This window comes from Pan troglodytes, chromosome 7 (genome assembly GCF_028858775.2).
Source record: "Pan troglodytes isolate AG18354 chromosome 7, NHGRI_mPanTro3-v2.0_pri, whole genome shotgun sequence".
NCBI lineage: Eukaryota > Metazoa > Chordata > Mammalia > Primates > Hominidae > Pan > Pan troglodytes.
Genome location: NC_072405.2, coordinates 149,843,792 through 150,936,188, shown reverse-complemented (window position 1 = coordinate 150,936,188; position 1,092,397 = coordinate 149,843,792). Strand labels below are relative to the sequence as shown.

The window sequence follows — 1,092,397 nt, the reverse complement described above, 5'->3', positions numbered from 1 at the left end:
AGTGTTCACAATCTCATCATTTTTCTCCTATTTTTTATTCTACATTATTAAAGAGTAGGTAGAGAAAAGGGCACATAAATGTAGAGCTTACTGAACTTTTCCCAAAGGAGTGTCCTCTTGTAACTACACCCAGGATCAGAGAATAGTAACATCACCCCAGAGGTCCTGGGGCTCCCTCCCGCACTGCTCCCCAAGAAGGGCAATCCCCACCCTGCTTTTAATCAACTTGAGTAGGATTTAACTTGCATACAATAAGAGCCATTGAATAAACAGCTCAATTTTTTTCAAATGTGTACGTCCAGTTAGTGACCAGTGTGAGGAAGATGAGAAAGAGCCAGCACTTGGGAAGTGCCTTCATACCTCTGGAGGGCAGGTCCCTGTTTCTCCTTTGTAACCTCTAGTCTGGTCTCCATCGCTAGAAATGGCTTCTTACACTTCAGATTGCTTCTAGAACTACACCATATATACTCTCATTTCTGGCTGCTTTCACCAGGAGTGATGTTTTTGAATATCCATGTTGTGTGTATCTGAAGTTCATTCCTTTTTATTTCTGATAATACTCCATGGTAAGAATATATTGCTGCATATTTCCCTGTTCACCTGTTGATGAATGGGACATTGGGTGGTTTTCAGTTTCTATTAGAAATAAAACTGGGGACGGTGTTTCCATTCCTCCTGGGCAAGTGAACTCTGCAGGAAAGTTCTGGAACATCTGGTAAGTGTATGTTTACCTTTATTAAAAACTGCCAAACTGGTTTCCAGTGACGTTATACCATTTTCATGGATGGACATTCCAGTTGCTCCACATTGTCACCAATGCTTGTAGTGTCAGTCGTTTTTATCCTCCATACCTAATGAGGTTGAGCGTTTTGTTTTGTTTTGTTTTTTCTATACTTAGCCACTTATATATGTTTTTGTGAAGCATCTGCTCAGATATTTTGCATTTTTAAGAAAACTGTTGATCATGTTGTTGTGGAGTAATGGGTGTTCTTATACACTGGATATCAGTCTTTGGTCAGATACTTGTTTTCTAGGTATTTTCTCTCATCCTGGGGCTTGACTATTCATTTTCTTAACTGTACCTCCCTGTATTTTTATCTGAAAAATTGGCAGAGGGGTTGTTATGATTGGGATTTCATTGAGTTTATAGATTGGTTTGGGGAGTATAGATATCTTAGAAATTGAGTCTTAAGAAACATGAACTTCTTTTTTAAAAAGAAGATCTTGGCCAGGTGCAGTGGCTCACACTTACAATCCCAGCACTTTGGGAGGTCAAGGCAGGCAGATCACCTGAGGTCAGGTCAGGAGTTCGAGACCAGCCTGGCCAACATAGTGAAACCCCATCTCTACTAAAAATACAAAAATTAGCCAGGTGTGGTGGCACATGCCTATAGTCCCAGCTACTCAGGAGACTGAGGCAGGAGAATCACTTGAACTCAGGAGGTGGGAGGTTGCAATGAGCCGAGATCAGGCCACTGCACTCCAGCCTGGGTGACAGAGCGAGACTCCATCTCAAAAATAATAATAAGAAGAAGGAGATTTTTAGCCAGGTGTGGTGGTGTGCGGCTGTAGTCCCAGCTACTCTGGAAGCTGAAGTGGGAGGATCACTTGAGCCCAGGAGGTTGAGACTCCAGTGAGCTGTGATCACGACTGCACTCCAGCCTGAGTGACAGAGTGAGACGCTGTCTCTTTTAAAAAAATTTTAAAATACTGCTTGTTTTGGCAGCACATATACTAAAATTGGAACGATACAGAGAAGATTAGCTTTTAAAAACTTTTTAAAGGCTGGGCGTGGTGGCTTATGCCTGTAATGTCAGCACTTTGGGAGGCCGAGGCAGGCGGATCACCTGAGGTCAGGAGTTTGAGACCAGCCTGGCCAACATAGTGAAACCCTCTCTCTACTAAAAATATAAAAATTAGCTGGGCGTGGTGGACCTCCGCCTCCCGGGTTCAAGTGATTCTCCTGCTTCAGCCTCCTGAGTAGCTGGGATTACAATCATCCGCCACCACGCCCAGCTAAATTTTGTAATTTTAGTAGAGGTGGGGTTGGCCAGGCTGGTCTCGAACTCCTGACCTCAAATGATCTGCCTGCCTCTACCTCCCGAAGTGCTGGGATTACAGGCATGAGCCACCACGCCCGGTCTCAGTCAACTGTCTTAATGCAAAGGGATCCTTAAAACCTTTTGAAGACACTACCAGTTTACATTTTTTTGATAACTCGTGACCAGAAACTTCAAGATCATTAAGGTTACAGTTTCCCTTTTTTTAATTTAAAAATTTTATAGAGAAGATGGTTTCTGCTTGAAATATGAACACTTTTTGAAATATGAGTGCTTTTATTCATAATGTAATTACAACATTTATATATACACGTTTAATACTAGAGTACACTACCTTTAAACCAAAGGATTTTAAAATGTAAGACCAGGCACAGTGGCTCACGCCTGTAATCCCAGCACTTTGGGAGGCCGTGGCAGGTGGATCACCAGAGGTCAGGAGTTCGAGACCAGCCTGGCCAACCTGGTGAAACCCCATCTCTACTAAAAATACAAAATTAGCCAGGTGTGGTGGCACATGCCTGTAATCCCAACTACTAGTTGGGGCTGAGGCAGGAGAATTGCTTTACCCTGGCGGCAGAGGTTGCAGTGAGCTGAGATCGGGCCACTGCACTCCAGCCTGGGCAACAGAGCAAGACTCCATCTCAAAAAAAATAAAATGTGAATACTTTCTCTCCCCTTTTTAAAAACAATTGGAAATCACCTTATTCAAAGGGAGCTCATTAAAAGATTGAGTCCCCAGCAACTGATTTTTTGAACCCCCCTTACTTGCCAGCCCAGGTCACTGAGTATAATTTACAACTTGGCTCTCTATCAGGGTACTGGAAGTTTCTGTTCTTCCATCCTGGAGTGTTCTTAAAAGCCAGCACTTATAACATTTTAGTAAGAGTTTTGACTTGTGTTCAAAGTCTTTGAGACCCATAATTTCACATTTCTAGCTGTCACTAGAAACGAGTCAAGAAGCTCAACTGAATCCGAAAGGCTTTACAGGCTCAGGTGCCAGTTTCCTCTGGAGGTCGGCCAACCCCACTTATCATGTGCATCTTTCTGTGCCACTGCTGGAATGCAGTCAGCTTGCACAACGGTAAGGATCTGTTGGCAAGGGTTATAGATTCTACATGTTTATTTAAATGCTGCTTTGAGTTATAAGGGGTCATCTTTAAGTTAAGGACATCTTTAACAATAACTTTTGCCCCTGCCTGTGAGATTACACGCTACAGCTACTGTGCACCGAGAATTCAGTACTAGTTCAGGTCAGGCACGCGGCTGCACGTGTAATCCCAGCACCTTTGGAGGCCGAGGCGGGCAAATCACCTGAGATCAGGAGCTCAAGAACAGCCTGGCCAACAGGGTGAAACCCCGTCTCTACTAAAAACACAAAAATTAGCCGGGCAGGGTGGCAGGTGCCTGTAATCCCAGCTACTCGGGAGACTGAAGCAGGAGAATCGCTTGAACCCGAGAGGTGGAGGTTGCAGTGAGAAAAGATCATGCCACTGCACTCCAGCCTGGGCAACAGAGCGAGACTCCATCTCAAAAAAAAAAAAAGTAGCCAGGTGTGGTGGTGTGTGCCTGTGGTCCCACTATGTGGGAGGCTGAAGTGGGAGGATCACTTGAACCCTAGGGGTGGAGGCTTCAGTGAGCCGTGAGTGTGCCATTGCACTTCAGCCTGGGTGACAGAGCGAGACCCTGTCTCAAAACAACAACCACGGTTTATTATATACAGGGGTCATACAGTACAGCTAACTATGCACTGCAGATTGTACACCAGCTAACCGCACCAGAGATTGAGTATTACAGATTATTATATACTAGGGTTATACATTGCAACTGACTAGGTACCATGGGTTGCACACTACAAAGTGTAGGAGTCAGAGGGTGGAGACCATTCTAGCCTATTAAGGTCAAAGTTCCAGAACAAAATGAGAAGCTGTAGGTAATGCCTGAGGCCTGGAAGGAAGTGTGGATTTGGCCATAGTAGGAGTGGAGATGGGCTGAGGTTGAGATGAGAAGAGCCGGGGAGGTTGTGGGAAGACCCATGCTTGGTGTTTTTGTGGTCCACTGAAGTATAAAGGACGCTGTCAGCAGCAGCCTCTAGTTCAACTCACACCACCTGAGTGGTACGATGCTTATCCCTGGTTCACAGGTGAAGAAACAGTTACACAGTAATCTGACAGCCACGTAGTGAGTAGGTAGCTGCCAGAACTGGGTTGGAAGCTGGGTCGGCCTCATGTTTAGGACTGTAACATAACCACTAGGCCAAATGCCTCTCCCAGATTCTCCCCAGGGATGAAGACCCCACATATTACATTTTGATACGATCTGATACCTGACAATATCAGAATTGCCATATTTGGTTGGGTTTCCCATCCACACAACCCAGTAAAATCAAAGCTCAATGCCAAAGTAAAAAGGCACTGGTGATGTGCCCCAGAGGTCTTTCGTCCAGGTCTAACCTTTTGCAGATGAGTGGACATGCTGGAATGACGAGCCCAGAGGGCTCTGATCTCCACCTAAAGTGACACATCCTTTGTCCTTTAGTTGTCCCTCATGTTCTCTCTCAATGACAACAGCTAATACTGAGTTCACGTGTGCCAGGCACTGTCCTCTAACAGTGACCCGCTAAGGCAGGAGGGTTTAATCTCTTCACTTGGAAACGGGGGTTTGGGAGTTTAAATTCTTAGGTCACCTTGGCGCTGGAACCCAGCCCCCAGGTGTCCTGGCTTTCAGGCTTTGACCAGGTTCAGCAATGACCAGGTGTAGCAATAAGGAGGGCTGTGTGCGTTGTTTAAAACTTTTGAATCATGCCTGGCTTTAATTTGTTATCTTTCTGCAAACAAACAGGCCGGGCATGGTGGCTGACACCTGTAATTCCAGCTACTCGAGAGGCTGAGGCAGGAGGATCACTTCAGGCCAGGAGTTTGAGACCAGCCTGGACAACATAGCGAGACCTTGTTCCTACTAAAAACTAAAAAATTGGCTGGGCGCCGTGGCTCACGCCTGTAATCCCAGCACTTTGGGAGGCCGGGGCAGGCGGATCACAAGGTCAGGAGTTCGAGACCAGCCTGGTCAATATGGTGAAACCCCGTCTCTACTAAAAATACAAAAATTAGCCGAGTGTGGTGGTGCGCGCCTGTAGTCCCAGCTACTTGGGAGGCTGAAGCAGGGAAATCACTTGAACCCAGGAGGCAGAGGTTGCAGTGAGCCAAGATCGTGCCACTGCACTCCAGTGTGGTGGACAGAACAAGACTCCATCTGAAAAAAAAAAAAAAAACCTAAAAAATTAAGTGGGCATGGGGGTACATGTCTGTAGTCCCAGCTACTCAGGAGGCTAAGGCAAGAGGATTGCTTGAGCCCAGGAGTTCAAGTTTACAGTGAGCTATGATCACCCACTGCACTCCAGCCTGGGTGACAGAACAAGATCCTCTCTCTTTAAAAATAATAATTTTTGAAATGTAACTGGAGTGTTGTCTCGGACTATCATATTTTTCAAGATCTACTGGATAAAACCCAGATAAAACTTCTGTCCAATATCATACTGGGTGGGTATTGATTAATGAAGTAATTAAAACTGATTTTATTAAATCACTTTAATATGCTGTATTAAAATGCTGTAACTTTGGTCAATCCTCATCTTATTTCATCTTATCAAGTGCTTCATATTTTCCACTCCTAACAGCAAAAAGTAAAAATGATATGTGAACGTCCAGAGTGATTGTGTGTATGTATATATATGTGTGTGTGTGTGTGTTTATATATATATACATACACACAAATATATATACACGTTTTCTTTAAAAAAAAAAAAAAAGTGAGGCCCTCCTTTGCAGAGTGATTGTTTTTTAAGCAGTGTGTGACTTTCTGTTTCTTTACATTAATAAGAAAATCTGGTCATGATATGTAACAACATGGATGGAGTTACTTCTGATTTTTATATTTGATTCTCATTTAATAAATCCCCAAAGCCAAAAAAAATCATTATACGTGCTCACATACATTTACCAAATGAATGTCATGCTTTCTATCATACTCCTCGCTTCGTAACTTACTACTCTAAGCACACATTATATTGTATATTATAAATTATGTTAAAGTGGATACAGTATGATTTATTTTCTTGCTCTTGTAACATGGTAAAATAGATATATTAATTATATCTTATCATTTTAATCTTTACTTGACTGCATTTAGTAATCTACCTTACAAATATATTCTTTATTTCTCAGCGGCTTCTATAATAATCCTGGAAATGTGTATTAGCACGTTTATTTGAATTGAAAAATGAAGTCACCTGACAGAGAGTCTATTTGGCTTTCTTGTTTGACAAGGGGGACGGGCTCTGCAAATCAGATATCAGATGCCATATTTTTCCATAAATTGAATAAGCTAAATCTACAGTTATAACTTTGACAAAAATGTATTAATATTTAAAGAGTAATATAACTTTTATTTAAAAAACATTTTATTGCAGCCGGGCGTGGTGACTCAACCCTGTAATCACAGCACTTTGGGAGGCCGAGGCGGGCAGATCACCTGAGTTCAGGAGTTCAAGACCAGCCTGGCCAACATGGTGAAATCCCGTCTCTACCAAAAATACGAAAGTTAGCCGGGTGTGGTGGCGGGTGCCTGTAGTCCCAGCTACTCCAAAGGCTGAGGCAGGAGAATCGCTTGAACCCGGGAGGTGGAGGCTGCAATGAGCAGAGATTGCGCCACTGCACTCCAGCCTGGAGTGAGACTCTGTCTCAAAAAAAAAAAAAAAAAAATTTTTGACCAGGTGCAGTGGCTTACACCTGTAATCCCAGCACTTTGGGAGGCCGAGGCAGGTGGATCACGAGGTTAGGGGTTCAAGACCAGCCTAGCCAAGATGATGAAACCTCGTCTCTACTAAAAATACAGAAATTAGCCAGGTGCGCGGTGGCAGGCGCCTGTAATCCCAGCTACTCGAGAGGCTGAGGCAACAGAATTGCTTGAACCGGGGTGGGGGTGGAAGTTGCAGTGAGCCGAGATCGTACCACTGCACTCCAGCCTGGGCAACAGAGTGAGACTCTGTGTCAAAAAATACATATATTTATTGGCAAAGATATAAGTGAATTAACTCCGACAGAGTGAGACTCCTCAAAAAAAAAAATTATTGGCAAAGATGTAAATGATACAACAGTATTTTTATGTTCCTCACACCTTACTGAACATACTAGGTTAAACTTGATCCTTTTAAATTAATATTAGATATCAGCCTCAGAAAATTCTTTTTGTTTTCATTGAGGTAAATGTACATACAGTGAAATGCACAGTTTAATGAATTTTAACAAATGCATACACCTGTGTAACCATCACTCAAATTGAGATATAGAACATACTCATGGGGAGTTCCCAGCCTATAGGCAAACACTGTTCTGATTTCCAACAACATAGATTAGTTTTTGTCTGTTCTTGAATTCATATCAATTGAGCATACAGTGTGTGCTTTTTTGTGTCTAGCTTCTTTCACTTAACACAATGTTTTTGGGATGCATCCATGTGGTGTGTTTGTTGTTTTCTTTGTTTTGTTTTGTTTGAGATGGAGTCTCACTCTGTAGCCCAGGCTGGAGTGCAGTGGCATGATCTCAGCTCACTGCAACCTCTGCCTCTTGGGTTCAAGTGATTCTCCTGCCTCAGTCTCCCCAGTAGCTGGGATTACAGGCGCCTGCCACTGCACCTGGCTATTTTTGGTAGTTTTAGTAGAGACAGGGTTTCACCATGTTGGCCAGGCTGGTCTTGAACTCCTGACCTTGTGATCCACTCGCCTCGGCCTCCCAAAGTGCTGGGATTACAGGCATGAGCACCGCACCTGGCCTGTAATTTTTTTTTTAATTGCTGAATAGTATTCTATTGGGTACATAGACTACAGTTCGTTTACCATTCTCCTATTGATAGATATCTGATTGTTTCCAGTTCGGGGCTTAATGAATAAAGTGGCTATAAACATTTGCATACAAGTCTTTTTGGGTAGGTATGTTTTTATTTCTTTTCTCTCTTTTTTTTTTTTTTTTTTTTTCTGAGACAGGGTCTCACCCTGTCACCCAGGCTGGAGTGCAGTGGCACGATCCGAGCTCACTGCAGCCAGGCATCCTCTTGTCTCAGCCCCCTAAAATGTTGGGATTACAGGCATGACCCACTACAACTGGCCAACTGTTTGCTTTTATGAAGGTCTGTTCAAATCTTGTGGCTATTTTTTAAAATTATTTAATTTATTGAGACAGGGTCTCATTCTGTCACCCAGGCTGGAGTGCAGTGGTTCAATCATGGCTCACTGCCAGCTCCACTTCCTGGGCTCAGGTGATCCTCCCACCTCAGCCTCCCCAGTAACTGGGACTGCAGGCATGCACCACCACATCCGGCTCATTTTTGTATTTTTTGTAGAGATGCAGTTTTGCCATGTCACCCAGGCTATTACTCATTTTTTAAAAATTATTTTATGTATTTATTTATTTATTTTACAGCGAGTCTCACTGTGTTGTCCAGGCTGGTCTTGAACTGCTGAGCTCAAACAATCCTCTTACTTCAGCCTCCCAAGTAGCTGGGATTATAGGCGTGAGCCACTCCATGTGGCCTTTTGCTGGTTTTTAAAAATCAAGTTTTTTACTTTATTATTGATTTGTAGTCATTCTTTATATATTCTGGATATAAGTCCTTTGTCAGCTGTATGTATTGCAAATATTCTCTCTCAGTCCATGGCTTGTCTTTTTATTTTCTTAACAGTATCTTTTGATGAGCAATAGTTCTTAATTTGAATGAAGTTCTAATTAATACTTTTTAAAATACTTAGTGCTTTTTGCATCTTCTCTAAGACATCTTTGCCTGCCCCAAGGTTGCATGATATTTACCATATTTTCCTCTAAAAGCTATATAGCATTAATTTTTAAGGTTGTTTGTTTGTTCGTTTGTTTTTGAGACAAGGTGCCACTCTGTCACCTAGGTTGGAGCACAGTGGTGCAATCTCAGCTCACTGCAGCTTCGACCCCTCAAGCTCAAGCGATCCTCCTACCTCAGCCTCCCGAGCTTGAGCGATCCTCCCTCAGCCTCCTGAGCTCGAGCGATCCTCCTACCTCAGCCTCCCGAGCTCGGGCGATCCTCCTACCTCAGCCTCCCAAGTAACTAGGACTTTCTTTTCCCTTTTTTTTTTTTCTTCTTGAGACAGGGTCTCACTCTGTCACCCAGGCTAGAGTGCAGTAGCATAATCAGAGCTCACTGCAGCCATGAACTACTAGGATCTAGGTGTATGCCACCAAGCCCGTCTAATTTTTATATTTTTTATAGAGATGAGGTTTTGCCACGTTGCCAGGCTGGTCTTGAACTTCTGGGCTCAAGCAATCCTCCTGCCTGGGCCTCCCAAAGTGCTGGGATTACAGGCATAAGCCACTACGCCCCGCCATATTAGTTTTATATTTAGGTCTATGATTTATTTTGAATTAGTGTGAAGGATGTGAGGTAGATGTTGAAGTTCACTATTTTCCATATGGAAATCCAATTATTCCAGCACCATTTGTTGAAAAAAATCTTTCTCCATTGTCTTGCCTTGGTACCTTGGTCAAAAACCTATTGGCCATTTATGTGTGGATTTATTTCTAGACTTGCTATTCTGTTCCACTGTTCTCATCTGTTCTTATGTCTATACCACATTGTCTTGATTACTGCAGCTTTATAATGACTCCTGAAACCAAGTGTAGTCAGTCTTGAAAGTGGCTATTGCAAATCATCCAATTTTGTTCTTTTTCTCCAAGATACTTATTTTTGGCTCTTTAACTCACTTGCAGTTATATTTACATTTTGGCATCAATTTGTCAACTTCCACGTTTTAAAAGGCCCCTTGGGATTTTGACTCAGCTTCTGCTGTGTAACAACACATGTTCCCCTCACTCCACCTCTGTGCATTAGCCGCTGCAGCTGCGTGTGGCCGGGAGGCTCTGCCTCCAGATGGACCTGGCTTCACACGCCCTCAGCGACCAGGCTGAGGAAGATGCAAGGAGGAAGGTTTCTCTAGGCCACCTGGCTGAGACCAACCTGGCAACCAGACGGGGCAACTGCATGTAAGCCTCTGAGGGCGGGACTGCTGACATCCTGTCGACCGTTGACAGTCACACGGTTGAGCTCAGCGCCACTGGGGTAAGAAATCAACTGTAAAGGGCAAGGGAGCGATGACTTTTGGATGGTAATCACACCTTTCTGTAGACACCCAGACTCAATTAGGGTCACAAACGATCCTTTTTTTTTTTTTTTTTTGAGACAGAGTCTCGCTCTGTTGCCCAGGCTGGAGTGCAGTGGCGCGATCTTGGCTCACTGCAAGCTCTGCCTCCTGGGTTCACACCATTCTCCTGCCTCAGCCTCCCAAGTAGCTGGGACTGCAGGCACCTGCCACCACACCCGGCTAATTTTTTGTATTTTCAGTACAGACGGGGTTTTACTGTGTTAGCCAGGCTTGTCTCGAACTCCTGACCTCAACTGATCCGCCCGCCTCAGCCTCCAAAGTGTTGGGATTACAGGCGTGAGCCACCGCGCCCGGCCACAAAAGAACCTTTTGAAAGCCAGGTGACTTCAGTTGTACCTTCCATCACCCTGAGGCAGGATGGCTGAGTCGCCAGCTGTGGGTTCTCACCCAGGACTGTCGGTAGGAGAGCAGCATGCGAGTTCTGGAGGATATCCTGGGAGGGGTCAGAGCATTGAGTCACTGTAACAGAATTTCCTTCCATTCTCACCCACGCTTCCTGGGACCGCAGCTGTAAGCACTGACATTCACAAACATGGGGAACAGGAAAAGAATTGTTGAAGAGCCCTGACTCCAGCAATGGGTCATCCGGTTCTTCCTGAGTTTGGGAATTAGAAAAAGAAAGGTCCACTATTTTCCTTAAGAGATTATTTCCAACAAAAATGTATGACTAATGAGTGACACTTTCATGACTAATAATTATTATTCAAACTTTGTAATATATTTGTGTTTGATTAGTTGTGTTCTGACAGTTGTAATGATAAGTAAGCCCAGAAGAATGTTTTCTAACACTTGGTCTCACAGGAAATAAAAATTTCAGATTTCAATTTATATATACTTTTTGTTGTAGACAAGTATATAGCATAATAAATACGATTTTCAAACATAAAAATATTTCCTTAGGATAAAAATATGTGGAAGAATTAAAATGGAAAATGGGTCCTGTCAGGAAAAGAGTAATGTGAAATATTAAAGAAGAGGTGGCTCAGGCACAGTCAGCCCTCCATGCCCTCAGAGTCAACCAACTGTGGATGGAAAATGTAGTCAGGCCTATGATGGTTATCTCTGTACTGAAGGTGTACAGACATTTTTCTTGTCATTATTCTCTAAACAATACAGTATGATTATTTACTACATGGCATTTTACATTGTGTTAGGTATTAGGAAGTAATCTAGGCCAGGTGCAGTGGCTCACACCTGTAATCCCAGCACTTTGGGAGGCTGAGGTGGGTGGATCATGAGGTCAAGAGATTGAGACCATCCTGGCCAACGTGGTGAAACTCCATCTCTACTAAAAATACAAAGATTAGCCGGGCACGGTGGCGCGCGCCTGTAGTCCCAGCTACTCGGGAGGCTGAGGCAGGAGAATCGATTGAACCCGGGAGGCAGAGGTTGCAGTGAGCCGAGATCGCACCACTGCACTCCAGCCTGGCAATACAGCAGGATTCCATCTCAAAAAAAAAAAAAAAGTAATCTAGAGATGATTTAAAGCATATGGGAGGATGTCCGTAGGCTCTATGCAAATACCGCACCATTTTACATCAGGGACTTGAGCTGTGCATTTTAGTATCCACTGGGGGTCCTGGAACCAATCCCCCACAAATATAGAGGGACAACTACACTGTTTTGAATGGATTATATAAGATATCAAATCGATATGGTATTTTTCTGTTCCATCTGGTTACATTTTTTTAAGTGAGATGACAGTTTTATTTTTAAGTGTCAATATTTACAATGTTCCAGAAGTTGTGTTCTTTGTAACTATTTAAGCTTACATAATATTTTAGGTGTCAACTTAATGTGTAAGGGGGGTAAAAAAAACATTTAAAATGACATTTGGGGGTATGTAAACAAAACTGTTTGAAGACTGCCCATGCCGAGTGCATTCATTGTATGGTGGAGTCAGAAGAAACCCAGAGATCAGCTACAGGCTCCCTGGTGTCATCGTGCCACTGTACCTGTTGGGACCAAGCTGCTGGGTTTCCAGCTTGGCTGTGGGATCCCTCTGCCTCAGTTTCTCATCATAGGATGAGGGTATGTGCTCTGAGGCTTGAATGAGTAAATACTCATGCAGTGCCTAGAACAGGTACTTGGGCCAAGGAAGCGCACTGTGCCATTGTCTGCCTTTTGATGGAAATGCATCTCTTAGGAGGCAGTGCAGGATCCCATGGGCTCTTAGGTAATCTTCCCATGGACCCACGCCGAGTTCTGCTTCTTCAGGAAACACAGAACAAGACTCTTCCCTTCTCTATATGTGAGCTCAATAAGAGTATATTAGTCCACTGTGGGCTGCTGTAACAAAATACCATAGACTGGGCAGCTTACAACCAACAGAAATGTATTTCTCATAGTTCTGGAGTCTGCAAAGTCCAAGATCAAGGCACCAGCAGATTCAGTGTCTGCTGAGGGCCTCCTTCCTGGTCCACAGATGACAGCTTCTCCCTGTATCCTCATATGGTAGAAGGGGCAAGGCAGTTCTCTGAGACCTCTTTTTTTATTTTTATTCTTTTTAGAAATGGAGTCTTGTACTGTCACCCAGGCTGGAGTGCAGTGGCGTGATATAGCTTATTATAACCTTGAACTCCTGGGCTCAAGAGATCCTCCTACCTCAGCATCCCAAGTAGTTGGAACCACAGGTGCGCCCACTGCAATGGGCTTTTTTTTTTTTTCCCCAAGACAGAGTCTCACTCTGTCACCCAGGCTGGAGTGCAATGGGGGCAATCTTGGCTCACTGCAACCTCTGCCTCCTGGGTTCAAGCGATTCTCCTGCCTCAACCTCCCAAGTAGCTGGGATTACAAGCCTGCACCACCACACTGGGCTAATTTTTGTATTTTTAGTAGAGACAGGGTTTCACCACGTTGGCCAGGCTGGTCTCAAACTCCTGACCTCAGGTGATCCACCTGCCTCGGCCTCCCAAAGTGTTGGGATTACAGGCATGAGTCACCGGCTAATTTTTTTTTCAAGACAAAGAGACTTGGCCATGCATGGTGGCTCATGCCTGTAATCTCAGCACTTGGGAGACCGAGGCAGGTGGATCACTGGAAGCCAGGAGTTTGAGACCAACCTAGGCAACATGGCAAAAACCCATCTCTACTAAAAATACAAAAATTAGCCAGGTGTGGTGGTGCACTCAGCTACTCAGGAGGCTGAGACATGAGACTTGCTTGAACCCAGGAGGCAGAGGCTGCAGTGAGCTGAGATCACACCACTGCACTCCAGTCTGGGTAACAGGGGGACTCTGTCTAAAAAAAAAAAAAAAAAAGAGGGAGTCTCGCATTGTTGCCCATGCTGGTTTCAAACTCCTATTCTCAAGCAATTCTCCCACGTTGGCCTCTTGAGTAGCTGGGATTACAGGTGCCAGCCACTGCACCAGGCAAACAAGGCCTCTTTTATTTTATGTGTTTATATTTCTTTTTTGAGAAAGGGTCTTGCTCTGTCACCCAGGCTGGGGTGCAATGGCATGATTTCAGCTCACTGCAACTTCCGTCTCCTAGGCTCAAGCGATTCTCCCACCTCAGCCTCCCAAGTAGCTGGGAGTATAGTTGTGTGCCACCATGCCTGGCTAATTTTTGTATTTTTTGTAGAGATGGAGTCTTGCCATGTTGGCCAGGCTGGCCTCAAACTCCTGAGCTCAAGTGATCCACTAACAGGGCTTCTTTTGTAAGGGTGTTAATCCCAATTGAGAGGGTTCCATCCTCATGAAATAAGCACCTCCTAAGGGCCTCACCTAATACCATCACCTTTCATGTTAAGATTTCAACATATGCATTCTGTGGGGGGAAACACACACTTAGATGATGGCAAAAAGTTTGAAACAGTGACTTCTCCCACCCACTGCCTGAAATTGTCCTGTTATGTGATTAGACTGTATCTCCATGCTTCTCAATTCTGATGGCCCTCTTCCATGTGCGATGCCGCAGGGAAATGCAGGCTCTTGAAACAGAGGAACTTAGGAGAGTGTTGGGATGTTATGTACAGAGTATCTACTAAGGAACCAGGCCCTCATCAGGAACGGGACATATGTGCTCTCATTGTTGGTCACAATCAGCCATGTTCCCAATAAGGAGGCCACACCAATCTCAGTGGGCTCACAGGGTATCCAGGACTGGGTTCCAGAGCTGCACACTCCACCTGCTGCCTCTTCAGAGAAGCGGGGCATCTACCTTCCTTAGGCTAGTGTTGGCGGAACACAAACACAAAGCACAATGTCAGTGCCGTGCCGCTTCCTGTCTCCCCAGCGTCCCAATCCGTGAGCATGCCGTCTCCCTCCATTGTGAAATTCTCAGTCATGTTTCACAGATTTCTGTGCAGAGGTTTTGTACATCTTTATTTTCATTTGTTCTTCTGTTTTCAACTTTTCTTTTTTCCTTTCTTTTTTTCAGTTTTTTTGAGACGGTCTCTGTTGACCAGGCTGACGTACAGTGGTGTGATCACAGTTCACTGCTGCCTTGACTGCCCAGGCCCAAGCCATCCTCTTGCCTCAGCCTCCCAATTAGCTGAGACTATAGGTATGTGCCACTGTGCCCAGCCTCATTCTATTTAAATTTTATTTTTAGGCCAGGCCTGATGGCTCATGCCTGTAAGCCCGGCACTTTGGAAGGCCGAGGTGGGTGGATCATCTGAGGCCAGCCTGACCATCATGGCAAAACCCCATCTCTACTAAAAATACAAAAATTAGCCAGGCGTGGTTGTGCACGCCTGCAGTCCCAGCTACTTGGGAGGCTGAGGCACAAGAATTGCTCAAACCCGGGAGGCGGAGGTTGCAGTGAGCCAAGATCATGCCACTGCACTCCAGCCCGGGTGACAGAGTGAGACTCTGTCTCAAAAATAAATAAATTTTTATTTTTAATTGTCATTAGTATATAGAATTATGGTTAATTTTAAAATATTGGTCTTACAGCCAAAATCTTTGCTAAACAATGTATCAGTATATTATTTCAAAGAAACATGACACTAGGTAAGAATGATAGTATAAAGGAGTCATTGTGGAAAACTAAAAATTGACACTTGTTTACATCATTATATGCTTGGCTTCTTTGACAATTTTTACTTAATGTTTCTCCTCATATGAAAGATAGGTTGCTGTTGTGTGTGTGTGTGTGTGTGTGTGTGTGTGTTTGAGACAGCGTCTTGCTCTATCACCCAGACTAGAGCGCAGTGGTACAATCACAGCTCACTGCAGCCTCAGCCTCCCTGAGGGCTTAGGTGATCTCCTACCTTAGCCTCCTGAGTAGCTGGGACTACAAGCACACAACCATGTCCCACTAATTTTTGTATTTTTTGTAGAGATAGGGTCCCACTCTGTTGCCCACACTGATCTCAAACTGTGGCTCAAGACACCTGCCCACCTCAGCCTCCCAAAGTGCTGGGATTACAGGTGTAAGCCACCATCCTTAGTGAAAGATAGCTTTTATTTATCTCTTTTAACTCCAGAAAATGCTACAAGTTGGATACACCACATCCACACAAATCTCCCAAGGACTTTGGAGAAGATGCATTGGGATGAATTTGTAACTCTTGACCTTAAACAATTTGTGGCAGCATCTCTCATGTGCCCTGGGTGGTCTTCACATCATGCTTAGAAACACCAGCTGGGCCAGGCGCGGTGGCTCACGCCTGTAATCCCAGCACTTTGGGAGGCCGAGGCGGGCGGATCACAAGGTCAGGAGTTCGAGACCAGTCTGGCCAATATGGTGAAACCCCATCTCTACTACAAATACAAAAAATTAGCTGGGCATGGTGGCGCATGCCAGTACTCCTAGCTACTCAGGAGGCTGAGGTAGGAGAATCGCTTGAACCCGGGAGGTGGAGGTTGCAGTGAGCTGGGATTGCACCACTGGCACTCTAGCCTGTGCAACAGAGCGAGACTCCATCTCAAAAAAAAAAAAAAAAAGAAAGAAAGAAACACCAGCTGTCCTCAGGCTGGGGCAAAGGAAGGCAAGGGCACCCACACCTCATAGGTGAGACACCATCCTTTGAAGAGGAACTAGATTCAGAGTTAAATTTAGGGGGCTGTAAGTAAGTGTGCCAGACTAAAAACCAGAGATCAATGCCTGCCTGAAAAAAATACAGTTTGAAAAGAAAAAAAATAATAAAACAAAAAAAAAAAATGCAGTTTGGCTGTGCATGGTGGCGTGATTACAGGCGTGAGCCTGAAATCCCAGCACTTCGGGAGGCCAAGGCAGGCAGATCACTTGAGGTCAGGAGCTCAAGACAAGCCTGGCCAACATGATGAAACCCCATCTCTACTAAAAATACAAAAACTTAGCCGGGTGTGGTGGCATGTGCCTGTAATCCCAGCTGCTGGGGAGGCTGAGGCAGGAGAATCACTTGAACCCAGGAGGTGAAGGCTGCAGTGAGCCAAGATGGCACCACTGCTCTCCAGCCTAGGAGACAGAGCAAGGCACTGTCTTAAAAAAAAAAAAAAAAAAAAAAGGCAATTTGAGAGGAAACAGAGGGCCAAAATGAAGTACCTCTTGTCTAGAGATGGTTACCTGAAGAAGCAGAAGGTGTGGCCTGTATTCAGACACGCTCACCAGTCAAGGGAACACCACATCCAGGCCCCTCCACCCCATCCTGCAAAGGGGGCCCAGCTGGCAGACCCAGTGGAGGATGGCACTGGCAGATTTTAAAGAGGTTATCATGGCCTGTTTTTGTTTTGTTTCTGAAACAGGGTCTCACTCTGTCACCCAGGCTGGAACGCAGTGGCACAGTTATAGCTCACTGCAGCCTCGACCTCCTGGGCTCAAGCAATCCTCCCACCTCAGTCTCCTGAGTAGCTGGGACTACAGATATGTGCCACCATGTTCAGCTAATTTTTTATTTTTATTTTGTAGCGATGGGGTCCCCAGGCTGGTCTGGAACTCGTGGCCTCAAGCAATCCTCTCACCTTGACCTCCCAAAGCACTGAGACTTTGGGCACAAACCACTGCATATGGCCTGCTTAGTTTTTTTTTTTTTTTTTAGACGGAGTTTCGCTCTGTCCCCCAGGTTGGAGTGCAGTGGCACAATCTCGGCTCACTGCGACCTCCGCCTCCCGGGTTCAAGCGATTCTCCTGCCTCAGCCTCCCGAGTAGCTGGGACTACAGGCGCATGCCACCACAACCAGCTAATTTTTTGTATTTTTAGTAGAGACAGGGTTTCACCGTGTTAGCCAGGATGGTCTCTATCTCCTGACCTCGTGATCCACCTGCCTTGGCCTCCCAAAGTGCTAGGATTACAGGCGTGAGCCACCTGCTTAGTTTTTAATTAAAAAACAAAATAAAACAAAACAAAACAAAACAAAAAACCAGTCTGGGCATAGTGTCTCACACCTGTAGTCCCAGCACTTTGGGGGCTGAGGCTGGTGGATCACTTTAGCCCAGGAATTTGAAACCAGCCTGGACAATATGGTGAAACATCATCTCTACAAAGATTAGCCTGGTGGGATACTCTTGTAGTCCTAGTAACTTGGGAGGCTGAGGTAGGAGGATTATTTGAGTCCAGGAGGTCCAGGAGGCTGCAGTGAGCTATGATTGCACCACTGCACTCCAGCATGGGCAATAGAGTGAGACCCTGTCTAGAAAAATACAAAAACAAAAAAAATAAGGTCAGGTGTAGTGGCTCATGCCTGCAATCCCAGCACTTTGAGGGGGCCAAGGTGGGAGGATCACTTGGGCCAAGCAGTTCAAGACCAACCTGAGCAATACAGCGAGACCTGTCTCTACAAAAGATTTTGAAAATTAGCCAGGCATGGTGGCATGCGCCTGTGGTCCCAGCTACTCAGGAGGCTGAGGTGGGAGGATCACTTGAGCCTGGGAAGTCAAGGCTGCAATGAGCTGTGTTTTCGCCACTACACTTTCACTTTGGTGATCCTGTCTCAAAGTATATTACTCAAAGAATCATAGACTATTAGAGCTGGAAGGGATCATAGAAGACCTCTACCTCCGTGTTTCCTAAATTATGCTCCACGGAACCTTGAGGTACCTCGTGAAAAAAGGGTTCTGTGGCTAACTGGGTTTGGGACAGGTTGCATACTGCCTCATGCCCTCCTTCCTCTTTGTGGAAGCATGATTCTTCTCACCTTGCTACAGGCTCTGAGAAGGCCTGCAGACAATAAACTTATTTATCATTGTTTGATCCAGTGCTTCCCAATTTACTTGACTTCCCAAAGCTGCTTTAATCATGTGCAGAACATGTTTTAGGAACAAATGATTTATTCCATTGCCTGCATTTTAGTCTTGAAGAAACAAAGTGCCCCCAAAGCCGAGGGCTTTGTCAGCCCTGTGGCCTCAGGAGCTTTCTCTGTACTTCCCCTCACCCCTTCTTTCTCTCTCATGGGGAGCTGCTGCTTTAGACTGAGTGCACCCAGTGTGCAGAGCTGCAGGCCAGGCTGCTGCAAATGTCCCTGGCTGTGATTAGAGCCCACGGTCTTATCAAAGCATCAGGATCCTAAAACACAGAGGAAGGAATTGTATCAGGGAGAAGCACTGGGTCCAGAAGACCCAGAGTCGGCTGAGTCACCATCCGGGTGTGGGACGTGGGTCTGGGGGACAGAGCAGTAAGGGCTGGAGACATGTCACAGCAAGCACCGAGAGGCACAGTCAGATGAGTTAAGCAGGTTCACTAATGGCAAGAGAGGTAGCAGGCAGAGGGGACTGCAGTTCTCAGCTCCGTTGGGTGGTGGATCTGTTAGCCATGCTGAGTAAAGGACACCAGAAGAAAAGCAGGTTGGGAGGAGGGTAGGGATGGGGCTGCAGGAAGCGGGCTGAATTCCTGAACACAGGTGTGGAGGGTGGAGACCTGGAGAGAATGGGCTTATCTAGGAAAAGAGCAGAGGGAACCCCGTGCCCCAGAGGGCGAACCCAGTGACTGCATGGGCCCTGGGGATGGAGATGGGGCAGGCAGCAATGGCACCCCTCCGCCAGCAGAGGGCCACGGTGTCCGCCATCCAAAGAGAAGTGACACAATGAAGCCCTCAGAGACTATCTTGCCTTCTGGAACGAAATCCTTGCAACAAAGTTCCCCAACACAGCGCTCAAAGGAGCTGAAGGCGGGCTGAGGGCAGCCAGTGATGACAGAGCCTTCTGGGCCTTTGCTGAGGCGTGCGGTCGCTGACAGCAGGGCAGTTGGGCCTCAGGGATTTCGGGCCGAAACGAGTTTTGTGGATATGTGAAGGAGACAGGGGCAGAGAGAGAGGGTGGGCATCTGCGAACTGGGAAGATTGATGAGGTTGCATGGTTCATAAATAGGAAAGTGGTAACATTCGTGATTATTAAAAAATTTCCGTGAAATACTACAGCAAAGGTACAGAAAAGCATATAAAGTAAAAGTGCAGTTTAAGGGATGGCTGCCAAATGAAGGGCACCATGGCAGGAAGGAACAGGCCTGGCACCCCCAAATCCCCCAGGGGCCCTGCTGTGGTCACAGCCCTCTCACCCCCAGCTGTATCCACCATTCTGACACTTAGAGTAAGCACCTTCTTGCCCTTCTGTCAATTATTTACTACTTAATGATGCTTCCCTAAAGAATGCAGTTTAATTTTGCCTGTTTTGGAATTTTTGTGAGTGGCTAGATTCCATCCTGTGAATATGAGCACACTGTTTCTCCATCCTGCTCTCCGTGGGTATTCAGTGCCATGCAGTCCAAGCGGTGATGAAGAATGCCATGCACACTCCTACGCAGGTTTCCTGGTGCTCATAACTACACATTTCAGGAGCACGTTTTGTATCAGCAACTTGGTGAAGACTGATGTCCTTTTGAGTTTTCGGAGGAAGTGCTGGTTCTCCTGCCCTTCTTCAGGGCTGTCCTCCGAGACTGCAGAGAACTAGTGACCACCCTGCTGGCTGCGGAGCTCCTGTCAGTCAGAACTCCTGTTTATTCTTCGCCCGGAACAGGGCCTTGCACCCATATGCAGACAGCCGATGCCACGGGGTGAAGGAATGCTCCGGGAAATCTGGGAAAAGGCGACCAGGCACTTTAGATTGTGGGTCACCCTCTGCCTTCTAATCCTCCATCACTTAGGGGAGAAAGGAGGTAGCCACAGGCTGGCTTTTCCAGGAAAGCCTCCGAAAAACAGACGGACCCGGAGGGACCGGACAGAAACGCTCGGAGGTGCACGACGGTCCGAGCAGGCCCCTGACTGCTGGAATGGGCGTGTCCGCTGATCTGATCCCTGATACCAGCTACAATTTACTAAAAACTTCTTAGACTTTCTAAGTGCTTTAAACGGATTATCTGGGTTCTGGGGCCGCGCCGGGAGGTGGCGGTGTGGTCCTGCGCGAGCGGCCGGCCGCGTTCAAGTTCAAGCTCCGGGCTGGGAGGGAGCTTCCCGACCTCCGCGTTTCTGTAGTAACTTAAAGAGCCAGGCTGGGGGCTGAGGGGCTGAGGGTGGGAGGGTTCTGCGCCCCCCACTGGGGGGCGGCGGGGAAAGCGAGGGCGCGTGGCCTCCCCCCCCGGCTCCGGCGGCACAGCCGGGGGGCCCGGCTCCTCCCCGTCGGGAAGACGCCGCTTCTCTGGGTGGCAGTGAAGGGTCCCCGGGGCCGCGCCCGCCCCCGCGCCACACGGGCCGCGCCGCCCTCGGCCCTCGTCCCCGCTCCCGCCCGCGGTTCCCACCGCCCGGCGAGGTCTCCAGGCCCCTCCCCGGGTCCCCGCCCCAGGCCCCGCCAGACCCGGCGCCGCCGCCGCCGCCGCCGCCGCCGCCGCGGACCCCGCCCGCGCGCCCAGCCCCGCTCCCCCCGCGAGCGCGCTCCCGCCGCCGGCCTCGCCTCCCCTCCCCCTCCCTCCTCCTTCCTCCCCCGCCCCTCCCGCTCCCGCTCCCGCTCCCGCCGCCGCCTCCGCCCGCCGCCCCGGCCGCGTCGGGTAAACCTGTTTGGCGAGGCGGCCGCGCCGGGGCGGATCGTGCGGCCGGCGGCTCCCTCGCGGCTCACGGCGTCGGGGCCCGTGGCGCGCGCGCGGCCGCCCCTCGGCCCCGGAGCCCCTCGGCGGCGCCACCATGTACTCGGGAGCCGGCCCCGGTGAGTCCTCGCGCTCGGGGCGCCCGCCCGGCCGTTCGCGCGCTCCTGCCCGTGGTTGGCGGGCCCGGCGCGGGCGGCAGGGGCCGGGGATCGGGGGGCCGCGGGGTCGGGGCGGCGGGGGCCGGGGGCGGGAGAGCCGGGGCCGCGCTTGGGGGCTCGAGGAGCGGCGGCGGCGGGGCCGAGCCGGCCGTTTTCTCGGCCCCGCGTTGGACGCGCAGCCCCGGCCTCCTCGGCCCCCGCGAGTCGTCGGGGCGCCCCGCGCGGCCTGGGCCCCTCCCGCGCCTCGGGCCCGCGTCCCAGCGCCCTCGCATCCCCCGCCCGGGGCCCGCGGGCTGGGGCCGGGGCCGAGGCGGCCGCCGCGTGTAGGCCCGAGGCCCGGAGCGCCCCGCTTGGCCCGGCCTCGCTGCCCGGGCGGGGATGGGGGCGCCGCAGCCCGGCCCGGCCTGACCCTAAGCGCCTGAGCGGGTGGAGGCCGGGTCGGGGCGCCGGGCTCGGGGCGCGCACGGGCGGGAGGGGAGGGGGCTGCGCCGGTCCCGACCCCAGCCGCGGTGAGTCTGTGGCGCGCTCCGTTGTGGTCCTTCTTGTTGCCAGCACTTCTTCGGCCCCTTTTCCCAAGGAAAGTCTGGAAATGCTGAATTTTGGCCAATTCCTGTAGTTAGGACTGTCGCCTGGAAAGGGGAGGACGCGGCTCCCCGGAACCCTCAAACTGCGTGCGCGGCTCGTTCTCATTCCAGACACGCCGGCCTCCCCATTCAAGTGCTAATTCCTTTTACAATTTCCTAGGAGAGGTGAGGCGAGGTGGATTCCTGTAGCACCCCTTGTTGCTAGTCGGCCTTTCTCTGGAAAAGTTCTAAAAAACTTAAAGCAGTAGCGCATTGTTTTTCTTTTTAAATGCGGAGTAGAAGGCGGTTTCCTTGGTGGGCCAAAGAAAACGGTCAGGTGTTCTCCTGCTTTTGGCGTGCTCCCACCAGGCACGTGGCTCCTGGCTCTCTCGGCCGGCCTGGCCGCTGGGACGGGGCACCGCCTGCTCCCCTTTGTCCGCTGGGCCCCAGCCGGGCCGCAGGCGGCGCAGGCCCCGCCGGGCTCGGGGCTTCTGTTTACCCGGCCGGGCGAGGAGGCTCGCATTCCCGATGCTGCCCTCGTTGCTGCAGACCGGCCCCAAATTGTGGGGTCCGGAAGGCCCCCTGGCCCACCTGGGTCCGTTGATGGTGGCCCCCACTGCTGGAGCTGTTGGCTCTGTGCCTTGCGAATGTCGCGTCTTTTTTCTGATGTCATTTAAAAAGCTTCAACAAGGCGGAGTCTGACCAACTTTTCAACCCCTGAGGGCCATCAGCAGTTTGAAGAATGATTTTCCCCCTCCACCTGGGAGGGGCCACAGTCCTGGAGCAGATGCTGGCCTCTAGAGGCCCTGGGTGGCCAGGCCCCCTCTTGGGAAAGGACCGGGCATCCCCTTGTGAGTTGGGACCTTCCAGCTCCTTTTTGTAGAGGAACCCAGCTTATGGGACTGACAGCACTACATGTTTTCAGGTTATCAGTTTTAAAAGTTGGAGGCCCAGAAAAAGTGAAGAGGCTTTAAGGAAGGTCAAGCTTTCTGTGTTGTGTTTTGCGTGTTACTTAATTCACTGCACTTGCTGAGGTTGGTGGTGTTTGTGAAGACAGACAGCCGAGGCTCACAGAGGTTGAGAACTTCACCGAGGTCACACAGCAGTGAGTGAGTATCAGGACAATCGGTCCGACTTCCGAGCTGGTTCTCTGGGTGCCTTCCTCAGGGCAGTCCCTTTCAAGCCCTATAACCCAGACCCACAGTAAGAAGTCTCTGTTAGGGCTGGACTGGACCAGCACCTGCCCGCATACTTGTCATTGACAGCGGGGCTTCAGGAAGCAACCCCAGCTCACCGCTGTGCTGTGTGCGCTGCCCCCGGATTTTGTCTTGTCGATTTCGTTTTTCAGCGTACCTTGGCCCTCATGATCCACAGGCTCGTTTCTGTCACTCGCTGCTTTTTGGAGATTGTTACCTTGGTGTGGGCCTGGTAGGGAGCGGACCCTCTGGAACAGGACAGTGGTTGAAAGAATAAATGTGTCTGCAGGATAATTCATAGCTAATGGCAGGACGGGAACGAACCCAAGTTTCAGGTTGTACAAACGTGCTGTAATTATAAGTCTGTGGTGCAGTTCCATTTTATGCTACACATTAAGGCTTTTAATTTTGTGTAAAAGGAATTTTTGGAATAGTCTTCATTGAGACTCTTTTTAATCTTATACTTTCTAATTTAGAATTACAAGACATTCAATTTGAATTATAGAAAAATTACATTGGGAGGCCAAGGCGGGCGGATCACGAGGTCAAGAGATCGAGACCATCCTGGCCAACATCATGAAACCCCGTCTCTACTAAAAATACAAAAATTAGCTGGGCGTGGTGGTGCACGCCTGTAGTCCCAGCTACTCGGGAGGCTGAGGCAGGAGAATCGCTTCAACCCTTGAGGCAGAGGTTGCAGTGAGCCAAGATTGCGCCACTGCACTCCAGCCTGGGGACAGAGTGAGACTTGGAGACTCCATCTCAAGAAAAAAAAAAAGAGAGAGAAAAATTACAAATAGTTTTGCTACTTCCAATTGTAACACCCTTATTCGGCAACTTACTAATTTAAAAAACAGTTCACAATAGCTCTACATTATACCAATCACAAACAAATGCTGTTACATATGTGAATGCTATTTAGAATCTGAAGTTAGAAATGTTACTATTTTTGCGTTTTTTGAACTGAGTTAGTTGTTTAAGATGGGTGGATTCTCCAATGACCTTGAACCTTCACTGATGAACAAATTAGTTTTTTGGTTTTTTAACCATTTAAAGGTCTTGATCTGTGTCTAGTGATTGCCTGCCCCCAGGATATTGTCTCTTATGGTTTTGCTACACTTTCAAGCTCCCGTGTGTTACACCCCTCGCAGATTTGCCACAAAGTAACCTCTGTGACATCTAAGACTTGACAGTTGTCTAAATAGGATTGTGACTTTGAGAAGAGCTGACCTTCACTGTGGTTTATAGAGCCGTTTAACTCCTCCTGCCCCCTCTCCCCCTTCCCTCAGTGGTCCCCATGAAGGTGTGGCCACTTCTCCCAATACTGGTGCCCATCTGCCATGGCAGGATATCACCCTCTACCCGTGGGGCAGTTGACATGGCCGAGGCCATCGCGGCATGGCTGGGTATTTGTGCAGAGTCCCCCTTGGGTCTTTGATAAACCTTGGGGAATAATTTAAGTAAGTGCATAGGAAAAAAAGATGTAAACGCTTCCAAACTCCTAAACCCTGTGCAATTTGAAGAAGCAGAATTATTTTTTAACTTCTAGTTTCCATGTCAAAAGTTTCCACAATGCCAGTTGGACTTATTCTCTGTGAGTTGTACAGTGAATGCTCTCCTGTAATGGTCCAGTCTCATAAAATGTGGTTTAGTTTCATGAATCGTTACTGTGAATCTTCAAAACATAACATTTGAGTTTTAAAAATAGTTAATATTGTGAAATAATTGAAAAGACACAAAAGTAGAGTGACTCATTTAATACCCCTCCATTTATCCATTAGGAAGCTTTAGCAGTCATCAGGGTTCTCCACATTTGCTTCAAATATGCCCCTTTTCTTTGTGGACATTTTCCAAAGTGAATTGCAGACCTGTCATTTTACCTCGATATTTAAATACGCGTGTCTAAAGCAATGGAGACGTTTTGAACATACCCCAGTGCCGTTATGACAGTTAACAATCTGTGATCAATTTCCCTCATATTCTCAGAAGTGTGTTTCCAGTTGGGTGCTTTGGATCCTGAATTTTAACCAAAGTTCACACACACATTTGGGTCTCTGCCTTCCGCCTCTAAAGCTAGCCCACCCTCTCTCTTCTCCCTGCATTTGACTTGTTATATTTACGTCTTTTTTTTTTTTCTTTTTTTTTTTTTTTGAGACGGAGTCTTGCTCTGTCACCCAGGCTGAAGTGCAGTGGTACCATCTTGGCTCACTGCAAGCTCCTCCTCCTCCCGGGTTCAAGCGATTCTCCTGCCTCAGCCTCCTGAGGAGCTGGGACTAAGCCACCATGTCCGGCTAATTTTTGTATTTTTGGTAGAGATGGGGTTTCACCATGTTGGCCAAGCTGGTCTCAAACTCCCAACCTCAGGTGATCTACCTGCCTCGGCCTCCCAAAGTGCTGGGATTATAGGCGTGAGCCACCACGCCCGGCCTACGTCTTTTAAAATCTCTTTTCTTCAGAGCATTCGTGCCTCCCCTCCCCCTCCGTTTTTTCTTTAATGGTTTTAGAAAGAGCCCCATTGCTCAAAATCTTTGTTTTTTGGTCTCCGTTTTGTTGAGGGGGGCTGTTTGGAGACCCAGTTGCTCATGGTTTTAATTCTGACACATTTAAGTGGTGTTTTGTTTTGTTTGTTTCTGAGTGTTGGGTTTGTTCTCTGTTGCCCAAGCTGGAGTGCAGTTACACAGTCATGGCTCACTGCGGCCTCAAACTCCTGGGCACAAGCCGCCCTCCCACCTCAGCCTCCCTAGTAGCTGAGACTACAGACACGTGCCCCCATGCCCAGCGAAGGTGTTTTACTTTTTTAGAGATGGAGTCCTGACATGTTGCCCAGGCTGTTACGCAGAGTGTTGGGGCAGGTCCCTTTGCATCTTGAGTTTTCAGTTGCAGCAGAATCCTTTTTGTGGTCCTCTTTCAGCAGAAGCGACACTGTATGGCCTATGGCAAATACGGAAGATAACTGAGGCTCTTGTGCAGTTTCTCTCTTACAGTTATTTCAAATGAGAGGGATTCTTTTCTCCCCAGTGTTGGGTTGGGAATGGCTCCCTCCTTCACATACCTCTGCCCTTATCGTTTGTGGCCAGCTCTGTGCTGCCTGTGGTTGCTTTCTCCTCCTCACTGGGGATCTGCTGGCCCATGCCACACATTGAGAGCCCAAGCCTGCTGCTGCGGTCAGGGACCTGCACTTGTTCGCTGTAGCCACTATTCTAATTTTTTCCTCCAAAAGTTTAGGAACTTGAAACCACTCTTTGTTCTTGGTCCTTTACACGTTGTGACCAAATCGCCAGGCCCTCCCAGTTTCTGTCTCCATAGAGCTGCACCCAGGGTGAGGAGACACTTAGCATTTGTGCTGGGAGCTTCCTCCAGGGCAGTGGGCACCTGTAAGCTTTCCCTGGTACGAAAGGCAGACACGAGAACTGTCCGTGCAAAGCAGGGTGGACGGGCGGCCTCTCAGATTCAATGCGTTTTTAAAATCTGGGGCTTGTGTGTAGCTTAAAGATGAACAGGCTGGAACATTTTAAACTTGGTTCACCCCTGATGGTGCTGCACTTCCTGAAATCCTCAGAAAATCTGATGGGCGTGAGTGTGGTGTCATTGAGGTTGCCACTAGTTCTTTCCAAAGGGTGCTGACGCGTGTCCCCGTTGTGAGCTGGGAGAAGCAGGGTGTGGGAGGTGGGCCAGGCCTCCCTGGGTCTGCCAGGAACCGGGCTGTGTGGGTTGGATCAGGAACTGGAAGCCCCACCTCTCTCCTCTCCTCTCCTCTCCCCTCCGCTCCCCTCCCCTCCCCTCCCCTCCCCTCCCCTCCGCTCCCCTCCGCTCCCCTCTGCTCCCCTCCCCTCCGCTCCCCTCCCCTCCTCTTCCCCCCTCTCCCCTCCCCTCCTCTTCCCCCCCCTCCCCTCCCCTCCCCTCTCCTCTTTTCTGTTTTTGACAGGGTCTCACTCTCATGGCCCAGGCTGGAGTGCAGTGGCACAGTCATGGCTCACTGCAGCCTCAACCTCCCCGGGCTCAGGAGATCCACCTCAGCCCTTTTGGGCAGCCTCCCAGGTAGACTGCAGCTGTGGACCACCGTGCCTAGCTAAGTTTGTGGAGAGACGGGGTTTCCCTGTGTTGCCCGGGCTGGTCTGGAGCTCCTGGATTCAAGTGACCCACCTGCCGCAGCCTCCCAAAGTGCTGGGGTTACAAGTGTGAGCCACTGCGCCCGGCCCCCTCCTTTTTCATCTTCTCACGGTCATCGAGATGGACAGACAGGAGTCTGGTCAGAACTGCAGCCCCGTCCGCATCTCCTCGTGTGGTCTCAGTTTTCTCGCCTGTGAAGTGGGGACTTTGGCCTGGATGACTAGCATCCTCTCCAACCTTACTTCCCCCATACAGTGACTTTTCTGCCTTCCCACCTGGCCCCGGGCACGGGCGCCTGCGCTGAAGGGAAGCAGCACATTCCCCACGAATCCTTAGTCTTCATACAGTGACCCAGGACAGAAGAGAAGCTGCTGGAGGCCTGCAGTGACAGCCGGAGCCGAGGTCACATTGGCTGGCAGAGCCCGGCGCCTACTGTTTCGTGCAGTGTTTCTCTTCCTGTTTGATCTGTCAAAAAAGTCCGTGGCCCCCAGAGTCACGCGTTTATTATTAGTTTTTAGAATTTTTAAAAATTTATTTATTTATTTATTTATTTATTTATTTTGAGACAGAGTCTCTCTCTGTTGCCCAGTCTGGAGGGCAGTGGCGCAATCTCGACCCACTGCAACCTCCGCCTCCCAGGTTCAAGTGATTCTTGTGCCTCAGCCTCCTGAGTAGCTGGGACTACTGGCATGTGCCACCATATACCCAAATTTTTTTTTGTATTTTTAGTAGACATGGGATTTTGCCATGTTGCCCAGACTGGTCTCGAACTCCTGAGCTCAGGTGATCCACGTGGCTCAGCCCCCCAAAGTGCTAGGATTACAGGTGTGAGCCACCGCGCCCGGCCTATTATTATTATTGTTGTTGTTGCTATTATTATTTTGAGGTGGGGTCTCACTCTGTTGCCCAGGCTAGAGTGCAGTGGCACAGTCATGGCTCACTGCAGTCCTGACTTCACGGGTTCAAACCTCCCACCTCCACCTCCCAAGAAGCTGGGACTATTTTTTGTAGAGATGGAGGTCTCCCTATGTTGCCCAGGCTGGTCTCACTCCTGGCCTCAAGTAATCCTCCTGCCTTGGCCTCCCAAGGTGCTGGGATTACAGGTGTGAGCCACCACACCCAGCACGGAGTTGAGCATTTCTCAGAAGCATCTGTGCTGCTTAACACTGCAGAATATTATGCAGATGCACAGGGAATAAAAAATATCTGCAGGTACACACACGCACACAGGTATGTAACACACACACACGCGCACACACACGTGCCTGCAGCTCCACATGCCTGGCTCCCTGGTGGGGCTGCCGTCCTCCTCATTCCTGGGGCCTCACACACCTGGGTGTTCGTTCCCTGGGGAAGCAAAAGTGGCTCAGGAGGCAGCGCATCTGGCAGCCCCAGGAAGGCAGTGGGTCAGGGCAGGCTGGGCCGAGCTCTGGGGTGGGGCCACAGCTGGCGCTCAGTCAGTGGGCGCTGCGGCCGGGGGAGCAGGAATCACAGAATTACCTGAAAGCTTCTTCCGGTCTCTGCCCTGAAGACCTAGGAAGCTGATTTCACAGATGTCCCAGGTGATTGCCCATTAGGCCGGGTTTGGGACCCCCTGGTTTTGGGATAAGGGTGGGGAGAGGAGGTAGAAGCCCTCGAGCAGTTCCAGGGAGCATCCTCCTGGGAGTGGAATTGAGGGAGGGAGGAGCCCATGCCAGAAACCTGGAGGACAGCCCCGAGACAGTGGGGGCAGCAGCCCTGGGGGATGCATCTGTGGGAGATTGCGTGTTGGGTGTCCCACAGCGGACTTTGTGGTGGTCTCCTTTACTGATGAAGCATGGAGCTCTGACAAGTGACTGCCATGCTTGTGTGGGGTGCCGCCTGTGGTTCCATGTTGCTGTGAACACAGCTAATCCACTACCAGACGGAAGGGGACTTCTGAAGGTGATTACCGGGGCTTCAGTAAATGCAATGCAAATCGGCCAATACCTGTTTTTAAGGACCTATATCCCAAAACAAACACAACTGCAGCAAGGCTTGGAAACAGCCAGACTCAGGAGCCCAGGTGGCCCCTAACCCGAATCTCTTACTGTAATTGACTCCATCTTGGGAAGATCCTACTGGGGCAGTAACTCAGGGCAATGTTGTCGTTTTCCACGTCATTTCTGAGTGTTTCAGCTCTGTTTTGTCCTTAGAGAGTTAGTGTACTCTGCTGCCAGAAGGCAGCCACTAGAAACTTTCATCTTGCAGCTGCACATAAAAAGATCAAAAACTGAAGTTCATAGGTCATAACCATTTGAGATGTTTGTCAGGTTTGCCTTATTGAGTAAAATAATACAACTGTTGTGAGTTTGTCTTTCCAACATCATGTTGACTTGTTGGAGGAGTTTGCATCAGCACTCTTGTTCCGACGGTCGGAGGACTCGAGGGTGCTTTGCCCTGTTTCTTTTTGGCTTTGATAGTGAAAGGATCCTCCCGTGGGACCCACGTTCCCAAGCTTCTCCGGTGTCTTGCTCTAAGTGAGCTTATGCAGGGCAGGAAGGTGGCGGGCACTGGATATAAATGGGGAGTTCTTTAGCCCCTGCTTTGGGGTGGGTGTCTGAGTCCCAGTTATGATTGATGGGATGATCAGTGTCCTGTATGTGTGGTGCCTGGTGTGCTCAGAGACCTGGACACCATTCTGGTCTGAGCACAGCCCCATGCTCGGGTGCAGGCTGAGGAGTGGGAATGAGAAGCCCAGGGAGGCCCTGAGGGATGGCGACCTCCCTGCCCCTCAAGCTGGCAAGCCGGGGCATCATTTGTTTTATGTTTTTTTGCAGGGACAAAGGAATTAATAGAGTAACACGGGTAAAAAATGCAGAGAAAGCAAAGGAAGATGCCAAGAGTGATGAGAGGGGTGACTTGGAACAAATCTGTGTGTGGAGGTGTCTGAGCTCTTGGGAGTGGCTGGGGGCTCATGTGACGTTGCAGGATGCCTGCCTCAGCATAACACCACCCTGAGCGCAGGCTCAGGTCAGGCCCACCTCACTGGAATACTGGCCACGTGATGGGCGTCTCACCTCACCTCTCTGAACCTCAGTCTCCTCTTCGTACAGAGTGAAAACCTCGTCCTCATGGTGGTGGTGCTTTGATCAGAGGAGATGATGCGGGCGACCTGCAGTTGTGTCCCACATGCGGGGCCCTCGGAAGGTCCCTCTGATGGTGGCTGTTACTCCCGCTGTGATGGGGGCGTTACTCTGCCTGGCAGTAGGGCGGGCGTTCCTCCTCCCTTTGATCCTCTTTGTTGACCTCTGGGTCTTTACTTTGCAAGCAGGGAGGGATAAGACAACATTTAAAAAGGCTTATCTCTGATAAATAACACTCATCTGTCTGGTGTCCACAGCGGCCTTGAGAGGCTCGGGCCAGGGACACAGAAGATGGCCTGTGTCGCTCAGAGCTCACCTCCATACAGACCCAGGTGCGCCGGACCCCGACAGCTCTTGGGGACCTTCCTTGCCCGCTCGTAGACAGGAGCGACGCCGAAAGGGCGCCAGCTGTGCCCCCCAGGCCATGAACCCAGCTGAAGCCGGTGGAACTAGAAGGCCACGTGCTGCCCATGGCTTTGCCGTGGTGGCTCGAGTGGCCCTATTGGTGACTGGGGCAGGGGGGCCTTGCTGGGCGCACCTTGGTCCCTGTGCGTGTTGCTGCTTCGTGAAGTATGCAGTTTGCCAGATGCTAAAGCGCGTGCCTCACTGTAAGAACGGTCACATTAGGTGTGGATGGATTCTCAGTGCTGAGATGCTCACTCATCACACCTTAACTTCGCTGTTGGCCCTGGAAGCTTTTTGGGGGGTGGTCCCTGTTCTGTGCAGCTCCCCTGAGGAGTGCAGAGCATTCTCCTGGAATGTTCTGAAACATTTGAGGGTGACCCTGTGGACATAGCCTGGCCATTCCAGGACTGGCAGGTGAACACAGGATCTGGTCGGGGATGCGCGTGGTAGAGTCGGCGGGAACTCTGGTTGGACTCCCTCTGGGAAGCTTTGCGAAGGATGTGCCATTGGAAGGAGCCAGGCCGGGGGTGAGGCCCGTTCATGGTGTGTGATTGAGGAGAGGGCTTGGGGGCAGCATCAAAACAGGACTCACCAGTGAGCCAGGTGTAAAGCACCCCCTGGATACGAGGGATGAAAGAAAGACCATGGTTGAGCAGGGTCCGGGGCTGGGGCTGGGGAGGGGCGGGTTGCCTGGTGGTCGGCACAGGCCCACCAAGAAAGAGTAGGACTGGACAGGGGTCAGTGGCTCACGCCTGGAATCCCAGCACTTCGGGAGGCCAAGGCGGGCGGATCACCTGAGGTCAGGAGTTTGAGGCCAGCCTGGCTAACGTGGTGAAAACCCGTCTCTACTAAAAATACAAAAATTAGCCGGGCATGGTGGCAGGCGCCTGTAATCCCAGCTACTCGGGAGGTGGAGGTTGGAGTGAGCTGAGATTGTGCCACTGCACTCCAGCAAAGGAGGGATGCAGCCAGGGCCCAGGTGCAGGCTGAGGGCAGGGAGATCAATACCAGGGACGTGCAGCAGGGACTGAGCAGAGGAGGGACGCCAGCTGACTTAGTCTTTAAAAGGATCCCTGTGGCCACTGTGTTAGAAACAGACCAAGAGGGTGGGGTGGAAGCAGGGAGGCCTTCCTGGAGGAGGCTGCTGGGATGGTCCCAGTGGAGGGCATGCTCCGGAGCAAGGGGGCCGTTGGAAGGAGCGGGTTGGGGGTGTGTGCCCTGCACTATCCCCCGCCTCCAGCATGGTCTGTCTGTGGTTGATGCTGCTTCTCTTTGAGCCTCGTCCCGTTTCCCGTTTCTCATTGCAGATCCCAGTGGCATCGTCTTGTTGACAGATGTTTCAGAAGATGTCACCACATGACATGGGTGTGTGTCTGTCTTCCTCTGTGCTCCTTATATGCCCCGCATAGTGTCCGGCATCCGAAGTCCAACCCTTCCTCCCAGCCGGGGAGCACACGGTGCCAGAGTTGCCCGTTGCTCACTGGTGTGGATGTTCACAGTTGGTGGCCTCGGAATGCGAGGATCAGAGCCTCCTCCTGAGCCCCCAGCCCTGCTGTTAGTTGGGGACACTGGCTGCTCAGTGCTGCCGTCTCCCGCAGCTGCATCTCCTGGGTGTAGCCCGGCATGCCCTCTGTTCCGAGTGTCTTTCTTGCAGATTGGTGGCCGGAGCTGGAGGGGTGTTTGGATGCAGGCTCTCCAAGTTTGGGTTTGTTCTGCCATTGTCCATCCCTGTCCAGGGTGAGGTGGTCACTGCCACGCACGCCAGCTCTGTGCCCTGAGGTGCGTGCAGTGTGGACATTCTTGCTCCACTTCTACAAATGGGGACTCGCCCTGCTTGGCTGTTTGGGGTGTGCTTGAAGGCAGGGGGCAAGGCTGGCCCAGGTGGGCTGCCTCCCAGAGTGAGGCAGGGCTCCAGAGGGGGCAGAGCCGGGTGACCCAGTCGAGACCTGCTGGGTGGGGGCTCTTCGGAGCTGGCCTGAGGACAGTGGGTGCCACCCATGCAAGCCAGTGTGAGTGTCTGTTATGGACAAGCTTGGTTCCAGAAACCCAGGAGGGGACGGTCCATCGCGCTCGCCCTGCACCTTCCTGGCTCCCCGTGCATCTCGCCCTATGGTGGGCTCTCCTGTCCTCCTGTCCCATCACCCACTGTGACCTCCTTGCCCCGGGATCATCTTGGTTCCCTTGTGTGTCTGCAGTGTTCGCCATGTGTCTTCTTTAACTCACTAAAGGCTTACTGCCTTTAGTCATTTCTTTGTTTAAGAGTTAAATCTGCATGTTGAAACTCGCTTACCCTTTTGAAAAGTTCTGCAGCCATCCCGCCCTGGGGCCTCTTTTTCTTGTGGTTTGTGGCTCGGTGGCAAGTGGCCTCCCAGGGCTGTGTTTGGGATGGGAGGTGGCATCTGTGGCCTGGCAGGGGTGATGATGGTGGCCATTATGGAGGGAGGGGCCATGGGGCTGCATCCGTAGCACTGATGGAAACAGGTAACAGGTGTGCACGGGAGGGAAGCATGGCCACATCAGGGGGCACGCAGCAAGACGGCACCCTCCGCTCCCACCAGCCCTGCCCTTCTGGGTGTTGCTAGGTCCAGGTGTGACCCGTGTCCAGCCGGGGGCCTGACTGCTGACTGGCTGCTGGAGGCTGACTGCCTCCCTGTGTGCCCTCAGGAGACAGGCCAAGGCTGGAGTGCCGGGGGACGTGTGGCAGTGACATCGGACGAACCATTGTAAGATGAACAATTCAGTGGCGTGTAGCGCATTCACAATGTGGTGCAGCCATCATCGCTGTCTACTTCCAAACCGTTTCATTCCCCCAAGAGGAGACCCCGTGTGCATTATTCCCCCAAGAGGAGACCCCGTGTGCATTAAGTAGTCACCCCCATTCGCTCCCACCCAGCCCCTGGGAACTACCCATCTGCGTTCCGTCTCGCTGGATTGACCTGTTCTGAGTATGTTCTATAGATGAAGCCACACAGCCAGTGAACTCTTGTGTCTCCTTCTTTCACTCGGCGTGTCTTCACGGTTCACACGGCAGCATCAGTGTTTCAGTTCTTTTTGTCATCAAGTATCCGAGTGTAGATATGTCCCAGTTCATCTATGATTTGGCTTGTTTCCACCTTTTGACTATTGTAAATAGTGCTGCTGTGAGCATTTGTGTACAAGTTTTCATGTGGACGTGCGTGTTCATTTCTCATGGGCTAGGTGAGATGGTCACTCTGTGTTTAACTTTTTGAGGGCCCGCTTAGCTGTTGTGCAGTGGCTGCACCGTTTCCATTCCCGCCAGCGGTTCACGAAGGGTTCAGTTTCTCCGCGCCCTCATCAACACTTGTTACTATCCTCTGAACCTTTTAGAAAGTGAACCATACTAAACCATTTCTAGCAGATTAGTTGCCAGGGTGGAAAAAAATGTTAGATTGAAGATGTTTTGCCCAGATCACCTAATAGATATTAGATGTGTTCATTTCTTCATGCCAGAGTGTACAGCGTATTTGGAACCTGGATGACTAAATGAACGTAATAAAGGTGAACATCATTGAACAAGGCCGAAAAGGGAGTCCGGTACCCAGACTCCATCCTGGATGCCTCATATGTCAAAGAAGCTTGTTCTTTGAGTCAGTGTTGAGTGACAGCTATGTGCTGGGGTCATGCCCGCGACTGGGGACAATGGTGAATGGACACAGTCTTGGCTTCTGCCCTGCGAGCTCACAGTCTGAGTCATGAACACAGATGTGAGTCTTTGAGCAGTCACTCACAAATCCACGGAGAATGGCAGGTGTCTCCAGCGCAAGCAAGTGCTTGGTCCAGTAGGAGGGGCAGAAAAGTGGCCTGGAGCATGGGGTGTCGGGGACTGCTGCGGCCAGAGGCTGCCAGGGAATGGCCATCATCATCCAGCCCAAGGAGGGGCAAGTGTGGGAGACAGGCAGGCCCACCGGCTGCAGGGTGGAAAACGGTTGGCAGGTGGCTTGGAGATCATCAGAAATGGCACCTGTGAGGGCAACTGTGGGTGGAGAGATGGAGCAAATGTGGCGTGAGGGAGAAGCTGCTGCCCAGAGAACTTCTACTCCTTTGGCATGGATGGGCACAATTCAGGAGGCAGGGAGATCGCTTGAACCCAGGGGTCCAGGCTGCAGTGAGCTATGATCATGCCATAGCACTCCAGCCTGGATGATGGAGCGGGACCCTGTCTCTTTTTTAAAAAGAAAAGGAGACCAGATTTATGTTGAATTTGCAAACTTTGAGAAAAATTTTTTTTTTCTTTTTCTTGGGGACAGGGTCTTACTCTGACACCCAGGCTGGCTTGCAGTGGCACAATCTCAGCTCAGTGCAGCCTCTGCCTCCCTTGCTCAAACGATCCTCCTGCCTCAGCCTCCCACAGATGCATGCCACCATGCCTGGCTAATTTTTTTGTATTTTTTGTAGAGACAGGGTCTCGCCATGTTAGTCTGGGCTGGTCTCAAACTCCTAAGCTCAAAGTGATTTGCCTGCCTCAGCCTCCTAAAGTGCTGGGATTACAGGCATGAGCCACTGTGCCCGGCCGAGAAGAAGTTTTAAAGGGCTTTTTATTGTGGAAAAATTCAAATGTACATAAAAGTGGAGGAGAAGATATAAGGAACACTCGTGGCCATCACTCATCCTGTCCTCCTCTCCTGCTCCACACCCTCCATAGTTTGAGTCATATCATTTCATTCATAAATATTCTCTTACCATTTTACTTGACAATGATTTTAGGCTTACAGAAAAGTGGCCAGAGTAGTGCAGGGCTCCTATAGTTGGCTTCCCCTGTTGCCATCATCTCGTCTGATCGTAGGGCAGGTTAGCATTGCTACAGGCCTCTTACCCGGCCTACAGCTCTTAGGCACATCTGTCCATTTGACTAATGGCCATTTTCTGGATAGTCCATGCTCACTTCTGGAGCCCCCTCCCACCCAGGCTCTCACATGGCCAGTGCTGTTGCCTGAAGGCCCCTCTTCCTCCTGACGTGGGACCCCTTCAGGTAGCCCCGCATCTTTTCAGCGTGCCCCTTCACATTCTGACTGTTCCTCTTCTGGAACCTGCAAGATGCTCTGGGATCCTTGTATTTTTCCTGCACCAGCCCGTTTCGTCCCTGAGCTTCTGTTATTTTATTGGAGGATGGTGCTAGAAACACAGGTCTGGATGCAGGCAGGAGACACACGCGTCCACACTAGCATGCGTGTGTACACACATCTACGTGTGCTTATCCCCCGCGTTCATGTTAAAAACCATGGGATCATACCGGTGTTTCAGATTCACATCCACCCCAGCAGGGTTTCTCGCCTCCCCCATTGCTTATAACCTTAGCAGGTGTTGAGAACCCTGGCGCTCACTGTCCACAGTGAGTTTGCTTATTTGTTGAAACCTAGCGTGCCTGCAGAGTGTGGAGAGTTGCCGGCCCGCACCCCTGCGAGACACAGACTTTCTGACCGGAGCCCTCGTGTGTGGCTCTTCTTGTCCTTGGCGTTACAGTGCAGTTGGATCGCTGCTTTCCAGAGTTGCCTGGGGGTAGGTCCCTCCTCTTCTGTGCTCTGCCGCGCAGTGAGCGGCCTTCGCCTCAGGCCTCCCGCGGCTTCCTTAAGCCTCTGGCCTGCCTGGTCCCTGGCGCCAGGTCTGTTTTCCCTGCTCCCTTCTCTCTGACCCTGCTTTGGTCTGAGCTGTGCCTCTGGGCCCCAGCATTGCTGGGCCGCGTTGTCGTTTTATTTCTCTTGTGTCGTTGCATCTAGTGTAAGACATTCAGTGGATCGTTGTGGATGGTCATTAGTGGTCCAGAGTGGAAAGTGAGGTCGTTGGTGGTGGTGTACTTACAGCGCCTGTTAGGGAGCTGTTCCTGGTGTTGCCCGTGAATATTAGACTTGCTCCCGAGCCTGCGCCACAGCCCATCCCTAGCGACTTGGCGACAGTGGCTGCCAGGTGCGGGTGGCTGTGTCTTGTATACACTGTGTGGGCAGCCCGGGGCCAGGAGCCTCCTCCTTCCATGGCAGCCTCTGTCTGCATCACAGAGATAAGGCCGCGGCTGCCACCAGGATAAGGAGCCAGCAGCTGCTCTCGGAGGAGCCGCCCTGACCCCTCCCCGTCATGCCGCCGTGGGGTTTCCATGCAGAATTTTCCTTGGGCAGAGTTGCTTTTTGATTCTAGTTTTTTAAAAAACTGTTCTTTCCATCATGATAAAAAGAAAGACATGCTCATTTCAAATAGTTTAGGAGATGTGGAAGTAAAAAGAAAAAAAACCACCTGTAATATTACTCACAAGAAATATGTTTTCTTTTCTTTTCTTTTTTTTTGAGACAAGGTCTCACTCACCCAGGCGGGAGTGCAGTGACACAATCATGGCTCACTGCAGCCTTGGCCTCAGGAGATCCTCCCACCTCAGCCTCCCGGGTAGCTGGGACTGCAGGTGCACCCCGCCACCCTGGCTGATTTTTTGTGTTTTTTGTAGAGACGGGTTTTCACCATGTTGCCCAGGCTCACACATTTCTGTACATGGGTGGACAGTTGGGATCAGCCACATTTATGATTTTCTGTCTTTCCTTTTCACTTAATGTCTTGAGCAGTTCTGAGTGCTGTTAATTTGGAGGAGGTATATTTGTATATTTACAATAGTTCTGGGTTTTTTAAGGTCTTGCTTTGTCACCCAGGCTGGAGTGCAGTGGCACAATCACAGCTAACTGCAGCCTCAACTTCCTGAATTCAAGTGTTTCTCCTGCCTTGGCCTCCCAAAGTGCTGAGATTATACGTGTCAGCCATTACTCTTGGCCAACTTTTTTTTTTTTTTTTTTTTCCTGAGACGGAGTCTTGCTCTGTTGCCTAGGCTAGAGTGCAGTGGCACGATCTCAGCTCACTGCAACCTCTGCCACCTGGGTTCAAGCGATTCTCCTGCCTTAGCCTCCCAAGTAGCTGGGATTACAGGCGCCCACCACTGTGCCAGGCTAATTTTTTATTTTTAGTAGAGACGGGGTTTCACCGTGTTGGCCAGGCTGGTCTCGAACTCCTGACCTTGTGATCTGCCCGTCTCGGCCTCCCAAAGTGCTGGGATTCCAGGCGTGAGCCACCATGCCTGGCCCAACTTTTTTTTTTGTAGACGGTCTCACTCTGTTGCCCAGGCTGGAGTGCAGTGGTGCAATCACGGCTCACAGCAGCCTCAACCTCCCAGGCTCGAGCAATCCTGCCACCTCTTGAGTAGCTGGGACTACAGGTGTGTGCCACCACACCTGGCTTTTTTATTTTTTAGTAGAGACAGGGTCTCACTATGTTGTCCAGGCTGCTCTCAAACGCCTGGGCTCAAGCAGTCCTGCCACCTCAGCTTCCTAAAGTGCTGGGATCACAGGCCTGAGCCACCATGCCCAGCATCCAACAATTTTTAAAGTAAAAGGATGATGGCAGCACACAGATCAGAGGGTGGGCTCCTGTGGGACAGGGTCACGCCCACGGGTGGCTGTGCTGAGTTCTTGATTATCCTCCATCTACCAGCTGCGTGACCGACATTGGTGTCATCAAAACTCTTCATTTGGGCATAAGAGTGGTGTTTCTCGGCCAGGCGCAGTGGCTCACGTCTGTAATCCCAGCACTTTGGGAGGCTGAGGCAGGTGGATCACTTGAGGTCAGGAGTTCAAGACCAGCCTGGCCAACATGGTGAAACCCCGTCTCTACTAAAAATACAAAAAAAATAGCTGGGCATGGTGGCAGTTGCCTGTAGTCCCAGCTACTCAGGAGGCTGAGGCAAGAGGGTCACTTAAACCCTGGAGGTGGAGGTTGAAGTGAGCTGAGATCTGCACCCCAGCCTGGGCGACAGAGCGAGACTCCATCTCGAAAAAAAAAAGAGTGGTGCTTCTCTCACAGGGTCACTGAGATTGAACAGGTCAATGCGCGCGAGAGCCTGGTGTACAGCAAGTGCTCGCGTTAGCTGCTAGTTGTGTTGTTGTTGTTTCTCTTACATATATGCTTAGAACACCCTCTTTTTCAGAGTGCTTCCTTACAGGGTCTGACAAGGTGTGTGGGGATGAGGGGGGTCCACTCTCTCACTGCCAGAGGCTGGACCTGCTCCTGCTGCGTCTCCGCATCCAGCATCGTTGCTTGCAGAGAGCAGAGCTGCAGGAAGCATTTGGTGGAGGGTGCGCGGGGATGGAGAGCGGGGCCAGGGATGGACAGGCTGCCTGGTGAAAACACGCAGGGCTCCGCTGGACGCAGTCAGTGCTGACGTGTGTCTCTTTCCTGAGGGCCACTTACAGATGTTCCTTGTAAATCCACCTGTGCTCAGCCCCTGCTGGGTGGAGGCTGTACCCCAAGGCCGAGTGAGGTGGGGGCAGTGAGCTCTCTCCCCCTGAGGCTCTCCTGTTCTGTGAGCCTGGTATTGGGCAGTTCTAGGGGCTCTGGCACCGAGGCCCTGGACTCCCACCCAGGCCCTGCCCACTGCTGCTGCCCCTGTGTCAGCTCCTCCTCTGTAAAATGGTGATAATAATAGTGACTGCCATCATTGTTAATTCTTATAAATAATACCCATGTGCTAATATGAAATTATGTATCATAACCATCAGAATATGACCATAATGCATTGTATTTTATTATAATTTAGTTATTATGAGCAATTGTTGATTATAATTCATTGCAATTATTATCAATAAGTGATTGTGTTAATTACATAATAGTTACTAGAGTTAATAATTGTTGTCGTTGTCATAATTAGTAACGGGATTACACTGTGGGAGTGAAGTGAATTAATGCATGGCAAATCTTCCTTGTGCATAGGAAGCCGTTGGTGCCTGCGGCTCGCTGTTGCGATAATGGCTGTGTAAGTGGGTGGCGGGGCTGTCATCAGTCCTTTGAGGAGTGAGCCTCTCCTGTAGGAATCTCAAAATGATGCTTCAGTAAGTTTGTGCTGGTGCTGCCTGGATAAAGCAGGGTACAGATGGGATGGCAGTTGGGGTTCCCTGAGGAGTCTCGTCTGGCACAGACTATGGGGTGTGGGAGCCTCATGGGCTTGGTTACAAGGGTTCTTGTACAAGAATGTGGAAGACTCAGCGCAAACCTTGTTCTGAGGAAGGCACATGCTCTGAGGGTGAGCCTGTTGGCTTAGGGCTCGCTGATGACAGGGTACGCGTTGATTCAGATGAATGATATCAGAAAGCGTGTTTCTTACAAAATGCCCTCGGAATGGGAACAGATATCTTTTGTTCTTTTAAGTGACTTTGCAGGTATTTGGTCCCATTGTTTGCTTGGATATTGTCAAAGTTTGTTTTCTAAACAAAGCCCCAGAGAGACAGAGCAAACACATGAGTGCTCCAACTCAATAGTGTGTTTAATTCAGAACAGACCGTGGGCAGGATCTGTGGCGAAGCCGCGTGGACAGCTGCCACAGGCATGAGCAAGCAAGAGGTTGGTCTGGTTCCGAAAAGCAAAACCACCTTGAGCGTGGTAAAAGTTTCATTTAACTGTGGCTGCCCCCTAAACATCGGCTGTAGTGGACAGAAGCCACCATTTCCTACCTGATGTCAGCCACTTCTATTCTGTCCCTAAAGTGTCAGCTCCTGGCCAGGCAGTGGGGCAGGCCCCACTTCATGCTGGTTCTGTGGCTTTGAACTCATGAGCCTGCCACCCTTCAGAGGGCTCTGAGCGGGCTGTGTGCCGGGCGAGAACACTGCCTGGGCCGGGGCCACTGTGGCATGAGAAGGGCCGCCTGGGGGCCCGGGGCCTAGAGCAGGTGGGCAAGGAGTGGGTGCTGACTATGTCTGCTCTGGGCCTTCGGCGCTGAGTCTTACAGGCCTGGCCGGGGGGCTGTCTCCATTATTTCACTCCATTTTTGTTTATTTTATTTTGGTTTGCTTGTTTATAATATTTTATTTTGAGACAGGATCTTACTCTGTTGCCTGGGCTGGAGTGGAGTGGCACGATCTCGGCTCACTGCAGCCTTGACTTCCTGGGCACAAGGGATCCTCCCACCTCGGCCTCCCAAAGTGCCGGGATTACAGACATGAGTCACTGCGCCAGCCTGCTTTTGTTTATTTCAAAAGTGGAACGTTTTAAATGCTGTGTTTGGCAAATCAGGACTCATAAAACAGTTAGTGGAATTGTGCTGTGGATAATGAATATGTGAATGGTGGTGTTGGCAGGGAGTGGTCCCAGGCTTGGGTGTGATGAAAAGATGTTACCAAGAGTCACACAGATGAAGTCTGAGGCTCCAGTAGTGACTTGAGTGGTTAGAGTGAGTTCTCATGACTTCAGTAACAGCAGCAGCAGCAGTTACCGAGGGCACGGCGAGTGCTGAGTGCCAGGTGCTTGCAAAGGGCTTTAGGCGGTCATGACTCTGTGGGTCCTGCCATCCTCCCGTTTTGGAATTGAGGAGACTGGGGCACAGAGGGGTTCAGGTCACGCAGCAGTAAGTACTGGATCCTGGATTCAGACCTGGTGGTGCCTCCAGGTTCTAGAACCTTGACTCGTGTGGCTCATGGTCTGGTTGTTGGACCCCAGGCCCGGGAGGACGCCTTAGTAGAGTGTGGGCTGCATTGTCACTGCAACAGGTTGCTGAAGACATGAGGAGAGTAGCTGGCATTCCTTTGCCATAATTATGCAAACGTGCAGGACTTTAGGGGACCTCTCTGAAGTAGAGCAAACTTCATTAGGGAATCAAAGGAAAAGATTGGCTCAGAATTTAGTGGGTTTGGATTTCCCAGTGTTTTCATTAAAGAATTGGTTGAATGTGTTTTTCTTAGGACACTGTTTTGAATAAATGAATATTGACTTGAGTCCTGTCTTTGCTTTTGTTTTGTTTTGAGACGGAGTCTCACTCTGTCTCCTAGGCTGGAGTGCGGTGGCACGATCTCAGCTCACTGCAACCTCTGCCTCCCGGGTTCAAGCAATTCTCCTGCCTCAGCCTCCTGACTAGCTGGGACTGCGGGCGCTCGACACCACACCCGGATAATTTTTATATTTTTAGTAGAGACGGGGTTTTGCTGTTGGCCAGGCTGGTCTCAAACTCCTGACCTCAGGTGATCTGACTGCCTCGGCCTCCGAAAGTGCTGGTATTACAGGCGTGAGCTACTATGCCCGGCCCCTTCGCTTTTGTTTTTACACACCATGAGTTTCAGAGTCTGTTTCTGTGTGGTTCCCTCTGTTGCACCCTATGAGGCTGACTCTGCAGGGTACAGAGCACTGAGGGGATTTCCAGCCCCCCACCCCTGGGGCTGACACTTGGGGCATTTTCTGAAGCTACTCCTACGGCTTCCTGATGTCTGAGGTCATTTCCACGTGCTTCTATGGAGCATGATGACAACTGGGTAGGAAGGTGAAAGACCTTTGTAAGCTCCTCTCTGTCTCCCTACGGGGACCCCTCTCTTTTACATCACGATAGAACAGGCTGCTCTTAGGGCAGGGGCCTGGGAACGCAGTTGAAGGGGGATGTTTCACAGCTGTTTGGGGTGCCCTGCGGCCCTCTGCTTCTGTTGGTCACCTTGGCGTGGACATTGATCTTCGCCCTTTAGGCCCTGGCGCTGCAGCCATCAGTTCATTGAAGTCTGGTCCGGTCAGGTGCCCAGATTTTGCTGGGCTTGTGTGCAGTGCCGGGTTAGACCTGGGGATAGGAGAACATTCGACTTCAGGGCAGGTTTCTTTGTGTGCTTTTTTTTTTGAGATGGAGTTTTGCTCTTGTCCCCCAGGCTGGAGTGCAGTGGCGAGATCTCGGCTCACTGCGACCTCTACCTCCCGGTTTCAAGCAGTTCTCCTGCCTCTGCCTCCCGAGTAGCTGGGACTACTACAAGCACACACCACGCCCAGTTAATTTTTGTATTTTTAGTAGAGACGGGGTTTCACCATGTTGGCCAGGATGGTCTTGAACTCCTGACCTGAGAGATGATCCGCCCGCCTTGGCCTCCCAAAGTGCTGGAATTACAGGCGTGAGCCACCGTGTCTGGCCTTTTTTTTTTTTTTTTTTTTTTTGAGACAGGGTCTTGCTCTGTTGCCCAGGCTGGAGTGCAGTGGGGATGATCATGGTTCACTGCAGTTTCAACCTCCTGCGCTCAAGCGATCTCACTTCAGCCTCCCGAGTAGCTGGGATCACAGGCATGCACCACTACATCCGGCTACTTTAAAAATTTTTGTTGTGGAGACGAGGTCTCTCTATGTTGCCCAGGCTGGTCTCAAGCCCCAGGGGTCAAGTGACCCTCCTGCCTCCGCTTCCCTAAGTGCTGGGATTATAGGTGTGAGCTACCATGCCTGGCCAGCTGTTCTTTATAGTGTGATAGAAACCAGACCCGAATTTCTGCAGTGGTCTTGTGGATAGAGTTCCATTTGTCGCTGATTCTGCCAGTATTACCGTTATTCCTGAAGAAACCTCAGGCAGGGCTGCTGTGTTTTTAAGAAAATACTCTAGATGACAATCCACTCCTGGAAAGGGACATTCAGACGGCAGCTCTTCAGCTGTTTTTGGTCGGGACCTCTTTACATTCTTAAGTTATTGAGAACCCCGAAGACCATTTGTTTATGTGGGTTATATCTGTTGTATTACAAATTAAAACAGGAGTTTAAAAAACATTTGATACAACAAAATGTCATTATATTAAATATGTATTCATATAAATGTTTTTATGAAAGATAATTTCTTCTAAAACAAAATATAATGAGAAGAGTGGCGTAGTTTTACATTTTTCCTAAATCTCCTTAAGGTCTGCCTTAATAGAAAGCATCAGCTGGCTTCTGCATTCTGTTGACAGGGATATGTTGGGTTTTTTTTGTTTTTTGTTGCTGTTGTTTTTTGAGACGGAGTCTTGCTCTGTCGCCCAGGCTGGAGTGCAGTGGCGCTATCTCGGCTCACTGCAAGCTCCGCCTCCCGGGTTCACGCCATTCTCCTGCCTCAGCCTCCCGAGTAGCTGGGACTACGGGCGTCTGCCACCACACCTGGCTAATTATTTTGTATTTTTAGTAGAGACGGGGTTTCACCGTGTTAGCCGGGATGGTCTCGATCTCCTGACCTCGTGATCCGCCCACCTCGGCCTCCCAAAGTGCTGGGATTAAAGACGCGAGCCACCGTGCCTGGCCAGGGATGTGTTGTTTTGGTTGAAGTATTAAAAAAAAATCTGGCCTCATGCAGCTATGTAGCTGGAAGGGAGGGTTATTGTCGTAGCCTTTTCAGATAATTATGGGTATTTGTTGCTACTACACCAAAACTCGAAAAACAGTAGTTTCATTTTGTTTTTTTTGAGACCGAGTTTTTTGGCTCTTGTTGCCCAGGCTGGAGTGCAGTGGCGCAATCTCGGCTCACTGCAACCTCCGCCTCCTGGGTTCAAGTGATTCTCCTGCCTCAACCTCCGAGTAGCTAGGATTACAGCCACCACACCCGGCTAATTTTATATTTATAGCAGAGATGGGGTTTCACCATGTTGGCCAAGCTGGTCTCAAACTCCTCGTGTGATCCACCCACCTCAGCCTCCCAGAGTGCTGAGATTACAGGCGTGAGCCACCACATCCAGCCAGAAAAAGCAATAGTTTCTTGAAAGTCAGGTGCAGTGTAGAATCTGCAGCTGTAGAACTGCAGCCCGAATGGATCCTGTCTTCCATGTGTTTTGTCCATCATGCACCAGGCATTTGGAACACACTAGCTCACGGAGTTACACGGGCCTTCCAGCAGTGACACATTTAATCGCACAGATCATCAAAACATCCCATTCACGAACACTGCTGAACTAACCAGAAGTCTTTTTTTTTTTTTTTTTTTTGAGACAGAGTCTCGCTCTTGGCCAGGCCGGAGTGCAGTGGCACAATCTCAGCTCACTGCAACCTCCGCCTCTCAGGTTCAAGCGATTCTCCTGCCTCAGCCTCCTGAGTAGCTGGGACGACAGGCGCCCGCCACCGCTCCCGGCTAATTTTTTGTATTTTTAGTAGAGACGGGGTTTCACCGTGTTAGCCAGGATGGTCTCGATCTCCTGACCTCGTGATCGCCCGCCTCGGCCTCCCAAAGTGCTGGGATTACAGGCGTGAGCCACCGCGCCCGGCCGAACTCACCAGAAGTCTTTTAAGTATTTGGAAGCTTGAAGCTCATGGTGGTGAATATGTTTTCCACGATTATAATTTTTATGTTAAAGCTTGAATTTTACGATTGCAGCAGACACCGTCAGCCATTTTCTTTGAAGTGCAGGTCACTAGGTCTGCTTGGAGAAGACATCTGCCCAGCACCCTACTCGAGGTCACAGCTCGAAAGGCCACACTCAAGTGCCTCTCCTTGGGGTAGCCTCACACTTAGGGGTATGTGGGTATGTGCACCCCCCACTTCCTCATACAGAACATTCAAAAGGCTTAAGAGACCAGGCACGGCCAGGCACAGTGGCTCACGCCTGTAATCCCAGCACTTTGGGAGGCCGAGGCGGGCGGATCACCTGAGGTCAGGAGTTCGAGACCAGCCTGGCCAACATGGTGAAACCCCGTCTCTACTAAAAATACAAAAATTAGCCCGGTGTGGTGGTGGGCGCCTGTAATCCCAGCTGCTTGGGAGGCTGAGGGAGGAGAATCGCTTCAACCTGGGAGGCAGAGGTTGCAGTGAATTGAGATCGTGCCACTGTACTCCAGCCTGGGCAACAGAGCGAGTCTCCATATCAAGAAAAAAAAAAAAAGGCTTAAGAGTCAATGTGGAATAAACTTGATGCTTTTTGCTGCTTTCTGCAGGAGTTTTAAGGTAGGCTGGTTTCGTCCCCGTGCTGTGCACGTGCTGTGGTGGTGAGTCCAGCGTCTGAGGGTGCTGCCTGCCATCGCCGCCTTGCACTGTGCAGATGCACCTGCAGTTTCACCGGAGCCACCGGAGCAAATGTCAGCACAGGGAAAACACGAGCCGCTCTGGCCCTGAAGCTCCCCGGACCACACTTAGAGAACCGCTAAGTCAGAAGACTCCTAACTCCTGTTCTGTTTAACTCTCGAATGATCTGCACGCGCACGTGTCTACTTAATCCCAGAGTGTTTCGGAGAGATGTTCCACTTTAATTAAATTGTATCATGATTTACACACATGTTTGAATAAAACCACCCAAGAAGACCATCTGATTTGGAATCTAAAATCTCATCTGCATGGAGTGGCCGCCTGGCTGAGTCTGTGAGAGATTTGGGGGGCTGTGTGTTTTTTTCAAAGTCTTTGGATGGACTGTTGCTTTGAGCATATGGGGGGGGTTGGCCATGGGCAGGACAGGGGCTCCCAACCCCTCTGGTGCAGAGACAGTGGGGCCCAGGGGCCTGTCGCCTTCAGGAACCAGCCTAGGCTGGGCCCGTGTTCTCTTTTGGGCTGTGGGTATGGGAGCCGGGCTCCCTGCTCATGGTGAAAATAGGCCGCTTTCAGGAGTGCTGTCTTCGGAGGGTTGGAATTCTCTTTGTGCTTTTTGTGGAGAAGTTTTTAAGTTATTCCCTTATTAAGAAAGCCTCTGGCCAGGCACGGTGGCCCATGCCTGTAATCCCAGCACTTTGGGAGGCTGAGGTGGGTGGATCACCTGAGGTCAGGAGTTCAATACCAGCCTGGTCAACATGGTGAAACCCCATCTCCACTGAAAATACAAACAATTAGCTGGGCATGGTGGTGGGCACCTGTAATCCCAGCTACTCGGGAGGCTGAGGCAGAAGTGCTTGAGCCCGGGAAGCAGAGGTTGCAGTGAGCCAAGATTGCGTTCCTCCCTTTCCTGATCTCTTGTCTTTGCCGTCTGTCTTTGGTTTTTGGTTTTGGGGGTGTTTTTGTTTCTTGAGACAGGATCTCGCTCTGTCACCCAGGCTGGAGTGCAGTGGCTGATCATAGCCCACTGCAGCCTCAACATCCCTGGCTCAAGCAATCCTCCTACCTCAGCCTCTCAAGTAGCTGGGATTACGGGTGTGCACCACCATACCTGGCTTTTTTTTTTTTTTTTTTTTGAGTCAAGGTCTTGCTGTATTTCCCAGGCTGGTTTTGAATTCCCAGGCTCAAACCATCGTCCTGCCTTGGGCTCCCACCGTGCTGGGATTATAGGTGTGAGCCCCCATGCCTGGTCGCTGTAGTCTTTTTCCGTGCTGGGATTACAGGTGTGAGCCCCCGTGCCTGGCCGTTGTAGTCTGTCTTTTGTCTTTTTCTGGGCAGTCATTCAGTTGTTTGTACAGTTGATGTCTTGAGCACCTGCTCTGTGCTGGGCCCTCTTCTAGATGCTGAAGAGAAAGCAGCAACCAAACCAGACCATTCCTGTCCTCAGGGAGCTTATGATCGAGGCGATGGGATGGGCAGACAGACTCAGGAGGAAGTGCAGGGTGTGTGCAGTTGGGGTGTTAGGGAGGCCTCATTGAGATGGCAGATTCCAGAGGGAGTGAGGCCGCAGCTGTAGCAGAGGAAGAATTGATGACGAGGCCAGTGCGGGAGCAGTGCACGGGGTGATGGGCGGGCCGCCGTGCCGACCTGCTGTGGCCACACTCCTACTTGCAGAGTCTCAAGGTTGCCAGCTGTTTAGACCATACAGGCTGACCCCCAAGCGTGGGCTGGAGCCCCTGTGATCTCCCCAGGCCACCCGGCAGGCCACTGCCCGCCCACCGCGCTGCCGGGTGTGATGCCCATCCTGGGTTCCCCGTTTCTGCTCATGGAAATTCCTTCTTTCCAAGATTGGCTCAAAACGGGTTTCTTATGGAACTTTGCCAAATAGCTGAGGATCCCGCAGTCCTCTCTGCAGCCGCTCAGCACTTGGCTCACGCTGGCTTTTCCTTTCCCTTCTGGTGATGTACACAAGCCCGTGGCCCCCAGGGAAGGGCTGGGAGGCCCTGAGGCGGCATCCTGCTCCCCCGCTGAGGCCCCTGGCACAGCTGAGCCTCCAAGAGATGCTTACCAGATCTGCAGACATTTTTCGGGGTCCCATGGGTGTTAGGCCTGGGGAGGCAGTGACCCACTGATGGAACTGAGGCAGTGGGTGGGGAGGGCCTGTGGCCTATGTGGGAGGAGCAGGACCTCACCATGGGCCCCTACACAGTTGCAGATTCTTGCAAGGGGTACCCCGTCACCCCGCGGGGCTGATTCAGGTATCCAGACATTACCAGGATGCTGTTCGGTGACCCTTGCTGCCCTGGAGCAGCTGAAAAGTAATAGGTCTCGCAGGGACACCCCTCACTGCTTTCGTCTGATGCAGGACGTTTAAGGGGTGCTGGATCAGTGGCCCCAAACTGCAGGTGCTCGGCCTGCGCAGCGGAGGTTGGGGAATGGCACTTCCCCGTGGATTGTCCTGGCTGGTGCCTGCCCGGGTGGCACTGGGCGCAGTCCCAGGTGGCACGCGGTGCCGCCAGCCATGACCTTCCCTCAGCCTGGACCTGCTCCGTCCACGGTGTCTGCTCAGGTCCCCGCCCCGGTCCCTGCTTGCTTGACGCCTGCCTGCTGGCTGCGGGCAGCTCAGGGCCCTGAATAGCGCTGGGAGGGGGCACGGGGCTGGCGAAGCAGAGGAGCTGCAGACCTGTCTGTTGGGGTCTCCACGGACAATTGTGGAGAAAACAGTAGAGGGTGACGTGGCTGATGTCCTTGGGACTGTGGTGATTTGCACAGAGAAGGAGACCAGGGAAAGTGGCCACTGCGCTGCCAGAGCTCTGCAGATTTGCTGCCTGCCCTGGGGATGTGACAGGAGACCGGAGCGTGCTGGAGGGGAGAGAGGGCAGAATGGCAGCGTAAAAAGTGCCAAGTGTAACATCCACCTCTGACAGGTTATCTCTGCCTGTCTCATGCTAATGTCTGAAAACAACAGCTTTGCTTTCTCCAGACAGAGCTCACAAGCCCAGATCATCACTCTGTGTTTAGGAGTGGCGGTTAAAGATCTAAAGAACCTGTTGTTGCTGAGAATTCACTCATTCAATGTGTTCTTCACCAAAGGCCACAGGGGAAGGTATCAGTTCCTCCAGGGGGAGCATAAAGGAGCTCAGTGCTGAGCAGATTCATTGATTATTGATTAGATCTTCCATATGTTTGTAAAATATGCAGAACAAAACGGACCGGTTTAAAGTACATAACTCAACTGCGTTAAGTCCATCATGATGTTGGGCGCGCATCACTCCATCTAGGTCCAGACGTTTCCATCGCCTGGAACAGAAGCCCTGTGCTCCATGAGCAGCTGCTTCCTATGGCCCCCTCCCACCCCCTGGCAGCCACCACTCTGTGCTCCATCTCCACAGAATGGCCTGTTCTGGATGTTCCATGTTCCTGAGGTTATACATGCGGACTTTTGTGTCTGGCTTCTTTCGCCTAACAATGCTCTAAAGGTTCATCCATGTCATAGCAGGTGCCAGTGCCCCATTCCTTTTCATGGGTGTGTAATATTCCACTGTCTTGATAGAACACATTTTTATCCATTCGTCAGTGACATTTGTTTTTTTCCATACATGTGTGTATATATATATATATACATAATTTTTCTTTAAGAGGTGGGGGTGAGACAGGGTCTCACTAGGTTGCCCAGCTGGAGTGCAGAAGCTATTCACAGGTACAGTCATAGCACACTACAGCCTCAAATTCTTGGATTCAGGCAGTCCTCCTGCCTCAGCCTCCTGAGTAGCTGGGACTTCATGTGGACACCATTGCAACTGGCTCATTTTTAAATTATAGAATTTTTTTTTTTTTTAATGGAGTTTCACTCTTGTTGCCCAAGTTGGAGTGCAATGACATGATCTCGGGTCACTGCAACCTCCGCCTCCTGGCTTCAAGCGATTCTCCTGCCTCAGCCTCCTGAGTAGCTGCGGTTACAGGCATGCATCACCACGCCCGGCTAATTTCGTATTTTTAGTAGAGACGGGGTTTCTCCATGTTGGTCAGGCTGGTCTCCAACTCCCGACCTCAGGTGATCCACCCACCTCGGCCTCCCAAAGTGCTGAGATTACAGGCGTGAGCCACCGTGCCTGGCCTTAAATTATAGAATTTATTATTATTATTATTATTTTGAGACAGTCTTGCTCTGTCACCCAGGCTGGAGTACAGTGGTGTGATCTCGGCTCACCACAACCTCTGTCTCCCAGGTTCAAGCAATTCTCCTGTCTCAGCCTCCCAAGGAGCTAGGAATACAGGCACACGCCACCACGCCTGGCTAATTTTTGTATTTTTAGTAGAGACGGGGTTTTGCCATGTTGGTCAGGCTGGTCTCCAACTCCTGACCTCGGGTGATCTGCCCACCTCGGCCTCCCAAAGTGTTGGGATTACGGGCGTGAGCCACCGCGCCCAGCCAATTATAGAATTTTTAATTTGCTACGCTTCCAAGCCTTGCCAAGATGATAACTTTGTGTGTAACTTTGTCAGAATGTATAGGCTTAGTTTGGCTGTTCTTTTCACATTGTGCTGAAGGCATCAACTTTTGGAGAATGTTTAGTGAGTCCTTAATGCTGTGGAGAGGTTCTTGGAAACTGCGTTTTTAAGCAAAACAAAGTACATCAGGTTCTTGAATAATGTTGTTTTGTTATGATGTTGATTAGGAAAAAAATGGATTTGTTAAACATCATGTCACTTAAACTTGCTGTTTCCAAGATCTGCCAACAGTGTTAAGTGAACTGCGTGCTCCTCGCTTGCTCTCGCAGTAGGTGGGGGCTCCATGCTCCTGCCTGCAAGTTCTTCCTGCGCTGGAAATGGGTGGAGGCATCTCCCTGGGTCCCCTCCTTAGGCATCAGAACCTACTTGGTTTCTTCAGGCAAATTAAAATGTCATCGATGCTCTGGAAGGATATACTTCAGTGGTATTTCTTGGCATATTTAATTATGGAAAAAATCTTACCTTACTTATAGTAGACCTTTCTAAGTTGCAGATATTTTACTGTGAGCATGATTGATTTATAATTACGAAAAAGCAACTTAGTCTGCATAATTTGTTGATAGCACTGGTCATGTTGAGTATATATGGAGCCTCGAAGGCATGGAATATTGAGCAGAGTGCAGAAAATAAAGCGGTTTTTGACACCGTGCTTCATTTTTCAGGTACTAACTGACTTGTCCATTTGCTAAGCTTCATCCCACCGGGCAGTTTTCCTGCACAGCAGCTGTTACAGTCCCATTCTCACCTGGCCCCTGGGCCGGTTCGGAAGCTTCTGAGCAGGTTTGTAGCTTTCTCCTCCCTTCCTGCAGAGTGCCTTTAATTTAGTTTCACCAGCCACTTGTCATCATTCCTTTTCTTGTCCAAGTTTATAGTCAAGAGCTATGGCTGGGAACTAGAGCTACCCCTGGACCAGCGGGTGGGGTCTTCATCAGCTGGGTCCCAGCATGGCTTCTGACCTACTGCTGGGCACCCCTGCGAGAGCTGCAGACCCTCCCCTAGAAGACAGCAATGGTGGCCTTGCGCAGCCTCAGACACACCTGACCTGGTATCCCCGTGCGTCCTCCCTACCCCAGAGCCCTGCACCCCCATCTGTCTTCAGCCCAGGCTGGGTTATCCCGTTTCACTTTGGTCATTCCTTCATTTGGTGATATATTTTTTTAAGCTTTAGAAAATACTTTTAAGGGCGGGTGCATTGGCTCACACCTGTAATCGCAGCACGTTGGGAGGCTGACGCAGGCAGATTGCTTAAGCTCAGGAGTTCAAGTCCAGCCTGGGCAACATGGTGAAACCCCGTGTCTACCAAAAATACAAAAAAATTAGCCGGGCGTGGTGGTGCACACCTGTGCTCCTAGCTACTCAGGAGGCTGAGGTGGGAAGATTGCTTGAGCCCGGGAGGCGGAAGTTGCAGGCAGCCGAGATTGTACACTGCATTCCAGCTTCAGTAAGAGAGCAAGACCCCACCTCAAAAAGAAGAAAAAAAACTTGCATTTTTTTTCAAATATGTATGAAAGGAAAGAAAGTCTAACGTATCCGCCATAGCCAGTCTTATTTCCTTACCTGAATATTTTGAAGCAAATCCCACATAGTGCACATTTATGCAGAGATACTTAAGTGTACATCTCTGAAAGATGAGGAATCTTTTAAAAAACTGAATCACAGTTCCATGACCCATGATAAATGGCCATTCCTTGATGGCACCAAATACAGTCATGGGTTTTCCCAGTTGTCTCGAAAATGCCTTTTTTTTTTTGAGATGGAGTCTCGCTCTGTTGCCCAGGCTGGAGTGCAGTGGCGCGATCTCGGCTCACTGCAAGCTCCGCCTCCCAGGTTCACTCCCTTCTCCTGCCTCAGCCCCCGTGTAGCTGGGACTACAGGCACCTGCCACCACGCCCGGCTAACTTTTTTGTATTTTTAGTAGAGACGGGGTTTCACCGTGTTGGCCAGTATGGTCTCGATCTCCTGACCTCATGATACACCCATCTCGGCCTCACAAAGTGCTGGGTTGACAGGCATGAGCCACCGCACCCGGCCTAATTTTTGTATTTTTAGTAGAGAAGAGGTTTCACTGTGTTGGCCAGTATGGTCTCGATCTCCTGACCTCATGATCCACCCATCTCTGCCTCCCAAAGTGCTGGGATTACAGGCGTGAGCCACCGCGCCCAGCCAAAAATGCCTTTTTATTGTTGTTCTGTTTGAATCGGTATTTGTACACATAATTGGCCGTTAATTTCAACATACCTAAGCATTTTCGCTTATGTAATTTTCAAGTTCTTGAACATGAACTCCCAGCTGGATGAAAGGTGCCACTGAGCAGAGACCAGTGTGGTGCTTCTAACTTTCCGACAGTACACAGCACGCTGCACTCATTCCGATGAGTTTGAGAATATATCTGCTCCATCGCGTCGTTTCCCTGGTGCGCCTCAAGGTCTTGTGGCCTACAGCAGCATTTCATACTGTGTCTGAGCCTCCGGGGCTGCTGGGGCTGCATGACCCAGAGGGACATCTGGTCAGAGGCCAACTTAGCCTCTCGGCCACCTTGGCTAGGGCCTTTCATGGGCCTGGATGATGGGACCACTCCATGCAGCTCCTTCACCCTGAGGGAGGGGCAGCTCATCCCCGGGAGGCAGAAGTCCCAGCAGAGGGCACAGCAGAAGCAGCTGGCACCTTTGCAAGCCCTGAGGGATGCGGAACAGTCATGCCTGTGCCATTTGCCAGGCAAGGCACATGGCTGATGTGGAATCTGTGGAAGAGGCCGCACAGTTGCAGGGTGGAGGGTGAGGACACAAGGAGGCCCCCAGCCCAGTCCGCCACAGCAGCGTGGGGCTGGAGCAAGCCCCTCTTGAGGGAGTCTGTTAAATCCGGCCCCAATGGAGCTCAGACACAGCTGCAGCGTGGATGAGCCTCAAGGACAGCATGCCACATGAGGGGGGCCAGGCACAGAGGGCCACGTGCACGGCTCCACCTCTGGAAATGTCTAGAACAGGCAGAGCCATTGAGACAGAATGCAGGTGCGTGTGCCAAGGCCTGGGCTTTGGAGGAAATGGGGTGTGACGGCTTAGTGGGCACGTGGCTTCTTTTAGGGGTGACGAAGGTGCCCAGGAATTGGGTGGTTGTGTTGGTTACACAACAGTATGGATGTGCGAAAGGCCACCTCAGTGTACACTGGAAAATAGCTACGGTGGTAAATTTATCTGAATTTTAACAAGAAGAAAACAACCTGGCCCTGGATCCCTCCTCGCTTGCACACTTATCATCCCAGCTCCGCAAACACAGCCCGGTGTGGAGCTTGAAGGCACCACGCACTCCGCTTTGAGGTGTGTGTTTTTGGCTGACAGACTTCCCGATGAGATCTGGGGTTCCATCGTCTGCTGAGCCGGGTCCACAGGGCCAGATTAGACCCCATCTTTAATCTCCGCCACGCCACCGTGGGGGCCTGAGTCAACCCGCACCATCCGAGGCTCCCACCAATTCTGGGCTGGTCTCTGAAGTTGGGGCCAGCAGCAGGCCTGCCTTTCAGATAGCAAATAATAGAAAGAAATCCATAATTATGTCATATAAAAGATGTGGCCAAAACACTGCACGTGGCACGGCCTGTGATCCAAAATGCGTGCAGCCATCGTCGTTAACTTTTCTTCAGTCCTCTGAGGAAGTAGAATACCATTTCGATTTGTTTTAAACTGTGAGCTCGTCTCTCTTCAGGAAGGAAATTGATCAAAGAAGCAAACACTCCTGGATATTTTGTCTGCTTGATTTTCAGCAATTTACTCCTAATTAATTATTCTGACTAGGAAAAAAATGGTACCTCTCCGGGATGCCAGTGTTTAGAATTGACATTTCAAATAGCTGGTTGGACAAATTGGAGAAATTTTCTGATTTCTGTCATTTGTTAAATTTGCTTTTAAGTATCCCTCAGGGAGCTGTATTCATTCCAAGTGCGGGGAATTAAAGTTGAATCTCCATGCAATTGAATTAGCCTGAGCCACAGGGATGGGCTGCAGAAGCCTGCTGAAGCTTACAGGGAGATTTTACTTAAAGCTAAAGCTTATTTCACGGAGTCTGTTCTGACGGTTTTCTAACGCCACCGTGATGTACAGTTTACTGTTTCACATGTGCTCTGTTTTATTAACATTGGAACAGTACTTCTTTTCACAATGTACGGTGATTGTAATTTAAGATAAATGTAGGAGTATTCTTATACCTAAGGAAATGCTGAGTCGAAATGCTGGATTTCTAAATATATCACTGGGGAGAGGACAGTTTTTTCCCTTTATAATGACAGTGTTGCCAACATGACCTTATAGCTATGTAGGCTGGGGATATTTTGATATGCAGTAGGAAAATGTCACAGAAGAGATAACATCAATAGAGGCTAAATTTTCCCTTCATGATATTTATTTTTAACATCTATTCTACTCTGTTAAAAAATAAGGACCCTCATGTGTTCATGTGGAAAACATAGTGACTAGGGAGGGAGGGATGTGTTCATTGTGATGGATGAAGTTCTTAAAACAAATACATGCAAACGCAGTGGTTCTTGGAGGAATCCAAGCCCTGTAGAAGCTTATTTTTCCTTCGTGTAAATTTCCAGGGCTGTGTGGGCTTAGCTGCTCTGCTCCATGCAGCTATTCAGGGATTCAGGCTGCAGGGCATCTTCAACCCAAAGGGGAAAGACCGTGCAGGAGGAGGCTGTGAGGTTTCTGTGTGCTGGCCCGCCGCTGACCTGCCTATCACGTAAACCCACCAAAGCAGGGTGCCTTAACCTAGGGGTAGAAAATATTTGGGGGGAAAACAATAAAAAATATTCTAAAATTTTAAAGTACAGTATAATAACTATTTACATAGTGTTTACTTTGTTTTAGGTATTATAAGTAATCTAGAGCTGATACAAGGTAGATAGGAGGATGTGTTCAGGTTCTAGGCAAACACCAAGAGATGACTCTAGCTGGCAGACACATGCTCTGTTGCTCCAGAAAAAGAAGCAACCAGGCTGGGGCAGACGGCCCAGACTGCCATGGTTGGGGAGCGAAGGGAAAATCAGAACCTACCTGGAGACCATTCACCATATGGTTCACATCCATCAGCCTAGCACTTGCCAGGCATGATTCTAAGCCCTGGGGTAGACCAGGGGGCAGAAACAGAGACATTTCTCTTTGGGGTGTGCCTAGTGCAGGGAGTACTGGAGATGTAGTGTGCCAGGCGGCAAGCGCTGTTGAGGTGAGCACAGCAGCGGGGGGGGTGCTGGGGCTGCTGGGGGCATGCACCGTTTTTAACAAGCCAGTCAGCAGTCTCTAAGGAGGTGACATTGAACAAAGACCTGAAGGAGGTGAGTGGGTGAGCAAACCGCAGGGATTTGAGGAAAGAGTAGACAGGAAGTGCAAAGGCCCTGGGGCAGGAGCGCATTGGGTGCCTTGTGGCCGGACAGCCTCGGAACCCGTGGGAACCTGGCTGTCTCCAGGTGCAGATGAGATGCCACTGGGGAACTTGAGAGTGGAGGGATGACCCAGTCGCCCTTCCTGGTATCTCTGGCTGCTGTGTGGACACAGGGGGCCCTGGTAGGCACTGTGAAGTGATCCAGCTGGGAGAAGATGATGGCTGTGGCCTGCACACAAATGGTGGAGGTGAAGTGGACAGATTTAGACACAATTCGAATTCGGGGTTTTTTTTTGAGGCGGAGCCTCACTCTGTCGCCCAGGCTGGTGTGCAGTGGTGTGATCTCGGCTCACTGCAACCTCCACCTCCCCGTCAATCCTACGGGGTCTTGGTGACCCACTCACAGGGGTTTGAAGGAGGCAGAGCAGAGAGAGGGGACATAGGACGGACGTGGCGCCAGCAGACATGGAGGCCTCATTCCAGAAAGATGTAATTCTCCTCCGAATGGGAAAACAGAGCGTGTTTTGGATTTTTTTTTTTTTTTTTTTGACACGTAGTTTCGCTCTCGTTGCCCAGGCTGGAGTGCAGTGGTGCAATCTCGGCTCACTGCAACCACTGCCTCCCAGGTTCAAGCAATTCTCCTGCCTCAGCCTCCCAAGTAGCTGGGATTACAGGCATGCGCCACCACGCCCGGCTAATTTTGTATTTGTAGTAGAGATGGTGTTTCTCCATGTTGGTCAGGCTGGTCTCGAACTCCCGACCTCAGGTGATCTGCCCGCCTCGGCTTCCCAAAATGCTGGGATTACAGGCGTGAGCCACCGCGCCCGGCCTGTTTTGGATCTGTAGACCCCATGACGCTGACTCCTCCATGTGCTGCAGGAGTCTGAACAGAGGCCACAGTTAACACAAGGCTGGGAAGCAGAGGCCTCGCCAAGTGCAGGAGTAATTAAAGGACACATCTTTCGAGTAGACTTCATACATGTCCCACTTTTGTGCCTTACAGCTTTTGTTGTTTGTAAATGACATCTTTGTAAAAAATAACTTTTCTAATCGTTGCTCACACATAGGAATGCGTTGTGGTTCAGCAAGCTGGCTGGATTCTTTCTGGCTCTAACAGTGTGCCTGCCAAGGCGTCTCATCTTCACAGAGGCTGTCACGTCGTCTGCATGTGTCTTTGTGTCCATTTGCCTTTTAAATCATGAGAGGGCAGGGCACAGTGGCTCATGCCTGTAATCCCAGCACTTTGGGAGGCTGAGAGATCCAGATCACTTGAGGTCAGGATTTCAAGATCAGCTTGGCCAACACGGTGAAACCCCATCTCTGCGAAAAATACAAAAGTCAGCCAGGTGTGATGGTGGGTGCCTGTAATCCCAGCTATTCTGGAGGCCGAGGCAGGAGGATCGCTTGAACCCGGAAGGCAGAGGTTGCAATGAGCCGAGATTGCGCCACTGTACTCTAGCCTGGGAGACAGACTGAGAACCTTGTCTCGGGGAAAAACAAACAAACAAATCATGAGAGGGTCTTGATTTCCAGACAGGTGAAGAGATGTAGGTCATATAAGGGTTGTCTGCACACCAGGCACCTCATTTAGAGAGATGGCTTTGAGCACCCCGGGTGAGTGTGTGAAATTTCTCACTTAGGTGATGGCCTGGACCCCATAGGTAGTGTAAATTCAAAACGCAAACCTGGGAGTGTCGGACCTGGAGCTGCAGGTTTTAGGGGGTTGGGGGCATTCACAGGCCCTCCTGCTTTTCTTCTTTCAGCTCTGACTGCTCTTGGGCAGGCTTCGTCTTCATCATCACAAAAGACGTTGAACCCTTGGAATCCAACAGACTTTGTTTCAGATTCCAGCACGCGTTTTTCTGCTGTGGCCTGAGTGGTTACTTTGGCTTCCCCCGTCTCATGTATGAAACGAGCGGGTGATAATCCCGGTCACGGGATTTTGCGTTCTGGTTAAGAAACCGCAGCGACGCCACCACAGAACGGACGCTCAGCGCACATCTCTTTTAGATGCTGGCCTGTCAGTGGGATGGCAGAAACTATTCAGATGTGGTGACGATTCTGCTTTGGGGACTGCTTCCCAAGCGGGTGCATCCTGCCGGATTTTAACACTGCTGGGCATTGTGAGTGGTGGCAAGATGAGGAGGCCAACCCTGTAGTCACTGGGCTCCAGGTCTGCCTGTGAGCTGCGGAGGGCAGGGTAGAGTGGCCTCAGCGTGAGCAGCAGGATGGGAGCCTCAAGGAGGGAGAGCTGGGTTTGGAGAAAGTGGCCTCTGTTGTCGCGTTTCTGTCATTGAGCAGATTGAGCAAAAGCAGAGGCAGGAAAACGCATGGGGAGGCTGGTGGTGCGAGCCCACGGTAGCCCTGAGTCCTGCAAGGAGGTGTCTGGGTTTGGGCCCTGAAAACTTTGGAGAAGAGGTGGGTCGGCTGTGCAGTTGTCTTGTGCCATTTAAGGTAATTCTGCCCTGTTGGGGCAGGTGTAGCTCCAGTTTTCAGAGGAGGAAACGGGGTTGGGGAGTGGCAGGCAGAGGAAGCAGCAGGCCAGAGTCCCAGAGCAGATGGAGAGCAGCCAGCACGCGCTTCCTCCTGGTGGGGCTCAGACAGGGCTCGGCACCCGGGCTGTCGGGCAAGCTGGAGGAAGAGCTGCGGCTCCGGGGTGCGGTGCTGCCGCGCAGAGTGGACCCGCGATCCTACGGCACCGTGGGCTTGTACGCACAGGGAAATGGAGGCACTCCCAGAGGAGCTGAGTGTCAGGCCTGGCACAGGTTGGAGAAGAGCTAGGCATTCTCCTGGTAAAACCGTAGGAAAGATGGCTGCGAAGCAGGAGAGATGCAAACTCTCTCTGGGTAGAAATGTCAGCAGCATTTGGTTTTCCTCAAGTAACGGAACGCAAACGTCTGCTTCCTGTTGAGTCCTGCTGCCTTTGCCGAAGAGAATTCTTTTTGGTGCTGTGGCTTCAGAACACCTGGATAAAGCCCTGGAAGTTGTTCTCCAGCACGGAACACGCCGTCTCGGGGTTCAGACATCTTCCCATACGGGTCGTGGACGCTCTTGTGGGTGTCTGTTTCCTGACCCCGAGGTCGGCAGTGGCTGAGCTGCTGTGTGGGACCCCAGTCCCTCTTGCTGTCCTGCCTCATCTCCTCCTTTCTCACCCTCCTGGGTTAGATCTTGTACAATAGTAAGCTCAGTGTTCGACCTGGCACCTAGAAAGGAGAGCTGTGAGCCCTACAGCCCAGCACGGGGCCCCGCCAAGCATCCGCTGGCACTGGCACTGGCATCTCCTGTGAGGCCCCTGGCGGGCAGGGTCATCTCTTGGTCCTCCCAGGTGGCAGATGACGCAACAGCCCGGTGATGAGTGGAACAGGCGTGTGCGTTTCAGCAGATGAGCAGGAGATGTTGATGGATTTTGCTGCCTCGCTGATAAAAATAGACATTTATTCTTTTCAAGACAGGCAGAAAGGCTAAGATGTGTTATAACCCTGTGGGACGGAACTCAGATGGCAGTTTTTCATTTTTGATGTCTTTTTTTTTTTTTTTCTTGATTCCTTTTCTCTTAAAATTAGTCCTCAGAAGCTAATCCTGTAGATCAGGCTGAAGCTGACAGGAGTGAGGCTGAAGCTGACAGGAGTGAGCCTGAGATTTCTGAATGCTCATTTATTTCTCCTTCCATCCTCAAGATTCAGGCTTGAAGCCAGGAGGCCATCCCCCAGGAAAGGGCCCCTCACTCAGGCAGGGAGGCCGGGGGGGGGGGGGGGCCCGCCCAGCCCCCATCGGTGTCCGTGGCTGCTGCCAGAAACGGAGTCAGAGAAAGTAATGTCAGCCAGACTTCAACTCCAGCTGGGTGTGAGCACCTTATGCCACCACTGCCCACGCCGCCCTGCATCCGTGCTGCGCTGCGTTGGCACTGGAGAGGCTGGGAGGCTCTGGGAATTGGAATCCCTGGCTGTGCTTGCCGGAAAGGGTGTATGTAAATGAGGCGGTTTTCCTGCCACCTCTGCAGATGATTCAGCCCAGCAAGTGTGAAGAGGGAGGGAACGTCCCTGCCAGAGCTGGGACACAGTGCAGGGGCGTGGTTATAAATGAACGAAACAGCTCTTCTGCTGAGTTTTTTTTTCTTCTATACGGTTCCTCTGTGAGTTCCCTTTAACCATGACGTAAAACCCATTTTGTGGCTTTAGTCTTCTATTTCAAACAACATGTTCACCAGCAACGGTGCAGAACAGTGGGACGCACTCTGGGGCCAGGGTGCCTGTCTGCACCTTGGCTGGCTGGCACCCTCAGGCAGGTCCCCCTGGGCTGGTGGGCACCAGGGGAGTTCTCCCGGACAGGGTTGTGTCTCGCAGGATGAGACAGCGGTCACGACGACACAGCAGCCATGCGATGACGTGGGCCCGTCCCCCACCCCGGCCACTTGCCTCTCCCCTGCTGCTCCACCGACTCCTCCCAGCCTGCAGGTGACCGGGACGTGCTGCCTCACCTGTAGATACCACTTTGTTCATCTGTGAGACTACGCTGGGAAAATGGGCTCACTGCAGATCTTGCATTGGGTACTTTTTAAATCTCTCTGGGCATCTGTTAAATGGCATAATGACTATCTGTGCTTACATCTTAAGCTTCTATTTTGCTTTTTTGTTTGTTTGAGATGGAGTTTTGCTCTTGTTGCCCAGGCTGGAGTGCAATGGTGCCATCTCAGCTCACTGCAACCTCCGCCTCCAGGGTTCAGGTGATTATCCCATCTCAGCCTCCCGAGTAGCTGGAATTACAGGCATGCGCCACCGCGCCCAGCTAATTTTGTATTTTTAGTAGAGACAGGGTTTCACCATGTTGGTCAGGCTGGTCTCGAACTCGTGACCTCAGATGGTCTGCCCGCCTTGGCCTCCCAAAATGCTGAGATTACAGGGCATGAGCCACCACACCCAGCCAGCTTCTGTTTTCTTTAACTTAGGGATATATCAGAGAAAAATAGAATGATGTATCCAATACTCATCCTTCTCCCAGAGTTTGTTCATTTTAAAAAAATAATTTAGTTTTAAATAACAAATATAATAAACCTACTTAAAAAATACAGAAGCACAGGCCATGTGCAGTGGCTCACGCTGTAATCCCAACACTTTGGGAGGCCGAGGCAGGAGGATCGCTTGAACCCAAGAGTTTGAGACCAGCCTGGACAACACAGGCGGGCTCCATCTCTATAATATGTGTGTATGTGTGTGTGTATATATATATTATATATATTATATAATATATATATATTATATAATATATATAATATATATTATATAATATATAATATATATTATATAATATATTATATATTATATAATATATATAATTATATAATATATATTATATATAATTATATATAATTATATATAATTATATATAATATATATTATATAATATATATATTATTATATATATAATAATATATAATTATATATATATAAATAATATATATATTATATAATATATAATATATAATATATATATTATATATTATATATAAAATTATTATATAATTTATATACATAATATATATTATATAATACATAATATATATAATTATTATATAATATATAATTATAATATAAATAATTATAATATATACAATTATAATATAATATAATTGTATATAATATAAATAATTATAATATATACAATTATATATAATATAATTGTATATACAATTATATATAATATATAACATTTATATATTATATAATATAATATTTAACATTTATATATTATATAATATAATATTTATATATAATTATGTATATTTTATATGTCAGGCTATATATATAATATATATAGCCTGGCATATAAATAATATATATATAATATATATATATTATATATATAGCCTGGCATGGTGGCACACGCCTGTAGTCGCAGCTATTTGGGAGGCTGGGACAGGAGGATCACTTGAGCCCTATGATCGCACCACTGCACTTCAGCTTCGGCAACAGAGTGAGATTCTGTCTCATGAGATAAAATAATAAATAAAATAAGATATAAAACGAATAAATAGAAGCATAGAGAAGAGTGGAAAGACTATAGCTTGACCACTCAGGAATAATCACGATAAATATTTTGTTTTATAATTCTTCCTTAAGTTTTCCCTTTCATACCCCAAATGTGTATGTGTGCATAATATAGGACAGATGGGATTGCATCAAACACCATTCTGAAGCTTTTTCCCACTTACCAGCACATGGAGCTCTTGCCGTGTGATCGATGGAGAAGCAGTGTCACTGAACTGTCCTCACAGTTCATTTAACCCATTTTCTCCTGATGGACCTTTCAGTCCTTCTCAGTCTTTTCGTGTGTAGACGCCTGGGTATTTCCTTAGGACAAATGCCTAGGTGTTGAGTTACCAGATCAAAAGGCTTGTAATTTTAAAAGCCTTCTGAAACAAGCTTGAAATCTCCCCACATGGATGGGAGTGGCCATTTTTTCTCATGCACTATCCAGTCATATCCCTCACCATTTCCTGTTGGAGTTTTTGATTTCATTAATTTATATAAACTCTGTATATGTACGTTTATACCTTTAGGTTTGTGTATTTATGATGTCATAAAAATTTCCCAGTTTGTCATGCAATTAGAGAAATACACACACACACACACACACACACACACACACACAGTTTTTTTTCTTTCCGTCGAGATGGGGTCTCACTGTGTCAGCCAAGCTGGAGGGCAGTGGTGTGATCTCGGATCACTGCAGCCTTGACCTCCCCAGGCTCAAGTGATCCTCCCATCTCAGCACCCCCGAGTAGCTGGGACTACAGATGCATGCCACCATGACTGGCTAATTTTCTATTTATTTTTATTTTTTATTTTTTTTTGTACAGATGGGATTTCGCCATGTTTCCCAGGCTAGTCTCGAACTTGTGGCCTCAAGTGATCCACCTGCCCCGGCCTCCCAAAGTGCTGAGATTACAGGTGTGAGACACCACACCCAGCCAAAAATCATCTTTTGCAACCTCTTTTTGGTTCTAAGAAAGAGGGCCGGGCATGGTGGCTCATGCCTGTAATCCCAGAAAGAGCATTCCCACCCCAAAACTATAAAAGGTTATTAAATTTTAAAATATTTCTGTGGATATTTTTGTTCCATTTAAAAATACTATCTATTTACAGTTTCTATTTGAAATTTATTTTGTAATAGGATGTGAGAGGGAGCTCACCTTATTTTTTTCCTTCAAATATTCAGAAAATTGTTCCGACTGAGTTATTTCTCTCCTGTCCCCTTAACTGGCAAGCCCCCTCCAGCCAACCCGAGTGCTGCCAGTGGCTTGCCTGCCCATTCAGGGAGATGGTGATGGTTTTCCTCCCTGCCCTCTTCTGAAGACGAGCGCCCTGAGAGCAGGAGTAGGAGGTGCTCAGGCAGTGTAGGGTGAGTGGCATCGTGCGTTGAGGTAGAGTTTAGGAAACCCTTAGTGCAGGGCTTGGCACCGGCAGACCTCACTGGTGGGCAGGTATTCTGTGCTCGTAGATGGAACTGAGTGAACCTGGTGAGGATGGATTGTCATGCATTTTGTTCCTCCAGCTCCTTTTGTTTGATTTAAGCATAGTTGTTTTCGATTCAAGGCAGCGTGGCCTGGTGGCAAGGCTTGTGTGCTCTGGTAGCCGTGAGTGCTGTGTGTGAATCCCAGCTCTACCTGTCGGGTGTCCTTGCAGACACCTCGGACCACGTCTGTAGGATGGGGATCCCGCCTGCCTTGCCCGTGGTAAGGATTAAAGGAGCTGATTTGCCTGAAGGTGTCTGCATTGTACCTGATGCAATGGTGGTGGCCGTTGCTTCTTCAATTATGGGAACTTATGTTAAAAAGGGAAGTAAACATTTTATGTAAATATTGAGAAATGTACTAGGGATCTAGGATTAATCCGTTACCGTAAAAGGGCACAAAGTTTTTTTTTTTTGTTTTGTTTTTTTTTTAACTTTCCTAGCTGCTTAGCACAGATACGAGGCATGAGGGTGGCAGATCAGTGTATGTCGGCTGGGCACAGTGGCTCACGCCTGTAATCCCAGCACTTTGGGAGGCCGAGGCGGGTGGATCACCTGAGGTCAGGAGTTTGAGACCAGCCTGGCCAACATGGTGAAACCCCGTCCCTACTAAAAATACAAACATTAGCTGGGTATGGTGATGCACGCCTGTAATCCCAGCTACTCGGGAAGCTGAGGTGGGAGAATCACTTGAACCCAGGAGGCAGAGGTTGCAGTGAGCCGAGATCGCACCACCGCACTCCAGCCTGGGCGGCAGCGAGACTCCATCTCAAAAAAAAGTTTTTGTCTATTTTTATTGATACGTAATAGGTGTATATATTTTCAGGGAACATACATGTGATAGGTCAGATTCTTGTATGTTTTGGGTGAAAAAAGGATTCAGTTTGAAGAACAAGACTCTTTCTGAAGTACAAGAGATGTCACATGGACCCACATCAGGGCGGTCAGCTGATTTGATGGCTGATGTTGGTGGAGGGGCAAACTGGAAATCACAGTCCTAGCCCTGTGGTCTGCTGCCCAGGTGCCCTGGCTGTCACCTCACCCCATGGAGCTCCTGGCTCCTCAGCTGTGCAATGAAGACAAGTCCAAGAGCGAGGACATGAGAAGAGACAAGAATGTGCTGGAAGTCTTGTACTGGAGTAATGTTGATGCTGGAGAAATGCTGGCTTCTTAGTTGAAACAGGCTGGGTGCCGTGGCTCACGCCTGGAATCTCAGCACTTTGGGAGGCCAAGGCAGGAGGATCACTTGAGGCCAGGAGTTTGAGACCAGCTTGGGTGACATAGCAAGACCCCTGTCTCTACTAAAAAGGATAAAATATAAAATAAACAAACAGTAAAGACTATTTGTAAAAGGTAGAGTAATAGCCTTCCTATGGATGCCTTATGGTTTTGTCCTAAAAACACTTGGGATTGAGTCCTAAACCCATAAGGCATTTTTACTAAGAGTTGGTGTAACAACAAGATATTCTTTTATTCATCTGTGTATTCATTCAGTCAACAGTTGCACAAAAACAGACACAGTCCTTGCTATATTGCAATGCCTACATTCTAGTGGGAGAGGCAGATACAGAGTCGGAATCACAAAAGAAATCTAGAGTTGAAACCAGAAAAGGCTGCAGAGAAGAGTCAGAGAAATGTACGCGTAAGGCATTCTTCATGTCTCCACTGAGAGGTGTCAGGCTTCGAGCAGCCCTGGACCAGCATGCGGGTCTGTCTTGGTAGGGCCGGTGGTTGAGATGCTGTGGTCTCATCAGTTGCCTCGATTGGGGAATGTTTCTGTAGGAGATAACTTATATTTTACCAGTATTCCTTTAATTCCTCTTTGTCTTTATTATAGTATTTTTTTTTTTTTTTTGAGACAGAGTTTTGCTCTTGTTGCTCAGGCAGGAGTACAAGGGTGTGATCTCAGTTCACTGCAACCTCCACCTCCCAGGTTCAAGTGATTCTCCTGCCTCAGCCTCCCAAGTAGCTGGAACTACAGGTGCCTGCCACCATGCCTGGCTAATTTTTGTATTTTTAGTAGAGACGAGGTTTCACCATGTTGGTCAGGCTGGCCTTGAACTCCTGACCTCAGGTGATCCACCTGCCTCAGCCTCCCAAAGTGCTGAGATTACAGGCTTGAGCCACTGTGCCTGGCCTTATTACAATATTTCTAATATTGTTCAGTAAAGACAGATGGTGGATCAAAGAGGATGTTTTTGACTTGTGAGGAAAAATGTATTCATAATTTATGGGGAAAAGTTTTCTTCGTAAAGATCACAGGGGTGGCTTTCAGGACCATTTCTCAAAGAGATAATGGTGGTTGCAGTTTCAGGTTGAACCACAAACATTTATTTTAAAAAACCCCAACAGGAAATTCCGTGTTGATGGTTAGTCATCTGCGGGAGCTTAGGTGTTTGTTTATAGTCAGTCCTAGACTGTACGGGTGTGTCATGCTCTTCCTGTGCACGCTGTATTGCTCACTAAAATAAGGTTAACATATTTTCAGGCTATTACTCATTAAACCAAAAGAGGGGAGCAAGTGGTTTAGGGGTGATCATCAGTCTGATCTGGAGGCGCAGGCTGCCTGCATCGGCCTCAGCAGCAGCATTCCAGTCTTCCCTGGGGGGGGGGGGTTCTCCCTGCTCTCCTTGCCCAGCACCTTCTACAGCCCCTGCCTTTGGGGTGACTGCTCCCCTGCTCACGTTGCCTCCCATGGCCCATTCTTTTGGTGTTGCCAAGAACCAGGCTGAGACAGGTTGGAAATGCTCCAATAATTTCTACTCAGGGAGAACAGAAACGAAAGCCTTCCAGGAACCGCGCCTGCAGAACACAGAAGTGCTCAACAGAAGTGCGAAGATGCTGCTGAGGACAGCTCCGCTGCCCCCGCTGTGAGGACTGCCCCCACCCGGGGCTGCACCCAGAGCTTCCTTCCCTCCTTCATTCCGACCCAGCCTTCCCATGGGCCCAAGGGAGTGAAGGCAAAAGCTCCTTCTCAGGGTGCGGATGCAGCCAGGGAGCAGTGGTGGATGGCTACATCCTGTGTCCCCATGCCCACAGGAGGAGGGTAGGGGCCGTTTCCTAAGCTGGGACCCATGAGGTCCTGAGGCTGCAGCAGGATCTGTCCCCAGGGCAAAGGGGGCCTAGGGCTCTGGTCATGGCCCGCGTTCCCCGGAACGTCTTCTCTGAGCCTGTGCACCCACTCCCTGTTGCCACATTGAGACCCCCTTGGTGGCATCAGCTGGCTCCTGAGACGATGCCCCTGGTTCCGAGGAGCACTGATGCAGTGGCTCCTGCTCAGGGCTGGAGGGTGCACTCTTCCTTCCTGATGCAGAGCTCTGGCTAGAGGCAGGAGCAGCCTCCCCTGTGGAGGTGGGTGACCGGTGGCCAGCAAGGTGGGTTCTGTTGACTCCCTTCCACCGTGGGGCATGTTTGTGCCTCCGCTTCCTCGGCGTCCATTTTCGGACAGGTTTTGTGGCCAGAAACCTGGGACCCCCATCTGTGCCTCTGCTTCCTTGGTATCCGTATTTGGATGGGTTCTGTGGCCAGGGACCTGGGACCCCCATCTGTGCCTCCGCTTCCTCGGCGTCCGTGTTTGGGCAGGTTCTGTGGCCAGGGACCTGGGACCCCCAAAGTGCGAGGGTTCCTTTTCCTCCCCGTCTTGTCACATTTGACTTTTGGTGTGTCCTCACAGATCTGGGGGGCTCCAGAGCCCCTGTCGAGGTCAGTTTGCCCCAGTTTGGGAGTCAGACCGGGGGGAGGGGGTAGAACGCATCAGCTGGGGACCCAGCTCCAGCCATCCCTGCACAGCTGTGACGCCTGGGCCAGACACGTCTCTGTGAATGTGGGCTGGGTGAGGCTTTGACTTTGGCTCACCGTGGGCTCATTGGTGGCCCGGGCCTGGCATGGGAGACAGCATACAGTTGTCTGCACTCCGGCTGACAGGAGCAGATGTTCCGTCTGCATTCCCAGCACACATTCTGAGACCGTCTCTGTCCATTTCACCAAAAAAGCTGCCATGACTGTGTTTAGCGTCAACTTGGGTGGCCATAAGGGAGGCTTGCTTGTGTAGACAACAGGTGAGTTGTCACCCTCGTGTCCTGATTTTAGCAGGAGAGTACAGCTTGATAGCATCTACTCTCTGGTCTGTACTCACTGAGCCATCACTCCGTCCTGTTCTGCGGCTCGTGCTGACGGCACGGATCTCGGTGGCTGCTGTGCCATTGCCTGACCAGGGCATCCTGTCCTGGCATCACAGAGACCATGTCTGCAGCTGGCTTGGCCCAGGGTATGGCACAGAAGTGTTTAGCAGCCCTGAGCTATCCTTCTCACTTTCTTTGGCCTGCACATTTTCTGGCTGATGCCCAGTGTAATGAATGCAGAGTTCTAGGAGGACCATCGGGAAGCATGGCTTTGAATAATGACTCACTTTGGAGCTCTGGAAACAGCTTTGCGTGTCATTTGGGTGGCAGATGTTTAACCGTTTACATCCCCTGATTCATGGGTGCTGAGCACTGGGCCGGCTTCCTAGGAGACAGCCATGGGCCCCTGTGCCAGCCTCACAGCGAGGCTGCCACCCAAGCTCAGGTGGCAGCTGCGCAGCCTATGGGTGCTGACCCGGGCCTGTGGTTCACTCGCCGGTAGCCAAAGCGGCTTCACGGAAGAGCTGGGCTATTCATTTATTTAATGACTCTGAATTTCTGCAGCTGCTCTCCCCACCTCAGGGTACACGTCTGCGGGGAATCCTGGCAGGCCTGCACTTTATTCTTCATGCACCAACTTTCCCCCATCCCTGTCCCTTACTTAGATGGCCCTCAGGGCAGGTGGCACAGAGTCTGCTCCACATCCCTCCCTGAAAAGTCGGGGAGGAGCCAACTCCGAAAGGAGTTTCTTCAGGGGACCACCTGCTCCTGCAGGAGGCTCGCCTGCAGCCCACCTCTGCTGACGTCCGCTGTGTATACTGAAATTTTTGTTCCCCGTGACCCAGTTGCTCACACAGGAAGCCGATTACTCATTCACTATTTTTCCCTTTCACTGTGTGAGATGCGGCTCTAAAAATGGAATCTTAAACAAATGTGCTGAGTGATGCCGATTCAGTGAACACGGCACGGCTGTGTACATGACGCTGCGCTGGGTTCCGGGCCTTGCCCTCCGAACTCGCTCTCTAAGGAATGGGTATGGCCTTAAGTGCAGAGGGCCCGCCAGCCCTGGGCCCCCGGGAGCCATCACCCCTCCCAGGAGCAGCTGAGGTCCCTTCCAACCACAGGTACACCTTACTTTATTGCCCTGCACAAAGAATGTATCCTTTTTTCCTTCCTTCCTTCCCTCCCTCCCTCCTTTCCTCCTTCCTTCCCTTCCTCCTTTCCTCCCTCCCTCCCTCCCTCCCTCTCTCCCTCCCTGCCTCACTCCCTTCTTTACTCCCTCCCTCCTTCCCTCACAAATGGAATGTTTGTAGTAGGCTGAGGAACTCTTTTGGCGCCATTCTTCCAGTAACATGTGCTCACTTAGTGTCTCTGTCAGCATTTTTTAAGCAATAAAATATTTTTAAATTAAGATATGTACATTATTTACACACAATGCTATTACACACTTGGTAGACTACAGTATAGTGCAAACAACTTTTATATGCACTGGGACACCAAAGCATTGGTGTGACCTGCTTTATTGTGGCAATCTGGAGCCGAGCCTGCAGTGTGACTGAGGTGTGCTGTGCTAGAATCCTGGGATTCCTGAATGAAAGGATTTGCCTTTCTGTTCCCAAAGGTTTCAACCTTCAATGCAGAGACAAGACTAACACTTATGGAAGCAACTGGAAGCCCATTTAAAATAAGACTGGTTAGTTGCCGGGTAGGACATGTGGCAGGGCATGCCACCTGTGGCCTGGGGAGGAGGTGCCCGTGGGGTGTCTGGAGAGAGCGTCCACGGAGAGGTGGAACCTCGATTACTCCTTGGAGCATCCTTGGAGGATGGAGGAGATGGGGGAGGATGGCTGCTTCCAGTGGGCCTGGAAGTAGTGGGGAGGTGAGGTCGAGTCTTGGATGCAGGCCAGGGATTTGGGACTCGGCTGTTGGACAGGCAGTGGGAGCCAGGACCTGCTCCGTGAATGCCAGTGTGGTGGCATCTTCTTGGTGAAGGCATCCCAGATGTCTCCTCCTTGTGGGCTTTCGTTTCTTTAACAGAGAGCACATGGAGAGTGCATCCCTAGGTGGTGTTAGAATTCCCTTTTGGAACCATCCGTGTCAAATGTGACAAGTGCGTATGTGGCCCATCCGTGTCTTGTGGCCTCTTGTACATGTGGTCCACACCTTGGTGCATTATTCACCTGTCGGGGCCAGGGGCTCACAGCCCAGGGTGGGCATCCAGTGCCCTTCTTGTCATCCCCATCTTCCTCGTGCATGGGGGTTGTGTCTGCACACTTCTGCTCTGTCTGCTCTTGCACGCTTTGGCTTTGATCCTCCAGCTTGTATCTGCAGCTTACATGTGGGACTCCCTGTGAGTGATCAGAGTAGATTTCAGGCACCCCAAGGTCTCAGGCCTGCAGAGGCGTCCTTGGCAGTGGAGTTGCCTTCCTGAAGGTATGGGAAGGTGGACCTTCCCTGGCCCCTCTGCCTGGAAAACTTTTACATCTTTAACTTGTAATTTTATATTCCACGTGCCTTCACGTGAAGTATCAGTATTTTCATTATTGAAAGCTAGAAGCAAGAAAGAACTATCTTAGGAAATTGCATATTTTATGGATTACCGCTGTGTTTTCCCATTGCCTTTATTCACAGGGGTTAGTACCAGGCTGCGTGCAGGTTTCCCGCCTCCCATGCCAGGTGTTGCAGAGCAGGTAGTCTCGGGGAAGCCTTCTTAGGAGAAATAGGGTCAGCCTGAGCCCTGGGCCCGAGCTGCATCTGTGCCTGGACTCTGCTTGGGGGCCCGGTGGAGGGGCCTGGTTTGGAGCCGGCCCGGCAGCTTTGCTTCACCTGCAAGTAGCTCGTGTTCCAGCCCAAAACCTTCTTGCAGCCAGCGGTGTGCCCCTTTGTGGTATGGTTGTGAGGCTCAGTTAAGTAACTGCATGAGCACCTTGTAAGCTGGGAGTCACCGAAGGACAGTGACTCTCCTCCCCGAGAGGAGCGTGCCCGACCCTGAAATCGAGATTGGCCACAGGGCCGGATTCCCGGGCTCTGTCCTAGACGTTTCCTGGGAGCCGTCTCACTGGGTGGTTGGAGCCACCTGAGAACAGGGCCACGTGTTGGCAAGCGCTTTGTTCTACTCCGGTGTGGCGTAGAGAGAAGCTCAGTCGGTCCTCAAGGGAGTGGCTGTCTCCACTGAACCCACCTGGACTGTGATGTCCACTCCCTGTCACGGTCAGGGTCCTTGCTGGGAAGGATCTTGGTGAGCTGCTCAGCTTATGAAAAGTCATCAGATGTCATCCTGTGGATGACTGACACCTGGAAACTGTCCCTGGTGGCAGCATGGGCGCTGCTTGAGGACTCAGTTTGTTTGTTTGTTTTATTTATTTATTTAGAGATGGAGTCTCGCTCTGTCACCCAGGCTGGAGTGCAGTGGCATGATCTCGGCTCACTGCAACCTCCGCATTCAAGCGGTTCTCCTGCCTCAGCCTCCTGAGTAGCTGGGACTACAGGCACGTGCCACCACATCCAGATAATTTTTGTATTTTTAGTAGAGATAGGGTTTCACCATGTTGGCCAGGCTGGTCTCAAACTCCTGACCTCAGGTAATCTACCCGCCTCAGCCTCCCCAAGTGCTGGGATTATAGGTGTGAGCCACTGCACCCAACCTGACTTTATTTTTGTAGCCTTGGCCCAGGGCATGGTGCCCAGCCCACAGGGGCACCCACTGAGTGCCATTGAAGGGTGGAGTGTCGTGGAAGTCTGTAGATGTGTCATCTATGAAGTCATGGCGACTTGGTGGAAGGCCATGCTGCCATGACCATTTCCAAATGGTGTAACTCAGTGAGTTTAATAACCTTGAAAGCCTGTTAGTTTTCTCATAGGAAACAAACAAACAAAAAAACAAATAATTCAAGGAGTCTCTGAGTTTTTCTAGGTCAGAAATACAGTAAGAACAGCTCATATTATTTTTAGTAGAGTTCTTTTTCTTTCCAGTGAATGTCAATAGGGATTGAAGTACATGTGATTTTTTTTAAATGGAGAAGGGTTGTCTTTTTTTTAAACAGACATTTGAGTGAAAATTGAAAGCGTTCTATTATTGAAAAATGTTTATTTTTGTAAATCTACATTTTGAACTTTACTAATATGGAGCCACTGAAAACTTGAGTTGGGATGAAGTTTCTGCCGCTTATGCATAGTAAAAAGCGCTTCCTGAGTAAACGAGCGGTTTAAGCAGCAGCAAGGGAGGGGCACCGCCTTGACACTTTTGGGCTCTTTGCCTTGTCTCCCGTGCTAGTAATTCATGCTGCCTCATCTCTCCAGTGTCTGAGACAGGAAGAAAGAACAGGAATGGACATAGCAAGTTTGATCACCAATGAGTTGTTATGATACATTTTAAGTACATTATTGGCTTGACGTTGAGACGCCTCCTCTGTGGAATGCAATATTGGCCTGGACGTGAATGGAAACAGCAGAGGGGGGCATATAGTGGCTTGGGGCCGCGGGATGGGAAGGGCCGCAGAGCAAGCCTGCTCCCCCGTTAATGGGTGTTCTCTCTGCCATTCCAGCACTTGCACCTCCTGCGCCGCCGCCCCCCATCCAAGGATATGCCTTCAAGCCTCCACCTAGACCCGACTTTGGGACCTCCGGGAGAACAATCAAATTACAGGCCAATTTCTTCGAAATGGACATCCCCAAAATTGACATCTATCATTATGAATTGGATATCAAGCCAGAGAAGTGCCCGAGGAGAGTTAACAGGTATTACGTTTCATCCTTCATGACCTGTGTAAGTGGTCTGCGCGGACAGACACGGCATTTAAACTAATCAACTCTGAAATTCTCAGCAGATCCATCTGGGTTTTTTCCAGAACGTTTCAGCTGCATTTGCTTTTCAAAAACAGTTTTTCAGAGTCAAACCTACGGATTGAAAAAAATATATATATAAATATATACCAAGTTTTTGTATCGAGACACAGTTTCAGGATAGTGAAATACATACATCGTAAATGCACAACTGGAAGAATTTCGACAAATGTATATACTGATCACCCTAGAAAGTTGCCTCATACCCTCTTCCGGTTACCCCCAGCCCCTAAAGTCACGGCATTCTGATGTGTGTCACATAGATTAGTTTCCAGGTCTGTATAGTGACACACCCTCAATCCCGACTGCTTTTACTCAGCAGAATTTATGAGACCCACCTGCGCCATTGTGTGTATTTGTAGCTTATTTTTATTGCTAAAGAATACTCTATTGCCTATTTCGTAGTCTGTTTTTCATCTTCCTTTTAAACACATGGGCAGTCTAGGCTGTGGCCATTATGAATAAGACTGCTGTGAACGTCCTTGTTGAAGTTCTTTTTGTGGAGGTGTTTTCGTCTCTCTTAAATAAATACCTAGGAGTAGAATTGCTGGGCCGAAGGGCAGCTGTGCGTTTAGCTGCATGTGAACCTGCCAAATAAATGGTGTTCCCATGCTCCCATCACGTTTTCCTCCCGTCAGCTCCGCTGAGTGTTTCCGAGGCCACCCACCCCCACCAGCACGCGGTGTGGTCAGGCGTGTTTTTTTGTGTGTTTCGGTGGGTGAGTAGTGGTTTCTCATTGTGGTTAATTTTCATTTCTCTGGTACCTGATGAGCTGAGCATCTTTCCATGTGTTTATATATTATTTTCATCGATTAAGCGATATATTATTTCCAGCAAAGTGTAGAAGTATTTTGCCTGTTTTGTTTTGTTTTTTTTTTACTGAGTTTCTTGTCTTTTTGTTATTGATCCGTGAGAGTTTTTAGTATATTCTAGATGTACATTGCATTTGTAAGCATCCTCCGGAGCGACAGAACCAATAGGATAGAGATACAGTCATGTACCGCATGACAACGTTTGGCCAGTGACAGACACATATACCACCGTGGTCCCAAAAGATTGTAAGGGAGCTGAAATCATAGCCCACGTAACGTAGTAGAGCAATGCGCTACCCTTTCTGAGTTTAGATTTTTTTATTTTTTCTTTTGAGATGGAGTCTTGCTCTGTCACCCTGGAGTCCAGTGGCATGAACTCAGTTCACTGTAGTCTCCACCTCCTGGGTTCAAGTGATTCTCCTGCCTCATCCTCCCGAGTAGCTGGGATTACAGGCACCTGCCACCACACCTGGCTAATTTTTTGTATTTTTAGTAGAGACAGGATTTCACCATATTGGCCAGGCTACTCTTGAACTCCTGACCTCAAGTGATCTGCCTGCTTCAGCCTCTCAGAGTGCTGGGATTACAGGCATGAGCCACTGGGCCCGACCTAGGTATATGTAGATGTACACATCCTTACCATGGTGTTACAATTGCCTGCCATGTTCAGCAGTCGTGTGCTGTACAGGTTTGCCGCCTAGGTGTGTGGTAGACTCTACCTCCTGGGTATATGTAAATATACTCTATGATGTTCACACTGCAATGAAATCGCCTGAGTGAATTTCTCAGGCCATATCCCCATGGTTAAGCCACGCATGACTGTACATATATCTGTAGATATGAGAGGGGATTTATTAGGGGAATTGGCTCACATGATTGTAGAGGCTAAGATGTCCCACAGCAGGCCATTTACAAGCTGGAGACCCTGGAGTGTCAGTAGCGGGGCTCAGGCCAAGTCTGAAAGCCTTATAATCAGGGAAGCCAAAGACCTGGAACCCACAGGGCTGCTGCTATAAGTCCTAGAGCCCAAAGGCCAAGGGAGCCTGAAGTTCTGATGTCCGAGGCAGGAGGAAGACAGTGCCCCAGCCCCAGGAGGGAGAGAAGAAATCACTCTTTCTCTCCTTTTTTTTCTGTCTGTGCCCCCAGCTGATTGGATGGCACTACCCACACTGGAGGCAGATCCCCACCTGGTCCCTGACTAACACGCAGTCTCCTCTGGAAGCAGCCACACAGACATGCCCAGAAGTCAAGCTTTACCAGTTCTCTGGATTATTCTTTAATCTAGACACATTGGCACCTAAAAATCACCATCATACAAGTCTATACTGGGAATATTTTCTCCTAGTCCAAAGTTTGTCATCTCACCTTCCTGATGGTGTCTTTCTTTTAATGAGTAGAACTTTTTAGTTTTGTTGAAGTCCAATTTATAAATTTTTAAAAATAGCTGTTACATAGTGTATTCTCTCTAGGAAATTTTTGCCTACCTAGGGATCATAAAGATATTCTCCTGTTTTTATTTTAGAATTATAGTTTTTGCTTGCATATTTAGTCCACGATCCATCTTGAATTAATTTTTATGTATGGTGTGAGGTAAGGGTCTGTTGAAAATACTTTTCTTTCCCCACTGATTTACCTGTTGACCTTTGAAAAAAATAATTTGATTGTACAGGTTGAGTATCCCTTACTGAAAATGCTTAGGACTAGAAGTGTTTCAAGTTTTCATTTATTTATTTATTTATTTGAATTTTGGAATATTTCCGTTATGCTTACCAGTTGAACATTGCAGATCTGAAAACCTGACACCCAAAATGCTCCAATGAGCATTTCCTTTGAGCATCATGTTGGTGCTCATAAAGTTTCAGATTTTGGAGCATTTTGGATTTGGGGTTTTCAGATTAGGGGTGCTCAACCTGTATATGTGTGTGGATCAATTTCTGGATTCTCTTCTGTGTTGTCTTTAGGCCAGGAACTCTTGGTCATTTTAACTATAGTTAAGTGGTAAGGCTTGAAATCCGATTAAATAATTCCTCCAAATTTGTTGTTCTTCACAATTGTTTTAGCTATTCTAGATCTATTGCTTTTCCAAGTATATAGAATAATAAATATAAACAACTTATCAATTTCTGCTAGAAAGCCCCTTTGAATTTTTTATTGTGGTCACTATGAATCTAAAGTATGCTATGTTCTTGGATGCTATTATAAATGGTTGTGTAAATTTTTCTTTTCCTGGAATGGTGGGGAGTGACTGCTGTTGAGTATAGTGTTGATTTTTGGGGTGGTAAAAATGTTCTAAGCCATGGTGATGGTTGCAGAACTCTGAATATGCTAAGAGAGAGAATGTCTGGGGACTTAGTTCTCATATCTGTAAAACTAAAGAGTTGGATTCACTCAACATGTCCAGAGTATGTTGAGAGTTCTATGAGGTTCTTTAAATATGCACTTACTAAAACCATGTATTTCTGAACAAAAACTATGTGCACCACTGGGTTAAGCAGCTTTCTTTACTAAAGGTCTTCCTAGATCTTTTAGTATATCTCACTGCTGTGTGGCTCTCCATCAGTGGGACTGCTGGTTTGTTTTTGCGTTTCCCTGGGATAGAACCCTGTGTGAATCTGTGATTTAGGGGGTACTCCTAGAACCAGAATGAGAGCATAAAGCAGTATACACATTTCCTTTTTTTTTTAGAGATAGGATCTTGCTCTGTTGCCCAGGCTGGAGTGCAGTGGCATGATCTGGGCTCACTGCAACCTTCACCTCCTGGGTTCAAGCGATTCTCGTGCCTCAGCTACCCGTCCGGAGTAGCTGGGATTGCAGGCATGCGCCACCACACCCGGCTAATTTTGCATTTTTAGTAGAGACTGGGTTTCACCATGTTGCTCAGGCTGGTCTCAAACTCCTGGCGTCTTGTGATCTGCCTGCCTTGGCCTCTCAAAGTGCTAGGATTACAGGCGTGAGCCTGTTTAGTAGAGACAGGGTTTCACCATGTTGCCCAGGCTGGTCTCAAACTCCTGGCCTCAAGCAGTCTGCTCACCTTGGCCTCCCAAAGTGCTGGGATTACGGGTGTGAGCCACTGTGCCTGGCCCACATTTTCTGGGCTGTTGACTGGTGCGGTAGCAGGGGGGCCCTTAGGCCATCGACCACAGTACACAAGCAGCTTTCTTTTACGAAACTAGGCATGGCCAAGGCTTCGTTATCTGACACCAGAAAGAAGCTGAGGGTGATGAGAACGTGATGTCTTTCCAGGACTGTGCTACTACACTCCTGTGGTTTCGCCTGCCAGGCTCAGGTCACGCAGTTGGTAAGCAGCAAATGCAGGGCAAGAGCTGCATGCACGGGGCCAAGGCCAACCTGCTAGGCTATGAGCAAGCTTGAGAGTGGCTGCCTAGACGTAGGAACCTTTAGGCCCTATCTCAAAATTATAATCAATCAAAACAGCATAGGAAAATGTCAGAAGTAAAATGTTTGTGCTCACAAGACCTGTGTGGGAGCCCTGGCCTACCTCCTGCCTCCTCCCATGACCCACGTTCCTGAGACCCCCCGCTCACACATCAGTTGCAATGCCCTGGGGGTGCAGTGGTGGCTGAGGCAGACACGGCTCCTGTCCCCAGTGGGGAGGTGGATGGTGCTCATGGTCAGCGCCGCTGGAGGGGAGCTCCGAGTGGAAAGGGAGATGAAGGTGGGGCCCTGAGCCCGTCATGAGTCTGGGCTCCTCCGTCGTGCTGCTCAGCATCTCCTTCCCGTTTCTCTTACCACACTGCAGCCTCTGTGAGAGCAAGGATGGCGTCTTAGTCGTGAGTTCCCAAAACCTTGTGCAATGCCCCGGGTAGATGTTTAATGAGTCCAACACAGAGGCTTTATCCAAGGCCATGAGAAAAATGCCCTTGCACCTCAGTCACCTCTGTGACATTCTGACAACTACACAGTGAAGCAGCCTCAGTGCCCTCAGGCCCTGCAGTATAGTCCACCCCTTTCCCGGGGCTGCCGGGGTGGGGTTTGGTGCAAGCAAGACCCCTCCTCCCAGGAGCGTCCCGTACAGCTGTGGGCACCAAGGTGGCTGCACAACACAGCCAGTCTTGAGCCAGCCCCGAGAAAGAATGGGGGCAAGGCCCGCACGACCTAAGCCTTGCTGAAGTCACGTGGGCCTTGCCCCCATGCTCTGTGCCAAGAAGCACGGGTGGGCTGCGAGGAGGAGGTGGGCTGTGAGGAGGAGGTGGGCTCCTCTCCCTTCCCCTGCCCCTCTTCCTCCTTGTTCGTCTTGAGCTCCGTCAAGTGGCCCCAGAAGAACCAGCAGATGCGATGGCCCTGTGCCTGTGGAGCAGGGGGCCAGGCAGCGTGGCTGTGTCACACTCAGCCTTGCGCCTGGAGCTCTGTGACTCTGGGCATGAGCCACTCACGGGAATGCAGGTGGACCCTGCCTCTTTACAAGACAGTCTGGTGCGGGTATTGCGGGTATTAAAGCAGAAACATCGTGTACCCTCTGACCCACCCGTTCTCCTTCTCAGTCTCTATATCTCAAGGAGATGTATAGGATGACTACTCTGAAAAAAAAAAGAACAACAAAAGACACCATCTAAGTATCAGTAGGAAGTGGTGGGTTAGAGGAGTGCGCTGGGGCATGCAGTGTGGTGCTTAGCAGGAGTGGAGTGGGGCTCCCAGGCTGACCTCCAAGCTCAGAAACACAGGCAACTAAGTAGCAAGTGGTTAGGTGGTAACACTAAAGCACATGATTACTGCGTCTGTAGTTCTAGACCTAGTGGCGACATTGTATACAGTTAGGAGGAAAGATCCCAAAGACACAGAGTAGGAAAATGGGCGCCTCAGAAGTGTGGGTTTGATACTATGTGTATAAAAATAATAAAACAATGTATTTCTGGATAGCTGTGTGTTTATGTGAAAGCATAGGTTTGAAAAGGATAAGGTTACTTCTTAGAATGGGGATTGAAATGAGTGGGTACTGTAGACAGACTTTTAGCTTTTTGGTTTTTTTTTTCTTTTTGAAACAGTGTCTCCCTCTGTTACCCAGGCTGGAGTGCAGTGACGCAGTGATGGCTCACTGCAACCTCAACCTCCTGAGGTCAAGCAATCCTTCCACCTCAGCCTCCCAAGTAGCTGGGACCACAGGCGCGCACCACCACACTCCACTAATTTTTAAATACGTTGTAGAGACGGGGTCTCTCTGTGTTGCCCAGGCTGGGACTTTTAGCTTTATCGTTATGTGAAACTTTCGGTGAGAATGTATTAAGGCAAAAGCTGTGTAATTAGAAATTAATGAAAGGATGACATTTGTAAAAGAGGGAACCTCTCAGAATTATGACAAAAGGGCAAACAGGCAAACGGGGCAGACACTTGCTTCTCTGCATTAGCAACACGCTCCGGCTTCTGCGAGGCGGCCCCGGCCATGTGTGGGGTGCTGCTTGGCGCTGCCCTTTCCCTGGGTGGTGACTGAAGAGGGAGCTGTCCCCGCTAAGAACTTGGCAGAATGAGCACTAACAGCTTGGCCGTGGTTCTCCTTTTCCTTCATTTCAACATGGGTCACTCTCTTAGAGGCTGGGGGCCCACTGGTGGACGGAATGCATGCAAATGAACTCCTGGGCTGTCATCTTTTTTGGGAGGTCAAGGGCAAGCCTGAGACCTGGGTGGCCAGCAGAGCTGGCTCTCCAGAAGCAGGGACACTTGCTCACTTTCCAGTGCCTGCGCTGGATCGAAACGAAGAACCAGATTCAGGGACTCCTGGAGCAGGGTCCCCAGGTGGCTCCATGGGCTGGCTGGGAAGTTAGTGCCTCACAGGTACAGTTTCACTTTGGGGAAGTGAAAATCATTTGTGGACAGAGGGTGGTGATGGTCGCACAACAGCATGGACACACTCAATGCCGCTGAACTGAACACTTAGTTGAAATGGTCAATTTTATGTTATCTGTATTTTATCACAGTTTTACAAAGAAAGAAAATTAACTGCCAAATACGTGGTCATGTGTGTTTGAGGAGGGAAGGGACCCCCCATGTTAGAATTAGGCAGCAAGGTGCCATCCTGCTGCCACAGCCACGAGGTCCACTTTCTCTGCTTTACACAAGATCGGCCCCTCCTCACCCTCAGCAGTGGGCCCCGAGGCACGGGGGCTGCGAGCAGGTGGCCAGGGATGCTCTCTCTGGGCGGCGGAGGCCTGAGTGGTGGCCAGGATTGTCTGCCGGCCGACTCCACGGGTGTGCATTGTCGCCCCTCAGGGCACTGCCTCACTGACATGACCGGACAGCCTCCTTCTCTTGAGAGATCCGCCCAGCCCAAGCCGCACGCCGTGCTGGGTGTGCAGGATGAGCTGGACCTGACCCCGCCTCCACGGGCCTGCAGGACCGTCAGTGAGCGGAGTGATCATGCCGAGTGCTGGATGGTGCTCGGAACAGTGAGTGTTCATCCAGAGGAGTGTCTCCAGTAGTGGGGCTCGGTTGTATTTCCTTGAATCCTGGGTGTGTGTGGTTGCCTGCCATAAGTCATTGAGAATTGTGTCCTGCCCTCTGTCTCCTGCCACCCCCATCCCTGGGCCTGTTTCTGGGCTCTGGACTCTGGGCTCTGTCCCGAGCTCTCTGCCTGCCCCAGCGCCATGGCCTCCCTCCAGGTGCTCCTCCTCAAGAATACCTGCCAGCCTTTGTCCTCAGATTTCCACTTCTATTTTAGGATGAGTTTGTTAAATCCTATCAAATAAAAATACATCCCTCTCTGGATTTTTACTGAAATTACCTTTATGTAGGCCTATGATCTTTAAAAAAGGTATACACTCCTGTAAGAACCACCACAATCAATAGGACATGCTAACAACCCCAAAGCACCTGCCCCATTGCAGTTAAGTGTGTTGTCCCTTGCCCCAAGGCAAACACAGACCTGCATTCTGTCAGTGTAGATTGTTTTTGCCTGTCAAAGAGTTTCCTATATGTGGAATCATTATCATTGTATACCTGTTCCTCCTGGTGGCTGGCTTCGTTCCCCAGGCATGTTTCCTTTTTTTTTTTTTTTTTTTTTTTTTGAGATGGAGTCTTGCTCTGTCGCCCAGGCTGGAGTGCAGTGATGTGATCTCGGCTCACTGCAAGCTCCGCCTCCCGGGTTCACGCCATTCTCGTGCCTCAGCCTCCCGAGTAGCTGGGACTACAGGTGCCCGCCACCACATCCAGCTAATTTTTTGTATTTTTAAGTAGAGACAGGGTTTCATTGTGTTAGTCAGGATGGTCTCGATCTCCTGATCTTGTGATCCACCTGCTTCGGCCTCCCAAAGTGTTGGGATTACAGGTGTGAGCCACCGCACCTGGCCCGCCAAGCGTGTTTCTAAGACACCCGTCGTGTTGCGTGTAGCGGTGGATTCAAGTATTGCATTGTGCGGGTGTGGCATCATGGGTTTGTCCACTCATCGGCTGATGGACATTGATTTGAATTGTTTCCAGTTTGGAGCTGTTATACACATTTGTATGCAAATGTTTGCGTGGATGTGTGTTTTCATTTTTCTTGTGTCAGAAGTTGCTAGACAGAGTGGTAAATAGACACTGAAACCACACTTTTTCCCCAAAGCAGTTGCATCAGCCTCGTAGAAGAGAGCATTTCCCTCCGCCTTCACCAGCTCTTGGTATTGTTACCCTTTCTGATTTTAGCCTTTCTACTGGATGTCTGTGGCTTCATTTCCATTTCCCTAAAGCCGAGTGATGAACACCCTTTGATGTGCTTACCCGCCATTTGTGTATCCTCTTCTGCCATGTGTCTGGTCAAATATTTTGCTCATTTAAGTTGGATTATCTTCTTACTGAGTTGTAAGAATTTTCCTAAATACATTATGCATACACGTTCTTTGTTAGATGCGTGTCTGTGTGATTATGGAATATTTCCTCCCAGTTGATTGCTCATCTCTTTGTTTTTGTTTGTTTGTTTTTGAGATAGAGTCTCACTCTGTCATGCCCAGGCTGGAGTGCAGTGGCACAATCTCGGCTTACTGCAACCTCCGCCTCCTGGGTTCAAACGATTCTCCCGCCTCAGTCTCCCAAGTTGCTGGGATTACAGGTACCCACCACTACACCCAGCTAATTTTTTGTATTTTTAGTAGAGACGGGGTTTCACCATATTGGCCAGGCTGGTCTCAAACTCCTGATCCCAAGTGATCCACCTGCCTCCCAAAGTGCTGAGATTATAGGCGTGAGCCACCGCGCCTGGCCTTGTCTTTTCGTTTTTATAATGGTGCCTCTCTCTCTCTTTTTTTTTAAGAGATGGGTGAAAGTTTTTAATTTTAATGGAGCCTAGTTTATGAATTTTTCCTTTAGGGACATTTCTTAGAAATTTTTGTCTATCCCAAGGTTTAGGAACGTTTTTATGTTATGTTTTCTTCTAGGCATTTCTCAGTTATAGCTTTTAGGTTTATAACCTGTTTCATGTTAATTAATTTTATAATGTTAAATACAACCTTTTGTTTCTGGTATCGACTGAACTTTGACATGATGATTTATTTTTGAACATGTTGGTAGATTCAGCTTGTTAATGTCTTGTTCCTGCTTCTGTTTGTAAGTGATCGGCCCATGATTTCTTATACTCTTCCTGTCTGGTTTCAACCTAAAGGTTTTGCTAGCCTCATGAAATGAGTCAGGGTGTGTGCCGTCTTACTCTGTTGAGGTCAGGTTTGAATTAGGCCAGAATGATTTGTTCTTTGAATGTGAGTAGAACCCACCTTCCCCTCCAATGGAGCCATCTGCACCTCAAGTTGATTGTGCAGTCCTGGCCAGGGAGATGAGGGCCTCCGAAGGTTGGGGACCCTTTGTAATGTTTGGAGAGTGCAGAGGAATGAGCTGTCCTCTTGCGAGAGCTGCAGGGCATCCCTTGTCTTGGGCAGCCCAGAGCAGGTCAGGGAGGTGCCAGGTGAGATTGTGCCCTGGCTGCCAGGGAGGTGCCAGGTGAGATTGTGCCCTGGCTGCCAGGGAGGTGCCAGGGGAGATTGTGCCGTGGCTGCCAGGTAGGCATGGCAGGGATGGATGCCGGGGCCATGCTGACGGCCTTCGGGGCTGTTCCCTGCCCAGGCTGGATCTCCCAGCACTGTCAGAGGCGGGTGCAGCTTGGTGGAGCCCTCAAAGATGTCACTGAGAGGCTCTGGGCATCTGCCACGGGCACTCCCCAGACCGCAGGTGTTGAGGGCAGGTTAGCTGGATCCCTGAGACCCTCTTCCTGTGGCTGTTGGAGGTGGACCAAGCAAAGCCATTCTGAATAAGGAAAGCCCTCCAGGCCAGCTTGCCTCGACTTTTGGGAAAGGAATGGAAGGAGCTGGCAGGTTCTTGCTTCCTGAGAGATGACTGAGGCTCTGCCCAAGAGAAAGACCATTCTAGCCACGCTCCAATCCCACCTCCCTTCAGAAGTCTGTCAGTGACTCCCCCGCCCCCACCTTACCCTGCTGGTGGACTCCTCTCTCGCTCTTTACCACATCCCCTGAGCTGGCATTTCCTGGTAAAAAATCAAGATGTTAAGCACCCCATGGGCCTCTGCATTTCCCTCACATGGGCCTTTGTGGGCAGGCAGGGACCCCAGCTCTTCATATTTGCACTTTATCAGGCATAGTGTGCGAGGGCAGGCATTTAGTGAGTTGGGTCAAAATGCCTCAGAACCCCCCTGAGCTGGGCACAGTGACTCATGCCGGTACTCCCAGCACTTTAGGAGGCAAAGGCAGGAGGATTGCCTGAGCCCAGGAGTTCGAGACCAGCCTGAGCAACATAAGGGAGGCCCCATCTCTACAAAAAAATTTGAAAATTAACTGGGCATAGTGGCCTGGGCGTGTAGTTCCGGCTGCTTGGGAGGCTGGGATGGGAGGATTGCTTCTGCCTGGGAGGTCAAGGCTGCAGTGAGCAGTAATCATGCCAGTGTACTCCAGTGATAGAGCGAGACTCTGTCTCTAATAAAATAAAATAAAACAAGCACCTGAAATGCCAGGAGAGTACCATGCCAAGCTGGTACCTCTTTGGAACAGAGCTGAAGGCCAGCAGGAGGTTTGCAGAGTGTGTTTCTGGAGGCCTCTCTGTCACGGTGGGGGTTGGGGGGTGGAGGGTGGGGGTGGTGGATCTCTGCTCATGGAGCCCTGCAGAGCAGCTCCCTCGCATCTAGCAGCCTTCTGCCATTGGAATGCCTGAGCCCCCAACACCAAAACCCCAGTCTCTCCCAGCAGCAAGCATCCGTCTCATACCATGGCTCTGCAAGTGGGCTGAGGTTTGGCTGGGCCCCTGGGTCAGGCTGGACTGGAGGGGCAGCAGCACCCAGGACTCATTCTTCTGGCAATCAGAGGAGCACAGAAGGCCAAGCCAGTCTCACAAACCCCTTGACTGGGGCTACAGAGCAAATCCTAGTGGCCACAGCAAGGCCCACAGCCGAGCTGAGCCACACCTGTCAGTCTGTGTGCACAGTGGGTAGCTGTGCAGAGGCATGGGCGCCTGACCCTACCTCCATGGAACACAAATGTCACAAGCTCTGTTCTTCTCGTCAGTGCCTTCACAGAGCTCCGGAGGTTCTGGAAGTGTCTGTCATCTGCTGTATGTGGCATATAAAGTGCCCAGCGTGTATCAGGTTCTCCCGTGTTGCACTAAAATGCACGAGCACAAACCCACTCATGGGTCTAGTTTGCTTCTTTATAGAAGTTGGAAGTCATGTTGCCCAAAGGAGCCACAGGTCTTGCAAAATTGCTTTAAAAATAGCATCAGAGGGCTGGGTGCGGTGGCTCACGCCTGTAATTCCAGCATTTGGGAGGCCAAGGCGGGTGGATCACTTGAGGTTGGGAGTTTGAGACCAGCCCGGCCAACATGATGAAACCTTCTATCTACTAAAAAAAAAAAAATACAAAAATTAGCCAAGTGTGGTGGCCGGCACCTGTAATCCCAGCTACTTGGGAGGCTGAGGCAGGAGAATCACTTGAACCCAGGAGGCGTAGATTGCAGTGAGCCAAGATCGTGCCACTGCACTCCAGCCCGGGCAACAAGAGCGAAACTCCGTCTCAAAAAAAAAAAAAAAAAAAAAATTAGCCGGTCGTGGTGGCATTAATCCCAGCTACTTGTGAGGTTAAGGGAGGAGAATTGCTTGAACCCAGGAGGCAGAGGTTGCAGTGAGCTGAGATCACGCCATTGCACTCCAGCCTGGGCCACAAGAGCAAGACTCCATCTCAAAAAAAAAAAAAAAAATAGCGTCAGAAAAATGTCCTTGTATGCCATTTTCTCCATTTTATTGACATTTTGCCCGACTTTTGTCTTTGTTTCAGGGAAATCGTGGAACACATGGTCCAGCACTTTAAAACACAGATCTTTGGGGATCGGAAGCCCGTGTTTGACGGCAGGAAGAATCTATACACAGCCATGCCCCTTCCGATTGGGAGGGACAAGGTAAGCTCCCCGGGGTGCCCTTGGTGGAGTAACATACGGTGAAGTAAAGCTCACACATGTTGTAAAGTCCGTCATGCCTGTTCTCATACACGAAACTATTTCACTGAGGAGGAGAGAGCGGTTCGCTGCCACATGCTTCGTCCTGAGATCCATAAAAACTACCTTCTGTGTGTTGTGGCTTTCAGTGATGGGGGTTTAGCTTGTCTAGGTCCAGACACGGATATCGAGAACTTGCTGAAACCACCAAACTTTAAGTACAAAGTACACATGCTAAACACAAGCCACAAACCACCGCCAGACAAGAGCTTAGAGTAAGCACCAGTATTATAAAGACCTACAGAGGCCAAGGCAGGAAGATGGCTTGAGCTGAGGAGTTCAAGGCTGAAGTGAGCTATCTCAGTGCGCCACGAATTCCATCCTGGGTGACAGAATGAGACTCCATCTCCACAAGAAGACCTATGGAAAATTACGTTCCTATAGGGGTATGTGAGAGAGAGACATGGCAGTGAGGCCCAGTTAACATTCTGCTCTAGCCAGTGACTCATCTGAAATTAGAACGATGGTGATGAGTCAACCCGGAGGGAGCGGGTGTATTAAAATGTCACCTTCTTTTATTACCTTTAGCCTTATCATGGCTTTATTTAAAAAGTAATAAAATTTCTGCCCAGAAGTTGTCACTTCTTGAGAATATCTTTCAACAAATGTGCTGCTGCAGAGTGATACGGGTGTTATTCGTAAGTAGAAGAAGAGCAGAAACCAGGCTCAGAAATAATCTTTACAGGCCGGGCGCGGTGGCTCACGCCTGTAACCCCAGCACTTTGGGAGGCCGAGGTGGGCGGATCACAAGATCAGGAGTTCGAGACCAGCCTGGCCAGTATGGTGAAACCCCGTCTCTACTAAAAATATAAAAATTAGCTAGGCGCCTGTAATCCCACCTACTTGGGAAGCTAAGGCAGGAAAATCGCTTGAACCTGGGAGGCGAAGGTTATGGTGAGCTGAGATCGTGCCACTGCACTCCAACCTGGGCAACAGAGTGAGACTCAGTCTCAAAAAAATAAAAAATAAAAAATAATCTTTACACATACTTTAAGAAGCAAACACATCAGAAACCAGGAGTTTAACAACCATGAGAATGAAAGGCTGATTCCCTCTGGGAACAACATACACAGTTTGCTTTTTAAACCCTGAGTTCCTGAGAAAGAAGCCAGCTCCGTATGCAAAGGGTCTCAAGTTGCTGTCAGGGATGTCTGTTTTAGTGGGAGAGCAAGTGGCCTACAAGCAGCTCTCTCTACAGACATTCAGTCTTCTTCCTTTTGCTTTTGAGACAGGGTCTGGCTCTGTCGCCCAGGCTGGAAAGCAATGGTGCAATCACGCTTGCTGTAGCCTTCAATTTCCAGGCTCAAGCGATCCTCCCACGTCAGCCTCCAGAGTGGCTGGTTTTTCATTTTGATGATAATCTTGAAATGAATAAGCTCCTTTCAGCCTTTCTGGATGGTCAGCAGAGCCCAGCAATCTCAGTGCCCAGTGATGCTCCTTCACCTTATCATGCTCTGACAAGGGGAGAACGTGCTGTGACTGAGCAGAGACCGAGTTACGATATAGAGCTCTGCATAAAGCGATCTCATGGTTCTAAGAGGGGCAGTGGTCTGTGCGTTGTCACTGCCAGCCCAGGGTGATAGACGGTGGTTTTCCCAAGAGGAGCAAGTCCTAGACCAAATGCACATCAGTCAAGCACGATCACCCCTTGCAAACTAGCGTGCTGTGGAGCTGAAATGTAGTCATTTTAAAGTTCTGTGCTTAATTTGCATTTGTTTTTACTTATAGTTTTATAAGAAAGAAAAGCATAAGGAGTTTGTGCACAGTTTTGTCTGTACATGTTTATATTTACACACAAGGCGGGCATCAGGGTAGTTTTTCTGAAAAGGGGCTGAGGGCGTCTATATGGTATTTGATATTTAAATTTGAGACCTGTCATTGTGGAAATTAACTGTGCACACACTCTGGGGTAAAACTAGATATGGGTGTGAGGCCTGGCTCCACCCATCCTGTGGTGGGACCTGGGGCATCTCAACTGGCCAAGCCTCAACTGCCTCACCTGTAAAACGGAGAGATGGCAATAAAAACTACTTCCCAGGGGCTTTGTGAGACTTCAGTGAGCATGTACATCCCTGTCCGGTGCCTGTGCCCCACAGTCCTGGGTGGTGCATCTCCCACCAGCCCTCGCCGGTGCCCGTGCTGCTGGCCCCATGCCACATGTTCAGTAGCGAGGGTTTAAAATTCTTTGTTTAAGGCTAGGTGCAGTGGCTCATGCCTGTAATCCCAGCAATTTGGGAGGCCGAGGCAGGCGGATCACTTGAGGCCAGGAGTACGAGACCAGCCTGGCCAACATGACTAAATCCCGTCTGTACTAAAAATACAAAAAAAAATAGCCAAGCATAGTGGCACACGCCTATAGTCACAGCTACTTGGGAGGCTGAAGCATGAGAATCACTCGAACCCGGGAGACGGAGGTTGCAGTGAGCCAAGATCACACCATTGCACTCCAGCCTTGGGCAACAAGAGCAAAACTCCATCTCAAAAACAAAGGAAAAAAGAAAAGCTCATGTCCCAGAGAGCATAGAGAACCTACTCAAAGCCACTGTGTTCGGTTAGCATGGGGGTACCCTGGCTGCAGACCACGCTCCTCGCACTGGTTTGGGGGTTCTGTAGGATCTCTGCAGGGTGCAGAAATTAACCTTCTGTGTGAGAGCCTGCGTAAGGCGGTGTCCCATGTCCATCTTCTCACATCGTGTCCCAGTGTCGTCTTTGGGTTTTGTCTTTTTTCTGTGAAGTACTTTTTCGTGCCTCACTTGTGGTAAGAGCGGAATCGTTCTGGTGCTCCATTACCCTGGAGGCTCGTGGGGACTCTGGCAGCTCTGGTCCAGGCCTCTGCACAGGGGGCCCGTGTCATATCGCCCTTACACACGAAGCTCCTAAATCTCCTACTGCAATGTTAGCCTGCCTGCCTTCATCCCAGCCCCTGTGTGGAAAGAGAGACGAGTTCTCCCAGGCCCGGGAGACGCTGGGACCACCCAGCCTCACTCTTTCACCTCCCAGAACTGGAGGTGGAGACAGGAAACTATACAAGTTGATCAGCATTTTGGGTTGAACTCCTGGGTTCTTCTTTGAAGGCATGATTTGTGTCGTCTGTTCTTCTTGGCTCTGGGTCCAGCTCCATGCCTCCCCTTGTCGGGTCCCGTGGAAGGTCTGCAGCTCCCTGGAGCTTCTCTGCTCAGTTGAATAGAAAATTTAGGAAGGTGGCCAGAAGGAGCACTGTTTAGGAACATATGGAGACAACTATAAACTCCCTAAATAACAAAAGACAAGTGGCTTTGGCCTGGAAGGGATTTGGGTGGTGGAAGATGAACCTGAGAATTTATTCCCACATCTCACTGAATGATCAAATTGAACGTCTGGGTTGACGCGGTCTAGGAGTGGTGGTGGACAGCACCGGTGTCTCCTTCCCAGGAGGAAGTTAGGGCAGACCCACAGCTCAGAACAATAGCAGACCCTGCCTGGAAGCAGTGTACCTTGGGAGAAGACAGCCACGCACGGAGTTCACTGTTGAAGGACATGGTAGTTCGGCACTCCTGCCTGTCCGCCTCTCTGTGCAGCTCAGCCATGCCATGGCCACAGGAGTGCCGGGCTGTTGCCTGCTGACCTGGGATGGGGGTGTCTGGCAGCAAGGGAGGCCAAGGGCTCCCAAGGCAGTGAAGCTTCTGCACCTGAAGGCTTGGGGAGAGAAGGCGGAGGGGGCAAGGAGAGGCCTAGGAAGCCATGGGGGGCTCCGCTTGGGCAGTGTGCGGCAGGGAGCCTGCCCAGCCTGGGCCTGGCACAAGCATCTTTGGGGCTGACCTGCAACCTCTCAGGGCCAAGGTTCCCCTCGAATGAGCCAGGTGCTTTGACCCAAGCCCACCCCAATACAAGCTGGTCAGGAGGTGGTGCTGAGCCCTAACCGAGCAGCCACTCCCTGTACCTGCTCTGTCATCTGCCAGGTGACTTTGAATTCCCACTACACTTTGCAGACATGATGGGTGGGACTGGTTTTGGTGCTGAGGTCTTTTGGGGGTCAGTGATCTGCCTTTCGAGAGCTGCTGCCCTACAGAGTCACAGGATGCCTTTAGACCTCAGCACCTGGCACATTTCAACAAGACATGAACTGCACGGCCCCTTCTGGGAGGGGCATGTGGCACGCAGCCTGGCAGCTGTCTCTCGGCCTGGGCTCGGCAGGCATAGCGGGTGTGGTCGCTCTTCCTGCCGCCCCAGGGAGGCCCCGTCTAGGTCAGGATCCTCGTGGCCAGCCAGACATGCCACGCCTGCCACGCTCGCTCCCTCCTCAGCAGCAGTGGACAGGGAGGCCGTGGGCTCAGCCAGGGCCATAGCCAAGCTGAGTGCAGGAACAGCCTTTTGAAAGGCAGCTGCGCCTCTGTGCCTTTTCCCTGGCTTCATACACAGTTTCTTTGTGCTCTGTCTTTTTTTTTTTTTTTTCCCCAGACATGGTCTCACTCTGTCACCCAGGCTAGAGTGCAGTAGCACAATGTCAGCTCACTGTAACCTCCACCTCCCAGGCTCAAGTGAGCCTCCCACCTCAGCCTCCTGAGTAGCTGGGACTACAGGCATGTGCCACCATGCCCGGCTAATTTTCTTTTCTTTTTTTTTTTTTTATTTTTGTATTTTTAGTAGAGACGGGGTTTTACCATGTTGGTCAGGCTGGTCTCGAACTCCTGACCTTGTGATCCACCTGCCTCGGCCTCCCAAAGTGCTGAGATTACAGGTATGAGCCACTGTGCCCCGCCACTAATTTTCTTTTTGTAGGGACAGAGTTTTGCCACATTGCCCGGGCTGGTCTGCAACTCCTGAGCTCAAGCGATCCAGCCCGCCTCGGTCTCCCACGGTACTGGGATTACAGGCGTGAGCCCCAGGCTGGCCTCTTTGCATTCTTTACAGTGCTGTTTTCCCTTTGTTGCTGAGTTGTGTGACGACCCCAAAGAGGAATCACCCCATGACAGTCCTACTTCTCTCACCCTGAGGATTTCCGGACAGGGAGGCCAGCCTGCGGGTTTGGCTTGTTTGGGGAGATTGGATGTCACAGGTGCCTCGCCGTGCTCCAGGCCTTGGATCGAGTCCTGGGCTGACATTTTCTATTATCCATGTTCAGAAAATGGCAGTTGGGCCACTCCCAGATTGTAGCGCTGCAACACAATTGGCACCAGTGCCCTGTGAGGTGGGTGGGGCCACCTGCTTGTCCCCTTGTGTGCAGGAAGCCAACGGAGCCACCTGCCCGAGGTCAGAACACGGGAGGCAGCAGGGCTGGGAGTGACCTTCAGATGTCATGTCATTGGGACCGAGCGCTTTGGGCTGTTGAGAGGCGGCAGTGTCTCGGGTGTGGACCACCTGCTGCTGGCGGCCCAGACGCACACGGCGCCTGTCCCTTGGAGAGCCATGTGCCTCCTGCCCTCGTGGCGTGATGGCCGTCGTAAAATCTCCATGCAGCCCTAAGCTGCCACACACGAGCACCAGCCAGCCACTGTGGACGTGGGATGGGCAGATAGTTACAGAGCCCGGGGTGACTCTGCTGTCCTTTCTCTGCGGGCCAAGCGGAGGCTGGACTGCAATACATTTACAAATTAGAATGTATTTTGCTGTGGGAAAATAGACCCCTTGGAATTGCCCCTCGGTGTTGACTACAGAGGTTTTTGAAAGGTGGCATTGACGGGCATCCGATCCGTGCCAGGGCACAGCACTGTAGGCTGGATGCCGAGTGCTGTTGCTGCAGATGTACTCGGGCCTAAAGTACCTCCTGGCTGGGGCGTGTGTGAGCTGGAAATGCACGCGCTCTCCCACTCCCAAGCTCACTCCACTTGCACGCCATGACCTGGACGTGCTGTTTCTGGACGAGGGGAATGGCACTCCCTTCTCAGCGACCAGCTACTCCTGTTGGGACCCAGTAGCAGCCAGTCCGTACTGGAATTGTCCCCCCATGCCCAGCCAAGCCACTGGTCCTGGGCCCATAGAGACTCTGTCTCCCTTTCTGGAGTCAGACAGTTTGACAGGGGCACTCGCCCCTCTGCTTCCTGCCACCTGGCCCGGGGCGCCTCAGTCAGCCCCTCCAGATCTGTTTCTTTAACTGAGAGCGGGACACCTTCCCCCCTCCCAAAAAAAAAAAAAAAGAAAGTAAAGGGGGGAACCAGTGAGTGCAGGAATGCCTGCCATGTTGCCAGTGTTATGCCAAATGTGCATTTTCAGTTACTGTTACTTGTGTGTGACTTATTTAGAATTTTATTATGAAGTAGCACTAATGAAAAAGAAATATATGTACAGTTGGCCTTTGAACAACAAAAAGGTTAATGGTGCTATATTAGCCAATTTTCATGCTGTTGATAAAGACTGGGCAATTTACAAAAGAAAAAGTTTAATTGGACATACAGTTCCATGTGGCTAGGGAAGCATCGCAGTCATGGTGGAGGACAAAAGGCACTTCTTACATGGCGGCAGCAAGAGAGAATGAGGAAGAAGCAAAAGCAGAAACCACTGATAAACCAATTTGATCACTGTCACAAGAATAGCACGTGAAAGACCAGCCCCCATGATTCAGTCACCTTCCTGGATTCCTACCACAACATGTGGGAATTCTAGGAGATACAATTCAAGTGAGATTTGGGTGGGGACATAGCCAAACATATCAGGCGCTGATTCCCCATGCAGTCAAAAATTCATTCATAAGCTTTTTTTTTTTTTGAAACAATTTCTCTGTTGCCCAGGCTGGAGAGCAATGGCACAATCACAGCTCACTATAGCCTTGACTTCCCTGGGCTCAAGCGATCCTCCTATCTCAGCCTCCTGAATAACTGGGAGCACAGAGATGGGGTCTCCCTATATTGCCTAGGCTGGTCTCCAACTCTGGACTCAAACCATCCTCCCACCTCAGCCACCCAAAGAGCTGGGATTATAGGCGTGAACCACTGCACCTAGCTATGTATGACTTTTGACTCCCCCAAAACTTAAACTACTACTAATAGTCTGTTGTTGACCAGAAGCCTTACCAGTAACATAAACTGTAAATTAACACATATTTTATAGGTTACATGTATTATATAGTTTATTCTTCTTCTTCTTCTTTTTTTTTTTTTTTTTTTTTGAGACAGAGCCTCACTCTGATCCCCAGGGCTGGAGTGCAGTGGTGCTGTCTCGGCTCACTGCAACCTTCACCTCCCGGGTTCAAATGATTCTCCTGCCTCAGCCTCCCAGGTAGCTGGGATTAAGGCGCCCACCACCACACCCGACTAATTTTTGTAATTTTTTGTTTTTTGGTTTTTGGTTTTTGGTTTTTTTTTTTTTTTTTTGAGACAGAGTCTTGCTCTGTCGCCCAGGCTGGAGTGCAGTGGCGCGATCTCGGCTCACTGCAACCTCTGCCTCCTGGGTTCATGCCATTCTCCTGCCTCAACCTCCCGAGTAGCTGGGACTACAGGCGCCCGCCACCACGCCCAGCTAATTTTTTGTATTTTTAGTAGAGACAGGATTTCACCATGTTAGCCAGGATGGTCTCGATCTCCTGACCTCGTGATTCCCCCACCTCAGCCTCCCAAAGTGCTGGGATTACAGGTGTGAGCCACCGTGCCTGGCTTTTGTTTTGTTTTGTTGAGTTTTTTTGAGATAACATTTCACTCTTGTCGCCCAAGCTGGAGTATGGTGCGATCTCGGCTCACTGCATCTCCGCCTCCCAGGTTTAAGCGATTCTCCTGCCCCAGCCTCCCAAGTAGCTGGGATTATAGGCACGTGCCACCATACCCAGCTAGTTTTTTTGTATTTTTAGTAGAGACGAGGTTTCACTCTGGGCCGGGGTGGTCTCGAACTCCTGACCTCGTGATCCACCCGCCTTGGCCTCCCAAAGTGCTGGGATTACAGGTGTGAGCCACCGCGTCCAGCTGGTCTTGTTCCTTTTTATGGCTGCATATTATTCCACAGTGTATGATATTGTTACAGCTAGTTTTTGTATTTTTAGTAGAGATGGGGTTTTGCCACATTGGCCAGGCTGGTCTTGAACTCCTGACCTTAGGTGATCCATCTGCCTCAGCCTCCCAAAGTGCTGGGATTACAGGCACGAGCCACTGTGCCTGGCCCTATATAGTTTATTCTTATATGCTTAAGCTGGAGGAAAGTTATTTAAGAAATCATAAGGTAAAGAAAATATGTCTACTTTTCATTAAGTGGAAGTGGATTATTATAAAGGATCCCCTCTGTCTTCATGCTGAGGAGAGAAAGGAGGAGCTTGGTCTTGCTGTCTCAGGGGTAACAGAGGCTGAAGGAAATCCATATATAACTCCACTTGCGTAGTTCCAACCCATGTTGTGCAAGGACCAGCTATGTACATTTATTTAAAGAGTGGTATTAAACCACATCCTGTACCCCCAACCCAGGCCCAGCTGTTCCCTCCTCCCACCCTGAAATCCCCCATGGGCGAAGCCTTGATTGCGTCCCCCCACCGCCACCCCCTCCGCTGTCCTGATGAGTTGAGTGAAGCTGGCCCTTCCCTCTGTTGGTTTCCTCAGCTGTGCTGCATCCCCTGTGCGTATGGCTCTGATGTCTGGAAGGAATCGTGCTGCGGCGCCCTTCTGTGGCTTGCTGCTTTTCTTGCTATTCGATGTTTGAAGTCTATCCGGCTGGAAGGATTCGATCCTTTTCCCCTGCCCTCATCTTTTGCAGATGGTCCTCGGGGCGCGGCCAGTTTGGGGCCATCGGGCACAACAGTGCTCTGAGGGCTCGTGGGCATCTGCCAGAGCCAGCCCAGGCCCAGGTGGAAAGGGTGTGTACCTGGGACCCAGGTGTGCAGGTGACGCCCGCAGAGTCTGGTCGTAGCTCCGTGAGGTTCAAACAAGGTGTGGCAAGAGGCCAGGCCCTGGGCGACAAGGATGAGCAGATGGGAGCTGGGCATGGGCATGGCGGGCAGTGGGTGAGCGAGCAAATGTGCCTGGTGCCACCAAACAACACTGGACCTGGGCATGCTGGCACACTGGGGTTTGTGGTCCTGAATCAGGGAGGGCACCTCAGGTGCACAGAGCAGAGGCAGCAGGCCCTGGGCAGGCTAGGAGAGGCCGGTGCTGAAGACCTGGGACCCTGGCATCACACATGGAGTGGGAAGGCCTTCCGGGTCCAGATCCCGTCTCTGCCCTTTCATGGCTTTGTGGCCTTGGGTTATTTTTTTAAGTCTGGGTTTCTGTGGTTTCATGGATAAAAAGTGGTGAGTCGGCCAGGCACAGTGGCTCACGCTTGTACTCCTAGCACTTTGAGAGGCCAAGGTGGGAGGATCCTTTGAGCCCAGGAGTTCAAGACCAGCACAGGTAACATGGTGAAACTCCATCTCTACCAAATTAAAAATTAAAAAATTAGCCGAGTTTGGTGGCGTGTGCCTGTAGTTCCAGCTACTTGGAAGGCCAAGGTGAGAGGATCCCTTGAGCCTAAGAGGTCAAGGTCGAAGTGAGCCAATACTGCACCACTGCACTCCGGCCTGGGCCACAGTGAGACCCTGTCTCAACAAAAGTGGTGAATGAATTTTCCCTTGCTGGGGTCACTGGGCATATGAGGATAACATATATACCATCCGTAACCTGTCACATCGGTGTTCCTCAGACACTGGGAAGCATGATTAGCAAATAGCAAAGTTGCTTCACGCGTCACCTGAGTGGGCTCGTGTGTGTCCACATATTTGGAGGTATGAGGGCCAGATCGCGATTCAACTGTGGGTTCTGAGTAGCGGAGTGGGGTTTGCAGGTGACGGCAGCATGATCTGGCGTTAGGTGCAACCCATAGGTGAGGGACGGGGCGATTCAGAGACTGGGAGGAGAGAGATAGTGAGTTCATTGTTTGGGGGTGAAATGAGGATACGTTTTCGACCACTGTGAGTACACCAGCCACTGCCACATGTGGCTCTGTACATTTAAATTCATCAAAAGTAAGTGAATAAAGTTTAAAATTCAGTTCCTTGGTCATATTTCAAGTGCTCCATAGCCACATGTGGCTAGTGGTTGGCTAGAGGCCTGGGCAGGGACTTCCTCACCCAGGAGTGTCTGGAAGCCAACCACTGCCAGGCTGCGTCCTCCCTGGGGCTTCGCAGGAGGGAGTAACCTTGTGTGCCTTGGATCCTCGCAGGTGGAGCTGGAGGTCACGCTGCCAGGAGAAGGCAAGGATCGCATCTTCAAGGTGTCCATCAAGTGGGTGTCCTGCGTGAGCTTGCAGGCGTTACACGATGCACTTTCAGGGCGGCTGCCCAGCGTCCCTTTTGAGACGATCCAGGCCCTGGACGTGGTCATGAGGCACTTGCCATCCATGAGGTGAGGGCGCCACACGGGACCAAGGGCGGGGGACTCCCCTGCAGCTCCGAGGGCCCCCCGCAGGGTCTGAAATCTGTCTGAGGAACGGCTCATTCTTGGATCCAGGGTGGGAATGGTCACGCGGGTTTTCTGTGATGAAGATAATACAAATGGTGCTAAGGTGGAAACAGTGTTAATATAAACATAAGTCACCAGCATTTTCGGCCTGGCCCGGAACGTTGGCCTCCCAATAGGCACCAATAGTGTGCACGTTGGTGCCTTCGTGTTCTGCGCAGCCCTCTGCACCCAGCACTTTTCTGCTCATCTCTTGCCCTTGGGACTCGTGATAGGAGAGTAATGCTGTGTTCCCAGTTTCGTGCTGCATGCATGTCTGCAACTCTAGGGACCGTCACCGCTGCTTTTTGTGACTGTTGGGGACATCCTTTTTCTCAGGATTACTCTTTTACCACAAATGGCCACACTTGCAATTGCTGGGAGAGGGTGTAGGGGAGCAGTTGAAGGGCTCACAAGCTGCCCAGTTGCTGGGCAGAGGGTTGCACTAATTTCCTGAGTGGCCCGCTGTTGCAGGAGCAAGGCCAGCTCAGCGCGTCAGCCCTCAGCACACCTGCCCTCACACTGGTGCCCGGGAACAAGTTGAGTTTTCAAGTTTCATCTCTTTCGAACCAAAGCCGAAACCAAAACAAACCCCACAGTGACAAACCCCAGGACTGACCAAAGCTTTAAGATTCCAGGAGAGAGTTGGGGCTTCCCTCATAGAAGAGAAGGTGCTTTGAGGCCATGTGTAAGATTTTTAGAAGGGACCATGGTGTTCTCAGTCTTCAGGCATGGGAGGAGGTGACCAAATACAGGACAGGCTGTCACTCCCGGCAGGAACACACCTTCCCCCACGTGTAATCTGTCTCTGCTTTGAACTATCGGTGGAGGAAGGCCGTAGGTACGTGGAGAAACACTCTAGGAGGATGGTTGCCAAAATGGCATCTACCTTTTTAATAGAGTTGCAGAAATGACTGTGATTCTTTTCCGAATTCCTTTGGATTACTTACATTAATTTTATAATCAGGGAGGAAACTGCTGTTTTCATTCTGGGAAAAGAAGAGCAGTAGAGGCGGGATTATTAGCACGTCTCAGGTGGAAAGTGAAAGGGCCGTGTAGGTGATTGGATCAGCGCAGCCCACAAGTAGGGAGCATCGAGGCTCACAGCGTGTTTTCCCTTCAGAATCATTAGTGACGGCGCCTCCCGGGCCACCAGACCCCACGGTGCCCGTGCAGCAGGTGAGGCTGCTGTGCTGGAGAATGTGTCTGCTTCAGTCGAGTAGCTCCAGCCGGGTCAGCACAGCATCCCTAGCAGGCCCGGAAGAGGTTGTGAAGCCCTCACGCTGGCCCTTCCACCTCCTACGGGGGAGCCCACAGCGGGCAGCTCCGGGGCCTCGGAGCCTACCTGGGGAGCCCACGGCTAAAGGAGCCGGCAGATGCTGAGTCATGCGTGGACAGCCACTGGCCAGAAGCAACACGTCTCCCCACGGCTGGGGCTGGGCCTGGCTGGGGCTGGCACTTGGCAGGTGCCCACTTCTATCTGCGCTTGGGGACACAGGCCCCAAGAGGTGAAGAGTAGACAGTGAGGACAGTAAGGCGAGGCAAAGCCAGGACAGGGAGTCTGGACCAGAAACACGCCAGGTCCTGGGGGTTTGTGATCCACCTGTGCGGTGTCTTTAAACATCTTTCACCATCCCCCAGTGAGGCCACGGGTCCCCCAGCCTGCTGCTGTCACAGTGTCCCACACAGCAGGCCATGCACACAGGCTGGAGTGCCGTGTGGTAAACGTGGATTTAAAAGGAGGGGAAACGGAACTCTGATGAGGGTGTGGTGGGCGCAGGTGAAGCCCACCCAGAGGCAGCTGTTCCTTCTGGAAGACACATCTGACGGGAGGCGGGGTGGGGTCTCTTGGTTCCAGGTACACCCCCGTGGGCCGCTCCTTCTTCACCGCGTCCGAAGGCTGCTCTAACCCTCTTGGCGGGGGCCGAGAAGTGTGGTTTGGCTTCCATCAGTCCGTCCGGCCTTCTCTCTGGAAAATGATGCTGAATATTGATGGTAAGCAGCGCCCTGGGGTCTTCACTGCAGGGCAGGGTTGGGCATGGGCTGGGGGGTCAGGACCCCGGTCGGGGGGTGGCATGTGGCCAGCTCCACGCGTGGCCTCTGTCAGAGCCAGCGCCGCTGCGTGACACCTGGCTGGTCTCACCTGCAGTGTTGGGTGGGTTACGGCAGTGGCTCTCAGGCCAGCGTGAAGCCACGAGATGGTCGCACCCTCAGAGGCTGTGGTCAGGGGCTGAGGCGGGCCTGAGGATCCGGGGCTTCCTTGCTGCTGGCCTCCTGTAGGCCTGGGTTTGACTGTAGCCTGGGTGTGGCCTGTCCCTCTCTTGGGAGGCTTAGTCGCTGCTCTGTGCAGGACATCCGCTGCCCTCTCTGTGAAAAAGACGAGAGTGAAGGCCAGTGAAAAGGATCTGTCTTCTCATTTGGGAGCTGATTATTATGAAAAGCTCTAGAAAGCAATGAGAATTTGATCTTGCTCAGTTATACATTTATTGAAAAAGAACTACATAAAAGGAAATGGTGAATTTCAGAAATATCTACACCAGACGGTAACCAGAAAATCCTACAACGCTGGCTTCATTCTCGGAGGGTGACTTTAGTCTTTAACTAATCAGCCAGCTCCTTTCTGTCACCCTGACCAGAGGGAGGGCCAGCAGCTAGGGCCTGGGCTTGTCACTGCTGGCCTGCCCGTGTCTGGGCCTGAGGCTAGCCTCAGTAGGGAGTGAGAACCCCGGCCGGGTGTCCCCACCATGGCTGGCCTGGCCTGTGAGGCCCCTCCAGGACTATGGGCCTGTCCAGCAGCCCCACGGTCACGCTTAGGGCTTTGCCTCTTTTCTCGCCTACAGTGTCGGCAACAGCGTTTTACAAGGCACAGCCAGTAATCGAGTTTGTTTGTGAAGTTTTGGATTTTAAAAGTATTGAAGAACAACAAAAACCTCTGACAGATTCCCAAAGGGTAAAGTTTACCAAAGAAATTAAAGGTAATGAACTGTCCCAGCACACCTGGCTGAGGGCTGGGAGGCCCCTTCCCGTCCGCCTCCGGGACGGCATTTTGCAGTTCTGGTTCTTGTGCGCATTTGGGGAGGTGGGGGTGGCAGAATGTAGCCATCAGATGAGGTAGCATGGAGATGAGTTAGATCCATTTCCCAGAGCGGGAGTGGGGGTTTCCTGAATAAATACAACCCCATGGGGTGAGGATGAGGTTGGGGAGTCAGTCATGTCTGAGTCATGATCTCAGGACTAGAAGCAGCAGCGTGGCTGTGATCAGCATTTCCTAACGCTGGAACCTAGGATGCGTTTTCTTTTGTCTTCATTTAATCCTTACACAGCCCGGCAGGTGTCTGTACCCGGTCAGCCTGCTTTCTACTCCAAGAAACTCAGACTGGGGGGGTCTAGGACTTACCCGGGGTCCTTCTGCCCATCAGCAACAGAATGGGGGGCCCACCCCTGGCTCCACAAGCCCTGCCCGCTGAACCCGTCCTTTTGGAAGGCCATTTGCAGGGCCATCCACCGTACCCTGTGTTATCACGATGACCCATGGGGGGCGCAGAACAGCACGAGGGTGGACACCCCATGCTCTAAGCTGAGCCTCCCCTCCACCACGTGGTACTCTTGTAGGTGAGACGGACCCGGCTGGGGTGGCCTGGGGGTGACCTGTGGGTCACCCTCCCTAGGGGAGCCCTGCAGCCCCCCATAACTTGGGTCCCCAGCCACATTCCTATGAAAACTGATTCTCGCAAGTGGCGCTTGCACTCAGGTCGGGACAGCCCGGACGCCGATGCCTGTGTTCTGTGTCCCCAGGTTTAAAGGTGGAGATAACGCACTGTGGGCAGATGAAGAGGAAGTACCGCGTCTGCAATGTGACCCGGCGGCCCGCCAGTCACCAAACGTAACACGCCCTTCCTTTCAGACTCTCTTGGCTGGGGCCCCCACTGTCACTCCGACGGGCACACTCTGGAGCCATGATTCTGTGCCCATTCTCCAGAAAGGACCGTTTCATGCTGTTTTTCAATCCCAAAATTGTCCCTTACATGGCTCAGTAGATTCCAGACTTCACCTAAGAAAATAAACTCAGTCATGAAATTCCCCCTGGGTGCTAGAAGGGCCGGCCCAGGCTCTCTCTCCCTCTTCCTTCCTGAGCCTCACAGAGGAGAGAAGGGTCTTTTGCGTTCATTGTCCCATCCTTAGTGCTGGAGGTGGCGGGTCTGTGGCCCTGACCCACGCCCCCTTCCCTGGGCCAGTCCGTGTGTCCCGTCATTACGGCAAGAGCACGGTTTGGTACACAGGCCGGAGTGGGGGTGAGAGTGCACCGCTGTCCTGGGTTGTACTGGTGTTCCTTTGCGGGAGGAGGTGATAGATTTGGCCCCTGTGCCCCAGTTAATGTCTCCCAGGCCAGTAGGGTTCGTTTATTTCATGGATCATTCCATGGAAAGTGCCAGGCCTGTTGCCAGGCACTGGAGGTACCAAGATGCCCGTGGCTGAGGGAGCAGAAGGATGAGAGGGCCTGTGGCCTGGCAGAGGCTGCAGATGGCCCGGCAGTCTGGATTGGGGGAAGGGGTCCGTGCAGCGGAAACTGAGCCATGTGGCCCTTTGCCCTGCACTAGCAGCCCCCGTGCCCTCATCCCCACACAGAGGCCAACCCTTCCTGTGCCTGTGGGCCTCCCCCTCACTCACCCATACTGCACCCAGGCGTCTCCTGCCGTCACCATGCGGAGGCCCTGGCTGCCGGAACCGGCCTGGCCTGCTTTCCTCGTCCTGTCCTGGGGGCTTCAGGCCTTCTGGGCACCGGGAGTGCGCGGCATGTAAAAGGCTTCCAGGGTCACCACGGTCTGCTGGAAGACGCGCAGGCCTTTCTGGTTGTGCCCATTCGTCCTGACTCCTTTACACACACTGTGACATTGTGGATAATTTATGAGTAATGATGCATGTAGGTATTTTTTGTTTCCCAACTCCAGAAACAAAATGAGAATTTAGGGGCTCAGAAACATTCCAGATAACCCAAAGCACATGACATGGTTTTCACTCCCGGAAGTGCTCTGAATGTTTGCTCCTCACACGTCACCCTAAAAAGCAAACGCAAATGAAAAGCAGCGCAGGGGAAGGGGCTCCGGGATGACCTTGGCCTGAACAGCCCCTTTGCTCCTCAGATTCCCGCTGCAGCAAGAGAGCGGGCAGACGGTGGAGTGCACGGTGGCCCAGTACTTCAAGGACAGGCACAAGTTGGTTCTGCGCTACCCCCACCTCCCATGTTTACAAGTCGGACAGGAGCAGAAACACACCTACCTTCCCCTGGAGGCAAGTCACCTCTTCCTGTGTGTCTCTGGGGGCTTGGGAGGGCGGCGTCCCAGGCTGGGGCATGCAGCTTCGAGAAACCGCCGAGGCCCCAGTCAGGTACAAATGGCACTGCCTCTGCTGCTGCAGGAACGCGGGTGGGTTAATGGGCTTTGTTACACCTCGGTTTTGCCTTCAGTAAAATGGGGTCCGCAGCTCTCTTGTGGGATTGGCGTGAACCTTGCCTGAGGTTGTGTGTCACGTGTCCAGCAGGCCCCGCAGCGGGAGGCAGGTGCTCCGTCACTGCACCGTTGCGTCATTCACTCTCCTCTAACATCACGACTCTTTGAAAAATCCTCGTCTTGGGAAAGGATCAAATTCCGACCCTGAGCCATGTGCTGTAACTCTTCCCTTGGTGTTTAGATTCTGGCACTTTCCTGTCATTCAGGTAGGGCTGGGCGGCTCCAGCACCTTGTCCCACAGGTGGACGTCTTTCGCACCTGCAGCTGCTTTCACGCCCGCAGCCACCGAAGACTGGAGAGAGCCCAGAAGTGCCGGTGTCAGGACACAGCCCCGCTCACCTGGTGGGCTGGGCACAGAGGCCATGGGGTCTCTGTGTTCGCGTGACATGGGGTTTACTTAGCAGGCATTTCTGTTGTGAAGCGGAAGGCCGTGGAGCAGCCCCCACAGCAGACACCTGCACAGCACTTCATAGCCCAGGGATGAGGCAGAGACGGTCCCAGGCAGAGCCAGGCCACCAGCCCCTGAGCCCCCTGCCCGCTCCCCTGGTCACTCCAGTGCAGCACTGACAGTGCAGCACTGACGGCCTGTCTCTACATCCTCTTCACAGGTCTGTAACATTGTGGCAGGACAAAGATGTATTAAAAAATTAACGGACAATCAGACCTCAACCATGATCAGAGCGACTGCTAGGTCGGCGCCCGATCGGCAAGAAGAGATTAGCAAATTGGTGAGCGTCAGTCCCGGGCAGGGCTGCCCTGTGGAGTCCAGTCCGGTTTCCCTGGCACAGAAACCTCTGATGCTTGGAACGGAGGCAGCTGCTAGAGAGATGGGAGGCCTCTACCCACTCCGTGCGTTTTCTTGTTTCCCTTTGCCAGATGCGAAGTGCAAGTTTCAACACAGATCCATACGTCCGTGAATTTGGAATCATGGTCAAAGATGAGATGACAGACGTGACTGGGCGGGTGCTGCAGCCGCCCTCCATCCTCTATGGGGGCAGGGTACGTGCGGGGCGGCGGGGAACGTGTGGCTGCGGGGCGTGTCTCTGCCCCGCGACCCCTCTCAGGTTCTGAGCCATCGCCCGCGGTGTAGACTGTGTTCCATGCAGGAGAATCCTTTCTACTCCCGGCTGAGCCTGTAAAAGATGTGAGATTTCATAAAGGAATGGCTTTCCTTGGTCCTTTTTAAAGTTTTTCAGAATTATCCTTAATGTTTTCAGAAGATAATTTTTATTATCCCATGAAAGTTTAGAGAGCACCATTCTGTGTGTGACAGACACTCACCGAGGGTCGAATTATTTCCCAGAAGGCTGTACTGCTTTTCTATTCTTTAACTTTTGCTTTGGGGATGTTTGGTAACAGTTTTTTGTCCTTGCTAATTTAACTTCTGGTTTTGTTTGTTTTGAGGCAGGGTCTTGCTCTGTCACCCGAGCTAGAAGGCAGTGGCATGACCTGACCGTAGGCCACTGCAGCCTCTAACTCCCGGGCTCAAACAGATCTCTCACCTCAGCCTCCCAAGTAGCTGGGAATACAGGCGTGAGCCACTGTGTCCAGCCCTTAACTTCTCCTTTTTATCAGTGTGTAACCAAAGGTGTCCTGAGCACTGAGCCCTCCAGGGTCTCCCCTCATTTCCTCCTGGGCTCGCTCGCATACCACGGTTGCAAGCATACCATGTCTGATGGGAGGGCCCAGAGGTGACCATGCTGGAAGGGACACCAGGGCTCTGCAGGGTCTTAGTGTCAGAGGTCACTGACTTTCTTAAGCACCTGGCATCTGTGTAAGGGTCTGCCTAACCTTTCACACCCTAGTTTCTACCTAATGGAATTTTATTCTCATCCTCAAGACCTGTAGCGAGGTTTTGGTTTGTTTTTTGTTTGTTTGTTTGTTTTTCCTGTCTTACTTTAAAATATGGGTTCTGGGCTGGGCGCAGTGAGTGGTTCACATCTGTAATCCCAGCACTTTGGGAGGCTGAGGCGGGTGGATCGCTTGAGGTCAGGAGTTTGAGACCAGAAACCCTGTCTCTACTAAAAATACAAAAATTAGCCTGAAGTGGTGGTGCACACCTGTAGTCCCGGCTACTCAGGAGGATGAGGCAGGAGAATCCCTTGAACCCGGGGGGTGGAGGTTGCAGTGAGCTGAGATCACACCACTGCACTCCAGCCTGGGCGAAAGAGCAAGACTTGTCTCAAAAAATAAAAAATACTTAAAAAAAACAGTTCTGTTTTTTAAATGTTTCAGAATTCAGAAGATACAAAAGAATTAAAGGAAAAAGTATCTTTTTTCCCAGTTCTCAGTTGCCCTCTCAAGAAGCAATTGGTGTTCTTTCTCCTTTGTAAAATCACCCAGGGATGATTCACCCCTTTTTGTGAAAATAATAGCATCACCTATATTTCTGTGCCTCGCTGTTTTCTAGCTAATATTTCCTTAGAGCTCACTGAGAGGCTGCTGGCCGTACTGTGTTGCTGTTCATGCGTGTCTTGTCCTCTAGCACTGCTGCGTGGCACCCCATCACGTGGGGGGTCTGTGTCCCTGGTGGTGGGCATGGCCACTGCTTGTCTCTCTGAAGAGAGTCTGAGCAAGGCCCTTCAGCCCCTCCTTGGCTCGCTTGTCCCCCGAGGCCCCAGATGCTGTATAAACACAGCCCAAGCCCAGGAGGAAGAGCCTGTGATCCCCCTTCATGAGTCGGGGAGGAGACGCCCCGGGAGGGCAAACGGGGTGCCTGGCCCCTGTGCGGGGATGGGGCTTTTGAACCCAGCACCGCTTCACAGCCCTGCTGGCTTCTGTTCCCTCGGGCTTCAGCTGTTAGCAAGGGCAGTGGTTGTCTGAAAAACAGAAGAGCTTGTGTAAGCCGACCTTGCAAAAATCTCAGAGTGTAGGGATTAAGAGAGTTTGTAGGCTGGGCGCCGCGGCTCATGCCTGTAATCCCAGCACTTCGGGAGGCCAAGGCAGGAGGATCACCTGAGGTCAGGAGTTCGAGACCAGCCTCCGGTCAACATGGTGAAACCCTGTCTCTACTAAAAAATACAAAAATTAGCTGGGCGTGGTGGCATGCGCCTGTAATCCCAGCTACTCGGGAGACTGAGGCAGGAGAACCACTTGAACCTGGGAGGCAGAGGTTGCAGTGAGCCGAGATTGTGCCACTTTACTCCAGCCTGGGCAACAGAGTGAGACACTGTCTCAAAAAAAAAGGCCAGGCGTGGTGGCTCACACTTGTAATCCCAGCACTTTGGGAGGCTGAGGCAGGCGGATCACCTAAGGTCAGGAATTCGAGACCAGCCTGACCAACATGGAGAAATCCCGTCTCTACTAAAAATACAAAATTAGCTGGGTGTGGTGGCCTATGCCTGTAATCCCAGCTACTCGGGAGGCTGAGTCAGGAGAATCGCTTGAACCCGGGAGGCAGAGGTTGCGGTGAGCCAAGATCGTGCCATTGCACTCCAGCCTGGGCAACAAGAGCGAAACTCTGTCTCAAAAAAAAAAAAAACAAAAAAAACTTGTAACTTGTTTGAGGCAGAGTGTTTCTCTGTTGCCCTGGCTCCAGTGCAGTGACGCGGTCATAGCTCACTACAGCCCTGACCTTCCGGGCTCAAGCGTTCCTCCCACCTCAGCCTCTCGAATTGCTGGGACCACAGCCACACCACCACACCCAGCTAGGTTTTTAATGTTTTGTAGAGACGAGGTCTCACTATGTTACCCAGGCTCATCTTGAACTCCTGGGCTCAAGCAGTCCTCCCACCTCAGCTGGGATTACAGGTGTAAGCCACCGCACCTGACTGAGCGTGTAATGCTTCTGTTAATACATGAATACATTTTTCCAGATCTCTAAAACATTATAATGTGAGGAAACATTCCTGTCCCCTACTCTACCTACCCCTGGTCCATTGTTAGTGCAAAAAAACAAAATATCCCTCAGAAAGCAATGTGTACAGCAGGAGTTCTCGACCAGGGATGATTTTGCCCCCCAGGGGACATCTGGCAGTGTCCGGAGACATTTTTTATTGTCACAACTTGGGGGTGAGTGGGATAGCCTACAGGGCACAGGACAGCCCCGTAACAAAGAATCACTGAGCTTCAGATGTCAGTTGTGCTGAGGTTGAGAAGCACCTGTATAGTAAGAGCATGTGTGTGTGTGCGCATGTGCGCGTGTGCGTGCATGCGTGTGCATGCATGCGTGTGTTCATGTGCATGTGAGTGCATGCGTGTGTGTGTGTGCGCACTCCCTGTCTGGAGCCCCAGGCTGTCTGTGAGACTCTTGCACACAGGGAGGCTGGTGGGAACAGGCAGTAGTTATAAAAATATAGGAAACAAAGCATTTATTTCTATCACGTGTCTGATTTCTACAGCAGGCTTGTATTTTGTACGAAAGATGCTTCCTGCTAAAAAAACAAAAACCTCTCCAGAGTAAATGACGGCAGCCCAGGCACAGCCGCATCCTTTAGCAATGCCCCCAGGCCTAGGAGTGCCTGTCCCTCCCACATGGGACACTTCCTGGCCCACCCTTCCCTTGAGAATCACTTGAAGCCAGTTCAGAGATTCCTTAGGTGACAGTGCTCCGGGCTGGCTGAGAGCTGGCTGAGAGCTGACAGCGTATTTGCACAGCCCGCCTTTCTCTTCTCAAGTGGAAGTAGCTCCCGTTTCCGACACAGCTGCAGGCAGTGGCATGCTGAGTGGAAAAAGCTATGGGCTCAGTCCCAGCTCTGATCTCCCCTTCCCACATCATTGATGCTAGAGGAGGGGAAATGAGGGAAAGCTCTGTATAGAACAGGAGGCCTTCCTGTAGCATGGCAAGGCCTGTAGCATGGCAAGGCACTTCTCTTCCTCCAGGCTGCTCATGAGGTTGGATGGAGCTTTGGGCCTCCCTCCTCCTGGCTTAGCTCCCATCTGTCTGTTCATTACTTACCCATCCATCCTCCATCTAACTCCATCCATCCATCCATTCATCCATCTCTCCATCTCTCCATCCACCTACCTACCTTATCCACTCATCAGCCATCCACCCACCCACCTTATCCACCCATCAACCATTTACCCATTCACCTTATGCACCCATCAGCCATCCACCCACCCACTTTATCCACCCATCAACCATCCACCCACCCATCTTATCCACCGATCATCAACTGACCACCCACCTACCTTAGCCACCGATCAACCATCCACTCACCCATCAACCATCCACCCACCCATCAACCATCCACCCACCCATCAACCATCCACCCACCCATCTTCCACCAGCCCATCCATCTACTGATCCTGCCAGTTGTCTGCATCACTAGGCAGGTCAGAGACAGGAGACAACACAAAAGTTCTTTCCCTGAGAAGCAATTGTTGGTCAGGGGGACCAACAGTGAGAGTGACAAAGTCTAAGGTTGAAGGAATATGTTTTCCATTTTTTTCTCACCCTGAACCTTTTGCCATTTGCAGAATAAAGCTATTGCGACCCCTGTCCAGGGCGTCTGGGACATGCGGAACAAGCAGTTCCACACGGGCATCGAGATCAAGGTGTGGGCCATCGCGTGCTTCGCCCCCCAGCGCCAGTGCACGGAAGTCCATCTGAAGTAAGCCCGCCACAGGCAGAGGCTCCGGCCTGGGGGTGCTGCCCGATGGGCAGCTCGAGTGACCACTTGCAGGGCTGACTCTGGTTGGGGTGGGGGTGAGGGCGCTGGTATGGGTTTTGATGTCAGGGTTCATCAGCCTTTCCCTGTCACGTACCATTGGCCGGGCCAGGGCAAGACACGCTGGCCCCATCGGTGCCCCTCTCACTCCTGGGACCCACCCTCGCAGTGAGCATGGAGAAGTAACGCAGACCGTAGACAAAACCAAACAGGATCTGAAGGAAATTTATAAGTAGGGGCAAAAGAGAGAATTGGATTCAATGAACTACAGTTATTTTAAAAAATAATAATTTGGCTCCATATTTGTGTAAATTAGAAGGAGAGAATGAAGACAGAATCAGGAAGAGATGGGTCGGGCACAGTGGCTCATGCCTGGAATCCCCAGCACTTTGGGAGGCTGAGGCAGAAGGATCACTTGAGGTCAGGAGTTTGAGACCAGCCCATCTCTACGAAAAATAGAAAAATTAGCCAAGCGTGGTGGTGCACCTGTAGTCCCAGCTACTCAGGGCACTGAGGCTGGAGAATCGCTTGAACCCAGGAGGTGGAGGTTGCAGTGAGCCGAGATCACACCATTGCACTCCACCCTGGGTGAAAAAGCAAGACCCCATCTCAAGAAAAAAAACAGGAAGAGATGGTGAAATAGAGAGGTGGAGAGGCTGGGAGTGTTACCTTCCTTCCCAGACAAGAGGAGTGATTAAGAGGAGAGAAGTTTTGGTTCAGGTCTCTGCCACCTGCCCAGGTGAGCACCGGGCCCTCTAGGAGGCCCAAGTGCTGTGGAAGGGCCTGCCCTCACCCAGGATGCTCGCCTCGGCCAGCACAGCCGTGCCAGGTACGGGCCCAGCGGGACCGTGTTGGGAGCACACAGCAGGGTGGCTCGTGCCTTTGTGCCACACTTCAAAGGGAACATAAAGTCTTTGCTTCCCCGCTCTGTGGGGGCAGCAGGGGAGAACTCCAGCCTGTGAGGTGTAGCCGGTCCCTTAACAGTTCCAGCAAGGGCTGACTGCGAACGGGCATGGCCCTCAGAGCTGACGTCTTGCTGGCGAGTGGCCATCTGTCCTTCTGAGGCCACCTTGTGTCCACACTGCTGGCAGAGGAGGTGGAAGCCTAGAGAGGGGGTTTGGGAAGCAAGCTGAAGTAGGTTAGTTCTGAACACGGGGTCGCCTCCTGCCCCTTCTTTTGTCCTTGGCCCCTTCCTTCACTTTGGCCTGGAGCTGAAGATATGGGTGGACACGCACGTGTTTCTTGACCTGATCTAATGTACAGGAAATTGGACACTGGCTGGGTTGGAGTGCCGTGTCCTCGCCCTTATTGTAGAAGGTGACATGATTCTTAGTCTTCGGCTTAAAATAGAAGCCGCTGCCCTGCCTCCCACCCCGCCCCAGCTTCACAAGGCTGGCCGTTGCCAGCTGCTGCCACTCCTCAGGCTGCAGGCTGTTGTTTTCTCTCGTGATGATGTCATACAGTCCGAGTTATGCCCATCAGAACTACTGGGGGAAAAGATCCAAAAGGACAGTGAGCTGAAAACCTCCCTCACTCTGACAGTGCCTGGCCTGCGCGTGGGGAGAGCGCTGGCCTCCTTCACAGGAGCTCCAGGCGCTGCTCAGCAGCTTTACGGGGACAGCATCGCATCACCGCCCTGGGGCCGCCACAGCCGCGAGGCAGCGTGAGCGCGGTTTAAAGGCTGCTGTGTTACGGTGGCAAGTTAGCCGCATGTGACTTTTGAGTGCACTTACATGTATGTTTAGCACACTTAACCTTTCTCATGAGTTAGTATGTGTTAGGAGATGTAGCTCTGAATTCTGGCCTCATCCAGCACTTTAAGAACAATTTTGACCTCAATGAAAGTGCTTTGGGCTTTGTAAAAATGACGCCCTTGTGTTAGAGCCTCTGGTCAGCCTGAGTTCTCTGCCATTCCCAGTGCCCGGTAGTGAACGGAGCCTTCTCCTGCAGGTCCTTCACAGAGCAGCTCAGAAAGATCTCGAGAGACGCCGGCATGCCCATCCAGGGCCAGCCGTGCTTCTGCAAATACGCGCAGGGGGCGGACAGCGTGGAGCCCATGTTCCGGCACCTGAAGAACACGTATGCGGGCCTGCAGCTGGTGGTGGTCATCCTGCCCGGCAAGACGCCCGTGTACGGTAGGTGTGGGCGCTCCCGCTGGCTGTGGGGAGCCGTCGTGGTCTCCGTGGGTGTTTGTTCCTGCCTAAGCCCCTCTGTGTTTCTGCTGCACTGAGAAAGGTGCTCCTTTCGGGCCTTTCAGGAGGCTGAGGAAGAAGAGGTGGCTTCTCATCACTGCCACTTCTGATCACTGTGTTCAGGGCCTGCCTCCCCGTCGTCCTGTATGATGCCGTGGTCCTGGGCAGTCAGCACCCTTAGGTGGCACAGGCCTTGGCACATGGGTGGGCACCCCGCCCATCATACAGCATGCGTGTTGGCTGGATGGGGGAGCGTTTGTTTAACGCACAGAGCGTTGCACCAGGGTCACCTCCTGCCCGGGACTCAGCCTATGTGTAACCACTCTGTGCCCACCTCAGAATTTTGTGGAGTTTCGCCAAAGTCCATGCCAGGGGGTCACCCACAGGGCCCCATGCCGAGCCACAGACAGATTATTGACATGTAAAAACCACACTTCTCTCAGTTCAACATCCCAAAAAAAGAAGGGAAGAAAAAGCTGTCGGTGTTGACATCCTGCTAACACTGTCCCAGGGTCACCATTTCCCCAGACATGCCCAGGGAGCAGCTGACCAGTTGCTTCATGAAAGAGACCAGGAATAGCGGGGGGGTGGGTCCGTGGAGCTCTTTGATGTCAGGTCTACATCTGCCAAGGATTTGGAGGGTGCCAGTGTTTTTATTTTTAACCACCCAAGCATTTGCTTACAGCCAGGGCGCCGTGGTGTGAGTGACCCTCCTTTTTTTCTTTTCCTTTTTTTTTAGACAAGGGCTGGCTCTGTCTCCTAGCCTGGAGTGCAGTGGTGTGATTTTGGCTCACTGCAATCTCTGCCTCCTGAGTTCAAGCAATTCTCCTGCCTCAGCCTCCCGAGTAGCTGGGATTACAGGCACACACTGCCATGCCCGGCTAATTTTTATATTATTAGTAGAGACAGGGTTTTGCCATGTTGGCCAGGCTGGTCTTGAACTCCTGACCTCAGCTGATCCACCCGCCATGGCTTCCCAGAGTCCTGGGATTACAGGTGTGAGCCACCGCGCCCGGCCAGTGTAAGTGGCCTTCCTAAGCAGGGAGCCAAGTCCTTTCTTTTAGTTGGGCTCTTTCTCTCCTGCCCTGGGGCCCTAGGTGAGGCATTTAAATTGTTTTGTTGATAAATTGGAGGGATGAGATAGACTCACTCAACTTCCCTTCCTGAGGGAGGGGAAGCCTAGCCTGGGCAAGGCGGGCACAGCCGTGCTGGAGTCTGGACTCCAAGGAGCTTGGCATCCCCCTCGGGACCGGGGACCCTCTTCTATCACCGACCTCGGACAGAGGGGGACACGCAAAGCTCAGCACAGCTGCCATGGCTGCACTTGCCAGATGGGGGCAAGAGGGCTGGTGGCAGCTGCTGCTCTCGGGGCCAGCTGAGGAAGGGGCACCAGCAGAGCTGTGTGTGCCTCTCATGTCCCTTAGCCGAGGTCAAGCGTGTGGGAGACACGGTGCTGGGGATGGCCACGCAGTGCGTGCAGATGAAGAACGTGCAGAGGACCACGCCGCAGACCCTGTCCAACCTCTGCCTGAAGATCAACGTCAAGCTGGGAGGCGTGAACAACATCCTGCTGCCCCAGGGCAGGTGAGGCCCGGCCCCTTTACCTCCGCCTGCGGACCAGGGCACAGTGGGACGCCTGGCAGGGTGGGGTGCGGTATGCAGGGGGCAGGGGGGCAGGGTCCCCTCACCTGGGCCCAGCACCGTCCTGGCCACAGCAGAGCAAAGATGTCAGACATAGATCTGGCTGCTCACGCTCTGCTGGGGATCAGGGGCGTCTGCAGGAGTTTGAGCACTGTGGCCGGGTTTCCAGACAGAGAAATTTGTGCCTCGAATACCAGTGGGCAAGGCAGAGCAGGGCATGCCTTGGATGGCCAGGAGATGGAGATGGGCTTCCCTGGCTCAGCAGCAGCAGCTACCATGTGGACCAGGGCCCTCCACCATGCTTCCCACGCCAGGCTGGTCATGGATGCTGCGTCATGCTGGGACTTTAGACTGAAAAGCTCCGCATGGGAGCACACTGTTGGCAGCTCCCGGGCCAGGACAGGATATGTGGCCAAGCGCTGGCCACCTGCCGGTCTCAGAGGCCCAGGGCTGACCACTGGGGACGGGGGTTGGGGATGATGGAGCTGCACCCTCCTCTGGCACCTCCTGACTGGCTGAGCATCCAGGTATTCCAGGGCAGGGCCAGGGTTTGCTTCTTCCCCTCCTCCAAAGCCACCAACCTGTGATGTAGGCAAGAAAGACCTCTCTACACGATGACAGGCATCTTTGCCAACCCTGGCAGTTGTCTTAACATTTGGACGACAACAACAGAGAATACGTAGAATCAGATTATTTGTGCGTTTGGGCAGGAGGGAACTGGAGGCCATAGGCAGCCCCTGTGGCGTGGATCTGTTGGAGCTCCCAGTCACAGTGGAGCTCAGCTGATAAAGCCATCCTAAGCCAGGCAGTGTGCTAAATCTGCATCACTGGCACGCCGTCACAGAGTTAAGAATCCTAAATCGAACTGCCTTAAGGCAGTGACCCTCTGTATTTGGAAAGTGGGCGGTGGTGAGCCCCTGCTGTGTGCACAGGCCTGTGCTTGGCCACCACAGTGTCCTCACACCTGAGCAGCTCTTGAACCCCAGCGGGGCTCGTTCCCGAGTGTCCTACTCAGCAGGACTGATTGGGGCCAGGAATTTCCACCCCTAGCAAGTGGACGGACACGGTGCCGATGCTGCCACACGGGGGGCCAGGTTTTGAGAGCTACCGAGTTACATGCACCGAGAAACAGTCCGTTGAATTCATCAGGGAGCGGGGTGATAACATGGGAAGAACCTGGATTCCGAGTCGAACGGCCGTGAGCGTGGGCGCGGGCTCTGCGGTGGAACGGGTTCGTGGGAATGAGCAAAGACCAATCCAGAGCTGGCTGGGAACTGAAAGTGCTGTTCCTCGGTCAACAGGTTCTGTATTTATTGAGTACCTACTGTGTGCAGGGAGTTTGGGCCATAAGTGGGCAGCACCGGGCCGGAAGTCCTGGTGGAGGCACCCAGGTCATGAGCCCATCGTACAGGCGGCAGGTGCACAGCAGAGCCGTGGGAGGACCGTGAGAGCAGACAAGAGACAGGCCCGCCCACGTGCAGCCTGGGGAATGCTGGGGAACGAAGGCTCCCTCTGGTGAGCTGGGGTGAGCTGGGGCCGTTGGAGCGCCCGACAGTGTGGCCACCTCTGGCTCCGTGAAGCCGAGAGGGGCTGGTGGCCTCGGCCAGGCCAGGGCAGGGGCACAGAGTGGAAGCACCTAGACTTTGAGATGTTTTGAAGATAGAGCCCTGGGACTTGCTGGCAGGTGGGATTGGGCTGTGTGTGAAGGAAAAATCAAGGCCCTTGGCCTGGGCTGCAGGAGAGACCCCGTCGTCATTAGACGGGGAGGCTGTTCGGAGGGTGAGCACTGGGCGTGGATGAACTGGCCCCCACAGCCTCTGCAGGTCATTTGAGTGCAGCTGATGAGTGGACGGTGGGAGCCAGGAGGCTGGCGTCAGGGGAGACAGGATCCAGGAATCCTTAGCAGACAGGTGGTATTCCAAGCCCTGAGCCCTAGAGAAGGCTGGAGTTCAAGGCCTGGAAAGGGAGGAACCAGCAGCGGAGATGGGAGAGGCTGGGGCAGGGAGGCCGGCCGCAGGGCCCTAGGCACCAGGGGAAGTGTGTCCTGCAGCGGGCCAGACGCAGCGAGGCCTGAGGCTCGGCTGTGGGTCTGGGTGATGCAGAGCTCATCGATGACCTTGGGAAGAGGAGCCCTGTTGCTGTGGCCGTGAGAAGTCTGACTAGAAGGGGCCTGGGAGCCAGCGCAAGCAGTGATGGGTTCGGCTGAGTCGGAGCTCTGCCGCAAGGCAGGCGATGGGAGTGAGAGGATGTGGGCGGAGAGTGAGTCACAGGCATGCGGGGAAATGGATGCGGGGAGAGGGCAGCAGAGGCGAGGGCCTCATATACCTGGTTTCCAACAGGCAGGGCTGGCAGAACGGCCACTTCTGATGCTTCCTGATGTTGCCTGCAGCAGCCGAGCAAGGCTGGGTGGGGTGTGGGGCGGTGCACTCTCAACCCCGGAGGAAGGTGCTGTCACCACCTCCGCCTTTCCCCGGAGAGCCCGAGGCCCACATGCCTGTCCCTGCCGCTGTGCGTGCTGCCTCCCAGGGAAGTCACCACTGGGATACACTCAGGGTCTGAAAGTTCTCCATGGGGTGGTTTTGCTGCCAGGGGACGCGTGGTCATGTCTGGAGACATGTTGGGGTGTCAGGCTTGATGGAGTGCTACTGGCATCCAGTGAGTGGAGGCCTCTTAGCGTCTGCCCATGCTGGGGACAGCCCCCTACCCCAACAAAGAGCGAGCTGGCCCCAGGCATTGGTGGTGCTAAGGGTGGCGGTGAGAAACCCTGGCGTGGGTGAGGCTGCAGAGGGAGTAGAGGGTAGAAGGGTGAGCCCTCCTGGGCCTGAGCCCCAGCCTCAACAGCTGTCAGCCCCTGGCCCATCTGGTCTGGAGTACACTCCACTCAAGCCCCCCAACCCCTGGCTATTCTGAAGCAGATTTCAGACCTTGTGTCATTTAATCTGCAAGGTTTTTAGTATTCCGGTTAAAAGATAAGGATTCTTTTCAAAAGCATTACCATGATACACTGACCACCTCCAAAAGGTGATGGTGGCACCTACTAGCGTCAGAGGTCCAGGCGTGTCTCACCGTGGCCCCTGACGCCACTCCTCTCCGCAGGCCGCCGGTGTTCCAGCAGCCCGTCATCTTTCTGGGAGCGGACGTCACTCACCCCCCCGCCGGGGATGGGAAGAAGCCCTCCATTGCCGCCGTGAGTGTCAGCGCTTCCCCATGGGTCTTCCATTGACAACATGCAGGACGCTGTCGAAGTCCCACTGTCACAGCGTGGCCAGGGGTCCTTCCTGAAAGGCATGGGGTCTCACTAAGCTGCGGTAGGGACGGCCGCGGTCGTGTGGGAGAGAGGTGTCTGGAGGGGACACTAGAATGACACAAAATAAGTTCTAAGAAGCAGTCAGAGGTGGGGCATAGGGGCTCATGCCTATCCAGCCCTTTGGGAGGTCTGAAGGGCAAGGAGGCCCTCTTGCACATGGCCTGACTGGCGGGTGGTAGCCTAGGGTGTGATGACGCCTGTGCCCCCACAGCATGAAAACTCTGGCCTTGGACACAGCCCCGAACCCCAGACAGGCCCGTGCTGCTTCTGTTTTCTTGTTTCTCTTGCACAATGAGCTTAATGTTTCAGAACTTTCTTGGGTGTAAAATGAGGAAACAAATGTTGACCTCATGGGAGAATGAGGAAATGATGTCGTTAAGCCCCTGGCACGGTGCCTGGCACATAGTAGATGCTCAGAAAATGCTTACATTCCAGCCTGGGCAACATGGCGAACGCCCATCTCTACAAAAATAGCTGGGGGTGGTGGCGTGCGCCTGTAGTTCCTGCTACCTAGGAGGCTGAGGTGGGAGGATTGCCAGAGGACAGGAGGTCGAGGCTGCAGTGAGAAGAGATTGCGCCGCTGCACTCCAGCCTGGCCAACAAAGTGAGATTTTCTCTCAAAAAAGAAAAAGAAAATGCTACCATTATTATTTCATTAGTTGGGAGAGAATATGGAGCAAGAGAATCTATCTGGGACGCAAGGAAGCCATTCGAGCTGCCCCAGGTGGAAGAAAAGCAACATGATATGTGCTCTGGTGTTATTCAGGGCACACTTCCTTTAAGGAAATTCACATGCATCAACTAATTCTTGCCACTTGGCCCGATAATCACAACCCCACCACTCCCACGCATATACCGCTGCTCACTTTGCTGAGTCGTTTTTTTGTTGTTGTTGTTGTTTTGTGGGGTTTTTTTGTTTCTATTTTTTTTTTTTTTTTTTTTTTTTTTTGTGAGACAGAGTAACTGTCGCCCGGGCTGGATTGCAATGGTGCGATCTCAGCTCACTGCAACCTTTGCCTCCCGGGTTCAAGCAATTCTCCCACCTCAGCCTCCCGAGTAGCTGGGATTACAGGCACCTGTCATCATGGCTGGCTAAATTTTGTATTTTATAGAGATGGGGTTTCAGCGTGTTGGCCAGGCTGGTCTTGAACTTCTGACCTCAGGTGATCCACCCGCTTCAACCTCCCAAAGTGCTGGGATGACAGGCGTGAGCCACTGCACCTGGCCATGCTGAGCCATTTTCAGCCCTTTCCTCTGATGGGGAAGCACCGCATGGCTGTCACCGAGCCACAGCTGGGCACCAGTGTGCCCAGGAGGGAGCCAGGGCACAGAGGGGAGCCCCCGAGGGTCCTGCAGCTGGGGAAAGCCCGCAGCACCGCGGGCTGGCGCCCTCCCCTGTCCCCACCTCACCTGGTCCCCATTAGCTTTGTTTTTTTCTGTACAAATGTTATGAAGCATTCAACTATATCTTGGGCTTTTGGAGGCTTAGGCTGGTTTTTTGTTTTTTTTTTCAAGTTTTCAGGAACAGAGAAATCTGTGTGTTTATCCCCTATCCCCACAATTCTCAATCAATAGGAACAGATTTCTGTTTATGTTAATGTATTTCTGTTTATACCAACTGGAAACACTACAGAGTTTATTTATTTTTCTCTTGGTTTAAGAGAAAAATTATAGCCCAAGGCAGGACAAAGGACGTGGAATAATGGGAGAATTAACTGGGAAAGAACTTGTTCTGTAAGGATTTACGAAGAAGGAGGCAGATTGCCAAGAAGCAGTTCCTATTTTTCGGTGACATGAGAGGTTTTATTTCCATCAGTGTTTTTTCAAAATTTAAGGACCTCGCCTTCCCCAGCCAGAGGGTGGAGCGGCACGTGGGGATCTACCCGGTTCCCTCCATGGGCTGGGCCACCTCATCCCTCACGCTCCCTTGGCCCCCGAGAGAGAACCGCAGAGCCGTGCTAGGCTCTCTCTGTCTGCTCTCTTTGTGGCTGGCACCTTCTGGTGGCTGCTTGCATGGCTGGTGTGCCTTCGGGGATGCTCTCTGTTGATGTGCTTGTAGTTTCTTTGGAAGAAATAGGGACACCCCCACCCATTGCCTTCTTTGGACTGATTAATTCAGCCACATCTGATCCCAAGCAGAGGATAGTTCTAATCTGTTTTTCTGTTTTTGTTTTTGTTTTTGAGATAGAGTCTCACTCTGTTGCCCAGGCTGGAGTCCGTGGTGTGATCTCGGCTTACTGTAACCTCCGCCTCCTGGGTTCAAGCAGTTTTCCTGCCTCAGCCTCCCGAGTAGCTGGGATTACAGGCACGCACCACCACACCTAGTTCATTTTTATATTTTTAGTAGAGACAGGGTTTTACCATGTTTGAGGCCAGGCTGGTCTCAGACTCCTGACCTCAGGTGATCCGCCCATCTCGGCCTCCAAAGGGCTGGGATTACAGGTGTGAGCCACTGCACCCGGCCTGTTTTGTTTTGTTTTGTTTAAACTATGTAACTTGGCAAACTTTTGTACTTCAGTACATATTTACGAACACTATTGCCAGACACCAAAAGCCTAAAGGCTGAGTTCACACCCAGCCAGCCATTGTCACTTGACAGTGACATGAGTTCCAGGGTGGGGACACTTCTCATCCCCATCTTCCCGAGAGTCCAGGCACATGCCCAGGAAAGGAAAGTTTTGGGAACCCCTGACCACACTCACTGCCTGTTCCTGCAGGTGGTGGGCAGCATGGACGCCCACCCCAATCGCTACTGCGCCACCGTGCGCGTGCAGCAGCACCGGCAGGAGATCATACAAGACCTGGCCGCCATGGTCCGCGAGCTCCTCATCCAGTTCTACAAGTCCACGCGCTTCAAGCCCACCCGCATCATCTTCTACCGCGACGGCGTCTCTGAAGGCCAGTTCCAGCAGGTGGGCGCCTCTTGGAACCTTCCCTCCCCTTCTCCGGGGTCTGTAATTCACCTGTTTGTGCAGCAGAACCATGCTCGATGAATGGCAAGAATGATGTGGCTCTCATTCGGCCCCAAGGCTGATCTGGTCACAGCATGGAAGGGGGTCCAGGGGAGGAGATGGGACACGGGGCTGTCGAGACCCTAACACATGACACTGAGGCAGGACAGAGGGAGGGGAGGAGGGGCGGGTATGGGCCTGGGGACCAAGAGATGAGGGAGAGACGCTTGAGTTCCGCTGACTCGCAGAGCAGAGCTCCATCTGGGGGCTTCCCGAGGGCCTGGCTTTGCCTTGCAGGCTGTGGAGAGCTGTCGGGTGTCCCTGCGAGGCGGGGAGCTCATTGCATCTGGGGACGCCTGTCTGCAGTGTGAGAGGTGTGGAGGCAGGGCCAGAAGGATGGATAGGTGGCAGCTCTGTTGAAGGTAGGGTCGCCAGGACTTGACCACTGTCTGGATGTAGAGAGAGGGACGGCCACAATGGGTCACTGCTGAGTCTGGACAGGCAGGGAAGCCATCACAGAGGGGTGAGGGGAGTTTCGTTGCTGTCTTTGGTTGAGAGCACACGCAGCACCCCCAGATCAAGGTGACCTGTGGGCAGGAATGAGTCCATCTTGGCCTGGAACCTGGGCGATGGGTGCCCTGAATGTTTCTCCCGTTGGCTAGAGCCGATTCCTCCCCACCCCTCGCCATGCCACACGGTCGCTTCCTTGGGAGGTGTTAGCAAGAAAAGCAGAAGAAAGCCGCCCCAGGCCTGTTGGGGGAGGAGCCCCACCCAGTGGGGTGGGAAGACATCCTCGGTGGCTGCCCCAGGAGCTTAGGAACTCCCCCGCCTTGATCAGGAGGCGGGATGGCTCGCAGCCCAGCCTCCCGCATTTGCCTTCCCAGTCCAGAGCGGAAGCAGAGCTCGTTACCGAGACCCCTGGCCTCCTGGGAGGACAGAATGGATACACCTTGACCGGCCGGCACTTCTGGCTGGAGCCTGCCTGAGCTGCTTTGTTTTTTGTGTGTTTTTTTTTGGTTGTTTTTTTGTTTGTTTTTTTTGAGAAAGACTCTCGCTGTCTCCAGTCTGGAGTGCAGTGGCAGGATCTCGGCTCACTGCAACCTCCACCTCCCGGGTTCAAGCAGTTCTCCTGCCTCTGCCTCCGGAGTAGCTGGGATTACGACAGGCGCCCACCACCACGCCCAGTTAATTTTCGTATTTTTAGTAGAGACGGGGTTTCACCATGTTGGCCGGGATGATCTCGATCTCTTGATCTTGTGATCCACCCAACTTGGCCTCCCAAAGTCCTGGGATTACAGGCATGAGCCACTGCGCCCAGCCCAAAGCCTGCCCTGAGCTTCTGCAGGAGCTTGGCCTCTGCATGTGCCTTCTCAGCGCAGAGCCCAGCCTGCATCCCTGGCGTTGGCTGCGCCCCTTGCACACACAGAACCTCCTGGGCCCTCCAGGGGAAGTGTTCTTCCCATTCCTGAGTGCCAAGCCCCCGCTTCCTGCATCCAGTCCTCCCTGCAGAGAGGATGGTTTCTGCCCCCCTGTGTTTTCACCTCCCCGTGAACACACTCATTGTCTCTCAGAATCACCACGGCTGGGTGTTCTCAACCCAGAACCCGCACGTGGGACCGTTGCTCACATGCACTACCATCTTTAAGCACAACCTCCTCCCTCCTGTACCCCTAGGTTCTCCACCATGAGTTGCTGGCCATCCGTGAGGCCTGTATCAAGCTAGAAAAAGACTACCAGCCCGGGATCACCTTCATCGTGGTGCAGAAGAGGCACCACACCCGGCTCTTCTGCACTGACAAGAACGAGCGGGTGAGTTTCTGCATGACTCCAGGCAGGGGGCACGGTTCTCCCCTCAGCCCCACACCCCGAGCACACTCACAGAGAACCTGCTGGCCACAGTGCCGCTGTCCCAGGCTCTAGGGTGACTCTGTCCTCCAAGGGGCTTCTTGGGGACCCAGGTTTAGGCACTAGAGAAGGCTGTCCTTGATTTGGTGAAGCTTTTTTGTTGTTGTTTTGGAGGGTTTTGTTTTAAGATGGGGTCTGGCTCTGTCACCCAGGCTAGAGTGCAGTGGTGCGATCATAGCTTACTGCAGCCTCTATCTCCTGGGCTCAAGTGATCTTCCCACGTCAGCCTCCCTGGTAGCTAGGACTAAGGCATGCACCACCACACCTGGCTAATTTTTTTTTTATTTTTTGTAGAGACAGGGTCTCACTATTTTGTCCAAGCTCGTCTCAAACTCCTGGGCTTAAGCCATCCTCTTGCCTTGGCCTGCCAAAGTGCTGGCATTACAGGTGTGAACCACTGCGCCCCACCAAAAAGTCTTAATTTATAAATCCCATAGGCCTAGGCTAGGTCTAGGCACAAGAAGTCACTTACCTAATAGATCACCAAAAGAGGTGGCTCTGAAAAAGTCCCAGTTAGAAACCACAGCACGGAGCTGTGCAGTCGTAAGAATTGGCAGAGTGGTGCAAACTCGGACCCTCCCGGCAGGTCCCTGTGGCAGGGCTGGAAGGTGGTGCTGAGGAGGGGAGGAGAGGTGGCGGCATTGAAGCGCCACGGTTCATCTCACAGGTGTTCCGGAAGGGGAATGAGGAGGAGCAAGAGTTGTGGGTAGAAGAGCTGAGAATTCTCCACAGCTGACGAAAGGCAGGAGACCCAGGTTAAAAGTGTTTTCCGTATTCCTAGTAGGATAAGTAAAAAGAAACTCACACCTGTCCGCATTGTCCTACCTGTATAACATCAAGGTAGCTGCCTAAGGAAAGAGACCTGCCCAGAAAGGAGGCCTTGGACTGAACCAGGAGACCTTGACCTGGTCAAGGGAGGACCGGAAGGCAGAGGGTTATCATCTACTTGGCACCCAGGAAAGAATACTTCAGAGTGTTAGACTCCCTACAGGCACGCCTGTGCAAGGACACAGGGAAGGTTTACTGTGCAAATGGAAGGCGAAACAGAAGTTAAGCATCACAGTGAGGAAAAAGGATATTTTATCACAGTAAAAGGAATCATTCACCAGGCCAGGCACGGTGGCTCACGCCTGTAATCCTGGCACTTTGGGAGGCCGAGGCAGGTGGGTCACCTGAGGTCAGGAGACTGAGACCAGCCTGGCCAACATGGCGAAACCCCGTCTCTACTAAAAATACATAAAATTACCCAGGCGTGGTGGCGGGCGCCTGTAGTCCCAGGTACTCGGGAGGCTGAGGCAAGAGAATTGCTTAAACCTGGGAGGCAGAGGTTGCAGTGAGCCGACATTGTGCTACTGCACTCCAGCCTGGGGGGCAGAGTGAGACTGTCTCAAAAAAGAAAAAAAAATACCCAAAAATAAATAAATAAGTGGAATGATTCACCAAAAAGATACAGCAACTAATGAGCTTGAATGTACCTAACACCAAATTATGTAAAGAAAAAAAAAGTAAAGCAAAAACTAACAGCATTTTAAGGAGAAATTGATGAACACGCCATCAAAGGTGGATATTTTTACACAGCTCTTATTATACTGTTTCCAGACAAAAATGAAAAACTAAGGAAAAAAAATTGGGGCCAGGCGTGGTGACTCACGCCTGTAATCCCACCACTTTGGGAGGCCAAGGTAGGTGGATCGTATTAGTCCAAGAGTTCAAGACCAGCCTGAGCAACAAAGTGAAACCCCATCTCTAAAAGAAATTTAAAAATTAGCTGTGTATGGTGGCATACGCCTATGGTCCCAGCTACTTAGGAGGCTGAGGCAGGAGACTTACTTGAGCTCAGGAGGCTGAGGCTGCAATGAGCTGTGATTGTACCACTGCACTCCGTCCTGTCTTAAAAAAAAAAAAAAGAAAAGAAACCCTGAAAATTGGAAGAGTGAAATGAACAAGCCAAGCCAGGTCTAATAGCTAGATAGAATCTTCCCTACAAATAGCTGAGTTCACACGGAAGGGTTATAAAAGTTCTACCAGGACAAAGGAAGTCTCGGGAGCTTTCCAAACTTCAGTCTCAAGCCATATTTTTTAAATCATTATACAATTAAATTTTAAATCAACAGTAGAAACGAAGTGGAAGAATGTTTTCAACTTTCAATTCACTGCTGAGTAGCTCATGCATTAAACATGTAACAAGAATAGAAATCACAAAGTACTCAGAAGCTAACACAATCGAGAATGTCCTGTCAAGCCTTATGCAATGCAGCTGAAACAGTGCCGTCTGTAGATTCAGATGAATTTGTTGTACAACAAGAAAGAGGGCCATAAAAGAAGCCTAAAGACATAGGAAGGATGGGAATAAGAGACCTCAGTCCCCAGGAGTCAAGGGAAGGCTGAGGCACTCATGGCCTTGGGTGTCTTCCCCTGTCCCCCTTCCTCCCCGCTGCAGCCCCCAGATCTCTGTTGCCAGGAGGCAGGAGGGCTCTGAAGTCAGCTTGCTCCTGGTGACACCTACACGCCACTTCTCCATCCTAGAATGGAAAATAATGAGGTAGAAACTGAAGAAGAAATAAAGCAGATGAACAAAATCCAAACCTACTTTGAAAAGAGATATTAGGGCCAGATGCGCTGGCTCATGCCTGTAATCCCAGCACTTTGGGAGGCCGAGGCAGGCAGATCATGAGGTCAGGAGTTCAAGACCAGCCTGACCAACATAGCGAAACCCCGTCTCTACTAAAAATACAAAAATTAGCCGGCCGTGGTGGCACATGCCTGTAGTCCCAGCCACTCGGGAGGCCGAGGCAGGAGAATCGCTTGAACCTGGGAGGCAGAGGTTGCAGTGAGCCGAGACTGCGCCATTGTGCTCCAGCCTGGGTGACAAAGCAAGACTCCATCTCAAAAAAAAAAAAAAATTGCAAAGAAGGGAACACACTGGAGATTCTTTTTTGTATGTATATTTAAAATGTGTACAACTAGAAAACATTAATCAGGGACCTTGCTAAATGCTGGAGCAGGGCTTGTGGGGTGGGGATTTGCTGCTGGGGTGGCCATGCCTGATCTTGGCTGACTTTTTGGCCCATGCTTATGACCTTGTAATCAAACCATTGAATGGTTATATGTACCTCCCCTGGCCTCTGGGACAGTCTCTGATGGAGCCGCCCTGCTCTCTCAGGTGCTGGGAGCAAGCCACCGGCAAAGCACAGGCACTCCTGACAGTGTTCAGAGCCTCCCAGCGCCTCTGCCTGGAGCGCTGGTGTGCTTGTGCTTGGATGATGGCCCGTCCGCAGCCAGTCACCTGGTTTAGCTTTAGATGGGTACGGTGGTGACAGTTTCCATCTTGACCTCAAATCAAAATAGCACCAACAGTAGTGAGGGACTCTTAAGGCATCAGAGGCATGTTCTGCGGTGAAAAGACTGCATTTAACTCATGGGCCTTCATGAGAGTTGGCGGAAAATAACCCCAGCCCACATGGAACATTAATTCATTTAACCTGGTGGTCAGCAGTTGTTAAATTTTATGTAACACTATCCTACCGAGGACCTGTATTAGCCAATTTAAAAACTTCAAAATAGGGCACCCTGGCCAGCGGGCGGCGCAGCTGCCTGGCCCGCCTGCTTGGCTCTGCCGGTCCCTGGCCGTGTCTAACGAGATGCCTGTGTTGCCGAAGGTTGGGAAAAGTGGAAACATTCCAGCAGGCACGACTGTGGACACGAAAATCACCCACCCCACCGAGTTCGACTTCTACCTGTGTAGTCACGCTGGCATCCAGGTAAGGCCGGGAGTCCCCTTTGGACAGAGTCTTGGCCGTCTGCCGTGTCATCCCCACATTCAGCAAACACTTGCACTCTGGCTGGCACGTGGGATGTGGTGTGAGGGGCCCACACAGGCAGTACCAGGGAACCGGGGAGCCCAGGCTGTGCCAGGCGCTGGGGTGGGGAGAGGGGCCTGGGGGGGCGGGTCAGCATGGGCCTCCCAGAAAAAGGAAGTCCCATTTGGTAGGGCTGAGGAGCAGGGAGCACCAAGGGCCTTGGGGAGCCAGTGGTGTGGTGTGGCTGGAGCTTGGTGAGGTCTGAGCAGGATTGAGGCGCTGGGGCTGCCATGGGGTGGAAGCTGGAAGGCCACTGGGCAGCTGCTGCAGGGGCCACATGGGGCAGACTTGGCGTCGATTCACGAGCACTTGGCGCAGTCAGCCTTGCCGTCCCCTCGCGCAATCACTGGCCAGGGCCAGGCTCCAGCCAAGGACTGGGTGCTCAGAGAAGGTAGCCATGGTGTTGGTTACCACCTTGAGGCTCTCCTGGGTTCCTTCATGAGGGGACCCCCATCTGGCCCAAGGTGATTCTTGGGAGCACTGACAGGAGCAGGAGCACCACGTCCGTGGTAGGAGCTGCCCCTCCCCAGCTCTGCAGAGCCTCGCCCGGGGGACAGGAGGAACTTTAGTTACGTGCTGTCCCTGCCTGCAGAGAGCTTGATCAGAGGGGCTTTTGGTTTTTCAAAGTATAAGTAAGGACTTGAATATCCCTTCCTAAAGGATTTGAACCCTAGAGTTTGAGGATTTGCTGTGAACTTTGTACATACCTTTAATATTCCATTGGAAATATTTTAAAATGTCACGTTGTTCACATGCCTGACAGAGAAGGAATGGGGGCTAGGGAACCGTGGCCTGTGGGCCGGGTCCAGCCTGCAGCCCAGGAGCTGAGAGTGGGTTTTGCTGTTCGAAGGGTTGTTGAGAAGCAGGCGATGGAGTGCGTGCAGGGTTTGTGGCACTTCCTGGTGCAAAGTGCCTGTCCCAGTGTTGGCTTGCTTTGCCAGGGCTGGTGAGATGGGCCTGGGGCCGTGCCCTGCCTGCGTGTGCCCTCTGTTCAGTCTTCCCTCCTGGTGGGGGAGCCTCACCCACCAGGGCCTCCTGGGCATGTTTCCTGGGCAAACTCTTCTCCCTGAACTTTCTACCCAAAATCTTTCTAACGGGGGACGCTTCTCTGGTGAGCTGTTTATGGCCCAAGGCTGCCACTGCTGCTGTGTCCTTAGCAGGCCCATGGAGACAGATGCCCTCACTCCCCTGGGCCCCTGTGACAGCCACCAGTCACACGCCAGGAAAGGGGTGCCGGAGCGTGTGCGGTGGAGCATCAGGGACGAACGTTCCGCTGCCCACCAGCACCAGGGGCCTCGGCACAGGGCTAGACACAGAGCAGGTGGCAGGGACTGTGCTGGACAGGTTGTTGTCGGAAGGGCCTGGGAGGCTGGCAGGTGGAGCAGGCGGTGAGGCGGGCAGGCAGGCAGAGGTGGCAGAGAGGCCTGCAGTCAGCAGCTGGTGCTGCTTTCATTTCAAAGGCTCTCCAACCGCAGGAGGTGTGTAAAATGGTACTCACGTTCACACTCTCACTTCTACAATGTTACTGCTAATGTGTAATTTTTTGTTTTTTTTTTTTTTAGACGGAGTCTCACTCTGTCGCCCAGGCTGGAGTGCAGTGGCGTGTACTCTGCTCACTGCAGCCTCTGCCTCCCGGGTTCCAGCGATTCTCATGCCTCAGCCTCCTGGGTAGCTGGGATTACAGGCGCACGCAACCACACATGGCTAATTTTTGTATTTTTAGTAGAGATGGGGTTTTGCCATGTTGGCCAGGCTGGTCTCGAACTCCTGACCTCAGGTGTTCTGCCCGCCTCGGCCTCCCAAAATGCTGGGATTACAGGCATGATCCACTGCACCTGGCCTAATGTGTAACTTTTATTAGAGGTCTTTTTCTTGCCATTATAAATCAATTATATAAAATGTAAGATACATAAATGGCACTGTCCTTGTTACGTCCACTTTCAATATTGCTTTATATCTTTTTTTTTTTTTTTTTTTGGAGACGGAGTCTCACTCTGTCCCCTAGGCTGGAGTGCAGTGGCACAATCTCGGCTCACTGCAAGCTCTGCCTCCCAGGTTCATGCCATTCTTTGGCCTCAGCCTCCCGAGCAGCTGGGACTACAGATGCCCGCCACCATGCCTGGCTAATTTTTTGTATTTTTAGTAGAGACGGGGTTTCATCCTGTTAGCCAGGATGGTCTTGATCTTCTGACCTCGTGATCTGCCCACCTTGGCCTCCCAAAGTGCTGGGATTACAGGCGTGAGCCACCGGGCCCAGCCTGCTTTATATCTTTGCTATGGTTTTTCTGTGTGTAAATAAATGTATACAGTTTTACAAATATGGGGCCATTTACTATATGTAGTTATGATGCTTTTTTTTTTTTCTTTTTTTTTTTTGAGACAGAGGAGTCTCTCTCTGTTGCCCAGGCTGGAGTGCAGTGGCGTGATCTCGGCTCACCGCAACCTCTACCTCCCGGGTTCAAGCGATTCTCCTGCCTCAGTCTCCCAAGTAGCTGGGACTACAGGCGCATGCCACAATTGTCTAGCTAATTTTTTTGTATTTTTAGTAGAGACGGGGTTTCACTATGTTGGCCAGGCTGGACTCGAACTCCTGACCGCGTGATCTGCCCGCCTTGGCCTCCCAAAGTGCTGGGATTACAGGCGTGAGCCTCCGCGTCCAGACTATGATGCATTTTTAATAATACAAATATAAATCTTCTCCACAGTATCCTTTTAAAGATTTTATGCGAGTCCAACTGTCTAATCTTCTGATCTGCTTTTAGGGGACAAGCAGGCCTTCGCACTATCACGTCCTCTGGGACGACAATCGTTTCTCCTCTGATGAGCTGCAGATCCTAACCTACCAGCTGTGTCACACCTACGTGCGCTGCACACGCTCCGTGTCCATCCCAGCGCCAGCATACTACGCTCACCTGGTGGCCTTCCGGGCCAGGTACCACCTGGTGGATAAGGAACATGACAGGTGAGTGGCATGCCTGGCTGGAGGTCACAGCAGGGGTGGTTTTTGCCACGGGTATTGGCAGCTGCTTTTCTGGAAGGGGAAGGGGCAGGGCCCCAGCGGCTGGAGCCGGCACCCCAGAAGGCCTGTTAATGGCACGGCCGTCAGCGTGGGACTCTTCCCTCTCCCAGGTTCCTGCCATGCCATCCCGACTTAGTGATCGACGCACCGCCTCATCGTGCATTAAGGCTGCACATTCTCATTCTCTCTCTCTCTCATCCCTGCAGTGCTGAAGGAAGCCATACCTCTGGGCAGAGTAACGGGCGAGACCACCAAGCACTGGCCAAGGCGGTCCAGGTTCACCAAGACACTCTGCGCACCATGTACTTTGCTTGACATGTTTTAGTGTTTAGCGATTGTGTACCGAGTGGGATTCACGAGACCAGCTACACTCAGACCAACAGATGGCCAGCCCTTCCGTGACAGCCAGCATCGAACATGAGACGTCATTGATTTTATTAGATTCTCCGTTTTCCAGAATGCCTTCCGTCCCAGATTTCAAACTTGGATTTTGAACTGCAGACCTGTATGAGAACCCAATGTCATAGGAAATATGGTTTGCTAAAATCTATAAGCTGCTTATTAAAACAGAGTCCCGTGTGTCCTAAAAATCTCCTAAAACCAGTCTATGAACTCAGGGCTTTAAAACATTTTTAATTTATTTGGTCATTCAATTTACTTGTTTTTAATACATGATTCTCTATGAAATTGATGGGCTCAAACTAGCTGTGAATCTTCTGAGAGTGAAAGCAACACAAAACACAAGTGTGGTTTTAAAGCCTTGAACATTCTGATGTTGTCACTAAAGTTGATTTCCAGGCGATGCTCGTGTGCCCCTGGCGTGGCTCACCCAAGTTCCTCGACTGAGGGCCGGTGGCCATGCAGAGGCGTCCGCAGGTGCCGTGTTCTGCCAGCACCGCCCTTCACCCGGCCTGAACTAAGGAGCAGTGGCAGAAGGTGGGCCCCGTGTGTTTACAGCATTTCCAGGTCCAGAGAGGTTGGCAGACAAGTGCCATTTTAATAAAAAATGTATTTAAAAAAAGAAAAAAGACAATATACTGACAGTCTAATCATCAGATTTGTCCTATAGGACTGTGACATTTATTTTCCAAAGTTTTTAAAGAATACGGGTCTGTGGTGATAAATACAGTACAATCCTTTTTCACTGTTATGTCTTTAATGTAAGAGAAAAATATATATATCTGGTTTGCAGTATTAATGTGATAGATAGATGCTGTTTTTTCATTTTATTGACTATGGGGTGCTTCTGTGATCTGTTTGGCATATCAAGAGTGTTTTGGAGCCTGGAGATGGGACCGCCTCTCAGTTCTTAGTGCTTAAGGACAGGAATATGCAATTGACTTAATGTGACAGCAACCCGCTTCCCCCCGTGGAGACTGTGCAGCGTGTACCCATGGGAGGGACGGATGTGCCCTCCGCGCCGCTCGCCACCCTCCCTGCCGCCTCATCCCCGTGTGTCACTCACTCAGCTGATGAAGCACAAGTGGAAATTATTTATTCTTGCATTGCTGGGAAACATTGATGTGTGGGGACTCACTCCTCTCCGTGTGCGCTTTTGTCAGATGACTTCCATAGATCTATGCACTGAGATTCGTAGAAAGCTGTCGGTGGTGGCTCTGCTGGGCGTGAGGCCGTCGGTCACAGCGAAGGAGCTTGCCTGGCCCTGGGAGGCCCAAGGATAGCAGGGCCAGCAGAGGGCATGGGCCGTTCTTCTGGGGTTTGCATTTGGGGCCCCAGACTTGGGTTTGCCAATCTAGAAACTGTTGCACTAAGAGTGACACCACGGACGATTTTGAAGGCTAACAACAGACAACTCTGTGCTGAGTGGGCTTTTTGTCTCTGTACACAGTTTTAGTAGGACTCAAATCCATGTTCCGTGTAGAGGCGTCAGGAAGGAGGCGAGCCTCCCCTAGTGCTGCTGTGCGCTCCGTAGGTCCCCTCTTCCTGCTGCTGTTCCCTCCCCGGCCCTGCGCGACACTTACCTCGGCACTGTGGTGGGGTGGGGTGCCAAAGGAGCTGCCTCCTGCTGAGCGGCACCCCCCCCCACCTTTGTGCTCAGCTGCTTTGGAGGCAGCAGGAGGGGCAGCAAGCCGCAGGTGGGGGGTCTCCCGATACCTCGCCTGGATATTGGCGGCAATGACAAAGGGATGACTATTATTTGTGAAGATGTGTACTCAGAGTGGTGTGTGTGTGTGTGTGTGTGTGCACGCGTGTGTCCCTGTGTGTGTGTGAGTGTCTTATTAATGGCATTAGTCTCTTCTGGCTGTATTTTTTTTTTTATCTTTTTAAATGACAGAAGCTCCCACTCTAAGAAATGGCAGTTCCTTTTGTTTTATTGGCAAGTGGCACTTTCTCCTGTTTTCAGAAGGATACAGACATGCTCGTAGCTTAAATTAATGGATGCATTCAAGCTAAGGAGGGAATCTTGTGACTAATAACTTTTCAAATCTGAAATTAGATGAGTTTCCAGCCATTTTTACAATCATCTGGAACCATGTGTCTCAAAGGTGTGTTTCTTCCACCTGCGTCAGGCTGTCTGGGGGGTGGCGGTTCTTGTTTAACATGCAGATTTGTGGGCCTGCTGCCACCTCCTGCGTGCGGTACTTCAGGGCTGGCCCGGGCATCTGTGTCTAAGCGATGGCCTGCAGCCCTGGGCTCCCTGGGGTCTGAGGACCCAGCTCTGGTGGCACCCAGCAGGGAGGAGGTGCTTCCTGAGCGGATGCCTGAGACAGACTGGGCTGGCAGAAAAGTTGGACTACAATATTTTTTTTTTAAATCATTTTGAAGGAAAACTTTCATTTTTAGTGGGCCAGAGTACTTCGAAAAGGGTACTTTTTTATAGCCCTATGCTTGTTTTATAAAACTTTTAATACTAAAAACATGAATAGACCAAACATCTCCAGCTGGGTCAGCTGCACACCTTTGTACATGTCTGATGATTCGAGTTTAAATGGCTGTAGTTACAATTTCTCAGGTAAACAATTGTTTTCTCAAATTTTTACCAATCCCTGCATTATTAGGATAAATTTTGAGACAGTGTAAAAACCTCAAAGTACAGTAGGGTAAGTCCCAGCCCTGTTCACGTGAAAGCCAGAGGTGGCCCTTCCCCGGCATCTGATCGTCTGATCATGTGGGTGCCTGGGGCCTCGCCACCCTTCCCTGTCCACTGCTGCCCCCCGGGGCCTGTCAAGATTTGAGGGGTGCCCACTCGCTGGCTTTGTCCCCATCCCACTGTTAAGTAAGGTGTGCCTTGCTTTAAGCAAACTGAATGTGAAAATTATGTTGTAGAAGTCTGGGTTTGTTTAAAAGAAAAACTGGGATTTTATCTCATCTCTTTAAAAGAGGTCTCCCAATTCGATTTCTGTACTGGGACTCTTCCTGGTATGTTTTTACATGTTCACTTTTTAAAAGCATTGATGTACTCCCATCCTTTTACCACTACCCTATCACATTTGACAAGTTCTTGCTGTAATGACGACGCAATTAACGAACACCGGGGGAGCGGTGGAAAGCTGCCCTCGTGTGTGAGCCCTTCGGTGACGCAAAGCCACCGTCCTGTTGTTTTGTGTGTCCTAAGCTCAGATTTTCCTGGTTTGGATAAATTTTGTAAAACTGGGCGTAGCTGTACTTTTCGAAAGGGATCGTTTTCCTTAAGTTTTGGTTTTCTCTGGTTCAAGCAGTCTTGACATGCAGCCTTTTGATTGCACATCAGGGTCTCCCTTTTCTTTTCCAGATGATGTTGCTTTTCGGTGGTGGTCTCACACTCCTTTGAATGAATGTTTGCACTCTAGAACCACAAACGATGCGTGACCATTGTACAGCTTGCCCAAGAGGGAACTGTTGGAAGCAGGCAGTGACCTCCACGCTGTTTGTTTGAGACTGACCTAAACTGCTATCACTAATGTTTACCCCCGTGACGGAGTGCCCATTAGAACAGATCATGTCAGTTCAGTTCCTGTAGTGGGGTTAGTAGGTGGGGGGTTTTATTGTTGTTGTTATTTGTTACTTTTATTGCTGTTAAATGCAAATATTGCTATTTATTTTTTCCTTTCTGCTCTGGTTTGGTTTGGCCGACACAGATATTCCAGTGCATGTGGTACCTAATGGATATGATAGAAATTATTTCCCCAACTTTTATAAATTACCTAATGTTTACCTTCAAGTTTGCTGGATGATTTATTTTTGAAAGCCACAAATGTGATTTTTCTGGATGAATTGTTTTTCTTATATATGCAGCAATGTGATTTTACATTGATCTGCGGGGTGGTTTAAACTTTATTTTTACAAGGCAGTTTTTCAGTCAAATTATATATTTGATACAATATGCTAAGATAGACCGGCCACATGTCAGGCAGCCGGGACACCGGAGTGTCCCCAGGAGGCCTTTGGGGCTGGGGTGGCCCGTGGCTTGTTCCCTGCGTCTCTGGGAACTGGATGAGTCCTTCGGCGGGACTGTGACCCGCTGGACAGTTAAAAGGATTTTTCATGGGCATTTTCCTACACATAAGGCAGTTCCATTAGGAGGAGCTTTAGAAGTCGACATAATCCAGACAGTGGACAATCCCAGTGGCCCAGACAAGCCATACGACATTTTCCTGTGACCTCTCTCTCACCCATCTCTCACGCTCATGAGAAAAGGAATGTACAATAAATAGAAACAGAAACTTCCTCAGTGCTCATGCGCCTCACTTGCAGAACGTGAGTATTTCATTTATGTTTGAAGCCCTTCCCCAAAGTGACCGAGGAGTTGCACTCTAGCTGCCGTGCCAGCAGTCTCGTCTGCTGTGACGCTTCTCGGTGCGGATGCAGTGCACCTGTGACTTTGTCATGGGGGTGCCCCTGTTACACACACACACGCTGACTCTTTTTTATGAGGAAAATCTTCGACTCAAAATAATTGCACTGATTTTTTGACAACTTCTTTTTACGATGTCCCACTTCGCATCTGCTGTACTTGTTTGAGATGATTGTAAATAGATTTGTGGTAGGAGAAGTGACATGAATGCAACACGTGGCTCTGTTGTGGAGACACTGCCTCGTATTCAGTATTATGTGTTAGAGTTGTGTGGACTTAACTCTGTTCCGCCCTTTAGCTTCGTGTCTGTTGACCATTTATGAAGGACAAGTTCGCCTCATTTTCTTTTTCTTCTGAAGGGAAGTTCTAGATCGGTTACTAGGAGAACATGGTCTCTTGGTGCCTGATGATTTAGTCCTAAGCAGACTCGTTGCAGTCTTGTGAACACTGTTGTGGTCTGTTTGATTCCTCGTCGCTTACCGTGGCTCTCCAAAGCATGGTCTTTGAGTTCCACCCAGCCTGGGACAGTCCGGACGGGAGGCATCTGCTCCGCCTGCTACTAGGACGCAAGGGCCTCCTTGCATCTCTGTGGTCAGAGTCATCTTAAAGCCATGAGGTTACTGTCGTGTCAAAGCTGTCATTTGTGCCCGTTATTTTGCTGGAGTAGCAGCGTGTGCTGTAGCCCCCGTGTGTCACTCTGTGGTCAGGCTACCCTGTGTCACACCCAGCAAGAAGTTTTTCAGCCCCAGACCAGTGTGTGTGTGTGTCCGAGTCACACCAGTGCCATTACGGTGCCCTCGCTTATGCTTCTTTCAGTATGTTTTGCCATGTTATTGTCTAAAGTGAATGTATTGGCTTAGCCAAATCACTACAGAAGGTGGTTCCTAAATACCTTTTAGTTTAAAAAAAAAATGCAGATAAAGGCTACCTCTGAATTCTCAATAGATTCATCATGTTTGCTCTTAAGTGTAGCTGTCCACACTGAAAACAGCCAATATGTTGCCTGAATAAACTGAATTGTGAACATCTATCTATCTGTTCAGTTCTGGCTTGAAAATGTGTGTGCCATACTGTGACCCACGGGCAGCCCCTCCTCCTCTACTGTGTCAGGTGGACCAGGGTCACCTCTGTTCTGCGCAGCTTTGAGATTCTAGGATTCTACGGCCGGCACGAATGGCATGGGAGGGTTCTCTGCACGGGACGGCATAACGGCATGCCGTCCTTCAGACTGGCAGGAGCCTGCGCAGGTGTGGCAAAATCTTGAAACAGCCTGTGTCCTGCCTGGCTTTTCACTTTCCTATTTAATATAAGAAAGCACTTTTTTTTCTGCTTTACCTACAAATGGGTTGAAAATGGCCTCCTCTGTCCTCTCCTCTCTTTTATACACTCTGTAAAATCACAAAGGTGCTTCAACACCGACTGTCGTGCAAATAATACATTTTAAATAGTTGCATGGTTTCAAAGACAATGCAGACGTAATTGGCCTTTGACTCTGGGACCTCGGGTTACTCTCACTCCCTACTGCAAAACAAACTAAGGGTTGAAAGCAAAGCATTCTGTTCAAATCCAGGGCCCTTTGTTTGAAAAGAACACAGGGCCCACAGCTGGTGTTTTGAAGTAGAAGTTCCCACTAGTGGCGCAGTGGACCGTCTGATGCTGACTTGCAGGAAGTCGGTCCTGGGAGGCTCTGAACACCCCTCCCTGTGATTAACCACTTTGCTGTCAGAAATGTCATTTTCCCCTACACTGTGCTGTGGGCCCGGGGCCTCCTTCGCTTCTTTCTTTGGGTTCCATATGTTCCCCGATCTTGAGGTTAGCGCTCTCCCCAATTTCTCCATGAGTTTACTTCTGAGTTGACAGGCGATGATCTGACAGTTGGAGGTGTCTGGGTGTTTGGAGGTGGCCCCGTTCTCATGTTGGCTGCTCATCAGACATTGAGTTTGGCCCCGGCGGTTCTACTGCGTCACTACCTGGAAGCAATTGCCTTTAACACTCTGCTGTTTGGGGTTTCGATGCTTTTTATGCTGCGTTGCGTGCTTTCATTCCGGAAGAGCTAAGTGTCCTTTGCAGTCTCTCTGAGAATGTTTTGTAATTCTGCCGCCACGCTGTTCTGTGCGGACAGACCTCAAGAGGCTTGGGCCCCCGTGGGTGTCCCACTGCCTGCCGGCCCAGGGTACAGGCTGCTTGGGTCCGCTGGGCTGGCCTTGGGCTGTCAGAATCTGGTCCAGGGTGTTTCGAGGGGACACTGCACAGCCGCTCGCCCCTCGACTCAGTCTTGGGAGCTGCAGCAGGCAGATCCACCGCAAGCTTCCTGCACGCGCATCTCCGGAATGCTGCGCTGGGCCCTCCCACCATCTTCGCGTTTGTGAGAATTTACTCAGAAGTGAGAGAACTGAAGATTCCTGGTGCTTTTGTTAACACGTTTCTATCTTATTGGTTGGTGTGGAAATGTTAGATGTGTTGTTAGGTTTTTAAATGCGTGGGTGGTATGACTAAAGGGTTAAGTCCTCACCTCAGCCCCCAGCCCCCTTTTGGGGGGTAGGAAGAGGCTGAGTTATCTCCTATTTAAAACCTCCTTGGATTTAAGTAGTTCAGAGTTAAAGCTAAAACACCAAATATTAACTCTTTCCCCCAAGTGTCTCCAGGAACTGGACGTTGGGGCCATTCTTATTCAGTTCTTTCTGTAGCTCCAAGGTCCTTAAAATGAGTGAGTTGATCCCAAGAACACCCCACAGCACCAACCAGCAGGGCACAGTGCAAGCGACTTCATAGATCGGGGTGCTCGTGTAGGGGTCCGGGGCTCCTTTGAACTCTGGGAGTTGTGTGCACAGTCTTGGGTGGGAGACGGCAGGTCCCTCTGTCCCAAGAAGCTGGTGGTGCCAAGGCCTTCCTCTGTCTCCATCGGTGCCAGCCTGATCACGTTCTGGAAGACCCAGTCTCAGACTCTGTGCCTTTAAAGTCCGGTCCTCAGTGTCCTTTCAGAATCATGTTGGGGCTGCGTTTCTCTGGGGAACTAAGCCTGTGCCATTCCACGAGGCAGGCGTGGACCTCCAGCCTTGGAAGCTTTCTTTCCGCTCCTCAGCCCCTGACTTGTAAACTGTGATGCCATGCAGTCTGGAGCCGCGGGGGACGCACTCGGTCTCATTGCGGAAAACACTTGGTTCCAGTCGTGTGGTTTCTCCCATACCCTGACCAAGTCCACCTCTGCCAGGATTGCAGGAGATTGGTGCAAGACCCATCTCTTATGCATTGACCATGACCATCAGCAAAGCCTGGTGGTCTTGTTCTCATAGTCACTCGAGAAGAATATTTATTGTAATGGAAGTAGATTTTTTAAAAAAGGAATTGGAATCATGTCTTTGTAGAATGTGTGTGTGTGAAGTCCTCAGCTGTAAGGTGCTATTCAGTCCTGTGACCCTTATTTTGGAATGGTCTTCATTACTGTTGCTCTGTTTTGTGACTTCCTGGGAAACCGCTTACTTTGGTGTGGTGTCACCTTGAGCTGTGCACATAGGACACCAGTTTTGACTTACCTAACAGGCAGTTTTTATCTCTAGCTTTTTCAAGTCAGGTATTGAGCAGTTTCTTGGCCAATGGCCTGAGAAACCACCTTTCCCCGTCAAGGGGTGATTTTATTGGTTTTAAGTGGGGAAGTAATCCCATGTACTTATTTCTTAAATACCTAGGAAGTTCTTCTTGGTGGCTCCTCTTGGCCCTCCCCTCTTTCTCCCCCAACCCACCATCCTGAAAGGCAAGGAATGGCCTCTCCCTCCACAGAGGCAACGGCTGCAGAGGGAGCACTGTGGCGGCAATCCCAGTTCCTCTTCAAAGCCAAACAGACAACGCGCGACTCAAATCCTACAGTATGGAGGGTGGCGTTGCGTTGAAATTCCAGGCCTGAGTTTGATAGTGGATTTTAATGTAGTTGTTAAAGGTATGAATTCATGTTTTATAACTGTAGAGGCAAGCAAGTTTTTATTTTTTAAAAAGTTTTGAGAGAATATAAGTTTCTGTGCAGCAAAGTGGCTAATTACTCATTAAATACAGGAAAAGAATGTAGTATCTAAATCCAGCTTTTTCTTACCTCTGGTACACTTCAGATTACTTACCTAATACATATTGAGGGGTTTTAACCCTTAGTTTTATCAATTTTTCTAGTTTTATTTTATTTTTATAAAATAATTGAAAAAGAACCAAAAATGAATTCAGACGTTCCATAGATGGATTTTTGCCCCTTCTTAATTTTCTCCCACAATGAAAACATTTTAGAAGACATTTTGAATCAAAATGTATTATGACCATTGAAAGTTCTCTATTTTCTAAGAAGCTGAGCAGCTCCAAGGGCCTCGTTTCAGGTGGTACTCTATGTATTGTCTGTGGGCTTGTTTCTACCTGTACAGTGGAACCATGTGACCATGTCTTGTGCTTGCAATATAGAAACCATGCAGTGCTGTTTTGTGAATTGGCAGTTTCTGTATAAACTCTTATTTATATACATTGGCCTCTCTGTATGATTTTCCATTTGCTACATGAATTGTAAAATTAATTATAAAATTATAGTACCTGCTAAATACAATTCTGAGGCTTCATGTCATTGTCTTTAGTTGAATACCATGCTGTGTGTCTTGAAGATGTCCACGCTTGCATGATGCTAGGTGGCAATGCCACTTTAAATTAAGCCTTAATCAGGTGTTAAATTTGTGAGTTTCAGAGTATGCAAAAATATTAGGCAGAGTGAGTGTAAACTGTTCAGATCAAGATGCTGTATCATAATTCAAGTTTTTTTTCTGGAGTTAAAGGGAAGCATTCAGTGATACACCTCTCTCTCTCTCTCTCTCCCTCCCCCCCCCTCCCCCTCCCTGTCTCTGTCTCTGTCTCTCTTTCTCTTTCTCTCTCTTGTCTAGCTTGGCTATGGCCATAGCTTGATGAAAATGGACCATTGTGCATTTCTGTGACAGTCAAAAAGACCTGTTCTAAAAGTCTTGCGACTTTTTCAGGGTTTTTTTTTTTTTTTTCACGTTTCTTTTTTTTTTTCCCCCTCCAGTCTGAGATTTCTGTGTGGCTGATGGAGAGTGTAATTTGGGCGTAGGTCTTATTTGCAAACCTGCTCATGTTCTAAGCTTTCTTCAGGTAGTACCACCTGTCATCGCTTCTGCATATGATTTAAATGGATTTTTGTTTTTATAAAAGTATCATAAATTTAGAGATAAAATGGAGGGGACCCAGCTTTCTTTACAATGTGGATCTACCTCAGTTAAACAGTTGGGTGCTATTACTAAGTCTGTCAAATTAAATTGGAAAAAGTAACCAAACAGTGAGATACAACTCCACATGAAACTTGAAATTGTAATTTCCGTTTATTTAATGATATTTTTATTTATTTGTGCCTTTTATGTTGAACCCCAATGCATTGAAAAAATTCAGTATGAAACAGTACATATTTTATTTATATTACAGGTGGGGAGAAAAGTCCAATTGGTCATGGAATTTGATAGACTTTTCCCCAGCCAACTGCTACAGTGTATTATAATCCCGACTGCCCCCCTGTGAAAAGAAAAAAAAAAAGTCCAAGAGCAAATTTAACATTTTACAAACAATAAAGTCCAAACTCCTCTATGCACATATTTATAGCTTATCACTTCATTTTCTGTGCCAGTGAAGGGGTGGCCAGAAAAAAAAATCCCAAGTACCCTCATCATTGCTTTTCTAGCCATTCATGCCCCCTCTTCCTCTGGCACATTTTCTAAGAGTTTATTTCATAAGCAGCAAACGGACTGTTGTCGATTTCATCTCTCCTGACCTACCTGGTGGAGGTGCTAATGGCCATGGACAGAAAGGGGCGAGCCAGAGCTCGTGGCTTTGTGGAGGCAGAGGCCTGCATTCAGCAGCGGCCCTGTGTGCCTGTAAGTTAGGAAGGTAAGAAAATGAGATAGGTTGATGACTTACCATGCTTTTATATTTGGCAGTTTACAATTCTAGACTTTTCCTACTATGGCGATCTTTTTTTACTTAATTCTTTGGAGGTAACAATATTTTGGAGTCTTAAGAATTTGATTTTATACCGATAAGAAATAAAAATTAGGGATCTTTCCTGTAGTATATAGTTTTACTATTTTAAAGAGATCTCTGAATTTTACAAGAGAACCAACATTCCTTAATGGCAGAACTTTGAAAGTTGATTTGGGAGGCTTTTTGCTGCAGGATCTCAAAAATAAAAAGAGAGAGAGATGATTCTACTTAAATGTTTTTAATTTTCTAACTTCCATCAGGTTGATACTTAAGCTCTATTTTGTAAAGAGTAAATCATCCTTTAGTATGCTGCATAAGATGATCAGCATTCTTGCACTTTCTCAGTAATAAGACGTGCCGGGCAATTGGCTCCCCAGGACGCATTGTGTTTTTAACCTAACGAGAGGACTTTGGGGCAGGTGATTAAATTTATATAGGTACCTCAAGAAAAAGAACCTGAATATGCTGCATTTTCTTTCTTTAGCTTTTACATGTAGCATTTTGTTTTGCTTTTGTTATTTTTGTTTAGATATATGCTTTTTGGACCCCAATAGACTGTTGAAAGAAATTTAAAAATTACTCTTGTAGGGATATAGTATCCTTTAAAAATAAAAAAAAATTTTTTTAAATTGCTGCAATATCTGGCTCGAAGGTTGCCCTATATTAGAATAATACTTTAGCCAAATACACCTGAGGAGGCAGACACTGTGTTTATAAGCAGACAATAATGTTCTGAATCCTTCCTGTTCATGCTGCTTTCTTAATTCATTTCTCCATGTCATCAAGAGGTTGGATAACTTATTTCTAAGCTCAAGGTTAAAAATCATGTCACCTTTTTTTTTTTTCCCCCAACACAGACCTCAGAAAAATTGCGATTGAGGAAGTAGCATGATCCTAAATGTGTTGCTGAAATCAGGCAGCCCGAGCCTCTGGTCTCTCCAGAGAGCCCGTCTTCACATTTCTCTATTCCTCAGCACTCACCCGAAACTGAACAGATGGGGAGTGGTCTTGATTGTCAAGATAAAACTGGTGAAGAAAGCTAAATGCTGAGAAACTGAGCATCTATTGTCGTGTTTAAGCTTAGCTGGGTCCTTTCTAGTTTGTTTTTACAGCTTACTAGGTGAAGTAGTTTGCACTATTTTTGCAATAAATTCATGGAAAACCTAACAGTTACTTGTTTTGTTTCTTACTGTGTGTATATAAACTAATACTAAAAGTTTGGCATAGTGTTTTTTCACCTCCTTACATAACCCCTAACATGCACAGAATGCTGTAAATCTGATAAAATATGATGTGAATGATATTTTATAAAGTTATTTTGTATGGTGTCAATTTTGTTTTGCCTCATAGTATGTCAGCAAAAAATTAAATAAAAGTCCTCCTATTTACAGCTGCCTCTTCCAAAAATCTTCAATTCCTCACCTACTTCTTTAGGCACTTCCTTCTGCACAGGTTATGATTCCAGCTCCCGAGGCAGAAGCGTGCCTTCAGGGATGGAAGTCCAGAGCCCTGTTCCACAAACAGAGGGCTGTTCCTTGAAGAATGTACTTGGCAGAGCTGGGCATTACCCGAGGATTTGGGTTTGGGGGATGAGAACCACAGGCATGAGTTGGACTAGTGGGAGCAGCCGTGGTGTGTCGGATAGTTGGCTGTTTCTGCTCCTGCAGCATGAGAAAGGATCAAGAAGCCATTCAGCTAAGCCCGTCACGAGCAAGGTCCTGAGTTCCGTGTTGAGTGTGGGAACCTGAGCTGGCACCGTCCTGGTTCGTGGCCTGGACAGCCACTTTGCTACTCTATCCTGGCTAGGTTTACCATTGGCGCTACTCTCAAATCCCTGGTGGCCTCACCCTGACTGGGCTGTTTTTGACTTCTGCTGTCTATACTGAGAAGATGACGTGCTGGGAAAGGAAAAGGGGGCTTTTCCTTTTTTTTTTTCTTTTTTGAGATGGAGTCTCACTTTGTCACCCAGGCTGGAGTACAGTGGTGCAATCTCAGCTCACTGCAACCTCTGCCTCCTGGGTTCAAGCGATTCTCCCACCTAAGCCTCCCGAGTAGCTGGGACTATGGGCCTGCACCATCACCATGCCCGGCTAACTTTTGTATTTTAGTAGAGACAGGGTTTCGTCATGTTGGCCAGGCTGATCTTGAACTCCTGACCTCAGGTGATCTGCGCCCCCCCCCCCCCCCCTCGGCCTCCCAAAGTGCTGGGATGACAGGCGTGAGCCACCGTGCCCAGCCAGGCTTTTCCTTTTCTTAAGAAAGCCCCCAAATGGCAGCAAATCCCTAGGCTGTACATCACTGCTGAGGCAGGCCAGGATTTTGTCCTTATTTCAGGTTTCCAAATTTTAAGAACAATGTTACAGAAAAATGTGAAAATTCAGATAAAGAGCTATCTCTAGTCACGACACATAGGTAATTAACCTTAACATTCTGATCTATCTTGTTCTGCAGTCTTGTTTTTTTAAACAAAAATCAAGATTTACTTTTTTCTTAATGTATCTAGAACCCTTTACTACTTCTTAGTATACAAAGCACCTCTGTGCCCACTGGCCCTGGGACATGCTAGTCAAAACCGGAAGAATACACAGAAATTCATCTACAGCAATATACTCACTTGATATGGCCTTTGTTATATTCTCGCTATTTCACCATCATTTACTGAATGGCCAGAAGCAGTAATGATTTAACACTTGCAAGCGAGAGCAAAAGATTCATCTTCATAAAATCATTTTGATGATAATCTGACAGCAGTATGCAAGGTGGAAAGAGGAAAGGCTGTAGGCACTGTGAGGAAACCACTTAGGAAGCTACTGTAACAACCTGGCACCCGGTTCAAGGAGGAACTGAAAGGGTGAGTGTTCCCTGAATGATCGGATCTCAGACACTTATGGTGCCTTAAGAATGCTTCAGGCTGGGCGCAGTGATTCATGCCTGTAATCCCAGCACTTTCAGAGGCCGAGGTGGGTGGATCACTTGAGGTCAGGAGTTCAAGACCAGCCTGGCCAGCAAGGTAAAACCCCATCTCTACTAAGAATACAAAAATTAGCCGGGCATGGTGGCACACACCTGTAATCCCAGCTACTCGAGAGGCTGAGGCAGGAGAATCACTTGAACCTGGGAGGTGGAGGTTGCAGTGAGCCAAGATCGTGCCATTGCACTCCAGCCTGGGTGACAGAGCAAGACTCAGTCTAGAAAAAAAAAAAAAAAAGAGAATGAAAAGTGACTGGAGAAAATGTTTGCAAATCTCCTATCATCAGGCAAATAACTTATATTAAGAATATATAAATCTCTCAAAACTCAACAAAAACTGACATGAATTTTTGTAGGGGCTGCAGAGCCACTGGAACTCACTACTGGTGGGACTGCAAAATGGCACAGCCACTTTGGAAAACAGTTTGGCAGTTTCTTCTTATAAACGTCTGTATTGCATTCCACTCATAAGCATATACCCAAGTAAAATGAAATCCTGTGTTCACACAAAACCTGTACACAGGCCATGCACAGTGGCTCACACCTGTAATCCCAGCGCTTTGGGAGGCTGAGGTGGGCGGGTCACTTGATTGAGCTCAGGAGTTCGAAACCAGCCTGGCCAACATGGCAAAAACCCATCTCTACTAAAAATACAAAAATTTGCCAGGTGTGGTGGTGGGCGCCTGTAATCCTAGCTACTCAGGAGGCTGAGGCAGGAGGATGGCTTGAACCTAGATAGGAGAGGTTGCAGTGAGCCAAGATTGCGCCACTGCACACCGCCCTGGGCAGCAGAGTTTGCAAGACTCCATCTCAAAAAACACAAACAAACAAAAACCCTGTACACAAATACTTATAGGGCTTTATTAATTATAGTCATCAAGGCCAGGTGTGGTGGCTTATGCCTATAATCCCATCACTGGGAGGCCGAGGTAGGCGGATCATTTGATGTCGGGAGTTCGAGACCAGCCTAGCCAACATGGTGAAACCCCATCTCTACTAAAAGTACAAAAAAATGAGCCAAGTGTGGTGACGCCGTGCCCGTAATCCCAGCTACTCAGGAGGCTGAGACCCAAGAATCGCTTGAACCCAGGAGGCGGAAGTTGCAGTAAGCCATGATCATGCCACTGCACTCCAGCCTGGGTGACAGAGTGAGACCCTGTCAAAAAAAAAAAAAAAAAAATTACAATCATCAAAACTAGAAACAATCTAAATGGGTAATTATCCATATACCTGGAAAATGCATAAACAGATACATCCATACAATGGAATCCTACTCAGCAATATAAAGGAATGGACTGCTGATACCTGTGACAACACGGATGAATCTCAAATGCATTCTGCTAAACACAACAACTGCAGACTCAAATGCTACATACTGAATGATTCCATTTATATGACATTCTGGAAAAGACAGGCCAGCAAACTGGTCTGTAAGCCAAATCAAGTCATTTTTTAATGGCACATAAGCTAACAAGTATTTACATTATTAAATGGTTGGAGAAAACAGTATTTCATGACACATGAAAATTACACAAAACTCAAGTTTCAGTTTGCAGAAATAAAGCTCTATTGAAACACAGCCACCTGCATTCCTTCATCTAGTAATTACCTGGCTGCTTTCGTGCTACAACAGCTGAGTTCAGCAGCAGCAACAGAGACTATAAAAGCCCACAAAGCTTCAACTATTTACTGCATGGCCCTTTCCAGAAAAAAATTTGATGACACCTGCTATAGGGACAGAGAATAGCTTGACGGTTGCCACGGTAAAAGGTGGGGAAGGAGCTGACCACAGGGAATTTACTGGAGGGTGATACAGCTGTTAATTGTGGTGGTGGTAGTGACTTGACTGCATTTGCCAAAACTCAGAACTGTACACCAAAAAGTAGATTTTAAAATATTTTATTTTAAAATAAATGTTAATGAACAAGAGGGACAGAAAACACCAGTGGTTGCTAGGGGGCAGGAGAAGAGACTAAGTACAGGGAACAGAGGGGAATGTCCTGGGTGGCAGAACTGTCCTATCGATTGGTTACAAAACTATGCATTTGTCAAAATTCACAGACTAGACACTAAAAAGGGTGATTTTACTGAATGTAAATTATAAACTTTTTTATTTTTAAAAAAGAGATAATGAAGGCCAGGCATGGTGGCTCACGCCTGTAATCCCGGCACTTTGGGAGGCTGAGGCAGGTGGATCACTTGAGGTTAGGAGTTTGAGACAAGCCTGGCCAACATGGTGAACCCCGTCTCTATTAAAAATACAAAAATAGATTGGGCATGGTGGCACACGCCTGTAATCCCAGCTACTCGGGAGGATGAGGCAGGAGAATCACTTGAACCTGGGAGGCGGAGGTTGCAGTGAGCTGAGACAGCGCCACCGCAATCCAGCCTGGGCAACTGAGTGAGAATCTGTCTTTAAAAATAATAATAATAATAATGAAATGAGAGGAGCCAAACATTTACCCTAGGTGGAAAAAAAAAATTGGGCTTATGATAGGTTTTCTCTTATAGACAGTAAAAAGAAGTGCCAGGAATTTAAAGCAAAGAACAGTAAGATGAGAGAGATCTTCAATATACAAAATGTTTCAAAATTCTTTTTTTAGTACAACATGCTTATACAAGAGGTAAGACTTATTTTTGTATTTGATTTGATAATTTGACTTGGAATTTTTCTGTGGAAATAAAAGTGTTAGAATGCTTATTTTTAAATTTCTCAAAGTTTGCAGGCAGTAAGCAAGGCCTTAAAGCCATAGAGGGCTCTAAAACTAGTTCCATAAAGCATTTTACTGTAAAAATATGTACAGATCTTTAATAGAAAAGTATATTTCTTTACAGTAGAAAAATATCTGAACAGTCAACTTTTCTTAAGACAAAAATTCAAATGTAACATACTACCTAAACTATAAATTTAGCTAAAACTGAATCGAGCTGTTTATAAGAACTGATTCCAAAATATACATATATGCATTTACATAACCGATATGTAGAAGCTCTTCAAAATCGACTGTAAATTGAAAAGTTAAAATTGGCCTTGCCTCTGCAGTTTGGAGCTGCAATGGCTGCCAGTATCGGCTGTTTTCTTGGTGCCTGAGCTGCAGGGTGGGCCTGTCAAGGAGGGGCTGCTGTCTGGGTCGCTTTCCCTCCGGCTGTCTGTGGCGTAGGTACATGAGGTGCTCAATCTCGGCCTGGAAAGAATACCTCGAAAGAATACCACGCACTGGAAGTCTGTGAAGAAGTGAAGACGCTAAAAGCGGGCAGTGCTGTGTTTACTTAGAGACAGTGGAGAGGGTCCAGGGCTGTCCTCGCCAGGCTGGTTTTTAAAGCACTTTTTCGGTTTAGGAGTCAGCTTCATCATGGTCACTTTCATTATCATTGTCATTCTCATCTTCTTCCCTCTTTTCCTCTTTAAGCATTTTCAGGTATTTACTAGCTAAAATCTTCTTTGGTAATATATCTTAAAAACATAAAGCGTACATCAGCAATTGGTTATGGTAGACTATGAACACAGCAATGCACATTTCAAAATGTACTAGTTCCTGCTTTGACCTCTATAAGAGGTTCCAAAACAAGATGAAATTCAGGCTGCATTTCTGGGTAAAATATCAAAGAAACTAGCATTGTCTCCCAACGAACGCTATAGGCCTCTTTCCAGTCCAGTGAGTACAAACCATGGTGTCTCTATGAGCTGCTTTTATGAGCAACCCTGCCCGACTACCTGAGATAGCCTAGGCTAGCCCCAGGGTAGACTTAAGCTCTAACTACAGCCATGTAGACCCACCCTGAGTTTTCCCTTCAGTGGCAGGAAGGGTCCCTGTAGAGAGTAAAGGACTGCCCAGCATACGCGGCCAACCCACATCTTGTGAATGTTGTTGGCTTCACTATTGTTCTAGGTGGACCACATGACAAACACATTCAAACAGAGAAGACTAAAAGTATCTTCCTGTGACAGCTCATAGTACTTTGCGGCTTGGAAAAAGTAGCAAAAAGTCTAATTTTCCGTGAGAGCAGAAGGGAGGCAAGGGGTGGGGAAAGAGCTATTGATTACTAATCATTTTTTAACCAGAATGTTTCAAAGACTAAGTACCTGCAAGAAACTGAAAAGTTTCTGATTGCTGTGCAGTGTTTGCTAAATCACTGTAAGTCAGTACTTTCTTTTCCTTTCCACTGCCGTGTCTGTAGGAATAGGTGGCTAGGCATTGAACAAAGAGCTCCTAGAACAAAATGAAAAATGCAAATGAAAGGTGTGCTTTGAAAATGTACCACAGAGCTTAATTTTTAAAATTACATTGTTGATTCCTTAATTAGGCTTAAAAGTATATTAAGACCAAGATTCTCTTGGTTTCTCAAATTAAATTACAGGAAATCACTGGGGATGCCAGGCGTGGTGGCTCACGCTGGTAATACTAACACTTTGGGAGGCTGAGGCAGGCGGCTCACTTGAGGTCAGGAGTTTGAGACCAGACTGGCCAACATAGTGAAACCCCATCTCTATTAAAAATACAAAAATTAGCTGGGCATGGTGGCGGGTGCCTGTAATCCCAGCCAGCGGGAGGCTGAGGCAGGAGAATCGCTTGAACCTGGGAGGTGGAGGTTGGAGGTTGCAGCACTATGGCCTGGGTGATCAAGCAAGACTCCGTCTCAAAAAAAAAAAAAAAGAAAAAAGAAAAAGAAATCACTGGGGAAAAGAAAAACATGAGGTCAGAAAGAAAGCAAAGCCAGTATCAAAACTGGCGGAGAAGCAGGCATTTTCCAGAGGCTTATTTTAGATGTCTAACTTACGAAAAAGATGAATCGTAACTGTTTAATGACCAACCTCTAGAGTAAAAGAAAGAAGCGGCCGGGAGCTGTGGCTCAGGCCTGTAATCCCAGCACTTTGGGAGGCCAAGGACGGCGGACCAAGGATGGTCAGGAGATCGAGACCATCCTGGCTAACACGGTGAAACCCCGTCTCTACTAAAAATAAAATAAAAAAAAACAAAATTAGCCGGGCGTGGTGGCGGCTGTAGTCCCAGCTACTCGGGAGGCTGAGGCAGGAGAATGGCGTAAGCCCGGGAGGCGGAGCTTGCAGTGAGCCGAGATCGCGCCACTGCACTCCAGCCTGGGCGACAGAGCGAGACTCCGTCTCAAAAAAAAAAAAAAAAGAAAAAGAAAAAAATAGAAAGTAGCAAAAAGCCATTCAAAAATTCTATTTGGCTCAGGAATACCTTTTTAGTCTTCTATTTGCATACACTGTTTCTAAGGTGGTTCACCTACAACTATAGTGACCACAGCTTACATTCTGCCAAAACTTTTCTATTCTAGGAACTGACATACAACCCTCAGACCTAATGAAACAACCGGAACTGATCTTCTCCCTCCTGCACCCCAGTTCTTATAGCAGGGCCAAGTCTTCATTTTTACAGAGGCTGAACTGAGCCTCTTTCTCAAGGTTTTGACTTCAATGCATCTAGTTCAGTTAATAAGGGATGAGAAAGACGGGCGTGATGGTTCACGCCTGTAATCCCAGCACTTTGGGAGGCTGAGGCAGACGGATCACCTGAGGTCAGGAGTTCAAGACCAACTTGGGCAACATGGTGAAACCCTGTCTCTACCAAAAAATACAAAAATTAGCCGAGTGTGATGGCAGGCACCTGTAATCCCAGCTACTCAGGAGGCTGAGGCAGGAGAATCATCTGAACCCGCGAGGCAGAGGATGCAGTGAGCAAGACAGTGCCACCGCACTCCAGCCTGGGAAACTCCATCTCAAAAAATAAAATAACGGGTCAGAAGTGCCTGCATAAATCCTCATTCCTTAATACCAATAGAATGAAATTGTATAGGAAAATAGAAATGTCCCCAGATGAAATGCTGAATATGCAATTATTTCCCTGGGCTCTAGGAAAACATGGCTCTGACATAAAGCGGGCAAGAAACCTGTAATTTCCCACTTCCCTTAGTTCTAGTCCAACACTGCAGGGACATCATATACTTAACTACAAGTAGGGACTGGAAAATAGAATCCAAGACAAGCTAAAGCATTTAACTGTGTAGCTGAAACATGGCCCAGTGTCAGAACAGGAAAACATCTGGCCTAACACTATCGAGATGCAATTTTTTTTAAAAAAGACTAAATTATTTTGCAGCCAGGAGGATGCTAAACAGGCTGTAAAACTTAAGTTCCCCGGACTTCCTTAAATTCTGGTTGGGGTATGTGCTGCCTCTTAGACGAGGGGCCCCAGGTGTGGCGGGCGGGAGGGCTCGAAAGCCTCGGATCGCTGGAGCTGGCACCGCACCCGCGGGAAAAGAGCCTCGAGTCGCGGGTGAAGCGCCCGGCTGCCCCTCCCACGGGACACTGGAGGAGTTAGGGCCCTCAAAGCACGAAGCAGTCCAGTGACAAGAAAAAGGCAGGCCGGGAGTAGGGAGTCGCGGGTGAAAGAGCCCCCAAAGAACCCAAATGAGAAGAGCGCCACTAGGCGCCGACGCCCACGGGTAGGGCCGGAAACTGAGCGCCGCACGCGAGGGAGGACGTGAGCGCACAGGTGGGAGGGACGAAAGGCGCGCAGAGGAACGCGGGAGCTTACGGGTTTGCCGAATGGAAGCGCGAGAGAAACGGCGGGAGGACAGTGGGGTGGGCGGGGCGAAGGTGCGCATGGAAGGAAGGGGCGGGCGGAGCGAAAGAAGGCGACAAAGGGCGGGAGAGGCGCGCGGTAGGCGAGGCGAAGAAACTGGAGAACATGAGGCAGCGGCGAGGGGTGGGCGGGGCGAAGACGCGCGAGAAAGTGTGGGGGCGCGCGGGCACCGAAGCGCGCGCCGGCGTGGGACGCGGACAGCGGGGCGCGCACGAGCCCGGCAAGAGCAGCCGATGGCGCGCGGGCCTAAGGGGACTGGGCAGTGCCCAGAGCCCGGCGGGGCGGGGCGCGAGGGGTAAGGGCGGCCCACACCCCCGCCCTGCCCCCTCACCGTGGCCTTGGCCGTGAGCACCAACGCCTCCTGGTTGATGCTGGACACCTCGGGGGAGCTCTTCATGATGACCCGGATGCGGGATAGAGGCAGGGAGATGAGCCGCTGCTCCCCGCCCTTGTCTTTACCCACGACCACGTCCGCCATCTTCCCGCCCCTCGCGCGGGTGCCCGCAGCCGGCGGGCCCGACCGCGAAGTGGCTGCCCTGCCCGGCCAGCTGGTGGGTACGGGGAGCCGCGCCCGCTGCCCCGTGGGAGTTGTAGTGTGGGGAGGCGCGGCCGCGAGGCCGGGAGCGGCCCGTCCGGGAAACTACGAGCTCCGTGAGGCCTCGCGCCCCCAATCTGCGCATGCGCCGGCGCTCGGACACCGCCCCCGAGTGCGAGGCCCGGCGCGGAACCGGGAGCCGAGAGCCTGGCGGGGGCGGGGCGCACCGCGCCGCTCCCGGGAGTCTCCGGGCTGCGGTCGCGGAATACGACTTTGATCCGCGGGTGAGGGCTCTGTGAATGGGCAAGCAAAGCCCTCTGACTCCGGGCCTCGTGGCTGGGTGCTGTGTGTTAAGCGCCTGCGCTGTACTAGGACCGGGCGTGCCGCCGTGGGCAAAAAGTGACGCTTTCTTGAAGCACAAAGTCCAGGGGGGACGACCAAGCGGACAGCGGATGCGTCCTGCGCCGGTAGCCAGGCGACCGGTGGAAGAGCAGAGTCCAGCGCGGGCGATGCGGCGGGGCCAGGCTTGCTGCGCCGCGGGGTGATTGGGAGAAGCGCCTTCCTGCGGGGTGGAGGACGGAGAGCTGCCCTGAGGAGGTCCCGGAGTCTGGTGGCAACGGCCTCTTCGGGACTGCTCCGAGAGACGGTGTGCAGAGCCTGGCGTGCTCGCCGAGGTCTGACAGGCAGCCCGGGGCTAGGTCCTGTTGGATTTTTTTTTCTAAGGAAAATGGGAAGTGGTGGTAGGGTTTGAGCAGTGGAGTCCCGGGCAGTTTTAAAAGGATCCCTGCAGCTGCCGGCTGGGAGGGCGTGGGTGCGCGTAAGGCCGGAATCACAGAGACCAGGTAGAAGATGATTACGAGAACCCAGGAACGTGGCCCTCAGGAGGCCGGCAGTACCAAGGGGACAGCAGCTGGGAGGAGAGAGGCAGGAGATGGTCAGGGGCCAGACCAGGGAAGGCCGTGGAGACCTTAGAATTCGCTCTGAATGAGTGGGGAGGCCCTTGGAAGAGTAAGGGGTCCAACTTAACTTTTTTTTTTTTTTTTTTTTGACACAGAGTGTCGCTCTGTCGCCAGGCTGGAGTGCAGTGCGATCTCGGCTCACTGCAACCTCCAACACCCCGATTCAAGCAATTCTCCTGCCTCAGCCTCCTGAGTAGCTGGGATTACAGGCACGCGCCACCCAGCTAATTTTTTGTATTTTTAGTAGAGACGGGTTTTCACCATGTTGGCCAGGATGGTCTCGATCTCCTGACCTCGTGATCCGCCCGCCTCGGCCTCACAGAGTGCTGGGATTACAGGCGTAAGCCACCGCTCCTGGCCACCAACTTAACTTCTGCCAGGATCATGGGAAGTGGTAGGGTTTGGGGTCTGATTTCAAGAGGGAGCTGCTGTGGAGTATCAGCACAGCTTACTGAGATATCAGAAAGGCCTTGGTAAAGAGCCCTTTACTGAGACAGGGAGCACATTTTGGCAGAGGTTTGAATTGGAGCGTGTTAAGTGTAGTGTCTTCTTCACCACTGTGACGTGAGGTCCTGGCGCAAATAATTGAGCACAGAAATACATGTCAGGCATTGCTAGGCACAAGGGTACAGCCAGTGAGCAGGGCTGCCATGGTCCTTGCCCTCTTAGAGCTGACCTTCAGGTCTGAGGGAGACTGAAAAATAAGTAAGAATACCTCCAGCCGGGCGCTGTGGCTCACGCCTGTAATCCCAGCACTTTGGGAGGCCGAGGTGGGTGGATCACCTGAGGTCAAGAGTTCGAGACCAGCCCAACCAATATAGTCAAACCCCATCTCTACTGAAATTACTAAAATTAGCTGGGCGTGGTGGTGGGCACCTGTAATGCCAGCTACTCGGGAGGCTGAGGCAGGAGAATTGCTGGAACCCAGGAGGCAGAGGTTACAGTGATCCGGGATCGCGCCACTGCACTCCAGCAGCCTGGGCGACAGAGGGAGACTCCATCTCAAAAAAGAAAAAAAAACAATACACCTCCAATGCTGAAAGCTACGAAGGAAACAAAACCATGTGCGAGTGATAGGGCAGCCCTTCTGGGAAGTGACATTTGTGCCCAGATCTGAAGAAAGAAAAGGAGCCACTCATACAGAAAGACTGAGACAAGATGAGCTTTCGGGACAAGTCAGGCTCTAGGGAGAACACCTGACGAGGAAAGTGCCTGGGCAGTTTGAGGAACTGAAAAGCCAGTGTGTCTGGAGCTTAGTGAGGGAGGCAGAGAGCTGGGAGGTGTGGTTACCAAGGTAGGTGGGACCGGCTCTGGCCCTGGGTAAAAAGTTTGACTTTCATTCCAAGAGTCATGGAAAATAATGAATTTTGAACTCGAGGTGGTGCATGCCTGTAATCCCAGCACTTTGGGAGGCTGAAGCGGGCAGATCGCTTGAGCCCAGGAGTTTGAGATTAGCCCGGGCAGCATAACAGGGCAGCATCTCTACAAAAATTTTATTTTTGGCCGGGCGCGGTGGCTCACACCTGTAATCCCAGCACTTTGGGAGGCCGAGGGGGGGGCAGATCACCAGAGGTCAGGAGTTCGAGACCAGCCTGACCAACATGGCGAAACCCCGTCTCTACTAAAAATACAAAAAATTAGCCGGGCATGGTGGCACGCGCCTGTAATCCCAGCTACTTAGGAGGCTGAGGCAGGAGAATCGCTTTAACCCGGGAGGCAGAGGTTGCAGTGAGCCAAGATCACGCCACTTGCACTCCAGCCTGGGCAACAAGAGAGAAACTCCGTCTCAAAAACAAACAAATCCAGACCAGCCTGGCTAACATGGCAAAACCCCCTCTCTACTAAAAATAGAAAAATTAGCTGGACATGGTGGTAAGCACCTGTAATCTCAGCTGCATTGGAGGCTGAGGCAGGAGAATCACTTGAACTCAGAAGGTGGAGGTTGCAGTGAGCACAGATCACACCACTGCACTCCAGCCTGGGCAACAGAGCAAGACTCTCAAAAAAAAAAAAAAAAAGTTTTGAAGGGAGCAGATCCACTTTAAAAGCACACACTGGTTCTTGAGTGATGACCAAATGGCACTGTGCCTTATGCAGAGCCGACTCCTGGCGGTTTGCACAGGCTGGAGGTGGAGCTGCAGACTCCCTCTCCCTCTCGGCCTTGCCTCTGTAAATGGGAAAGCCGTTGACATTCACAAAAGAGGGGCAGGGAACTGCTACACAAGAGCAGCTACACAAGAGGGTCCTTTGGTCCACACAGGAAACAAGCCATAGTGATGACATATTTTGAAGCCGTTAGATGTTTTGTTTCCCTAGCTGGCTGTTATTTTTGTATGGCTTGTCTTTCTCTTTTGAGTATGTGTGAGAACAGGATGGGTTAACATGAGGGAAGAGCACAGAAGAGGAAGGAAGGGAGGAAGGAAGGAAGGGAGGGAGGGAAAGGAGAGAGAATAGGGATGAGAAGCTCAGCTTGTAGAATTGGCAGGTGATGTTTGCAGTCATTAATCATTTGAGAAGTAGAGAGAGAAGCCAAGCAGGAAATCTTCAGACTGGAAAAGAAGTGCTCACCATTAAAAAAAAAAAAAAAAAAAAAAAAAATCCAGTGTGGTTCACAGCTGTAATCCCAACACTTGGAGGCTGAGGCAGGAGAAATACGTGAAGCCAGGAGTTTGAGACCAGCCTGGGCGATATAACAAGCCCCACATCTCTACAAAGAGAAAAAAAATGTAAAAAAAAAGAAGCTTTAAACCTAAGACGGCAGAATTCAAGACTGTTGTCCTTGAGAACTTCCTGGCTCTGGAAAAAGCTCAGTGAGTTAGTCTCATCCTGTCGTTAGCTCTGTTTTTTAGGGGCTCACTTTGTCTTCACGACAGTACCTTGCACCATTCTCATGGGTATCCCAGGGTGGTGCAAGGCAGTTTTCTGCACTTCCCAGAATGCCCTGTCAGCTGGCTTCTGGGTAGGTTGTGCAAATTGGAGGCCCCTGTGAAAGATCGCTATGGGGTGGGAGGAAGAAGCTTCGTTTATCTGCCTGCTGGCTGCAGGGTAGAGGACTGCAGTGGGGTTATAGGGATCACCACCTGCACATGTGGAGCTTTGAGCGGCTTCACTCTAAGTTTCTGCTCAACAGTGGCAGCCCTGGAGTCCTTCGGGGGCGAGTGTGGGCTCCTGGGCTCCAGGCCAGGGGCAGTCCCAGCTTCCTGATCTCGAGGTAGCATCTCCTCCCTTTTGCTCCATAGCACCTCGCCCTTCTCAGTGACGTGCCTCCTTCTCAGTCATGCGCCTCCAGCTCTAACAATGTCCTTGAAAACAAGACCATGCGCGGTGGCTCACGCCTGTAATCCCAACACTTTGGGAGTCTGAGGCAGGCGGATCACTTGAGGTCAGGAGTTTGAGACCAGCCTGGCCAACATGTAATCCCAGCTACTCCCTCCACTTGATTTGTGTTCCTTGAAGAAATTTGCATAATCCCTGTATCCGGTTGGCAGATAGCAGAGATGTAGCCTCAGTCTTTCCTTTAAAAATTTTGCTTTAGGCAGGGCGCGGTGGCTCACACCTATAATCCCAGCACGTTGGGAGGCCAAGGTGGGCAGATCACGAGAGCAGGAATTTGAGATCGGCCTAGCCAATATGGTGAAACCCCGTCTCTACTAAAAATATAAAAATTAGCTGGGCGTGGTGGCACAAGCCTGTAATCCCAGCTATTTGGGAGGCTGAGGCAGGAGAATCGCTTGAATCCAGGAGGCAGAGGTTGAGATGAGCCGAGATCACGCTATTGCACTCCAGCCTGGGCAACAGAGGGATACTCCATCTCAAAAAAAATTTTTTGCTTTAGGGCCAATCGTGGTGACTCACGCTTGTAATTCCGGCACTTTGGGAGGCCGAGGCAGGTGGATAATTTGAGGTCAGGGGTTCGAGAGCAGACTGCCCATGATGGTGAAATCCCATCTCTACTAAAAATACAAAAAAAGCCAGGTATGGTGGCATACGCCTGTAATCCCAGCTACTCGGGAGGCTGAGGCAGGAGAATCACTTGAACCCGGGAGGTTTAGGTGGCAGTGAGCCAAGATTGCACCACTGCACTCCAGCCTGGGTGACAGAGCGAGACTCCATCTCAAAAAAAAAAAAAAAAGGGCCGGACGCGGTGGCTCACGCCTTTAATCCCAGCACTTTGGAAGGCCGAGGCGGGTGGATCACCTGAGGTCAGGAGTTCGAGACCAGCCTGGCCAACATGGTGAAACCCCGTCTCTACTAAAAACATAAAAAAATTAGCCGGGCATGGTAGTGGGCGCCTGTAATGCCAGCTACTGAGGATGCTGAGGCAGGAGAATTGCTTGAACCCAGGAGACAGAGGTTGCAGTGACCTGAGATTGTGCCACTACACTCCAGCCTGGGCAACAAAGCAAGACTCTGTCTTAAACAAACAAAAAGCCCAGTGTGGTGGTGTATAGCTACTTTGTGGTCCTAGCTACTTTGAAGGCTGAGGTGGGAGGATTGCTTGAGTACAACATGTAGAGGCTGCAGTGAGCTGTGATTGTGCCACTGCACCCCAGTGTGGGTGACAGAGCAAGACCCTGTCTCAAAATAATAAAATTAACATTCATTAACAATAATGTTCATATATATGTTAATGTATATGTTAATCGTAATGTTTATATTATATTTTACCATGATAAAAACATTTTAAAATCATATATCAACTCTTGCCGTTCTCCTGTTGAAAACTCTCCATTGACTTCCCACTCCATCATCTTGTGGGATGGGCCCACCATGCTGGACCACAAGGCTCTGCACAATGCACCTCCCACCAGCCTCTCCCCTTGGCCCAGATTGCTTCCTCCTACCCCTTTCTCTAGCTGCCAGGCCCCCCAACCCCCGCATGGAGCCCTTCAGCAGCTCTGTGAGCTCCCTGCCTGTTGGCAGCCATCACAGCAACGGGCTCTGGTGTGCCCCTTGTTATCCCTGTATTCAGGCCATTATCTGTAATGACAGCCTGGCATAATTTTATTTTCACAATTTGTATAATTATATTCTATTGAGCTAAATGATCATTATAATCATTATTAAATATTTATTAAGCACTTCTAGCTGTGCAAACATAATAAGATGTGGCCTCAGCTCTTAAAATCTTTCTTCCTAATTCCAACCCAAATTCATTTCAACTTAACCAATCTTCCGTCTTGGAGAAGGAGGGAACTTCGGCGTTTTGTCTGGGTTTCCATGCCCGATCTTATAGGAGCTTCTTAGCAATGCTGTGGAGCAGATGCTATTGACTTCAGTTTACAGATAAGGAAACAGTCAGACCGAGGAAGCTAGTATTAATAAGCAGCGGAGATTAAGATTTGCCTGTGGGTCTTTTTTACACAAAGCCCCTCCCACTCCTGTCATGCACTGTTAGCCAAGTTTACTAGAATAGGCAACTTCCTGTTTAAAAAATCCTGTTTACATTTTAGGTGCCAAACACTGTGCTCATCCAGTGGGGGAAACATATGCTCAAAAAGATCACTCTGAGACCAGGCATGGTGGCTCATGCCTGTAATCCCAAGCCTTTGGGAGGATGAGGTCTGAGGACTGCTTGAGGCCAGGAGTTTGAGATGAGCCTGGGCAACGTAGTGAGGCCCCTTCTGTACAAAAAATTTAAAAACTAGCCAGGCCTGGTGGCATGTGACTACAGGCTGCAGTAAGCTATGATCGTGCCACTGCACTCCAGCCTGGGTGACAGAATGAGACCCTGTCTCTAAAAACAAAACAAAACTCAAGCAGTATCCTAAGTCAGGGTCCAAGCAGTAATGGAAATGGGTGAAGCTGACAGGCGAGTGATAGAGAATGGAGGGGTCTGTAGCAAACGTGACGACTCTGGCTTACCTAAGAGGGCAGCCAATTTTGCCATGAGGCAATGTGGGATCAGTGAGTGCTGTTCCAGTCTTCAATTTCGGTTTATAAGTAAAATCGCCAATATTTTATATGTTGGCAACTTTGGCATTCCTTTCCTTAAACCTCACTGCCACCCCGCACCCCAATTCATTTCAGTAGGGATCAGATAGCCAACATCCTTATAAAATCAAAAGTATACAGGCCGGGTGCAGTGGCTCACACCTATAATCCCAGCACTTTGGGAGGCCGAGGCAGGCGGATCACGAGGTCAGGAGATCGAGACCATCCTGGCTAACATGGTGAAACCCCGTCTCTACTAAAAATACAAAAAAAAATTAGCCGGGCGTGGTGGCAGGCGCCTGTAGTCTTAGCTACTTGGGAGGCTGAGGCAGGAGAATGTTGTGAACCCGGGAGGCGGAGCTTGCAGTGAGCTGAGATCACACCACTGCACTCCAGCCTGGGTGACAGAGCGAGACTCCATATCCCAAAAAAAAAAAAAAAGGATACAAATCTTAATTGGCATAAACCAGTCCTAGTAATATCATGCCCTTTGGCCAGTCGTTGGTCACAGGGTGAGCTAATGACCCAACTCTGACAAATTAAATGTAAGAGAAATACTACTAAAAAGATATTTTCGGCCAGGCGTGGGGGCTCACACCTGTAATCCCAGTACTTTGGGAGGCCGAGGCGGGCAGATCACTTGAAGTCAGGAGTTTGAGACCAGCCTGGCCAACATGGTAAAACCCCATTTCTACTAAAAATACAAAAATTAGCCGGGCGTGCTGGTGGGTACCTGTAATCTCAGCTACTCGGGAGGCTGAGGCACAAGAGTCACTTGAACCCAGGAGGCACAGGTTGCAGTGAACCAAGATCATGCCATGGCACTCCAGCCTGGGTGATACAGTGAGACTCAGTCTCAAAAAAAAAAAAAAAAAAGAGTATCTTTTCTTCAGTAAAAAGACAAAGCTGTTTGGGTGCAGTGGCTCACACCTGTAAGGAGAATTGCTTGAACCCGGGAGGTAGAGGTTGTAGTGAGCTGAGATCATACCACTGCACTCCAGCCTGGGCGACAGAGCAAGACACTGTCTCAAAAAAAAAAAAAAAGACAAAGCCTTGAGGGCTGAGGAAGAAATGTGGAAACTGCCCTTTCCCTTTGTTCTTGTCTAATGCAGTCACAAAGTCTGGAGCAGTAGCAGCCATTTTTCAACCATGAGGCAGTAAGCATGAAGCCTAAAACCAGCATGCCAAGAAGGACAAAGCAGAAAGACTGAAATCTCTAAGGCCCTTGCAGACACCCTTACTGCATCAGTTCCAGATTTGGCTCCCACAGCTCCAGATGTGGCCATGGCCACTGTATACGTAAGCTTGATGGAATAAGCACTAATGTGGCACCTTAGAGCTGCTGGAAAAGAGACCAATGGACATGTACGAATGGGGGATCCTGCCACTTGCCGAGTAAAGGCCTCCTGTGTAGAAGGTGTCCTTTGATAAGCATTCACATGGAATACAAATCTCCATTCATCTCTCCCCAATCCAGAAGGTTCATCCACACCCCCTCTCCAGACCTTCTTGTCTTTCTGTCTCCAAACATGTTCTTTCCAAGTTTCTGAACCTTCAAAGTGTTAGTGACTGTCCGTGAACTGGAGTAGACCCAACCCTTCTGGCTTTCTTGCTTGCTTTTTTTTTTTTTTTTTTTTTTTTGAGATGGAGTTTTGTTCTTGTTGCTCAGGCTGGAGTGCAATGGCGCGATCTCGGCTCACCACAACCTCCGCCTCCCGAGTTCAAGCAATTCTCCTGCCTCAGCCTCCTGAATAGCTGGGATCACAGGCGTGCGCCACCACGCCCAGCTAATTTTGTATTTTTAGTAGAGACGGGGTTTCTCCTTGTTGGTCAGGCGGGTCTCAAACTCCTGACCTCAGGTGATCCACCTGCCTCGGCCTCCCAAAGTGCTGGGATTACAGGTGTGAGCCACCGCACCTAGCCCACTTCCCTGTTGATTCTGTCTCTCTGGAAGAACCCTCACTAATAAACTTTACTTGACCTTCAAAATAATAATGCTCAAAAGACACCCTCATTTGGGGTGCCAGAGTCTGGCATTTGTTCTCTACCAGTGCCTGGTAGCAAATCTGAAGCTGTGTAATGCTTAAATGGAGAATAGTCATTTTCAGAGAAGGGTATATCTTTGCTCTAAACCCCTTGGAGTCTGTGCTGTGACTTTTTTTTTTTTTTTTTTGAGGCAGAGTCTTGCTCTTGTTGCCCAGGCTGGAGTGCAATGGCGTGATCTCGGCTCACTGCAACCTCCGCCTCTTGGGTTCAAGTGGTTCTCCTGCCCCAGCCTCCTGAGTAGCTGGGATTATAGGCACCCACCACCACACGCAGCTAATTTTTTGTATTTTTTAGTAAAGACTTTAAAGACATTTCAATTTCACCATGCTGGCCAGGCTGGTCTTCAACTCCTGACCTTAGGTGATCCACCGCACCTTGGCCTCCCAAAGTGCTGGGATTACAGGAGTGAGCCACTGCACCCAGCCTCTGCTGTGACTCTTATACTGGTCCCTGCCAGAACTTACAGGAGCATGACCTGTCACGGACAACCTGAGCACCACTGGATCTGCAGGGTTATCTGTCAAATGGGTCGGAGCAGCATACTCATATTGGTCGCTATTATCTCTAAAAGTCAAGGAAAGCCAGCAGTGCAGGACACTCAAATCCAGACGTCATTCCACTAGCTAAGCTAAGCAAACAGTTGGAGCTATCCCAGCTGTCGAAGCTAACACGCTGCATTTAGACTCTCTTGCAAGTCAGCTGTGTTGGTAACTAGAGGCTCTGGACTGACACATTAGAATCCACTCCCATACATTCCCCAGGTTTCGGCTGGTAAAAATTGATTGATATCCCACAATTCCTTCAGCATGTGAACTTCTCCCAAATCAGGTGTTTTGTTTTGTTTTGTTTTGTTTCGTTTTGTTTTGTTTTGTTTGGAGACAGAGTCTCACTCAGTAGCCCAGGCTGGAGTACAGTGACATGATCTCAGCTCACTGCAAACTCTGCCTCCCAGGTTCAAGTGATTCTTATGCCTCAGCCTCCCGAGTAGCTGGGATTACAGGCATGTGCCACCACGCCCAGCTAATTTTTATAATTTTAGTAGAGACGGGTTTTGCCATGTTGGCCAGGCTGGTCTTGACATCCTGGCCTCAAAAGATCCACCCACCTCGGTCTCCCCAACTTCTGGGATTACAGGCGTGAGCCACCACGCGTGGCCTATAGTAAGTTTTGAAATCAGGAAGTGTGATTCCTCCAGCTTTGTTCTTTTTCAAGATAGTTTTGGCTATTTGGGGTCCCTTGAATTTTAGGATGGATTTTTCTATTTCTGTAGAAAACACTGTTGGCCGATATATTATTTTAACTTAGGGTGTAGTAAGCACAGAAGCAGGAGACCACGTAGGAGGCAGTTCAGGGAGAAATTGATAGTGCTTCTGAATGGAGAGGTGGCATTGGATGAAGAGAAGCCTGGACAATTTGGGAAGTGTTTGGATGGTGAAATCAATAGGATTTAGTGATGGATTGGATGGGTTAGGAGTGAAAAAAGGAATCAAGAATGACTCCTCATGCTGGCTGTGGTGGCTCACGCCTGTAATCTCAGCACTGTGGGAGGCTGAAGCAGGCGGATCATCAGAGGCCAGGAGTTCGAGACCAGCCTGGTCAACATGGTGAAACGCCTTCTCTACTAAAAAAATATATATATATATATATATACACACACACACACACACTAGCGGGGCGTGGTGGCATGCGCCTGTAATCCCAGCTTCTGGGGAGGCTGAGGCAGGAGAATCACTCGAACCCAGGAGGTAGAGGTTACAGCGAGCTGAGATCGCACCATTGCACTTCAGCCTGGGTGACAAGAGCAAAACTCCATCTCAAAACCAAAAAAAGAATGACGCCTTAGTTTGGGGTTAGAGCAAATGGTGCTGCCTATTTCTGGGATGGGGAAGACAAGAAGGAATAGAGTTGGGGACAGAGGTATCAAGAGTTATTTGAGGGCACAGAAGTCCAAGATGGCTATAAGACAGTCAGGTGGGAAGGTCAGTGGAGGCTCAGGGGGGACATGCAGGCTGGGATAGAAATGTGAGCATCCCCAGATAGGTGGCCTGTAGGGCCATGAGCCTGGTAGGGTGACTGAGCGAGGAGAATAGCCAGAGAAGGGGAGGTCCAAGGACCCAGACCCACCTGGTTATTTCACATTTGGGGCCAGACTGGCTTTGTTTACCATTGATCTGAGCATGAAAATCAAGTGAAAATCAAAAGGAAGCCAGGAGCCACGCCTCCTCCGTGACTGCGGATCCTGGGCCGATGTTTCGCTGCTGCAGTGAGACCCCTGACTTTGTGTGGGCAGTGGGACCAACTGGGCATGTGCAGTGATCAGTTGCTAAATATTGGCACTCTCATTAGCCTTGGGATCTGGAAACCTCCATCCACCAGACACAGCCCATTTCCAGCTCACCCGCTCTCCACGCTAGGACTCTGAACACCCTTTCTTCATGCCTCTTCTCCTTCCTAACTGCCTGCCTGCTCCAGCAGGCCTCAGGCCACTTCTTTTTTGTGTGCCACCACACCCAGTGGTGTATTTAAAATAACAAAAGCTGGAGGAACATGGTGGCACCTACCTATAATCCCAACACTTTGGGAGTCTGAGGCAGGAGGATCACTTAAGCCCAGAAGTTCAAGACCAGCTTGGGAAACATGTTGAGACCTCAACTCTAAAAAGTTTTAAAAATTAGCCAGATGTGGCCAGCATCATCCTGATACCAAAGCCGGGCAGAGACACAACCAAACAAGAGAACTTTAGACCAATATCCTTGATGAACATTGATGCAAAAATCCTCAATAAAATACTGGCAAACCGAATCCAGCAGCACATCAAAAGCTTATCCACTATGATCAAGTGGGCTTCATCCCTGGGATGCAAGGCTGGTTCAACATTCGCAAATCAATAAATGTAATCCAGAATATAAACAGAACCAAAGACAAAAATCACATGATTATCTCAATAGATGCAGAAAAGGCCTTTGACAAAATTCAACAACCCTTCATGCTAAAAACTCTCAATAAATTAGGTATTGATGGGACGTATCTCAAAATAATAAGAGCTATCTATGACAAACCCACAGCCAATATCATACTGAATGGGCAAAAACTGGAAGCATTCCCTTTGAAAACTGGCACAAGACAGGGATGCCCTCTCTCACCACTCCTATTCAACATAGTGTTGGAAGTTCTGGCCAGGGCAATTAGGCAGGAGAAGGAAATAAAGGGTATTCAATTAGGAAAAGAGGAAGCCAAATTGTCCCTGTTTGCAGAAGACTTGATTGTATATCTAGAAAACCCCATCTTCTCAGCCCAAAATCTCCTCAAGCTGATAAGCAACTTCAGCAGTCTCAGGATACAAAATCAATGTACAAAAATCACAAGCATTCTTATACACCAATAACAAACAGAGAGCCAAATCATGAGTGAACTCCCATTCACAATTGCTTCAAAGAGAATAAAATACCTAGGAATCCAACTTACAAGGGACGTGAAGGACCTCTTCAAGGAGAGCTACAAACCACTGCTCAATGAAATAAAAGAGGATACAAACAAATGGAAGAACATTCCATGCTCATGGGTAGGAAGAATCAATATCGTGAAAATGGCCATACTGCCCAAGGTAATTTATAGATTCAATGCCATCCCCATCAAGCTACCAATGACTTTCTTCACAGAATTGGAGAAAACTACTTTAAAGTTCATATGGAACCAAAAAAGAGCCTGCATCGCCAAGTCAGTCCTAAGCCAAAAGAACAAAGCTGGAGGCATCATGCTACCTGACTTCAAACTATCCTGCAAGGCTACAGTAACCAAAACAGCATGGTACTGGTACCAAAACAGAGATACAGATCAATGGAACAGAACAGAGCCCTCAGAAATAATGCCACATATCTACAACTATCTGATCTTTGACAAACCTGAGAAAAACAAGCAATGCGGAAAGGACTCCCTATTTAATAAATGATGCTGGGAAAACTGGCTAGCCGTATGTAGAAAGCTGAAACTGGATCCCTTCCTTACACCTTATACAAAAATCAATTCAAGATGGATTAAAGACTTAAACGTTAGACCTAAAACCATAAAAACCCTAGAAGAAAACCTAGGCATTACCATTCAGGACATAGGCATGGGCAAGGACTTCATGACTAAAACACCAAAAGCAATGGCAACAAAAGCCAAAATTGACAAATGGGATCTAATTAAACTAAAGAGCTTCTGCACAGCAAAAGAAACTACCATCAGAGTGAACAGGCAACCTACAAAATGGGAGAAAATTTTCGCAATCTACTCATCTGACAAAGGGCTAATATCCAGAATCTACAATGAACTCAAACAAATTTACAAGAAAAAAACAAACAACCCCATCAAAAAGTGGGCAAAGGATATGAACAGACACTTCTCAAAAGAAGACATTTATGCAGCCAAAAACCACATGAAAAAATGCTCATCATCACTGGCCATCAGAGAAATGCAAATCAAAACCACAATGAGATACCATCTCACACCAGTTAGAATGGCGATCATTAAAAAGTCAGGAAACAACAGGTGCTGGAGAGGATGTGGAGAATAGGAACACTTTTACACTGTTGGTGGGACTGTAAACTAGTTCAACCATTGTGGAAGTCAGTGTGGCAATTCCTCAGGGATCTAGAACTAGAAATATCATTTGACCCAGCCATCCCATTACTGGGTATATACCCAAAGGACTATAAATCATGCTGCTATAAAGACACATGCACACATATGTTTATTGTGGCACTATTCACAATAGCAAAGACTTGGAACCAACCCAAATGTCCAACAATGATAGACTGGATTAAGAAAATGTGGCACATATACACCATGGAATACTATGCAGCCATAAAAAAGGATGAGTTCATGTCCTTTGTAGGGACATGGATGAAATTAGAAATCATCATTCTCAGTAAACTATCGCAAGAACAAAAAACCAAACACCGCATATTCTCACTCATAGGTGGGAATTGAACAATGAGAACACCTGGACACAGGAAGGGGAACATCACACTCTGGGGACTGTTGTGGAGTGGGGGGAGGGGGGAGGGATAGCATTAGGAGATATACCTAATGCTAAATGACAAGTTAATGGGTGCAGCACACCAGCATGGCACATGTATACATATGTAACTAACCAGCACATTGTGCACATGTACCCTAAAACTTAAAGTATAATAAAAAACAAACAAACAAACAAAAAAAAACACTGAAAAAAAAATTAGCCAGATATGGTGCTGGGCACCTATAATCCCAACTACTTGGGAGGCTAAGGTGGGAGGATCACTTGAGCCAGGAGTCTGAGGCTGCAGTGAGCTGTGATTGCACCCCTGAACTCTAGCCTGGGTGACAGAGCAAGACCCTGTCTCTAAAAAACAAACAAACAAAACAAAACAAAACAAAAAGGCTGGTCGCAGTGGCTCACACCTGTAATCTCAGCACTTTGGGAGGCCGAGGCAGGTGGATCACCTGAGGTCAGGAGTTCGAGACCAGCCTGGCCAACATGGTGAAACCCTGTCTCTTAAAAATACAAAAATTAGCCAGGCGTGGTGGCAGGCGCCTGTAATCCCAGCTATTCGGGAGGCTGAGGCAGGAGAATCACTTGAACCTGGGAGATGGATATTGCAGTGAGCTGAGATGGCGCCATTGCACTCCAGCCTGGGCAACAAGAATGAGACTCTGTCTCAAAAAAAAATAGAATGGGCACCCACAGTGGCCAGCACTGGGCCAGGAGCCAGGATGTACACTCTACAAGACTCATGATGTAGTGGTACCCCATGTTAGAGAGTGAGGTGTGGCCCCAACTGCTGCCCTCACACACTGCTGGTGGCAATGCTATATGTTCCAAACACTTTGGAAAATAGGTTACAGTTCTTAAAAAGCTAAACATCCTCTTACCATGGGAGCCAGCTTACTCCCATAAATTACTTTATTTACATAAAGTAAATAACTTTACTTCTGTTATTTACCCAAAGAAACAAACAGGTATGTCCACACAAGATTGTCCCTGAATGTTCATTTCAGCTTTATTCATAATAACTATGGGTGGAAACAACTCAAACACCCATGAGCAGAGAGACTGTTCACAAACCATGGCACATCCCTGCATGGAACACCAACAGCGGGAGAAGCAACGGGTACACACAGTCGCCTGGATGACTCAGAAGCACTGTGCCGAGGCAAGCCAGACAGAAGCGCACTTCCTGCAGGACCGCGTTACATGAAATTCTAGATCAGGCTGAGCACGTTCACAGTGACAGGAAACAGACCCCCGGTTGCCTGCCAGGGTGGGGATGGGGCTGACTGCCAAGGGGCAGGGTGGAAATGTCTCTATTTTGATTGTGAAAGTGGTTATAAGGGTGTATACACTTGTCAAAACTCATTACATTGTACACTTAAAAGGGATGCCTTTTACTCTATGAAATTATGTCATGATGAAGTTGATTTAAAAGAAAAGGCCCTGTTGGCCGGGCGCGGTGGCTCACGCCTGTAATCCCAGCACTTTGGGAGGCTGAGGCGGGTGGATCATGAGGTCAGGAGATCGAGACCATCCTGGCTAACACGGTGAAACCCCATCTCTACTAAAAATACAAAAAATTAGCCGGGTGTGGTGGCGGGCCCCTATAGTCCCAGCTACTCGAGAGGCTGAGGCAGGAGAATTGCCTGAACCTGGGAGGCAGAGGTTGCAGTGAGCCAAGATCGCGCCATTGCACTCCAGCCTGGGCAAAGAGGGCAAAACTCCGTCTCAAAGAAAAAAAAAAAGAAAGAAAGAAAAGGAAAAATTAGCTGGGCGTAGTGGCGTGTGTCTGCAGTTCCAGCTACTTGGGAGGCTGAGGCAGGAGGATCGCTTGAGTCCAGGAGTTCCAGGCTGCAGTGAGCTATGATTGCTTCACTGCACTCCAGTTTGGGTGACAAAGTGAAACCCCATCTATAAAACAACAACAACAAAACAACAAAAATAAGGACCCGATGCAGGAGCCCCAAGAAGCCAGCCTGCTGAGGGGAGGGGTGGGAAAGGCGGGGAGGGGAGTTTCATGACTGAGATGGGGTCTGACCCGGGACAGATCGTTACGCTCGTCGCTAGCATCATGATCATCACTACAGTCCTCTTCTTATCACCAAAGCTACACCTCTCCAGTATAGAAAAAGAAAAGCAGATAGGCAAAAAGAAGGAAAAGAGTCTGGGCACAGTGGCTTACGCCTGTAATCCCAGCACTTTGGGAGGCCGAGGGAGGCAGATCACTTAAAGTCAGGAGTTCGAGACCAGCCTGGGCATCAAGGCAAAACCACCTCTCTACTAAAATAACAAAAATTAGCTGGGTGTGGTGGCACATGCCTGTAATCCCAGCTACTCAGGAGGCTGAGGCAGGAGAATCACTTGAACCTGGGAGGCAGAGGTTGCAGTGAGCCGAGATCGCACCGCTGTACTCCAGCCTGAGCGACAGAGCAAGACTCCGTCTCAAAAAAAAAAAAAGAAAAAGAAAAAGAAAGAAAAACCTCATGCTTCCACCCACAATCCTGCCTCACTCAGATTTCTGGTGTGTGCCCCTCCAGACCTTTCCTATTGATTTAGGCCTTGAAGGACAAGGAGGAGCTCACCAGAGACGGAAGGTGCTTGGGCCTGAGGAGCAGCCTGGAGGAAGGTGAGCAGCGGAGTGAGCTCCATGCAGAGGATCCTGCTAGGAATCCCGCTCCTCCATGCCATGTGAGTTCCCCAGGGCCAGGGAGAGAAGGCCAGGCCACAATCCCAGCTGCAGTTAGGGTGCAGAGTGACTGGGAGAAGGGAGAGGGGGAAGGGTTCCAGGATTCGGGCTTTGATGTAGGAAGGTGCCACTGTCCCCCTGGAGTCATGCCCTTGGGCTTACTTGCTCTTGACTTGCAAACCACAAAACAATTTTTTTTTTGAGATGGAGTCTCCCTGTATTGCCCAGGCTGGAGTGCAGTGGTGCGATCTCGGCTCACTGCAGCCTCCACCTCTTGGGTTCAAGAGATCATCCTGCCTCAGCCTCCCGAGTAGCTGGGACTACAGGCACGCACCACCACACCCGGCTAGTTTTTGTATTTTTTAGTAGAGTTGGGGTTTCACCATATTGGCCAGGCTGGTCTCAAATTCCTGACCTGGTGGTCTGCCCACCTCAGACTCCCAAAGTGCTGGGATTACAGGGATGAGCCACTGCACCCGGCATCAAACCACAAAACTCTTAATCCTATCCAGCAGTGAGTAGGCTTAGACATCTTTCAGGAATCAGCCCTCACCCCTGGCACTCATGTGTCTTCCACATGGCCAGGTTCCTCTCCAGGCAGTGCCTGCTAAATGTCTCCTGGTGTCTCCGACACCCCTATTGTCCTTCCCTCTGCTGGTCGCCATCACAGTAAAAACCTGTGTTTCTAATCAGTGCCTTGGCGCTTTCTTGGCCAGCTGGAAACCAAGAGCAGCAGCAACCTGAGGGGCCTGGAGGCAAGAACCTGGTTTGGGTCCCACTCTGCCGCTGACCTGTCAAGAGACCTGGGGGACAGCTGCCTCTTGGCACCCCGGGTTCTCCTCCACTGTGGTACTGTCAAGGAGAACTAAAGGCTGTGGCATGCTTTCACTTGGCAAAGACACTTCACGCACTGATCAACCTCCCACCCCAGCACTGGGGGACTGAACTCAGCCCAGCTGGGGGGCATGTGCAAAGCCCTCCCCCTCAGACCCAGTAACCCACTCAGGTGTGGATACCTTTCAACACAGGCCCCTCGGCGACTCTTCAGGGCCTTCATCCAGCCCTGCCTTCCAACAGGCCCCCGCCCCCCAAACCCCTCCCCACTACCCGAAGGCTTTTTGTTGCAGTTGCTGATTTGGCTGCTCAGTTTCATTCTTTCCATCTGGGGTTTTGGAAGAACAGGTTATCCGGTGGTGCTTGTTAGAGCACAGTAAGGCAGATTTGTTCAGGCCCCTTGTGATAGGTGCAGGGACCACTGCAACCACGAATTGCAGCTGGGGAGAGAGTGGGCTCAACTCCGAATACAGCACGGGCAAGTGAGGATTTACATACAGCCAAGGAGCAGGGTGGGGAACAGCAGATGCAAAATTACTAAGAGAAAGCATTGGGAGTAAGGGGATGCGGGCTAAACCAGCCTAGCAGGATGCTTGCTGAAGACAGGCCAGGGTGCTTAGACACCACCTGCGGGGCAGAGAGAATAAGTAACCTAATTGGATATCGAGGGTGGGGTAAACTGACTTAGAAGAGTTCTTTGCTAAAACTCAGCCAGGCGCAGTGGCTCATGCCTGTAATTCCAACACTTTGGGAGGCTGAGGCAAATGGATCACTTGAGGTGAGGAGTTTGAGACCAGCCTGGCCAACATGGTGAAACCCCATTGCTACTAAAGATACAAAAATAAGCCGGGCGTGGTGGCAGGCACCTGAAATCCCAGCTAGTTGGGGTGGCTGAGGCAGGAGAATCTCTTGAACCAGGGAGGCGGAGGTTGCAGTGAGCTGAGATCGCGCCACCGCACTCCAGCCTGGGCGACAGAGTGAGACCGTCTCAAAAAAAGAGGAGTTCTTTGCTAAAATTGGATTTTACAAGGAAGTACCCAGATGGGCCTTGGAGAAGTTTCTGAAGTTGACTAAAGATTGGCCAAGCAAAGAATCTTTGTCCATTTTCCTGGTCTGGTGGCATTAGGCAGTTGCTTTAGCTCTCTGGGCTCCTCCTTCCCCAGCCATAAAAGAAGAACAGAACCCACCTGCAGGGCAGAGTGAGAACGGAGCCAGCCAGCGTGAAGAGGGACTCTCCAGAGCTTGGCGCAGAGCTCACAGCAGGTGAATGTCTGTCCATCCATCCATTCATTAATTTTGCCCATGTATGAACAGCTGTGTGTCTGAAGTTTGCCAGGAAAGTCACTTTAAACCAGCATAATTACTAACAGATTTCCCTTTCACTCTCAGAAATGTTCTGGCTTGAATGACAAATGGTATTGTTACCCTATTGCCAATGAATCACCTCAATCCTTTCTTTCTTTTTTTTTTTTTTCAGACAGGGTCTCGCTCTGTTACCCAGGCTGCACGGGCGTGATCTCGGCTCACTATTACCTCCACCTCCTGGGTTCAAGCAATTCTCATGCTTCAGCCTCTCAAGTAGCTGGGATTACAGGCATGCGCGACCATGCCTGGCTAATTTTTGTATTTTTAGTAGATACAGGGTTTCACCATGTTGGCCAGGCTGGTCTCGAACTCCTGACCTCAAGCGATCCGCCTGCCTGGCCCTCCCGAAGTGCTGGGATTACAGGCATGAGCCACCGTGCCCGGCCCCCTTTCTCACTTTGGAAGGAACTATTTATGTAAGTGCTTGTTTTATGTCACTTTACAGATTGGCAACCTGAAGGCGGGAGTGAGTCAGCATCCCTCAGTAACAGAGTGAGTGGGAGCGGGGAAGGAGCCATGCAGATTCCAGACGCACCTCAGGTCCTGGTCGGTGTGCTTAGAATTCATCCCAGTTATGTTTACATGTCGTTCATTCATTCACTCATTTTTACTTTGATTTTTTTCCTCTGTTTTCATACACCATTTCTGGCACCATATTTTTATTTTTAATTGAGACAGGGTCTTGCTCTATTGCTCAGCCTGGAGGGCAGTGGTGCAGTCTCAACTCACTGCAGCCTTGACCTCCTGGGCTCAAGCAATCCTCCCACCTCAGCCTTCTGAATAGCTGGGACTACTGGTGCATGCCACCATGCCCAACTAATTTTTTTGTTTTTTTAAAGATAGGGTCTCATGGCCGGGCGCGGTGGGTCACGCCTGCAATCCCAGCACTTTGGGAGGCTGATGTTGGCAGATCACAAGGTCACAAGATCGAGATCATCCTGGCTAACACGGTGAAACCCTGTCTCTACTAAAAATACAAAAAAATTAGCCGGGCGTGGTAGCAGGCACCTGTAGTCCCAGCTACTTGGAAGGCAGAGGCGGGAGAATGGCGTGAACCCGGGAGGCGGAGCTTGCAGTGAGCCGAGGTTGCACCACTGTACTCCAACCTGGGCGACAGAGCAAGACTCCATCTCAAAAAAAAAAAAAAAAAAAAAAGATAGAGGTGACAGTGTGCTGGCAGTCCTCACAGCCCTCGGTCGCTCTCGGCGCCTCCTCTGCCTGGGATCCCACTTTGGCAGCACCTGAGGAGCCCTTCAGCCCACCGCTGCACTGTGGGAGCCCCTTTCTGGGCTGGCCAAGGCCGGAGCCCACTCCCTCAGCTTGCAGGGAGGTGTGGAGGGAGAGGCGCGAGCGGGAACCGGGGCTGTGTGCGGCGCTTGCGGGCCAGCTGGAGTTCCGGGTGGGCGTGGGCTTGGCGGGCCCAGCACTCGGAGCAGCCGGCCGGCCCTGCTGGCCCCGGGCAATGAGGGACTTAGCACCCGGGCCAGCGGCTGCGGAGGGTGTACTGGGTCCCCCAGCAGTGCCAGCCCACCGGCGCTGCGCTCGATTTCTCGCCGGGCCTTAGCTGCCTTCCCGCGGGGCAGGGCTCGGGACTGCAGCCCGCCATGCCTGAGCCTTCCCCGGCCTCCGTGGGTTCCTGTGCAGCCCGAGCCTCCCCGACGAGCACCGCCCCCTGCTCCACGGCGCCCAGTCCCATCGACCGCCCAAGGGCTGAGGATGTGGGCGCAGGGCGCAGGACTGGCAGGCAGCTCCGCCTGCAGCCCCGGTGTGGGATCCACTGGGTGAAGCCAACTGGGCTCCTGAGTCTGGTGGGGACGTGGAGAGTCTTTATGTCTAGCTCAGGGTTTGTGAGTGCACCAATCGACACTCTGTATCTAGCTGCTCTGGTGGGGCCTTGGAGAACCTTTGTGTTGATACTCTGTATCTAACTAATCTGATGGAGATGTGGGGAACCTTTGTATCTAGCTCAGGGATTGTAAACGCACCAATCAGCACCCTGTCAAAACAGACCCCTCGGCTCTACCAATCAGCAGGATGTGGGTGGGGCCAGATAAGAGAATAAAAGCAGGCTGCCTCAGCCAGCAGTGGCAACCCGCTCTGGTCCTCTTCTACACTGTGGAGGCTTTGTTTTTTTTTTTGTTTGCAATAAATCTTGCTACTGCTTACTCTTTGGGTCCACAGTGCTTTTATGAGCTATAACACTCACCGCAAAGATCTGCAGCTTCACTCCTGAAGCTAGTGAGACCACGAGCCCACCGGGAGGAACGAACAACTCCAGATGCGCTGCCTTAAGAGCTGTAACACTCACAGCAAAGGTCTGCAGCTTCACTCCTGAGCCAGCGAGACCACGAACCCACCAGAAGGAAGAAACTCTGAACACATCCGAACATCATAAGGAACAAACTCCAGATGCGCCACCTTAAGAGCTGTAACAGTCACCACGAGGGTCCACAGCTTCATTCTTGAAGTCAGTGAGACCAAGAACCCACCAACTCTGGACACAATAGGGTCTCACTATGTTGCCCAGGCTGGTCTCGAATTTGTGGGTTCAAGTGATCCTCCCACCTTGGCCTCCCAAAGTGCTGGGACTGCAGATGTAAGCCATGGCACCAAGCCTTAAGTTTACATTTATTAAATGACAAGATGTTTAGCCCTTTAGTGGATCCTTCCTTTTTTTTTTTTTTTTTTTTGCAAGAAGTCTTTTGAGCATTATTATTTTGAAGGTCAAGTAAGGTGTATTAGTGAGGTTCTTCCACAGAGACAGAATCAACAGGGAAGTGGGCTGGGTGCGGTGGCTCACACCTATAATCCCAGCACTTTGGGAGGCCGAGGCGGGTGGATCACTTGAGGTCAGGAGTTCGAGACCAGCCTGGCCAACATGGTAAAATCCTGTCTCTACTAAAAATACAAAAAATTAGCCAGGTATGGTAGCAGTCGCCTGTAATCCCACCTACTCGGGAAGCGGAGGCAGGAGAATCACTTTAACCTGGGAGGTGGAGGTTGCCGTGAGCCGAGACCATGCCCCTGAACTCCCACCTGGGTAACAAGGGCAAAACTCCGTCTCAAAAAAAAAACAAAAACAAAAACAAAAAATCTGGGTGCGGTGGCTCACGCCTATAATCCCAACACTTTGGGATGCCGAGGTGGGCGAAATCACCTGAGGTCGGGAGTTCGAGACCAGCCTGACCAACATGGAGAAACCCTGTCTCTACTAAAAATGCAAAATTAGCCAGGCATGGTGGCACATGCCTGTAATCCCAGCTACTCGGGAGACTGAGGCAGGAGAATCGCTTGAACCCAGGAGGTAGATGTCGCAGTGAGCTTAGATCGTGTCATTGCACTCCAGCCGGGGCAATAAGAGCGAAACTCCATATCAAAAAAACAAAACAAAAACAAAAACCACACAATGGGGAATTGGTTCTTATGATCACAGAGGCGAAGTCTCATGATAAACCGCCTGCAAGCTGGAGAAATGGAGAAGCTGGGAGCCTGGCTCAGTGCAGGTCTGGCAGCCTCAGAACCAGGGAAGCTGACGGTACAGGCCCCAGTCTGAGGCTAAAGGCCTGAGAGCCCCCAGGAGGCCACTGGTGCAACAGAGTCCACATCTAGAGTCTGAAAACCAGAGAACCTGTCTGAGGACAGCAGGAGAAAAGGTGTCCTGGCCGGGCACGGTGGCTCATTTCTGTAATCCCAGCACTTTGGGAGGCCGAGGCGGGGGGATCACAAGGTCAAGAGATCAAGACCAGCCTGGCCAACATGGCAAAACCCTGTCTACTAAAAATACAAAAATTAGCTGGGCGTGGTGGTGCATGCCTGTAGTCCCAGCTACTCAGGAGGCTGAGGCAGGAGAATCGCTTGAACCCGGGAGGCGGAGGTTTCAGTGAGCCGAGATCATGCCAGTGCACTCCAGCCTGGCAACAGAGTGAGACTCCATCTCAAAAAAAAAGAAAAAGAAAAAGAAAAAGAAAAGGTGTCCTGCTCCAGAAGGGAGGGAGAGCAGAGAGGGCCAGTGCCCCCACTTTCACCTGTTCATCCCAACTGGGCCCCCAACCAGTTAGACCTTCATTAAGAATGGGCCTCCCTCCCGCAGGCCACTGACTTACCCACTAATCTTCCTTGGAAACATCCTCACAGACACTCAGAAATAATGCTCCACCAACTAGCGGCCATCCCTCCATCCAGTCAAGTTGACACCTGAAACTAACCATCGTCCAAGTCTCTTGGGACTTCTTCTTTGCCTTGATTTCAAGCAACAAGCAACAGTTCAAATAACTACAACTAACAAAGTGAGCACATTCAGGAAAAGCTAGTCAAAAGAGAAGGGCTGGGCACGATGGCTCATACCTGTAATCCCAGCACTTTGGAAGGCGGAGGCAGGTGGATCACTTGAGGCCAAGACCAGCCTGGCAAACGTGGCAAAACCTTGTCTCTACTAAAAATACAAAAATTAGCCGGGCATGGTGGCGTGTGTCGGTAATCCCAGCTACTCAGGAGGTTGAGGTGGGAGGATTGCTTGAACCCTAGGTAGAGGTTGCGGTGAGCCGAGATGGTGCCACTGCACTCCAGCCTGGGCAATAGAGCGAGGCTCTGTCTCAAACAAACAAACAAACAAAAAGCAGAGAAGTAGGCCTAGCACAGTGGCTCATGCCTGTAATCCCAGCGCTTTGGGAGGCCGAGGAGGGTGGATCACTTGAGGTCAGGAGTTCGAGACCAGCCTAACCAACATGGTGAAACTCTGTCTCTACTAAAAATACAAAAATCAGCCGGTCACAGTTGTGCATGCCTGTAATCCCAGCTACTCGGGAGGCTGAGGCAGGAGAATTGCTTGAACCTTGGAGGCAGAGGTTGCAGAGACCCAAGATCACGCCACTGCACTCCAGCCTGGGCATCAGAGAGAGACTGTCTCAAAAACAAACAAATGAAAACAAAAGAAGAGAAGGCGCTGTCACTCCCTCATAAGTGGGGAAGGGCCATCTCAGTGTGTCTGAGGCCTCTGTCATCAGGTTTCTCCCTCTTCCCGCGTGGCCTGGAAGAAGCTTCAGTCCCAGTGCTGGGAGCTTGCAACACTGTGACAGTGCCCCTACTTTGGCCTGGAATCACGTCAGCTCAATGTGGCCACCCCGGTGGGAGACCCCGCTGATAAGAAGCTCTTTGGCTGTTTTTGATGTGCTTAATTAATAATGTGGGTGAGAAGACAATGCAATGATTTCTTAATGTTTGTGGCATATAGGGCAGGGCTCTTATTCATACCCTGCTTGGGCTGTGCAAGTTGTACTGACTTACTGGAAAGATATAGGCTGGGTGCGGTGGCTCACGTCTGTAATCCCAGCACAATATAGGCTAGGTGCAGTGGCTCACGCCTGTAATCCCAGCACTTTAGGAAGCCGAGGCAGGCGGATCACCTGAGGTCAGGAGGAGTTCGAGACCAGCCTGACCAACACGAAGAAACCCCATCTCTACTAAAAATAGAAAAAAATTAGCCGGGTGTGGTGGCAGGTGCCTGTAATCCCAGCTACTCAGGAGGCTGAGGCAGGAGAATCACTTGAACCCGGGAGGCGGAGGCTGCGGTAAGCCAAGATTGAGCCATTGCACTCCAGCCTGGGCAACAAGAGCGAAACTCTGTCTAAAAAAAAAAAAAGATATTTGACAGTATGTAGCTAAGGCATTAAAAGTGGGCTTAGCCCTTGATTCAGGAAGTCTGCCTCTGGGCCTGTCTCTGAGGAAATAATCAGAAGTTTGCAAAAAGCAATATACACAAGGATAGTCATAGCAGTGTTAATAGTCTGATTGGAATCAAACACTTTATATAAAGGCTTTTTTTTTTTGGAGACAGAGTCTCGCCCTGTCACCCAGGCTGGAGTGCAGTGAGTGCACGATCTCAGCTTACCACAACCTCCACCTCCCGGGTTCAAGCCATTCTCCTGCCTCAGCCTCCCGAGTAGCTGGGATTACAGGCGCCTGCCACCATGCCTAGCTAATATTTTGTATTTTTAGTAGAGACAGGGTTTCACCGTGTTGGCCAAGCTGGTCTGGAACTCCTGACCTCAGGTGATTTGCCTGCCTCGGCCTCCCAAAGTGCTGGGATTACAGGCGTGAGCCACCACACCCAGCCCATAAAGGCTTTATTTTTTATTTTATTTTATTTTATTTTATTTTATTTTTGATATGGAGTCTCCCTCTGTTGTCCAGGCTGGAGTGCGGTGGCATGATCTCAGCTCACTACAAGCTCTGCCTCCCGGGTTCATGCCATTCTCCTGGCTCAGCCTCCAGAGTAGCTGGGATTACAGGCACCCGCCACCATGCCCTGCTAATTTTTTTTTTTTTTGTAGTTTTAGTAGAGACGGGGTTTCACCGTGTTAGCCAGGATGGTCTTGATCTCCTGACCTCATGGTCCGCCCGCCTTGGCCTTCCAAAGTGCTGGGATTGCAGGCGTGAGCCACCGCACCTGGCCCATAAAGGCTTTTAAAATGATGTTTGTAGATAACTTTGAACAGCATGAAAAACACTTTAAGTAAATGTAAAAGAACCTTCTTGGTTCTTAGCATGACAGAGGCGAAGTCCCACGATAAGGATCTGCAAGCTGGAGAGATGGAGAAGCTAGGAGCCTGGCAACCCATCTTATGGGATGCAGTTATATACATACCATGATTATAACCATTTTAACTGGAAATGTGGGCTAGAAAATGTCTGAAAAGATTTTTGGGACAATTCTGTGTGGGTCTCAAGTTTCTTTCTTTTCTTTTCTTTTTATTTCCATAGGTTTTTGGGGAATAGGTTACATGAGTTAGTTACATGAGTAAGTTCTTTAGTGGTGATTTGTGAGATTTGGTGCCCCATCACCTGAGCAGTATATACTGAACCCAATTTGTAGTCTTCTTTCTCTTACCCGCTTTCCACCCTTTCCCCCCGTGTCCCCAAAGTCCATTGTATTCTTCTTGAACCTTTGCATCTTCATAGCTTAGCTCCCACTTATGAGTGAGAACATATGATGTTTGGTTTTCTATTCCTGAGTTACTTCACTTAGAATAATAGTCTCCAGTTCCATCCAGCTTGTTGCGTATGCCACTAATTCATTCCTTTTTATGGCTGAGTAGTATTCTATCATATATATATACCACAGTTTTTTTATCCACTCATTGACTGATGGACATTTGGGCTGGTTCCACATTTTTGCAATTGTGAATTGTGCTGCTATAAACATATGTGCCAGTATCTTTTTCGAATAATGACTTCTTTTCCTCTGGGTAGATACCCAGTAGTGAGATTGCTGGATCAAATGGTAGTTCTGCTTTTAGTTCTTTAAGTAAGCTCCACACTGTTTTCCATAGTGGTTGTACTAGTTTACATTCCCACCAGCAGTGTAGAAGTGTTCCCTTTTCACCACATCCATGCCAACATCTCTAATTTTTTTATTTTTTGATAATGGCCATTCTTGCAGGAAGAAGGTGGTACTGCATTTTGTTGTGTTGTGTTTTGTTTTTTTGAGACAGAGTTTTGCTCTCATTGCCCAGGCTGGAGTGCAATGGTGCATTCTCAGCTTACTGCAACCTCCACCTCCCAGGTTCAAGTGGTTCTCCTCCGTCAGCCTCCCAAGTACCTGGGACTACAGGTGTGCACCACCACACCTAGCTAATTATTTATATTTTTAGTAGAGATGAGTTTTCACCATGTTGACCAGGCTGGTCTCGAACTCCTGACCTCAGTTTATCAGCCAGCCTCGGCCTCCCAAAGTGCTGGGATTACAGGCATGAGCCACCGCACCTGACCTGGTTCTATATGAATTTTAGGATTCTTTTTTCTAGTTCTGTGAAGAATGGTGATGGTATTTTGATGGGAATTGCATTGAATTTGTAGATTGCTTTTGCCAGTCTGGTCATTTTCACAATATTGAGTCTACCCATCCATAAGCATGGGATATGTTTCCATTTGTTTGTGTTGTCTATGATTTCTTTCAGCAGTGTTTTGTAGTTTTCCTTGTAGAAGTCTTTCACATTCTTTGTTAGGTATATTCCTAAGTTGGTTTTTTTTTTTATTTTTTTGTTTTTTTTGTTTTTTGCAGCTATTGTAAAAGGGGTTGAGTTCTTGATTTTCCATGGGGATGATGTGGAAGTGATCCAGGTGCATGCCACACACTCAGTAGGTTTGCATCATAGCTGAGGAATCCCAAGCTAAGGAAGCCCTGAACTTTTATAATGGGCTGCAAGCAAACCTGCTGTGTGAGTCCGTTTCACACATTGCTATAAAGAACTACCTGAGGCTGGGCACGGTGGCTCATGCCTGTAATCCCAGCACTTTGGGAGGCCAAGGTGGGTGGATCACGAGGTCAGGAGTTCAAGATCAGCCTGGCCAAGATGGTGAAACTCCATCTCTACTAAAAATACAAAAAAATTAGCTGGGCGTGGTTTCGGATGCATGTAATTCCAGCTACTAGGGAGGCTGAGGCAGCGAATTGCTTGAACCTGGGAGGTGGAGGTTGCAGTGAGCTGAGATTGCGCCACTGCACTCCAGCCTGGGTGACAGAGTGAAACTCTGTCTCAAAAAAAAAAAAAAAAAAAAAAAAGAACTACCTGAGACTGGGTAATTTATAAAGAAAGGAGGTTTAATTGACTCACAGTTTCACAGGCTGTACAGGAAGCATGGCTGGGAGGCCTCAGGAAACTTACCACCATATGTTTCAGGTGGGGCTGACCCCCTCCGACACCAGTAGCTGACTAGTCAGAACAGTCCAGCCTACTGCTTATAGCGATTTTTTTTTTTTTTTAGTAAAGACAGGATTTCACCATGTTGGCCAGGCTGGTCTTGAACTCCTGACCTCAAGTGATCTGCCTGCCTTGGCCTCCCAAAGTGTTGGGATTATAAGTGTCAACCGCTGCATCCAGCCTCTCTTCCATCTTTAAGGATCTTTGTGATTACATTGGCTTCACCCAAATAATCTAGAACAAATGAGCAATCTCCTATTTGAACATCAGTTTAGTAGCAACCCTAATTTAATCTGCAGCCTTAATTCTCTTTACCACATAACCTAATATGTTCACAGGTTCCTGAGGTTAGGGCATGGGGAGGAACCCCACAGGTATCTCGGCAACCACATGCACTCCTGAAGCAGCAGGGGCTGCAGCCTCCACGAGTCTGGGTCCAGGTGAATTTACACTCTTCTTTTTTCACTCCTGAAATAAATCTGCTTTAGTCAATAGCTTCAATATAGATTCAGGAGAGAACACTCAAAAAGGGATTGGACCCCTATCTTCAGCCTCCTTAAACAAAACAATTATCAGCCAAGAATTTTGTATCCAGCAAAACTAAGTTTCATAAATGAAGGAAAGATAGTGTTTTTCAGACAACTTATAGGCAGAAGAACACTGGGCTCTGACTTAGCTATGAATTTTCCATGGAAATACAGTTGTCCCTCAGGATTGGTTCCAGGACCCCCAGCAGAAACCAAAATCTACAATGCTCAAATCCCTGATATAACATGATTATATTTGCATATAACCTCCTGTATATGTTAAATCGTCTCTAGGTTACTCATAACGCTTAACACAATGTAAATGCTATGTAAATAGTTGTTCAAGTATGGTTGGGCAAGGTGGCTCATGCCTGTAATCCCAACACTTTGGGAGTCTGAAGCTAGTGGATTGCTTGAGCCCAGGAGTTCAAGACAGCCTGGGCAACAGGGCAAAACCCCATCTCTACAAATAAATACAAAAATTAGCCAGGCATGGTGGCGCATGCCTGTGAGTCTCAGCTACTTAAGAGGCTGAGGTGGGGGATTAATTGAGCCCAGGGGTGGAGGCTACGGTGAGCGGTGATCGTGTCACTGCCCTCCAGCCTGGGCAACAGAAGGAGACCCTGCCTCAAAAAGAAAAAAAAAAAGTTGTTATACTGTATTGTTTGGGGAATAATAACAAGATTTAGAAGTCAGGACTGGGTGTGGTGGCTCATGCTTGTAATCCCAGCACTTGGGGAGGCTGAGACAGTTTTATCACTTGAGGTCAGGAATTCGACACCAGCCTGGCCAACATGGTGAAATCCCATCTCTACTAAAAATACAAAAAATTAGCTGGGCGTGGTGGTGCAAGATTGTGTGCCCAGCTACTCGGGAGGCTGAAGCAGGAGAGCTGCTTGAACCTAAGAGGCAGAGGTTGCAGTGAGCCAAGATGGTGCCATTGCACTCCAGCCTGGATGACAGAGTGAGACTTCATCTCAAAAAATAAAAAATAAAAAACAAAGTCAGTACATGTTCAGTACAGATGCAGTCATCCATTTTCACTCTGAATATTTGCAATCCACACTTGGTCGAATCCATGGACGAGGAATCTACAGATGTGGAGGGATGAACCATACACTTTTTCAGTGTTCTCTGCCTTCTAGCTTGTAGGGTTTCTGCTGAGAAATCTGCTGTGAATCTGATAGGTTTTCCCTTATAGGTTACCTGGTTTGTTTGTTTGTTTGTTTGTTTGAGACGGAGTCTCACTCTGTCGCCCAGGCCGGAGTGCAATGGTGCCATCTCGGCTCACTGCAAGCTCCGCCTCCCAGGTTCACGCCATTCTCCTGCCTCAGCCTCCTAAGTAGCTGGGACTACAGGCGCCCACAACCACGCCCAGCTAATTTTTTTGTATTTTTAGTAGAGACGGGGTTTCACCAGCCAGCATGGTCTCGATCTCCTGACCTCGTGATCTGCCCACCTCGGCCTCCCAAGGCCGTGCTGGGATTACAGGCGTGAGCCACTGCGCCCGGCCAGGTTACCTGGTGCTTTTGCCTCACAGCTCTTAAGATTCTTCCCGCCATCCTGACTTTAGATAACCTGACAACAATGTGCCTAAGTGATGATGTTTTTTCGATGAATCTCCCAGGTGTTCTTTGAGCATCTTGTATTTGTTTTTGTTGCTGCTGTTTGAGAAGAAGTCTCGCTCTGTCGCCCAGACTAGAGTGCAGTGGCGCAATCTCGGCTCTCTGCAGCCTCCCAGGTTCAAGCGATTCTCATGTCTCAGCCTCCTGAGTAGCTGGGATTATAGGCGCCTGCCACCATGCCTGGCTGATTTTTGTATTTTTAATAGAGACAGGGTTTCACCATGTTGGCCGGGCTGGTCTCAAACTCCTGACTTCAGGTGATCCACCTGCCTCAGCCTCCCAAAGTGTTGAGATTACAGGCATGAGCCACTTTGCCTGGCCTGAAATCCACCTTGAGCACGTCGCTTGCTACCTCGGAGCGCAATCCCCCTTAGGTGTCAGTGGAGTTCTTGGCCCACAGCAAGGCGGGGATGTGCGGAGGAACTGGGTACAAACCAGGCCAGGCTCCCTAGACAATAGCCCCAGCTTGGCCACTGAGTCTGTTCCTCTCCCAGGCTGGGGTCAGCCCGTCTGACTTGGGCGAAGGTCTACACATCTCTGCTTCCTCGCTGTCATCTCCCAGATAACCGCCCGTGAAGAAGTCTGTGCCCTCGGCCCTAAGCTGTGAACCTGCTGCCTTCCATGGCAAAAGGGACTGTGGAGGTGTGAGTCAGTTCATGACCTTGACTGGGGAGGTGATCCTGGGTTACTTAGGTGGCCCAGCGGAATGGCATGAACCCCAGAAGAGGAGGACAAAGGCAGAAGAGCCCGTCTGAGAGAAGTGACGGCAGAGGAGGAGGCAGGGAGGTGCCGTGTGCTCATCAGCCATCATCGGCTTTGCAAGCTGGTAGGGGGCTGCCCCTAGACGCTGAGAATGGTCCCCACTGACCCCAGCAAGGTGACAGCACCTCAGTCCCACACTGCAAGGATCTGCATTCTGCAGACAATACAAATGAGCACAGAAAAGGGATACTCCACTGGCCCCCATTACGGAACTGCAGGGTTATACATTGTGCCGTTGTCAGCCTCTAACTTTGTAGAAGTTTGTGATGGCAGCAAAGAAAACAAATGGACTCTGCGAACTCCCTTTCCCTGGGGAGGAGGGGCTGGTCCTCATCCGGTCCTGGGGTGGCCCCGGGCCCCGCTCTCCTGAATGGATGTGCAAGGCCATTTCTCTGTGGTCTCTGTCTGGAACGTGGGCGCAGACAGGAGCTTGGGAAGTCCAAGCTTACTTGGCTTTGTGCCCAAACCAAGCTCTGGATATGAGTGCACTTGTTTAAAAAAAAAAAAAAAGGCAGGCACTGACCCACTTTTTCCTGACTGCTCTGGCTCAGACACTTCCCTCTAAAAGGACATTTATTTCAAGAACACGCTGTTCCCAGGGCTGACATCCCCCACCTCCACTGGAAGCAGAAGCACTAACAAGAGACTGCAAGATCTGGCGTCCAGTATCTGATAATGGAGCAAATGTTCCGCTGAAAGCTGGGCCTGATGGCTGCATCCGCCTGGCGCTGGAGGGGCTGGGAGTTTGGCCTGAACAAACTCAGTTGCTTAAAACAACATAAATTTATTTATTTTTTAAATTTTATCTTTTTAAGTCCCAGGCTACATGCGCAGGATGTGCAGGTTTGTTGCATAGGTCAATGTGTGTCACGGTAGTTTGCTGCACCTATCAACCCATCATCTAGGTTTAAGCACAGCATGCCTTAGCTGTTTTTTCTAATGTTCTGCCCCCACCCCCCACCAGGACCCCAGTGTGTGTGGTTCTCCTCCCTGAGTCCACGTGTTCTTGTTGTTCAGCTCCCACTTATAAGTGAGAACATGCAGTGTTTAGTTTTCTGTTCCTGTGTTAGTCTGCTGAGGATAATGGCTTCTAGCTCCATCCATGTCCCTGAAAAGACATGATCTTGTTCCTTTTTCTTTTTTTTGAGACAGTTTCCCTCTTGTTGCCCAGGCTGGAGTGCAATGGCCCGATCTCAGCTCACTGCCTCCCGGGTTCAAGCGATTCTCCTGCCTCAGTCTCCTGTGTAGCTGGGATAACAGGCATGCACCACCACACCCGGCTAATTTTGTATTTTTAGTAGAGGTGGGGTTTCACCGTGTTAATCGGGCTGGTCCCGAACTCCTGATCTCAGGTGATCCACCCACCTCTGCCTCCTGAAGTGCTGGGATTATAGGCATGAGCCACCACGCTTGGCCTCTTATTCCTTTTTATGGCTGCATATTATTCCGCAGGGTATGATATGGTTTGACTCTGTGTCCCCACCCAAACCTTATCTAGAATTGTACTCCCATAATTCCCACATGTTGTAGGAGGGACCCGGTGGGAGAGAATTTGAATCATGGGCGTGGTTTCCCCCATATTGTTCTTATGATAGTTGATAAGTCTCACGAGATCTGATGGTTTTATCAGGGGTTTCCGCTTTTGCATCTTCCTCATCTTCTCTTGCCACCACTATGTAAGAAGTGCCTTTCACCTCCTGCCATGATTCTGAGGCCTCCCCAGCCATGTGGAACTGTAACTCCAATTAAACCTCTTTTTCTTCCCAGTCTCGGGTATGTCTTTATTAGCAGCGTGAAAACCCACTAGTACAGTAAATTGGTACCAGCAGAGTGGGGCGTTGCTGAAAAGATACCCGAAAATGTAGAAGCAACTTTGGAACTGGGTGACAGGCAGAGGTTAGAACAGTCTGGAGGGCAAAGAAGAAGACAGGAAAATGTGGGAAAAGTTTGGAACTTCCTAGAGACTTGTTGAATGGCTTTGCCCAAAATGCTGATAGCAATGTGGACAATAAGGTCCAGGCTGAGGTGATCTAAGATGGAGATGAGAAACTTGGGAACTAGAGCAAAGGTGACTCTTGTTATGTTTTAGCCAAGAGACTGGCAGCATTTTGCCCCTGCCCTAGGGATTTGCGGAACTTTGAACTTGACAGGGATGATTTAGGGTGTCTGGTGGAAGAAATTTCTAAGCAGCAAAGCATTCAAAATGTGACTTGGGTGCTGTTAAAAAGCATTCAGGTTTTTTTGTTGTTGTTGTTGTTTTTTTTAGTGGAGTCTTGCTCTGTTGCCCAGGCTGGAGTGCAGTGGTGCGACCTTGGCTCACTGCAACCTCTGCCTTCTGGGTTCAAGCAATTCTCCTCCCTCAGCCTCCAGAGTAGCTGGGACTACAGATGTGCGACACCACACCCGGCTAATTTTTGTATTTTTAGTAGAGATGTGGTTTCACCATGTTAGCCAGGCTGATCTGGAACTCCTGACCTCAGGCAATCCACCCACCTCAGCCTCCCAAAGTGCTGAGATTACAGGTGTGGGCCACCATGCCCAGCCTAAAAGCATTCAGTTTGAAAAGGGAAACAGTACCAAAGTTTGAAAAATTTGCAGCCTGACAATGCAATAGAAAAGAAAATCCCATTTTCTGAGGAGAAATTCAAGCCGGCTATAGTAATTTGCATAAGTAACAAGGAGCCAAATGTTAATGCCCAAGACAATGGGGAAAATGTCTCCAGGGCATGTCAGAGGACTTCACTGCAGCTCCTCCATCACAGGCCCAGAGGCCTAGGAGGAAAAAGTGGTTTCATGGGCTGGGCTCAGGGTCCCCGAGTTGTGTGCAGCCTAGGGATTTGGTGCCCTTCATCCCAGCTACTCTGGCTGTGGCTGAAAGGGGCCAACATAGAGCTTGGGCCGTGGCTTCCGAGGGTGCAAGCCCCAATCCTTGGCAGCTTCCATGTGGTGTTGAGCCTGCAGGTGTCCAGAAGTCAAGAATTGAGCTTTGGGAACCTCCACCTAGATTTCAGAAGATGTATGGAAATGCCTGGATGCCCAGGCAGAAGTTTGCTGCAGGGGTGGGACTCTCATGGAGAGCCTCTGCTAGGGTAGTGCAGAAGGGAAACGTGGGGTCAGAGCCCCCACACAGAGTTCCTACTGGGGCACTACCTAGTGGAGCTGTGAGAAGAGGGCGCCTGTCGTCCAGACGCCAGAATGGTAGATCCACTGACAGCTTGCACCATGTGCCTGGAAAAGGCACAGACACTGAACGCCAGCCAGGGAAAGCAGCCAGGAGGGAGGCTGTACCCTGCAAAGCCACAAGGGCACAGCTGCCCAAGACCATGGGAACCCACCTCTTGCATCAGCATGACCTGGATGTGAGATCTGGAGTCAAAGGAGATCATTTTGGAGTTTTAAGATTTGACTGCCCTGCTGGATTTCGGACTTCCATGGGCCCTGTAACCCCTTTGCTTTGACCAATTTCTCCCATTTGGAATAGCTGTATTTTCCCAATAACCTGTGCCCCTATTGTATCTAGGAAGTAACTAGCTTGCTTTTGATTTTACAGGTTCATAGGCAGAAGGGACTTGCCTTGTCTCAGATGAGACTTTGGACTGTGGACTTTTGAGTTAATGCTGTGGACTTTTGAGTTAATGCTGAAATGAGTTAAGACTTTGGGGGACTGTTGGGAAGGCATGTTTGGTTTTGAAATGTGAGGACATGAGATTTGGATGGGCCAGAGGTGTAATGATATGGTTTGACTCTGTCCCCACCCAAATCTCATCTCGAATTGTACTCCCATAATTCCAACATGTTGTGGGAGGAAGCCAGTGGGAGATAATTTGAATCATGGGGGCAGTTCCCCCATACTGTTCTTGTGGTAGTGAGTAAGTCTTATGAGATCTGATGGTTTTATCAGGGGTTTCTGCTTTTGTATCTTCCTCATTTTTCCCCTGCCACCGCCATGTAAGAAGTTCTTTCACCTCCTGCCATGATTCTGAGGACTCCTCAGTCATGTGGAACTGTAAGTCCAAATAAACCTCTTTTTCTTCCCAGTCTCAGGCATGTCTTTATCAGCAGCATGAAAATGGACTAATACAGTGTATATGGACCACATTTTCTTCATCCAGTCTATCACTGATGGGCATTTGGGTCGGTTCCATGTCTTTGCTATTGTGAATAGTGCTGCAATGAACACATGCATGCAAGTATCTTTATAATAGAATTTATATTCCTTTGGGTATATACCCAGTAATGGGATTGCTGGGTCAAATGGTATTTCTGGTTCTAAATCTTTGAGGAATTGCAATGCTGTCTTCCACAATTGTTGAACTAGTTTACATTCTCAACAACAATGTAAAAGCGTTCCTGCTTCTCTGCAACCTCATCAGCATCTGTTGTTCTCGACTTTTTAATAATAGCCATTCTGACTGGCATGAGATGGTGTCTCATTGTGGTTTTTATTTGCATTTCTCTATGATCAGTGATGTTGAGCTTGTTTTTGGAACAAACTAGAGAACTCAGAAATATAACCACATATCTACAACCATCTGATCTTTGACAAACCTGACAAAAATAAGCAATGGGGAATGGATTTCCTATTTAATAAATGGTGCTGGGAGAACTGGCTAGCCATATGCAGAAAATTGAAACTGGACCCCTTCCTTACATCTTATACAAAAATTAACTCGAGATGGATTAAAGACTTAAATGTAAAACCCAAAACTATAAAAACCTTAGAAGAAAATCTAGGCAATACCATTCCAGACATACGCACAGGCAAAGATTTTATAATGAAATCACCAAAAACAATTGCAACAAAAGCAAAAATTTGGCCGGGTACAGTGGCTCATGCCTGTAATCCCAGCACTTTGGGAGGCTGAGGTGGGTGGATCACGAGGTCAGGAGTTCGAGACCAGCCTGGCCAACATGGTGAAGCCCCATCTCTACTAAAAATACAAAAATTAGCCAGGCGTGGTGGCACACGCCTGTAATCCTAGCTACTCAGGAGGCTGAGGCAGAAGAATTGCTTGAACCTGGGAGGCAGAGATTGCAGTGAGCTGAGATCACACCACTGCACTCCAGCCTGGGGGACACAGCAAGACTCCATCAAAAAAAAAAAAGAAAAAAAAAGCAAAACTTGACAAATGAGATCTAATTAAACTAAAGAGCTTCTGCACAGCAAAAGAAACTATCATCAGAGTGAACAGACAACCTACAGAATGGAAGAAAATTTTTGCAATCTATCCATCTGGCAAAGGTCTTATATCCAGAATCTACGAGGAACTTAAGCAAATTGACAAGAAAAAAACCAAACAACCCCATTAAAAAGTGGGCAAAGGACATGAACAGACACTTAAAGATATACATGTGGCCAGCAGAAGTTTATTATCTTAACTTTCTGGAGGTCAAAGTCCTGAGATCAGAATGTCACCAGGGCTGCCTTCCTGGTGGATGCTGCAGAGGAGACGCCAGCTTCCTGCTCTTTCCAGCTTCCAGAGGGGCCTGCGTTCATTGCCTCCAGCCCCCTCCTCCATCTTATGTTATTTTAATTTAACTTTCTGAGATGGAGTCTTACTTTGTTGCCCAGGCTGGATTGCAGTGGCACACTCCCAGCTCACTGCAGCCTCTGCCTCCCAGGTTCGAGTGATTCTCCTGCGTCAGCCTCCCGAGTAGCTGGGATAACATGCATGCACCACCATATCCGGTTAATTTTTTTTTTTTTTTTTTTTTTTTTTTTTGTAGAGACGGGTTTCACCATGTTCGCCAGGCTGGTCTTGAACTCCTGACCTCAAGTGATCCACCCGCCTCAGCCCCTCAAAGCGCTGGGATTTCAGGTGTCAGCCACCGCCTCCTCCATCTTAAAGCCAGCAGCATAGCATCCTCAGAGCTCCTTCTCTGACCCCGGCTTCTGTCATCTCATCCCCTTCTCTGACTCTTCTCTCCTGCCTCCGTTTTCAAAGGACCTTTGTGATTACATTGGGCCCATGAGGATCCTCCAGGGTCATCTCTCATTGCAGCATCCCGAACTGAATCTCATCTGGATGGATGACAAAGTACTTGTCCATGATCAAGGCGTTGGCAGGGCTGGTTTCTCCTGAGGCCTCACTCCTTGGCATGTAGACAGTCACCTTCTTCCTGTGTCTTCACATGGTTTTGGTCTTGCCACTGTGTATGCCTGTATCCTAATATTTTTTTCTTTTTCAGAGACAGGGTCTTGCTCTGTCACCCAGGCTGGAGTGCATTGGCATGATCATAGCTCAATGCAGCCCTAAGCTCCGGGCTCAAGTGACCCTCCCACCTCAATCTCCCACATAGCTGGGATTATAGGCATGTGCCACCACACTTGGCTAATTATTTTTATTTTTATAGAGACAGCATCTCTGTATGTTGCCCAGGCTGATCTCAAGCAATCCATTCACCTCAGCCTCCCAAAGGGCTGGGATTACAGGTGTGAGCCCTAGTCTGCTCCTCTCCTAATGACACCAGGCATATTTGCCTAGTGCCCACCCTAACAACCCCATCTTAATTAATCACCACTTTAAAGGCCGTATCTCCAAACACAATAACATTCAGAGGGACTGGGGGTTAGGGCTTCAGCGTATGAATTTAGAGAGGACAGAATTCCGTTTATAACACATGGATGAGTCCTGTGAACACCCTTTGTTTTATTGTTTCCCTGAAAAGGCTGCAGGGCTCCCCGCAGTGGGGACTGTGTCCACCTGACTCACTGTTGGGTACCCAGCTGGGACCCAGGGCCTGATACGACTTTCCCAGGGACCGAGTGGACAAGCTAACCCCTGCACTCATCCTTTTTAGGAAATGGGAACTCTCTTTATCAGAATGGGCCTGCCCTGGCTGTGCTGATCTCTTGGGGAAGCTGACTGAGATGGATGCATTTCCAGGGGAACCAAGAAGGAGACCTATGGGGTCAGGTATCTGATTTTTTGCACCTTGGATGAGTTTTGTCTGTTCTGGTACTTTGCGTAAACAGACCCACACGGCATGAACTCCACGGTTTGCAGCTTTCTTTGCTCAGCTTCCCTTGGGGAGAGTCATTCATGCCATTGCGCATATCAGTGGTTTATGTTTATTGCTTAGTAGTATTGTTCTGAGGATAAATGCAATGTATATAGGAATATACAACAGTTTATCAGTCTTCCCATTGACAGACAACTTGAGTTATGTCCAATTTTTGGCAATTTTATTTATTTTTTAATTAATTATTTATTTATTTTGTTTATTTATTTATTTATTTTTGAGAAGGAGTCTTGCTGTGTCACCCAGGCCGGAGTGCAATGGTGCGATCTCAGCTCACTGCAACCTCTGTTTCCTGGGTTCAAGCCATTCTCCTGCCTCAGCCTCCCAGAGTGCTGGGACTACAGGCAGTTGCCACCACACCTGGCTAATTTTTTTTTTTTTTTTTTTTTTGAGACAGAGTGTCACTCTGTCGCCCAGGCTGGAGTGCAGTGGTGTGATCTTGGCTCACTGCAAGCTCCACCTCCTGGGTTCATGCCATTCTCCTGCCTCAGCCTCCCAAGTAGCTGGGACTACAGGCACCTGCCACCACGCCTGGCTAGTTTTCTGTATTTTTTAGTAGAGATGGGGTTTCACCCTGTTAGCCAGGATGGTCTCGATCTCCTGACCTCGTGATCCGCCTGCCTCGGCCTCCCAAAGTGCTGGGATTACAGGCCTGAGCCACCGCGCCTGGCAGCAATTTTAAATAAAGCTGCTGTCATCATTCTTGGACAAGTATTTTGGTGAACATATGTTTGTTTTGATTTATTTTGGATAAATACCTAGACACTGAATGGCTGGGGCAAAAAGTAAGCATATGTTTAATTTTATAAAAAATCGCCAGACCTTGTTCCAAAGTACTTGTACATCTTACATTCCCACCAGCAATGCATGAGAATTCCAGTGTCTCCCTAACACTTGGTGTCATGAGTCTTTTAATTTTAGCTTTTTTTTTTTTTTTTTTTTTTTGATAGGGTCTCACTCTGTTACCCAGGCTGGAGGAGTACAGTCACACAATCATAGCTCACTTGCAGCCTCGACCTCCCAAGCCAGAGAGCCTCCTACCTCAGCCTCCTGAGTAGCTGGAACTATGGGCATGCTTTATCACACCTGGCTAATTTGTTGATTTTTTGTAGAGACGGGGTCTCACCACACTGCTCAGGCTGGTCTGAAACTCCTGGGCTCAAGTGATTCTCCCGTCTTGGCCTCCTAGAGTGCTGGGATTACAGGTGTAAGCCACCCTGCCAGGCCTAATTTCAGCCATTCTGATCCATGTGTGCACATCTCAGCGGTGAGCCCAGTAGCTCATACACAACTTTTTGGGTTACCTCTCCCTAGCTCCTTTCTGTCCATTCTCTGTCTCCTCAACTGGGTGACACTGGTGGCCTTTGTTTGAGTTCCCGCCCTCTGTACCATGGATCAGATATAGACTCCAGGCAGAAAGCCCAGTGAGCACAAAGCTCCTCTTGTTTATTTCTCATTTGTTTGTTTCTCAGGGAACAGTCCTGAGCTGCCTGTTGTCGAGTCTGAAAACAGTTCCCTTTTCTGCCCCCTACCCCTGGTTTTCTATTTGTTTACGGTGAAAACATGTCTAGATGCTACAATCCCCTCTATATTTGTTTTTCACTTTTTAAAAATTGGCTTTGGCCAGGCGCGGTGGCTCACGCCTGTAATCCCAGCACTTTGGGAGGCCAAGGTGGGCGGATCACCTGAGGTCAGGAGTTTGAGACCAGCCTGGCCAACATGGGGAAACCCCGTCTCTACTAAAAATACAAAAATACAAAAATATTAGCCAGGCATGGTGGCATGTGCCTGCAATCCCAGCTACTTGGGAGGCTGAGGCAGAAGAGTCGCTTGAACCCAGGAGGCAGAGGCTGCAGTGAGCCGAGATTGTGCCACTGCATTCCAGCCTGGGCGACAGAGCAAGATTCTTTTTTTTTTTTTTTTGAGACGGAGTCTCGCTCTGTCGCCCAGGCTGGAGTGCAGTGGCGCGATCTCGGCTCACTGCAAGCTCCACCTCCCAGGTTCACGCCATTCTCCTGCCTCAGCCTCCCGAGTAGCTGGGACTACAGGCGCCTGCCACCACACCCGGCTAATTTTTTGTAGTTTTAGTAGAGACGGGGTTTCACCATGTTAGCCAGGATGGTCTCAATCTCCTGACCTCGTGATTCGCCTGCCTCGGCCTCCCAAAGTGTTGGGAATACAGGCGTGAGCCACCACGCCCAGCGCAAGATTCTGTCTCAAAAAAAAAAAAAGTTTGAGAGCAAGTGAAAAAAAAAAGGTTTGAGAGCAAGTAAATGAGGATGGGAGGGAAGCAAAAGAGAAGAGCTCAGCAGTGTAGAAAGAGTGACATCCAGAAAACAAGTAGTTTAGCAAGGCTGAACCATGGTATGAGGTTGGGAACTGCAGCCAGTGAGGATGGACTGGTAGGCAGGAAGCGCTTTGTTTTGAACAGGTTTATTGAGATAGAAGACACCTGTTAGAAAATTCACCCATTTAGAGTATGATTCATTGGCTTTTAGTACGTTCAGAGTGTTGCATCCCACCATCAGGAAGCCTTATAAGGTCCTATTGAGGTTTGCCTTCCTGGGGCCCCTGAACTGGCTTATGGGGATATGTGGGTGCATAAAGACTGATGGCAAAGCTGGAGCAGGGTGGGTCCAGGCAGAAAAGAAGAAAGGCAGTACTCATTGTCCCAAGCTAGGCAGAGCTGGAGCAGGTTTCCTGTGGATTGTGAGGGATGGGGAGGAGGCCCCCCAAGTCCACTCCCCACCACAGGCCACAACTCCTATGTATTTTTTTTTGAGACAGAGTCTCGCTCTGTTGCTCAGGCTGGAGTGTAGTGGCATGATCTCAACTCACTGCAGCCTCTGCCTCCTGAGTTCAAGCAATTCCCCTGCCTCAGCCTCCCGAGTAGCTGGGGTTACAGTTGCCCGCCACCATGCTTGGCTAATTTTTGTGTTTAGTAGAGACAGGGTTTCACCATGTTGGCTAGGCTGGTCTTGAACTCCTGACCTAAGGTGATCCACCCGCCTCGGCCTCCCAAAGAGCTGGGATTACAGGCATGGGCCACCGCACCAGGTCAGGACTGTGTCTTAATAGTCAAAGCAAAGGGGACCATAAAGCACCAGGAATGTGGGGCTGGACCGACTGAGGCTCTCAGAAGCTTCTCATTTGCCAGGCACCCCAGAGCTTCCTTGGGGAGTGCTCTGAGAGGAACACTTCCAAAGAGGATCTCAGCTTTCTTAGTTGAGAGTGGTACTTTTTGAAGTGGGAGGGAGAAGGCCTGCAGCTTATTGACAGGAATGGGAAACAATGCCTCAGCCGGGCACGGTGGCTCACGCCTGTAATCCCAGCACTTTGGGAGGCCAAGGTGGGTGGATCATCTGAGGTCAGGAGTTCGAGATCAGCCTGGGTAACATAGTAAAACCCTGTCTCTACTAAAAATACAAAAAATTAGCCTGATGTGGTGGCAGGTGCCTATAATCCCAGCTACTTGGGAGGCCAAGGCAGGAGGATCACTTGAACCCGGGAGGCAGAGGTTGCAGTGAGCCAAGATAGCGCCATTGCACTCCAGCCTAGGCAACAAGAGCGAAACTCCATCTCAAAAAAACAACACAAAACAAAAAACCTCAGAGATCAGCGGAGGCAGAATTGAACCAGGCAACTTGTGTGGAACGAATTCTCGTAGCTGCCGGATGGTGATGTGGATGAAAGGAGGATGAGAGGCACCGGTCTGTGTGCACAGGCTGTGCTTCCCTCTCCCAGCCCGTGGGGAGTAGCTGCTTTCCAGACCCGGCTGTGCTTTGGAAAACACACATCTCAAGGCCACGCCCCCAGTGTTCTCATTCAGTAGTTCTGAGTCAGGCCAGGAAAATCATGGGGTATTTTTAACGGCTTGGACTTTCTCTGGAATCCTCTTTTTAATAATTTCTGAAATGACTTCAAACTTAAGTCGCAAGTACAGTACAAATAACTCATTTTCTTGAATTGGTTTAGAGTAAGTAGCTGAGGGATACCCCAGCGCCCCTGGAGAGCTGACTGTGTCTTTTCCACAAACAAGGATATTCTGCATAACCACAACACAGCCCTCAAGGTCAGGACAGTAACGTCCATACGTGGCTGCCACAGGATCCTCAGGCTCTATTCAAGTTTCACCAGTTGTTCCAATTATATATAATATAAACATATAATATAAGGCAGCCACTTATATTTGTTCTATTAGCATATCTATGTTATATATATATATATATATTTTTTTTTTTTTTGAGACAGAGTCTCACTCACTCTGTTGCCCAGGCTGAAGTGCAGTGGTGAAATCTCAGCTCACTGCAACCTCTGCCTCCCAGGTTCAAGTGATTCTCCTGCCTCAGTCTCCCAAGTAGCTGGGATTATAGGCACCTGCCACAATGCCCGGCTAATTTTTTTTTTTTTTTTGTATTTTTAGTACAGATGGGGTTTTGCCATGTTGGCCAGGCTGGTCTTGAACTCCTGACCTAAGGTGATCCACCTGCCTCTGCCTCCCAAAGTTCTAGGATTACAGGCAAGAACCACCACACCTGGCCACAATAGTATATTTTTGTAGCAAAATGATCCAGTTCAGAATCACGCATAATACTTAGTTGTCACGTCTCTTTAGTCTTCTTTAACCTGGAAAGGTTTCTCAGGCTTTCCTTGATTTTCATGACCTCAATGCTTTTGAAGGTCACAGGCTAGTGGTTGTGCAGAATGTCCCCATTTTGGTTTGTCTGTGGTTTCATCAAGATTAGACGCAGGGCATGCGTCCTTGGCGGGAACACCACAGGCATGTTGCTGGGCTCTCCTAGTTCCATCCTGTCAGGATATTTCCAGCCACTTATATTTGTCCTATTCGCACTGATGTTCAGTTTGATCTGAATCCTCTTTACCTGGTTCACAAAAAGAAGGAAAGGGGCTGGGCATGGTGACTCCTGCCTATGATCCCAGTACTTTGGGAGGCTGAGGCCAGAGGATTGCTTGAGCCCAGGAGTTTGAGACTAGCCTGGGCAACATGGCAAAACCCTGTCTCTACCAAACAAAAATTAGCCATGCCACGTGATGGCATGTGCTTGTAGTCCCAGCTACTTGATGTGATGAGGTTGGAGGATTGCCTGAACTTGGGAGTTGAGGCTGCAGTGAGCTGAGATTGCACCACTGCACTCTGGGTGACAGATCAAGACTCTATCTCAAAAAAAAAAAAAAAAAAAAAAGAAGAAGAAGAAATTGCAAAGGTATGGGTAATTGTGATTTTAAAAACTCCCAAACCCTCCATTTGATTTGTGTTCTTTGAAAAAATTTGCATAATCCCTGTAGCCTCAGTCTTTCCTTTAAAACTTTTGCTTTAACTCTGTTGTATTTAGGACATACAAAAGGTATAAAGAGGCCAGGCATAGTGACTTACGCCTGTAATCCCAACACTTTGGGAAGCAGGGGCGGGTGGATCACCTGAGGTCAGGAGTTCGAGACCAGCCTGACCAACATGGTGAAAATCCATCTCTACTAAAAAACAAAATACAAAAATTAGCCGGGTGTGGTGGCAGGTGCCTGTAATCCCAGCTACTCGGGAGACTGAGGCAGGAGAATCCGTTGAACCATGGGGTCAGGGGTTGCAGTGAGCCGAGATCGTACAAAAACCAAAAGGTATAAAACCACGCATCAAAACCAAAAGGTATAAAGAATAAGGCAACTTGAATTATAATACAATAACTTGATATGTAATATACAACATATATTTCCAGTTGGATTACTAGATATTGTCTGTAACATATAAAATATATAATACAATATGATGTAATATATAATAACTTGAATTCTTAAGTAACCCAGTTCGAGAATAAGCCACTGCCAATTTAGTTAAATCTCGCTTGTGCCTACTCTCGATTTGCCCAGAACTCACTGACCTAAGCTCCACTGACAAAGTGACAGAAAAAATCCTGGGTTTCAGAAGCAATTTGAGGCAATTAGATGCAAATTCAGCCCAGATGAGGACGTTTGTTTTTCTAGTGTGGCTACCTAGCTTGTTCCGGCACCTGGTGGTCACACATGGAACTGCAGCTTCTCATACGTGATCCTTTTCGAATTTTTTTCCTTTCGAATCCTTTCTTTCTTTTCTTGAACTTTATTTTGTAATGTAAAATCTGATTTGCTTAAGTTGGATTTATCATAATTTTCTTTTAAAAGCTTTCTGGTTCTAACAGTGACTGCCCTGCATCGGTGAAAACACTTGGTTAAGCATTAACTGCTCAATTATCACAATTAATCTTTTGATATAATTTTTTGGTGTGTATGTGTGTGTGTGTACATAATTTTCCATTATTAATTCAAAAATGAATTGCTAATATATACTAGGTACTGAGGCAGATGCTGGTACAAAGTAAGAATAATCAGGATGGCTAATTAAAGTAATGCTTCTAATTATACCCCATGAAACAAGAAACTTCATTTATCTACAAAGGAAGGAAACCTGTCAGTAAATACTATTTATTGATCAGCTATTATGTATCAGGTAACATGTTCCTTCCCAGAATATGTCACAGAGCACGTGCACTGTTTGAAATGTATTAAATGGTAAATGACAGTCATTAGTAGGCTGCTTTTGATGATCATTCTTGAGGCGTCTTTGGATGTTAAATTCATTGATGAAAGTTTAATGAAGAACAGTCTACTTTGTTATCTCAAAGTATCATACAAATTACTTATTAATTACAGAGAAAAAAATAGGAACTTTACAGTGGAGAAGCTTGGCACCCTTCACCTTAACCAAGCAACCAATGTTACCATTACAAACAATGGGACAAAACCACATCATTTGCCTCCTGATATAATGCACCAAGGATGCCATCACTTCTGAGGTATTTTTGCAAAACATACATAACCTGAATCTAATCATGAGAAAGCATCATACAAACTCAAATTGAGGAACATTCTACAAAGTAGCTGGCCTGTATTCTTCCAACATATTAGAGTTGCTAACCTAAAAAAGACATCAGAGAAAGATGTCTCCTAATATAATTAATTTATTCAGGAGCAGGCAAAAAGGATGGTGCACCTGGCTATATGGCTATGGCAAGCCACAGGTGCACCTGAATAGGGCAGGGGTAAGTGGGAGCTCTTATTGGCCAAAAGTAGAAGTTCACATAAGCTGTCTGGAAACAGGTTTCTTTGGTTCTGGAGGCTCAAAGCTGGAGCGGCATCAATTTATTTTTGGAGATGCCGCTACTAGGCAAGTGTTCTTTGGAGAACATCTTATTTGAATTGCTGTCGTCCTAAAGAATGCCTAGTGCTAAGCCTGGTCACAGAAATAACAGGGTGGCGCATGCCTGGAGTCCCAGCTACTCTAGAGGCTGAGGCAGGAGGACCGATTGAGCCCAGGAATTTGAGTCCGGTCTGGGCAGCACAGCAAGATCCCTGTCTCTAAATAAATAAATGTGTGCACATGTGCAAAACGTAGGTGGAGAAACGCATGAGACTTGTGACGTACATAGGAATTTCTTGTGTGGTTATTATAGAAAGTCCTTGAGACAGTTCTTATCTCAAACATCAGCCGTCCTTTGTGCATTCCTGGCTTGGTGTGCTTGGGTCTGAGTAGAGTTGTCTCATCCTGGTAGCTGCAAGTTTCACAAAGACATGAAAGAGGAAGAAAGACTGAGACCCTGTTCTAGATAAAAGGATACTAAAAAAAGATTTGACAACTAATTGAAACAGTATGATTCTGGACAGAGGGGAAATAGCTATAAAGGACATAATTGGCACAGAGAGAGAGAGGAAGAATGTGAAAATGAGGCAAAAATGTAAAAATTGGTGATTATGGATAAAGGATATAATCACGATTTTTACAATGCGTATCAATTTTCTGTGAATTTAAAAGTATACATATAAAGTACATATATAGTAATACATATAAATATAAACACCCCAAAAAGTGTTCCCGAAAGTAATAAGCTCTTTGAGAAGAAATAATTGATCTCTTTAAAAATGATTTATGTTTCATTATAAAATCAATGTATGTATGCTTAAAGAAAAAAATGAGACAATATAGAAAAGTAAAAAGAAAACTCATCAGTCTCTGACACATGTCACAGCCCACAGCTACCTGGGAAGGCTGAAGAGTGCAATTTCAGCAGAATGTGAGGGGAGGAGCAGGATTGTACTAGGTGGAGAATATTCTAGACTGAAGGAACACCACAGAAAAGACAAGAAAACGTGGAAGGGCGTGGCTTGAGGAAAAAGGCCGGGAAACTGGGGGTTGAAGAATGAACAGGTGAGATGGGTAAGGACTTCCAGAGAAGAATGACTACTGGGCTGGGGGGGGGGGGTGACATCTGGGCCAGTCACAATTCTCCTCACGTGTCGCCTTCCACAATGCCAGGCACGCGCCTGGGGTTGAATACATATTTCTGGGCTGAATAACCGAATGTACAAAAGGCAGGCCCTAAATTTCCTCTCCGCCCCTTAGCGTGCCCCGCAGCGACATCGTCACAAGCGCGCGGCTTTTGGTCCCCGCCCTGGGCCTCAGGGCCTCGGGGCCGCGCGCGGGGCGTGGTCAGCCGGAGCTGTGACGCACCCGGGACGCAAGCCGAGGGCTCGGTTTCCACGGCAACAGGCGCTGGGCCCCTGTTTTTCCGCTCGCGCTCGTGCGTCACTTCCGGTCGCTCCCCTCTTTTTTTCAGCCTTGTGTAGGATAGGTTCCGATTGGGACCAACGTCGGGGTGGGAGTGGTACTGGGGAAGGGCTGTCCAAAATGAATCTTCGGTTCTGCGAGAAGAGCCGGGTGTCAGGCAGGTGGAGCTTGGCTTCCGTCCCCTAAGCCAATCGCTTTCCAATCCGTCCCCTAGGCGCTGCGGGAAATTGATGCCTCAGCTACCGGCGCTGGAGCATGCGCACTGCTGCCGGAGGCGCCTCTGGGAAATCCAGTGCTCCGGGATTTCCACGCAGCCGGAGGGAATCCAGAGGGGCGAGTGATGGGCGTGGCATCAGGGGGCAGGGCGTACGAGTCACAGTGTTGATTGGCCGGTGAGAGGCCCGGGCGTGGAGCGGCAGCGGACCCCTGTGGCGGGCTCTGGCGTTTCATTCATTCGTTCATTCATTGAATGAACTGATTCACTCCATGTTTACTGAGTGTACGCTGTGTCAGAGCTTGTGTAGGCGCTGGGGATTCAGAGCCGAGTCGGACACAGCCCCTGTCCTTAAGGAGCCCACGCTTCGACTGAAACCGCGGCGTCCCTGCCTTTCTTCCTTTGCACCTTATCTCCTCTCTTCTCTCAAGGCTGGTGTCCTTGCAGAAGGCGGCGACGCTCAGCCCATCTTACCTCAGGGACCCTCTCCGAGGCTTCCACACTTCTGAAAGCAGCTGTTGAACACGGAAAGGCCTGGCGTGGAATCCTGGCTAGCGCTCAATCACTGAGCCCCTTCACCCACTTTACATTCACCTCTGAAAGCATGATGCAGGCGTCCCCAACTTAGGGTGGCTCGACTTAGGGGATTTTTCAACTTTGCGATGGGCTTATCGGGAAGCAACCCATCATAAATCGAGGAGCATCTGTATAGCATCTTGCAGAGGGCAGTGAGGTTTAAAATGAGCTTTGGTGCTTATCTTGAGGTTGAGTCCGAGTTTCTTCCTTACACGATTATTGTGAGGATATGAGATATTTATGCCAAGCACATTGCACATTGCCTGCCAGATAAGACTTTCATAAATGGGGCCGGGCACGGTGGCTCACGCCTGTAATCCCAGCACTTTGGGAGGCCGAGACGGGCGGATCACTTGGGCTCAGGAGTTCCAGACTAGCCTGGGCAACGTAGGGAAACCCTGCCTCTACAAAAAAATTTACAAAAATTAGCCGGGCATGATGGGAGGCTGAAGTGGGACGTTGGCTTGAGCCCAGGAGGAAGAGGATCCACAGTGAGCCAAGATCGCACCACTGCGCTTCAGCCTGGGCCACAGAGCAAGACCCTGTCTCAAAAAAAAAAAGATAAAAAAAAGTTTTGTAAATGGTAGTTACCATCGTGTTATTTTGAAGGAAGAGTTATGAAGGTCTAACCAAGTAGCTGGTTCTTAGTTGTGCTAAATAAGTATAGTTATTTTTTCCCTCCATAGCCTGTGAGCTAGAAAGCCCAGGTGAGATATGACACTATGGAGTCCTATAACACGGGAAGGAGAAGAAACTCTTTATGGTACTGGTGGGGGATCAAAACCCTTGAGAGGTGCTGGCTTTTGCGCAAAGTGGAGTGATTGTATCACCCAAGCGGAACACCGTTAGCCAGGACAGCAATCATAAGCTGGAATTGTACCAGGAAAGTAAAGCTATATGGTCACCTTACCCTGAGGCTGTACAAGTAGCATGTGACAGAATTTGTCCATTCTGTCTCAAATTGCCTTCTCACACTTTCTTTAATCCTAATGATAGCCCTATGAAATGATTATCCTTATATAATAACTGAAAATATGGAAGGCAAGTAATTAGGGAGTGATGGAGCAGGGACTCTGTCCTAAACTTTTTTTTTTTTTTTTTTTTTTTTTTGAGATAGGGTCTCACACTGTTGCCCAGGCTGGAGTCTAGCCTGCACTTTTTTTTTTTTTTTTTGAGACGGAGTCTTGCTCTTGTTGCCCAGGCTGGAGTGCAGTGGCACGATCTCTGCTCACTGTAGCCTCTGCCTCCCAGGTTCAAGCGATTCTCCTGCCTCAGCCTCCCGAGTAGCTGGGATTACAGGCGCCCACCACCACGCCCGGCTAATTTTTGTATTATTATTATTATTTTTAGTAGAGACGGGGTTTTGCCATGTTGGCCAGGGTGGTGTCAAACTCCTGACCTCGTGATCCGCCCGCCTCGGCCTCCCAAAGTGCTGGGATTACAGGTATGAGCCACCGTACCTGTCCCAGCCTGTATTATTAACTCACAGCTGTGATAATTGTCAACCTCAGCAAGCCTTGTGGGGCATTAGTCTCATATATAGATTATATATATATTATATGTGTGTGTGTGTGTATGTGTGTGTGTATATATATTTAGACAGAGTCTCACTCTTTGCTCTGTCTCCCAGGCTGGAGTGCAGTGGCACGATCGAGCTGACTACAGCCTTGACTTTCTGAGCTCAAGCAATCCTCTCACCTCAGCATCCCAAGTAGCTGGGACTACAGGTGTGCACAATCGAGCCGGCTATTTTTTAAATTTTGTGTAGAGATGGGGTCTAGCTATGTTGCTTGGGCTCATCTCGAGCTCCTGGGATCAAACAATCCTCCCTCCTTGGCCTCTCAAAATGCTGGGATTACAGACATGAGATACCGAGGCCAGCTTGGTCCTATTTCTTGAGACCCCTTGACTGGATGTTTCAGGGAAGCATATTCTGGCTGAGTTTACTGGATAATTTTCTTGTAGAGCTTGTTATGAACTGAATGTTCATGTTCTTCCCGAATTCATATGTTTAAATTTATTCCCCAATATGATCATATATGGATGTGGGGCCTTTGGGAGGTAATTAGGTCATAAGGGCAGAACCCCCATGAATGGGATTAGTGCGCTTCTAAGAAGAGACCAGGCTGGACACGGTGGCTCACGCCTATAATCCCAGCACTTTGGGAGGCTGAGGCAGGTGGATCACCTGAGGTCGGGAGTTCGAGACCAGCCTGGCCAACATGGTGAAACTGTGCCTCTACTTAAAATACAAAATTAGGCCGGGTGCGGTGGCTCACGCCTGTAATCCCAGCACTTCGGGAGGCTGAGGCAGGCGAATCACCTGAGGTTGGGAGTTTGAGACCAGCCTGACCAACATGGAGAAACCCTGTCTCTACTAAAAAATACAAAAAATTAGCTGGGTGTGGAGGTGCATGCCTGTAATCCCAAGTACTCAGGAGGCTGAGGCAGGAGAATCGCTTGAACCCAGGAGGTGGAGGTTGTGGTGAGCTGAGATTGCGCTACTGCACTCCAGCCTGGGCAACAAGAGTGAGACTCTATCTTAAAAAGAAAAAAAAAGAGACCAGACAGCTAGTTTGCTCTCTGTCTGTCATGTGAAAATACAAGAAGCCAGCCATCTGCCATTCAGAAGATGACCTTCATCACACCCTACCCATGCTGGCGCCCTGATCTCAGTGTTGTTCTAGTAATTTCTTATATCTGCCCAAACCAACTAAGACAAATAGCCATATCATCAAAGTATTCTGCCTGTTAGGACTTTTGTAGAGGGGAGAGAGTGTGAGTATGAGGTTGGACCTGGTTATTTTAGAAATTCCTTCCAACCTTAGATGTCTGTAAATTCCTTGAGGGCAGGTTTTGTATGTTTGAATTCTCACCCTTCAGAGGAGATGCTTAGGAAATGTTAAAGATGCTAAAGGAGCACAGCTCCAGGACCTAGACAGTACGGGGACTGCTTTGGATGTTCTCATTTGATCATTGTGGGCTGGGCTGTGGCAGGCTCTTACACTCTCAGCCTCCGTTTTCTCATTGGTAAAAATGCAGAGTAATAATACCAGCACTTTGGGAGGCCGAGGTGGGAGGATCATGAGGTCAGGAGTTCGAGACCAGCCTGACCAACATGGTGAAACCCCGTCTCTACTAAAAATACAAAAATTAGCCGAGTGTGGTGGCGCGTGCCTGTAATCTCAGCTACTCAGGAGGCTGAGGCAGGAGAATCGCATGAACCCGGGAGGTGGAGGTTGCAGTGAGCTGAGATCGTGCCACTATACTCCAGCCTGGGTGACAGAGTGAGACTCTGTCTCAAAAAAGTAAATAAATAAATTTAAAAAAAAGCAGAATAATAGTCCCCGCTCTCCTTCCCCCACAGATTTGCTGAGACAGCAACATAAATTGATTGAAGTGTGTACATTGCAAATAAGCAATGTTTCCTTTTGCCAGCTTTCAATCTTGCTTTCCAAGTTGCTTGCCTTATCCACTTACAGACAGAATAAGAAAAGACCTATGCAAAAAGTACAGTCTGTGGGGTCTGACAGCCCTGGATTTGAATCCCTAAATAGCACCAGCCACTTGTGTGACCCCAGCCAAGTAGGGTATCCTTTCTGGACTTCAGCACTAAAAATAGCTCCCTTGCTTGGATCTTATGAGGTAAGCTTGGAGCCTAGTTTCTGCACTCAGACCTCCATTAGCAGTGGCCTTTTAAATGTATCTTTTCTGTATTCTCTGTTAAGCCCATATGCTCTTTTGTTTATTTATTCATTTAAAAAAATTAAAAAAAAAACACTTTTTTTTTGAGACAGGGTCTTGCTGTCTCTCCCAGGCTAGAGTGATCATGGTTTACTGCAGCCTCGACCTGGCTGGACTCAAGCGATCCTCTTGCCTCAGTCTCCTGAGTAGCTGTGACTACAGGTTTGTGCCATCCTGCCCAGCTAATTTTGGTATTTTTTCCAAGAGACAGAGTTTCCCTGTGTTGCCCAGGCTGGTCTTAAACTCCTGGGCTCAAGCAATCCGTCTGCTTCGGCCTCCCAAAGTGCTGGGATTACAGCTGTGAGCCACTGCACGGCCTCCATGCGGTCGTAACACCATGAGGTAGCCACGTTGGGCAGCTTGTGCGTTGTCAGGGAGACACTCTTCCTCAGCCCCTGGGCACCTCTGTTGAAAACTTCCTGGCTGTCTGGCAGGCTGGAAATCAGCTCTATTTGTTTTGCCCTGAAGATATGTTTTATTTATAACTCATTCTGACTCTGTAGAAAATAATTCAATAAAAACTCAATTGGTTTTCCACTAGCCGTGAGCAGGGATGAGGGATAGTATCTTATTTTATAACACATGTGATAATAAAACAGCCCTGGTCACATAGCCCAGAGCGGGTAAGTGCCTGCTGGCTGAAAGGAAAAACGCTGGCTCAGACCATTTCTCCCTTGCTGCTGTATGTGCTGAGAAAACCACTCCTGTCCTCTTTACTTTTCCGTTTTAGGATTTTTTTTTTTTTTTTTTTTTGAGATGGGCTCTCTCTGTCACCCAGGCTGGAGTGCAGTGGTGTGATCTCGGTTTACTGCAGCCCCCGCCTCCTGGGTTCAAGAGATTCTCCTGCCTCAGACTGCCTAGTAGCTGGGATTACAGGCATGTACCACCACGCTCAACTAATTTTTGTATTTTTAGTGGAGACTGGAGTTTCACCATGTTGCCCAGGATGATCTTGAACTCCTGACCTCAGGTGATCCACCCGCCTTGGCTTCCCGAAGTGCTGAGATTACAGGTGTGAGCCACCACACCCAGCCCTTTTTAGTGTTTTTTTTTTTTTTTTTTTTTTTTTTTGAGATAGAGTTTTGCAGTTGTTGCGCAGGCTTGAGTGCAATCGCATGATCTCGGCTCACTGAAACCTCTGTCTTCCAGGTTCAAGCGATTCTCCTGCCTCAGCCTGCTGAGTAGCTGGGATTACAGGCGCGCGCCACTACATCTGGCTAATTTTGTATTTTTAGTAGAGACGGGGTTTCACCATGTTGGCCAGGCTGGTCTTGAACTCCTAACCTCAAGTGATCCACCCGCCTCAGTCTCCCAAAGTGTTGGGATTACAGGTGTGAGCCATTTCTCCTGGCCAGGATTTTTTAATTGAAAAAGAAATACATGTACATGTTAAAAGATTCAAACAGAACATTAAACATACATAACGGAGAGCGGCTCTCTGTTTTCAATTTTCCCTGCGGATGCCACTGTTAATTCATGTGCTGGGCATCTTAAGTCTGTAAGCCTCCCCCATCTCCTGCTTTATTTTATTTTATTTTTGAACCCAGAGGGGTTTAAATCCTTAAATGGCTTCTGCCCGCACTTAGCAAGCTTGGCGCCTTGGCACTGAACTAACGACAGCTGTCCTAGCCCCTGTCGCCACTTTGGAACCTTTTATGTGGATGGATTGTTGGGGCCCTCAAAGTCGGGAGTGCCATGGTGCCAGCTGGGGATCAAGACCGCGCGCCACACAGGGGGAAGCCGGCCCAGGCTGGGGCTCGAACCTCACGTGCCTCCCGGGCCCTGCGATCCTGGAGGCGCTCCCAGGCCGCGCGCGCCACGGTCACCCACCCACGTGGGGGGCACGACCGTGGGGGTCACGGGGGGTACCGTGAGGGTCACAGGGGGTGCCGCAGGGATCCACAGTGGGCTTCCGCGGAGCCTCCACCCCTGAGCTTCACAGAGGAAGTGAAATTTGAGCTGCGCGCCCTGAAGGACTGGTAAGCGGCGGGGACAGAACTGGGCCTCCTTCCAGCTGCGCCGCCCCAGGTGCAGAAGCTTTCCTCCTAGTCTCCGCTCTCTTGCTCCGGTCCCTCCCTCCCTCCTCGCTCCATCTCCCTCCATCTCCCTCCTTCCCTCCTCCTCTTCCTCCCTCCTTTCTCCCCTCCTTTTTCTCTCCCTCCTCCTCCCTCTCCCTGTCCCGTCCCTCCCTGTCTCCGCTTCTCTCCCTCGCTCCTCCTCCCTCCTTTCACCCCTCCTTTTTCTCTCCCTCCTCCACCCTCTCCCTGTCCCCCGCTTCTCTCTCTCGCTGCCCCTCCCTCCTTCTTTCACCCCTCCTCCTCCCACTCTCCTCCTCCTCCCTCCCCCGTCCCCTCCCTCCCTGTCCCCGCTTCTCTCCCTCGCTCCTCCTTCCTCCTTTCTCCCTCGCTCCTACCCTCTTGCTTCCCTCGCGTCTCTTGCAAAACCCGGGACGGATCGGGGGCCCAGGCCTGGCCTCCGCGCACGCGCAGGAGCAGCGCCGGCTCGGCCGCCAGTCGGAAGCGCCAGCCCAGAGCCTGGGAAGTGGCCGCAGAGGCTACTCGGCCCCGCTGCCCGCCAGGTCGTGGGCTCCCGCTCCGGGCCCGGGGCCACCGGCTGTGTAAGTGCAAAGCGGGGGGGCTCCCGGTCAGGCAATTCGGACCGGCTGCGGGGAGGGCTGCGCGGCTGGCCGTGGAGTCGGCGCGTCCCGCGGAGGGGCTCGCCCGGCCCTCACCTGTCCGGGCGGCGCCCGCCACACCTGTCCGGGTCCGCTGCCCGGCCGGGGTTCAGCGTGCACCTGCTCGAGGCGCCCTTGCTCCTGTTGGCGCTCTGCTTACATCTGTCCAAGGCCGTGTCCACACCCGCTGAAGACTCGGCGGACACCTGTCCGGGACCCGGCCCACACCTGCTGCCCGGGCCGGCTCTGCTCTCCCGAGCCCGCGGCGGGGGTCCCCTTCCCCTCTGCGCCTCCCAGCTGTCTCCGCCTGGCTTCCCCTCCCGGGCCGTCCGCGGCGCTGGAGCCCCCCGCCCCTGGGCCTGGCTAAGCCCCCTGCAGCCCGCGGGGTCTGGGACGCGCGGCTGGGGCCTGGGGCCCAGCACAGCCCACGCCCCCGGCGCTTTCCCCGCCCTGAGATCCCGGACTTCTCCCCTAGCCCTTTCCCTCCTGTCTCCTGGATTCAAAGTGCCTGCGATCTAGCTGGGCGGCATCAGGCGGTGCTCTCTGGGATAAGCGCGCTGTCAACTCCAACTTATCCCAGGGAACCCTGGGGAGAGGAAGTCAGGCTACTGGCCTGTGGTCTTCTCCCTGTCAGCCCACCCCAATCCCCTCCACCCCTACGGACCTTCCCAACGTGAATGTCTGTTAACCGAAAGTTTTCCCGTGTTAGGATGCGTTGTCTGTCTTCGAATGTTTTTATAGAGAGAGGAATTAAAACGCTGGAAGCAAGGCCCAGTTGAAAGGTATGGGGGAGTGACTTCCCTTCCATCCCCCACGGCCCCAGTTTAAACTGGTGACTGTCCCGTGTTTCTAAGGTAGTCATAGCTACCTATGACATCTTTGTTAACCTGAAACAAAGCACCGGGTGAATGATATTGGAGGCCCAGGAACATTGCCGTCCTAAAGATCTGGCTAGGTTTTGTTGTGTGTGTTTGTTCGTTTTTTTAATTGTGTGGAAGACTAGTAGTGTAGAGGGAAAAACAGTTGTCCGGAAACATGTAAACAATAAATGTTTCAGAAATCTAGTGTGTCAAAAATAACAGCTTCATTGAGCCTCGATTACCTGCCATAAAATCCACTGCTTTAAATTGTACAATTCAGTGATTTTTTTTTTTTTTTTTTTTTTTGAGACAGAGTCTCGCACTGTCACCTGGGCTGGAGTGCGATGGCACGATCTTGGCTCACTGCACCCTCCGCCTCCTGGGTTCAAGCGATTCTCCTGCCTCAGCCTCCCGAGTAGCTGGTATTACAGGTGCCTGCCACCATGCCCGGCTAAATTTTTTTTGTATTTTTAGTAGAGACGGGGTTTCACTATGTTGGCCAGGCTGCTCTCGAACTCCTGACCTCGTGATCCACCCGCCTTGGCCTCCCAAAGTACTGGGATTACAGGCGTGAGCCACCGTGCCCGGCCAATTCAGTGATTTTTAGTATATTCACACTTGTGTTACCATTGTCATTCCAGAACATTTTCATCACCCCAGAAAGAAACTCCATACCCATTAGCAGTCACTCTTCATTCCCCCCTCCCACAGCCCCTGGCGGCCACCAGTTTACTTTCGATATATATAGATTTGCATATTCAGGGCATTTCCTATTAATGGAATCATACAACATGTGGCCTTTTGTATTTAGCTTCTTTCACTCAGCACAGTGCTCTAAAGTTATTCATGTTGTGGCTTACATCAGCACTTTGTTCCTTTCTGTGGCTGAATAATATTCCATTGTATAGATTTAACATTTTGTGTATCAGGCAGTTGATGGACATTTGTGTTGTTTTCACTCCTTAGCTATTAAGAATAATGCTGTGCCTGGCCAGGCATGGTGGCTCACGCCTGTAATCCCAGCACTTTGGGAGGCCGAGGCGGGCAGATCACGAGGTCAAGAGATCGAGACCATCCCGGCCAACATGGTGAAACCCCCTCTCTACTAAAAATACAAAAATTAGCCGGGCGTGGTGGTGGGCGCCTGTAGTCCCAGCTACTCGGGAGGCTGAGGCAGGAGAATGGCGTGAACCTGGGAGGCGGAGCTTGCAGTGAGCCGAGATCGCGCCACTGCTTTCCAGCCTGGCGACAGAGTGAGACTCCATCTCAAAACAACAAACAAAAAACAAGAATAATGTTGTGCCTGTAATCCCAGCACTTTGGGAGGCTGAGGCAGGTGGATCACCTGAGATCATGAGTTTGAGACCAGCCTGGACAACACGGCGAAACCCTATCTCCACGGAAAATACAAAAATTAGCCGAGCATGGTGGCTCACGCCTGTAGTCCCAGCTACCTGGGAGGCCGAGGCATGAGAATCGCTTGAACCTGGGAGGCAGAGGTTGAGGTGAGCTGAAATCCTGCCACTGTACTCCAGCCAGGGTGACAGAGCAAAACTCTGTCTAAAAAAAGAGGAATAGTACTGCTATGTACATTCCTGTACACATTTCTGGTGTGGACACGTTTTCAGATCTCTTGGATTGCTGGTTTTATAGCAGCTCTATGGAGGAACTACCAAGTTGAAGATACATATTTTTGCTGTTTTAATACCTGTATTAGCTTAGTCTCAGATACCAGAACTGGCTCAGTAGCAGGTTTTTTTTTTTTTTTTTAAAGAGTCTTACTTTGTCACCCAGGCTGGAGTGCAGTGGTGTGATCTCAGTTCACTGTAACCTCCTCCTCCCTGGGTTCAAGCGATTCCCGTGCCTCAGCCTCCCAAGTAGCTGGAATTATAGGTGCATGCCACCAAGCCTGGCTAATTTTTGTATTTTTAGTAGAGAAAGGGTTTTGCCATGTTGGCCAGGCTGGTCTCGAACTCCTGACCTCAGGCGATCCACTCGACTTGGCCTCCCAAAGTGCTGAGATCACAGGTGTGAGGTCAGGTTGTTAGGTTGTTTTTTTTTTTTTTTTTTTGAGAGGGAGTCTTACTCTTATCGCCCAGGCTGGAGTGCAGTGGCGTGATATCAGCTCACTGCAACCCCCACCTCCTGGGTTCAAGCGATTCTCCTGCCTCAGCCTCCTGAGTAGCTGGGATCACAGGCATGCGCCACCACGCCTGGCTAATTTTTTGTATTTTTATTAGAGACCGGGTTTCTCCATGTTGGTCAGGCTGGTCTCCCAACTCCTGACCTCAAGTGATCTGCCTGCCTCCGCCTCCCAAAGTGCTGGGATTACAGGTGTGAGCCACCACACCCGGCTGATTATGCTGCTTTTTAGATGAGACGATAGTTTTTATTTTTAAATTATTTATTTATTTTTTTGAGATGGAGTCTCGCTCTGTTACCCAGGCTGGAGTGCAGTGTTGTGATCTTGGCTCACTGCCTCCTCCACCTCCTGAGTTCAAGCAATTCTCCTGCCTCAGCCTCTGGAGTAGCTGGGACTGCGGGTGTGTGCTACCACTCCTGGCTAATTTTTGTATTTTTAATAGAGATGGAGTTTTGTCATGTTGACCAGGCTGGTCTCTAACTGCTGACCTCAAGTGATCCTCCCGCCTCTCTCCCAAAGTGTTGGGATTACAGGTGTGAGCCACCGTGTCTGGCCGAGATGATACTTCTAAAATAAGACCCTTTCTTACCTGCGGTGGGCCGCGCTCTCCTCCTCTGTAGAATGAAGGCTTCGGTGTTTCTCAGCTTCTGTTAAACCCGTGCCTACTTTTGAGAAACATGAGCACTCCAGTCTCCCCCGCTCAGTATTTTGATATGTCCTCCGAGGGGTTTTATGCCTCTTTGTTGGAAGGTGATGTGATTTTGGTTCTTTCCAAGGTGGTTTTTGTGTGCAGAAAAGACTCTTTAGGGAATCGTTGTGGGGAAAGGGCAGGAGAGAGTGGGGCGTCGTCCTTGAGAGTGTGAGCACTGGAGTCAGGGACTTGGGTTGAGTCACACACATGTAATATACTTGTGAACCGTTTAGATCCTGGGCAGAAGCAAGACATGTTGGGAGGCTAGGGTTTCCTTTTTTTAAAATTTAATTTTGTCCATACTTCTCTATCCATGTGTATTTTTGAAGTCCGTAGAGGTGGGGTTGCGATGTATAGTCCATCGTGGGCTCTGCATATTCAGAATGGGATACGCAGTCCTCCTCCTCTCCGTGCAGGTGAGAAGCTTGCCATTAGAATTTCACAGAGGTCTTATAGCAATGTCACTTTAATCTTAGTGTCACCTGGGAGGGTTTTACTGCCACGATCTCTGCAGTCAGGCTTTGGTGACCTGAAGGTTATGCAGTTCTGGGCTTCCTATTTAAGAAAAAGAAAACAAAATTAAAAATGCAAAATTAGATAGAGGGCCATGGAAGGGGCCTGAAGCTGAACCCCATTAGCTCATGGTACAGCTGCCTCTGGCCATGGGGACCATGGCCAAATCCCCTCAGGAAGTGTGAGCCCGCTGATGGGGACAGTGGAGGTGTGTATCGAGGCATCTTTTTCTTATTTGATACAGAGAGCTCGTTTAATCTCCCTAACCTTTAAAAAAATTAGACTTTTTATTTGAGACTATAGTAGTTGTAGCTCCATGTGCATTTGTCAGAAATAATACCGAGGGATCCTGTATACCTTTTGCCCAGTTTCCCCCCGTGGTGCCATGTTACAAAACCACAGTATGTTATCACAACCAGAATGTTGACTTGCTGACACCTTGAGGTATGTGTTACTATCCTCATTCTTATTCACGATGAAACTAGGGTGCAGGGAAGCACACAGGTTTGCTCCAGGTCACCCAGATCGTGCGTGTAGAGCTGGGTGTTGAATATCGGCCCTGACTTCCAGGCAGTGGGATTTCCATCATGACCGTCTGTGGGCTGGGGGCAGCATTCATTGGATTGTTCATTTGTGTGTTTGTTCACTAATCCCTTCAACAAACATGTATTGAGGATCTCCTATGAGCCAGATTCTTTCACGTGGGTCATCTAATTTAATTTTTCCCCAGCTCTGGGGAATCAGGTAATAACGTTTTCTTTTTATATCTGACAAAATTGGCTCAGAGAGGTTATGGCAACTCTCCCGTTTATAAAGGAACGGTGGTGTATTTGTGTAATCTCTCCTTTTATGTTAGGCACAATGCTAGGCCCTTTACATTTGCAACCTCCTCAGTCTAGATACAGTTTTATAAGGCAAGTTCTTTTTCTTTTAATTCTTTTTTTTTTTTTTTTTTTTTTCGAGATGCAGTCTGGCTCTGTCGCCCAGGCTGGAGTGCAGTGGCGCCATCTGGGCTCACTGCAAGCTCTGCCTCCCTGGTTCATGCCATTTTCCTGCCTCAGCCTCCCAAGTAGCTGGGACTACAGGTGCCCGCCACCACGCCGGGCTAATTTTTTGTATTTTTAGTAAAGATGGGGTTTCACCATGTTAGCCAGGATGATCTCGATCTTCTGACCTTGTGATCCGCCTGCCTCGGCTTCCCAAAGTGCTGGGATTACAGGTGTGAGCCACCGCGCCCCGCCTCTTTTTTTTTTCTTTTTTGAGACGGAGTCTCTGTCACCCAGGCTGGAGTGCAGTGGCGCAGTCTTGGCTCACTGCAGCTTCCACCTCCCGGGTTCCAGCGATTTTCCTGCCTCAGCCTCCTGGGTAACTGGGATTACAGGCACGTGCCACCACACCCGGCTAATTTTTGTATTTTTAGTATAGGTGGGGTTTCACCATGTTGGCCAGGCTGGTCTCGAATTCCTGACCTCAAGTGATCCGCCAGCCTCGGCCTTCCAAAGTGTTAGGATTACAGGTGTGAGCCACCATGCCCGGCCAAGACAAGTTCTTTTATCACCCCTATTTTGTAGCTGAGGAGTTCCAGGGAGCCCGGAATTCAAATCCAGATGTGATTGCACGGTGGATTTTTCTTAATATCCTGTTGAGGGGATGGGGGAGCAATTACACACGTGTTTATTCATTCACTCAACAGACATTTTTGAGCACTGACTCTTACTACTCCTGGTTAGGTGGTGAGAATAGAAAGATAAGAAACAGCCCCATTTCTGTAGAAGCTCCATGCTGAGGCCAAGGGACTGAAGGTCAACAGTTACAGCATTATGATCAGAGCTGCGACAGCCACGTGTAGAGCCCTAAGACCTGTTGATGCCACGGCTTTCCTTGGGGCTTCCCCTGCCTCTGGGTAGTGAAGGTCACAGTCACTGCCTCCCAGGGTGGGCTCTCAGCACTCAGGACTCTGCGTCTCACAGCCTCATTTCTTCTCTCTGAACAGGGACTTCAAAATGAGCGTCCCTGACTACATGCAGTGTGCTGAGGACCACCAGACGCTGCTCGTGGTGGTCCAGCCTGTGGGCATCGTCTCCGAGGAGAACTTCTTCAGGATCTATAAGAGGATTTGCTCTGTGAGTCAGATCAGCGTGCGGGACTCCCAGCGAGTCCTCTACATCCGCTACAGGCACCACTACCCACCCGAGAACAACGAGTGGGGCGACTTCCAGACCCACCGCAAAGTCGTGGGCCTCATCACCATCACAGACTGCTTCTCGGCCAAGGACTGGCCACAGACCTTCGAGAAGTTCCACGTGCAGAAGGAGATCTACGGCTCCACACTGTATGACTCCCGGCTCTTTGTCTTCGGGCTGCAGGGGGAGATCGTGGAGCAGCCGCGCACCGACGTGGCCTTCTACCCCAACTACGAGGACTGCCAGACGGTGGAGAAGAGAATCGAGGACTTCATCGAGTCACTGTTCATCGTGCTGGAGTCCAAGCGCCTGGACAGAGCCACAGACAAGTCTGGGGATAAGATCCCCCTTCTTTGTGTCCCGTTTGAGAAAAAGGACTTTGTAGGACTGGACACAGACAGCAGGTAAGTTTACCTAGAGACCCAGGCCCCTTGGCCTCCCTACATCAGAAAGGGAAAGCACAGGGCAGAATTTCATTGCAGCAAGGAGTAGAAAGGTGTTGTCCATTGGTTTTTAAAACTAATGACTTTCTGTCAGAATCTGTTTGAGTGCTGCTAAAAAAACCAACCAAACAAAAACCAGTGACTTTTAAAGACAGAGACAGCCTTTGGTTGGGGGAGTCCTTTAGAGTTGTCTTGTACACTCCCCTCTTTTTAGTGGGGCTCCCCTCGTGGGACTCCTGGAGCTCTGTCCCATACAGCAGCCACAGCCAGTTGTGGCTTTTGGGCACTAGACACGAGGCTAGTTTTAGTTGAGATGGGCTGTGAATAAAACCCACGCCAGATTTTGAGACTTACTTCTGAAAAAATAAACTTTCTTGCTAATTTTTTTTTTTGAGACAGAGTCTTACTCTGTCTCTCCGGCTGGAGTGCAGTGGCGTGATCTTGGCTCAGTGCAACCTGCACCTCCCGGGTTCAAGTGATTCTCATGCCTCAGCCTCCCAAGTAGCTGGGACTACAGGCAGGTGCCACCATGCCTGGCTAAGTTTTGTATCTTTAATAGAGATAGGATCTTGCCACGTTGGCCAGGCTGGTCTTGAACTCCTGGCCTCGAGTGATCTGCCTGCCTTGGCCTCCCAAAGTGCTGGGATTACAGGTGTGAGCCTCCGTGCCTGGCCAACTTTCTTGCTAATATGTTTTATACAGATTACATGTTGAAATGATAGTATTTTACATATCTTAGGTTAAATAAACTATATTTTAAAAATCAGTATCAACTGTTTCATTCTTACTTTTAAAAATGTGGCAACTAGAAACTGAAATGTACTTACGTGGCTTGCGTTTTATTTCTGTTGGACAGCACTGTGCTAGAGCACAGTTTGAACACTTTTATTCAGTCTCGTCCCTTTGGTTCACAGATGAGAGGGTGAATCTGGAGAGGTAAGGGCTAGGTCCTAGCTGAGCTAGAAGTAAAGCCCACGTCTCCGGATTGCCGGGCTGTGCACCCTGCGTATGTGGCTACTTTTTCCCTCCTGATGGCCACAGTGTCGAATTCCTCACTTACAGAGCAGCCAAGCATGGATATCAGGATGCCAGAAATACCACCTGGGAGCTCGTAAACAGCTACCTTATACAAATGAAAAGTATGTCTATTCCCTCTGTGTACAAGGAGTGTTGGATAGAGCAGGAAAAGATCAGCTTCCCATCTTGCCTGTTATTAAGTCAAAAACTTTATTTCAAATCAGAATTGCAGATGAGCTCTTCCTTGCCACTTCCTTCCACTCTCTGCTCGCTGCTGTGTCTTGCCATGGTGGCTGTTCTGCAGAGCTGGATGAGATGCAAGCCTAGGCAGCAGCTGTTTGCCAAGAGGGCGTCCCCATTTGCCAGGGAAAGTGATGTGTCACTGTGTCAGTCACTGGCCTCCTGGCTTGGACAGGGCTCTCCCTCCTCCTGTATAGGATTGGCTGATGAGCCACAGGTGAGGATTCAGTGATGTAAGGTGCATGCCACCATAGTGCCTGCTGCAAAGTAGGTGCTCAGTACGTTTCTGAAATTTATCTAAGGTCACACGGTGTCGTTCTGGTTGTTGGTAAGTATGAGGAGAGATGATCACAGAATTGAGACACAGTAGTCTTAAGTCCAGCCCTCAGAGTTGGAAGCATAGAATAGCCTCAGTCGTACCTGCCTGTGGTGCTTTGCAGGGTCTGGAAGGAAGGAATTTTCATTTCTTCACCCAAATGTGCATATTTGGCTTAAGGAAAGGAAAAGGCATGCTGTAGACCTGCTCTGTGTTTAATCCTCACGGCAGCCCTGTGATCTACACGGGGTTGCTGTGCTGGCTGATGTGGGGCTGAGGCAGCAAGGTTCAGAGACCCGGGCAGCCACCAAGCAGCAGAGCTGATATAAGCACCAGGTCTGTCTCTGAGGCCCGGGGCCTTTCTACCTCACCTCGTTGCCTTCTGCTGCGCCTCCTGTGCCTCTTGAATAGCGCACACTGCTGTCCAGCCAGCAGGCACTGTGGGAGTCATCCCTGATAAGGTGTTGCTGTATGGTGTGCACAGCTTGGCGGCCACCTGCGAGGTCGGCAGGGAGTGGCCTGCCCCTGCTTTACAGAGAAGGGGTGAGGGATTGAAGCTCACAGGCAGCATGGGTCAGGAATCCTGCTCTGACCCCTTGACTCATGCCTTCCTCCTTTGCCACATGGGCATCAGTGACATTTTTCAGTCATCTGCTTCTTGGCTGTGAGGTTGCAGATCCACCTTCAAATGCCAGGTCTTTTTTGCCTTTTGAAATCTGAGCTCACAACTCTGCAGGAGGAGCGGGAGTGTGCTGTGACGCAGTGCATCACGCATAGTGGATAATGACTGACAAGTGTTTGTTAGAGCCTTCATATGCCAGGCATGGCTCCAGGCACTGAAAATACAGTGGCACATAAAGCTGCTTGCTCACTGTAGTGGGACAGCCGCAATTAGACATCAGTTAGCATTTGAACTTCAGTGAGATAATGACACCAGTGAACTCGAATCAAATACATCCTTCTCTCATAATGGGTAAGCTGTTGTTGCTTTTGTTTCTCCATGGTTCTCTAATTTTTTTTTTTTTTTTTTTGAGATGGTGTCTTGCTCTGTCGCCCAGGCTGGAGTGTGGTGGTGCAGTCTCGGCTCACTGCAACCTCCGCCTCCTGGGCTCAAGCGATTCTTTGTGCCTCAGCCTCCTGAGTAGCTGGGATTACAGGCGTGCGCCACCACACTCAGCTAATTTTTGTATTTTTAGTAGAGACAGGGTTTCACCATGTTGGCCAGGCTGGTCTCGAACTCCTGACCTCAAGTGATCCACCTGCCTCGGCCTCCCAAAGTGCTGGGATTACAGGTGTGAGCCACAGTGCCTGGCCGGTTCTCTAATTTTTGAAGGAATGCTTTGGTGCAGGAACAAAGCCTTGTCTCCCCTGCAACTCTTGGTAGGAGTGAGGAAGTGTCCAACCTGAAATGGGATGGTATTTTGTAGCTCAACAGGAAATGTCCAGATGTAAGGCCAGTTTTGGTTTGACACATTGACCATACTGATAGGCCTCCTGACAGGTCATTCTACCTTCGGGACCTGGAGTTCCCCGGTACACGAGGTGTAGGTGTAATTTACTTACCAGCTCACATGTGCCCCTCATGAAAACCCATGGCCCATTCTTGTCCATGTAGTGTTGTAGTTATCAAAATTATTTCTGTTCTTATATGTTTCTAATTTTTGCTTGTTCCTCTTTCTTTTCTTTTTCTTTTTCTTTTTTTCTGTCATACTGCCCTTTGAGTGTGTTATTGGGTCTGAAAAGGTAGGCTGTAAACATGTTGCATTAAAAATAGCTAGATTTCCCTATGTGCTGCCTTCTCATAGCCTTCACTGCTTTAAAAAACAAACACTGCTGTCTAAATCTATATGTTAACTGGATAGTCTTTTCATTTTTTTAAAATATGTTTTTTAATTTTAGCTTTTTTTTAGCACGTAACCCATTGGCGTTTGGTGTTTGCTAAAATATTTGCTCTGGGGGATCTTGTTCAGTCTGTAGCATTTAGTGACACACCAGCCTTTATTCTTTGGTTTGTTTGTTTTGAGGAAGTGAATTGCTAATTGATTTAGGCGGCTTTAGGGGGTTTTCCTGGGATAGCTTAACTGCAAAAGTCCCAGGCTGCAGCGCCATGCTTGATCCTGGGCTTCTGAGCGAACGTTTCTGGCCTGTGATTCCCGGCTGTGGCTGTGGGCCGTGCATGAAGGCAAGGAATGCTGGCGCTGGAGTGTGCTGGCGGCCAGGGGAGCTGCGGGAGGGTGCGGCTGTCTTTTCTTTTGCTTCTGCCTTGAGCATGCCATTTCCCATTTCCTTCACCTCAGCGACTTTCCACCATAAAGGAGACACAGGCCATTCTAAAACCCACACCAGGCTGGGCGCGGTGGTTCACATCTGTAATCCCAGCACTTTGGAAGGCCGAGGTGGGTGGATCAGCTGAGGTCAACATGGTGAAACCCTGTCTGTACCAAAAATAAAAAAGTTAGCCGGGTGTGGTGGCATGTGCCTGCAGTCCCAGCTTACTTGAGAGGCTGAGGCAAGAGAATTACTTGAATCTGGGAGGCAGAAGTTGCAGTGAGCCGAGCTCATGCCATTGCACTCTAGCCTGGGCGACAAGAGCGAAACTCCATCTCAAAATAAAAAACAAAAAAACCCACACCAGTCTTTTGCGCCCCTTATGAGGGCTCAAGGGCAATTTGTTTAAGTGTCAGGGAAATACGGCCTTCTAGTTCACTTGGATCTTGCAGACACAAGGCCCTGTATAAGTGACCACTTTCCTTTTTGTTTCTGCCAATGAGCATTCAGAACCAGAGAGGCAGTTCACCCTTAGCTATTGTACAGGCTCTTACCTGCTCTAGACTTTCCATTTAACCTCATGTAGGTAAGACATAGAAATAACTGTGTCTGCTTTTTTTTTTTTTTTTTTTTTGAGACAGAGTCTTACTCTCTCGCCCAGGCTGGAGTGCAGTGGCGCGATCTTGGCTCACTGCAAACTCCGTCTCCTGGGTTGAAGCAATTCTCCTGCTTCAGCCTCTCAAGTAGCTGGGATTACAGGCACGTGCCACCACACCAGGCTAGTTTTTTGTATTTTTAGTACAGACAGGGTTTCACTGTGTTGGCCAGGCTGGCCTCGAACTCCTGACCTCAAGTGATCCACCTGCCTTGGCCTCCCAAAGTGCTGGGATTATAGGCATGAGCCACTGCACCAAGCCAGTGTCTGCATTTGTTGACGCTAATGTCCCTCACTGGTGGCACATCATTTGTTTGCATTACTGATCTAGAGTCTCCAACACCAAGGGTAGCCCTGCAGGACACTCTTTGGCTGGCCTAGTCCCCTGTGGTTTCATCCCCCTCAGGGAAAGGTTCTCGCTCTGTGACCTGCTGCCACCACCTCACTGCCCAGGGGCCTTGTTTCTTCCTCAGTGCTCTGGTCCAAGTACCAACACTTTCTTTCTTCGTTTGCTTTGTCCCAGTTGAGACAGGCTGGGCTTTCTGAAAGATTTCATCACATTCTAGGGTGGCGGAACAGAAGAGACATGAATGTATTAAGTACAGGAAGTCGTAGCTGTCCAGCTTGGAAAATGCAGAGCAGGGATCCAGTGGTGGCTGGTTTAACCCTGGGCTGTGGGCCTTTTCTGCCACCACTGGCTCCCAGGATCCATGGGGACAGCCTGGCCCAGGCTCCCTCCTCCCCTGCTCTCCTGGCAGCCGAGTCTCGGAGTTCACAACCCAAGTGCTCTCCTGGACCGCAGGCCCTTCAGAGTTCAGACCACAGGAGAGTCTTGAGTCCTTGTCTTGGGCTGTCCTCTCCACCTCCTGTGTGAGAGACAAGCGCCTTTCCTAAGTGACCTGTGCCAGGAGAGACCTCCCTCATTAGCAGGTGCCCTCCAGAGGTGACTCAGCACACATTTATGGGAAGCTTGCCATGTGCTGTGCTAGGTGCTGGGGCATGAAGCTGTGATATACTTTAGAGACAGAGATGGGGAAAAGATGATGGACAGAAAGGAGAAATCTGTCTGAGAGTGTGACTCGAACAGAGTAGCCGGTGGGCTGTTTCTTACCATGGGGGAAACTGGGAGGCCATGGGGGAAGTGTTTTTGAGATGCCTGTTGGGCATTCAAACGGAGAGATTAAAGAGGCAATTGGATGTGAGTCCGGAGCTCAGGGGCAGGAGGTGGACTAGAGAGACACATGGTTGTTTGCAGTATGTAGCCTGTGTTGAAAACCCTGAATGTGGATGAGCTGAGCGAGGGAGAATGCAGATGGAGGCAGGAGGAAGGCCCCGGGCTGACCCCTGGGTGCTTGCCGTGACCAGGAGACTGGAGGACAGCCCAGATCCTGTTTTTTTTTTTTTTTCCCCGAGATTGGAGTTTCACTCTTGTTGCCCGTGCTGGAATGCAGTGGTACCATCTCAGCTCACTGCAACCTCCGCCTCCCCGGTTCAAGTGATTCTCCAGCCTTGCCTCCTAAGTAGCTAGGATTACAGGCATCTGCAACCATGCCCCACTAATTTTGTATTTTTAGTAGAGATGGGGGTCTCACCATGTTGGTAAGGCTGGTCTGGAACGCCTGACCTCAGGTGATCCTCCTGCCTCAGTCTCCCAAAGTGTTGAGATTACAGGCGTGAGCCACTGCTCCTGACTGGGGTTTTCTATATTATTCCACGGAGTTAGGGGTTTTAGGTGCAGCTGCCACTTCTTCTAAAGGTGCTGGGGGTGGGGCTGCTACTAAAGAAATCCGAAGGGAATGATGTGGCCAGATTTGCCCTTCACCTCCTCCGTCCTGGCAGCAGGATGGAGTCCCAGCTGAACAGACTGTCTTTCCCATGGACCCAGAAGGGCAGATCAGGAAGGACATCTTGAGGAGAAAGGTGCTGGGGAATTGGGGGAGGGACTGTTGGATAGTTCTGGAATAGCTCTTTTTAACAAAAGATAAAAAACACAAAACAAAACCCTCTTATGAACATTGCTAGTTACTATTGAGGAAGCAGTTCTTTTTTTTTTTTTTTTTTTTTTTTGAGACAGAGTCTCACTCTGTTGCCCAGGCTGGAGGGCAGTGGCACGTTCTCTGCTCACTGCAACCTCTGCGTCCCAGGTTCAAGCAATTCTTTTGCCTCAGCCTCCTGAGTAGCTGGGACTACAGGTGTGTGCCACTATGCCTGGCTAATCTTTTTTTTTTTTTTTTTTGAGACGGAGTCTAGCTCTGTCGCCCAGGCTGGAGTGCAGTGGCGTGATCTTGGCTCACTGCAAGCTCCGCCTCCCCGGTTCAGGCCATTCTCCTGCCTCAGTCTCCCGAGTAGCTGGGACTACAGGCGCCCGCAACGACGCCCGGCTAATTTTTTTTGTATTTTTAGTAGAGACGGGGTTTCACCGTGTGAGTCAGGATGGTCTCGATCTCCTGACCTCCTGATCCGCCTGCCTCGGCCTCCCAAAGTGCTGAGATTACAGGCGTGAGCCACCGTGCCCAGCCTAATTTTTATATTTTGTTTAATAGAGATGGGGTTTCGCCATGTTGCCCAGGCTGGTCTTGAACTCCTGAGCTGAGACAATCCACCTGCCTTGGCCTCCCAAAGTGCTAGGATTACAGGAGTGAGCTACTATGCCCGGCTGGAGGCAGTTCTTTTTTAACACTTTTAAGTGTAAGGCACTATGCTGAGTGGATATGAGGACAAGTAAGACAGCCTATCATCAGAGGCTTAAACCTGACTATGGGTAATACAAGTTTAAAAGGGGAGAAGGGGGAAACGAATGTGACTATACATCAGATACTAGTTAGTCACCCACCCACCTACTTTATTTATGTTGCACTGATGCCACCTGAGGCAGATTGTGACAGGCCCAATTTGCTGGGAGGAAGCACTCTCAGAGGGGTTAAATAATGAGTCCAGCGTCACCCAGCTAGTAATGACGCAGCAGGATTCAAACTCAGGTTCTTCAGACTTTAAATAAATGCATGTTCTCTCTACTAATTACGTTACCTTCCTCTTATACTTGGAAGACTAAAGTAAATCAGTTTCGGAGCCTTTCAGAAAAATTGTCAAAAGAACTTCTCTTGCTTAAGTGTTGCAGATTTATTTCACAAAGCTTAGACTTCCTTGATAGTTAGGTAGCGTCAAAGTGTTTTACATCCCAGGGAGATAGGTTTTTCATTTTGCTTTTACATTGACACGGTTGCAAATAATGCATATATGCAAAACAAAATGTAGACGCTTCTGAACTTTTAATGAAAACTTTTCAGTTCTCTCTCTTTTTTTTTGTTTTTGAGATGGGGTCTGGCTCTGTTGCTCAGGCCAGAGTGCAGTGGCGTGATCTCGGCTCATTGCAACCTCTGCCTCCTGGGCTCAAGTGATCCTCCCACCTCAGCCTCCCGATTAGCTGGGACTACAGGCGTGCACCACCACATCTGGTTAAATTTTTTGTATGTTTTTGTAAAGATGGGGTTTAACCATGTTGCCCAGGCTAGTCTCGAATTCCTGAGCTCAAGCAATCTGCCTGGAATTACAGGCATGCTGTATAATCCATGCAGGGATTACAGGTGTGAGCCACGTGGCTGGCTTCTTGCTCTTTCTTTGTATAGAGTGATGTTTTAATATTCAAACTTTAACATAAAAAAGTTCAGATGGAAGAAATCAACACTAACAATTTGTTTTCAGTTTTTCATTAGGCAAGATACAGTATCAGCTAATGGTCCATAAAGCATCTGAAACTGAGTATAAAACGTTGCATTTCTTTTTTTTTCTTTTCTTTTTTTTTTTTTTTTTTAACTTTCTGTTTAGAGCTCTCTTGCATTTTTTTTTTTTTTTTTTTTTTTTTTTGAGACACTGTCTCATTTGCCCAGGCTGGAGTACAGTGGCGCGACCTTGGTTCACTGCAACCTCCGCCTCCCAGGCTCAAGCCATTCTTGTGCGTCCAGCCTCTGAGTAGCTGGGATTACAGGTGTGCGCCACCGCACTCAGCTAATTTTATTTTATTTTATTTTATTTTTACCATGGAATCTCGCTCTTGTTGCCCAGGCTGGAGTGCAGTGGCGCGATCTCGGCTCACTGCTACCTCCGCCTCCCAGATTCAAGCAGTTCTCCTGCCTCAGGCTCCTGAGTAGCTGGGATTACAGGAGCCCGCCACCACGCCTGGCTAATTTTGTGTTTTTAGTAGAGATGGGGTTTCACCATGTTGGCCAGGCTGGTCTCAAACTCCTGACCTCAGGTGATCCGCCCGCCTCGGCCTCCCAGAATGCTGGGATTACAGGCGTGAGCCACCATGCCCTGTCTAATTTTAGTATTTTTAGTAGAGACAGGGTTTTGCTATGTTGGACAGGCTGTTCTCGAACTCCTGGCTTCAAATGATGTGCCTGCCTCGGCTTCCCAAAGTGCTGAGATTTCAGGTGTGAGCCACTGTGCCCAGCTGCTCTGGCATCTTAAGTTTGTCTGCTTTGGTGCTTCAGCTCTACCACGTGGGCACCTTTTAGTATACTTATTGTATTTACATCAGGCACGTAGTCAAAAGGCTCCCCACCCCAAAACATTGTAGTGCAAAATTATGGGCTGTAGCCATTATTTAAGTATACAAATACTTCTTTTTTTTTTTTTGAGATGGAGTCTTGCTCTGTTGCCCACGCTGGAGTGCAGTGGCGCGATCTTGGCTCACTGCAAGCTCTGCCTTCTGGGTTCACACCATTCTCCTGCCTCAACCTCCTGATTAGCTGGGACTACAGGCGCCCACCACCACGCCCGGCTAATTTTTTGTATTTTTTAGTAGAGACGGGGTTTCACCATGTTAGCCAGGATGGTCTCGATCTCCTGACTTCGTGATCCGCCCGCCTTGGCCTCCCAAAGTGCTGGGATTACAGGCGTGAGCCACCGCTCCTGGCTTTTTTTTTTTTTTTGAGATGGAGTCTCGCTCCGTTGCCAGGCCAGAGTGCAGTGGTGCCATCTCAGCTCACTGCAACCTCTGCCTTCCGGGTTCAAGCGATTCTCCTGCCTCAGCCTCCTGAGTAGCTGGGACTACAGGCACATGCCACCATGCCCAGCTAATTCTTGTATTTTTAGTAGAGATGGGGTTTCACCATGTTGGCCAGGATGGTCTCTATCTCTTAATTTCGTGATCCGCCTGCCTCGGCCTCCCATAGTGCTGGGATTACAGGCATGAGCCACCTCGCCAGGCCCAAAGACTTCTTAAACTGTGTAATACCATCCCCGACCCTGCAAAAGAGATTCTCTCTATCCAGGTTCCCTTGGATTTTAGTTGCAAACTGTTGTTGAGCAGCTTTAGCTTTTCTTTGGATTTGAATGTAGAAATTTCTTTGCAGATAAATTGTTTTTTGGACTAGAATACCAAGCTCTTGTTTTCCATAAGCCATATAAATAGTACCAAAATCAGGAAAATATTAAGCATTTTATTCTTTTTTTTTTTTTTTGACAGAGTCTCGCTCTGTCGACCAGGCTGGAGTTCAGTGGCGCAATCTTAGCTCACTGCAAGCTCCGCCTCCCAGGTTCACACCATTCTCCTGCCTCAGCCTCCCGAGTAGCTGGGACTACGGCGCCTGCCACCACGCCCGGCTAATTTTTTGTATTTTCAGTAGACACGGGGTTTTGCCGTGTTAGCCAGGATGGTCTCAATCTCCTGACCTTGTGATCCGCCCGCCTCGGCCTCCCAAAGTGCTGGGATTACAGGTGTAAGCCACCGCGCCTGGCCTCATTTTGTTTTTATACAATTTAAAATATTTGTATGGTTTTATTGTATTATGACTTTCATATGAAAAACTATAAGAGTATTTATATGACTTTTTGTAAAAGTCCTATGTTTTCAAAACAAATTGTTTATCATAATGTTTGCACTTTTAAAAACAAGTTATGTATTTAGAAGATGCTACTAGAAAAATATTTTTTGAAATTTTGTAGCTTATATTTTGCTACAGCAGGTGTACACTTTTGTGAAGTTCATGTGAAGATGTAATAATTTACTCCTTTCTTTTTTTAAGGGACAGGATCTTGGTCTGTTGCCCAGATTAGAGAGCAGTGGCAAAAATCATGGCTTACTGCAGTCTCGAATTCCAGGGCTCAGGTGATCTTCCTGCCTCTGCCTCCTGAGTAGCTGGGACTACAGGTGGGAGCCACCATGCCAAGCTAATTAAAAAAAATTTTTTTGTAGGCTGGGCACAGTGGCTGACTCCTATAAATCTAGCACTGTGGGAGGCTAAGGCAGGTGGATTGCTTGGGCCCAGGAGTTCCAGACCAGCCTGGGCAACATGGCGAGACCCTGTCTCTACAAAAAATATAAATATTAGCTGAGCAAGGGGTTGTGTGCCTGTAGTCCCAGTTACTTGGGAGGCTGAGGTGGGAGGATCACCTGAGCCTTTGTAGAGACATGGTCTTGCTCTGTTGCCCAGCTGTCTCGAAGTCCTAGCCTTAAGTGATCCTCCTGCCTCGGCCTCCCAAAGTGGTGGTATTACAGGTATGAGCCACCATGCCTGGCCTAATTTACTTCTTTAGGATGCTTTAAATCAAATCTTTTCTAATTGGTTAGGAGTAAAGTTTTGTTGTTGCTTTAAAGTCTAATTTAAAATATATTAAACTAATATACAGTAGTATTTGTAAACTTATTCATGTATTAAGAGTTGACAGTTATGTTACTGGTGGAGGAAAATGTCCATTTGGATACTGAGTTTTTTTTTTCCCATTTGGAACAGGATAACATACCAAGGAAGTGAGCAAAACACTGTCTACCTTTGAGAGTAAGAGCTGGCTGGGCAAAGAACTGTAATCCCAGCTCTTTGGGAGGCTGAGGCAAGAGGATCACTTGAGCCCAGGAGTTCAAGACCAGCTTGAGCAACATAAGGAGACCCTGTCTCTACAAAAAATAAAAAACAATTAGCCAGGTGTTGTGGTGCACACCTGTGGTCCCAGTTACTGGGGAGGCTGAGGTGGGAGGATCTCTTGAGCCCAGGACTTGGAGGTTGCAGTGAGCTGTGATTGTGCCACTGGGCTCCAGCCTGGGCAGCAGAATAAGACCTTGTCTCCAAAAAAAAGGTAACAATGTTCTAGAAACACATCAAGGACACTTAACCCAAAGTGCAGAGGTTGGAGTCAGGGAAGGCTTCCTTGAGAACCTGGTCATTGAGATGAGCCTAAAAGAGAGTGGAAGTTGTGAGGCAGATAGAGCCTGAGGTTGGGGGACTTCAGCGTTGCAGCAAGGTTGCCTGTGGAGTGCAAAGCCACAGTGGTAGGAGGGGAGGCCAGAGCCGTGGGAGGGGCTAGCTATGGACTGCATGCCTCTCCCTGCGACTGAATTGAGCATCCTGTGAAAGGTTTGCAGTGGGGGAGGGACACAGACTGATTTGTGCTTTGGGAAGGACACTCTGGCCGTGTGTGTATAGAAGCAATGAAGGGGAAGGGAGTGCAGAGTGAGGAGTCAGAGACTAGGCGGAGGCTGCTGAGGTGACTGCTGTTGGGATGGGAAGAGCAGCTTAGATGCTTTCTTTTCTTTTCTTTTTTTTTTTTTTTTGAGAGTCTCACCCTGTCCCCCAGGCTGGAGTGCAGTGGCGTGATCTCGGCTCACTGCAACCTCCGCCTCCCGGGTTCAAGTGATTCTCCTGCCTCAGCCTCCTGAGTAGTTGGGACTACAGGCGCATGCCACCACGCCCGGCTAATTTTTTGTATTTTTAGTAGAGATGGGGTTTCATCGTGTTAGCCAGGATGGTCTCGATCTCCTGACCTTGTGATCCGCCTGCCTCGGCCTCCCAAAGTGCTGGGATTACAGGCGTGAGCCACTGCACCCTGCCAGATGCTGTATTTTCTTATGGGGAGGGTTTGTTAGCAGGGGCCATCCTGACACTGCCTTGTGGCCAGGAAGGAGACAAATGAAGGCTGGCGTTTCTTTTTCTTTCTGCGTCTGCCTTACGTTGTGATCGTTGTTTAAAACTTATTCAGAATGGAAACACTAAATTCCAGAGTAACAAAGAGTTTGTTGAACTCGTTAGAGTTAGACATGATAGGATTTAACATTGTATTGAGATGTGTCAATAACATTCATTTACTTAGAAACGTCACATCTTCTGGATTTCCAGAGGAGTTTTATTCTTGATAAGTTTGCTTTCTTGATGAGGGAAAGTTTAATCCAGCTGCAGTTTTTCTTTTAAAAAAAAAATAATCTATCATAAGAAATATAACATTTAAAGGTTAGAAGTATTTAAAAATGATAAAAGGAATACTTTGGTACAGTTTCTTTGGTTTCTGAGTTGATTAGGGACTCAGAAGCCTTTGCATTATTTACTGGTATATCCTTGCCAATATTTAAAGAGCTGTTAGTGAGCACCCCAGGCCCTGCTCTCTGGAAGCTTTCCTAAAGCTTGCCCTGAAATAGTGAGGATGAACGTCTTGTTTGCTAAAGCCAAATGGTTGGCTAATAAGACTCAGCATAGCTCTCTTTATAAAATAATAAGAGGTTTGATGTTAAGAAGTGGAAGATAATTGATTTTTTAAAAAAGCTGAAACATAAACTTCCTTATGCTAATGTTACAACTGGAAAATCTAAAAAGAAAAATCCAACTGTAACATTGCCTACGTGAAAGACATGGTAGAAGTCCTTACGTACCGATCACCTTTAAACAAATTGCTTGGCAGTACATTTTTGAAATCAAGACCACTCCAGCTCACATAACTGGCAATGATTATTGCTGACTTAAAATTATAGAGCCTACAGTTGCCTTCTTAGCATTTTCAGTAGTGAGAGAATTGAATAGTGCTTAGTCAGAGTGCTTTCTAGGTGGGAGTTGTATTGTAATAAAGATACATTTTCATGTATTTTCTAGACATTACAAGAAGCGGTGCCAAGGCCGCATGCGGAAGCATGTGGGGGACCTGTGCCTGCAGGCAGGGATGCTGCAGGACTCCCTGGTACATTACCACATGTCGGTGGAGCTGCTGCGTTCTGTGAATGACTTTCTGTGGCTTGGAGGTAAGATGAGCTGATGAAGATGATCTGATATGTAATTGTTTCAACTGTTATTTAAAATGAGAGGCTGGGTGTGGTGGCTCACGCCTGTAATCCCAGCACTTTGGGAGGCTACGGCAGGCCAAATATGAGGTTAAGAGATGGAGACCATCCTGGCCAACATGGTGAAACCACGTCTCTACTAAAAATACAAAAATTAGCTGGGCGTGGTGGCACGTGCCTATAGTCCCAGCTACTCGGGAGGCGGAGGCAGCAGAATTTCTTGAACCAGGAGGCAGAAGTTGCAGTGAGCAGAGGTTGCGCAACTGCACTCCAGCCTGGCAACAGAGCGAGACTCCATCTCAAAAAAAAAACAAAATAAAATAAAAAAAGAAATGAGAAGAAATGGCAGAAGAAAGTCCCCAAAAAGAAGGGATGAGGGAGGAAAAGCAGCCAGCCTGTGCTGGTTGCCACGAGCAGTGGCCTGGGATGCTTCCCTGCTGTGTCTGCTGCCCTCCTCCCACCCTGCCGTGCATCCTCTGAAGGAGGCCCTGCCCACGCTTTCCCTTTTCCTCTGTTCTTAGTATACCTTGCCCTCTGCTTTGGATGCCGTTCCCCATGATCTTCACCTCTTAGACTCCTCCCTCAAAACCTCCTCCATGTGTCACATGATGAATGGATAAACGAAATGTGGTATGGGCATACAGCGGAATATTATTCAGCCATGAAAAGGAGTGAAATTGTGATACCACTGCAGCACGGATGAACCTTGACAACTTTGTGCTAAGTGAGAGAAGCTAGGCATGAAAAAGGCCGCAGATTGTATGATTATATATGAAGTGGCTAGAATAGGCAAATCTATAGAAGCAGAAAGTAGACAACTGGTTCTAGGGGCTGGGAGGAGGGGGAATGGGAAGTGACAGTTAACGGGCATAAGGTTTCTTTCTGGGGTGATGAAAATGTTCCAGAGTCAGTCAGTGGTGATGGTTGCACAGTTGTGATTATACTAAAAACTGCTGACTTGCACACTTTAAGTGGGTGAATTATATGGTGTGTGAACTCTATGTCAATCTTAAAAATTAAAAGAAAGGCAAGGAGAAATCCTACTTCAAAGCACAGCCATCTCTGATCCCCCGCAGCAGTCGGCAGAGCGGGTGCTCTGCCTGAGATGTTGCTGACACTTTGTGCTGGAATCGGATGTCTGTTTGTGGTCTTCCCTTTGGGGACTGCGCCTCCTGGAGGTGGTCCTGGGAGGATGGACTGGCTGCTTCCATTGCCTGACATGTTGCAGTTGCTCCCTAAATGCTTGTTAAATGAACAATGTGTGGGTAAGGACTAAAACAGGGTTCTTTCGTTGAGGTTGACAGTTTAGCAAGGACACCTGTCAGCCACTTATGATAATACAAGTCGGAATGAAGTAATGAGGTGAGTTCTGTAACAGAAGTTTAACGAGGTGCTGTAGAACATTTTAAATATAACAAATTCTTTCGTTCTTGGGGACGGAGTCTCGCTCTGTTGCCCAGGCTGGAGTGCAGTGGCATGATCTTGGCTCACTGCAATCTCCGCCTCCTGGGTTCAAGCGATTCTCCTGCCTCAGCCTTCCTAGTAGCTGGGACTTACAGGCATGCACTACCACACCCGGCTAAATTTTCTATTTTTAGTAGAGACGGGGTTTTGCGATGTTGGCCGGGCTGCTCTTGAACTCGACCTCAGCTGATATGCCTGCCTTGGCCTCCCGGAGTGCTGGGATTACAGGCATAAGCCACTGTGCCCAGCCAAATATAAGAAATACTTCAAATGGCCAGGCACGGTGGCTCATGCCTGTAATCCCAACACTTCTACAAAAAATAAAAAAACCTTACTTCACCTCACTTCTACAAAACAAAATTAAAAAACATTAACTGGGTGGAGACCAGCCTGAGCAACATAGGGAGACCTCACTTCTACCAAAAAAAAAAAAAAGTAAAATAAAATAAAATTAAAAAACATTAGCTGGGCTTGGTGGTTTGTGCCTGTAGTCCCAGCTACTTGTGAGGGTGAGGCAGGAGGATCGCTTGGGTTCAGGAGGTCAAGGCTGCAGTGAGCCATGATCGCACCACTGCACTCCATCCTGAGCAAGAGTGAGACTTTGTCTCTTAAGAAAAAACCAAAATAAAACTTAAAATGGACTTAAATTTAGTTTTTTAAAGAGGCTAGGGAAATAGAAGTGGGGAAAGAAAGGGAGTAAGAATTAGGGATGGAAAAGAAAAGAGAATCAGATAAAGGATTATGCAGGCTGAGAAAGACATAGTTTTACTTGGTTTTCTTGAAAGAACGTTGTCTCCCTAAGTATCCTATTGTATCAGTTAGAGAATCTGTGCATCTCCCAGTGGGCTCTGAGACTAGGGCATGTGCAGCAGGTGCTTCTCCAGAAAGACTGGTACTGCCCATATGCCTTCCCCATGCGGCGCTGGACTGGATGAGGAGGGCTCCTAAAGGGCACACAGAGAAGGACGGTGCTGTGTGCCGTGGGCCTCTTCCATGCTCAGCCTCTCAGAAGTGGACAGTGGAGTTGTCCACAAGCTACTTAGGCCTGACATCACAGCAGACTGAATGTAGAAGCCGATAGAAGATCCAGCTGACTTGTATTAACTCTGATATTAAAGAAATGTGTGAACATGTCAAATAATGCCATTCCTCCAGTATTTTATTTTTGTTTTGGAAAACAATTATTTTTCATAAAACTGTTAACACATGACAAGCTTATTATTTTATTTTTTATTTTTATTTTTTTGAGTCAGAGTCTCGCTCTGTCACCCAGGCTGGAGTGCAATGGCGTGATTTCAGCTCACTGAAACTTCCATTTCCCAGGTTCAAGTGATTCTCTTGCCTCAGCCTCCCAAGTAGCTGGGGCTACAGGTGTGTGTTATCATGCCTGGCCAATTTTTGTATTTTTAGTAGAGTCAGGGTTTCACCATGTTGGCCAGGCTGGTCTTGAACTCCTGACCTCAAGTGATCCACCCACCTTGGCTTCCCAAAGTGCTGGGATTACTGGCATGAGCCACTGCATCTGGCCTATTTTAAGAGGAATTAATACATAAATACTTAAATCCTTTTCTCAGTTTTATTTTCCAATATGGTAAATATCTACAGGTGTAACCCACATCACAAAAAAAGCTCTTTGTGATCCTAAGTCATTTTTAAGAGCATCAAGGAGTTTTTAGACCAAAAGTTTAAGGACCACTGAATTAATGGATAAAGATGATAGAGATGAATACTGCAGCACACCTTCTAAGGCATGTGGCATAGCTGGAGATTATTAGGTTGTTATGTCATGAGAGAAGAACGGACTGTGTAGCGAGTTAATATGGCTGTTTTTGAGGAAGAGGGAGGTCTACAGCCTCAAAAGGAGCAGATGCCTATGGGGTGCGTGGTCTGGAAAGGCATTCTGGTCTTGCTTTGGTGCTATTACTGTGAAATATTTTCAATCCAGGGCACTTTCTGTTATACATCTCGGTAGCTCCAGAACCTGGCGCAGTCTGCCACACAGTTTGTGCAGGAATGCCGGCCACGTGAATGGATGAACGCAGAGGCTGGCCTGTTTTACGTGTGCAGTCAGCCCTGCAGGGAAACCTTGAGTGTGGTGAGAGTGTTCTGTGTTGCCTGCCTGGACATGGGCATGGGAAAGGCAGGTGGCAAGTTCCCATTTTGCAAAAAACTAGTGATCTTTAGGTTTGATCTTTGTTTTGGAAGAAAAATTGGCATTTCCAAATAATCCACCTGTTTAAATCATTCTTAGTTACTGCAGTTTGAGCTAATGAAGGGTCACTGACTTGACTAAGGATGCTGGTTTTTGTTTTTTGTTTTCTTAATGCCCAGCTGCCCTGGAAGGATTGTGTTCAGCTTCTGTCATCTATCACTATCCTGGTGGAACTGGTGGGAAGAGTGGAGCTCGGAGGTTCCAGGGCAGCACCCTTCCTGCTGAAGCAGCCAACAGACACCGGCCAGGTGAGCTCTGCCCTTTTTCCGGCCTCTGCTCACTTGCAGTCTTTAAATAAAGCAGACTCATTTGTTACTTTTTCCTTTGAGTTAGGACTAATATTTAAATAAACTGTAAAATCTATTGAGTCAGTAATTTTTTTTCTTTTTTTTGAGACAGAGTCTTGCACTGTTGCCCGGGCTGGAGTGTAGTGGCGCAATCTCGGCTCACCGCAGCCTCCACCTCCCAGGTTCAAGCAATTCTCCTCCCTCAGCCTCCTGACTAGTTGGGATTACAGGTGCCCGCCACCACACATGGCTAATTTTTTGTATCTTTAATAGAGGCGGGGTTTCACTATGTTGGCCAGGCTGGTCTCGAATGCTTGACCTCGTGATCCACCCGCCTTGGCCTCCCAAAGTGCTGGGATTACAGGCGTAAGCCACCGTGCCCTGCCCAGAAATCTTGTATGAGACATTTTGTTCTGATTTTATTGAATACTTTCAATCTTACGGAATACCACTAATGGGTTAGAATGATTGGTTGATTTCTGGAATACTTGTGTAAAATTTCCTGGTAGAACACACTTGAGGTTCTGTGTCTAAGTCTTTTTTATAATTTTATGTATTAGGAGAAGCTAGTCCCAGAGGTCAATTTTAATAAGCTGATTCAGGGCCTGGGAGCAGTTTCTTATTTTATTGGCTGATGACATTCTCTCAATGAGTTGTTTGATTTGCTTATGCTTGGTAGAACCAATGAAGAGTGAGAAAACTTCTTGGGTGGAGCAGACCCACGAATGCTGAATGAACATGAACGTTTTGGTCCTTGATGAATGAACCTGCCTTTAATGGCTCAGGATTTAGTCATCATGTTGCATAGGTCACAAAGAAGGAAGCAACAAAATAATGAAAGCAGGGATTTATTGAAAACAAAAGTACACTCCACAGTGTGGGAGTGGGCCAAGCAGCGGGCTCAAGGGCACGGATATAGAATCTTCTTGGGTCTAAATACCCACTAGAAGTTTCCCATTGGCCACTTCATGCTCACCTCTTGTAAATGAAGTGGTAGCCTGCAGTTAGTCTGATTGGTTGCGGAAAGCAGCCACTCAGAGGCTGAAGTTAACAAAGGTCACACTCCTTGCAAACATCTGATTGGTTGCAAAAAGGAACCAATCTGAGGCTAAGGTGAAATTACAAAGTTATGCTTCTATGCAAATGAAAAGTAGACAAAGTTATACTTCTCTGCAAACTAAGACTCCACCCGCAATCAGTCTGATTGGTTCCGGACAGCCAGTTTCCCATCTGCCATGCAGAAAAGGTCAAAGGGAGCAGCCTCTGGTCCTTTTGTTACTTAGTCATGGAAAGTTAGGGTTTTCCTTTCAATTTAGTTGTAGGAAGTCTGTGTGAAACAACCTTAGGTTCTTTGCCTCTAGATCCTATTCTTCTGCCTCAGGCTTATCTTTTTTGTGATTGAGACAATTTTGATTTTTTTCCTGTATCTGTAATAGATGAGAAAAGTAAAAACGTTGATTTGACATCAGTCACTTTTCCTTTATAGATTGACTACAAGGGGACATTGTTGAATAGATTATGTGTGTTTTTGTTTTTGTTGTTGTTGTTGTTGTTGTTGTTTTTTTTGAGACAGAGTCTCGCTCTGTCACCTGGGCTGGAGTGCAGTGGCTCAATCTCGGCTCACTGCAACTTCTACTTCTTGGGTTTTAGTGGTTCTCCTGCCTCAGCCTCCCGAGTAGCTGGGATTACAGGTGCCCGTCACCACACCTGGCTAATTTTTGTAAATTTCAGTAGAGATGCGGTTTCACCATGTTGGCCAGGCTGGTCTTGAACTCCAGACCATAAATGATCTGCCCGCCTCGGCCTCCCAAAGTGTTGGGATTACAGGTGTGAGCCACCGCTCCTGGCCTGTGTGTTGTTTTTTGAGACAGAGTCTTGCTCTGTTGCCCAGGCTGAAGTGCAGCAGCATGATCTCGGCTCACTATAACCTCTGCCTCCCGGGCTCAAGTGATTCTTGTGTCTCAGCCTCCTGAGTAACAGGATTACAAGTGTGTGCTACCATGCCCAGCTAATTTTTGTAGAGACGAGGTTTCGCCATGTTGGCCAGGCTAGTCTCCAACTCCTGACTGAAATGATCCACCCGCTTCAGCCTCCCAAAGTGCTGGGATTACAGGTGTGAGCCACTGTGCTTGGCCGATTATGCTGTTTTAATATGTAAATAAATGTGTTTGTATTTCAACAAAATTGTATGATTAATAGTTGGCAGTCCTTTGGGAAGTAATTTTTTGTAAGACACTTAGGCTATTTACTGACTGAAATATAGAGACATTACTTTTTTTTTTTCTTGATACAGAGTCTTGCTCTGTTGCCCAGGCTGGAGTGCAGTGGCGCAATCTCGGCTCACTGCAACCTCCGCCTCCCGGGTTCACGCCATTCTCCTGCCTCAGCCTCCCGAGTAGCTGGGACTACAGGCGCCCGCCACCACTCCTGGCTAATTTTTTGTATTTTTAGTAGAGACAGGATTTCACCGTGTTAACCAGGATGGTATCGATCTCCTGACTTCATGATCCGCCCGCCTCGGCCTCCCAAAGTGCTGGGATTACAGGCGTGAGCCACTGTGCCCGGCCAGACGTGACTTTTATGATTATAGGGTTGGTATAGATTAAGGTAGCTTTTGGTATAGTGCAAAATCCAAGGACTAGGAGAAAGCTCTGCCACTGATTGCTAGAAGAACAAATTCTCTGGGTCTCAACCTCACTACCTGTAGAATGAAGAGAGTGGGCCAGATGCTCGAGTTTTCTTCCTGTTCTAAGATTAGTTTCTATGAGCCTGTGTCTTCTGTTTATATTTAGGGGTGTTAAAGTTTTCGGATTAAATACTGAATACTGTTCCCTTCCTTGAAGCAGATTTCAGTATGTGCTAGCTACACTTTTAGTTATGGTCTCTGAGCATCGTATTTTAAAAAGCCCTGTTGATCATTTCTTATTATGCCAACAATTAAATTTGTTACCTTTTTTTTTTCAGCAACCTGGAAAGACCTTTCTGGCCATAGGTGGCGCTGTTGTACACATATATTTTTAATGTCCTAATTTCCCTGTTGGTGAAAGAAGACTTAGACAAGGCTTCCTTCATTTGAATTTTGCTGTTGTTGTTGTTTAATGCTTTAGAATAGCACTATGCCCATTATATTTGGATACCTGGAAAAGTATTCTAGTTATTTTTATTATGTCATTTCAGCATGAAAATTTCAGATATGCAATGTGGACAGTGGTGAAATTGGACTTTTCTTCCAATGTCAGAAGCCAGTCAGCCATGATTTATAAAAGAGATAGAAACCGTCTGGAGCACCTTAAAGCTGAAAAGAATCTGGAACTCCCTGAGTATTGCACCCAGTTTTGCATGTTTGCTAGTGGGTGGTGGTGTGGTGTCATGGAAAAGCCTCGTTCAGCTGGCTTGTGTCTGAACGCAGGTCCTGCAGTTCTTTCTCAGGTGCCCCCCACCTCCTCGCTCTGCATCTGTGAGCAGGGGCTCCTAATTTCTGCTTTGTAGAATTGTGAGAATTAGAGAGAATGTGTGCAAAATGTTTAGCATGGCGGTCATCTCATAAAATATCTCACGACCATTAGCTATTATTTTATATGAAGTCATCATTTTATAGTGTTTGGAAATTACTAAGGCATTGAAATAGGAAAAATGTTTTCGTGAAGAGAGACTCAGGAAATGAAGGAAATATTTGAGGTGGGTCAGTAGTTTTTATTTTTATTTTTTTTTTGTGAGACAGAGTCTCACTCTGTCGCCGAGGCTGGAGTGCAGTAGCTCACTGCAACCTCTGTCTCCTGGGTTCAAGCAATTCTCCTGCCTCAGCCTCCCGAGTAGCTGGGATTACAGGCACCCACCACTACGCCTGGCTAGTTTTTATATTTTTAGTAGAGACGGGGTTTCACCATGTTGGCCAGGCTGGTCTTGAACTCCTGACCTCAGGTGATCCGCCTGCCTTGGCCTCCCAAAGTGCTGGGATTACAGGCGTGAGCCACTGCGCCCGGCGAGGAGGGTCAGTAGTTCTTATACCCATAATTTAGCTGCAGGTTTAGAGACATGGCCGTTATGTAGCCATCTTGACCCTACCCAAGCCACAGAATTATTTGTGGATTAGTATATGTTGGGGCTTAAAGGGGCCCAATAAAAACACCCCTGTTTTCTTCAACAACCAATTGAGAGACGAGACAAGAGTAAGGTAGAGAATAAAAATGCCGCCCTTATTAGTGATGAAACCACATTCTCTGCCGGGCATGGTGGCTCACACCTGTAATCCTAGCACTTTGGGAGGCCACAGTGGGTGGATCGCTTGAGCCCAGGAATTTAAGACCAGCCTGGGCAACATGGCAAAATCCTATCTCTACAAAAAATACAAAAAATTAGCCTGGGATGTTGGCACGTGCCTGTAGTCCCAGCTACTCAAGAGGCTGAGTTGGGAGGATTGCTTGAGCCCAGGAGGCAGAGGTTGCAGTGAGCTGAGATTCTGCCCACTGCACTCCAGCCTGGGCTACAGGGTGAGACCTTGTCTTAAAAAACAAAAAACAACCCCCACATTTTCCATGAACTTGAGGGATGCAGAAAAATGGGCATCCTACTACTGTGTGTCCAAGATCTGGTGGCTCTGGGCCACAGCAGACCTTCCTACGAGGGGCCCTCTCCCTGTCAGCCATAGGCATGGCGGAGCAGAACATCCCGTGTGCTTCCTGAGCGCAGCAACCAAGGGTGAAAGAAGGGGTTCACATGCCCAGCTTGTCTCCCAAACTCATCTTACACTTCACTCCACTTGGGTGGGGGAGGAAGGGGAGTGGGCAAGAGGTCAGTGGTGCTTAGGACAAAGCCTTTATTATGGAAACCAGAGGAGTGAAGAGCAAGTGCCATCTTCCCCCTCAGTTTAAATAGGTCATGGGGTGACAGTTCTTTCTTTGTAACACAGAAATAAGGATATCCTTTGCTATTTAGACTAGTAAGGAAATACAAAGGATGATTAGAAGGGAGATTTGTAAAATCACTGTAACAGATAACATTTTTTTTTTTTTTGGGATGGAGTCTCACTCTGTCATCCAGGCTGGAGTGCAATGTCGTGATCTCGGCTCACTGCAACCTCTGCCTCCCAGGTTTGAGTGATTCTCCTGCCTTAGCCTCCCAAGTAGCTGGGATTACAGGCGCCTGCCACCTCGCCCAGCTAATTTTTGTATGTTTAGTGGAGACGCGGTTTCGCTATGTTGGCCAAGCTGGTCTCGAACTCCTGACATCAGGTGATCTGCCCACCTCGGCCTCCCAAAGTGCTGGAATTACAGGCGTGAGCCACCACACCCGGCTGATAACATCTGTTGAACATTTAAAATGTGCTACACACATTTTATTTATTTTTATTTTTATTTTTTTGAGATAGAGTCTCACTCTGTTTCCAGGCTGGAGTGCAATGGCACAATCTTGGCTCACTGCAACTGCTGCCTCCCGGGTTCAAGAAATTCTCGTGCCTCAGCCTCCCGAGTAGCTGGGATTACAGGTGTGCACCACCATGACCAGCTAATTTTCGTATTTTTAGTAGAGATGTGGGTTCACCATGTTGGCCAGGCTGGTCTCAAACTCCTGACCTCAAGCGATCCACCCACCTCAGCCTCTACACACATTCTACATAAACCAATTTAACCCTTTAATCTTCACAACAACCAGCTAAGGTAGGTTGGATTATTATCCCAGTTTTACAGATGTGGAAACTGAGGCATAGACAGGTTGAGGAACTTGACCAAGGTTATGGAGCTAGTAAGTGGCAGAGCTGGGATTTAAATCCTGGCAGTTGGCCAGGTGCAGTGGCTCACACCTGTAATCCCAGCACTGGGAGGCCAAGGTGGGCAGATCATGAGGTCAGGAGTTCAAGACCAGCCTGGCCAATATGGTGAAACCCCGTGTCTACTGAAAATATAACAACAACAACAACAACAACAACAAACAATTAGCCGGATGTGGTGGTGCGCACCTGTAGTCCCAGCCACTTGGGAGGCTGAGGCAGAAGAATCACTTGAACCTGGGAAGCGGAGGTTGCAGTGAGCTGAGATTGTGCCACTGCACTCCAGCCTGGGCGACAGAGTGACACTCTGTCTCAAAAAAAAAAAAAAAAACCAAAAAACAGAAAAACAAAAAACAAAACAAAAAACCCCTGGCAGTCGGGCTGAGCTTCAGTAGATTGGCTTCCGGGGTTTAGAGGTATCAGCATATCTACAGTTCCATGTGTACATCTATACATCAGTCAGGGGGTTGGCCAGTGTGGAAAGGGTGGGACAGAGAGAGTTATGCAGCGCTGGCATTTGTGTCTTGGCCACTGTCCACAGAGAGTGCACTGCGGTTTGCATTAATCACTTGTGTAGACAGCAGGTTTCTCCCTGTAACAGAACTTTAGTCCATCAAATTCATCTAGCAAACTCCTGTTCAGAGAAAGTGGAGTTTTCTAGATGAACTTGATTTGTATTTCAACAAAATACAACTACTGAATTCTGTTTCAGGGAAGGGAGTGGTATTCAGTTCCCCATCTGAACACTTTAATACCCCTAAATATAAACAAAAGATGAGGCTCACAGAGGCTTACCTTAGAACAGGAACAAACTGAAGCATCGGCCCACTCTCTTCATTTTACAGGCAGGGGTGATGGTGTGAGGCTTTGTTATTCAGGTATCAGGATCCTGCTGTAGAGGTGACAACCACTAGGAAAGGGCCTAGAAACCAGCATTTGGTGTGTGAGGGCATCCTCTGTAATGGTCCCAAATGAGACGTATGGACCTGATTTCTACTTATCTCCTGCCTGTGATTTGGCCTTTGAAGAGAAAATGTGCTGATCGTTGAACCCTGATATTTTGGTCTGATTGATAATTTTGTGTCTCCCGTTACATTAATAGTTAAACCTCCAGTTTTCCTACACTGGTCACTTACAAGTTTGGTTAATGTGAAATCAGTCCACTAGAGGCTGATGATACTAATAGTCAAATGATTGATGATTGTGATAATAACTCTGGGGCATCAAAAGTTTAACTCATATCCCCTACCTAAAGGACATGGCATAGTATAATATATTTGGCCAGGTTCTTCACAGAACAAAACGTTTGTAGGGTTATCTGGAAATCCAGACTTCCTCAAGGTCTGTGCAGCTGAACGTCTGCTCAGTGCAGACCTTGGACCTGGTGTCGTGGCGTGTGTGGCGGTGGGGCTTCCCGTGGCTCCTCTGGGCTTCAGTCTCCCCATAGGCAGGGAGGGTTAACATCTGTTTATTTTGTAGGGTTGCTCTGAAGGTCATACACGATATTTGTTAAGCATCATGCTTGGCAGAAAGGTGTTATTCAATGGAAAACACCTGTTTTTTATTTTAATGGTGGCGTCAAGATTGCAGTGATTTTTAGTCTGCATTTACAAACAGAGATGGCTGTACACAAAATAGCTCTTAAATAGCACCGTAATCATGGGGCCTCTTCTCTGTGTAGACAATTGAATACATGTGCTATTTCCGTAAGATTATTGGGACATACCTTTTTGAATCTTCTTAACATGTTTAAAAATGAAAATAGCTAATGATAAACATGACTCTTGGAACCAGTACCCCTTGAGGTGTGTTTTGCCATGATGGGAAATTGCATTCTATAGAGAAGTTGAATTGGATCACACAGATGTTTGGGTAGTTTAGCAGACCACCAAGGCTTTCAGAAGTTTCTTCATAATAGTGAAGTTAGTAGTTGTGTATTTTAAGCTAACTACAAAGCTACCTTCTAAAAGTTGGAAATCTTTGACTTGATGAAGTGTCCAGTTATTCTGTGTGTGTGTGCGTGTGAGAGAGAGAGAGATATATATAGAGAGATGTATTTTAGGGGGCTTGTGAAAAGTTCCACAGAGCCACTGGCACCTTTTCTCCCCCATTCTAGGCTGCTGACATACATTTGCACAAATAATAATCCTTTGTCACTTGGCTTATTTGTGGAAATAAGGAATTGTCATACTTGTTTAAGAAGAGCTGGCAGGCCGGGCATGGTGGGTCATGCCTGTAATCCCAGCAGTTTGAGACCAGCCTGGCTAACATGGTGAAACCCGTCTCTACTAAAAATACAAAAAAAAAAAAAAAAAAAATTAGCCGGTCGTGGTGGCGCACGCCTGTAGTCCCAGCTGCTTGGGAGGCTGAGGCAGGAGAATTGCTGGAACCTGGGAGGCAGAGGATGAAGTGAGCTGAGATCACGCCACTGCACTCCAGCCTGGGCAACAGAGCAAGACTCTGTCTCAGAAAAAAAAAAAAAAAAAAAAAGAACTGGGAGCATGAACATAGAAAGTGGGAAGGCAGAGAGGTGAGGAGGCACTTAACAATTTGTTTCGGGTATGAGTAATAGTAGCTTTTCTTTTCTGTTTTCCTGTCTGAAGCAAAAAGGCACCAAACTTGTAACATACTGTTCCTCAGAATTGCTTTTCTGATCAGATACAAGTCAGATTTTTCTCTAGGCTATGTGAATTATGAAATGTGTTTTAGTAGTTATTTTTAAAAGTAGTTTTGTTTTCCAAATAAAATACCATAATCTGTTCTTTCTTCCAGGGGCACAGGAAGTTCTCATTGATCCAGGTACATGATCTATGTGTTTAGTTTCTTTTGGTTATTTTTTTAAGTGCTTGTTTCATGGTGATGTGAATGAATGGTTAAAATTTCTGGATGATGATCTTTGGAACATTCTGATTTAAGTAACTTTAAATCAGAACTGTTAAAAGCTTGATGATTGATTGGTGGGTCCTTGCTTGATGGGCACCCCGTTGCTTTATGTTGTCTGTTGAGGAGGCTTCTTCCTCTAGCATGGCTAAGTGAATGATTTGAGAATTGTGCCTTTAATTCTTTGAATGCATTGAGCATGTTTGTCCTGTTAATTTTGAATTCATTTGTAATCACGACTTTGCTCTGATTTGTGGCTTGTGCTCCCTTCCACGTGAGTTAATTCTCTACTGCATTTCGTCTGTGTGTTCTTAACAGGGAAAGAGATCTCGTAGTTTTTACAAAGGCAGGTTTTTCTTCCCCTTGTAATATCTTCTGTAATTAATACAGCAAAAACCTCTTTTATTACAGTGCTTAATTATTTCATGATGAGCTCTATTATTTTCTGACTTAATGAGAAACAATGACAGGGTAAATAATACAAAATGAAAACAGTCTAGAATTGAAATCAGATGGCTGTGCTTACACAGGCTTTGTGACTAACACATTCGCTTTCATCTCCTCGTGCATCTTGGCTCTGAAATGAAGGTGCCCCAGGTTTGCAGGCGTTGGTTTTAACATTTGCGTTCACTCCTTTCTCTAGGCCATGGCTAAGTTTCCTGATGGGGCTTGTGGAATGTGTAGAGAAAGGACAACAAATGCTTAGTTTTGGTTTCAGGAGACCTGAGTTGCTGATGAGAAGGCATCTGGGGGACAGTCAGGCGGGCAGACTTTATGCCACTGAAGAGCTGAAAGCCCCGCCAACACTAATGACAAATGAAATGGATGTTGAATGTACTGGTATTTCACCAGTATGAGTTGCTGAGCCCCAGTTTGGCTGGTTATGCCTGCTATAAAATACTGAATTGCAGTGTGTCAATCACATTAGTTGTAGGAGAATTAGATGTGTACACCATATAGAAGTAGCTTAGAGCTATAAGAAAAATCAGGCGTTTGTTGAGATAAGGCATTTTAAAAAGATTTCCGACGCTTTTCAAGATAAGGTTGTGTAGAGGTGAAATTGAGTTTAGAGTGTTGGGAGGAAAAGTGAGGAGATTCTGTGGGGCTTTGTTATTCAAGGGTGCATCAAGGTTCTGCTGTAGAGGTGAAAACTGCCAGGAAGGACCCAGAAACCAGTGTTTGGTATGTGAGGGCATCCTCTGTAATGGTCCCAAATGAGAAACGTGTGGACCTGACTTCTCTTTACCAATGGGAGAGCGAGTAAAGAGAATGGATGCCGTCCTGGCCCCACATTCTGGTTCCTGCCTTCGAGGCCACCCCAGTTCCTGCTAATGCCTTGTGGCCTCTGCTCGTGGGGACCTTTGTATCAGGACTGACTCGCTACTGAAATCATATCTTTCAAGCGTTGGTCCTTTCTAAACCCTTGCAAATGTGTTAGCAGTGACAGTGCTGGTAGGGAATCTTCCTAGCTCCTAGGAGCAATGCAATTTGATTCTTCACAGCCTCTCTATCTGAATAGCTAACACTCTCTCAGGGGTTGTAAAATTATTCAGCTCCCGGAAAACCCATTCATGTGAAGCTATCACAAAATTACATCACTTTCATTTGATTTTTGAGTTTTAAATGGACATAATGTTTGAAGCAAGCTGTTTACAAATTTTTTTCCTACCCGCTTTCCCCACCACCGTTTCCAAAACCGGAAGAAGAGTTTCACGGTTTTCGGGGGCTCCTCCGTCTCTCATCCTAAGAACTAAGTTTCCCCTCCCAGCATTTCTAGCAGCTTGGCCTTTGTGTTCTTTATCTGCATTTTTAAAGTGGAATGATTCTTAAAACTCTTTTTTCTTGTGTTTTTTTTTCTTTCATTTCTTTCCTTTTTTTTTTTTTTTGGAGACAGGTTCTCACTCTGCCGCCAAGGCTGGAGTGCAGTGGCTATTCACAGGTGCGATCCTAGCTCACTGCGCCCTTGAACTCCAGGCAATTCTGCCACCTCAGCCTCTGGAGTAGCTGGGACTACAGGTGTGTGCCACCATGCCCAGCTAATTTTTTAATTTTTTCATAGAGATGGAGTCTCTCTATGTTGACCCGGCTGGTCCTGGCCTCAAGCAATCCTCTCACCTTTGCCTCCCAAAGTGATTACAAACATGAGCCACTGTGCCTGGCATCTTTTTTTTTTTAAATTTAATTTCTAAACATTTCGTGTACATTCAGCAACTACTTTACGTAAAATGATCTTTTGGATAATTTTAGTTGACTCATAATTGCTTTTTCCGTTTTCATGTGGAGGAGAGTTTCTTCTTCCTGTAATAAAAATGAGCAGTTTGCACTTATTATGTGAGAGACACTGTTCTAAGGTGCTTTTTTTAAAACAAACAAACAAACAAACAAACTAGTTTTAATGCAGTTTACCTATTTAAAGGGTAAAATCCAGTCATTTTTAGTATATTTACAAAGTTGTGCAACCCTCACCACAATCAGTTTTAGGACATTCTCATAACCCCAGCAGGAAGCCATGTACCTGTTAGCAGTCACTCTCCTTTGCCTATGTCCTTCCCTTACCCCCAAGCAACTAGTAAGCTATTTTCTTTCTCTATTATTTGCCTGTTCTGGACATCTCATATAAATGGCATCATACATATAATGGTATGTGGTTTTTGTGACTGGCCTCTTTCACTTACTGTATGTTTCAAGCTTTATCCATATAGCACGTGTCAGTATGCATTTCTTTTTCTTCTTGCAGAATAATATTCCATTCTATGTATATATATGTGTGTATATGTATATATGTGTATATATGTATATATGTGTATATGTATATATGTATATGTGTATATATGTGTGTATGTATATGTGTTATATATGTATGTATATGTGTATGTATATGTGTATATATATGTGTATATGTGTGTGTGTGTGTGTGTGTGTGTGTGTATATATATGCCACATTTTGTTTTTCCATATTCCATCAGTTGATGGACATTTGTATCATTTGTACCTTTTGGCTATTATGAATAATGATGTTATAAGCATTTGTGTGGACATATGTTTGTTTGATTTATTTATTTATTTGTTTTTTGAGATGGAGTTTCATTCTTGTTGCCCAGGCTGGAGTGCAATGGTGCGGTCTTGGCTCACTGCAACCTCCGCCTCCTGGGTTCAAGCGATTCTCCTGCTTCAGCCTCCCAAATAGCTGGGATTACAGGTGCCCACCACCATGCCTGGCTAATTTTTTTTTGTATTTTTAGTAGAGAAGGGGTTTCACCATGTTGGCCAGGCTGGTCCTGAACTCCTGACCTCAGGTGATCCCGCCTCAGCCTCCCAAAGTGCTAGTATTATAGGTGTGAGCCACTGTGCCTGGCCCATATGTTTTAAATTCTATTATGTGTATGTCTAGGAGGGGGAGTTGCTGGGTCATGTGGTAACTCAACGTTTAACTTTTTCAGAAACTGCCAGATTGTTTTCCAAAGTGGCTGTACCACTTTACATTACTACTAGCAATGAATGCAAGTTCTGATTTCTCTGCATCCTTGTCAATACTTGTTACCTTTTTGATTGTGGCCATCCTGGTGGATGTGACCTGGTTTCTCATTGAAGTTTTGGTTTGCATGTCCCTCGTAGCTAATGATGTGCATCTCTTCATGTGATTATTGTCATCTCTATATTTTCTTTGAAAAAATATCTATTTAGATAGTTACCAATTTTTAAATTGGGTTGTCTTTTTGTCTTTTTATTGTTGAGTTGTAACAGTTTTTTTTTTTTTTTTTTTTTTTGAGACGGAATCTTGCTTTGTCGCCCAGGCTGGAGTGCAGTGGTGTGATCTCGGCTCACTGCAACCTCTGCCACCCGGGTTCAAGCGATTCTCTTGCCTCAGCCTCCTGAGCAGCTGGGATTATAGACACATGCCACCATGCCTGGCTAATTTTTGTATTTTTAGTAGAGATGAGGTTTCACCATTTTGACCAGGCTGGTCTCAAACTCCTGACCTCAGGTGATCCGCCCACCTGGGCCTCCCAAAGTGCTGGGATTACAGGTGTGAGCCACTGCACCCGGCTAGTAACGGTTTTTTATATATTCTGTATATGAGTCCTTTGATATATGATTCGCAAAATTTTTCTTTCATTCTGTGTGTTATCTTTTCATTTTCTTGATACGGTGTCCTTTGAAGCCAATACAAGTTTTAAATTTGGATGAAATCCAGTTCATGTTTTCTTTGTTCCTGTGCTTTTGATGTCATATCTACGACTTAAGGTGCTCTGTATAAACTTTACACCTAAAGCAATTTAATCTTCACGATTCTAGGAGACAGGTACTGTTGTTATCCCTAGTCTATAAATGGGGAAACTGAGATGCAGGAAGGTTTTCTGACTCGCTGAGGGTCATAGCTAGTAAGCGGTGATGTGGGCATTCAAACTCATGAGTTTGCACCCAGGATTTATCCTCTTAACCACCATACTCTATTGCTTTCTTTAGGGAATCATTTACTGAAAACTCTTTGCTTATTTGATTTCTTGCCCATTTTTTTTTTTGTCATGAGGGACCTTATCTCTTCATTCACCTCGCAGAGTTCGGCGTAGGTTTATTTTTGGTCGAATGTAGGCAGAATCATTGCTATCAGTTAATTTCTGCATTACTTACTCTGCAGTGGTGATCACTGCTAGTTGAGCTAACAAAGTCATTTAAGGCTTTTCTGGTCATCACACTAATAAAGGTAGTGTCATGACTACAGAAAGTTCAAAAACAGTATTTGATTAATTCCATTTCGTTAACTAAAGGAAGAAAATCCCCAGTGTTGACACAGATTGTAAGCCTTTCCGGAATACGGTCGTTGTCTTCCTTTTTTTCCTGTTGTTCCCTCGCACAGTGCCTGGCATAGTGCCTCACTGTCCAGTGGATTAGCTAGAGTATGGCGGTCTTCAGTCACTGTGTACAATGACAGAATTTTCACAACAGTATCTGTTGTTTGTTTCACAAGGTAAAAATCATATAGAAATATCTCTCAGATGTATAGAAAAAGCCCGGAATTTTGTAAAGACTTCCAGAAAACAAAAACATACAAAGGTATTTTCACTGCTTTTAGATGTCTTAGACGTATTATGGTTACACAACAGAGTAAATTCGTTAACTAGATTTGACAAGTCATGTAATATTGATTACCTGTCATAATTTAAAATATTCTGGCTCCATTAAAGTAATTAGTGCCCATGAGTAAGCAAAAATAAGCTAACATTTATATGCAGCATGGGGGTAGACTTTATATATATGTGTGTTCATGCATGTATTTCCGTCTTTCAGAGGATTTGGCAGCTTTTCAACAATATTCTAACTTTAGAATTCTATTTAAAAAATCATCACTGTGGCTAGTGCACTTTGGGCTGAGTTTATCCTGTCTTATGCACAGAATTCCACTGTCTCCTAGGGAAGGGTTTCCTTCCATTATATTGAGTTAATATCTGAATTACAGGAGCTGTGATTTCTTGAACTCCTGGCCTTAAGTGAGCCTCTTGCCTCAACCTCCCAAAACGCTAGGAATTTAGGCGTGATCCACATTACCTGGCTGGGGCTGTAATTTCTAGGCCTTTTCCTCTCCATGTGTTTAAAGTTGACTATCAAATGTGATTTTCCCTTTGTTTGTTGGGTTTTCATTGGTCAACTAGAACTTTTGAAAATGAATTTGTTTTTATATGTTATACAAATTCCCCTAGGAACTTGATGGGTTTTTGCTTTTAAGTTTTCAATTTATGAAAAACTTAAATATACTCTTATTTATAAGTTATTTTTCACTAGATATTTGTTTATCTCTTTATACATTTTTTTTAAGCAGTAGGTGTCCATGTTTAAAAAATAACTTATACATGTAACAAACCTGCACATGTACCCCTTGAACATAAAATAAAAGTTGGAAAGAAAAAAAATGTAAAAACAAAATCATGTTTTTTCTTATTGTAAAAGTCATCTTCATTATAGAGAATTTAGAAAATAAAGGTAAAGAAAATAAATAAATTTAAAAATTACCCATACCTCCCCCACCCCAGGTAGGTTGTAGTACATTTTGAAATTGGGAAGTGTAAGTCTTCTGAATTTGTTCTTTTCTTCTCAAGATAGTTTTGGTTATTCGGGATCCTTTGAATTTCCGTATGAATTTTAGGATCAGATGGTTGTTTTCTACAAATAATCCAGCTGGGATTTTGATAGAGATTTGATAGAGATTCTCCAAACTGTTGATCAGTTTGGAGAATATTGCCATTTTAAGAAGATTATATCTTGTAATCCATGGACAGGGATGTCTTTTCAACATTTACCTTCTTTAATTTTTTTTTAGCCAATGTTTTGAGTTTTCAGAACATCATTTTATACTTTTTTTGGGGGTTAAATTTTTTGGGTTAAATAAAAAGTATTTTATTCTTTTTCATGCTGTTGTAAACGGGATTGTTTTCTTAATTTCATTGTCACATGGTTCATTGCAAGTATATGGAAACACAATTTTTTGTGTATTGGTTTTATATCCTTCAAATTTGTGGAACTCATTTCTTAGCTCTAAAAGTTTTTTAGTGGATTTTTTAGGATTTTCTAGAGGCAGGATCATGTCATCTGAAAAGAGACAGAGTTTTTCATCCTTTCTCTTTTTTTTTTTTGAGACAGAGTCTCACTCTGTCCCCCGGGCTGGAGTGCAGTGGCGCGATCTCGGCTCACTGCAAGCTCCGCCTCCCGGGTTCACGCCATTCTCCTACCTCAGCCTCCCGAGTAGCTGGGACTATAGGCGCTCGCCACCACGCCCGGCTAATTTTTTTGTATTTTTAGTAGAGACGGGGTTTCACCGTGTTAGCCAGGATGGTTTTGATCTCCTGACCTCGTGATCTCCCCGCCTCGGCCTCCCAAAGTGCTGGGATTACAAGCGTGAGCCACCGCGCCCGGCCTCTTCCTTTCTAATTTGGATGACTTGTCTTATCCTTGATTGTAGGGGGAGTCTTTTATCATGAAGCATGATGGTAGCTGTGGGTTTTTCACAGATGCCCTTTATCAGGTTGAGAACATTCCCTTCTATGCCTCGTTTTTTGTTTTTTGTTTTTTTTTTTTTGAGACGGAGTCTCGCTCTGTCGCCCAGGCTGGAGTGCAGTGGCGCGATCTCAGCTCACTGTTACCTCCGCCTTCTGGGTTCATGCCATTCTCCTGCCTCAGCCTCCCGAGTAGCTGGGACTACAGGTGTCCGCCACCACGCGCGGCTAATTTTTTTGTATTTTCAGTAGAGACGGGGTTTCACCGTATTAGCCAGGATGGTCTCAATCTCCTGACCTCGTGATCCACCCGCCTTGGCCTCCCAAAGTGCTGGGATTACAGGCGCGAGCCACCGCGCCCGGCCAATTTTTTTGTATTTTTAGTAGAGACGGGGTTTCACCGTGTTAGCCAGGATGATCTCGATCTCCTGACCTTGTGATCCACCCGCCTTCTCCTCCCAAAGTGTTGGGATTACAGGCGTGAGCCACCGCGCCTGGTTAGCCTAGTTTGTTGAGTGTCATCACGAAAGGGTGTTGAATTTATCAAATGCTTTCTTTGTGTCTGTTGAGATGATCATGTGGTTTTGTCCTTTATTCTACTAATTTTCAGACATTAAACTAACCTTAGATTCCTGAGCTGAATCCCACTTGATCATGTTGTATAAACCTTTTTATATCATGCTGGATTCAGTGTGCTAGTATTTTATTGAGGATATTTGCATCTGTCTGTCTGTCTGTCTATCTATCTATCTATCTATCTATCTATTTTTTTGAGATGGAGTCTCGCTTTGTCGCCCAGGCTGGAGTGCAGTTGCATGATCTTGGCTCACTGCAACCTCTGCCTCCCAGGTTCAAGCGATTCTACTGCCTCAGCCTCCCGAGTAGCTGGGACTACAGGCATGTGCCACTGCTCCCAGCTAATTTTTGTATTTTTAGTAGAGACAGGGTTTTATCATGTTGGCTAGGCTGCTCTTGAACTCCTGACCTCAGTCAGTCCACCTGCCTTGGCCTCCCAAAGTGCTGGGATTGCAGGCGTGAGCCACTGCGCCCGGCCTTGCGTCTATATTCATAAGAAATGTGGATCTGTAGTTTTCTTTTGATGTCTGTTTCTGGTTTTGGTATTAGGGCAACATTAGCCTCATATAATGAATTGGTTAACGTTCCTTCCTCTTATGTTTTCTGGAAGAGTTTATGAAGATTGGTGTTAATTTGTCCTTAAATATTTGGTAGAATTCACCATTGAAGACAGCTGTACCTGGCCTTTCTTTATTTTTATTTTTTATTATACTTTAAGTTTTGGGATACACGTGCAGAATGTGCAGGTTTGTTATATAGGTATACACGTGCCATGGTGGTTTGCTGCACCCATCAACCTGTCATCTACATTAAGCATTTCTCCTAATGCTGTCCTTCCCCTAGCCCCCCATTCCCTGACAGGCCCTGGTGTGTGATGTTCCCCTCCCTGTGTCCATGTGTTATCATTGTTCAGCTCCCACTTATGAGTGAGAACATGTGGTGTTTCATTTTCTGTTCCTGTGTTAGTTTGCTGAGAATGATGGTTTCCAGCTTCATCTACGTCCCTACAAAGGACATGAACTCATCCTTTTTTATGGCTGCATAGTATTCCATGGTGTATATGTGCCACATTTTCTTTATTCAGTCTATCATTGATGGGCATTTGGGTTGGTTCCAAGTCTTTGCTATTGTGAACAGTGCTGCAATAAACATACATGTGCATGTGTCTTTATAGTAGAGTGATTTATAATCCTTTGGGTATATACCCAGTAATGGGATTGCTGGGTCAAATGATATTTCTGGTTCTAGATCCTTGAGGAATCGCTACACTGTCTTCCACAATAGTTGAACTAATTTACACTCCCACCAACAGTATAAAGGCATTCCTATTTCTCCACATCCTCTCCAGCATCTGTTGTTTCCTGACTTTTTAATGATCGCCATTCTAACTGGCCTGAGATGGTATCTCATTGTGGTTTTGATTTGCATTTCTCTAATGACCAGTGATGATGAGCTTTTTTCGTACGTTTGTTGGCCGCATAAATGTCTTCTCTTGAGAAGTGTCTGTTCATATCCTTCGCCTTTGCTTACTTTTTGATGGGGTTGTTTTTTTCTTGTAAATTTGTTTAAGTTCTTTATAGATTCTGGATATTAGCCCTTTGTCAGATAGATAGATTGCAAAAATTTTCTCCCATTCTGTAGGTTGCCTGTTGACTCTGAAGATAGTTTCTTTTCCTGTGTAGAAGCTCTTTAGTTTAATTAGATCCCATTTCTCAATTTTGGCTTTTGTTGCCACTGCTGTTTTAGTTATGAAGTCTTTGCCCATGCCTGTGTCCTGAATGGTATTGTCTAGGTTTTCTTCTAAGATTTTTATGATTTTAGGTCCTACATTTAAGTCTTTAATCCATCTTGAGTTAATTTTTGTATAAGATTTAAGGAAGGGGTCCAGTTTCAGTTTTCTGCATATGGCTAGCCAGTTTTCCCAACACCATTTATTAAATAGGGAATCTTTTCCTCATTGCTTGTTTTTGTCAGGTTTGTCAAAAATCAGACGGTTGTAGATGTGTGGCATTATTTCTGAGGCCTCTGTTCTGTTCCATTGGTCTATATATCTGTTTTGGTACCAGTACCATGCTGTTTTGGTTACTGTAGCCTTGTAGTATAGTTTGAAGTCAGGTAGAGTGATGCCTCCAGCTTTGTTCTTTTTGTTTAGGATTGTCTTGGCTATTTGGGCTCTTTTTTGGTTCCATATGAAATTTAAAGTAGTTTTTTAAAATTTTGTGAAGAAAGTTAATGGTAGCTTGATGGGGATAGCATTGAATCTATAAATTACTTGGGGCAGTATGACCATTTTCATGATATTGATTCTTCCTATCCATGAGCATGGGATGTTTTTCCATTTGTTTGTGTCCTCTCTTATTTCGTTGAGCAGTGGTTTATAGTTCTCCTTGAAGAGGTCCTTCACATCCCTTGTAAGTTGTATTCCTAGGTATTTTATTCTCTTTGAAGCAATTGTGAATGGGAGTTCACTCATGATTTGGCTCTCTGTCTATTATTGTGTGCCTGGCTTTTCTTTCTGGGAGATTTTTTGATTATTGATTCAATCACTTTACTTGTTATGGGTCTATTTAGATTTTCTAGATCTTCTTGAGTTGGGTTTAGTAGTTTGTGTCTTTCTGGGAATTTGCCCAACTCATCTAAATTAGATAATTCATTGGTGTATAATTGTTCATAATATTGTCTTACAATTTATTTCTGTAAGGTTGGTAGTAATGTCTATTCTTTCAGCTCTGATTTTAGTAACTTGATTCTTCTCTCTTCTTAGCTAGTTCATAATTTTGTGGTTGTTTTAAGAATGAACTTTTGGTTTTTGTTGACTTTTCTCTATTGTTTTTCAATTCCCCCTTTCATTTATTTCTGCTCTAATCTTTATTTCCTTCCTTCTGTTTGCTTTGAATTTAATTTTCTCTTCTTTTTCTAGTTTCTTAGGTTGTTGACATGAGCTCTTTCTTCTGGTTTAAGAGACAGGGTCTTGCTCTGTCGCCCAGGGTAGAGTGCAATGGTACAGTCGTAGTTCACTATAGTCGTCTCCTGTGCTCAAGTGATCCTTCAGCCTTGGCCTCTGAGTAGCTAGGACTTCAGGTATGCACCATGCCTGCCTACTTTTTAAATTTTTGTAGAGATGGGGTCTCTCTATGTTACCAAGCCCGGTCTTGTGGCCTCAAGTGATCTTCTCACCTCTGCTTCCCAAACTTCTGGGATTATAGATGTGAGCCACTGCACCTGACCTGTTTTTAAAAAATGTAAGTATTTATAGCTACAAATTGCCCTCTATGCACTGCTTTTGTGGCATATCATTTTTAGTATATTATGGCTTTGTTTTCAGCTCAAAGTATTCTTTTTCTTTTTTTGTGTGTGACAGAGACTCACTCTGTCACCCAGGCTGGAGTGCAGTGGCATGATCTCGGCTCACTTGCAACCTCCACCTCCTGGGTTCAAGCTATTCTCCTGCCTCAGCTTCCCGAGTAACTGGGATTACAGGCGTGCACCACCACACCCGGCTAATTTTTTGTATTTTTAGTAGAGATGGGGTTTCACCATGTTGGCCTAGGTCATCTTGAACTCGTGACCGCAAGTGATCTGGCCACCTTGGCCTCCTAAAGTGCTGGGATTATAGGTGTGAGCCACTGTACCTGGCCAGTTTTCAGCTCAAGGTATTTTTTTTCCAATTATTTTTATTTTTATTTTCTTCTTCTTATTTTTAGACAAGGTTCTACTCTGTTGCCTAGGCTGGAGTGCAGTGGCGATTACAGCTCACTGCAGCCTAGAATTCCTGGGCTCAAGAGATCCTCCTGCTTCCGCCTCCCAAGTAGCTGAGACTATAGGCACATGACATCATACCCAGCTAATCAAAGTATTTTCTAATTTCTAGGCCAGGCATGGTGGCTCATGCCTGTAATCCCAGTACTTTGGGAGGCTGAGGCAGGCAGATCATTTGAGGTCAGGAGTTCAAGACCAGCCTGGCCAACATGGTGAAACCCCATCTCTACTAAAAATACAAAAATTAGTTGGGCATGTTGGCACGTCTGTAATCCCAGCTACTGGGGAGGCTGAGGCAGGAGAATTGCTTGAACCTGGGAGGCAGAGGTTGCAATGAGCCAAGATCGCACCACTGCACTCCAGACTGGGGGACAGAGAGAGAACCTGTCTCAAATTAAAAAAAAAAAGTGTTTTCTAATTTGTCTTGTGATTTCTTCTTTGACCCATTGGTTATTTAGCTGTGTGCTATTTAATTTCCAAGTATTTGTGAATTCCCCAAATTTCATTCTGTTGTTGATATCTAAAATAGTTCTGTTATAAAAAAAGAATTCTGTTGTGGTTGGAGAACACATTTAAATGATTTCAGTTATTTATTTGTTTATTTATTTATTTATTTTGAGACAGGGTCTCTCTCTGTCACCCAGGCTGGAGTGCAGTGGCATGATCATGGCTCATTGCAGCCTCAACCTCTCAGGCTCAAGCAATCCTCCCATCTCAGCCTCTAAAGTAGCTGGGACTACAGGGCCATGACACCATGCCTGGTTAAGTTTTAGATTTTTTGTAGAGTTAGGATCTCACTATGTTGCCCATGCTGGTCTCGAACTCCTAGGCTCAAGTGATCTTCCTGCCTTAGCCTCCCAAAGTGCTGGGATTTTTGGTGTAAGTCACTGCTCCTGCCCTTCTTTTTATTTTTATTTTTTAAAAATTTCTACTGTAGAATATTTTTTGGTCATGCTTCCTTTATCTTCTTTCAGCTTGCTTAAAAACCACAACTTCTTCATATTTCTTCTTGGGTCAATTTCCCTTTAATTATTTTGATAATGTATCTCCAGTCTTATTCCAGAATTTTTATGTTCCTGGGGAAGAAAAGGAATCAGACCTTCCTTCAAGACTTGGTTCCTTAGTGGGTATATACCCAAAGGACTATAAATCATGCTGCTATAAAGACACATGCACATGTATATTTATTGCGGCACTATTCACAATAGCAAAGACTTGGAACCAACCCAAATGTCCAACAATGATAGACTGGATTAAGAAAATGTGGCACATATACACCATGGAATACTATGCAGCCTTAAAAAATGATGAGTTCATGTCCTTTGTAGGGACATGGATGAAATTGGAAATCATCATTCTCAGTAAACTATCTCAAGAACAAAAAACCAAACACCGCATATTCTCACTCATAGGTGGGAATTGAACAATGAGAACACATGGACACAGGAAGGGGAACATCACACTCTGAGGACTGTTGTGGGGTGGGGGGAGGGGGGAGGGATAGCATTAGGAGATATACCTAATGCTAAATGACGAGTTAATGGGTGCAGTACACCAGCATGGCACATGTATACATATGTAACTAACCTGCACATTGTGCACGTGTACCCTAAAAGTTAAAGTATAAAAAAAAAAAAAAAAGACTTGGTTCTTCAGTAGGTGTCTGGCAGCTGTCAGTAAAGCCAAAGGCTGGCCTGACGCTTATGTTCCTTTCATCATGGTGTCCAGATGATGACTATTTATTTATTTATTATTATTTTTTTTGAGACAGTCTCGCTTTTGTTGCCCAGGCTGGAGTGCAATGTGTGATCTCAGCTCACTGCAACCTCTGCTTCCCTGGTTCAAGCGATTCTCCTGCCTCAGCCTCCTGAGTAGCTGGGATTACAGGCATGTGCCACCACACCCAGCTAATTTTTGTATTGTTAGTAGAGATGGGGTTTCACCATGTTGGCCAGGCTGGTCTTGAACTCCTGACCTCAGGTGATCTACCTCCTCGGCCTCCCAAAGTGCTGGGATTACAGACGTGAGCCACCATGCCCGACCCGGGTGGCGACTTTTTAATTATTGCACACACTGCTGTGGCAGTGGATTCCCCGTGCCCAGCTCATCACCTGGCACTTAGCGAGTGTTATGAGTGTGTAAGTGATAAAGTGACTCATTCTGCTCATGGCCTATGTCCTTTCCTTTCCTTTTTCCTTTCCTTTCCCAGACACAAAGACCAATGGATCATGGCCTATGATCTTAATTTATAATTTATCTTCCCCATTTTCATTTCATTTATATTCCCAGTTGTATATGTTTTAGCGCTTTTGTCTTTATGAAATGCATCCTGTTTTTAATATAATAGAATTGTTTTGTAGCTTAATGAGTTTACCGTAATTCTAATTTTTTTAAATTGTTGATTTTGAAATAATTTAAAACTTATAAATCTTATAAAAGAGTGGTAAAGATAATTCTGATGTACTCGTCACCCGTATTTCCCAGTTGTTATCATTTGCTTTATTATTTGATCTCTGTGCATATACAAAGTTTTTTTTGAGCGATTTGACAGTGAGTTGCAGACCTGAGGCCCTGTCCTGAATACCTCGGTGTGCATTTCCTAAGGACAAGGTCATTCACATAAACAGTACAGTGATTAAAATCAGAGAATTTAACATTGATGCATTCAGTACCTTTATCTACCCCCCAGACCTTATTTGCATTCCACCAGCTGTTCCAATACAGCAGTTCTATTTCCTGATGTGGGATCCAGTCCAGGATCACACACAGCATTTAGTGTCTATGGCACTTAGTATCGTCTCAGCCTATCTTCGTTTTTCATGATAATTGATATTTCTGAAGATTGCAGGCCATTTATTTTGTGGAATGTTCTCACTTTGTGTTTGCCTGAAGTTGCTTTATGATTATGAGGTTTTGCATTTTGGCAGGGCAGAGGGAGGGGTCAAGTAAGTGATCCATCATGCATTAAATCAGAGGGACATGAGGTTCATTTGTCCCATTACTGGTGAGGCTAACTTTGATAATTGGTTAAAGTGGAGTCTGATGGAGTTTTCCACTGTAAAGTTACTATTTTTCTCGATGTAAATAATAAGTAATTTGTGGGAAATAGTTTGAGACTGTATACATCCTGTTTGTCATCACACTTTCACCCACTGGTTCTGGCTGATTCAGTGAAGAGTTTCACCTGAGTCAGTTATTACTGTGCTGGCTGCCAAATGGCGATTTTCTTGCTTCATCATTCCTTATGTGTTTATTCGCATTTTACTATAAGGAGGAGCTTTTTTTTTCTTTTCTCCTTCTTTCTTTCCATCCATCCACTTATTGTTATGGACTTATGGATCATTATTTTTTTAGTAGGTTCTAATCCATTGCTATTATTCTTTATTTTGTAGCTCATTGGCTAGATTTGGCCAATGGAAGCTCTTCAAGCTGATTCTTAAAACCTTTTGACATGTTCCTCAATCAGTTATTGAACATATGTTTACTTTCAGGCTCAAGATATTTTAGGTTCAGGCCGGGCGCGGTGGCTCATACCTGTAATCCCAGCACTTTGGGAAGCTGAGGCAGGCAGATCACCTGAGGTCAGGAGTTCAAGACCAGCCTGGCCAACATGGCAAAACCCCGTCTCTACTAAAAATACAAAAATTAGCTGAGCGTGGTGGTGGGTGCCTGTAATCCCACCCACTTGTCAGGCTGAGGCAGGAGAATCGCTTGAACCTGGGAGGCGGAGGTTGCAGTGAGCCAAGATTTCGCCACTGCACTCCAGCCTGGGCGACAAGAATGAGACTCCATCTCAAAAACATAGAAAGATATTTTAGGTTCATTTTGTACTTTCCCTGTTCCAGCTCTGGAACCGGACATTTTTCTAAGGAGCTTTAGTTTCTTTTGTTGGAAAGTGGTATTTAGAAACCAAGGTCTGGTCACTAAGCATGCTCATTGCTACTAAGGTTCGTTGATTCTAGGCCCTTTGAGAAGTTCTACTGTTATGTCAAGTTCATACTAACTAACTAACAAAACCCCTACCTAGAGTTAGAGTTCAAGGATTGGTTGTGGTTCTTTTGGTCATGATACTTGGTCATGATACCAAGGATAAATACACAGGGTGCTGCAGTCAGAGGTTACTTGGATTTGTCCTTTAATGCTTCCTGTCAGTGTGATTATGTTATTTGAAATGTAATTATTTCTGTTTATATATCATTAATGAGTTTCCCCATCTTTGCTGATTTTTTAAATCTTTTTTCCTTTTTTTATTTTTACAGTTCTTTGAGTTGCTGTTTTATATTTCTAAATCTATATAATTTTTTTTTTTTTTGAGACAGTCTCGCTCTGTCGCCCAGGCTAGAATGCAGTGGTACAGTCTTGGCTCACTGCAAGCTCTGCCTTCTGGGTTCACGCCATTCTCCTGCCTCAGCCTCCCGAGTAGCTGGGACTACAGGTGCCCGCCACCACGCCGGGCTAATTTTTTGTATTTTTAGTAGAGATGGAGTTTCACCATGTTAGCCAGGATGGTTTTGATCTCCTGACCTTGCGGTCCGCCCACCTCGGCCTTCCGAAGTGCTGGGATTACAGGCGTGAGCCACTGCGCCCGGCCTTTTTTTTGTTGTTGTTTTATTTTTGAGATAGAGTCTCGCTCTGTTGCCCAGGCTGGAGTGCAGTGGCATGATCTTGGCTCACTGCAATCTCCGCTTCCCGGGTTGAAGCAATTCTTGTGCCTCAGCCTCCTGAGTAGTTGGGACTACAGGCGCATGCCACCATGTCTGGCTAAGTTTTGTATTTTTAATAGAGCTGGGGTTTTACCATGTTGGCCAGGCTGGTCTTGAACTCCTGACCTCAGGCGATCTGTCTGCCGCAGCCTCCTAAAGGGCAGGGCTTACAGGCATGAGCCATTGCGCCTGGTCAAATCTATATAAAATGTTAATATGATTCCAAAAATCAAAACTATATAAAAAGGGTTACCCAGAGAAGTGCCACTTCCTCTCCTATTTTTTTTTTTTTTTTTTTGGAGACAAGGTCTCATGCTCTCGCCCAGGCTGGAGTGCAGTGGCATGATCACAGCTCCAGCCTTGGTCTTCTGGGCTCAAGCAGTCCTCCTGCCTCAGCCTCCCAAGTAGCTGGAAATCACAGGCGCGCGCCACCATGCCTGGCTAATTTTCATGTGTTTTTTTGTGGAGATGGGATTTTGCCACGTTGCTCAGGCTAGTCTTGAACTCCTGGGCTCAACCCAGGAGCCTTCCTTGGCCTCCCAAAGTGCTGGGGTTATAGGTGTGAGCCACCGCGCCCAGCGCCTCTCCTATTCTTTCCACTTCGTTTCCCTACCCTTATATCATTTGTTCCTGGCCTTTTCTTCTTCTTCTTATTTTTTAAATAAACACATTGATGTTCTTAATTCTTTTTCTTGTGCAAAAGGTAAGATATTACATATATTCTTTTGTACTTGGTGTTTTTTATTCTGTTTTGGTTGCTAATGTATCCTGGAGATCAGTCCATATCAGCTTATGGAGATCTTTCTCATCCACTTTCACAGCTGCGTGGCACACTAAGTGTGCAGGTACCGGGTTTTATTTCACCACTCTTCTGCATGTGGATGTTTGATTGTTTCCAGTGTTTGGGAGTTACAGATAATATATCAGCAAATCACATTGCATAGGTATGTTTCTGTACTGTTGAAGGTGTGTCTTCAGTGTAAATTCCTAGAAGTGGAATTACTGGGTCAAAAAGTAAACATAAATGTAGTGTTACTAGATCCTGCCAAAGTCTTCTTCATAAAGGCTGCATCATTCGCACTCACAGTAGCAGTGCATGCGAGTGTTTTCTCCATATATACACCAACACTGTGTGTTGTCAGGCTTTTAACATTTTTGCCAACTAGATACGTGACAAATGGCATCTCTTACCATTAATGAAGTTGAATATCTTAAAATGCTTAAGGGTCATTTTTATGTTTTTCTTTTATGAATTATCTGCCCAAATCTTTTGGCCATTTTTTTTTTTTCTGTTGGATTTTTAGTTGTGTTTTTCTTTTTCAACTTTTGTGACCTTGATGTATGTGGAATTAGCCGTTTGTGATATATGTTGCATATATTTTTAAATCAGATTATCATTTATGTTTTGCTGTGTTTATAGTAATTTTGCTGCGTTTTTATGTGGTTGAATATATTAGTCTTTTATCGCATTTAGGTTTGTGTGATAGAGAGCCTTTTCCTTTGTCCAGGTTTTAGAGGAATTTACCCGTGTTTTTTGAACTATGGTTTTCTGTTTTACATTCAGATCTCAGATCCATTTGGAGTTTAGTCTTGTGTCTCCTGTGAGGTGTGGGTTTGATTTTTTTTTTTTTTTTTCCAAATGGCCACTCAGGTGTCCCAGACCATTATTAAAAAGTCCATCTTGGCCCTGGTGATTCCAGGCACTGTGTCCTGGTGCTGGAGGACTCGATCCCACACTGTGGCTTATGGATGCCTTGTCTTCCTGCCATTCCTCTACAAAATAAAGCCCACAGTGCCCACGTAGCAGGGTTTTTGTTTTGTAGTTGGACAGCAGATGTTAGTGACCCAGGCTGGTGCTAGCCTGTTAGTCATTGCTAAAATTATTGCCACACTGGTTCTTGGTGTATCTAAGCCCTTTTTGTTCTTCTCTCTAGGAGAGAAAGGCAAACCTTTCTCAAGCGGCATCCATCTCTGCTGTCTTCTTTCTTTTTTTTGCTTTATCTTATGTGTATGTCTGGGTTTCCAGTTTTGTGCCTTGTATACAGTCTTGTGTGGTAGCAGCTCAGTACCTATCTCTTTAGTGAATGATGAAAGCATTGTTGGGCTGATACTTGAGAACCTTTGTGGTGGTGCCCTTTTCAACCTTCCCCCCTCCCCGTGACTTCTCATCCATGCTCTTTCTTTGTCTCTCCTCCCATCTGGGTCTTAGCCTCCTGTGGCATTGATTTTCCTGCCTGTAATCTACAGGCTATGGGTCTTGATGGCTCTGGTCGACTAGTTCATGATGACATCTCATACGGGCTGTCACAACTTTACAGATGTCGAGAAAGATCAAATCTATGGCTTACTAGTGTTTCTAGAACTTATTAGTCTTTTGTTGAATGAAATTAAATTGGTCTGACCCACTAAGCTCTCTTGGGAGCGATGCTCTTGTTATTTTCCTATGGTTTATATTTTTCTTGGTTGCTCCACATAGAAGTTTTTCCTCTAGCCTTGATGTTGAAATTAAGTTTATCAGCTAGACGCAGTGGCTCACACCTGTAATTCTAGCACTTTGGGAGGTCGAGTTGGACAGATCACTTGAGGTCAGGAGTTCAAGACCAGCTTGGCTAACATGGTGAAACCCCATCTCTACTAAAAATACAAAAATTATTGGGGCTTGCTGGTGGGTGCCTGTCATCCCAGCTACTTGGGAGGCTGAGGCAGGAGAATCACTTGATTGTAGCGAGGAGGGGGATTGTAGCGAGCTGAGATCGTGCCACTGCACTCCAGTACCACTGCACTCCAGCCTGGGTGACAGAGAGAGAGACTCTGTTTCAAAGAAAAAAGAAATTAAGTTGATCAAATTAGCCCTCATGACTGGAGATGCCCTTTCTTTAAAAGGTGGAGGGAGCACTTGTTCCTTCTCCGTTGGGGGGATTTCCCTCTTACGCTTTGATCATTTACTCCCAGAGAAGAGATGAGATACCATATGAAGAATGAAAAACCCACCTCATTCTGACCCCCCCCCCCCCACCATTTCTCCAAGGGAAAAAAAGAGAGTAAAACTCAACAATGTGAAGATAATTCATTATAGCTAATGAAATAAATCAAGACTCCTTGTCACTTACTATATATTAACTTATGCTAGAAACAAATGTATTATAAGCATGAAAAGCACACAAAGCACCACACTTCTGTCGTTAAGAACATAGGCCCAAGATGGCCTCCTACTTGGGGTCACCAGCTCTGTAATTGTGAGAACTAGTAAGGAGATTTAACCTCTGTAGGATCTTGTCTCCTCCCCTGCAGAGATGGGGTACACTAAGAATACTCTCATAGAGTTGCTGTAGATGATGACACGTGTGGATGTTCCTGACGTAGGTCCTGCTTCCACTGAGTGTGAAAAAATGTCGCTTTTGCCCCTATGGCATTATAACAACTGTGTGAATGCTCACTGCTCGAAGGGGTGCCTGGTACCTGGGGGATGGAGTTCTCAATTCTCTACCCACAGTTTATGTCACCGGGTCTTGCTGATTTGGATCTATTCTTTAAAAAGTGCATATTTGAGATATATTTTTCCAAGCATGCCCTTTTCTATTATCATTTATAGTTCTTCCCTCTTGTCTCTTGCTGTGATTTTCACAAAATCAGCAGGAAACAAAGTCCTAAACCACCTGCCTCTCCACAGTTCTGTTACAGTTCTTTCTTCCCTCACCAGAAGAGGATTTTGCACATGAAATGCTTCGCTCCCCTTTTCTTAGAGTTCTCCTTCCATTTGTCCATCCATCTCTCCACTTACCTGTTTATTCTTCTGTCTTGTTCCAAAAAACCTTTTGAGGCAGCTTACAGAATTAGAGAACAAACAATAAGCAGATGAAAAAACTGGACCAAGATTAGAAAACAAGGGTAAGAAGTGAGCTGCACAGGGGATGAGGGCAGTGTGAGATGCACGTCTTTGGCCTTGTGAGATTATACAGATGGGTGGCAAGCTCATCCCTGAGCCTCCCAGCAGCGCAAGGGAAACAGGATTTGTGGGAGATGCTCACTCTCTGTAAGCTAAACAAGTGGTTTCATAGAAGCCCAGCTTTCCCTGCTATTGAGATTTAGGAGAATATTTTTTGAGTGTTCTGTGAAGTCAATGAATATTTTATCTTTATTTTTTTTCTGCCAGAGTTCTCTGTTTAGTTGGTTATATTCTTTAAATGGAAGTTGCTCCAAAATGCTTGTCCATGTGGGTTTGGTGGCTGGGGAATCAAATGCTTCTGCTTATTGATAGGAGTTGGTCAGAAATAGAAAAAGGCATAGAAAGCATACTATCATTTATAATTTTTTTTTTAAATGCCGTGTGGTTCAGAAAATGCTTTTGCGTAGTTGACCTCCTTTGAGGATGCGGGGTGGTTTCTTGCTAACATGAAGAGCTTCAAGCTATGAGAGAATGTGTGCTGACTTCACCATTGCCTTCAAGACAATTGAGCTAGTTACTGTAAATATGTTACTTTTATGTAATGCATTTCATGTTCTTCAATAAAAAATTTCAAAAGGGAGGAAAACTTATTTTGAGTTAACTAACATTTAATACAATGCTTTGATAGCAAGGCTATTATAGGAAGCATATAAGCTGTGAAGACTAAACACTTACATTATTTAAATTTCAGTAGGGCATATTTAAGTTTTGTCTTATTCATGCTCCTCTTTAACAAATAAATAATACAGAAAAAGCAAAAGATTATTTCTTTTCTTCCTCTTGGTTTGCAGGTGCCCTCACCACCAATGGCATCAACCCTGACACCAGTACTGAGATCGGACGTGCTAAGAACTGCCTTAGCCCTGAAGACATAATTGACAAGTATAAAGAGGCGATTTCCTATTACAGCAAGGTGATTTTATGGCTTTGTGATTTTTTTACACAGTTGTGTTGTTTTAATCAGAAGTTTCCATTTTACATTGTGTAATGCTGCAGTGTCTCTTAATTATTTATTTCTGTAAGTATTCATGTCTTGCTCTCTAATGCATAGTACTATATGCCTAAAATGTTTTCTTTTTCTGATTCAAAACAGTGTAGGTTTAGTATAATAAATTTGGAAAAGGGAGAAAAAAGGCTCTCATGGCCCGCGTACTCACAGATAATGATTGTTAATATTTTATATCTATTTTCTGGTTCTTTTATCAAAGTATATTATTTATATTTTAAGAAATGGAGCATACTTATGTACTGTGTGGTGACCCATTTTAGTCTGTGTTTTCTATGCTGTTGAAATCTTCCATGGCATAATTTTCAGTGACCTGTAGAGCATTCCATCTTATGGAGGCACCCTTCTTTTTAGTTTGGATTGAAAACAATTTCGCATTCCAAATGTACTTACTAAAATACTGGAAAAGAAAAGTTGTGCGGAAGAGTGGCATCAAGTGAAAAAATGAAAGTCCTCTACCTCCTCTACTCTTATTAACAACTTGGTTTATTATCAACAACTTGGTCCATAGCCTCCATGACCTTTGTGCCTATGAGACACACACACACACACACACACGCACACATGCTCACACACACGTGCACACATGCACGTACACACGCATGCTCACACGCACACACATGCACGTACACACGCATGCTCACACCCGCACACAATGCACATACGCATGCTCAGACCCGCACACAATGCACGTACACACGCATGCTCACACACATGCACACACACATGTTCACACACACATGCACGTACAAGCATGCTCACACACGCACACACATGCACGTACACACTTGCTCACGTGTGCACACATGCACGTACACACATGCTCACACGTGCGCACACATGCACGTACACACACATGCTCACATACACACGCACATCTTATTTATGAAAATGGGATCATAGTATGTTATTCTGCACTTGCTTTACCCACTCAGCAGTATCTCATAGACCACAGGTGTACTCTCGCCTCCGGACCTGCTTGCTTCTTTCAGAGCATGTGGAAAGGTTTTCTAAAATCCTGCTTGCTTCTTTCAGAGAGTGTGGAAAGGTTTTCCAAAATGTGGATGTAGTCATGTATTCATCAAGACATTTTGTGAGACATGCTCATAAACAGCACCTAGAACAAGATGAAATGCCTGCTCTTACAGATTTCACAGCTTGCCTTAATTTGCTTAATTATTCTCTCGTGGATGGATACTTAGGCTTTCTCACTTTTTCACCGTGAATTAGAAAAAATGCTTTACTGAACATTTTTGCCCCTATATTCTTGTGTTCTTGTATCCTTATTCCTTTAGATTCAATTTTTCTAGAAATTTATCCTGGATATGATATTAACATTTATCATAGGTTATGTTCAAGTTACTCTCCAAATTCCTCCTCTGATGGAGAGTGAAAAGATGTAGAATTATTTATTTCACCAATCCTGTTACTGATTATTATTTATTTCTGTTTTTTCTTCCCCCTATTGTAAACAGTTCTCTGATAAATGCCCGTATGCATACATCTTTTTGGATTGATTTTTTTTAAGGGAACAATTCCTAGAAGTTGACTTGAGTTAAAGAGTATATGTTTTTTTTGGCATGGTACAGTGGCTCATGCCCGCCAGTAATTCCAGCACTTTGGGAGGCTGATATAGGCAGATTGCCTGAGCTCAGGAGTTTGAGACCACCCCGGGCAACATGGTGAAACCCTGTCTCTACTAAAATACAAAAAATTAGCCAGATGTGGTGGTGTGCACCTGTAGTCCCAGCTACTCGGGAGGCTGAGGCTCAAGAATCACTTGAGCCCTGGAGGCGGAAGTTGCAGGGAGCCGAGATCACACCACTGCACTCCAGCTTAGGCTACAGAGTGAGACTCCGTCTCAAAAAAAAAAAAAAAAAGTATACTTTTCTTAAAGTGTTATATATTCCTGTATTGTCCTCCAAAAAGGTTATTAAGAATTTACTCCTCCATAAACAAACACTAGCTATTATTTTTGAAAAATATTTGCCAATACAGCTGAGTGCATTGGCTCATGCCTGTAATCCCAGCACTTTGGGAAGCTTAGGTGGGCGGGTCACTTGAGGCCAGGAGTTTGGCATTATGCTTAGAAATATCTTTTTTTTTTTTTTGGAGACAGAGTCTTGCTCTGTTGCCCAGGCTCGAGTGTAGTAGCATGATCTGGGCTCACTGCAACCTCCGCCTCATGGATTCAAGCGATTCTCCTGTCTCAGCCTCCTGAGTAGCGGGACTACAGGTGCGAGCCACCATGCCCGGCTAATTTTTTATATTTTTAGTAGACACAGAGCTTCACCATGTTGGCCAGGCTGGTCTCGAACTCCTGACCTCAAGTGATCTGCTCACCTTGGCCTCCCAAAGTTCTGGGATTACAGGCGTTGGCCACTGCACCTGGCCTGCTTAGAAATACTTTCTTAATGATAGAATAAAACTCTTTTCCTTAGTTTTTAAATCTCTAAAATGAGGATGATAACAGTACCCATCATCTCATAGAGCTGTAGTTAAGATAAGCTGAGATAATCTATGCAAACATATATTTGTATTCACCGTTATTAGCATTTAAAATATTTTTATAATTATCTAATTATCTGTAATTTATTTTGTGTGTATTATGACATAAGAATACAATTTATTTTTTCCAGGTCATTACCTCATTGTCGCACCACAATGTATTGAATTCATATTTTTTTCTTTTTGATTTGAATTCTTAGCTGTACTAAATACTTTCACATATTAACTTTTCATTCCTTTCTATGAATCTTTCTTTTTTTCAGCACCATATTTTATCTATTTTAGTAGTTTACTTGATATCTAAGAGTGTTTCTTTCTTTCTTTCTTTTTTTTTTTTGAGACAGGGTTTTGTTCTGTTGCCCAGGCTGGAGTGCAGTGGCGTGATCACGGTTCATTGCAGCCTTTATCTCCCAGGTTCAGGTGATCCCCCCACCTCTGGCTTCCTGTGTGCTGGGACTACAGGTGTGCAACACCATGCCCAGCTATTTTTTTTGTATTTTTTGTAGAGTTGGGGTTTTACCATGTTGCCCAGGCTTGTCTTGAACTTCTGGCTCAAGCAGTCTGCCTGCTTCGGGCCTCCCAAAGTGCTGGGGTTACAGGCGTGAGCCACTGCACCCACCCATTTTTTTCTTTTTGAGACAGGGTCTTGCTCTGTTGCCCAGTCTGGAGTGCAGTAGCATGATCACAGCTCACTGTAACCTCAAAATCCTTGACTCAACCAATCCTCCCACCCTCATCCTCCTACCTCACTTGGCCTCACTCAGATGACCAAGTAGCTGTAACTACAGGTACACGCCACCACGCCTGGCTAATTTTTTATTTTTTATTTGTAATGATGGGGTCTGTCCATGTTGCCCAGGCTTGTCTGGAACTCCTGGCCTCAAGCAATCCTCCCACCATGGCCTCCTGAGACGCTGCGATTACAGGCCTAAGCCACTACACATAACCTCCCAGAATAAAACATATTGAAAGCCCCATCAAAACTCCAGTCTGTTTTTTTTTAACTTGAACAAATTATTTTAGAATTTTTGAGGAATAATATATTAATCATACTGGCCATGAAAATTTGGATGGTAGGAAAGAATTAACAAAAAAAAAGTGGTTGAGTGCAATGGCTCATGCCTGTAATTCCAGCACTTTGGGAGGCTGAGGTGGGAGGATCACTTGAGCTCAGGAGTTCCAGACCAGCCTGGGCAACATGGCAAAACCCCGCCTCTACAAAATATACAAAAAAATTAGCCGGGTGTGGTGGTGCACACCTGCTTTCTCAGCTACCAGTGAGGCTGAAGTGGGAGGATCACCTGAGCCTGGGAGATTGAGGCTGCAATGAGCTGTGATCAAGCAACTGCACTCCAGCCTGGGCAACAGAGCAAGACTCTGTCTCAAAAAAAAATTTTTTTTTCATGATTTCATTTTAAATCTCTTTGTAATATACGTTAAAATATGTAAATTTAACCAAAAATATGTGGGAAAAATTTGTGATGACTTTTATTCTCACGTCAATAGAAACTGTTTTAAGAGTTTTGAAGGAAAAATGGCATTTCCATAGAATCAAGTCCCTGTGTTAGTTTTTTCTTGTGTCATGAAACAGTATATACAATTGATAGATTTCTGACTTCATTGTTGGTATTTAAGCAGGTATAAGTAGCTCCTTTTTCTGATCGTCTGTGATAACATATTTAATATAACACAGATTACATGTACATTATGTGTGTGGAAAAGGGGAGAAATGAAGCCTATCCTTTCTGGCATAGTAATTATAAAACTGCTTGTCCCACCTTATACATGATTTTAGTGAGAAAGATAACCAGTTGCGCCTTTGCTTCTTCGTGGTTGGTAAATAGACTGCATGTTCATTAGCAGTGATGCCACACCAGGCCGCTAGTGGGTCTTAGCAAAGGCTTGTCGATTATATGCATTGGTTTTCACATGTCCTAATGCCCCAGCAAAAGAATATTAGTGTGTTTTTCCTCCCAACCTCTGTTTCTCTTCAGGTACTAGTATACGTGGACAACCTCTATAAACCCTTTCTTTAATTTTAAATTATGCAACATCAATTGAAAATCAGTCCAGTTGGGATAACTAGGAAAAAAAATAAAAATAAGGTTTGGAGTAGAAAACAAAAATGCAGAATGCCTAGCATGGAGGATTTTGCAGTGGAGGCTTGGGAGGGAGAAGGGCATCGGAGGGAAGGAAGGAGATCCATCCATCTGAACTCTTCTTTTGTGGAAGAGTTCTGGAACCTGAATCCTTTCTCCTTTCCCTGCTCCCGGGTCTGGAGCCACATGGTGTGTAAGAGGGGCTGGGGGTGGCTCTCCTGGCTTGAAGCTAGGAGAACTGGGGATGAAGCTTAAGAGATACTCCCCAGTTTATTGCGTAGTTGAATGAAATTCCACGAAGCCTTTTCTGTTCCAAACGCCCTCATTTGTTCTTCATCTCAGGAACCATAATAGGAACTGAGAAGTAGGAACAAGCAACTCGGAGACAAAGTCAGAAAGCATTGAGCACACAGGGAGCCGGATTTTTTGCAACTAAGTAAAATGAATTTACAACAACTGCATTACAGCTGCAGGTGTGAGAGTTTCTAAAAATGTTTTAGAGTACTACAGGGGATGATAAGCAGAAATGAATAGCAAAGCATCCATTGATAATATTTTGAAATTTTGCAAAATAGCAAGCTACTGTGGTCATATTATTTTAATGAATGCATACACATTTATGTGGCATTCATAGACTCACTCAGCCACACCAATCGCTTTTGCTTCCATAAAGGATAGACTTTCTCACAAACAAATTCTCTGGCTTTGGTGGGGAGGTGTATTAGTCCATTTTCATGCTGCTGATAAAGACGTACCGGAGACTGGCAATTTACAAAAGAAAGAGGTTTAATTGGACTTACAGTTCCGTGTGGCTGGGGAAGCCTCACAATCATGGTGGAAGGCAAGGAGGAGTAAGTCCCGTCTTACATGGATGGCAGCAGGCGAAGAGAATGAGGAGAGGACTCCAAAGCGGAAGCTCCTGATAAAAACACAGATCTCATGAGACTTATTCACTACCACAAGAACAGTATGGGGGAAACCACCTCCACAATTCAATGATCTCCCACTGGATCCCTCCCACAACATGTGGGAATTGTGGGAGTACAATTTAAGATGAGATTTGGGTGGGGACACAGAGTCAGATTATTATCATTCCACCCCTGGCCCCTCCAAATCTCATGTCCTCACATTTCAAAACCAATCATGCCTTCCCAGCAGTTCCCCAAAGTTTTAACTCATTTCAGCAGTGACTCAGAAGTCCACACTTCAAAGTCTCATCTGAGACAAGGCAAGTCCCTTCTGCCTATGAGCCTATAAAATCAAAAGCAGGCTGCTTATTTCCTAGATACAATGGGGGTATACACATTGGGTAAATACAACCATTCCAAATGGGAGAAATTGGCAAAAGGGGTTACAGGGCCCATGCAAGTCCGAAACCCAGAGGGGCAGTCAAATCTTAAAGCTCTAAAATGATCTCCTTTGATTCCATGTCTCATATCCAGGTCATGCTGATGCAAGAGGTGGGTTCCCATGGTCTTGGGCAACCCTGCCCCTGTGGCTTTGCAGGGTACAGCCCCTGTCCCGGCTGCTTTCATGGGCTGGCATTGAGTGTCTGTGGTTTTTCTAAGTGCACAGTGCAAGCTGTCAGTGGATCTGCCATTCTGGGGTCTGCAGGATGGTGGCTTTCTTCTCACAGCTCCACTAGGCAGTGCCCCAGTAGGGACTCTATGTGGGGGCTCCAACCCCATATTTCCCTTTTGCACTGCCCTAGCAGAGGTTCTCCATGAGAGCCCCACTCCTGAAGCAAACTTCTGCCTGGGCATCCAGCTGTTTCCATACATCTCCTGAAATCTAGGCGGAAACTTCCCAAACTTCAGTTATTGACTTCCGTGCACCCACACGCTCAACACCACATGGAAGCTGCCAAGGCTTGGGGCTTGCACCCTCTGAAGCCATGGCCCGAGCTGTATGTTGGCTCCTTTCAGCCTTGGCTGGAGTGGCTGGGACACAGGCACCAAGTCGCTAGGCTGTACACAGCATGGTGACCCTGGGCCCGGCCCACGAAACCACTTTTTCCTCCTAGGCCTCCAGGCCTGTGATGGGAGGGACTGCTGTGAAGACCTCTGACATTTTCCCCATTGTCTTGGGGATTAACATTTGGCTGCTTCTTATGCAAATTACCACAGTCGGCTTGAATTTCTCCTAAGAAAATCTGATTTTCTTTCCTATCTCATTGTCAGGCTGCAAATTTTTCAAACTTTTATGCTGTTTCCCTTTTAAAACTGAATGCTTTTAACAGCACCCAAGGTACCTCTTGAATGCTTTGCTGCTTAGAAATTTCTTCTGCCAGATATCCTAAATCATCTCTCTCAAGTTCAGAGTTCCACAAATCTCCAGGGCAGGGGCAAAATGCCACCAGTTTCTTTGCTAAAACGTAACAAGAATCACCTTTGCTCCAGTTCCCAACAAGAACTGAGATCTCCATCCGAGACCACCTCAGCCCTCTTTCGTTGTCCATATCATTGTTCATTTCATTGTCCATATCATTATCAGCATTTTGGTCAAAGCCATTCAACAAGTCTCTAGGAAGTTCCAAACTTTCCTACATTTTCCTGTCTTCTTCTGAGCCCTCCAAACTGTTCCAACCTCTGTCTGTTACCCAGTTCCAAAGTCGCTTCCACATTTTCAGGTATTTTTTCAGCAACACTCCACTCTGGGTACGAATTTACTGTATTAGTCTGTTTTCATGCTGCTGATAAAGACATACCTGAGACTGGGCAATTTACAAAAGAAAGAGGTTTAACTGGACTTACAGTTCTATGTGGCTGGGGAAGCCTCACAATCATGGCAGAAGGCAAGGAGGAGCAAGTCAGGTCTTACATGGATGACAGCAGGCAAAGAGAGAATGAGGAAATGCAAAAGCAGAAACCCCTGATAAAACCATCAGATCTCATGAGACTTATTCACTATCATGAGAACAATATGCGGGAAACCACCCCCATGATTCAATTATCTCCCACCAGGTCCCTCCTACAACATGTGGGAATTATGGGAGTACAATTCAAGATGAGATTTGGGTGAGGACACAGAGCCAAACCATATCAGGAGGGGTATCTGGAGCCCTGTGATGGGGAAAGTGCTGTTGTAGTTATTGAGTCCCAGTAGCACAGCCTTTAGAATGTGACAGAAACATCTGAACTCTTTTTTGACTGAGGCATTTCCTTTACACCCTGCAGTATAAGAATGCGGGAGTGATTGAGTTGGAAGCGTGCATCAAGGCTGTACGTGTCCTTGCAATTCAGAAACGGAGCATGGAAGCATCAGAATTTCTTCAGAATGCAGTTTACATTAACCTTCGACAGGTGAGTGTATGTCTACCTGTAAGTGGAAGAGTTCATCCAGTTCTTATGGAATTGATTCACTATGAATTCAGCTTATTTCGTTTTGCTGAGGTTCAGCATGCCATGATAAAAACTGTTGAATCTTAACTTGATTTCTAATTAACGTGGTTATTTGTATATTTTACTTCTTTCATTGTGGTATTTAACTTTCAAAATTCAGAACTTGCTGTCCTTTGCATTTTTTTTTGTTTGTTTGTTTTTTTGGAGAAGTAACTGTGTTTTACCAGCTTGGCAACCTTCAACAAGCTTCACGCCTCTTGTCTTGATATTGTCACTCATGAAGTACTTGCCATTTGTAACCCTGTTTGGGGTGTTGGGTTTATAAAACATGCAGTTTGTGAAGGCACTTATATAGCTCCTTTGACACAGTGGTAACCCAGCAAATAATACTTAAATCTGAATCTAAATGGATTTTTAATAAAACAATCATCAAAACCTTTAGTTGTGGATTGATAATGCTAAATCCTAAAATTGATAGTCTTAGAAGGATTTTAGATATTTAGTTAGTTTAACTTGGATCTTTATAGATAGGGAAACTGAGACCAAGTTAAACAATTTGCTTAAGGACACCAGATGAGTATGAGAACGTAGGTCACTGTAATTCAGCAGATACTTAGTGAGGAGGGCGTTGTGCTAAGGGTGGGGGAAAGAGAGCTGAGGCAGGTGGGTCCTGTCCTCATCCATCTGACAGTTTTGTGGGAAAGGCAGACATTGAGCAGCGGGTAAGTGGAAAAAAATTGGAGGTACAGGTACCAAGGGAGCAAGTGGCAAAAGGATTTAACTTAGTTTAATGGAGGTGGAGGGTGTGGGGGCCAGGGACAGTCTCTAAGTCAGTGAGATTGGAACTGGGCCTTGAAGGATGAATAGGAGATAGCCAGAGGTAAAGAGGAGATGGGAGAAGGTCATTCAGGAAGAAGATGGCTCAGCATGAGTGATGCCCAGAAACAGAACACATCACTGGGAGAGACCAAATAAAGTCAGAGATGGCGGTGGGGGTGGAAAGATGGGGAGATGGAGAGGGAGGGGAGGAGAGGGAGGGAGGGAGAGGAAGAGAGATGGGTAGGGAGGACAGAGTCTGAGCGGGAGGGCTTTCTCGGCCAGGTGAAGCATTTGGGGCTGCTTCTAAGAGTGGCGGGTTTTAAAAGCAAGGTCTTGGCCAGGCGCAGTGGCTCACGCCTGTAATCCCAGCACTTTGGGAGGCTGAGGCAGGCGGATCACGAGGTCAGGAGATCGAGACCATCCTGGATAACATGGTGAAACCCCATCTCTACTGAAAATACAAAAAATTAGCCAGGCGTGGTGGCGGGTGCTTGTAGTCCCAGCTACTCAGGAGGCTGAGGCAGGAGAATGGCGTGAACCTGGGAGGCAGAGCTTGCAGTGAGCCAAGATCACACCACTGCACTCCTGTCTGGGTGACAGAGTGAGACTCTGTCTCAAAAAAAAAAAAAAAAGGCAAGGTCTTAACATCAGGGACTGATGTGACCAGATTTGTATGGAGTGGAGGGAGAGGGAGGGAGGGGACCCATTGCAGAGGCCCTTGGGGAGCCCAGGCGAGCAGTGCTGACAGCTTCCCCAAAGGACTGGGGCTGTTGGCGGGAAGGCCAGCCCGCTGGAAACGTGCTTGGGAGTCTACGTGGAAAGGGTCGGCGGCCGGCTGTGGGTCGGGTGGAATGGAGTGTTGCTCTGTTAGGTGCCCGATGGTCAGGCTGGGCTCCGAGGAGGGCAAGCTGCAAGGCAGTGGTGGAGGGAAAGAGGAGAGGTTCAGCTTCTCACATAACGAGAGAGGTGTGGGTCTGGGGGCTCAGGCGAGAGACAGGGCAGGGGGTGGAGGAGAGAGGAGACTTTCAAATCAGTTTCTCTTTTGAACACACAAAGAAGTATGACTAATAATAAGACACTCATGCTTATCATCCAGATTTAATATGTTGGAATGTTGCCACATTGACTACAGAGATTCTTAATTTTTTCAGTTGAAAGCAGATAACCTAAGTAGAAACAAAATAACAGTTCACCACCATCTCAGAGTTGGTCCATATTTTGGTACTTTATAATGTTTATAGCCATAGTCTATAAAAAGAGAGGCGTTTTAGCATGAGAGTTGAGCACACAGACTGGATACAGACTGCTGGGGTTGGCATTCCAGCTTCACTTGCCTTGGCGAGATATTTAACCTCTGTGTGCCTCAGTTCCCTCTTCTGTAAAGTGTATTTACTGCCCCTTGGACCCGTCATCTTGGCTAATTTCCTAGATTAGACGTTGGTAGGGAGGCCGATAAGTCAAAGTGGCAAGTGTCAGTGTCACACCAAAGGGAGCGACCAGAACAGAGTAAAGCCCATAAACCGAGTAAAAACAAACAACAACACAGTCCCTCAAAGCTGTAGGCCACGTAGTGTGAGGGAAACAGCACCACCACTGGTGCAGTGGGTCATCAGAAGAGCGTTAGGAAGAGGTCCATATCTTGCAGTTTATGTTGAAGTTTCTGGTAAAGATGGGCAGAAGCGGGAACCTGACACTTCAAAGTGGAAACTTCAGTTACCTGGGCGCCCAAGGGGAGGTGTTCTCCCCAGTGATGCCGGGCAAATGAACCAACAGCTGGATCATACTTCTCATTTGACATGCTTTTTGGGGGACCTACGTGGGGTTCAGCACTGCGCCGGGCCACAGATTTGCAGGGCCAATGAGGATGTGGTCCCTGCCCCGGAGCCTGATGCTCTAAGTGCTGAGGGTGGAGGGCTTCCCGGAGGAGGTGCTCTCTGAGGAGAGTGAAAAGTACTCAGCAGAGTGGTGCTGAGGAGCCTCTGAGCAGAGAGACTGGGTGTAAACATGTGGCTGAGTGTGAGCTCTGAGCACAGAAGTCACTTGGGGGTCATAGCAGTTTTGTTTGTGAGGGACAGTGTGGGGAAGAGAGGCCCCAACGCAGGCTGAGGTCAGTTCCTGTCACAGGTCTTGCATAAAAGTCATCAGGTGGGCAAGAGAGAATCCCTGAAGGAATCTAAGCTGGGAGTCGCAGTGGAGTCGCGCTGTCAGATGGGCTCGGGTTCACAGCCCTGTGTTGCCACCTGTTCGCTGCGTAACCTTGAGCACAATCACTCGGTGTCTCTGCCTCTTAATAGTATGGTCTGTAAAATGACAGGATAACAAGTTCATGTGGTCACTGGAAGGACTGGCCTTGACACCTCCTGTCCAGTACTGTCTTGATGCCTGCTCCATAAAGTGACTCTGAGATGGGCAAGTGTTATGATCAGATTGGAGGGTGTAAAGAGACATCTTTTGTGACAGTGGAGGGTGGACTGTGCTTTTAAACGGACCCTCCGAAAGCCTGAAGCAGTGGAATTGCAGACAATTTGGTTGGGAGCCGGGGGCAGGGCTTTGAGACTGGCTTGCCGTTAACAACTGGAGTTGCCTTTGCAAGTTAATGCTGCTAAATTGGGCATGCAGGGAATCTGTTTTCACTGGTGGGTATAGAAACACACATTTCATAAAATAAAATGTTTTCACTTAAAATGTGAGGACATTTTGTTCTTTGGAGCAGCCTGTCCTTTTGCTGTTTGCGCTTTCTTCCTGTGGACCACTAGAGGTCAGCAAAGACACGGCAAAAGGGGAACAGCGCTCTCCCATGCTGGGCGGGCGGGGACAGTGCAGATGTGGTTCCGTGGCCCTGTGAGTTTTCCCCAGCACGACGCTTGGCTTGAGTTGACTCATCTCCATGTTTGTTTGCCAGATGAGCAGGCAGCAAGATAATGAGTTCTGGTGGGATTTTATAAGAACAATAAAGAAGAGGGGTCTGTAGTTTTTCTGAAATAGAACAAGCTTTTGGTTCTTGATCAAGTATGTTCCATTGTAGAATTGATGAGTTGTATCTATTCCTGAAAATGACTTTGGCTAATATGGAAATTTTGAAAGGAACTGAGATATGATTATTGCAGGTTCCTTCTGCTTTAAGAATCCCTGTGCAAATACAAAAACTGATAAATAATACATCTGGATTTAGTGGTATTGGAAAGGGTTTTTTCGTTTTACGGAATTCACTGCTGAGTTCCTTCTCTTTGTGTGCAGGGATATGGATTGACCTGTCTTTTCTTTAGTTGTTTAGGTGAATGGTTTATGATAATTATCTATCTAAGATAATTCACAAATGGCAGCAAATACCTCATTTAATAACTGTCTACCTATACATTTATGGGTTGGACATGTGGATTTTTACAAGCAAATAGTGAAGTAGAGATGAGGTGGAAGAAGCATGGACTTTGGCCCCCCAGATTTAGGTTGAAGTTGCCATTTCCTCACTGTGCGACCTGGAATAGTTATGTAACCTCATTAGCCTGTTTCCAAGTCTATAAAATGGGAATGATAGCTGGGTGTGGTGGGGGGCACCTGTAATACCAGCTACTTGGGAGGCTGAGGGAGGAGAATCGCTTGAACCCAGGAGGTGGAGGTTGCAGTGCGCCGAGATGGCGCCTGGGTGACAAGAGCAAAACTCCATCTAAAAAAATAAAATAAAATAAAATAAAATAAAATGGGAATGATAATATTCACTTCTTTCTAGAGTTGCTGTAAGTTGTGAATGATAGAATAATGCATATAAAGTGCTAAGCACTGTGCTTGGCTTTTAGAAAGCATTCAGCAAACATGTCTGCCTCACGGCTCACTGGTTGTATCAAAGGGATGCAGGCAGCTCCTGTTTGTTGAGGACCCATTAACAGACAGTTTACAGGCTTGTGAATTTGGTTATTTTCTTTAATCCTTATAATTCTGTGTTTCCAGTACGGATATTCTTGTTTGTAGAGGAGGAACCTCAGGCTAAGGAAAGGTTGTACAACTTGTCCAAAGCCAGACCATAATTTCCGAGGCGAAGGGCCTCTGGGAGGCGTGCTGGTTCTCTCTTTCCTGCCCTCCCTCACGTGTTCCACACCAAAGGCCAGGCACTCGGCGCTGTGTCCGTCGTCTGCTAGCCTTGAGCGTTCAGCGGGCAGCAAAACAGACGTGGTCTCACGCTGACTGAGCTTCAGGTCTACAGGGGGAAATGGTACTGAGCAGATAAACATAAACATAGATAATTGTGAATTTGATCCAAGGAAAAGAACATGTTCTGCCTTGTAGACCTGGGGAATTTTCTAGTCAGGCCTGCTCTAGCAGTATTAATCCTGTAAAATAAGCTCTGTTGGCACACAAAAAAGATGAAAAGGCAGAGCCTCTCCGTTATCGGATAAGCTGAAACTCATTGATAATATGAGTGATTAAGCAGCCAGCTTGTTGCATGCATTTAGCTAGATGCTTTTCAGATATTGGCCATAATCATCACAACAACTTTGCAAAGTAGTTTATTACGCTCCATTTTAAGGATGAGAAATTGAGGAGAGGAGTTTGCCGTGTCTCCAGGATTGTCTTGTAGATACTACCATTGGTATTTAAACCATTTGGGTTCTAAAATCCAAGCTCTATGTACCACATCAGGTAGTTTCCCTCAAACTACCCAAATGATTGAAATTCACTTTCTTAATTCTTTTTTTTTTTTTTGAGACGGAGTTTCACTCTTGTAGCCCAGGTTGGAGTGCAGTGGCGCGATCTCAGCTCACTGCAACTTCTGCCTCTTGGGTTCAAGCAATTCTCCTGCCTCACCCTCCCGAGTAGCTGGGATTACAGGTGCCCGCACCACACCCGGCTAATTTTTGTATTTTTGGTAGAGATGGGGTTTCACCATGTTGGCCAGGCTGGTCTCAAACTCCTGACCTCAGGTGATCCACCTGCCTTGGCCTCCCAAAGTGCTGGGATTACAGGCGTGAGCCACCATGCCCTGCTCACTTTCTTAATTCTTTTTTTTTTTGAGACAGAGTTTCGCTGTTGTTGCCCAGGCTGGAGTGCAATGGCACGATCTTGGCTCACCACAACCTCTGCCTCCTGGGTTCAAGCGATTCTCCTGCCTCAGCCTCCCGAGTAGCTGGGATTACAGGCATGTGCCACCACACCCGGCTAATTTTGTATTTTTAGTGGAGACAGAGTTTCTCCATGTTGGTCAGGCTGGTCTCGAACTCCCGACCTTAGGTGATCCACCTGCCTTGGCCTCCCAAAGTGCTGGGATTACAGGCGTGAGCCACCGCACCCGGCTCACTTTCTTAACTCTTAATTAGTCAAAAATGGCAAGTGACAGTAAGAGAAGGTGGTAGTAAGGAATTGTTTGAAAAACTAGAAAATAATCTGACTTTACCAGATTAGAGAACATACTCTAGGATCAGCTCTCATTGAATCCAACACCCTTTGCCTCCCACAAACCAAATATTCAGGAATGATTCCGAGCCATTTGAAAACATTTTGGCTTATGATACTGCTGACTAAGACCTGCCACCTCTTTGTTCCTGGTTAATTTTCTCTTCAGAACCATTCAAATTTTATGCAGGCTACTCTGTTCAGATGTAAGAATAGCCTCTTTAAAATTTTTGATGCAGTTCCTTAATGAAGCTGTTGCTAAGGAAACCCAGGAAAAGCCTGCTAGATATGCACATAATAATTGCAACCTCAAACTTTATGTCAATTTAAGCTGAAAATCAGAGGCACGGGGAGATTTGGGAAAGGCTTTTTAAGATAGAAGGGGGAAAGTAGTAGGAATGCAGCTTAGCTATGGCTGAAACAGTTCAGTCCAGCCAGCAGGGTGCGTGGCTTTCAGAGATTGTTTGTGAGGATTTCATAGTTCTCACAAAGAAACTGTTGGATGGGGAAGGAGGAAAGTAAGTTCCTTATTAGAGATGTAAAGGGAGAGAGAGGGAACTGAGACATTTCTGCATGAACAAGAGTCTGGTATATTGCACCTTGTCTTTAGGAGAGAGTAAGAGGCATATAAGGAAATCTCTCTTGAGTGAGCAGTCAAAGCTGCAGAGATATGAGCAAGCCAGGTGGGCCTCTGATGCCCCGCTGGGCTGTGGATGGCAGCTGCCTGCAAAGCGGTGGGAATCTTTGACCCAGTCCTTAGGCTGGAGTTTCAGATCTCCATTTGAAGCCCAATAAAGTGAGGAAAGAGGGAGAGGACTAAAATAAAGGAAAAGCCAGAGCCTGGAGAATGAGCCCCATATCTGTGCTGTGGGTTGTTCTGTTTAACCCAGGAAGGCATTGAGAATGATGCTCCACGATGAGAATGATGCTCCACGATGAGAATGGTGCTTCACAGCTTCCTGCCTGAGGACATGCCTGCAGTTGGTGCAGATACTTATTTTGTGGGCGTTGATATTTATCTCTTTTTATTTATTTATTTATTTATTTATTTATTTAGAGACAGGGTCTCACTTTCTTCCCTAGACTGGAGTGCAGTGGCCGGATCTCCTCTCACTGCAACCTCTGCCTCCCAGGCTTAAGCGATTCTCCTGCCTCAACCTCACAAGTAGCTGGGGTTACTGGCACCCGCCACTACTGCCCGGCTAATTTTTGTATTTTTAGTACAGATGGGGTTTCATCATGTTGGCCAGGCTGGTCTTGAACTCCTGACTTCAAATGATCCACCTGCCTCGGCCTCCCAAAGTGCTGGGATTACAGGCATGAGCCACCACGCCTGGCCTTCATCTTTATCGTTTTGCTTTAGCTGTTAGGAGCCTTAGAGCTGAGTCTCTAGCTTACCCTTAATAATTACATCTACTTCATGGCAGACATTTTTGTGATTTAACCTTCCCCTGGTTTCCTTTAACTAGAATTCTCATTTTCTCTTTACACTGATTTTTATCTTTTTTTTTTTTTTGGTTATTGTTGTTAAATTGTATGTGTTTAAAAAATTGATTTTAGATCCTTTTTTAGAATGAGGCAGAATGTAAATAAATGCATAAACAGAGCATATTACAGACACTTATTGCTTTTAGAAATTCTAAGCTCTTTACCTTAGGGGTTACCTTAGAGCTGAGCTGAATATTAAAGTGATACATTTTTAATAGGAAAGTTTGGTAATGCATGCAGATTCTAGACTGGGGACTATATCTTATTCATTTTTTTAGCCACTGTGCTAAGCACAATACTTGTCATAGACCAGGCACTTTTTAATGTTTGTTGGATGCATGAAGTGGAGTCAGCTATGACTCATGTTCCATCCTGTGGCGCTCGCCAGCATCAGCACCACTCGCCGGAGTGGCCGTGACAGCAGTGACCATTGGTGGGTGTGCACACCTGTGTCTGCATTTAATCCATAACCCCCCCCATGAGGGATTGCTTTCATTGTTTTATATTTGTAATATATAATATACTTTATTTTTACCTGGAAAGACTTCACACCTTCAGAAAAGCTGCAGGAGTAGTTCAATGAACACTTATATGCCCTTCACCTAAAAGGACAGTGCCAGGCACGGTGGCTCACGCCTGTAGTCCCAGCACTTTGGGAGGCTGAGGCAGGCAGATCACCTGAGGTCGGGAGTTTGAGACCAGCCTGACCAACATGTAGAAACCCCGTCTCTACTAAAAATACAAAATTAACCAGGCATAGTAGCGCATGCCTGTAATCCCAGCTACTTGGGAGGCTGAGGCAGGAGAATCGCTTGAACCTGGGAGGCGGAGGTTGCAGTGAGCTGAGATTGCGCCATTGCACTCCAGCCTGGGTGACAAGAGCAAAACTCCATCAAAAAAAAAAAAAAAAAGACAGTGTTTGTCCTTCTGTGTCTAGATTACTCACTTAGCGTCATGTTTTCATGGTTCATCCATGTTGTAGCACGAATCAGTCCTTCATTCCTTTTTTTTTTTTTTTTTGATGGAGTCTCACTCTGCTGTTCAGGATGGAGTGTGCAATGGCGCCATCTCTGCTCACTGCAACCTCCGCCTCCCAGGTTCAAGCAATTCTTCCACCTCAGCCTCCCAAGTAGCTGGGATTACAGGCATGCACCACCACGCCCAACTAATTTTTGTATTTTTTTTTGAGACGGAGTCTTGCTCTGTCACCCAGGTTGAGTGCAATGGTGTGATCTCAGCTCACCACAGCCTCTGCCTCCTGGGTTCAAGCGATTCTTCTGCCTCAGCCTCCTGAGTAGCTGGGATTACAGGCATGTGCCACCACGCCCGGCTAATTTTGTATTTTTAGTAGAGATGGGGTTTCTCCATGTTGGTCAGGCTGGTCTCAAACTCCCAACTTCAGGTGATCCGCCCGCCTTGGCCTCCCAAAGTGCTGGGATTACAGGTGTGAGCCACCGCACTCGGCCCCCTTCATTCCTTCTTTTGTTTTTTTTTTTTACTGTAAGTTCTAGGGTACATGTGCACAACGTGCAGGTTTGTTACGTATGTATACATGTGCCATGTTGGTGTGCTGCACCCATTAACTTGTCATTTACATTAGGTATGTCTCCTAATGCTATCCCTCCCACCTCCCCCCTCCCCCCACCCCACAACAGGCCCCGGTGTGTGATGTTCCCCTTCCTGTGTCCAAGTGTTCTCATTGTTCAATTCCCACCTATGAGTGAGAACATGCGGTGTTTGTTTTTTTGTCCTTGCGATAGTTTGCTGAGAATGATGGTTTCCAGCTTCATCCATGTCCCTGCAAAGGACATGAACTCATCCTTTTTTATGGCTGCATAGTATTCCATGGTGTACATGTGCCACATTTTCTTAATCCAGTCTATCATTGTTGGACATTTGGGTTGGTTCTGAGTCTCTGCTGTTGTGAATAGTGCCGCAATAAACATACGTGTGCATTTGTCTTTATAGCAGCATGACTTATAATCCTTTCGGTATATACCCAGTAGTGGTATGGCTGGGTCAAATGGTATTTCTAGTTCTAGATCCCTGAGGAATCACCACACTGTCTTCCACAATGGTTGAACTAGTTTACAGTCCCACCAACAGTGTAAAAGTGTTCCTATTCTCCACGTCCTCTCCAGCACCTGTTGTTTCCTGACTTTTTAATGATCACCATTCTGAATGGTGTGAGATGGTATCTCATTGTGGTTTTGATTTGCATTTCTCTGATGGCCAGTGATGATGAGCATTTTTTCATGTGTCTGTTGGCTGCATAAATGTCTTCTTTTGAGAAGTGTCTGTTCATATCCTTCGCCCACTTGTTGATGGGGTTGTTTGTTTTTTTCTTGTAAATTTGTTTGAGTTCATTGTAGATTCTGGATATTAGCCCTTTGTCAGATGAGTAGATTGCAAAAATTTTCTCCCATTCTGTAGGTTGCCTGTTCACTCTGATGGTAGTTTCTTTTGCTGTGTAGAAGCTCTTCAGTTTAATTAGATCCCATTTGTCAATTTTGGCTTTTGTTGCCATTGCTTTTGGTATTTTAGACATGAAGTCCTTGCCCATGCCTATGTCCTGAATGGTATTGCCTAGGTTTTCTTCTAGGGTTTTTATGGTTTTAACTTAACATTAAAGTTTAGTTAAAGACTTAGCTTAAAGTTTAGTTAAAAACATTAAAGACTTAACATTTAAGTCTTTAATCCATCTTGAATTAATTTTTGTATAAGGTGTAAGGAAAGGATCCAGTTTCAGCTTTCTAAATATGGCTGGCCAGTTTTCCCAGCACCATTTGTTAAGTAGGGAATCCTTTCCCCATTTCTCGTTTTTGTCAGGTTTGTAAAAAATCAGATGGTTGTAGATGTGTGGTATTATTTCTGAGGGCTCTGTTCTGTTCCATTGGTCTATATCTCTGTTTTGGTACCAGTACCATGCTGTTTTGGTTACTGTAGCCTTGTAGTATAGTTTGAAGTCAGGTAGCGTGATGCCTCCAGCTTTGTTCTTTTGGCTTACAACTGACTTGGCAATGCAGGCTCTTTTTTGGTTCCATATGAACTTTAGAGTAGTTTTTTCCAATTCTGCGAAGAAAGTCATTGGTAGCTTGATGGGGATGGCATTGAATCTATAAATTACCTTGGGCAGTGTGGCCATTTTCATGATATTGATTCTTCCTATCTGTGAACATGGAATGTTCTTCCATTTGTTTGTATCCTCTTTTATTTCATTGAGCAGTGGTTTGTAGTTCTTCTTGAAGAGGTCCTTCACATCCCTTGTAAGTTGGATTCCTAGGTATTTTATTCTCTTTGAAGCAATTGTGAATGGGAGTTCACTCATGATTTGGCTCTCTGTTTGTCTGTTATTGGTGTATAGGAATGCTTGTGATTTTTGCACATTGATTTTGTATCCCGAGACTTTGCTGAAGTTGCTTTTCAGCTTAAGGAGATTTTGGGCTGAGACAATGGGGTTTTCTAGATACACAATCATGTCATCTGCAAACAGGGACAATTTGACTTCCTCTTTTCCTAATTAAATACCCTTTATTTCTTTCTCCTGCCTGTTTGCCCTGGCCAGAACTTCCAACTATGTTGAATAGGAGTGGTGAGAGAAGGCATCCCTGTCTTGTGCCAGTTTTCAAAGGGAATGCTTCCAGTTTTTGCCCATTCAGTATGATGTTGGCTGTGGGTTTGTCATAAATAGCTCTTATTATTTTGAGATACGTCCCATCAATACCTAATTTATTGAGAGTTCTTAGCATGAAGGGCTGTTGAATTTTGTCAAAGGCCTTTTCTGCATCTATTGAGATAATCAGGTAGTTTTTGTCTTTGGTTCTGTTTATATGCTGGATTACATTTATTGATTTGCATATATTGAACCAGCCTTGCATCCCAGGGATGAAGCCCACTTGATCATGGTGGATAAGCTTTTTGATGTGCTGCTGGATTCGGTTTGCCAGTATTTTATTGAGGATTTTTGCATTGATGTTCATCAGGGATATTGGTCTAAAATTCTCTTTTTTTGTTGTGTCTCTGCCAGGCTATGGTATCAGGATGATGCTGGCCTCATAAAATGAGTTAGGGAGGATTCCCTCTTTTTCTATTGATTGGAATAGTTTCAGAAGGAATGGTACCAGCTCCTCCTTATACCTCTGGTAGAATTCGGCTGTGAATCCGTCTGGTCCTGGACTTTTTTTGGTTGGTAAGCTATTAATTATTGCTTCAATTTCAGCTCCTGTTATTGGTCTTTTCAGAGATTCAACTTTTTACTGGTTTAGTCTTGGGAGGGTGTATGTGTCCAGGAATTTATCCATTTCTTCTAGATTTTCTAGTTTATTTGCGTAGAGGTGTTTATAGTATTCTCTGATGGTAGTTTGTATTTCTGTGGGATTGGTGGTGATATCCCCTTTGTCATTTTTTATTTCGTCTATTTGATTCTTCTCTCTTTTCTTCTTATTAGTCTTGCTAGTGGTCTATCAACTTTGTTGATCTTTTCAAAAAACCAGCTCCTGGATTCATTGATTTTTTGAAGGGTTTTTTGTGTCTCTATCTCCTTCAGTTCTGCTCTGATCTTAGTTATTTCTTGCTTTCTGCTAGCTTTTGAATGTGTTTGCTCTTGCTTCTCTAGTTCTTTTAATTACGATGTTAGGGTGTCAATTTTAGATCTTTCCTGCTTTCTCTTGTGGACATTTAGTGCTATAAATTTCCCTCTACACACTGCTTTGAATGTGTCCCAGAGATTCTGGTATGTTGTGTCTTTCTTCTCATTGGTTTCAAAGAACACCTTTATTTCCGCCTTCATTTCGTTATGTACCCAGTAGTCATTCAGGAGCAGGTTGTTCAGTTTCCATGTAGTTGAGTGGTTTTGAGTGAGTTTCTTAATCCTGAGTTCTAGTTTGATTGCACTGTGGTCTGAGAGACAGTTTGTTATAATTTCTGTTATTTTACCTTTGCTGAGGAGTGCTTTATTTCCAACTATGTGGTCAATTTTGGAATAAGTGCGATGTGGTGCTGAGAAGAATGTATATTCTGTTGATTTGGGGTGGAGAGTTCTGTAGATGTCTATTAGGTCTGCTTGGTGCAGAGCTGAGTTCAATTCCTGGTTATCCTTGTTAACTTTCTGTCTCGTTGATCTGTCTGATGTTGACAGTGGGGTGTTAAAGTCTCCCATTATTACTGTGTGGGAGTCTAAGTCTCTTTGTAGGTCTCTAAAGACTTGCTTTATGAATCTGGATGCTCCTGTATTGGGTGCATGTATATTTAGGATAGTTAGCTCTTCTTGTTGAATTGATACCTTTACCATTATGCCATTATGTAATGGCCTTCTTTGTCTGTTTTGATCTTTGTTGGTTTAAAGTCTGTTTTATCAGAGACTAGGATTGCAACCCCTGCCTTTTTTTGTTTTCCGTTTCCTTGGTAGATCCTCCTCCATCCCTTTATTTTGAGCCTATGTGTGTCTCTGCATGTGAGATGGGTTTCCTGAATACAGCACACTGATGGGTCTTGACTCTTTATCCAATTTGCCAGTCTGTGTCTTTTAATTGGAGCATTTAGCCCATTTACATTTAAGGTTAATATTGTTATGTGGAATTTGATACTGTCATTATGATGTTAGCTGGTTATTTTGCTCGTTAGTTCATGCAGTTTCTTCCTAGTCTCGATGGTCTTTACAATTTGGCATGTTTTTGCAGTGGCTGTTACTGGTTGTTCCTTTCCATGTTTAGTGCTTCCTTCAGGAGCTCTTGTAGGGCAGGCCTGGTGGTGACAAAATCTCAGCATTTGCTTGTCTGTAAAGGATTTTATTTCTCCTTCACTTATGAAGCTTAGTTTGGCTGGATATGAAATTCTGGGTTGAAACTTCTTTTCTTTAAGAATGTTGAATATTGGCCCCTACTCTCTTCTGGCTTGTAGAGTTTCTGCCAAGAGATCCACTGTTAGTCTGATGGGCTTCCCTTTGTGGGTAACCCGACCTTTCTCTCTGGCTGCCCTTAACATTTTTTCCTTCATTTCAACTTTGGTGAATCTGACAATTATGTGTCTTGGAGTTGCTCTTCTCGAGGATTATCTTTGTGGTGTTCTCTGTATTTCGTGAATTTGAATGTTGGCCTGCCTTGCTAGGTTGGGGAAGTTCTCGTGGATAATATCCTGCAGAGTGTTTTCCAACTTGGTTCCATTCTCCCCGTCACTTTCAGGTACACCAATCAGACGTTGATTTGGTCTGTTCACATAGTCCCGTATTTCTTGGAGGCTTTGTTCATTTCTTTTTATTCTTTTTTCTCTAAACTTCTCTTCTCCCTTCATTTCATTCATTTGATCTTCAATCACTGATACCCTTTCTTCCAGTTGATCGAATCGGCTACTGAAGCATGTGCATTCGTCACGTAGTTCTCGTGCCATCGTTTTCAGCTCCATTAGGTCATTTAAGGACTTTTCTACACTGGTTATTCTAGTTAGCCATTTGTCTAATCTTTTTTCAAGGTTTTTAAGTTCTTTGCAATGGGTTCGAACTTCCTCCTTTAGCTTGGAGAAGTTTGGTCGTCTGAAGCCTTCTTCTCTCAACTCATCAAAGTCATTCTCTGTCTAGCTTTGCTCCGTTGCTGGTGAGGAGCTGTGTTCCTTTGGAGGAGGAGAGGTGCTCCGATTTTTAGAATTTTCAGTTTTTCTGCTCTGTTTTTTCCCCATCTTTGTGGTTTTTTCTACCTTTGGTCTTTGATGATGGTGATGTACAGATGGGGTTTTGATGTGGATGTCCTTTCTGTTTGTTAGTTTTCCTTCTAACAGTCAGGACCCTCAGCTGCAGGTCTGTTGGAGTTTGCTGGAGGTCCACTCTAGACCCTGTTTGCCTGGGTATCAGCAGCGGAGGCTGCAGAACAGCTAATATTGCTGAACAGCAAATGTTGCTGCCTGATTGTTCCTCTGGAAGTTTCATCTTAGAGGGCTACCCGGCCATGTGAGGTGTCAGTCTGTTCCTACTGGGGAGTGCCTCCCCCCAAGTTAGGCTACTTGGGGGTCAGGGACCCAGTTGAGGAGGTAGTCTGTCCATTCTCAGATCTCAAACTCCGTGCTGGGAGAACCACTACTCTCTTCAAAGCTGTCAGACAGGGACATTTAAGTCTGCAGAGGTTTCTGCTGCCTTTTGTTTGGCTATGCCCTGTCCCCAGAGGTGGAGTCTACAGAGGCAGGCAGGCCTCCTTGAGCTGTGTTGGGCTCCACCCAGTTCGAGCTTCCCGGCCACTTTGTTTACCTACTGAAGCCTCAGCAATGGTGGGTGCCCCGCCCCCCCAGCCTCACTGCCACCTTGCAGTTTGATCTCAGACTGCTGTGCTAGCAATGAGCGAGGCTCCGTGGGCGTGGGACCCTCCCAGCCATGCGCGGGATATAATCTCCTGGTGTGCCGTTTGCTAAGACCATTGGAAAAGCACAGTATTAGGGTGGGAGTGACCCGATTTTCCAGGTGTCATCTGTCACAGCTTGGCTTGGCTAGGAAAGGGAATTCCCTGACGCTTTGCGCTTCCTGGGTGAGGCGATGCCTCGCCCTGCTTCGGCCCATGCTCGATGCACTGCACCCACTGTCCTGCACCCACTGTCCAGCAAGCCCCAGTGAAATGAACCCGGTACCTCAGTTGGAAATGCAGAAATCACTCATCTTCTGTGTCGCTCACGCTGGGAGCTGTAGACTGGAGCTGTTCCTATTCGGCCATCTTGGAACCGTCACTTCATTCCTTCTTATGGCCACTTAGTATCCGCTGTATGGAGATACCATGTTTTATTTATCCATGCATTGGTTGATGGACTTTAGGTTGTTTCCACCCTTTGGGTATTAAGGATAATGCTGCAATGAACACTCATGTACATGTATTTTGTGGGAACAAAGTTTTGTGGGAATGTACAAGTGTTTGTGGGAACACATATTTTCAGTTCTCTTGGGTATATACTTAGCAGTGAAATTGTTGGGTTTAACTTTTTGAGGAACTGTGAAACTTTTCCAAAGCAGCTGCGCCATTTTACATTTCTACCAGCAATGTCTGAAGGTTCCAGTTTCTCTATATCCTCATTAACACTTGTTATTGTCCATCTTTTGATGAGAGCCATTCTAGTGGGTGTGAAGTGATGTTTCATTTTGGTTTTGATTAACATTTCCCTCATGGCTGATGCTGTTGAGCATTTTTCCCATGTGCTTTTTTTTTTTTTTTTTTTTTTTTGAGACAGAGTCTCACTCTGTTGTCCAGGCTGGAGTGCAGTGGCACAATCTTGACTCACTGCAGCCTCCGCCTCCTGGGTTCAAGTGATTCTCCTGCCTCAGCCTCCTGAGTAGCTGGGACTACAGGCGCATGCCACCACACCCAGCTAATTTTTTTGCACTTTTAATAGAGATGGGGTTTCACCATGTTGGCCAAGATGGACTCGATCTCCTGACCTCATGATCCGCCCACCTTGGCCTCCCAAAGTGCTGGAATTACAGGCGCGAGCCACTGCGCCTGGCCCTCTTTGTCAAGTTTTAAATTGGGGTTTACTTTCTTTTTGTTATTTAGCTGTAAGAGTTTATTATATATTCTGGATACTAGTCCCTTACCAGATCCATGCTTTGCAGAATTTCTCTCCCATTTTGTTATTGTCATTTCACTTTCTTTCTTTTTCTTTTATTCTTCTTTTTTTTTTTTTTTTTTTGAGATGGAGTTTGGCTCTGTTGCCCAAGCTTGAGTGCAGTGGCAGAGTCTCAGCTCACTGCAACCTCCGCCTCCCGGGTTCAAGCAATTCTCCTGCCTCAGCCTCCCAAGTAGCTGGGATTACAGGCATACACCACCACACATGGCTAATTTTTGTATTTTTAGTAAAGACAGGGTTTCATAATGTTGGCCAGGCTGGTCTTGAACTCCTCTCCTCAAGTGATCCACCTGCCTTGGCCTCCCAGATTGCTAAGGTTACAGGCATGAACCACCATGCCCGGCCCATTTCACTTTCTTGATAGTGTCCTTGGCAGCACAAAAGTTTTTAATTTTGGTGAAGTCTAATTTATTTATTTTTTCTTCACGTGTTTTTGGTGTTATATATTTAAAAGATTGCTAACCCAAGGTCATTAAGATTTCTTGTTTTCTTTTAGGAACTTTATAGGGTTAGTTTTTGCATTTAAGTCTGTGACCCATTTTGAGTTAATTTTTGTTCATCATGTGAGTTAGGAGGTCCAATTTATTCTTTTTTTTTTTTTTTGAGACAGAGTCTCTCTTTGTCACCCAGGCTGGAGTACAGTGGCACGATCTTGGCTCACTGTAGCCCCCGCCTCCCGGGTTCAAGTGATTCTCCTGCCTCAGTCTCCTGAGTAGTTGGGATTACAGGCGCCTGCCACAAGGCCTGGCTAATTTTTTCTATGTTTAGTAGAGACAGGGTTTCACTGTGTTGGCCAGGCTGGTCTTGAACTCCTGACCTCAGGCGATCCACCCACCCCGGCCTCCCAAAGCGCTGGGATTACAGGCGTGAGCCGCCATGCCAGGGCTAACTTTATTTGTTTGCATATGAATATCCAGTTGTCCAAGCAGCATTTGTTGTAAAGACAATTATTTCCCCATTGGCACTCTTGTGGAAAATTAGTTGATCGTAATTTTTTTTCTATTCCATTGATCTTATGTGGTACTTATGCCAGTACCACACTATCTTGGTTATTATAGCTTTGTAGTAAGTTTTGAAGCTGGGAAGTGTGTCTCCTCCAGCTTCGTTCTTTTTGAAGATGGTTCTGGCTATTCTGGGTTCCTTGTACTTCTATGTGAATTTTGGCATAAGCTTGTCAATTTCTCCAAATAAGTCAGCTGGGATTTTGATAGGGATCGCACTGAGTCTGTAGATCCATTGGAGGTGTTTTACCATCTTAGCAATATTGTCTTCCAATCCATGAACACGAGATACCTACAATAAAGAACCAGTAAATCTTCCTTTTTTCCAGGAAGGAGACAAATTTAGTTGGCAGGCAAAACTTAGAATTTAATTTTTTGTTTTAATTGATTATTTTTTATCTTGGCCGTTTCCTAATAAGAAAGGCGTCTTACATTACTGTCATATTTAGATAAGGTGTTGTAGGAATCGGTAATTTCATCCGTAGGATAGGGGTTTTATTAAGCGTATAGATTGTCCTCTCATTTTTTGGCTTCATCCCTTTCTTAATTTTATATGTCCCTTCAAGGCTTCAGTCTAGTTGCTGGCTTAATTTTTTTCTTTTTATGCAAATTTAATTGCAATAAATAATTCTTTTATAAGGCAAACAATATATGGGGACAAATGATTTATCCTAGCATTTCTTCCCTGCATGTTTGCTTCACCTTAAATGTGTCATGTATAATGTGAAGATTGGGGCTGATATTAATTCTCTTAGGGAAGGTGTGATGTGAGCCAGATGGCAGAATAGGACCTTTCGGCACTTGCCCACCTGAAGAAACACCAACCTGACAACCATCCACACACACACCTTCACAAGAGCCAGGAAACCAGGCAGGAGACCACAGCTACACCCACGGTCGCACATAAATAAGAAAAGGTGCATGGAAGAGGATGGGAAGGACAGCCTTGCACCAGCCTCCTCCGGCCCCAGGCAGCACAGCATGGAGGGAGATGACCTCCACTAGGGAAAGGAGAGCAACGTGAGTGCCAGGCCTGCCTCGGACACCAGCACCAGGCTGCCCTGGTAAAAACCAGCACCGGGCAGGCCCTGTGGCCCCAGATACCAGGCTGGGCCATGGACTGAGCAATGTTTTTTAATGAAAAAAAAAAAAAAAAAGTCTGTTAATAGTTAAAAAGAAAGAAAAGAAAAATTTCAAATAATACTTAAGTTTGGAAAATACTTAGTGATTTTTGTTCTGACAATATAGTGGTCCAAAAACTCTCAGCACAAGTTCCTTAAAATTCTGATTAAGAGATAAAAATCCCCCCATCCCCATCCCCAACGTCTTTCAAAATGCAAAGCTCATTGTTAAGAAAGGAAAAGGAAATCCTTTTCCCAAAAGCAGGAATTCTGAAAGTCAGTAGGCCTTGGAAGCCAGAGAATGCCCTGCCTAGCTGTGGTAACAGTTTTCAGTGCTCACATAGGAGGGATAGAAAATAAACCTTAGACCTGCCCAGACTTGGGAGTTGGATGGCAGACCCATGTGTAAAGCCAAGATCCCCTAAACAACACGTTTAGCAAAAGAATGAAATAGAAAATACCTCAGTCCTTAAAGTAAGAAAATAAGGAAACTTGATCTTGTTGGAAGGTGTATTAGTCAGGGTTCTCTAGAGGGACAGAACTGATAGGATATATACATATATAAAGGGGAGTTTATTAAGTATTAACTCACATGATTACAAGGTTCCACAATAGGCCGTCTGCAAGCTGAGGAGCAAGGAGAGCCAGTCCGAGTCTCAAAAATGAAGAACTAGTGGGGGAAGCATCTAGCACGGGAGAAAGATGTAGGCTGGGGGGCTAGGCCAGCCTCGTCGTTTCATATTTTCTGCCTGCTTGTATTCTTAGCTGTGCTGGCAGCAGATGAAGGGTGGGTCTGCCTCTCCCAGCCCACCGAGTCAAATGTTCATCTCCTTCGGCAGCACCCTCCCAGACACACCCAGGATCAATACTTTGCATCCTTCAATCCCATCAAGTTGACGCTTAGTATTAAGCATTACAGAAGGAAACAAAACCAATCCAAAGAGGGTTTAGTTTAAAGTTGTCCTGGTATAAGAGTGACCACAAACTCCTGGCAGAAAAACATAAGTCCTTCTGGAGTGAGAAGCTACGTTCTGAATGAATCAGTGAACAGAAAACATGAAAAAGGTTCACGGAAGCTCTGGATTGAGATGTTAGACCCCCAATACACTGCCTTTGCCTCTCTCCCAAGGTCTCATTTAAGTATCCCAAAGTATTTTTCTTTTTTTTGAGACAGAGTCTTGCTCTGTCACTCATGCTGGAGTGCAGTGGCGTGATCGTGGCTCACCGCAACCTCTGCCCCCCGGGTTCAAGCGATTCACCTGCCTCAGCTTCCCAAGTAGCTGGGATTACAGGTGTGCACCACCGTGTCCATCTAATTTTTGTATTTTCAGTAGAGACGGGGTTTCACTGTGTTGGCTGGGCTGGCCCAAAGTATTTTTAAAGGAAAGAAACTATAATGCCAATCGTATCTGTTGCCAGCACGATATGCTAGGAATTCAGAGGGGAATGCAAATGGTCTCCTATTGTGGAGAGCTCATTTCTGTTTGAGGAGACAGATCTGCAGTGTTTTGTGAGTGTAGTGCACTCACATTAGTCTCGGCTATTTCGGACAGGCAGGAGAGGAGTTTAGGAAAGGCATTAGTCTATTTCGGACAGGCAGGAGAGGAGTTTAGGAAAGGAGTGATGGGGGGTGGGGGACGTTTTAGCTGTGTATGGTCTTGTTTAATTGGCTTTTAATTTCAGGCTGCATGAGTTGTCATTGGAGGGACTAGATTTTATGGAGAACAGACTTAAAGAAGCTCAGAACTTGGCTGGGTGCAGTGGCTCACGCCTGTAATCCCAGCACTTTGGGAGGCTGAGGCGGATCACCTGAGGTCAGGAGTTTGAGAGCAGCTTGGCCAACATGACGAAACCCTGTCTCTACTAAAAATACAAAAAGTAGCCGGGTGTGGTGTCAGGCACCTGTAATCACAGCTCCTGAGGAGGCTGAGGCGGGAGAATTGTTTGAACCTGGGAGGCAGAGGTTGCAGTAAGCCGAGATTACGCCACTGCGCTCCAGCCTGGGCCACAAGGGTGAAATTCTGTCTCAAAAAAAGAGAGAAAAAAAAAAAAAGAAACTGAGAACTCTGGTATGGAAAGATGAATGTGGAGAAAAGCTGTAGTCAGAGTTCAAATCATCTTTAAAGTACACATGAACTCGCTTGCTCACTAAACCCAAAGATGGTAAAATAGGCAGTGTTTCTTGAAGCCAAAGGAGTGTGTTTTTCAGGTTATCCAAGAATGAATCAAAGGCTGGAACTGAGGTGATCAGGGGTCAAGCGCGGACTTTGCTTGGCCATCTCTTTTGGATGGTGCACTCAACAAGGGCACTGACTGTTTACAAAGTGTCCTTCCTCTAGCACGTGGTGGGTACACCTGGTAGTCTAGGAACCTTCCAGGTATCTGTCCAAGGCATAGGGCACAGCATCCCTGTTTCAGCCATCTCTCCATCCATCTTCTTCCCAACACTGTGATTTTTTTTTTTTTTTTGAGATGGAGCCTCGCTCTTGTTGTGCTGGAGTGCAGTGGCGCGATCTCGGTTCACTGCTAACTTCCACCTCCCAGGTTCAAGTGATTCTCCTGCCTCAGCCTCCTGAGTAGCTGGGACTATAGGCACCCACCATCACGCCTGGCTAATTTTTATATTTTTAGTTGAGATGGGGTTTCACTATGTTGGCCAGGCTGGTCTCGAACTCCTGACCTCAGGTAATCTGCCTGCCTTAGCCTCCCAAAGTGCTGAGATTATCGGCATGAGCCACATTGCCTGGCCTCAACACTGTGATTCTTTTTTTTTTGAGATGGAGTCTTGCTCTGTGCCCAGGCTAGAGTGCAATGGCGCAATCCCGGCTCACTGCAAGTTCCGTCTCCCAAGTTCACGCCATTCTCCTGCCTCAGCCTCCCAAGTAGCTGGGACTACAGGTGCCTGCCACCATGCCTGGCTAATTTTTTGTATTTTTAGTAGAGACGGGGTTTCACTGTGTTGGCCAGGATGATCTTGATCTCCTGACCTTGTGATCTGCCCGCCTCGTCCTCCCAAAGTGCTAGGATTACAGGCGTGAGCCACCGTGCCTGGCCTCCAACACTGTGATTCTTTATGGACCTATCTCCTCTACTACTTCATGAAGTTTTGAGGGACCGGGTCTTATTGAAGTTTTTGTTTTGTTTTGCTTTGTTTTCATTCTTACTTTTGAATGATTAAAACTGAAAATGGATCCAATTACTTTAGACAGATGCTTTATAAAGGAAAATCCTTGGTGCATGCCTCATACCCCTACTCCGGGATATAAGAAAGTAGGTTATGTTTTTTCCAAACTTTTTTGATAGACATATATGGAAAGTTTGTATAATTTTGAAGATGTATTTTCTCTCCATGTAATTATGGCTGGAAATAGCCGGCGAGAGAAGCAGAGTGTGTTTTCAAACCTGGGAATGTGTGGGGCCTGCTGTTTCCCATCCGGCATTCTCCCATGGTCATCACTTAGTTGAGTGCGGCCACCAGGCTGCCCCTACACATCTGTCACTGACTTGTTCTTCTGATCACTGCAAGTGCCCACGTTTGAGAAGGCTGATGAGGGTTAAGGCATTTTCTAGAGCATCAGTGGCTGATTAACTTGGGGTTAGAACCTGTGGTGTCAAAGGCATTAACTAACAGTGATATTTCTGTTTCTTGAACACTCACTGAGAGTTTTAGGCTTATGCTCAGTGTTTGCATTATTTCATTGAGTCTTTTTGACAATCGTAATTAGATTTGATGATCCCTGTTTCTTAGGGATATGCAGATGTGGCCCTGGAACTCAGGACTTTACAGCTCCAGGCTGTATTCCTCCCTCTCCATCCTGCCAGAGACAAGTCCTGTGTCTGGAGTTTCCCTCTGATCTTGTCACTTTATTTCTTATTAACAGAATAAAGCAGGTCTAAACTTACTTTCTACTTGGAAATGGAGTGGTGAATTAATATTTGGATCCCTCAGAGTCTGCCTTGTGAATAAAGCTCCTTGTCTTGAGTAGTCTTGGAGCCACTTTCGTTGGAACCTCACATAAACATCTGGGCCCTGAACTTGGACTTCGTGACTGTGCAGCCTATTGAAAGATTACAACAAAGATGTGCTGATTAATATGCCCTAAAAGAGCAGCAGGTTGGAAATGAATTTGGGGATTTCATCTCATTTCAAGATTTCCTGAGGATCTTGGCCTAGCTTTGTCAGGGACCATTTTGTACTCCCCGGCTCCTTGTGCCATAGGTGCCTGTGTCGACCAAACATGGCTTTGTCCTGAGGCTCTCTGGGCTCACGGCTTCTCAGTCAATTGTCTGCCTAGTGCCCAACAGCAGTTGCGCTGGAGCTTTTCCCATTAAGGAACCGTTTTAGGGCTTTGAAGTGATGTCAATTCCATTTGCAATATAGTATTTATCATTTGATTTCTTATTACACTGAAATGATAAGAGGAATGAAGTAATATTATTACTGATCCTAGTATTACTTACAACCTTTCATCTTAGATAGGTCCCATGAAAGAATCAATGGGAGTTCTAACGCATTGGTGGCCAAGGCATGTGACCTTCCCCGGCTGTCACCTTTATTTTAGATGGTGGCCTCTTTACGGGCACTGGCTAAGATCAGTATTTGTCTTCTCTGCCCCAACATCTTTGATCATGTTTGGCACATAGTGGGTGCAGCTGAAGGTCTGGGCATTTCCAGATTTGTGATGAAGGCGTTAAGTACCCCCACCTCTTCTTTTTCTTTTTTTCTTTTCTTTTTTTTGACATGGAGTTTCACTCTTGTTGCCCAGGCTGGAGTGTAATGGCACAATCTTGGCTCACTGCAACCTCCGCCTCCTGGGTTCAAGCAATTCTTCTGCTTCAGCCTCTCAAGTAGCTGGGATTACAGGTATGCACCACCACGCCTGGCTAATTTTGTATTTTTTAGTAGAGACGGGGTTTCTCCATGTTGGTCAGGCTGGTCTCGAACTCCCAACCTCAGGTGATCTGCCTGCCTCGGCCTCCCAAAGTGCTGGGATTACAGGTGTGCGCCACTGTGCCCGGCCAACCCCTGCCTCCTCTTTACAGTCCTCTTCCACCCCGTCCCTGGCTGCTGTCCTCCAGCACTGGGGCTTCTGTTCGCTGCTGTACTGCACACTCCTGGAAAGGGACAGGCCATGTCCTACTCAAATTTGAATATTCACGGACCATAGACCTAGACAACAACTTCTAGATGAAAACATAGGATATCTTTGTGACCTCGGGCAAAGATTTTTCTCAGATGAGGACATAGAAGGCACTAACCATAGAAGAAAAAGCTGATAGATTGAGCTACATCACAGAGAAATGCTTTTGCTTATGAACACTCCCTTAGGGAAATAAATCGGCAACAGACCGGGAAGAAATATTTGCAAAACACATATAACTAAGGACTTGCATTCAGAATATATACAGAACTCCTACGACTCAGTAATAAAACAAACGATCTAATTTTAAAAACTGTCAGAAGATTTGAACAAGCACTTCACAAAGGAAGATATACCAGTGGCCAGTGATCATATGAAAAAGGTTCAACATCATTAGTTTTCAGGGAAATGGAAGTTAAAGCCACCACGTCTAAAATAAAAAAGACTGATATCCTCATATGCTGGTGAGCAGGTGATATCCTCATATGCTGGTGAGCAGGTGATATCCTCATATGCTGGTGAGCAGGTGGAGCAACAGGGATTCTCACACTCGTCGGCGTCGGCATGACCTTTCACTGTAGGAAAAGTGGGGCTGGCAGAGATCCGATGTGTACATAAATAGTGTGGGAGACACAGAGAAAGGAAATTATGGAGTCCAGCATGGTTAGGAGAATTTAGGGAAAGAAGCAGTAGCTTCCCGCTGAAGGGCATGAGGACCAGCTTCTTGGAGAGGGTGGCATTGGAACTGAGTGTCCAAAGGGAGAGCCAGATGTGGCTGTGGAGGGAGCGCAGGAGCAGAGAGCCTGTGTGCCCCAGCGGCGTCACCTAGTACAGCCTGCCTCATACGCTTCCACCCATGATTCTATGTCAAAGAGTATTTCATTGGACTTAGAGCAGCTATTTTGTTTATTTTTTCATTGATTTATTGTCATCCTCCCCACTGATTCTAAGCCAGGGGACTAGCCTGTCATTAGCATGGAGGCCCCCAGGGGTAGGAGTCTTAGCCTGTTTTGCTCACTGCTGTATCCTCTGCCACAAGAGTGGCTGGCACCAGAGTAGGGGTTCAGTAAATATGTGTTGACAGAATGAGAAAACAAGTGAGTTAAAGTTGTTCAGTCTGGTGAGGTCATAGGTAGGCAGTGGGGCCTCGAATTTCCAGAGCAGGTTGGGGCTGAGGAGGGCCTGGTGTGCCCGTGAAGGCATTTGGGCTCCATCTTACAGTCCTGAAGGGGTCTAGTGTTTTCAAGATGGGGATTGTCTTAGCCCGGTGAGGCTGCTGTCACAAAATGCCACAGACTGGGTGGCTGATAAACAATAGAAATGTATTGTGCACAGTTCTAGAGGCTAGAAGTCCATGATCCAGGTGCCAGCATGTTTGGTGTCTGGGGAGGGCCCACTTGCTTGCTCATAGACCGCCGTCTTTTCTCTGTGTTCTCACATGGTGGAACAGGTGAGCTAGCTCTTTAGGGTCTCTTCTTATATGGGCACTAATTCCATTTGTGAGTGCTTCACCCCCTGACCCAATCACTTTTTAAAGTCCCCACCTCCTAATTCCATCACCTTGGGGGCTAGGCTTTCAACATGTGAATTTTGGGGAGGCACAAACATTCAAACCGTGGCTGGGGTGATGGGCTCTGAGCCATGTCTCAGGAACCTAAGTCTGGCAGGGGTGTGTGGACAGGTGAAGGAAGGTCGAGAGGTGGTAGGAAGACAATGCCGATTCCTCTTCCAGATAAGGGCTGACGAGGGCCCCAGCAGTGAGCGCAGAGGAGAGGGGATGGAGGGAGGGTTTGGAGGCCCAAGTTGGAAGGGCGTTCAAGCTAAGGCTCTGTACTCACAGAAACATCAGGGAAACATTCATCGTCCAGGGCAGAGGAGGGAGAAGTGCTTCCTTAAGCAGTGCTCCTGGAGCAGCAGAGTGGGCTCTGCCTTCCTTCTTCTCTGAAGGCCGCTGTGCAGTGGGCAGGGCCCAGGCCCAGAGTCAGGTCTTGTCCCTGATACTTCTTGGCTGTGTGATTTTGCACAGGTGATTAATGTGTCCCTGAGCTGTTAAGGTCCTTATTTGCCAGCTCACAGGATGCTTGTATTGAGTAAATCAGGTACGTTAAGTCTGCTGCCATACAGTAGGTGCTGAAGAAACAGAAGTTGTTGGCTGGGTGTGGTGGCTCACACCTGTAATCCCAGCACTTTGGGAGACTGAGGCAAGCAGATCACCTGAGGTCAGGAGTTCGAGACCAGCCTGGTTAACATGGTGAAATCCCGTCTCTACTGAAAGTACAAAAATTAGCCAGCATGGGGGTGGGTGCTTGTAATCTCAGCTACACAGGAGGATGAGGCAGGAGAATCTCTTGAACCCGGGAGGTGGAGGTTGCAGTGAGCCAAGATCGTACCACTGCACTCCAGCCTGAGTGACAGAGTGAGACTCTGTCTCAAAAAAAAAAGAAAAGAAACAGAAGTTATGATTGCTACACTACAGGGTTGTTGGGAGGATTCAGTTGGGTCTTGGATGAAAGAAAACTTTTTGTAAACCCTGAAGTCTTAAGTCTGATATCAGTGGTATTGTTAATAATTCATTACCCAGTTACATGATTCTGTGTCTTCTTGTGTTTTAAGAATTTTTGTGTTTGATGAGAGACCTTGATAAAATCCTGTTGTGTAGATGAACTCTTGTTCCTTTTCTTTTCTTTTGTAAAGGAACTTAAAGTAGAGGTCTCAGATTTGTAGCAAGTACCTTTGTAGCAGAGAATCTGGGCTTTATCAGCAGGAGGATGGGCTGCACCTGCAGCCGTGGCTGGGGAAGGTCTGAAGCCACCTGGGGCCTGCGCCCTGCGCTGCTCACCAGGCTTTCCCTCTCCTTGATTCTCCTCAGGTCTTTGTTTTATGAAGAGACATTTTTAATGTGTGCTTCTTTTTTCACCTATACGTTTCTTTCAAAAGCTTTTTACTTTCTCTCTGTGCTTCAGCTTTCTGAGGAAGAGAAAATTCAGCGCTACAGCATCCTCTCCGAGCTCTATGAGCTGATCGGCTTCCATCGCAAGTCTGCGTTCTTCAAGCGCGTGGCCGCCATGCAGTGCGTGGCCCCGAGCATCGCGGAGCCTGGGTGGAGGGCCTGCTACAAACTCCTCCTGGAAACGCTCCCCGGCTACAGTCTGTCGCTGGATCCCAAAGATTTCAGCAGAGGTACTGGAGTCCCCTTGCTGGCGCTAAGGTGTTGCTTTCTATCGGATGGTCACATGCTGTTTCAGCCCCTGCCCTGAGTGGCAGACATCGTGGTTGGTGCTGGTGGCTCCAGAATGACTAGATCCCTGCCCTGGAGTTGGGTGCCTGCTATAATCCGATTATAGGAAAAAGTACTGGTGCTTTGCCTTGGGGCTCGGATTCTTGAATCTTTATCAGTGGAAGTCAGAAATTGCCTTTGAGTTCATTGGCATGGTGTGTCATCATCAATCAAACACTGGAAATACCTAATGAATTTTACTCATGAGATTTAGTTAGGTTAGCACAAATCAATGAACCCAGAATAAATATCCTTGGGTATATGTGTATACCTGAGCTATGCATTCAGCAGTAAATTCTTATTGTGAAATATTAATGCAGGGTAATATGTATTAAAAATAAAGCTATCAATCTAATAACAAATATGTACAAGGATAATGCCCAGTATTAGACAAAGGCTGATTAGAAGGAGAAAAAACATTTTTGGGGGCCAGGCACGGTGGCTCACTCCTGTAATCCCCAGCACTTTGGGAGACCAGGGTGGGCGGATCACTTGAGGTCAGGAGTTCATGACCAGCCTGCCCAACATGGTGAAACACTGTCTCTACCAAAAAACAAAAATTAGCTGGGCATGGTGGTGTGCGCTTGTAGTCCCAGCTACTCAGGAGGCTGAGGCAAGAGAATTACTTGAACCTGGGAGGTGGAGGTTGCAGTGAGCTGGGATCGTGCTACTGCACTCCAGCCTGGGCGACAGAGAAAGACCTTATCTAAAAAAAACCCCAAAAAACAAACAAAAAAAAAACCATTTTTGAGGGGTTACTTTTAGATAGGAAACATACAACACTTTTTCTTCAGTTCAAGCCTAGAGCTAGTGAAGGTATAGGCTTCTAGACAGGAAAGAACTGTGATGTCATGTAGGTTAATTTCCCACCAGGGCAAAAATGGGTTCTTCGGCATCCTTTTTATTTTTATTTTTTTTCCTGAGACAGAGTTTCACTCTTGTTGCCCAGGCTGGAGTGCAATGGCATGATCTTGGCTCACTGCAGCCTCCAACTCCTGGGTTCAAGTGATTCTCCTGCCTCAGCCTCCTGAGAAGCTGAGATTACAGGCACGTGCCACCACGCCCAGCTAATTTTTGTATTTTTAGTAGAGATAGGGTTTCACCATGTTGGCCAGGCTGGTCTCAAACTCCTGACCTCAGGTGATCCGCCCACTTTGGCCTCCCAAAGTGCTGGGATTACAGGCATGAGCCACCATGCCCGGCCTCTTCAGTATCTTTTTTATGTGGTCATGTCCATCCATTTCACTGGCCTCTGCTGACTGGAGGTGCTCATGGCTTTATGATGAATCCAAAAGTTCTGCTTTTGGATAATTCTGATAGTTAGGGCTCTCCCCAACGTTGAATTAAACATTATGTTTCTCCTTACTTTCACCTGCTAGAATATCTGAAGACATCTACTGGACTTTTTTGTACATTGATTCAACAGGTAGTTCATTATACTCCTGCCCCCATGCCATGCAGTGTGTTGGGTGAGTGATGCGATGGCAAAGGAGACAGTTTCTGCCCTCCACAGTGGAAATAAACAGGTGCCTCTCACATGTGACAGCTTCCTGGTGTTTGCACAGAGCTCTCAGGTCCTTCCAGAGCCTGCTTCTTACGTGTCTGTGGTTGCTGTGACAGTCACTCCTAAGTCACACTCCCCAGACTTCTTACTGTTCAACCATCTTCCAAGGCAACACTTACATTTGATAGAACCTCAAATCCGATTCTCAGGATGCATTCTGGTTAGCTTCGAGCAGGGGTCAGCAAATGTTCTCTGTAAAGGGCCAGATAGTAAATATTTTAGGCTTTATGGGCCACACGGTCTGTGCGGAAATGACTGGACCCTGCTGTTGTGGTGTGAAAGCAGCCATGGACAGCACATACACCATGAAACTGTGTTTACATTAGTACATGGTGGCCAGATTTGGCATGGCAGCTATACTTTGCGAAATCCCTGGCTGAGAACACTGTGATATTTGAAATCATTTATTTATTTTTATTTTTTAGAGATGAGGTCTCGCTGTGTTGCCCAGGCTGGCCTCAAACTCTTGGGCTGAAGCGATCCTCCTGCCTCATTTAAAAGGAGGGCACTGGGTTTGGAAGAGAAAATGCAGACTGAGTGAGTAATATAGCAGGAGGAGAGTCAGGCAGGCAGTGAAGGGGAGTGAAGGGAGGCTGGGATGGAGTGTACGCAGCACTTTAGCCTCTTATTTCTCTTTAGGGAAGAGAACTAGACCTGGGGGGTGCTTTTGCAGTCTGGGGAGGGCACTTCTGCTCTGGACTGCTGTGGTCTGGCCAGAAGCTATGCCAGGAAGAGCTAAGGCCCTGCGTGAAGCAGATGTGTTCAGGGTTGAAAATCCCCCAAGTCCCATCAAGTTCCTCATATAAATCCCCAGTTTTTATGGGTTTTTGTCTTTAGAGCCTAAGATATCCTGCCTCTCTGGAGCCACAGGGGCAGGCGGAGCGCTGATGACCACTCTGGGCAAGTGATAAAAGCCTGTCATGCTGTCCACTCAGGTGAGATGGCTGAGATCTGGCAGGGAGTTTGGCACTTTGTGTGTTCACCCTCAACATGTGAATGGTGTCCAGCACAAAGCAAGAACCAAGACGTCCCTGCAGAATAGAAGGCCTGCTGGAGAGGGTCCTGAACTCTGCTCTTGACCTCTTGCACTCAGTATCATCACCAACGGCTAAGACAAAAGCAAGGGATAAAATCCAGGTTCAAAATGAACTCCACTAACAGTATGAGTTCAATCATCAGCACAGCCAGCACAGACAGATGTCAAGTCCCATGTTTAAAGAAACCCCCAAAACCATGATGGGGTGCAGAATAGAGGAGACCTGGAGAGGTCATACACAAAGATGGATAAGGTGTGCTCTGAGATGAGGTTTATGATAGTTTTTCTTCACCTGCCCTTCCTTTCTCTAATTTCTTTTTCCTTGGTGTTCCCCGGAGGGATAGGATGGAACCTGTCTCCCCACCCCTTATTTCATGATTGGCACCTTTAGATGGACCATGAGGATGTGTGAATTGAGGCTGATGACCCACTTACCTCCTGCCCTTGCAGACGCACAGACTTCCCCACTGTTAACACCCTATACCAGGGTGGTACATTTGTTGCAATTGATGAACCTATGTTGACACATCATCATCACCCAAAGTTCGTAGTTTACATTAGGGTTCACTCTTGGTGGTGTACATTCTGTGGGTTTTGACAAATGTGTAGTGATGAGTATCCACCATTATGATATCACACAGAGAAGTTTCCCTGCCGTGAAAATCCTTTGTGCTCTGTCTCCACATCCCTCCCTCCCTATTTATTACCTTCTGGCAACCACTGACCCTTTTACTGTCTCCATAGTTTTGCCTTTCCCAGAGTGTCATATAGTTGGAATCATACAATATGTAGCCTTTTCAAATTGGCTTCTTTCTCTTAGTAATATACATTTAAGTTTCCTTCATATCTTTTCTCAGCTTGATAGCTCATTACTTTATAGTGCTGAATAATATTCTACTATCAGAATATGTCACAGTTATTTATACATTCACCTAATGAATCTTGGTTGACAACTTGGTTGCTTGCAAGTTTTGGCAATTGTAAAGCAGCCATAAACATTCATGTGCAAGTTTTTGTGTGTATATAAGTTTTCAGCTCATTTGAGTAAATATCAAGGGGCATGGTTCCTGGATGATATGGTAAAAATATGTTTACTTTTGTAAGAACCCGCCAAACTGTCTTCCACAGTGGCTGAACCATTTTGCATCCCCTTCAGCAATGAATGAGAGTTCCTGCTGCTCCACATCCTTGCCAGCATTTGGGGTTGTCAGTGTTAGATTTTGGCCATTCTAATAGGTGTGTAGTGGTATCTCGTTGCTTTACTTTGCAATTTCCTGATGACATATGATGTTGAGCATTTTTCTTATGCTTATTTGCCATCTGGATACCTTCTTTGGTGAAATGTCTGTTCAGATCTTTTGCCCCCTTTTTAATTGGGTTGTTTGTTTCGTTGCTGTTGACTTTAAGAGTTTTTTCTATGATTTGGATGACAGTCCTTTATCAGTTGTGTCTTTTGCAAATATTTCTTCCCAGTCTGTGTCTTGTTTTCTCATTCTCTTGATATGTCTTTTGCAGAGCAGAAGTTTTAAATTTTAACGAAGTCTAGCTTATCAATTCTTTCTTTGATGGGTTATACCTTGGGTGTTTTATCTAAAGATATAACATTAGTATACCTAAGGTCACCTAGATTTTCTCTTGTGTTAACTTCTGGGAGGTTTGTATTTTCTCATCCTGCATTTGGGTTTATGATCTGTTTTGAGTTAATTTTTGTGAAGAGTGTGAGGTCTGTGTCTAGAGTTATTTTTTTGCTTGTGGATGTCCAGTTATTTCAGCACCATTTATTGAAAAGACTGTCTCTGCTCCATTGATTGCTTTTGCTGCTTTGTCAAAGACCAGTTGACTATACTTATGAGATTCTATTTCTGGGCTGTCTCTTTTGCTCCATTAACCTATTTGTTCTTTCACCAGTACCACACTATCTTGAGTACTATAGTTTTATAGTAAGCCTCGAGATTAGGGATATTTTTATTTATTAAAAAATTTTATAATAGAATGATTTATATTTCTTTAAATCATTCTATTATAAAGACACATGGACAGGTGTGTTCATTGCAGGATTATTCACAATGGCAAAGATATGGAATCAACCTCAATGCCCATCAGTGATAGACTGGATAAAGAAAATGTGCTACATATACACTGTGGAATATTATGCAGCCATAAAAAATGAGGTCATGTTCTTTGCAGGGATATGGATGGAGCTGGAGGTGATTATTCATACCAAACTACTGCAGGAACAGAAAACCAAATACCACATGTTCTCACTTATAAGTGGGAGCTAAATTATGAGAACACATGGCCACATAGAGGGGAATAACATACACTGGGGCCTTTTGGAGGGTGGAGGGTAGAAGGAGGGAGAGGATCAGGAAAAATAACTAATGGGTACTAGGCTTAATACCTGGGTCACAAACTAATCTGTACAATAAACCCCTATGACACATGTTTACCAGTGTAACCTTCACTTGTAGCCCTGAACTTAAAATAAAAGTTGAAATAAATTGTCCTTATTAGATGTTACAAAAAATTGATTGTTCACAAAAGGTGATTGTTCCCATATTCTTCGCTGTTTCTTGGTATTTTAGGTGACATACCTGGAGCAGCTGCTGTGCTGGGCAGGGTCGCCGTGCAGTTGCAGCCTGTGCGGGGTGCTGGGCCCTGCTTGCCAGCCATCTGCGGCTCAGAGCTGGGTGCATTCAGATGAAGGGGCGCTGTTGTCTCCTGTAGGGACCTTCTGGGCATGCCTTGCTAAGCCTGGTGCCTGCAGGCTGTGTTTGCCTACGGGGCATCTCTTTCTAATCCACGCCAAGGCTAGCTGTGGCCTCATGGTAAATGGTTTCACATGCGTAACCTCATTTCTTACAGCCTGGTGAGTGGAAACCACGCGTTCCACGTGCCATGTGAGGGACCAGGGCAGGCAGGGCACAGTGTTACTCCTGAGGTTGCACAGCTGGTGAGAGCACAGGACGCCATTACTGACCAGCTGTGGGATGCTGGCCGTGTCCCTGAGTCCTGTGTGCCCACTTTCTCATCTGTAAGTGGGCCACTAGTTTACACTCGTTTACTGGTAGAGGTTGTAAGGATTGAATTGGTTAGTCCTTGTGAGGTGCTTTGGACAGTGCTCAGCAAATGTTAGTGGCTGTTTGTCAAATGAGATCTTTGGTCAGGTCTAGTATGCTTCCCATAGCATCCCCTGAGGCCAGCGTGAATGGGGTTTGCAAGGCCTGTCCCTCCCTGGCTCCCCCAGAAACAGTGTGTGTTGCTAGGGCAGGCCCTCCCTGGCCTTTGGTTGCATACAGATGAGGGCCAGGGAGGGGCCTGCCTTAGCCACACAGTTAATTTTGGACAAAATAACTGGACAAGCCCTAAAACTTGTAGGATTTACATTTTAAAAGGCTAAGAGTGGCCAGGTATGGTGGCCCATGCCTGTAATCCCAGCACTTTGGGAGGTCAAGATGGGTGGATCACTTGAGGTCAGGAGTTCGAGACCAGCCTGGCCAACACGACGAAACCCCGTCTGTACTAAAAAAATACAAATTAGCCAGGTGTAGTGGCGCATGCCTGTAATCCTAGCTACTCAGGAGGTGGAGGCAGGAGAATCACTTGAACCTGGGAGGTGGAAGGGTTGCAGTGAGCCGAGAATGCACCACTGCACTCGAGCCTGGGTGACAGAGCGAGACTCCGTCTCGGAAAAAAAAAATGCTAAGAGTTACTGGTGGAGGAGGAGAGATTAGACCTCAGAGTCTTAGCAGGGGAGAGTTGGGTGTCTAAGCTCATTTAGGCTGGATTCTGGAGAAATTTAATTGGGAAGGAGTAGTGTTTAGGAAGAAGAAAGTTTTTAAAGCAATCACACTATTGCTTTGTAGAGTGATGAGAAAGTGTATTTTAATAGATTTCTATGTGCACTTGTGAATGGAATCCCCATTTGCTGTGCTTTTGAGAGACTTCAGGCAAGATTTAAATTGCTTTTCGGTTCCTTTTTTTTTTTTTTTTTGCATCCTTTGAATATAACTCCAGGCTGGCTTCAGGGTAAAAGCAAGCTCCTGGGCTCTATGCAAGTTATCTTAGGAGTGGTCTTCATTTTCTTTTTTTCCTGTCCCGGGGCCAGTTATCTGTAACATTTAAGACTTCATCAGTCTGAGGTCTTCTGATGCCTCTTGCCTCCTTCGGGGACACTCTTCCCTGTCCTTCCTGCCTCACTCCCAGTCATCCTCAGGTCACAGCTGGATGCCATTTCTTCGGAGAGGTCCTCAGTGGTCCTTTCAGCCTTAAGTGGAACTGTTTTATTTTTCTCTTTCATCGAATGCCGTTGTCTCTTTTCCTTGAATTCTGTTGTTCTTCCTTATAACACTTCCCATGATTTGTAAATACATTTGAAAAATGTTTGGGGCCGGGTGCAGTGGCTGACGCCTGTAATCCCAGCACTTTGGGAGGCTGAGGCAGGTGGGTCACCTGAGGTCAGGAGTTCGAGACCAGCCTGGCCAATATGGTGAAACCCCGTCTCTACTAAAAATTCAAAAATTAGCCAGGCATGGTGGTACGTGCCTGTAATCCCAGCTACTCGGGAGGCTGAGGCAGGAGAATTGCTTGAACCTGGGAGGCAGAAGTTGCAGTGAGCCACGATCGTGGCATTGCACTCCAGCCTGGGCAGCAAGAGTGAAACTCCGTTTCAAAAAAAAAAAAAGACGCTTGTGTCAGGAGGAGACATTTTCCATTATTTTGTGAAAGAGGCTAGAGAAAGAAGGTGACTGGCTGAGATTAAAAATGATAAATGTCAGCTGGCTGTATGTTTAACAAAACACAAAAGTCACTTTAAACCCCATCTCCACTGTGGCTCTGGACTGCTTTAAACATCTCCCAGAGAATTTAATGGAAATCTACTAACACCCTGTACCTGTAAATAAAAGGCAAATTGTCTGTATTCTCAGGTCCCAAAATGTATTCTTTTTCTTGAAATGAACATTTGCACTAGCTGGTTATAGACGGTCGAGGAAGGAACACTGATGTGTGCTGTGTGTATTTGCCGGCTTAAGGGGCCGCTTAGTATCATTTAAATCTTATTTGTGTTGCTGTATATGAAGATTTTTGATCATGCCTTTTGCTCAAGCCTTTTCCTGGACGAGGGATTAAATTTTGCCCAGGAACTCTTATGAAAGAAAGAGACTGCTAAGGCAGATGGATTTGCTAAAAGGCAATAGTTCATATATAAAATAAACCTCCAAATTGGTGAAATTTTTGATTACAAGAGTATTGAAAATTTTATCACTGGGTCATATGCTGCAAATCTGCCTTCAGAAAAATAATTCACATTTTATAGGGAGAGCACTTTGAGCCACATAGAAATTATGACTTGTACACTATTTACTGTTAAGAAAATGTATACTCGGTCTTACTCATAATCGCCCGTGGTAGGAACTGGATCATTATCTATTTTTAAAAGAATCAGCAAAGTGATATTTGCCCAATTCTTATGTGAGAAAACCTTCTGGATATGGTAGTGTTGAGATTAGTTAAATTGGGTCTTTCTGAATTCATGGCTAGGTTAGTCATGACATTGATTTCAGCTTCATAATCTTTAAAAAAATCTCTTCTTCATTTTGGCATTTGGTCTTGGCTTCTTTTGACAATGTGGAATATTGCAGGGACTCGTCTTTCTGTCCTTTCCTGCAGTTGTATGAGAAGTACTACCATTTTATATTCCAAAAGATGTCGGGAAGATAAACTACTAAGATATAAAGTAGTGTTTTTTTATTTTTATTTTTTTTAAGTGTGTGTATGGTCAGCTCCAAGGATTTCAATGAGAAGTTATGGAGAAATACTTTAAATATATACAAATTAGAGAGGATAGAATAGAATATTGTGTCCATTGCCCAGATTAAGTCATTATCAAAATTTGACCACATTGGCTTTATTTTTACTTTATTGGTTTTTTTGTTGAAGTATTTAAAGCAGATCCTAGAAACCACATCACTGTACTCCTTCATAGCTGTATGCACGTCCGCACCATGGGAGGGTTTCCTTTCACCAGCCTTGCGTCTTGATCCACGTGCGTGCTAAGTACCAACTTTGTTATCAGGCACCCTGCCAGGCATTAAGGACACTTGAATGGATAAGACACAAACCTGCCTCCCAAGGAAATTAAGGATTGATGAGAGAAACAAAGACATGAGATTACAGATGCCTTATGGTACCTGCCAGATAACTCCTGTGGGCTGAAATTTGTGCAAAATACAGCGGAAATACAGAAGAGGGACTGGTCAGCTGTGCAGGGCAGAGTGCTGAGGGAAGAGCTCAGGAAGGGCTGTGAGCGGTGGAACCCTTGGAGCAACGTCTTCAAATATCAGTGGGCAAACAGAGAAAGGTTAGGATAGAAGGAAGGGCCCCTGCTATTTGCGTTAGGGAGGAGGCATCCCTTCTTGTTCTGTTTGCTCGCCAGTAGCCTCAGCCGAGCGCCCAGTCTCACGTCAGGCCCTGTCCTGGGGATGCAATAGTAAGTAACGCACAGTCTTCAGGTACAGGAAGTCATACCTGAATGGGGGATTTTGACACACAAGCAGGTAATTTTACTTAATAAATAATCTCAATAGGGATTTAAAAAAATGGAGGACTCATTCTTAGTGAAACAGTGGAACAGGTTGGATCATTAATCATGTCACAGCTAGAGTCAAAGGTTGACCTGTGTGTTAACCACATTATATTCATTGAATAATAATATTAATAGCAACTAGCATTTATTGAGAACTTATGATAAATAAACTGCTGAAGTGCTTTAAATGGGTTATTGCACTGAAGCCTCATAACTTTAACTTGTACTCCGACTACTGTCTCCGTTTTACAGTTTGGCGTGGCCCCCTTCTCATCGAGGGTTCACCCCAGATGTCACCTCCTTGCCCACCTGCCCTGGCTGACGCAGCATCTCTCAGCCCCATCAGCCCTCACTATTACTGTTTGCGTTCGTCCCAGCATCCACCAGCATGCTGTTTCCCAGGGCTGAGGCCTGACTCTTCCCACAAGAGTGTCAATGGCACGAGAACCTGCCCTGCACAGTATTGTGTTCTCAGTAAATACTTGTTAACCAACCGACTGTCGTGAGCTATTACGGACTTTCAGTGCGTGGCAGTTTTGTCAGAGTTTGAATGTGCATTTATGCGTTTTTTCATGGTCTAAGTTTTGGATCAGCTGGAGCAGTGATTAGCCAGTCTGTGTGGTTGGTTATCAGAGCCATTGGCAGGGTGTGTGTGTTAACACAGATTGGCTGGGAGCAGTGGCTCATACCTGTAATCCCAGCACTTTGGGAGGCCAAGGTGGGAGGATCGTTCTAGGTCAGGAGTTCAAGACCAGCCTGGGCAACATGGGGAGACCCTGTCTCTACTGGAAAAAAAAAATTAGTTGGGCATGGCGGTGTGTACCTGTAGTCCCAGCTATGCAGGAGGCTGAAATGGGAGGATTGATTGCTTGAGCCCTGGAGGTCCAGACTGCAGTAAGCTGTGATTGCACCACCACACTCCAGCCTGGATGACAGAGAAAAACCTCATCTCTTAAAAAAAGAGATACTTTTCAACTGTCTGTGCATCCAGATTTCTCCGTCTTTAATTCAAAGATGCTAAACTGTTTTGGAGTGAGCAGCTGTAGAATTTAACTTTTTTTTTTCTAATTTAGCTATCTACTTTTCTTCATTTTTCTTATATTTTAGAGAAATATTATATTTTTGATTTAATGTTGTTGGTTGTTGATAGTGAAGGCCCTTCAAATATGAGTATTTTCTTGGAAAAAAAGTATGTCTCTAGCTCAGATATATGAAATCCATCTTTTGTTCTAAGCTTATTATTTCGAAGCAGGCTATTTTTGAAATCAAATCATGTCTTTGCAGAGAGAGAAGCTATAGTGTAATGCCTGTTTTTGCTGTATGAAAACCATGCCAACTTTAAAGTACTTTTCCAGGGTCATTAAAAGCAGAGGAAATATTTTTTGTTGCTCTTGGAGTTTGGTGGTTGAGGCATCTGTCTTCAAATTGCCAAGTTTTACAACTTAGATTAACCGTATTTCCTGTACCCTCTCCAAGCACTTTTGTGATGTTTTGTAACTTCCATCGCAGGCACGCACAGAGGCTGGGCTGCGGTCCAGATGCGTTTGCTCCATGAATTGGTCTACGCCTCCCGAAGGATGGGGAACCCTGCCCTCTCTGTCAGACACCTGTCCTTCCTTCTACAGACCATGCTGGACTTCTTGTCGGATCAGGGTGAGTGAGCTCAAACCACAATGTTTTTTTCAAGGAACTGTGAATGAGAGCACTTTAGATGCTGGTTCATGTAAACCCTGGGCTTGGGTTTCAGTGGGTGGAAGATGCTGCCCAGCTCTTCGTCGGTGACAAGGTCCCTGCCCCATGCCTTGGCTCCCTCCTTCCACACTCACTTCTCTGGGACACCTGTGCCACCTCCTCCTGCCTTCACGCCATCTCCTCCTGCTCCTCGGCCGCCACACTCCATGGCTTTTCCCTCCGCCTCTCAGGCTTCTTTTCAGCCTCCTGTGTTGCCTCCCATTTCCTTAGCCTGCCTTTTTAAAAATATAAATGTCAAAGCATAACATTTACATAGAGGAGTGCACGACTCATAGGAATGTGGCTTAGTAAATTCTCACCAAGTGGCCACCGCTGTAATCAACACCCAGATCAGAGACGGGCATGAACAGAACCCAGGGCCCCTCGTGCCCCTTCGAGTCACTGGGTAACTCCATCCCCCCTTCCAGAACCAAAGATGAGGTTTGCATGTGTTGGCTCTCATGGGGCCACGCGGTGTCTCTGCCCCTGTTTCAAGGTTGTCTTTCTCCCGGGCTCCTTTATTGGCCTTCATCTTCTCTTCTTACACTGCTCCTGGGTGCTATCTGCTTTTTGAGTTTTAGTCATGACCTGTTTCCCTACGCGCCTGGGGCTCAGCTGCCCCAAACCTGCCTTCCTCCTTGTACCCCTGGCCCTGGCCCAGTGTGTGGTGCCAGCTGGGTTCTTGGGGAAGTGCTGTCTGCTGGGGAGACTGATGTGTGCAGAGTGTATTGGGACGTACTCGTGGGATCAGCCCCGTAGAAGGGAAGAGATGGAGGCGAGACTGGACAGTGGGAGAAGCTGGGCCTCAGTGCTATATGGACACAAGCCTCAGCCGCACGGGGAGCCCTGCACTGCCGTGGCCTGCAGACGTGTCCCATGTTGTTCTGAGGGGGCCAGGCCTTTCTCCTCCCTCACTGACCAGCAGTTGAATGCAGTCTACCCTGGGTGATGTGGTTCTCTTCAGCAAGGAGACAAGGCTTCTGCTGACCCAGCAGGGCCTGTGCAGCTGGGAAGCTGTCGGAGAGATCTCTGGCGATGGGAGGGCCGGGGCTTCCTGTCCCCGTGCCAGGCCCTGGGTGCTCACTGCTCCCAGGAAAGGGTAGGGTCTTGATGAAGGGCTCTTGCCCGTCAAGGACAACTTCTGAGGAGGCAGCACTCTCCCCTGGGGAACGGGCCTCTCCTCCCTGCAGGCCGTCTGGGCGACTCATTACTGCCCCCTGCAGTGCTGTGCCGTCACTGCTGCTGTCCAGGCGGCGACCCCACTCCCTCAGTCTCATGTCCTGGCACCTCCCAAATTTCGTGCTTCTCTGTTTTCACATTTCTAAAAGCAGCACATCTCTCTCTCCAGCCCTCCACCCACTGCTTTCCCCTGGCTGTTCTCTGTCTTTGAGCAGGCTCTGGCTCCAGGGTAACGTGGGGTGTGCATCTCTGAGGGTGGTTGTGAGGTTTAAATGCACTAATTCTGGCCGGATGTGGTAGCTCATTCCTGTAATCCGATCTCTTTGGGAGGCCCAGGCAGGCGGATCACCTGAGGTCAGGAGATCAAGACCAGCCTGGCCAACATGGTGAAACCCTGTGTCTACTAAAAATACAAAAAATTAGCCAGGCATGGTGGCAGGCCCCTGTAATCCCAGCTACTAAGGAGGCTGAGGCAGGAGAATAACTTGAACCCAGGAGTGGCGCTTGCAGAGAGCCAATGTTGCGCCATTGCACTCCAGCCTGGGCGATAAGAGTGAAATTCTGTCTCAAAAAAAGAAAGAAAGAAACCTAGTATACATTAAGCAGTCCTCATAAAGCCCATCTTCTCACTGCACCTGTTGAAACACTAGCATTCTTTAAAGGAAACATTGATTTCCCTACAGTGATTTCCACGGCCATCTCTAAGAGAAAGGAATTCTCCTTTCGTGAACCCCTGTGGTTCTTTGTTGCCAAGGTTCTGAAGGCACACACCACTTATTGTGGCCGTTGGCATCCTCGTGTGGAGTAGCTGTTGTTTTCTGTTGAGGACTTCTGGTGACCCAAGTGAATCTCTGCTCTGACCGGGGCCCCTGCGACAGCCGTGCAGCTCCTTTTCTGCGTGTATTGGGTCGCTGTTGCTTTTGGGGCTGCATTTGAACTGTGCTTTTCTGGATTGTACCTGCAGAGTGAGCAGGTGGCCAGCAGGGCCACCGTGGAAGCTGGCTCCATGGCCCATTTGCACTCCGGCGTTTCGGTGACGGGAGGGAGCAGCAGGCCGAGGCAGAGCTCCCAGAGCCACCCGTGTCTCCTGCTGGGGTGACTGTGGCTCAGTGGCGGCTTGGGCAGTGGTCTGGTGTTACCTGCTCGAGTGAATGTTTGCTCTCCCCAGCCCCTGGGAGTGCTGCCCACCTCCCCTACTCCCCTGGAATTTCTTGAGCCTCCCCGTGATCCAGCAAATCTAAAGAGGTAGTGCCTGGACTCTGTGTAGGGGCTTAGAATCTCGGGTGCCATCCCTGACCCATGGCATGTCCCTCTGCCTCTGTAGCCAGGACTCTGTTCTCTCCTGGTGGCAGTGTCCCCACATACCTCACCTCAGTAAGCACAGTCCCCACGGTTGGTGAGTTGTGGTGACACGGCCCTGAGCCCTTCGCCTGAGCCGTCAGTGTCACTCCTTTGCCTGCTGTGTCTGCTGCATCTTGAACTTCTTCAGCACACACCTTCCTTCCCACAGCAGGGCTGGTGCACCTCCCCTGTCCCCATACCCTGACCCTTCACCATGTGACTCCTCTTGGGCCTGGCCTCCTCTTGAAAGCCTTCACAAGTCCCTAGCTAGACCAGGGACTCTGGGCCTCTGCTCTCTTCCTTCCTGCACTTATCGGTCATCAGTTGCGTATTTAGTTGGTCCATGCTTGTCTCCCTCCATGGGAGAAAACCTCATTCTGCCTGCTGTCTACCTGGAGCTGGACCTGGCAAAGGCTAGATGCCGAGTGCATGGCTGCTGAGGTGTGAGTGATGTTGTCACAGCCCTTGCCTTCATCGTGATTGCTTATGGGAAAGTTGATTCTGACTTGGGTCCTCAGACATTTTTCAAAAGCACATTCTTGGCCGGGCATGGTGGCTCACTCCTGTAATCCCAGCACTTTGGGAGGGTGAGACGGGCGGATCACCTGAGGTCAGGAGTTCGACACTAGCCTGGACAACATAGTGAAACCCCATCTCTACTAAAAATACAAAGATTAACCGGGCGAGGTGGTGCACGCCTGTAATCCCAGCTACTTGGGAGGCTGAGGCAGGAGAATTGCTTGAACCCGGGAGGTGGAGGTTGCAGTGAGCCGAGATCACGCCACTGCACCCCAGCCTGGGTGAGACTCCAGCTCAAAAAAAAAAAAAAAAAGCAGCACATTCTTTTTACAAGGAACACATATGTGTTTGTACACTGTATGTGTGTGTATACGTATGCTGCATCGTGTTTTTCTGTTGGAGTTTGTATTTCTCAAGGGCATGGGCCATATCTTCCCCTTTGGGTACCCTGCGGTTTCCATGGGACATGGTGAGATGACTGAGCGTGTATGCAGGATCAATAATTGGAGTGACCCATTCCACTCTTCTGTGTCAGGCTGATGAGCCGACTGTCTCCACTCCAGACATGTGAGGCCTTGTCTTATTTTGATGACGGCACTGAGAAGTAGATTGTGTTTCCCAGCCCCACGTGCTCGGAGGTTGACGTTTACACATGTGTCCAAGAAATGGCCGCCGGGAAGAACAGAGAGTGGATGGGCACATAGGGCTGTCTGTTAATTGCTCTGTTGCTGTGTTTCTTTTTTTATTAATAGCATTCATGTATTGTTGATGAGCATCCCCGTGCCTGGGAGTGGTGGTGGGTGTGTGCCTGCCTATCTCCCCTGCCCTTCCTGTCCAGAACTCAGTGTCAGCGTTTTTCTCCAGGTGGCAAAGAAAACCTCTACAGGAAAATACAGCGAGGGTTCTCGTTGATGCTTTAACCTCTGCCTTCCCCACCGTTTTTTCTTATCCTGTTTATATTTTTAAGCTTTGTTCACTTCTAAGCCTATCATGTGATAGTTGTACCTTTTCCTCATGTGATCTTTCAAAAAGGGTGATCTGTATGCTATATTTTTGAGTAATTAGACATTTTATAACAGGTCACATTGGAGGCTCTTTTAATATATGTGTGTAAAATATGTAAATGTGAACTCTTATTGAAACGACATGTTTAACCACAGCCTGTGGTCTTCACCAGCCCTAAGTGAGGACGGAGGCTTCAAGTTGGATGTGGCTCGCCCATTAGACTGCTTGTCTCCCTCACGTGGTCACGACTGCCCATTGCTTTTATGGCCAGAGCCCTTAGTTAATTCCCCCCCAGTGCTGTGATCTCTCTTCGGTGTATCTTCTCCACGCTGGAATCCTGAGGATAGTTTCTTTTTTTTTCTTTTTCTCTTTTTAAGATCTACCAGAAATACTGGAGGAGAATATATGTTTAAAATCTGAGTTTGAATTAGTCATGGTAGGAAGTTTTGATCCATGGTATTTGTAGAGTGAGTTAGGAGAGATTCATCATCTCAGTTTGGATGACTGACAAAGCTGCAACCAGACTCAGCTCGATTTCAGATCAGGCGGTTGATGGGAAAAGAGAGGAGGAGCTGTGATCATGATGTACTTCTAAGGTCTGCTTTCTTTTGGTGGATTGTTAGTTCCCAGTGAGAAAACAGAGAACGAAATCACTATGCTTCCATATGGGCTGTGTTTCCATTAGATATAAATTGCGTTTGATTTTTGATGAAAAGGCAGCATAACCCTCTAGAGGTGTCAGGTGCCCCTTGTCCTGGGAAGGGGACGCACACTGTGATTGATGGGGTCCAAGCTGTATGTTTTTAGGTGACAGGAAAATTTGTTTATCCATGAAACGCTGATAGTGTCTTATGGTTATTTAAAGTCATATTAATTAGTGATTTAAAGACACTTAGTTTAAAAGGAGAAGAACTTGGGACACTTGATACTGTTGAACAAATAACAGTCTCTTGAAAGACCTTTATATAATGATATTTGGTTAATTGGAGTCGTCTGAGAAAAGGACAAAAGTCAGGAGGTCTGAGAGGTTCTTTCCACTCACCTCAGCCTCTAATTACTGTAACCTCCGATCAATAATTACATTCTCCCCAGCCTCCATTTTCTCATTTGGACAGCTGGGTTGTGCAGGGCTAGGTGGTGGTTCGTTATTTTTAATGATGGATACTATAATTTATTGGATGGTCTTTTTTTCTGAAGAGCTCATGGTGCTATTCACAGACTTGATAACTAACATTTCTAAATTTTGCTGCATTGAAATAAAATATGGAATAGAAGAGCAGCCAGCAATGGAAAAACGTGACCCCAGGGTTGAAGAGGGTCTTTCTAGCTTTCTTGTCCTTTGTGAAGCTGGACTGGTGATGTGCAGTTGAAGACAGCATCATCTGGGGCCTTCTGCTCCATGTGTACCCTCCAGTATTTGCAAAAGATTGAACCTACAAGATACGTTATTAGGGCAAGTATTTACATGGAAAGGCTCTGAGTTCTCCAAGACTTTGGTCATTTTTTACAAGATGATGTACTACCCTGATGATTTGTGGAATCTTCTTAGGAACCGTGACTGTGTTGCTTTTCTGATCATGGGTACAGGGCCATCTTTGTTGAGGCTTCCCATGTGTGTGGGCACAGAGCTTCCGTGGCATTCCAGCAGTAGATTAATGGAGCTGTCATCCTCTGAAGCCTCATGGGTTGTGCATGCAAACCTGGTCCTGTGAACTGCACGGGAGTCTCTTAAAAGGGCAGAGGGATTCCTTCCTTTGTGAAAGGTTTAGAATGGCACATATTTGTAATTTCCAGACTCATCTTTTCCCACTCTCACATTCACTGTGTATTTGGCCGTACTAAATTGTTGACAGTTCTCCAAATACAACAGCATTGCTATTCTGCTGCCTTTGTACATGCCGTTTCCATTACTGTCACATTGTCCAGGAACTCATCCCTGCCATGACTGCAGTGCCCGCTCTGGGAGCTCCCCGTGCCCTGCGCCTGCCGCTGTCAGAGCTTCCAGCATGCTGGGCTGTGGAGGTGTTGGTCTGTTTCCCCACCCAGCAAGCCTCTAAGCTCCTCAAAGACACCAACTGTCATGCATATCTGGAGCAGCACCTGGTACCTTACAGGTCCTTAAATGCCGGCTGAATGAATGATGTCTTCTGTCTCTTTAAACCCACCTTCTGCTATGCTACCAAATGGATATTTCTTCTAATTGGCAATTTTAAAGATCCTGCTGTGGCCTTTGATCAGGCTTTTGAGCAGGGTTTGGCAAACCGTGGCCTATGGACCAGGTCTGGCCCGCGGCCTGATGTTCATCCTTGCACTGGCCGTTTCAGGATGAATTTACAGTTACTGACACCAATTCCTGTGGAAAATAAAAAAGACTCGTGGCTTTCACATCACATAGCTAAAAAAGGGAGCACGGGGAAAAACTAGTTAGGTAAACTGTTTCAGGGACTGAGATCAAAAGCCTCAGGTGAGCGAGTAAGGTTCAACCATATGTAGGCTCTGCTACTGTGAGTGAAGTGCGGTTATCAATACTTACGAAAAGAAGGGGAAAAATGCATACTATAAATATGTCATATTAATGCTACTGTGAAAAGACTGAGGAGTGACGAAAGGGGGGGGTCCCATGAGATGGGAGGGGGCCAGTGAATGAACCTGTGTTAAGGATGTGCCTTATTTCACAGCATTTCTGCTGTTGGAATGACTTTACCAGGTTAGGATGGCAGGGAGTGTGATGTTCTCATGCTAGAGTATAGATGGTTTGCGTTGCACATGATTTCCTGGGCTTGGTCTTGTTGGGATCTGAAGGCTTTTGGTTTACCTCTTCTACTCTGGTCCAGTGTCTTTCTGGAGGCCTCTGGGTAGATGGTGTTTTCTCGAAAACCCTATCTGTGTCTTGGGTTTTGCGTCTACCTTGTGGGATTGTTTTAAGGATTGGAGATGACACACCTGAAGTGCCTAACAATGTCTGCTGCCAAGAAGTGCTTAGTAAATATCATAAGATGGCACTGTTTTCCTTCTGGGGGACCTGGATGCCAGCTCCTTGGTCAGACATTAGTGGTTCTTTTGCTCAAGGTTACCTTAAGAAGACTCGGAGAGAGAAATAGGGAACAGCAGAATCACCCCAAAGGGCTGTCAGATGTGGATGTGATTCTTTTCCAAGATGTGCTGCTGTTATAATTTGTCTTATAATATTGTAATTAACTATAGCACTGCTCTGACTGGCCTGGGGAAGGGGTGAGTGGGAGGTGGAAACAGAGGAAGAGGAGCAAGGGGAAGGAAAGGATGGTGCCGCCCAGAGGTGTTCTTCAGGCAGGGAACGGCGGCCAGTGTAACCGGGGATTCAGTGCATGCTGTTTCCCCCACGTTTAATGTTCAGCCCAGTCCTAAGTTGTTGGGAAGGTGGCCTCTCCACCTCGCCCTTGAAAGTGTGGATCAAGATTAGGCTGCCAGTTCCTCGTTGAGCGGAAGTAGCGCAGAATCCCAGGTCTCATAGTATCCAACACGAATCTGACTTGCTGGTAGACCTTGAGGTTGTTTAAGCATCTTAAACTTCCGAAACAACCGTCGCTATGCAGTGCCTCTCTCCCCATAGCTGCTGTCATGCTTTGCCTATAAGAAACCAAAATTCTTACTAAAATAAAAGAAGTTTTTGAGCGCTAACTCATATGCCCTACAATTTATCCATCTAAAGTATTCGAGAATGCTCACAGGGTTGTGCAGCCACACCACAAGTGAACTACTCATCCCTGCTGTGGCGTGGATGATCCTTTAAAATGTAATGCCAAGTGAAGGAAGCCAGGCTCTGAATTCCACACGCATGTTTTATGATCTCAATTATTTGAAATGACCAAAATAGACTATAGGGGCAGAATGGATTCGTCTTTCTTAGGACTGGGGGAATGGGGGACTTTGTGGGGGTGATGGCTAAAGGGTATGGGGTTGAGGCGGTGAAGATATTCCAATAGTACATGGTGGTGGTTGTTGCACAACTGTGTGATATCCTCAAAACCATTGAATTGCACCTTTTAATGGGCCAACTGCTATGTGAATTATATCTCAACAAAGCTGTTACAAAAGTTTTTAAGAGTCTCTAACAGACCTCTCTGTCTCATTGGCTAGAACCGGATCATGTGGTCATGCCAGCCCACTGTAAGCGTGATGGGAAGCACAGTCATCCCTGAGTATTGGCAGGGGCCATTGGCTCCAGACTCTCTCTTGGATACCAAAACCTAGGGATACTCAAGTCCCTGATATAAAATGGCATAGTATTTGCATATAACTTATACACATCCTCCCATATAGTTTGTTTATTTATTTATTTTTATTTTTAGCAGAGATGAGGTCTCGCCTTGTTGCTCAGGCTGGTCTTGTCCTCTTGGGCTGAAGCAGTCCTCCTGCCTCAGCCTCCCGAAGTGTTGGAATTACAGGCATGAGCCACCACACCCAGCCTCCTATATGGTTTAAGCCATCTCTAGATTACTTGTAACACTTCATACAATGTAAATGCTACCTACATAAGCCATTATTCTACTGCATTGTTTAGGGAAGGAAAAAAAAAAGCTACACACGTTCAGCACAGATGCAATTTTTCCCCCCAAATATTTTCAATCCTCGGTTGGTTGAATCCATGGGCTCAGTGCTACAGCTAGGAAGGGCCGAATGGATTTGGCCGTCTTTGTCTCTAGGGGCAGGCAGCGTGGGGGGCTGGAGGGGTGCGGGGAGAATGGCAGCACAGTCAGCGACTAGCGTGGGCCTGTGTCTCTCATCCGTTGTCGCTTCTCCTTCCTCATCCTTTACCTGACTACCCACGCGGTTGTTCCGGCCCAGCCCTGGAATCACCTTTTCTGCCATCCTCTCCCCTCTGCACCTTGGATCCGTTGAGAGGCCCAGCCAGCCTGCTTCTGCTTTCTCACCCTGACTGCCTTCGTTCTATTTAATTCGTCATCATCTCCTCTGGAGCCTCCTGCCCCTCTCCCTTGCTCCACTCCAGCCTCCCATTGCTTCATTCTCCGGACACCCCTCACAGTTACTGTTTAAATTGCAAATCAGATCCTGTTTTGTTGCTCCTGTAATAAAACCCAGGACTCAGTGTGGCCTGCAGGTTCTGTCCCCGGCCCTGCCCTCTCTCCCACCTTGTCCCTTACTTTCTCGTCTGCTGCCGGTTCCAGTTCCTTTGGCTTCCTTAATTAATGCTTACGTGCCAAGACTTTTCCACCCCAGAGCCCCACATGCCTGTTCCTGGGCGATCTTGAATGGTGCACTTCTCCATGAGGTCTCACCTCCAGTGCCGTCTTCTCCAGGAGACCACCGTGACCCCCGGCTCTTCTGCATCATACCTGCCGCTTTGCGTTTCCCAGTCTTAACGTGAGAGGCTAGCAGACCCCATCTGCCTTGTCCTGGGACGGCCTGGAACACAGTAGGTGTGAAGAAATACCGTTAAATGGATGGACAGCCTCCCTTTGATATTTACCTGCACACCGCTTTGCCACTGTCCCTGTCACATTGCGATGGCTGTTTAGGAGAAGCCTAAATGTCACTTCCCCATCTGGTTTGCTAATGGGACTTGCCTGGGGTGGCCACTGGTGATTGCACCTTGCAGGTCACTCATCTTGTCATGGGCTGCTTGTCTCTATCAAAGTCACCTTGATGGAGGGTGGAAGTGGCAGCAGACGTCGCGGAATACAGGAGACCAAAAATAATCACTGCAATTATTTTGAAAGAAAGCAAAGTTTGTTGCTTCAGAAAATGTTATTTTCAGAGCAGAATTCAGCATCTCTGCTTCTAAACCTTAGTGGGCATGTTTGCTGGAAAGGCGCGTCTTCCTAACCAAGGCTGCCGCAGATCCCACTGTTCCCTCAAAAGGTGCTCCTTGACTTTGTGGCAGAGGGAACCAGTTATGTTAGATGATTGTGAAGACGTTTTTAGAAAAGGGAGTTAAGGGAAGGATTACTTAATCAGAGCAAGGCTTGGTTACTTACTTAGAGGATGTAAATCATCTGCTGACCGTGTAGCTGAGTGAGAGAGGCATTGCTGGGCAGAGGTGGCTTCTGCAGCCTGACACCCTGTGCTGCCGTTGCCGGGCTACCTGGACGTGGTGGCAGCCCGTTACCCTCATCAGGTCTTCTTCACCTTCCCCAATTCCCGCCCCTATTCTTGGTGCAGTGCCATGCTTTAAGGGGCACTGCTGTAAGGGGGCGGATGTTGACTTCGCCAGGCCTGGTGTCTCATTGGAATGTTGCGGAAGGGCCGCAAAGCCCATGGCACAAGCGCTCATGCCCTCCTGCCCACTCCGTGTTCCCCGCTCCCTCCTGCCGCCTCCCTTTCTCCCACCCCACTGGCTTCCCTGTGTGCAAACATGCCGTAATTACCACGATGTGCAGCTCAGCTCAGCCCAGCCAAGCCAAGCAACCTTCCGCTCTGAAGCGGAACCTCTGCCAGGGTCGTCTGCCTTCCCTCGCGCACCCTCTTCAGCCCCGCTGTGTGCCCTTCCCTCGCGCGCCCCCTTCGGCCCCGCTGTGTGCCCTTCCCTCGCGCGCCCGCTTCGGCCCCGCTGTGTGCCCTTCCCTCGCGCACCCTCTTCAGCCCCGCTGTGTGCCCTTCCCTTGCGCGTCCCCTTTGGCCCTCCTGTGTGCCCTTCCCTCGCGCGCCCTCTTCGGCCCCCTTGTGTGCCCTCTCCTTGCGTGCCTCCTTCGGCCCCCTGGTGTGCCCTTCCTTCGTGCGCCCCCATCGGCCCCCCTGTGTGCCCTTCCCTCGTGCGCCGTCTTCAGCCCCCCTGCTTGCCCTTCCCTCGCACGCCCCCCTTCAGCCCCCTCTGCCGGACGTCCCTCTCCTCTCCCTTGCCAAGGTCACCAGTTTCCAAAGCAGGAGTCATTTCCTGTCCTCTTTTTCTGTCTGTCAACAGTGTCCTCTCAGTGCAGTGCTTCCTCTACACGGTGCTTTCTTCCTTTTCCCAGCTCATCCTGGAACTTCCCCACTTCTGATTCCCGTGTGCTGGGCACTTGCGTCAGGGCTTGGTTCTGCCTCCGCTTGTCTCTTTGCTCCCAGTGTCTGGTGATTCCCCTCGGCCTCATGCCTTTAGATGCCATTTAAAATGTACACTTCAGCTTTTTGGCATGTTCACAGATACGTGCACCTATCACCACAGTCAGTTTTAGAACATTTTTATCACCTCCAAAGGAAGCCCCACACCCTACAGCTAGCTAGAGGCACACGTTGGCAGTCACCTATAGCTGAATGCATTAATAATACATGCTTTTTTTTGTTCCCTTTCTTGCTTGCTTTTCAGGTTGTTTTTGGTACTGTTGATAACACTGTGGTGAACATCTTTAGGTCTTTGGCTTTTTTTTTAGCAAGAGAGAGTTTTCATCAGGAGGGGGCTTCCTGGGTCAGCCTTTTTGAGCGTTGTGATTGCTGTTGAGACACTGCTGGATGCAGCCAGCAGCAGGGCTGCTAATTCAGTGTGTGCAGAACGCTGCCTTACTCTTCTCATTTGCGTTTTCTTGGTGACTTGCAAGGGTGGATTTTTTCTGCAGGTTTGTTTGTTGTATCTCTTTTATGTGAAGTTCTTTTCCAGTCTTCTGATTGCTTCCTCCCTCCTGCTCGTTTGACTATCACTGAAACTTAGTTGGGGTTTGATGGGGCAGATGGTGTCCTGCCATCGTGCTTTGTGATGTGAATGAAGTGGTCTGCCCACAGTCAGCCAGTTATCCAGTCAGCTGTGAGTGGCAGAACAGCAGGACCCCTGGCGTCCCAGCGCCTCGGAAAGGGGGAAACACTTGCCATGGCACCTTTGACTGACATTTTTGTTCAGTTGTCATGTGAGTGAATGCCCTTCTTAGAGCTGCTGGAGTTGCCCATGGCAAATTCTTCTTAGCCCAGTGCTCCTGGTCCCTGGTGGTGGGGTGATGATATATGTTTATGTTTCTTTGAAGGAAAAGACACCCATCAAACATTGAACCTGGAACAATTTCAAAACAGCCTTTGACCAGAGGACTTATGGAAAAGGAAGAAGTACCACCTGGAAAATTATGAGACAGCTATAAAAATCACTGTATTCATCACAGTTCTAGAGGCATACATGTACACCATTAAAGAGAAATTATTCTGACACTTGTTAAAATGGTAAGGAGAATTTTATTTAAGACTACTACAGTAGGAGTCAACTCTATTGCAACAGAGGAGAGATTGAACTCAGCTCTGAATACCACAAGGCCAAGTGGGGCTTTATAGCCAATGAGCAGAGTGAGGGGGTCAGTGGATGGAAAATTACTAAGAGGAGAGACGTTAAGTGTAGGGGATTCTTGCTAAACTTGCCTAACAGGGAGGCCCAGGGTGACTTCCCGGGATTCTTGTTGAAACTGGGCTAGGCAGGCTGAGGACAGGGCTGAAGGATGAGGCCTCGTTGGAAAGAGGACTCACAGGAGCTTGTCTGAGGTTTGGTCAAGGAGAGAGTCTTTGTCAGTGCACACGTCTATACATATGCACACATAGATAGGATTTCTTATAGGGGATCGGGCTACGTGCTGTGGGAGCTGGCTACCCAGGCCTGTGAAACATCGTTTCGGTGTCTGCTGCTGGATCCCGAAGGCCTGAGGCAGGCAGGTGGCTGGGAAGGGAAGGCGGATGTGAAGGGAGGGAAGCAAGGACAAGCTAGGAACTGTGGGGCTGAGCTGGACCCCATGGGGATGGCCTGGAGCCCATGTCAGCTTCTCACCACCTCCCAGCCTCCTGCTCTAATGGTGGGGGCTCCTGGAGGAGAGGCTGGTGCCCTTTGCGGCCGTGCTAAACATGCGTGCCTGGCCCAGAGCTGGAGGAGCAGAGGAGCTATGGGTGGGATGCTGACCAGTCCACCAGTGTGGGTGTGTGTCCTGCCCTGGGCCCCGGAACCGATGCTACCCCGTGCCTCTGCCTCAGACATCACTCCATGTGCTGACTCAGCTTCGCAGTGAGGGGCTGGGAAGTGTCATTCCAACTCAGCCGAGTGGACACAGTGGTGACGATTTTAATTTCTGGTGTGAATCTCAAGTCCACTTTTAGGAAGCAGGAGATAAATCCCCATCAAGAAAAATCATTCATTTTCTTTGCATCTCTCTCTAGCATATTTGATATTTGATTGAAATTTTAACACCTGAAACAACTTTTTGTTTTGCTTTCTCTTTGGCAAGTCCATCCTTACAGGTTTAGTTAGATGGGTTAGACAGGGATACTAATAATTCTCCTCCTCCCTCTTCCCATCTTGGATAGAAAAATATGGATCTGATATTATGTGAGGCTTTCTGAATGAGAGTGAATTGGACAGTGAAAAGCATAAGAAAAAATAAAGTAACTAACTCCTTTAAAAATCTTGGTTTTTGCATGTAAAATTGTGGTGTTCGAGCTGAGCATTTAATTTTAGTAGACCCTCAGGACTCCAAAGGATGTGTTTTACGGGTTCTAGGAGTACTGTTCGGATAATAAGGGACAAGGAGGAGCTGGAAAAGCTGCACAGGAGCAGCCGCTCCCTTTGCATCCTTTCTGCAGGTATTTGTGGATCATCTCGCGTAAGTTGGGTACTGTGCGTAATCCCAGCAGTGTGAGGGGCACGCAGTTCCTTTGGGGATGACCCGGAGAAACTGGCCGGGGAGATGGAGCAACTGGGAGAAGCCGAGGTTGGCTGCTGCTTCCCACACCCTCACCCTCCCCAGCCGATGCACTCCAGGCAGTTTCACGTGTTTCAGCTTCCTTAGGTCGAAGGCTCGGTTTCTATTTGGTGCCATCCTACCTTGCATGTCTGAGTATGGATTTGGAGGTGGCAGAGCTGGCTTTGAACACTAGGATGTGTTTGTTTCCTTAACTCTTCCAGTCCCGTAAGCCCCTTTGGGTTGTCCCCTTGCATCTGCCCCAACCCCAGGGCTGTGTCCAGCCTTCCCTGGGTCTTCAGCTGCTGTCTCTCGGTCTCCCCGGATGTCCACGGTGGCCACATCTCTGTGCCTCTCCATTCTGTCAGTGGCCCAGGCCCCAGGTGGTCCATCTCCAGGAGTCTCCACCCCAGCCCCGTTTCCCATCCCTTCCTGCTCCCATGACCCCTTCCGTGGTGACTGCAGGAACCTGAGGTCTGTTGGTAGCTGACTCCTGCATTTCCTCCTCCTCTTCCTCCCTGAGTGTTCCCTTAACCTTCTCATATGGAGTGAGTGGCTCTTCAGCAGGGAAGTTTGGAAATGTGTGGGAGTGTTTCTGGCATAACTGTGACCGGGGCCTGTCGCCAGCATTTAGTCGGAAGGGACAGGGAAGTGAAATGCAAGTGTAGCCCAGTGCCGGGCAATACATTTCTGTCCCACTCACAATGCCATCCTAGCAATCCGAGGAGATGAGAACCAGCCCTTTTTTTGGCCTGCCTGCCCTGCTGTTCTCTCAAATGCGTGCTGGTTTTTCTCCTCTGCCCCCAGGACCTCAGGGCCCAGAGATGGGACGGGCATCATTTTCCGTTGCTACTTCCAAACAGTCCTCCTCAGAACACTCCAGCTCTTTGGGAGGGTGTACCATTAGGATTGATGGCTCCTGCCTTTCCTTGTGTTGTGGTCATTGCCAGGTGCACTGGCTACTTCTCCTCACTCAGTACCTGGCCTGCTCTGTCCTCAGCACCTCCACCCCGTCTCTGTTCCTGGTGGCTTCACCACCCACACAGAGGACCTCCTCAACCCTGCCTGCTCTCCCACTTCTGCATGTTCTGCTGGGTGATCTCACCTGGCCCTGGGGCTTCAGGGATGGTCTTTGCATTCATGGTGCCTGTACTTCTTCCTGCTGCGGCGCCGCAGGCCTGACTGTCGACCTGCCCACCCTGCCTTCGCTTCCCTCTCAGCACAGGGCGCAGGGTGCCCCTGCCCGCCCCACTGCTTGGGCAGAAACCTTGACGCTGTCGTGGCTTCCCCGCCGTCAGGCCCCACGTCTAGTACATCAGGAAGTCCTGGAGGCTTCACTGCCTCAGCACATCCCAGATGTGACCACGGCTTCACGCCCTAGCACCTTTCTGCTTAAACCTCCCTGGTGGCTCCCAGGACACGTATCAGGAAGTGGAGGGAAAGCCGGGTTATTTTTGGAAGCCTCCCAGGTCCACCTGATGTTTCTCCTCAGTTCTTGCTCACCTCTCTCCAGTCTTCTGCACATTCACTCAGCACCAGCCAGGCTTGTCTTGTTTCTGTGTCTCTGAGAAAACAAACTTGATTTCTGGCTCTTGTCCGGGACCTTGCACTTGTTTTTTTCTGCGTGAACAGCTTCCCCCTGGGTCTTGGCATGGCTGCCATTTCTGTGCACCTCAGTTCTGAGCCAAACGCCCACCCTTCTCTGCCTGGCGCTACCATCAGTCTCCCTCCTTGCTAGATGGAGGCTCCTTGAGGGCAGGCGTGCCACCGTCCTGCGCAGTCTCTGTGGCTTGGAGCACTGTGTGACAGGGGCTCAGCAAATGTCTGTTGACTCCCTGTGCAGCAGGGGAAAGTCATGTAACTTCTCCCCACCTCATTTTCCCCATTTGGAAAAGGGGCACAAGAAGGACCCACCTCCTGGGGTGCATCTTTACTGGTTGCTTTAACAAAATACTGCAGACTAGGTGGCTTATAAATAAGAGACATTTACCTCTTACAGCTCGGGGGGCTGGAAGTTCAAGACCAGGGTGCCAGCAGATTTGTGTCCTGTGAGGGCCACTTCCTGGCTCAGAGACATGCTGGAAGGGGCGAGGGAGCTCTCTGGGGTCTCCTTTACAAGGGAACCCCTCCTATCACGAGAACTCTACTCACATGCCCTGATCGCCCCCACAAAGGCCCTGTCTCTTAATCCCATCACCTTGGGAGTTAGGGTATAACGTGAATTTGGGGGGACACAGACGTTCAGACCATAACAGGGTGTGTGTGAGGATTAAAGCTGGTTCCATTTCCACCGTTCCCTCCACTCTGTCTCGGCTTGGGAAGCTCAGACAGCTGTTAGTTCCTCTCTCCCTCTGCCCTCCACACTCAGCTGGGTGTGGATTTGGTTATTTTGTGCAAGTAAGACTTAGTTCTCAGGGACAATGCTTTTATTTTTAAAGAAAATCTTCAGAATTTACAATGCCAGTTCCAGGGCCCCATTCCTATCAAGTCAGAATCCCTGGTCCAGGACCCAGGAATCTGTGCTTTGCAGGGACCCCGGGGAGGCCAGGACAGGAGGTGTGTGCCAGGTCTGAGACACAGGCTTTGACAAGTGGAAATTACTAGTGGGGTATTTTTAACTAAGGGCTTCTGTGGGTCTTTGTCTGTTTCTGAAAACCAGCCTCCCTTCTTTCCCCTCCTCACTTATCGTTTGACTGGTTAGGAAGTGAAATGTGCAGAGTCACCTTTGCTGCCTTGTCACCCCTAGAGGAATTCTGCGTCCTTTCGCAGCCCTGCCTCTGTGGGTGGCAGTATTTCCCAAGTCAGATTCACGACGTGGCCCAGTGAGATTTCTCATGGCTTCTAAACTTATATGTTTGAAAAGTAATGCAAAACACTGTATCACCTTTGGTTAAAGATTTAGTGAAACACTTTTATTGAAAAGAAAAATGCCAAGGCTGATATGCATGCCATGGGCTTCAGCCCAGCAGTCATCCTTGGAGAGTGAGGGTTGAGGCCGCAGCCCAGCACTGCCGGGCTCAGGACCACACAGGGCCAGAGCCACCCCTCCATTTCCTACCCCATGCTGGCTTTTCACTTATGAGGAGTTTTCAATTGTGATGTGCTTTTCTGGTCATCTTTTATCATCTTGGATATTTTAATATATGTCCTTTATATTTTTTGAATTTCAGTAAATTCTAAAATAGTATTAAAACAATAATGTGTTATTTTTGCTGGATTTTGGAATTTTGCTAGAATTTGGCCATAGTGATCGCAAGCTTCCCATTGTATAGATTAACAGACTAAAATATACGGGGTTCGGGTTGAAAGCCCTACGTGTCGTATGTTGATGTCCTATATTGTATTTTGTTCCCATTGTGAAGTATCTGCAGACTTCACATTTGAGTTTTTGTCCCTTAGCTTCATATAGCAGAGCATAAAGAGCTAAAATACGAACTCTGGCCAAAAATGAATGACATGATTTTTTGTATTGCCAAGGATATATGTATATATATTTCCTATTTTTCATTCCTGACATGCGTTTTTCCCCCTTGCATTTTTTTCTCCAGATGGCTTATGTGGTTTCTTTGGACCTTCGATTTGCTATATTTCATTTTTCACTGGGCTGGGGAGAAGGTATGCATCTGCATTGCTGTGTTACAAGGAATCCCAGTGGGAGTTTGTCAGTAAAGGGGTATAATTTGTTTCCATTGCAATTTATGCAATCCCTTTTGTTTGTTCAGAACTAGAGAGAAGGGATTGAATAAAACCCCAGCAGAAATGAAGGGAAGCTTTTGATGTACTTTTAGTTGTATGTTGAAGAGATAAATATCATGTAGTACAACATAATAAGTACCTGCTAATAAAATGCCTGCTTGGTAGAGAAACCACACATGTAAAATAGTGAGGTGAAGAAAAACTATCAGTACTTCAAAATCCCAAATATATTAGTGGATATACTAGTTATAGGAAAATACTAATTTGCCAGGTTTTAGGTGAACCAAAATAGAACATCCCAGGGTGGTATCGAAAGGGACCTTCTGCAACGTCACGAAGGATCTTGTCTCTGTGGGACAATGTGGCTCCAGGTGGTGTCCTCTCCCCAGCAGTGCAGTGCAGTCCTGCTTTCCGTTTGCCCGCCCACCATCTGCTGCACAGAGTGCCAAGACACCATTACTCAGCCTGGACTCTGCCACTTCTGGTCCGGAATATGGCAACTCATCCTGAGGGACCTCCTGTCTTCCAGATCCGCCCTTTCTTTCCTGTCCTCCACCCCTATGATAAAGTGATCTTTCTAAAGCAGGTGTTTATCTGCAGCAATCTTCTGCTGAAATAGTGTCAGAGGCCGAAGGCCCCGCACATTGTGCACTGCTCTTTCAGTCTGGCCCAGGCCGTCTCCTTAGCTTGGGAGAGAGACTTAGCTGCTGTGCCCAGAGCAGAGGCTCTACACACACGTACTGTGAGTTTCTTCTGGCTTTTCACTACCCAGAATGGAGCACTAGCCCCCCTTCCCGTGCTCCGTGCTTCCCTCCAGCCCCTTTCCTTGACACCTTTTGGTAGAAGAAAATTTTTTTCTTCCCAAAGTTTTTTTTTTCCCCATGCGTGTATAACAATGCTTATCACATTTGTGAACATGAGTTCTCTGAAAAGGACTTTAGAGGGGAGACTTTATTCTGGGGAATAGTTTACAAACTGAGGAGAACAGCCTTTGATGCAAACTGAAGCTATCCATTCCACAGAACAAAAGAAAGGTTTGTCTTTTACAGAGAAAGTTCCCGCCCAGGTTCCCACTCAGGTTCACTTATGTACTTGAAGGTTTCAGACTTGCTGAGTTCTGATTGGTTGTTGCAGGTCACAGTCTATTGATGGCATGAATGGGAACAGGCAGCTATGTAGGCCCCTAAGTTAAGCAGACACGTGGGTTTTCCAGGAACTCAAGGTCTGTGTGTGACCTCTAGTCAGCAGATGGCTGCTTGAGTCTAACTTGAATCTAGGTCCTGTTAGCCACTCAGGATGGATTCATCCTGTGGAGCTGGCTTTTTCAGGGCCTACACATTAATTTTTATATTTCATATATATTAATTTTTAGTTTTCATGTCTGTGGACTGAGGTGTGAGGTGGGACAGCTGGAATGTAGTCTTTTTGTGTTTTTAATCCCAGCCTAATCATAGAGGCTCAATAAATGCTTAATAAGCCCAGTTGCCTTTTTTTCCTCTGCTATTGTTTCCTCCTCAGTAACATGAGGATGAATACCTATCTTCCTGTGCTGTCATAAGGATTAGAAACAGTGTATATAAAGAACCTGTTCTCAACCTGTTCTCAATTGAGAACCTGTGCTCAATATATAGTAATTGTTGTTGGTTACGTGGATTTGTTCGTGACTTCCAAAGAGTGTTTCAGCATATGCTGCTCTTAAAGAGTCTCACAGTTTTCTATTTTGATGATGTATGCATATCATTCATGGGTATTTGAGTGGCCTTGGGGAAGATGCTGACTGCCCCTGGGCCTGGGCTACTGCATGTGTAGGAAGGGGACGATGATGCTTTAATTCAGCAGAGGACAGTAGGGGCTGTGATCTTTAAAGTCAGGCAGAGCTGGGTTTGTATCCTGGCTCATGTACTTTATCAAATGTGACCTTTGACAATTTACTGACTTTACCAAGCCTGTTTTTCAACTGCAAAAATAAGAAGATTGTGCCTAGTTAGGTGGAGGATTTATCAGAAAGAATGTGTCAGCTGCCTGGCATTGTGCCTGCCACAGTGGGATTTCAACAGTGCTGGTGTGTTTGCTTACTTCACCCACTAGGCAGGTGGGCAGTTTCGCGGGTGAGGCTGTACAGTTCTTTCTAACTTAGAGACCTACATATTTTTACTTAGGTCTCTAAGTTAGAAAGAAAAGTTTCTATCTCTCTGGTGAAATGTTAGGCTTTCAGTGGGTATTATTGAAAGTTTTAGCAACAGAGTAAGGAGCTAAAGTTACCAAAAGATTGTTTCTCTGCAGGTGATTGTTACCCAAAGATTGTTTCTCAGCCAGGTGGGAACAGATGGGGGAGCCTTTATTTTTGACTGTGTCTGACTCTGACTCTAATCTTTAACTGACCAATTTAGTTTAAAAAATGTTTATCTTGGCTGGGTGCAGTGGCTCACGCCTGTAAATCCCAGTACTTTGGGAGGCTGAGGTGGGTGGATCACCTGAGGTCAGGAGTTCGAGACCAGCGTGGCCAACATGGTGAAACTCCCTATCTCTATGAAATACAAAAAATTAGCTGCGTGTGGTGGTGCACGCCTGTAATTCCAGCTGCTTGGGAGGCTGAGGCAGGAGAATCACTTGAACTTGGGAGGCTGAGGCAGGAGAATCACTTGAACCTAGGAGGTGGAGGTTGTAGTGAGCTGAGATTGCACCACTGCACTCTAGCCTTGGCAACAAGAGCAAAACTCAGTCTCAAAAAAAAAAGTTTATCTCAGTGGTATGTTGCAGGTACTTAATGCTAAGTGTGACTTCAGTGATGAAAATGTAGGCATCTCTGTATCAGGACCATGTGAGAATAAGATAAGCAGAATTTCTGATGATTGAATTGAAGCCATAGTGAAGTGGTAGGGTTTCATATGCAGTATTGGATCTGGAAACTGGAACGAACTGGAAAAGAGCATGCAGGCTGGATGCACAAGGACTATGGGTCTTCCTCAGGGTTCGGCCTCGTTTGTTTGTTTGGACAAAGGACCAGATGAGGAGTTGGGAGGTGAGACTTTATCCTTAGCCTTTCCACGTGTGAACTTCTCTTCTCCCTGGCCCTCAGTTTTCTCCTTTATAAAAAGTGTAGGAATCGGATTAAATAAGCACTCATATATGTTCATTCACTTGTCAAAGAGCTCTGTATTAGATACTGAATCTCAGATTTGATTGATAATTTCAAGCCGATTAGTATTTTCTCTCACTTCAATGTGAAGTGACAGAGAATAATTATTATATACTGTAAAAATTAATCTTGCCATATGTTTCACATACTGCAAATTTGTTATTCTGGCCCCAAAGGCCAGAGGTCTGAAATGCAGATGTTGGCGGTGCTGGTTTGAACCCTTTCTCTTTGGCCTGTAGGTGGCTGTAAGGCCAGAGATCTGAAATGCAGGTGTTGGCGGTGCTGGTTTGCTTTGAGGCCTTCTCTTTGGCCTGTAGGTGGCCATCTGGTGGTGTTGGTTTTCTTTGAGCCGTTTCCCGTTGGCCTGTAGGTGGCCGTCTTCTTGACAGGTCTCCACATGGTCTTTCCTCTGTGCGTGTGTCCTAATCCCCTCTCGTTATAAGGACGCCAGTCATATTAGATTAGGGTTCACCCCAGCAAAACTCATTTTACCTCCATTATCTCTTTGAAGAACCTGTCTCCACACACGGTCACATTCTGAGGTGCAGGGGGTTAGGACTTCAATATATGAATTTTGCGGGGAGGGGACACGATTCAACCTGTACCATGCACCATGGTCTCGTCTGTCCTGTCCCATCCTAAGGGACGCTGGTCGCTATCCACTCAATTGATTTTTATGACCTGCAAAGGAGGCCACAGTGACTGACAGTACATTATATGCTTGTGTTGCTCTTTTGGAAGTGGTCATGGAGCGGACACATTTGAAATGTCAGCTGAAGACCTCCCCTGTGCCTCCTTTGCCTGCTGGTCCATATTTGTGGGCTTTGCTTATACGTATGGCGCGGGGACAGAATACAGTTATTTGGCCCATGCAGCCACCCAGTCTTGCTGGTGTCCACTTCGGTGATCTGAGAGAGAAAAATGAGACTTTTCTGGCTGTCATTTAAAAAAAGACATTGAGTTTAATTCAAATTAATAATTTTTTTTAGCAACTTCTAAGTGGCAGGGATCTGTTTTAGGGGAAGAAATGGCATATTCCTTGGTATAAAATAAAATACGGAGGCCCTCTTTAGAACGTTCAGGATTTATCTCCTCCCGGACTGACTGTCAGACAACCCCGTTTTGCAGGGGAGAAGACTCTCTGCTCAGTCCGCTGGGGTCCAGCCTGTTCTGGAAGGCCCCTCCAGAACACCTGCACCAGGCAACAGGGTGCCCGGCCCGTGGTGCTGGCTTGGCTGTTTGTGCACTGCCCTGAGGGCCTGAGGGTTCATCTCGCAGCCCTCTCAGTTATTATTAACTGCCCTCCTAAGCCTTGTCTCCACCTCCCTCTGTTCCCACAGCCACTCTCACAGCACCGCTGATCACGTGCCCATCTGGCACCTAGGCAGCCCATTTTGGTGGGGGAGGCAGCAGGTTCAGGGCAGGTGGATCCGGTACCCGCACCCACGTGCTGCATGGCAGAGCCGGAGGGAGGCGCATCTGGATGAGTCGCAGTCCGTTTGTTCTCTCTCTTGCCGGTGACCTTGTTCTCTATCTCTGCTTTCTGGATTGACAAGTCCTGATCCTCTCTCTCTGTGGCTCATATGTCACAGTCCTGGCCTGCTCAAGCTTGATTAATTAATTTTCTCACTCACCCAGCGAGTATTTATCTTCTTAGAATGTTCTTCCTGTTTTATCTTTCCTCAAATGCAGCACCTTCTGGATGTAGAGGAACAGTGAGCAGCCTTTGCTTGCAGTCGGTTTCTGGGTCCTGTGAGAGTGTGTGACAGGAGTTGTCACACACCTCTTGTGTGCTGGGCCTGGTGTAACATGTGCCTTCATGTGCGTGAACTCCTCGGATCATCATGGTTAGAGGGATCATTGCAGGCTGAGATTACGAGGAGGAGGCAGTAAGGCATGGTGGGCTTCCGCGGCTGCGTGTGCGAGCTGGGATTACAGTTCCGGGCGCCTGGCTCTGGAGCACATGCCTGACCACACATCCTGGGTCACCTGCAGCCAGCTAAGGACACTTACTCAGTGGATGTTGGATCTCAGTGTCCGACACTGACAAGGGGCTGCACCCACTAAAGACTGTACCAGCCAGCATCAGACACCAGTCAAGGGTGTTGCTGTTTTCTAAGTTTTGGAAGCTTACAGCTTTTGGAGTCATCCTTAAATTGTCTTACTTACCCCATATCCTGTTAATCGCCTGGAAGACTCATTCTAATGCTTGAGTTTATCACATGTGGAATTCGTCTTCTCCCTTCCATCGTCACGGCCCTGGTTAGACTTTCAACACTGATGACTTCCATTAGTTTGTTTCTGTACCAAGGAGGTTATCTATCAACTTAGATACAGTTGTCATTTGTTTGAAAGACAAGGATTGGATGAGATAGAAAATGTCAGAATGTAATTTATTCAGCTACCCCTTCATTTTGTTGCTTGCTCATTATTTTGCTACTCAGCCCAAAGAAAATGTGTTAACAGTTTGCCATCCATCAGTGTCAGAGTAGACAGGGACTTGGTCTGGATGAGGGTGTGCGTTACTGGGGCCTTGATCTTAGTGAGATGGACCTCGCCTCATTTTACTGTGTTTCTTGGGGCTGGGGAAGGGCAGGAAATGAAAGAAGTGGTGCATTTTCTACATATTTCCAGTGGCCCTCAGTTTTGGTGTTGCCTTTCTTTGCCTCCCTGTTCACATCAGCTGTCTCTCATTTGCCGCAGAGCAGAGCGTGGTGCAGACAGAGGCAAGCCAGGGTTGGGAATCTCGGCTGGCTTGCAGCCACAGACTATACACAGTAGGAATATCTGTTGAACAAAATGTTTTGTTGTTGTAACTGTGATCATTATGTCATAAATAAACAAGGGGCTTTTACTGTAATTGTTAAGTCCCGTGACCTCAGGGACGTGACACACAAGTATGCTTCATCATGGGGGAGAAAACTGAGCAGATGGAAAAGAAATTTTGGTTTCAAAAATTATGAAGTTAGTTATACATCAAAAGTAATAATTTGAGTTGTGAAAAAAAAAAGGTTCTTAAAAATAAGGAATTACACAATGAGTCATTGAGATTATAAAGTTAAAAAATATTGTTGGCCAGGTGCGGTGGCTTGCACCTGTAATCCCAGCACTTTGTGGGGCCAAGGCGGGCCTACCACTTGAGGTCAGGAGTTTGAGACCAGCCTGGTCAACATGGCGAAATCCCTGGATCTACTGAAAATACAAAAACTGGCCAGACATGGTGGCGGGAGCCTGTAATCCCAGCTACTCGGGAGGCTAAAGCGGGAGAATCGCTTGAACCCAGGAGGTGGAGGTTTCGGTGAGCTGGGATCACGCCACTGCACTCCAGCCTGGGTGACAAAGCGAGACCCTGTCTCAAAAAAAAAAAAAAAAAAAAAAATTGTGAAGACTTATGATGGGACTTAAGAGTGAAGCTCTTGATATATTCAAAATATAACAAAAATTTGCTCATGATTTCACATGGTTATATTTCCACTCCTGACCTCTGAACTTCAGTTTCCAAATGAAGGCTGGATTTGTCTCCTGAATGTCTCATAGGATCCTGCAGTTACCATATCCTCAGCTGAATTCATTCTCTTTTCCTTCTATGTTTCCCGTTTGAGTTAAGGGTGTTGGCATTTTCTTAGTGTTGGAAGCTTAAAACTTTGTCAGTCATCCCCAAGTTGTCGTACTTATCCCGTATCCTATTAATTGCCTGGAATGCCCATTCTAATGCCTGAATTTCTGTCATGTGGGGATTTCCCCTCTCCCCATCGTGGTCATGACTGTGGTTCAGACTCTCAACACCTATACTTGGAATAGTGCAGTAGACTCTTGACATCATGGTCCTGTTCCCTGGCTTTGCTCCTTCCAGCCTGTGCGTCACATTGCGGCCGGAGTTACCTCCTTAGAATGCAAGCTAAATCACATTCTCTTCCTTAAGAATCTGCAGTGTCTACCCTTTGTCTATCTAGTAAAGTCTCAACTCTTTCTCAAGGACATTCACGATTTGATTCAAACCATCTTTCTCAAGGACATTCACGATTTGAGTCAAACCATCTTTCTAGGCTCATTGCATACTTTTTCTATCCATGTAACCTATACTTCAGATACACTGAACATTTTTTGCTTTTTAAGTGTATCACATGGTTTTTCATGCTGCTTCTATTGTAGCATGCTCTGTTCTTGTACTTTCCCTGTTTCCTGTTATTAAGAAATTAATTTATTCCTCTGCACCTCCTTATTATCTTGCTTAGTTCTCAATTCAGCATCATTTTATTATACCTTCAGAATAATTTACCTATCCGATTCCCTCACTAGATTACAGACTCCTTGGGGACAGGGATCATGTCTGTTCACCTTTTATCTTTTATCATTTTGGGCAATGCTTTTACCTAGAAAGTAGTCAATACATGTGGAACTTATTTATTTATTTATTTATTTAGTGACAGAGTCTCGCTCTGTCGCCCAAGCTGTGGTACAATGGCACGATCTCGGCTCACTGCAACCTCCACCTCCCGGGTTCAAGCGATTCTCCTGCCTCAGCCTCCCGAGTAGCTGGGATTACAGGCATGTGCCGCCACGCCTGGCTAATTTTTGTATTTTTAGTAGAGATGGGGTTTCACCACGTTGGCTAGGCTAGTGTCGAACTCCTGACCTCAAGTGATCCTCCTGCCTTGGCCTCCCAAAGTGCTGGGATTATAGGCGTGAGCCACCTTGCCGAGCCATGGAACTGATTTAATTTCACATTGCCTTTCTCAAATTATTTCCTAAAATGTATCAATTGAGACTCCACTAGGCAGACAAAGGAATTACGAGATTTTGCTGTTGTGCTTGAAGATGTGGGACTCCAGTTGAGCGATTTAAGATAGGCTTCTTCCTTATAGAGGGTGGATATTCAAGATTTGTTTGTCAAATGAATATGAAGTGAAATATGAAATAGTTTTAGAATAAAGGGAGATGGCTGAGCATATTACACATGAGAGATTGTGGTGGAGAAGTAGAAGGCACACTGAACTGAATGGGGGTGAGATCTTTCTAAGCTTCAATTTCTCTCATCTGTAATCAATGGCACTTTTTTGGTAAGGTTTTGGGAATCATTTAGTAAGGCATATGTAAAGTGCTTGGACTAGTGCTTGGCATGTAGTAAGACCTCATTAAATCCCAGTTATCAACACTGGGAAGGGCTATAAATTCCCTTACTTTAAACTTCCACCTTTGTGGAAATGAAGGAACTTCAAAGTTTTCTTATGCCATTGACATTTTATGATACTATGTTCTTCACTCATGGGGCATTTATAAACAAACCCTGATTTTTCGTTGTAAAACCTTTTTGAAAATTCAATTTTGAGCATTTAAAATATAGTTTTTATGGCCAGGCGTGGTGGCTTACGCCTGTAATCCCAGCACTTTGGGAAGCTGAGGCGGGTGGATCACCTGAGGTCAGGAGTTTGAGACCAGCCTGGCCAACGTTGCAAAATCCCGTCTTTACTAAAAGTATAAAAATTAGCTGGGCATGGTGGTGGGTGCCTGTAATCCCAGCTACTCAGGAGGCTGAGGCAGGAGAAGCTTGAATCTGGGAGGCGGAGGTTGCAATGAGCTGAGATCGCACCATTGCACTCCAGCCTGGGCGACAAGAGTGAGACTCCGTCTCAACAACAACAACAACAACAACAAACCAAACAAAAACCTATGTATCTATGTCTATATCTACATCTATATCTATATCTAGCTATCTACATATATAGTTTTTATTATACAAGTAATATATGCTTCCTTTAGAAATCTTGGAAAACATAAACAGGAAAAAATTATGCATAATCCTATATAGGCAAGCCCTGTTAACATTTTAGTGTATTTCTTTTGTATTGTTTTCTGTTATTTTAAAAATTGGGTTAATTGCTTTCTTTCTTTTCATTCTTTTCTTTTTCTCTTTTTTTTTTTTTGAGACAAAGTCTCGCTTTTTAGCCCAGGCTTGGGTGAAGTGGTATGATCTCGGCTCACTGCAACCTCTGCCTCCCGGGTTCAAGTGATTCTCTTGCCTCAGTCTCTGGAGTAGCTGGGACTACTGGCATGTGCCACTGTGTCCGGCTAATTTTCGTATTTTTAGTAGAGTTGGGGGTTTCACGATGTTGACCAGGCTGGTCTTGAACTCGTGATCCTCCCACCTGGCCTCCCAAAGTTCTGGGATTACAGGTTTGAGCCACTGTGCCCAGGCGGGTTAATTCCTTACATCGAATTTATTTTGTAAATATAATTCTGTATCCTGATTTTCCATGTGACATAACATTTTCCATATTGTTGCAGTCTTTATAAATGTCATTTTTAATGTTTGCATAAATTTGCATTATGCTGCTGTACCATAGTTTATCTAACCATTACTTCATAGTTAGATGTGCAGATTCTAATAATTTATTATCTTTATTTTTTTAAAACTTTAAAATTTTTTATTGTAGTATTTTTAATTGATACAGTAATTGTATATGTTTATGTGGTACTGTGTAATGTTTTGATACACGTATATCATGTGTAATGATCAATTCAGGGTACTTTGCAAATCTATCTTCAAACATTTATCATTTCTTTGTGTTGGGAACATTTAGAATCCTCTCTTCTAGCCAATTGAAAATACACAAAAAATTGTTGTTACTTTTAGTCACCCTACAGTGCTATAGGACACTTGAATTTATTCTTCCTGTCTAGCTGTAATTTTGTCTCTGTTGACCAACCTCTCCCTATCCTTCCTTCCCCCAACCCTTCCCAGCCTCTACTCTCTCCTTATGAGATCAACTTGTTTAGCTTCCATATATGAGAGAGAACATGTGATATTTGCCTTTCTGTGCCTGGCTTATTTTACTTAACATAATGCCCTTTAGGACATTAGGTTCAACCATGTCGTAGTGAATCACAGAATTTCATTCTTTTTTATGGCTGAATCACATTCCACTGTGTATATATAGCACATTTTCCTTATCTAGTCCTCTATTGATGGACACTTGGGTTGATTCCATATCTTGGCTACTGTGACTTAGTGCTGCGGTAGACATGGGAGTGCAGGTATCTCTTTGACATCCTGATTTCTTTTCCTTTGGAAATCCCAGCAGTGGGATTGCTGGATCATGTGATAGTTCTATTTTTAGTTCTTTGAGGAACCTTCAAACTGTTTTCCATCATAACAGTACTAATTTACATTCCTATCAACAGCACCTAAGAGTTCCCCTTTCTCTGCACCCTCCTGTATTTGTTATCCTTTGTCTTTTTGATCACAGCCATTCTTGCTGGGGTGAGATGATCTCTCACTGTGGTTTTGATTTGCATTTCCCTGATGATTAGTGATGAGCATTGTTTCATATACCTGTTAGCCATTTTGTATGTCTTCTTTCGAGAAATGTCTATTCACGTCTTTTGCCTACTTTTTCATGGGGTGGTGATGATGATGATGATGATGATGATGATGATGATGATTTTTTGCTGTTGAGTTGAGTTCCTTTATATTCTGGACATTGGTCCCTTGTTGGATGAATAGTTTGCAAATATTTTCTCTCATTCTGCAGATTGTTGTTCACTGTGATGTTTCCTTTGCTGTGCAGAGGTTTTTTAGTTTGATATAATCTCATTTATCTATTTCTGTTTTTATTGGCCTGTGCTTTTGAGTCCTTATCCATAAAATCTTTGCTTAGACCAATGACCTGAAGTGTTTTCCCTATGTTTTTCTTCTATTAGATTTGTAGTTTTGGTTTTTACATTGAAGTCTTCAATCCCTTTTCAGTCAATTTTTGTATATAGTGGCACATAGAGGTCTAGTTTCATTCTTCTGCATACTTATATCCAGTTTTCCCAGCACCATTTATTGAAGAGATTGTCTTTTTCCCAGTGGATGTTCTTGACAACTTTGATGAAAATTATTTGGCTGTGAAAACATGGGTTTATATCTGGGTTCTTTTTTTTTTTTTAATTGGTCTACAAGTCTGTTTTTATGCCAGTACCATGATGTTTTGCTTACTATAGCTTTGTAATATATTTTGAAGTCAGGTAATGTGATGCCTCCTGCTTTGTTATTTTTTGCTCAGGATTGCCTTAGCTATTTGAGGATTTTTAAGGTTCCATATGAATTTTAGGATTTGTTTTTCTATTTCTGTCAAAAACATCACTGGTATTTTGATAGGGATTAGTTCTAGGATATCTGTGTTTTCTTTGCATTTTTTCATTTTGGGGCAGTCTGGGTGGGCAGCATGACAAAATGAAAAAAGCAGAAAGTTTGAACTTAAAGCTTTGAGTTTGAATATAATCTAGCAATTTATTACATGAATAGCCCCAAGAAAGTAATTTGAATTTGTAGATTGCTCTGGGTAGTACAGGTCTTTCTTCTTAATATAATTTCTTCTTCTGGGCATTATGTTAAGATCTCTAGAGATGTTAAAAATTTTTCTAGGCAGTGCTTGAAATAGATGTTTTTATAGTGACCTGATGGTTTAACACAATTACCTTTCATTTTGGTAGAACATGTTTATAAACCTGAAAGGAACAAGGAAAAATATTCAGTCTTTTGGTGCACTTGAATGATTGTTCATCAGGGCCTCCAGCTGGTCACTCTGAAAATTAAGTGACTAGCAAATATGAAAAATTATTGACGGGAGGCAGTTAATGTGGCTCACTGCAAATTTATCTAAGTTAATCCACACTCTGTTAAGGAAATGCCTTGTTTTCTTGTTACATGACAGATCTTCTTCCATGTCTCCTGGTTTGTCATATCATTAATATTTATAGTGGTGGCATGTGACTTTTTCAGCCTTTCTAGGTAGACCATTATGCTACCTGGATGTATATGCAGAATGAAGAAAAGCTGAGTTGATTTCTCTTGCTCTGTAAGATGCTTAACTTGCTGGACATGTTGGAGTGGCGGTTTCAGGATATCAGTCACATTTTGGGGCAATCTCAGTGGCAAAGTGACAAACTGAAGAAAGCAAAAAGCGTGAACATATAGCATTGAGGTGTTTTGTTTTGTTTTGAGACTGAGTTTCGCTCTTGTTGCCCAGGCTGGAGTGCAATGGCGCAATCTCGGCTCCCTGCAACGTCTGCCTCCCAGGTTCAAGTGATTCTCCTGCCTCAGCCTCCTGAATTAGCTGGAATTACAGGTGCCCACCACGACCTGGGTAATTTTTGTATTTTTTAGTAGAGACGGGGTTTCACCACGTTGGCCAGGCTGGTCTCAAACTCCTGACCTCAGGTGATCTGCCCGCCTTGGCCTCCCAAAGTGTGATTACAGGTGTGAGCCACCATGCCTGGCCGGTATTGAGTTTGAATATAATTTAGCTTCTTATTACCTTAATAACCCCAGGAAAGTAACATGACCTTTCCAAGTCTTAGATTCCCAAATGGGCACAAAAATGCCGAGGAGGTTGCTTAATATGGTAGAAAGAGCAATAGATTCAAGAAGCCTGGGGTTAAAATCTCAGCCTCACTTACTAGCAGTGTGGCCTTTGAAAAGATTTATAATATCTCTGATTTTCACTTTTCTCTTCCCTACAGTGGGGCTAATGATAATATTTGACTCACTGGATAAATGTAAATATTAAGTAAGGCAATGCAGGTGAGCCTGTAATGCAGCACTTGACTTCCAGACCGCTGTCTGTGTGCGCTTGAAATGCCATGTGCTCCCTAGGAGACGAGCCATCGCTTTGTCTGCTCCTGTCCCATTTTTAATTTGTTGCTGTTGGGTTCCTGCATGGATGAAAGTTTTTTTGAAGGTCACAAATGACCACTTAACTCTCACGTATGGTGATCCCAACAGATGTTTCTCTCATATCCACCCCCATTTCTTTTCTTTCCAGAAGATCTCACCTTTTGGCCTCTTGAGTCTCATCTCGAACCTCTAGCATTCTTTCCAGATGTGTTTCTCACTGCCCCTCACCTCTGTGTTCCCCAGGATGTCATCCTTGGGCCCTCTGTTTTTCTTTGTCACCTTCACATTCTACCTGGGAGTGTTACCTCTGCTGATGTTCATGGTGCTCAGGGGTCCGCTTGAGCCCAGTATACTTTCCTAGTTACCCTAGTCTGGGTCTCTCCACCCTCCGGTGCTTTAGACTCAACCTGCTGGAGCTGCTGTCTTCCGACGAGCTTGCCCTGCCCTTCCTCTGACCTTGGGCTTCTGTCTCGGCCAGTGGCTCTCCTCCACCCGGTCCCCAAAGCCGTCACCCTCAGTGCCAGTCTTGTCTCTACCTCCTTCAGTTTCTGTGTCCAATCGAGCATCAAATCCTTTCACCCTAATTCATAAATTATAACTATGCTAATTAGACTGTGGCCTCCTTGGTCATAGCTAAGCATCTCTAAAGCTCCAGGACCTTTTTTTAAAATTAAAAAAAAAAATTATTTCCATAGGTTGTTGCGGAACAGGTGGTATTTAGTTACCTGAGTAAGTTCTTTAGTGGTGATTTCTGAGACCTGAGCAGTATACACTGACCCCAGTTTGTAGCCTTTCATCCTTCACCTGCTCCCACCCTTTCCACCCGAGTCCCCAAAGTCCATTGTATCATTCTTGTGCCTTTGCATCCTCATAGCTTAGCTCCCACTTAGGAGTGAGAACATATGATGTTTGATTTTACATTCTTGAGTTACCTCACTTGGAATGATAGTTTCCAGTCTCATCCAGGTTGCTGCAAATGCCATTAATTCTTTCCTTTTTATGTAAAGCTCCTGGACCTTATACCACATCTGACACATACCATGCCTCAACGATTGATCATGTACATATTTTGTTAGATTTCTACCTAAGTATTTTCCTTTTTTTGAGCTTGTAAGTGATACTGTTTTATTTTAAATTATTGTTATTAATTAATTAATTAATTAATTTTGTTTTTGAGACGGACTTTCGCTCTTTCGCCCAGGCTGGAGTGAAGTGGCATGATCTCGGCTTACTGCAACCTCTGCTCCCTGGCTTCAAGCGATTCTTCTGTCTGAGCCTCTTGAGTAGTTGGAATTATAGGCACCCACCACAATGCCCAGCTAATTTTTGTATTTTTAGTAGAGATGGGGTTTCACCATGTTGGCCAGGCTGGTCTCAAACTCTTGACCTCAGGTGATGCACCTGCCTTAGCCTCCCATAGTGCTGGGATTACAGGCGTGAGCCACCGTGCCCGGCCAATTTTAAATTATTTTTACATTGATTTTGAAAACTGTGGTAAGATATACACAACACAAAATGTACCATTTTAACTGTTTTAAGCGTAAAATTCAGTGGTATTGAGTACATACATTCACAGTGTGATGCAACCATCACCGCCCTCCATTTCTAGAACTTTTTCGTCACTCCAAACAGAATCTCCGTACGCATTACACAATAATTCTCATTCTCACTCCTCTGATCCTCCTGGCAACCATCATTCTACTTTTCCTCTTGATGAATTTGCCTATTTTAGGTACCTCATATAAGTGGAGTCATACAGTATTTGTTCTTTTGTGTCTGACTTATTTCAATTAGCATGTTTTAAGGTTTTTCTGTATTATGCATTTATCAAAATTTCATTCCTTTTTAGGGCTGAACAATATTCCATTGTAGGGATAGACTACATTTTGTTTATCTGTTCATCAGTCAATGGACATTTGGCTTGTTTCTACCTTTTGGCCATTGTGAATGCTGCTGCTATGCACATTGTTCTGCAAGTACCTGTTTAAGTATCTATTTTCAATGGTTTTTGGTATATACGTAGTGGGAGTGGAATTGCTGGATCATATGGTAATTCTATGCTTAACTTTTTGAGGAACTGCCAAACTGTTTGGCACAGCAGATGTACTATTTTACATTCCTTCCAGCAGTGCATGAGGGTCAGATGATTCTTGTCTTGTCGTGTCTTGTCTTGTCTTTTTTTTTAGATGTCTTGTCGCCCAGGCTGGAGTGCAGTGGCGTGATCTCAGCTCACTGCAACCTCCGCCTCCCAGGTTCAAGCAATTCTCCTGTCTCAGTCTCCCGAGTAGCTGGGACAACAGGCTCACACCACCATGCCCTGCCAATTTTTGTATTTTTAGTAGAGACGGGGTTTCACCATATTGGAACTCCTGACCTCAGGTGATCCGCTCACCTCGGCCTCCCAGAGTGCTGGGATTACAGGCATGAGCCACCACGCCCAGCCTGGATGATTGTTTTTTGCATCACTGTGTCATGTTTCTTTTTTGTGACCAAAAGAGAAAATAAGTAATATACATTTTATTTTATTTTTTTTGAGACAGGGTCTCGCTCTGTCACCAAGGCTGGAGTTCAGTGGCACAATCAGGACTCACTGCAGCCTTGACCTCCTGGGCTCAAGTGATCCTCCCACCTCAGCCCTCAGAGTAGCTAGGACTACAGGCACATGCCATTACACCCAGCTAATTTATTTTTTTTTTGAATTTTATTAGAGACAAAGTCTCGTGTTGCCCAGACTGGTTTTGAACTCCTGAGCTCAAGTGATCCTTCTGCCTTGGCTTCCCAAAGTGCAGGGATTACAGGCGTGAGCCATCACACCTGGCCATAATGTACATCTTAAAGTCATCATTGATGATGTTTGTCTGAGTGAAGGGGGAAAATAAGTTGTTGAGACATTAGTATGTCAGGAATCACTGGTCATGGTTGCAGAGCATTGTAGGTGGTGGCAGGCAAAGCGGGTCCTTTGATCATGGTGGGGGGATGTAAAGCATTTCTAGATCACTGCTACTTATGAGGCACATAGGCTACCTGTGCACTATGTGGCCTGCCTCTGCATCACCAAATCCAAATATGACAGAGCGGAGCACAAGGCAGAGTCACCAGGGAAGGTTCCCCAAAAAGTAATGACTGCACAGGTCTTTAGGTGCCTTCCCTGCAGTAACCCCCAACTTCTTCTTCTTTTTTTTTTTTTTTTAGTAGAGATGGGGTTTCACTGTGTTAGCCAGGATGGTCTCGATCTCCTGATCTCATGATCCGCCTGCCTCGGCCTCCCAAAGTGCTGGGATTACAGGCATGAGCCACCGCGCCTGGCCAGTAACCCCCGACTTCTTAGAAACTACCTGGATTTCCATTTGTATATCAGATTTCCATTTGTATATTTCCATTTGTGTATCCATTTGTATATCAGCTGCTTTAATAAAGATATACAAATTGCAGTTTTTAAAAGGCTTCGGTGTACTCTTATTGTATAGTGCTTTGGGGGTGCCAGCTGAGAACTCATGGTATTTTTTGGGGGGGGTCTCTCTTCCTCAGTGGATCCTGAATGCTGCTGTTTATCTCTTTAGTTCTGTGAGACTGCTGAAGACTCCATGCTACTTTTACTGTCTAAGTTTATTCTTTTAGTTATTTGTCAGGTTTTGGTGTCAGGGTTATGCTGGCTTCATAACACAAGTTGGGAAGTATTCGCTCCTTTGTTTTCTGAAAGAGTTTGTATGAGATTGATATTATTTCTTCTTTAAATGTTTGATAGAACTTACGAGTGAAGCCATCTGGGATGGAAATTTTTGTGGGAGTTTGGATTACAGATTCAACTTTAATAAATACAGGACTATTAAGATTGTCAATTTTTTCTTGTGTCATTTTACCCCCAAGGAGTTTGTCTATTTCACCACATTTGTCAAATGTATTGGCATATGGTTGTTTATACTGTTCCCTTATTATCCTCTTAATGAGTGTAGGATCTGCCTCCTTTTTATTCCTGATATAGATGATCTGTGTTTCTCTCCTAGGGGTTTATCATTTGTTTTCAAAGAACCATTGACTTTGTTGATTTTCTTTATTGTTTCCTGTTTCCTATTTCATTAATTATTTTCTTTCAACTTTATATTTAATTTTATGTCTTTTCCTAGCTTCTACAGTGCAGACTTAGATATTGGTTTGGGACCTTTGTTTTTTTCTAATATGAACATTTAAGGCTATAAATTTCCCTCTAAGCACTGCTTCAGGTACATCTCACAAATATTGACCTGTTGTATTTTTATTACCATTCAGTTGGAAATATTTTTAACATTTCACTTTTGTTTTTATTTTTGACGTGTGTATGTATTGCTTACTTTTCAGGTATTTGTAGCCGTTGTGGAAATGGTATTGTTATTGATTTCTGTTTTAATACTGTAATGGTCAGAACATATTCTGTGTGATTTCAGTCTTTTAAAATGTATTGAGATGTGTTTTATGGTGTGGCATTTGGTCTGTCTTGGTGGATTTTCCGTGAGTACTTGAAAGGAACTTATATTCTGCAGTTGAGGGGTATAGTGTTGTATAAATGTCAGTTGAAGAAGTTATTTAATAGTTTGTTTAAATCTTCCTTATCATTGTTGTCTATTCTTTTACTTAAAAAGTTTTTAAATTTCACTTATTTATTTTTGAGACAGGGTGTCTCTCTGTTGCTCAGGCTGGAGTGCAGTGGCACGATCGTGGCTTACTGCAGTCTCTGCTTCCTGGGCTCAAGTGATTTTCCAGCCTCGGCCTCCTGAGTAGTTGGGCCCATGGGCACGTACTACCATGCCCGCCTAATTTTCTTATTTTTTGTAGAAACAGGGCTCACCATATTGCCCAGGCTGGTCTCGAACTTCTGGGCTGAAGCAATCCTCCTGCCTTGGCCTCCCAAAGTGCCGGGATTACAAATGTGAGCCACGATGCTTGGCCTCTTTTATTTATTTTAACAAAGGGTTGTTAAAGCCTCCAACTTTAAAAAAATCATGAATCTTTCTGTTCTTTAGTTCTATCAGGTTTTACTTCATGTATTGTAAAGCTCTGTTATTAAGTACATACAAATTTAGCATTGTATCTCCTTGATGAATTGCCTTTTTCATTATGAAATGTGTCCATTCATCCCTTTGCTTACACGGAAATCCCCTTTGTCTGATATTAATGTTGCCACATCAGGTTTATTATGCTTATTACTTGTGTTCGTGTGGTATATCTTTCCCCCCCATCCTTTTATTTTCAGTCTGTGTCTTCATATTTAAAGGTTGTTTCCTGAAAATCAAACATTGTATGTTCTCACTTGTAAGTGGGATCTAAGCTATAAGGATGCAAGGCAAAAGAGTGATACAACGGACTTTGGGGACTCCGGGGAAATGATGGGAGGGGGGTGAGGGATAAAATACTACAAATTGGGTACAGTGTATATTGCTAGGGTAATGGGTGCACCAACATCTCAGAAATTACCACTAAAGAACTGATTTATGTAACCAAACACCACCTGTTCCCCGAAAACCTATGCAAATAAAAAATATATTTTTAAAAAAAAAGTTTGTTTCCTGAGAGTATAAAGTATATATAGTTGGATCTTGGGTTTTTTATCGAGTTTTGTGTGGATGGGTTCAAGTCTACCATCTTGTATTTGTTTTCTGTTTGTCATATCTGTTTTTTTCCTCTTCTTTTTTCTCCTTTTATGCCTTTATTTGGGAGAATAAAATATATTTTGTTCTGTGGAAAAACACACTCAAAGTGTTTTTTCTGTTCTCTCAGCACGACAACCAACACAGAAAATTTCTGTGACCTCTGGTTACCAAAATGTGTGTAAGGATTTCTTCCCCTTAATAACCAGTCAGTCAGTTTTCCAACAGATACCAGCTGGGTGTCCTCTAATTCACTTCTGATACCGTCTATCTGAAGATAGTGTTGGATCCCACAGATTGAGAGTCCAGTCCCATGAGACGGTTCCCCGCCACCCTTTCAGATACCCTTAGAGGTCCCCAGGTTATGACCTCTGTTTCTGATTGACTGTCTGTGAATCAGAGATTCCACCGCCTCCTCCTTGGGTTCGAGTAATTTGCTAGAACAACTCTCAAAACTGAAGGAAACACTTATGTTTACTGGTTTATTGTAAAGGATATTACAAAGGATACAGATGAAGAGATGCCCAGGGCGAGGTGTGGGGGAACGGGCTCAGAGCTGTCATGCCTCTCCAGGTGTACCACCCTCCAGGAGCCCCTAGCTGTTATTTGCAAGCTCTCCAAACCCTGTCTTTCTGGGTTTTTATGGAGGCTTCATGACATAGCCATGACTCATTAGACCACTGGCTGCTGATCAACTGAACTTTCAGTCTCTCTCCCGTCCCCCGTTGTGGGGCTCTAATCATGCCTTGGTCTTTCTGGTGACCAGCCTTATCCTGAAGTTGCCTGGGGACTGCCAGCCTTCGGTCAACTCAGTGCACAAACATACATCACTTTGGAGATTCTAAGAATTTAAGGAGTTGTATGCCAGGCAATGTAGTCAGAGGCCAAGTAGATATTTTATGATATCATGCTTGTATTCTACTTTGTCTTTTCTGTTGGCTTTTTTGTTTTTTGAGACAGGATCTCACTCTGTTTCCCAGGCTGGAGTACAGTGGCCCGTAATCATAGCTCACTGCAGCCTTGAACTCCTGGGCTCAAGCAACCCTTCCACCTCAGCCTCCTGAATAGTTGGGAATACAGATGCACACCACCATGCCTGGTTAATTTTTACATTTTTTTTTTTTGTAGAGATGGGGGTCTTGCTACTTTGCCCAGGTTGGCCTTGAACTCCTGGCCTGAAGCAATCCTCCTGCCTCAGCCTCCAGAAGTGCTGGGAACACAGGTGTGAGCCACCGCATCCAGCTTCTGTTGGCTTTTTAAGCTATATCTCTATTTAAAAAGTGCTTGCTCTGGAGATTATAATATGCATTTTTAACATAACCCCCTTCAAATATTGTACTATTTCCTCTTCTGGACTTGTATTAAAAAGTGTAAAGTAAATATTTACCCTCCTCAAAAGGCTTGCCACCAGGGGGGTGGGGCATTGCCAATCTGATCTGCAGTTGAGCTGGGTGTAGCCTTGGTCCTAGCTCTCCTTGGGGTCATTTCATCTTTAGCTTCAGGTGTTTGGTCAGGATTTGACCTTCTGTTGGCTTGGGGTCTGAGCACAGAAAAGACTGGAGTTTGGTTTGCAGCCAGTCACCAGCTTTCCATCTTTGTGCTTTGAGCCTGGATGCTGGATCTGTGGGTTTGGGGGAGTTTTCTCTGATCTCCAGCCCTATCTCTGGCTTTCTGCATTTTGGGAGCTCTCTCTCGGTCCTGCCCCCAGCCTTCCACAGGGTACTGCCTTGCACTCAGTGAAGGGTCCTGATGCCTTGGAGGGGTTTCTTCAAGCTTTGCTGCTTGGCCCTAACCTTTGGCAGCCATGGTCTTGGAGGAGGAATCTCGGTTGTTCTCTTGTCTACCAAGCTCAGCAAGCCTCTGCTTTGTGCTTGGAGAAAGCATAGTGCCCCTCAGGGCATCTGCCAGCTCTCTGCCCTGCCTGGATTTCTGTGGCAGCTGCCAGGCATCTAGGGGAGGTCCTGAGTGCCTGGGACTGTCCTCCTAGCTGTCCTGCCTGCCCTTAGCCTCAGTGTACTGCACTTTGCCCTCTGCAAAAGCCTGCAGGAGGCGTTGGAGAATGGTAGATTTGCCCATGGGAGTCTACTCTGTTGCGCCCACCTACATGAAGGCAGTGAAAGTGTCTTCCAAGTTCAGCCCTTTTCTCCTTCCCCCGTTCTCTGCCCAATTCTCCCTTCTCTTGCTCCTCTGCCAGGGACAAAGCAGCTGTTGGGCCCTGTCTCCTAGGAAGAGCTTGCTGCTTCCTGGAATTTAGCTCATGCCTGTTCCTTTGCATCCTCAGCTCTCTGATGGGTTTTTCAAGAAGCCCCTTTTACAGCTTATGCATCTCATTCTCATTATTAGTGCGCAAAGGCCATCTGGTGCCACTTTGTAGAGTTGAACAGCAACTCTGCTTTTGAGGCAGTCTTGGATGGACCTGGCAGCCTTCTGTCCTGCGGAGCTGAATGGGAACAAGCGAGGGGGGAGCTCATGCTGAGCTCCGGGTTCACTCTCACTACTCCTGGCTCCTCCTGGCACCTGGCTCCTCAGGGTCTGCCTCACTTGGTGGCTCCAGCCCCAGCCATGGCTCTCCTGGCCCCATGAGACTGCCTGGAGCGCTCTGCCGGCTTCTCTGCCCCAGGCAGTGGTTCTCTCCCTGTTGAGAATCTGCACCACTCCCGGGGTGAAGTGGTGCCGCAGGCAACTGTGCTCCTCTCAGCGAGCTTCCCTTCTGTCTGGAATCTTGCAAGTCCTCCATGTCTTGGCCACTCTCCAGTGCCCCCTCCTCTTTTTGACACTTTATCTGGCTCTTTAAGTTACTGCTGGGAGTGCTGTTCTGCTAGAAGCTGCTCTAGAAGTGGAAGTTGCCGCAGGTGTACTCGTAATGGGCACTTAATGGGATAGTAACCTTTTCATGACAGTGGGATGCTATTGGATGTACAAGGTTAGTGTAGAAAGATCGTGAGATGTAGGGTTTGTAGAGGGCCTGACTTTGAGATCCAGCTTCACAGATGACTGGTTTTCTGACTTTGGGCTAATCACTTCCTCTCCCTGGGCCTCAAGTATGCCAGTAATAAAATGGGGATAACAATGACACTGTATTTGTTAATGGAGAATAATACTCTTCACAAACCCTCAAGCCTCTTTTGTAAGAAGGGAGTTTGGCTAGGTAAATGTGGAGAGGCAGAGTGACTTATCTGATTGCTGTTGGTCCTGATAACCGGGTGCTGGATTTGACTTGGCTGGGCCCTGCTTGGTCTTGGGAGCTCGTTGGTCACAGAGCCTGAGTTCCCGTCTGCAGCTCTGTGCTGGACGTTTGGCGTGGCCTCCCCTGAGTGGGGCTAGGGGGTGACCAATTCAGCGCAGCCTGTGTCTGGGAAGGAAGCTGTGTCTGCCCAGTTCTTGGTGTTAGTGAGGAATTTCAGTTTCTAAAAAACCTTAGGTCATGTCCTTCAACATAGCCTGTGTTGGTACAAATAAAGATGTGTCAGCTCCATCTTTTCCTTTTGTTTTGTTTTCCACTTATGTAGACACCAGGGGACAAAGCCCTGCTTAGTGGGAGCCTCCAAAGAGACCTCAGCACTGTTATGTTGAAAGATCAATATCATTATTCCTAAGAAAACCATTCAAATACTAACTGTGGTATTATTTCTATAAGTGAAAGTACCAGAATCGATTGTGAAAATGTAACTTCAGATATTTGATCAAACCACACCTGTACTTTTTCCTCCGTATTTTCTTTTTCCTTCTTCCTTAGGTTTTTCCTCCTGGATTTAGAAAAAAAAGATGTACTTCTTTCCCCTCTTTCTATTCTCTACCTGTTTAGAGTACCATAACTGACTGAATGCAAGCCTGGTTGTCTCCGATTATTACTTAGCAGAGACAAGAATAACTGTGAAATCGTGATGCACTGGTTTTCAAGCCAGTGTCCATTTAAATGGCCGTAAATCATTTCTGATCCAAAGTTTTGGTGATCATATTTTCTGCTTCTGTAAGAACAATATAGTTAAGTAATAACTAGGCTTTCATTAAAAATGTTCTGTTTGGGCCAGGCGTAGTTGCTCACTCATGTAATCCCAGCACTTTGGGAGGCTGAGGTGGGTGGATCACTTGAGTCCCAGAATTCAAGACCAGCCTGAGCAACATGGCAAAAACCCATCTTTACAGAAAATATGAAAAATTAGCTGGGTGTTGTGGTGTGCACCTGTAGTCCCAGCTATCTGGTAGGCTGAGGTGGGAGGATCGCTTGAGCCTGGGAGGTGGAGGTTGCAGATTGTGCCACTGTACTCCAGCCTAGGCGACAGAGCGAGACCCTGTCTCAAAAAAAACAAAAAGTTGGCCGGGCATGGTGGCTCAAGCCTGTAATCCCAGCACTTTGGGAGGCTGAGGTGGGTGGATCAGGAGGTGAGGAGATCGAGGTCATCCTGGCTAACACGGTGAAACCCCGTCTCTACTAAAAATACAAAAAAAATTAGCCAGGCCTGGTGGCGGGTGCCTGTAGTCCCAGCTACTTGGGAGGCTGAGGCAGGAGAATGGTGTGAACCCGGGAGGCGGAGCTTGCAGTGAGCCGAGATCGCGCCACTGCACTCCAGCCTGGGCGACAGAGCAAGACTCCATCTAAAAAAAAAAAAAAAAAAAGTTCAAAATAACTTTCAAGGGCATTAGGTGCTCTAATTTGACTAAAATCATTGTTGGATAATCTGATCAAAAATGGAATAAGATGGATTGATTTTTAGTGACATAAGTTGAGGAATCATCACCTCCCACTAACCAAATCATATGCTGTGAACATGTTAAATTTTTCACAAGCTTCTCTCCAGCTTGGCATGTGGAACAGATAGCAGCAGCCACCACGGCCTTGTGTTCTTTTATTCCTCTTATGGTAACACTGGGTATATGTGGTCAGGCTTAATATTTTCGAACAGGAAGACTCAGTCAACTCTTGATCTGAATCCTAATTCTGTTCCTCTGTATGACCATGAGAAAATAATTTCAGTTCTCCAAGCCCATTAAACTTTATTGCTGTGTCCATCAACAGATGAATGCATAAAGAAAATGTGGTATGTACACACAATGGAATACTATACACCTGTAAAAAGGGAAGAAATTCTGTTATTTGTGACAACATGGATGGAACTGGAGAGCATTAGGCTAAGTGAAATAAGCCAAACACAGAAAGACGAATACCATATGTTCTCACTTATATGTGGGATTCAAAACAATTGAACTCATAGAAGTAGAGAGTAGAATGGCGGTTAGCAGAGGCTGGGAGGTAGGTAGAATGGGGAGATGATGGTCAAAAGGTAGAAAGCCTCAGTTAGACAGGAGGAGTAAGTTGACTTTTTTTGAGATCTGTTGCACAGCATGGTGAATATGGCTAAGAGTTGAGTGCTGTACATTTCAATATTACTAAAGGAACAAATTTCAAATGTTCTTATCACAAAAAGATGTTAAATATTTCAGGTAATGGACATGTTAGCTTGATTTAATCATTTCACATTGTATTAAAAATCATAACACTTTGTATCCTATAAATACATGCAATGATAATTTGTCAAAATATAATAAAAATTATTGCTATGAAACATTTTCAAACATAAAGGTAAAAAGAATTGTAAAATGAATCCTCATATATCCATCACCTGGATTCAGTGGTTATCAAGACTTTTACACATTTACTTCATCTCTTGCTTTTTAAATTTGCTGAATTATTTTAAAGAAAATCTCAGAGACATATCATTTCAGACCTTCATACTTTAGTATGCATTACTAAAAAATGAGCATTTTCTTATATAACTACAATATTATACTTAAAACATTAATAATTATTTTTTGGTGACATTTGATACCAATCCATAATCAAATGTCCAGGGTTGTTCCTGAGTTCATCTTCATGAACTTTAAAAGGGGGATCATAATGCCTTTCCCCACTTCTTTGGCAGGTATTTTGTAAGAGGGTATTATATGCCTATTTTGGATAAAAAATAATGAAGTTTGTTATTAATATATACCAGAATCCCTTGCCTTAAAGATTTTATAGTCTAAAGAACATAGTACAATATTCGGCACATCGTAAGTGCTCAGTAAATGTAATTGTGGGTAGGGACATGACTTTCTTCCTTTTAAGGAGCTTATAGTCCAAATCTTTTGTTTTTCGTTGTTAAACTTAAAAAAAAAATTAAAGCAGAAATCACTTATAATCTTACCACTGTGAAAACTTTGTAAGTTGTCCTGTCCTTTGTAAAGCCCTTCAGAGACAATGGGAATCCAGTAGCAAAGAGCACTTCTAGCCTCTGGGTTTTAGTCTCTAAACACTTCTTTCCACTAAAGGGAATGAGCGCTCCTTGGAGAAGTGATTTAATTCTAGGCCTGGGGCTGGATATGAACCAGAAACAAAGGGATCAAAGAATAATGGGACCTTATCCAAAGGACACAGGAACCAACCAGAAGGGACTCCCACTGGCCAAAGATGGTGCCTACATCAAAAAAGAAGAAAGCTTTCAAATAAACAATCTAACACTGCATCTTAAGGAATTAGAAAAACAAGAACAGACTCAACCAAGGTTAGTAGAAAGAAGGAAATAATAAAGATCAGAGTGGAAATAAATGAAATAGAGATTAGAAAAACCATACAAAAGATTAATGAAATGAAGAGCTGGTGTTTTGAAAAGCTTAACAAACCTTTAGCTAGATTATGAAAAAAAGAATAAATGTCAAATCAATAAAATCAGAGATCAAAAAGGAGAAATTTACAACTGATAACACAGAAACATAAAAGATCACAAGAGACTATTATGAACAATTATATGCCAACAAACTCAGTGACCTAGAAGACATGGATAACTGCATGGACACATACAATCTGCCAAGAATGAATCATGAAGAAATAGAAAATCTGAATGACCAAAAACGAATAAGAAAATTGAATCAGTAATAAGAAGTCTCCCATCAAAGAAAAGCCCGGGACCTGAGGGCTTCACTGCTGAAACATTTAACAAAGAACTAGTACCAATTTTTCTCAAACTACTTCCAAACTCATTCTGTGAAGCCAGCATTACTTTGGTATACTAAAACCAGAGAAAGACACACCATCGACAAAAGAAAACTAATCTCAAAAGACAGATATCCCTGATGAAGATTAGATGCAAAAATCTTCCACAAAATACTAGCAAACAAAATTCAACAGCACATTTGAAAGATCTTCCACCATGATCAAGTGGAATTCATCCCAGGGATGCGAACATGGTTGAACATAGATGTGACATATCACATTAACGGAATGAAGAACCAAAACCATATTATCATTTCTATAGATGCAGAAAAAGCATTTGACAAAATTCAGCATCCCTTCATGATAAAAACTCTCAACAAATTAGGTATTAAGGATACTCAACAAATAGTTTCCAAATTCTGGAAGAGTCAGGTAGAATGAAACAAATATGTTCTAAATTTTGTTCATAGGAGTACACTCAATCATTAAAAGCTGTTAATAGCTCAAAAGAAAATTTCCTTGACTCTGAAAAAACAAAACAAAGGACCAGCAACGTTTTAAGCAAAAAATCAAAAAGATTACTTCAGTCTTGTATTAGTTCGGTCTGTAGTTAATTCCCATTCTGCTTGATATTCCTGAACATTTCAGTTCTCCATGAGTCCTGAAAGTTTTTCTTCTATTCTGATGTCACAATCTCCAAAGTTATCAGAAACTTGTATTCAACAGCTCCTGGTAGAGTTTTATAGCTGATTATAAAACCACCTTCTAAAGACCAAAACAGACAACAATTGTCTGTGGATGACAAAAGGTTTTAGGGCAGCCATAGTCAAAGATACAATCCATAAGGAAATTTGTTACCTCTGTGGCACACAATAATTTAACATAACAATTATAATTATTACTGATAATGTACACTAAGTCATATCAGAATTATAGGAGTTTCCCATGATTTTGGAACACATACCAATAACATATTTGTGTAAATATAGCCTAAAGAAAACTAAACACCATTTCATATTTGACAGTGTTTCCTGTGTAATTTTTATACCAAATAAGACAAATTATGTCACTTTTGGACTTTAGGGAACCTAGTATCTTAAAGGATTAATTGGTTCAGAAAAAGATATAATTTATAATTTGATTTTGGAAAGGTCAAAGGTTTAAAACACTTATATCACAGATCATTGTAAAATAAGTCATTCATTTGACCAAAGTAATAACTCAAGGATTTTTTTAAAAAGGTGAAAACCTTCGTTCTTTGAGAAAGAAGCCTTAATTTTCCAAACAATATTACCTAATAAAATAGCATGAAACCAATTAAATTTGTTTTTCAAAATTTTATAAACTATAAAATTTTAATCTTGAACAGAAGATATAACTTTCATAAGCTTTTTATAATCTTTATAATCTTTACTAAGGAGTTGGTTAATGCTCCAAGAAAACCTTGTTAATCTGACACAAGGGCTCATATGCTGGTCTTGCATCAGTGTGTCTTTGACAATAATGATTAATTTATAGAGAAACTGAACTTATTTTATCTCTCAAAATCAGCCCTTATAATCTCACGTGCCCACCAAAAAAAAAAAAAAAAAACAAAAAACAGACATACAAATGGCCAAAAGATGTATGAAAAAATGCTCAACATCACTAATCATCAGGGAAATGCAAATCAAAACCGCTATGAGAGATCACCTTTCTCCAGTTGGAATACCTATTATCAAAAAGTCAAAAGATGAAATGTTGGTGAGGAGGTGAAGAAAAGGGGTCCTTTACACACTATTGGTGGGAATGTAAATTAGTATGGCCATTATGTTAAACAGTATGGAGGTTCCTCAAAAAACTTAAAAATAGAACCACTGTATGATCTTCCATTGCGCTACTGAGCATATATCCAAAGGAAATGAAGTCAGTGTCGAAGGGGTGACTACATGCCTGCATTTATTGCAGCACTGTTCAAATAGCCAAGATACGGAATCAACCTAAGTGCCATTCAGCAGATGAATGGATAAAGAAAATGTGATATAGATACACAGTGGGATACCATTCAGCCATAAAAAAGAATTAAATCCTGTCATTTGCAACAACACAGATGGACCTGGAGGGCATATGTTAAGTGAAAAAAGCCAGGCACAGAAAGACAAATCCCTCATGGTCTTCCTCAGGTGTGAAATTTTTAAACGTTTGTCTCATGGAATTAGCAGAATAGAGGTTAGAAGAGGCTGGGGATGGTTGGGAGAAGGGAGATGGGGAGAGGATGGACAGTGGATACAATGCTCTAGTTAGGAGAAGTAAGTTCTGGTATTCTAATGCACGGTTGGGTGACTATAGTTCACAAAAAGGTATATTTCAAAAGATCTAGAAGAGAGGAATTTGAATGCTCTTATCACAAAGAACCGATAAATGTTTGATGCAGTGGATATGCTGATTACCCTGATTTGATTGTTATACAATAAATGCATTAAAACATCATACTGTACCCCAGAAATATGTACAATTATTATGTATCCATTAGAAATAAAAAAGGATGTGATAACAATCAATGGAAACATCAAAGAGATAAAAATCCATCAGTATATAATGATACTAAACAATAAACAAAACGCATTGGTCATTACTGGAGTTTCACAGGGCAATAGTTTTCCACTGAGTAAATAAAGGGAAAGACTCAACCGTTTATTAATGTCTGTGTTGTCTGCGTTCCAGGATAACCAAATGATTGATGAGGAAAAAATCCTTCCTTATAAACAAATTCTAGCTTCTAAGTGCAGAGGAATTAGAGAATTAGAAAATCACCAGTTTGTAATTCCTGATGAAATAATAGATCTGGCAACAATTTATAGCCGACACTTGAATCCTTTAGGAGAAGGTGGATGGGGCCTTTGCACTGGATGGGCCATGCTGACAATTGGGCGTAAGCGTGTGACTCTAGAAACCCCACTGAAATGGCGATGGGGTCGTATGGCAGTAGGGGAAAGCCAAGAAGCAACCCCCATTCCCTGTCCCCAGCAGGAGCACCACATGGCAGTAGGCGCTGCTGAAAATCATTTACAATTGATTACATATCCGCAGATCGCCTCTGCCCCTGCAGCTGGCGACGGTCCCTTTTCCACCCCAGCAGAAGATTAGCATTTGACTCCCTTCAGGGAGTCAGCAGGCACAGCGGAGAGGTGTGCCCTGCTACGCTCAAGGGGAATAAGTGAATATTGAGGTACCCCCAACCTGGCCTTCCACAAAGCTCTGAGAGTGCTCCCAGCCGGGCTGTATCCCTACATAGGACATTCCTCCACAGCATAGTGACCAGACCTAAAGCACAAACACGGGGCTTCTCTAATGAAATGGCACAGCCAGACCACACTGCGGTGAAGCAGCCTCCCCTGTGCTACTCAGTGTGTACGTTATTTTCTGTCTAGAAATGCCATTCGGAGCTTAGCCGAGTGATACACTGTGGTGCCTTTCCTTTCTTGGATAACGGTGCAAGTGGCATGAGGCACCACAAATAGATCCCTTTCCTTCTTCATTTCAGCAGCATTTACCGAGAGTGTGTATGGGGTGGTAGAATTCAACTGAATAGGATACCTCAACCATAAGTGCTCTGCCTAACATTAGGCAAATTAGATAATATACATGATATCAGCTGGAGCCCTTTGGGAGATTTTTATAGATTGAGAATGATTTGGTTATTTAAAGGCTTTTTTCATGTTTCAGATTAACATTGTTGTGTTGCGTTCAAAAGTAATTCTGGTCACTTTTCTGCTCTGCTCTCTGGCTTCCTAAGAATGAAGGAGGCTGGATGTGATGGCTCATGCCTGTAATCCCAGTACTTTGGAAGGCCAAGGCGGGGGGATCACTTGAGCCCAGGAGTTGGAGACTAGCCTGGGCAATGTAGTGAGACCTCATCTCTACCCAAAATTAAAAAATCAGCCAAGCATGGTGACACATGCCTGTAGTCTCAGCTACTTAGAAGGCTGAGATGGGAGGATTGCTTGAACCTGGGAGGCGGAGGTTGCAGTGAGCTGAGATTGTACCTCTGCACTCCAGCCTGGGAGACAGAGTGAGATCCTGTTTCAAAAAAAAAAAAAAAAGAAGAAGAAGAAGAAGAAGAATGCGTAGGCACAGAAAATTCCTATGGTAGCAGTTTAACAATTAATACATGTGCCTGAGCTCTATGAAGCCCTTGCCTTGATATTTATTATTTATGGTCACCAGCCTCAGTGGAGCACTTGGCTTCACTATGCAGCTACTTACCTGCTCTTTGTCCACTCCAGTGCAGCTATATGATAATGATGATAATGGTTATTATCATTTCAGTTTATTCAGTGCACCATATCTGCCAGTCACTGTTTTTTTAATGTATTATCGCATTTATCCTTAGTAATTCCTGATATAGGCACTCCTCTTACTGCAGGCAAACAAGATGCAGAAAGGTTGAAGGACTTCCCCTAAGGTGGTAGCACAGTAGATAGGGAAAGACCAAGGCATCTCCTGGAGTCGGATCTAACTTCGCTGTTCTAGGTGTCATCCCTGGCGATCGTGTCCCTCTGCTGCTCTTCTCTTCAAGTCCTCTGTCTTCCCCATCAGCAGTCACTTTGGTATTTCACAGAGAAGCTAGATGCTGCAAGGAGGGACTTCCTTATTCACACCCCTCCCATAATCTCATCCTTTCCTTAATTCTTTAAAACACTCTAGGGAGAAAACCACAGGCCTTAGGCCAAGTAAGGTCTTTGACAAGCTGCTTAATTTCCCTTGGTCTCAGGTTTTTCATCTGCAAAGTGGGGACAGGAGTGCCTGCCTTCCTGAGCCAGCCTGAGTCCTAGAGCGCAGCAGGTGCTCCTGAGCTCTGTCGTGCTGTGGGTGAGAAGGGGTCTGTGTCCGTGGCCTGTCTAGAGTGTGCCGTGGACAGGAAGCGGACATGATTATCACCTGTGTCCTCTTTTCCTCCCTCCTTGTGAAAGGGATGGGGGCGGGATGGTGAACAAGTCTTTTCTCACAAAGCTCTATATTTGCATCAAAAATGTTGATTTGTAATTATTTGCCTAAGTGTCTGTCACACAGATAAATTACAAACTCCTGAGGGACAGACAGGTCCTGGCATTTTGCTTGGTAATTACCTAGTAATTGCCGAAAAAGTATGGTTAAGTTATAAAATATACTGATTCTCTAGTCCTGCCTACAGACTTTCTTGAAATTTGATAAGGGTTTATTTTCTTGGAAAATGGAAGTCTCCTGGAGGATACTAACTTAGTTTCCCTTTTATCCACAGGCCTTTAAGAGGAGCAGTGCCGGTGATTTTCACATAAGTGGAATATGGCTTCTGCTTTGTTCTGGTCTCTTTTGCTCACTGCCCCTTCATTTCTGTCAGAAGATTGGACTCATTGGACTGTCATGAAATGCCCCAAGTAAAATGAAAGCCAGCCACTTTGACTTTTGCCTAATACATCTTTATTTTGTTTTCATCTTCTCTTCAGAAAAGAAAGATGTGGCCCAAAGCCTAGAGAACTATACGTCCAAGTGTCCTGGGACCATGGAGCCCATCGCCCTCCCTGGCGGCCTCACCCTGCCACCGGTGCCCTTCACCAAGCTTCCCATCGTCAGGTGAGACGGGCGCTGCAGAGCCGGAAAGGCGGCTGCCCTCTGGGACACCGTCCTCTAGTCTGATTGTGAATAGAGATCTTTAGAAGAGCTCCCATTTTTGTTGGCTGTGTATCAGGTTCATTATCTCATTAAACTTGAAAGCAGCCCTATGACATGGAAGTAAGTATTTTAGAGATGAGAGAGTCAGGGCCAGCGACATTCCGTAACTGCTGCAGTTCTGTGCCCACTAAATGGCGGAGTCACGTCTGCACCCAGCCTTGCTTCGTTCCAAAGCCTGCCTTGCGACCACTACACCGTGGTGGAAACCAGTCTGATCGCATCGTCTTCTCCTTGGAAGTTTTCAGTCATTTCCCTTTCCGCAGGCCATGCACCCCAGCCACACGGGAACAGGGCAGCTCCTCACCCACACAAGCGCTTGCCAGCTCCCACCTTTGCTCTGCACCGCCTCTGCCTGGCAGGCTCTCTCCTCTCCCGGCTTCATTCTGTCTGTGCTCCCTTGTTCCTTCATGCTCATCCTCAGCCCCATTTCCAGGACACCTTTCCTGAGAGGCGAGCTCCCTGAGTTTCCATGGCACCCATTGCTCACCGCTCTCCCAGGATTTGCTGCCATGTGCCGTCCTTTCTGTGTGACTGTCACTCCTAAGAGTGTGAGATTTTAGAGTGGAGACCTTTTGGCACATGCAAAGTGGGTCCTTGCAAAAGGTTTTTGTTTTTTCTTCACCACTCAAGGCTTAGGACCTGCAAAAGGTTTATGAACTAATCTTGTGAGGTGATTTCTGAATTTCTGAAATATTTGTTTGAAGACCGGAAAGAAACAGTTGAATTTGACATTTTGCTGTCGAGTGGAAGTGCTGTCGCCTTAGGATTCAGTGTGATGAAGATGCTAAGTATCTTTAAAACGCTCTTGGCTTGGCTATTGTTCCCCAGCTTCACTCGGTCTTGCCATGCACTCGCTTTGACTCACAGGCCTGCTGCATTCCATGAATGAGTCACTCAACCTCCTGGGTATCAGTTTGCTTATATCCCCACTATGCCCCCAAAATTAAGAAGAAAACTGATAGCATTAAGCTATTATGAGAATTCAATGAAGTAACATGTAAAAGCATGTGTATGATGCTTAAGAAATGTTAGTTTTCTTTCTCCCTGCATTCTTTGAAGGCAAGTATAGTACTGCCAAATGAAATGGTTTCTTTTTGCCAAAGAGTTGTGTGCTCCCGAGAAGTAGGGGCAGAAAGGGTTGCTGTGCATTGCAGCCCCTGGCAGGCCACACTGGAATTTTAAGGTGTTCTGAAGAGCACTGCTGAGATTGTTCATCGGGCAGAGCTGCAAGAGGCAGCATCCAAAAGGCGTGGCTGTGGCCTGAGAAGGTGCTGTGGCTGCTCCTCAGAATGTCCAGAGGGACTTGCAACACCGCTGTTTGGAGGGCCCAGGAAGGGTGTGGCTGCTCTGCAGTGCCCAGTGCTTGCTCAGCACTCAGGCAGGCTGTGGAGCAAAGGGGCCTTTGAGGCTTTTCTATGACTAAGACTTAGAGCTGAACACATTTGACTTGGGATTAAGGGCATGATTCATTTTTTAAAGATTAAGGTCTAGAAAAGCCTTTCTTAATAATTTTATATTTACATCATGACTTGAATCATTTTTAAATTTAGAAAACCTTGCCTAGTAGAATGTTATGAAGCTTATAGAACATTCTGGGTGTTTGGTGCTGTGTGTAGATATCCAGGAGCTGAGGCTTCTTGTCCCTGAAGCTGGGGATGATTGGTCCTTGCAGGTCATTGGAACCAAGGAAGAAGCATGCTTGTTCTCCTCACAGCCTGCCAGGCAGCCCTGGAGTTAAGCGAGAGGCCCTGGGTTCACTCTCACTTGTGTGTGGCCGTGGTAGAGAAGCAGTCTCTTTACACTTCGTTTTCTTCATCTTTAAGCCGGGCTTAAAAATTGCCCCACGCAGGGTGGTTTGTTTTGTTTCAGCTGAGCGGAGGCACACGAAAGCGCAGAGCAGCATGCCTAGCGCCTAGGAAGCACTCAGTACATCTTAGTTTTCTTCTTGGAGACATTTTTTCACCTGTGTTTTCAAACAGCACATTGAAAAGTACTGTAACATTCACATTTGAGTCCCTCGGCTGTTGAAACATTAGAAAAGGCAGATTGGGTGAAAGTGTAACAGTCTACCGTTTGGGCAGGCGCTGTTTTCCGAACCTTCTGTGCGCGTCCCTTTCCCGGGCAGTGTGTCTCTTTCTCTGTTAGGGTCCTGAGGCTCCTGTGGCAGAGCTCCCTGCGAACAGTTAGCTGAGTCTTGCCTAGCATCCTGGTGCCATTGTTCTTGCCCCGTGTGGTCATGGACTGTTTCTTTTTCTTTCTTTTTTTTTTTTTGAGTTGTAATCTCACTCTGTTGCCCAGGCTGGAGTGTAGTGGCATGATGTTGGCTTACTGCAACCTCCACCTCCCGGGTTCAAGTGATTCTTCTGCCTCAGCCTCCTGAGTAGCTGGGACTACAGGCGCATGGCACCATGACCGGCTAATATTTGTATTTTTAGTAGAGACGGGGTTTCACCATATTGGCCAGGCTGGTCTCGAACTCCTGACCTCGTGATCCGCCCGCCTCAGCCTCCCTAAGTGTTGGGATTACAGGCGTGAGCCACTATGCCCGGCCATGGGCTGTTTTCAAAAATCTAATTTTATGTATGACCCACCATCTGCATAAACATATTCGTGATGGTTTTCTGAAGACTTTAGCTAGAGAAGTAACCCCTAAGTGTCCTGGTGACTCCTTCCTCACGTGGATCGTACCTGGTCTCATTGAAAATTGGGAAGAAGAACTGCCTGAGATTCAGTGTGGTAAACCCACGGAACCTCAGTACGACTGGTCAAATGAAAGGGAAAGTCTTTGGAACATTTGGAGAGCCGGAGTATCTCGTAGCCTACACTGCTCCCCACCGCTTAGAGAACAGACTCTAATGTACTTGCTTTGCATGGCTTGCAGGGCCTCTGTGGCCTGCCCTGTCTCCAGCTTTGACTGTGAGCGCCCTATTTCCTTGGTCCTACGCTCCTGCTTTCCCTTGTGGGAATACTTAGAGTGGGCCAAATGTGTGCCTGGTTTTGTTCCTTCGTTTAGGCTTTATCTCTGGCTTGGAATGCCTGTGCTTCCCTGCTCTGCCTGATGACACTTAGTCATCGTTCACGATTTTAGTTCAAGGATTATGTCCTCTATAAAGCCTTTTCCAGAGCCACCCAGGTAGAAATGACTATACTTTCTTTGTAAGTTAGGAATTATTTCAGCTGTAAAGAACAGAAGACCTAATAGTAGATAGTCAATAGGAAGTTATTTTTCTAGTTTATTAAGAAGCCGGAAACAGGTGGCCTCTCTGTAACTCTGTCTTTACCTCATGATTACCAGATGGCTGCTGCAGCTCCAGATAACACATCTACATCCAAGGCAGAAAGAAGGGAGACAGGGCAGGTCTAGAGATGTCTATCTTTTGCTTAATAGGGAAGCAAAAATGTTCTTGACAGATTCGAGTAGGCTTCTGCCCCAGTCTCATTAACAGGAAGTGTGTCTCATGGCCATCTCTAATTGCAAGACAGGCTAAGAAAATAAATATTTAGCTTTCCTAGAATCTGTGATATAGGTGGGGAATGGAGAATGGGGTCAGAAATTCGTGCTTGGTCAGCCAGCCAACAGTGTATGCCATATCTTTCTTCTGTAGCGCTTATGGAACTTGACTGGACATCTTTGTTGACATTTTGGGTCCTTCTCTCTTCTTTGTCTTTGTAGCCCCCAGGTGACCTTGTGTGTTGAATGAGTAAATAGTTGGATCCCTTAGAATATTTTGTAATAGCAGCTGATAGAAACCAGACTAACTTAGGCAAAAATAATTTATGGCACATATACCTGGAAAGTTCAGGGAGGAATTCAGGTAGGGCTGGAGTCAGGGCTCAAACAACCTCATCAGAACTTGGCTTCTTTCCCTCTGAGCTCTGTCCGCTGCAGTGTTGGCTTTAGTTGCAGGCCCCAGGTGCTATCAGAGTGGCTCATCACCTCCGGGCCTCACATCCTCTCGCTACTGTGTCCAGGAAAAGAGAGCAGGTGACTTTTAGTAACACCTGTAAAGGAACACTGCTTTCTTTCAGGGGGACAATGTCCTTTTGCTTTTCACTGCCCCTCATGGAGTTATGTACTCAGATCGGACCGAGTCCCTGCAAACCACATGGCTGCAAGGAGACTGTGTGTAGTTCCCCTAAAGCAAAACCTACGAATAGCTGGGCACAGGAGAAGAGGCAAGTGGGTGTTGGGAGGCAACAGACAAGGACACGATAGCAAATGACACCCAAGGCCCGCTCATCCCACCACCCTGCTCCAGATCAAAAGTCCTGGTTTCGGTTTGTGACCTGTAATGCTTATGAGTCAAGATAATGCATTGATGAATATCTGCCCTTCCCAAGTCAGAAAGCATACCTTGGAAAAGTGCAACCTTGAAGCAAGTGCACGCTTTATGAACTGCATGTTCTCTTCCTTGGACTTGTGGCACTTTCTGATGCAGAGGGCTGGTTATATGCTTCTCTTCTTACTAATAAATAGGCTCATGTTTTATATGAGACTAATTTTCACCCATAGATAAAAATGTGCACGCTTTAATGTGCTGTCCAGATTCGCTTTTCATGCCTTTCTCCTAAGTTTTTGCCATTTGAAAGTAGGGAGAATTAGGACAGATGTGATGTCCTTGCTCCATAATTCTTCTTCTTTTTTTTTTTTTTTTTTGAGACAGAGTCTTGCTGTGATGCTGAGGCTGGAGTGCAGTGGCGCAGTCTAGGCTCACTGCAACCTCCGCCTCCCAGGTTCAAGCAATTCTACTGCCTCAGCCTCCCGAGTAGCTGGGACTACAGGTGCGTGCCAGCATGCCTGGCTAATTTTTGTATTTTTAGTAGAGACAGGGTTTCACTGTGTTCGCCAGGCTGGTCTCAAACCCCTGACCTCATGATCCACCCGCCTTGGCCTCCCAAAGTGCTGGGATTACAGGTATGAGCCACCACGCCTGGCCTCCATAATTCTTTAGCCTCCAGCACTTTTCTTTTTCTTGTCAAAGCAAGATCTTTTTTCCCCCAAGATATGCCATGGGCTATACTTCTAGAAAAGACTGTGTGCCACTTCCTTCTCTAAGACTGTCATGATGATGTATGAGGGATACTGATGTGTACGCATCTCTGTAGGTTTCAGAAAGGAAGGATAGTAACTAAAATGCATTGACATATTTATGCCAAGCACCAATAAACCCCCTTCATGTAAAATTGGAAAAGCCACTGGCTTTTGTTCAGTAGTCTGGTATTCCTATCCTGCATTCTGCAGTTAGCCGTGTGACTTTGAACAAATGATTTAACTTCCTCTTCTTGAACTGAGGTTGATGAGACATACCTCCCATGCATGGATCAAATGAAATGTTTGGGAAATTGTTTTATAAGCAGAAAAGCTCTTTGCAGACATGAGTTCTTATAGAGGTTTCAGGGAATTTTGCCTCTAATTAGATGTCACCTTACCATTCCCTGTCAGTTTTTACTTTTGTTTGTACATGTTAAATTAAATCAAATGAATTAGTTCCATCACTCCCTTAAGAAATGCATATATGTAGCTATTTAGTTATTTTTAAAAATTCCTGGGTCTGGCACGGTGGCTCACGCCTGTAATGTGAACACTTTGGGAGGCCGAGGCAGGGGGATTGCCTGAGCTCAGGAGTTCGAGACCAGCCTGGCCAACAGAGCGGAACCCCATCTCTTCCAAAAATACAAAAAATTAGTCGGATGTGGTAGCGCATGCCTGGAGTCCCAGCTACTTGGGCAGCCGAGGCACCAGAATTGTTTGAACCCAGGAGGTGGAGGTTGCAGTGAGCGGAGATCGCACCACTGCACTCCAACCTGGGTGACAGTGCGATACTCCCTCTCTCTCTCTCAAAAAAAAGAACAAGTTAAGGTAACCAGAGTGAGGGGAAAATAACAGTGGGATAGAAAACTAAAGCGACAAGTTCTGTTAGTACCTGGAATTCATAATGTCCTACGTAATGGCTGGAGATGGGAGAGAGCGTGATTCTGAGGTAACTGACAAGAAGGAAGCGTGATTGACTACAAGAGCCCCCCCCCCCAAGAACAGGCATGTATCAGTCACACTGGGGAAATGCATCTCTTCCCAGCAGTGAGCTGGGAAACCTCTTTAGTGGATTCTCTCGAAGAGAACATTCTGATGTTTTCAGTAGCACGCTCAGCAACATCCCTATGAAGATCTAGGCAGGTGTCTAATGTTGTTTTGCTGTTAGCATTCGGTAACGCACACTGAGGGCATGGGACCAGAGCACCAGGGGATGAAGGTGGCTCTCCCAGAGGACAGGGTGGTGTGGCCTGCTGTTGACTGACTTGCGTTAGCCCCCTGCTGCCAGCATCTAGGATAACGGGTGGGCTGCTGTGCATCACACACTCTTTCATGAATGCCATTGAGCTTTTGGCAGGAGTTGGGCAACAGAGAATCCAGAGTTATGTTCTCAGGCATCAAGAAGAGCTGGTAGGTGTCTGCCGATGCTGACTGAGGGGAGCGGGCTCGTGTTGTTAATGCTCTCAGCACCCGGTCCGTGGCAGGCCTGCAGTGAATCTGTGTGCAGTAGTTAAATGTCCACATCACATGTAGGGTTGTCCCCCTCTTCCTAAATCCTTGCTCCTCATCTCCACCTGAAGGAAGGCCTGGGCAGTAGCTATGGATTAGGCCAAGGTGCTTCCTTAGGAAACAAATCCGGGACTGTCTTCATATATCAACCAAACACTTCAACGTCCTATGCCCGGAAACATGGATTTTACCAGTTTAATTAAAAAAAAAATTGGGGCTGGGCACGGTGGTTCACACCTGTAATACTGGCACTTTGGGAGGCAGAGGTGGGCAGATCACTGGAGGTCAGGAGTTCGAGACCGGCCTGGCGAAACTCTGTCTCTACTAAAAATACAAAAATTAGCCGGGCGTGGTGGCAGGTGCCTGTAGTCCCAGCTACTTGGGAGGCTGAGGCAAGAGAATCACTGGAACCCAGAAGGTGGAGGTTGCAGTGAGCCAAGATCATGCCACTGCATTCCAGCCTGGGCGACAAGAGCGAGACTCTGTCTCAAAAAAAAAAAAAAAAAAAATTAAGTCAGGCATTGCAGGTCAGCCCCTATGACATAAGAAGAGCTCAGTAATATGTACACTTGAAGACTAAAGCTCCTGTTAGTGTTACAGGGTAAGCTGGTTGAAAAATGTCTACATTGGTGAGTAAATTATCAGACCTGCTGTATAGAATCGTTAAACATAAACGAATTTACTGCTGGGTTTGGCTCATAATTATGACTTTGGTTTTAGAATAGATGATCAGAGCCATTTTCTTTTCCCTTGAGGCCTTTCTTAGTATTTGACAATAAAACTATTTTAGCAATATACAGGAAAATACTTACTTGTTCTCTGTAGCATGGGAGCATGAACTAGGCTCACCCAAAGGTGGTTTCAAGTAATTACAATGCAAGTAATGAAAAAGGAGCCAAAATACATCCCTATTTTAATTGTATTCCAAAATTCAATTAATAAAATATTTGTTGAGTGCCTAAGACGTGCTTTTGGCCCAAGGCTAATTGCGAAGAGATGGTAGTGGCCAAGCGTGATCTCATCTGCCAGGAGGCAGCCAAGCCCACATCCTGTTGCTGTTGACCAGAGTTAAAGCAGAGGATGGTTCTGATAGAACTATAAGTGATCTTTTTTCCTTATTTATGGAATTCTCTGCAAAAATGATACAGTGTGTACACAGTAGCCAACAGTAGACTACCAGGCCCCTAGTAAGCGTGTAGATTATTAACACACTGTAAGTCCTGGATTATTATTAAGGAAGTGGAATAGAGTTTCAGTGCCATTTCCAGTTAACCAGTGAGTCTTTAATTTGGGAGCAGTGATGGGGAGTGAGATTCATTGAATATTTTTTTTTAAGAGCTAACATTGAGCTCCTTCAACCTGGAGAAGAGCTTAAGAGTTAATGAAGGCGTTTACATGAACAAAGACCCAAATCCTCTAGTGAGAGTGAGCTTCGAGTTGCTTTGATACGTTTAAAACTTAAACTTTTAAGTTAATTCTACCGTTTGAGGAAGGATTCTAGGCATTTATTCAGAGAGGTGTTTAGAGGCCCAAATTCAGGGTCGTGCTTCGGACTCCCAGACACCAATCAGGATGCAGCCTCCATGACTGTGTTCATGCCACTGTCCAGGATTTTCTCCCATACATGGTCTAGCGGCCAAGCCATAACCTTCCTTAAGAATTTCTTAAACCAGAGCTGTTTGGAGCTGATAAGAAATGTATAGTGGCATTCAGGATGGGAGCGGCTGGCCCCACCTTGCTACTACAGCTGGCGTGGTCGCCCTTTCCAGCTCTCTCAGTTGCTCCGGACTCGGAGCAAGCAGCTTCCACGCTGTCATACACACGAGGCACTTGAGGCCAGTCGTAGTCCCCACCCATCTCTTCTTGGATATGTTTCCCTGTGAATAAGATTGATGAATTAAATACCAAGAAACAAAAGGTGAGTGGTTGTTGACTGTCATTCCTCTCGACCGGTTCGTCTGGCGTCGCTTTCCTGATCAGCGCTCTGCGGTGCTCTGCACGGCCCCGACGGCTGCTGTTCCTGAGGGAAGTCAGGTTTTTACGGTGTCAGCAGTTTCCAGATGGAATCTGTCAAAATCATCCTTGTCTTGGACACTTTATCCCTGGACTTCTGCTTTACTGTTGGCAGCTTCATAGGCCAAGTACAATTTTTATTAGTTCTGCAGCTACAGAGAGATAAGGCCCTGGTGCCCCTGTCCTCAGCAGGCTCACAGCTGAGTGGAAACAGATACAAAATGAAATGGTTGTGATCCGCTATGGTAAAGGCATAATGAAGGGCACACACAGAGCGAAGGGAGCTGGGGAGCACATGCTGGGTGTGCCCTTGGTCTGGAGGGCGTGGGGTTAGCACCATCTCCTGCTGTGAGTCACTGAGGGTGGTGGGTGAGAACCACGCACGTGGCAGGCTCCCCGGGGCTGGGATGTGGGTCTGTGGCGGGGATTGTCTGCTGAGTGCTGTAGGCGTGCTTTGCACAGGGCAGGCTGGAATGAGGCATCTGAGGTCCCTCCTCACTGAGAGAGGTGGTGATTTTGTGGATTCTGTAAGGCAGTTGTTATTATGCAGTATAGGTTAGGGTGCACTGTGGCAGAAAAATTAACCCTGAAATCTTCGTGATTTACTGTAACAACAGTTTCTACCTCCCTCACACAAGTTTGGTGTGGGTTGGGCGGCTCTCCAGGGCAGCTGAGCTCTGGGAGGTTGCTGAGTGCTCCAGGCTGCGTTTGTCTGGTGCTCCACCTTCTCAATGTCCAGCCTCCAGGATCACCATGGCCGTGCAGCCGAAGGAGAGAGCTGGGGGCTGGCCCGTCACTCTAAAGTGTGTGTCTCACAGAGGCCTCGGTGGCTCCCACTCACAACCTACTGGCCAGAGCTCCTCAGGTGGCCTCACCTTCCTGCGGAGGCCGGGAGGCGGGGGGTGGGGAGCACAGAGATTTATCACGATCAGTGTCACTATCAGTCTTCCTGTTTTCCCACCTCTACTCCTTGTCCTTTCTGTCTGACGTCCAGGAGTGTTCCAGATCTTAACCACCATCTTGCCAAACTGGTCACAAGGGTGACAGCACCTTCTAGTACTGTGGTTTAAGAGCATAGTGTCACCTGTTGTTATTGCTTTCCAGCCATCGGATTTGGGACAGTATACTTAGTCCCTCTTGCGTGAGTTTCCTTATTGATGACATGGAGACAATAGTAATAGTACCCAAACTAAGGAGGTGTTTGTGATGTTTAAGTGAGAGAATGCATATGCAGTGGTTAGCACAGTGCCTGCTCATACTCAGGCTCCATGGATTGGTAAATTTATCTTAATGCTAGCTGGATAAATTCGAGCATGAGTGTAGACTGGCAGACATCCACAGCTGGGATGCTGTGGGAAGCGATGACAGATACAGATGCTGCTGCATGCGAGTAGAGCAGAGGGTGCTGTTGACCTTCTCATGGGTGCCATCTCTTCCCATGGGTCAGGGTCTGGCTGCCACTTGCTGTGGGCAGGTCCCTCGGGAAAGGGAGAGGCAGAGAGAGAAGAGCCATCCTGGGTCAGGCAGTGGGCCCTGTGCCAGGAGTCTTTAGCTGGATCCTCCCCATGGGTCCACGGGGAAGGTGGTGGCCCCACCTGCACTTTATACACAAGGAACCTACGTCTTAGAGATGGCAAGGCACGTGCCCAAAGGCACACAGCTGGTAAGTGTGAAGCGAGATTTCAAGCTGGCCTTTCTGACTCCAGACCATCCTTGGGCCCAGTTCAGGAGTACCCAGAGGGAAGTGGCTGCTCCCCCAGTTCCAGGGAGTGATTTCCCCTGTCTGGGAGAATCTTGAGTTACTGTTGCAACACTTCCTTGCTGTGTCCTGTTGCCTCGGAGTGCTTTTCCTCCCTCCATTTATCTTCCTTCTGACTGATTTACTGTTTTTCTGATACATCATGTTTGGTTGTGTTTATCCTGAAACCACGCTAACCAGACAGTTGAAGTATTTGTGTTCTGTTTGAAACAACAGGCATGTGAAACTATTGAACCTTCCTGCTAGCCTCCGGCCACACAAAATGAAAAGCTTGCTGGGTCAGAACGTGTCAACCAAAAGTCCTTTCATCTATTCACCAATTATCGCACACAACCGTGGAGAAGAGCGGAACAAGAAAATAGGTAGGATGTTGATCCTGGCTTTCCCACCGTGCTCTGCCACCTGATTTCCAATGCCTTTTCTAGATTTTTAGAACAGCATTTTGAGCCAGTTCATGCATGTGCGTGTGTGTGCGTGCGTGGATGTGTGCATACATGCATATGTGTGTATATGTGTGTGCATGTGTGCATGCATGCATATGTGTGTATGTGTGCATGCATGCATATGTGCGTGTATGTGTGTATGCATGCGTGCATGCATGCATATGTGTGTTTACCTGTGTGCATGTGTGGATGTGTGCACACATGTGCGCGTGTGTGTGCGTGTGTGCAGTCTGTCATGGAAGTTTATTTGATTTGCTGCTTTTGGCAGGCAATTGCCCATAGATCTGATTTTAAAAAATTTATTTCATATAAGGTAATTTTGTGAAAGTTCTGGAAACCAGAAAGACTTTTGTTAACTGAGACTTATGTGAACTACAGAAGAGTGATAATTGGAGATGTAGACTGATTTTCCAAGGGCTGAAGTGACTTCTGAATCATCAAAGAAAGATTCAGGGTTGGATTGTGTTCAGGATTGAGTGGGAGATGAGGTAATTGTGTTATGTTCTTTTGTGAACACAGGTGATCAGGATAGTCAGTCCTGGGTTAAGCTGTGTTGTGGGAGAGACTGGGAGTGGACAATCTCTCCTGAGCTTTCCTGTGTCTGAGCTCTCATCCCTCCTGCACCAGGGCTCAGCAAGCACCACCGGCCCTGTCCCTTGGTGTCCTTCCCGAAGCCCGGCTGTGGTGCCAAGCTCCCCATCCCTTGCTGCCACAAAGACATGCCCGAGGCCCCTTGCAGGAGATTGTGACTGCCAGCCACTGGGGACCACTGCCGGTCGAGCCCACATGTCCTGTGACAGAACCTTGAGGGCCTGGAGGCTGGCCGCTGCTTGGCGACTGCCGGGGCCTCTGAGGAGTGTGAGTGGGAGGCCTGCGCAACCGCGGCGCTCTGTGTTTGATATCCAGTGCTTTCTTCTCCTTCTGTTTCTTTATTTCTGCTCTTAATTCCTGTACCTCCAATTTAGGAAGAAGGCATTCCGGCTCCTTTTTCCACCATGCTTTTCTTTCCAGGACAGAGGCTTCCTGTTGCACTCGCAAGCTCACCCACAACCCGAGTTACGGACTGCAGGCGCTCCCTGACCCCGCCCTGCCCACACCCCTCCCACTCTGTCGGGCTTTTCATGCCACCTCCTGCCACCATCACTCTGGTTTAGCCACAGGGACTCCTTTCTGGTCGTGGAAAGAAACAGGCTTGTTCCAGGCCCAGGGCTTTGGGGCTCGCTCTTTCCTTTGCCAGGAACTCGTCCCCTGCCCCTCTATCATTGGCTCTCTTGTTGTCACATCCTTTTGGTCTCTGTTCAAATGCCCCCTCCCTCAGAGGGGTGTTCTCTGATCCCAGTGCCTTGCAGGCCACTCCTCCCACCATCTCTAGCGGTGCTGTCTGGGATTCTCTTCCCAGCTTCTCTCCAGCTCAGACCCACACTGGCCCATTGATGCTTTGTCCCGCAATATCACCTGAAGCCCAGAATTCTGTCAGGCTGTGTGCAGCTGCTGTCTCCCCAGCACCTGGACCAGTGACAAAAGAATGAATGAATGGATGGGGTACATATTATGAATCCCATTTTATAGATTTTGTAGACGGGGAAACTGATTCACGACGTTTAAGTGTCATGTCCAAGAACTCACAGGAGAACCTAGATCTCACTGTACATTTCATGTTCCTGGCAGGGCATGGTGGAATTCAAGGCAGAAGGGACAATAAGAGCACTACGTGTAGCACATCATCTTTTTTTTTTTCTTTGAGACAGGGTCTAGCTCTGTCACCCAGGCTGAAGTGCGGTGGTGTAATTAGGACTCACTGCTGCCTCAACCTCCTGGGCTCAGTTGATCCTCCTGCCTCAGCCTCCCAAGTAGGTGGGACCACAGGTGCACACTACCACACCCACTGATTTTTGTATTTTTTGTGGAGACGGGGTTTTGCCATGTTGCCCAGGCTGGTCTCGAATTCTTGGGGTCAAGTGAATCCCCTGCCTCGGCCTCCTAGAGAGCTGGGGTTACAGGTGGGGACCTCTGCGTCCAGCCAGCACATTGTCTTGATGAACATTTCTCATATATTACTAGCTCTAGGATTTCTTAGCTTCTGTAAGGGTCTCTTAATAAACTTCATTAACAATTTGTAAATTATCTGAATGCCTTAAAAAATAAAGTGCTTCAGAGGAAATAAAGTTGTTTACTGAGATAAAGGGCATAACTAGGGTAGGAGTACTCAAAGAACCTTACGCTTTTAAAAATGGTAATCATTTCTTTTATTCTAATTGTGCTTTATAAGAGGCTATCATATGTTACCTTATTTAGTTCTTCCAGTATTTTTGGGAGATTTCATTTTTATCTCCCTTTTACAGATGAGGAAACAAACTTAGAGAAATGACTTTTAGAAGTAACTAAAAGTTACTCAGTTAGTGACAAGCTTGATTTCACATCACAGACCACGTGTCCTGTTCCCATTAGTACCCTATGGTTTCCTCTCACGTGCACAGCAGGTGTGGGACAGACCTATTACCTGGACCTCACAGTCCTCACCCTCGGCTGGTTTTTCTGTTTAGTTCATGCAGGCAAGACACAAACGTGAGAAGTTGACTATCAAGACTAAATGTGAATAAACGCTCTCTAAAACTGTACATCTGTCAGCAGGGGTACCTGGTTACTTACACGTTGAACTCGAATGAACAATAAACACTGGGCTAACTGGGAGTGGGGTGTGGGGTGGGGGCCCCGCAGACCCTGGGGAAGCCCTCTGGAGGCTCAGACACAGCCTCCATCTGAGGAGCCGTGTGGGCTTTGTAAGGAGTGGCTCCAGCTGTTCTAGCTGTTCACTGTTAGAATGAGAAGAAAATAAAAAGACATGGGGTCATGCCCTTGAAAAACTGCAGTCAATACTGTATTTTGGAAAATTTCTGAAAATGTGAGCACTAACTATATAATCTACTCTAGAATTTGTGTGTATCTGTATGTGTGTATGTGTGTGTATGCGTGTGTATATGTGTATGCATCTGTATGTGTGTGTATGCATGTGTATATTGTGTGTATGCGTGTGTGTGTGTGTATGTGTCTGTGTCTATGCATGTGTGTGTATGAGTGTGTGTATGCGTGTGTGTGTGTGTATGCGTTTTTAAAATGCCATTTTTAGTCTGTTGATTCTGAAAGACACCCCAACCTTGTCTCTCCTGCCACTGCTTCTCTGATCTGGAGAACATGAGGTGACAGGAAGTGTAGGTGCTGGGTAGACGTGGTGGATGAACAGGCAGGGCCTGATGGCAGCCCCAGATGTGCTCCAGCGTGTGTTGCGGTAAGCAGGAGAGAGCTGTACAAATCCTGTCCTCACTGTGTTTTGGGGACGTCGTTTCCTGGCCTCCTGTGGGAACTCCACCTTTCCTCTCTGGAGGGCGTCTTCCGAGCTCCGTGGGGATGGGCAGGCCACCCTCAGGGCTCCTCTGTCTCCCCTGGCCCCGGACTTGCTGTCCTACGAGTGCTCAGGCTCTTCCCCCTGGGACCTTCTAGAGTCTCTGGCTGCTCTTTTGTGTTCTCATTGGGGTTGGTGATGAACTATCTCCCCTACAGAACTTTTGAGGAAAGCTTCAGTCCTTTCGTTGAGAAAAACTTCTAGAGGTGATTTAGGAGACTGGAGGTGTGAGACTCCTCTTCTCAGGATGGGCCATGTGATTTGTGGGGCCCAGTGCAAAATGCAAACAGAGGGCCTTTGTTCAAACATCACTAGGAATTCGAAGACAGCAACAGCAGAGCGTGAACCCAGATGCCAGGGCGCAGGGCCCTGTGCCACTGATAGCATGGATTGTAGGCCCTGCCTCTCTGCTTTTCCTTTTCAATCTTAAGAAATCGTTGGCCGAGTGTGGTGGCCCACGCCTGTAATCCCAGCACTTTGGGAGGCTGAGGCTGGTGGATTGCTTGAGCCCAGGAGTTCGAGACCAGCCTGGCCAACATGGCAAAACTCCATCTCTACACAAAATACAAAAAATTAGCCAGGCCTGGTGGCGGGCACCTGTGGTCCCAGCTAGTTGGGAGGCTGAGGTGGGAGAATCACCTGAGCCTGGGAGGTCGAGGCTATAGTGAGCCAAGATTGTACCACTGCACTCCAGCCTGGGTGACAGAGCAAGACCCTACCTCAAAAAACAAATAAAAAGACATTGTCGAAGATTCCTTGTATGAAAATTACAGTCTGTATTTGTTGAAGAGGGCTTAAGCAAACATTATCCAGTGATTCTCAAAACTATTTGATGCTGATGCTGCCGGCATTATTATATTCCCTATTTGCAGATAAGAAAATTAAGACTGAACGAAATTTAAGTACCTGCCCCAGGTCAGATAGCTTATCAGTGACATTCCCCGGGCTCCATGCCAGGTTGCAGGACTCGATGCCCAGGGCCTTTTTTCTTTATAATATGGCTTCTCACCATAGTAAGAAGTACCTGCTCATCTGGGCTGAGGACAAATTCATTGGATGATGTAAGATTTTTTTCTGAGATACAACGCAAGTTTCAGCCAAAATGCACATTATTTGTTTGGTAGGAAAATGCAATTTATATCCCATAGCTTCTAATATCTTTTTGGCAGCGTACTGATCAGTGAGTGCTTGTGCAGAAGCTTGACAGATCACATAACTTTAACCTCAATTTCCAGTCTCTCTAAATGAACCTCGGTGTATAATTGGGGGAGATATCATCACAGCAGGTGGCATAGGGTTTTAGAGATGAAGAAACTCTTGAGGGTAGTGTTTGAGACCATTTTCCACTTTAACTTGGGATAGTTCACGAGTCTTTGTGTGTTGGCTGGTGTGGCCATCATCTGAGCTACATCCATGCAAAGATGACTGCAACACTGGCCTCAGCTTGACTGTGTTGGGTTGAAGGCCTTCTGTCATTTGTGATAGGTCTTTGTGGTGCTGCCAGGCTTAGTGCCAAGGTCGACTGCTGCCCCAGAGGCAGCGTGGTGGCCTGGAGAGGCTGTGGCTGTCAGGTGGACTTGAGCTGTACCCTGGCCCTGCAGCTCCCCACTGTGTGACCGTGGACAGCTGATTGCACCTCTGTGGTCTGCAGTCATGCTATCTGCAGAATGGGGACATTAGAAGCTGACACGGAGGGTGGTTTTGAGGATCAAGGGAGATAATGTTTCTAAAGTCCCTGGCAGCCATTCAGTAACATTTTTGGTAGCAGTTATATGCCCTGTGCTATGTGCTGGGGATGCATTGATAAATCAGGAGTCTTTCCCGCCACGTGGGTCCATACAGTTTAGCAGAAAGAGACGAACTTGTCAATAAACGCCACTGCCCGGTGCCGTGGGTCCACAGATGACAGCATGCACAGTGTGTCCCGCAACAGGGAGGACAGGGCCTGAGATGAGGGGGTTTCAGAGAGGCTAATTCTTGTGCCTTCCCACTACTTCTAGGACAAAATAGTGAGGAAGGGCCACCACCGTGTGCTTTGACATGCTGAGGATGGAAAGGGGTATCTCCTTCTTTCAGCAAAAATCACTTTTCAGGCCGGGTGTGGTGGCTCACGCCTGTAATTCTAGTACTCTGGGAGGCCAAGGTGAGGGGGATTAGTTGAGGTCAGGAGTTCGAGACTAGCCTGGCCAACATGGTGAATCCCTGTCTCTACTAAAAATACAAACAAAATTAGCCGGGCATGGTGGCGCACACCTGTAGTCCCAGCTACTTGGGAGGCTGAGGCAGGAGACTCGTTTGAACCCGGGAGGTGGAAGTTGCAGTGAGCCGAGATCACACCACTGCACTCCAACCTGGGTACAGAGTGATACTCCATCTCAAAAAAAGAAAAAAAAAAAAGAAGAATAAATTTTTATGTAATCAACAGTTTATTTTAGATTTACCCTTTAGTAGACATGGACCATCTAAGTGTACATTATTTTTTCAGTACTCTAGAAAATGATTTTTCAAATGGCTTATTATTATCATCATCATCATCATGACCATGATAGGGCAAGCCATTTCTTAATTACCAGGCGTTAGCCACTTGTTTAAAGAGAGTGACCTTCTTCATCTGTGGTGAGGAGTGGTCTGGGATGCTGACCATCAGTGGCCCCGGGCAGGCTGGGTGAGGCGGGGTCAGGTGGGCTGGGAGCATGTTGTGCTCTGGCCACTGACTTGTGTAAATGAGGAGGTCGGGTGAGCCCCCTCCCATTGAAGGTCCTCAGAAGCTGGTGGGCCTGGGAGGTGGGGGGCATGGAAGCTGGGATGAGGGAAGGACAAGACCTGAGTTTCCGGGGTCCTGAGGGGTGAAGCAGTAGGGTGAAAAGAGTGTAGGTTTTGGAGACAGACTGGAGTTCGAATCTCAGTTTTCTTGCTTCTCAGGACCATAGGACAGGCAGGCGGGCCAGCCTGTCAGGGGGGTTCTCCTTTTTTGTAGAACGGGCATAACATTTGTGCTGCTGACACAGACTGTGGCCATTCACTGCATTGTCCAGAGGCTCAGATGAGTACATGGTGGTGCAGGCATTAGGGGAGCTGTTAGCTCACCTGGTGGGCACTGTATTAATTAATTAATTAATTAATTTTAAATTTTATTATTATTATACTTTAAGTTTTAGGGTACATGTGCACAATGTGCAGGTTAGTTACATATGTATACATGTGCCATGCTGGTGTGCTGCACCCATTAACTTGTCATTTAGCATTAGGTATATCTCCTAATGCTATCCCTCCCCCCTCCCCCCACCCCACAACAGTCCCCAGAGTGTGATGTTCCCCTTCCTGTGTCCATGTGTTCTCATTGTTCAATTCCCACCTGTGAGTGAGAATATGCGGTGTTTGGTTTTTTGTTCTTGCGATAGTTTACTGAGAATGATGATTTCCAATTTCATCCGTGTCCCTACAAAGGACATGAGCTCATCCTTTTTTATGGCCGCATAGTATTCCATGGTGTATATGTGCCACATTTTCTTAATCCAGTCTATCATTGTTGGACATTTGGGTTGGTTCCAAGTCTTTGCTATTGTGAATAGTGCCGCAATAAACATACGTGTGCATGTGTCTTTATAGCAGCATGATTTATAGTCCTTTGGGTATATACCCAGTAATGGGATGGCTGGGTCAAATGGTATTTCTAGTTCTAGATCCCTGAGGAATCGCCACACTGACTTCCACAATGGTTGAACTAGTTTACAGTCCCACCAACAGTGTAAAAGTGTTCCTATTTCTCCACATCCTCTCCAGCACCTGTTGTTTCCTGACTTTTTAATGATCGCCATTCTAACTGGTGTGAGATGGTATCTCATTGTGGTTTTGATTTGCATTTCTCTGATAGCCAGTGATAGTGAGCATTTTTTCGTGTGTTTTTTGGCTGCATAAATGTCTTCTTTTGAGAAGTGTCTGTTCATTCCTTCACCCACTTTTCGATGGGGTTGTTTGTCTTTTTCTAGTAAATTTGTTTGAGTTCATTGTAGATTCTGGATATTAGCCCTTTGTCAGATGAGTAGGTTGCAAACATTTTCTCCCATTCTGTAGGTTGCCTGTTCACTCTGATGGTAGTTTCTTTTGCTGTGCAGAAGCTCTTTAGTTTAATTAGATCCCATTTGTCAATTTTGGCTTTTGTTGCCATTGCTTTTGGTGTTTCAGACATGAAGTCCTTGCCCATGCCTATGTCCTGAATGGTATTGCCTAGGTTTTCTTCTAGGGTTTTTATGGTTTTAGGTCTAATGTTTAAGTCTTTAATCCATCTTGAATTAATTTTTGTATAAGGTGTAAGGAAGGGATCCAGTTTCAGCTTTCTACATATGGCTAGCCAGTTTTCCCAGCACCATTTATTAAATAGGGAATTTATGCCATGTCAACATGCCAGCTCTGGGTCAGATGTCATAGGTGTGGTGGAGTCAGTCCTCATCTCTGTGCAGGTTGCAGAGTGTGTGGGAAAAGCTGTGTCTTGAGAACATGCTTATGAAAGCTCTGAAAGTTGAATAATTCTGGTCAACAGACTTTCTTATCTGCTAGAGAAAAAGCCCTCCACTGCCCTGTTAGCCACCCGTGTCTGCTCGGGGTGCCTCTGAGTTCAGAGGCCAGAATCCAGCAGCTCCTCTCGCTTGCTGTGTGGTTCCTGGGCCAATTTATTACCGTTTGGACCTTGAGTGTTTGCCTTGCAGTGACGGGGGTTATCATACCTATCTCAGGAGATCCTTATGCAGAGTAATGAGATAACCTGTGTGGAAGTGCCTCACACCTAACACATGCCTGCCACATGTTGATTGATTCTGAAATTCCTTCTGGTTTTCCTAAGAGAGGATTGTAAAGGGAGGAGGGGGTGATGGAAATTGGGACAGATGCTGAATTAGCTTTCTGTTGCTTTGTAACAAATGACCACAGACTCAGTGGCTTCAAACAACACAAATCTGCTTCCTCATGATCTGTGTGGGCTTCAGCTGGGTCCTCTGCTCAGGGATTCACAGGACTGAAATCCAAGTGGCATCTGGGGCTGTGTCCTCATCTGGAGGCTCAACTAAGGGAAGGGCCTGCTTTCACGACTCCTCAGGCCATTCTTCATTCATTTCCTGTGATCCCCGTTCTCTTGCCAGCTGTCTGCCGGTGCTGCTCTCAGCTCCCAGAGGCTGCTCTTAGGCCCTTGCCACCTGGTCCCCTCCACAGGCCCTCTAGGCAAGGATATGGTCTCCTGTGCGGTCTCACCTGATTAGAACAAGCCCATTCAGGACAACCTTCCTTTTGATTAACTCAGAGTCAACGGATTGGGGTCCTCAATCACATCTGCAAAAACTTTCCACCTTTGTTTTACAATATAGCCTAATCATCATATTCACACTGAAGGTGGGGATTACATACTGCATGCACACCAGGTTGTGCACACCAAGGCTGGGGGTTTTGGACGTCATCAGAATTCTGCCCCTGCACAGGTACTGAACTGCAGTTGACCTGGGAGTGGGTGGGGAGGAGAAGCCTCCCCTCTCACAATCTTAGGGGAATAGGGCAAATCACACTCCGTGTTACTCACAAGTGACCCCAGTGCCGTCTTCCTGTGTTGCCAGCTTCTGGGCCCCATGAAGCGCAGTGTGCCTTATGGCTCTGTACCAAGAACAGTGCCATCTGGACTGATGCCAGCATGAATGCAGCCCGCCGAAGGCAGCGACAAGCGCCATTCATGTGGCATCAAAGTGCCAGTAACAGCTGCCTTGCTTTGTTTCAGAGAAAGCTGGTGGAAAAAGCAGCTTTGAATCACCCATCTCAAGATGATCATAGAGCCTGCTGCCTCACTGAGAATGTGAATTGCCAGAGGAATAATTGGAAACCATGTAGAAAGTGAAAAAATGCCAACTAATACATGGATTCATTTATGTGTGTGTATTTTCTAGATTTCCAGTGGGTTCAAGGAGATGTGTGTGAAGTTCAGCTGATGGTGTATAACCCAATGCCGTTTGAACTTCGAGTTGAAAACATGGTATGTATCACCAATCATTTGACCTTTTTGGGCTAACATACAAACTTCTCATTAAAGTAGGTTTTACTTAATGTCTGAGGCACACATCTTACGATATGTGTCTGTTTTTATGTTTGTTTTGCCAAAGCATATAAGCTTATTGTAAATGAAGACCATGTTTTGTTATTCCTGTGTCTTTAGGCTTGGTTTTCAATAAATATTTGAACCTACAAAGAAACCTCTGATTTGAACATATGCCGAGCTTAGTTGATTGGGTATAAGATGTGAAATAATAATTTCGAAGCTTACGTGAGATGTGTTGAGGTTGCAAAGTCCACATTCTGCCTGCTACTCAACGGTATCAGCATTATTTTATTGCTGCAAGATGATAAGATGATCAAGGCCCCGGGGAAGAACAAGCTGTGGAATGGGAGGATAAATGACCACACCACCACCGCAAGCTTTCTCTTGTTTTGAAATCCTGATGTCCCATTTCTGTGCTTTGTGTAGGGTGTGAAAAATTCAGTTTGTAATCTCTTCTATTGGAAATGCTTACCCAATTCTCTAGTCAGGGGGAAGGAGATTTGTACTGGCCCTCTAAGCTGATTCTGTGTTTTCAGAGCAGGCCCTCCCCATGCCAATGTAGGTTCCATCCCTCAAGTCTTCTCTGCATTGCTGTGTGGTGCTGCTGTGTAACTTTTCAGCAGCACGCAAAGGAGGGTGCTGCGAGAATGGACGTTGTCTTTTAGAGTTTTATGACTGGTGTTCAGGGTAAGAGGCGGGCCCTTCATGCAGGTATCTCGCTGAGTGCTCTTGCCATGTGTCGGGCCCCAGGCAAGGCCCTGAGGGGACAGAGATGATCAGGCCCTGGTCCCTGCTGTGACTGTGACCAAGGCTCTGTTGGGGTGCATGAGGTGTTGCAGGCCTGATGTGGAGGGGAGTCTGCCTGACCCTGGAGAGTCAGGGAAGGGTTCCTGGGACAGATGTGACAGCCTGGCTGTGAGTACAGGCTGAGTTGCAGTTTGCCAGGTGGACACGTGGTGGCTGTTGAAATGCTGTTTAGGCCTCTAGCACGTGGCATAGTTTCCCGAAATCTGTCTGAGCTCCTGGAAGCTCAGCTGGATGTTCAGCTTGTAGTCTCGAGGTGCGCTCGGGAGGAGCGCTTCTCCTCCTGTTGGGTGAGGACTGACCTGCAGTAGGATTTGGCTCTGGCCTTTCCTGTGGCTTTCTGTCTCAGCCTTAGTAGGGAGAAGCAGTTTAGAGAATTTTCCCCAAAGTGGTTAAAGTATCAAATGCCTGCTGCTCTTTCTTACACATTTTTTTTTTTGGTCTTAAAATGTAGCTTTCATTTTTATCTGGTTTAAAAACAATATGTGCTTATTATAACAAATGAGGAAGAGCAGGGAACAAAATAAAAAGCACCACATGGAGATAGCCCACAAATCATGGGCAAAGTTTTAAAAACTAAATTAGGAAGTATTTTAAACCTATGAAATGTTACAGGGAATAGTACACACTCGCATCTCCACCATTCACATTTAAAAAATGTTCACAGTTGGCCATATTGCTTTAGCTATTTTCAAAAGAAATAAATGCCAATATATTTGCCTAGAGACAATTGGCTCCTCGGCTTCCACCCTTGCCTGCTGCATCTGTTCCACACATAGATCATTTCACACCTTGGCTCCAAGTCCGGGCACTAAGTGTACTCACTGCCGAGAGAGTGGCTTTGCTTCTGGGTGCTTCCTGTAGACAGAGTTGGGAAAAGTCTGTGTGCATATACACATACATGAGAACACACACACATATATATATATCTAAACCCATATGCCTACATATATGTACACATGTGTATACCCCTGTGTCTGCACCATAGACATGCATGTAGGATCTGCCCTGTTCACGGGGACCCTCGCTTTCCAGCACTTCTCCAGAGGGTGCTTGCCTTCCTCCATCTGTGTGTGTCCTTTCTTCCCGCGTGAGAACTCGGGCTCCCAACATCAGCACATCTACTTAGATGCTCAGTCCTGTCATATCTGAGATAGTTGCAGGGTAGCTTTGACCATACTGCTGCAGAAAACCAACCCGCTAAAAAGAATCCAGGATTTCCCCCTTCGCCCAGGGCTTCTTTATCTCAGCAGTGTTCTGTAACTGTTATGAAACCTTGCCTGTCATTTGTTAGGTTTATTCTAATGTAGTTGATGGTTTTGATCGCTTGTTAATGATATTTTACCCAATTGCTTATTGCTAAACTATAGAAATAACGCGTTTTTTTTCTGACTCTGTCACTTTGCTAAATGTACTCGAAAGTTCAAGTTTCATTGTAGATTCCATAGCGTTTTCTGACCCTGGTTTTGTTTTCTGTGAGTAATTGCCTGTATGACTTTTCTTCCTTTTTCTTGCTTTAGTGCCCTGAGTAGGACCTCTGTTACAATGCTGAGAAGTCCTGAGGGCCGACATACCTGTACTGCTTCCAATCACGGGCCACCGTCTTGAGGCCAGGGAATCTGCCTGTTTTGTTCACTAGCAAGCTTAGTGCCTGTACTAGCAAGCTTAGTACATACTGAAATAAGTTGATAACTCACACATGTGTGGCAGGGATATTAACTGGTGGTATATTTCCACACTTGATTGATTGATTGATTGAGATAGGGTCTCACTCTGTCCCCCACACTGGAGTGCAGTGGTGTGATCATTGCAGCCTCAGCCTCCTGGGCTCGGGTGATCATCCCACCTCAGTCTCCCAAGTAGTTGGGACCACAGGTGCATGCCACCTTCCCTGGCTAATTAAAATTTTTTTTTGTAGAGATGGGGTCTTACTGTGTTGCCCAGGTTGGTCTTGGTCTCCTGGGCTCAAGTGTTCTTTCCACCTTGGCCTCCCAAAGTGTTGGGATTACAGGTGTGAGCCACCATGCCCAGCCATGTTTTTATTTATTTTTGTTTATAAATAAAATATTTTCTCTTTGTGTTCACATTCCCATTTGGTAAAATGATAAATATCAGACAGCAAACAGGGCTGAAATCAAGTGGATCCGTGGTTTATCGCCTGAGCACCTGCAGTGCTTACCATGTTTAGGTGGTTTTGCGTTACACTGTACACTGTCTCCGAAGTTCTCTGTGGGTTTCTGTGAAGACTGTTGGTGATTTTATTCCAGCAGTTCTGGATGTGCCATAGCCAATGTCTTAAGGTGCATTTGGAACTGAGCACGCACAGTAGGTTTGCTCCGGGCTTACGATGCTGCGTCGCTTGGTTTAGGGGCTGCTCACCAGCGGAGTGGAGTTCGAGTCTCTCCCTGCGGCGCTTTCTCTTCCGGCTGAATCTGGTCTGTACCCAGTGACGCTCGTCGGGGTCCCGCAGACGACTGGAACAATTGCTGTGAACGGTAAGGAGAGTCCCTTCATGCTTCCTGCTCAGGAGGGTCTGCTGAACCCTTGCATGGCCTCCATGAGGTCCAGAGCCGATCGCCCGTCATGCCAGTCCTAACCAGTTAGAAGATAATGAAGACCTTGTCTCTTTGGGAAGCATGAGAAAAACCTGTTCGTGGGGTGCGGGATGTGTGGTGGTGGGAGGGGTCCTTCCTGTGCTCTGACCCCACTGCCCATGCCCCTCCTCCCTCTGCTTCGTCTCCTTTCTGCCGTCTTCCTCCAGTGAGCCTGCCTTCCTCCTGCTCCTTGCTGGAACTCCTCAGAGGGTGTCTATACACGCTGAATCTCCCCTCTGCAGAGGGCCTTTAACCCTCTACATCCTGGACTCAGCCCTTTTCACTTCCCCAAAACTTCTGTCACAAGCAGTATTTTTTGGGCTAAATCCAGGGCCTACTTTTCAGTTTTGTTTCTAAATTCGCTCCTCAGTGCCCTTTGAGTCCCTGGCTGACCCTCCACTAGGCATGCCCTCTCCTCTGGCTGCTGCGAGCCTGCCCTCTGGATACTTTACCGCCTCTCTGCTCTAGCTGCTGTGACCCTGCCCCTCCGGATGTTTTACTGCCTCTCTGGCCCTTCTGTTTGGGTCTCTCTTGTCTTCTGCAGCCCACTCCTCAGTCAGGCCTTCCTCACACCCCACTTCTTTCCTTCCCCACCCCTCGCCCTGTGTTCCCTGGCCCTGTTAACTCTTCCTCTTCCACAGGCTACCTTAGGTGATCCCACCAATGCCCTGGCCTTGCTGTCTTCCAGTTCCTCCAATGTGCAGATGATTTCCAGGGCTGGACTTCTTCCCAGCCTGCACCTCCAGCCCTTCCCAGCTGGCCCCTGGGTGCCTCGCATATAATACATGCAGATCAGAACTCCCTACCTCGCCTCCCCAAAACTGCCCCTGCCCCCGTCAAGCCTCCGTCTCAGTGCGGGCATTCCCATCAGCCATTTGCCCTAACGGGTTCTTGGGGGTCATCCTGACCCTCGCTGTCTGTCACAGCACCCCCACCTCCCTCCCTCAGTGCTTCCTGAGAACTGCTGCTTCTCTCCACCTCCACTGCCCCTTCCGGTCTTGCAGATCATAACTCTTCTAGGGTTTGTCACGAAAGCATTGGGACTGGTGTTTTTGCCCTGGTCTTGCTTGCTAACAGACCCACCTCCCATCTGTGGCCTGGCGATCTTCCTAGTGTGAATATGCTCCTGACATCTCTCAACTGGGAGCCTCACAGCTGTCGCCAGGCCCTTGTTATCAAGGCCCAGTCCTTAAGTGTTGCTCTGGAGCCCAGTGTGGTCCGGCTCCTGCTGGCCTCCGCAACCTCCTCTCTGCCTCTCCCCTCCTACTTCAGTCTCCGAAGACTCTTTAGTTCTGGCAGCTTTCCAGGCTTTCCGAGGCTTTGCCTGTGTCCCATCGAGTGCTTATCACCCTGGCCGGCTCCTGGGCTTCCCTCAGTCCTCAGCACAGGCTTTCCTTCCTCCGGGAGCCTTCCTCGGCATGGGCTCGCTGGCCTAGGCCCCTGTGCGGTGGTCTCCTTCCTGACTCTGTGCGATAGATTCCTTGCTGGCCTCGTGTGTCTCGCTCAGCTGCAGCTCCGTGCCTAGTGTGGAGCCTGGCACACAGTAGGTCTTCAGTGTGTGTTTGTTGGCTGGAAGAGCAAACATTTGCTGGAAGGGTGCTCCCTACGGGTGAGTGAGGCAGGTGTAATCGTAGGTGAGGGTGTGCTGCCCCAAGTGGGAATATGGAGTGGAGTGGCCGTGGGAGCGAATGACTCTGGGCATGGACCCAGCAGGGAGAGTGGGTGGGTCAGTGACCCTGAGGCTTGAAGGCTAACTAGGAACTATTCAAATGAATGGGGGTGGGCTGTGGGGGGAGTCCACAGGGGGCAGAAAGAGGGTTCCAGGCAGAACAACGTGGTGGTAAGAGAGAACATGGTACATTTGGGGGACCTGGGGGTGGTCAGAGTGGGTGGTCCAGGCCAGGGTGGCAGGGATGAGACAGGCTGGAAGGGAGGCAGAGGGCCGACCTGGGTTCTTACACACGGTGCCAAAGGATGCTGGCTTTCTCCGGAGGGCATTGGGGCTACTGCGTTATTTGAAGAGAGATGTGGTCAGGTGGGCAGTTCAGAGCCATCCCTCAGGATCCAGGATCCCTGTTGAGATGGGAAGGACTGGAGGCAGGGACAGCAGTGATCAAGCTTCAGCGATGACCCAGGGAGAAAGGGACAGAGGTAGGACCATAGCCGTGGCCTGGCAGTGGAGCATAGGAGATAGGAATGGATGAGAGAGGAGTAACGAGGAGTGAAGTGCTTGATTCAGAATAGCACATAACCATAACTAGTATGTTCACAGTTGAGGAGTCAGAGCCTTAGTCACGCAGTTCTTAGTGGTTTATCCTGGGTCCAGACTAGTGAGTGTTCATTTTTGGCCCACTTTGGGAACGAAGTCAAAAGGACTGACCTTGTATTATCAGACATTGTAATGTGCTATTTGTCCTCAGACTTTTGGGTTTATATGGCAGTTATTTTAAGCAACAGGTAAGAAAAGGAAAATGACTGATTTAAATTAAGAATCGCAAAATAATGGCTGCTTAGCAGACGAAACCATGTCATACCAGGTTTTATAGAAAGGACATTAGTGCAAGATGTGGTTTTGGGGAGGAGAATGTTTGCCAGTTAAAGACGTCTTTGAAGAGGTATACTTTAGAGGAAGCGTGGCTGCTCTGAATGGGAGTTGTGTTGATAGGGCAGCTTTAAGCTGGCAGGAGGTGAGCACGGGGCTGATTGAGGCTGTGTAAGGTCCCTGATTTGCCCACGAGGGAGTGCCTGCCTCTCCTTTTGGTATGGAATAGTTTCATATGAATGCAGAAAAGTTGTCACCCTAGGCATCTAGCCATGGGGTATTGTTTAATTTTGTTACAGAGTGAATGTTGTTTATAATAATTATCTCGTGAAATTTCAAAAGCCATTTTAAAGCTTTGCTTAAACAATTTCAAGTGATTATCTAACCAGTGGACTTTTTTTTTAACATGGGAAATTTGCTAATCTTAAATTATGGTGCTTATACACATACAGCACATCTGCCATATCAGCAGCAGCTACAATAACAATTGGCTCGTGTGTGAACTTTCATCTCTCAACAGAAGGCTTTGAAGCATTTTTCACATACTCATTAAGTCACATTATGTCCTGGGAAAGAATATTAACATTCTCGTTTTAGAGATGGATAAATCTGAAAAGCAAATGAGTAAAGGGATGAGATACTGATTATTAAGTAGATATTTATAGTTTACAAGGACCTTCACATATATAGTCTTTCTTTTGGGCCCAGCCAGCCTTGTGAAACAGGAATGCAGATGCTGTTATCCTCCCCATCACGTACGAGGACAGTGAGGGTGGTGGGGTTGAGGGCGGGAGTGTGGGTGAGCGCCGGCGGGCCCCGGGCAGCTTCGGAACTCAGGTCTTCTGAAGAGGAGCCCCGTACTCTTTGCACTGCTTCAGCCGTGGGCGTGAGACCCAAAGCCTTGCCAGTGGAGTGAAGATGTTCATTTTCTATTCCAGGTTACCATACCACGGTCTTCGGTGTGTTCAGTGACTGTTTGCTGGATAACCTGCCAGGAATAAAAACCAGTGGCTCCACAGTCGAAGTCATTCCCGCGTTGCCAAGACTGCAGATCAGCACCTCTCTGCCCAGGTAGTGTGCACGAGGGTCACAGAGCAGAGTGGCTCTGAGGCATCATTTTTGGTCCTACATTTTTTTTTTTAATGGCACAAAGAGCCTGTAATTCTTCTGACCAGAATATAGGTGAAGGATTTCTGTAAGATAAGCAACATCAATACGCTTTGCTTCAAACGAATTAGAACAAAGTTGAAATCTTTCTTACCGTGATCAGAACAGAATGTGAAATTAGCCTATGGAATCATAATTCTTTTGAAAAACAAAATTAGGGAATTTAGGAATTCCCTTAAAAACATAGGGAATTTTGGCCTGGCGCGGTGGCTCACACGTGTAATCCCAGCACTTTGAAGGCTGAGGCAGGCGGATCACAAGGTCAGGATATTGAGACCATCCTGGCTAACACGGTGAAACCCCATCTCTACTAAAAATAAAAAAAAAAATTAGCCAGGCGTGGTGGCGGGTGCCTATAGTCACAGCTACTCAGGAGACTGAGGCAGGAGAATGGTGTGAACTCAGGAGGCGGGGCTTGCAGTGAGCCGAGATCGCGCCACTGCACTCCAGCCTGGGCGACAGAGCGAGACTCTGTCTCAAAAAAAAAAAAAAGGGAATTTTAATTAAACTTTTATATTATATTATATTTTAATTAATTAATTAATTTTTTGAGACAAGGTCCCACTCTGTCGCCCAGGCTGGAGTGCAGTATTGCAATCTCGACTCACTGCAACCTCCACCTCCCAGGTTCAAGCGATCCTCCCACCTCAGCCTCCTAAGTAGCTGGGACTACAGGTTTGTACCACTACACCTGGCTAATTTTTGTATTTTTTGTAGAGATGGGGTTTCGCCATGTTGCCCAGGCTGGTCTCGAACTCCTGGGTTCAAACAATCCACCCATCTTGGCCTCCCAAAGTGCTGGGATCACAGGTGTGAGCCACCGTGCTCGGCCAACTCTTATCTTCTAAGAAATAGTTTTGATCTTGTTTATTTGTTTTTTAGCATTACAGGAAAACATAAAAAAGAAAGAAAAAGAAATCTCAGGAGTTCCAGAAGCAATTACTATAAATGATTTGTTGTGATATTTCCTTCCAGTGTTTTATCCATCCTATTTAAAAATATGTATTTGAATAGTTGAGATTACACGACATCATATATAGTATTATAGATTACTTTTTGCATAACCACGTAACGTAAGCTTTTCTTCATGCCTTTACAAATTCTTGAGAAAATTCAATTTTAATTGCTTCAACAAAGCGCATCATAAAGATATCTCAAAATTGCATACCCATTAATTTCCTTGCTATTGGAATTTGGGATGGTCTCAATTTTTTTTTTTTTTTTTTTGACAGAGTCTTGCTCTGTTGCCCAGGCTGGAGTGCCGTGGCACAATCTTTTTTTTTTTTTTTTTGAGGTGGAGTCTGGCTCTGTCGCCCAGGCTGGAGTGCAGTGGCGCAATCTCGGCTCACTGCAACCTTCACCTCCCAGGTTCAAGCAATTATCCTGCCTCAGCCTCCCGAGTAGCTGGGATTACAGGTACCCGCCACCACGCCCAGCTAATTTTTGTGTTTTTAGTAGAGATGGGGTTTTGCCACATTGGCCAGGCTGGTCTCAAACTCCTGACCTCAAGTGATCTGCCCACCTTGGCCTCCCAAAGTGCTGGGATTACAGGCACAAGCTACCACATCCAGCCTGTTCTTAATTTTTGCACTTACGAATAACACTTTTAATGGATATCCTTTTGGCCATTTTTATAAAATGTGTCTTGGGATTTTCTGAAATGTTTTTAAAGCCCATTCATGTGTTCAATAGACCCTTTCATTTGCCAGTTGCTGTGCTGGGTGATGGGGCTGTAGCACTGATCATGACAGTCTTGGTCTCTGTCCTCACGGGAAGTTCTGTCAAGTGGAGAAATTGACAAGTTGCCAAATAATCACAGTGCACTGTCGTCAGGACTGCGATGTGGGAGGTCCCACGTGCTGGGGGAGGTCACGGACTCAGGGAAGAGTTCTTCCAGGAGGCGACAACAGGCTTGATGGGGGGGAGGAGGAATTGGCCGGGTGCAAGGGCAGGCAGGGCGGTCTTCGACAGAGGAAGGAGAGGTGGAGACACTGACGTATAATCGGGGAATAAAATGAAACACAGACAACATTTACTCAAAAGGGATCGTAGACCTGAGTTTAAAAGCTGAAAATATATAACTTTTAGAAGAAAATAAAAGAAAATTATCATGACCTTGAATTGGGCAGAGTTCTTTGATGTGACACCAAAAGCAGGATCCCTGGAATAAAACGTTGACAGATTGGACTTCATCAAAATTAAAAGCTTTTACGCTTCCAAAGACACCATTAAAAGAATGAAAGTTACAGACTGGAAGAAAATATTTGCATATTAAATATCTGATAAAGAGCTTATATTCACATTAAGAACTCTTAAAACTTAATAAAAATAAGGCAAACAACCTAATTTAAAAAATGGACAAGAGATTTGAGTACCTATTTCACCACAAGATATACAAATAGCTCGTAAGCAACCTGGAAGGATGGTTGACATCATTAGTCTCTGAACTGGCACCATGTGAGGCTCCAGTTCACACCCGCTCACAGGGCTCAACGATAGCAGGGCTGCAAGGTTTCGGAGAAGCTGGACGCCTCGTGCAAGGCCGATGGGGATGCTGATGGGACATCTCTTTTGAAAACACATTGGCAGTTTCTTCAGAAGTTACACATAAGTTTACCATATGACCCAACAACTCCACTCCTAGGTACCTGCTCAAGACAACGGAACACATATGTTGACACAGAAACCTGTGTGCGAGTGTTCATAGCAGCATCGTTCACAGTCAGAAAACTGGAAAGGGCCCAGATGGCCGTCAGCTGGTGAATGGGTCAGCAGAATGTGGTGTGTCCCTGTAGTGGAACACCACTCCGCAATGAAGGGACGAAGGGACATGTGCCCCAGTGCAGACCAGCCTCAGAGGCGAGCTGCTGAGTGCAAGAAGCCAGATGTGAGAGGCGCAGAGCGTGAGTCCTCTGATGTGAAACATCCAGAAAGCAGGTCTCTAGCGGCAGGACATAGCTCAGTGGCTGCCTGAGGCTGCCAGTGGTGTGGGGACTAAATTGATTGGAAGTGCTCCTGCGGCATCTCTTTGGGGTGCTGCAAGTGTTTTAAAACTGGGTATCAGGCTGGACACGGTGGCTCATGCCTGTAAACCTAGCATTTTGGGAGGCGGAGGCGGGCGGATCACCTTAGGTCAGGAGTTGGAGACCAGCCTGACCAACATGGTGAAACCCCGTCTCTACTAAAAAAAAAATACAAAAATTAGCTGGGCATGGTGGCAGGAGCCTGTAATCCCAGCTGCTTGGAAGGCTGAGGCAGGAGAATCGCTTGAACCTGGGAGGTAGAGGTTGCAGTGAGCCGAGATCGCGCCATTACACTCCAGCCTGGGGGACAAAGAGCGAGACTTTGTCTCAAAATAAAAACAAAACAAAACAAAACAAAAAAACGCTGGGTATCAGTGATTTGTAAATTTACCAAAAATGATTGCATTGCATACTTAAGCTAGGTGGATTTTATACCTGCACATGCTATTTAGAAAGATGAATTTTGGCAAGGCTTCAGTGTTGGATGGACACATGATTTCCGCTGAGCCTGCCACCAGGACTTCCCGGGCCTGGACGCTTCCAAGCACATTAGCTTGAACAGCCAGACGCTCAGACTCCCAGCTCTGGCTTTGGCTGCTGAAATTCTGCCACTGCTGTCCGTAGAACGGTGGCACCCAGTGGGCGCTAGGCTAGGAAGGACACTCGCTTCAGCTACAGTTTCACGGCACGCGCTCACAGGCCCGTACAGGGCACCAGCCGCCCAACAAAAGCTGGAGGTGAGCACTGAGAGAGCTCGTAAAGGAGATTGTGGCTCCGTCTCCAGCTTAGCGAGCCCCAGCCGGCGCTCCAGCAAAAGGGCGGGGGGTGGCTTAAGGCGAAGAAACGCTAAGGGCAGATTACCAAAAAGGAAAAGTAACTTGAGAAGAGGTACTTTAACTTTGTCATTTGTCCTGCTAATAAGGTGTCCCCGAAGGTCCCTGCCAGCTGTAAAAGGCAGTGAAGAAAGCAGGTCCTCTAGCTGCTTCTCTTTGCCCACCCCACATTTTTCTCCTGTGTTTAGAATCATTTCCAAAGATAATGCCTCTGATCCCCCATTTTTATTGTCCTGCGGATGCACTGTGACGGGGGTGCATGCATGCTCTGGTACCTGCTACCTCTCAACAAGATGTGCTGCTGTGGGCGGCCACCACGGCACCGAGCCTGGGCCCTGGGCAGGAATGTGGATCCCAGCATGGTCCTGATGAGGACCAGGGGCTGGAGGAGGAGGGTCCAGTGGAACCGATTTGGAGTTAAAATGTTTGCTTTTTATTTCTTATTTTAAAAAATTGTATATAATGTATATATTTTTCTAAGGTGACTTCCTGAAATAAAATGTGACTATTCTTTGAGTTTTGATTGTTATTAGTCTAATATGAACATTCCAGTGACTGATTCATTAAATTTACTCACAAACATTTATCGACACCTACCATGTGCTTTAGGCCCTGTGCTATAGGACTAGCAATTAATAAAAAATGCAATGAATAAAAAATGCCCTCAACCTAGGCCGCTGCCCTTGTATGAGCTCTCAGTCTGGAAGGAGGTACTCAGACTAACTAGAGTCAAATTTGCTAACTGGCCCTGTAATATAAAAACAAAGTAGAGGTTGACCCTGTCTTTGGGGTTCGGGAAGGCTTCCCAGAAGATGTGGTATTCAACTGGGCCTTACAAGATCCACAACAATTGGTCAGATAATCAAGCATGGAAGAAAATGCAAAGAAGAGGGAACAACAAGTCAACCAACCCAATAAATACAGATCATGGCGCAGGAGAATTCAGCGCTGTGATGAAAACACAGTGGGTCAGACGAGATGAGATGAGATGTCCAGAAGAGGCAGGCCTTCAGAGACAGAAGGCAGGTCACTTTGCCAAGCAGCGTCAGATGGCCAGGCCTGCTTTGCAGGGAACTTCTCAGGAAAGGCCTCTGCGGAGGAGACGCGCAGAGGAGCAGAGCTGGTAGGCAGCCAGTGGGACGCGGCAGAGAGCATTCCAGGATGGGAGTCGCGGGTGCCCAGATGGAGCCTGGCGGGAGTGGTGCCTTGAGCACTGACAGTGATGAGAGCAGAGGTCAGGAGCAGGTGGCCTGATGGCATCTCCTGTGGAATTGCGTTGTCCTGCCTTCTCCGTGGCCAGGCAGCCATGCAGAGATGCACTGCACAGGGTGAGGCTCAGCAGGAGGCAGCTGTGAAGTGTGCAGGAGGCAGCTGTGAAGTGTGCAGCAGGCCACTCTGTTCCAGGCCCATCTTGACTACTGCTAGCGTGCTTTTCTGTGTCGCACAGTGGTTCCAGTTTGAGATGCTTATTAATTTGTTCAATACATACTTAGTGAGTACCTGCTATGTGCCAGTTGCCTGGCTGGGTAGGAGCTGATAATGCAAGATAAAAATATTGTCACGGCCGGGTGCGGTGGCTCACTCCTGTAATCCTAGCACTTTGGGAGGCCAAGGCAGGCGGATCACCTGAGGTCAGGAGTTCGAGACCAGCCTGGCCAACATGGCCAAATCCCATCTCTACTAAAAATACAAAAAAATTAGCTGGGCATGGTGGCATGAGCCTGTAATCCCAGCTACTCGGGAGGCTGAGGCAGGAGAATCGCTTGAACACGGGAGGCGGAGGTTGCAGTGAGTGGAGATTGTGCCACTGCGCTCCAGCCTGAGCGACAGAGCGAGACTATCTCAAAAAAAAAAAAAAAAAAAAAAATTGTCCCTGTCTTGAAAAAACTTTTGGTCCGGTGCAGGGGTGGGGAGGGCAGAGCTACAGGAAGGGCAGCTGAGCCCACAGAGTGCTCGGGGGACACAGGCGTGCCAAGCTTCAGGCACCAGTGACTCCCCTTGCACTTCCTGTGCTGCTCAGACCCAGGGGCTGCCTCACCCAACACAGACCTCATATGAGGGGCCATCTCCTTAAACAAGAGAGTCTCGTCACCATAGACCTTACTCCTACCTCCCACAGTTTGCCCATAGTCCCACATTGGAGTTTCTCTCTGCCAAGAAGCTCCCGGTCCCCATCTCCTCCTAGGAGACTGGACCTGACCCTTGCCCAGCCTCTGCAGCCCCTCCCTGGGGGCCTGACCTTGGCTGGAGTGGGGTCCCTGCTGCCATCTCTTTAGTGCCATGGCCTGTTCAGGACTCAGCTCCTTTTCAGTGCCAGCCCGAGTCCCACCCAAACTCCACTGCTCACGACAACTGGGATGCTGCAGCTGGGACCGTCAGGGCCTGTGTTAGGCCCAGGCCCCGTGACTGCCAGGTCAAGCGTTGTTTTGTTTTGTTTCAAAATCCTGTTGTTTGAGACATAAATAGTGAATCTTGGCAATGTTTTATGTTTTTCCGATACCTTCTCTGCAAATCCACATTGACTATAAACTTTTGCTTGAGAAAGGCTGCCTGCTAAAAGATGGGAAAAAGCCCTTTATGGTAAGGACACGAGTCCAATTTTCCTTCCTTGACAGAGGAAGTTTATTTCTTGACTCATGAACGTTAAAGATATTTAAATTCCAAGGAGCTCACCTTGATTTATTATGCAGTTGTTTCACCAAAATTTGGTTTGGATGCAGAAGCTCCTCTATCAGAGTCTGTATCTGGAAGCCCCCAGGAAACACGTGCCCGGCACCATGAGCTTGGCTTGTGTTAAGCAGCATGTCTTCCCTTGGGTGGCAGAGGTCTGAGTCTGGAACATTCTTTTCTGTCCTTTGGACCAATAGTGTGTGACACCAAGTGCTCCCATGGCGTGGGAAGCAGATCCGACTCCGATCCTGTGTGCTGTGACCGGGAGCAGGGCCAGGAGGAGCTGGGCATTGGAAAGACTTCTGGAGAGTGTCTGGAGTGGGGTGATCCACAGTCCGCTTAGTTGACTTCATGAGCCGTTTCTGGATGCACTAAGCACACGATGTTGGCTCAAGTATGCTGGACTAATTGTGGCTCTCTGTGGAAATCCTTCAGGGACAGGAAGAAGGTAGTGGGGTACGCAGGAAACCTTCAGGCCCCAGGAGAACATGTTGGCCTCCCCGCTCTGGCCACCTCCTCTGTCTGCTCCTTTGTCCTGTGGCCAAACTTCTCCAGGGAGCCGTGTGTGTTTAACCTCACCTGTCACATGCCTCTATTTGTCATCCGCTGGCATTTGTCCCCATTGTGCTACCAGATATATTTTCTCTGTGATCACCAGTGACCTCCTTCCCAACCCACTGTTTGCAGCCTGTGGATTGGGAAGGATGCAACCAGGACAGTTAGTTTTGTGGATTCAGTTAAAGTCAATAGAAGTCAGGTGAGGGCTCACAGGCTGAGAGCTTGAGTGCAGGAGCCTCGGGGACGCCCTGGCTTCTGTGTTGCACGTTCATCTGGCTTGGCTGCCTTGGCCTATCCCGTAGTCCAGGGCCTCACCTGACTGGTGTGAGGATGGAGCCCCACAGATACTGCCTGACCCCAGGGCCTGGCCCAGCTGCCCTCATGTGACGCCAGGTGTTGGTGGGCATTCCTTACAGTTTGTACCTGTAGGAAGGGGTCTGTGGGACAGCTTCTCTTTCCTCTTTGGCCTCAGCTCTATGTTAGCAGCTGGAATGGTTGGTATACATTTTCCTCTTAAATCTATGGAGTTTCCCAAGGTACTTCTAAGCATGACATTTTTTAGATTTTGAGAGAACAGCGGCCTCATGGTTTATTTGAATGAATTCATCATGTAATTTTTATACCCCATAACTTAGTAATTAAGTATTTTTATGCTTCACATATGCATGAGAAATGAAGGCTGAGTGAGGGTGTTCACGTTTATGACACACGAAGACCTGGACGTGTCTGCATGAGGAAAGCATGAGGCATGTGGCAGCTCACTTTCCATTCCTGATAGCTGGGTACTGAACTCCATGTATGAAGCCAAGATTTCCTAGCCCCTGTTTCTGAAATGCACGAGTATGGTGATTCTTCTTTGGGAAGTGAGTAATTTTCAAATGGCCTTGGCTTCTTCCTTCTTTCTTTTTTAAATTTCTTCTTCTTATTTTAGATCTGCACATTCATTGCAACCTTCTTCTGGTGATGAAATATCTACTAATGTATCTGTCCAGCTTTACAATGGAGAAAGTCAGCAACTAATCATTAAATTGGAAAATATTGGAATGGAACCATTGGAGAAACTGGAGGTCACCTCGAAAGTTCTCACCACTAAAGGTAGGTATTGTAAGCAGCTTTGATCCTGGGAATGTTTGTATTGTTTACTTGTAGAAGAGATACTTTAAATACTCAGTTTTCAGAGTATCTAAAAACTTCTTTGTGGATTCAGTTGAAGTCAGTAGAAGTCAGGCGAGAGCTTACAGGCTGAGAGCTTGAGTGCAGGAGCCTTGGGGAGGCTTGGTGCCATCATGACAGTGGGAAACCAGTTCTTCATGAAAGACACACAGCAGAAGACAGTGGGACCGAGCACACACCTCTATATCCCCAGTGCCCTTTCCCAGACCTCAACATCCATCAGCTACTCAGCAGAACTATTTCTTCAATGAATGGGAGAGAAGCATTAGCAGGCCTGGAAAGAGTCTGTTTGGGATCCAACCCATCATGCATCCAGCTCGCGTAGTACGGGGTCAGGGGACCTGTGTTGAAATTTGGACTTCACCATTTACTAGCTATTTGTCCTTGGGGAACTGTTACTCCTGTGCCTCGATTTCCTCTTGGATAAATGGGGGGGTAGTATTTAGCACATACATTACAAGAGTGAACTAGGGAGGTCGTGTTTGGCAGGACACCTGGTGTGTCAGAGGCTGGTGAGTGCATTGATCAAAGGGGGAATGTATTGTATAGGAAGAGGGAAAAGTATCAAGAGTAATATGTGGAAATAAAACCGGGTAATTTAATACAGTTAGAGAAATTGTAGGCTAGTGAGACCAGACAGAGAATGAAAAAGGGAAAACAAGTTAGCAGGACTTTGGGGTGTTTTATGTGCTTTTGACCTATGGGTGAGATGAACCAGGCATACAAGGGGAGTTTGACTGGTTCTGGTTAAGTTTCCAGTAGATGATGTACTAATCACATGTTACTTCCTGGCAGAGGGCTCCCTCCCCATGCTAATGACATTATAATGCGACCAACCAAGTTTCTTAGAGGTAGAGCCAGAGACCCTCTGGTTAGTTCCAGCTTGAGGGAAGGTCCAGGGCTGAGCTTGGGAGAATTTGCAGGCAAAGAATTATGTCATGAGAGAATGAGTTTGGAGTGTGTAAGAAAGGGTTAATTTGGGCTTGTACCGCTCTGGAGAATTTCAGGGTATCTTGTATTCCCGTATTTCTTCCACTGATTTTGATAGAAATCTGTGTCTGTAGGAAGTAAAGCACGAAGCTTTGCGTCCGCATTGCTAACCCCTTCTCCCGGTCCGTGTCTGCCCTGGAAGGAGCCTTGCCCTGGGGAGCGACCCAGGCTTGTCCTCTAGTGATTTGTGTGCATGGTCACGGGGCTGGAGCCGTGGGGCAGCCCACCTTGTGTTCTTGCTCAGGAGGGCCGGGTGTGCCCAGAGCAGGGAGTGGGCATGGAGCAGGAAGTCTCCTGTAGCTTGTCAGTGCACATTCATTTTATATTTTCTTGTCTTGAATCCTTCCCTTTTCTGTGGGTTTTTTTTTTCCTTTTTCCTTTCAGTGCTAGTCACACAACATGGAATAAGAAGTGTATTTTTTATTGAGTGAGGCCGTAAGTGGCAAATTGTTATATGCTAAATAGTTATTAAAAATGCAAGTCTGATGTGTTCGTCTTGCTCCCTTGTCCCTGAGGAGTGGTTCTTGCATTCATCTTAGGCTTCGCTTCAGCCCCAAGGAGATCACAGGGAGGTGTCCCATCCCCTGGGGAGCCGGGGCCCAGTACAGAACCTGCTGGCAGTTGTTAATTTGGCATGGTTTCTGCATAAAGATGGCAGAAGAGTAGCATTTTTATTCTACTCTTTCTCTTGAAATCTCCCCCGAACAACAAAGTATGAAGAAACAGTGAAAATAAAACCATTCCCTGTGAAACAAGGAAATCATTTCAACCCCCCCGTAACAAAGCATCGGCCACAGGTGTCGTGGAAACTGGGTTAGAGGGAGGGCGAGAGCGGAAGTGGGACCCTGGGAGGACTAAGGAAAAGCTGTTCCCCGAGTAGGCAACACAGCACCCAAAAGTACCCCAACAATGAAAGCCAGGCAGAGGGGCCTGGGCAGATGCCTGGAGCAGCAGGAATGCCGAGGGGTTACCTTTTCTGTGCCAGGCCTTTGGCCAAGAAAGGGGAGGCCTGGGGTGGGAGGGGAAGGAGGCATTGGAGCTCACTGATCACACAACCTGTGTGTGAAAGGCTTCACTGCAAGCCTCACCTGCATTTTCAATAATAAAAACACAGGCGGCCTGTCTCTAGGATAAGGGAACTAGTGGCATAGCAGCCCAAGCCGAGCTGGATCACAGCTGTCGGTGGCCAGGTCCCTCCTTGTGTCACTCCGGGGCCAGGCAGGAGACAGGCCACACCAGAACAGAAAGAATCGCTATGAACAATGGCTGACAGGTGCAGAGTGTTTGAGAGGCAAAGATAATGTAAAGCAACAGGAGGTGCGAGGAGGGAGGCAGCTCCTGCCCTGGGCTGGCACAGCCTGTGAAGAGGTTGGACGAGTGTGGCCCAGAAGTTGAGAGGAAGTACCCAGGAGCGGCAACTGAGACCTCAGAGGAGTGGCCCGGCTCCGGTGCTGGCGTCTCAGCTTGGGGCACCCAGACCTCTGGGGAGGGCACTGTCTGGCCCTACTGTTCTGTAAAATAACACTGAGAATGGTACCTACATCTCATTGATTTAACTGAGAATTAAATGAGATAATATGTGTGAAGCACTTGAGACAGTGCTTGGCATATAAGCACTCAGATTTGTTCTCACACAAGTTACTACTTGCTGTGGTTTAGGTGTGTGTCCTCTCCACCTCTCATGTTGAAATATCATCCCCAGTGTTGGAGGGGGGTCTGGTGGGGGGTTTTGGGTCATGGGGGTGGATCCCTGATGAATGGCTGGGTGCTCGTCTCATGGGAGTGAATGAGTTCTCACTCTGTTAGTTCTCATTAGTGCTGGTTGTTCGAAAGAGCCTGGTGCCTCCTCCCCTCTCCCCTCACTGTGTGACTGCCTGCTCCCGCTTTGCCCTCCTCTGCCATGAATGGAAGCTTCCTCAGGCCCTCACCAGAAGCAGAGGCCAGCTCCGTGCTTGTACAGGATGTGGAACTGTGGGCCCAAATAAAACCTCTTCTCCCTGTAAATTAGCCAGCCTCAGGTATTCCTTTATAGCAATGCAAAGTGAATTAATACACTGCTACTCTTGCCACTACTGCCACCACAACCACCGGCATCACCGCTGCCACCACCACCATCACCATCACTACCACTGCCATCACCAGCACCACCATCACCATCATCATCATCGCCACCATCACCATCATCACGATCACCATCATCACCACCACCCTCACTACCACTACACCACAACCACCACTCTCTCCACTGTGACCACCAAAACCACCATCACCACTATAACAACCACAACCACCACTGTCACAACTGCCACCACCACTGTCACCACCACAAACACCACCCCAACCCCCACCACCACCACTACCACTATCAACACAACCACCACCCTCACCACTGCCACCATCACCACCATAACCACTGCCATCACTGCTACCACCATCACCATCACCATCGCCACCATCACCATCATCATTGCCACCACTGTAATCACTATCACCATTGCCACCACCACAATCACCTCATCATCAACACAACCACCGCCATCATCACCATCACTACCATAACCACCACAACCACCACCATTACCACTGCCACCATCACCCCTGTCACCACCATCACTAACACCACCACCACCACCATTACTGCCATCCTCACAAGCACCATCACCATCACTGCTGCTACCACTACCACCACCACCACTGCCACTATTGCTATTGCCACAGACACCACCATTTTGTAGAGTTGTCATGAGGATTGAAGTTTTGTGCATCAGATGTCTAGCCACTTCTCTGCCTAAGGCTACCACTGTTTGACTTCTGATGGCATAGATTCATTTCACCTGCCTTTACTTGGTGTTTGCAGTCATGTTATTCATTCTTGAGAGTGGTAAGAGTGAGGTATATACTGGTGTAGCATTCGGGTTTCAATTTGCTTTTCCCCAATGATTGGTGAAGTTGAGCACTTTTCCAATGTTCTGGCCACTCGTATATCCTCTTTTGTATGAGGACTTTGCCCTTTTTTCCCCCATTGGTTGTCTTCTCTGTCTCGATCTCTGTTTCTCCCTCCCCTTCCCCATCTCTCCTGACTTGGAGGACTTCTTTATGTATACCCTTGGTGTGAGCTCTTTCTTGGACGCGTGGCGTGACCATCCTCTCCCATACTAATGATTTGTTTGCCTTTACCTCTTAGTGGTGGCTTTGGATGAACAGAAGTTCTTAACTTTAATGTGGTTCATTCAATGATTTTTTCTTTTAAAAATGTTGTTCATTTGTGTCTTATTTTAAAAACTTTGTATACTCTTAGTCTTTGAGAAATTTAATGATACTACCTTAATTTCATGCTTTCCTACCCACCCTCCTTTTGGGACCAATTTGGGTGAGGTAGAAGGTGCTTCTCTGGCATAAAAGCCTTCATCTGGTACTCTGAACTTAATTAATTGGTTATAGAGTTTGGTTGATACTTGAACAAGCAAGCTAATATTGAATAACAGAAAATTACAGTCTATGTGGCAAACTTTTCTCACATCTCCTGTAATTTAACTTGCCCTCCCAGCTTAGCAACTGGAAAACATTTTTTCCTTACCTCAAATAAACTCAGTGGTAATCGTGTGCCCATTATTCATTACAAAATCCCCCTTTCTTTCTGAAGCAAAAGTCTTCACCTGCTTCTGTCTTCAGAAATCCATGAGTGGCTGCTGTCGCCCTGGCCCCCGCGGCCCTGTGTGGCCCCTGTGGCCCCCGTGGCCCTGTGTGGCCGAGCCTCTGCCCCATGCTTGGCTTCATCTGTGGCCACCTCTCCTCCTCAGCTGGAGTCGCATTGCTGTCAGGAGCTAATTTTGGCTTCCTGGATGCTCCTGCCATCTGCCATAGACACACCCTTTCCTCCCCGGGCACGCCATGCTGACTTCTCCCACCCCTCCTGCCTCCTCAGCTCCGGAGCATTTATCCTCTGGGCTCTGGCTTGGCTGCCCTTTCTGGAAAGCCTGCCTAAGCCTGGGCTCCTGGGTCTCCTTTGCTGCCTCGGGCTGCTCTGACTTAGTGCCACAGGAGGTCTTGCCACTGTGTATGGTGATGGCTTCTTTATTGGTCTCTTTCTCTAATCGGGGTATGGTCTCTCCAAGGCAGTGACTGGGTTTTCTCTTCTATTTCCAGGGCCTGGCACATAGCAGGTGCTCAGTACCGAGTAACTGGTGATGGAAAGACATTTGGTGGCATGGCCCTATCAGCCTCATTTCGAGAATGAGGCTGATGAGAGCATGCCTGTCCCTCCTGTTGTCTGAGTGGAGGACGTAGACAAGCGTGTGGGCACCACTGTGCGACTCTGAATGTGTGGCATGGCTCTGCCTTACATGCTCCCCTCTCCACGCCTGCTCTGTGCAGGTCACTGCCTCTGCTGCTCTGCCTTAGACACTGCCCCCTTCCCAGAGAGGCCTTCCTCTGCTTCTTGGTCATCTGAGGTCTCATCTCAAGGTCCAGCTTCTGTCCCACCTTTCTAGGCTACCTTAGCCTTTGGTGTTTCTCTTTTTTTTTTTGAGATGGAGTCTCGCTCTGTTGCCCAGGCTGGAGTGCAGTGGCACGGTCTTGGCTTGCTGCAACCTCCGCCTCCCAGGTTCAAGAGATTCTCCTGCCTCAGCCTCCTGAGTAACTGGGATTACAGGTGCCTGCCACCATGTCTGGCCAATTTTTTGTATTTTTAGTAGAGATGTACTTTCACCAAGTTGGCCAGGCTGGTCTTGAACTCCTGACCTCAAGTGATCCGTCCACCTTGGCCTTCCAAAGTGCTGGGATTACAGGCATGAGCGACCGTCCCCGACCATCCTTGGTGTTCCTTATGCCTCTGACTTCATCTGGAACTTATTCTGTATCAACCATCATTTCCATCCTCAAACTTTTATTATAAGAATACTGAACCATGCAGAAGAGTTGAAAGAATTTTATAGCAAACACTTACATACAAACCATCTAGGTTCTGTAATGAACATTTTGTTATATTTGTTTTATTACATATCTATCCAGCCTCCTATCCATCCTTTAATCCATCTTATTTATTTATTTATTTATTTATTTATTTATTTATTTTATTTTATTTTTTGAGACAGAGTCTTGCTCTGTCGCCCAGGCTGGAGTGCAGTGGTGCGATCTTGGCTCACTGCAAGCTCCGCCTCCCGGGTTGACGCCATTCTCCTGCCTCAGCCTCCCGAGTAGCTGGGACTCCAGGCACCCGCCACCACGCCCAGCTAATTTTTTGTATTTTTAGTAGAGACAGGGTTTCACCGTGTTAGCCAGGATGGTCTTGATCTCCTGACCTCGTGATCTGCCCGCCTTGGCCTCCCAAAGTGCTGGGATTACAGGCATGAGCCGCCGCACCTGGCCAAATCCATCTTATTTTTTTTTAATGCAGTTTAAAGTAAGTTGCAGTTTTCAGTATATTTTACCCCTAAATGCTGTAGCACGTGTACCATTAACTAGAGTTCACTTTTTTTTGGTAAAATACATGTACAGTGACGTGTGCAAATCTCGTGTACCATTTAGTGAGGTTTAGAAATACATGGATCTGTCTAACGCAAACTCTTATCAGGATATAGAACATTTCCGCCACCTCAGAAAATTCCCACATGTTCCTTCCCAGCCAATCCCTGCCCCAGCCCCGGGGCAAGCCACTCTTTCCATTTACCTGGTCGGCCTAGTGAGCACTTCCTAGTGATGATGTAGAAGGTGGTGAGCACTGTGGCAGCGGGACAGAATTCCAAGGGAGATGCTTTTGGCGGTGGTTCATGCCGAGACCGTCAACATGGTCGTCTTCTCTCCCCAGCCCTCAAGCGTAGTCGCCCGTCATGCCTTGCCTACGCCTCGTCTGTCTTTGTTATTGTGTGGTTTTCTGTGGTTCTCTCCAGTCGGGTCCCCAGTCAGTCTGAGGATGCGCAGGGCACATAGGGCCACCCTGGCTTTATGCACAGGGAAAGTGAAAGCAGAAGAGGTGGGTGGCCAGCCTCAGGTCACAGGTCAGCTGCACGAGGAGCTGGCACAAAAACAAAGGCCTCCTCCTTCCCAGCTCTTGTGACTTTACCTGTAATTATGATAAATGTAAATAGACAGCATGGCAGAGCCATTTTCAAAACAACAGGGTTACACGTGAAAAATGAAAGCTATCATTCTTTTTTAATTCTTGTTCCAAGCTGCGGTACATTTACATGTGGAATTACATTAATGAAAACAAACCATCTGTTTCCAAAATGCACAAAGGCAGTAATTCCTGTCACTTTAGTCCTACAGCACCAAAAGCTGCCAGCATGAATGAACAGAGGGCCTGCTCAGAGGACATGGGAGTATGAGCAGAAGCCTCTGGTCGTGGGGAGGGTGAGGGAGGCGGAGCAGAGACAGTATAGGACTCGGTTATGGATGTTAACTATAGGAGACAGTATAGGACTTGGTTGTGGATGTTAACTATAGGAGACAGTATAGGACTCGGTTGTGGATGTTAACTATAGGAGACAGCATAGGACTCGGTTGTGGATGTTAACTATAGGAGACAGCATAGGACTCGGTTGTGGATGTTAACTATAGGAGACAGCATAGGACTCGGTTGTGGATGTTAACTATAGGAGACAGCATAGGACTCGGTTGTGGATGTTAACTATAGGAGACAGCATAGGACTTGGTTGTGGATGTTAACTATAGGAGACAGTATAGGACTTGGTTGTGGATGTTAACTATAGGAGACAGTATAGGACTTGGTTGTGGATGTTAACTATAGGAGACAGCATAGGACTTGGTTGTGGATGTTAACTATAGGAGACAGCATAGGACTTGGTTGTGGATTGATTTTTATTTTTGAGTTATCTTTATTCTGAGCCCATTGAGCTTAGCTTCTTTAACTGTCTCTAAAATGTCTGCTGTATAAAATTTTGCCACACGAGATGAAAAACCCCCTTCTTTGGGTTCCCATATGATTCTCTTTGTACTTCAATAGAGTTATTTTATATCTCAGTACTACGAATAGCTTTTACTCAGCTGGGTGTGGTGGCTCACGCCTGTAATTCCAGCACTTTGGGAGGCCGAGGCAGGTGGATCACAAGGCCAGGAGTTCAAGACCAGCCTGGCCAATATGGTGAAACCCCATCTCTGCTAAAAAATACAAAAATTGGCTGTGCTTGGTGGTGGGCACCTGTAATCCCAGCTACTTGAGAGGCTGAGGCAGGAGAATCGCTTGAACCCAGGAGGCAGAGGTTGCTGTGAGCCGAGATCGTGCCATTGCACTGCAGCCTGGGTGACAGAGTGAGACTCCATCTCAAACAACAACAACAACAACAACAACAACAACGAAAAACCCCAAAAGAATAGCTTTTACTCTTAGCGCTCTCCACATACCAGGTGAGTGGTACTTCATGGAGTTTTTTCTGATGAAATAATCACACCAAGTGTAAGAGGTCTTTTTGGGTGGGCGGTGGTGGTCGTCTGTTTATTTCACTGCTGCATCCTTAGCAGCTAAGAACTAAGAGCAATGCTTGCCGCATAGTAAGTGCTTACGTAGTATTGACACTCTTACCCGCTGCATAGGGTTGTGGTGAGCGTGAAATGTTAACGCAGGATGGGGAAAACTCTTGGGACAACGTCGAGCTTGTTTGCTTTACAGATAGCATGGTGTGTGCATCATTTCTGCAGACCACGTTTGTATGCCGGTGCCTGGTGCCTGCAGGAGCCTGCCTGTGGACCCTACAAATTGTCCTTCCCCTTTTCCTTTTCCTTCCATCCCTGACACCTGGGAGGCACCAAGAGTCCCATGAGGGGTCCCCTCTAGTCTCTGCACACATCTTCACTCCCTCAGAATAAACCGCTTTTTCTGCAGACATCAATCTTCAGATAAAGAAGTTTCTTGCTTTGTTTTCTCCTCTCATCTTCTTTGCTTTCCTGACTTATTTTAATTCTTACTATTACAGACTCGCTTTAAAATCCCCTGCATTTTAAGTTTATGGTAAGGATCCATGATATTAAGGGTCAGACAGATCTTTGTGGGCCTCTCAGGGGTCTAGACTGTCGTTGGGGCTTTTATGGGGTGAGTGTGTCCCTGTGTTCACAAATTCCTAACACAGAGATGAGTGGGGTTTTTTTTTGTTGTTGTTGAGACGGAGTCTTGCTCTGTTGCCCAGGCTGGAGTGCAGTGGCGCGATCTCGGCTCACTGCAAGCTCCGCCTCCCGGGTTCACGCTATTCTCCTGCCTCAGCCTCCCGAGTAGCTGGGACTACAGGCACCCACCACCATGCCCGGCTAATTTTTTTGTATTTTTTAGTAGAGATGGGTTTTCACCATGTTAGCCAGGATGGTCTCTGTCTCCTGACCTCGTAATCCACCCACCTCGGCCTCCCAAAGTGCTGGGATTACAGGCATGAGCCACTGCACCCAGCCACAGAGATGAGTGTTTATAACCCACCCCATTTATGGACAAGGAGGGTCTAGCGATGTCATGTAATTCTTCTAATTTGAATTCATGTGTAAGCAAGTTTTTTTTTTTTTTTTTTTTTTGTTAGACAGAGTCTCACTCTGTCGCCCAGGCTGGAGTGCAGTGGTACAACCTCGGCTCACTCCAACCTCCACCTCCCAGGTTTAAGCGATTCTCCTGCCTTAGCGTTCCGAGTAGCTGGGACTCCAGGTATGAGCCACCACACCCGGCTAATTTTTTTCTTTTGTATTTTTAGTAGAGGCAGAGTTTCACCATGTTGGCCAGGCTGGTCTTGAACTCCTAAGCCCAAGTACTCTGTCCGCCTCAGCCTCCCAAAGTCCTGTATTACAGGCGTGACCCACCATGCCTGGCCACTTGTAAGCAAGTTTTTATGTGTAGATTGTGAAAGAGGTGAACTCTTGCTTTAGCTTAGTCATAGATTTCATTGTAATAAAGCTCAAATTAAGAAACATTGACTATATTAGCTTTTCCAGAAATGTTCAAAGATATGTGTATGTGAGTGTGATACAAATAGAAACATATACATACCTGTATACATAAATGCACATACACACCGCTTAATTTCTTCATTCTTCTGTTTAATATTTTAACAAAAAATGATGGCTCCGTATTGTTATAATTAAAAATTCATAAATGTTTTGAGGCGAGATTCTCTTTATTGCTTTTCTCATGAATGTTGTACCACAGCATCCCTGGAGTTAGGAGGTAATATTAATGGCTTCTTACATGTCTCAAGTTCACAGTGGCAGTAATTCCTCTGTTATTATCGACATAAAGTAACCAATTTCACCTGATAGCCCTTACCTAAATGCTAGCATTTAAATAATGACTATTATTTCTGAAATGAAATTTCATAGGGGAAAGAAATTGGTGACAGATGTTCCACTGTTAATCGATGGCTCTCTTGTTATTCCTGCAGCATATTACTGTGTAGGATTCTGCAGAGCCCCTTCAGACACCCAGTTCTGTGCCACAGGAAGGATGGGGAAAACAGGCCCACTTTTGAGGTGCAAACACATATTAAATCCGACGACCAAGCTATTCAGCTTTCCATAGTGCTGTGGCTATAGAAAAATCATCTCTGCACTGTGAATTTCCTCTCTTATTTCTTAGCTATAAATACCTTGGTTGTTTGGCATCAGAGGGGAATAAGCTGTTCCCATGTGTGTGGATTTGCTTGTTATTTGAATACGTCACTCTTAAGCTACAGAACTTAATACACAAATAAGCAGTGTGGTTAGACATCTTCTGAGCATACCTTATGCTTGGAAATAGTAGCATTCTGAAGGTGGGACTTTGAACATTCTTCAGTTACTGGCCTGGGCATGGCCTGGGGTGGCAGCGTCGAATCTCTTCTTGCACTCTGCTGCTTCTGCGTATGTGGAATAGGCCGGCCTGTTGCCCTCCTGGTTTCTGTGTGGTTTTCCTCTCCCTTTCGTGGGTGTTGCTGTTGCTCGTTGCCTCTGTTGCTGCGGGTTGTCCAGCACAGTCTCTGTTCAGCTGGCGTGACGACAAGAACACGGGTTTTGGCGTCTCGTATTATTTAGCTTTGCGACTTGTCTTGAGCAAGTTGACTGAGTGCTGGAGGCTTGGTGTTCTCGTCTGGATACTTACCAGGATCCAGTCCCTCTCTCACGTGGTCATCCCAGAACACACGTTCCTGTCTCTGGAGGACCTAACACAGTGCTTAGCACAGGGTGGGTGGGGTAGGAGTAGCTGTTTAGTTGCAGTCCCAAGACTGATGGTTTGGCTTCCTTGGTCTGCCAGGGCCTGGAAAACGAGAACATCCAAATTGTTAAGGCTGACTTGAAATAAGCAAATGCATGCCCCGCTTGAGGAAGTCAGGTGCCTTTGTCTACATTTCCTGGCTTCATCTCTCTCCCTCCCCCCTCCCCCTCCTCTCTCTCTCTTTCTCTCTCTCTCTTCTTTCCCCCGCCCCCCTTTTTTTCTAGGATGATTCAGAAACTGTCTTAGCTTTCCCCTTGTTCTCAGACTTTCTGGGATGGTGAAATGTAACAATTCCCCGGGTGAATAAAGGTATACTTTCATTAAAACCATAGCAAATCCAAACCAGAAGCCATTTAGTAGAGTCAGCATAAGGCCTGCTCATAACACATGGAAGGAAGCCGGGAAAGCAAGAGTGTGAGAAGCACCTTGGGAGGCCATGGGGAGCACCCGGGAAAGGCAAGAGTGCGAGAAGCACCTTGGGAGGCCACAGGCGGTGCTGACGGGGAGGAGACGATTGGCTCCTGCTGACAAAGGGAAACCTGTTACTCGTGCAATTCTCAGGACCCGAGGGGTTGGGTAATGAGCTGGCTGAAGTGCCATATGAGAGCTACCCACCCTGCTGGGCTTTCTAACTTTCTGGTCTGGTCTGTTTCCGAGGTGCTTTTATTAGGCTATTTTTACATAATTCTTTTCTTAAAAATAATCACGGCAAGGCAGGGCAAAATTTTAGAAATCAGTCTCGGAGAAAAGTGGCTTCTACTTCTTGGTATTGTCATAGAGTGGAGTGTCTTGGGGAGCGGGGGAAAGGATTCAGTTCCTCCGATCTCTGCTTCAGTTTTCACACCAAGTCCCACTTGCATATCTGGGCGTGGACAGAGGTAGAGATGGAGCTGAGGAAAGCTGCGGCAGCCGGCTCCGGGTAGCCAGGCCAGCAGACTAGTCGGAAGCCCCTAGGTCAGGCCTCCCTCAATTTTCAAGTTACTTATGATGGTCAACGTTATAATATTTAGGATCAGATGGACTTTTGTTAGAGTCCTGGCTTTGCCACCTACTGGCTGGGTGACCTGGACCAAGTTACTTGTGTCTGTGACCATTGTCCCCTCGTAGTGGAGCTGGCACTCCATAGCTCTTCTGGTTGTTATACTACATGCAAGGCACTTAATACAGTACCTGGCATTAGTTAGGGCTTGGTAAATCCTAGTTCCTCCTGTAAGGTACTGTTATCTTTGATGCTGCTGCCATTGTCATCTTATAAAAATGTCAACTCATTTGTCACCTTTCTAAAACATGTTGAAATTATTTTTCTATCCCTAGTTTCTTAGCCCAGCATTCAGGGAAATCCATCCCATGGCTGGCTGCCCGCCTTTTTCCTTCCCTTTCTTTCTTGCACATTTCCCCAGTACCCACTGTGCTTCAGGTATTGTGCCTTGGGGAGCAGGACCACAGTCATCCCTGTCCTCCTGGAGCTCTGAGAGTAATGGGAGGCTCAATGGTAAACAGGTGCAAGGTGTCCCGTGAAAGCAGTGGGCAGGGCGGGGGCAGCAGAGGGATGGTCCTCTCTGCTCTTTTTTGGAGTGGTTGCTCCCTCTGGTGCTCACCTGTCTGTCTTCATGGCTGCCAGCTGCTCTTGCCTTTGCTGGACTCCTCAGCAGCCCATACTGAGCACTTCCTACATGGTGGCCATCGTATCGGGCACTGGGGACACCGGGGTGAGTGCTACCGAGGGCTCTGCCCTGGGGAGTGCAGAATGTTCTGCCACAGCCCTTGTGCTGCAGCTGTCTTTGAACACACTTTTATGTATTTGGAACTTTGCTCACTCCCAGATGTCCTCTGTGCATCCCCAAGTCTGTCCCTCATTCGCAGTTCCGTCCACTGCCACCTCCTGAAAGCTTTCCCGAGCCCTTCAAGTAGAATTAATTATGCCACTTCTACCGTCCATTGCCTTGCTTATATTCTGTTACAATAACACTTACCTCACTTGGCTTTGTATTATTCAACAATCAAACATTTACATCACATTGACATGCCAGTCACCATGCAGGCACATGAATAATGCACGAACCCTGTCCTGAGGAGCTCACGGCTCAGTGTAGGAGGCAGACATGTGCACTGAATTGAACTGAATTCCAACTGCACATCCTGTATTATTTCTACTGCATGTTGACTAACCACAGTGAATGGATTTACTGGTGTGTCTCCTAGAAAGACATTGAAATTCCTGAATGACTAAAAGTCATTCAACTTGCTGCCGCCCCCCCCCGCCCAGATACACGATTGCAGCGGCTTTCTGGTACGGTTCAGCGTTGTACACATTTCTAGGGTCACGCTGGAGAAGTTTACAAAATAAGCTGATCTTAAGACAAAGTGAAATGCCTTTTAATCAGTTCTGTGAGACCTGTCATGTTCAACGCCTCGGGAGCACGGATGGGAAATAAAGAACTCAGGGAGGGCTGAGGGGATGAAGATGTCTGGCCTGCCACTTGGGAGCTCCTGAAAATCAAACTCCCAGTTAGTTGTTTGGGGTCTTTGGTATGTCAGGTCTCTGTAAAAAAAAATGAGGAGAAAAGCGCACTTCTTAAAATAGAACTACAGCATGATTTCACAGGCTTTCAGGATTAAGCCAGTGAACTTATTAAGGGGTGGGTTGTAGAGCAGAGTGTTGAATCCTGGCGATACCCACTTCTGCATGGCCTGAGTAGCTTCCCTAAAATGGGTGTGATAGCAGGACCTATTCAGAGAATCAGTGTGTGGATTTAATGAGACAATAGACGTACAGGTCTTAGTACCTGTTTTACGGGAGTACTCCATGGAGCTTAGATGGCTGGTGATGGTGATTTAAGTAACAGTAACTAGCATGGTAAATGTTTGTCTCCTCCCCCTTCTCTTCCTTCCAGGTTGTGTTGGGCAGGTGGTATTTCTTTAGTTTCATGTCTCCATTACAAGCCACTCCTCCTGATCTGGGTGTCTGACGCATCCTGCAGCCATGACTATGGGGAAGTCTGGTGGGCGGGCATTCACAGTCCATTTTGACAGGGTTCGTCTCTCAGTTGAAGCACGTTTAAGAAAAGAAAAGCCATCCCAACAGGCAAGAATAGTGCTATAATTATAGTTTTTGAATTTAGTTGTACACTCCTGATATGCTAGACTGAGAGCTGAAAGAATGAGATATTTTATAGAGGTCTGGGACCCTAGCAGGTTCACCTTTTACTTCCAGCTACTAGGACAGCAAGTCTTATTTCAGTTATATGCTACCCTGGCTTGGGCAATTAATTCAGCAAGCAGTTGTTGAACCTGTTCTGTGTGTAATGGTATTGTAAACTTTACAGAAATTTTCAGAGAGAGAGAAGCCGCATCTCTCATCTGGTCCCAGCTTTCAGGGGCTTCTCCTGTAGCCCCGATACCATTTCTTCCTACAATCAGAGACAACCTCCCCAGAGGGCAGGGGCTACGTCTTCTTTATCTCTGTCCCCAGAACCTAGCATAGCGCCTGCCATGAGGATATTTTAAGGCTGTGCAGTAAGTGTCCATTGAATGAATGAAATGGGCAGCAATAGAATGTGAAAACCAAGTCTCATCACAGTGCTGCAGAGCAGACAGAGGACTTTCATGCACATGACCTAGGCGGGTCGTCTGTGCCAGGTGCTGCAGAAAGCCCTTATGCTGTCTCATTCTGTCTCCACGTCACCTCTCACATGCTCTCCATGTACTGACAGGGCGTCTTGGGATGACAGAGGACATGTGACTGCCCATGTTCAAAGAGCTGGTGAGATGGCAGTATTAGGACCCAGATTCACGTGTGTCTGACCCCAGAGCTCATGTGCTTGGCCATCATATTTTCTTTTCTGCCATATCTTTTTAAAGTACTCTCTCCCTTCACCTTCGTGAGCCTCTCCTTGTGTGTGCTTTCTGCCTGGTGATGATGCTGGTTGGGTTCATGGGTTCAGATAAGGGGTGAGAGGCAGATTGGTCTTTGCCAGTGCTGGATCTGACTCTTGGTTCTGTTACTTATTAGCTGTTGGACTTTGGGTGAGTTGCTTAAACTCTCTGACTTTTAGTTGCCTCTTTAATACACATGTGGACAATGTAGCTGTAATGTGAAGTCAGAAGATAGGACTTAATAGATGGTTGTTTCAGTTATTGTCTCATGTTCTCCTTCCTGCTTCCTCCAGAGTGGCCCTTCCATGCTATGTTAGCACAGGTAGTAGAAAGGAGAGGTAGAACTTACCTAATTAGTTTGGACTAGTGGTTTTCATTAGCCTGGGCAAATTTTTTCTAGGCATTTGATCACCTTCCAATTTGCATGGCTGCGACAGAGTTCATCCACCACCTCAGAGAAGTTTATTCAGCTGGCAGAGTTGAGTCTGGGGACTTCAACAGTGATACACATGCCCCATTTGATTCTTGTCCTTCTCACCAGTCCCTGGCCCTCTTGTAGGACACCATAGAAAGCATCACCATTGGCTCAGAACGCACTTCACTTTCGAGCCACGGGCCTTAGCAAGGTCAGTCTTGCACGTGGATTTGCAGGCCAGATCCGTGGGGCTTCTCTCTATACTAAATTGGAGGGTGGTGGTAGGGTGGTGAGCTTCGACTCGAGTGAAATGTTAGCATGGTTTTATATCCATGCATGTGTGTGTATAGGTGTGAGCGTGTATATGTTTGTTTATAAAAGCGTAATGTATACTTATTGTCAAAAATTCAAAAAAATATAAAATAATTTGAAAATACCCATGATCTCATGACTCAAGGACAACCAATAAGAGCAGATAGGCAGGTCTTCGTTTTCTTTTTCGATGTCAGTGTTTTCATGTAGTTGGAATTAATCGTATATTCACTGTGGTATTCCGCTTTTTTCACATAGCTCTTTTCCATCTGTTCTAAGCGTGATGTCTGGGCACACGTGTGTGTTCTGCCTCATGCACTGTTGAGTGCCTGCTGGTGGCCAGGCCCTGTGAGGCATTGCATGGGAAGGGGCGCTGATGGCAGCTAACCCTAACGTGCACTCACTGAATGCCAGGGACAGGGTTAGACACTCTGCAGGAATCACTTCGTCCACACAGCTCTGATAAAGGGTTGTGAAGATTGTCCGGTTAGGAGAAGGAAACTGGGGCTTGAGGAGTGGGAGGAATAACTAGCATTGGTTGAGTACTTATTCTAAGCTGGGCACTATTGTAAGCATTTGACTTCCGTCAACTTGTTGATTCTGCATGACGACCCATTTTATAGATGAGTAAACTAAGATACACAGAACTTTGGTAACTTACCGAAGGATAGCCGGCCGGAGCCAGGATCTGAACCCAGGGCCTTTTGTCCTGAAGCTGGGGTTTGTAACTAGCACACACCCTGCCTCCCAAGGTGGTGAGGTTCAAAGGCAAGGTCTGGTCCCTGCCTTCCGTTTTTGACCGTTTGGTGGAAGAATGAGCTGCTTGGTACCTGGATGGTGTTCCGCTAGAGGCGTGTGTGTTGGAGCCCAGAGCAGTGATGTGGGATGGGAAGGCATCACAGGAAAGGAGCCTCCAAGTTGGCTTGTGAAGGACGCATAGAGTTTCTGTATTTGGGAAAGTGAGCGGGGCCTTCCTGGCAGAGGGAGTGGTGTGTGCAGGCGGGTAACTAGGGCACAGGGGTGAAGGGCGGGGAAGGAGAGCAGCCGTGAGAGGGGATTCCTGGGTGCCCATCCCACGATGTTGCTGTTATGTGCCATTGCAGCCGGAGATGAGCCTGAGAGCCCTCTGCTGCTTCCTCCGCGGGTTGGGCTGAGCTGCCACAGGGCAGGACCCAAAGGGGCGGCTGGTTCTTGGGGCCCGTGTTTCAGAAATGGTCTGACAGGACACTTGGGAGGGGAGGCTCTTACAGGGCCTCAGTATCTCAGCTGTATCGGCGGTTCACGGGGAGGTTGGCCAGGACCCCTGCAGCCCTGGGATAGGCCGTTTAAAGAAGTTGGCACACACTTCCAATGTTCTTGAGGCCTTGGGCCCTGGCCCCCAGCAAGCAGGCCCCATTGGTTTTCTGCACTGGTTTCATGTGGCCTGGCCTCTCTTATCCCATTCTATCCTGAATTGATTGACTGGATCGAAAAAGAAAGACAAAATGCCATTTATGAATCTACTGGGTGCATATTTATATAATGTTAAGTTCCTGGGTCATCAGGAGGATCTTGGTGCTGTAAATGGTTTGGAAGGGAAAGTGATAGCTTCCATTTTGGGGTCAGGTGCTGGCAAAACCCCTAGAGAATGTATCTAGCAGGCGGTTTGAATTTCTGGACTGCAGTTTAGGTGAGAGATCAGGAAAATTTGTAAAATTTAATTGTGTTTCCAGACTAGGTTAGTGCCATGTGCTCCAAGAACAAAAGAATTATCAGCAAACATCTAAAATCTTTATGTTCTATAGATTATTATAGAGGAAGAAGATGGCAACAGCCGTGTGTGTGAGGAGTTTTGAGTGAAATGTCAAATCCATTACTTGTGCCAGGGAGCGTGTGAACGCGGAGAACAAGTCCAGAATTAGTCGCACAGGGTCACCCTCCCTCTTTTGAACCTGCCCAAGCCCTCCTGCTCCCTCAGGCCATGTCTGAATGGCGGTCTCTCCGGGGAGTTTCTCTGGCCCTCCAGACTTGTCTGTCGTGTGCTGTCCTGTACCCAAGACAGACTGACCTGGTCATGACACACTTTGTTGTCTTGTGTCTAGTTTCCTGCCTAATTTCTGTCTCCTCTGTCAGACCATGAGCGCTGGGAGAGCGGTCACTGGCCTGTTTGCCCACTGATGTGTTTTTTTGTGCTCGCTACAGAGCTTGACACACAGGAGACACTCAATAAATATTTATCTGAAGAATGACTACTTACTTTGCCAAAGGACAGTGATGCAGTTCTCCTCACATGCACATCCCAGTGAGAGCTACAGACAGAAAGATCAGCTCACACAGTTGGGTGCAGAGTGCTGGAGCCTGTCCTGGAGGTACGTGCAGGTGTTTGCAGGCATGGCGGGAGGGCTTCCAGCCTAAGAACAAGGGCTGGGATGGTTGCATATCTGAGTAGATACCCTGGACCTGGGTATTAAAAAGCTCTAGAAAATCCAGCCAGGCAGAGAAGGTAGGGGAAGACATTTCCAGTAGTGGGCACACAATGGGGCAGAGTTCTGGACTTAAGAAAGCATTCGGCATATTCAGGGACCCCCCCATGCTAGGAGTCTATTGGAGGTGTCACCAGATGTCAACATCTGACAGGACGTGTGCTTCTTTCCTCCCTCCCCTGTGCGCTCGCATGGCACGGGGTCCTTTTTCCCACTCCTGGGCCCCTGTTTGGGGAGGCTTCTTTACAAACCAAGGTGGGTCTAAAGTAGTGTCGTCAGGATGGCACCTCCGAGTGCCATTGGAGGAGAAGTAGAAGGAAGGTGGACAGGTTGGCTCAGCGCAGAAGAGGCCCAGGCCGGTGCCAGCACTGCTGCGTGGAGAAGAGGCAGCAACTGCGTTCTGAGCTGCCAGAGGACTGAGGCACGGTGAATGGGTGTGAGGGCCAGGGTTCACTTCTTGACTCTGGGACATCCTAGCTTTGTACCCTTAGGAAAGCTGCTTGATCTCTCTGAACTCTAGTTTGCTCATTCATATGATGTGGATAATGCTGGCATATGGAGATTTTGGGAGGAGCTCAGGGTATGCTGTAAGCTAACTACTCTGCACTATGGCTGAGACTCATGCCTCCTCTGGCCTTAGCATATGAACTTCAGACAGTGCCTGGCACAGAGGGAGAGCTCAGACACCTGAACACTTATTGGGACTGTTCCGTAATGGAAGGAGCAGGAAGTAGTAGACATGGAAGGCTACGAGCCCCCATCATTGGTGGTGTTCTTGCCAAACCTGAATAATTATAAGAGCAAACACTTAACTGAGACTCACTGGGCACCGTGCCCTGTCCTAAGTACTCTATATGTTTTAAACCCACTAACCCTCACAGCAGCCCTAGAAAGTAGGTACAGGTATTTCTCCCCGCTTTACTTGTAAAAGAAGGGGAAGCTGAGACCCCAGGAAAGTAACACAGCCAATGGCAAGCTAGGAAGGTGGGGATCTGGGGTTTGAACCCAGGCCTGTAGTTTCAGTTGTGTTTAACCACAGATGCTGCAGCTGCCCACAGACGTGTCAGCACCTACAGAAGAGCACAGTGGAAAGGAACTCCAGCGTCTTGTGGGAGGGTAGATTCTCAGAATACACATAGAATGGCAACCAAGCGGAAGCAGATGGGCCTGCCCGGGGGTCCTGCGTGGAGGAGGTCACATCGAGTAGGCAGAGAACTGGCATGGCTTGAGAGAGCAGGTGGGAAGGAAGAAAGTCAGTTACCTTCCTTACTAATGAGCCAAGATGTCGTCAGAGCCCTTCTGAAGGAGTGGGAAGAAAGCTGCGACCCAATTGATGATGTGATTTTGTGTCAGACTCTCCTTTTCCTCCCGCTTTCTCACCTGTAAGATGGCTTTGAAGTTCTTTTCCTGTTTGGAGACAGATCTTTGTTCTTTCTCTGACTGAGTGACTTACCGTCTAATGGATAAATCATATATGTGAGTATCCACACATTCCCCTGAGCAGCCAAGGGCCAAATGTTGTGTGTTGAAGCGGGTTTCCAGACAGAGAATTCAGTACCCTGTTGTCATCATGAAATACCAAAGCGACCAGCGTTTTGTACCCTTTGCCCCCAAAGCTTGACTGAAGTGTTTAGATTTTTATCCTGTAATTAGAGTGGCTATAATTGGATATGATTCACTTTCTTTGACTTTAGGTGATTCTTGTTGACCCATTCCATCTCCCACTTTGAGTTTTGGATAATACTTTCCTCCAATTCTCCATTTCCCTTTCACTAAATTCCTATAAGAATCTCATCCAACAGCCACAGCTTCTTCCGTTTTGGGGACGGAGTCTCGCTTTGTTGCCCAGGCTGGAGCGTAGTGGCGTGACCTTGACTCACTGCAACCTCCACCTCCCTGGGTCAAGTGACTCTCATGCCTTGGGCTCCTGAATAGCCAGGACTACAGGTGTGCGCCACCATGCCCAGCTAATTTTTGTATTTTTAGTAGAGACAGGGTTTCACCCTGCTGCCCAGGCTGGCCTCGAACGCCTGGCCTCAGGTGATCTGCCCGCCTCGGCCTCCCAAAGTGCTGGGATTACAGGTGTGAGCCACCGCGCCCGGCCTACAGCTTCTCGAAACCATCTGAACGTAAGGATTCATTCCTCAGACTGTCGTTAAAGTTGACTTTCCAGGAACCAGCCTGCTCAACAATTCCATCATCCTTTTCCCAGCCGTCTGTCTTTTCCCAGATCATTCTAAAATACTGTGATAGTATCAGTTTGCAAAGCATCTGAACACCATCTAAGGTGGTGGACTGGGTGATGCTGAAGGGCAGCTAATATTTATCAAACATCTATAATATGCCAAGACTTCCACTGACAGCTGAATGACCTGTTACGTATGCTAACCTCCTTCCATGATTTCACTGGTTGTTGGGAGGATTAAGTGAGGTAACACGTGGAGTGTCTGGCACATTTGAGGTGTTCTGTGAATGACTAAGTAAATAAATGAATGTGATGTGGTTTCTAAACACTTTTCAAGGACGCTGTCCCCTGGATCTGTCTCTCTGTGTTAGTATCCTTCTTTAAGGAAACATGGAGACGTAAACGCCATCTGTCAGACCTGCTCCAGAGGGAGCTTGGCCAGTTCTGCAGGACCGTGCCATGGTGGAGCACACCTCCGGCCAGGAATATGTCTGCTTATTTTGCAGCTCGGTTTGTCCTCGTGTCCTGGAGTTAGCACACCACGTATTTTGCAGCTCGGTTTGTCCTCGTGTCCTGGAGTTAGCACACCACGTATTTTGCAGCTCGGTTTGTCCTCGTGTCCTGGAGTTAGCACACCACGTATTTTGCAGCTCGGTTTGTCCTCGTGTCCTGGAGTTAGCACACCACGTATTTTGCAGCTCGGTTTGTCCTCGTGTCCTGGAGTTAGCACACCACGTATTTTGCAGCTCGGTTTGTCCTCGTGTCCTGGAGTTAGCACACCACGTATTTTGCAGCTCGGTTTGTCCTCGTGTCCTGGAGTTAGCACACCACGTATTTTGCAGCTCGGTTTGTCCTCGTGTCCTGGAGTTAGCACACCACGTATTTTGCAGCTCGGTTTGTCCTCGTGTCCTGGAGTTAGCACACCACGTATTTTGCAGCTCGGTTTGTCCTCGTGTCCTGGAGTTAGTTAGCACACCACGTATTTTGCAGCTCGGTTTGTCCTCGTGTCCTGGAGTTAGCACACCACGTATTTTGCAGCTCGGTTTGCCCTCGTGTCCTGGAGTTAGCACACCACGTATTTTGCAGCTCGGTTTGTCCTCGTGTCCTGGAGTTAGCACACCACGTATTTTGCAGCTCGGTTTGCCCTCGTGTCCTGGAGTTAGCACACCACGTATTTTGCAGCTCGGTTTGTCCTCGTGTCCTGGAGTTAGCACACCACGTATTTTGCAGCTCGGTTTGTCCTCGTGTCCTGGAGTTAGCACACCACGTATTTTGCAGCTCGGTTTGTCCTCGTGTTCTGGAGTTAGCACACCACGTATTTTGCAGCTCGGTTTGTCCTCGTGTCCTGGAGTTAGCACACCACGTATTTTGCAGCTCGGTTTGTCCTCGTGTTCTGGAGTTAGCACACCACGTATCTTGCAGCTCGGTTTGTCCTCGTGTCCTGGAGTTAGCACACCACGTATTTTGCAGCTCGGTTTGTCCTCGTGTCCTGGAGTTAGCACACCACGTATTTTGCAGCTCGGTTTGTCCTCGTGTCCTGGAGTTAGCACACCACGTATTTTGCAGCTCGGTTTGTCCTCGTGTCCTGGAGTTAGCACACCACGTATTTTGCAGCTCGGTTTGTCCTCGTGTCCTGGAGTTAGCACACCACGTATTTTGCAGCTCGGTTTGTCCTCGTGTCCTGGAGTTAGCACACCACGTATTTTGCAGCTCGGTTTGTCCTCGTGTCCTGGAGTTAGCACACCACGTATTTTGCAGCTCGGTTTGTCCTCGTGTCCTGGAGTTAGCACACCACGTATTTTGCAGCTCGGTTTGTCCTCGTGTCCTGGAGTTAGTTAGCACACCACGTATTTTGCAGCTCGGTTTGTCCTCGTGTCCTGGAGTTAGCACACCACGTATTTTGCAGCTCGGTTTGCCCTCGTGTCCTGGAGTTAGCACACCACGTATTTTGCAGCTCGGTTTGTCCTCGTGTCCTGGAGTTAGCACACCACGTATTTTGCAGCTCGGTTTGCCCTCGTGTCCTGGAGTTAGCACACCACGTATTTTGCAGCTCGGTTTGTCCTCGTGTCCTGGAGTTAGCACACCACGTATTTTGCAGCTCGGTTTGTCCTCGTGTCCTGGAGTTAGCACACCACGTATTTTGCAGCTCGGTTTGTCCTCGTGTTCTGGAGTTAGCACACCACGTATTTTGCAGCTCGGTTTGTCCTCGTGTCCTGGAGTTAGCACACCACGTATTTTGCAGCTCGGTTTGTCCTCGTGTTCTGGAGTTAGCACACCACGTATCTTGCAGCTCGGTTTGTCCTCGTGTCCTGGAGTTAGCACACCACGTATTTTGCAGCTCGGTTTGTCCTCGTGTCCTGGAGTTAGCACACCACGTATTTTGCAGCTCGGTTTGTCCTCGTGTCCTGGAGTTAGCACACCACGTATTTTGCAGCTCGGTTTGTCCTCGTGTCCTGGAGTTAGCACACCACGTATTTTGCAGCTCGGTTTGTCCTCGTGTCCTGGAGTTAGCACACCACGTATTTTGCAGCTCGGTTTGTCCTCGTGTCCTGGAGTTAGCACACCACGTATTTTGCAGCTCGGTTTGTCCTCGTGTCCTGGAGTTAGCACACCACGTATTTTGCAGCTCGGTTTGTCCTCGTGTCCTGGAGTTAGCACACCACGTATTTTGCAGCTCGGTTTGCCCTCGTGTCCTGGAGTTAGCACACCACGTATTTTGCAGCTCGGTTTGTCCTCGTGTCCTGGAGTTAGCACACCACGTATTTTGCAGCTCGGTTTGTCCTCGTGTCCTGGAGTTAGCACACCACGTATTTTGCAGCTCGGTTTGTCCTCGTGTTCTGGAGTTAGCACACCACGTATTTTGCAGCTCGGTTTGTCCTCGTGTCCTGGAGTTAGCACACCACGTATTTTGCAGCTCGGTTTGTCCTCGTGTTCTGGAGTTAGCACACCACGTATCTTGCAGCTCGGTTTGTCCTCGTGTCCTGGAGTTAGCACACCACGTATTTTGCAGCTCGGTTTGTCCTCGTGTCCTGGAGTTAGCACACCACGTATTTTGCAGCTCGGTTTGTCCTCGTGTCCTGGAGTTAGCACACCACGTATTTTGCAGCTCGGTTTGTCCTCGTGTCCTGGAGTTAGCACACCACGTATTTTGCAGCTCGGTTTGTCCTCGTGTCCTGGAGTTAGCACACCACGTATTTTGCAGCTCGGTTTGTCCTCGTGTCCTGGAGTTAGCACACCACGTATTTTGCAGCTCGGTTTGTCCTCGTGTCCTGGAGTTAGCACACCACGTATTTTGCAGCTCGGTTTGTCCTCGTGTCCTGGAGTTAGCACACCACGTATTTTGCAGCTCGGTTTGTCCTCGTGTCCTGGAGTTAGTTAGCACACCACGTATTTTGCAGCTCGGTTTGTCCTCGTGTCCTGGAGTTAGTTAGCACACCACGTATTTTGCAGCTCGGTTTGCCCTCGTGTCCTGGAGTTAGCACACCACGTATTTTGCAGCTCGGTTTGTCCTCGTGTCCTGGAGTTAGCACACCACGTATTTTGCAGCTCGGTTTGCCCTCGTGTCCTGGAGTTAGCACACCACGTATTTTGCAGCTCGGTTTGTCCTCGTGTCCTGGAGTTAGCACACCACGTATTTTGCAGCTCGGTTTGTCCTCGTGTCCTGGAGTTAGCACACCACGTATTTTGCAGCTCGGTTTGTCCTCGTGTTCTGGAGTTAGCACACCACGTATTTTGCAGCTCGGTTTGTCCTCGTGTCCTGGAGTTAGCACACCACGTATTTTGCAGCTCGGTTTGTCCTCGTGTTCTGGAGTTAGCACACCACGTATCTTGCAGCTCGGTTTGTCCTCGTGTCCTGGAGTTAGCACACCACGTATTTTGCAGCTCGGTTTGTCCTCGTGTCCTGGAGTTAGCACACCACGTATTTTGCAGCTCGGTTTGTCCTCGTGTCCTGGAGTTAGCACACCACGTATTTTGCAGCTCGGTTTGTCCTCGTGTCCTGGAGTTAGCACACCACGTATTTTGCAGCTCGGTTTGTCCTCGTGTCCTGGAGTTAGCACACCACGTATTTTGCAGCTCGGTTTGTCCTCGTGTCCTGGAGTTAGCACACCACGTATTTTGCAGCTCGGTTTGTCCTCGTGTCCTGGAGTTAGCACACCACGTATTTTGCAGCTCGGTTTGTCCTCGTGTCCTGGAGTTAGCACACCACGTATTTTGCAGCTCGGTTTGTCCTCGTGTCCTGGAGTTAGCACACCACGTATTTTGCAGCTCGGTTTGTCCTCGTGTCCTGGAGTTAGCACACCACGTATTTTGCAGCTCGGTTTGTCCTCGTGTCCTGGAGTTAGCACACCACGTATTTTGCAGCTCGGTTTGTCCTCGTGTCCTGGAGTTAGCACACCACGTATTTTGCAGCTCGGTTTGTCCTCGTGTCCTGGAGTTAGCACACCACGTATTTTGCAGCTCGGTTTGTCCTCGTGTCCTGGAGTTAGCACACCACGTATTTTGCAGCTCGGTTTGTCCTCGTGTCCTGGAGTTAGCACACCACGTATTTTGCAGCTCGGTTTGTCCTCGTGTCCTGGAGTTAGCACACCACGTATTTTGCAGCTCGGTTTGTCCTCGTGTCCTGGAGTTAGCACACCACGTATTTTGCAGCTCGGTTTGTCCTCGTGTTCTGGAGTTAGCACACCACGTATTTTGCAGCTCGGTTTGTCCTCGTGTCCTGGAGTTAGCACACCACGTATTTTGCAGCTCGGTTTGTCCTCGTGTCCTGGAGTTAGCACACCACGTATTTTGCAGCTCGGTTTGTCCTCGTGTCCTGGAGTTAGCACACCACGTATTTTGCAGCTCGGTTTGTCCTCGTGTCCTGGAGTTAGCACACCACGTATTTTGCAGCTCGGTTTGTCCTCGTGTCCTGGAGTTAGTTAGCACACCACGTATTTTGCAGCTCGGTTTGTCCTCGTGTCCTGGAGTTAGTTAGCACACCACGTATTTTGCAGCTCGGTTTGCCCTCGTGTCCTGGAGTTAGCACACCACGTATTTTGCAGCTCGGTTTGTCCTCGTGTCCTGGAGTTAGCACACCACGTATTTTGCAGCTCGGTTTGCCCTCGTGTCCTGGAGTTAGCACACCACGTATTTTGCAGCTCGGTTTGTCCTCGTGTCCTGGAGTTAGCACACCACGTATTTTGCAGCTCGGTTTGTCCTCGTGTCCTGGAGTTAGCACACCACGTATTTTGCAGCTCGGTTTGTCCTCGTGTTCTGGAGTTAGCACACCACGTATTTTGCAGCTCGGTTTGTCCTCGTGTCCTGGAGTTAGCACACCACGTATTTTGCAGCTCGGTTTGTCCTCGTGTTCTGGAGTTAGCACACCACGTATTTTGCAGCTCGGTTTGTCCTCGTGTCCTGGAGTTAGCACACCACGTATTTTGCAGCTCGGTTTGTCCTCGTGTCCTGGAGTTAGCACACCACGTATTTTGCAGCTCGGTTTGTCCTCGTGTCCTGGAGTTAGCACACCACGTATTTTGCAGCTCGGTTTGTCCTCGTGTCCTGGAGTTAGCACACCACGTATTTTGCAGCTCGGTTTGTCCTCGTGTCCTGGAGTTAGCACACCACGTATTTTGCAGCTCGGTTTGTCCTCGTGTCCTGGAGTTAGCACACCACGTATTTTGCAGCTCGGTTTGTCCTCGTGTCCTGGAGTTAGCACACCACGTATTTTGCAGCTCGGTTTGTCCTCGTGTCCTGGAGTTAGCACACCACGTATTTTGCAGCTCGGTTTGTCCTCGTGTCCTGGAGTTAGCACACCACGTATTTTGCAGCTCGGTTTGTCCTCGTGTCCTGGAGTTAGCACACCACGTATTTTGCAGCTCGGTTTGTCCTCGTGTCCTGGAGTTAGCACACCACGTATTTTGCAGCTCGGTTTGTCCTCGTGTCCTGGAGTTAGCACACCACGTATTTTGCAGCTCGGTTTGTCCTCGTGTCCTGGAGTTAGCACACCACGTATTTTGCAGCTCGGTTTGTCCTCGTGTCCTGGAGTTAGCACACCACGTATTTTGCAGCTCGGTTTGTCCTCGTGTCCTGGAGTTAGCACACCACGTATTTTGCAGCTCGGTTTGTCCTCGTGTCCTGGAGTTAGCACACCACGTATTTTGCAGCTCGGTTTGTCCTCGTGTCCTGGAGTTAGCACACCACGTATTTTGCAGCTCGGTTTGTCCTCGTGTCCTGGAGTTAGCACACCACGTATTTTGCAGCTCGGTTTGTCCTCGTGTCCTGGAGTTAGCACACCACGTATTTTGCAGCTCGGTTTGTCCTCGTGTCCTGGAGTTAGCACACCACGTATTTTGCAGCTCGGTTTGTCCTCGTGTCCTGGAGTTAGCACACCACGTATTTTGCAGCTCGGTTTGTCCTCGTGTCCTGGAGTTAGCACACCACGTATTTTGCAGCTCGGTTTGTCCTCGTGTCCTGGAGTTAGCACACCACGTATTTTGCAGCTCGGTTTGTCCTCGTGTCCTGGAGTTAGCACACCACGTATTTTGCAGCTCGGTTTGTCCTCGTGTCCTGGAGTTAGCACACCACGTATTTTGCAGCTCGGTTTGTCCTCGTGTCCTGGAGTTAGCACACCACGTATTTTGCAGCTCGGTTTGTCCTCGTGTCCTGGAGTTAGCACACCACGTATTTTGCAGCTCGGTTTGTCCTCGTGTTCTGGAGTTAGCACACCACGTATTTTGCAGCTCGGTTTGTCCTCGTGTTCTGGAGTTAGCACACCACGTATCTTGCAGCTCGGTTTGTCCTCGTGTTCTGGAGTTAGCACACCACGTATCTTGCAGCTCGGTTTGTCCTCGTGTTCTGGAGTTAGCACACCACGTATTTTGCAGCTCGGTTTGTCCTCGTGTCCTGGAGTTAGCACACCACGTATTTTGCAGCTCGGTTTGTCCTCGTGTTCTGGAGTTAGCACACCACGTATTTTGCAGCTCGGTTTGTCCTCGTGTTCTGGAGTTAGCACACCACGTATCTTGCAGCTCGGTTTGTCCTCGTGTTCTGGAGTTAGCACACCACGTATCTTGCAGCTCGGTTTGTCCTCGTGTTCTGGAGTTAGCACACCACGTATCTTGCAGCTCGGTTTGTCCTCGTGTCCTGGAGTTAGCACACCACGTATTTTGCAGCTCGGTTTGTCCTCGTGTCCTGGAGTTAGCGCACCACGTATTTTGCAGCTCGGTTTGTCCTCGTGTCCTGGAGTTAGCACACCACGTATCTTTTTTCTTCCATGGGGATTTTGGTCAAGCTCTCCGTCTTCCCCTGAGCTCCTGTGAGGTTCACTTCTGGGTCCTCCGACCAGGACTTTACATTTGAACTTCACCATGAAATGTCTTCATGCAGGAAGTGAATGTGACTTTGGAATCATTTGGATCTAGGATTCTAGACCGATTCCATAGTTTGTGACCATGGATAAGTTACTTCATCTCTCTAAAACCGTCTCCTTATTCAGACCGAAGACGTTCAGCATAAAAAACTGGTTCCCAGAAAGGGGATAGTGGGAAAACAGCAAGTCGCTCCTGCCTCCTAGGCTGGAGGGGCACCAGGAGGAGGACCTTTGCAGAGCCTGGAAGCTGGGCCCTTCCTGGGAGGAGGAGGGCCCCGTGCTCATGGCTTCCTGTCCCCTGTGTTGGTCAGGAGGGTTTCTTGTTCTACCATGTGGGGACAGCCAGACACCTAGCATGCGACACAGGGCATGTGCACCTGACAGCAGTTCATTGGTCACAGACACTCACAGCTGGGGAAGGAGGATGCCATGCCACGTAGGGCCATGTGGAGCTGCACTCAGGAACAGAGAGAGCAGCTGCCCAGGGGCTGGGGGAGGCGGGCTTTGGGGTATGGAGAGGGAGGGCTGCCCCCGGCTCCCCAGGGAGGATGTGACTGGCTTATTTCAGTCCCTTCCAGGCTGGCAGGGAACTGACACCCACTGCCCAGGATACACAGGGCTGCACCTGCTTTCCACGCCTGGAAACCTGCCTGGCTGAGGGACCCTGTATCTGCAGGAGCAGAGTCAGGAGGGGACTTGTGGTGAGGCCGTTTGGGGCCCTCCCAGTTTTGCCGGATGTCAAGGCAGCATGTCATACTGTGCCTGGGTTTTAGGAACTGGAGCCTTGGAGAGACGCAGCTACTTCAGTGGGCACCAGCAGTGGCCTCCCCATGTCCCCTTCCTGTCCCCCTTCCTCCTGTGTTGCCTGAGGTTCTTACAGTGCTGTGGTCTTCTTGGTGCTTTTACAGATAGTACTTTATTGAATCTGTAAAATAACCCTGTGGTGCAGTAATTGTTATCCCCATTTTACACACGAAGAAACCTTGACTCCAAGGGATCATTATTCTCCATGGCACTCGAGTTAGTCAGTGTCAAAAAGGCACCAAAGTCAAGGCCATGTGACTCTAACATTCAAGACTTTTTATTAAAGACCATGGTGTATTTGCCAGAAAGCAAGGGAAACACCTGTCCCCGGAGGCCCTTCCCAAGGTGCCGTCCTTAATTCTTTGATTTGATTTTTTTTTTTTTTTTGAGATGGAGTCTTGCTCTGTTGCCCAGGCTGGAGTGCAGTGGCATGATCTTGGCTCATTGCAACCTCTGCCTGCCGGGTTCAAGCGATTCTCCTGCCTCAGCCTCCCGAGTAGCTGGGATTACAGAGGCGCGCTGCCACACTGGCTAAATTTTGTACTTTTTTGTAGAGATGGGGTTTCACCATGTTGTCCAGGCTGGACTGGAACTCCTGACCTCAAGTGATTCACCCTGCCTCAGCCTTTCAAAGTGCTGGGATTATAAGTGTGAGCCACAGCGTCCCGCTTGGGTTTTGATTTTTTATTCTCTTTTTGTGAAGAGGTGTCTCATATTAAATATACACTTTCCCTACTACACTTGGATCTGTTTCTCTTTAAGGTGATATAATACAGAAAATATTCATTGTGGAGAAATTTAGTTTAACTCTGATTTAGTTTATAAGAGCAAAACAGCATTTATTTGGTCAATGAGAAGGAGTTGCTCACTAAGGCGTCAAGATGGCTTGGCTTGAGCTCGGTGCCTCTAGAGATGAGCCGTTCTTCCTCCTCCCTGTGCCTCCTTCATAAACAGGGGTGATTGCCTTGCAACACTTCTTGGTTCTGGAATGTTCTTGTCACTTTGATCTTACACATTTTAAAAGCTCTTCTTTTTCCTTGGCTTTTGAGAATGCCTCAGAATTTTCTAGGGGATTGGTAAGTCCCATACTGCCTCAGTTACAGCATCCTCATCACTGTCATTGTTATTATTATAGAAAAATTGTACGGCGACTTCTTGAGCTGGAAGCTGGAGGAAACCCTTGCCCAGTTCCCTTTGCAGCCTGGGAAGGTGGCCACGTTCACAATCAACATCAAAGTGAAGCTGGATTTCTCCTGCCAGGAGAATCTCCTGCAGGATCTCAGTGATGGTAAGCGCTTTCCTAATTTTAATTAGCACGTCAGGGTCCTAGATACTGTGTAGCAACCCCCATCCCTTGATGCCTGCTGTTTGCTGTTTGTAACTCACTTGTCATTCATTAACTCAAGCTGCCTGAGACATCTCCTGGGCACTTTGTTAACAGAGTGTGTTACTGTATGTGTCTGAAAGTAATAAAAGTACTTTTTATCTAAATGATTTAATTCTCACTCTTTATTATTTTGTACTCATTTACCAGCAGGTCATTCTAAATTAGTGGAATGTAGGAATTACTGCGTTTTTTCAAGTATAACTGCTGTGATTCTTTAGACATCTAATTAGCCGTGATGATAAAGTTTTCCTTCAAAGTCTGATGATATCTATAAGGAGGTGGAGTGTGGAAGAAATGGAAATTTATATTTGTTGTAACATTAGGACTGATTAGAGATAAGATTTCATAGATTGGCTGGGTGTGATGGCTCACACCTATAATCTCAGCACTTTGGGAGGCCAGGGCGGGCGGATCACCTGAGGCCAGGAGTTTCAGACCAGCCTGGACAACATGGTGAAATCCTGTCTCTGTTAAAAATACAAAAATTCGTCGGGCATGGTGGCGCATGCCTGTAATCCCAGCTACTCAGGAGGCTGAGGGCAGGAGAATCGCTTGAACCTGGGAGGCGGAGGTTGCAGTGAGTCGAGATCACGCCACTGCACTCCAGCCTGGGCAACACAGTGAGACTCCATCTCAAAAAAAAAAAAAAAAAGATTTCATAAATTAATTATGCCAAATTATGAAGCATTCATTTGGAGGCAGTGTGGAGTCTTTCAGTCAACTCAGGCTCCCCTAACAAAATACCACAGACAGAACAGCTTAAACAACCAAGATTTATTTCCTCATAGCTCTGGAGACTGGGAGTCTGAGATCAGACTGTCAGCCGTGGTGATTTTCTGGTGAGGGAGGGCCCTCTTCCTGGCTTGCAGATGGCCACCTTTGTGCTGCGTCCCCACGTGGAGGAGAGAGGGAGCTCTGGTGTCCACCCCTTCTTACAAGGGCACTCATCTCATAGAGGGGGCTCCATCTCCATTGCCTCATCTAACCCTAATTACCTCCCAAAGGCCCCACCTCCTAAAGCTGTCCCACTGGGGGACAGGCCTTCAGTAGATGCAGCTGGGGAAGGGGGACGCAGCTCAGTCCCTAACAGACACCCTCCATGGAGTTTGCTGTCTGCACCCTCTGCAGTTCAAATAGTCAGCATGAGCTTCTTGTATAGTGCTGGTATTTGGTAAAATATTCTTTTTATATTATTAACAAATGTAGAAAAACAGATTTAGGGTTGGATACATTAGAAAATGAAAAAAGTCGAGAGGATTTAAAATTATACCAAGACTTAAAAATGTCTGATGACACGGATTTTTTTGGTTGGTTTGTAAACGGCTTTATCCCGCTGAACTGCGTTTTTTCTTTTTAATCAGTAGACAAAGGGTTACATAGGTTCTGACTTCTTTTTCCCAAGAAGGGGGTTTGGCAGAAGAAATGGTGCCCAGCACCTGCCCCTGGAACACTTGGGACTGGATATTACCCCAGGGCTATGTCTTGGCACGTGGACTCCAGGCTAGCAGTGAGGGAATGGTGACCGTGGTTTCTCCCATGGCCTGCCAGGGTCGTCTTATTCCTGAGGAACAGTGTGGAAGGCTTCCAAGTGGAAGGCTTGGCTTTTTGTGCTTGGTTGTTTGAATTTGCATGTTCAGTGCAGACCTATTTTGTCCTGTTATGACTGTCCTTCTGCCTTTTGTTATAGAGGGGACTAGGGCAGTCTCTCTGCCCTTCTAAGGTCAGAGAGAAAAATTGAGCAAAATTGCAATTTGGGACTTGTAGTCTGGGAATACCTTCTTCTATCTTTTAAAACAAAACCAAATCAGACCTCGAATTATGGTCACCAGGTGGTTTGTAAATGTGAGGCTGGCCTGATTGCTGGTCATGGCACGTAGTGGTTACTCATGAGATGCCCCCTTTATTAATAACAGTTAATAGAAGCTCTGGCTGCTTGTTTACATAGTATGTGGCAGAAAGAGACAGCGAATCTCTAAGGTAAGTTTTACCTTAGAAAAACCAGGAAACCAGGTCAAGTTTTATGGAGGAAAAGGTAGGCACGAAGAACCACCCAGAGCTTGGTCCATGGAGGCTGCCTTGTTACGTGCAGTTCAGTGTGAGGAAGCACGAGACCATCACGGCGCCCTTATGTGACGTGGCTGTGAACTCAGTGGCAGAGGCTCATTTGTGGCCTCTGGGAACTGGGAGACGACCCCCTGTAGCTCACAGTCTAACAGTCTCAGAGACATCTAACGGGGGACCACGTGTGGATCCAATTTGATTCTCAGGCATGGACTCGCATTAATTATGGTTACTGAAGTTAAATGACGCTTAAAAAATTCACAGCCACCTGGATAGCTGTTGCACAAACCGGGATCCTGGATTCAGTGTGGGCCATAGATAGCTGGAAGATAATGTTTATTGAGCATTGTCACATGTTGTGTATAAAGACTGGGCTAGCCACTTTTTTTCTGGCATTATTTCTATTTAATCTTTGTAAAAACTCTATAAAGTAAATGTTGTAATTCCCATTTTATAAACGCAAGTGGGAAGAATGTTCTAGATTAAAGGAGATTGAAGAGCTATAACAATCAAATGCCGTGCATGATCCTTAATTGTATCCTGGATTTAAAAAAGAAGACTTTGTTTTGGGACAATTGAAGAAATTGAATACTATAAGATAATATTATTGTATCAATGACAAATATATCGAGTATGATAATGAAATTGAAATTGTAGCAGAAAATTCTTGTTCTTAGGAAATAAATGCAGAAGCATTTAAGAGTGAAAGATCAGGCCAGGCACGGTGGCTCACGCCTGTAATCCAGCACTTTGGGAGGCCGAGGTGGGCGGATCATGAGGTCAGGAGATTGAGACCATCCTGGCTAACATGGTGAAACCCCGTCTCTACTAAAAATACAAAAACAAAAATTAGCCGGGCGTGGTGGCGGGCGCCTGTAGTCCCAGCTACTCAGGAGGCTGAGGTGGGAGAATGGCGTGAACCCAGGAGGCGGAGCTTGCAGTGAGCCGAGATCGCGCCACTGCACTCCAGCCTGGGTGACAGAGCGAGACTCCATCTCAAAAAAAAAAAAAAAAAAAAGAGTGAAAGATGATTTGCCTGCACTTACTTTAATAGGGTGAAGGAAAAAAAATACAGTGTGAATGTGAATCTAGAGAGAAATAAAGTAAAAATGTCAAATTATTAAAAAGAAGTGTCTTTAACTATTTACAATACCAAATATGTGGAATCGACCTAAGTGGCCATCAATAGTGAATTGGATAAAGAAAATGTGGTACATATACACCCTGGAAGACTATGCAGCCATACAACAGAATGAAATCATGGCCTTTGCAGCAACATGGATGCATCTGGAAGCCATTATCCTAAACCAATGAATGCAGGAATAGAAAGGCAAATACAGCATATTCTCACATATAAGTGGGAGGTATGCATTGAGTCCTCACAGACATAAAGGTGGCAACAACAGACACGGGGGCTACTCGAGAAGGCAGGGAGTGAGGGGGGCAGGGAGGGAAAAACCAGTTGTTGGGTACCACGCTCACTGTCCGGATGACAGAATCATTCATTTCCCAAACCTCAGCATCACACAGTATACTCATGTAACAAACCTGAACATGTACCCCCAAATCTAAAATAAAAGTTGAAATTATAAAAAAAAGTTGGCTTTAGATAAAGAGATATAGATCTTCATTTCTTGTAACTTTTCTGTAGGTTCGATATTTTTCAAAATAGTAACAAGAAAAAGATTTTGTAGAGCACTGTTTTGATGTATTATTTTGATTTCTAAGTGAATTTTAGAAATTGTTTCTAAATGAAACATCAGAAAGCAAATTATTTACCTTATCTTCAAATTCTTGGCAGATATCTATCTTCTTCATATAACTAGCCTAGGGTAAGAGAAGTCAACTTTTCACCCACAAAATAGTATATTCTTTTCCTATGATCCTTATAATACTTGAAATCTCTGATTTCTTGGAATTTTATGTTTAAAATTAGAAGTCCTGGAAGATGGTGGCAAACTGTCTTAGGTTTTGAATATATGAACTATTCAGTCAAACAGACTGAACAACTAGAATAGAAAAACCAAATACCCACAGGCAAAAATATATAGCAAAACCAGTTACCAGAGTATCCCCACGGACCCCAAAATATAAGTAGATGTGGACGAACCACTAATAACAACACGGTTTCACCGTCTGCACAAGAGGAAGCCGGAAACACACACACCCAGGAATCCCCACACAGCCAGCAGGTACTCATTGGGCAGCTCAGTGGGCCAAGTTGAGAACAGCAGCTGAAATGTGGAGGAGTTTGTATGTTCCAGTAGCAGATGAGTGCAAATAATTCCTCTAGAACAAAGCCTCACCTGTGGAGAAGCTGCTAGGAACAGAGGTGAGATAGCAGAAGCAAGGAAAGAGAAGATCTGGCTGAAACTAGGGGAGGAGAACAGAGTTAAGTGGTCTAGAAAGTAATTTCTTATATTCTTGAGTACCACCCCAAAACACAGAATACAGTGTGTAGATTTACTAGAGTTAGAAGAGCTATCCTGAATCATTTCTCCTAAACATTCGTGAAAACTAGTTTCATGTAAAGATGGTCAACAGAAAAGGATCATGGCCAAACTCTATGCCGAGTGATTCTAGTGAAAACATAAGCAGCGAGATAACATAGAAGAACATGCTCAAGAGCTGATAAAAATTACAAAAACCCATAATGAGCTAAAAGACATGAAGAAGAAGTACAAAAGAATAACATAAATCTGAATGAGAAAAACTCAGAAATGAGATGGATATAACTCAGGAAAGAATTTGAAATAGAAGAAATTTTTTTTTCCAGCATTGTAGTTTCTAGTGAGTTATATATACCTGCCAGATACATTAAGGGAAGCAGAAGATGAAAAGAGAGAAGAAAAAAGAATCGAGAGAAAGATGATTAAAGAGAAAGTGACACACTTAGAAGCTAGGCAAAGAAGATCTAACGTACATGCATGCATGCATACATATATACATACATATATCTGCTATGAGACACCAGAGAAGGAAATGGAAACAATGGAACCACAACGTGTTAAAAACTATAATTCACAGAAAACTTTCTGGAATTAAAAAAAAAAAAGCCCTTGAAACTATTGCATGAATGGGCACACTGTATACATGAGAATCTTGACTTAGAATGACCGAGACATATTCTAGTTACATTACTGGACTTAAAGTCTTTTGGGCTTTTAGACCCAGATAGCAAGTGATTTATGAAATAAAGAAAATCAGATTATCATTGGACTTTTTGACAGCAGCAGTATTCCAGAAGCCAATAGAATAGCATGTATCTAGACTATGTCTAGCTACTCATGTAATGAAAATTTAAGCCAGAGATTTGTAGGCGCAGCCACACTAACTTTTAGGTATACAGGGCTTAGACAAATTGTTGTCAACATGCAAGACTGGAAGAATTAAATTCTCATGATTTCTTGAGGATTCTATTAGGGAAGCACAGCCAAAATAACTAGAGAGACGTTGTCATAAGGACTTGTGGTGAACATTAAACATATCGTTGCTTGTATAGCTAAGACCAAATGAGCATTCAAAGGGAGAAGATAGTATGTCATGGTAATCTGCTCTTACAGTATCCATCACAATAATTTAAAACATGGGGGGAGCATGGGAAGTCATATGCAAAAGTAATTTTTTTTTTTTGAGACAAAGTCTGGCTCTATCGCCCAGGCTAGAGCGCAGTGGCACGATCTCAGCTCACTGCCACCTCCTCTTCCCGGGTTCAAGTGATTCTCCTGCCTCAGCCTCCCAAGTAGCTGGGACTACATGTGTACGCCACCACACCTGGGTAATTTTTGTATTTTTAGGAGAGACGGGGTTTCACCACGTTGGCCAGGCTGGTCTCAAACTCCTGACCTCAGGTGATCCACCCGCCTCGGCCTCCCAAAGTGCTGGGATTACAAGTGTGAGCCACCATGCCCGGCCCCAAAAGTAATTTTTAAACTGTTCTCTGTAATTGTTTTGGTAGAGATAGTGTTAGTACTCATATTCTGAAACTAGGTATCAGTGTAGGGTAAAGTAAATGATTAATTCTGTGATAATCTCATTCTATCATCTGAATGTAGTTTTGAACTAGGATTCTCATATGGAAGACAGGAAGTAACTGATGTCAGATATGAAGCTAAGTAAAAACCTTGTAGTTTAGAATTTGAATAAAAAATAGCAAGAAATCATGAACTATTTGAAAAGCTATCAATCTCCTAGCCTTGTACAGTGTCCGAGTCTAGAAACGGACCAGTCCAGCAGCAGTGAGCATTCCTAATGCCCACCTCCTGGTCTTGAAACACACTTTCTCACTCAGAGAAAAATAACCAGTTCTAGATGTGGAGCAGGAAACAGAGCAGGAAGGTGATCTTGGACCATCTTGTCAAACTTGCAGCAAAGGAGCGATTAGAGAGCATTGAGGTTGTGTTGAAGGGCTCCGCCTGAAGAAGTGACCACTGGCAATTTGAGCATCAGTAAAGATGCGAACTGTGTTTCAGTCCATGAGTTCTCAATGCTACTTGAGAGAATTGTTCACCCTTGGAAAATGATGGGGAAGCGATTTATCATTTTGAAAATGGTAAGCAATGAGTATTTATTCTGCCTTTTCATGTAGACTGCGCGATTGGACGATCTAATAACAGTTGATGAGGGGAGTCTCTCTTTATAGAAGTATTTGGGCTAACAATGGAGATAAGTAGGATAGAGTTCGAATATCATCATTTTGCCATCCCTAATAGATTAATGAGTCAAGACAGTAAGCATCCACATAACAAAATAAGAGACAACCACACATTATGTTCCTCCTGCTGGGAGAACACAGCACCTTCTGTGAATTAGCAGTGTCCCAGAATCACACCTGAGGCTGATCAGCACTGTGGCTCTAACTGCTAATTTACAGGACTTCAGAAGGCAGAAAAACTTGTTAAACTACACCACGGGGACACAGTTGGCAGTCCAGACTCCAGGAAACCCTGCAGTCCATGAATTGGTTCTCTCAACAAGTAAATTATCAGGGGGAAAAAGGGATGAAGTTCTGGAGATAGATGATGGTGATGATTGTACAACAGTGTGAATGTGCTTAATGCTGCTGACCCCGTACATTTAAAAATGGTTAAAGTGGCAAACTTTAAATTATGTGTATTTTACAGACACACACACACACACACACACACACACACCACAAAACAAAGAGATGAAAAGGCTATCTGTAGTTTAAGAGAGAGTTAAATGACACATTTAAAAATAGGCACAGCTAAACTGTAGTTTCATTGCTGCATGCTTACGTGGTAAAATGGCAAAGAGAAGCAAGGCAGTGACTAGCACAAAGTCTGGGTGGTGGGCCCTGTGGGCGAGGGAGGACGCCAGCATTGGGATGGGCAAACCGAGGGCTTCTCGGGGGCTGGTAAAATTCTGCTTCTGGACCTGTGTGGTGTTTTCTAGGGTGTTTGCTTCATAATAATTCATTAAGTGATACCTTTATTTTTGGTGGTTTTGTCAATCAGTGTTGTATTTCACAATAAAGTGTTTTTTAAAAGAAGAGGCCAGGCGTGGTGGCTCATGCCTGTAATCCCAGCACTTTGGGAGGCTGAGGCAGGTGAATCATGGGGTCAGGAGATCGAGACCATCCTGGCCAACATGGTGAAACCCCGTCTCTACTAAAAATAGAAAAATTAGCTTGGTGTGGTGGCATGCACCTTAATCCCAGGTACTCGGGAGGCTGAGGCAGGATAATCGCTTGAACCCGGAAAGCAGAGAGTGCAGTGAGCCGATATCGCACCACTGCTCTCCAGCCTGGTGTCAGAGCAAAACTCTTGTCTCCAAAAAAAAAAAAAAAAAAAAAAAAGGAATTGGAAACACCTTAGTAATAATACTTTTGCGTAACAGACAGCTTTGTCATCTGATGAGATTGAAAAATTATTTTATCCAAGAAGGTTTTCATGAAGGAATTATCCAGAAGATCGAGCCAGGCTGCTGCACGTGCCCTCTTTGTCTGAGGGACATGTTTGAGCACAGGGAGCTGTCGGGAAGATTGATAAATTAGTGTTTTGATTTTATTGGAATTGATGCGTCACATGAAAACTGCCTTTGGGTTGCCGTTTCTTGACGGTGGGATGAAAGCATCACCTGCTTTGGTTTCCTTTTCAATTAATTAATTATTTAATTTGGTTTTCTTTCTCTGTGTACTTTTTGGCTTTTGGTTTTGTAAGAGAAATGTCAACTTTCCCTGCTGACAGTTTCTGTTAGACATGATAATTAACTGTGGCATTTTAGTTTCAGTATGGGAAATAGTGATCCCTAGTATCACAGAATGAGACGAGACGGTAGATGTCAGCTCATCAATTTGGTTGACAGAACAGGAACCTGAGTCCCAGGAAGGTGGAATGATTTGTCCAAGGCCTCACACAGCAGCACCAGGGGCCCTGCCTGCTGCGGAGCTTGTCCTGCTGTTACCCACTCCTTCCTTCCCTTTGGGCAGCGGTCCCCAACCTTTTTGGCACCAAGGACCAGTTTTGTGGAAGACAGTTTTTCTGCGGACCATGGTGGCAAGGGGATGGTTTTGGGTTGAAACTCTTCCACCTCAGATCATCAGGCATTAGATTCTCATAAGGAGCGTGCAACCTAGATCCTTGGTGTGCACAGGTCACAGTAGAGTTTGCACTCCTGTGAGAACCTGAGGCCGCTGCTGAGCTGACGGGAGGCAGAGCTCAGGCTGCAAAGCTCGCTAGGCTGCCACCCACCTCCTGCTGTGTGGCTCAGTTCCTAACAGGCCACAGACCAGGCCACCAGGGGTTGCGGGCCCCTGCCTTAGGGAACAAACAGAACAGTATTTCTAGGTCCATCTTTGTGGTACCTATAAACTTCTGGTTTGCTGGGAAGTGAATGTCACAATTCTGGTGGACAAGTGGAGACTTGCTTTTTTAAAAAATGGGGATATGATAGCAGTTCATGTAAGGAATCTTCCTGTCTTTGTCGGAGAGGAGGGTAATAGAGAGTGGGCGGCAAACCTGGTCCTTTAAGTCATCTGCTGCTTTTGTATCTTGAGAAGGGACAGGTTGACTTTGGTGAATAGTGCCCATTTTATCTCATGAATTTGAACACCATGGGGAAAATATGCTTATCTGTATCATAGGGCTCTCCCACTAAACATTCATTCATCAAAACACAGGGGCAAGTGTGTGCCTAGTTTCAGCTGTTGTCAACATGCCACTTTTTTTAAGGCTTTTCCCCACTCTTGTATCCCTTCCTCTCAGCACATGGTCTCTTTTCAAAGATCCACAGAGGCCATCAGGCAGAAACCTTCTCTGCTTCCCCTCTTTCCTCTGGGATACCCTTGTTTTTCCCATCTGTTGCGTTGTGGAGGAAGATGGGCTCCTCCTCTCATCAGAGGTGAATCGTCTGACTTGTGTTCCGGATCAGGTATCCTTTCTCTTTGGTCTTTTGAACTTGCCCTTGTTTTTCTAGGTCACGGCCCATGGACCACCTGCATCAAAGTGTCTTTGCTAAAACGCAGATTCCTCGGCCCACCCAGCTCTTCGACATCCCTTTCTGTGGGCGCTGGGCTGCGATCTGTGTTTCTGACCCATTCTCTGGGGGGTTCTGCGCACTAAGCTTTGAGCAGTTTTGTACCAGTCCCTCAGCCGCTATGCCCAAATCCTCTTCTAAACCATGGGTTTCTCTCTGGCTACTCCTTACTCTTTCCCCTTCACTTTTTCATCCTTCTTGTACTTTTCTGCCATTGAAATCAGGCTTTTAACCTCCCTCCCCCTCCGCGGTTGCCACTTACTCATCCTCGGGAGACGCCAGTGACTGGCCAGTCCTCCTGTAGGTGGGGAGCTTCCCTCCCCTGGCCCGTGCCGTGCCACACTGACTGTTCCCGACTCTGCTTCACTGCTGCATCCCCAGCTATGGATGTTCCTAACAGTTTTGTCCTTAATACTTACCATACACTATATTTTTCCTAAATGATTTCACAGGCTCTAACATGATGGTAATGACTCTGAAACGTCTATTTCCGGTCTTGAATTCCATGTCAATGTTTTTAGCTGGCTTCCTGACTTTTTCACCTGGCAGCCCTGAAAACACCTCCAGTTCAGCTTGTTCAAACTCTGATGGATTGTCATTCTCTCCAGACGGGCTCACCTTTCTGTGTTTCCTTTGGTGGCAAAAGCCATCATCATCTGCTGGGAAGTGCCGGCAAGAGTCCTGGGGCTGTTGCAGATGGTTCTCTCACCGCTGGAGTTCCATCCGTTCTTCCCCAAGGCTCATCTGTTCTTTCTCTTAAATATCCCTCCATCTTCTCTCCCTCTTTGCCTTGGTACACATGCCAAACACGTTTTATCTGAGCCTTCACGGGAGCCTAGTTAACTCTTTCGCTGTCACTAGCCTGGCCCTCTTGAATCCATCTTCTGGTGTGTCTTACAGTTTTCTCAAAAACAAATGTGCTCCTCACTTTGGTGTCTAAGTCTCTATGTAATCTGGTCCCAGTCTCTCTCTCTCTCTCTCTCTCTCTCTGCCTCTTCGTGTTGCTGGGCCCTTGCATGCCGTACCCTGGCCTTTGTGAAATGCCCTTCGTCTGTGCTCTTCCCTCCACCTGGAATGTCCGTCTCTCTTTTTCTGCCAACCCACTCGGCACCTCCCTCCTGCAAGCCCTTGAGTGTCCCCTCCCTCCATGTCCTGTGGCGGCAGAGCTCGAGCTCATCCTTCCCTGAGTCTCCCACGTAGCTGCCCTGTGCTCTCTCCTTTCCCAGTACGCAGTGGGGCCTGGTCAGAGCAGCTTCTTGGCATACGTTAAGCAAGTGAGGGACGGAAGGCACGCTGCGAAGGCTGCCGAGTGTTCCACACCCTGAGTTCAGAGACGGGAGAGCTGTCTGGCTGTGACGATCTGGTGTTGCTTTCTGAACTCTGAATGAAGGGTCTTTTAAAATCTTTTTAATTTTAATTTTATTTTTTTGAGATGGAGTCTCGGACTGTTGCCAGGCTGGAGTGCAGTAGCGCGATCTCAGCTCACTGCAACCTCTGCCTCCTGGGCTTAAGCGATTCTCCTGTCTCAGCCTTCCGAGTAGCTGGGACTACAGGCGCACACCACCATGCCCAGCTAATTTTTGTATTTTTAGTAGAGACAGGGTTTCACCATGTTGGCCAGGATAGTCTTGATCCCTTGACCTGTGATTCACCCACCTCAGCCTCCCAAAGTGCTGGGATTACAGGCGTGTGCCACCGCGCCTGGCCCAATTTTTATTTTTGAGATGGAGTCTCACTCTGTCTCCCAGGCTGGAGTGCAGTGGTGTGATCTCAGCTCACTACAACTTCCTGGGTTCAAGTGATCTCCTGGGTTCAAGTGATTCTCCTCCCTAGTAGCTGGGATTACAGGGACACACCACCATGCCCAACTAATTTTTGTATTTTTAGTAGAGACAGGGTTTCATCATGTTGGACAGGCTGGTCTCAAACTCCTGACCTCAGGTGATCTGCCTGCCTCAGCCTCCTAAAGTGCTGGAATTACAGGTGTGAGCCACCACACCCGGCCTGAATGGTCTTTGAACAGGTCCTGACTAAAGATGAGCTGGATACCACCAGCAGGGATGCAGGTGACAGGGTGGCCCTGAATAAAGGCCGGTCTGGACAGCTTAGATGACCCAGGAGCAGGAGGGGATCCCCGTGGGAATGGCAGGCCCAGGTAGGCTGTGGAAGGCCTGAAGTTCCAGAAGTAATTTGGACTTCATTGAAAGATACTGGAGAGCCGCTGACAACTTTTTAAAAGAAGGCTGGTATGATGGGAAACTCTGTTTTAAGAAGGTGAGTGGGGCTGGGTGCAGTGGCTCACACCTGTAATCCCAGTGATTTGAGAGGCAGAGGTGGGAGGATCACTTGAGTCCGGGAGTTGGAGGCCAGTCAGTGCAACAAGACCCCATCTCTACAAAAAATTAAGCAAAATGAGCTGGGCTTGGGAGGCTGAGGTGGGAGGATTGCTTGAGCCCAGGAGTTCCAGGCTGTAGTGAGCTGTGTTTGTGCCACTGCACGCCAACCTGGGCGACAGAGTGAGACCCTGACTCAAAAAATAAAAGAAGGTAAGTTGGCTAGATTTGGGAGTGTCATCTGAGATTCACCTACCTGTGTATGGCAGGCGTTAAGTGTAAACACCCGAAGTTGAGGCAGGAAGGTCTTAACCAGGAGTGTGCCAGGTGAGCTGGAGAGCAAGAGGTGATGTGGACATGCAGTGGTAGGGGAGATCCCGTAGCTTGGGGGGGTCAGAATTCTCCCCAGTCCTCCCCTCGGAGCCCCTGCGCACTGTCACCATTGGACGCTGCTGGGTTTGCATTACACAATTTAGTAGCAGGTCAAGTAGTTTCGTGAGCTCCCATTAGAATCTCTTCTGTCCCCCTAGAAAAATGCAGTTCTTTTTGCCTGAAATGCCTCATGTTTATCAGGCGAAAGACAAACTGCCTGTGGGAAGTTGGAATCAGTTCAGTTCTTTGTGCAGAACTGGAGACTAGGGTGAAAAAAAACATGTCTATTTGGCATTTCATTATATTTTGCTTCTTCACAATTTAATGATAACGGATGCTTCCACTTATCATTGTGGTCAGGAATTAATTTTATTCGAGAGCCATCGCTCTTGAACGCATTATATTCACTTTCATAACTTGCCCCTTCCCCCCTTATTGTACTCTGAAATTGGGACAGTTATTCAGTGTCTTTGTCCTCATCTGCTACTGCTCTTGAAAATAAATACTAATTTTTGGAATTCGTAGTCTTATTTTTTAAAGAACAGTGACTCATCCTGAATTACCCAGAATTCAAAGACAAAGGTGATTGGAATCTTAATGCCATAATATTTCTTTTTCTCTCTGCAATTTCTATTCGCCTGAGTTTTTCCCACAAACGTGTTACTAAGAAGAAGGCCAGGGATTTCATGGAAACTTGGGTTCTTTCCTGAGGCCAGAGAGCCCAGGGGCTGGCGAGAGCAGAGGGCCTGGCGGAGTGCGTGGTGTGTTGGTGTAGGTGTCCAGGCGCCTCCCACGCATCCCCTCCACGGCCGTGAGGAGGTGGATGCGGCCTCCGTGCCAGTGAGTCCCGAGCAAAGGGAAGCACACCTGCGCTTTGGTCCTTCTCACTCCACCACCCTCATCTCGCGGGCAGGGCCGGGAGTCTTACTTGTTTTTTGTTCCTAGCTCCTGGTGGCTGCATCCTCCCCCAATACTCTTGCTTTTCTTCCTGCCTCAGAAGCAGCTCTCTGTCCCATTCAGTTGGAGATTCTTCCTTTTCCTCTTTACCTGGAAACACTGGAACTCCCGAGGGCCCCATCTGAGGCCCTCTTACACTTTGTTCCTAGGCTCGGTCTCTGCAGACGTCCTCGTGCTCATGCGGCTCAGCGCCCCTCCACCCCCAGCTGCCCGCCTGCCTGTGGGCTCCTGATTTGAGGGGGCCGAGGGAGGCGCGTCTGGGTGGAGGCTGGCGTGGGGCTTCCCTCCGTGCCCTCACACTGCTGCCGTCTTCGTTGTTCTTCCCTCTGCTTTGACTCCGTGAAACAGAAAGGGAGGCTGGCCTGGTGCCCCCAAGCCAGCTGCTCCAAGGAGCAGCTTTCTCCGGGGCCTGCTCCCTCTTCCCAGTGAGCTCCTGGTGGGAAGCCCCTGTGTCTGCAGCGCCCGGGCCCCTCCACTCTTGCCAGCCCACCCTAGCCTGGGGCAGTTCCTGAAGGTTCCAGCTGAAGCTTTTTGTTGCCTTGCCTGGTGTTTGCTGGAGCCCCGGCGTCAGCACGGGGGTCGCGCTTCCCGTGCAGGGGCCTCTCTCTGCATTCCAGGCTAGCTGTTTTCCCCGTGGCCCCAGCTCTCTGATCAGGCAGGGAAAGTTAATTTTCAGTATATCCAACTCTTTTACCTCGTCACAAGAGGGGCGCGTTGTTGTTTCCAGCTCTCTACATCTTCGAGCTGAAATCAATTCACATCTTACAGTTAATTCAGATCTGCAATTATTTTCGGATTATGTTGGCCATTTGTCATATTATGCGCTACTTTTGTTTTGTGTTCGGTGGGTTATCCGCCTTTGTTCTGAAGGAAAAAGGTTAATGACGCGTCGGCCAGCCTGCCCAGTGTTATATTTAGCCCGTGCCATCTCCCCGGAGTCTGACTCATAGGCAGTAATTTCACAGCGTGGCGGCGCAGCCGAGGGAAAGGTCAGCCTGCTCCTGCTTCCCTGGAGCTCTCAGGAGCACCTTCCTGCTGCTGGGTCTCCTTTGGACACTGAAAGTTTTCCAACACCCGTAAGCTGAATATGCCCCAGACATCTGTCTAATAACCTGTAAGTGCACGTCTCCCTAGCCACTGTTAGCCTGTAGGTGGGGAGGTTGACTCACTTCTTTGATTTAAATTTGGGTTGGAAAATAACTTCCTAAACTAGCAGGATAGAATGAAAATCCAGGTGTTTGTCATTCATCAGCAACAGGTGATCCCCATTGCAGGCAGCCGGAGCCGACGTCTCCTGGACCACTGAGCTGGCTGTTCTCATTACTGCCCTTTCCGCCCAGGCTGGCGGTGACTCACCGTGAGACAAGTCAGCTAGGTGTTCAGGGCAGGGATTTCAGAGTATTTTTGTCCAAAGAGGAAAGGGATGATTTCTACGGATCACTACCAGTTGGTTTACTGTTAGCTCATCGTGTTGATCACACCAAGTCTTGCCAATTTGGTTTTCTAAGTATTTTCACGCCTTCTCCTCGTGTCCGCGTCACTGCTCTGATTCAGGCCCTTGTCATTTCTCATCTTTGCCATTTTAGTAGTTTTTGGATTGGGCTCCCGGCTGCTAATTTTGTCCCCTTTTCCACTATCTTCCACATTGTCACCGCAGTCATGTTTCTAAGGCAGAATCTCACTGTGCCCCTCTTCTGTTGGGTGACTTCTGGTGGCATCCCGTCACCCTCAGGACAATCTTTCCTGGGGCCTGCCCGCTCTGCTCTTGCTGCTGCCTCGCTGTCCCCCTCCTCCCTCCTGTGGTTTATATTCCGGGAATTCTGAGTTAGTTGCACCGTGCTCTCATATTTACTGCAAGAATAGACCAGTGGTTCTCCAGCTTTTCTGCACTCTGGAATCACCTGGGGGTCTTTAAAAAACACTGCCTGGCTCCTAGTCCTAAATTTGGAGATTTAACTGGACTTACAGTTTTTCAAAGCACCCCAAAAGATTCTAATGTGCAGCAAAGTTTGGGAACCATTGGTATAGACTGTCTTCCTTCTGCTTGTTTTCTTGAAAAACTCTTACTCATTCTCTGAATCTCAAGGCAGTTGTTCCAAATTCTGGGTTTCTCCAGGCAGACCTAGTTGCTGCTTATTCTCTGTTCCCTGCGATGATGAGTTTTGAGGTCTGATGGGGCAAGTCTCCCTACTAGATGATTGTTCAGGAGCTTTTTGGATGTTCTTTGTCTGATGATCTTCCACATCAATTTTATTTTATTTATTTTTTATATTTTTTTGAGATGAAGTCTCACTGTTTCACCTAGGCCAGAGTGCAGTGGCATGATCTTGGCTCACTGCAACCTCCACCTCCCAGGCTCAAGTGATTCTCCTGCCTCAGCCTCCTCAGTAGCTGGGACTACATGCGTGTGTCACCACGCTCAGCTAATTTTTTTATTTTTAATAGAGGCGGGGTTTCACCATGTTGGCCAGGCTGGTCTCAAACTCCTGACCTCCGGTGATCCGCCCTCCCTGGCCTCCCAATTTCTGGGATTACAGGCATGAGCCACCACGCCCAGCCCACATCAATTTCAGAATCAGTTTGTCAAGTTCCTCAAAGCAGTATGTTAGAATATTGACTGGGACTGCATCAAATCTATAGATTAATTTGGGGGAGAAGTGACGTGTTTATGGTGGTTAGTCTTCCTATCTATGAATATTGTATGTCTCTTCATTTATTTTTCATTTTAAATGTCTTTCAAATATATTGCCTCACATTCTCTATAAAGGTCCCACAGATTTTACTAGATTTATTCCCTGATAGTTTTTGTTAAGTGGTGTTTGAAGTCTTTTTTTATGGAAGTGTAACTTACATACAGTAATGAACACAAATGTTAAGTTTATAGCTTGATGAATTTTTATGTTCATATGAATCTATGTAAACACCCAGCTCATGATATAAATAATTTTCAGCACCCTCCAGTTCTCTTGAGTCCTGTGGCAGTCAATAGCTGCCCACAAAGATAATTGTCAATTATGACTTCTATCATCATAGATTAGTTTTGTTTTTACTTAAATTCCGTGTAGAAGAAATAAGTGACTGGGCACTCTGGCTCACGCCTGCAATCCCAGCACTTTGGGAAGCTGGGGTGGGTGGATCACTTGAAGCCAGAAGTTCGAGACCAGCCTGGCCAACATGGTGAATCCCCATCTCTGCTAAAAATATAAAAATTAGCTGGGCATGGTGGCACACGCTTGTAATCCCAGCTACTTGGGAGGCTGAGGCAGGAGAATCGCTTGAGCCTGGGAGGCGGAGGTTGCAGTGAGCGAAGATCACACCACAGCACTCCAGCCTGGGTGACAAAGTGAGACTCTGTCTCAAAAAAAAAAAAAAAAAAAGGAAATACAGTGTCCTTTCTTTTGTTTTCTTTTTTCCTTTGGCCTAAAGTGACACAACTGTATACTCTTAATGTCTCCCTGTTAGAAGTCTGAAATCAGTGTCTCTTGTTTTTTTCCTCTTCCTCCACATGATATCTGAGATGCATGCATATTGTGTGTTGCATTTGTTCTTTTTTATGGCTGGATGGTATTGCGTGAAAATACTACAGTTTATTCATTATACTTGTGATGAACATGTGGGTGGTTTTTACTTTTGGGCTGTTATGAATGATGCTGCTATAGACATTCTTGTGCATGTATTTGGTAGACATAAGCTCAGGTTTATGTTGGCTTTAATAGATCCATAGCCAAACAGATTTTCAAAGTGGTTCTTGGGATTTCTGTACATCCCAGCGCTATGTATGAACTCTCTCTTGCTCCAGCTCCTCGCCACCCATTGGTATTGTCAGTGTTTTAAATTACAGCTGTTCTGGTCTACATGTGGTATTGTCTCACTGTGGTATTAACTTGCTTTTCCCAAGTAGCCAGTGATGTTGCACATCTGTTATATACTTATTATTTGGATATATACTTTTGTGAAGTGTCTATTAAAATATTTTCTTCATTTTTTTATTGGGTTATTTACCTTCCAACTGATTTATAGTAGTACTCAACATATTTTGGATATTAGTCCATTGTCAGCTATGAGTATTGCACACCTTTTAGATTCTGTGGCTAGGCTTTTTACTTTCCTTATGTTGTCTTTTAATGAAGAGAATTTATCAATTTTTTAAATTAGATTTCTTAACTAAAAATTATAAATTTTCAGCCAGGCATGGTGGCTCACGCCTGTAATCCCAGCACTTTGGAAGGCCAAGGCAGGCGGATCACCTGAGGTCAGGAGTTAGAGACCGGCCCGACCAACATGGTGAAACCCTGTCTCTACTAAAAATACAAAAAACTAGCTGGGCATGGTGGCAGGCGCTTGTAATCCCAGCCTACTTGGGAGGCTGAGGCAGGAGAATTGCTTGAACTGGGGAGGTGGAGGTTGCAGTGAGCCAAGATTGTGCCATTGCACTCCCTCCTGGGCAACAAGAGTGAAACTCCAACGCAGAAAAAAAAAAATTGTAAATTTTCTTAGATTTCTTAATTGTATTATAATTATTTTCCTCTTGGTTAGCACTAATTTTTGTTTAGGAAATCTTTACTTACATCAAGGTCATGGAAATATTATGTTTTCTTCTAGAGAATGTATTGTTTTAGTTTTTGCATTTAGGCCTATGAACCATCTTGAATTAACTTGTGTGTGTAGTATTGTGTGGCACATATTAAGTACTCACAAGTATTTGTTGAATAGAGAGCAGGAATTATAGAAGATTTGGAATTATGTCATACGGTCTGAAATTATGGAAGTAACTAATTCTTAATGTTCTCTTCTAATCAGGTAACAGGACTTACACAATTTCCTTCTTTCTGGGTTTTTATAAAGTGGGGCACGGTTTAGCAAAGAAAGCAGTCGTAGTTCTTTTATTTCTCTGTCTTCCTCACAAATACTTATTGCATATCTGTTTTATTCCATGCACTCTGCTACTCTTGGGAGTGTCTAGATTAAAATAAGACACAGTCTCTGCCCTCTAGGAGCTCAGCGTCCAGGGTGGCACCATCCACAGAACTTTCTGTACTGGAGGGAATGGCCTGTGCAGTACTGTCCACCATGGCAGCCACCAGCCACATGTGGCCTTGGTCACTTGAGACATGGATGGTGTATCTAAAGCAGCAGTCCCCAGGCTTTTTGGCACCAGGGTTGGGTTTCATGGAAGACAGTGGTTTCTGGATGAAGTTGTTCGACCTCAGATCATCAGGCGTTAGATTCTCATGAAGAGCGTGCAACCTAGATGCCTCGCGTGTGTATTTCACAGTGGGGTTTGTGATCCTATGAGAATCTAATGCCTCTGCTGATCTGGCCCTCCGCTCACCTCCTGCTGCATGGCCCAGTTCCTACAGGCCACGGACCGGGGGTTGGGGACCCCTGATCTCAATGACTTATTATTAATTGTATTTAATTTTAATTACTTTAAATTTAAGTACCCACATTTCTCTAGTGGCTACTGTATTAGCATAAGTCTAGTGAGAGGGATAAGCAATTTCACAAATAAATGAAAAATTATAACTGCTAAATGCTAGGTACAGAATATGTGATGCTGTGAGTATATAATCAGGGTTCGACTTAATTTAAAGGGCTGGGAAGGCTTTCTCTGGGAATAATTACTGAGGTAAGATTTACAGAAGGGGCAGGACTTAAATAGGTGAAAAGGGTAGGGTAGGAAAATGTTTTTTTTTTTTTTTTTTTTTTTTAATGCGTGTGTAAAAACTCTGTGGCAGAAAAGAGCAAAGCCAGTTCCAGGGACTGAACATTTGTGTGTGTGGTAGGGGAGAGAGAGGGTGAGTTTATGTATGTGTGTGTGTGTGTGTGTGTGTGTGTGTGTGTGGTGGGGAGAGAGGGAGGGAGGGAGAGAGAGAGAGAGAGAGAGGAAGTGTGTGTGTGAGAGAGAGAGGAAGGGAGGGAGGGGAGAAAGAAGCCTTTATAAAGTTAGTCCTTGAGGCTGGGCACGGTGTCTCACACCTGTAATCCCAGTACTTTGAGAGGCTGAGGCGGGTGGATCACGAGGTCAGGAGTTCAAGAGCAGCCTGGCCAAGATGGTGAAACCCCATCTCTACTAAAAACACAAAAAATTAGCTGAGCGTGGTGGCAGAGGCCTGTGATCCCAGCTACTCGGGAGGCTGAGGCAGGAGAATCGCTTGAACTCGGAGGGCAGAGGTTGCAGTGAGCTGAGATCGCGCCACTGCCCTCCAGCCTGGGTGACAGAGTGAGACTCCGTCTCAAAAAAAAAAAAAGTCCTTAAGAAACTTAGGCCATAGGAGTTAAAACTAATTTGTGCAGAAGAAACATTTTGAGGGATGATGGGGTGAGCCTTTACTTTGGAGACTTTTAAAAATCAATGCTCTACCTTGAAACTGTCAGCTCTGTGATTTCTTTGATTCGGCTGACTGTTTAATGAAGAGATAATGGCTTTGCCTGTCTTTTAGGGATGCGCAGTGCTTTGGTACAACTGTGAAGAACACACGAAACACTCAGATTATACTTTGAATTTCTAGTTTCTAAAAGGAGAACAAGCACATGTCACGCTTTGGCTTGGGAAACCACCATTCTTCCTTTATTATCCTATGAAATAGGCCTTCTACTTTAATCTCAAACTGACAGTGTTCTGGTTTTGTTTCCCTGATTTTTATCCTAAAATAACGTATGTTAATTGAGCTATTTCTGTGGCTTTCTTTGGAGAATTGATGTTCATTTATTTGTGTTTCTCTTCAAGTAGAAATGGAGTAACACATATAAACAAGATACAAAAGACACAAAACCTGGGGTGGAGGCATAAGAGGATTGGAACCTCCGTGCTGTTGAGATCGTCACTGTTGATGCGCAGTGACGTTGAATGTCTTTCCTCAGGTCAGAGGGGCCGGGACTTCCACTCCATGTCTAGTGCTCCTTTCAGCAAATTGCCTCTGGGCAAGTGAAGAGAACACCTTTAGGACTTGAACCCAGACCTGCATGTCTCTTAATCCTTTGGGACTTCATCCAGTGACTCTGCTCCGGGCTAGGGTAATAGAGAAAAGGACAAAAGCAGTTGTGAGGAAGCCAGGTTCCCCCAGTTCCTCCTCCCTCCACTTGCTCCCCAAGATCTTGGCCAAGAAGTTACCTGCCTTCTGCTTGGCCAGTTCTAGTGACAAGGAACTCATTACTCTTTAAAGCAATCCATTCTGACATTCTTATACTACAGAGAAGTGATTTATGGCCAGGCGCAGTGGCTCACACCAGTAATCCCAGCACTTTGGGAGGCCAAGGTGGGAGGATCGTTTGAGCCTAGGAGTTTGAGCTTGAGCCTAGGAGTTTGAGACCAGCCTGGGCAACATAGCAAGACCCATCTCTATTTTAAGATGTTTTTTTTAAAAAAACAGGCTGGGCACGGTGGCTCACGCCTGTAATCCCAGCACTTTAGGAGGCCAAGACAGGTGGATCACCTGAGGTCAGGAGTTCGAGACCAGCCTGGTCAATGTGTCAAAACCCTGTCTCTACTAACTGCTAAATGCTAGGTACAGAATATGTGATGTTGTGAGTATATAATCAGGGTTTGACTTAATTTAAAGGGCTGGGAAGACTTTTCTGTGGGAATAATTACTGAGGTAAGATTTACAGAAGGGGCAGGACTTAAATAGGTGAAAAGGGTAGGGTAGGAAAATGTTGTTTTATGTGCGTGTAAAAACCCTGTGGCAGAAAAGAGCAAAGTCAGTTCCAGGGACTTAACATTTGTGTGTGTGGTGGAGGAGAGAGAGGGGCCTCTACTAAAAATACAAAAAAAAAAAAAAAAAAAAAAAGAAAAATTAGCTGTGTGTGGTGGTGCCACACCTGTAATCTCAGCTACTTGGGAGGCTGAGGCAGGAGAATTGCTTGAACCCAGGAGGCGGAGATTGCAGTAAGCCGAGATTGCACCACTGTAATCCAGCCTGGGCGACAGAGCAAGACTCCATCTCAAAAAAAAAAAAAAAAAAAAAAAAAAAAAAAAGAGGAAAGGCAGTGATTTACTAGCAGTTTTTAAAAATAATCTTTGGATTTGAAAGCCTAGCAACAAACTGCTTTTCTCTCTTTTTGCTGGAAGATGGTCATTTACTTATTCATTCATGAAGTCATTAATTCACAAAGTCATTCATTCATGTCCTTATTAGGTGCTTTTCAGTGCAGGCATACAGTTCTTGGCTGCCACATGACACAACTTCAGGGAGTGTCCGTGCATCACTGTCCCTGGAAATGCTGGCCTCGGAGGCGTGTCCTGGGCTTCCCATGTGCCGGGCAGCACCTGAGGCTGCGAGGCATTTCTTATCACAGAGGAACTAGGAAATGACATTAGCTCATTCATTCACCCAGCAAATATCTTTCTCCATAGCTACTATGTGCTAGGCACTGTGGCAAACTATTTGGATACAGACTTTAAATGCAGGCTCTCTGCCCCCAGCACTCTATGGTCTAGTAAAGATGTCAGTGCAGGTCACTGTTGTAAGCGCCCAGATCCAAGTCTGACTTCCTGTGTCAGTCAGAGGGACCCCCTAAAAGGGGCCCTAAAAGCCCCAGCCACAGTTTCCACTTCTCTTGATGATTTCCGCAGAAGAGGGCCTACCCTCCAGGACCGATCCCCAGTGCTCACAAATGCCTTCCTTACCTGTGGCTGAGTCCTCACCTGCTTCAGTTTCATCCACTTTTTTTTCTTTTTTTTTTGAGATGGAGTTTTGCTCTTGTTGCCCAGGCTGGAGTGCACAGTGGCGCGATCTCAGCTCACTGCAACCTCCACCTCTCAGGTTCAAGCAATTCTCCTGCCTCAGCCTCCCGAGTAGCTGGGATTACAGGCGTGTGTCAACCATGCCTGGCTAATTTTTTTTTTTTTGAGATGGAGTCTCACTCTGTCGTCCAGGCTGGAGTGCAGTGGCCCGATCTAGGCTCACTGCAAGCTCTGCCTCCCGGGTTCACATCATTCTCCTGCCTCAGCCTCCTGAGTGGCTGGGACTACAGGCGCCTGCCACCACGCCCAGCTAATTTTTTTTGTATTTTTAGTAGAGACAGGGTTTCACCATGTTGGTCAGGCTGGTCTTGAACTCCTGACCTCAGGCAATCCACCTGCCTTGGCCTCCCAAAGTGCTGGAATTACAGGCATGAGCCACCGTGCCCAGCCCTACTTCTTTTTTTCTTAACCATCTTTAGAAGGGAAGAAAATGCAATAATATCCTTCTGCTAACAGGACTGTCCAGTGCTTTAAAAGTGCTTTGTAGTTGGTTTTCTGTGTGGCCAGTGTCTTTGTCCAGCAAAGGAGATCATTCTTACCAGCAGGTGCCACATGCAGTCTTGGTTGGACGTTGGCTCTTGGAGCATGTTATATGCTTGTGCCTGTTGTGAGATGGCCTTGCTGCTGTGTGAATGTTTACATTTCCCCTGGCAGGTGACAGTCTGGACTCCCTGTGAAATGACTGGGAGGAAGTGTCTGTCTGTGTGCACTGCCATGTGGAGTTATCTGGGACCCTAGAAGGAAATCTCACTCTCAGATTTTAGGGCTGCAACTTTAAAGGACCTTTTCTGCCTATGTGATGTTGCTTTGTATGTTTTAGAGGCCAAGGGAATATTTGGTACATTGAAAACATATGGAGGCCAGGTGTGGTGGCTCACACCTGTAACCCTAGCACTTTGGGAGGCCAAGGCTGGTGGATCACTTGAGGCCAGGAGTTTGAGACCAGTGTGGCCAACATGGTAAAACCCCATTTCTACTAAAAATGCAAAAATTAGCTGGGTGTGGTGGCGTGCGCCTGTAATCTCAGCCACTTGGGAGGCCAAGGCATGAACCTGGGAAGCAGTGGTTGCAGTGAGCCGAGATCGCGCCGCTACACTCCAGCCTCAGCGACAGAGTAAGACTCTGTCTCAAAAAAGAAAAAGGAGGCCGGGCGCGGTGGCTCACACGTATAATTCCAGCACTTTGGGTGGCCGAGGTGGGTGGATCACGAGGTCGGTCAGGAGTTCGAGACCAGCCTGGCCAAGATGGAGAAACCCCATCTCTACTAAAAATACAAAAAAAAAAATTAGCCAGGCTTGGTGGCAGGTGCCCATAATCCTAGCTACTCGGGAGGTTGAGGCAGAGAATTGCTTGAACCCGGGAGGTGGAGATTGCAGTGAGCCGAGATCACACCACTGCACTCCAGCCTGGGCGACAGAGAGATTGTGTCTCAAAAAAAAAAAAAAAAAAAAAAGAAAAAAGAAAAAGAAAACACACGGAATTGACTAAAGCACAATGCTCGATGTATCTGCTTGCCTACCGCTTTCTGTGTTTCCCATTCTTTTCTACACCTTTGACCTTCCTTCTGAAATTATTTTCTATGTACCTGAAGTATAATATTTAGAAGTCCCTAGTGAGAACGTGTTGGTGGTAGGTTCTCTTAGTTTTTAGCCAAAAAATGTGTTTGTCACCGTCATTCTTAAAAAAAAGTTCTGCATATACCTAAGTCTCATGTAGCAGATGAATTTTCTTTCATATTTTGAAGGTGAATTCTTATGACTTCCCTTGCTGCTGGGAGGTTAGCTTCTGGTCTAATCGTTGTTCATTTGGATATAATCTCTCTTTTCTCTTTATCTTCCCCCCTACCCTCAAAGTGTGTTGTACTGTAACACAGTTGTACTACCCTTTTAGTTTTTAAAAAATATTTGTTGTGATAGAATTCACGTGAGGCACAATTCAGTCACTTTGAGTGTATCCACAGGGCTGTGCAATCGTCACCACAGTCTAAGTTTAGAACAAGCTGGGAACCAGCCAGAACATTTCACGTGTTCAGCTGGTAGTTACAGCCTCCTGTACATGGAGGCTTCTGATGTCAGTGAGGGCAGAGGACTTTACGTCTGGTCCCACTGCAGGGAGCATCCAACAGAAGGAAGACCAGTCTCAAAGTGAGGCTGCCCATGGGGAGTGTGGACTGTTGCCATTTGAATAGTATGTGAAGGCCACTATTCCTGTATGATTATTTTTTCTTTCCTAAGCATATTCCAAAGTTTCTGAATGAACGAGCATGCCGCTTTCTTTATGGAAATTAAGGATGAGTATTGGCTAATTTCTTAGCCAACTGCTTCTACTGCTTTGGTTTTCTTGAGGATATTTTATGATAACCAGATGGGCTTTTTTGGCACCTGTAGATTTTATGACTAAATGAGAAAGCATCTTTAAAATATATTCTACCTGGAACAGCATACCCTGACAAACTCCCACTGAGCGATTGTTGCCTCCTATTGCCTTTGTTAATGTATTTTATTCTAGTTTATTTTTGGTGCCTCTCACAAGAGAGTAAAATGTATTCAACCTTATGCATTAGTGTCTCTTTTGAAAGTGTACCAAAATGGACACATCCCTGCGTTGATCCCACCACTGGAGATAGATGCTAAGCCCCTGCAAGGGTCCTTGTGATCGGTTTAGTGGAACGCATGGTGTACGGTTTTGACCCAGTGATGTGCTACAGAACAACCTTGGCTGGTGAGCTTTTCTGGAAACTCAGTGTGGGGACTGAAGTGTATTCCTTGGGTCAGTTTTGCTGGGTAGTGACCAATCCAGTTGTCATGAGGCCTAGTTCTGGCTGTGCTTCTGATGAGCTGTGTGATATTGAGCAAGGTACTTACCTTCTCAGAGCCTCAGCTTCTTCATCTGTAGAATTGGTAAGAGAATGCCTGACTTTGCAGGGTGTGAAGAGTTGGATGGTGTGCACTGAGCGCCTGGTGCCAGGCCACGGACATGGCCCTTGGCCCTCACCCCTTCCTAGAAGAGCTGTTTTTATTGTGACTCTGCTTTTTCTTTCCCCTGCACAAATCCTGCTTTCAGCTGTCATTTTCCCCAATTGTCATCATGGTTGGGATATGGCTGAATTCTAGAGAGAAGTATTATTTTAGCATACAAAATTGTCTTTCTGAATTTCCCACAGAGTTGCTCTTAATAGAAAAGTTGAGCACTATAAATGGGAAGTATGAAATTCTCTCTGAAAGCTCAGTTTTATTCATGATGATCTACCAGACTCATACCATTCTTAAATACCCTCTGTCCTGATAAATCCACTAAACTCTTTAGTCCTCCTACTAGGCCGCCTTCATCTGTTTGTAACTTTTTTTGTCCTGTCTTCCTATTAATTGTCATCCCAATCTGTTCTCTGTTCTATTTGTGATAGCCTGTGTTGGCAGAAAAATTGGCTAAGTGATTGAACATAATTTTCTCCCCTCCACCCCACCCCAGCTGGAGAGAGATCCTTCCCAGGCGCGCCCAGTGATTTGCTTCCCTGCTCACGACATCTTATTCCATCTCATCTCTCGCCATCCCTCTGCAGCTGCCCCCTTCTCTCCAGCTCTGTTCCTGTATGGGCGAAGGGCTCAGCTTCAGTTTTCCGAAGGCTGGCTTCTGCCTCCTACCTGTCCCCATTTGTAATTTATATGCTTCTTGTGTTTTGTATCTTTAGTTGGATTTGAGAACAGACTTCTGTAGTCTATAAAGAATCCATGGAGTGGCTTTCTTAGTATTTTTCTGAGCTTGAAGATGACAGGTTTTGGGGGTTTCTTGGAGATTTTGAGGTCTGTGTCCAAAAAGGAGGCAAATTTCAGATGGAATTTTAAGACTTTTTTCTTTTTTTTTTTGCAAAGTGCTCATATCCCACAGCCTCCTAGTTCCAAAACATTGCTGATTTGTGTTTTTCCGAAGTACTTTTACATCAAATCTCATTGAGTTTTTTAGTTGGTTCCTGTTTTAGAGCCAAGAAAACTAAGGTTCGTAGAGTTGTGTGTTGCCCAGGGTATCTTAATGTGTTGTGGAAGGAAGGTTGCAGGCAGGCCCCATACCTGGATCTTTTTCTTTTTTTTTTTCCTTTTTCTTTTTCTTTTTTTTTTGAGACAGAGTCTCTCCCTGTCACCCAGGCTGGAGTGCAGTGGTGTGATCTCAGCTTACTGCAACCTCTGCCTCTCAGGTTCAACCAGTTCTCCTGTCTTAGCCTCCCCAGTAGCTGGGACTATAGGCGTGCACCACCACGCCCAGCTGTTTTTGGTATTTTTAGTAGAGATGGGGTTTCACCATGTTGCCCAGGCTGGTCTTAAACTCCTGACCTGAAGTGATCCGCCCACCTCAGCCTCCTAAAGTATTGAGATTACAGGCGTGAGCCACCACGCTGGCCCATAGCTGGATCTTTATAACGTGATTCAGAGGAAGACAAACCGGAGTCTTTTCTTCCTAGAATTTGTAAATCAAATCTCAAAGGAGGGCTTTTCATGTCCCTTCTTGTACCTTCTGTTTGTTCTCTGGATACACACTGTTGATGGGATGTTTTCATCTCTGGCCATGGCAGGATCAAGGCCAACCTTGATCCCACCAGAACCACATGGGATGAAGAAGGAGCTGCTCCCCAGAGAAACGAGAAATGCTGGGCAGACAAAAGCCAGGTGTTCACTCTACTTTCCTCTACAGGCCAAAACTTCTGACCATTTCCAGAAATGAAGAATTTACCATTTTTATAAGTGTAAAATAGGATTGGTATTTCCAAGGCAAAAACAAACAAACAAAAAGAATCTGGGTCCTTCAGGAGATAAAAACGTTGGTGTAATTTGCGAAGGATGGGAGCCTTCCCTCGGGAGGAGCTGGCCAAGCTGTATTACGGGCCCTGTGTATATGTCAGAGAGAGGGGTGGAGATACAGAGAGACACACAGACACACACAGAGATGAGATGGCAAAAATACTCCTTTGGGCACCCGGCCTTCACTCAACAGAGGACGACTTATTGGGTGAAGTCACATGGAGTGGTCTTTCATACCATGCTTGCTTAGAGGTCCGCTTGACCTGGTTCCTGGGGTAAGATGCTAAAAAAATGTGGAGTTGACGTTTTGCAAATGGCTCTGTTCATAACACTAGTACCCTTCACAGCAGGCATCACGGTGTCGTGGAGAGGTTTTATAAATTGTGTCCGTGGTGCTGAGAGAAATGAGAAAAAAGAGAGAAAATAAACTCATTCAACCTTAACAGCTTTTGATTGAGTCTTTACAAATAAGTCTTCGCACATATCTACCTGATGAAATTTCAGATAACCAGGAGTTGGTTGTTGAATGTGACTTTGGGATGATGGAATTTTTATTGAGCGTGTGTGTGTAAACTGTGTGCATGTCAACTAAATACTGGATTTGACCCTGTAATTTATTCATTCATTTAGTTACTATTTACTGAGGGCTTACAATTTGTTAGAGCCTGCATCAGCTACTATGAGGGGCATAATGGTGAATCTGACAAGAATTCAGTCTTCAAGGAGTTTGTAGTCATGAAGGAATGTAAGACGTGCATAATTTGCTGCAGTAGGAATAAGAACAGCTCTTTTTACTGAATGCTTGCCCCGTACCAGGCGTTGTGATAAATCCTTCCTATGCAATAATTCGTTTATTCTTCTGTATAACCTCACAGTATATGTGTTCTAATTATTCCCATTTAGGGGATGATGGATTTAAAGCTTGTAGAAGGTTATTTGACTTGATGAAGTTCATTCAGCCAGGTAGAAGGGGAGCCGCACCTCAGCCCCGACCCCTCTGATCTCCTACCGGGCTCTCTGCCTGTATACAGGTCAGCAGGAGGTAGGCACGGGTCTCAGGACAGAGAAGATGCTGGAACTCTGAGGAAGACGTACTTGCTTTCCATTAGGACAGCTAGGGGAGGCATTATGGAAGAGGTAGCATTTGAACTGAGACCAAAAATTGGGGCATATTAGGATATCAGATTGTCAGAGGGAAGAGAATTACCAATGCATAAAGGTAAAAAAAAATGGGGGTAGAACAAGGAGTGACAAGGAATAAATTCTGGTAGAAAAATGGCCTACCAGTTGCAGGGACTGACATGGTTCAAAGCTGGGCCTTAGGCCCAGTGAGGGCTGCTTTATTTACAGTCTACCCTTTGCTTTGTGGCCCTACCTGAAGCTTCCCAGATTTGCTATCCACTCTCCATGGGGAACACTGAACACCACTGTTTTTCACATCGAGTCCTTTGAGTATGTCAAAGGTTCTGCTCAGATTCTGCTCAGATTCTCTTGGTGAACTCTTCTGAAATCTGCAGGCACCTCTAGGGGATGTTTGTCAGGCTCATGTCTCTGTCTTTCCCCCTCTGCTAGACAGTAGCCCTGTAGTTCTTGTTAGCTCTCTGATGCTTGCATGGATTTTAAGACTACTTTGTCCATGTTTTCTAGCTGTTCTCAGTGGCTGAGCTGGTCTGAGTTGTCTAGCTTGTTATGAGGAGTAGAATCTTCTGAAGTTCATTTCATGCCTATTCAGCCTGAGCTGCTTGTGGGACATCAGGTGGACCTTTGCTGCCCACATGCAGTGCTTGAAGAGGGGCCAGTTGGGCACCTCCATTTTCTTCTAAGTGCAGTGAGGACCCTGCTCTTAAGTGCTTGATCACAGTCTTCATACGTGTCTTCCATAGGCACCACCAACAGAAACAGATCAGTTTGTCATTTTTCTTTTTGTAGATGCACAATGTCTGGTTCCTTCATGTGCTATTTTGGGCATAAGGTGTCATGGACTTTTCAAGTAGACTATTTTTTAATGTAAGATAATTTAGCTTTTGAAGATTTGAAGCCTCTAAGTAGAAAATTGCTTAATTCTTCTTTACCCAGTTGAATATTGTTTGTCATCCTGAAAATTGAACTACTTAAGGGGACATACCTTAGCAAATGATGCTTAAGAGAAGTGTTTTTGTTTTTTTTTTAAATTATGAACTATTTCTATTATGCTTGGTTAATTGCATATTTTTGCAAAGAGATATTAGGCATAGGGCCATGGGCCTAAGTTATTGCGAATTTGGAAATATACATTTTGTGTCAATTAAAAGTAAATACTCTTCATCTTATCACAAGAAGCTTTAGTTTCTTAATAAGAAGTTACTTAGATGGGTTCGTTTGAGATATGCAGCCATTGAAATTTTCTTTCCCAACAACTGTGTTAAAGCGAAAAGGATCCTAGGCTTAGAATCAAAAGCACCGAGTGTGAGTTTCAGACTTGCCACCCGTCTACCCATCCATCCATCCAATCAAGTTTACTAAACATCCATTCATGTGTGGTACGATGCCTAGGATCAATGACTGCCAGTATGACTGCGAGCAGGTTGTTTATTGCTGTTCTTTAAAATGGGGACAAGTTTCATTATCCTCAGCCAACTAACGCAGGAGCAGAAAACCAAACACCGCATGTTCTGTCTTACAAGTGGAAGCTGAACAATGAGAACACATGGACACAGGGAGGGGAACAACACACGCTGGGGCCTGTTGTGGGGTGGAGTGAGGGGAGGGAGAGCATTAGGAAAAATAGCTAATGCATGCTGGGTTTAATACCTGGGTGATGGGTTGATAGGTGCAGCACACCACCATGGCACACGTTTACCTATGGAATAAACCTGCACATCCTGCACATGTACTCTGGAACTTAAAAAGAAAGAATAAATAAAACGAGGGCAAGTTTAGAAACCATAAAGTGTCATGCCGATGTGAGTCCACATCTTACCAACCTCACTTTCTACCATTTGCCCTTTTGTCTCTGCTGTTCCATGTATCTTAAGTCAAAATCAGTATGAACGTGATTTCTTGCACAAGTTGCCTCTGGTGGTTTGTTCTCTTGGCCTGGTTTACACTGGAAGTCTGTGATACTCGCCATACTCATAGGTAGACTTCTCCCGCATGCCAGCTGGGTTCTGTTAGGGAGCTGCAGCTACTTGAAGATAACTCCTCAGGAGGCAGTATCTTTACGTTCTTGAGAATATATAAAACTGCAGTCAAATATCTCATTCATTCCGCCAGGTCTTCTCTTCTGTTAAATGGTGTATCATGCAGAGGCCTTGGAGACCAGTGCAGACTTTGACATTTCCTCCTGAGTGCTAGGGGCAGGGTGTGAGCCCCCTTTCCTCAGGAGACTCTGCGAGCTGTGTGGGGAGTTGACTTAGGGAAAGGAGTGAAGGCAACGGGGGAGAAGAGCCAGGAGGAAAACTACAGTGAGTCTGAGTTGGTGCGAACCACGAAAGCCATCCCTGGACATACTCTCAGAGCTAGCAGGATTTCCTTTTGGGATGGACGTGCGACATGAGATGCAGAGAGGACTTAAAGATGATTCGTGGGTTAGACCCGTCAATCGATAGATACTGTTAACAAGTAAGAAAAAAAACCAGATGGCAGAGTGTGGCTCCTCGGAGGTTTAAGTAGGGTCTTGTGGCAGAGAGTGGTGGCTGCTTGAAGCTGGGTGAGGAGGTAGCACTTAGACTAAGGTCAAGCGGCAAGAGAGAGCTGGCTGCACGAAGGGAGGGGAACTCATTCCAGCCTGAGGAGCGGCTCAGCAGAGGCCCAGGAGAGAGATGGGCCCTGCGTGGTCCAAACGCAGAGGGAAGGCTGGGGCCTCGGTCATCACATCCAGGTGGTCAGGAGCTGTCCTTTTTAAGGACTGATGCACTCTCAGCTTTTACTCATAGTAGACGTGAATATGTGCTTATGGAGGACACATCAGGCAGCTGTAACTGATACAAGATAGAATAGTCAGGACAGAAACTGGCATGCTCCTTACAGTCACAGTTTTTGAACAAAATCCCCTACATAAACAAAAACAAAAACAAAACCAGCCTGGGCAACTTGGTGAAACCCCACCTCTACCAAAAATACAAAAATTAGCCAGGTGTGGTGGCGCATGCCTTTAGTCCCAGGTACTAGGGAGGCTGAGGTGGGAGGATCACCAGAGCCCAGGAGGCAAAGGTTGCAGTGAGCAGAGATTGCACCACTGCACTCCAGCTTGTGCGACAGAGCGAGACCCATCCCAAACAACAACAACAGCAAACCCCAAAACCAAGCTGACGTGTTACTTATGATTTTTGTTCTTATTTTGTAGATGGAATCAGTGTGAGTGGCTTTCCCCTGTCCAGTCCTTTTCGGCAGGTCGTTCGGCCCCGAGTGGAGGGCAAACCTGTGAACCCACCCGAGAGCAACAAAGCAGGCGACTACAGCCACGTGAAGGTGAGTGGGTATGGCAGACGGCATCTGCCACGTGCCTTTCGGGCTTCTGCAAAGCCGTTTCTGAAGCACAGCTCTGAGTCCTTTTCAGAAAGGAAAGGCTATGTGTATTTGAAAGCTGGATTCTTGGTATTCTTTGTTCTTGGACAATGTTTTGGAAAGCCGTCACAGTGAAGCTTGAGTGCATTGTTTGGTGTTGCAAACTCTTATGTCCTTGGAACACGGAGATTCCGTGGGCTGAATCCAGGCGTGCGGTGATTAAAGCAGACTCTCTCCTGCCATTTCTCTATTCATTTGAAAAGTTTATTTATTGCATACCTCAGTTCGGATGTTTACCCTGTACATTTTTCTTAATCTTTTGGCAACCCTTCCCAATTGTTGGTTTGGAAGCACCAAGGAAGCCAAGACAGATATGCCGGTAGCAAGTGGATGTCAGTGCAAAGCTACGTGCCGCGGGCTTGTGGGCCAGCATGAGCAGAGGTGGCTGCTGGCTCCGTGGAGAGGCCTACACAAGTGCTCCGGGGTTTTGAGTCTTCAGCACATGGGAAGCTCTGGCTGTTTGAGCTGGCCCAGGGACAGCGTGTAGAGCAGGAGGACTGCAGGGCCTAAGAGCTGTGACTGGGCTGCAGGCGGCAATGTCACTTTCAGGCACGCTTGTGTTCAGGACCAGCCTTTGGGATGCTGTTTACAGTCCTCATGCCAAATTTAAGAGGGCAGGGACTGGTTAGGAACATCAGAATCGCTTGGCCAAGATGCTTGTGAGTCAGTGATACAATGGACTTTGAGACATTGGAGCTGCTCAAGAGGAGGGGTGCTATCTGATGAGGTCATGGCAAGAAGGAATAGGCCAGTTCTGGTTGATGGAGGTCATGTCAGTGGATTGAACTTGGAAGGAGCTAGTTTTAGGGGAAGAGTCCTCTCCCCTTTTGGGCTCTGCAGTAAAGAAGGGGGTTGTTGGTAGCGGGGAGTGCCCCATTCCTGGAGAGCTTCTGTTTGCACGGCAGCTTGGTTACTGTGTTGCTGGGCTCTTGGGTTAGCTAGGGGACTGGTGTGGGAGAAGCTTCGCAGCAGAGGCAGCAAAGGCCCCAGTGTGCAACCGCACGGCACATGCACAGAGCTACCAAGTACAGGAGGGTGCTGTCTGGTGGGCTTGAGGCAGACTTTCTTTGCATGTCTCACAATTTTTTGTGGAAAGCTGGATCTTTTAGGTAATGGATCGTAGCAAGTTGGAGGCTGAGCCCCGCCGCCCTCCCCTGGCGCTGTGTGTTGCTGTTCTTCTTGTGTGTCCATCAGTTTTGCAACTTGCCTTGACTTACCTTCGTGGAGTCTGTTTTCCTCAGTGTGTGACGTCTCTGCTTTGTTGATGATTTTCTCCTTCCTGTTTTTACTGCTCGCCTGGATTCCCAGGGCGTGCCCCAGGTGCCCTGGAGCTTTGTGGGCAGCCAGTGTCTGATTAGAGGTTGTGCTGAAATGCTTCAGTTCAGCAGGCCTTCCACCATTCCCCGATGGATCTGCACGTGCCTTGGGGATTGCTGTCAAACTGCAGGGCTGTTTCTTTCGTCTGAATTCACAAGGCCTCACATTGGGCCAGGGTCAGTGGCTCATGGGGGCCCTCTCTGGTTTGTCCTGAACGTGTGAGGGCTTGTGCATGTGCACAGCTGCCCAGGTTTCCAGCGTTGTGGGACCAACAGGCTTGTTTGCCCCGTGTATAGTAGCAGACCCATGACATGGAGACAGCAGGGTTTGCAGCGAAGCAATAGTTTAATGACAGCAGGAAGCCACACGAGGAGGTGGGAGGAGACCCTTAAACCCATCTCCCTGAGGAATTCTGGGCTGTGGGTTAGAAGGGGGTCGTGGAAGGTAAGGACCTGAAAAGCTGGGGTCATTGGTTGTGGTGAGGGGGATGAAACATCAGGATGTGGAAACTGCATTCTTTGATGAATTAACTCTCCGTGAGGTCCCTCAGACACCTGGCATAAGTGGGGTCCTTCAGGCCAGCAGATGTCAGTAGTTACACTGGTATGCAGGACCGGAAAGAATATCTCAAAGGGAAAACGTAATGTTTTGTAATGTTCAAGTGGCTGTCGACGGAGCTGTTAGGGGAACTAGGGTCTTGGAGCAAGGTCTGTGTGATTCTGGGGCAATTCAGGCGCCGGCAACGCTGAGGAAGCAGGTCGGGCAGGCTGCCCTCGTGATGGACGCCGAGTGTGCTTCAGGCTTTTTTATTTTTCCTTCTCCCCTTCCTTTCTTCCCTGATTTATTGTATAAAGTTTATAGAAACGGTTTCACTGGGGTAACTGGGGGCTTACCAAGGCCTTCTGTGCTCTTTCATTTACTGGCTCTTCCTGTTGAATTTCTGGCGGGTCTGCTGTTTTATCATTTCCCCAACTAGTTTTGTGACTTTAGGCCAGCTGCAGTGTTACCTTCCCTGACTGTTTCCTCCTAAAATCCAGGTTTTTTTTCTTTTAATTTGAGATGGGAGTCTCGTTCTGTCACCTAGGCTGGAGTGCAGTGGTGCGATCTCAGCTCACTGAAGTCTCTGCCTCCTGGGTTCAAGCGATTTTCCTGCCTCAGCCTCCAGAGTAGCTGGAATTACAGGCGTGCGCCACCACACCCGGCTAATTTTTATATTTTTAGCAGAGACGGGGTTTCACCATGTTGACCAGGCTGGTCTCGAACTCTTGACCTCAAGTGATCCACCCACCTCTGCCTCCCAAAGTGCTGGGATTACAGATGTGAGCCACCACACCTGGCCTCCCACTGTTATTTTTGACAACACCCCTGGACATGTGTTTTCCACCCTCTGATCCAAATAAAGTCAGCCTCTTCCAGCAGGTAGCAGAGCAGCAGACAGTCTTCTGCCTGTCTCTCCTGGCCAGGTCGAACTTGTGTGCCAAGGAGTTGGGAGTAGCAGGGGCGGTGGAACCAGTCCCTGTCTAAAATGCCACAGTCTCCCTTGCTCTTACCAAGATTAACGAGATTGTCATGAATAAATGCTTCTCAATTTGTTGTATGCCTTTGGTCAGTTTGAACATCTTTAAATGGTTGTTCTTGATGACTTTGTCCATTTGCATCTTTGCTTTTTGGGCAGAGGTTTAGCCAAGCTTCCCACTAAGCAATTCTGGAAATCCCACCCCTCAGACCTATTTACCTTCTGGTTATTCTTTCAGAGCTGGGGATAGAATGAAAAATGCTGATTTGGAAAGATGTTCCTTTGGGCCTACTAACATCTTAGGTGTTTATTCCTAAATGCTGGTGGAGTAGTGGAGAGGTTTGAGTGTCGTGGTGGCGTCGTGCAGCTCTGCTGGCCGTTTGCTGTGAGACCAGCTGCGATTTTCTGTATAGATTATTGGCATGCTTTTATCTGAGCACTTGAACTCCTTCTAGACTTTCGCCATGACTTTTTTTTTTTTTTGGAGACAGAGTATTGCTCTGTTGCCCAGGCTGGAGTGCAGTGGCGTGATCTCGGCTCACTGCAACCTCCACCTCCTGGGTTCAAGTGATTCTTGTGCCTCAGCCTCTGCAGTAGCTGGGATTACAGGCGTGCACCACCATGCCCAGCTAATTTTTGTGTTTTTAGTAGAGATGGGGTTTCACCATTGTTGACCAGGCTGGTCTCAAACTTCCGACCTCAAGTGACCTGCCTGCCTTGGCCTCCCAAAGTGCTGGGATTACTGGCATGAGCCACCGTGCCTGGCTCGCCATGGCATTGAATATACTAGCTTGCTCACTAGTGTGGGCCCTTTCGCGATCTCTGTTCCTTGTTACGGTAGGGATTCACTGGCACAGGCAGGCCCCGGGAATTTTGGGGAGCAGGTGTTTACATGTGTCTGTAAACTGTTTTGACACAGCTGTAGGGGGTATATTTATTTGTATTATGCTGTAAGTCCAGATGTGGGGTTATAGAATCTTTCGTGGGAAAGGAGCCTGACTAGTGTCCCCTTCTGGTGCTACTCCTCATGCTTAGATCCTGCCAGAGGCCGTCCACTGCCACCGGCACCCTCTCATTGCGCAGCCTGTTCTCATCCTCAGACTCTAGTCCCTCACAGAGTTTACTTTCAACCCTGTGCTGCTTCGTGTCTTCCTCCCACCTTCCTTGTGCCATTCCAGACCTCCTCCCGAGTAGGACCTCCTCAAGGCTACAGAGGACGTCCTTGTTTTGCCGTCGCTGTATCACTCCATCCATTTTGCAGTGCACCAGATGTGGTGCTCTCCCTTAAGCCCCTAGCAGCGCTGACTGCACAGGCTGGGTTCAGGCTTCCTTCTGACCCTCCCTCACTCTGCCTCTTTGCTGAATTAAAGCACAACGTATATTGTGCTCCAGTTGTGAGTCAGTTACGGTGCCCCGGGGTTGGGACACTATGATGGATTTCAGGGGCCTCCTTTTTAGGAGCCCTCGAGTTGGGGGCTGTCATACAAGCCAGTAACTCAGCCTTGTCCACTGAGGACCGTGTTAAGCAGCGTGCCGTGTGATGGGGAAACAAGGGTGCATCATGGCTGTCTTGACTTCATGGAACTCCTGGGCTGGTGGCTAAGATACAAGTAAATAAAACAAGAAAAAGTGGTTAGAATACAGGTGATCCTCGTGGCTGTGGCTGCACGGAGGAAGTCGAGGAAGGCCTGTGAGAGGAAGTTGCACTCAAGTGGAGTATTGAAGGAAGAAGAAGCTGGGGCGAGCTAGCAGGCCAGGGTGGAGAGGGCATTCCCGAACCTGCGGCTGGCAGGTGCAGAGGCCCCTGAAGTCTGTGTGTGTATGGCATGCTGCTGCAGGCCTGCCGTCCTGAGCACGGGAGCACGGAGAGGGCTGAGAGGAGACAGGCCAGGCTGCCAAGGGTTTCAGAGGCACGCGGAGTTCGTTGGTTCCTTCCTTTGCTTTGTGATCCACTCATACTTCTTTTGGGGGGCATCTCTCACATTTGAGATACTCTGTTAGACAAGAAGAGGATTTTTTCTGTGTCTCACAGGATAGGCTCTTACAGTTTAGGGTAACATTTCAAAATCTAGGAGATGCTCTTCACACTTGGTTGGGTCTTGGTGCCTGTGGCATGGATTTTGTTTTCTTCAATTGAGTGTTGCAAGGGTGAATGTGCTGTTTTTCTTTGGAATCATTATAAATGTATATAGATAGAGATGAATGTTCGTACATGTATTTAAATGTAATGATTAAAATATCATTACCGTTTACTGAGGAACTCTTGCGTATCAGGCACTTGCATCGAAATTCTCCTTTTGGATTCCCTTGAGAGTTGTTTGAGTAGGTGCTATTATCCTCTAAGGAGAAAACGGAGGCTCTTTGAGGTGATGTCACACTCTCCAAGTTACCCACTTTGGTCTCTGTCAGTTACACTGTGACACCTTCTTCTTTCACTACAGCTTTTCTGAATTTTACCTGTAGACAGAGTCCCAACGCCTCTGTATCCTGCACTCAAGGCCTTTGATGCCTTCCCCTTGGACCATCATTTCATCGGTTCTCTGTCTCATTGCTGCCTTGTGACCCCCGTCTGCCCTTGGAGGCCAGCCACTTTCCTCGAGTGGCCTGGGCACCCTCCTCCACAGCTTTAGCGTGGGAACTGAGAGGAAGAGAACTGACGTTTATGGATTGGGATCTGCCGGGCAGGGACTGTTCGGGTGCTTGACATTCCCAGGTTTCCTCAATCCTTGTAAATATCCTATGAGGTGAGTGGGGAAGCGGAAGTTTAGGGAAGACTTGCCCAAGTTCGCCACGTCTATGGGTGGTGGAGTCAGGGCATGAATCTTTGTCTTTTCCTTTTTTTTTTTTTCGGAGATGGAGTTTTGCTCTGTCGCTCAGGCTGGAGAGCAGTGGCGTGATCTTGGCTCACTGCAACTTCTGCCTCCCGGGTTCAAGCAATTCTCCTGCCTCAGCCTCCCAAGTAGCTGGGACTACAGGTGTCCGCCACCAGGACCAGCTAATTTTTTTTTTGTATTTTAGTAGAGATGGGGTTTCACTGTGTTGCCTGGGCTGGTCCCGAACTCCGGAGCTCAGGCAATCCACCTGCCTCAGCCTCCCAAAGTGCTGGGATTACAGGCGTGAGCCACCGTGCCTGGCGCCTGCCCTCTGTGTCTCTTCTAATAATCTTCATCCTGTGGTCCCACCCTTAAGGAGGACAGGATCTGATGGGAAAGGTCCGTGAAGGGCCTTCCAGGTAAAGGTGCTGTGCCACCCACGGAAGGAGCGTGGGTGCGTCCTGGGTAAGAGGGAGCAGTTGGGTTTGCCTGAGATCCATCAGTAGTGAATATGGTGGATTTCAAACCTGTGCAATCATGCGGCATTTTCTGGTTGTCGAGGTTTGTCTTCTGCGGGACGGCTGAGCCTCTCTGGGGACCGGAGCGGGAGCTGTGCAAGTGAAGTGGCTGACAGTGCTGTCTGTGGGGACATCTATTGCTGTAGGGGCATCTGGCACCATGAGCTTGTTACAGAGCCCTTCTCCCCGAAGCAGGAATGATGTGATTTAATTGGAATCGTGCTAAACCTATAAAACTATCACCGAGGAATGGTGTAGTCATGGAAACAAGTAATTCAGTGAAAGCTGCTCCTAGGGAGCACCCCGAGAAGTGGGAAAGATAACATGTGTTTCTCAGGTTTTCCAGAAAGATGCCTTCCTCCATTTAGCTAGAGTGACTGTGTCTGTCCACGTTCATGACTGTCTTTCCTGCATGCCTCAGGAGGAATCTTCTAGGGTTGAAAATAGGGACTGTGTGAACTGGATGCATCTTAGAAACAATATTTATGCAAGCCAGCAAGACAGTCCAGCTTTTCTGACTCTCAGCATCCCCCTCTGTAAAATTGAACGACAATGCTTCCTTCATAGGATTGTTGGGAGGCTTAAATGATAAAAGAGCCTGGCAGGGGAAAGAAAGAAGGTTGGACCAAGGCAGGAAATAATTCATTGGGACTTCATTCTTGTATGTAAGGAGGAAAATGAGATTTGGTCAGTGAGTCCAGGTCAGTCACAGTCCTGCTGGTTGTTAACAACAAGAGCAGCTCTGGACTAGGCAGGGGTGTAAGGGCCTCTGGAACAGGTAGATGTCGGGTCCCCTGAGTAGCTGGGAGTCTGGTCTTTGCCCAGATCAGCTGTGGGCCTTTGGCCAGGTACTTAGTGCTGCCTAGCCTGGCTTCCCCCAACTGCAAAGCCAGGCTGGTGTCTACCCTCTGAGTTGGATATGACGTGCCTAAAACATGTCATCGTAACCAGAACATGGCAGGGGCTCCATTGAGAGCCCTTCTGAGAAGGGCCCAAACTTGGTGCCCACATCACGGACTGGGGCTGCAGAAATGCCCGGCAACAGGAGGCTTTTCCCTGAGTTGGACTGTGTGCCGTGTGGCACTAGAGGTACCCATGGCTTTGCCTGTTGAAGGCATCCAACTTATGCACAGCCTTCAGAGCTGCATAGAGATGTGGGAGCCAGCTGAGACCTGGAGGATAAAGCATTCCAAGTGGCTGGAACGACTGTGAACAGTCAGGGAGCGGACACCAGCATGCACGGCTGCAGCCATTTATTGTGGTGTGCTCTCTGGCTCTGAATAGATTCCACTTCCCTCCATGTGCAGTACTGCTCTGTAAACACTCCACACCTGCTTATAGCTTGCTGGAAAGCAGTTTTGAAATCCTAACGAAACTAGTTTGCCAGGAGGCGGGGCCAGGCCTCCCTTAAGCTCTGTGCACGGTTGGCTTTGGGGAGCCTGTTGGTTCCTGCTCCCCCTTGTCAACATCTTATCTCTTAAAATTTGAGCAGGTAGGTGTAATAGCTGTAGCTTCATTCATGGGCAGCTCCTATGGGAGCCAGGGGTTGTGCTTCACTTTAAGAAATTAGAAAAAAAAAAATGTAGATTAAACCCAAAGTCAGTAGAAAAGGAAATAATAAAGATCAGAGTGGAAAACAATGAAATAGGAAACAGAAACCCAACATAGACAAAGCAACCAAAAGCTTATTTTTGGAGAACAGTTAATGAAATTCATCAGCTTCCAGCCAGATTGATCAGAGAGAAGACACAAATTAACAGTATTAGAAATGAGAGAGTTGGCATAACACAGATTTTATAGATATTAAAATGATATGAATATATTATAAAAAGTTTATGCTAATAAATGTGAAAACTGAGATGATGTGACAAATTCCTTAGAAGACACAAAATACCAATGCTTACACACAGATATAGACAACCACAATAGACATAGCCACTTAGGAAACAGAATGTTTTGTTAAAACCTTCCCATATAAGATCATGAGGGCTCAGAAAGAAAATTGAAATGGAAAATATAATAAAATAAAAAAGTCAACAAAAAAGAAGATTAGAAAGTAAAAAAACAAAAAAACAAAAAAACTTTTTTTTTTTTTGAGACAGAGTCTTGCTCTGTCACCAGGCTAGAGTGGTGCAGTGGCGCGATCTTGGCTCACTGCTACCTCTGCCTCCTGGGTTCAAGCGATTCTCCTGTCTCAGCCTCCCAAGTAGCTGGGACTACAGGTGTGCGCCACCATGCCCAGCTAATTTTTATATTTTTTGTAGAGACGGGGTTTCACCATGTTGGCCAGGATGGTCTCGATCTCTTGACCTCATGATCTGCCTGCCTCGGCCTCCCAAAGTGCTGGGATTACAGGTGTGAGCCACCATGCCCAGCCAAAAAAAACTTTTTAAAAAGACAAAAGAAAAAAAACGCCTTCCCATCGAGAAAATTTTGGGGCCAGATGGCTTACTTATGCATCTTACCAAACACTTAAGGGAGAAATAATATGAAATCTATGTAGACTCTTCCTTCAGGAAACCTAAAAATGAAGGAATACTTCTTAAGTCATTCTGTGAGGTCGACATTTCTCTGATACCAAAACCAGGCAAAGAGATTATGGGGGAAAAAATCCCCAAAGAGTAAAACCCAAAGCACTACAGACCAATATCCCTCCTGAACACAGATGCAAAAATTTTAAGCAAAAATTGAGCATCTACTATTTAACCCTATGTAAAATATTGACGGATTGGGGTTTATCTGGGGAATGCAAGGTTAGCTTAACATGAGAAAACCTGCAAATGTAATTCTGCATATTGGCAAACTGAAAATGGAAAACTATGTATGCCATCTCAAGAGACAGAAAAAGCGTTTGATAAAAACCCAGCATCTATTTAGAATGAAAACTCTCAGCAAATCAGAAACAGGATGGAGCTTCCTCTGCCTGTTGAAATGCATCTACCAGCCCTGGGCAGCTACCCCTGTCCTTCACCATGAGAGGTGGCCTGCGCTTGCCTGAGGCCAGCCATCCGCATCTGCTTACCTGGCTGGACGAGGCGTGTCTTCTTGCATTGCTGGTCCTGAGCGCAGGCTCTTTGCTTGGCTGGGCCTTCTTGCTCACTTCCTTTCATTCATGGCATGCTCCTCTGTCCTCCTGGGTGAGCTCTGAGGTCACCTGGTCTGCTGAGCCTTCCTCCGCAAGTGGCACACCCAGAGTCAGGCCCTTCTTCCTGTGTCCTCGTCTGCTGTCCGTTCCCACCTGGATGGTAGCACCTCCCACACTGTTACTGTTGTCCTTTGCTTATATTGCTGAGCTCCCCATCACTGTAAGCGCCTCTTGGCCATGGGCTTGTGAAGCATGCCTTCTGTACACATTTCTTGACCCGGATATTCCAGACAGTGAGGCCAGACAGCCCCTCTCCATGGGGTTGCCTGAAGATTCTCTTCATTAGTGAGGCAAAGCAAGGCAGTAAACTATGTTTTATCTCATTCGATCAGAATAAAGCTTAACTTTGGGTTTTTTGGGATTCTAACAACATTCAGGTACGTCATGTAAAATACGTTACTTTAGCTTTTAAAATAAAGAATTGTGGGATGTTTATGAAGTTTCTATATACTTTTATATTTTTTTCTTAAGAGACAGAGTTGTGCTCTGTTGCTCAGGCTAGAATGCAGTGGTGTGATCAGAGCACACTGGAGCCTTGACCTCCTGGGCTCAAGTGATTCTCCTGCCTCAGCGGCTCAAGTAGCTGGGACTACAGGTGCGTGCTACCACACCTGGCTAAGTTTTGTATTTTTTGCAGAGACAGGATTTCAACATGTTGCCCAGGCTGGTCTCGAACACCTGGGCTCAAGTAATTCACCTGCCTCGGTCTACCAAAGTGCTGGAATTACAGGCATATGCCACCATGCCTGGCCTTCCAGCTAATTTTTAAAAAATATTTTTTTTTTATTTTTAATTTGTTGTAGAGATGTGGTCTGGCTTTGTTGACCAGGTTGGTCTTGAACTCCTGGCCTCAAGTGAACCTCCTGCCTTGGTCTCCCAAAGCACTAGGGCTGCAGGTGTGAGCCACCACACCCAGCTAACTTTTACATTTTAATAATTACAGTTGCAAATGGACCAAAAGAATCTGTAAAGACAACTTAGGAGCAAATGTATTCAAGTTTTTTTTTAAAAAAAAACCCTAGGATATACAACAAATAGCATTGCTTCTTAATCAAGCTGTGTTACAAATTAAAAATGGTTTCCACGAGCCCTTCGGGGCCTGGGGGGCAGCAGAATGGATGTTCCCATCAGCGGTGAGGAAAACACGTATTATGCCAGTTATTCCTTGAACACTTACAGCAGCCTGATTTGTGTGAGGAGCATGGCCACAGGCTTGCATAAGACATGCTTCTGCCCTTGAAAATCTTGCAGTAGAGCCGGGGGAGAGAACATCCACAGAAGCAATGGTGCCCAGCGCTGCTCTTGCCGTAGAGGTGTGCAGTTGGGACTGTGGCCTTCCTTGGGGACAGGCAGTGCCTTCATCATCTGTTTGTTCCCAAGACAGCCATGTAATCATCGGTTTGCTGGGTGGGAAAGGGGGTGGGCGTACAGGGAATCCAGGAGAGAAAGGGCTTAGGCAAGGGAGGGAGATGAAGCTAGCGGGGGTGTGGGGGGACATGGAAGAGAGAAGGCTTCCCGGAGAACCGGCTGGGATTCTTCAGGCAGACGGGGGGATGGGGAAGTCCAGAGAGAGTGGAGGAACCCCGCACTTCCCTCCAGCAGCAGCAGCCGCCACAGTGTCCTGTCCAGCATTTTCCGATGCTCACTTGGTGCTGGGCCCTGCCCCTGGAGTTTCCTCTGCATTGACGGTGCGCGTTCACCACAGACCTGTGAGGCGGGGGTCACTCCCAGCTTTCCTGTTTTCTAGATGAAGACAGCGGCGTGGCCCTGCTGGGTGCCTTGCCCTGAATCCCCTCAGTAGTTCAGCGGCAGAGGCAGGCTCGGCACCGGGCCGGCCGATGGCAGAATTCGCGGTTCCGGCCCCTCTACTAGGCTGGCACGCCCAGGCATGGCAGGCAGCCGAACAGGCCGAGGCCAGAAGAAGAGCGAGACAGAGGCTCGGGATGTGACGCCGAGGAGATTTAGCACGGTGACAGTGTTTACAGATTACTTCCCTCATGACCGCAACTTCCCATCATTCAAGTGGAAATGACTGAACAGCTTAGAAAGATTAAGTTAGCCCAAGGTCAAGCAGTTACTAAGTAGAAGTTAAAATTCAAATCAGGATAGGTCTGAATCCAAAGTTCACGCTATTTCCATGATATCCTGCTGCCCCTTTACGTATAATTTCTAAGTTTCCCAACTTATCATGGGATACAAAACATTCTGTCTCAATTCAAACCATATTTATAGAGCAGTGGAGTATAAACCCTTTAGCCTATCTGACCCTCAGTTTCCAATCTGTGAAATGCAGATAATAATACTTTCTCCGGGGCTATTGTAAGGAGTTAAGTTTCTGCTATTAGCCTTGGTAGATAAGAAAAGCTTACAAAATAGCAAATCCAATTCAGTTCCAAATTATTTCTAATCTGTCCCAGTAATAGTTACAGAGACAGGGAATTTCTTTCCACAAAGTTTAAGCATAAAAGCTTCAAACGAATCCTTTAATCTGCTCAACAATTTCAAAACTTAATAAGAAATGTAGAAGTAGGAGATGCAGAGAGAGTCTGCTGCATGTGGAATTCTAACACAGATGTTAAGGACAGAGAAGGGGGACGGCCTGTTCCTTGAGTTCCTGTGACACCTTAGAACCTTTGCCTTGCATGATGATCACTGTCTCCAGGAACCCCTGTGACATTTCATGTAATCCATTCCTTCAGCAAACATCCAGTGAGCACCTAGAGCATGCCCAGTTCTGAATGCTGGGGGCGTAACAGTGAACAAGGCGAAGTTCCTGAGCTGACATCCAGCAGAAGAGACAAGCAGCAAACAAATACCACGTGGACAAACAAGGAAAGACACGGGAGTGACTCCTGCTCGTTGTTTTAGGCGGATCGTCTGCAGAGGCCTCACCACAGAGATGCCACGGAAGAGGCAGAGTGTGTCCACGGGGCCCGTTCAGGGCCTATGTCAGTGATGGTTTGCTGTGCTGAGCAACAAACACTGTCTGAACAACATCAACACCAACTGCCAGCGTTTTAAATGATGGTCTCCCCTTGGTATACACGGGGGATTGGTTCCAGGATCTTCCATACACCCAAATCCACACATACTCTAGTCCTGCAGTTGGCCCTGCAGAACCCCTGAATATGAAAAGTTGGCCCTGCAAATATGTGGGTTTCACATCCCACCAATACTGTGTTTTTGTTCCACCTTTGGTTGAAAAAAAAATCTGCTTCTAAACAGACCTGCTCAATTCAGATCCATGTTGTTCAAGGGCCGATGGCATGTATGTGTGGTTTCCCCGGTAGACTTTGTGTCCGTGAATCAGAGTGGGATACCACAGGAACCTCTGCATTTCCAGTGCCTGCTACAGGGGCTGACATGGAGCAGGCTGTCATTAAACGTTGGATGAGGGAACAGGAAAGCAAATGAAATGACCTCTAAAGAATTGCTCTGCTCTTCCAGTGTGTCTTCCTGTTGATCATAGGCTGCTACATCTGATCATGCCAGCAACTTAAGGCAGTGGCACCTGCATTAACCAGAATCAGCATCACCTGGAAGGCTGGTTATGCCACAGCTTGCTGGACCCCATTTGCAGAGGGCCTGGGAGTTTGCATGTAGAATAAGTCCCCAGGTGCTGCCGCTACTTCTGGTATGGAGACCACAGTTTGAGGACCACCACCTTAAGAGATGAAATATTTTTCAATTTGTTTTGACATTTTTTGTTGTCTTTAGGACTGGACCACAAGCATCCTTACGAACACTTCCGGTGTGTCTCATAGAAATGGTACATGGTAAGCTCTCTCAAAGTAGCTTAGTTTGGGGTGCCTCAGCGACTAACTGATAATACCTGAATTCCTGAGAAGGAATTTTAATAAACATTTGAGATTAATTTTTTTTTTTTTTTTGAGACAGAGTTTCATTTTTGTCGCCCAGGCTGGAGTGCAACGGTGCGATCTCGGCACACTGCAACCTCTGCCTTCTGGGTTCAAGCGATTCTCCTGCCTCCGCCTCCCAAGTAGTTGGGACTACATGCGTGTGCACCACACTCAGCTAATTTTGTATTTTTAGTAGAGACGGGGTTTCTCCATGTTGGCCAGGATGGTCTCAAACTCCTGACCTCACGTGATCCTCCCGCCTTGGCCTCCCAAAGTGCTGGGATTAAGACATGAGCCACTGCGCCCAGCCTGAGATTAAATTTTAACATAAACATCCAAATAATCTAGGCATTGACATGCTTATTTGGAGGAAGCCTAGAAACACCTGTCTAGCAAATGTATAAAGCTGCTAGCCCCGCTTCAGTATTCTCCCAGGTTATGATTCATGGCAGCAAAACACCAGGATTCTCAGAAACCCTGAAATCTTTGCAAGACGCTGTCACCGAGAAGCACCAGGTAGTTCATCCGCAGGGTCCGCAGGGACTCCGGGGAATCTTTGCAGTGCTAGGTGGGACTCACGAACTATTCTCTTAAAACCAGCCGCCACCAGTGCGTTCAGCATGATCCATGTGAAGACAGTAGGAAAAAAACCAGACAGTGGAAGGAGATGTGTGCTTTTATTGCATTTCTTGCTAAACAGGAAAATTGTGTTAGATTTGCTATTGAGAATGACTGACAGAAAGCAAATATGTTTGCTTTGGGTAAGGACATTTAGGTGACATTATTAGTTTCTAAAAAATCCAAAGCAGTTTAAATAGAGACAACGTCAAACAAAAAGAATTCTATCCCCCACCCCTAGAAATATCTCCACTACTGAAACAGGCAGAATGAAGGAGGGAAAACCTTATATTTATTTGGCTTCAAACAGATCTGTAATGAACCTCAGCTTTTTACCCGCTTTGTTAGAGTGGACGGGTTACTTCAGGCCATCTTTGAAATGGAGACCATCCTTAGTATGTCAACAGGAGTTCTTATGGTGAAGGAGGTTGCACAGAACCCAACTGCAGGGAATGCTCCGCTTCCTGAGAGCTGAAGAGACGCACGGCTCCTGCCTGCCTTCTCCAGGTGCAGTCTCATCATCACTGGGCGGAGTTGTTGGCACTGTCCTTGTCTGTCACCCCACTAGACTTCAAGCTCCGTGAAGGCAGAAGTGCTTTCCTTTCATCTTTCCCCATGCGTAGCAGACTGTCTGGCACATGACGGGTGCTCGACAGATGCTTGTTCCCACTAAAAGGGTCACAGACGGCTTGGGAAGGAGGCAGGCAAAAAGGCGCAGGGAGTGGTGGAAAGGCATTCTAAGCCAAAGGACCAGCCTCAGCAAAAACAAGGAGAAACGGGCTTTTAAAATATATATATATGTATGTATATGTATGTGTGTGTGTATGTATGTGTGTATTTGGGGCAATATTGTTGAAGTAGGGCCATAAAAGATGAGGTCAGAGCATGTAAGGTGAGACCACAAGTGAAGAATCCTGAATGCCACTTTAAAGATCCAGACTCCTTAATGCAGACTGTGGAGCCACCTTAAGACCGTAAGGGAGTAATAACACTGTGACTCACCCCTAGCCAGAATTTATTAGTTTTGTAAATCAAAACTTGAATATCCTAGATTTTTTTCCTTGTTCTGCCAAGGAAGACAGGATACAGAGAATTTTCTGACATTCATTTCAAGGCATAAGATATCCTATGATAAAGAAAATTATTGCTGTATAAATAATAGCCCCTCAGGAAAATTGTAAGACAAGAAAGAAAAGCAAGAAAGCAAACGTAAGACTGCAAGCAGAAAAAGAATTAGATGTTGTTTAGTCTTTGGCTGACTTTAAAAGCAGTTCTGTAACATAAAAGATAATTGTTTTATCTTTCTGAACCTTATAGTCCTAGTTTACTGATAATTTTTTTTAAAAAATTAGGAAAGGATACTGAATTTTCCCGAATGCTTATTATGTATCTTTTGAGATGATCATATTTTTTCTTTCTTTCTTTGTTAATGTGGTGACTTAGATGGATTGGTTTTAGAATGTTAAACCAACCTTGCATTCTGGGGATAAACCTTACCTGGTCATGATGTAACATCCTTTTCAGCCTCAAAACAAATGACACACTTAGGAATAAATCTGACAAAATGTGTGAAGGATCGGTTCAATGAGTCATAGGGAAGATGGTGAGGGTTGGAAATAAGACTGAGGATGAGGGGCTGGGCCAGAGTGGCCACTTGTCAGAGACTTCTCCTAGGTAATGTCAGTAATACTGTGTGGGAATCAGCATCTGGAGAGTGAGGTGAAAGGACAAGAATGGTTGCATGGTTGGGCAGATGGTGACTCTGGTAGCTGAGATGGAGACTGTAGGAGGGGTGGTGAGCGGGAGCCCACATTCGAATTAGGTTGCCCAGGCCTGCCTGAACTAGCTGTCTGGATGGCAGCTGAGCTACATTTAAGAGGGCTCCTGGGTGGGGATTCCTCCTGCTCATCTGTATTCTCATTAATCCATTTGAGTTGTTCTCTTTGATTTTTAAAATAGTTCATGTAGTGCATTCATGATTTAAAATTTCTTATTTTCAAGTAGGCCGTGAAGTGGCAGTCTTCTGAGAATTTCTGTTTATTTAAGTTAAAGTTCTTAATCTTAACGATTTCCTCTGGATCAGAGCACTTGAACATTAATTCTGTGTTAATGAGATTTACATAGCACTCTCTTTGTAAATGATGCTTTTAGTGATGAATGTTTCCAATCTTTCTACATATTGTAGTTTGGGTTCTTGTTCTTACAAAGCAAAAAATAAATGAACACATTTACTGTAGACTTCAGGAAATGGTTTCCTGTATTATGCAGTATAAACTTCTGATAACTTTTGCTTTGTCAAATGACTTATCCATGCTTTTGGTAATCTTTGTATCTTCTGAATACCAGTGATATCTTATTTAACTCCTGGTGACACTAAGAATTTTCTAGGCAGCATAAGTTATATATTAGAATCATTGTAAAGGAGATGTCAATATTGCTACTTAATGTGATCACATTGTATCTACTTTGAGTATTCCTACACATACTTTCTTCCTTCTTTTTCTTTCCTTTTCTCTGTTTTTAAACTGACATCTCCGTAGATGATTTTTAAATTTCTTGAGCAAGCTCCTCCAGCGTAACCTTCTGGCATCTGGCCTACATCCTCAGCATTTTGATGAAATTCCGTTCACTGGAATTGTCTGTTAAGATTTCCTCTCAATAAAATCCAGTGATCTTTTTCTCACTGACCTTGTTCATCATTTCTATTAGTCTGTTTTCATTCCTGTAAAGGAACACCTGAGACTGGGTAATTTATAAAGAAAAGAGGTTTAACTGGCTCATGGTTCTGCAGGCTGCAAGGAAGCCTGGTGCCAGCATCTGCTTCTGGTGAGGACCTCAGAGGCTTCCAATCATGATAGAAGGCAAAGGGCGAGCTGGTGTGTCACAGGGAAAGAGCAGGAGCAAGTGAGTGATGGCAGGCCTTTTATTTTTATTTTTTTATTATACTTTAAGTTCTAGGGTACATGTGCACAATGTGCAGGTTTGTTACATATGTATACATGTGCCATGTTGGTGGGCTGCACCCGTTAACTTGTCATTTACATTAGGTATATCTCCTAATGCTATCCCTCCCCCCTCCCCCCACCCAACGACAGGCCCCGGTGTGTGATGTTCCCCATCCTATGTCCAAGTGTTCTCATTGTTCAATTCCCACCTATGAGTGAGAACATGCAGTGTTTGGTTTTCTGTCCTTGCGATAGTTTGTTCAGAATGATGGTTTCCAGCTTCATCCATGTCCCTACAAAGGACATGAACTCATCCTTTTTTATGGCTGCATAGTATTCCATGGTGTATATGTGCCACATTTTCTTAATCCAGTCTATCATTGATGGACGTTTGGGTTGGTTCCAAGTCTTTGCTATTGTGAATAGGATGGCAGGCTCTTTTAAACGACCAGCTCTTACTTGGACTCACAGAGTGAGAACTCACTCATTACTGTGGGGAGGGCACCAAACCATGAAGGATCCATTCCCGTGACCCAAACACCTTCCACCAGAACCACCTCCAACGTTGGAGGTCACATCTCACCCTGAGATTTGGAGGAGACCAAACATCCAAACCATTATCATCGTCCATCTTTTCACCAAGTTTGACAGCACTGGCCACTGTAATCTCCTTTATGTACCTTGTCCTCCTGCAGTTTGTGTGTGTGGAGGGCTTTCGGGTTTTCTTGATGTTCTTAGTCTTTGGAGCTTAATACCTTGGCCTCATATGTGATCCTTCCACCACTCCTGGTACCCAGCCAGTGGGGAAGTCCTGCAGACTCTTCCTTAGAAAGGACTCTTAGATGATTATGATGTTCCATGGCCACACACAGCCACTGCCTTGGCTGAGTCCTTCTCACTTCCAGCAGAATTCCTTTGATCTCTTCCAGCCGGTCTCTTCTGTCTCTTCTGCGGAATTTACCTTGTGCTTGTCTGTTAGCTCAACCTTCCCGCAAGCACCGATTTTCACATCTTACTTCCTGCTAGGAAACTTGCCATTCATCAGGTGAAGTTCCGAAGTCCTCACTTGCATTATGAATGACAAGCCCTCACACAGGTGGAAGCATTCAGCACTGTCACTGTCCTGGCCTCACTGAGCAACACTGTGAGCCTGTTAGGACACAGGGACTTTTCAGACAAACAACAAATCGTTTATCATTACAGAAGCACTTTCAGCAAAGACTAGTGCAGGAATACCGTTGAGACAAACAGAAATGAAAGGAGAGAAATTTCACATTCCTCCTGCCCAGAGATCACCACCATGAAGCCAGAGTGTATATCACTCAGGATCATTTAATGAACTGCGTATATGAATACCTGCGGGTGTGTTTTCCCCGTAATTCAAAATTAGATGACTATAAATACTATTTTGTGTCTTGCTTTGTTCAATTAGTGCTATTCCATTTTCTGTTTCAGTAATTTTTTATTGCTTCTACTCTGCAGATGATTTTAAAATTTCTCCCATTTGATCCCCAGATTTTATTATAACAAGGTAGTCCAAACCAGTATACAATACAGGACCACTCATTGCATTGCATTTTGCTTTTAAGTTTGTTTTCAGCTAGCACCACTTTTTTCTTTTGGACGCTTGTTGAAGAGACCAGATCAGTTGTCCTGTAGAATGTCTTACCTTTTGGATTTGTCTAGTTGTTTTATTGGATCTGTTTCTCCATCCCCTGATTTCCCTTAAAGTAGAATTTGTATGCAAAGTCTTGATGAATTCACACGAAACATTTTTGCCTAGAATACTTCATAGGTGAAGTTGGTACTTCAGGTTGCATTACCTTAGAAATAGATGCCCAGTATCTGGCTGTCCCACCACTAGTGAGGTTAAGATTGACCTCTGGATAGGGCAATGAGAGCCTGAGCCCATTGTTTTTCTCCTTGCAACCAGAGAATATTCTGAGGGTCAATACTTTGGCAGTAGTACAAATATGTCAGTCATGCATCTAATGTTTTAAAATCAATGGATAATCTTTGCCTGATTTAATAATGTCATTCAAGTTCTATGAAAGGATTTTCTCTATTATTTTTTCTACTTTTATAAAGTGGCCTTTTATTGTAAATTTTAGAACTTTTAGCTCAACCACTGGGGCTATTTAATTACCCAGGAATATAGTGCCTGGGTAAAAACAGAAACAAGATGCTACTTTTTTTCCCCCTTTACTTTCTAATTTCAAAGTAAGGGATTGTTTAAGAGCTTCTGCAGAAGTTGAGAAGTTGGGTTTTATTTCCCTTTTCTGTTTTTGAGTATCATGGTGGACGCATGGATTTCCGTTGATTCACTTACAGTCATTATTCTGTTTGTTCACTTGTCATAATTTGGCCGAAGAGAGCTTTCTTAAGTTGGCTCTCATGCCATTTTGACATGACTTACTAATCTTTGAAAGCCTCATTGCTTTTTTTTTTTTTTTAATTACAGAAGATGAGCTTTTATCTCACCAAATAACCGTAATGTGTTGATATCTCCATTTGGAATGAGGAAACTGAGGCTTAGAGCAGATACTTTGTAAACTAATGTGGCTAATAAATGGCATTGTTGTGGTGCAAACTCAGGTGTGCCTGACTCCAAAGTCTTTCCCACGATGCTGGAACCTTCCACATTTTTTCCTTAGAGCCCTTCCCAACCTGCCATAGCTCTGATGGTATGTCAGAGCTGAGCCTGACATACCAGGGCCAGCTGAGCCTTCTCGCTCCCTCTCGCCTGACACGGCACTGCTGCTGTGTGCTGTGCCAAGCTCGGTCATCATCCTGTCCCCCAGCCTCTCCCAGTCCCTGGCTGCTCCCCTTTTCCCATTCTTCCCTTCATAAGTTCTAGGATGATAATATTGACTTAGTGTTTGAGTGGGAGTTAGATGTATTATATAAAAATGTCCCCAGCATCAAAATGACTCAGAGTATGACTGTATTTTTAAATTAAATATCAAGACCTATCATCTGACAAAACATATGAATGACAATGAGATATAATATTTGAAATTAGATCCGTTCTGGGGAATCAAAGATATTTTGTAACAGTATACACAGTAGGCATTGGTAAGTAAATGAGAACTCTATGAGCTGTTTTCTGGAAAAGTTTAAAATAAAATTTGTCAAATATCAAATGATTGTTAAAAAAAAATCAGTGGAGGCAGTATCCTTGGAAAAATCCAGAAACAGTTTTGTTTGTTTGTTGTTTTTTACATCAAGGCAGATCAGCAGGTGAACAGTGTTTGGGAAATATAGGACGGGAGACCTTCTCTCAAGAAACTACCTAAACAACTGTAATTAATTCCATTGTGAAAATTGCATTCTGGTTTCCAATATCTATACCTCAGCTTAGAGGAAGCCAACTGGCTGGACCCGCAGGTTTCTGTTTTCTCTTTCGGAATATTTTGCTTTAGGATGCCTTAGACAGGCACGTGCTTCCCAGCCGGCCACAGTCCCGCCTCTGCCTGGCTGTCCACTTGCCTCTGTCACACTCTTCTTACCCCTCTGGACTCTGAAAGGCTTGGGTCTGTGAGCCCTGCGTCCAGCGTTAGAATAGCACGGTGGTGACATGCCACTGGAACACGGAAGAATATTACATCTATTTTCATCTCATCCTTTTGAAAAGTACCTTTTTATTTCAGAATGGTTTTAGATTTACAGAAAAGCTGCAAAGATGGAACAGAGAGTTCCCATGTATCCCTCATATCAGTTTTCTCCATTGTCAGTGTTATACATTACTAGGGTACATTTGCCACACAATAAGAAACCAAAGTGGGTGCGTCACTGTGAGTTAAACTCTATCCTTGATTCAGATTTTACTCATGTATCCGCTCCTGTCCTTTTCTGTCCTGGGTCCCATTCAGGACGCTCGATGACATCTATCCTCCGGGTCTTCTTAGTGTCTTCCGGTTTATGATGGCTTGTCTCTCCTTGTTTTTCGTGACGTTGAGAGTACTGAGGAGTGCTGGTCAGATATTTTGTAGATTGCGCCTCATTTTGGGTTTCTCTGATATTTTCCTTATAGTGAGAAGGAGTCGACGTGCCCTTCTTATGACGCCGCCGCAGGGGTGCCCACCTGACTTGGTGATGTTGACCTTGATCGCCTGGCCGGGGTCGTGTTTGCCAGGTTTCTCCATTGGAAAGTGACTCTTTTTGGTCCCCTTTCTATATTCTCTTCCTGGGAAGCAAATCACTAAGTGGAGCCCACACTCTAGGGCTGGAGGCAGGGGCTGGGAGGATGGGAACTGAGCTCCCCCTTCTGGTGGGGGTGCATCTACAGACATTATTTGGAATTCTTTACGAAGGTTTTGTCCCGGTTGGCCTTGCTTCTAGGCCCGTTCAGTGGATAGCGCTAGGAAACCTATGCATCTACACATCTCTGTAATTATTTCTGTATTTATCCATCTGGTTAAACATGAGTGTAACTAAGCCCAGTCCCACAGGGCTCATTCTAGCTTTCCTGTCTTGTTTATCTGTAACTTCCCTCCCCGGCCGTGAGAAACTAGGTCCCACCAGCTACTCTTCGTTGACTTATTTGACTCCAGTGTGCATGTAAAGCACTTTCAGAGCTGCTCCTCTGCACCCTGTGAGAAGCAGCTTTACCAACTAGAGTACACAGTTTCTGTGGCATTCCTTTTTTAAAAAAAATTTTATTTAAAAATTATTTTTAATTTTTGTGGTTATGTAGTATGCAGTTCCTTTTATCTTTAGCCCTATGGTTTTCAGTCAAAACATTGTCTTCCAAAGTTACCATTTCATCTGTTTTAATACTTAATTTTTGCATTCTTTTAAAAATGTACTAATATATACTTTAAATAAATGTGCCTATTGGGGATGTATTCTCAAAAGTGTTTTTTTAAGCTCATAAGAGTCTGCAATAAAAAAATGGAAGATCTGTGGATATAGATTGTGGTGCGGGTGATGCAAAAATATTTACTTTTGACTTTGGGATGCTTAGTGATTTATTGAGTTGAGCAGATATTTATTGAGAAAGCAGCATGATGCAGTGGAAGGAAGAAAGGCTCTGGGGGCGTAGATGGCCCTAGGTTCACATTCCAGCTTGATCACCTACTAACTGTGTGACATCAGACAGGTTACTTAACTTGTCTGCATAATTATTTCCTCCAGTGACGTTGGTTAATACGCATTTCACAGGATCCCTGTGAGGTCGGAAGGTCTAGACCTGGATTTGTGTCTTTACATGTATCCAGATACCAGGGATAGTCCACACTCTCGCTACTCACAGTGTGGTTTACCAGCTAAGAACATCAGCACTCCCCAGGAGACCTGTCGGAAATACAGACCCTTAGGCCCCTCCCAGACCTCCTGAGTTTGGAATCACATTCCACAGACCCCCAGGTGACTCAAATGCATGTTCACGTGCAAGAAGCCCTGCTTTGTACTGTGCTTTGAGAAGCTGTGAGCCACACAGCTCCCCAGCTCCACTCATTCTTCTCTCTCTCTGAATTCTCCTAGGGGTCCAGGCCTCACTGCACTGCTGCTCCCCCCAGGAGTCCCGCACTCCCCGCTTGCCCTGGGCCGGGTGTTGCCGCGTTCAGCCCGCTGTGCTGGCATCATCTGTCTCCCTCTTTCCGTCTCACCGTGGTGACCTTCATTGCAAGCACTGTATCTGGCATGTTGAATGTGCTAATAAATATTTGCTGAAGAACGTCCTTGGTGCTATGCCAACTTCTCAGACTACCAGAGGAGAGACATGGTTCCTGCCATTCAGGAAATCTCAGCCCAGAGAGGAGGCAGACTTAGAGAGGAGGCAGACTTGGAGTGGACAGTGACACCATAGGATTGTAACCACCCAAGGGGTTCACTTTGCCTGCTGCCTAGACAGAGCAGATTCATTAAGACAGGGGAATTGCAATAGAGAAAGAGTAATTCACGCAGAGCCAACTGTGCAGGAGACCGGTTTTATTACTACTCAAATCAGTCTCCCTGAGCATTCGGGGAGCAGAGTTTTTAAGGATAACTTGGTGGAAGCCAGTGAGCCGGGAGTGCTGATTGGTCAGGGCTGAAATCACAGGGAGTCAAAGCTGTCTTCTTGTGCTGAGTTGGTTCCTAGGTGGGGGCCGCAAGATCAGACAAGCCAGTTTATCGATCTGGGTGGTACCAGCTGATCCATCAAGTACAGGGTTTGCAAAATATCTCAAGCACTGATCTTAGGAGCAGTTCAGGGAGGGTCAGAATCTTGTAGCCTCCATCTGCGTGACTCCTAAACCATAATTTTTAATCTTGTGGCTGATGTTACTACTACAAAGGCAGTCTAGTCCCCAGGCAAGGAGGAGGTCTGCTTTGGGAAAGGGCTGTTTACCGTCTTTGTTTAAACTATAAAGTTTCTCCCAAAGTTAGTTCAGCCTATGCCCAGGAATGAACAAGGACAGCTTGGAGGTTAGAAGCAAGATGGAGTCAGTTAAGTTAGAGCTCTTTTACTGCCTCAGTCATCATTTTGCAAAGGCAGTTTCAGGGTCACCCTGTGGATGCTGTGAATGCTCTGAGGAGGAAGCAGAGACAGTTTCCCTAGAATGGGTGTTGCTTAAGCTGAGCCTTGGAGACTAGATGGCCAGTGCACCAAGCTTCCTTCTCATCTTGCTGCACAAGATGTGCTGGGGAAAACTAGCATTCTCTCGTTTCTTGAACATTATTGTGTTAGCAGGGGACAGTTCATCTGAGCTGCCCTGGGAGTGTCAAGGAAAGGCTCTTTCTGAGCCCCAAAGACCACCTGCCCTGCCCTTGTCTTTAGCCCGTGCTGGCTCCCCCGTGACAAATCTCGCTTTGTTTTCTTTTGTTCTGTTCTCTTTTGTTTTATATTCTGTGCTTTTGAAGAGATATGGCTGTTTTAAAAAGCAACAGGGAGCTCATTAAATGAAATATCCCTAAGGGTTGGATTGTGGCCCAAATGTCAATACGTATCTGGTAAGGAAAGAGGAAATTAAAACCCACATCATTGTATTTCATCTAGATAGTCCTTGATACCGAGGCAGATGCATCTCAATAGCAGGGCTGCATACCATCAAACAGCAAAACAAAACCAAACAAAAAACAAAAACACCCCGGGGTTTGAATTCAGCCTTTATTTCCTCAGCCCCTTTTCCTTGAGAAAGTCACCGTGCTGCTCTGGGCCTCACGGCTCTCATCTGCAAAGTGAGGAGGAGGCACCTGCCCTGCCCTCTTTACAGGCTTTTTAAGGGGCTCCAAGTGAAGAAAGGATTTGTGTGTTTTAAGACTGCAGTGCTCTTATGTTAACATCGGCTCATGTTAGGATTCTCAATTCCAAAGCTCATTCCCGCTTTATTTGCAAAATATTATCCTACATTTGTCTCAAGGTCTTCTCTTTCTTCTCTCTCCTTTTCTCTATCTTCTCTTCCTCGCCCACTTTATTCTCCTCCTCTTTTCTTCCTAGTGTCCTGATCCAGTCCCCTCACTTGTTATCAATCCCACAGTTTTCTGTGGAGAAGTGATGAAGCATGCATTCATCTATGATGCACTCACCTATGCATGTAGTTTACATTTACTGAGTGTTACTCTGTTCCTGGCAATTGCTATGCGCTGTGGATATAAAAGATAAAATGATATTTTCTCAAAAGGAGTTCACACGTGGATCGTTGTGTGTGTTTTCGTGTCACAGGTATGATCTGTATAGTGGATCGTTGAGTGTTTTAGTATCACAGGTGTGGTCTGTACGTGAATTGTTCAGTGTGTTTTAGTGTCACAGGTGCGAGCTGTACAGTGGATTGCTGAGTGTTTTAGTGTCACAGGTGTGATCTGTACAGTGGATAGTTGAATGTGTTTTAATGTCACAGGTGTGAGCTGTATAGTGGATCGTTGAGTGTGTTTTAGTGTCACAGGTGCAAGCTGTGTAGTGGATCGTTGTGTGTTTGTGTCACACGTGTGATCTGTACAGTGGATTGTTGAGTGTGTTTTAGTGTCACAGGTGTGATCTGTACAGTGGATTGTTGAGTGTTTTAGTGTCACAGGTGTGATCTGTATGGTGGATCATTGAGTGTGTTTTAGTGTCACAGGTGTGATCTGTATGGTGGATCGTTGTGTTTTAGTGTCACAGGTGTGATCTGTATGGTGGATCGTTGAGTGTGTTTTAGTGTCACAGGTGTGAGCTGTATGGTGGATCATTGAGTGTGTTTTAGTGTCACAGGTGTGATCTGTATGGTGGATCATTGAGTGTTTTAGTATCACAGGTGTGGTCTGTATGTGAATTGTTCAATGTGTTTTAGTGTCACAGGTGCGAGCTGTACAGTGGATTGCTGAGTGTTTTAGTGTCACAGGTGTGATCTGTACAGTGGATAGTTGAGTGTGTTTTAATGTCACAGGTGTGATCTGTATGGTGGATCGTTGAGTGTGCTTTAGTGTCACAGGTGTGATCTGTATGGTGGATCGAGTGTGTTTTAGTGTCACAGGTGTGATCTGTATGGTGGATCGTTGAGTGTGTTTTAGTGTCACAGGTGTGATCTGTATGGTGGATCGTTGAGTGTGTTTTAGTGTCACAGGTGCGAGCTGTACAGTGGATTGCTGAGTGTTTTAGTGTCACAGGTGTGATCTGTACAGTGGATAGTTGAGTGTGTTTTAATGTCACAGGTGTGATCTGTATGGTGGATCGTTGAGTGTGTTTTAGTGTCACAGGTGTGATCTGTATGGTGGATCGAGTGTGTTTTAGTGTCACAGGTGTGATCTGTATGGTGGATCGTTGAGTGTGTTTTAGTGTCACAGGTGTGATCTGTATGGTGGATCATTGAGTGTTTTAGTATCACAGGTGTGGTCTGTATGTGAATTGTTCAATGTGTTTTAGTGTCACAGGTGCGAGCTGTACAGTGGATTGCTGAGTGTTTTAGTGTCACAGGTGTGATCTGTACAGTGGATAGTTGAATGTGTTTTAATGTCACAGGTGGTAGCTGTATAGTGGATCATTGAGTGTGTTTTAGTGTCACAGGTGCAAGCTGTGTAGTGGATCGTTGTGTGTTTGTGTCACGTGTGATCTGTACAGTGGATTGTTGAGTGTTTTAGTGTCACAGGTGTGATCTGTACGGTGGATAGTTGAGTGTGTTTTAGTGTCACAGGTGTGATCTGTATGGTGGATCGTTGAGTGTGTTTTAGTGTCACAGGTGTGATCTGTATGGTGGATCGTTGAGTGTGTTTTAGTGTCACAGGTGTGATCTGTATGGTGGATCGTTGAGTGTGTTTTAGTGTCACAGGTGTGATCTGTATGGTGGATCGTTGAGTGTGTTTTAGTGTCACAGGTGTGATCTGTATGGTGGATCGTTGAGTGTGTTTTAGTGTCACAGGTGTGAGCTGTATGGTGGATCATTGAGTGTGTTTTAGTGTCACAGGTGTGAGCGGTATGGTGGATCGTTTTTAGTGTCACAGATGCGAGCTGTACCGTGGATTGTTGAGTGTTTTTTAGTGTCACAGATGCAATCCGTACGATGGATCATTGAGTGTTTTAGTATCACAGGTGTGATCTGTACAGTGGATCATTGAGTGTGTTTTAGTGTCACAGGTGTGATCTGTACGATGGATCGTTGAGTGTGTTTTGGTGTCACAGGTGTGATCTGTATGATGGATCGTTGTGTGTTTTAGTGTCACAGGTGTGATCTGTATGGTGGATCGTTGAGTGTGTTTTAGTGTCACAGGTGTGATCTGTATGGTGGATCATTGAGTGTGTTTTAGTGTCACAGGTGTGAGTTGTATGGTGGATCGTTGAGTGTGTTTTAGTGTCACAGGTGTGAGCTGTATGGTGGATCGTTGAGTGTGTTTTAGTGTCACAGGTGTGAGCTGTATGGTGGATCATTGAGTGTGTTTTAGTGTCACAGGTGTGATCTGTATGGTGGATCGTTGAGTGTGTTTCAGTGTCACAGGTGTGATCTGTATGGTGGATGGTTGAGTGTGTTTTAGTTTCACAGGTATGATCTGTTCAGTGGATCCTTGACTGTGTTTTAGTGTCACAGGTGTGATCTGTACAGTGGATCGTTGAGTGTGTTTTAGTTTCACAGGTATGATCTGTACGGTGGATCCTTGAGTGTGTTTTAGTGTCACAGGCGTGATCTGTACAGTGGATCATTGAGTGTCTTTTAGTGTCACAGGTGTGATCTGTACAGTAGAACCTTGAGTGTGTTTTAGTGTCACAGGTGTGATCTGTACGATGGAACATTGAGTGTGTTTTAGTGTCACAGGTGTGATCTGTATGGTGGATCGTTGAGTGTGTTTTAGTGTCACAGGTGTGATCTGTATGGTGGATGGTTGAGTGTGTTTTAGTTTCACAGGTATGATCTGTTCAGTGGATCCTTGACTGTGTTTTAGTGTCACAGGTGTGATCTGTACAGTGGATCGTTGAGTGTGTTTTAGTTTCACAGGTATGATCTGTACGGTGGATCCTTGAGTGTGTTTTAGTGTCACAGGCGTGATCTGTACAGTGGATCATTGAGTGTCTTTTAGTGTCACAGGTGTGATCTGTACAGTAGAACCTTGAGTGTGTTTTAGTGTCACAGGTGTGATCTGTACGATGGAACATTGAGTGTGTTTTAGTGTCACAGGTGTGATCTGTACAGTGGATTGTTGAGTGTGTTTTAGTGTCACACGTGTGATCTGTACAGTGGATTGTTGAGTGTTTTAGTGTCACAGGTGTGATCTGTACGGTGGATAGTTGAGTGTGTTTTAGTGTCACAGGTGTGATCTGTATGGTGGATCGTTGAGTGTGTTTTAGTGTCACAGGTGTGATCTGTATGGTGGATCGTTGAGTGTGTTTTAGTGTCACAGGTGTGATCTGTATGGTGGATCGTTGAGTGTGTTTTAGTGTCACAGGTGTGATCTGTATGGTGGATCATTGAGTGTGTTTTAGTGTCACAGGTGTGAGCTGTATGGTGGATCGTTGAGTGTGTTTTAGTGTCACAGGTGTGAGCTGTATGGTGGATCATTGAGTGTGTTTTAGTGTCACAGGTGTGAGCTGTATGGTGGATCATTGAGTGTGTTTTAGTGTCACAGGTGTGAGCGGTATGGTGGATCGTTGTTTTAGTGTCACAGATGCGAGCTGTACCGTGGATTGTTGAGTGTTTTTTAGTGTCACAGATGCAATCTGTACGATGGATCATTGAGTGTTTTAGTATCACAGGTGTGATCTGTACAGTGGATCATTGAGTGTGTTTTAGTGTCACAGGTGTGATCTGTACGATGGATCGTTGAGTGTGTTTTGGTGTCACAGGTGTGATCTGTATGATGGATCGTTGTGTGTTTTAGTGTCACAGGTGTGATCTGTATGGTGGATCGTTGAGTGTGTTTTAGTGTCACAGGTGTGATCTGTATGGTGGATCGTTGAGTGTGTTTTAGTGTCACAGGTGTGATCTGTATGGTGGATCGTTGAGTGTGTTTTAGTGTCACAGGTGTGATCTGTATGGTGGATCGTTGAGTGTGTTTTAGTGTCACAGGTGTGATCTGTATGGTGGATCATTGAGTGTTTTAGTATCACAGGTGTGGTCTGTATGTGAATTGTTCAGTGTGTTTTAGTGTCACAGGTGCGAGCTGTACAGTGGATTGCTGAGTGTTTTAGTGTCACAGGTGTGATCTGTACAGTGGATAGTTGAATGTGTTTTAATGTCACAGGTGGTAGCTGTATAGTGGATCGTTGAGTGTGTTTTAGTGTCACAGGTGCAAGCTGTGTAGTGGATCGTTGTGTGTTTGTGTCACGTGTGATCTGTACAGTGGATTGTTGAGTGTGTTTTAGTGTCACACGTGTGATCTGTACAGTGGATTGTTGAGTGTTTTAGTGTCACAGGTGTGATCTGTACGGTGGATAGTTGAGTGTGTTTTAGTGTCACAGGTGTGATCTGTATGGTGGATCGTTGAGTGTGTTTTAGTGTCACAGGTGTGATCTGTATGGTGGATCGTTGAGTGTGTTTTAGTGTCACAGGTGTGATCTGTATGGTGGATCGTTGAGTGTGTTTTAGTGTCACAGGTGTGATCTGTATGGTGGATCATTGAGTGTGTTTTAGTGTCACAGGTGTGAGCTGTATGGTGGATCGTTGAGTGTGTTTTAGTGTCACAGGTGTGAGCTGTATGGTGGATCATTGAGTGTGTTTTAGTGTCACAGGTGTGAGCGGTATGGTGGATCGTTGTTTTAGTGTCACAGATGCGAGCTGTACCGTGGATTGTTGAGTGTTTTTTAGTGTCACAGATGCAATCTGTACGATGGATCATTGAGTGTTTTAGTATCACAGGTGTGATCTGTACAGTGGATCATTGAGTGTGTTTTAGTGTCACAGGTGTGATCTGTACGATGGATCGTTGAGTGTGTTTTGGTGTCACAGGTGTGATCTGTATGATGGATCGTTGTGTGTTTTAGTGTCACAGGTGTGATCTGTATGGTGGATCGTTGAGTGTGTTTTAGTGTCACAGGTGTGATCTGTATGGTGGATCGTTGAGTGTGTTTTAGTGTCACAGGTGTGAGCTGTATGGTGGATCGTTGAGTGTGTTTTAGTGTCACAGGTGTGATCTGTATGGTGGATCGTTGAGTGTGTTTTAGTGTCACAGGTGTGATCTGTATGGTGGATCGTTGAGTGTGTTTTAGTGTCACAGGTGTGATCTGTATGGTGGATGGTTGAGTGTGTTTTAGTTTCACAGGTATGATCTGTTCAGTGGATCCTTGACTGTGTTTTAGTGTCACAGGTGTGATCTGTACAGTGGATCGTTGAGTGTGTTTTAGTTTCACAGGTATGATCTGTACGGTGGATCCTTGAGTGTGTTTTAGTGTCACAGGCGTGATCTGTACAGTGGATCATTGAGTGTCTTTTAGTGTCACAGGTGTGATCTGTACAGTAGAACCTTGAGTGTGTTTTAGTGTCACAGGTGTGATCTGTACGATGGAACATTGAGTGTGTTTTAGTGTCACAGGTGTGATCTGTACAGTGGATCGTTGAGTGTGTTTTAGTGTCACAGGTGTGAGCTGTATAGTGGATCATTGACTGTGTTTTAGTGTCACAGGTGCGATCTGTATGGTGGGTCTTTGAGTGTGTTTTAGTGGTCAGAGGTGTGAGCTGTACGATGGGTTGTTGAGTGTGTTTTAGTGTCACAGGTGTGATCTGTGCAGAATACATGGTCAGGGGTGTGTAAGTGTAGGCATGCAAATGCTCATAGGGATTTTAAAGCTTCAAAGACAGTTGATACCAGAACTGGGTATTGAAAGATGAGTAGGTATTGAGGTTCCTTTGGGACCTTCCAGTCAGCGAGTGCCCTAGGTACAGGCACAGAATGTGCCTAGTGTATTTCAGGAGCCTCAGTTACAGTTGGCCTCTGTGTCCATGGGTTCAACAGCTGTGGGTTCCACAGCTGTGGATTCAACCGACCTTGGATTGAAAGTATTCAAGCAAAAAAACTGCATCTGTACTGAACATGTACAGACATTTTTCCTATCATTTGTTCCTAAATAATACAATATAACTATTTACATAGCATTTACATTTTATTAGGTATAATAAATCTAGAGAGTAAGTTATACAGAAGGATGTACATGGGTTATATACAGATGTGCTATTTTATATCAGGGACTTGAGCAGTTTTGGTATCCAAGAGAGATCATACTGAGGGAGGGGGATGACTGTGGGTGGGGTGTGAAGGGGTGCGGGCTGGGGAGAGACTGGATAGGAGGAGTTAGGAAGGCAGAGAAAGGAGGACAGTGAATGTAGAGGCGGAAAAGATAGACAGGGGCCTTTGCCATACTAAGGAGTTTAGATTTTAAATGGGTGGTCATGGGGGTTTTAAGCAGTAGAATGTCTGGATGGAATTAATTTTCAGAGAGTTCAACCCTGGGAGCCCTAGGGTTACAATGATGGGTTAAAACCGGGATTAGAATTTGTGGCTCCAAGGAAGCACTGGAGCTGGGACTGGACCCTGTGTTTTCTGAATCTGCTTTTTGGACTTTTCCCAGAATGTTGCCTTGTGCAAAATGACAAAATGTGTTAGCTTCTACATACTGGGAGCCTTCTTTGCGTTGGGCACTGTGCTGAGTGCTTTGCATGCATTGCTAGTCGTTCTCAGACCAGCCCTGAAAGATAGGTATTACAGTCTTCATTTGCAGCGATAGTTTGTCCACAATCGCACAGCTTGGAGGTGGCCTTGGTCACCTGACCTCAAAGTGCATGCTCTTCCCATTAGCACGGCGGGCCTCCTGTGGACTGGTTTCAGCCTTTCCAGTGGACTTTCTAGCAGTAGGCACAATTACCAACCAAGCTTTTTTTTTTTTTTTTCTGAAAGTACAAAGATCCCTTCTGCCCTTATGGAACTTTGTGGGAGAGTGTCATTTCTTTCCTTCTGGCTCAAATCTGAACTTCTTAAACTTGCCAGTGATATAAAAAATGGACAGTTTGTGCTAGTATATGTTTTCAGCTCAACTTTGAAGATTTATATCCAAGACTTACATTCAGCTGACTCAGGTAAGAAGCTAGGCTTTGCAATGCCTACAACATGAAGCTTCTCCCTATTCTGAAGGCAGGTCACTCTGTTTGGGTGAAATTCGTGTTCATGATTTTAAAGCTTAGATCTGCAAGAATCTAGGCCTTAGTTCTAAGTGTGTAATTTAAATGTATTCCCGTGGGGAAATAGCCAATATCTCCAGTAGAAAAGCACTTCAGAACACATTTTCACATTTTAGATTGATGAGCCAGGGATTTGAAAGATTATTTAGAAAATTTCCTCCAAGCAGCTCTGGAATGAAGGTATATGTGGCAGAGGTGTTTGAAACCTGTCTTTCCCCAGTGAAATACTTGTTTTACTTCTGCAAGATTTAAACAGCCATTCAGCTGGGCATGGTGGCTCACACCTGTAATCCCAGCACTTTAGGAGGCCGAGGCGGGCGGATCACTTGAAGTCAGGAGACCAGCCTGACCAACATGGTGAAACCCTGTCTCCACTCAAAATACAAAAATTAGCTGAGTGTGATGGTGGATGCCTGTAATCCCAACTACTCAGGAGGCTGAGGCAGGAGAATCATTTGTACCTGGGAGGTGGAGGTTGCAGTGAGCCGAGATTGTGCCACTGCACTCTAGCCTAGGCCACAGAGGGAGACTCCATCTCAAAAAATAAATAACTAAATAAACAGCCATTCCTTGGGTGTTTGGGGAAAATATCCAATAAATAGTGGCTAGTAGTTTTTATATGATTAGTTGGAATAGTTAATAGTTACCCATGTGACAAGCAGTTCATTCAATGCATCTCATGTTATGTCTGGTTCTTAAACCTCGTCGGAGCAGGTTTTGCAGTTATTGAAGCGAGGCTCTGCATAATGGGGCTGCCCTGACTGCACAGCTGGTGCGAGGGCTGTGGGCGGGCAGCTTGCTCCTCCCCTGCACCATGCTGCCTGTTTTTACTGCTAGAAAACACGCCCCAGGCACTGTGCCAGGAGGTTTCTGCAGATCACCTTGCTCTGTGGACGATTGGGCCTGTTGACTGCAGAAGTCAGCCAGTGACTTCTTCTAACAGAGTCCTTTTGCCTACGTTGAGGTGATCATGCCATGGAATATGGCACCCATCACTCTAGCATGGCTGTGGGGAAACCATTTTCAGTTAAATAAGTGAAATACACGTGTGCCACTCTTGTGACCTTGCTTTAACTTTCCGAAACTCTTTCTTAGGCTTGACAATTTACTCAGCCTGCTTGGCCTTCATTGTCTGGATCTGGATTTGCAAATTATAGATGTTCAAGGAACCTGTGTTGAAGCCTGGGGTTGATTAGAAATGAACACAGCTGATTTAGAGTCTTTTGCTTAACCAAAGCTTCAAGATGTTAACATTTATAAACAAGAGAAGGGATACCATATTTTTTCAAATTTTTGCTATATGCCAGGTACCATCCACAATCTTTTCAAATCCTCATTTTAGTCCTGAGTGATGCTTCTCACCCTTTGGTGGTGGCTAGGCCCAGAGAAGTAAGTAAGTGATGTGTTAGTGTCATGTTGGAAAGGATAGGGGAGGAGATTTAAACTCAGGGTTACAGACTCTCAGACCTGTGCTCCTTCCACTGTGCTGTGGGGTATTAGCCAGTGACCTCTGCCTTTTCGTGGACAGCATAGTATTTATTGGGGGAAATTTGGGGCTGGACAAGCATTTGGGCTTTCTGTTAGGTTGTTCTTGCATTGTGATAAAGAAATACCTGAGACTGGGTAGTTTGTAAAGAAAAGAGGTTTAATTGCCTCATGGTTCTGCACAGGCTGTACAGGAAGCATGGTGCCAGCATCTGCTTGGCTTCTGGTGGGGCCTCAGGAAGCTTACAATCATGGCAAAAGGTGAAGCCAGAGCCGATGTGTCACATGGTGAGAGTGGGAGCAAGAGAGAGATTGGGAGGTGCCACACACTTTGAAACAACTAGATCTCACGTGAACTCACTTGTCACCAAAGGGATGGCGCCGAGTCATTCAGGAGGGATTGGTCCCTCATGATCCAGACACCTCCCACTAGGACCTACCTCCAATACCGGGGATTACATGTCAACATGAGATTTGGTGGGGACGTAAATCCAAACCATATGAAGCTTTAAAGTCAGACCTGACTTCACCACTATTAGTATCCCCCACTGGCAAATTACTGAGTTTCTGTGAGCCTCAGTTTATTTGAAAAATAAGAATAATATGGATCTCAGCCAGCTCTTGTGAGCATGGATGAGATGCATATGAGAGCATCTGGCACATTGTCGGCCCTCAATAAGAGTTAGCTTTGAGTTTGTTTCCTGTCTGTCTTAGTGATCAAAGCCTGAGCGAATGCACTTGTGCCTTGGTGGGGGCAGATGCTGAGCATTGTAGAGGCTATTGTAACCCCCACCCTCTCCTAATCTGGCCTCTCCGAGAGACTGCCCGTTCTTCTCATTTGAGAACAGGGATTAACAGCAGACGTGACTTTGGTCCTGGACACTGAACTTGAGAATCCGATTGTTGGAGAAGCCCTCAACCATGCAGCATCTGTTTGGTGGCAGCAAAAACACGCTGCAGTCCTCCAAAGGTTTGCTTTACCCTCTATTCGTCTCTGTTCTTATATATTTGACCTTCTTTCTTTGAAAGGCTGGGCAATGAAACTTGGCACGTTCTTGAATTTGCTAAGGGTTTAAAAAAAGAAATCTACTTCTCAAATAGCAACTTTCTAGAGTGAGGAAGGAGGGAAAGCCATGGCGGAGAAGAAGCTAGCAGTTTGTTCTTCAGCACAGCTTTTTGCCTCTTTCTCTTTGCAGCCTCCTTTTGTGTAACACAGTGACCACCTTTTCTCAAGTAAGATCTGGTTCCTCCAGGCTCTGCTTCTGGGTATACCTGGGCAGTTGGGCCCAGTCTCTCTGAACCAATTAATTCCTGCTTGTAATTCCACTGCTCTTCATCCCTTAATAGGGATTAGTCGTTGTTTTGTTGTTGTTGCTGCTTTCTTGAGATGGAGTCTGGCTCTGTCGCCCAAGTTGGAGTACAGTGGCACAATCTTGGCTCACTGCAACCTCCGGCTCCTGAGTTCAAGCACTTCTCCTGCCTCAGCCTCCCGAGTAGCTGGGATTACAGTCGCCTGCCATGACGCCTGGCTAATTTTTTTGTATTTTTAGTAGAGACAGGGTTTTACCATGTTGGTCAGGCTGGCCTCGAACTCCTGACCTCAAGTGATCCTCCAGCCTCAGCCTCCCAAAGTGCTGGGATTACAGACGTGAGCTACCACGCCTGGCCGGATTAGTGGTGGTTGTTATTATAGCTGTTTTCAATAGAGTTTTAGTAACTTGTTCACTTCTGGTTTCTGACCAGAGCTCCTGGTATAGGACAGTGGTCAACAGGCGCTTGTTAGCTTTGATTTCTCTGTTTTCTCAGTTCGGTTGATCACATCTTTATGAGTATTTGTGCTTCAAAACTTACCAAGAATGTGGCGATGCCTAAGATAGATGAGAGAGCTATGGAGGCCGTGCGTCTGCCCTGCAGAACCTGGCTGTTATTCCCGGACTGGCATATGTGGCTGCTGCTGAGGAGGAGGAGTTTAGTTTGTGTGCATGAGGTGTGGAGAGGAGGGGAAGATAAGACCATAGAGAGAGCTGAAAACCAGATGGCTTGTGCTAAGAGCTGCAAATGCGAAGCACAAGGTTTGGGAGATTGTTTTTATTTGTGCTTATTTTTTTCCTATTACAAAGTAATGAATGGTCCTTGTAAAAAAAAAAAAATCTGGAAACTTGAGAAAACTCGAAAGGAGAAGGGCAAAACATTCCCCAAAATCTCACTACCCAGAAATGGGTGCTACTCTCATTATGGCCTATTTCCTTCCAGTTTTTCTCCACGCATCTCTTTATGTAGCTGAAATCAGACCTTAGGAGCCGTCTAGGCCTCTATTTTACTAAAATTATGTTATAAGCATTTTCTTATCCTATGCAAGCTTATTTTTAAGTTACTGCTTGGTAGAACTGTAACGTGATTTATAAAATGCCTCCCCTCTTGTTCGAGGCTTGGGTCGCTAGTTTTTCCCAGTGATAACACTTTGGCAAGAGGAGCTGGTCTTCTGAAATAGTGAGCTGGCAGAACTTCTAAGGCAAGGAGTTGTGTATCTGATCTTACTTTTAGGGCGGTCACTTCTGTGGCCATGTGGAAACGAACCTGGCAGGAGGAATTCCTGGAGACAGCAGGGAAACTGTTCCTTGGTTCCAGCATTCTTTCAGCAAATATATGCCAGGCATGTGTTAGGCCACTTAGGAAGCTGTTGAAAGAGCACAGGCAGAGAAATGATTCAATTTTGCAGAAGGCAGTTTTAGTGAAGGTGGAAAGGAGGGAATTGATGTGAGAAGGATTTGGTTGAAAAACAATATTTGTGTATGATATGGGTTCCATACACAGAAGCATTTGTAGTGTTATTTGGGCCATGTTGTGGATGGCAAAGCCATCCCCTGGGTTAGAAACAACGGGAGGAGGGCTGGTTTCAGAGGGTATTTGGGAAGTTACAGGGCTGCCTGTTGGCCATTCAGGTGGATGTGTGCTACTAACGAAGTCAATTTCAGCTGGAATTCTGGAGGGAGGTCCAGCCTGGTGGTATCAATTCGGGACCATCAGCTGTGGATAGTGGTCAAATTGTGTGTGGTTCCTTGGAATGAATCAAGAGAGAAGAGGAGCAAAGGTAGATCCCTGGGGAACATCAGTGTTGAAGGGGGCAGTCAGGAAAGTGAAGAGAGACTTGAAGGAGGAAGAGGTCAAGGACATTTCAGGTCTGGGTGCCAGCAAGTGTGAGGCAGAGGCTGGTAAAGGGGAATGCCATGTTTAAAGGCAGGGATAGGCCAGTGTGGTCGGGAGAGCTGTGCCATCAAGGTCAGAGTTGGAGGGGTTTGGAGTTTTGCAGGGAGCAGGGATTCAGTAGAGATAAAGATATAAGCTGTGCATAGAAACAAGCTTGTAGCAGAATAGAGAGTTCCAACTTCCCAACAGCTGTGCTGAGAAGTAATGTGTTTTGGAGTTCAGAGGAGGGAGATGTTACTTAATCCGAGGGCCCATTAGGGCAGCAGTCAGAGGATCAGGAGACATGCATTCATTCACGGGTTTTTATTCATGCTGTCATATATTTATTCAATTCTGTGTTTGTGCGTTGATTTTATTATCTGTATGTTTTGTGTATCTACTTGTGGATACCAGGGATTGTTTAAAATTTAAATCCCTGAAGGCAGTGACACTGTCACTCATTCTTGCTGGGGAAATCTCCCCCACCCTCAACCTGCTGAAGAATATTCTATTCCTGCTCACACATTTAGCTTCTCCTTCTCCCATGATCTCTGGGAGGCCAGGATGGGGAGCACTATTTTCTTGGCTGCTCCTGGATATTTTGTGGGGAGTAAACTGGAAAAATGAGAAGAGCCAGATGAGCCCAGAGGATGTACAGGTGTGGGAGGAGCCCAGTTCCTCTCCCGACCACACTGACCCATCACTGCTTTTAAGAACCTGTGGGATTTGGGAGGCCAAGGCAGGCAGATCACTTGAGCCCAGAAGTTGAGACCAGCCTGGGCAACATGGTGAAACCTCATCTCTACAAAAAATACAAAAATTAGCCAGACATGATGGTGTGTGCCTGTGGTCCTAGCTACTAGGGAGGCAGAGGTGGGAGGATCACTTGAGCCCAGGAGGTGTGAGCTGTGATCGAGCCACTGTACTCCAGCCTGGGTGACAGAGCGAGACCCTGTCTTAAAGAAAAAAAACCACCAACAGGGAAAGGCCAGGACGACGAGGAGAAGTTGGTATCTTTTTGTTAGCTCCAGAGTTTGTGCTGGTGAAAGAAGGTTAGGATGTAGAAAAGGGATTTAGAGACATACAGTGGCTGCTCTTCAGTATTCTTCAAGGGTCCAAGTGAAGAACTGGAATTTTTTCAATGACATGCGACAGTTGACCTGTGTTTCAGGAAGTATAGCCTTGAGCTGAGTCTCAGCCATGTGGGACCCTCGGAAGCAGCTACAGCTTCTTAGTATAGGTCGAGCATCCCAACTCCGAAAACCCCAAATTTTGGAGCATTTCAGATTTTCCGAGTTGGGATGCTCAGCCAGTACGTATATTGCAAATACAGTTGTCCCTTGGTCTAGGTGGGGCACCGGCTCCAAGGCCCCTGCGTATACTCAAGTACTCTAGTTGGCCTTGCAGAACCTGTGTATATGACAAGTCAGCCCTCTGTTTATGTGAGTTTTGCATCCCACAAATACTGTATTTTCCACCCACGTCTGGCTGAGAAAACCCGCATATGAGTGGACCTGCCCAGGTCAAACCTATGTAGTTCGAGGGGTGACTGTATTCAGAAATCTGAAGAAATCCCAAATCTTTTTAAAACACTTACGGTCCCAAGCACTTGGGAAAAGGGATACGCAATCTGTAGAGTACCGTGTAGAGATGAGTATCGAGTGGGTGTGGTTGACCTGATGCTCACTCCCACTGGAATAAAAATAACAGCATTTATCTCTGTTGTGTTTTTTAACTAGCTTTCATCCATAGATTTATTGATTTGCTTGATTAAAAAAAAAGGGAAAGATTTTGCAATGTTGGGTTTAATTTTTAGTGTTAAAAATAATTAAGAAGACCTGATGATTCTGCACCTGAGGGCAAGTGTTTCACCAGCTGTACATTCCCACTCACACTGTCAAGATCCCAGCATTTTAGGATTCCTGTTTTTCTACTTGCTTCAATTAATTAAGAGTAATGAAGAGACGCAGAAACCTCGTATTTGGTGAAGTATACAGTGAAGAAGAAAAGGATACTTATAAATTGTATTGCTTATATTACAAATATAATATTAAATATAAGTAGCCATTTAATAACTTTTTTTTTTTGAGACAGACTCTCGCTCTGTCGCCTAGGCTGGAGTGCAGTGGCAACCTCTGCCTCCCGGGTTCAAGCAATTCTACTGCCTCAGCTACCCAAGTACCTGGGATTACAGGTGCCCGCCACCATGCCCAGCTAATTTTTTTGTATTTTTAGTAGAGATGGGGCTTCACCATGTTGGCCAGGCTGGTCTCAAACTCCTGACCTCAGGTAATCCACCTGCCTTGGCCTCCCAAAGTGCTGGGATTACAGGCATAAGCCACCATGCCCAGCCTAATAACTTTTAAAACAAGACAGAAGTAGTTCTATTGAGCAAGGAACAGTGATAAAAATGTATAGAAATTGTACAGTGACTATTTTGTAGCTATAGAAATTCTTTAATGGGGTTCTTTAAATTTGCTTTGTAAATTGGTCAGATTAAGTTTGAGAAAATGTTTTACTTTGAAGTTTGTGTAGTAATTTATAATTTTCACAGGGCTTTATTATCTTTTGCATTATTTGAGCTTCATAACAGACTTGTGACAATAGCTTTTGGGTAACAATACCCCAGCGTCACAGACAAGGAGCCTGAGGCATGGAAGGGTCTTCCTTGGCAGCCACCCCTTCTCCTTGACTTTTTTGTTGGCTAATTCCTACCCTCAGTGTCTGGGGCAGGCTTTGAGGGCCTCCCGGACTCCACAACAGCATCCTAACTGCACCCTGAGCCTGTAGTTCCTCTCTGCTATAAAGCTACTTAAGCACTTCCTAAAATATATATTTGTTTGCATCAGTTCTCACCTAAAACCCTTCCCCATCTCCCCATCAGCTGCGAAATAATGCCGGGTTCCCGAGCATGGCGCCCGCGACACTGCACCACGTGGCACTGCACCACACAGTCCCCGCCCCTCGCTGGTGGAGGCTTCCCCTGGTCCTGATGTGGGAATGCGGCTGAGCCCTGGGCAATGACATGTACAGGGTGGGCAGCATGACCAGAACTCCGTCTTCTCCGTCTGGTGGGACATGGCAGGAGTGGTGGCCTACCTTGTGCTCGCAGGATCAGACCACACCCTGGGGTAGGCAGAACAGCAAGGTGGACTCGGTCCTCAGCCCCCTAGAGCTGCCCTGTTAGGCCTGAATTGCCTGGGCGTGGCAGTTAAGGGAGAGAGAAACGCACTTCCACAGCCCTTAAGGCACTGGCATTTTGCTGATGGCGTAGCACCTGGATCTATGTCCTGACCAGGCCACCTGTCCAGCCTCCTCTGTGCAAGTGGGCCTGTCCAGCATTCCCTGCCGTGCCGAGTTCTCTGACTCCACGTGCGTCTGTCCCGCTGGACTCAGAGCCCCGGGAGGGCAGGGGTGCGTCCTGTCCTTATGTGTGCTGTGTGAGGAGTGCCTGTCACCAGTGTGCCTGTTGGATGCTTCCCATGTCTTCTACCGTACTCAGCGTACATGGTGGTCTCTGGCTATGAAAAATGATCAATTCTATAGCTGAATTGATGACTGAACCTGAGAACATAGTGGGATTATAGGTATTAGCCTGCCATTATTGGCAAGCTATCTCATGGAAAGAGTGCTCTCCTATCTAGAACTGGTATCATGAACTTAAGCATCAAAAATTATTTTATTTTTATTTATTGCTTCTTTGCAAATCTAAAATGTTGTGTTAGCAGTCAGGAGAGAGGGTGCTCTGGGGAGGGATGGGCTCGGTGACAGAGCAGACAGGAGAGGGTGGTGGGCGCAGGCATGTTCTTTTTCCAGCTGGGTGCTGGATTTAGATGTGTGCTTTGTAATAATTCATGGACCTTGTTCATATTTTGTGTGATTTTCTGTATGTGTGTTTTACTTCATTATAAAAATGGTATTTAGGATGCCTGTAATGCCAGCACTTTGGCAGGCCAAGGCAGGTGGATAACTGAGGTCAGGAGGTCGAGGCCAGCCTGGCCAACATGGTAAAACCCTGTATCTACTAAAAATAAAACAAAACAAAACAAAAATTAGTCAGGCATGGTGGCTTACTCCTGTAATCCTAGCTATTCGGGAGGCTGAGGCAGGAGAATTGCTTGAACCTGGGAGGTGGAGGTTGCAGTGAGCCGAGATTGTGGCACTGCACTCCAGCCTGGGCAACAGAGTGAGATTCTGTCTCAAAAAGAGAAAAAAATAATAAAGGTATTTAAGAGATAGCTAATTTTAATGATTCTAAAATATAAAGATGGTTTAAAAAATGAGCATTACTTCTACCAAATAGACAAGCAGTGTCAACTTTTGGTGAACTTTCTTCCAATTCTTTGTTTTTCCTTGTGTGTTGCTTTTCAAAGAACAGTATAACACTTTTAAAATGGAAAAAGAGCCACCTGCCATATCTTCGGTAAATTAGACTAGTGTAGACTTAAAAAGAGGAATTATCTGAGATGTCACTGGGCCTCACGGATATGTCTGCCCTGTTTCTGTGCAGGTTCACTGCTGTCCTGCTTTCTTGCCAGCTGTGGCCCTGCCCCCACTCTCAGCCCACGACTGCTGACATTGGCAGTCAGTTCTCCAGGCCTGGTCACAGGGTAGAGAAGGCCAGTGCTCAGACCAATGGATCTTCTCCCCTCCCTCCTCCCTCCTCCCTCCTCCCTCCTCCCTCCTCCCTCCTCCCTCTCCTCTCCTCTCCTCTTCTTCTTCTTCTTTTTTTTTTTTTTTTGACAAAGTCTCATTCTGTCACTCAGGCTGGTGTGCAGTGAGTTGATCTTGGCTCACTGCAAACTCCCCATCCTGGGTTCAAGCGATTCTCCTGCTTCAGTCTCCTGAGTAGCTGGGACTACAGGTGTGCACCACCATGCCCAGCTAATTTTTGTATTTTTAGTAGAGATGTTTCACCATTTGGCCAGGCTGATCTCGAACCCCTGACCTCAGGTGATCTGCCCACCTTGGCCTCCCAAAGTGCTGGGATTATGGGATTACAAGCATGAGCCACCGTGCCCAGCCAGGTCTCCATTTCTAATTGGCAGAAGCTCAGGACTGTTTACTGGCTAATGTTTTCTCAGACCCTTTCAATTCAGATGTGAACTCTCAGAGCTGCTGTGTGGAATACGTAATCGAGGTGGAATTCTGCACTTGGTAGTTTTTAATAGCATTCATCTCTTTCCTGAGTGGATTCCTTTGATTGTATCATTGGACTTGATGGTCTCTCCTCTTTCCTCCACCGTGTATTCAGTAAACTGTGTCAGGAGCTGGGGTTGTAGAGCTCAGAAGGACACGTTTTGTTCCAGTTTATCTGTACACAGGTCTTCCACCAACCATCCCCATCCCCAGCTACACTGTGAACACCTCCAAGCAGGGATTATTTTTTATTCCCTTCCAGTGCCCAACACAGTGCCTGGTACCTAGTACCTAGTAGACTCAGCAAATGTTTCTTGGATTAAAGAATGGGTGAAATCATCATTGTGTCCCTGAAGGAGATTATGGCTCAGTGGTAGAGAAAGCTAGAACTGGAGGAAAAATATGACAAATTCAAGCTTATCTTTTTTTTTTCCCAATAATGCAGAGTTTTCTGTGAGAATTAAGGGAGGTGATGTATATGGAGGCTTCTAGTTTATTTTGGAAGGTAATAGGAAGCTGATTATAGTGATACAGACAAACTGCTCTGGGAGGGAGAGAGTGCTGGCTCCCGTGCATTGGAAAGGCTGCACTGGGAAGCTGGTGGTTGAGCCACAATTTGGGGGATGCATAGACGGGCAGAGAAGGGGGAATGGCATGATGCAAGTTGTGGTGTGTGTGATGATGTGTTCAGCTGAGGGTAATAGGTCAAGCCCAGGTCAAGAGGGTCCTGATTGCCAAGAGGCTGTATTTTTAGAATTTCTTAAAGTAAGCTCATAGGATTTAACAGTCAAATGGCACAAGGATTTGTTCTGCCAGCTCCTAATATTCTTTATTGGAGAATGAAATGGAAAGACTCTGAGCAAGAGGTTGAGAGGACACTTGGCAAAATGACACTTTGCAGTGTGCTTCGATCAGTGAGCTTAGATCAGCGTGCACTAAATTGCCTTAAAATAGTATGAAGTTAGGGCTGTGCAGTTTCAGAATTAGCAGACACTAATGTATCAGTAGTGAAGCTGTTTTCTGTCTATCGAATAACAGCTTTGGGAAGTGGCCATTCTCAAACATATTTGTGAAATCGAATTTAGAGTAGTGGGCAGTTACTTTTGGAAGCTAACATTCCCAAGCCGTATTTTTTTTTTTTTTAGTTGAAATATGTAGAAAACAGTTGAGTAGACCAAGGTCTTAGGGAAAGGCAGGCTTCGGAAACATTTGCCTGCTTCAACCCAGAGACTATAAAGAATTTTTGGATAAATGCATGCACTGGAAAGCAAGATTTCCGGGTACCTGAAGCAAAGAGGAAATTCAAAATCTGAGTGATTAACAGAAACTAAAGCCAAAGTGCCTCCTTGTGATAAACTTTACCAACCAGCACTAGGCTTGTATGCTGATGTGAAGAAGGGAGTTCAGGCTGCAGCTCCCTGGTACTGAGTCATGAAGGGCTTCCCTCAGATTGGACCAGGAAAGTCTGGTCCCCAGACTGGGGAGAGGCAGGGAAGCATGCCATGGCCTAGCACCTGAGGATGCACAGATTTACCATAGGAAACCTGCAGGGAGCAGCCAAGCCAGGTAGAAAACTGCTCCATAGAGATACTTCTCTGGCCACAGACACATGGACTTCCCATAAGAAGTAATTTCTGTGGAGCACGAGTGTACAGCCACAGACAACAAACTACACAAGGAGGCAGACCACCATGAGGGGGAATCTACAGGGGCAGCAGATGGGAGAATTTATACTTCAGGAAAGACACTTTTAAAGAACCCTGTTTGAAATGGTCAGAATGGCATTAGAAGAAATAAAACCACAAGTATGAGACAAAAGCAAGTTAATTTGAAAAAGAACCTCATGGAGATTCTAAAATAAAAAATATATAGTGACGGCTGGGTGCAGTGGCTCACACCTGTAATTCTAGCACTTTGGGAGGCCGAGGTGGGTGGATCACTTGAGGCCAGGAGTTTGAGACCAGCCTGGCCAACATGGTGAAACCCCATCTCTACTAAAAATACAAAAAAACAAAACAAAACAACAAAACTTAACTGGACATCTTGTTAGGTATCTGTAATCCCACTTACTTGGGAGGATCAGGCAGGGGAATCATTTGGACCCTGGAGGTGGAAGTTGTAGTGAGCTGAGATCACACCACTGCAGTCCATCCTGGGTGACAGAGCAAGATTCTGTCTCCCCACGCCCCCCACCTCTCAAAATAGATATATGGTGGTTGAAGTAAACAAAAACTTAAAACACAGAGTTGATGAGTTAAAGAAGAGACTAGTTGCAATTGAAGACAGAGTAATTCGGAAGATAGAGCTTAGGGAACTTCACAAAATGGGTTACAGTGAGACAGGTAGAAAATGTGAAAGAATAGTTGAGAGCATAGAGTAAGAGTCTAGTTGGAGATCCAGGAATAGAAAGCAGAAAAAATCCTGGAGAGAAAAATATTCAAAGAGATGGCAACTGAGAATTAGCCTGAGAAATGCATGCATGAGGTCTTAAATTGAACAAGTACATCAAGTTTTGAATTTTCAAGTTTAATGAGAATGATAAATCCTCAGATCCAAGAAGCTGAACAAACCCCAGTCAGGATGGACACACACACACAGTCACATAAGTTAATCAAATTACTGAAAACTAGTTGTATCGAGAAAAATCTTTAGCCAGAGGAAAAGCCACAAATTACATGGGAACAAAACTGATGATAATTGTAGACCTCTTGTTGGAAAAAATGCTCCTGGAAGACAGTGGAATTTGATCTTTCACTTGGTAAAAAAAAAAAAAAAATAGCTGTTAACTTGGAATTCTATATCCAGCAAAAATATCCGTTAAAAAAAAATACAGATAAAGACAAAAGCTGAGAGAATTCCTCTCCAGAAGACTTACTCTGCTAGAGTGCTTAAAGGAGGTTCTAAGGCAGAAAAAACAATGCCTCAGATCTTGAAATGTATTAGAAATGGTAGAAATATAGGTAAATATAAGAATAAATAGAAATTTATTTTTGAATTTTTACGTTTCCTTGAAGGAATATTGATCACATTTTAAGCAAAAACCTCCATATACTATTATGTCTTTAAAACATATATAAAGGAAAAAATATGACAAACATAGGATGGAAGGGAGAAATGGAAATATATGGTGGTAAATTCTTACATTATATGTAAGGTTATATGATATTATTTGAAAATAGATTGTGATGAGTTTAAGATGCACATTGAAATGACAGAAGAAACACAAAACAAAAGAATACAAAGTGTTATAGCTGATAAATCTATAATAAAATAGAATCCTAAAAAATTCAATTATAAAATAAGGCAGGAAAAGAAGAGAAAAGGAACAAAAAAGAGACGGGAGAAATAGCAAGGTGGTAGAAGTAAGCTCAACAACATCTATAACCACATTAAGTGTAAATGACCTAAGAGCTTCAATATAGTGGTAGAGACTATCATACTGGCCAAAAAAAAAAAAAAAAAAAAAAAAAAATCAAGATATAACTATAAATTGTTTATAGGAAATTCATTTAAATATAAAAACATAGATTAAGTAGAAATGGATTGGAGAAGATATATTAGGCAAACACTTGTCATAAGAAAGCAGGAACAACTTTACTAATATAAGACAAAGTTGACCAGTAGTATTATCAGGAATAAAGAGGGACGTTTTGTAATGATGAAAGGGTAAATTCTTCAAGAACATGTGACATTTCAAAATGTGTACACCCAATAACAGAGCTTCAACATGCATGAAGCAAATAGCTGACAAAATTGAAATGAGAAGTGGACAAATCCATAATTATAGTTGGAGATATCACCACTCTTGGTAATTGATAGATCAAATAGAAAGAATGTCAGTGAAGATATAGAAGACTTTGACACTCACAACCAATTTGATCTAGTTCACATTTCTAGATTGCTTAACAACAACAAATATACACATTATTTTCAAATACACATTGAACATTTGGTAAGATAGACCATATTTGGGGTGATAAATCAAGTCTCAATAAATTTTAAAATATTTAAATCACATACAGAGTATACTATGTGACCACAACAGAATTAAATTAAAACTCAGTAACATTAAGATACATTGGTAAGCCCCAAATATTTGAAAATTAAGCAACACATTTCTAAATAACCCGTGGGCTCCAAGAAGAAATCACAGGGTAATTTGAAAACATTGTGAATTGGCTAAAAATAAAAACACAGCATTTCATAATTTCTGGATGCAACTAAAGCATTGCCTCAATGGAAATTTGTAGCCATAGATGCTTACACTGGGGAAGGAGACTTGTTTCAATTCATGAGCTATGTTCTGTCTCAAAAGAAGAAATTAAAGCGAAAGTAACTAGAAAGGAGAAGAAAATAAAGACCAGAAATTAATCAATTTTACAACAATGGAGAAAACCCAGTGAAACCAAGAGCTTGTTCTCTGAAGAGATCAATAAAATGCATGCACGTCTAGCCAGACTTGCCAAGATAAGAAGACATAACATATCAATATCAGGAATGAAAAAGGAGACATCAGTCTTTCCTATAGACATTAGAAGGATAATAATTGTAATGGAAAACTTCATGTGAGTGAATTTGATAAGTTAGATGACATAGAAAAATATTTTGAAAGATGCACATCACGAATATTTATTGAAGATGAAACAGAATGCCTAAATAGCCCTTTCTTTAATAAGAGTCAGTTGATTATTCAAAAATATTTCCCCAAATAAAATATTAGTCACAGAATTTCACTGGTAAATTTTATCACATTATAATAAAGAGGAAATACAATTTTTATAAAAATTTCAGAAAGTAGAGGAGGGAACATTTCCCAATTTGTATTATCAGGCTAGCTTTATCCTGACACCAACATCAGAGACACTATAAGAAGATTACAGAACGATGTCCATCATGAGCATGTATGCAAAACCCTTGAAAAATTAGCAAATGGAATCCAATGATATGTTTATTAAAAGAAGAAAAAGAATGCAGCATTCTATGAAATGGGTGGTTAATTGTGATCTAGTGAGATTTATTCTGAGAATGCAAGGCTGGTTAAGTATTCAAATTTCAATCAGTATCATTCACTATATTAATAGAATGAAGGAGAATAAAAACCATGATCATAGCAATAGATGTATAATGAGCCTCTGACAAAATGCATCACACATTTATGATACAAAACACTTAGGAGACTGGAAATAGAAGCCCACTTGCTAACAGGCCTCTGTGCTCAACATTATACTTAATGGTGAATGCTTTCCTCCTAAGGTCGGTAAGAAGACAAGGACGTTCATATTCATTACTTCTATTTAATATTGTGCTGAATAGTCTAGTTAGTGCCATAAGGAACAAAAAATGTGCCCAGATTGGAAAGGAAGAAATAAAACTCGTTATTCACAGAAAACATTACTATGCATATAGAAAATACTAAGGAATTTACAAAAAGTAGAGTAATTTAGCAAGGTAATAGGATACATGATTAATATACAAAGGTCAAACCTATTTCTATATATTATCAATGGACATTTGGAAAATAAAGTTAAGAATACCATATCATTTATAAAAACAAAAATTATATACTTGGGGATAAATTTAAGAAAAGATGTGCAAGAATTGTACATTGAAAATTACAAGAAAATATACATTTTCTCAAGACAATTATAAGAGATTGTCTATTCCCAAGACAATTATAAAAGATTGTCTTGAGAAAATGATCCAAATAAATAGAAAGACACTGAAAGATATACATGGCTATGAGTAGTAATACCTCATATTAAAAATGACAGTTCTTCCCAAATTGATCTTTAGATTCAATGCAGGTGTAATCGAAATTCCAGCAGGCTTGTTTTTTTTTCTTAGAAATTGATTGCTTTATTCTAAAGTTTGTATGACGTATGTAGGAACTAAAATATCCCAGACAACAAAGCTACAGTAATTAACACAGTGTGATATTGGCATAAGGATAAACATAGATTAATGGAAACAAAATAGGAAGTCCCCATTAATAGTAATAGACCCATCCATAAATAGTCAATTGATTTTGGACTAATGTGCCAAGGTAATTCAAAGGGGGAAGGATTGGCTTTTTCAACAGGTGATGCTGGAACAACTAATTATTTATATGCCAAAAATTAACTCTGACCCTTAACCCCACATGTACATACAAATTAGATCAAAATGGATCATAGACTTAAATATAAGAGATATAAAGCAGTAAAGTTTCTAGAAGAAAACCCTCAAGAAAATCTTCTCAGTCTTGAGATGGGTAGAGATTTCTTGGGACAAAAAGTATAGAACACAAAGGACAAAATGATAAATTAGACGTCATCAAAATTAAAAACTTCTCTTCAAAAGCCACTTTTAAAGCAATAAAAAAGCAAGCTCAGCCTTGGAGTAAGTATTTGCAAAACATGTATCTGTTAAAAAGACTTGTATCCAGAATAGACATAAAGCTCTTACAACCAATAGTAAGACAAATAACTAGATTTTAAAAATAGGCAAATGATTTGAATAGCTAATTCACCAAAGAAGATACGTGCGTGGCAAATAACATGAAAAGATGCTCAGCATCACTTGTCAGTAAGGAAATGCAAACTAAAACCATGAGGAGATTTCATTATGCGATCCATTTGAATGACTAAAAAGAGTGATTATTGCAAGCATTGGTGAGGCTACAGAGTAACTGGAACTCCCGTATATTATGAATGAGAATGTAAAATAGTGTGACTACTTTGGGGAAATGTTTAGCTATTTATTGTTAAACATATACTTATGTGATGACCCAGCAATTCCTCTTCTCCCCTATGAACCTTAGGAAAATGAAAACACGGATTCACTCAAAGACATGACCGATGCCCATAGCAGCTTTATTCATAATAGCCCCAAACTGGAAACAAAATGTCCAGGAACAGATGAATGGATAAACAAACTTTAACATACCCATGCAGTGGAATACCACGTGGCAGTGGAGAGAAACGAGCTACCGGGATGCCCAACACACAGATGAATCTCAGAAACGTTACTGTCTGTTGAAGCAAGACACGAAAGAATGCAGACTGTGCGATTCTGTTCATAAGGAATTCTGGAATGTGCAAAGTGAAACTGTCATAACAGGAGGCAGGTCACTCGTTGCTGGAGGCTTTGGGGTGGGACGTTAGATGGCCAGAGAGGAGGCAGGAAGGCACTTTTAGGGGTGATGGGAATACTCTACGTGTTAGTTGTGCAAGTGGATACACCAATACATTAATTTATTAGGGGTGGTTTTGCATACACTTGGAGTGGCAACATTTTGTTCATATTAATTATTTCTCAATAAAATAAAACAACTTTCATAGTTCAAGAGAGATCGTCTTTGACTGTCTTTCCTTACCTCTCAGCCTGTCGATGTGTTCAGTGGCACTGTATTTTCCTTTGTCACATCACTTAGCACACACTGAGTTGCGACGGCTTCCTTCCCTGTCTCTTCCATCAGACTCTCAGTTTCTTAAGAACAAGGAATGTCTTTTACGTGTCTGTCCTCAGGGCATAGCCCGATGTCTGGCATGCACATTCATTGCTGAATAAGTGTATGTTCAGTAGGATGGCTTCAATTTATTGATTGCCTACTATGTGAGATAGTTGTAGATGTTTTGCATTTATTATTTCTGATCCTTAGTAAATGTTTGCTACACAAATAAAGAATCCTCACTGCATTCCAGAAGTCATGGTACACGGTTGCACACTGTTGTGGAGTGTATAGCATTGGAGCACAGCACACAGAGAGGCTGGATGGTTTAAATATTCTGTTCAATGGCAGTGTCAGGATTAAACCCATGGATGTCGTCAGATTTTGTTGTTTTACATCTAAATCTTCAGCTATTGTCTGCACATACTTAAGACTCAGTTACTTTTCTGTTTTTAGAATTGGTCTTGTCAGCAAGTAGAGTTTACTCTGGAGATGTGAGCCTTTCATTTTCTAATCTCTTTGGCGTTCATTTCTTTTGTTTGAGGCTGTGATTCAGAGTAGGAAACATGCTCGAACCAACTCTTTTTCAGAACCTGGCCGGCATCTCAGGTGAGCAGCATTGCTGCTTGCTTAATTGCATAATAAAGGAACTCTGTGGTAGAAGCCTGGAAACTGCTGTGGCGTCTCTCATGCCAATGTCTGCTTGTTCCCTTTCCCTCAAAGAAATAATACATCTCTTGCTGACACTCAGCGTAATGGAGGTTCATAATTCAAAAACCAATTATTTGGGGCAACTATTGGATGAATTTTCTTTGGCATCCTTTTGTTGGCTGATTTTCCTGTTAGCTGTGTGTACTGTTTTCTAAAGAAACATGGTAAGTGGTTGTCTGTTGGAAATTGAATTGTAATTGAATAGATTCTGAGATTTGACGACTGAAACCAGGCAACACCATGTACTCCCCATTTTTCTTGTCTGTTAAATTCTAAAGAGATTTTTAAGTATCTTTGACTTTCGGTTACAGTAAAAAAAAAAAAAAAAAAAAAAAATCCCCAGGTGCATTGAAAAACAGTTTGGTAGTTCCACAAAAAACATAGTTATCATATGAGCCCACATTTCCACCCTGGGTCTATACTCAAGAGAACTGAAAACATGTTCGCAAAAACTTGAACACAATGTTCATAGCAGTATTATTTATGATAGTCAAACGGTGGAAACAACCGAAATGCCTGTCAGCTGGTGAATGGATAAACTGTTGTAGATTAATGCAATAGAATTATTATTTCAGCCCAGAAAAGGAGTGACGTACTGATCCATGCTTTGACATGATGCACCTTGAAAACATCGTTAAGCGGAAGAAGCCAGACACAAAAGGCCACACGTCATATGACGCCATTTATAGGAAGTGTCCAGAATAGGCAATTCCATGGAGACAGAAGGCAGATTGATGGTTGCCAGGGGCTTGGGGGAAAGCAGGAGGGGGAATCGGGAGTGACTGCTAATGGGTACATGATTTCTTTTTGGGATGATGGAAATACTCCGAAATTAGATAGTGATGATGATTGCACAATTCTGTGAATACACTAAAGGTCACTGAGTTGTATACCGTTTCCAAAGGGTGAATTTTATGGCGTGTGAATTATACCTCAATTTATTTTTTTAACTTTTAAGTTTGGGGGTACATGTACAGGATGTGCAGGTTTGTTACACAGGTAAACATGTGTCATGGGGGTTGGTTGTGCAGATTATTTCATCAGCCAGGTATTAAGCCCAGTGCCCATTAGTCATATTTCCTGCTTCTCTCCCTCCTCCCACCCTCCATCCTCCGAGAGGCCTCAGTGTGTTGTTTCCCTCTATGTGTCCATATATTCTCATTATTTAGCTCCCACTTATAAGTGAGAATATGTGTAAATCTCAATTTAAAAAAAATCCTCAAAGCTAAACATTTTTCCTTCTTCTCCACTTTTCTTCTTGCCCTTTACCCCCCAAACTCATGTCTTCTGAATAGTGATTATAATGGCTACCATGGCTCAGGCTCCTGCCGTGTGTCATCTGCCATGCCAGGCACTTGGTATTTGCCATTTTATTAATTATTACAATAACCCCATTTTACAGATGCTGACATCATCAGAGGCTCAGAGAAGCTGAGCTACTTACCCAGTTTCACGTACTAGTGAGCAGGTGGAGCCAAGACTGAAGCACGTTCTAGTCTGACTACTGGACATATTTTGCTGTCTCTGATATTTCTGTACCACATTGATGAAATCTTCCTGATAAATATTTCCAATGCATGGATAGCTAAGTTTATGCCGTAGTCTATAGACATATCTTAGACTGGGGTGAGCAGATGCTTGCATGGGGCAAGCGAGTCCCCTACTGGCGGTATGTGGGGACCAGAAGATCTGTACCCTGACCGAAGGCAATTCAATCACCAAGTTTCATATGACACGGAGTGGGCTAAACAGAAGATTTTTTTTTTTTTGAGAAGAAGTCTTGCTCTGTCGCCCAGGCTGGAGTGCAGTGGCGCGATCTCGGCTCACTGCACGCTCCACGTCCTGGGTTCACGCCATTCTCCTGCCTCAGCCTCCCGAGTAGCTGGAACTACAGGCACCCGCCACCAAGCCTGGCTAATTTCTTGTATTTTCAGTAGAGACGGGGTTTCACCTTGTTAGCCAGGATGGTCTCGATCTCCTGACCTCGTGATCCTCCTGCCTTGGCCTCCCAAAGTGTTGGGATTACAGGCGTGAGCCACCGCACCCGGCCACAGAAGATGTCTTTAATCCAAGGGTTCTACTTTGTGATTCCACTGCTGCATCTGTTCCATCTTGGTTCTCTCCTTCCTGGTAATTCTTGTAGTAGTCTTGTAGACTATTAATTGAAAGCTGTTATCAGTTAATGGGTTGTGCATACGTCAGTATAAAACCTAGTACAAATGCAGACCCTATGGAACAGTAGTAGCATTATCTCTGCTTATCTTCTCAGTGTCTGTCTCCATAGCTACTGTCTCATGCTTAGGGCCCCATGATCTCAGGCTTTGACCACAGGTATTGTGCAGCTTTTTAACCAGCCACCGGCTTCAGTATCTTCCCTCCAGTTCATTCTACACTGGACAGCCAACAAGTGTAGTGGCTCAGAGACAGTGTCTGCAGTCATGTAATTGGACGTGAGCACTTGGTAGCTGTTGACCATGTTCAAAGGAATCTCACCTAATCACAGTTTTCTCGCCTATAAATTTGGGAATGATAGTACTTTTCTTGTAGGTTGGTTAGGAGAATTATTTTTAATAATAGTAATAGGTAATGTTATTGCTGCTTCCTGTGTGCTGGAAACTTTCTAAACTCAAAGCATTTAGCATAGTGTGCGGCATTTCTGAGTGTCAGGAAGTGTCAGCTGCTGCTGCTGCTGCTGCTGCGATTGTAGCTCTCATAAAACTCAAGTAGGCTGTTCCTTTCTTAAGTCTCCTCCATTGTAAACTCCAGAGGTAGTTTAACCCCCTGTCCACTGTCAGAGGTAGTTTAACCCCCCTGCATTGTCCAGAGGTAGTTTAACCCCCCCTCCATTGCCCAGAGGTAGTTTAACCCCCCTCCATTGTCCAGAGGTAGTTTAACCCCCTGTCCACTGTCAGAGGTAGTTTAACCCCCCTCCATTGTCCAGAGGTAGTTTAACCCCCCTCCGTTGTCCAGAGGTAGTTTAACCCCCTGTCCACTGTCAGAGGTAGTTTAACTCCCCCTCCATTGTCCAGAGGTAGTTTAAACCTCCTCTGTTGTCCAGAACTAGTTGAAACTGACATCATGGTCCTTTTTCAATCCGATACCATCCTGGCTTTTAATTGTATCTCTTCCCATCTCTGGGGAGTCCTCCCTGTGTGCTCAGAGTGCTCTGTTTCACGTTGCTGTGCTCCACAGGTGCTCATGCTTTCTGGTCCAGTACAATGCCACAGCCTCTGCCTGCCCTTCCTCCTGAATAAAGAGACAGTTCTTCCTTTGTGTGGCCACAGCAGTTGGCACATACTTGAGTGGGAGCAATTACTGCACTGAATTTCTATTATGTATTTGCTTAGCCTTCAGATACGAACTCAGCCTTTCTCCGAGCCTGGCTCAGAGTACATGCGGCACCCATAGCAGTTGTCATTTTCTGTTGCTTTTCTGCCCTCCTCATGCCGCCAGATACTCCTGAAGACAGAGCCCTTATGTTCCGAACGGTTGACCCCTAGCACCCCGGGTGATTCCTGCACAGTGCCTTGGTTGGTGCGGCCATACTCCTACCCCAGAGTCCTGCTTTGAATGCACTAAAAAGTATAAATATTAGCATGGCACTGGAGTAGAGAATGGGGGCATCTCAGGAATATGGACTTGGAGTTCTCCCAATTTTTTCCTCCTATGGGTCCACGGGGTCCCTTTGTCCCCCTCAGATGCACTGCCAGGCAGTGCAGGTGCTGGGGGCTCGAGAGTGGAAGAAGCTGCATGGCAGAGGACCTCAGCTCTTGGTGCGCTTTGACTCGACAGGTACTTTTATCCCTTGCTGTTTGTGATTCTTGCTATAAATAAGTCTTGTAAGATCTAACAGGACATAGCTGTAAGCATAGAGAATCACAAAGACCCTCAATGACTTAGAGGGTATGTTTTACAGGTATGTTCTTCCTGAGAACTTAGTCTTCAGCAGTGGCCTAGATGATGTTCCATTTTATACATACAGTAAAATTTTAATATTTTCAATGGATGGGTGAATAAATAAAATTGCAGCATTTATTTAGTAATTGTTTCTTCTTTTAAAAGAGTATTTTTCTTTACCTATATATGCTGTCACCAATCTGTTTCTGTCTATAGTGAGATAGGTATTTTTTTGGTCTCTGTAATGTTTATGCATAAGAATATTAAGATTGAAGAGGATATTTTGGTTGTCTAGCCAGAGATCCAGAAATGCCCAACCCCAGCTCTAAGTGGTATATTCAGAAGAAGTCATCTATCAGCTCATTTAATGGGAAAGTGCAGATGGAGGTTTGTTTTCAGTTTCAGACATCATCTCTCAACTCTCTAACCTGTTTCTCGCAACTTGACATCATTCTTAGGCTCCAGGTGCCAGGAATGTGGCTGGCCAGGTGTCAGGCTGGTGTTTTCCAGGTGGGATGATGAGAAAATAGTGTGCACTTCTCTGTCTTCATTGAAAAACCTCCGACCCACCTCTTCACGACCCAGTCACCTGCCCGAGGTTCTTGGAGGCTGGGGCTGGCTAGGCCTGAGTCTGAGATCTGCCTGTGAGGCTGCAGGCCTGGCCATTCTCACCCCAGCACAGGAGTAGCACTGGAGCTGAGTAGTTCTCTAGAGGGAAATGGGGGTATTGTGACCAGAAGAGGAGTGAGCTCATGTTGGGCTATAAAACAACCACGTCGTCCTTGCTTTCCTTCAAAGAGTGCTCCTGAGACTGCTTTTCTAAGGCTCTTTCTGATCCTCATCAGTTTCCAGTGAGCCTTCTTCATGCCTCCTTGAGTCTCTGTAGCTCATTCTGTTACAGACCAGAGTGGGATGTCTATATGTCACCCTAATTGGGTTTCAAGTTCCTGAGAGGTAAAGACTATTTTTCTACCTTTCTCCCACAACCCTTGGCATGTGTCAGATTCTCAACAAGTGTTTCAGAGAGGCCACAGGCAAAGAGGATGTGGAATTTGGGATCAGACACACCTGGCTTCCTGTTGGGGCTATTTTGCTTATTGGCTGAGCAGCCTTTGGAAGATCATTTTCCTTCTGTGAACTTAGTTTCTTAATCTAGAGAACAGACATGATACTGTCTCCTTTGGTAGAGTGCTTTCATGATTATGGAGGGTGCCTAGCATAGCATCCAACAGAAATTAGAGATCATGGCTCTCACATGTTTGACATAGAGGACACGGTCATACAGCAACTCCAGCTGTCCTCACCCCACTGCCACTTCCAGAAATCACAGATTATGAGCATCCTGATAGGCCTTCTGTTTGTTAAAACAGCAATAAAAGAATATTTATATAATAATTTTATTGCTTCCAATAAAATGCTTTTAAAAAGTCATGTAAAAGACTCATATATAGCAGGGCACAGTGGCTCACGCCTGTAGTCCCAGCACCTTTGGAGGCCAAGGTAGGTGGAATTCTTGAGTCCAGGAGTTTGAGGTCACCCTAGGCAACATGGTGAAACCCCGTCTCTACAGAAAATGCAGAAACTAGCTGAGCATGGCGGTGCACACCTGTAGTCCCAGCTATTCAGGAGGCTGAGGTGGGAGGATCAGTTGAGCCCGGGAGGTTGAGGGTACAGCTTCAACCGAAAAGGAAACCCTATACCCATCTAGCAGCCGATCCTCCTCCTCCCGACCCTGGCTCTGAAAACCACCAATCTGCATTCTGTCTCTATGGATTTTCCTATTCTGAATGTTTCCTATAAACGGAATCATATACACTTTCACTTCCCTTCTCTCACTTAGCCTGTTCTCAAGGCTCATGGATGCCGTGCTGAGCATCAGTGCTTCCTTCCTTCTTGTGGCTGGACAATATGTCATTGTACTGCCCTTCCACATCCGCATTCTGTTTGTCCAATCATCTATCAATGGCCACCTGGGCTGTTTCCACCTTCGGGTTACTGTGAACATGTGTGTGCATGTATTTGCTTGGATGCCTGTTTTCCATCCTCTTGGGTCTGTACCTCTCCGTGGAATTGCTGGATCCTAGGCTGACTCTCTGTTGAACCGTTTGAGGAGCTGTATTCGACAGCAGCTGAAGCATTTTCCATTTCCGCCAGTCATGCGCGAGGGTTCTGAATTCTCCACACCCTTACCAACACTTGTTAACTCCCAGCTGTGTTATTGTAGCCATCCTAGTGGATGTGAAGTGGTGCTTCACTGTGGTTTTGATTTGCACTCAATAACTATTTTTTATTTCAAATATTATCTATGTTCACTGTAAAAAACTAACAGCAATTTTATTTTTATTTACTTAAAAATAAATGAATTTTTCCCAGCTTCCTCAGAGATGTACAGGCTCCTCTGGGCTCATATTTCCCCCGTGCTTACCTCATGCATGTAGCTTCATCTGCCTGTCCTTACAGGGTACCGCGAGCCCCTCGAAAACAGTTTGTGTCAGAATCTCCAGCATCCAGTCACTCATTCAACAGGCATTTATTAAAAGCCTACTATGTCAAAATAGGAGCAGAGAGCAGTAAACAAACTCTGGTGCATCTCCCCATAGAACTTACCCTCTAGTGAAGGAGACACAATAACTATTCAATGCATAAAAGATCTGTGGGTTGTGGAGAAAAATCATTTTGGGGAGGGAAAGCATGAAGCTGGAGAGAGTGAAATGCACCCCACATCTGGATGGCCTGGCCTCAGGCCTGTTCCCCTGGACACTGGTCACTCAGGCAGCACCACCTCTCCTGGCCCTCAATCCGTCTGTCCTTGCCTTCGAGGGAGGACCAGACATGACGGCAAGAAATTCTAAAGGAAAACAGACTTCACTCTGAGGACAGCGAGGAATCATCAAAGAGCCCTCCTAACTCGTGCTAGCAGCAATTACTCAGCGTCCATGAGCCTTGAGAACAGGCTAAGTGAGAGAAGGGAAGTGAAAGTATATATGATTCCGTTTATAGGAAACATTCAGAACAGGAAAATCCATAGAGACAGAATGCAGATTGGTGGTTTTCAGGTCCTGGGTGGGGAGAAGGGGGATCAGCTGCTAAATGGTTATAGGGTTTCCTTTTGGGTTAAAAACATGTTTTAGAACTGGATAGAGGTGGTTGCATAACATTGTGAATGCACTGAAGGCTGCCGAACCATTCGTCACTGGAGAATGGTTAATCTTACATTATGCCAATGTCACCTTCGATATGTTATTGACAAATTTTAAAAATCATCCTGATCACTTTGAAATGATCAAAGTACGTGATGACAAAATGATAAAGTTGCCACACTAATAAGATACCTAGATACCTTTAACTACCTCATTGTCAGTGCATCTCGTTATTGAGCAAGTGACCTGATAGAGGAGAAAGCTGGGGTTTGGGGAGGGGGAGATGATGGCTTGGCGTCTTTTTTAGTCTCGTCCATGTATCTGACTTACAGCCATAAGCCACATTTCATACAGTTGCTGCATAGATTTCTGCAAAACTTTAACTTCTCCTTTTATCCATAATGCATATTTTCTGGGTGCCGGAGTTACTGTTGCTCTTTGAGCAGGTTCATTCAGAGCACAACCCTCCTGTGAGAGGGATGCTTTCCCTTCAGTTAATCATCGAGAAAATGGAGATGTTCCCATTTAATTACTGTCGTTTCTTTGTAGAAGTACTGGGTCAGCTTTCGTGTGGCCTTTTGCTTTAGAAATGAAAGAAAGAGAAATACATATTCATGCCTATGAAATAGCGGGAGCTTAAAACTCATCATCAGCCCCATCTTCCTACTTGAGCTTTCCTCTTACATTTCCAATTTTCTTTGAGATATTCCCATTCACATGCCTTCATGTTCCTATAACTACCACATGTCTAAAGGTGAAGCTGTCTTTTTGCCAGTCAGACATCGGCTTGAGAGTCATTCCAGCTGCTGCCAGCTGTATGGCCTCAGTCAGCCCTCAGAACCTCCGTTTCCACCCTTGTCAGGTGAGCATGGTGATGGCTTTCCGAGGACTGTTGTGAGGATTCAGAGGGGTGCTGTGGTGTGCAAAGTACCTCATGTGCTTTTGGCGTGTGGTGTGTGTGCAGAGGTGTTTTTTCCCCTTCCTATCTCAGTCCTTAAACCACTTCACCCCTATTTTTGAAATCCTCTTATAAAAATCTGTGGCACAACCATTAATCCTTTACCTAATTGTCAGTGTCCTGCTTATGTACCAAGAGCCTTAGCTCTTTGTTTATTCCTGTGCTCTGTGTCACATGGATATTGACATGAATCCTGTATACTCTGATCTCAAACTGATTGTTAACAAGTTTTTTTTTTTTTTTTTTTTGAAAGCTATGAACAGTCACTTGGATTCTTCTGTGTCCTGTGTGACCTGGTACCATTGTGAAAATACAGGCAGCTGCCAGTGAATACTCCTGTCTGATTGATTCAGCTACCTTTTTTGGTCTTCAGTACTATAATGGCGAGATCATGCGTTTTGCATTCAAACAAGCTAAGTAGCAGTGATGCTCACTGGCAGGTGGAGGACAAGTTGCTTTCCCTCCCCGACTGTTGAGTGGAGGCAGCACCAGTTCTTGGCTCAGCTGGGAGGGAGTGGGGCAACATGTCAGGCCTAGGCCCAGTGCAGGGCTTCAGATGTGGGAACTGCCATTCTTTCATTGGATGAGGAGGCTGTATACACATTTGAAGAAAAAGACAGATAGGCAAGTTGGCTAAGCTCTAGGTGCAGGTGTCTAGAAACCAGCATTCCCATTCCGCAGAGCTGCCTGCTTGCTTTCTTGCTGCGTGTGGCCTTCCAGACCCCAGCTCAGTATCTGAAATTCCTCATGCTGGAAGAGTGGAGGATCTTCTCACACATGTTGCCAGACCCTGGGATGTCTGGGGAAAATATTTCCCTAGAAACACTACTCATGATACTCATGCCTTCCCTCCCTTCTTTAACCATATTCTGTCGGACCGCTTGCACACGCTCCTGTGTGTGTTCACAATCCTGACTCCCTGTGGGAGCTTGAGCTCCCTGGAGGTGAGGACCATGTGTCCACTCCGGTCCCGACCCTGGGTGTGACTGAGAGCATGGCCTTCCAGGAGGAACGACTTTTCAATCATTGTTGCATTTGGCACCCTAGAGGGTTAGGGCTGGAGGGAGATCGCGTTTTCTGGCTTCTCTTCTTTCCAGTTGAGTTTTGTTGCTCTAAGCTCACATCTGGATATTGGTGTGATGGCACTCACTGCTGATGCCCAGCCAGGCTGCTGGGAAGGGAACCATGGGACCTGATGGGCATGCGTTATTGCACAGGGGTTGATTTTGGGGAGCTTTCGGTCATGCCTTTTGGGCATCATGATGAGTGTTATCACACTGAGGTTGCTATTCCAGCTGGACTCCACACCACCTGGTCCTAGGTGCACATATGCAGAGTGTGCTGCGGTGCATGCAGGCGGGGCTCCTGGAGGAGTTATGGACAGCATGGACAGTCAGGGCACCCTGGCTGATCCAGACATCGAGGGAGGCAGGATCATGGCGCTTAGCAGAGGCAGCAGCGTGAGCAGAGAAAAGTGCAGACGTAGGAAGCAGTTGGGTCTCACTGGGTCATATCAGGGGTGGGTACAGTGAGGGGTGAGGGATGATTCTGGGGAGGTAGGCAGAGGCACCAGGATAGAGTGGCTGATAGCCTGGGCTCCGGGCAGGTTGCTTTGGTTTGAACTGTGGCTCTGCTCCTGCCTTGCAGATAATCTCAGGTAAGATACTTGAGCTCTATGGACTTCAGCTTCCTCATCTGTCAAACGAAGATAATGGTAGTTCTTCCCTTCCCTTCCCTCCTTCCCTCCTTCCCCGCTTCCCCCCCTCCCCTTTCCTTCCCTTCCCTCCTTGCCCCCTTCCCCTCCCTCCTTCCCCCTTCCCTTCCCTTTCTTTCATTTCTTTTTCTTTTGACAGACACTCATTCTGTCACCCAGGCTGGCATGCAGTGGCGCCATCTCAGCTCACTGCAACCTCCATCTCCCAGGTTCAAGTGATTCTCCTGCCTCAACCTCCCGAGTAGCTGGGCCTACAGGCATGCACCACCATGCCTGGCTAATTTTTTTGTATTTTTATTATTTTATTTTGTTTTTATTTTTATTTCTTTTGAGACAGAATCTCACTCTGTCATCCAGGCTGGAGTATAGTGGTGCGATCTTGGCTCACTGCAACCTCTGCCTCCCGGGTTCAAGCGATTCTCTTGCCTCAGCCTTCCCAGTAGCTGGGATTACAGACACACGCCACCACCCCTGGCTAATTTTTATATTTAGTAGAGACGGGGTTTCACTCAGGTGAACTGTCCGCCTCGGCCTCCCAGAGTGCTGGGATTACAAGTGTGACCCAGTGCGCCCAGCCTAGTACTCATTTTATAAAGGGAGTGTTGGCATTGAATCTGTTTATCCATTAAAACATTTGGCACATTTCCTAGTACATAGTAAGTACTTACACATAAGGCATTACCTTATTACGAGCAAGGCCAGGTATTGTGGCCCCATCATCCCAGCAGCTGCTCATGCTAGACTAGAGAGAGGCAGGGGCTGCTGCTGGTGGGGGCTGAGAGATGATGCGGGCTTGAGCCAGGAGTTAGGTATGGGCAGGAGAGGCTGTATACGGGGGACATTCAGGTGATAAAATGGGCACACATCAGGGATTGGCAGGACGTGGCGGGGTGGATTTTGGTTCCTGACTTGTGTGGCTGTGGATGGAGGGAAGAGTGGCAGGCCCATGCGGAGTTCCACCTGGACTCGCTGAGGCTGTGGGCCTGTGCTGCACGGAGGCCCAGGAGACCATGCCTAGCTGTCCAGCCGAGTCTGAGCTAGAGACAGAGACATGGCTGTTAGTACCAGGCAGGGGAGAAGACAGCCACAGAATGGCAGCAGCCACTCAAGGCATGATCCTGTGGGAGAGGAAATTGGGCCATTGCTGAATTCTGCATCCCAGCGTCTGAGGGATGGGAAAATGCAGAGCTGTTCACAGAAGAGCCTGAAGAAGGAAGAAGGATGGGTGGCAGAAACCAAGGCATTGTCCAGAAAAGATATACACGATTAATAGCAGGGAGACCCAGCAGGAGAAATGTGAAAAATAGCCCCTGAATTTGGCAATGTGGATTTGTTGACGACTTAGGAAATTTTTAGGGGAAGTTTCTATAGAGTTTATGGGCAGAAGCCAAATTATGTACTGAGGAGCCACTGGGGTACAGTGAGCAGCAGATGCAGTCTCTCTTTTGTGAAGTTTGGTTGTAAGCATTGGGAGAGAATGAGTCGAAAGATGAGGTGTGGCTCTCGTGCATCTCCGTGTCCCCACTGCCTGGAGCCGCCCTGGCTTGTGGGGGTGGTCGCTGTGTTTGCTGAGTACATGTGGGTGCTGGGTGACTTCTCCCCATTTGTCTGCCACATATTTTAATAAAAGATACACAGCATAGAGATTTTACTCCTTCTAAACTTTTTGTATCTTCACGAACGAGTTAAATTAGCAATTCTTTTATTAGGTGAGATATTTTTAGTTTCTCTAAAAATTTCTCCTCCTTTCCATTTGTTAATTAATGCTAAACCTTCTTTTTAAAATATAGTTTGTAAGTCAGTTCTCTTTTTACAACTCTCTTCTTGCTCCTGGAGTTAATAGGCTTTTGCACTGCCCTTATCCATGTTTGGAGACCTGAATGAATAATTATATTCTGAGTCCCCTCCCCTCCCCCTTATCTCCCTTGAAAGGCAATTTATTGAAACAAAGGCTACAATAACTATTGGGAAATCTGGATGTATTCTGAAGGTATAGTCAGGCTGAACTGATTTCTGGACTCAGACGTTTCCCTAGATGCTGGCTGCCACGTGAGATGCGCCGCACAGCGTTCCCCTGTCTGGTCCATCTGCCCGCCACCCTCTCCGTTTCCCACCAAAGTCATTCATTCAGCGCTTCGTTCAGTTATTCATTATTTCATTCGGCACTGAGATAGCAGCAGACTTGGAATTGATTCTCTTTGGTGGAAAATGGCAATACCATCCAGAAAACTTGACACAGAATCTCTGCTCCATGTCCAGCAGCTACTGTTGTTTTCTGCTGAATGCTGACTAGGCCCAGGACTGCAGGCTAGGTTATGGGCATTGGGAGAGACTAGTCCCTCACTTTAAGGCACTCACAGCCCAAGTTAGAAACTCGAGGAATTTGGCTTTGAAAGTCACCGTGAGGCAGACCAAGCTGCTGTGCTTCTGGAGCTGAGGGTTGATGGCCCTGGAGTGGGGGCTGTGGAGTGGGTAGCAGCTCTGCACAGGGCTGGCGGGACTGGTGGTTGGCAAGCCCTCTGCGTGCATAGCTGCCACCTTCTTGGAGGAACTGGGCAGTTCTCCAGAGCTGAAAGAGTGTGGACTATGTTTTTAAAAAATTATTTTAAAAAATTTTGGTAGAATACAAATAATGTAAAATTTACCATTGTAATAATTTCTTTTTTTTTGAGACAGGGTCTCGCTCTGTTGCCCAGACTGGAATATGGTGGTGCAATTATAGCTAACTACAGTCTTGAACTCCTGGGCTCAAGCAATCCTCCCACCTCAGTCTCCCAAGTAGCTAGGACTACAAGTGTGTGCCACCATGCCTGGCTAATTAAAAAAATACTTTCTTGTAGATATGAGGTCTTAGCCTATTGCCCAGGCTGGTCTCAAACTCCTGGCCTGAAGCAATTCTTGTGCCTCAGACTCCCAAAGTGCTGGGAACACAGCATGAGCCACTGTGCCGGCCCCTGTAACCATTTTTAAGTGAGGAGTTCAGCGGCAAGAAGTGCATTCACATTGCTGTGCAACCATGACCACCATCCACCTCACAGAGCTTCATGCTTTTGAGTCTGCCCTCTTCCCCTCAACTGAATTATTTTGCAGCGTGGACAGGCGATATAGTTTGTTGATCTTTCATTCATTTATTTAATATTTACTGAGCACCTATTACGTATTAAGCACTGGACTTAGTTCTGGAAATACAGATCAAATAAGATAGGTACTGTCCTTAAGGCACTCAGTGTAATCAGCAGATCAATAAAGGAAGCAGTACTGGCCTAGGTTAAAGTATGTAGAAAAGCCTTCCACGGAAGCAGCATGTGGAGAAGCAGGGGGCTGACACCACGTGCTGGTTTGGGGCAAACACGAGCAGTTCGGTAGGGCTGGAGCCTAGGCATGAGGCTGAGTGTGAGTTCAGGGAGTGGCAGGAGGGGAGGGAAGAAGCAGGGTGGCAGGCTGTGGCTGTCCCCTGTATCACTCATTCTTGAAAGAGAAACCTCAGTATTTCACTCATTCTCAGTTTCGCCTGGATTCTCTCGGTACAGCTCAGTATAATTTACAGAAATAGAGTGGTAAGCCGGAAACTCAAGGCAGACAGATAGCGTCACAGCGCAGGACTAGTGTCCTAACCGGTCTGCCGGGGCTGCTGCGGGCAGCTGTGTCCACAGAGGCACCTTCAGGGAAAGACAGCTCAGGGCTCCTCTCTGCCGGACACTCGGGCTTGGCTGCGGGAGGCTGCCCGTCTGCCTGCAACCAGGCCTCTTTGTGCGTGTCTCTGCACCATGCCGCTGCTCTGGGCATCCTGGTGGCCTGCTCTGCATCTGTAGCGCCCTGCCCCCTCGCCCTTTCTGCCTTTCTCTCCTTCCCTCCCATTCTCCCCTTTTGAGGCCTCTCATTGCCCAAATCTAGTTGCTGAGCCATTGCCGTGCCTCTCTTGTGGCCCTGTGATATGCTGGAATGAACAGTTGTGCAGATCGAGCATCCCTAACTTGAAATCCAAAATGCTGCCAAATCTGAAACTTTTTGAGCACTTGCATGACGCCACAAGTGGAAAATTCCACGCCTGACTTCATGTGATGGGTCACAGTCAAAATGCAGTCAAGACTTTGTTTCAGACACCAGATTATCAAAAGTATCATATACAGTTACCTTCAGGCTATGTGGATAAGGTGTATATGAAACATAAATGAATTTCATGTTTAGACTTGGGTCCCATCCCAAAGATAGCTCATTATGTATATGCAGATATTCCAAAATGCGGAAAAAAAAATTGGAGATGTTTCTGGTCCTGAGCATTTCAGTTAGGGGATACCTGACCTGTATCTGAAGTGGAAGACCAGGGAGTGAATCTTGACTCGGCTGCACGCTAGCTGCGTCATCCGGGGCCAGCGACTTCATCTCTTTGAGCTGCAGCTTCTACCTCTGTAAAATTGGGATGAGAGTTACCTCGAGTGTTGTGTGTGTGCGAGGTACCTGGAACACAGTAAGCACCCAGCAAATACCTGCAGGTGATGTGTTCTCCTCCCCTACTGAAGGGTGGGGGGAGATGGGCATTCTTGCTTTAGATGGAAACACTGAGTCCCAGCAAACTCTAGGGTCTGTCAGTTCTTAGCCATGAGACGTTTTAGCAAGTCACTGACTCCTCCAAGCCTCAACTTCCTCATCTGTAAAACGGATAAAAATAGCCACTTCTGATGAAGTCAGGCAGTTAATTTAAGCACTGGAAACATTCTACGATGCATAGCGAGTGCTTAGGAATCTCGCTCTTGTTTCAGAACTCATGATAATCTGGTTCACTGGTATCTACTCCCTTTCATTGACTATTAAATAGGGCAGAAACTTTTTTTTTTTTTTCAGGAATCTTCAAGCTTCCTTTTTATTTTATTTATTTTTATTATACTTTAAGTTCTAGGGTACAAGTGCCCAACGTGCAGGTTTCTTACATAGGTATACATGTGCCATGTTGGTGTGCTGCACCCATCAACTTATCATTTGCATTAGGCATTTCTCCTAATGCTATCCCTCCCCCAGCCCCCCACTCCCCCACCCCCCGACAGGCCCTGGTGTGTGATGTTCCCCTTCCTGTGTCCATGTGTTCTCATTGTTCAATTCCCACCTATGAGTGAGAACATGCAGTGTTTGGTTTTCTTTCCTTGTGATAGTTTGCTGAGAATGATGGTTTCCAGCTTCATCCATGTCCCTACAAAGGACATGAACTCATCATTTATATGGCTGCATAGTATTCCATGGTGTATATGTGCCACGTTTTCTTTATCTAGTCTATTATTGATGGACATTTGGGTTGGTTCCAAGTCTTTGCTATTGTGAATAGTGCCGCAATAAACATACGTGTGCATGTGTCTTTATAGTAGCACGATTTATAATCCTTTGGGTATATACCCAGTAATGGGATCACTGGGTCAAATGGTATTTCTAGTTCTAGATCCTTGAGGAATCGCCACACTGTCTTCACCAATGGTTGAACTAATTTACGCTCCCACCAACAGTGTAAAAGCGTTCCTATTTCTCCACATCCTCTCCAGCTTCTGTTGTTTCCTGACTTTTTAATGATCGCCATTCTAACTGGTGTGAGATGGTATCTCATTGTGGTTTTGATTTGCATTTCTCTAATGAGCAGTGATTATGAGCGTTTTTTCATGTGTCTGTTGGCTGCATAAATGTCTTTTGAGAAATGTCTGTTTATATCATTTGCCCACTTTTGGATGGGGTTGTTTTTTTCTTGTAAATTTGTTTAAGTTCGTTGTAGATTCTGAATATTAGCCTAAATAGGGCAGGAACTTCTAAAACAGGGGCCGCAGACTATTTTCCCTGGCGGCGTGAGGAAGAGGAACGTGGTCGATGCGGTGGCAGGCGATGTGGAACATTGCAGTTCATCTGTTTGGCCACACAGGGCTGCCCTTTCTCATGAAACAGTGCTTTGCACCACTATGGGCACCTTACACAAGGCCTGTTTCAGAAATAGGATTAAGAATTTGATTTGGGTTTTTTTTGCTCCTCTTTTACATGTAATGCTCGATTTTCTTTGGATTTGCAGAGAGACTTGACTTCCTTCCTTACTTTAGCTAAATTATTTGGATGAGATTCAGAAGACATTCTGGCATTATCTATGAAATATTGCTTTATTTAAAATGCAGTACTCTCTTTCTTCCTTGCCTAATGTGCTGTATTTGTGGACATGATTTGGAGGTAGGTAGGTGGCAGACCTTTGCAGAGGAGACATCGGCAGATGTCTAAGGAGTTGGAGAGCAGTGGGATACAGGGGAAATTGCATGGGCGGTGGTCAGTAATTCAACAATTACCTTCTGAGGGCCTGCTCTGTGCAAGGCACTATTCTCAGTGTGTGGGATAAATCCATGACTGGAAGAAAGAAAGATTCCTGATTCCGTAGAGCCTGCATTCTGGTAGGGGTGATAGTAAATGTGGTAATAGATTTAGGCATTTTAAATCTAAATTTTCTGAAGTGGAATTTTAGGTATTAGGTATTAAGAACAAAAGAAAAAGGCAGAGGAAGAGACTTGCAGGCTTGGCGGCAGCGGGCGGGGGAGGTTACTGTGTTGTGGGCAGCAGGACTTAGGCACCCAGCCTGGCTCTCCACTTCCCGGGTCCGTCCCTGGCAGGGAACTTCCACCAAGGGCAGAGACTCTGTCTTACACATGCTGCAACTTCAGTGCCTACACTTCAGCGTCTGGATGTTCATAGGTGTTCTTCCAGTAGCTGATGGATGATGGATGAATACATACATGCATCTAGGGGAAGTCACTTGACATTCTTGAGCTCTCATTTGTTAAGTTGTAAAATCGTGTCAAATAAGTTCTTGTTTCCAACCTTAGGGGAAGAGATGATATGAATCCAGGGTAGTGTTTGGCATATAGTAGATGCTCAAGACAATGTTACTTCCATTCTGGGGACAGCCTGCCCACTGTCCACAGCAGGCGAGTCTGGGTGGCTCCGGAGCACAGATGCTGCTCAGCTTGCGGGACTAGAATGGGAAGGTTGTAGTGATTTATCAAATATCGTTTACTTTAGAAGTAACATACTTTTAAAATAAACATTTAAATTTATTGAACATATATGTGGTTCTTATTGCTGCTGTAAGAGATACTATAAACTCAGTGGCTTAAAACAACACAAATTTGTTATCTTGCAGTTTTGGAGGCCAGAGGCCTCAGTAGGTGAAACGCCTTCACTCCCAGCACTCTTGGGGAGAGTCTGTCTCCCTGCCCTCCTGGCTTCTGCAGGCTGCCTGCATCTCTTGGCTTGTGGCTCCTTCCTCTGTCTCCAGAGCTTGCAGTGTTGCACATTCAGTTTCCTCTGACATTCCTGCTTCCTTCTTTCCCTAATAAGGACCCTTGTGATTATATTGAGATCCTACTAGGATAAGCCAGGATAATCCCCTCATCTCAGAATCTTCATCTTAACCACATCTGCAGTCCCTTCTGTATGTAAGGTCACATTTCACAGGTTCTTGGGATTGGGATGTGGATATATTTGAGGGGGGGCTGTTACTTGGTCTACTATCATATACAAACCTTTTGACTAACGATTTCATGTCGAAGAAAAAAATGGATGAATGCACCAAGATGTATATATTAGGTTATCTGTTATAGCATTATTTATAATACCAGGGTTATCAGAAGCAACATAAATGTCCAACAACAGGGAATGAAATTATGACATATGACCGTTAAAAATAAAGGTCTAGAAAGACTATTAACATGGAAAAATACCTATGACTTAAGAAATAAAAGGCAAGTTATAAAACAGTGTGAATGATATGATCCCGTTCTTATAAAAATACGCATTTATATATATATGCATAGAAAAATGTCTAGAAGAATATACACCAAGATGTTAACAAGGGTTATTTCTGTGTTTTGGGATTATAGGCAATTTTTCTTCTTTTTGCTTTTCACTGTTTCCTAATGTTTTGACAGTGAAAATGCATTAGTCTTAGGAAAAGAACCCCCTCCCTTTTTTTTTTTTAAAGAAAGATTACTGAATTTAGTGAAAAAGAAAATGTATGATCGAACACAGAATTGGTATCTGAGAGTTTCACTCATTGAAAATGAGTTGGATTTTTATTTTAATTGCATTCTTAGCCCCAGATTGGACGACAGTCCCCTTGCTTAGCATCTCTCACCGTGTTACATGGAATCTCATTGTTCTGCTACTGAATCTTCCCAGACCCCTGCACTCATTTCGTCATTTGTTGAGGGTGGATTGGTTCCTCCCTCCCTTCTCCTCCCTCCCCTCCACCTGGTCCACAGAAAGAAGAGAAGGAAGGCTTTTGAATGGAAAAGGGAGGCTTTTGAATGGAAAAGGGAGGCTTTTGAATGGAAAGGGAGGCTTTTGAATGGAAAAGGGAGGCTTTTGAATGGAAAGGGAGGCTTTTGAATGGAAAAGGGAGGCTTTTGAATGGAAAAGGGAGGCTGTTGAATGGGAAAGGGAGGCTTTTGAATGGAAAAGGGAGGCTTTTGAATGGAAAGGGAGGCTTTTGAATGGAAAAGGGAGGCTTTTGAATGGAAAAGGGAGGCTGTTGAATGGGAAAGGGAGGCTTTTGAATGAAAAGGGAGGCTTTTGAATGGAAAGGGAGGCTGTTGAATGGGAAAGGGAGGCTTTTGAATGGAAAGGGAGGCTTTTGAATGGAAAAGGGAGGCTGTTGAATGGAAAAGGGAGGCTTTTGAATGGAAAAGGGAGGCATTTGAATGGAAAGGGAGGCTGTTGAATGGAAGAGGGAGGCTGTTGAATGGAAAAGGGAGGCTGTTGAATGGAAGAGGGAGGCTTTTGAATGGAAAGGGAGGCTTTTGAATGGAAAAGGGAGGCTTTTGAATGGAAAGGGAGGCTGTTGAATGGGAAAGGGAGGCTTTTGAATGGAAAGGGAGGCTTTTGAATGGAAAAGGGAGGCTGTTGAATGGAAGAGGGAGGCTGTTGAATGGAAGAGGGAGGCTTTCGAATGGAAAAGGGAGGCTTTTGAATGGAAAAGGGAGGCTGTTGAATGGAAAGGGAGGCTTTTGAATGGAAAAGGAGGCTTTCGAATAGAAAAGGGAGGCTTTTGAATGGAAAAGGGAGGCTTTTCCCATGTTTCCTGCAGCACAATAGCTTTCTGCTCATTTTATTTGGGCCTCTGCTTTTTTGAAGCTCTCCCCTTCTTGCATTAAATTTTTGTCATTCTGTCTGCTTTCACACCTTTTTATTTTAGCATCTTCTCTGCAATATCTCCATTCCACGGCTCCTCTGACAGCCCTCATATTGTATCAGTGGCGGTACTCTTTTCTTCATGGTTGTAACTTAGAAACAGATGATTTTTCTTCATCTCTCTGAGCCTGAGGCTGCATCTTCTGTTTCTGCAGAGGTCACGGAGGAAGCAGGGCTGGAGCTCCACTGCTTCAGCAGTTCCATTCGAATATTACAGAACTCCGAGGCTCCCGCTGCAGAGACAGGCTATTGCCAGATTTCTTTCAGGAATCATGTGGTCTTTTTCTTGTATGATAGAAGAAGGAAAATAAATGTGTAATTGAAAAATAATTTGTTAGTATTTCTACTTGCAGTGATAATAACCCAAGTTTCACAGAGTACTTTTGTATCCATTTTTCATTTGAGCCTCGCAGGATCCCTGTGTGGGAGCATTATCATTATTTTCACTTTTCAGAGCAGAAACTGAGGCTTTAAGATGTTAAATGATTGCACTGAAGTTACATAACTAGTGAATGTCCAGGTTGCATTGAATGCTCCCGTCACCTTGCTCCCAGGTTGGTGCTGCCAGATGTCTGTGTGTTTATCATTTTCTTCAGGGGATCATAGGCTACACGAAGCAGGTGGTGGCGGGAGGTGTTGAGCATGCGGATGGTAGCCTGGTGTTGTGGTGGTTCTCTTCTGATTCACCCAGCTGTCTGCATTGAACGTTACCCCTTCATTTAGCAAGGAGTGAGCTGAGGCTCAGAGAGGTCAAGAAGACTGTCCTCAATTCTACAGCTAACATGACTGGAGGGAGCTCGGGCCCCCCAGTTCCAAACCTCACCACTCCCTTCCCCTCCATGTGTTCTCTGTGGGCCATAAGCAAGTGTATTGACTGTTATGCCTCCCCAAGCAAGGTATGCCCTTGATCGTCAGTAGTGGCTCTCAGATAAGTTATTTTAAAGGTTTGCAAGTGTCTTTGAAAAAGAGAGATGATATCTTTGTTTTGTTAGAACATAACCCCTTTCCCATGAGGCATTGCCAATCCATTTGGCAAGTGTTGCAAAAATCAAATTATACATTCAATTGGTTTACCTATCCTGCTTTTTTGGACATTGATTGACAGCCAGGGGGTCCCATGTCAATAGACCCAAAGAAATGTATCTTTTTTGGCTGAAGGGTTACGTATTAAAACAAACGAGATTGTCCTTTTAATTTATTAAAGAGATTTCTTAGAGCCCGAGGGTTGGAGGCAGCCTGCGTGATCGCCTGCGTGATCATCTGCGAGCTCCCCTCTGTTGTAACATGGATCTTCTCTGCATCTCTTTCCCTTGTTCCCGGCTTTCATGTAACAGGTGTTCAGCAAACACTCTTGAACATCAGGAATCTAGCTGAAGCTGTAGCAAAGGCAGGGCTGTGTGGTGGCTGTGGCATCCTGCTTGGTAACAGCCAGTGGTGGGAGCACAGGCTTTTTCCCGTAACTACCACCCGCAGCTTCCACTCATGGGTCCTGGTCCCTGCCTTTGGAGCCTCACCAAGTCGGCCTTAGCAGCTCCTAATCCTGAGGCAAGGGAGTCTGGAGTACGTCTCTCCTAAGCCTCTCTGTCTTTGAGTCAAATGGCCCCGGTGGAGAAACCCATTGTGATCTCCTCACCCCTTTTATGGTATTTACCAATGAAACCTTTTGTCGTTTTAACTTGTAGCCCCCAGAATCCACCCATCCCTTGAATATGCCTTCCAGTCATGAGATATTTATTGAGCCTCGGCTGAGTGCCAGGGATGGCCACGAAGAAGCCTGTCCAGGTGAAACTCACAGTCCAGTAGGAGAAGATACATCAACAGAGGATTCTAACAGGATGCCCTACATGGTATGCTAGGATACTGACAAGGCACAGTGGAGCCCGCAGGAGGGAACTGGCCATTCCTACTTGAGAGTTACAGTGATAAAGATTTTGCTTAACAAATACTTTATTGAGTGCCTTCTCTGTGCCAGCCATGTGCTGGACAATAGGGACATGATGACATGGTGCCTTCTTCCATGGGTTTATAGTCTGTAGACATAGTAATTTAATTCAAATGAGGATGTTACTTCAAACTGAGATAAAAGCTGTGAAGAAAAGGGATGTGATTTCATAGGCAGGCCTAGACAAGGGTGTAAGACCAGGTTTTTCTGGGGAGATGAAGTGCAAGCTGAGATCAGAAGGATGAGTAATCGTTAGTGAGTTGAAAGGAGGAGAGGGAGAATGCTCAAAGCAGAGGTGGCAGAGGGCTAGGAGGTGGGAGCAGTGGTGGGGGAAGAATTGAACACACAGTTTTAGAGGCCACAGTGGGGTTGGGTATTATTGATTATCAGAGCAACGGGAGCCTTTTCAGGACTGCGCTTGAGGAGGAGCAAGACAATGAGATTTGCACCCCAGCTGCTGGATGGGGAGGCCAGTGTGGAGGCAGAGGGGGTCAGTGAAGAGACTGTTGTACAAGATGAGGGAAAACTTGGTGATAGCTTGGAATAAAGTGGATGTGGAGCCAGAGAGAAATGGGTGGATTTCAGAGACACTTGGGAAGAAGAAAAGGACATGGAGAGAGGTGATGAAATCAGTAATGGCTCACAGATTTCTGGCCTGGGCGTTGGATGGGGAGTGGAATCGTGCTTGAGCTAGGGCACGTGGGAAAGGAAAGGTGTTCTCTTTTCATTGGCAGAGGTAGGGTAGAGGCGATCATGAGTTTAGTCCTAGATTTGGTGAGTTTAGGGTGCCTTTAAAACATCCAAGCAAAGTCGACAGCTGTATAAACAAATCTAGAGCTCAAAGGTGATGTTTGAGCTGACTCTTGAGAAAATGATTGGGTGGTTTCCAGGTAAATAGTAGGGAAGGGTGTTCAAGGCACTCTGAGGCAGATGGTGTCACATAAGCAAACGTAGAAGGCTTGAATGAGCTCTGGGTGCCAGTTAGAGCATGGGGTATGTTACAAAAGATGCGAATGGAGAGAGGTGGGCTCAGGGCAGATCCTGGAGAATCTTTGATACCCTCTGAAGAAATTTGGACTTGATCCTGAAATGTATCTGCGGCTATTGAAAGGTTTTTAGCAATTGAATGTTATAATCAAATTTGCACTTTAGAAAAATCACTATGCTGGTCAAGTGAAGGATTGATTTGATGAGTCATTCATGTATTCATTCATTCATTCAACAATGCCATATGTTATATACTATATGCAGGTGCTGTGTTAAATGCTGTGAAACAAAGGTCAATAAGGCAGAGACAATGCCTTTAACGAATTGATTGTCTATGGAGAAAGACAGAGCCATAAACATAACATTAGAATATAGTATGGTAATTGTAATGATACACATGTGCACAGAGTGTTGATAGCATAGGAGAAAGGAAGCTTACCTACATTGCATTTAGGGAAGTTTTCTAAGATGAAATCATGCAATTTAAAAAGAATGATAGGGGCAAATGAATGGTCATAGCAATTGCATTCCAAGCAGAAGGGACAGAAAGAACAAATCATGGAGGGAAGAAGTAGCAGCTTATGTTAGGAAATCTTAATCAATTTGTTGCCAGAAGTCAAAGGGCAAAGCAAAACTGGTGAGAAATGAGAAGGGGCCTGTGCTTGGACAGTGTCCTGTAGTCTGAGGAAAAAGCTGTGACATCATGAGCTTTGCATTTTAGGAAGATCACATTAGGAGCTGTGGGGAGAATGGATTTGCAGGCAAGAGACTGAGGGTATCCTTTCATGATACAAATCAGCAGGAAACAGAACCAAAGTCTCATTAGAAATAAAGGTGAAATTCCTTAAATGGATAAAGGATAACTTTGAAAAACCCTCAGCTAACATCACACTTAATGGTAAAAAACAAAGGGTTCCCTCTAAAATTAGGAATAAGATAGGAATGTCCACTCCTGCCACTTAGATTCAACATTGTGCAAAAAGGTAATAATTGTGTTAGAAAATGAAATAAACAGCATCCAGGTTGGAAAGGAGGAAGTCAAATCACCTCAAAAATAGCAAAATAATTAGGAATAAACGTAACAAAAAGAATTGCAAGACTTGTAAACTGACCACCATAAAAACATCACTGAAAGAAGTTAAACAAGACCTGTTAATGTAAAGACATACCATGCTCATGGATCGGAAGACTTAATATTATTAAGATGGCAACATGACCGGGCGCAGTGGCTCATGCCTGTAATCCCAGCACTTTGGGAGGCCGAGGCGGGTGGATCACGAGGTCAGGAGATTGAGACCATCCTGGCTAATGTGGTGAAACCCCATCTCTACTAAAAAAAAAAAAAAAAAAATACAAAAAATTAGCCAGGCGTGGTGGCAGGCGCCTGTAGTCCCATCTACTTGGGAGGCTGAGGCAGGAGAATGGCGTGAACCTGGGAGGCGGAGCTTGCAGTGAGCCGAGATTGCACCACTGCACTCCAGCCTGGGTGATAGAGCGAGACTCCATCTCAAAAAAAAAAAAAAAAAAAAAAAAAAAAAAAAAAAAAAAAAAAAAGATGGCAATATTACCCAAACTGATTTACAGGTTCAACGCATTCTCTATCAAAAGCTCATTTTTTGGTAGAAATTGACAAGCTAATCCTAAGAGTCACTTTTTTTTTTTTTTTTAAAGCTTAAGTTCCTGGGAGAATGGCTTCATGCACATAGTTAACTTAATGAATAGTCAACATGTATTAGACACTATGCTGTCCGAGGCTTTTTTCTAATCCTTTTATGTGTGTTAACTACTCTTTATAGGGAGGCTATCAGTCCACATAACTAGGCGAGGAAATGGGAAATAACCAGCCCAAGGTCATAGAGCTGGGAAACAAGGAGAGCAGAATTGCAGCCATTCCGGCTCCCCAGTGCATGGTCTTAGCCTCCATGGAATATGGCTCTTTTCCCAGGGCAAAAGTGAATGCCAGAGCAGTGTGGGGTGTGTCAAGGCTGAGGTGCTGAGCAGGCAGTTGACGTCACATCTAGAAGCAGGAGAGAGAACTAGGGTTGTGGTAAAGATTTGAGTGTCATTGGCATGAAGACAGATATTGCTGTCATTGTGGGGTGGAGATCACTAGAATGTCAGGTGAGGAGAGCAGTTAGCTGATGACGGACCTTCTGGGTCACAGGAACTGAAAGAGTATTATGGGTTGAATGACATTCCCACCGCATTCCTGTGTTGAACTCTTAACCCTCAGCACCTCAGAATGTGATCTTACATGGAGAGTCTTTACAGAAGTCATCCAGGTAAAATGAGGTTACTAGGGTGGGCCCTAGTCCAATGTGCCTGGTGTCCTCATAGAAAGGGGACATTTGGAGGCAGGCTCATGTACAGGGAGGGCACGTGGGAGCCTGAAGATGCCGTCTGCAAGCCAAGGAGAGAAGCCTCTGAGGAGCCAATCCTGCCGATGTCTTGATCTGAGCCTTCTGGTCCCCAAAGCTACAAGGCAAGGAATCTGTGTTGCTTCCACTGCTGGGTTTGCAGCCTTTATCACAGCAGCCCTCCCAGTCCAATACAGAGCGGGAGGAAGGATGTCCCATAGGGAAGCTCAGCAGGGTCAGAGTCACCACGGGACGGAACCCCAGGCCTGCTGTGAGTCTGAGCCCGGAGGCCTGAGATTACAGCTGCTGCCTAGGGGCAGCTTTGATGCTGATGCCACCTGAGGGTGTGCCCCCCACCAGCGCTGAGTTGTGCTCCTGGCCCCCCTTGAGGAGAAGTAGGGGTGTCACATACCTTCCCTCGTTCTTTATCCCCTCTCCTGCTGTCAATCTCCACTTCCCCATTTCTGTTCCGGTGCAGCTGATTTTTTTGAACCTAAATGTGGGAGCTAGACGAGTCTCTGTTAGCTAAATGTCATCTTGCTGGTTTTGGTTCTGTGTATCAGCCAGTAGAAGTCGTTTATAATTTCAGCTCTGCTGTCTTTCAGGATAGCGTTCCCTACAGACCTGTGGTGTCCACAGCATTGAAACAAACATACTTCTTTTGTCCTTATTTGAAGTCACTGAGGAAAAACAAACAAAAACAAGCTGCAAGGCACGGTGACAGAGGGGTGGCCGAGCCTGGAGGCTGCGTTGAGGGTCTTCCTCCTCTTGCCTCTGGGTCCCAGGACCCTTGAAGCTGTGCTCATCCGATTTCTTCCTAGGTTCATCTTCTCCCCAGGCCCGTGGGATGTGGGTGCTGCCCAGGGTCTGGTTGTCACCCATGTGATCTTTACACCTTCCTTTCCCTGCGTGGATGATCTCATCTCCTCTCTGGTTCCAGCTCCTGCCTGCTACTATCAGTGCCCCTTTGGATGAATCCTTTAGTCTATTTAGTATCCATCCCAACCAACTCTTGGGCTTCAGTTTCCTCATCTACAAAATGAGGATAATAATATGTACACATGAGGTTCAATGATTAAATGAGATAATTTTTTTTTTTTTTGAGACAGTGTTTTGCTCTTGTTGCTCAGGCTGGAGTGCAGTGGCATGATCTCGGCTCACTGCAGCCTCTACCTCCTGGGTTCAAGCGATTCTTCTGCCTCAGCCTCCTGAGTAGCTGGGATTACAGGTGCCTGCCACCAAACCTGGCTAATATTTTGTATTTTTAGTAGAGACAGGGTTTTGCCATGTTGGCCTGGCTGGTCTCGAGCTCCTGGCCTCAGGTAATCTGCCTGCCTCAGCCTTCCAAAGTGGTGGGATTACAGGTGTGAGCAACCGCATCTGGCCTAAATAAGATACTAGTAGAGAACTTGGCCACAGTGCCTGGTACATGCTAAGCCCTTAAGACCTGATCACCATCATTATAACCACTGCCACTGTCATCATGTGACACACATCTCTCATCAGAGATGGACTGCCTCTATGTCCTTGCTATTGGATGGAGGCTACAAATGTTTGAGCTCTGTTCTGGCTGAGTAGGTCTCCTGGTTCCTCCTCTTACCAAGTCTTGAATCTTATGGGATTTAAATAGTGTTTTACATAACACCTACACATACGTACATGCATGTATGTATGCATGATATACAGAGAGCCACCTCACGTAGGCTCCACTGGGCTTGCACTCGTACTTCATGTGCTGCGTCAAGGCGAGCAGACCTTTCAAGGATATGAGAAGGGGATTAGTAAATATTTGCCTGGAACCGTGGACGATGACTCACGTACATTCGAGTCAGACAGCAGCCCCATGTGGTAGAGATTTTATCCCCATTTCACAAATGAGGAATTGAAGCCGTCACTAATCCCAGGGAATAATATTCTTTTTTTTTTTTTTTGAGACGGAGTCTTGCTCTGTCACTTAGGCTGGAGTGCAATGGCATGATCTGTCTCAGCTCACCACTACCTCTGCCTCCTGGGCTCAAGCGATTCTCCTGCCTCAGCCTCCTGAGTAGCTGAGATTACAGGCAGGTGCCACCACACCCGGCTAATTTCTGTATTTTTAGTAGAGACAGGGTTTCACTGTGTTGGCCAGGCTAGTCTTGAACTCCCGAGCTCAAGTGATCCACCCACCTTGGCCTCCCAAAGTGCTGGGATTACAGCTGTGAGCCACCACGCCTGGCCCCAGGGAATAATATTCTCATTCCTATTTGAGAGCTCAAGGATCCTGCATTTGTTTTTGAACTTCCTGGTCCATTGGAAGTGGCTTGTCTTCTAGGCCCGTGCTGACCATGCTGCTGTTGGGACTCATTAGTCCTTGTCTGCAGGTAGACCAGAGCAATGGAACGAGATCAGAGGGTGACATCTCAGATGCCTGCAGGGGCACGCGGATGCTTGTCCTGCCACCTGGAAAGCGTTTTCTTATGTATTAGCGCCACAGGACAAACTGGTTTAGCCCAGCAAAGCACACACTGAAATGTAAAAGCCTTGTGCTCTTTTTTGTTTTAAAGACAGTGAACATAAGAAGAAACCCACCCCCGAATGCATTAGCTTCTTCAGGAAGCATCATCAATAGAACATGGCTATAAATAATGGCTGCAAATTAACAATTTGCAATCCCAATAAAGTATGAACAGATCACAACAACAAGTAGAAAAACCAAACCCAAGAATGAGAATAACTCTATCCAAGTTGTTCATTATATCATTCTTGTTGTGCTGAAAACTATGAGCTTACTAGTCCCCAAAATGTTTTTTATGCCTTCTGTTTTAAGGTAGGATATGAGTCGCTAAATGAATTGCTTGGCATTGTCTCTCATCTGGAGCAAGGTAGCTGGAAGGCATACCAGAAAGGAAAGCTTTTTGGGGGGAACCTCATAGGGTCAGGGTGAGTGGGGACATGAAGCTTTCACTGAGATGTGTTGGGACCGTGGGATGTTGGCATGTAGCCAGAGGGGTTCTTGGTGCCCTGAGCTTCAATGTGGACTATTTATGGCCTTGTGGCACATTAAAATGACTCTGGACCGTGAGGATGAGATGATAAATGGACAGCCCTGAAGTTTCTTTGCATATAGTGAGTCCATGAAGGACACTGGGAATTTTCTTTTCTCTGACAATGGAAAACTTGGCATGGAAAAGAGTTTAGTGTAACTGAGCTAACTAAGCCGAGTCTAGAATGTGGGTGTGAAAGTCAGGTGAAATGTGGTTTACTCCCGTGAATGAATGATGAATGGAAATTAGCTCTGAAAATGTGGAATAACGACCGAGAGCATCATTTTTTATTAAAATGATCTGGGTGTTTACATACAAAATGTTCAGGATACATCTGACTCCCTCTGGCTGTCTGAGGGCTGTCCCTCCTCCCTGCACACTTCCCTAGCCCTGGGCCTCATGTCCTACTCGGTGGGGGCTGCCCGTGTGCGTGACAAGGGAGCACGGAGCACAGGCTCCAGGAGGCTAGGGTGTGTCTGCTTCACTGCTGTGCCCCCGGGGCCAGAGCCAGCGCCTGGCACACAGTGGGATCTCAGGAAGTGTTTCTCGAGCAGCAGAATAAGTGCATGGCTGCCTTCCCCCACCACTGAGTTCCAGGGAGAAGCCCGGCACCTCCGTGTGCCTGGCACGAGGTGGCAACGCCTTAGACCTGCCGGGTCTGGGCACAGGCTCCATGTGCTTGTCCTGAGCCGCCGCCGTGTTGCTTTGCTGAGGTCTCTACTTCGGCTCCGGTGTCATCTGTAAATTAACTCTCTGCGGCTTATTTTGAGAATCAAGTAAAATAATCCATATGAAAATGCTTTTAAAACCGTGAAGTGTTATTAATTGAACACAGATTAAGCTGTGTCTGTCTGTCTACCACTGTCTATCACTGTCATTATGCTCATTGAAGCCAGAGTGATGTTCACTGAAACGTAACTGTAATCATGTTGCTAAGTTCTGATTTAGGCTTTGATTTCTCATCTTCTTGCGCTGAAGTTATCCATGTATAATAAATATTATGGCTACTTATGAGAAAGGCATTGAAACAGGACTTCTTGTCTGACACGGCCAGCTCACCTTTCCAGTGCCGGCCACCGCACCTGAGTCTTCATGCCGGGAACAAGGCCTCACCTGCGGAATTGAGACGTTTGTGAGTTGTGAAGTTCTGCCTGTGTGCTAGGAGCGTTTGTGCTGCCCTCACTCAACAAAGGAATTCACTTAAATCTATCTGAGAGATTCATGGCATTAGGGTTGACCCAGAGGAGTGATCCAGACATCGAAAGAGGTTCTTGCCAATGGCAGCACTTAGGCTTTCCTGGATTCCCTGCATTGGTTCACGCTAACGTGTGCGTTCTAAGAAGGCAGAAATAGTCTAAGAAAACCAGGAAAAGGCAGGAACAACAAAGTGGGTATTTGGCTGTTCAGTGTTGTAGGGTAGAGTAAAATATGAAACTGGAAAATGAGAGGAGGCAATAATGTAGAAAGAAAAGAAGATACTGCTACTTTTAGTGGCAAAAACTGCAATTACTTTTGCACCAAGCCAATAGTTTGAATAGAAATGTTGACAGAAGGAAATGAATCTTTATTGAGTGCGTGGGTAACAGGTACTTTCACATACTTTTTCACATTTAGTTATTAAAATCATATTGGAAAATAAGTGCTCTTTTCCTGTTTTTTTTTTTTTTTTTGGTTAGAAAACTGAGGCTTATAGATATTAAGTAACTTGCCCAAGGTTATAGAGTTTATAAAATGACAGAGCAAGTAGTTTCACAGCCTGGCCCATGGGACGCTGTAAGAAGCTTATGAGTTACATTCATTATGAAATATTAGAGGCATAGGAAGATGAGAGACTCAGGCAAGAGCCATCTCATTAAGGTGGAGGTCACAGTTTTAAAGGAAAATTTAAAATTCAAATTAATTACAAAATGTCATAGTTAAGAAAAGTCTTTTAAAGCAGATGTGGTTTCCAAGGTTCATGCTGTTTTTTTTAAAAAATGGAGACACATAAAGTGGCTGAAATAGAAGTTGAATTAGAAAAAATGTATATATGCACACAATCACATGCATATACCACCCTCCCCACACCCAGCACGCATGGTTCCCACTGACAAATTCTCCTCAAGGTTGAGTGTGGGATTTAGTTCCTGGCCAAATGCGACTTGGAACCTGTTCTGAGTGGGCAGATAGGTGTCTGCTGTGGCCACTGGCATCCATGCTGGGGTGGTCTCCACAGCTGCCTCCTGCATGTGCAGTGGCATGTAATGCATTTCTGAACCAGGCAGAGAAGATATTTAGGAAGTCCAGCATGTAGAAGAATTGAGTATCTGGTGAAGAATTTGTTAGATATAGCCTCATAAATTCCTTAGATATATAACATTTCCAAATTCTTTGTCCTTGAAAAAAGTTGATTTTGAAAATTTGACTAGTTTATTGAACATATATCAGTTTGTTAATTGGATTGAATCACTATTATATTCCAGGTATTTTACTAGGACCTTTAATATACACTGTCCCATGTAAGGTAATAAGTACTGAGTTTAGGTGAAAGTATGAAAACAGGAGAGATGTTGAGGATGGAATTATTGAAAAGGAATTGGCCTTGAATTCTAACCAAGATAGCTAAGTAAGGTCAGGCTTTGATTTGTCCTTGCCAGCAAAAAGACTTAGGCAGTAACAGAAAACATGTGAAGGAAGAAAATAAAAAATACCTCTGAGTTAAAAAGTGAGGTAAACGTTTCATGAAATGGAAATAAAATCCAGTATGAAACAGCTAGGTTCTTGGTCCAAAAAGTTCACCAGTGACTAGGATTTTAGCATACTAAAACAAAAACAAAAACAAAAACCCCCAAAAAACAACTAAGGGAAATATTAGCAAATTGAAATCTGCCCGAGATAAAATAAACTATGTCAGAAACAAGTAGAGTTTATCTCAGAGATGCAAAGATGGTTCTACAGCAGAACATTTCCCAGTGTTACATATATACTAGCAGATTGGTTGAGGAAAAAATAATTTAAATTGTTACAGAATAATTCAGTAAAGTTCACCATTTATTTATAATAACAGCTCTTTTAAAACAGACTGCAAGAGAGCATTATTGGCTTAATAAAGGATGTCTGTCAAAAATCTCTAGGAAACATACTTAATGTTGAAACTCTAGGCACATTGCTTTCAAAGTCTTGAACAAGACAAGGACGTCTGCCATCACTGCTTCTGCTTGGAATTTCTCAGTTCTAGCTACTGCAATAGGGAAAAAGAGGTATATTAATTAGAATGGAAGAAACAATACTGTCCTTATTTGTAGATGAGAGGATTGTCTGTATGGAAAATTCAAGACAATCTATGGATAAACTGTTAGAGAAAGAGGCTGGGTGCGGTGGCTTATGCCTGTAATCCCAGCACTTTGGGAGGCTGAGGTGGGCAGATCACCTGAGGTCAGGAGTTTGAGACCAGCCTGATCAACATGGTGAAACCCCGTCTCTACTAAAAATACAAGTTAGCTGGGTGTGGTGGCAGGTGCCTGTAATCCCAGCTACTCAGGAGGCTGAGGCAGGAGAATCGCTTGAACCTGAGAGATGGAGGTTGCAGTGAGCTGAGATTGCACTGCTGCACTCCAGCCTGGGCAAAAGAGTGAGACTCCATCTAAATGAATGAATGAATGAATGAATGAAAAGAAAAATAGTCTCATTCATTAGCCAACAGTACCCTGAGGTACCTTGAAAAGAACCTCATGACGTGTACAAGACTTTATGAAGAATATTACGAAACAATAAACATACAAAATGTAAATGTAGACCTGATGAAATAGCAAAATATACCATATTCATGGATTAGAAGACTCAATATTTTGAAGATGTCAACTTACTCTCTATTTATGAATTGCACATAACTCCTGGCAAAATTCCAACAGGAATTTAAAAATCAACTTGAGAAGTAAATGTTAGAATTCATATACTAGAAGAAGGAGCCAAGAATAGCCAAGATAAACCGAAGGATGTGGCCAAGTTAAGGGGTCTTGGCCTATTAGATATTAAGGCTTATAAAGCAATAGTAATTAAAATAGTCTTATACAGATTATTTATTTGACAAATAGACAAATGAAAGAGAATAGAAAGCCCCGAATCAGATTTATAGGTATAGAGAAGTTTGATATGCACTATGTCAGTAATTCTAGGAAGCATCTTTGTTTTATTCTTGAAGTACAGATTCATTTTACAATCTCTGGAGTTTTATAATTGTTGTCAGCCAGATGGCAGACCATACATAGTTTTATGAAAACCTTCTGATAAGAATTTTAGAATTGATGGAATATGGAATGGCATGGGGGCATTATAAATCAGTGGAAGAAAATCAGAACTTTTCATAAAAGATGCTGGGACATTTGGTTATGCATATGAAAAAATTTGAAATGCCACTAACAAAATCAGCACCCGGTAGGATAAATACACAGGTATGAATGACAAACATGTTTAAAATTTTAGAAGATAATGTAGGAGCCTGTCTTAAAGACCATGGGGTAGGAAAGAGTTTCTTAAGCTTGGCAGATAAAGCACAAACCAGGAAGGAAAAGATTGATCAGTTTGATTCTATTAAATGTTTACAAACTTCTAAGAAGGACATTATGAGCAAAATTTACATGCAAGTTACATGTGTTACGCATTTTTCTGTATATATGAAATATCCCAAACGAAGAAAAGTTAGAGAATTTCCAAAAGGGGAGGAGACGTGACTGACATATAGCCATCAGAGGACTGGTATGTAGACTATAAGAGTGAGTCCCACTGATAGATCAGTGAAGGGGAGTCAGGGAAGTGGGCAGTGCAGCTGAAGCCTGAATGAGCAGGGCACAGATCATGCTGCCAGGGCCCCTGGCATGACCATGCCCAGACTTCTGCCCAGCTGTGCTTTGATTGATGGATGCCTGTACACCACCTGGAGATGAACTATTTTTGATAATGTTCTTACAAATACTAATCAGGGAAACGCATGCTAACCAGCATACTGTCTCAGCTCCCTTTATTCTCTGTCCTGTTCCTTTCTATATTTGTGTCCCAGAGCTCACTGTGGAGCTCCAGCCACTCATTCACTCACTCCACTAACAGCTGCTTTTATCCTGGGTGCTGTGCTACTTGGATATGTAGTTTGGGTGATATGGTCCCTGCTTTCCAGAGGGTTTTAATGTATCTGAGTAGAAGAGTGAGTGAGAAGAGGAAGAAAACTCACAAGTTGGACACTACCGGGTGCGAGGCATTTTTCTTTTACTCTCTGATTTATTCCTTATAGCAGCTCTCTACATTTGGCATTTCATTATGCCTCTTTACAAATGAAGAAATGAAGGTTTGGAGAGGCTAATTTATTTAGGCCAGTAAACTAATAAAGTGGCTAAGCTGAAATTAAAGCCTGCAACTGTCTAGCTTCAAGCACCCTGATCCTATGTGGAAAATAACCCATCTTTTATGAGAAATGTGGATAAGATGTCCCTGGAGTGTAAAAGTGGGGGAAATAGGAGAAGACTGCATGGAAGAAGTGGGCTGTCAACCTGGCAGGGCTGTGAGGGTGGGAATCAGCCACCTCCTTGCTGGGAGCAGCTATTCAGTCCAGCCTGTTGTCTGCATGTGAGGCCACTGCAGGAGCAGCCTTCCCAGTGAGCAGGGCACATGGAGCCTGCCAGGGCCACACTGCCATGTGGACACCGGGGCTGCTGCGGTGCCGTCCCACACCAGCCTACTGTTGCATCTGGACCAGCACATGGCTGCCCTTTCTGTTTTGGGGGTGCTTTTTGGAATCTGGCAATGAAAGAGGAAGGTCATCAGATGTCACATTGTCTATTGTGTGCCTCTAATGTTCAATTCTTGGCACTTGGAGAAAAAAGAAAATGAAAAATCTTTCTGTGCGTGTGCGAATGTGTGCACGAGATGCCGTGTGTCTGAGGACATGTCTTCAAATGCAAGCGTGGGGAGCTATTTTTAGGCACCTTTCCTCCCAACAGTGCTGTTTAAAGATTCAGCTCAGGCTGCTAATAGGTATATTTATAACCATTCTGTCGACTGCCCCAGCATGAATGCTGCTGCAGATGATGCTATTCTTGGAGGCAGTTGCCATGGTTACCATTAACCCTTTTGCCTTGGAAGAGTCTATCAGCCCTGTGCTTTGTTCCCCCAGGGTGCTCAGCAGCATTTGAATGCATAAATGTACTCTGAAACGGAAACCAAAATGGAGTGCATCTTATGTTTCAACAGTGAATAAACTGGACAAATGAGTGGGCAGCACTACTAATTAATATTGGTCAAGGTTCCCCCTGCCCTTAACATATATAACAGTAAAGGTAGCTAGGTAGCCACCGCCGCCCGCCGGGGTGCTGAAGTCATCTTTTGATTTTGAATATGGACTAACCAGTCCCTTAAGATCTGTTGTTCCTGCTTCACTGCATATGATTTCTCTCATTTAGCAACTTATTGATTTTAAAAATCAAAGTATCTCTTTATGAATATTCATTTGTTAACTAGAGCACCACTACAACAAGCTGTGAAACTGGCATCCCTTAGGGCATGGTGCAGTCCTGATTTATCTAGAAGGACTCATGGGTCAGTGGGTTCAAAACAAACAGAACAGAGACATACAGTCATCCCCTCTTATCCTTGGGGGTGTGTGTTCCAAGACCCCCAGCAGATGCCTGAAACTGTGGATAGTACTGAACCTTATGTGTACTGGGTTTTAAAAAAATCTGATAACCAAGGCAGCTCCTAAGTGACTGATGGGTCGAGAGTGTCTACAGTGTGGATGTGCCAGGTAAGGGCGGATGCTGGTCCCAGGAGGGAGAGAGAGAGCAGGGCGGTGAGAGATTCATCATGCTACTCAGAAGGCACTCAATCCAAAACTTACAAATTGTTTATTTCCGCTATTCTCCACTTAATATTTTTGAACCACGGTTGACCACGGGCAGCTGAAACCATGGGAAGTGAACAGGGGAAAAGGGAGGACAACTATAGTCTAATAAGTAGACTTATGAATTCCCCATGCTTCTAATGAACTCTCCCATGAGGAATGCCATGTTAGAAATGTGGTTGGTTCTCCTACCCACAAGTTGCTTATAGTTAAACAAGTATGTTAGCATGAAGAACAAAATTATTATTATAAAAAGACAGTGGAAGTGCTCTGTAGAAATGTCTAAAAGCTGCCATTTGGACAACTCCTCGGGATTAACTATGATTAGTATAGCGAGGGAAAGTAGTAGAGAAATGACTGGCTGAGGGGAAAACTGACCGTGCAGCCCATTGGGGTGGTGATTGTAGCAGAAATAAATCTCTGGAGGGATCTAGTGGAAGTTGAGGCTGGAAAGATAACATGGCGCTTGACCACTGAAGGCCAAGAGCACCTTACTGAGGAATGACTACTTACTGAGGAGTCACTGCAGGTTTCGGAGGGAAGAACTGACTTGGTCCAACTTTTGCTTTACGAAGATAGCTATGTGGGTAATGTGGCAAGATCTGGGAGGCAGAAAGGCAGTGGGACATGAGGGATTTATGGGTGGAATTCGGAAGTGCATACAATTGTTCTCTCTAAATCACTGTATGGGAGGATGCTTTGTTGAATTGTTTCATTGGCTGATTGATGTATAGAAGAGACACTTCGATGCTCTTGTTCAATGCCAGATAACACCAAGCATACTGGGGAAAGCAAGGTATTAAATATCCAGGCCAAAACAAAAACAAAAAAACCCACCGAAAAACCCACCACCACACAACACCAGTAGGAAAACAGAAGTTTCTTGCTCTTTAGAACTTCTCACTTAATCGGAGGACATGCATCTCTGGAATGAATAGCCTATCTGAACAGGTTAAATGTAATTTATAAACATGCGAGGGAGTGGTTTAAGGAAGCCAAAGGGCTGCCACTGGGAGCTGGGATGTCTGAATTCTAAGACAAAGGAGAGAGCAGCTCCTGATTCAATGAGTGGTTCATCAAAGACTATGGGATGAGTAAGGGCTACTTCCAAGAAGCCCTTGTCTGGTTCCCTGCCCCTGCGTGTGCTCACCCCTGCACTTGCCCTCATGGGGCACACAGCTGTTTGCCACTCACTGCACACAAGCACCCCCTTGTGGTCCTGCCTTCACTGGGTGTGGTCATTGTTATTCATAATGAACATATTCCACTCCCTCAGCAAATGGTAGCTGTTTGTTTAAAAATGAACTTTTTATTGAATTAAAGCATAAAGTCAGAAAAACGCACACATCATAAGGTGACATACAGCATAACGAAATACTGACTACCCTGGCAAAACTGCGGGCTTTTGAACGCTGTTAGATAACCACCTCTCAGAATGAGAAATGCGACATCAGCAGCTCTCGGAGGGCCTCCTGCGGTGCCCCTGCCCATTCACTGTCCGTTCCTCCCCAGGGTAGCAGCTGTCCCAAAACTGATACCATAGGTTATTTTGCCTGTTTTGAACTTCACATAAATGGCTTTGTACGATGAGTACTTTTTTTTTGTATCTGGCTTTTCCTCAATGTTGTGTTTTTGTATGTGGCAGTAGTTTACACATTTTTCACTGGCCTACCGTATTCCACTGTATAATACACCGCAGTGGATTCATTCTGCTGTTGATGGGCCTTTGGGTTATTTCCCATTTGGCGCTGTTATATAAGGATGCTGGATGGATGTTTTCGTCTGTGTCTTTTTGTTGCATGTATTCACATAGTTCTGTTGGGTATAACCCCTGTGTGAAATGCTGGATCGGAAGTTCTGTGTCTCTCTTTATGAGAGCATTCCTATGAGCACCGTGTAGTCAAGGTGAAAGGGATACAAGGCGGGAGGAGGACCTAACTCTCCCAGGGAGGGTTTTGAGGAGGGTTTCACAAAATCTGAGCAGGCCGTAAAGTAGGGATAGGAATGTGCCAGGCCAGGGATGGGACAGGCTCCCGGCAGTGGGAACAGGAGTGGCAGGAACCCACCATTCCCTGACTTGCTGTCCCCCTCAGCCTTCTGTGCCCATTGGACTCTTGACTTCAAGGATCCCTTACCTGTGCCATCCTTCACTTCTAAATCCTTAGTTGGCTGTTCTTTCTAGAATGGGTGTGATGTGGGCTTCTGTGCCTAAACCTCAGAGCTTCCAGGTATCGTGCGTGGCCTACTCCCAATTCGCTGAGCATTAGGATGTCATTGAGTCTCTGACTCTGACCGAGCACAGCCGGTTTTCTGTGATGGTTCAGCCCTCTGCACCCTCAGACTGCACACCTGGGTCACTGCCCCAGGCTGCAGACATTGGCCACTCCCTAGATCAGGGTTGACCATGCTGCCGTGTATCTGACACCAATCCCCCCATTTTGTTTATCTTTTTAAGAGAAAAAATACCGGCACCAACTTGTTTGTTTGCTTACCACTTGTTTCCCTCTTCTGAAGGCTGAGCACAGCAGATGCATTCCTGCCATTGTGTATCTCTGCTGGTTTATACTGCGAGTGGACAAGGCAGAATGCGCTTACTGTTCTGAGCTGCTGTCCCCATACAGGGAAGCATCAACCCAGAGACAGAAGCTGGTCTCACCTTCTGGGATCAGTCAGGCCAGAACTGAAAATTACCATAAATTCCAGCAAGCACATAGAGGGACCGGGGGATGCAGTGAGAGCACATCACACTGAGAGAGAACAGAACTGGCAAAGACACTACTTTAGAAAGGGCCTTTAGGACGTGGGGCATCCTTTTTACCTCTCCCGAGCCCCTTCTTAACAAACCTGGAGCCCAGAGAGAGATTGTGTGTTAAACATACACACAGTGCCTAACACATAGTTTAGTACACTCCAGGATTAGTTGCTATTTTATTTTTACATTTATTTATTTATTTATTTATTTATTTATTTATGAGATTGGGGTCTCACTCTGTCGCCCAGGCTGGAGTGCAGTGGTGCAATCTTGGCTCACTGCAACCTCCGCCTCCCAGATTCAAGTGATTCTTCTGCTTTAGCCTCCTGAGTAGCTGAGATTATAGGTGTTTGCCCACCGTGCCTGGCTAATTTTTGTATTTTTAGCAGAGATGGGGTTTCACCATGTTGGTCAGGCTGATCTCAAACTCCTGACCTTAAGTGATTCACCCATCTCTGCCTCCCCAAGTGTTGGGATTACAGGCGTGAGCCAGTGCACCCGGTCAGCTGCTATTTTAACTATTGCTTTAATAAGATGACAGTAATATTGGCATGTATTATGCCAATATCTCATGGAGATTTGCTAATAACACATGATATGCTTATGTGCACAAATTTCAGAATCAAACATACCTGGATTTGGTTTTACTTATTGAAAAATTATAATCGTATATGTTTATGGTTTACAAAGTAAACATACATGGATTTAAATGCTGACCACGTTACTTGGACAAAATTCATGATATCCCCAAACCTCAGTGTTTCATATATAAGATAGAGCTGTGAATATCTACTACGTAGGATTGTAAACGAAATACTGAAGCATGAATCAGATGCATCTCAGATTTTAAAGACAATGTAAACCATTGGTGGAACGTCTAGTTAAAATGTAAAACCTGATTCAGCAGGTGTGGGGTGGGGCTGGTGTGGGAGATCCTGCCGCAGTGGCTTGACCCCGACCGTCACAGTGAGTGGGCAGCGTGGGGTTAGGCCGCCCAGGGCCGGTCTGCGGTAGGCACCCAGGACGTGCTCGCCACCATGTTATCTGCCGTGGAAAGCTCACTACCCGCTCCAGAGTGATCTGGACTTTGGACAGCACTTTGGACACTCATCTCTATGATGAGTGATCTTGGACAGTCATCTCTATGATGAGATCCAGCACTTACTAATTACGCAGACCTCCTTGAGTGCCAGGTGTGGGGCCAAGGTGGTCACTGGAGCATGTGGTCTCTGCTTTGGAGTCGCTGGCAGCCCAGTGAGGAGCACTGACTCCCAGGAAGACTTGAGTGAGGGGATGCGGTGAGCCCTCCTGGCATACTGCATGGCTTTGTCTATTTGCCAATTGTGGCCCTGTTTCAAGTTAAAATTGTCAGGCCATGGTGGGTGTGCATTGCCCAAGCCCTGTGGGTGCTGGCCCTTCCTTTCCCCTCTCCTCGCTTTTTCATGAGAGGCTTTTGCCCTCTCCTGCTCCACCGTGCTTTGGGTATCTTGTCATTTCTGTCCTGTCCAGTCCTGCAGCTTAGTTGGACATTTTTATCCCTCCTCCTTCAACCTTGGGTTTACATTCTCTTAATTAGGTGGGAAGTCTGCAAAGCACATGCTTCCTGCTTTGGAATCAGGCCTTCCTCAGCACCCTTGGTCAGCTCATGTTTCTGGTCCTGTCCCTCTGACTTGGGCACCCTGTCCGCTCGGGCTGTACCCAGGGTGTGGCACAGCCTGGATCTCCCACTGTCCCATCAGCCTAGGCAGCTTTTGCCTCCCTGGTTCAAGTGATTCTCCTGCGTCAGCCTCCCCTGTTGCTGGGATTACAGGCGCTCACGATCACGCCCAGCTACTTTTTGTATTTTTAGTAGAGATAAGGTTTCACCATATTGGCCAGGCTGGTCTTGAACTCCTGACCTCAGGTGATCCACCAGCCTCGGCCTCCCAAAGTGCTGGGATTACAGGTGTGAGCCACCGCGCCCAGCCAGACTGCCCTAGGTTTTAAGTTCCTGGAGGAGAAGATTAGAGTTTGTGACTCATTTCTGTACTTCTAGTGTCACACTGTTCCTTGCCCATGGGTAGGTACCGAGAAGTAAATGCATGTATGTGCTCAGTAAGGCCCCATGAAGATGGCACTCAGACAACAGGCTCTGAGCGGGGAGTTTGTCCTGCTTGTGCCTGCCAGGCAGCCGGGCCTCGTGCCCCTGTCCTCCTGTGTGGGCTCCTGCTGCTTCAGGGAGGTCACACCCGGATCCCCTGATGGTCACGTGGTTTTGTGTGGCTTTGCTTTTTCCAGTGGAACCTGAAATATCCATACCAGGTCCTTCCCACAGCCCTCTCCTCTGCCCACTGGTCCCTAAGCCACCACTGCCCTTGTCTATTTTTTTTTTAAGCCTTTGCAGGGCGTGGGGAATGTACCTACCTCCCTCTCCAAATCACTGGAAACATAGCAGATGTGAAAATGGAGAGAGAAATCCATTTCCTTTTTTTCTCCCCATGCCCCACTGTGATGTGGTAATTTGTAATTTCATCTTTTCCTGATTGGAGTTTAGTAATTTGTCACTTTTGTTTTATCATCATGATGCATCTTTCTAAAACACAGAGCTGACTCTGTTACGCTTTTCTGTATAGAAGGAAAGCCAGGCTCCCACCACCTTAGCAGCAACCCCTGAACCAACCCCTGCTTCTTCACTCAGAGCACAGCGACTACCACCTGTTTTTGTTCTCTCTTTTAAAAAATTGTATTGCGACATTTGTATGTAATTTCAACCATTTTCACATGTGCAAGCCAGTGGCATTAACTGCATTCACCATGTTATGCAACTCTTGCCACCATTTCCAAAAGTTTTCCATCACCCCAAATAGAAGCTCTGTATCCACGAAGCAATAATTCCTCGTTCTTCCATACTCCTAGCACCTGGTAACCTCTAATCTACTTTCTGTCTCTATGGATTTGCCTATTCTAGATGATTCAGTATGTGGAATTATACAGTATTTGTCCTTTTGTGCCTGGCTTATTTCACCTGGTATAATGTTGTTAAAGTTCATTCATGTTGTGGCATATGTCAAAATTTCCTTCCCTTTATGGCTGAATAATATTCCATTGTGTATATATAGCACATTTTGTTTATCCGTTTATGCTTGGTTTGCTTTTGCCTTTTGGCTATCGTGACTAATGCTGCTATGAGTATTGGGATAAATTATATGTTTGAATCCCTGAGGTATACATCTGGGAGTGGAATTTCTATGACTTACGAGGATTCTATGCTTAGTTTTTGGAGGAACTACCAAAAGTTTCCACATTGGTTGCACCATTTTCACTCCCACCAGCAATGCACAAGGGTTTCAATTTCTCGACATCCCCCCAGCACTTGTTATTTTCTGTTTCTCTAATTACTGCCATGCTACTAGGTGGGAAGTGTTATCTCATCATGCTTTTGATTTGCATTTCCTTGATGACTAGTAATGTTCAGTATTTTTTCATGTGCTTATTGGCCATTTTTATATCTTCTTTGAAGAAAAATCTATCTAAGGCCTTTGCCCATTTTTAATGTGGGTTATTTTTTTGTCATTGAGTTGTGGGAGTTCTTTAGACATTCTGAATATTAAACCCTTATCAGATACATGATTTGCAAATATTTTCTCCCGTTCTGTAGACTATCTTTTTATTTTCTTGATAATATCCTTTGATTCACCAAAGTTTGAAATTTTGATCAAGTCCAATATATCTGTTTTGTTTCTTCATTTGCTTGTGTTATTGACAAGTCTAGGTCATGAAGATTTATTTGTTTTTCTTCTGAAAGTTTTATGGTTTTACCCCTTACATTTAGGAAACTGATACTGTTTGAGTTAATTTATATATATGGGGTGAGGTAGGGGTCAACTTCATTCCTTTGCATGTGGAACTCCAGTTGTACCAGTAATATTTGGTGAAGAGACTATTATTTCCTCATTGCATAAACTTGACACCTTTGTTGAAAATCGATTGGCTGGCCAAGCGTGGTGGCTCACACCTGTAATCCCAGCACTTTGGGAGGCTGAGATGGGTGGATCACAAGGTCAGGAGTTCGAGACCAGCCTGGCTGACATGGTGAAACCCCATCTCTACTAAAAACACAAAAATTAGCTGGGCATGGTGACAAGCGCCTGTAATCCCACTACTCGGGAGGCTGAGGCAGGAGAATCGCTTGAACTCAGGAGGCGGAGGTTGCAGTGAGTCAAGATCACACCACAGCATTCTAGCCTGGGTGACAGAGCAAGACTCTGCCCCGGAAAAGAAAAAAAAAAAAGAAGACAATCAATTGGCTATAGAAGTATGAGTTTATTTCTTGACTCTCAATCTTATTCTCTTGGTCTGTGTGTCTATTATTATGTCAGAACCACAATGTTTGTATTACCGTGGCTTTGAAGATACTTTTGAAATCAGGACATGTGAGTCCTGTAACTTTGTTCTTTTTTTCAATATTGTTTTTGCTATTTGGGGTCCTTTTGCAATTCTGTGAGAAATTGAGGGTCATTTTTTCCATTTCTGAAAAAATAAGCTGTTGGAATTTTGAAAGGGATTGAGTTGAATCTTTGTTTTGGGTAGTATTGGCATCTTAACAATAATAAATCTAGTATCCATGAACGTGGGATGTCTGCCATTTATTTAGGTCATCCTTTTTTTTTTCAAGCAATGTTTTGTAATTTGTAGTGTACAAGTCTTTTACCTCTTTGGTTAAATTTATTCCTAGGTATTATTCCATATACTATTTTAAATGGAATTGCTTTCTAAATTTTCTTTTCAGATTATTCATTGCTGGTGTGTAGAAATACAACAGATTTTTGTGTGCTGAATTTGTATCTTGCAACATACCTGAATTTATTAGCTCTAGTAGCTTTCTTGTGTGTTCTTTGAGATTTTCTAATGTAGGCTCATGTCACCTGTGAATACAGAGAGTTTTACTTCTTCCTTTCTAATTTGGATGCCTTTTATTTCTTTTTGTTGTTTAATTGCTCTGAGGAAGACTCTGATTCGGGATTGAATAGCAGTGGGGAAAGCAGGCATGCTGTCCTGTTCCTGATCTTAGGGGAAGCTTTCAGTCTTTCTCTGTTGAGTATGATGTTAGCTGTGGGTTTTTCATAGATACCCTTTATCATGTTGAGGAGTTCCCTTCTGTTTCTGTTTTGCTGGTTGGATTTTTATGTTTTATCATGAAAGGATGTTGAATTTTGTCAATATTTGTCCTGCATCAGGAGAGATGATCATGTGGATCTTTTCCATTATATTAATATGGTACATCACATTGATTTTTTAAAAATGTTGAACTATCCTTACATTCTAGGAATAAATCCCCCTTGGTCATGGTACATAGTCCTTTTAGTTTACTGTTCAGTTTGGCTTCCTAGTATTTTATTGAGGGTTTTGCATCGGTATCCATCAGGAATATTGGTAGCTTTCCTCTTTTCTTGTGATGTCTTTGGCTTGATCTTGTTTCAGGGTGATGCTGCTGGCCTTACAGAATGTGTTTAGAAGCATTCCTTCCTCTTATATTTTTTGAGAGTTTAACAAGGTTTGGTTTTAATTCTTTAAATGTTGGGTCAGATTTTCTAGTGAAGCCATCTAGTCCTTGACTTCCTGGTAGGGAGGTTTCAGATGACCCATCCCACTTGTAGTTCCTTGGGTGCCCATGCCCTCTCTTGTGTGCTGCCAAGCCTTAGCACTTGCTGCTGTGTCCACCATCAAGGATTTCTCCCCTTTCCTGTTTCCTCCTCCTCCTTCTCCTCCTCCGACTTGGCCTCCTCTTGGAAGGTTATTCTGAGCCTCCCACTTGCACCTTTCCCAGGCATTCTGCATGACCCTGTCCTCATCAGCGTCTTGTCATTGTCTTGTGTCCTATCTCTCTTGCCCACTAGACCGAGGTCTCCAGGGCTAAGGTCTTTTCGGTTCACTTGGTGAGTGCTTGTTGGAGGGATTAGGAGGCCCCGCCGTCTGCGTGGGGACTGCTGTTTGTTCTGTGTTTGTGTCAAGCTCTGCGTTGGTGGGCTTGATGGAGTGAAGCTGCAGTGGTGAAAGTAAAGCCCTAATCTCATTTCTCAGTGACTCACAGTGGAAACAGGGAAGATGATGGCAATCTACTGAGGCTGAGGTTTGGGTGATAATAAAATAATATGAGAGAAAATCATGCTGTTTTACAAACGCCTCTGGCAAATAAAAAGACCCATGGGTGTCAAGATTAGAAATGAAGTCTTACGTGGTTTCGGCCCCTTTTTAATGGCCTTTTCCTCTTCTGAGTATAAACACTTCTTACAAAGGGAAAGTCCAAGGAGCACGTTGTTTTGGAGGCACCAACTTCTGCAGCCTTTGGACGGAGGACTGTGCTGTGCTGGACCCTGGGTGCAGAGATGAGAAAGTCCCCATCAGTCACTACCCCTATTTAGTTTCCAGGCAACAGGGTCTTGATTGGGGATGGCTGTCTTGGCATAGCATGGAAGGTGACAGCAGAGGTGTGACCAGGGAGGATCCGGAGAGCAGGGACTACGTGGCCTTCAGGGCAAGCTGGAATTCTGTGGCTGAAGGGGTGAGAGATGTCCTCACTGGGGGGCCGACTGTGAAAGTTCATGCTGCATCCAGTAAGGTGCAGGGACAGCGGTCCCCTCGGTCCCCTGGGAAGAGGGCTGACTCCAAACCCTTGTAGGATGTGAGGCTGGAGCCAAATGTAAGCTTTAGGCCAGATTAGGAAGAGCTTTGGTGGACTTTTTGCTAAACCTTGAAGTCGGTGAGATGTTACTGAATGTGTGTGAGTGAGGAGTTGTCTGGGAGCCCTGGATTGTCTGGATGGAGAGGACCACCAGGCGACTCGCCCTCAAGCCTTTGTTCCCTCAAGGTTCTTTGTGAAAGAACAGGTCTTGGGTTTGAACCCTGAGGGGAGAAAAAGTCAGTGCTTCATTTTTCGGTGGCAGGGTTGTCTAGGACGGGGCCGTCTAGGAGAAGCGGTGTGCAGTTTCCACCACAGAGCCGCACCCCTTGGCAGCCAGGAGGCCTGGCGCATCACTGAGCCTCTGAGCCTGGCATTCTCTGGATGTAGTTAGCGGTTCGTGCTCATCTCTTTTCTTCCTCAGGGGGCTGTTGCAGGGGCCAGATGAACTATGTCTATGAGAAAGCCTTATAAGCAGCTAACACTGGACAGATGGTGATCGTGTTAAAATTCAAAGCACTTTTTAGCAGATACTCTCAATACAGTTGTGTAGTATAGTTTAGTGTAATGTTTCTGCAGGGAAATGTGGCAGTCCTTTATGTATCAAGAACCTTGAAGAAGTCTGTACCCTATTACCCAGTGATTCCACTTTTACTGATATACCCTAAAGAACAAAACCTGACGTGCATACTGATGTGTATTGCAGTGTTCTTTATCACAAAGGAGAAATTGGAAACAATCTAAATTTGAAATAATAGAGGATTGGTTAATTGAATTATTGAACACCTTTACAATGGAATAAAATGTAGCCACTGAGAAAGTTTTAAAAGTACCCTTTTAAAATATCTTTACAGTATAATTTCAGCTTATTAAAAATCTATTCATAGCAAAAGCATTGGAAGTCTGCGCATGGAATTAATGACAGTTACCTCAGTGATGAGAATAATAGATTATTTTAATTTTCTGTCCTATTTCCTAAATGTTTTACACTGAACATTTATTGTGCTTGGCAATTTTTCTGTGTGATTTTTAAAAATTTTGACGCAATCCCATACTTACAGAAGATTGAAGCATAGTACAAAGAACCCCCTCAGTCCGCTGAGCTGTTAACCCGATGCCCTGTCACCCCCAAGCACTTTCCTGTGTGTTTCCAAACAACACACAGCATTCTCTGTACCCCACAGCATAACCATCAAAATAAGGAGATGGCCATCTGGTCCTCAGACCCTGTTCACATTTGCCAGCTGTCCCAGGAGTGGCTTCTAGATGAAAGGGTCCCACTTAGAATCATCTGATTCTTTTAGCCTCAGTCTGTGATCTGGAGCATTCCTCAGGCTTTCTTTAATGTTCATGACCTTGATATTTTTCAAGATTATAATTCAGTTATTTCGGAGGATGCCCCTCAAGTTGGCTTTGATGCTACCTCATGACAAGAGTCAGGTTCTGTAACTTGGACAGGAATACTACAGAATGATGCCATGTTCCCATCGTACCTATCAGGTGGTTCATCCCAGTTCTGACAGTGTCACAATGATCACTTGAGTAAGGTGGTGTCTGCCCGGCCTCTCCACTGTGAAGTTACTCTGAAATTTGGAAGCATTTCTACGAAGGTGCTGTAAAGTGATGTAAAGATCCTGTTCTTTATCAGCCTTCCGGTCTGTGCATCCCTTTCTTCACAGCACTATGAATTCACAGTCTCATTCTGTTTAATGGTGATGATCCACTCCAGTTCTTTATTTTGATACCCAGATTGCCTCAGACTTGACCAGTGGGCGCCCCTCAAGCTGCCTGTGTCCTTCTGACACGTAGGCATCACTCTTTGAGTTCTTCCTTGCTTTCTGGCGTGAGATGCTCCAGGCTAATGTTGTCCTTTCCCTGCTCCAGCCCTGCAATCAGTCATCTCTCCAGGGGCCCTGATTCCTCCGAAGCCACAGTTGGGGCCTGAAGTGTGCATGTAGCTGATTCGGATGCCACTGCTTTCAGGCCCTCTCAGTGAATAGGTCATGTATGTATGTGCGTGTGCATGCGTACACATGCATTTACATTTCTATTCGTCTATCCATCTCTATACATCGCAAAACATGAGTTCTCAGAGATCCCTCCAATTCCGATCCGGTATCACTGGCTTTATTTTAATTTTCTCTCTCTGTGTTTGTAACTCCCTTTTCTCTTGGGGAGAAAGCTGGCTCTCACCATAACTTCCTTTTCTCTCGGGGAGAAAGCTGGCTCTCACCATCCTTCCATTGCTGACTTAGGTGTTCAGTCCTCCTGTGTGTACCCAGTCTCCCATCGCCTCTACTGCCCCCTGCCCCCTGTGTGGACATCCCGCCCGCGCAGCTCGGGTTCCACCCCCCGTGCCGGCTCACTCCGTGTGTAGACACCCTTTAGATCCCTCCTTGGCTCCGATGCCCTGGGCCAGCTCGCCCCTCCCTGGGATCGCTTCTTCTCCCTACTTGGGCTCTTCACACGGCCTGTTTGGGCTCCACCTCTAGGACCCCGTACCCTGCTCAGGCCCTGAGGTCTCACACACGGATGTCCACTTCATCCTCTTGGGGCTTCGACTCTCCCCTGGGTGTCCTCCTCAGTGGGTGCCGCCTCACCTTGCAAGGGGCCAGACACACCCGAGCCAGCCTCCCCTCCTCACGGATACCTGCCTGCCCTGCCTCACCCAGGAACCTCAGGCCTGCCTTGTTCAGAAAGGAGATGGACACCAATCTGTTGTTAAAGAAACAGATTTAAGTAGGGAATTAGCATATGCTTTAGAGGTGACTGGACGCTTAGAAAGAAGGACTTTGCTTCTGCTAACTGAAAATCCCCATGAAAATCAACCTCATTGGCAGAGCAGCAGATCTGTAGGAGAGGAGTCTTCTTTATATATATATATGTATTTTTTTTTTTTATTATAGTTTAAGTTCTAGGGTACATGTGCACAACGTGCAGGTTTGTTAAATATGTGAGAGGAGTCTTAATGGGGAGCTTGAATGACTGTGAAGTTGTCTGCTTTCGAAAGGAAGCAGCTTTAAGATCTCCCATGTGCAGGCCTTTTCCTAGGACTGACCCATCGCCAGGAGGGTGTAACTGAGGCAGAATGGCTAGGTGGAAAGAGCAGTGGTTTTGCAGCTGGACAGAGCTGGCTCCCCGTCTCGGCTCCGCCATTTACTGGCGAAATCATGCCGACCCCTTGGGAGCCCCAGTTTTCTCTTGAAAAGTGTAGCACTGATAATCCCCACCCCACGGGATCATTTTGAGGATCTGCCGTACAAGGAGCACAGTGGGTATTCAATTAGTGCCAGTTTCCTGCCTTCACTTCTCTCAAAGAGAATGAATTTGCCTCACCCAGACTTTTCTGGAAAAATTGGACACAGTTTATACCCTAGCCTTTGTCCCCACCCTTGGCCTTTAGCCGCTCATTAACCTCAGACCGTTAGTCACTGCTTCTTGCATGCAGTCTCCATTCTGGCTGGGCACAGGGTGACCCACTGTGGTCTCTCTGTGAGCACCAGCCATCTCCCGTGGATAGCTTGCTTACGCCGGAGCTGGAGCTGGTTTCCATGAAAACTTGTGTGTGTGTGTTTGTGTATTTTTCTTTTTTTCTTTGCTCCAAAGTAAATGAAACCACACTTGGGCTGTCTCACCACCGAGCATAATTGTGATTGAACTGTTCTATGGTGATCTGAATTAGGCTGCAACTAAAGAGCCACAGGAAAGTAAGATAAACATTTGTTGCCTTTGGTATTGATAAAAACAAATTAACACAATTGTAAATTCTAACTTTTGTATATGCCATTGTCTGTGCTGTCTTTGTTTTTGGCTGAAAAGCCAATTTAGCTCTTCACCATGAATCATTTTAGTAAGGCAACTAGATGCTATCTCTGTTGGTTTATAGCTCACCCTGCAAAAGCCACCACACTGCTTACACTTTCTTAATACAGGTGAATTTATGCTTTAGAATTTATGACTTCAGGTTAATCTAGTAAACTCACTTTAGCTCTTATATTCTTGGGGACTCATTTTTGGCAAGAAAGAAGCTGGTAGAGCAACACAAATTTGTAAACTGAGATTTTTAGTGTCATGGTTTTAGTCTCATGCTAGTTTCTGTATGGGAGCAATGCTTTTGGATATGGTAGCTATTTCCTGTGATGGGAATGCCTTTGCAATCAAGAACGTATCTCCTTTAATGTTTGTTGATAAAATGAAATTATTTCTGGAATATGTATTTTTATTATCAATGAAATCTGTGGTTTATAAAAAACCCTGCATCCTTAACATGATTCTAAATCAAGGAGGCCAAGAGATACTTGTTTCTTTAGCTCCTTGGATATTTCCTGAGGGCCTGCTCCATGCCAGGTACCAACCTTACTGCTGGGATAGGGTCATGGATGAAGCATGGCCACTGTCCTCAAGATGCTTAGCATCTGATTGAAGAGAGCTGTATGATAATGCGTTTTATAGGGTGTGATGTATGATTAAAATCACCAAAAAATAAATTTAATTCTGTTTCTTCCTACTTTAACATAGTTGGTCGTGTATGTTCATGATTCTGTTCATTCATCCATTCATTTGTTCAGTCAATGGATAAATATGTCCTGAGCCCCTGTCCATCACGCAGGTAGGCTTGGTGCATGCCTCACAGAGCTTCTATCCAGATCCTTGTTTGTTCCAAACCTGCATGTTTGAGAGAAACAACGATTAGACATCTCCTTTGAGCCAAGTGCCACGCTAAATGCCTTTTTGCACTTGACCATCTTAATTTCCAGAGCCCATTGACAGGAGGGTTTCTCTCTCTTGGTTTGAAAGTGAAGAAGCGGTGTCTCCAGATACATATGTTAGAGATGCCCAGACATGGCTGCTGGAGAAAGGTAGACTCCAGTTCCAGACCCAGCTCTTCTCTGCCTCGTCTAGCACCCAGCCCCATCTGGGAAAGGACCGGGTGAGGATGAGAACTCATGGCTGTCAGTGGTGTGCCATGAAGCTGCAAACGCACAATTAGTGATGTGTTCAGTGTCGTCCACATAGTGAGGGTCACAGCGCCCGTGAGTCCACTCCCTGCCCCCACACCTGCCACGCTAGGCCCACCCTGCAGGATTTCAAGGCTTCCCTTCCACATCTCTGCCTTTGTGGGGCCTGGAGATGAGATTTGGTAAAGTTAGCCAGACTGAACTACTTCTCGCTACTTATGCTCTGGCTAAATACACTGTCCTAATTAAATGTTTCTCTTTCATTTAAAATTCCACAGTGCTGTAATTCAAATTAGAAAGCTGCTGTTGTGACAGATGATGTCATTTAATTTCAGGATCATTGTGCTGCTTGTATTCAACTGCAGACGAAATTGGACCCTATCTCAGAGCTTTTATCGCTATAAAATATGATGTTCTTACGAGTGTCTGATGAACTTCTCGTGACGGGGTGTTCGAATTCCCTTCCACCGATGTTCCTTGAGAGAACTCCTTGACATGGGACTGGGGGGCTGATTCGTTAACGTCTTTGTTTGGAACCTGGTGCCTGAGAGTCTGGTTCTGAAATGGGCCTGTCGGTTTTCCTCTGTCTAGTGTCTCACGGTTAAGATGCTCCAGATGGGGCCCACCGTGTCTCCTCTTCCAGGCTGGTCCTCTCCCTCCCTGGCCATCTCAGTGGATACCCCGCAATGGAGAGCCAGGAGAAGAGCTAAGAGCAGCTTTGCCCCTCATCTGGTTTCCTCCGAGTCTGCTTGACAATCTCTTTCAAATCAACTTTACTAAGGAAGAAGTTACATACCGCAAAATGCCCTCATTTGAATTGTGTAAAGAATGAGATTTGACGGTCTTGGTGCAGTGGCTCATGCCTGTAATCCCAGCACTTTGGGAGGCCGAGGCTGGCGGATCGCAAAGTCAAGAGATCAAGACTATCCTGGCTAACACGGTGAAATTAACACCACTTCTTCACTTTCAAACCAAGAGAGAGAAACCCTCCTGTCAATGGGCTCTGGAAATTAAAGATGGTCAAGTGCAAAAAGGCATTTAGCGTGGCACTTGGCTCAAAGGAGATGTCTAATCGTTGTTTCTCTCAAACGTGCAGGTTTGGAACAAACAAGGATCTGGACATGAACCCGTCTCACTAAAGTACAAAAAAATTAGCTGGGTGTGGTGGCACGCACCTGTAATCCCAGCTACTCGGGAGGCTGAGGCAGGAGAATGGCATGAACCCGGGAGGTGGAGCTTGTGGTGAGCCGAGATCGCACCACTGCACTCCAGCCTGGGTGACAGAGCGAGGCTCCATCTCAAAAAAAAAAAAAAAAAAAAAAAAGAATGAGATTCGATAAATGAACATGCCTAAGACCTAGAATGTTCCCGTCACCCACAGGTCCCCTGCACACCTTCCCCTTGCTGCCATTCCCGGACAGACACTGCCATGCTTTCTGAAATGACAGATGACGCGCTTTCCAGAGTTCCATGCCAATTAGCAATGACCTCATAAACCTGAGTTGACCCCGTGGTCTGCGTGCCCCTGCTCTGTGTCAGTGACTAGGTTCTTGTCGATGCTTCCTGGGTCACCGCAGCCGTCTGCTGAGCAGCACTCCTTTCGGTGCCTCCCCTGTTTCCAGAGTGATCTTTCCCAGAAACAACCCAGCTTGGTGGTTCCCTCCGAGTGCCCCTGGGCCAGTTACCTTTGAGGCCCTTAGGGAGGCCGTGTCCTGCCCCCGAGCTCTGGGTGGGCCTCTGCCTGCTGACCTCGGCTGCTGCATCACCATCGGCCCAGCTCCTGCTACTGTCCCTTGCCTCACTTCCCCTCGCAGCCCCGTGAGGAGGTGGGCAGGGGATGTTGCCATGTCTCTTTGAAGAATGTGAAGAGCAGTGTCCGGGTTTTATCTGAGGCCACCTGGTTGGGGGACAGTGACACCCTGCAATTTTTATCAAGAACTTGCCTTCAGGGTATGGGGCTTTCTTTCCAGAAATGGCAACATTGAAACCCAAAGGTCTTCTTTTTAAGCTCTACAAAATATGAAACTACGTATTAATATTTCCTAGAGCCAAATAAGACTCTTTTCTCCCATTGATCACCCCTACTATGGCAGATTCTCTGATTACTACCAGGTATATGCTGCCCTCCCTGTGGGAGATTATACCCCCACCTCACTGCCTTCAGACTTTGAGAGTGATTTTGATCCTCCCCTCGGAGGGTCCTCCCCTATGAGGGTCCTCCCCCGTGAGGGTCTTCCCGTGAGGGGCTGTGCTTCCCTGCCTGCGTGGTGTCAGGCTTGGGTTTGTGATTTGCTTTGGCCCCTGTGAATGGCCGGGGCACATGGTAGATGCAGTAATGCCCCCCGCCCAAAGATGTCCACGTCCCGATGCTCAGACCTTGTGTGTCAGACCTTGTGTACATGTGACCTGACGTAGCCAAAGGGACTTTGCTGATGTGATGAAGTTAAGGACCTTGAGAAGGGGAGGCGATCCTGGATCATCCAGATGGGCCCAGTGTCATCACCAGGGTCCTTCCAAGAGGGAGGCAGGGCTGGGCAGAGAGAGGAGTAGGGGCTGTGACTATGGAAGCCAGAGGCTGGGGCAATGCAGCAAGGGGCCACAGCCAGGGAGAGCGGGCAGCCTCCAGAAACTGGAAAGGGCTCAGGCAGAGCCCCCCCTGCACCCTACCCCAGGAACGCAGCCCTGGAGACATGCTGCTGTGCAGGCTTCTGACCTCTAGAACTGGGATATTATCAGTTTGTGTTGTTTTAAGCCACTAAATGTGTGATCATTTGTCATAACAGCAATAGGAACCTAATACAGGGGCACATGTAAACTGCTGAGCAGAAGTTTAAATAACCAACTGGGGGCTGTGGCCATCTTTCTTTTGCCTCCAGCATAAGGTGAGCAAAGTCCTGGTGGGGACACGTGCTGCTTCAGCCAGGGTCCAGAGTGAGACAGACATGGACCAGAGCCTGTCCAGTGAAGAAATGAACGTTGGTTGTAAGCCACTGAGATTTGGAGGCTGCTTGTTACCACAGCATAACCTAGCCTCTCCTGATGGACCCATTTCACCTGCACTCCTCACAAAGAACTCAAGACTTCCATTCATTCAGCAGATACTTTGCAGTGTCCTTTGATGGCCAGGCACTGTTTGGCCCCTAGTATACTATCAGTAATAAACAGACACCGATTGTTCTTACTCTTGTGGAGCTTATAGTTTTCCTGGGAAGACAGAAAATAAATAAGCAGCAGATGACTATGCAACTATAATTTTTGATGAGTGATGTGTGAGAAATACATGGGGCATGATGGAATAAATAAGGTGCAGTGGGGTGAGAAGAACCCAGCTGTGCAGTTGGGGTGGGGCTCGTGGCTGGAGAGGAAGCAGTATGTCAGCACCCCAGATGCCCACGGCAGAGTCGGTGTGGCCGGGCTGTGAGGGCAGGGCAGGGAGAGCAGATGTGACCAGTCCAGAGCTGGCAAGTCTGGGCTCTGCAAGGCCATGGACGTGCAGGGGTTGGAGGTCTGCATTTGAGCAAGAGGCAGCAGGTGCCAGGGAAGGGTTTTTCAGCAGGAAAGTGAAATGTGCAATTTCACTTAAAAACAGATCCACTTGGGAGAATGTGTGCAAGAGGCAAGCGTGGCAGTGGGAGGTCCGGCTGGAGCACTTGTGAGCTTGGGTGAGAGTGGGGCGTCATGGCGGATGTGACTGTGGGAAGGGCTCTGAAGAGGGGTCCGGGACAGTGACCAGCAACGAGGTGGATGGTGTGGCCGGTTACTGAGATGGGGAAGCCTGGAAGAGGATCAGATTTAAAGGGGTAAGTAAGAAATGTGGTTGCAGAGGCAGTAGTTTGAGGTATCTGTGTGACATCCAAACAGAGATGTCAGATTGGCAGCTGTGTGGGTGCATCTTGCTCAACACATTAAATAAAAATAAAAATGTATAGGACCCAGTAACACTTTTTGATGTTCACATCCAGCAAACATTAAGTCTATGCAAACTGCGAATAACCTCATACTCGAGATGGCTGTGGATCCCATGTTTCTGACCCCAGCCTCACAAAATCATTGGGGCCCTTCAAGATGGGCTCAGGTGCCCCTTCTCGAGAGAGGCTTCCTGAGCCTCATGGCTGAGTCACCTGCCTCCCGTCTGTGCTGTGCACTTGCCTTGCAGCATGGATCCCCTCCTCAGACACCTGAGGCAGCTTTGTTCCTCTCTGCCACTCCCTACTCATTACCCAGTCTTTGAGGTACAGAAGAGGCATTGAGTTCTTCTTTGTGTTGGACCTAGATATACACTTAAAAAAATTTAATTCTCACAGAAACATCAGGATGTAGGCATTATTTCTCTTAGAAAGGGAAAACTAAGGCTTAGAAAGCTTTTGTCTCTTAACCCAAGTCACAGAGGTAATAAATAGCAGATATAGGCACTGAATTGGGTCTAAGACTTTTGTTCACTCCTACTATATGCAATAGTTATTTATCGATAACAACTTGTCACAAATGTAGTGGCCTAGAACAACATATATTAATTAGCACACAGTTTCTATGGGTCAGGAGTCCAGGCATGGCTTAGCTGGGTCCTCTGCTTAGAGTCTGACAAGGCTGAAGTCAAGGTGTTGGCCAGAGCTGCAGTCTCATCTGAGGCCCAACTGGGGATGGATCTGTTTCTAAGCTCCCTTCGGTTGTTGGTGGAATTCAGTTATTTGTAGTCACAGGAGTGAGAGCTTTGGTTTCTAGCTGGCTGTTGGCTGAAGAATGCACCTCAGCATCTAGAGGCCACCTGCAGATCCTTGACTCATTGAAGTTTCCCAGCATGACTGTTTGCATCCTCAAAGACAGTGTAGGAGGGAGAGAGGGAGGGAGAAAGGGAGAGAGAGAGAGAGAAAGAAAGAGATGGACTCCAGCAACATGAGCCTACAGTCTCATGTAATGTAATCATAGATGAGTAATCACATAGGTCCTACCACCTCTGCTTTAAGCAAGTCACAGGACCCACCCACACCCTCAAGGGGAGAGGATCACACAGTAGTATGAACACCAGAGGGTAGGGATCATGGGACCCCTTTAAGAGCCTGCCCTACAGACACACGACTCTGCTGTATTTATCACTTTCACCCCTACTGGAAGGAGCACAGAGCTCTCCAGAGGAGCCCTTTAATAAGTGATGGTGAAGTGGAAGCCACTGATTTTTCATCAAAGGGCCTATAGTTGAGTTTACAATAGGATAGACACGCAATTTTGCCTTTGGTAATGACTTCACAGTGTGCCTATAATTATAACATTGGCAGGAAAATCTAGGTCATCTCTCTGAATCCACTCTGTCCTCTCTGGGGCTTCTGTTGCTGCTGCCGCCTGGGCCCTGCCACAGGCCTGCACCACTTCTCCCCTGGGTCACTGCAGCACTTTCTGCCCTGGCCTTCCTGCCTCTTCCTTACTGCCAGAGTATCTTAAGTGACAGTCTGACTGTGATTTCCCCATGGCTCTGAAATAAAACTCAGACTCCTTAGATAAACCAAGTTCTCCATCGTCTTTTCCTTTCTTGCTTCTCCAACCCTGACCCTTAACACTGTCCCTCTTGCATCTCAAGGTCCAACAACACCCAGGCCCATGGATGTTCTGATCACTCTGTTCTGTCTCAGGCCTTTGCACCCATTGTGTTCTCTCCCTAAAAATCTCCTTTCATCCCCTTCCTCACTTAAATTTCCCACATAAATATGGCTTAGTGAATTCCTACTTTTCTTTCCGGGTTGCTCCTCAGTGGAGGCATCCCTGATATCCTGAGGGAAACTTGATAGAGAGCTCTTAGAGAACCCAACATCTTGCCTAGTGATTGGGTTTTGTTCCTTGACCCTTAAAAAATTTCACCTCTGTATTCTCGGAAACTTCCACAGTATTTGTTGATGGCATGTACCCCTCACATCTTGATTGAAAGGGTGGATGGATGGTTGAATGGATGATGTTGGATGGATGGCTGTTGAATGGATGGATGGATGAATGAATGAATGTATGGATGTTGGATGAATGGATGGATGAATGTTGGATGGATGGATGGATGGATGATGGATGGATGGATGGATGTTGGATGGATGAATGGATGGATGGATGTTGGATGGATGGATGAATGAATGGATGGATGTTGGATGGATGAATGGATGGATGGATGTTGGATGGATGGATGATGGATGGATGGATGGATGGACGGTTGTTGGATGGATGTTGGATGGATGGATGGATGGATGTTGGATGGATGGGTGGATGGATGAATGGATGGATGGATGGATGTTGGATGTTGGACGGACGGATGGATGGATGTTGGATGATGGATGGATGGATGAATGGATGGATGGATGTTGGATGGATAGATGGATGTTGGATAGATGGATGGATGGTTGTTGGATGGATAGATAGATGGAGGCTAGATGGATGAGAGTATTGCAGAAAAGCTGTATGGAAGTGAAAATCTTAAAAACAAAATCTATTTAAAATTCCTTCCTGGGAGAAGCACTCTATATTGTATTAATTAACTCAGCTTGCTAATCAGGGAAATGCTAACGATCTCTCCTTCCAGTTGCTGAGGAGAGGTGCTGGAAGAGCACCCGCCTCATTCATCATTTCAGCTTGGTGCTGGCTCTGTTTATTTTTCTGGTAAATAAGGAAAAGAAATTACACCATACTTTGAGCTGAAGGTATTTTCTGTTGGAGTTCAAAGCTGCCTTAATTTCTATCTTGTGGATGCATGGTATACGTTATCTAACTCAAGGCTGGGGCTGTGTCACCTCTTATCTGTCACAGTGCCTAGACCAGTGCTGAACACATACATGCCAAACACCCAGGGGTTCACCTTAAGAAATAAATCCTAAAGGATGTGCTATGTCAGTTTATCTTCATTCACTTTCTCAACATCTACTGACCACCCATTATGTGAAACTGTGGCATCCTGGAATCTGAATGGGACTTGGAAGCAAGGAATTCAGTCTTGCCAAGGGTACTGAGATGTGTATAGAAGGAAGTAGGTTAGAGGGAGATGGAGGGAAATACTTTGAGAAGCCCACAAACAGTTCTACAGGAGCCCAGGTGAGAGGAAGGGGGGTTCCTTTCTGGTTTAGAGGAACTTTGAAGGTTTTCATAGAGAAGGTGACATTTGAGAGACCCCATGGTATGAGGTAGAATAATTTGGAGTTAAAGACCTGGTTAAATTCCCTGGTTTATTTCTCAGCTGAGCCACTCTGAAAATATTACGTGACCTCTTCTTACCTCAGTTTTTAACCCCAAAGATGGGAATGTTACTATGTACTCAAGTGTGTATATGTGACGGTCTAATTACTTTATAGGTTATGGAAATGCCTTAAGGGATTACATTCATCTTCATTAGGTTGTGGAAGCCCTTAGAGGGTGGCTGGGAGTCGTACATGAAGAAGAAAGCACTTTACAGCCAGAAACTCGCGGGGTGAGTTTCTCCAAAACTCACGGGGTGAGGCGTGGAGTGAGGATGCCCCTGGTCAGTGGTGCTGGCGGCGTGGTGGGGACTTGCAGGAAAGGGGGTTGGGAGGAACTGTTTGAGGGGCCATCCTGGAAGGACTTCTGTTTTGCCTTATCATGCATTACATTTTTGTTTAGCCAATTCATCATCCTGATCACAGTTTTCTTAGGCTATGGCTAAAATTAGCCTGAGTTTCCTGAACTCATTCCAGATGACAGCCCCGTGTGCTTGCTGGCTGCAGGATGCCACGCCTGGCGTGGTTTGGCTGGCTGCCTTTTTGTCCTCGCCTCCTGCTGTGCACTCCGGCTTTCTGCTCCTCTTTTCTCCTTGCCTTATCTTGCTGTGACACTGTTGTGCCTACCTGGGTCTCCTGGAGATGCTTACATTTCAGATGGCCTTGGCCTGACATTAGACTGCATTTGGAAGGGGCCTGTTTAAATGAAGACCCTTGACGGTAGTTAACAAAATCACCTTCACGCTGTCTTAAGCCAAAGAGGGACTGTCCTAGGAGAAGCTTGGTGTCTCACAGGAAGCCAGGACACACTGCAGGGCCAGGCCGCAGGTGGGACCCGGGCTGGAGAGTCCTCAGAACCAGCCTGCCAGGCTTTCTGCACCAGTGTGTACTGTCGCTCAAGTGCTGTCACTTGCTCTGTGGCTTCTTGTCCTACCTTTGTCTTTTTCTACTCACTGGCTCCTCTGCTGCTTCAAACCCATGCCCCTCACCCATAGCTGTCTCAGCCCCCAGTTCACATCATGACAGGTGAAACCTACAGCCCTGATAGGATTCTCTCAGCATCAACTCCAGACCCGCAGGTGGAAGCATCTTCTTGGCTCAGCTTCTATTACGTGTCCTTCTCTGCTCCTGCCACCTGGGGCCAGTGGGCCCTGAGCCCCTTAGTGACAGACATGGCTATCAGAGGCCTTTCCTGTGCACAGACGACAGTTCCCAAAGAAGGAGACCATTGTGGGCTAGAAAGAGACTTCACAGGGTGTCCACTAAGATACTCAGACGTTACAGAATCCTTTGACTACTAACGGAATCTCTGGAGCCTCTTGAAGGCCATAACAGTTGAAATGGTAGACGTTCATTCATTAAGCATTTGCTAATCACCTGTAATGGCAGGCGCTACCTACATTCTGGAGGTAAAGTGTGTGTTGCAGTAGTTGCTTTGTTCTAGCTGGACTTAGTTGAACTTCCTGTCCGGTTCCCATTCCAGGCGGCTGGTCTGTTCTGTGGGTGCTGTAGGCACTGGGGTCTCGCTCCTCGGTATCAAAGCGCCACCCACGTGCATCTCATGGAGCTTTGCCTGGAGCAAATCTTGGTTTCTGATTTAAATGGGATTAATAGTGACCATCTCATAGAGTTTATGAGGTGTAAATGAGAAAATATATTTGTATGGACTTTGTAAGCTCTAAATTAGTTACACAGTTATGATTTCAAATTCCTAGTGGTTGCAGGTAAACGGTATAGTTCAGTCATGAGAGGTAAATTACAAATGCACTGTTGGTCTTTGAAGCTCTTTAGCTTGAGAGAAATCTATTTTTTATTTTCCAGACAATGTGCATTTGATGTTGTATCTTGTAACTGTAGTGATGAATCAGAATTTATTTTCCAAATTCTCTTTAAGAGAAAAAAACATCAAGCTTACTTTTGCTGCTTAGTGAGTTCTGTTACGCAGCATGTTAGAGGCTCACTCACTTCCTATGTTTATTTTTTTCACTGCTCAGCACTAAATAAAAGCTGCCATCATATGCCTTGCTATGGTTTGAATGTTTGTCCTCTCCAAAACTCACGTTGAGATTTAATTGCCAATATAATAATGTTAAGAGATGGGACCTTTAAGGGGTGATTAGGGCATGAGGGCTCCGCTCTTGTGAGTGGGCATAATGCTTCCATAAAAGAGCTTTGGGGAGTGGGCTCTCTTGGCCCTTCTGTCTTACTGTCATGTGAGGAACCAGCGTGTCCTTCTCCAGAGGATGTAGTATGCAAGGTACTATCTTGCAAGCAGAGAAACCAGGCTCTCATCACCTGCTAAAGCCTTGATCTTGGACTTCCCAGCCTCCAGAACTGTGAGCCAGTTGCTCCTTATAAATTACCTTATTGCTGTTTCCTTATAAATTACCCAGTCTTAGGTATTCTATTACAGCAGCACAAAATAGACTAAGACATGACTACTGTGTAGTGAGCACTTTGCATGTATCATCTCATTTTTATCCTTACACCAGTCTACAAAGAACATATTATCTCCACTTTACAGATGGAGAAACTGAGTCTTAGTGTGTCAAAATGATGTGCACAGTTAAGTCAGTAAGACTCTCAGACTCCAGAGACCCCTCTCTTCCCACAGTACCCCACTGGCTCAAGGGTCAGAATGGGGTGGTGTTAGAACTTCAGGTGAGAGGACATCTCCTCCTCCTGTTTGTGTGGATCCAGCCTGTGGCCGGATGCTCTGGCTGTATCTGGGTGGTTGGTGTGGGAGAGCCTGAACTCCGCCTACTCACTGAACTCCGCCTACTCACTGAACTCCGCCTACTCACTGAACTCCGCCTACTCAGCCCCCACATCGCTGCTGCCCCACCTGTAGGGAACCTCTACGGTACCTTTGGACTGAGAAACCATAGATCTCTTCTCTCTAGCTTGTGCGCTGCTGCCAGAAGTGTGTACCCCAGACGTGGGCAGCGCCTGGGGTTACTTCTACTCAAAACCACAGCAAGCATTTATTGTCTTTAAAACACAATAGCATCATGAATCAATTTTAGTGCTAGAGAGATATATGTGACTCTTTAAAATGGTCCCCTAAAATTTGTAAATTACAGGCATCAGCATCAATAAAATAACGGCAATGCCAAACAAATGACTCATCATCTTCCCTCAGGTTCTGTACAAGTCTTACCTTCTCTCAAAGGAAGAAAATGAGTGCTTAGTTGGCTGCTTAACTGGATTCCTCTGAAATTTCACAAGGAGAGAACACGTCACATGTAGAATTGGTGCCTCTAGGGGAGTGATAATCGTTACTTTTAGGTATGAATTTCCTGCCTCCGAAAGTTGACCATGGATTCTTTTAACAGGTGCAAAATAAACCCTGTCCAGCTTCCAGATAGCTGCCAGCGTGATCTTTCTATAATGCTGGTACGATCACATCTCACCCTACTTTAAACCTTTTCATTATTCCTCATTGCGTTAAGAATAAAAAATTTACCCCCTTCGCCCATCAGACAGACACACACCCTGCCCCTGCCTCTCCCCTGACCCCTCATATCCTGCGTGCAGTTCCTGGGCTCACTGTTCTTTGTCACACCTCTTTGCCAGGTGCCTGCTGTCCCCTCTGCTGGGAACAGCCTTCCTCACCTTTTATGCTCGTGAGCTCCTTCTGATCTGTGCTCAGGCACTGCCTTCTATGCAGTCTTTCCTTCCCCCAGTAATAATCATAATCCGCACCTGTTGTGCACCAGGTGGTCTTGTAGGTGTTCACGAGCACTGTCACATTCGCTCATCACACCGTCCCTTGGAGGGTGACTATTACTGGCCCTTGGAAGGAGAACAAGGGCCCCGGGCACAGCATCCTCAGTGACCCGTAGCCCGTAAGTGTGGAACAAGCCTTTAAGCCCAAATCTGGTTCCAAAGGCTGTATGCTCTCCCCTTCGCCAGGCTGCTTGTCCCAGGTGATTATCCAGCCCCTGCTCTGTGCATTCACTCTACAGCTGGGCCTTACTGCATCTGCCGGTTCCACATCCTTAGATTCAGGCAACCATAGATTGAAAATATTTGGAGAAAAAAAATAATACAACCAAAAAAATAGAGTATAATGGCCAGGTGCGGTGGCTCATGCCTGTAATCCCAGCACTTTGGGAGGCCAAGGCTGGTGGATCATGAGGTCAGGAGTTCAAGACCAGCCTGGTCAAGACGGTGAAACCCCGTCTCTACTAAAAATACAAAAAAATTCGCCAGGTGTGGTGTCAGGAACCTGTAATCCCAGCTCCTCTGGAGGCTGAGGCAGAGAGTTGCTTGAACCTGGGAGGCAGAGGTTGCAGTGAGCCTAGATCACGCCACTGCACTCCAGCCTGGGCGACAGAGCAACACTCCATCTAAAAAAAAAAAAAAAAAAAAAAACCATTATAACAACTGTTTACAAAGCACTTACATTGTATTAGGTTGTAAGTAACCTAGACCTGATTTAAATTACACGGGAGGATGTGGGTAAGTAGACATGCAAATACTGTGCCATTTTATACCAGAATTCGAGAATCAAGGATTTCGGTGTCTGTGGGGTTCCTGGAGCCAATTCCCCATGGCTGCACTTTTTATTGCTTCAATTAGCACACTCTGTTGTCATTTATTACCTGCAGTTTTACTTTGCTTACATTGTGGGCTTCCTTCAGTCAGGAAGTGTCCTGCTTTATTCTTCTCTCTCCTTCCATGGTCTAGCACAGACCCAGCTCTCAGGAGGTAGTCAGACTCCTGATTGAACTTAATTGAATGTATTATTCCGTGGATATTGCATCTTTTTCATTGAGTCCTATGTTATTACTCACATATTCCGGATCATCGACAGTTCCCTCCCTCCTCTTGTCTCTTGGCTCCTTTCACTTCCTTCCTCTCACAGAAACTTTCTCTGTTTCCGAGGAGGCTTTGCGGTTCTCCCTCCTGCTCCCATATGCTTCCTCCTCACGTGCCACATATTTGCTCTCCTAATCACAGGCGCTTCACCTCTTTCCTCCTTCTTTGTCTTTAAGTCTTGGATGTAAGGACCCAGGGCCTAAAAGCAATTATCAAATGATTGCATCGGTGACGGATGGTCCTATTATGATACCTTCCTGTGCTGGGATTAAAGATTTTACCATCAGGTGCCAAGGATGGCTACATTAATGTCATCTTTCTGATCAAGCTTAATTCAAATTTTTGTCGAAGAGAACAGTCAAATTAATGACATTATGATATCAGATTTCTACTTTGGACTACATGGGCCTAAAGTACCATGTGTCTTTTGCAACGTCAGCAGTTGCTGTTAGGAATATTTTCTTTTGTGAGGTTTTTTTTTTTTTTTTTTTTCCTTCAGTCCTTTTCGTCCTTATGAACCCATCGCTAGGCACATAGAGACATTCATTGTTGGCTGACTCACTGGATATATGGCCTGGGGGTGGTGTTCCATTTACTCCTCAAATGTAAGGAGAGCCTTCTGACCTGGAGGTGTTAGTTTAGGTGAGGGGATTGGAAACAGGAATAACAGTCCCCGCTTGGAAGCAGAGTGAGTTTTGTGAGGAACTCAGACCAGCTACCAGCTATGCTACTGGAGGTGCATACTGGGTGCTGTTGAAGTATGCAAGAGGCCACGTCACTCAAAGGAAGGGCTTAGGGAGGGATTATGGAAGCAGTCAATTCTGATCAGAGACTTCGAGGCAGCTCTTACGTAAACGAGCCAGAAGTTCCGCAGATGAGCAGGCCTGACTTTCCGATCGAGTGGGAAGCGTGGGTGCCGCTGCACAGGCTTTGATTGTGTCAGGGACTCTAACGTGGACATGTAGAGGGTCTTTTGAGTTGAGGGCCAATTAAAGGTTGGGAGGTGAAAACTATATGTGCACCAGTCATCAAGTTGGCAGTGGAGAATTCGGTGGATCAGTTCTACTCACATGGGCTTGCGGAGACTCCCTGGACTTGAACTTATCCCCCAAAACTTGAGGAACCTGCCTCTTTGTGACTTGGGGCGTAGGAAGTGGAAGTTGCTTCCTACGGACAGGCAGAGCCCAGGTTCACAGTGGAGGGTCCCCGCTGAGTCTGCCTGGCGTCTCCTCCCTGACTTCTCCACGCCCAGGACTCCCTCTGAGCAGTGAGTGGCCAGGCAGGTGCCTGCTCCTGCAACCCTGAAGCCGGGAAAGGGTGGTCTCTCTCCCCATCCTTGACATAGAAATCACCACCCAACATTTTTGCTGTTTTAAAACAGTTCATCCTGCCATGGTAAGTGATGGCAAACATCTGTGTCATTTCATTCTCAAAGGCCCACCTTCTGTGTGCTGCCTGCTTCTGGACACTTTCCTGATGGTCCTGCTGGAAATACCGTCCCTGCCGCTATGAGTTTGAGAGCAGGCTTCAGCCTCCCCATGATGCAGCACATGCTGCCTGGGATGGCGCTGCTTGTGTCATTCTCCCTGAAATGAAGCACCCTCTGTCCAGGGGACTATGTTCTATTTGTCGAAACTTCACAGGACATAAGTCACTGCTGGGCCTGTGCTCTTTACTTTCTTCACCAATCTCTCTGCTCCCCACATAATACTAGACATATTTCCAACCCCTGAAATTCCCAACTGCTCTCTCATATATAAGTAAGCAAAGGAAAAATTATGTGGAAGAATTTTTTTTTTTGATGTCAAGAAAAGAGGAATTTAGGCTGGCTGCAGTGGCTCATGCCTGTAGTCCCAGCTACTCAGGAGGCTGAGGCAGGAGAATCCCTTGAACCAGGAGGCAGAGGTTGCAGTGAGCTGAGTTTGCGCCACTGCACTTCAGACTGGGTGACAGAGCGAGACTCCATTTCAAAAAAAAAAAAAAGGAAATTAAAAAATAGTGATATGTCTAGGATATAGCATGATGCAAACCCAAACCAGACAGACCTGAGTTTGAATTGCAGCTCATGATCTGCAAGGCCACCTATTAAAAGTGGGGCCTCTAAGCAGAATGTCTCCACCTGTGAATGTGGTCATTCTATCTGACAGGATGTTATGAGACTAGGAGATAATGACGAACCCACCGGCTCTGACCTGCAGTTTCTTCTGTAAAGATGGGGACAGTTCATAGATCTCTTGAGAGGATGAAAAATCATGCATCTCCAGTGTCCAGCCCAGTGCCTGACATGAAATGGAGGCTTACTGGTCGGGAGCTCTGACATTATCTGGAATTCTCCATTACTCTCCTCACACCTGTCCCACCATCGTCTGGAATTCTCCATTACTCTCCTCGCACCTGTCCCACCATCGTCTGGAATTCTCCATTACTCTCCTTGCACCTGTCCCACCATCGTCTGGAATCCTCCATTCCTCTCCTCGCACCTGTCCCACCATCGTCTGGAATTCTTCATTACTCTCCTCGCACCTGTCCCACCATCGTCTGGAATTCTTCATTCCTCTCCTCGCACCTGTCCCACCATCGTCTGGAATTCTCCATTACTCTCCTCGCACCTGTCCCACCATCGTCTGGAATTCTCCATTCCTCTCCTCGCACCTGTCCCACCATCGTCTGGAATTCTCCATTACTCTCCTCACACCTGTCCCACCATCGTCTGGAATTCTCCATTACTCTCCTCGCACCTGTCCCACCGTCGTCTGGAATTCTCCATTACTCTCCTCGTGCCCGAGGCAAGGCGAGCCAAAGCTTCCCGTTGACATGTCAATATTATTATTCCTCCTCTGTTTATGAAAGTGGCCAAGTTGATGAAGGAGAAGGGCTACCCAAAGATGTTCTTTTCTGGAGAAAGCTGTGAATATTTTATGAAACATACCACCAAGTCCTGCCATGGCGCCTGCGCCTGAGCCTCCTGCAGGAGTCACCTTATTAAAATGTCCCCGTTGATGGAGTGTGCTGGCGCATACAGGGAGAGCTTGCTTCTTTTCAGAATCACTCAAAAGCCATAAATATTTTAAGGAGTTTTATCTGCCCACTGTTTTCTGTATGTTAATCTATCACACCGATCACTTTTTCAGGACAAAGTATCTTGCCTTGTTCTTAACAGCGAGTCGCAAATCCTGCTGTCAGTGTCTTTCTTTTCTGCTTTACCTCCATTTTGAAGGAAAGTTCTATGTTGTCCTCATACACACATTGGGACTCTTTTAATGAATGAATGACTCTCATCCCTGAGAAATGTGAGCACATGCACTCAGGTTTGTATCTTAGGGAGACCTGCTCTGGGCGTCTTGCTCTGCTCACGGGCATCAGTGCAGCTGTCGCTGAGTGCCCACCTCGTTCCAGGTGCTGTTAGGGAAGGGGCTGGGAGTGGGGGATGTACGTTGTTCTCTGTGCTCCTGCTTCCCCCCACCATGTTCCAGAGGCAGCAACAGTAAGTGACCAAGGAGCACAGCATGGGGTTAGGGTGCTCATGGAGCTGGCGGCCAAGGTGTTGAGGCCAGCCTGGGCAGAGGCAGGTGGAGAAGAGTCTGGATGGGTGTCTTGAAGGTAATGACCTCTGAGTTTGCCTGGTAGGAGGAGCTGACCTCACCTGAGCCTCAGGGAATCTGGTCAGCATGTGCCAGGTTTAAGGCCCAAACTGAGGAGTAACTGAAAAAGAAAGGGGCTTTTAATGGATGTGTCAGTCAGGGTCCCCACAGGAAACAGGCAGCACACTCAGAGGGGTAACTGGTGACAGTTGAATAAAGGGGACTTTCCAAGGACCTGGGTGGTGAAGGGAAACCCAGGAGGCATGGGAAGCAGCCTGGGGCTATCAGCAGCTGGGGACTTTGGACCCTCCAGGTAGAAGGACAAGAGGAAGCAGTTACCCAAACAAGTGGGGAGCTGCTGCAGGGGCTGCAGGGGGGAGCTACTGCAGGGGGAGCTTTGGGGGAGCTGCTGCAGGGGGTGCAGGGGGGAGCTGCTGCAGGGGGAGTATGGGGGGAGCTGCTACAGGGGGTGCGGGGGGAGCTGCTACAGGGGTTGCAGGGGGAGCTGCTGCAAGGGGGAGCTGCTACAGGGGGAGCTGCTACCGGGGGTGCAGGGGGAGCTGCTTCAAGGGGAGCTACTGTAGGGGGAGCATAGGGGGAGCTGCTACAGGGGGTTCAGGGGGGAGCTGCTGCAGGAGGTGCAGGGGGAGCATGGGGGGAGCTGCTACAGGGGGAGCTGCTGTAGGGGGAGGTACCGCGGGGGATGCAGGGGGTGCAGCGGGGAGCTGCTGCAGGAGGGAGCTGCTGTAGGGGGAGCTGCTGCAGGGGGTTCCGGGGGGAGCTGCTACAGGGGGAGCTGCTGTAGGGGGAGCTACCACAGGGGGTGCATGGGGGAGCTGCTGCCAGAGGGCAGCTGGGCTCTTTGGGAAGAGCAGAGCAGAGCCTGGCAGTCTAGGGTCAGGGGAGCAACCACTGCGGCCCTACTCTCCACTGTCTCATCTGGGGCCTCCCGTGGGCTGAGCCCGGCCAGAAGCTCAGGGGCATGCGGAGCCTGTTGATGCTGTCACCTGAGTCTGCCTCTTGGAACACAGCAGAGGGTATAAGCAGATCAGGAGGAGCATACAGAGCATGTTCAGCATGAAGGATTTAAGTGTAATTAATTTTTACAAGACTTCAAAGCCCAGTCTCCCCAGCCTCTGTTGACCTTCCTCAGTGTTCATCAGACCAGGAAACAGGCAGGCTGGCCTGCGTGGCCCAGGGTAAAACACTGGGCTGTGTCTGCCTTCTGTTTTGATGCTTTCAGGTGGGAGAGGTTATTGGTTGGCAAATGAGGAAAGGAATTTTTTGAGAGGTTCAATAACTTACCCCATATTCCCCAGTTTTTGACAGGGTGGAATGGGAAGGCACCATCGACCCTTAGCTGCTTCTCACTGTACCCCCAACCCCTGAGTACAGTAAGGTGCAGTAGATTACACTCATATCTATTTTTTTCTTATTTAATCCTTAACCCTGAGGGGTAAATTGTATAGTATTTTTTTCAAGGTCATGCAGCTAGTAAATGGCAGGCCTGGAATTTAGACCCAGATATGTTCGTTTCACTGTACCACATGGTCTGTTTTCTTTTCGTATTTTTGAGTGGCAACATATTTTGCTAGGACTTGACCCTCCTAGATGATAATCATCCATTTTGACCAATGGTGACCTTGCATTTAATGACCTCCTGCTGGTTATTACCAGAGTGCCCTATGCCCCAGTTTGTCTGAGACAGGCCCTGTTCATACTGCCCTGGAGTAATTATTATTAGTGCCCCCTCCCCATCTCAGAATGTCCTGGAATCACTTGGGTTGTCCTGGTGCTCAGCAGGTAGGGGGGCCTCCATTTGTCTCTGTGCTCGGCCCACGGATGGCGAGAGGCTTGTGTCGACCTCGCCTTCCCTTTGCTTGTGAGGCATCACTTTCATTATATAATTTTTATAAAATCCAAACATGTACCTAGAGGCATTTTGGAATCACATTTGTTTCAGAATTGGAAAGGAAAAGTAAAGTATTTTGGGTAGTTATAAATTACCTCTGTTTTGGTTTTTGGAAACTCCATTTATATTGCACTGTTTTTCAGTAAGTAAAAAGGCTTCTCGAAATAAGGAAAAGAAAAAATATCTCCCCTCTGGATAGTGGTTTTCAATCTATTCTTAGTCATAGGATGTTGCTTCAAGTGAAACCTTCACAGATCCCCCAAATACATAACAGATAAATGTCACGCTGCTCTGACTGAAGCCAAATATTAACTGCACGGGTCATGAGGAACATCTGGCCAGTTAATTCCCTGCATACTTGCTGAGGGCCTTCTGCATACCACGTGTGCTTCTAGGCACTGGGACACAACAGAGAACAAACCCAACAAAAAACACCATCAGAAAGATGCTCTTCTAAGGTCGGGGAGTCTGACAACCACCCTTCAAACAGGCTTCATCCTTTCAACTTATCTTCCTGGTCATACACACCTGGGAGGCCTGTGAGGGTAGGCGTAGATGTCGGGGCCAGGTGCGCCCTAGGCAAGGGGGGCGAGCGGGAGCTTTGTGCTACCAAAATGCTGTAAAGTCAAACAGACACTTGGCTTTAAACGCCTTCTCTGTGTCAGGGACTGTGCTGGGAATTGTGCAGAGCTTCCGTGTGACTAGGTTAGGGATGAAAGACCAAACTAGCTCATCAGAATTGAGCAAGTGTTGCCCATCCACTCTGAGAGGCTGCCAGGGATCTAAGATACGTGATGAAGGGCTGTGCCCCTAGTGGCTGTGGGTGCAGGGCTGGGCATCTGCAGTTTGGCTTCTGATTCTGGTTTTCCAAATAACTAAGAGACTTGTTTGATAATTATATAGTTGGCTATTTACCTTCTCTAGGACTCAGTCTCCTTACTTGGAAACAGAGGACTGTACTGGGAAATTCTTAACTCCCCACCCCCACCCCTTCTCCATTCATCCTCCACAGATTATGAATCAGTGAATTGTGAGTTCGGATATCACCCAGAGGATAACCTGTCTATGTATAAACACACGTATCCTCATATCTACATGCATATATGTGTGCGTGTCTGTCTGTCTCATCCCCCTACACCCCACCCCCACTACACACATTTTGAAAACCAGGAGCCTCATACTTGCTCTTCCTAGCCTAAATTATGGGCAAGATGGAAACTGCCAGACTTTAAATGTTTCACTCCTCTCTGCCCTGCACAGATTGAGTCTCTGTGCTGCCTCCGTGACCCCCCAATCAGAGTGTGCCATGCATTCCTTCCCATCTCCCTTACAATACCATACCCTTGGCCAGTCTTGCCTCAGCTCTTCTCATGGCTGTCTTGTGGCCTGGCTACAAGGAAATGATTTCCATGCTCTCGCCTGTAAGCCTTGGCCATGCTTACCTACTGCCTGAGGCACCATTCCTCTTCTCCCTTGCACTGGCTTTCTCCTCCTCCATTCTCAGGTGTCACTTCTGAGAGGCATTGCTGGAACTGAGGGCCACTCCCACGGTACCATTTGCCTCCAATTCTGGACGGCTTGGCTACATGCCCCTTTCATAGCATCCTTCGGTTCTCTTACAATGACAGTTCTCCAGTTACTTAGTTTTATCTTTGTTGCAGTTGTCTTGAGGGTGGGGACTGTTCCATTTTACTTGATGTTCTGGTCTTAGCATAAAGCACCATGCCTGGTGCACTGGAGGAGCTGAACTGAATACTTAGTAAGCGAATAAACAAAGGAATGACCATAAAAAGCCTTCCATTTCTACCTTCCTGTGGATCTGAGATTTCATAATTACTAAGACCTTGTACAGACAGTAAGTGCTCTGAGACTTCAGAGGAGGGGATTTGAATTGAACCAGGACTTGAAAGCAGAGTAGAAGGGAGGAGAAGAAGGATATGCTCCTGGTGGTGGTTTCAATGCCTGTGGTATGGTGGTCCTTGCTGTATTTTTGGCCAAGGACTTCTTTGAATCTCCAATTTAAAGCCATGGATCATTCCCTCAAAAGAAAGGACACACGCTAATCTCCTCTCTATGTCTGGAGATTCTTAGACTTCTGGCGCTCATGGAGCTCAGGATCCGAACTCCTATTTTGAACAGAGGCACCACTGAAATGTAAACGTTTGCAAATGTTTATTAAGACTGTATTATGTGCCAGGCACTTTGCTAATTGCCAGGGATGTAAAGATCAGTACTACTCAAGGAGAAAAACAGGAAAGGGACCTGTGTTTCTGAGTATCTCTGTGGAGCTTGGCACTGTTCAAGCCCTTTATATAGGCTATCTTGCTTCGTTCTTATAACAATACGTTTGAGGTCGGCATTATCCTCTTTTTTCATGGGAAGAATTTGAGTCTCAGAGGTGAAATGGCCTTTTCAAGGTCACACAGCTGGTCAGTAAAAGACTTGCAGTCCGTTTCTCTTGCTCCAAAGCTTGTGTTTCCCTGTCCTACCTCACTGCCCCCCCACTCCCCCATGACCAAGAACACAGCTGGTGTTCACAGTCTGCCCCTTCCATGTGTAGTTGCTTTGAATGACCATCCCAGCAGCCCCATAGGCCGTGACATCCACTCACCCTGCGGGCATCTTGGCAAGGCCTGGCTTGACCTGCATTCCTCAGTGACCGATGTTGTGTGAACTTGCCTAGGAACTGGCAGTCCCCTCTCAGGCATCTTGTCTAGTTTTGGGATAACTGACAGTTGGGAAATTCTTTTTGATCTTCAGTCGAAATCAGTTACCTAGGTACCTGTCAGCAACTTTTCTGGCTTTTCTGTGAACGACTGTCTGACACAAAAATGCGAACCTGGTGTTGATTCTTTGGGACCCGGGGCCTCCGCTCTGATGGCACGATCTGATGGCTGTTGTTCAGGTGCTGAATGAGGAAGCAGGCGGAGAGGCTTTCGTCCTGGCAACACTGACCTTGCCTTTGTTCTGAAGGTTGAGCTGAGCCCTGGGTGATTCATCATCCCGCACTTTGTCATTGGTGTTGCTTTTTGATCTGAGCACCAGGCTTTTTTTTTTTTTTTTAATTCATCATTACAAAATCCACATTTGACTTGGTGATTTAGCTCTTTGGATAGGCTTGGACCTTTGATTGCTCGTTCTCGTCCTTTCTGCTTTTAAGGAAAGATGAGAGACAGACCCTTCTGCCACACGAGGTCTCCTATGAAGGAGTGGCCAGCCTGGTAGTGCTGCCCGCTGGCCCTCTGTCACTGAGGACAGACCCTCTGGTGGTCTGAGATTCAGACTGCATGCAGTCTCTCTCCTTCCTGGAGCCTCCCCCCACAGGGTGAGTTGGGTAATGAAGATGCGATTAAAGACAAAAAGAACGTGTCCCAGAGGAGACATAAAGAGGGCAGGGAGAAGGAGCTGAGGAAAGGCTTCACAGAGGAGGTACTGCTAGATCTAGGAGGAGACGAGGTGTTTACCAGGTGGGTAAGAGAAGCGTAGATGGAGCTCATTCCAGAAAGGTCCACAGGGTGCTCAAAGGGAGGGAAGCGTGAAAAGATAGGGCACGTCAGGAGGGTTTATACACATGGCGCTCTGCTTTCTCTCCTAAGCAGGTGTCTTTATGAAGTATAGTTATTTTTTTCTCTCTTGACAATAAGGAGGCCCAGTAGTTCCAGGAAGAAAGGCACTGTACTGTGGCCAGGAAGGAACCATCCGACCAGCCCAGGGAATCAAACTGGATAACCAGGGGGAGACAGATTCAACAGTGTTAGCCGAAGTCTCAAGAGAAGTGCTGACTGTTCAGAATAAATTACCAACTCATCCATCAATTTGCCATATATTTATAGACCATTTATTATGCGTCAACCACTATTTGAGCACAGTTGCCATTTCCCTTGAGATTGAGGCCTCTGGGTGAGGCCACTAATGACAGTGATACGCTGCTAATCACAGTAAGAAACAGGAACCGAGGACTTCATGAGCTGGGGTTGGAAAGGGGAGACCTGGGGGAGGGTAGAAGAGGATGGACCAGGTCTGTGTATCTGCATAACCTTCAGTCCTGGGGGCAGGTGGCTGGAGCCGGCCAAGTGGTGGCTGAGTACGTTTGGGCTGTCCCAGGAGCCACACAGTCAGGGCTGCTGCTGAGTGGGACCCTGCCACGATGCAGCATGGATGACAGGCCCAGGGGGCAAGTGGAGGCAGAGTCAACTCAGGGAGCTCCATGTCGTTAAATGTCGCCATTAACACTGTTTCTAAAAGGGTTAGAAAGAGGAAGTGAGGCTTCAGTTCGAGGCAACTCTGGGAAATGTCCTAATCACAAGAAGGATGTTTAAGAAGTGCCTTGTCGGTGTGAACCGTTCTTCTGTTAGCTGGGTAACTACAGCTGGTCTGGGCCTGGTGCCTGGGCTGGGGGAATGGCACCCCCAGGAGGGTGTGTGTCGTAGCTTTTTACAGCACCTGTGTGTGACGCAGCATTCCTGCCGCCTGCGTTGTCATCTCCCTGCCTCAGAGCTGCTGCATTTCAGACTGTGGCTGAAAACATCGGGAGAAACTTGGCCTCTTTCATCTGTTTCCCTAGCTAGTTCACAGCTCCCCATACTACTTGCCATCATACTACTTGCATATTATTTGTCTAAGATCATGAGTGCCCACTTAGATATCCAACTATCGCACGGGCCTGTGAGTATCTCGGAGATCGCAGGGTCTCAGTCATCTTTATTCCTGATGATATTCCATGTTGCCTCATATTTCTCCCTCCCGAGAACATCTTTCTTCATTGATCTTCCTAGAAAATGCCTCGTTCTTCAAGACCCATTGCAGAGTGGGGAGCCCTCCTGGTTCCGTTCAGGCTGTTGCAGAGGTCTTTCATCTGGCTCCATAGCTCTATGCTTATAGCCGACAGCCCTGGCATACAGTGTAGCACATGTATTCTACTGTCATTCTTTGTTTACAGATCTGCCCTCCCAGGAGACAGTTCCATCCCTGCATCTCCAGCCTGGCATATGGTACAATGCTTGGTACCCAGGATAAGTGCTAAGTAACTGCTGAGTGAATGAATAAACATAGGAAGCAAAGGGATGATCCAGCGTCTGGATTTAGAGGTGCATGCCAATAAATTATTCAGATATCTTCATTGATATGCTCAAAAACACGTATTTCTGTTGCTCAGGAATCAGCTGTTGGTATACACTGTCTCTCTCTCCCAGGTGGGAGGGTGGAGTGATGGAAAGAACACAGGAGTTGGGCTGCCCAGGTTCAAGACCTGATCCTGTTTCTTCTTAGCTGGGTAACTCTTGGCAAGTCACATTTTGTCTTAGAACCTCTTAGTACCTTCATCTGTAAAAAGAATAGTAGTGTGTTTCTCAGAGCGTCATTGTGAAGACCAGCTGAGATAGCATCATGGCTAAGGAGAGTGCTTTGTAGTCATGACGGTATCATTAGTAATATGGTATCAACTATTCTTCATTGCTACTTATTAGATTCTAGGCACTATTCTAAGATTTCACATCAGGACTTTTCAACAGCAGCACTGTGACATTTTTTCTAGATAATTCTTTGTTGTTGGAGGGGGCTACAGGATATAGGATGTTTAGCAGCATCCCTGAGTTCAACCCACTGGAGGCCAGTAGGGTCCCTTCCTGCCCCAATCACTTGTACCAACCAGGATGTCAACCAGATATTGCCAAAGCTCCCCTGTGGGTGGGGTTGGGGACAGAATTGCCCCTGATGAGAGGCGCTGCCTCACTTGAGTTCTGTCATTTAATCTTCACAATTCTCCGAGGTGGGTCCTATTACTAGTCCTGGTTTACAGATGAGGAAACTGAGGCACAGGGAGGTAAATATTTGCCCCGATAATGCTACACTAAAAATGCTTCTGAAAAAGGGAAGCTCGTAAACAATTGTCATCGAGGGTCTGGAAGAGAGCGCTGATGTAATTAAGGAGGGTGTCTCAGGCTGAGTATGAGGAAACCCTACTGCTAACCCTCTGTTGTTACCTCCCATCCCTCGGTCCTCTCGTCTGTGCTGTGGGAGTGGGGAGCGGCAGGTCTTTCATGCTCCTTCTGCTAGTGGAATTCCTGCTTTCTAGCATCCCTTCATTTCATCACTGGGTGCTTGTTTGGTCAGGATTATGCCTCATCTTCGTAAGTCAGACATGATCCTGGCTCTTCAGACACTCAGCTTTGCAACTCCCTCAAAATGGGAGCCACAGGCATGTGGGGGGTTGAGCTTTATCCTGCCCGGCCCCTCGCTCAGTGGGGGTGAACAGAGTGAGAGGCAGGACTTGAAAGTATTTGCCCAGAATCATACAGCAAGATAGCATCATGTGCAAGAGGCAGCCATGTGTACTCCGAGTCCACACTGCCATTCTTGTTGGCCTTTGCAGGCCGGCCTCCTGAAAAACTTGTCTCTGCTCACTTCTTCAGTCTCTTCTCATTCTGTCTTCCCTTCAACCTACTCTAATCCGAAGATAGAGACAGAAGTAAGCAGTGAACTAGGCAGGACCAAACCAAACCAAGAGTTGTGTGTTGACCAGCCAATGAGGAAGTTATGTGTGGGAGAGAACATGGTAAACTATGTCTTCTTCTCCCCCATGTCTATGTCTGTGTGTGTGCGTGCATGCATGTGTGTGCGTGCATGCATGCGTGTGTGTGTGTATGTGGTGGGGGGAGGCTGGTATTTTATTTATTGGACAAATATTTATTGTCTAGCACTATGTGCCAAATACCAACTTAAGACATCTATAAGAATTTCAATTTCTCTGAGACCCAGGCTAAGATTTTCCATTAAATTCACATGAGTCTATTACATCTCTTTCTTTCATTTCCACCTGGGTAGTCAGGAAAACACATTAGACACATTTTTAAAAATTAAAGTTAACACAGAGTGTTACAAACTTTGAGAGAAGCAATAATTTTGAGTTGCACTAGTAATCACAGCAACAACCCCAAATACCACATTTATTGTCTCTTACAAAGCATCATAAGTTACATTAATCACTGGTTTTAACTACATTCTGTTACAGTTTGGATTCTAGTAACTAGGCAAATACAAACCAATAAAACAGCATATAAAACCACATGGAACAAAAAGCACACTACTCTCCAATATGCATTTTCTGGAGCCAATCTGATATTTAACTGGGATAAGACATTCTAAATAGCAACTGAAATATTGATATACTCAGAATATCATGAAATAAATATTTTTCCCAACTATGAAGACATTCCTTTCCTCATGCAAAATTTACCAAAAAGAAAAAAAAAAAAAGGAAAAAACAAACAAAAAATAAACAAAAAACCAGGCTGGGCATGGTGGCTCACACCTGTAATCCCAGCACTTTGGGAGGCCAAGGTGGGTGGATCACCCGAGGTCAGGAGTTCGAGACCAGCCTGGCCAACATGGTGAAACCTTATTTCTACTAAAAATACAAAAATTTGCTGGATGTGGTGGTGCATGCCTGTAATCCCAGCTACTTGGGTGGCTGAGGCAGGAGAATCGCTTGAACCCAGGAGGCGGAGGTTGCACTGAGCCGAGATTGCACCATTGCACTCCAGCCTGGGTGACAAGACCAAAACTACGTCTCAAAAAAAAAAAAAAAAAAAAAAAGAAAACCCTACAAAACCAACCCAAGTTCATAGTAACCAGAATTTTCAAATATTTCTCTGTGATCAGCACCTAAAAATGTATTTTAAAATGCTTATTTTAATGGCCAGGCACAGTGGCTCAGGCCTGTAATTCTAGCACTTTGGGAGGCAGAGGCGGGTGGATCACCTGAGGTCAAGAGTTCAAGACCAGCCTGGCCAACATAGTGAAATCCCATTTCTAGTAAAAATACAAAAATTAGGCATCGTAGTGTGGACCTGTAGTTTCAGCTACTTGGGAGGCTGAGGCAGGAGAATCGCTTGAATCTGGGAGGCAGAGGTTGGAGTTACCCAAGATGGCACCATTGCACTCCAGCCTGGGTGACAGAGCGAGACTCCGTCTCAAAGAAAAATATATGCTCATTTTGATTTGGAATAAAGCTGCCTGGCCAAAAGATGGCCTGTGGCTAGAAGAGGAAGGACAAATAAGAAAACATAAATGGTTCAAATAGCACTCTATGTACAAAAACATGAAAAGGTGAAAATTTCTTAATTTCAACTTTTTGTTAGAAATTAGTACGTCACATATAGTCCTCCAGGGAGCGCTCTGAGGCTGTTACTAGTCCTTTAGTTAATAAAGCGAGAAGGCCCTGTAACTTAGCCTATAGGATTTTAGCGCTGACGCCTCCGAACCCATCCAGGCTTTCGCCTCGGAAAGGCACGGAAGAGGCCCCATGTTAATACCCGCAGTCTAGGACACGGAGTCATCCTCAGGGCCCTGTCACCCGTGAGTGAGATTACAGTCACAAACACAGGCTTCACAGCTCGCAGACGCACGGCCACCCCCGTCTCCAGCGCCCTCCCCTTCCAGAGCGCGTGAGCCTGAATGCAGAGTCCGCTTCGGATCCGGTGCGAGCACAGCCCTGCCAACAAGGAGGCCCCAATGGTGCCCAGGAAGGGAGGGGCTGAGGGCGGGGCCGAACGTACGACCAGGGGTGTTTACGCTGCAGTCTGCGCCAGAGCCGCAGCGGTACGTGGAAGACCTGGGCGGGCAGGCGTCCTTACTATGCGGATCATGTTGCGGCTGAAGTCGCGAACCGAGACGTAGCTGGGTGTCCCGACCCTGCATACAGCAGTAGAAGACCTGGGTGACCGTCAGTACCCTGTGAATTGAGGCACTCCTGAAGCCATGCGCTGAGACCTGGCTGGGTGTCGCTACCCTGCTGACGGCTGCGGAGGACCTTGGTGGGCATCAGTACCCTGCGGATTGTAGGGATGCTGAAGCTGCGCACTGAGACCTAGCTGCGTATCTCCCCTGCGGAAGGCTGCGGAGGACCTGGGTGGGCGTCAATACCCTGAGGATTGCCGCACTCCTTCCGCAGTCCCTTGCTCTAGGCTGCGGAGGACCCGGGTGGGCGTCAATACCCTGAAGATTGCGGCACTCCTTCCGCAGTCCCTTGCTCTAGGCTGCGGATGACCCGGGTGGGCGTCAATACTCTGCGGATCGCGGGGATGCTGAAGCTGCGCGCTGAGACCTAGCTGGGTTTCTCCCCTGCGGAAGGCTGCGGAGGACCTGGGTGAGCGTCAGTACCCTGAGGATTGTGGCACTCCCGCAGCTGCGCAGAGACCTAGCTGGGTGTCCTCCCCTGGAGAAGGCTGCGGAGGACCAGCGTGGGCATCAGTACCCTGCGCGTCACGGGGATGCTGAAGCCGCGCACTGAGACCTAGCTGGGTGTTCCTACCCTGTGGAAGGCTGCGGAGACCCGGGCGGGTGTCAGTACCCTGTGGATTGCGGCACTCCTGCAGCTGTGCAGAGACCTAGCTGGGTGTCTCCCTTGCAGAAGGCTGTGGGGGACCCGGGCGGGGGTCAGTACCCTGTAGACTGCGGCACTCCTGCAGCTGCGCACTGAGACCTAGCTGAGTGTCTTCCCTGCAGACGGCTGCGGAGGATCTGGGCGAACGTCATTACTTTGTGGATCCCAGGATACTGAAGCAGCTCACTGAGACCTAGCTGTGCGTCGTCCCCTGTGGAAGGCTGTGGAGAACCCGGGTGGGCTTCAGTACCCTGAGGATTGCGGCACTCCTGCAGCTGCTCGCTGAGACCTGTCTCCCCTGCGGAAGGCTGCGGAGAACTCTGGAGGGCGTCAGTAGCCTGCGGATTGCGGCACTACTGCAGTTGCGCAGAGACCTCGCTGGGTGTCTCCCTTGCAGAACGCTGCGGAAGATTCAGGAGAGCGTCAGTACCCTGCGGACTGCGGCACTCTTGCAGCTGCGCAGAGACCTAGCTGGGTGTCTCCCCTGCGGAAAGCTGCGCAGGATCACGAAGGGCGTCAATACCCTGCGGACTGCGGCACTCCTGCAGCTGCGCACTGAGACCTAGCTGAGTGTCTTACCCTGTGGTGGTGATGGAGAACCCCGGTGGGCGTCTTTACCCTGTGAATGGCCTAGCGCTGCTAAAGCCCCGCACTGAGACGTAGCTGGGTGTTCTCCCCTGTGCACGGCTGTGGAGGATCTGGGCGGACGTTGTTACTTTGTGGATCGCGGGAATGCTGTAGCTGCGCACTGAGACCTACCTGGGTGTCCTCCCCTGTGCACGGCTGCGGAGGATCTGGGCGGGCGTCATTACTTTGTGGATCGCGGGATTGCTGCAGCTGCGCACTTAGATCTAGCTGGTGTCTTCCCCTGCGGACAGCTGCGGAGGACCTGGGTGGGCGTCATTACTTTGTGCATAGCAGGAATGCCGCAGCTGCGCACTGAGACCTAGCTGGTGTCGTCCTCTGCGGACGGCTGCAGAGGATGAGAGGAGGGAGGAGGCGTCGTTACTTTGTGCATCGCGGGGATGCTGAAGCCATGCACTGAGACCTAACTGGGTGTCCCCACCCAGTGGACGGCTGCGGAGAACCCGGGCGGGCGTCATTATACTGCGGGGGCGGGCGTCATTATACTGTGGAAGGTGGTGCTGCGGTAACTGTCCAGAGACCTAGCCGGGTGTTCCTGCCCTGCGGATGGCAGCGGAGAACCCTGGGGGGCGTTTTTAGCCTGCGGATCGCCTGGTGCTGCTGAAGCCGCGCTTGAAGACCTAGCTGAGTGTCCGCCCCTGCGGAAGCCTGCGGAGGACCTGGGCGGACTCTTTACCCTGTGGATTGCGCCGCTGATGAAGCGGCGCACGGAGACCTAGCTGGGTGTCTTCCCCTGTGGTAGGCTGCGGAGGATCTGGGTGGCTCTGGAGATCGCAGGAATGCTGAAGCCTCGCGCTGAGATCTAGGCTGAGTGTTCTCCGCTGTGGATGGCTGCGGAGGACCCGGGCGAGCTCTTTACCCCACTGATCTCAGCGCTGCTGAATCCCCTGCACTGAGACCTAGCTGAGCGTTCCCTACCCTGCAGATAGCTGTGGAGGACCCCGGCAGGCGTCCTTACCCTGCGGATTGCCTGGTGCTGCTGAAGCCGGCACTGAGAGCTACCTGGGTGACACTACCCTGCGGTTAGCTGCGGAGGACCTGGTGAGCGTCTTTGCTGTGCGGACTGCGGCAAGGGTGCGACTGCGTATGTTGGTGGGCGTCCTTATCCTTCAGACGGCGGCAATTCTGCAGCTGCTCATTGAGGACATGAGCTGGCATCTTTCCCGGTAGGACTGCGGCACGTCTGTAGCCACGCACTAAGGACCTGGGTAGGCGTCATGACCCTGGGAGCAGCGGCACAGCTGCGACTGCGTATGGAGGACCCAGGCAGGCTCCTCACTCTGCCGACTGCAGCGCGCCTGTGGTTGTGCACCAAGGACCCACCCAGACAGGCGTTCTTACCCTGTGGACAGCGGCACAGCTGGGGCTGTGCACCCCAGGATCCAGCTGGGCATTCTTATCCTGCCGACTGTGGCACGTCTGTGGCCAGGAGTTTTTATCGTGTGGACAGCAGCACAGCTGCGGCTGCACACTATGGACCCAGACGGGCGTTCTTGCCTTGTAGACTGTGGCAGGGCGGTGGCGGGGCACCCACGATGCAGGCGAGTGTATTGCCCTGCGACTGGCAACACAGGCTGCGCAGCCAGGACTCAGGCGGGAGTCCTTACTCTGGGGGAGTCCTTACCCTACGGACTGTGGTACAACTGTGGCTGGCACAAGAACCCAGGTGGGCGTCCTTACCCTGCAGACAGTGGCAGGGCTGCACATGGCGGACTCGGGTGAGCCGTCTCATCCTGTGGACCGTGTTACTGTTGCGGCTGTGCACTCAGGACCTGGTGGGGGTGGGGTGTGTGTGTTCCTCTTCTGCTGACTGTGACTCCGTGCCAGCTGCACGGAGGACCAGGGCAGGTGTCTTTGCTTTGTCAACGACAGCACTGCTGCAGCAGTGCACGAGAACCAGACCTGGAGCCGGGTAGAGGAGGTCCCTCCCCTTCTGACTGCAACACAGCTCCACCTGCAACCTGAGACCTGGGTGAGCATCTTTTCCCTGCCCCGTGCCATTGTTCTGGCCATACACCAGCGACCTGGACAGGTTTTCACATCTCTATGCTGGATGGGCTGGCCCAGCCGGTTGTGCACTGTGAGGTGCTGCAGGAGGAGCTGCGAGGACACATTGTTCTTGACTTCTCAGCATAGGAATGTCTCACGTCCAGTCCACGTCCCTGTCCTAGTCCTCCTCTCTGCTCCTTCCACGCTTCCTCACGGTGGTCTCCTGCGCGCTCGTGGCTGTCAGTATCAGACGAGGGCAGCTTCTGCATTTTCTCAATTCCAACCACTCCTCTCCACTTACCTACCCAGTATCTCTACTGGGTGTCTTCCAGTCATCCTGCACTCAACGCGACCGACAGTTTACTTCCAACCGGCTTGACAATTTCCCTGACTTTGTTGATGGCAACTTTATCCTTCCAGTTGCTTAAGCCAGATACGTTGGAGTCATTCTTTACCATTCTGTTCAACTTCATACCTATTCCTCAAGAATTCTGGTTTCTCTATCTGTAAAATGTATTTGGAAGCAGCTACTTCTTACCTTCTTTTCACGGATTCAGGTCACCATTCACACTCACTTGGATTATTGCAATAATTTCCTAACTGGGTTCCATGTTTCCAGCTTTTCTGTCTGCAGTCTGTTTTGTTTTCAACATGTGGCCAGAGGGATCCTGTTAACATCTAAGTGAAATATATCATTTCTCTGCAGTGGCTCCTTAGCTGCTCAGAGTAAAATCTAATGTTTTTACAATGGCCTGAAAGGCTCTCCATAACCTTATCCCCTCCCACTTACCTCCCTGTCTCCTCTCCTCCCTCCGGCACTCAGCCCCTGTGTATTTTAGCTATTGAAGGAATATGTGGGCACACTGCTAATTTATTGTCTTTGTGGAGGCTTGGTTTGTGCATTCCTTATTTCAAACACTTATGGGTGGACTCTGGTAATGAGCAGTCATATTTATGAGTCCCCCTCCAAGTGAGGAGATGTACTAGGTGGAATGTGCGCCCTCCCTCACGTGGTATACTCTTGATACAGAGCCAAGCAGGTAGTACCGTTGGTCCTGCTTTGTAGGTGAGGGAAAGCAGACCCAAAATGAAGGAAGTTGTCCAGGGTTACATGCTGGGAAGTGGTGGAGGTAGAATTCAAACCCGGAGCGCAGGTGTTGTCTGCACCTCAGAGAGGCACCGCTCTTCCTGAAATGCTCCTCCCTGGTTATCTATGAGGCTGAAGTCCTCACCTCTTTCAGGTCTTTGCTGAATTAGAACCTTCTCCATAAGGCAAGGCTGATGCTGAGCACCCCACTTAAAATTTTCCTCTCTCCCAAGACCTTCTTCTCAGTCCCTCTACTTGGCTCATTTCAGGTGTCTAGCACGTCACGCCCTTTAATAAATTTTGCAGGTATTTCTCCATGAGTGTAAGAAAGTGGTTTTCTTTGGTGGGGGTTGATTTTTCATGGCACATAAAGGGCAGCAGGGTTTCTTTGGGTCCTGTCTGGAGGCCTGAAGGTCACGCTGGGCTTCTGGGGAGCGGGTCCCCTTCCTGCAGCCTCCCTCTCCACTTGCGTGTTTCTCACTCCTCTCTCTCCCTGGGAAGTGTTGCTTGATAAAGATGCAGCTTTTAATTAATGTAACTGTTCAAGATTACAGCCGGTCATCAGCTTTCTAACCAGTGCCTCACAGCTCTGCTGGAAGAGCCTTGCTCCGGTGATGGTTGATTTGCCATTCTCTGTCCCAGCCCAGAGAAGCTCCCCTCACTGTCAACGTGCCATCTGTCAGGTGCATGTTATAAAGCTGTCATCATGATCAGCTCATTCATACACCAGCTTTAGCTTTGAGGAACTGCCGGCCATGGCGTTGAAGACCTGCTGAAGCCTCCAGCCAGACATCTGATGTTCAGGTCTCAGGGGGTCCTTGCTGCTTGTGTAGCCTGACAGGTGTGGCCACGGCAGGCACACCATGGTTTGGAGTTTGGAAAGAAGAGACCCTGTGTTATTGTAGAGTGACCACTGGATTGGGCTTCTGGAAATCCAATTCTAATCAGACTTGGGTTATGCATTTACTATTTCAATAAAACATTTATGGATGGACTCTGGTAATCAACAGCCATATTTTTGAATACCCACTGCAGGTGAGGAAATAAATGTACTAGGTGCGATATACATCCTCATGTGCTGTGCTCTTGATACAAAGCCAGTTGGGTAGGACTATTGGTCCTGTTTTGTAGATGAGGGAACTTAGACCCAGAAAATGAAGGAAGCTGCCCAGAGTTACATGCTGGGAAATGGTGGAACTGGGATTCGGACCCAGAGTGCAGGCTTGCCTCTGTTGCGGCATAGACGTCTTGCTTGCCAGGGCACCGTGCCCGGTGCTAGGTCGGATATGAATGCTTACAGGACGAGGCCCTCTTCTTGAGGACTTCCCTCTCCTTCCCTCCCCTCTACTCCGCTGCCTCTCCGAGTAGCTCTCAGGTCACTGGTAGGTACCAGTTGTGTTGGGTTACATGGTGGATACACGATGGAGTGCTGTGGCTAACAGGGTGGCCAAAGGCAAGACGTTTCCCCTTTCTGACCTTTCCTTTGGCAGCCTCTGGGTGGTGGTGGGCAGGAGGTGTGAGGGAGACGTTGAGTTTGAGGTATGGAATGACCGTGCGTGGCTCTCGGAGCCAGCCCGACCTGCGCCTGCCTACGCTGCCACACCCACAGGCTGTCTACATGTTACTGGAAACCCAAGCATGAGTTTCTTCTGCAAAATGGAAGATGACCACCCTTTTGTACTCCTGGGATGAGGCATGCTGTGGGTGCACCTCCCTGCAGGCAGCTGCTGCTCAGTGAGCGGTGCCCGTTGCTATTTGGAAGTGACCACCATGTCTCCTCCAGCCAAAGAATTTGGCAATTCTAAGTTCAGAGTGGTGGGTGTTGGTGAGAGAGTCAGTCCACAGGGTGAGGTGCGATGAGTGGGCAGAATGTGCCTGGTAGTCAGAGTGGAGATGGTCTAGGTGTGCTCTCATGACCTCCTCAGCTCTTCAAGGGAAGGGAAGCCACCTGGGGAGGGTCAGTATGGAACCCTTCCTGGACTGGCTGGTATGTCCTGGAGGGAACTTCGTTAGACTTCATAATCGATGCAGTGTGGACTCCATGGGGAGTTTTGGAAAGAAAGCAACAGTAATGAGGATGACTAAGGGTGAAAGAAATTAGGTGCGTGGCCATGGTTGGGACTCTAAGTCTAGCCCTGCCAGTCATTGTCAGGTGACCTCAAGCAGGCACCTTTGTCTCTGGAGGGCTCAGCTTTCATCTCTGCCCAATGAGGGGTCAGGTTTGGCCTCTAAATTCTATCCAGCTTTAAACACTTTAGTTTACTGTCTGAAGCCTTTTTTTTTTTTTTTTTTTAAGACGAAGTCGCGCTCTCTCGCCCAGGCTGGAGTGCAGTGGCACGATCTCGGCTCACTGCACCCTCCGCCTCTTGAGTTCAAGCAATTCTACTGCCTCAGCCTCCTGAGTAGCTGGGATTACAGGCACACGCCATCATGCCTGGCTAATTTTTTATATTTTTGGTAGAGATGGGGTTCACCATGTTGGCCAGGCTGGTCTTGAACTCTTGACTTCAAGTGATCTGCCTGCCTTGGCCTCCCAGAATGCTGGGATTACAGGTGTGAGCCACCGCAACTGGCCTGAAGCCTTGTTTCTAATAGTTGTTGGACTTTAAGGGCTTGTTCTTCAGGTCACCATCTGCTGGGAATCATCCACTATTCCCAAGACTAGGCAAGGAACACCAGTAGAACTCCAGCCTCACAGGGACCCCGTAGCAACTTCCTGCACAGGATGCACCTCCAGGGAATGCAGAGAACATGAATCTCTGTCAAGAAGTATTGGTAGCTACTAGAACAAAAGCCACAGGGAAAGGTCCTTATCCCAGATTTTGGAGGTCTTCCAATGGCAAGGATTTTTGAGTGTTTGGGGATGGTTTATGTGTAGGCTGACAAGAGGAAGATGAGCAGGGGGACATTCTGGAAAGCTTTTTTTTTTTTCATTCAGATACTTGCATTAGGCCATGTGCTAAGTACTTTATATATGCTGCCTAATTTGATTTCATAATAATCTTGAAGTAAATGGATTATCCCCCTTTAACAAATCAGGAAAATAAAGCCTAGAGGGTGTAAGCCCTCATAACTCCTAAGTGACTGAGCCTAGAATCAAGTTCTTTCTGAATCTGAGTTCCATTCTTTTAACCCTTATGCTGTATGTTTAAAACAAATACAAAAATATGGAAAATACAGAAATGTCTTAAAAAGTCACCATCATTTCCAGCACCCAGAGATGATCACGTAGTGAGATGTTTTCTCTCCATCATCCGTTTGTCACCAGAGGTAGGCAGTAGTAACTTTTGGTCTTATTGGGGTGGGATATGGGGAAAGAGAAGTGCTTGGGGGGCCAGTCAGTCCGTGGTTTGATTCCTGGACTCATTAGCTGTGTGCTCTTGGATAAGTTACTCAGTCTCTCTGATTCCTTTTCTCACTTGGAAAACAAAATGATAGATATTTTAGATGCTCTATGCACTGCGGCCACGCGTGGTGGCTCATGCCTGTAGTCCCAGCACTTTGGGAGGCTGAGGCAGGTGAATCTCTTAAGGTCAGGAGTTCAAGACCAGCCTGGCCAACATGGTGAAACCCATCTCTACTAAAACTACAAAAATTAGCCTCACGTGGCATCGGGCGCCTGTAATCTCAGCTATTTGGGAGGCTGAGGCAGGAGAATTGCTTGAACATGGGAGGTGGAGGTTGCAGTGAGCCGAGGTTGCACCCTTGTAGTCTAGCCTGGGTAACAGCAAAACTCCGTCTCAAAAAAAAAAATTGAAAAATTAAAGTAAAAAAAAATGTTGAAGAATAGATTAAATAATGTCTTTTATTAGTAGAGTACATAACTAATGGTGGCTTCCATCAATATTTTGGTAAAAAAGGTTTGTTTTTTTTTTTGGAGTGCTTGGAAATTGGCTAAGTGGAGCTGGCCGGCAGGAGGAGGGAGGAGTTTCTAGACTGAGGAGACAGCAGAGGTCTGGGCTGGGGGTGGTCAGGGTTCTGCGGCTGAATCGAAGGGTCGCTGTGGGGCTGGCGGGAGATGGGTCTGCAGAGGTGGAATGGGCGCCACTGTAGAAGGTCTTGAAAGCACGCTGGGGTTGGCCTCTGTCCCCAGGCAGTAGGGAGTCACCGACAGTTGAGAGGAGACTGCTGGGTAGAGCAGTCCTGGGTTGAGGACAGTTTTTAATTCTCTGTTATTTTTGTAACTTCATCGCAGCAGGCGGGACAGCAGATCAGAACCCTTTGAAGCCAACTTCAGAGGCCCCTCTTGCCCCTGCCGCAGCTGACTTCCTGCTGTCTTTCATCTCTGCTGTTATCTAGATCACTGCAGTTAATTATTTCTCCAAATATTAGCTCCATCCTTGACTTTATAATGAGGTTTTCCATCATCTTCCAAAGAGAACCCCTGGTTTCCACAGGAAATACCCTTGGTAGTAACATTGCGGTGCCTAGGAAGTAGAGACATTTTCAAAGTGTCCTTCCTTGAAGCAAGCTCAGCTGGAAACTTGGGAGGAGTTCTTGGGACTCTGAAAGCCCTGGCTGCCCTTTCCCAGAGCATGAAACGGAGACCCCTCCTATTAACTCAGCCTCGCCCATCCATCTTCCCGCCAGTCTTTCTTGCACATTTATTCAGCATTTAGTGTGAGCCAGGTCTGGTATTAGGCCCTAGGGTTATGAAGCCTGCTGAGGCCATCATGGTATGTTGGACCCTTGACAGGAAGGCAGATATCTCAGGGGGTGCAGGATGAGGGGGCAGGAGATGGAGAGCCTGCAGCGACATGCATGGGGCCAGGCTGCCACCTCCGAGTCGTGGGGCTTCAGATGAGCTATTGCGTCTCACTGTGCCTCTGCTTTCATTAAGAAGGGATGTGATCTCTTACCCAGGGTTTTGCCTTTTATGACTTGTTCTTATATAATTATGGTTTGTTGTCTCTCTCTCTGCAGTCTTCTGTCAGTCCTTGAGGTTGATCCTCAGCCTTTTGGACTGTGACTTTTAATTTTTGTAGCACTGGGAGCGCTCGAGTCTCTGGGAGCAGGGTCACACCAGTCCGGCTTCTGGAGCTAAGACGTATCACCCAGAAGCCAGCCCATTAATATGGCCTAGAAATGGTCTGTCCATCACATCAGCCTGTTGGCCTCCGCTGTCCATGAGCAGCTGCATGGGAAGCCAGGCTGCAAGGCAAGGCTGCTCCATGAGCTCAAGATCGGAGCCGGGCATTAATGAGATGCCCAGCTCTTTACCCTCCTTATCCTGGGATGGGCTCATGTACTTTGTTCTGAAAGCAGGGATGGGTACACTTGGTGGGGGATGGCGATTTTCAGGGTTAGCCATGAAGTGTGCTAAGGGCCTGGCCCGGACCTCTACACAGCTGGCGTGGCCAGGAAATCTGGAATTATGGATTAGCTCCAACCCCCTGGTCTCCCGGGTGACCTGGAAATGAGTCACCTGGTTCTTGGTAATACGCCAGTGGAGCTAAGATAATAGGTTATTTTTTAAGAGTATAAGCTGTTTAATGTCAGGTGAAGAAATGAAACTTGCCCTCCACTTAGGGTTCACTCTGAACCTGGGGCATCGTAAGAGCTGAGTTCTCTCAGCCCTGGGTCTGAGCAGGTGTGGCGTGCGGTAGGAGGGCTTCTGTGGGAGCTGCTCACGGGGCGGGAGGCAGTGTCTGGTGCCAGGTGAACAGTGTGTTTCCGTGTGTATATATTGGTGTGAATATTTCCATATTATGGGCAGAACCTGAATTCATACAGACACATTCAAATGACTTCAAACCGGGTCAACCTACATATGTTATAATAGCCAGAGGAGACCAACATAGTCACAGTTGTATTTGAATTTGCATAGACATTGCCTGCCCTTATTTTTGTTGTTGTTGTGTTGTTGTTGTTTTTGAGACAGAGTCTCGCTCTGTCGCCAGGCTGGAGTGCGGTGGTGTGAACTCGGCTCACTGCATCCTCCACCTCCCGTGTTCAAGCGATTTTCCTGCCTCAGCCTCCCGAGCAGCTGGGACTACAGGCGTGCACCGCCACACCCAGCTACTTTTTTTATATTTTTAGTAGAGACAGGGTTTTACCGTATTGCCCAGGATGGTCTTGATCTCCTCACCTCGTGATATGCCCGCCTTGGCCTCCCAAAGTGTTGGGATTACAGGTGTGAGCCACCACACCTAGCTGCCTGCCCTTATGTTTTTAAGCAAACACTCAGAAGGTCTACCAGCCTACTCATCTATCAAGTGCGGGACCTCTCCTGTGTGCCAGACCCTCTGCTTGGCTCTGGGAATCTGTGATAAAGAACGCGAGGTTCTCATCTTTATGGAGCTCAGTGTCTCTTGGGGAGACAGGCAGGAAGGCAGCTTAGGCAGCTCCATGGCCCTCTGCCTGCTATTCCAAAATCCGAAAAGCTCCCCAAAGAAAGGCTTTTCTTTTCATGAAGACGGTATCCAAGCCCATTAGTGGTGAAACCTGGCATAAATTTGTATGGGGCCATTTAAAGTCTTCCCTTATTTCACGTAGTAGGACTATCTATTGATTTGACTGCAGACTTAATGCATCTGGTTACAGGGGGCTGCCTGGTCCATGGTGTATATACCCTATGGTCTTTCTAAAACCCGAGCAAGTCTTAGTTCTGAAAAACACCTGGCCTCAAGGGCTTTAGATGAGTGTATTTCTGACCTCTGAAAGATAGAGACATTCGTGCGGATAGAAGAGGATGAGGTGCTGCCTCTGGGGAACACTTGGGGGGGAAGAGGCTTTTGAAGTGGGCTGCCCAGTGGGAGAGAAGAAAAAGGCCATCAGTGCATTGAGGGGCTTCGAGGAGAAACTTGTACAGCCCACAGTGGGAGCTTGGTTTGCTAAATCATGAGGTGGAGCTATTGTTTTTATTTCTGTGTTTGTTGTTTAAGTGCAGTTTGCTTAAATATGATTTTCATTTTTACAAATACAAGCACAGCAGAAGGGTCTAGAGAAAAAGCCTTCCCAAACCTTACTACCCAGAAATCGACGTTATTAATGTCAGAGAAACCTTCAAACAGACCCGTCCTCTGCATTTACGTGTGCTGAGAAAGACTGGCAGGAAGGAGAAGTTATTTCCCCTAAAAGTGGATCGTACTCTACTTGCTCTTTTAAATAAAACTATTAATTTAATTTTACGTTAGCATATCAGAGAAAAAAATAAATCGAAGTGAAGTTTATGGAATTGCTGAGCTTCTGATATGTTTATTCATGACGAGAGATATGATTCCCTATCAGGTCTCTTTAAGATGAAGAAAAAAGATTGTGAAAAACCTGAGGAAGTAGCGTAGTTGTATTGTTCAACTGTATATGTCACATTTTCAAATTACTGATGAGTTTCTTGTTAGGAAAAATAAGGGAATGTATGCACTTAGACTTTTTACCATCTCCCACCCCACCTTCAAGTACTGGCCATTTCTTCTTTGTTAAGGGTTATAGCATTAATATTCAGCTCTCAAGTCATAATTTCAAAAGGTCCCAGTCCTCGTTGTGTATTTAAGCGGAGATGAGGCTTGCCACTTCTATGCTACAACTTTTCCATTCCCAAGTTTGTTCTTGTTTATCTCTAGGTTGGTGGGCTCTTATCACTAAGATGGTTTTAAGGATGGATACCTCTTTGGTGATAGATTTTCACATTTCTTGCATAACTATCAGTTAACAAATACTGAGCACCTACTATCTGTCAAATGGGTTTTGGGACACTGGAAATACAATTGTGAACAAGACATTTAGAGTCCTGCCATCACGGAGCTTATATTCTAATGAGGAGAGGGTAAAGTATGAATGTGAACAAATAAATCAAATACCTTCTGAGAGTGACAGTTCCAGGAAGAAATATGAGTATATGGTCCAGAAGGACTAGGGAGGCTTGTATAGCCAGAGTGACCAAGGAGCATCTCTTGAGGAGGTAGCATTTGTCCTGAGGTCTGAACCATAAGAAAGAGATAGCCGTCTAAAGAGCTAGGGGCTCTGGTAAGCCACATCTTCCAAGCAGAAATCACAGCTGGTGCAGAGGCCCAGAGATGGTACCACGTGGTAATGGAGGAGCTGGGAGCTGATGCCTGCTCTCCAGGACCTTGTCAGTGATGGTGGGTTTTTCTGGGGCTGGCGGCGACAAGCCGCAGGAGAGAGCCAGGGAATAGTGCGGTTGCTCGTCATGCATGAGAATGGTCACTGTGACTGCTGGTTGGAGATGGATTGCAGGGTGGAGAGGGAAACGTGGACGAGTAGAGGCAGGGGAGACGAGGTGGGGAGCCAGTGGCGTTGTCCAGACAAGCGATGACAGTGGCTTGGATGAGGGCGGCAGCAGAGGAGGTTGGCGACAGTGGTCAGACCTTAGATGCACTGAAGAATAAGCAAGGGTGCCTTTTAAGGTTTTGGCCTGAGCAACTGGACGGTGGTTGTTTTATTTACTGAGATGGAGGAAGCTCGGTGGGGATTAGAATGTGGGGAAAACACAACCATATTCTTCAGGCGAGTCATGTGTGAGCACCGTTCGGCTCTCCAGCGGGGCTGTGCGGGAGCCTGTTGGTGCTCCATCTGTGCTCCAGGGAGAGGTCTGGGCTGGAGGGAAAAGTGTGACAGTCAGCAGCTTAGAGGCAGCGTTTAAAATCCTGGGCCTGGATGACATTCCTGAGGGGGTTGCAGAGATAGAGTGCTGTGCTTTCGAGGCACCCCGACATCTGCAGGGTGATGGGGCCGGGGGGAGAGCACAGGAGACAGAGGAGGAAGAGCCAGGGACTGGGAAGAAAAGCAGGCAGCTCAAAAGCTGGAAACATGGGGCGTGGCTTAGGAGCAAATGACAGCTGCTGAGAATGTCAGGAAGACAAGGCCAGGATGTTGACCACTGGCTTTGAGATTGGAAAGAGTCATTTCAGAGGAGTAGGAGGATGGCAGGCTGACGGTGGCAAGAAGCGGAGCCAGCCCGAGCAGGCAGTGCTTGCAGGAGCTCTGCTGTAGAGAAGAGGGAAACAGGATGGTGGCTGGAGGGAGGTGTGGGATGAAGAGAGGGATTTTTTTTTCTTTTTTTGAGACAGTCTCAGTCTGTTGCCCAGGCTAGAGTACAGTGGCGTGATCTTGGCTCACTGCAACTGCTGCCACCTGGGTTCAAGCAATTCTCCTTCAGCCTCCCGAGTAGTTGGGATTACAGGCGCCTGCCACTGCACCCGGCTAATTTTTGTATTTTTAAAAAAGTAGAGATGGGGTTTCGCCATCTTGGTCAGGCTGGTCTTGAACTCCTGACCTTGTGATCCACCCAGGATCCCAAGCCTCGGCCTCCCAAAGTGCTGGGATTACAGGCATGAGCCACCACGCCCGGCCGAGAGAGGGATGTTTTGAAGGTGGTGTTGGCAGTGTGTGATTGTGTGCACTGACAAGGATTGAACAGTGGAAGAGACAGGTGGAGCAGGACGGGATGGGGTGCCTGGGACCAATCCCCCAGAGGCAGCAGGAGCTGGGCACCAGGGCACAGGTGGAGCTGTGGCCCTTGAGAGCCATGGGGAGGCTGCTGCCCTCATCACAGAGGAAAGGGGCTATGTGGGGCTGCAGTGCAAAATTGTTGGTGGAGAGACGTGTCATTTCAACTGACTGCCTCACCTGCTCCCCTTCCATTTCTACCCCGCTTCTTCTGTCTCTTCTTGCCTCTCCCTGCTCTTCTCATCGTCTTCCCCTGTCCTTCTTCCTCTCCCACCATCTCCTCTCTCCCCTCCTCCTTCATCCTCCATACTCTGGGATCCTCTTGTACTTTCTTTATGGTAGCACATTTCAAAACCTGTGTCTTTCACCCACACCATACCCGCGCTCCAGCACACGATCCAAGCCCTGGTTAGGCTGTGCTTCTGGTTTAGTCTTCAGGAGGGTGGGAAGGATCTGGCAACCTGCTAGGTTGCCTTCTGCTTCAGGTGGGGAAAGTCATAGTTAGAAAATGGAGAAGTCTTCTTAGAGTTGTGTGTGCAAGTCTGAACGGCTTCATTTTTATTTCCTTCTGCCAGCCTACCCTTAGAAAAAACCACAGTGATTCCTAAGGGGGTGTGGGGTGGGGGGGAAGCTATAGGCTTAGGGGAGAGTTCTGCCAGCACTTTGAAGAAGAAATGTTTATTTTTAACAATGAATCAGAGAAATGAGAGGCAATGCGTTGACAGAGATAGGCTGTGGCTCCCCATGTGGAACGCGCCAGATCGGGACACGATTACCCACAGCAGAGGCTGTCATCTGCTTTTGTAGGGGCAGGGTGGCGTGGACCTCAGCAGGCTGCTGCAGTCCATGACTTGCCCCTTTCTTCTCTAAGTGAGTAGGCAGAGCAGAAGGGGGATGCTCACTCTGAAATAGCAGAATTGGTCACCTGGTGGGATTGAAAGTCCTGGGCTCCCTCCAGCACGTCGGCTTCAGTGAACCCAGTCCTCAGAGCTTAGGCCGGGCTGCCTGACGGGGCTTCCCTGGCATTTCCATTCGAGAGAGTTTTTGGTGGTTCTCATTTCACAACAGAAAGAGCTTCTGCATGGAAAAGAAAGGATGGTTTATATTTAAAGAGAGAGATTTTATCAGGATGGTAAAGATACAAGAGGTTGAAATTTCTGTTTTTCAGTCTAGACCAGTGGTTTCCAAGCCTTTTTTTTTTTTTTTTTTTAAACAGTAAGATTCTTTCTGCAAACATACTTTGCAGCGGGAACCCAAAGTGTAAAATAAGGGCAAGTGGTGTAGTCCTGCTGGACGTGGGCGTGTGGGCTCGTGGAGCCTTCATCACGTAGTCCCCGTCACTCCTGTAACTACAGCAGGAGAGACTGTGGAGCGTCGGGGAACTCTCTTTTTCAAAGAGTCATGGGGCATGAGGTTTGCAAAAGGTGTGTGCAGTGAAACATGGAGCTCTGCAGAGTGTGCTCTCCCTGCACCCCCATCTCCACTCTCCATGAATCTGTACCTGGATTGGCTATAGATCACACAGATGTAAAGCTTTCAGAGTCAAGCGTTGCGAGCACAGGCCTCAGAGTCCAGCCTAACTCTCATCCCAGGCCTCTCCTCTTGGGCAAGTTACCATACTCCACTGGATATCAGTTTCCTGTCTGTAACAGGAGCCTAATGATACACTTACTCCAAGGATAGAAGATACCAGGCAAGAGCTTAGCCCTGTGGCTGGCACTTACCCATGCTTGGTAAAGGTCTCCAAGGGAGGAAAAAGCTTATCCTACCCTTTGAGGTTTCAGGCCCCAGAGCCAGGGCTTTCTGACAGATGCATCACCTGGCTGAGGGGCCGAGGACCATGCCAGATCTTTCAGGATGCTGCTCACCACTGGGAGCCTTGGACAGTCCTGGGCCTGCCCGTCAGTCAGCAGCCTTGTCCTCGGCAGTTCTTGGGCAGAAGAACTCAGAAGGCGACATTAGCACTGGGGAAGTGATACATTCTGATTTCCATGCTGGCCTTTTAGAAAGGTAGGCTTGGGTCAGATCATGAAGGCCCTTGAGTGTCATGTGGTGAGCCTGGATATCATCCTATAGGCTACTATCGAAGGCTTTTAACCAGAGAAGGGACACGCTCAGCCTGTTTACCATGGATGAGGCCATTATATATGGATTAAAACAGCTGGGTTCCCATCTGAGGCAGAAAGGAAGTGAAAGTGAGGAGACTAATAATATTTTTATTACCCTATCTATTTAGGATTTTTAAGCGGACAGTTTTAGATTTATAGAGATTTATTTTCATTATAGCAGTATAACATGTTTACTATAGAAGATGCTAAAATTGTAAGAATGTTGGAGGAAAAAAATTAACCATGGTTCCACTGCCCAGCCTCAATCATTGTATGTTGTTATTCCCTTTTCTATGCATAATTATAATAATAATAGCTACCATTTTCTGAGTGCCTACTCCATGATACATACTATTCTAAGCTTTTTATTAAAACAGTCACTTGGATGATGGTGCCTGTGAACAGCCACTGCACTCTAGTCCGAGCAACACAGCAAGATCCTGAATCTTAAACAAACAAACAAAAAACCCAAGCCTGGGCCAGTTGCGGCGCTCATGCCTGTAATCCCAGCACTTTGGGAGGCTGAGACGGGCGGATCACGAGGTCAGGAGTTCAAAAGCAGCCTGGTCAACATGGTGAAACCCCATCTCTACTAAAAATACAAAAATTAGCTGGACGTGGTGGCCCATGCCTGTAATCCCAGCTACTTGGGAGGCTGAGGTGGGAGAATCACTTGAACCCAGGAGGCAAACGTTGCAGTGTGCTGAGATCACGCCACTGCACTCCAGCCTGGGTGACAGAGCGAGACTCCATCTCAAAAAAAAACAAACAAAAACAAAACAACAAAAAAACACCAAACCCTTCTGTGGGTATTCTTTTCTCCAGTTTACACAAATAGAAATGGAAGGGCAGCGAGGTTAGGTGGTTTGGCCAAGACCTCCCAGCTTGTGAACGGTGGAGCTGAGATTTCCGCGTTCACCTTTCTCTCTGTGGTTCTCGCTCTTCCCTGGGTACTGCGTTGCGTGTGCGTTTCTGCGCTCTACCTTATTCGCTCAGCGCTAATACAGAAGCATTTTCCCATTCCACTCAATGTTCGTCAGTTTAATTGTAAAGACTGTCAGTGATGTTATCAGAATACTCTAAATATTTTTCCCAATGTTAGACCTTGAGATACTGCCCCATTTATTTGTAATTTTATTAAACACTGTTTGATATCTCCGTGGAAAGGTTTTCCTGGTCATATTATTAGGATAGATTCTCTGAAGTGGAATTACTGAGTCCAAAGATGTGAATTTTTTTTTTTGAGATGGAGTCTCACTCTGTCACCCAGGCTGGAGTGCAGTGGCACGATCTCAGCTCACTGCAACCTCTGCCTTCCAGGTTCAAGCGATTCTCCTGCTTCAGCCTCCCGAGTAGCTGGGATTACAGGCACATGCCACCATGCCCAGCTAATTTTTTTATTTTTAGTAGAGAGGGGGTTTTACCATGTTGGCCAGGATGGTTTCGATCTCTTGACCTTGTGATCCACCTGCCTTGGCCACCCAAAGTGCTGGGATTACAGGCGTGAGCCACCGCCCCTGGCCAATGTGAACATTTTTAAGTCCTTTGTTACCTGCTGTCAAATTGCTTCCCAGAAAAGCAGTCCCAAGTCAACGTGACCAGCTGAGTTTGAGGATGCTCCTTGTCTGAAATACGTAGAATTGTGACCTCCAGCCACACAATCTTGAACTAAATCAGACCATTTTGATGTATTTTGTTTAACAAAAGGAGAAAAGAATGTGTTTAACAATCTTTTGCAAAAGCTGTATTTCTAGCAGAAAAATTAATGTGAACATCAGGCTGGAAAAATATGAAGTTAATAACAGTTTGTCAAAGGCTAGGCTATTCAAAGCAGTATTTTCAAATTCAGTCATTTATATTCCTTTATTCCTTTACTCCTTAACCCCTTTTCTTTTGTGTATCTGTCACCACCTAATGTTAATTAGGTTGTTAAAATGCATTAACATATCAAGACATGGTGGCACTTTCGCCTCTCACCTGTCTTTGTTATTTGGGAAATGCAGATGCCCTTTCTGCTGATGCTTCTGGGGCATTATTTCTCACTGGGGCAAGCTGGGATGGAGTTATATTTGTGTCGAGGAAAAAAAATGATTCCCCACTTTATTCAGCACATTTTTCATCCTTAGAAAACACATTGCTGTCTAATGTTATATTTCAGGTTCTTCCTTCCTTTAAATTCTTAGGGAAAAAAAAAAATCACTGCTGGGCCCAGGTCAGAAAAACATGTAGCTTTTATGTGGCTGTTGGGTCTGATAACAGAAACATGTGGCTTTCATATGGGCTGGAGAGAAACTCACATTTCAGATAAGGAAGAAATGGGTCAAAACATTTTAAAGCTGCTGCTTTCCCTGACAACATCCTTTGCTTGTTAAGCACGCTTCAATTTGATTTGGTTCCCAGGCTTGCTTTGAAGACATGCTGTGTGCTAGAGAAGGCTGGGCCTGAGGAGTTGGAGGTGAGTAAGAGTGTGCGTGGTCCCCTGGGAGAGGCAGAGATGGTACCAACATCTAGAAACTGCAGTGAGTGCTAGTTAAGTCATATTCACGGAGTTCCTCCTGTAGGCCGGGCCTTGGGCGCAATGCTGAGGACAGAGATATGGACTGAGGGGCACATGGACTGGTGGGTGGAAGGCAGCCTTGTCTTGAGAGAATAGCAGATTGAAACACTTGGGTGACCATCTTTTTCCGGTCCCCGCCCCAAAAGAACGTGCGACTTGACGTGGTTTTCCCTCATTTGTAAGTGTTTTTATGCGAAATGCCTTACACAGGAATCAAATGTGCATTTCTAAATGTACTGATTGGCCGGGCGCAGTGGCTCACGCCTGTAATCCCAGCACTTTGGGAGGCCGAGGTGGGCGGATCACCTGAGGTCGGGAGTTCGAGACCACCCTGGTCAATATGGTGAAACCCCATCTCTACTAAAAATACAAAAATTAGCCGGGTGTGGTGGTGGGTACCTGTAATTCTAGCTACTTAGGAGGCTGAGGTACGAGAATTGCCTGAACCTGGGAGGCGGAGGTCGTAGTGAGCTGCGACTGTGCCACTGCACTCCAGCCTGGGCAACAGAGTGAGACTCTGTCTCAAAAAAAAAAAAAAAAAAATTGCATTCATTTTATTCTTCACCTTGACTATGTGGAGCAAAATACTGAGAATAAAGAGAAGACATTGGAGCCATCTTCTGTGGAGAGGCGCCAGAGCTGGGATTCCAGGCTGATGGGTGCTGAATAGCCTGAGATGTGGTAGTGGACTGTGAGGAGCAGAGGTCCAGGCAGAGTGTGCTGCTGAGGAAGGAGGGCAGGCTTCTCAGCTGCAGACGCACTGGGGATAGATGGCATAGGATGGTTAATCTTGGCCTTGCTTCTCTGAGAAAACTTTGGTCCACCTCCAGAGCCAGGGTGGGTGCCTCCCTGCAGGAAGGGGCTTTCCTGGTTGGTGGCACAGGAGGAGTCCAGGCTTTGTACCGTGGACACCATGGGCTATGGCAACACCTTCCTCACCATCCTTCCATGAGGACCTCAGGAGAGAGTGGACATGAAGCCCTTTGTGCTCTGAAGCATTCAACAGAAGCTTTCTGGTTCTGTGCCTATTTCTTTGGCACTTGAGCGTGTTTGCAGGGTCATTACACACTTGATGAAGGCTCTGGCCCATAGCACTAGAATTCATGTTTTTAGGGTTTGTGAGCGTGACAGGTGCTATGGTTTGGATGTGGTTTGTTTCCACCAAAACTCTTGCTTGAAGTTTAACTGCCAGCATGGCAGTGTTGGGAGGTGGGGCCTAGCGGGAGGTGATTGGGTCATGGGGGCTGAACCCTCTGGAATAGATTGGTGCTGTCTCCTGAGAGAGTTCTCGCTGTCATGGGGCTGGATCAGTCAACATGAGAGTGGGTTGTTATAAAGCAAGACTCACTCCTTATGCACATCTCTTTGCATATGCCCTCTGGTGTTTCTTCTTGTCTGCTATATCTTGACGCAGCCCATGGCCCTCACCAGAAGCCGAACAGATGCCAGTGCCATGCTTGTGGACATTCCAGCTACCAGAATCATAGCAAAATAAACCTCTTTTCTTTACGCATTACCCACACTCAGGTATTCTGTTGCAGCAACACCAAATGGACTAAGACAAGAATGAGTGTGGCATGGTGTTTTGTACTGTTAGCTGTTGTGCATCACAAGTGAAGGAAAGTTTACTCATGTGGTTCTCAATTTCCACAGTGCTGAGCGTTAAGTTATAGGGAGAACTATTACAGACCCACACATGATATGGAATGTTCGTCACTGACCATGTATGTGCCTTCTATGACCTTGTATGTACTTGATTCCCCTGGATCATTCAACATCTCTTCTTGGGAATCTTGGCCTTTTGATGAAACAGGGTTAATTCCAAGGTGTCATTTCTTAAAGCAAACTTTGAGCTGAAATAACATCTGACCAGGGGAAAGTGATGCCATCGCCTTCTTCTTCCCCTCCTCCTCCTCCTCCTCCTCCTTCTTCTTCATTATTATTATTATTATCATTATTATTATTATTTTGAGACAGAATTGTGCTCTCTCGCCCAGGCTGGAGTGCAGTGGTGCAATCTCGGCTCACTGCAACCTCCACTTCCCAGGTTCAAGCGATTCTCCTGGCTCAGCCTCCTGAGTAGCTGGGATTACAGGCATCTACCACCACGCTTGGCCAATTTTTGTATTTTTAGTAGAGATGGAGTTTTGCCATGTTGGGCAGGCTGGTCTCAAACTCCTGACCTCAAGCAATCCACCCTCTTGGCCTCCCAAAGTGCTGGGATTGCAGGCATGAGCCACCATGCCTGGCCTGCCTTTTTATTATTATGCACAATTAGATGTTTTTGTTGCCAGTGTGCCACTGTAGTTATAAAATGGGGAGAACAACAGTCCAGGTCCTTGGGTGTAGGGAGAGCACTTGTAATAAATATCAACAAACTTCACTGCCCTTCTGCAGGTGCCTCTTTTCTTCTGGAGCCGCTGCTTGTGGCCTCTCTGGTCCTGGAGGCACTTTCCAGGGGGTGTTATCTTACTTCTCTGGGGCCTCATCAAGTTAAGGAACTTGCCAAATTCAAACACCTGTTAAAGGAGCAGAACCAAGAGTGAACTAAGTGTCACCCATTCAAAGTCTGAACTCTTCTCAGATTCTTTGTTGCTTCTGGCCATCTGTATTAGTCTGTTCTCACTCTGCTAATAAAGACATACCCGAGACTGAGTAATTTATAAAGGAAAGAGGTTTAATGGACTCACAGTTCCACATTGCTGGGGAGACTTCATAATCATGGCAGAAGGTGAATGAGGAACAAAGTCACGTCTTACATGGCAGCAGGCAAGAGAGCATGTGCAGGGGAACAGTCCTTTATAAAACCATCAGATGTCGTGAGACTTATTCACCATCACGAAAACAGCATTGGAAATACCCACCCCTATGATTCAGTTACCTCCCACTGGGTCCCTCCCATGACATAATTCCCATGGGAATTATGGGAGCTACAATTCAAGATAAGATTTGGGTGGGGACACAGCCAAACCATATCACTGGAAAGCTGTACAGTTGCTGGAGAGATGATAGGATCCATCCAGCTTTAGGAATGTCAGAGTTGAAAAGCCTTGAGCCATTGCTGGGTAGGCCCCCTGTTGACTGGTGGTGACTGGGGGCAGGGAGGGGAGGTGGCTGACCTGGTGTTAGAGTGCAGACCTCTGAGTTTGGGACTGTGGCTCCTGTGTACCTGCATGTGACATCCTCTCAGTTCCTGCGTGGGCTCCTCAGAAGATGACACATTCTCAACCCTGAGCTGCCTCTTCTTAAAGTGGGTGCAGCTCCTCCATCAGACCCCTCTTTGTCCTTGTGATTCATGTTTTTGCCCATACTGCCTTCAGTTCCTAGAATAATTTCCTTTCCTCACCTAGGAAGCTCTTTTCCATCCACTCATCCCTGCCCCATCCCACCTCTGGCCTTCTGTCCCATATCTGGAAGCCCTCCCCCGTGTTCAGCCATGTACCTCACTAAGCCTCCATCCAGTGCAGTTGCCACTCCACCCTCCCTGCCTGAGGCCAAGATTTTGGTGGGATCAAAGAGTGCTGAAAAGCCTGGGCTTGAACTTGAGTCCAGCCACTCCTGCGTGACTTACCTTCTCTCAGCATAACAGCAGTGTCTTCCCGTGGCACTGCTATAAAACCACAAGCACTTTTGCAGTTTTCTCCTTGCCTTTTGTTAAAATGAAATGTTCTCTAAAAAGTTCTTCCAAAATTCTATACAACTTTGTATTCTTGCAATTTGAACGCAGAGAAAAGCATGAAGAGATGGTTTGGAACAGGTTCTTTCTTGTCTGGAAGCTGATTCCGGGACAGTTTTTCTTTCTTTCACAGTAATTTCCAGTTAAATGGAGATGAACTGCATGCTTTGAAGACAGTTTGCCTTGCAGTGTTTCTACTAGTGTAACTGGTTTTTCACACTTTGTATCTAATTATTTTATCTCCATGACAAATGCAGGATAAAGTTCTCCATTTTCTGAGGAAAGTCATGTTTTTCCATAAGAAACACCACGATTGTCCATGCTGGGCTTTTCTATCTGGGGCCACGCAGCCTTTTCCATCTCCTCTCCCAGGTTTCTCTTGTTCTAGCCCTTCGGTCCTCCAGCTTTCCTGCCTTTCTGTTTTCTACACAATCATTCTTCCTCCTGCATTGCTTTCTCCCCATCTCAACATTTCTGGTCCCATCCCTGGGGCCTGGCCCAGCTGCCGCCTTGTTCAGGAAGCAACTCCTGATGTCCACAGTGGGAAGGGTCCTCTCCCTGTTCTGTGTCCTTGCCTTGTCCATCACATCACATCGACCTGCCACTTGGCCTTGGAGTCCCCCCTGGCCAGCATCTGCCCTGCTCAAATGCATGCAAGCAGAAGATATCGGAAGGCACCTTCTCTGGGCTGCCTCAGCCCTGGGGCTCAGGCTGGGATCTCTGGGGTCAGCTCTTAAGAGAGTAGGCATCTGGTCACACCTGCCTTGGTACCTAACTCTCTGAGATGACAGAAAAGAAAGCTGGAAAGTCATTAGATTATCTTTTTATTTTTTATTCTTTTCCACTAAGCTACATGTTCCCTAAGAGCAAGGATTATGTTCATTCACCCATTTATTCATTTACTCAACCATTATTTATTATCTTCTGTTGAACAAGTGAACCATGATCCCTGTCCTCATGAAGCTTTCAGTCTAATGGGAAGATATTTGTTCAATACACAAACAAATATGTATTATATTTATATTTTGTGGTTATATTTTCTTCCTTTTTTTTTCTTTTGAGATAGGATCTGCTCTGTCACTCAGGCTGGAGCACAGTGGCACAATCTAGGCTCACTGTATCCTTTACCTCCTGGGTTTAAGCGATCCTCCTGCCTCAGCCTCCCGAGTGGCTGGGACTACAGGTGTGTGCTACCATGCCCAGCTAATATTTAAATTTTTTGTAGAGACAGAGTCTTGCTATGTTTCCCAGGCTGGTCTTAAACTCCTGTGCTTAAGCCATCCTTCTGCCTCAGCCTTCCCAAGTGCTGGGATTACAGATGTGAACTATTGTACCCAGCTGATTTTGTGGTTATGTTTTCTATACATTATATAAATGTTATTTACATTTTATGTTTATGTCAGATGTAATTACATCTATGTCAACGACAAATTTTAACTGGTGCATGATAGTTGCTTGCATGGATGAACTCATAGCAGCTTGGATGTGGTCTTGGTGAGGGCTGTGTGACACTAGGCGCCGATGCCAAGGCCAGCCTTGGGGTGCCATGGCTGATCTTCGTGATCATATTCAGACCTCACAGTGAGTGGCCTAGGAATCGGGTGTTGTCATCTCTGAGTTTCAGATGGGCACCCAGAGGGGATGGGCCCCATGGCCTGAGGGACACAGCGTGGAATGCGGATGGACACACACGTTGGCTCGGGAGGCCTGGCGCTCTCCTCTGCACTCTTCCTTTGACCTCACTTTCTTTGATGTTTGATCCTGGCTAGATCCTGGCTTTTTCAGAAAGAACAGTGTCTGTGGACTTTTTACTTTGTGAAGCAAGGATGCACGAGTTGTAAAGCAAGGATGCAGCTCTTACGGTGGTGTCACTGGAGAGTGTCACCGAAGGCCCACTGACGAGCAAGGGCCACACACACAGCAGCCAGGGGAGGGCAGCTCTTTTCGAGGCTCTCCGGGGCGCCATTTTGGCAGTGATGTCATCAAGTGGACATTTATAGGCCATGCTGTGTTCCACACATGCAAATCAGAAACTCTCTTCCTTATGTAGACTCGTCACAGTGATGCTATGTATATATACAGTGCTTAAGAGTGGTTGGACAGCTTGCGTCTCTCCATCTCCCCACCTGTAAAATGGGGATCGTGATAGCACCTCCTCTCAGGACTGGCCTGAGGTTTACAAGAATCATGTGCAAAGCCTGCAGGAAAGCAAGGGCTTCCTGTTAGCTGTTATTATTAGCACTGCTCTTCTCGTTATCGTTGCATTAGAAGTGGGCTATCATAAGAGATTTCACTCCAATGTTTAGTTGCTTCAAATCAGTAACTGCAAAAGGCAGCTAAGCAGAAGTGAGTCAGAATGCCCCGTGTCCAGCTTCAGAAGGATATTTTCCTTACGGCTGTTGCAGCTGAAGGTGAAAATGTGTGCAGCCCTAGAAATATCACAGACATTGGCTCTACATCAGTGAGGGGCATCCGAATACTTGGCAGCCTCTTCTTTTCTCCTATGGAAAAGTGGTTATAGGAAAGAAGGGGGATGATGCTGTGCCGTGCTCACTTCACTGATGTGCATATAATGTACACGCTTAACAAATGTTGGAGCTGATGGTGGTGGTGGCAGTGATGACACTGGCTAGCTACTTATATGGCGGCAGCGAAGGCAGTTCCATGGGGCTGAAACCCTCCTAATGGAGGAGGAATAAGTGCCTTTGCATCCCACATGGTGGCGGTAAGCAGGCTGGAGGAGGAGAGGGATGTGGGGACTTGGTCCATATTGACAGAGTTGAGGTCTGACATTCGTGCTGACTGCTGACTGTGGGCTGATCTTCTCTGTCTTCACTCCGTGATGACCACACAGAGCTGCTACTAAGTTGGCCCCAACTAGTCAAGAGTTATTAAAATAATCTTTATAATGAGTAACAATAAAAACATAGTTTCTCTGTGAATAGTTTTATGTACATTATAGCATTTAACCTCCACAACCGTCTAGTGTGGTAGGTGTCGGTAACTCCATTTTATAAGACGCAGGGCCTAGGAGGCAAAGAAGGGTGCTGTTTTTCTGGAGTCACCTGCTCTGGGGCCGAGCCCTGTCTGCAGGGCTCTGATGGTCACCTTCTTGATGGGCACACACTGCCTCCTTTTATTACAGAGGAGAGTGGGTCAGACGCAGGAGGTCTAGGCTTTAGATCTCTTCTAACATGAAGGCTGACATTGGGTAAGTGATGTTTCTTTTCTGGGTTCCAGTCCCCTCATCTAAAAAAATTGGGTAGCAATTTTCCTGAGGTGCTTACAGGGATCAGCATCTGAATGCAGGTCATACCACTGGCGATCAACAGCACCAGAGGCCCAGCTACTTTCTGTGGTCCCGTAGTCCCTGCCCTCTGACCCCTTCCTGTCTGTGCCCGACGTTCTCTCTTCCTGAAGGACCTCCAGAGCTCTCCACTGAGCGGCCCTTCTTTCAAGAGGCCTGCATTGCCCACAATCAGATTGTGACTCCACCGAGCTGAGGTCTTTCACAGCTTGATCTTGCTTGTCTTCTCCTAAGGAATTGGCCCCCTCAGGGCGGGGACTGTCTTTCCTCTGAGTTTTTCAAGTGCCCAGAACAAAGTCTGGCTGACAACGAGAGCCCAGTAAGTGTTTGTTAAGTGCAGCGACATCAGCCAAGAACCCGATGTATCCTTCCCACCCTGCCATCTTCTGTGCATCTCCTTCCTTCCCCTACGGAGGGACCCTGGTGGACGGGAAGCAGATGTTGATGAAGTGGCCTCCCTTTTGGAGATGAGGAAGAGGGACGGGGAAAAGCTGGAAGGAGATGCACTTGCCCTGAAGCCCAAAGTAGTGGCTTTTCTGAGCATTTCTTCCGTAGGGTGACAGTGAAGCGTGGCTGTGACCACTGGAGTTCTGATTGCTGGGTAGTTTGGGGGATGCTGTGTCCCAGGGCCCGCCCACTCCAGTGTCCCTGGGCTGGAGGGGTGTAGGAGGAGGAGGAGTCTTGTCAGGAAAGCAACCCTGCCTGCCTCCTGTCCTCTGGACCTCTGTGAGGTCTGCTTACCTGCCCTGCACTACTCATTCCGTTGCTGTCTGACCCACGATGGCTTTGGAATTTTGTCTGTGATCGGGAGCATTTCCTGTCTGTGACGGTAAAGACCTGCATTGGGCAGTGGCAGGAGGGATGAAAGGCAACACGGGGGTCCTTGGCTGGTTCTCCACGTCTCATTTTCTTCTCCTGGACAATGGACTTGCCTCACAGGATTGCTGGGAGGATTTAATGAGGTCACAGGTGTGAACATGCAAGGCAGACGTATATCAGGGATGCAGTAGGTGATTAAATTTAACTCATTTACTAGGGAAAATTTTAAACGTATAGAAAGTAAACAGAAGAATGTGAGGAACCATCCACACATCCATTAACAGCTTCAGTAATCATCAACGTTGAGCCATTCCCATCTTTATCATCCCTACCCAGCTCACCATCCCATACTGAGTGATGGTGTTGAGAATGATGATGATAATGAGCTTCAGTTACTTTATTTCAAGGTAAAGCTACACACATTTAAACACACACATCTTAACTCTACAGTTTGGATGGATGGATACATTCTATTAACCCTTCTCCCTCGTAGAACATTTCTATCTCCCCAGAAAGTTCTCTTGTATCCCATCTAGGTTAATCCCCATACGCTAATTAGAGGTGTCCTCGGTTCTGATGTTTTTGCCTTTGCCTAGTTTAGAGTGTCACATAATAGGCACCTCAGCATAAGTGCTCTTCTGTCCTGCTTCTTTGCTCAGTACAATGTTCATGAGATTATCCCAGTTGTATCAGTAGTTCATTTCTTTTTATTGCTCAATTAGTAATCCATTGCATGGACACACTGTAATTTGTTTACTCTCCTATTGATAGACATTTGTTTTCAGTTTTTGACTATTATGAATAAAGCTGTTATGAACATTTTTCAAGTAATTTTGTTGACATAATTTTTCTTTCTTGGAAATATTGATAAATTGGAAATACTAGTAGTTATTAAGGGGTAGAATTGTGAGGTCATATACTAAGCGTGGGTTTAACTATAAGAAACTATCAAAACAGTTTTATAAAATCGTTGCTCCATTTTACATTCCCCCGGCAGTGTAAGAGCTCCGGTGCAGTGCGCCTTCACCATGGTACAGTGGGATCACATTCTAAAACTGTAGTCATTCTGGTGATTATCTTTTCATTGATTATAATTTATGGTTCCCTAATTCTAAGGACATTGAACACTTCTTCATGTGATTATTGGCCATTCATATATTTTCCTTTCTGAAGTGTCTGTTCAAGCCTTTTGTTCATTTAATGGGTTGTTTGTATTTTTATAGACTCGTAGGAGTTCTTGAATATTCTGGATCTAAATAATTTGTCAGATATACAGTGAAGTGAAGATGTATCTAGTGAAGATATATATATACATATGCACATATATTTATGTACATATAGTGACACTATGTTATGTATACACACATATAGTGAAGATATATATATATATATGCATTGAATATATAGATATAATACATTCTCCTAGTGCATATCTGTGGCTTGCCTCTTCACCACCACCACGCCTCCTCCTCCTCCTCCTCTTCCTCCCCTTCCTCCTCTTCCTCCTCCTCCTCCTCCTTTTTTTTTTTTCCGTCTCGCTCTGTCGCCCAGACTGGGGTGCAGTGGCGCAGTCTCGGCTCACTGCAAGCTCTGCCTCCTGTGTTGAAGCGATTCGCCTGCCTCAGCCTCCTACAGGCACATGCCACCACACCTGGCTAATTTTTTGTATTTTTAGTAGAGACAGGGTTTCACCGTGTTAGCCAGGATGGTCTTGAACTCCTGACTTGTGAGCTGCCCGCCTTAGCCTCCCAAAGTGCTAGGATTACAGGCGTGAGCCACTGTGCCCGGCTGCCTCTTCATTTGTTAAAAATTCAGATCTATTGAAATATAATTTACGTGCACTGAAGTTCACTCTTGTTGGTGTACAATTCTGTGAGGTTTGACAAAGTTATCTGTGAAACCACACCAACAAAATAAAGATACAGAATAATTTCTTCACCTTAAAAAAATGTCCCCTCATACTCCCTTGTAGGCAACCCTGGCCCCTACTCCAAACTCTTGACAGCTGCTGCTCTGTTTTATGCCTTATAGTTTTGTTAGGTGCTTTTTCTGCATCAGTTGAGATGATCGTGTGATTTTAATCATTGATTTTGTGAATGTGGCAGAGCACACTGATTGACTCCAGTGCTAACTGGTCCTTGTTTTCCCGGGATCAACCCCGCTGGGCTATGGTGTTGTCTTTTCTCTACTGCTTGTCATACGCAGTGTGTGTGTTTCAAAATCTCTTAGCTACTTTTGTCTTAACAATTTGCTCAGAGCTTTTGTGCGTTTTACCTCATTTTCTCCTCAGAATCGTTCTATGAGCCAGAGCGTGGTATCTGCTTGTCCAGAGAGGCCCATTGAGAGAAAGGAGCCACTGCTTATAGAACCCCTGCATTATTGCATGTGTCATCAACTTAACCCCCGGAGACCCTGTGGGGCAGGCGTTACCGTCCCCATCTACACGGGCAGACTGAGGGTTCCAGAGGCAGGCACCGGGCCTCTGGCAGGACTGTGCAACTCCAGGGAAGGCCCCTTTGTCCAGCACATCAGGGCCTCCCAAGACATTGTGCCTTCCTCCAGTATCACAGGGCTGCTTTCTAAGAGGGAGACTACACGCTTGAGCCCGTGTTTCCTCACTCTTCCAGGGAAAGTGCCTGTTCTTTTCTGCCAGTCTGCTTGCCCACAGAAGAAGCCTGGTTGGGGCTTAAAGGACAAAGTAGATCTGGTGCCTTTTAGGGCCAGGGACTGAGCAGCATGACCGCTGGAGTGAGAGCGAGACTGGGAGTGTTGAGGGCTGGTCCACAGAGGTTCCTGGACTCCAGCAGTCCCTTCTTGCAGCTCAGTCCATCAGGCACAACCACAAGCTGTAGGTAAGGCCATGGGTTTCAAGATAAGCCAGACATGAGTTTGAATCAGCTGTTATCACTTAGCCTTGGCTTCAGCTCAGGCAGGTTTCATGATCTGAGCCTCCATTTCTTCATCTGGAAATTGGAGAAAAAATACTATTTACCTGTGAGGATTAGGTGAGATAATATGGGGCACCAAAGCTCAACATGCTAGAACGATTGTATGCACTAACCCTTGGTGGTCCTGCTCCCATTGCTTCTGGCCGTGTGCTGCCAAGGCCTGGGCCCCCCGTCCCTCTGCTTCACAACAGTGCCTGAGCTGTAGGTAAGAGATGTGGAGGGCCTGGCAGCCAGGGCTGTAGGTAAGAGATGTGGAGGGGCTGGCACCCACAGCTGCCTGGCAATGCTTGTTTGCCTGTCTCCAGCCCTCCTGGAAGTGTTTCCTGGGCCTGCTGATGGCTTTGATCATGTGTGGCTCTATGGAGAGTCTGTGCGTGTGGCTTTAGGGGACAGCCCTGCTGGTGTGAAATGCTGGTGAGCAGCCTGATCTTTCTGAGCCAGTTTTTGGCGTGTTTTGAGAACCTGCCACGCTCTTCTGTCACTATGGTCAATTTCGAAACGAGGCCCTACTCTTCCTCCCCTCAAGGAGCTCCTTGTCTAATTATGGAGCAAGAACAGTCTGGTTTTTCTCATCATTTTTCCTCACGGAATTACTAATTAAGTGTCGATTATTGAAAGAAAAATCACATAGCTTTGAGCCATCATTATGTAGGTAGGTATGTATATATTATATATATGCGTATGTATTATGGATATATGCATGGGTTTTTTTACTTTAATTCCAGTGCTGACAAAGTTTATGGAGACTGACATATGAATATGTTTCTGTTGCCAATGTAAGTTGGTACAATGTCTTAAGAAGGCTGCATGTTAACACATATCATCTGTGCTGTGACATTTCTATATGTTGCCTCTACCTTAAAGTAATTCAAAAGTAGAAAAAAAGGTATGCGTGAAGATGCCCTTCCAAGTGTATTTGTATTAGCAAATACGAGAACAACTTCAGTGCCCCTCGTGCTGGTGAATTTTAGTTGTCACCTTGACTGGATTGAGGAATACCTGGAGAACTGGTAACGCGTTGCCGCTGGGTGTGTCCCTGAGGGGACTGGCGTGTGAGTTGGGGGACTGTGTGGTGAAGATCCACCGTCAGTGTGGGTGGCACCATCCATTAGCCGGGGGCCTGGGTGGAACAAAAAGGCAGAGGAGAGGAGAATTGTCTTTCCCTCCTGGAGCTGGAACACTTTTCTCTTCCTGCACTTGGACATCAGAACTTTGGGCTCCCTGGCCTTTGGACTCTAGGACTGACAGCAGCAGCCCCGAGGGTTCTCGGCCTGTGGCTTTGGACCAAGGGCTACAGCACTGGCCTCACTGGCTTTGAGGCTTTCAGACCTGCAGCTCCTCTGGTTCTCCGGCTTGCAGGCGGCTTGGTGTGGGACTTCTCGGCCTCTGTGATCTAGGGATTCAGTTCTCCTAATACATCCCCTCTCATGTCTCATGTGCACACACACTGTGTCTGATTGGTCCTCTAGAGAACCCTGCCTGATACACCCATCAGCAGAAAACATTTCTGGTGGCTTATGGTTTATTTAAGTGATGCTGTATTGTGGGGTCATATGGGGTATATTAATGTGATTTGCAGGCCACAATCAAAGTTATCTAAGTTTATGCAGATTATACTCATTTATAAGTTGTGTGCAAGTAAACAGGGCCCAGAGGGACCGCCCTCAGTGAAGCAACACTGAGGCCTTTTCAGACCTCTGTGCTGAACACTTACTTCTTGGTGCCTGACCCATGCCCACCAAATTCCACCCCCGCCGTTTAAGGTGGATCACATTCTTACTGTTTAGAGGAATAGACTGAGGCCTTAAGTTGCTGATTTGCCCAGGTGGGGTGGGCAGGGAAGGTTGACAGTGGGCTTTGAGCCAACCTTCGGATTGTGGGCCCTGAGGTTTCTGCGCCACTGCTACACTCAGTGGTGAGAGAATAGCAACATTCGATTGAACATGTTTTCTTCTTCAGCAGATACTGAATTCTGCTGTTATGCTTGCATTCTTTAATGGTTCCTTGAGCACAGCGGCTTCAGGAGGGGATCGGGACAGCTCCCTTTGATAAGCGTAACTGTGCTCTGAGCCCTGGGCATGGCCTGCTCATTTTGCTTGTGCTGGGAACTGGACTCAGGCACAGCCAGTTGGCTTGTGCATTTCAGAAAGTGAGTTTGTCGGCATCATTTAAAAATCTTTTCCTTCTTGTGTTTTTTATCCCCTATATATTGTGGCTGCAAGGGAAATTCAAAGGTGAATTATTCAATATAGTTACACAGATTAAATAATCAAACTTGCATTGACACAGAAAGGTTCATGCATAATTCAGGTAGTTAATACTCACTGATTTAATTTATTAGGCAAAGCTATATCGTTGTGCCAGATGAAGAGCTGTTCTGAATGCAGATTGAACAAGCGTCCAGAGTAGTGCTGTTTGTGATAAACTAATTAGGCTTTGATTGTGGCCTGCAAAATACAAATGGATGAATTAAGCTATTTCGATTGAAGAATTTCATAAGGCAGGTGATCATCCATTCTTGTTTAACCAGCGGCCTGATTTCATGACAAGCGTGGCTGAGTTTGAATTGTTCATTTGGAAGAGCAATATTAATGATGGGAATGTTTTTGAAAGTGAAACTTATTTAATTCATAATTGTTTAAAATTCCTGAGTGAAGGTCCCCTCCAAATGTAAGAGTTCGTGTCACTTGTGCAGCCTGCCCAAGCATCTTTGCCCTGATGCGAGGTGACTGTGACTTCTCTCAGTTCCCTGCAAGTCTAATTGGTCTTCTGGTTGCATTTGGCATCCGTGTCTTCAAGGCTGCTCATGGCCAGCAGAAAACAGAGCTGCTTCCCTTGCCTGGAAAGCCTTCTGTATTCTCTTCATTCCTTCAGAAGCCACCATTTCTTTCTTAAATGCCTCAGTGTCACACCTCCATGAAGCCTTCCACTTCCCCAGGCGGCTCTGCTCTATTACTGGGTGGCACGCATAGCACTGGGGCTGTGAGGGTGAATCCGTCATAATCCTTGCTTGTAAGGAGCTCAGACACAGGAGACTGACAGTTCCCACACGAGGTCTCCACCCACCCGCATACACACACTATAGGTAAGTGCAAAGTTCAGAAGCAATACAGGCAACCAAAAAATGGACACATAAATCAGCTTGTTTTACTTGCCTAATGAGAAAACATGCCTGCTCAGACACTGCAGGTGTGGGGCTGGGTATGGGCCAGGTGCTTCCACTGGTGACATGATGCGTGCCTCAGTTCTTCTTTCCACAGTCCTGTAGAGCACTGAAGTTGGCAGCCAAGCTTCTCTGGACTTCTTTCCTTCCTTTGCAACATCTTTTTCTCACAAGTCTTGCCTTTTCTCTGCATGAGCTCTGATTGGTCTAGGTGAATAACACATATAGAGAAAGAAAATAAGACTCTTGTATTTGATACTCACCCCCTTTAATGTGCTTATATTGTCCCTTTATTTGCCCTGTGACCTTGATCAAGTCACTCTCTTCTCTGGATTTTCATCTGCAAAATGAAGAAATTGAGGAAGATGCCCCCAAGTTCGCTTTCAGTTCTTTTCTTTGCTTAGATGCAACCAGGGACCAAGCTCTGTCCTCACGTAAGTGGACATGGACAGTAGTTCTCATGGGATTGAGGGAAATCAGAACAGGTGGTCTATTGCCAAGAACCCAATTTGATCATTTAAAAACTTAGAAGGTTGGTGGGGCGCGGTGGCTCAGGCCTGTAATCCCAGCACTTTGGGAGGCCGAGGCAGACAGATCACAAGGTCAGGAGATCGAGACCATCCTGGCTAACATGGTGAAACCCCGTCTCTAGTAAAAATACAAAAAATTAGCTGGGTTTGGTGGCACATGCCTGTAGTCCCAGCTACTTGGGAGGCTGAGGCAGGAGAATCGCTTGAACCCGGGAGGCGGAGGTTGCAGTGAGCCAAGACTGCGCCATTGCACTCCAGCCTGGGAGACAGAGCGAGAATCTGTCTCAAAACAAAACAAAAGAAACCTTAGAAGATTGAATTAGAAAGAAATGGGTCTTTCATAAGCCACGGCTTCTTCTCTGAATGACTGCTTACATTCTGTTGAACAGATATGTGACAAAAATGTTTCAAGCAGAGGAAATACGTTTACCCTATTCAAGACTCCTGTCACTTGTCCTTACAGATGTTTTCCCTAAGCTTACAGCTGGAACCTGGAGAGGGTGCCTGTCAGTAGATGGCTTGGCTTCACATGCAGGAGCCTTTCTTCCTCTGACAGCTCCCCTGCAAGTGCTGCAGGGAAAAGACTGCAGCTTCCCTTCATCAGGCATGCTTTGTGCCCCTTGGCACTGCTCCCTGAGATGAGGGTGCCCATCCTTTGGTGCCAGGTATCTTTGATCTCTGTCTCCTTTTCAGATTTCTTTTTAAACACAATAGTTTTCCATTATATATTGGATTTATATAGGCTTTGCACAGAGTAGGTGTTAAGTACATCCCTGCTAGTTGAGAATTGCATGCTGCATGTAATTACTCACTGATTAATGTCTTTACATTGACGTATTTACAAATTGTAGTCTAGAGTAAACCTAATAAAAACTTCTGGTATTCATTTTCTCAGACAGACATTTCATTTTGCCTGTATTCTGAATCTCACAGGTCTTGCCCCAGCTCATATCAACTTAGTTCAGTTCAATTCACTGCACTTCAAGAGATATTCATTGTGTGGACCGTGGGGGAGCGACATTAAACACAGCACAATCGCCATTCTTAAGGAGCTCACAGCCATCTGATGACCATTGGCATCTTCAATGTGTCCCTTCACATAGGCTCAGGTCTCCTGGGGCTTACAAAGTGCTTCTGTGAACTCTCCACCCCACTTACTGCTCCCATGTCTCCCTCCTGTTCATCAGTGGCGGATTTCATCCACAAGAGTCACATGTCAGTCGGTTGTCACATGTCAGTCAGTTGTCACATGTCAGTCGGTTGTCACATCTTCAGACTCCACTTCTAATTCTAATTCTACTGCTATTTCTACCATATCTGCAGTTACTTCCTCTGCCAAAGTCTTGAGCCCCTGAAAGTCATCCATGAGGTCTGGATTCAACTTCTTCCACACACCTTTTCATGCTGCTATTTTGACCTCCTTTCAGGAATCATGAATGTTCTTACTGGCATGGTGAATCTTTTACAGAAGGTTTTCAATGTACTTTGCCCAGATCCATTGGAGGAATCACTATCTATGGCAGCTGTAGCCTTATGGAATGCATTTTTTAAAGAATACATGTACATGTAAAGATACATTGGCAAATGTCAATGTTTGCAAAATTCCCAGGACTCTTTGATCCATGGGCTGCAGATTGGATACTGTGATAGCAGGCTTGAAAACAACATTCACCTTCTTGTACATCTCCATCAGCTGTCTTACGTGACGTGGTGCATTGTCAATAAGCAATAATATTTGAAAGGAATATTTTTTTCTAAGCAGTAGGTTTCAACAGATGGCTTAAAATATTCAGGAAACCATGCTATAAACAGATGCGCTGTCATCCAGGCTTTGTTATTCCACTTAAAAGCACAGGCTGAGTAGATTTAGCATCATTCTTAGGGGTCCTCGAATTTTCAGAATGGGAAATGAATGTTGGCTTTAAATTCAAGTCACCAGCTGCATTAGCCCCTAACAAGACAGTCAGCCTGTTCTTTCAAGCTTTGAAGCCAGGCGTTGACTTCTGCCCTCCAGCTATGAAAGTCCTAGATGGCATCTTCTTCTAGTAGAAGGCTGTTTTACCTACACTGCAAATCTGTTGTTTAGTGTAGCCATCTTCCTCAATGATCTTTGCTAGGTCTAATGGATGTCTTGCTCCAGCCTCTTCATCAGCACTTGCCACTTCACATTGCGCTTTTATGTTATGGAGATGACTTCTTTCCTTCAACCTCATGAACCAACCTCTGCTAGCTTCAGACTTTTCTTTTGCAGCTTCTTCATCTCTCTCATGTTTCATAGAATTAAAGAGAGTTAGGGCATTGCTCTGGATTAGATTTTGGCTTAAGGGATTATTGTGGCAAGGTAAATAACCGTGGTAAGGAGCATCAATACAAGTTGTATTAAGCATATGGATATAATGTCTTCCTTGGTTATAGGGGATGATATCTTACTGCCAAGATCACCAACCTTATCCTTTGGGCGAAGTCTGTGCTCATTAGGAAGGGGAGATGACAGTTGTGTGAATGTAACAGGATCATTTCTTCTCACTGTAGAGAAGAGGTACTGCACTTGTAGTTCCCATGGACAAACATTGTTTCAGGAGACTTGGATGGGTAGAGGCCTTTACAATCCTGCAGTGAATGGGGGGAGTCTTTTGTATACTAGCAGCACATCCAGGCCATAATACTGTATCCTTTTTCTTTAATCTGGTGTCCAAACCAGTCACAGAGAAATACCTCCTAGAGATCCTATTGCCAGGAATTAGTAATGTTGCTGAGATAACACTGGCTAATGTTTGTGCAATTCCCAGGACAAGGATATGAAGTTTTCTTTTCTTCACAGCTTCCTGCCGCTGCACTTAGCCCTCCAGCATTTAAGCCTCTGGAATATGCATGTCAATTTCTCTTTGCTTTGTTACCTCTCTAATTCTGTGAGGACCCTGTGCGCCTGCAGGGGAAATTCACAAGTATAATATCTTTCCTGCTTTCCAGGAGCTCTGGGTCTGGCATGCAACGTGTGCTATCAGGTAGAGATAAAGACTGCCATCCTAGCTTTTGGTTTCCTAAGAGCCTTTATATTTCATCCGTTTTAAAATGCCTCCTTGTCGCTCCTGTGCTTTTCTGTTTCCGCTTCCTTTTTACCCTTAGAGTGGCAACCTCCAACTCATGTTGCACAGGACTCTAGGTATACATCAATGAATGTCACGTTGTAAAACCAGAAAAGGTAAAAGAAAGCTGACCATTTCACATAACCCATTATTGTATGAACACAATGCTATTTCTCATATTTTCCAGGAAAAGGTCATGTGGGTTAGTGTACAATTGGCATAGAAATTTGTTATTCCTGCCAAATGTAACAGTCGAGTTGGGAAAATTAATTATGTGACTATGTCATTGTAGACAGGTATGCTGTTCTGATGCATTGAGTCACAAAACCACACTAGATAAATGGCTACACAGAGAAAAAGGAATTCACCCTTCACTTCATGGAAGAACTGCCATTTTAGGACGGCCTGCAGCAGAGAGTCAAATTTTTGCTGGCAGGAAAGAGGAGACACAGTGTCAACAGAGAGGCAGAGCAGGGGCCAGCATGTTTCGGGAGGCAGGGCCACCCGTGTGCCTTGCATTTAGGGGTGTGATAGGAAGCGGGCAAATTGTGAACCCGAAAGGGTGACAAGAGAGCAGGCAACATGGGCCACTGAGGAGACACAGGGAGAAATCTGATGCATACCCCTCCCGCAAGTCCCGTTCTTAAGGAAACACAGAGCAATTCCTCAAAAGCAGAAATATTTCTAGTTGGTATTAGTTCAGCATCCTGCCGAAATAATTCTTTTATGGAAAAAAGTATGCACTAAATCTTATAGTGTGACTAGTACTCAGGCACTATTTTTACTGATTATCAAAATCTAAGTTTTCTTTATTGCCGTTCACTGTTCTGTTCCCTGATCCATTCAACAAACATTTCTCCTGGGCCTCTTATGGTATAGGCTTGGATAAGGCACAGTCTGATGTGTTTAGAGCTCTGGAATGCCACATGCTAACAGGGACATACACTAAATCAACTAGGAGCTCTAAGAACAAGTTGGCCGTAGGATTATTTCTGAAAGTGAGTACCGTGTTACCTGGCTCGTGAAAGGTACGCGAGAATTGACTGCGTGGTGACGTGAGGTGAGAGCACAGGAAGCGGAAGGCCATGTGAGCCAAAGAGGAGTAACTGAAAACCAAAACGTGTTGGTGATATGCTTAGGCTTTGTGCTCCCACCCGAATCTCACTGTAAATTATAATCTCCATAAGCCCCATGTATCAAGGGAGAGACCAGGTGGAGGTCACTGAATCACAGTGGCCGCTTCCCCCACACCGTTCTCATGATAGTGGGTGGGTTCTCATAGGATCTGATGGGTTTGTAAGTGTTCAGGTGTTCAGTAGTTCCTCCTGCATTCACTTCTCCTTCCTGCCGCCTTCTGAAGAAGGTCTCTTGCTTCCCCTTTACCTTCTGCCACGATTGTAAGTTTCCTGAGGCTTCCCCAGGCATGCTAAACTCTCAATTAAACCTCTTTCCTTTATAAATTACCCAGTCTTGGAAAGTTCTTTCTAGCAGCGTGAGAACAGACTCATACAGTTGGCTACTGAGAAGTAGTGTGTGATAGTCGGGGTGCTGGGTGGCTCTGGGGCCAAATTAGGGGGATGGAATGAAGACCCTCCATTCCTTCCTCAGAAGCTTTCTGAGTGCCACCATGTGCCAGGTGCCACTGTGCGTGCTGGTAATGACGCAGTGAATAAGGTCAGGTTTGTGCTCCCCATAGGAGCTCATCTTCTAGTAGGAGAGCAGACAAGCAAGTGGACAGGAAAGCAGGAATGTGGCTGGTGGCAGGTGCTGTGAAGGCTGGAAACAGGAAAGTGATAGTGCTGAGCAGGGCTTACGGGAAGTGAGGAGGGTCTCTGAGGGCACTGTCAAAGGTGACCCTTGAGGAGTAAGAGGGACCCAGAGGCCAGTGGAAGAGGCAGCGAGAAGCAGCAGCTGGAGTAAAGGCCCTGGGGCTGCGGAGGACACAGCCAGGACATAAGGAATGGGCGAGAGAAATAGAAGGTGAAGCTGGAAAAGCAGGCAGGAGCCAGGTTACACACGTCCTGCTGAAATGTCATGCTCAGTAGCGTGGGTTTATTCCGTGTCTGAGATTATGCTGAGGTCTGATCATGCCCAGTAGGATGGAATACCAAGCATCAGAGATCTTAGAGGAGGGGAATGACAGGCACAGCCCCTTGCAGAGAGCCCGCTGTGTACAGGGAAGGTGGAGGCCCATCCTGGTTTTAGGCAGGTCCATCCCAGGCCCCATCCTGTCCTGCCCTGCAGACCTGTGCTCCACTCAGGCTCCCAGGTGGTCAGGCGGGTCCTGGAAGGTGTTGCCTTTTTCCTCAGGTCAGAAGGGTGAACTGCAGGGAGGCCCCTGGCTGTGCGTGTATTGTGTTTGAGTGTGCGCACACCTGCGAGGGAATGGGGTGTGACTGGGCTGTTAGCTTTGCTTGATTTGCAGTTGTAAATGTGGAGATGCGTGGGAGGTGGCCCTGTTTGTACTCTCACCCTGCTCCCTGGAGTGTTGGAGTGGGCCTGGTCTCCAAGCCCATGGTGGGAGGACTGGCCTGGAGAAGGTGTTCCGCCAGCGCATATTGATTTCAAGGCTCTGTTAATGACAGGATCAGAGGTCTCCAAAGCCCTTCCCAACGTGGGCCCTGACTGCTGCTCTGTTCTCAGCCTCTCCCCCTTCCGTCCAGGCTTCTGGCCTGTTCAGTTTTATATTTTTGTTGCTTTGTGATTAGAGCAAGTGCCCAGTGCTTCCACTTCATTCGCCTGTCTACACCTCCTTTTCCTTCAGAGCCCAGCTCAGACAGCCTGTCTTTTGGGGTAGCCTCCTAGACTGCTGGGGCTGGACAGGGCGCCTCTCCTTTGTTCAAGGCTCTGTGGCATGCTGCCAAGCCTGTCAGAGCGGCCATGGCTCTGTACTCACTGTGCCGTGGCCTGTGATTGCTTCTCTGCTTCCTGCTTGACTGTGGGCTCCTTGAGGACAGAGAACCAGACTTGTGTATCCATCCCCAGCTCCGAGACAGCATCTGGCACATACTAGATATTTACGAAATGCTCTTGATTAGAAGAATCAAAATTAAAATGTGGCCTCAAGAGCTGCAAGAGAGGACACAACAGGCTGCCGGGCAGCCTTGGGAATGGCAGTCTTCCCGTGAACACCTTGCCCCTTTCATGGTGCTAAGAGAATATTTATAAATTAAGGGCTTCCACCAACTCCAGTGTGAAACCAAATGTTGGCCTTAACTGTTTCTGAAATCTTCCAGTGGCTCCCCAGTGCCTACAGATCTGTTTCTCAATTCTGGCTTCTCATTAGATTTGAATGATCTGATGATATTAAAAAAAATGCGCAGGCCCCATGTCAGACTGCCTGAATCATCATCGGAGGTGGGGATAGTTTACAGTCTCTCCAGACTGTGACAGTGTGACTGGGAAATGCTGACCTGTAATGTTAGATCCCTCATTCTTAAAGCCTTGTTTTCACAAATTGGCTGAATATTGGAATCAATTGGAGAGCCTAAGAATTCAGCCCATCTGGACATGGCCTTCGCCCTAAGATCTCTAAGAGCACACTGGGTCTGCCATGATGGGGCAACTGGTGCCAGGCCTGCCCTCCTGCTGCAAACCACTAAAAATTATGGGGGAGATGAATTAAATAAGGGTCGTCAGATAACAGACAAAAATCCTTCCCCCTAATCCTTCCTCCCCCCAGAAATAAACCAAAACCCACCCAGCACAGCACTGTGGTCTCTGAGGGCAGAGAAGCCAATTCGGTAGTGCCCGTGGGCAGGGATGGGTAGGGATGGGTAGGAACAGGTAGGGATGGGTAGGGTTGGGTAGGGATGGGTAGGGCTGGGTTGGGACGGGTAAGGATGGGTAGGGATGGGGAATGGCAAAGAATGGCAGCTTTGCTCAGTGGCGGGGGTGGAGGGCAGAGTGCAGGAGGCCAAGGGGCTGAAATTTGGGGCAGAACATTAGAGAAAAAGGAACTCAGCAAAGAGAGAGCTCCAGAGTCTTCTGGGGGTCACCACGAGGCCATTGCTGAATCCTAAGCTGAACACATGGAGAGTGAAACTCCTGCAGGCAGGCAGAGAACTCCAGGCAGGTGTGCACTGAAGAATCCCAGAGCCTCACAGCCAGGGGAGGGACCTCGTGGGACACCCGAGGCCTTCTGGATGAGAGACCACAGAAGAGCCCCCTACTTAGCAGTGGGGCCGGCCTGGCCCCAGAGTGAAGGCTACTCTAGATGTGCCTTAAGAGGACTGGAAAACAGGCATCAGAAAGAACAAGCTGCTCCACAGGTAACGCAACTGCCAATCAAAAGGAGACCTGACACTCTTTAAAGGATGACAGCGACATTCAGACGTTCGTCAGCTGAAAACTCATAGTGCCCTACAAAACTAGCGGGAAGATAGGAACCATAACTGGGAGGAAAGCCTGTCACTGGAAGCAGACTCAGAAATGATAAGGATGATGGTGTTAGCGTACACAGACTTTGAGATGATTGTTAGAATTATGCTTAAGAATTTAAAGGAAATCATAAATATAATGAGGAAAGGAGTGGAAGGAAAAGGACAACATCAAACATTTAGAGCTGAAAATGCAGCTCTTGTATCAAGAATATGTGAATAAATTTTGTTACTCAATAACACGAAAACAACACAATTAGAAGTGTGCAAAAATGTGAACAAACACTTCATAAAGGAAATAGATGGCCAATGAGCATGGGAGAAGATGCTCAATATCACAGATTTTCAGGGAAATTCAAGTCAAAACCACGATTAGACACTCCTACACACACATTGCCCAGAAGACCAGTGGCGTATGATAGGTGGAACGCACCTGTACTGCTGGTGACAGTGTACAATGGTGTGGCTATTTTGTTGAACTATTCATCAGTTTCTTTTAAAGTTAAACATATACCTCCTGTACAATGAAGCAAACTCACTTCTAGGTACTTACCCAAGGGAAATGAAAATGCATGCCTGTACAAGACTTGTACTTTGATGTTCATTGCAACGTTATTCAGAATAGCTCCAAACTGGAAATAACTCCTGCAGCCAACTATATATAAATCAATAGTTGTAGTATTGTGGAATGCTACTGACAACAAGGAACAAGCTGCTGCTCCACTTAAGAACGTGGATGAATTTCAACAAAGCATGCTGGGTGAAAGATGCCAGACACAGAAAGTATACACTGTTATGATTCCATTTATATGAATTCTAGATAGATAGATCTAGAGAGAAAGCAGATCTCTGTTGTCCTGGAGGGGTGAGAGGGCTTTGGATTGGTTGTAAAGGGGCAGGAGGAAGGTTTAGGGGGTGATGGAGTGGCTTTATCTTTTCTCTATGTGGATTATACAAGTATACATTTGTCATAATACGTTGAACTTGACAGTTAAATATGTATGTTTTATTGTATGGAAATCATACTTCATTACGATGGATTTAAAAACAGCAGCAGCAACAACGCAGAACCAGCCTCCCAGGAGTTTCTAGTATGCAACGGAGTCTGAGAACCACTGCCGCAAAGGCCCTCCTGACTCTCCTGACTCTCCTGACTCTCCCGACTCGGCTCCCAGCTCTTTCTCCATCATGGCTGTTTACACTCTGGCCAGAGCCCATGTGGAGTTGCATGCGGCTCCCTGCACAAGGCATCCTTTGTTTGTTTTCTTTTCAGATCTGTCCATTTGCCTAAATGTCTGTCTTCCACATTCTCTTTCGTCCCCACAGGCCTTCTTGGCAACCCTGGTTCTCCTGGCTGTTCTTAGTTCCTCCTTCCACTGTCTGTCTTGCAGGTTTCCGTCAGGATGCTCCCTGCCCAGCTTGTCTTTGTCTATGAGGTTCCTTCTCCTGTATTGCAAGAACTTTGTAGGCCCAGGCCCTGTGTTTCCATCTCTGTTTTCCTGGTGCACAGCTAGCCCAGGCCCAGAGGTCTCTAGTGAGCAAAAGAGGCTGAAGGGATGAATAGTGAATGAATGAATGAATAGTTGAGGACAGTTCATAGAGTCATGGGGCTGGAAGAGGTGAGGGCTGTGTTCTCATGCAGAGAAAGACCAATCAGTGGAGGAAATTTCGCCAGTGGGTTTAAATGATCACTGAACCCCGTGGACATTTACAGGGAGGGCATTTTGGAACTAGTTGTCAAAGTGACACCGTAGTGTCTATAACCTCCTCCCCCACCCACCCCTAAGCACATCATATATTAAAGATTCTGAGAAGTGACTGGAGAAAAGGAAATTAATGTTCCACCATTGCTGACTGATTTCAATCTCAGCTCATTTCAAGGGCTGACCCAGGAATTTTCTAAAACCAAACAGGACAGTGTCCCAGAAGTCCCGAGTAGACGTGCCCCATGAGCTGTCACATTCGCGAGCACTTCTGTATGCAATGCGCTTAGAAAAACAAAAGCTCAGCTGGAATGCCAGCCGTTGCTGGGTGGATGCTGCCCCCAGCGTGGTGCAGGTGGTCGGGGACTGGCAGGACCACCTCCACTAGAGCTCTGGTGTGCTGAGCTCATCCTGGATCAGACGCTGGGCCACCTACTGCATGTATGAGTTTGCTCTCATTTTTTTTCCATTGTGGGAAGAACATGTAACCTTGAGATGGCTTTTAACAAATTTTTTTGAGTGCAATACAATATTGCTAACCACAGGCACAATGTCTTATGGCAGATCTCTAAACTTACTCACCTTGTGTAACTGAAAACTTGATACCTATGGAACACAACTGTCCGTTTCCCCTCTCCCAGTCCCCAGAAACCACCATGTGACTTCCTGCATCTATGAGTTTGACTACATCCCTTAACTAAGCAGAATCGTGCGGTGTTTGTCCTTCTGTGACTGCTTTATTTCCTTCAGCATAATGTCCTCAAGCCTCATCCATGTTGTAGCATGTGGCAGGGTTTCTTCTTTTGAAAGATTGAATAACATTTCATTGTATTTATCGACCACATTTTGCTTATCCATTCATCTGTCCGTGAACACTGAGGTTGTTTCTACCTCTTGGATATTGTGAATAATACTGCAGTAAATGTGGAAGTGTACATATCTCTCTGAGATCCTGATTTCAATTCTTTTGGATAAATACCCATAAACAGAATTGCTGGATCATTTAGTAGTTCTATTTCTGATTTTTTGAGGAAACTTCATACTGTTTTCCATAGCAGCTGTACCTTTTTCCATTCCCACCAACAGTGTCCAAGGACTCCAATTTCTCCACATCCTCACTAATACTTGTCATTTTGATTTTGATAATAGTCATCCTAACAGTTGCGAGGTAATGTATCATCATGTTTTTGATTTGCATTTCCCTAATTACTTACGAGGCTGAGCATCTTTTCATATGTTTGTTGGCATTTCTATGTCTTCTTTGGAGAAATGTTTCTATTTAAATCTTTTGCCCATTTTTAATTGTGTTATTTATTAATCATTTATTATTTATTATTTAGTTAACTACAGTAGTTAGTTGTAGGAGTTCTTTATACGTTTTGGATATTAATCCCTTATCAGATAAATGGTTCGCAAATATTTTCTCCCATTTTGTAGGTTGCCTTTTCACTCTGTTGGTTGTTTCATTTTCTGTATAGAAGCGTTTTAGTTTGGTATAGTTCATTTTGTCTGGTTTTGCTTTTGTTGCCTGTGTTTTTGGTGTCATATCCAAGAAATCATTGCAGAGACCAAGTCATGAAGCATTTCCCTTATGTTTTCTTCTTGGAGTTTTAACATTTTAGATATTAAATTTAAATCTTTAATTCATTTTGAGTTTCTTTTTGTGTATGGTATAAGATAAAGATTCAATTTTATTCTTCTGCTTGTGGGTGTTCAGCTTTCCCTGCACCATTTGTTAAAGTGATTATCTGTCCCCCATTGTGTATTCTTGGCACCTTTATTGAAGATCAGTTGACTTTATATGCATAAGTTTATTTCTGAGCCCTTTATTCCATTGATCTCATATGTCTGTCAGTCAGTACCATGCTAGGTTTTTGTTGTTACTTGTTTTTTGTTTTTTTTTAGAGACAGGATCTTACTCCATTGCCTAGGCTAGACTGCAGTGGTGGAATCATAGCTCACTGCAGCCTCAAACTCCTGAACTTAAGCCATTCTTCCTCCTCAGCCTCCTGAGTAGCTAGGACTACAGGTGCACACCACTACACCTGGCAATTTTTTTTTTCTTTCTGTAGAGATGGGGCCTCTCTGTGTTGCCCATGCTGGTCTCAAACTCCTGGGCTCAAGTGATCCTTCTGCCTCAGACTCCCAAAGTGCTGGGATTCCAGGCATGAGTCACTGTGCCTGGCTACCATGCTGTTTTAATTACTATAGCTTTGCAATACATTTTGTAATCAGAAAGTGGATGCCTCCAGCTTTATTTTTGTTTTTCAAGATGGTTTTGGCTATTCTGGGTTCATAATGGTTCCATATGAATTTTAAGGTTTTTCTGTAATTTTGTTAAAAAAAAGCCATTGTTTAGATGGAGAGTACATCTGTGGATTGCTTTGAGTAGTATAGCTATTTTAACAATATTAATTTTTTCAATCTATGAATACGAGATGTCCTTGTATTCATTTGTATCTTTAATTTTGTTCATCGATATTTTGTAGTTTTCAATGTACAAGTCTTTCACCTCCTTGGTTAAGTTTATTCCTTAGTATTTTTGATGTTATTATGTTATTATAAGTGAATTTGTTTCCTTAATTTCTTTTTCTGATAGTTCATTGTTAGTGTTTAGAAGTGTAACTAATTTTTGTATGTCGTATCCTGTAACTTTGCTGATATTTGTTTAGCAGTTCTAATAGCTTGTAGAGTAATGTTTTCTGGATATAAGATCATGTCATCTGCAGAAATAATTTTACATCTCTTCTGATTTGGATGCCTTTTATTTGTTTGCTTTTCCTCCTAATTGTTCTGGTTGGGACTTCCACTACTGTGTTGAATAGAAGTGGCAAGAGTGGTCATCCTTGCTTCATTCCTGATATTAGAGGAAAAGCCTTCAGTTTTTTTTTTTCTTACCATGGAGTGTGATATTAGCTGTGGGCTTTTCAGATATGGTTTGTATTTTATCGAGGTAATTTCTTCCCATTCCTGGCTTATTGAGAGTTTTTGTTATGAAAGGGTGTTGAATTTTCTCATAGGCTTTTGCTGCATCAGTGTAGGTGATCCTGTGATTTTGCCCTTTATTTTGTTAATGTGGTAGAGCCACATTGATTGATTTCCTGTGCTGACCCTTCCTTGCATCCAGAGATAAATCTCACTTAGTTAATGTGTTGTTGAATTTGATTTTCTATATTTTATTGGTGATTTTTGCATCTATGTTAATCAGGGTTATTAGCCTGTAGTTTTTTATAAGGTTCTTGTCTAGCTTTGGGATTAGGATAATGCTGGCCTCCTAAGATTTGTTTGGAAGTGTTCCCTCCTCTTCAGCTTTTTGGAAGAGTTGAGAAGGATTGGAATTAATTCTTTAAATGTTTGACAGAATTCACCAGTGAAGCCATCTGGTCCTGGAATTTCCTTTGCTGGGAAATTTTTGATTACTAATTCAGTCATCTTACTAGTTGTGATTCTGTTGAGGTTTTCTATGTCTTCGTGATTCAGTCTTGGTAGGTTTTGTGTTTTTTTTTTTTTTTACGATGTAGCCATTTCTCATAGGTTATTCAATTTGTTGTTGTGTAATGGTTCATAGTCATCTTCTAATGATTTTTCAAATTTCTGTGGCGTTGATTGTAATGTCTCCTCTTTCATTTCTGATTTTATTTATTTGAGTCATCTTTTCTTCTTCATTTTTTAGTCCCACTAAAGGCTTGTCAATTTTAGCTTTTCTAAAAATTTAGTTGTTTTTTAAAATCATTTTTGTATTCTCTATTTCATTTATTTTTGCTCTAATCTATTATTGTCTTCCTTGTGCTGATGCTGGGCATAGTTTGTTTTTTTTCTCATTCCTCAAGGTATAGAGATAGGTTGTGGATTTGAAGTTTTCTTTTTTATTACAGGTGTTTATTGCCACAGACTTCTCTCTTAGTACTGCTTTCCTGCATCCCATAGGTTTTGGTATGTTGTTTTTTTGTTTTTGTTTGTCTGAAGATATTTTTGAAATTTCCTTTTTGATTTCTTTTGAAACAAAATTTTAGATTCAGGAGATACATGTGCAGGTTTGTCACACGGATGTATTGCATGATGTTGGGGTTTGGGCTTCTGTGGAACCCATAACCCAAATAGTCAACATAGTACCCAACAGGTAGATTTTCAGACCTTCCCTTGACCTCCCCACTTTTGGAGTCCTCAATGTCTCTTGTTTCCATCTTTATGTCTGTGTGTAGCCATTATTTAGCTTCCACTTTTAAGTGAAAACATAGAGTATTTGATTTTCTGTTTCTGTGTTAATTCACTTAGCATAGTGGCCTCCAGCTACATCCATGTTGTAGCAAAGGGCATGATTTTGTTCTTTGCTATGGCTGCATAGTATTCCATGGTATATATGGACCACATTTTCTTTATGCAGTCCACTGTTGATGGGCATCTAGGTTGATTTCGTAACTTTGCTATTGTGAATAGTGCTGCAATAAGCATATGAGTACAAGTGTCTTTGATAGACAAAATAAACATGAAGGCAAACACTGCCATAAGACAAAGAACGCCATTGTATAATGATAAAATGGTTGATTCAACAGGAAGATGTAACGGTTATCAGTATGTACGCACCCAACATCACAGCACCTAAATGTAAAGCAAACACTGACTAAAGGGAGAAAAAGACAGCAACACAGTAACAGGAGAAGACTTCAATACCCCACTTTCAAGAATGGATAACATCCAGACAGAAAATGAGGAAGGAAATCAGTTGACTTGAACAACACTATAGACCAAATGTTCCTAACAGATCTACACAGAACATCCCACCCAACAGTGGCAGATTATACATTTTTCTCAAGTGCAGACAGAACATTTTCCAGGAGAGATCACACATTGGGTCACAAAGTAAGTCTTACCAAATTTAAAAAGACTGAAATTGTACCAAGTATCTTCTCCAACCCAGTAGAATAAAGCTAAAAATCAGTTGTACAAGGAAAACTGGAAAATTCACAAATGTGTGCCAATTAGGCAGCACACTCCTGGACAACCATTGGGTCAGCCTCATCCTGGTGCTGGTAGCTTTGGTCACAGTGGTCAGGTGGTGTCTGCCAGGCTGCTCCACTAAAAAGTTTTCCTCTGTGTTTAATGAATGTCTGTGGGAGGAGCTTTGAGACTAAGTAAATGTTCTGTCTCATCGTCCTTTCTCTCACGAATCCTGTGATGATTCTTACCTTCAATGATTATGTGTTTGCCAAATGGTGACGTTTCTATTTCCATAATTCCTCCTACATTCATTTGTGGGAATTCTGTGGGAAAGAGATGTCTCTTTTTCCTCCCCTTTACTTAGTAGTGTCAGTTGGGGGTCATGGGTATTTGTTTTATTTAGTGGATTTGAATCCACTCCTATCATTTTTTATTTATTTTGAGACAGGGTCTCGCTTTGTCACTCAGGCTGGAGTGCAGTGGTTCAACCACGGCTCACTGCAGTCTTGACCTCCAGAGCTCAAGAGATTCTCCTTTCCCAGCCTCTCTGGTAGCTGGGACCACAGGTGTATGCCACCATGCCTGACTAAATTTTTTTTTTTTTTGAGATGGAGTCTTGCTGTGTCACTCAGGCTGGAGTGCAGTGGCGCGATCTTGGCTCACTGCAACCTCTGCTTCCCGGGTTCAAGCGATTCTCCTGCCTCAGCCTCCTGAGTAGCTGGGATTACAGATGTGCGCCGCCACACCCGGCTAATTTTTATATTTCTACTAGAGACAGGGTTTCACCATGTTGGCCAGGCTGGTCTCAAACTCCTGACCTGAAGTGATCTGCCCACCTTGGCCTCCCAAAGTGCTGGGATTACAGGCATGAGCCACCACACCCAGCCCTGACTAAGTTTTTAAATAATTTTTTGTAGAGATGGGTTCTTGCCATATTGCCCAGGCTGGTCTCAAATTCTTGGACTCATGTGATCCTCCCACCTCAGCCTCTCAAAGTGCTGGGATTATAGGCATGAGCCCTCATGCCCGGCCATTACTATCATTATTTATTTTGTGGCTGAAATTATTCCAGACTTACTTTTAAAGAGAAGGTTTCCTTGCATTTGCATCCAATTAAGAGAAAGGACTGCAGTTTCTGTGTTGTTGTTGTTGTTGTTGTTGTTTTTGGAGAATACTATGTGATGAGATACCACCTCTGGATGTTCTTTATTTGCTGTGGTAATTTTGAATTAGCATTATAAACCCTGGAATGCAGAAGGCCGCACCCCTCTTTGCCATGCCTTGTGCTTTGCCTGCTCTGCCTTCCTCCTCTGGTGGTCACCTGGCCGGCCCCTGACGCTCCATCTTTCTTAACTACTGGTGCTGGAGAGAAGCTGCAAGTGGGGGAGAACATTTTCTTCTCTGCAGTCTTCCTCTTCCCTTTCATGGGTCCATTACCCTGCATACAATGGAAAGAAATACAGTGGATGCATTTGGATTGGAAACACAGTTAAACTCCTGCTGTGATCTTACAGGAGAGTGAAAAATACTGAATCACTACTAATGAGTCTAGATGTCTGCTCTTCTCATTAGTCCTCTCCACATATTCTTACCCACAGGGATCCAGGACTACAAATACTCCCTTTGTCCTACGTGGGGGAGCAGCCGTCCTTACGATGCATCCTTAAATAATTATCAATGTCCTTTATAGACCATTTCCTATAAATCTCTAGAGAACAAATTTTTCCATTTCCTAAGAATGTGCTTTGTATTTGCTATTTGCTTTATGTTCTCAAAGGCAAAAAAAAAAAAAAAAAAAAAAAAGAATGATCAATGTTTTCCTGTGTGGGTGCCATGGGGTGGGAGGAGGAAGCCTGTTTCTTGCAGGTGTATGCAGCACCCTTGCCTCCTCATCTTCTGTGTCAGGAAAGGGAGAGGGACCCCTCAGATGCTTGCTGCAAGCAATTGAGAAACCTGTGGCCATTAAGGCTTCTGAATCCAGGGTTGAGGGTTCAGATACACCCATGTGAAAAATGACCCACCAACGGTGCAGGGCTTACAGGAACCCCCGGGGTTCAGATCCCAGTGTGGAGCTGCTCTGTCCCTCCTGGCAGGTCCCACAGTGCTCACTGAGGTCACGGTGCTCATGGCGGAGGTCTCATTGGCCCTGTGGCCCTGACTTTAAAGGCTCCACCGCCCCTTCAGGTCTTCTAATGGGCATGAGGGAGGGAGGAGTGTGCAGGAATGAAGGCACTTCTCTCTTGCTAACATCTGGTGGTCTCTGATGACTCATTCCTTTAAGGATGCTATCTGTAGTGGGAGCTCATCGTTCTTGTTAATTCCTTGTACGGAATGGCCACAAACCCTCTCTGTACGAGATTGTGTCTTAATGGCAGTTGAAGGTCTAAAATAGCCATCAAGGACTGTTTTGGTGACTTCCGTTCCTTCAGCGTGGAAGACAATGTCCAGAAGAACCTGAGAGCGCCAAGATGCCCAGCTGAGAAAGAAGGCCATGTGCAGGTGCCCTTCCCCCTGTGCAGGGCTGTGTGGCCCCCCAGTGTGTGTGCCCTGGAAGCTGGATGCCATTGTTTCCCTCCTGGGGTTGTCGGTGGGTTGTTCCCATCTGGTGTTTCCAGGTGGGACCCCAGGGTGGTGACTCATTACTTCCCCCCTTCTTCCCTCCCCAGCCCCCATCTCTCCATCTCCCATCTCTCTTCCTCCATAGACATTTCATGAGCATTTCCTGTGCCCCGGGTGGAGGTGCTGGGGATGAGGAAGGGTGTCCTGAGTCCCGTGTGCCCCCATCAGGGGACCGTGAGACCCAGAGAGTCATGGAGGCTGGTGCATGCAGTATCAGAGGGAATTCTGTTTATGGGGTGGAGGCACTGAGGGAGGACCTGGGGTGGGAGTTGGGGTTGGGCATCTCACCTGGTAGAGGCACAACATGATACTTCTCTGAGCCTCAGTCCCCTGATTTGCAAAGTGGGAAATTGTTGTGAGAACCACATGAGATGGTGTGTGCACATCGCTCAGCATGTAGGTTTTCCACAAACGTTAATTCTGCATTCTCCAGTTGGAGAGTAGCTAATGCGCATATTTCATGCCAGACTCCCCACAGCTGAAGTGTTAAAGGGAAGTTCAAATGAATCCTCTGCCAAGGACTTCTTCATTGGCTTTGATGACTCATGAAGCACTGGAGGCTTTACGCCTGAGCTGCCCGGTGTGAAAACCAAAGGCCTCCATTGCCGAATCCTCTCACTAGCTCATGGCTGAGCTCAGATCCGGTGGCCCCACTATCAACATGGGTCCCCAGGTGTCCCTTGTACACTCAGTGGCTTAGCCCTGTTGCCCCCACGCTGTACTCATGCCCCTGGTGTTACACACCCCAGTGGCCTGCCTGACAGTCACCGCTCAAACCTGCATGTGTCATATGGCGTGTAGGCAACAGTTACACACTGTCTGCTCAATGGCTATCGGATTTGGGGACTGAGTTGTGGTGGAATTGAGGGAGCCTTTCCCACTTGATCTTGGACAAGTTTTCTGATCCCTGCAGTGAGGAATAAAGCTCGCACCTCACAGAATGATCTTGAGGACTCAGCGGGAGACCTTCCACAAAACCTCACACAGTGCCTGCCCTGTGGGACACAGACGCTCAGGAAGGCTGCTCAGAGATCCGCTTTCATTTCCAGCCTCAAGGAAATCCCAGGGTTTGGTGTTTGGACAGGGGGTCCCTGTGACCTTCCCCTTTCAGCTGTATATGAGTTTCAGAGACCGACGAGCAAATGGGAGGGATACATAACCTTCTATTCACTTCCTTGGTTGCCAGGGAAATAATTTGGTGGTCTCGGAGGGAGGCCCTGTAGGATTTATCTTCATGCTTCATGAGAGGTGGGCAGAACACATCACTGAGGGCCGGCTCTTCCCGCAGTGTCCACAGTGTGCCTTCCGCAGGTCCCTAGTGAAGGAACAGGAGCCCGGGTACAATAGCAGGAACCTTGGAGCTCTCCCCTTCCTCTGGCAAAGAGTAAGCCTGGGTTGCAGCTTATTGATTTTCCACTTCGGCCCGGAAGGGAGCATTTATCTTTTTAAGTCAGATGGCATGACTCTCCTTGCCAAAAGTTTTAGGAGCCTCATGCCATAGGACCAACTCTGGGCCCACAGGCCCCAGCATGGGTTTTTGTTCTGGCCCTGCCCTCAGTTGGTCCTGTGAACGTGGGGGTTTACTTTACCTGTATGAGTTTCTGTTTCCATATCTATATAGCAAGAGAGTCCCCTAGCTATGAGATGAAAGGGATGGGGCCAGTTCTGTCATCGCGGGGAATCAGATGTTGCTGTGGGCCTCTGGTGTGCTGTGTGCCTTGGGTTTGCTCTGTAACCACCCCCGCAGGCCCGCCTTCCTTCCGCCTCAGCTTCTCATGTGTTTCCCTTTTGGTAAACATTTCTGGAATTTCTGCTGTGTTCCGAGCGCCGAGGGTATAAAGATTAATGACACCTGATTCCTGCCTTCGACTAGAGGGGTGGTACTGACGAACTGGTTGGAGCTGGGAGTAGGGGAGCAGGGGATGGGTGACAGGAAGCAAGTAAGAGCGGCCCTGGGCCTGCTGTTCATGCGGGAGAGGGGGTCCTGGGCTCACGGGTGCCCTCCCTTCACGCTGGACCCCGCACCTCCACTAGCTTTGTGACTTTGGGTGAGTCACTTCAGCTCCCTAAACCTCAGTCTCCCACTCTGGGAAGAGCATTGAGACTTGAGAGTTAGAATTTGTGTTTGGGGCTTCAGATAGATGAAAACCCTGTCCCTCCGCACCCAAGCTACAGCTCCTGGCCTTTCTGAGCCTTGCTCTGCTTGTCTGTTCCATGGAGCTCTTGGTCTCCACTTCATGGATGGCTGCAAGGATTACATGAGCCTAAACACGCTCTGATGTTCCTGGCCTGGCACCTGGCATAGGGCTATTGTCCAGAAATGTTGCCCTCACCCCGACTTTCCTACTCTTCCTCCCAAGAGGTGGGCCCTTAAAGAGTTAGTATTTGTTTCTTCCAGAGCTTCCAGTAAGATTGTCTTTATGCCATCTGAATGTTACCCTGTACAAGGTGGAGTCATTGTCATCATTGTCATTATCCTGTTTACGACAATTGATTGGACACATTGCATATGCCAGGCACTGTCCTCACAGCAGCCTTGTGAAGCCACAGTGGTTGGCTGCCTCATCTTCTAGACAAGGAGATAGGCATGCTCAGGGACCCACAGCTGTTAGTGCAGAGCTGGCATGGACAAGCCAATTGTGTCCATCTCCAAAGATGGCATTTCCAGGAGGGGACTTTAGAGAGTCTGCCTATCAGAGGGGCTTCTGGCCAGCCCAGCTTCTGCTGGGCCATTTGTGAAGATGCAGCTGGCCCAGCCAATGCTGCACATGCGTCCTTGTTTGAGCTCTGGCTGGGGCCTGTGGCTATGGCTGGACCCTGCCTTGCTGGCAGCATGTGGCCTGGCCCCTGGTGGCCCTTTGTCTCCTGACCTCGCCCTCCACTTCTGCCCCGACCTCTGCTGGGTCATGGAAAGTGGTGTGTGCACTGGAGTCTGGTTGGAGTCTGATCTGGCTTTCTGCTAAGGGTGGTGGTAGAGCCAGCCAGCCCGGGCTCACGTCCCATGTCTGCTGTAAAGAATGCTCCAGCACACCGGAACTCGGGGCTGGCACCCAGCCCCTCAGCACCAACTGGGTGTTGTTGTTGCTGTTGTTCTCCATGTTGTCCTTCAGCAGAGACTGTGGCTGTGTCTGCTCTCACACAGCCTGCAGAGAAGCAGGCAGAGCTGAGCAGCGGCCGCCGGGCCCAGCCAGCCCACTCTTGTCCCCTTCGTCATGCGTGATGGGTTTTCTTCCCTATATCCCGAGGCAGTCACTCATTTTCTTCTCCATTCTCTCAGCCTCTCCTCTGGCCCCCGGGGACCCGCCTTTCACCCTGTGGGCTGCCATGCCTGGCTCTCCGGTGCCAGCGGGGCCTCCGCAGAGAACGACTTCCATACCCTTCGCATTCGGGCTCTTAGTGCAACCCGGGCTATTCTTAGCATACCGAAATGCGAGCTGTCCCCCGTGCACTGCAGGTGGATTGACTGAGCTTCTGCATGCGTGTTTCTGAAAGGGGCCTCCGCTGAGGATCATGTGTTGTGTGCGTGCGCGTGTGTGATGTGGAAGGAGGCACAGCCCGGGCGGGTGACCATCCACCCTGGAGTCTGAGGAGCTGTATTTAGCTCCTCCAACATGCCTGCTGTGAGGCTGTGCCGGGAGAGGCTGGCGGGGCCCAGGCAGGGTTGGGCTAGAATCTCTGGGGAGCTGCAGGCCTCCCTTCCAGGACACGGCACAGACAGCTGGTCACAGAAGAGCTCCCACAGGAAGGAACAAGAGCAGTTTATTGTGGGTGCCACAGGAACCTTTCTAGGCTTTTTCTGTACACGTTTCTATTTCTCAGAACAGGCCTACAGAATAAGGAATATCTGTCCCATTTTACAGATGAAGAAAAGTTGAGTTCCAGAGAGTGAAATAATGTGCCCAGGTTGGTTGCTTGTGGAGCTAAGATATGAACCCAGATCTTAGTTTACATCTTAGGATGAAGGGCCAATTACTAACATTTATAATTTAGGGCAATTATAAAATATGGGGCAATTCTAATTTAGAAAAGGGGTATGGGGCATTGAAGAATAAATTCTGGGTCCTTTTCTTCATGCTGTAGTATTTAGAAAGTGCAAGATGACTGCACTTCCTTGGATGTAGCAGGGCTCATGTCCACCAAAGCACAAAGCCTGTAAGATGGGCATCCAAGAATGCTCTGGGAACCATTTTCTGGAGGAGAAACATCGCAGAAGTCTTCCTAGGCTGTGGACAGCAGGGGCTCCTTTTGGAACCTCCCGCCTTCTAGCCAGCATGACAGAAGCTGCTGGAGACAGGGAGGAAGGCTCGAGGAAAGGGAGGGAGTCGGCGGCTGTGGGGAGTCTGGGGCGAAGGCCCCTTGGCCTGCCCGCCCTGTCCATCCAGCTCTCTTTCCTGCTATAAAGCCTGAGCTGTAGCCACACTGGGCTCCTTGCCTTTCCTTGCCAAGAAGGCATTGTTGCTCTCTCTCACAGAGGAGAGAACAGGTTTCATAGCCGTCGGCGAAGACCCGGGACAACACACGGAGCATCCAACTTCCTGGGAAGAGCTCTATTGCACCGTGGACCGTGCCAAGCACCACCGGAGAGCGGCAAGACCACTCAGCACAGTGCTAGTGCAAGGTGGGGGACGCCAGTCTCCTCGGGCAAGGCCCCTCAGCTCTTACCCAGGTGTTCCTCAGGGAGAAGGGTGGCTTGCTGTGTCACAGGAGTCCCATCCTCCCATCTAGATCCAGTCCCACATTAAAAAAAGAGTCTCCAGATTCCTTTTTCTTCTGGTTAAAATCCCACCATTCTTTTGAGAGGACAGCTGATTTATGGAAAGCCAGTGCTGCTAGAATATTAACTAACTTCAAACTGTAGTCTTGGTGATAACTGCTTTTCGTTTTTCTTAGTTACATAAAATGGTATTGACTCAGAACTACCATTTGGTGAAAGGATGAATAAGGGAATGTAATTGTTCTGGGACTCTGCTGCCTCGAGGCTGAGCTGGGCGTGTCCTCCTTGGACACTGTGGGTTTCATCTCCCCGGAAGACCTGAGCAGCCACCGTCATCTTCCTTAGGATGTATAGTGTTCTCCAAGCAGAAGCAAAGGACCTGACTTGGTTTTTTTTTTTTTTTTTTCTGCCGAGATGGAGTCTCGCTCTGTCTCCCAGGCTGGAGTGCAGTGGCGCGATCTCAGGTCGCCACAACCTCCGCCTCCCAGATTCAAGTGATTCTCCTGCCTCAGCTTCCCGAGTAGCTGGGACTACAGGCGCGTGCCACCACACCCAGCGAATTATTGTATTTTTAGTAGAGATGGGGTTTACACCATGTCGGCCAGGATGGTCTCTAACTCCTGACCTCAGGTGATCCACCCGCCTCGGCCTCCCAAAGTGCTGGGATTACAGGCATGAGCCACCGCACCTGGCCGGACTTGGGTTTGTTAAACCCAAGATCCTTGTGCTCATTTAATGCTCACAGCCTGCAGCAGGCAGGTGTGCCACCATCCTCGCTTCGTGTACGCAAGGAAGCTGAAGCGCAGAGGGTCAGGTTGTTTGCCCAGGTCTCAGAGCCGGTGGAATAGCAACACTGGACTGGTGTCTGACTTTGGGCCTTCAGACTCCTCACCTCCTTCTCCTTTTCCTCTCCATCTCTGCTGGAGATGGGGTAACCACAGGCAAGGACTCAGGAAGTCAAATGCCTTGGTGGTGACTTGGCTCTGGTTTTGGAGGTAAAGTTCTAAGCCTTCATTCTGCATCTTATTTTGTTTTCAATCTTGGCGATTCCTTGTAATAACTTATTGACTCTTCACCAATCCTAGTTTACCTTTGGCTTAATTTTTCCAGCTGACGTAGACTATATTACTCCGTGTAAGTTATATCAGTTAGCTATTCTTAGTCTTTAGAGTGAATGCATCTTAGGTGAGGGTAATTAGAAATGCGTATTTAGCACACAAGGGAAAATTTTCTCTTTTGCAGCTGTGCATTAGGAAAAATAAAGAGCATCTGCGGGACTATAAGGTTTCCATTTATAATAGGGACTTATTCTCCCCGAGGCGAGAAGCTGTAATCTTCTGAAAGCCCTGCGTATCAGTGCCGAAGGTGTTGCTTTCGTCATTTATGTATTCCGTCCGTAGCATTTACCCACCTCCTCCACTGGGCAGCTTGCCAGGCTCTGTGCTGTGTCCTGGGGGCACTGTCATGCCCTGGAGAAATGCTCATGGGTGGGGCCTGATAAACAGGTTATAATGCCAATTTTTACAGTGGTGTCATGGCTGTCTGTTAGCACGGTCTTCAAAGTTGGGCAGGTATGGAACCAAATTCTGCCACTGAAGCTGTGGGATTTGTTGGGCAAGTTGCACATCCAAGCCACGGTTTCTTTACTGGCCCATGAGTGGTTGTAGGGGAACAGTGGCCAGAGGTGATTGATGTCTTGGGATTGAGTGCCTAAGTAGGATGTCATATCCTAGCCCACTGTGCTTTTTTTTTTTTTTTGGTCGTCGTTGTTCTGTTGCTTCTGGACCAGCACAGTGTCTGGCACAGGGGGACACCCAGCGAATGTTTGTCCAGTAGTCGAGGAGTGTGGCTTTTTGTTGGACTGCTGTGAAGCAGAGGAAAGAGGGGATGGCACTGGGGTCAGCCTTGGCTTGACCGTCTACCTTGGCACGTCTTCAGGGCGACTACCAAGGTTTGAAGGCGCCTGGCTGACACCCTGCTGGCACAATGATCTGAGTTTAGAACAACTGCCAGGTACGGCAGGAATGGGGCGGTCTGCTTACCTGCAGGCTGTGGCTGGAGTCTGACCTGGCTGTAGGCAGGCCTCATGGTAGAATTCCTTGTACCCAGGCAGTCATGAGCAGGCCACACCCATGGGGCAGGCTGGCAGGGCCACTGGAGGGGAGAGGGAAGGACTGGGGCCCACGTCACCATGCTTTCCCCATCTCACTAATTAGGGAACTTGCCTGTATCGCCCCATTTCCATTGCAGTGGTTCTTAAAGTGTGGTCCCTGGACCAGCAGCTTCAGGAACCTGGGCTCTTCTTAGAAATGCACATTCTTGGGTCCCTCTCTAACCTGTAAATCAGAAACACTGGTGTTGGCCCAGCAATCTAGGTGTTCAAGCAAGCTCCCCTGGTGACCCTGCTGCAGGCTGGAGGGCAGAGCTGCTCCTTCAGATGTGCTGTGAATGGATCTCAAGGGTTATGACACTGACCCATCAGGCCTCAGGATGGTCGTCTGGGGTTCGGGGTAGCCAGGGTGAAGGGACTATGCTGGGGAAGTCCTTCCCATGGAAGCAGGAAGAACGGAGAACAAGGTTTATCACTGAAGGTGAGGTCTGGGACATGTTACTTCATGCTCTTTAAGCCTCATTTTCCTCACCTGGAGAATGGGAATAATGGGCTTTTTTTCTGTAGGATGACTTTGAGGCTTTAGCCACAAGATGATTAAACAAAACTGAATTTAGTGTACAAGAGGTGTTTGTTAAGAGGTAGCTTCTTTTCTTTACCCTCTTTTCCAATTGGCCTATGTAAGATATTCTGGAAACTATAAAAAGTGGAAGAGCTTATAGACTAGAAGAAGAAATTCTAGATGCTGGATTCAGCCTTTCTTACTGCACATAGAAGCCAACAGAGGGTTTAGAACAGTGTTCCTCACCAAGTCCTAGCTCCTTAACTTTCATCAGGCAGGGAGAGTGGGGGACAGCTGATGTCCATGGAAGAGACGGGACCGGTGGGCCCTGGCTCTTGTTCTGCCAGTTGAGCTGAAAAACAGTTTGGTAGGGAAGTTATTACATTGGTTCCCGTGTGAAGACAAAGGGACTGAGTCCCTCAGATGGGAGCCGTTCACCTAGGGCTGCCCAGCGCGAAGGAGCCCGGAGGCACAACTGCTGGCTCAGCAGACAGAAAGTTTCTGTTTTCTGTGTAAATAAGGAGGTTTGCTGGCATGAGAAAGAAGCAAAGGCCACAGACTAGAAGAGTCGTTGAATAACTGCGAAGATCAGCAGAAGGAAATTGACTCAGGAGCAGCCCGGTGCTGGGAAGGCAGAGATGTGTTAGGTGGGGGCTCTGCCACCTTTGCTTTGCTCTGGCATCAGCAGAGGGCGTGGGCCCAGGCGGTCCCGGACACTCCACAGGGCCGTGGAGAGCAAGCGTAGGTGAAGGAGGTCAGCTAGGCTCCCTAAAGACCAGGTGTCCTGGGGTAAACTCTGGGACCTTGGCCAAGTCCCAGTTATCTCAGCTGAAAAAGTGGGGAACTAATATCCATGCCTTGGTCTTTCTCAGGAAGATCAGGAATCTTCTATAAAAAGCAGCTGGAACCATCCTTGGAGCATGCCTGTGTTCCGCAAGGTGGCTGCCTCCTTTACACATTTTGAATGATTGTTTTAAAGTCAAAGACTCTAGAAGACTTGATTTGTTAGTATTTTCCCCAACGTTTTATTTTGAAATATCTCGAACATGAAGTTGAAAAAATTGTATACTGATCATCTATACCCATTTTCTTTTTTCTCTACTTTCTCTCTCTGTATATGTTTGTACACACACACACACACACACACACACACACACACTTTTTTGGGCTAAGTTGCAGACTTTATATTATTTCTCTCCTTAAATAATTTTTACATGCCTCCTAAGAAAGATACTTTCCTAAATAACCATTGTCACACCCATGACCTTCGACATTAGTACAATAGTGTTATGTCATAAACGTTCCATATTCAAACTGTCCCAATTGTCCCGAATATTGATTTGTTGTGCTTCTTTCACTGATAAGAAGCTATAATAGATTTTTTTTTTTTGAGACAATCTTGCTCTGTTGCCCAGGCTGGAGTACAGTGGTGCGATCTCAGCTCACTGCAACCTCCACCCCTGGGTTCAAGCAATTCTCCTGCCTCAGCCTCCCGAATAGCTGGGATTATAGGTACATGCCACCACACCCAGCTAATTTTTGTATTTTTAGTAGAGATGAGGTTTTACCATGTTGGCCAGGCTGGTCTTGAACTCCTGACCTCAAGTGATCTGCCCGCCTTGGCCTCCCAAAATGCTGGGATTACAGGTATGAGCCACTGCGCTTGGCCCAGAAGCTGGAATTAGATTAGACTTAGATGCCATGTTGAGGCCCAGGATGGTGTGACCGCCATGAGGGCGAGCAAGTCACGAGCGTTCTCCCCATCCCCTGCAGAAGGGGTTGGGTGGTGAGCAGGGCTAGGGTGGAACACAGGCCTTGGCCTTCAGTTCAGGGCCATGGTCTGTTGGCTGTTGGACCTTGGGCTTCCCAGTTGAAAAACAAAGTTACTGACTTGATTCTTAGCCTCTGTTTAATTCTCACTTTCTGTGGAAAAAAATCATTTAATCTTTGATGTTGGGAGGGAGTACTTGCAAAGTCTCTTAGTTTACCTTGCTGTGCAGGTGTACGCTGTTTGAACACCTGTACTGATAGCTCATTGTTTCACAGGGCTCTAATCATTTGGACACTTTACTATATATGTGTATATTTTTTCCCTGCCAGGTACAGTATGTTGATGGTATTGTTTATACATGATTCTCCTGATCTCCCTTCTTCATGGGTCCAGGGATGGAAACTTTCAGAGAGAGGAGATTCAGAGTGTCTTGCGGGTAGGGCTGGGTCAGGGAGCTCTAGTAGCTGAGGGCTTGTTTTCCTCTTCTGCTATTGCAAGAGATGTTGGGCCTGGTCATTCTTGGAGGTCACAGGGACCATGAGGTCCACCATTCATACCTGGATATTACCTTGACAAAGTAGTTGTCGAAGGTAAATGCCAGCGCCAGCATCAAATGTTTCCACCTTTCCGTGGACACCTCTGTTGAATGTTTCCACCTTTCTGTGGACACCTCTGTTGAACGTTTCCACCTTTCCGTGGTCATCTCTTGACTGTTTCCCCCTTTTCATGGACATCTTGATTGCAGTTGACTTGGGCCTCCCCGTGGCTCAGGACACCTTCCAAGGAGTCCTTTAGTTACTGCATCACCACCTTCTTGAGGTCATGATAATTGGCTTCCTCTAGACACTAGGTCATATCCCTGAATGATGTGTGTTGGGATGGTGACATAGAAAGCTTGCCAGTGTGCGGCCGAGTGTGGTGGCTCACGCCTGTAATCCCAGCACTCTGGGAGGCCGAGATGGGCAGATCACGAGGTCAGGAGATCAAGACCATCCTGGCTAACACGGTGAAACCCTGTCTCTACTGAAAATACAAAAAAATTAGCGGGCGCCTGTAGTCCCAGCTACTCGGGAGGCTGAGCCAGGAGAATGGCGTGAACCTGGGAGGTGGAGCTTGCAGTGAGCCGAGATCGCGCCACTGCACTCCAGCCTGGGCGACTGAGTGAGACTCCGTCTAAAATAGGAGGACTGAGTGTGCTCCTATTAAGCTCAGAGATGACCTTGCCACTTGACCACTGACCTTGGCAGTGTCCATGGATGTTGGATTATGTTGTGAGCAAGGCCATCACACTTCACTTTGTTAGAGGGGCAGGCTCCTGGGACGTAGTGTTGGTGTGCGCTGTGGTCATGAGTACCTCCACTAGGCCATGATTGTTGTGGATAGTCTTGGCTGGGGGGCTTGGGTGGTATGTAGTTAGTGGTGGGCTGGGCACTGCTGACAGTCTCGAGGGAGTTTTCACGCTTCTCATGATATACATGTGTCTATCAGCAGTGGTTCCCTTCAGGTGAGTCTCAAATTTCTTAAGGGAGTTGTAGACTCCTCCACATAGTCAGTATTAGAATTGCTCCATTTGATCTTGATGGGGTCTTGCTCCTGGGAGAGGGATATGGGTTTTCCCTTGATCACAAACCTCCTGTGTGCAGCCCTGGTCATCCCTTTAGAGCTGTGGACTCATACTAGAACATGCTCACCATGTAATTGTTCAGTGAAGAGATCAATGAAAAGGGCAATGGAGAGATCATGACTGGCCACTGACAAGTTGTCCAGGGTTGAAAGTAGCCCTGGTGATCAGGTGCCTCATACAGCCCAAGCCACATACTCTGACCGGCACCATCAGTTCTTAGGGATATCGCTAGCACCATAGCAGGAAGGCAGCTACCTAGTGAGCAGAGTGGGCTGGAGAGCTTCCAGCTGCACCTTCCACAGACATTCATACATCAAGTTTTTTATCAAAACACTGAAGTGAAAATCGAAGAAGAAAAAGTCAAGTGTACTCCATGGCTTAATGACTAGAACACAGGTTTTGAATTTAAATACAGCTGGCATTTAAACTATTTATTTGTTGTGCACGTTAAATCATTCAGTGTTTAAGTTTTCTTACCTATAAAAAGTGGGTAATAATTATATGTTTTTTAAAATCACACAATCCAGGGAGGCGCTGAGTATACTGGAAAATCCTCCCACTGTTTATCTGGTATATTTACAGCTCCCAAACGTAAACCTGGCTCCTAACTCCAATCTCACTAACAAGAAAGTGTCCTCTGTGAATCAAGCCTTTCTTATTCTTGTAGCTCTCTTGGGTGAAGCCATAATTGCATCTCTACCATTTGAGTAAATGAACTTCACGTTTATAGTCCTGGTTAATAGGGCACGTGGCCCCATGCCTATCAGAGAGGCCGTGGACAGTAAAAGTGGATTCGATGGTGCTTCCAGACTCTGAGGCTAGAATGCTATTAGCACCGCAATGAAGGTGCAGTAGCGTAGGGCTAATGATATCAAAGATGGACTCGTTACCACAGATTTAACACCGGATGGGATCTTATAGATCACTGCACATTGACCTGAGGCTTTGACCGTGCAGGTTTGTGCCCCTTCTCGCTCCGCTCCTTCCCCGGCTCTGTGCTGAGCTCCCTGTGAGTTCCAGGTACCAGGGTGTGAGGATGAAATGCTGGGTGTTCTGTCTCCGGGGACACACAGTCTAGCAGAGATACAGAGCCATCTGAAGCTGTGACTTGCGTCCTATGGAGGCTCCGAGGAGGGCCTCTGATTGCGCCCTGCAGACGGGAACCATCTAAGCACGTGGATTAGACAGACTCGGCAGATATTGGCACATCTGGTTTCCTATCAAGGCCTCTGTGCTCAGCTGCCTGTCTCCCTTCGTGGGGTTTTTGCTTTGACCTTACCCTGGCCGCCGTCATGCCTGACACTGGGTGTTGTTGCATCAGGAGAGGCCGCCTCCCTCTGGATCAGTTACTGTGTGCTCTGCTTCCGTCTCACTACTTGATCGCCATCTAGACAGCAGTGTGCGTGGAGCCAGGGCCACTCGTCCATCCACACACACCTTGTGTCAATGCGTTGTTCGCTGCAGGTATTTTCCAGATGTGCTGTTGGTGACCTGTGATGCACAGGACATAGCCTATTTGTTCCCCACAATACTGTCATCTCCACCCTCTAGAGTGAGGGGCCTGGTCCTTCTCATCATCCTGACTTGAAGGCCAGCTTGGGATGCAGCCTCAGGGGTGTCAGGCCACGTTGCAGGTGCTGGAGGCCCGTGTGGCCCTGCCCGTGGAGCACGGGTGAGCAGAGGTGAACAAGGGGATGCGGGAACCAGCACCTGTGGAATCCTTGCCCTGGGCCAGGCACTGCGGCGAATCAGCTTCTCATTCAATTCTCACAGCGGTCCTGTGCCATCCTTTTTATTCTCCGCTCCTCACATGATGAAAATACACTTTGGCGGGATGGAGACATGGAGGAGATGTCTGATGACACAGAGGCCAGAGAGGTTGTGTCTAAGCTGAGGGCAGGGAGTACCAGAGGGAGTTTCTTAGTCTTCTGGAATAAGGACTAGGAATGTCCTAGTTGGAGAGAGTGGGTAAGGACATTCATTTCAGGCACACAGGTGTGAAACAATAAGCTTTCAGCAACTTTCCTACCATGCAGCACGAGGGAAGCTCTGGGGTGTGTATGTGTGTGTGTGTGTGTGTTGGAGGTGTGTGTTGGGTATGTGTGTATCTGTGTGTGTGTTGGAGGTGTGTGTTGGGTATGTGTGTATCTGTGTGTGTGTTGGAGGTGTGTGTTGGGTATGTGTGTATCTGTGTGTGTTGGGTGTGCGTGTGGTGTGCATGTCTGTGTGTGTTTTGGGTGTGTGTGTTGGGTGTGTGTGTGTGGGGTGTGTATTGGGTGTGTGGTGTATGTGTGTCTGTGTACGAGTGTGGGATGTGTGTGTATTGGGTATGTGTGTATATGTGTATGGCGTGCATTTTGTCTGTGTGTATGTGCATGTGTAGTGTGTCTGTATATGTGTGTGGCATTTGTGTGTGTGTGTGTATGTGTGTGTGTGTGGTATGTGTTTGACCTGAGACAGGAGGAGCAGTAGGGGTCCGATGTGGAAGGGCTGGGAGCAGCTATGCTGAGGTCTGAACTGTAGCTGGGCAATTGGGGCCAGTGATGGTTTATCTGAAGAACAGATGTGGAAATTTGTTTCTTTATTCTTGGCTCTACTTATGAATTCATTTGTTCCAAGTATCTTATCTTCCTTTCTCACTGTTGAATACTGATTTAGTAATAATAATATTAGCTGGTACTTATAGCACTCTTTCCAAACGCCAGGCACTGTTCTCGGTGTTTTGTAAGACTAGCTGGTTTTGTCTTCCTGATAACCCAGATGTGAAAGCTGCTGCCTGAAGAGATCAGATCACTCGCTCAGGGGCCTGGGCAGGAAATGACAATGGGGTCTGAGCCCGGGCAGCCTGCTTTCAGAGTGGGTGCTATTAACTATTTTATTCTTTGCTGCTTAAGATGCATTTTGTAAAAATTTGAAATACATCACATGACAAGTGTTTATTAGCAAGAGGGCTGAAAGACTGTATGATAAAATAATGTGATGGTCACACACCAGGGCCTGTCGGGGGTGGGGGGCTAGGGGAGGGATAGCATTAGGAGAAATACCTAATGTGGGTGACAGGTTAATGGGTGCAGCAAACTACCATGGCATGTGTATACCTATGTAACAAAACTGCACGTTCTGCACATGTGCCCCAGAACTTAAAGTACAATTTAAAAAAATAAAAAAATAACAATAATGTGATCGTGATGATTTTCCGTAAACACACACGCGGCATCTTAGCTTCCAAGGAACCCCAGGCATCAGGTGAGGGTCGCTCCGCTGGCTCCTGCTCTCTCTCTGGACAGATGGGCTCCCTGCTCTGAGTTCTGCAGCGTCTCCCTGTGAGCCACGTCTCTTCAGCCCGACTTCTCCCCACTCAGGACTCATGTGTCACACTGTCATTACTTGGATGTCCTTCGGAATCTCAAACTTACTGTGTCCTAAATCAAAGTCATGGATCTTCGCACCACACCCTGTCCTCTTGCTCCTCCGCCTCTCTCCCCCACTTCAGTAACTGGTAGTGCATTCTTCTCGTTTTTTTCGGTCAAGAATCTAATCTTGAAGAGATCCGTGGCTTCCCTTTTCCCTTCCCACTCAGCGTACCGTCGGTCAGCTCTGATGTCTTCAATGGCAGCACGTGTGCGGAGCCTGACCATCAGTGTTCACTCCATGCCACCCCCTGAACACGTCCCCATCAGTCTTCACCTGGCAGTGACTTCATCCGCTAGCTTGGCACCTCCTCTTTAGCCTTGTCCCCAGTCTGTCTTCCACGTTGCAGCCAGAGTGTTCTTTTTTTTTTTTTTTTAAAGAAGTCGTTCAGGTCATGCCTTTAGCTAAAAAGTCTTCGAAGGCTTCCCAGCCCGTTGGGAGCACAGGCATGGGTCCTCTCTGAGCCTGGTGTGCCTGTGTGGTCTGGCTGCGGCTGCCTCTGCTCTCTCTGCAGCCCCGCCACATGGACCCTCGTAGCCAGTGTTTGTCCAGTGACGGGTGAGTTGGGCATTCAATTCCCCTGTGTAGCCCAGTCATGTGGAAAGGGCCACTGGAGATTAATTGGTCCAAATCCATATTTCACAGATGGGAAAGCTGATGCCAAGAAAGGACAAGTGACTTTCTTGAGTCTACACCTAGGCTTGATGGGGGAGCTGTGGCCAGACGCCAGGTTTCTCCTGCAGGGGTTCTCAGTTTACCACCTTGCCTGGTGTTGGCTGTGGGCTCACGTGGAGCAAGGCATCGAAAGACACTTCTTCAGGCCGATTCCTGGTGAAGTCACAGTGCCCTGTCCTTTATCAGTGGCCTTCAGTGTGGTTAGGGCCTGGTGATTGTGGCTTTTGGGGTCAGATGCACCTGAGCTCTGTGATTTACTAGCTACGGGAACTGGAGCAACGTACCTCACCTTGCCGAGCGACAGTTGCTATTCAAGGCCTTCCTGTCGGATAGGATGGGGAAGTCCTGAGAGAGACCCAGTGTGCGCAACTCCCAGCATTGTGTCTGGCAGGGGCCGGCCACCTAACACACACTGGTTGTGAGGATTGCTTCTTGCTGACCTGCTAGCAGTTTCTAGCCCTCTGCAGGTACTTAGTTTGGCATCTTTGCTGGGGGTCCCCATCAATTTCCTGCATGCGTAACACCTTAGTGTCTCCTCTTGAGTTGATTTCAGTCATACACCTTTGGAAGGATATAGCATTCCTTTCTATAAGCCGGAAGTCTGATGAAGTGCTGGTTCTCAAGTACATTTCTCTAATATTGAAGATCAGCAGTATTTAAAAGGCCACATCCTATGGCCAGAGAGTGTTTCTCATAACTAAATGAGTGCAAATGGAAAATGTCCTAATTGCTTATGGCTTATAACAGTGAATTAATGTAAGGACAATTCTGCTGATCCTAACAAATCTCTGCTGCCTAATTTCATGCTGATTGTATTTCAGTTTTACTAAATTAATTAAAATCATCCCTTCCACAGTTTACCCTCCTCCAGCTGTGTATACAGAAGGAGAAAAACTGTGAGCATCTTGAATGCAGCATTTAGCACCAAGTCCAGGGCAGCCTCATGGCGCGGAATCTGTGAAACTGGTCTTCCTTCGGGAACCCAGGCCTGCTTCTTCAGGGCAGTGCCAGCTTTCTGCTCACAGTCTCCTTCTTTGTCTCCTTAGCCTTTCTCTGGGAGACAGCATAGGGCTGCTGGAAGAGCAGGACCTTCGGACTCAGACCTGGCTTTGAGCTTTGTGGCAAGGCTATTTATTTCCCTAAGCTTTCAATAGTGGTGAGCTGTTGAGGTAGTAATACCTGTGCTGCATTGTGGTAGGACTTAAAGTTTCTGAAGTGCTGCTCACAGTGCCTGGAGCACAGTATGAGCCTACTGAATGTCAGCTTTCTCCTTTCTCTGAGATTTGTTGTGAAGACGCTGTCATTCAGTTAAACGGAATGCATGTGGGGCACCTGCTCTTCAAGGCACTAGGTATGGAGCATGGTCCCTGCCCGCAGTGAGCTTTTATTCTGTTGAAGGATCCAAGCACTTGTGCTGCAGCGTGGTAAGTCAGAGGCAGGGAACGTGCTCCGTGCTGTTTATTGAGGAGGTGCAGCCAGCCTGGGCTTTGCAGGATCACAGAGACTCCCTAGGTGATGTGAGTTGTCCACAGAAACCCAATAACCAAGGAAGAATTTGTCAGTGGGAAGAGGGTAGGGTGGAGAGGTGAGGGAAATCTTTGTAAAGCCAGGTTATGAAGTATGGAAAAAGTGTTTATTAATAAGATTATCCATCCATCCGTTTAATGGACATTGATACATGGTTAATGTATAAATCATCTTCAGATGTAATTCTACTTAGCAAGCATTTATTGAATAGTTGCTTTGTGCCAAGTCTTGTGTTGGGTACAAACACACACTTGAGAAAATTAACAAAGCCAAAAATTAATTCTTTCAAAATATTAATAAAGTTGATAATTCCCTAGCAGGTGTATCAAAAAGAGAAACACTATTACCATCTGGAATGAAAGAGGAACATACTATAGATCTTACAGACGTGAAAAGGTTAATAAGAGAACATAATGGGCAGGGCACAGTGGCTCACGCCTATAATCCCAGCACTTTGGGAAGCCGAGGCAGGTGGATCACTTGAGGTCGGGAGTTCAAGACCAGCCTGACCAACGTGGTGAAACCCCGTCTCTACTAGAAACACAAAAATTAACAAGGTATGGTGGCACACCTCTGTAATCCCAGCTACTCAAGAGGCTGAGGCAGGAGAATCACTTGAACCAGGGAGGTGGAGGTTGCAGTGAGCTGAGATCACGCCCCTGCACTCCAGCCTGGGCGACAGAGCGAGACTCTGTCTCAAAAAAAAAAAAAAAAATTATGAAGAGTTGCATTTCAATGCATTTGACAACTTGGATGAAATGGACAAATTTTGTATTCTAACTTTTTGGAGATTTCCCTGGATGGAATTTTATCTTAAAGGATATGAATTTTTTTTTCCTTTGATGTTTAGTGCTTTTTGTGTCTTCTCCGAGATCTCTTTTCCTATCCCAAGACTACAAAGGTATTCCATGTCTTCTTCCAGACGTTCTAGGTGTTATATGTTTAGATGTATGACCCACCTCAAAATAATGTATGGTCAACGCCGAGATTTGTTTCTACACATTTGTCCAGTTGTTCCACCATCGTTTGTAGAAAAGGTAAATTTTATCATTGAATTGCATTAGCTTTTGGTAACAAATCAATTACCTGTGTCAGTGTGGGTTTACTTTTGGAATCTTTATTCTCATCCATTGATTTACTAGTCCTGGCCAGTGCAGTAGTCCAAGAAAGAAAATGTAAAAGACATAGATTTTGGAAATGAAGAAGCAAAACTGTCTTTGTCTGCAGACATGATTTCGTACAAGGGGTAATCTCCTTAGTGTAGAAAACCTCCCAGGAATTTGGACAAAAAAGACAGGTCAATTAAAAAAATAGGGAAATGATATGAATGTGTAATTCATGAAAAAGGCATGAAAATGTGCCAAGCATATGGAAAGATGTTCCACTTTTTTAATAATGAGAGAAATGTAAAATGAAACTACATTGAGATTCTTCATCTGTCAGACTGTCAAAAAGCCAAAAGTTGAACAATATACCCTATTTTCAAGGCTTTGAGAAAAGAAGTGCTCTCTCAAGCATGGCTGTTAACATGTGAAATGATTCGACTTTCAGTTGAACATTTGGGTAGTATCCATTAAAATGACAAGATTTGTGTTTTGACCCAGAAATCTCCCTTGAAAAATATATCTTTCAGAAATATCTTCATATATGGAAAGCAACTTATGTATGTGGTTATTTATTATAACATTGTTCATAATAACAATATTGAAAACAACTATGAATCCAATTTTTAGGGTACTGTTTAAGTAAGCTGTAGCATATCTGTACCATGGAATGGCACACATGTCTACAAATAACCTGCAAAGGATATTCTATAAAGGATGCTCTGTCTGTACTAAGTAAAAATTTTCAGGATCTATTAAGTGAAAGTTAACAAACAATAAGGCATACAAAGGTGGACAGCATGTGTAATTTATGTATTTATTGCAAGGTGGTGCTGGCTGGAGGAGGGTGGGGGGGGAGGAAAAGTTTACATTTGTATTTTCTTGTTTCTGTGTAAATAAATGTATGTAAATAAATGTGGATACATTAAGGAAAACTAATAAGGTGGTTACAGGGGATGGGAGAGGACAGTGGTCTGGACGTGGTGACAGAGGTGGGAGCAAGCCATCTCAGCACTGACCATTTTATATCACTTACATTTTAAATGATTGAATACACTTCTTATCGACAAAGTATGTAACTCCAGGTGTGATGGGTGCTGGAGCAGAGTGTCCATGTGGTATGTGTTAGAGAGTGGCAGAGTTTCTTTGGAGACGCTGGAAAGACTTCTCAGAGAAGGTGAAATTTGGCTGGAGCGTAAGTGCAGGTAGGACGTGGCGGCCCTCTGTGCTGCTGTGGTCTATGGCATTGGGCTCATCGCCCAGGGAGTTAGGTTGGGGGTCCCAGGTTCTGTCTGGCCTCGACTCTCTGACTTGATGCTCTCCTTAGTATCCTAAACCAGACTTTCAACTTGGTCTTCTAACAGTCCCCAGACATACCCCCTCCTTTGGACCTTGTGTCCTAACTCTTCTCAGCCACCACGGGACTCCTGGGCCTCTTGGCTGGAAGCTGTTTTGATGGCTGCTGTTGTTCAAACCCATCCCTGCACTGCTGTGGATGGATCACTTAATTTGTAGTTACTTGGCATCTTGAAGGCATCATTAACACTGAAGAAAAACTTTGGTTGAAAGTGCTAATTAACTGGAAAGTAATGGTATGGCTTTCATTTGTGAGTTTCATTGACCTTAAGTAAACCGTTGTGCTGGTCTCTTGGGGAATGAGCCCCAGCCTTTGGTCTTGAATGTTTGACTTATTAAGTGGATCACATCACAGCTATTAATTTTATGTCATATTATAGAAACAGAGCAGAAGGAAATCTGTGGTGACAGGTTCAATTGAGGTCTTTAAATATTAGAGATCTACTTCATATACATTTAAGTTGGCTGGCATACATATGAGGGTGATTGTTTTTCTCTGACAATAGTGTTAGTTATATTAGAAGTTGTGGAACATTAGGAAAATAAAGAATAACTGTTCATATAAGAGCTGGTCAAAACCTCAGGCTACATCTGGCATGACCCTCAGGTTTTAAGGTGAGGAGACTGAGAACTGGACAAGTGATGTGACTTCTCCCAGGTCACATGAAGCTTTAATTATGGTGAATCATAACCTCACTGCTGTTTCTTCTGATGCAGAACCCGGGATTCTTAAGTCTCCATCTGAAGCCTCTTCGAGGGCCTCACATTCGCTCTTAGACATGGCTGGTCCCACATCAACATGGCCCACATTGTGACTTAGATTCTTTAATAATGTTTACGAGTGATTGTATGTCTATTAATGGTCAGGATCAATTTCAAAAATCAACTTTACTGAGTGTAATTTGCATTCTATAAAACGCAGCCTCATTAACCATACAGTTTGATGAATTGTGACAAATATATACTCCATGTAACCACCACCACCACCATAAAGATATAGAATATTTTTATCACCTTCCATAGTTTCTCTGACCCCTTTGCAGCTAACCCTCTCCTGCCTCTAACTCCAGGCAACTGCCGATCTCCTTGCTACCAAAGGCTGAACTTTTCTAGTATCTCATATACATACAAGCAATGGTATGCACTCTTGTGTGTCTGGCTTCTTTCTTTCAGAATAAGGTGTTTTGGATTCTTCCATGTTGTGTATGTATCAGTAATTTGCTCCATTCTTTAGCTGAGTAGTATTTTGTTTTATGAATTTACTACAATTTGTTTATTTGGTCACCTACCTCTTGTTGGACATGGAGGTTGTTTCCAGTTTGGTATTATTATGAATAAAGTCTCCGTGGACATTTACATCCATGTTTTTGTGTAGATATGTGTTTTTATTTTTCTTGGTAGGAGTTGCTTTGCTGAGTAATATGTTAATTGTAGGTTTAAGTGTAGGAGGATTTACCTAGCTATTTTTCAAAAGGATTTTACTATTTTATAGTGCCACCAGCAATTTCTGAGAGTTCCAGTAGATTTCTTAGGATGTTTTTGGTACATGATTATGTTGTCTGCAAACAAAGATAGTTTTACCTCTTCCTTTCCAACATGTATGCCCTTTGTTTCTGGACTTATTGAACTCGCTAGGATCTCAAGTACAATGCTTATAAAAATTATTACAGCTACATCTTAATCTGGATTTTAGATGCAAAACATTCCATTGCTTATCATCAAGTATGGTTTTGACTATAGGTTTTTCATGAGTGCATTTCATAGAATGAGGATGTTCCTTTCTATGCCTAGTTTGCTGAGAGTTTTTAAAAAACTATAAATGGGTTTTGAATTTTGTCAACTATTATTTCTGAAGCTATTGATCATTCAGCTTTTCTTTTTGTTGCCTGTCAATAGCTTATTAATATGGTGAATGACTTTGATTTTTGAAGATTAAACCAGCCTTGCATTATTGATGGCCGTGATGTATTACCCATTTTATATTTTACTGAACTTGATTCATTAGTACTTTAAAAATATTTTTTACATTTAAATTCATGAGGGATATAGGCCTCCTGAATAGTTTTCTTAGAAGTTTTCTATCTGATTTTGATATTTGAGTAATATTGGTCTCATAAAAAGATTGGGAAAGTTTTCTCCTTTTTTCTAATTGCTAAAAATGTTTATTATATAAAATTGATATTCTTTCTAATTTACATGTTTGTTAGAATTCAGCTGAGAGACCATCTAAGCTTGGGGTTTCTTTTGGGAGTATATATATATATATTTTTAATTTTATTATTATTATACTTAAAGTTTTAGGGTACATGTGCACAATGTATGTCCAACAACAATAGACTGGATTAAGAAAATGTGGGAGTACATTCTTATTTGCTTGTTTGTTTGTTTGTTTTCAGAGACAGAGTCTTGCTCTGTCGCCCAGGCTGGAGTAAAGTGGCATGATCTTGGCTCACTGCAACCTCCACCTCCCGGGTTCAAATGATTCTCATGCCTCAGCCTCCTGAGTAGCTGTGATTACAGGCCTGCACCACTAAGCTCAGCTAATTTGTGTACTTTTAGTAGAGTTGAGCTTTCGCCATGTTGGCCAGGCTATCTGAAAGTCTGGGGCTCAAGTGATCTGCCTCTGCTCAGCCTCCCACACTGCTGGGACTACAGGCATGAGCCACAATGCCTGGCCATCTTTTGGGAGTATATTCTTGATTTGTCTTCAATTGGCATGAGGCTTTTCAGATTTTCTGTTTCTCCTTGATTCCTTTTGGTAATGTGTGACCATTTTATCTAAGTTGTTGAATCTTTTGACACAAAATTATTGATACTCTTCCCTGATTGTCCTTTTAATGGTTGTAGGATCTGTACCGATAATCATTCTCATTCCTGATGTTGGCAATTTGTTTTTCTCTTCTCTTTTTCCTTGATCAACTTAGAGGATTGTCACATTTATTGATATTTTCAAGAAGTAGGTTTTAGTATAGTTGTTTTTTTCTATTATTTATCCATTTTCAATTGATAATTGTCTAATCCTGTCTTCCTTACTGGTTTGTTGTTCCTTCCTCTGCAACTCCTACCCACCTGGCATATGTAGTCCTTTCTCCTCCTGTATTCTCATATATTCTAATACACTTATCCATGACACAACGTGTCACAATTTACTCAGAGGCATCAAGGCTTGTTTCTTTTACCAGACTCGAGTGCCCCAAGGGTGGCACTGTGCCTTCTTCCTCTCAAGTGCCATAGTCCCTGGGACATAGTAGACAGGGTTAGTGAGTGAATGATTGCATGGGTGAATGAATGCTATTCTAAACAGTTTGCCTGAATGGCAAGAGAGTGGGCTGTGCAGGCATGTTGCTCTGCATTCAGTTCCTGCCTGTGCTGCTTCCTGGGTGCTCTGAGCCTCATTGATGAAAGCAGCACTTCCCTTGTGGGGCTCTCGTGACTGTTGCAGTTGGGTGCGTAAGTCACTCAGTGCAGCACTTGGCATGGAGTAGGTGCTCTTTAATAAAAGGCACCTACTGACAGGCCTTTCATGTTAGCTGGAATAATAAGTTGTGTGCCTAGAAAATAAACATTTTGGTTGTAGTCCCTCGTTTATGATTTCTGTAATAGTCTTCTGTCAAAGTAAGGATTGAAAAATGCTCTCAGATGGGAACATCTTATGAAGTCTCTTGGATTGAGGAAAAGGGCTTGGACATCCTGTGTCTTTCCACTTCCCAGCTCCCCTTATGTTCTTATTATTAATAAGACCATATATATAATATATAAGACCTTATATATAATATTCTAATTTTAAAAGACTGAGGAGGTCTTTTTTTGTTATTTCTGGTTTTTGTTTTTATCTCAAAGAGGTAAGGCATTGACACTGAACTTCAGAAAACCTTTTGATGTGGTTAGATTCTGTGTCCCCACCCAAATCTCATCTTGAATTGTAATCCCCATAATCCCCACATGTCGAGGGAAGGACATGGTGGGAGGTGATTGGATCATGGGGGCGGTGTCCCCCATGCTGTTCTCATGATAGTGAGTTCTCATGAGATCTGATGGTTTTATAAGTGTTTGACTGTTCCTCCTTCACACACACACTCACTTTCTCTGCCGCCATGTAAGATATGCTTCTTCCCCTTCTGCCATGATTCTGCATTTCCTGAGGCCTACCCAGCTGTGTGGAACTGTGAGTCAATTAAACCTCTTTTCTTTATAAATTACCCAGTCTCGGGCAGTTCTTTATAGTAGTGTGAGAATGGAGTAATACAACTTTTCTGTGCTTGATTTTGTTAAATTAGATATTTCCCCTCATAATTATATCTTTTTTGTGGTTTTCTACAGAGTAAAGTAATAGTAAATTCCCAGAAAGTAGAAACACAGACTATTTCTTCTTGGTGATGTGGTACTTTGACAGTTGTCTGTGTACTTTTTGTTCATTCCCCAGGTGATTTCTTTTACATCACTCTCTGTAGGTGACTTTTAAGTTTACCTTAAAAAAACAAACAAAAAGCCAGTGTGACATTTGTTGTTACTTCACAGATTTTGGCTTTTCACAGCCATTACTGAGAGTTTGTTTATTTCCATGACCACTGTGCCTGCATTTTGAGAAAGATGCTGTGTATATGTTAGGTGGTTGGTTGGCTTCATTTATTTATTATTTAATTTATTCATACATTGCCTCACTCAGCATTTATTGAGCTTTCTGAGGTCAGGGACTACATCTTCTTCATCTTGTACTGAGCACAGAGCCCTGCACTCAGAAGATACCCAGGAAGTGTTTGAAAAGATGAATGAAAAAATAGATCAAACAGATGAAAGTCAGTTGAACTCTGAAAGTTTTGACAGAAAGACTTATTGAGTGTGTGTGTGTCGAGTCTCACCTTCTGCTTATGACAAGGGCAAAGTAAGAGGTCTAAGACGTGTTCACAAGAAATCAGCAGCCCTTTGGAGATGACAGGGCGGTGCTTGGGAGTAAAGGGAATGAAAAAAGGATTTGGGATTTTGGTGAGGCCAAAATATGATCCTTGAATATTAAAAAAAATCTGTATTTTATTGAGCCATTTGTAAGTAAGAGGAAGGCATGGCTTTATTTGGGCTGTCGAGTAGTAATATTTACATAGGTGGAGAGAATCAGGGAAGGTATTTCTCTGGCAGTACAAATATTGAAGGGAACCTGTCAATATGTAGTCATGAAATATACCTATAGGAGTGGTGAGAGGGGATTTGGAATAGTGAGCTTTTAAAATGAGACTGAAGGACTCAAATAGAAATTTCTCCAAAGAAGATACATAAATGGACCATAAGCACATAAAAAGATGCTCAACATGACTAGTCACCAGGGAAATGCAAATCAAAACCACAGTGAGATATTCCTTTGTGTCCCTTAGGATGGCCATTATCACAAAAACAGAACATAGCAAATGTGTGGTAAGGATGTGGGAAAACAGGAACCCTGTGCACTACTGGTGGGAATGTAAAATGGCACAGCCACTGTGCGAAACAATATGGTGGCTTCTCAAAAAATTACATAGAGAATACCCATACGATTCAGAAATTCCACTTCCGGGCATATACCCCAAAGAACTGAAAGCAGGGTCTCGGCATTGTCCAACCATAGCAGCACTGTTCACACAAGCCAAGGGGTAGGAGCAACCCAAGTGCCCGCTGACAGATGAATGGATGAGTAAGACACAGTACATACATGTAATGGAATATTGGTCTTTAAAAAGAGGAAATTCTGACCCCTGATTCAACACGGTTGATTCTCGAGGACATGATGCTGAGTGAAATCTGCCAGTCACAAAAGGACAAGTACTGTAGGATTCCACTCATGCAAGCTGCCTAGAGTGTCAAATTCAGGAATACAAAAAGTGGCATGGTGGGTGCCAGGGCCTAGAGGAAGGGAGACTGGGAAGTCCATGTTTAATGGGTTCAGAGGGTCAGTTTGGGAAGATGGAGTAGTTCTGGGGATGGAAATGGATGATGGAGATGGTTGATAGACAGAATGAGTGTGCTTAACACCACTGAACTGTGTACTTAGAATTGTTAAAATGGTAACTTTTAAGTTATGCATACTTTGCCACATTACAAGAATATAAAACACAACTAGAAGAAACGGGACTAAAACTCATTTCCTCCGATTCTAAGCCATGTTGCCTCAGGGTGTCAGATGGGTAGGTTGCAGGGGAGAAAGGAATTTATTTAATGAGCGACTTCTTGTTCTGTCACTATATTTCCTCATCAAATCTGCACGGATCTAGTGAGATACATATTAATTATTGTCCCTATGTAACAGTTGAGAAGCTTTGATTTCCTTTTTTTCTTTTTCTTTTTTTCTTTTTTTTTTTTTGCATTTTGCTTATGCTTTTGGTGTCATATCCATGAAACCTTTGCTTAATCCAAGGTCATGAAGATTTGTTCCTATGTTTTCCTCTGGGTTTTATCTGCAAATCTTTGATGTAAAGGTCCACATAGTATTTTAAGCTTTGCCAGCCACATATGGTCTCTGTTGCGTATTCTTCTCTGGTTTTGCTTTGTTTTGTTTTGTTTTACAAGCTGTAAACAAATGTAAAAACTGTTCTTAGCTCTCAGGCCACACAAAAACAGGCGGTGGTCAGATTTGGTCCGTGGGCTGGATCTGCTGTGTCCGCTGCTTCAGGAGGGTCCTGGGGAAGGCAGGGTCCTTCAGTCCGGAGGGGAACCTGGTTGAACTTCTTGTTGCTATGGTTACTCTGGGTGCCCCCAGGCTCCACATTCCCCTGATGTTGCCCTGTACTCAGGGTTGCGGAGAAGCTGTAATGTTCCCCTTCCGTCCCCAGCCATCCTGAGTGCAGCGCCACCCCCATGGGTGGGGTCTCCCCATACCTCTGTTCTTCGCCTCTCACTGGGTACCGCTGGGCCCCAGCAGGAGCACATGGGTACTCCCCGCTGTGCAGCACCCTGCCCCTCCTGGAATGCCTTGGTTGCCCTGGGAAGTCATCTCTTGGATGGGTTCCAGGAAGCATCCTGAGTGTGGAGTTTGTCGGCTTTTACTCACTGTCAGCCCAAGTGACCCTACCTTCTGGATAGAAACACCCCCGCCCCCGCCTGTCACCTCATCTGATGTTGAAATGATGCTCATAGAAATGTGTTTTTCTCTCTAAAATGCCGTGTTTAGGCCGGCGCAGTGGCTCACGCCTGTCATCCCACACGCCTGTCATCCCAGCACCGTGGTGGCTCACACCTGTAATCCCAGCACTGCGGTGGCTCACGCCTGTAATCCCAGCACTGCGGTGGCTTACGCCTGTCATCCCACACGCCTGTCATCCCACACGCCTGTCATCCCACACGCCTGTCATCCCAGCACCGTGGTGGCTCACGCCTGTAATCCCAGCACTGCGGTGGCTCATGCCTGTAATCCCAGCACTGCGGTGGCTTACGCCTTTCATCCCACACGCCTGTAATCCCACACGTCTGTCATCCCACACGCCTGTCATCCCACACACCTGTCATCCCAGCACCTTGGGAGGCCGAGGCGGGTGGATCACCCGAGGTCAGGAGTTCAAGAACAGCCTGGCCAACATGGTGAAATCCCATATCTACTAAAATACAGAAATTAGCCAGGCGTGGTGGTGTGCACCTGTAATCTCAGCTACTTGGGAGGCTGAGGCAGGAGGATTGCTTGGACCTGGGAGGCAGTGGTTGCAGTGAGCTGAGTTTGTGCCACTGCCTCCAGCCTGGGCGACAGAGATGGAGTAAGACTACATCTCCAAAAAAAAAAAAGAAGCCATATTTAACCACAGAGTAAGTTTTGGAAGCCCTTTCCGTTTGCATGTACAGGCTGAGAATTGTGTAGACTCTGGGGCATCACAGGAAAGATGGTGCCCACCGGGGGTGTAAGATGGTGCCCGCTGGGGGTGTGAGTCGGTCCCCACCAGGGGTGTGAGTCGGTGCCCGCCGGGGGTGTGAGTCGGCCAATGCTGATGACTTGACTAGTTGGGATTATCTTCAGACTCTTCCTAAGTGAAGCCGCTTGCCTCCTGGTGGATCAAACTAGAGAGTTACTAATGTGTGTGTGTGTATTTTTTTTTTTTTTTTAATATCTTTTAGACCCTGGAAGCTATCCTGAATTTCAAATACTCTGGAGGCCCGGGCCACACTGAAGGATATTACAGGAATCTCTCCCTGGGGCTGCATGTAGAAGTTGAGCCATCTGTATTTTTCACCCGAGTCAGCACCCTCCCAGCAACCAGGTAAATGTCTTCCTGCCGCACAGCCGTCTTGTTCTAGAGTCTCAACAGCGCTATGTTTGGAATCCTGACCTCATTGTGTTTTTGTCATGCATCCCGTCAGATCCGTGCCATGGGGCCAAGTTGCTGAGCATCTCTGGGATGTAGGTTTCTCTTTAGGAAACCAGGTGTTACATGAGAACTGCCTCTCAGGTGGTCGTAAGTGAATGGGCTTTACATATCACGCCGTGCTGTAATCATAACGCTGATGATTGCAGCATTCCTACGTGTGGTTCTCACTGTGCACACACATTTCCCGCCCAGCCTGGCCTGGCTGCATTCTGGCTTGCCTCTCCTGTTAGCGGGGGCTCAGTGGATAGCACATGTCTTAGGGACTCCTGGACAAGTCAAGTCCAGCATCTCTTCTGCATCATTCCTGGCATCCCCATAAGATGGGCACTTTGTGGAGCTCCCAGCCATCTTGGCATCAGGTCATTTCTGCCCAGGAGGCCCTTCGCATACAAAGGCTTTCTCTCCTGCCTGCTTTCCAGACCTAATCTTCCTTCAGGGAGAAAGAAATTGGACAGTTTGTACACTTGAAACCCAGAGGTGGCAAGAGATACTCAGGGTATTCTTTTCTGAGGTGGGAGAATGATATTTCTCATCCAGAACTTTCCCCTCTGGTGACGTTGGAGTAGTGGAATCTAGAAGCTGGAGGTGAATGAAGCTCCTGCCAGCTGGGGACCCTCTGTGACTCCCATTCCTCCGTAGTGCCAGCAGCCTTCGGGAAGCAGGTGCTCTTCACCTCCGAGCTCGTCCTGGTGTTCGTGTCCGGCTAGGTCTTGCCTATCTGAGTAGGGTGGGCTGGATGGGTATTATTTAAATGTTCACCTGTCTATCCTCGAAGGGGGCGGTGGGGGGATCCCGTGCAGCCCCTCCTCCTCCAGTGGGCCCTGTGTGCTGCAGCGTGAGACAGCATGTTGTTGTCCATGTTAATGTTGGCATAAAATCCCTTGAAAATGATACAGCTCTAAATAATAAGTGTGGTTTTAGTTTATAGGAAAGACTTGTTTTTCTTCCCAGCCATTGGAGAATGCCTTCAGCAAGAATTAATGGTTTAGCTGGGCCTTTTAGCATCACATTTCATCATCTGACACCTTTTCAGTCCTCAGAGTAAGAGCCTTTCCTGCCAAGACTCGCCTTTGTTTTGAATTTGTATAAAGCATTAAAGCACTTGCCCCTGGGGAAGGCTTGGCCAGGATGGCTGCGGATGTTAGAGTATTTCAGGCCCTTTCTGAGCATTACATTTGCTCCATCATGAACCTGTTGTGTGTTTCTCTCTCATCCCCTCATCTCCTGCTGCCGTTGCCCACATAAATAATTCTTGGAAGCGGCACAGGTTGTCACTGAGTTCGTCTTTTTTTTTCCCCTATTGATATCTGGTTTTCACGTCATGACCCCTGCAGTTCTAAATGACAGTTGAAGATGAGAAAAATGCCGCTATGTGGTTTGCTGCACACAGAGGTTTGGAAGCGTGGGTGGTCAGCTGAAGCGCTATGTGGATCCTGCCCCCAAGCCTGTGGCCCTTGCTCCCTTTTCTTTTGGTTTCCGTGGTTCTTTTCCCTGCTCTTGGGATTGAGATTTGATGTCTTCTAATTCTCCTTTTCTGTTATTCCTGTCTAAGTGGTCCCCAAGCCCTGTGGATTGGGCTTCTGAGATGTCTCCCAATGTCTCTGCAATCCACTGCACGCCTTTGTCACTGTAGAGAGAGTTGCCCCATTGGTCTCTCTGCTGACAGCCTTGTTTCCCGTTGTCATCCTTTAAGTACACATGTGCCCGTGCCATTGCTCTGGCACATACTTTCCCAGTGCTGATGAGATAAAGTCCAGAGTCCCCACTATGACATCCATGGTGCTGAAGGATCTGGCCCAGATCTTCCCCTTCAGTCCCTATGCCCCAGTCCCATACTTCGTGTAAAGGGCGCTTTGCTCCTCGCCATTGCTGGGATATGTGCAGGTGGCTTACACTAGTGAGCTTCTGCGCACACCTTTTTCTAACACTGTTCTCTCTCTTGAATGAAGATGCTTTATTCAACCTTTTGGAAAATACCTGTTTGACCTTGACCCATGTTACCATTTTTGTAAAATTTTTCTGAGTGTGACTTGGCAGAGTGGATTGGCCTTTCTGTGGGTCCCTTAACATTACATGTACTTCTGATAATGCACTTATCAGAGTGTATTGGAAATAGTTTCATTTGTTCCATAAGCCGACACTTCCAAAGTTTCAGGTGCTATATAAAGAGATCCCTGGTTTAAGAGACAAATGGAGCACAATTCCTGTTTTTTACTACCCTGATATAAGCTCATCCATCAGAAATAAAAGCAAATGGAAACCGGAAGCTATATAAAGGAGTGATGAACCTAATAAATAGTAAATAAGTGAATAAATAGAAAAGATTTGCTTCCTTCACTTTTAAAATTTCTTTGAAAGATTAATTGACTACTTAAAGAAATAAGAACATTTAATTCTGTAGTGTATAGCACATATACAAATAAAATATGTAACAAAAGTGGCACAAAGAATGGGTGGGAAAATAGAAATTCTTGTGTTATATGCAAATTGTTATAATATTTTCTGAAGTTAAGATGTGATCAGCTAAAGATACATGCAAACTCTGGAGCAATCCACTTAAGGAATGGATGATAAGCCAGAAGAGATAAAATGGAATATTTAAAAATACTTAACCCCAAAAAAGGGGAAGAGGTATCAAGAAAGAAGGAGAAAAGAACAAGGAACGTACAGTCAAATGGGAAACAGATGACAATGTGGAGGACTCAAATCTACTGTATCCAGAGTTACACTAAATGTAAATAGATTTAATAGTACCTTTAAAAATGGAGATTGTCAAACTGTATAAGAAAGTAAGATGCCAACTACCTTTTCTATAAGAAATTGACATTAACTATGCATAATGTAAAAACAAAAAGATGAAGGAAAAGACATAAAGACATATGTAAACAAAAATAATTAGTTGGTTTGGGTATCTTAATATCAAACGGTTAGACTTTCAAGAGAAAAAGAGGACAATTTTTAATGACAGCAAAATCAAGTCATCAAAAGTACATAATGATCAAATGAAACTGTTTACAAATATAACTTCAAAATAAAACTGACATACTGAAGGGAGAAATTGATAACCCCACCATTGTAGTTGAAAACGTCAACATTTATCTCTCAGTATTTGGTAAAATAAGTAGACAAAAAAATTAGTAACCATATAGAAAACTTGGACAATTCTTTTAATCAGCTCCACCTACTTTGTATGTGTATATGTGTATTTTTTTTTTGAGATAGAATCTCACTCCGTTGTCCAGGTGGGAATGCACTGGCACCATCATAGCTCACTGTAACCTCAAACTCCTGGGCTCAAGTGATTGTCCTGCCTTGCCTCCCAAGTAGCTAAAACTACAGGTGCAGAGGACCGCAACTGGTTTATTTTTTAAACTTTTGGTAGAGATGGGAGTCTCACTATCTTGCCCAGGCTGGTCTCAAACCCCTGGCTTCAAGCAATCCTCCTGCTTCAACCTCCCAAAGTGCCTAGTTGTTATTTATAATACAGTAAATGTTTGTATTAGAAACGGTGAATGGCTTAAAATCAGTAATATTGCTTCTTTATTAGATAAGGAATAGCAAAATGTACCTAGAGTAAGCAGAAGAAATAATAAAGAGTGGATATCAGTGCTATAGAGTATGAACAAATAAATTCATAAAGTTGGTAAAACCAACAGTTGGTCCTCTGAAAATATTAACAATAAAATTAATAAATTGTAACTAGGGTGGTCAGAAAAAAATGTGGAAACACAAATAACTAATAATGAGAATGAAAGAGGTGGCATTACTACTAATTCCACAGACATTAAAAGGATAATAAGATAATATTATTAAAAATCATAAAACATACAAAACATTAAAAAAATTAGCCGGGTGTGATGAGACATCCCTATACTCCTAGCTACTCAGGAGGCTGAGGCAGGAAGATACCTTGAGTGAGCTACGATCTTGCCACTGCACTCCAGCCTGGGTGGCAGAGAAGGTGCCTGTCTCTTAAAAAAAAGAAAAATGATGGCCAGGCGTGGTGGCTCACACCTATAATTCTAGCCCTTTGGGAGGCCAAGGCAGGCGGATCACCTGAGGTTAGGAGTTTGAAACCAGCTTGACTAACATGGCGAAACCTCGTCTCTACTAAACATAGAAAAATTAGCTGGGCACGTGGTGCATGCCTGTAATTCCAGCCACTTGGAAGGCTGAGGCATGAGAATCGCTTGAACCCATGAGGCAGAGATTGCAGTGAGCCAAGATTGCACCACTGCACTCCAGCCTAGGTGACACAGCGAGATTCTGTCTCAAAAAAAAAAAAACACACACACAAATTACTAAAATTGACACAGGAAAAAGAAACAGAAAAAATAAATAGTCACACATCAGTTAAAGATTTTGAATTCTTAATTAAAAACTTCTCACAAAGCAAACTGTAGGCCCAGATGGCTCCACTCTGAAATATATGAAGCTTTTTAAAGGAAGAAATAATATCACCTTTACAAAAACTTTTTCAGAAAATAAGGAGGAAATGCTTCCCAACTTCCATTTTATGATACCAACATCACCTTGATGCCAAACCCAGTCAGAGACATTATGAGAAAAGAAAACTGTAGACCAATAACCTCATGTATATACATGTGAAATATGAAAACAAAAAATCAAATCAACTTCAGTGATATATGAAAGGGACAAAACAGCATGAACAATTCAGGTTTTACTCAGAAGTATGAGGTTGTTTTACCATTGAAAAATCAGTCATTAGAATTCATCACGTTAGCAGAATAAAGGAGAAAAATCATATGATTATATCAGTTGATAAAGAAACATTATTTGACAAAAGTCAATGCTTAATTATGCCAGAAACACTCAGTACACTAGGATTAGAAGAGAACTTCCTCAGTCTGACAAAGGCCATCTACAAAAAACCCCACAGTTAATGTTATACTTAGAGGTGAAAGTCTGATGACTTTTTCTCTAAGAATAAGAACAAGGCACGTTTCCACCGTATTCATTATTTTTCTGGCAGTCCTAATCAGAGCAATAAGGGAAGAAAATAAATAAGGGTATTAAAATAGGAAATGAAATAAAATTATTATTATTCACATGTCTGTCTTTGTATGGTACATATGATTATGTACATAAATATTGTAAGAAATCTGCCACACCAAAGAAATTAGTAGAAATAATAAGTCAATTTAGCAAGATTGCAGGGTGCCACTCAATATTTAAAAATCACTTATGTGGCCAGGCATAGTGGCTCACACCTGTAATCCCAGCACTTTGGGAGGCTGAGGTGGGTGGATCACAAGGTCAGGAGATCGAGACCATCCTGGCTAACATGGTGAAACCCCATCTCTACTAAAAATACAAAAACAAAATTAGCCGGGCGTGGTGGTGGGCGCCTGTAGTCCCAGCTACTTGGGAGGCTGAGGCGGGAGAATGGCGTGAACCTGGGAGGCGGAGCTTGCCGTGAGCCAAGATCACACCACTGCACTCCAGCCTGGGCAACAGAGTGAGACTCCGTCTCAAAAAAAAAAAAAAAAAAAAAAAAAATCACTTATGTTTCTATATACCAGCAACTAACAATTTGAAAATGAAATGTAAAAAATAATGTATGCAGTAGAATCAAAATAATAAAACACTTAGGAAAACATTTCTACAAATCTTATCCCTACCTAGAAAATGACAAAACATTATAAAGAGAAATGAAAGAAGACTTAAATAATTAGAGAGGTGGCCGGGCACGGTGGTTCATGCCTATAATCCCAGCACTTCGAGAGGCCAAGGCAGGTGGATCACAAGGTCAGGAGTTCAAGACCAGCCTGGCCAGTATGGTGAAACCCACTCTCTACTAAAAATACAAAAATTAACTGGGTGTGGTGGTGGGTGCCTGTAGTCCCAGCTACTTGGGAGGCTGAGGCAGGAGAATCACCTGAACCCAGGAGGTGGAAGTTGTAGTCAGCCGAGATTATACCACTGCACTCCAGCCTGGGCAACAGAGCGAGACTCTGTATCAAAAAAAAAAAAGTATACCATGCTTAGTGATTGGAAGAATTAGTTTTTCTTAAGATAGTGGTTTTCCCCGAACTGATTGTAAGTTGAATGCAATTCAGTCAAAATCCTAGAAGGATTTTTGTTTAGTGGAATTATAAAATTATTTTGAAATTGAACAGACCTAGAAGAGACAAATAACTTGACAAAAAAGAACAAAGTTGGAGGACTTACACTGTATGATTTTAAGACAATGTAAGGCTATAGTAATCAAGAGAGTATGTTATTGGTGTAAAGACAGACAAAGAGATCAATGGACCATAATAGATAGTCCAGAAATAGTTCCAATTGTATCTCATCAGTTGATTTTTAACAAGATGCAAAACTAATTTCATGGGGAAAGAAAAGTCTTTTTAATAAAAGATGCTGGAACAACTGGACGTCTGTGTGGGGGAATAAAAACAACCCTTCACCCATACATCACATCTGCCCAAGAATTCACTGGAGATGAATTTTTGGCCTAAAAGTAAAACCTTTAACTGCAAGCCTTCTCAAAGAAAATGTAGCACAGTATCTTCTTGATTTAGGGGCAAATATTTTCTTAGATGGGGCCGGAAACTGCTAACCATAAAACTAAGACTTGATAGGACGAATTTCATCAAAATTAAAAACTTCAGCTTATTAAAAGGCAAATTACATTCTAAGATTAAAAAAATTATAACATATTTATGTAACAAACATCTTGTATCTTATTGATGAAGTTGTACAATTCTAAAAAGGTGATAAATAGAAAATTTGAACAGATATTTCTCAAATGACCTGTTATCTCCGAAAAGTGTTCAACATTATTAATCATTAGAGAAATGCAAATTAAAACCCCAATTAGATACTACTATATACCCACTAGAATGGCTAAAATTAAAAAACAGAACACCAAATGTTAGGGAGAATGTGAAACAGCCAGAATTCACATAAACTGCTTCTGGGAGTATAAACTGGTGTAGCCACTTTAGAAAATCAGTCAGGCAGTTCCTCATGAATTAAAACATATTCCTCCCCAGTGATCCAGCAATTTCATTCCTAGATATTTTCTCAAGAGAAATATAAGTCCACATCCACAAAAAGACTCCTGCAAGTATTTTTGTAACAGCTTTATTCCTAATAACTCCAAACTGGAAACAACCCCAAATGCCCATCAACAGGTAAATGAATAAACAATGTGGGGTGCTGCCACACAATGGAATACTCCTCAGAAATAAAAACTGCTGGTACATGCGACAAAATGGGGTCAGCACAAAGTTATGATGCTGGTCAAAGGAATCGAGTCATAAAAGAAACATACTGTGTGACTCCATGTGTACACCTTTCTAGAACAGGAAAACCTGTTTTATGATGAAAGAAATCTAACCAGTGGTTGACTCTGGGTTAAGGTAACGTGGGGCAGGAATTGACTGGGAAGGGATTTGGGTTAGCAACTGTCTGGTTTGCCTGGGATTTTCTAGATTTTAGCTCTGAAATTCCCTCCCCGTAGCAAAGTCCTCAGTACAAACCAGGACAGTTGGTCACCCTAAAGGGAAGAGAAAATATCTTTCTGACTTGATGAAATGTTGCATATATTGATAGGGGTGTGGGTTATAGGGTTGTAGACAAATAATCAGACTAGTATACACTTCAGATTTGTGTATTTCATTGTATGTAAATTTTAACCTTGATTTACCATTTCATGTACGAAAATATATATACGTTGGAGAGAGCACCTAATTTTTACTGGGGAGATCTGGAAAGGCATCACAAAAAAATGAAACATTGTACTAATTCTCGAAGAAAGAAGGATTTCACCACCCACGGTGGGAGGAACAGGAGCAGTGTTAATGTTGGGTTTCTGGTTCTTCCACTAGATTTTGAGCTCTGTGGAACATGGAGCCAGGTGGTCATCCTCTGCCTCCCAGGACCCAGCGCCTTGCCCCACGGTGGGCAGCCGGTGAAGGCTTAGGAATGACAGGATGTAAAATACCAAGACTCTATTCATTCAGGTGTTTCTTTTGTATAAAAGGGATGACCCCGTTTATATATATATTTAAATTCTATTTTTCTTTTCTTTTGCTCGGGCTGGAGTGCAGTGGCACGACCTCAGCTCGCTGCAGCCTCTGCCTCCCAGGTTCAAGTGATTCTCCTGCCTCAGCCTCCCGAGTAGCTGGGACTACAGGCATGAGCCACCGTGCCTGGCTAATTTTTTTTTTTTTTTTTCATTTTTAGAAGAGACAGGGTTTCACCAAGTTGCCCAGGCTGGACTCTTAACTCCTGACCTCAAGTGATCCACCCACCTCGGCCTCCCAAAGTGCTAAATTCTATTTTTCTTAATAGGGACCTGTGTAAATTGCAAGGCCTGGAATACAACAGAATTAGTATGCATTTTCGGCTCTTGGCCTTTGCAGTTTATTGAAGTTACGTGATGCATGGTGTATTGTGAATTCATTACTTTTCATTTTGCTCACAGGTGAAGATTTGTACTCTGGCATCACACCATGTTAGAGTTATATGCATCCCCAGAGATGGCCCATTTCAACACATTTGCATCACAAACGAGGCCCGGAGAGTTTTCTGATTTGCTCAGGTTCACACAGCTTGCAGGTGACAGGGCTGGCATCTAGATGTCCTGGCTTCCAGGCCACTGCAGCATGGACAATGAAGATGGCCACATACATGTCAGTGCGAGCCTGCACAGAGATTCAGACTAATTTTGGTGCAAATAGAAGCCAAATATATGTCAAAGGACTACTTTACTGCTGGCATAACATGAATCATATACTCTATTGTGAAACCAAAATACAAATGGATGTGAGTTATTTACTCCTGGGGTAGTCTGTTTGTCTGCTCCTCTCACTGATACTGATAATTTCTGCAGTTTTTCTTATTGGTATTTTTTAAAATGATGGTTTTCTGTATGAGAGCATGGGAAGGAAGAGCAGTCCTATTTATTCACGGCCTGCTAGACTCCAGGGCATGCCCTGGGTGTTGCGTCGGGCATCCCATGCACACTCCCGAGAACCCTCTGACATTGGCATTCCTATCTGGGGGTGTTACATTCCTCACCTTGTCCTGTGCATTCGTGAGTGGAAGGGAGGCAATCTGAACTGTGGCCTTGGGGACACCCAGACCAAAGCTTGCTGCCACACTTGCTCTAACCTGGGAGCCTGGAGTCCTGGGCTCTGGTGTCTATTCTGCCGCTGAACAGACCCTTTGTAGGAGCCGTATCTTTGGAGGAGTGTGTTTCTCTGCCGCAGCTTGGTCTCTGCACTCCCTAGGGGGAGAGTGAGCCTCTTAGCTCTGCTCACCTCACCAGGGCGATAAGAGAATCCATTTAAATAACAGAGGGGGCAGTTTTTTCTAAATGCCACAGCACAATATAGATGGGTAGAATTCTCATTATTATTATTATTATTATTTTTACTGTTCTCCCACCAGGGAGTACATCGGTCTCAGTTGACTTTTATTTAAAAGATCAAATTACCTTTGAGATTTGCTTTTTACACAGAGCTGCCTGGTAACCTTGTTAGGGACGAGATGGAAATGGATTAGGCTGGACCATCCCTGTCTGAGTGCCAAGCCTCCCTCTCTCCTGAGGAGCAATTTCTTTCTAGCCTGTTACAGTAAACGATCCACTCTTAGACATTTCTACTCTGATCTATGTGGAAAATACACTCCTCTGAGCAGGGCGTGGGGTGTAATCGTTACGACATTATTGATAGACACCCTGCCACCGAGGCCTTCGTCACTTTCCCTGTGTCGTGGGGACAGCTCACCCCTGGAAGGGGCACTATGGAGTTTTATTGTGGTAGATCTTTTTCCAGTTGCTATGTTTACTTAGTAGATTGGTTTTAAATTTAACAAGAATTTAGAATTGCAGTGCGCACCAGGAGTGAGAGCCCCATGCGCCTGTATCTGATTTCCAGTGTTGATTCTCCTGCTCATTGGCGCTGTGGTTTTGAGCGAGCCATTCACATTTCTCTCAGCATCATTTTTCCTTCATCTTGAAAAGGAGATAACACTGACTGTGCAGGGTTGTAAAACTGTGTGTTATAAAGTGTCTGAAAAATTATAAACAGTGCCTGACACAAGGCAGATAATTGAAAATTGGTGGTTGTCATTTTCCTTGTGTGTATGCACTTCTGTTGTGTGTCAGGTTCTAGGGACAAAGGGATGAGCCAGTCTCGTAAACACAGGCGGCTTTGCAGCAGCTGGCTCCAGCACTCCCGAAGGACATCACTGACCTCAGCGGATCCTGAAGCCTTTGTTGGCCTCCCTTTCACCTATGGTCAGCTCTCTGAAGGCAGCCACTCTGTGACTCTTTTTTTGGGCAGCAGCAGGTGAAGTAAGTAGTCAGTGGTCAACCGAATTTTTGAAGAAATGCTGCAGTGTGAAAGACCTGTGGCAGGAGCTTTGGCGAGAGAACAACTAGATTTGCGTTGACCAGCCGGAGGACCTACAGTGGGATTTGAGTTGTTTGTTTAGATGACTGGGGAGTACAGTTTCCTTCCCTTAGGGTCAGGAGTGGCTTGACAGGAAGTGCAGTGCTGGAGAAGGGAGAAGTTTGGAGCCCTAGTACAGACAGGTTCCTGGAGGAGTGCACGGAGAGGCGGGGTCACGGTCCGAGTGGAACCCAGCTGCTGCGACTGTGATGGGCTTGATGGGCTTGAACTCCATCTGGCCCTTACCTGCCGAGCAGGTACCCAAGAGCAGCGTCATCTTTTCACAAAAGCATTAATTATCCGTTACACTTAGGGTCCCATTGACCAGGCTGTTAGCATCCTTCCAGCCTCTGTGTGGCCCGGTCAGCCCTGTGCATGTAGGTGTTGAGGCGCTGTCGTCTCAGTGTGTATAAAGGAACTGGATCTGGATGATTATTGAGTACACGCTAAGGGCCAGGTGCCTTGCTACACACCCTGCTCTCCCTGTAACCCCTTTGCTTCCTTAGGAAGCATTTTCCAGGTGTTGCCACTTTTCAGAACTTACAGTGACCCTCTGCAAAGTGAGGTAGTCCCTCAATCCCCTTCAGAGGCTCATGGGAGACTTCAGCGCCTGTCCTTGTACGTTTGACATGCTAGGGAGGGTGGGCTAGAGAACGTGTTGCCCCGTGTTGCAGGTGAGGGACTCAGGCAGAGTGAGAAGAAAGAACGAGCTTGGTGTTGTTCGTGGCTGCATCGGGACCCTAGTCACTGGGGGGCCTCGGCCTGACCAGCAGGATGCAGGAGGGCCGAGAGGTGGAGGACCTGGGTTTTGGAGGCTGACTGCCTCATGTTGGAATCCCAGCTCTGCCATGTTGGGCGAGTTACAGAATCTTTATAAAGCGGGCCTCCTTATTGGGCTGTAGGGAGGATTCCAGTAAGAAACTGTGTGCCTGATGCGTGGCAAGCCTGCAGCGCATGGGGTCCACGCCCTTCTTCCCTCTCATTCTCAGTCTTTACAGGTATGTTACAGGCAGTGTCTTTTCTGTGTCTCCCCTTTTAAGTAAGTCTCTCAGATGACTGGCACGTAGTAGGGACATAGCAAATAACTGTGGCAGGGTACCTTGATTTTGTGGAGGTAAGAAAGGATTTGAAATTAGAGGGGATGGAACTCTACTTCCTGCCTTGCACAGGTCTCTCAGATGCTCTGAGCCCCGCATTGCCTTATCTATAAATAGTAGGATGATTATATAAAATAATACGTTTTTTCCCCCCACTTCTTCCTTCTAAAAGCTAGTCATTCAAACTTGTTATACAAAATGTATGCCTGGCCAGGCGCGGTGGCTCACGCCTGCAATCCCAGCACTTTGGGAGGCCAAGGCGGGCAGATCATGAGGTCAAGAGATCAAGATCATCCTGGTCAACATAGTGAAACCCCATCTCTACTAAAAATACAAAAATTGGCTGGCGCAGTGGCTCATGCCTGTAATCCTAGCACTTTGGGAGGCTGAGGCAGGAGGATCACCTGAGGTCAGGAGTTTGAGACCAGCCTGGCCAACATGGTGAAACCCTGTCTCTACAAAAAATACAAAAATTAGCTGGGTGAGATGGCAGGCACCTGTAATCCCAGCTACTCAGGAGGCTGAGGCAGGAGAATCACTTGAACCCGGGAGGCGGAGGTTGCAGTGAGCTGAGATCGTGCCATTGCACTCCAGCCTGGGCTACAGAGCAAGACTCTGTCTAAAAAAAAAAAAAAAAAAAAAAAAAAAATTAGCTGGGTGTGGTGGCATGCACCTGTAGTCCCAGCTACTTGGGAGGCTGAGGTAGGAGAATCGCTTGAATCCGGGAGGCGGAGGTTGCAGTGAGCCGAGATTGTACCACTGCACTCCAGCCTGGTGACAGAGTGAGACTCCGTCTCAAAAAAAAAAAAAGTATGCCTTCTGGAAGCACGTTAAGTAGAGATGAGTATCTGTTGCAATATCATCTCACATAGACACCATTATTAAAAATTTGACACAAATGTTTCCAAATTTTTTAATTCATCTAAATATATATAATATTGTTACTATTATTTTTATTTTTAAATTTTTCGAGACTGACCCTTGCTCTGTTGCCCAGGCTGGAGTGCAGTGGCACAATCTTGGCTCACTGCAACCTCTGCCTCCTGGGTTCAAGTGATTCTCCTGCCTCAGTCTCCCATGTAGCTGGGATTACAGGCGCCTGCCTCACCACGCCCAGCTAATTTTTGTATTTTTAGTAGAGATGGGGTTTCACCTTGTTGGCCAGGCCGGTCTTGAACTCCTGACCTCAGAGGACCCTCCCTCCTCGGCCTCCCAAAGTGCCAGTATTACAGGCTTGAGCCACCATGCCCTGCCTGTTACCATTATTTTTAAAATAGAAGTAAAATTTTAATCTTTTGCAAATTAAAAAAATATGATACATGTTGATCATCTTTCTACATCAGTACATCTAGGTCTCCTCATTTGTTTACAGATTGTGTGCCCTTCTGTCCGATAGATACCCCATAATGTGTTAAATGCTTCTCTGTTGAGTGAGGTTTGTTTTCTATGTTCTACTGTTTCAAGCAGTTTTGCATTGGACATTCTTATATATAAACTTTGTGCATATGTGGGTGGTTTTTGTAATATAAATTCTAAAAATTTAGTTTTAATATGGAATCTTCCTCCATAATTTACCCTCCTGAGCATGTGAGACTGTTCGTTTCTCCCTATCATAGACATCATTGAATATCTCATTCTTTTCATGGTTTGCAGTTTGATGGATGTGAAATATCTCACTGTGTATAATTTTAATTTCCTTAGTTTTGAGTAAGGTAAACCATCTTTATGTTTACTGAACATTTGCATTTCTTCTGTGTATTCTCTTATATGTAATCTTGGCCTCTTCAAAAATTTGTATTAATCTTTTTCTATTGATCTTCAGGAAGTTTTGTGTGCCGTATATTTTAACCTTATCTGAATTTGCTATTTGTATTTTACTACAAATTATTTTGGTCACCTTTTGCGAACATTTTTAGTAAAATTATTTTGTTCTTACTGGCTTCATTCGGGCTTCATTAAAAAAAACTTATCCTACTTAAGATTAGACATATGTTCTCCTTGATTTCCTGCTAATATATTTATAATTTTACATTGAGATTATTCATCCATCTTTCATATGTTTTTTGTAGATGGTGTGATATTGGGAACTAATTTTTTAAATTGCAAAAATCTAAGATTTTACAAAATCTAAAATTGAAAGTATTCCACAAATTTAGTTGTTATAACTGTTAAAAATTAAATTTCGATTTGTTATTCATGGTATAAATAAATAATGAAATAAGACTTACAAAAAGTCATAAGTAATTTCTAGATTTTGGTCTGTCATTTTAAATTGTTCATCAAAAATTCTTGGTATAGAGTACAGTGAAGTTTGCATCAATGGACCTGGTTCCCCGCAGCCTCACCAGCATAGCGTTCATCTTCCCTCCCTCTCTCCCTCCTTGGAACTAATACTCCTTGCACCCTATTTTCTGCGAAGCACTGTCCTAGGCACTGAAGACAGCAATGAGTAAAGTTGAGTTCATGCTCTCAAAGAGCTTATATTTGAATGGAGAAGGATAGGCGAGAAGCATAAATATAGCAGGTTGTGTAGACAGCAAACATCAGCGTAGCAGGGGGGAAGTGCTGTGAAAAGCTGGAGAGCTGCTTTCGGAGAATGTGCTGTTGTGCCACGGGTGGGAGTGGATGTCAGTCCTGCCGCAGTAACTCTGGGACAGGAGAGGTCAAGGTGGAAAGAATGGTCAGGTTCTGGATATCCTCAGAACAAACATTAAATAGGCTAAGCCTTGCTATTTCACAGGAGGTGTGGTGGCTCCAAGGCCTTTGTCCTGAGAATCTGTGGAAATGGGGGCGTCGTGTATGAGAAGGGGAAGATGGTAGGGGGACAGGTTGTACAAATCTGTTGCTAAATTAATAAGTACAAAGTATAAATAAATGTAAAATATTTTTTGCTATTTTTTATTTAGATCATTTAAATCATATACATGATTGGTTTTCCTGATCCTTGCTGACTGTACTTTTTAAAGTGAGCGTAGTAAGCTGGGCCAGTGCTCATTTGTCCTGTGATGTCTTGACAATATCAGTCTGCTGTTATAACAAGAGCACCATATTTGAACCACAGAAGTGATATTAAATGTTGGTTGACCTAGTGTAGAAATGGGGGAGTCTATGGATGTTCTTCTGAAGTATCAAGGACTTAAGACTTTCCTTTTTTTTCATGATAAGTACATTTCTACAGGGCAAAAATGGTCCAATTCCATTATGCTTCTAAACCCTGGAAGGAGCTACAGGACTGTAGACCTCTTTTTCCCTCTTCCCCTCCTTAGATGACTAAAAATAGAAACAGTTTTTAGATTCTCTTGGTTTGATTCAGACCCATGTCATTTTTCCAGTTTATTTTGAAACAATGATAGATTCACAAGAAATTGCAAAAGAAATAGATGTATGGGGAAATTCTATGCACCCTATACCCAGCCTTTCCTACTTGGATATAAACTCTTCAGGTCTGTGGCTGGGATATTTAGAAAATAATATTGAAAGGAATTATCTTAAATGCCACATTAAGACTCCTTTGTGATATTTTAAAAGTCTGATCAACTTTCCAATTTTTTAAAAAAACCGTTCTGTATCTATAATGAGGCATCGGATGTAGACAAGATCTGGGAGGCCGGGAGGTGGCAGGTGGTCACAACAGCCGCAGGTGAGGGCGGAGTTCACTCTCGACCCTCGTGCCCTGTGCCCTGTGCCTGCCGTTTGTCCAGTGCATGCGCAGCATCAAGCCAGGCTGAGTCTGCCAAGCAAGCTGTCGCCCCGCTTCCTCTTTGACGGCGCTTTTATCCTCTGGACGCTGCCATCAGGGGCTGCTTTACCTCTCAGAAATCCTCAGAAAGAATATTCCAGGGCAAGTAAGGGGCTCACCCTCTTCGTTGTGGAAGTTGCAGAGAAAACAGCCCAGGCAGCGAATCCTTCGTGGTGGTTGATGAGAGGGATAGGGCTGTGCTTTGAGAAGCTCCCCAAGGAAGACCGAAGAAGAGATGCTGCGAGATCTGCACTGAGACCTGCTTTTGTGAGAAAAGGAGGCTGGAGAACAAACTGGAACCAGTGTCACAGGCTCCACACAGCACCCTGCCCTGAAATTGCCATCACAGTCAATTCATAGACCCTCTTGTTGGAAGGGAACTTAACAATTCAATGTATCTGCTTCATCCCATCCCTTACCTATTGCTTGTGTGCCCTGAGATGATGAACACACATTTTGTTGCCATTCCTATTATTAATATATTATAGCTCTGTGCAGGGCAGGAGCTGGCACCCAGCCTTCACATGGCAGGAGCAGGTTGACATTCTATGTGGACTGACACCGACTCCATAACTAGTGCTCCCGAGTTCCATGTGTCATCCGCTTGTTATCCAAGCAACTGCACTGTCTCCTAGCGAATGATCTCACAGTATTCTGTGTCTGCTCCCCGGTCTGTTCAAGACAGGACCCATTTTATGTTTTACTGATGCATATTACTATTAAAAGCAAGAATTTTACGTGATCTATATTTTATTTTAGATTGGTATATTACTAAATTATATGTTAAAGTTCATTTTAAAATAATAACAGATTTAAAGATTTTGTATTGATAAGCACTGTATACTTTTAAATATATTGCAAAGCCTGATTTATAAACATCAATTAAAAACAAGTATACCGTGCTTGGTTTGGGGATTGAATGTATTTTGAAAGGTAGATTGTGCAACATCATCAATTAGTCAGAGTTTCTTTTCAAACTTATGTTTGGAATTCTTGCATTTTGCATTTTTAAAGTTCTCTTCGTTTCTTTGTTTAATCATTGTAGAGTTTAATTTCCAAATGGTGATGCATGAAACATGATTTCAGGTTGTTATTTGCAAGTACTTTTCTACAAATAATTTCTTGTGAATTTGGATTGTCTTAATTCCCAGAAAACAAAAAGCAAAATTGGACATAATCATCATTATATGTTATATTTTAAACGTTGTACTTTGAGGCCTTACAAATGTCTTGATGTGCTGCAAATGGATTTTGATTAGATGAAAGCAACTCAGAGACCTGGTTACCGTCACCCGGAGGCACAATTGCAGAGTTACTGTTATTGCCCCTGATTACGTGCGTTCTTCATGGCTCTCCTCTTTAACCAGTGATCCCTCGTGGGCACAAATTAGACAGTGTAACAAAGTTTCAACTGTTTGTTCAACAACTATGGCACTGCGTGTGGGTCAGTTGAGAGATGAAGCATTGCTGTGTGCGCCGTGAGTGTGTTTGGTGGATCTCTTCCTCCAATTCCTGGGCGCCCCTGCTTCCTGTACACTCAGGATCTCAAATGGCCTTCTTCTTTTTAAACAGCTTTATTGAAATATAATGTACATGTCACATAAGTCGCCCACTTAAACTGTATAATTCAACGTTTTAGTATATTCGGAGTTGTTTAGCCGTCACAACAATCTGATTTTAGAACTTTTCATCCTCCCAGAAGAAACCCTGTACCCGTCGCTGCCATTCTCTATTCCCCTACTTCCCTCCCTCACCCTAGGCAACCACTAGTCTACCACTAATCTACTTTCTGTCTCTCTAGATTTGCTTACTCTAGATATTTCATATAAATGGAAACAACATGTGACTAACCTCTTTCACTTGGTGTGTTGTTTTCAAGATTCAGCCACAATTATGTATGTTATTTCTTTTTATTGCTGAATAATTTTCTGTTGAATGGATATAATTTTGTTCATTCATTAGTTGACGGACATTTGGGTTGATTGCACTTTTCTGCTATTGTGAATAATGCTATTATGAACATTCATGTTTAATTTTCTGTGTGGATGCATGTTTTCATTTCTCTTGGGTACAAACCTAGGAGTGGAATTGCTGGATCATATGGTAACTCTATGTTTAAATAGTTTAAGGAGCTGCTGGATTGTTTTCCAAAGTGGTTGCACCATTTTACATTCCCATAGAATATGAGTATCTGATTTCTGCTCATTCTTGCCAATATTTGTTATTGTATCTATCTTTTTGATTCCACCCATTCCAAATTGTTTCTCTTAAGGGAACATTTAAAAAATTATATTTTTAAAGTTTATTAATTAAAAAATTAGAAACAGTTATCCTTACTGTCTTCCATAACATAAAGCTTCAGAGACCCTTCACAAAGACTGGGTTGCTTTTCAGTTGTTGATGGGGAAATGCCACCACGTTCCCATCTGCCACTAAACCTGTTCTTTTTACTTGAATAGCCATGTGTTGACTCAGGATTGTCACCTTTGTCCCCTAGGACAAGCCTCCTAATTTATTTCTTGAATAGTTGTGACAACTTTTCACAGCCATTTTGCCTTCAATTTCTTCCTTCAATTATTTCTGTCAGTAGATTCCAAAGTATTCTAAAAGACATACATGACATTTTCCTTCCTCCTCCTCCTCCTCCTCCTCCTCCTTTTTTTTTTTAGACAGGGTCTTACCGTCACCCAGACTGGAGTACAATGGTGTGATCATGGCTCACTGCAGCCTCAACCTCCTGGGCTGAAGAGATTCTCCTGCCTCAGCCTCCCAAGTAGCTGGAACAACAGGCGTGCACCACCATGGCTGGCTAAGACCTTTCCCCCTATTTTCTTAATGTCTTTTAGTGAGTCCCATCATCTGTAGGTCAAGTTCCAGTTCTAGAGCTTGGTACCCAAGACTTCCCATAATCTGACCCAGCCCTTCTCCCTTGTCTTCCCAAAACCCACGTTTCCTCACTCCTGTGAGGAAGGTCCTGGAAGTTCCCCCCAATAAGCAGTGCTGATTGAGCTTGAGACCTTTGCAAACAGTGTTCGCAGTGACCAGAGAGCCCTCTCCCTAGTAGACCTGCTCGTTTACCCCCAAAACTTCACCAGGCTGCCGCTTAGAATTATACTCAGTGCCTTTGTGAGTGCAGAAGTCACTTCCTTTCGGAACCTTTCCTGACTGGTGCCCACGCTGCTGTGCTTCATGTGCTGGTGCTGTGTGCTGCGTTCCTTCCCCATAGAGATTTCAGCACCTTCCTACTCTGCAGGTTCAGCTTGCACAGTGAAGCCCAAACCCAGAGAAGTCAGAGTCCCTGGTGTCACTGCTAGAGGTTTTAACTCATTGAGTCTTATCTAGAGCCGAGGGTTTGGTTTTTGGTGGTTGGTGTGCTATGTTTCAGAAACCCTGATCTGGTAGATAGGTAGTCATTCATAGTCCTCTGTGAGATCAGGAAGCTCCATAGCAGTGTGGCAGAGGTAAGCGTGAGGTTACATCAGCAGAAAACCCTCTGATTCTTTGTTCTTTGTTTTCTCTGGACTTCAGATGGAATTAGGTTCCCTGGCTTTCTTAAAATGTGAAAAAGCTCTCCAGTCTCATATTGACTACCCATTCTGGAAAGAAGACTGATTAAGAAGATAGGCGGGCTTACAGACTTTTAAAAGACCACATGAATTTGACCAAAGGTGTGGGTGGCCATCACTACCTGTTTTAGTTTTATGCTAATTCACTTTAGTACACTCCTGGGAATGAGCAAACATTGGTGTCTAGACCCTGGGAGGCCTTGGGGATATCTACCAGACTTGGGGAAAAGAGAGTCTCACTTGATTTCTAGTCATGGCACCATGGTTTTTAGACATGCTGGACCTTGGCGGGTACTCATTTTTAGCTGAGTCAATATTGAGTCATTGGCTGGTAGGTTTTGCAGCTCCACTGACAGCAACCAAGCTAATAATAGCCCCACCCCCCATGTTTATAGTGGTATTCTTCTTGTGATTTTACAAAGCACTTTCACTTACTTTTTTTCACTGGAGCCTCCTAATAATTCCATAATGTAAGCGTTGTTATCCCCATTGGAGGACTGGGGAAACTGACAGTCAGAGAAATTAAATGACTTGCTTATGATGTTATAGCCATTAAGCAACAAGACCAGTATTGGAGTAAACTTAATGCACTGTGGTCCTTCAGACTCATCGTGATGTTTGTTTTTTTAATTGCATTGATTTAAATGTTTTTTAAATTAACATAGAGTAAAATGAACTTTTTTGGTGCACGATTTTTTGAGTTCTAACTTTAATGAGCCACACAGATAGCTTGGTGTATCCATCACAGTCAGGATAAAGAACAGTTCCATTACCCCCAACACTTCACACACTGCCACTTAGAATCATGCTCTGCATCCCCCGCCTCTTGTGGCAACACTGATCTATTCTCCATCTCTGTAGTCTGGTTTTTCCAGAATGTCTTATAAATGGAATAATACTGTGTGTTCCTTTCTTGGAGTGGCTTCTTTCATTCTGCATTCTGTGATCTGTCTGTGTCACTGAGTCTGTCAACAGTTTGTTCCTTTTTATTTCTGAGTTGCTTTCTGTTGTACAGGTATGTCACAGCCTGTGGATCCATTCACTGTTTAAAGGACATTTAGGCTGTTACCAGCTTTTTGTGATTAGAATAGAGCTGCTGTAAATACTCATGTAGAGTGATTCTTGTGAATTTAAGTTTTCAATTCTCTAGTTTAATACCTAAGACTGGGATTGCTGGATTATATGATGTATTCTTCACTATTCAACTTTGTAAGAAACTGCCAAGCTGTTTTCCAGAGTGGTAGTACCGTTTTCCATCTCTACTAGCAGTGGATAAGTGCTCTGTTTCCTCATCAGCATGTGGTATTGTCAGTTTTCAAAAGATTTTCTACCCATTTTAATAGGCATATAGTGGTATCTTCCTGTGGTTTTAATTTGCACTTTTTTTTTTTTTTTGTGACAGGGTCTCACTCTGTCACCCAGGCTGGAGTACAGTGGTGCGATCTCATCTTACTGCCACCTGTGCCTCCCAGGTTCAAGCGATTCTCCTGCCTTAGCCTCCTGAGTAGCTGGGACTACAGGCGCACGGCACCACATGCAGTTAATTTTTTGTATTTTTAGCAGAGACGAGGTTTTGGTTTTTGTTGTTCACAAACATGTTCACCATGTTGGCCAGGCTGGTCTCAAACTCCTGACCTCAGGTGATCCACCTGCCTCAGCCTCCCAAAGTGCTGGGATTATAGGCATGAGCCACCGCACCCGGCCTAATTTGTGCTTTCTTAGTGATGAATGACATTGATCCTTTCTTCATGTGCTTATTTGTTGTCTTTCTGGCTTTTTGGTAAAGTACCTTTTTAAGTCTTTTTGCCCAATGTTTTATTAGGTTATTTGTTTTCTTGATGTTGAGTTTCAAAAGTTTTTAAAATATATTATAGATACAAGTCCTTTATCCGGTATGTAATTTGTAAATGTTTTCTTGAATTCCATAACTTTCTCATTCATTTAACAGTGTCTTTCACAGAGAGATATTTTTAATTTTAATAAATCTAATTTTCCTTTTTTGGATCCTACTTTTGGTTGTGCTTTTTTTCTTTTATGTTTTCTTGTAAAATTGTACAGTTTTGTTTTGCATTTACCTGTGTGTTTTGAGTAACTTTTGTATGAATTGTGATGTTTAAATTTCTTTTCCTTTTTTTTTTTTTTTTTGATAAGTGGAATCCAGTTGTCCCAACACTATTTGTTGAACGGATTATCTCTTCTCCGTTGAATTCTCTTCTTAGTCAAAAATAAAATGACTGTATCTGTGTGTAATTCTATTTCTGGACACTTTATTCTGCTCCAGAGAACTATGTGGATATTCTTTCACCAGTACAACGCTGTCCTGATTAGTGTACCTTGTAATAAGTCCTTACTGCTATATTAGTGTACCCTAGAATAAGTCTTTACTACTATGTTAGTGTACCCTACAGTAAATCTTTTACTACTAAAATTGAGTAGAATCCTCTAAAACTCTGAGTCCTCAGAGTTTTTCTTTTATTTTTAATTGTTCTGTCTATTGTTTCTTTGTATTTCCATAGAAATCTTCAAATAAGATTGTCTACATCTACAGTGTCATTCTAGGATTTTGATTGGAATTTTGTTAAATCTATGAATTAACTTGGGAAAAATTGATAAGTATATTGCACCTTCCAATCTCAGCACTGCATATACTTCTGTTTATGTAGGTCTTTGATTTTATTCATCAGCATTCTGTACTTTTTAGCATCCATATTTTTTGAAGATTAAGGGGTTTTTTTCTATTGATAGTTGGTTGAGTGCTTTTTTTTAAAATCATGAATGAAATTTGAGTTTTGTCAGATGCTTTTTTTGGTATCAAAAAATTTGTTGAGTATTATTGGCATGAAGGGTATTTGCGGTCGTTTTTTCTTCCGTCTTTGTCTTGTTTTGGTATTAGATAATGCTGGCCTCATAAAATGTTCTGAGAAGTGTTTCTTCTACTATTTTGTATAGAATTATTTCTTTTTGAAATGCTTGGTAGAATGCATAAGCAAACCATCTGGGCATAGAGATTTCTTTTTCAGAATGATTTTTAAAACAATACGTTTAATTTATTTAATAGATTTAGGACTTTTCAGGCTACCTATTTAAGTTTTCATTTCTCTAGGATAAATACCTAGGACTGGGATTACTGGATTATATAATGTGTTTTTCACTATTCAACTTTGTAAGAAACTGCCAAGCTGTTTTCCAGAGTGGTAGTACCATTTTCCATCACTACTAGCAGTGGATAAGTGCTTTCTTGGATGGATTTTTGTAGTTTGTGATTTTCAAGAAACTGGTCCATTTCATCTGAGTTGTCACATTTATGTGAGGAGAGTTGTTTGTAGTATTTCCTTATTGTCCTTCTAATGTCTGTGGCTGAAGTGGTATTCCCTCATTTATTTATGATACTGGTCATTTGTGTTATCTCTCCTTTTTCCTTTGTAATTGTGGCTAGAGGTTTATCAATTACATTGATCTTTTGAAAAATCAGTTTTTTAGTTTACTGATATTTTTCTATTTGTCTGCTTTCATTTTAATTCATTTCTGCCCTTTATTATCTCCTTTTTATGCTTCCTTTAAGCATTTGTTCTTTTTCCGGTTTCTTTTATTATTATTATTATTATTATTATTATTATACTTTAAGTTCTAGAGTACATGTGCACAATGTGCAGGTTTGTTACATAGGTATACATGTGCCATGTTGGTTTGCTGCACCCATCAACTCGTCATTTACATTAGGTATTTCTCCTAATGCTATCCCCCCAGCCCCTCACCCCCCTGGTGTGTGTGACAGGCCCTGGTGTGTGATGTTCTCCACCCTGTGTCCATGTGTTCTCATTGTTCAACTCCCACCTATGAGTGAGAACATGTGGTATTTGGTTTTCTGTCCTTGCAATAGTTTGCTTAGAATGATGGTTTCCAGCTTCATCCATGTCCCTGAAAAGGACATAAACTCATCCTTTTTTATGGCTGCATAGTATTCCATGGTATATATGTGCCACATTTTCTTAATCCAGTCTATCATTGATGGACATTTGGGTTGATTTCAAGTCTTTGCTATTGTGAATAGTGCCGCAGTAAACATACGTGTGCATGTGTCTTTATAGTAGCATGATTTATAATCCTTTGGGTATATACCCAGTAATGGGATCGCTGGTTCAAATGGTATTTCCAGTTCTAGATCCTTGAGGGATCGCCACACTGTCTTTCACAATGGTTGAACTAATTTACGCTCCCACCAACAGTGTAAAAGTGTTCCTATTTCTCCACATCCTCTCCAGCATCTATTGTTTCCTGACTTTTTAATGATCACCATTCTAACTGGCATGAGATGGTATCTCATCATGGTTTTGATTTGCATTTCTCTGATGACCAGTGATGATGAGCATTTTTCATGTGTCTGTTGGCTGCATAAATGTCTTCTTTTGAGAAGTGTCTGTTCATATCCTTCACCCACTTTTTGATGGGGTTGTTTGTTTTTTTCTTGTAAATTTGTTTAAGTTCTTTGTAGATTCTGGATATTAGCCCTTTGTCAGATAGGTAGATTGCAAAAATTTTCTCCCATTCTGTAGGTTGCCTGTTCACTCTGATGGTAGTTTCTTTTGCTGTGCAGAAGCTCTTTAGTTTAATTAGATCCCATTTGTCTATTTTGGCTTTTGTTGCCATTGCTTTTGGTGTTTTAGTCATGAAATCTTTGCCCATGCCTATGTCCTGAATGGTATTGCTTAGGTTTTCTTCTAGGGTTTTTATGGTGTTAGGTCTTACATTTAAGTCTTTAATCCATCTTGAATTAATTTTTGTATACAGTGTAAGGAAGGGATCCAGTTTCAGCTTTCTACATATGGCTAGCCAGTTTTCCCAGCACCATTTATTAAATAGGGAATCCTTTTCCCGTTGCTTGTTTTTGTCAGGTTTGTCAAAGATCAGATGGTTGTAGATGTGTGGTGTTATTTCTGAGGACTCTGTTCTGTTCCATTGGTCTATATATCTGTTTTGGTACCAGTACCATGTTTTTCTGGTTTCTTAAGATAGAAGATAGGCTTACTGATTTGAAGCCATTCTTTCTTATATAATCACTTAATGATATAGATTTTTCTCTAAGTACTGCTTTAGCTCCAGTCACAGAATTTTGATATATCATATTTTATTTTTGTTCACTCCAAAATAGTTTATTTCTCTTGGGGCTTCCTCTTTGAACAGTGGGTTGTTTTGAAGTGCATTGATTAAATTTCCAGATAGTTGGAGATATTCTAGCTTTCCTTCTGCCATTGATTTCTAGGTTAATTCTGTTTTGGTCAGAGAAGATACTTTGTATGCTTTATATTTTAAATTAGTTCAGGATTTTTTCTGTGGCCTAGAATGTGGTCTACCTTGTTGAATGTTGCTGTGCACTTGGGAAGTACGTATATTCTGCTCTTGGTGGGTGGAGTGTTCACTAATTATCAATCAGTATGAAGTGGTTGGTGGTGTTTATTACTTTTATGTCTTTATTGATTTCATGTCTGTGTTCTATCAATTACTGAGAGAAGAGTGTTGAAGTCTCTAATTGTGATTTTGTTCATTTATCCTTTCAGTTTTTTATTTCATGTATTTTGAAACTCTATAGTTAGGTTCATACACATTAATAATTATTGTGTATTTTTGGTGAATTAATGCTTTTATCATTATATAATGTCCCTCTTTAGGTGTCTGATGTTAATATAACAGCCCAGTATTCTTTTGAATCATGTTTTCTTGGTATAATTCTTTTACTTTTAACATATATATACCATTATATTTAGAGTGGATTTATTATAGATAGCATATAGTTGAGTGTTTTTTTTTGTTTAAATGTATTCTGACAATCTGTGTCTATTAATGAGACTATTTAAGTAATTTATATTTAATGTAATTCTTGGTATGTTTGAATTGAGGTCTACCATTGTATTTTTGGTTTGTTTTTTGTTTATTCACTCTGTTGTTTATTGTTCCATTTCTCCTTTTTTATGTTCTTTTAAACTATTTGATTTTTAAAGCATTGAGCTTTTAACTTTATCTCTTTGTAGAGCTGTTCCAGTGTTTTCTCTAGGGAGTATAATCAGTGCTCTTAGATTTTCACAGTTGACTTAGAAATAATATTTTATCACTTGGTGGAATCTCAAATATAGGCTCTTTTATCTTTCCCCTCCTCATGTCTTAGTTGTATAATGTATTAAATCTGTATACATTGTAAACCCAATGTTATAATTTTAGCTTGTGTTCATCATATATCGTTCATTGGTTTTTTTTTTATTGTTTTATTTATTTATTTATTTTTTTGAGACGGAGTCTCGCTGTGTCCTCCCAAGTAGCTGGGACTACAGGTGCCCACCACCACGCCCAGCTAATTTTGTTTTTGTATTTTTAGTAGAGGCGGGGTTTCACCGTGTTAGCCAGGATGGTCTCGATCTCCTGACCTTGTGATCCACCCACCTTGGCCTCCCAAAGTGCTGGGATTACAGGCATGAGCCACTGCGCCCAGTCCATTGTGTATCTTTTAAGTAACTTAATAGGAAATTACATTTAACCAGATACTTACCATTTTTGTTACTCTTTTTTCTTCGTGTTCAAGTTTCCCTGTATTATTATTCACCCTTTGTTTAAAGGACTTTCTTTACCAGTTCTTTTAGAAAAGTTCTAGTGATGACTGACATTCTTAATTTTCCTTTATCTGAGAATGTCTTTACTTTTATTCCTGAAAGATACTTTAATGGATATGGACTTCTGAGTTGACATTCTTTTCTTTCAGCATTTTAAAAATGATTCACTTTCTCTGCCCTCTGTGGTTTTTTATGAGGATTCTTCAGACTTTAGAAAAATTCGTTGTTTTGTTTCCCCTGTGTAGGATGCATTGTCTCCCCTGTGTGGGATGCATTGTCTCCCCTGTGTAGGATGCATTGTCTCCCTGTGTGGGATGCCTTGTCTCCCCTGTGTAGGATGCATTGTCTCCCCTGTGTAGGATGCATTGTCTCTCCTGTGTGGGATGCATTGTCTCCCTGTGTGGGATGCATTGTCTCCCTGTGTAGGATGCATTGTCTCCCTGTGTGGGATGCATTGTCTCCCCTGTGTAGGATGCATTGTCTCCCTGTGTAGGATGCATTGTTTCCCCTGTGTGGGATGCATTGTCTCCCTGTGTAGGATGCATTGTCTCCCCTGGGTAGGATGCATTGTTCCCCTGGGTAGGATGCGTTGTCTCTTCTGTGTAGGATGCATTGTCTCCCCTGTGTAGAATGCATTGTCTCCCCTGTGTGGAATGCATTGTCTCCCCTGTGTGGGATATATTGTCTCCTCTGTGTGGGATGCATTGTTCTCCTGGGTAGGATGCATTGTCTCCTCTGTGTGGGATGCATTGTCTCCCCTGTGTAGGATGCATTGTCTCCCCTGTGTAGGATGCATTGTCTCCCCTGTGTGGGATATATTGTCTCTCCTGTGTGGGATGCATTGTCTCCCCTGTGTGGGATATATTGTCTCCCCTGTGTGGGATGCATTGTCTCCCCTGTGTGGGATATATTGTCTCCTCTGTGTGGGATGCATTGTTCTCCTGGGTAGGATGCATTGTCTCTTCTGTGTGGGATGCATTGTCTCCCTGTGTAGGATGCATTGTCTGCCCCGTGTAGGATGTATTTTCTCCCCTGGGTAGGATGCATTGTCTCCTCTGTGTAGGGTGCATTGTCTCCCCTGTGAGGGTTGCATTTTCTTCCCTATGAAGGATGCACTGTCTCCCTAGTGTAGAATGCATTGTCTCTTCTGTGTAGGATGCATTGTCTCCTCTGTGTAGAATGCATTGTTTCCCTGTGCAGGATGTATTGTTTGCTCTGGCAGCTTTCCAGGTGGCTTCTGTTCTTTAGCTTTCTGCAGTTTGATTATGTTTCCAGGCAGGGATTAAAAAAAAATAGTTTTTGGGTCAGGCGTGATGGCTCACGCCTGTAATCCCAGCACTTTGGGAGGCAGAGGTGGGTGGATCACCTGAGGTCAGGCATTCGAGACCAGCCTGGCCAACGTGGCAAAATCCCGTCTCTACTAAAAATACCATAAAAAATGTTTAGCCTGGTGTGGTGGTGTGTGCCTGTAATGCCAGCTACTTGGGAGGCTGAGGCAGGAGAATCGCTTGAACCCGGGAGGCAGAGGTTGCAGTGAGCCGAGATCACGCCATTGCACTCCAACCTGGGTGACAGAGCGAGACTCTGTCTCAAAAACAAACAAACAAACAAACAAACAAAGAAACAGCAACAACAGCAAAAACAAAAAACTTTTTGGGTTTCTGAATCTGTTTATGTTGTTTGCCATTTCTTTTTGGGGGTGTGGCCATTATTTATTTTAAAATGGCATGTTATTTTCTTCTTTTTTCTTAGTCTCCTGTGACATGATTTTTAGAGGTTTCGTTGTCCCATAAGAGTGTTTTTTATTTTTCTGTTTTATTTTCCCCTGTTGTTTCCATTGGATGATCTGTTAATCTATCTTCACATTTACTTGTTTAATTCCTTACTGATCCCAAAAACACATTGTATGATTTTTATTTTACAGTTGTTAAAGTTCCCCGCCCCCCCCCAACCCATGGTCTTGGAATGTGATTGGTGGTAAATATTGCATGTACACTTGGGTAGTATGATTATTCTGCTGCTTTTGGGTGGAATGTTCTCTGAGTATTAGTGAGATCTGGGTGGTCAATGGTAATTTTGTTTATCTTATATTCTTTCTGATTTTATGTCTACTTGTCCTCTCAGTTACTAAGATAATTCACCATCTGGTGAATTTTTCTTTTTTTCTTTTCTTTCTTTCTTTTTTTTTTTTTTGCTTAAGTTTTTCTGGTTCGTTTTTATATCTTCTTTTTCACTGAGATTTTCCATCTTTTCACTTGTTTCAAGTATGGTCACTTCTTGGAATGCATTTAAAGTCTCTTTCTAATAAGACAGTCATCTCAAAGTTATTGTCTGTTACTTACTTTTTCCTCATGACTTGATATTTTCCTGGTTCTGTGTTGAGTTATTTTAGATCGTATTCTGGACATCTTGACTATAATATTGGGAGGCATTGGGGTCTTGTTTGAATACTGAGGAAAATGTTGGTACTTTTTTTTTTTTTTTTAAATGCGGAGTACCTTTTGCAGGCTGTGCTGCAGTTCCAGTTTCAAAGCATTTGTGGTGCTTCTTGGATCAGCTGCATGTGGGTGCCCGTCGGCATTCTTGCCTGGAGATCAGTTATCAAAGCCCGTGGTTTGCTCTTGAGGGTCTGATTCTGTCAAGCTCAGCTCCCTGGTGAGCTTAGGAGTTCATGCTTGACTTTGTCTGCTCTCTGAATCGATCTCCTTTCTGAAATCTTCCCAAATTACTGGGGGCTCCTATCCCTATGTGCCTGCTACAAAGCCAGGATGTGAGCTTCCCCCTCTGTGTGTCTACATGGAGGACTGACTGTCCAGAGGCACAGAGAAGGAAATCAGAGTGATGCAAACTGGCCTCCTGGTTTTGGGACCTCAGCTCTTTGGGTCAGTGAGGTGGTTTGTATCAGGGAGGTGTGTGAGCCTGTCCCACCAATACTGCTCTGATGTCATTATCTCCTGTGGTTTGCTTTGAGGCTGGGCTGGGAGAAAAGGGAAGAAAAAAAGGGAAAAGACTCAGGGATTCTCCTACTTTCTGTGGCCCTTCATAGTACCTTTTCCCACTTATTGGACCAGGAAGAGAGGCTGCCCTTGGAGCTCTGTCTGGCTATATGCAGGGCATGCCTCTGGACTCCACGCTGCCTTTCAGTTGAGGACAGGTGGTACTGGAGAGAGATGCAGCTCACTGCCAGTTCAGAATAACTTCAGTTTCTGGCTCCTACTGTGATCCACCTTCTAACATTTATTTTTTGGGTCTTCATCTTCAGCTCAGTGCATTCTATGATTTATAGTTGCATTCAGTGGGAGAGACAAGGTAGATTGTGCTTACTCCATCTTTTCCAGAATTGGAACTCACCTTTTTTTTTTTTTTTTTAACACAAACAAATTCATGTCACTCATCTGCTTAAAACTCTCAAAATAGCTTCCCATTATGCTTGGAATGAAATATGAATATTTCCCCATGACCTTTCCTCTGTTTTTACTCCTACACCACTCTCTGCTTGTTCTGTTCCTTGATCACACTGTGCCTTACGATTTTTGCTTTAACTGCTCATTCTCTCTGGAAAGCTGTCCTCCAAGACCATCACATGATTGCTTTCTTGTTGTTGGATTCCTAACTGAAACATCATTTCTTCAGGGAGGCCCTTGTTTGCCATCAGATCTGAAGTCATTTTAAAACATCTGTGTTAATGTCAAGAGATTCACTTAATTTTTAAGAAATATTTGTGTCATACATGTCTTATGCTCTGCCTCATATAGTAGCCCACTTTTAGACTAGCTGTTGCCGTGGCAACCAAATTTATGCAGGTGTCACCTGATAGCACCTTACCATAGCCGTCGTGAGCATCTCTTGCTTTCTGGAATATTCTAAATGCCTTCTCTGAGGCTGTAGGTTTGGGTGGCTATGGGTAGTCTCTCTGCACAGTGCATGGATGAAGTGTGAGAGAACTGACCCCTCTGGGGGAAAGCTTGACTAGTGAGGGAAAGAGTTGGGAGAGCAATTATTTCCTATTCTGTGCCTCAGGCATACAGTGTGAAGCGCAGTCCTCTCGGCTCCACAGAAGGACGATGATTGAGCCCCAGCTGCCGACAGGGCCGCCAGCTCAGTGACGCACAGCAACATGCCCTCTGGCATCACCTTCTCCTCTGCTGCCCCACTTTGCCTACTCTACATGCTTCCTGGCATCCCTTCTCTAAGCACTAGCTCTGTGCAAACCCTTTTCTCAGGCTCTGCTTTCTGGGGGGATCCCAGGCTAACACAGTATTCTAAATGACTTTAAAAGTAACTTTTTATAAGACATTTCAAGTATAAGAAACATAAATAAATGTCTAGGAGGTATCAATTTATCTACCATACAGACTTGTCCATTTTTAATATTTCAGTATATTATATTTGCTTTTATGTTTTTAATTTAAAGAAATAAAAATATGCTGTTAAAGCTCTGTATATTCTTCCACACTGTGTCTCTTGCTCTCTTAGCATGAATGACTACTCTTAAATTTGATATTTATAGACAATATCGAGTATTTTAAAACATATTTTAAAATTTGATATACATATATATTGTATATCTTCTGCAACTTATTTACCCAGCAATTTTAATATGAGATTTGTCTGTGGTGGGGCATATAGTTCTTTTAAATTCATTGTCACCTCTGCATAGGTTTCCATCATATAACTCTACCATTGTATGTCTGTATCTACTCTCCAGTTGATGTGCACTTAGTTAAAAGCAGTTCTTTACTTTTATAAACGATGTTGCATTGAACACTTTTGAATGTGCCCTTTTACCAGACTCTGAGTTGACCAAGATAGGTAGCTACAAATGGAATTGTTAGGTCAAACTCTTTTTCTGTCTGAAGGAGTTGTACCAATTTGTATCCCTACCAGCAGTGACAGGAATTCCCGTATTTCCTGTTGATCTATAGCTTGACTAACTCTTGGTACTGGGATGCTTTAAAAATATTTCCAATAGGTTGGGTGAGAAATAATACTCTTGGGGTTTATTTCCATTTCTCTAACTACTAGTTGGATTGAGCTTCTGTTCCTGTTTATTGGTCATTGGGTTTTCCCTACTTTAAATTATTGATTCTTGTCCTTTGCTTAATTTTCTATTGGGTCATTTTTTTCTTATTGATTTATAGGAGTTCTCTATAAATTCAGAATTCAAATCCTTAGTCAATTTAATGTGTTGCAAATGCCTGTGAAAAGATATTTGCAGCACATTAAAAATGAAGCTTGTCTTTGCTTTGGTTTTTGATGTTTTTCATTGTACCAAAATTCTTAATTTTAATGCAGCCAAACATTTTATTCTTTTCCCTTATATTTTATATGTATTATAACTCATTTGAGAAGTCTTTCTTTTTTCCAAGGTCATGAACTGTTCATCTATATTTTGTCTAAAGATTTTTAAATATTGTTTTTCTATATTTAGCTATTCATTCTGTTTGGAATTTATTTTTATATATGATGTGAGGTAGGGATCTAATTTTCTGTGTACCTGCATAGTCATTTTTCCCAGCACTATTCAGTGACTCTTGTCCTAATTAATCAACACCACCAATACAATCATCTCTCCAGTTTCCGTATATTCATGGGTCTGCTTTGTAGCTATCTTTTCTTTCACTAATGTATTTCTCTGTCACTGCCCCAAGTGCCTCTGTCTTCATGATTACAGCTTTATAACAATTCCTGACATCTAGTAGGCCAGATTCCTTCCAAAATACCTCCCACATCATTGTTTTAACAAAACCCTTTTGGGATTTTTCTTATTGAGTTGCATTGAGTTTATAGAAATTTGGAAAGAGATAATTTCTTTAAAAATATTAAGTCTTTCCATCTTTGAACATAACGTGGGTTGGGCATCCCAAAACTTGAAATGCTCCAAAATTCAAAACTTTTTGAGCACTGACATGATGCTCAAAGGAAATGTTTATTGGAGTGTTTTGCATCTCAGAGTTTTGGATTTGGGATGCTCACTTGGTGAGTATAATGCAGGTATTCCAAAATCTAAAAACAAAATTTGAAACACATCTGGTCCAAGCATACTCAACCTGTACATCTCTACACTTATTTTTCTTCTTTAATATTGTTCCATGAATTTATAATTTTTTACATAAATATCGTGCATATATTTTGTTAGATTTATTTCTACCTGTGTTGTGGACTGTGTTGCTATTATAAATGTATTTTCTCAAAAAGTTTGTCTTGTAATTGTTTTTAGTTGATGTGTATGACTGGTATTGATTGTATGTCTTAATCTTTTATTCAACAATCTTTTTCAACTTTTTTTATAAGTTTATAAAAAATGACAGCAAATTTTATTTTTTAAAACAACCCCATCGGTCCTGCCCTTTTCCCTCACAGGAGTATAATAGCCATGAATGTAGGGATCTTGTGTTTCTCATTCAGTTCCTCAGGAGGTATTTTTTGGATGAAATACTTAATAAAATCTCCAATTTGGGGCTGAAGAAACAGTGCCCACTCACTGTATCAGAGTGGTTTTATTAATATGTAACTGCTCTCTTTGCTGAAAAAGGGCTTATTTTTTTCACCTGGCAGCCTGGTCTCCCACACTCAACCTGACTACAGATTTCCAAAATAGCTGGGCTCCTCCATGCTGCCGGGACTTTGTTCCCTTGTGTCTTCTAAGCCAGGCAAACGTGTCTGTCCCCTTCAGAGACTCGCCTTGGTCTCAGCTCTTCCAGGAAGCTTTCTTGGATTTCCCCATACTTCAGACAGATGTGTCCAGAAAAAAAAAAACAAACCCAAAAAGCAAACAAGAATTAAGGTAAACCATATGCTCAGAGCATCAGCCTTAAAACCAAGCATCCAAAGCCATATGGAAAGGTACACAGAATAAATGACATTATGATGGCACAAACCACTGCTGCAGTCTGGGAAAGGAAACTTATGAATAACAGATAGGAAGCCAAGCTCCACCAATACATCATCATGTCAACAATTAGAAGGAATAGAAACACTAGATCCAGACGCCCCCACACTCAGACAGTGAGTCAGAAAAAAGAAGAGCAAGAGGACAGAAATGCATTGTGTATTGATGCTGCTCATTCCTGTGCCATTTCCTAAGCACTGTATTCTGTGAGTGAAAACAAAATATATTTGAACCTTTTATTCCAGGCTTTTAAAAAATCACTTCAATTTTCCTCCTCTGATAAATGTTTTACGAGTTCCCTTTTCTGATGAAAGATTTTGCTGTGATTAAAGATTTCATGAAGTTATGACAACAGAGGAATAGATCTTCATTCTCGGAAGCTCATTTTTCTGTGAGCTGAGTGAAGAGGCCTCTTGTAGGCAGCTGTCAGAGCTAATGAATGTTTTCCAAGCGCCAAACCTCTGGGGAAGGCAGCCCCACCCAGAAAACCCAGACTCAACTGATGGGAGCTGTCATCTCAAGGTGTGCGGCACCTGTTGACGCTGTGCTACATGATATAAATGGTGACATGTGGCCGGGTGCCGTGGCTCACACCTGTAATCCCAACACTTTGGGAGGCCTAGGCGGGCAGATCACCTGAGGTCAGGAGTTTGAGACCAGCCTGGCCATCATGGTGAAACCCTGTCTCTACTAAAAATACAAAAATTACCTGGGCATGGTGGCGGGCACCTGTAATCCCAGCTACTCAGGAGGCTGAGGCAGGAGAATCTCTTGAACCCAGGAGGTGGAGGTTGCAGTGAGCCGAGATTGCGCCACTGCACTCCAGCCTGGACGACAAGAGTGAGACTCTGTCAAAAAAAAGAAAAAGAAAAAGAAAAAGAAATGGTGACATGTTCCTGCTTTCCGCCTGGGAGCAGGTCACACACGCCCATGTTCTGAAAAATTGATATTTCACAGATGCCCCGTGGCCTTTTGACAAAGTCCTACTTGTGTGTGCATGTGTATGAGAGTGTATATGTGTGTGCGTGAACTTCTGAGCCTGTCACTCTACCCCCTGTACCTCAGTTCCGCTCTCTGGAAATTGCCGAGGACATGTGTGGCTTTGGAATGAATAGAAGTCCACATCTGTCGGGAAAAGCCAAGGGTTTCGAGCTCTGCATCCAGGGCCCCGGGCATCACAGCAGCATGGCTGTCCTCTCCTGAGCCTCCGTCTCCAGTGCAGGGGGCTCCACGGACTACCCCCGAGGCTGTTGTCATGAAGTCACAGGCGATTGTCCCTTTCTTTGACCGGACTTTCCTTTAACAACCAGCAAAGCCTTGCCTCCCACTTGGAGAAATACATTTGAGAATTCAAATGCCCTTTGGAAGGCCATGTTTTGAAGTCACACTAGGCTAATAATAATGACCCAGAGCACAGATCTTTTTCTCTGTGTTTTCTCCCCCCATGAAAACTGTTTACCCTGCTCTTCCAAGAAGAATGGCCTCTGCTCAGTTGCTGTCATCTGTGTCTGTCCTGTCGTGGGTGCAGCCATCCACTGAGCTCAGCAGACATTTATCGATGACCTGTTATGTGCTGACTGTGATACTTGGTGTCTGAGATACTGTATGAGTTTTCGGCAAGCATTCAACTGTGATGTTAACCTATCAGATGGTGATGGACACAGACGGCGCGTTTGGGGCTGGATTTTTCCACTTTGTACATGGAGCTCACACGGCTAGAGAGAGGCCGGCAGTGCAGGGCTGCCACGGCCACCCAAAGAAGTGACTGCTCTCAAGCACCTCCGACCCTGCTCTGTCATCCACAGCCTGTGGTTTTTGTCCTTAGTGTCCCTGATGGTTACTGAGCTTCTGGGCATCCTGCTTGCTTCTAGGGAGAAAGGAAGGGGAATGAGGAAGGCGGAAGGCTAAAAGCCTTCTCCCAGGACATCGCGTTTGTATTTGGGAAGGAAAGTCTCTAGGGGACTGTGCCTTACTGGCTGGAACTTCACCACATGGACCAGCCCTTGCAAGGAACAATGGGAACTTGAGCATTTTACTTGTCACCTCTGGAGGAGAGGAAACAAAAGAGTAGAGGCTTCGGAGGGTGATGAGTAGACCCCGCAGTGTCTGCCCCAGTTCGAGAGGTGCCCGCATGGGAGAAGCTCGTGCTGGGTGTGCACACACACACAAGCAGGACATGCGTCACCACGCTTCAGGGCCCAGCGTGGAACCTGGTAGCTGAAGATGCTGGCTTGGACACAGCATCCTTGAATGGCACTGTATGCCTGTGTTTCTCTGCAGATGATCAGACTTTAGAGTCAGGTGTTCCAGTCGTCAGTGTATATTGAGGTTTGGAGAATTCGGGTTACCTTCCCAAGGCCACTTGGTTGGTAAAAGGCATGGCTGAGCTGTGAACACATGTCCCCAGGACCCCGGGCCCAAGGAGGAGCTGATGCCTACACCCACTCCTTAGAGTTCACACTCGTGTTCAGAACCAGTCTCCGTAATCCTCTGAGCCCAGGAGCACTTGGCATTTCGATATACTTTGCCCTTCTTAAGTGGTGGGAAGTCTTTGGAGAGGAGAAAAAGGGAGAGTCATTCCTCTTTGGCTGTCAGAGGATTCTGAACTTTCTTTTTTCTTTAATGCAGTACCCGGCAGTGTCACCTGCTCCTGGATGTCTTCAACTCCACCGAGCATGAGCTGACCGTCAGCACCAGGAGCAGCGAGGCGCTCATCCTGCACGCCGGCGAGTGCCAGCGGTAAGTGTCCCATAGACCCTCGCGCCGCCGCAGGCCACCCTCTGCCTTCACCACGCTGCTTGGGAGGGTGTGGAGATAATCCACCCCAAGTCCTCAGAGGATGGGCAGTTTGTCTCCCTTTCAGAGATACCGTAGTGACTATTCAAGTTTCGTGGGAGAATCTGGAGTCGTTTTAAATTAGAGCTAAGTGCAAAGTAGGTAAAGCCGGATGGCGTCTGAGGAAGTAGCAACATGTGCTTTCAGAGCCCACATTTGAGGACCCAGCAGCATCCAGGCATCTTTGCTGTTAAATTCTTAAGAAAGTGGTATCTGGGCTGGGTGTGGTGGCTCACACCTGTAATCCTAACACTCTGGGGAGGCCAAGGCAGGCAGACCACCTGAGGTCAGGAGTTCAAGACCAGCCTGGCCAACATGGTGAAGCCCCGTCTCTACTAAAAATACAAAAACTACCCGGGCATGGTGGTGCATGCCTGTTATCCCAGCTACTCGGGAGGCTGAGGCAGGAGAATCGCTTGAACCCGGGAAGCAGAGGTTGCAGTGAGCCGAGATCGATCGTACCACTGTACTCCAGCCTGGGCGACAGAGCGAGACTCCGCCTCAAAAAAAAAAAAAAAAAAAAGAGGTGGTATCTGGAAATATTTGGCATCAGTCTGGGAACTGCATGTCAGCATCAAGAGGAATTAATGCTACAGAAAGACAGGCAAGGCTCAGTCCTTCAGGAGGGGAGCACAGTCACCCAAGCCCAGTCTCTGTAGGGCAAAGAGAGGCGGCACTACCAGTTGCTGGCCAGGGTCAGCCTCAGGAGACCCCTGGCCCGGCAGAGGTGAGTGAGGAGCTGATGCGGAAGTGAGAGCTGGTCAGGAGCGAGGCCAGGGCATGCCCGGAGGCAGGTGGAGCTCAGTGACTCCGGGGTGATGCTGTCCTTCCATGGCGGAGCCCCTCAGTGGCCCCTGACCCACTCTCCACTCACCCTCCCTCCATACTAAGAGGCTGTGCTTCCAAGCCCAGCCTGGTTCTAGGGACACACACTTACACATGGAATTCTAGAGGGAATAATATTTTTATTTTTAATTGCTGAAGACTTCAAACATACAGAAAATCACTTAGAAACTGGCATACCCACATTCTAGATTTTGTTTTATTTGCCCCAGATCTTTCTCTCTCTCTCTCTCTCTGCCTCTTTCATTTGTTTTAAGGAAATAAAATGTTTTTTAAAATAGCAACATTAACATTATCAATCAGTGGTGGAATGTAAGTCTAAACCGCGATGAGACAGCATGACACACTCATCAGGATGGTTAAAGACAGCACCAAATGTTGGTGAGGGTGTGAAGCAACTGGAACTCTCATGCCTTGTGGGTGGGGATATAAAATAGTGCAGCTGCTTTGGAAAAAGGTCTGGGGCTATCCTATAAAATTAAACATACACTTACCCTTTGCCCAGCTATTTCAACCCTAGTTATTTATTTAAGGATAATATGAAACATATGGTCACAAGAAGACCTATACAACGTTCCTAGCCAGAAAATAGAGGCCAGGTGTCCATTACAGGAGAACGGACAAACAAATGGTGGTGTTTTCTTACAAACGGAACGGTGTGGTACTCTGCAACAAAAACGAATGAATTACTCATACACAGAACAGCACTTGCAACTCTCAGGAACAGGATGCTGGGTGAAAGGAGCCTTACCCAAAGTGCATATGCCATGTGGTTCCATTGATACGAAATGCTGTAGGTTGCTGCAAAAGTAATTGCGGCTTTTGCCATTACTTTTACACCAACCTATAGAACAAGCAGAACCAATTTACAATGGAAAAACTCAGAACATTGGTTCCTTCTGGAGAGATTGGAACAGGGTTTGATCGGGAAAGGGCATAAGGTAATTTTCTAGGTGATGGTCATGTTGTATACATCAGTAGGGTTTTGGGTTACACACGTGTATCTATTCGTCAAAACTCAGCAACTAATCACTTGAGATTTGTACATTTCCTGATGTATCAGCTTTATATCAGAAGGAAAAACTAAGCCAGTGTTGAGCTCTGTCAATGATATGCACACTGGAGGGTTTGGGGTCGGGGCATGATAGCTACAATAGTCTTTGAGTTCTATAAAATATCTGACAGATTAATAGATGGGCAGATGAACACATTAGGTGCTAATGCAAATATAGTATAATGTTAACAGTAGCGTCCCTTAATGGGCATATGGGGTGTTCAGTGTAAATCTTTTTCACCTTATATTTGAAATTTTTTAGAAGAAATTGTTGGCAAAAATAAAAGTAAAAATAGCTAAACTCTTCTTTTCTGCCCACCTCATCCCATCTTCTTTTCTCTTTCCTTCCTCTTTAAGGTAATTTCTTTCTTAGAGGTGATGGTATCATTCCACATCCATGTTTTACTACTTTATTGTATAGACATATATCCCCACCCAAACATTATTTTGACAGTTTTTTTGTTTGTTGGTTTTTTGTTTTTTTGATACAGAATCTTGCTCTGTCACCCAGGCTGGAGTGCAGTGGCACAGTCCTGGCTCACTGCAACCTCCACCTCCTGGGTTCAAGCGATTCTCCTGCCTCAGCCTCCTGAGTAGCCAGGATTACAGACACCTGCCACCATGCCCGGCTAATTTTTGTATTTTTAGTAGAGATGGGGTTTCACCATGTTGGTCAGGCTGGTCTTGAACTCCTGACCTTGTGATCCGCCCGCCTCGGCCTCCCAAAGTGCTGGAATTACAGGCAAGAGCCACTAGGCCTGGCCGAGAGTTTTTTTTTTTCAATGGCATAAGTGGTTCCATATCATATATGTCCTTTTAAAACTTTAAAAATCAGCGTTATTCTTTGGAGCCAAATATAAATCTGGTTCTTTCATTTGAACTGCTATTAATATTTCATTGTGTAAATATGCCACTTTATTCATTTCCATGCTAATGCACTCACTGTGAGGTGGCTTCCAGGGTATTCATATTTAATGTGATTATTGTTAATGACATGCATGAATGTCAAGCCAGGCCCTGCAGCCTTGTAGCAGGTCCTGTTTGGGCTGCTGGAAGCTAGAGATTCAATGGCTTGGGGGGCATTTATGGCCTGCCTTTGAGAGGTGCCAGAAAATCCTCCTTCCCAAGATCCCTTGGAAAGGACTTGTCACTTGGGTGTGGGTATGCGTGTGGGGCTGGTGTATGCTTCTGTGTGTATGAGCTGTGAGGGCTGTGGCTGGATGCTGTGGCACCTCAGGTTCCTCAGGATGAGGACAGGTGCCTTCGGGGAACATCGATGCATCCTCTGGGGTCTACGCCTTTGGCAGTGCTGGGTCCAGTGCTGCTGCATAGGGAACTGTCAGCCCTCGGACTGCTCTTTCTTATCTAAATACCTTGATGTAGTCCAAGATCCCAGAGAACATAAATCTGGTCTTCTTATGACACTAGTATAAAACACTTTAAAGAAATTATAAATTGCTAAGCTTGTCCTGTATAGTAAACTTGACTCATTCTTGGCAACGCGAGGCTGATGACATTAACAATCCCAGCTGCAAATAATCACAATTTAGTCTTGTGCTTCAGGCTTTTTTGTTATTAAGTTTTTGCTTAAATTCTCATTTCTGAATGCTTCTAACTCGAATATTCTTTTATTTATTCATAAAATATTCATTCAATAAATATTGATACTTCAGCAATTTGCTGTGTGGTAAGCCCCGTGTCAGGCTTCAGGCGTGCTGAGAAGAATAAATAAGGGCCCCTCCTTGCTGGGGATTGGCAACACATTGGGACAAGTGTCTAACCCAGCCAGAGCGGCTGCCCTTTTCTGCCTGACAAGGGCATCTTGCTGTCCCGGGCCGGGTGGGAGCGGTGGGTGAACTAGAGGTCATGAGGTTACGTCCATCTGGGAAGTCATCTTAGGCGCTTCCCCCGCTGTGCCCACTGCTGGGGACACCCATGAATCCATGCAACTCTGCCCTGAGCCCTAGAATGCATGATTCCCTTCCCCTCCCTTTCCCAAACCTCTCTCAGTGCCTCACCGGCCTCCTGTGGGTCAGACGCACACTCGGCCTCCGTGGAGGGGTTGTGCAGAGCAGTGCAGGTGGAGGAAGTGGAAATGGCTCTACCTTACTTCGCAACACCGGACAGCACCTTACAGACCTCAGACCTGGTCCCTGTCCTTCCAGGCTTTGTGTCTTGAGTATCCAGTTCCTTCCCAGAGTCCTGAGCTGAACCTCTCTCCTGGCTCTCCCGTTCCCCTACGAAGAGGCACCCCTGCCACCACCCCCCCACCCCCCACCCCCAGGCTGTGCTAAACCTAAAGAAGCTTCCTTTGCCTGCAATCTGCCCTCTGGAGTAGGGAGGGCGTGGGCTCTGCCTGGAGGTGTGGGCAGTAGTGGGGCTGAGACTCCAGCTTCATCGCTACCCGCAGGAGCGGAAGGTGGTGCTCTCACTGCTACCTGGGAGGGAGGCAGGTGCACAGAACTTCTCTCTGCAGATAGCACAGCCTACTCTTAAAGGAAGAGCCAGATTCCTGGAATTAACATGGCTTGGATGCTGCCGTTTGCAGAACTGGCATTCAAAGGTGGCCTGCCATCTGAGAGACCAACCCCAGTTAGATAATTGTGGTGCCTGCCGCCTCTCCTCCCTCCTAGTAGGAAGGGGTGATCTCATCTCACCCAGTGCAAGAGCTATGGATAGAAATGTGTCCCCAACAGCACGAGGAGGAGCAACATGCTTCCTGGGGGAAGAGAGGATGGAAATAGTATTTACTGAGCACTTCCCATATGAAGTCACATTCAGTCCTCATAATATTCTCATGTGGGAACAGTGTCCTCATTTTATAGATAAGCAAAATGAGTGGCTGATCAAAGCCACTTTGTGGAACCCCGTCTGTTTGACATCCAGGCTCTGCCCTGCTGCTCCACACACCAAGGGGAGATGATGCTGGAGCCAAGCTTGGGATGGTGTGAGAGAGGCCGGGGCGGGGGCAAAATTCTGTTTATTTCCCACTTTCTGCTCTGTGCAGCCTTTGGTAAGTTGGGTTCAAGATTGTAAAGTCCAGCTTCACCCAGCAGAAGAAAGGGTGAGACGGAGAAGCAAACTGGGCCTTTGATATCCAGGGTGTTCATTTGTTAATTCACCAAATATTTCCTGTGTATCTCCGAGGTGCCAGGCCCTGCTGGGAGTGAAGCTGCTGAGTACGTGTGGCGCTGCCTGTGTTTTCACCACACTTATATTTAGGTGTGGAAGAAAAGCACACAAACAGGCAATTGTTATACAGTGTGAGGAGAATGCAGAGCACATAGGAGGGGGGCCTAGGACTGGGGGGCCAAGGAAGGTGGCTAGGAGGGCTTCCTGGAGGAGGTGATGAGAATATGGAAATGCTGAGCTGCTGTAACAAAATACCGTAGACTGGGTGGCTTATAAACAACCGAAAATTATTTCTCATGGTTCTGGAGACTGCAGGTTCAAGATCAAGACGCTGGGCAGATTCTGGAGGCTGCAGGTTCAAGATCAAGACGCTGGGCAGATTCTGTGGGTGGTGAGGGCCCATTTCCTGCTTTGTAGTTGGAGGCTTCTCACTGTGTCCTCACATGGTGGGAGGGGCAAAGGGTTTTTCTCAAGCTTCATTTAGAAGAACACTGATCCTAGTCATGTGGATTCCATCTTCATGAGCTGATCACCTCCCTGAAGCCCTGCCCTTTAATATAATCACCATGGAGGGTAGGATTTCAGCATGTAGATTTCGTGGGGCATAAACATTCATTTACAGCACGACGTGACAAGTGAGCAGGAGGTGCCAGGGCCAGTGTGCCAGGGAGAGCCGTGCAGGCAGGGGGAGCAGCATGGTGGAGGGGAGTGTGGTGGGGTGGTAAGTGTGAAAGAGGTGTTCATAGACTGTGAATATTAGAGTTTTTAGAAATTAGCAGTGCCACTCTTATCATATTTCTTAGCGAGATCTTGTTAGTCTCATACTTTACAATGGAATACTGACGCGATTGGATGTAGAAAGTACTTTTTCACCTTCCTAATCTCTCCTTTAAAAGGTCCTTTGGAAATTAGTGACTCATCCCTCAGCTTGTGAGTTTCTGTGGCATGTGTGATACATCAGTTCTGTAATTAAGGACCATTAGTTAACCTTGCTTTTGCCAGATGTGATTTGTGATGCTTGGTGCCTGGTGAGTCTGTTTCCTGGGCCCCAGGCCGTTGGTCATGACATTCGGAACCCTGTTTCCAGTTGAGCAGCTGGAGATCTGTATTAACTTGTATTTCTACCCCGGGGCAGTGTTGGGAAAGACACCACTTTCATAGGCAGTTCTACAGGGAGTGGGCTTTGCACTCCTTTTTCCCTATGAGTAAAAGAGGTTGAGACCCACCAGGGGCATGCAGTCAGTCGGAGCTGGAACTGGGCTGCTGAGCACCAGCCACCTGTTCTCCACCGCCTGCCTTTCTGTGGGAGTTGCCCATGGTTCCCTAGGCTGCGTTCCCAGAATCGGCCTTCCCTCCTCGTCCAGTTTCCATGCACAACCAGAAACAGTGGATGTCTCTCCTTAGTAAAACCGCATGAACTTTCTTAGGAAAATACAGTGTTGGCAGCAGCAGCAGCAAATTTACTGGAAAATTAAGATACGACAATTGTGGTTTTTTTGCCTAATTATCAAACCATTGAAATTAAATTTCATGACAACCCTCATGTATGCATAAACCTCTTTATAATGTATGATAATAGATGTTATCTCATTACATGCTTTAAGATGCCCGGCTCTGTCCCCCTCGCTCGCTGCAGGGACACCGCATTTAGAGGGTGCAGCGGACCTGGCACCGAAGCACCCAAACGCTGCGGCTGCTGGGGAGATGGACCGCCAGCAGGATCTGAGCGGCCAGCTCTGGCTGTGTCTTGATAGAGCATCCACGTGGATGATGGCATGGCTCTGCTGCGAGAAGGGCAGGGAAGAGCTCCACAGGCAACGGCCAACCTGGGGGCTCCACAACTTCTCCTCAAGGATGCTTTGAGGAAGTGGTTTCTGGGCAACCCCATCTCCTGGGGGTTATGTGGGTGCTGCACTTTCCTGTTTATCCCAGGTCAGAGCAGCCCCCAACTCAACTATCTGGCTACTCCTCTCGCCTGTCTCTAACTTTTTGTTTCTGGTTTAATTCCTTCAAACATTCCAAAGAACCTTGTGAATCATCAAAGTGATGCTTAATCGTGTGGAGCCCAGTCTTCTTGCAGGTTGTTATTGAAGCTCATTTATACTGTGTTGGCATTGCTCATCCCTCTGTGTTCCTTCTGCAGTCTGAGTTACAGATGAGTTTTTGCGTGGATTTTCTTTGTACCTTGTTTTTCAATCTGAAAGGAAATGAGGAGAGTCCCTCAGAAACATAATTTCTAGAAACAAGGAGAAAGCATCCTGATGTGCCCTCATCCCTTCAGCTGATGTGGGGAGATGGAGACCCGAGGTCAGTTAGTGAGCCCATGGCAGAGGCCTGCTAGATCCTGGGCTCTGGACTCCCTGGCCAGAGCTGTCTCTGCAACCCCCACTGGCCCCACTAATGAGCAAGTTTTACAGTTTTCCTGATACAAACCCAGATGGCTCTGGGATCAATAGGGACCTCCCAGTGATTAATAGGCAGAGGGAAGGAACGTTCGCGTTCAGCCTGGAGAAGCAATTGGATTCGAGAAATTCAATGCTGGGGAAGATGCAGTGGTTTGCTGACTCAGATGCCAAGAGAAATTCTTCTCTCTTTGTGAGAAAAGAAAAATAGGATGACTTGATTGGCTTTCCACACACCACGCGCCTCTTTGTTCCTCAGAAACCTTCGACAGGAGGTTTTCCTTCTGGGTCTTTGCCTCTGTTGTCCGTGGGTGGCTTCTGTGGTGGGGAAATGTCTGGAGCCTTTCCTAGTGCGTGGGAGGTGGGGGGCGTGTGGCTCCTCCCACGCCCACCCTGTCTGCAGACCTGTTCCCAGCTGTCCACTTGCTGGGCTGAGATGAACACGCACGGCCTGGAGCCACACGGAGCCCTCTGCAGCCTCAGCTCCGCCCCGAGCTGGCTTCGCGTGCCTGGGCAGGGCCTCACTGTGCGCCGAGTGCTCTTCATAAAGTAGGAATCGAATCCATGCCCGGCAGGTTGATCTAAAGAGCAGCGTTAGAGGCCATGCCCGATGCATGGCCAGTGGCCAGCCGTTGGTGATGGTGCTGTTACCTCCTGGTGCCCCTTTGTTACAGTGATAATTTCAAAGCTGTCCCCCTCCAGATCGCACGGCTGGAGCACGTCATGGCTCGTGTGCAGGGCAGGCATTCCGGGACTTTTGTTTCCTTCTTGTGGAGGTGACCGGACCCAATTTCTGCTCAAGTAGTTGGTTGTTATTTGGGGCCCCATTTGCCTGGATTCTCAGTGGCATTGAGAGTGGAGGCAGAGAAAGTTCTCCTGGCAGTGGTCAGGAGTGAGGAGCCACCCGGTTAGTGAACAGAGAAGATTCGCTATGGAGAACTGTGTCCGAGGTGTAACGTTGGTAGCTGGGCCCGGGCAGGCAGAGGACAACACTGAGGTGTGCCAGTTATGGGGCGGCTGCAGGGAGGGGTGTGGTCCCTCGGGGTTGGCATCTTGTTAGAGAAGTCTGGGGGGGCATGGAGCTGCCACAGCCATTTGAGAAGGGGACACCTCGGGTCTTGGAAGTGAGGTGCGATGTCACTGGGGGGCACCTGCAGGAATCATAGACAGAAAACTCTCAAGGGGCAAGGGGAGGCCCAGGGAGAGCAGATCGCTTCTTCCCTCTGTGGTCCGAAGGCCTCCCGCCAGCACCCATGGGCAGAGCGGGAATGTGGTCTGTGGAGTCTCAGCCCCACACCCCAGCTGGCAGAGAGGAGTCAGGGCGTCACTTGCCCATCGGCCACGGCTCTTCTTTCCCTCAAGCCCCGCTTTAGGCCAGCTCTGTCCTGGGTCCCCCTGGCGGTGCTGTGAGGGGGGCTGTCCCGTCCTCGATGCTGTGGGTCTCTTGGTCCCCCGGCCTTGCTGTGAGGGGCGCTGTCCTGTCCTCCCCAACACTGTGGGTCTCTTGGATGGGGTTTGTTGTTTTCCACCTCAGATTCTCCCTCTTGCTGTACTAGAGGTTCGTAGACTTTGCTGTGTGTTGTCATCACCCGGGGGTCTTTACTAAAGAGGGGTGCCTGTCCCCTCCCCTCACCCGCCAGCATCCTGACTGGACTGGCTGGACGCAGCCTGGGCATTGGGATATTTAATCTCCTCTGGTGCCGACCGTGCACCCGAGTGCAGGAGCCATGACGCCAGGCTGCAGCTGTCTGCGAGCAGCACCCGTGTGCGTTCATGTCCGACCTTCCCACCACCTTGGTCCTCCATCTGGCCTGTGCTGGGCTAGAGACGTTTGGCTTGTGAGTGGGCGGGTGAGTGGGAAGCTCCGTGGCAGCGTCTGGCCAGAGCCCAGGGCCCCTCCTTCCTGGGGCAGGTGGTCCCACCGGAGCCTTCACTCCCAGGCTCTCACCCCCTACACGGTTCTTAAGCCAAGCCTGGCCCAGCAGGAGATTTTTCAGAGGGACAGGGTGGTGGTCAACCTTCAGGTCACCAGGAAGAGACACCAAGTCCTGACACCAGTGGTTAATTCTCTGTGGTGCTTGCATTCCTGTCAGACCTGACCCTCACGCCTCCGCACCTGGCCTGCTGTCAACCACAGCGCCCCAGTTGGTCTGCGGGCGAGAGCTCTTCCCCTCCTGGGGATGGGAGCCCGGCCACCGAGTCCCACACACATATCTCTCCTGTGAAGCCCACCCAGATGTCTCTGCCCGTCTATGAAGAAAGCAACTCAGGTTATCTGTGGAAAAAAAACCAGAGTGCTCTGGACGGAGCAGAGACGCGTTGCGATCCCAGCTCCACTGATTCTCTGGGACCTCGGCCTGCCTTCAGCCCCTCATCTGTCCAGCGGGGAGTGAGAATCCCAGCCATACCCGCCTCAGGCCTGGGCAACTTCCGTGAAGGTGCCCGAGTGAAAGGGCATTGCAGAGGGTAGCCTGGCACAGACACAGCCATCGCTGTGTGGTCTTTCACGTCACAACTTTATTATGGAGATTTCACACACATACACAGAAGTCACCATCTTCGGATAATGACCCCACGTGCTTCTCGCCCACCTTCAACAAGCAGCAATTCTCGGTGGATTTTTCTCATCTGTTATCCCTACCTATTTCCCCATTTCCTCTAATTTTGAAGCAGATCCAATCAATCATATTATTTCATCTGTAAACATTTTCATATTTAATGCTGTAACTCTTTTTAAATGTCACAATACTTCATTATGCTTTAAAATTAACAATGAACAATTCCTCATTATCAACAAGTACCCAGCCGGTGTTTAAATTTCCAGTTGTCTCAGTGACCTGTTTCCTAACATTGGTTTGCATCAGAATTCAAGAAATGGCTATGTCTCAATCCATGTTTAATGTGCAGGTTGACTGTTCACCTCTTTTCCTCTTGGACATTTTGCATTTCATTAACAAGGTCCCACGGTGGGGTTCTGCCGGTTGTGTGCCTGTAGTCCTCTTAAACTTGTTCCTCAGCCGGGCGCCGTGGCTCACACCTGTCATCCCAGCACTTTGGGAGGCCAAGGTGGGAGGATCCCTTGAAGCCAGGAGTTCGAGACCAGCCTGGCCAACAAGGTGAAACCCCATCTCTACTAAAAATACAAAACAAAACAAAACTTGTTTTTCGGTCTTCTTTCTCTTTTTTTTACTCCTCATTAAATTAGGAGTAGGAGGCTGGGTGCGGTGGCTCACACCCATAATCCCAGCACTTTAGGAGGCCGCGGTGGGTGGATCACCTAAGGTCAGGAGTTCGAGACCAGCCTGCCCAACATGGTGAAACCCCGTTTCTACTAAAGATACAAAAATTAGCCAGGCGTGGTGGCACACACCTGTAATCTCAGCTATTCGGGAGGCTAAGGCAGGGGAATTGCTTGAACCCAGGAGACGGGGGCTACAGTGAGCTGAGATCGCCCCACTGCACTCCAGCCTGGGCAACAGAGTGAGACTCCATCTCAAAAATGAATGAATGAATGAATGAATGAATGAATGAGGAGGAGGGAGGCTTGATCGTATTCAGCCTTTTTTTTTTTTTTTTGAGACAGAGTCTTGCTCTGTCGCCCAGGCTGGAGTGCAGAGGCGCGATCTCCGCTCACTGCAAGCTCTGCCTCCCAGGTTCACGCCATTCTCCTGCCTCAGCCTCTGGAGTAGCTGGGACTACAGGTGCCCGCCACCACGCCTGGCTAATTTTTTGTATTTTTAGTAGAGACGGGGTTTCACCATGTTAGCCAGGGTGGTCTCGATCTGACCTTGTGATCCGCCCGCCTTGGCCTCCCAAAGTGCTGGGATTACAGGTGTGAGCCACCACGCCTGGCCTCAGCATTTTTTTTCGAAGCTACTTCATGGATACTGTTGTGAATCTCCATCGGCAGATACTGAGTGTTTATCAGTTCTGTGATGGGGCCGTTTCATTTGATGGTGTTCTCTTACCCAGCCCTGTCCCGCATGGACCGTTACACCTGTTCCTGGCACATTCAAGCCATCTCATCCCCAGAAAAACCCTTACTCTTCTCCTTCATGGCTCGAAACAAAATATGAAAGTGCTTTACTGCTTGAGGTTTGGAAGTGATCAGGTGAAGATGCGAAGACATTTGCTGTATGTTTTCAGGCCAGAATCGTCTTACTCATCAGATAATCCAGACCCAGTAGCTGCCCAGGGAGAGAAATTGGGGCAGCATTGGCCCTGATTCCGGGGCCCTGCAGGATTGGAAACTTCCAGAGACTTCTGGCAGCTCACCAGTTTGTCTCGGGGACCCTGTGTCTCCCCCTACAGCTCCCCCACACTACTCCTCTCAGAGGAGCAGAGGTGAACAGGCAGCATCCTGCCTTCCAGGTGCCTGTGAGTAAGTGACTGTGGTGCCAGTATCCCCGCAGAAGGCGAAGGGCACTGGGATGGCAGCTGAGTCCTCCCTGCCAGACTCTGCAAGGCTGCTTCATGTACGTCTTGGCCTGTGGCTTCTCCCTGTGGTTTTCATTTACCTCTCCAAGGGCTGATGGGAGCGTTTTCTCAGCTCCTCACGAACCGTGCGCAGATCCCTTGTGGTGAGGTGCCTGAGCCTTTGGCACCCTTTTTAAAACCAGGTTCGTAGCCGCCTTATTATTGGGTCAGAGAGTTCCTTGTGCATTGTGGTCATAAGCCCTTTGTCAAATGCCTGGTTTAGAGATACTTCTCCCAGTCTGCGATTTGTCTTTTTCTTAGCGGTGAGAGAAATTGTAGGTGCTGATGAAGTACACTTTATAAATTTTTAAACGTAGGCTGTACCTTTGGTGTCGTAAGCCTCTGCATAATCCATGGTCACAAATATGTTCTCCTATGTTGTTTTTAGAAGTTTTATAGTTTTAAATCTTACATTTATGTCCATAATCCTTTTGAGCTAATTTTTTGTGTCGGGTGTGAGGTAAAAGCTTTTCTTATGTTGCATATGGATATCCAGTTGTTCCAGCATGGGGTGTTAAAAAAAATCCTGGCCGGGCGCGGTGGCTCACGCCTGTAATCCCAGCGCTTTGGGAGGCTGAGGCGGGCGGATCACGAGGTCAGGAGATCGAGACCATCCTGGCCAACACAGTGGAACCCCGTCTGTACTAAAAGTACAAAAAATTAGCCGGGCGAGGTGGTGGGCGCCTGTAGTCCCAGCTACTGGGGAGGCTGAGGCAGGAGAATGGCGTGAACCCTGGGGGGTGGAGCTTGCAGCGAGACTCCATCTCAAAAAAAAAAAAAAAAAAAAAAAGACTGTCCTTTCTCCATTGGATAGCTTTAGTACCTTTGTCTAAAATCAGTTGACCATAAACATGAGAGTTATTTTCTGAAGACACTTATTAGAAGAGAGAGCAGCTGATGGGGATGTCAGTGGATGGGCTGACAGGTGACATGAAGAGAGGAGGGGCATTGGCACAGCCAGGGCAGCTTGAGTGGGGTGAAGTTGGGAGGGAAATGGCGTCCCATGGCCTGGATGCTGATGCTCGGTGCTAATGTAGGAGTGTGGAGGTGGTGAGGGGTCAACTTGGCTGGGCCAAATCCTAGAGGACCTTGGCTGGCAGGTTGAGGGAAATTGGTCTTTATATTTTTTAATGAGGAATTTGTAGGTTTTTGAAGAGGATGCCTTTGCCTTGATCTTTGTCTTTTGGGGTTTCTCTGTTTTCACCTGTAGCATAAATGACCACTTCACTGCTGGCTCGAAAGCCTCCTGTGGGAGCCGTGGTTCTCAAAGTGCAGACCCAGGCCAGCAGCAGCACCATCACCTGGGAACTTGCTAGAAATGCAAATTCTTAGACCCACGCCAGACTTACTGTGGGGCAGTGTCCAGGGATCTGTAGTTTAAGAGGCCCTCCAGGTGCTCTGACGTTCAGGGAAGTCACAGAACCTGTGTGCTAGAGAAATGCGGAGGCCAGTGATCCAGGCTGCCCACGCAGTCGCCACTGTCTCTAGTGCTGCCCAGAAGCCACACCTGTGTGTGGAGCCTCATTCACATGCAGTTTGGTGGAAAGTCTCGTCTAGGGCAGTCCTTGTTTTCATTGGCCTCTAGTGAAAGTTGCCAGACCTTGGTCCTAGGTTCACTCAGAATCACCGCTGTCCCTTCTTGGTGGTGCTTTCCAGCCTGGAGAGTGAGCTGGAGAGGCAGTCTAGAGACAAGGATGGGCTTTGACCCTGATGGGGTGCAGTGCTGGGGGAGCCCTTTGAATCGGGTGCGGCTGATCTAGGTCTGCTGATGGAAGGCAGAGCAGGCAGCCCCAGGGATGGCCTGTGGAGGTGCCCTCGGCAGAGCTACAGCCCCTGGGGAACTGGGCGGAGAGGGAGAGGCAGCTGGAGGCTGCTGGGCAGAGTGGAAGACCACGGAAACCTGGGCCCAGCCTCCACATGAGCTGGTCTTCTGTGAGCCTCGTGTCCACGTCTGTAAAATGGAGCCCTGTAGGAGCTGAGAAGGAGCATGAACAGCACACACAGCAGGAGCCGGCACAGTGGGCAGCCTGGGGTGTGCCCCACCTCCCTTGTCTACAGTGATGCTTTAGTGGGCCCAGGGCCCTGGGCCCCAGCTGGCTGAATGTCATGGAGAAAACGTTGACCTCAAGCCAACCTGAGTTGAATAACTTCATTTTCTTAACCTCTGTGAGCTTTAGTTTCCACAAGGGCTGCACAATCAGGACTGTCATAACTACCCCTCTGGGTTGCCAAGAGGTTGTAGTGAGGTCATGTGGGTGTTTCTGTGGTGGGCACTTAATGTAATCAGTGGTGAGGTCTTCTCTGCTGATGCTGCAGCTGCTGGAACGGGGAGATGTTGGGTTAGCTCAGGAAGAACCCGTCACATGGCGGAGGCTCATCCCAGGAATTCCTGCCCTTCCTGGGAGACTGTACATCCACGCTCTGAGATCCTACTAGCTTTCCATTTTCTGTTGTGTTGTCTGTAACTTGTTCTCCTAGAAGCGCACAGTTTTCTCTTGCGTACCGATACATGAGCCTGCTGGGCGAGCTGTGAATTCAGCCTCTTATTATCTCAGATTCCCCATCCATCTTTCAACCGTGGCAGGCACAGGACAGAAACCTGAGCCCGAGTAATCTCAAACTCCTTTCCTCACCGCCTCTCCCTGACGAGTACCCAGTGTGGCCTGGAGGCTTGGGCGGCGGGGATGGGGGGACCATGGAGCCGTCAGGCCGCTCTCGAAGCTCCTGCTGCTTTCTTTGGTACTCTGCCCTTGCTCACCTGCCATTCGTCCTTATAGATCATTTCTCCCTCCCAGGTGGCCCACAGGGTGTGTGGGGAGGTTCGCAGGGACTCGAGAGGGATGGCGGTAGCTTGACGGGCCTGGTGCATGTCTCTACATCCAGGAGTGGGTCTGTGGAGAAGGTCCCTGGGGTGGTTTGGGGGCCTGGCACTCACCTCGGCCTCCTCCCACAGCCTCCCAGAGGGTCCTGCACGTAGGGAAGGAAAACCTTTCTCAGTACCGCCTTCGACTTTGCCCTGGTGCTGCTCAGTGTGGTTTCACCCGTGCCTTCTGGGGTCAGCGCCAGCGACTCCAGAGGCCGGAAACTACTTTTGTTCGTTCGTCATTTTCCAATTTCATAGAAATTTCTCAGTGATTTTTATTCCCGTTACTATTCCCTCTTCTCTTAGCAGCGGAACATTTCAACTTTTTCAGTTTGCCCCCTGTCCAGGTCAGGTCTTGGTAGGAAGGTGGGCTTGGTAAGCCCTGCCTTGTGTGACCCTTACGGTCAGTGTGAGATGAGGCTGAGGCAGGGTGGGTGCCACGGCCCTGTGGTTTTCATCCAGGACTGGAGATTTTTAAGAATGAAGGGCAGACAGTGATCACAGATCTTGCAGGGACGGCAGGCCTAAACCTGGACTGTCCAGGGGCACTGGCCCGTGGCCACCCTGCTGCTGGGGTGATACGGTGCGGGGCCTGACCCCTCCAAGGCCTCCCCTATCCTAGACCTTTCCTCTTGGACGGATGCATGAAAGGCCAGTCTGTGCTGGGTCCCTCTCTGTTCACATGACAAGGACTTGCTAAACGTTTGTCTATGCAGGGCCACAATAACTGGGCCGTACTTTTTCTTATGGTAGAAACGTTTGCCATAGAAAAAGGGTGGCTTTAAATTCCTCCTGCGCTCTAGTTGTTGAAGCCATTTCTTCCTCCTCGCCCTAGTCCATGGGGTAGCTGGGGGTAGGAATGAGAACGTGGTCGTCCCTTCTGAGTCAGTGGTGGGAGGAGAGGAGCTGCTGGGCTTCAGCTGAGCCCCTGGACAAGGGGAGCCTGAGGCCGGGTCTGGGACGGAGTATCAGCTGTGGGGAACTGGAACTCCGACCTTCTTCCCCATCTGCCTCATCTATAAGCATTTTGGTAATGGGAAAAGAAATTTTTATTTATTTTGCATCCTCCATGTTTTAGGGAAGTTCTTTGGGGTCTAAGTTTTCATTCTCTCTCTGACCCCAGGGATCCAGCCTCAGATGCTGAGGCTTAGTTGAGGTACAGATAAAACATACTTTGGCCACGGCACCTGTGATTTGTGTTGCTCTGGGCCAAGTCATGGCCAGGGCTGTGGTGTCTGGGGCCCAGGTCGTGTCTTGTGTGAGTTGTACGTGGTCTGGGGAGTCTGAACCTTGAGCTTCTGAGGCCCTGTGCCCTTTTTCCAAGTAGCCTGTCAGATGGAATGGGGTTCTGTGGCGTAGCCTCCCCGGAGAGGCACATTTGCAAGGATGCAGAGGAATTTTGTGTTTTCCTGTACTCCTGGGTAGAGCCTCCTAAAATGCGGTTCTTTTCATCATCTTAATTTTAATCTATTACTGTGAGAAAACTTTGGTAAAAACAAGTATCAAATGTTGTTTTTCTGTACAGAAGCACCTCCCAGGTAAGTTTGGGACTCACCCCTCCTCAGAGTTGGGCCATGGGCATTTTATAAGCTGAGAGAGTCAAAGGTATTTGTTTCCTTAAATGTGTTTTGCTCAGTTCTCCCTGAAGCTTTGGTGGTGGCATGAGGGCATGGGTGTGGGGTGGTATCAGGGTGTGTTCTTTATACTGAAAATTAAAAATATGTAACTAGGGCCGGGCACGGTGGCTCACGCCTGTAATCCCAGCACTTTAGGAAGCCAAGGCAGGTGGATGACTTGAGGTCAGGAGTTCGAGATCAGCCTGGCCAACATGGTGAAACCCCCATCTCTACTAAGAATACAAAAAAAATTAGGCGGGCGTGGTGGCGCGTGCCTGTAGTCCCAGCAACTTGAGAGGCTGAAGCAAGAGAATCGCTTGAACCCGGGAGGTGGACGTCGCAGTGAGCCATCACTGCACTCCAGCCTGGGTGACAGAGCGAGCGAGACTCCGTCTCAAAAAAAAATTGTGTGTGTGTGTGTATATATATATGTATATATATGTGTGTGTGTATGTACATATATGTGTATATATGTGTGTGTATGTGTGTGTGTGTGTGTGTGTGTGTGTGTATATATATATATATATATATATATATATATATAGACTTTAGCATTCATTCTTGCCATTGATTCCTCATATTAGGTGCATGTCATCTTGCCAGGCACGCCTGGTGCTGGTGAAACAGCTGAGAACAAGGCATGGTTCTTTGTGCAGAGAGCACTGGGCTCGAGGGGATAGAGCACCCACCTCTGCAAGGTGTGAAGGCAGGGGCAGGCCCAGAGACTGCTGAGGAGGGGCTCATCCTCCAGCCAGCCTGGGTGCAGGTGTTGGGGACAGCTTTCTGGTGGAAGAGGCCTTCAGGGGAGATTCACCGGCCAGGAGGAGCTGGGCAGGCAGAGGGCAGCTGGGTGGGGATTGCTTACCAGTGAGGACTGCCTGTGCCAGGCCAGGAGGTTGGGCGCAGGGGAGCACACTGGGTTCCCGAGGCTGAAGCTGTTCAGGGTGGGAGTGAGGGCAGAGACGATAGTCCAGGGTGAGGCTGGAGGGGCAGCAGGGCCCATGAGCCAAGGTCGAAGTCAGGTCTCTCGTGAGGGAAGGGACGGTCGTGAGAAGGCAGGAGAGTGTGCCATCAGATTGGCCTTTTGGGAAGTGCCTGGAAGGGGTGAGTGACGACTGGCGGGAGCCTGGGTGCTGATCTCGGGGTGGGTTGCAGTGGCTGGGCCTGGGGGTGCCATTGGTGCAGAGAAAAGAGGTGGATTCCAGGGTGTGTGGGTAGGAGGAGAATTTGGCAGGGTTTAGGGGTGTGGGGTATGGAGAAGGAGGGGAACAGGGTTTAGGGGTGTGGGGTATGGAGGAGGGGAACAGGGTTTAGGGGTGTGGGGTATGGAGAAGGAGGGGAACAGGGTTTAGGGGTGTGGGGTATGGAGAAGGAGGGGAACAGGGTTTAGGGGTGTGGGGTATGGAGAAGGAGGGGAAGGGTTTGGGCCACAGGGCAAGTGGGGTTGCTGTTCACTCACTCGGGGAGGGCAGGAGTCACAGCTGGGGTGGAGGGGGTTCGACAGGGGGCAGAGGTTGTCCAGCCACGTGGCCCCCATTCTTTCAGATTCAGCTGGCTTCTGGCCACACCAGAAAGGTTGTACTGTGATCCTGGACAAAGGGCACTGGGCTGCGCATTGCAGGCCTGGCACGTGACTCTACCCCTGCCACAGCCCTGCTCCCTGAATTTGGCCCTTGACACTTAGGTTCAGTCCAGCAAGCTGGGCCTCTGCTGGGTCCCATGAGGAGGTAGAAGTAGAGCTGATTATAACCCTGCAAGGCACCTGGAAAAGGTGACCCTTTTTCTTCCCTCTTGTGAGTAAGACCCTGGGAAAGGCGGAGGGAAGCCGCGCTCCTCCGTGTGTCTGGGGTCTGGGACAGGCTGTATGAAGGGGCCTCTCTCTGGGGTGCCAGAGGGATCTCAGGCTACTGGCTCCCACTTCTCCCAGCCCAGATCTGCCTTCCTGCCTTCCCTTGTGCCCTCCCTCCCCTTGATCCTCTCCTTCCTGCCCATTCTTGAGTCCTCAAATGCCTCTCATGTCCTGGGTTCCCTAATTTCTAAGACTTTCACATCTTCTCTCATGTGACATGCCACTGAGGCTGTGAACAGCACTGGGGACCGAGTTCTGCAGTTCCCAGCAGAGGGCTGTGACGCCCAGAGACGCTGCGGGCGCCAGCGTCAGGCGGCAGAGCTGGGACCTGGACTCCTGATGCCCGGCTCCTTCTCTTTGGGCATCACTGGCACCTGTTTCCGAGATGCTTCCCTTCAGCCTTACATGATGCTTTTCTGCCTAGGAAGGGCACAAAGAGAAGCAGGAGGAGGTCTCGTGGAAAACAGGCTGTGGTTTATGACCCGGCTGTTTATGGCCAAGAAAAATTGCTGTCTTTCCTTAGACTGTGGCTAACACAACATTTTTTGCGTAATGAAAGAAATACTTCAATGTGGAAAACTGGCTGGGAACTTGGATAACAAGACAATGTCATAGAGCAAAGTGCTTGCCTGTTAGAACTGTTGGCGGCAAAACCAAAGTGAAATGAGGCTGACATAATGGAGTCATTTAATTTGTGTTAGTTCCGAAAGTCTTTGTGAAGTTACATTAACTCCAGATCTATTAGCCACTGGAAACTCCCCAAGATAGACACAGTCAAAGCAGCCATGGCAGGGGAGAGCATTTTTGGCTTCCCAAGCTTGAACCTTAGTGCCTGGTGGCACTGGGGGGCGAGGAGCACTCCATGGCATCCCACTGACATTTGCTGACACCTTTGTGCTCTACAGGTTCACATTTTCCAGCCCTTCAGTGTTAGCTGCAGGTTTGCAGATGTGCCTTGTCACCTCTGTGATCCTTGTCATATTCCTGCGAGCCCATTGAGGAGACCCAGGCTTGGTGAGGTGAAGCCCCTTGCCCCAGGTGGCGCTGCTAGGATGTGTCTGAGCCAGGATCCGAACCTAGGCCATGAGACCCTCCTGCAGTGACTTCTGTCAGACCTGCCTTGCTTGGCCATTCCAAATACGAATCACGTTTTCTCCAGGAGCCAAGCCACGCACCAGGCGCTGCAGATGCGGATATTAAAAGGACAATGGCTTTGAGACCCCAGTCTAGCGAGAGGGAAAGGCTGCAGTACAAATGAGCACAGGAGGCGGGGGCATCCAAGGAGGGGCACAGAAGCTGCCCTGGGGTGGGAGGTGTGTGACACGATGCCCTCTGTCTCGTGCCCAAAGCAGCGACACTGGATCTTGAACATAAGAACGGGCATTTGCCCACCCGGGCCATCTTCTCAATTCCCTTCGCTCATCTTTCCACTTGGAATGGCTGCGTTAGACATGCACGATCCACGTGCAGTGTGTTCAGAGAATGTGGCTGTGTTCACACATCTTGCACACACACACAAAACCATGACTCCTGTTCCTGCTATCTCTGGACTCCTGTTGTTCTAGCCATGGAGTTGGTCTGAAGTGCAGCTGGAGCTGATGGTCTCTCCATGTGACAAATTGTGGACAGGCCATAAGCTTCTGGGCTGCAGAGACGGGGGTTAGAGTCCTTCCTTCACCACATTTGCATGTGGTGTAATCTCGGGTCAGTGACTTAACCTCTCTGAGCCTCAGTGTTGGCATCTGTGAAATGGGGATGATGTCAGTACCTCCCTTGCTAGGCCGGGATGAGGACAAGTTGGGTGACTCGCTCTTGTGCACCTGGTGTAGTGCCTGTCTTGTATTTAACAACTCATCCGTAAGTGGTAGTTGCTCCACTTATGAGTACTCTTCTGTGTCAGGCTCCTGTCATTCTGAAGAGGAGAACGGGAAGAGGCCCCTCCACATAAGCCTTGTCCGGAGTAGACAACGTCTCCCTTAAGGAGTGGGTGACTGTGAATGCACATATCCCTGCTCACTAGCGACATGATCCCGGAGCCCAGGCTGGTCTGGCCCAAAAGCCGGCCGAGTCCCATTGTCCCTGCTGGCCTTGTCCCCACCATATTTCAGGGTCGTCTTGGAGCTCTCTGAGATCCCAGGAAGGCAGGAGTCAGACTGGGCATCCCCTCCTGGGAAAGAACGTAAGGCTTTTAAGTGGGGCCAGTTTCCAGGACTTGCTGGAGACATGGGGACACACAGATAATAGGCAGCTAAACATGGGGGAGAGGATCAGGCTGTGGGCCAGGGGTGCGGGTTTCTCAGCTTTACATAATGAAAGAGCACACAGAAGCACCATTGTGCTTTTTTTTGTTTATTTTTTGTTTTTTTTTGTTTTGTTTTGTGTTTTGGTTTTTTTTGAGACAGAGTCTTGCTCTGTTGCCCAGGCTGGAGTACAGTGGTGCGATCTTGGCTTACTGCAGTCTCCCAACCTCCACCTCCCTGGTTCAAGCAATTCCCCTGCCTCAGCCTCCTGAGTAGCTGGGATTACAGGCGCACGCCACCATGCCTGGCTAATTTTTTTGTATTTTTAGTAGAGACAGGGTTTCACCATGTTCGCCAGACTGGTCTCAGGCAGTCTGCCCGCCTCGGCCTCCCAAAGTGCTGGGATTATAGGTGTGAGCCACCACGCCCGGCCACCATTGTGTTTTTTTTAAAAACAAAAACAAAGCGTGCTTTTTAAAACCTGTTTTATTATACAGTTTCCAGTTATTATTCCATAGCAGAGGGAGAAGACAAAGGAAAAATGCTGGGGTAATACAACATACAGTACTGTGGGTGTGAGGCCATGAACAGCCAGTTGTGCTCTTTCTTCCTGGTGGGCCCAGGCATTTCCTCACCATGTCACCTGCCTTTGGCTTCCCCAGCCACTGTGATCAGGGCTCCTGGAGCACTCTGTCCACATGTCCTGCACAGCATATGCCCAGTGTCATTGTTTAGACATCAGTCTCTCCACTGGGAGCCCCCTTTGGCAGGAATCCTGTCTTCATCATCTCTCTGTACCGACACCTAGCTGAGTGGCCAATACAGTAGGAACTGGATCGAGTCATTCAAACTCTGATCTGTATCATTCTGTGCAGGATAAGTTATTCTCCAGTAACAAATGGCCCAGAATCTTAGTGACTTAGTGCAGCAGTACAAATACTTGTTTCTCATTTAAGTTCGGTGTCTCTTGCAGCCTGGTTTTGGCTCTGCTGAGGTCTGCTTTCATTTAGTGACCCAAGTCCTCTCTGAGACATACTGGGGAGTATGGCAGACGGAAAAGTGAAGGGGAAGGACCCAAGGATTGCTCATGAGCGTTCTGCTTGCAGGTGGCCCATGTGACTTCCATTATGCTCTCAGTCCAACAAGTCATGAGGCGGCCAGAACCCAACGAGGTGAGGCTGGATGATCCTGTAGGAAGGGGCCCTGAGTGTTTTGGACAGTAACGCAATCTACCGCACTTCCACTGCATTTAAAGACAAACTACCATGCTTATTAAAACTTTGTCTTTACGTTGACTTTTTGCTCTCTTTAAAGGGTGCATGCTTTTTTCTTATCCTATGTTAGTATGTCATGTTACAGTTGACTCTGTATTCTCTTATTCTTTTCTATTTTCATTCCAAAGACTTTCATGGAGCACCCATTTTGTGCTAAACCGTATGTCGGGAATGGTGCTGAGGTTTCACCGAAATGACCATCTGAAACCTGCCATGATACACACGTGTTGATGCACGTGTGTACTCAGCATGTAAATGAGGCTGTTGTTCTTTTCACTGGGGTTTATTGAGCACTTATTAGACTCAACCCCCTATGGCCGGTACAGAAAAACAGCTCTCTCCCTGCTCTTGAGAAGGTTTTGTTACAGTGGGATTAGAAAGGAGCTGGCATTTATTGAGACGCAGAGTGTGCCAAGCATCGTGCCACCTGCAGCCCTAAGGAACAGGCAAATTTATACCCATTTAACACAAGAAACAGACTGAGACAAAAACAGAAGCAATGCGTGCACAGTAGGCTATTCTGGAAGAAGGACCAAGCTTGGGCCTGTGTGCCTCCCTGCAGGAGCCCCACCGCTGCAGGAGCTAGGGCTGAGGAAGGGTGCAGCATGCGTCCTGTGGGAGCAGAGAACAGGGTCTGATGGGTGAGAAGTCTCAGCCCTGGGTGACAGCACCCTGCCCTGGCAGAGAGAGGAGCTTGTGGGCCCAGGGTGATCCTGTGTTTCCCACCACTCCGTGTGCCGGGAACCCAGCAAAGTGGGGCTTGGATGCAGGTTATCTGGCATCTGGTCTCCTTCTCTGGGGTGGAATGGGATGACTGTGCCCCATGACCACCTCCCTTCGAGGATGAGAGATGGTCAAGCCAGTGGCCTTGTCTATTCTGCCCCCACCTCTCATACTGTGACGCGCTTGGAGGAGGGGCCCAGAGGCACTGGCTGAGCAGAACTCTTCACAACTTCATAGAAACGTCCTATGTGAAAGTAGTAGTCGTAGTTACTGTTTTTCAAAATGGATGGGTACCAAGGACATTTTCCCCTTGCAAAGCCTCCCGCAGACAGGCCTGGTGCTGTGCCGGAAGGCCTTGCGGCGCAGGCTGTGCGAGATGTCAGCCCGAGATGTCAGTCTGCTGTGCTTCCCTCACTGCTGTTTATTGGTGATTAGGTTAAAGGAAATTCTTTTATTTCCAATTAGTCCTCCCCAGTGAACCTGTTCCACATTCAGCACGTAGCCAACTCTGCTGAACATGGAGCCTTCTCTCCCCCGTGTGATGCGTCTCTGCTTTTTAAAAGTAATTGCATTGTTTGTATTTCCCCTAGCACTAGGGTATGTCTCTGGAACAGGGAAGCAGAGGTTTGGTTGGTGAATGTGAATGGACGCGGGATGGAAAATCTTAGCCAGTGTCAGCTGGGGGCTCCTGGAGACCAGCAAGCAAAGCTTCTTTGCCTTGGAAACCTTTGTTCTTTGTTCTTGATAAATTTTCTACTATTAAAAATTCATGAATGCATCATTTTCGGCTCAATGAGATCCTAGGACCTACCTTGTCAGCCCCAGTTCTGCAGCTCTGATGGACTCCCCTGAGGAGGACGTGTGCAGACTTCAGTCTGTTCAAAGGAAGCTAATGAGGTGGCTGGGAGCCTCGGGAGCTGCTGCAGCACCCCAGGGTGTCATCCTGGGGAAAAGGTGGCTTTTCAAGGATTGTCATGTGGGGAGAATCTCCCAGCATTGCAAGTTGTAGAGGGCACATTTCAGAAAACATAGGACTATCCTAAATGGTCATTTTCCACTGCACAATCTTTTCTCAATTCCTGAACGTGCAAAGCACTGTGCTAGGGGCTGAGGGCCTGCAGATGAATGGGCCGTCATCCTTGCCTTGTGGTTAGAAGCCTGTGGAAGGCAGCTGGGCCCTGTGTCCCCCAGAGACCCCCTGCTGAGGGACGAAGACAGGCCAGTCCACAGAGAGTTACAGCCAGCCTGGGCTGACTTGGAATAGACTCAGTCCTAGAGCTGAGGACAGTTCAGCACCTTCACCTGGCCCCGAGTCCAGTGGATCAGTAGGAGAGCAACAGCCCCAGTTAGGCTCAGTACGATAGGATAGATCAGCTGCATTTGGGCAATGTTATGGACAGCATTCCTCTCCTGCTTTCACCTAAGCTTCTCAAGTGCATGTATGAGCAGCGCTGGGGTCTAAGGTCCTTGGTGGGAATAGTACTTTAGGGAAATTAAAAATCTGGCCTCCAGCAAATATTGTTTTTCCCCAAATTTGTTGAGGACTCAAAGGTATACAATGTTGCCGTGCTTCCTACCATTTCATCTCTTTATGTTTTCTTAAATAACTAGGCTTTATCATCTTGGAGATGCTGTTCTGCATATTTGTAATGATTTTTCTGTATAGAAATACCTCCAAAGTCCCTTAAGCTGTGGAATGGTTAAGTTGGAAGGGATCTTTGAGATACCAAAAGCCCCGATGCCCTGCCTCACAGATGAGGATCCTGAGGCTCAGAGTGGCCTTCTCAGTGCCTGGTAGAAGAGCCTTGAGTAGAACTTGGCTTTCGGCTTCTTAGATCATAGCCACTGAATCTTCTCCAAGGCGGAGGATTCTTAGAGAGTGTTGAGTTAGTGCTCTGTGAGAGAGTGCATTCCAGAGTTGGCTATGAACTGATTCTCCACACACCCTGTGGAGAGACCACCATCCATCTGTCAGTCTGGAGAATCCTACCTCATTCTCCCAGACATCATCTCTGCCCTGAGGCCTTCCCTGGCCTCCTGAGGTGCTCCCCCGCCTTTTTTTTTTTTTTTTTTGAGACAGTCTTGCTCTGTTGCCCAGGCTGGAGTACAGGTGGCGCGGTCTCTGCTCACTGCAAGCTCCACCTCCCAAGTTCATGCCATTCTCCTGCCTCAGCCTCCCAAGTAGCTGGGACTACAGGCGCCCGCCACCACGCCCGGCTAATTTTTTGTATTTTTAGTACAGACAAGGTTTCACCATGTTAGCCAGGCTGGTCTTGATCTCCTGACCTTGTGATCCACCCGCCTCGGCCTCCCAAAGTGCTGGGATTACAGGTGTGAGCCACCGCGCCCGGCTAAAAACAAACATAATTTTTTTATAGTTGCATAAGTCAATTCTACATATATACCATAATTTACTAATCATGCCCTATCATCAGTCATTTTAATTGATTCCATTGTTTCTGTATTTTAAATAACATAGAAATAAGCATCCTTGTGTTTGAGACTTGGTCTGTAGTTTTTTTTTTTTTTTTTTTTTTTGGTAGAACTGGTTCTCGGAGGGAATCCCTCACTGGTTCCGATGCCCTTTAGGTCCTGTGTTACATCTATCAAATGGCTTTGCAGGTATGCTGTAGCATGAAGGTGTGCTTAATTTTCATGAAAACCTGAACATTTCCTGGTAGATCATCTAAAAGTGAAAGGGAAAGGGGCCTACGAGACCTGAGGCCATGAAAAGAGAATGAGTTGTGTTGCCTTCAACTGAAAGGACGAGTCTTCCATCCCTCCAAAAGCTCCTACATGGCCACAGGAAGCCACGCTCACCCAGGGAATAAGGATGAAATGAAATGAGTGAGCAAAACAGTAAATAAGTGAAAATGGGCAAATTCCTTAACTCCTCTACACCTCAGCCATCCTTGGGAAGCCTAGGGTTAAATCTAACCTTCCTAGAAGGATCTGCTGTGCTGTTTTCCGTAGCCTGGGCTTAGAAGGAGGCAGACGCAGCATTGTTAGCCTGTTAGCCATGATTTAGTGCAAGGCTCCAAGGGAGAGCATGAGAGCCACTGGGGTGGAAAAAATACCAGTATTATCACCGATTTCTATGTATTGTATCCAAAGGTCTATGAAAAATTAAACCTTGCTACATGATATTTAATGTGCAGGCCACATTAAATATCATGTAGTCTTTAATGAGAGACACCTCTGTCTCTCGTTAGTGGTATTAGTTCTCTATTGCTGCTGTAACAAATTACCACAAGCTTATTGGCTTAAAACAACACACATTTATTATTTTCCACTCCTGGGGGTCAGAGGTCTGAACATGGAGGAGTAAGCTGTGTGCCTGCTGGAGGCCTGGGGGGAATCTGTTCCCTTGCTCCTCTGGCTTCCTGAGGCCCCTGCACTCCTTGGCTCGTGGCCCAGCCTCCCTCCAGCCTCTGCATGAGTTTGCCTCCTTCTGTGGCTCTAACCCAACTGCCTCCCTCTCTCCATTATGAGGACCCTTCTGCTGCTCAAGGCTGTGATGCTGGGCCTCCCTGAGCTGACCGGGGAGGGAGCTCTGGTGGGTTCTTGCAGAAGCTCTTTGGGTCCTGCTGTGAAAGTCCATGTGTCCTCCTGGTCACTGTGGCCACATGCTTCCAGTGGGGGCTGGGAGAATGGCAGTGGGTTCTCCAGGATTGGGACTGATGTCTGGCACCATGTCAAGGCCCAACTTCAGGCTCACCCCAAGTTTATTCTGGCAACATGGATAAATGTTCCAATGACTAGATGGAAGAGGCAGGATATGATGGTGTTTGGATGATAGACACTACTGAAAAACCACAAATACTGTGTGCTTGTTGAATGAATGGATGAATGAAAAAAAGAGAACATACAACTTGTGTTCTTACACCTTGGTGCCTTTGCTCAGCTTCACGGCTTATGGATGGCTATCAAGTTTATTCTGATGTGTTATAATAGCTATTTAGCATGTGATATATTACAGACACTCAATCTTACTGTTCTGGGATCTTGGGATCTTTGGAGTGCCGATTTTCTTCCCAGAAATCTCTGCGGCCAGTGGTGCCTTTGCCCGAGTTCTTGTCCTGTATCCAGGAAGACTGAGGTACAAAGACATATGAAGGGTGAACAAGATGAAGATGAGCGTCATTGAGTGTTACAACAGCTAGAGGAGACCACAGTGGATAGCTCCTCTTTGTAGGCAGGTCATCCTTCGAGTGTTCAGTTCTCAGCAGAGAAGAGGCCCTGGAGAGGGTAGCTACTCTGAAACTGGTTGTCCTGATGTCTGCAGTTCTCAGCAGAGAGAGGAGTTCCTCTCTGCAGCTGGTTGTCCCATCATCTCCAGCTATCAGCAGAGGGGTTATTTGTCTCTGCAGCTGGTCATCCCATCATCTCTCTGCCCTGTTTGTCCTCTGGCTATCCTCTGTCATCCTCTCTCCTGCCCTGGCTGAGTCTGGGGCTTTTATAAACCTCACAGGTGAGGAAGTGCCTGCCGACTGGTCCATAGGCAGCCATGGGTGGGCCCAGAAGAGGCAGCACAAGTCCCCCGCTTTGAGATCAGAGCAGGCACCAGGAGCTGAGAGAGGCCAGGCAGTGGGAGCAGACACCCCTGAGCCTGCAGGGACGAGGGGAGGGTCCGTTCTGGGGCTCCCAAGGGTGCAGGCTACAGGCTGCAGAAACGCCCAGGTCCTGCACCTGGGAGGATGGCTGCAGCCACACCTGGGAAGGCAGTTCCTGCCTGTTCCTGGCTCCCCCGAGAGCACAGGGAGGCTTGGCTCCATAGCTACAGTTTCAGTGGCTGTAGCCCTGCCCAGTAGGGTGGGGCTCCTGCCTGCTCCATAGAGCAGGAGGCCTGGGTCTGCAGCTATGGTTTGGGTGGTGGTTTGCGCAGCTGTGGCACCCCAGGTGCTCCCACTCCAATTCAGAAGGGGTGGGGCTCTCACGGGCTCCATGGAGTATACAGCCCCAGCCATGCCTCCCTGCCATGCTCCCTGCCACAGCCGGCATGATGGCAGCAGTTACTGCCATCATATAGAAAGAAGGCCCTTGAACCAGAGCCTGTGTGCCCACAGCTATCCCTGCTCTGTGTAGTGGGCAGACAGTAGAAATGTGCAGGTGCAGCTGAGGACACACGTGGGTTTGTCCGAGGACACCTGTGGGTTTCCTGCTGTCCTCCTCTTCAGCATATACCAGGAGAAGGACGTTCTGGGTTGGGATCGCATGTCCTGTAATCTGCCTTGTTTGTTTTTTTCTTCCTGTCTCTAGCTCTGAAGGGGTTACAAAAGGAGATGTTTTGTTATTTGTTTGCTTGTTTTATGGAACTTGGTATTGGGGACACTTGGACCCTGAAGGGAAATCCTAAAACGTTAGGGGTTAAGCCACCGAACAACCATTATTTGTCCCTACTGGCTCCTCGCGGGCACCACTGGGAACAGATTGTGACTTGCTGTGGAGCCCCCATGCAAGCTGAGCCCCACCAGCTGCAGTGGCAGGAGTGCAGAAGGGACAGCAGCTCTGTCACTTGGGGCTCTTCCTGAGGGCCAGGTGGGGTGCTTGGGTGTCCCCCACATGGTCACCGTCCTCTCCACAACTCTGGCTAACAGGCAGGATTCTGGCTTCTCCGTTGAGGACGGACAGATTGGTGAGTCCTGGCCTACAGCTGGTGAGAGGCAGAGTCCGGACTTGACAGCTGGGTCCCCTGTCACAGTGGTTGGTAGCCGTGGGGCGGTGTGGCCTGTGGAAGGCACAGACACGGGTAGTAGTGGAGCTGGGCTGACAAAGGGTCAGGCTGACAAAAAGGATGAATGACATTGAGAGGCGGGAGAACCCAAGGAGGGGTGGCCAGTTCAGACCAGGTACAGAGGGAGAGGGCTCTGGAACACGGGGTGTCGGGGCTCAGGGCCAGGCTGAATCTTCCGGAGGGTGATGCTGGGCAGACTCACCCCAACAGGAGTCTCACTGGGCCTTTGTTCTTTTGTAAAGGCTTTTGCCACTTGGGTGTCCAAGCTCTGGGAGGTTCAGTGGTGGTCGGAGGAGTCTCATCAAGGGATGGGGCTCAGGCCATTGTCTGTGGACAGCAGCTGCATGCACTGTAGGGTCCAAAGTATGCCGACCACAGGTGATGAGGCCAGAGGGGGTTATATTCAAATTCCAACCTGGCATTTATTTGCCATCCATCTTGGGCAAGATACTTAACCCCTGACACCTTGATTTCCACATCTGAAAAATGATTCCTCGTGACTAATACATGAGCTGTTCTCTATAAAGTGTCTGCTCAAGCATCTGACACAGGTGCTCAGTCTGTGAGAGCCTCTCGCCGCCGCCTCCTTCCTCCATCGCCCACAGCCCTTGCTCTCTGTGTCTTGGGTTGTGACCTAACTTAAGGCTTTGCTGAGACTCCTGGGTCTTGTGTGGTCTGAGCCAGTGGCCAGGGTGGCCTCATTGGCCCTTTGAAGTTCTCCACCTGCCTGGGGTCTTGAGTTAGCATCTTTACTGTGTCCCTGCTAGGATGATATCACAGGGCCAGGTACTGGGTGGCTCCCTTCGCCCTTCTCTTCTGGCTTGTTGGCCTAGTGGCTGTCCTGGCTTAAGCAGTGCCTGTAATTGTAGCTTGCTCCATTAATAAGACTCCCTTTATGGTCCTGGTCACTGGGTCCTCTGTCTTTTGTTCTGCTTCCATTTGTTCCCTATAACAAAGCTCTTAGTGCCCAGGGAGCCACTGGGGAGGGGTGCTGGTGGTGGGAAGGTGGACCCTGGCAGTGCTCTTCCTTAAGAGGGCTTGCCAGTGTTGGTGCCCAACAGCTCAAGGTCCACAGCTCAGCTTCACCTCTCACCAGCTGTGGGGCGAGAAGCAACTCATTCCCTCTCTAAGCCTCCATTTTATTGGCCATAAAATGGGGATAATGACCTATTTTACAAGCTTTCCTTGGAGGCCATTGATTTATGGATGTTATGGCTCCCAAAAGAGTACCTGGCACAGAGGAAGCCCTCAGCAAGTGCTCGGTGAAGTTGGCGTTTCAAGCCCTCCGTTGGTGTTGGCATCTTAGGCCAGGAACTTCACCTGAATACTTCATCAAACTCTCCTGACAGCTTTTGGGGCTTGACAACTGTCTATAACCTTATTTTACACACGGGTAACTGTGGTTAAATGATCTGCTCCCAGTCACTTATCCAGAAAGTGGCCAAGCTGGGAGCCAGTCCCCTGTGTGACTCGGAATGCAGTGCTCCCCCGTGTGACTTGGAATGCAGGGCTCCCCCGTGTGACTCGGAATGCAGGGCTCCCCCGTGTGACTCGGAATGCAGGGCTCCCCCGTGTGACTCGGAATGCAGGGCTCCCCCGTGTGACTCGGAATGCAGTGCTCCCCCGTGTGACTCGGAATGCAGTGCTCTGTGTCAGGCTGTCATCTCTGGCATGTGTTCCCGAGGGCAATGGTCACATCTCATGGTGTCTACACAACTCCCCTTGTCCTTGTGGAAAGGAAAAGGCACTCCTTACGTGTCTAAGGAAGCTGACTGCACACCCTGTCCTGCCTCGGGGCGTGTCTGTAAATAAGTGTGGTGCCTCCGCCATCCCAGACACCGTGTTCCTGGGGCTACACAGTGGTCGGCCTCCCTTCAGGAACCTGGAGTCCCTTTCTTGGTGGAAGCAGCCCTTTTGCAGAAGAGCGTGGGTCTCTTTTATCCAATTAGACACATTTTACTGAGTGATGGCTCTGTGCTGAGTGCAGTCGGGATAACAGAAACTGTTGAGAAGTCAGCCTTCCTGTAAGCCTGCAGAGCAGGCACAGACGCAAATGCCGTCATGCAGAGCCGGGGGTGGGGGCAGCCACCTGGAAACTGGGGTCGGCAAAGACTGTGAGTCTCGTGGAGACATCTGAGCTCAGAGCTGTGGGAACGGTGTGGTTCCAGCATGCTGAGATAATGGGGAAAGGAAAGAAAAGACACTGAGGTTTAAAAAACCAGAGCGTTTAGTGGCAGGAACAAAGACACACACCTGCCAGCTCAAGAGGTGTGAGTGTGTTGTCAGGGGAAGGGAGCTGTGGGGACTGGCCTTGGGACCTGGAAGCTCAGGGGCCAAGGCGGCCGATTTCCTTCCCTCCTTCTGGGACGCCTGTCTCGGCTGCTGTCCTCATGCCTGCAGTGGCAGTGAGTCCTTTCAGCCCAAGTCCCCATCACCAACTGACTCGCGCATGATCGGCATCTGGCCCACAAGGGGTCTGGCTGGTTTGCATCAAGAGTCTGTTTGTGGGCCAGTCAGCCACCATGTCACACTCAGGGTCTTTTTGTTCAGGGAGCCTCTCCTCAAGGGCTGTGGGTGGAGCTGGAAGGTTGGCAGAAACCTCTGATACATTTGGGAACAGAAACGACGTCAGTTTGATTAGAACAGGGGGCCTTTGGAGGGGACGAAGAGGAGGCTGGGATGGTTGGCAAGCCCTTTGTAATGGGCTCCCCTTATGCTGCTGATGGCTCGGCCCGAGGTGGCAGTGTGACCTGCATGGCACAGGGGGGTCCTGTGTCCCCTGAGCAAGCGAGTGAGCCAGCCCTGCGGCTGTGGCTGAGGGTTTCCTGCATGGCATGCACCTGGTGCCGGGCCTTCTGGGCCAGGGAATGTGACACTTGCTCCTTTCTCCCTCTGCCTCTCCAAGCTTGGACAGCTGGAGGTGGAGAGAGCACAGCCCTGTGTACTGAGCACACGTGCCAGGCGCCAGAAGGCACAGCACATCGCCCCACGGCCCCTATGGTGCGGTGTTGCCATCCCCATTTTATTCCCGAGGACACCCAGACACAGCGTGCCCTACCTAGGTCCCCAGACTCAACTTGTGACAGGTCTCCTGCTGTCCCTGCCTCTCTCTGACTCCAGAGTCCTTGCTGTCTGCCAAACATCCCTTCATTTATTTTAAAAAGAAAAGGCTACATGTAGAGCGATACAGGTTGCCTGCTGTTCCCCTCCGACAGGTGCCGCCCACCTTAGCGTGCCCCGTCCAGGACAGCCACCTACCTCAGTCACCCGAGTCCCCCAAGGCTGCAGGGCAGGTACGCGGCCCTCCCTGCTCATGGCACCCTCCCAGGTCTGCTGTTTCCATGGCAACCCTCTTGGCCTGGGCTGGCCCAAGCTTCCGGACTAGGGTGGCTGTGGCTGTTGGACTCACTGGAACTGTGTTAGCTATTTTTAGCTCCTGTGAGGAAAATCTTGTGGCTTATAAATGTCATAGGATCAAATATGTTTTCAGAGCATGGGGCCCGCTCTGTGTGGAATGCGATTTTGCTGTCTCTGAGGAAGTGGCCTTTGAAGCCGTGTCCCTCCCGCTCGAAGGCAGCAAGCACCTCAGGGCCTTATCGGGTGTCCCCACTGACGTCCTATCCCCTCTTGAGCTCCTGAAATCCCATCAGATTTGTGGGTTAACTGAAAGAGAGAGGCTTGTTTTTTTACCACAGAATTCACCCCTCAGCACGGCCTGAAGGAGGTGCTTGTCCTCCAGGGTGTGGGAGGCCGCTCTATAGGGATAGGGGAGTAGGAGGCATAGGACCTGCCCGGGTTGGCACAGCGAGTCTACACGGAGCCAGGATGGAAGCAGTCTGGCCAGTGCACACAATGGCTTACTCCCCTCTGCATCCACAGGCGCCAGGCTCTGCTGAGCTGAGCAGTGCTGTTCCAGGCACACAGGTCTTTGTTTCTTGTCAATCAGAAGGGCCTGTCCTGATTGGAAACAATTCCTAGGAGGCATTTGCCATGTACGAGACACCGTGGTGGAGGATGGAGAAATAGGTCAGGCGTAGGCCCAACATCAAGGAGACGCTATGCTGGCAGCTGATGGAGACACATGCCTCAGAAACAACATCCCATGGGCCGGGCGCGGTGGCTCACGCCTGTAATCCCAGCACTTTGGGAGGTTGAGGCGGGCGGATCACAAGGTCAAGAGTTTGAGACCAGCCTGGCAAACATAGTGAAACCCCGTCTCTACTAAAAATACAAAAAATTAGCTGGGCGTGGTGGTGGGTGCCTGTAATCCCAGCTACTCAGGAGGCTGAGGCAGGACAATTGCTTGAATCCGGGAGGCAGAGGTTGCAGTGAGCTGAGATCACACCACTGCACTCCAACCCAGGTGACAGTGTGAGACTCCATCTCAAAATAAAAGAAAAAAAAAAGAAAACGAAACAACATCCCATGTAGGGTGAAATGCACGAAAGAACAAGGTGCTGTGCACGCAGGGGTGGGTGTTTCGAACGAGGAGCATCGGAGCTGGTTCTAGGCACAGCCACACTCTCGTCAGGTCTCTGCGTGCTAACCAGCTGCCTCCCCTCCAGCCACACGGCGGGAGAAACGAGGACCCAGACACAGTCTTGAGGGCCAAGATGCATCCATAGTTGAGCATGAGGGAGGGCGGGGCACTGGGGCAGTCATGCTGGATGGCAGCAAGGCAGACCACACCAGGCATCACAGAAGCGCTGAAGAGCTTTCAGTTTCTCTTGGAAAGAAGCCCCTGGGACCTATTTGAGGATTCCTCGACGTTAGTGGAAACAGAATGTTAGCGCAGCCCTCACGAACAGGAAACTCAGACTGGGGGTGAGTCTGGTCGGTAGCTGGCTGAAAAAGGTGGATTTCCTATTTCCAGTAGTCCTGACCCACATTCCCACTTTTGCTGTTGTTGTTGTTTTCCAGTTAGATACTTTTCATCTCCTTCCAATTGTGCAGTTCTCGAGGAATCTTGCATTGCCTGTTTCTGGACTGGCTGCCTGGGAGGGAACCTAAATCCCTTCCTGTCTTAGAGCATTTGCAGCAGTGGGGTTGGAGCCTTTCTCCGTTTTGATAAGTAGGAGCTGTTTAATGTTGTATTTGCTTCACGTGTTGATGCTGAACATGGGCGCTTGAAACCAAGTTTGCTCTTGGATCCATCTCGGAGGAGCCCCTGGGTCCGTCCAGGGTTTTTTTGCAGCGTGTGCGGCTGGTGCTGTGTGTCACAGCATGCGAAGAACCCACACGGAGATGATCAGGCTTCTGAACTGAACCTCAAGAACCCAGTGAACAAGACCTACATGAGGCTCCTGCAGGATCCCTTCTGGCCCTGATCATTCCTTCATCACTGTTACCAGAAACGGGGAGGTGAGGGTAGGAGGTGGTCAGATGGTGCCGATGGCTGGTGCAGCTGGTGGCAGAGGCTTTGAAATCCGACCCCTTTCACAAGAAAAAATGTGCTTGATCCCTACCATTTATGTAACCAGTACTATAATAAAAACATTAAATATGCATCAACATAAAATTAAATACAGAATCCTTATGCTTATAATACTTATATTTGTGAAACCGCTTTTCCAAATTATATACATGCCAAATTGTAAGACCAATACAAATAAAATTACCAGATTAACTTGATGAGATGTTTTGGTACAACTAAATTGCCAGTAGAATTGTGAACGTATATGGACAGCTGCAGAGCTGGCTCCTTTTATTTTAACACGCCTGTGTATACAATGGAGTGGATCTGTATTCTCAACATTGGCCTTTATTCAAACCAGGGCAAATCTTCACTGACACGCTGTGATGTCACTTGAGTGTCAAGTGGCGTGAGCACTTCTACCTTTGTTGCTTATTGTTAGCTGGTGGCGGTGAAGGTAATAACACTTGCACAAGCAGCCAAAGACACAAACGCAAACACAGGTCCTGAGATTACCTGGCAGCTTCTTCTTACAAATGGCCATTTAGATGATTTAGAATATGCTTATATTGATTTTTAAAAGCTTGGTCTGCTGGGGCTGCCGTAACAAAGTACCACAGACTGGGTGGGTGGCTTAAACTGCATACATGTATTTCTCACAGGTCTAGAGGCAAGCTGTCTGGCATCTCTTCTTATAAGGACACTAATCCAATCCTGAGGGCCCACCCTTATGATCACACGTAACCACAGTTACCTCCTAAAGGCTTTACCTCCTAATACCGTCACATTGAGGGGAAGCGTAGAACATATGAATTACTGGGGGGCGCAGTCACTCAGTCCATCACAACTGCTTTTTTGAGGTAAAATTGACATACAAAAAACTACACATACGAAAATGTACAATGCGATCATTTGGGGCATCTGTTTACACCCAAGAAACCATTGCTACAATCGGGACAGTGAGCATATTCATCACCCCCAAAAGCTTCCCTGTGCCCTCATCATCGCTCCCTACCCCTGGCGCAGTCCCCAGGTAACCACCAATCCAATCTACTCCCTGTCGCTGCAGATAACTTTGCACTTTCTAGAGTTCTATTAATATGGGGATGGATCATACAGTACTATTCCTCTTTGATCTGGCTTCTTTCACTCAGGATAATTATTTTGAGGTCTGTCCACACTGTTCAGTGTATCAGTGGTTCTCTGCATCGTCTGCAGCATTGGATGTGGTCAGTCTTTTTCATTTTAGCCATTCTAACAGATGTGTAGTGGCATATCATTATGGTTTTAATTTGAATTTCCCTGATCATGAATAGATATTGTATATAGTGATATATTTTTTATCATATGAAGCATTTTTATATGTCTGCTTGCCGTCTGTAGATTTTGTTGGTGAAGTGTGTGTTCAAGCCCTTTATTTAAATAAAATTGGGTTGTTTGTTTTGTCACTCTTGCATTTTGAGATCGTCACATATTCTAGATACAGGCTGTTAATCAGATTTATGATTTGCAAGTATTTACTTTCAATCTAGTTTATCTTTTCAAGTGTCACTCAGAGAAGAAGTTTTTAATTTTGATGAAGTCCAATTATCAGTTTGGAGTCATGTCTTCTATGTCTTTTCTAGGAAATTTTTTCCTTTAATGTTTACTTCTACACATTTTTTTTGAGACAGAGTCTTGCTCTGTCACCCAGGCTGGAGTGCAGTGGCACGATCTCGGCTCACTGCAACTCTGCCTCCTGGGTTCAAGCGATTCTCTTGCCTCAGCCTCCTGAGTAGCTGAGATTATAGGTGTGCGCCCCCATGCCTGGCTGATTTTTGCATTTTTAGTAGAGACAGGGTGTCAGCATGTTGACCAGGCTGGTCTTCAACTCCTTGACCTCAAGTGGTCCACCTGCCTCGGCCTCCCAAAGTGCTGGGATTACAGGCGTGAGCCGCAACTCCTGGCCTACTTTTACAAGTTTTATAGTTGTAGGTTTTACATATCTTAAAATGATCCATTTTGTTAATTGTTGTAGATAGTGCAAGGTGGATCGAAGTGGGTGTTTTTGCATGTAGATAATTGATTATTCCATCGTGTCCTCTGCCTCTGAATCCAGGGCACTGGAAACAGCCATCCTCTTACTTTCTGTGGCAGGCAGTTTGGCCTGTGTCTCAGGCTTGGTGTCTAGAGTCAGACTACTTGGATTCAAGTCCAGCTCTGCTTCTGACAAGCCGTGGAGTCTTGGAAAGTTAGCTGACCTCTTTACCTTCAGTTTCCACATCTGTAAAGTGTGTTAATAATAGAATGTGCTGGTTTGGGTTGTTATAGAATCCGATTAGAGAATGGATGTGATGTGCTTAGCACAGTGCCTGGTGCAGAGGAAGTGCTCAGTAGAGAACAGCATCGACACTGTCACTGCTGCCACCACCCTGGCAGTGTGAGTCGACTGCCATAACTGCTTTCCAGGTGCCCCACCAGCACCCCTCGGCCCCATCCTCTGGTGACCTGCCTTGTCTTGCAGTATCTTGTTCTCAAACATAGGCCTCCTAGGATCTTCACCTCTGAGTCTTTTTTCTATCCTCTTGTTCCCTTTTCTTGGCACACTCTTTGCCCAGGCCTTTGTTCACTGCTCCCGGGGAGAGCCCTCTGGTGACCCGAGCTGCCGGGCTCCTGTGCAGTCTTGCTGTTTCAGGTCCTGTTTGGTGCATTCTACTTTAGTCTTCCTTAAAAGTTCTGTGAAATAGAAAGCACTGCGCCTGGAGTCACACAGACCTAGGTTCACACCATGCTTTCCTCACTTGTTTAACCATTTGATTTAGGCAAGTCACCTGAACTCAGACTGACCCTTCTTCTGTGACAATAATAATAATAAAATGATTTCCTCTTTTGTTATTGTGATTATTGTGAAGATTAAATGGGATTCTGGATACAAAAGCCCCTTACGCAGTGTCTGGCATGCAATTTGCTATTAATCTAATTCTGAAAGTAACGTGGATCAGGGCTTTAGCCACAAAAATGCGAAAGGAAGAAAAAGAGCCATTTTGAGACCGAAGTTAGTAACAGCCTAAGTTGTGGGTAAGAAGGTAAAGTGTTTCTTCAGCTTTTAAGCTTGAGGAGATGATTATTTCCTTCACCTTACTCCTTAGAAAGAAGGAAGTTAATCCTTGATGAAAATACATGTTTGTGTGAGCCTGATGAGCAAATGATTGGAATGTGGCAATTTAGGTGGCCAGAACACCTTCCTCCCAGATAATGCTTAATTGCCACAGTGATGAGAAGGTATATTCACCTGCTGCTTGGCCTTAAGCGTTTCAAGGCATGTTTTTCTTCACTTGCATTAGATTTGAAACAACTAATTAATCCCTATTCAATCTCTGGCCTTTGGGTGATCTCTGTGAGCCCCTTTTCTGTCCTGTCAGTGCCCTTTGGTGCAGACTCAGAGGTGCGTGGAGTGAGCTCGGCATCTGTAATCATATAGTGAGAAGAACAGAGGCCTGCCTCTGCCTCCCAGCCTCTAACTCTGCAGCTTGAGGTACAGCTTCTCCTAAGTTTCAGTGCCCTGTGCGGAAAATGGGCATTTATTCCTTACATGAGCAACAGACATGTAGTGCCTCTGGCCCTCTGGACTTGACATTCTAATGGTACAAACAGAAGAGGAGGTGCTGGAGATCCAAGGACTTTGTCTGCAAGCAAGAGCAGTCTGCTGGGGAAAGTGGCAAAGGCCGGGATGGTGGCAGTGAGGACACCTGCCCCCAGGCAGCAGAACGTGACTGTCACATTTCTTCTCATCTTGAACCCTCATGGCACAGTTTTTGTTCAGTGGTTTGAATAGGAAGGCGACAGAAAAAAATGAGTAGCTCCAACTGGCCTGACTCGTGTGCTAACCACTGGGACACCCAGCTGTGACCACTTCGAAGAGAACGGTGGGGCCTGCAGGCATCAAGCCCCTATAGGAGTAGGGCTTTGTGTGAGGAGTGTTGGCAGAGGCTTTGTTCCTTCCCATACCAATTCTGTGAGGTGTCAGGGTGATTCTCCAACTTCTTAGGAGGAAGAAACGGAGCTCAGAGAGGTGGCGTAACCAGGCCTATGTCACAGGTGGGGAGGTGGCGGTGGGGATGTGCCCGCCTGGGTCTGGCTGAAAAGCCGTGAGCAGGTGAGGCACTCTGTTTGGCAGGGCGTTGTCCTCGGTTGACTCACCTCACCCTTTTATAGTTCATTTGTTTGGCTGTAAGGCGGCTGCGGCTCCCTCCCTGCCGCGCCTCCTCTTGCCGCATGCCATGTGTTTTGGTGCATACCAAAGAGGCCTTCGCAGCCGGTGTTCACTTACTGGTTGGTGCGCAACCACTACATCAGTCCGTTTTTTCTGCTCTTGTAGCCTAGTTGAATTGTCAGTTGCCGAATGTTTTCACCAGTGTTTAAGTTGTTGATTTCTGGGACTATATCAAGAAACCCATGGTGATTTGGGAAAGGTCTGATTTATACCTGTAGCATTCTAAGGTTTGGGGGTTGGTTTGTTGCTTTTATCACCAGTTCTTGGAAGGCCCTTGGCTGGTGCAGCCTTGTCAACATGATGTCTGTTATGCCTCACAGCGGCAACTTACGCATTCATCCTGTTGAAAGTCACGACTCGGCCAACTGGTTATCTTGCTTAATGCTGTCTGTTCAACAGCAGATTTGACTTGAGCCCTGGTTTACTCATTGTGAAATCAGCAATACCACTCTGGACAAGTTCCCCAGCCACCCTGAACTTCAATTCCCTCAGCCTTGAATTCGCGAGAACCATTGTTAATTGACAGGCATCATCTGCTGACAGGTTCACCTTCCATTTCGTAGGCGAGTGATAAAAAGCCTGAGCTCCGTGGTTTGCCAAGTAAAAAGTATTTCTGCATATTGTTACTTTGAATCCTCATGAGAACTCATTGAGGATGAAAGTTGCCTTCATTCCATAGATGAGGACTAAGCAGAACCTGGACTGTGGACCAGCAATCTATCCTGGGCTCCTGTGGCCACACGCCCCGCTTCCCCCACGGTCACCTGAAGCTGGACTTACCACTTGCCTCGCCATCATGGGACAAAAAGTTTCTAGGGGGTGCCATGCTACCTTGAATGATTTTATAGACCTTTGTTCTGCAGGATGTGGTGTATAAGCTGAGATGTCTGTGTTGAAGGTGGGGCAGAATTATTTATATCAGACGTGTATAATCAATAACAGTTTCTTTTCTGTTTAAATGACAGTTTTATTGAGATGTAATTAACATATCCTATGATGCACCTATTTACAGCTCGTTAACTCATTGATGTTGAGGATACTCACAGAGTTGTGCAGCCGTTACCATGATTGATTTTAGAACACTATCACCTACTATGCTACAAAAACTCCTACCCATTGGCCACCACTCCCCCTTTCCACTCCCCCCACCCCCAGCCCTAGGCAACCATTGATCTACTTTTGGTTTCTATGGATTTACCTATTCTGGACATTTCATATAAGTGGAATTCTGTGTGTGGTCTGTTGTGACTGGCTGCTTTACTCAGCATGTAATGTATTCAGGGTCTATTCATGTTAAAGTATGTATCAATACTTCCTTCCTTTTTACTGCTAAATGATATTCCATCACATGGATATTGCACATTTTATTTAGTGGTTTATCGATTGATGGGCACTTACGTTGCTGCCCCTTTTGTCTGTCACGAATGACGCTACTGTGTGCGCTCTTGTGTGCGTTTTTATATGGAAATGTTCTCATTGCCCACGGATGTCTCCTAGAAATGAAATTGTTGGGTCATATGGTAACGCCACGTTTAATGTTTTCTGTTTTTTCTTCAGTCAGCTTTGGTGAGTTACATGCTTTCTCCTTGAGAATTATTTCTCAATTTTATTATATCTAAGGTTTTAAAGTTTATTGGCAAAAAATTATTCATAATTTTCTTTTACCCTTTTACAGTCTTAGTACCTGTAATGAAATCAGGTTTTCTTATTCCTAATATTATTATTTGTGTCTTCTGTTTTTTTTCTCCTGTGATCATTCTCACAGAAATTTCTGTTTTAATTAGTTTGTTACTGTCTTTTTTATTTTTATTTTTTTGAGATGGAGTCTCACTGTGTCTCCCAGGCTGGAGTACAGTGGTGCAATCTTGGCTCACAGCAACCTCTGCCTCCTGGGTTCAAGCGATTCTCCTGCCTCAGCCTCCCAATTAGCTGGGATTACAGGCGCCTGCCACCACACTAGCTAGTTATTGTATTTTCAGTAGAGACAGGGTTTCCCCATGTTGGCCAGGCTGGTCTCGAACTCCTGACCTCAAGTGATCCGCCACCTCATCCTCTCAAAGTGCTGAGGTTACAGGTGTGAGCCACTGCGCTTGGCCTGTTATTGTCTTTTTAATATTTCAGTGAGAAGGCTTGGTTGACAGGCTCACCCTGATAATGGGAAAGGCTGCAAAGGGGGCACCTGTGCATGAGGCCTGGCTCCTAGCCCCAATCCTGTGGCCAGATCAGGGTTGCCGTAATTGGAAACCTTGATAAGAATTTTACATTTGAAGGTGGAGGTGGAGGTGGGGTGGGGGGCTCCTCCTAAAGGAAGGGGCTGCCGTAATGAACAAAACTTAGGGAGAAGGGCATCGGGCCAGCCTGGTAATTTGTGGCCTCTCCTGCCTGCCCCTCTGTCTTAGCCACATTGGCTTTCTTGATGTCTTCTGACCTTCCCAGATGTCCTCTCGCCTTAGAGCATCAGCATTTGCTGTCTGCACTCCCTGGGATTCTCTTTTCCTTACTCAAGGCGAAGCCGTTATATTGGCAAAAACAAAAGGGAGGGTGTGAACACCAGGGCAGGGGTCATGGGGAACACGCTAGGATCTGTACGTCACAGTGTGTGTGTGTGTGTGTGTGTGTGTGTGTGTGTGTGTTTTTGAACCATCTTCCCCCACTCAGTGTAAGGAGGGCTCTTTGTTTTGTTCCCTTCTATTTCCCTTGCATCTAAAACAGTGCCTGGTACAAGGTAGTTCCCGGATGAAAGAGTGAACTTAATACTCAAGGACCCTGTGATACAAGGCTTATGATTCGCACTCCACAGATAAGGAAACTGAGGCTCAGGGTGGGTCAGTAATGTTCCCACGGTCATGCAAGTGCCAGTGGACAGAACATGGACAAGAATCCAGGTCTGTTGGACTCAAAATCCCGTGCTGTTAATTCTCCTGGCTCATATATATACATATATATTTCTTTTTTTTTTTTTTTTTTTTTGAGATGGAATTTTGCTCTTGTGGCCCAGACTGGAGTTCAGTGGTGTGATCTTGGCTCACTGCAACCTCCGCCTCCCAGGTTCAGGAGATTCTCCTTCCTCAGCCTCCCGAGTAGCTGGGATTACAGGTGCCCGCCACCATGCCCGGCTAATTTTTTTTTAATTTTTATTTTTAGTAGAGACAGCATTTCCCCATGTTGGCCAGGCTGATCACAAACTCCTGACTTCAGGTGATCCACCTGCCTAGGCCTCCCAAAGTGCTGGGATTACAGGCGTGAGCCACCGTGCCTGGCCCTTAATACTATATTTTTAATTATACAAGATTTCAAGGGGAATAAGAACTTTATTCTACTTTTCCACAAGGACAAAACAAAGCTTTATTTAAATTAAAGCAAGGGAGATATTGGCATATATAACAAAGGTCTATTTTTCTTCCTACTTTGTCCTGGTTAGTTTGTCATTCTTCTGTCCTTTGCTCCCGGCGGCTGAGTAATACAGCATTGCTTTTCCTGCAGCCTGCCCTGGCTACAGAACCACATTATCTCTTGGTAAATGCTATTTGGTGGCATTGATGGAGATTAGTACCTGGTGGTTTATGAAAATTGTGGGAATCCCTCACTCGCATCTGAAGTGTGAGAATATAGCAGAAGAAATGCGCATGTAGTTCATTTCCTCTGTTCCCCATCATGCTAATATTTCTTTAATGATACCACCCTGTCTTGCTACAACACGCTACTTATTTGACTTGCCAGGTGAGTTGCATGGAAACCCTGCAATTTAGTTACCAACTCATTTCTCTCTCCATTTCCTTACGCAGGGTGTGAAAACCTTTCTTTTCCCAGCCAGGGCCTTTTTTGGTTTTTTGTTTTGTTTTGTTTTTTGAGATGGAGTCGTACTGTGTTGTCCAGGCTGGAGTGCAGTGGTGCAATCTCAGCTCACTGCAACCTCTGCCTCCTGGGTTCAAGCGATTCTCCTGCCTCAGTCTCCCGAGTAGCTGGGATTACAGGCGCCCGCCACCATGCCTGGCTATTTTTTTTTTTTTTTTTTAACAGAGGCAGGGTTTCACCGTGTTAGCCAGGATGGTCTTGATCTCCTGACCTCATGATCCACCCCCCTCGGCCTCCCAAAGTGCTGGGATTTCAGGCGTGAGCCACTGCTCTTGGCCAGGGCCTTTTTTTTTTTTTAGAAGAAAATTCTGCGGATTCTCTCATATCTCTTCACCTGCCTCTTCTTTCCCCTTGTGCTGCCACCTAACATCTTTTTTATCTGGCCTTTGAGACACTGGCATACCTTCCTAAATGCTTGCTTTTCCTGCTTCTTTTCCTCTATAAGCATTCATGGTAAATAGCACTGCTAGAGAAAGAGCAAAGAAGCAAAACTCCAAGCATGTCACTCCCGACTCCAGAGGACAAGGGAGAGAGGGTCAGTGTAAATTCTCAAGCGCCTGGTATATACCAGCCATTGACGAGGGCTTCCAACACACCTGGCCATGCTTGGTTCTTACAGAATCCATTGAGTGCATGCAATTTTTAGCCCCATTGAACAGATGATGAAAGTGAGACTCAGAAAGATGAAGTAATTCCACAGTGAGGAATCAGTGAAATTAGAATAAAGATCAGGTTTGCCTGGCACAAAGCCTGCTAGGGCCTATTTGACCACACCAGGAGGGTCTTTGAGCCTCGATTTCTTTGAGATCTTCCTTAAAAGTGGTGGGGGTTGGTTCTTGAGAGAGATCAGTTGGAAAATTCCGCATATCCACCTCCCCCTCTTGGGGATTTCCACACACATTTGTATCTTAAGGATTCTGAGAAGTCTTCCATTTCAGAAAATGAGTTGATTTTTAGAAATGTTTTTAATTGTAAAGATTTTTAAACATACAGCAAAGTTAAATCTAGGTGGTGGGTACAGCAGTGATTGTACCACTACTATTTTGCTATATTTCCTTTATTGAGTATCTATTACTATATCCACCTTTTTATCCGTTAGTCCATCATATTTTGTTCATGCATTTGAAAATAAATTGCAAACCTCGGTATATTTCCCCTAACAACCAAGGGAGATACATCCTTCACTAGAGTCGAATGTGTACTCTGTATCACTCAGTCATTTTACATCTATTCAGACTTGTCTTATGACCCACATCAGCTTCATCCTGGTGAGCACACTTTATGCACTGGAAGAGGACGTGGATCTGAAGTTGTTTGCTGTAGTGCTGTCTGCACACCAGCTGTGGAGTTGCACGTGTTGTTCAGTTCATTTATGTCTTTACTGACTGCTTTTTGTTGGTTTTTTTTTTTTTTTTTGCTAATTGTGCTGTCAGTTGTGGAGAGCAGGATCTTAAAATCTCCAACTATGATTGTGGAATTGTCTGACTCCCTCTAATTGTGTCAGTTTTTGCTTCGTGTATTTTGAAGTTCTTTGATTGTATCCTCATATGTTGGTGAGTACTATGTCCTGCTAATGGATTCACTTCACTTCATTATGGACAATGGTGAGTCTTTGGTAATACTCTTTGTCTTGAAGTCTATTTCATATGATGTTGATATAACCACTCCAGTATGGTAATATAAGCATACTATTTGCAAAGGATGCCTTTTGCAATCCGTTCACTCCAAACCTGCGTAAATTTTCATATTTAAAGTACTTTACTTATAAACAACATATAGTTGAATTTTGCCTTTTTATTTTTTTGTTTTACTATTTATTTATTTATTATTATTATTTTTGAGACGGAGTCTCACTGTGTTGCATAGGCTGGAGTGCAATGGCATGATCTTGGCTCAATGAAACCTCTGCTTCCTGAGTGCAAGTGATTCTCCTGCCTCAGCCTCCTGTGTAGCTGGCTTTACAGGTGCACGCCACCACACCCAGCTAATTTTTTGTATTTTTAGTAGAGACGGGGTTTCGCCATGTTGGCCACGCTGATCTCAAACTCCTGATCTCAGGTGATCTGCCCACCTTGGCCTCCCAAAGTGCTGGGATTACAGGCATGAGCCACCATGCCTGGCCTGCTTTTTTAATCTATTGTAACAATCTCTGTCTTTTAAGAGTATTTAATTTATTAATATTTCAGGTATTTATTGGTATTTGGTTTAAGTCTGCTATGTTAATACTTGTTTCCTGAATGACCCCACTGCTTTTTATTCATTTGTTTCCCTTTTCCTGCCATCTTTTGTAGTATTTAATTCTATATAACATATATGTATGTATTTATATATGAATTACATATTCACATATGAATTTATCTGTCAGCTTTTTACCTATACCTCTTTATGTTTTTAGTGGTTGCTGCTGGAATTACAATACACAACCTTAATTTTCATGGTCTATTTAAAGTTATTATTGTGTCATTTCACATAAAATATAGAATATTTGCAACCACATCGGTTCCTGTGTCTAAGCCCTGTCATTGAAGCTATAGTGGTCAAATGTGTCAGATCTATGTACATTATAAATCACACAAGGATAATGATATAAGTTTTAAGAAGTCATCTGTATTTAAAATAAATAAGAAAACAATATTTTATATTTGCCCAAGTATTTACTATTTCTGATGGTCTTCATTATTACCTAAATAGCCAAGTTTCATTTCCATCTGGTACTTGTTTCCTGTAACTCCAAGAATTTTCTTCTAGCATTTCTTGTAAAGGGAGACTTCTGTTGATAATTTCTTTTAGTTTTCTTTAATCTGAAATGTTTTTATTTTGCTTTCATTTCTGAGGGATATTTTCATTGGATATAGAATTCTGGTTGAAAATTCCTTTCCCTTATTCTGCTTGGGTTTTGCCAAAGTTCTTAAGATTATACATTTATGTTTTTCACCAAATTAGGGGAAATACTGGCTATGACTTCTTTGAACACATGTGTTTTTCGGCCTCATTCTTGTGCCTCCAAGGACAGGTATGTTAGAATGTTTGATATTGTTCCACGGGTCCCTGAAGCTCTGTTTTGTTTTGTTTTTTTCCTAGCTGTTCATGTTTCATTTATCTGTCTTCTTAAGATTAGATGACTTACTTTGACCTATCTTCCATCTACTGATTCTTTCCTCCATCACTTTCATTCTTCTGTGAAGCCTATCCAATGCATTGTTTATTAAAGATACTCTATTTCTCAGTTTTAGCTTTTCCACTTTTTAAAGTAATTTTTATCTGTCTGCTGAGTTTTCCCATTCTTTCCTGAATTGCCACAGTATTTTCAATAATGTTCTGGAGTATAGTTTTAATAACTTAAAAAATCTTTGTCTGCTAATTGCAACATCTGTATTCTCTCAAATTGATGTCAATTTATTGAGTGTCTTTTCTCTTAAGGATGGGTCAGTTTCTTGGTTCTTCTTAGGTCAGTTAACTTTCAATTATATCCTGAACATTGTCATCTTATGTGTGGAGTCTCTGGATTCTGTTATAGTCCTTTGGAGAGAGTTCATTTAAAAAATTATTATTTAGCAGTTGTTTATCTTTGTTGGACTGTAATTGAAAACTCCACCTCGGCTGGGCACAGTGGTTCATGCCTGTAATCCCAGCACTTTGGGAGGCAAAGACGGGCGAATCACCTGAGGTCAGGAGTTCGAGACCAGCCTGGCCAACATGGCAAAGACCCGTCTCTACTAAAAACACAAAAATTAGCTGGGCGTGGTGGTATGCACCTGTAGTCCCAACTACTTGGGAGGCTGAGGCAGGAGAATCGCTTGAACCCAGGTGGCGGAAGTTACAGTGAGCTGACGTACCACTGCACTCCAGCCTGGATGGCAGAATGAGACTCTGTCTCAATTTAAAAAAAAAAAACAACAAAACTCTACCTCTTGGACATCTCGAATCTCAGTTTTGTTCTTTTCTCCTTAGCTGGACTTCATTGACTCTGCTCCATGCACACCAGGTTCAGGAGTAAGCCAAAGCTCTGGGCAGATTCTGTGCACAACATTCTGGACTCCTGCTCTCGGCCCTCTCCTTTCCTGAACTCTCCCTCCCTTTCCCTTGCTGTGGTTTCCCCAAACTCTGTCTTCAGACTTTGTGGCCAAGGAAGATGGCAGAGTCTCTCCCCAAGCTTTCGTTTCCACGTGGTGCTGACTCGGCCTGTCCTCAGACAAGAAGTCATAAAGGAAGGGTACCTGGCACCGTGGTTTTCCTTCTTCCGGGTGTCTGTTCTCTGTTCTCTCGACTATGTCTGTTTTTCTTTTCCTGCCAGTGCCTTCAGGTTGCTTATTAAAAAAAAAAAATGTGTCCAGAATTTATAGTAATTATTTGCAGGAGGCTTTGGAGCTTGCTCAGATGTACTGGAACTTTTCTACTTTTCCAACTTTCACGCTTCCCCAGTTGATCTGACTGTGGAACTCTTGTTACACCTATTAAGCACCAATAAGAAGTTCTGGGGATGACGGTTTTTCTCAGGTATCTTGAGAATGGTTTTTCTCAAATTCTGTCTCTAGCATCTTGCCTCCATTAGAAGCGCTTAAGATTCTCATGATTTTTTAAAAAATAAAATGACCAATGACCAAATTTCTGATCCAAATAAGAACACTTTTTGGGTCAATGCCCAGGGATTCAATAAATAACTATTGGGTGTCTATTCCTTAACCGACCCTAGGAAGGTAAAATGCCAGAATGAGGGAGAACCCTCGTGCTCAGCAGGCGGAGATGTCATCACCCTTGCTGAGAACTAGAGAAGGGTTGCTATGTGGCCGCCCCCTGTTATTACCATCCCAAGTCACCGTCCACAAAGTGTTCTCATATCCGTCAGCCCAGTTCAGTGTTCACAAATCAGTAAGGCGAGTCTTTTAATTTGTAAAACACAAAAAAGGACACTAAGGCTTGAGAAGGTAAGTGACTTAGTGGAGGGAGCTGGGTTCCATCCCAGATGGGTTTGCTTCTGGAGCCTGTGTTCTTCATACACCCTCATGTGTCTCTGTCCTTCCTGCACACTGATCTGCAGGACCCTCCCCATGAGGCTCCTTCAGATATGCTCTGGCACTGTCTCCCATTTGCCTTAGGAAGAAGTTTGCAGAACAGTGTGGCAAACCCATGCCCGGAGCCCATGTGGGCCAGAGACTGAGCCCAGAGGTGCAGACTGGAATATGCCCTCTGCCCAGCCTGCCTCCTCCTCGGCCAGCCTGCCCTGAGACCTTCACTGAAATGCTTGCATTTGTCGTGTTTGGGAGCACTGGCTTGCCACAGTTACAGTCATACTGTCTGGGCAAACCAGTTTGTTGTAGATAGCTGTGACTAGCCTTGGAAAATTCCTTTCCTTGTGCTGTTGAATTGGATGGTGATGTTACCACCTGGCACAGTCTCTCTCTGCCTTTGTTAAGGCTAAACAGGATGAGGGCACTGACTGCCCTCCTGCCAGCCCCTGGCCTGCCCTCCTGCCATACTGGGCCCTCTGTGTCCCATTTTCACTCCTACTCTTCTAGTCTTGCAACTCAGAGCACAGCCTCTTCCTAGAGTAAGAGGGCCCCACCCTGAATCCTCACTTCTGGGCATTGGGGCAGCATCTCAGCCCCACTTCCTGGCTAGGGGCTGCCGGCCCTCCAGGGAAGTGGACAAACCACTTCTGCTCTAACGGCCTCTGTTGTTTCCCTGTGAGGCTTCTGCAGCCTCAGGGTCCTGGTCATGGTGCGTGTGGACTGCACCCTTCTCACCTGGCAGCCTCCTGTGAAGGCTGAGGGCCGGGGAGGATGCCCACCCGCTCTGAAGACTAGCCAATAGTGCCTCCCCAAGGCTCTGCTGCCCTGTTCTTCAGTGTCTGCAGCTGAGGCCCAGACAGGCATTTCCATTTGCCCATGCCAAGGGGTTCTGGGCCTGCTACAGAACCAATCATGTGGGTCCACCCCAGGTGCGTCCCAGTGAGGACAGCGATGGGAGATGCTACCCCAACCCCCCTTCATAGGCTGCTGTGGGTGCCCGGCTTATGCACTTTACTATCACAGATGCCTGGGGACACCCACAGCCTTGTCCCCTTCCCCAGCTCCCCTTCACCCTGGCCCAGCGCCCTGCAGGAACTCAGCCTCCCTCTGTGTGGAAGAGTGAATTCATCCCTCCCTAGGGTTCCAGCCACCTCTGCTGTGGTTGGCTCCTAATTTCCAAAGCTCTGTACGGCCATGAGGTGGGGAAGGAGGAAGAGGGACGTTGGCCAAGGTGCCTGTGGCTCCTCTCTGGCTGATTTGGTCATAGCTTCTTGGAGGAAGTTCTGTGGGTGACAGTGGAGCTGCCATTGGCCTAGTTGGAGCGTGGCCCCTGCCCTGTGTCCCTGCCGGCCCCTCTGCACCTTTGAGCCCAGGCCTGTGACTCTGCTGAGTCTGGGGCTGCCGCTCTCCAAGTCCTGCCTCTGCAAGGAGGGAGCAGATATACTCTAGCTATGTGTCTGATTCAATTGCTTTTCAATTTTTAAAATCCCCCCCCATTTCATTATGTTTCATTTCATTCCTTCTGGCACTATGAGGTTTTCGCAGTATGAAATTGAAAATGAAGATGATGACGATGATAATATTTGTTGGAATAGAGCATAGCAAAAACTCCCCAATTAACACAAACTTCAGTATCTGATGTCTTCCCTGTTTCTCTGTCTAGTAATTTGTGTCAGTGTCTAGAGAGATGGTGGAGAAGATGTATTAAGAAAAACTTGACTGCCAGAACTGTTCAGAAGTAAGAGAGACTTGGGGGCAGTAACCCACCTGCGCTCCTTGTGTCTGAGGGTGGAGGCCGTGGCGGATCCTGTAAGACAGGGGTGAGGGGAACTGATGATGGTGTGTCCCAACCAAACGACGGGAATCCCAGACGTGTGGCCAGCAGGCCCAGTCCAGCTCGCAGGTATATTTGGGCTGCCTAGGGTGAAAAAAAAAAAACAACAAATTGAGCTGTCATTGTAAAAATATAGGAATTTCAGATTCAATCTCGTTTCTGGTTCTCTCGAGAGATCAGGAGCTGGAGCTGTGCAGAGCCGCATGCTGTGGCCTGGCTGCCAGAGGGGCAGGCCTTTCCCGCAGACGAGACCTGCACCTGCCTCTGCACCAGCCTCCCTCTCTTCCTGGGCCCTGGAGGTATTTTTGTTGCCATTCTGAACTTAGAGATTTCTTTCCAATTCTAGGACTTAGGAACTGAAACTGTTTTGGGCAATACTGAATAAGCCATGATCAGATGTGACCAGGCTGTTGTGGAGCCACAGAAGGTGGGAGCACTTGCTGAAAAGGACCAGAGGGAGGCACAGAGCCCCCAGCGACAGGGTGGCCTGGGACACGGGGCTGCCAGGATGCACATCAGCCCCACGACAGGGGTGCTTCCCACACCTGCAGGCCTGCAGCTTCAAACAGGAGCCTTTGTGGACCTGGACGGGTTGGGAGCAGATCCTGCCCTGGGAATGGGGACTGGGAGGGTGGGCTGAGGGTCTCGGTTGGGGAGGCTCTGTCCTTTTAGCCCCATGCGGCGTGCTGGACCACCTCCTTCTGGAGTTTCCTCACTCGCCGGGGGCTGCCCTCTCTGGCTCGCCCCGCTCCCCGGCCCCCTCTCAGGTGCTGGCACCTGCCCGCCACGCCTCTTGCTGTGTGTTGTCCACTCACCGCAGGGCCCTGGCTCCTATGCTCCTTGACCTCTCCAGACCCCGGTGTCCAGCAGAGGTGTTATCTCTTCCAGGACCTTCCTTGGACTCTGGGCTTTCGCCCATTCTCTGGCTCCCATGGCAAATGTCCCCCAAATATAGCCCTTAGCGAAGTATGGTGGAGTTGCCTGCTCACTTGTCTGGCCAGTTCTTTGAGTACAAGTCATCTTTGAATGGCCCTTGTGTCCTGGTGCCTGTCGCCTGGAGAACAGTGGGCATTCCCTCCTGTCTGTCAAGTGGCAGGGAGGAATGGAGGAGCTGAATCTGAGGACATGTCACTTTATTCAATTGTCTTATTTCTCTCCTTTGGCCTTTAAAAATTAATCGGATATAGCTCTGTGTGTCTCAAGGAATTGCACATTTAACATAGACTGTTTCTAGCCGGGCACAGTGGCTCATGCCTGTAATCCCAGCACTTTGGGAGGCCGAGGCGGGAGGATCACGAGGTCAGGAGATCGAGACCATCCTGGCTAACACGGTGAAAACTCATCTCTACTAAAAAATACAAAAAATTAGCTGGGCATGGTGGTGGGCGCCTGTAGTGACAGCTACTCGGGAGGCTGAGGCAGGAGAATGGCGTGAACCCGGGAGGCGGAGCTTGCAGTGAGCTGAGATCGCACCACTGCACTCCAGCCCTGGTGACAGAGTGAGACTCCGTCTCAAAAAAAAATAAAGATAGACTGTTTCAAAGGACCCACTGACTGTGTGGTTTTCTATCTGATTTCGGCATAGGGACGGCTGAGTTGACACACAGGTGGGGCAGCTTTGTCAGGTTCCCAAAGACCTGCCAGGAAGCCATGGGTGGAGAGAGGCTGCTGCTTTATTGTTTCAATGCAGGAATGTATTTCTTATCCCTAATTGTCAATTTCATATCATTACAGACATTCTCCTATTCATATTTCAATGGTTGTGGCATTTTCAGTATTAAGCCAGACACCCAAAAGATTTTTCTGGCTGAGTTGATCTCCCACAAGGAGAACTCTGTTTTCAAATCCCCGAAGACTCAGGGCCACTGAGGAGAGGTGTCTCTGTGCATCTGGTAATGCATTTCACCTGTCGGCGTCCTGAGCCACAGCGGGCACCAGAGCGTGTGTGGAGCCCTGGTGGCAGCTGCTCAGCGATGGCTTTGTCAAGCGCTGGCCAGAGAAGGCTTCATTACCCATGCTTAACGCGATTAGAAACCGTGGCGGCAGTGGTAATAATACGTGACATTTGCGTCCGCATTTCCGCTTCACACTGCGCCTTCCAAGTGTTTTCATTCACTGCCCTGCCGTCTGCCAGGAGCGCTTCCAGAACCGCCTCATTCTAATTCTCTTCCCTTCCTCTCCTTGCTGCCTCCAGTGTGGACTACGCTGGTCTCTCTGTTGGCTTACATTGATCCTCCCTCTCTCCTGGCCCCACTGGCCCCAGCACCGGCCCTGCCACCTCGGCCCTCCAGCCTCTGCCTGCTCCTGAAGCCGCTGCCCCCAGCGCTGTCCCCGCAGCTGCCCTGGGCTCCTAGGAAGGGGATTTCTTTTCTTCTTTGAGACGTCAGTCCAACCCACAAAAATAACATGTGTTCATTTTAGAAAAGAAGGAAAAGTATGTAGAAAATAATGTTTGGATGACACGGAATCACAGCATCCAGAGAGAATACCTCCCTCTCTGGGCCCGCACCCATATTGCTATCTGTGTCTACTTTACTTCATTCACACCAAATTGGGATTGTTTTGTGTTCACTCTTCTGTGCCTCTTCCCATAATATAAAAAGAGCTTTTACTGTTACTCTTCAAGAACACAATGCAATGTCCTGTAGACACAGGGGGCTAAAGCAGCCCCCTCCTGGGATGCAGCAAGGTATGGTCTGACTTTGCTCCCATCCAGCCTGAAGTCCAGCCCCACTCTCTCCATGCTTTATACCACACTGCAGTGCCCACTCGCCCACTCTCTCCATGCTTTATACCACACTGCAGTGCCCACTCGCCCACTCTCTGCATGCTTTATACCACACTGCAGTGCCCACTCCCCACTCTCTCCGTGCTTTATACCACACTGCAGTGCCCACTCGCCCACTCTCTCCATGCTTTATACCACACTGCAGTGCCCACTCTCTCCATGCTTTATACCACACTGCAGTGCCCACTCCCCACTCTCTCCGTGCTTTATACCACACTGCAGTGCCCAGTCGCCCACTCTCTCCATGCTTTATAGCACACTGCAGTGCCCACTCCCCACTCTCTCCGTGCTTTATACCACACTGCAGTGCCCACTCGCCCACTCTCTCCATGCTTTATAGCACACTGCAGTGCCCACTCCCCACTCTCTCCGTGCTTTATACCACACTGCAGTGCCCACTCGCCCACTCTCTCCATGCTTTATACCACACTGCAGTGCCCACTCTCTCCATGCTTTATACCACACTGCAGTGCCCACTCGCCCACTCTCTCCATGCTTTATACCACACTGCAGTGCCCAGTCGCCCACTCTCTCCATGCTTTATAGCACACTGCAGTGCCCACTCCCCACTCTCTCCATGCTTTATACCACACTGCAGTGCCCACTGTCTCCATGCTTTATACCACACTGCAGTGCCCGCTCCCCACTCTCTCCGTGCTTTATACCACACTGCAGTGCCCACTCGCCCACTCTCTCCATGCTTTATAGCACACTGCAGTGCCCACTCTCTCCATGCTTTATACCACACTGCAGTGCCCACTCCCCACTCTCTCCGTGCTTTATACCACACTGCAGTGCCCACTCGCCCACTCTCTCCATGCTTTATAGCACACTGCAGTGCCCACTCCCCACTCTCTCCGTGCTTTATACCACACTGCAGTGCCCACTCGCCCACTCTCTCCATGCTTTATACCACACTGCAGTGCCCACTCTCTCCATGCTTTATACCACACTGCAGTGCCCACTCCCCACTCTCTCCGTGCTTTATACCACACTGCAGTGCCCACTCGCCCACTCTCTCCATGCTTTATAGCACACTGCAGTGCCCACTCCCCACTCTCCCCATGCTTTATACCACACTGCAGTGCCCACTCCCCATTCTCTCCCTGCTTTATACCACACTGCAGTCCCCACTCCCCACTCTCTCCATGCTTTATACCACACTGCGGTGCCCACTCCCCCATTCTCTCCCTGCTTTATCACCACACTCAGTGCCCACTCGTCCTGTGTGTGCCACACACTTACCTTTCGGCTCTCAGTCCTCGTCCTGGGGTGCCCTGCCCTTGCTCAGGGGCCTAGTGGCTCTGCTCTACCTTTAGAAGGCACTAAGCCGAGTGACTTCCCCATGCTCCCACTGGACGGGCTCCCAGCTCTGGTACAGTGTCTGTCACAGCTCCGCATATAGGCGTCGACCTCCCCACTCACCATTCGCACCTGATTGCAGGGGCTGCGTTTCCTTTGTCTTTGTGTTCGTAGCATGTGGCCTTGTGCTCCTGGCAGAGCTGGCACTTAGCATGCACGTTATGAATGAAGAAGCGCACTGCCTGCCTCGGAAATCACTTTAGGAGGTGTTTGGGATTTTCCATCTCTAAATCCTCCTTCAGCAGGACTAAGAGCTGTGATGGTGCGTGCTAGACGGTTTGTTGGCCTGTGGCACTCCTGGGCTCTGGTAGGCGCTATCTCAAAAGGGCCGGAGTTAGGGATGCCGGGAATCCAGGTGAGGAGTTTTAGAGTCTTCAGAGGCCAACAGGCGTGGAGCAGGTGAGGTGGAGGTCAGCGTGAGCATGTGACGCCACTCCAGGCCTGTGCTCGCACCAGGTTCCCCGAGCCCTGGGCAGGAGTGGCCCTCCCCACATGGTGCAGGCTTCCCCATTGTGGGACTGGAGCAGGAAAGGTCACATGCCATCCTGACACTGCATTTCCGGCTCCATCCCTTTGGGTGACTAGTGTGGCATCTGTGTGCCTCAGTTTCCCCATCGGTGAACGAGGAAGGGTTCTTGTACGGATGAAATGAGGTGATTGTTCTGAAGTTGTGTTAAATTGTAAAATACTAAATAATGGTAGGCTATAATAGCAAAATAATTCTTTTGTTACTGTCATCAAGTGACTTGCCCGAGTTCATACGGCAAATAAGTTGAGCTTAGAACAAATGTAAAAAAAAAAAAAAAAAGCAAAGACTGAAGAAGCATATTTTAACTAAGAGATGCTTTTCACAAAAATGCCATATCATATCCCTGTTTCCCAGCTTGGAGCTTTGGGAAGGAAGCTAGATACCATCCTCTTCTCTCTTTTTTATAGGCAAGGAGCTAGGAAGGGAGGGGAGGACTCAAATACGCTGGTCATGGACTTGCCTGGCACTGTCTGCACACGCAGTCCATTCTCTCTCATTGAATTCCTGTAAGAATGTCATGGGATAGACGTTTTTTCTTATTTTGTAGATGAGGAAATTGAGACCCAGAGAGGTGAGGAAATAGTCAAAGGTCTCAGAGCTGGCAGGTCACCCTGTAACCCTGAGAAGCAGACAGGATACGCGAGATCTCCCAAACACAAAAGCACGTGTAATTTTTTAGAAATCTTTCCCCTCTCCTTCCCTGGCAGCCACTACATTGAAGAACCCCCGAGTCTACCATTTTGGGGTTCTAGGACAGGAGGTCCTGCACGCAGACATCAGTAGGCTTTCATTCACCATGCACCTTCTCTCGCACGGTGATGTCTTGTCTGGTCTTTCGGGGCTCCCGTGAGATCATGTACAGGGAGGGGCTGAAATCCTGAGCAGTGAAGTGACAGGTCTCCTAGGGAATACCTGTGGTCCTCTGTCTTCTCCGTGTGATGTACCAGAGACTCTATGAACATTGTCTTGCCTAATTCTCACAACAAGCCTGGGAAGCATGTGTCCTGGCAAGACCTCAGAAAGCTAACCTGGTTTGACCCAGCCCACAAGTAGGACTTGGCAGTGCTGGGGCTCCTATCTCAAGTCTGAGAGTCTGAGTGGCTGCAGGTCAGCCACTTCGTCCTTTGGCCAGCACACTGTCCTGCCCAGAGCCATGTCCCCTGTCTGAGCGAACACTGACCGAGGAACCCTTGCGATTGGGCCCCGTGTGTCTACTTGCAAGATCAGAAGGGCGCGCCTTCCCCGGTCTGCAGGGATGGGGCCTCCTGTGGCCACGTGTGCAACCTGGAGATTCCTCGGCGGATGGAAGGCAGTTTCCTGAAGGTGGAAGAGGATTGAAAGAGAATTGCTGAGCGGCTTAGAAGTGATGACTCAGACGGGCTGATCATTAAGTAAAAAACTCTCTCTACACTGTGAGTACCACTGAAATAGCACCAGGAAAGCCAGTCAGCAGTGCATGGCCTACAAGAGATTGGAAGAATGAAGTTTCAAGAGCCCAGGTTTTCCATTGTCTGTGCAAATTGTCATTGATGGTGGTAGAATATTTGTCATTATTGTCACTGCTAACTGTAATGACAGGAGACACCCCTGCCAGGTAGCCTGTGCACGCTCCTGCTGTGCGTACAGCTACTCTCATCTTCTCTCTCTCTCTCTCTCTCTCTCTGACTGGACTTGAAGTCAGGGATTCAGCCACATTTGCCTAATCTCTCTGTCTCTCTCTGATTGGACTTGAAGTCAGGGATTCAAACACATTTGCCTAAAACAGTGGCTGTTAGTGTCGGCACACAAAGCATTTTGTTGAATGAATGAAGGCAATCACATAGCTTAACCTGTTTTACAAAAAATTTGTTTTCAAAAGTGAATTCTGCTGAGTATAACTTCTCACAGAGGTTTCTATAACATAGTAGCAGCTAAGGATGGAGAAATATGGACAGGATGGTATTACGATCATGTAGGTTTATAAATAATAGAAGACACCTACTAGCAACCACATAGCATAGTAGATGCTTTTGCTATACTATTTCTCATCTTTACCTTAATCCTTCATGACATTATTGTTGCTGCTTTATAGATAAAGAAATTTGATGGGTTATGTAATTTACCGGAGCTCACACGGCTACGTAAGGTGGATCTGGAATCCATAGCGGTCCAGAACTGATCATGGACTTTGGTTAATCTCAAATATGTATGAATTGATTCCCAAAACTTTGTGTGGGAAGAGCAGAAACCAAGACAGGGATTGGCCAAGGGCAGGGACGACAAAAATGCTGAGCAAGTCTAAGTAGAAGAGTCGAGTTTGGGTTGCAGCCAGTGTGGTCCTCAGGGAGGCAAGACCGGGCCACGCGGTGCAGAGATCTGGGCAAAAGTGTGGAGAGGCGTCCGCTGCGGGCGCGGTGGGCAGGAGGTGTCTGATCAAGGGCTCAAGACGCTGGCCCTGTGGTTTCCGTGGCCTGTGTCTGCCCAAATGGGTCCTATTCTGCCCCCACATCTGAAGGTTATAACTCTTGCTCTGTTTTGTTCAAGGCTGTGCGCTGAGTGGATCAGTGGGAGGCAGGACTTCCTTCCTGCAGGAGAGATGATATCTCCCTTGGCAACTTGGTTCTATCAGCACTGCGTATAATGTAGTTTCCATACTCATTGATTCATTCACAGTTCAACACGTATTCATGTGCTAATTAGGCTCTATTCCTTAAATGTTAGAAGAGATCTTAGTTGTGGAGTTTCCTGCTTTAGATGGAGCAGGTAGGCGCAGAATCCAGGTACGATTCAGAGCACTGTTCCCTAGGGCATGTCCTCAAGGCAGCTGGAGAAACAGCTTGGTCACAAAGAATCATGCAAAAAACAAACACTGAGGAAGTCCATGGGTAGACAGCGGAGGGGCTGGGGTCTCGAGAAGAGAGATGTTGCTCCCGGCTGGGAATGAGGAGATGCTTCTGGAAGTAGTGGCTTTTTTGCACCATGCCTTGAAGAGAAAGCATTTGTGTACCGGAGCAGAGGTGCAGGGGCGTTCCGGGAAGAAGAGCTGTATGATTTTTTTTTTTTTTTTTTTTTTTTTTACCAGCGTATGCTGTGGTAACAGACTATTCCTAAATGTCAGTGACTATAAGCATGAGTTGACATCTTCTTACATTACATGTCAACGAGAGGTTGGCTGGGGCCTTGGGACCCTGCCCTGCATGACAGTGCTTTTTTTTTTTTTTTTTTTTTGGGAAGACACAGTCTCATTCTGTTGCCCAGGCTGCAGTGCAGAGGTACTATCTCGGCTCACTGCAACCTCCACTTCTGGGGTTCAGGCAATTCTCGTGCCTCAGCCTCCCACGTAGTTGGGACTACAGGCATGTGCCAACACACCTGGCTAATTTTTTTTGTAAATTAGTAGAGACGGGTTTCACCATGTTGTCCAGGCTGGTCTCGAACTCCTGAGCTCAGGCAATCCACCTGCCTCGGCCTTCCAAAGTGCTGGGATTACAGGCGTGAGCCACCGCGCCCAGTGTCTACATGACATTTCTACCCCAGGAGTCAGGTCAGCCAACATCTTGTACTTATGACGGGAGAAAGAAAGGGAGCCATACCACGTGGTGGTCCAGCGTGCTTCTGATCCAGTGTGGCATATGTCACTCTGCTCAGGTCCCGTGGCCAAGGACCTGTGGCCAAGCCTGACATCCACGAGGTGGGGACATTCTCCCACAGTGGCTACCCTGAGCGAGGCCCCGTGGTGCGGGACTCCCTCGGCTGCACCGCGAAGTGGCTCTGTGGGCTGCCTGCGGGGCCTGCCTGGCTGGTTTCTCCTTGTTCCTCCCTATAAGGTCAATGCTTCTGAGCACCAAAGCCCTGCCTTTGGGCCAGCACCCCGCCCTCAGCCGCACATCAACACCTCTGCGGCCTCTTCTATCTCCTTTTGAATTGTATTATTGCTCTTAGGTGCTCTTGTAATGCTGGACAAATTCTCTGTGAATAAGGGAAAAAATTGAAGCATAAATCATCCGGAGAGTAGCATTTTCTAATTTGGATGTGTGGCAAAACAACTCTGGGTGATTTTTATTCTTTATTTTCAACACAGAATTTCTCTGACAGGCCATCGTCAGCTGCTATAGAGCAATAAATCAGAGTCATCTTTTCTGGGTGAAATAGGCTTAATTTCTCATCCTTTTGTTCGTGTTTCCCTTCCTCTTCTACCGCATGGCACTTGTAATCCTAATGATGCTGTGATGAGATATGATGGTCAGAGCCTCAGACTTATCAGGATGGGCTGACAAATCGTGGAGATCCGCACTGGTCCCACACCCGCCTCTGCTCAGGCGGGCAGGATGTAGATCTGCAGACTGGACCAGCTCAAGTTGATAGCCCCGTAGCATGCAGAGAAAGGAGCACTTTCCAGACCGCGGGGCCCAGAGGCTCAGGTCCAAAGCTTTGTGTGACCTCTGGGTTGGCTTTTTGTACAATGAGAGCTTTGGACTAGGTGGTCTTCAAGGTCAACTGTAAAATCCTTGACACCACAGACAGGGTTCCAGTGGGCACCTGCCTTAAGGTGCGTGCCAGCCTCTGTGGAAGAGTGTTCATCCTTCTTTCTAGGGCTGTGGTTGCGGGTGATTCCACTAGGAAAGACTTGCAGAAACTGTCATTGTGGATATTTGCCACGTCATTAACCTCAGTCTCCTCCTCTGTGAGATGGGGATGTCAGGATCCAGCTCCTATGGTTGCGGTGAGGATTACATGTATGCTCGGCTCTACTGCAGCTGGTGTTCAGTGAGTGGCAGTTGTCTATGGTTAATATTCTCATTTTTCAGATTAGAAAACTGAGCCGCATGAGGTCGAAGTGTTTCCCGAGGATCTCACAGCTTGCGGTTATAGAGGTGGGGTTAGAATCATCTAGAAGCTCTTTTCCTCACCCCTTTGGGGCAGTTTGGGAGGTGGGAGGACAAGAGCCAGGGCCTCGGGGTTGCTTCCTGGACAGACAGGGAACAGGCTCCATGACCTGAGGGCTGATTCCAGCAGGGTGGGCACCCTGCATGTGCCTTTTTCCATACCACCGGGTGCAGAGTCAATGAGCTAATGCAGGTGTCCAACGTACACTGAGCACTCAACAGTGTTGCTGTCGTCGTGATTTCATCCTCATAACCTTTGGGTGGCCCCGTTTTCGCCTCCTTCCCTGTTTGAGCATCTCCTCAGAGGGTCTCATCTATGAGATAGCGGTGGAATGAGGCTGGGTTTCTAAGGGAGCTCCAGCTCTGGAAGGCCAGTTACTAGGATTGGTTGAAAACGAAATCTCATTGCAAAATAAGTTCCCTCCTCCATGGGGCTAAACATGGGGGATGCTCCTTATTGTATTTGACGGGTCTAGAAGGATCAAGGTGGCCTTTGAATATTAATCTGTCACTGGTACCATTTTGTCTGTTTGATGTCTAGGATGGAAAAAAGAGGAGTGTGACTATCTCCTGTCTGATGCTAGCATTGCTGCTTGGAAAGCAGAACAGAAGTCCATTTCCAAGGCTTGGCTCTAGTCATTGACCCCCTTGTTTTCCCTGTGATCCTGAGCCACCCACCTGCCCTACCGACACCACGGGAGAAGTTGACTGGCGAGAACCATGTTGTGTGAGCGCGCTGGCCTTGCCACTGCTCACCTTGGCTGTATCTTGTTCACGTTACACATCAACTCCCGGCTGGCGCAGCCCCACTGCCCCACACTATAAGCCTTCCCATCTCAGGAGTTGGGATGGAGGGGTAAACATGCATTAAGATAGTGCGTAGAAGGCTTAAGGGTCTCAGCTCTTCCTGAGTGTCACCCCCCTGGCTGTCACCTCTTAGGCATCCGGGAGGTCCCAGAAATAAGAGAAGTGAAGTTATGCTTGTTCAGCCCCTAGCGTATGCCGTTCACGATGCTCAATGTTTTCTTTAAATTACCTGTTTGTAACAGAGAAGTGTAGAGAATCGGCAGAATCCACGCACAGTGCCAAACACGTATATTGATGGCCTTCTGTGTGTCAGGTGCTGCTCCTGAGGACTGCACCTACAAGGTGGTGCTTGCTCCATTTTACAGGACATGGAAGGGTCTGAGGCAGAGAGGGGCTGGGCTGGAGATGAGGATGGAAAGGTGGGGAGGGCAGACCCCAGAGGCCCATCCCAGCTCAGCCTGCTCTGCTGGGCCTTCCTTGAACACCTGGCCAGCACTGCCCAGGCTTGCTGGGTGACCAGCCAAGGGACCTGAGTCCACTCCCACACACCTATGTGTTGGGTGCATGGCACCATGGTTCCTGAAGCAGCAGGGCATATGCAGAAACATGGTTTCAGAAGAGGACAGTATTCTTCTGGAAGACCATGGAAGCCTGTAGCTCAGGAAGAAGCAGCAGGCAGCACGGTGACTCTGTGTGGAGAGAAAACCAAAGCCAAGAACTGAGGCTGCCCGAAGCACAGGACAGCTCAGCTTTTTTTTTTTTTTCATGATCCGCCCACCTCAGCCTTCCAAAGTGCTGGGATTACAGGCGTGAGCCACCACGCTCGGCCCCCTCCCTTTTTTTTTACTGTAAGCCTGGGACCACTGCTGTGTTTGAGAACGGCATTGCACTAAAGTTATTTCAAGGCACCTTGTCTTAACTCAAATGTATCAGACGTTATCTGTTATCCTGGTGACCCCAAGCTTTCAGTAGATTCATGTATTGATCATCCACTCTGTGCTGTGCTTTGTAAGACTTTAGAGACATCGTTGTTTAAAATGTGACAGTCATGGTTCCTACCTGTGTGACTTTGTCAGGGAAAGTGACAGAAAAGTATATAAAACCTAAAATGTAGAAGCTTGTTAATTAATTAATTAATACATTTTTAAGAGAATGGCTTCTTTATTTTAAACAAATAGAACTAAAAATAATTCCCGATTTCGTGAAGTATTTGCTAGTCATAGATTTTCCACAAGATGGGATTGCCATTGGCGTGCACAGCACCAGCTTGGGCACCCTCCCGCGCCCACGCACACGTCTCCCCGTAAGCAACATCGAGGGGCTTGCTGCTTGCAAGGCGTTGTCTTAGGGACCGAGGAGAATCAACAGACTGTGATGCAAGGGACTGTGGAGAATCAACGGGCTGTGATGCATTCTTCCTCTCCAAACGCCTGTGGTTTCCTAGAGATAAAAATGCACCCACAAAAGGGTGAGAAAAGACCCTGTGAGCGCCATACACAGACTGTACGGTGCCTTGGGATTCCCAGGAAGGAACTCTCAGGAGTGGAGAGAGGGCAAGACACTGTGGCCAGCACACAAGCATGGAGAATACATCACCTCCAGGGCTGGGACAGACCTCCCAGCCATGCACTCACCCAGTACCGACAGCAGCTCTGAGGTCGGTGGATGCTGTGGGCTTTTCCATTGTACACACAAAGGCCTTGAGGTCAAGGAACTTCAGTCTCTTGCCAGGCCTAAGATTTGAACCCAGGTGTTTCTTTTGTTATTTTCTTTTTTTTTTTTTTTGAGATGGAGTCTCACTTTGTCACCCAGGCTGGAGTGCAGTGGCGCCATCTTGGCTCACTGCAACCTCTGCCTCCTGGGTTCAAGCGATTCTCCTGCCTCAGCCTCCTGAGTAGCTGGGATTACAGGCACCCGCCACCACACCCAGCTAATTTTTGTCTTTTTAGTAGAGACGGGGTTTCGCCATGTTGGCCAGGCTAGTCTCGAACTCCTGACCTCAGGTGATTCACCTGCCTCAGCTTCCCAAAGTGCTGGGATTATAGGCATGAGCCACTGCACCCAACCCAAACCGAGGTGTTTCTGACTTTAGAAGACACACTTCTCCAGTGGTTTAGAGCCAGACAGTTTTGGTGGGGAGATATTTCACAGGGCTTGTCTTTTGGTACAACTCTATAGAAGGATTATTGTGGAAGAGTAAACCCTACATATTTAAAGTGTATAATTTGATCAGCTTTGATACGTGTCTATACGCAAGGAATTTTCAGCACATTCAGTATAACAAATGTTTCTATCACCCCCAAAATTTCTTTGTGCCCTTTTGCAGTCTGTCCCACAGCAACCCCTGGCCTGCTTCTGCCGTGGATTAGCTCTTGTGTTCCAGGATTTTTATATAAATGGGATCACATAGCGAGGACTTGCATTTGTCTGACATCACTCACTCAGCACAATGGTTTGGAGATTCGTCCACGTGGTTGGCCTGCAACAGTAGTTTGTTCCTTTTTGTAGTTGAGTATTTCATTCGTAAAGTATTCCATTATTTATGTATGCATTCGCCTGTTAATGGGCATTTGGGTTGTTTCTACTTTTTTGGCTACTGCTATTAAAGCTGCCATAACCATTCCTCAACAGACCTCTGCATAGACGTATTTTCATTGCTCTTGGTGAATAACTGGGAGTAGGATTTTGGCCCATATGATAGGTCTGTGGATAACTAAGAAACTACCAGACCAGGTCAGGTGCAGTGGCTCACACCTGTAATGCCAATACTTTGGAAGGCTGAGGCAGGCAGGTCACTTGAGCCCAGGAGTTCGAGACCAACCTGGACAACATAATGAGACCTCGTCTCTACTAAAAATAAAAAACATTAGCTGGGTGTGGTGGTGCACACTTGTAGTCCCAGCTACTCAGGAGGTTAAAGTGGAAGGATTGATTGAGCCTGGGAGGTCTAGGCTGCAGTGAGCTATGGCTGTGCCACCACATTCCAGCTTGAGTAACAGAGTGAGACTCTGTCTAAAACAAAAAAAAAGAAAAGAAAAAATAGCAGATTCCCTTGCACGCTCCCATCAGCAGTGTGTGAGAGTTCTCGTTCTTCCACCCCAGTCACTGCCAATGCTTGATGTGGTCAGTCTGTTTCATTGTAGCTGTTCGAGTATGGGTGTTTCCCATTGTGATAGTTTGACATTTACATTTCCCCCATGACTGTGGATGCTGAGCATCTTCCCAAGTATTTATGGATTATTTGAAACTTTCTTTGATGAAATGTCTATTTAAATATTTTGCCTATTTTTCATTAGGTTGTTTGAGTTCATATTATTGGGTTTTGAGATTTCTTTATATAGTCTTGGATACAAATCTTTTGTCTAATCAATGTGTTGTGATTTTTTTTTTCCCAGTCGTGATTTGCTTTTGAATATCAAAAGTTTTATGTTTGATGCAGTTTAGTTTCTCAATATTTTCTTTTGTGACTTGTCTATCTTCAAGTTAACTTACCCTCTCCCCAGTTACCTCCATTCTACTGTTCTCCATTCAGGAGGTGTTTTTGTTTGTTTGTTTGTTTGTTTCTGAGGCAGAGTCTCACTCTGTCACCCAGGCTGGAGTGCAGTGGCGCAATCTCAGCTCACTGCAACCTCCGCCTCCCAGGTTCAAGCTATTCATGAGTTTTGTTGTTTTTTTTTTAATTCATTGTATTTTTAAGTTGTAAAATGTCCACTTGCCTCTCTTTTATATTTTCTATTTCTTTGTTGTAAATTCCTATTTTTAAAACTTCATTTTGAATGTGTTTTCTTTTGTCACGGGAGTCTGGTTATAGCGGCTGCTTTAAAGACTATCTTGTGGCTCCAGCATTTGGGGGATCTTGGGGTACCCATTCGTTCTTCTGAATCGATCTCGTTCCTCTTGTCAGTTTCCCATTGTGTCTTGGGCATTGTGGGTGTTATTTTTTGCAGACTGTGGGTTCTCTTGGGAGCCTCTGGAGAATAGTGATGATTTGTCTTGTCAGGTCCTCAGTCTAGTTAGGTTCAGACCTTAAGTTCTGCCTGGCCCTATTGGGATGGGAGGTCACATCTCAGCTCCTCAAGCTCACCTCCCCAGGCCTCTGCTACATTGTTCTGGGTCTCTCCAGTGTGACTTGGTTAATTTTTAACAACCAGCCCTGGATCATAGCATTTGCTGATTTTTGTAGTGCAAATACTTGCCTTCTGGCCAATTTCAAGCTATCCACGTGACGTCACTGAATGAAGAGTGGAGAAGAGATGTTAACAGTTGGCTCCTGGGAGCGGGAACCAGCTAGCTGCAGCACACCATTGGGTCTGTCCCACCCGTGTGCCTCTTGGGGAGTCAGGCTGAGACATGTGTGTGGCTCAAATCTCATTTCACGGCTTTCCCATGCTGCTGAGGTCTATCCTGTGCATAACTCAGAGGTAAATCTGAAACGTGTGTGCGTGTGTGTGTGCGTGTGTGTGTGCGTGTGTGTGTGTGTGTGCGTGTGTGTGTGTTGGGTAGTCAAACCCCAGTTCTGTTTTCTAAGGCTTTCTTTTTTTTTTTTTTTAAGATGGAGTCTCATTCTGTTGCCCAGGCTCGAGTGCAGTGACGTGATCTCAGCTCACTGCAACCTCTGCCTCCCAGGTTCAAGCAATCCTCCGGCCTCAGCCTCCTGAGTAGCTGGGATTACAGGCGTGCACTACCACACCCAGCTAGTTTTTGTATTGTTAGTAGAGATGGAGTTTCACCATGTTACCCAGGCTGGTCTCGAACTCCTGGCCTCAAGCAATCTGCCCGCCTCGGCCTCCCAAAGTGCTGGGATTACAGGCATGAGCCACCGTGCCCGGCCTTTACAGCTTTGTACTGTTCGGTTGGGTCTGTTTTGCTCAGGGATCAATCTGAGATTTCTGCAGGTTTCTATGCAGAATTAAAGGGTCCACTTCTCTAGCTCTCTCACCTCTAAGATTCCCCCACCTCCATATGCAACTCTGCAGCCTACAAAGACTCCACCCCTTTTCCTGGGCAGAAAGGCGATATTTCTGTTAGAGTTTCAGCCTCCAGTGTTGTTGCCTTATGCTCTGTAATGGGGCATTTTTTTCCACACTGTGGAGAAAAGGTCGAGGGAAAAGTGGGAGGCGCCCCCACCCCGTGGGCGAGCTCATTCCGTGTGTCGGCTCCTCCACATTCTCCTGCTTTTGTTTTACTCCCGGATTCCTCAGGGAGCTGTTTTTGTGTGCTTTTCGGGAGCTTTCCCCTGTAGGCAGTGGGAGGCGTGAGTTGTAGTGGGGTGGCCCCTCGTGCTGGAGAACGCGAAGCTGGTGGCCACTGCAGGCCATCTGCTCTACCCTCTGAGGCCACACTGAACACCGCTGACCCCCCTGCTCACGAACATCATTCAGGTGATCTAAGGCCGTTTCCAGTAACTCATTCAGCAAACATGTAATGAGCCCTTGAGTTCTAGGCCTGTAAAAGATGAGTAAGATGTAATTCCCTCACTCTGTAGAATTCACGGTCCAGGAGCGAAGGAGGCGGACGAAATAGGCATCCAAAGAAACCAGTGCCATCAAGCGTGGCTGATGATGGGTTAAAGTGTGAGCACAGACTGATGGGTATAGCGAGGGCTTGGTTCCTGGGGGTGGGGTGGGGAGAAGTCCAGGTGGCTTACGAAGCAGACTGTATTGGAGCTTATCCCTGAAGAGCCAGTCGATTCCTAGGCTAAGAGTTGAAGGCAGGGCTTCCTGGTGGCTGGAATAGGATTGTGCCAGGGCCCGGCAGCATGATGGTGCGTTGACGGTTCCCAGGCAGGATGCAGTCCCGTGGTACAGGTATGCAGGCAAGAACCAGAGGTCCATGGGCCCAGGGAGTTGGGGGGCTTTGAATACCTTTCCTAACGAGGTTCTGGCATTTTCTGTGACCTCTGCTGTCCCTTCAGCTCCATGTGTCCGGGTCAGGTGCAGGGCTTCTGTCGTCCATGGGAAGCAGTGTTGCCAGGTACCACTGCTGGCCATCAGGTGCATGCTCTGTGCCCAGCGCTTGGCCTGCGACTTTTCAAACCTCACCGTTACACTCTCAGGTTGGCATTATTGTCCTTCACCTTCACAGCAAGAAAACACTTCAAGAGGCTTGACTGATTTATCCAGGATGACACTGATACTGAGGCAGAGCTTGGATGAAAGTCTGGGTTTCTGTGACTCCACACCCTGGAGTTCTTCTCTGTCACCCTGCACTGAGCTCTGGGGCCTGGGACAAGAAGGCCTGTGGGGCCCTGGCCATGCCCCCTCCCCGTGCTCGGCATGGACCTTGTTGATTGTTTGCAAGGCACATTTGAGTATGTCCTTTTCCTGTTTGTTTTTCCCCCTTTAATCTAGGGAAAATGAGATTTCACTTAGAATTGATGAAATATGTAATTAGATATAATAGCATTTTTAAACTAATAGCTACTGATTCAATATGATTGAGGCATTTTGTTAACAAAATGGGGGCATTTCACTGCCTTAAAACCAGTCAGCTCTCTACTGAGTCGTTCTCTCCAGGAGGCTTTTGGGTGCCTCTTAGTTCCACCAGCCTGTTCTTCAACACCTGCTATGTCTGAGGCATTGAGTCAGGTGCTAGAAAGGTGAACACACAGACCTTCTGTCTCCGCTCTTCTGAGGACTCTGCACATGTGCAGTGCTGGCCTCCTCAGACGTGCTTCGTCAGGGAAGCCACTAGAAGCACAGGGAGAGAAGGAGGCCAGCAGATGGGGAATTTTGCCAGGTGGAGGTGGGGCTGAAACTTGGGAATGACAGGAGCAGAGTGTTGAGTGAAACGCGAGTTCGGGGTGGGGACACCAATGCGAGCAATGGCGGCCGCAGAGGCCCGTGCAGCTCACATGTGTTCAGATGGGGCGCCGGAAGAAACCCACGGCATGGCATTTTACATGTCACCTGAGCCCCCATGGCATGTTGTCACAGGGTCACACTGAGGCAGGCATCCTGTAGAAAGAAGGGAAATTTGCATCCTAACATGGAAAGATTTCTGTCGAAAAAGATTGCTGCAACGTAGTCTTCTTGTATAGGTTCAGCTCCACTTAGCGGGGAGATGATTATACAGGGATGTTTATTTCCATGGAGGCTGATGACCTAGGCACGGTGTCCCTCAGTAGATTTTCATTCACCTCCGGAACGGATGGCATCCCAGGACCCTAATACTGTGTTTTAGCTGGCTTACCAGTCTGGCCCATCTGCAGCTATTCTACAAAAGCTGTTGTAGGGCTTGACTCTGCTGGTTCTGTGGTTTCTGATGAGCCTGATGAGGGAGGCTGCCACAGTGTTTCTGAAATCCAGGTGCCAAAAACACTCCTGCCAATTTCTCTTGCTTGCTTGCTTTAATGACATACCAGGAGCAAAAGTGGCCAGAGAGGTTCCTTATTCTTTCCCTCTCTACCTTCAGCTCTCTGGGCCTGAGCTTCGTGTCCCAGCTCTGTCTAGTGTCCGCGGGATAGATTTGGACCCGTCCTTTACCTCTCGCCTGCCTCTGTGTGAGGAAGGCAGGAAGATGCACTTTTCCTTGGGAACCTCAGATCTGGGTCCTGGGCTTTGGCCTCTGGGCCGCGTCTCACCTGGAACTGGGGAAGGAAGCCCTGCCTCACCTGCCCTCCTATGGAGGCTGCCCCAGCTCTCACTGCCAGCCATGCCTGTCTGGAGGCCCAGGGAATGACATGTCCTGTGTGTCCACGTAGACTTGACTCCTGGCAGTCACTTCATTGCCTGAGCTTCAGTTTCCTCATCTGCTTTGTGAAGACAAAACCCATTTCAGGCCAGGAGCAGTGGCTCACGCCTGTAATCCCAGCACATTGGGAGGCCAAGGCAGGCGGATCATGAGGTCAGGAGTTTGAGACCAGCCTGGCCAGTATGGTGAAACCGCATCTCTACTAAAAATACAAAAAGTAGCCGGGTGTGGTGGCACGTGCCTGTAGTCCCAGCTACTCAGGAGGCTGAAACAGGAGAATCGCTTGAACCTGCGAGGCAGGGGTTTCAGTGAGCCGAGAGTGTGCCACTCTACTAGCCTAGTCAACAGAGCAAGACTCCATCCAAAAAAAAAACACCAAACCATTTCAAGGATCAACCTTGGAAGGAAATGAAAATAAATGAGTTAACATATGTGATTGTTGCGAACAGTAAATATTCTCACTCTCTATAGTTAATGTTCTTTACTTTCTTCTGTTGTTTCTTTTCTGTGCTACCTTGCTTGATTTCCTATGTTCTGAACACTAGCCTTTGACATTTATTTCCATGTGGGCTTCTCTGACAGCAGGGAGGGGCAGGTGTGCACACCCCTGGATGGGGCTGGTGTTGGGGGCGGGGGTTGAGCTGTGTACGCTCCCAGATGTGGCAGTGGGGGGCAGGTGTGCACTCCCAGACGTGGCGGGGAGGAGGGGGCAGATGTGTGCGCTCCGGATGCGGCAGCAGTGGGGCAGGTGTGCACCTGAATGCAGCCCATAGCCCTTTCTTATCTGGCCCCTGCTTACCTCTCAGCTGCGTCCCTCCCCCGGCCCCTCTGTCCACTCAGATGATCATCCAGGGTCCCTGGCTGGCCTGCATGCACTAGTCCACCTGGCTCTTTGCAAGTAATGCTGCCTCTATCTGGGATGGTCCTTCTCTACCCGCAGCCCTCTACCTGCCAGCTCCCCTTACTGTGTGTCTTAACTTGGTCAACACTTCTCTCCAGCTCTTCCTGAAGCTTCTCAGGCAGGATCAGTTCCTGATACTGCATACTCCTCTAACATGCTAAAAGTTCTGTATCATAGCACTTACCACAGCTTACACAAATGAAGCCCGGCTCTCTGTTGTCCATCTCTCTCATGGGCTTCTGAAGCTCCTGGAAAGATAAGGGCTTGTTTCTGATTCATTTTATGTCCCCATGCACTGAGTTTAGGGCCTGCAAGATGACAGCTGTTCTCTGAACACTGCTGAGCCAAACCCAGTGTGATTTGTCCCAAGCTTCTGCCTTCAGATCTGGCCCTGGGCAGCATCCCTGTTTCTGCCGTGATGTGATGACTGCCTGCCCTCACACATTAGCTGGAGGAGTCGCGTGGTATGGTGAGACTGCAGGGCCTCAGGAGACTACAGCCGAGTGGTTCCATCAGCCTGTGTTTCACAGGAGTGGCCAGTGTCCTCTAGCTGTGCTGCAAGATCCAAATTACATGAGTGCGATGGGGGCTGCCAAGGTCCCGCTTGCTTGGCAGGGTGGCCTCCCAGTTGTGGCACCCACACCTTCAGAGACCTGTTACGGCAGGTGTGGGATGTAGCCACATCTGTGGCAGAGGTGATGGAAGCAGAAGCAGACTCTGTGACCACCACACTGCCATTCCTTGACCTCTCTCCTCGAGTTCAGCCAGGCATTCCAGAAGAACCTAAGAGGAACTGAGAGGAGCTGAGATTTTGTCAGTGCACCAGCTTTTCATTTAAGGAAGTGTGGAACCGTAACTTAGCTGCCTCTGCAGGTGCTGCTGGTCCTGAACCTAGTTCCTTCACTTAGGCAGTTGCTGTGGTAGCAGATTTTTTCCAGCTTACTGTGAGCTGAACGTGACGCTTTGGAAAAGCAAGGAAACACTCTGGTTCTCTGTCATCTAAGGCAGAGAAACTTCAAAACAGTTGATTTTCCATTACAATTCAGAAAGCAGGAGGGAGTGAGCCCTGTTGGAGCCCCAGCTGTGTGCCCTGCCCTGGGCCCACGTAGGTCACTCACTGGCTCCTGGCTGCCACTGTGTAGGCAGCGGCTCCTTTCTTTACAGACCAGGAGGGAGGCTCAGGGACAGGGTGACTTGCCCAAGGGCACAGCAGATTAGAAGTAGACCCAGGCAGAAACCAGGTCTTTCAGACTTTAAATGAATAGCAGAAAAGTGGTAAAGAATCTTTGTTTGTTTGTTTTGTTTTGCTTGAGACAGACTTTCACTCTATCACTCAGGCTGGAGTGCAGTGGCACGATCTCGGCTCACTGCAACCTCCGCCTCCTGAATTCAGGTTATTCTCCTGCCTCAGCCTCCAGAGTAGCTGGGATTACAGGTGCACGCCACCACGCCCGGCTAATTTTTGTATTTTTAATAGAGATGGGGTTTTACCATGTTGGCCAGGCTGGTCTCGAACTCCTGACCTCAAGTGATCCACCCGGCTTAGCCTCCCAAAGTGCTGGGATTACAGGCGTGAGCCACCGCACCCCAGTGGTAAAGAATCTGATAGATATTTTAATCTTAATACAAACACCTTCAGAATTTTCAGTGAGGAGCATTGGAGAAAACCCAAAAACCCACCATTAGAGACAGAACAAATCTGGAAGAGTGTTGAAACGATTCCAGCACTAGGCGGAAGGGTCCGGGCAGTGCCATGCCGCACCTGGAGTCTGAGCGGGTCATGAAGGGTAAAACCAGGGAGCATGGAGACCGTGCTGCCTCGGGCCCTCAAGCCACTGCCTTCCTGTGCATGGGGTCCTCCGCACCTGCTCTGGGCCACACGCTGGTAGCATGGGGGGCACCAAGTTGAAGAAAACAGCTCTGACACAACCAAGGTAAGGATGGAGTGGAGACGCAGACACCCTGATATTAGCTTGAGTGAAGTGTTACCTATGAACACAGGTCAATGGGTGAAAATAATGCCCAGAACATCTCATGTTTATCTTGCATTTTATACCTTCACAAAATGTCTTCATAAAAGCTACCTCGTTTGATCTTTATCATGATAACTTCCTTTAACAGCCATATTTTTTAATAACAGCTTTATTGAGATTTGATTTGCACACAACGCAATTTACCCATTTGAAGTGTACGGCTCAGTGATTTTTGTTTATTCACAGAGTTGTGCAACCATCACCATCGTCCACTTTAAAACTTTTGAATTGCTCCCAAAAGCATTATAATAGCTATAATTGTTTTGAGCACCAATTATGTGCCAAGTGGTTCAAATCAATTCTCCCAAATCCCGACTAGCCCTGCAATATAGGAGATCCACGTTGTGGATCAAAAACCAAGGCCTGGGGACACTCAAGTGACTTGCCTCCGGTCACAAAGCAAATAGGTGAGAAGAGGGTTGCGCTCCAGTCCGTGTTGCTGCAAGCCCATGCCCTTTCCTCGGCACAGCACCCCTTCCCAAATGCAGCCCTGCAGCCAGGACACTAGCCCGGGCGCCAAAGCCTCAGGGAGTCGAGAGCAGTGGTGGGCGCCTGAGCTCTGCCTACTGACTCTAAGACCTGGCCCTGCATGCTGTGTGTCAGAGGCCGTGGGGAATGAAGCTCCGGGCACCGGCTCCTCCCTGCTTTTGCTGGACCTGTGGCTGTTTGGACCCAGCAGGCCAAGCAGTCCCGTTAAGATGGAAAAACTGCTTCCTCAGGAGGCCTCTGCAGAAAGAGATCAATTTAAAATGACCCGTGGTGCAGGAGGAGCCCAGGTCTTGCACTGCCTTCTGCCGTTTGGAGAGGGAGGGCAGCTGGCAGCCAGTGGCATTAGGTGAATTCCATTTTATTAAGCACTATTTTCTGCACTGAAGAAAACAATACTTAAAGGTCCTAAAATAAACATTGATCCGGAGAAGTGCAAGCGAAGGGGCTGTGCTTCCCACAGCAGTGCTGGCTGGGATGGAGGGAGAAGCTCCCGATGTCGGGCACTTCCACGCTGAGAACAGCACTGCTCAGGGAAGGCAGTGTCTGGCTGAGTCCTAAAGGGCAAGGGGAGCCGGCTCCGTGGTGGGAGGGCCGGGGAGGGCCCCTCGCTCTGGCCGGTTTGCTCACGCTCTGGTGACTGGTGGGTAATTTCCACTCGTAGGAACTCAGTGCACCTCTCTGTGACCTGAGGGTAGTGATATAGGATCTCCTTAAGCATAAAATGAGAAGCTGTGTATTTGGGGCTTTCCCAGTGCAGGGTCAGGGGCTCTTCGCAGGTTCCCTCCCTGGGAGACCAGCCAGGCTGACAGATCGAGGAAGCAGAGTGCTCAGAGCACACCATCCCTCTTCGGAGAAGCCACCTCTGCAGCAAGAGGCCACCGTTCCCTGATGCTCACTCTACTTCCAACCCTTGGCCTTCTCTGAACTCACAGAATCCAAACTGAAGAAATAATGGGCCTCACGCAACCTCCAATTTACAGTGAGGAGCTCAAGATTCAGAAAACAAGATGCCTGCGAATCATAGACTTCCATGATTGAAGGAGTGCCAGGCTCTGTCTCACGCTTGCACCTCCCCAAGTTTCTCCCATTGAGTGTTTTCTCTAGCCCTACATGGAGCAAAGAACAGGACCACAGACTGCCTGGCCCCAGGCCACAGCTTGTTTATTTGCAGCACGGACCTCTGGCAGAGCTCTCAGTCCCCTAACTGCATGGGCCGCAGCTGGCTGTGGGAGTGCTGGGCTGCTTGTTAACAACGAGCGGTATTATCTCCAAGCACCTGTCAGCATGTGTGCCCGAGTTCAGGCGATGGGGACGACTCTGTGGACCCTTTCAGTCAACGCTTACCACAGGTTCCTGGCTCCTGCCAGCCTGGCTTTGACTTCTCCGTCTCCCATTTGCCATCTCTGTGGCCTTGGGCAAGCGACCTTATTTTCTGCAACAGGCGAATCTGCTCCCTCCCAGGGCTGCTGGGAAGATGGAGGCGGTGGCGACCGAGCCTGTTGCTTGGCAGCGGGGTAGGCCCACAGCAGGCCCAGGGGACGGGGGCGCCATTGCTTTGGTGTTGGTGCATTCTCCGATGGTGCTTTGATTGGATCACCTAGAGCTTTGACTTTCAAAATACAGCTTATCTTTCCCCTTTAATTGAAAATAATAATGGCCGGTCGCGATGGCTCAAGCCTGTAATCCCAGCACTTTGGGAGGCTGAGGCAGGCAGATCACAAGGTCAGGAGATCGAGACCATCCGGGCTAACACAGTGAAACCCCGTCTCTACTAAAAATACAAAAAATTAGCCTGGCATGGTGGCGGGCGCGTGTAGTCCCAGCTACTTGGGAGGCTGAGGCAGGAGAATGGAGAATGGTATGAACCCGGGAGGCGGAGCTTGCAGTAAGCCGAGATCGCGCCACTGCACTCCATCCTGGGCAACAGAGCGAGACTCCGTCTCAACAAAAAAAAAAAAAGAAAAGAAAAGAAAATAATAATGAAGAAGGATTTCTCTTTTTTACCATAATTGATCTAGGAGGCTGAAGGATAAAATGATCCTCTCTCAGGGCGTGATCCATACATCCGTGTTCACGCCATTTCCTTGTCTGCTCAAAGTCCCTTCTCATTCAGGATGGACGAGTCAGGAAGATGACTGCTTCCCTCTCACTTGGCATCGTACTTCTTTGCAAAACAGCATAGGCTGGTGTTCTGCACAGGCTGGTTTCACATATGATGTACCACATACATTTGGAAAGCTAGTCTTATAACTAACAGCTATCTCTCAATGAAAGTTCAGTTGAATTATATGTGGCTAGCCTCCTGAGATCCGACTCCTTGATTTGTATTTAAATGTCATTGTGACTTCCCTGGTGAGGCTATCCGCTGTTCAAAGACTGAATCATATGATCTGGTATTTTAAAAACCACCATTTTTTTATAGACTCTTCAAAAATCACAGCACCTTTTTTTAGTGCCGACTCTTGACTATTATTGTCACATTTGGCCATAAAATTAAACATGAAAATTGGCATTCAATAATAGTATTAATTTTATTTAACTCTGCCGTCAGAGATGAACAGAAGCAAGTAGCGGTGGAGACCGTCTGCCCGGGAGGCAGCGGAGTGCCGCGTTCCGAGGAGCGGATGGAGGGCCGGCCCCGCATCTGGTATTTGAAATGAAGCCCCTCCTTGGCCTTGCTTTTCACTTTGCAACCTTAGGTCATCTCCTTAGCGCCTCAGCTCCTTGGTCTCTCCATCTGTAATGCGGGTTTCAGAATCATGACAGCAGCCACTATTTATAGAGTGCTATTTATGTACCGGATACTTCGCTGACCGTTTGTATCCACCATCTATCTTATTTAATCTACACAAAATCTTACAAAGTGGGGTGTATCAGCCTCAATCAGATTTAAAAAACTAAACCCCAGTGTGTTTTGCACATTGTGAGGAACTTTAAAATTGTGAGCGAAGGTGACTATTCCAGGAGGACAGTGTCTTGAGGGGTTTATGTAGTTGGACAAGCCTCCCAGAAGAGCCATAGTTTGATTGTGTGTTTTATAGGCCTATACAAAAGTAATTGCACTGACCTAAATATAAGCTCCCCTGAAGTCCTGCCTTGGAAGATTTGTGTGGGCCTGGTCCTTTCCTCCATCTAGGATTTAAGTCTATTCCCTTTAGCGAATCTCTAGAGAGCATTTCAAAGTGCCAAGTGCATTTACACGCAGAAGCCCCTTCCTCACAGGGTGACCAGTGACCCAACTAGTATGCTTCTTATTTTCCAAAAGGAAGTTTGGGTGTAGAGAAGCTAAGGCTTGTGTGGAAGAGACGCAGGTGACTCAGACAGCCCTTCCCTCACAGAGCTCCCAGCCCAGGACCAAAGATTGCTCTCTGGGTCAGCAGACAGCTGTGGCAAGGACTGGCCTCTTGTCCCCTCTGCCCATTCAGGGAAGATGTCTCTGCCCTGATGTTCCCCGCAGAAGCCCTCCTGTTCTGCAGAGAATCCTGGACTGGGGTCCCAGACCCAGATTCTTGTCTTAGTCAGACACGAACAGCGGGTAATACGCCTTGTCCTCAGCATGAAGTCCTTACTTTATTAAAAATTGAAACAAGGCTGGCGTGGTGGCTCATGCCTGTAATCCCAGTATTTTGGGAGGCCGAGGTGGGAAGATCACTTGAAGTCAGGAGTTCGAGACCAGCCTGGGCAACATGGTGAAACCCTATCTCTACTAAAAATACAAAAATTAGCCAGATGTGGTAGTATGCACCTGTAATCCCAGCTACTTGGGAGGCTGAGGCACGAGAATCGCTTGAACCCAGGAAGCGGAAGTTGCAGTGAGCAGAGATTGCACCACTGCACTCCAGCCTGGCCAACAGAGCAAGACTGTGTCTCAAAAAAAAAATCAAAATAATAATATTAGAACCCACTCTAGCAAAAAGTCATCACTCAAAGAGCTGTTACCTTGCTGGGCAGACCCCTGGGCAGGGCCCGGCACCGCCACCCTCCAGGAGCCCGCCCAAAAGGCCATTCCTGCCAACACCCACTGCAGACGAGGCAGGTGCCTTCGCCGTCAGTTCTGCGCGGGTTTCCTTACTGGCCTTTTCCATGCAGTTTCCAAAGATGATGATTTCCCACCCCTTTGCTGTGACTTGCCAGAGCATCAGCCACGGTTCCGAGTCACTTTTTGGAAACGTTCTGATGGGGAATTGCATGAATATTCTCTGATATGTGTCACTGACCCCAACATAAGACCTCACCTGTGTGTTTAAGCTTAAACCCAGGGCGAGGAGGGATGTGCCGTCCTGTGCAAACCACACCTGCAGGTGGGCAGGCTTTCGAGGCTGCGGGGGCCAAGTGGTGAGGGTGGTGGCATGAATGTAGCATCAAGGCGTTGTTGCTTTGTTGTTGTTATGAAAAGTAGGTTGCTCATTGAGAAAGCCGTTATGGAGCCATCAAGGCACTCAGCCGATCGTGGCCTGTGGCCTGGTGACAGTAGACCCTGTGCGGGTGCTAAGAACATGCAAACCCTCCCAGCTGTTAGGTGCGGGTGGCACTGACTGCATTCCACAGAGGTGCTCAGGGAAGTGTCAGGCCTTGCCCCAAACTCACCTCCAAGCCAAGCTGGGCATCCAGCCCAGGTGCTGGGCTCTGAAGCTTGCCGCCATCTCCCGCTGCGCTGCTGCCCCGGTGCCTACCACGATGGACAGGCCACTGCCAGCTACACCTCAGTGCCTTCCGCCCTTCCTCTCTGGAAGATGACTGCAATAGGTGGTCTCAGCTTCGTGCCCCTCGGTGGCCCTGGGTTTCTTCCTTACCTTCCAGCACCTGGGTGTCCCTGCCTGCGGGTCGTCTCCCTGCGAGCCTCTCAGCCAAGCGCCACCACCCCGCATGCCCTCTGGCACTCCCTGTGGGGCAGACACCTCGTCCACATCTCTCCAGCCACCCACCGTCATTGGGAGCTCTGCTCTCCACAGGAGTGACAAGCCTCAAACCTGATGGCCTCGGCCCTCATTCAAAGTTCTGGCAGTGCTGCCATTGAATTTAGAGCAAGGTCACCTACCAGGGCAGCCGGCCAGGGGCTCTCGCCTTCCATGACGCAGGCCTTGCAGCTGCTGCACACGATGCAGCGGTGTCTTCCTGCAGGGGTGAACCCAGGTGTGAGGACCCCTCCATGGGAAAGCCTCTCGCAGTTTTCCGGGTTAACAGTCACAGGGCTGCCGTCACTTCCTGGTGGGGAGGAGCCAGGAGGAGGGGGCTCAGGTTTAGGGGCTGTGCCTGGGACCAGGTGGATAGAAGTATTAGAGGTGGATAGAGGTATTAGGTAGAGCCCCTCTGTGGTTTGGGGAATTCATCCTTGGCTCTTGGAATTCTGGCAATAGGACTTGAAGCTGGGTGACCTTAGGTGAGTCACTCGATTTCTTGGTACCCCAGTTTTGTCACTGCAGGAAAAGGAACGCGGCCTTTGGGATTTTTGCCAGCGTTGGCCATCCCAGGGCTGCAGAGGAGAAGGCAATTGTAAATGTGGGAAGCAGTTGGCCGTTAACACAAGCAGCAGGCCTGTTGGAGGCAGGGTCTGCAGTTTCAGGGTCTCTGTCCCATGCTGCTCTGCAAACAGCATGAGCAAGAAATGGTCTCTCTTTAGGTGTCCTGCCTAAGCAAAGCAGAGCCAAGTAAAGCTCAAGGCAAAACACAGAGGATGGAGTCTGTGACACAGGCTCTGAGCGAGGCTTGCTAGCTCCATGATGTTGGGCCAGATGGCTTGGGCACCCAGAGGTGCAGCCTGTCATCTGTAACATGAAGCAGAGCTTGGCCTTCCCTGGGCTGGCTGTAAGTTAACAAAGATGAGCATACACACAGAACACCCAGTGCCGGGCTTGGCACACAGCAAGTGCTCCTTACATTTTGTTTTCTTCCCTTTTCTGTTTTATGGGCAGAGTTGGCTACAGTTTTGTTAAGGTTGGAGGAGGGTGATAGAGTGTGATGATTACTCAACCAGAAATTGTTTGAAAGATACCCCCAGATTAGATATCACACAGTTGTAGTTCCAGTGGCCGCAGCATCCAGCGTGTGCTCTGACCCAGGGAGCTGCCTGCTGGCTGTTTCTCTTTTCTGTGTTCAACAGGAAGAGAACCTGGTACTGTTGTCAAACTCAACTGAGAGGTGAAAGTTATTAGTTCCTTTTGGATTATCAAGCAGTGAACTTAAGCTGGCCTTTTTCATGAAACTTAGGAAATATTCTGACCTTTTGTTGAAGAGAGCACTAGTTTGCTTCAGTCTGCCTTTGAGGCGGGGAAATAAGAGGAGCTTTTTGCTGGGTGGAAAATTAGAAGCTCTCGCTGCACGGGTAGGTTACTCACAAGGGAAGAAAGAGACATGGTTAGTAAGCTTCTGAAAAAATGTTCAACCTCGGGGGTAATTCAGACCTGCACATTAAAACATCAGTGAAGTGGCATTTTGCCTATTACTAGCAAAGATTAAAAACTGATCATCGCCAATATTGGCAGTGGTGCAGAGAGGGAGGCAGGCCTGTCCATGCTGCTCGGAGATGAGCTTCTGGAAGACTCGGCCTCTGAGCCTGAAACACCTCACACCCTCCAATGAGTGGCTCCACGTCTGGGAACAGTTCCTGAGAGTCAGTTGTAAGTGCAGGCAGAAACACTCAGCACAAAGATGTTTGTCAGGTCTTTTTCTACAATAGTCATTTTTTTAAAACATGGAAAAGAGCTGAGAGTCCAAAAAATAGGAGAACCATTCTGTAGGCTATGATACAACCCTAAGATAGAATATTTCGCAGACTAATTTTTAACGATGGGAAAATATTCATAGCATATTAAGAGAATAAAACAAGACTTCAAACTATGTGTGTGGGTGTATTTCTTTGTGTATATGATACATCATGATTTATACATATATATGTAGTGATTTTAAACTATGTTAAATACAAATACTTAGGGAAAAGACTGTAAAGATATTAACATTAGAGTATAATATTTGAATGCTTTTATTTTCTTTTTTATGCTTTTTTCTATCTTCCAACTGTTTAACAATAAGCTATCTACTTAGATAACCAGAAAATAATAGTAAAAGTGATTTTTTTAAAAAGCGTGTTTTGCCACAAAAGCACTGTCCTCTGCTTGCGGAGAGCGTCTCTAGCTCTTGTGTGGCTCAGCCCCGCATGTCATGCCTCAGGCCGAATACTAGAGATTTATTGGCACTGCAGTAGTTCTTTCCCAAGCTGTCGTGGAGACTGAGACTTCTTTGGGTCTTATCTTGTCTTTATATCCCCTTAACAGCAGGTCCTCTTATTTCTTGCTTGTTCAAGGGAATAGCCACAGGGGCCAATTAGAGCATGGTTTTGCTGAATGTTTTGGCCACAGCACAATCTATGCAATAATAAAAAAAAAAGGCCTACTTTTTTTTTTCTTTTAAGACAGAGTCTCACTCTGCCATTTAGGCTGGAGTGCAGTGGCACAATCTCGGCTCACTGCAACTTCCGCCTCCTTGGTTCAGGCAATTCTCCTGACTCAGCCTCCTGAGTAGCTGGGACTACAGGTGTGTATCACCATACCTGGCTTATTTTTGTATTTTTAGTAGAGATAGGGTTTCACCATGTTGGCCAGGCTGGTCTCAAACTCCTGACCTCTAGTGATTCTGCCTGCCTCGGCCTCCCAAAGTGCTGGGATTACAGGTGTTGCACCCGGCCCAAAACGCCTACTTTTATCCATTGACTGATAAACCCTCTGTTGTTGTATTAGTTTGTTTTCATGCTGCTGATGAAGACATACCCGAGACTGGGCAATTTACAAAAGAGGTTTAATTGGACTTACAGTTCCACGTTGCTGGAGAAGCCTCACAATCATGATGAAGGCAAGGAGGAGCAAGTCACGTCTTACATGGATGACAGCAGGAAACTCCCCCTTATGAAACCATCGATCTTGTGTGACTTATTCACTACCCCGAGAACAGTATGGGGGAAGCCACCCCCATGATTCAATTATCTCCCACCACGTCCCTCCCACAACACATGGGAATTATGAGAGTACAACTCAAGATGAGATTTGGGTGGGGATACAGCCAAACTCTATCATTCTGCCCCTGGCCCCTCCCAAGTCTCATATCTTCACATTTCAAAACCAATCATGCCTTCCCAACAGTCTCCCAAAGTCTTAACTGATTTCAACATTAACTCAAAAGTCCACAGTCCAAAGTCTCATCTGAGACAAGGCAAGTCCCTTCCACCTATGAACCTGTAAAATCAAAAACAAGCTAGTTATTTCCTAGATACAATAGGGGTACAGACATTGGGTAAATGCAACCGTTCCAAATGAGAGCTGAGGGGGGCTGTGGGAGGGGCACGCCCACCTGGCCTGAGAAGGAAATGGTAGGGGGAGGAGGCAGACAGCACTCAGAGGATAAACAGGCAGTTCCCAGTGGGCTGATGGGTCCCCAGGGTTAAATAATTGTCAGCGTTCTCCATGACTGCACAGGAGTTTAAGTCGCCATCCAGCTCACTATCTATGGCACACTGGTTCTTTCCTGCCTTGCTGTGTTATGGAATTGAAATTTTTATCTGGGGTAACACAGGTCTTCCCAGAGGTTTGAAGCAATGACTGTGTCTTCAGCTCCAAATTGTGTGTTGAACCAGCTCTGAAGTCAGGGCCACCTTGGGAGTCTATTATTTCATTTTCTTGGAATGAATCCGTTATGAATTACTAACGATAATGATTCATTATAGTGTCTCACGCTGGCATGTGCTGATTCTCCAACAGCCGACAGAAATTGCCCTACTGATGAATTCTCTGCTGTGTTTTCCCCTTTCTCGTAGAATGGCTATTCAAGTGGACAAGTTCAACTTTGAGAGTTTCCCGGAGTCCCCTGGGGAGAAGGGGCAATTTGCAAACCCCAAGCAGCTGGAGGAAGAGCGGCGGGAAGCCCGAGGCCTGGAGATCCACAGCAAGCTGGGCATCTGCTGGAGAATCATATCCTTTTCCGGGGGCCACCTGGGCCTGGGGGCATCTTTGCCCAGGGTTCCAACCTCTAAGAAAGACCCGTGAGGGTCTTAGCTGTTGAATTTTCACCACAGGTAGCTCAGAAATGCTGTGGCAAGGAGATGTGGACCAAAGGCTTGGCATTTCCTTAACCTCTTAACACTTCAAAGGCCCCACTCGGAGCAGTATTGACTGGGGGCGAGGAAAGGTCTTCTCGGAGCCGGTGGTGCTCTCGTCTTTGGATCACATGCTTCTTGCCAGTGTTGATATTCATGTTAGTGACAGGTTCTAATGGCCACCTATCAGTGCCGGGCTCGGGGGGTTCACAGACTGACAGCTGAAAACACAAGTGCAATTGTCTGAGAAACTGAAATCGGATTGTACAGCTTACCGAGGCATGAAGATGCCATTTTGAAAAGTTGGAGAGAGTTTCAGAAGGATTGTGCTGTAACACAGTGTTTCACACAGTCACTGAGCCTGGTCTGAACTTTGGATCAATGGCTGACTCCTCGCAGACAATCCACTGACTGACCGAGCACTCTGGAGAAGCCCAGGTTCCCTCATTTGTTTGTTCAGCAATCTTTGGAGAGCACCTACTTTTGAGTCAGGCATTTTGCAAGGCATTTAAGAGGCTGAGATGCAAAGACAAGGTCTCCATGCAGTTGTTTGTCTAGTAGGAAGTGGATGTGTCCTCTGGGAATTGAACACTGTTGGGGAGCGAAGGCAGAGCACCCTGCCGAGTGCTGCAGGTTCAGAGGCCACTGGGTGGGGGCATTCAAGGAAGGCTTCATAGAGGAGGTGACATTTGAGTGGCTGCTAGAAGTGGATAGAAGTTTATTAAAGGGACAAAGGTAGGAAACAGCCCCAAAATACTGAGGCATGAGAGCCCATCTCCGGGGAAGGGGCAGCTCTGATGGGAATGTCTGTTAATGATCTCAGTCATGCACACATTCTGCAGATATGGGGATACACACGTTGCTCCGTCGTGTGGTCTGGGATCCTTCCAGACGGCCTCCTGGATTCCGAAAGTGTCCTCGCTCTACACAGCATAGTTTCCAGAACCTGAGGCCAATTCCTTTGTTCAAGCTAAAGGGACTTTGGGCCTCACAGACTCACTGTCTCCAAGGAGTTTGTGACAAAATAAGCACTTTACATGTAGATAGAAGGTTTTGTGAACCAGACATGAAAAATAGAGTGCTTGGGGACTCACGTAGTGAACAGGAACAGTCTGTTGTGGAGTTACAGGCGTTTATCTCTGATACAGAGAGAAGTAAAAAGGTGGGGATAATGGGAGTTGTCTTTCCCTTGTATTCCCCACAGAGCTCGGCACAAAGTCAGGGTTCAGCCAGTTCTTAATAAGCAAAATGCCATAGCAAGGAAGCGAGTCAGACTGGTTCCTACTGTGTCGGGCGCGCACCCATCACCCCATTTATCTCCTCCACATCTCCCTGACCAGCACTGTGGCTCCCATGAAGGAAATTGAGTCTCAGCCATGAGGGGTAGGGCCAGGGACCAACCCAGGTAAGTTTGCTGGCAAAGTGCTCACCCCCAAGTCTCAGACTTCAAAGGAGAAGGCTCCGCAGGCAACTCCCACGCTGTCAGGCTGGGGAAAGGAGGGACCCCTGGCACTCAACTCCCAGCGTCTATGCTGGATCTTGGGTCTTTCTGATAGGCCCATGTTTCTGATAATCTTTCTGTCTTTCTGTTGGGTCTTTCTGACAGGCTGAGGGTTGGAGAGGCTCTATGTGAGGCAGGAGGCATCTCTTACTCGGGGTCTCAGAGACTCAGCCTCTGGCCGGGCGCCCCATGCAGAGCAAGATGGTCCTGGATGGGTCTGATGCAGCCCCAGCTCAGCGCCAGCAGCACCAGTGGAGGAAGGGGCAGGTGCATGGTGGGCCTGGCAGCGGGTTATTCATTCTCCTGAACGATCTCTCTCTGGGCTCAGATAAAAGCCAGAGCCCTAGGATGGTTGGGATTTTGACCTCTGTGTCCCCACGCTTCACAGAGATTGAGCCCTCCCCTCCCCTCCCAGGGCCTCATTGTGCTGGGCACACAGGGGCACCCTGCTAGTGTCAGAGCTGCTGCCTCCCAGACACCACCCTGGGCTGGTGCTGCCCTGGGCCACGTCACCCTTGTCGGCAACCTGACTCCTGGGGCGGTTTCATTATCCTGTCTTCCCGTCTTGCAGATGAAAACTGTGACTCCACTTCACAAAGAGAAAGTGGCGTGGCCAGTTCCTGCACCCTGTAGCTTGTCTGCCAGCCTGCAGTCCCCGCCCAGCACATGCTGCCTTCTAATGGGATGATAGTGGCGCACAGAACTCTTGTGTTCTTTGAAAACCAGTATCAAAAAAGTACAGAAAATGTCTTTGCGTTTGACTTCTCTATTTTCTGTATATTTGCTTAATAATTCATGCAACACATATTTATTGATTGCCTACCATGTGCCAAGCACATCTGCCCCATACATTTACTGATCGGAAGTTTATGAGAGCTTGATTGTCCCTATAGGCAAATTTAGTGAAAGAGAGTTAACATTAAGGACATCATCCCTCCCTCCCTCCCTCCCTCCCTCCCTCCCTCCCTCCCTCCCTCCCTGCCTCTGTCCCTTCCTCCCCCTCTTTCTCTCTCTTCCTCTCCTCTCCCTTCCCCCCACTCTCATCTGTTAATGACATCTGGCGTCAGAGGAATAGCAGAATTTTGCTATTGTAAACCTGAATTCAAGCAGATGGAAAGACCAAAGATTGAATTGGCTAATAATTTCATTATGCATTTTAATAATATTTTCTAAACATTTAGACTTTGTACAAACATTTGAGCTTAATTTGATACCCGTCCATAGTTGTGGCAGTTGCCCACCTGTAGCGCATGGGTCTGGATAGATGCGTTTTAAAGGAAATTGGGGATCTTGCACTGGGTCGATGCACACCTGTCTATGAAGCAGCTACGATGACACGATGGGCAGCCCAGGGCTGCCGGGAGCTCTCACCCCACTCTTCACCTGTTAATGACAAATATGGTACAGATTTGCTTGTTCTTAGGAGGTGAGCCCTGGAGATACCCCCATCAAAGGGGAGGGGACAGATACAGAGATGGGCACTTGCAGTGCAGCGTTGTGGGGCTGATGGGAGCTTCCCTCAGGTCACGCCTGGCAGGAGTAGGTGGAGATCTCAGCCCATTCCTGTTCACGTAGAGAGACGAAGAGGGCCCAGGGTTCAGCATGTGCTGTGCTGTCCTCAGCAGGGGACCCAGAAGGCAGGGTATGAGCGTGGCCACATTGATGTCTTTGAAAGCCACCCTGGCCACAGTGTGACAAGTGGGTTGCAAAGATGCAAGCGCCCCTGGGGATGCTGGTGGGTTGAGGAGCCACTGCGTGAGCAGCTCTAAGTCAGGGACCATGAGGGCCTGCGCGAAGGGAGTACCCAGGAAAAAAGTGCCGAGGGACCACAAGGGCCTGAACAAAGGGAGCGGCACAGGAAGAAAGTGCAGAGGCGGCCACCCATCACCAAGAACCTGCAGGGTTCAGACTTGGGGGTGGCCTCTGAGTGCCTGTCCCTTCCTCTCTCCTTCCCAATCCTCTTTTCCCCCATCTCTCCCTCCTGCCCCTCCCCTATGCCCTTCCCTACTTAATTTCTGTCGAAACAGAGGGTTAAACTCAGTAGCCTCCTTGTTCTTGTCCCCTCCCTCAGACCCCACGTGTGATTGGGCACCCCCGGGCACTCCTCCTAGAGTGCTGGAGGGCTGTGGGTGGCCTCTGAGTAGCCCCCAGCCCTGCTGACCAGCCCCTTCTCCCATTCTGAGATGGGGCACGTTTATCACAAGGAGCCCAGGGCCAGAGAGATTACAATGAAGACACCTAGGATCATGTCCCAGGGCACTGGCCGGGCACAGGGCCTGTCCCTGCTGTGGACAGGGCGACCTGTTGTGGGGGAGGTGGCCCAGGGCGGTCAGCCATCCTGCTTCCAGAGTAGGGGTCACATTCTGGTGCTGGGCCTGACCGGATGAACTAATGGGTTAGGTACCCCTTTTTTCTTTTTCTTTTCTTTTGTTTGTTGTTTTTTGTTTTTTGAGGCAGTCTTGCTTTGTCACCAGGCTGGAGTACAGTGGCCACAATCTCGGCTCACTGCAATCTCTGCCTCCCGGGTTCCAGAGATTCCCCTGCCTCAGCCCCCCGAGTAGCTGGGACTACAGATGTACACCACCACGCCCGGCTAATTTTTTTGTATTTTAGTAGAGACAGAGTTTCACCATGTTGGCCATAATGGTCTGAATCTCCTGACCTCGTGATCCGCCCGCCTCGGCCTCCCAAAGTGTTGGTATTACAGGCATGAGCCACCGCGCCCAGCTGGGTACCCCTTTTTTCTTTAGGAAATCTTTTCTTAAACCCTATTTATCATTCTTATTATTATGACTATGAAAACCACTTCTTGTGTGGCTGCTATGTGTTAGCTACTGTACAGCAAGCTTTCCTCACTACCTGCCACCAAGCCTGGGGCCATGTTTCCCACGAGAGGCTGGGAAACCTGGTCAGACACAGGCAGTTTCCTGCCATTCTCCCACCAGTCCCTGCCCCGGGTGACCTTGGTCATGGCCACCTTCTCTCTCTGCTTCTCTGTTCTCATCATGAAGTGGGGACAGCAAGGGCTTCTGCTTCCCCGGAGCTGCACGGGGCGAGTCCCTGCTCCTGTGGCACACTCAGGGGAAGCACTCTCCCTGTGTCCCTTCCTGTCACGCACACGCCAGGTTGGAGGGCTTCTGCTGTCTTCGTGCATTTATCCTTATTCTATCCCAGGATCAAAGTTTTCACAAAGGACTCCTCATGCTCACAAATCTCTTAAGCCCTTTCTTCCGCATTTCCTAGGCTTTCTTGCCCACATCACCCTGCTGATTTTAAAGAGAATCCTTCCCCCCAGCCCCCCGACCCAGACCTCTCCTGCTTGATAAGAGCATGCTTGTTTGTAATGTCTGTGCCGTTTCCCTGGAGGGCGGGGGCATCTCTTCCTAGTACATGCAGCATCTGGCCCAGAGAGCTGGGCTTATTTGCTATACAGCAATGCTTTTTGGATAAAACCTACCTACCTTTGGTACCCTCTTCTTTTAAGCTTCTTCTTACCCTCCAGCTACCAATACTGGACAATTTTACTGAACTTGGGAAACCTTAGCATAGCCAACTCTCTGTGAACTCTGTTAATAGCAGATAATAGCCTTTACCACGTGATCTAGAAATCTTCTATATTTGCCTTTGGGATAGGACTAATGATGCCACATTGTTGAGGACTGGAGCCTGGGGTCAGAGGCTGGCCCTGCCACTCCCAGCATCCAGAAAGGGAGACTGTGTGACCTGAGGGCCATGTACTAATCTGTGCAGCCGGTGTGACAAAACCTGCTGCAGGCCGTTGCTGTCAGGATAAGTTCTAAGAATCATCGGCCTTTTTGATCACCTATGGGTGAGCAGAAGCATTTTCCTTACCTCAGACCTGCAAAGCAGGTAGTACCTACCCCTTTCAAAACATAAGTAAACTTTGGAAGTTCAATAACTCACCAGAGATTGTGCAACTAGAGGCATAGTCAGGATCCCAAAACTTGTTATTTTCCTGTTGACTGCTTCAACTGAGATCACATCTGCAAGGTGCAGACATAGCTCCTGGCCCTGGAAGGCGTCAGCAAAGGTGAATCCCCCTTGCCCGTTTCCTGCTGGAAGACCTCATGCCACACTGCTACCTGACCTCAGGGGAGGCCCTCCTTACTCATCCTTCAGAATGGACCTCACTGTCTGCTCCTCAGAGCCTTCTCTGCCATCAGCCTCCCTCCCATCTCGGCCTGGCTGCAACAGCCCCTTCCCTTGGGCTCTTGTGACACCCAGTACTTCATTCTTGTTAGTTACAGTCTTTAATTAGTACAGAAAATTAGTTTTTTTCTGCAGATTTTCTCCCTTGCCAGATTGTGCCGTCTTGAGGTCAGGTGGAATCCTGTTCATCCAACAGCCGTTTATTGAGGCTCTACCATGTGCCAGAGGTTGGACTGAACACCAGGGCACACCAGATGCTCAAAATCAGGTGTGGACCCTGCTGTGATAGTATGTGTTCTCTTTTGCTTGCCCAAGTGCTGAGTATAATCGCTAGCACATAGGTATGAAAACTGTTTGTTTTTTGTTTTGTTTTTTGAGACAGAGTTTCACTCTTGTCACCCAGGCTGGAGTGCAATGGTTGCAGAGAGGTTCACTGCAACCTCTGCCTCCTGGGTAGCTGGGACTACAGGCACCTGCCACCACCCCTGGCTAATTTTTGTATTTTTTAGTAGAGTTGGGGTTTCACCACTTTGGCCAGGCTGGTCTCGAACTCCTGACCTTGGGTAATCTGCCCACTTCGGCCTCCCAAAGTGCTGGGATTATAGGTGTGAGCCACCATGCCCAGCCTAAAATGGTTTGTTGAATGAATAGTTTCCATTTCAATGACACAGCAAACAGAATGGCTACCAGCTCAGCTGCGCAATGCCGAGTGCCGTGATGAGTGTGTGAAAGGAGCTGCAACTCACAGGATGAGTCTACGTCGCAGCCTGGCTCCTTTTCCAGAGCAGCCCTGCACAGACCGTCTGCTGTGGAAGCAGGGGAGGGACAGGCTTCGGGCAAGCCTAGGGTCAACTCACCCTTTCATTTTCCTTGTTTTTGTTGCAAATCACCCTTTGGAGAGCATTTCAGGGATTGGTGCAAGGCTTGCTGAGGTATCAGAATCCAGCTGTGTCAGCTGGAGTAGGAAGAACTGGGTGCGCAGTTTGGCTGATCCCCATGAAGGCGAATGACCTGGGCCGTCTGAGCAATCTCTTCCCACCAGGCTGATAAGCATCCGCCTCCTCCATTCTGTCTGGAAGAGCATTTTTAACCAATTTGGCTGCTTTGAGAGTGAGGCAGAGGCTGGAGAAGCCCAAGGCAAATGGCTTTAGATACCCAGAGTAGGGGATGGGAGTGGAATATCTGTGAAATGCAGAGGACAAATGAACAGACATGACTTGGAGAGTGGAGGGATGTGGACGGTGTAACCATGATCTCAGTACAGGGGGCCTTGTGTCCTCAAACAGCTGCCTTCCCGGGCACAGGGAGCCCAGGCACAGCTTGGGTCTCAGGTTGTGCACTGCTGAGGGGTGTTGGGTCTTGCAGACAACAGTCACCCTCTGCAAAGTGAAGAGGCTCCACAGTGGCGGCGGTGTTTGTCAGTTTTATTCGGGCTTCACCAGCAGGACAGTGTAAGGATTTTAGGCACAGTGGCCCTGTTTGGGTGATCTCACCTGGAATGCAGTCACACTGGGCTTTGTTCTCCATTTTCAAGACTGCCTTCTTTCCAGTAAGGAGGAGTTGCCTTCCGCTGACCTATCCTCCCTTTCAGGACAGAGGCGGGACTCAGGCACTTGACCTGGGCTGTGTGGGCCCACCCTTCGGCCTCTCAAAGTGGCTTCTGGCCTATTCTCAGACATGTTTCCTAATGGAGCTCTGTCTTATCTCCTGAAAAAAATTAAATATCTTTAAACAAGATTCTTTTAAAACATAGCACACTGTGTTTTTCTAATCGTTACGTTTGGAGAAATAGTTTTCTCTAAATGAATTTTACTATAAATGGCTCCTGCCATCAGTGCAGCTGATTCCTTGATCATTTTAAGTAAAATGCAGGGTTGCATTTTGTATCTGCCTTGAGGGAATTTGGCTTTTATAGCTGTTTGTAATAACGTGGTTCTGAGGCCTTTAATCTCCCATAGCAGGGAAGCCCTGTCAGCCACAGAGAGACGTCCTGCCTTGCCAGCCAACGAGGCCGTCACATCACCCTGGCTGTTGGGCCTTCGGTGGGCTGGAGGGTAAGGTGGGAGAGGCACAGATTTGATGGCTGCCTCCCCCAAATCCAAATCTGGTGGCCATGCCCACCTTGAAATGACTTTGAAAGTGGTCGGGGTTTGACACATAGGCAGCACAGACTTCAGATCTGGAACATGAGAGCGGGGAAGGGCCTTTCCCTGGCATCCACAGCACCATTTCCCATCTTCATGTGTGTGCATGCATGTGTGTGTGAACGTGCACACGGATCGACGTGTGTTGTGTTTGTGTGATCAGGTACATGCTGGACATATACACACTGTATTTTTAGCGTGATGATTATTGTGAGCATGCGTAGCTTATGTAATAGAATCATAAAGTCACAGAGCTTAAGTAACAGCTAAAACCCATATGGCACTTACTAGATGCCAGGCACCGTTCTGGGCAATTTATACAGATTTATTCCCTTCACTTTTACAACAACTCTCTGAAGTAGTTTTATCCATGTTGCACAGATGAGAAAACGGGGAGGCCCAGCGAGGTCACCTCGCTTGCTGTAGGTCACCCAGCTGGTCCGTGGCAGAGCCGGGGGCACGGGCAGCTGCTGCCCTCAGTGCTGTGTGCTCAGCTCCATCTAGGAAGAAGCACAAGCGCCTCTGGCTTCTGCCAGGGCCTCGCATTATCCCCACTTACCAGAGGAAGCCTGTGGAGATGGCAGCATTCCTAGGTCTCACCACTGATTGGTACCCATCACCCCATGCAGAGCTCTGTCCATTTCACCCGCTCTCCATTGTGGGACTCTGGAATATTCTCACCCAGGCAAGATTTGCAGCAGTGAGCCAGTTGCAGACCTCTCCCCTTGGCAGCACATCCCACTGTGTGACATCTTCTGTCCAGTTGGGTCTCTCACACCAGGGAACTCAGCTGAGATGCTGGGGCACTTACTGAAATGAGAGCGGCAAGAACATCAACATTCTGAAAGTTCATGATGCAAATTAGAAAACAAAGTCATGGCAAAGAGGCTCATTAATCATTTAAAGCAGTCTTTCCATTAGTGTAATTTCTATTTATGACAATTTGCTAATTTATTTGATCTGAAGTGGGGCTAAGCTGAGCCCCTGCACCTGTAGTCATTCACTCCAGAGCTTGCGCGTGGGATGCAAACAGCCTATTTTCCAGCAGGGAGAGATGACCCAACTGAAGGCACCCCCACCGCAGAGCACCCACTTCATGATGCTCAACCCAAATCCAGTGTGAAAACCTTCATGTCAAATTCTCCATGATGGAGTTCAAGCTTTTGCTCTGTAGACTTTGGATACTAACCAGATGTTCTGAGCATAGCACTTACTTTTATTTTATATTTATTTATTTATTTATTTATTTTTGAGGGATGAGGCTCACACACCTCAGGTCTACAGGTTCCAAAGAGAACCTCACAGATTCCCATCTGGCTTCACGTTTCCCAGGGGCAGAGTGAACCAAGCAATCATTTTTTCCTAAAATGCCAAACCGGGTCATGGTAGACTTCAGTCACATAAATATAGACAGGATCTCAAAGCTGCCCCATGGTTTCAAATGGTCTTTGACTGCGGTACATTACCAAATATTTTACTGCTAATGGCCTCACAGAAAATGACAGGGAAGGTATTTTATTAACCTTGTGCATTTGCTTTGCATCTGGCTGTGTTTTTCAAAGATTTGGAAGTGAACACTCATAGTTCCCAAGACATGGAGATTAACTGAGATGGCACGCATGGAAACATTTGTAAACAAAAAGGCTCTGTACAAATATTGATTAAATAATTAAATGTGATAAATAAGAAAGAATGACTCCTGATAATAAGTAGGATATAATCCTTGCCCAGGAGGCTGGGCTTCTTTAACATATGGAGGCCCCCAACTTGGTCTCTGAATCCCCAGCACCTAACACAGCAAGGACAGGATGTGTGCTCTGCAGGGTGCAGTGGTGGCAGCCAGGGAGGACAGAAGGGTTGGTTCCAGGGTAGAGACATCCCAGATAAGGCAATGTTTGAGCTCTAGAAGATGGGGGTGTTCACCAGAATGACAAGGCTAAGGGTGATCCAGGCAGAGGGGAAGCAGAGCAAAGACAGCAAACAGCGCCGTCTCTGGAAGTGAGGACCCAGGCACACAAGCACACGGGCTCAGGGTCTAAGAGGGGAAACGGCAACAGGAAAAGCAAGCTGTGAGGGAGCTTATGGATTGTGCTGGGGTGTTGGGACTTTGTCCTAAAAGCAGTGGGTCGCCCTGAAGGGTTTTGACCCAGCGAGTGACGGGATCGCCTTCACCGTGAGGAGGACAGACGGCTCTGGTCAAATGGTGGAATGAAGTCTTCCTTTCCACCTGCTCCTGGCCTGGCCTTGTACGTCTAGAACACATTTGGTTCTGTGGGGTTGTGCTCCCTGCCTTTGGAAATTAGGCACAAGAGTCTCCAAATATACATATAGGGCAGTACAGGTCTGTCTCTGCTTTCTCTCCCAGCCTCCTGCCCTCAGCCCTTCGTGAGGCCTTTAAAGGGTGTCGAGTTGGAATGAAGGAGGCCAACTAGGGACAGGATTCTTGCTGGTGTGTAGGTTACCTGACTTGTGAAACTCATTTCTGCTCTAAAGGGTTACAGTGGAAAACCAGAGCAGTGACCCTGCTCTGAACCATGCAGCTTGCAGAGAAGGAAGATAGGATGGGGCCTCTCTCTTGGGGGTAATTATGGGGAGTATCCAGTATAGCTCAGGGCACAGTTGACCCTTGAACAACACAGGTGTGAACTACGTGGGTCCACTTAAATGTAGATTTTCTTTCACCTCTGCCACCCCTGAGACAGCAAGACCAGTGCCTCCGCTTCCTGCTCTTCTGCCTACGCAACGTGAAGATAAGGATGAAGGATGGTCCACTTTCACTTCATGAACAGGAAATGTGTCCTCTCTTCCTCATGATTTTCTTAATATTTTCTTTTCTCTAGCTTACTTTATTGTAATAATATAGTATGTAATACATATAACATGCAAAATACGTGTTAATTTACTGTTTATGTTATCTGTAAGACTTCAGTTCAACATTAGGCTATTAGTAGTTAAGTTTTGGTGGAGTCAAAAATTACATGTGGATTTTCGACTGTGTAGGCGGTAGACACCCCTGACCCCATGCTGTTCAAGGGTCAACTAAATATCCTTTTTTGTTTGTTTCTGTTTTTTTAAATTCTTTTTTTTTTTTTTTTGAGACGGAGTTTTGTTCTTGTTTCCCAGGCTGGAGTGCAATGGTGCGATCTCGGCTCACTGCAGCCTCTGCCTCCTGGGTTCAAGCAATTCTTCTGCCTCAGCCTCCCAAGTGGCTGTGATGACAGGCACCCACCACCGTGCCTGGCTAATTTTTGTATTTTTAGTGGAGACGGGGTTTCACCATGTTGGCCAGGCTGATCTTGAACTCCTGACCTCAGGTGATCCGCCCACCTCAGCCTCCCAAAGTGCTGGGATTACAGGCGTGAGCCACTGCACCCGGCCTGTTTCTGTTTTTTCAATGTGTATTTTTTTCTCTTCAAGCCAGATTTTTAAATTCACGGAAGGGATTGAGATCTGATACTGTTGGAGAGAGCGGGGTATGACATATGCAACTTTTGTAAACCTCAGTTTCCCCTTCACAGAAGAGCCACATCCTCTGCATCTCACATGTGGCGGGTATGAAGCTCGAATGTGGCTCTGAGTTGAGTGTGCTGTGTAATCTTTGTGGGCTGAACACACACATAAGACCACTGCCCCGAGGAAGCGTGGCTTCCTCCAGTGCCAGGTAGAGAGTAGGTGCTCAGTAAATCTTCCCGGACACAAGCTTGTGTGGGTAGACATTCACTGATAAACTGTGGCCTTGCATAGGTGGTCACTGAAAGCTACCATCAGGTTCCTTCTGCATCATCCCTGGAAAAAATCATTCATTCAGTTGACTTGTACTTGTGACCAACTCTGTGGAAATGAATTAGGGACTCAGAGACCATAAACCTGCCCCTTGTCCTCAGGATGCTTACCGGGGTCTAGTTTGGGAAATCAGTCATGGCCACAAGTATCTGAAACCCAGGGTGGCTGGCGCTACCGTGGAAGTGAGGCACGGGGCCCAGAGCCAAGGGGCAGCCTGCCAAGTGCTGTGCTGGGGCTCTCTGCCTGCCATATTTGGGGCTGCTCTTCCTGGGCAAGTAGCCGCCCCTTGCCCCTCTTCTAGGAGGAGCCCCACTTGCTTACGCCACTTACTCCTGGAGTTATGCCTCACCATCTCACTGGCAGGGGACGAGCTGACACCATTATTGGCCTAAGCCGATAACACAGAGCACATCTGTGTTCCCACTGCCTTACGTCATCCCCAAGAAAACTTCATGTGTGACCTCACAGGAGAAAAAGGCTTTCCGAGTCCAAGGGGCTCTCGCCCTCTTCAAGGGGCAACACAAGTGCCTCTAACGTTCCACAGGACCCAAACGTCTCTGTGTCTTTAGTGCTGCTTTGAAGGTGAGCTCCTGACCCCGTCACTATGGCATGCTGTGGACTTCAGGCTGGTTACGCTGGAAACACGGATTCATGGGAGGAGTCTGGACAGGGAAGGGGGCACTGCTCTTGGAGCAGCAGACCCAGAATTTGAATCCCCACTGGAGTGAGTTTGAATCTACCCCTTTCTGGCTGTGTGGCTTTGGGAGCATTACCTAACATCCCCAAGGAGGCTTCCTAAACCTGAAGTTGTTTTGAGGACTAAGTGCGATGATCTGTAGGTAACTGACACGTCACAGGTGCTCAGGGAAAAGCAGCAGGCATTTATGGAGCCTCTACCATGTGGCGGTGACTGGGGCACTGTCCCTTCCTCTCCCAGGGCTTGGAACCACAAGCAGTCCTCTGAATTCTTTCTTTAGTGGCTTGGATTGCATGTTTTCTGTTCTTTGAAATAATATTTTCCCACGGGAAGGCCAAGAAGCTAAGCAGTTGGGAAGGTGGGGCTGCCTCCTCATTCATCTTGCTGGTTTGAGCAGGGATGGCAGAGGAAGGTTAAACTGAGCAGGGCTAGCCCCAGCCCCTGGACCTCACGGCTCACTGCCTCCACAGGTGTTTGACCAGCAGGGCATGTGAGCAAACTGTAATGGACTCCAAATAACTCAGCCGTGTCTCTGAGGCAGAAAGTGGCAAGCTTGGAGGACACTGTGAGAGGAATTTGTGTTTCCTTGCAAGGGTGTTAGAAACTGCCTGTGGGCAGCTCCAGATATGAGAACATGAGCTGGGCTGGGACGTGGGTCTTCTTAGGGCTCAGGCACACAGGGATGTCAGTCATTAAACAGTGGGCATGGGTTAGGGGGCTTCTGTGAAGCCTGGGTTGGCCCCAGGAGTGATTTCACAGTTCTGTTGCCAGTGTGTTCATCTCTGTCTCCTGAGAGGCAGGGGCAGAATGGTGGGGGTAAAAACCTGTTGACGATTTGGAAACTTCATCCCCAAGTGCCTTGAGGGGAGGCAGCTGCTTCAGCACCATGGAGAGCTCTGTGCTGGGCTTCCCTCTGGGCTGGAAAAACACTGGCCAGGCTTGGTGTGGACACTGACCCAACTGCTGGCCAACTGCAGGGCCCTGGCACAACCTGGCCCTGTGGACAGCAGGATCTTTGTCCAGTGGGACTCATGGCTCCTGGTTTCCAGGTTTACGGTGAGGAGTCAATACAACATATTGAATAATCTCTGAAAGCCAGAGAGCAGAGTGTGGGTTCAGGGGTCAGCCTGGCTGGGTTCAAGCCTGGCCCCTGCCACTTGCTAGCGGCACTGGCTTTCTTTTTCTTTCCATGAGCCTCAGTTTTCTAGAAAAATCTTTGAAATGGAAATAACAGTACCTATCTCATACCCACCATATTCTGAAGTCTTAGCTTGAAAGTGGTGAGTATTGCAGTGAGAAGATGCGTGTTGAGCACTTACCCAGGGCATCCTTCACAGCAAGCACCTTGGAAATGTTCTCTATAGTGGCAATAATGATAGGAACTACTATTGTCATCATCATTATGGATTGACCTCTTGCTCCGAATGCCAGGGTCCATGTATTTAAGAGATAGTAGCCACCCCCATCACTGCCACCATTGCCACTGTATGTTGTAGTATTACAACTGTGGCTGTAATCGCTGCCTTCAGCCAGCCTTGCCATTCTTGTGCACAGGCTGAGATGCAAGACTGTTTGGGTGGCTTACAGGGCTGAAAGGAAGTCGGATATGCATGCAGGTAATTAGCTTTATTAGCTTAGCTGTATAATTTTATGGCTCACGTCCGAAAGCAAATTAATACAGAAATATGCTATTGGAATGGCTTCCAAAGCTCCAGCACCATTTGGCAACTTGGTAATTACTCACAGGCGGACTTGCTCCCCGGACTAATCACTGCAGAGCTTCTCAGCCTGGCCGGGCCTGTTAGGCATGGTCTCTGCTCTGCAGGCACGGGGCTGCTGCCTGCCTCCAAAGCCTGGTGTGAGACTTTTTAATGAGAGTAATATGCCAAAATCTAGGTCTTTATTTCAAGAAAGTGAAAATAAACTCCAAAGAGAATCAGGAGGGAAAGCAGAAAGAAAGAAAAACAAAAATGTGTGTTTTGAGCCCAAGTGTATCAGTGACTTGCCTCCCTAGAGCCTCTCAGTTCTGACCGGGGTGAGGCCCACACTCAAGTGCAGCTGTGTCCCAGCGTCCCAGGCCCATAGTGAACTCTCAGCATTTAGTTTTGTTCATGGTGTTACCAAGGGCACATTATTGTTTACTTCTGTTATGCTAATTTTTGTATTACTTTAAGTAGGTGCACATGGTTCAAAATCGTTTTAAAAAATAGACATTCCCATCTGCCCTTTTCCTTCTCCACCTCCCAGAGCGCCCACTTTTATTTGTTTCTTATAGAAACTTACAAAATTTATTTCTGAAATAATAAGTACATGCAAACACCCTTTTTACCGCAATTTTTTTTTACACAAAAGGTATGTATACATTTTGCATCTTGCTTTTTTCACTTACTGCATATCTTGGGAAACTTCTCATATTATTTCATAGGCAATGTTCTCTCTCCTCTTTCCTGCTGCAGAATATTACCACAAAGCGGGAGCATGCCTGTGTGCCCCCCGCCTCATCAGCAGGGATGCTTTTCCACTTCCATATTGTTACCAGTCTGGCAGACGGGCTCTTGAGCAGGTCCTTTTCCTCTGGAGATGTCGTTTTGCAGGAAAGAGCCTGGCCTCTGGAGTTAAAGTGGCTCCGGGGGTGGCCGTTCTGTCCCGGAGTAGCCCGGGACGTGTGGTTGAGCCCTCCGGTTTCTGGTTCTTTCCCTGAGTAAGAGTGGCAACTGTCCTGGCCCCATCTGGTTGAAGGGAACATGCACAGCCCTTGTCATAGTGCCCAACATGGCTCAGGCATGTCCCAACGTGTCTTCCCTTCCCCCTTCCACTCTGGGACCCAGTTGGACGACTCTGAGATTTAGAATTGGCCAGTGGGAGCGTTTTCTTCAGTGAGAATTGGTCACTGCTCTGAGCGTGACTTCGTGTGCCCATGAGCCATGAGGGCCGTGAGATGACAGCTGAACGCCGAAACCAGAACAGTGAAACTGAGCTCATCTTGCCAGCACGGCACACACGTTTCCACTCTCCTCTGCCTTTGATTAGAGTGAGTCACAGCATGGCTCACAGGGGTCTGGTCAGGAGTGGAGGAAGTGAGATCTGATGTCTTTTTTACTGAAGAGGAAGTTGCTCTGTTCTGTGGTGGCTGCAAGGGAAAGAGAAGCAGCAGCCCCACTTCCCTCCGCTGCAGGCACTCTAGTTCCCGGGGTCCAGTCCCCTCACACTCCGCAGGGGATGGCGTTTCCTAGGAGGAGTGGCACACTCAGGGCACTGCAGCAGTGGGGCTGAGCCCAGGCCACTGGTGAGGTGGGGGCTTGGGGCAAACTGACTCAGCAGAGCTGACCCCTCCTGGAAAGGACAGCACCCCCCAGGATCACCCAGTCGTGTGCAGTGACCAGTGGTCTTGTTGGGGGTTGGCATTGGCTCTCTCCTGGGCCTCCCTGCAAGGAGGGAAACAGCTTTGCACACTGCTCGGTGAGGGTCTTGTTGGTGCCGGGACTCGACAGGTAGAAAGTGCAGGGGGCTGCCCTGAGTTAGCCTGAGACCTTCTAGAAACTTACCCTAAATCAAAATTAGTTGCCCGAAACCTCTAAGAATTCTCATAAAGGGCACTGGCTGTGTTTTCCTGCCAGCAGTGTCACAGCACGCAGGGCTGGTGTGGCCGATGGAGTAACAGGAATTGAGGAGGCAGCTGCAGGGTGGCTGTGGGCAGGGATGCTGGTGCCAAGCGGTTGCCACAGAAGAATTCACAGGACTGGTCGGAGTTATCTGGGAGCAGGCTTGCATCTGCCCCGTGCCCCTGTGGGCAGGGAGGAGTTCCACTCTGTGAGCATCACGTGGAGCTAAGTGACATCCCAGGCTGGGGCTAGCATCCTGCCTGTCACTCAAAGCCAGCAAGTTGTTTGACCTTCCCGAGGCTCGGTCCCCTCACATGTTAGACGGTACTGGCTGTGTGTGCTGACTTTGTGCCAAGGGCCAGCATCAGTTACCTCCTGGTGTGCCAGAGTAGATCGTCAGGGAGCCACTCTGTTCCCCATGCTGAAGATGCGTTGTGGGTGCACTGCTGGTGAAGGGCAGCTTTTGATGAATACCGTCGTTTTCCTTATGCCTACATTCATGCAGACTTGCCATGCATGTTTTCATTACATTATTTAATCCATGTTTATGGAGCTACTTTTGGTCCGAGGAGTTGCATGAGACATGAGAGCTTCAAAGAAAGGTGCTCACGGCTCCTCAAGGGAAAGAGACATGCAAGTGCCAACTGCAGCGTTGCTGGATCACGCTCGAAAGAGCATTGTGCAGACTGCCAGGGCAGGTTGGGCATGTGGCTGTGCTCAGTTGGCTCCCCTGAGGGGCATGGTTGTGTTGGGTCTGAAAGAGAGGAGTCTGCCAGGTAGAAGAAGGGGAGGAACATTCCAGGAAGAGCTGGGCACAGAGCCTGAAAAGGAGAGAGCAGGGTGCGTCCAGGTCTGCAGCACGCCATGAGGATGTGGATCTCCAAGTCCACTATGAAAACAGACATGGAAATGGACAGTTAGCATGGAGCCCCTGAAGCTCCACAGGAGAGGCATCTCGCCAGGGCTGTGGGGCACAGAGGAAGGAGCCCCTCGCCAGGGCTACGAGAAACACGGCACGTCTCGGTTTGTAAATCCTTGGAGGGCAGAGTGAGTTTAACTCCCACATGGCCTGTAGCATCAGTAAGGTTGAAAGCCTTCCCCTCTATCTTTTCATCCTCCTGACCACCTGCAGAACGGGCACTGGGGACTCCCTCTGTCCAGAGGAGGTGCCGTTGTGGACTGAGGCTGTGAACACTGCACCCAGGGCCCCTCCCCCGGCTGATAGACGACTGGGTGCCAGTGATGGTGCAGCTTCTACAGCAGAGGGGTGCCTGTGGCTTGACACGCTTCTACAGTGGAGGGATGCCCACACCATGGTATAGCTTCCACAGTGAAGGAGTGCCTGTGCCTCGATGCGCTTCTATAGTGGAGGAGTACCCAAGCTGCTGTGTGCTTCTATAGCGGAGGAAAGCCAGAGTGGTTTTGGAGCAGGTGTGGGTCAGGCTGGGGCAACCTTAGGAGCCCTGGAATTGAGCAGTTTTGGAATACACTGTACAGTTTCCAAGAAAATAAACCGTGGGTGCCTGTCCCAAACCTGTGGTGCGTGTTACCTGTGACTGGCAGACGTCATCATCGTAATGCTCACAGGGCCAGCCCTCTGGCCTATTCTTTGTCTTCCTCTGTCTCCACATTTTCTCCTGTGTCTCTTTATCCTAGTGGGGCCCTAGGACCTCTGCCTCTGAGATTCTTGAGGGCAGACAGTCCTGAGAGCTAGACTATCATCAGTTCATCTGCAGGAGGTTCTCCTTCACCTCCTCTCCAGAGAGAGGCAGCTGGAGTCTCAGGGCCACCTTGGTGCTCCCCTCCCTCCACCCTGACCTTCTCCTGGGAGGGTCCTGGTATGAGCCATCGTGGTGTCCCTTGGGTACTACATGGGGAGAGAGGGCTCCATGCCGGGGTGGGGGCCAGAGCAGCACAGCAGTGCAGGAGATTTCCCTGGCCAGGAAGGAGCGGGGCCCTGAAGCTTCTTAGCAGCCTTGCCTTTGTGCGGGACTCGGGGTGCTGCGGCGCATGTGCTTGTGGCGGCCCATGTATGGGTATGTGCCCATTCACACTGGTGTGCATGCACATATTCACGCAGAAACATGACATTCGGGGCCTGGTATTGTTGCCCAGTTTCTGTAACTTGGAGGCCTTTGGCAGTGGCTGAGAACGCAGCCTCTGGGGGCAGAGTGGGCTGCCATGTGGTGTGTGACCTTGGCCGGTTTCTTGACCTTTTTGTGCCTCTTTCCTTCTCTGTAAATTAGATAATGCCTACCTTGTAATGCCATGATGAACGTTAAATCGCTGAGCACGTGCAAGCTGCTTAGAGCGGGCCCTGCCTGCAGCACCCACCCTGGAGATGGGAGCTCTTGGCTGTTGGTCTGCCCACCCCCACAAGTGTGCAGATCCATGGGGTTATGGTGGACTCTGCATTTTTTGCTTGCCCTCTTGAAAGATGTCAAGCCCCGAGTTTGATGATAACTCATGGATTCAGGGAGCCCCAGCGGGGAGCAGGGTGCAGCCAATCCCACCTGGCCTGTGGCCACCAGACCAGGAGCTCCAGGAGGGTGCCGCATGTGCCGCTGAGCTGGGTTCGGGACCCTGCATCCAGCCCAGGGCCCAGCCTAAGTGGATGAGCACGTGCATGAGGAAGCATAGGCGTGGGAACCACATAGCCCTGGGATTGCATCCTAGCTCCAGCCCTCACCCAGCAAGACTGTAGGGAGGGTGAAGTGCAGGCTCCTGGGCTGAGCACCTGCCCCTTCACCACTGGACAGGTGTCCCTGGGCCTCTCCGACGTGCCAGATGCATGCTTTGCTTCCTCCCCTTCCTTCAGAAAAGTTCTTTAATCTTTGCTGATGAGATTCCCTTACTCTCACATTCCTCACCTTGATGAGTAATTTAATATGGTGCCTTGAGCATTAAAATGAGGATATTCAAATCTGTGGGTTCAAAGGAAGAAAAACAATTCACTCATTATCTGTGGCAATGAAACCCTGCAATGCCCTGCTCATAAAGACACAAACCTTCCCAGCCAATGAGTTCTTAATACTAAGTAACTCCTCTTAAGAAAATAAAATTTCTGGGAAGCTGAGCGTGGGTTGCCGTTTACTCAGGCATTTGGCTGTGGGCAGGGTAGGGGAATGGAGACCCGTTCGCTTCAGCCATAGTGAAAGCAGGTGGCCTAATCACTGAGCTGAACAGTGGTCCCTTCTTGAGAGCCAGTCCCCAGGCACAGACAGCCACAGATATTTTCTTTTTTTTTTTTTAATTTTTTATTTTTTTTATTTTTTATTATACTTTAAGTTTTAGGGTACATGTGCACATTGTGCAGGTTAGTTACATATGTATACATGTGCCATGCTGGTGCGCTGCACCCACTAACTCATCATCTAGCCACAGATATTTTCTAACCTCACTTGGGGCCTGAATCGCCTGAACTAGGTGCTGGGTTATGAGAACAGGTGTTTCCAGGAGTGCTCAGTCCCTGAGGGAGACAAGCCTTCGCCTTCCCGTATTTGAAAACTGAGAAAACAGACCGGGAAGGGGTCCCTCACAATGGCCTTTGACCCCTCGTCGCCCAGCCAGGCCAGCCCTCTCTCCACCTGTGAGCCTGCCACATATCCAGAGCCTAAGGTCCTCCCAGGAGATGCCTAGGAACCTGGTTTCACCTCAAGTCTGGGGCTTGGCTGGCCATGGACTGCCCTGTGCAGGCGGACATGGTGTCCTTGGGCCTGGCTGTTTCTCCTGAGAAGAGTGCAGTGGTAGGGAGCAAGCTCAACCTCTGCAGATGTCCCTGGGCCTGGAGCAGGGCACCTCCTTAGCCCCGATGGGGTGCTCGGAACGGAGAGCACGAATGGCCAGATGCCCGTAGGGCCTGACCTCCCTGTTGCGGCTTAGGGCTTGGGAAGGGACCACACAGGTCATGCCTGAGGTCCCAAACACCCCGGACATCCAAACCCACTGGGTTCCACGTGTGCTGGCTCGTTGAGGGAGAGTCGGATTCGCTTTTGCAAAAAGATAAAGGAGCTGCAGGGCGCTGCTTCCTTGAGGGGTGCCTCGCTGCTGCTGGCGCTCAAAACAGGCCCGGGGCGGCGGCCTCCGTCCTCATCGTGGGAGATGCAGGAAGGCAGGACCCCGATCCCCAGCTGTTGCTTCCTGTGCCTACTCCCCGAGAAGGAGCACCCCTCGTGGAGATGCAGCCTGACTGCTGAGGGAGGAAATGGCCACTGACGCAAAATGAATGAACACACAGGGCGGCTGCATGCTTGATTGGAGGAAGCTGCCTGCAAAATTGCCTTAGGAAGGACGAGGGGGCCGCAGGGGGGCTGTCCTTGTCCAGGGCTTCCTGAGCTCCTGCTGTGGCCCTCTGCTCAGAGGCCGCTACCCTGCGAGATTTCTCAGTTCTCTGTTCCTGATTATGGCTTCCTCCGGGCTTCCTTAGCGTTGCTCCACTTCCTAATTATAGCCTCCTTCCTGGGTCGGCATTTTAAGAAAATCTACCTTTGTAACTGTGCTTCAGTGTCCAGCTCAGGAGTGTGAAACATTTTCAAATTATCATGCAGCCATTGCCACCATCTGCTTCCCGAACTTTTTCACCTTCCCAAACTGAAACTGGGCACCCATGAAACATTCCCTCCCATTCCTTGTCTCCCTCAGGGACTGAGCACTCCTGGAAACGTTTGTTCTCATAACCCAGCACCTAGTTCAGGCGATTCAGGCCCCAAGTGAGGTTAGAAAATATCTGTGGCTGTCTGTGCCTGGGGACTGGCTCCCGAGAAGGGACAGCTGTTCAGCTCCGTGGTTAGGCCACCTGCTTTCACTATGGCTGAAGCGAAGGGGTCTCCATTCCCCTGCCCCGCCCACATCCATTCTGTCTCTGTGGATTTGACCAGTGTAGGTGCCTCAGATCGGTGGAATCATAGGTGTTGTCCTGTTGTGCCTGGCTTATTCCCCTTGGCATAATGTCCTCAAGGTTCATCCATGTTGTAGCATGTGTCAAAAATGTCCTTTTCTTTAAGGGCCGAATAACATTCCATTTTGCGGATAGACCACATTTTGTCGATTCATTCATCTGTTGGCAGACTTTTGGTTGCTTCCACCCTTTGGCTATTGTGAAGATCACTGCAGTGAACGTGGGTTTGCAAATATCAGTCTGAGTCCCTGCTTTCAGTTCTTTTGGGTATAAACCTGGAAGTATGATTGCTGGAGGTCAGCATGTTCTGAAAAGACTGTCTGTTGGGTCACAGTCAGCTCCATAACCCTAAACCCTAGCTCAGATAGCTGCCTGTTAACTATTGAATGAATGAGGTGAATGCTAGAATCCGAACTTCCAGGATTGTCACAGGGCAAAATCAGATAATTAAAAGTTCATTGCAGAGTATTTGTCAGTAACAGTATCAGTTCAGCAAACATGGGCTGTGTGTGTAATGAGATGGAGAAAATTTCGTTTGGAGAATTCTTCTAAGGGAGGGAATTATCTTTGCAGGAAACACTTTGATAAATTGCTTGCGGGAGAGTAAGATCCCCAAGGGAGTTCGAGGCAACAGAAATGGTGGCTGAATTCCTGGGGCAAGGAGAGAAGTTTCTGCCTCTCCTCCGAGAGGGAGGAGGAACAGGAGAGAGGAGAAGAATGGGGATGAGGCTGATGCTAACAGTAGGTGACACTTACTTAATGCTACCCACAGGCCAGGGGTATGATTCCGTGCACTCCTCATGACGGCCCTGTGAAGTTAGCACTGCTAGCATGCTCATCTTACAGATGAAGAAAGTGAGGCCAGGGACTTTAAGTAAATTAACCAAAGCTCATTAGTGGGGGTGCCAGGATTCAAAGTTGGGCCGAGTCTCCAGAACCTGCCCTTTTCGGCACCAAGCTCCACGAAGAGAAGAGAGGGAGCAGAGCCAGTGAGGGCAGGAGCTGTTTACTCAGGGCCAGGGCATCTCTGCCAGCCTCAGAGCTTCAGCCACAGCTCCCAAGCCCTCGGATTCTCTACTGAGGGAGGACGGGATGAGTTAGACATTTGGGTTGCTGTGGAATGAAGCAAGCAGCATGTGCGGACTGGAGCCAGGAGCAAGAAGACCCTGAGCAGTGAACCCTGAGAATGTGCAGAAGCCATCAGCAGGCCCCCGGGTGTCAGGTGCAGGAAGGTTTGCTGAGTCTCATAGCCACTGCACTGTGCTGCGTGTGGAGGGGCTACGGGCTGTGCTGCTGAATGAGGCGTGGCCTCTGCACTCCTACCTGGGACATTTGCTCATTTAGTGTTCATTTATTCATCAGGCAATATATATTGAGCAACTTCTGTGAACCAAACACTGTTCTAGGCCCTAAGACCAGGTCTCTGCCTTCATGGAGCTCACAGGCTAGGGCTGAAGCCAAGTAACAGGAAGATGACCGTGTCTAGCACAGGTTGTCATGGGATGCATGCACACTTTCTGGAGGGTTCCTGCAGGAGAAGCAAGGTCAGGTTGAGATATAAAGGCAGGGAAGAGAAGAGGGCAGGGAAAGACATTTCCAGGCAGAACATGCAGAGTGTGGGAGGGGAGGCTTGGAATTCAGAGAGAGCACACAGTATTTGGGAAGAATTGAAAGAAGTCCAAAATAGCTAAACTAGGGCTGGGCACTGTGGCTCACGCCTGTAATCCCAACACTTTGGGAGGCCAAAATGGGCAGATCACTTGAGGTCAGGAGTTCAAGACCAGCCTGGGCCAACATGGTGAAACCCCATCTCTACTAAAAATATACAAAAATTAGCTGGGCATGGTGGCGGGTGCCTGTAATCCCAGCTACTCGAGAGACTGAGGCAGGAGAATCACTTGAGCCTGGGAGGCGGAGGTTGTAGTGAGCCGAGATCATGCCACAGCACTCCAGCCTGGGTGACAGAGTGAGATTCTGTCTCTAAAAAAAAAAAAAAAAGCTAAAATAGGACACAGGAGTGGGTAGGGGTTCCCAAGCCCCCAGGGCAGCATGTTGCTGCCCTTAGCCTGTACTGCTGCTGGTGGCTGTGGTGGTGTGACCGGCTGGCCCTCTTGGGCAGCCTTCTTGTCTGGACAGCCCTCTGTGACTATTGCATTGGACCATTGATGAGGGGGATATGCCCGCTCTGCTGAGCACCTCTGAGCCCGACTCCCCCACGAGCCAGCAGGAGAGACCCGGGGCCTCCATTTCGTCCTGCTCCCTCTCTCTCGCAATGCTCAGCCTCTGCTCCATTCTACCTCAAACTGCAGGAGCTTTGTTCCCATAGGACTGTCCCTGGGGTTGGCCAGTGCGATTCTCAGGTTCTACGTTGCTGCCTTCACCAGAATGTGAACCTCTCAGCTTCAGGGTGCGTGGCCCACCCTTCCTTCATCCTCAAGGCCACACCACCTGCTGTGCACGGTGTGCTTCAGATGAACTGGATGTGTTTGTTGAATGGAATTAATTTATGAAAGGAAGAAGGAAGGTGGGGTATTATCTCCACTTTTGCAATCACTAGAGAATGTCAGAAACTAAAATTTTCCCCCTTTATTGCAACTTAAATGTGGTGGCTTTAACTTATGTAGGAAAAGGGAAAGAGGTTTACAGATCTGAGAATCACATTGGCTGTTTAATACTAGCGCAAGGGAGATTTCTTTTTTCTACATTTTTAAACCTAATTTCTTCACCCACTGATACTTGCTGAGAGACTTTATGGCTTCCTCGATTATGAGCTTGCTTAAGTGAGTTCGTTCATAATAATATGTGTAATTACATCAAGAAGGATAACAGGACCGACGTGAAACCAGCATGAAACTGACGCATGTCAAAGAACTCATGGGTTGTATTGAACAGTGAACCAGTTTGCATATTTTATTAAGGAAAAATAACCTTCCATTTCTCTTTATTTTCCCCAGCAAGAATAGTTGTTGGATTAAAATTATCCCAGTGGATTTCCCTTTCTTACATAACAGTAGTTTAATTTACCAGATTTGAGGGGTAGGAGGAGAAGCACTTGCTGTTTTATATGCCCCTGATGTCCACATACCCAGGGTGATGTCATAGTGGTTGGTTAGACAGTCCCTTCGGAAGAGGGGAGACATCTGCTGTAGGAGGTTTCCCATCTGAGGGTCTCTGTCTAGAGACTTCTAGACGTTCTTCTGTCCCTGGGCTCCGCAGGAGTTGCGTTTTCCTTGACCAAGGCTCACCCCTCCCTGAAGCGCAGCGGCGAGGCGAGTGTGGAAGGACTCCTGAACCAGCTCGTCCTGGAGCACCTGCAGCTGGCGCCTCTGCAGTGGGGTGAGTACCCGCCAGCCGCCCATCGATTCTGGGTGGATGTGCTCCTTTTCTCCAAATGCACGAGCAAGGTCTTGGGGGTGTGGCTGGGCACCCCAAATGTTGGTGGGTGCTGAAGGTCATCACGGGAAACCTTGGGGGAAAAAGACGGGCTCACCATACTGCGCCAGCACCTCTGTGTGAGGGCATCTTTGTTCACCTAGGCGGGCAGCTCAGCACTCCGGTGACAGTGCAGACATGAGAAGGGCTCATTGCCCGTCGAAACAGGTGCAGCAGGTGGATCTTGGCCTACATCTTGACTTGCACTTGCTGTAGAGTGGGCCGTCTTCCGAAATGGCAATTGACTGTGTCTGGCGGGGTGTGTGCTCTGCAACTGTTTCCAGAACTGAGAGTGGCTTGGGATGGCAAAAGAGAACAGGGTGTGGTGAACCCCTTGTGTTCACCCCACTCACCACGACTACGCATGGACAGCTTTTCATGCTGTCTGTGTGGAAAATTGTTTGGTTTGTAAATGCCTCAACTCAACGTTGTGTTCAACCCCAAGAGAACGCCATTACTGGACACTTAGCACAGTTTATTTGACTGCTTCTTCTTCTTGTACCTGGGAACTTCCACCCTACACTGTGCCTTTCTACATTGAACTCAAAAATATTTTGCTGAGAAACAAGCCTAGCATTTCTTTTGAAGTGAGAATCTTTATTATCTGGAAATTATTTAATCAGCTCATCTATTTTGGATCCCCTGCAGACAGTCAGTTGCAAGCATACATATCCCCTTTCTTCCTCTTCTTTACCCAAGAGGTCATTGTGAATGAGTAGCTCCTCTTTGATCCAGGATCCGGTTCATTAATAAATTTGTTCTGCCCCTTTCATGGGCTAGAGACACATGGAAATGATTCCAGTGGCGTGAGGAGAAAACAAGCCTTTCTCCTTGCACTCCACCAGCGCCCTTCAGCCTGGAGACCCCCTGATCCTGCAGAGGCTGCCTCCTGGCTCCTCACAGGTGAAAGCTGTCGGGACCAGGTGGGCACCATCATGGCGGCTATGGGTTTCCATTTTACACTCGGGCTCCTTCTGTGGACTCTTCCTCCTCTCTGAGCCAGCCTGAGTGGCAGGAAGGAAAGGCTTGGTGTTTCTGCAGAGGGTTTCACAGTTTGGTTCTCTGGAGGCTTCCCTGTAGCCCAGCCACTTTTCTAGGTGGAAATGTCCTATCTATCTCCTGATGACCTGAGCACAGTCAGCCGTGTCCCTACACTCAGAGAGCTGAGCCGGGAAAGACATCTGGGCCCCCCTGGCCGTGAGGTGGGGTCAGGCCCAGGGGGATTAGCTGTATTTTATCTGTTGCCAGAGGAGATTCCACCAGGTAGCTATGCAGGACTTTCATGGGGCAAATGAGCGAAGGGAGGGCCACAGGCAGAACAGGGGCCCAAGAGCAAAGAACAGAGTGACTTGGGGTGGAAGAAGTGGGCAGCAGGTGGGCTCCTCCCTTCTGTCTGAGGGTCGGCAGCCCTAGCCCCAGGTAAGGGTTTTGAGATGGCTTGGGGGCCTTTGTTTGGGTAGGTGACCAACGGGGCACCCAGGAGCAGAGCCCTGGGGGAGAGGTTCTGATGGTACAAGGCTGAGCGGGGAGAAGTCCCTGCAGTCTGGAAACAAGGTCCTTCCCAGGGCACGAACTGCCCTTGACACTGTTCTAGGTGGGCCCTAAGGGTAAGGAGGGTTCTGGAATTGGAGAGGCACAGGACAGAGAAGAGGGATTTATGGTGTGCCAGACACGTTTACAAATGTCGTTTCACTTTGATTCTGAGCCTCAGAGCAACGTGTGAGGTCGCCATGGGAGAGGTCCATGCCGCCCTAAGATGGGGAAATGGAGGCTCAGGGTGCCTCCCTGGTGCAGCACGTCAGATTGGATTGTTGAGCATCTCCTGTCCCAGGCATTTTGCGTAAGAGCTGCCATGCACTCCTCGCCACAGTCCCGTGAGTGAGGTTTTCTCCATCATTTACAAACAGGGAGACTGAGGCTCAGAGGCTGGCACTTGCCCCAGGGGCTCCAGAGTGAGCAGAGCCGGGAGCACTGCGTTACAGGCCACCAGGCCTCTACCAGCCAGGGATGAACCTCAGCGCGGTCCTGCCTGAAAACTGGTGGGGCGGCTGGAAGAAGCCTGGGCAATTTGGGAATTTCAGATGTAGAAAAGCTTTAGTCCTTAATCATCATAAAGGTCCTTTCTGTTCATTTTGCCCTCTCCCCTGGGTGTACTAAGAACATCCTTTAAAAATGTACAATAGTGGGGAAATTAGAGAGAACAGTGGACAATTAGAGCCAGGACTAGGAAGTTGGTTTGGCCCCAGGACGCCTCTCAGCACAGAACAGCCTGGAAGCTGCACACGCCTGTGTGGGCAGAGGTGCCTGCCGGGAGGCGTGAAGGCTCTAGGCCAGGCTCAGCCCCCTGCTGTGTTACATGCTGCTTCCATTTCTTGCCCTGATTTTCTTCCTCTTTGTACTAGTTCATTTTCTGTTGCTTATAGCAGAATACTTGAAACTGGGTAATTTATAAAGAAATGTATTTCTTACAGTTGTAGAGGCTGCAAAGTCCCAGGTCAAGGAGCTATGTCTGGTGAGGGCCCTCTTGCTGCTGGGGACTCTGCAGAGTGCTCAGGTGGTGCTGGGCATCACATGGCGAGGGAGCTGAGCGTACTCATGTGCTAGCTCAGGTCTCTCTTCCTTTTCTTATAAAGTCACCATTTTCCCACTCATGAGGACCCAGTCATCCATCAACACATTAATCCTTGAATGGATTAATCCATTCATGAGGGCAGAGCCCTCACGACCCAATCACCAATTAAAGGCTCCAGCTCCCAACACTGCCACACTGGGGATTAAGTTTCAACGTGAGTTTTGGAGGAGACATTCAATCCATAGCACCCTTTTTTCATAGGGGGGCTCAGGGATTTCTTTTGGAAATGTAGTTTGGTTCCATGGCCTCTCAGGATCAGGCAGCCCTGGACTCAGATCCCAGCTCTATCATGTGTTAGCTATGTGACCTTCAGCACATCACTTCACCTCTTTGAGCCTGAGTTTCTTCCTTTATGGAATGGGATGATGCGTGCTGGATAAGTTACTCCAGGGATTACATGAGATGATGTCTATTACGTGCTCAGTGCAGCCCCTGCCACCATGCACTATTGTTTCCTCTGAGACCCGCACCTGTCTCCTCGCCACCCTCCTACCCCCTGTGCTGACTCCCTTTCCCCATAGATGACGTGGGCCAGTGGTGGGACCAGGCCTGCGCAGATGCATACTGGCCCCCACAGCTGGGCTCAGTGCAGGGTGAGAGGTGACATTTCATTGACGTTGTTGACCTTGTTTCACTGCAGCCTCTGGGGGAACAGGTAGGGGGACAGGGTGAGAGAAAAGAGCCGTGGTATTCACTGCACTCTTGTCTGAACGCAAAGGCCTTCTTCATGGTGCTTCAGTCCCCTCTGTGGTGTAGTAGAGGCTTTTGGTGGAGCCAGGGGTCCTGGATTTATGTTTCGGTCCAGCCACGTGCTGCGTCAGGGAGGCACCCTGAGCCTCCATTTCCCCATCTCAGGGCAGCATGGACCTCTCCCATGGCGACCTCACACGTTGCTCTGGGGCTCAGAATCAAAGTGAAATGACATTTGTAAATGTGTCTGGCACTCCATAAATCCCTACCGCCTGCAAAGCAATGATTTATTATAATCACTTCTGTTTTAAAAGCTACAGAGTCTTTTATGCAGATATTTCTGTTATTCCTGGAAGATCAACCCAGTTCTAGGAGCCATATACCCGAGCCCTGGTGTGAAAACTCACAAGGGGCTCTCCTTGAATCTGTGGCATTCATCCTCACCACCCCCTTGCCCACCCCAGGGACTGGGCAGTGCATAGACCCCCTTCCTGGCATCCATGCATGGTGGGGCCACCATCAGAGGGAGGCCCAGGCAGGAGCTCTTCAGTCTGGGGGACAGTAAGGAGAGGGGTGAGGCCCTGCGGTCTGGAGTGTGGCCCACGGCATTAAGAGGTGGTTACATGTTTTTCTTGCTTTCAGCGAGTCGGAATTGGCCCAAGAGCTGCCATCTTTTTCTGTCTCTGTTCTTGGAGAATTTGAGAAGGTGGTTTTAAGGTCTCGTTTGCATGGCATAGAGAGATGGTTAGCAGTTGGTAGGCCAGCTCTTTTTTTCATAACTAAAGAAAGGTAGCCTTGCCTTTGTTAGGGTGGTGGTTTGAGACGCAGCACTTCAGCCATCTGAGGACAGTCATCAGATGTGGGTGAGTGACTTCATCATGAGACCAGAGCAGGTCTATTTGCTAGTTTGGAGGACATAATTCCCACTTCAGCAGGTTGTTAGGCAGCTCAGGTGGTATAAAGGGTGGATAGGAGATGGGGCGCTTACCACATGTGATACTCTGTAAATGAGTGCTGAGCAAACCAATTGGCAGTCAGATCTATTTTTGTTAAATTATTAAGGTTTGAACAGAAAATACATCTGGATCTAAAGGAATTCGGATTCCCTAAAAAGACTAGTGAAAATGAGGTTCAACTTGTCTTAATATATTCTATCAGGCAAAAGAAACAAATTCCCCAGGGAGGGGTAGTCCAGCTGCTGCCACTCCTGGAGTGAGCCTGTGGACAGTCTCTCCAGCCAGAGGCCACCGGAGGAACCTCGGGAGGGCAGGAGGCTCCTTCTGCAGCACCACGTCGTTTCTTCCCCAGGCTTGCTTTTTCTGTTTGGTAATTGATAGTGTTTGGGTTGCCGGTTGTGGGCACGGAGGCATGTTGGCAAATAATGCGAATATAATCCCTTTATCCTGGAGAAAATGCATGGCTTTTAAGAAACAATGCTAAGATCTGAAAGGCATTTCTGCCTTCAGGAGGTGAGCCTGTCCCTGTGGGAGCCCCGGCAGCGAGCAGCTCAGCCGTGCGCTTTCAGTCGCTGGCGGCACCTGCCAAGGCCAGGGCCTAGCACTACAGTGTGGAACCATTTCCAGAAACGGGGCATGATATTTTCCTGTTTGCAGTGTCACAGTTTATCTCACTATTATCATATCTTGCTGTTTCCAGTGAACATGTTAATACATACATTTTGATTCGATTTTCTGACTAGACAAGTTTTCTAGTTAAGAGTTACTGCTAGGTCAAAGGCTATGAACATTTTTAGGGATCTTGAGATGTTTATTCATCACATGGGCACGTGACTCTCGATTGTGACGTGGGCACTGTTGGAACTTGGATTTCCAAGGTGATCTTCCAAGGGGGCACAGGACACTCAGCCTTCCCCTGTGAGGAGGGTGGGGAGTGCAGGGAGGGTCTGGGTTGGGTCAAGTCTTTAAACCTTAAACAGGACCCCAGCACATTCTTGAGACTTTGCAAGTCATAGGGCATGGGAGCTGAACTGGGTAGCAGGGGTCAAGGTGACTCCAGCCCCCTCCCCAATGCTACAGCTGGATCTGTGAGTCCCAGTGGGGCAAGGGTCTTGCCATGGCCACCAGGGTATCCATTTCCACTCCTACTGCATTCTGCCACTTAAGAGGCCCTTGGCATCTTTGCTTTGCTTGGGAGCCATGGCTATGCCGGTCGCCTGCACACCTGGGTTGGTCCCTGACTGCAGCAAGATCACAGTGAAAGCCTGCAGGGACCTCGGCTGAGTTGAATGGCATCTCTTCCCAAAGCAGCCATGTGGGGGTTTTCCATTTCTGAGCAGAGTCTTCTCTTTGAGCATTGTTTGGGATCACACATTTATATATCTGTGTATATACAAAGAGAGGGAGAACAGGCACCTTGCCCTGTGACTCATAGTTCAGGCCCTTGGGATGTGGAGGAACAAGCAGACATGGACCCCATGGAACGATCTTGGCTTCGAATCCCACAGACCTGCTTCTGGTCTCAAGTTTGCTGTGTTTTGCCAAGTTGGCCGAGTGCCCTGAGCAGTTACTTATGCTCTGAGCTCTGGTTCTCTGTGAAGTGTTGTGACTCACCCACCTTGCAGGGATGTTGGGAGAATGAAACAAGCTAACACAAATAATTCCTTGCCATGTAACCAGTGCTCACAAATCGAGCATTTAAAATCTCCCTGGTTTCTTTCTCTGTCTTCTCTCTCTTCATTCCCTCGAGGAACTCCAGGCTAGGAGAGGAGGTGCCTGGTGTAGGACAGCAGGGCCAACACAGGGGAGGCCTGGGGAGAGCCTGCGGGGGCCGGAGCAGCCTGATCCTGCAGGCAGAGGGCATTTGGGAGGAGGGGAGATGGCTCTGAAGGGAAGGGGCTGGGATGGTGGTGTGGAGGAGAGAGCTCTCAGTTGGGTTAGAGGGATGGGTGATTGGGTTGAGTTTACCATCTGGGCAGGGACAGGTGGAGAGTTCAGACCTTAGCTAGCCAGCCACGGTGTGGTGGTGCATGAGAAAAGGGTGAGTTTTGTCTGCCCCTCACCATGACCACGTCCTGCACCCGCCTTCAGGCCCACTGGGAGCATGTGTGGTGCAGGGCCCGCATCCAGGGACACAGCCCAGGAAGCTCCCCTCCCGTCCCGTGCGGTGGAATCCAGGTCTCAGACCCACCCACTCCTCACCCCCAGCCAGGGCTTTGGGGCTGCCGTGTTCCCTGCGCCCCACCCCCCATGACCTGGCCTCCCCTCACCGTTCTTCCAGAGTCCCCTCCAAGGATGAACTAAGGCTGCAGCTCCCTAGAAGCCCCCATGGCCTGTGGGAGTTTCTATCACACCTGTAGGCTGCCATGCCGGGCTGGGCCCTCGTTCCCTGGCAGACTCAGTATCCCCAGCTTTGGCTTGGCCTGACTGATTCTTTCTCTGACTTAGAGCAGGCTCACTAATTCAATTCAAAACGGAAAAGTTTCTTCTTGAATTTTTGAATTTGTACATAGTTTTGAGACAGGCTCCTGCTTATCACTCAGGCTGGAATGCAGTGGTGCAATCATAGCTCACTGCATTCTTGACCTCCTGGGCTCAGCGATCCTCTCGCTTCAACCACGCCCAGCTAATTTTTGTATTTGTTAATTTTTGTAGAGATGGGGTCTCCCTATGTTGCCCAGGCTGGTCTTGAACTCCCGGCCTCAAGCGATCCTTCTGCTTTGGCCTCCCAAAGTGCTGGGAGTTCAGGTGCAAGCTAGCAGGCCCAGCCTCTAATTTCAAAGCAACTGTTTTGCAGGACAGCTCACCTGCTGGGCCAGGCGTGAGGTCTTTAGGTTGTTATTTCCGAGCCCTGCCACAGCCCTGAAGGCTGAGGTTCTCCCATGTAGAGGAGGAAGTTGAGCTCAGCACAGCTGGTCTCCCCCAGCACTGCACAGCTGGGAGGGAACAGCCCGAGGTTCAAATATGAGTTCCTTCCACCAGAATCTCAACCTCCCGCTAGATCACTTCATGAAAGGAATATATTCTCATGGTAGAAGATGAGAGACAATCAGAAAACATAGATAAAAAAACAGCCTTTCCCTATCCCCAAAACAACCTCTAATTCATTTTTGTGCATTCCCAAGTCTTTTTGCTACTTTCCAATTCTAATTTTGTCCACAGGGATGATCCTACTGTATTTATACTTCTGTGTCCCTTTTTACGCTTGACAAAAGTATAAGCATTTCCCATGTTATAAACATGTCTCGCACATATTGTTAAGGGCTGAACTATATTTTATCAAATGAATACAAGATAATTTAATACTTGTTCTATTGTTGAACATTTAGATTGCTTCAGAATGTTTGCTATTATAAAAGTTACATGTAGTGGCTTTTTCTAGAGCCTTTTCTGTGTTTTGGGGCGATTCCCTCAGCGTGGATTCTCAGAAGTTATTAATATTTTATGGGATCTTGGCAGAGAGCAAAGCTGTCAACTTTATTGTGTGATGATGACAGCAGTTGCGTGGCTCGGACTGGCAAGGAGTCAGCGCTGAGCCAACTGGGGTCTCGGCACAGCCTCCGCTGCACCCTCGTGGTGAGTCTTGACTTCAGCTGATGGTCAAGTCCTGTGAACTTGGGTTTCCCTCTTGTAAAGTGAAGATACTTAGTGGAGGTTTGAAGAAACCCCCAGGAGCCCAGCGGAGAGCATGTTCCTCATGTTCCTCAGGCTTGGAGCCCAGCAGAGAGCATGTTCCTCAGGCTCACAGAGGCGGGTGTGATCTTTGGGGGCTGTGCTGTGGGTGCTGATGCCAGACTACGGGCAGTGGGGGACCACCAGAATCTCCCTGCTTCTGGGGCCTGAATCCCAGAGTGAGTGTGTTCCTGCTGCAGAGGGTCTGATGGCAAGGCAGGAGGCAGAGGGAAGGGCTGGGCCAGGAGCAGGGCCATGCTCACAACTGGACCCCGAATCTGCACATCGGGCTGGAGCTCCCGAGACCCCTCCGTCTCAGCCCATGAACAGTCCTGGAAAGGGTGTGCTGCTCCCATCCTCCAGGTGGGAAGAGCAGGAGGTAGGGCTGGACCTTTCTGTGCCTGCTGCAGAAACCCAGCATGCTCCCTGACTGTCTATTTTGAGGACCATCTTCCAGGCGTTTCCATAGAGACCCGGTCATGGTGACTAATGGGGCTAAGCGTTTGCCATGCGGATTTGAGTGTCCCACGACTGTGCCACCCTCCGCCTGCCTCTTCCACTGCTAACACTTTCCTCTTTATAGCTCTTTGTATTTTCTCAGATGCATCAATGATTGGTCTGTGCTGTCTTTCATAGACATCCAGTGAATACAGATTAGGTTTTATCCACATTATGGAGTGGATATTTTCAGTACACATTCTCCAACTAATCACCAAGCAAATCCCACCGTGAGCTCCAGTTCTGAGCTGTGATGTGAAGGCTGCACGTGTGGGAACGAGGGCAACACCAGCCTGGGAGGCAGAGCAGCCACCTGATGGCTTGTGTGCGGGACAGTCCTCTGCCTTATCTCGGAGGAGATGTGGTGCTCTCACATTTGGGGAGCATGGCTCAAGGTCCAAACTCTTCATGACTAGGAGAGTATAGCGGACAGCAGATACAAAGGCCTGGAAGAGTGAGGTGGGGCTGGACATGGTTCGTGGGGACAAATGATTGCTGTTGATGGAGCCTGGAACCACAGGGAAGATGGGTGGGCTGGTAAGGAGAGGGAGGTGAGGCTGGGGGCCTAAGGTTGCATGGAGGATGTTGATTGATTGATTGATCCATCCATTCATTCAATAAACATCTGTTGATCACTACTCTGCACCAGGCACTGTCCTCAGTGCTGGGGACCCAAAAATAAACTCAATCCCTGCCTTAGAGCCACTCTCTGTCCGATGAGGGCTGGGGTTCCAGATCAGTCAGCAGGTTGTTTACACAGATCCTGGTATTTGCTGGCCTCAGAGCTTGTGCAGATGTTCCAGAAGCAGAGGCGAGAGACAGACTAGAGCCTGACCCCCAGCTGCCGCCTTCCCAGGAAGGAGTCCCGGTACGCATGAGGATGTGGCTCAGAACCCATGGGCCTCCCCGAGGACAGACCACCTGGAGCAGGCTGTGGATCCCATGGTGTCTGGGTGTTGCTGCTTCCATCCGAACAGCACCTTCTGCCCTGAGCCAGCTCCGTTCAGGAGTCTGGAGCCCACGGTGCCAGCAGCCAGAGCTCTGCCTGGTGCCTCTGAGGCTGAGCTGTGTCCTGGTGCTTTCTGGGGCTTTGCAGAGAGAGATATGTCCCTACACCAAGAACGTGCCCTTTCATCAAATTGTGTAACATGGACATCATGTGGGGAGCTTTGTTTTTTTCTAACATGAAATTCATGTAGAATGGCTGCTACGAGTCGCTGAATACATTCAGAGCTCAGACTGCCTGGAAAAGGGAGTGAGAAAGCCGGCTCCCACTAGCCGGACAGTAGGACAGCCGCATCGATGGTGGCAGTGGGTGCCGCAGGCCACCCTGGCAGCTGGGCTTGCCCACCGGCCCTCTGCCTCCTTCCCAGGTAGCTTAGCAACAGCACCAGCAGTGGATTTTTCCAGCACAGCCCACATCTCCAAACATCTGCTCCAGGCCAGTGTTAGTCAGTACTTCTGAGGCCTGTGGAGGAGCCTCCGCCCACTGGGGCAGGTGAACTGGGTGGTTTTGGTGACTCTGAGGGCCTGGTCTGCCTGAGCTGAGAGCCACTTCCTGGAGACCACGATGGTGAATTGGGTGGTTTTGGTGACTCTGAGAGCCTGGTCGGCCTGAGTTGAGAGCCGCTTCCTGGGGACCATGACGGCTTGTGGCAACTGGCCTGAGGCCCAGCTTGCCCGGCAGTGGGTGTGGGGGGCGAAGGCTGTCGCATGGCCCAGTTGGCATCCCTGGGCATGGGTTGACAAAGAGGATCGTTTGTTTTTCTTTACAAAAGTAGTTACCTTCTTTTTGAAGGGGGAAAAAAAATGAAAACAACCTATATTCAGAGGAAAAGCCCCAGCTCCTAATCCCCCATTTGGAGAGGCCTCTGTTCACAGGCCCCCGGTGTTCCATCTGTGGACATGGCTGCTGTGTTTCAGGCGCAGTCTCCTTTCTGCGTCCCTGTGGCAACCCTGGAGGAGGTTGCTACGGCATCCCTCATGTGGACGGGAAAAAGGAAACCCGGAATGTGGCAGCCCCAGGGCCACCTCATCCCATCTGAACCCAGGCAGCCTGGATGCAGGGCCTGTCCCCACCCTGCCTGCTGCCTCGTCTCTCTCCTCTCCCTCCTCTCTCTTCTTCCCCCGTCCTGTCTACCTTCACTCCTCAATCTTCTATTTAGCTGCAGACATCTCTGTTTGAAATACCATTTGGGAGCCTGCTTAATTGTGATCTTGATCCCCAAAAGAAAAAGTGTTTGTGGAGCACCTACTGCGCCTTTCAGGAAGGCGTAACTTCCAGTGTCCCCTCATCTGTTCCTCCCGATGCCCCAGTGGGGTAAGCACTGTCTGCTTTTGGAAGAAACCGGTGGGTGGAGAGGCTTTGTGACTGGTCCCATAGCTGCTGTCCCTGCCCCCGGTTATGCGCGTGTGGGACTTGTCTTTCCCACGGCGCTCAGGGCGCTCTTCACCTGTGGCCATGCTTGTTGTTCTCCTACCTGGAGAATTCTCATGGCTACAGAGCCCTGAGGATGGACTCCCAAGCCTGGCCTTTGGCTCAGAAGGCCCCCCACTGCCCACAGCACCTTCTTCATCCTTGCCTCCCTTCCCTGGGCCTGTCTATCTTCCCTGTGACCTGGGCTCCAGGCTTCCTCAGCTGCAGTTGCTTGTCCCTGTGAGCCATGCTCCCCCCAGGCCTTCATACCTGCTGCCTCCCATAGGCTTATCCAGCCCTTTCCTTCTAACTCAGGTTCTTGTAGGCAGCCTGCCTTGGCCTCCCCGGCCCCACACGTTTGTGCCTCGCCTGGGCCCAGCTGCATTTCTGCCTGCGCGTTTCCCCACCCCCAGCATGGTGTCTTTCTCCTTAAGGTTGTACTGTCTGCGGGCTGTGTCTTCCGCTGCTGGTGGGTGCCTGAGAATGCAGCAGCATCCTCAGCACCTGTGGGTGCTCAGTAAGGGTTTGCTGACTCCATCAAAGAGTGAATGAGGCCATCCTCCTCCTGTCCAAGGCCAGATTTGAGCCTAGGCGTAGATGTCATTCTTCCACATGATTTAAATAGTTCTATGTTGATGTGCCCAGATGCACTGAGGCAGTCCCTTATTATCGCTTATTAATGTTTCATTTTTCCATTTATAACTCTAAGGCAGGTATTCCTGGCATCTGCCTTACGACAGCCCTGGTCAGTTCCCAAGGATCCATTCCCAGAGCAGCCTTACTGGTGCAGCGTGCGTGCCTGTGGCCAGCCTGGCCTTCAGGGTGGTTGACTGACCCATGCTCCTGCCGAGAAGAACGGCCTGACTGTGGGTCAGTCTGGATCCTCGGCAAGGCAGCAGCCAGTTTGAGAGGATGTGCGCTCCAGTCCCGGGAGAGGGAGGTACTAACCCCAGAGCCAGCACAGAATGTGGCACCATGGTGGCTGGGCTGGTGTTTGTTTCCGGAGGCCAGAGGTGGACTAGGGGTTCTGATCCTAGAGCCAGGGCTACATCTCTCTGAGCCAGGTCCCTGGAGAAAACTCCAGTACAAAGGACGGGAATATGGCCGAGAACAGAAGCCAAGTGGAACGAATTGTCCCCCCAGCCCCTGGCTGCTTCCACCTGAAGTAACTCTCACTGCAGGAGGCCTTCATCACCCTTGTCTGCTCCTGCATGACACCTCCTCCCATTTACTTGGCCATTTGTCTGTCCTCTTCCCAAGACTGTGAGCTCCTTGGAAACAGTGACTGTGTCCAGGCAGATGACAGGAGGTGCTCTGCCTGGCTTCCTGGATCCTCCTGAGCAGGGCATGGCACTGACGGAGAGCAAGTGCAGGGAGGCTTCCTGGATCCTCCTGAGCAGGGCATGGCACTGACGGAGAGCAAGTGCAGGGAGGCTTCCTGGATCCTCCTGAGCAGGGCATGGCACTGACGGACAGCAAGTGCAGGGAGGCTTCCTGGATCCTCCTGAGCAGGGCATGGCACTGACGGAGAGCAAGTGCAGGGAGGCTTCCTGGATCCTCCTGAGCAGGGCATGGCACTGACGGAGAGCAGGTGCAGGGAGGCTTCCTGGATCCTCCTGAGCAGGGCATGGCACTGACGGAGAGCAGGTGCAGGGAGGCTTCCTGGATCCTCCTGAGCAGGGCATGGCACTGACGGAGAGCAGGTGCAGGGAGGCTTCCTGGATCCTCCTGAGCAGGGCATGGCACTGACGGAGAGCAGGTGCAGGGAGGCTTCCTGGATCCTCCTGAGCAGGGCATGGCACTGACGGAGAGCAGGTGCAGGGAGGCTTCCTGGATCCTCCTGAGCAGGGCATGGCACTGGCGGAGAGCAGGTGCAGGGAGGCTTCCTGGATCCTCCTGAGCAGGGCATGGCACTGGCGGAGAGCAGGTGCAGGGAGGCTTCCTGGATCCTCCTGAGCAGGGCATGGCACTGACGGAGAGCAGGTGCAGGGAGGCTTCCTGGATCCTCCTGAGCAGGGCATGGCACTGGCGGAGAGCAGGTGCAGGGAGGCTTCCTGGATCCTCCTGAGCAGGGCATGGCACTGGCGGAGAGCAGGTGCAGGGAGGCTTCCTGGATCCTCCTGAGCAGGGCATGGCACTGACGGAGAGCAGGTGCAGGGAGGCTTCCTGGATCCTCCTGAGCAGGGCATGGCACTGACGGAGAGCAGGTGCAGGGAGGCTTCCTGGATCCTCCTGAGCAGGGCATGGCACTGACGGAGAGCAGGTGCAGGGAGGCTTCCTGGATCCTCCTGAGCAGGGCATGGCACTGACGGAGAGCAGGTGCAGGGAGGCTTCCTGGATCCTCCTGAGCAGGGCATGGCACTGACGGAGAGCAGGTGCAGGGAGGCTTCCTGGATCCTCCTGAGCAGGGCATGGCACTGACGGAGAGCAGGTGCAGGGAGGCTTCCTGGATCCTCCTGAGCAGGGCATGGCACTGACGGAGAGCAGGTGCAGGGAGGCTTCCTGGATCCTCCTGAGCAGGGCATGGCACTGACGGAGAGCAAGTGCAGGGTGGCTTCCTGGATCCTCCTGAGCAGGGCATGGCACTGACGGAGAGCAGGTGCAGGGAGGCTTCCTGGATCCTCCTGAGCAGGGCATGGCACTGATGGAGAGCAGGTGCAGGGAGCAGTTGGCTTACCCCCGGCACTCACACACAGCCTGATGGAGGGGTGGGGGAAGGTGCTGGGGAGAAAGGGACAGTTCTGCCCAAACCAGGATGCTGGGAAGGGTCCAGCTGATGCACTTGTGAGTGTTCACTTATTACTGTTATCCTTTTATGATGAATAATATGATCACCTATCAGTGATCAATGTGTTGGCATCCTCTTTCTATCCATGAGGAAAATGAGGCTGGGAGATGCTGATGGACTGACCCAGCGTTCCCAGACAAATCAGCAGTAACATCAAGACTGGTCTTGAAGCACTATTCTAGACTTTCATTCGCTTACTTTTATCCTGCAGGCATCCATTCCCCATCTCTGCCACCTACCCACTCACCTATCCAACCATCTACCCACCAACCCACTCATCCATCCAACTATTTACCCACCAACCCATCCACCAGCCCACCCACCCACCCATCCATCCATCCACTTATCCAACTGTCTACCCACCAACCCATCCACCAGCCCACCCATCCATCCATCCATCCATCCACTCATCCAACCATTTACCCACCAACCCATCTACCAGCCCACTCATCCATCCATCCATCCACTTATCCAACCATTTACCCACCAACCCATCTACCAGCCCACTCATCCATCCACTTATCCAACCATTTACCCACCAACCCATCCACCAGCCCACCCATCCGTCCATCCACTTATGCAACCGTCTACCCACCAACCCATCCACCAGCCCATCCATCCATCCATCCATCCATCCACTTATCCAACTGTCTACCCACCAACCCATCCACCAGCCCACCCACCCACCCATCCATCCATCCACTTATCCAACTGTCTACCCACCAACCCATCCACCAACCCACCCATCCATCCATCCATTTATCCAACCATTTACCCATCAACCCATCCACCAGCCCACCCATCCGTCCATCCACTTATGCAACCGTCTACCCACCAACCCATCCACCAGCCCATCCATCCATCCATCCATCCATCCATCCATCCACCCACCCACCCACTTATCCAACCATTTACCCATCAACCCATCCACCAGCCCACCCATCCGTCCATCCACTTATGCAACCGTCTACCCACCAACCCATCCACCAGCCCATCCATCCATCCATCCATCCACCCACTTATCCAACCATTTACCCATCAACCCATCCACCAGCCTACGCATCTATCCATCCACTCATCCAACCATTTACCCACCAACCCATCTACCAGCCCGTCCATCCATCCACCCATCCATCCATCCATCCATCCATCCATCCATCCATCCACTCATCCAACCATTTACACACCAACCCATCCACTGGCCCAATGATCCATCCAACCATTTACTCACCAACCCGTCTACCAGCCCACTCATCCATCCATCCACTCATCCAACCATTTACCCACCAGCCCATCCACCAGCCCATCCATCCATCCATCCATCCATCCATCCATCCATCCATCCATCCACTCATCCAACCATTTACCCACCAACCCATCTACCAGCCCACTCATCCATCCATCCATCCACTTATCCAACCATTTACCCACCAACCCATCTACCAGCCCACTCATTTATCCACAAGCCCATCCACCAGCTTATCCACCAGCCTATCTACCCATCCATCAACTCATTCATCTGACCACCATCTGTCTGCTCCCACTCACCCATCCATTCATCCAGCCACCCACCAACTCATTCATCTACCTACCCATTGATCCATTCACCCACCTATCCGCTCATCAGTCCATCCACCCACCTACCCACCCACATATTCGTCCATTCACCCACATATTCACCCATCCAGCAAATTGCTATTGAACACCTTTGGTGCCAGTCTGTGCTAGACTCAGGGGGGCTGCCTCTGGGGTACCTCAGCTCTTACTCCTCCTCCTCTAGCTGCCTGCTGCTTTCTTTAAGAGACATCTTTTTTTGGAAGGGTAATTTCTGCAGTCGTCTATTCCTGTGGGGGAATGGGACATGGGGCCATGCCTTTCATCATTTGATTCAGATTCCAGGAAGTATAAGGTTCTAATAGTCCTCCTCAGTGTGGCATTAGGCCAACTGGTGTGCTCCTAGTGCCTTCTGGCTCGCGGGGCTGGGGCAGACCCTCCAGCAGGAAATGAGAGACACAGTATAAATGCCTGCAGGTGCTGAGGAAAGGGTGATGTGAGTGCAGCTGTCAGGTTCTGAAAACAAGCTAAGGAAAGAAGTCTGAAATCTCCATAGAGTGGCAAGTAGCAGGTTATTAATCCTAATAAGCCAAGAGCTAATAAAAATGGACTCAACATAGCATGCCCTATGCCTACCCAAGGTGGGCCCAGGTGTCCGGGTTATAACAAAACTGAGCCACAGAGCGAAGGCACCTCTCAGCTGGCGGACTCTCACTTGTAATCAGCATAACTACCTTTATTGAGAAGCCTCTACTGCAGGGACTTTGCTGGCATTTAAATTCACTCATGTCACACAGTCCTCACACAACCTCATCAGATACATAAAACAACCCTTGTTTTACAGAGAGGGAACTTGAAAATCATAAAGCTGATTTCATGACCACCAGTGAGTAAGTGCAGGAGCGAAGAGAGACGGCCCCCCTCCCAGCACTGCCCCACTCCCCACTTCCAAGGGAAAGCCTCAGAATGTCAGTGGAAAGCCTTTCTCCCACTGCATGGTAGCCCCTGCAAGCCAGTGCACTAAGTGTTTATTTGCTTTATTTATGTTGCAAAGAAAAAATATGCACAAACATACTTCAGAATTTAGGAGGTAAGAAAGGATGTGCAAGTCTCCTTCTCCTTAACCCTGATCCTCTCCCCATGGGCTGCTGTTGTCCCATTTCTGGTTGTGTCTGCAGACATAGTCTGTAAATTTCTTTTCCTTAATGGTATCCTGTGACAGCTGTTCTACCATGTTTGTTTATTTTTATTTTTTCACTTAATGGTAGATCTCGGGTATGTTTCCATCTCCATCCTGTGGAGCTGGTGCATTCTTTTGAACCTATGCATCAGATGCATCCTCCTTTATTTACTCTGTACCTTTTGATGGACGTAGGTTGTTTCTAATGTTTTGCTGTTATAAGCATGATGGCAACAAATATCCTCGTGAAATATGTCATTCCTCACCAGAGTGAGTCGCACTGTATGATATTCCTTTCAAATAGAGCAATCTCTTAAAAAATATCTTCTGTGTTGGAACCATGCTTTAAAAGACCTGCTTCATTTGGATTACATTTTTAAAACATTCTCCCATGTTTTCTCCTGGTACGTTCATGGTCTCATTTGCTTTAATATTCAAATCTTTTATTTATCTGGAATATGCTAAGGTGAGTGTGGCATGGGTCCTCCCTTTCTTTTTCTAAAAAGCCACCTAATTGTCCCCAAGTCATTTAATCAATAATCTATCTTTTCCCAATCACTTTTCTCATATATTTAGGGAAATTGTTGGACTCTCTTCTGTCCGTGTACCCAGGAGTGAGCACCACCCTCGTAGTCGTTCTAGCTTTACAGTACAGTATATTTTAATATCTGCTATAGATAGTCTTCCCTCAATGCCTTTTTGCCTTTCTAAATATCTACCTGTGGGTTGCATATTTAATTCATTTAAAATTTCCTATTATAAATACAGTTATTTAAGGATATGAATTTTCCGGTGGTCCCTGTTTCTCTACTCTTTTCCATGTTCTAGAATTTAATGTTTTCATGTTTGATATGTTTTAGGCATTCTGCAATTAATTTATATTTCACTTCTGTCCCGAGAGTTAAAAGATAGTTTTTAAAAAAACTTCCTATGGTAATTACTTTGTTTTGTTTTCTTCTTTTGTCATTGCTTTCTAATATAATGGTATTATCAGTTCAGTACTATTTTTACCACTTACAATTTACCAAGTTTTCTTTGTGCTAAGATTTTTGTAACTATGCCATGGACATTTTTAAAGAAGTTATGTTCCTTGTTTTAAATGTATTGAGTTGAAAATGTATCAATTAGCTCTACTTTATTAATGATATGGGGTAGTTCTTTAAGATCCTTTCTTATTTGATCTACCATGGGGTTTGAGAGGTGAATCACAACTAATGCTCATGTGGGTCCATTGCACCATGAGTGATCTTGTATTGATGTGACATGTGTGTGTCCCGTGATACCTGCAGTGTGAATGCTGATGGCCTGTGGCACACAGATGCTCGTAATTATTGTCCTTTGGTTGTCCCCTTTATTATTTAAGATGCCCTTCTCTGTCTCCTTTCATGTTTTTTGCCCTTATTTCATCCCTCTTTGATATTATAACTACCACCCCTGCCTTCTTTTTGTTTGGCTGGTATACTTTTGCCTATCATTTGAATTTAAACCTTTGAGAATCACATTTTTATGTGGTTCTCTTGGATGAAGCATTGAGTTTTGCTTTCTGATCCAACTTCAAAGTCTTTTTAATTCATAAGTGAGTTTAGGCCATTTATATGCATTGCTGTGGTATAAATGTTTGGTCTTGGTTATGTCATACATTCTGTTTGCTTTTTGTTTTTGTAATTTTTCTATATACTTCTGTGATCTGCATTTTCTTGGTTTTATTCTGTGTGGTAATTTTCTTCCTCTTTCTTTTTAAACTTTCCTTCTACATCTTCTGTCTGACCTACCACTCCTTCCTTCCAAGGTCTGAGTTGCTTAATTTTTCTGCACAATTGTTATAATCCTCTGATATTTAGTCATATCACAGATTTGTTTCTTGTTTGTCTCTCTACCCTCATTAGAATATAAGCTCCATGCAGGACGGATTTGTTGTCAGTGTATTCTCAGAGCTTAGAACTGTCCCTGGAGCCTCTATTACATGCGCAATAAATATTTGATGAAGAAGTTAATAATACAGACTTTACAACAATCTCCAGGGTAGGTAGTGTTATTACTACGCTTTAGGGGAGAGAACAAAGCGTATGTGAGGTTGTCATTCAGTCTGCAAAGCAAGGACCAGAACACAGTTACTGTGGTTTCAAAATTCACGTTTTTCCCAATATATTTATATTTCCCAAAATCATAATGATGAGCTAGTGGCCTCCATCTGGATTTCAAGCCTTGGTCTGCTGACTTCCAACCACGTATTCCACTGCAGCACGCTCCTTTAAGAGGAAAGAAAGGAAATAATATCATGCACAAACTTGCAGAAAAGCTGCAAGTATGGTAGTAAGAATTTTCTTTTCCTGAACATTTTATTTATTTATTTATTTTTGAGATGGAGTCTCGCTCTGTTGCCCAGGCTGGAGTGCAGTGGCACAATCTTGGCTCACTGCAGCCTCCACCTCCTGGGTTCAGGCAATTCTGCCTCAGCTTTCCAAGTAGCTGGGATTACAGGTGTCCACCACCACACCTGGCTAATTTTTGTATCTCTAGTAGAAACAGGGTTTCACCATGTAGGCCAGGCTGGTCTCGAACTCCTGACCTCTGGCGATCCACCTGCCTCGGCCTCCCAAAGTGCTGGGATTACAGGCATGAACCACTGCTCCCAGCCTGAACCATTTTAGAATATGTGGTTGATCTGATGCCCCAAACACCTCCAAATTATTAATGTGTATTTCCTACGAACAAGGACATTCTCTTGTATAACCACAATACAGTCATCAAAATCAGGAAATGAATATTGATATATGATGATCTCATGCCGAGATCCCATTCCAGTTTTTCCAGCTATCCCAATAGTGTCCTTTATATTTAAGATTTGGGTCTCATGCAGAATCATTTGCTGCGTTGAGCTGTTATATACATTTAGTCTCCTTCAGCCTGGAACAGTTCCTCCATCTTTCTTTGACTTCCATCACCTTGACACTTTAAGATATTACCAATCAGCGATTCTGTAGAATGTTCTCACTTTTGGTGTATGTGATGTGTCCTCATGATTAGATTCAGTTTTGAACATTTGTGGCAGGAATGTCACAAAAGTGAGGCTGAGTCCTTCTCTTTGTGTCTGTCAGGTGGCCCACAATCTCTAGTTGTACCATTGCTGGTGATGGTTATTTCACCATTTGATTAAGATGGTGTTTGCTTCCCTCTACTGTAAAGCTACTCTTTCTCTCTTTGTTGTTACTAAGTATCTTGCGGGAAGGTGCTTTGAAACTGTGTGGATATCCGATTCCTCATCATGGATATCCGATTCCTCATCAGACCTTTAAATGTGCTTATTTATATTTGTATGGATTCATCATTTTCAATTTTATTCATTGGGTTAAAATTCATTGCTATTATTAGTTATTTCGATACCCAGATTATCCTGATTTGACCTCTGGGTGCTCCTTCAGGCTGTCTTCTGTGTCTCTTGACCTGTCTGCATCATTATTCTTTGAGCACACACTTATTTTCTGGCACAAGATATTCCAGGTTCATCTCAAATATAAGCCCTGATATCACTCATTTCTCACAGGAGTCTTGATTCCCTCTAATGAAAATTGATATTTACAGGCCAGGTGCAGTGGCTCATGCCTGTAATCCCAGCATTTTGGGAGGCCGAGGTGGGCGGATCACTTGAGGTTAGAGTTCAAGACCAGCCTGGCCAATATGGTGAAACCCCATCTCTACTAAAAATACAAAAACTAGCCAGCTGTGGTGGTGGGTGCTTATAATCCCAGCTACTCAGGAGGCAGAGGCAAGAGAATCACTTGACCCTGAGAGGTGGAGATTGCAGTGATCCCACACCAACCAAGATCCATACTTTGGCGGGGCGGGGTGTCATTCATATTTGGATGTTGCTGTTCCCAAGCGTTCTCAGAGGATGGAGCTGGGAAATAGACATATACATATGAATAGAAATAGACACACACACACACACACACAGCCTCAACATCTCTTTCTGTCTATCCACCTTAACAGTCACTGGCCCACACTGACACCACTAATTCCAATCCACCACTGCACAGTTCCTTATGGTTTGTCCCTTTTCCTTACTGGTACCTCATGTCCTCAGCATGGAGAGGTCGGCTTTCATTATCTTTACTGTAATCTGTAACTTATTGGTCTTCCTGTATGTAACCAATCTGCCATCTCCATCCCAGCCCTTCCCACACTCCTCGGCTCTCAACGGGTCACCAAGGGGACCCAGCCCAGAGATCCCACAGGTTCCTGCCTTCCCCTCTCACTCCTGCTCTGGCACCCAGGCCAGGCCTCCCCACTGTGTGGATGCCCTCCTACCCTGGATGGGCTCTGGTATCTCACACGGGGTGCATCAACCAAAAATAAAGTTCTAAGGCCCCCTGACCATCTGAATGGACTTCCTCCTCAGCCAGGGCTCTTAAAATTGAACCTGAGAGACAGGTTCAGGCCATCATGGGACGTGGGGGTGGAATATTCCTCATTATACCTCCCCAGCATTAACATCAACACATTTAGGTCTGATAAGAAACATTTTGCAACCTGTTGTCTCTGAAGCGCGCTAGCTAAAAGCTTCATCAGCATGATAAGACTTCGGTCTCCACAACCTCTTATGCTAACCTGACATTCCTTTGATCCCAGGTCTTTAGACAAACTCAACCAATTGTCAACCAGAAAATGTTTACATTTACCTATAGCCTGGAAGGCCCCCCATGTCCCCACCCCTTTGGAATTGTCACGCCTTTTTGGACCGAACCGATGTATTTCTTAAATGTATTTGATTGATGTCTCAGGCTTCCCTAAAATGTATAAAACCAAGCTGCACCCCGACCACCTTGGGCACATGTTCTCAGGACCTCCTGAGGGCTGTGTCACGAGCCATGGTCACTCATACTTGGCTCAGAATCAATCTCTTTAAAGATTTTACAGAGTTTGACTCTTTGGGTCAACAGGTGGCTCACACACGGGGCAGCTCTACTGTGCGGATACCTTCCTCCCCATCCCTGGACCAACTTGGTTCTCTTGGGACCCCATGGCTTCAGGCTGAGTCGTTTGGGGAGGGAAGGGGTGGCCTCTGACCTTAGGTCCCTGCTTTTTCCTGTGACATTCCCTTCCCTGCCGTGTCTCCATAGCTTTCCTTGCCATTCACTCTTAGTCATTCTTCCCGGCCTAGGTCAACGGTGGCCTGGTCTCAAACATACCTTTTGCTTTCTCCTCTCTCTGCTCCCATCCCAGGGGTGGCTCTTTCTCACTCCCCTTTGATGATCTGTGTCTGTTTCACCCCCTCTATGAACTCACAACACAGAGTGGGTACAAAGTAAATGCTTGTTGAATGAGTGGTCTATAGTAAGCCTTCAACAAATACTTGTTTTGTGAATGAATGAATCAGAGAGAAACAGTCCATCTCCTCAAGGAGTCCTCAGGTGTGTTGAGGAGAAAGTCTGTCTTCTGCCAGACCAGAACGCATGGACATGGGACCTGATTCTTTCTGCTGTGGGAGAGCCACCTCTGTCTATAGAGACGCCTGTGGCTCTCGCCCTGAGAGCAGCCTTCTGAAATGCTTTCTTCAGACCCCATGGGGACAGCCTTAGTTGTGATGATGGCTTCTTTTGCTGGGCCTCCTTGAGTTTTTCCTCTGCCGCCACCTAATCACAGCAAAATCAAGAGAATGTAGACCGCTGGCTTGAACCAGTGCTAATGAGTGCAGATGTGAATCAAGCCCAGGTCTCTGTGGGATTCTTAGTTCCAAAGTTTCACGTGAGCTTCCGGGCAATGTTCAGACATGGTTCCTGCGGAGCTCATGGCGTCACCCTTGGACCTGGTGATATTTATTCTCCTCATTTTAGGATGCTTTCGACTGGGATGTGTCCACATCGGTGCAGGTGAATAACTGCTGGCATTAAACACCTTTGTTCCCAGCAGATGAGCCAGTCTGGGTCCAAGCGCTTTTCTTTTGCTGAGACTTCTTCACCTCTAGGATCAGGACAATGACCCTGGGAAGGGCGGTAGTGCCCACAGCCCTGCAGGGCTTGCTGGCGTTCGGCATGCTGCTGTCTGCTCTACAGACGCTGTCCGTTGCTCCCGGCAGGCCCGTGGAGCAGGTATGCTACTGTCATTTACAGAGATGGAAGCTAGGGCTCTGCAGTCCCCTAGCCAGGAAGTCACAGAGTGGGCGTTTGAGTCAGCATCTGCCTGGTGCCATCCACAGGACGAGGCCTATGTCACAGTGTCCCAGATGTATTCCATCCCTTAAATGAGAAAATGAATTTCAAAAGGTATGACGTGCTAAAAATAAGTGATGGAGATTTCAGTCTTTCTCCAGTTTTCCATTGTTTCCTTCTAAGATTAAAAACAAATTTAACCCCTGGCGCCTTCATCTTGCAGGAATTTTTATATCCCCGAATTTTGCAGCCTTTCCAAACCCTCACATTGAAGGACGGACGTGGAAAGAGAAAACATATGTTGTTGGTAGAGATAAGAGTAATTGAATGGGCTATTTGGACGTGGATCAGCTGGGACTTACTGTACCAGTGAATGGAATCTCTTGTTTTTCTTGGATGCCTCATCCAAGGACAGCACAGGAAAGAGTCCTGGGCGCCAGCTGAATAAATGGCTCCTTGAACTAGCCTCGGGCTGCAGGAGAGGGAGGGGGGCTTTGTGGTGGCCTGATGGAGCTGGGCCAGAATGTTGGGTGCTTAGCAGGGCAGGGAGGCATTGGTCCCGCTGGTGGGCGGTGCTGTCCCCAGCACCTTGATGCTCTCTGGTCCCAGTCCTGGCTGGGAACTGTGGGGCTTTCTGGCCATCCTGGGTGATGTCAGCTAGAGCCTCAGACCTGCACTCTGTTTTCCAGCCTGCCCGGTGTGAATGCTGCTCCTTGCCCGCTCCATATCCCCTCCCCGTGCCCCTCAGTGGCAGATCTATTTTTAGCTGCAGCTTCAAGCCAAGGCTGCAGACACAGCCAGTGGGGATGAGTGTGGTGGTGTTCGGGGTTGTCCCTGCCTTCCCCACGTTGACGTGTTGAGCATCTCAGCCTTTCTCAGAGGCGGGAACAGCGATTCTGGATGGGAAGTGGAGGCCCCTTCAGGGAACGCCTGCTGAGCCATGCCTGGCAAGGGGCAGCAGTGCTCCTGCCGGGTAGTACTGCACCTCACACCATCTGCGAGTAGAAAGGGCCTCACCCCCCAGGTCCCGGGTCCCGAGCCTGACCTGTTACAGTGCTCAAGGTTCCACGCTCTGGATTTCACCACAGGCCTGGGGCAGCATCCCCAGCAGAGGAAGCAGTGTCCTGCCAGGGGAAAGGTGCTCCCCGGCAGCCTGGAGAGCATGTAGGGGCCAGGCGCACCCCTTCTTTGGGCCCTCCGTGCCTCCTCCCTGTGCTGCAGCTGGGCAGCGGGCAGGTCTCTGTCCTTTGGCCCTTTCTGTCTTTGCAAGTCCTGGGCTTCCTGGGGCTCAGGGCCTGCTCACTGAGTCCTGGGGAGACAGGGACCGCGCCTGTGGGGTTAGTGCATCAGGCACCATGCTAGGACCCACCTGAGCGAGAGCTGAGAGGGGCTGCAAAGTCCGTCGCCTTCCTGAGTTCTGCCACTTTGCATAAAATGCAGCCAATTCCTGTGGTGTTTTCTCCTGGAGAAGACACGCCAAATGAGCTTTTGTCAGTAGTCTGGGAACTGTCTCCTGAGATGGGAGCAGAGCCTGGCCTCAGAGCCCTCCCCTCTGTGTAGGTGCTGGAGCTTCCTGGCAGAGGAGGGGCTGTGCATCCCTGTGCCTCTGCCACATGCCAGGAGATTTAGAGAGGCTCCCAAGGGCCACCCACCGGATCGAAAGGTGGCGCCACACGGAGCACACATGTCTGTACAATGACCTAGGCTGTGGGAAGGACACGGCACCCAGGGGGAATGCAGTGCCCTGGTGCATGTGGGGCCGGACCAGGGCGCTGTGACCCTGGGGAGCCCCTGGCCTCACCGTGCTTCCCCTCCCTTTCTGTGGCTTACTTAGGACTTGCCCAGGACTTGCTGAGTATGCACAGAGCAGGTGCTTCATGGAGAGTGAGATTAAGACACTTAATGTCCCAGGAAGGAAGAGAGGTCTGGAAGCACACGTAGGTCAGTTTAGGCCTTGGTACTAAGAGGTTTGGGGGAAATCACTCCTTCTCCTTGGGAATCAACAGAGGAAGTGATCCTTACAGGCGTCCCCGCCTCTGGGCCCCTTTGAAGCTGACCTTGAGCCTGATGAGGCAACTTCAAAGACAGCCCCTGACCTTTCCCAGGCAGCTCTTGCCGACATCCTCTCCCCAAGGCCCAAGGCTGGTGCTCCGTCACTGGATGGCTGGGCCAGCCCAACAGCTGGAAGAACACGGCTGAGTAACCTTTGCTCTCTGAGACATCAGTGTTCCCAGAGGACAAGCCCCTTCTCTAGAAACAAGCTCACAAGTCCCCATTGATGGTGGAAAAGGCAGAGACCTGGTGGGGCAGGGCACACACAGGCAGCAGCCCTTTTGTGAAGCAACACAGGCCAGGAAGAGCTGAGGCCCCGGGGCCAAGTGCCCTGGCGGCGTCTCCCAGCAGAGCCGTTTTTGCTCAGTGACCGTGACCTTACAGAACCTGTCTCTGAATCTGTAAAATGGACCAGAGTCCCAATGTGTATGGCTTCAGAGAGATGAAATCAGGTAATGTACACATTGTATCTGCCTAGCAAAGGCACCTGATGGTCTTGCATTCAGACAGGCAAGTAGTGCTTCGCTGATCTGTGTCCAAGGCTCTTTGGAGAATGGAATGATAAAAACACGTGGACACAGAGTTTCATCTTTCCCCTTTCCCAGGGAGGTGACCATTTCACCTTTGGTCTACCTGGGAGGCCCCAGGCTCTCGGTGAAGACCCCTGCTTTTGTAGGGAATGGAGTGATGCAGCACTGGAGCATGGCAGGCAGGGGAGACAGTGCATCTTCACGTTTTCCCATATGGAGACCAAGGCTTGGAGACTCAGGGGGTCTGTTCAAAACCACTCAATTTGTGGGTTCCATAGGAGCCCAAAGCACATCCCCTCTCCGGTGGCCTAGAATGGGCAGAAGGAAAAGTGCAGAGCATGTTAAATATAAGTGAACCCCAAGTTTCTTTTCAAAGAATCAATATGTCAGTATGTTCAGCTCTCTTATTCTTTGATTCTCCATTTTAAAGTTTAACTTCCTGGTTCTCTTCGCCCCCTTGCTTCTAGTTTCAGTAAACAACTTTCCCAACAGTCCTAGTCAGTAGTTCACATCTGTTCCCCTGGTCACCCAATCCATCCTGACTCATCGTGGTCACCTGCTCTGACCTAAGTCACCTTTAGTTACCTGTTCCTAAGTGTCCTTCCCACCAGACTACTCACCCCACCACTCTGGCTCATACCCCAGCTCTCTTTAAAGTAGCCAATCGGAATTAGCTTAGACTGTGCAGTCCAACCCTAACCAATAGGGGAATGACACAGCAGTAGGGGCTACCTGCATCAGGAATAAGAACTCATTCCCCTCCCCTGTCCAGGTATGCTCTCACCATTGTTAATTTGCAAGGAGCACCCTTTCTGCAGAAGGTAAAAATTGCCTTGCTGAGAAAATTACATTTATGTTCGAGTGCTATTTCTTTGCGGCAGCAGGGAACAAGCATTTCTAACAAGCACAAACGGAACCCAGTTCTTCCCGCCAGCATATGCCGCCTGACAGAAAATATAGAAGGGCTGCTGTGGGAAAGTGCCAGAAAGCCGGTAGGCGCCAGCCTGTGAGACGCCTGCTCCACCGGCAGCCACAGCTCCCAGGCTCTCCAGGCTGTAGTGTTTGTTGACTGTAGCCTGGTAAGGAGCAGCTATTTCCAGGTGGTGAAGGTGAGGGTGCAGAGCTTACAGCCTGGAGGTGTGCAGGGCTGGGAGGCCCCTCAGCAGAAATCTGCCACTGGGCCCGAGAAACCCGGGAGAGAGGCTGCCCCCCATGTGAGGGCCCATGTACGGCGACAGGCATTGGTCTGTGCTTAGTGAGGGATTCACCCGGTTAGCACTTGTTTGCTGACCATAGACCATGGACCCAGCTCTGGGCCAGGAACTGGGGTGCAGGGGGGATGAGCTGGGGGGAAGTGCTGAAGGAAGTGTGGAAAGAGCCAGGTTTGGGTTTCAGACAGCCTTGAGCTCCAGGCCTGGTTTGTTGGATTACCTGAGCATGCGTGAGGACTGTCAGAGCCTCTTTGAGCTGGGGGCCGGGGATCCTGTGACACACAGCGGAGGCCCAGATCCTGGCGTTGGCTGTGACTATCCCGGAAACAGCCATTCATTCACCAAATGATCGTGCATGTAGCACAGAATTATGATGGCAGCAGAAGGTCTTGCATAGGAGTGGCCAGTGGCTCCCTGAGGTTGTTCCCCACCTCCACCCCTTGGAGCCGTGTAACAGCCCCTTTTGGACTGGGTTCTGAGAGCCTCAGCATGTGTGGGGTCATACCCGGCTGGTCTTCAGTGGGCTTGCTCTACCTTTTGAAGATGATGTGGGCTTTTTTCTAGAGTGCGTGTGCTTGGTTAAGGCTCACTGACAGCCATGGGTGGTTTGGGAGGATCATTTATTCAACTGTTTATTCACTCCACAAACATCTGTCCAGCTACTGGATGTGCTGACACTGTGCTGATACTGGAGCTGCAGAGATAAAAGATGACCTGTTTTCACAAAGCTCACATTGCAGTGAGCAAGTGTTTGAACCAAGAGTCGAGGTGTGAGTCATCCCCAAAGCGTATAAAGTTGTACCCATTTTATGAGTGTGAGTTCCTTTTTCTGGGAATAGGGTCCATAGTTTTCATCATATTCCCAAGGGGTCTGTGGCCCCAGAGGGGCTGGACTTGTTTTAATTAAAGAATTAGCAGAGCAGGTCCCTTCCCTCTCCCGTCGTGGTTCCTTCAGGAACCTGCTGTCCCCCAACCCAGGTTGCTGGCCACAGAGCTCCCTTGACGATGGCCAGAACATACTGCAGCTCTTCCCAAAGACGTGCCTCTCTTCTTGGCACCCCACGTCCTCTGGGTGCCAGGGCCTGGCTGAACTGTTATATGTCCCCAGCTTCTCTCTGGCCGTCTGGCCGCATGGGGCAGATCTGACATCAGGACCCATTCTGTGTGTGTAGGCTGAGTGTCTCTGGTTGGGGAGCAGAGCAGCCACTGGTCATTCTCTTTTTTGAAATGGAGAAAGTGTCATGATATCATCAGGGAGAAGCATGAATTTTCCTTCTTTCCGAAGCTGTGACATGTTACCATCCAGATGCCTTTTCTATTTCTGGAAGCGTGAACTTTATTATGCAGAAATTCAGCTTTGCTTAGTAAGCAATAGAAGCGCTGCCTTAACTAAATGTCTCTGGGGGTCATTAGGACAGTGAGCAGTAGTGATTGCTGCATCCAAAAATGGAAGCGCAGGCTGGGCTTGGTGATCGGGAAAGGAGCTGGCCTAAAAGCTCCTGGGTGCTGCGAACCAGGAGTCCAGGAACGGAGAGACCCCTCAGGCCACACGGCCACACAGGGGCACATGGGCATCAGACGCAGGCAGCTCGGTGCACATCAGTGACTCCTCCTGGACTCTGACTCGGGCCAGAAACCAGGGGGCTGGAGGAGTAACCCTGGAGAAACAAAATCCCTCAGCTTGGCCTCCACGCCACTCCTACAGCATAGAGGACAGGGAGTGCTGAAAGGGCAGCGTCTGCTGTGGGAAAGGAGGGAGAACCCATGAAGACGTGACATCTCAGAGATATCTGAAACTCGGGGCCCAATTTCACCGTGCAGAGGCAGAGGAGACGGCTTCTAGATAGAGACTATAGGAGGAGCCAAGACTGAGAGATGGGACTTATGCGAGGCGTGTTTAAAGGGACAGGTTTAGAGCGGGTGGGGAGGGTGTGCAGACTGTGCCCCCCCGGATTCACAGTCCCGGTCGCAGTGGCTACTTGTCGGCTCTGGCCTCGGCAAAACCGTTGGTGCTGCTTGAAGGCACAGAGCATTATCATTGAGCAGTTAAGTTCCTGCAGGTGCCGGCTGTGTTGCAGGTGTAGACACTCATGGACGAGCAGACTCTTGGGGAGGGGGCCCCTCACCTGTGTCCTGTCCCCTCTAGCACTGATCTTCCACCCACCCAGTCCCCAGATCTACTGGGGCCTTCCTGGCTGTCCCCTATGTATACACACCTGACAGTGGAGTGCAGAGAAGATGTGAGTCAGTTGCAAAGTCAACTAAAAATCTTGGGAAAGATGCATGTTTCTCTAGATTGACAAAAATGGCATGGAAGAGCTGCATGCGGCTGGAGTCCTACCCTGAGCTGTGGAGGAGTCCGGCAGAGGAGCTGGCCTGGGTCTCAGCAGCTGGGCGGAGGCCCCGGGGAGGCACGGCAAGCATCACGCAAAGATGCACAACCCTCCTTATGATCGCGGAAGTCGGGTGCAAAGGAAGCACCCCATACCGTGCTGTCACACACGTTTGTCAGAAAAGTACAGGAAAAAGCAGCCAAAACTTGACTCTTTCTTTGTTGTTCTTGTTGTTGTTGTTTTAAAGAGTTAGTCCTTATGGCAAAGGGAACCTGAATTTTATTAAGTACGACCCGTAATAAACTTGTTTTCATAATGTTTTTAGATTTCATTTTTCAAGGCAAAGCCCCAGTCACATCATATTTGCCATGATGCTTTGGTCCCACTTCTGAGCAGGTTCCTTCGAGTAGCCTTTTTGGAAGCAGTTCTCCTAGATGGTGAAGCCTCCTTTCCCTTCCTTTCTGCTGCCAGATGTTTATCCACAGTGGACAACTGGGAAGGCCCTGATGTTGAGCTGATGGCTCGATGGTTGGGAGACAAGTGCTAGAGATGGGGACAACTGCCTCTTCGGTGACCTGTCAATAACAGCTGAAGGCAGCAGGGTCCCTGGCCAGGCCACCTGGGTCCATTGCACCTTTTTTGGGGCTAGTTGCTCTCTCCACCTGCTGCTGGCTGTGTGCAGCTGTTGGCAGGCGGCCCAGGGCACCCAGCCTGGTGCTTCCTGGTGAGCAAGTTGCTTTACAAGCAGCGGGCCGCCCAGGCAGGGAGGAGGCAGAAGGTGGTCAGACGGCCCCATGCTCAGCTCCTGACTCTCAGAGGGCACCACACGGAGCTCCTGTGGCTGCTCCGGCTGTTGTGAGGCTGCTCTGTGGCCACCATGCCTTCCTCGGCCAGTGGCAGCCGTGAGAGTGAACGGGCCTTGGACTTGGTGTCAGCAGGCCTGGACTGGGGTCCACGTTGCCCCATGTGTTTATTGTGTGACCCTTGGCTTCCCCAGCTGTCAAGTGGAGATAAAATGGGGACTGTTGCCTTGGGTTGCTGTTGGGATGTGGGGAGAATCGCACTCAGATTGTCGGCGAGCACACTGGAAATATTGCTATGCCTCGCCTTGCCTCCATGGGACAGGCCTTCCCCTGCAAATGTTCATTAGCACTCTTTATCCTCAAGATACAAACCAGACTCCTGCGTGTGTCCTGCGATACCAGGCCCATGAGCCGCCGCCAGCCTCTGGCCTCACCTCCTGGCGCTCCACCGCTCCCTCCTCTGCTGTGCCGATCCCTGTGCACTTGCTGGAAACCGTGGACTCTCACACTCCCCTGCCTTCGCACATGCTTTCCTTCTGCCTGGAGTGCCCTGGGCACCTTTCTGCTCTTTCAAAATGCAGGGTAGGCACCCCACTCTGTCTGAACCAGCTCCCCCCGCCCAGATTCCCAGGGCGTCCCGACTGTCCTGTTGCTCCTTATCACCCTGCTTCCTCTCTCAGACCTCAGTGCTCCCGGGAGCAGAGGTGTGTGCCCAAGTCATCTCTGTGTCCCTGTGCTGAGCAGCGTCAGGTTCACAGCAGCAGCTTAGAGAATACTTGAATGAAACATGACAGACAACATTAGAATGAATGGGTGGGTAGATGAATATTTGAATGAATGAGCACGTTCTCCTTCCACCTCACTGGTTTTGCCTGTACTTTTCCTCCATCCCCTCCCCTTCCTTCAATCACTTGGGTTTTTTTTTTTTTTTTGCAGGTGCTGGTTTTTGACATGGGAGGAAATTAACAGTGAAAGCAAGCCTGTCCTATTTACAAAGGGAGTTAGTGCTCACAGTGCAGCTAATGCCGTTGCTCTTGAGAACATTCACAAATCCGTTTTGCACACCACCCCCCCGCCGCTGTCCAGCTGCTTTGCTGTTGACCTGTGTTACCCATGAGCTCGGGGGAAGCTGAGAGGACATTGTCCCACACCTCTCTCCTGCTAGACTCAGGCTGCAGCGGGGAGCTGGTGGGTTTGCTTCCCAAGGCCAAGTCTCCCGGCCTCCCGGTCCCAGAGCGGGAGGGCAGTAGAGGAAGGGGAGCCGCCGCAGGGCTGTCTGAGGTCTTGCTTTCTGGGGAGCAGAGATGGCTTCAGGAAAAAATCCCCGGAGAGGGTTGGCCTTGACCCTGAGGTGGTTGCAGGGAGAGGTGGCCAAAGGCTGGAAGAGGTATGCTGAAATTCAGTCCCCAACCTGCAGCCCCTCCGGTGCCTGTGTGCCCCTCCACCCCCACCCCACAGGCCTCTCCTCCAAATCCCCACATCTGAGGGGCCCTGGCTGAGAGCATGGCACAGAGGGAAAGAAACTCAGTGCACTGACTCAGTCTGTGCTCCGTGTCCCTGGCTGTGTGCGTTGCCTCGGTCACCCTCCCACACAGCCTGTGAAGCTGGAGAGCATCATTTTTATTTTAATGATGAAGGCCCTGGGACTCGGAGTTGGGGAACTTGCTCAAGGTCAGACTAGATAGAGAAGATCAAGAATTTGAACCCAATTCTATCTGTCTCAACATGCAAATGCTTTTTACCAGGCCTCACTGCCCCCTAGTTCTGTGGGGGACCCAGGTTTCCTGTTCTGAAATAAGAGGCATATGGCTTGGCCCGTGCCTCCAGCAGTTGCCAGTCTTATGAGCTTTATAAACCACGCATCAGGTGGCCTCTTCACAAGGACGGCCCTGAGGTACTGGGGTCGAGCGGGCTTGCGGCAGAAGACAGGACATGCCCCACATGCTGCTCCTGGACATCCTCCCACCTTGGTAGGGCTTTTCATTAGAGGTTCCCAGAGAGAGGCGCCAGGGCCTGGGCTGACCGCATAAGACTCCCCTGAAGAGCGTAAACAGGGGACTTCCCACTCCCTCACCTTCCAGGGAATCTTATCTAGAAGGTCAGGAGCGGAGCCGAGATGACGCGTCGTGTAAGCACTTGCACAGCTGTGGTGAGCTGCCTGGGAATTTCTTTTTATCCTCTCGGGTCTCCACGTGGACCTGCCATGTTGATGATGCCGTTGTCATTTGAAGGTGTTGAATCTGAAGTTCAGAGAAGGAAGTGACATGGCAAGGTACCCCTGCCTGCTAGGGCCCTGGAGCTGAGCGCCAGGCACTGCACTGACCCTAGGGCTGCGTGGGAGCAGCGTGGGATTCTAAACAGGAGGTCTGGAAAGCCCAGGCCTGCTCACCTGATTACCGAGGAAAACAAATATTTAGCTGCTGCCTCTTCACTTCCCATACCTATTTTGGTTTGATAGTCTAGATGCAGAATCTTTGGGCCTATTTTATTTACTTGTCTTTTGATCTGCAGCCCAGCTCTGGGTTACAAGGAGACCAGGTAGGCCCGATTGGCTTCCAGGGATGTTTGTGGAGGAGGCAGCGTCTCCCGCCTCTCAGAGACATGAACAAATAATGGTTTAATCATTGACGCATCTGCCTCAGGAGACCGTGCCAGCTTTGAATGAAGACGATTGATAGGAAGGGAAGGAGCCAGCCCATGCCAAGGCTCGGTACCCCATCAGCCCTCGCTTCAAGCCAGGAAGGGGGTAGCCAGGTTGGGTGATTTTAGGGGGCATGAGCAGGCCAGTGTGCTTCCCAGGCAGGTCGTAGGGAAACCAGCGCTGGCCTCAGTGCCTGTTTGGCACCCTCTTTCCTGAGCATATTTGAGAACCTGCCACTGCCAAGTCCTCAGATGCTGCTGAGGGTAGCTGCAAGCAAGGCTTCTGTGAGATTTGACCAGGAAAGAGAAAGCAGAGAGGAGAGGATGAGAGCAGCACCTACTAGGATTTTACGTGTGCAGGCGTGATGCCGAGCGTAGCTACGGCCCCTGCTACTCTTACCATCTCACCGAGGCTCAGAGAGGTTAAGCTCCTTCCGTGGAGCCACATAGCTGGAAGTGGAGGAACCAGGGTTTGAATCTGGGTGGCTGATGGGCTGCCCTTACTGAAGGCGTCCTGTGTGCTGGGTCCTGTGCTGGGTGCTCCAGGTGTCACCTCCCTGACCCCAGGGCACAGACACGGACACCAAGGGCCTGGCCAGTGCCCAGCTTCCGTGGCTGGCAAGTGGCAGAGTGAGGCCTGCCCCAGCGTGGGCTCCTGCCTCTTTCCTGTACTAAAAGCGTCATTCATGGCAGCGTCTGTGAGCTGAGGCTCCAGGGAACCAGCCACCCCTATCGATTCTGACTCAAAGAAAGTGAGATGACTTCAGTTCTGATGTTCCAGAGTCATGTAGGGGGTGGAAAACATTCCAGAGTGTGGAAGAACTCGACCTCCTGAGGTTTCTGAACCCAGAAAGCCTCGCAAATCCCTCCCAGGGTCCGATAATCAGATAGAGAGTGATGAGTTTTCTCCTGTAGAATGTTGAAGGCAAAAACGTGGTCAGATGTGTTAATGTTCCTGGTTTTATTGTTTTGTTTGGATGACCCTTTCAGTGAGACCATTTGCCCTGAGGATTAAAACAAAATTAAACAATAAAATTAAATAATATTTTGGTATAATGTAGTATTATATACATATGGTATACACATGTATGTGATAACTACACATATGTAGGTAGTATAAAATATTAACATATTTATTTGCAAATAATTAGAAAACCCAAAACTAAAATAAGAGCCCTTCGCTTCCTTTGTAAAGATACCCTACCTTGGCTCTCAGGCCCTTGTCCATTGAGGGGCCTCTGTCCCGGCTCTACCCTGGGTGCTCAGAGTGAGCACATGTTGCTCTCAGCAGTCCACTGCCCCCAGCCTGCCCCTGGCCCTGCCCCTTCCTGGGTCCAGCCATCACTGGCCCAGGAGGAACTGATGCAAAGGCCTCCTGTTTTTTTAGAGCTTAGGCCTGAATCCCCACCCTGCAGGAGGTGGTGGCTGAAGCCCTGTTTGTTCATTCATTAGTCCTTGCATTTATTATTTCCTTCCTTTGTTCATTCGGTCAGCAAGCATTGCTTGAACACCTGACTTGTGCTAGGTGCAGGTGATTCAGGATGAACAGAGTTCTGTCCCTTTCTTCCCAGTCCCTTCCACCTGTGGGGCAGAGTCTCTTTGGTGAATAAGATGGGGGAGTCATAGGTACCATGGGCACAGGGATACAGTTTCTGGCTCTTTCCTAAAAAGGAGAAGAGATTTGGAAAATGCCTCTGATCGCTTGGCCTCCCCTCCTCCTTTTCTCATGAGGACCCACACTGCAAATGGGAAACTGGTTGTCGTGTCTCCAGAAGGGCAAGCATCCTGCACATTGCTCCTGCCACCGCCATGTGCTACAGGAGCCGAGCTTGGGAAGGCTGGCCAGAACCATCTGGAACAGGGAAGGCCTGGGGGCCAGAGGCCTTTACAGAATTCAGCATGGAGCGTCCCCATGCTGACAAGACAGGAGTGGTTTAATGCCAGGTGTTGGCGTCACCACGGAACACTTCATGGGACGCCTAGACTCACTGTTACGGGAAAGAAGATACAAAGAACCTTTGTGAATGACGAACAGCAGCGTATGGCTTGGTCAGCGGCTGACCCAGATGATCAGACAGGGGGCAGGCCAGAACTCAAGATGCCAGTTTGCTCTGCCTACCTCCAAGAGACTATGTTTGCAGTTTCCTCTCCCCAGGGGCTGCCCATATTTTGAAAGATGATATCCCATCCTCTTGAATAAAGGATGATGAACTTACCTTTTCATGTCATCAATCAGAAACACACATCTGCCAACCAGAGCTCCCGGCCAGCCCAAGGTAGCTGGTGTAACCTCATAGAACAGAGATCATGCCAGCCCAGAGGGAGAAAATGGAATATTTTCTTTGGTTTGTGCTGCCCGATGGAAGATAAACACATGATTTCCAACTGATTGTCTGAAATATTGAGAATCATTACCATTAACACCATTAGTGCCTTTGGGAGCCCAGGTAGAAATCATCAGTCTGACTGTTCTCTGTCATTTTACACATTTGGAAACTGCCCACAAGAAGGAAGTTCATCAGTGGCAGAACCAGGACCAGGGAGGAGAACAGATATTGTCAGAGCACCCACTGTGTATCTGGCACTCGGTGAGGAGCCTCCTGTCCAGTGGGGAAGGTGGGCATCAACCCATGAATTCATGATCCGGTACCAGAAATAAGATGGGCGCACACCAGTGTTCTGGAGTGTGAAGGAGGGAGAGGTTAGATCTCAGAGACTGTATTAGTCCATTTTCATGCTGCTGATAAAGACATACCTGAGACTGGGCATGTCTTTAAAAAGAAAGAGGTTTAATTGGACTCACAGTTCCACGTGGTTGGGGAGGCCTCACAATTGTGGTGGAAGGCAAGGAGGAGCAAGTCTCATCATCTATGGAAGGCAGCAGGCAAAGAAAGAGCTTGTGTAGGAAAGCTCCTTATAATCATCAGATCTCATGAGACGTACTCACTATCACGAGAACAGCACAGGAAAGACCTGCCCCCCATGATTCAAATACCTCCCACGGGGACTCTCCCACAGCACATGGGAATTCAAGATGAGATTTGGGTGGGGACACAGCCAAACCATATCAGAGACGTCCTTCATTCCCCTGGCAGACCCTCCAGGAGCATCTGTGGGATGCACAGCCAGTCCGTTCACCAAATCCAGTGTCCTTCTCCACCTGCCCCTCACAGAGCCCACCCAGATCCTTCGGGGAGACTGTGCGTGACTGAATGACTTTGGAGATCTCCTGCTGGTGCCAGCTCAGGCTTCTCTATAATGTTAACAACAAGTACTGTATGCAGCCATGCATATGTTCCAAAGATCATCAAATGTAAACATTTGCCGTGAGTCCGCGGGACCTTTCCCCTTCCCGACTCATTTCCGTTTTGAACGTTGGGTTTGGTTTTCCGGCACTCTCCAGGATCCCCAGGCTGTGTTCTCGTGTTAGTGCTATCCCACTCGCTCTGCTTCCTCTGGAGACCAGAGTTCAGGGACCTGCTCTGATGGACGATTTGACCGTTCATCCCCGTTTGAAATAGGTACCAGGTGGAAAGCAGGCCCGGTCCCATGCCTTCCGGGACGCACCACCGTCCAACCACCATCCTGTTGTCACTCTCATACAGCTCCAGGAGTCAAGATGGAGGAGCAGTTGGTGGCATCTGTGGTCAGCATCTATCTTTTGAGTTGCTGTGGGTCTGAGCTCCTGAATTCCAGTTGAAAGTAGCATGGTGACACAGGGAGAGTGTGTGTTCTGGAATGACATTGACTTAGGTTTGAATCCGGTCAAGTTCAAGAAAGTATGCTGTTCCCTGACCCTGATACACTGCTCTCCTCGGCTCCCATTGTACTTTGTTCATACCTCTCTGGAGTGGTTCATATCGCTGTCTGATCACATTGTTATACAGAAGTTCCTCTATTCACTGACAGGTTAGGCTATGACAGTAACAGTGTGTAAGGAACCCATGACATCATCTGCTGCTTGGGAGCTGAGCTGATGTGCATTTTCTCCATTACTGATTCTTGTGAAAGTTCCTAAGGTGAAAGGAGAGCTTCTGCAATTTTCTTTTTACACGATGATCTCTTTTAGACAGAGTTCTTTTGAGCATGGAGGATATCTTACTCATCTTGATCCTCCCATATCAGGAATGCTTCTTGGTGTGTGGTAGGACTTCATTAAGTGATTTTTGGGAAGGTGGATGGGGGCTGGGTATATGGGAAGATGAGTTGATAGCTAGATGGGTCAATGGTCAGATGGGTCAGTGTATAATTGGGTGAAGGGATGAAGACTGGATTAGTAGACAATTGGATGGTGAAAGGATAAATGGCTGGACCGCTGATGAGTGGGTAGATGGCCATATGCGTTTGTAGATGGATGGATGAATGACTTGATTGTTCAACTCATTGACACAGAAAAAAGTTTTCCTTCTGTAACTTATATCCCTACAAATGGCCAGTTATATGGCCCAGTGGTTTTCAGATGCATTGGCAGGTATATTAGCATTTCGCTCTTCCTTTAACAATTATGATGACTTCTGATTACAGTGTTGTCACAGGTAGCTCAGTTTCTCCCCAGGACAAGGCAATGCTGGGATTGCAATGGCAAGAGAGCCACCAAGAGCTCCTGCCCCATGAGGGGCACTGGTGCTTTGGGCTATCTGAAAAGAACACTGAACTCTGCGAGTCAGGAGCCCTGGGTTCTAGTGTTGGCTCTGCCCCTGCTTATCATGAGAACCAGCCATCTGCAGGGTAAGCATTAATTGATGTCATGCACATAAAATAATTACCACTGTGATCAGCCCATGGTAGACATTCAAAAATTCTAGTTACTACTTCATTCTTCTGAGCCTCTTCTCAGTCCCTCATACCCATTTGTCATATGTATGAGGTGAGAAAACAGACATCAGAGCAATTTCATAATGGTCTAGTCCCCAGGGGAGCACTGAGAAGGGGCTCAGAGTTCTAAGCAATTGGACAGAGATGCAGGGTTGGGCTCAAGTGTTCCTGGGAGCTGATGCGGGAACCGAGAAGCAGAGCAGAGAGCCCCTGGGAGGTCTGGTCACTGGTGGACAAGGAGGATAAGAGCTTTCAGGCCCTCAGACCATTCCAGGCCCTCTCCTGGACAGGAGCAACCTCAGGGCCTCCTTCAGGTCGGAAGCTGCTGGTGCTGAGCCAGGGCGAAGTGAGGTATGCTGGCAGAGCTGGCTCTCTGGGCAGACAGACTCCACTGTGAAGAAGTGGCTTCACCTCCTGACCATCTCATCCTCTGTAAAATGAGGACATTAATATCTTAGAACTCAAGAATTCAGTGAGGCAGAGGGCAGAGAGCACTGAGCACACTTCCTAGTGTGGACACACTCAGAAAATGTTCACACTCATGATGGTGTTACCACAACAGTGTCCACACACCATATGGCGCATTATTGAATATTACACCAAGTACTCTGATCTATAACCTGGAACATGTGATCTGTTTAATATTGTAATGTAATACATTTACATTATAAAAGTATAGTTATTCCATAGTTTCCTTAAGACATTCTTGTGGCTAGAATAAGGTACATAATGAAAATGCAGAACTAGAAGGAGAGGAGAGGGAGCAGCTACACGTGTTCTGGTTTCTGTTCTGGTATCTGGCACACAGCGGACTTTCCCAGAGTCATGGCCTTGGCCGCTGCTGACCCCTGAGTAGAACACAGGGACAGCCCCAGTGGCAAATGATTGGAGATGCTTGGTGTCAACAGGGAACCTCTCCTGGTGTCAAGAGAGCAGTGTCTTAATGGCCCAACCCACATCATCCACCTCCCATTTGCTCTGTTTCTGGCTGTGGCCCTCTAAGTGGGCTTTTGGAGTTCTCAGGAGATCTTTTCTCCAGGTATCCTAGACGAAGGCTCAGTGCAATTTGGGAATGGCTTTGCCTGAGAAATGGCTGGTGATTTGTCATCCAGAGTCCAAGGGGACACTGAGCACTCTCGTTTGACTCAGGGGCCAGTGGGCACCTTGAATGACTCTCAGGCAGAATCAGGGGGCCGGGAAGTCACCCACATTGAGTGTTCTGAATTGACCAGGCAAAAGCTTTTCAAGATGATTCCATCCAACTTTGGATGTCTGCAAAACACTGCATTCTGAGCAAATCTGTCTCTAGCCTCATATGGCACGGTCAGGCTAGACAGCACACCTGCTGAGGGGCTTCAGTATGTGAAGCAGCAGCATCTAGAGTTGGCGAAGCAAACGCTGAGCCAAGGGAAGGCTGCCTACGGGGAAGGGAAAGACAACAAGGGCTTATTGGGAACATGGGCACACACCACTCCTGAGTCTTTCTTTTTAAACACTGTAATTCATCTAAGTATATAGGCTTCTATTTCGGGAGCTGGGAGATATATATACCCACACATGCATATTTATATGGGGAGAGCTGTATCTATACATTTGTATGTCTATATATAGAAGGTGATCCAACTTGAGCTATATGCACACACATAGATTTTGGATATATATATGTGTGTGTGTGTGTGTGTGTATATATATATATATATCACATATATGTTTATTCCATATCTCATGTCCTGGTTTCCTAATAAACACTGGAAGTTTTCCTCTCTGGGTTGTGTATTGCAGGCAATCTATCACCGTGTGATATGCCACTCTAGAGTGGATATCTGTGTGCATGTGTGCATGCCTCTCATGCATGTGTGTATTTCGTCTATTTTCTGTCATCTTTAGAGGCAACGTGGGCTTCAGTTAATAGTATTTTATCTGCAGTGTTTGCAGGGAAGCTTGTAGAGGAGTGAGCAAAGTGCCCCTCGCGTGTGATGCACACTTGGTGCTCAGGAGGCAGTGGCTGGCTGGACAGGGGACATTTGTCTTCAGTCATGCAGTCCTGTCTAGACCTAGGCTGTCATCTGCCTGTCTCTCCATACCTGCTTCCCTTCTCCTTACAATGCTTATGGAAAAAGCCCTTTAGATGGTGTGATTTGTCCAAGGAAAGAGGCTATGGAGCTCCTGGGACAGGCCCTGCGTGAGGGGCTGGGGGCCTTGTTCCAGTTTCGGCAGACCAAGTCCAGGCCCCACGTGCCCCAGGGCTGCTGCTGACACAGGGCACAGGCAGCGGCGGCAGGGAGTGGAGGCTTTGGTGCTGGTGAGCTTTTTGCCTTGGAGGGTCTTTAAGCTTCTGTTGCCTTCACCCGCTGTCAGGGAGGCAGGTGCTCACACCCATCCCCAGGCCGGGCCGTCAGGAAGGCAGGTGCTTGTGCCCATCCGCAGGCTGGGCCACCAGGGGGGCAGGTGCTCATGCCCATCCACAGGCCGGGCCGTCGGGAAGGCAGGTGCTCATGCCCATCCCCAGGCCAGGCCATCGGGAAGGCAGGTGCTCGTGCCCATCCGCAGGCTGGGTCGCCTGGGAGGCAGGTGCTCATGCCCATCTGCAGGCCATGCCGCCAGGGGACAGGTGCTCGTGCCCATCCCCAGGCCGGGCCTCCAGGGAGGCAGGTGCTCGTGCCCATCCCCAGACCCGGCCGAGGCGGGACTGTTGCAGGGTTTCCTCATTGGTCTGCAAGTGTGGTGTGCATTTGGGTGAGGAGTGGGATGAACTGGCTCCGGAACCCCCTGTGCTTGCACGTGTCTTTCCTTCTGACTGAATTAATTGCATTGATTCCATCCCGCAGCCAGGATGGAAATTGGTTCCATTTGTTTTTCACCTCACAGTTCCGGGGGTGTGTGGATGGAAGAGTGTTTCCCCTGCTCAGAAAACCTCTATTGGTTTTGCTGTCTCCCATCAGCCAGCATTCAGCTCTGCTGGCAAAAGCCCTTAGTTTTAGAAGGCTGCTGCATTTGCTCCCCAGGAACCCTCTGATCTGCTTCTTATGGTCTTGCGCCTTCTTCCTTCCCTGCTGTCAGAGCTTTGTCCTGCTGCGCACCCACAGTTGCTGCATCTGGGGACCCTGCAGGGCAGGGATGGCTGCAAGCCCAGATCTCGGCACACAGTCATCTCTTAATAAGTCATCACTGAATGCATGATTGAAAGAATGAATAGTGTGATTGACTGGACCAGATAGCTTCAAGAGCTTGTTAATGGATTTAGATAATCAATTTGCATGATCAAAAACATGGATTGATTTGCTGTGGTCTTGAATGCACAGCCTGCCTGTACAGTTAGCCTACTACCTGCGCCTGCTCACCCTGGGCCTCCTCCACAGACAGCATGGTGGGTGGCCTGCTGGGCACAGCCCCAGCACAGCAGGGACTGGATGAGGGAGGATGGGAATGGGCCTCCTCCATGCCCAACTCCGGGATGGCCTTGCGTCTGTCAGAGTTTTGAATGTATCAGTCAGCTTCCAATGCGGCTAGCATTGTGTTTGCCAATGCTGATTGACTAGAGCTCAGCAAAAGAGTTGCCTTTTCTTTCAGAGACCATTAAAATTATATGCGTGCGGGGGTGAATTTCTTTAGGAGTTGTTTGTAAATATCCATCTTCATTTTTCTTCTTATTCCTGAGATAATGTATTCACTGCCTCCACTTGATTTAGGATAATTCACCTCGTCCTGCCAGAGGCAGTCAGTTCGGAGAGATGAGTCTGCGTTTCACAGGCTGGTGCCAACTGGTGGGGCCTGGTCGTGGGCCATGGATAGGAAAACAGCAGCCAAGCCAGACGAGTGTTATCCTGATCCCCACCCTCCCGCAGTGCTGGCTGCTGCGGGGGGTGGGGGGTGGAACTAAGAGCTCAGTTCAATCTGGGATTGATCATTGATCATCAGGTTCAGTGGGGAGCCATGAGCGCAGGCCGGCATCTGTTCTTGCTGGGACTGTTCACACAGCCTCTGCCGCTTCCGGCACCAAGCCGAGCTGTCTGACCATGGCTCCTCCCCCTGCAGCCTGTAGCGGTGTTTCTTCACAGCATGAAGCTCAAGGCCCATCATGGCCAGGCCGGCCCCCTTGGCCTCGGCCTCAGCTTGCGGCACCCACCTCTTCCTCCATGTTTCCCTTTGGAGCTTCCCAGTTCCCACATCCTCTGAAGCCTTCCCTGGTGCTCTGGTCCTTCCTGCTCCCTCTTCAGAGTGTCTCCTCCACCGCTCTGACCCATGGGCTGGCTTTCTGGTCTCATCTGCCAGCCTGGAAACCCTTTGACAACAAGGATCCTGCCTGGCCCCAAAGGCCACAGCTTGTCTGTTAGGGTCTGCTTGGCTGCAAGTAGCAGAAACCCCCGAGTAATTGTGGCTTCAGTAAAGCTCACAGGTCTCCGTCACATTAAAATCTGGTGGCGGACAGGCCAAAGCTGATGTGACCTACCAGTGCCAGGCACCTGCACTGTACCTCTGCCGTTGCCCTGGGGCACAGCCTGGAGTCAGGACAGCTGCTCCCACACCGCGGGGAGCATGGAGGAAAGGAGGAAGGCACTCCCTCCCCGGTGTAAGGAGACCTCCTGGAATCTGCACAAACCCTCTCCCTTCATCCCTTGGCCAGACTTAGTCATAGTGCCATACCCAATTGCAAGGGAAGCCTGGAAGTACGGGCTCCATTAATATGCCCAGCTAAATATTGGGGTTCCATTCTTTTGGAGGGAGAAAGTGGATATTAGGAAGCTATCAGCCATCTGGCACTCCAGTGCGTTTTAATGTCGTACGCTTTTATGGAACCCCTATATGTTTATAAAGGCCTGGGCCAGGAATGCAGTGGAGCACAGGCGAGAGTTTGTGCCTCTATTGACTGCCAGCCTGGGCCACCACTGTACCCCATGCAGCTCCTTTCCCCCTCCCCATACCCTACAACGCTTGGTGGCATTAGCCTCATTCCTGAGACCCAGAAAAAGTAATTTTTCCAAGTCATACAACCATATAACCAGTAAATGGTAAACCAAGGGTCAAACCTAGTATCTCCTTAAAGGCGACATCATCCTTAGCTACCTCAAATTGGAGAAACTCAGCTCCGTGTTGCTTGAGTGCTGGGACACACAAGAAACCACGATGAATCCGGGCAGGGCTGGAGAGGGGGCGGATGGGAAGGTGTGGAGGATGTGGTACTGATGGCCCAGTGGGACACCAAGCTGCTGACACGGGATGTGCCAGGCCTGAGGACGGGGTGATGAACTGGGAGCATGGGGGTGGCTGAGGCCTTCAGGCCAAGCCTGGCCAGCAGGTTGCCGCAGCCAGCTGGGGGCCCCGGGCAAAGGCATCGCATTTGTAAGCAACTTGGACCTTCTGAGAAAGCAGGAGAAAGGCCTTGCTTAGCTGGTGAATGAGGTGGCCCTTCCTTCCACAAAATGAAAAACAATTCTATTTTCCCCAGACTGTCCTAAAGCTTATTCCAGTCCCCACTCCCACCAGCAGTCCATGCCAACAGAGCTCCTCCCTGCTCTCCTGCTCTTACCTGCCTCTCTTCCACCTTTTCTTTTCCTTAATTTAAGGTGTAAAATTTAGAGTCTGTGGTTTGTGTCCAGACAGGACCAGCCCAGCCATAGAGCAGTCCTCACCCACTGCCCGCCCTGCACAGGGCTCTGCATACTCTCCTTTCTGGAAAATTAACGGCCCCTCCGTTGTTCACAGAAAGAGCAGGGAAGGAACGTCTTGACGAAATAGAAAAGCCTCATCCTTCTCTCTCATCCTGTGACATGTTTAGAGCCCAATTATTTCATGTGGGGAGGACAAAGCAGGGGGCCACCCTGGTTTGACCCCCTTCTCCTGCCAGGCACTCTGCCAAGAAATGGACATGACCTTCAGAACAGCCGGGTGTGATCTCAGGTGCCCTGTTTCACATAGGAAGGTGAAGCTGGGGAGGCGCTGTACCAGCAGGGCAGGGACAGAGTTGGGAGTCTACAGCTGTCCTTGAATTTGTCCTCCTAGCGATGAGGAGGTTTCCTTGATGAAAGCCACTCTATGACTCTGGCGGGTGAGCATAGTCACCTGCCCGCCTGCAGATGGGTCTCTGGGAAGCCGCTGAAGCCTGGAGAAGTCCACAGCCCATGCCTTCTGGAGACCCAGAGCTGAGTGGGGAGGACAGGACAAGATATGCCACACTCAGGTTGCCAAGGAATAGCTAGAGAGCACTGTATGGGGAGTGAGGGCCCAGCGCTGGAGTCCGCAGCTCATCAGCTGCAGCAGTGGCTGGAGGCTGCTCTGGTGAATCAGCGTGCACATGGTGGCTTAAAGCAACACAGATTTATTCTCATGCGGTGCCAGAGGGCAGAGTCAGAAGTGGGGCTCCTGGGCTAACATTGAGGTGTCACAGGGCTAATTCCTTCTGGAGGCCCTTGAGGAGGATCCATTCCTTGCCTTTTCTGGTTTCCAGAGGCCACCTGCTCTCCTTGGCTCCCGGCCCCTTCCACCAAAGCCAGCAGTGGCTGGTCCAGCCTTTCTCTTGATGCCCCCTCCCTGGTTCTGACGTTTCTACCTCTCTCTTTCACTTTTAAGGACCCTGGTGATTACATGGGGCTCACCTGGATAATTCAGGATGAGCTTTCTGTCTCCAAGTGAGCTTAATTCCCCTATGGCCATGGAAGAACACCAGTCCACAGGTTCCGTGGGTCAGGATCTTTGGGAGGGATCGTTCTGCCTATCACACCTGCTATGAATGACAGAAATTCAGAGGAGTCCAAGTTCACTTGATGCACAAGTGGGCATTTCAAGGCTTCTCCCTTCTGGGACCTGGAAGTCCCAGAGAGCAGTGAGCCAGTGACCAGCCCTGGGGCCGAGTCTCAGCCCTGCCGCCCTCCTGCTGGCTCTGGGAATTCACTTTTCTGAGCCTCAGTTTATCTGTGCATAAAACGAGGCCAGTGGTCTCTGCCTTGTTTACCTCACATGACTGTTTATTCAGCAGATGCCCAAATGCCTACAGCATGCCACGTGTTCTTCCACTTAGCCCTATGTGTCGAGTGCCCACCATATGCCAGGCATGGTATTGCACATAAGGTATAAACCAACAAACAAGACAGCCCAGTCCCTGCCCTTCAGCTGCCTCTACCTGGACCACCAGGCCTGGGGCTGGGCAGTGGCTGGGGCAGGCCAGGTTGGCTGGAAGCATCTGGCAAGGTATGCCCAGCCTGCCACGTACTGTTCCTTCACCTGCCCGGACCTCAGCTTCCTCATCTGTGCGATGAAAATCTGCTTAAGATTAGAGGGGTGACATGAAATGAAACCCGGTTGTAGGACCTGGCAGTGCAGCTGCTACATTAGTGACTGTAAGTGCAGAACTCGGAGGACCCACCAGCTGACCAGGATGCCCTCCCAGAAGCACAATGGCCAGCACCCTGAGCCCGTCTATGGGCAGGACAGCAAACAGCAGGACAGGGCGGTGGAGGGACACTTCTCTGTGCCATAGGCCCGCCCCCTCCCCACCCCCTGCCGGCCCCTCCTCCATGGGAGTCCAGCCTTCTCAGGCGGGGGCCATGCTGTGATCATGGCCCCGGGCACGAAGGCGAGAGCGGATGTTGATTCAATTTACAAATGTGATGAATCGCCTGCTGACTGTGTTTATTTGTCAGGGCTGCTGTGAAGCTGGTGTCAGTGGGGGATGTCTGTGCGATCGAAGCCAGTATCTGCTTTGACAAGAGTTAGAAGTAGGGTTTGTTTTTTCCCTTAGAAACTCTTGCTGTTCACTTTGAATGTGGAGTGCGGAGGCCTGGCTGGAAGCCTTCTCCTCAGGACAAAGAGCTGGACAGCAGTGGAAATTCTAGAGCAAGTTTCCACAGGTGGGAAGCTCTGGGCCTAGACTGTTTAAAAAGCAGGTGGAGGAGGAGAAAAATCCCCAAGGCCAGCAGCAGCAACATTTCAAGAGGCAATGAAATTAACTCTCCCTGCAGCTGTCAAAAGAGAGGCTGCAAATTGGCCAGGTTGATGCCAGGACAGTGTTTTAAAAGCACAGCTCTGACCAGTGGCCAAAAGTCCAGTGCAGAGTTCCTAGTTTCTAATGCAAGGGCCTCATGGACCAGCCTCTGCTGAGTTCTCTTTCCTCATTTCAAAGCCCCTTTCAGCTGGACTCACACTGCTGTGTTTTCCAAAGCGGTCTGGGCTCTCCCATGTCCCCGGTCTTCACTTGCTCAGTCCTCTCCACCCCAGGTCCCCAGCTTCCCTCCTGCCCTGTCTAGTAAACCTGGACATTGTCCTGTGGCTTGTCTTTCAGAAGTTCCCTGTGTTGTGCAGGCAGCTGGGGCTGCTCCCCAGTGGGTGGTGGCTTCGTCCTGGAACTCTGTCACTTGGCCTTGGGGTGCTTTAGGGGGCTGGGTCCCCCACCAGCCAGTGAGCTCCTCGTGAGTGGGCAGGGCCCAGCATGGGGGTGCCTCCCATCGGCTCCCTACTGTGAGCACTGTGGGTTCTGCGAATTCTGCCTGCACCAGGAGCTCCTGCATCCATGAGGTGCCTGTGATCACACCAGGGACAGAGGAGGCTGTCAGCAGCACCACCCTCCCTACCTGGCCAGCCTTGCCCTGGGTTGGATTGGCCAGAGCCTGTACTCGGCAGGTGTGTTGACCATGAGCACAGTCATTTCTGTGCTGCCTGACTTCAGGGGTCAGCTGTTCCTGCCAGATAAGCAGGCACGCTGGGGGAGACAGGGAAGAAACAGCACAGCAGTGAGGCCCGCCGGCCCCCACCAGCAGGCTCCTGTACCCCCCATGTGCTAGGCAGAGCAAGCAAGAGCCCCCAAGATGTCCACAACCCAACCCCAGAACCTGCAAATATGGTACCTTACATGGCAAAAGGCAATTAGGGTTGCAGGTGCAGGTAGTTACTAAGCAGCTGACCTTCAAGCCTGGTTATCTGGATAGGCCCAGGGTAATCACAAAGGTCCTTTCAGAGGAGAAGAGGGAGGCAGAAGAGGCGGCCGGAGTGATGCGATGTGAGAAGGACCACAAGAAGGAGCCGGGGGCGAGGCGATGTGGGAAATCCCTCAGCAGGAAAAGGCAAGCGAGGGGTACCTGTTTCCCTGGAGCTTCCAGGAGGAATGCGGTCCTGCCAGCATCCTGATTTTAACCAGGCGAGGCCTCTTTCATACTTCTAGCTCTAGAATTTCAAGACAGTGAATTTGTCTTGCTTCAAACCACAGCAGTAGGAAACTAACATATCCCTTTGTACCTCCCAGACCCGAGGCATCAGATCCTACCCTTCCAAGCACCCTAGAAGGGCTGGCTACAGGAATGTCAGAGTCAGGCAGCCATAGAAAGTAGCAGAAAACTCTGTTCATGGGCACAAGGGAAGGACAAGCCTACCAGAGGCAGCCAGGCCTTGGTGAGCGACCCTGGGCTGTGGGTGGGGCAGGCTGGATGTGCCTGTTGATTGACACATCCGAGAATGGGCAAGGCCAGTAAAGAGTGTGAGAGTGTGGACTGTGCCACTCCATTGCTGAGAAACCTCCCACGCGTGGAAACCGCCACCCTCCTGGCCCGACTGTCCAGTGCAGAATCCCCGTTGGTGTGTTGAAGGCCCACTAAGGTTTAGGGTCAGGCTGCGTTTCTGGTCTGTTCTCCAATTTGAGTCGTGCAGTTTCCTCATCAACGTCCACCGCTGCTAAGTTAGTTCCTTTGCCTCCTTCCAGGCCCCGTTCACATGGTGCCTTTGCCATGAAGATTTAAGCATTTGAGTCTCAATGGAATCAACTCACATTCCCCGAATCCAGGATCACTCCTGATCTATAGGAGATTAGAATCAATTCTATTGGAACCAGTGAAAAATGAATGAGTGAGGGGACATGAAAGCGGCAGAAGTTTCCCCGCTCCTCAGCTGTTCCTCAGCATCTGAGAGGAGTGGCCATTGCAAGCCACCTCCCTGCAGGGGAGGCCAGGGCCGCCGCAGCCACAGTGTCACAGCAGAGCCCTCTCTGAGGAGAGGCATGGCAGTAATAAGGTCTGCTTTGTGTGGTTCACATCTCCTGGGCCTGCTCTGCCAGGCCGTGGGATGGACTGCACAGTCCAGGGGAATTTAGTACAGACTCTCTGGTGGTGCCCAGACTGGCCGAACGTTTCATTTACTGTGCTTTTGGTGGAAAATAACTACCCTCTGTGGCTCTCACTACAGAAATAAAGTCATTGTTAATAGCCAGGGTTTCTTTGGAACGCAGTCTCAGAAAGTGAAGTCTGTTGGCTACAACGTAGAAAACTGCCGTGAAAGCAGGCATCCGGAAGGGAGAGGCCATTTGTTTGTGTCGCTGTCCCAGTGCCTGGCACCGGCTGGCACTTTCTGTCTCCGGAATAGGCCATGCCCACTCTCCCTTTGGATGGTCCGTTTGCTCACCCTGGAACATTCTTTGAACTTGGAGGCAGCACCCAGCAGAGCTGGAGGCAGCGGCATTTCAGCTGTGACCTGAAGGATGAGTAGGCGCCCCTAGGAAACAAGCAGTGGGAAGAAGGAATGCGCCATGGGCATCCGCTTTCGGGGAGCAGCTACTGTGGGTTCTGAACATGACTAATGAGGAGGGATCAGTCTCCCCTCTGCTGAGTCTCTTCACAGAGGCCAAAATCATTGACCCTACTGTCTACTCCCCTGAGAACCTTTCTTGAGCCCGCCATTTCTTCCCCACTGTCCGCATCCCCGCAGAGACGGCCTGTCAGCCCCTCACTACCTGGTGGCCTGTCTGTCCCCTCCCACAGCATGGACTTGGCTTGTCGAAAGCCATCCCTGCCCTGGGGCTGCATAGGACCCCTCCACCTGGATCCTGTTCTGCTGCATTCACTGCCCAGCCCCCGGTGTCTCATTCCAGAGTGGTCTCCATGATGGCATGTCCATGATGCTCACATCCCCTGAGAATGTCCCTGGTGCTGAGCATAGTGTCTAGCGTGGCAGGTGCTCAGCATTTGCTGAATGTGTGAAGTAGTGAGTGCCTGGGCCCAGGCCTGTGCCACGTCCCGGACAAGCACAGTGCTAGGCCCAGCAGTCAGACCTGGGAGGGTTATCTGGCCAAAGATGCACCCTGAGGGAGAGGCAGGGGCTGAGCCACCCTAGGATACTGTCTGGCGTTATTCAGGAGATGCGTCTTCTAAATAGGGCCTTCCCTTGTGAAAAGGGAGAATTCCACCCCTCCCAGCATGGCCATGTGGATTTTGCCCCCTGGTGTGTCCCTCTTGCTGCACATCGGCTGACCTGGATCCTCAGCTACACTCCTGGTAACATCCAGGTGAGGCCCTGGGCCTCTCCACAGCAGGGCTGGACGGGAGAGCAGCAGGAGGAAGAAAACCGATGTCTAAGTTCCTAGGCAAGCCCTGGACATCAGGCCTCATTTAGAGAGCCTGTCTGTCAGAGGCAGCCAGAAAAATACCTTTGATGCGGTCAAGAGTGTTCCATGAGGCTGCTCCTCCTCCTCCCAGAGGCTGGCAGGCCTCCTCGGCAACCTTGCCACCCCCCGTCATCACAGCAGCAGCCTCTTCCTGGAGAGGCCTGGCCCTGAAGGAAAGTGGACTAACTCTGCGGCCAAGGAGCCCCGCCAGGGTGGTTCAGAGGCTCCCACATTCTGTTTCTTGGGGGGCTCCGAGCAGCCCATGAAAATGGCCCACACCAGAAAGAGCCCTTCCATGGCCCAGGCTAACTCCCCGCTCAGTCCTGGTGCCACCCCACATGCCCCAGAGGTCATGGCCTAAGTTATTCATGTTTGCCTGTTCGTGTTTCGGGTTCTGATGGTAAGCATGACAGATGTGACTCCTGTGCCCTCAGAGCTTGCAGTCCAGCAGGGAAGAAAAGCCATAAGGATGTCACACTTCAGCGATGTGTGCCAAGTGGGAGAACAGGTAAAGGCAGGTGCGTGTGCCCAGCACAGGGGGCAGGGGAAGCCTCCTGGAGGAGGAGATGTTTCAGCTGAGACCTGCAGGATGAGGAAGAGCTATCCAGTCACAAGAAGAGGCAAGTCACGGATGGAGAGCGGTGCATCCAGGGGTTTGGGGCTGTGGCTGTGGGGAACTGGGAGAATTCCACAAAGAGAGAGAAGAGTCCTGGTGTGGAGGCCTGTGGGTGCAGCGAGCCCTTTAGGCTCTGTCCTGGAAGCAGGGGCGTCGAAGGCTTTGGGTGGTGTGATCAGATGTGCAGTGTGGAAGGAGCCTGCAGCCTGGGCCAGAAGAGGGGACAGCATGGTTAGAGATGGGCGAGCTGTGAGAAGACAGTGTAGCCACCGGGCCAGGAGCTCCTGCTGGCCTGAACTGCCATGCCAGCCCTGTGGACAGACAGACATGGGCCGACTGGATGGACTCTGGAAGGAGAATCTCGGTGGCAAGTGAGAAGCGGGGAGCACAGAGGAGGGCCGAGGGGCTCCTGGCATCTGGGTTGGGTGCCTGGAAGGACGAGAGACCAGGGGTGTGGGGAAATGGCAGGGGACAGCCACGTGGGTGTGCCAAAGATGTGCGTGGACAGAGCTAGGACTCAGCAGCTCAGAAACACCTTGGGCTGGAGACAGGCCTGCCTTCAGGGGGCCAGTCCCACTCCATGGGTCTCTGCGAGGCCACCCAGTGAGAGCAGACCGAGGCAGTGCAGGCAAGGCCCTCCCTGGGCACGTGAGCCTTCAGGGGGCTGGTGGGGGAGCATGTTGTTGAGTTCCTGCCGTGGCAAGAAGTACCCCTCAGAGTTCCTCTTTGGTCCCATCCAGTTGCTAGCTTTGCCTTGGACAGATGGCTATGGGAGGACAGGGGCCTTTTTGAAGTGCCGTTGGGGGCTGTGGTGGGCTGTCAGTTGGGAGCCGGAAGACCCTGCCCCGTGGCAGCGGTGCACTGGGGGTGGTGCCTCTGGTTACTGTGCTGCCTCGACAGGGTGTCACAGAGTGAAGCACGTCCCCCAGCTGGCGTGAACAGCGGCAGCAGGAGGGCTCTTGCATGTGTGTCACGGTGATGGTAAGAACCGTAGTCCAGCCTTTCTGTGCTTTGCAGATGTATTATCTTGAGCTTTGAAGTTTACCGAGGGTTTCTCTGTTCACTTCCTGGTTTGTTCCCTGAACTAACACCACCGGTGCATAGACTATTAAAACCTAACTGTCACCTGTACAGGTCCTGTTCCTTGTTCCAGGTCTCACAAGCAAGCAGGACTTGAACCCAGATCGCTAGGCCCCAAGTCCTCCTTGTCATTTCCTTTTTTAACAACAACAACGACAAACCCACAGAGACAGAAGCAGCAGTTCACATCAAGCCTTTCTGACCTCCCTGGAGGTGATGGGGTACCATCGTATCTCATTGTTTCTGGCAATGATGGCAAACATCGAGGGTTTATAAAGATCCTATTTTTTAGCTTACAGAATGAAGTATCTCCAATTAGAAGCATCCTCCTGAAAGAGCACTGTTTCTTCCCATAACTAATTGCATGCATGCTGAGATTTTGTGGAGCCTTGGTGTCTGCTCCTGGGAATTCCACAGAATGTCCCAAATGACTCTCGGGAAGCCACGCCCGTCTCTCCTCAGTTCTTTTTGGACTTGGGATGAATCGTGTGAGTTTTCAGTCTCCCTCAGTTGCCCCGTGTGGCGGCAGCATCTGCATTGCTGCAGGGGAGCAGTCGGGCTTCGTGCGTGCCTGGGCTGGGCCCTACCCCCCTCCCGAACCCTGAGCTTGCTCATGGAAGCTCTTTCTCCTCCAGGTACCCCCAGCGGCTTCCCATGCACTTGCCCCTGGGGAGAATTGCAGGAAACACACACATCGAGTGCCGGGCGCAGGGTCAGAACCAGGATCGGTCCCGCTCCGGGGTCTGAGATGGAGAGCTGGTTCTTCTTTCAGAACTGCTTCCCTTTACTGGGGTGTGGTGGCTCACGCCTGTAACCCAGCACTTTGGGAGGCCAAGGTGGGTGGATCACCTGAGGTCAGGAATTCGAGACCAGCTTGGCCAACATGATGAAACCCCGTCTCTACTAAAAATATAAAAATTAGCCAGGCGTGGTGGTGGGTGCCTGTAATTCCAGCTACTCAGGAGGCTGAGGAGGGAGAATCACCTGAACCTGGGAAGTGGAGGCTGCGCTGCACTGAAATGGTACCACTGCGCTCCAGCCTGGGCGACAGAGTGAGACTCTGTCTCAAAAAAAAAAAAAAAAAAAAAGAAATGTTTCCCTTTGTGCTACACCCAGCTTTCCTTGGTGGAAAATAGCATTTATGATAGATAGATGGGTAGGTAGATATAGATATATATAACCGGTCCAAACAGCTGGCAAGCTCAGGCCACATCCTCCACTGCTGATTGGGGTGGTGATTCTTGCACTCTCTGCTGTCCTCGGAGCCTCATCCTTTTTGTAACGGACTCTGTGGACTTTCTAGGGAAGCTTTTTTTTTTTTTTTTTTTTTTTAAATCTTCAGCTTTCCCTCTCATGTCTTGGCAAAGCAGTGAGGCTTGGAGTCTCTTCATTTCACTCTGACAGCTCTTATCAATCTCCGCCTTAATTAAAGAAAGCAGATTTGGCAGTGGTGTCTCTTGTCTGCTGTCCTTTGGGACTTGATCGCTTTACAGCAGCAGCACTGATTGGCCTTTCTTGCTGCTTTCCCCACTGTCCCCAGGTTTATTAGTGAGGATGTCTCGTGGATACAAAAATAGATACCTAGATGAATAGATATTAGACATCCATCCGTGCATCCGCGCACAGCACGGGCGAACGTGCGCGCCATCACAGTGACACAATGGGGCGCAGGAGGGAAGGCTGGACGGCGGCGAGGTTGCTTGCTGCAGAGTCGCAGAGCAGCGGAGCCCCGGAGGACCTGCCAGGTTCCTTGGCTCAGTGACTTCAGAAATTTATTAATCAAAGGCAATGTGTGCACAACGCAGTATGTAAAACACATAAAAAGCATCTCTGTTCTGCTCGAAGTGGGTGAGGAGGTCAGAGGAGCTGGTCAGATGGGGGAGGATTTGAGGGTGCTTTCACCCCTATTGCCTCCAACTCCCCTATTTAAAAACCAGTGCTCTAGTCCAAGGCTCCAAGAGGAGAGGTGATTCACCCCAGGTCGCATTCATTAACAGCAAAAACCCAGTCAACAGAAACCTGCTAACGAGTCCGATGCCCACTCCGTGGGGGGCACTTTCACCTTTGCAATCTTCACCTTTGGCATCTGGGCTTCCCTGTCCAGGCGAGTCAGCACCGGAATGAAATAAATCCTCAACAGGTGGGATAGAAATCGCATATTTAATGACTGCCACGGGGTAGTGGGGAAAACACTGGACTCGGAACCTGGGAGAGCTGGCTCCCAGCAACAGCCCCGCTACTGGGGCAAATGACTTGTTTTCTGAGCTGCAGTTTACATCCTGAAATGGGCCTGATGATGACAGTGCCTGTATCTCTCGGGTGTGAGATCCCTCTCGTGAACTTGGACATGGCAAGGAGGGATGGAAATACCAAGAGCTTTGCAGCCTGCCAGGCAGGACTCCAAGTTCAGGCTACTCTGCCTGTACTCCTGGTAGACCATGGATAAGCCACACTCTCTGGCTTCAACTCCCTCAGCTGTGAGATGGGGCGACAACGTCCCCACTAGTGCACTGGTCCTGAGGGCTCAGCGTCATGGAGGGCGGCTTCCCTGCCATTCACCAGATGCCACGTTCCGCCTGCCTGCTGGCGGTGGAAGGGTCCCCCGTGCCTTGCAGCTGTGCCCGCCCCCCTTCCTCAGGAAGCCAGCTCTGTCTCTCAGTTGTGCATGTCACGTGGTGAACACACACGTCATTGTCCTAGGTCATTAGGAATGTCAGACTCACTGCTCCCGACACAGCCCTCTATGGTCCGTGGAGCCTTCCCTGGATCTCCATTTGCAGCTATGGAGTTGCGTCAGTTTTCTGCTCCAGCTGGTGTAGGCACCATCATGCAAGAATACCTAACCTTGACTGACGTTCTTGCCTGGCCAAGCCTAGCAGGTGGCACTAACCGCACCACCAGCAAGCAGAGTCCCTTGTGACTCAGCTCCCACTGTGACAGGCTCTGGTGGGCACTGGGTACACAGAACCTCACCTCAGTCTTACAACAACTCTATGCACTGGAGTTTCTCACCCTGCTTCGTTCCAGAGGCCCACACAGGGCTCCATGACTTGCCCAGTGCCACATGGTTACCAAAGCCACGTGGCTGGTAGGGGTTGGGTAGCGATTTGCACACAGGTCATGCCACAGGAAAGCCTGCGTTTCCTCCACCGCCAAGGCACCTCCTCACCAGGGGCTCTCATGTTTCTGATCCCTCCTGACTTTCAGTAGCCATACCCAGGAATAACACCAGGGTGGCCCTGCCTCCCCTCCCCCACACTCAAGTTCATTCCCGGCCTCTCCTGCTCCTGAAGCGGAAGGAAGCTGAAATCAGTCAGTCCAATGACGGGCACACCTCTCAGCTCTTCTCATGAGAAAGTCCACACTGCACGTTAGCAGCGGCCCCTCTTTGGTGGCCGCAGCTGCTTCTGGAAATGCCTCTTTCCTGCCTGTTCTGCTGGGAAGGCCACGTCTGGGAAGGGGCAGCACAGTGCCCTGCCTGTGAACCACCCGTCAAGGCCTGCGTTTAGGGCAAGCCTCCGCTTCGAGTAAGGAAATGACTTCTTTAATCTGCGGGGCATTTGCCCTGCCAACCTCTGAAGTCAGCCAGGTGCCGTGGCCGGGTTCTTCGTGACCAGCTCCTTCCATTGCCAGAGCAGAAGAAGCTGGGTCATCAGCCAGAGAGAGGGTGGGCCTGTGCGGGAAAGGCAGGACACAGGCAGCAGCCTGCCTGGGAACACTGCTGGCCCAGCAGGTAGGAGGGACCTTCTCTGGAGAAACTGAAGCAGAATTGCTGCCCCTTTTAGCAGAATCTTAAAGCTAAGGAAGGGGAAGTCGGCTGGGGGAAGGGGGCTATAGGTTTTATGAAGGTTCTCTGCTCCAGGATCACAAGGCTAAAATCAGGGTGTTTTGTCAGACCGGGTTCTCATCAGGGAATGGAGAAAAATCTACTTCTAAGCTTGTTCTTATTGTTGGCAGAATTCAGGTCCTTGTGGCTGTAGGACCGAGGCCCCAGCTTCCTGCTGATGTCTGCTGGAGGCTGCTGTCAGCTCCTAGAGGCCACCCCCATTCCTGGACACGTGGCCCCTCCATCTCAAACCTGCAGTGGGGTGTTGAACCCTTCTCATGCTTCTCATCTCTGACTTCCCCTTCTGAGATCAGCTGGAAAAATTTCTCTGCCTTTAAAGAGCTCACCCTGTTAGGTTAGGCCCACTCAAGGAATCTCCCTTTTAGCAGAGAATGCCGTAATCATGGAAGCCATAACATTCCCAAGTTCCCACACCCTCATGGGGAGGACGCTATCCAAGGGCGAGGGTCTCCGGGGGTCATCTTGGAGCTCCCCACAGGAAGGGACACGTCATCCACCTTGGAGGTCAAGGCTGCTTCCTGCAGGAGGCTCTTCTGGGCAGGCTCATGAGGCGGAAGAGAAGTCAGCCAGGCTTAGAGCCCCACAAGCAGAGGGAAGGCCTCTGTGCTCACTCTGGCGGACCTTTATTTACCTTTCCCTAGAATATGACACCTGCCCTTGGCAAAGAGCTCGCTGAGTTCAAGGTGGCAAAGCTGAGTCCTGGGGAGGCTGGGGAAATGGCATGGTCCTCCTGCTGGGCCCTCTCCCAACTCTGTGCCCACTGGTCTCCCACCCCCACCAGCCTCCCCTGCTTCGGGCCCTACCTGCTCGTCCCAGACCAACCAGCGGCTGGGCTTCTGGCAGGAGCGGCAGGTCTCACTAGCTGCTCCACGCGAACACCCCGCGCATTCTGTCTGCATGGTGTACGTGCCTTGTCAGATTTCGAGTATTAAAAGCAGTCTCTGAGCTGGGTGGTCCTCAGATGTTATCATGCAAATGTAGCTATTTTTACTGGAAGGCCAAGGAAGAAAGAGGCCGTTTTGCTCATTGATTAGAAAGTGCACTCACAGGGTATCAGACTTGATCTGATGAGTCTGGCAGGGCCGGGAGAGCCTTCCCAAGGGAAGCTTGTGAGCTCGAACGAGGCCCTCAGAGGTGGCCCCTGCCCTCACCCTCTCAGAGCTGGTTACTGGCAGGGGACGCCTGTGACAACATGAAAGGTAGGTGCTCGCTATGAGCACCTTGGGAGGGGAAGCGGGAACCTGGAGACACAAGGTTAATGGACACTTCACGGAGAGGAGAAGGGATAATTGAGTAATAGGCACTCTGAAACGTAGCCAGGACAATGGGGCTACTCAAGGCAACGTGACGGAGTGGGCGGAAGCACTGTGGAAAGAGCACGGAGGCAGAGGCCTGGGCAGCCTTCCGCTCTCCCTACTGCAGGCCGAGACACTCCGAGCACGTCCATCCCCCTGGGCCTCCATTCCCCTCTCTAAATTGAGGAGAGTAACACTTTCACTGCTGCAAGTTGCTTTGCAAAGCAAAGGAGCCTCCTCTCACATGATACCTGACCCCCCATCCAGTGGGGCTCAGTGAGGGGTGGGGTGGATGACTGGATGGAGAGGCTGGCACAGGCTGCGGCGGTGGGGGTGTTCCCACAGGCTGTGGGGCACCCAGCGGGGTGGGGAGCTTGGGTAGGAGTCCAGGTCTATGCCAGTTCCTTATAGGGAGCAAATGTAATTAATTTCTCAGTTAAATTGAGGTGATTTGTGTGTGTTTATGCATGCCTGTGTGTGACTGAGCGTGTGTGTGTTAGTGTGCGTGCATGCATGCATGTGAGTGTGTGGGAAGAGTGTGTGTATAAATTGTGGGTCTCTTCCTGTAGCCCCTGTTAGGATCAAATATCAAGAAACCTCACTGATGGCTGGGAGAGTCTCTTGCCCACCTTCTCCACCCCGGAAACCCAGGTCTTGGCACAAGCAGATCCTCCTCAGAGTCTGTCAGACACACACGACACAGCAGACCACACAAGTCCAACTAATGTGTGGGCGGCTGTCTTCTGCCCCAGATGTGTCCTTGGAACCTACAACAAGAAGCTTAGAGTGTGAACTTGTGGAGCCTGCGTGCCCTGGGTTCAATTCCCAGCCCTCTGTCCTGTTTGCCCACTGAGTGCCCACAGGGAGCTCCTTCCTGTCTCTTAGCAGATGGCTCGTTTCTGAAATGGGGCAAGTGCTCCCGCTTCCCAAGGTCGCTGTGAGTGCCAAGTGCACATGAGCATTCGGCACAGGCTGTGTGCAGGGTAAATGTCAGTCAGCGCGGCCAGCGATGGAGCTTGCTGCCGTGCACTTTGTCACTGTTCAAAAACCCTGACAGTTCAGCCTCCCTGGAGAGCAGGTGTCCTGGGCGGGACCCTCTGTTCGTGGTCACCAGCAGCCTTGCTCTTCACAGTGTGGGCCTGGGATCCAGAGAGGCTTCCGGGCTCCCTGGTGCAGCAGCCGAGGCTGGTGTTTGGCATTGGCTAACACAGCCCCTTCTAGAGGTGTGTGTCTGTGTGTGTGTGTATTTGCATGTGTGCATGTGTATATGCATGTGTATGTGTGTGCATGCGTATTCGTATGTGTATGTCTGTATTGTATCTGTGTATGCATGTGTGTATGCGTGTGGTGTGTGCATGTGTATGTGTGTGCATGTGTATTTGCATGTGCTTGCTCGTTTGTGTGTGCATGTGTGTATATGTATTCATGTGTGTATGTGTGCATCCTTATTTGTATCTGTGTATGCATGTGTTTATGTGTATGTGTGTAGTGTTTGTGTGCATGTGTATTTGCGTGCATATGCTCATTTGCAGGTGTATGCTCATTTGCATGTGTATGCATGTGTGTGTATGTGTAGTGTGTGTGCATGTGTAATTGCGTGTGTATATTCATTTGTGTGTATGCTCACTTGTGTGTGTATGCATGTGTGTGCATGTGTAGTGTGTGTGTGCATGTGTATGCTCATTTGTGTGTGTATGCTCATTTGTGTGTGTATGCATGTGTGTGCATGTGTAGTGTGTGTGTGCATGTGTATGCTCATTTGTGTGTGTATGCATGTGTGTGTATGTGTTTGTATACATGTGTGTGCACGTGCACGTCCACGTCAGGCTCCTTCCCTTGCTTGCGTGCTAGCAGGCCACAGACCATCGTCCTGTTTCTAGATAGCTCTGTAGATGCATTTCTGTTTCCAGCTAACTTCAGCTTATGCTAATGGAGTATTTGTGTTCACAGTCATTCATCTTCTCTCTCTCCTTCCATGTCACTCTTCTCCTTGCCACCCCTACCCATGCATGTAGAGAGGAGAGTTCTATGGTACCAGGGCCTGGGAAGTGCGTGGTCTGTGGACACACATGTGGCTGGATTCCAGCCCCAGCGCTGTCACTCACTAGGCGTGTGACCTTGGCCAGCCATTGACCTCTGTGAGCCACAGTCTCCTGGTTTAGAAAGTGGGAAAGCCTAGCTCATGTGTGTAGCATCGCTAGAGACAGTAAGGAGCAGATGTCCATTCCTTCTGCATTTTTCGTCCCTTTCCTGTCTCTCAGGATCCATTCTTTTCGCTCTTGTGTTATAATATTTGGGATCATAGCCCCGCAAACTGTGTGAGCTGGAAGGGCCCTCCCTCCTACAGTGCAGGAGTTCGTGTTGATTCTCTCCCACAGCGCCCATCCCAAGGCTCTTGGTGAGAACCAGGATTGTGAGCATCTCCAGATGGGGGTATCCAGACGTTGCTCCTCCTGGGACTGTGTGTTAGTAGATTGCACTCGTGTGTTTGCGTGCAGATGAGCATTGAGGCAGAGCTCTCCCATTATAGCACGTGTGGGAGACCCATGTCAGGTGGTGGAACGGGAACGGGTCACAAGGCTGCAGCTAAGACAGAGACTACTGCTTTGGAGGCTGTGAGCTTGGGCAAATATTTGACATCCCTATCGTCTGCTTCCTCCTGTTTGTCTGCACAGTGATTGTGAGAAGTAAAGGAGACGATGGCTTTAAAAAGTGGTGCACGCACCAAAGCAGTGATGGGATTGGTTCGTAGAGCGAAGAGAGAGCAAAGACTTTATACCCTCCGGAAGGGCGTCTCCGTACATTTACACATTCTCACACATTAGTCTAGTACACATATGTATGTTACAGTCAGAAAAGAAACTCTCTCTAAATATAGACGAAGATTTGTACAGGAACAAGGAAAGAGAAGCTTGCCATGTTGATCTGCGGGCATTTTTTTTCTTCCTCCATTCTGCGTCTCCAAATGTAGGAATTTTTAAGCAGAGAACATATATGGAAGGAAAGAAGAATTTCTTTTCTAAGTTTTGATCTTACAAATATAGAATAGTTGGGTATCTTTAGCTGATTTTATTCAAATGCATCTGTCATTTCATTGGGTGAGCCCTCCCTCGGATTGCATGTATTTGTATAAATATTGCTCATCTCTTATTCATTGGTTTCATGCTGAGATTCAGACGTTGGGCTCTGGGGGACAGAGGGCCTGCTGGCATAGTCCTAGGGTGCCGTCTCTGGAGCCAGACAGACCTGGGCAGTGTTCCTTCAAGTTGCTCGCTGGTGATCAGCTTCAGGGAAACAAAATGATGTGTCGATGACCTTGTAGGCCTGGCCCTTAATGAATGTTACAGCCCAGTGTCAGACACCCTGGGGAACTCAAGCAACAAATATTAATTGCATCGCCCAGCCCCATGCCGGGAAATCTCAGGATGTTCCTTCAAAGGAGCATTTCCCGATTTGGTAATGACTTTTCTCAATGGAGCTTGGTCTTTGAACCACTTGGTAGAAAATGTGAGCGGTTATCTTCAATTGACAACCTTTGGTGTGCCTTTGGCCGCATTGTCTGGCTTATTTTGAGGAAACATGTAGTGTGGTTTCCTAGATTAGCTCCTGGGGACCAGAGATGCCAAATAGGTCATAAAAGAGAATGCTAGGAGGAAAGCAGCCACCCTTGCAGAGTAGAGGATATTCTGTCCTCACGCCAGTTCAGGACAAGCCAATACAAACTGAGGACCTCTGTGTACCAGGTACAGTGTGACCCTCAGCAGACAGGCGTCATGTGGGCACACTGGGCAACATGCTGAGGAGAGGTGTGGAGTGAGGGGAACACAGCCCTGCAGCCAGACCCATCGGGGAAGCTTGCTGTAGTTGGGATGTGTGTGTGTGTCCCCTCCAAGTCTCATGCTAAAATGGAATTCCCACTGTTGGTGGTGGGGCCTGGTGGGAGGTGTTTGGATCATGGGGGCGGATTCCTCATGTGTGGCTTAGCACCTTTCCCTCAGTGATGAGTGAGTTCACGTAAGATTTGGTTGTTGGAAAGAGCGTGGCACCTCTCCCTGCCTTGTTCCCACTTTTGCTCTCACTGTGTGACACGCCTGCTCCCACTTTGCCTTCTGCCATGAGTAAAAGCTCCTTGACGTCTCCCCAGAAGCTGAGCAGATGCCAGTACCATGCTCCCTGTACAGCCTGCAGCACTGGGAGCCGATGAAGCCTCTTTCCTTTGTAAACCACCCAGCCCTAGGTGTTCCTTGATAGCAATGCAAGAACAGCCTGGCACCGAGCTCCTCCCTCTTGCTGCTGTCCTGGCTGGCTTTGCCAGGACACCTGGCTTCTCAGAGCCTCCATTCACTTATCAGTCACGTGCGGGCACGCAGTCCTTATTGGCACCACCCCAGCACATGGCAGGCCTGGGTTGAAAGGTGAGACTGCCTGACCTCCTCTTTGTGCTTGCATCCCAGCTCCTGAGGAAGCCAACGCGGTCTCTGTGGCCATCTCCCATTAGCCCCGTCTAAATGCTGCTACCCTGCTCCCGGAGTCCCCATCAGGGGGTTCCCAGCTTGCCGTGGTGTCTTCAGAAGCTGCAAGAAGCTTCAGAATCCCTTCCAAAGGGATTACGGGGATCAGCCATGGCTCAGCCTTCCTCTGTCCTACATGCAGGGCCACTAGCAATGACGTCTAGCATGTGCCAGACACATGCCTCGGCCCTGCGGATACTGAGATGGTGAAGAAACCAAGGTGCCTGTCCTCCTCAGGCACAGGGAGCCACTACCCTGAGCCGCGAGGCCCTGCTCCAGGCCGAGACCTGCTGTAGGTGCTTCCCGGGCTCTAGCTCACCATTCTGCAACAGCTGTGGGCCAAGTGCCATCCCTTCCCCATTTTAGAAATGGGCAAACAGGTGTGAGAGGTGTCCTGCAAGGGTTTCCACCTGATGGCTATGTTCTGTGTTAGCTCCTGCATTGGGAGCTACTGCAGAGTGACTCCAGGTTCCAGAAGATGGACCGGCAAGCAGTCTGTCCCTTCTTTGATCACGCGTATATTCCCTAAAGACATGTGTGTTCCATTCTCTCCGGGCTTCTAACTGGTTCTCCCTCCCCATGGTGTGTCTCCGGCTTCTGTGGCTTGCTCTCTGTACTGATGGCTCCCACAGGGACCTGTACCAACCTCTCTGCAGAATCCCAGGCTCTCCTGCTGTACCTTTCTGTTCACAGTTCAGTGTATCTCCAGAATGGAGTTATTTTCCTTCCCTTCCAACCTTGCTTTCCCCCCGGCGTCCCCAGTCCACAGGAACGGCGTCAACTCCAGCCTTTCACACGAGCCAGAGCCCCGGGCCAGGCTGACAGCCTCACACTCCTCTGCCCTTTCCTGTCTATCGCCAAGCCCTGCCCATGTGGCCTGGCAAGGTCTCTGCTATCCCCTCCTGCTGCCCCACTCCACCGCCTCTGCCGTGGTTCCCACCCTCTTCATTCAGTTGTGCGTTGATTTGGTGCCACTCACAGGGGTCTCTGTTCCCCCCAGACACCGACCCTGTGGGGGAAGGAGGCCACAGCGCCAGCTGGCCAGGGCTGAGCATGGCTTGCCCAGGCTCTCCCGGCCGGCTCCTGCAGCCCCCATCTGCTGAGAAGCCCTGCCTTGTCTTGTCTGGCCCACACTGTCTCTCACTCTCCTGTTCTGTCCCTCCTCTTTTCACCTGCAGTGTAGTCCTCTGGAAGCGCCCCTCCGATCAATCACACCTCTCCAAGGACCACAGCCCAGTGGACTCCCTGTTTATTGATTCCAGGCCCCCAGAGTCTGGCTTTTAGCCTCTCCCTCCACTCCCCTCTCACAGCCTGCCCCTCTGGGCCTAGAAAGACTGGGAGAACCAACAAGGCTCCAGGTTGGGTCACCCTGGGCTCTCTGTGCCCTCCCCTAGTTCAGACCTGGCCAGGAAGACCTCTCCACGCTCCTCTTCCTTGCCCACCAGGCAGAATGGGCTCTCACCCCCACCTGGGAGAGGACAGGGGCCCTGGAGCTCCCCTGCTGTTGCACATCCTCATCATGGCCTGGTCCATGGGTGGGTGATATCCGATGCTCACCTCTCCCCACGGGAGCCTGGCACGGCGCTTTGCACAGGAAATATTCTGATTCAGGAACCCATGGGTGAGGAAGCCCTGGAAATCCTTGGGCGTTGACACTCAGCTCCGGCCATCGTCTCACGGCTGTTGTCTCGGAGGCTCGGCTGCTCTTCGGAATTGCCTCCCTTTTGCCTTCCGGGCAAGCCGGCTGCGCGGCGGTATCCTCCACGGGGCGTCTGATCACTGGCTGTGTCCTGCAGAAGCCCTGGCCCAAAGCAAACAAACCAGAGCCATGAAATTTCCCCCGGGTGGAAGTGACCTTTTTCTCGGAACTTACTATGGAAATTAAATTTTCATTTTTCTTGGGAACATTAATTGATCCCAAAGGGATTAAGGGCAGAGATTCTCTGAATAGAGATTCCGATCCTGAGGTCTGAGGTTGTGCATGCGACCCATGCAGCCCCCACCTGGCCCTGGTGCCCATCCATCCGGCGCCCGGGAAGCACTTCCTGGGCCCACAGCCCGTCATTCCTTATCCTGCACAGCCATGGGATGGACAGGCCTTCATCCTCACAGGATGCCAGTGCCGCCTGCACCAGGACCTGTGCTTCTCCTCTCCTCCATTCGGCGGGAAAGAGCGGGACCCAGTGTGGCTGCAGGCCCCAGAGGAGTGGCTAGTTCCCTGAAAGACAGGAGCCGTTTCTCTGCCCACCCTGCGTGGGCTGCCCTGTTGGGCTCTAGCTTTGCCTTGAGGCCACCACATGCCTCAGTAAGACCTTCTCAGACCCCTCTGTAATCCTGTAGTCCCGCAGCCCACATCCCACGTCCAGGGCCCAGGTCATCTGTGACCCCCACTCCAGCAACCCCACCCCTGAGTGGTCTCTGTGGAATGAGAGGTCCTTTTGGCGCTCTGTGAGGGGGAAGAAGGGCTTCCCTGGTCACGTCCACCTCCCTGCAGGGGACTCACGAGAGCACACAGAAAACCCTGGAGGCCTTGAGTAAAGAAATCTGTGAATCCCATCACACCCAACCGGGCCCAGCCTCCTTACAGCATGGAACCTTTTACAAAGGTAAAGTCAGCTAGGCACAGTGGCTCACACCTATAATCCTAGCACTTTGGGAGGCCGAGGTGGGTGAATTGCCTGAGCGCAGGAGTTTGAGACCAGCCTTGCCAACATGGCAAAACCACATCTCTATTAAAAAATACAAAAAATTAGCTGGGCGTAGTGGTACTTGCCTATAGTCCCAGCTACTCCAGAGGCTGATGCTCAAGAGTCGCTTGAACCTGGGAGGTGGAGGTTGCAGTGAGCCAAGATTGCACCACTGCACTCCAGCCTGGGTGAAAGAGTGAGAATCTGTCGCCAAAAGATAAAATAAAATAATAAAATAACATAAATATAAATATAAAGGTAAAGTCCATTAAATCCCTTAAAACGGGTGTTCCCATGGAGCATCCTTTGGAAAGTCGCCCTGCTCAGACGTGGGTTTCCTCCACCGCCCGACGTGCTCCACTGCCTCTCCTGTGGCCCTGGCAGCTCCAAGGCCTTAGCCACGTGGTGACTGATGTTAATGACAGTGCTGTGGTGCTGGATGTCCCTGCAGGCCCCCAAAGCTCTGCACAGGAAGCACGCTTGGCATCGTCACAGTGACCCGGCGACTTCCTCACCTCGTCCGTTTTGCAGATGAGGAAACTGGGCTGCCGAAATTACGTGATCTGTACACGCACCGCTCAGGGCTAGTTCCAAGACCCAGAAAACCTTGTGGCCAAGACCTGACCACTTTCTTTAATGGTCAAGTTCTTTGAGTCTGCTTTCTCCCTTGTAAAATGGGGAAGACATCACCTCCCTCCCGTAAGTTTTTGGCTCTGAGTGAAAATGGGGTGAACTGATACATGTGAGAGCCCCATGTAAACTGCTGCCTGCTCCTGTAATAGAAGACCTGGGTATTTTTATCCAGATCCTCACGGGCATGTGTAACAAATTCTCAGCAGTCAGTCCAGCACCTTTCAACTCTCTCTCCAAGACCTTCTGTGCCAAGGGTGGGTGAGAGGGCCTGGAGGGAGCAGGTGTGGGCTTGAACACCATCATGTGGCCGCGAGACCCCAGCTGTTCACGTTTTATTATCCTGAGGATGCCCATCAGGCCTCTCTTTGTGGCAGCGCAGTTGCCTCTGCAGGCCCCAGGGATGTTCAGAGCTCAGCGTCAGCCCCATACCTGGAAAGACTGGCACCTCTGCTGCAGGGCTTCCCAGGAACACTGTCCGTCAGCAGACAAGGCTTTTTATAGGTCTCTGTTTCCACCTGGGAGAGACCCCCGTGCATCCCTCTTCCTGGGCATGGCAGCTCCTGGAGCTCAGGCCCAAGTCCAGGGATAAACAGGGGCATCTGCTGGTCTGGGTGGGTCACTGTGACCCTGCCAGAGTCTCTGATGGTTGCAGGGGACATCTGAAGTCCTTGGCGTGGCGTTTCAAGCTCTTTGTGGCATCTTTTCAGGCTCCTCAACCACCCACACCCTGGGCACCTTGGTCTCTTCTCTTTCCTGTGAACCCACTCTGCATTCGGGCACCAAGCCTCTGCTTGCTTGAGCCCCTTAGCCTGGATGTCAACTCTCGGTCCCCACCTGCTTCCCCCACTTAAAATCACACGCTTTCTCCACGTCAGACCACTGGGCACCTGGTCCAGCTCAAGCACTGCCTTCCTGTGACAATCAAAGCTCCTCCCACCTCGCGCCTCTGGGGTGACTGGGCACTGGGAAGGGTACTGGTACGAACTGAATGTGTCCCCCCAAAATTGTGTGTTGCAGCCCTAACCCCCAGTGTGGTTGTATGTGGAAATGAGACCTCTGAGAAGGCAACTAAGCTTAAATGGGGGATGAGGATGGGGCCTGAGTCAATCAAATTACTGTCCCTGTAGGAAGAGGCGCCAGAGAGCGGCACACACCTGAGGAAAGGCCATCTTGAGCTCACAGCAGCAGGTTAGCCGACTGCCAGCCAGGGGAGGGTCCTCAGCAGACATCCACCCTCCTGGCACCTTGGTCTTGGACTTGTAGCCTCCAGAACTGTGAGAAATCAATGTCTGTTGTTTAAGCCACAGTGGTGACACATTGTGACAGTTGCCTGAACTGACTGTGGCAGGCAGGAACAAGGCTTTGCTCATGTTTACACTACTGCCACCCTACCCAGCCATGGTCCTGGTGTCTGAAGACTCCATGTGTCAGCGGCAGGCAGCGTGTCTGAGAGGGCGCATGCACTCAGCAGGCCTCTGGCAGATGGCAGCCCCTCTGCTGTCCTTCCCATGGAGGCAAGGCAGGCCCCCCCGCCATCCTACGGCTCTTGGCTCTCAGGTCAGACTCCTCTCCTTGAGGGAGGCCATCTCTAGCACCTGCTTGAGGTCTGGCCCCTGGGTGTGCTCTTTTCAACCGCACAATAGGGTGTCAATACACAGGCCCGGGTTGCCAGTGTCGGTGTCCTCACCTGAGCTCCCCAGGAGCCTGGGGCGGGGTCTCCTTGCCCTATGTAGCCGGTACCTGGCATTGTTCTCTCGGAGCACATGAGCACCTGGGCAACCCTTTCATTTTACAAATGGGAGGCCATGCCTTAGAAGGCTGTGGAGATCATCTCCTCATGTGTCACTGACCCCAGTAACCTGGGAGCCACTTTGGAGTGGGTCATGCCGTCTTCCAGGTCTGCTTCCTGGGTGCTGGTGTTTGGCCTGGAGTAGATGCTAATACAGGATTGAGGAAGGGACTGAGGAAGTCACCTCTCCTCCCCCACGGCCTGGCCCACAGCTGGCCCAGCTCAGCGCCAGGTAATGGGTTTTTAATTGAGCTGGATGAACTGGTCTGCCCAGAGCCTCAAGGCTGTTTGCAGCACCCCACGGTCCCTAATAAAGCCATCACGACTGAAAGGGCAGGGGTCAAAGCCATTGTGCCGAGAAAGAACTCTCAAATCTCTCTTCTTTATTGCTCAGCCACTTAACGAATTCTCAGAGTAAGGAACAATTTAGGCCCAGCCAATAGCCGAGCATGGCACTACGATTCATTTTCTCTCCGTCGAGCTCCATGGGGAGAACTCCAGCTGCTACCTTTTTGATTCCTATTTACCAGGCTATTATGGCACACACATCTGTTGGTCTCTACTCAGAAGCCTTAACAAGCTCACGGGTCCCGTGCGCAGTGGTGGCTGGACCATCATGGAGCCTCACCGTGGGTGCTGGTTTGTAGTCGAGGAAGCACTTTAAAAACATTGATTACATTTTTTAAGCTGTAAGAGTAATCTCTGCTTATTTTAACTATTGAAATAATGCAAAGCAGTATAGAAAGTGTTAATCTTCTCTGCCACCTCCATTCCCATCCTTCGGAGAAGCCCGGTCTGGACCCTGGGGTAGGACCTTTTCCACATTTCTCCAGGCTCACATTGATGCATATGGAGATGTATTAACATACAGGAAATGGGTTTGTTTTACAGAAGCGGGGTCCTGCTATTCTTAGATTCCTCTGAGACCCGCATGCTGACATTTTGACCTGTGCCACAGCATACTCTCCAAGTACCAGGCTGCAGCATCCACGTGGCCCCAGCCTGGGAGAGCAGCCCCTGGGCCTCGCCCTTCTCAGCACTGTGCACATTCAGGGACTTCATATTTTGCCATTTGCCATCCACCGGATGAAATACATTGTTGCTGCTTTAACTTGCTTTTCGCTGGCTGCTCCAGAGGCTGGGCTTTGCTCATGTGTTTCTTTGATCATGTGGATTTCTCTCCTTAGATGCCCTGTTCACGTTCTCTGCCTCTTCTATAGAATTGTGTGGCTTTTTCTTATCCATTTGTAGGAGATTGTGACCTGGAGTAGGAAAAGACTGCCTACTGCAGATACATTTCCTGGTGCTGCAGATACATTTCCTGGTCTGTTATATTTCTTTTGACTTTGTTTTCATGGCTTTTGCCACATAAAATTTGTTCATTTTTCTGCAATCCAGTATATCTTCTTAGGAATGTCTCTCCCATTACCAGATTATATATATATAAAACATATATATACGCACATACTCTCTTATTATTTTTAAAATTTAAAACATCTGGAATTCATTTGTGCATATACAATAAGATAGATCCTTGTTTTGTTTTACTTTGTGTTTAGTTGGTTATGCCAGGACCAGTTGATTTTAAAAACCATCAATTTTTCCTTGAATTAGCATGCCACCTTTGTAATATATTTAGTTCTTTTGTAAATGCAGATCTATTTCTGAATTATCTGTTCTACTGTAAAGACTGCTGTGCTAATGCCATGCCCTTTTGTCGTAATGGCTTTAAGATATGTTTTAATACCCGATAAAGCAAGTTCTTTCTCACATTTCTTTATGGCTTTTGTAGTTATTTGTCCATTTGAACTTTAAGAACATATTATCCAGTTTAAAGTTAGCATTCTATTTGGAAATACATTAAAATGTGTATATGTGGAATATTTGTTTTTTAATGAAATAGTTCTTATAAATTTGGCCATGTGTGGTGGCTCATGCCTGTAATCCCAGCACTTTGGGAGGCCAAGGCAGGTGGATACTTGAGGTCAGGAGTTCGAGTCCAGCCTGACCAACATGGTGGAACCCCGTCTCTACTAAAAATACAAAAAATAGCCAGGCATGGTGGTGCATGCCTGTAGTCGCAGCTACTCTGGAGGCTGAGGCAGGAGAATTGCTTGAACCCAAGAGGCAGAGGCTGCAGTAAGCCGAGATGGTGCCACCGCACTCCAGCCTGGGTGGCAAAGTAAGACTCCATCTCACAAAAATAAAAAATAAATAAATAAGGTAATTTTTTTTTCTCTCCATTTTAAGAGTTTTCTGAAATCTGAAATTAAAAAAATGTCTTTTGGCATTTATCAGCATACTTGTAACTTTTTTTCCTTTTTCACTGTTGTAATGATTTTGGACGGTAGTTTTCTCTTTTTTTTTTTTTTTTTTTTTTGAGACAGAGTCTTACTCTGTCGCCCAGGCTGGAGTGCAGTGGCACAATCTCGGCTCACTGCAACCTCTGCCTCCCGGGGTGATTCTCCTGCCTCAGCCTCCCAAGTAGCTGGGACTACAGGTGCACGCCACCATGCCCGGCTAATTTTTTGTATTTTTAGTAGAGATGGGGTTTCACTGTGTTAGCCAGGATGGTCTTGATCTCCTGACCTCATGATCCACCCATCTCGGCTTCCCAAAGTGCTGGGATTACAGATGTCAGCCACTGCGCCCGGCCTGGATGGTAGATTTCTTGGTGTGAGCTGTCCTTGGATTAATCATACTTGGTGCTGGTGGATGATTCTTTCGATGCACTGCTGAGTTTGATTTGCTAATGCTTCATTTAGAATTTTTGCCCTGTGCTCATCAGTGGAATTTATCTATAGTTGTCTCTGAAATACTACTGTCTTCCATATGCCGCCTCTGTGCACTGATGAGATTGTCCCTGTCCCAGGGGCTTCCAAGGAGTGATGATAAATGCTAGAGCAGTGGTCCCCAACCTTTTTGGCGTCAGGGACTGGTTTCTTGGAAGGCCATTTTTCCATGGACAGTGGTGGGGGATGCTTTCAGGATGATTCAAGCCTGTTACATTTATCGTGCACTTTATTTCTACTATTATTACACTGTAATATATAATGAAATAATTATATAACTCACCATAATGTAGTATCAGTGGGAGCCTTGAGCCTGTTTTCCTGCAGCTAGACTAGATGGTCCCATCTGGGGATGATGGGAGACAGTGACAGATCATAAGGCATTAGATTCTCATAAGGAGCACGCAACCTAGATCCATCACATGTGCAGTTCACAATAGGGTTTGCGCTTCTGTGAGAATTTAATGCCACTGCTGATCTGACAGGAGGTAGAGCTCAGGCAGGAATACAAACGATGCGGGGTGGCTGCAAATACAGATGAAGCTTCACCCGCCGCTCACCTCCTGCTCTCCAGCCTGGTTCCTAACGGGACATAGACCGGTACCAGTCTGTGGCCAGGGGGTTGGGGACCCCTGTACTAGAGAATAAATCTTGTGGTTAAGATGTGTACAAGGGACTAAGAGGTCACAGAAAAGAGTGTGACAAATTGTGTCTGAAGAGGACAAGGAAAGTTTTCCCTAGGTATTGCCATTTGACCTGGTTCTCATAGAATGGGGAAGGGCTTTGCCAGGCGACGGAGGAGCAAGACTGTTCACTCCACTTGGACAGCTCACATTGTCAGGAATTTCATAAGCCAGTTAACATCACATTGGTAACTAGAAATCAGCCAGGCAGGAAGTATTTACACCCTAGAAATTGGCAAATATTAAAAGTCAGGTTACCCCCACAATAGCCAGTTGTTAAACATATACCAGCACACCACTGACTGTGTTACTATTTTTTTCTTTCTTTTTTTTTTTTGAGACAGAGCCTTGCTCTATTGCCCAGACTAGAGGGCAGTGGCGTGATCTCAGCTCACTGCAACCTCTGCCTCCTGGGTTCAAGCAATTCTCCTGCCCCAGCCTCCTGAGTAGCTGTGATTATAGGCACACACCACCATGCCTGGCTAATTTTTGTATTTTTAGTAGAGATGGAGTTTCACCATGTTGGCCAGGCTGGTCTCAAACTCCTGACCTCAAGTGATCTGCCTGCCTCGGCCTCCCAAAGCACTGGGATTACAGGCATGAGCTACCACGCCAGGCCTGTCTTTTTCTCTTATCCTCACAGCTCCTAATCAGACTCTCCACCCCTGAGGGAGGGATCACATCATTTCATCACTGCACAGGGCCCAGCACCTAGAGACAGGGCATGCATGCAGGAAGCTGTTAAGAATACTCTTTGGAGTCAGAAAGCCCCGAGGTCAGTCACTAACTAGCCAAGGGCAAATGACCTGAAGTCTTTGAGCCTCTCTTTTCTCATCCATGAAATGAGGATAGTAAGCCCTACACTCATGTATAAACAGTGTATGCCCAATTACTTAGCATATACTGGTACACACAGTAGCTTAAGAATAAATTGTAGAACTGAAGTGGATTAATTCAGCACATTTTTGTGATCCTCCTGTTTGTCTTTGGGGATCTCGGTATGGCTTTGTAAGACATGAGTAAGCAAGTCTCTCCCTGACCCAAGAGTGCAGGTCATGTTGTATATGGCTCTGTCTGTTCCCATAGCCTGGAGGTATTCCCGAAAGTCTTTTACCTAAGTTGCCTCTATTTCACCATCCATCCCATAGAGGAGTGAGCAGCTCATGGCTGAGTGGTCCCCAGCAGTGGAGGAAGCAGAAATCATTAGGACCCTTGCAAAGGAAAAACCTTCTAAAGAGAAGGCTGTGCGGTGAGCAGCAGCCATGGGCCCAAGCCTCACCCTTCTTACCAGCCACGTGGCGCCTGCTGCCAGGACGCATCCACGGGTAAGGGGTTAATGAACGAGAAGCCAGGCCTGTGGGGCAGGAGACCAGGAGGGCACGCCACGGCTGCTCGATTGAGGGCCGTGAGGACGATCCGTGTGTCTGGCTGCCTGGAGCAGCACTGAATCGCAGACTCATCCTGCTCCTTTGCCACTAGTTCATCCTCTCGGTAGTCTATCAACTTCTCAGTTTTCAAGGAAAAAGGAACTCCTGAGATGTAACTGCCATAAGTAGCATTCTAAGATTCTGTCCTCAAAAAGAGACACAGCTGTGCCCTCCACTGCTGCATGGCATGTGGAAATATATGAGATTTGCAGCCTGAACCTGCTATCCCCAGCCAAGTCCACTGAACTGGTGTCTTGGCCTCTCTAACCTCATTGACTTAACTCCAGATGGGGTGCTGTGAACCTGCTCCAGCGGCCCCTGCAAGGCATGGGGCTGACCTGCACAGAGCACCAGGCCCAGCCTGCAGCACCCTGGGGGTGCTCAGAAAGCAGTGGCTGGTGTGTGTGTGTGTGTGTGTGTGTGTGTGTGTGTGTGTGTGTGTGTGTGTGTTTAGTTTATGTTCTTCCTTACTGAAGATAGGACTTAAATGGCTCACAAGGATTCATCAAAAATGCAAGATAATATACACTTAAATGCATATCATCTGGAGCAAAAGGAGAAAAAGAAGAAGATGGTTATTAAATGGAGACAGAAATGAAGCTGAGACTGTGCCTGCATGTGCAGTGAGGGCGGGCCGTGAGTTTGGTTCCAAGCAGCTGATGGAAGGAGGTGGGAAGTCACTGTTCCCGGCAGGAGTTGGCGGACCCAAGACAGTGTCCTTATCCACGAAGCACAGGAAGGGTCGCTTGGCATTGCAGAGGTCATGACAGATGCCCTTCCATTTTAAGATGTGAATATTATGTAAAAATGAAATGACCCTCTGTAGGAGGCTCCGTCTTATTCTTTGTAGGCAAGTCCCAGACCTGCAGTTGGGTCCCAGAGAACACTCAGGAGCCGTGGGATGTTCTCTGAGGAGCAGTGGGGTGGGAGGGGACTCTCTGGGCTCCACCTCTCCTCTGTCCCCTCTGGGTCGGCCCCTGTGGTCCATCTCCATGCTGAGATGGGGGCAGCCCCCTTGCGTCTCTCCCAGCCCCACAAGCCAGGGACTCAAAGCTCTCCCAGTGCGGCAGCGCACCCAGCATTGCTCTAAATCTGCACCTGGTGGGCTGGCAAGGAACGTTCTGGGGACAGATTGACCAGCCTTTCCTCCTTTCCCCAAAGCCTCACCAGCATCTGGCTGGCCCAGCTGCTTTCTACCGGAAGGTACCCACCATCCCCTTGCCCTTGGCTTTCCTCTGAACCTTGCTCTGAAAATCCAGTTCACCCAGGCCCTGCTTTGCCTGATCACCCCCTCTCATCTATCAAGTCTGGCCTTCCAGGCCTCCACACCACCCCTTCCAGAAGCTTCCCCAGTCACCAAGGCTGCCCTCTGGTGCCCTGCGGTTCTCCCACCCACTCTGTGCTTCCCATCCATAGCATCTGCCAAACACAGCCGTTCTTGCCAGTTTCTCCAGTGGTTAAGCCAGTTTTATCCAGGCTCGGGAATCCACCCGCCCGGTCCCCAGCCTGGCTCCATCACTCACTGCCCGTGTCCCTTATGCAGGTTCCTTAACCTCGCTGGGCCTCGGCTTCTACGTCAGGTCTCAAGGTGACTTTGAAGAGTCAGTGAGCTCCTAAGAGTCAGGTGATGAGCACAAGAGCCACCCGTGTTTGCACACGCAGGCTCCTTGCCCTCTGTGTGTTCCCCTGCTGGTGATCCCTGGAGCCACTGCTCACCCCGCCTTCCCACCACGAGTCCGTAGGTAGCACAGTCCCTCCTGTCAGGAAATATCTGTGGATTGACTGTTGAATGTTAGTGCTTGCCGGGCGCTGTGGCTCACGCCTGTAATCCCAGCACTTTGGGAGGTTAAACTGGGCGGATCATTTGAGGTCAGGAGTTCTAGACCAGCCTGGCCAACATGGTGAAACCCTGTCTCTGCTAAAAATACAAAAATTAGCCAGCCAGGTGTGGTGGCACAAGTCTGTAATCCCAGCCACTTGGGAAGCTGAGGCGGGAGAATCGCTTGAACCCGGGAGGCAGAAGTTGCAGTGAGCTGAGATCGCACCACTGCACTCCAGCCTGGGTGACAGAGCGAGATGGTCTCAAAAAAAAAAAAAAAAGTTATGAATGCTGAGTAGTTGTGGTGATTTAGAAATGGAAGGAATGTGAATTTCAGATCAGCTTTGTGACCTCGAGCAAGTTATTTGCTACCCCTGCCCCCATTCTCATCTCCAGTAAGAGAGGATGACGCGCACCTTCTGCCACAGGGAAGGCGGGCAGGGAGCTGGGAGTGATGGGAGCTTATCCGGACTGAAGGCTGTCTTGCATTTTTTCTCTTCCTGTTGCAGTCCCTTCCCCTCAATTGACTGATACAGATGTTCTAAAGCAGTCTAAAACAGACTGTCCACTGCAGGACTTTACAGGCAACCCTGGGATTGAAGCTGACCCACAACAGGGCCTGGGGGAAGCTGCTAAGAGCCGGGCCCAGGTGCTGGCAGCTTTGCCGTACACATACTGGTGGCAGCAAGGAGCATGCGGGTTTCCTGTGACATCAATGGCCCTGCTGGCATCAACTCGGTGCCCGGCCATGTCTGTCCTCAAGGAGCTAGCAGCATCGTTTTCCAGACCCTGCTCTGCAAGCACGTTGGGTGATTTATAGGAACTCCTTGGGTGCAGGATTCTGAAACCCCACCTTCTGTCTGTCTCTGGCACCTTCTGGGAGTTTTTTAGGATAGCCACCCTTGCAGCTCACAGCTACGGTTTTTCTTCCTCTCCTTTCCTTTTTCCTTTCCTTTCCTTTCTTTTTTTGAGGCTAACTAGCAGAGTTTAGGAGGGAAAGCTTTGAAAACAGACCTGGATTCAGGTTCTAGCCCTGCTACTTATTGGCTGTACAACTGGAAAAGTTAGTATTTCAGAGTCTCAGCTTCCTATCTACCTGGAAGGAGAGCTATGAGATCTGAATTTAGGGAAGTAAAACTGGGCCCAGAGGAGCCTCTGAACTCTGGATTCACTGTCCTGTCCATTAATGTCCTCCTCAGGGGCCCCAGGTCCTTCCCCTGGGCCTAATGTCCTCCTCAGGGGCCCCGGGGTCCTTTTCCTGGGCCTGCTCTTGCCTGAGGGACTTCTCACCCTCCCTCCTGCTAGACAGTCTGCTCTCCCAAGCTGAGCAATTTCTCCCCCATTTCCTGACAGCTTGAGGGGTTCTGAGCAGCGACGGTGACTGTTTTTGGCTTCTCATCGCCCGTGTCTCCACGGGGAAGGCCATTGGCATGGAAACAGGCCCAGCTCGAGGCTTCATCTCTGTCCTGCCGCCTCTCCCAGCAGACATAATTCTCCCTGTTTGACATCACAGCCTGCCCCTGGCCGCCCACCGCCTGCCTCGCGGAGCACAGGGATGCTGGGCGGACTGAACAGCTGTGGCGGCTGCCGGAGGAATGTGATTCTTCTTGCCGGGCTTCGAGCTCAGAGGCGGGAGCTCAGAGGCAGTGAGGGAAGATGCAGGGAGAGAAAAGGGGACTTTTGAGTCAGCTGGACTGAGCTGGATTCTGGTGTCACCTTTTCCAGGAACTTTCTGGGGCACCGTCACCGACCCCTGGGCTGGGCTGTGAGGTCTGTCCTCTGTGAGCCACATTCCTGTCTGCAGCCCTCTGCCCCCATGCTGTCACCTCTGCCCCGGCACTGTCACCTCACCCCCGGTGCCGTCACCTCTGCCCTGGCGCTGTCACCATGTGGTTTTTGTCTGCTACCTGCCTGTCTTTCCCATGATTCTGTGGGCTCCTTAGGGCCTGTGACGTCTGATTCATTCTGTGTCCCCAGGCAGCCCATTTTGCAGCCTTGCACACATTAGACCCCAGGAAGCCTGCCTTGCTGACCTGGGGACCAGCTTTCCGAGGCCCCCCAACTAGTGCTGAGCAGAGCTGGGCCCAGAGGCAGCTCTTCAGGCCTCATGGTGAGCTGTTTGCCTCTCCCCACCCGGTGCTGCTGCCAAGGTGCTGGGAACGGTGTTCAGGGAGGCCTGGTGCTCCCTCCTCTCTAGGCCTGGCCCTTCTCAGCTCATAGACCAGCACCAAGTCTCATTCCTGCGGCATCTGCCATCGTTCTAGAGGATGGTTCCAGAAGGTGCCTTCTCTCCGGAGCATGATGGGAGAAGGGGGCTGGCCGTGGGCCTGGGAGGCACTGCAGCATGTTGCCTGTGGGACAGGAGGAGTCTGAGCTGGTGCTCCCCCTCCCTTCTTGCACTGTCCCCACACCAGCCCCACAGCAGGTGCCTTGTCATGACATTTTAAGAGGAGGAAACTGAGGTGCAAGAGGGGACGTGACTTACTCTAGGTCACACAGATGTGAGACCTCATCAGAGTGGGCCTAGTTCGCCTCCTTTTTATGTTCTACCTGCTGGGGCACGCCCTGCTTGTGGGGACAAAGGGAGACCAGCAGCACAGTCCTTGAGCAGCTGGCACCCGGCCTCTGCATCTCAGACCCCTTCCCTGGTAGAGCTCAGGAGAGCTGAGAAGACAGCCTGAGGAAGGGTGGAGAAGTGGGCCGGTCACTCCCATTTGGAGGAAGCTGTCAGGGCCAGGCATGGAGCTTGCAGCTCTAGAACCTTCTAGCACCTGTCTGCAAAGCACTGTTCTGGCCCAGCCTCACACACTCGGTGTTTTTAACCTTCCTGAAACCCATGTAAAGTAGCTTATGTTTTCCCCCTTTCCATAGTTGAGGAAACTGAGGTTCACCTTAGCTATAGCCCATGCCCCTGGAAGGCAAAGCTCTTCCAAGGGTTCAAATTCTAGGCCCTGATTCCAACACCTTTACTCTTGGTTTGTGTGTTTTGGGGGTGCAGAAAATACACTAATTTATATAGGAGTCTCTAGTTTAAAATATCTATTTAACTCATTAACATTTTCCTTTAATGATGAGTTTTCTGTAAAGGTTTTTTATTTTTAAGTGATATATACATGTGACTTAAAAAGCCAATTCGTTCCACAAGGCACATAACGAAGACCAACAGTCCTCACTCCTGCCCGCCCCATCACCCAGCGCCAGTCCTCAGAGGCGCTTCTGCAAATGCTAAACTGTTTCCTTAGGTATTTACCTTGAAAATATGACTGAATTAATGCCAAATAGAGTACGCTGGTGTAGTGTGATCTTTCGGTGTTAGACATCGTCTGTGGGCAGCTCACCTCTACCTGTCTACTACAGTTCTATCACAGTTCTTGGTTAAATCCCCACAGAGTTCTTCTGTTCATTTTTACTGTGACAATGCGATTGTTTTTCACAGCTAAGCCAAGCATGTATTATGATTATACTTCCCTTCCTTAAACAGTTTTTTTTGCTCTTTCTAGAATTATAATTGTATTTTCTGTAGTGTTTATTTTTCTGTGATGCTAATTTTTCTTGAACTTTCCATCAGAACCACAAAATTCCTCTCAATACCACCAAACCCATCAGCTACATCGTGTGTGCATGCGTGGTTCCAGGAGATGTCTCTCCAGCGTTCTCATGTCCTGCTTCCATCTGGCCTGCCGTGCTCCAGGTCTGCTGTAGGGCTGTGGTCCTGGCACATTCCTCCCACTGTCCCCAGCAAGCCTCTGGACTCTCGTCTGTGCCAGATCCTGCTTCTGCTTCTCCTGCCTTTCTCTTTATCAGTTTACTTCTTCAGTTTGCTGGAGTGCATCCTCTAGTGCTTTTCCAGGAAAGAGTGCATAGGAAAAAAATGTTTTTGAAATATTGCATGTCCAAAAAAATATATCTTAAATCTCCCTCAAATTTAATTGATCACTCAGCAGAATTTAGGATTTAGATTCTTTATCAGTCAGGTGAATTTAGGATTTAGATTCTTTTCCCTTTGGAATTGTGAAGGTGTTGCTCTCATTTCTTAGCTTCCAAAAATACATAGCTTTAAAAAACAAGCTCCCTCCATCCTATTGAGAAGTCCCCTGCCATCCAGATTCCGAGCTCCTGATCCTTTGCAGGTGACCTGCTTGCTTCTCTTGGGAAGCCTTTGATATCTTCTCTTCAGTCTCCAATGTTCTGGTTCTGTAATTTCACATAATGCCTCCTGCTGTTGTTCTTCGAAACTCATTTGTTCTAGGCCCTCAGTGGGCCATTTCAGTGAAAACAAACACAGGCATCAAAACAAGGACTTTGAAAAATGATTTTTAAACTAATTCTACCTCCCTGTTCCTGGGTTTTCTCTTCCAGAATGCCTGTTTACTGGATCTTGGACCTCCTTGGCTAGTCCTTTAATTTTCTTTTCTGTGCTGTTTCCTATCTCTTAGAATGCTTATACTGCTTCCTGGAAAATGTCCACAATTTCATATCCAATCTCTGTATTAAATTTTTTTATTTAATTTTTAATTTCCAAGAGCTCTTCCTTGTTCTCAGTTCCTTTTTATAGAACCTTGTTCTTTTGTAATGGCTGGACTGCCTTTTCTTATCTCTGTGAGAATATTAATTGCCACTTTCTGTGAAGGTTTCTTTGTTCTGTGAGTTGTTTCTGCCTTCCTCTTTGTCTTCCCCTTCATTTTTCTTTGTCTCTTTTACTTTAAAGGTTGTCCTCAAGTGGTTGTGCCCTTTGGCCTTTGTTCCTATGAGGCCCTAAAGTAGATGGGAAGTGCTGGTCTCTGTGCTTGGGCAGGATGGCTGACTGGTGGGCTTCACAGACAGAAAGCATGGTGGGCCCCACCCAGAGTTCATTAGGGACTCCCCCACCTATCCTGAGTCTGTCCTCTGGCCTGGTCTGTCCTCTGGCCTGGCCAGAGGAGATCCTGGAGTATGCCATGGACCTCACTGCCAGCATTCAGGGAGCCACATCCAAGAAGGAGGCTGCCCCTCTCCATAATTCATGTCAGGACTTTGCCTTCATCCCTCCTTCATGGAATCTTGAGTCCAGAGGCTTCCTGGCCCAAGTCCTGCCAAGAATAGAACTTCTGCACCATCCACCAAGGTCCTGTTCATCCCTGGCCATTTGAAGGAGGAGAGCTTTACGCAGTGGTGTGCTGGTAGAAGTTTAACAGCCAGCTCTCAGGGGATGGGGAAGCCCTGGTCTGTAGCATTTGCTGGTTTCTGAGATGTAAACACTCCTGTAGTGGCCAGTTTCAAGGTCCCAACACGATGTCAGCCAACTCGTGAAATCCCTGAAACTTTGTCAGCTCCGGCTGGACCCTGGCTCGCAGGATCCATCATGGTCGTTCAGCTGCCACTCTGCACCCATTGCTCATCCCTGCCCATGCCCCGTGGCTGCTCCTGCTTCGTGAACCCTCACGTCCCCACCTCCAGCAGTGGCCATGTCTCCTTGGCGTCGCCTCCCAGGGTTTAGCTTCTGCTGCTCTGTTAGGTCAGTTACCCCTCACCCATCCTCTTTGCTTCTTCCAAAAATTAATTGCCCTCTTTCCACAGCTGTCATTGCCTCCTCTTCCTGGTGGCTTCATATCATATTTATTCTGGCACTGTCTGTCTCTCTGTGGGTTTCAGGAGGGAACAGGGTGAATGTGTGTGCCAGGTCTGCCTGTCTGAGCAGAATCTCCCCCCACCTGTATGTTTCCAGTTACCCAGTGATTTAGCATCAGGCAGATGTGCAGAGATGCCAGATGTGCCTCTAGCACCTCTGCTTTCAGCGCACACAGGAGTCAGGGGAGAGGGTCTGGGGTGGCGGGAGGAAGGGGGGGTCACTCAGTATCCTGCCGCTCAGGAATGTGCCTTGCCAACCTCAGGGGCTGGCATGTGGGGTATCTGGTGGCTCAGCAGGGTGGTGGCCGCCATTTATATGGCAGGCACAGTCACAGCTACTGGGGTTGAGGTGGGGGTTGGCTCTTGTGGCTGGGAGAGGATGGTGCCGGCAGGGCTGTGCTGGCTGTCATCTGGGGACTCCTTAAGAGAGAATGGGGGCTTCTGCAGGGAGAGCAGGAAGATCAGGGCTGGGCTGTCAGGAGGCCAGGCTCTGGAGGACCCCAGATGCCAGCAGGCAAAATTAGACTTGCATCCTGAGGCCGCAGAAAGGCCCTGCTGTGGGACAGAGACTGAAGTCGGAGGCAATTGCCCAGGCCCCCTGCTTCAGTGAGATTTACACCCGGCTGTCGTATCCACACTCAGTGATTTCATAGCCTGCCTCCTGTCTGGCGCAGGAAGTTGCCCAGTGGCTCTTGGGAACTTTCCTGCTATTCCTCAGTTCGCAGTCTCCTCCCTCTCCAGCACCGTCAGCCTCTAGGCATGCCTAGAAGAGGACGCTTCACTGCCATTCCCCGTGCTCACTTAGTCAGTGTTGCTGATGCACTCAGGGCAGACTGCTGCATCTGCCTTTGGACAGGACTATACTATGAAGTCAGTTTCAGAAATGGCTTCTGTGCAATTCAAGGTGACTTTTTCTCTCTTGTTTGGATAAATGCTAAGTGGGACAAGTTAAGTGGATTATCTGGATCTGGCATTTGTTTCCTAGTCCTTAGAAGGGTTATCAAAATAGATGTTTTTGATAATGAAATATTACAATCAGTAGACTCTGGTGTTAATCCATGTTGGAACCTTTGTCAGATGCAAGTCAGAGAACACAAAGGGGTTTGGAGTCAGGCACATCCACTCCTAGGCAAAGAGCATTGAAAACATACATCCACACAAAACTTGTACGTGCCTGTTTGTGGCAGCATTTGTCATAAAAGCAAAACGTGAAAATAGCCAGCTCAAGTGTTTTTGTTTACCTATCCATCAGCTGATGGATACAATGTGGTATATCCATACAGTGGAATACTACTCAGCCAGAAAAAGGAACAAAGTACTAATATATGTGAAAACATAGGTGAATATTTTAAAATATTATGCTAAGTGAAAGAAGCCAGACACAAAAGGCCCCATATTATGCAAATCTGTTTATATGATACATCCAGAATTGGTAAATCTATAGAGATAGAAAGTAGATTAGTGGTTGTCAGAGGGGGTGGGGAGGGTAGGGAATGACTGCCAGTGGGTATGGAGTTGCTTTTTAGGGGTACATGGGAATATGCTGGCATTAAATAGTGCTGAAGGGAGATAGAAATATTCTGAAATGTAATAATGCTGATGGTTGTGATATATTTTTAAAACCCTGAATTGTATACTTTATTTTTTTGAAATGGAGTCTTGCGCTGTCGCTCAGGCTTGAGTGCAGTGGCACCATCTCAGCTCACTGCAACCTTCACCTCCTAGATTCAAGCGATTCTCCTGCCTCAGCCCCTTGAGTAGCTGGGATTACAGGTGTGCACCACCACGCCCGGCTAATTTTTTGTACTTTTTAGTAGGGACAGGGTTTCTCCATGTTGGTCAGGCTGGTCTCGAACTCCTGACCTCAGGCAGTCCTCCTGCCTCGGCCTCCCAAAGTGCTGGGATTATAGGCGTGAGCCACTGTGTCCGGCCTGAATTGTATACTTCAAATGGGTAAATTGCATGGTACATGAAGTATGTCTCAAAAAAGTAATAGTTAATAATGGGTCAGGCCGCACCCACTTGCACTCCTCTGTGATCCTCAGGCTTGGTGACTTTAACGAGGATTTTCCCACCTCCTGCTCTCCTCTTAGGTCAACAAGATACACACCTGTAGGGATGCGTGTTCCATTTGTGCCTGCCCCCACACCCGAATGCCCTTCCTGTCTGTGGAGAAGTTCTCATGGTATGAGTCCAGCCCATCTAAGGCACAGCCAGAGCTCATCCCTACCTCCAGAACCCACCCAGCCGGTGCCTGTGCTTTGTTCATTCAATAGAGCTTCATTTTTCATATTTTTTTATTTATCTGATTTAGATTGAGCTCCTCCTGTGGGCTCTACACTGGTTTTCCTTGAAGGCTATTAACAACCTCTGTGCTCATAGTCAAAGAAAGAATTTCTCGGGTGTTAAGCAGAGAGGAGCTGTAACACAGAACCCCTGCTTGGTACCATTCGCCCACCTTTTGTGGAGGACCGCTTCAATCTCCGCACACTTTTGTACGCAGTGCCTCCGCCGGTGGTTGTGTTGAGGACATCTCCTGTTGGCTCCTGTGCTGTTCATTGCGTTTTCCTTGCAGATTTTTGTTGGTGATTAAGCAAGAGCACATTTATGAAGCGCCCCGTGTAGGGTCCTCTGTTTTATTAATGGAAGGGAATCAGTAAAGCAAGTTCATGTTCCTCCCCACTCTTAGTTTTACCAGAGCTGCCACCTCTGCTGGCCAGGGAAAGGGCTGCCAGCTGTCCACTTTGCCCCTTGGAGTTCAGAGGCTCTTCTGAACGCATGGGTCATGAGGAATGTGATTCTGGGGTTGGGTCTCTGATCCCTGTAACTGGCTGGTGTGAACTGCACCGCTGTGGCCTTGGCAACAATGGTGTCTCTTCAAAGGACTCCTGTCCCGCTGGCTATGCTTTCTGGCCCCTACTCACCCCACAGACAGCCCCAGCTCTCTGCGCTGGAAATCCCTGGCTTCCCAAGTTTTCTGTCCCTTCCCTGGGAAGCCTCAGTCCTTCTGAGTGGGTGGAGGCTGTGCAGGGCATTATTAGGTGACAGGCTTCCTCCTGCCTCTGAGGGCCCTTGGTTGGCTGAAGGTGTCTCGAGGGCATCGGCAGGTGGCTCTCCGGAGGCCGCTAAGTGCTCGGGCCTTCCTGGCCTGCGGCCCATCAAAGCACTGGCTCTTTTCCAAAGTCAAGCTGAAAGACAACTTTCCTTAACACCCCCACCCCTTCTATAAGCTTCTCCCCCGTGCGTGTGCACACCAGAGGAGTGAGGAAGCCTCTCTCTCCCCATCATGAGAAGCAGGATCCTAAAGGAAAGGGTACAGCTTTGATGCAAAGGGCCTGGTGTGAATCCTGCAGCTGCTGCTTGAGAATCAGGGTTCTTAACTGCCAGCAACCGAAACGGACTCTGGTCAACTTCAGCAGAACAGCAGTTGCCTGGGAAGGCTATCAGGCAGTTCAAGGAGCCACTCAGAGTCAGGATGGGGATTCAGGAGGCTCGGCTACTGCCGGACCCAGCTGAGGTCACACCTGGATGCCGCCTGGTTCAGGTACACCCTTGGGGAGCTGCTCTGGGACCTGAGGCTACTTCTGCTCCACTCTTAATCCTGTTGCTGCTGCTACATACTGTTTTCACGGGTCCTTGGTGTCATTGCCGCTGAGCCCCAAGTGGAAACATCCAGGTGGCCAAGATCATGTGCCTGCGTTTTAGTCCACCAAGGACAGTGACAGAGGGGACAGGGAAGCTCTCCCCACAGCCAGTAAACCAGCCAGGACCCACATACCACCACTGCTGCACACAGGAGGGAAATCTACCCCTCCCGCCGGGCCCCCACCCATGGGAAGGGGCGGAGACTGTGTGACCACACAAAGAAACTGGCAAAGATCTGCTGCTCCCTTTGATTGTAGGTGATCATTTGATCTCTGGGGGCCCTGGCTTCCTCGCTTGGAACAGGAGCCACAGCTGCCGTGTGGGATGATGGTAAGGGTTAAGCCCTCGGAATTTATGTTTAGTGCCTGGCATGATACTTGGCAGGTAGGAAGCTCTCAATTAACGCCCCGTTCTCGAGCTACACTTTGCAGCCCTTGACTGTTACACTGAGAGCTCGGGGCTTCCTTCTCCAGCGTGCTCCGTGCACACCCCTGTCTCTGAAGTCATCATTATGTGATTATATGGATACATTGTGATTACAGGTTAGCCTTAACCAGGCTTTTATACATTGAGACACTTATAGGCTTGCATTTTAGTTCAATCTGGAGTGGGCTTTCTGGTACTTTAAAGTGTATCATGAGCCCTCCTTCTTCGTTCTGTGTATTTTCGTCTATGCTTAATAGCTGTTCTCTGAGGCCGCATTCTCTGGGTCTGTGGTTGATCTTTTTAATACATGTCAGGAATTACCAGCCCTCCCACTCATGCTACGGGCTCCTTTTATAACTCCTCTTGTGGACTCTGCATTTTGAAAGGTTTTATGTGTCAAAATATATACTACTCAGAAATCATTAATTCACTACTCCCGGACAGTAGGGGAGCCTGGCCAGCCCCGACTCCCAGAGGAACGCACCAAGCACAGTGCCAAGCCCACACTGGATACTCAATAAACATTTTCTTGGCAAATGAGAGAACAAAGAACCCGGGGCCCCAGGATGTTCAGTGTCTTACCCTGAGTGCACAGCTGACAAATGGCAGGGCTGCCAGGTCTGCAGGTCCCTACCTGCCGAGTGTGGGGTTTTCCCACTTCCGACCCTGGTGAGGGCCCTGCACTGGGAGGAGGTTGGATTGGGTGGACTCTGGATGCCTGTGCATGGCCTGGAGTTTTCAGACTTCCAGGCAGGAGGCAGCCCAGGCACACCCCACGCCACGCTAGATTCCACAAAGCCACTGAAACTACCGAAAGGACACACTGGGGGACGCCTACTCCACATCCAGGGGGTCTCTGCAGGGTTTGGTGTGGATCCAACAGTGGAAGGAGGCCAGGAGAGAGCTATAGTCTGACCTTCACCTGCAACCCCAATGGGATGCATGATGAAGAGACACCTCCCTCGGGTTCTATCATGCCCCTGGACCCCAGCATGAGGACCCCTCTCCAGGGGAGGGGGCTTAGTGAGTTCATGCATGAAACATGCTGTGAGTGTTGCCACTTGAGGACCTGGCCCTGAGCTCCAGCCTGCTGCTCCCAACCATGGTGGCTGGTGGGGAGCTTTCCTTGGTTGAATTTTATACTCCTCCCATACAGGGGGCCTCATGGGATTCAGTAATGTGTCTGAAGCACTGCATGGAAGAGGCTGTGGGGAGAGAGCTGCCTTGGTGGTGGGTGGTGGCTGCGGCGGTGGTGCTTGGTGGTGGTTGTGGGTAGTGGCGGCGGTGCTTGGTGGCAGTGGTGGGTGGCGGTGATGGTGCTTGGTGGCGGTGGTGGGTGGTGGCGGTGGTGCTTGGTGGCGGTGGTGGTGGTGCTTGGTGGCGGTGGTGGTGGTGGTGCTTGGTGGTGGTGGTGTTTGGTGGTGGTGGTGCGTGGTGGTGGTGGCGGTGGTGCTTGATGGAGGTGGCATGTGGTGGCGGCGATGGATAGTGGTGGTGGTGCTGTGAGAGCAGTGGTTGTTGTGTTGTTTGCAGACTTGAGGGATTCACTGGAGAAAGGTGATTGGGGACCATCTTTCTTCATCTATGGTAAACTCCGTTGAAAGTTCAAATGACACATTTAGACGTCATTTATTTCAGACTACTGCCAAAGTGACTGAAATAAAAATCCCAGCCACAGCCCGGTCCTCCTGGGGAAGTGGTAAAGTGGAGCAGCAGATTCTGAGAAAAGAAACTAGACAGCGTGATGCATCTATCTCAAGAAATAGCCCTGCCTTCCAGTGACTCCGGGGAACAGCCACATATCGCCTTTGAGAAAAGTGGGTTTGAAGTTCTCTGGAAAACCTTCTGCCAGTAAACTGGGAAGGAAGTGAACATTTGTTGATGGGCTGATATGTGCAAGTGATAGGCAGAACATGAGACATGAGGTGTTGGCATCCAGCTGTGTTTGGGGTCTGTGTGTGCACACCCTCCAACTGTGGGCTTATGGTCTGACTGCCTGCACAGAGAGCGGTGCTGGGCCTGAGGCTTCCCTGCAGTTGCACTGTCTGGAGGGTGGGCTCCCGCATGAGGTGGCTGTGTCCCCTGGCACTGTGTGTGGTTCATCAGAGGCAGGAGCACCTGTATCCCTTCTCCTAGGCAGTGGCAGAGTCAAATTTCTGCCCACGGGGCTGGAGGGCAGGGCAGGCTGCAGGACTCGCCGCTCTAGAGTTTCCAACGGACGTTGCCTTCCTGAGAGGCTGTGAGCCTGATGAGAGCCTGTGACACACACACACTCAACAGCACACAGACATACACCTTCACATACACATTCACACATGGATGCACACACAATGACATACACAACGTGCACACAGCACACTCACACGACGGCACACAGACACACCTTCACATACACATTCACGCATGGATGCACACACAATGACATACACAACAAGCACGCAGCACACTCACACGACGGCACACAGACACCTTCACATACACACACATTCATCTATGGATGCACACACAACATACACTGACATACATAACACGCACACAACGCACTCACACAACAGCACACATCTTCACATACACATTCACACATGGAGGCACACAACACAAACCGACATACACAACATGCACACACAGCACTCATACAACAGCACACACACACGCACCTTCAGATATGGATGCACACGTGACACATACACTTCGCATTCCACACCCCGCTAATGCCTACACTGCAAAGCTTCAATTCTCAAATCAGAGCCTAGAGGCACTGACAGTCACTTTTTCCAAACAGAATGTTCCACATAGAAAGCATTCGCATCATCGTCAGCAATGAATACTAGTTGATCTCTTGCCCGTAAAAGAGAGTATTACTCAACTTTGCACTACTGGACTAACATAAGCACCTTACAGGATTTGAAAGCTTGCGATCACTATGATATTTCATCCTCACAGCGATCCTGTGAACGGTTTAGTAGCAACCTCATTTCAAAGTTGAAAGAACTGAGTCAGAGGTCCAAGGGATGCCTGAGTCCTCACTGGGTGGTGCTGGGAGCCAGGGTGGGAAGCCCACTCCTCTGACTGCACTTCTCCTCCACTGCCCCAGGGACCCCTCCCATAGCCAGGATCTCAGATCATTGAGGGACCCTTTTCTCCCAAACACAGCTCCTCTCCTTGTCTCCCCTCCACCCCTAGTGAAAAGCCAGTCCCCGTGGGGCCAGCAAAGCGGAGGTGTGAGCAGGAACCCATGGCCTCATTTTCTCGCTGGTCTCTCCTGCGCCATGATCAGGTGGGCAGTCTTCACTCCAAGTACATTTGTGCAGGGCCAGATTCTCCACCCTGCTTGCTCCCCGCCTGGCACAGAGGGTGTGCTCAGCTGACCCATGCCGTTCTGTACTGGGTTGCGTGGGACAACAGGGAGTGGAGAGGAGGGAAGAGGAATGAGCTAGAGGAAGAAGCCCAGAGCTAGAAAATCAAGCTCCAGCCAATTCCTGGGAGACACAGCACCTTGAGTGGGCTCTGCTAAGAGCACCTGGGTGGGGAAGATTTTCTGGAGCCCCAGGAGAGGTCCAGGAACCATGTCCACAGGCCTCAGAGACTCCCTGGCGGATTCTGCAGGCCCAGTCCTGGATTAGGAGGTTACCGAGAGGCACAGATTGTTGACAGGCAGACCACTGCTTCAGGGTTTGCATGCTCCGCAAATCCCATTTATTAGCTAATTGGCGCTTGAGAGGTTTCAGGATAAAGAACAGATTGGAAGAAAGGAGGTAACACAGCATAACTGACACAGAGGAGTTCGTGCAGATTCCTGGCAGGTCCCATCTGCGACCGTGCAGTTGAAACCCAGAACTGTAAAAGTCACAGTGCCTCCTGGCTGGAACAGGAATCCCGGTTGATAACCGTACCCCACCCCCCACTTTCGCATCCCCATTTCCCAGCACCCCATTATAGGTTACAGCTCCTGGCATTTTCACTGCCTCTGCTTCACTCACATAACAGTGGACACAGCCAAGGGAAGGGGGGGCGGGGCAGGAGCTCCAGCCACCATGCCTCCTTGGGGGCCAGGTGTCCCTCTCCATAGGCATGGGCTCCCCCGGCCCCAGATGCCTGCCACACCCACGCACCACTCACTTGTAAGCCCTGATGCCTGCGGCTTTGCTCCTGGTGAGCACCCTGGCTCAGGAGGTGTCCGGGCTGGGATGCTGGGGTGTGTGGCCCAATGTGAGCAGGAGGCATGAACTATGTCACTTTCAGGAGGATGCATCTAAGCAGGGAGGCCACCAGCCGAGTCTCCCCAGGAAGAGGAAGGCATTGTGTGGTCTGTCCCCACCCTCATTCGTCTGGCACCTCACACTTGTCCCTGTGGAGATACCCATCCCATCAACGGACAGCTGCTGGAGGGAGGGAAGATACAGGAGGGAGGGAAGATACCAGAGGGAGGGAAGATACCGGAGGGAGGGAAGGTAAAGATACTAGATGGAGGGAAGGTGCCGGAGGGAGGGAAGGTAAAGATACCAGATGGAGGGAAGGTGCCGGAGGGAGGGAAGATACCGGAGAGAGGGAAGATACTGGAGGGAGGGAAGAGTGTGGTTTCAGACAGCTCTCCTGGGCTCCAGTCCCTGCCCTGCAATGGACCAGCTCTGAGACCTCAAGCCAGCGACTGAATGTCTTGGAGTCCCATCTCCACACAGATGAAAACCTGCCTTCTGGGGCAGTGGTAGTACAGCTGTCAGTTCCTTCCCGGGAGGGGCACTTGCTCTTTCTGGGAGCTGCACATCTCACTGCCCCTCAGCTTTGGGACAGGTGACCCAGAAAGCAGCTGGTCTTTCCGAATTGTCTTCCTACCTCTGCACGGACCCACCAGAAACCCTGCTCTTGGCCCCTCAGTGTGGACACGCGTGTCCTCTTCCAACAGCTCAGTCTCACTCGGTCTCTGGGGCACATGCTCCCAGGATGGCAGCTCTGGTCACCCACTTCCCTGGCCCTGTTGGCTGAGTTCTTGGGCCTGACTGCTTCTTAGGCCTTGGCCAGCCACAGAATGCTGTCCTGGCATAGGTGGCTACCACATGTGTAGTCAGCATGGCACAGGTGACCGGTCTCACAGCACCACACAGCACAGCAGGCTGGGGACCTCAGCCAAAGGCGCCCCAGCGGCAGGAGCGCAGTCTGGCCCATCCAGTACAATGCCCTCTCCATCTTTTGGCACCTGGCCAGCTGCTAGCAAGCGTAGGTGTTTTGTGGCATCTGTTTGCTGTGCCTTCCATGCGTCTGCGGAATCTGACTGCCTCTGGAGCTAGTCCTGCCCTTTGTCCATCTTCGTGTCTGTCTCAGCCGCTGCCCTCTGGGCCCCGCATCACTTCCCTCTTGTGATTAGTTTCCTTGCCTGTCTTTCCCCATCGGCCTGAGAAGCCCTTGAGGACAGCAGTTCTGTTGTATTTGCCTCAGTGGCCCCATGCCCGGCACAGTGTGGGGCTCTGAAAAGGGGGACGAGCCCCAGCCCGTGGGACTGCAGAGCCTTTCCCAAGGCTGCCCGGCCCCGCTCCTTCCCCTGCCAGGCCGGTGTAGGACATTCTTCCTGCTACTGCTCTAAGAGCTCATGGGAGCTCTTCCGTGCTCCTTGCCCACGGACTGAGTGTGGACAGTTGGAGACAGGGCACGGAATTTTCATGGGGGGTGATGTGGAATTGGGGATACAGGGTCTGATGGAACCCTGTGAGACTGGATAGCAAATGCAGTCTGAGGAAGCAGACCCTCGTGGGAGCCAGCAGTGGACTGATGGCTTCAGTGGGTGATTCAGGGAGGGTAAGGGCTGGCCCCTCCATGGATGTGGTTTTGGGGATGCCATGTGTCTACAGAGTTGTCCTCATCTGCACAAGGATCAGTGTGGTCAGTGGAAAAATGGCCTCCAAAAGATAGGCATGTCCTCATCTCTGGATCGTGTGCATGTTACCTTATAGTGCAAAAAAGGTTGGGGTGGATCTTTGCAGTGCGATCAAGGAATTCAGGATGGGTGGATTATCCCGGATTACGTGGGTGGGCTATGTATTAGTCCATTCTCTCACTGCTATTAGAAAAAAAAAAAATGATAGGTTTTCTTGCTATCATGAGAACAGTACCAAAAGGGAAGATCTACCCACAGGATCCTATTACCTCCCACCAGGCCCCACCTCCAGCATTAGGGATTACAAACTCAACATGAGATTTGAGCGGGGACACAGATCCAAACCATCCCAGGCTCTAAACACCATCATCACATGCATTTTTCTAAGAGGGAGATGGGGGATTTTACCCATGGAAGAGTAGGAGGCCATGATTGGAGTGATGTGGTTACAAACCAAGGAATTCCAGTGGCCCCGAAAAGCTTGAGAAAACAGGGAACAGAATCTCCGCCAGAAAAAGTACAGCCCCGCCGACACCTTGACTTGGCCCGGTGGTTCTGATTTCAGACTTCTGGCCTCCAGAACTGTAAGGGAATACATTTCTGTTGTTTTAAGCCCCCAAGTTTGTGGTAATTTGTTATAGCAGGAACTGATGCAAGAGTATTTCTCAGATCTGGTTATGTGTTCCCAGATAAACTCAGGGAAGTGTTGGCTAGGACCCTGAGCTTCAGAAGAGAACCACTGGCATACCAGCTCTTCCCCAGGGGACCGTATTTACGCCCTTGACAGAGCTGACATGTCTTTCAAAGCACAGATCCTGAGAAAGCCAAACCTTGGGCCACACCCTGTCCAGACCTCCCCAGTGCCCCTGTCTTTGAAAAAACCAAACAAGCAAGCAGTCTCTGGAGCAATCACAGCCATTGCTCAGGTCCCCGTCTTCTCATCCTGGGTTACACATCAACCCCCTTCTGATTCCAATGTCCCCAGTATCTCCAGAATCTTCTCTTTAGGGTGCTAAAGTAGTATTTCTAAATCACAGCTCTGTTTAAAAGTCTCTATTGCCGTGCAAGATTGGTATACAAAAATCAATTGTGTTTATATACACCAGCAGTGAACAATCCAAACATAATATTAAGAAACTTCCATCTACAATAGCAGCAGAAAAGAATAAAATACTAAAGAGTACATTTAACATAAAAAGAGCATAGCATGTACACTGAAAATTACAAAACATTGTTAAAAGAAATTAAAGACATTTTTAAAAACCCAAATAAATAGACACCCTGTGTTCATGGATTGGAAGACTTAATTTTGTTAAGATGGCAACACTCCTCAAATTGATCCACAGATTCAACACAATCTCTGTCAAAATCCCAGCTGGCTTCTTGGTAGAAAGTGACAAGCTGCTGATCCTAAAATTCATATGGAAATTCAAGGAACTCAGAATAGCAAAAATAATCTTGAAAAAGAAGAACGAAGTTGGACAACTCACACTTCCCAATTTCAAAAGTTACTACAAAGCTGCAATAATCAAGACAATGTGGTGCTGGCATAAGGATGGACGTACAGATCAACAGACTGAAATCGAGTGTCCAGAAACCAACCCTTGCATTTACGGCCAAGCGATTTTCAACAAGGCTGCCAAACAGTTCAATAGAGAAAGAATCAGATTTTCAACAAATGGTGCTTGAATAACCAGAGATCCTTATGCAAAAGAATGAAGTTGATCAAATATCTAACTATGACAGCTAAAACTATAAAACTCTTAGGAGAAAACACAGAATTCTTCCATGGCCTCGATTTGGCAATGGTTTCCTAGGTAGGGCACAAGAAGTGCAAGCAGAAAATAAATAAATAAATATAGCCAGGTGCTGTGGCTCATGGCTGTAATCCCAGCACTGTGGGAGGTTTAGGTAGGCCAATCACCTGAGGTCAGGAGTTTGAGATCAGCCTGGCCAACATGGTGAAACCCCGTCTCTACTAAAAAGTCAAAAATTCCCAGGGCATGATGGCGGGCACCTGTAATCCCAGCTCTTCGGGAGGCTGAGGCAGGAGAATTGCTTGAACCCGGGAGGCGGAAGTCGCAGTGAGCCAAGATCACGCCAGTGCACTCCAGCCTGGGCGACAGACCAAGACTCCATCTCAAAAAAATAAATAAATTGGCTTTCATCAAAATTAAAAACATGTGTGTTTCTAAGAACACCATCAAGAAAGTGAAAAGACAACACACCGGATGGATTAAAATATTTGCAATCCATATATCTGATAAGGGACTGGTATCCAGAATATACGAAGACCTCTTTCGACTCAACAATAAAAAAGACAAATAACCCAATATAAAAATGGGCAAGGACTTGAATAGAAATTTTTTCAAAGAGAAATATAAATGGCCAAGCAGCCACGAAAAGATGCCAAGCATTATTCATTAGTCATTTGGGAAATGCAAATCAAAACCACAATGAGATACTGCTTTTCACCAGCTAGGATGGCTAGAATAAAAAAGACGGATAGTAACAAGTGTTGCTGAGGATGTGGAGAAACTGGAACCCTCCCACTGCTGGTGGGAATGTAATAGTGCAGCCACTTTGGAAGACAGTCTAGCAGTTCCTCACAAAGTTAAACATAAAGTTACCGTATGACCCAGAACTTCTACTTCTGGATATATACCCAGGAGAATATATGTTCACACAAAAACTTGTACACAAACCTTCATAGCACCGTTGTTCATAATAACCAGAGAGAGAAAATAACACAAATGCTCATCAGCTGCTGAATGGATAAACAAAATCTGGCATAGCCATAACATGGAATATTATTCAGCTCTGAAAAGGAATGAAGTGCTGACACATGCTATAACATGGATGAACCATGAAAACATCATGCTAAGTGAAAAACGCCAGGCACAGAAGGCCACATAGTGTATGATTCCATTTATTTGAAATGTCCAGAATTGACAAATTCGTAGACACATGCATTCAAGGAGTGGTTGCTGGCTGGTGGGGATGGGGAGGTATCTGATGCATCATTGGATCAGGGTCTCTGGGCGGGAACCAACTACCTACCAGGTAAAGTGAGGTCAGCTCCTCCCCCTTTGCTGGTGAGCCCAGTATCACTGAGTGACCTGCCTAGGCCCTCAGATAGGGCACAGCAGGGCTCTGCTTAAATGGACTGAGTTATATGAATATGTTTGTGAACAGCACCGAAGGGAAGCCTCTTAAGCAAAATCATCACCTCCTCCTCCTCATCCTTCTCCTCCTCCTCTTCCTCCTCCTTCTCCTCTTCCTCCTCCTTCCTCCTCCTTCCTCCTCCTCTTCCTCCTCCTCATCCTCCTCATCCTCCTCCTCATCCTCCTCTTCCTCCTCCTCATCCTCCTCATCCTCCTCTTCCTCCACCAAACCCATTTCATGCTCTTACCAAGGGTGCGAGATTCTTAAAGACAGCAATTTGAGTTTGGCCGCCTTCTCCTGTGTTGTGTTTGTTCAGTGAGCGTTCACCGTGGGCTAATGACCCTGTGTATTCACGCACTGGGATCCAGTTCCCTCCGTGTGCCATTTTGAGGATCCATCTCCGGGTGGTAATTGGCTTGTGCGCAGCTGATTTTCTGTCCCAGAGGTCCGCCTCCCACCCCTCACGCTCACTGGCCCAGGGGAGCATCATGACATCAGATTGTTTCCCAACACTTTAATTGTGTACTCTGGGTTTCAGGTTAGTTTGCGGATTATCTTTCAGATAATTGAAAAGGATGCTTTCAGATGCCAAATGCTGACTGTAAGTACTCATCAAAGTGTCCGCTTACTGATGACTTCACTTCTCCCCGCCGCCCCCACCCCCTCCCTGCCCAGCTTTGATTACAGATCCTATCAGCTGCATTGCCTAGCAATTAAGCCATGTGTGGCTCAGGGGAAAAGCTGTGTTTGAATCACACAAACACAGGCTGCAAGTGGTGGAAGGGTCCCTGGGGATCATCTGGTCCGACTCATCTCACAGGCAGTGTTTTGAGATCTCTGTGTCCAGGAGAAGTGTGGCATCTTCCTGAAGGGACCATGGGGAATTAACTGCAAACACGGGGTGGCTGCCTGGCTCTCCTGACTTCTCGGCAGTGCCCTTCCTCTCACCGTAATTGTCTGATAAATGGGGTTGTGGGCACGATGCAAACCTTGCAGAGAAGAACAGGCTCTGTGCTGGAGCCAGGACACCTGGGCCCCCAGGCCTTCCCCAGCAGGGCCCATGGGGGACCTGGGCTGGCGGTGAAATCAGTTTTTGTGCCTGCCCATTGTCTTTGGTCTCCCTTCAAGACCCTGATAAGTTATTTTTTCTTGGGGAGTTGAGAGGCCTAAGCAAGCTAAGGGATGAGAAATAACTGGGACATAGTAAGTGCTTAATAAATGCTGGTTCTTGTCTTTTTATTCCCTGCGTTCTCCTCACCCCAGGTTTAGGAAAGGAGCTGGATCTGTGTTGGTCCATGGACCTGATGTCAGGTGACTCAGGATGGCACAGCCTCTGCCACGTGAATGGCCTTAAAAGTCCAATGACTTCTGGGCCATCCACTGCTGCTTGTGCAGAATGGTAGGCGACTCCCACAGGCTGGTTTGTATGGTTGGATTGCTGTCTTTACTGAGCACTCGTCCTCGCCAGCCCCTCTGAGGATGGCAGGGACCAGCATAGCCTCAGGCACCAAGAACTCCCAGGCAGAAGCACTGGGTCCCCAGCAGTGCTCCTGGAGAGGGAGTGCCAGGAACGGGAGCCAAGAGGATGGCCAGGTCATGGCCCTGCCCTGGGGGAGCACACAGTTGCTGGGCAGGGTTCACACCTGGCTTTCCCTAAGTGTGTCCCTGAAGTGGGCCCAGCGTCTGTTGTGGAAATGCCAGCACCTCAGCTCAACTGAGGCTCCCAGGAGTCCCTGCCTAACGAAACCGCTCCCCTTTGGTAAGCGAGAATGCCTCCATTTGGCCTTGGAGTCCCCTTTTTCTGGCACACCTGTCTATGGACAGCGACATCTGGAAACGGCCTGAGATGGGGTGGTAATTTGAGATGTCTGCAGGCGAGTACCCGAGGTTCAGCTAGAGGACAAGTGCGGGCAGCTTCTGAGGAGAGGAGGCCCTGTTTGACCCCACGGCACATCGTTAGGGGACCACCAAGGCCACAGAGCCAGGCAGGATTCTTGGTGCTGGGACCACAGTGGGAGCCAGGCCTCTGCTCTCAGGAGCTCCTGGGGCAGGTGGCACGGGGCAGGCATGAGCCGCATGGGTGGGGTCTGCCCAGCGGCGCTCAGAGCCATGAAGAACAGCAGAGCAGGGTGGGGGACAGGAGTAGTGGGGCAGGAAGGGGGTCAGCAGGGGAGGCCTCTCTCAAGAGACCTGCAGGGGTGACGGGGAGGAGCCTGTGGCTGAAGCCCCAAGCATGCAGAGGCCGTGTTGGGAGGTGCTGTGGCCAGTGGGGTGGAGCTGGGAGCTCAAGTCGTAGGGATGATGGGAGAGGAGGACATGTGGCCCTGCAGTCCTGGGAGAGACTTTCCATTTTATTTCAAATATCACCCCCTCCTTCATTCCGACTCAGGTTAGTGAGTGAACTGCCCTTTTTCCACTGTCTGGAGCTGCTCAAGCTGGATGTGGATCTGGGACTCCATGTGGATCTGGGCTGACTTGTGTACCACCCACAGTGTACCGTACCACCTCTCTAAACAGCCACAGCCTCTGACCCCAGGCCACCCCCAGCGACTTCAGCCCTCAGGGAAGCTGTGTCTCCTTCAGCTGAGGCTCCTGAGCTCTGCACTAGGGTGCAGAGATGACTAAGTCTCTATCCAGTCTTCGGCACTCTCAGTCCATGGTGGCACAAACAGGTGACTGTCAGTAACAGTCCAGGCCCCAGGTCAGCGCAAGGCACAGTGGGCTCCCAGGGGCCAGGCGGCAGGCGGCGGGCAGGAGCCTGTGAAGGCTGGAGAAGGTTTCCTTGAAGAAATGCTGCTGGGGTGGAGCCCTGTGGGCTGAACAGGAGTCCCCTGATGAGTGACAGACCTGCAGTCTCCTGCAAAGACTGGCACCAAGTAGCGCAGGGCACACCCATGAGCTGGAGTGGGCACAGCCGGGGTGGGCACTTTGCGTGGATGGAACACACAGGGAAAGGAGTCTGGTTGGGACAGAGGGGTCCTGGAAGAGAAGGCTGCAGAGGAAGGGACAGCCGAGTCCCCTAATTTAGTCCTGACAGTGACTCCAAGAAGAAATGTAGGCTCCGAGAGATGAAGCACCTTGCCCAGTGCATGCAGCTTAGTAAGTGGCAGAGGCTGGATGTGAGCACAGCATTCCTCCCTGGCAGCTGGGCCGCCTTGGACCCCTGGCTGGGTGTGCATCTCAGTGCAACGCCAGACCCAGCGGATCACTCTGTCCAGGTGGCAAGCTAGTCCTGTGGGCCCCAAGATGCCAGGAGCTGCTCTGTGGAACTGTCCCTGCCACCTGCCAGCTCCGTCCCTTGACAGAAGATGGCCCATGGAGACCCTGTATTCCTCTTGCTTCCCTGTGAATGATGTTTTTTCCAGCTGCTGTTGGTTCTCGTCCCTGCACGAGTAGGATGTAAAGTCTGACTAGATAGCAGCACTATTGCTCCAGGTGGGGTGCAGGCTGAGCCCATCCCTCGCCGGCCGTGGGTCCAGCTCTGCAATGCACTGTGGGAGTCCCAGGCCTGCAGCCCCAGAGCTCCTGCTTCCTTCCTTGTGCAGTGCAGACACCCAGGACTGGTATTCAGGTGCTGGGTTAGAGTTTTCAGACACAGGGTAGCAGGGCTTCTAGGCTGGTGGCCCTGGCTCCCCAGCCTGGCCCTGGCCCACCCCATCAGCCCCACATCCAGGCGTCTGCCACCAAGTTGCTGCTTCGTTCAGTGGGAACAGTGGGGCATTTGTCTCCCAAGTGCATCTGTGTACGTAAGCGCCCCACAGCATACCATGCCAGGCCCACACGCAGCCAGGCCCACACGCACACGCACACACAGACTGCTCTTTGGCCTCTGCTCACACTGTTCTCTCTGCCTCTAGGCCTTTCCTGCCTGCTGCCATCTGGATAATTCTTTCCACCCTCAGCATGCCACTTAGGCATGTCCTCCAGAAGCTCTCCTGAGATGGAGAGGTCCCCCTACTCCCCTGGCCACCCCCCATCTCAGGACCTCAAGGGAGACTAAACCTGCTGTCTGAGTGTCTGTCTCCCCAGCAGACAGGAACGGGGGACTGTGCTCTCTACCCCTAGAGCCTCTGTACCAGCACAGGCCTGGAGTCTAGCACAGGGCAAATGTTGACGGGGACAGAAAAAAAGGATAGGCGGCAGGTGGCGGGCAAGAGCCTGTTTTATTTGGGGGAAATTAGGGAGGGCTCCCTGTGGGAGGTGACGTGTGCTGAAAGTTGGGGTATGGACAAGTAGCTCCTGGGAGCCTGGCCACGCAGTGATGGTGGAATCCTTGTCAAGGGGCTCCTTCCACACCCCCACCCCACGCGCGCTGCAGAGGGGTGATGGCAGTGCTGAGTCCTGGGTTGCGGAGCCGCATCCCATGCAGAGCGACCTGTGCACTGTCCCTGTCCCTTCGTGTTAGGCAACTGGGGTTCTAATGAGCCAGCAACCACCCAGCTGGGCGAGGACAGAGCCAGGGCTGCCCCTGAGCTGGGCTTGTGACCACCATGCTGCCCTGCCTTGACTGTAGCGCCAATCCATACAACATCCAGGCTAGAAGGGGCACCAGAGCCCAGCGCCTGGGCTTACGGGCAAAGCAGTGCAGGGGAGACGGGCGCCTGTGTGAGTGTGTGTGTGAGTCTGTGCAGGGGAGATGGGTGCCTGTGTGAGTCTGTGCACGGGAGACACACCTGTGTGAGTGTGTGTGTGAGTCTGTGCAGTGGAGACGGGTACCTGTGTGAGTGTGTGCAGGGGAGATGAGCGCCTGTGTGAGTGTGTGTGTGTGTCTGTGCAGGGGAGACGGGCACCTGTGTGAGAGTCTGTGCAGGGGAGACGGGTGCCTGTGTGTGTGAGTCTGCGTGTCAGAGTGCGAGTGTGTCTGGGCTGCCGCAGTTGCCCGAAGCTGGCCAGCTGGCAGCATGACAGGGACCGTCCCTGAGGATCTGCGACCCTGTTCTCACCAGCGTGGCTTGTGCACTCCCCTGGGAGCCTCGTGCCTTCCTTCATTGCTGTCAAGGAATACCTGAGGCTGGGTGGCTTATAAAGAAAGGAGAGTGAATTGGCTCGTGGTTCTGCAGGCTGTCTAGGAAGCATGGCTTCTGGGGAGGCCTCAGGGAGCTTTGACTCATGGCAGAAGGTAGAGCGGGCACAACAGAGAAGGAGGAGGAAGTGCCACACTCTCCTAAACAATCAGACCTCTCGAGAAATCACTCACTATCGCGAGGACAGCCCCAAGGCACTGGTACCAACCATTTATGAGAAATCCACCCCTACATCGAGTCACCTTACGCCAGGCCCCACCTCCAATGCTGGGGATTGGATTTCACCATGAGATTTGGTGGAGACAAACATCCAACCATAACCACTCTCCACCTGGACAGATGGACATTTGGGGCCCATCATCCTGTGCCGTGGGGCTGTCCTGTGCATTGTCAGACATGCAGCGGCGTCCATGCTCTCTACCCACTGAATGCCGGTAGCACCCACTCCGCCAGATGTGACAACCAGCAATGTCTCCAGGCTCCGCCAAGTGTCTCCCCAGGGGCAGGACCACCCCTGGTGAGAACCCCAACCCCTTGGATTGCAGTCAGTGCCCGGAGCCTGCCTCTCAGGGCAGAGATGGAGGCCTGCCTTCCCCTGTGAGCACCGGCTCTGGTCTCCGAACCCCATACCCCACGCTTGTCCGTGCCCCTACCATGGCACCTCTTGCTGAAGAACAAAGCGCTCCCCGGTCTCTTTCATTCTCAGTGCACAGTTTCTGAAACTCTAGGTGGTGGGCTCGGAACTTCTGAATGTGATTAGTGGAGCTGAGCTCTCTGCGTCAGCGGCAGCAGAGCACTTGAGTTCCTGTTCAAACAGGGCTAAACTTATCTTTCAGAAAATAGGCTGTTTTTGAGGCCTAATCATAGGCATTAAAGCCATTAATTAGTAATAAGATTCAATTTCCCAGTGTCCTTGCCCGTGTGTGTGTCCTGATGTAGAGATTGGGCTGCGAGCATGTTCCGCAGATGCATGGACAGACACCTGCTGTTCCCGCTCAGCAGCGACGCGGCGTCATGTTCCCCAGCCCGGCCAGGCCCCAAATAACCCCATTACTGAGAAGGATGATCCACACCAAATGTCCTTCCCCTGGGTCGGGAGGGACGCACGGGGATGGGAGCCCGAGAAGGCTGCTGGTAGGGCCCGCCTTCAAATGCTGCACTGAGGCCGGCCTACAGAAGGGATGTACCGGTCCTGGAGTCGAGGTCTCCGCTCAGTAAGACCGCCGTTCAGTCCTCCCTCGATCACATGATTCTCTCGGTTTTCCTAACCACCTCCCTCCTACCTGGCCTTCCCCTGGGACCCACACAGGCTTCCGGCGTCACAGGCGTACTTACCCTTCATCCCAGCACAGGGCACTCGGGAGCAAAGAGCCAGGAACACGTGGACGGCCGGAAGAGGGAGGTCTGGGTGTCCCCCCAGCACTGTTGACCACACAGGTTGGGTGCCAGGTTACATGAGCAGATGCCCAAAAACGCTGGGCCCATAGGAAGCTCTCAGAGAGGCACTCGCCCCTCCCTGTGTTAAAGGGTGGCTCAGGAGGTCTGAGATGTAAATATCCTGGGGTGGGGGGGACGAGGCCGCCTCTAGACAGGCATGTGAAGCTGGGTCAGGGAGGCTGCTGTGATAACCACACACAGCCACGCACCGAGGGGCAGCGTGCACACCCTTTGACCACATCCCTGTGGCTCCCAGCAGGCCTGAGGAGTGGGCAGGGAAGACCATGGAATCCTCAGTTTCCATCTCACAACCCAGCCACGCAGCTCCCCTCAAGGCAGCACCAGAGCTTGGTGCAGGCCCGGGACCCTAGACACCTGGCTGTGTGCTTCCGAGGCAGGCGTGGGTCTCCCGCCCGCCGGGCAGGCCGTGGGCTGCAGCAGATGAGTGTGAGCCAGTGCCAAAGTGAATGGAGCACTTTCCCACACAAGAGCTCCAGACTGACATTTCTGGTGCATTTTGGATAATTGATGATGTTTAGGTGAGCGTGCATGCTGATTTGAGCTGTACCGTGTTCTTAGCCTCCCATAATTTGTTTGCATCTTCATGGATAGAATGTTTCTCAGAAAGAATTCAGTGTTTTGTTTTTGGCTTTTTCAAAACAAAATGCTCCCCACGTGGGCTTTTCTTTTAAAACTTTGGTCTGACCTGCAGAAGGTTGGCAACAGGGCCCCTGTGCTGGCCCCCAATATCTTGTTTTGTTTCTGAAAGCCCCCCACCACACCTCTTGTGAAGGCAGCTGGCCCACGGTGTTGTGTGATTTGTGGGTCACAGTGAGTTGACTTTGTGTCAAGGGAGGGCTGTGGACCTTGTGCTCAGCCTGCGCCCACGAAGGCAGGCGTGTTGGTAACTCGACTCTGCGTGGCCGTCAGGAGGGAGGTGGGAGAACAAAGCGTGTGCCCAGGGCCAGCATCTCACACGGGGGCGGGGGTGGGTACCATTCTTCATGGGCTGTCGTGGAGTGGCCACGGACCTCCATGCCAGGGTCTGCTGGCACTGCCTGAGCAGCTGCCATGCCCCAGGACCATGGGCCGCCCGATGGCTGGCTGTGCCTGGAGGGTGCTGGCACCAGGAAGGGCCAGGCTGGGATCCTCCGCAGCTCCCGCTCTCCCTCCCCAGCAGCCGCCATCCTTGCCCTGCCTGATAGTTAACAGTTTTGACAGGCCAGGCTATTTTTAGAAACCTGTTCCCACTCCTTTTCCCTGTGGGAAAAAGGAAAGCAAGTTAAATTTTAAAATTAATCCACCACCCTTCCCCTCCTCCAACATACACTGACACACACATTAGCCACCCAGGACCTGAAGCTCAGCAGAGTCCTGGGCCACAGGAGGGGCTGCCCTGCCAGGCGCCAAGAGGGGCATGTGGGTCTTTGATCTGGGAGGCGGTCCCGTGGGACTTAGGGTGTTGTCATCATTGTCCCCAGCAGAAACCAGTGCAGAGGGGAAGTGGCTTCTGGGCTGAAGCCTGGTTGGAATTCGGGTTCCTAGTTCTGAGTCCATGCCCTTTGTAGTACCATGGTTGGCAGTGGTGGAGGACGCCACAGGGTCACATGCCCGCGGTGGGGTTCCTGGTCTCACTTCCCACAACCCCGTGCCTTGCAAAGCTCTTCCATGCCCCCACCCGATTTGGTCCTGACAGTAGCCCTGGAAGACAGGCCCAATCAAGATTTTCACCCAGGACACATCTGGAGGCCTGGCGATGAAATCAAAATCGCTCAAAGCCACACCCCTGGGAGCCGTCTTCCTGTGGGGTCTGGTGAGCACCCAGTCGTCTCTAGACAGAAACACACCCAGGTGCTCATTGGCAGGTAGCACCGACCCCGGATAGGGACGTTGAAAAACAGTGGTGTTAGCTTGAACAATAAATTTAAAGTGAAAGTTAATAGTCGCCAGTTTTTAACTATTAACCTAATAACCATGTAGAAAGAAATTCTGTGTATATCAGCGTCCTTAGCTTGGTTCATTTACATTTAAGCTTTCAGCGAGGCCTTTTTCCATATTAGGCTTTGAAAGCGTCTGCAGGGTCGGGGCAGAAGGGAGGACAGAGCCAGGCAGGCCCAGTTCCCACCTTCCCTTGGCTCTGCCCCTGCCCGGCAGGGAGATTTTAGGGAAGGTGTCACCTCTTTGAACCCCAGGTCCTCATCCTTAAAGGGTGGCGACAGCAACCCCTGCTCCCAAGGCTGCAGTGAGGATGAAAGAGTCATGACTGTACAGTGGGTCCAGCCACATCTGCCCCCCACCCCTCCCCGCTCAGGCTACAAGAGTCATAAAGCAGCTCAGTTGCCTCTGAACAAGATTTTTCCTCCTCAAATTCAAATCAAGCAGTGACTGGCCATTCCCCCAGGCTGTGACTGTGCCGGGTGGCCACACTCACTCATGCCTGTCAGCTCGCTGTGTTTTCATAAAAAAGGCAAGGACTTATTGGGTGCTGGTAGTAATAGAAGTGATTGTTGGTGTGCCATGACTGACTCAGTCTCTGAATTTTTTTTAACAGCTTTGTTGTAGTCTTACTGACACACAATAAATGAAACATATTTAATGTGTATCATTTGGTGTGTTCTGAAGCATACACACCCATGAAACCGTCACCACCACCAAGATTGGACAGAGCACGTTCATCTCTCCCAAGCTCCCTCCTGCTCCTTTCTGACCCTCCCTGACACCTTCCCCTCCGATCACTGACCCGTTTTCTGTCACTGTAGGTGAGGTTGCACTTTCTAGAGTTTTAAATAAATGGATTCCCACACTGTTTTTTTAACTGGCTTTGTTCATGCAGTGTGATTCAGGTATGTTTTTGCATGTCCCGGTAGCTCTTTTGTTCTGCTGAGTAGTATTCCACTGTATGCATATACCATAACAGTTCTGATCCACTCACTTGATAGACACTTGGCTTGCTTCCAGTTTGTGGCTTATTACAAATGTAAAGCAGCTAAGACCATTTGTGTAAAAGACTTTGTGTGGACGTGTGCTTTCATTTATTTGGAGTAACTGCCTAGGAGTAGAATTGCTAGGTCAGGTGGTAGTTGTATTTTTTTTTTAAGAAGCTTCCAAACTGTTCTACAAAGTGGTTGTGCCATTTTACATGCCCACTGGCAGTGCACGAGAGTTCCAGTTCCTCCACCTCCCCACCGCACTTGATGTGGTCGGTCATTTTCACCCTAGGCCCTCTAACGGATTAGTGAATTCGCGTCTCACTGTGGTTTTGATTTGCATCTCCCTACTGACTCACGGTGTTAAGTACCTTATGTGCTTACCTGCCATCTATGTTGTCTTCCTTAGGAGGGCGTCTGTCAACTCTTTTGCCTATTATTTTACTAGGTTTGTTTGTTTGTTTGAGACAGAGTCTCGCTCTGTCACCCAGGCTGGAGTGCGGTGGCGCGATCTTGGCTCACTGCAACCTCTGCCTCCCGGGTTCAAGTGATTCTCCCACCTCAGCCTCCAGAGTAGCTGGAATTACAGACACCCGCCACCACACCCAGCTAATTTTTTGTATTTTTAATAGAGACGGGGTTTCACCATGTTGGCCAGGCTGGTCTCGAACTCCTGACCTCAGGTGATCCGCTGCCTCAGCCTCCGAAAGTGCTGGGATTACAGGTGTGAGCCACTGCACCTGGCCTTGGGTTATTTTCTTATTAGTGACATTTGAGAGTGCTTCATATATTGTGTATATAAGTCCTTCATAAAATTGATGATTTGCAAGTACATATTCCCGATCTGTAACTTGTCTTTTCATTCTCTTAATAGTGTCTTTTGAGAGCAGGAATGTTTAAGTCTAGTTTATCAAGGTTTTCCTTTTTTTTTCTTCTTTTTTTTAGATGGAGTCTTGTTCTGTTGCCCAGGCTGGAGTGCAGTGGTATAATCTCAGGTCACTGCAACCTCCACCTCACGGGTTCAAGCGATTCATGTGCCTCAGCCTCCCGAGTAGCTGGTACTGCAGGCGCCCGCCGCCACACCCAGCTAATTTTGTGTGTGTGTGTGTGTGTGTGTTTTTAGTAGAGATGAGGTTTCATTTTTATTCAGTTTGAAATAATTCTTAATTTCTCACTTAATTTCTTCTTTGACCTGAGGGTTATTTGGAAGTGTGTTGTTCAGTTTCTAAAGATTTGGGAATTTTCCATGTATTTTTCTATTAGTGATTGCTAATTTAATTTCATTGTTGTCAGGGAACATCCATTGTATGACTTGAATCCTTTTAAACTTCTAGTCAAGAATATGGTCTATATTGGTAATACTCAATGTTCACTTGATATAATTTATATTCTACTATTTTCAAGCAGGATGTTCTATAAATATTGATTAGAACAAGTTGTCTGACAATGTCATTTCAGTCTTTTATGCCCTGGGTGATTTTCTATTTGCTGGTATCGATCATTGAAACAAGATATTCAGTTGCCCACCTACCATAGTAGATTTGTCTGTTACCAATCAGCTCCATTAGATTTTACTTAACGAATTTTGGAGCTCTGTTATTAGGTATGTAATTTAGGATTCTTATGTATTTTTTGAGGAATTGACCCCTTTATACTTATGAAATGGCATTTATAACTTTATAATATCAATTGCTATGATGTTAATATAGCCAATGTGACCTTCTTTACATTTGTATTAACATGATATACCTTATTCCCCCTTTCTGGGGGTGGGGCCCCTGTGGCCAGGCTAGAGTGCAGTGGCATGATCTCTGCTCACTGCAACCTCCACTTCCTGGGTTCAAGTGATTCTCCTACCTTAGCCTCCTGAGTAGCTGGGACTACAGGTGCATGCCACCACGCCTGGCTAATTTTTATATCTTTAGTAGAGTCAGGGTTTCACCATGTTGGCCAGGCTAGTCTCAAACTCCTGACCTCAAGTGATCTGCCTGCCTCGGCCTCCCAAAGTACTGGGATTTCAGGCATGAGCCACCACACCTGGCCCCTTTTTCCATACTTTAAATTTTAACCTATTTATTTTTTTACACTTAAAGTACATTTTTTGTAAGTGCTTGCTTTTCTTTATCCTGAAAATCTTTGCCTTTTATTGGGTGCATCTGCATTTAGTTCATTTACATTTAATGTGATTATTAATATACTTAGGTTTAAGTATATCATCTTCTGTTTGTTTTCTGCCTTCCCCAACTGTTCTTTGTTCTATTTTTCTCTTTTCCTGACTTGTTTTGGATTCACTGAGTACTTTTATGATTCCATTATTTTTATACACTATTTCTAGAGCAGTTTTAGGTTCACAGCAAAATCGAGTAGAAAGTACAGAGTTCCCATATACCCCTCCCTCCCACCGCACACACAGGCACACACACAAACACACACAGCCTTTCAAACTCTCAACATCCCACACTAGAGTGGTACGTTTGTTATAATCAATGAACCTACATTAACACATCAATATCAACCGAAGTTCAGTTTTCACTAAGGTTCACTCTTGGCATTGTACATTCTATGCGTTTGAATAAATGTCTAATGACATGTATCCACTATTAGAGTATCATACAGAATAGGTGTATTGCCCTAAATGTCCTCTATTCTCTGCCTATTTATCCTTCTTTGTACCCTAACCCCTATTGTTTGGCCTTTTCTAGAATGTCATATAGTTGGAATTATACAGTGTGTAGCTTTTTCATATTGGCTTCCTTTACGTAGTAATACACATTTATGTTTCCTTCATATTTTTTCATGGCTTGATAGCTCACTTCTTTTTGGTGCTACTATTTCATTGTCTATAAGTACAGTTTATCCATTCACCTACTGAAGGTTGCTTGGTTGCTACCAAGTTTTGGCAATTATGAATAAAACTTCTCTAAACATCCACATGTAGGTTTTTGTGTAGACATAAATTTTCAACTCATTTGGGTAAATACCGAGAAGTGTGACTGCTAGATTATACTAGTAAGAGCATTTCAGTTTTGTCATAAATCAACAAACTCTCTTCCAAAGTGGCTGTACCATTTTGCTTTCCCATCAGCAATGACTGAGTTCCTGTTGCTGCACAGCCTTGTCAGCATTTGGTATTGTCAGTGTTTTAGATTTTGACCATTCTAATAAGCACGTAGTGGTATCTCATCATTATTTTAATTTACAATTTTCTATTGACATATGATGTTTAGCATCTTTTTATATGTTTATTTGCCTTTTTTTCCCTCTTTTTTGTTGAGATGTCTGTTCAGCTCTTTGGCCCATTTTAAAATCAGATTGTTTGTTTTCTTATCATTGGGATTTTGGAGTTCTTTGTATATTTTGGATAACAGTCTTTTGCCAAATAAATCTTTGAAAATATTTGCTACGGCTTGTCTTCTCATTCTCTTGGCGGTGTCTTTAACAGAGCAGAAGCTTTAAATTATAATGAAGTCCAGCTTACCAGTTCTTTCTTTCACTGATTCTACCTTTGGTGTTGTATGTAAAATGGCATTGCCATACCTAAGGTTATCTAGATTTCCTCCTGTGTTATCTTCTAGGAGCTTTATAGTTTTGCATTTTGCATTTAGGTCTGCAATCCATTTTGAGCTAATTTTTTGTGAAGGGCATAAAGTCTATGTCTAGATTAATTTCTTTGTATGTGGATGTCCAGTTGTTCCAGCACCATTTGTTTAAAAGGCTATATTTTCTGTTTTAGTGCCTTTCTTCCTTTGTCAGAGTTTATGATACAGACATGAGTGTATTTCTGAACTCTCTGTTCTGTTCCCGTGATCTGTTTGTTTCTGTTCTGGTCCATTGATCTATTTCTTTCACCAATACCACATTGTCTTCATTACTGTAGCTTTATAGCAAGGCTTAACGTAGGGTAGTGTCAGTGCTATGACTTTGTTCTTCTCCTTCAATATTGTGTTAGTTATTCTGGATCTTTAACCTCTCCATGTAAACTTTAGAATCAGTTTTTCAATGTCCACAGTTGGATTATGGTTGGTATTGCATTAAATCTATAGATCAACTTAAGAAGAACTGACATCTTGACAATATTGAGTCTTTCTACCCATGAACATAGAATAGTTCTTCATTTATTTAGTTCTTATTTGATTTCTCTCATCAGAGTTTTGTAGTTTTCCTCGTGTAGCTCTTGTACATGTTTTGTTAGATTTATAGCACAGTATTTCATTTGGGGGATGCTAGTGATATTATGTTTTTAATTTCAAATTTGACTTGTTCATTGCTGGTATATAGGAAAGCGATTGACTTTTGTATATTAACCTTGTATCCTGCATCCTTCTAATTATTGCTCTTCATTCCAGGAGGTTTTTTTTTGTCAATTCTTTTAGATTTTCTAATACACAACCATGTCATCTATGAACAAAGATAGTTGATCTCCTTCATTGGCTTATTAGCTATAACTCTTTTATTATCTTAGTGATTGCATTTGAGGTTTAGAGTATACATCTTTGACTTATAGTCTGTCATGAACTGACATTATACATCTTCGTGTATACTGTAAGAACCTTATTATAATATAGTTGCAATCCTCCCTATGGGCTTTAATACTATTGTTGTCATACGTTTTATTTATACATATGTTATAAGCCCCACAGGACATTATTATTATTGTAAAGAGATTTCAAGAAGAAAATCTTATGTATTTACTCATGTAGTTACCATTTCCTGTGCCTTCATTCCTTTTTATTAATCCATGTTTCCATATGGTGCTATTTTCTTTATGCTTAAAAGACTTTGTTTACACAGTTCTGATAATGCGAGTCTGCTGCTGCTGAATGCCTTCTGCTTTTGTATTTCTGAAAAAATTCTTTGTTTCACCTTAGTTTTTGAAAGAGTTGGTTTTTTGCTGGGTTCAGAATTCTAGGTTAATAGTTCTCTGCCCTACCCACCCCGCACTTAAAGATGTTGTCCCCTGTCGCTTCTCTTACATTGTTTGTGATATGAAATTGGCTGTCATTCTTATCTTCATTCCTCTGTATACAACATGTCTCTCTTTTCTGTCTAATTTTGATATTCTTGTCACTGGTTTTGAGCAGTACTTATTAGGTTGGTGCAAAAGTAGTTGCAGTTTTTGCCATTACTTTTAATGGCAAATTAAAAGTAATGGCAAAAACATTTTACAATATAGTGTGCCTTGGTGTAGTTTACATTATGTGTCTTGTGCTTTGGATTTGTGTAGCTTCTTGGATCTTTAAGTTTATAGTTTTTATGGATTTTGGGAAAATTTTGACCATTATTTTTTAAATTATTTTTCCTGTCTCCCTCCACTCTCTCTTCTCCTTCAGAGGGCTCCAGTTACAGCTGTGTTCAGCAACTTGAAATTGTCTCAGAGCTTACCAGTGTTTTCTTTTAATAAATTTTTTTTGTCTGTGTGTTTCATTTTGGATAGTTTGTATAGCTGTGTCTTCAAATTCACTATTTTTAATTCTGCAAGGTCTAATCTGTTAACTCCATCCTTTTTGTTTTTATCTGAGATGTTATATATTTCATTGACATAAGTTCAGTCTGGATCATTTTTGTATCTTCTATGTCATTAAATTTTTGAACAAATAGAATACAGTTATGATAACTGTTTTAATGTCCTCACTGCTAATTCTAACATTTATGTCAGTTCTGGGCCTGTTTTGATTGGTTGTTTTTACTCCTCATTGTGAGTCATATTTTTCTGTTTCTTTGCATGCCTGGTAATCTTTCATTGGGTGCCAGACATTATAAATTTTGTCTTGTTGGGTGCTGGCTATAAATATCTTTGAGATGCTAAGATACAGTTAAATTACTCAGAAACAGTTACATCCTTTTGGGTTTTGCTTTTAAGATTTTTTTTAGGCAGGAACAGAGCAGTGTTTAGTCTAGGACTAATTATTCCCCACTACTAATGCAAGAGCTAAATGTGCTACCTAATGCCTTATGAATTCTGATGGGTGTGTGTGTGTGTGTTTGACTGATGGGAACAGGCACTATTCCTCGCTCTGTGTGAGCATCAGGCACATTTTCCTGTAACTTCTCAAGTGTTTCTTGCCCTTAGCCTTGGGTACTTTCAGTGTCTTGCTGAATCCGTAAGGGAACCCCCCACCGATCTCTATAGGTTTTTTTTTTCTCTCTCTCTCCCTTCCTTCCCCGTCAGCTGCAGCTCTCTTGTCTCCTTTCCAGTATTCTGTCCTGTAAACTCTAGCTGCATTCTCCTTCCTAGACTCTCAGTTCCAGCTCCTCAACTCACAGTCTTTAGGGGTGCCCCTGAGGTCCCCACTCCCTGTGCTGTCACAATGAGCTGGGATGATTCTAGGGCTCACTTCATTTGTGTCTTTTCTCTCTCTGTTCTTTGTTCCCTAATGGCCAGTGTCTTGGAAACCATTGTTTCATGTATTTTGTCTGTTTTATTGTTTTATGTTGTTTGTTCCAGGAGGAGGGTAAATCTATCCTTGTTACTCCGTCTTGACTGGAAGCAGAAGCCTCATTCATTCTGAATGTTTTGATAAGATTTTGTTTCACCAACATACACGTTATGTAAGAAGTCTCATGGCCAGGATGAATACACGATCTAGAATTCTTTATTGTCAAGGAGGAAATCTTTCCTTCATTCATTTGCTCATTCAGGAAATGTTGACCTCGCCTCTACAAGGCCTCGCCTCTACAATGCCCTACAAAGCATTAGGTTGCACATTTAGCTCTTGCATTAGGGGATAACACAGTGAATAAACAGGCATGCTCTGTTCCCTCTGGGGCTTATTTGGAGCCAGACCTAAGGAGTTTTAACAACTCTCATGGGTAAACTTTAGAAAAATGAAGCTCTCTATCCTTCATTCAGCAAACATTTACTAAGCACCCAGCATCTGTCAGACCCTGCTCAGCCCTGTCCCTAAGGAGCATGTGGTCTAACCAAGGCAGGTGGTGCAGAAGTACTTCCTGCTAAATGCTGAAATGGAAATCCATAGGAAAGGGGACTGTGTTTAATTTTGACCATGCGGTAGAGAAAACACTTCCTGGAGAAGGTGGCAGTTGAACTGACTCTTGAAAGATGATCAGAGCAGGAGGCCATGGAAGGTGAAGGACCTTGGTGGTGTGTGTGAAGAGTGGAAGGGCCTAGTGTGGCTGGAACCTCTGTGTTTGGGGCTAGTTCAAGAATGGCTCTGCAGGGGTTACAGGCAAGCTGGGAACTGGCACACAGGAGCTACAGAGGGTGCAAGGCACAGCCCCCACGTCATCAATTGGTGGTTTAGGCGAAAGTAACCATGTTGTCATTTTATAGTAATTCACAGGCGCAATGGACTTTGGCTTTTATTGCCTCAGAATCATTTTTGTTTTCCCTGAGGAACTTTTTATGCCGTCGTTTCCCAGGTAAGATTTATCATTCCTTTTGTTAGCTGGGGAGCCTGTCCTACATCAAGCTCTTGAAGCCAGCACACATGTGCCTTTCTGTGTGTGTGTGCGCACACACACACAGACACACACGTGCACACAGGCAGATGACGGGACCAAAGCTCCAGAGGCTCCGAGCCATGTGGCGGAGTCCAGGTTCAGAACACAGCTGCGAATGAGGCCTGGGTGGTCAGCTGTGCCTTCCTAATTAGGCAGTCGCTATTGCGATGAAGCTCCCGTTTGCCGAATGGGTTGAGATGCATCACCTGTGTAAACAAGCGACGCTAACCCCTGGGTGATGAGCATGTGTCTTCACCCTGGTGCCACCCCATCCTTCCCAATTTGTTGTGACCTCTCTTTGGGTCACGGAGGACAAACCGATCAATACTATGTTGTGACAAGTGAGATGACGTCACATAGCAGCTGACGTCCCCTGTTTGGGCCTGTTGGCTTTGCCTGGAGTGGCTGAGTTCATCTGTGCGTTGAGTCATCTGACTGGGAGGCTGCAGCCTGGCGTCCCTGTGCAGGAGGCCTGCAGGATGGAAGGAACCCTGTCGGGGAGCCCAGAGACTGAGGCTGGGTCCCAAGCCCCCATGACTAGCACGTGGTCCTGGCAGAGTCCAGCCTTGTCCTCTTGTCCTCAGGAAGGAGGTTGGTCAGGGCTGGTGGCTATTGCTCAAGACCTCTGAAAGTGCCTGGTAAGAGGAGGAAGACAGCTCAGAGCCAGAAGCAACAGAAGCTGGGAGGCTGGCCCAGGGGCTGCCTTGCTTGTCAGATGCATGGCCCAGAGACACTCTCTGGAGTGGACCTGCCTTGGGTGTGCCCGAAGGCGGAGTTGCCTCTCATCTCTGGAAATGGACGAGGGCATTTCCAGGCACAGGGCACTTTGAGGCCCAGGTACTGGGCAGGAAGGACAGATGGCCACAGAGAGCCAAGCACTTCATCTTGACCATGGTCAGGCAGGCCTCCGAAGGCTCCAGAATTTGGGCTTCACCTTGTAGGGCAACACGAAAAGAGGGAAGTGGCTAGCTAGGGGGATGTCGGGATGGCCCCAGCCTGCCAGACTCACAGCCTGGGCTCTGGGCTCACACCTCGTGAGGCCAGGCCATATCTATGGGGGAAACCAGGCTGGCCTCAGATGTCCTTGGGACTCAGCCCTGGGCTGCCGCCATGCCCCCAGTCAGCCCACACCCCTCCCCTGGAGATGTGGCCTCGGCCCCTTGACTTCCCAGCGCCCCAGAAAAGCGGTCAGTGATTTCTAGCTGAGAACAACACGCTCTGGGCCCAGCCCAGGCCAAAGGCCTTTTCTTAAGCATTTCTGGGAAAAGCAAATTTATCAGCCTGTGCAAAGGGAAAATGTTTACAGGAATGAAAGACACAAAGGGAATGAATAATCAGGGCTCGGCTCGGTCTCCGGAGACCAATATTCTCATCTAGTTTGCTTTTATTAGAGAAGCAAGCAAAGAGAGCTCACCCTGTGACTGGGAGTCAGCTCCTCAGAGCTTCCGGACTGGCAGGCGGGAAGGGGCTGAGGTCCTCCCACCTGTTGTGGACATGGCCCTGTGAGCCCCTGGGTGGGTGTGAGTCTGTGCAGAGGCCCAGGGTTCCCCAGAGTCCCGCCCAGGTCAGGGCTAGGTGCCCCACAGACCCGGACAGCCCCAAGGATGCTTCCTGGGCCCACTCTGGCCCTTAGACATTCTTGGGGACCAGAGCCCCTTTGGACCCCTTAGTGGCAGCCTGTGCCCCACTATCTGGTTAAGCATTGCATGATACCATCCGGGCGTTCCTCTCAGGTTCTTGTTCCTGGGACTTGAAGACTTTGCTGTTGATGCTGTGTGTTCTCTGTCCCCCTCCGGGCACTCCCAAAAGTGTGTGACATCGACAGGGATTAGGGCTGGGCCAGAAGAGCAAGGTTGGTTCCTAGCTCTGCCCCTTACCTGTCCACTGGAGAGATTCTGCTCCCTTGCCCAGTCTTCCTGTCCTCATCAGGAAATGACAATTTCAGTAATTAATGATAATAAGACTCAGCTCAGCCTTGCCAGGAGATGCCCTCATTCCTCTGGGAAATGTTGTTGAGCACCTGCTTCTGGCCATGTGCTGCTTCTGGTCCTGGGGAGGCCGAGGAAACATCGCACTGTGCTAAGGCAGGTGAGCCAGGGAGGGAGGACGCGGCGCAGCTGCTGTCGCTGGCGGTCAGCGGGAAGGGGGTCTCTCCAGGCAGTGATGCTTGTGAGTGGACAGTGAAGGTCATGGGGGTGAGGTTGTGTTGGGGGAGGAGATAAAGCTGCCCCGGGGTGTGCGCACATGCAGTCACACACAGACACACACTCGCACGCACCCGTGCAGACACACGCACACCCAGCCCTTCCTGAGGCTGGCCAGCCCACCGCGCCCCCAGTCCCAGCCTCCATCCTCCGGTTTCTCCTGAGCCCCTTCCAGAGCCTTCCACCTGTCCCTACTGGGTGTCACCACCCACAGTCTCTTCTCACAGGGCAGCCCGAGTGGCCTGTGATCCATAAATCCATCTGTGACCCTCTGCTCAGCCCATGCCGACTTCTGTCTCACTCAGGGCAGGCGTGGGAGCTTCTCGGGGCCTCCTCCTTCTTGCCGCCGCAGTGGCCTTCGCCCGCATCCGTGTGGCCTGGGGAGCTTGTCTGTCTCCCACTGCGCTCTCAGCAGCCTGCAGCTCCAGCCTTCCCCAGGCTCCTGGTCCAGCTCAGCACCGTGCTCCTCTCTCCCCTCGCAGCCGGCCTGGCTTTCCTTCGTAGGGTCGACCGCTGTCCCACATGGGAGATGATGTTTGGATGTCTTCTGACTTCTCCACTGAACATGCGCGCCGTGAAAACAGGCACTTTGTCTTCCTATGTTATGTATTTTTAGACATTTTAATTTTCTTTCTAGAAGGGTGCCTGGCACATAGGAAGAGCTGAATTGAGAGTCGCTGGATGAATGAATGCATGGTTGATTGGTTGGTCGGTTTCAGGCAAAGGTTCCACACACACAGAGGACTACAGAGGTGGCTGGTGGGTGGTTTTGCTGCCGGCTGGAGTGAGCGGGTGGTGAGGGACTTTGAGGCAGGTGGCAGATGCCTGGGAGCCAGGGTGGGGGCTGTGGGGAAGGTGCAGGCTGGCGTGGGGCATGGGAGTGATGGTGTGGTGAGCAGGAAGCAGCTGTCACTGTCCAGCTCAGCCTAGCGACCCAGCTGTCCCAACGACCTCTGAGGTCCATCCACCGGGGAGGACTTACCCCATCATCGCCTCCATTTCCCTTCGGGGCAGTCGCCTGTTCAGGCCGCTGATTCCCCCACCCAGTGCTGTCTGCTGCACTGCCTGCTCCCAGGGAGGCATTCAGGACAAACTCCTGGAATGTAGCCGGGGCCTCTGGCAGCCGTTGGGAACTTTGTCTTCATTTGTGTTCATTTTAGTGATCCCACTGGTGCTAAATACTCTCCAGCATTCACTTTGGATTTTCGTTGAAACCTGTTAGAGCCATTGGCACGAGGAGGGACAGAGGCAGAGACCTGGGCGTGCCCGGCGTCGTGCTGGGTGATTAACACCACGCAGCCCTACCTGCTGGGTAGGTGCAGCCACGTGGCTCCCGAGGCAGCCAGTGCTCCTTCAGAGGCGTGGTCCTGCCACGGGACCCATAGCCACTGCGAGGTGGCCCAGGGCACAAACTGTGGGCCTCCTGGAGGGGTGCCTCACTGGGGCTTTAGGCTGGAAAGGAACACAGTGACCTCAGCCTCCGGCCTCACCTGCTTCATGAAGCTGCTCTGCAGGGATTCACTTTGCATTCACTTTGCAAATGTCCGCAGCATTGGTTTCTTCTGAGGCCTCACTCCTTGGCCTGTAGACGGCCGCCTTCTTCCTGTGTCTTCCCTCTGTGTGTGTCTGTTTTAATCTCCTCTTATAATGACACCATTCCGAGAGGATTGGGCCCATCTTGGGCCTCATTTTACTTTGTATGTCTAAGGTATTGTACTGGGCTTTAGGGCTTCAACATGGGAATTTTTGGAGTCAAAATTCAGCCCCTAACACTAGGTGTCGTATATGTTAGTAGACATTTAATAGAGCTGTACAAAGATTAGAATAAAAGTGAGCTATGAGCTCTGCGTTTAGATAACCCCTGGGCTCAGCTGTGGCCCTGGGAATTTTATGTGTAGCCGACTCCAGGCAAGGCAGTGGGGGTGGCCATGTGCACCCCAAAGGCAGACGCCTGGGGAGCTCACAGGCAGAGTGTGGGACTTCTCAGGATCCCAGGAGCGTGGGCTGGGATGGTGGCCATGGCGATGGCTAGAGTGAAGGAGTTTGGGGACTGTCAGATGAGTCCCTGATGAGGCCCCAGCCCCCATCTCCTCATCTGTAAAATGGGATAATACTCTCCCCTCACTGGGTTCCCATGAGGTGATGTGAAATGACCTCTTTGTAGCACCAGGCACCGGTAGGGCACTCAGTCTGGGCCTCTCCCTCTGCCCTGCACGGGCATGTAGGGCCACAGGCACAGACCTGCGCATCAGTGGGTTCACCTGGAGCATATTCATGCGTGTAAGCACATGTGCACACGTGTGGGCCGTTTGGCTTAATGATCACCTTCCATGTGGATCCCAGGTGATGTGAGAAGCAGGTTATCTGTAGGCCTCAGAGGTTGGCGGGCTAGATTGATAGCCCTCAGCAGCATGTGGTAGCCAGTGCCCCATCCATCCTCCACACCAGGCCGCAGCATAATTAAGTCTCCATTAAAGGGGCTGTCACTGTGAGCTCAGATATCTCCCTTCTCAACAAACCTATCCACCCAGATCCATGCTGGGCGGAGACTTCTCCCTGTTCCCTCTCTCGGCAAGCCAGGAGGGCTGTGGGCACTGAGTCAGGCTCCTGTGTTGTGTCCTAGAGACACACCTGACCCTAAAGGCCGAGAGTGCCTGGCCTGGCCAGGAGAGCTGCAGGAGCAGGTTTGGGTCAGCCCAGCCTGGTGGCTGTGGGGTCTGCGCTGTCTGCACACACAGGCTTCAATCACTGACGCGCAGATTCTACTTCCACTTGTCACAAATATCTGTGTGGTCCTCAGCGCCTACCACTCGTGTGGGGTCTGCTGCCACTCCCCCCTGTGAAAGTCACTTCAGATGATCAGCAGTGGTCCTCCTGGCTGCACTGTCCTACGCTTCCATGACCTGGCCAGAGCTCAGCTTTCTCTCCTGCATGTTTTTTATTTCAAAACCTACCCCAAAGCCCCTATTTCAGAAGAGCTGGCCAGGGTTGCAGGCTCCAGAGGCATGGATGAGTAGTGCCTAGACACTCTGGGTTCACATGGACCCCTGGCTTCAACTGGCATACACTGTGTTTCTACACATGGGATCCGGCGTCCTGGGCAGGGCTTCATGATTGGCTAGAAATGAGTGACAGGAAGCGCCAGGGCTGATGCCAGGTTTCTTCTGAGAGTGCTGGGTGGCACCGTTCTCTGAGATGGGACTTTGCAGAAGGAGCAAATGTGGCAGATAGATGATGCATTAAGTTCCAAAAGAGATGAGTTTGGGGCCCTAGAGTTTTCTGGGACCCAGTCTAGCACCAGGACTGGAGGTGGCTGGGAAGGAGAAGTTCCATGCCCTGCAGGTGCACAAAGGATCTGAGCTCCCCCTTTCAGCTCCCAAGCAGGCAGAGGCATGCTCAAGGGCTGACCACACAGCAAGTTCAGTGTCTCCAGCATGTTGGTGTCCCTGGGGGTACACTTTCTAGACCAGTTCCTCTACCCAACCCTCTTCTCCACTTGTCCAGGGACTCCTGCGGGAGGGTCCCAGAAGCCCAGACGCATCAGGAGAGGCGTGGTGACTCTTCCCTACGCCCGCCAGGCCCGGGCAGGGCCAGCCTTTGTTCAAGGTCTCTGGTGGTGGGACTGTCCTCAGCTGCCTTCCTGCACTACTGTCTTCTGGAATTTTCCTCCTGCCTGCTGGGGTCCAGGTTGTTGAACTTGTTTTCCCCACCACGCTAAGGGCTCAGTCCATCTCTGTGAGGCCTCTCCTTTTCCATTTTTAAGTCATTGAATTTCTTACTGTTTCTCATTAGTGATGTCCCCCAGCTCTGTGGCCTCAGGAAAAGAGCATCTGCCATGGTTTCCTCCCTCCTAGAGCACCAGACGCTGGCTGAGCTGTCCACTGGGAGCTCTCAGTTGAGGCACTGTTTGTGCAGTTTCACAATGTCACAGAGCTGGAGAATGATGGGGCCCCGTGGGGACCCAGGCCCATCTCGCCAAAGCAGCTCCCTGTGGAACCTTTGTGAACCTGTGCCTGGAGAACTTCACTAAGATGACACTCCCATTGTGAATCCCTAAAGCCTCAGACACCAAAGCCTTCCCCGCTCTGCAAAGGAGCAAAACATGGAAAGAAATGTGAGTCTCAAAATGCGGGGAGCCACAGTGAGGACCGGCTTCCGGGAGCCAGGGCTTCTTCAGGTGGAGGTCCCAGCCCAGCATACAAGGTCGGGAGGTGGCAGCAGAACCTCTCTCCGGGGCGTCTTGGCTCCATTGTCACCACTGCCCTCTGAGCCAGGCTGCCAGGAGTAAAGGGCTGGCAGCGCTGTGGGTGCCTTAGGAAATGAAGGGTCCTGAAGAGACCTGCAGTGCAGATGGGAGACCAGCACTCGGGATAGGGCTTTCGCTGGAGTCTGCCCAGGGTGGCTAGGGTCTTCCAGGCCAGCGCAGTCAGTGTGGCCCACAGGGCCTGGCCCACCACTGGCGGGTGGCAAAACCTGCCTGCCCCGTGCCCCCAGTTCCCTGCCTTCCCCGGGGAGTTGCAGGAGCTAGGGTCACAAGTGTCATATTCACTGCTGTGGCTCCAGGGTCCAGCACCCGGCAGGCACCAGATCCTAGATGCTGAGTAAATGACCCCTTCCTTTATGTATTTCTTCTTTTTTTAAAGCATGTTTTAAACAATTTGTACAAATCAATATAAAAGTAATTCATGCTCTACCTAAAATTTAGTGAATATTAGTTCTTCCACTCATTTTCTCTGACCTATGAGATCTAGGTTACTGTTTATTTTAAGCCTTTGGATCATTACTATTCGATCTTATTTTTATTCTTCACTTTATTTTTGTTTGTGTTCTGTGTTTGCATTTGCTTCTTTCTAAAAGTATCTGGAAGTGCAGCAGTCCTCCCTTATCCTCGGTTTTGCTTTGCTTGGTTTCAGTGATCCTCGTTCAACCATAGATTGAAAATGTGAAATGGAAAATTCCAGAAATAAACAATTCGTAGGTTTTAAATTGTGCAGTGCTCAGAGTAGCATGGTGACATCTTGCCCGTCACGCCCTGCATCTCCCTTTGTCCAGCGAATCCACGCTGTGCACATTCCCCACCCTGAGCCACCTAGGAGGTGTCTGCCATCAGATCAGCTGCTGTGTTGTAGTGCTGGCATTCAGTCACTCTTATTTTACTCAATTGTTCTTTTGTGTTATTAGTTAATATTGTAAGTCTCTCAGTATGCCTAATGCATAAGTTAAACTTTATCATAGGTATGTATGTCGAGGAAAAAACATAGTGTATATAGGGTTCAGTACTATCTGAGGTTTCAGCTGTCCACTGGGGGTCTTGGAACCTGCCCCCGAGGATAACAGTGCTACTGTAGTAGTTTTTCTAACAAAGCACTACAGACTGTGTGGCTTAGACAACAAAAAGTTATTTCTGACAGTTGTGGAGTCTCGAAATTCATAGAAATTCAAGGTCAAGATGTCGGCAGCACTGGTTTCTTCTGAGGCCTCGCTCCTTGGCCTGTAGATGACTGCCTTCTTCCTGTGTCTTCCCTCTGTGTGTGTCTGTTTTAATCTCCTCTTATAATGACACCAGTCAGAGAGGACTGGGCCCATCTTGGGCCTCATTTTACTTTGTATGTCTTTGAACGCCCTGTCTCTAAATACATTCCCCCCCTGAGGTATTGTACTGGGCTTTAGGGCTTCAACATGGGGATTTTTGGAGTCACGATTCAGCCCCTAACACTAGTTGTCACATATGTTAGTAGACATTTAATAGAGCTGTACAAAGATTAGAATAAAAGTGAGCTATGAGCTCTGTGTTTAGATAACCCCTGTTGATGAATTAAAATGAAAACGGAAGTCATGCTCATTGTAGAAAACTAACAATTGGAGGTGAACACAAAGAAGAAATAGACTATTACCAGAAATCCCACCATCTAGAGATGGTGACCATTAACAGATAGGTATGCAATTTTCTAGATGATTTTCCAGGTACATATTTTATTCTAAATTAGACATCACTGAAAATATGGCTAGGGTGTTCCAAGCCAGCGCAGTCAGTGTGGCCTGCAGGGGCTGGCCCACCACTGGTGGGTGGCAAAACCTGCCTGCCCCGTGCCCCCAGTTCCCTGACTGCCCAGGGAACTGCAGGAGCTAGGGTCACAGCTGTCATATTCACTGCTGTGGCTCCAGGGTCCAGCACCTGGGAGGCACCAGATCCTCAATGCTGAGTAAATGACTGCCTCCTTTATGTATTTCTTCTATGCTTTTACTTAATATGTAAAACTATGCTTTTACTTAATATGTTCCATGCCAAATCTACATGTAAATTATGATTTTTTTTTTTTTTTTTTTTTTTTTTTTTTTTTTTTGAGACGGAGTCTCGCTCTGTCGCCCAGGCTGGAGTGCAGTGGCGCGATCTCGGCTCACTGCAAGCTCCGCCTCCCGGGTTCACGCCATTCTCCTGCCTCAGCCTCCCGAGTAGCTGGGACTACAGGCGCCCACTACCACGCCCGGCTAATTTTTTGTATTTTTAGTAGAGACGGGGTTTCACCGTGTTAGCCAGGATGATCTCGATCTCCTGACCTCGTGATCCGCCCGCCTCGGCCTCCCAAAGTGCTGGGATTACAGGCGTGAGCCACCGCGCCCGGCCAAATTATGATTTTTAATGGCTACATAGTATTCCTTTATGCAAATGTTCCAGAAAGTATTTAGCCCATCCCCCCATATTTTTGGACTATAGGGAGTTTTTAGTTTCTCAGTGTTACAATACTGCCCATATTATAAATCTGGCCATATTAATAATGTTGTATTATAAATCTGCCCATATTAACAATGTGAATAGACCCTGAGTCAAAGGGTCTGTATATTTTTCAAGGCTGTTTGCTACTTGTGAGGTTGCCCTCCATAAATATTACAGCTTTTAGACTCTAATCAGCCATGTATGAAAATATCCATTTCCCTTGACTCTTGCCAGCAATAGCTTTTATTTTCCTTAAAAATCTATGCCAGTCTACTAGGCCAAAAAGAATTGTGCTACAGTCTCTCAGCCTGCATTCTTTGATTACTGGAGAGGCCTGGCGCCTTGCCACGTGCTCATCAGTGGCTGGCGTTTCTTCTTTGATGAAGTGCTTGTCCTGCCTGTTATTTCCGCGTCTCTGTGCAGAATCTGGGCCCGGCCAGAGGGGCTACTTGGTGCAGCCCAAGCCCAAGCCTCTACCTCTGCACCTTGGTTCATCTGTTCCCTCCATCTGGAATCTTCTCTCCCTCCCCCTTCCACCCCCACATGCACCTGCCAGCATGTTCCTCCTGGATCCGTCTCACCCAGCATTGGAGGCCTTTCACTCCCTCCCACTTTGTCTGGGGCGGAGCCCTCGTGAGGACGGGATGCTGCCCTCCTGAGGATGGGATGCTCTGCGGGACAGCCATCCTGTTGGTGTCAGAAGAAACAGATCCTCCTTCTCTGGTAGCAGTTTGCATTTTCTACCCGTGTTGATGAACTTAGCTCACTTCAGAAAACACAGGCAGAGTGGGAAAAGCAAGGCTTTGGAGGCGCACAGACTTGGCTCACATCTGTGCTGTACCCTGTCTAGCTGTGTGATGTGGGCTAGTCTCTACGCCTCTCAGAGGATGCCTTATTTGTTATATAAGAAGTAGTAATTCCTGCCTTGCCAGGTCTCCACTAAATCAGATGATGTGTAAAGCACCTGGAGCCATGTGGTAGCTGACACGTGGCCTTGTCATCATCAGGGTCCTCATTGGCGTCCTCAGCAGGCATAGCAGGGGGCACAGTCCAGGGGTCATGGTCCAGCAACTGCCAGCCGGGCCCTGTGCCAGGGCTGCACTCCAGGGGCTCACAGTCATGTGGTGGGCACAGACATGCAGGTGAGGACGCAAGAGAGCATATGATAAGTGCTGTAGCCACAGGTCTGCGGGACGCACAAGACAGCAATTCCCTCAGGAGAACAGGGATGATTCCCAAAGGATGTGACATTCCATTGGCTTGGGCCTTGAAGAAAGTGTTCTTAGGAGGAGCCAGGCGGGGAGCTCTTGTGGGCAGAGGGCTGAGCCTGAGACCGATCTGTTGTCTCCCTCCAGTGAGTGACCTCAGGAGCGGGGACCTTAATGATAGAAACTGTGTGTTGAACACCTTGCATGGAAGGGCTGCTGTGTCCCCGCGTGAGGCCGGTTAGGTCGTTATCAATGAGGAGGAGCACCTAGGGCCGCGTGTGCACTCCCAGGTCCTGACCTGAACTCCCAGGTCTGATTCCAGAGCCCCTGGTGCAGAAGTCAGTACATATTTATTGAAGGACTTAGACAGAGCCACAACTTGCATTTGGGGAATCAGTTGTGACATTTTAGAGGCAACCTGGGGAGAGAGGCTCCCAGAGCACAGCCACTGTGCCAACTGTTGAGGTAGGAGGATCATGATGGGCACAGGGAGGCCAGGCCCAGCCTGAGGGCATTACTGCAGCATGAGGGGCCACAGGGGTGTGGAGCCAACTATGGATGGCCAGACCCCAGTACGGGAGCAGAGACACTCCCCGGCCTGCCCCCTCCTTTTACAGATGGGCTGAGCCTGAGCAGGTGGCAGACACGCCCAAGGACACGCATCCCGTCAGGGCTGGCAGAGCTGGTGAGGGAGCCTGAGGCTGTCAGAACTCCTCTTTCTTTCCATCTCTGCGCCCTAGTGTTTGGGGCCAAGGGGATTTGACACGTTCCCTGAGGCCTTGGAATAAAGACAGCAAAACATTTCACTGTTGGATTACTTTGCACTTTAGCTGTTGCATCTACGGAAATTACACAGTGATGATGTTTGTGCTGGTAGCCCTTTGAGAGATAAAGCTTCAGGGCCACACCTGCACCCTTCAAGGCAGCCCCAGCAGCGTGAGGTCAGATGGGGGAGAAGCCTACCTACGTGTGCCGCCAGCTCACCGCCCTGGCACAGACCCCGGCTGGGGATGAAGTGTGCCCTGTGCCAGGCTGGGTGATCCAAATTCAGTTGTGGGAAAGAGCTCTCCTGGGTTATACCTCGGAGGCAGACTGGCACAGGCTTGGCATTTCAAGAGCACACATCTGTGTGTCCACTCCTACGGTTGTTCCTGCCTCTGCCCCCAGACCCTCACCTCCATACCCCACACAGGGTCCTCTGGCAGCCTTCTGGGAATCCCAGCCCCTGTCCTTCATCAAGGGCCTCCGGAGCCTGCCACCACTTCACCTGCCCAGCCCCTTGATGGGGGTTCTGACCTGAAACCAAGAAAAGCCCTCCCTTCCTTGCCTATTTCTAAACTGTTCTTCCCTTAACTCTAATCCTCTTGCCCTCATCTCTCCTCCCACCCACGGCCACCCTGTCCTTTGAGATATTGGCTACTAACCTTCTGGAGCCTCAGAGCATTTTGATGATTGGATGAAAGCTTTGGACTATTTGTCTAGGAAAACACAAACCCACACATGTCCACACAATAGTGCTGTCCCTCGAGGGCGTCCGTGACCCTGTAGCTGGGGGAGCTTTAGGAATCCCATTCAGTGGGGTCTTCTTGACTTCAGCCTGGCTTTTCCTCCCTTCTCCTACCAGAACTTGGGCAGTTACCCAGGTCCTGTGGTGAGGTCCCCCTCTGAGCGATGGGATGGAGAACAAACGAACCAACTGGAGAGAGTGTGTTTGGGGGGACCAGGCAGCAGCCCCACCCTTGGGTGCATCTGTGGGTGCTCATTCTAGCCTGAGCAGGTGTTCAGTGGATCCTCATGCAGGAACCCAAGCGTTGGCTTGGAGAGACTGGCAAGAAGGTCACGGAGTGTCTCCTTTAGAATGAATTGTCTTACGTGGCCTGAAGACCTACTGTGCGCTGGGATGATGGAGACGATGGTAGGAGAGAAGGCAGAGTGTCTAGATCAGTCTTGCAGAGAGACAGGAGTGCGGTTCTGGGACGAGAACCGAGTACTTGCTGCCACGTTTCAGTGTCTTCTTCACTCCTTGTATGCTTCTTTTCCCAACACATCTGCAGACTCGATGCACTGGACCGTGGTGGGGAGCGGGCAGCTCAGGGGTAGGGGTCACCTCCTCTAGCCGGTTGCCTCACTGATCCAGATCCAGCTGTCTTCCTGCACATGCCCTACGTACACACCAGGACGGGGATGCCTCCAACTTGGGGTTTCCGGTCATTAAGTGTGGAGCCTGGTGTGTCCTTGTGAACACAGGCATGCTCTGAAAAGTGAACTGAGGCCACAGTAAGACAGGCCACAGGGGGCAGAACCACCTCAGCTGAACCCGTGTCTCACTCAGTGCTGGGAAAGCCATTCTGCCGGCACTAGAAGGGAATGAATTATTGTGCCTGCATTTTAAGCATGTCCTGGATGATGGTTGATGGCCTGTCCATGGCTTCATAGGTGATCCCTCTGGGACACAGCTTTGCAGCCCTGCCCTGCTCCCTGGTCTTTCTTTCTGGACTGCTTCAGGTTCTTCAGCAAAGATGTTGTGGCATCTCCTATCACAAAATGCCACCATCTCCTGTGATCCACGTCCTCCTCCAGCCACCCCATTTCACTGCCCCTGCTACAGCCACAGGGACTCCAAGGTGCCACCTCTGCTCATTCCTCCTCTCCTTCTCCCCTAGCTCTCTCGAGCACACCCACACCAGGCTGCAGCTCCCACCACTCCATCCAGACAGTGGATGTGTCACTGTGGCCTCCACGCCAACACAGTCCCCACACCTGTGCCCTCATCATACTTGCCATCACTGATAGCTCCCTCCTCCCAAGGCCCTTCTTCACTTGGCTTCTGAGACACCGTTCTCCCTGGGGTCACAACCCCCCATCGGCAGACCTACCGTGTATCTAATGAGCACTTCCACCTTCACAAGGCCAAGATCAAATGCTTGATACTGCTAACCTCCCGAGTCCTAGTCCTCCTCGGTGTCCCCAGTTGTCAACGGGCAGTTCTTCTGGCTGCTGAGGCCCAACACCTGACCCCTTCCACACTACGCCTGCTCCATCACTGGCCTGCTGGAACATGGCCTGACCTGACCACTTCTTAGCTTGTACAGCTTCGACCTGGTCTGAGCCACTCCTCGTCTCCCCTGACCCACACGGCAGCCTCCAGCTCCCTTTATCCTGTCCCCACTTACCAGCACCTGAATGATCGACGTGTGTGTGCACGCGTGCATGCATGTGTGTGCATGTGCCTGTGTGCACATGTGTGCACGTGTGTGTGTGTGTGTGTGTTTATGTGCATGTGTGCTTGCTTGTTTTCTGGTTTCTTCTACCAGAAGGAAGAGACTGGAAGCCATGGGCGTTGTTTTGTTTCTAGAACCTGGCACAGTGCCTAGCACATGGTGACTGCTCAGTGAATATTTGCTATGAGTGAAGGAGGGAGGGAGGGAGGGGACTAACATGTCCCCACGGGAGAGGGGCTGTAGCTTCCGTCAGATTTTCAAAGTTCCCCATGACTCAATAAGGAATTAGTTTTCTAGATAAATCCATGGGTCTTTTTCATTCATTCCAAAGGCGAGGCCTTCCTGTAGTCATAGTGAAAGATCATGAGCTTTATATTCGGCCAGAGCCACGTTTTAATCCCCACACTCCTCTGTGGTTTTAACCAAATGGCTTACCCTCTCAGCGCCTTGTTCTTTTTCCTCTATAAAGCCTGGCTTCCAGAGTTATTAGGAAGACAAAAATGAGTCGCTTGGAAAATGCCTATTGCTGTATCTAGCACCTGGTTAGTGCTAAATTAAGGCCCTCTGGAGGAATTATTCCTGTTCAATCACAGAATGAAGAAGGCTTCAGCCGGTCCATAGCAGAGACCCGTACCCCACTTCCAGGAAGCCAGGGTGAGCACTGGCCCTGCCCCGGCTGCAGCTGCAGCCTCATTCTCAGACCCAGTGCAGGGCATGTGCAGTGGCTGCCCTGGACTGCGCTGCTCCACCTCCCATCACCAGGCAACTGAGACTGGGAACTTGGTCCTCATGTTCCTTTCTGGGTGTGTGGTGGGCAACTCAGAGGCAGAATGAGAGGCTGAAGGTCCCGCAGCTGAGACCTGAGACAGCTGCTTGGGGCTCTCCCTTCCCAGGTGCCCTCCGCACCTTGGCCATCTGTTTCCTGGGCACATGTATACTCTAGGGGAGAAGAGGGCAGTGGAGAGGATTAAATTACAGTCGTGCGCCACATGCCATTTCAGTCAGTGGTGGACCGCATGTGTGACGGTGATCCCGTGAGATTATAATTCCTTATTTTTACCATACCTTTTCTGTGTCTAGATGTTTGGGTAATACACAAATACTTACCATTGTGTTGCCGTTGTCTACAGCGTTCAGTACAGTCACACGCTGTACAGGTTTATAGCCTAGAAGCAATGGGCTCCACCACACGGCCTCGGTATGTAGAGGCTTGACCTCCAGGCTCGTGTGAGTGCCCTCTGTGATGTTCACACTAGGACAAATCGCCTAATGACGCATTTCTCAGAACCTATCCGCAGTGTTAAGCTGTGCGTGACTGTATTTAAGAGAACAGACTGTTTTAAAGCACCATGATTTGCATACTAGTTCTTAATATGCTAATTACACATCATTCTTTGGGGTCTCAGAAGCAGCACTTCAGGACACTTTTGCAGCGGGCCGCTCTGCTTGCGTTAGAGGTACTCCAGGGGTCTCGCTCAGCCCAAATGCAGGCTGCTGAAAGCTGGCCTTCTCCCACTCCTCCGATGAGCATGTGGCAGGCCCTCACTCGGGCTGCAGGGCTGGGTGGCTCAGAGGGCTGGCCTGGGTCCCAGGAAGGAGCAGAGCATCCTTGGGCCTGGGAGCCCAGACAGGGCCAGGTTATAGAGGGACACCTATAGATCCAGGCACGGCTTTGCCTGTACAAGTGTAAAAGAAACAATCTGTTTCTCTCTGTCAAGAATCTTCCTCTGAACTGAGCACCAGAGCATAAACAAGGGGGAGTCAGGGGAGACAAGCAGAAGAAGCAGATGCACACGTGCAGGCAGCCAGGCGTGGTGCGGGAGGGCTTGGGGTTGAGAAATACGCAGGGTGTGGCGTCAGGCCTAGAGAGTGGTCCTGCCCCGTGACAGGACAGCAGAACGGGGCGGGCCTGGGTTCAGGGCTTGGGCCGCTGTCCAGTGGGCCGTCCCTGAGGGGGGTGACCCAGCACCTGGAGCCAGGAAGTGGAGGATGGGGCAGGGTCATCAAGGTTGCTGTGTTGACAGCACGCCACGAGCATGACGCCTGGCGGAGCTGTGCTGAGGGGTTGGGTCCCAGGCCTGTGGTCAGAATGCGGGGTCATAGTACCGGGCAGGGTGTGGGGTTGGGAGGAGGAGGTGGGCAAGCCAGCACCAGGGCTGGGAGCAGGGAACTGGTGCACACCGCATCATCACTTTCCAGCCCAGAACTCTGAGGGGCCCGGGAAGTCTACATTTTAACTCGGCCTTCTTGGTCGCTACAAAGGTAAATTTGCCAGGAGGATTAAACAAGCTTCATGTCCGGCTGTGAGCTTGATTGGTAACTTCTGAAGATTCAGACGTCGATCTAATGTGGCAGGTGGGTCCACACCTGTGCTCTTGCCCTGCACCCTATAAATGGTGTGTCTGGGCCGAGTTGGTCTCTGTTTCTCCCCCAGCCTTTACCAACAGGTCCCCCAGCAGAGGCACCTCATCCCCTGCCCAGGACGTGGTTCAGGGACCTGACATTGCCTTCCTGTGAAGTAAGTAGACAACAGAAAGGCATTCATTTCCAAGTTGCCTTCAAAAACCCTGTTCTTACCTTGGAAGCAGTGCTGTTGGCCCAGGGAGGCCTGTACTGCACCTTGGTGGATTGCAAGAGGCTAAGCAACCAAGTCAGGAAGTGCAGAGACTGTAGGAGATTCACCAAGGCAGAAAGACCCAAGCTACCCACCCCATCTGATATGGTTTGGTTCTGTGTCCCCACCCAAATCTCATTTTGTAGCTCCGGTAATTCCCATGTGTTGTGGGAGGGGCCTGGTGGGAGATGGTTGACTTATGGGGTAAGGTCTTTCCCGTGCTGTTCTCATCATAGTGAGTGGGTCTCACAAGATCTAATGGTTTTAAAAATGGGGGTTTCTCTGTACAAGTGCTCTCTTTTTGCCTGCCGCCATCCACGTAAGAAGTGACTTGCTCCTCCTTGCCTTACACTTCTGAGACAGACTGGGGTGATCAGATGTCACCTGAGGGCTGGTGGAAGGCGAGGAGCCCTGTCAGATACGGAGGGTGATCAGACGTGGAGTCTGGATAAACCGACTTCGTAGGATTCTCACAAAAGGACAGTGCAGAAATGAATGAGGAAATGTACAAGTTAAGGCCTCATTGAGAAAGAGCTCAGGGAGTCTGAGAGTTTGGTCAAGGAGAGAACCTTTGCTACTTTGCCAAGTTGCTGGATGCCCTTTGGATGATGTTCTGAGCGTGCGGTCACTTTCTGTCTGCCTGAGACAGGCCACCCTGGGAGGGAGGGGCCAAGCAGAGCGCATCTTGGCCCCAGTTCCCACTCCCCAGGGTGGGCCCTCTCCGAGCTGTCTGTCTGCTTTCCTTCAGCAATGGGGGGAAAGCCCCCATTGCTTTCCTTCCCTGTTCTTTGCTCTCTGAATCTGGTATTCCAAGGATGGAGAGCGAAGGGTCCACGTCCACCCTCCTTCCCCTACTCACAGAGCCACACAGACCTGGCCTCGCTGCAGCCCCCAAGCCACTGGAGTAGGTCATATACACTACGCTCCACACCCACATACACTCACACACTCACAACACACAGCACACTGTGCACAAACGCACACATGCATGTGCATGCTTCATGCTGAGATGGGCACGGGGGGTCAGACATGACGGGCGTGTGCTGGTGCAGGGGCCTGGGCTTGGAGAGACAGGGCTGGGAGTTGAGTCCATCCAGCCCCCAGGGATGGCTTCATGGACAGCTGGGTGGGCACTGGTCTGGGAGTCTGTCTTGGAGACAGTGATGGTGCTGGCTGCCGGCAGGCTGCGCTGCCCTGGGCCCTCCCCACATCTGGCCTCCAGGGCTACCTTGCCTCCACACCTGGCAGGACTGACTGGGGGAGGGCAGGAGCGGGTGCCAGCCCTCCTGGGAGCACTGGGTGGCAGCTGGATCTAGAATTTGTGTCCCCCCAGGGGAGCCCGGCCCCCGTGTCTGCAGTTCGTGTTTCCCAGAGGAGGCTGCCTTTCAGAATGCTCCTTGGCTTTGTTTAGAACAGCGCGCATCTGTCTCAGCCTTGTCTGAAAAATCGCCAGGCTCCTTCCTCTGCAGAGGAACCGCTGTAGCCCTAGATCAAGAAGCCGAGTCTGTCCTCTCCATATCTTTCCGGGCCTTTGAATTCTCAGCAGTCCTGGCATTTCAGCACCGCCCAAGTGGCACAGCCCAGGACACCAGCCTTGACCTTTCAGCCTGGCCAAGGCGCCTCCTCCTCTGCCTCTCACCTTCCTCATGGCAATAGTACTCATCTCAGAGGGCAGAGGCAAGGATTCCAGGGGACCATGTATGTAAAGAGCCTAGTGCAGTGCCAGGAAGATGATAAACACTCAGTGAGCGGCAGGTATTCCTCCCCGCCCCTTCCGGCTTTGCCTTCCCTTTCCCAGGGGACTGAGTTCAGAAGCACCCCCGCTAGGTTCAGACTCCAGCTCTGCCATTCCCTATGCAGCCTGGGCAAGTTGCTAACTTTTCTGACCCTCGGTTTCCTCATCTGTGAAATGGGGACAGTCATAGCTTCTAACTCAGAGGGCTGTGGGTGGAGCTGAAGCAGCACCCGGCCCACTCACCAGTTGCCATCAACACTTCTACCACTGCGCATGCTGAGGCGGACCAGAAAGAGAACAGAGGCACCTCTCACTCATGCAGTGTCTTGGGTTCAGTGCCAGGGAGGCCAGGGCTGCCCCTGCCCTTCCACAGTCTCCGTCTGGCTCCACAGATGCTTGGCTAGGGTCCGCTGGAGGATGGGGAGGCAACACAGGCTTTGGCGTCAGAAACCCGCCTCAGCCTCACCACCTGGGACTTGGAGCGATTCCCATAACTTACTTGGCTGATGTGTAGCATAACCCGGTTTCACTACCTGTCCAGCCTTTTCCCTGCCACTACCTCCACACACTGAAGCTAGGAAAGCTTCCTCAGCCTGCCCCAATCGCCTTCACCTTCTGACACAAGGTTTTCTTGTCCCTGCCTTCCTGGCACAGGTCCTCCTGCCCCTGGGGCCACCCCTCCTTCAGGGAGCCTGGCTCAGTAAACATTTTATCGGCTGAACCCATGAGGTGCTTCCCTCGTACCCCATTTGCCTCCCTGTGTCTGCATCCCCGTCCCCTGCCCCCGGCCTCCCCACAGCAGGCAGAAGGGCACCAGGCCTCATTTCTGCATTGGCCTCACCTTCTAGCCAGGGGTATTCCTGGTCTGACTAGTATGAGAGCTAGGATGTTGACAGAGTCAATATGTGAGCCAAGTTCAGCTTTAGTTTCTTTCCTTTGCAAGATAGACAGGATAAAGCCTTCATCACCAAGTAAGAAATGTAAAGCACACGACGTGGGCATGCTCAGTGTGAGTCCCATTCCACACAGGGCGGTCTCTTCCACAGGCACATGTCCCCACCCCACATAAGCCTGGCATTTGCTCCAGCCCCAGCCAGCAAGTCCAGCGATGGGCACCTCCAGCCATCCCGGCCCTGAGGGGTGACACTGGCTTCCCAGGCCCGAGCACTTGGCCTCCCCGCTGTCACGGGATTCCCTTCCAAGTGCAAGAAGACAAAGATTAATTTGTTTTTAATTCATCTTCTAATTGCTTTCTTCTCTAAAGAAGGCCTCCACAAGGCCCAGGCCCAATCCCTGGGGCCATGGTTGTTTAAAATAAAAAATGAGGCCACTCGGCAGGGCCACATTTTTAATCACTGGAAAAATCCTCCTGGCATCAGGGCGTGCAGCCTCCTGGCATGTGACTCCCTGGAGGAAGCCCAGCAGAAAGCGTCCTTGCCGTGGGTTTAGGGATTCCCCCTTGGACAGGGAGGCGAGCCCGCCAGCAGTGCCGACTGCTGGCCTACTAAGCGTGAGAACTGTGGGCAGTGCAGGTGATGTGGAAGGTCCTCTCTGCACTCAGCCTACCAGGCCCCAAGAGACCAGGCCTCAAGAATGAGAGAGGCCTGGCCAGTGGCGTCAGAAGTGAATGATGCCTGGGCTGGGGGGCCTCCCTCTAGACGGTACTGAAAGGCACTGCCAGAGCAGCCACTGGGCCCACTGCACACCCCACTTCCAGGGCCCCTGCGACATGCCATCCCAATACCCACGCCCCCTGGCTCCTCCTGCGACCTGCTGTCCTCATCCCCAAACCCTGGCTCCTCCTGTGACCTGCTGTCCTCATCCCCAAACCCTGGCTCCTCCTGCGACATGCTGTCCTCATACCCCAACCCTGGCTCCTCCTGCGACCTGCTGTCCTCATCCCCAAACCCTGGCTCCTCCTGTGACCTGCTGTCCTCATCCCCAAACCCTGGCTCCTCCTGCGACATGCTGTCCTCATACCCCAACCCTGGCTCCTCCTGCGACCTGCTGTCCTCATACCCCAACACTGGCTCCTCCTGCGACCTGTTGTCCTCATACCCCAACCCTGGCTCCTCCTGCGACCTGCTGTCCTTATACCCCAACCCTGGCTCCTCCTGCGACCTGCTGTCCTCATCCCCCAACCTTGGCTCCTCCTGCGACATGCTGTCCTTATACCCCAACCCTGGCTCCTCCTGCGACATGCTGTCCTCATCCCCCAACCTTGGCTTCTCCTGCGACATGCTGTCCTTATACCCCAACCCTGGCTCCTCCTGCGACATGCTGTCCTCATCCCCAATCCCTGGCTCCTCCTGTGACCTGCTGTCCTCATACCCAAACCCTGGCTCCTCCTGCGACATGCTGTCCTTATACCCCAACCCTGGCTCCTCCTGCGACCTGCTGTCCTCATCCCCAACCCTGGCTGACTCCTCCACAGGTCTGTCCTGCGTGCTCCTAGGTTCACTGATTCACTCAGCACAAGTTACCCGAGGACCTGGAGGGTGCCAGGTGCCACACCAGCACTGAGCCAGCAGTGGGAGCTGGGGCAGACGCAGGCTCGGACCTCATGGCTCCCCCAATTACAGCGACGTCTCAGGTGACCTCAAGGCTGGCCGAGGGCCATCTCATCACCCCTGTCCTGTTGGCCCCAGGCAGCCAAGACCTATGGCCTTGGCCCGTCCTTCCCAGGGCCCCTGGCAGTGACAGCTCCGTGTGCCGCACAGCTCCTGGGGTTTCCCTGGTAGCCACACCCTGTGTTCTTAGTACGTTTTGCCCATTTGACAGATGAGGAAGTGGAAGCTCAGAAAGTCAGTCAGTAAGTGGTGGGGCCAAGGCTAAGTCTCTGATGAGTTGAATGCACCAGCAGGAGGCCTGTTTTCAGCCAGGGGAGGGAGATGTGCTGTTCAGCTTGTGTCACGGGGTGGGGAGGTCTCTGGAAAACAGAGGCTGGCACGCAGCACCCTCAGGTCAGCACGGTGGGAAGGAGAGGAGGAAGCAGATGGACAGAGAAAGAAGCTGGGCAGGCCCAGTGAGGATTTCAGCCGACCCATGGGAGTTGGGATGGCTCCTTGGTGCTACCCTGAGTTTGGGTGAGGTGAGGGGCCCAGCCTTGATACCCTGTGTGGATCAGTCACCGCATGTAGGTCACCCCAGGAAGGGGCTGTGATCTCGGTCACGGCAGCACCCCCGAATGGAGGCAGTCTTGGAAGGCAGGCAGCACCCAGCTGTCTGCAGGCAGCACCCAGAGTGCCTGTGGACTGTGGCTCTGGCCTTGATTCCTGAGGGGCACCTTTTCAGACCAGCTGCACTCCTGGGAGCAGATGTGGGAGCCCCAGGTGATACAAACTGACTAGTTCTTGGTGACATCTGCTGTTAATTGTGCAGCTGAGACCAGGCAAAGGGGAAAGAGCTTTGGGGGTCACTCATTAGATGCCCTTATTTCCCAGGGAAGGAAAGCAGGGTCTGGAGAGGGCCAGGCTCCTTGGGAGGTCAGGAGCAGAGCATGGAGCAGCAGCAGGCTGGGGGACCTCGGCTGTTTCAATGTAATGGTGGCTGCCACATGGCTTCACCTTTCCCTGCAGAGCCAGCCTGAGCTAAGAACACACTGGATGGTCTCTCTTTTTGCACTTCTCCGTTCAAGATTGAGACGTGCCAAGATGAAGTCAGTTTGATTCAGCAAATATTTATGGAATACCTGCTCTGTGTCAAGGAGCAGGATTGGGATGCACAAACAACCATGATGGGGGTGCTTCAGCTGAGGAGACAGACACGCAGACACCTCGCTGTCCCATGGCCACAACACAGGCGAGGAGAGGGGGGTGGCATTGCCCAGCAGCATCATGTGTTGAGGTGGCAGTGCTACTCATAGAAGTCCTTTCATCCTCGCGGTCACCCTTAGTCCATGTTACAAATGAGGATTCCGGGACTTGTAGAATGGGTGGCTGGCCAGAGGGCCACAGCTAATAATGGCAGACATAAGGCTTAATGGGACTCATCTGACTCAGGCGAACAAGGAGAGTATGATCAAGGCCTCAGGGGAGCATAGAGAAATTGGAAGGCGTACAGAAGGCTTGCAGCAATGACTTACTGCATCCAGACCTTGAAGGATAGATGAGCATTCAGCAGCCACTGGGAGTATTTCCCCTGAGGGAAGAGCAGAACAAATCAGTAAAATGGTAAAACACATGAACAGCTATTGGGAAATCTGATGGAAAGTGAATAAAGGGAGGGAGGAAGGAAAGGGAGATAGATGGATAGATGAGGGATGGATGGATGGGTGGATGGATGGATGGGTAGTTGTTGATGGATGAATGGATGGATGGATGGTAGATGGGTGGATGGATGGGTAGCTGTTGGATGGATGGATGGTAGATGGGTGAATGGATGCATGGGTAGATATTGGATGGATGGATGGATGGTGGATGGTGGATGATGGATGGATGGTAGATGGGTGAATGGATGGGTAGATGTTGGATGGATGGATGGATAGATGGGTGGGTGGATGGATGGGTAGATGTTGGATGGATGGATGGTAGATGAGTGGATGGATGGGTAGATGTTGGATGGATGGATGGATGGATGGTAGATGGGTGGATGGTGGATGGATGGATGGTAGATGGGTGGATGCATGGGTAGATGTTGGATGGATGGATGGATGGTAGATGGGTGGATGGATGGGTAGAAGTTGGATGGATGGATGGGTAGATTTTGGATTGATGGATGGATGGTAGATGGGTGGATGGATGGATGGATGGATGGATGGGTAGATGTCGGATGGGTGGATGGATGGATGGATGGATGGTAGATGGGTAGATGGTGGATGGATGGTGGATAGATGGTAGTGGATGGATGGTATATAGATGGATGGATGGATATATAGATGGATGGATGGTAGATGAACAGGTGGTAGTGGATGTATGTATGAATGGATGAATGGTAGATGGATGGATGGTAGAGAGATGGATGAGTGAATGGAGGAATGGTGGATTTTGGATGGATGGATAGATGGATGGTAGATGGACAGTAGATGGATGTGTGAATGGTGGATGGGTGGATGCTGGATTGATGGTGGGTACATGGTGGATAGATGGATGGTGGATGGATGGATGGATGGGTAGATGTTGGATGGATGGTAGATGGGTGGATACATGGGTAGATGTTGGATAGATGGATGGTAGATGGGTAGATGGATGGATGGACGGTAGATGGGTGGATGGTTCGATTGTGGATGGTGGATGGATGGTAGATGGGTGGATGGATGGGTAGGTGTTGGATGAATGGATGGGTGGTAGATGGGTGGATGGATGGATGGTAGATGGGTCAATGGATGGGTAGATGTTGGATGGATGGATGTTAGATGGGTGGATGGATGGATGGGTAGATGTTGGATGGATGGATGGATGGTAGATGGGTAGATGGGTAGATGGTGGATGGATGGCGGATAGATGGTAGTGGATGGATGGTATATAGATGGATCGATATATAGATGGATGGATGGTAGATGAACAGGTGGTAGTGGATGGATGTATGAATGGATGAATGGTGGATGGATGGATGGATGGTAGAGAGATTGATGGGTGAATGGATGAATGGTGGATTTTGGATGGATGGATAGATGGATGGTAGACGGACAGTAGATGGATGTGTGAATGGTGGATGGGTGGATGCTGGATGGATGGTGGGTAGATGGTGGATAGATGGATGGTGGATGGATGGTGGATTGATGGATGGTTGGATGGATGGATGGATGGGTATATGGTGAGTGGATGGATGAATAGTGGATAGATAGGTGGATGATAAATGAATGGTGGATGGGAGACCCAGCCAATAAATACAAAGGGGCAGCAGCCTGAGAGCATCTCTTGTCTGCTGGAGGATGGATGGATGGATGGATGGATGCTGGATGGATGGACGGTAGATGGGTAGATGCTGGATGGATAGGTGGATGACATGTAGTCTAGTGTTTTTGAGTTTGTGGAGGCAGAAGAGGTTGTGTCCAAGTCTTTGTTCTAGGGTTGGGGCATGGGAGTCCAGATACCTAGGCAGATAGAGCTATATCGGTCACCCTAACTAAGAACCTCACAAAGCTGAGGTCAGTGACTTTAGAAGTGAAACAGGGGAGTCCCACCCTGTTGCTAGTGGCCACAAGCTAGTATTAGAAGCAAGAGGGCAGTGGGAAGAATCAGAAATGAGCAAGGCTAGGGCATGGCCCTGGGACAAGCAGCAGGGATATGCAGGGGCGATCTGGTGTCTGAAAGGGCCAGGCTTACTTATATGCCATGGTGGGGGTCAATCCCAGGTGCTGTGGGCCTGGATCCTGGGCATCCCCAGCCTCTGGACCCCTGCAAAGATGCATTCTGTCTAGTTCTGGCTGCTGATCATTGCACAGGCCTGGGGGGAGGAAGTGCCAGCCTGTTAGTGGAGGCGGACCCCTGCCCCCAAGGTAAATGCCCTTCTAGGTGGCACACATGGGCACAAGGTGCAGAATGCCGAGGGCAGCAACAGAGGTCCCTGGGAGGGAAGGCTTCCAGGGAGGAGAGGCTGCGCTAGACAGGCCAATGGCAGATGCCCAGGCAGAGCCAACAAGCAGCCTATGCAAGGCCCGGCACAGAAAACCAGCTGCAGCCCCTCAGTACTCCTGCATGCCCCCCATGCCAGCTCTGACACCTGCAAATCTCCACACACCCGCTCTGACCCCTGCACACCCTCACACCCACTCTGACCCCTGTACGCTCCCCCCACCTGCTCTGACACCTGCTGTGTATACCCCCTGCATCTTCTCTGATCCCTGCACACCCCCCACCTGCTCTGACCCCGGGACACCCCCACACCCACTCTGACCCCTGTACGCCCCCCTACCTGCTCTGACCCCTGCTGTGTGTACCCCCTGCATCTTCTCTGATCCTGCACACCCCCCACCTGCTCTGACCCCTGCACACCCCCCACCTGCTCTGACCCCTGCACACCCCCCACCTGCTCTGACCCCTGCACACCCCCACACCTGCTCTGACCCCTGGACACCTCCACACCCACTCTGACCCCTGCACACCCCTCACATCTGCTCTGACCCTCCCGTACTCTTTCCCTTCCAGGCCTCAGCTTCCTCCTCTAGGAAAGGGTCTCATGATTCCTCCAAACCCCCTGGGTGCTGACCGTGCCCACGTGTATGATCTGATTGGCAGATGAGAAAGTCTGAGACTGGGTTGGCATTGTGTGATGAGGACAAGGACTCAACACAGAGCCACACAGAGCGGTGGGGGCGGAGGGCCTGCCTGGGTGGCGCGAGTCTTTGCTTTATTTAGACAGGCTTGAGAGAAGATGAAAAATGAGAGATTGAAAAGGTAGAGACATTGCTTGGGGACAGATAAGTCATTTTAAATTCTCTGCTGTTCTCAGAAAGCTGTCTTTGCATAATGCTTCCAGCCAGCAGGCATATTTTCCATTTTTTCCCCCTTTCTTTTTCTTCTGGTTTATCTTCAGTTGTCTGAAGTGCTTGTCCAAAAAGAGAAGGTTGAAGGGGAAGCACTTAATATAGTCATTGTCTCCATGAGCCAAGGCGTTCCTGGTGCAAAACACAGCTTGCCTGTGTTGAGAGAGAAGGGACTGGAGGCCCAGTGCCTGTCTGCCATGGATGCCCAATGTGGCCGTGGGCACAGCAGCGCACGGGGCCCCTGGTGCTTCCTCCTGAAAGGGAGGGCTTGGTTAAATGAGCTCTGGTGGCCTGTAAATGTCACAGCTAAATGCTGTAACAAACAGCCCCAAATTCCAGGGACCTGACACACCAACCTCATTTTGTTTATATCTCATGGTGTTCTTGGTGCAGGCAGCTTTTTGGCGCTTACCTGGGGACCCAGGCTCCACAGTGTTCTGGCTCTGACCACCTCGTGTCTTCGTCCCCTGTATGTCCCTGCCTACCCTGAGGCTCTACCCACCTGGGGCCCCACCCCTAGGGGCTCCCCTACCCCGTGGACCTGTTGGTCCCATAGCCTGCCTATCTTGCAGCTCCTCCCTCCTCCAGCCCTCAGTTTCTTCAGTTTCTCCTCTCAGCCTGGAGATGGGGGACTATAGGATGGATGTGTTTACGGTCCAGGGTTGTCCTTTCCCTCTAAGTCCCCTTGGTCTGGACTTGATCTTGTGTTTCCAACTCACTCCCTGGGAGAGGGGCTGCAGTCTGTGCCCAGGAGGAAAGGCGATGACTTCCCAGACAGCCTCTGCAACCAGAACCTTCTCGAGGTCGAGTATTCCATGAGAGAGCAGAGAACTGCCTCACGGAGGGGGCAGACGTGCAGGGCCTTGAGACACAGAGCTGAGGTGCCACCGGCGGCGACTGCAGGAGCCCAGCACAGAGGGCAAGGGGCACAGATGGCAGCAGATGCCACCCTGATGACAGAGCCGTGGAGTGAAGGTGCGCCCTGGCCTTGGTGCCAGGGAGACCTGGGTTGAAGTGCTGACTCTGTCTCTTTAAACCAAAACAGGCTTGTCCATCAAGTGAGCAGGATGATGCCTCTCGGAATGTCACTGAGAATGTTCAGTGAAGCAGTGCCAGTGTGCTCGCCATGGGCACGTGGAGGCGGGCTGCTGCCCACTGACTCAGTTTACCCATGTGCTATAGATTTGTACATTTGAGCTCAGAGAGGTGAAGTCTTGGCCAAAAGGCACATAGCAGCAAGGCGGCGAGCCCAGTCCCTGGTCCCCCAACTGCCCGCTCCATCCAGAGGCCCTGGCTTCCCCTTTGCCTCCCTGTCCTGCTCTGTTTGTCCCCAAGGGAGGCTCCAGCCAGGGCAGCAAATCCCAGAGCCTCCTGGGCCTGAAGGAGGACTGGTTTCCTTCAGCAGCCCATGTCCTGCCCCTGCTAGGACGACCTGGCCCGTGTTCAGGCTCAGCTCTCTGTGCACAGCCCACCCCGACTCACCCGCTGTCCTACCAATCGCTTTGAGCGTACTGAAGGCGGAGCTGAGCTGGAGCCGCTGCAAGTGCATGGCCTGGATTAACCCACAACTCCTTTCTCAGCTCTCCTGGGTGTGGGAGCCAGGCACCAGTGATTCACACCCCTCTGTTCATTGGGCATTTCTCTCTGGCCAGGATCAGAGCTCAGTCCTCTCCTTCACTCCACGCACCACCTTTCCCTTTTTTAGACAAGGAAGCAGAAGTTCTGGCTTCCGAAGGGGCTCACCCAGGCCCCTGAGTCAGCACCTAAGCTCCAACCATAATCTCACATCCAAGCCATAAAGCCTTCGACCCGAGGATCCTGGCCTGGTATCCGTGGAGGGTGTCCATGGGCTGGGAGACCCTGGCCTCAGTGTGTTGTGTTGGTGACGGTGTTTCACCCCGTCCTCAAGGCAGCCACGGCCACCATCCCCAGCAGGTCCTGGCCATGCAGGGTGTAATCAGGAGGCCTACCTGGAAGGGAAGTCCTTCTCCTCTCCGGAGCCCACCTCCTGCACATCCCCGGGGTCTCCCCTCCACAGGGGCCCTGGCATCCCTGGATGGAGGGTGGGTGAGCTCAGGAAGCAGAGAGCCTCCGATGAGAGAACTCCAATCTGTACAGGTCTCCTCTCCAACTTCATTTTGCCCTAATTTTAATTTAATTCCCTTTAATCTTTAATGAAAAGTTGTAAAAGTAAATTATTTACCCAAGAGAGCCCAACAGCTCCTCAGGAGCTGTTCTCGACTTGAGGGTAATTACACATGCGGGGCCAGCACCACCGCCCTCCCAGGATGCCAGGGAAGAGGCGTCCTGGTTTATGAACTAATTAGCTCCCTCAGTAACTGTTAAAAATGCATGCTATTTGGTGGATTGAGAGCGAAGCTCCAGCTTCATGAAGTGCATGCCCTGACAGTCGCTGATGGGGGGAAAGAGCCTGTGTTCTGTGTCCATGGGGTCAGCGGGAGTGTAGCCAGCTGGAGTGTGCAGAGCTAGGCCTGCCTCGGCTCCTAGGGGAGCAGTGCTCTGGGACACGGAGACGGAGCAAGCCCTTCTTCCGTCTCTGTCACCCAGCCTCTGTCTCCCTGTCTGAGCTTTCCTTGGGCTCCAGCACCCTGAGAGAAGGCCCCTTCCCAGCAGTCAGGGTCTGGAAGCGGGGAAGGGGTGGTGGAAAGGAGCAGGGGTGGGGAGGGGTGGGGACCGTGTGATTTGACACATACCTCCCAGGCTGTGCACTGCCTCTTTGACTAGACACTCTGTCACAGCACCGTCACCCCCATTTCCTGGCCATTATCCATGCTTCTCACTTCTTTTCCAAACTCTCTCTGGATATACAATAAAGAGTCGAAATAAAATGCAGAAGGTCTGGACCAAGGGAAACCATATTGGCATACTTGGTCAAGACTTGGAAGAGCAGTTGTGCAGGAGAGGCTGTGAGTGCGTGTTTGTGCGTACCTGTGAGTGAATGTGTGTGGCGGTGGCAGTGAGTGCGCGTTCGCGTGTACCTGTGAGTGCACTTGTGTGGCAGTGGCTGTGAGCGTACGGTCACTGAAGGCCAACATGGTGCTTTAGGTGGATTCATGTTTAGTTCTGAGCTTCCTAACAGCCAAAGTGAAAAGGTCAGTTACTTGGCTGTCATCAATAAAGAGGGAAAACATGCTGGACTGGGGGCATTGAGTAGCTAGCAACCAACCACATTAGCAGTAGAGAAAGTTCACCAGTTATGTTAGATAATTGGAAATGAGAGGGTTTTATATGGGATGTGCCTGCCTGCCCCCCACCCCACAGGACAGCTGGCCCCGTGTTGGTGAAGGGCAGGAAACCTTGGCTTTGCAGTCCTCTCTCATCTCGGGTCTTGGCTATTTTATTTCTCCATAGAACTTATTTTGCTTCATCTAAAGAGGGAGAAAACTCCTTGATTAATTCTGAAGCCAAACCTTGCCTGAATCAAATTTGGCTCTAAAATTTAGGACCGCCCAAGATTTATGTCAACCAGAAAAATGTGTGTCTTCTGAAATTTAAAAGTTAAATATATTATAGCTGAGGCAGGCTGGATAGAACCTTAAAAACTTGACTCACTTTGTTCCTCGGTCTTCAAGTCATGTATTTCCGCTGCATTGTTTTTGTCTTTACATTTTTAAATCCCAAATTAGATATTTGCAACTGAAGTCTACTTAGTCCCCTGTTTCTCGCCAGCACAAAAGGTTGGAGAGTAGAGTTGTGGGGCCAGGTCGGGGAGGCGTCGCTGGGAGTTTGAGCTCTGGAGGAAAAATAAACCTTCAGCAGCCAGCCTTGAGGGGACATGCCCTGAAGGACAAGTGAACAGATTGTTGGATGAGCCAGTTGGACAAGAAATCCACAGATCATTCCTCTGTCACTGTAATTTGCACAGGACCCTGGGCCCTGCAGACATTTTACCTGTTTCCTTCAACCACCTAAGAAGCCCACGGTAGCCTCACCCCACCACCTTCCACATCTTCTCCTCCCCTGCTCCTCTCAGCCCACTCTGAGTGAGGCAGACATGGCTTGTGCATTGGGCCTGCAACCCTGGACACATGCACGGCAGAAACTCATGCTCAGCACCACCCTAGACAGAGGAAACCCGCCTCTCTAGGGTGCAGTCAGGCAGGTCTCTTGAAAAGTCCACTGTGGTTTGAAATCTCTGCTGTAGACTGAACCCGAGCCCACAGGTGGGGGCTGTTCTTCTCCCACAGATGCAGCATTTCAGTGAATGTTTCCTGGGTGCCAGGAGTGTCTGCCAGCTGCCTACCCCCACCCAGCCTGCAGATCAGAGTTGAAAGCAACCGTGCATGCTGGGCCCATCTGACGTGCTGGTCCTTATGTCCTGAAGGTCTGGTCTCCATCTGGCCCCATCTCCTGGCTCCCTAACTCCTGAGTCCATCCTGCCTCTGCCCGTGGCCATGTTCTGGGTCCATAGCTTGCCCAAAGTTTGGGTCCTGACCCTCTCTGGTGGCCCCTGACTTGCCTGGTCCCTGATTGCATGTTGTGTTGTGCTGCTTAGGGAAGAGACTTCCAGCTTCAGCCCTGGCCTGCTGTCTGGCCCCAGGCTCCAAAATGTGAGAAACTACCGAAATATGGAGGTCAAGGGCTTGGAGTTATAGAGGGTTCTCATGGCTTATGGATGTTGCAAGCAAAGAGGACTGCACAGAAGGGCCATTCCAAACAGCTGTCCCAGGCTGGTGGGGCGAAGCTGGGCTGTCTGTGCAGGGAGCAGTGAGCGCCGGCAGCATGGCCGGTTGGGGGTAGATCGGGAGAACGCACGTGAGAACCGCGGCAAGATGCTACTTCACCTCCACCAGGATGGGTGAACCAGAGCCAGGCAACCACAGTGCCATAGAAGGCGTGGAGCAGTCAGGCCTCTCCCGCGCCGCCGCTGGGAATGGAGGTGCAGCCGCCTTGGAAAACAGTCTGGTGCTTCCTGAGACCATTAGACAGAGTTGCCATTTGACCCAACAAGTCTGCTGTCAGGTGTACACCCATGAGAAATGGTAACCCGTGTCCACACAAAATCTTCTCCATAAATGTGCACAGCAGCACCACTCATCACAGCCAAAGGTGGAAACAGCCCATGTGTCCCTTGGTGGATGCTATATGAACAAAATGTGCCCCATCCAGACATGGAGTATTGTCCCGCCATGAGAAAGCACGCAGCACTGACCCATGCTGCAGCACGGGTGAGCCTTAGAGACATCATGCTCTGCAAAGGAAGCCAGGCACCGGAGCTCACTGCCCTCCGCTTCTGTTTATATGCGAGTCAGAGTAGGGAAATGTATGGCGCGGGAAAGGAGATTACTGGGTTGCCCAGGGCTGGGGGTGGAGTGGGTCTGGGGGGCAGGGCAGTGATGGCTAAAAGGGTACAGGGTTTCTTTTGAAGGTGATGGAGATGTTCGAAAACGGGCTATGGTCGCACATATCTGAATATACTACGAACCACTGAATCGTACACTTTAAATGGGTGAATTGTGTGGTATGTGACTTTTATCTTGATAAAGCTACTGGAAAACAACAACAATAAAAACAACAAAACCAGACCAAGTCCAGAACCCAGGAATCCAGTGGGGGCTCAGCACCTACTGCTGTTCACCTGGGACCAGCTCCTGAGCCACTCGCCACCTCAAGAGCGTCATCTGTCAAATGCAACAAGGGTCAGCCCTCCTACTGGGGCTGCTCCAAGGACTGAATTAGGGGATACCTACAGAGCGCTGAGCCCCGGGCCTGGAAGACAGCGAGTGCTCAAGAAGTCAGCCATTGTTGACAACCAGAGGAGCACCAAGGAGGAGTGCCACGCCCGGGGGAGGGGGCATCACGCCCGGGGGGAGCTTCACACCCAGGGGGAGCATCACGCCCAGTGGGGAGCATCACGCCCAATGGGGAGTGTCACGCCCAAGGGGGAGTGCCCTGCTGGGGCAGGCTGGAGGAGGGGGAGGCCGTGGGTGCAGGTAGGGCAGGCCTCTTCCCCCACATCCTCCACCCTCCTCTTGGGGCTCACTGGGGTCACAGAAACCTCTGGCTGGAGTCCCAAGCTGTGGAATGAAATGGGAATGGCAGCTGCCCAGGGCTGGGCCTCTGCATCTCCCTGGATTCACCCCTCCTGGCGCTGCTCCTGACACAGCCAGACCACAGTGGAAGCAGTGTTTGGCAGAGCCCAGACTGGAAGGCCTGCGCCAGCACCACATCTGCCCTCCAGGAGCCTGAGTCCTGCACGGGTCACGACAGCCGGAGCTGGAGAGGCCGAAGGACGGGTCTGCCCCAGGACGGCTCCAGTTGGGGCCCCGTCCCCATGGAGCACCTGAGCCCACCGCCCGTGTGGGCCTTATCCTGTTGAACATCACCACTGGAACTGCCTCCCCTGACTACCACTCTCTAGGACAGGGCTCCCGGACCTGCTTCCGCAGGGCCCGCATGGGGCCCAGGCAGCTCCTGTCACCTCTCTACACCTCGGTGTGCTTCTGCAAATAAAGCTGCACCTGCTCTCTGACCTCTTAGGAGGATGTGGGCGCTGAGTGAGACACACTTTACCACCTGTGAGCCTCGGCCAGCCTGCCTCCTCCTGCCCAGCATGCGCGCATTGCCTCGTTCTCAGCCCCACGGTGGCCCCCTGGCCCCATGCACAGGCTGGCCAATGGCTTCCTTTCTCTGTGCCCTGCCAAGCCCCTCCCTGGCAGGCACAGCCTTTACTTATAGCCCGTGTTTCTACCAGAGCCTGGACGTGCTATAGCATGAATGTGGCAGGGACTTCAGGAGGAATTCTGGGCCAGACACAATTATGTCCGTAACTCTGGCTGGTATTAAATATGAAACAGAAGCAGGGCCAGGGACAGGAGGGAAGAGGGGGCCGGTGCCGATGTGACGCCTTGAGGAAGGAGGCTGATTGGCTCCCAGGAGATTCCTTACAACATGAGGTTCTCCTGCATAAGTCATCTCTGGGCCCAGAGCGGAGCATGGTAGCTGGGCCTAGAGTCCTCATTCAGGACGCACTTCTGGGATGTGGCCCTGGTCCCTCATGTGCCAAACGGTGCGCTAGGGGTTTAAATGGGGCAGGGCACAGCCAGTCGGTGGTGGGGCCAGCGTTCAAACCTGGGTACCTAACCCCAAAGCCCAGTATTCACTCACTCATCCATCTATGTGTCCAGCAGATATGAAATGGAACTTGTCTGCCATTTGCCTGCCTGTGCTGGGTATTGGGGACACCATGGTGAATGAGACGGCCAAGTGCCAGTGTTCCTGGAGCTTCCTGACGAGGAGGAACACGGGTAGTTAACAATGAAACAAATCGATAAACAAGGTCACTTCAGATCAGATGCCAGGGCCATGAGAAATTACATGAATGTGGCCGAGTGGCTGGCAGGGGCAGGAAGCCCTCTACTGTGTGGTCAGGGACAACCTTTCTGGCAGGGCCAAGGCCTGACCGTCAGGATGGAGCTGGTAGGGAGGCCAGGACGGCAGGTGCAGAGGCTCTGGGACAGGAAGGATGTGCTGGAGGGACAGGATGGCCAGGGAGCAGTGGCGGGGAGGACACAGCCTGGGAGACGGGCTCTGGGAGGAAACTCGTAGGGCCGAGGAGACCAGAGTTGGGGTGAGAATTTCATGAAGACTTTCTTTTATTCTGAGCATAAACAGAAGCCACGGGCCAGGCAGGCGAGGAGCATGGAAGTGACACTGCCTACCAGCGTCTCACACTAGAGCTGTGGTCGTGCAGAAAGGAGAGGGAACGGCCAGCCAGGGCGGGGCGGGTGGAGGCTGAGCAGAGGCCCAACTGCATGGGCACCAGACATGTCCCAGGCTGGGGATGGGTGTCCGGGAGGAGAGGACCCAGCTTGAGCTGCTGCCAGTGGTGGAGCCACTCTACTGGGGAAGGCATGGGGAAGAGGGGCAGGAGGAGAAAGTGGAGGGTGAGACCCCGTGGTGCCCGGGCGAGATGTCAGGGTTGCCCAGAGGAGCACGGGCCTGAGGCTCATGGCCTCTCCAGTGCTTGTTAGATAAATGAATGATGTGATCTTAGCCTGGGGTGCACTGGGTTTCAGAAGCTGGGGGCGGGCAGGAGCCGACATTCCTAGAACACCTTGTTCTGTCTGGCACTTCTCATAGAGGATCTGACACTCACTCCACATCTCTGAGAGGAAGGCGCGACCATTCCAAATGAGGAAACCGAGGCTCAGAGAGCTGTGCACCCTACCCAGTGCCATCTGCCCCAGGACCAGCTCTGCGCCCAGGCTGGGTCTCCCCTAGTGGCCTGGGAAGTGGTGGCCCTGAGGCTGACTGGGGCCCCTTGGGGGCTCTGTGTGTGTCCTCAGACCCCTACCTGTGTTGGGCTCACCAGCTGCTCTCACAAGTGACCACAAGGTTAGTGGCTTAAACAGCACATAACCCCGCCGTGTGGTTCTGGGGTCCAGAGTCTGATCGGTGTTGTGGGCTGCCTTCCTCCCTGGGCTGGCATTCTCCAGCTCCTGGGGTGCCTGCACCCCGTGCGCCTTCCCCCGTCTTCATAGCCAGCAGCGAAGTGTGCCCCTCTCCTGCCTCCCTTCTTGCCTTGTAAGGACTCTCCCGACGCCATTGGGCCCACTCCGATGGCCCAGGGTCTTCTCCCTTTCTCCAGGACCTCCGTTTCTTCACATCTGCTAAGCCCCTTCTGCCATGGGAGGGGACATACAGGCTCCCGGGACTGGGACATGGGCAAGTGGAGGGGGCACATTATTTTGTCAACCACATGACCCCTTCTGTTGGGAAGGAAGTCCTGGGGATTCAGGAGGCTTTGCTAGGCATGTTTCCACCTTTAGTCATTCTGTCTCTCAGCTCATGACCCCCCTACCACGGGCTGCCGTGGGCACAGGAGCCCCTTCCCCTCCCTAGGCTGCTGCTTCCCTGGGATAGGGCATTCCAGGTCCAGGCAAAAAGGCCTAAGGGGACCCAACATCCCCAGAGGCCCTGGGTCTGCCTCCCTCGTGGTCAGAGTGGGCTGAAACTGCCTGCCTGGCACCTGGCTTGGGAGAGGCTGGAAGGACCTGCCCCTGCTGCGTCCATCCTCTCAATTGCATCCGGCACAGAGCTTTGTCAGTGTTCACAGCCAGCCCGCGGGAGAGGAAGGGCCCTGGAGAAGCTGTCGAAATGCAAAGCATCCCTGTCCTAGTTCTCCTCCGCTGCTCCTGCAGATCCTCCCCTCCTCAGGGAAGGTTGGGAGCCATGGTGGTTAGGATCAAGCGGCCCCTAACAAAACCCCACTTGACGTGGTCTCCTTCTACCCCACCTAAAGACTGGGGCTCAGAGAGGTGGAGATTCACAGAGAAGTAACTCAAACCCAAGACAGTCCATTCTCCAGCCAGTCAGGAGCCTGGGGCCTGTGCTGCTAACAGCTCCTCGACAAACAGCTGTGCAAATCCCGCCCCATCCTGCCTGGGAGAGGGAAGGAGGAGCCAGTCCTGCCAAGAGGTGGCTCATTTGGTGGACCAGGAAATGGAGGGTGGCAGGAAGCCCGACGGGGGCCAGCCCCAGAGAACAGTGGGAGAAAACTGGACCCTACACACCCAGACACCAGACTCAGGGTTTTCCGGCGGGGGAGGGCGGATGACCCCCACCTGAAGGCTGTGGGAAGGTGCTCTGGGGGGTGGTGAGGAGCGGCCAAGGGAGGGGACACATGCGCTGGCATCCCTGCCCACCTCCTGGGGACCAGCCGGCCGGGCTGCTGCCGTCACAGAACTGGGTCCCGGTTCTAGGGCTCACCTTGTGATTGAGCAGCGGGCCCCCCAGGAGGCACCCACTCTTCCCAGCTGAAGCTGACAGGCAGGCTGCGTGGCCCCTGGGCTGCCCGCTCTGTCCCTCAGGGCCTGCCTGGGGAGCGCCGATAGAAGCCGAATGCTGGGGGAGCCAGGAGTAGAGCCAGCCCCTGCGCGGGCCACAGACGGGGTGAGCTCCCAGCAGCACCCGCGCTTTCACGTGTGGTTCCTTTCTGTCCCTCAGTGGCAGTTTAGAAACTGCTTCAAAGCAGCTTGTCTTTGAGAAATTTTTCCCATTATTTATCCCAGGTCCGTCCTGGTTGGAGTCGGGGAAGCCATCTTGTAATGGACGGTGGCCCTGGCTTCTCTTCTCGCCTCTTATATGCTCCGTGCAGCCCTGCTCAGCAGGGTGGCTGTGGAGAGTGGGGCCCTGCAGAAATGAGCCCATTTCCTCTGATGCCCCAGGACTGGACACCGCTTGTTCGGGCCCAGAGTCAGAGAAGTGAATTGACAACAATGGATGTGGCCGGTGTTGCTGCTGATGGGGTCACGAATCCTACCCGGGCACAGCCCTGCCATGCGGTCACATGTTCTCATTGCAAGGCAGCTGCGAGCATCGCCGCCATCATCATCATCACGGTCATTAGACCCGTTTCCACCGCATTTCCTCAGCCGTACCCTGGGGGTCCCAGGGGAGACCAGGGCATCCTTTTGAATTCAGGAAGCTTAATGCTCTCAGACAAAAACAGACCTCTGCTCTGCCCCGTCATAGGAAGGTTTGCTTTTCCTCTGTGTCACAGGAAAGAGTCAGCGTCAGGGGATTTGGTGCCTGTATGCCTGGATCTGAGCTGCTGGAGCTGTAGGGGCTGCCCCAGCTGTGGAGCAAGGAAGGAAACGGCTGCTTGCTGAGCACAGAAATGCATTAATTTGGTCAGCAGTCATTGTGGATGCCAGGCCTCGGGGTAACGTGACCCACCGTCCCAGTTTGCCTGGCACTGAGGGTTTCCTGCAATGCAGGCTAAAAGCCAAACTAGCCCTGGGCAAACTGGGATAGTTGGTCACCCTGGGAGCAGGGACAGAGCAGAGAGCAAGACAGGTGCTGCCTGCCATTCCAGAGCATTGCCCTCCTTCTGCAATGATGGCCACACAGGAGAGCCTGTGGCAGGAGTGCTCGCTCTGGCTGGGTCCTCTCTGCTCTTCACCCCTGCCCCCAGTCTGGGAGGTCAAGATCATCATCCCAGTTTCACAGATGAGATGGAGGGGGCACTAGTTGTCAAACGGCCTTTCCCAGGGTGAAGGGAAGTCAGAGGCAAAGTTGGGACTGCAGCCTGGCCTCCTGCTCCGACAGGGTGTGGCTCTGCCCACAACCCCTGCCAACCCCTACCACCCTGGCCTCACACCTAAGTGCCACACGTTCCTTCCCCTCTTCTTAGAAAGTAGCAAAGAAAGGTTCCACCAGCAGCGTTCACAGGGACAACTGGCTCTAAGCCTTCATCAGCTTTCTCTTCCCAAGGGGTTGTACAGAGCTGGGGCTAGGAAGGGTTAAACAGGCAGGCCAGCGTGGCTCTGCCCAGGAGCCCACAGACCAATCCTCTCCTGCCCCAGCAGCCCACACAGTTCTCTGCAAAAAAAAAAAAAAACCAAAAAAACCAAAAACAGGGCAGGGTGGTACTGAGCCAACTACCCTTCACTGATTTGCACATAATCGTATCTTTCCCTTAATGGAACCAGCAACCAGGCCGCCCTGACATCTGCTCTCTCCATCTCCCCGCCTTTTATTCAAGAGGCTCAGACCGCGCCTGGTTCGGTTCACTGTTCAAGAAACATTTACTGAGGCCTGGCTTGGGTGGCACAGAGGTAGAGGAGGGAGAAGGGCTGGTTATGGATTGGAGCCTCCCTGTGCTGGGCTGCACAGCACAGACAGGTAACCAAAGCTGGAGACGAAAGCCGCTGCCGCAACAGCACTGGGCCTCAAGACAAAGTCCCTCAAATGCTCATGGGTACTGGGACGTGCTGTGACTGAGCTCCTCACAGCAAGAATATGAACTTGTCACAACTGTTAGCATTAGAATTGGCTCCATGTTACAGAAGAGGAAACGGAGGCCCAGGAGGTGTAGTGACATACCCTGGGGTCCCATAGATAGAAGCGCTCAAGCTCAGGTCCTTCTGGTCCTACCTTCTGGACTCAGCAGGACAGACCAGCTGGGAGAACAAAGAGCCCATCTTGATGCTGTCTGCTGCACATCAGGCACTGTTGGAAGTACTCAGGGGCACTATACATAGCCCAGTGAGCAGGGCCTCAGGACCCCCAGGCTTATCCCAGCCTGGTCAGACTCAGTGCAGGTGGCCCTGCACATCCAGAAGTGTAGGATGCAGCAAAAGCTGGGATTTGAGAGCAAATCATAACCTTGAAAAACACTAGAATAGAGAAAGGTGTCCTTTCCTCCAGGAAGCCTTCCCTGATGCCATCCCCACAGTGGCACAGAGTGAAGGGCTACTTCCCTGGGCCCTATAGTGGGCACCTGTTGAGTGCTGTATCATGCAGAGGCTTGGCATGCCCCAGGTCTTGGCTGAGCGTTCCTTCTCCCACTGGATTGTGAGCTTGCTCAGCAGTGGGTCATGCTCATCACACTGGCTGCAAGAGCCAGCAGCCAGCTAATAAATCTTGGAATGAATGAATGGGATCAGATGGTTTCTGCAGCCCCTTTCAGCTCCAGCCCTGAGGATGGGGGATGGGCACAGGCCTCCAGCCTTCCTGGAGGGCAGTCTGACCTATCAGCCTCTCTTAGAAATGTTTATTTCTCTTGTGCCACCATTTCATCTGCCTCACTGTTCCAGGAACATAAACTCAGAATTCAGACAGAGCTCAATATAAAAAGGTGTGCATCAGTCACTTACACTGGAAAACAGTGGACACGAGCCACATTCAGGTGGCTCCCTAATAGCACAGGCCATGTCCTCATCTCCTTATCGTAAGTCACGCGCTGACTTCTCTCAGATGAGAAAATAAGGACGCACTGGACATGAACGTTTCAGAATTGCGTACCCTTAAGCCTCTCTGGCACACGGGCTATGGAGAGCACTGATGTCCCAGGAGTCCATCTTCTTGTGCCGTGGCCACGAGATCCTCTGCTGCCTGCCAGGCCCCCACAGCCTCCCTGTGAACCCAGGACCCTGGATGGCAGAGGAGACAGGCCCAGAGGCTCTGAGCCAGGACTCGCTGGGAATTGGGTGCGGGGACTTTCAATATCCTGTCCCCTCTGCCCCCATCCTCTTCAGGGGTCGAAAGAGTGGCTTGGGGTCTTAGAAGGTGCTTTCCCCCTCACCTGTGTGTGAGGGCAGTGGAACCCAGGCAGGACAGCAGGAGGCCCGACCACGCCTGAAGTTGCCTGCTCTGGCCTGACCGTGTGAGCCAGGCAGGCCAGTCCATAGAGGACCTTCCTCTCCAGGCTGCAGTGAGGACACCCCACAGGGCCCTCCTTGCAGCCACAAAACAGAGGTCAAGGGCAGAGGGCTGTGGGTCAGGGTGTTTCCAGGATCCTCCACTGCAGGGTGCTGGCAACAGGCCCGGCCCAGGATGCCCGTGACTGTGTTAAGGGGCAGAAGGGGTGGGAGCGCTCTTGTGGCCCACCTGCTCTCCCTATGCGTGTCACCATCATGTCATCCTTATTCCACCTGCCTGCTGTGATAGCCCACAGCACAGGATCAGCCATGGCAGACCATGGGGCTCAGGCTGGCTCCCAGGGCCACGCAGTTTGTACTTGGATGACATGAAGTCAAATTGCAGGCTGCGGGACCTCCCACTTCCGTGACCTCCACAACAGGGTCACAGCAGGTGGCCTTTGCCCAGCAGGAAGGGTCCCCCCCCCCCACGTCTTAGCCTACTAGGGCTGCCACAGCGAACGACCACAAACTGGGTACTTGAACAACAGATGTGTGTTCTCAGTTCTGGAGGCAGGAAGGCTGAGACCAAGGTGCTGCAGGACCATGGGAGGTTCTGGGGGCTTATTCTTCCCTCCTTCAGCTCCTAGGGCCTCCAGCCACCCAGGGCTCCTTGGCTCCTGCCCGTATCCTGTAGTCTCAGCCTTTGTCTCTGTCTGTGCTTCCTCCTCTTCTGCCCCATATAAGGACATTGTCACTCACTACAGGGCTCACTCTAATCCAGAATGAGCTCCTATCGGGACCTTTCACTTGATTACATCTTCAAAGACCCCCCTTCCCCAGTACGGTCACATTCTCACATATCTTTTGGGGTTCACCATGAAACCTGCCACCCTGATCATCAGCTCGCTTCCCTGAGAGGGGGCACACCCTCTCCGCCCCCAGCCCACCCTGACCTCAGCCTCCTTCCTTGCTGCTGCCCAGTTAGGAGGCGTCCTCCTTGTCCGCAAGCTCTTGGGGCATGTAAGCAAGGAAGGGAAGAGGAGGTGAATCCATGCTCCTTCGCCCAGGCCCAGCTCCCTGCCTGGCAGGGTCCACGGGTCCCAGAACCGTGCCACTTCCCTGAGCACCTGTTCTGTGCTGAGCTGTGTGTCAGGCACCCTGGACAGGCTGATAGAATGAAGAAAACACAGTGCAGCCACTTTATAGGGAGTGCTGAAGCCCACTGTGCATTCCTCCTGGGGAACGAGATCAAGACACCACCTCCTGGGGTGTGCGATCTTGCAGCCACTGGAGGAGAGGGACCTCGGGCTTGCCTGTGCCCCAAAGCTCACCTGACCCCTGACCTGGGGCACTTTAGGGCCTGTAGGGCCCCTTCCACGCCCTCGCCTCTACGGTGTCAGACTCTCACCTGGACAGGAGCCCCTGACTCACTAGAGAGCTCCTCCCCTTCCAGGTGGGCTGTGGCAGGAGGCCCTCCCAGAGGCCCCTCCAGTGGGGTGCAGACCCCTTGAGTCATAGCTCTAGCTACCACACCCGTCTTTGCCAGGTTCCTCTTCCGGAGACCAGGAACTGGTCACACATCTGTGTCCCCAGTGTCCAGCCTGGCAGGGAGTGGGTGGCAGCCTTGCAGAGTGAAGGAGGGAAGAAATGAATGAATCAGCGAGTGGGTGGGGTAGGCCGGCTGGGCCGTGCAGGCCAGCCCAGCCCCCGACAGTCTCGTGTCCCTTACAGATGTGCTGGTGGACGGACAGCCATGTGACCGCGAGGCTGCGGCGGCCTGCCAGGTGGGCGACCCCGTGCGCCTGGAGGTGCGGCTGACCAACCGGAGCCCGCGCAGTGTAGGGCCCTTCGCCCTCACTGTGGTCCCCTTCCAGGACCACCAGAACGGCGTGCACAACTACGACCTGCACGACACCGTCTCCTTCGTGGGCTCCAGCACCTTCTACCTCGACGCGGTGCGTGGTGGTGTGCAGGGTGGTCTGGGAGCCTCTGGCCATGTGGCCCAGACCCTCATGGTCATCGTCCCCCTTCCCTGGGTGGTGGGCTTTGGAGTCAGCATACGTCCAGCAGACGATAGCAGCAGGGGTTCTGTGGTCACGTGTGCACACTGAGTCTGAGTCTGCCCCATTCACTGCAGGAACTTAGACAAGCTCACCTGTCTCTCAGTCCTGGACAGTGAGGCCCTCAGGGTTGGTGAAGCAGGAAAACGTGCAGGGAATGGGAGCTGTGCCCAGGACAGGGTGCCGCTCCGTGATTGGACCCTGCTGTGGCCTCACTGTGATGTCACTGTCACCCATCCCGTGCCTGCCGCTCCTCCCACGGAAAGGCTCCAGCCCACGCCCTCAGCACCCACCTCCCACTTCCTACCTCCCAAGCTGCCTCTCAGCACCTCACTGTCAGGCCCCAGCACAGGCTAACATTCCATTCCCCTCTGCCCCAACCTCTCCCTCACTCCCTCCCACACTCCTGACCCCCTGAGCCCCCAAACAATTCAGGAATGGGAATATTGGCAGCTCCTTTCCAAGATGAAAACTGGCTCGGAGAGGCGCAGTGACCTGCTGGAGGGGGCACTGGAGCCAGGCCTGGGCGGCCCTCGCTTCCCCCATAACACCTGTGTCCAGGCAGGTTCCCGGGATTCCTGGTGGCTTTGCGTGGCCCGTGCTGCTGACCAGACTGATGTGTCTTTCTCCTCCCTGCTCAGGTGCAGCCGTCCGGCCAGTCGGCCTGCCTTGGGGCCCTCCTCTTCCTCTACACGGGAGACTTCTTCCTCCACATCCGGTTCCACGAGGACAGCACCAGCAAGGAGCTGCCACCCTCTTGGTTCTGCCTGCCCAGTGTGCATGTGCGTGCCCTGGAGGCACAGTCCTGAGCCCGCCCACTTCCGTCCCTCTTTCTGCAGGGCCAGAGGTGACCCTGCCTGGCCTCCCACACCCCCTGCGATGAGCAAGGCCTTCACTGCAGCCCCGTCTCCTCCTCCTCCCCCAGACCCCTCCCAGCCCTCTCCTCCTGTTCCTCCTGTAGCATCTTTGCTGGGCTACGCAGAAGCCCCGGACATGGCAGCCCCACCCCCATGCCACGCCCCTTCCCACACTGTTCCCTGGACCATACACAGGCTGAAGCAGAGGAAATCCCAGAGCGGGTGCCCATCCAGCCCAGGTCCCAGGATCCCTGCACCCGTTTCTGTGACCTGGGGCCCCAGCCGTGCTGTGCTGCTCATCCCAGCAGAGGGACCTCCCTCGTCCAGCCACTTCCCTTTGGCCATAGAAAGAAATGGTGAGCATGAGGCTGGGCACAGCCTGAGGGCGTGGGCAGCTTCCCACCCTCCCTGGGCCTTGGAATCCCCCAAGCCTGGTTTTCTTCCTGGAGACCCCCATGGGCAACTTGGCAGGAGAGATGGTGCCGTAGGAAGTCGTGGATGGTTGACGCCAAGAGAGGCCCTCCACCCGTGGTGGGCAAATGTCCAGGCCTGGGCTGGCAGCCCAGGGCTGTTTCTGGGTGCTCCCTGGCCCCAGGGTGGCGTCTGGTTACCATGGCTGTGTGTGTCCATGTCTGCGAGCAGTTCTTCAATAAATGGCCTGCCTCCCCTTCCCTGCCTCCCTGCATCTGCTAGCCCAGTGTGGTCCGGGACCCCCACCCAGCCCGTCAGCCCCCACCTCAGGTGGCTGGCTTCCCAGAAGAAGCCGGACCCAGGAAGGGGGGACGGGTTCTGAGTTAGAGATCTCACATAAGCAAACCCTGAGACAGGAATCTGGTCACCAGCAGCTTGTCTGGGAGGTGGAGGGAGGCCCGCAGGGGAGGGAGATCACCAGTGAAGGAGTGTGACTGGGCCCGAGCTGCCGCCACAGTGGGCAGCTGGCCCTGCGTTCCTCAGGGAGGACGGGAGAGAGAAAGCACACGGCTCACATCTCCCTTGAGGGCCAGAGCTGGGGTGTGTCTACACCACCCACAAGAGTCCTGGCCTGGGGGCAGGCTTCTGGCTGTGTTGACCCTTAGCTCCCCAGGTCCCAGGGAGGATAAACAGCCCTTGGTCCCCAGCAGATACCAGGCTCGTCAGGCGCCCGTTGGGCACTGAAACTCCCATGGAGTACTGGGGGACAGAGAGCAGGGCTTCCTAAAGGCCAGTTGGCCAAACAGGCAGAGCCAGGAAGTGGCTGCCCTGGCCTCCCATGGGGCAGAGTCATGTTGGCATCAGGAGGCCTGCGGGGCTGAGGGAACTTCCTGAGGACCTGAAGCCCCAGGCCCAAACCTCCCTCGCTGGGAGCAAGGTCACCCTGTGGCCTCCGGCCTGAGGAACAGGCTTTTTGTTCCATCTGTGGCCTCCTATTGTCGCTCAGTGAATGATGGGAGCACACTGTGATGTGGTATGGGCTGGGGGCATGTGGGGGCGGGTGTCCAGTGGCCCTCAGTTCCTGGAGCTCATTCAGCGTCTGCTCGAGGCTCCCCAGGGAAGGCAGCCCCAGAAGGTCTGGCTGCAGTAGTGGGTGGGGACCCCAGGGCGGTCTCTTCAGCCCTTCCGTTCAGGATGCCTCAGCGTAGTTGAGGGCCTGGCCACCTGGGCTGTTTCTGAATGGAACAAACAGCATCCATGTGTGTCAACCTCAACAGAGCCCAAAAATATGCCATTGAATGAAACAACACATTGCAGGATGATGGGCTCAGCCCAACCTCACTTGTGTAGACAATGTCCCCCCAAATTATAAATTTTCTATGCCTCAGAACGTGTCTATAACAACATGTTTAAAAGGTAGAAAGGATACACATCCCCTGTAGAAGAGTGACCTCAACTGGAGTTGCATTTGACATCTCATCTGATGTCAGCATGAGGGTGCTGGTCACCGGGGACTTGAGTACGTACTTTCCTTTCAAAAGCACAATAGATCAAGATACAAGTACACACATAGCTACAGATATAGATTCAGCCACAGATCCAGATTAGATATAGATGCATATAGAAGCCTAGAAAAGCCAATATGGAAAACTCTGGCAGTGTTTGATTCTGAGTGGCAAGCATATTGGTGACTGTAATTATTTTTTGCAGTTTTCTATATTTTTTAGTTTCCCAAACTACAAAAAATACCCACAACAGTTACCAGAGAAAATGCTGGATGCCACAAGAAGGAAGAACCTCAAGGGGCAGGAGGCAAAGTTGTCTTCTTGGAGGAGGGGGTGTTAGAAATAACCCAGGCCTCCTGGAAAATGACCCAAATACAGCCTGGCTCTGCCAGCCCCAGGCCCTTCCCCACCCCCAGGGCACCCTTTCTGTCCCAGTAGAGAAGGTGACCTGGAGTCAGGCCTTGTGTGTGCTCCAAGCGTTTGGAGCTTTACCGTGGGATGTGGAGAGCCGGGGGTGTTGTTTGCTGGCATTTCTGTGGCTGGGTCTTTCTGGCTGTGGAGCTGTGTTCGTGGGCAGTGGCTGAGATGGAGGACCTGGGGCAGGTGTCTCAGTGACAGCGCAGTATCCTCCAGCCTCTTCCAGGGCCCCACGCTACTGGCTACCTGGCAATACAGTCCAGCGGTTGCTGCTTCTCTAGGCCCCTGGTGCATTCAGAAACCTCCTGAAGGCCAGCGGAGGGTAAGCCAGGAACAGATCATGTCCATTTCACTTCACTAGCTGAGCGAGTTGGTTCTGCCCTTCTGATCCTTGGTCCCTCAGGGCAGGACAGGCCCGGTGACCCCATAATCATGCAGCCGTCATGCTCCGTCATCTGAAATTCACAAGGAAGGCAAGGATTCAAAGGAAGATGTCTGAGATGCTGAACTCCAGCTCAGCCACTTGTCAACTCCTTGACCTTGGACAAGTTACTTAAATTAAGCCTTGATTTTTTTTATCTGAATAAATAGAGATAAAAATACTTATTTCATGGACACTTTCATACCAGTTTATTTGATTTAACCTCCTAGATTTTTTTTTAGCACATGATAGCAACTTCTTAATAAATACTGGGTCCCTTCTCCTAGCCTTCCCATTGCTGTTCTTTTTAATTCCATCCACATGTCCTGTGCCTGAAATACCCTGTGCCATGTGCCTGAAATTCCATTCTTCTCCTGGGACCCTTAACAGGCCACATTGCTATGCTCCGTTAGTCCGCTGCATGGCTTAATGTATTAGGTAACATGAAGCATGTAAGGAATAACTTTCTAACACAGGTGCTGAAATGGGACAGGAAATGCTGATGGAGTGAGCTCTTTGTCAATAGAAGTATTCAAGCAAAGTCCGGACCTGTAGATGGTTTCAAAACATGTAAGCATCATTTGGGGCTTCTGAGCCTACCAGCCAAGAAATTGTCAATGATGACTTGTTAAGAGGTATTTCTGATCCCAGTAAGCAGGGAAGAGAGAGAGATGTATGTGACCACATGGCTCTTGGGGCCTCAAGCAATGTCTTAAGACACAATAAATTTTGATCAAAAAAGGCTTTCAACATGAAGGGCTAGAGATCTAGACTAAGGGTCTAGGCTAAGCCTCTTACTGAAAACACATTTGTAAGTGCATCCACGACCCGGCAGGAGAGTCAGAAATATTCACCCCAGTACCTGTGTGTAGGCAAAGTCCTGGGAGTTGAGCTGTGCACTGATGCCAACTTCCACTTTGAGGGGTTTTGCCAAAGCCGGAGTATCAATGTCTTCAGCCTTCCAAAACTGGAGGAAGGATGACAAAGCTCAGGGCCCACTGGCTGGGGAATCGAATAGATGACTGCTCCGCATCAATTTGAGAGCCTAAAGATTACACCTTTAGTAAAGGATGAACTAAAAATAATCCTCTTCCCACCCTACTAGGAGAGTAGATATAACACCTCCCTGTCTTGACCCTTTGATTCCATCTTGACCCTTTGATTCCATATTGACCCTCCCATGAATTTGCAGTCCCAAATTAGACTCCCTAACTGCCTCTTCCAAGCCTTAAGTTGTTAATTAATTTCAAAGACAGCACTCCATAATACAGGTACCAGACAAAGAAATAAACACATCCTTTCTGGAGGAATTCATTTTTATCCAAAAACCTGCAAGAGTTTCTATGAGGAAAATGATTATTTCAGAGTTTAAAAACAAAGAAAGTCATGAAATACACAAGGAAGCAATGCATCATGAGTGAGAGCTAGGAGAGACAAAATCAGCAAATGCAGGTTTGAAAAGGAATCATACTGGACTTATCAGACATAGACTAAAATGACTATGCTTAACATGTTATAAGAAATGAAAAAGATAAAAATGGGTAAAGAGCTAGAATATCATAAAAGAATCAAGCAGAACTTCTGCAACTGGAAAACAGAATTGATGTGAAATATTTAATGAATAGCTGAAAGAGCAGATTAAACTCCGTTCAAGACAGAACTAGTGAATGAAAGGTAGAATTGAAGACGTTATTAAAAACAGAAACCAGAAAGACCAGAAAATATGAAAGAAATGTAAGGAAACATGGAGGACAAAGTGAGAAACTGTCAAATATATCTAATTGGAGTTCGTGGAGGAAAAGATAAAGAAAATGGAGAAAATGCAGTATTGAAGAAATAATGACTGAGAACTCCTTAAAACTCATAAGGATAAAAATCCACAGATTCAAGAAGTCAAAGAAATTCCTAGTAGGATAACATTTAAAATACACAGTTGAGACATCATAATACAATTTCAGGAGACCAGATGCAAAGCAAAGGGATGATTTTTAAAAGAGAAAGACAAGAAAAATTACTTCCCTAAGAGTGGCAATTAATTGACAGCTGACTTCTCACCAACAACAGTGGGGTCCAGGAGTTAGTGAAATAATATCGAGAATGTGCTGAGCAACAAAAATACTTTTCAATGAGTAAAATAATGACATTTTATTATAAACAAAAGCAGAGTTTTCCACCACCAAAACCTCATTAAAGGGAATTTGAAATACAAGTAGAAGGAAATTGATAGCAGATGGAATGTCAGAGATGCAAGAAGGAAGGAAGAACAAATTCAGTGATACATATGTCGGTAAATCTAAACAAACATTTACAGTACATGTAATAATTGTGAATTGTTGAGTTACAGCATTATAGAATTAACATATATAGCAAAATAGCACATAAATGTTGGTGAGGGGATGATTGGAATTAAAGTGTGATAAGGTCCTTTCATTTCAATTTCAAAGGTTTAGGAGGAGGGTAAGGATATTGATTGACTTAGACTTGGGCTTTGGTGCTTTATTTATGAAAGTTTCAGCCAGGCATGATGTTTCACGCCTGCAATTCCAGCACTTTGGGAGGCTCAGGTGGGAAGATCGCTTGAGCCCAGGAGTTCAAGACCAGCCTGGACAACATAGCAAGACCCCATCTCTACAAAAAATTTAAAAATTAGGGGTGGTGGCTCATGCCTGTAGTCCCAGTTACTCATAGGGCTAAGATTGGAGGGTCACTTGAATCTGGAAGGTTGAAGCTGCAGTGAGCCATGATTGTACCACTGCACTCCAGCCTGGGGGACAGACAGAACAAGAATCTGTCTCAAAAAAAAAGGTTTCCAGGTTTCCATTTCTGGAGTAACTATCAAGAAGATGAAAAATAGCATGAACAACTTCTAAATTTGTGAACCCCAAAACTGGAATAAGGAAAACTAATCAGTCTGAAAGAAGTAAAGAAAGGAAAGAAGAAAAACTACAGAAAGAAATAGAAATGGCAGAACAAATAAAACCACAACCCTAATGGTATTAATAATACTAATAGTGATGCTTACACTTAATATAGCCGTATGTGTTAAGCATTCTCCTAAGATTATATATATAAAACCTTCATATGTATGCTATAAAATATAAAACAAGTATGCTTATAAGGAACTCTCTATTCCTTCCTTAGGAGATATATAGATATAGATAAGCTTACTTACAAAGTCTTTTTTTTTTTTTTTTTTTTTTGAGATGGAGTCTCACTCTGTTGCCCAGACTGGAGTGCAGTGGCACAATCTCAGCTCACTGCAACCTCTGCCTCCCAGGTCCAAGTGGTTCTTCTGCTTCATCCTCCCAAGTAGCTGAGATTACAGGTGCCCACCACCATGCCCAGCTAATTTTTTTGTATTTTTTTAGTAGAGACGGGATTTCACCATGTTGTCCAGGCTGGTCTTGAACTCCTGACCTCTGATCCATCCACCTTGGCCTCCCAAAATGCTGGGATTATAGGCATGAGCCACTGGTCCCAGCCAAAAGTCTTTAAAGTAGATGTTGCTATTATCCCTGTATTACAGTGGAGAAAAATGAGGCACAGAGAAGTTATGTAACAGCTAAAAAGTGATTATAAGTTATGGAAATAAGTACCTACAATAAATGAAAATATACTAAATCTGTTAGCTGAAAGATGACAAAACCCACAAAATCAGGTTTATGATGTTTACAATATACATTAAAACATAAGGATACAGAAGGTTGAAATAAAATGGCAAGAAAATATGTACCAGAAAAGTCCTAATGAAAAGAAATTATAAGGCACAAAAACCAAAATTACTCTAGAAATAAAGACAATAATATCATGATGATAAGAGTAGTAATTCACCAGGAAGCTATAATAACTCCAAATTTGTATGCAACTAATAATACAGTGTCAAATACATAAAGCAAAACCTGACAGAACTATAAGGAGAAATAGACAAACCAATAATTACAGTGGAAGATTTTAACAGAGCTCTCTCAGAAAATGAAAGATTAAGAAGACAAAAATTTTAAGGGTAGAGAAGATTTGAAAAGTCTAATAAATTTGACCTAATGGACATATATAGAGTATTTCAACTGCTGTACAGAGACATTTTCATCAAGCAAATATGTTATTGTTTGTTTTATGGCCCAATATGTAGTGGAAGGACTGTATTATAGATCACATTATCTGAACCCAATATGATTCAGTTAGAAATTGATCACTTTTTTGTGGTTTAATTATCATTTTAATTTTTTATAATTATAAAAGTCATGTATTTGGAAATTAGGTAACACTTCTAGATAACTCATAGTTGAAATAAGAAACCAACATGGAAAGTAGGAAATATTGAAAATGGACAATAATAAAAGTATATGTCAAAACGTGTATGCTTCAGATAAGTCAGTATTTAGAGGGAGAATTTATAAACTCAAATGCTTGTAATCAAAAGAGGAAAGTGTGAAAGTTAATGAGCTAAGCACCATCCCCAGGAACTGAAAATGATGGCAGTAGAGATCAAAGAAAAGAGAAGGATATAATAAAGATAAGATCATAAATTAATAAAATAGAAAAGAAACACACAATAGGAAAAAGCCAATGGTTATTTATTGAAAAAGCTGATAAAATGGAGAAAACTCTGACTAGATTAATAAGGACAAAAAAAAAAAAGGCACAAGTAACTGCATTACAAATAAAGGGGACATCAGATATTGCAGACAATGATACAAGGATATTATAAATGTAAGAGGAAATTATGAAGAATTTTATGTCAATAAACTTGAAAACTTAAATGTAAATTTTCTAGAAAAATGTAATAGAATTTATGATAATACACTACATAATCCTAAAGCCAGTAAAGAAATCAAATCAAGGTAAAAATCTTTCCAAGAAGAAAACTGTAGGCCCAGATGGTTTTTAATCTAATAAATATTTAAGGAACAAAAAAATTGTAATGATATACAAAATATTTACAAATGTGGAAAAAGAGTAAACACTCAAATATTGTTATAAGGTTAGTATAATCTTAATACCAAAATCTGACGAAGCAACATGAGAAAGGAAATTTCAGGCTAAATCAAGCATCATTTAAAATGCAAAACTTCTAAATGGTAACAGATTCAATGATGTGTGAAAAAGTTAGTGTATCATGATCAAGGTGTCTTCATTCAGAGAATGCAAGGTTGGTTTCACATTAAAAAAGCATTAGTGAATTCACCCCACTAACAAATTGGAAAAAATCATATGATCATCCTTTGATGATCATATCAAAAGCTTTTGATAAAAATCAACATTCTTTCATGATTAAAAACTCCCCAAACCCAAAAAGAACTCTTAGCAAGCTAGGTCTAGAAGATAATTCCCTTAACCTGATAAAAGACTATCTGTAAAAACTGTATACAGCAAGCCTTATTCTCATTATTGAGGTAGGAATAAGACAAGGATGCTCATTATCTTCACTTTAGTCAACATTGTATAAGGGGTCCATACTAGCACAGAAAAGCAAAGAGAATCACACATAAAGGCATAAAGTCTAGAAAGCAAGAAACAAAACTCATGTACATTATATCATCAATAACAAAAACTAAAGAATCTGTAGATTTACTAGAATTGTATTCAGCAAGGTTGTATACAAAATTGATATACAAAAATCTACAACATTACTGCACCATAGCAACAAACATCTAGAAAATAAAATTATAAAGGTTATTCTTAGAACTTCAAAAAATATAAAGAACCCATGGTAGGAAGAATAACAGCATCTGAAAGATGTGTACATCCTAATTCCCAGAACCTATGATAATACCGAGTTACATGACAAAGAAGAAGAATGAGTACAGATAAAATTAAGGTTGCTAATCATCTGGTCTTAAGATAGGGAGATTATCAAGGTAGATGTAATTTAATCATGAGAATTCTTAAAAGGGAAAGAAGGAGGCAAAGGAGAGCCAGAGAGATGGCAGCAAGAGAACTTAGCTCAATGTCGTTGGCTTTGAGGATGGAGGAAGGGGTCAAAAGCTAAGGAATGCCTCAAACTTCAGAAGCTGGAAAAGGTAAGGAAACATGTTCTCCTCTAGGAACTCCATAAGGAATGCAGCCCTACTGACACCTTTATTTCTGCCCAGTGAGAAGACTCATTTCAGACTTCATCCTTCCCGGACTGTAAGATAAGGAATTTGTGTTGTTTTAAGCCACTAAGTTTGTGGCAATTTGTTACAACCTCAATAGGAAACTAATACAGAAACCAAGAATAAATCTTTCCTTTAATATCCAAGACCTTTATGGAGAAAGTTATAAAAATTTATTGTAGGACATTAAAGAAGATCTAAATAAATAGGTTGGAAGACTCCTTCTCATAAAGTTGTAAATTCTTGCTAAATTGATCTACAGATTCAATGCAACGCCAATAAAAATCTTGACTTTTTTTGTGGAATTTGGCAAGCTGATTCTAAAATTTATGTAGAAATGCAAAGGTCCAACAACGGCTAACATACTCTTGAAGAATAAATCAAAATGTATTGTTATGCTAAAGCAATTAGTGTGGAATAGACAAATGGACCAGTGGAGAGCCCAGAAATGGACATATCCCTATGTGAAGACTTGATGCATGACATATCACTATCACATACCAGTGGAGAAAGGATGGACAGTTCCTTACACAGTGCTGGGAAAATGAGTAACCATAGGGAAAAAGATGTTGGACCCTACTACACACCATATAAAAAATGCTTTCTAGGTAAATATGTAAACATGAAAGGCAAAGTTATCAAGCATCTAGAAGACATTATAGATATCTTTATTATCTTGGCATAGTGAATGGATGTTCTAAATAAGACACTAAAAGCACAAGCCATACAAACGATAAATACAGCTATATGAAAGTTAAGAACATTTGTTCATCAAAATTTACCACAAAGAGAGTGGAAAGACAAGTCACAAATGGAGTAATATGAGGAGGGTCTGACACTGTACTGAGAATATTCAACCTGGCAAGGATATGTGACTTATCTTCAGAATCCATGGGGCAGAGCAAGTTTCATGACTCCAACTGACTGCAAATGGGTCATATCTCCCATAGGAGGAGGAGAGAATGGGATATAGTGAACACCGTAAGTCTCTGCCACTTCTAGTAAAGGTGAACTAGTCATAGGCTATAACCCAACAATTCCACTACCAGCTACATACCTTAATGAAACCTAAAGTCTCGTGCAACATAATATATGTTCCAGAATGTTTATAGTGTAATTACTAATAATAGGAAAAATGACAAAATTCATATGTCATATTAAGAATGGAATGGATACACTATGGCATACTCTATAGAAAAATACTACACAATGATGAATATGCAACAACATGAATGCATCTCAAACACATAATGTTGAAGGAACAAAGCAAGGGATAGAAGAATACATGCAGTATGACTCCAATTAAGTGCAGTTCTAAAAGCAAATCAATGTATTTATTAAGGATATATACACAAGTTGAAACACACACAAGCAAATGATAAAGACCAAAAAGTAATTAACACGAAATTTAGCATACTGATTCCCTCTGGGGGAAAGAATAATGGGATTTGTGAGGAGCAAACAAAGAGCTTTAGAAATTCGGAAATGTTCCATTTCTTCACCTGCACAGTGGAAACTTAATTAATCTAGGTCTCTGTCCAAAAAGTGAGATATTCAATTCAGATGATGAGAATTGTCAAAGACGTGGCTTTTGGTTAAGAAAAAAAGAGAAAGAATTTTAAGATCCTTTGGCACTGACCCAGCAAACCAATAAAGAATTCTTCCTTCCTTCCACCTTTAGAATTTAGTTTGCCATTTCAAACCTGCTGATTAATCACAGTGTTCTCCTGGCAGCCGCCCAAGCCTGCTCCTCTGTGAGTGAAGCTGGAGCCCTCAGGCAGGAACGCCTTTAGCACCACGGACAGCGACCTACAGCCACCACTCCGGAGACAAGCCTTATAAGGAACTCAGTTGCAGAAGGGCAGAAGTCTGAAAAGTCTTGGCCCAGGCCCCCAAAAAGCTGGTGGCAGAGCATGAAGTAGAATCCAGGTCTCCTGATGCCTAATTCAGTGCTTGTTGTATTCCGCCTGGCCTTGAATAAACGGACTGGAACTCTTCGACGAACCAGGAAGTCACCAGAGGACATGTGAGGCTTCCATGTCTGCCAGTGAAAGCTTGGGCTTCACATCCAGTCTCATTTGGGTTTAGATCCGGACTATGCCCTTTAGATCTGGACTCTGCCCTTGCCATTTGAATGTCCTGGGAAGTCACTGCACCTCTCCAAGCCTCAGTGTTGATAGTATCACCTCCCTACAGAGTTTCTCCCTACAGAGAATTCAGTGACATTAGGTGTATCTCATGCTCAGGATAGCGATGTGCACACTGCTGCTTATTTCAAAAAGAGGAAAATTCCCTTAGCCTTTCCCATAGTGTGTTTCAAATCAGAAGGGAAAGGAATTGGTTTTCTGGAATGTGTAAAAGATGCTGAAACAATATTATTGTTTAGAGCCTGCTTTGGACATAAACCCAGTAAAATTTCTGTATAAAATCTTGGCATTTCCTAAAAGATATTAAGTCTCCATTGGATGTCTTAGATCTCTCCAGTCTTGTTAATTTGAGCTCATCAATGCACTAGTAACCCTTGCCTAACATCTACTTGCTTCTGTCATGCCAAAAGATGCTGGGAGAAGAGGGGTGACAGTATCCTACAAAGTGTCCTCAGGGCCTAGGGTCCTCAACCACACAGTGCATTCCCAGAATAAACCTAATAGGGTAATGTATTATCTTTTTGAGATGTACTGGATTCTATTAATGTTTGGTATTATTTTATTTAGAAACTTTTAACTTATATTTATAAGTGCCATTCATGTGTAGTTTCTATTATCTCGTACTACCTGTACTAAAGTTATTCTAGATGCATGGAATGAATACGGCAGTTTTGCTACTTTTTTATGGCTCAAAATAGTTTAAACAACATTGAAATGATTAGTTCTTTAGAAATTAGGTACAACTCAGCTGTAAGCCTGTCTGATTCTGCTGCCTTTCACTGACAGGTCTCCAATCACCTTCTCCAAATGGTAATTGGTCTGTTACAATTTTCCATTTTTTTCTTGAATTGATTTTGGTAATTCTACTAGAAAATCATCCATTTCCTTGAGGTTTCAATTTGTTATCACAGAGTTGCATATAATATTCTCTCATAATTATTTTTTATCTCCCCTGTATCTGTAGTTATATTGGTTATGTCTGCCTTCTCATTCCTAATCTTGTCTAATTTCAGTCTCTTTCTTCATTCTCTGTAATTGGACTCACGAGAGTTTTTTTTCTATTTTATCAGCCATTTCAAAGAACCAGCTTTTGCATTTACTTATTCCTTACACTATTTTTAAATTTTCTGTTTCATCAATTTCAGTTCTTATCTTTGTGAATTCCCTCTTTGTTTCTTTTATTGTTCCTTTTCCTTTCTTGAGACAAGCAGTGAAATAATGTTATGTTTAGTCTTTTTCCCCTTCTAATAAAGACATTTAAGGCTGGATGTTTCTAAACAGTCTTAACTTCCCTCCCTATCTTTTAATAGGAAACCCTCTCTTTTTCTTTGTTTTCCAAATAGTATTTAATTTCTTCTTTGATTTTCTCTCTCATCCAAGGATTATGTAGGGATATTTTAAATTTTTAAGTAAAGCATTTTTCTTGTTTTGCTCCCTTTTAATTATTTATTTCCACTCATATGGGATATGGCCAGAAGCACATGGCCTGTGCAAAACTTTGTTCTTGTGTACTTGAATTTGGTAAAATGTTCTTAGTTTCTATTATAAACTGATTTTTAGCCAGGTATAGTGTGGCACGCACCTATAGTCCCAGCTATACAGGAGGCTGAGGTAGGAGAATCACTGGAGCTGTTTGAGGAGTTTGAGACCAGCCCACGCACCGTAGTGAGACCCCATCTCTAAACAAACAAACAAATAAAAGTATTCGTCCATTGTATATCATATGGATGGTCACATCTATTTGTTGCATTTTTCAATTTTGATGTCATTCTTTGAAGCTGGTTGTTTTGAAAAATTTTAAATGTACAGAAAAGCAGAGAAACAAGTATCATGAACACCACACACATTGCAAAGATCCAATAACTGTGCATATATTGCTCTATTTTTTTTTCACTGGGGTATTAAAAGTAAATGATAGGCTTCATGGACTTTCACTCCTAGATGGTTACGTATCCACCTTTAATAACAAAGGGTGCTTCCCCACATAACCATGATACCATTATTGCACATGAGAAAAGAACAATAATGTCCTATGGCCTTCTAAAACTCTACTCATGTTCACATTTCCCTAATTGTTCCTAAAAAGGCCTCTTAAATCTGACTTGTTCAAACTAGGATTCAATCAGCCGGCATACAATACATCACACTGCTGCTTCCCTGTCTAGTATTTTTTTGTCCATGTCTGATAGAAGTGTGCAGTTATCTCTCATTATAATTTTCTTTATCAAATTCTCTTTTCTTTCCTAATACTTTTTTGCTTTATATATTTAGTTCCTCTTTTTTTCCCCATACAGGCTTATGGCTACATACTGTTTCATTATATAATTTTTTTTTTTTTTGAGACGGAGTCTCTCAGTGTTGCCCCAGGCTGTAGTGCGGTGGCCTGATCTCGGCTCACTGCAACCTCCACCTCCCTGGTTCAAGCAATTCCCCTGCCTCAGTCTCTGGAGTAGCTGGGATTACAGGCGCACGCCACCACGCCTAGCTACTAATTTTTTTTTGTATTTTTAGTAGAGATGGGGTTTCACCATGTTGCCCAGACTGGTCTCAAACTCTTGACCTCAGGCAATCCACCTACCTCGGCCTCCCAAAGTGCTGAGATTACAGGCATGAGCCACTGCGCCCAGCCGTTTTCTGTGTATTTCTAATACATGGCTTATTATTATCATTTTCTGTTCATTTTGCTGTTGAACCCAATATGACGGTATTTGTCTTCTAATGGGAGAATTCACTTCATTTGGAGTATTAACTTTAATTAATTAACATAATTCCTACAATATTCTTTTGTTGATTTTTGCCATTTTTTGTCCTTTCTCTTTCTCTCATTTTTGATGGTCTGATTAAGTTGTTCTTCCTTCCATTTCTTCCCCTTTGTTAATTAGAAAGTCCCTACCATAACCTCCCATTGCTTTCAAAGCCACCTCCTTTTCTGGCTTGTATAACCCGGCACAGGTTTCTCTACTATTGGCTGAAAACAACATGCCAACTATTTCACCCAACGAGATGTTCTATTTCCTTCATAATTATTCTTCTTTGGTCTAAAAAGGTGACACTTCTAGAGTTCTTTTATTTTCTTCCTCTCCCCTCCCCTTCAAGGATGAGACTCTGGAAAATGTCTAACTTCCCCTCCCCTCAGCTCCTAGAGGCTGCTGAGCTATAGCTTTTATGAAGAGCCTATCATTAGAATTTTCCCTTCCAGTCTGGACCTCCTATTTCAGGAGCCCTTACTCAGCACTTCCGCTGTGCAGTCTGAGACAGGTCTATCCTTATTCATTTTGATTTAATTTATCCACATATCAAGGTCTGCTGCTCACCACTGTGTCTTTCCCTTTTCATCTCTCTTCATTTTGTGGCCTCTATTCTGTCTCATTTGTTTTTGGGTTTGAGTCTTCTCCCGAGTCTTTTCCTCAGCTGGGAGATGTGGGTGATTCAGGCAGCATGCTCTCAAACTTCTCTCGTTTGCCTTCCCACGTGAGGGGGAGCTTGCCTGGGGACAGGATTCTTGGGTCAAGGTCTTTGCCGAGTGGGAAGCCAAACTGCACTCCCCAGGCCTGACCATGTGACATGCTGCAGTCAGGAAACAAGATTGGAAGTGATGTGGGACATTTCTGGGCAGAAGATTTCAAACCCATTGCAGCATTTGTCACATTCCCTTTCCCTGCCAGGGATCATGAAGCTCTTATCAGAAGAGCCTGGCCTGTCTGGGAGGGACCCCAGGGAACAGAGCTACCTGCAAAGCCACCCATTGCCTCACACGAGCAGGAAATAAGCCTTTGCTGTTTTAAGCCATTGATTTTTAATTTTTTGAAATCTTTTGTTACTGCTGCATAACCTATCCCATCCCGATTGATTCAGAAACCTATAGGATATGGGTGCTCTTTCTCTAGGTGTAACTGTTCTTCTCCTGTCTGGCTGGCGGCCCCTTACATGTTATAAGTTTTCTTTATCAGCTCTTGAGGGCTCAGGTCTGAATGTCAAATGCCCCTGGGTAAAGATGCGGAGGTGCAGTTGAACCCAGTAGAGAGAAATTGATTAGGGAGGAAGCCTTCAAGAGAAAACCGGAAGGGTCTGAGAGAGGCTGGAGAACTATCACACCAGCATGTAGGCCTGGCCCCAGGTGAAGACAGAGGGAAAGATGAAGGAAGCTGTGGTCCCCAGGGCCTGGCCTTGAATCTTTTTCCTGCATACTTTCCATGATGCCAGAAAAGATGGCAAAAGCCATAGTAGAGATGAGTGCTGGGTTGGCCGAAAGTCAGGTTGGCCAAGGACACAAGGAGTGGGGGAAGGGGATGTGTTTGAGCTGACCTGGGAGCCTTGTTGCTGATGATGAACCATGGCCATGGTGATGGCCACATGAACATATGCTGTCAGCAACATGAGCTCCCGGGGGCAGGGATGGTGCCCACCTCACCTTTGTATCATCAGTACCTGGACCAGGAATTGGCCAAGCAGATGCTTAACAGATGTTTGTGTCAAGAAAGAATGAACATGTGTTTCTCTCCTCTGGTCCTGAGGCTGTTGGACTCTAAGGTCTAGTTTGGAAGAGGGAGGACTCTGGAGTGGAAGCACCAAGGAGGTGTCCACCTGGACCAGAATCACAGAACCTCACTCTGGGTTAAGCCTTCCCTGCCATTTCTCCCATCTGTCTGACCACCTGCTCACTTCCCCTTCTACTGGGGGAGTTCCCCTGCTTCTCCCCACATCCCCCTCTTCCTCCCTGATGCCCTGATTCTCCTGCTACCACCTCTACCTGGCTGGGTTTGGAGTCCCCAGGACTGCTGGTGTGTGGGTGTCACTGGTGCCCCTGTGTGAGGAGAAGCAAGAGTAGCTTGCTACAGAGTGAGGTTCAAGGCTAAGGACAGAGGCAAACATGACCAGCTCACATCCAATCAGTGCTTCCCTGAGCCAGGAACTCTGCCAAGAGGAAAACATGCTCCCATCCCCACTTCAAGACAGGAAAACCAAGACTCAGGCTGGCGAAGTGACCAGCCCACAGCCAAACAGCAGGTACACAGTGGAGTCAGGATTCCAAACCAGGACCATCTGACTCAAGGCCCACTCTTCTGTGCTCTCCTGAGTCAAGGTCAGAGACTGAGCTAGTGCAGCACATGGCTCACATTATAGATTTTCATCCACCCCCGTCCCACCTGATTAGCAAGGAGGCTTCATTACATCCATTCTGCAAGGGAAAAGCCTGAAGCTCTGAGTCCAGGGCCCTCACCCAGGACATCTTGGTGCTTGGGCCAAGATCTGAACCAGGTCTGCCCAAGAACACAGCCTGAGTTCTTGACCAATACCGCCTCCCTCCTTGCAAAAGGTGTTCTTTCCAGCCACCTCCTCCCTCAAGCATGGCGGTCCTGAAGTGCCCATACTCAAGTTGGCTTTGATTTGGGGGATATTCGCCAGTGCTCCAGACTGCAGAGTTGTCACTACCCAGGGGAGACCAGCCTGATGCCTCCTGACGTCCCAGGAGGTGGCACCGTCTCTGACCTTATGCTCAGGAAGTTCTCCTAACCCGCTCTGGGTACCTCTGGAGCTGTGTCAGAGCCAGTCAGGATCAGGTAGAATGTGGCTTGCCCAGGGAGGCTGACCATGTTGGGGACAGGTGGGGCCTGGACTGGCTGCATGGGCTTCTGCTCTCGACACATCCCAAACCAGCTCTGTGGCCGCGGGCCGAGCCCTGTGTTCAATGGAGACAGGAATCTCTGCCTGGTCCCATCCTGGGCTGTACTGTGGGAACGTGGGAAGTGCCCAAAAAACCGGAGCGCCACTCGAGATGTGCTTGCTGGGGAGGATGGTGGTTCTGGGCCCAGACAGAGCCTCTCAGCAGGGCCGGTCGGGGCATCAGTGTTTCTTGTTCCTCTCTGGGGCCTCCTCTGACCTCCTCCCCTGAATGCTCCATTGCCTTTGCATTGCCATGACTCCCTTGAACTCAACTCTTGACTTGGGGGTGTGAAGTCAGTGTTTCCTGAAGCCGGCTCCCCACCAACCTGCTAAAATGGTGTGGCTAGACTTCCCCAGAGGCAAAATCCTTAGGATTCGGAGTCGTTTTTAAATGTATTACTTTACTTTCTCAATTTTTGTGTAAAAAGGTATTAATTTTGTGATCAAAAATAGAAAGGGTAGGGCCAGGTGTGGTGGCTCATGCCTGCAATCCCAGCACTTTGGGTGGCCGAGGTGGGTGGATCACCTGAGGTCAGGAGTTTGAGACCAGCCTTGCCAACATGGTGAAACTGTGTCTCTAATAAAAATACAAAAATTAGCTGGGGGTGGTGGTGTGTGCCTATAATCCCAGCTACTCGGGAGGCTGAGGCAGGAGAATCGCTTGAACTGGGGAGGAGGAGGTTGCAGTGAGCCGAGATCGTGCCATTGCACTCCAGCCTGGGCGACAAGAGTGAAACTCCGTCTGAAAGAAAAAAAAAAGGAACATGATTTTTTTAAAAAGGGTCCATGACTCAACCTGCCACCATTAAAGAGATTTCAGGCATTGGAGTGGCAATGGGAGAGATCTGGAGAAACGGGGACACTTCCTGGTGCTGTAAGATCACATTGTGTCTGCCAGGCCTGTTCCAAGGCACTGGGAGCCAGTTGGTGTTAGAAGAAGCTGTGGGAACTTTACCAAACTCACCCCAGCAGCCCCTGGTCCCTGTGAGTGGACCTTGACACTGTGGAGGTGGTCAGGGTGGCAGTGGAGGCTCAGCTGTGGCCCAGCTGAACCTGAGCCATGCACACCATAACCTGCACATGTTTACAGTCATCAGTGATGGTGTCATGGTGGCTTGAACTGGTCACCCATTTCTTGGGGGTCTTTTTCCCTCCAGAATCAGAAATACTATCAGAGAGCTCCCTAGGTCCCAGGTCCCTGTCCCTCAGAGGCCAGCAGGAATGTGGATGCTGAGATCCCACACCCATCCAACAAGGTGTTCCATACCTCAGCTCTCTCCTCTACACAAAGCACAGAGTGCATTTCTGTGAATGCGCAAGGGAAGTCCAGACCTGCCTGTGCCTTCAGGAACCATTGCACTCTAGACCTGCCTCCTGTCCTCTTTGGGGCCAAGGAGAGCTGACCTCTGATCTTGTCTTGTGCCACTTTTCCCGGCTGCCCACACCCTAGCCACATCAGCCACCTTGCTCTTCCATGAACATGCCAAGCTCTTCCGCCCTCAGGGCCTTTGCATCCGCTGTTCCCTCTGTCCGGATGCCTTCCCTCTGGGTCCACAAATGTCATTCAGGCCTCAGCTCAAATACTGTCTCCATGGGGACTCTTCCCCGACCAGTGCATCCCAAAGGTCTCCCCCTACACCACACACTGCCTCCTAATCATTGCCTTCTGTTTGATCATCTCCCTGCCATCATCCTTGCAGCTTATCCTGCTGGTTAACTGGTTCGTTGCCCATCTGTGCCATTAGCATATCTGCTCCATGCGAAAAGGGACCTTGCAGGTTTTGCTGCCTGGTCCCCAGTACCCCTTGTAGACACCAGTGGGAAGAACTGGGTTGCTGAGCTGCATCAGACTCCCTGGGGAACTCAGGATGGCCTGGGCCTGGGTTCTGGGGACCCAGAAGGTACGTGGTGTCCCCTTATACAGACAGTTATTTCCATGACCTTGGGCAAGTTCCTAGACTTCTCTGTGCCAGAGTCTCATTTGTCAAATGAGGAAGATGCCTAATCGACAACCTGCCTTCTTGCCCTATGGGAAGGGACTTAAACCTGGATGAGCCCCTGCTGTGAGCCAGGCACATCCTAGAGGCATCACCTGTGTTGGCTCAATGCTCACAGCAACTGTGTGAGCCGGGAATTCACCCATTTCCCTGCCTAGGGACAAATGCCAGACTGAAGTACCCTCTACCGGGAAGCCTGCTGGGACCCCCCCAGCCTGAGCTGATTGGGGCTCCTGCGGCCCCCACATGATCCCATGGGCCTCTATTTCCCAAACCTGCCATCTCCCATCAACCTCATATTGCCAGCAAGTGAAGGGAGCAGAGAGCAGCTCAGAGGCAGAGAAGCCTCTCTGAAGCCGGTGTACTTCCAGAGGCCACCAGGAGGTAATTCAGTTTAGTAAATGTTATCTGTCCCTGTGCTGGGTGCTGTGCTGGATGCCGGGGACACAGATGGATTGGACACAGGCCTGTCCTTAGGAAGCTCCAGGGGACAGTGGTAAGTGCTGAGGGCAGATGCTTTTGCAGTGGAGAGCTCTTAAGGCCATGGCTCAGAACAGCTTGGGGTCCAGGAAGGCCTCCTGGGGCAGCGCCAGTGCCTGAGGGGGCCTTTGGGGGCCTCTGGAAGCACCCAATCCTCTCTTCCCTTTCGCTGGGAGTTGACAGCGCCTGGAATGATACAAATGATACACCTGTGCGTCCCCGAAATAGCAGCGGCGTGTGCAGGGAGGCCGCATCACACTGCGAAGTTGCTGCCACCTCTGCTGCGTTTGCAAAAATACCTTCTGCCACACAAAGGTGAAAATGGCAGAGGCGAGAACCAGGCTTCTGAAAAGGAAAAATATTTAAACACCTTCCACAGGGATCTGTAAACTCTCGGCACAGGCACAACTAATGCTCCATGTGACTGGGCTAAAGTTAGCTCCCGCAGGGAGGGAGCTGGCTGTGTAGTAGCGTCTCCACCGTCAGCGTGTGGCGGCTGGCACCGCTCCCTTGCTGGCGGGCAGTTAGGTGGAGAGAGGAGGGCAGCATGCCCTCTACACTCGGAAGAGAATCAACATTGGCTGAGTGCACAGTGGGCACCCAGGCCTCTGCCAGAGCCGTGCAACCTCGTATCATGACTTACCCCGGAGGGGACCGGCTCTTTCTCCTTGTTTCACCAACAAGGAAAGAGGCACAGAAAGGGTCCCTCACTTGCTCAAGGTCACACAGGGCACAAGCAACCACATCGAGTTTGGAACTGGGCCTGACTGGGAAGCCACGTTCATCCCGCAGACCATGGGGGCTTCAGAGACCGTCTGGGGAAAGCCAGGGATTCCGGTGATGGAGAAGCTGGGGATGCTGGGCGTGTGCTTCAGGCACAGGCTCATGCGATGGAGGGAGAGTCCTCAGACCCGGGGTCCAGGCTTCGCTTTGGCTCTTCACCTGTGCTGACACTTTACAGGTGTTCCGGCTCAACTTCAGCAGCGCTGCAGGCGAATCCCCTCTTATCTCCAAGTGCAAGACAAGGAGACCTGACAGGGTGGCTTTCCTGGTCTTAGAGCTAGTGAGTTCTCAACAAGCTGTGATCTTTGTTTTTAAGAGCGCATTTTTATTTTTATCTTTATTTTTAAGAAGACAGGAGAGCTGGGTCCAACAAATGTCCCCTTACTACACATGTCTGATTATTCTGGGCATTGGGTGGGGGTAGGTGACTGAGGGAAAGGTGACCAATGCCATTTCCTGGCCACCAGTCACTATGCTGTCTCCACATCCATTTTATTAATCAGAGCAACAAATGCCTGGCAGCCTCTGCTTTGTGCCCAGGGCATCCAGAGAGGGAGCTGGGGACAGAGATGTGTTCCCTGCTGCCCTAGAGGCCCAGCTCCTTAGCCCAGCCCTGGATCGCAGTGAGAGCCTGTGGGCAGAGACGCACACTGTCCTCCCACAGCCCCTCACCCCTCTTGCTTTGGAACAGCAGGGTATCCCTGGAGTATCAACCCTGCCTCACCTCGGTTAATAAGATCCTCATGGCGGACGTAGGTTTCATACCTGCTGCAGCCCCTCTTGGGATGTGTTGGCCAGAGGAGCCTCTGCAGATTGTCCGATTGATCCTGGCAGCCACTTGTGCTCCGTGGGGAATGCAATGCAGCTATTTATGGGTCAGGCGTGGAGATGGGCAGTGGTTCAGGCCGCATTAAGAAGCCTGATATCCACTAATCAGATTTCCTCTAATAAAGCAAGGGCAAGTGCATGTGTGCAGCTTGGTGGGGGGGGCGTCCTTGGCTTAAGCAGTGAGGGCCTTGAAGGAGGGGGGCTTGGCCTGGCTTTTCCCTCCTTTGCTATGTGATCTTGAGTCTAAGAATGAGCTGCTCATCATCTATTAAAATGAAATTCCTGCTCTTAAAAGCCCCTAGCTCTGGGGCAGATCCGCCCCACTCTGGGCCCGATTCCACCTCCCATCCTGTTCCTGCACAGTGTGGGTGTCAGCCATGCCAGCGCCTTTGCCCACGTGGCCACAAGGACACCCCATGGCACACCAAGAAGCTTCGAGCTTGAAAATGCCCAGGAAGACCACCAGGGCTTGGCATCTAAGGGAGAGACCCCATCCAGTTTGGGCTCAATTCACCCACTCACTTCCTTGGCAGCTGGAGGTCTAATAACTCAAAGGTCACCTGAGCTCAGCCAGCCTGGCCTCGGTTCCCCTCTTCCACCACTGGCTCTGTCCCTTGTCTCTCAGAAATTCCGAGCCAAGTTCCTGCCTCCCTTCCTCCTGGCACTCACCTTATCACTAACTGAGTCCTGGGGACTCCTCTTGCCATTTTTGGATTCATCAGGGAGCCAATGAAACAAGTTCTGAGCACCTACTGTGTGCCGGGGCCTGGATCACCTCTCTGTCTTCCATCTCAATCTTCTGGCTGCCACAGTGGCCCAAGCCCTTATCGCCTGTGCCTGTTGAAGAAGGACACCACTTTCCCCAACTCCTGGCCCTGCAGAGGCAGTGCCTTTCAAAGGACTCCTCCCATAGCAACTGTCGTAAGCCCAGAGAGCCTTGGCTTTGTCACTGGCCAGTGGGAATGATAGCGACAGTCGCACAGAGTTATCCTGAGGACTCAAGCTAGAGCAGGGAACGTGCCAGCCCAGGCTCCACATCCAGCAGGTGATTGAGACATGTGCACTCACTGGAATCAGCACACAGGGGCCTCCTTTCTCTGTGCCACATACACCATCACTGCCACTCTCTCCTGGCTCCTCTCTTCTCTCACACTGGGTTTAAAATCTTCTTTGCCTTCTCAGCTGGGGTCTTGAAAGGAAACAGGTCACTGCTGAGTCCAGGAATGGCCTTATGTGTACCCCTGCGTTCAAGATTCTCAGGCTGTAATAGACCCCAGCCGGAGACAGTGCTGGGATCAATTAGCAATGTCTGCTCTGGACAGAGGTGGAGGGAAGGGCAGGCTGTATGCCAGGATCAGTGAGCCCACCCATGGCCCCACTCCTCTCTATAGCCTCATTCCCCTCTCTTTCCACCACTTGAGCCTCTTTCTCTGCTTTATTATTTCTCTTCCACCTCTGTCTGTCTTGTTCCTTTTCCTCCCTCCTCGCTATATTGGACACCCACAGACATTAGAGCCAAGGCCTAAACCTTGGGGGCACTCTCTCAGTCATGGCCTGGGCCATCTCTGCCATATGCACAGCTTTGTGTTCCCTGGCTGTCTTGCATCTACTTCTTCTGCCTTCCTGTGAGAGGTCTCACAAGGAGTGATGACTGGTGATTGAACCAAACCCTGTTCTTTCATTCTCATCAAACATTCATTGTGCACCTACTGTGTGGCAGGCCCTTTGTGGCCAGGTTGGGTCAGATGTGGCCCCTGCCTTCAAGGAGCTGACAGTCTGTTGGGGGAGAGTGGCAGTCCCCCAAATGAGTCATTGTGGTAGAAGCATTCTGCCAGGAGTATATGCAAGGACACAGGGGTCTAGTCCAGTCTGCAGGGGCAGGGAAACTTCTGGAGGAGACACTGCCAGAGCTGAATCCTAAAAGATGAGGAGAAGGGGCTGGGTGAGAGAGGTCATGGAGGCCAGCTATCAGGATGGGAATGCCAGGCTGAGCTTAGACTTGACCCACAGGCTCATGGACAGTTTTCACCATGGATGTGCAAGAGTCAGCCTGTTAAGAAGGTGGCCCTGGTGGCAGGTGGAGAAGAGAAGGGGAGGTTCAGTTGCAAGCAGCAGGGACAGTGAGGTGGCTGAAGGACCAGAACTGGTGCAGGGCTTGTCTATGCAGAGCCAGAAGCGGAACCAAGACCTCCTGCCTCCCAGTAAAGGTATCTGGGCTGGCCAGCAATTCCCCAAAGCACAGTCCTCAGGACCTGATGCTGCAGTTGAATGAGTTTGGGAAACACTGCTCACAGCACTCCCATCTAGGGGTCACCATGTCTGTTAGCAGAACAAAGGCTCTGAGAAGTCTTGCACTTGCCCCTGTTTAACCCAATGTTTCTCAAACTGTGTAACCACACAACACACTTGTTCACATCCTGAAGAGGAGGCTGGGAACCCCTGGATGAGCATGGCTGCCTGTCTTGGGAGTGCTTTTCTCCGGAATCTGACACTGCTGGAGGTCTAAAGTTATCAACTGTGCCATCAACTGTGCAAATGTCACTGGCCTTGAGAAATCAGCTAAGAGCAGAGTGAGGAATATCTACTTCTGGCAGGGAGGCCACTGAGGAAGAGGAGACTCATCACAGACTCTCTCTGTGATTTGGGGCCACTGGACTCCTTGGTGCCTTACCTTCCTTGAAAGGACATAGGTCAGTGTTAAGTCCAGGAATGGCCTTATGTGTACCCCTGTGTTCAAGATTCTCTGGCTGTACTAGATCCCAGCCAAAGACAGTGCTGAGATCAATGAGCGATGTCTGCCCCGGGCAGAGGTGGAGGGAAGGGCAGGCTGTACGCCAGGATCAGTGAGCCCACCCCTGGCCCCACTCCCCTCTTTAGCCTTCCCCATCTGTAAAATGGGTATGATGAGTGTGCACCCCTGCCTATTTTCAAAGATGTGGGCATTAATGTGACAAAGCGTTGAACATACCAAGGAATCAGGATGTTGTGGAGCAGCAGACAGCCCACCCTGGCCCAGACACACTGCGGTCATATGGAAGAAGTACTGGCCTGGGAATTGGGTCCTCCATTACTCACTGTGGGACCAGGATAAACTGCCGGGCCTCTCTGGGTAAGAACAGGGGCTGCAGGCACACCCACTGTGTGTAAAGAACGAAGCAAACAAGTAGGCAGCAAGCAAATAGAGTTATAAAACCATGATGTTCTTTATTAGCTAATAAGGTACATCTGTTTTTACAGAAACTGAGGTCCAAGGGAGGCCCATGTTGGGGCTGCTGGAGGACGCAGACAGGCTGTGAACACAGTGCATGGGCACCAGGAGCACCGGACAGGCTTGGGACCAACTGACTGTGGCTTAAGCCCACAAGACAATGCACTTGCTCACCCCAGTTGGGTGGCTCGCGTGTGCGCCACGTGCCTGCATAGGGGTTCTCAAAGAGTCAGGAAGGACCCGCCTCCCTCCTCAGGTCACCTATCTGCTGACAGCCCTACCCAGAGGAGGGCTCTGATTGGTTGAGGTGGGTCTTCACACGTCCAAATCCAGCCAATCACCGTGGCTCTGGGGAATTCTGGACTCTGATTGGCCACACCTCAGTTCCACATGCTTCTCGAGGTAGGGCTAGAGTTGGGACACCCAGACCCACCGGGGCTGCCAGGGAGGCAGGCACGCAGAGGCGCTGCCCCCAGCCGGACTCTCTGGGCTGCTGTGTGGCACACACCATCCGGGATGGATGCTGGGGATGTAGGGAGGATGCTCGATTGAGCCCCAGGCTTTGCTCCCAGGAGCTCCCATTCCACCCGCAGGTCCAGCGCCTTGGAAAGTGGCACATGTGGGGTGTGGACCGGCGGACGAGGAACCCTCTGCTTCCACGGCTCAGACACTGCCTGGGAGGTCCTGAGTCCACGGGTCTATTCCCACGGGTGGAAGAGAGGAAGAACCAGGGTCTGGGGGCTGGTAGGTGGCCACTCAAGGCACTCTAAGCTTGGGGCCAGAAAGCAGCGGGGGTCCTTGAAGGAGCGCTAGACAGAAGCCACGGAGAGGCTTCCAGGGCTGGCTCCACATCGGAATCACTGTGGGATCCTGGGCACGTGATCCTGTCTTGCTGGAAGTTTTCCCATCTGTAAAACAAGGGGTTTGGAGTAATTCATCTCCGAGGTCCTTCCAGTACGCATACAGCGGTTGCGCTTTCCTGAAAGGCTGTATGCAAATGGAGTTCCGTAAACCAAATCGAAGTGGCTCTGCAGAGCGCGGCGTCTGCCGGCGCGCCCCTCCCCCGCCCGCGCTGCCGCGGGGACAGCCTGGACTTCCCCGCAGCCAGGCCGGCTGCGCGGCCGCCCCGTGGGTCGGAGTCCAGTGCCCCCTGGTGGCGCCGAGGCGGGCAGGCGGCTTCCGGACCGCGCGGAGGCCCGACGGCTGTGACTCAGGGGTGGCGCCGCTGCCAGGGCGGCGGGAGGCCTGACTGGGGTTCCGTCGTGGGCTGAGCCACGGCGCAATTAATTACCAGCTGCTGGGAATCCTTGTCGCCCGCTCGCGGTGACTCACCCGGCAGCCAGGCTCACTTGCCGAGCGCGGGGGCCTTGGTTTCCAAAATGAATCCGGGGAGAGTGCCTGCTCGGGGTGGGGCTCCCCGCTCCCTCGCCCCAGGGCGCCCGCAGACCCAGCGAGGACCTGACGGCTCAGACGTAGCCCACAGCGCGGGCTCCCCTTCCCTGGTGGGCACCCGTGATCCCTGAAAGTGGGGTGCAGAGCGTCCCAGCTGGGAGGCCTCGGTGAAGCACTGGGGTCCCAGACCCTCTGGGCCCGGGGTCCCTGAGGCCAGGGAGCCCGAGCACCGCTCCAGGGGGCGACCCACAGAAGGGACTGGTCTCCTGGAGCCCGCGAGCTGCCCGAGGGTTAGGTCTGATTCCCCAGCCACCCCTTGGCCAGCTGCTAGCCTGCCGCCAGGCAACTCTTTCCCATCTCCATCCCTTCCTTGGCTGGGGTCAGGAGAGGAAGAGGAGCCCAGGGGTCTCTGAGGCTTGGGTCTGTCCTTTTGGAGCTCCAGGGCTCCAGGCGGGATTCAGGAAGCCGAAGGTCAAGGAAAAGCCCCTCGATAGCCTAAAGGGAGAGGGCGGGGAGGGGGAGGAGGTAAAGGAGGCCGAAATGGGAAGGAGATAAAGCCTGGAGAGGGCTCATCTGGAAGCAGGGAATAGGTGCGCCCCAGCCCGAGCCTCGTGTTCCTACCCCAGGTGGTCTCGAGGGGGCTACCGCGTGGCTCAGGGCTGCATCCACGGCGCACCTTGCGCCCAGCTGTGGGGAACCAAAGAGTGATTATATATATCAAAGAGTGATTATATATATATATATATATATATATATATGTGTGTGTGTGTGTGTGTGTGTATATATATATATATATATATATATTTTTTTTTTTTTCCTTCAGTAAAGCAACAGAGAGGTTACTGGGTCGGGGGATTGCGATGTCTTTCCCCGCTGTCCTGACTCCAAAAGTGGCGGCCCATGCTGTCCTTAGCGCTCTCCAGGGAAACGACTCGGGTCTGCAGGTGCTGGCCCAAGCGGGCTGTGCCGCTGGGAGGCGAGGGGGCCGAGGCAGCCCTCGGGACCCCACCACTCCATGAGGCCATGTCCCTGGCCAATGACACGCTCCCGCGCCGGGTGGCTAGGTGGGGGGTGGGGGGGGGGTGGGGAAGACTTCGTGAACCGCTGCTGCCGCTCTCCTGTGTGCCCATGGCCCCCTCCCCTTCTGCTCCCCACTCTCTGCCCAATCTGCCTGAAGCTGTCAGCCTGCCATCTCTGGCTGAATCCCGTTTTCCTCCCCCAACCCCGAGTCCCTCAAACTCTCCACCCGCCAGGGCTGCTTGCGCTCTTGGGGAGCGGGGCTAGAAGGACCCAAGAAGCCTCGTTTATCCTCCCATCCCCCGCCAAAACCCGCCGGCGGCTCCGCCCCCGCCCCCTCCCTGGCGGCTCAGGCTGCCCCTCCCGGGCTCCCTCCGCGTGCGCCCTGCGCCGCGCTGGGTCTGCAGCGGGAGCTGCCACAGCAGCCTCGCCAGCTGGCTGGGGACCAGGCGGGAGGTGGCGCGCCCTGGAGGCTGCGGGAGGGAGGGAGGGAGGGAGGCCCGGCCTCGGCGTAGCCCGGCCCCCGCTCCCCGAGGCCCTCCCGCCGGAGCGGGGCTGCCAAGCGCACACACACACACACACACACGCACATACACACGCGCACACACACATTCGGGCTCCCAACGGCGCGCACGCACGTAGCGCCCGGGGCAGACCAGCGCGGCGGCCGCCTCCCGGGACGCCCGGACGCCGAAGGGCCCCGACCCCCGCGCGGCTCATGCGCCCGCGTCCGCCCCGCTGCTCCGCGAGGCCCGCGGGACCCCTCCCGCCGCCGCCGCCGCGCCCGCCGCCCCCGGAGGAGCGGGCTGGCCGACCGCTACCGCGCCGTCCCCCGGCCGCCCCCGAAGCCGCTCCATCGCGGTCCCTGCCGTCCTGGGGCCGCGCCCCGCTCCCGCGCCTTGGGGGTTGAGCCGAGCAAACTTCGCGCACCGGCCGACGCCCGGCGGGGACCCCGCTGCGCACCCGCGCGCCCGGGTGGGCGCTGGGCGCGCGGACCTTTGGGGAGCGGGCTGCCCCTCCCGCTGCACCTGCTCGGCCCCCTCCCCGCTTGCAGGGGACTCCAGAGACACCGCCACTTCGCAAACTTTTCCTCCCCACCACCGAGAGGGGGCGAGGAGGGGTAAAAGGGGAAGCAGGTTCCGCGGGGCGCGCGGACCTGCAGGCTCCTTGCTGGGCACCGCCACCCGCGAGCTGGACCCACAGGGGTACCGGGCCCCGCGGCCGCCCTCCGGCCGCTTTCTGGCTCCGGTTCCCGTCCCTGCGTTTCCCGCGGGAGCGGGGGGCGGGGTGCGGAGGGCAGCGAGGCCCGCGCGGTACCCAGCGGGGCCGCCCTGCATGGCCCTGCGCAGTGGGGCGGGCTGCTTCGGCCGGGTCTGGCGCAGGGTGTCGGGGTTCCCGGACGCCTGGCCCCGGCGCTCGAGCAGCCTCCTGTGCCTGTCCGCCTTCTCGGCTGAGCCCGGGCCCGCGCCGCCCCTGCCCCGCCAGCCGCCTCGCGGTGGCGGTGGCTGTGGCGGCCCCAGCGGAGGGGGCCCCCCCCAGCCTCCCCGCCCCCCGCCTCCCCGCTGCTGCTGCTGCTGCTGCCGCCGCCGCTTACAACTTGGAGGCGGCGGCGGCGGCGGCGGAGGAGGAGGCGGCGGCGGCCGCCGGGCGCTGCAGTGGGACGCGCGCGGCTGTGAGCCTGCGGGACATGCCCCCCGCGCCGGCTCCTTGCTGGCGGCCATGAAGAGGCAGAACGTGCGGACTCTGTCCCTCATCGTCTGCACCTTCACCTACCTGCTGGTGGGCGCCGCCGTGTTCGACGCCCTCGAGTCGGACCACGAGATGCGCGAGGAGGAGAAACTCAAAGCCGAGGAGATCCGGATCAAGGGGAAGTACAACATCAGCAGCGAGGACTACCGGCAGCTGGAGCTGGTGATCCTGCAGTCGGAACCGCACCGCGCCGGCGTCCAGTGGAAATTCGCCGGCTCCTTCTACTTTGCGATCACGGTCATCACCACCATAGGTAAGGGCTGGGCGCGCCGCCGGGCTCCCGCGCCCCGGGAGGAGTCCGGCGAGGCGGCTGAGCGCGCCGCGCCGGGCTGGGTGCAGGGCGTCGAGGGTTAAACGCAGCCTCCCTTGGGGGCCTTCCCGCAGCGCCCCCTCCTCTCTAGGGAGCCCCCACCTCCGCGGCGCCTCCGAGCCTCACCCTTCGGGGACCCCACCCGGTGCTCTCCACCGCGCTGGTGTCTGGGCCGGGCGTGCGAGCCCCGAGCGAGTGTGCCTGAGCCGGGAGGGCGGAGGCGCCACTTTTGCGAAGAGAGTGGAGCGCTAAGAATAATCCCATAGCAGACACCCACCCACCCACCGCCCCGGCGCGGGCTGGGCTGCGCGGGGCTCTGAGCCTTACACTTACTACCTCTCTGGGAGTTGGAGAGGGCTGGCCTGGCACCCATGGCTCCTAGAGGGACTCAGGTGGCAGGGGAGTGCGCCTGGGGCGTGAGAGGCACTGACCCTCCGTAGCCCCTGGGCCCCGCTCCAGGCTTCTCTGAGCTCAGATTTCATCTCTCTTCCCCCCACCCGGCTCCTTTTTTCCCCTGAGTTCCAGTTCTGGAGCTTGGACTTCCCAGGCCCCTGGGAGGAGAGAGTTTGCTCTCTGGTGCTGGCGTTGGGGGTGGCAGCCCCTCAATTGCTCTCAGTAGAGGTGGAGAGTGGGGGCAGGGCAGAACCTGCCCACTCCCTAGGCTGTGACACTGGGAAAGGCCAGTCTAGACGTTGCCCAGAAACCAGGGAACTTGAGCCCCAGTCACGAGAGGGGGTCCAGCTGGTAAACTGCAGGGATGCCCGCCAGCCCCACTGCCAAGGGCGCTATTCACAGAGCAGGGTCTCTGGTCGGTCCCGAGGGCAGTGTCCCCTCTAAGGCTGGGGGCTGGGAGGACTCCCAGACGTTATACTTGGAGACCTGTGGGAGCTGGGGCAGGTCCCTTCATCCGGGTGGACGCGGTGGATACCCTGCATGGCAGGAGGCAGGGTGGTGTCTCTGTGGTTCACTTGCCCCAGTGAGGCAGGCTGCCTCTCTAGGGCCATCTCCTTGGACTTGCCAAGGCCAGTGTGTTAGTGGGGGTGGTCTGTTTCCTGCACCCCTCAGGGCTTCACACCCCTGTGCCCTGGGCAGGGACCTCCTCCTTCCCCCCTCCCTTCTTCCCAGCTCCTCCTGTCTCGCTTCTCTGGACCTCCTTCTCTAATTTCCCTCTTGATATTTTTCTTTGTCTGGAAATCTCTGCATACTGAAAAAAAAAGGATTTCTCAGTGCCATATGCAACAGGAAGCGCCAGCACAGGACGGCCTGTCTTTCCTTCTTGGTTGAAAATACTTTTTAGAGAGTCATCTTGTTTTAAATGTTTAATTCATTGGTGCAGGTTTTTCTGTTTGTGAAGGAAATTGTCCTTCTGTTATCTACATAATCAGCTTGGCTCTTGCTTGCCCCACGCCCTTTGCCCAGCACCCCAAACACAGATGACTCCTTCCCTTCCCACACTGTGTTTCCAGCTTCTGAGAGGGCCAGTCATTGCCATTATCTCTGGCTTTAAACTGTGGCAGTGGCACGCAGATGCACAGGGCAGTGATTCTGGGAGACAGGGGCCTGTTTGCTGGAGAGCTGGAGAGTAAGAAATTTGCCTCTGAAACTGGCCACCCCTGGGGAAAGGAGAAAGCCCCAAGGCCCTTAAACATGCCTTTAGGGTTGAAGATGGAAGGCAGGTGAATTTGGCTAGCATGCTGGCTTCCAGTAGTAAAACAGGCACATAAAATGCTTGGCTGATCCCGAGAGTTGAGCTGCAACATCGAGGAGAGGATTGGTGTTAAAAGCAAACCCTGAAATATGCCAGTTTTCCTTAAGAAATACATTGTTGAGACTGATGAAGTTTTTATTGAGGTGTGTTTCCATGATTGATTCTGATTGGTAGCTCTGGGTGTATGCCTGTAACGGTTAAAACTCCAAAGAGAAGCTGTCAAGGGAAGTGTAGCTAAATGGAGGGTGTCGGCTTCGCCTCAGGGGCTGTGGGACTTGTATGAATAAGGGACCAGAGGCCATCTGAGGAATTCGCTGATTTTCCTCGCTTCCTTCTTTGGGCTTTCCACTGATTTTCTGGAAAGAAAGGTTGGGAAAAAAATGTGTGTGTATGTGTGTGTGTGTGTGTGTGTGTGTGTGTGTGTGTATGTGAATAAAAGACAGCTCTAACACTAACACAGCTGTCCTGTTGTGGAAAGACGTTCAACTTGGAACCCACAGACCTGGCTTGGAATCTGAATTCGGCCATAGTGTAAAGACCAGAGAGAGGTCATTTCCCAACTCCTGACCTCAGTTTCCCCACCTGTAGAAGAGATGTCTCACAATAACTACCTGACAGGCTGACTTTTAAGGTCCAGGTGAGATCCCGCGGGCTGCAGCTGCCAGGCACAGTGTGGCCGGCACTTAGTAGGAACGGAATCCACGCTCTTGGACGAAGCCTGATCGAGCCTCCGCTCTCTGCCCTAAGAAGCTGTTTAGCACAAGAGTTCAAATTTACAGGAAACAAAGCACCTTTCCAGTTAATTCTGTTTGTTTTTTTTCTTTTTTTAATATAAATGCAAATTAAGGTGCTCCTAGGCCTAGAACAAAACCCGGCCCCAAGCCTTGCCCTCCAAGGATTTGTCTCCTATTGGGCAGTGATATTAATGAGTCAGGTTAATCTTCATGGGCGTTTTGATTTTTAATCTAACCTTGAGCTATTTCTTGAGCATGCTTTAACTTTTTGCCCAAGTCTCCAAGGCTGGGACAGGAGCCGCTGGTGCTGGGCGGCCACGAATGAAGGCTTCTTCTCAGATGCAGCTATTAGCTTGCCCTGTGAAATGGATTTTTAAAACGTATGTAATTACCACTTTGCGTTGAATCTGTGGCCGAGCCTTCCTAAAAGGCTTTGGAGGGATATTACCCTGAGTCTCACCCCAGCTCTCTGGGGATCCCGGGGCACAGTGACCATTGCCATAATCAGGGAAGAACGGGAGTCCAGCTGGGCCCCGCAAAGGGCAAATTCAGTTACATCATTTATCAGGCTCTGTTTCCATTCCTCCCCATTTGCTTCCTTTGATGTCTGTGCCACTTGTAGCTATTTCTGCGGAGATTATGTTTAGTTCTAAACTTGTGAAGTGCTAGACCTTTGCATGGGAGACCCTCGTAGGTACCCTGTAGTTTCCTTTTGATTAGGGGTTCAGTGTGAGTTTCCCCCCAACCCCCGCCCCACCACCTGTTGGTGGAAGTGGTGAAAGTCAGGAGTGCTGGGCCAGGGTCTGGACAGGGGTGGAGGAGTTTTATTTGGATTTGGCCTGCTTGGGGCCAAATGGTGTGTAAGGGACCCCTGGAACACACATGTGACCTTCCTACAGCAGGCGCTTTAGCCTCTCCCCACGATCCAACAGAGTTAGAGTCTCCATGACACTTCTTTCTCCAATCTAACATCTGTGACCTGAGCTGTTATCACCTTCAGGATCATTAAAAAAGAAGAAACCATCAGATCTTAGAAATCAGATCTCATCTGCAGAGTGTAGAGGACAATTTGAAATCGGGCTTAGGTAGGGAAGGAGAGGTGGGTTTTTCCTTTTCTTGCTACAGTTTGCAGGAGCGGGAGCCGTACATCAGGGGCAGTATTTCCCCAGAACCTCGGGGCCCAGCTGAAGCTAGGAGTGGTTGCTGTGGGGATTGAGCTGACTGGCTGGGGGCAGGGTACACTCTGAGAAACAGCTTTGGGGTCCCTGGAGGTGCCTTGCTCCCAGGCCTGTACCTGCTGGAAAACAGAGTGCCTTGAGATAGCTTCCTTTTCTCATTCATAAACGGCACCTTAAACAGACTTTTTGTGAAACAGACAGCATTTTCCATTTTTTTTCCTGGCACTCTTGGTGCAGTTTTTGGTACGTGGTTCACACTCTGGGTGAGCACCTGGCCCTGCCAGGTCTGTGCTGCTCCAAGGCTCTGAGGCTCTGGGGACAGTCTAGATGACAAGATAAGGCCTGGCCTTGAGTGAGGAGGAGGGAGCTGGAAACCCAAACAGTTGGTTGCAGTCCAGGGTGCAGTCCAGGGTGCAGTCCAGGGGCAGCTAAGCCCAGCGGCTGCTTGAACCCCTTCCCTGCCACCCTGCTTAGCACATGCAGGGGGTATGTTCCTTGGTTGGCTCTTTTAACCTGTCTTACAGGGGCTTGTCCTCCAAGAAGTCTTCCCAGCCTTTCCTCTCACTGCGTGCCTCAGTCCCAGCCTTTTTCTTTAATAAATACTATGTTTTCCGCTCCAGGCCCTACCTGTGTGTGTTTTCCCATGCACCTGCAGGGCCAGCACAATTCCTGGGCCAGAGTGGGCCTCTTGGAAGGGCTGCAGAATACAGCACCAAGCAGACCCCACAGGCTGGTGCCAGAGGAGCACGGAGCCTCCACACGCATGCACTCACCTCCCCCACTTTACAGATGAGGAAACTGACGCAGATAAGGCCACACACACCAAGGCAGAGGGCCTTGAACTCTGTCATGCAGTTGGGATCTCCTTATTGAAGGCTCTAACTGTGGTGTTTTCCCTGGGACCAGGGCTGGGCTCCTGGAGTAGTCTGTCGTGTTTTTCCTTCTCCCTTTAGCTCCACCCTTCAGTAGAACTGCCCAGCAGACCCAGATGAAGGGCATACCAGGGCGCCATGGGGTGGGCCCAGAGGAGTGGGGCCTCCTTGGTAATGTCCAGCAGGGTAGCTGGCCATGCTGGGGAGCCAGGAGATGCCTGTGGGCAGCTCCTCTTCCCCACACCCTTCTCGGACCTGGGCTCGCTTTGCTCTGGGCCCTCTAGGAAGCACTGCCTCTTTGTAGATGTCATGGACACAGCAAAGAAATGGGGCAGAAGTGGGGTTTCTTCTGATTCTGGGGTACATCAAAGAGACACCTCGGAATGCGGAGACACCCAGCATGGTGCTCTGAGGAGGGGTGGGAATCAGGTGAGACCCAGGAGTTGGAGATACCCATTGCCCTCACCTACTCTTTCCTGGGTCACTTTCATCAGTGGAGTCTAATGAGGTCAGAGCAGTAGGTGAAACAGGCCTCAGTATACACCTCTTCCTCCATGCAGCGGTTATTCACACCTCCATCTCTCCATTCACAATGTACTCACTTAGTCCTCCATGCACCTGCTTATTCACACATCCATCCACCCACCCACCCAGGTATCCACCATGCATCTGCCACGCATCAATCCACCCATCTACACATCCATCCCTCTGTCTATCCCCATCCATCCTCCCATCCACCCACTTATCCATCTATCCATCCATCCAACCATCCATCCATCCATCCAACCATCCACTCACCCATTCACCATTCATCCACCCACCATCCATCCATCCACCCACCCATCCACCACTCATCTACCTATCCATCCATCCACCATTCACCCATCTACCCACCTACCCACTCACCCATCCATACACCCATCTACCCACTCATCCACCCATCCACCATCCATCTGTCCATCCACCCATCTACCCATACATTCATTCACCATTCATCCACTATTTATCCATCCACCTACCCAACCATCCACCATCCATCTGTTCACCCACCCGTCCACCCATCCATCAATCCATTCATTCACCATGCATCCCTTCACCCGTCTACCTATCCATCATCCATCCGTCCACCCATCCACCCATTCATCCACCTACCCACCCACCCATCCATCCACCTATTCATCCACCCACCCACTTCTTCATCCATCTATCCATCCACCCACTCATCCATCCATCTATTCATCCACCCATCCATCCATCTACCCATCTACCTACCCACCCACCCACTCATCCATCTATCCATCCACCCATCCACCCACCAACCCACTTACCCATTTATATCCATTTACCCACTCATCCATCCATCCATCCATCCATCCATCCATCCATCCACCCACCCACTCATCTATTCACCCACCCACTCACCCATCCATCCATCCATCCATTTATCCACCCATCCATCCTTCTGTGTACTCCCTCCCTTCTTCCCTCCCTCCTCTGTGTACTCAGTGGGTCCTCAACTCACTTGCTTATTGGACGGATTTCTGCCTCTGCCTTTCCATGTGCTGGGTGGGAGCCCTGTGCTGGTGGGAGGCACACGGTGGTGAGCAGGCACAGTACCCTCATTAGAGCCTCAGTGTTAATGCCTCAATGGCCTCCATGAAGGATCTCCAAGATGTTCTAGCCCCATCTCCTTCCTGCAAATGGTGAGCCAATCCCAATCACTTCTGATTTTTAAGCATTTTTATTTAAGTATAACGTTCTTATAGAAAAGTGTACATTTCACAAATGTATTGCTCAGTGAATTCTCATAAGGAAATCATGTCCATGTAACCAGCACTCTTAACAAGAGACAGAACATTACTAGCACCCCAGAACCCCCGAAGCTAGTCATCTCTTGAATGCCTCCAGTGGTAAAGAGCTCATTATGTAACACATAATGAAGTGGTAGTGGACGTGTTTAGACGAATGTTGAGATTATCTCTTGTGGGGTTCTGATCTGGTGAGGAGCGGTGTGTGCATGGGGGTTGGGGTGGCTTCTCTTCAAGGGGCTGCTTGTCTCTATAGTAGTCACCTGAGGAGGACCCAGCAGATGTACATTTAGAAACTGGAACGTGGGGGGCTTAGACCTGGAAGATGAGAGGGATTTCAGCTCACAGATGTGAAGTTGAGCCTGGAGTGGGGACAGTATGCTACAGTGGCCCAGGGAGCTGGCCCCAGAGGGTTGGCCCCTCTGACTCAGACTGTAGCAAGCAGCTCTGGGCTGTGTATACACCAGCCTCCTAGAGGATGAGGGAAACATGGAGAAAGAGATGCAATGCTTGTTCTCAGTAGAGCCCCAGGAACTAGGAGGCAACCAGCCCAGGTAGGCTGGGCTGATAAAGGAAAGGCAGTGGGCATTCTTGAGAGAGTCCCATGGGCAGAGAAATTCTGGGGCCTGAGAATTGGAGGAGGGTCCTTCCCACCTCCAGGTGGAGCACCCTGCTATGGCCAGCCTGAAGGAGCCTGGAGTCTGAGGTCCCTTTCCTCAAGGGATTTTTGTTTTGAGGGTCTCTTTTCCTGCCCATCCCCACCTGGGGACCTCCACCTGTAGAAAGCTCTCCCTTTTTAGGTCAGGGCACTCACCGTGTAGCTTATGATCCTCCAAAGGGAGGGCTGAGTGGAGCTTGGCCTCCCTCCTGTTCTGTAACAGCCTGTAGGGATTTGGGGATAGCCCTGGGCTCCTGAGTTTCTTCCAATAATGCCCTTTGTAGCCAGTTCCTCTCCTCTGAGCAATTTTAGCCTGTATGTGCTTTCCCAGTCCAGTCTGAGCATTCAGGGAGAGCTGACCATCACCTCCCCTTGTCTACACAATATACTTCTGTTAATGTCCTCAGTTGGTGCACTAGCTTTTCTGGGTAGCCCCTTCCTGCATTAACTTGTTTTGAGCACATGTACTTCCATTTTGTGCTACTAAGCAAAAGTGTCCCTGTCTTGCATTGGTATGGTCCCAAATACAAACCCTGGCATTGATACCTGAACACAAAGTAGAATTATGTGCTAGGGACCAAGAAAGGAAGGGGTGGTTGATGGAAAAATTCATGGCAGGGAAGATGAGAAAATTCAGGTGCATCTGTGAGTGTGTTGGCCTGGCTTGTCGGGACACTGTGGGCAGATGTCAGCCACTGGGCCTGAAAGTCCCTCCAGCTCACAGTTTGCTGGCCTCAGCCCAACCATGCCCTTGCCTGGGGTCTTGGGGTCAACCGGCCCTGAGTGATGGAAGAGCCTGGCCGGGGAGTGGCTGCTCGAAGGTGGTGCTAGGTGAGTGGGGTGGACCTGCCCTGAGCCATCCTCATCCTTATCAGAACTTGAGCCCTGGGAGGAACCAGTAGGTGGCAATGGGGTGGAGGGAGGGGGCCGGAGTAGAGGAGGGTGGGCTGAAGTTTGGGGTGGCAGGTGATGGGTGGAATGTTGGTGTGACAAGAGGGATGCTGGGCCAGGCATCTGGAGAGTGGGGGGCAGGTCCCTACCCTACCCATGGCCAGCCATCCAATGAATGGGCCATGATGCCACCTGTCGCCTGGGCAGGATTTCAGGGGCTCCTCTGTGGCCTCTCTTATGAAGGCACACAGCTGGGAAGCAGGCAGACCTGGGATGCCAGCGCCCTGCAGGGTGGCTCACATCTGGCTCATGCCCCATCCCGGAGGCCCAATCCCAGGCACACCCCTTAAGCCTGGGCTCCCTCATCTATGAAACGGAGACTTAGAGCTCAGAATTTGTGTCCTTGTAAGGATGGGAGGAAATGTGTGTGAAAGGTTTCCTCGCCTCCTCCACCCAGGAGGCAGCTGGTGAGTGGCAGCTTTGTTGTGATGGTGGTCATTTGGGCGTGCCCATTAGGGGACAGTCACCTGGGTCTGGTTGTGCTCTGTCCACTCTTGGCAAATTCACTTTCAGCTTCCCCTTGCCACTTCCCCACCACCCCCTTTCTGCTGCCGCCGAACCCCTGATCTAATCTCATGGCCCCAATCTTAGCAAGGGGGCACCTGAGGCCGCCCTGACTGAGAAATGCTCCTCAGAGATGGAAAAGCTCCTGCCATCCAATGGATGGGGGTTGGGATGGTGTCAAGCCGGGGGCTTTGGGGGCCACAGGCTGCATTCAAGGTGTCTCTGTGTTGGATTGCTATGGACTGGAATACAAGCCCTGGCTCATTCAAGGAGTAAGATTTCCCCAAGTCAGTTCTGTTGGGATACTATGGCTTCCTGGGACACCACCTTCCACTCCACCACTGCAGTGACCTTTAAAAGCCCATGGCTGCCATCTTCCCCCTGCCCCAGACCCCAGCAGCTCCCCATCCCCTGCAGAGTCAGACCTAGGTCCTCAGCTTGCAGCCCTTTTCATCCTCCAGCCCCGCTCAGGCCCTGTTCCCACACCTTCTGCTCTGAGTCTGGCTCTGCCTTCCTCTTTTCCCCAATTGTCCTTTATCCTCTTGAGCAAAGGACTTGTTTCTTTGCTCCCCAGCCCACTGTGCTACTCAGTTTTCTGAGTAGACATCAGTATTCCCTAGGGGCTGCTGGTCTCAGGCTCCCTTGCACCTGGCCAGGCCCATAGCAGGTGCTCAGGGAAGGCTGGCTGGACACTGGCTGGTACTCCTGGCTCCCCGAGAGCAGGAGCAGCTGAGAGCTGAGCAGTTTGGGGTGACATCTTTCTGCTTGGTTGTGCCTTGGGACCACTGGGTAGGTGCAGGACAGGCTGCAGCCTTTTGAACTCAAGCTGTTGCTTTTAATGGAAGACGACAGGTTAGGGATCCGTCCTGCTGAGTGGGGAGCTTCTCACTCCTGAGGCTTAGATGTGTGATCTTGGTCCCCAAGGCCAGCTGCTGGCGCCAGGCCTCTGTGAGTCTGCAGGGCATCTGGCAGGAAGAGATGCCTACTTGTGAAATGGACTTTGGCTGTCACTGGCCCTGTCAGACATGTGAGGTGCAGCCCACTCAGGAAGGTGAGAGGCCTTTACCTGCAGCTGACAGGCACACAGTGCACATGTGGTGTTTGTCAGAGGTGTGGAAGGTGGGCATACCTCTGGGATGAGCTTGTCAGGTGGGGCTGGGGTGAAAACTCAGGTGAGGTTGGGGTGAATCTCTCAGGTGGGCCTGAGGTGAGCCTCTCAGGTGAGCAGGGTGAGCTGCTCAGGTGGGCAGGGTGAGCTGGGTGGTATTGAGAACTGTGGGGTGGACACTTGGTTTCCACATTTGAAGCAGAAGCTCTAGGCAGCATTTTGTGTCAGGGAAGCTTGGGTGCATGGTCCCATGTGGTCTAGAAACAGGCAGTGCCAGGCCACTCGTGGGTGCCAGGGCGTGGGCATTCAGTTGGACGTGGGTGGGAGCTGATTGCCGCTGATGCCGGGTGGACCTAGGCTGAGCTTATCTGGGCTGCAGGGAAGGGCCCAGCCCAGGGATGCCACGGGGTGTGGGAGAACGTTCCCCAGTGAGTCTGGTCATGATGAGAGGCTCTCCCTGTGCAGTTTCCCAGAGAGAACTTCTTTGACAGCACCCAAGTGCTGAGGAGCTCTGGCAGTTGGGGAAATTGGTCTGGTGTCTGTTTGGGACAATGTTCAGGCCATAGGTATCCAAACACTAGTGAGGGGGAAGCCAGTGTGTGTTGATTCCCCAAATAGCTCTCATACTATGGGAAAGGGAAAGTTGGCAAGCAACGGCAGAGTGTTTCGTGAAAGGGAGGAAATTCCCCACGACTCTCCTGAGACCCCATGATCACATCCAAGAATGGCTTCAGCATTCCATGTTCACCTTCTTGTCATTGCCCAAATGTGCTTGCTGACTTTATCATTTCATCAGAGTGGATTATTTAGGGATCGTGTTCAGGAGCCTCTAGCAGAAAAGCTAGGTAACAAGGACTTGAGCAAACAGCCGTTTTGTCTTTCTTGGTTGCGAAGTGTGGGGCAGGCAGACGGGCTGACAGGTGGCTCCACAATGCCTTGAGAGAGCAGGTTCTTTCCAGCTTTCTGCTCAGTCATCTTAGCTTGGCATTTGTCCTCTGGCTGGTGTCTCATGGTTCCATGGTGGCTGCTCCACCTCCAACATCCTCTCCAGCATCTCTCCCAGCGGGAAGAAGAGGAAGAACACAAGTCAAAGGCGTGTGCCAGCTGAGCCTGCTTCTTTCTAAAGAACCTTCCTGGATGACCCACCCAACAGCTTCTACTTATATCTCATCAGCCAGGACTATGTCTTATGACCAACTCTAGCTGCAAGGGAACCTGGAAAATGGGGCGTGCTGCTTCTCAAAGCAAGCTGGGGTGTGGCTGGTGAGCAGTGGGTGGAGTCAGGTATTGGGAGGTGCCCACGGGGTCTGTGGCGATATGCATAGCATTTCAGAGCCCCTTTTCTCTTTAAGTTTACATCACACATTACCTTGAGTTTCCACAGACTGAAGGGAAATGATTTTAATGGCTATATATCCACTGAACGAATGGACACTTAATTATTGAACCATGCCTCTATTTATAATGATTTAATGTACTTTTCCTTTCTTTAGGCTAACTATAGATAATGCTGTGTTGGACATCTCTGTGTGTGTGGATTCTGTGAGATCCTCCTTTAAGGGTTTGCTGGCTGTAGTGGGATCAGCAGGTCAGGGGGCACAGCACTCAGTTGTGTTACTATGTTGTTCCCATCAACAACTGTACAAGCAGGGGTGGGTCTTCTGGCTTCACTGCAACTTCAGCAGCCCTCGGCAATGTTGAAAAAGTTTTTGATGTTCTTACTATTTCAGGGTGTTTTCCTAGTGGTCTTCAGGTGGCCTTGGAAAGGCAGCTGGGACAAGCTCATGTGGAGTTGGAAAGCTGGTATCCACAGTGAAATCCTTGCTCACCCCAGACACAGCCAGTCCAGGGGGATCTGCAGGACACTTGTGGACGCATGAAATGAGGAGGGGGAGGGGAAGGGAGCCTGTAGACCCATTTCAGCTCCAGGGATGGGGACAGTTTGCCTTGTCAGTCTGACCCAGCCGACTGGCTCTGGTCACTGGAGCATTGTACCACGAAGCAGTCTCAGTGGGGAAGGGTGCCGTGTGTGATTGATTAGTCATGTCTGACATGGGTATGGGTCAGGCAGTGGTAGCATGCTTGCCACATAAGCCCACCCTGGGCTGGTGGAAGACAGAATTTCAGAGGTGGATGCCTTTTCATCAGTGTGCCAGGAATGATGTCACTATGGATAATTGCTTGACCTGGGTGCAATCTAGTTTACAAGACAGATTGTAAACCATCTTTCATCCATTAACAAGACTATGAAATAGGGCCAATGGTTACCTGGTTATGCTGATGAGGCTCTGAGAGATCTGGTGACTTGCCCAAGGTCATGAAGTGGAGCTTAGGACTTGAACCCAAATCTCTCCTCAAGTTTGATGTGGTCTCCATTACACCCACAGCCTGTCCAGGGTGCAGTCCCAGACACTGTCCCTCTGCCTGGAATTAAGAGCTTGGATACAGGAAGGATCAGCCTCAGTGATTATCACCTGACAATCAAGAGAACTCAGAAGCATCTGGTCCCACCCTCTCAGGATGGCAGCATCACTGAACCTTCCAGTGACAGGGAGTTAACTGCCTCACTCATAGGGAAAGGTAGAAGTAGCATCATCAGTTTTAAAATAAAAGGCCAAAATGACCCTCATTGGTTTGTCTTAGTTCTCCTGACCAGAGCTCCCCAGGATAAGTGTGACCTCAATTCTCTTACCACAACCAAAGAGCTATTGTTTATGGCATGCCCATGGGATTCTGTTTTTTTACAGTCACTATCTCAATTAATTCCATCCTCTCAACAATCCTATGAGATAGATATTTTCATGTATCCCCGTTTTACAGATGAGGATCTAGAAGATCAGAGAGACTAAGCAACTTGCCTAGGGTCATGTAGCTAATAAGTGGCAGAAAGGAGTTATGCCCGGGAAGTCTGACTTCAGAGTCTGTGCTAACTATGTTGTTACATACAGTGTCTTTTCACCTTTATCAGTTAGCTAGTGATGTGTATGTAACAAATCATCCACAAACACAGAGGCTGAAAACAACCACCATCTATTACTGTTCACAGTCTGAGGCTCAGCTGGGCAGCTTTTACCCATTACTGGTCTGCAGGCTGATGGGGGAAGCTCTGCTTCAAGTCATTGCATGTTTTTCGCTCAATGATGGCAAAGGTGGCCGGGCGTGGTGGCTCACGCCTGTAATCCCAGCACTTTGGGAGCTGAAACGGGTGGATCACGAGGTCAGGAGATCGAGACCATCCTGGCTAACATGGTGAAACCCCTTCTCTATTAAAAATACAAAAAATTAGCCGGGCATGGTGGCGGGCGCCTGTAGTCCCAGCTATTCGGGAGGCTGAGGCAGGAGAATGGCGTGAACCTGGGAGGCAGAGCTTGCAGTGAGTCGAGATCACGCTACTGCACTCCAGCTTGGGCAACAGAGTGAGACTCCGTCTCAAAAAAAAAAAAAAAATGATGGCAAAGGCACAGGAGAGCAGCAAATGCAAGTGATGACTCTTTTGCCAAGACACTGCAATGATGCTGTCACTTCTCCCACATACCATTGGCCAAAGCAAGTCATGTGACCAAGGCCAAAGTCAAAAGGTGGGAAATATATCCTGCCCACAATGAGCCCAAAGCAATGGTACAGCATCTCAGCCTGCCATCTGACCATGCCTCTTGCCAAGTCCATCCTGCCACCTACTCCTCACCATGATTTCCTTCCTGGTATAGTGGAGAGCATAGCTTTGGTTTCCAAGTGGGTTCAAATCCTGCCCATTGCATAGCTCTCAGATGATTTGCTGTTTTCTCATCTGTAAAACAGATAGTCCACAGTCTACCTTTGGATTCGTTTCAGTTTGCTGGGGCTGCCATTACAAAGTAAGACAGGGTGACTTAAGCAGCAGAAAATATTTTTTTCTCACAGCTCTTCATGCCTGAAGTCCAAGATCAAGGTGTCAGCAGGTTGATTTCTTCGGAAGCCTTTCTTTTTGGCTTGTGGATGATCATCTCCCTCGGTCTTCATACAGCCATCCCTCCGTGCATGTCTGTGGTCCTAATCTCCTCTCCTTATAAGGACACCAGTTATATTGGATTAGGGCTCACACGAAGGGCCTCATTTTACCTTATTTTTTTCCAAAAACAGTTACATCCAGAGGTCCTGGGGGATAGGATATCAACATATGAATTTGGGGTGAGGGGACATGATTCAGCCCACAGTAACCTGCTAGGACTGCTGTGAGGATTAAGCGAGATCAGGGAGATGAAAGCACCTAGTTCAGGGCCCATCACATAGAAGTCACTCAGCTCATGTTGCTTTTCTGCCATATCAAATGTATGAATCTGAGTTTATCTTACTATGGTCAAGAAGACTTTGTTGTCCAAACATGTTAATTAATCTATTGTTACCTATCAAAATCTGACCATCTGCTAGGCTGAAAGCCTGCCATGGTCGAGTGGACCCAACCCAGGATCGGTCATTGATATGGTTTGGCTCTGTGTCCCCACCCAAATTTCATCTCAAGTTGTAATCCCCACGTGTTGAGGGAGAGACCTGTAATCCCCATGTGTCAAGGGAGGGAAGTGATCGGATCATGTGGGCAGTCCCATGCTGTTCTTGAGATAGTGAATGAATTCTCTCTAGAGCTGATGGTTTTAAAGTGTGGCACTTCCTCGTTCTTGCACTCACTCTTGTCTGCCACCTTGTGAAGAAGTTGCCTGCTTCCCTTTCCACCACGATTGTAAGTTTTCTGAGGCCTCTCCAGCCATGTGGGAACTGTGAGTAAATTTAACCTGTTTTCTTTAAAGTGCTCTGTCTCGGGTATTTCTTTATAGCAGTGTGAGAACGGATTAAGACAGTCATGAAGGGACCTGAGCTCAACCCCTCATCTACCTTTTATTAGCTGGGGTACAGCAAGTAAACCATTATTTTGCTCTCATCATCAGCATCCTTATTTGTAGGGTATGGGTGATCCTATCTCCTTTAGCATGTTTTGAGTTATACAAAGTCTACTGTGCTTTTAAACTTTTTCTTAATTGGATTTAAAAACTGATAACATGTAAAACCTCTGTAATTTAAACACACACACACATTAATGTTAGGTATTTGGTGTGATTATTATTATGACTATATATAATGAATGAGTACTTATCTTTAAGAGATAATGATGCATGTATAAATGAAATTATTATTATGACTATATATAATAAATGAACACTTATCTTTAAGAGGTAATGATGCATGTATAAATGAAATGTCTGGGATTTTCTTTAAAATAACCTGAATCACATGGAGAAGTGGATGGGGGTTTAGATAAAACAAGATTGGCCTTGAGTTGTTAATTGCTGAAGCTTGAGTATTCATATCTGGGGGTTAATTATATTTTTCTCTACCTTGGTGTGTGTGTCTATGTATATATGTATACATATATATATGAATATATATGTATACATATATATTCATATATATGTATACACATATATGCATATATATGTATACACATATATTCATATATACACATATATGAATATATATGTGTACATATATATGAATATATATGTGTACATATATATGAATATATATGTGTACATATATATGAATATATATGTGTACATATATATGAATATATATGTGTACACATATATATGAATATATATGTGTACATATATATGAATATATATGTGTACACATATATGAATATATGTGTACACATATATGAATATATATGTATACACATATATATGAATATGTATGTATACATGTATATATGAATATATGAATATATATTTATACATATATATGTATGAATATATATGTATATATGTATGAATATATATTTATACATATATATGTATGAATATATATGTATATATGTATGAATATATATTTATACATATATATGTATGAATATATATGTATATATGTATGAATATATATGTATACATATATATGTATGAATATATATGTATACATATATATGTATGAATATATATGTATATATGTATGAATATATATGTATACATATATATGTATGAATATATATATGTATACATATATATGTATGTATGAAAATCTACATGGTGAAAACTTAAGAAAAACCAAACAAAATGTAGCATAGAAGTAGAAGCCTTCTGTCATGGTCCAGCCCCTTAGCCCCATGTCTAAGAGGTGACAGCTAGCAGCAGGTTGCTGCATAGAAGAGGATGAAATATTTGGCTCTGTTGCAGGCTCTGGCATGCACATGTGTTTTCTTTGGCTCTTACATTCTTTGAAAATATTTGGAATTAGTTGTCAACATTTAGTAATCTTTTAAAAGGACCATCTCTTGGTGTTCTTATAGGAGGTTATCAATTTTATTGATTTTTTGCTTTTATTGTTATTAAACACTTACTTTGCATTCTTTAGGTTTATTTATTTTTTTCCTCCCTTCATGCACTGACAGTTACTAGGCTTTCTCTTTTTACAAATAAATTCACTAAAGGCTATATGTTTTCCTCTGTGTGCCCCTTTGGCTGCATCCCATAGGTGTCTCATTATCATTTGTTTGTAAATAATTTGCAAGTGAGTTTATTTTTTTCTTTAATCCAAGGGTTATTTGAAGCGTGTGTTTTAAAGTTATACACAAAACACTCATGCACATACACACACTTTTGTCAGCAAAATGATTAGGTAGGAGAATGAGTTTTGGAGCCAGACTGCTTGTGTGTTATTCTGTCTTGGTCATTTACTAATTGTAGTGTAATTACATGGACATGCATTTCAGTCTCTCTGTGCCTTGGCTTTTGCAATATATGAAATGAGGATGATAACAACAACAATAATCGACCTCAAGGTTGTTGAGAAGATTAAGTTAGTTCTTGCATTTTGCACATTTAAAATTGCTAATGTGCATTTTTTCATATGTCTGTTGGCTGCATAAATGTCTTCTTTCGAGAAGTGTCTGTTCATATCCTTTGCCCACTTTTTGATGGGTTTGTTTGTTTTTTTCTTGTAAATTTGTTTAAGTTCTTTGTAGATTCTGGATATTAGCCCTTTGTCAGATGGATAGATTGCAAAAATTTTCTCCCATTCTGTAGGTTGCCTGTTCGATCTGATGATAGTTTCTTTTGCTGTGCAGAAGCTCTTTAGTTTAGTTAGATCCCATTTGTCTATTTTGGCTTTTGTTTTCATTGCTTTTGGTGTTTTATCATGAAATCTTTGCCCATGCCTATGTCCTGAATGGTATTGCCTAGGTTTTCTTCTAGGGTTTTTATGGTGTTAGGTCTTACATTTAAGTCTTTAATCCATCTTGAGTTAATTTTTGTATAAGGTGTAAGGAAGGGATCCAGTTTCAGCTTTCTACATATGGCTAGCCAGTTTTCTCATCAACACTGGTCATCAGAGAAATGCAAATCAAAACCACGATGAGATACCATCTCACGCCAGTTAGAATGGTGATCATTAAAAAGTCAGGAAACAACAGATGCTGGAGAGGATGTGGAGAAATAGGAACACTTTCATACTGTTGGTGGGAGTGTAAATGAGTTCAACCATTGTAGAAGACAGTATGGCGATCCCTCAAGGATCTAGAACTAGAAATACCATTTGACCCAGCAATGCCATTACTGGGTATATACCCAAAGGATTATAAATCATGCTACTGTAAAGACACATGCACATGTATGTTTATTGTGGCACTATTCACAATAGCAAAGACTTGGAACCAACCCAAACATCCATCAATAATAGAATAGATAACGAATATGTGGCACATACACACCATGGAATACTATGCAGCCATAAAAAACTATGAGTTCATGTCCTTTGCAGGGACATGGATGAAGATGGAAACCATCATTCTCAGCAAACTATCACAAGGACAGAAAACCAAACACCGCATGTTCTCACTCATAGGTGGGAGTTGAACAATGAGAACACATGGACACAGGGAAGGGAACATTACACACTGGGGCCTGTTGAGGCGTTGGGGGCTGTGGGAGAGATAGCGTTAGGAGAAATACCTAATGTAAACGACGAGTTGATGGGTGCAGCAAACCAACATGGCACATGTATACCTATGTAACAAACCTGCATGTTGCGCACATGTACCCTAGAACTTAAAGTATAATGATAAAAAATAAAAATAAATAAAAAAAATAGCTAATGTGTTTCAAGTGTTCACTATCTGTAAGGCATACTTATAATGCATCATTTCTGTATTTTAAAATTTACAGGACTTTTTCTTGGTAGTGCAATGATTAATTCTTGTTGAGTTCCATGAACATTTGAAAAGAGCATTTATTTCTTTTTTGTGTATAAAGTTCTACACAAACCTATTAAATCAAACTTATTTGTTATGTTACTCAAATCCTTTTCAAAGTCTGAAAACTGGTGATTCCTGGCTCAATCAGCTTGCACACATGTTGGGTTTAGTACATGTAGTGTTTAAATTATCATTATTTTATTAACTTTTATGCCTTAAATGGAGCATGTGCTCTGTCTAGTTCACCATAGTTCTTAGCATCATCATTTCAGGTCATCTCACTCATTTGCTTCAGCTGCCTCACTCTATAGGCATTTTGATGTGTGTCTCTTGCTTTATAATCTGACTGTAATTATTATCAGGTCTACTTAATTTCTGAGGGAGATCCCTTAGTGTCTCTACCAGTGCTTGGTCACTGTAGCTTGTCAGTTTTTCCTTGTATTTCTGACAATTTTAGTTTTATGTTTTTTGAAGCTATGTGGTTGGATGCATAAAGGTTTATGTTTGTTGTTATTTCTTCTTGGCAGAGATAAGCTTGCCTATGTAAAACAAGCTTTTTAAAATTCTGTTTGATCCTTTTGCCTTCTTTTTCCCCTGATCTTATTGATGTACCTGCTTTTTTAAAATTAGCATTTGTTATGTATATGTTCATATTTTTAGCTTATTTTCACTCTTTTTCTTCTAGGAAAGTTTTTGACATGCCTTATAACAAAAGACATAAAAATAAGGTATAAAGTTAGTCACAAAATATGGGTGTATACTGACCTTCATATTGGCTGTGATACAGGTTCACATTTACTTGTGGCTTCCAAGGAGAAAAGACAGAAAGAAAATAAGTCAAATGTTATAACTGCTATCAGAAATGTATGGTGCTAAATTGCACAAAAGAATGTACTCTCATGCCTTCACTGAGGGTTCACCAAGTAATGTGTTAGTGTGAGGAACACCAAAGAGGACTACAATGAAATGTGGCTGACTTGGAAACAACCAGGGCCATGGAGTTCTCAGGGCATGTCTGGGTGGGATGTCCAGTGAGTGATGGTGTGGTCTCTGGGGTACACTGTCCAGGACCACCTGGGACCTGGGCTTCTTTGACTTTTTGGCTTTGTCTTCCTTAGTGTATTGGCATTTGTACTTGGGTTTATCACATCTCTGTTCCAGGCAGGAAGAAGGAGGGGGCAAAGGTCAGAAGGATTATGCCAGTTGAGATTGTCCTTCTAACAAACTTTCCAGGAAGCCCCACTCAGCAATTTCCACCTGTGCCCCATAGGCCGAGGGTGGGCCACATGGCCACACTTAGACCCATCATTGGCAGATGACTGGGAGAAGGAGGTGTGGCTGCATTTCCCATCTCATGCCTGCCTTAATACTTAGGGGACATCCAGTCTGGTCTCCTGGAAAGTGATGGACCTTCTGGTGGCCTGTTCAGTGGCCCTTCACACTCTGCTCACACACCTCCTGTGACAGGGACAGCCCTCTGACCCCTCAGCTGTGTTCAGCTACCACGTGTCCTGGATGTGACCTGGTAACCCGTGGTCAACTCCAACCCCTCGGGCAGACCTGGCTTCCCCGTCTGGGCTTTAGTCTCCCCATGCGTGAGTGAGCCCATGGACAAGGTTGGCTTTGAAGTCTAGTGGCTGGTGATGGAAACCCTCAGACCTGCTGCTGAAGACAGAGGCCACCAGCTGCTTCATTTGGCATCTGGGGATGTCCCAAGAGTCCCCTATAAAAGAATCAGAAGAGGAGGAGATGGAGCTGAAATGGGGAATGCTTTTGGCAGGAGAGCACCTCAGAGTGAGAACAGCAGAGGGGAGGAGGGAGGGAGAAGGAGGAAGCTGCCAGCAGGGGCGGGGCGGGTGCTCTTCTCTCTGGCTGCTTCCTTCTCTGCCTGGCTTCCAGGGCACCTGCTCTTCACCCTCGTCTGGCAGGGGAGAAATCTGGAGCTGGTGGGTCATTGCTCTTATCTCCTTGAGCCTTTCGTTCTGGGACCAGAATCTTCCTGTACAGGCAGGGTGTCAGTGCTGTGACCCTTTTCCTTCTTCCTATCAGGTGGACATTTGCTGTAAGCTGGGATCTTGCTTTTAAAATTTAGAAGAGAATTGTAGATGCCCTCTTCCCTGGCCCCTACTGCCTCTGGTTGAAGTCCCTTACCACCCCAGTCCCAGGAGGCCTGGACATTGGAAATGCTCTGGTTTTTTTCCTTTGAGTTTTGTTTTCCAGCTCAGTCTAGATCCATTCTGGGCACACAGAGGAGCCCTCTCTAATTTTTGGCTTCCTCTGGGGATGACCTAAGCATTTGTTTTTAAAGGGCGGGTGTGGGGGGGTCACCAGGCATTATGCAACACTGCACTACGGCAACGTCACCTACTCGGCCTTCTCCAAGCTGCATGCATTTCTGAGATGGCCCAGGGCCTGTGCTTATGTGCATCAAGCTAGCCACAGGAGATCGAGTCACTGCCCTGCTCACAAGCCATCCATGGCTCCCTGTGGCCCACAGCCTGCAATGCATTGCTTACCATGGCCCTTGAAATGTAAGCTCTTGATTACCCCTCAGCCCTGTCCCTGTCTCCACCCCGTACCTCTTTCCACCCCTGTCCCATGCAGACTGAGTCCCAGGCTAGAGTGGGGCATCCCTAGCCACTGAAGATGTCTCCTCTGTGCAGCCTTCCCAGGCAGGTGAGATGTCTCTCCTATGTGTCCCTGAAGTTCCAGGGCTCCCGCCAGTTCAGCACCTGCCACCCTGTGTCGTGCTCAGCTCTTTCCAAGCCAGTCTTTATCCCTTGCCCCCAGCACCTCTCAGCAGGGACTCTCTTCTTCATCTCCCAGGGGCTGAGGCCCCCACCCGCCCGTGTCTGGCACTAAGCAGGCCCTCCGAGAATGTTTGTTGAATGAACATAGGCATGGAAATGGGACAGCTTTCACAAGAGCTATATTTAACTGTTCTAGAATATTCCCTAGGTCTTTCAGAAAAGCAAATCCTTGAAAAACAGCAGCCCACGAATCTGAATGGCAGATGTTTGTGAGAAGAGGTGGGTGGTCCCATTCGGAGGGCTTCTTGTGGAGCCGGGCTTCTCCCTGCACCCCTCGTGCTCCCCACTCAGCCCGAGGTGCCTGCTGAACTTGCCGTTCTTCTCCCTGCACCCCTTGTGCTCCCCACTCAGCCCGAGGTGCCTGCTGAACTTGCCGTTCTTCCTCCAAATCCCAGGGTACCTGCAGGGCCTGGTCTGGTTCCCGTGGTGCCACCGGAAGCTTCCATGGGCTGGGCCACAGGAAGGTAACCCTTTGTGCCCCACCTGGGTCTGGGCCATCTTTCCTGGTGTCTCCCTGAGCTCCAGGCATGGCTGTGACTGTCCAGGCCACATAAGATGCCGGTTGGTTAAATAGCAGTGTCCACGCACTGACGTCTTCTTTCCAAGTAGGGTGCTGAGGCCAGGTGTCCACTACAGGTTGCCCGGAGCCCCACACCATGATGTGAGATTGGCCACTGCCAGCCTCCCCAGGGAGCTGGCCCCAGAGGCCTCGGAGACTCTTGTTCCTTATGGCAGAGGGAGCAGCCAGCTTGCTGCCCGCTGTGCTGCTGTGCCACCTGCAGCCCCTCAGCACAGGGTGACCTCCTAAAGCCAGCGACCCTTGTTCCAGCTCCCAAGCACTCAGGGGCACTAGGAAGTCTGCCGGGTCAAGTTCAAAGTAAGGAGATGTGTGGACCTCACCCACCTGGCTCCGCCCTGCTCTCCCAGCTTCTCGCTCCTTCCCCTGGAGCTCTGGGCGTGGGGCTCTGAGCACTGGCTGCTGGTGCCTTTGACATGGTCCCTGCCTCCTGTCTCACACCTTGGCCCAGGTTACTCCGTCTGCCGGTGTCTTTCATGGCCACTCTGCTGTTTCTTCACTTGGTGAACTTCGGTGGGCGGTGTGCTCGGGAGAGGAGCACAGCCTGATGGTTCCCTCCCTGCCTCTTTCTCATTGTGTGACCATGAATGGACATAGCTTGGAGCCTAGTGTTTCCATATGTAAAATGGGTGGAATGATGACTGCCTTCTGGAGATTTTTGTGAGGCTTACATGGGATCACATGTGGAAGGCGCTTGGCCACATGGCACAGAATGAATGCACAGAGGGCGATATGATTAGTGTTCTCATCTGCCTGTTCTGTGCCATGCTAGATGCTGTGCTAGAGGCTGTTGGCTCCAAGGCAAAAAGAGCAGACACGAAAGCCACATGTGTGCTTGAGGAGACGGTTACAAAGCTGGAACTCTAAGTTGTGGGAGGAGAGGGGCTGATAGGAGGCTGGGGTGAGGCTGGAGAGAGCCCCAGGCTGCTGGGCAGGACCGTGGAGATTGTGAGGAGGAGTTTAGATTTTGCACCCTAGACCTTGGGATCAGAGACAGGGGGCATGGCTCTGCAGTTCTAGAATGCGACCGCCTGGGTTCCATCCTAGTGCGGCCTTTAATAATGGGTGGCCCCAGAGAAGCTAAGCACCTTCTCTGGGCCCCGTTTCCTCTCCTGCCAAGTGGGGATCCTGAGAGTGTCAGCCTCACGGGGCTGAGTGTGGATCAGGGATTAGGAGCACGCAGGGGAAGTGCCCGACGCCATGAGCACTCACTCGGCCGTGTGGGTGGTGGGTTTGCATGGGGCAGGGGCAGATCTGAGATGCTGAAGCCACAGAAGGCCAGGTCAGCCTCCTCCTCTGATCTCCTCCATGGGTAAGGATCCATCTTCCTGTCCCTCCTCCAGCCCGGGACTGTGCCTGAGGTGGCCCTCCTGCTGTCCAGGATCATAGCCCCTCCGGAGGTATGTAGGACCCAGTTAGCCCCCAGGCTGCTACTTGTAGGCCCGGGATAATGGCTGTGGTTCCTGGGGAAGGTGAAGGGGCAGATCCGGGTGGGGAGGTGGAAAGTGAGCCTCCACAGCCCTGGGGAAGTTTCCTTCCTGAAGCTGGGCCCCGCCTGCCCCCTCTGCCACCCCCAGAAGACCCAGACACAGGAACTTGTGGTCCCTGTGCCTGCTGCTGCTGGCCAAGGCTGAACCTGAAGCCCGCGCTTGGCTGGCTCTGGGCAGAGGCGCTGCCAGCTGGAAGGGACGCTGCCAGCCCTTGCTGGCCTTGGGCATCACTCCTGAGTCCCCCTAGGTATGAGGTGGGAGCAGGTGGCGCAAGGGAAGAGACCTGGTCGGGGTGGGAGCCATGGTCCCCAGACCATGCACCCAGGAAGGCCCATGCCTGGTACACAGAGTACACTCACCTCACCCAGGATGCCTCATCCCTCCTGAGCGACCCAGCTGTGACATACTACAAGGTGCATATGAGAAAGGCACCCAGGCTGAGGGAAGCATGGGCTGCAGGACAGAGTGGAGTTGGGGGTTGGGGACACCACAGCCTTGGATCACAGGAAGGGCGGGTGACATAAACACGTGCTTATTGCTGAGTGAATTGGCTTGGACCCCTGTGTTTCCCCAGGTTTCCCTCTCTAGCTTCTCCTTCCGTGAAGGTAGAACCTGGGCTTCTTTGAAAAGACCTGGGTTTGAATCCTGACCCTCTCATACAGGCTGTGTAACCTTGGGCAAGCTCTGTAGCCTTTCTGAGCAGTCTTCCCATCCATCCAGCAAACAAGTTGAGGACATGCTGGCACGTGCTAAGCTCTTGGTGACTTCGACAGATTCCTGCTAAGCTCCCTTCAGCTTTATCCAAGGACGTGCACACCCAGAGGCCCTGGGCTGAATGATCGCTAGACTGTGTTGACTTCTTGTTAGAAAAATCTGACCAGTCTGGGTTTCCCTTGTAACAAGAAGTGGGTGTCAGCAGGCCCGGCTGGCAGGGCTCCTGGGGGAAGTCATCGCAGACCTGGGCCCGTGCAGTTCCCACACCCCCGTGCTCAGGGAGTGCCTTTCACCTGCCATTCTGCATCCTGCCTTCTCGGCAAGAGGAGGGGAGAGCAGAGGCAGGTGCCAGCTGGGCCTGCACCTGTGCATCAGGGACACAGGCGCTCTCCGGGAACCCACCTGGCATCACTCCCATAGGCTGTCATTGGCTGGAATTGGGTCACATGGCCACTCCTGGTATTTTTAGCTGGGCCCGTTGTTGTTTTAAATAAAACTGGGGTTCTCTTAGTGAGGAAGAAGGGAAGGGGCTGAGGGGACAGCCCACCCTGCCTCTGATGCTTACGACTATGAAGTGGGCTGTTAAAAAAAACAAAGCAAACCCTAACTCCCCAAAACGAGACCCGCAAATGCATCTTTTCAGCCAGTGTTCTTTCAGCCAGGGCAGGCCCAAGCCTTTGCACAGCTGTCTGGTCTTGCCACTGTGTAGATGTAAAAGCTGGATTTAGCTGTGCCCTGTGGATGAAGGTTGCATTTTTCTTACCCGTTTAAAACCTGGGGAGAGAGGCCATTTACTGCTGTGTTGTCTATAGACCTAGGACTTTGGTCTGAGAATGGGAGCCCACGTGGCATCAGGGGCCCAGTGATGGCTTTCAGCCCTGGCCAGGTGAGGTCTGGGGGCCAGAACAGCCCACCCAAGCCCACAGGCCTTGACCCCCAAAGAGGAAGGTACCTGTGGACCTTGGAACTGGCTGTGGAGTTTCTATCAGCGCTATGAGGCTGCATCCAGGACTTTCTCCAGGGATGGGCCTGAGGCCCTCGGGGGTGTTGAGAGAACATTCCAGCTGCATGAGGATCTGGCTTCCTGAGCCTCATCCTGGAAGAACAGAAGGGCCCTCTGAAGGCCCCGGAGCTCAGAGCATGAGTGGAGACGGGCCGAGCTGGGTGCCGACCAAGAGCCAGATGCACCTTGCCCTGAGCAGGAGTGGGGCTTCCTAAGAGCCTAGGGTGGACACGGGGCTGTGGTCCTAGAGGGACAGTGACCTCAGGGCTCTCACCCAGAGGGGAGGTGGGTTCCTGTCTCAGACTGGAGAAGGGAGCTGCCTGCAAGGTGTACATGTCAGGAAAGACGCTTCCACGACATCCTGGAATCCCTTCACCTCTGAGAGAAGGCAGCCTGCACCTTGGGCAGAATCTTGATTCCAGTGGCTTCCAAGGAGTTCGTATGGCCCTGAGAAACCTGAGGGATTGTATGGGACACGAGTCCAGTAACCTCCAGGGCCAAGCAGGGGGCAGCCTTTGGCACCAGTGGGTGCAGAAGTCTGCCAGCTGCAGTTGAGTGGGCCTGGATGGGCTGGGTCAGGCTGTGGGGCTGGGATGCAAGGTATTACTCTGCAGCCGTGGGGACCTGTTGGGCTGGGATGTGAGGTATTACTCTGCAGCCATGGGGACACATTGGACTCAGATGTGAGGTATTACTCTGCAGCTGTGGGGACCTGTTGGGCTGGGATGTGAGGTATTCCTCTGCAGCCATGGGGACCTGTTGGGCTGGCATGTGAGGTATTACTCTGCAGCCGTGGGGACACATTGGACTCAGATGTGAGGTATTACTCTGCAGCTGTGGGGACCCGTTGGGCTGGGAGGTGAGGTATTACTCTGCAGCTGTGGGGACCTGTTGGGCTGGGATGTGAGGTATTACTTGCAGCCGTGGGGACCCATTGGGCTGGGATGTGAGGTATTACTCTGCAGCTGTGGGGACCTGTTGGGCTGGGATGTGAGGTATTACTTGCAGCCGTGGGGACCCGTTGGGCTGGGATGTGAGGTATTACTCTGCAGCTGTAGGTACCCATTGGGCTGAGATGTGAGGTATTACTCTGCAGCTGTGGGGACCTGTTGGGCTGGGAGGTGAGGTATTACTCTGCAGCCATGGGGACACATTGGGATCAGATATGAGGTATTACTCTGAAGCTGTAGGGACCTGTTGGGCTGGGATATGAGGTATTACTCTGCAGCCCTGGGGACCCGTTGGGCTGGGATGTGAGGTATTACTCTGCAGCTGTAGGTACCCGTTGGGCTGGGACTCGAGGTGTTACTCTGCAGCTGTAGGTACCCGTTGGGCTGGGACTCGAGGTATTACTCTGCAGCCCTGGGGTCTTGTTGGGCTGGGATGCATGGTATTACTCTGCAGCTGTGGGGAGTCAGGGAACACCTCCTTTATTTTTGTTCCTCCTTGTAAGAGTGTCCAATCCACTTTCTCACCCTCAGTCAAATGCTTGGCATTTAGAGGAATTGTGTTCTCCCTTGGCGCTGAGCTGCTTCTTGGGGTTTAAACAAACCAGCAGCCCAGGCGAGCTGGGTGATGAATACTTTTTGGCATTTGGGGTCAGACTAGCCCCTGGGACAAGTGTTTTGGAAAGAGTCCCAGGCCCTGGGGTTGGATGAGCCCAAACAGAAGTCCAGCATTGTCCAGTTCTCCTGGCATGACTCAGTGCCTCTGCCTCAGTTTCCTCATCTGTGACCCAGGGGTGCACACCCCCACAGGTGATAGGAGAAGCATCTAACACCCGGCACAGGCACAGGTGCAGCTGCTACACCACCTGCTGTGCCCAGCATCAACCTTTAATTGGTGGCCACAGGGGGTAGGGTCCCCTGCGGCCACCAACTAAAGGCAGGTCCAGAACCATGATGTGGGGCTGCCTTTGGGGGAGGTGCATGCATTCTGCAGCCTACTGGCCAGCCCGGGTTTTCATCCTGTCTTTGCAACCTACCAGCTGTGAGACTGTGGACAAGTGATTCACCACCTTTTTGTTTTGTTTTGTCTGTCTGTTTGTTTGTTTGTTTTTTGAGACAGTCTCACTCTGTCACCCAGGCTGGAGTGTAGTGGCACAATCTTAGCCCACTGCAACCTCCACCTCCTGGGTTCAAATGATTCTCGTGCCTCAGCCTCCCAAATAGCTGGGATTACAGGCATGCACCACCACACTCAGCTAATTTTTTTGTATTTTTAATAGAGACGGGTTTCACTATGTTGGCCAGGCTGGTCTTGAGCTCCTGGCCTCATGTGATCCACCTGCCTTGACCTTCCAAAGTGCTGGGATTACAGGTGTGAGCCACCATGCTCGGCCATGATTCACGTATTTTGTGCCTCCATGTCGTGAAGGTCAAAGTGAGCAAATATTTGAGAAGAGCTTAGAATGGTGCCTGGCATGTGGCTTACACATAGGGAGTGCCTCCTCTCAGAATCAGGGGCAGGCTGGGTCTAGAAGGCCCTTTGAGGACAAACTTCTCATTTTCCAGGTAGCCCTATTCTGAGACATCCTGGTGTGTTCATCAGGCAACATTTATGAGTGCCTGCACTGTACCAGCCCCAGCTGGGAAACAGAAATAAGTAACTCACAAGTTGTAGTTCTGTCCTCAAAGAGCCCACAGACCAGAGCAGGAGACAACAAGTAGCCAGCTAATGATGGCCCAGAAGGCCAAGGGCTAGAAGTGGGTTGGGGGAATCCACCACTGGACACTTCATTGTTGGGAGAAGAGGGAAGGATGTATAGATATGTAGCAGTAGTCAGCACAGGCTAACTGCTGTAACAAACTTCCCTCACTTCTCAGTGGCTTAACACAATACAAATTTATTTGGCTTTCACATTAATGCAGGTCAGAGTTGAGGCTCTGCTCCACTTGGTCATTCAGGGCCCCAGGCTCCTTCCATCTTGTGGCCCTGCCCTCCTCTAGGGCTTTGGCATTCTTTCATTCAACTAGCCAATAGAAAAGGAGAGCCCATGGGCAGCTATGGGACATTTCTCATGCCTCAGGCCTGGAAAAGCAGTGTATTATTTCTGCCCACATTCCATTGGCCAGCACTTGGTCACATGATCCTACCTAAGTGCAAAGGAGTCTGGGAAATGTAGTTTATCTATGTGCCCAAGAGGAAATTGCACCAGGTTTATGAGGTTTGGTGAACACCAACAGGTTCTGTCACAGGAGGCTTCTAGGAGACCTTAAGGTTGACTTGGGTTGTGAAAAATGAATGGGAAGTGAGGGTGGGGGACACATAAGCTCTCTAAGCTCTCTAGGCAGGGGGTCAGCTTGGGCAAAGCAAGGACTGAGAGTGTCTTATTTCGGGCTGCTATAACAAGATGTCACAGGCTGGGGAGCTCAGAAACAATAGCATTTGATTTCTCATGGTTCTGGAGGCTGGAAGGCTGAGATCAGGGTGGCAGTTTGGCTGGGTTCTGGTGGGGGCCCTCTTTTGGTTACAGATGGCTGACTTCTCCTGTGTCCTCATGTGGTGGAGAAAGAGTGAGCTGGCTTTCTGGGGCCTGTCCTTATAAGGGCACTAATCCCTTTCTTGAGGGCTCCACCCCCAGGACCTAATTGCCTCCCACCAGCCCCACCTAATGCTGTCACATTGGGATTAAAATTTCAACATATGGATTTTAGGGGACACACTGAGTCCACTGCAGAGCGTGGAATACGTTTTGGGAAGGACAAGATGCCCAGGCAGTGGGGCAGGTGGAAGGGTGAGCAAAGAGGTGCTGAGATGTCTCCCCTCCTCCCCTCCCACCCTTTTCATGCGGCCCCATGTCCCGAATGTTGCCAGGTCAGGCACTGCCTGGAGTAGGGCCTGCCGTGGACCTTATTACGTCATTTGCTCCTCCACCGCTGCTCCTTTTGGGGTTGGTGGATAACCGAGGCTTGGGAAGAGAAAGTAATTTTCCTGTAGCTCACTCAGCCAAAAAGTAGAGAGCCAGGATTGAATCCATTGTGGCTGACTCTAAGGCCAGTGCTATTTCTGGGGGTGACAGCAGACACTCGGAACTGTGTCTCTTGTCAGTGAGGCTAAGAGGGGTAGGGAGAGGCGATCCAGAGTGGGGAAGGCTTCGGGGGGAGGAAGAGCCATGTCCCTGGGGTGCCAGGCCAGGGGAACTTGGCCTCTAGGTGTGGCTTTCAGGGAAGTGCTTGCTGGGTGTGGGCCTCGCAGGCCCCACCCCGGGCTGAGTCCCTGTCTTGCTGCTAGGCTCCAGGGTCACTGGGGTGCTTGGCTTTAGTGACTGACAGCCTGGGCCCTGTCACAGCACCAGTGGCTCTCACAAACGTGTAGGCAGCACGGAAGAGGGGAGAGACCGTCTGGCCCCGTGAGGCACTGCAGAGGCATGAGGGCAGAACTGGGGGCTGGGGTCCTGAGGTCTTGGGTTGGAGTCCCGGCTCCTCCCTTTTGCTGTGTGGCCTAGGCATGAGGGAGCCCCAGGCTCCTGAGCTGTGAAATTGGAGAACCGGGTCCCTGCCCCTCACAGAGGTTGCAGGAGACACAGGCTGTAGGAGACACTGGTGCCCACCCACCTGGCCCTGGCCCCCTATACTCATCAGCTCGGGCTGCCCTCGGAGCGGCTCAGACAACAGACGTTGACTTCTTACAGAGTAGAGGCTGGAAGCCTGAGAGCAGAGTGCTGGCAGGGCCCGGTTCTGGGGAGCCAGCTTCCGGCTGTACATGCAGCCCTCCTGCTGTGTCCTCGCGTGGCAGACAGCGGAAAGAGGAGAGGTCATCCCCTTCCTCTTCTATGAGGGCCCTCAGCCCATCACAGGGCCCCAGCTTCATGACCTCATCTAAGCCTGATCACCCCCAAAGGCCCCACCTCCAAGTACCATCCTGTTGGGGGTTAGGGCTTCAACATAAGAACTCTGGGGGGATGCAAACCTTCATTCCACAATACACCCCACGTGGGTTGGCTGTTGGAAACAAGCCTGGGGTTCCTGTCCACCTGGCACACCGCAGGGGGTTAGAGCCAGGAGGAAGGGAAGGGCTCAGGCAGAGGGGAATAGCACAAGGCCAGGGCGGTGGGGCAGGGGCGGGGCTGCCGTGGCTGGAGCCGTCAGCTCTGGTTCCAGGAGGAGGAGAGTTCCCCGAATCTGGCCTTGGGGGAGCCAGGGAGCAGGTGGGATGCTGGCTCAGCATGGTCCTGGGATGAAAACTTTCCTCTCTGCAGGGGTGGGGAGGGGCTGGTATCCAAGAGCACCCTGAGAGGCCCCACCCCACTCCTGACTGCAGCAGAAGAGGGCCCATCATCTCTTTGGTGGCATTTTTACAAACTGCAAAGGGGCTTAACCCACTATCCCAAATGTGTAGAGCTGACATTTTGCTCACATTTTCTTTCTCTTTGCAGTCTGTTTGCCGGCTGTGCAGCCCTGGAAAGCCCTTGAAGCTCTCCTAACCCTGCTGTCCCTATCTGTAAAATGGGCCAGTGGTGTTTTACCAGCCACACTGTCAGGGATGCTAAGTGAGGTGACACCTGTCAAGGGGACGGGTGGGCCGCACGCATCCCCACTGCTCACCGGCTCCCATCCAGTGCCGCTAAGCTGCCCCTCACAATTCCTGGCATAGGCCTGGCAAGGCTTTTGACTTTTTCATTTTTGTAGCAGCTTTATTGAGATTTCGTTCACATAGCATACAATCCCCTAATTTAAACTCTGCAACTCAATGGTATTGAGCATTTTCACAGATATGCGCAGCCATTTCCACAGTCGATTTTAGAACCTTTTATTCATCTGAAAAAGAAACCCTGTGCCCTGTAGCCATCACCCCCAGCCCTCCATTCCCCCCAGGCCTATGCCACCACTAACCTACTTTCTGTCTCTATCACACAAGGTTTTGAGCCCAGTTTCGCTGGGCACTCATTTGTCAACTAAGGGGGCAATTAGCTCCCCAGATCCAAGGATTGAGGACCTTCTTGCCTCTCGTTCTCCTTGCCCGAATCCCGTTCTGCACGTGGTAGGTGGGTTGAGCCTCTGGTTATTCATTTCTTTGTTCCTCTCGCCTTCTTGTCCTTCCCCACCACTGGCTGCTCCCCAACATGCGCCTGCCCTCTCCCACCTGGCGCAGTGCCTTCTGCACTGTGATGCCAGGGAAGATCCGGGCAGGGAGGAACCCACGCAGGTGCCCCAGGGCTTGGGACCCCTTCTGCCTGTGGCCCTTCCCCACCCGCACACCCTAGGATGTAGGTGACCCCCAAACACTCCACTCCTCAAGCTCCTTCCCATGTGGCTCCTGTCTCTGGAGAGGAGACAGGACTGGAGACCCAGTTCTTGGCCCCAAGCCTGCTGTAGACAGAGAGGCTCCCCCACGGGGGCTGTGTCTGGACAGGGTGGGCCGACCCTGTCCCACAACCATGTCCCTCTGCTCCAGGCTCCCCTGGGGGCAGCCTCAGGCGAGGGGCCGTTGCCATGGGAATTGTGTATTGGAGTCTATTTTGAGACCATCTTGTAGTGTGATTTTTAATATGGCCTGGTGTTGGCTGTTGGTTTTTCTACGTTTGCCCAAGTGAATGGATTTTGACTGACCAGAAGGGTTGAGCTGATTTTGTCTTCAGATGTGGTGTTACCCAGAACATTGTCTGAGCAGTTAATTACAGGTGGCAGGGGCCCCAGAGCACCCTCTTAAAGACTGGGCTTAGCCTGCCACCACGAAGTGTGGACGGGAGGCAACTAGACACAGTCCAAGGAAGGAATCATTGTGCCAGCCCCGAGGCCCTCCCCTGGTCCTGCTCCTGCCTCTGGGCAGCTGGGTGAAGTCAGGTGGGTGGTGTGTGTCCTGTCCTAGAGAGGAGGAACCCAGAAAGCCACCTCCAAGCTGCAGGGAGTTAAGCGAGGGATTGGAGTGAGGAACCTGGTCTGGAGCCTTGGCGAGCCCCTGCCGTCAGTGGCTGCTGGGGTCAGTCCCACCTGCCCGGCCTGAGGAAGGATCTCACCCCCGCCCTTGTTCTCCTAGCCTCAAGCCGATGCTGCATCACGTTCATCAGGGCGGGAACTGCGAGTGTGTTAACATTTTCACATCTGCCTCTCCCACTGCACTGCAGACCCCATGAGGACAGGTGGGGGCTGGTGGTGCTCCTGCCACTCTCAGGGGAGCCTTGAATAAATACTTATGAATAGAAGAATTGGCTGGGTGCGGTGGCTCACACCTGTAATCCCAGCACTTTGGGAGGCTGAGGCAGGTGGATCACTTGAGGTCAGGAGTTCAAGACCAGCTCGGCCAACATGGTGAAACTGAAAATACAAAAAAATTCTGTTGAAAATACAAAAAACAATTACATTCTACTGAAAATACAAAAAAATTAGCCAGCTGTGGTGAACATGTGCCTATAACCCCAGCTACTTGGGAGGCTGAGGCAGGATAATCGCTTATCGCTTGAACCCTGAAGGCAGAGGTTGCAGTGAGCTGAGATTGTGCTACTGCACTCTAGCCTGGGCAACAGAGCAAGACTCCATCTAAAAAAAAAAAAAAAAAAAAAAAGAAACTAAAAAAAGAAGAATGAACGCCAGCAAGTGGCCTTGGGCACGGGCTCAATGCTGGCCACGCAGGGACTCATCCTCCCGCCTCTTGCTGGTGGGAGTTCATGGCTTAGGCGTCTCTCACCTCCTCTGGGCTGGCTTTTGGTTCCTTCCACTGCGAACACAGTACAAAGAAGTGAGGATATTGGCCCAAGGGTTCCAGAAGGGTGTCCCCTAGGAGGGTGCATCAGTGAGTGATGGGGGCTGAGCCAGGCAAGAAAGGGGGATGTGCCCGCTGCCACAGAAGCCCTCTGCCCTTCAGGCTGGGCAGCCAGAAGCCCAGGCCTCCTCTGCACATGAGCTTCTAGGAGCAGAAGGGCCAGTGACACCTGACAGACCTGTGGTTGCTATTGTGGTTACGCTTCCTTCTGGTTACTGATAATTGCTATCAGAATAGAGGTGGTCCCAGGAAGGAGCGAGGGAAGGAAGCCCATAGAAGGAGTAGGATGTAGAACAGAGCGGGGTTCTCCGCATGGCTTGGGGGTGGCAATAGTGGAGGGGATGCCACTGCAGGTGTGCGTCACAGGCCAGCTTGGGGCCCTGTCCCTGCCCTGTGATGAGAATGCCTCCGGGGTGGTCATCAAATCCTAGAGCTGCAGAAGATGCTGGTGGGGAGACGGGCCACCCACGTTTGACCTACCACATTGTTTTTAACGTTAAAAAACAAAAACATTTTAATCACATCAATAATATATAATTATTGTAAGAAATATAAGAAAATACAGATGAGTTAAAAAAGATCTGATCTCCTGCCCTCCAAAATCAATGGCTCTGAGACTCAGGATGTTGTTGGTCCATATTCTTCCTTTTCAAATATATTTGTCTTTTGGTACCTGGGAGAGAATGGATCCTCTCCGAAACCCAAATTGATGGATGTTCAAGTCCCTGATATAAAATGGTGCGGTATTTGCACATAACCCAGGTACATCCTTCTGTATACTTTAAATCATCTCCAGATTACTTCCAATACCTAACACAATGCACAGGCAGGCCTTGTTTTATTGCTTTTCACTTTATTGTACTTTATAGATACTGCTTTTTTTATTTTTATTTTTTTAACAAATTGAGGGTTTGTGGCACCCCGTGTCATCAAGCCCACTGGTGTCATTTGTTTCCAAGAGCATGTGCTCACTTTGGGTCTCTGCATCTCATTTTGGTAATGCTCACACTATTTCAAACTTTTTCATTATTTATTAAATCCGTTATGGTGATCAATGATCTTTGGCGTTACTATTGTAATTGTTTGGGGGCACCAGGAACCACATCTGTACAAGAGGGCACACTTAATTGATAAATGTTGTGTGTTCTGACTGCTCCACCCACCAGCCATTCCCCCAATTCTACTCTGCCTGTGCTCTACAAGTGGTACAACAAAGCCTGGATGGCAGCCTGTTTACATCATGGCTTACTGAATATTTTAAGCTCAACATTGAGACCTACTGCTCAGAAAAAGAGATTCCTTTCAAAATATGACTGCTCATTGACAATGCACCTGTCACCCAAGAGCGCTGATGGAGATGTACAAAGAGATTAATGAGGTTTTCATGGCTGCTAACACAACATCCTTTCTGCAGCCCATGGATTAAGGAGTCATTTAGACTTTCAAGTCTTATTATTTAAGAAACACATTTTGTAATGCCATAGTTGCCATAGACAGATTTCTTTGATGGATCTCGGCAAAGTAAATAGAAAACCTTTTAGAAGGAATATACCATTCCATATGACAGTAAAAACATTTGTGATTCATAGAAGGAGGTCAAAATATCAACATGAACAGGAGTTTGAAAGAAGTTGATTCCAACCCTTTGAGGGGTTCAAGACTTCAGTTGAGGAAGTAACCACAGATGTGGTGGAAATAGCAAGAGAACTAGAATTAGAAGTGGAGCCTGAAGATGTGACTGAATTGCTGCAATCTCATGATCAAACTAATGGATGAGGAGTTCCTTCTTATGGATGAGTGAAGACAGTGGTTTCTTGAGATGGAATCTTCTCCTGGTGAAGATGCTATGCACATTGTTTAAATGACAACAAGGGATTTAGAATATTCCATACACTTAATTGATGAAGTAGCAGCAGGGTTTGAGAGGACTGACTCCAGTTTCTGCAGTCCTAGTCTGTGGAAATTGCTATCAAACAGCATCGCATACTCCAGAGAAATCTTTGGTGAAAGGAAGAGTCAATCTGTGCAGCAAACTTCATTGTTGTCTCATTTTAAGAAACTGCAACAGCCACCCCAGCCTTTAGCAACCACCACCCTAATCAATCAGCAGCCATTCACATGAAGACAAGACTTTTCACCAGCAAAAGAATTATAACTTGCTCAAGGCTCAGATGATCATTAGCAATTTTTTTTTTTTAGCAGTAGAGTACTTTTAATTGAGGTATGTATATTGTTTCATTTTAGACACAATACGATTGCATACTTAATAGACAACAGTATAGTGTAAACAGAACTTCTGTATGCACTGAGAAATCAAAAAATGTGTGTGGCTTGCTTTATTGCTATTGCTTTGTTGTGGTGTCTTAGACCGAACCTGCATTGTCTCCGAGGTATGGAGAATAGATGTGAGCTAGAAAAGAAAGCAGCTGAATGTGACAAGGTTGAGCCTCAGATTAAAGAGAAATGACATGTGCAGCCCTTCCTCAGAGATACTCAGGCTCAGTTCAAGATCACCACAAGAAAGTGAAGATTGCAATAAAGGGAGTCACACAAATGTGTTTGTTTCCCAGTGCATGTAGGAGTTCCATTTACACGACGGGCACAGTGGCTCACGCCTGTAATCCCAGCACTTTGGGAGGCCAAGGTGGGCAGATCACCTGAGGTCGGGAGTTCGACACCAGCCTGGCCAACATGGTGAAACCCTGTCTTTATTAAAAATACAAAAATTAGCTGGACGTGGTGGCGCACACCTGTAATCCCAGCTACTTGGGAGGCTGAGGCAGGATAATCACTTGAACCTGGGAGGCAGAGGTTGCAGTGAGCCAAGATCGTGCCATTGCACTCTAACCTGGGCAACAAGAGCGAAACTCCATCTCAAAAAAAAAAAAAAAAAAAAGTATTGTTTACACTATACTACAGTCTGTTAAGTGTGCAGTACCATTGTGTCTAAAAATACAGTGTACATACCTTAATTTTTTTAATTTTTATTTTAAGTTCAAGGGTACATGTCCAGATTTGTTATAGAGGTAAACCCATGTCATGGGGGTTTGTTGTACAGATCACTTCATCATCCAAGTATTAAGCCATGAGTTAATTTTTTTGCTCCTCTCCCTCCTCTCTCACCCTCCACCCTCCAAAACATTCCTCAGCAAATGCAGAAGAACTGAACTCATAACCACATACCTTAATTGAAAAATACTTTATTGCTAAAAAATGCTGACACAGAGACACGAAGTGAGCACATGATGTTGGAAAAATGGTGCCAATAGACTTGCTTGCTGCAGGGTTGCCACAGACTCAATTGGTAAGAAACACAGTATCTGCAAAGTGTAGTAAAGCAAGGAATGGTAAAAGGAGGTGTGGCTTTGGAGTGATGCGGATGTGCAGCACTGTGCATGGCCCGACTATGCAATGGAATCTTTTTTTTTTTTTATTAAGACGGAGTCTTGCTCTGTCGCCCAGGCTGGAGTGCAGTGGCACGATCTCAGCTCACTACAAGCTATGCCTCCCGTGCAATGGAATCTTAATCAGCCTTTAGGAATTGTTCTCCTATGTTGGAGGTGTAGGTTATTTCATTTTTTGCCGTTATAAGGAATGTTGTGAGGACCATTTTTTTTTTTTTCTGAGATGGAGTATCACCCTGTTGCCCAGGTTGGAGTGCAGTGGCACGATCTTGGCTCACTGCTGCCTCCGCCTCCCAGGATCAGGTGATTCTCCTGCCTCAGTCTCCCGAGTAGCTGGGATTACAGGCATGCACCACCATGCCCGGCTAATTTTTGTGTTTTTAGTAGAGGTGGGTTTTCACCGTGTTGGCCAGGCTGGTCTTGAACTCCTGACCTCGTGATCTGCCCACCTCGGCCTCCCAAAGTGCTAGGATTGCAAGCATGAGCCACTGCGCCCGGCTGTGGGGACCGTTTTTATGCACATTCATTTGCACACTTGTCCAATTTTCTCCTTAGGATAAATCCCTAGAAGTGCAATGGCAGGGTCACAAACACCTGCTACAAGCCCATTCAGTTCCATCTTGATGGAAGAGGCCTTTAGGGACTGAACTGCCTGGGCGGCAAGGATGGAGCTAAGGCCAGCAGGCGACCTGGAGTGCATCCCCTGTGGGAACTGGTCTGATGGGGGAATCAGGGCCAGAATCCCAGCCCACTCGGGCGCTTCTGAGATGGTGTGGCCTTGGGCCACTTTGTGTCCTGGGCATGCAGATCTGCATCATAGCAATGTTCCCCTTGGGCTGTCTGGTCTGCACCAAGCCCTGTGGGAGCCCTGTGAGAGCTGGACAGGGTGGACGGGCAGGCCTCACCTGGGCATGGCTTCAGAGGCAGCCGTGACAATGCTGCCATAGGGGACAGGCATTGCAGGAGGAATGGCACCATTGCTGAAGGGTGAAACTCAGCCCTCTGGGCCAGGGCAAAGCCAAGGGCCTCAGTGCCCAGCTTGGGTCTTACCTTGAAGGGGGCAGGTGGCTTAAGGTTGAAAAATGGATGAGGAAAATGTTAAGCAGAAAGAAATGACAAAAATCAAGCCAGATGTTGGTAAAGAGCTGGTGACGTGCCAACTAGCGGATACAGCTAGACATGGATCTAGAGCTTTCCATGCAGCCAAGCACCTTCTCCGTTCAGCCGGCAGGGATTTGAGCACCTGCTGTATGCACAGTGCTGGGCTCCGCAGCCTGGGCTCAGAAGCCTGGCCTCAGCAATGTCGTGGCGGCTGCGAGTGCAGAGCTGAGCCTAGATTCAAGTCCTGACCATGCTGCTCAGTGGCCTGTGAGCTTTTGGTGACTGATGGATCCTCTTTGTCTCAGTTTCCTCCTCCGTAAAAATGGGGATGACCACAGTGTTCTGAGCACTTTAGAGAGTGCCACCGGACGGCCGACTCATTTAAACCCGAGAGGCTCCTGCTAGGTATTTATATTAGCACTTGATAGACAGAAAGCACCTCACACAGCACTGACATAGCGCCGTGCTTAGTACATGGTAATGGGATTGCATATTGTCTTACCCACCCTACACAATAGGATGACTTCCATTCTACAGATGGGGAAAGCAAGGCTCAGGAGTGTTAGGAACTTGCCTCTTGTCACCTGGCCAGTGCACTGGAAAGCCAGGCTTTGCAGCTGTCTCCCTAGCAGGTATTTACTGTGACTCCCCTCTCAGTTCTCTCCTGCTTAGAACAGGGACCTAATTGCCACAGGGCCCATGGCTGGTGACCAGGTAGCTGGGATCAAATCCCAGATGGGACCCAAGTTCTTCCCTTACAAGACACAGCTCCCGGGGTGCTTGGCTTGCTTTAGGAGCACTCACTACTTCCCAGGTGCTGTGTGACAGAGTTGTGCTGTGTGGCGGGTGTTGATGCATTTAACCCTCTTGAGGTGGTTCTAGGGCTGAGCTTCTCAGGCTCGGCCACACTGATGCTGTTTGTGGGCCAGCAGTGCCAGCTTCACCTGGCAGCGGGGTGGATGGTGGAGGCTCAGCCCTGCCAGACCTACCGTGTTGGAAGTTGCATTTTGACAAGACCCCAGGGCACTGTGTACACATTCAAGTTTGAGAAGGGCTGGTCTGGACAGCAGGCTGTGGGGTGATCTGATGGCAGCCCTTTGTGCACGGCCACCTCATTTTACAGAGTTAGCTGTCAGGAGCAGGGTGGGTGCTGAAGGAGCTAAGGTCCACAGAACACCTGTGAAGCTCTTCCGGCAGGTGGGCACAGAGCCAGGGCAAGGTAGGCACCTAACAGTTGGCAGAATAATGTCTTCTCCTTCAGCCCCACAAAGATGTCTGCAAATCTGTGGATGTTACCTTCCACAGCAAGGGGGAATTAAGGTTGCAGATGGAGTTCAGGTTGCTGATCACCTGAGCTTAAGAAAGGGCGAGGTTCCTGGATCAATCCAGGTGGGCCCAATGTGATATCAGCGTCTTTATAAGAGGGAGGCAGGAGGGTAGAGTTAGGAGAGTTCTGATGATTGAAGCAGAGGTCGGAGGGGTGTGATGTGAGGACTACAGCCCTGCTTTGAAGACAGGGGAAGGGGCCATCTATGAGCCATGCAGTGCAGAAGCATCTAAAACCTGGAAAAAGCAGGGAGTGACCTCTCCCGGATGGCCCCCAGAAGGTAGGCAGCCCTGCGACCCCTTGATTTTTAGCTTCATGAGGCCCATTGCAACTTCTAACCTCTTGAACTGCAAGAGAAAATGTGTTGTTTTAAGCCACCGAGTTCGTGGCAATTTGTGACGGCAGCCTCAGAAAACTAAAACGTGCAGTAGCAATGGCTGTGTGGCCGCCTGGGCCTGGTTACCTTGTATAGAATTGTACTGGTGCTGGGGCCTGCTGTGCTTGTTGTAGGAAGGAGACATCCCCCCCAGATCCCTCAGGTTTGATTTTTTTTTTTTTTATTGCTGGGGGAGGGTTATCGTTCCCTCCCTTCTGCAAAAGCCACACCGTGGCCCCACCCAGCCCGTGCTCCAGGAAAGAAGCCAGAGGGAGCCTCTGCAATGGCTGGAGGAGCTGGCTCTTGGGAACCAGAAGTTCCAGTGACTGAGGACTCTGGCCAAGGAGAACTGGGCAAGACCCTGGAGGGCCATGACACCAGGCTGGGATGTGGTCACATGCCTTACGGTTCCCAGCCTGACCAGGCTGGACTTGCTGGTGGTCAGGATATGCCTGTAGAGTGGAGGGCGGGGTCTGTGCCCTGTCTGTGGTTGGCACCTGACAAAGGTGACGGCAGTTTCTGGCTGCCAGCTCCTGGTGGCTAAGCATCTTCTGGATTCTCAATTCGGTGAAACTAGGTTTGTTGGGGGGCTTGAGTTTGGGGGAGCATATTTAGCTAATAAGGGAAGCTGGACATAGCTTGAAATGCAGCCAGCTTGCAGTGATATGTTAAGGCCTAGAGGCTGTGGAGGGGAGGGGAGGCGGGCTCTGGAGGGCTTTGCCTGGCTGGGAAGGCTGGGTGGGCTAGGGCGGGAGACAGAGCAGCTCCCTGGACCAGCAGGATTCATGCTGAAGAGTGGAACCAGCAGGGTTTGCTCTCAAGGAGATTCAGGGGGAGGGAAAGGACTGCAGAGAAGTCTTTGAACACAACATACCCATCTTGCAGGTGAGGAGACGAAGGCCCTGAAAGAGGACAGACTTGACCAAGGTCACATAATGTCAGACATCACAGCCCTGGTTCTGCCCCTCCCGGTCAGTCTGTCCTGTCTGGGTTCAAATCTTAGCTGTGGCTGGGTTCAAATCTTAGTGTATGGCCTTGGGCAGGCGGCTTGATCGGTCCCTGCTCCCGTTTCCTCCTCTGTAGGATAGCCGCAAGCCCTCGCAGGGTTCTCCAGAGCATTCAGGGACTTGGCACAGAGTGTCAGGCCCCGATGTGTTATTTCGCAATTTCTTCTCGTTTCCTTGACTGACTTCACGCTTCCTGTATAAGAGCTTGTTCCACTTATCCGTGGCTACGTAACAAACATCTCCATCTCAGTGGTGCAAAGCGACAGCAATCGTTTGCTAATGTTCTCTCTCTCATTTCTGGGGACTGGCTGGGCTCAGGCAGGCAGTGCTTCCTCGAGGTCTCTCAGGTGGTTGCAGCGACACTGAGTTAAGGCTGGAATCGGCACAAAAGCACCTTCTCTCTCTCTCTCTCACTAACACACACACACACACACACACACACACGTGCGCACGCGCGTCTGTTCCTGGGGGGAAAACGTGAATGCCTGGGTCTCCCTCTGTCTCTGTGGTCTCTCTGCAGAGTGGCTTCAGAGTAGCTGGACTCCTGCACAGGTGTGTCCTCAGGGTGAACGAGCAGGTGGGAAGCAATGCTGTCATCACCAAGCGTCACTCTCGCCTCACTGTCTTTCGCGCCAGGGATTGAGGCTAAGGCGGTGGTGTGTGAGGGTCTAGATGGGGCCCAGAGGAGGTGCTCTGTGTTGATGGGGGCGCCGAGAGCATGTGACCACCTGTAGTCCCCCAAGAGCGGATGGGAGGAACACGTTTGCTGTGTTGGCCTCGCGCTGACCTGTCTTCCTTTTGTCTTCAGACCTGGATGCTCCCAGGCTTTGATGCTGGGTGGCCTGGGAGGATTCACTGGGACCCTGTGTGTGTGCACATGTGTGTGTGCATGTGTATGTGGGGTGTGTGCACATGTGTGCATGAGGAAGCTTCAGCCCATTTCAGCAGAGGCTCTGGGTGGGTCTCTTCCTCTTCAGACCTGCACAGTCCCTCCTTTCCTCCCAGGGAGTGTGTTGTGTCTGGGAGATGCCATGGACTCTGAGGGGCTTAGAACAGCACTGGGGCACTTTGTGGGGCTGGAGGGGTGCTGCCCTGGTGTGAAGAGCTGGGGGTGAAGGCAGGGGTGCTCCCTTTTACTAAGCCCCTGCACACTAAGGGGCATCTACCCTCTGCAGGGTCAGGAAGCTCCTAGCCTGAGATCTGTCCTCCAGCCCCTCCCCTCTTCCCCCGCCCCTCCCCTTCCTCCCTTCTCCCCTTTCCCTGACCCCCCTCCCCTGTCCCCCGCACCTCACTAGGAGGGCCAGACTGTGTCTCCTTGATTCTCTGCTAAATCCTCTGGGCTGGCACAGTGTCTGTTCAGGGTGGGTGCTCATGAAATATGGAGTTGGGTTGAAAATGGCTGTGGCTGCCCACCCTGGCTAGACCCTCCCTCGAGGCCAGGAGCAGCTGGAAGAGCAGGGGGTGGGGTATGGCTGACTGAGGTCTTAACCCGGCAGCCTAGGCCTGTCCAGTCCAGGCCAGCAGAAGGGGCCAAGCCTGGACCTGGTAGGACCTGGTGCATGGGGTCAGGCCAGCGGCTGGTGGTGGCACAGAACTTGAGCCTCCTTTTTTGCATGTCCCTGTCTTATGAATACAGCTGCCACTAGAGAGCAGGGTCGATGCCATGTACAGCTCAGCATAAAGAACTCACCCAGTCCCCCTTCTCCTCACACTGCCCTGGCCACCTGCGTGTCCCCTCGTCCCCCATCCTGGCCACACCCAGCCCCTAGCATGCCAGGCCTTTGGCCCATCTGAGTCCCTGCTGTGGCTTCACTTGCAGAGCCCTGGGCAGGAAGGACCCCAGCCTCCCAGCTCACCCCATAGCCTGCTCCTGCCATCTCTGCCTGCAGTAGAGTGGGATGTGGGGCCTCAGGAGGATGGGGAGGCCCAGAGGCCCACAGGGAATGGGGCGGCTACAGGATCCTCCCCAAGTGGTGGGGGAGAGGTGGGTCCTCGACCACAGTCAGGCTAGGCAGGCGCTGGGGAAGTTCAGTGAAGGTCAGCCTGGCCTTGAGTCTGCCCCTGTCCCACCAGCACCATCCTGACCTGAGCCCCTCTCCACACACCTTGGTCCCCAAGCCACCGCTTGAGGATCCACTGTGGACTGTGGACCAGCAGCCAGCAGTCCCTCCCCACAGGAACAGGAGGCTGGCCCTCACAGAGAAAGGGGAGTGAGCCTCTATTCACCTCCTGGGGCTAGGCCTCACCACATCCCACCCAGGTGGGTCAAATGGTCCCCTTTGCAGCCCAGAAATGGACGTCCTCAGAGGTCTGGGAGCTTGGTCCCAAAGTGACACAGCCTGCACTTCCTGTGTGTCAGGCTCCAAAGCCAGGCCTTGGCCCTGGAATTGTAGACACCAGTCCCTGTTGGCCTCTCCTGGGACCTCCTTTGAAACTCCAAGTTCCCTGGAGCTGGGCCGTCAGCCTGGGCTGGCGCTGGGGGCTGGATGATGGGGAGCCCAGGATACCTCGCCCCAGGTGATTCTTATCACTGGGAAGCTGAGGCCCCAGAGGGGAGGGCGTACCCTTCCTGTGAGCCCTGCTTGCTTCCCAGGGCTGTGACGAGGGCAAGCCTGGGAGGGGACACCCACGACCCTACCTTGTGTACTTTTGGCCATTTCTAAACAGCTGGGATGGGAAGAGCCCTGAGACATGGCCAGCATCGGCTACCTGAAGGTGCTGGGGGTCTGAGCCTGCAGCCCCTGCCCTGATCACCTGGAAAATGGAAATGGCCCAAAGCGCTGAGTTGGGGTGGGGGGATCCCCACACTGGGATGTAAGCTCTGTGTGGGTGGAGACTGGGATGTGGGGCATATGGTGTGCCACACAGCAAGAGGCACATGGCCCAACTCAGCGTCTTCAGTATGTCTAAGACTGGGTGAGCATGGGGTAGAAGCTCTCTACCTTGTCTGCGTGATCGGACCCCACTGCAGTGACTCTGGCCTGGGAGTGGCTGAAGAGCTGATGCCCTGATGTCCAGCCCCCCTGGGTTTGAGGCCTGGCTTTGTCACTTTCTCAAGGGGGCCTCAGGAAAGTTATTTTGAGTTGGGCATTTTCATTGCTTTTCTGTCAAAGATGTACAGAGAGGTGCTGGTGCCTGTCACAAGCTGGGGGTTGAGGATGCTCCCATCGCCAGAGGACAGGGGAAATAATGGCTTTCAAAGTGGAAGCAACTGGTGTCCTCTACCAGCTAGCTCTTAGGCCTCCTTAGGCAGATGATGTGACCTCTCTGAGCTTTAATTTTCCCATCTGGAAAATGGGAATGGTTGCAAGACATATCTTCTCAAAACAACCTGTCCAGGAGGGGCTGTCTCCTGGGCTAAGTCCTTTAATGACAGCCAGTATGCATTATTGTTAATCAATAAATGCTTATTGACTCAATGAAAAACACATCTATGTCAGTTTTATCCAGATTTATTTTTTTTTATTTTCGTTTTTTTAAAGACAGGGTGTCCCTCTGTCGCCCAGGCTGGATTGCAGTGGTGCAATCTCGGCTCACTGCAACCTCTGCCTCCTGGATTCAAGTGATTCTCCTGCCTCAGCCTCTTGAGTAGCTGGGATTATAGGTGTGCACCACCACTGCCCAGCTAATATATATATATATATATATATATATATATATATATATATATATTTTTTTTTTTTTTTAGCAGAGACGGGTTTCACGACATTGGTCAGGCTGGTCTCAAACTCCCAACCTCAGGTGATCTGCCCGCCTCAGCCTCCCAAAGTGCTGGGACTACAGGCGTGAGCCACCACACTGGGCCTATCCTATTTTTAATGCATTGTATGGAGGAGCCAGGGGCCTGTCGCCAGTCTTCATCGCGGGCTGTTATACAGGCTTTTGCTACCTGTGAAGGGGTGCTCTAAGTGCTTTTTAGGGGCTCTACCATTTAATATAATAATATTCCAGAGAGGCTGAGGCTCAACGTGTACCTTCTGAAATGTGCCCAGGGTCACAGAAAAATAAGCAAACAAATACAATAGTTCTGACCAGCTATTTTACTGAACAGGCAACACATTTACATCGTTCTTCTGTGAAGACAGAATACGAAGGTGCTCCTTAAGACTCCCACCCCACTCTGTTCTTTCCATCCCATCTCCATCCCTCCCACTTTTTCCTGTTATCACAAATAGGGGATTGTTTTAAAAATCAATATATTGTTTCTGGTATACACACAAATATATATTATCTTATCTCCCCTTTCTTGCACAAAAGGCAGTATACTTCATCATTGTTCCGTCTCTTGCTTTATCTCGTAAGAATAGGCCGGGTGCGGTGACTCACGCCTGTATTCCCAGCACTTTGGGAGGCCAAGGCAGGCGGATCATGAAGTCAGATCGAGACCATCCTGGCTAACATGGTGAAACCCCATCTCTACTAAAAATACAAAAAAAAAAAAAAAAAAAAAAAATTAGCTGGGCATGGTGGTGGGCTCCTGTAGTCCCAGCTAATCGGGTGGCTGAGGCAAGAGAACGGCGTGAACCTGGGAGGTGGAGCTTGCAGTGAGCCGAGATTGTGCCACTGCACTCCAGCCTGGGTGACCGAGTGAGACTCCATCTCAACAACAACAACAAAAATAAAATCCTCGAGGTCTTTCCACACCAATACAGGGGGTAGGGTCCAAGCCAGAGAGAGGCCAGGGGTCTAACACCTGCTGCTGGAGGGTAGGGGGAGAGGAGTATTCTCTATTTTTAATCTATGTGTCTGAGGCAAAGGACAAAGACAAGAGGGGAAACTCAGCCTGAACCCTCAGTCCTAGGCATGAGCTTTGTTTCAAATATTTGAAGGCAGCTCTTGTAGTGCATAGGGAAAGCCTTGGGTCGGGTCTCAGGGGGTCAGGACTCCAGCCTGGAGCCACCCCTAGCAAGTGAGGGACCTTTAGCAAGTCCCTGACAGCGGCCAAGAGTCAGGGTCGTGTCCACGCAGGTGTTCAGGTCCCAGAGCGGTTTCTTGCCTATGAATTCATTTGACACTCACAAGGCCCCGAAGACTCAGCGGCTTGATACATGCTGTTTCTTCCTCCTAGAATGCCTTTCTGGCTAACTTGTCTTCCCCCAAAACTTGAATTTTTGTCTTCACACTCACCTCTAATCGCAGACCCTCTGGGAGCTTTCCTGGGCTGCCCCTTCCACAACTGCCTCAGCAAACCTTAGTCCCCACCGTGTACCCTGATCCACAGCAGTGGTCAGCACCTCGGACAGTGCCCGAGGCAGGTGGACTCTGGAGTAGAGGCCAGGTCCAAGGGCAGTGGCAGACTCAGGACATGGGCAGGGAACAGCCCAGAAGGAGAGCCACCTCGCTTCCTGGACACTGGCCCTGCACTTGGAGGCAGTGTGACCGTGGGGAAGTCCAGGCCTGTCAGCTGCAAAGCTGGGGCTCTGGAGTCTGCCCGTTTCACAGAGCTAGTCCCCGAGGACACATCTGGTTTGTGAGAATAGCATCCAGGACCCAGTTCTTGTTTCTTGGTGGGTGTGGCTGAATCCCAGAAGGCAGGGGTTGTGCTCTCCCCTCCGTGGTATCTTTTGCACAGTGGAGGTAGTGAGGCTTGGATTGAGGGGGAGCTGCAGAAAAGGAAAGGGGTACCAGTGGCCAGGGGCTTGCTGGGCAGCAGGGAAGTCAGGTGTGACCCATGTAGCCTGAGGCCCGCATCTGGTTTCCTTGTGTTCAGCAACGTTGTGGGGTGTTCTGGAGGAAAGAGCTGGGGGCTGGCCTCCAGGTGGGTCCAGCCATGGGGCTTTGGGATGGGTGTGCCTTCCCTGCTCAGCTTTTCCAGCAGTGGTTGTCCCCCCATGACTTACAGCATCCACTAGGTGGTCCCTGCCCCTGGCTGCAGTGCTCACTGGGCTCCCCTCAGCCCTGTGGGTGGTAATAGCTGCCCCCTGCTAGCCCCTTGTGTCTCACTGCCCTACTTGGTGCCCTCAACCTCTCCTTGCCTCTGCAAACTCTCTCTTCATTGAAGACAAGGGTCTTTGCCCTGATTTGATTCATCTGAGTGGATGCCATGACCTGTTTCATGCCATGACCCTGACCTGATACAGCCAAGGACTTGAGATTTTATTCTAAACCCAACAGGAAACCATAGCCCATTGTCCATATATCTGCCCACCCTACCATGTCATCTCCTCTGCCTTTCCTATGGGGGAGACCTGCTGTTGGACAGGGAGAATCCTGGGAGCAGGGGCCAGCCATGTTCTCTGCCTGGATGGGGGTGATGTGGGTGGGGACCGCTGGGATAGAGGTGAGTCCTGGAGAGGCCTCCCCACCCACCAGGGTGATAACGTCCCTCCTCTGTGAGGAGACAGGAAGTTAATTCATGCAAAGCTTTTATGAATAAAATGGGGCCTTGTTAGTAGTGACCATGCGGTGCAGCTTAGCAATGATCTCCATTCTGCATATGGGGAAAGGGAGTGTCCCAGTCAACGCCGTATGCTCAGATCCATCCCTCCCCCACTTCTGCAGTGTATGGTGGGAAGCTCAGTTTCCCAGGCTCTATTGCTCTCTGGCTCTGGGGGGTTTTAGCTCAGGGAGCCAGTGCCAGAAGCTCACAGAGCAGGTGATGAGGAGATCCACAGGCAGAGAGGGTTCACTGTGGTGTCCCTGGCAGCTGCCACAGGTCCTCCCCGGCTCCTGCTCTGGCCAGGAGACCTGATCCTGACCTGCCTTCTCCCACTGCCTAAGGGTGGAAGCAGCTTCCTGTGCTCTCCTCATCACCTCTGTGACTAATGTTCTGGATTGAATTCCCTCTGTTCTAAATTCTCTCAAGTGGTGGTGGTTTTCTAGCCAGACCCATGAGAAGTTAAGCTCAGAGAGGTTCAGCAACCCACCCAAGGGCACACAGCTAGTTAGGGGCACCAGAATGCTTGAGTGCAATCCTGGCTCAAGCTAGCACCTGCCTTCCCACCATTCTCACTTCCCCAAGAGAGACAAGTGGAGGCTTCCTGAGGGCAGCAAGCTTGGAGCTGAGCCTCAAAGGAAGAGTTAGATTCAGCCAGGTGGACCAGGCAGGAGACAGGGTGGTTCCTGTTGGAGGACATAGCACCTGCAAAGGTGTGGAGGGGGCAAGTGGTGGGTTTGGAATGGGTACTGAGGCCAAGGGGCTGCAGGGGGGTGAGGCTGCACTGGGGAGGGCTGAGCCTGCAAGGGAGAGCCCCATCTTGGGAGGGTGAGCAGGGCCTGGGCAGGATCTGATTTGTGTTGGAGAAGATGGTTCTGGTTGTGGATGGTGTGGCCTATGGGGCCAAGAGTGGCTCCAGGGAGGCCCTGAGAGGCTGTGGTCTCTGTCCAGGTGAGAGATCACGGTGGCCTGGGCTAGGCTTCTGCATGGAAGCTAGGAGAAACTGCAGGTCTAGGAGACAACCATGGTCATTGAAGAAGCATTTGTGGTATAGATAGGGCACTGTGTGGGGTTGAGCTCCTCCAAAATTTGGCATAAAGAAGAAAATCATCAGTCATTTCCAGGGAAGCAGTTAGGGAAGGTTGGGGTGAATGGATGGCTTCCCGGGGCAGGTGTCATCTGACAAGCTTCAGCATTCCCAGCTGCTCACTCATCTGTCTGCACCTGGCGGGTCCTGTCTGCAGATTGTGAGGGAGAGGCAAGCACGCCCAGGACAGTGGGGAGGGGCACTCCGGGCCGAGGGAGCGGCGTGGGGAAGACCCAGAGGTGGTAAGAGCTTGCTGCATCTGGACAGCAGGGGCGTCCGAGAGCACAGGACCTCAGGTGCATGTGGGCTGGAGGGGCCAAAGAGTTAGCGGCCCAGGCCGAGCCCCAGCTGGATGGGCTCTCTGCTCAGGCTGCTCCTGGCTTTTTATATTTTTTTCTTCCTAGTACTCCTGAAGACCAAGCTGCTTGCAGGGAGAGCCTGACAGCTGCCACTTGGATCTGGGCACTAGGTGGGGTATATTTACCTGCACCTGGGGGCATCAGCCTGTACCCCAACCTGGCTCATACATACCTCCTTTGCTGTGCCCATGAGGAGGGGTGACACAGAGGGAGTACTGAATTGTTTGAATGTCCCGGAGCTTCATGGCTGAGTGTAGATTAGAGGGCCGCCCTGCTTGCCTCTAGCCTCTGTCTGATTTGAACTTCACCTGATCCCTGCAGGGGCAGAGCTCTTCTTCCCATTATGCAGAGGAGGAAGCTGAGGCCTGGGGGCCTCCAGGGACATTCCCAAGGCTCCACAGCATCTCTCGGTCTCCCCCTCGCTGTAGGCAGAAATTCTCTTGAATCCTGTCTTCTCCCCCAGGAAACCTTCCCTGACAATCTAGGGGTGTCCACCATGTCCACTTTCTTCCTCCGGCTCTGATTGGCAGAGCCCCTGAGTGGGGAGAGCCCAGGGGTGTGGGAGGAGCCCAGTTTGGAGTTGGCCACATCTGCTTAGAGTCAGACATGTGTGACCTTAAGGGGTTACTGCCCTTCTCTGAACCTCAGTTTACTCAGCTGAGAAATAGGGATTTCTCACAGGGTGGCTGTGGGACTTGTCCCCCATTCAGAGCTGGGTATCGCTCAGCTTCCTGCCTCCCTCCTGGGATGGTGCTGCTGCCCTTGGTGTTCTTTCACCTGGACCTGATGGGGGTCACAGCCTCCCATGCCCCTTCCTCCCCCAGCCCCACCTCAGCGCTCCAGAAAATCTGCCTAGTCAGGTTTGAATGGGAGAGAGCCAGCCAGCCAGCATGTCTGGGTGGCGAGAAAGGCTATTTTGGGAACAAGCCGGGGAAGGAGTGTTTTGTTTTGTTTGCTCCTCGTGATTACAAGAGGTGGCAGAGTCCTGCTCCTGCTCTTGGGCACCGAGTGAGGTCTGGGTGAGGGCTGGGGAGGGAAGGAGGGATGCACTTCTCTGAGATGGACTGTCAGGCTTCTTGACAACCCGAGGCCACAGGGGTCTGCAGCCTGACCCCATTCCCTCGTCACTGTCAGCTTGGTCCCAAGCAGTATCTGAGGGAGGGGAGTGGGGGCGAGGAGCCTGGAGAAACCAGGCCATTTGGATCTTGACACCAGACTTTTATCTCTAGCTCTGCCACCTGCCCCAGCGCCCGCCCCCCGCCATCCATCTCTGTCCACTGGAACTGTCTCTTTAGCTGACCATCTATCCATCGTGCATTTGTCCGTCCGTCACCCATCTTTCCATTCACTGCCCCCTCTGCAGCCATCCTCTCGCCCATTTATCCGCCCACTCTCTCTAGCCGCCTGCCTCTGCACCCACCCAGCCATCCTCTGGCCCCAGCGGCCCACTGCAGCTGATGCCACAGGGGCTCTGTGCATCTTGAGCTAGGCCCTGGGGTAGCATGGTGAACAAGCCGCTGATCTGCCTTCCCCCGCCCAGAGGCTATGAGTAAGCAACCAGTGTGGCATGTAATGCGTGTCTTCGTGGATCTTACAGTATCCTCAGGTGCCTGGAAGGATTAGCACAGGGAACTGCATAGGGACCCACGTGAAAGGCTCCTGGAGAAGGTGACAGTTCAGCTGTGGCCTGAGGGCTACCGCAGAATCTGCCTGTCGCCTACCTGAGGGAAGAGCCTGGCAGGGGGCTTTGAGGTGGGGAGAAGTCTGTTGTCTGGTTGTGGGGATCATCCAGGAAGCCAGAGGGTCTGGAGCTCAGGAAGGGGGTGGGGATGGGTCAGACAACACCAGGGCCTGAGCGGGCAGGGCATCTGCTCATTGGCTGTGGTCCTTGGGAGGCCTGGCAGGGTCTGGCCACGCTCCGAGGCCAGCATCCTGTTCAGCAGCTCTGCTCTCTGACCAGGCAGAGCCATCCCCAGATGAAGGGGGCTGAACGCTGCAGGTCACCAGGGCACCCAGCGATCTGGCAGCTTGTGTTTTCCATGTAAATATTAAAAATGCTCCCCAGAGCCTTCGCTGGATATACAGGCAGAAAATTCAGACAAACTTCAGCTATTCCTCAGTGATTCTTAGTCTTATTTACAGTTTTCTTTTTCCTTAAATAACAGCATCGTCCTTTTCCTAACTGGAAAGCTCTGTTCCTGGGGCAATTGACTTGACAAGGCCCTAGGCAGGGGATGGGGTCAGAGTCCAGGCCGAACACCCACTTGTGTGGCCCATGAGCCACGGACTTGCCCATCCTGGGCCTCTACTTCCCCTGGGTGGAAGAAAGGAACACGGGCCTTAGCTCCGGCCCCTTCTGCTCTGAGGCTCTGGGGTTTAGGGACTTGGAATTGGTGAGGTCCCTGGCTACCCCAAGCAAAATTCCTGGGAGGGTGTTGCCCGAGAGCTGAGCTGGCTGGTGGGAGGAGTGAGCTCCGCGTGGGCCCCTGGACAGTGTGGAAGATGGATTTTTTCTTGAGCTGATAATGCCGCCTTGTGTTTGTAGAGCGATTTATGGGTTTTGAAAGCACTTTCCCTTGTGTTGTCTGATTTGCGTTTGAGTATCTATTAAACAAGTGTTTGCATATAGCAGGCGGTGGGAGCCAGCTCCAGGCCCTTGGGGTGAGGGAAGGGGTGGGGCTGGACCTGCTCCCCTCCAGGGCTCACATTCCCATGAAGCATCTCAGCCACACTCCAGAGCTGTTGGAGAGAACAAGAGGAAAGGCGGCGGGGGGGGGGGGGTCTCTGTTGGGGGAGTCCTGAGTGCAGACCACTGGAATGATGGACCCAGAAATTGGGCAGAGGCTCACTTGCAGGGGGCTGGGGAGGGACTAGATTAGGCAGGCACTCCAGGTCGGGGACCTCAATTTTGCTTAGGCTTAAGCAAATATGTCACAAAGAAATTTTAGGTACTGTTTTGATTATGTTATGATAAAGCCAAGTGTGTGTAAATATATTCATAACATTTTCTATTCCTGGCCATATATCTGTGGCATCTTATGATAAAATTCATTTAAAAAGAGGGCTCTCGGCCATTTGGAATTTCAGTCTGGAACCAGAGGCTGACAGGGCTGGTGGCATCCGTGATGCTTCTTCAGCCTCACAGTAAAGCCCCTGAGCAGCTGGACTGGGCTTGGTGCTGCACCCTGTCAAATCCACAGCCTGGCAGCATTTCAGGAGTGCTGGGGAGCTGGCATGGGGCAGAAGGGGGGCCCCTACAAGGTGCATCATTGGGGACAGCAGCAAATTGTCAGCACTGCCCACGATGCTTGTACGTGCATCAGCCCCTGCCCCCAAGATGGTGAATTCTGACTTCAGGACAGGAGAGGACAGAGCTCTTGTAGGAAGCTGAGACCATGGTCCTGTCCCTGCCTGGCCCCTGCAGGTTCAGGGGCTGAGGGGCCCCCAGAATCTAGGCCCTAGGAGCACCCAGAGCGTGCCACATGCCAAGGGGTGCTCCTGCAGCCAGTAGCTGACAGCGTTTGGCTGCACAGTGCTCTGTGTATTTATGGACCCATAAAATATTAAATAATCATCATGCAGCACTTTTTCTCCTGAAAGGCCTTTAAGGTCCGTATTTCCCCCATTTGGAAGGCAGAACAAATAACCATTGAATCAGCCTTCAGCTCCCGGCAGGAGAATCCGGCCCTTGGAGGAGCGCCAGGGCAGGCTGGCGGCCCCCGCCCCCAGAGCATGGGTGGAAGGCCCCTCTGCTTACAGGGAGGGGATGCAGGTGTGAGGCAGAGAGGGAAGGACCCCACATGCATGTCCACAGCCCCCTATACGTGCCTTGGGGTGACCAGGTGTTGCTCCTTAGACACCTTAGCAGAGAACAAGGACACAGAATCCCAGAGCCATGATGGGCTCAGGAGTGAGCACTGAGCTTGGAGTCAGCAGACCTGGAAGAGAATCTGCTTGGAACAAGATCTTGGGAAAACTAGTTCCTAGTCGGCCCTTGTGTGGGATTCAGGGTGGTTGGGGCCACCTGTCTGCTGGGAGGGAGAACTCAGTGTCTTGTGGAAGCATTGGGGGTGGGTGTTTTTTACTGTCTCTGCTGTGCTATCTCTATAATCTCTGCAAGCTGGGGATCATGTGCCCCAGCTCTTGGGAGCATTGAAAGGAGGACATTTGAGACTTAGGCTAGTAACACAAGGCATTCACAAGATGGGGAAGTTCAGGAGGAGATCAGATTTCAGGTCCTTATGGCTCCAGGCACACAAAGAATGTCAGACAGCCAAGGGTGGGAGGTCAGGTGCTTCTCATTGCAGCAGGGATGATGCTGGTCTCAAAAATGGTGATGGGTGAGTCTCCCTAGGACTTGGACCACAGCATTTGGTACCCACTCCAGATCTGGAGATAATGACTCCAGATCAAAGAGCCCCTTAGAGCAATAGCAGGGAAGGACGTGGGCCGAGGGGCAATACAGCAATCCTGTGTAATTGTGTCGGCGATATTGGCTTTATTTTAGCAATAGCATGACTCCTCCTATTCTCCAACACATGAGAATTTCAACAAATATTTATTTTAAACCCCAACCCCAGTACTCTTCCACTAATTAGTCTTCTTCTGGCAGCAGCTGGGAAGTCAGCCCAATTTGGCCTCCATCCTTGACTCCCATCCATCTGCTACAGAAGGTCCAACACCAGTCTCACCCCACCCCATTCTAGCACAATAGTTGTTGCAGGGGGTTTCCTACTTATCCAGTTCCACCCTTTAATAGAAAACAATGCTCCAAACCCTCACAGTATGTCTAGGAGCTATCACCACTCTATTCACAGCAATCTGCACCCTGGATGTGAATGATGATTTTGTCCCCTCCTGTGGCTATGGGGTGGGGAGCCACAGGTGGCCAGGTGTGGTTGCCGAGCCCATCCGTGGTCAGGGGGTGGGATTGTGGTCAGCAGCCTCCACCGGTACCAAGAACAGGAGGATATGTGGGGGCAGGGGGACCCCCACAGGTGGAGGAGCAGTGCTGCGTGGGACACACGCTCGTGTTTCTGACCGTGCAGGTTGAATGGATCTTCAAGGTGCCTTCACTCCAGCCCCACCTGGCATATTTGGGGGAACTGCTAGAGGGAATTTCCTAGGCCTTAGGCTTGCAGCTGGGAAGAAGCAGAAGGGGATGGAAAATGCACCCTGACCTGCAGCCCAGTACTCTTCCACATCCACCCTGATAGCCTCGCAGCTGGGAAGAAGCAGAAGGGGGTGGGCTCCCTGACCTGCAGCCCAGTACTCTTCTGCATCCACCTCGATATTCTGGGGCTTTCAGCATTTATAGGAGCAAATATTCTCAGAGTTGGAAGGGCCTCTGAAGGCCACCCGGGCACATTCTGAACCATGGCAACATCACTTCCGGGGGTGTCAAGGGGCTGGTGGCCTCTGCTCCAGAATCCCCGAATGACGATGGCCAGGCTCAGCTCCCTGAAGGCCATGGGGCTGCCGCTTCCCTCCCACGTGCTGCCTTCCCCACTGGGCGGAGCACCTGCAGCCACATCTTGGGAAGATTTCTCATTTCTCAGGGGTGTGTGGTTGTCGAAGTTTACTCTGGTGGAGTTGTAAACTTTCCATCTCTATCCGATTCAGTACCAGCCACTGCCTGCACATGAGTCAGATGCTCAGGGACCCTGGAGTGGAGAGGGGATATGGTCCCTGTGTGCACCTTCCTTCCCCCTCCTCGGGGTCTACTTCCTCAGGTAAGGGAGGGACAGGGGGATGAGGGATGGGGGAGAGGAGCAGCAGCCAGACACCCAGGTGCACACAGGGGACCCAGTTCTGCTCAGCTCCTGCCCCCGTCCTGAGTGGGCGCCCACACTTGGGTTCTTTGGTGCTCTGTTCATAATCATAGTAGGTGCTTACTAAACCACTGTCTGTGCCAGGTCGATGCATGTTCAGGGTGAGATGTGATGGAGGCTCACAGGGATGGGAATGTTGCCAGTAACTCCAAGCTGTGAAGTAACGTGAGTGAGCTAAGGCTCTGCCTGGTTAGCAGAAGGTGCTCCCACCTCACCCCTACAGTCTGTTCTTCAAACAGCAGCCAGCGTGATCCCCTGAAAATCCACTCCAGATGCTCTTCTTTGGATCTTACTTGGGGGAGATGAGAAGCCCCAGGAGAGTTTTGAGCCAAGTTCTTCCCACAGCCACAGGCTCCACATGATCTTAACTTGGCTGGCATTCCTGGGAGGCTCTCTTGCCACAGGGCCTTTGCGCCTGCCGCTTCTCTTCCCCCAGGTAGCTGCCTGGCTTGCTCCCCCACTGCCTTCAGGGAGATGACACAGAAGCGTCTTCCCTGGGTGTCCCTCCCACACCCACCTCTTTCCTTGGGGAGTGCAGAATTCCTGCTCCTCCTTGTCCAAGGAGCCTCTGCTCCAGCATTAATTGCCTTTCGGACAGTACCACTTTGTTCTTTGCCGCATCCCCAGACCCAAGAACATGTTAGGTGCTCAGTAAATATTCTTCAAATGAATGATTGAGGCAGAGAGGTTAAGCAATCTTTTTCCCCCCAGGGTTACACAGCTGAGAAGTGGTAGGGCTGGGATGGGAAGCCAGGCAGTGCTGCCCTGGAGCCAGCCCCTGTTGTCTTGCAGGTACTGGGGAGCCATTGAAGGCTTTTGAGCAGGGGAGTGTATCTGTCGCACAGTGCAGGAGGAAGGGCCCAGGAGTGGGAGTAGACCGGGCATGGAAAGACCGCATCCAGGCATGTGGCTGTCTCAGGGGTGGGTGGTAAGGTCCACAATAGGCAAGGCAGAGGCAGGGACCCAGTGAGGGGCCGCATGTGTGCAAGGCACATCTTGGAGTGACTTTAACCCAACCCGATGATTCTGATTTTGCTAAATCCTTCCTCATTCTACACCCCCAGTGTCCACTTGCAGCCAGCCCCCAAATCAACGGGTCCAAGCTCATCTCTGGAGCCAACCGGTGCCCCAGGCTTCAGGGCTTACATAATTAAATACACACTTCTGACGCGCCACTCAGGCCAATTTTCCAGATCTCATCTACTTGAAAATCCTGTCATTTTCTACCAGCTGAGTTACAGTGAAAAAGGATAATTTAACCGGAGTCCATCCATCTTCAGTGAAAGTGAGCAATTCTGGCCCGTCTGTAGTTGAAGTTCCTGAGATATGGAATAAATGGTGTGGGAGGGGAGGCCACAGCGTCGGGGATGGGGGAGAAAGCTCCTCGGAGGATAAATATTAGCTCTGCATTCTTGGGTTGGGTTTAGTTTGGTTTTGAAAGAGTGTTCATAGAAATGAATTATGAAAATCAACAGAAGTAATTTCTTAGGCGCCCAGTGGCTTTCTTCCCCTTTGTATGCTAAGATGATTACCTGTCACAGGGAAAATGTAAGCTGCAGGTTAAAATCCAGGAAAGGCAGTGGGGGGATGGGAATGACACCCCATCCAGCCCGGAGGCTTCACTCCAGCCCTCATCTGCCCACGGCACGTGTCATTGGCGTCTGGTGCTACCCAGTGCCAGCTGACTCTGCCCATAAGAGTCCAGAGGCCTGGTGGTGGGCTCTTTGAGGGCAGGGGCCGTGTCCTTACCCATCTGTCAGCTGGGGAAGAATTTACTACTGGTTAATCCCACTTGCACCAGGCTCTAGGCCGAGACACAGCTGCTCAGTGACGGGGCTGGCACTGTTGGGTTTTATGATCAATAGTCAGGGACCGGCGAGTTCCTGAATTTGTATGCTGGGCTAGTGGCCCATTCTCAGTCCAGAGGGACAGGAGGCAGGCTGGAGGGCCACGTCAGGGTGACGCGGCAGCCATCACCATCTTGCATGGGTTGTTGCAATAGTCTCCCCTCATTTTAATTGAGGTAGAATACGCTTTCCAAAATTAACTATTTTAAAGTGTACAATTTGGTGGCATTTAGGACATTCAGTGTCTTGCAACCATCACCTCTGTGTAGTTCCAAAACAACATGTTTTTTTCGGCTCCAAAGTAATACCCCGTCCCCAGTAGCACTCACTCCCATTCTCTCCTCCCCATCCCCTAGCGGCCAGTGATCCACTTTCTGTCTCTGTGGATTTGCCTAGGGTGGACATTTCCTATCAATGGAATCCTGTGCTAGGCAACCTTTCATGTGTGGCTTTCTTCACTGAGCATTAGGTTTTCGAGGCTCTTCCGTGTTGCAATGTGTCCGTACCTCTTTCCTTTTAATGATCACATGATATTGCATTGTAGGGATAAAATTCCATGTCTTATTTGAAGGAGATGGGTTTTTTCCACCTTTCAGCTAGCGTGCTGCTATGCACGTTGGTGGACAAGTGTGTGTTTGGCTCCTGTTTTCCATTTCTTTGGGCATATTCCTAGGAATGAGATTGCTGGGTCATGTGGCAATTCTAGGTTTGACCTTTTGGGAAACCACCACATGACCTTCCACAGCAGCTGCGCCATTTTCAGTCCTGGGGTAGCCACCTGAGAGGGGGTAAGGGTGGAACGGGAGACCTGAGATCTTTTAAGGTGGAAGTGAAGTCCCTTAGGGGCTCAGAACTCTGGAAGCTCCTTGTCTTTCTGAGTGAAAGCCAAAACCCTTACGATGGCCCTGAGACCCTGTGGCTGGGTCCCTGTGACCTCCCTGCCATCACCGCCACCTCCTTTCCAGCTGCACCTGGCCATCCTGGCCTCTATGCCCTCCTCCATCTGGCCAGCATGCAGGTAGGTGTCTCAGGGCCTTTGCGTAGCTGTCCCTTAGCCACAGGGGTCGCTGCAGGGGAACATGCCACGTGCACGTCTAGCCATCTGTCCTTCCATATCATTTGTTGTTCATCATGCTGGGCATGCACTGTCTCCCGCCCTGACCCCTCCCACGTGAGAATCTGAGCTGCACAAAGGCAAAGACCTAGTTTTGTTCACTAAGAATCCCACATGTCTACAGCTGTGCCTGGCAAACAGCAGGTCCTCATGGGCTGTTTGTTGAACGGCTGAATGAAGATATGGATGGGGTAGCTTCCGCCATAGACCTCCAACCAACCACCCCCAGGCTCCTGGCAATGGGGAGCCTGGGACCTTCAGAGCTTCTCTACCCTGGCTCCTCCATGCCTTCTTCCCAGTTGCCATCCTGGGCCTGCTCCACCATGTGGGGTGCTCCCCTAAAAGCCCATGCTCACGGAGCCCAGCCTGAGCCTCTCTGCTCCTGCCTTCCAGCCTCAGACCTGCAGAGCCCCCTGCCGCCAACAGAGGGCGGGAGAGGTCCCTTGTGTAGGGTCTGGGAGACCAGTGCCCAGATGGACCCAGCCCACCTTTGTGTGCACTGCACACCCCGCCTTGTGCACGCGTTTGGGCTGGCGGCCAGTGTTAGGACAGGGAGCCAGGGGGCCCCATTAGAGATGATAGAGCTTCACACAGTCATTCCTTTTGGGGAGCCACAGCTGGCTGCTTATTGTGTTAAACTGAGAGGTACTGGTTGGTGCTCTCTATGTTTCTGCTATGGGTATTTTGAGTCCATTTGTAGGAATTCATGTTTGTTATGACTTATTTCATCTTGCTAGATTCAGGATTTTAAAAGATTTCAAAAGCCTGGAAAGATGGCCAGAACTTTCATCTAAGATAGGATGCATTCATTCGTTCATTCAGTCAGTCAGTCAGCAAATAGTCCCTGGAATCCCTGTTTTTCCCAGCAATAAAAACATGGTACAGTCCTTTAGGGCACTGTCTGTTTACTGGTGGGTTGTACCTCACTGCACTGTGTAAGAGGCTGCTTCTGGGTCATTATCCAAGTCATTGATGAAAAGTATTGCTCGGGTCAAGTCCAAGATAGAGCCCTGGGGCTTGCCCCTGGAGGCCTCCTTCCATGCTGACCTGGCCGCTAGAATCTCTGTTCTGCTTATTTATCAATGTTCAGAAGCCACGGAGCTGACTGTCATCTGCCCGTGATCACATGTCTTCTCTACGGGATACTGGAAGAGACTCAGAAATGAAGGAATTTGGCAATGTGTCCGCTGTTGGTGTTGGGCTTTGCAAAATGGAACCAGCACACAGCTGGTTGGAGAGGAAGGTGGTTCCATGAGCTCCAAAGTTAAGAAGGGTGGTGCCCACAGTGTTTCCTGAGGGGTGTGACCTTGTGGCTCCTGCTCACAGGCAGGGCTTCCTGGGGAGGTGACATCTAGTTCAGTCTCTGAACACTGGATCCAGTTCCAACTTGACAAGTAGAGGGGCAAGGAGCCTTCTGGGAAAGCAAGCCACTGGGCATGGGGTGAGGGAGCCAGAGAGCATGGACCCTGGGGAAGCTGCCATCATCCCCAGGGAGTGTCTGAGCTTGCTGGGAATGGGTAAGAACAGGATGGGTGTGGGGCACTGGGCTAAGGAGGTGGGGTGCCGTCTCAATAGTGTTGGGGAGTCTTCGGGTTTGGGCTTCTGGCACAGGCAGGGCAGTGTCTGGTCTGAGGCTTGGGAAGCTCCCTCTTGCTGCCCTCTGGGTGGAGGCCAGAGAGCAGGCAGGAGGAGGGGCCAGGTGATGGTGGATTCCTCCTGTGCACCGCTTGGGGCCTTGCACGGGGCAGGGGCTCAGGATGGATGGCTAATTGGCTCCAGGTGCCTTGAGAACCTTCTGGCTGAAGCTCTCTGCAAAACAAGCCGGTGCCAGGCTGCTGGGGCAGGTGCAGGGCTCTAGAGTGTGGGGGATGGGCAGGAGGGAGGGGACTGTCACCTAGTACCTGCTCTGGGCCCTGTGTCAGGCTCAGGGTTTTCAAGAGCGCCTTGTCTTGTAGACCTTTCTGCAGCCCTGTGGGGAGGTGGCACCGGCCTCAATGTACAGACAGGGAAGCCGTGGGCTGGAGAAGGTCCCAGTTCTTCCACTGCCTGACTATGCCAACTTCCTCTCCTCCCTACCTGGACCCTGAAGGCCCCTCCCTGGGCCATGCTGAGGGCAGTTGGGCATGGGCAGGCATGGGTGGGCAGCCTCTGCCGTCTAGAACTGAATCCTTGAGTCTAGTGGGCCTTGGGCTCCCTGGGCCGGTCTGAGCCTTTAGAAGGTGAAGGGATCCTGACCCCTTCTTGCAGGCGGGGCTGCTGGGGCCCCGAGATGATGAGGTGCCCTGGGTCTTCCTCAGGCCCACAGCACCTGGAGAATGCCTCCCTGTGCCCCACTCTGGACTCTGGAGCACTTGGTGGGTGCCCCTGCCACAAGGGGCTGTGGTCTGTGGCTTGCGCTCTCTTTGTTAATTCTGGGACAACAAAAGCCTACACGGTGCGGGAGGGAAGCCACCCCGTGTGTGGGTCTGACACCAGCCTAGGGCTTCTGCAGCCGCCTCGCACCTGGTGCTAACCTCCTGGGGGCTTGGTTGGCTAGCCCGTGTCTGTCTGCACTGTGGGCGGGGATGTGGGGGGAGGCACAAATAGATCAGAGATGGCAGCAGCCTCTGGAACAGGGGGTGGACAGCTCCGCGGGGGAGGCAGGGCTCTTGGCAGAGGTGCGCTGGCAGTGCCGGGGCCCAGCGGAGGTGGCCCTGAAGCCCGGTCAGTGCCTGAGTGGGCACTGCTGCAAGGCATGCTGGGATTGTAGCAGCCAGAGGGCAGTGGGAGGCTCTGGCGGGGACAGGGCAGGAGCACCCCAAGGAGCAGGCTGGCTGGTCTGGTGCCATGCTCCTGAGTGGCCCTGGTTGCAAAACCACCTGTGCTACCCAGGTCCACCGCGTGGGCTCCTAGAACCTCAGTTTCCTCATCTCTGAATTGGAGGAAGTGACACCCACCTTAGGGTGTGAATCTGAGACTCAGAACCCACTCAGTGTTCCAAGCCTACGCAGCGGGAGCCCACCCCGAACCACCTCTGGCTGAAAAATCCTACCCTGGAATATGGTTTCAGCCGTGGGCTGTGATCCATTAATGGGTCATGAAATCAAGTTAGTGGGTCACAGCTAGAATATTAAAAAACGAAACAGAACAGAATGGAATCAGATAATAGAAGAGGAAAAATGGGAGCCCGCTGGAAGGAGAAATGTTCTGAGGACGTTGGTTGAATATCCATGGCTGCTGAGACAGGATGCTAAGGACATTTCTTGCTCTGGGTCAGGTTCAGCCTGTCTGTGTTTGGATGTCCACGCTGCCTCCTACAAGCTGCGGACACTGGTTCTTTCCACATCAGTTGGACAGGGATGATGGGGACAATAATGGCACCTACATCCCACAGTGCCTGGAAAGCCCTTCCTGCAATGGGCTTGAGTCTGGCCCTTCCTAGCACAGTAATCAAACCAGAGATAGTTATTTCAGCAACAGCTACCAGTTCCTGACCGTGGGTATCGTGGCAAAGGTGGGGACCACAATCACCGCCTTCATGGGGCCCGGATCTAGGCAGACACCACCCCGGGACCAGAGAGCTGGAGTCCAGGGCAGGTGTGGGAAGAGCCCCCCCGACTCCCTTCCATGGTGCAGAGGAAGGGGGCTGGGGGCTATGGCTCAGCTGAACCTGCGGGCCTACCTGAAGGTGGCGGCGATTGAACCAGGGCTTGTAGATGGGGGAAGAGGCTTTGGCCAGGGGTCCTGGGGAGGAATTTCAGGCACAGACTGGAGTGAGCAGAGGCCCCTGAGGCCCCCATGCATCTCAGGGGTGGGGTTGGGGCTGCCAGCAGCGTGGTTAGACTTGAGCCATAGGATGGGAAGCCATGGGCTTGTCCAGGTGACAGCTGCCAGGGGACACCTGTGCCCTGCTGAGGGCCGGCATCATGGCGGTAGCTGTTGACCCAGTGCCAAGCCCTAGGCCTGCCCCTTGGCCCATGCACGGTGACCTTGGCCCAGGAGGGAAATCTTCAGGATCCGGAATGCTCCTGTGTCCCTCAGTCCCCGCACCCCCTTCCCCAGTGAGTCCTGGGACCCCTGGGGTTGGTCTTGCTGCAGCTGAGTCCTGAAGGGAGAGGGAGGTTTGATGTCATTTCCTCCGGGGAGCCACCTGGAACCCCCCAGTCTGGGTGAAGGACGTTGGGGAATAGAAATGGCTTGGAGATCCAGACAGAGGCGGGGGTCGCGGCCAGCAGAGGGTGGAGACCAATGGTGGGGGCTGTTCAGAGGGGACCTGGCTCACTGGCCTTTTGGATTTTAGGCTGTGACTGAGCCTGGTGCTGGTGTGCAGCCCCTGCTTTGTGGGGCAGTGACGGGAATGGAACAGGGGAGTGAGAATCCCACTTGGCCCACGAGGAAGCCCATGTCCTTTGCAGGCTGGTTTATTCCTTGCCTGGCCAAGGGGGTCAGGCAGGGGGACCACAGGGGCTCGTGGGTCTTGGGGCACTGGCTTATCAGATGCAGAGGCTGGGCCTCGGTGGAGGGAGGGGTCCTGAGCGTGGCAGGGGACACGAGTTCTTTGCCTTGGCCACCTACCCCAATCTTGTTCTGCCAACAGCTATGCTTCCTGGGGTTTCCTGAGCAGATGCAACAAAAACACCCCCTGCTGCTCAGGTTCCCCATGGGGGCCGCCACTCTCCCTGGCATACCCTCTTCCAGAATTTGCTTTAGATGAAGCCACACAAACAGTACTGTCCCCTCCTGCCCTGGCCTGAGCAGGCCCTGTGGGGGCTGGAGGGCCCATCCACGGCTCCTTCCCCAGGACTGGGTGCAGGTCTCAGGAGAAGCTGCAGTGGAAGTGGCTGCTCCCCACTGAATCCCTGCATCTGTGCTCTTTGCCCGGGTGTGCCCGGCCAGGTGTGCGGGGAGGAGCCTTCCAGGGCAGTGCGTCCTATTTTGACTCGGGGGGTTTCAGGATGACTTCCTGCGGGCAGCCTCCAGGGACTGTCCCCTTGCCAGGCAGAAGCAGGATGTGTGGGAAGGCTTGACATTTTTTGTAAAGCATGCATTTATTGCTTTTGAGCTCATTAAAATTGTGGATTGTTTTTGTTTGAACAAACGAGTGAATTTAAGTTTTTAATTTTATTGCTTTGGTGCCATTTCCAAGTTTTTCTGTGGGGGTAGAATCGTCTTCGTGCAACGACCTCTGGTCCCAGCCATGTTCTTCACCTCTCCCAAGTCTCAGCAGTTGTCTTCGAAGGAGCCACTACATTCGCACAGGCTGCTCTTGGTGGGGAATGAAATTTAGTTGCTTTATAATTTTAGGTGGGGGAAGCGCTGCCCCTGTGTCACACATGTAACTTGGGATTATAGGAGTGGCTGAAGTGGCTAACAGGAGGACACTTCAAAGTCCCTTCTCTGATGCAGAAATCTGTTCTAGACTATCTTGGATGAGTATGCATCTGTCCCTAGCTTGCATACTCCCAGTCATGGGGAGCTCCCTACCTCACCAGGCTATGGCTGGCTGGCTCCTCTTCCTGAGCTGAGGTGGACATCTGTATGGCAGAGCCTGAGAGGAGGCCTGTGCATCACAGAAGCTGAGCTCTGCCAGCCAGGCAGCCCTTCCAGTGACTACTCCCTGAGTGCTCACTCTGTCTCCTGCTGGACACCAGTGTGGCCCAGTCCTCAGCCACACTGCTGCAGTGTCAGGGCAGTTGCATTGGACTCACCAGGGAAAGTCGGCTGGTCCTTCCCCAGGAGGGCAGCCATGTAGCGGGCACGGCAGGGACAAGGGCTCCTAGGGAGAGGAGGCTCAGCGCAGTCAGTGAAGAGGTGGCAGCGAGGTATCCTGGAAATTGGGTGTGTAGCAGAAAGCGCGGGGGGCAGGCCAGAGCGCTGGGGCAGAGCGGGAGGCCACCAGCTTTTGGAGAGGCCCACCGTGTGCCACACCTTTGCTGGGCATGTGACAGCAGGCTCCGGTCATCGACGCTGTCCACCCTGCTCCACCTCCAAAACAGCAATGGTCATGATGCCCATTTCAGGGGGCTCAGGACTGCTAAGGAGTGCCAGGACCCAGGGCCCCAGGTCCCTCTAGTCATCTGTGCTGGCTTGATTGGGCTGAGCCCTATGTCCTGCCAGGGTGGGCTCTTGGCTGCAGGCGGGAGGGCACTGGGATGACTTTTAGGAGGGCAGGATGGGAGCCCCACAGACAGCAGCCCCATGCGGTGAGGGCACCCTGAGAGTGGGTGCTGGGTGCAGCTGCAAGGTATGAATGAGCTGTTCCTGCAGCGTCCGGGCCCAGGGTTCTCACCACAGCACACACCGCTACCCCCGAAAGTACAGGTCCCTGGGCGTCTTGACCCACTGGAAGGCACCCTGGTCAGGGCCTCAGGGATGGAGAGGATAGTGAACCTGCCTCACCTCCTCGTGCCAGACCGCTTCTTGATGCCAGGCCCTGGGCAGGGCGATTCCCTGGTGATCTCATTTGGTCCTAAGAAACCAATAAAACTGAAACACACATATGAAAATAATTCTTAAAAACCTGTGATTCAGCGATAAATATGCTTCCTGACTGATGCATTCAATAATGAGAGCTACCGGTGGGCCTGGCACCTCCAGTGAGCTCCGAGTGACGGTGCACGTCTGCAATGCTCAAGACGTCTGCAACCGCAGAACGTGGCATGAAAATACAGCTTGTTTCTGTGGATGACGCAGCAACAAGAAATGCTAAATTTCAGCCAGAGGGCGGTGGAAACGAAGATGGTGGGATTTTCCCCATCCAGGTTCTTGGACCCTCCTGAATTTCACTCAGAGCTGCCAAGGTTTCAGGAGTCCTGTCCAGGGTTGTCCTTGGCCAGCCCCACAGGGCAAGGGGGGTTGTGGTTATAGGATGCACAGGCCCTGGTGGCTTGGGGCGCGGGTATGTGACTGGGACACATCAAAGAAAGTACAGTGCTCCATGTTAGGTGTTCTGATGCTAATGAGCAGGGGGGCTGTGGAGCCCAGCGAGGACCCCAACCCAATCTAGGGTGGCTAGGGGAGGACCCCAGGGCTGTTCTCTTAAAGAAAGTAGTGTGGGGTGTCGCAGGCTGTGGGACCAGCACATCCATATCCCAGCAGCCTTACTCAACTTGGTTCATCCTTGGAATGGGACATGTACAGTGCGTCAGGGGCTCAGGAGGTATTTTGGGGTAGGATGAGAGGCAGGTAAGTCTGGTGGCAGACCAGGATTCTAGTCACAAGCCCTGCCGCTGATGTGCCAGAGCTGGGATGCTTTACAGATGGGAAGGTCGCATGCATCACGGCCTCAGAACCTCACAGAGCTTAGCATGGTGCCTGGGGTAGAGACAGGGCATTTTGGCTGGGGATGGAGAGGGCCCTGAGCCCAGGGGGCCCAAGATCTATCCGAGCCTGGCCTGGGAGGTCAGGGATGAGCCAGGGCTGGGTGTGGTATGAAGCAGGTATTGGCTCGCCAGGGCTGCTTGGCAGGAAGTGGATGGAGGCTAGTATGGGAACCAGGCAGGCCCCCACTGTCACTGGGCCCTGGCCTTCACAGTGGATGACATGGATGACATCTCCATGATGGGGCAGAGCTAGGGTCCTTAGCGCATCTTGCAGAGGCAGGCCCTGAGCCCAGAGAGGTTAAGGGCCAGCTGTGTAGTGGTGCTGGTCTTCCTAGGGCTGGCGCATGCCCCTGCAGTTAGCACGTGGGCAGGCTGGGGAGGTTGTTCTGGGGGCCTCAGCCTGGTCCCTGCCATGAAGTCTGACACTTTAGGGAAGCTGGGGTCTTGTCACCCAGAGACTGGGCTTCAGAAGCAGCAGGAGGCTGCAAGTCCTGACACGTATGTGCTTTTTGAGCCTTTTCTTGTGTCACATGTGGGTCTGCCCCTTCGTCACATGCCAAGCCCAGACTCCAGACCCCCAGCGCTGGGCTGGGGAGCCATGGCTACTGCAGGGCAAATGGCTTTGCACCCCAGTCCTTGTCCTTCATCAGTTCCTTGGCTCAGGGGACTTTCTCCGGCTGTGGGCCTGAGGCTCCACGGGTGCTTTGGGACAGAGAAGGGAGAGAGCTACCCTGTGTTGGTCACTACTCCCCGCCAGACAGCGTGCCAGGCACACTTGCAAAATGAGCAGATGCAGGCAGAGCACCCGGGGCCACATCTTGGCGTCACTACTTGCTAATGGTCTCCACCTTCCATGCCTCCATTTCCACTTCTGCAAAATGGGGACGATGCTGGAACTGTCCCAGGGGATTCTGGTGAGCATCAATGGGCTGTTTCACAGAGCAAGTGCTCGGTGAGTGGTAACAGCTGATGCTTTATGGATGAGGAAGCTGGCACAGCTGGCTCCTAGGCTCCAAAGCTCAGGTTTTGTCCAGAATCTGTCAGAGGTGGCAGAGACTGCAGGAAGGGGTGGCGCAGGAGTGACTGTGGCAGGTAGCAGTGAGGGGCACAGGGGTTGGCTACGGCCTGGGGGAGGGTGGGATGAGGGACATGGGTAGGAAAAAGGCAGGAGAATGGGGATCAGTTGGAGGCTGATGCTGGAGGCCCAGCAGGAGTTGGACTGGTGAATGGGAGAAAGGGGCAACTCACCAGAGAGAGCTGGTGGACTCGCTCCAGGCCTCCTGCGTTCTCAGCTAATTAAACAGGCAGAGTGGATGATGCCTCTATGTATCATGTGTTTGGGCCGGGGAACCTGGGGACTCCCAGGGAAGCCACCCCACAGCGGGTGCTGAGCCAGCTGATTCGTAAGGAAAACTGCTCTCCCAGCTGGGACTTTGCCCGGCCCCAGAGCCTGAGGTGGGTGCAGGTGCCCTAGATTAGAGGCACCCAGGGAAGCTGGTAGGGACTATCCCCAGACAAAGCAGCTGGCACTTGGCTCAGGGAAAGTCAAAGGGACCCAGCGAAGCTCCCTGCTTCTGGTCCTGCAGTAGCCCGTGTGCCCCTCTCCTCACCAGCCCTGTTTCCTGCTCTGGTTTGAGGTGAATGCAACCATGGAAGGTGTTGAACAGTGAAGGCATGGCCTAATCATGGCCAGACAAATATTCTGGAAGAATGGCTCCCCCACCAAGTCTTCCATAGCTCCTGTTCATTCATATAGTCACCTGTATTTGGCACCTGCTGGGTGCCAGATCCTTTGCTGGTCATTGGGAATTCTGATTGACATAGGCTTGGTCATTCATGACCTGTGTGGTCTCATCATCTGCAGCTGTTTGTTTTCATGTCTGTAAGTATGAAATAAACGGGGACGTACAGGTGAGGAGCAACTTATCCATGTCATGTCTTCCCACGTTCCTGGAGATGGGGACATTTGGGTTGAGTTTTGAAGGATGAATAAGGAGCTTGATGTCTTCCCTCATTCTGTCTTGTCTGCTTGTTAGAGAGATTCCAGCTAACGGTATGGGGATGTGGTCTAACATACTTCCTGTTCTCTTATTCCACAGATGAGGACACAAACCCATGGAGGTCACAGCAGTGAGTGCTCAGTGAGCTCAGGGAATATGTTTGACCTGCACATGTGTTGGTACTAGCACAGCTTCCTCACATTCTCCCTCTGTCTGGCCAAGGCTGGGATGGGAAGAGGGGCATGGAGGAGGCATCAGTGGCCCAGGGAAGTGTGGGGAGTGCCCAGGGGTGAGGTCTGCTGCTGGGTTCAGGTCTTAGACATATTCATCACCTCCCGAAGTTTCCTCCCACTCCCCTTACTATTATTGTGTGTGTGTGTAGAGTAGGAATACTTAAGATCTATCCTTTTAGCAAACTTTAAGTATTCAATACAGTATTGCTAGCTGTAAGCACTGTGCTATATAACAGATCTCCAGAAGGTTTTTTGCATAACAAACTTTGTATCTTTAGACTGTGACCTCCCTGTTTCCCTGCCCCTTATTAACCACTATTCTCTGCTTCCATGAGTTTGACTGTTTTAGATGACGTTATTTAGTATTTGTCTGTCTCTGGCTGATTGCACTTAGCATAATTTCTTCCAGGTTTATCTATTTAGTCACAAAGAGCAAGATTCTATTCTTCCTCTTTTTATTTTTTAAATTTCTATCTGTTTACACTTACTCTTTGGTGAGCCATTGGTCTCATACTTTCCTTTAATTTGTCAGACATGGTTCTTTTAGTGCTTTGAACATCCTTATGGCACTTGGTCACCTTAGTAGTTGGCTGATGACTGGACAGATGTCCTTAAATGCCTTGCGGTCTCTGCCAAGGAAGCCAATGTGTGTTGGGGTATGCGGTCAGCACTCCGACATGCAGGTCATGATTCCGTCTTCACCTTCCCTTCCTGCTTGGGCACAGCCTCAAGGTCAGCTGGAGGTGAGATGTTGGGGCCATGTCAAGTGCACATGCCTTGTACATGCACACAGCCTTTTAGGCTCCCGGGAGTATGTTGTAGCTTTCCAAAGCCTCCTTTGAATCTCCTATTCCCATTTTTCCTTTTTGTCTTTTGGTCAGCCTCTTGTTAGACCTAAGTGGTCATGTACTTTGGACAGCTGCTGTGTTAAAACATTGCCTTTGATTGTTTTCAACAAATACTGCCCTCTCACTGAATGAGCTCTGGGGACAGAGCTTCCAGACAGGAGTGACCCTTCCATGGCCACCAGGATGCTGTTTTCACAGCTATTGTGATTGCTGTGCTATGGGTGTTCCAGGTCACCTTGGGGCTGAGGCAGGGAGATAGGACAAGGGCAGGTTCAAATGCCATAAACCTTTCTTTTCTTCCTGAAATTTAGTCATTTTTCTTACGTAAACACTTTTCCAGTTGTTACAAGACTTCAGCTAACTTCCAGAATTCAAAAAAGTTGATTTGATGGTTTTGCCAGTGTTCTCATTGCTTTTCTGGAAGAGTTGAGTTCCTGGGGGTCCTCGCTCTGCCCTTCTGGAAGTTGGCTAAAGTTTTGTGACCTCAGAAAGCACTTTTAGCATTGGGTCAGCAGCAGGAGCTGAGTCTACCTCTGCTGAAAGGAAAGGGCCATAAGGAAGGGAAAAGAGGTTCTGCATCTGGACAGGCAAATGGCTTAAGGAGTGACTCTATCCTTGGCAGGGGGCCGGGGTATGGGGACTGGCAGGTCCCATTCAGCCCAGCCTGGCCATGAGCATCAACACACCAGCGTGAGAACAGCTGAGGTGCTGGGGGTCAGAGAAGAGGGCGGGCATCTCAGTGTCACCACTTGAGAACTGCATGAACTGTGACAGGGTACTTAGCCTCTCTGAGCATTCCTTCATCCAGGAGAATGACAGCCATCATCTCTAGCAGTTGGGCATGACATGAGAAGAAGAATATCATTGGTGCTGGGCCAATAAAGGCTGGTCTTCATTTTTGAAACTCTTGCAATGCTCAGCCCAAATCCTGGCCACCATATTGGTTTCTGGTCTTTGTACATGGAATGAACAGAATTCCAGGGGCCAGAAACAGTGTGCTTTTGGCTAAAACATAAATGGGGGTCTAACAGATTCCCTATTTAGCCTGTTAAGGTGAAGACATGCCACATCTACTTGAAGCTTATGAGGAATTAAAAATGTTTATGAAGAATTTTTATTGGCAATATGATAGCACACACATTTTCTGATAAGTAGAAAAAAAGCAGGCTCTGTTATTACTTCTATACCGCCTCCTCTCAGCCATAGAGGAGAGGTATTCAGGAAAAGGACTAGCAGGGAATGTAAGATGCTTCCAGGCTGCCTCCTGAGTGCTGGGGTTGTGGGTGATTTTTTTTTTTTCCTGCTTCTTTAGCTTTCTTTTGTGATTCTCTTCAGTGAGCAAGTATTATTCCTATGATCAGCAAATTACAAAATAGAAAAATCTAAAAAGTAGAAAATAGAGAGGTGGCTGGGAGTCCAGGAGATAAATTAATCAGGCTTATAGCAGCAGGCTTTTTCCATTTCTTTTCTGGTTTTATGTTTAGGTCTCTCACTCTCTGCAAGGTTGGGTGACTTGCCCAAGGTCAAATAGCTGAGACATGAGGTGGGCTCACCAGGACCCGGGTCTTCCCTGTTATTTCAGAGTAATTATGACCATAAAAGTGTCCCTCCCAGAGGTGCCAGCCTGCCCCGCATGCTGGTGCTGCCCGGCGCTGGCCTTGATGGGAATCAGCAGCGACAGCTGCAGAAGAGTGTCCACCCAGCAGCTGTCACCCTTGGCTTTTTTGGGAAGGGTATCAAGGGCGATGGGCTGACAGGGCATGGTTTTCTCCCTGCAGAGAGAGGGCCAAGAAGCTTGAATCTGTGGGGACTGGTCCTTGGGGACCTCATGGGCTTCCTTCTAAACTGCAGGACCCCTGGAGCTCCAACTTTCCCTCTCACAGGCCCAGAAATGGGTACCAAACCCCAGTGCACGATACAGCTGCTGCTCTCAAAACCCAGCTTGTTCTGTGATGTGGTGTCATCGTCCTGCTCTTGGGTTGAGTCAGTCGGTTAGGGCCAGGGCCTGGACTCTTCATTTTGACCAGCACCTGACGGATTCCCATGAAGGGTCTGTAGCCATGCTTTGAGAAACCCTGGCCTGGGACAGAGGGAGAGTGGTTGGGGCCTCAAAAGTAAAGGGGTATGGGATTTTGCAGAAAGACACATAGGGCCACGTGGGGCTGGCTTGGGAGAGAAGACAGACACCACTGGGGCTGGCAGGGACTGGGCTGGGTATGGTATGCATGGCGCCCACCTCGCAATGCTGTGGGAAAGATGCGGGGGCACCCTTCCCTTTGACAGATGAGAAAACAGACGCTCAGAGAGGCTGAGCGAGCTGCTCTCAGGTAGGCCAGAGCTCCCCCAGTATCCCCTTCATCCTGTTTGAAAAAGGTTGGAGAGACCTTCACGCTATGCTGGAGCACCAGCTTTGCCCATAGGTCCTCCTGGACGAATGGTGTTCTGGGGGACAGGTTTTGATCGGAGGAGCCATGGGGCCAAGGGAGGGGACTCAGCTTCCACTAACATCTATGGACAGCTTCCTACTGCTTGCTATTGTGATTTCATTTAATATCCACCATGGCGCTCTCAGGAAGATGGTCACCAGTGACGGCTTTGTTTTGAGCGTAAAGGCAATGATGCCTCTATGCATGGCACATCTCATCGGAGTTAAGTGCTTTGCCAGCTGGCCCAGTGTGGCACCCTCACAGCTACATCACATGGCAGGACAATCTGTGACAGGGGAAACTGAGTCCCCAATGGAAACAGTGACCTTGCTGTAACCTGAACCTAGGGCTTGACTCTGAGTCCAGTGCTCTTCCTAGATGGTCCCTCGAAGGCCAACTTCCCTGGGCTGGTCTCCCTCGGGCCAGAATCTGGTGGCCACAGAGAAGCACCATGCAGCTATGCAGGGACCGCCCCTGTAGCATCCGTGGAGCTGAACTGCTCTGCGCTTTCTTTCTGGGGCAGAGGCCTCGGGTGCAGGTAGAGCAGAGCGTGTGGCCCTGAGAGCAGCCACCTGCTCAGCGCTGTGGGACGGGGTAGCCTTCTCCCGTCAGCTCCCTGGGCCCAGGCTGCACAAGCAGCTTCTGGACACCTAGCCACTAACAAGACAGATGCAGGACTGCTCTTGTACCCCAAGGGCCATTCCTCATCCTCAGACAGCTGGACAGTCGCTTTAATTGAAAGGGCTCCATGGCTCTGGAGAGATGAATCGGGGCCAGCTCCTGTTTGTAAACGTATCCTCTAGCAGGGCTGGAGGGGCCTGGGCCAGTTCTCCACTTCCTCAGAGCTGGGCGGGCAGGCCCCCTCCCCTTCTCTCTGGGTGCTGAGCCTGGGGCCAGATTTCCCATTTACAGCCTGGTGCCGGTCAGGGGGCTCAGCCTGTGAGCCCCTGGGTGAGTGGCTGCCTCGCTGCGCCTGTTTCTCCTCTGCCGACTGAGGACACCAAAGGCCTTCCCTGGAGCTGTTCTTCCCCAGCCCCGTGACACCCTCCTGATAGCTATGCCCTCTGCTGACGAGGCAGTTGATTTAAAGCTGTCTTTGGCTCCCCTGAGCTGATGGTGATGCCTGAAATGTTAGCATCAAGTGGTCACTGTTACCATTTTTATCATCGTGGTCCTGACTCCCCAGCGCCTACCACGGTGCCTGGCCCATGGCAGGTGCTCAGTAGTGATCTGTTGAATGAAAGACTGAGAGAAGGTACCCATATGTGCCAGGCACTGGGAATGCCAGATACCACTTCACTCACCCAGACATGAGGGTAGGAGCTGCCCCCGCCACCCAGGACTGTCACCCTTGTTCCTGTGGACGCAGGTATACACCCTGGGAGAGTCTGGAGCCACAGGACCCTGGAGTCAGGGCCCTAAGCTGTGTTGTCTACTTTGACACTCTCACTTGCCTCTTTGAAGGCTGCTGTCCTCCTTCCGGCCCTGGTCCCCTCCGCTGGCCCTTTGGGGCAGGGCTAGGCTCTCCTCAGGGGACAGTGAGCAACACTGCTATGTCATATGTAGAAAATGTGACTCTGCCCTAGCAACAAGCTGGCCCGGGTGACAGGTTTGGGACAGGGTTCTGGGTTTGCATCCACCTTTTGCCAAGTCACCAGGTGGCAGACACTCTGGCCTCTGTTTTCTTGTTTATGATACGGGATAGTACCTGAAGCTCCTACAGTTACTCTGCTGTTTAGAACAGTGTCTGGCACCCTAACATTGGTTGTGCACTTCTGTTTGTTCATTTATTTGTTTAAACAATTTTTGATGAGCTACTATGTACCAGGCAGCGGAGCTATGCATGGCAGTAAAACAGGCTCTAGAATGTTCTCTGACAGGACTGCCTGCTCCTGCTCCCGGCTGGCTGCTCACCTTACCCTTCAGGGGTCCTCATGCAGCAGGGGAACGACCCAGACGGTGATCTGTGAGAATCCACTGATGCTGGCCCTAGACGCCTCGCACCACAGCTGTGGAGGTGGCTGCCCCCGCCCGCTCATCACCCAGGCAACACCCTTTAGATGAAGTCCCAGAAGCTCTTTGTAAAACACCCGAGGAGGAGCCTTGTCCCCTCACGGAGGCTCTCAGGGCAGGCCTTGGCTGATGGCTGTTGTCTTCCTCCTGCTCCCCTCAACCCAAGGATTCCCCTTCCCCACAGTTTCAATCAAGGGTAAATCAAGGGTAAATGATCTCGGGAGGAGGAACCGGTGCAAGCCTCCCATGTCTAGCTGTTTGGGGAACGGTTACCTACTAAGTGCCAGGCCTGGCCCTGGGGACCTGGAGACAAATTGGGGTCTGAGCCATCCTCAAGGCTCTCCTGCTGCTCTGGGCAGGACAGTCCATCCCAGCAGGGCAGAGCTGGCCCTGCCCTCATGGAGAATCCAGGCAGCTTACATAAAAGGGGCTCCTGAAAAGAGGTGAGCGCTTGGGGGCATCTCAGGATGGTGCCGTCCTGCAGGGCCAGCACCAGTGGACCTGCAGATTGAGGGCAGTGGGGGCTCCAGGAAAGGTGGATCAGGAGGGCAGACAAGAGGCTAGGGAGGCTGTGGGGCACCATGGCCCACCCACAGGTGCATCTGGATGCCTGCCTTTCCCATGAGGGGTAGGTTAGGCCTCTCTGAGCCATATTCCCTCAAGCCAGTAACTGGAGCTGCTTGTTGGCTGCCCCCTTAGGTGGGCACAGGATCTCCTCTTCATCAGGGAATCACCTTCCCCATGAGTGGCACTTACCTGGTCCCCGAAGCCATTTAAACTTGAGACCCAACAGCCTAAGGAAACCAAGTAGTAGGGGCTCCTTGACTCAGGCTCATGAGTCCACCGTGCTAAGCTGTCCCAGCCCTGGGTTGAGGGACATGGGAGTGAACCAGCAGGCGAGGTGTGGTATGCCAGGAGGACTGCTGGTATATATAAGGCCTGTATGCAGCAGGCACAAATGCCCTGGGGCGGAGAGCAGAAGAAACAATAAGTGGATGCTTGGGACAGGCTCGATGCCAATAGTTACAGGGCTTCTGGGGAACCAAAGGGCGGACTGAAAGGCTGCAGGCTCCAGGGAGAGGCCCCCGCCTTTAGGGAGGCCATTCCCCTTGCTTTGTGTGTCGTCGTCTTCACGCTCGCAGCAGGCCTCGGGGGAAGGCCCTGTGTGGTGTTGGTTGTCTAGGATGGGAGACCAGGACACAAGGTACTGTGGCTGCACAGACCGAGAGCAGCTGGGCTGAGCTGGTGAGCCTCGCGCAGCCTGGGTTTTTCCACTCTGCTCTGCAGACTTGGAGACACCTCAGGTTGCTGTTATGTAAGGGAGGGCCTGGGAGAGCCGGGCCTCTGGGCTGCGTATGTACGTGTCTGAGTGTGCCTGTTGAGTGTATACGTGTGTCTGAGTGTGTGTGCATGCGTGCCTGCAGCATTTTCGGAAGGAGGTCAGCACCGTAGTTGTGCAGCAATCCAAGATTGCCACCTATTAGTCGTGTGTCCTTGGGCAAGGGACTTGGCTGAAATCATTTATTCCTCACAGCTCCAGGAGGTCCTCATGATTGCCATCGTTTGGCCAACAAGGATACTGAGTGACTATGTGCCAGGCAGCATTCTAGGCCTTTTACAAGCATTCACATTTATTGCATGTTTACTATAATTAGATAAGGAGTGAGGAGGGCTTTCAATCTTCAGGTTAATCTTGCTTCTATTATACCTCAGCTACATGCCTCAGGCCAGATGTGTGTGTGAGCATATCTGTATGTATGTAAGCATGTCATGTGTATATTCGTGTATGTGAGCGTGTCCATGTTTCTGTATACATGTGTGTGTTTGAGTGCCTGTGTGTATGTACCTGTGTCTATGTGCACATGGCCTGTCAGCGTCACACGGCAGGCTGCACCCTGCCAGATCGCCCCACTGCTACTCGTGTCCCTGAGCCCTCGTTTTCTCACCTGTTCCATGGACGTGACTGCACCAAACCGAGGGGTTCTTCTCGCATGTTGTTGAACAATAAGCGGGGTGGGCCTGTCTGTACGTCTTTGCTCTCCAGGTTCAACTTCTGTGCTTGTACAGAATCATCTTAAGTACATGTTATGAGCTAGGTGCATAGCAGCTGTACCCCCAAATGCCATTGGCTTCATGCATCACGGGTTACTTTTTCTCTTGCATCACAGCCACTGTTTCTCGGCAGGGGCTCTGCTCTAGGTGGTCACTCAGAACCCAGGCTCCTAACAGCTGGAGGCACCATCCCACCTTAGGTTCTGAGGCTTCTATCTTTAGGGAGGGAGCGGGGGGAATGGGAGCAGGGAGAGAGAAACAGAGGCAGAGACAGAAACAGAAGGTCAGAGAGAGAAAATCATACGGCAGGTTTTAGTGGGCCAGGCCTGGAACCCTGCTGGCCAGCACTGAGTCACATGGCCATGTCTACTTGTGAGGGACTCTGTGGCCCAGCTGTGTGCCCAGGAGCAGGAGGAGGTCACATATGTGGGTAGACACTGTCTGTCTCTGCTAGAACCCACCTGCTTCTGTTGCTTCCTGAGAAAATGAGCATCCTTCCACGCGGGAGGCCCTGGTGGAAGCCAGTTTTCTGCCATCAGACTCCAGCGTGGGCTGACTCCGTCGTCAGCGTGCACTGAGTTCAGTGTTAACAGTGAAAACATGCTGTGAACAAGGCCTTGGGCACCCCACAGATCTTGCCTGCTCCTGCTTTTTTGAGACCCTTTTTTTGCATGAGGTGGGGTCTGTGGTGACTCATGTCAATGAGGCACTTGCTAGAAATGCAGAGGCCCCAGCCCCCTACCTCCCATGCAGAATGGGCATTGCGGCAAATCCCAGGTGATCCCATTATTAGGAAGCAATGCTTTAGAAGTCACACATGCAACATGTCTTACCTTCATTTCCACTGTCACACCTCCCAAGAAGCATCGGGTTTTATGATTCTCACCTGGTCTGGTTTGACCGGAACTTACAGCTCCCAGTAACTCGGCATTCAAGGCTCTTATTCTTCTGACCCATAGATCCTTCCAGGGTGAACTCTGCCTGTTCCCTCTCAGACCCTGCAAGGTGAATTAGCCCTAAATGAGAATCCAACAGAAACAAGACAGGAATTAAAGTTTGATTTGATTTCACTTTTTTTTTTAAACAAAATATATCAATTATTACTTACAGAGGGTATTAGGACCTAGCTTGATTTTCAGTTCTTCTATTATAGACTTTTCAAAAGTCAGCCACATTTTATATATATTTTTCCCTCTGTACTTTGTTTTTTAAATTTAGGCTTGTTTCCCCACATTTTCTTGTAGTATTTCTAAAAATTTTTTTGGAGTGGGAGAGGAATTATTTAGTGGTGGGAAGAAAGAGTAGAACGGAAGGGAGTGAGGAGAATTTTGCTGGAAAGGGGTGGAGGCGGCCAGCAGGAAAATGCAGGTTTCTCTCCAGTGCCTGACCAGGTGCGGGCGCCCGGCCTGCAGCCAGGGCCAGGCTCTGAGTGCAGAGGCTGAAGACCACATCAGGCTGGCTTGGGGGCTTACAAAGGCAACATGCTTTGCGCAGGGTTAGGGGGCGTTTTCTCACCCATGCCACGGAGAGAATACCATTGACGCCGCAAAGGGCATCCCCTTCCCCAGAACCAGTGGGTTGAGGAAGGGAAAATATTTTGGCGCAGTCCCTGGCCCAGCGCCAGCCCACACTATCTGGTAGTCGTTATTGTTACCATTATTTATCTTTTGTCAATGCTAAAAGGCCACTGATGGATGGCAGCTTCTGAGAAAACATTCATTGCATGACATCTCATCTATGAGAAAGAAAGATTAGTGACTTTTCCCAGATGATTCCTGCGTTCTGGACGCAGTCACCGGAAAACGTGGGCGGCCGACCCGCACCCACGGCCGTGTCCCTGCAGTCGCCCGAGCGCCCGCCAGAGGGCGGCGTTGCCTCTCCGGTGGCCGGCGCTGCGCAGAGCCCCTCTTGCAGGGAGCGGAGCCCCTGAGGCACGGGCTCTCCGTCCTAGTGGACCATTCGGCTGCTTCCTGGCAACACTTTCTAGGAGCCTCTTTCAAAAGCAGACTTACTTGGGGGATGGATGACCTCCAGCCTCTCGCAAGAGTGTGATTGCAGGCTTCTGTGTTTCCCAGCCTTTGATATTTTGGGGGACTGAGAAGGGGTGTGCCTTGACCCCAGCCTTCTCCACCCACCCTGCTGTCGGCCTCCTGCTCAGGACACACGATGTGCAGTGCGCTTGTGTGGCCCTTTCATAGGAGAAGGCCTTCTACGCACCTGTCTTCCCCTCTGTGTCCCTGGGCAGGCCCAAGTCCCCGGACCTCAGAGGTTCACCTACACCCTCTCCGAGCTGCCACCCCAAAGCCACTCCGCGGGCCTTCCATTGGCAGATATGGTGCAGGCTCAGGCCTGTGTCTGCAGCCTGTGCCTGGAGGCTGGAGTGGGTGGAAGGGTGGGTGGCTAAGTGGGACCAGCGAGCGTCGGATGTTGCTGCTGTGTGGCTCTAGGATTAGGGGCTGGCCCAGGCCTGCATCCTCCGGGAGAGAGGCCCCAGGGAGGTGGGGGCGGCAGAGCCCAGGACTCTGCAGAGCGTTTCCAGGCCCGTAGCAAGCCCCTGCGAGCAGACCCTTTCCTTCCAGCGCCCACAAAGCCTCGCCTCCACCACTTCCTTATCCTCTGAGGCTCAGCTTAAGAGTTTTAAAGCTTAGAAGCATTAAAAATAATGCTTTTTCAAAATTGGGGTAAAATGCGCGTTGCAAAATTCCCTCTTTCAAAGAGTATAGTTCAGTGTACAATTTAGTGCAATGTTGTACAACCACTGGAACTGAGTTCCGAGCCATTTTCTTTATCCCCAAAAGAAACCCCTTACCCTTTCGCGCCGCCCCCCACACCCTCTCCCCCCCCCGCAACCCCTAGGCAACCACTAACCTGCTTTCTGTCCCCATAGGTGTCCCTGTTCTGGTGTTTGTGGACTCCTACAATACTTGTTCTTTCATGACTGGCTTCTGTCACTCAGGGTTATGGACTGAACTGTGCCCCCCGAAATTCACACATTGAAGCCCTAACTTCCAATGTGACTGTATTTGGAGATGGGGCCTTTAGGAGAGGTAATTGAGGTTAAATGGGGTCACATGAGTGAAGCCCTCATCCATCAGGTTTAGGATTCCTGAGAAGAGTAAGGGATATGGGGACACTGTCTCTCTCTGCACCATCTGGGGACACAGCAGGAAGATGGCCCCCTCAAAGCCCCAGAGAGCCCCCACCAGAAACTGCATCTGCCCCCCTTTCATTGTGGAGTTCTAGGCTCCAGAACTGTGGAGAAATCAGTGTCTTTTGCTGAAGCTTCCCAGGGCTGTGGTATAATATTTTGTTATGGCAGCCCAGCTTGAGCTGACTAAGGTTTATCTGCACTGTAACGCCCGTCAGGACTGCATCTCTCTCTAAGGCTGAACACATTCCGTTGTACACATGGACCACGTTTGTTTAGGCGTCTATCCACCGATGGACGTTTGGAGTGTTAAGCTAGGCTGTGAATACATGGGTACAAATATTTGTTTAGGTTTCAGTGACACGCCTAGGTGTGAAGTTGCTAAAAATGCTTTAAGAACAGATTTCTTTGGTGTTTGGGTATGAGCCAGGAGTGGAGAACATCTTGGGGCACGCTGTGTAGGCCTTTCTGCCCTCCCCAGGGGTGCCCCCACATGCATCTCGGCCCCAGCCAGCAGAGGGTGTTTCCTGATGCCACCTGGTGAGGTCGCTGTGGGGACTAAAGGAGAAGCACATGTAACTATGACAGCTGATGTGTACCGAGGCTCAGCCTTCCAATCCATAGAAAGGGGATGAAGACGCTTCATTTAATCTCGGCTGGGTCCTCATAATAAGAAGGGACTGGGGCCCATGGGAGGTGAAGCCACAGAGCTGGAAAGTGGCCGACTGCAGTCGGAGCCAGGCTGGCCAAAGCCACTGCGAGAGGTGCTGGGTCAGTGATAACCATGGGTCAACTAGGGACGAGATGTCCACCCAGTGCAACTCTGGGCCAGGCAACGGGGCTCCCTGAGGCTGGCCTTCCTCAGGAAGGGGCCCTAGGGCTCTCCTGAGGGGGCCTCACTCAAGGCGCTACATGGAGCAGAAGAGGAGAAAGGCCTCCGTGAATGTTGTTGGAAATTTGTGCTTTGCAAGTTCATATGTTTTAGAAATATATTTTATATATTTGGTCCATTTCCCCCCTTAAGGCATCAAATGAAGGGTAACCAAAAGGGAACTGAAGTTCTTTTTGGAAATTAATAATAAATCATATGAGGAAATTGCTTTCATTAAATAAAACACCAAATCTGCCAAGATTTGGTGCCAAGCCTGAGAATAAGCCAGTTGCCAGGGCTCTGAGGGCAGCTCAGGGCTGGGGCCTTGGAATCCTGGAGCGTGGGTCAATGTGGAAGACGAGGGGGCCATGCCCTGCCTGGTCGGCAGGAACAAGGGCCTCAGTGTTCCCATCTGTGGAAGGGGCCAGGGCCTGGGGCTCAAGTTCTCCATGGCGATTGTGGGAAGGGGCCTTAGATTACCCAGAACGACCATGTTTGCCAGGGTATGGGGTTCCTCGGCACCCTGTGCAGGGCAGGGCTGAACTCAGCCTAGTGCTGGAGGTGCTTCTATGTTGCCTTTGTTTGTGCATCTGTGAAATGGATGGAGCCAACTGATGATTCTTGTCCCGGGTGGCCTCACCATGAGGGAGGAAAGGCAAAGGAGATGGAGAGCCGTGTATTTTGTGGGTCTCACTGACCCCCACTCGCCTCACTCTCTTGCCGCCCTCCTCCCCTACAACCCCAGCTCTCTTCTGTTCTCGCTCTTCCTTCTTCACCATTTCTGGAGCATGTGTGGCCTCCGTTTGAGACAGATGGTCTGTTTCATCTTATTTTGTTTGGCCTGTGCCATGTTTTCAAATGTTTAATTGGACACTAATTAGATACCACATTTTAAAAATCCATATTTTCGGCTTCTCTTTAAAACTCAGAATTGAGTCACCCTGGCCCACCGTCCTGGGGCCAGGATGGGAGCAGCTGCTCTTTGAGAGGCCCTGGCCTGCCAGCTGGCCATTCCCTGCTCACAGCCCTGTTACCTTCCAGCCCCTCTCCCCAGGACATACATATCAGAGGTAGCTTCTAAGAGAAACCACAAGAGACACAGGGGAGTGTGAATTGCAAAGTGCTTTGTTGACAAAACGGTTGTGGGTTATTTGTAGTCTGGCTAGGGTATTAGGATGTGTACTCCAGGTTGGGTGTTAATCACTTACAGTGAAACCCTGGCTAAAGCCAACATATTTACAGGGGAACAGAATGAACTGTCTGTGAGCTGGGCTCACTCCGGGTAGGACAGGCTTAGAGGCAGGGTGAAACATCTCTGTACAGCTTCCCATCTCTGAGATCGGGGTCGGGATGTTATCTTCTGTGGCTGAGTTCATCCTCCTGATAGTGAAATGACTGCAGGGGCTCCAGACCTCACCCCCTGGCACCCTCCAGTCTGGCAGGAAAAAGCCGAAGCCTTTGAGTCACCAGTCAAGCCCCAAACCCTGAGGCTTTTGCTGAAACCATCAGAGTGCCTACAAAGTACCGTTCCCTTCTTGGATTGAACAGGAGACCAAGCCTGTGTGTGGTGCCCAGTAGAAATTGGGGTTGTGTTATATTGCAAGAGGAGGACTTGACACACCACCACTGATATCCCTTGTCCATGAAAGAATGAGTTCGGAAAAGCATTGTCAAGTGTAAAGTGCTGTGCCACTGGAGGAGGCTGCTTCGTTCCATATTGCCCTTGCCAGAAGGGAAGGTTAAGGCTTAGAGGATCTACGGTGTCTTGCCCAAGGTCATAGTAAGCAGGAGATGGAGCTAGACCCAGACTTTGGGACCCACTGATTCCTGCCCACCCTACGCGCGACCCATGCATCACTTTGCTTTTGGTGTTTGCAGATGCCTGGGTTTAAATCATGCCGAGTTCATCCCGGGGCCTGAGCGGGGCCGATGCTCATGGGAGGATAAGTGGGATGCTTGCCGCAGGCTTCCGTGGGAGCCAGGTGGGAAGCCTGAGGCCCGAGGGCAGCTCTCTTCTCCAGCCTGCTCCTCCTCCAAGCCACCCTGAGTCATTCTTTAATGGAATTTGTGGCTGTTTTAATTCTTACCAGCACAAACTTTGCATGTCCTTTATAAATATTTCATTCTCTTCCAGCAGGAAATTTCTCAGTGCCTAAATACTTGTATGGCCATCTCCTTCCCGTGCTGGGCAGCCTGTCCCAGGGAACTGTGGGCTGGGGGAGACAGCCACAGGCACCCCTCACCTGCCTGACAGCCGCTCCAGCTCCTGGAATAGCCAGGCTCCCTGGGAGACTGGGGTTGCAGTGACAGAAGAGAAAGAGGCCCAGGGAGGGAGGTGACCATCCACAGTCTCTACGAGGGCACGGTCAGGGCTCAAACCTGGACTGGCCTGACATCAGGGGCTGGGCTCCTCCACTCCACCCCACTGCAGTGGGAATTCAAAGCTCAGCTTGATGGCTTCTGGTCAAGGGTTCAGGTAAGCGGGGTAACGGCCTGGGCATTCCCAAGTGGAAGGAATGGGGGTAGTAATGCTGCAGAGGCAGGAAGGTAAAGGCCCTGCGCCGTCTACCTCTCCCCTGAATAAGCTCCACAGTGGAGGGCAGAGGTTTTACCCTTTAAGTCTGTGAAGGTCACTCATGGTCAGGTGTGGATGTACCTAGATTGCCAGGGGGGACATGGGGAGCCACAGACAGCTCTTGAGCGCTGGAGTGCAGGAGCGAGGCTGGTCTGCAGTCCACCTGGCCCAGGCTGCCCTATTTGCCTTTTTCCAGTGGGGACAGCCCACTGGATACTTTGAGTGTCTTTAATTAAAATATGGAGCTCAGAACAGGTGCCTCTTATGGTCTAACCTACGTGTATATAGTATGCATCTTGCACTACTATGTCCCATGTGCTTAGAGTATCTTTAAGTGAAATAATGCTGTTCAGAACAGGAGAAGCTGGGAAGCTTCTGGTACCTGGTGGCTGCCACGACTTCTGGGAAATCTCGCAGGAGCCACTGGGGAGTGGCAGGTGTCTTGAAGTGAGTGCTGCCTTCTAGCCACAGCTGGTTTTTCGGGGAGCTCCAGACCTAATAGAAATGATTAGTTTTATTTTCCTTGTCCTCTGCCTCTCTCCCCTCTGGGAAGATGGAGCCTATTCATTTTTTTTTTTTTTTCCTATTTTGTTAGCCAGCTGCAGCAGAGAGATGAAGGCTGCTTCTCTGCAAAGCCTCTCCCAGGACAGATCAAAGAGACCCACTAAGTATATTAAAGAGGCCATGAAAATCAGGCTGGGTGATGCTGTGTCTTGGGCAAAGCTGCCCCCAGCCACCTTGGGCCCTGGGTTTAGGGATTGGCTGGGATTTCCAGGCAGGCCTGGGAAGATGGAAGTCACTTGCACAGCAAGGCATCTGGAGATACCATGTGCTGCCTTCTCCTCCATGCTGGGCTCTGGGATCTGCACAGCTGAGTCAGGAGTGGGCTCTGCTCTCCTCGGGAGCTCACAGTCTGGCCCAAGGTGGCCCAGGCTGTGACTCCCCAGCAGGGCCAGTCAGTGTCTGGATAGGTGAGGAGTACAGCCTATGGGTGCTGTCCTGGGAGCCCCCAGCCTTCCACCAGTCCGGGGCTGGGAGAGGCACCTAGTAACCAGCTAAGAAGGCCCTGTGGAAGCAGGCAGGCTGTCAGTTCCCTTGGGCCCAGACGTCCTTGGCTACAGATCCACATGGGCACCTGGGGGCTGGAAGGTCTGACCCCCAGGGGCTGCACACCAGCCTGAGGTGGGGCCCAGCTCTCGGTGAGGGGACCCATGAATTTGGCCAATTCTGGGAGGGGCCTAGTGAGGGGGCTGATTCTCATTCTACTCTGATGCACGTCGTCTGCCCCATTTCACAGATGAGGAAGTAGAGGGGTCCTCCCAGGGTGCTCAGGAGTCAGTGCACAGCGCAGAGTCTGCTCAGGAGTCGTAGTGCACAGCGCAGAGTCTGCTCAGGAGTCGTAGTGCACAGTGCAGAGTCTGCTCAGGAGTCATAGTGCCCAGGACAGAGTCAGCTTTTCCAAGTGGGCTTTGCCATTTTTACAATGACTGTCCCCTTTCCAGATCTGTAGGGCAGGAACCCCGTCACCGGCCTGCCCTGTCGAGTTGGGCATCACCGGCCCCCGGGTGTCAGTTGCCTCTGACTGTGGAGGTGGGCCGGGTGAACTGGAGGTTCTCTTTGAGGGCTGGCTTCACTTAGCAGGTGACCTAGGATGCTCCAGACCCGTGGGTGGGGCTGCCACTCGAGGGGTTTGTTCCATGTGCTGGGACATGGGGCTGGGCTGAGCTGGGGGTCTTCCTGGATCTCCTTCACCACTCACATCTACCCACCCTGCCTGGTCCTGGGCACTACCACCTGTCGGCAAAGCTGAGCACGCCAGGGGAGGGCAGGTGGGTGGGCAGAGCAGGACCCTGGAGCCTAAAGCACTGAGTGATGCAGGGGCCAGCCGGGCTGAGAAAGCTGGGACAGCCACTCAACTGGAACCGACTGTAAGCTCCCTCCAGGGTCCCTGAACATGCCGGCATCCTGGAATCTTGGGAAGGATGGTGTTGGGGATGCTGCTGCTGTGTGAGCAGTGCTGGAAACCAAATTTCAGGCTGTCAGTGCTGTCTGTCACCAGCACCACTATGGTTAACCTCACACCCAGAGGCCTGACTCCGTGTGACCATCTGGACCGGTACCAGGTCCCAAAGGCAGGCGTGTCTAACTCAGCATCCCCCTAGATGTCAGCAAAACAGGCGGTGAAGCTCTGGAGATGAGCAGCGTGGGCTGGCTGCGTCCCTTGTGTGCAGGGACTTTGTACCCTGTGTGTGGTCTTTGCATTCCTCAGTTGGTGGGGCTCTGGCTTAGGGCCCTGCTGTTGGCTGGGTGCCTGTAGGGGGTGCCAGGCATCGGGTTAGGTAAGGATGATGTGGCCTCTTGCGGGGCGGTTGTGGGTTGGCAACCCTCCTGCAGCCTCATCTTACACGTCTGTGAAGTGGTTCGAGTGACTGAGGCTGCTTGGCTAGATCTCACCCGCAGTCGGAGGCGCCCCTCTGGGAGTCCTGGTTTCATTATCTCTACCTTTAGTGCCCTGTGTGTCCCTCCTGAATTTTGTGCAGATCCATTTCAGAAGTCTCATTGCCAAAGGGATAAGTGACCCCTTTATGATGAGGGAAGCGTGGCCAGTGGTGGGTGGGACTTCTGAGATTCTGCCCCCTCTGTGGTCCTCTGGAGAAGGTCACCACCCTGTAGTGCCTGGAGGGTAGGGGGAGGGGGCGGTAGGGTATTGTAGGAGCCTGAAGTCCTAGAGGGAAAATCCACCTGGGCATGTGTGGTTCCTGAGCTCACAGGTGGGGTAGGAGGTAACCAGGAACAGACAGCCTAGGGGTCACCTGTGGCCTTTCCACATCCATGCCCCAGCCTCTATCTGCACCTGCTCGTGTTGGGCACTGGGCAGGGCTCCTGGTACAGGCTGGCTGGAGCCCCTTGGGAGATTTCCAGGAAAGAAGTGTTTGTGGAATCCCCTGTGCCAAGAGCAGGTCCCAGGGCACAGTCAATGGAGATATCTGAATGGGTAATGTATGAGTAGATGAATGAATATATCTTCTGACCCCTGGGCGGGTGATGCTGGGATATGTTCATTTGCAGATGGGGAAAAAATGGTTTCTGAGGACTTGAGCTGTCACACAGGTGCTGGGGGAATGTATTAGATTTGTACCTCATTCTCCTCTTGGGAAGAGCTTAGAGGCCATCTTGTGTCACGTGTCCAGCATACATGCATTTTCTATGTCCTTTATTGTATCTTCTACATACAATCTGTAGACACGGTGTGTACTACTAAAACGTGCAGTCTGCAGCATATACATAGGTGTGGCACATGCACAGCCTGTGTCATGTGTGTTCTACAGGCGCACACACTGCATAGACAATATTTGCTGGTGAATATGGGTGTGCTGTAGTTACATGTGCCTCTTGGTCTCATCTATCTGTATATAGTGTGCTACTATGTCACATGTGCCGTTATTCTACACATTAGGTTCCAAGTGTACACTGTGTATACGCTGAAGTCTTCATAGATGCCATGTATGTGTGTTCTGTACAGGTATTTGGGAACATCTGACATGTGGACTTAATATTCGCAGACCTGTTTGTACACAGTACCTGCAGTGTTCTATCATAAGCACATTTGTTAAGCAGACCCAGGGGAAAACAGATAGTGTAACAGGGTCTCTGCAGGAAATAGCACTCTCACACTGAATGATTAATAAATGGGCTATTTATAAATTCTTCTTGAACACATAGGCAGGTTTGGGGGGAAGCAATGAGGGGTATGTGGAGCACCAGTGGAGAGCTATTAACATGCCAAGGGTGCAGTTCCTGGAACTTGTAGAGAGTAGCTGCTGTAAGCCTGCTGACAGATGCAGCTAGTTGCCGAAGTCCTCCTCCTCTTCCCTTCCTCTGATCTACTGGGGCTGTCCATTGGATGGACCCAACTGGAAACCAGAGGGCAAAGGGACCCTTGATGTAGCTCCCAGGGTAGAGAGCAGGGTGTGGCTGGGAACGCCTAAATAGGACAGTGGAGGATACCCTGTACCACCTTCTTTTTCCTAGAAGGCCTTGGGAGTCCTGAAACTTGTCTCTCACTTGAGGGAATGGTCCTGTTCCCCAGACCACTGGGACCCCAGGAAATATGTTAATGTGGAAGACCCCTGAACCTCAGCGCTGTTCATCTCCCATACTCTCTCATGCACGTGTCTTACCAAGGGATCAAGGGATGTCATCGATGCAGTGGACCAGTGAGAAACACTATGGTGTGTCAGTGATCAAGTTCTTTCATGCTCTAGTAAGACAGCAGGAGAATTGACATAAGCCTGAGACAGGACATACCAGTGTACTGCTGTCTAAGCCCTGTCAAGGCAAACTGCTTATTTTTCCTAGCAGGAACAGAAGTCGGGGTGGGGGACCCTGGTATGCAGTTTTTGACCCAGAAAATGCTGTGGTGATTTCTTCCAGTAAATATATCACATGTGGAACATTACCACTTAATAAGTTTCCAACAACCTCCTGTTATTCTCCAGCATTCCAGCTGGCTTTTTTTGTATCAGCTCTACAGGTGAGCTATATGGAGATATAGTAGGATTCCCACCCCTGCATCTTTTATATTTACCCTACTTGTTTGCCAAGATGTGCCTTCTTTCCTGAAGACTTAAGTTTCCATCTGGTGTCCTTCTCCCCAGACAGAGCAGCCTTCAGTAATCTTATTGTGCAGATATGCTGGTAATGAACTCTTAGTTTTACTTCATTTGAAAATGTCTTTGTTTTGCCTTTCTTGAAGGATAATTTCTCTGGATATGGAATTTTCAGTGAGCAGTCTTAGTTCTTTACAGCCATGCTTCCACTGCTTCCTGGCCTCTGTTGCTTATGTTTAGAAGTAAGCAATATTATATTGTTGTTCCCCTGTATGTGGTATATTATTTCTCTCTGGCTACTTTCATTATCTTCTCTGACTTTAAGCAGCTTGACTCTGGCATGTGGTTTTCTTTGTATTTGTCCTGCCTGGGGTTCACTGAATTTCTTGAATCTATAAGTTTGTGTCTTTCATCAAATTTGGCCATTTTTTTTTTTGAGATGGAGTCTCGCTCTGTCACCCAGGTTGGAGTGCAGTGGCACAATCATGGCTTATTACAACCTCCACCACCTGGGTTCAAGTGATTCTCCTGCCTCAGCCTCCTGTGTAGTTAGGACTACAGGTGCGTGCCACCACACCTGGCTAATTTTTGTATTTTTACAAAATTAGTAGAGATGGGGTTTCACCATGTTGGCCAGGCTGGTCTCAAGCTCCTGGCCTCAAGTGATCCACCTGCCTTGGCCTCCCAAAGTGCTGGAATTACAGGTGTGAAGCACTGCACCCAACCTAAATTTGGCTACTTTTGGCCATTATTTCTTCTTTTTGTCTGATTCTCTTTCCTTCTGGGACACCTTTTGATATTGCCCTACAGCTCCCCCCAGGCTTTATTTTCAATCTTCTTTATTCCTCTCTGCTCTTCAGATTGGATAATTTCAATTGATATATCTATTATTTCAGCTTTTCTGTTTCCCCACCCTGTCCTTTCTGGCCTAACTTTGTCATATCTCTTCTTTCATAAGGACTAAGGGGTTTCAGAGGGGAGTCAGAGCTCAGCGCTAGTTGGGATTGAGGGTCAGAGAGGATGGGGGGAAGGCCTTCTGGAGGCAAACATGTGATGTCATTTTTCAAGTGAGAGTTTGGCCCATGGGGGTAGGTAGGTTATGGCACATATTCACACCACCGGAGACAGACAGACTGAGACACAGACAATGAAGCCCTGATGGAGAAGTGTGAGCTAGAGCAGTCAGAGGCAGCTTCGTGCAGGAAGGAGCGGCAGAGGATCCTGGGGTCTGGTAGGTCCCTACTGTGTATCACACTCTTGGCTAGGAGCTGTCTGATCTCGGCGGATCCATACAACGCCACCTAGGAACAATTATCCCATGTAACAGATAAAGACACATGGGTTTGGAAAAACTTATGGAACCCAAGGTAAAGAAGCAAGCTAAGTGACCATGAACATGTGACAGGGTCCCATCAGGGAAATCTATCTTGATGGGCAGGATTTTAGATGTTGGAAGACCAGGTACATCCTTCAAAATTTCTTTCCAAACACTGTCCATGATCCAGGTTTTTATTCTGGGTAGTGTTAGTCCCACAGTTTGAACCTACTGAGTCTCTTGTTCCTTCTGCCATATTGGGAAGATCCCATCCTGGTTCTGACATTGTCACTGACCAGCTTGGGTGACCCTGCAGCTGACTTCACCTATTCAACATCATTGCCTTCATTTCGAATGTGAGGAAATACAGGCTTGACTTGGATTCCCTGCAGCAACCACGCAATGAAGTTGCATCAAGAATTTCAAAAGTACTTACACACATAAGGTCTTTAAGGGTTGTTTCCTCATTTCTATCCAGGCTCCATTCACAGAGTGGTGCAAATTTATTCATTCCTTTATTAAATACATATTTTACTTTCTAGGTATGGGGGAATACAGCAGCGAACAAAACATTTTTAAAAGTATGCCTTTGTGGCATTTACATCTCACTCTACAATTGCCTCTCTTGATTCAAAGTCTCTGCTTTTGAGCCTCATTCTTGGCAGTTGAAAACTCTGGGCTGAAATCCCAACTCTGAAGAAATCAAGCTACCCTGCTAACTCAGTTTTCTTGTCAGTGGGGTTGGAATCATCATGGTTGTTTAGAGGCTAGAATTAGGTGATGTATGTAAGAGGATTCAGCACTGTGCCTGGCCCATGGCAGGTATCATTCTTTGAAAATCCACTCTTCATGTCAATCCATAGTGGACATAGAGAGGTTTCTCCCTTGGGCTTGGTGCTTTTGGAGTTCTCTTAGTAGTGAATCTGCTTTTTTCTTTTTAAAGCCTTTATGTGGCTCTAAGATGGCATTCGAATATTCCTCCATCCCCTCTCAGTGGCATATTGCAAGTGACATTGGTTCTTCTTTTTCTCTTCCCTTCCATCCCAGCACATCCCAACTCCCTCCCTACTGAAATGTTCCTACCCCCCTGCCATCCCCCAACCTCATGTGACTTCTAAGAAAGTGGCTGTCCTTTGTTCTCCTCCCTCCAATATATGGCCACGCCCCTCTACCCTGCAGAGGAAATTCCCCCAGTATCAGGTCCCTCTGCATTGCACTGCACTGCACCAAGTCGACCCTCCCTTCCCCCAACCTCTAGACCCCTCCTCACTTGCTCTCTCTGTTCTTCTCATCCCCTTCCCACAGGTTATGGGCACGCTGCACCTGGCACCGATGCGGGCAAGGCCTTCTGCATGTTCTACGCCGTGCTGGGCATCCCGCTGACACTGGTCATGTTCCAGAGCCTGGGCGAGCGCATGAACACCTTCGTGCGCTACCTGCTGAAGCGCATTAAGAAGTGCTGTGGCATGCGCAACACTGACGTGTCTATGGAGAACATGGTGACTGTGGGCTTCTTCTCCTGCATGGGGACGCTGTGCATCGGGGCGGCCGCCTTCTCCCAGTGTGAGGAGTGGAGCTTCTTCCACGCCTACTACTACTGCTTCATCACGTTGACTACCATTGGGTTCGGGGACTACGTGGCCCTGCAGACCAAGGGCGCCCTGCAGAAGAAGCCGCTCTATGTGGCCTTTAGCTTTATGTATATCCTGGTGGGGCTGACGGTCATCGGGGCCTTCCTCAACCTGGTCGTCCTCAGGTTCTTGACCATGAACAGTGAGGATGAGCGGCGGGATGCTGAAGAGAGGGCATCCCTCGCCGGAAACCGCAACAGCATGGTCATTCACATCCCTGAGGAGCCGCGGCCCAGCCGGCCCAGGTACAAGGCGGACGTCCCGGACCTGCAGTCTGTGTGCTCCTGCACCTGCTACCGCTCGCAGGACTATGGCGGCCGCTCGGTGGCACCGCAGAACTCCTTCAGCGCCAAGCTTGCCCCCCACTACTTCCACTCCATCTCTTACAAGATCGAGGAGATCTCACCAAGCACATTAAAAAACAGCCTCTTCCCATCGCCTATTAGCTCCATCTCTCCTGGGTTACACAGCTTTACCGACCACCAGAGGCTGATGAAACGCCGGAAGTCCGTTTAGGTGTGGGGAGGGAAATGGGACAGAAAAGTCATTTGTCATAGTTGGTGTTAATTTCCATTGGTCCAACTCGTCTTTTCTTATTTATTTATTATTATTATTGTCATCATTATTACTTTCTCTCCTTCCTCCTTTCTTGGTCTCTTGGTCTCATTTCCCCCCACCTTTCCAGCCAGACAGAGCAGGCCAAAGGGAAATACAGGCCCATCCTCCTCTGAAACTCACATCTGAGCATGAAGCATGGATCTCCTCCTTCCTTCCCAGCAGACTATGCCTTACATTTCTCACCCCACCCACCCCATCTCTGCAGTGGTTTTCCCGGGACAGATGTGAGACCAAGACCACGGAGACAGAGCTGAGAGGATACCCACCCCAAAGCTGCACATCACGCTCAGCCTTCAATCGCCTACCCTTAGTGGTGTCTCTGGCCTAACTCCTTTCTCTTTTCCTAAGGACTGAGTGACTGTGTGTGTGTTGTGTGTGTGCTTCTGTGTGCACGTGTGTCGTGACAAAACGGGAAGTATTAGGTATTCCGTTTTCTTTCCCATCACACGTCATAGCCTGCTTTTGGCTGCTTCCAAACAAAACGGGAAGACAAAACCCACAAGGTTTTTGATTTATCGTATTTTGCCAAATCAAGCATGTTTCATTAAGCAGTTCTTATCCCTGATGTGTCATGGCCATATTTTCTAAATGCTAGGTTCTAAATTATATTAATGTTTTTTAGGGGCGGGTGGGCAAGACGACCCAAACCATTTTAGCTTGCCAGTTCAGACATTTTTTAAAAAGCATGCACTTTGTTAAACTGGTATGCGCTATCAACAAGAAAACTAGAAATGAAATAATCCAAAGCCAATAACATTAACTTATAAAAGACATTTTTAATTTTGTCACCTCCAGTTCCAACAATTTACCATGCAACTGGAATTGTCAGGGGAAACGGGAAAATTGTTGGAACCCCAGAGTACCTAGTTCCCTCTTATTGATGATTTTGTGCAGCACCATAAGAATTATAGTGTTGGAATGCTTGGGTGAGAATGGGTATTAGTATGTGGCTGTGGTTCCTTTTCCTCATGAAAATTGACAGGGCATTCCTCATTAAAAATACATATCTATTTCAAGAAATATCGTCTCTAATTGCATTTGATTTGTAAATAGGGTAAAAAGTTCACATTGGTCTCAGGAAGAGTTTAGAGGCAAGGAGCTATGTCTTGGCCTACTGGGAACTTGCCAATCTCAGGGGAACATTTTGTCTGAGTAGTGTAGACATTCCTCCCTACTCTCAATAGGGGATGACCCCCAAAGGGAAGACCTGCTATCCTCTTGGGGGAGGTGGTGGGGGTAGTTCAGGCTGTAGAATATGGCACAGTGGAGGCTCTTATAGTAACAAACAGGCTTAAAGGACAGTTTGACCTCCAGATTCACTGAGGGGACTTTAATTTCCCTCATTACCATCCCTGCCATCTTCTAAAAATCACCCATTCATCCATCCTCCCATTCCTCTTTTGTAAATGAAGTTCATGGCTCTTGCATGGAAATGGACCTTGGCTATACTCAGAAGGAACACGGTTTACTGGCCTGTCTCAAGGCCCCAACGAGATCTCCCAGAAAGGAGGCTTTGCTCCCTAGAAAGAGTAGACCTACAGGATTTCTTAAAGGAGACAACACCTGAATGCCACCAGTCCCAAGCATTTGGGCCAATGGGCTGAAACACTGGAGCATTCAAGACTCCTCTGAAAAGGCTGTGCATGTACTTTAATGCTACATCCCATGTTGAAATTTCCCCTTCGTCCAGGACACAGGGCCTTCGAAGGAGTCTGCGAACCTCAGATTCTCTAGGCCAAAGTTGACAGTTCTCAACCTTCAAGGTCTTTATTGATTCACTTGTTTTAAGATTTTGTTTAATGGGACGCCCTACTTGGGGCTCTAAAATCTGTCCAGAGAATAGCAGCAGTTCAATTTTTTTTTCCTCTTGGATGAGATTGTTGACTCTAGGGGGTCAGAGGTATAAAAGCCTTAATGCATTTGCAGAATGCTTTATGCTTCAGAAGAGTGTGCCTGGAATAAATGTGGGGTTCTCATGAAAACCTTTGTAAGAGGTGCCTTCAAATGGTTGGGGGGTGTGATCTGATCTATGACGACACCAAGGCACTGAGAGGGTGATTTGCTCAGTGTCACAGGCTGGCTGTTGACAGAACTGAGACAGGTGTCTCAGTCTGGAGCCCAGGAGAGTCCAAGGAGCTGACTTCACACCACCATGTCCTAACTCAGCCCTCGGAGGAGGGCGCCTGCCTTTTTCCCCACTGGGGGCATGTAGCAGGCCCTTGGAGCGAATTAAAGGGATGCTGAGACCACCCTGCATACAGAGCTGGTTTCTCCACTACACTATCTGTGTCAACTTGGTCATATAGGAGCCATACTTCTGCTTGAATGCCTCAAGTAACAGAGCTTCTCTATTCCCAGGAACTATAGAAAACATTCTCTCTTCTACAGGATTAAGGATTATAGGATGAAGTCTTTTCTCCTCACATGACCACTGACATAAGTATCTGAGGCAACTTGTAATTTATCTTGGCTCTATTTCCCTCCTATGTCTTCTCTTTGCTACCAGCTTAGCCCTTTGAAGGATGGTCACTGAGTCTTTCAAAGTTAAACATCCTTCTTTATGGTCAGTATTTAGGGGATGGAGGCAAATCTTGGTTTTGCTTGGTGATGTTCATTTTTTGCTCAGATGGTCCATCTCTTCCCCCTACTGTGGTCTCTGGCCAAGGAGATATCTAGGTATAGCATGAAATGGTCTCAGAGTGGGGAGGGCAGGGGCCAAGTTAAGGGTTCAGGGTTCTTTCTTCTCTTAATAAAACAGCACTAAACAGAGATGCCCAACTTCTACCACTCAATCAGCATTAGAATCAGATCCTCAAAGCCAGGAGGAAGCTTGGTCCAAGTCATCTCACTGAGCAGCCTTTGTTTTCAGAGGAGGACATTGAGGTTCAGAGAAGGTGAACACTTATCTAAAGGTCACAGAGATAGGATTCTAGGTCTTCCCACTGATTTCTCTACCATGTTCCTGGCTACTTCTGTTGCTATTTACAGCCTTCTGAAGATCTCTTGTTGCTGGACGATTTTAGTTTCTTAGCCCCAGGTCTCTCTTCCTCCCTCTTGCACCTAGTAATTTCTTTCTTTCATCCAAGTGATTCTCATACCCTTCTCCCAGTTAACCATGCCCGTTCAGCAAGGTGGTCGAAGTCACAGCAGGCTGCTTGGATGTAGGGTTCAACTTCTGTTAGAATGAGCTCAGGAAGAGCCACGTGCTACCAGAATCACCGAAGGTCAGCCCACCAGCCAGTACCTAGAAATCAACATGCCTTGTAGGTATTTAGGGATCATCAGTACCACCGCCCAACCTTCCTCCTATATTTGGAGTGGATAGATGAAGATTGAGCCCTCTTAGTTGAAAAGAGTTCAAGTGAGAGTAATATCTCTAAGACCCCTGGGGGCAACACTTGCTAGAGACCATCCAGCTATAATCCTCATTGCACCCATCCTGGGTGGAAAGTGCTGTGTTGGCCTTCAGCCTGTTAGACTCTTTTACGTAGGACTGAACCAACCCCTCTGGGTTTTGAGATACTTGGTTGTCCCCACAGCTAGTATCAGATCTGTTCTTTCCACCTGCACTGCTTCATCTTGAAATCCTGGCAACAGCCCCTTAAGCACAGCGAGCTGCCTGGCTGTACATATGAACCCCCTTGGAAGCATCTGCATGCTCCCACTGTGCATGGCTGATTGGGAGGGGAATGCCTGCATTCAGGCGTGGTCACAGCAGCTCATTTGCAGCCCAGGATTCCCGCTGGGGTCCATCATCCTTTCAGGAGAGTTGGCAAATGGACTTAGACCACTGTCCACAAAAGCCTCCTTGGGAGGTGCTCATTAAAACCCCACCCATCAAAGGGAGGGAGATTGATGAATCTCAGCTCACCTGTTCCTTATCTGTGCACAGGGCCTTAAGATAACATTGGGACAGTATGAGAAGCTTGCAGATAAGCCTAGGCAGGTCGTTTTTCTCTGCCTCATCCATATCTGGAAGCCGATGGGTCCTGATTCTCATTGACAATCACTTGCAACTGGAAGCTGGAGGGAAGAACAGGGTTTCTCAGAGGCCTCCCTTGTCTGTGCACATTGGCCAGGAGAGGGAGGTGAGCAAGGAGAAAATGACCAAAAAACCACCATCACTGAGGCTTATGGCTCCATTTCTTTTTGTAATATTCTTTTTCAAATGACAGGCCCCAAGATACCCTTTGAAGCCCTCTGCAGAGGCGCCTGCCCCTGTCCTATCAGTGCACTGGCCCCGTCATCAGTGAAGCACTCTGGCAAACTGTGGCTTTGTTCTGGAAGTGGAGTGACTTGGGGTCTGTCCCATGCAGGCCAGCTGCCAGTGGGTCTAAAGTGGGTTTCCTCCAGAGTCGTGGCCAGCACAGACCCTGGAAACACCGTAGATAAGGACAGGATGGCAGGCAGGGGACCTGTTATTGTGCTGTGCTCCACTGAGCTCCTGGAAGTCACTTCACTCCCTGGGCCTCTGGGGCTTCCCCATCAACACAACGAGACAGCTTGGGTGAGATTTATGGGCACTTAGCACAAAACCGATTTGACCCACAAAAGCATTTGGCCTGGATGTTCTGATCCCTGGGCACACTTGAAGCTTGAGCCACCCAGAAGAAAGCCAAAAATCACTTTGTTTGGCAGGGGATGGGGAGCTGGGGAAGATGAAGAGGGACCGGCAATAGCAGAGAGAACTATGGTGGTCACAAACCAAGGCCAGGTGCATTCTGGGCTCCCCAAAGCGCTGAGCATAAATCCATTCTATGTGGTTCTTTCTTGACCACACCTGATAGAGGCTGCTGATTCAGGAAAACAGCAAATCTATGACCACGGTCTCCCACACTGACCTTCTATGTTGAAGATCCCAGAATTACAAAGAATGGTCCAATGAGCTTCCCTAGACCTCTCGCCCAGACCCCCAGCCTCAATACTTTGCCACCCTGCTCCCCAACTCTCACTCAGATGTTTGGACGATGTGTCGTCATGTCTGCAACTTTTCAGTGGTTCAGCCAAAGAAGAAATTGTCCGCCATGAACAAGAGCACTCTCCTACCTGACGGTGCCATTGTCACGCCTAAGAAACTTTCATACAATCTTATTGTCTGATACAGACTGTATGTAAATCCCCAATTGTCTCAAAAATGTCCAAGAGCTTATTGAGTCTAAAATACAACCCAAGATCACCTCCCACAATTGCTTGTCTTGTTGTTCCAGACTTCCCCCAAATAGGACGTCCCCATCACCATTTCTGTCTTCACAATGTTGGCCTTTTTGAGAAGTCCTGGCCAGAGTCTTATAGAATAATGCCCTGTGATCTCCTCTGCTTGTTTCCTCAGGTTAAGACAGTTTTGGCAAAAAAAAAAAAAAAAACCCAACAGAGTTGATGTCGAGCAGCCATGATTTATGCATTTGATGTTTGGCTCTCTGGGGACCTCTGTGGTAACTGCTTTCATTGTGGATAAATAAGTCGTATTAAATGTTGTTTTCCTCTGTTAGGGGAACTAACTGCACATTCAAGAGAGGCGTCCGTGGATGCTGGGTCTCACTGCCAAAGCCGAACACGGCTTCGGGATTTCTGCCTTCTCAAGTGGACCTCTGCTGTGCTGGGTGAATGCCTCTACTCATTCCCCTACACAACTGTGGGGATGGTCCAGCTACACATAGACAGGAAGCCCAGAGAAACGCTCGATGTGAGGGTCCCCGCAAGCCAGTCGGGCTCTTTCGGCACCTGGCCCCCCCAAAGCTCCTCAACGAGGAGTACAGACTGCCAAGCCCTTCCACTCATTCATCATCATAAAAATGTAACTTGCTATGGCAGCCTCTTGGCCATTAAGGGCTATACTTTGTGACCTCTGTCCTTGAGATCTTTGCTCTGACAAGTTCTATAGCCTTCTCAGTGCTGCTATCGTAACGCAGTGTCCCTGCTGTGGCTAAGTAACCTTTCGTTTTGATCAAGATTTGTCCACGCAGACTCCTACCTCTGCGCCTTTGCCCGTGCCGTTCCCACTACCTGGAAGGTCTCCCCGTTGCTCTCCAGCTTTGAGGTGGAGACAGAGCATCTCACACTTCCTTTTGGAGTCTCCTGACCCTTTTGCTCCCTGCTGGACTTGGCGATGTCCTCTTCTGGGCTCCCCTAGTCCTTGTTTTGGTTGTGAGCGACCGCACCAGGGAGCAAACCTTCTATGGGCCCGGCCACAGGAGCAGCAAGCACTGGGCAGTGCCCCAGAGGGAAGGACCATCGCGAGAATAAAGGCACTGAGATGTCTGGCATCTTGCCCAAATGGCCACTTATCACCGTGATTGAGGCACGTCTTAACTTGCTGAAGTGGAAACAGGGTAACTCAATGCACGCCTCTGCACCATCCCTGGAAACCAATCCAGATCTATGAGAAGAAAACTGGTCATCATAGCACTGGTGATTCAACGGCACCTGCCTGGCAGGGTGGAGTGTGCCCCATACAACAGGGCTGGAAGCTGCCACACCAGGTATTTCTCATAAGGCGGGTACAGGGATGGCACCAGACTACAGGAGCATACTTGTGATGTCACTCTGAAGAAGTTGGGCCCCGTGATGGGAATGTCATCAGGAAACTGGGTCCACACTGTTTTCTTGTGGCAACACTTCTGGTGGAGGCTGCGAGGGGATGGGGACATGCACCATGAGTGACTCAGGAACCCCCAGCCTCTGTGGCCTGGCTCCTGCCCACCCCTAGCTCTGGGGCCTTGAGAGAGGCAAGCACACGCTCTTCTCGCCTCCAGAGAGCGGCGTGGGGGTGTGGATACTGCTCAGGCCCTGGCATCTCGCACGCCTAGGACCAGCCTCTGCCATTCACAGGTGGGTGGTGGTTTTGCCTCTCTGAGCTTCAGTTTCCCCACCTTTAAATTGGAGATTATACATAACACCTACTGCAAAGAGTGCCTGTGAAGACTAGATATGATGTGATGACATTTAATGGCACCTGCTCTGTGCCAAGCACCCTGACAGTGTTCTTATACATGTTTGCATTTCTCATAAAAGCAAGGCCCATGTCTCCCAGAGGAAGTTACTCTGGGGGCATTGGACTTGAAATCAAACTATGGAGAAAAAAGTGATCAAGTCTGGTTGAGGAACTCAGGCAGAGCTTCATGGAGGAAATGGGTTTCGGAAATCATTGAGGCGAGCCTTAGAGGAGCAAATGGGTGCTATTTTAGGCAGAGACACAGCGCAGGCAAAGGCATGGGCCAAGGCCCAGGGTGCGACAGCACAGGGGGCACAGATTCCATCCCACTGTCAGTGGAATCCTGCCACTCTTGGGAGACATGACACAGCATAAATCTCAAGGCCCTCCACAAGCTGGCCACATCCTAAGTCATTCAAGCCACTCTTCTGCTCAAGAACCTTCCCTGACTCCCTAGTGCCCACAAAGTTCGTTTATGTTAAGGTCCTGCACTCTAACCACCCTAGCCCGAGTCTCAGGCTTTCAGGGAGGCACTATCCATCTAGATGTCCCTCCTGGGTCCTCCTCCCATAATAAAATTCTAAAAATAGATCCTGGAGTCTCACCAAACTTGAATTCTGTGGCATCCCCTTGTTTGGGTGGGGTTTTGACAGGCAGAGGACATTAGCTTGAATTTGCATATGGGGATCTTTCTGGATAAGATCTTGGTCTTTAACTTAAGCATCCTGGGGTCTTGTCTTGATGAAATCTTCCGCTGGTTTTACCAAAGACTAGCATGAAACAAAAGGAAAATGCTGTATAAAAGAAGTTCTTAAGCTTACTTGGCATGAGGAACTTGTTTCCTGATTGATTTCATGAAAAACAGTGATCTTGACTCCCTGCATGTGTGCCTTCTGGGACTGAAGCTGGCTAAGGCCTTGTGGGCACTTGCTCCCCTCACCCCCCAGGAGATGAGACCTATGGGTCTGTCACCCAGCACAGGGTCCTCTGAGGGTGTCAGATGATCCAGGAGTGCCTACTGTCAAGGTGAGTGCTGGTGACCCAGAGGTAGCAGCTCCTGGTGAGAAGCTCTGTGTGCAAAGCTGTTCCCATCAGGACTTAGAAATATGAGCTTGATTTTGAAATGAGGCCTCTGGGTGGTGGAGGCTGAGGGAGGGCAGAGGCTGGGGTGAGGGTGGGATGATGTACAGGAAAGAAGTCAAGTCTAGGGAACATGGGTGGAATCAACACTCAGATTTTGTCTTTGTGATTTGCTGTGTGACCTAGTGCAAGACATCCCACTCCTCTGGGCCTGAGTTTTCTAACTTACAGACTAAAGGGTCTGGCCAAGATACCAAGGCCCACTACACCCCACCCCAGTGTCCACCATGGACAGGACGCCAGTGTGGGGAGGACTGGCTGAGCTGACTTCAGCTGCATTGGAAAATATGCCCCCTCCACCTCCCCCAACACTTTCTGTTGCAGGTGACTCTCAGATGCTTTAGTTTTAATGACATATGGATCCTTAATTAACCAACAGCCCTGTGCAATCTTTGCTTAATTTCTTGGTAGGCTCACCTCCCGTCCTCACCACATGAGGTGCCCTGCTCTAAAGGAAGAAAGCCTTAGCCAGTCGAGCTGTGAGTCATCAGTATCTGCAGAGCAGCCCACAGGCCTGGCCTCTGGAGCTCACCCTTCCTGGTGAGAGAGGGGCCTGCCCCTGCCCAGCATTTACCTTTGGGCTTGGCCTGAAGCAGCTGTTCCACCCTGCCATGTCTTCCTCTGGGTTCCTCACTCCAGGGTTCTCTTTGCTTCCTAGGAGAATATATCCCCCTACCCCCTTCTGAGGGCCACTTGGCCCAGCAAAGGGCCTTGCCTCAGGTCAGCTCAGCTCAGCTGGGGCCCAAACCTCTTAGACTTGCATATAGTGTAACACCGTGCAAGTGAAGATGTTTCTTCCCGCTGGCACACTCACTCTTCATGCTAGGTAGGTGGCGGGTGGGTGGGGCAGAGCACTCCCATTTGGCATATGGGGTAACAGGGCTCAGAAAAGCGGCAGAGCTGGAACTCCAAGTCAGGTGTCCTGACTGCATATTTCCAGGTACCTATCCTGAAGCTCCCGGGGCGGGGTGGGGCGGGGTGGCGCGGGATGGGTCCCTCAGATTGCCATGAGGAAGGGACATAGATAGGGGCATGCCTCAGGAGGAAGAGGGAGGGGGTGTCATCTCCAGGTCAATCAAATACATACGCGGGGGTGGGGGCAGTGGGCATTTCACATCAGCAGGCATTAGAGAGGAATAAGTGCCAGGTCAGCCAGAAAAAGATGTGCTGAGTCTGCCAGTTCCTTCACCCAGTTCAAAAGCCCAGCTCTGGGCTCAGCACCACAGACAAAACCATAAGCCAAGAGCCACGTTCAGATGAAGCCTTTGATTGTTACTAATCACACAGAGCTTTGTCCATCTTTTCTCTACAACAGTGGCCCCCAGAAGGCAGATCTGAGACCAGCAGTAGTGGGGTCTCTGGCCTGAAGGGTGGGCTGGTGGACCTGAGCTGGATACGGCGTGCAGTACGTTGTGTAGTAGAATGTGGCTGGAGGGCACAAGTACAACCCCACCCCGCCCTGCCCCCCCCCGCAAAGCCTGCAGTAGCCCCTGCACAGGACAGGGCTCTGTGGCGGGGGTGCAAGAGCCTCTGCTGAACCCTCCCACACTGTGGTGTGACCCAGGCTGGCCGCCTGTCCCAGGAGGTAGATCTGAGAAAGAGCTAGAGAAGCACAGTGATGCTCAAACACATCTGGCAAATGCCCCACTAAAGCCTTCGTTTCCCCGTCTGCGAAGGAAGGATCTGGAGAATAGGACTGTTCTGGAAGGATTGGGGGTGGAAACCCCTGTTCTGCAGATGCTGCTGTGATAAACCACCTAAAACACTGGGTGGGAATCTGCCCCCAGGGTGGGCCTGGGTTTTGTCTGAAACTTTGTGTGGGACTCACAGGTTGGCAGGGAATCTGGAGTCGGTGGGGAGGCAGGACTTGTCCTTGTCACCAGCACCTCCCTCAGTGTGGTGACAGTTGGTCCTGGCACCTGAAGGGTCCAGTTGGGAAGACAGAAGGGGGAGTCAGTTCCTTGGAGACCTCTACGCATCCAGAGAGCAGTGCTTGATTTCGAGGAGGGAGGTCTTGTAAGCTTCAGCCATGAGTCTTTGTCTCTTAAAGTCTGAGCTCTCAGCCTTGCCTCTTCTAGCCAGCAGGCACTGGGTGGTGTAGACATCAGGGGCCTTCCTAAGCACCCAACCCTGTTTCCTTTCCCTCCTCATTTGTAATAGGACCACTTGGTCTTGGCAAGTCACTTATCCTTTCCTACAAAAGATGAAAAGGCCAGGTGAGATAAGAGGCAGGTGTCTTCCAGGTAGATACTGGTGAGGATGAAGTGACAGTGTGGTCACATCCTGGACTGACATTTCTAGTGGGGGAATTTGGAGAGACAGGGCCCAGTCTTTCCAGCAGTGGGCTGGGTTCCTACACAGGGGCCAGATCCTGTCTTCCAAGGACATCACCTGTTTCAGGTAGATTAGTTCTGTAAACTCCCTCTCCTCTCACTGGAGACTCTGCCCCTACAGAGCCCTTTTAATCCTTCTGATGGATTTTTCCATCAGATGGGGTCTCCTTGATGACCCCAGCACTCAGTGCCCAGTGAACCAGATGCCTGGACAGTGGTGTGGGTGGGAGCATGCTCCAGGGAACCAAATTCCACTTCTCTCAGATGACACAGCTATGAGGCATGAGGGGCTGCAACAGTGGGCCCGGCAGCTCCCGGGGGCCCCTTTGTGCAACTCGGGCTGCCGATTCAGCCGTTTCTCCAGCCACTATTGACTGAGCACGTTGAGCATGTGCTGCCTGCTGTCCTTACTGGGGGCCATGGAGGTGAGCTAGACGATCAAGTCCTTGGCTTCATGGGACTAAGATGCCAATGGACCACAGCCTCCCTGATGCACAGAGTCTAGAAGCAGTGCCAAGGAGCAGGGAGCAGGAATGGGAACCAGAACAAGTCTGGGCAACTGTTTTACTTTCTCACGTGGAATTTTAGAAGTTGGGTGGAAAAATAATATGAAAGGAAAAACACAATTAGTGGGAACCCAGTGAAGCAGAACCCACAATTAACAAGATTTCTCTATAATTTGATAGCTCCTCAGAGGAACACACTACTGAAAAAGGCTAATTATATATTTGTTTGTTCAGCCCACAAATAGCATTTTGACAGCCGTTTTGTGTGTGTGTGTGTGTGGGGGGGGGTATGGGGGAGAAGGACCTTATGAGATCATCTCAGTCCACCCTCTGCTTCATCAGAAATCTCCACTAAATAGATATTGCACTGGGTTAGGCAAAACTGTTGATTTTGTTGATTAAAATTTAAATAAGAAAACAGATTAACCCCCACTTGAGAGATTTGAAGATATCAAGTATATCCAAAAACATTGATGAGGCGGCTTAGAGTTAAACAGAGACACGGGACAGAGATATCAAAGATGAGTAGAATTTAAGCCACTGAATTAAGGAGAAAAACTTCCAGTCCATTCCCAGCAGGCCAAGAAATTGCTGATAATCCCTCTTAGATGTACAGTATTTTTTACTTCAGCCAACTGTGTATCCTTGTACCTTAAAACATCAAAACGAAAACTTGTTGCTTTTGACTCCAGGCATAGAAGAAATTAAGCTTGAATTAGTTCCAAACTCACACCCATCAAAATGATTGGCATATACTCATGGGGCACCTCCTGGGGAGGGTGGGGTATGGGGATATGGACCCTCGTGCATCCATCTGGGGTATGTGTGTGCATGTGCATTGACCGGATGTCTGTGGGTCTTTGGATTTTTGTGTTCCTCCTCTCCAGCCCCCAGCATAGCTGGGCATTTTTGTGACTGTGCAGTAAGGGGACCTGGATTTGGTTCTTATGAAGATGCTACCAGAGGCCTGCCACAGCACTCCCTGTGGGAGGGTGATGGAAATCAGGAAAGTTCTAGCAGAAATGGGCTTAGTTACCTTGGGACTGTTTGTTCACATTCTAGGAGGATGAAATGGTTGGTCCCGGACCCTTAGCAGGACCCACCTTCCTCCCTTGGTGAGTGGGATTTGAACAGGCCCTATTGTGGTCAAGGTGTCAGGCCTTTGGTAGGAAGCTGTATCAGATTTGGCAAAAATCAGCAGTTCAAACTCATCCATAGAGAACCAAATTCAAAAGGAGCCTACTGCTTCTGTTTGTTTTCTTTTGTTCATCTTCTCTGGCCTTCTCTGTGGAGACGGCACCTTCACAAATGGCCTTAGAATGCCGTTCTGAAGTTCAACAGAATAAGACAACCATCAAATGAATATCAGAGGTATTTATTATTGTCACAGCTTACCTAATATTTAAAAAAAAAACTAGTAACTAATGTTTACAAGTCCAAGTAGACATCCAGCCCATGTAGAATATGTAACTTACACAAGGGTTTGCATCTTTCTTTTGTAACGAGTGCGGTACGCAGCCCTGTATATATTTTACAATGTCTTTACAGAAAAAAAATCATTTAATGTGGTGTTGTACAATAATGCATTTTTCTAATTTTTTTCCATTAAAATCTCTATGGCACGTTTACAAATGTATCTTGGTCTTTCTTCACTGAGAAAGGTTGGACAAGACCTGCTTTGATGCCTCGTCTTCCTGCCTGTAAACCACATTCTGAAAGCAGAGAGCAAGGTGGACAGTCCTGGCTGTATACCCTGTTTGCTCTTGGTCTTCCTCATTGTAGACAGGCCTACTCGGAGGCCTTTCCCCTAACAACCTCGGTCAAGCAAGGAATTTGCCTTAAAATACGAAACTATCCTTCTTGGACTTTATGTGCTGACTCAGTTATTTTGTGCAGCTTGAATTGGATCCAGGAACCAGAAAGTAGATGAGCACCATTTCCAGGAGGCCATGAAACCAAACCAAACCAAACCAAACCAAACCAAACCAAACCAAGAGTTTGACCTCAACTGAACCGAGACCGGATTTGCTGATTTTTGTTTTTCTTTCATGGCCAAGGAATCTGAGTTAAAAATGAGGCAAACCATGCTGCCCTTTTCCACCAGTGTGTGTATGGACACAAGAAGGGAAAACGAGGCAGTTAGCAGGTGCTCAGTGTTCTTTATATCGAAGGCAAATCTGCTCCTTCCAGCTCCATAGGAGCTGCCCAAGTACTGGGGCTCCCAAGCTCCACCTGGAAGGCTCATGAAGACAGGTTTCTGGGTCGTGCCCTTAGTCTGGATCCAGGATGGGGCTGAGAAGGTGCATTTCCAAAGGGCACTCAGGTGATGCTGCAGCAGCTGTCCCAGAGATTAACGGGAGATGCTGGCCAAAAGCAGACCATGGCCACAGGTCATGTTCCTGAACCTAGCCACAAAAAGCCAGGCTGTTTTTTGTCTTTCTCGGAGGCCATGCCTCCTCTTTCCCTGCTTACCTGCTCAGCTCTGTTTGGCATCCCCCAGGGCCTACCCAGGGCTCATCCAGGAAACAGATGGGCCTGAGCCCTGGTAAGAATTATTAATTCTTAGTGATTGAGGCTTAATTTACATACAGAAAAACTTACTCCGGGGTGTTCCGTGTTCCGTTCTCTGCATTGTGACTTGGGGTCTTAAATCCTCTTAAAATGTAAATAAGGACGGTTTGCTTTCTCTCCTCAACCCTTCTGTGGATGCCTGGCTAGAAGCCAGGTCTTTCCTACCGGTCAGCTTTGCTCCTATCTGCGTGCCCGGCTTGTGCTCTCCATGGCGTGCAGGTGCGCCTGCGTGGCACCCCCACCTGCTGTTCCCTCAACCAGCAGCTCTTTTCACCCCACCTCCTCCCGTCCCACAGTGTCTCTGCTCAGATGTGACCTTCTTGGAGGTCGCCTCTCCAGCCTGCTTTCTCCTCTAGCACTGATCACCATCTGCCACTACTAAACACTTGACATGTCTATTGTGTCTTCCCCAGGGAAGCATGAGCCCCACAGGGCAGAGGACAGGGACTTTCACTTGCTTTATTCATTCACAGCTCTACCCTAGAGCCATATCTGCAGACAATAGTCCTTCAGCCTTCCCTGAATACCTAAATGATGGGATGAAGTCAGAGTCTGCGCCCTGGAGAGCCAGGGAGGCTCTTGCATCCTTCTCTTCCTCTGCTCCTCCTACCCCAAACATTAGTCTCATGGCCTGCACTGGCCCTGAAGGAGAACTTCCTGGCTCAGAGGGATCCAAGGTCCCCAGCACCCTGACACATGAGCTCAGGGAGGCTGTGGGACCGTCCAACTCATGAGGCAGGGCCTGTTGCTAAACTGCATCCTGGGGTCCAGTGGCTCCAAGAATGTGGACTGGGGATCCACAGCAGGGCTGGCTCTTGGTTTATGACCTAAGGCAATTTCTATTTCTCTTCTCTTTGGAAGACAGTTTCTATCCTCAGTGAACCAGGTTAGTGCTTCCTAAGAACTCTGTGCTTTCCAGAATCTTCAAGGGATAATATGGCTGAGTTCCTTTCCTGTCTTTTCTATTATTTTAGCCAAGGCCCAAGCTCAGAGGGACACCCTGAGCAGGTTGGACAAGACCTGCTTTGATGCCTCGTCTTCCTGCCTGTAAACCACATTCTGAAAGCAGAGAGCAAGGTGGACAGTCCTGGCCGTATACCCTGTTTGCTCTTGGTCTTCCTCATTGTAGACAGGCCTACTCAGAGGCCTTTCCCCTAACAACCAAGTAAGGAATTTGCCTTAAAATACGAAACCATCTTTCTTGGACTTTATGTGCTGACTCAGTTATTTTGTAAGTAACTCAGTAAGAGGGCAGTCGTGGATGAGGCAGTTTTGAGTCCCTGGCTAATCAGTGCAGCATCCACAACTTCCTTTTGCTCCCTAATGAGAACTCTGTGTGATCAGGACACCTGAGATTCTAACCCCACAACAGCGCCTTCCCCTCTCTCTGCCACACCCCTGCTGCTGGTCATTCAATCCAAACACACGGGTGCTTGTGCCGCTGCCCAAATGAGGAATTGGGGGGCAGGTGGGAGACTTTGGAGCATATTCCAGGGAGTCTTCATCACTGTCATCATTGTTATCACCGTGTACCTGTTAATGGAAATAATGGTCACTTAAAATACTTTTCTGCATATCTTGGTTTGTTCCTCCATCATGTGGTTAGATTTTCACTAAGTTCTGTGCAGTTTACATTTGGGATGATCTGATGAGAACCGTAGGAGCACACCACAGCAGGAATACACAGCATTCTTGTTGTGAGTTCCCTTGAAGAGGACACTTGAGGAAAAAGCAGTTATGCTCTAGGGCAACTGAAACCACGGTGACAAAGAGGTCATGACTGGCAGCGATACGCCACCATGTAAAGAATGTGAGGTTTCAAAGGTTTTACTCTCCCTTTCTGCAAGTGGAAAATCCTATCAATTAAGAGCCACAGCAGATGTTCCAGCTTGCAGGGGCCAATTTTCAATTGAGCTCCTTCTCACGTGAGCACCTCTGTGTTATGCTGCACAATGAGCAGTATCAGAACTTCTTTGTTTTATAATGATTCTCACAAGCAACCCAGAGGGGTGAGCCCTACCATTTAGTATCCCTGTGTCCTTGGTCACTTGGCTCATCTGCAAATGGTCAAGTAGACATTATTAAATAAGACATAGGAGATCACCGTGCTAAGCAGTTCCTATCATCGTGTGGTAGGCATTGCGTGCTAAGTTCTTTTCTGGTAATCCTCAGAGCATCTCCTAAAATGCTTTCTGTAGCTTGCTGGTCCTATAAGGTCTCCCACCACCCTCCAAAAAAATGTAACAGGCATTGCTGCGTTCTAAGTCCCTTTTGTGCAGATTTACAACTCACACCACAAGACATCTCACAGTATTTACTGTCTTAAAGAAAAATTTGAACTTTGCCAACCTAGGGGGTTCCTGAGCAAATCTCATCAATCCGTTTTCCCCGGAACACTGGTGGCATTCATCACCAATCCATCCTGCATGCCTGTGATCATCAAGGCTGTGCAGCAGCCCCTCCCATCTTTGCACCCTCCAGGCCTATCAGGGTTGCACTTCCTGGTCCCCTGGGTGGGTGCGGTTATGTGATTAGTTCTGGCCAATGAATCACAGGTGAAGCTGCACAGATCACTTCCCGGCTGCAACCTGAACTGTGTGAGACCCTCCAGGACTTTCTTTCCTTCTGTTGCACTGACAGGCAAGTTTCAAGATAGTGGCTAAGCCCAGGTCCTGAAGAGAGGAGGTAAGGTGGGAACTCCCCAGCTGGCCCATGGTGGACACAAACGGTGAGAAAAAACCTTCAAGCCACTATGATATAGGGGTTTGTCAGCCTATCCTGACTGCTCCAGGTTTGTTCCTGGGGACACCGTTCCTCAGGCGGTTAGTGCCTGACACATGCGGGTTCACAATAAATATCTGAGTTAATGACTGGCTGACATCATCTTCCCAAACAGTAAGAGGGGTCTCTATAGAGACCCTAACATGCAATAAAATCTTACATCAGGAGCAGGGGGTCTTAATTATCTGGGTTAAATATTGCTCACTCCAGTTTCACCCTCATCCAGGGACTTTTAAGAAATATTTCATCCATAGAGCTTTTCCATTTCAAATGTGATTTTCACTTTCAATTCTTTGTGTTTCCTCCTTAAAACAGGACCGTGCAGGCAGCCCCAACAGAGGACGGGGACAGCTCTCTCCTTCTGTAAGTGAGGCAGTCTCATCCTTCCCTGGATCCTCAGCATCTCTTAACCAGCAGTGGCAGAGGTTGAATTAGAATGGCACCAGCTTCGGATAAAAATCCAGATCTCGCTTTTCAAAATGTGTCTAGAGCTGGTGGCTGTAAGGAATCAATCAAGCCTCAGCTGTGATTCTAATCCTGCCAAGTCCACCTGAGAGCCGACTCATTCATCCAAAGAGAGAACGGTTTGGATGGAGCTCAAGGTGCCTGGCTTGCTGGCATAGCCCAGACATCCTCTTAAAGGCCGGGCCACAGAGCTAGAAGGTCTGTCACTACTCAGTTGGGGAAATCGTCTGAGAAGTTCAAGTCCACTGCCTCGCAACTCAAATGAGTCAGCCTCACCAACCAAGAATCGCGTTCATAAACAGACTCAGAGCCTGCGTGCCGTGGGGTTTCCCCATCTGCAACTCTCTCACCTGGCCCTCCTGCAGGGCCCGGCGGGGACTGGGGAGGGTCAGTGCTCCCTGGGGCGGGGACTGGGTCTGTTTCCAGGCTCAGTGCCTCTGAGTCATACAGATGCCAGGTGGTCCTGCTGCTTACCCTCGCTGAACCTCAGGCTTCTCGTGTAAACAGGGCGCTTTTGAGGAATTATTATTAACATCTCCCTGTGAGTCAAAGCACCTACTGAGATAATGTATGTGATGCTTGTAATAAATGCAGCTACATGCCAGGCACTCTGAGATGCTGCCTTTGTGGTTATTATTTTTAGCTCAGCCGTATGCGTGCCGGAGTGTGTTCCTGTTGGCTGTGCTTCTACCATGGAAAGTGGCTTCTAGCGTGTTTATTTGCCTGGCACCTGCCCCTTTTTGCTGCTCCTTGCAATAGCCCAGACTTGAGCCAGGGTACAGACCCAGAACCCCTTGAATGAAAGGGAGACCCAGTGCCCTTGAGGAAGCACCCTGGTACACTGCCACACATTTATCCTGTGAATTTTTCTCATCGCCTTTCTCGAAGGCAGCTATGGCCATTTACTAGGGACACAGTGCACTGGGAGAAAGGAGAACGATCAGACTTTTTGGGGATCACCAGACCCTGGCTCTGAACTGACACCGATTCCAGGAGGCCTGGATGTTGCTGTGGTTTATCAGTCAGAGGAGGTGATTAGAGAGTGAGGTGATCCCTGGAGTTGTAGCTCAGGTCCATCTCAAAGTGGGCACCGTGGGTCTCCCAACCCATCCTGTGGCTGCTGACCAAGTTCTGGAATGCATCATTGGAATAGACACTCAGCAATGGGCAGAACCTGTACACTGGTCGTAGACCTCACCCCCAGCCAGGGCTGAGGGTGGACCTTCACACGCAGGCTAACTATGGCACTGTGTCCTCTGGGCCAGAGGTGGCTCTGGGGACAGACTCCAGTCACAAATTGACCACTTGGAGCTCTCCCTATTCTTTCCTAACAAGAACTGGATGGGAAGAGCTGTCTGCCCCTGAGGCAGGCTGGCTGGAAGGGATGAAGCCAGTATTCAGGCATCTTGCAAGGTCTAAGAGTGCTTAGTCCTGGGTGAAATCACCCCCATGGCCAGATCTACTCCTGTCCCTTCTACTGGCTAATACAAGCTCATCAGTTTTTAATAAGCCAGGTGAGCTTGGATGCAATGACAGACTCTAGCAGCCTGACTCATTGTAGGGGGAATCTTCTATTCTCCCCTCCAAATCCCTCTCCACCTTTGTCTACTCTGCCCTGTGTCCACGGAAACAAACCTGTGTGGCTTCCATGTAGGCTTGGTCAATGCAGAGCTCTGGCAGGAAGTCAGGAGGTTGGAGGAAAGAGGGAGGATTTATTCCCTTTCCCCTGTGGCAACTCTGTGGTCTGGATGTTTTCTAAAGGAAGGGCCTCAGCCTCTGCCAGGAAGCCCTCTCCACACTGTCTCTGGCTTCCAGGTTCTGAAATACTCTTTCTTCCTGGCCTAAGGAAGTGAATCCTGGGTACTGCACTATCCTTTATGGTTTCCTTACACTCTGCTGAGCTTTGGAAAATAGTCCCTTCATTAAAGCATCCGCAAATCACCCAGCAGGACTTCGCCATCTCTGTCCTGGTGGACCCTGCCTGCTTGACACACTGCACCCAGACAGCCCAGACTAAGTGGACAAAATGTCATTATGATCATCACTAGAGCATCTCATCAGGAGAGCGAGGTACAAGTCTTGGCCCAGGCAGAGATCTTGGGAAAGATAACGTAAGTGATCTAGGAAAGGAAAGTATTTGCTTAACTTAGGAGTAAGCATTGTTCTATCGCCACACACTGTGCTGAGCACCTTCTGATGCCAGGTTTCCTACTGGGACAATCCCCCCACCCCAAGGAACTGGCCTCAGCAAGTGAGGTGGCCCTACTATGAGGGAAGAAATCTAGAGGTCACTCCATATCCCCAATTTTTTTATGGTCCGTTCAACATCAACTCATCCTCTCCTGGAAGCAGTTCTAGATCCAAGTTTTTTTTTTTATTCCCCAAATTTAACTTTTATTGAAGCATGACATGCACTCTGGAAACATGCGCCTCTATTGAGGTTTGTCCAGTGGGCACAGGGTCCAGGGAGCAGTGGCACCTTCGTGGAAGACAGTCATTCATTAACGCACTGGCACAGCTTAAGCTCACAGAAGCACAGGTTGGGGAGGGTTGGTCCTATTTCCACCTGTTTGCATCACCTTAGTTGAGCTCACCTGTGCACTGTACAATCAGTACAACAATGTGCGAGCAGCCTTTGTTTTGAACACCAGATAAATTAGAAGTTATTATACCAAAGGCCATGCAAGGAAGGCCAAATCAGACACCTTGGTACTAACCAAAAGTTGTACCCCAAATAGGCTGGAGTATTACCTTGATAGAAGGCAGATGCACCCTATGGGTATGGTTAGTACATGCCTAGTCCCTTGTACACAAAACCATATTTATTATTGAGTATCTAAGGTGGGGTCAATTTTGAGACTTCTTAAAGATCCACCTCATTCAGGAAAGTTATCGAGAGTCTATTGTACGCCAGACACTGTACTCTTGGGACTTGGGATGTGAATATTAGATACACAAGTGCCTTTGAGGAGCTTATAGTCCATCATGGGGTGACAAAAAAAGTAACAGATAATTATACCATATGTTTGAAGCAGTGTCACAGAACAGAGAAAAACAGTAAGGGATTTGGAGCCCAGCAGGAAACAGGTGGCTGTACACAGTTGGCTGTCAGGACCATTCTCCACTGGAAAGGTGAGCTTGAGCAGATGGGGGCAGGAAGAACATTCCAGCTGCTGATGGGTGAGAGCCAAGGCTCCAGGCAGAAGCGTATCTGAGCTCGGGGCCCAGGAGACCCCTGTGGCTGAATCCCTGCTGTGTTCTTCAGATGTGAAGATGGCCTCTACTCCCTAGGCCTCCCAGCAACAGACCCTGTGATGCTCTCACCCCTCTGGCTGTCCTCATCCTCCTGGACTTTGCCTTAGGTCAGCTCTGAGCCTGGCTCAGTCAGAGGTTTCTGGCAGAATCAGGAGGCAGGTTGGACATCTGTAGAATGGTTCATGGAAGTGGAAAGCACAAAGAGGGAACAAACTCCTGCCTGCTGGTCCTCCCCGCTTTTTCAGGGCCCCAGGGTCTGTGAGGCCAGGAGTTAGAATGCATGCCCCATACAGCGATCTCATTTGATTTCTCTCTTGCAGGGTCATGGCTAACAATGGTAAGACAACAAGGTCTGGGGCTTTGGCACAGACTTGGCCTGCCTACTCTGTGGGGTCAATAAAGCGTGGCGAGGATGGCAATGTGCAGTCCATGTGTCCCCTCCACTCCTCTTAGCCACTCCCACATCCACAGCAGATTCACCTGAACTGCCGTCACATGCTGTAGTGCCTGGTGCAGATGCCAACTTACACTGACTAATAGGGACAAGCTGGAGAAGGGCCGGAGCCTAGGGTGGTGATTGCTTTTGACAAGTGAGACCTTGGAGTGGAATGAGAGCCCCCACCCCCCAGCTGTCCCGTGATCTAACTTTCTAGTGTTACGGCATGGTTGTCTCCAAGGTGGTTCTGCTGATATGACCAGACACAGCAGCTCTTAGCTCTCACCATTCCCCTTGGAAGCATCACCCACATTTCCCTTCAAGGGGTAACAGCTCTGATTATTTCTTGGTGAACCCCACTCTCCTGACTCTTGGCCCAAACTGAAATGGGGGTGCTGAATCCACTCTTGGCTTTGGCCCTAGGATCAGAACTTAGGATTTTCTGCAATTCTTCTCTGGCTCCTCCAGCCAGAGTCCTCAGCCTATAGGGCCTGGGTTCGGGGTAAAGAGAAAAGGAAGGGAGGGTCTTTGTTCACTGCTGCTCAGAGAAGAGGAAGCTGGCTTGCATATTCTTTGAGGGCAGTGTAGTCCCCAAAGAACCATCAAGAAAAGCAGGCCTGTTTGCTGGGCCTCTGGCTTTGCCTGTTGCCATGGCAACGCCCCAGTGGGGCACCAGGAATAGATGGTTTTTGAAGGGGGTGGGGGCACGTGGCATCCTGTTTAAAAAAAAAACAAAAAAAGTTGGCATGTTGGGGGTAAGGATTTTTCCTGAAGGCATCCTCTGAGCAGGCAGGTGCAGGGGCCTGGGTTATGGTCCAGGGGTTTGGTGCCCTGGAGGGCTGCTCCCTTCTTCCTGTCCTGCCAGACAATGGCTCTGCCTTTTATTCTGGAATGCAGCTCACAGTGCTGGCCATGAAAGGGGAATGAGGTATGAAGTTCAGGAGCATTTGGGGTAATGGCAGGGAAGTAATTAATATTCACTCACCCATGAGCCCTGCAGATCAGGCCACCCCCTGGCCACACAGCCAGTCTTCTACAGTTAATGGGAGAGAGCAGGGCTTTGGGTCAGGGGGCCTGAATCCTAATTCTAGTTCTCCATCTCTTGCAGAACAAGCCCTGGGCAAATTTCTTACACCCTCTCAAGGGTTCAGAGGTTATATCAGCTAGGTATCCCACCAGAGAAGCAGAGCCATTAGGAAATATATATTAAGAGATTTATTGGAAGGAGTTGGCTTACATGATTGTGAGGTCTAGGCAAGTATGAAATCTGCAGGGCTGGCCTCCAGGATGAGCAGGCTGGGACTCTCAGGCATGGGCCAAAAGTGGTATCCCCCAGGTGGAATGTCTTCTCCATCAGGGAAGCCTCAACTCTGCTCTTATGGCCTTTCAACTGAATGAACCAGGACCACCTAGTTTACTTAGGACAATCTTCTTTACTTGAAGTCAACTGATTATGACCTTTAATCATACCTATGAAGTACCTACCCAGAAACATCTAGATTAGCATTTGATTGAATAACAGGGACTCTAGTCTAGCCAAGTTTATCACATAAAAAAGCTATGCAAATGCTTCCTCTGTAAAATGGAGCTTGTCATTTTTTGGGAGGCTACTAAGTGACCTACATGAGGTAATTCATTTAAACCTAATACTAGCAATAGTAGGTTCCAGGCATGTTCTAAATATCTCTTTAATCCTCACAATGAACCTATCTGGCAGGTGCCATTTTGATCCTTGTCTTAGTCTATTTTCTGTTGCTATAACAGAATACTACTGACTGGGTAATTTATACAGGATTGAAGTTTATTTAACTCATGGTTCTGGAAGTCTGGGAAGTCCAAGAGCATGGTGTTGCCTGGTGAGGATCATCCTATGGCTAAAGGGTGGAAAGAGGAAGCAAGAATGTGTGAGGGCACCAGGGGCCATTTTAAAACCCACTCCCAAGACTCACTTTTGAGTTAATCTATTTCCTGGGGGCTCCACCCTCATGGCCCAATCTCTTATTAGGCCCCACCTTCCAACACCATTGCATTGGGGATTAAGTTTAACACATGAATTTTGGGGGGCAGATTTAAATAACAATCCTTATTTACCAAAGGGGAGGTTGAGTCAAATTACTTAAGTCTGAAGTCTCACAAGAACCAGCAGGGTCCAGAAACCAAATAAGATATTTCACATTAGGTGCTATGCCAGGCACTTTACATGTGTTGTGAGAGGATCAAATTCAATCTGATAAGGGTAGAAAAAAATTCCTACTCTCATTCTCCAAACAGGTGATAGACTACTCTCCCCATCACACATGCTAATATGCTGTACTCTTTTATTCCTCAGTGCCCCCGTACAGTAGGTGACATTATCCTTGTGTGATAGCTTAGGACACAGAGGAGACTTGGCTATAGGCCAGGCAAGGAGTCAAGCCAAGGTCTGGGGACCCCCAGGTCCCTGCATTCTTGGATACTTTGCATCTTTGGAGAAAGTCATTGGTTGGCCCTGGCACTCTTGAACTCAGGCTCCAAAGCTCAGCTCTGGGGTTACCTTACTGGTGTATGTACTGGCTTTTCTCTAGATTTGTTCTCTGCCCACCTTTTCCTGATCTATGCCTGGGAGGCTGATTCTAGGATGGCATCATCCAGGCCCCCCTTGGCTTCCCTTTGGAGTTGGTCAGTGGGCGACACTGGTAAAAGATGGGAGGGTAGACAGAAAGATATTAGGATACCTATCAAACCTCAATCCCTTACTGCCTTGTCATGGAGTGGTCCATCTCTTTCTGGGGTCTAGCAAGACCTCCACCCCTAGACCCAGACCCCCGCAGCTTCCAATGTGGAAAGAGGCTTCCCAAAGTTCCTAGACCCCGGGTGCCCCACTCTCCCTTCCTGGTTCCCTTAACTCTGCCTTCACGTCTATTAATAGTAGCTTCAGGTACTCTCTCAAAGGAAATCTTTGGACATCCATCTGCTTCCTGTTAGAGCCTTGATCAACTGCTAGGCCTGGAGGACTGTCAGTTGGGGGACTGCCTAGAGTGATGGGGGGTAGCTTACAGGAATTAAGGCAGGGGTGAGCAGGGCCCTGCCAGCTGTTGCAAAAAAAAAAAACCAAAACCAAAAACAAAAAAACCTGCAAAAACCTATCATACCTCATGAGCCTTTGAAAGGCTCAGCCAGGCCTGGCACCTTTGCATGTGTATGGGAGAAAGGCTGATGAAATCAAAATTGCTAGGGATTGTCCTGGTGTTAACATTGAAGATCCCACATTCTCCATCCCCTGAGTCCCAGGAAGACCAGGACAGGTGGCCACCCTAGAGTCAATCACTTCTGTTTTCATGGAAGATGCTCCATCCTTGGGAGATGCCTATAGTCCTCCCAGGAGCTCTGGTCCAGGCCTCACAAAGGAGGTAGGAGGGACTAACCCAGCAGAGACCAAAGCCCAGAGGGAAAGGGACACCAGGCAGTCCTCTCTGTTCCCACCTCACCTGGAAGGCAGTCTAGAAATGCTATTCCCACCCCTCTCCAACAGATTATCTGGGAAGGCCTGGCTGGGTGTAATTGCTTGGCAGATTGTATCCCCAGGGCCCAGCACAATTAGTGAGTGTTTAATAATCATTCAAACACAATGAAATAAGTGCTCCTCCTCCCTGCCTCTCACTGTACAGTCTGCATTGCCTTAGGCAGGCTTAATTGCTGTAATGACAATGTCAACTTACAGGCCACCTCCTCTTGAAGTCCTGATAGGGAAGAATGAGCAAAAGTTTGTGTTTAATCAATTATGTCAGGCAGGGAATTCAGGTTACAGGAAACTGCCTTTGCATATGTTGTTCCCTCTGCCTGGGCATCCCTCACTCACCTCACTGACGACAACCCTCTGTGCCTCCCCTCACTGGCTCAACAGCCCATTCTGTGCTCACTCAGCAACAGGCATCCTCCAGTAGCTTGGCAGAGGACACTGAACAAGACCAGCAATGCAGAGCAGCAGCTCCAGGGCCCCACCTCTGCTGATCTGTCACCTGCTCTCCCCATTGCACCTAGGTGAACCAGACCACCTGTAATAATATCCTACGGATAAACCCTTCCCTTAAGGCCCGCACCCTGGGGCTTCGCAGGGGGATTGGAGGTGCCAGTCAAACTCTGGGAGTAAGGACTCAAATCTCTGCTGTGAATCAAATCGGGACCCTCTGGCTTGGGGGACGACAACACTAGCTTCCACGTTCTCTGATCCATGATAGCTCCCACCACTACCAGGATACTGGTATCCTAAGCCAACAGGAAGCCAGGAGTGGGCTGAGGAAGGCTATTGTCTGAATCCTTTGCCACGGACTACCAGATGCTGTGAGGCCTGACCCGGCCACCTCCTCACCTTCCAACACCGTCCTCCCTGGCTCTCTGCCCCTCCCTCGGCCACAATCATCTCTTGGCCTCTTCAGGGCACCAAGTGTCCTCCTTACTCAGGGTCTGGCCCTTGTTCCTTGGACTGCTTGGAATGCCCTCTCCTGGGGCCTGGTCAACACTTACTCATCCTTTGGACTCGGAGAGGGATTTCTTGAGCATCCCCCACCCTGCCCCTTCCACGTAAATCCTGTGTTCCTCTAGTTTCTCACAATGCCTTAAGCCTTTCCTTCAGAGAGCCCAAAAGCTAAGTGGGAGTTGGTCAGGTGGAGGTAAGGGGTTTTATGAGGAGGAGAAAGATGTTCCTGGCTGAAGATAGATGAGCAGAAGCAATACATGTCACTTCTGGGGGAAGCCATAGGTCTGGTGTATGAAGTGCCCCATCTTAACACTGTCCGTGTTAACCCCAGGACGATCCCTAGCAACTTTGACTTCATCATCCTACTTTCTCCAAATTTGTAAACATTTGTAAGACATTAATCATCGGTTGACTATATATGCCTATCCCCCACTTGGAGCAGAATGAGCCATTGTCATTGGTACAACTTCAGTGCCCAGCACTAGGGTACCTACCACACAGCAGGCAACAAGTATGACCCCCTTTTGGAAGAGAAAAATAGACATTTGGGGAATCATCCTCTGTGGAAAACAGGTTTCGCTTTATTCAACATATGTTCCAGAACTTCTTATCTAGCAAATGTCTGTGGCACTTACTGTGGCCAGGCATGGTTCAAGTGCTTTGCATACATCATCTCATAGAAACTATGAGATAGGGATGATTATTATCCACAACAAAGGAGGAAACTGGGACACAAACCTTCAATAATCTTAGATAACCGAGAAGGCTATGGAGATAGCCCAAGTGGGAGAAGACAGTAGGTAATTTCTTCAGATCTTCAATTCTGTGACCATAAAACAGGTAAGGAGGGGTAGAAGGGTCACTGTCCCACTCCAGGCAGAACAAAACATCCAAACCTTATGCATCTGACTTCAGGAGTTCAGATGTCGTCACAGACACCAACATATTAATGTTCTCTTGCAATTATTCACAGCCAATCTCATGTTCTTGTTTTGGTAGAAATATAATCATAAGCCTTAAATTTCTTTGATTTCACCTTAAAATTTGATAGAAACCATAGACTATAGACTTATCTAAGAATTAATGAGAATACCTCTTTAAAATAACTTTTACCATGAATCTGTTTCTAAGTGCTTTGAGAGTACAAAGCATTGGGTTAGCCAGGCATGCGCTTTAGTTTGGAAAGAGTCAGAAAATATTTGCACTAACAGTGGTCATTACATTTTAAGTTAAAGCTACACTTTCCCTGCATTTTATCATATTTTTTGAGACAGGGTCTCACTCCCATTGCCCAGGCTGGAGTGTGGTGGTATGACCTTAGCTCACTGCAGCCTCAATTTTCTGAGCTCACGTGACCCTCCTACCTCACCTTCCTGAGTAGCTGGGACTACTGGTGTATGCCACCATGCCTGGCTAATTTTGTGTGTTTTTAATAGAGCTGGGTTTTTGCTATGTTGCCCAGGCTAGTCTCAAACTTGGCTCAAGTGATCTACCCACCTCGGCTTATCAGAACATTTTAAAGAAAAATAATTCACAACTTAGTATTCTATACCCAGCAAAATTATCATGTGAGATGTCTGAATAAAAACACGGACAAAACTTAGACCTGGATCTTCCTAACAGCAGCAGTAGGTCTCCCGGTAACAGCAGTCTTTAAAATGTTTGTTCCTCATTCACTCTCCTCTAATTCAGACTAATTGCTTGGTGCACAGCAGTCATCTTAGATCTTGCCTTAAGTTTTTTAGTGTTTCAGCCATTCCATCTTCCACATTCACTCTGTACTCCCCCTTTGCTCTGTTGTAGCATACCCTCCAGCAGCTTTATGCAAAATGGTTGCACAGAAGATTATTGAATAGAAAAGTCTCCAAAACCTAAAGTATTTTACTAATCCTATTTGATTAGCAGTTTGAATAGGAATAGAATTCCAAGTTAGATATTTTTCTTCAAATTCTTGAAGAAAGATTGCTCTCGAATCTAACACAGCTATTGGGAAATCTAAAAGGCATTCTGGTTCTTGTTCCTGTGTATGAGTTTATTTTTCCTGTGGAAGTAATGCAATCTTTTCATTTCTGTTGTTCTGTAATTTTCAGATGATGTGCATTGACATGCAGGTACTTGGTGTGCCCTTTCAGTCTAAGAAGTCATGTCCTTCACTTCTGGGAAAATATTTAAAAATGTAGTAACGACTTCTTCTAATTTCCCTTTCTGGAACTCATAGTATCCAGAACTTATTTCTCCTGAGATAGTCTTTTCATATTCTTATGTTTCATTATTTTTTTCTTCTTGGGGATATCTTCAAGAAGCCATTTTTAAAGCTTCTATTGAATTTACTTCTATTGAGGTTTCCACATCTGTATTTGTTTTCAAATCCTAAAAGCTCATTTTTTATTCTGTAACATTGTTCTCTTAAAAAATAGCATCCCATTTAATCTCATGGATGCCGTGTCTGAGATATCAGGGACTGACATTTCTTCCTTCTTTGACATGAGGTGAACTCATGTCACGGAGGTTTGTTGCACCAGTTATTTCATCACCCAGGTATTAAACCCAGTACCCAATAGTTATATTTTCTGCTCCTCTCCCTCCTCTCACCCTCCACCTTCAAAAGTAGAACCCACAGTGTCTATTATTCCCTTCTTTCTGTCCACACTTTCTCATCATTTAGCTCTCATTTATAAGTGAGAACATGTGGCATTTGGATTTCTATTCCTGCATTAGTTTGCTAAGGATAATACTTGTTGATTGAACTTCAATGTAGGGTGCTCTAGCAGAGCCTTCTTTGAAAAACTCCCTGGTGTTGGTCAGAGTCCCAAGAGAGTACCCTTTTCTCCACTCCTGTCTGAAGGACCAAGGCTGGACTGCCCAGTTTGGAGCTAGGAAAGGAAAAGAGCTGGATGTCTCAGCAATCAGTGTGTACATTAGACCTCCAGAGCTTATTCATCCGGCATAACTGAAATTTTGTACCTTTGGCCAACATCTTCCTGTTTTCCCTATGCTCCCTACCCCCCACGACACCTGACAACTGCCATTCTACTCTGATTATGAGTTTGGCTTTTTTTTTTTTTTTTTTTTTTTTTTTTTGAGATGGAGTCTCACTCTGTCTCCCAGGCTGGAGTGCAGTGGTGCAATCTTGCCTCACTGCAGCCGCTGCCTCCTGGGTTCAAGCGATTCTCCTGCCTCAGCCTCTCAAGTAGCTGGGATTACAGCCTTGCACCGCCATGCCTGGCTAATTTTTTTGTATCTTTAATAGAGATGGGGTTTCGCCACGTTGGCCAGGCTGGTCTCGAAGCCCTGACCTCAGGTGATCCGCCCGCCTCAGCCTCCCAAAGTGCTGGGATTACAGGCACGAGCCACCGTGCCTATCGGGCTTTACATTCCATATGCAGTGTTGCCTTTTTATGCCGGGCTGATTTCACTGAGCTTCATGCCCTCCAGGTTCATCCGTGTTGTCTTCAATGGCAGAACTTAAGGCTAAATAACATCCCAGAGTGTGTATACGCCACATTTTCTTTATCCATCCATATAGACATTTAGGTGGTTTCCCTATCTTGGCCATTGTGGATAATGCTGCCATGAGCATGGGAGTGCAGATCTCTCTCCAAGATACTGATTTCATTTTCTTTGGGTATATACCCAAAGTGGGATCACTGGATCACATAATAGGTTTTTGTGTTTTTTTTTTTTTTGAGGAATCTCCATACTGTTTTCCACAATGGCTGTACCAATTTATATTCACACCAGTGTACAAAAGATTCCTTTTTCCCCACGTCGCTAACAGTTCTCTTTTGTCTTTTTGATAATAGCCATTCTAACAGATGTGAGGCAATATTTCATTGTGGATTTTCCTTCTTTCTGGTAACTAGAAATGTTGAGCTTATTTTATATACCTGTTGATCATTTGCATGTCATCTCTGAAAAATGTCTCTTCAGGTCTTTTATTCATCTTTAAATTGATGGGGATTTTGCTATTGAATTCTTTATGTATTTTTGATATTAACCAATTATCAGATGTATGGCTTGCAAATATTTGCCCTCGACATAGCCAAAAGGCTGATAAGTGATTTTTGCAGCTATTTTAGATCTTCTCTCCCAATTTGTGGGTTGTCTTTTCACTCTGTTCATTGTTTGCCGTACAGAAGTTTTTTAGTTTGAGGCAATCCCACTTGTCTACTTTTGCTTTTAATATGACCCTGCTTTTGGGGTCATATTAAAAAAGATTGTTGCCTAGGCTAATGATAAGTTTTTTTGTCAGTTCTTATCTGGTAGTTTTACTGTTCAAGGTCTTATGTTGAAGACTTTAATCCATTTTGAGTCGATTTTTGTGTATGGTATGACAAGACAGCCCAATCGTATTCTTCTATATGTGGATATCCAGTTTTCTCAACACCATTTGTTGAGAAATGGTGTTCTTTTCCCCATTGTGTTTTTGGTACCCTTGCCAGAAATCAGTCTACCATCTATAAATGGGTTTATTTCTGGGCTCTCTATTGTGTTCCATTGTTCTGTTTTGATGCCAGTCTCCATACTGTTTTGATTTACTGTAGCTTTGTCATAGATTTTGACATCAGGAAGTGTGATGCTTCTACAGCTTTGTTCTTGCTCAAGGTTGTCTTTTGTGGTTCCATATGAACTTAAGCAGTTTTTCTATTTCTGTAACAAATACCATTGGAATTTTATTGAGAATTACATTGAATCTGTAGATCACTTTGACTAGTTGACTATTTTAATATTAATTATTCTAATTCATGAGCATAGAATGTCTTTCCATTTATTTGTATTTTTCACAATTTCTTTCAATGTTTGAAGTGTACACATCTGTTGCCTCTTTAGCTAATTTTATGCCTAAGTATTTATCGTTGATGCTATCATAAATGGGCTTTAACTTTTCCGATGCTATATTGTTAGCATATAGAAGTGCAACTCAATTTTGTATGTTGATTTTGCATTTTTTTTTTGAGACAGTTTTGCTCTGTCACCCAGGCTAGAGTACAGTGGCATGATCTCAGCTCACTGCAAGCTCTGGTGTGAACCCGGGACACATTCTCCTGCCTCAGCCTCCTGAGTAGCTGGGACTACAGGCACCCAGCCACCACACCTGGCCAATTTTTTTGTATTTGTAGTAGAGACTGGGTTTCACCGTGTTAGCCAGGATGGTCTTGATCTCCTGACTTCATGACCCGCCTGCCTCGGCCTCCCAAAGTGCAGGCATGAGCCATCGCACCTGGCCAATTTTGCATTTTTATTGTACACATTTAAGTATATAAGATGTTTGGATATACATTTACATATACAGTGAAAGGATGTCTACAATCAAGTAAATTAACATGTCCTTTTTTTAAACATAGTGGCCTTTTTATAAAAATGGTAGGAGTACCTACAAATCTACTCTTAGCAACTTTCTGGTATGTACTACAATATTAAATGAAGTCACCATGCTGTACATTAGGATCTTAGACTTATTCATCCAACATCACAGCAACTTTGTACTTTCATGTTGAATTTGAATCCTGTAACTTTGCTGAATTCATTTATTAGTTCTACCACTTTTTTTGGTGGAGTCTTTAGGATTTTCTCTCTATAAAATTGTCATTGGCAGAGTGACAATTTTCCTTCTTCCTTTCTACTTTGCATAGCTTTATTTTTCTTGCCCAATTCCTCTGGCTAGGACTTCCAGTACCGAAACCTTTTCCTTGAAGATCAGAAACAAATAAGGATGCCCAATCTCATCACTTCTATTTAAACTTTTTAATCTAATTAACGAGGAAACTGATGACGTTTTAAAACCGGTTCCAAGGAAAATCCAAAGAACAGATATGTTTATAAGCTCAGGAATGTTGAAATACATGTCTACGTGAAAATAAGTTTCCCCAAGTTTTTTTTTGCATTGCTATCAGTTGTCTACAACACAGAATCAGATAACATGTGTGCCATAGACAGTGCATAGTTTTCTGCCCAAAACTCACCATACCTCATGAGCCTTTGAAAGGCTCAGCCAGGCCTGGCACCATTGGATGTGCATGGGAGAAAGGCTGATGAAGTCAAAATTGCTAGGGATTGTCCTGGTGTTAACATTGAAGATCCACATTCTCAGTCCCCTAAGTCCCAGGAAGACCAGGACAGGTGGCCACCCTAGAGTCAATCACAGCTGTTTTCATGGAAGATGCTCCATCCTTGGGAGATGCCTATAGTCCTCCCAGGAGCTCTGGTCCAGGCCTCACAAAGGAGGCAGGAGGGACTGACCCGGCAGAGACCAAAGCCCAGAGGGAAAGGGACACCAGGCAGTCCTATTCTCTGTTCCCGCCTCACCTGGAAGGCAGTCTAGAAATGCTATTCCCACCCCTCTCCAACAGATTATCTGGGAAGGCCTGGCTGGGTGTAATTGCTTGGCAGATTGTATCCCCAGGGCCCAGCACAATTATTGAGTGTTTAATAATCATTCAAACACAGTGAGATAAGTGCTCCTCCTCCCTGCCTCTCACTGTAGTCTGCATTCCCCTAGGCAGGCTTAACTGCTGTAATGACAATGTCAACTCACAGGCCACCTCCTCTTGAAGTCCTGATAGGGAAGAATGAGCAAAAGTTTGTGTTTAATCAATTATGTCAGGCAGGGAATTCAGGTTACAGGAAACTGCCTTTGCATATGTTGTTCCCTCTGCCTGGGCATCCCTCACCTCACTGATGACAACCCTTTGTGCCTCCCCTCACTGGCTCAACAGCCCATTCCGTGCTCACTCAGCACCAGGCATCCTCCAGTAGCTTGGCAGAGGACACTGAACAAGACCAGCAATGCAGAGCAGCAGCTCCAGGGCCCCACCTCTGCTGATCTGTCACCTGCTCTCCCCATTGCACCTAGGTGAACCAGACCACTTGTAACAATATCCTACGGATAAACCCTTCCCCCTTAAGGCCCACACCCTGGGGCTTCATAGGGGGATTGGAGGTGCCAGTCAAACTCTGGGAGTAAGGACTCAAATCTCTGCTGTGAATCAAATCGGGACCCTCTGGCTTGGGGGACGACAACACTAGCTTCCACGTTCTCTGATCCATGATAGCTCCCACCACTACCAGGATACTGGTATCCTAAGCCAACAGGAAGCCAGGAGTGGGCCGAGGAAGGCTATTGTCTGAATCCTTTGCCACGGACTACCAGATGCTGTGAGGCCTGACCCGGCCACCTCCTCACCTTCCAACACCGTCCTCCCTGGCTCTCTGCCCCTCCCTCGGCCACAATCATCTCTTGGCCTCTTCAGGGCACCAAGTGTCCTCCTTACTCAGGGTCTGGCCCTTGTTCCTTGGACTGCTTGGAATGCCCTCTCCTGGGGCCTGGTCAACACTTACTCATCCTTTGGACTCGGAGAGGGATTTCTTGAGCATCCCCCACCCTGCCCCTTCCACGTAAATCCTGTGTTCCTCTGGTTTCTCACAATGCCTTAAGCCTTTCCTTCAGAGAGCCCAAAAGCTAAGTGGGAGTTGGTCAGGTGGAGGTAAGGGGTTTTATGAGGAGGAGAAAGATGTTCCTGGCTGAAGATAGATGAGCAGAAGCAATACATGTCACTTCTGGGGGAAGCCATAGGTCTGGTGTATGAAGTGCCCCATCTTAACACTGTCCGTGTTAACCCCAGGACGATCCCTAGCAACTTTGATTTCATCCTACTTTCTCCAAATTTGTAAACATTTGTAAGACATTAATCATCGGTCGACCATATATGCCTATCCCCCACTCGGAACAGAATGAGCCATTGTCATTGGTACAACTTCAGTGCCCAGCACTAGGGTACCTACCACACAGCAAGCAACAAGTATGACCCCCTTTTGGAAGAGAAAAATAGACATTTGGGGAATCATCCTCTGTGGAAAACAGGTTTCGCTTTATTCAACATATGTTCCAGAACTTCTTATCTAGCAAATGTCTGTGGCACTTACTGTGGCCAGGCATGGTTCAAGTGCTTTGCATACATCATCTCATAGAAACTATGAGATAGGGATGATTATTATCCACAACAAAGGAGGAAACTGGGACACAAACCTTCAATAATCTTAGATAACCGAGAAGGCTATGGAGATAGCCCAAGTGGGAGAAGACAGTAGGTAGTTTCTTCAGATCTTCAAGTCTGTGACCATAAAAGGGGTAAGGAGGGATAGAAGGGTCGCTGTCCCACTCTAGGCAGAATAAAACATCCAAACCTTGTGCATCTGACTTCAGGAGTTCAGATGTTGTCACAGACACCAACATATTAACGTTATCTTACAATTATTCATAGCTAAACTCATCATGTTCTTGCTTTTGGCAGAAATATAATCATAAGCCTTAAATTTCTTTGATTTCACCTTAGTTAAAATTTGATAGAAACCATAGACTATGAGACTTATCAAAGCATTAATGAGAATACCTCTTTAAAATAACTTTTACCATGAATCTGTTTCTAAGTGCTTTGAGAGTACGAAGCATTGGGTTAGCCAGGCATGCGCTTTAGTTTGGAAAGAGTCAGAAAATATTTGCACTAACAGTGGTCATAACATTTTAAGTTAAAGCTACACTTTCCCTGCATTTTATCATATTTTTTGAGACAGGGTCTCACTCCCATTGCCCAGGCTGGAGTGTGGTGGTATGACCTTAGCTCACTGCAGCCTCAATTTTCTGAGCTCACGTGACCCTCCTACCTCACCTTCCTGAGTAGCTGGGACTACCGGTGCATGCCACCATGCCTGGCTAATTTTGTGTGTTTTTTAATAGAGCTGGGTTTTTGCCATGTTGCCCGGGCTGGTCTCAAACTTGGCTCAAGTGATCTATCCACCTCGGCTTATCAGAATATTTTAAAGAAAAATAATTCATGGCTTAGTATTGTACACCCAGCAAGATTATCATGTGTGATGTCTGAATAAAAACACAGACAAAACTCAGTCCTGGATCTTACCAACAGCGGCAATAGGTCTCTTGGTAACAGCAGTCTTTAAAATGTTTGCTCCTGATTCGCTCTTCTCTAATTCAGACTTATTGCTTGGTGCACAGCAGTCATCTTAGACCTTGCCTTAAGTTTCTCAGTGTTTCATCCATTCCATCTTCCACTTTCACTGTGTATTCCCCCTGTGCTCTGTTGGAGCATATCCTCCAGCAGCTTTATGCAATATGGTTGCACAGGATATTATTAAACAGAAAAGTCCTGAAAACAAAGTATTTTACTAATCATATTTGATTAAAGCTGACTTGGTCATTGTCTATTGATGTTGCAGGTTGGGTTCCATGGAAAGTATCAGATGGAACTTTATGAGCAGCACAGTCCTGGGGCAATCGGAGAAGCAGGGTAACAGGGTTGGAGGGAACGAGTAATCGAACTGCTAATCCCACAGGGAACTCTGGAACTGGATGGCTCAGGGTTGTCTTGGACTGGTCCGCAGTGGCTGGGCCTTTGTACCTCTGCATCTGCAAGGAAGGGGGTTCACCCTTGGACCCTGGGTAAAGTGACTCTCTTCAGCCAAGGTCAATGCCCAGAGAAGAACTCAGCTAACAGCTATCAGCCACCAGTACTCCCATCATCTAGTAATCACTTGGTCAATAATAAAAGGAGTGGGGAGAGACCTTGTGGTACACTACAGTGTCTACTTCAATTGGTTTTTCTTTTGTTTTGAGACAAAGTCCTGCTCTGTTGCCCAGGCTAGAGTGCAGTGGTGCAATCTCTGCTCACTGAAACCTCTGCCTCCCAGGTTCAAGTGATTCTCTTGTCTCAGCCTCCTGAGTAGCTGGGATTACAGGCACACACCACCGTGCCCAGCTAATTGTTTTGTATTTTTAATAGAAATGGGGTTTCTCCATATTGGCCAGGCTGGTTTTGAATGCCTGACCTCCGGTGATCCGCTCACCTTGGGCTTCCCAAAGTGCTGGGATTATAGGCGTGAGCCACCCTGCCCGGCCTATAATTGGTATTTTGATATGCTAGTGTGTTCCATGTTTTGCATTTATATTCATAAATATAACCATTTAATTATATTTTAATATGAAAATTACACTTGATATAGAAAATTAAGTGAGGAGCTTTCAATCTTTTTCTGGTATTTAAGGCTCTCAATAAGCTCACTTAGGAAGGTGAGGGAGAATGGAGAATAGGACCAAGGAGAAAACCCTAAGGGACTTTCCAGGAGAGGTTGAGCCAGGGAAAAGGACACAGTGAAGGTGACAAAGAGGAAGGTGAGGCCTGAGAACCCCAGGAGAGTTTGTGTCAGATGCTCCATCGCAGCTGTCATTTGATTTCCCTATGAAAAGATGAGCATGATGGGTGCTCCTCCACTTGGAACATTTCCTCCTAGATAGAAAAATCTCAGTTAATGTTAACTCCTGGCTTTGACCAAGCTTGTCCTTTTGCATCAAGAAGGGAGAATGACTTGACTGACTGGTCAATTTTGGAACAATGAACTGGACATGCTCAGCTCAGACTCCTCTTCTCCTCCCTGGGGGGTCCCAGTGTGCCAAAGGAGAACAGCCTTCTCCTCTGCTCCTTCAGGGCCAGGCCCCGTCCCACACTTCCATGGAGTGTGTTTAATTTTGTGGCTTAATTTTTGGCTCTGACATGAAGTCACATCCTCCAGCTCTGCCTTTGTCAGTAATGAAGCTGACACATTAGAATTCTGTTTTATAAATTCTTCAAATGCATTCCCAAACCAGTGGGGAATGGAAGGGTGGGACATATTTGTTAGGTGGCTTGGTTCCTTGGAAATCCCTCTGTAATGGAATGAATGTTTGTGTGCCCCTAAAACTCACATATTGAGACCTAACCCCTGGGTGATGGTGTTAGGAGGTGAGGCATTTTGGTGGCGGAGCCTTCCTAAATGGGATTTGTCCTCTTAGGAAAGAGGAAGCCAGAGGGCTCTCCAACCCTCTTTCTTCCATGTGACATCACAAGAAAAAGTTGGCTATCTGCAACTTGTAACAGGGCCCTCGCCAGAGCTCAAATATGCTGGCACCCTGGAGCTTAGAATTCCAGCCTCCAGAAGTATAGGAAATGTCTCTGCTGATTATAAACCACCCAAGTCTTTGGTCTTGTTGTGGCAGACTAAGGCACTCTCAAATAACTTAGTTTGCTTTTGCACACTTCAAGTTTTTAAAAGTTTGATCCAGATTATTTCTTAGATTCCAGATTAAGTAACAAATTCTCTGTACAAGCATATAGTTAAAAGTAGAAGTATTGAAACTGTTTAGATTTAACTCATAATATGTGGAGTCAAGGGTTATACATGTACATTATCTAATGCTTGCAAAAATACTATGACTTAGGTGCTATAATTAACCCAATTATAGCATTGCTTACCTGGCTTACATACTGTCAATTTTTTGAAAAAAGCTCTCTGAAGTAACTTTGAAGGCCACACATAACTAAACTTGTCTTGCTTTCATACATGAACCACCAGAATTAAAAGCACTACACAATGTTGTAAAAGAACTATCATAGTAGAAAAGACACTAAATGATTTAAACTCTTTAAACAAAACACCTAACTCTTAGGTTTAAATTCATCTATATATTACTTACAAGAGATTCACAAACTTGTTTATCCTTTTATCTTTAACCTCATTTTTATTCCAGGGCAATGCAAATGAACAAAACTGGGAGGGATATACTGATTTCGGACACAGTATGAAATAAAATGAAGGGCTAGTTGGTGTTTACAAGTGATCCACTTCACAGTGAAGGCACAATAGTTGATATTAATATGCTTAGTAGAGATTCACAATACAAGTATGTTTTAAGCCCTGAGGATGACCAGTTATGCTTATGTGACCATCGCCAAGTCCTGCTAAAATGACCAATCCAATGGTGAAATGTTTTCAGTGCTAGTGTATTCTTGTGAAAAGTCCTGTTTTGAACTTCCAATGGTTACATCAGGAATCATTGCAGAATCAGGGTTGAAAGGGAATTTGCTCTTTGTCTTTTCATCCTAATCGATCGAGATCCTCTACAGATATTTAGAGTATTTAGAAGGTCAGAAGAGAAAATTAGTCTGGGAAAAACAAAGCAAATATTCTCCAATGAAGTAGAGTTCCTAGAGGAAACTGGAGAAAACAAAATAAGCCTCAACTGTCAAGACCTCACAGGAAAAGTTGTAAGTTAAAAGAGGGTGGACAATGTATTGTAAAGATGCTCTCAGTTATGAGCAAGAAAGCCCATTTTATCTGAGTCTTCCCATGATCTCATTGTATAACAAGCCCCACCAGTTCCTAATAGTTTATTTTTTTGAGACAAAGTTTCACCCTTGTTGCCCAGGCTGGAGTACAGCAGCACAATCTCGGCTCACTGCAACCTCCACTTCTCAGGTTCAAGTGATTCTCCTGCCTTAGCCTCCCAAATAGCTGGGACTACAGGTGTCTGCAACCACACCCAGCTAATTTTTTGTATTTTTAGTAGAGACAGTTTCACCATGTTGGCCAGATTGTTCTCGAACTCCTGACCTCAGGTGATCCACCCGCCTCAGCCTCCCAAAGTGTTGGGATTACAGGCATGAGCCACCGTGCCTGGACCCTAATAATTTAGAACTACCGTTCATGACTTCCTCATGGTTCTGAGCTAATTGGGCTCAGCTAGGTGGTCCTTACTTGTGCGATTGTGGTGGTATTTGTGTGTCTGCATTTGCAGTTGTGATTACTGCGGGTGTATATATTGGTCAGAGTTCTCTGGAAAAACAACCAATATGGTGTGTGTGTGTGTGTGCATGTATGTGTATATACACAGATTGTCTTATTTACCAATTTATGTATGCATATACTATATATATATATAAAGTATGTGTGTATACACAGGGAGAGATTGATTTATTTTAAGGAATTGGATCATGAAGTTAAGGAGACTGGGAAATCCAGAATCTGCAGGGTGGCCCAGTAGGCAGAAGACCCAGAGAAGAGCTTATGTAGTTTAACTTCGGAGGCCATCAGGCTGGAGACCCAGGGAAGAGCCAACACTGCAGTCCAAGTCAGAGGTGTGTCTGCTGACAGAATTCCCTCTTGCTCAAGGGCAGTCAGTCTTTTGTTCTGTTCAGGCATTCAACTGATCAGATGAGGCCCACCTACCTTATTGAGGTTAATCTGCTTTACTCAAGGTCTACTGATTTAAATGCTAATCATATAATACAAGCCTTTACAGCAACATCTATACTGGTGTTTGACCAAACAACTGGGCCCCATAGCCCAATTGAGCTGACCCATAAGATTAACCATCTCACAGAGTCCGGAGTCACCTGGAGGCTCCACTGGGTGGGACGCTACCCCTGCTCGCCCACATGGTTGGCAGTTGATGCTGAGTGCTCAGCTGTCAGCTAGGGCAAACACTAGCTGAGTTCACAAGACCTCTTCCTGGAGCTTGGACTTCTCACAGCCTGGTTTCTGGGGTCTCAGAGTGTCCCAAGAGTGAGCCATCCAAGAGCCCCATCTCTTTAATCCGAGGACAGAATCCCCCAGGTCAGCGTGGCCCATCCTTTTTAGTATTTGGTTTGTGTTAAGCTCTTGAAGTTTTTGCTCTCCCCTCAGGTCTGTATGCGGGAATCCCTGGAGGATACTCAGGTAAAAACAGAATCGTTCTATTCAGAAATGTTTCTCAGAACTGGACGGAGCCAAGGGAAAGCTTAGAAGCTGAAAATACAGAGTAGCCTCTTCCTTCTTGCAATCAGTTGAATGCAACTTTGGGGTTTCCTTCTTTCCCAGAACTCACTCAGCTTGTCCACTCTGTACCAAACTGATCCTTGTAAGCAGAAGGTCATGCTGGCCTTGGACCCAGGAGTCCATTTAGTTTATCTTCTCACAGGTGTCTTTGTCTGATAGAGGCACAAGTACCTTTTCCTTATCTAGGCTTGTGCTTGTTCATTTAAAAAGCTATACGGTATGTTTTGTTATCTCTGTTGAGGATTTACATTTATTACAGAAATAAGCCAGAATCAGTGTGTTAACGTTTGTGTTAATTTCTTGGGTGCTGGAAGGAAAAGGAGATTCCATAAGGGAGAAACATAGAAAGCTTTCAAGATACTAGGAAACAGCCTATAGTTTAACCTGGACAGTCAATGTGTATTTAAAGAAAAAGCACTCATGTTATAAACACCGTTCTATATGGATGACACATTTCACTATAAAAGACCATATTGAGGCTAATTTATGAAACAAAATCTACCTCTAAGATATTGAGAGAAGTTCATAACAGTGACTCAAACGTTTTCTAGGTTGTAGGGTTGGTCAAATCACCTTCTTGGCAAGTCATTCTTTTAAAAACATTTCACAAGGAAAGCATCTGTTTCCACTAGAATTTCAAATTTGTTGCAATGTTTCATGTGTAATTTTCTCTAGATTTTCAAATTAACCATTAGAGTTGCAAAGTAATTTAATAAGCTTTAGAGTTGCAAGTATAACCAGATAAGAAATACAAGAATATCTTCAAAAAATCCAGTTTCTTTATGCACATATTTATATGTACTTTTACATAAGTGCCTCTGTAGGATGACATACATCATATTGAGTGTTTCCGTCAGGGGAACTGTGTGAATGAGGGCCCCTAGAAGGGAAGAGGCCCTGGAAGGTAGACCATGTGGCTGAGGCATAGTTGGTAATGAGGAGGAACAGCATGAGATGAGGTTGGTCAACCAAGCAGGGGCCAGAGACACCTGCAGGTAAGGATTTGGGATTTTATCTTGAGGGCAAAAGACACAAAAGTAAATAGAATATTTTATCAAATACAAACATGCCTTACATATAGGGCTGCATGCTTTTATGACATATAACTAATCAAAATCCATTAATAGTTAAGTTGTATCAGTTTTGCATCTTAATATGAGGAATATCTGTGTATATAGTTTTGTAAATTTGTGTGAATATTATGCTAAGATAAATTCCTTGAGTTGGGTTGGTCAATCGATATGCAGATTTTCAGTGATCACGGTTTTATCTTAGTGGAAACCCTGCCAGGAAGAGGATGAGTTTGCACTGCCTTTCTAGAGGGAACTAGTCTCATTGACTGAGAGCCCTCAGCATCTTGTAAGTGAGCTGTGATTGGCATCGTGTCATTGTTTTAAGGTGCAACCTTCTGTTGCATTCAGCAACTTTCCTTCCCCTCCCCCCGACCCGCCTCTATTCTCCCTATTTCACAGGGACTGCTACCTGGAAGCTACATTTTCTAGAATCCCTTTCTGGCACTGTACTGGTTTAGACCCCATCACAAGAGCCTTCAGGCAAGATTCAGAAGCAGCCTGGGAAGCGACATCCATCTTCTGGAAGTAGACAGAGGCAGGGATCTGAAGGGCTCTTGATCTGATATCTTCCCTAAAACATCTGCCTCCTTGCTGCTGGTTGTAAATAGTACCATTGACAGGGACTTCCTGCTTCCCCTGGCCTGGGTGGCAGTAGCAACTTTGAGCAACATCTGAGAGCTAGGAGTGGACCACCTTCTTCCAGCTTTCCCAGATGTTTTGTAAACACCTATGGTTTTCCACCACCTTTTTTTTTTTTTGAGACTGAGTCTCACTCTGTCACCCAGGCTGGAGTACAGTGGTGTGTTCTTGACTCACTACGACCTCTGCCTCCTGGGTTCAAACAATTCTCGTGCTTCAGCCTCCAGAGTAGCTGTGATTACAGGTGCCACCATACCTAGGTACCCCATTTTAAGTCTCTGCCTACTTGAAACATCGAGTGATTTCTGTTTACCTAACGATCCTGATACATTTACACTTCATTGGTTATTAATGAGGATCTCTTCTTGCATGTTTGTTGGCCATGGTCATTAAGAGATCTTCATGTGTCATTTTGCTTTCTATTTGGGGATTTTAACATGTTAATCTCTTCTACTGATTTACGAACACTCTTTAAACAAGTTAGGCATTTTGTTTGATTAGTACATAAAGTCTTATAATTAAATTCATTTGAATTTTAAACAAAATTAAATGTTTTAATGTTAAGAGGAAGTATAAAGCTTGGAGACTAGCATAATCAAAAGACTGGACAGGCACCTGGGGTTCTGATCCACTGGGTGATATTGGGCCTGATTATTCCTGTTGTGGGGGACTGTCCTGTACATCATGGTATGTCTAGCAGCATCCCTTGCCTCTATCCACTAGATAACAGGAGACCCCCTGCCCAGTTGTGACAACCAAAACTGTCTCAGACATTGCCAGATATTCCCTGTGCTAAAGATACTATACACGACAGTCCACCCTATTCTACTGATGTCCATCCCAGTTAACTGCAGGAAGGGCCTTGGTAACATGATCTCCAGCATGCCAGGGATTGTCACTATGTACTTACTATCAGTCATGGGGTCCTAGTTGCAGTCTGGCCAGCAAGGGACCCGAGTCTAGATCTCCCTTATCATCCACTTTTTGAAGCCTCTTCCAGTAACAGCTGTCTTCAAGTTTTCTTAGAAGCAGGTCTCGAGAATTCAAGTATTAACTTTCTGCCTTTCCCTTCTCCTCATTTCCCTATTCCTTTACTATCATTTCCTAGTAACCTCTTCTGAATGAAGGGCACATTGTCAAGCAAGTTAACCCTGTGGGAGGACTCAGAACCAGAGGGTCGAGATTATCTCACCCGAGTGGCAATTGGGCTGAAGTATTTATATAAGACTTTCCATCAGTCCCCAGATGGGGTGGTTTCCAGGGGTGCAGAGTCCTGGGTGCCTGAGGTCTATGGTATGTGCAAGGACAGAAGACTGCAGTGGCTGGAGACAGTGCTCAATGAGGAGGGCGAGAGGGTGGTGGTCACCATGTTCACTATAGGAAAAGGCAGAAAGGGGCCCTGATATTCACTGCAGCAGAGGTTACGTTCTCATCACCACTGAAAACTGGGGCTAAGCTTTTCTGGAACCTTCTGAGGGACCACGTAGAATGTGCTGTACAAGCCATGGGAAGAATAGAGTTCTCATCATTACTGAAAACTGAGGCTAACTAAGCTTTTCTGGAGCCTTCTGAGTACATAGAATGTGCTGTACAAGGCATGGGACAGAGGAGTCTAGTTCTGTATTTCATTACCCTTTGGCCAGATGGTAGTAGCTACCTTGCAATTTCAGGTTTGTGCCTGAGCCAAAAATGGAGAAGAGGGCTCCCACAGGTGTTCACGGGGCAGCAAGAGAAAAGTCTTGGGCAGAAAACAAGGCAGATGTGGTGCAATTAAGATGGGGCATTGTTCGACCACCCTTATCTAAATTGCTGCAGCAACTCTGGAGTAAAAAGGGTAGGGCAAGGGCATGAGGGATGAGGCATGAAAGATTAAGCCCATGCTCTGATATCTACATCTAAGACTTTGGGTTACTCTTCTATATTTTGCTAAAGCAGTTCTAGCATCTTAAGTTCAACTTAATGCAGGCCAACAGTGAACTCATGTTTAGACCAAACAATTGATGCTAGCTGCTCAAGACAACACATTAAGTCTAGACTTTTATAGAAAGTAAGTGCTCTATTATTACTTGAAACCAGTACAATGTTACATTTCTTCTTCCCTGGACTAATACCTTTATAATCTATTTCCAGACACACCCCTAGTTTTCTGCTGATGTAACAACCAAAGGTTGCAATCCTGACAGCGTGTAAGCTATTGCTTTCTATGTGCAACTCTGTCCCCTGGGTGTGTGTCTCTATTTAAGTTACTGGTCTAAAAGAAATGAGAGGTGGTAGAAGTGTGCTTTGTGGAGATTCAGAGTCCCCTTGCAAGGTAATTTTCTTGGGTGAAGTCAGTAGAGGATCTTTAAAAGCCAAGGGAAGTTTGAATCCTCAGGCAGGTAAGGCTTGGGTGCTTCTGTAGCAGTGGAGCTCAGTAGGATTTGGGAGTTGGCGAGTGATTTGAGTGTAATAGTATCCTGAGAATGGGGAGGGTGAGAATGAATTGGAGTTTTATGTAGATCCCTGATGTAGATATTAAGCTAACTTTTGTGATTATTTTGTAATATGAAGGATTAAAATCTGGGTTTGGTTTTATGATACACCGACCCCATAGCTATGAGAGATGAGAAATTAAGGAAGTCTCAGAAGCTCCAATTCTGACAATGCCTCGCAGTGACAATGAAGGCTGAGGAGGAGGAGCTTCACTCTGTAAAATGCTTCAGAAGTTGCCAGGCTGCCCTGTTTGGGGGCATCAAATACCATCAAATCCAGGTTACAGGAAAACAAAAAGTCACTATGTATTTCCAGCAGAAATGATTCGACTTAGGGAATCACATACTTATCAACTGCCAGCAGTACTAGGGGAGTGAAAGTTAGAAAGGGCCAAATAACTCCAGGTTCACTGCTACAGAGAGGCAGGCAGCAGCTGCTACACAGGGTATAGGTCCTTAAGGAAGTCACTGCAGGTTTTATGGCTCTTCTACATGCCTGAGGCAGGATTACCAAGGAAATTGGAGGCTGCTAAAGCTCCCATTTGGCAAGCACACACGCTGGAGAGGAAGAAACGGGATAGGTTTCAATTTCACTTTCCAGGCTTTTTGTGTTTCTTGCTAGCAAAATGCAGATTGTATTTAGGACCTTAGAGGTAAGGGACTCTGCAGATACAGTTGTTAGACTTCTAGCCCCATGGTACAGGGGAGAGCAGAATAAATTGTGGTTTCTTCTTCACACAAATGAACTTGAATAGCCAGTGCACATACAAAAATATGTTCCAGTTTTTTGGCTTTGAAACGTGCAGGTTCTGAAATAGTGGAAAAAAAAATCCCAGTTTTGGCAAGAGCATTTGAAAGAAAAAAATTTACTAGAGAACTCTGGATCTTGGACTTTGATTTGTTCAAATGTATAGAGATAACTGGGTTAAAATTAGTGTTCAGCATTTGCAAAGTTGAGAATTGTTTGGAAAGATGCCTTCAAGAATCAATTATGATACTTAATTGGAGACATGAAATTTCTGCTGCTAAATTTGTCAGATGCTTATTTTAGAATCTCCTATTTATAATATGTTTGCATCTTGGCCAAGTTGAGTGTTTGATAAGTCTGTTTCTTAATTACTCAAAAAAAATTAATAATTTATGGCTTCCAAGTATTCTATAGCAAAATACACTCCAAATAGTTGAACACATTAAATATAAGGTATGATTTAACTTTTATTTCTAATTTAATTTCCCATTTGAGAAAGAATTCTTTTATGGAACAATCAGGCTTGAATGATTCCACGGGCTTAGAAAACAAGAGATTAAAAGCTTTTAGGCTCAGTATAAAAGAAGGAAAAAAACAAGAATGTTTGTCTTAAGACTCCGTTAAGGCTATTGCCTTAGTGGAAAACGAGAGTTGGCTAGTCTGGTTCTCCTTAAGTCTTGTAATAAAGTGACTATGAAAATATCAAATGTCACAAGTTTAAACAAGTTAGAAAGTGATAATATATAATATCATGTAAGTGGGAAATTTAAGGTTTCACTGGGATAACTTCCTTATCAGAGTTTGCTAACTGGATTAGGGTAAACGTTTGTTTTTGTAGTCAAGTGCTAGCGAGCTTTAAAAATTTAACCATTATTACATGTTTCACCTCTATGATTGATACTGAAGGCTTTTTTTCCTTCTGAAGTTTCTCTTCTCATGGTATTTGCTATTTTAACCCTGTTTCAAGCAAATAAAAGTTAAACAATTAAGAATTTCAGGCATATTCTATTATAAACTACTTAAAAGTTTAAATGCATGTACTAAACACGAAATAACTTCCTCTGGCTGCGTATTTAAGAATATTTGTGAATTTCTTTTCAGTAGAAGCTCAAGTTTATAGGCATCACTACTTGGCTAGTTATTCGGGTTAAACATAATATGCCTTTCCTGTGATATTATGTTAGTAGTACAAGTGCTGTTGTATTATAACATTTGACTTTTGGGGATCATAATACAGTAAATAGTAAATGGACATATTCCATGTGAAGTTTGAGTAATTCTTTAAATGGCAAGATGTGCTTTTTTTCCCTGAAAACTCTTCATATTCAACATTTGATAGCTTTATCTCCCCATCCTCCCTTTTCCAGAGAACATTGAGAAATTGTGGTTTAATACCAGAATTTTCTGTGGAAAACAAATCATATTGGAACTAAGAAGTTCTGGATTTTATTCATAATATGGGATACTTTGTAATTGACCCAGACACTTGGAAAGATATGGGTATCATTTGAGAACAATGGAAACATTTGGTATCGAGAGACAAAAAAGCTGCACTTCTCCCAAGGCTGAACAACCACCTTTGAAAATCTACTCCATAAAAACCAGTGGTGATACAGGCAAGATGTCAAAAATAAACTTTTTCAAAACCCTGGAAATTAGTCTAAAGGCTTACAACAACAATTTGAGGAGTGTATGTTCAAGGAAAATGGATGGATTTCAAGTATTATCAGTGAACTCTGGGGCATTTTAACTTGCTCTATTCCAAACCTCCTCCTCCCTCAGCTTCGTGGTAACCTTGACAACCATAACAGCTTTGCAACTACAGTAGCTCTAGAAATTAGCCTGGCAAGCCACTGGAAGAGGCAGAACAATTTGGAGCTCCCTAGTCGCCCCACTTCCAGAATTTTCCACTATTTAATCTGAAAGCCTCCAATGACAAGATCCAGCCTCAGGGATATTCTTTATTTTGCCTGCGTAACCACTTCTATGCCAAGGTGTTTGCTGATAATCAGACAATTATTTAACATCACAGATATCTAAGGCAGCATTAC

The 1,092,397-nt window shown here is 48.2% G+C and overlaps 4 protein-coding genes and 2 long non-coding RNA genes across 22 annotated transcripts; 3 read left to right on the top strand and 3 right to left on the bottom strand.

Moving 5' to 3' along the window:
* The first annotated feature begins 21,034 nt into the window (after positions 1-21,034).
* AGO2 (argonaute RISC catalytic component 2) lies at positions 21,035-136,635 on the top strand. 5 transcript variants are annotated; one of them, XM_024345294.3, is made up of 19 exons: positions 21,035-21,291; positions 71,505-71,697; positions 83,867-83,987; positions 94,173-94,354; positions 96,306-96,442; positions 97,288-97,422; positions 98,243-98,330; positions 99,589-99,736; positions 100,563-100,682; positions 100,831-100,953; positions 105,376-105,509; positions 107,517-107,701; positions 109,183-109,342; positions 112,496-112,586; positions 115,424-115,618; positions 117,332-117,466; positions 121,222-121,323; positions 124,185-124,384; positions 124,648-136,635. In XM_024345294.3, exons 1-19 carry the CDS (start codon positions 21,270-21,272, stop codon positions 124,754-124,756), a joined length of 2,580 nt encoding a protein of 859 aa, XP_024201062.1. In that variant the 5' UTR covers positions 21,035-21,269; the 3' UTR covers positions 124,757-136,635. The 5 variants fall into 5 exon arrangements, with proteins under 5 accessions (XP_024201062.1, XP_024201063.1, XP_016815402.1 ...); XM_016959913.4 differs by lacking the exon at positions 21,035-21,291 and adding an exon at positions 50,623-50,740 and having other exon boundaries at positions 124,648-125,635; XM_063816612.1 differs by lacking the exon at positions 21,035-21,291 and adding an exon at positions 67,914-68,084 and having other exon boundaries at positions 124,648-125,635.
* Positions 136,636-140,098: 3,463 nt separating this feature from the next.
* On the bottom strand, positions 140,099-145,534 carry CHRAC1 (chromatin accessibility complex subunit 1). Its single transcript, XM_003954439.6, has 3 exons — positions 145,155-145,534; positions 142,300-142,426; positions 140,099-141,669 (listed from the first exon to the last, which is right to left on the bottom strand). The coding sequence occupies exons 1-3, from the start codon at positions 145,299-145,301 to the stop codon at positions 141,551-141,553; spliced, it is 393 nt and encodes a 130-aa protein (XP_003954488.2). The 5' UTR covers positions 145,302-145,534; the 3' UTR covers positions 140,099-141,550.
* Positions 145,535-189,444: 43,910 nt separating this feature from the next.
* Positions 189,445-191,357, bottom strand: LOC107976212 (uncharacterized). The gene is made up of 2 exons (XR_008536941.2): positions 190,919-191,357; positions 189,445-190,433 (listed from the first exon to the last, which is right to left on the bottom strand). It is a non-coding gene; the product is annotated as an uncharacterized LOC107976212 (long non-coding RNA).
* Positions 191,358-197,659: 6,302 nt separating this feature from the next.
* Positions 197,660-931,645, top strand: TRAPPC9 (trafficking protein particle complex subunit 9). Of its 12 annotated transcripts, XM_016959907.4 has the most exons (24): positions 198,459-198,597; positions 204,855-205,448; positions 208,783-208,803; positions 218,839-218,984; positions 222,819-222,947; positions 231,526-231,552; positions 252,398-252,519; positions 260,396-260,521; positions 287,071-287,287; positions 298,080-298,223; positions 346,512-346,638; positions 357,267-357,412; positions 366,818-366,903; positions 370,139-370,265; positions 373,845-373,977; positions 382,089-382,252; positions 412,041-412,193; positions 443,373-443,497; positions 644,060-644,202; positions 679,259-679,369; positions 758,304-758,457; positions 782,622-782,712; positions 929,790-930,013; positions 930,760-931,645. In XM_016959907.4, the coding sequence occupies exons 2-24, from the start codon at positions 204,865-204,867 to the stop codon at positions 930,925-930,927; spliced, it is 3,468 nt and encodes a 1,155-aa protein (XP_016815396.3). In that variant the 5' UTR covers positions 198,459-198,597; positions 204,855-204,864; the 3' UTR covers positions 930,928-931,645. The 12 variants fall into 12 exon arrangements, with proteins under 12 accessions (XP_001142596.4, XP_063672638.1, XP_063672639.1 ...); XM_001142596.8 differs by lacking the exons at positions 198,459-198,597; positions 208,783-208,803 and adding an exon at positions 197,660-197,959; XM_016959909.4 differs by lacking the exon at positions 208,783-208,803 and having other exon boundaries at positions 198,374-198,597.
* A 23,257-nt stretch (positions 931,646-954,902) lies between these two features.
* On the bottom strand, positions 954,903-959,200 carry LOC134810926 (uncharacterized). Its single transcript, XR_010159690.1, has 2 exons — positions 959,114-959,200; positions 954,903-955,839 (listed from the first exon to the last, which is right to left on the bottom strand). It is a non-coding gene; the product is annotated as an uncharacterized LOC134810926 (long non-coding RNA).
* On the top strand, positions 958,928-1,064,241 carry KCNK9 (potassium two pore domain channel subfamily K member 9). 2 transcript variants are annotated; one of them, XM_519977.9, is made up of 4 exons: positions 958,928-959,342; positions 1,045,957-1,046,798; positions 1,052,390-1,053,728; positions 1,063,478-1,064,241. In XM_519977.9, exons 1-2 carry the CDS (start codon positions 959,060-959,062, stop codon positions 1,046,796-1,046,798), a joined length of 1,125 nt encoding a protein of 374 aa, XP_519977.2. In that variant the 5' UTR covers positions 958,928-959,059; the 3' UTR covers positions 1,052,390-1,053,728; positions 1,063,478-1,064,241. The 2 variants fall into 2 exon arrangements, with proteins under 2 accessions (XP_519977.2, XP_009454254.1); XM_009455979.5 differs by lacking the exon at positions 1,063,478-1,064,241 and having other exon boundaries at positions 1,045,957-1,048,663; positions 1,052,390-1,052,927.
* Positions 1,064,242-1,092,397: the final 28,156 nt, after the last annotated feature.

Coding starts and splice junctions, on each gene's coding strand:
- KCNK9 (XM_519977.9), top strand. CDS start 959,060: ATGAAGAGGCAGAACGTGCGGACTCTGTCCCTCATCGTCTGCACCTTC. Junction 959,343..1,045,956: donor CACGGTCATCACCACCATAG/GTAAGGGCTGGG, acceptor CCCTTCCCACAG/GTTATGGGCACGCTGCACCT.
- AGO2 (XM_024345294.3), top strand. CDS start 21,270: ATGTACTCGGGAGCCGGCCCCG. Junction 99,737..100,562: donor ACACCTACCTTCCCCTGGAG/GCAAGTCACCTC, acceptor TCCTCTTCACAG/GTCTGTAACATTGTGGCAGG. Junction 107,702..109,182: donor CGGCAAGACGCCCGTGTACG/GTAGGTGTGGGC, acceptor CATGTCCCTTAG/CCGAGGTCAAGCGTGTGGGA.
- TRAPPC9 (XM_001142596.8), top strand. CDS start 197,676: ATGGTGCCAGCTGGGGATCAAGACCGCGCGCCACACAGGGGGAAGCCG. Junction 197,960..204,854: donor CTGCGCGCCCTGAAGGACTG/GTAAGCGGCGGG, acceptor CTCTCTGAACAG/GGACTTCAAAATGAGCGTCC. Junction 252,520..260,395: donor CGATTTCCTATTACAGCAAG/GTGATTTTATGG, acceptor TACACCCTGCAG/TATAAGAATGCGGGAGTGAT.
- CHRAC1 (XM_003954439.6), bottom strand. CDS start 145,301: ATGGCGGACGTGGTCGTGGGTAAAGACAAGGGCGGGGAGCAGCGGCTC. Junction 142,427..145,154: donor TGCTCACGGCCAAGGCCACG/GTGAGGGGGCAG, acceptor ATTTTGTTCTAG/GAGCTCTTTGTTCAATGCCT. Junction 141,670..142,299: donor AACTTTTCAGTTTCTTGCAG/GTACTTAGTCTT, acceptor TATGTTTTTAAG/ATATATTACCAAAGAAGATT.